This window comes from Pleurodeles waltl, chromosome 11 (genome assembly GCF_031143425.1).
Source record: "Pleurodeles waltl isolate 20211129_DDA chromosome 11, aPleWal1.hap1.20221129, whole genome shotgun sequence".
In the NCBI taxonomy this organism is placed as follows: domain Eukaryota; kingdom Metazoa; phylum Chordata; class Amphibia; order Caudata; family Salamandridae; genus Pleurodeles; species Pleurodeles waltl.
In genome coordinates, this window is record NC_090450.1 from 413492903 (window position 1) to 414646335 (window position 1153433).

Sequence of the window (1153433 nt, forward strand, 5' to 3'; positions counted from 1 at the left end):
CACATCACACCTGACAGCAGACATCCCCTGGGCAGAGACCTGACGCTGTCTCACACATGGGACGGCGGCGCACAAATAACCACACCACACAATGTTCATAACACAACATGAACTCCGACTCACTAGGGAGGGGGGAGGGAAGTTGGGGTGATAAAGGATAGGGGATGTTAGTGAGTTCTTATGGACCCAGCACTATGATTGTACGATCATGGGGGGGCGTGGCTTGTCAGCCAAGATGGTGGACGCGGTTTAGCACAGCTCTTGGGTGAAGCCCCGATAATCCACACTTAATCCGCTACTGGGCGGCTGATGGGCCTCTGTGCATCGACGCATGACTGAGTGAACCCTGACGGGAGCTGGCCGTGATGTTCGCAGCAGCAGGGAATATTCTGTGGGCACTTTCAGGGTTGCTGGCCTGAGCGTCACTGTGAGGGTGTGTGGCCTAACCTGAGGAACCTCTGCTGGCGGCCTGGCCGAACTCTTGCCCTGCGGCGATGCGAGCGGAGAGAAGTGAAGGAGCGTCTCGTTGCAGTGAGCTGGGTAAGGTGAAGGTGCACAGCGGTTGGTGTTGAAGGGAGCAGGGACCTTGTGGCGATGAAAACCAACCTGCTCCTGGTGCCCCTTTAGTCGACTTCTGCCCCGGTGGCCCGAGTGGGGATTTTGCAGAGACTGGCCTGGAGGGCACAGACCGGACTCCACCTGCCCCACTAATACTCCCTGCGACTGCCCCAACACTGCAGGAGTTATGAACTCTGGGGTGATTACATGGTGAAATTCCAGTGCCCCAGGCCGCCACAGGAGTGGGGCTGCTCGTGCTGCCACGTCTTCATCCCTCAATTGCTCATGCAAGCGGGCCCCCCCGGCACCCCTGCAGAACTGCAGCTTGATGATAACTGCAACTGCGGCATCTCAATCAAGGTAAGAAGTGATCTCACCCTACTTCATGCGGATCACCGCAATCTAGCAGATAAAACTCGCTCACTAGAAGACCAGTTACATGAACTGACGCCTAAGACGGACCAACTTGAATCCTCACTACGAATGGCACTAGACCGGATAGAAGTGCTGGAACACCTCGCGGAGGATGCAGAAGAACAACATCTGTGGTATAGGCCTCCCAGAGGGAGTGGGGGGCTCAGATGCATCGCATACACCGAGACCTGGCTTCGGGGGCTGGTACCAGAGGGTTCGCTGACACCTTTCTTCCATGTTGAGCGTGCTCACAGCGTCCCTATGAGGGGCCGGCGAGCCCGCACCCCTTCTTGCTACGCCTGTTGCACTATGCGGACAGAGATATTATTCTGCGTGCAGTGAGATCGCCCCCGGCTATCCAAGTGGATAACGCCCAAGTTATGATTTTCCCAAACTATACCACTGCCGTACAAAAACAACGTGCCTCATTCTTGTCTGTGAAGCGCAAACTCCGGGCCCTTGGCCTGAAGTACTCCCTCCTCTTCCCCGCCAGTTTGCGAGTGGCAACCGGTGGAAAAACATACTTTTTTAAAACCCTGGAAGCTGCCTGGGAATAGCTGGAGTCAACAAACCTGATCATTCAGCGGGATACTTAATCCGAAAGACCTTACGGCGCGGGGTCTGAGGCACCGTAGGGGAAGAAATTGCAAATGGCTTGGGGCTCCCTTGACAGACATAAGCCACGCTCTAGATCTAGAACAGATTATACAGGAGCGACGCTGTGCCGTACAAACTGCAGCAGCTATCAGTGTCCCATCAGCCACCTCGGAGGTAGACGCAGAGCTGACAGATTCTGATGGTGACAATGGCTCCTTTTTTGAAATGCCTTCTAAAGTGGGGTCCTCTGCCCTTCCTACATTGATGCCGCAAACGCAGATGACCTACTTTTAGCTCACTTAATTGCTGCACAAGGGTCACTCAACTGGACCTTCCCTTGCAACATTGCTTTTCGTGGCGATTGAAAGACCAAACCTCACTATGTTCTAGTTCTACTTGCACGTGAACTTATTGTTCTGACCTAGCCTGTGGCTCTGCACCTCCGCCACTTTCTACGGCCAATAATTGATGTTCAGTCTGCATGCTATCCCTTGTCTCCTACACTGAATGTTATGCACTGGCCCATTGGCCGCCCACACCCATGCTGCGTTAGGGATCCCGTCCTTTATCTTATTGGGTACCACACACCCTCTGCACACCACCCCAACCCCCCTACATGTGGGTACTGTCTCAACCCACGCCGCACAGGTGTCTAGATTGTTTGGGCAGATACCAGTTGCCCCTCTGTTCTAATGGTATTTTATCATGTTAATTGTTTGCCAGTCGTTGGTTTTAAACTGTGTTTGTTTGTTTCGGAATGGAGCCCGGATTTCCCCTGTCCCGCTCCTCTCCTTCTCCCCCCTAGGATGTCCCGCCGCCAATCACGTGAGGCCCTGCATCTCTGGGAGTGGATATTTGAGACATTACCGAGCCACTGACACATTATGAATCCTACCACCATTCTCACATGGAATGTGCGAGGCATACACTCTCCTGCACGCAGGTATTCCATATACTCATATACTGATAACTTAAAAGACAATCGATTCACATAGCATTTTTACAGGAGACTCACCTTGCACAGTCAGAAATCACTAGACTGCAGCGGTGCTGTCGAGAGCAGCTGTTTGCAACAAATCACTCGTCCTATGCCAGAGGGGCCCTTGTCTGATTCAGACCGGGCACTCCTTTTGTGGCTGATGATCATCCCATTGATACCCAAGGTGCTATGTACTTGTGCGCGGCCGCCTGGCCGGCCGAGCCATGGTGTTGGGGTCCATCTACGCTCTGAATACAGAACAGGCCTCTGTCTACCACTCTCGTTGGAGCAATCTTCCTTGGCTGATAGGGGGTGACTTTAATAGCGTGCTGGATCCTGATCTGAATCGTTCTTTTCCACCACTGATACACAAGGGCGCTATGTACTTGAGCGCAGCCACCTGGCCGACCGAGCCATGGTGTTGGGGTCCATCTACTCTCCGAATACAGAACAGGCCTCTGTCCACCCCTCTCGTTGGAGCAATTTTCCTTGGCTGATAGGGGGTGACTTTAATAGCGTGCTGGATCCTGATCTGAATCGTTCTTTTCCACCACTGCCTACTGCACCTCCTGTGGTGGCAACTGATAGATATGTGGTGCCAATGTAATGCTGATACTAGGGCTTTACTTGGCACTGCACCAATTACATGTCCGACTTGACAGAATATTATGCCCAGCTAACTTAAGCCCACAGTACTAAGGACTGACTATAGTGGCCGCACTCACTCTGATCACAATCCGCAGCTTATGCAACTGGGATGGGACACTTCCCCTCCAGCTAGTACCACCTGGCAGCTCCGTCCGGAGCTATTAGAAGATGCAGTATTCAAGGCATCACTAGACAGAATGATTCGCAAATATTTTGAACACAACGATGGCACAGCATCTTCTAGTCTTGTTGAATGGGATGCATTTAAAGTCTCCTTCAGGGGGCAGTGAATGGGCACGCAGTGGAATTTTAGCAAATTCATTGAACGCAACCTGACTCGAATGGAGAGGTCCCTGATATCCCATGAACAAAATGCTGCACAAACCCCTCGGCGACTTACCGGTTATCTAATGCCAGAGCAGAACATACATCCTTGTTGGAGAGGCTGCGCTGCCTACACTATGCAGCCCACTCAGCTTGCACGCATTCCACGGCTGACTGGTCGGGCAAGCTGCTGGTCTGGAACATCCGTCAAGACCAGGATCGCGTTCCTATTGTGGAGCTTCACCCAGCAGTGGGGGACATACTCCACACCCCCATGACAAACATGCTGAGTTCACATGACACTAGGCAACACTTTATCGCCCCTCTGCGGAGCAAGACCTGATAGCCTATGACAAACTTTTCTCCCTGACTACTCTATACCAGCTAACATCTGACCAACGGGAGGAACTGGAGGCACCACTGACACTGCCTGAGGTGCAGGATAGCATACGTGCCTTGGCTGTAGGAAAAACCCTGGCCCTGATGGCCTCCCTTCTGACTTTTATGAATCGTTCTCTACGGTGCTTGCACCTCGCCTTCTCCGTCTTTATTAGGAGGCAATACAAGAGGCATACTTGCCTGCATCGCAATGGGATCACTCCCCAAGCCCAGAAGAGACCTGTTCGAGTTGGGCTCATACAGATCGCTAGCAATGCTCAATACTGACTACAAAATTATGGCCAAGGCATTGGCGTTGCGCCTGGTGCCTCTGGCACCTCAGCTGATTCACCCTGACCAGAATGCTTTTGTGCCAGCCCGAGAAACTTCCCACAACATCAGGCGTTTATTCAGAGTCATGAGGTATTCAACACAAAAATGGCCTTGTGCCGGATGTCTGGTGCTTCATCTGGAGAAGGCCTTTGATTCCTTAGAGTGGGCCTATCTGTTCAAGTCCCTAAACCGATTAGGCCTAGGTCACCATTTCCTGCGCATGATGAAGCTGTTTTATATCCAGCCCCAATCCAGGGTCAAAATTGGAACAATCACCTCTGCACCTATTGATGTGGGCAGTGGTACTCGACAAGGCTGTCCCCTCACCCCACTGTTATTTTCTCTGGCGATGGAGCCCCTGGCAGTGGAACTTCGCAGAAAGGGAGAGACATGGAGTATCCCACTAGGTGATGGCACACATACCATATATTTATATGCAAACAATCTTTTTTGTACGTTAAGGACATTGATAATGTCCCCGCTGAAATTGTGAATTTACTGCACAGATTTGCTAATCTCTTCAGATTAAGAGTTAACTAGGCGAAATCATGCCTCTTTCCCTTCAACCCTGACTTGCCAAACCAGCGCCTACAACTTTCTGGGGTTCATATCACCTGGCAGCCTAGAACGCTCAGATACCTGGGTATCCATATTTTTCACAATGAAGAGGATCTCCATGATGGCAACCTTAGAAGAGCAGTGTCATCTATCCTTGCACAGATTAACTTTTGGCAAACGCTCCCACTTTCAGTGGCTGCAAGAACCGCCCTCCTGAAGCTGGTGGTGCTCCCACGTTTACTATACTACTTCTCTAATTTACCATACTATGTCCCAGCCAGCTTTTTAAGAGAGCTAGAACCCAGAATCTGAGAGTTTATTTCGAACAAGGGCAGATGCAGAGTGGAGCTGAAGAAATTCTACTCACCTCTGAGTCGGGGGGGCCTATCGGTGCCAAACATGGAGCAATATTAGCTGGCCTCCCAGCTTCAATGGATGGCGCGATGGCTATCTGGCCTTCAGCTATCTGACACAGTGACGGATCGCCACCCTGGATGCTCCCCGTGGTTCTACACCTCTTTCACCCCCTCACAAACGTGAGGACACCTAAGTAGCTCCTGCTGCGCGTGGCTCATCGGTCTTACCGCAGTTGTCTGTGCCTCACAGATACGACCGTCCCTTATGCTCCGGCACTGGCACTACTGGGCACACAGCAGGGTTCACGACTCACAACCACAGCTGAACTGGAGCCCTGGCACGTGGCTGATTTGCACACAATGGGCGATCTCGATAGTGAAAGCAAACTTACTCCATTTGACGTACTAACAGTGGAGACAGGCCTACCAGCATGGCAGTTTCTGCTGTACAACTCCCTGATAGCGACTCTGTCACATTGCTGGAGAGATATGGCATTTGAACCCCCAACACACTTACTAGTACACTACATGCAGGTCATGGGACAGGACAAACACCTGATATGGTGGTTCACCGAAGCACTCAGAACACACACACTACACACCTGCGCTTCATGCCAGCTGGGAGGCAGATTTGCTTGAGCCCTGCACTGATAAAACATGGGATGCAGCGCTGTCCAGCCACACTACTGTCCCCCGCAACTCCAGATTCTGCCTCATCCAATTGTATATTTTCTACAAGGCCTACCTCACACCAGCCAATATTAACAGGTACTTCAGCAATGTGGATGCTGCCTGCCCTCGCTGTAAGTTGGTGGGGGCGGAACTCCTCCACATTCTGTGGTCTTTCCCCTCTTTAAACACTTATTGGCAAGGTGTGACGACACGCTTATCAGCTTGCACGTCGCGCCCATGGTTATCTGCTTGGCAATTTCGTATCCTGGGTCTTTTCCTGCGAGTTATAAAACACACAGCTTTAACACGATTTCTAGACCTGGGCCTCCAGATGGCCAAACGCTTAGTTACCAGGAGACGGTGGGTCCCTGAGCCATCATCCATTGAGGCATGGGAGGGTTCTTTCCTGGTATGGGCGGGGGCTGAGGGGGTGGCCGTGAGACGAGAGGACATCTTGGGCTTGCGTAAATACCCCTTGTCTGCCAGTTTGGATGAGATGCTGCCTCGACTGCAAGAACTGGAGCATGGCACGAGCATGGAAGAGGCAGGCACCCACACTATGGAATTGGTGATGGAATAGGCAGTTCATGCGCTTGGTTTGCAGACTAAGCCCTTACTGGTGTGATCCCCTGTAATTGTTGCCTTTGATTGAAGCAGAATCCCTACAATTTGCATTAACGGTGGCCCCTGGGGACTAGTGGAGGGAAGTGTTAGTGGACACAAGGGGTGAATCTTTTAGATTGCAGGGTGGAAGCGTTACAACCGGACTCCAAGTTTGTTAACTGTTTTAGCAACCATACAGTTTTAAATAATGTCAATTCTGAATCTTCACATTTATAAACTGTTATCTATATATGCCAGTTATTATATAGATGCCCCATGGAGACTTGTTATCCACAGGAGTACACTCACTGAGCGAGAGGTGAAATCAACCCTACTCCCAGCTTCTTTATATTTCTTGTTGCATGTAAAATCCAATTGAGACTTGCCAATGTTTGCTAGCATAACCCACATGCGCTGGGAATATTATCTTGCCTACTCCACTGCACTTTATCCAAATGTTTTGGTAATGTATCGGTATTATGCACCTATACTGTAATTTCAAATGTTGGAACCATAAGGTACGAAATTCAAAAATAATAATAATAATAATAAAAAGATTCAAGCAAAAAAAATGATATGATCATTTGACGGCTGAAAATATCAATAAAAAATTGTTTACAAAAAAAAAAGCTTGTGCCCTAAGGTAACTATAACTCATGTTCTTGCCATGCACTGCTAATTACCCAGATATTACAGCAATCATGACATCTTTTTTAATATCATTGATAATATCACTGTAACATTTGTTGTAAAATTATTCATTAAAAAACTGTTGTAGGACGTTGGCTCTGTATATACTATTTCAAAGTAAGAAATAGTGTGCACAGAGTCCAAGGGTTCCCCTTAGAGGTAAGATAGTGGCAAAATTAGATAATTCTAATGCTCTATTTTGTGGTAGTGTGGTTGAGCAGTAGGCTTATCAGAGGGTAGTGTTAAGCATTTGTTGTACACATACAGGCAATAAATGAGGAACACACACTCAAAGACTTACTCCAGGCCAATAGGTTTTTATATTGAAAAATATATTTTCTTAGTTTATTTTAAGAACCACAGGTTCAAGATTTACAGTAAACACTTTACATGTAAGGTACTTCACTTAGATAGTTTACGAACTTTGAATAAAAGCAATATCAAATACAGCCTTGTAAAAATGGCAATAAGCTATTTTCAAAGTGGACACAGTGCAAAAATCACCAGTTCCTGGGGAGGTAAGTAAAGGTTAGATTAGGAGGTAAGTAAAACACTAACAAGTCTCAGTCCTGGGGCATAGGCAGCCCACCGTTGGGGGTTCAAGGCAACCCCAAAGTTACCACACCAGCAGCTCAGGGCCGGTCAGGTGCAGAGGTCAAAGAGGTGCCCAAAACACATAGGCGCCTATGGAGAACAGGGGTGCTCCGCTTCCAGTCCGCCAGCAGGTAAGTACCTGCGTCCTCGGGGGGCAAACCGGGGGGTTTTGAAGAGCACTGGGGGGGCACAAGTAGGCACACAAAACACACCCTTAGCAGCACAGGGGCGGCCGGGTGCAGTGTGCAAAGCAGGCGTGTGGTTTCAGGTAGAAAACAATGGAGGGACCCGGGGGTCACTCTAGCGGTGCAGGCCGGCACAGGGGGGGCTTCTCTAGACAGCCACCACCTGGGCTAGGCAGAGGGTTGCCTGGGGGTCACTCCTGCGCTGAAGTTCGGTTCCTTTAGTTCCTGGGGGCTGCTGGTGCAGTGTCGGTTCCAGGTGTCGGGTCCCTTGTTACAGGCAGTCACAGTCAGGTGGAGCCTCTGGATTCTCTCTGCAGGCTTCGCTGTGGGGGCTTAGGGGGGTCGTCTCTGGCTACTCACGGGCTCGCAGTCGCCGGGGAGTCCTCCCTGTGGTGATTGTTCTCTGGATCCCGAGCCGGGGGTGTCGGGTGCAGAGTGTGAAGTCTCACGCTTCCGGCGGGAAATGTGCAGTCTTTAAAAGTTGCTTCTTTGTTGCAAAGAAGTAGCTGGTTTTGAGCAGGGCCACTGCTCACAGGAGGTTCTTGGTCCTTTAGTCCAGGCCAGTCCTCTGAGGCTTCAGAGGTCGCTGGTCCCTGTCGGATGCGTCGCTGGTTGCAGGTTTTCGAAGTTGGAGACAGGCCAGTAGGGCAGGGGCAAAAGCAGCTGTTGTCTTCCTCCTTCTCTACAGGCTTGTAGGTCAGCAGTCCTTCTTGTTTCTACAGGTTGCAGGAATCTCATTTCCTGGGTTCTGGGGTGCCCCTAAATACTCAATTTAGGGGTGTGTTTAGGTCTGGGGGGCAGTAGCCAATGGCTACTGTCCTTGAGTGTGGCTAAACCCTCCTTGTGCCTCCTCCCTGAGGGGAGGGGGGCACATCCCTATTCCTATTGGGGGAATCCTCCAAAATCAAGATGGAGGATTTCCAAAGGCAGGGGTCACCTCAGCTCAAGACACCTTAGGGGCTGTCCTGACTGGTGGGTGACTCCTCCTTGTTTTTCTCATTATCTTCCCTAGACTTGCCGCCAAAAGTGGGGGCTGTGTCCAGGGGGTAGGCATCTCCACTAGCTGGAGTGCCCTGGGGCATTGTAACACGAAGCCTGAGCCTTTGAGGCTCACTGCTAGGTGTTACAGTTCCTGCAGGGGAGAGGTGTGAAGCACCTCCACCCAGAGCAGGCTTTGTTTCTGGCCTCAGAGGGCACAAAGGCCCTCACCCCAGGGGGTCAGAAACTCATCTCTCAGCAGCAGGCTGGCTCAGACCAGTCAATCCTGCAATGAAGGATTGGGTAAAATACAGGGGGCATCTCTAAGATGCCCTCTGTGTGCATTTGTTTAATAAATCCAACACTGGCATCAGTGTGGGTTTATTATTCTGGGAAGTTTGATACCAAACTTCCCAGTATTCAGTGTAGCCATTATGGAGCTGTTGAGTTCGTTTTGACAAACTCCCAGATCATATACTTAATATGGCGACACTGTGCTTACAATGTCTAAGAATAGACTTAGACACTGTAGGGGCATATTGCTCATGCAGCTATGCCCTCAACTGTGGTATAGTGCACCCTGCCTCAAGGCTGTAAGGCCTGCTAGAGCTGTGACTTACCTATGCCACAGGCAGTATTCTGTGGGCATGGCATCCTGAGGGGGATGCCATGTCGACTTTGCCTTTTTCTCCCCACCAACACACACAATCTGCAATGGCAGTGTGCATGAGTTAGGTGAGGGGTGTCAACATCAGGGCAGTGCGCGCTCTACGGGCGATTGGAATGCAAACACCCAGCACTTATGAGATAACGTAATTCATGCATTATGCTGATATGCTGTTGTTTAACCTTTTGCATTGTAGAGTTTAATCCTGAAGACTTATATTCAAGGAGCTTATAAATACTGTTCATTTGCAATGTATTGCTGTAGGCTTTCAGAGTGTGTCAGGGTGTGGTCCCTTACCAGGGCCTTCTAGAACCTTTCTCTGCAGCATGACTGGGTGTGGTTTGTGGGCTGGGCCAGACTCTATGTAAGGAAGCCAGCCCAGCTCCACGTGCTCACTATTCAGAGGTCCCGGTGCAGAGCAGCAGCAACTTCCTGAGGTCCTGATCCGGAGGCCTACTTTGATCTTCCAGGCCTTGCCCTTCATTGTATTGGTGATCCTTGATCAGGGCGGTAAGACCGAGGTCGGGCTGGGCCCCCGATCCCGTTTTCGAAGGCATTCGAGTTCTTGGGCCTAATTTTCATTGTTGAGAGATTTTACCTTGTGTGAATGTGCTCTTGGTTTTTCTGGCATTTACATTTTGATATTCGAATCGGCAAAACGCGTGATTCATTCCTCATGTTTAACTCTTGATATTCATTGTGCGCTACCTTTTCTTGGCAGTTACATGGTGACATTCGAATCGGCAAGACGCGCTATTCATTCCTCGTGTTTAACTCTTGATAATCATTGTGCGCTACCATTTCTTGGCAGGCACATGGTGGCATTCGAATCGGCAAGACGCGCAATTCATTCCTCGTGTTTAACTCTTGATATTCATTGTGCGCTACCATTTCTTGGCAGTTACATGGTGGCATTCGACTCGGCAAGACGCTATTCATTCCTTGTGTTTAACACTTAATACCCATTGTGCGCTACCATTTCTTGACAGTTACATGGTGGCATTCGAATTGGCAAGACGCGCGATTCATTCCATGCATTTAACTTTTGATTTTCATTGTGCACAACCATTTCTTGGCATTTGCATGGTGACATTCGAATCGGCAAGACGCTTGATTCATTCCGTGCATTTAACTCTTGATATTCATTGTGCGCAACTATTTCTTGGCATTTGCATGGTGACATTCGAATCGGCAAGACGCGCGATTCATTCCGTGCATTTACCTCCTGATATTCATTGTGCGCAACCATTTCTTGACATTTGCATGGTGACATTCTAATCGGAAAGACACGCGATTCATTTCCCGCATTTAAACCTTGATGTACAGATCGCTTACAGTGTGCACGATCATTTCATGGCATTAGCATGTACTTGTGAGAATCAGCAGTGTGCGCAATTCTTTTACCGCATTTAAAACTTGATATTCAGATCGCTTACAATGTGCGCAATCATTTTATGGCAATCAAAACTTTGATGTGTAGTGTTTCCTGAAGTGCACTCAATTATCTAGGGCCCTTGAATTTCCTGCAGAGGTGTTAAATTCAAGATGTTACTTTCTATGTGCATGTTAAGTCTTTAGTACAATTCCTATTGTTTTCCAGGGAATGTTTGGATTGCCTTTTGTCCTCATGTACTGAGGCAGTGTTTGTTCTGGGACATTGTTCTAGAAGGTTCTTGTACTCCTAGAAAGTATGTTACAACTCATGAAAAGTCCATATGAAACATTGTACTAACCATTCTTGATTCTTTTCCGGGCACCTAGATTTCTTGAGGCCTAATTAGAGTCTAGTGCTAGGCCATTCATGTTTCCTCAGTCTAAGTGTTATTTCATGTTCTGAGTATCACTGAACTCTAGACTCAACAGAATGTTATTTTATGTTCCGAGTATCACAGAACTCTAGACTCAACAGAGTGTTATTTCATGTTCTGAGTATCACAGAACTCTAGACTCAACAGAGTGTTATTTCATGTTCCGAGTATCCTTGAACCCTAGATTCAACAGAGAGTTTTTATGAACCTAAATGTGATTTTATTCTGATGTTCTGTTGTTTAATCTTTTGCTTCCTACAGGTCTCCTTCCCAGCTGTTCCCTACCTAATCCCCTTTTCCCCACTTGGACTCTCTTAGACTCTGTGACATTCCAATCAGAGTATTGGAGCTGTCTTGTGGTGGAAATGTTGGGAACGTGCGCAGACCCGAGGATCTGGTGACTCTGACAAGGGGTCCCTTAGGGTGGCACAACATATGCTGCAGCCCTTAGGGACCTTCCCTGGTCACAGGGCCCTTGGCCCACTGGTACCTTTTACAAGGAACTTATCTGGGTGCCAGGGGTGTGCCAATTGTGGAAACAATGGTACATTTTTAGTGAAAGAACGCTGGGGCCTGGTTAGCAGGGTCCCAGCACACTTCTCAGTCAAGTCAGCATCAATATCAGGCAAAAGGTGGGGGTAACTGCAACAGGGAGCCATTTTCCTACAACTGTGAATTGTGGGGGCGTGAGTTATAGTTACCTTAGGGCGCAAGCTATAGTTACTTTAGATAACTCTAACTATAACAGATGAAATATCCAAGAAAGAAGTGACTCAAACAGGTGGTCTCACCAAAGAATAAAAATATATGTCCACTACAACGATTCGGCTTCCGCCTTCCTCAGGTAGTACAAGATGGTTCGCTCAGTGGCTGCACAGCTGACACTGCTGGATTTTCAAAAAGCATCTTGAGTGAAGATTTCCAGCTGGTATGTGATATCAATGCAGTCCTGAGAACTCTTCAGATATGCAGAAATCAAGAGGTATTGTCAGTGATGTTCAGTCTATCTGGACTGGATGCAGTGATTTTAAACGGTACATCCAAAGGTTTTCTCTATTATCCAGTAGTTCTTCCTTTAAGACATGTTCCACAGGGAAAATGTTAAAATCTGATAGATCTGCTAGATGGACTGAACATATATAGGAGGAGGACGAGGGCCCCTGATTGTGGCCCCAAGGATGCTCTGGGGATCCACCTCCCCATCTTCTTTTTTTTAGGGGTTTAGAGGGATGGAGCCATGCTGCCCCTCTCCCCCAGATGATTCTAGCCCCAGGGACGCCATTCCCCGGGGCCTGGTCTTTTATTCGTTTTTTATGTTTATTTGGGGGAGGGGGATGCAGGACCCCTTTTCCCCGGTCGGTTTTGGTCCCAGGGACCCCATTCCCCAGGGCCCCGCCATCAATCCTGGGTGCCCCACAGGTAACCCAGTGTGCGTCGGACACCACAGGGAGAGTCTAAAGGCCCCCCGGTCCCAGCTGGCTCTCCACCTCATGCGTGAGCTGGCTTTGCATTTGCACACAGGGAGCTGCTAAAGATGCAGCTCCTTGTCTGCAAAAGCAAGTGTTTCCTTTTGTTTCCCTGCCTCCACTAGCAGCAAGTGAGAGATGTTTGACAGCTCTCACTTGCTGCAGGTGGAATGTTTGCTCTTACTTGGTGGCAACTGTTAAAGCTGTCGCCAAGTCAGAGCAAACAGTTGTGTTCTAGGGTGGGCACCCCAGGACATAGCAGGAGCCGGCCCTAGGGTAGTGGTATTCCGCAGGACCATCACTAGCTCCTAGGCTGTGCACCCCCCAACATTTAATTTTGCCCCAGGGAGGTGGTGGTCCCTGGGGCAGGTGGTCCACAATGGACCCCCTATTGTATTCCAAGTCAGCCCCAGGAGGTGGTGGTCCCTGTGGCTACAAGGGCTGCGTCACCCCCCCCCCCCCTCCAAATTTAATACTATCTGAGTCCCAGAGAGATGGCAGTCCCCAGGGCTCGGGGGGGTCCACAGGACCCTCCCTACTTCAAATACTACATTTTACCACAGGGAGGTGGCCTAATAAGCCTAGTGCATCCCCCTCATTTTTTTATGTCCCCAGGACCTGGCTCACCCAGGGACTTCAAAAAACCAAGCATAGGAGACCATATTCATTTTTTTTTTTTTTTGTGATAAAAAAAACATTTTAAAAAGTGTTTTATTTTTTTTGCTCCGGTGGTATCCCTCTGGGCCCCCATCACAAGAGCTAAGGAATTGGGATGAACCTACTCTGGTGCCTTGTTTTCATAGTTTTGTGGGACTCAGGTGAAGCCGAGTCCCAAGATGGCTATCAACATTTCCTGGTTGAAGTGTTGGCAGCCAATCAGAGCAGCAATGGCTCCACCGCTAGCAGCCTCAAAAGTTGACAAATAAAACGATAATAAAACAGGTTTATTAGCATTTTATTTTTCAAGTTCTGAGGGCCGGCTGAGTTTTGGGGGCAGGGCCACACAGTGATAAGCACAGAGGGGGGGTGGTGTTCACAGCTAACAGTGTGCAAGTGGGTTTGGCCGGCCGTATTAGGATGGCCAAACTGACATGCATGCTGAGCTTTCTCCACCCGAGTTGCATTGCCGGGTTGAAGACAGCAGGCACAGGCTTCCAATCTCTCTGGAAGTGCAAAGCCAAGGCGCTCAGCCAAACCTGATGCTGCTCTCATGCTGCCAGCAGCATGAGAGCAGCATCTGGACAGGCTACAGGGGAGTTTGGGAGCCTGTGCTGCGATGGAAAGGAGAAGGAGAGCTTTGATGCGGTGGGCGGTAGGCACGTTCTTTTATATTTATTTGTTTGTGTTCATCCGTTTGGTGTTTTTTGTGTGTTCGTGTTGTGCAGCCCCCCCCCCACCTCTGCCCAACCACTCTGCCTTGACATCAGCTGCTACTGAATCAAAGCTGTGCATTTCCCTGCACAAGCTCATCATTATTTGTGAAGAGTTTGCGACTTCAGATATACAAATGTATTTTCCCTTCAATATCTCAAAAACAACTGAACGGATTTACACCAAATAACCAAAAGCACAGTCTGGGTACCGAAATGTAGCTTTATGCCAAATTTGGTGCCATTCCGTCCAGTGGTTCAAGCTGTAGTCATGTTCATAACTCCTATCCGCATTAACAAGAGAAACACACTTTTTTTACCCCTCTTTTTCTTGGCTCCCGCTTGATTTCGGTCAACCCGAAACTTTCTGTGCACAACAATCACCGCCACACTTTTTGGGGAAATTATTTGAAGATTCGACAAACAGTGCTAAAGTTATAGAGAAGTCAAAAAATGCTTTTTCTATGGAAACATGGTCCTAACTATAACTACCTACTGCTGATAGCCAGTAGATAATTTATATATATATATATATATATATATATATATATATATATATATATATATATGTGTATTTGCTTGATTAAACCACTCTATTTAAACACCCATTGTTAGACCTGTCAGCCTTAGGGTGGTCATCCACCAACTTTTTGCCTGCCTCCCTCCACTTTTCTGCTAATCAGTGCAAAAGTACATATGCTCTCTCCCTTAAACATGGTAACATTGGTTCATACTCAATTAGCATATTTGATCTACTTGAAAGTCCCTCGTAACGAGCACTACATGGGCCCAGGGCCTGTAGATTGAATGCTACTAGTGGGCCTGCAGCACTGGTTGTGCCACCCACATAAGTAGCCCCTTACCCATGTCTCAGGCCTGCCATTGCAAGGCCTGTGTGTGCAGATCACTGCCACTTGGACTTGGCATTTAAAAGTACTTGCCAAGCCCAACTCCCCTTTTTCTACACATAAGTCACCCCTATGGTAGGCCATAGGTAACCCATAGGGCAGGGTGCTATGTAGGTGAAAGGCAGGACATGTACATGGGTGTTTTTATATGTCCTGGTAGTGGAAAACTCCTAAATTTGTGTTTCCACTACTGTGAGACCTGCTCCGTTAATAGGATAACATTAGGGCTATCCTCATATACTTTTTGAGTGGTAGATTCTGATCAGAGAGGGGTAACCAGGTCATGTTTCGTATGACCAGAATGGTGATAGAAAATCATGCTTATTGGTGAGGTTGGATTTTATATTACTATTTTAGAAATGCCACTTGTAGAAAGTGAGAATTTCTCTCCACTTGAAATCCATCTGTGCCTTACAGCCTGTCTCCAATCCATGTCTGGGTTGGGCTGGGTGACAGCTCCCTTGTGCATTTCACTCAGACAACCATAAACACAGGCTACTCCGTCACCCCTGCACTTATCTGCATACTGAATGGGTCTTCCTGGGCTGGAAGGGTGGAGGGGCATGACACTTACATTTCAAAGGCTAGTGGCCTGCCCTCACACAATGGACTGCCGAACCCCCTTCTGGGACCCTGGCAGGCAGACCTGTACTGAATGGGGACCTTGTGGGCTTCAAGACCACTCTTTGAAGTCTCCCCCACTTCAAAAGCATTTTTGGGTATGTAAACTGGGTCACGACCCCCCCAAATCACACACTTCCTGGGACAGATACTCTGAACCACATCCTGCAACCTGTCAAGGGGAACTGCCTGGTTGCCCAAAGGACTCACCTGGACTGCTTTGCTGTGAAGGACTGCTGCCTTGCTGTTGCCCTGCTGCCTTGCTGGCCTCTGACTCTTATGAGAAGTGCTCTCCAAGGGCTTAGATGGAGCTTGCCTCCTGTTCCTTAAGTCTCAGGGCCAAAAAGACTTCTCCTCTTCAAAGAAACTCCTTGTGTGGTGAAAATCAACGCACAGCCTGCCGGAAACGACGCACAGCCTGCCCAGTGGTGAGACAATTGGCGCATGGCCGAACCAGAATGACACAGCCAGGCTTCCCAAGTGGAGATCGACGCATCGCCTGCGTTGCGACCAGAACTTTGAAGCACAGCCATACCAGATCAACGCCCTGCCGAGCCAGAACGATGCAGCCTGACTTCCTGAGTGAAGAATCGACGCGGTGCCTGCCATGCAACAGAATCTCTGATGCATTGCCATACCAGATCGACGCAATACCTGTAACTTCGTCCCATACACTCAGGATTTCCATGCATCGTCCCTGGGCATCAAAAGACCATGCATCACAGTGAGGATCCAAGACTGTGCGCTGGAAATTGACGCAAAGCCCTTGCAGTGTGGGAAGAAACAACGCATTGTCTGTGCCGTGTCAGGAAATCCAGCGCATACCTTCCTTTTTACATGCATCGCCTCCTCTGCGGTCTTCATGTGTATAATTTTGACGCAAAAAAGGTACTTTGTGCACACAAGAGACAATTGCTGATTGTTAACGACTTAAGACTAGTCGTAACATTGCAAAAGTGATATTTCAACTTGTGCTTATCAAATCTTGATAGTTTTGACCTTAATTTAATCAGATAAATATGTTATATTTTTTCTAAACCTCTGTGGTGTATTTTTGTGGTGTTTTCACTGTGTTATTGCATGATTTATTGCACAAATACTTTACACCGTGCCTTCTACGTTAAGCCTGACTGCTCAATGCCAAGCTACCAGAGGGTGGGCACAGGATAATTTGGATTGGTTGTGACTTACCCTGACTAGGATTATGGTCCCTACTTGGACAAGGATGTATAAGTCTGCCAACTACAGACTCCATTTCTAACACCCAAATGTACATTCAGGTGGAGATATTTACATGGTCTGCTCTCCATGTTTTTCATGTGGTACATGTTTATGGTTTCCAATAATTGTATATTACTTACATACACATACATATACACATATATATTAACCCTCTATATATGCACCTATATTTACATAGAAGCAGCAAGTTTGACACTGTCTGATTTACACATTTATCTTGTGGTTTAATATAAAAGTTTCCGTAATATGAAGGTATCTGCTTTTAACAGGAGGCATACTTCAGATTGCAATGATTTGTATTTGTTTGCCAACAGCTCTTTTCCATCACATTAAAAATATAGTTTGTCAAGTAGGAGTATACTGTTGTGGTACATTCAAGAGTTGTGAGTACAGTCGTCATGTGGGGAAGGTCCAGATTTTGACTAATCTTCTGAAGTAGACATGGTTGCCTGCGAGAAGGGAATTCCATAGTTTGACTCCTTGGAAAAAGAAAGATGCTACATCCATGCTTTTTCTAGTATGTAGGAATATTGACCTGGGGAGTTATTCTCGAGTGTAGATTCCTTTGTTGTATGTATTTGTTGATTTTCTACCCAATAAAAGATTGGTTGTTTGCCATGTATTGCTTTGTGTGCGATGCAAAACAGCTTGAAGGAGGATCTTCTGGCAACTGGTAACCAGGGTAGCATTCTCAAGGCAGGATACATGACTTTACATGTAGGAGGAGTCTAGTGGCAGTGTCCTTCATTCTTTGTAGTCTTGTCGTAGTTGACAAAGATAAGCCATGATACAGACCATAGTGTAGTCCAATTCTGATAGGACAAGAGAGATGTTAGATTGAACCTTCTGTGGGAATCCTATGTGTGCGAAGATACATCACAGTGTTTTCACTGTGAGAACGCTTTATTTGGCTACCCTATCCACAATAATAATCAGATATAAGAATGATCTTCCCCAAAACATATATTATGGTGCCATCAGGTGACAAGATGGTAGGATCTAACACTCCTGCTTGTGACCAATATTACTACCATCATAACTTATACTGTTATCTTGGTAGAGGGCAGGTTTCACAGTCCGCACAGCTGCATGGAATGACTGGGCTGCTGAACTCACCATAAAGAAATACTGCATGGGGAGGCAGCTTTGTGGCATAACATGCTACACATACCTACAGGAGGACGTCCTATCAAAACACCATACCCAGCACATGACAACCTTGTCAGCTTTAAGCTTTTAGCTTATGCACAGGGAAGGAGTCATTTTTAGAAACGTTTTTGCCACTCCAATTGATGTAAAGGAATGTTCCATTTTAAAATATGATTAATTGGTATGATCCTCTGTCAAAATATAAAATGAAACAAAAAAAAACTAGGAAAACATCAGAAAATGATCTGATCACAGATAAATGGAAAACCATTATTATACTGATAGTGGCATTTGTTTGGTAACAGTTGGGAACGCGAAAACAGTATGACAGCTAGGTTGAAGATATCAATGAATGCCAAAAGTAGAGTGGAGCATCCGGTACCAATGTCAACGGCATCAGCAGTGATTTTGCAAAATCGAGACGATGCAAAATGTTGTATGTGTGAGATGTGCTATTACCAATGTGGTATACTTTATTGCACGGCAGAGTTGCTCTATTGAATACTGGGTTAAGAGTGCACAATAAAACATAAAGAAGGTACACTAAAGTTGCAGTTCGGAGCTTTTAAATAGTGCAACCACCTGGCCAATTACATGGCAAAACTAGTCAATTGATGTTCAGTTTTGTAGAACTTCGTGTGTCAGTATCATCCTCTATTGTGTGGATTCTCTTGACATCTCACTGGACAAGTCCTGTAACTGATCCTTTGTTGAACAGCTGAGGGCAGCCTCACTGCTATACTTTGAAAAGCTTGGAGGTGTCTAAACTTCCCTTTCCTTTGTTAGTTATTGGCAGTGCTCTTGGTAGTGCTGTGTACTAATAATAACAGTACACGGCTGCGTTTGCCTTTCGCTCTCGACTTTGACAACTTACTAATACGCTTACTCTTGTACGCTTACAGTTGTACTCTTGTTTTATATAAGTAAACATTCATATAACCTTTAATGCCCCTCCAAAATATTTCCAAATTATAAATAACAAAAAAAATAAATTCCAGTAGATTGTGGCCACACGACATTAATTCTCATTATGCTAATTATGTGTATTTCTGTCTGATTGTGGTCACATTTGTTTTTTCAAAGAGTTTTATTGAGTTTTAAATTATAAGGGAAACCAAACAGAAACAAAACAACATACAGAAAAAGGCAATTTCCAGACACTGATAATTATGCTCCGTATATAATACAGTAAGATTCTGTAGCTCATGTGAGGAGACAGTGTAAATTGAGGTAAGATTATGCTACGTCTGCAGTAGAAGAGTTTCATTTTAGCGACCAATTAGCATGAGGAACAAAGGGGAAGAAAAGAGTATCAGATAACAAGTTTGAAAAATGATGGGGCAGATCGTATATAATACATTAGGGTGAATCATAGGATATAAAGTAGACTGAATCTGTAATTCGGTAACCTGAATTCTGGTGGTGTTGCCTAGAGGGGACTAGTTTTGGCGGTTCATTCTTCTACATGTAGTCGTGATTAGTTTTGTGACAATGGTCAGCATGAGGTCTATGAGTCTCTGATCAGTTGCTAGCAGAGTCGATTTGGAAGGGGTTCCTAGTATGCTTCGCAACAATGTGACAAAATCTAGGTCACTGTGGGTAGCCTTATCATAGCGTTGCGTTGCCATTGCATCACGCAAGGTAACGCAAGGACACAGCAACACTAAAGTCAGATTTACCAAGCAACGCAAGGCCACCTTCCATGGCCCTATGGTCCTTCATAAATCTGGAGTCATGCAAGGCAGCGCAAGCCGAAACCTTGCATTACTCTGCCCTTGGAAGGCGTTCCATGGGTGGAGCCTGGGTGTTCCATCCATGGATTTTGGGGCATTTCCAGATTTACCATGAGTGGTATACCTGGGAATGCATCAAAATGTTATGCCTTGCCAGGGGAGGCATAACGAGCAGAAAAATGTTTATTTCTCCCTAATTTTTCCTCTTTCTACATGTGCTGCATAGAACAAAGACTCAGAGGATTGTTTTGGAGGAGGAAGGTGTCCCTTCCTGCACAAAAACAATCTTGTCTACAACGCAGCACCTGTGCACCACAGCACAAGGGTGCCTGTGTTGGCGCAAGGCCGCACATAGTGCACTAGTGCAAGGAGAGGACAGGTGTGCATCATATAATGTTAAATGTGGCGCATTCCTGCCCTCCCCCTTTCACACAGTGCAGCAAGATGTCTTGTTGCGTTGATTTGCATAAATGATTGATTGATCTGAACCAATTAGATCTTGAATATTTCTCCCATCTTTGAGTTAATGCCTTCCCGAAATGGACTGATTTAGGTACAGCTAAAGAACATAAGTTCAATTTTACCCTCTTTTTCTCCACAGCTCCAACACTTGCTCGATGAGATTAGGCATAGTTTGGTGGTGTTGAAAAAGCTGGGTGTAGAGAGAGAATAATTTACATTGAGCTAAAGTAGGAATTATTTTATGTTAGAAGCGTTGTCGCAAATAGCGTTTCCCAAGACTTTTTTAAAAAAGGGACTTTTTATCTGTAGACCACACATCCTTGTCTTAACTGAGTTGAAGTATGCCAGTGTTTTAGATTTTGAAAAACAAACAGTTTCTCATATTTTGTACACTGAGCTCCTTTCTGCTGTGTATCATCAATAACAGGTAAATCAGGGTATATCAGAATGTTCAATTTGAAAATCCTTGCTTTTAACTGTACTAACCTATAAAAATCAATATTAGAGAGGGAATGTGTAGCTTACACTTCTACAAAGGAGAAAGACCCATTCACACTTTTTAAATCTTTAATTAGGGAATTGCCACTTTCTGCCCAAAGTGGCCAAAGGATGGTTACATTATTGATTCAAATTATTTTATTATGCCACAGAGCATGTAGATTGGATTTAGAGATGTGGATATTAAGATTTGTATGCAATAGGAGTAAGGCATTGATCGTATTGAGCAAGGTTTGTTTAGAGTGGCAAGCAATGATTGGGTTCATCGCGAGGATTGTATGCGTATGATCAGGCTTGACTAAGTCACTTTCAATCTCAAGCTATGAGAGGAAGAATGATTAAAGAACAAGAGTGAGCCCTGTCTCCTGAATAAGACACTAATAGTTGAACAAGTTCAGCAGTCTACAACCTCTATCATGACAATGCAGGCAGAGTTTTTTAATGAGATCTTAACCTTCTTATTATTACAAAATAAGCTACATCTTAATTTGTCTACAGTGAGAAAAAACTGATGAAAATCTAGCTGGAGCCATAGTTGATAGAAAAGTGACTACTGGTGTGATCATCGGTGACTTCTTCATGGTACTTAATACACTCACCTAAGTTATCGGAGAACCATATGACTAGCTAGTTAATACATTTGGGTTGTCATTGTAGGTCTTGCGAGTTAAATCACTTCTGGACGGCAGATTTGGTTACGTGGAATAACATCTATGTTTTCCCTATTGAAGGAATATCCGGAGACCTCCGAATATTCTTTAATTTTATCAAGAAGTGTTGAGATTGATTGATTTATCAGCTGTGAATGCCAATATGTCACTTGTGTACGCCGCAGTTTTACAGATGCAGGATGTAGACTTAACAGCAGTACCATCTGAAATGTTATTGATGGGGCATAGCAAAAAGCTGATCGCTAACAGAAACAGTAACTGTGAGAGGGGACAGCCTTTGCCATGTTCCTTGGTCCAAATAGAAGTAATCCAGCAGTATTGCATTTGTTCTGATCCTAGCTTGGGGACAGGAGTATAGAGTCATCACCATTTTAAGAAATTGGTCACCTAGTGCAAAGTGCTGAATCATTGCATGCAGGTAATACCAGGAAACCTCATCAAACGCCTTCTTGACGTACAATGCAATCACTGCCACAGGTGAATTAATAGATTGTGCGCTTGCTATCCCATGGTAAAAGATGTGTGCGTTGTCACCGGCTATTCTGGTAAGGGTCTTTGCCCTCTTTAGGTATTCTGACCATTATCCCTTCAGCTGCAATGCCTGTCTCATATGATGCAAAGTTGTGAAAAATGGCTTCCAAAGGATCACTCATTACCTCTTAGACATTTTGTAAAATGGGATTTGCTAGCTATCAGCTCTGGGTTTTTTCCCAGTTATCTTTATTGAGTTTTACATTGTACATCGGCTTAGCCGTTTAAATCATCTTACAAACATGCAAACATGATACACAGTAGGAGAGGAGGTATATGGACCAATAAAAGGATTAGTTGTTCTCTCAGCGTGTATTGCTTTAACATTCTCCGCTTTTAAGTGCTGTGTTGGCTATCGCAGTGATATTGCTAATGCGTCCCAAACTAGATAATTTGCTCACTCTGGGACCCGTTTTAGGCCGATAAATCTTTTGACCCTGATTGAAGTCTCCTTAGGACGAGATAACTACTCAACATATCAATCAAAAGATCAATAACCTCGTCAATAATTACAATAGCAAGTCAATCAAATTAATCAATGACATCAATAATATTGAGACACACCATGATCTTTCAGTCATGAATAACCACACAGAATTTAGTAAGGTTTATGATATTTATTCCCTATTGATTACAATTCTATCAGTAAGTTTATTAGTCTCAATACCAGAAAACTCATCAACAATGTCATAATATGGCAACTCGAATAAAACTTCATCAAAGCAAAGACCATAAACATTAGAACATAGCACGACGTCATCATGGATTAACTTTAGCAGAGTATCATTAGCGCATTATTCAACAAAACATATATTCAGTCATTTGTCTATTTGCGTCCTTCAGTGAACTCCTTAGCTAACCTCGAATTAGCATTAGCATGTTGGGCTTCATGCAAAACAATTTAGCAACAGCAATTTAGAAAACATCTAACTATGGTCTCTGTCAAAAGAAGCAGTTGGTACCTAGAAGAAAAGGCAAACAGTTACCCTCCGTAATGGGTCAGCATAGAGAGTCAGTCTTCGCCCTCAGGACATCAGTTGATTCGCCATCAGCCAGGAAACTCAGCAAAGTTCAGCAAGACGAGCAACAAGGACACTTCCCTCATAAGGAGGAAAAGTATAGAACGGGCTAAGCAAAGTAGGGTAAAGGATGATTCAAAGAATCAAACAGCAAAGTCTTTAGGCAGAGTGAGAGAGTGTCTAGATAACGGCAAGAATGGCTTCTCCGGAACCTTTTATTTCCCCTCGTGTCATACAGTTATACCAAATTTGTTGTACAGTCCCCTAATTTCTGATTGGACAAGTTTTGGTGCACAATTATCTCCATCCAATGATCCACTTGTCGCCTAATTAAGATTGGCACCCCATAACAGTTCTCACGTAGTTTATTGGCTCCTGTGATTGACGTCTCCATCGGGTAGAATGTCAGGTGAAAACGTTTAGTCTCTCAGGCTCAGTCAGTAGTTCCATTGTCTAAACCAGTTTAGATGACCTTGTAACTGTTGCAAGTCTACACTGTTGCATTCGTCAAGAATGTCTCCTTGAGCAAGTCGAGTCTCATGAGAACGGATGTACTACGGTTACATACATCCTCTAGCTTTTGGGAAAAATACGAGTACATGTCCTTCAGCAAGTCAGCACATTGCACGTTAGAAAAACACATTTAATATGAAACCGGGCAGCTAGGCCCCGACTCATGCTAACTAAGGCCTAGTGATTAATTAGCAAAACCTTAACATATAGGGGGTCATTCTAACCCTGGCGGTCGGTGACCGCCAGGGTTAAAATGACGGAAGCACCGCCAACAGGCTGGCGGTGCTTCCTGGGCTATTCTGACCGCGGCGGTAAAGCCGCGGTCAGAAAAGGGGAACCGGATGTTTCCCGACGGTTTTCCCCTGGCCCAGGGAATCCTCCATGGCGGCGCTGCTTGCAGCGCCGCCATGGGGATCCCGACCCCCTTCCCGCCAGCCTGTTCCTGACGGTATTTACCGCCAGGAACAGGATGGCGGGAACGGGTGTCGTGGGGCCCCTGGGGGCCCCTGCACTGCCCATGCCACTGGCATGGGCAGTGCAGGGGCCCCCTAACAGGGCCCCACCATGATTTTCACTGTCTGCTATGCAGACAGTGAAAATCGCGATGGGTGCCACTGCACCCGTCGCACCCCTGCAACTCCGCCGGCTCCATTCGGAGCCGGCTTCCTCGTTGCAGGGTCTTTCCCGCTGGGCCGGCGGGTGGCCTTTTGGCGGTCGCCCGCCGGCCCAGCGGGAAAGCCAGAATGGCCGCCGCGGTCTTTTGACCACGGTGCGGTCATTCGGCGGTGACCGCATGGCGGGCGGCGACCGCCACCCGCCGCGGTCAGAAAGTCCGCCATAATCCCTAATACTAGTACAAAATCATACATTAGTACCTTAATAATTCGTCATTGGTCAAGTTCATTAATCATCGTATACATTGGTGGCCACTCCCCTTGGCACATTTTGAACACACGTTTAGTAAAAGCACACTAATACATTTTCTATGCAGCATCATTACGCATTAATTCGCAAACGTTTCATGTTAATTTTTTATTATAAAAGCTACACTCCAACAATATCTACGCATGAAGCCTTGCAGAAGGGGGAGAAATGAGGGATAAACCCGTAACTGGGAGTGAGAGAACTGGGGTTGTAAGTATGAACTGAGGGAAAGCAGTGTGTATCTGTCAGGCTAGGCTAGATAGAACTGGTGATCGCGGAAATGAATGGAGGGAAAATTCGGGACTTATCTCGGCAATGGGTGTGTGTTCCTGTGTGGAGGGCAGTAGGGGGAGTAATCATCCAGGGGACTGAGATGTCTCTAAATTAATGTGGGGAGGTTCGGTGAGGGGGATCCTCTGCTATCTGCGCCTTAAACTGCAGGAGCGTTACTCTCATGCCACTGCTGTGTGGCGACATCATTTGCAACCGGCTTCTTCCCTGTGTAGTGTGGAACCCTCCATCTTTCCCCACCAGGATATTGTGGCATACCACTGAGTTAGTGAGGGAGGGTGTGGAGACTTCCAGTGCATGGCAGGAACACATTTGGCCAATAAAAGTGCCAAATTAGCAAATCCGGCTCTTACTTTATGGTGCTTCCGGTGGGGGAATAATCCCAGTGCAGTGGCTGTCCATGTCTTTAGCATGCTGAGTTCTGTGATCATGGCTAGGGTATCTCATCCCAGAAGCATGTTAGCGCTGGATAGCACCAGAACATATGTTGGAGATCCACTGCGATATAAGAACCACGTGGGCATGTTAAGTGTGCCACCAGAAATAGTTGTTTAGACGGAGGGGATTAGGTAGGCTCAATGCAGAAGCATATACTGGATGTTTTTTAAACATGCATTTTGGGACACTGTTTTTGGGGATTCCAATGCCCTAGCTCATTCTGAATCATGGAAAGGCCTCCTGATGTTGTCCTCCCAACTCTGCCAAAGGTGAGTCAGTGGAGTATCAACGTGCGCTCTAATGGATTTATAGAGCCATCTAATGAGATGGCGCCCAGGACCCATTAGGTATAAGGCATGCATCACTTCGTGTCTGGGTGGCTGTTCCATGAGGCGTCCTCACAGTGAGTGCATTGAGATCATGAGGTGCCCGTACATAAGAAATTGCCGGGGGGGCATAATCCTGTTGAAGCTGGCCGAATGTCAGGAGCTGGTCATCTCGAAAATGATCCCCCACTGTGTCAAATCCATGGGCTTGCCATTCAGTTATCTGATTGACTGTGAAAGGGCCTGACATATTAGTGCATCCTGGTAGTGGAATATTAGGGACATAGAGCTTAGTCTTGCCAGTTAAGTGAAAGGTTCTAGTGAGGCACGTTTGCGCTATCCAACTGAGTAGTGACCTGGTGAGCTGTAGCTTGATGGTGGGTTGGAGGAGCTGTCTTAGTGTGTATGTGTGGAGCAGGCCAGCTTTGGTGGAGGTTTCAAATGTGTTCTTATCAGCCAGTCAATGGGCTTCCCATTGAAGTTGAGACACTAAGTAATAAGATTCGAAAGAGGGGGCTCCAAGGCCTCCCTGAGCCACTGGTAGTTGTAATTTGTGAAGGGCTACTGGGTGCCTTCCAGAATTCCAGAACATATCTCCCTATAGCCGATCCAGATCATGGAAGAAGCTTCTTTGGGGAAATTGATATGTTAAAGAAGTAGTAAAGCAATCTATGAAGGAGTATCATTTTGGACAGTGTGATTCGTCCAGTAAGGGCTAAGGGAAGCTTCTGTCAGAAGCGCACTTGAGAGCGCAAGGTGGAGTATGTTCTGTTGAGGTTGCCTTCGAACAGGTTGTCTTAGGTGTTGTATAGCCAAACTCCCAGGTAACCGGGAAACATGGCCTGCCAGGTCAGGGGTGCAGGTTCAAAAGTGACTGGGTATGGTGGAGTCCCTCTTCGGAACGAAATGGTGTACAACTTTCCCCAACTGACGCAAAGTTCGGACGGTGCTTCAAAGACTTGGAAAGCGGCCTTCAGAGAGGATGTGTTGACCAGTGTGTCTCTGATGTAAAGTAAATCGTCATCCGCATATAGAGACATAGCATGTATGTCTCAATTTAGAGGTAATCTTCAGGCGGGGCTCCCCATTCTAAGGCAGTGGGCCATGGGTTCCATGACTATGGAGAACAGCATTAGGGATAGGGGGCATCCCTGCCGTGTTTCACGGCTGATTGGGAAGGAGGGGGCTAATTCAGACAGAGGAGGAGGGGGTCATATTCTGCAGTTTGGTGTAAGCTAGACGACAAGGGCTAAGTCCAACTGCTCGGAGAGTCACAAATAGATACTCCCAGCAGAGGGAGTTGAAGGCCTTCTTAATATCTAGGATCAGACATGCTGCTCGAGGGTACTGTAGAGAGGCCTGATCCATCACATAAAAAAGGGAGCGGATATTGTAGGAGGTGTTGTGTCCCGGCACAAAGCAATTTTGGTCTGGGTGTACCAGTTTTTGGAGCACCTTTAAGTACCAATCGTCTAGGGCTCTGCCCAGGATCCTATGGTTTAAGATGGTTATCAGGCAATTGAAAGAGAGGTTGGAAGGATCTCTGTCCGGTTTCAATTGTGAAATCAGCAGGGCCTCTTGCAGGTGGTTGGGGAGAGATCCTGTAACCAAGACCTCATTATAAACTGCTACCAGATGGGAGGGGGAGCAGGATGGTAGCATAGTGCACGTAGTATTCAATGGGCAGCCCATCTAGTCCAGGGGTCTTATTTTGGGCAAAGGCATGGATGGCCTGCTTCACCTCCTTGGCAGTGATTAGTTCATCAAGTTCTTCCTGTTGAGCCACATGAATAGTTGGGATGGAAAGGGGGTCTAGGAAGTTATTAATTGCTGCTAATGTGGGGTGGATGACTGTGTGTAAAGAGTTGAGTAGTAGGAATGGAAGGCCTGCAGGATGGCAGGCTGCATACGCAGTGTCTGCCCAGAGGGGGTGGTGATTTCAGTTATTGTAGGAGCCTGCCACTCTTGTCGAGTCAGCCATGCCAGCAAATGTCCAGGTTTGTCACCTCACATATGGATGCGGGCTGAGTATTCTTTGAAGTTGAAACAGTGGAGATGTTCCACTAGGGCTGCCTGCCACTTTTTAGCATGGATCAGGGTATCTCAGGCCATTGTATCACCGAAAGCCCGTTATCGAGGTCTGCCACCTACCTATCAGCCTCTTTAAGCGCCCCTAGCAACTGACGCCGGACACCTGCTATGTTTTGGATACAATATCTGTGAGTTACCACTGTGAATGCAGCAGATTCTGTACCTCTTGACAAGGCTGTTTCGTGGTTGTCTGCAAATTAACTTGTGATTTAGGTAAGGTGACAGTCAGTGAATGCTTTCTCATCCAGTATTTCCTTTGGGAGCCTCCAGAGGGGTACCCGGGGCAAGGAGCCCCCCCCCCTTCACCACTAAGAAATGCACTGTGTGATCAGAGAAGGACCCTGCCCAGGTAGTCTGTTGCAACTAGTCAAGAAATTAGTTCGGAGGAGCAGAGGAATCTGTCTAGGCAAACATATAGGTTGTGAGGGGTGGAATGTTGGGAATAGAGGTGTATTGGTGGATTATGGGCACTCCATGCATCGTGGAGTCGCCACTGGTCAACCCAGGCAGAGAATATGTGGGAAAGCTGGCGAGTTGGGTCAGAGGGAAGAGGGGATGGGACTGATCTAATTAGATGTCTAAGACATTATTGTAGTCTCCCCCCAGTGTCCACGGAATGCCTACCCATTGTGCTAGTGTCTCTGATAAGGTGGTCCAGAACAATAATTGGTCAGTGTTAGATACAAAAAATGCTACCTAGGAGCACACATTCCTCATCGAGGTAACCCTCAGCAAATGCATATCTGCCCTCCCTGTTGATTGTTGTTGTGTGCAGTTGGAATGGTGTGCCCAGGTGTAGCCAGATGAGGGCCCCTCTTGCAAATGCAGAGTATGTTGGGCCCATCACAGTACCCCTTCAGTGGCATCGGAGGCACTGGAGTTTCCCCTCTGTGAGTCTCCTGCAGAAAGTATGTTTGTGCATTTTGGCGCTTGAGGTATGCATATGAGGAGTGTTGCCGCCGGGCGAAATGCATCCCCCTCACATTGAGTGTGAGGAACCGTATCTTACGTGGTAAAGACATTGGTGGATGTTTGAGTATAGAGGTGGGGGGATTTGGAAGGCTGTGAGAGCTGAGAAGCCCATGGGGAGGGCATGGATCATAGGTGGTGCTAAAGACATTGCCTTGTAAAGAAAGCTAAATAACAAAATATCAAAACAACAAACAGGAAACAACTGTAACTGGGGTCTGAAGCCTTCGGTATCGCACTCAAACTGAAGTTGAAAGATGCCATCTTGAAAATTGGAAAAACAACTGATGATGGACGGAATGTGGAACAAATCAAACATTCACCCCCAGACACAGATTTGGGTTTAATACATTAGTTTTTTTGCTCGTCATGCCATTCCAGTTTGGACCCAGCCAAATGCAAATCAGTCATGACCCAGCTCCCCATGGGAACAGTCTAGCTCGAACTGCCAGACCAGGTCCTCACTGGACTAGAAACAAGCATTCTGGGACCAATTTCAGGGTATCATCCTTCATCAGCCAGGCTATCTTGTATCTGGTGGCATAGCGCGCACAGGACCCACATCTGGGCATACCCTTCCCCCCTAGAGTGACAAATGCAAAAACAACAGATGATGGACAGAATGTGGAACAAATCAAACATTCACCCCCAGTCACAGATCTGGATTTAATCCATCAGTTTTTTGCTTGTCATGCCATTCCAGTGTGGGCCCAGCCACATGCAAATCAGTCTTGACCCTGCTCCCCATGGGAATAGTTCTGCCTGAACTGCCAGGCCAGGTCCTCACTGGACCAGAAACAAGCATTCTTGGACCTGTTTAGGGGTCTCACCCCTCAACAGCCAGGCTAACTTGAATCTGGTTGCATAGCGAGCACAAGATCCATGTCGCAAGGCCAGACATCTCCAAAGTGCTGCAACTCCTCATCTCTGGGAGGATTGCTGTCCTCAGCTCTGTCAGTGCCTGGGGTTGAGGCTCCGCTGGTCTACTTGTGACTCCCCCATGCGCGAAGTGTCCAGGCACTATAAGCTGCAGCAGGCTGCCGGGTCCCCTGTGCAGCGCAGTCCAGGCAGGGATCCACAGGGTGGCAGCAAAAGGGCTTTACGCCTCGATCCGGGGCCTTGTTCCACTTGGGGTTGGAGAGGCGGGAGGAGGGGTGTCTCCCAACTCTGGGGTAATCTCCTTATGCCCGCTCAGGCCCGGCCCAGCTGAGCCTCTCCAAGTAGCTCTGTGGAGGGAGCGCAGTAGGCGCAGCAAGCCAAGCCCAGCGAGCAGAGTCAAAAGGCCTCACCTCACCAGGTCCCCGACTCACACTTGTCATGGAGAGGAGGTCCTAAGGGCTGTGCAGCACAGCACCCAGGCCGCTCTGCTTAGACCTCTCTCACCCGGCCCAGGGTGAGAGAGCAGCAGCGTGCTCCCACTCCCGGGGAAGGGACAGCATGCAGGGAAGGTTCCACAAGGCCCGGCCGGATCAGCGTCTCCAGTCAGGGGACTCCGTTGGGCACCCTCCAGCAACACCTCCAGGCTAGTCCTTCGCTGCCAGGGTTCCCACTACAGTGGGATCAGAGAGGAGGCTCCTGGGCTTCAGGTGTGACAAGCGCCGTACAGTGTCTGTGTGGTTAGCCCAGGCACCATGGCGAAGTGCTCCCACTCCCAGGGGAGGAGCGGCACCCAAGGCCCAAGAGGCCCGGGCGGGTCTGTATCCTCAGTCGGGGGACTCCGCTGGGCGTCCACCAGTTGCGTCTTTGGGCCTGTAATTTATGGCATAGGTTTCCACTGCAGAGTGGTGTAGAGAGGGTCCTCGTGGGTACCTGGGGTGGCAGCATTCTGGGCGATTGTGGCCTTTAGACAGCGGAGATGGTTCACATTGCGTCCACCATCTTTGGCTACTTGGCCACACCCCCGGGCATTCCCTCTTGGTATTAATAAATAGTTTAAAGAATTTCTGTTCTGTCTAAAGGTTTGGTTATGGCTTCATCTTGGATTTTGTTGACTTTAATTTTGTTTAAAAAGGAAGTACAAGTTGCAGTTGGTATTATGGATTACAGATTTTAGAGCACCAGTTGTGGGTCACCAACTTTTTTTTATCTCTGTTGCAAGATTGTCTAATTTCTCATTGAATGATTTATTTTTCTTAGCCATGAGGATGGTCTCAGCTCATAGGGTGTTTTTTAAAGGCATTATAATGGAGTTACAGGATCATGTGCTCCCTTTGCATTTAGTTATATGGTGTCTTTAATGGCATCAATGTAAGACATTCCATCCAAGAACTCTTAATTCACATGCAAAATACTGCATTCAAGAGTGGGAGGGCCTACTGTTAGATTCAAATAGATGTGTGCATTGTCCTAGATTAAGAATGGCTCCATGTTTAGCATATAAGAGGCCCGGGGCAAGGAGGAGGTAGTCACTACATAAATAATTCTAATGGCGGAAGAAAAAGAAGGTGAATTCCCTACCGTCTGGATTGAACATTTTATAGGAAGTTTCGAGTCTCTGGGGAGGTGCAAAGGTTTTGCATTGGTTTGTATACTTTGCAAGGGTGGAATTTACATAAGGAGTGCCTGCCCATAGCACCATCCAATGGGATATTAAAATCTCAACCAAAGATGATATTGGCATTTTGAGGAAATTCTGCTAGTTTTTTTGTTGACAGTGTTCCAGAAATTTAGCGTGTCTTAGTTAGGGAGACATGTTTATAGAGTAGTGCTAAAGCACTTTTCATCCTTTGTAGGACTCAAATGCTCACTGAGGTCAACTGACCTTTGGACCCAGTAAGTCGTGTGGTAGAAACATCAACAGGATTTCAACAACACCCCAAACAATTTAGACACCATGACCAATGTAGCCACAGAAGGAAAACTCCAATCAGGAATAAAGTTAATTGATTTATTACAAACACAAGCTCAAAGTCACGAAGACAATACACAGAACCAAGTTATAAAGATACATAATCAACAAGGGTTGCCCAAGGCATCAAAATAGATTCAGGCAAACTAACATTAATAAAACTAAGCATTCAGGAAGAACAATACATAACAACAATAACAATATCTGAGACACTGAGATACTGCATTGCTCCGAGTTAAAAAAACATTGGTTAATTCAACTTAGCAGAGTCAACAATCTTTGGCTGAGCACTGACCAACCCTACAGCTAACCAAATCAGGGAAATACATGTGTGAGGAGAAACACATGTGGGCAAAATACAAAAAGCATTAAAAGGACAAAATTCATTTGGAAAAAGATAATCTTGGGCTGCAGGTCACTAACTAAGTTTGTCAAAAATAGGAAAAAAGAAAAGATTCAGCATCTCAGAAACTCAATAAAGAGTCTTATGAAGGGAAAAATAAAAGGATTACCGCATCTACAAGGGCATTTCAAGGGGCAAATGGCATTATGAAGATACCTCTTCAAGGATAAACATTCAGGGAATTTTCATCAGCAAAGCATCAGGATCAGCAAGCATCAGGAGTCTGCAAAGGTTGCACGGGACTGCTCTGGAATGCTCAGGACTGCTCAAAAGTCAAATGTTTATCAATATTTTAGAATTCACAAACCATTTTGATTTGTCAAAGGTATCAGTTCATATCACGCTGAATAAGCATCCTCCAGTGGAAATTAACCATATGACTCCAAACAGAAACAGTCCAATTTCTTCCCATGTTTGTCATGGGAACATCTTCCTTCTGTGTGACTCCAAGCATGGTTGAAACAATTGTATACCACAGTCAAAAATTACAACCTTCAACAGATCTCATTCATTCTGACGCAAGAGAATTATAATAATGTGTTTAATTAATACGTTTAGTAAAACACATGTTATAGGCAAACTTCTAAATTAAACATTAATAATATTTCATCAATATGAATAATACATTTCATATAAATTGGAAAGCTGTGTTCCTCTATCTCATTAAGTACAACAGAGAACTGCATCTCTCACTTTGCACATATCCTTAAACTCATTACTCATTTACTAATCACAAAAAATTTAATATATTTTCTATACGTACTGGTAGTCAAGTCTAAATTATATTTCAACATCAGTTTTATCCTTCTAACATGTGAATTAATTCAAAAGGCACCTAAGTCGAACTCTGAAATACAAGCAATTGTACATTTACCTTGCATGTTAGTGCAGCTTTCTACATTAGTTTTTCACTCTTTCACTTTCATAAACTTACACTCTCACATCCTGATGATTTTTATGACACAAGGGACATCACTACATTTTAAGCTATATTAGTCCCTTCTTTGATGACAACAAAAAGGCCAGATTCTTGTTTTAATGAGACGGTTCAAAGTTTCAATGACTTATTCTGATAAGGTCTGCGGTAATCGTCAAATCTCTTGAGGTTACAATAATAAATGCTTCTCCTAATCTCCGTTTCTATCTCCTCTTTCTCCTGCCTGTTGTTAGCTCTTCTCTCTTTCCATATCTTCATAGTTTGTAAAGTCCAAGTATAACTGTGACACACAAAGCCACAATCAACAAAGGTCTCACAATGTCTCCCACTATTCGAGGGGTGTGGCCACGGGCTCATGGAGTGAGCCGTGCCGAGGAAGAGCTCCGACCGGGGGCCTCTGTCACCATCCATCCTGAGTAGTCAGACCGACCCCCTGGCGTCTCCCCCCTAAAACTGGGACCCCGGAGCCGACTGCCGAAAAAACTCAGTATGAGCTGCCTGACTTCAAAATGGCGGCTGCAACTCGAGCAACAGGCCCCTGAGAATTATGGCCTTGGAGCCCACCTGCAAGGGGACCCCCGGAGGCAGGAACTGAGAGGTGAGAGCAGGAGGTGACATTCCTTGTGCTGATCCCCCCCTGGGACCTCCGAAGAGCCTGCTGGAAAGGGAAGGCCATACGGCCTGCATGACCCTAAAATGGCAGTCGCGCTTGTGAACAAGACGGGCGAAGCGAGCGTGACCTGGGAATAAGACGGAGCGGGGGGAGGCCCAGACCACCAGATTGAACGGATATCCAGAGGAAGAGTGCCGGGAGCGAGGCACCACCCTGCCCCTGCCCGCATCATAGCTCCTGCCTTAGAGAGAGGTTGCTTGATCGGGCCCCTCGCCCTACCCTGCGCAGGGGCCCGCAACTGGAGCGCAACGAGCGGCCTGGTGTGGCAGACCTGTGGAGTGGGGTCACTGACAGCCCCCCCCCCCAACTATCGGACGCTCAAGGTGAGAGGAACGGGGGTGGAGAAGACGGAAAACCCCGAGGCCTGTGAGGAGGGGGGCCGAGCTCGGCCTGTGCTCTGTGGGGACTGGAGAGAGACTTGACTGCGTCCACTGGGGAACCCGCGGCTGACCCTGCAGCAATGGGCAAAACTACCAAGCAAAACTACCCAGGAGACCGGGGGCCGTTCCGAGGATCCTGACCCCTCTCACGAGGCCACGGAACCAAGGGAGGACGCCAGGAACCCATCCTTGGGGGACATAATGCAGGCCATCACCTCCTCTAGGGAAAACTTAGAGCACAAGATAGACACTCTTGCGCTGGACCTGGGCTTACTCCGGGAGGACCAACGTCGCCTCGCTGAAAGAGTAACAACGACCTAAAAAACTGTCGCAGAGATAAGACCAGAGTTGAAGTTGACCGATGACCGAGTGGCGGCCCTCGAGAAACAAGTGGACACTCTAGTGGCCTGCGCCGAAGATGCGGAAAACAGATCCCGTATCAATAACATCCAGATAGTTGGGCTTCCTGAATCAATCGAACAGCAGAACCTATCCAAATATCTGGAAAAGTGGATCTAGAAGGAAGTATCTCCAGAGGGCCTCACAAGATTCTACACGTTTGAAAGAGCTCACAGAGTGCCGGCGAGGAGACTCCCTCCGGGAACACCTCCTAGACCGATAGTAGCCAGGCTTTTACACTTTAAAGATCGCAACCATATATTAGCCCAAGCCAGGAAAGCTGGAGAACTGAAAATAGAGACTGCACAGGTCCGAATATTCCTGGATTTCTCACGTGAGGTCCAGCGTCAAAGGACATCGTACATGGAAATCAAAAGACAGCTACGCACCTTAAACATCCAGTACGCAATGCTATTTCCATCCACGCTCCAAGTAGCGGAGGACGGAGGATCTAGATTCTACCACACGCCCCAGGAAGCCAGGGACTGGCTGGATCTCCGAGAGGGCTCGACATGCGACGGGGCCCACCGGAGAGCAGGGCCCGGAGCTGGGCGGCCCCGGAGATCGAGGCGAAGGAAAACGGCGCCCACAGCGGAGGAGATCAGAGCAGAACGGCAGAGAGCAACAGTGGCAGTTGCGGCCCTGAGTGGAGGGGAGTCAAACCTAAGACCCATGGGGCCATGCGGGGAGGACCGAGGGTCCAACACCGACGCAGGATCAGAGGACTCGACGGCCCGAGCATTGAGATGCCAGTGGTGATGCCGGGCACCTCCAAGGGCATCATCTGAACACACCTCAGGACTTAATCACAAAAACACGAATAAAGGCTCTGGGGAATGGCCCTTTCACACCCTGACACAATGTAAACTGGTAAGGTTTAAAATATCAGACTGGGGACTCCCAGGATCGGTGGACCCAATCGATCGTGGCCTTCAATCTTTTTGATTCACTGCCCCAAAGGCATTGACTCTCAGTTTTTAATAAGTTTGGACTGGAGAATGTATGGACACCTGTCCTGGGATTGGGGAGGTGGGGAAGTTTTTGTTTTGTTTCAAGTTTTGGGTCCCTGCCCTGCGCCTGACGATGAGAAGAGGCACACATCCACCCCGTCACCCTACGGTTCCCCCACCCTTGGAGGGAGTACAGAGACCATTTGTTTTGGCATTATCTCAATAGGTGACCACCAAGACTATAGGATGATTTCCTGGAATGTAAGGGGCACGCTATAAAGTTCATTCATACTTATTTAGAAGAGGGGTGCACATAGCGTTGTTACAGGAGACCCACCTTACAGCTGCGGAGGGGGCGGCACTGCAGAAAAGGTGGCGAGGCCAGACTTATTACACAACCTACTCCACATTTGCTAGGGGCACCCTTGTTTGGATACGTGCAGGGATTCCATTTCAGATGACTCACACACTGACAGACCCGGGGGGGCGTTATGTGCTGGTTACTGGCAAGCTGGGAACAGGGCGCCTTCCTAGAGCATTTGTCGAACGCCTTGGCCCCTCACCTGATTGGATCTGTTCTGATAGGGGGGGACTTTTATTGCATAGCTGTCCCGGATCTGGACAGATCGCATCCCCGCAGAGAGACTCTGTGGTGAACACTCCAGCTAAGAGGTTCTTTAAGTGGCAGGCAAGGTGGCAGCTGCTGGACTCCCGGAGAACCCTCAACCCACGAGCCCGAGAATAGTCCTACTCTGCAGTACACGACCTACACGTAAGGCTTGACACTTTTCCTAAGCACACCAGATATACATGTCCAAATACGTAGTATAGATTACCTAGGGAGGACCCTCTCAGACCATTGCCCCGTGCTGATGTACATAACATGGACAAGGGCTATCACTAGCATTTCGGCATGGCGATTTAAACCAGACTCACTCGAAGACCCGGCTTACCGCAACCAAATTATAGAGCACATCATGCAATACTTTGAGAATAATGAGCCAACAGCAATATCCCCCAATACACTTTAAGGTAGTGATACTCGGGCGTTGTATTGCTGAATCCACGGGGTCAGGAAGACCCTGCTAAGGGATGTAGAGAGGGCTGAGGGTGAATTACGTAGACTGGGGATGCAGGTCCCCGGATACCCCAGGTTATGGGATGAGCTCCGAGCAACCAGGGAGCTAGTGGCCGAAAATACAGAGAAAATGTGTTGTTTCGATTACAAACAATATATGGCCAGGGCCCACACAGAGAGAGACAAAGCAGGAGGCCTTTTGGCGTGGATAATTAATCCGGCCCACCGGGGCTTCCTTATTATGGATATTAGAGAGCAGGGAGACGGTAGGCTCAACCGGCAAGATGATATTAACCGCCACTTTTTTGAGTACTACACCACTTTGTATGCTAGCACTCTAAGAGGAGAGGGGGAAGAGCTGGGAACCTTTCTGAATGCACTCCCATGCTCCGCTGTAAGGGAAGAAGAGAGAGAGGAACTGGGGGGTGAAATAACTGCCCTGGAAATTAGTGCGGCCATAAGAGGTCTATCCCGGGGGAAAACGCCTGAGACAGACGGCCTACGGGCTGAGTTCTATGCCACATACGAGAGAGAACTGACTCCCAGACTAGAGCGGTTATTTAACACAGCGCGGGCAGCGGAGTGCCTACCGCAGTCCACCGGAGAGGCTTTGATCATCCCGCTACTAAAGCCCGGCAAGACACCCACTGACAGCAGCGCTTATAGACCCCTAGCTATGCTAAACACCGATTACAAGATACTGAGTAGAGTTCTAGTGGCCAGGTTGCTCCCATACATGACCCGCATAGTGCATCCCGATCAAGCGGGGTTTATCCCTTCCAGGAACACAGCTCAAAACATCAGGAGAGTCACCGTCACCCCACTGACGCCTGAGTCTGCAGTGTTGACCGTGGACATCGAGAAGGCATTTGACAGTCTTGAGTGGGATTACCTTTACACAGTCCTTCAACATATGGGGTTAGGTGAGGGCTTTGTCCGTTGGATGAGGCTATTATACACAAATTCTAGGGTGAGAGTCAGAACTGGGGCCACTATTTCGGAGCAGTATCCAGTGGAGAGGGGCACCAGGCAGGGATGGCCCCTCTCCCCGCTGCTGTTTGCGCTAGCAATGGAGCCACTGGTGGCTCAAGCTAGGACTACGACCTGGTATCATGGACTACAACAGGGCACAAGGAGACACACAATTGCACTATATGCAGACGATCTATTACTCTTCCTGCAGAACACTGGTAGAGAATTGACAGGAGCCCAATCCCTATTAATATTATTCTGCCGGTTGACAGGATTGAAGGTCAACTGGCAGAAATCGTACTTGTTCTCCCTCACTACAAGGGCCGATCCACCGGAGGGGCTGGGAAGAGTGCCGTGGGAGCCCCGATATATAGCATACCTTGGGGTTAAAATATACAACTCCAGATCTGACCTGCTGGATGGCAACATTGGTAAAGCCATGGGAGCCATGAGATCCAACCTGGCTTTCTGGAGCACGCTCCCGATCTCGGTAGCTGATAGGGTAGCACTTATTAAAATGGTGGCGCTCCCCCACCTGCTCAATTTTTTTGCGGCCCTGTCGGTCTGGATCCTGGTGGCTATGTTCAGGGAGCTGGATTCCATGCTTACAGCATTTATTTGGGGAAAAGGAAGACGTAGAGTGGCGCTTGCTAAGCTTAAGAGACCCTGAGAGAAGGGCGGCCTGGCGCCCGATCTCGAATCCTATTATCTTGTGGCCCAGCTGCAATGGTTAGCCAGATGGATGGCAGCAAGAGTGGCTGAAGACGGAGGAGAGGGTGACTAAGAACCTCCTGAATCCTCGCTTGCGAGGACTTTTCTGGGTCATACTACCTCGGGACTGGGGCTCTCCCCTGAGGCTGAGGTGTTGGCTCGCTGCTGGAGACGTTGTCTTAGGCACTCCGGATCGACAGTGCCACCCGCACCGAAGATTCCGATGGCCTGGCTTCACTGGTTGCCTAAAGCAGGGGATTGGAGAGGACTGACGGCATGGGAAGAAGCGGGGGCCCTGGAGATGGGGGACCTTTATAGAGAAGGCATCCTGCTGTCCTTTAAAGACTTCCATCAGGAGCACGGATTGTCGCAGGGCCAGTTCCTATTGCATAGGGCAATCACCCCAGGGGTTCGGGCATACGGGCGGACAGGAGCGACGGAGCCGGCTCTTCACCGTCTGAGCACTTTCATAATAACAGTGGATGGCACACATAGAGCGATCTCTACCCTGTATAAAGCTGAATTCCTCCACATGCTTTGGTCCTGCCCCAAATTGGAGACATACTGGAGCTCAGTGGTGAATGAAGTAGCAGTGGTCATTGACCGTGAGATCCCCGGCGATGCCAAGCACTGCCTATGGCACTGGTTTCCCCACACCCCAAAAAATCGAGCAACAAGTAGGTTCTAAGATCTAGCATTCATTTTGGCCAAACGGGAATTGACGAAGAACTGGAAGAGCGGGCCGGACCCAGCCTTTCTAGCTGGAGGAGAGAGCTCCAGAGGTGGTCAGAGAGCGAGAGCATGGCTATGCACATAGATCTCAGAAGGAAAGGGGGGTCCCTATAATTGAAGGAGGCGTGGGTATGGCTTCACGACAAACTACGAGAAGAGCCGGACTCCAAGCTGGGAGGAGAGAAGAGATGAGCTCACACACCCATTGATTGATAGGATGTGGCCCACCAATAGACCTGAGAGGATCACTGAACACACAAGAGATACACCTGATCACCCCACCGCGGAGGATAGATGGGACGACGGGGAGGACAGAGGGGGAGTTACAGGCTGCACTTAGTCGGGCATGGGGAGGGGAAGACAGGGAGGAATATGGGGGTTAGATAAGGGACACGACAGCCATAACTAACACAAGGCAGCATCACACCACTCTAGCTCAACATTTTTAGCCAATAGTATTTGACAAACAGCACATGAGGGAGAAAAAAAAGGAGCACTGAGATTGGGGCTATTTCCGAGCCCTGAGATATGATGGTGGCCTATCTACACCAGAACTGCTGAATATTGGGAACCTTAGGGAAAAGTACGATTTAACTGTTGTGGAGTTGTTAAGAAGTGTTAATTGAAATGTATCATAAATAAAACCAATAAAAATCTGTTTAAAAAAAATGTTTCTCACTATTCCCTTTTCCACATTCCCAAACCATTTACCAATAGCTGAGAAATGGCCTCCAACAGCTTCCCACGCCAGGGTGGCTGTCATACTTTTCAGGTCATGTTTTCAAATTAGTGTTATTCAAGATATACGTTCTTACTTATGTACATGCAAAAATGTTGCATATATAACTTTTAACAGACTCCGCTTTCCTTTGTGAGCAAATTGTCTAACGCAAGGCGATTTTGCAAAACCATTGATCTCACAGCAACATAGCTCCTGCAGTGTCAGTAGGTAGTTTGTCTCCTATTCTTCGTGACTTTCTAGTCTTGAGATCATTCAAGATTACGTGATGGAATTATATTACTAAAAATATCTCCCACTATCTCTGAGGCACTCACTCCTCTTTTAACTCTGGAGTTTGATTTCTCATCCCAGACTGGATCATTAATGTTGTCCACATGATATATATGCTTCTCTACACAAAAACATGCTTGCATTCACTATTCAAAATTAATGTCTGTCTTTGATGTTGGTCTATGTACACATCATTTCCTTACATTTTTCCAATCTAAGACTAAGAACCGTTGACTGTTCTTCACTGCGGCATGTGTGAGGTCTCTCTCCCAATCTAATACAACAACTCCCTTTTCCTATTTGGTTTTCATTGCCTTTCTACTTTCCTCAACTTGTCCAATGAACTCTTTTTCTACTGGACTAAGTATGCAAGTCAAATTATTCTTGTGGGCATATACTGTTCCAAAGGTCAGGGTAAGTTCAAAGAATCCTCCCACAGCATCTATGTTTTTCACATTAGCAGTACTACCCAGGTGCTTCTTAATAGGCATGAAAGAAAATACTAAGTCATAATTGGAATAGAAGAATTGAAAATACTTCTGCTCATACAAAAGAATTAGTAACAGAATATAATAAATTCCATTTGTTAATGGCAGGCTGTGGTAAGTGATTCCTTCCTGCAATAATGAAGGGATTCATGTGCATATATAGCTGTTATGAACTTCCATCATTTTAATATATTTTTATAACAATTTGAAATACACATTAATGTAAAATCTCCCTTAGAATTATCAGCATGCAAAAGTTTCTCATCCTCATACAGGGGATCCTGAACTGTGAATAAATCTTCTAAATTCGGGGCACTTGTGACTGAAGTTTTCTCAATCCCATTCTCAGCAGGCAATCTCAATCCAACAATTATCAAAATAATCACAATTGCACATTTTACTGCTAAACCTATGCATAGTTACTTACATTTACTCCTCCTACTACGATCGGGTTTCATGGCTTGTCTAGACTCAGACCACATTGTGTTCCTTATTCAAAATAAAAAATAAAATCTAAAAAGAAATAAAAAATAAAAAATGCAAAGCAGCTTTTAATTATTTCACTGTCTCGTTTCAGTCTTCTCTTTGTTTGAGCAAAGCAAAATCAAAATCAATATATTCAAAAACAGAAACAACAATTTTCTGCAATTGTTCTCAGAGTTCCTTGATTTTCCAGAAAGTTTATCAAGAGCTTTTCTAATTAAAAGTTCATAATAAAGCACCTAATAATCACTAATAATGACTTCCAACAAATAATGTATTTGTTCATCCAGCAGCAATGAGATTTCAAAGTTCAGTTCCAAAGTGATTTCAACTTCCAAAATGCTCAGCTGGAGTCGAATTGTTCACACAAAGGCAACAAACTCCTTCTCCCAGCCATCAGTTGTGAAAGAACTCCATTTGGGAGCCGAGTATCTTTGACTTGACACTCGTTTTCTCTTTGTCCTCCTTGTTGCACGACCTTATGTTTCATTGTCACTTTGATCTGGTTCTTCAGTTACTTCAGCAATGGTAGGAGGCACTGTTATCACTTGCTCTGTGCTTTTCTCGGGCCACTGATCTCTGGGTATGACTCTTTTCTCTGGCATAACTGGGGATTCAACATGATCTGAGCTAGAAGGAGTCACCTGACTCTGTCTCGACCCTTCTGTACATTCAACTGCTCTTGACTCACGAGACTGTGCATGCTCAGCATTAGCCACTTGTCGAGTCCCCACAGCTTTGCTAACATGAACCCTCTATCCCACTGTGACCAACCCTTCGGAACATGTACAGATTCATCAAGAGGACATAGAACTTTGCACATGCTGGAATACCAGCACACTTCAAAGCTGTTGGGGTTATGAGAGCAACCTGATAAGGCTCTTTCTAATGCGGTTCAACGGATGTCTTTCTAACATGCTATCCCATCACTTGACACCCAAACCTCATCCTCATTCTTCTGGACACATCCTGCTCTAACCCAGTCCTGCTTTCCTTCCTCTGTCACTTCTTTCTGGACTCGTTTAGCTTCTTCCTAAGTATCAATGGCTATCATAAAGAAATTTGGACTTGTCTCATTGTCATTTCCATAGCTTCATTCCTCCTTAAAGGAAGTGCAATGCAGGGCACAATACCTAACTACTTTGTCTTCATAGGTATTGCCCAAAGATACATGATCATTTGACTTTTGGTGCACATTTTACAACTGCAATTTTCACATGTAAGTGTAGTGTTTCCAACAGCTGATAAACCTTGTCACCGTTTCAGATAGGCGATCCAGAAGAGGTCATAAAACCCCTCTGGGACCACAACTGTTTAAATTCAGGAACGACACCAAACCCATACTGTCTGTGAGTGAAAATGGCCACTTTGAGCTATTCAGAAAGAACAGCATGCTCTGGTAAGAGCAATCAAGGCTACTGAGGCAGAGCCGGGAGGCTTCTATCACACCGGAGACTGTGCAAACTGCATTACCTGCTCTCAGGGTACCATCAAGATCTCTTAAACAAGAGCCATCAACTAACATGACATAGTCATTTTTGTCCAAGGGGACATCTTGATATTGGGTCTTGGTTTGGTGCACAGTTGTTTCACATCGAGACAGTCATGCTCAACCTCATTTTCGTGGTCACTTGCATTGTCAACTGAATTTGGCAAAAGAGTAGCTACATTTAAAACATTGCATCTCTTTATATTGATATCGGAAGAACCCCAAATAATCTGCTCATAGCAGGTCAAATGTGCACTAGTCAGGTACTGAGTCTTGGTATGGGTTTACAAAACTCCACTGAATGGGGGATAAAAACTTTCATTGGATGGCCCATAACAATGCCTTCTCATTTTTCGATGCTGACCCTCAGGAGCGCCATGACTCTAAGGCAACTGGGTAACGCTGCAGCTACAGGATCAAGCATGGCTGACATTTCCATGTAACTTTGTCAAAACAAAGCAAGTACATCCATCCCTCTCACAGCTAAACAAAGAAAAAATGTGTTTTAATTGGGCATTTCCAGAGCAGGGGCTCGGCACAAGTTTCCTCTCGGCTCAGTGAATGCACTAATCGATATGTCATCAAATGGTACCGGATAAGACACATCCTTGTAAAGGCTTGGACAAAAGGGAAAAATTTGGAATCCACTGGAGGCAGTAGCCGACCACTCCCAGAAACATTCTGACTTTCCTCTGAGTAACGGGGATTCACTGCATGATTGCTGAAATTCTCTCTTGGGGCACCTTCCTTGCACCTTTCTCTATGTGCTGACCTAAATATCGGACTTCCTTTTTATAATACTGCAACTTTGCTGGGAAACGTTATGTTGCTTTATGTTGCTCTTCTGCGTGCTTCACAAGTATTTGACACAATTAAAAGGTCATCAATTTACTGCAGTAAGTCTGAATGATAGGGCAGTTTAATGGACTCCAATTCTTCTTCAAAATCTGATTAAACATTTATGGCGATTTCGTATACCCCTGTGGAGTACAACACCAAATTAAAATAAAACTGTCAAATCTTAAAGCAAAGAGGTCCTGGCTAACTTCACGTAAGGGAATAGAAAAGAAGGCCTGACACGAGTCAAAGACCTTAAACCACTCCGCTTCACACAGGATCAGAAACAAAATCACTGCTTGATTTGGGACCGTAGGACAACATAGAAAATTAATCTCGTTCACTTTTCTCAAATCCTAAACTATCCAGTATTTTCGACTGGGCTTCTGCGATCCTAAAATAGGGAAATAACAAGAACTTCTCAAAATTTCCTTCAGAACACCTTGCTCAATCAGGCTTTCAATCAAGGGTGTTACACCTGCAATTGTGTTCGGTCGGAGTCATATTGTAAGACGGTATCCTCGGATACACTGCATTTGACTTCACTGTTATTTTGACTGATTCAACTCCTTTTATCAGTCCTATATCCTTTCCAGAAAAATCCCAAACTTCAGAAAAAACTGTTTCCTGGAGGTCATTACATCATCACTGGATACAGTGAGACAAGTGGGTAATATTTAAAAATTTTACAAGGGACATCTTCTTACACACTTGTTTGTATTTCAATTTTTTTAGGAGTGCAGCTAATGGAACAGTTTAGCTTACACAACAGGTCCGTCCTAACAGATTTACTGGACTTGATTCGCAAACTACAAATTGGTGCTTGTCTTCAAATGGATCTATTTTTACTGGAGCATGTTCTGTAACAGGGTTTGTCAATTACTTATTTGCTACTTCTACAACCTGAATTGTCCTTCTTGACAAGTCTGGCACATCTGCTGTTTTGACAGTGGAATGCATAGCTCCTGTGTCAACCAAGAATGACACATCATGTCCTATAACATTGGCATTTACATAGGGACCACATTGATCTACCTCTAAGAATGCAGCTAACATACAATCTTTATCATCAGAACTATCACTGCCAAATGTTTATAAGAATTCCTCATTACTAAAATCAGTGAAGGGAAATTGTGATGCTTTCTGGTTCATGTTTGTGTTTGGCAATTGACTAGGGTTTGCATTCACCATCTGATTCTTGTTTTGCTGAGGAACAATCACCTGCTGCTGTGTCATTGGGCTTGTGGTACTTGCATCTGTTGTCCTGGACGTTCGGAATTTGGGGTCTTTAAACTCTCTGAGTTTGAACCTGATTATTACCTTGAGTCTGAACAACTCCAGTATTCTGAACTAAATATTCATATTATTATATGGAAATTCCCATCGCCAATTACCAACATTTCCACAAGGATGACAAGGTTTCATTTTCTTCAATGATTGAACGTCAACCAAATTTCCACTCTGATCTACCTGCACACAAAGTCATATACCTCTGGGGTGAATCACATTGCTAACCTGCTGTTGCACACCTTGCATTCCACTTGCATTCACCATGGGCTCTGACTTCCTCTATGTGCAGCCTTCAATTGCATCACCATCACCTTTTCCTTCAATTTTTTCTGCTTCAGTTCAATTTCATCACTGCAGTATCTTGCATACCACAGGATCTCATCAATGGGGTTGTTCTGCCAACAAATCAAGCTGTTGAACCATTTCACTAACGTCTGGCTTCGATCCTTGAACAAATCTAAACACAAAATGACCCATATCCTTTGGTTCTATGTTCTCTGTACCACTATGCTATTTAAAAGCTTGCAGCAATCTCTCATAATATCCATGAATAGACTTCTCAGTTTCCTGTGATGTCCTGCCAATTTTCTGCCTATCAATATCTTTCGGAGACACTTTATTCTTCAGGAATTCAATTACCTTATAATATTTTTTCATCACCTCTTCAGATGGCGCACCTGTTACTGGATCTCTCAGAGTTTCACTATCAGGTCAATCAACACTCCTTTTGCACTCAGCCCACAAGTTAACTGGAACCACAATGTTAAAGTATTTGAATCTTCTCATGGGCATTTTGAAAGTTTCACAAACCTTTCTGTCTGCTGGTAGCATTTCACTGGTTTCTCTCTCAATCTTGGGTAATTAGTGAATGACAATATATCACTTCTACTTCAGGGTCCATGCACATAACCTCCACCTGGTAGTTCTCTCATAGGTATTATCTTTACATTGTCCTCAGCTTGATCTTGTTGGAGACAAATTTTGCTTAGTTTTCTTATGATCTCTTTTCTTTGCCCATCTGCATTCCCATTTATCTAATGCTCCCCATGTTTGCATGTATGCAATGAATTCCTTAATTAATGTGCTTTCTCATTCCGGGTGATCTCATGTTAATAAGGTGCTGGACTCTAATCTGTAACTTTTCTTCCAGGGTTTAGATTTTTCTAAGTCTACTTCATATTTCTCAGCCAATTCTGCTAACTTTTCATAAGCCTGTTCTGCACATTGAGTAAAGTCTTTACACATGAATCGTAATTCATCTTCTGTATATGCTTCCAATTGCTCCTTATCTAACGTTCCCAAAATTAATTTGTTTAGTACTAATTTCAATCTGAGCACATTCACTGTCCTGTCTCTCTCTAGTGTCTCTTCTAATGTTGCCCTTTGTTACACCTGTTGTACCTTGCAGGCTCAGATTATTTAACCAGTCCATCAACTGTTGTGCTGAAAGACCTTAAATAATAATATTAGTTCTCTGGGGCAAATGTACTTGCAGGATTTTGAAAACTACAATCATGATCTGATCTGGTGTGGGCATGTAAGGAAGCATGGGTGCCCCGTGGAAACCTCGCATCAAGGACTGGTCCTGCCTGATTTAACATCTGGTTAGGTTCTGCAATTAGAATAGTGGTCAAAGGTGGACCAAAAGAAGCTAATCTCTCCATATCTGAATTGTTGGAATTAACTGATCTCAGCATACCAATTGGTGATATCCCAGAAGATGCAACTGGCGTTTAAAGAACTGCTGAAACATTAATTTGATGGGGAATACTTCCAGAATCACCTGAAGCATACAAGGGAATAACTGGACCTATAGTCACAGGAACTGTTAGTGCATTGGGACCCATCAAATGTGTCTGATTCTGTGGGTTATCATTCCAGCACTTTGACATGTCAAAACAATACTGAAAGTCTGTTCTGTTTGATTTGGGGTAACATTTGACATTGACATTGACATAGTTTGCACTGGGATAAGCATGGGCATAGGCTGATTCTGATTAAAGTTTTGCACAGACATAATTATATTAGGTATCTACACTGTTTGATTCACATAAGGACTTGGCATTACCTAATTCAGAATTGGACTTGGTACTGCTTTACTTACAAGTAGACTTTGAATGGATTGTTGTTGTACCTGACAGCCTTAGGGTGATCATCCCGCAACTTTTTGCCTGCCTCCTTCCATTTTTCTAGCTCTGTGTTTGCTGGTTTTAGGACTCTACACACTTTACCACTGATGGCCAGTGTTAAAGTGCACGTGGTCTCTCCCCTAAACACGGTAACATTGGTTCCTACCCAATTGGCATATTTAATTTACCTTTAAGTCCCTAGTAATGTGCACTACATGTGCCAGGGCCTGTGAATTAAATGCTACTAGTGGGCCTACAGCACTGATTGTGCCAACCACTTGGGTAGCCCCTTAACCATGTCTCAGGCCTGCCTTTGGAAGGCCTGTGTGTGCAGTTTCACAGCCACTTCGACTTGGCAATTAAAACTACTTGCCAAGTCTTACATTCCCCTTTTTCTACATATAGGCCACCCCTAAGGTAGGCCCTAGGTAACCCATAGGGCAGAGTGCTATGTAAGTGAAATGCAGGACATGTACATATGTGTTTTACATGTTCTGGTGGTGAAAAACTCACAAATTTGTTTTCCACTACTGTGAGGCCTGCTCCTCTCATAGACTAGCATTAGAACTGCCTAATATACTTTTAAGTGGTAGATTCTGATCTGGAAGGAGTAGCTCTGCCATGTTTAGTATGGCCAGAATGGTAACAGAAAACCCTGCTTTTTGGTGAAGTTGGATTTAATATTACTATTTTAGAAATGCCACTTTTAGAAAGTGGCCATTTCTCTGCACTTACTGACACCTGTGCCTTACAGCCTTTCTTCAATCCACATCTGGTCTGTGCTGGTTGACAGCTCTCCTTGTGAATTCCACTTAGATCGCCATAAGCACAAGACACTCAGTCATGTCTGCATTTATCTGCATACTGAATGGGTCTCCGGGGCAGGAAGGGTGTAGGGGCTCTTTCTTACTCTTCAAAGATCAGTGGCCTGCCCTCACACAAAGGACGTATAACCCTCCACAGGGATTCTGGCAGACAGGACTGGGCTGAAAGGGGAACTTGTGCACCTCAAAACCACTCTTTGAAGTTTCCCCTACTTCAAAGGCACTTTTGGGTATATATACTGGGTCTCTGGCCCCACCAAATCAGACATTTTGGGACCTACACCTGGACTCTGTCAGAGGAACTGCCTGGCTGGCCAAAGCACTCATCTGGACTGCTTTGCTGAGAAGGACTGCTGCGCTGCTTGTTACCCTGCTGCCTGCTGGCCTCTGACTGTTCTGGAAGGCCTCTGCCTTCCCCAAAAGTGCTCTCCAAAGGCTTGTTTTGAGCTTGCCTCCTGCTCTGAAGACTCAGGGCCAACAAAGACTTCATCTACTAGCTTCTAGCTAGTTCACAGACTTCAGCGACTCCAGCACCGACTTCAGTGACTGCCTGCTCTGGCTCTGTGGTCCTCTCTGGACACATAGACCGCGTTGCTGCAATGCAAAGCTGATGTCGCTGCGATGCCGCTGACCTCCCACAGTGTGATCGTGACATTGACTTCATCTACTAGCTTCTAGCTAGTTCACAGACTTCAGCGACTTCAGCACCGACTTCAGTGATCCAGCACCCCGCGCTGCCGATGCCACACCACTGTCTGCTCCAGCTCCGTGGTCTTCGCTGGACACAACAACCACATCATTGCAATGAAAGTCTGACATCGCTGCATCGCCGCTGATTCCTCGCAGTGTGATCGCAACACTGTGAAGTCAACATATCACATCTTAACTCCACTGAATCCATCGACCCCTCCAGGTCACAAGGACCGACACCTCAGCATCAATGCCACACCAGCTCCCCGTGCCCCTGGATGGAACCGACGCAGAGTGGCACTGATGTGGCAGGGCCGAGTTTTGTCACGCTAAGGTGCCATTTTGTGAAGACAATTCTGGATCCTATCATGCTGGAGGGTAAGGCAGGTCCCTGATCTGGCCCTGAAGGGCCCCACTCTTCTTCAGAGAAGGAGTGTTGTGTTTGGTTAGTTTAACTGAACACATGGTGTTCAGGCGCTATCAGGATTTCCCACACCCAGTCAGGAGTTGTCAGATGATCAAGAGCTGACCATCTGTGCAGTTGTTTGAGAACAGACTTGGGTCAGTCGTGCCCAAGTCTCTTTCCTGATGGGTCTGTTAGGTATTCTTGGGTCCATTTGGCATCGGTTAGAACTTGATTTTCCCCATGGAGTTTTCTTGAGCGCTAAGGCGCGGGCTACTCTGTTAAACTGTAAAGAGCTGCATCATTATGTCCCAGATCTTTGCTCAACGACTTGCGAAATCTGCTGACAATCAGGCCGATCATTTACGATCATGGCTCACTGGTCTTTCCTCGAGTCCTCTGTAGTTTGTGCATTGTCTCAGCATTGTATTACCTCCGGATGATGCTCCTTATATATTGGGATCTTCTACAGACTTAGGCCATTCTCCTTCTGTAGTTCAGTTTTTTATTGCAGGCTGCGCTTCTGTCCTTGTGTGGTATTGGCTGCAGGTAGGAAATTAGATATGTGAGTAGGAGTTTCTGCTTATGGGTCTCATTTGACGTGCATGGAGAGAGTGTTGTGGTGTTCACCCCACTGGGAGAAAGGAATTCCTTTCCTTAGGGCATAGTTTATTAGGTCATCCATTCATGACAACTCACTGTGTACGGTGCTGTGCCTAAAAAATTTCCCGTACATATTAAGGTAAAAACCTGTAGGGCCTAAAGATGTTTGCTTGTGTATGTTACATAACCCTTTGTCTCCGGTGAGAAGTTTCTACCAAAAGGCTAGCAACCCTGTCTGAGGGATCATGCAGGGAAAATTTACATAGCATGCCAATTTGAGAACCAATGTAGGTTAGGAATCTCTCCAACGAACTATAACGTTTGGAATTGTCATTTTTGTATAGGTTACGTTATTAGAAATCCACTCTAACAGAATTGTATTTCATTTGTGTACTGATGGGGGGCGTATGAAACAAGATATGCTCCTTTTTGGGAAATGTAAGTAGACCTAAGGTGCACATGAAAAAACAGATTGATCTGAATCAAGAAGTAGGCAGGATTAAGGGTGAAGGTTTGTGTCCCCACATGATTCACACCACATAACATATCACCTCAGTCAATATCACACAATCCCATACAACTTCACACCACTCAGCAGAACATTATTCCCATCTACACCACAAATTCAACCATGCACCACAATCCACAATCCTCATCACAAAGTTTACTATTGCAGGGCACCGCAACATATCATAACTATCACAACCCTACACACTGGACACACAAAACCTCAAGACACAACTTATACTAACTTTTCTACAACACAGCAACTCACCACACCAAAACACTTGTCAGCAAATTAGACCATAAGTTTGCCACCATATGGCTTCAGACCACACATGTGCATCACCCAAACAACACCTTGCAATACTAGACTTTCAACCACATTAACACTCCTGTCCCATTCCCAATAATTCACATAGTACTAGACAACACAAAGCCATGCACACCACTGCAGTTATCACACCTCATCACAATACCTGATGTTATACTTTATATAACATCACACCTCACCATCAGCGCTACTTTATATGTCTCATAACATGCTAAGCAAACTACGCCACATCACATTTCATGAAAAAATAATATTGCTGTTTTGATGCCACGCTTGAGACCACCTTCTACAAGGTGTTGAAGCAGATATGCTAATTAGAAATTATTAATGAATGTTTATGTGTTTTGAATAACTAGAAGGTGATAGAAAAATTAAATGTAGAGAAATGAATGTGCAAGTTTGAAAATGTGCCCAAGAAGAGTGGTTGCCAATATTCACAAATTATATTAAAAAATTACTAAAAATGTGTGACATAATGAAAATGTGTAATAATAACGTAGTAGTATGACATATTAAGATGTATAACCTATGTTTTGCATTATATTGTAGAGTTAACTTAGCCGAAGTTATGGCCTAGTTGCCAGGCCTCATGCAGAAGCTGAATTATTAGTGCACTGTAGAGAAGCCAGTGTGTTGAACTGACCCTGACCAATTGTGTTAATAAAATCTGCTTAGCTAGAATTTTCTGAAATGTACCGATGAACAGGAGATGATGGAACTAGGCATGTAACAAACTTGATATGAGACAGACTCATTGTACTTTCCCAGGACTCGAAAAATAGAGACACTGACTGGAGAAGAAGATGCAACATTTATTGATACCTGATGAGCCGGATGATGAGTACATCGTACAGTGAACCAATCAACGAACTGAGAATAGTGTAATATTAGAATTCAGTGATCTGCAAAATTAATATTATTATGTAGAGTCACATCTGGTGATTAATTGACCAATTAGGAATTAGGGGGATGGACTGAAAAACGTTTAATAAAAAGTCATGACAAGGGGCAAAAACGTCAGATGTGAGGGGTGAAATGCTGATGCCAGAAGACACGATTCGAGATTCTTTTGTTGGGCTCATGCTCTGAGAGCCTGATGCGTTGCTGATCGATTGATGACCTGAAGACGAATGCTGGCTTTGTTGCTGATCCATTCCGTGGATAGGTAGCTATGACAATGTTGCTGATCAACTTTGTGCATTTCTTTCTAGGTACCAACTGCGCTGTTGTTTTTTTGCTTTTTTTATAGTTGCTCTCCTAGCTAGATGTTTTTCTAAATTAATGTTCCACATTGTTTTCGCATGAAGTCCCACATGCTAAATGCTAATCTGGGTTAGGTAAAATTCTTTGGGGTGACGCTGACAGTGACAAATGTTTGACGAACTGATTGATGAACTCTGCTATTGACGTTGCTATATTCATCTTTGTTAGCTTATGCTGAAACATTAGAGCATATGTCTTCTCAAGTTCTGATTAGATTATGTTATTGGTGGTCACTAATTAATTAATTCTGAGCTGATTGAACAAAGTTTGAGTTAACCTTATGCGCTAGAATTGTAACTAATAGGGAAATAATATGGTTAAAACGTATATTGAGTTGTAGATATTCATGAAATGTTGATCTAATTGTCTAATGATTAATGATTCTCTTAGTGGTTATTGATTGGTTATAATTCATATTAATAACACTGGTCACTACATGGCTAGGATACTCCATGTGATCCAAAGGGTTCATCGGCCTATACGCATCCCCTTGTACGTTTACTTACTAAGGACCAGGCGTGCTAGCAAAGGCAATCAAAGATACACACACAACTAACCTCAATGCCACAAATCATCATAGAGATTGTTACTAAATATGTGAAAACATCGATACAATCACCACACCGAATGACTGACCCGTTGTAACCACACATCCCTCATTTTCACGTGATAAGGAGAATCCCGGAACCAGCCCACTCCTACCCCAGGTGCTTCTGCTGAATAGCCCTGGGCCAGAAGTTGATTTTTGTGGTGGAGGGGCAGGGAGCAAATGTGAATGAATGCAGCGAGCATATGTGAATGAATGCTGCGACAGATAAGCCAGGGGCCACACAAGGGTGGAGCGGTGAGTTGTAGGACTAATCCTCACAGGAGCGCCTTCATTCTGGATTACCCCAAAGTAACATGGAAACTGTAAGTGAAAACAGTGATCGTTCACAATTTCTGTAACAATACAGCATAAAATGATACCTAGAGTTTATGAGGTCGGATTTTAGCTGATGTATAACTTAACACTGCAATATATCACATCGAGGCAAACAGATTAGACCATTGCCAGATGCTACATAGGAAAAAGAACCATTGGGATGCGGCATCTTCTTTGAAAGTTGCTATTTCTTTGGCATTTTGATTTCCACATACATTACATATTCCACCGCTTCTAGTAATTTTTCTTCCACTGAAATGGGCCGGAGATAGTCTTGTCTTGTCTCACCACGGCAGTCCAAACAGCAATACCGAGTTTACTGGCAAACCTGATAAGCGAGGAACACGATACAGCCATCGCGACTGTGACATCCGTCGCCGACAATCTGATGTTTTTTCATCTTTATTGGCTTTTTAAATTTATTTAAGTAATTATTTATTTACTTATATATTCATTTATTTATTTATTTATTTATCCATTCATGTCTCTACTAACAAACGCCTTTTGCTAGAAGGGCATCCATATCACCCACTCAAACAGAATTATTTATATGTGTACAGTCGCTGTACTTAAGAACAGCCATCTATCTATAAACAAATTTAGAGACCTTAAATAATAAAACATATGAGTTTACCTATTTTATACCTGTGTTTTTCATCCTCCCCACACAACGCTTGTTGTGGATGTTTGTGTCTCGAACATTCCAAGTGATTTCCTTTATATTCAAAAAATCTTATTGGGCTTAATGAGTTTAGCAATATATTTAATTAATGTTCCTTACATGACCCAGTTCCTCTAGACGTTGTTTTTATTCACATTTTTTCACCACTAAGTGGCGCTAAAGAATCATTTTCTGAATGTATCTTCTCTCAAACACAGAAGCCACAAATACCTGCAAAGACCGTTTTAGAAAAAGGATCAATGTTCAGTGTTCACAAGAACCCCTTCGACATGCTTATGGTTTTGTAGTCTGCAACTTTCGTTTTTCTGGGTGTTGGCAAACATTAAGTAAAATATCAACTATCCAATTACACAGCAGGCAACATACACATATCACAGACATGTTTGCATGTGTGAAAGCATCTTTCTCAAATCTAAATCAAATCTACAGAGAAGGGTAGCTAAGACAAAAAAAAATTGACAAAGCCAATATCTCTAACTTTTTATGTTGTGCACGCACACAGAGAAACACACCTTAAAGGCACACACCTGCAGGTACAAAGAGCAATACACCGTCAGACGTCCAAGCACATACCGACACGTATCACACTCATACAAGTAGCCATATACAAAGATCGACATTCATGCCGGCTATCTGAACACAGGCCAAGAGGCTTGCAGCACATATGAACATACAGGCATCAAATCAAGGGAGTTGTAAGAAAATTTAAATACCCTTCACTAAGAAACGCACCACTAATCATTCCTTGTGAGCGAATCCAATTCTCATACGTATAATTCCCTTCATCCTTTTACCCTGGTTCATTTGATCTCTCCAACCATCCATTAACCCTTCTATCCATCTATCCTTCCATTCATCTGTTTACCTTTCGACCTATCAATCCATGCATCCCCTATACCTCTTTGCTCTCATCCTTTCTGTCATCCATCCTTTCTCCCTTCTATCCATCCATCTTTTCATCAATTTCATCAATACATCCTTGTATCCATTCTTCCATCATATCACTCTCCCGTCCATCCTTTTACCCTTTATACATTCTTCCATTTACCCATGCATTAGTTCATTGTTCTGTCTGCCTCCTTTCATGAAACAATGCTTTCACCTCTTTGTGCATTCTTCCATCCATCAATTCCATAATGCTTGTACCCGTTTTTGTGGTGCCGGAAACCTTGGTATTGCAGAGGGGACCACAGACATCAGTGCGGCTTCATTTGTAGTAAGAAGTGTGAAGGCACACATTCTGTGCTCCCGTGCAAATCGTGCAGGTGTTCCCTCGTTTGGACGAGGCATGTTATCATGCAAATTAGGTAACACCTATGCTCCTGTGCCCGTGTTGTACCACAGACATGGGCACATGGGCAAGCAATTAATCTAGAAGCACACTGATCAAGTGCCATGTGGTGCGTGGTACAGAGACCGTGCTCCTGCCCAGGGTATCCAGTGAGAGAGAAGATAGATGTCTGAAAGATGCCTCACTCATCCGCCCACAGGTGGGTTCAATCACTCACTGCACCACTTTCGGTGCATTCCTGTTCTCCTCCCGAAACCCAGGTCAGGGTCACAGTTAGTGAAAGACAGAACTTTTGTTTAAAATCACTATTGTATCCCTCAGAATTGTTGATGCTATTGTTAACGCGTCCCTTTATGTCAATTTTATACACATTAGGACTCGTTTTAGGCCGATGAATCTTTTGACCCAGTGGTGAGACACCGTAGAACGAGATAACTGATCAATATGTCAAGCAATATGTCAATGACATTATCAACATATATCACCACGATATACTTTATTTTGGATGAAGACATTTATTAAAATATCGGCGCAACCATGACCTTTCAGCCATGAATAACCACACCTTTATTTGAGTTTTGTGAATTTTATTCCCTATTGATTACAATCTAATAATAAAAGTGTCAATCTCAAAACCAAGAAGCATATGAGCAAAGTCATAACACAACAGCTATGATAAGACTTCAATAATGCAAGGATCACAAACATAAAGGTGCCAACATAAGATTTGAATAGATCAGAGTGCATAGAATATCACATACGTCTCAGTTCAGCATAGCACAATGTCAGTCACGTCTATTTGCGTTAGTCAAAGTGATTACCTAGCCTAACCACTAATTAGCATCAGCATGTGGGGCTTCATGCAAAATAATTTGAAACACAAATTTGGAAAACATCTGACTAAGGTCTCTATTCAAAAATACAGCAGTTGGTACCTAGAAAGGAAAAGCAAATAGACATATTACAATAGCATAGTCATAATTACCCTCCTCGGAATAAGTCAGCATACAGGATCAGTCTTCATCTTCAGGACATCAGTTAGAGCGCCAACAGTTTATTTCATCTAAGAGACAGGGGACACTTCCCTCATAAGGAGGAGAAGTGTAGAGGGGCAGTCTATGGATGAATATGGTCTTGTCTAAGTCTCAAATCACCAAACAGAGTGACAGAGTTTCTGGATGCAAATATTATTTTATGATCGTTTTTGTATGCAGCATTGTTAGGTATAAGCATTTCACATCTAATATATGTAATATTTAAACTACGCTCTCTCAGTCCCTCCTCTGATGACGCTCGTCATCACACAAATCTTTCTTTTGACTTTTTAATTTTTCACCTTGCGCATGATATGCATTTCAACATCTTGCCCTTTATGTGAACTTTCCCAAATTTCATTAAACATTTTCTCTCTTTCCCTTTCTTCATTTCTCCTTGTTGTTTTGGTCCAATTTTTCCTTATTTTGTCATTAATTTTGCATGCCCCCCATAATCCTAATAAGCAGACCAAGACAATTAATAGACCCATCAATATTTTTGCAAGTACCCCATTCCAAATGTTGGTAAACCAGCTCCCCACTCTGGCAATTCCCTTTCCAAATTTCTCCCAAACACCGAGTTCTTTCAAATCCTTCAAATCTGTACTATCTCTAGTAAGGTTAGTAAGCATATTTCTAATCTTCTTACTGTTATCCGGTATAAATGAGCAACAATGACGCTCATTGAGCATCTTGCAGACCCCTCCACTCTTAGCTAAAAGAATGTCTAAGGCAAGCCGATTTTGAAGAGTCATAGCTCTTTCTGCAGCAAGTTCAGTATCCATCAGGAGTATATCTCCTGTAAAATTTGTCAACATGTTATCCACTATAGTAGACAACTTTTGAATCTTCATAGAATTCAAGATAACCCCTACTGATGGGATTATAGCTCCAAATATATCACCAATGACAGCCGCCACTGATTCTCGTTTCTGTCTGGAATGTTGTAATTCAGACGTCTTAGGTATTTGTTTTAGGTCATCAATTTGGTAAATCTTTGGGAATACTATCCCCAAATAACATGTCCCATACCATCCCTTAGGGCGACGGTAATAAGCATTTAGCCCACAGATGTAATAAATTCCAGGAATCGCTGGATCTTGTACATTTAGCATAAAGGTCCATTTACTCTGAAACAAAAACACATGCCTGCATTCACTCGTTCCTACAAACAAATTATCCTGTTCAGATTTCGGCCTATATATACAAAGCCTACCTACATGTAATGCATCTATAGCTAATTTGCCTTGTGTCTTGATTGCAGTGTAAGCATAATCATTTGCGTATGTGCGTTTCTCTAATCCTTTTTCTAATCTTTCTTTTAATGCTATCATCTGTGTGATCTAAGAAGCTTTTCTCTACAGGCGATAATAAGCAAGTCAAATTATTGCAGTGTGCATAGGCAGTTCCAAATGTAAGCGTCGGCTCAAAGAATCCCCTAACTATTTTTATATCATGTTCCTTAGATAACTTGTTCAAAAATTCAATCACAGGCACAAAAGAAAACACAACATCCAAATTTGAATAAAAATATTGCACATGCTCTTGATTATAGAATCTTGTTAATAATAAGCTGCAACTAATTCCATAGGTTAAAGGGAGGCTATGATAAGTAACTCCCTCCTGCACAGATGAAGGAATTTTAGTACATTCATAACAATCTTTCGCATCCATAGTTTCCACATCCTCGTTTAGTAAGCAATAGGAGACATTAGTAGAAAGTTCCCCTTTTGCATTAGTTCCCTCATGCATGTGTCTTGCGTCTTGCTTGAATTTCTCCCATGGTGTTAGTGTGGTAGTTTCAGGTTTTGAAGTAGCGTTAATGGTTTCTTTCTCTATCCAAGGCATTCCTACAATCACTCCCACAATTATTACTGCACACACAACACCTATTGTAAGACCTAACCAACCACACACCTTACCTCCCTTGCTACTATTTCTATTGTAAGCCATGTTTGTATAGAATCAGAATAGCAGATCAACAATCAACTTGAGTATAAAAAAATTTAAAAAAGCGTATATTACAGCGTCTTCACTCACTCCAGGACCTCTTTTGTCAAATCAGGTTAGCAGCTTGTCGTAATCAGGTTTAAAGTCAATCTAGTTTTAGTGTCACTTCCGGCAGTTTATAATGTCTCTTTTCAGTTTTGATTTTTTTTTCAGAATTTTAACCAAGCTTCGCATCTTCACTCATTCAGGTGCCATAGTATTGGCCTGGTACTTCGCGATCAAAACAGAACGCCAGAAATTCTTGTTGCCATTCAGAGGTTGTAGCATATGCCCATTCAGGACCGGTATAGCTCCTGTTTGCAATTCTTTTTCTCTTTAACCATCGCTCACCCTGTTGTTCTCCTTCACTCAGATCATCCACTCGAGATGTATATTTCTCTTCTTTTATTGTGTCATTTGATACGTCTCTTATTTTGAGGAGTGGCTTATCTGGCCAATCGTTGCCTCTATGTGTCTTTTCTCGATGTGTCCTTTCAGGACGCTGGACAGTACCCTCCTCTTGTGATATGGTGTTTTCTCTTGATGTACCTGCCACTGGATCAGGAAGTTCTGATTCGTTCTGACTCCTTTCTACAATTTCTCCTTCTTCTTCTTCTTCTTCTTCCGGTTCTCTAACCCGTATCCGTCTGCTTCTGGGAGAAACTCTCCTTGACTTAGTTCTCCTGTCACTTCTTCTGAGATAGGCACTCTGTCACCTCTCTCGAACTCATTGACTTTTTGAGGGACAAGGCTGTTCTCAGAGGGCTCTCCGATAGTCTCAGTTCCTTCTTGACTGTTCTCTGGCTCTGAGACTTCTCTTTCTTGAGTTGTTGTGCCGGAAACTTCAAGTTCCTCATTAACAGGACACGTTACCCTTTTTGTATGACTGGCATGTATCCAGTTGGAAACCCCAGTACACTTTACAGCAGTAGTAGTCGTCAATATTACTTGATACGGACCTATCCAACGTGGTTCTAGACACGATTTTCTCACGTGCTTCTTGACAACCACCCAGTCACCGGCTTGAAGAGAGTGGCCTGGTTCTCCGATCGGTGGCAACGTTTTAGCTTCCACCTGGTGAGAGAAAGAGCGAATCACATCAGCCAAACCTTTGCAGTAATCCAACACCATATCATCTGTAATATTCACTAGTGCATTTGCAGGTACTGCTGGTAATCTCATAGCTCTGCCCATGAGGATTTCTTGGGGGGATAGTCCCGTTTTCTTGTCTGGGGTATTTCTCATTAACATCAGCACTAGAGGCAAGGCATCTGGCCACTTCATATTAGTTCCTGCACACATTTTTGCCATTCTCGATTTCAAAGTACCGTTCATTTGCTCTACTAGTCCTGATGTTTCAGGGCGATAGCTACAATGCAGCTTTTGTTCAATGTTGAGTGCAGCACACAGGAGTTTAATCACCTCATTGTCGAAGTGTCTACCCCTATCTGATTCTATAGAAACCGGAAATCCGAATCTTGGTATCAGTTCCCTGAGTAATAGTTTGGCTACTGTAAGGCTGTCATTTCTACATGTGGTATATGCCTCAATCCAATGACTGAAAACAAACACAATCACCAACACATACTTCAGTCCTCCACAAACTGGCATTTCAATGAAATCAATTTGCATTTTGTTAAATGGACCTCCAGCTCTTCCAATATGGCTCAAAGTTACTACAGTTCCCTTTCCTGCATTCATCTGTTGACAGATAATGCATCTGTGACAAGTGATTTCTGCGGCATGTCTAAATTTTGGGTTAAACCAATCAATTTTAAATGACCTGATCATGGCGTCTCTCCCCAGGTGTGCCTGCCCATGGTAGAGTCTGGCAAACTGGGATAGAAGGCTGTTTGGCAAAACTCATTTTCCTTCCTCTGAAACCCATAAATCGTCAGCTCTCTGCACACATTGCATTCTTTGCCAAGAACGTTTTTCTTCATTACTTGCACGGCTTTGTAACGTTTTCAGTTCATCCAGTGTGTCAACTACCCGCAATGCTAGGTTTAAACATGTGTCACTCTCAGTTTGTGGCAACAATTCCCATTGCTCCTTGAACGATATACAGTTCAATGCACAGAATCTTGCAACTTGATCTGCATAACCGTTTCCCATGGACACAAAGTCTTGTGATCTAATGTGAGCACTGCATTTCACCACGGCAATTTCAAGAGGTAACTGAATCACATGCAACAAATCCTTTATTTGTTCCCCATTTTTCACAGGAGAACCAGATGAGGTCATAAAACCTCTCTGTGACCAAAGTTGGCCAAAATCATGTACAATTCCGAATCCATATCTGCTATCAGAATAAATGGTGACTTTCAAATATACAGCTGCATGGCATGCCTTAGTAAGGGCGATTAGTTCTGCCACTTGTGCGGAAAACACTCTTTCGAGCCAGGAGGCTTCAACGATGCCAGTTATAGTGCATACCGCATAACCAGCTCTCAGTGTTCCGGCAGAGTCTCTAAGACAGGACCCATCAACAAACATGATGCAGTCATTTTCTTTCAATTGTGTGTCCTGAATATCTGGACGAGGTTTGGTGCACAATTCAGTCACCTCAAGACAATCATGTTCAAATTCTTCCCCATCTTTAATTTCAGTATTTTCATTTGGAAGCAAAGTTGCCGGGTTCAATACAGTGCATCTCCTAAGGGTGACATTCGGTGACCCCAGTATGACCGTCTCGTACATAGTAAGGCGTGCATTTGTCATGTGCTGAGTCTTAGTTTGGGTTAACAATATTTCAACTGAATGTGGAACCATTACTGTTAAAGGGTATCCCATGACTATGTCTTCGCATTGTAAAAGGCTCTGACCAACTGCTGCAACTGCACGCAAACAACCAGGTAAGGCTGCTGCGACAGGGTCCAAGGTAGCTGAAAAATATGCTACAGGGCGATTTGCATCTCCGTGGACCTGTGTTAAGACAGACAAAGAACAAGCATCACGTTCATGACAAAACAACAGAAATGGTTTCTCGTGGTCTGGCATTCCCAATGCTGGTGCCCTGCACATGCATTCTTTCAATTCCATGAATGAGTCGAGTTCTTCTTTTGACAAGGTTATAGTATATGGCTCATCCTTGACTTCCTTTCCTGTCAGTTTTATTAATGGCTTTGAAATGATTGAGAAGTTGGGTATCCACTGGCGACAGTAGCCCACCATTCCCAAAAACATCCTGACATCTCTTTTTGTTGTTGGAGGGTTCATTTGCAAGACAGCTGTTATTCTTTCTTTTGATATTCTCCTGGAACCCTTCTCAATCAAATGTCCCAAATATTTCACCTCCTTCTGACAATATTGTAGTTTTCTGGGTGACACATTATGTCCATTCTTTCCCAGATGATTCAGTAATGCAATGGTATCATAATTGCAACTGTCCTTTGTCTTGGACGCAATTAGCAAATCATCAATGTACTGCACAAGAGTTGAATTAAAAGGCAGCACCAGCGGCTCCAAATCCTTCTTCAATATCTGATTGAAGATGGATGGTGACTCTGAAAACCCTTGAGGAATTCTGCACCAACTGTACACCTTTCCAGGAATTTGAAACTGAACAAAAATTGACTGTCCTCATGAAGAGGTATTGAAAAGAAAGCTTGTGACAGGTCTACTACGGTAAACCATTCAGTATCACAGGGGACCTAAAACATGATTACTGCTGGGTTGGGCACCACAGGGCAACACTTTATCACAATGTCATTTATTTTTCTCAGATCCTGCACAATTCGAACTTTTCCACAAGGCTTCTTTAACCCCATTATGGGAGAGTTACATGGACTGCTCAAAACCTCTTTCAGAACTCCCTGTCTGAGAAAGTCTGCAATTATTTGTGACACTTCGATAAGAACATCTTCGGTCATGTGGTATTGTGGCACTTGTGGGAACTCTGCATTTGGTTTTATCTGGACTTTAACAGGTTCTACTCCTCTTATCAACCCTACTTCTTTCCCAGTTAAGTCCCATACCTTTTCTGTTACTGTCCCTTGCAATTCAAAAGGTAAGTCGATCAATCAATCAATCAATCAATCATAGTATTTATAAAGCGCGCTATGTACCCGTCAGGGTTTCGAGGCGCTGAGAGGGGGGGGGGGAGCGCTGCTGATTTAGCGGTCGAAGAGCCAGGTCTTGAGGAGCCTTCTGAATGCGAGGAGGTCCTGGGTCTGGCGAAGAGATATGGGGAGAGAGTTCCAGGTCTTGGCGGCGAGGAAGGAGAAGGATCTGCCGCCGGATGTCTTGCGCTGGATTCGGGGTACGATGGCGAGGGCGAGGTTGGCGGATCGGAGTTGACGTGTTGGAGTGTAGAAGTTAAGTCTGGTGTTGAGGTAGGAGGGTCCGGTGTTGTGAAGTGCCTTGTGAGCGTGGGTCAGGAGTTTAAAGGTGATCCTCTTGTCTACCGGGAGCCAGTGGAGTTCCTTTAGGTGAGGGGAGATGTGACTTCGGCTGGGTATGTCGAGGATCAGTCGGGCGGAGGCATTTTGGATGCGTTGGAGTCGTTTGATGTCTTTGGTTGGGATGCCTGTGTAGAGTGCGTTGCCGTAGTCAAGTCTGCTGCTGACGAGGGCCTGGGTCACCGTCTTTCTGGTTTCTGTTGGAATCCACTTGAAGATTCTGCGGAGCATTCGAAGGGTGTTGAAACAGGAGGAGGAGACGGCGCTGACCTGTTTGGACATGGTGAGGGCGGAGTCCAGGATGAAGCCGAGGTTTCTTGCGTGGCTGGCAGGGGTGGGCGGGGGTCCGAGGACGGAGGGCCACCATGAGTCGTTCCAGGCCGAGGGAGTGCGCCCGAGGATGAGGACTTCCGTCTTGTCGGAGTTGAGTTTCAGGCGACTGTTGTTCATCCAATCGGCGATGGATTTTAGTCCCTTGTGGAGGTTTGTTTTGGCGGTGAGCGGGTCTTTGGTCAGGGAGAGGACGAGCTGGGTGTCGTCGGCATAGGAGATGATGCTGAGATGATGTTGGCGGGCCAGTTGAGCGAGGGGGGCCATGTAGACGTTGAACAACGTAGGGCTGAGGGAGGATCCTTGGGGGACGCCGCAGATGAGGTTGGTGGCTTTGGAGCGGAAAGGGGAGAGACGGAGTCTTTGCGTTCTGTCGGAGAGGAAGGATGAGATCCAGTGGAGGGCTTTGTCTTGGATGCCGGCTTCCTGGAGGCGGGTCAGTAGGGTGCGGTGGCAGACAGTGTCAAAGGCGGCTGATAGGTCGAGGAGGATGAGGGCTGAGGTTTCGCCGTTGTCCATTTGATGTCTGATGTCATCTGTGGCGGCGAGGAGAGCAGTCTCAGTGCTGTGGTTTCGTCTGAATCCGGATTGTGAGGGGTCCAGGATGGAATTGTCTTCGAGGAAGTGGGTGAGCTGAGTGTTGACGATCTTCTCGATGACTTTCGCTGGAAAAGGGAGGAGAGAGATCGGACGGAAGTTTTTGAGATCGTTGGGGTCGGCCTTGGGTTTTTTGAGGAGGGGTTGGATTTCTGCGTGTTTCCAGCTGTCCGGGAAGGTGGCAGAAGTGAAGGAGAGGTTGATGATCCTGCGGAGTTCGGGGGCGATGGTGGCGTTGGCTGAGTTGAAAACATGATGGGGGCAGGGGTCCGTGGGGGAGCCTGAGTGGATGGTGTTCATGGTTGTTATGGTTTCTGCCTCGTCCACGTGGGTCCAGGCGGTGAGGCGGCAGTCGCGGGAGGAGACGTCGGGGGTGGGGTCTGGCGGTGGACCGGTGTTGAAGCTGTCGTGGATGGTAGCGATTTTCTGGTGGAAGAAGGTGGAGAGGTCGTCGCAGAGTTTCTGGGAGGGCGGGATGTCGTTGGAGTTGGCTTTTGGATTGGAGAGTTCTGACTCTCAAGGTATGCATTGGGAATAAGGTAATCAGAGGATAGTCCTCATTTGTTTCTGCTTCTTCCTCAAAAATTTGACTTTCATCTCCTTTATCGTCACTATTTGTCTGCACCTCAATTCCATCATTGGAACAGGTGTTTGAGCATTTTGTCTTGCACAGTAAGTCTCTTCCCAGTAGGAATACCGGACTTGAGTCACTTACTACAAACCTATGTAGTCCCTGGAAGTTGCCAATCTCAACCTGTACTGGATCTGTAATCAGGTTAGTCAGATACTGATTTGCTACTCCAACCACTCGTATGGTACCAGTGGTAATCTCTGAACTTCCACACTCCTGACTGTAGAGCGTGTGGCTCCTGTGTCAACCAGAAATGAAACCTTATACCTCATCATCTTTCGCTCGACGTATGGGCCTCTCTGATCTACCTCTAAGGATGCTGCAAGCCTGCACTCTTCACTGTCTGAGCTGTCATCTGACCAATCTCCATTCATGCCATTTTCGCCTCGTAATGGGAACTGTTGTACAGTATTGTTTTGATTTGTTACCTGGCCTGTGACCTGCTGAGGAAGCATCACCTGTTGCTGTCCCATCAGAGCCATTGGTATTTGCATTTGCTGTCTAGGCATCATAGGAATCTGCTGCTGCATTGGTTGCATTTGTATTGACTGGAAGCGCCGCATTTGCATCTGTTGCATGGGCTGTACCCCTTGCATTTGTACCAAGTTCTTCTGAAAATTTGGGTTCTGATGTCTTATTTTTGGGACTCGTGAATTTTGTAACACACCAGCATTAGTGCTCTGCTGAACTGCACCATCCTGCACCATATTCGGGCACTCCCGCTTCCAGTGCCCCACACCCCCGCACGCGTGACATGGTGACATCTTTTTCACCCCTTGAACATCATTCTGAATAGCAACAATATTCATGTCTGAACCACGGTTCACAAACCCTCGACCTCGACCCCTCGGTTGGGTCTGAAACACACCATTCATCTGCGGTTGCTGCTGTATCATCTGTTGAACTCCATTTCCCTGTATTCCTGCCTGTGCAGCCCTTAACTGCATCACCATCACCTTTTCCTTTAACTTTTTCTATTTCAACTCAATCTCATCACTACAGTACTTTGCATACTGCAACACCTCATCAATCGGTTTAGCTTGCCAACAAATCAAATGATTCTTAATAATTTGACTAACTTCTGGTCTCAGTCCTTCGACAAATCTGAACACAAGGTGGTTCATGTCCTTCGGTTCAATAGTCTCAGTACCACTGTAGTGCTTGAACACTTTTAACAATCTCTCATAATAAGCATGTATTGACTCTTTAACCTCCTGAGAGGTCCGGTCGATTTTCTGCCAGTCAGTCACTTTCGGCGAAACCTTTTGTTTCAAAAACTCAATCACCTTATGATAATACTTCATCACCTCTTCAGAAGGTGCTCCAGTCACCTTATCCCTTGCTGGTTCTTTTGTTGGCCAATCAACGCCTCTCTTGCACTCGAGCCACAAATCAGGCGGAACAATGATCTCAAACAAGGTGTTCAAGTCTTCCCAAAGACATTTTGCAAGTTTCACAAATCTATCTGTTTGTTGATACCACTCGATAGGTTTCTCTCTCAATCTGGGATAATCATTAGTAAAAGATAGAATATCTCCTCTAGTCCAAGGCACATGAACTAAAACACCACCAGCTGTTTCTCTCATAGGTAATATTTTTACTGATTCCAAATCAGGTGAGGTCTTGGCTTGATTAGATCCTGGGCTCTCACCTTTTCCCTTATCTCTTTTCTTTGCCCATCTGCCTTCCCATTTTTCCAGTGCACCCCAAATTTGTGCGCTTTGTAACAATTCTCTCAAATGTGCTTTAATTCCTGCAGACCTCATATGCTCAAAGTCTTTTGAATCAAAATCTAATCTGTAACTCCTTTTCAAATGCTTAGTGTTTCCGATATCGATATTGTATTTGTCTGCTAAGTTCGCTAATCTCTGATGTACTTTGCCTACCTCCTTGGTAATCTTGGGGCATAAGTATCTCAATTCTGCCTCTGTGTAGGACTCCAATCTATTTACTTCCATTGTCCCTTCTACCAACTCGCCAGCATCCGCCCCTAATCGTACAAAGTTCAGGTATTCATCTTGTTTTTCTTTCTCTGGTTCAACTGTAACCACTGCGGTTTTCTGTGAAGTATAAGTCTTTTCTAACCATTCATTTAACTGTTGAACTGTAAACCCTTGCAGTGAAATGTTCCCTGCGTGCATCATTGGAGAATGTGAGGTATTTGTACTCATAGTTTGGGGAGTTAAAACTCCCAAACCTGCTTGGCGCATTGCTTCGAGAGGTGCTCCTACTGGACTAAGGTCCATTAAGGGCCTTGGCTGTTCAATTACTTGTTCCCCGGGGGCCATTATCTGTGGAGTTTCTATGGACCCTCCTCTTATCGCCTCCTGAGTCATCACTCCCTGATCACACACACCCGTTTTACCCTGTGCATATAGTGGCACTGGTGGACCGACAGTAATGGGTAACGATATAGCGGCAGGTGTCTGACCCGGACCCAGACGTCTTGGAGCAGCAACTCCATAGGTCTGTTCCAATGTACCCGGAACCGGCACTAATGGTGGACCTGATAAAGGGTTGTACCCTGGTATCAGCTGTGGTTGTGATTGAGATATTAATTTCGGAGTTGATTCAATCTGTATTTGCTTTGGCTTCGTGTATATCGGGTCTGGCGGCACTATCAAATTCGTAGTTGTCTCAAGCACTGGGACGTCAGGATAAATTCTCTGTATCTGCGGTGGAGGTTGCAACTGTATCGGTATGTCTGGTGCAGTGGGTACACTGACACCATTCTGTATCGAAGCTGTATCGCTAGTCTGTGCCATATCAGTAACTCCCTTTTCCTGCGTCTGGGTCCCAGGATCCAAACTAATACTTGGAGCATTGTCGCTCACCGCATATGGTGGCGGACGATCATGTAATAATCTGTCCATAAATTCCTCATCATCTGAATCATCTTCCTCTTCCCAAGATCTCTTATTCTCTTTGGATTTCCCTGAATCTTTGTCGGTTTTACAGGAGGCTTTCTTTCCCTGCGTCTCTTCTCCCTGTGTTATTGCTGGGAATAATTTTAACCCGTCTACAATTCCCCGTCTACACATTTTGCTCTGATCATCCCACCTAGCCTCTGAATAGGATTTTGCTGCCCTTCTCAGTCTTCTCTGAAACCTTTCTTGTCTATGTTTAAGAGCCATCAAATCCCAAATTGCCAAAGCCTCATACTGAGCTGGTCTCGGAGGTGGTTTCTGCGTACTTAACATCCACCTCAAATTTTCCATTACTTTTGGATTAAATGTCCCATGTTCTGGGAACGCTAGACATCCTTCCTTCTCTGTTAAGTTGCACCATTGTTTCATCCATAAGCAAGGTGCAACACCCTTCTCTTCTATGACTATATAAGCTGGAGTACCCTCGGGTGGTGTAGGCTCCCCATTGGTTGCAACAGTATATACGTCTCCTTTTAGAGCGCTCTTAAATGCTTTAACAAAATTCATTTTTGTGATTCTCTTATTTTTGTATTCAATCAGAAATGACTTAGTTCCCAGGACACTCTTCACCCGCCTTTCTCAACCTATTGCCTCTAACGGACGGCAGCCAATCCGTGCGCGACCCCTCTCGACAACTGACCTATCTCAGCGCGGCACCACTGACGTCACACTCACACACACTGCAGCTGACAAAGTCTTGCTGCTCATCCGCTCCTCACTGAACCCATACAATCTCACATAAACTAATGCGATTATTGCGAGCACTTTAAATGACAACACAAATCTGCCGGTTTACTACAGGAAGGGTAACACATTTGCTTCAGAACTTTACAGAGATTTCACTTGAAGCTTCGGCCGCTACTCTCTCCTTATCAGTTCCCGCATGCGCAAGCAGAATTCGACCCGCAAATTCTACTCTCGACTTGTCAATGGCTTATTCTAGTGCACTTTAGAACTCACCAAATCTCCATCGAAGATTTTCATACACACTATGACTCAAACTTGACTTGTCAACCACGCCCGATTGACCTATTAAACCTGCACAGATTACAACATAAACTACATTTGTCTTCATACTCCGGAGTCTTAGACCTCCATTCATTCACATGAAGTACGCCGACTTCCCTACTCTCATACTGTGGAGTACGCCTACTCCCACTAAACAACACTTAGGGGATCATTCTGACCTCAGCGGTAAAAGGCGCTTACCGCCGGTCAGAAGACCGCCATAACACCGACGCGGCCGCGGGAAACCGCCACGGTCATTCTGACCCGCAACAAACCGCCAAAAAGCCGACATCCACAAAAGTCCGCCACACCAAAGGGCAGCGAAAAACTGGCGATGACCAAACCTCCACCGTCAGGCCAACAGAAATACGCCCATACCATTCCGACCCACAAATCCACGCGGCGGTCTTTCAACCGCGGTATTCCATTGGCGGTACACACCGCCGCGCTCAAAATACACACACACTTACAAAGCACAACCACATTGGACAATTCAAAATACACACACCTGATACACATACAAACAACACTCCCACACACCCAATACTATATAAAACACACACCCACATCAGCCACAAACACCTACGACCACCATTTATTGACTAAGGCCAGAGAGAGACACTACCAGCTAGTACAGAGCATTCACAGGCACATAACACCATCACTCATACAACATCCACGCACAAAACACCACACTCACCTCACTCATCACCACAAACACCACCTCACACCTCATCCACACCACCCCATGGCACCCCAAAGACACCCCAGGTTTTCAGACGCTGAACTCAGGGTCATGGTGGAGGAAATAGTTCGGGTAGAGCCCCAGCTCTTCGGGACACAGGTGCAGAACACCACCGTTGCCAGGAAGATGGAGCTATGGCAAAGAATAGTGGACAGGGTCAACGCTGTGGGTCAGCATCCACGAAATCGGGATGACATCAGGAAGCGCTGGAACGACCTACGGGGGAAGGTGCATTCCATGGTATCCAGACACAACATCGCGGTGCAGAAGACTGGCGGCGGACCCCCACCCACTCCCCCAGAATTTACTACATGGGAGGAACAGGTCTTGGCGATCCTGCATCCTGAGGGCCTCGCAGGAGTAGGCGGAGGAATGGACTCTGGTAAGTCTAATCTCAACTATTTCATCCCCCCCCACCAGCATGCCAAATCATACCCCCACCCTCCCCCCCCACCCCCCATCACACATCCTCCTTGCTAATGTCTCACCATCACAACCCACCCATCCCAACACCAAGCCCTGCATGCGACCACAAACCATGGACACCCATCACCTAAGCATGCCCACTGCACATACCCATCCCCCCCCAAACCACCGTCACAACAGCCCCCACAAAGGAATGCCAGCACTGGGGTACACGGGCACCCACCCATTGCACGCCATTGGCACACACAGAACCAATAAACATACTCTCATACCCCTGCAGGACCCGAACGCCACAACACCGCCCAGGAGCGTCCAGAAATGTCCATCCCACCCCCAGAAGAGGCCCACAGTGATGACAGCAGCTCTGTCTCCCTGGACCCAGATGACCAGCCCGGCCCATCGGGGACCTCAGGACAGTCGGTTCCCCACAGACAGTCACAGGCCACAGCAGACCTACCCCCCTCTGGGAACACCAGCACAGCACCCACCCAGCAGGCCCATGCCTCTGTCTCCAGGACACGTCAATCAGCGGTGTGTCCACCACTGCAGGGCACCCAGGTTAATCCACCACACCAACAACAACAGGGACCTGGGGGCAGTGGTAGTGGGCACACCGTCCAGGGGACAGAGGCCCAGGGAAACAGGGGAACTGGGAGGGCTACTGTGCGACAGGGGGGGGACAGGCCCAGGGAACCCACTCTCCACAAGGCCCTCTCCTCCATTATGGGAGCCTACCACCACTCCCAGGAGACGATGGCGACGGTCCTGGCCAGGTTCCAGGAGATCCAGGTACTGCAGGAGGAACAGTTTTTGGGGTTCAGGGAAGAACTCAGACACATCAGTTCCACAATGGGCACCATCGTTGTGGCTCTCAATCAGATTGTCACCACATTGCGGGACCATGTGGCACCACAAAGGGCCCCTGTCACTAGCATGGACCAAGAACAGGCTACCACCTCCGCCGGCACTAGTGGACAGGAGGCCCCGACACAAGAACAACAGGCCACCAGAACCCCACCCCCTGCAGAAGGAGAACCACCCCGCAAGCGGGACCTGAGATCTAGGAAGAAGACAGAGTAAGCTGCCAAGACCCCCGCCAGGAATGGATACCCCCTGATTGTCATCCCACTGTCCCACATTGTCACCCTGTCCAATCTTAAACTGCCCCTGCTCCACCTTCCACAGCCATATGGACAATGCACCTGTGAGACTGAAAATCTGGACTCTGCCATGGACAATCCTCCACCATCACCCCTCACCAAATTGCAACCATTACCCAAAATTGAGCACTTTAATAAACTCACTTATTGCACAAAAATAATCTGGAGTCTGCCTGTATTTTTGAACAATTGTATTACACAGAACCGTGCCAAAATGTCCAGTTACATTGTGATGACAACATACCACTGTCACACGGCTATAGTCCATGGGGAAACAAAGCAGAGGTCATGGTGTGGGGCCCACATCTCTGAAATTGGAAGGGAAAGTCACAACTCAGTTAACATAAACTGGGGGGAAACTCAGACAGTAGAGAGGCAGGAGACTTTAAGTAAATCTAAAATGCCGGTGTTGATTCTTACCAGTATCTCATTGAAAATACTGCTGTATTACTGTGTCCCTGTTGTCTGTGTCGTCCTCTTCGTCTTCCTCCTCGTCACTCTCCGCAGGCTCCACAGCTGCCACAACACCACCATCTGAACCATCCTCCTGCAGGAAAGGCACCTGGCGTCGCAAAGCCAGTTTGTGAAGCATACAGCAGGCCACGATGATCTGGCACACCTTCTTTGGTGAGTACATTATGGATCCACCTGTCATATGGAGGCACCTGAACCTGGCCTTCAGGAGGCCGAAGGTCCGCTCGATCACCCTCCTAGTACGCCCATGGGCCTCATTGTACGGTTCCTCTGCCCTTGTCCTGGGATTCCTCACTGGGGTCAGTAGCCAGGACAGGTTGGGGTAAACAGAGTCACCAATTAGCCACACACGGTGTCTCTGAAGTAGTTCCATCACGTAAGGGATGCTGCTATTTCGCAGGATGTACGTGTCATGCACTGACCCAGGGAACTTGGCATTTACATGGGAGATGTACTGGTCAGCCAAACAGACAACCTGGATATTCATGGAATGATAACTTTTTCTGTTCCTGTACACCTGTTCACTCATGCTGGGGGGGACCAAAGCAACATGTGTCCCATCAATTGCACCAATGATGTTGGGAATATGTCCAAGCGCATAGAAATCACCCTTCACTGCTGCCAAATCGCCCACCTCAGGGAAAACAATGTAGCTCCGCATGTATTTCAGCAGGGCAGACAACACTCTGGACAACACCTTGGAAAACATAGGCTGAGACATCCCAGATGAAATGGCCACTGTTGTTTGGAATGACCCACTTGCCAAAAAATGGAGTACTGACAGAACCTGCATTAGAGGGGGAATCCCTGTGGGTTGGCGGATGGGTGACATCAGGTCTGGCTCCAGCTGGGCACACAGTTCCTGTATAGTGGCTCTGTCAAGTCTGTATGTTAGTATGACATGTCGTTCTTCCATTGTCGACAGGTCCACCAGCGGTCTGTACACGGTAAGATTCCTCCATCTCCTCGCAAGTCCCAGCAGACGGTGCCTAGGAAGGACAACATGAAGCACAGAGTCAATCAACCCACAGGTACGTTCCCACAGCTTGCACAGTACACGATTCTCAATGCATTGAATGGCTTGTATGAGTGTTGATGCAAGGCCTAGGTATGTGTGACGCAGTAGAATTTAAGCCATGTGGGCCCTTGAAATGGCAGCTGCCTGACCTGTGAAGTGCGACAGTGGGATGTGAGGTCAATGCGCTGGCGTGGCACAACGTGGCGGTAGGCGATCGAAGACCGCAGCGCAAAGCCGCATTGGTTAACATTGAACCCTATGGGTCTCAGGAGCCAATGACGATGTGCGCCGGTGGTCACGGTACGCACCGCCGCGGTACTCACCGGTGCGGGCGTGACCGCCATTTTCTATCTGCTTAATCACTCGAGACCTGATCATCCACAGGAGAGGACCTATACTGCAAGTGCTGCTGTGACCTCGGTCTGGAAGAAACAATGGCTGCTGCGACTGCGGAAAGGACCCCTGCCTTCACTTCTGAAGAATTGGAGAAACTCGTGGATGGGGTCCTCCCCCAGTATGCGCTACTCTACGGTGCTCCAGACCAACAGGTAAGTACACTGGGACCATGCTTTGTGGCCAATGGCTGGGTTGAGTGGGGTGAATGAACGATGGTGGGGAGGGGAGCGAATGAGGCATGCATCGCACGACAGATGAGAGCATGTGCCACATGGCAAGGGTGGGGATGGGGGGCCAATCACATCGAGCATGCAGAAAATGATGATATTTTATTTTCTCCCCCTGTACATGTCACATAGGTCAGCGCCCATCAGATCGACATTTGGCGTGCCATCGCCAAGGACGTCCGGACCCTGGGGGTCTACAACAGACGGGGCACCCACTGCCGCAAGAGGTGGGAGGACATCCGCCACGTGAGCAGGAAGACCACGGAGGCTCTGCTGGGGATGGCCTCCCAACGTAGGAGGGGTGCCACTCGTCAATTGACCCCCCTGATGTCCCGAATCCTGGCGGTGGCCTACCCCAATTTGGATAGGCGCGTGAGGACATCACAGCAGACACAAGGGGGTGAGTACAAGCACACTCAGCTATCTTAGCGTGCAGTGGAGGTGTCTGGGTGGGGGAGGAGGGCTGTGGGTATCCCTAGGCCAGGGCGATTTCTGTAGGCTAGTCCCCTCCGTAAGACATGGCCCTGTGCCCCCGCCCCCCACCTCTGTAGGGTGCCTAGTACTGGTTTTCATGGCCCTGTGTCATCTATGTGTGCAGTTGTCGTCCATAGGCTTGTAGGCCATGTCCCACGGATTGAGTAGTGTACACCAAGTGCGCGGCGTAGAGCAGGGGGCTTCTGTGTCTGTCCTCTCCGCCAACTGTGTCACCAATGCATGCACTCAACATGTCTTTATTTCTCCCCCCCCCTTTTTTGTGGTCTTTCTGTTCATGTGTGCATTAGCATCATCAGGCGGAGGAGAAGTGGCATCGGAGCACGAGGGAGCGGCATCTCACATGGCCATGGAGGGCCATGCAACCGACTCGGAGTACACCAGTGAGACGGAGGGCGAGGGGAGCTCCACAGCGGGGACACGTGGTGACACCAGCGACACAGACACGTCCTCGGAAGGGAGCTCCCTTGTGGTGGCGGCAACATCCGTGCCCACCGCAACAACAGGTACAGCCGCCACCCAGCGCACCAGCTCCGCCCTCCCAGCAGCCCCTCAGCCTTCGCCCCGTGCCCGCTCACCCAGGAAGGTGGGCATCTCCTTCGCCCCAGGCACCTCAGGCCCTGCCCCAGTCACCCCTGCTGCCCTCAGTGAGAAGGTCATTGACCTCCTCAGGACGCTCATTGTTGGGCAGTCTACCCTTTTGAATGCCATCCAGGGTGTAGAGAGGGAGGTGCACCGGAGTAATGCATACCTGGAGGGCATTCATTCGGGTCAGGCTGCCCATCAGCGATCGTTCAACGCTCTGGCCTCAGCACTGATGGCAGCCATTGTCCCTGTCTCCTGCCTCCCACCTCCAACTTCCTCAACCCAGTCCCACTCCCCTGTACCTCTGCCTGTCCTAGACACACCTACAGACCAGCCTGCACACACCTCAACACCCAAGGCAAGCTCATCCAGACATAAGCATCACACATCACACAAGCATTCACACAAGCAACATCCACATGCAGACATGCCAACAGCCACTGCCTCCTCTCTGTCCCCCTCCTCCTCGTCTCCATCCTCCCTCCCTGTGACGTCTCAACTCACACTTGCATGCACAACATCATCAGCCACTACGTCCATCACCAGCACACCCACCAGAACACTCCGCACACGTGCAGTCACCACCCCCACTACCATTTACACGTCCCCTGTGTCCTCTCCCAGTGTGTCTGTCACCCCCTCTTCCAAACCACACAAATGCAGGCAGCCACCCACCCAACAGCCATCCACCTCACGACAGCCTCCAGCACAAGCACCTGCACCCAAAGACACCAGACTTGACTCTCCTACAACAACATCCTCTTCCTCCACTCCCATACCCACTACACCTACCCTTCCCACTGCTCCTAAAAAGCTTTTCCTGTCCAAAGTTAACCTCTTCCCATCACCTGACCCACCCCCTCCAACTCATAAGTCTCCAACCAGCACCTCAGCCACCACAAACCCTGGACCTACAAGGACAGTAGTCCAAGGATTTTGGAGTCCCCCACCTTCAAGGCCATCCACTTCGGCTAGCAGTAAAGAGACAGCCAGCCCCCCCCTCAGGAAAAAAAAAACAAAAACCAAGTGGGCGGTGCGAGAGGCCAGACACAGCAGGGTCCAAAGACACTACCCTGGCACCGTCAGGAAGTGGGGTGCCACCTGGCACACCGAAAAAGGGAGGAAAGGGCCACAGAGGAGCAGGGAAGGGTGGCAAGGGCAGCACGCCCGACAAGTCCTGAGCAGCCGAGCTGCCCAGGAGGGCCCCACCAGCCCCATTCCAGGTGTGAAGGACACCCACGGGCCCGGGAATGCAGCACAGGAGGGCCTCGCAAGCGAGAAGCCAGATGTGCACGAAGGGCCTGGCAGCCACATTTCTGGTGGTGAGTGAAGTCCATTTCATGGCCAGATCTGGTGCCCTGGAGACATGTCAAGAACCGCTGAACATGGCACCGCTGTCTCAAGAACCGCTGAACAGGGCCCTTCAAGTCAAGCACCGCTGAACAGGGCCCTTCAAGTCACGCACCGCTGAACAGGGCCCTTCAAGTCAAGAACCGCTGAACATGGCACCGCCGTCTCAAGAACCACTGACCAGGGCCCTTCAAGTCAAGCACCGCTGAACAGGGCCCTTCAAGTCAAGCACCGCTGAACAGGGCCCTTCAAGTCAAGAACCGCTGAACATGGCACCGCCGTCTCAAGAACCCCTGACCCGGGCCCTTCAAGTCAAGCACCGCTGAACAGGGCCCTTCAAGTCAAGCACCGCTGAACAGGGCCCTTCAAGTCAAGCACCGCTGAACAGGGCCCTTCAAGTCAAGAACCGCTGAACATGGCACCGCCGTCTCAAGAACCGCTGAACAGGGCCCTGCAAGTCAAGCACCGCTGAACAGGGCCCTTCAAGTCAAGCACCGCTGAACAGGGCCCTTCAAGTCAAGAACCGCTGAACATGGCACCGCCGTCTCAAGAACCGCTGACCAGGGCCCTTCAAGTCAAGCACCGCTGAACAGGGCCCTTCAAGTCAAGCACAGCTGAACAGGGCCCTTCAAGTCAAGAACCGCTGAACATGGCACCGCCGTCTCAAGAACCGCTGACCAGGGCCCTTCAAGTCAAGCACCGCTGACCAGGGCCCTTCAAGTCAAACACCGCTGAACAGGGCCCTTCAAGTCAAGAACCGCTGAACATGGCCCTTCAAGTCAAGAACCACTGAACATGGCACCGCCGTCTCAAGAACGGCTGACCAGGGCCCTTCAAGTCAAGCACCACTGAACAGGGCCCTTCAAGTCAAGCACCGCTGAACAGGGCCCTTCAAGTCAAGCACCGCTGAACAGGGCCCTTCAAGTCAAGAAACGCTGAACATGGCACCGCCGTCTCAAGAACCGCTGACCAGGGCCCTTCAAGTCAAGCACCGCTGAACAGGGCCCTTCAAGTCAAGCACCGCTGAACAGGGCCCTTCAAGTCAAGAACCGCTGAACATGGCACCGCCGTCTCAAGAACCGCTGACCAGGGCCCTTCAAGTCAAGCACTGCTGAACAGGGCCCTTCAAGTCAAGCACCGCTGAACAGGGCCCTTCAAGTCAAGCACCGCTGAACAGGGCCCTTCAAGTCAAGAACCGCTGAACATGGCACCGCCGTCTCAAGAACCGCTGACCAGGGCCCTTCAAATCAAGCACCGCCTAACAGGGCCCTTCAAGTCAAGCACCGTTGAACAGGGCCCTTCAAGTCTAGAACCGCTGAACATGGCACCGCTGTCTCAAGAACCGCTGAACAGGGCCCTTCAAGTCAAGCACCGCTGAACAGGGCCCTTCAAGTCAAGCACCGCTGACCAGGGCCCTTCAAGTCAAGAACCGCTGAACATGGCACCGCCGTCTCAAGAACCGCTGAACAGGGCCCTTCAAGTCAAGCACCACTGAACAGGGCCCTTCAAGTCAAGCACCGCTGAACAGGGCCCTTCAAGTCAAGCACTGCTCCGCTGGGCCCTTCATCTCAAGCACCGCTCCGCTGGGCCCTTCCTCTCAAGCACCGCTCCGCTGGGCCCTTCCTCTCAAGCACCGCTCCGCTGGGCACCGCCGTCTCAGCACCGCTCCGCTGGGCCCTTCCTCTCAAGCACCGCTCCGCTGGGCCCTTCCTCTCAAGCACCGTTCCGCTGGGCACCGCCGTCTCAGCACCGCTCCGCTGGGCCCTTCCTCTCAAGCACCGCTCCGCTGGGCCCTTCCTCTCAAGCACCGCTCCGCTGGGCACCGCCGTCTCTGCACCGCTCCGCTGGGCCCTTCCTCTCAAGCACCGCTCCGCTGGGCCCTTCTTCTCAAGCACCGCTCCGCTGGGTACTGCCGTCTCTGCACCGCTCCGCTGGGCCCTTCCTCTCAAGCACCGCTCCGCTGGGCACCGCCGTCTCTGCACCGCTCCGCTGGGCCCTTCCTCTCAAGCACCGCTCCGCTGGGCCCTTCCTCTCAAGCACCGCTCCGCTGGGCACCGCCGTCTCTGCACCGTTCCGCTGGGCCCTTCCTCTCAAGCACCGCTCCGCTGGGCCCTTCCTCTCAAGCACCGCTCCGCTGGGCCCTTCATCTCAAGCACCGCTCCGCTGGGCACCGCCGTGTCACACACCACTGGCCCATTGGCAGAAGGGGCAGGCCCGCATCTATGTCGGGCAGGGCTGCACGAAGCACTCTGGGCACCATGGCTCCTCCCAAACCAGTGGAGTCTGTAATCCACTTGTGAGACTGTGGCTTTGCACTCCCCAGGATGGTACAGTGGGCAATCCACCCACTGTAGAGACTTGAGAGACTGTGGCTTTGCACTCCCCAGGATGGTACAGTGGGCAATCCACCCACTGTAGAGACTTGAGAGACTGTGGCTTTGCACTCCCCAGGATGGGACAGTGGCCATGGAGGCCCCTCGTGGATCTGGCGTCGTGGACTCATCTGGCTGAGGTGCCCCCCCTTCCCTTCCCCCTGAGGTGCCAGTAGTTTTGCTATCTGATGCCCCTGCAGTGTTCTCTCCAATGGATTCGGGTCTCCTGTGTGGGCTTTGCCCATGTGTTTATGCCCATTGGCCCAGGAACAATGGCTGATGCCCATTTTGGACTGGACAATTTTAATATGTCTATAGAGTTCTAGATGTTTGACATAAAACTTTTACTTAGCCGTACAATATAATTCAATTTTCATGGTCATTTCCTTTTGTGTTTGCATTCTTCCGGGGCATTGGGAGGGTAACTGTGATGTGTTGCTATGCATTGATGTGTGTGTTGTAGTGGGTGAGGGTGGGGGTGGGTGTGTCACGTATGTGTGTGCCCGTAATTTTTTCCCTCCCCCCTCCCCTGTGTCGTAGGTGCTTTACTCACCGGTGTCTTCTGCGCCGCCGTTCGTGCTGCTGGTAGAGTAGCAGGAAGACAATAGCTGGTAGGATGTGTAGTTCGGGTTCCATGCTGTTCAGATTCCTCGTGGAGTGTGTAGAGATGAGCGTTTTCCGTTCGTGATGTCTGTTTCCGCCGTGTTTTTATCGGCGGGGCTACCGCCCCGGAAAAGGTGGCGGATTGGTGGGTTGTGATAGGGTGGACGGTACATTGACTCCCGCCTGTCTGTTGGCGGTGACCGCCGCGCTGTTTGTTTGTCCCGCCGTGGCGGTCGGAGTGTTAAAGTGGCGGTCTCTATTGGCGGTTTCCGCCAGGGTCAGAATTCAATTTTTTTTACCGCCTGCCTGTTGGCGGGTTGGACGCCGCTTTAACACCGACCGCCAGGGTTGGAATGACCCCCTTAGTTTGGCCTAAATGCACACAATTTTCACAATCACCTGCAAAATGCATAAGCTTAGGCAAGCGCAAAGACCCTAACCACATACACTATGCGCCGAGAACATTCCCCAACTCACTTAGGCAGGCTCCGAGATCCCGGGAAAGTCATGATGAACTTAGAAACCCATCATACCTCCAATTTGCATTATCACAGAAAAACAAATTAAACAATGAATCTCCGTCCTAGGCGCCCCAGGGGCCAAACCGTCGCTCTGCTACCAAAATGTTAACGCGTCCCTTTATGTCAATTTTATACACATTAGGACTCGTTTTAGGCCGATGAATCTTTTGACCCAGTGGTGAGACACCGTAGAACGAGATAATTGATCAATATGTCAAGCAATATGTCAATGACGTTATCAACATATATCACCACGATATACTTTATTTTGGATGAAGACATTTATTAAACTATTGGCGCAACCATGACCTTTCAGTCATGAATAACCACACCTTTATTTGAGTTTTGTGAATTTTATTCCCTATTGATTACAATCTAATAATAAAAGTGTCAATCTCAAAACCAAGAAGCATATGACCAAAGTCATAACACGACAGCTATGACAAGACTTCAATAATGCAAGGATCACAAACATAAAGGTGCCAACATAAGATTTGCATAGATCAGAGTGCATAGAATATCACATACGTCTCAGTTCAGCATAGCACAATGTCAGTCACATCTATTTGCGTCAGTCAAAGTGATTACCTAGCCTAACCACTAATTAGCATCAGCATGTGGGGCTTCATGCAAAATAATTTGAAACACAAATTTGGAAAACATCTGACTAAGGCCTCTATTCAAAAATACAGCAGTTGGTACCTAGAAAGGAAAAGCAAATAGACAAATTACAATAGCATTGTCATAATTACCCTCCTCGGAATAAGTCAGCATACAGGATCAGTCTTCGTCTTCAGGACATTAGTTAGAGCGCCAACAGTTTATTTCATCTAAGAGACAGGGGACACTTCCCTCATAAGGAGGAGAAGTGTAGAGGGGCAGTCTATGGATGAATATGGTCTTGTCTAAGTCTCAAATCACCAAACAGAGTGACAGAGTTTCTGGATGCAATCAATATCATTCCCTACCTAATTCCCTGCTGTTCTGTGTCATGAGTTTACAGTATATGTATTTTCATAATACATTCCCCCAAAATTCTATTGGATAATCGCTATACCCTACTATCTTTAGCCTATCAAATTATACATTAGGTAATCCAAATTGTCACCCCACGATAATTCATAACGTTTTGATTGGTCTTCATAATTGACGTCTTCGTAGGTGGCACATCCGGGGTTACTTCATTCCCTGGCACGTTCTTCAGGTCAAAAGTTCTCCTTTCCAGGGTAAAACGTCCTTGAATGGTTCTAGATTTGTTGCGAAACATATAAAACTTATACTAAGACTGCTAGCATGCGGATGGGAATAAAACATAACTTGCAACATAAAACAAAAGAAAAGAACACATGCTGGGTCATGGCCTTTTGCGAGTCAGTACACTGAAAAACAGAAAAATTTGCTTTAATATGAGAACTACACGGCTAAAACTTCAACTCAAGCTAATTTAAGGCCTATGGGTTCTAATGAAATCTTCGTAGGTGTTAACATTTTCAATTAATTATAATGCAGGCAATTATTTCTTACAGTCGATATTAGTTTATGTGCACAATAATAACTTCACACTTTTAATCATGTTAGGGATACATTTAAGCACATAATATTTTATGATCGTTTTTGTATGCAGCATTGTTAGGTATAAGCATTACACATCTAATATATGTAATATTTAAACTACGCTCTCTCACTATTGTGGCGCTTTGCTATACTAGCATCAAAAATGTTGATGCTAGTGCAGCAAAATGCCAGGAGGCCCACAGGTTACTATAGGAACATCTTTTTAACACCTGCTCTGAGCAGACATTAAATATGACGCCAAAAAGGGTGCAGTGAAATCTTTAAAATTTCACTGCGCCTTTTTTGCGGGCCTCTAGTGCCGGAACACCCCCCTTGCATACATTATGCCTGGCACAGGCGTAATGTGGAGCAGGAGGTTACAAAGAAGCCCAATGCATGCATTTCAGCACTCTGTAAATATGGCTCAGCAGAAAACCCACTTTAGCGCTGCCTTAGCATAAAAAAAACTATTGCGGTGTTTAGGTGGCGCTAGGGGCTCTTAAATATGCCACTAAGGCTGTAGGTAAAACCTGTGACTTGGTCAACCCTGGTTACTATAGCCAACCAGTTCACCATCAGAGTGGGCCTCAATCACAATTAGGTCTGGTCTACTGCAACCAGTTGACTGCAGTTAGCACTTAATGCTTTTTAGTGCTATTATTATTTCAACATTTTAAAATTCACATTTCCCCTTATTGGATTTTTGCTATTTTGTTGTCATTTTATTTATCAAAATGTACTCTTTACTTTATCACTGTTTGGGTACTGCCATAACTACTTTATGCATTGCCTTTAAGTTAAGCCGGTCTGTGCTGTGCCACAGCTACTAAGGGCGTTGTGCTTAGGGTTATTTAGTCACCTTAGTGGTTCACCCTGATAAGGATTGTGATTATTACTTGAGGTGGGTAGTTACCCCCCTCAGCTAACACTCAGATTTCTTACACTGGTCCAGCATTTCAGACAAAAAAAAACACAATATGTGATGTGAACAACACCACTTTTTTCTGTTCATTCATGTTGCGCCTCTGCACCTACAATAGGATTTGTACTGAAACAATATCTAAATTCTGCACTGTGGCATTATGGTGTAATCCCTGGCATTTCATGTAACAAGCGTAATGTAATATTCTGGAAATTATGCAAGACTATACTGGTGAAAAAATATTTCACCCATGCCTAGTCATAATGTTCAGAGTTAATAAGCACCCCATCGTCTTCAAGGAGAATAATAATACCTTTATCATTTTAAGGCTCTGCAATGCTTTCAAATCAGCTTTACCCAGATCATAGGAATTTGTGATAACCAGTACATCTAAATATTGCGAGTCCAAATCTATGAAAACATCAATTACATTCTCCAGCAGGAAATTAGGAATATATTTTTATTTCTTTTTGACCCCACTTCCTGTTGTTGCTATATGTGAAATATTCTTTCTGTTGTCTGCTATATCAGCAGGATTGGAATCTAAACTCATTAATATATTTATTTCTTTAAAGTCTTGAATAATTGTTGTTGAAGCATCCGCATTTTGAGTCTTAATTTCAGATTTTTTAGATACGTTTGAAAAACAATATTAAATTTCCATTACCTGGTGCGTCTGAAAATATCCCAGTGCTTTATTGGCATGAATGGCAAATGTCTATTTATCACATATTTTCAATTTTATTTAATGTTTCATGCAACAAATTCACAAATAGGGCAGTCTTTTTGCTCGATCCCGTTTTCATTTGTGATCTTGTTGTCATTTCCACATTTCTTCACCAACTGTTTTTCTCTCTGCTTTTACTTCTTCTGAAGCTATGTCCCTGTTCCAAGCATTTTGTTGCTGTTGTTATGGTCTTGTCTCTGCCATTGTCTTTCATTTAAGTTCTTTCAAAAATGTGACCTTAAGGGTACGACTGGATTTGTTTTTATTGGTTTTTTTTTCTTCATCCGTTCTACTGCTTGTAGATTCTCTCTCAGAAGTACAATATGTAGATGAATGTATAACCATTTGAACATTTAACTTAAAGCTAAATGTTCCATCAAAATGTAGAGTACATGCATATAAGACCAAGAACAAAAGCTATACTTACTAATGATTAGATGGAACCAAAGTGCGTTGACTTCTATGGAACAATTCCTCTTTCTCTTCAACCTGTAACAAAATGCATTAATTATTACCCTTCCAAATATCCTACAGGCTGCATCAGTCAGGGTAGCAGTATGGTAATTTCCCAGCTTTGTTCTTACACCATTTTAGTTAATAGGAAATATAATATCACTTCACCAACTTTCTGCAGTAATTGAGCAGTCAATTATTGAATTAAAACCATTAGCCAGTAACTTTAATATCGCTGAATCTAATAGAGAGAGATCAACTGGCTCATATTCAGGGCCAAATGCTTTATTTTTTTGTGACTTTAAAAGTTATTTCTATTACTTAACTGTTACAACCTGTAAGCTACTGTCCTGCTTCCCATCTATGCCACTATGAGGCACCACAATAACATTTGTGAACCAATTGCCTGGACAACAGTCATTTACCATTATACTTAAACGCTATTACACATAGACTAGTAGAAAGATCCACCCTTTTCTACATGAAAATAGCCGAATAAAGGATTTGCAATGTGATTCTTCAAACCCCTAATAAATTAGTTACCTGAAGATCTGGGGTTCTTGTCAGCCGCAGATTTCAGGTCAGACTAACATTTGTCAAGGTAAAACATTTTCATAGTTTTTCTTCCGCATTTAGAAGTTCATTCATTGTGCTTTTACATTTCCTTAAATGTCCTGTAAGTTCCTTTTTGCAATGCCACTGTCATTATCAATCAAGATCAGCTAAACCTGATATAATCTGTAGTTCTGTTGTTTAGGCTATATATTTCCAACACCATAGCCCATTAACATTTCTAGCTCTAGAAAGGCACATTTGTCATTTGCCATTTGAGATTAATTTAAGGTTAGGGACATTACTTTATTCAGAGGGAGATACAGCTTTTTAGGTAGCCGAACAAAGATTTCCCTGTAGGAAAGCTCTTGATATCATGACGTACTACTTGACAAATATCTAAGATTTCCACACTTTTCATGCCATCATTGGTAATTGATATAGAAGAGATAGACACGTTAAATTTACCCACAACTGCCATCAAATCGTCATTGGGTACCTTTGTTGAACTCAAATGCAATTTATGCAACAAATTAAATTTGCTTGATGCTTCTAGGGGAAATAGGCACAATGTAATGATGCAGCAAAGGTAGTTAAAAAGAGTTGCAAGGAATTCCTGGTCCTATTCCCCACAACCTCAATAGGGAAAACTAGTTGGGTCCTTGCCCCGTTGGCCAGCCCATTTGTGGATTAACTTTTCCTGCTAGACACAGCAAGACTAAAATTAGCAACTCACCCCCATTTATGACTATGTTTTGGGTCCATGTTTCCGAAAGCATCTAATTTCATGGATAGCATAAGAAACGTAATTATTATTTGGGGTGGATGAGGGTTACCAACCTCCTCAAGGAATAATCACAACCCTTGTCAGGGTGAACTCTCAGAATCAATACATTACAGAGCTCAACTAATTTTAGCACCAGGTAAAAGACGTATCTGAAGTAATTATGTCAAAACAGTAATGAAGTCAAAATGCAAAACAATAACAATGCCAAACTGAATTAGGAAAAGAGTAAAATGCAATCAACAAATTAACACCACAAGGACAAAATCCAATAAGAACTAGAGATATGATTGTTTAAAGTTTTAAGTAGGAACAGTGCGAAGAAGTGCAAAGTACCAAGGATAGTCAGGCTCTGGGTAATATGGAAGAGATGCCCAGAGCTCTCTGAGGTGTGGACTATTAAATGAAGACCTCTGTCACATGACATGGGGGTGCTCTCCCTTGCAGGTTTTTTGGAGGGCGGTTGTCCGCAGTATACACCTCACACTTGTGTGCCCGATTCAATACACCCTTGATGTCTGTTTAGTGAGTATTTCCCTAGACTCAAAAAATGCTGGATGGGGTCCTGGTTTATAGATTTAGCATTGTCCCTGCAAGGAGACGCATTATGATAGCCGATCTAGCCTTTGCTTCAAATAGAATGTGAGGATTTCAGGTACAACACATTAGCCTGTGAGCTATCACAGACTTGCCCCAATTCCTAACCCATCACATAATACCCGAATTGCGATAGTTGGAAGTACAGGTTATTTTTCCATTTTCTTTCTTTTATTGTTCTTTCTTTTCCTGTTTTTACTTGTTTCCAGTTTCACATTGTTCATCCTTGACTTGGCTATTCCAATGGAACTTTTCTCCTCCCATATGCAAAAGGTTTTTACTCTAGAACTTACTTCCACCTCTAGTAGCTATGATCATGTGTGACAGTGTGTGATGTACGTACATTTAAACTACCATATAAATACCTGAAAGTACAGCTATGCCTTTGAGTAAGGAACATAAGGAAAGAAAAGCATGATCGGAGACTGTATTAGCTGGATTCAGGAGATAAGTGTTAGAGGTAATGATTTCCGAATAGCATGTGAAGGATTGTTATCAAGAATTCCGAAATATTATACTAAAATGCTTTATTGTGTTATGATACAGTTTATACAACTAAACTCACTACTGTAGATTGTGAAAAATTACATGCAAATACACTGTTTAGTATTAAGAAATGCTAATAAAGATATTTTTTTTAAAGTGCTAAAGATAGTCAATGATTACGCTAAAGCAAGACTTGGGCACAATTTGATGCTGACCGCAATGCAGCACCTGTCAAGCACACCAACCAGATTTATCCTTGTCAAAGACATTACCTTCTGATTTTGGCCCTTTGAGTCCCAGTACATCACAGAAGTACACTTCTAAAGCCTCCCAGGACGTCAGGGGGGGCACTTAGCGACTCAAAGGCTGTCAGGAAGAGGCCAGCAGCTGGGTTCAGTCCAGGTTCCGTTCCCACTGATTGGCTATGCAGTTGCAACAAAAAGCCTCTTATAGCTTGCTGTGTCCTTGTAGCTTTAAAAGGAGATCAGCCTCATGAACCTTGGAGTTCACTTCTTTGTCCTGGTTCAAGAGAGATGAGTTCCAGTTCTTCAGGGCCCTTCTCAAATTGCAGACAGTAGGTCCAGGCCACTTATGATCTTCCACAGATCTAGGAGTGTTCTTAAGTGGATATGACACATTTATGCACAGGCTTGTGGGTAGGAATGACTCCTGGGCATACACAAACCAATATGGTAAAATTTCCCAGGGCCAGCCCTACCCACGTTTGGCATTTTCAAGATGGCAAAAGTCTTTGGAAACTCTAGACTTGGGCTCTTAGGGCTGGTGTGTGTGGGGGAGTGTAGTATGGTAATCCTAGTGTCCTCTGACATCTAACACTAAAATCTAGTTTGAGCAGCCACTGTACTGCTCCAATAAACCCAGAGACAGAAGTCTTGCAGAGCAAAAATCGGGTTTTCCAGCAACCAGGCAGTGGATACATATGATTTGGTTTGGCATCCTTTTTCTTCTTTTTAAGTGTGCACCCAGTGGTATATGTAAAAGTCGGAGACACACATCTGGTAGACCAAAGCAAGGTCCATCAACAATCAAAAAGTGGGTACACATGAATTTTCTAGGCATCCTGTTCCCTGCCTTCCAAGTGCATCCTAAAGTGTTATATATATATATATATAACTAAGCAGATTTGTCAAGCGGGCTTTCACACTCTTCAGGGTTTGACACTGTAATGTCAAAAAGGATGCTTATAGTCCTCGCCCTGCATAGTCTGCAAGGTTCAAATTAGTCATCTTTGCCCATTCATCTTTGCCAGTTGTTTGCTCCTGGGAGTCATTTCACACTTTTTTCACACCTATTCAAATGCCAATTACTGGCTGACAGAAGTGGGAGCGCAACTGCAAGTTTAACTGCCAGGCAGGGAAAGATAATTTTTAAAGTTACGTTTCCTTAATATTTATTAAACATCAGACTTCACCATTCAATTACATTTTCAAATAGTAGTTTAATTATTTTTAGACCCACTTCTGAGACACAATGTTACGATTTTAATAAGTACTCACATTTTCTACATAGGGCATCTAGGCCTGCTACTGTGTAACAGCCTTTGGGTGCTAGGCACTGTAAGGACATATTAACATTACATTTCTACACGTCCTCTTTTAAATACCAGGCATATTGTTATGTTGGCAAAAAGGGCTACGTGAGGTGCATATAAAACCCGAAGTGGAGGTTATGGCCTGTCAAAAGGTTTTATTTTGAAAGGTATAATTGTAGTGTTAACTGTCACAGTAAGGATACAATTGTAGGCCTGTACTCATGTTTTTCACTATCACTGGAGTGGATGACACAATAGCTGCTTTGGTCCACTACTGACATTTAACTTACAGGCCCTGGGTACATTGTGTACTATATAATTGGAACTTCAAGGTAAGTTAAATGTAACAGTAAGGAATATGCCAATTTGACCATGTTTACTGAGGAGAAAAGGCTCTTTACTACTAGTTAGCAGGGCTGGAGTGCACAGAGGTCTTACAAGAGCAAAAATATAGGGTCCAGCAAAAGGCAAAAAATACTGTTTGACCACACAAAAAAAGCAGAATTCCTGTAACTACATATAAAATATCTTCAATGGGTGTCACACAGGCATTCTTATAAATCTGCAAAGATCAAAGATACTATTTGTCGCCCAGCGTTATCAAAGCATCACTAATAGAAATAGGTGACAAGAAATCTCCCGGATTCACCTCAACCAACAACCCAATGAACACTACAGATTTTGGTCATGACTATTTCAAAGGTCAAACGGAATGGGATTGGACATTAGTGTTACCAGAAACTAAAGAATGCTCCAATCATATATTAGAAGGTTGTAAAATCTTACAAAAAAAATATGCAGTGTATGCCTGACATCTACTTCAAGATAAGATTTAAAATCTCAGATTCCTAATATGGTCCCTGATAGTGGTCACCTCTGGATGGCAACAACTGAGACTCATGTTCTCATAGGCTTGTGATATTAACAATAGATGTTCCACCGTTGAACAATCCTTCAAGGAAACTTTTACCTTGTTCAGTCTCCCTGCTTGATGTGCTTTGCCATGAATTTGTTGTATATTAGTATTATCACTTTCGATAATGGACAAGCTACCACTATTGTAATGAACCCAATGAAGGGCCCTATTTTGTAGTGTCTCTCTTGATTGTTTATAAGGACTTGCCTACACAGTGTATGCCCTATGCTGGAAGACGTATAGTTTAAAATTCCGTAGGTACACAACAAGTCTACAGCATACAATCAGTTGTTTTCATTGTCGTTCTCATTTGTAATCTTTTGATTAATTAGCTCCCGTAGGCTTCCCTTCCTTTCTTGTGTTAGCTCCTCCCTGGAGCATGGACAAAGTCCATGTGTCCTTCCTTGTCTTTGTTCTTTATCATCTTTTTTGCAACCCACTTTTTTTTTTATTTTATAAGTGTTTTGGTGTGATTCCTGGACATGCAATATGCTTTCCTACTTTGAACACAAACATAAGGATTCTTATTTATGTTGTTTTCAACCCATCTGCCAGCTCTATTGATGCTTTAGATACTTACACTATCAACTTTACTACTGTACACCACTCTACTCTATACTACTCCACTCTATGCCACTCCACTCCACTGTACACCACTCCACTCTACGCCACTCTATTCTATGCCAATCTATTATACTCTAAGCCACTCCACTCTACTCTAGGTTATTCCACTCTACTCCACGCCACTCCACTTTACGTGACTTTACTCTATGCGACTCTGTCACTCCACTCTATACCACTCCACTCTACTTTACACCACTCCACAACATTCCAACTCCACTATACGCTGTGCCACTCTACTCTATGCCACTCCACTTCAAACAGTGCCACTCTATGGTACTCTACTCTACACCTCTACACTCTATGCCACTCTACTCTACACCACTCTACACCCCTCCACTCCAATCTACACCACTGCATGCTGCACTACTCTACACCACTCTACTCTATGCCACTACACTCCACTCTATGTCACTCTACTCTATGCCACTTTACTCTATGCCACTCCACTCTACCTTATGCCACTCTATTCTATGCCACTGTACTCTAGGCCAGTGGTTCCCTACCTGTGGTCCGGGGAACCCTGGGGGTCCACAAGGCCTCCTCAGGGTTTCCGTGACTGCTTAGAAAATGAAATAATATTAACAGTTTAGGTCCCCAGCTTTCAGTAATGACTCAGTTGGGGGTCCCCGGATTCCAATAATGATTCAGTGGGGGTCCCCGGATTACAGTAATGATAAAGAGGGTGTCCACAGAAGTCAAAAGGTTGGGAACCACTGCTCTAGGCCATTCTATGTCATTCTACTATATTCCACTCCACTCTGCTCTACTCCACGCTACTCTATTACTCTCCAAACCACTCTATGTCCCTCTACTCTATGCTACTGTAGTATAAGACACTCCACTCTACAACACTCTACATCACTCCACTCTATGCCACTCCATAATACGCAACTTTACTCTACTCTATTCCACTCCATACCACTCCACTCTAGTCCACTCTACTCCTCTCCACTCTAGGGCACTCCACTCTACACCAGACCACGCCACTCTACTGATAATGAAAAGCAACTATTTCTGTAGCAAACCCAATGAAGGACCCAATTATGTAGTGTCCCTCTTGATTGTTCATTAGGTCTCTCCTACACAGTGCATGTGCTGTGCTGAGAGATGTATTGTTTACAATTCAGTGGGCTTACAATCTGCCCACAGCACACCATCTATTGTTTTTGTTGGCATTCTCATTTGCAGTATTTCGATTGCTTAGCTGCTGTCGGCATCCCTTTTTTACTTATGCTAGCTTCTCCCTGCAGTATGGAACAAGCACATGTGTTCTTCCTCATCTTTGTTCTTTCTTGTCTTTTTGCAACATAGTATTTTTTTATAAGCACTTCAGTACTATTCCTCTATGGCCAGTGTGTTTTCCTACTTTTAACACAGGCAAACAGCTTCTTATTTATGTAGTTTTCACCCTATCTGTTGTCTCTATTAACTCTTCAATTACTTACACCCACAACTCTACTACTGTACTCCACGCAAGTTTACGTTTATTTAATAGTTTGATAGCGTACCAATATGGCAATGCAAACAATTCATATTCTACAGTATACTACAAAATTAATTAAACATCATGATACTCAAAACCACAATTCATTAATGAATAGATTGGCCCTCAATTCGCTGTGCATATACATCTAAACCTGTAAAAAATGACTAGCCATTCAGACACCACAAACAGGAATTTCCCTACAGCATAACACAATCTCATATTACCACCATTTAAAAAAAATTCTTTACTAGTTCACTGATACTTTGGGCCTGTGAAATTCTAAAAACAGGGAGTAACACCCTCATCGTATTCTATCAAAACATGTACAAAATACAATTTTATAAGGTAGACACAATGAGGTATATTCCCAGGTCACAGATCATGTTCTTTAATATACCATAATATTGATGATAGATCGTGATACTTAAAACCTCTATTCATGAGTAAATAGAACTGTTTATCAACAAGGCATGAGTGAACATCTATAACTATGAACCACTCAAAATGGCTAACCATTCAGAAACACAGACAGAAATTTCCCTACAGCATGACATAATCTCATATTATTACAATTTTTAAATTGCTTTCATTAAATCACTAATATGATGGACCTGTAAAATTCTAAAAACTTTATAAAAATGTGCAAAATATAACTATATGAGGTAGAGACAGTGGGGCATATTCACAGGAGGGCACATACAACTATCGGCCCCGGCCTGATTAGCCATATTCCACTATATAAAGGCCGGGACCTGCCCCAGTCGAACGTTCAATGCCCTTTCCCTAATGCTAACACTTTTTATATCACACACATATAGCTGGATAAACCCACCATAGTCTGACTCCATGTCGTGTAGCAGATTATCTCTTTTCACCATGCCTTCTACGTCACAATTCCTAGAACTTTCTTTTTTCAATTGTTTTAAGATTTGTTTCTGCTGAAGTACAGACATACTTTACAGATCTGTCCCTAGGAAGATACCTAGTGAGTCCTTGATAACTTGGGGGTTGGCAGCCCATTGGCCTGCATCCTTCACCTGCAGATAAATTGTATTATCTCCCTCACAGAGCGATCAGCAGACATTGAAAGAAAGGCCCAACCATTAAGGGTCTTCTGCTTATATTTGAATGTTATATTGGTGTGGCCCAGCTCTAACCTAAAAGCACTGTCGTACAGCCTATAGGCAAACCAAGTCATCTTTTCCACATATTCATTTTTATTATCTGCAACCAATCTATGTTCTTTGCTGACAAAACCTCTCAACCATACAATAGTAAATTTACAATTCTTGCATTATAGGTCTTGCTTAAGACCTCAACAGACTTGTGCCTCAGAGAGAGATCTAACCCATATAGAGCACCTGCGATAGACTTGGATCGAGCTTCCTGATAGTCTATGCAAGCTTTAAAGTTCAGGTTAAAAAAAGAAGCCCTAAATATCTATATTGTATTACCACTGTTACTTCATTGACACTTAGCCACAACTTTTGCCTGATACTCTACACTGTTCTTTTCGAGAAGACCATTACTTTAGTTTTAGACATATTCAGCCTCACAATATTCTAAAAAAGCATCCCGTTGCCTCTGAAGACTAACTGGCATAGGGTCAATAGCACTGTGTCAACAGCATAATACAGCAATGAAATGACCTCTGCTCCTAATTTCGGTGGAACTGAACGAACCTTGTTTAGTACTGTCATTACATCTGCAATATAAATTGAAAACAGGAGTAGACAGAAAATACACCTCTGTCAAAGGCCATTAGGAGTAGCTATTTTTCTGGTTAAGGCTCCATTATCCCCAGTTCAACCCTTGTCCATGAACCCTCGTGTAATCGGAATATCCGCTTTAACAAGCCAGGTGAAATATTTTAGTCACACATTTTTTCTCCAGAGTAATGCTCCATTTATTGTGTTAAAGGCCGTAAATAAATCTATATAGGAACACATAAAGGGGCTGTTTCCCTTTGAAGGCATATTCTTCAGCCAAAAACTTTAAAATTAAACAGCCATCAACTGTTGAATGCCCTTTACGAAAACCCATTTGGACCTTTGCAAGAACTCTTGCACTAATTACCCAATCTTTCAGAAAGTTTAATAGATGATTCACATATAGTTTACTAGGAATGACCAGCAGGATATCATACAATAACTCAAGGGCAAATCATGCCCCCCTTTTTATAAAATGAACCCTAATGCTTCCTTTCCAGGTTCCAGGAAAGTCATGGCCACTTATTATAGCTTTGAACAATGGGGTCAGGACCTGGGCCCACAATCTTGGCTTAAGTTTTATTATGTCTTACAAAAGTCCATCAAACAATGATCAGGAGCACAATACCACTCCACTTTATTTTTCACTACTTCACTCTACTGCACTCCACTCTACTCTATGCCATTCCACTATTTGCCACTCCACTTTGTCCACACCATTCTAATCTATGCCACTCCACTCTACTCTGTGCAACTCCACTCTACACCACTTCATGCTATTTCACTCTAAGCTATTGTATTCTATTCTATACCAGCCTACTCTATCCCGAATGTCGGAACCACACCTGCCGGAACAACGCATGCCTGGACAACGAGGTCGGAACAACGACCTCGTTGTTACCACTAATGCCTTTACCGCGAATGCCTTAACAACGATTTTTTGTTGTAAAGGCATTCCTGGTAAAGGCATTAGTGATAGGCATGCATTGTTCAGGCATGCGTCCCCCCTGACCCCCCACCCCTAAAAATTACCACGACCCCCCCACCCCTCCCCCGAAAACCACACCAACCCCCCACCCTTGCCCCTTAAACTACCCAACCTCCCACCTCCTCCCTAAAATTACCGCAACCCCCACCCTACCCCCAAAACCTAAAGCAACCCCAACCCCCACCCCATCCCTGAAACCTAAAGTACCCCAACCCCCAACCCTAAAACTACTCCGAGCCCCCCACCCTGCCCCTAAACCTAAACCCCTCCAACCCCCCCACCCCGCCCCTAAAATTACCCGACCCCCCAACCCACCCCTAAAACCTAAAATCACTCCAACCCCCAACCCTAAAACTACTCCAAGCCCCTCACCCTGCCCCTAAACCTAAACCCCTCCAACCCCCACCCCGCCCCTAAAATTACCCGACCCCCCAACCCACCCCTAAAACCTAAAACCACCCAAGCCCCACCCCATCCCTAAAACCTAAACTACCCCAACCCCCACCCCTAAAACCACCCCAGCCACCCACCCCTAAAACAACCCCAACCCCATCCCTAAAACCTAAACTACCCCAACCCCCACCCTTAAAACCACCCCAACCCCCTGCCCCTAAAACTAAAAATGCCCCAACCCCCCACTCCACCCCTAAAACTAAAACTAAAACCCCAACCCCCCAACCCCGCCCCTAAAACTAAAAATACCCGAACCCCCACCCCCACCCCTAAAACTAAATCTAAAACCCCAACCCACCCACCCCCGCCCCTAAAACTAAAAATACCCCAACCCTTCACCCCTGCCCCTAAAACTAAGACCCCGCCCCTAAAACTAAAAATACCCCGACCCCCCACCCCCGCCCCTCTTACCTGACCCAACCGCCCACCCCTGCCCCTAAAACTAAAATCCCAACCCGCCCCTAAAACTAAAAATACCACGACCCCCGCCCCTTTTACCTGACCTGACCCCCCACACCCGCCCCTAAAACCCCAACCCCCACCCCGCCCCTAAAACTAAAAATACCCCGACCCCTCCACCCTGCCCCTAAAACTAAAACCCCAACCCCCCACCCCTGCCCCTAAAACTAAAAATACCCTGACCCCGCCCCTAAAACTAAAACCCCAACCCCCACCCCGCCCCTAAAACAAAAAATACCCCGGCCCCCCACCCCTAAATCTAAAACCCCAACCCCCTACCCCCGTCCCACTTACCTGACTCGTCGCGTCGTCCTCCTCAGCCGACTCCCTTGTCTGTGCCTTAACCACGCATGTGCGTTGTTCAGCACATGCGTGGTTAAGGCACAAAACAATGAAGTTGTGGTTAAGGAAAGCGTAGTTCTGCTTTCGTTGCCCACGACTTCGTTGTTCCGGAATCGGCGTTCAGGGCGTTTCCCCTCTATCCCACCTACTAAACACAATGCCACTGTACTCTATACCCCTCTCCTGTATGCCACTCTGTCCCTCCATTCCACTCTACGCCACTCCCCTCTAGTCTATGCCACTCTACTCCATGCCACAATACTCCACTCCAACCCCTCTATGCTGCTCTACTCTACACCACTCTATTCTACCCCATTTTACTGTACTCCGCCCTACTCTATGCCATTATACTCATTGCCTCTCCACTCAATGCCACTACACTCAGTGTACCTCTATTCTACACAAGTCTACCCCACTCTACACTACTCTACTCCATGTCACTCCACTCTACTCTATGCCACTCTACTCTATGCCACTCTACTCTACGACACTCCACTCTAAGTCTCCCTACTCCACACAATGCACCTCTACGGCACTCTACAGCACTTCTCCCTATGCCACTCTATTCTACGCCACTCTACGCTACTCTACTCTTTTCCTTTCTACTCTATGCCACTCCACTCCATGCAATTTTACTCTACTCCATTCCACTCCACACCATTCTACAATACTCCATTCTATTTCACTCTGATCTATGCAACTGTACTCTAAGCAACTCTACAGCTCACCACTTTACTCTATGCCACTCTACTCCTCGCCACTCTACTCTGTAATTCCACTCCTCTCTACACCACTCCATACCACTTCACTCTACACCACTCCACTCTACTCAATGTCACTCTGTTCTACACTACTCCACACCATTCCACCATACACTACACCACTCCAATCCACACAAGTCCACTCTACAGCACTCTATGCCATTCCACTCTCCGGCACTCCACTCTATGCCATTCCACTCTACACCACTCTAATCTATCAACTCCACGCTACTCTACACCACTCCACTGTATGCATGCCACTCTCCTCTACACCACTCTATTCTAACCTACTTTATGCCACTTCACCCTATGCTATGTCAATCCATTCTACTCTATGCCACTCTACTTCAAGCCACTCTACTCCACCCCACCTCACTCTTTGTCACCCAAATCTGTTCCACTCTATTCTATGCAACTTTACACCACTTTATGCCTCTCCACTCTATGATACTGCACTCCACACCACTCCATGCTGCTCTACTCCACCCTACACCCACTCTACGCCACTGTACTCTATGCCAGCCCAATCCACACACTCTCTATTCTTTGCCACTCTACACCACTCTACCCTACAGCAATTTACACCATGCCACTCTTCTCTATTCCACAGTACTCTACTTCACTCTACTCCATGCCACTCAATCTGTGCTACTCTATTCCACTCTACTGCATGCCCCTCTACTTCACTCCACTCCATTCAAAGCCACTCGGTACCATTTTATTCTACTCCACTCTACGCCACTCTACTCTATGCTACTCTACGCCACTCTACTCTAAGCCACTCTCTCTATACAAATACAGTTTACTCCACTCTACTCTACACCACTCTATGTCACTCCACTCCAGTCTATGCCACTCCACTCTATGCCGCCTCTCCATGGTATGCCACTCAAACCTACTCCACTGCACAGAATGCCACTCTATGGCACTCTACAGCACTCCACTCTATGCTGCTTTACTTTAATCCAGTCTACTGTACACCACAATACTCTATGCCACTCTACTCTATTCCACTCTACTCTGCACCATTCAGTGCTGCACCATTTCACTCTATTACACTCCACGCCACTCTGTACCACTCCATGTATGCCACTCTATTCTTCGCCACTCCATTCCACTCTGTCACTCCACACTACTTTACTCTATGCCACTCTACTCTGTGCCACCCCACTCTACGCTACTCCATTTTATGCCGGTCTATGCCACTCCACCATGTGCCACTGTACTTTATGCCAGTTTACTCTACTGAACGCTGCTCCCGTCTATGCCACGCTACTTTATGCCACTCTACTGTACGCCACTCCACTGTATACCACTCCACTCTACACTACTCATTCCACTCTATACCACTCCACTATACGTCACCCTACTCCACTCTCCTCTACGCCACTCTCTTATATGCTACTCCACTCTGTAAAACATGTGACAGGCGAGACCTATTGGCATTGCCAAAGCTTGTTCTTAGATTGCAAATCATGGGCTCCAGTCAAAAACATGGTCGCCCGACATTGAATAATGTATGTCTTGCACACATCATAAGCCTGCCTGAAACAATCCTGGCATACATGAAGGCACAGCTTGACCTGCAGCTAGAGAAGGAGGAGCATGTTTCTGAAATATAAGTGCAAGTGCCCAATGCTTTTCTTAGGAGCCCTTGCCAGCCATGCCCCTTTCTTCCACAACCCTACACTTCCTATATCTTTATTTCAATCATGCAAGTACATTTTCATACCTGCCTTTTTCCTTTGTTATAGTTTCCATATCTTTTTCTTCCTCCTTCTTTCTCACTTTTCTGTTTTCTTCTCTCTTGCTATTAGTCGAAGTGGGATGATGACAAATAAGTCCCAGTCTCCAAAAATGAGCGTTGGTGCAGTGGTGCCCACCAGCTTGGAATCACTGGCACAAATTAAGCACTGACCACAGGAATTATTTCTTTGCCATATGAGGTGGTGTTGTTTTCTCTTTTTTCTGCTAATTATTTAAGTTATTTAAGTACACAGGAGTGGCCCAATGAGAATCAATTAAAATAAAAGAAAGTGTCAAGTTCTAATTAGTTAACAAAATTAAAAATAAATACCAAAGGTTTTCTTATTTTTGTTTCTTTATATTTATTGATGTACTCTTCCTTATTTATTTTTTTGAAGAGTGCTCAGTCATTGTAGGAAAGTGCCCCTTTTTGACATGGTCACCCCCACTTTTTGCCTGGTAATTGATGCAATGACTTAAAGTGCACTGGGTTTCTGCTGTCCAGGACCACAGTACCAGATGTCTTTCCCTAAAACTGTGCAATTGTTACCCAATTCGCAATACTTTTGGCACCCCTGTAAGTCCCTAGTAAATGGTACCCCTGGTACCTAGGGCATGGGTACCCAAGAGGGTCCCCAAGGGCTGCAACATGTATTGTGCCACCCTCAGGGACCCCTCACCTAGCACATGTAGACTGTCATGGCAGGATGCGTATCTTGGTGCAGCAAAAAGTGAAAACATGGCATGATACACAGTCTGTGTGTTATGTTCCCTAACACTGCATGCAATATATGTAGGCCACACCTATAGCAGGCCTTACAGCCCTAAGCCAGGTTGCATTATATTACATGAGGGTATATCTGTACAAGCAGATATACCCATGCTATGTCTTTGTCGATTCTTAGACATAGGGAGTGACCAGGGAAGCAATTGTAAGTACTTGTGCTGGATACTAGTCAATATGAGTTCCCCAGCTACATGATGGCTTCACTGAAAAATAAGGATGTTTGGTATCAAACGTCTTGATTAATAAACCCTCACTGATGCCAGTGATGGATTTATTAATACATGCACCCAGAGGGCACCTGAGAGGTACCCCCTGAAAAACCTACCATTTACCAGTGTGCTGGCTGACTAGTTCTCATTAGCCTGCTACCCCCGGACATGTTTCTGAACCCCAGGGCTGAGGATCTTTGCTCTTGGGCAGACAGGAACAAAGCCTGCTCTGGCAAAGGTATTAGCACACCCCTCCCAACAGGATGGCCTGAAAACCTGCATTCCAAGGCAGGGGGCATGAAAGAAGCCAGCCGCCCTTGGTATACAGATCTGGCTTCATTCAAAGGAGAGATGCCAACCCCCCTGTCCCAGGGCCCATTTGGCACAAGGACAGGAGGGACATTTATTAGTCAGCGAGATGTGTCAATCCCTCAGGTCAGTCCCTCCCATAGGGGTGAGCTGCATGGTGTAGACACAACATTTAAAAATCTGCCATCTTGGTGTTGGCCAAAATAGGAACTCTGGGATAGGGTCATGCCCACTTCTCACAGAAAGTGGTCATATAGGGGGTGCTGTGACCCCATGGGTAAATAGCCCATTGCTTACTATCTTACACTCCCCTAAACACCCCTAAATTCAGTATTTAGGGGAATCCCTGGCACAATTAAACCATATTCCTTCTGACCTATGAAGAAGAAGGGCATTCAAGAGCCGCAAAAGAAAAGACTGAGGAAGAAACACCTGACTTGGCCCCAGGCCTACTGGCCTGTCTGATGTTCCACTGATTTGTGCCAAAGTCGACTTGCCCTGCAAGCTGTTGTGCCTCCAAAAGCCTGGGAGGACTGTCTGCCTTCAACAAAGACCCAGGAACTCCTGTGGAGCAGCGGCATCTTGCAGGCACCCCAAGAGAACTACGAGGACTCCAGATCACTGAAAACCTGACACCTGAAAGCATCACTGCACCTGTAACACCTAGCCTGATTTGAAGTGGGCGATTGGTGCCAGCATGGTCCCCCCAGCCCTCTGGAGACAAAGCCCACCTTAGTCATGCCTACTGTGAACTCACCGACACTGCCTGCAGCCTCTGTTCGCAGGCCCCCTCAACCGTGAGTGCTCCCGGAGAAAACCCGATGTCTCAAGACACCTCTGCACCTATCGCCCATGGAGAAGAGGACTTAAGTTATCCTCATGTCCTCGAGTATCTCAAGATTTGAACCCACTTATTGGTTCCCCTAGACTGGACTCCCAGTCCTAACCGAAACAAAAGCACCACAAAATGATGATGGACGGAGTGCTGAAACTTTTCAAATACTCACCCTCAAACAAAGATCTGGGTTTAATTAGTCGTTCTTTTGCTCACCATGCCATCCCAGTTTGGACCCAGCCATATGCAAATCAATCTTGACCTTGTTCCCCATGGGAACAGTCCAGCTCGAACTGCCTGGCTAGGTCCTCCCTGGACCGGAAACAAGCATCCTTGGTCCAGTTTTGGGGTATCACCCCCTCATCAGCCAGGGTAGCTTGAATCTAGTGGCACAGTGAGCAAGGGACCCATGTCTGGGCCTACCCCGGTCACTCTGTTCATCATCCTTTTGTGTTGCTCCCAGTCCAATCCTCAGCCTCTTCTCGACAGGACCTATCTCTGTTGACTAACATTGGGCACCCAATGCTGTGCTGCACCTCTGCTACCAGCCGCTCCAGTTCTGCCCAGTGTGACCTGTTAGTATGGCCTTGGACCTTGCACCATACTCACCTTAAGTCCAGGAGATTGGTCCTGTACTTTATCTGTATGTAGTACTTGTTTTTTTTCTCCATAGGATAAAGTTGCAGTTTCTAAAAAATTCACTGTCAACTTTTGAAACCTGATTTGTTTTTTCTTGCAAAATGTACTTACCTGCTCATACTGAGTCTGGTGCTGAAATATACATAATGACACTTGTTATTTTTGAAAATTGGTGTAGTTCTCCTTCTTGAGCCTCTTTTATTGACTATGTGCCTATGGTAAATGTCTAACACTCCTCTCTGATAAGCATAAGGCTGCTCGACCACACCACCCCCTAAAATAGCACCTTGGGATTGTTAGAGCAAGCCCCTGTCCACTGGTCAGAGAACCCCTGGACTCTTTGGACGATATATCTCATTTTTGTCTACCAAATAAACAGTAAACTTCCTACAGTCATAAGTATATACATATTTCGTTATTTTTTTTTTTTTTTACTATGGAAGGGACAGAAATGAAAAAAACAGATCATGTTTCGGAATTGCCTCTAATTGGTTGGTTGCCCAAGATGTGCACTTTTCCTAAGCTCATGCCCCTTTTAAACATTCCAGATGTCAATAGTGAACAGAAGCCCATTGAGTCCCAGGTGCTGGAAGAGAGCTAGCCACTGAACCTTGCTGCTGCGGGAGCTCACCGAAGAAAAGAAGGTAAATTGCAAATATTTTGTGTATTTAAAAGTTGGTATTTTTAATTTCCAGACTGTAACAGATCTGCAATATGTATGATTACACGTGAATAAAAATAAGTCCGATTAAAAAAAACTTGTATAATATTTCAGGGAAGGGTGTGGGCGGCAATGAGTCCCATTTGGATACACGTTCTGGAAAAGACCATCGGGCGCTATGGCCCTGATAAAAACGTATAGAAGCATGGTCTATTATTATAGACCATACATTGCAAGGGATACCAAAGTTTAGAAACCACAATTCTTGCAGTTAAATGAATTGGCGGAGCTCCGAGAAGATGAAGTGTTTTGTCCAGGATCTCTCAACTCGTTTATGACAAAAAAGCTAAGATATAAAGTCACTTTTCTTTTTGCATCCAAAGGGCAAGCCAAACGATTTGCGAAACATCCCATCTTTTATTTTCAATAGGAGTCGATCAATATGGATGCCTGAATGTCATATTTATGATCACGCCTTATTTGTTTTCCCTTTAGTGGATGGACGTTAATAGAGATTCAACGAGTTTTTTTCTCTATGTATAAACAAAAATAAATTGCCCATCGTGTGCAAATTGTAATGACAACAGAGTTTGCTGACATCATTGCTACTTGAGATATTTATCTCAATATTTTCCAGTGTAACATGTTTTCCTAACAACTTTCTCATATGCGTTTATGAAATAGTTTAATTTGTATTGTTGCTTCGTTCTTCTAAGGGTAACTTTTGAAAGTTCTGAAGCCAGGTATTATTCATATTTCTGTTAACCAGTGATAGGCAGCTTATCAAACACAGAAAGCAAGCTGAAAGACAGAGTCTGCCAAACCGAGTTTGAAACCTAGACGGTACACAGTTCTAGCAGCAGATTAGACCCATTAACCCATGGGGATATTTTCACATTCCGCTGATGTTTTGGCGGGAGCCCCCAGACCAGAACTCCAGAATCCAGAGGTAGCAGAGGGAGGGTACGTCGCCTTTTTCACGTGGAGAAAATACGTGAACCAGTTCTAGCTTTGCAGGTGTGGAGCAGATGGGAATGGTGGAGAGAGATTCCTTGTTCTTCTGTTACCGCAGAGTTGTGTTTATTACATGTGGGAAACGACACAAGCTGCTTTCTTGTCTCAGCACCTCCATCACAGCTGACCTGACTTCTTTCTGTCCCCATCCGCAGGAAGTATGAAGTTCATCTTTGTTGGCCTGTTTTGCTGCAGCGTGCTACTGAATGCTTTCATCGGTAAGTGCGTTTCAATGTGGCCGTCTGGTATTTTTTCCACATGACATCTACGAGCTCTCGCTTGATCCCTTCCACGGACACATTTTGAGCAGCTAAAGGAGGTGGATTTCAGGGAGGTACACATCACTACAAACAGTGGCGTAACGAAATTGGAGCGTGTCCCCGTGCAAAGTGCATGGTGGGGCTCCCCCTCCGGATTTACTCAGGAGCTCTCAGTTCAGGGTACTGTGATGAGACCCCTCGCGCCGCTCCCCCCCCCCCCCTCCACCTCACCCCCCATAACACACACAGCGGGGGCTGCAGAGGCCTTTGTTATGCCACTGACTACAAATTATAAAACACCGGTGCTCACACAAACACCGACTTCTTCAGGGGGTGCGTTAGTCTAGCGCGCAAGCAAACAAGGCAACTTGCCTAGGATCACACAACTTAGTCTAGTGTAGACAGGCATCCAGATTCCACAGCTGCAGCGCGATCATTAACAGACAATCCCAATTAGGCTTACTCTAAGGCGTCAGGTTTCCGTACATACATCGCCTGCTGTCTGTGCTGTCATCAGCAGAGCGCCTATCAGTCACCGTAGCAGCAGGGCAACAGAAGCGAGCTGTGGGCCTGCACAGAGCTCCCTTTATGCTCTGTGTCCCATACGCCCTGCTCTCATCCGTAGAGCGGACCCTCTGGCACCTTGAGAAAACATTTTTTAAGCCTTGCAGCTTTTTGGCTCCAAGACAGGCTTTCACAGTGACTTTTTTTCTCTTTGCAGAGTCCAGGCCTCACCACGAAGATGACGGTAAGGTGTTCGTTTTCAAACATTTGGAGAAGTCATATCTACTCTCTACCCGAATATCGTAATATATGGATGTTTAGAATATCTGAGTTCAAAATAAATTAGAGTTACAAAATGATCTGGCTGCCATTCACACTGGAACTCTGCGGTGGGTTAAAGAGCCCCGCCCTCCTTCGTGTTACTTTGATGAGCAGAAACAGGTGTGCACATATATTACCTGTGAAGCCCTGCCGCTAGTGTAATTTGGCATCACCTTTTGCACTATGACAACTGCTAGGGGACATCAGTATGCAATTTGTGTATTTCTGAAATGTCAGTGCAAACGTGCATCGGCGCCAGACCAACCTTTATAATCTTATTATGTCAGTGCAAGCTTTGACAGCACTACTGCAATCCATGTAATATGAAAATGTCATTACAGTTTAGCTTAAGCATGCATGTAATGTAGGTAGTCCGAACAGGTTCTTCCAAAATATCCTGGCACCTGGCAATCTATGTAATCCCAGTCTATAGATACTATCAGTGCCTTAAATGGAAATCTAGAGGTGCAGGTACTCACTCTTTAGAGTACCTGTATGCTCCAGAGAAGTGCCGGTACTCATCCATTGTAATGTAGTGCTGAGAAGAGCAGGTACTCTGCCCTTCAAATGGAAGAAGTGTAGGCACTCAGCACCAGACAGTACCTGCCCATTTAAAGCACTGGAAACTATCATATACACTGTCTCACTAATGTGATGTATTACTTAAAAATGAGCTGTTCCTCAGTGCACGTGCAACATTGTCTGCAAAGTGTGGATAGCGCAGCCCCGAAAAGTGAACCAGCGGTGTGAACCGGCCGGTCGAACTTTCAATGCAAGGGCCCAGCCACATATTGAGGAGGGGGTTGAGAACCCCCCATAAGCGGGTGCAACATGTGACTGCACCTGCCTGTAAGGGAATGTCGGGGAATTCTTAGCAGCCCTTTGTCCTTTTCAAAAGGAGTGTCTTTTTAAGGCAACACACTGATTGTGCACCACTCCATGTGTGACACAGCCGGCGCTCCTCCACCGACATCTGTAATACAGCACGGTTCCAGGGGCAACAGCATCCCCTGCATGCACTTGAAGGAACACTTCCTTGGCATCACCTGCACACATAATGTGGTTCATATGACACAAAGCCCACACACGTGCCTGCTTCTTCGTCTAAAACACCAGAGTGCACCAGCGGTACAAAAATGAGGGGCAAACAACGTTGCACAACAGAGACACCTTCTACAATGTGGCACCTGATTCCCAGTTTAAAAGTTCGCTTTGGGGGCCGTCTTCCTGAGGATGGAACCCTGTATAATGCCTCAACCCTGCTTATTAAAATAGATAACAGGATATCGGTGCGAGCTTCTCTAAACAGCCCACACACAGCCTGCTATAAGCACGGGAGTAAACCAGCACGTTCTGTAATGGGATCAGATTAAATAGCAGACACTTGCCTACTGAACCACACCTACAATTCACGATTATGGCGGGCAGTCTGAACAAGGGATCCCTGGGTACGCCATATGGCGTGCAGACAAATAGGTGCAACAATACATCTTTTAAGCAAACATTATCAAAGGCACTCTGGCTTGGGCAAACTACTGTCTTGTTAAATTTGTTTTCGTTTTTATCGCAACAAAATGAAACAAGCATTGCCAAAGCCAATATGTCTCGCATATACATGAGCTATTGGCTTTGCAATGTGCTTTTGCCATGTTCTATACCGGTGTGGCTGCTGTTCAGCATGGCTAAAAGTTAGTGGCAACGAGTGTTGTAGAGTGGAGTGGGGAGCAGTGTTGGAGAGTGGATGTGTTGGAGTACAGTGTGGTAGAGTGGATTAGGGGGAGTAGAGTGTCATAGAGTTGAGTAAAGAGTAGAGTTCAGTGGCAGAGAGTGTCATAAAGTGCAGCCTCGTAGAGGGGAATGGTGTAGAGTGGAATGGAGTGGGGTGGAGTGGATTGCAATGGATTGAGGTAGTCTGGTGGATTGGAGTAGAGTGGGGTGTAGTGGATTGGATTGGGCTAGAATGGGGTGGAGTGGGGTAGGTTGGACTGGGTGAGTAAGTGGACTGGATGAGGTAGATTGAAATGGGTGAGGTAGATTAGACTTGATTGGATTGGATTGGATTGGTCAGGTGAATTGGCTTGGAGTGGGGAGGATTGGACTGGGGTGGGGTGGATTGGATTGGGGTAGAGTAGAGTGGACTGGAGTAGACTGGACTGATGTGGAGTGGGGTGAACTGGAGTGGAGTGGGCAGGGGTGGGGTGGACTGGATGGGATGGATTAGAGTGGGGTGGATTTACATGGGGTGTGGTGGATTGGATTGGGGTCGGTGGAGTAGACTGGAGTGAACTGGATTGATGTGGAGTGTGGTGGAAAAGCGTGGGGTGGGGTGGATTGGGGGCTAGACTGGGGTGTATTGGATTGGAGTGGGGTAGACTGGAGTGGGGTGGAATGATGTGGAATGGAATGTGGTGGATTTGATTGTGGTGCGGTGGAGTGGAGTGGATTGGATTGCAGTGGGGTGGGGGGATTGGAGTGGAGAGAGGTGGATTGGATTGAGCGGGGTGGATTGGATTCAGGTAGATTGGTGTGGGTGGATTGGATTGCAGTGGGGAGGGTTGCAGTGGGTGGATTCAAGTGTAGTAGACTGGAGTGAGGCAGATTGGAGTGGGGTGAATTGGATTGGTGTGGAGTGGACTGGATTGGTGCGGGGTGGATTGGATTGGAGTGGGGTGGATCTTTTGGAGTGGGGTGGATTTTTGGAGTGGGATGGATTGGAGTAGGGTGGATTGCAGTGGGGTGAATGAGATTGCTGTGAAGTGGATTGGATTGGAGTGGGATGGATTAAGGTGGACTGGATTGTACTGAAGTGACCTGGACTAAGGTGAATTGGACTCGAGTGAGTTGGATTACAGTGGGAAGGATTGAAGTGGGATGGAATGAAGCGGGGTGGATTGGGTTGCAGTAGATTCAATGGGAGTTGGATGGATTGGAGTGGGGTGAAATAGATTTGAGTAGGCGCTTTGGATTGGAGTGGGTTGGATTGATGTTCGGTGGAATGGACTGGGGTGGGGTGGATTGGACTGGTGTTGGGTGGATTGGAGAGGGTGGATTGTGGTGGACTGGATTGGAGTGGGTGGATTGCGGTGGGGTGGGGTGGATTGATGTGGGTTAGATTGGATTGGGTTTTTGTGGATTTGTGTGGGGTTGCTTGGAATGGGATGGATGGTGTTGGACAGGAGTGGGGTGAAATGGTATGGCGTGGGGTGGATAGGATTAGGGTGAGGTGGATTGGACTGGAGTGGGGCAGATTGGAATGGGCCAGATTGTTTTGGATTAAGAGGGCAGTTTGGAGTGGGACAGATTGCAGTTGCAGCTCGCTGTGCTCAAGGGGCATTGCGGGTGCGGCGAGCGGGCTATGGGGGGATTGATGGGAGGGAGTAAAATTGTATCATTTTAAAAAAAAATTTTAAAAAAAAATTACTTGAACGACAGCTGCGCCACTACTCTTTCTTCCGTCGCTGCAGACATAGGCTTCCAGCCTGCCCTGTGGCCAATCCTGAGGCTGCTCAGAGCAGCCTCAGGATTGGCTGGAGTGCCTAGCAGGGTGCTCCCAGGCAGACTGGGAGCCTGTGCCTGCTCTCTCCAGCCCGGCAACACAGTGCTGGGCTGGAGAGAGCACACTGCGCTTGTGTGTTTAGCCGGCCTGAGACGGCCAGCCAAACACACATGGGCACTGAGGGGAGTGCACAGTGCACTCTTGTCACTGCTCATCACCCCCAATGCCCCACCCCTTTCACAACGAAAAGATAATAAACATAGTTTATTATCCTTTTGTTGAGAAAGATTTGGAAGCTTCTGCTGCTGGCGGGTGTGGGGAAGCTCCTCTGCCCTAGCAGAGTAACCATGACTAGCAGATTGTTTTGGATTGAGTGGGCAGATTGGAGTGGGGCATATTATTTTGAATTGGAGTGGGGCAGATTGGAGTGGGACAGATTGTTTTGGAATGGAGAGGGGCAAATTTTTGGGATTGGAGCGGGGCAGATTGTTTTAGACTGGAGTGGTGCAGATTGTTTACGATTTGAGCGGGCTGTAATGTGGTGTATTGGACTGGAGTGGGGTGGGGTGGATTGGTCGGAGGAGGATTGGATTGTAATGGGTTAAATTGGATTGGGCTGTATTTGATTAGTGTGGGGTGAATTGGAGTGGGGTGGATTGTGGTGGACAGGAGTGGAGTGAAATGGTATGGAGGGAGTGGACTGCATTGAGATGAGGCGGATTGGATTGGAGTGGAGCAGGTTGTTTTGTACTGAGCTGGCAGATTGGAGTGGGGCAAATTTGAGTGGGACTTTTTTTTTGTTTTGAGTGGGGCAAATTGTTTTGTATTAGCATGGGCAGATTGAAGTGGGGAAGATTGTTTGGGATTAGAGTGGGGCACAATGTTTTAGATTGGAGTGGGCAGATTTTTGGGGGATGAGTGTGGGACAGATTACAGTAGGGCAGGATGTGGGGCATATTGGAGTGGGGCAGATTGCTTTGGCTTGGAGAGAGGCAGATTGTAATGGAGCAGATTGTTTTGGGTTGGAGTTGGGCAGCTTGAAGTGGGGCAGATTGTTTTAGATTGGAGTGGAACAGATAGTTTTGGATTGGAATGGGGCAGACTGAAGAGGGGCATTCTGGAATGAGGCAAATTGTTTTGGATTGGAGTGGGGCAGATTGAAGTAGGGCAGGTTTTTTGGTTTGGAGTGGTGCAGAGTGAAGTGGCGCAGATTGTTTTGAATTGGAGTGGGCAGATTCTTTTGGATTGGAGTGGGGAAGAATTTTTTGGATTGGAGCGAGGTGGATTGTTTCGAACTGGAGTGGGGCAGATTGGAGCGGGACAGATTGTTTTAGATTGAAGTGGGGCAAATTGATTTAGATTGGAGTGAGGCAGATTGTGTTGCATTAGCGTGGGACAGATCGTTTGGGACTGAAGTGGGACATATTTGAGTGGAGCAGATTGTTTTTGGATTGGGGTGGGGCAGACTGTTTTGGATTGTGGGGTGGAATGTGGTAGATTGGAGTGGGGTGGGTTGGAGTGGAGTGAGGTGGATTGGATTAGGGTGAGGTGAATTGAATTAGGTAGGGGCAGATTGGAGTGAGGTAGATTGTTCTGGATTGGAGTGGGGCAGAGTTTTTTAGATTGGAGTAGGGCAAATTGTTTTGGATTGGATTGGGCAGGTTGGAGTGGGCCACATTGGAGTGAGGCAGGCAGTTTTGGCATGGGGTGGGGCAGATTTTTTGGGATGGGTGTGGGACAGACTAGGATAGGGACATTGTTTTGGATAGGAGTAGGGCAAATCGGAGTGGGACAGATTGGAGTGGGGCAGATTGTTTTGGCTTGGAGTGGGACAGATTGGAATGGGGCAATTGTTTTGGATTAGAGTGGGGCAGCCTGAAGTAGGGCAGATTAATTTAGATTGGAGTGGGGCAGATTGTTTTGGATTGGTTTGGGCCAGATTGATTTAGGGCAGGTTGTTTTGGATTGGAGCGGTGCAGTTTGGAGTGGCACCGATTGTTTTGGATTGGAGTGAAGCAGATTCTGTTTGATTGGAGTGGGGCAGATTCTTTTGGATTGGTGTGGGCAGATTTGCGTGGGGTATATTGTTTTAGATTGGAGTGGGGCATATTGATTTAGATTGGAGAGGAGCAGATTGTGTTGAATTGACAAGGGGCAAATTGTTTGGGACTGAAGTGTGGCATATTGGAGTGGAGCAGATTGTTTTTGGATTGAAGTGAGTCAGATTGTTTTGGTTTAGAGTAGGACAGATTGGAGTGGGGCAGATTGTTTTAGACTGGAGTGGGGCAGATTGTTTTGGATTTGAGTGGGGCATATTATCATGGATTGGAGTGGGGCAGCTTGTTTTGGATTGTGGCAGATTGGAGTAGGGCAGTTTGTTTTGGATTGGAGTGGGGCAGATTGTTTTAGATTGGAGTGGGCAGATTGGAGCTGGGCAGATTGTATTAGATTTGAGTTGGGCAGATAGTTTTGCATTGGAGTGGGGCAGACTGAGGTAGGGAATACTAGAATGGGGCAGGTTATTTTGGATTGGAGTGGGCCAGATTGATTTAGGGCAGGTTGTTTTGGATTGGACCAGTGCAGATTGGAGTGGCGCTGATTGTTTTGGATTGGATTGGAACAGATTATTTTTGATCGGAGTGGGGCAGATTCTTTTGGATTGGAGTGGGCAGATTTGCTCAGGGAATATTGTTTTAGGTTGGAGTGGGGCATATTAATTTAGATTGAAGAGGGGCAGATTGTGTTGGATTGGCATGGGGCAGATTGTTTGGGACTGGATTGCGGCATATTGGAGTGGAGCGAATTGTTTTTGGATTGAAGTGAGGCAGATTGTTTTGGATTAGAGTAGGACAGATTGGAGTGGGGCAGATTGTTTGAGATTGGAGTGGGGCATATGGTTTTGGATTTGAGCGGAGCAGATTATCATGAATTGAAGTACACAGATTGGTGTGGGGCAGATTGTTTTGGATTGGGGCAGACTGGAATAGAGCAGTTTGTTTTGGATTGGAGTGGGGCAGATTGTTTTAGATTGGAGTGGGCAGATTGGAGTTGGGCAGATTGTATTAGATTGAAGTTGGGCAGATTGTTTTGCATTGGTGTGTGGCAGATTGGAGTGGGGCAGGTTATTGTTTGTTGGAGTCATGTAGATTGTTTGGGACTGGAGTGGTGCAGGTTGAAGATGGGCAGATGTGGCAAATTGGAGTGGGCTGGATTGGGAGGACTGGAGTGGATTTGGATGAGTGGTTTGGTTTGGAATGAGGTGAGGTGGATGGGAGTGGGGTGCATTGGATTGGTTTGGGGTCAACTGGATTGTGTGGGGTGGATTGTTTTGGGGTGAGCTGGGGTGGATTGGTTTGAATTGGAGTGGGGCAGATTGGATTGGAGGCAGGTCGATTGGGGTGTGCTGCATGATTATGTTTTAAGGCATAATTTCGGAAATTCCACAGCAGAAAGAAACAATGTTGTTTTGTAATATTTAGAACATGATAATCATCATCTTTTGAGAACAGCACTCACAAGAAAAATAAAACAAAACATGAGTGCAAAGTGACAAAAGAAGACTTGGCAAAATAAAAGAAAAGAGTTAATTATAGGAAATAAAAATTGGAAATTTTGTTTGTCCTGCTGGGCACGTTTTTGCCAGTCACACGCTTTCTGTTTCCAGGGCACTAGAAGTTAAAAAGAAGTACTTCAATCACGTCAGGAGCAGTGGATGGGCACTGATTAACTTGAATCAATCAGTGCTTGGTCTCTGCTCCACAGACTGGAACGGAAATGATGCTTGGCCTGCAGTGACAAATTACAAGGCTTTAAAGAACAGTGCAACGACAGCCAACAAATGATAAAAAATGGTTGGGATTCAAGCCCTTTTTAGATGACAACAGAGTCTCACTAGTGAGACTCATGGGCCAACGCATGCCCTCACAGGCCCTACCCTAAAAATGCGTAGCTGAAGCAGTGTAAGTGGGAAATAATCATAGACTGTATATAGTCAACCACACACTGAACATTCATTAATTGACCCAAAAGGGTCCTTGTCTCTCTCCCCAGCAGTGACCTGCACCTCTCCACATGTGACAGGATGCATGGCTTTTACAAAAAAAATGTAAACAAAGGAGTAACATCAACATAAAATATTGACTGCTTCAGCAGATAACAGTATCCCTAATCTCTCGACACTGAAACAGACTTAACCACTAGTGAAATTGTAACTGCACATGGTTTGAAGACTGGATTGAGAGGCAACACAGGCCAAACATGAAACATCATTTTTACCTGTCCCTATTGTGTGTCTGTACCCAGTGACACTACTTGTGAACTACATCCCTCACTGAACAGTAAGCAGAAGTGTAATAGCACAATGCGTTCCACTGACAGCGAGTAGAAGCGTATTTCAGTTATTATGGCACTGGCCACGGGAACAAACACAAACCTATGTACTTTGCAATGACCCCTAGACATTGTGGACTAATATGTCAAACATTAAAGGTCAAAAAAATTCATTAAGTAATCACTGATTGGCTGACATTCAACATTAGTAAATGATTAGTCCGTTTTTGTTTTACTGCTGCTGTTTGGAGTTCTCATCTAAATCCACTTATTTCTTTTCAGTGGCAAGTTCGCTAGATTTTCTTTGTTAAACTGCCAACAACTGGTAAAGCACACCGTTTGTCAGTGAAACAAAGACGCACAGCTTCTAAGCATAATAGATATCTTACTTTATTTTCAAAGCTTTAATTAATTGTAGACTTAAGTGATACTGATAAAACTGACACGACAGTTTTTTCACCGTCTGTGCCACTGAGGAGTCTAGAAAGTAGTGTACGTTTTTCCCAAAATTCTTATGCCTTTTGCACATTTATAGTTCACGCTTTAGCTATAAAGCGGGATGATCAGCGTTAGGCTATATGTAAAAAAATTGTTTTGTTCTCTTTGTGGAATATCACACTCTAAGGCTAAGCATTTAAGGGAGCCACTAGGTGGCACTGTGGTTACTCATACCTGGAAAGCTAAGGGGATCGGCACTTTAACAAAAGGAAGGGAATGCTAGCGTGAAGCTGCAATACTGTCTATGGTGCCACGACGTCAGAAAAACAAATAGTACTATCACGTTGGAAGCAGCGGACATGCACTGATTAACCCCTTAGCTCATGCCTCCCCCCCCAGTCCTTTTTTTTGGGCAATTTATGGATGTTCACGCTTAGGCCCCCATACCTTTTTGTCCACACAAACTAGCCATGCCAAATTTGCGTCTTTTTTCCCCAACATCCTGGGAAATGTAATGGTACCCAGAGTTTGTGAGTTTCCCTGGAGGAGACCATGAAATTAGCCAAAATACAGCTGAAATATGGATTATTTGTAAAAAAAATGGGAAAAAATGCTGCAGAAGAAAGAATCAGTTTTTTCCCTGCCAATGGGATCAACAAAGATTTTGTGGTGCTAAAATCACCATCTTCCCAGCTTTCAGGAACAGGCAGATTTGAATCAGAAAAACACATTTTTCAACATGGTTTTGGCATTTTACTGGGACATTCCTCACTTTTACAATTTTTTGTGCTTTCAGCCACCTTCCAGTTAGTGACAGAAAAGGGTGTGAAATGAAAGGTAGACCCTGGGCAGCTAAACATTTCTGAAAAGGAGACAACATTCTAAGTTCATCAAGGGGTCATTTGTGTAGATCCTTCAAGGTTTTCCTATTGAAAGTAAAGGTTCAAATAAAAAAATATTTAAATTGAGTTGAAAGAAATCAGACATTTCTTTTTATGTTTTCTTCTGTAACGTTTTCCACCTATGGCAGATTTTTTAAAGCAATATACCATTACGTCTTCTGGGCTCTTCTGGTTGCGGGGATATATATAGGGCTTGTAGGTTCATCAAGAACTTAAGGTACCCAGCGCCAATAAATGAGCTGCACCTTGCAATCGGTTTTCATTGTATACTGGCTTTACAGTAATTCATTTGGTAAAATATAAAGGGTGAAAAATAGGTATAAAGGAAACCTATGTATTTCCAAAATAGGCACAAGATATGGAGTTTAGAAGGAGTGGTTATTTGCCCTATTTCTCTGAATTCGGGGGTACCCCTATTAGCATGTGAATTACAGGGCATTTCTCAAAATGACTTCTTTCTTACACACTGTCTTACATTTGGAAGGCACAAATGTAGAGACAGACAGATGCAATAACACTTGTTCTTCTATTCTGGGTTCCTCCAAGTCTCCAAAATAAAAATGGTACCTCACTTGTGTAGACAGGCCTATTGCCCAAGACAGGAAACGCTCCAAAACGCAATGTGGACACATTACATTTTTCCACTGAAAACGGTCTCGATTTTGGCAAAGTGCCTATTTGTGGATTTTGGCCCCTAGCTCAGCCAGCACCTAGGGAAACCTAGCAAACCTATACATTTTGTAAAACTAGACACCTAGGGGAATCCAGAATGGGGTGACTTGTGGGGCTCTTGCCCACTTCTGTCATGCAGCATCCTTTGCAAACCTCAAAATTTGTTTAAAAAAACACATTTTTCTCACATTTCAGCAATGCAAAGATCTGGAATCTGAGGGGAGCCACAAACTTCCTTCCACCCAGCATTCACCCAAGTCTCCTAATAAAAATGGTACCTCACTTATATGGGTAAGCCTAGTGTCCCCAACATGAGACCCCCCCAAAACAATACGTGGACATATCACATTTTTCCATTGAAAACAGGCGTGTTCTTTGCAAAGTGCCTAGCTGTGGATTTTGGGCTGTAGCTCAGCTGGCACATAGGGAAACATAGCAAACTTTTATATTGTTTGAAACTAGACACATAGGGGAATCCAGAATGGGGTGACCTGTGGGGCTCTCACCAGGTTCTGTCACCCAGAATCTTTTGCAAACCTTAAAATGTGTCTAAAAAAAATAATCTAATTTTCCTCACATTTCAGCGATGCAATGTTCTGGAATCTGAGGGGAGCCACAAGCTTCCTTCCACTCAACACCCCCCAAGTCTCCCAATACAAATGGTACCTCACTTGTATGGGTAGGCCAAGTACCCACGACAGGGAAAGTCCTAAAACATATTGTGGTAATAAGGATAACTAAGGTGAGTGTAATAATTAGCCCAGGGATCGGGAACCATTTAGGGAAACCTATCAAACTCACACATTTCTTAAAAGTAGACATCAGGGGGAGTCTAGGGAGGTATCGCTTGTGAGGATTCCCCAACATTTTTTTTTCTAGAATGCCATGCAAAGGTAAAACGTTGAATAAAAGCACAATTTTCTTTGCATTTCTGTGACGTAAAATACAGCAATATGCACGGATCCACAAACTGCTTACTACACAGCTTTCAACAACTTGTCCCAATAAAAACACTACCCTACTGGTGGGTCTGGGCTTAGTGCTCGTGATAGGAATGGATCGCACAACGGTCAATGGTAGTACTTACATGAGGGCTACTATTGACCCTGGGGTGATCCATTCCTGACACAGGCAGTAGGCACAGGCACACAAGTGGGGAAACACTAGTGGTAGAAATTTTGTGGATCCCTACATATTCCTGTAGTTTGCGTGACAGAAATGCAAGGAAAAATAGAGTTTTTATTCAATGTTTCACCTTTGCAGGATATTCTGAAAAGAAAACTTTGGAAATCCACACAAGCCACACCTCCGTGGACTCCCCGGGGTGTCTAGTTTTCAGAAATGTCTAGGTTTGGTAGGTTTTCTTATATGGCCGCCAAGCCCAGGACCCAAAACCAGGTTGTTTTGTGATAGATAATTTTGATGTCTCCACAGTATGATTGGGGGCCTTCCCTGTCGCAGCCCAGTGTGAAGATGGGGGTTATCCAAACCATGCAAGTCGTTCAGCAGGACTGCAAGGTGGGTTTCTGCAGTAACCCCATTTCGAGCGTAAGGCCCAAAAATATCTTCAACTCTGCCAGCGAAGTGGGAGTCCACTGGCTTGACCTAGACCGGGGTCCTAGAGTGCCTCCATGCTCCCTCAGAAATTGTTTTTCATGCAAATTTGTCTGCTGTACAATTTGCTCAAGGAAGTCAACATCCAAAAAGAGAGGGACATAGTTGACTTGCAAAAAGTTGGCTTTATCAACTTTACATCCAGTGTCACCAGTAAAAGGTGGAATTGGTTGATGACCTAAATTGGGGGGCTGCCAAGAGAGTACTCTGTGCTTGCTGCTGCACGCAGCTGCTCTCTGGGTTGGGCTAACCTGCTGTTGTCCCGTTGCACAGACTGTGCTTGTGAAGGGACAGCACAACTGTTCTCATCATCTCTCTCCTTCAGAATCACTGGAAGGGGTGCTGTCGGGTGGGACTGAAAAATCACTCCCAGAATCTGCTCCATTTTCCTCTCCCTCAGATGCTGTCTCAGTCTCTGATACTGCCTCAGATCTGTCCGCCATAACCCGAGTTATGACATCAGCAGCAGTCATCCAATGAGCCGTCATCTATGCTACTGGCTAAACTGTCCCTCTAAAACACTAGCCTACATAGAAGGCAGATATGGTGACAAAATTGCTTTTGGGCGTGTGCGTGTGATGTGTGCAAACTGTAAATGTCAGTCACCTTACCTTCACTTATTCCCTCAATCAGCAGCTTCTCTAAAGACACAGAAAAAAATTAAAAAGACACACTATTAATTCCACCTCACAGCCTTTAACTCTGGTGGCGCCCAGTGCGACAATTTTTTTGCCACTAACCCTCCCATGACCTCCTTCTTGGATTCTCTCACTACCACCAGCAAAATTGCCCTTCATCTCTTCATAGCCCCCCTCGCACATGCATTTCATTTTTTTTAAAGCACAGGTAATGGCTCGCTTTACTAATCCACTCAGCCATTCACATAAAATACAGATCTGTTCTTTGCAGCAGGCATATAAACCTTCTGAGCTGCTTTATGGCATCAAAATTGCCACTAGACAAAAGTCTGATCTCTTTCTGTAGCAGGAACGTAATTGCAAGAGTTACCTCGAAATTTTTATTGGCACTTATATATAGCACCAGAAGATTTTTTCAAGCCCTCCGTGGTGCCAGCTGAACACCAGGGAGGGTGTGCTTGTGTCGGCCTATGGGGTTACCTTTCCTTAATCTGTGCTTGGTCCTCACTCCACAGAAGGGATCAGAACTGACATTTGGCCAGCACAGGCCAATTAAGGAGACTTTAACAAAGAGTGATGTGAAGCCAACAAATGGGAAGCAACAAGAGGACTCCAAGCCCTTTTCTGTATACAACAGAGTCTTTCAAGTGAGAGGCATGCACTAACACATGAATGCGCAGGCTTGACACTAAAATGGAGAAAAAAGAAAGCATGCCTCACCTAAATATAATAGCTCAAGTTTGCTACAAAAGTGTTACATTTGCCAAAAAACATTACCATCACATATAATTTCAAGCAAACAGTGTGAATGCTTAATAGGTGGTGCATCATAGGTATTTTACTTTTAATGCACATCCCAGGAAAATCTGATTAATACTGGTGCAGAGAAAAAACACAATATTGATTTTGAATCACTGTAACTTGAAGTTGTTGTTGTTGTAAACCTTTATTCCATTACTAAAAAATAGTTATAAATGAATTAAACATACACATAACAATATATAATATTAGAGGATTGTATATAGGATACATATTTACATATGAAGGATACATAGTTACATGATAATGTGCAAAATCATTAAAAACATTAAATATAGTTAGGTTCAAAGATAAACATTATGTTAAAATCAGAATATGCTAAAAATGTGCTGCATTCTGCCAATACATTCCACTTTTTAAGAAGGTGCCCACAGTATAACTTACAGGTCACTCAGAGAGCATTCAAAGATGAAAAAAGGCCTGTCTGTATTGCTAGAAACCACAGGCTCTAAGAATGGGCAAACATATCTGCAGAGCAATGGTTCATAGTGTGTTCAAAATTGGGTAAAGTGATCCAGCGCTTAAAGGGAAATGCCATCACATGGGCATGTTCTTGTAGAGTTTGCATCAAACTGGCCAGCTGGAAAACAAAGGTGAGTTATAATTGAACCTATTCAAAAATTAGTTAGCAGGGACCTTTCCCATGGATTCCTCACAAGTGAAAGATAAGGCTGGGCCCGTCACTGGTTTTAATAACCAAGAAATATCTCAAGGTTGACTTTCCCAGGGCCACCCTCTATCTAGCATCTGAGGCGCACTTAATGTATAACTCCTTGACCTTCATGCGTTCGCCCTTACTCAGAGCTTGAGGGGAAGTATACACTTCAGGTCTGCCCAGTGATTCAGTGATTCGCCTCACATAGTCAAGTCACGGATTCTTGTGGCCATGCTTAAAGTTTAAGGAATCCAAAATCACTTCGTGATCAAAAGCAGCATGCTGGTTGCTCCAAACTGCCATCCATGGGAGCAGAGGAGCAAATCTAATTATATCTTCTGCATATGCTAATTTCAATTCTTCATGTACACAAAAATAGGGCTTCCTGGGCCCAATGCTAACAGCCATCCACAAAAACAGTTACCCTCTTGCTGTAGTTTTGTACAACCACAGTATCCCTCTTTGGGTGCCCCATAAAGTCAAAACAGGACAGCACTTCAATCATGGGCAGGATAGGTTTGCTGCTGACACTAGAGGCAAACTTAAACAATGTCCCACAAGATTGGTTAAAAACAATAGAACAGTTAAAGAGGCAAGGTGTCAAGCAATTCTGCGAGTCAGACGCAAGGTCCAGATACAGGAACTCACTGATCCTACTCCAATCATGGAGCATCGCAATTTCCAACTCCACACCAATGGCAAAACCACCATCAGAGACTTGCTTGTATACAGACCTCCAGCACCTCGCCCCAGCTTCTGCAATGCCATCACTGATTTCATCACACCACTCGCCATCAACTCAAAGCACTACATCTTCCTAGGAGACCTCAAGTTCCACCTCAATTACCCTGATGCCAAAAACACCACCAATCTCCTCGAGAGCCTCGCCACCCTCAGCCTCACTCAAAAAGTCCCCAGTCCCACGCATATTGCTGGACACACACTCTACCCCGTTTTTACAGCCAGCAACAGAACCAAGGGCACCCACTTCACCAAGCTCACCAGGACAGACCACACCATTGTCTACTCCACTATCACTGGTCCCCCTGGCATCATCACCAAACTGCCCAGCATCCCTCACCTAAGCTGGAACAAAGTATCAGAGAGCCAATGGACTAACACCCTCATCTCCTCCCACCCAGACACCTCAACCAACCTAGAACAGACTGTCAAGAACTTTTTCATCTGGATTATCAATTGCGCCGACAGAGTCACACCCATCACGCCTATTAAACTTAACAGCCCTTCTAAACAGACCAGCTGGTATGCCACAGAACTAAGGACTGCAAAACGCTACTGTAAGCAACTTGACAGAAGATGGTGTATCAGCAAGGACACTACAGATCGAACATCCCCCAAAACATTGCTCAACCAATACCTACATCTCCTGATAAGGACAAAAAAAAGCACCCCTGCCAAACACATTTAGGCCAGTACCAACTGCAGCAAAGAGCTATTCAACTTTGTCAGAGAGTTCTGTAACCCCTCAGCTCTGAAAACATCATCACCCCCTCCCAGTAACTCTGCAACTCCCTTGCGGACTTCTTCCACAAGATCTTTGACATCTACAAAAACATCGAGCCCCTTACCCATGGCCACTGACATACTCAGCCTCGTCACACTCACAGAGGCAAACCCCGACCACCTACTAACCAACTGGGACTAGCTCACCGCCCAAACCACTACCGCCATCATGAACTCCATCCACTTAGGAGCGCCAACGGACACCTGCCCACACCATATCCTCAACCTGGGGAGCAAGAAAATCAGCAACAAACTCACCACCATCCTCTCTGCATTCATCGCCATAGCCACCTTCCCCGATGAATGGAAATGCACTGAAATCAAACCTCTCCTCAAGAAACCATCCGCCAACGCCAGAAAACCTCAAGAACTTTCGTCCAATCTCTCTGCACCCTTTTCCCGCCAAGGTCATAAAAGGGGAATCATCTATCAACTCATGGAATACCTGGAGTACAAAAACCTCCTGGACATCTCCCAGTCTGTATTCTGCATCAACCACAGCACCGAAACCACCTTCGTTGCTGCCACCGATGACATCAAAGCCCTGATCGACCAAGGAGAAACAGCAGCCCTGATCCTCCTCGACCTCTCAGCAGCATTCAGCACAATATCCAACCACATGCTTCTTAACAGACTCCACCACTTTGGAATCCAAGGAGAGACCCTCAAATGGATTGCCTCCTTCCTCACCAGAAGAACCCAGAGAAGCTGCCTACCTCCTCTGCAGTGTCCCTCAAGGCTCATCCATCAGCCCAACCCTATTCAACACCTACATTGCCCCCCAGCAGACATCGTCAGAACCCACGGACTAAACATCATATCCTACACATACGACTCCCAGCTCATCCTCTCACTATCAGAAGAGCCCTACACCACGAGGGCCAACTTCCACAGGAGCATGATGTGCATCACAGATTGGATGAAAGACAACTGCCTGAAGGATGAGTTGACTCCCAGCTCATCCTCTCACTATCAGAAGAGCCCTACACCACGAGGGCCAACTTCCACAGGTGCATGATGAGCATCGCAGATTGGATGAAAGACAACTGCCTGAAACTCAACACAGCCTGGTGGACTTCTAAACTAGGACCTCATCCACGCCGACAGACCATGCACGCAAACTCTGCATCATCCTGGACAGCAAACTCATCATGTAAAACCAGATCAACTCAGTCTCCTCCACTTGATTCCTCACTCTTCACATGCTCTGCATGATCTTCAAATGGATCCTAGTCCACACCTGACGAACCATCACCCAAGTCTTAGTCAGACTACAGCAATGCACTCTATGCAGGAGTCAGATCGCACCTCCTGAATAGAGTACAGACCATACAAAATTCTGCACCCAGACATCCTCAACCTCCACAGGTGACCCACATCAACCCCCACCTCACAAAGATCCAATGGCTCCCCATTCAAAGAGATGCCAGAAGAGAAAACTTTGCCCCGTCTCCCTTCACCTCCCCTACACCCAAAGCATATGTGGAAGCCGCAGGGGAGGTTGTTCTTTCTCCTACCTGGTGGCCAAGTCCTGGAATATCCTCTCTCTTCACCTCCGGACCTCACCCTAACTACAGAATTTCAAGAAAGGATTCAAGACCTGGCTGTTCAACTGAGCCTGCACAGCGAAATCCTCAGTGCCTGGATACCCTCACAGATGGTTAGCTGTGTTTTACAACTCATTATTGATTGACTGAATTATTTTACCCTTGATGGAAATTGGGCTAGTTTTGCAGGTCCGCCTCCCACACACCATGTAGTGTGGCTTGGCGATGTTGGCATCAAGATCTAAGCCATTCATATATCTGACAAAGGCATCAATGAGGCCCCTAAGACAGTTGGGGGTACAGGAGAGCAGAACTGCATCATCAGCATAAAGAAGGGCCAGAATGAAAGCAGAGTTCACTTTAGGCATATCCTCCTCGTTAGAAACTGAAAAAGAATTAAGACAGTTATTATATAACAAAAATACAATAGAGGCCAGGACACAGCCATGTTGAAATCCTTGAGAGAGAGAGAGACTAAAAGCTTCAGTGCATTCCTCCTCGATACCATATCTAACGGAAGCTCTGGCCCCTTATGCATGGGCTGCAATAAATCAACCAAAAGAGATAGCATACTGATGCAGGGTAAAACATCCCACAATGTGGACCAATGTACCCAGTCAAATGTGCTGCTTAGGTCCATGAAGGCCAGGTAAAGCACTCTTTTCTTGCTGTAACATAATTCCCAATAATAAGGTTGAGATTTAGACATTGTTCTACAGTCCCCAAACCTTCCCTGAAACCATATTGCACGGGGACATTGTTGTATCACAACCAGGCCTCTATTCAGTTTAAGATGACACAACCCACAATCTTGACTACAGAGTCTAACAGCAATATCGGTCTGTAACAACAAGGGTCCTGTCTATTGCCCTTCTTAAACAACGGTACAAAAGTTGCACTTTTCCATAAATCGGGATTTTAGCAGAGGCAACAGTTTTTAGAACATTCATAATAATAGGGGCTCACAGCTCAATATTAGCCTTATACAGTGCAGTATTTCAAATAATACAATAAAACAGAGATATCTCAGGGAGAGTAGGGGTATGAAAGCTCAGGATAATCTGACAATGCAATTTCGCACATTGCAAGGATGATCATGCAACATCATATGCAGCATTTTCATTTAGACGGAATAGAATAAAACATAGCACATATGTGCCATCTCAATATTTAAGCATAATTGGAAGAGGCAAATCACAAACTTGTGGTATGACAGTGGCAGCGGTTGGAAGGGGAGGCCCTGTGTTCCAGGATTTTCAAGGACACAATGGGGGGAAAGGGCATGCAGTTGAAGGTAGGGGGTGTCATTCCTGAATTGGTAGGACAGTAAGAGGGCATTCAATCTGAGGAATGCGGTTCCAGAGAAAGAAGATTGTCTGCAGAGGGGACTAGTTATCCTTGTGTCGAGAAGTGTGGGGCTATAATTGTGCATAGTCTTCGCTAATTTCTTCACACCAGGACGTGCTTCCGAGCCAGGCAGAGTTTGTAGGGGCATGCTTGCTACCCCAATGTAATGCTATTTCCCATTTTGCAAGTAGTAGGGCAATAGGTGCAAATTGCCGGGTGCCCAGTGCGATGTCATGTGTGTACTCCAATACAGCCATCAGTGATGTGGGTTTGAGAGTAACACCAGTCATGGTAGAGAGGAAAGAGAAAACTGTGGACCAGTATACTTGTTAATTAAAGGACACGTCCAGGTGAGATGAACAAAGTGGCATCCAGGGTCTAACATTTAGGGCATTGGGACATGCGCGTGATGAGCTTGGGCATTGTGTAGGCACAGTGAAGAAATGTAAGATGAAGCAGTTTGAGTTTATGGTTTATTGAAAACAGTTTGATTTGGGAGCAATAATAAGACCTAACCTTGTCAGTGAGAGGGCTACCCAGGTCTGTTTCCATTCCGCCTCATGAGTGAAGTCTGGTGCAAGGGTAATACGAGCCCGGTATAGTGTAGAGACTAGGTGTTCGCCCTCAGGGTCAGTGATAAGTAAAGTGGTGGGGGAGTGTTCAGGAGACCATCGGATATGAGGGCAAGTTGGAACGTAGGGTATGATGGAGTCGGGTGAGTAGGAAACAGTCCATCTGGGAAGCGTTGTGGAGTCAAACATCGTCAAAATGGGAGAGAACATGTCTGTCCGGGAAGACATCTCCCACTGTATGGAGTTCATAACAGTCGAGTAATTGCTGAACCAGCTTCTCCCTGGTGATCAGGAGCTATGGGTTGTCGATCAATGGTATGTGCGGAGAACAGAAGGAGTCCACCCCCACCCCCGGAATGTGGCAAAGCCTGCGCTTCACCTAACAAGTAGTGAAAAGCTTCTGAATATCATTGGGGTCCAAAGAGATCCCCTCTGAAAGAATGGAAGCGAACAGAAGCATGCTAAGTTGATCCCTCTCCGACTTGAGATAAGGGATCCAAGCATCCGGATGATACCAACAATCTGTGTATTGGCACTGAGTGGCCAGACAATAAAACAATAGGGCAGGAACCCCAAATCCACTGCTCTCATAGGGGAGGGTCATCATGTCCCAGTGGATGTATGGGTAGCGGCCAGCCCATATCAATCATAGAAAATGACCATGAAGTGTGTCGAAAAAAACGTTGCGTTAGCAATCAAAATGCTGTTTTTAAAAAGCACTCCTGTGAGACTCTTGCATGTGTGCTTTGGGCCCAACCATCCAGATATCCAAATATTTTTGTACCTTAATTTTTCAAAAACTACTGAACGGATTACACCGAGTCACAAAAAGCACAATAGATCTAGCTTTCTGCCACATTTGGTGTAATTCTGTTCAGCAGTTTTTGCGAAAATGTTTCTGACAAAAGTCTATGGAATATGCATTGAGCTTTTTCATTTTGAGACTCCCTTTTTAATTGGCTCCCATTTGAAGGATCACCTCAGAACTTTCAGTGCACAAACTCGGCAAAAACGGTTTTGAGGCAGGGGGTTTCAGTGGTTATAGGGAGTTGGCTGTGGACAGGCCCTGCGGCTAACCATGCCGCACACGGCCTAAGGCCATGTGCAGGGGGTTTGGATTAACATAAAGTAATTAACATTACTTTACATTAAAAAAAAATAGAAATTCACTGAAAAAAACAAAGGTTACAAGGACGTTATAGTTAGGAAATAGGATTTTAAAAAACATAGAAAACCACTTAAAAAACAAATGTTACAGGGACGTTATAGTTAAGCTCACATTCTAAATGTACAAGACCACTGACATTCAGCTGTTAGAGTTATTTCAACTATAACTCATGCCCTAAAGTAACTTTATAACTTGCGCACTCGCCATGTACTGCTAATTACCCCACATATTGACGCAGTCATGACATCTTTGATAACATCATTGATAATATCAATTTAATATTTGCAGTCAAACTTCGGACAAAAAAACTCTGCATGGCAGGGGCAGGAGTTATAGTTACCTTGGGGCACGAGTTATAGTTACTTGAAATAACTATAACTATAGCACTAATGCTAATTTTAATAATCTCTAATATGGATGCTAAATTTGGGCACTTGCTGTAAAGTGATATTTGTGTCTGGAATGTTTGAAAGAGTAGCATTACCTCAGGGACAGGAGCTGCACCGTCATCTTAAAACACATTTTGGGGTCCCTGAAGTGAGAGTACCGAACTGTCAGTAAACAAGCCTGTGAAATTATAACTTCTTTACACCGCACGTCGTATCTCATTAATACTTCCACCACTTGTAAGCAACGGAATTGAAATGGGCTGTCTCACTGTGTGGAGTACTTCAGGAGCCAGTTTTTGTTCAGTTCATTTAGAGTCCACAGACAAATGGTTCCATGGCGCCCAGGCTGGTTGGTGTTGAGTGGAGGAGAGGCTTACCCCTGCAGAGGCTCTCACTCCAGTAAGCATTCCATCAGCAGAATAGACCTCATAGGTTCCCCTTAAATGGACTTCCCCATACTTCCCATCTTCTCCACAGCTGTATTCTTGAAAGAAACAAAGAGATGAGCTCATATCTAGCCGTGACTCCTGCTTTCACTAGATATTCTAACTTTCCTGGCTACATACTATTGTTATTCACCCCCTCTGGGCAGTGCTCAGTGATTGGTTCCTGGCACTGCCGATCTCAATTATTGAACCAGTCTTTACCAGATTGCATTATCCAGGTATCCACCTCTGTTTTCCGTAGAGCTACTACAAATAGTTCATTGAGAAGCTTCCTACTGATAGTTCCTCAATGTATTATTTTGCTTTTTTTTTCTATTTACGCAATCCAAATTATTTCAGTTACTCACCTGGATAATATAACTCAATTGAGTCTCATCGCAATAAACATGTGCGAACCGTGCTTTTGTTTGATTTAATTATAGATCCAAAAATACATGTTTCTTAAAACATATTAAAATCTCTACAAACATACAAACCTTGATGCTATACTGCTACGTAATGCACAATTATAGGGCCAGATGTAGCAATATAACATTTTGCGACTTGCAAATTGCGAGTACTAGCGACTCGCAATTTGCAAGTCGCAAAATGTTATGCAGAAAGGTGTCTCAGACACCTTCTGCGAGTCGGTATGGGGTCGCAAAGACCCACCTCATTAATATTAATGAGGTGGGTCGCAAATTGCGGCCCCATACCGACTATGGGCACTCGCTAACATGGAGGCCTGCTGTAGTCAGCAGACCTCCATGTTCGTGACTGCTTTTCAATAAAGCAGTTTTTTTTTTTTAAGTGTAGCCCGTTTTCCTTAAAGGAAAACGAGCTGCATTTAAAAAAAAATCCGATACCTTTTGTTTCGTTTTTTTTTCAGGGCAGGTAGTGGTCTCTTGGACCACTACCTGCCCTGAAAAAATGTTTTGGGGTCCATTCACAAAGGGGAAGGGGTCCCATGGGGACCCCTTCCCATTTGCGAATGGGTTACCATCCACTTCAAGTGGATGGTAACTGCGACTCCATTTGCGACCGCGTACGCGGTCACAAATGGAATTGCATACCATTGCGAATCGCAAATAGGAAGGGAACACCCCTTCCTATTTGCGATTCGGAAATGCATTTTGCGAGTCTGTCCCGACTCGCAAAATGCATTTCTGCATAGGAAACACGCATTTGCGAGTCGCAAACGGCAGATTTTGCCGTTTGCGACTAGCAAAGTGCTTCCTACATCGGGCCCATAGTTGTTTATGTCTTTCCTACTTTGCCATCAACGTTTGGCTCATGTATGCTAATTTGCCAGACTTCCTCAGCACAGCGTTTTTGCTAGGACTTTGATTAAAATATATTAAATCTTCATCATGTTCAGTGCATTTTATTATCATCAATTATTTTCAGATCCCCTATTCATCTCTTAGAATGGGCTAATTCAAGTATCCATCAATCATTTTCTTCTGACAAATCTGGTGACAGTTATATTTTTCCTACATTTGTACCACGTATGTCAAGAACAATTAGTTTAACTTTTGGGTGGCTCTTTTAGTTTACAGTAGTATATTCTAGTGTTGTTTTACAGAAAGCAGCTTCTCGATCACTTATTTTATCCAAAGGGTGAATAATTTGTCACACATTTACAGACTTTCCTCAGTCCTTAAATCCACTTATCTCACACTTCATTTTTTGCACAGCGTGTGTTTCACAGTTGTTAAGTGAACATTACTCCTCCTTTCATTATGTAATATATTTGTGTATAAAACAGTCTAAGGTCATTCAGGTAACTTGGGCTCTACTGCATTTAATACTTGCATCTATTTTTTAGGTCAAGCGCGCAAGCGGTCTGATGTGTTGTAATCTATCTGTGAGCTTTGAACCACGCCCACCGCACGCCCATCACTATCATTCGTTCATGGGCTTGCCATTCAAAAATCCTTTGTTATCATTGGTAAATGATTTACGTTTGCCCCTTCTTCTTTGCATTTGGTGCTAACAAACACAAACCCATGCTACAAGCAACAGACAGAAGTTACCTCGTGATAAGAGAAGATGTCCTCAGTTGGTTCTACTGTTTCAGATCATTTGCAAATACGTTATTCACATTTGTTAGCACAACATATGTTACAGCGCTTTTTGACATTAGGCTCCAGTAACGTGTCAGCATGCAGTGGTGAACACAGTTCACAAACAATGTGGTTCCTATTAGGAAGAGTGTGGGCCCTTCTTCTGTCGGTAGCCCCACTGTCGACAGCTAAAAATCTTCCTACCAGAAAGCCCAGCAAGACCAAAAGTCACCATCACCCTTGTAAATATAGCCACTTTTACCAGCCACAAAATACCCAGGTCTTAGGTTTACTCTGCCATATTCTGAAATGAACCTACCAGCCAAATGCCCCCCCCACACCATCCCCGCGATAAAACCACTGTTTCCCTGAAGAAGACACCATATGATACATAATAAAACTTCAGTTCCTAGGTGAAAAGTAACAATTGCTTTCTTTCTCTCATGTGATTACATTTAAACACCCCATCAACAACCAGAATATATTCAAAGAGAAAACCACCAAAGCAATATGACAGCTCAATGTCCCTTCAAAAAACAACAAAACTCGATCTTCCTGTATCACTTAAGTTCTGTGGAGCCCTTTTAGACCCAGTAAATGTTCGACCAGAAACCAACCGAGTAACTCTCCCAGCCCTAGATTGCATCACATCTTATGCACCCTCCTCAAGATATGCCTTACTAATGCTCATTCACTGCTAAGCACATCAGCGATCCATAAACTGTTGGAAGGCCACTGTTAATCCTCGGAAAACTCTGCCACCATTTTTATCACTCTATTCCCTGACAACCAGAACTCACTCATAAATACACAGATATATCTGAGGTGAGAGGACTGCAGTGAACGGCACTCATTGCTTCCTCTTATAAAGTACTATAGACAAAAAGCACTTTCCGTTGAATACTTGTTTATGCATTGTTCATCAGACCAAAATTCTTCTTCACTTTCGTGTGTAACTGTCCTGATTTTCTAATAATTGCCTTTTCCTAGTCAATCGGATTACCCGTATTACAAAATTCCCCACCAGGCGATGAGTTTAATCTTCGAGTTAACAAGCTAGACAATGAGCAAGTTGGTAAGATATCCAACCACATAGGTGCTTAGGGATGGACACACACTAGTCCCAGCATATACCCCCATCATGGTATTGATTGAAATTTAGAATAAAAGGAGGACAAACAATTCCCTAATCACCCTTTACACTTGCAACGAATATGCCTTCCTCAAACAGTTCAACGGGGTCACAACCTTTCATGCTCCTGAATCAATAGGCCTGAAACCTGTTTCGAAACTAACCAACATACCAGCATAAATTGAATAATGACTCCTGGAGAAATATCACTCTACGACCACAGAGCCCCATCCAAATAAAGAAATCAAGGCTTGTATCCAATGCAGGCAATAAATACTTGAATCTGCAGTTGGCAGCCATCAAGCATCCACAAGCCACCCCTGGTGGTCCACCAGTTAACAGACCATTAAAATTCAAAGCAAAATCCATTGGAATATAAAACTCAGATTGCCACTCAAAGCCACTGTTAGAAATTGGGTCTCTAATTGGCAGAGGTATACACCCTGTCGAAGTAGGGACTATGGTCCTAGTGAGGGTAAGTCAGATACATAACCGAAATTAACCTGTGCTCACCCTCTGGCAGCTTGGCGCAGAACAGTCAAGCTTAATTGACGAAGCAATGTGTAAGGTACTTGTGCAACACTTAATTACAGTACCACAGTGAAAGATACCACAAAAAGACCCCACATTAGTTTAGAAACATAAAGAATATTTATCTCAGTAAAACAAGACCAAAACGACAAAAATCCAAAAGTACAATAAGTAGAAGTAGAGATAATTATTTTTAATGATTAAATGCAAGAACAATGCTTAGAAGTCACTAGCTGCCAAAAGGTTGTTTGAGGTCACGAGGGACCGGTGCAAATCCAAAGTTCAGGCCAACTGCGATGGAGGGTAGGCCAGCTACGGGGCCCTTGTAGGGTCCGCTGAAATGATACCTTTGATGGAGCAAAGTGTCGACGTCACAATGCATTGGTTCTGATTTGCACCACTGGGTAGATGTACCGTTGTCTAGCCTCGCAGTCGTGTCCCGCGGCGGTGTAGATCTCTGCTGAAGTGAATGCGATGGAACGTCGTCAAGCTGTCCAGGCTGTGAATCCGCTGTTAAACAGCCTCTGCACTGAAGGAGTAATGCACCGATTTTTCCACGCAGTCAGTTCCATGCATCGGTTTTTGCAGAAAACAGCTGCCGTACCCACATCTGAGGCCCAGGAATGGAGGGGGCACATTAGGCAAGGGTAGGAATCACAGATGGAAGAGTCCAGCAGCACCAGGAGAGTTGCAGACAGTCTTTGGAGCCCCTGACACTTCAGGAGAACAGGGGTCAAGCTAACAAGCCCTTGGAAACTCTTGGGTTCAAGTATGTAGAGAACAGGTCCAGTCCTTCTCACTCCAGGCCAGAAGCAGCAGGCCAACACCACAAATCAAGTAGCAAAGTGGCAGCCCCTCCTACAGAAAAGCATACAGAAAGCAATAGCCCAACAAAGCAATGCAGTTGGGGAGTGGCAGTCCCATCGAGCAGCACAGAAGTCCTTCTACCTGGCAAAATGTCCTTGGTTCCAGTAGCATTCTGATTTGGTGGGGTTTGGGGTTCAGTCCTTATACCCAAAAATGCTTTTGAAGTGGGGGAAACTTCAAAGAGGCCCTTGAAGATCACAAGGTCCCTTCTTCCCTAGCTCCATACACTCTACAGAGGGGTAAGCAACCCCTTGTGTGAGGAGATGCACAGCCCTATTCAGGTGGAAGTGTCAGCTCCTCCCTCCCTCCTATCTAGCCCAGGAAGATTCATCAGCCTGGTGATGAACCATCAAGATGCATATGTCACACCCAAGATCCCTTTGTGTGTGACTGTCTCAAGGGAATGCACAAAGCCCAGCTGTCATCCACCACACATGTGTATACAGAGGCATGCAGTGGCACAGAATGGCTGAAGTAAGAAAATAGCATTTTAAGACTTGCAATTTAAAATCTAACTTCATCATAAGTTGTGATTTAAAATTGTGAGTTCAGAGACATAAAAATCCAAATTTCTATATTTTCCCAATTGGAAGTTACATTTAAAGGTTGCGTCAAGGTAACCCCAATGTTAACATAAGGGAGAGATAGGTCTTGCAGTAGTGAGAAACACATTTTTTTTTTTTTTTTATAACTTTATTTCGGCTATAAGCCATAAAAGTAGACAATACAAAAACATAACATGATTAGGGGACATATCATTTAACAATTATAAGGATATAAGGATAACAATATTTTTTAAATGTTTGCGATGTCCTAAAAGGTATAAAAATATTAGATCATTATAATTTGGCTCCAATCAATTTAAAACTTATCAAACTAAGTAAATATAATCTAAAACCAAATTATTAAAAACACGTGATTATAAAAATTCTCGAATTCATATCTCCCCTATGTTTTATAAGTACCTTACCGCAGAGGAACCAATTTTATCATTTATCTCAGTTGTCTGGTATAAAGGGTGAAAATTCCATAATTTGCTTTAAGAACCCTAGAAGAATAATGGGGTCACAAATTTATAAAAAACAAGCAAATCATCATTATTCTTTAAATCTGAAGATCGAGGCCATGGAGACTTTAGCTTCATCCAATTAAAACCTAGTATATAAAATGCATATAATCTAAAACCAATGTGTTAAAAATACATGTTTATAATAATTCTCTTGTTCTTATGGCCCATGCACTTCGCAAGTATCCCGCAACAGAAAAAAATATTTTATCATTTGTGTCAGTTATTAGAAGTCGTAATGCTGTATTCCATTCCCTTATCCCAACAGCCCTACATAATGGAGGTATCCACTTTTTCCTAGGTACCAGATATCTAGGGCAGAAAAACATAAAGTGCGCGAGTGACTCTTTTGTCTTTTGACAATAATGCCAGTATATTGAATTGCAGTCCTCCGATCTCCATTGTGCTGTAAATGTCTTAAGCGGGAGAGTCCCTAGTCTAAACTTGATGAATAGTGTTTTAGTATAGGGAGGATTTACATTATCCATATAGGCCTCAAATTTGGGGCTGCATTTATGGTCTAAGAACTGTAGAGTCAGACCGCCATGATTTTTTAACCAAATTTGGGCCAAAATGTTCTCCCAATAGCACCTTTTTACACGCTCCTTTATTTCCTTGGTTAAATTATGAGGAGCACTCCACACCTCCTCCATTTTAATGAATTTACACGTATCTCTGATATGTCTGAACCAAGGGATCTTTAGTACGCTGTCACTTACGAGGAATTCATCTAATGCTATGTGGAGAGTGGACCGATACTCTGAGGTCCAAAGACGAATCCAATACATTAGTGGTCTTAGTGCAATTTCATTGTGTATTTCGTTTAGGGCTAAGTCAAATCTGAGCGGGGTGAGAGGGGTGCTCATCGGCAACTTCAGGAAGTTTCGTATAAAACGGTTTTCTACCGTGGTCAGACACCTAGAATTCGTATGTCCCCAAAGCTCAGCACCATAGATTGAGGCTGCTACTGTCACTGCTTTGTAAACGGTAATGGCAGGTGTTATCTCCCCTTCACAAGTATTGGCTATTTTCTTTGCTATCACTGTTGACCTTTGCCTGAGTGCTGTCAGACTCTTCCTGATCTGTGCCGACCAACGTTGGTCGTCACTTAACCTAATCCCCAAATAATCGAATTGGCTGACTCTCTCCACTGGTTGGCCTGCTATCGTCATTTTTCCCCTAAATAGTTTATGCGGGTTGAAAGCCATAAACTTAGATTTTGTTGGGTTAATTTCAAGTCCTCTATTAGAACAAAAATTATAAAAGGTGTCCAATTCATTTTGTACATTTAATAGTTTTTCATTACTAGGACATGTGAAACTTAAAAGTACATGTCCACCCTTTTAAATACACTGCACCCTGCCTTTTGCACTAACCAGGACCTACTTTAGGGGTGACTTATATCTAATAAAAAGGAAGATTTGGGCCTGGAAAGTGATTGCACTTGTCAGGTCGAAATGGCAGTTTAAAACAGGCTCAGCAGTGGCAGGCATGAGACATGTTTAAGGGGCTACTGTAGTGGGAGGCACAATCAGTGCAGCAGGTCCACTAGTAGCAGTGCAGCAGGTCCACTAGTAGCATTTCATTTATGGTCCTGGCACCTATAGTGCACTTTGCTCGGGACTTACAAGTAAATTAAATATGCTGATTGTGGATTGCTGATTGTGGATACACTAATATTACCTTTTTTAGAGTACACAGCACCTGCATCTTAGCACTGGTCAGCAGTTGGTAAAGTGCCCTGAGTCATAAAGCCAACCGAAACATCAAATTCAGCAAGGGGGGGAGGAGAAAGGCAAAAAGTTTGGGGATGACTATGCAGAAAGGGCCTGATTCAACAGCCACCAAGTCTATAAAGCTGCAGGTACTTAATGAAGCAAAAAATCAAGAGTGAACTATTCAGACTCAATCAAGAAATGATGGAATCAGTACGCTTGTCAACTATAAAATCTCCTCAGCGTTTTTGATGGGATGATCTCAAAAATAGGAGTTAGATTTGAAGTAAAGCCTCCCCATCCCACACTATTCCTCCCATATCTAGGTCTTGCTCAGTACATTTAGACCCATGACTATTAACAGGCAATTGAAAAACTTAATCATCCTACCTGGCAGCAAACCGCGGTTGCTTTTTTCTTTAACTATTACTACAGCACTCTTGGGCAGGTCATCTCTGAAGTGCTAAATTCATTCCTTCAATAAGATGAGGGCCTAACCTGCAGAAGAAAGTGCGTTAATTACACTATTGTGAGGAATTAATGGTGAACCATAGAGGAGTATCAAAGGAGCCATCCATCTCCAACCTGACACTGACTGGGGACCACTACCACCACAATAACATCACGAGGGCAGCCCTGCTATCACCCAAACCCCACATTATTTTACCTTCAGCTCCACAACATTACCACATTAAAGCACTACACTGCCACCGCAATATGCTCGACTGCAAAGTAATGCACTATTATCCCACATAGATACTGTCCAATGCCACACTACTACCCCTTCCACCCCAATATCTACAGATCATCTTCCACTCTACTATCCTACACCACTTCACTGCCCAGCAACAGTCATGTATCACTACTCTCTTACCACTTCAATACCACTGAACTACCTTTGACATGTCACTGCACACCCTTTGCCTCTCCACAGCCCTGCCACCCCCACACGAGCGCTGCCACCTCAAGAACTGCAACAAAGTCTACTACTCCACATCACCACACAAAACCCCCACATCACTCCATAACCCCTCTACCCATCTATTCTTCCATTAGTGCACTAAAATGCATCACCACTTTACTGTTGCCCACCAAAACTGCAGTTGCCATGACCGGCAATACACCCCAAAATGAAATCTAGCAAAAGCAGAAGAGATTCCCTACCTTAGTAATGATAACTGTCTTTACTACACAAATCACCAAACCCATACCGTTTCTCTGCCATGTGCTGTTCTGATCCACCTGGCTAGTATGCCAATTAATAAATATGCCTATCACTGCATGGCTCACCAAAGAAACCACCACCTCGCACATCTATACTTCTAGTGACCAGCGAGCAGAAACAACTGACCTGTCTCTTCTTGTATCGGGGCATGCAATCATCCACACATACTCTATGAGAACAGGCCCGACTCCTCCCAAAGCAGATACATTCCTGCACACCTAATAAACACAACAACCAATTACTCACTGACTCTAATCTTATATTGCACTCTGTGGCCAAGCACGAAACAGAGACTGCTTAACCCCATCAAGATAGATTTGATTTACATTTATAACGAGTGACCTGATTGAAACCCAGTCTTCTCCAAACTCTGCCACAATTTTTTGTTAATATTTTTACTGGCATATATATTAACAAGTCATTTCCACAGGCACCGACCCTGGAACGAATCAAGAAAAAACAACATGATTCAGTATTAACCCCTTCGCTGCCAGGCCTTTTCCCCCTCCTGTGCCGAGCCTTTTTTTGGCTATTTGGTGCAGTTTGCGCTTAGGCCCTCATAACTTTTTGTTCACGTAAGCTACCCATGCCAAATTTGCGTCCTTTTTTTCCAACATCCTAGGGATTCTAGAGGTACCCAGACTTTGTGGGTTCCCCAGAAGGAGGCCAAGAAATAACCAAAAAACAGTGAAAATTTAGTTTTTTTTAAAAAAATTGGACAAATGGGCTGCAGAAGAAGGCTTGTGGTTTTTCCCCTGAAAAGGGCATCAACAAAGGGTTGGCAGTGATAAAATCACCAGCTTCCCAGCTTTCAGTATCAGGCAGACTTGAATCAGAAAACCCAATTTTTCACCACAATTTTGGCATTTTACTGGGACATACCCCATTTTTACGATTTTTTGTGCTTTCAGCCCCCTTCCAGTCAGTGACAGAAATGGGCATGAAACCAATGCTGGATCCCAGAAACCACAACATTTCTGAAAAGTAGACAAAATTCTGAATTCAGCAAGGAGTAATTTGTGTAGATCCTACAAGGGTTTCCTACAGAAAATAACAACTGAAAAAGAAAAATATTGAAATTGAGGTGAAAAAAACATCAATTTTTCTCTAAGTTTTACTCTGTAACTTTTTCCGACAATGTCAGATTTTCGAAAGCAATATACCGTTACGTCTGCTGGACTCTTCTGGTTGCGGGGATATATAGGGCTTGTAGGTTCATCAAGAACTCTAGGTACCCAGAGCCAATAAATTACCTGCACCCTGCAGTGGGTTTTCATTCTATGCCGGGTATACAGCAATTCATTTGCTGAAATATAAAGAGTAAAAAATAGCTATCAAGAAAACCTTTGTATTTCCAAAATGGGCACAAGATAAGGTGTTAAGAAGCAGTGGTTATTTGCACATCTCTGAATTCCGGGGTGCCCATACTAGCATGTGAATTACAGGGCATTTCTCAAACAGACGTCTTTTTTACACACTGTCTTACATTTGGAAGGGAAAAATGTAGAGAAAGACAAGGGGCAATAACACTTGTTCTTCTATTTTATGTTCCCCCAAGTCTCCCGATAAAAATGATACCTCACTTGTGTGGGTAGGCCTAGCGCCCGCGACAGGATATGCCCCAAAACACAACGTGGACACATCACAGAAAACAGACCTGTTTTTAGCAAAGTGCCTACCTGTAGATTTTGGCCTCTAGCTCAGCCGCCACCTAGGGAAACCTACCAAACCTGTGCATTTCTGAAAACTAGAGACCTAGGGGAATCCAAGACGGGGTGACTTGTGTGGCTGGGACCAGGTTCTGTTACCCAGAATCCTTTGCGAACCTCAAAATTTGGCTAAAAAAACACATGTTCCTCACATTTCTGTGGCAGAAAGTTCTGGAATCTGAGAGGAGCCACAAATTTCCTTCCACCCAGCGTTCCCCCACGTCTCCCGATAAAAATGATACCTCACTTGTGTGGGTAGGCCTAGCGCCCGCGACAGGAAACGTCCCAAAGCGCAACGTGGACAGAGCCAAATTTTGGAAGGAAAACAGAGGTGTTTTTTGCAAAGTGCCTACCTGTAGATTTTGGCCTGTAGCTCAGCCGCCACCTAGGGAAACCTACCAAACCTGTGCATTTCTGAAAACTAGAGACCTAGGGGAATCCAAGATGGGGTGATTTGTGTGGCTGGGACCAGGTTCTGTTACCCAGAATCCTTTGCAAACCTCAAAATTTGGCTAAAAAAACACATGTTCCTCACATTTCTGTGGCAGAAAGTTCTGGAATCTGAGAGGAGCCACAAATTTCCTTCCACCCAGCGTTCCCCCACGTCTCCCGATAAAAATGATACCTCACTTGTGTGGGTAGACCTAGCGCCCGCGACAGGAAACGCCCCAAAGCGCAACGTGGACACAGCCAAATTTTTGAAGGAAAACAGAGGTGTTTTTTGCAAAGTGCCTACCTGTAGATTTTGGCCTGTAGCTCAGCCGCCACCTAGGGAAACCTACCAAACCTGTGCATTTCTGAAAACTAGAGACCTAGGGGAATCCAAGATGGGGTGACTTGTGTGGCTCGGAACAGGTTCTGTTACCCAGAATCCTTTGCAAACCTCAAAATTTGGCTAAAAAAACACATGTTCCTCACATTTCTGTGGCAGAAAGTTCTAGAATCTGAGAGGAGCCACAAATTTCCTTCCACCCAGCGTTCCCCCACATCTCCCGATAAAAATGATACCTCACTTGTGTGGGTAGGCCTAGCGCCCGCGACAGGAAACGCCCCAAAGCGCAACGTGGACACAGCCAAATTTTTGAAGGAAAACAGAGGTGTTTTTTGCAAAGTGCCTACCTGTAGATTTTGGCCTGTAGCTCAGCCGCCACCTAGGGAAACCTACCAAACCTGTGCATTTCTGAAAACTAGAGACCTAGGGGAATCCAAGATGGGGTGACTTGTGTGACTGGGACCAGGTTCTGTTACCCAGAATCCTTTGCAAACCTCAAAATTTGGCTAAAAAAACACATGTTCCTCACATTTCTGTGGCAGAAAGTTCTGGAATCTGAGAGGAGCCACAAATTTCCTTCCACCCAGCGTTCCCCCACGTCTCCCGATAAAAATGATACCTCACTTGTGTGGGTAGGCCTAGCGCCCGTGACAGGAAACGCCCCAAAGCCCAACGTGGACACAGCCAAATTTTTGAAGGAAAACAGAGGTGTTTTTTGCAAAGTGCCTACCTGTAGATTTTGGCCTGTAGCTCAGCCGCCACCTAGGGAAACCTACCAAACCTGTGCATTTCTGAAAACTAGAGACCTAGGGGAATCCAAGATGGGGTGACTTGTGTGGCTCGGACCAGGTTCTGTTACCCAGAATCCTTTGCAAACCTCAAAATTTGGCTAAAAAAACACATGTTCCGCACATTTCTGTGGCAGAAAGTACTACAATCTGAGAGGAGCCACAAATTTCTTTCCACCCAGCGTTCCCCCATGTCTCCCGATAAAAATGATACCTCACTTGTGTGGGTAGGCCTAGCGCCCGTGACAGGAAACGCCCCAAAGCGCAATGTGGACACAGCCAAATTTTTGAAGGAAAACAGAGGTGTTTTTTGCAAAGTGCCACCCTGTAGATTTTGGCCTGTAGCTCAGCCGCCACCTAGGGAAACCTACCAAACCTGTGCATTTCTGAAAACTAGAGACCTAGGGGAATCCAAGATGGGGTGGCTTGTGTGGCTCGGACCAGGTTCTGTTACCCAGAATCCTTTGCAAACCTCAAATTTTGGCTAAAAAAACACATGTTCCTCACATTTCTGTGGCAGAAAGTTCTGGAATCTGAGAGGAGCCACAAATTTCCTCCCACCCAGCATTCCCCCATGTCTCCCGATAAAAATGATACCTCACTTGTGTGGGTAGGCCTAGCGCCTGCGACAGGAAACGCCCCAAAGCGCAACATGGACACATCCAAATTTTTGAAGGAAAACAGAGGTGTTTTTTGCAAAGTGCCTACCTGTAGATTTTGGCCTGTAGCTCAGCTGCCACCTAGGGAAACCTACCAAACTTGTGCATTTCTGAAAACTAGAGACCTAGGGGAATCCAAGATGGGGTGACTTGTGTGGCTCAGACCAAGTTCTGTTACCCAGAATCCTTTGCAAACCTCAAAATTTGGCTAAAAAAACACATGTTCCTCACATTTCTGTGGCAGAAAGTTCTGGAATCTGAGAGGAGCCACAAATTTCCTTCCACCCAGCGTTCCCCCACGTCTCCCGATAAAAATGATACCTCACTTGTGTGGGTAGGCCTAGCGCCCGCGACAGGAAACGCCCCAAAGTGCAACGTGGACACAGCCAAATTTTTGAAGGAAAACAGAGGTGTTTTTTGCAAAGTGCCTACCTGTAGATTTTGGCCTGTAGCTCATCCGCCACCTAGGGAAACCCACCAAAGCTGTGCATTTCTAAAAACTAGAGACCTAGGGGAATCCAAGATGAGGTGACTTGTGTGGCTCGGACCAGGTTCTGTTACCCAGATTCCTTTGCAAACCTCAAAATTTGGCTAAAAAAACACATGTTCCTCACATTTCTGTGGCAGAAAGTTCTGGAATCTGAGAGGAGCCACAAATTTCCTTCCACCCAACGTTCCCCCACGTCTCCCGATAAAAATGATACCTCACTTGTGTGGGTAGGCCTAGCGCCCGCGACAGGAAACGCCCCAAAGCGCAACGCGACACAGCCAAATTTTTGAAGGAAAACAGAGGTGTTTTTTGCAAAGTGCCTACCTGTAGATTTTGGCCTGTAGCTCAGCCGCCACCTAGGGAAACCTACCAAACCTGTGCATTTCTGAAAACTAGAGACCTAGGGGAATCCAAGATGGGGTGACTTGTGTGGCTCGGACCAGGTTCTGTTACACAGAATCCTTTGCAAACCTCAAAATTTGGCTAAAAAAACACATGTTCCTCACATTTCTGTGGCAGAAAGTTCTACAATCTGAGAGGAGCCACAAATTTCCTTCCACCCAGCGTTCCCCCATGTCTCCCGATACAAATGATACCTCACTTGTGTGGGTAGGCCTAGCGCCCGCGACAGGAAATGCCCCAAAGCGCAACGTGGACACAGCCAAATTTTTGAAGGAAAACAGAGGTGTTTTTTGCAAAGTGCCACCCTGTAGATTTTGGCCTGTAGCTCAGCCGCCACCTAGGGAAACCTACCAAACCTGTGCATTTCTGAAAACTAGAGACCTAGGGGAATCCAAGATGGGGTGACTTGTGTGGCTCGGACAAGGTTCTGTTACCCAGAATCCTTTGCAAACCTCAAATTTTGGCTAAAAAAACACATGTTCCTCACATTTCTGTGGCAGAAAGTTCTGGAATCTGAGAGGAGCCACAAATTGTCTTCCACCCAGCGTTCCCCCATGTCTCCCGATAAAAATGATACCTCACTTGTGTGGGTAGGCCTAGCACCTCCGACAGGAAACGCCCCAAAGCGCAACATGGACACATCCAAATTTTTGAAGGAAAACAGAGGTGTTTTTTGCAAAGTGCCTACCTGTAGATTTTGGCCTGTAGCTCAGCCGCCACCTAGGGAAACCTACCAAACCTGTGCATTTCTGAAAACTAGAGACCTAGGGGAATCCAAGATGGGGTGACTTGTGTGGCTCAGACCAGGTTCTGTTACCCAGAATCCTTTGCAAACCTCAAAATTTGGCTAAAAAAACACATGTTCCGCACATTTCGGTGGCAGAAAGTTCTGGAATCTGAGAGGAGCCACAAATTTCCTTCCACCCAGCGTTCCCCCACGTCTCCCGATAAAAATGATACCTCACTTGTGTGGGTAGGCCTAGCGCCCGCGACAGGAAACGCCCCAAAGCGCAACGTGGACACAGCCAAATTTTTGAAGGACAACAGAGGTGTTTTTTGCAACGTGCCTACCTGTAGATTTTGGCCTGTAGCTCATCCGCCACCTAGGGAAACCCACCAAAGCTGTGCATTTCTGAAAACTAGAGACCTAGGGGAATCCAAGATGAGGTGACTTGTGTGGCTCGGACCAGGTTCTGTTACCCAGATTCCTTTGCAAACCTCAAAATTTGGCTAAAAAAACACATGTTCCTCACATTTCTGTGGCAGAAAGTTCTGGAATCTGAGAGGAGCCACAAATTGTCTTCCACCCAACGTTCCCCCACGTCTCCCGATAAAAATGATACCTCACTTGTGTGGGTAGGCCTAGCACCCGCGACAGGATATGCCCCAAAACACAACGTGGACACATCACAGAAAACAGACCTGTTTTTAGCAAAGTGCCTACCTGTAGATTTTGGCCTCTAGCTCAGCCGCCACCTAGGGAAACCTACCAAACCTGTGCATTTCTGAAAACTAGAGACCTAGGGGAATCCAAGACGGGGTGACTTGTGTGGCTGGGACCAGGTTCTGTTCCCTCCACCCAGCGTTCCCCTAAGTCTCTCCATACAAATGGTACCTCACTTGTGTGGGTAGGCCTAGCGCCCACGAAAGGAAATGGCCCAAAACACAACGTGGACACAACATATTTTTTCACAGAAAACAGAGGTGTTTTTTGCAAAGTGCCTACCTGTGGATTTTGGCCTCTAGCTCAGCCGGCCCAATAGCGACCCTTGCCTACGGGGTCGCTCCCCCTGCGTGACATTGGCGCCAAAAAACAAATCCCCGGTGCCTAGTGGTTTCTGCCCCCTTGGGACAAGATTGACCTAAAATCGACCAATCTGCCCCCAAGGGGGGCAGAAATGCTCTAAATACAGTTTTCCCCCCAGGGGAGCGACCCTTGCCTGATGGGTCGCTCCCCATCTCTAAAAAAACAAACATACAAAAAAAAAAAAAATTTGCCCTGGCGCCTAGAGGTTTCTGCCCCCCCCCTGGTGGCAGATCGGCCTAATAATAGGCCGATCAGCCCCCAGGGGGGGCAGAAATGGCCTAAAATAAATTTGCATCCCCAACCCCCACCCCCCCACCAGGAGTGACCCTCGCCTACGGGGTCGCTCCCCTGCGTGACATTGGCGCCAAAAAAACAAATCCCCCGGTGCCTAGTGGTTTCTGCCCCCTTGGGACAAGATTGACCTAAAATCGACCAATCTGCCCCCAAGGGGGGCAGAAATGCTCTAAATACAGTTTTCCCCCCAGGGGAGCGACCCTTGCCTGATGGGTCGCTCCCCATCTCTAAAAAAACAAACATACAAAAAAAAAAAAAAATTTGCCCTGGCGCCTAGAGGTTTCTGCCCCCCCCCTGGTGGCAGATCGGCCTAATAATAGGCCGATCAGCCCCCAGGGGGGGCAGAAATGGCCTAAAATAAATTTGCATCCCCAACCCCCACCCCCCCCACCAGGAGTGACCCTCGCCTACGGGGTCGCTCCCCTGCGTGACATTGGCGCCAAAAAACAAATCCCCGGTGCCTAGTGGTTTCTGCCCCCTTGGGGGCAGATTGACCTAAAATCGACCAATCTGCCCCCAAGGGGGGCAGAAATGCTCTAAATACAGTTTGCCCCCCAGGGGAGCGACCCTTGACTGATGGGTCGCTCCCCATCTCTAAAAAAACAAACATACAAAAAAAAAAACACACAAAAAATTTGCCCTGGCGCCTAGAGGTTTCTGCCCCCCCCTGGTGGCAGATTGGCCTAATAATAGGCACATCTGCCCCCCAGGGGGGCAGAAATGGCCTAAAATAAATTTGCATCCCCAACCCCCCACCCCCCCACCAGGAGCGACCCTCGCCTACGGGGTCGCTCCCCCTGCGTGACACTGGCGCCAAAAAACAAATCCCCGGTGCCTAGTGGTTTCTGCCCCCTTGGGGGCAGATTGACCTAAAATCGACCAATCTGCCCCCAAGGGGGGCAGAAATGGTCTAAACACAGTTTGCCCTCCAGGGGAGCGACCCTTGCCTGATGGGTCGCTCCCCATCTCTAAAAAAACAAACATACAAAAAAAAAAACACAAAAAAAAATTGCCCTGGCGCTTAGAGGTTTCTGCCCCCCCCCTGGTGGCAGATCGGCCTAATAATAGGCCGATCTGCCCCAAGGGGGGGGGGCAGAAATGGCCTAAAATAAATTTGCCCCCCCAATCCTCCCCCCCCCCCCGGGAGCGACCCTTGCCTACGGGGTCGCTCCCCCTGCGTGACATTGACGCAAAAAAACAAATCCCCGGTGCCTAGTGGTTTCTGCCCCCTTGGGGGCAGATTGACCTAAAATCGACCAATCTGCCCCCAAGGGGGGCAGAAACGGTCTAAACACAGTTTGCCCCCCAGGAGAGCGACCCTTGTCTGATGGGTCGCTCCCCATCTCTAAAAAAACAAACAAACAAAAACACAAAAAAAAAAATTGCCCTGCCGCCTAGAGGTTTCTGCCCCCCCTGGGGGTAGATCGGCTTAATACCAAGGGGGGGCAGAGATGGCCTAAAATAATTTTGCCCCCCCTACTTCCCCCCCCCAGGGAGCGACCCTTGCCTACAAGGTCGCTCCCCTAGCGTGACGGCGTAAAAAAAAGATCCCTGGTGCCTAGTGGTTTCTGCCCCCCTTGGGGGCAGATTGACCTAAAATCAACTGATCTGCCCCCAAAGCGGGCAGAAATGGCCTAAATACATGTTGCCCCTCCAGGGGAGCGACCCTTGTCCAAGGGGTTGCTCCCCATCTGTAAAACAAAAAAACAAAAAAATCCCTGGTGCCTAGTGGTTTCTGCCCCCCTTGGGGGCAGATCAGCCGAATCAAAATAGGCTGATCTACCCCCCAGGGGGGCAGAAATGGCCTAAAATTATCCCCCCCCCCAGGGAGCGACCCTTGCCTAAGGGGTCACTCCCCTTGCGTGAAATTCACACAAAAAAAAAAAAAATCCCTGGCTTCTAATGGTTTCTGCCCCCCTTGGGGGCAGATTGGCCTCATCAAAATAGGCCAATCTGCCCCCAAGGGAGGCAGAAATGGCATAAATATAATTTGCTCCCTAGGGGAGCGACCCTTGCCTAAGGAGTCGCTCCCCACCTAAAAAAAAAAGAAAACATAACAAAAAGAAAAAAAAAAAGAAATGATCCCTGGTGCCTAGAGGTTTCTGCCCCCCCTGGGGCCTAATAATAGGCAGAAAAGGCCTTCCTAAAAAAATGCCCCCCCTGGGAGCGACCCTTGCCCAAGGGGTCGCTCCCTTTTGACAATTACATTGAAAAAAATCCCTGGTGTCTAGTGGGGTTTTAAAAGCCGGATTGCAAGCAGTCCGGCTTTTGAAACCTATGAGAGACTTCAAAGGGAAGGAAATACATTTCCTTCCCTTTGAAGCCTCTCGGGGCCTCCCCCATGGGATTGAAAGGATTGGAAGCTCTGCTTCCAGCGCGATGGGGAAAACCCTGTGACTAATCAGCGCGCGCTCGCGCGCTGACGTCACAGGGGGGGTTGGGGGGGTCGGGGGTTGAAGGGGAAGGGCTTCCCCTTCCATCCCTGACTTTGGAGGGGTGGGGGGAAGCACACAGAGGGAGCGAGAGCGCTCCCTCTGGGCTGTGTGCCGAGGACGTAGTGGTTACATCCTCGGCACAGCAGCACTGTGCCGCAGGACGTAACCACTACGTCCGCGGCACAGAAGGGGTTAAAGGGTACCACATAATTTGCAAAGCTAGAGAATCTGCCCGAGGTGATAGGGATGCTATCATCCACAGTGTTTAGAGTTTACACTGCTCAATGACCTCTTTACTACTGCTTACCATCCAGCTCATCCACTACACTCCCAGCTCACACCACCGGACTGTTAAACCACACTATAACAAAACACTGCAGTGCACTACTATGCCCACCTCACCGCTTCACCGCACTATCATTCCTATGCAACTGCAGAACCTCTTCACTGCAGTGCCCTCCGACACCAACAGATTACCACCCCACTCCACTACCCTCACAGCACCACAACAGTTTCACAGCTACGCATAACTCCACAATGTGCTTTCACTCGCACCATTGCACTGCCAGGACGGCTTCTTTATCACCCAAGCTCCAATGCTATCATCTGAACCACTGCACAGTCCGGCAATAAGCACACTGCCACTTCACAACACATCACTAGCAATGCACTAAAGCCAGAAAACCACAGTACCAACTCCAAACCACAGTCACTGTATCCCTTCAGAACTACCCTACCTCCCTAATCATTCATTTTCACCACAGTCCAACACACTCACTTCCATCACACCACTACCTCCTTAGTCACTGGAGTTTGGCCCCATCACTGCACTTCCATCTGCCATTCAGTGCCACTACTCGCTTAACCACCACAACCCAATCTCAAAAGCATTGCACTACCATTCTGCTGCCACACTAAGGGGGTTATTACAATTTTGGAGGAGGTGTTAATCCGTCCCAAAAGTGACGGTAAAGTGACGGATATACCACCAGCCGTATTACGAGTCCATTATATCCTATGGAACTCGTAATACGGCTGGTGGTATATCCGTCACATTTGGGACGGATTAACACCCCCTTCAAAGTTGTGATAACCCCCTAAATCCCCCTCCACTGCATTCTTATGGCGACTCATCACACTTCCTACACCACCAGTGCACTAACATTTCCTAGAGCTTCCCTAGCATGCATTTTAATCCTCAACACCCTGCCACCTTACAGCACTGCACTACCCTCAAACACATACTAACCCCAAACCACACTACCATCCCAAACTGCAATATCTCACTACCCTTCTCAGTATTACTGTACCAACAATGCCAACACCCAATTTCAGCCCCCCCTCATTATTGCACTGCCATTTTGGGGCAAAACTATCACCTACAATCTCTGTATTAGCACTCACAGCTTCGTACCTCCAAACTTTTACTACTCAAAAGCAATCTCTACCACCATCACACTTCCTTCCACCACTGTACTATATTCCTATATCACCACTGCACTATAATCCTTCCTTCCACTACTGCAGTATAATTCAATATCAACACACGATCAACTCACCACTGCATTAGCAAAAGCACTCCTGTAGTTTCTAAACTTGCCTCAACAAACCACCACATTGAAAATCGCCCTACCATGCCCCATTCTGTTCCACAATACTTAGCACTACACTACCATACTAGCATTTTGCTACCCACCCAGCACCATACTACAACTCCAGCACAAGACTAATACCCTTGAGAATCACACTAGTATCCCATTCTACACACCATACCCTAAGAACTTCACGGCTGCCCAACAATCCTGTGCTAGCACCACTAACACAGTGCTACCACCCTAACACATAACCAAATCCACATTGCTTCACTTCCAACCTTCTACACTTAACTGTCATTCACATTCTGAATTTCCACCTCTTATCACTGATTTAACCTCAGATCACCATACTTCCTCCCTTAACCACACACAACCACCCAAGTTCTGCAGTACATTCCAACATCATTAATATTTCACCCCGTAACCCGTCAGGTCCATTCTCACAACTGCACTTATCCCCATACTGCCATTCTACTATCCCCACAGCACCCACTATCACCCCACCATCACAGCACTAGCTGTCACACTTTACCATCATACCATCTGCACATATCCACAATACAACTGCCGGCGGCGTAGCTTGGTCAGTAGGATTGGGGGAGGGGTGAGTTTTAGATTTTTTGACAATCAGGTTGGCCTACAAGAGCAGCTCCTCCGCTAAGGCAGAGGAGCGTCGCTCCACTGGATTGTGAGAAAATAAAAATAAAATTATAATAATGTTAAGTTATTATCATTTTATTTTTCCTGGGAGAAGAGGTGGGGCGCGGCGGGCGGGGCTGGAGGGATATATATATATATATATATATGTATATATATATATATATATATATATATATTCACTGCATACATATTCAATGTTGAAGTATTGCACTTTTTCTGCCTATCATTATTCAACTGCTGTGATTGTTTTAGTACCTGGAAGTGTTTTGCTGCATTCAAGTTAAATGTTCACGTAAATAGTTTTGTATGTCCCCGTTTGAGATCTGGGATGTGCCTTAATAAATTCATTACTCAGACTAAGAGTGCTGCATCTGCATTCTTTAGCTTCATTCCCTCTTAGTTTGAAGCTAAGCAGAACACTCACCCACCCACCCACCCTAAGCCATATAACATTCCCCCACCCTGAAAAACTTCACTCCCCAAAGCCTGGCCCTAGACCCTTCCCACCCTGAGACCTAAAACCTTCTCCCACTCCTAAAAACTAAAGTACTCTGACCCACTCTCCCGCCCTGAGGCCTAAAACTGCCCCCAAAACTGACCCTCCCACCTGCTCTCCAACCCCACCCTCCCCTAAAAACTACCCCGGCCTCCCCCCACCCTGAACTCTAACACTGACCCTTTAAAAATAAAAAAAACAACCCGACCACCCCTAAAACTGGCCCTTCCCCCACCCTCCTACCACACCCTGTTTTAAACAACCCCCACCCGCCCCAGCCCCACTTGCCCAACCGCTGCCTTCCTCTCCTCACTATGGCCCTCATTCTGACCTTGGCGGGCGGCGGAGGCCGCCCGCCAAAGTCCCGCCGTCAGGTTACCGTTCCGCGGTCGAAAGACCGCGGCGGTAATTCTGACTTTCCCGCTGGGCTGGCGGGCGGTCGCCTTCAGACCGCCAGCCAGCCCAGCGGGAAAGAGGCTTCCACGATGAAGCCGGCTCGGAATCGAGCCGGCGGAGTGGAAGCTGTGCGACGGGTGCAGTTGCACCCGTCGCGTATTTCACTGTCTGCGCAGCAGACAGTGAAATACATGTAGGGGCCCTCTTACGGGGGGCCCTGCAATGCCCATGCCAGTGGCATGGGCACTGCAGGGGCCCCCAGGGGCCCCGCGACCCCCCCTACCGCCATCCGGATCTCGGCGGTCCGACCGCCGGGATCTGGATGGCGGTAGTGGGGGTCGGAATCCCCGCGGCGGTGCAGCAAGCTGCGCCGCCGCGGAGGATTCAATGGGGCCGCGGTACACTGGCGAGACCCCGCCAGTGGTGCCGGTCCGACCGCGGCTTTACCGCCGCGGTCGGAATCCCCATTGGAGCACCGCCGGCCTGTCGGCGGTGCTCCCGCGGTCCTCCGCCCTGGCGGTCAAAGACCGCCAGGGTCAGAATGAGGGCCTATGTGCCTGAACCACGCATATGCATGGTGCTTTAACCACACACTTGTGCAGTACATGTACATGAGTAGTTCAGGGCAAGCATGTGGTAACACTTGTGTGGGACAGTCTGCATGGCTCTGGCCACGTAGTGAAGGCCATTTCCCCTCTGCACCTAAGTCTGACCACTCATAGTCGAAGCTTAAAGCCTATTGTTCCACATTGTGATAGAAGACATTTACCTCCTAAAGCAACATACTACTGCCCTACTCTCTGCATTGCAAGCCTCCTACCACAGTTTTGTTGAACAGCACTGTCCCACAACCCCACCCCCCACATTCATGAGCCAGATCAAGCAGTGCACGACGGTTCCAAAAACAATGGTCACTCTGTCTCCTCACAATTATGTATACGAGAAATCTTCATGCTCAATATACAAACCTTTTCAATAAAAATTGCATATCTATACAGTCAGGTCATTTACACCTCTTGCTCAGCAAATAGGCTCAACACTTCCTCATGTTCTTAAGGTTCAAGAGCACTTCTGGATAACTGAGTGATTTTTATTCAGTTCTCTCAATGAGCATTTATTTGATCTATCTGTCTGACAGTCTATCAGTCTACTTATCTATGTGAAAGTGAACATTTCTGCAGCATCTCTTGGACCATATTTTATAATGTTTTGGTACCATTCAACTTTGTTACCCTTACTTCTCTTAACTGTTCCCTCCCTTATCTGTCCATTACCTGCTCACACCAGTCCCCATTTTTCTATGGTTGGTTCTTCCCTTTCAGAACTTAGAATGCTGACAGGGAGTTTGCTATGGAAAGTTATATGAGGTAATTAGACTGTGGAGCATGGTGCAAGCTGGAGATGTGTTGTGCTTATAAACATCTCATATTTTTGGGAGCCTTCCATTTTCTTTATTCACAATAAAATTGGCGATGAGGATGGGATGTGGATGCTGTGTAGAGGACAGCTACTCATCTCCACCCTTATCATCATCTTGCCTACAGTTTGTTGTGCTCCTCCACCTCATTATACATTGTCTTTCTGTCCTTGTGGAGCAGTCCATGGAGGCTTTCCTGTTCCATGGGCAACTGGATGTGAAGATGTTGGTCCCATCCACACCTTGGGTTTCCACAATAAATACATTGTGACCCTTATGAAATACCATTTTCATTGCATTTCCATGAAATTTACTGCCAGTGTCAACACCAAAATTTTGATTGATTTTCTTACTGACTTTTTTGCCAGTGAAGGTATTCCAGGGAGTCTTATCACTGATAACGGGGTACAGTTCTGTTCCAATGAAATAAAAGACTTCATAGCCAATTTGTCTATACAACATATAAAAACTCCCTTATATTGTCCTACAGCTAATGGGCTAGTGGAAAGAACCAATAGGATGCTCAAAGAGTATTTTCAGATTTTGTCTATAAGTAAGTCAATTGTTAAGACTATCAAAGAGATGTTGTGGTCTTATCACACCACCCCTATTACTATAACAGGATTTTCCCCTTTTGAGTTGCTTAGGGGCAGGAAGCCCAATACTAAGATGCTCCCTCTATGTTTATTCCGAGACAGAGCAATTATCAAAAACCAGATTAGAATTAGAGAAAGAAGAACACCTCAACAAAATAGGTATAAACAATGGTATGATAACAAATGGGGTGTCAAGCAACAAAAATGGAGTGAAGGTCAATGGGTTTTTATAAAAAAAACATGCAATAGTCAAAACAACATAGACAAATTTTACGGGGGCGTGGCCAAGATGGCGGCCGCATAGGATGCTGGCAAACGAGCTCCGTGCGGGGCCCGAGCAATGTCCTGTACAAATATTCACCAAGGGAGCTCCATATACACAGGGAGTCCCTGTGAAGGCACTGATCGAGGTGGGACAGATCGGTGGTGCATGCGGGGGTGTGAATTGAGGCACCATTCCTCACACGGCGCCCATAACCGGCGCCTGCGAAAACAAAGATGGTGGCCCGACCAGCGGAACAGCCGATCCTAAATTGAGCCTAAGGCCAGATTTCCACCTGCGGTTTAGCTGCCAACCTGCCTGGGGTGAAAAAAGAGAGTACCTGAAAAGCACACCGGCGTGTGCCGATCCATTGTCCCGGCACCAGATGGCGGCCCTCCGTTGCCTTGGGCCTCCGACGAGGGAGAGTGCCGCCCTGCCGCAGCCTGGACCACTGCGGTAGGTGCGCTGCGGCTGGGGAGAAGGCGACGCACTTGCAGCGGGGCAGCATGCTCCACATAACTTTTTACATAGAAGGGCTGCTCGCCTTTCCTCCTAACTCCTCTGCCAGCTGCACACGCCCGTGCCGAATCAGGGACCATTGAATCCCCGGCCCTGTACAGAACATCCAGAACAAGCTGCAAACTAAAAACATTGTGAATTGCGTAGCGGAGAGTAAAACAATTTATTGAAATGCTACAACTACATTTTCAAATCATCCCTTAAATACATTACGAGTACAGAGATTAGCGCTCTTTTGCCTACCTAAAAGGTATCCTAATAAACACACTGGGCACTGCCAGTACACACTATTGGGATATCATCCTGTGCAGAAACAGCTGGGTGTTTATTGATGCACCCTTTAAAGTCCTGATTATACAGTGACACGCCCAAGGAGTCCCACAAAACTATTAGTTGCTACATCATATGTAAAACAGTGCTATAACGAGACATTCACTCGTAGTGGACCAACAACAAGGTCATAGCACGTAAATATAACTCTCTCGCTCACTGCCATCATGAGGAAATCTCGACCCAATAAAACCACCAATTAAACCATGGCCACAACTGACAATGACTCTTCGGAACCACTGTCACAAACTGAACAGTTTTGCCAACTGGAAAATACATTACTGCGCCATTCTGAAAAATTTGAGACAATTCTGCATGCAATATTAGACACCAAAACCTCACTAAAAAAACAAGATTGATACAGTCTCATTGGAAGTCAATCTATTGAGAGCAGGTCATCGTAAACTCGCAGAGCGGGTTACTCAGGCGGAAGCAATCACTCAGACTGTACAACCATTTTTCAATCGCTACAAACGCAATTAGCATCCATGCAAGAAGAACTCAACGTCCTTCAACCGCAGAGAGGAAGATGCGGAAGGCTGCTCTAGACGAAAGAACATCCGTTTCATTGGATTCCCCGAACGCTCCGAACAACCTAACGCAGAAGCATTTCTGGATAAGTGGCTCAAATCTACGGTACTTCATGAAAACGTCCCACCCCTGTTTTCCATTGAGAGGGCCCACCGAATACCGGGTCGATCACCTAAAGCAGACGCCCCTCCACGCCCTCTCATAGCTCGCCTCTTGAACTTTCGCGATTGGGACCTAATCCTACAATTGTTCCGTACCAAAGGGCCTTGGCACTTCGAAAATATATCAATAACGGCATACCCAGATTACACAATGGAAGTGCAGCAGAAAAGGGGGTCATTCATGGCGGTTAAACAATGCCTCTGCGCTCTACAAATCAAATATGCTCTTCTATACCCAGCAAAACTTAAAGTCATAGACCAAGAGACAACACATATCTTCCAATCACCCGGAGATGTATGGACCTGGCTGCACACAAAGGGCTTGATGACAGCGACAGAGGAGGAGAAGGAGGCGGATACATGGATCACCCCGAAGCTGAGACGTCGTCGCAGAAAACCAGCTAAAACCCGTCCAAATCAAGAACAGGTGGCGGCGGAACGTGATCAAGCAGTAGCAGCAGCCATACGCTGCTGTAAGCACCCCTTTAACACCCTTCGCTCGGAACACGCACAAACATCAGGATCGGACTCTGGCTCTGAGATCTCGGAGACTGGCAATAATAAAGCCCCACATATCACGCCTGGCACAGTGGATGACATTATTTGACAGACAATAGCAATCCACGCGAACATTGTATTTCACCGCCATCTAGACACTCCATCATAGAACACCTGGACACCCTTGTGGACACTGCTTAACTTGATCCTCTCTCCTTTACTGCATCAATCATCAAGGGCCCGTAACAGGGTATATTTTTATTAAAGCTTGTCACCACCCCACCAAGATATACCTTTGGACACGATGTTCATTGAGACACAGAGACACTCGTTACTGGTTAACACACATTGGGCGGCACAACATATAGTTGTGGCCTGGGAGGGATTGTTTAAACTGTTGGGGTTTTTTCCTCTTATTTTTATATATGTTTCAACATGCTCCTTAATATGCAATTTTGTACACCATTGTAGTCCGAAATACTGGGTCACATCCTCGCAGCTGCTCATATACATGCATGCCCTTGAAAGTGTAATGTGCAAGTGTGTTACATTGTCTGTAGTACTTTACTTAAAACTAAGGAGTGATGTCTCATACACAACAACCGACTCAAGCCCAACAATATAAAATCATGACCTGGATGTCAGAGGTATGGCAACATACATTAAACGATATAAAATACACTCATATCTCAAACGTCATAGGGTACATATTGCACTGCTCCAAGAAACGCATCTTACGAAAGCTGAATTGGCGAAGGTATGATCTCAATGGCGAGGTCAAATATATGGCACTGTTACGTCAGCATTCGCTAAAGGTGTTCCAATATGGCTAGCTCCTGGTGTTCCCTTTGCCCTCACATCCCAGACAATAGATAAAGAGGGTAGATATGTGATACTAGAGGGTAAGTTAGATGGCGCACCCATCAACCTAGCGGCTGTCTATGCTCCAAATAATAATCAGATCCCCTTTATAGACTCCCTCACACCAGCCCTGTTTAATGACCCACTTGCACCTACGATCTGGGGTGGAGATTTCAATTGCATTATGGATCCACAACTAGACCGATCTCATCCCCCAATATCGTCAGCCCACGGTCTGAGAAACACTCGCCATCTCCAAACCTGGAGTACACACATGGGATTAGTCAATGTATGGCAATTGAATCATCCCCAAGACCGTAAATACTCATTTTATTCTCCGGTACACGACCTCCACACCAGGCTAGATATTTTATTTAGTACCACCAATACTGGTCCCCTTTTGAACCACGTAGAATATCTCACAAAAACACATTCTGACCATAACCCGCTAACAGCACTTATGTCTTGGGGTATACCACGACCTGCTATACCCACCTGGTGCCTGCAAACAGAGGCCTTACAAGATCCCCCGTTCCACGAATCATTGTCGGACACTATTCGGCAATATTTCTTAACAAACGCTGACACAGCTTCCTCCTGTGCAACAGAATGGGAAGCACATAAAGTGGTAATTCGTGGGCACTGTATGACTACAACTTGGGGAGTAAGGCAACAATTAACTTGTGATCTTATTAAGATTGAACATGACTTACATCAAAAAGAAATACATGCTGCAGAACCCTCTGGGTCCCCTACACAATTACGTCAACTCAGGCGATGCAGACATGAAACAGAATCCACTTTAAGTCGCTATGATTATCGCACACGCGTGGCTTTACAACACGCTCAGGGAGATCGATCGGGTAAGGTGCTTGCCTGGCTCCTCCGAAAAGCGAATCATAGAACACCAGCAATGGCCATCCTGTTGCCAGATGGATGCATGGCCACGTCACATCTCGCAATAAATGATGCTTTTCGCACTTACTACCAACAGCTTTATGAACACCCAGTTGACATGAACACGGAAAGAGCATGCAGCTTTTTAAAGGAGGTACACCTTCCTAAATTGACGGATACAGAATGCAATATTATAGAAGAACCCATACAACTAGAGGAACTTGTGGCCGCGGTCAAGCAAATGGTGCATGGTAAGACTCAAGGCACTGATGGCTTACCCATTGAATATTATGCCACATATCCAACCACTCTCTACCCACGACTGTTTGAAGTCTACCAAGAGGCATTTCAACAGGGCTCCCTACCACGTTCCATGAGAGAAGCTCTTATCGTAGTGCTACCTAAACCAGGGCGTGATACGACTGATACAAAATCATACCGCCCTTTATCGCTACTTAACCTAGACTGCAAGATCCTGGGTAAGATACTTGCTAACCGCCTGTTACCTGTAATGCATTCTTTGGTACACTACGACCTGTCAGGCTTTATACCAAACCACACCACATTCATAAATATCAGACGTTTCTTACATTTAATGCACAGAACACCGACGGAGGACATGTATCATGTAGCAGTCTCTTTGGATATAGAGAAGGCCTTTGATACATTAGGATGGGACTTCTTATTTGCTTGTCTGGAAAAAATGGGATTCGGTCCTCGCCTATTGCGCTGGATTAGGACGCTATATGGAGAGCCACTAGCAAGAGTAAAAACAGGTAGGGTAATATGGATCAGCTTCAATATACAACGCAGCACACGGCAGGGCTGCCCCCTATCGCCGCTGTTATTTGCTTTAGCAAGGGAGCCCCTGGCATGCTGTCTACGCTCCAAAGCCGAAGCCTGGCGCATATGGGATTCCCAGAGATTCCACGTGGTGTCATTAAATGCGGACAATGCCCTTGTATACATCAGAGATGTGCACTCTACGCTTCCTGAACTTGAACACTTACTTTCCCATTTTGGCACAGCGTCAGGACTTCAGGTTAACTGGCCTAAATCATGTGTCTTCCCACAAGTATTATATCCTCCCACTAAACGCCTTGCCGTGAATAATACACAACTACAGTGGCAATACGACACTTTCAAATATTTAGGAGTATACATATAACACTCAACCAAAAATCTCCTAGATGGCAATGTAGCTTAAGCGCTAACGTCTGCCCGCACATCCCTCAATTTCTGGCAATTGCTACCTTTATCCCCAATGGGCAGAAAAGCGATATCTAAGATGTTAATTCTACCCTGGTTGTTATATTACTTCTCAGCTCTACCTGTTGTAGTGCCACAAACCTTCTTCAAAGCGCCAAATAGTTTATGATTGGACTTAATATGGGGAGACAAATGCCGCAGAGTAGCACTATCCGTACTCTAGAGACTGCTCCATGAAGGGGGCCTAGGCGCCCCACACTTTGAGTATTACTATGCAGCAGCACAGCTACAATGGCCAACCACGTGGTTGATTTCTCCACTACACCCGGAGACACGTGATATAACAGACCAACTGAGTACCACAACACTATACACATGGTTGACTAGTACCAGGATAAGTGGCTCTACCATGACTCCATTGCTAAAAACGGCACATACATCCTGGCATCGGTACTTATATCCTAAACACTCACCCATTCCATACTCACCGGCAATAACACTGTGGGATATACCTGGAATACCACAGAATATACCAACCCAGACATGAGCACTATGGGTAGTGAAGGGCATCACGCGAATGGAACACCTTTTTTCCGATGGTGCACTTAAATCTTTCCAAGATATGATTTCTGAATACAACATTGCATCAGGACAGTTTATCACCTATTACACCATAATACAAGGCATACGTCACATATGGGGTCCAGGGAATACCGAACCACCCACCTCTATAGTCTTACATGCCATACTATCAGCAACAACAACTTAACGCATCATCTCCTCTCTATACACAGCACTTCGTGCGCACACTGATATCCCACTACAAACAACACATGAAAAATGGAATACGGTGCTACCAAACCCACTAACAGCACCAGAGTGGAATCTAGCACTGCGCTCAGTAAAGGAGATCTCTCGTAATGCCGGATTTATATTCACTCAATTTAACTATATACACCAAGCATACTTAGACCTCCAAAGTCTCAACCGTATGTACCCAACACATGAACCCATTTGCCCGAGATGCGCTACATCCCCAGTGGGATTTTATCACATGGTATGGGATTGCCCGAATTTACAAACTGTTTGGCATACAATCACTGTAATAATCACTGAAATAACAGATTATACCCTACCTGCAACACCGTCCTTCTGCTTGTTAAGTATTCGAGCCAAAACAACAACAAAAAAGACAAATACCTCCACAAGTTCATAGATTTAGCACTTGTGCAATTTAAGCGCAGGATAGCTATGGCATTGAAATCCCAAGCACCCCCATCAGTATCGCAATGGTTGAAAGACCTTTTGTTGTGGTCCAAAGCAGAAGCTTATCATTTACAGTGGCTCCAGGCACAGGGCATAACAAGCTCGGGGTGGAATATTGGGAATCATTAGTTCTGAAGGTGGAAGCAAAAAACGACCTACACCCACCATGAACGGAGCCCCCCTCCCTAGTGGAGACACACAACCATTATATATTCACAGACATACCCTATATATTTATACACATACCCAGAGAGCAGAACGCAAATGGAAATGGGCCCGACTTTCAACACCTGCTACTCACACTACGAACTGGTTCTTGTTATACACATGACATAGCATGACAAATATATAATGCAATATATGCATGGTGACTGTTAATTGTCTCTTTTCCTTTCTTTTTATATTTTATTTTTGAATATATATCATTAATTTTCTTTTTTCTTTTCATCGAAGCAGTTTACAGTTTTGTTAACACAAAACAATTTATGTTTATGTATTCAACAAGTTACATATCAGACAGGAAATACACATGGTAACATGTGAACCAATTGAATTCCTTTACAAATTGCTTTATATGTTAAGACAGAACTTACAGCTTGATGAGAAGTAACAACGTAACATTATACTGTTTTGTATCACTTGAATTTAAATATGTGAAAATCAATAAATAAATAGTCTTTCTGTAAGACCTCCCAAGTTGTAATGAGGGCCTAAGTACAATTAACTGGCAGCAACGGGCACAGGGGAACAGGTATCATTTGAAATGAACAAGAGAACGTTAGACAATAAATGTATCTAATGGCCTATTCACACATACATATCACCTAGAAAAGTGTAGGATAAAGATGCTTCAGTCACTTATAACGAACCACTGTGATTTTTTTTCCTGGCAGTATTTTTGTTTAACTTCACATTTTATTAGAGAATGAGACCAACTTCCCCAGCTCTGTCCCAACTCAGGCTCAACTATCCCTTTTAGAGACATGGCCGAAACTGATTTGCATATGGCATGGGAAAGATTAGCACCTAAAAATTAAAAATGATGGAATGGAATGCACCCATATTAATTTGCAGGGTTTAAGAGTACCCGGAGCAGTTTCATCCACCATGTTGTTTCACTGTCCAAGCTTTTTCTCACTTATTCTACCACAGAGTCTCTCTTAAAGTTCATACAGTGATAAAGTCGTTTTGAAGCACAATGGCAAATAAAACAAAAGAAAATTGACATAACACTACAATCAACAAATATTCGTAAACCATATCACTAGACACACTGCTAGAGATGTATTTATTTTAAAGTTTTATTAAGTGCTACACATCACATAGGCCACTTAAAAGTGCTAGAACAAAAATTTTAAAAAAAGCAAAGCAATGAACAGTCTGGACAACAGAGTAACAATCCAGTGAGAGGCTGGGATTTGTCCCTAGGTCTGATATCCTATGAGTGCTCTGCTGATAATTGAACACTTTGTCGGAAGCCTGTTTGGAAAGTTCAGTTTTCTGAAGTTCCCTGAACAGAAGGTAAGATGCATTGGTTCCGAGTCACCGGGTGAGGCTTTTCTAAAGTTTCAGACCATACACACCAAATACTTTTCTGCCAAACTTAAATCTTTTCAAGGAACGTTTTTGGATGAAATGAGCCTAGGATGATCACAGAATCCTTCCTTGAAAGTAGTGGCTGTCCAGTTATTGAAGATGCTAGAACTTTTGATCCATTATGACTTTGTTTTTTGCACAATACAGAATATTTTGAATTGTATCTGGAACTCTCCTGGGAACCAATAGAGAGCTTTCATAGATTATTAATCTGGTCACAAATTCTAGCTGTCTGATTTTGAACACTTTGCAATGCAATGAGTATTATTTGAGAGGTTACTATATGGTATGTTGTAGTAGCCTAGGAGGGTCATGGCTAGTGTGCATGCACACTCTGTACAGTAGTCTGACTAAAGGTAAAGGGTGAGAGATAGGGGAGTTAGAAATTAGTTATTTTGACCACTGCATTGATTTGTGGTGTGAAGTTCAATTTTTAATGAAATAAGATCTCCAGGTTCCTGACCTTCTGGCATGAGGTGGACAATGGGCCCAGAGAGGTAGACCAGTTAAAGTGATGTGCTTCGGAAGCCTCCTCTGCTACGATAAAAATCTATCTTTGATCAATCACATTTTTTCATCCAGAAGTAGACATGATCTTCTCACTTGCCAATGCTTGTTTGCCCCTTCACCCCACTCCCTAAATGGAGATATATATGGATCCATGTCAGCAGCAGCTGCCGAAAATATCAAGGGGAGGGGCATAGGTATGATGGGGACGGGGGGACAAATAATAACATTTTTTAAAAAGAGGACTTACCATTCCCGCCACCCTCTACTGCGTCTCGCTCGTCACTTTTTTCCTGCTCTGGTGTCTCAGCATCCACTGGGACCTCAGAACAGGATCCCCAGCAATCCTGGCGCTGCTTTCATGCTCCACCTAGCATGAATGGCACGCCAGGGTTGGTCTGAGCGGCTCAGACTGCCACTCACAGCTGTGCTGGAGAAACCCAAGTGTACATGTGTGTTTAGCCGGCCATCTTAGGCTGGCCAAACACACATGCGCACTTAGTGCACTCAATTACTCATCCCGCCTCCCATGGCCCAGCCCTGCCCTACCCCTCCCTTCACATGCTGGTTGAGCCAGCAACAGAAAAATAAAACAATATTGACACATCATTTTATTTTTCTGCTGCTGGCTGTTAGCCAGGGTGGGCCATGCTCCTCATACATTGCGGAGGAGCCGCTACTGGTCCACGTACATCTGGAATGTCAGTTAATGACTGTTTAGTGCATGAGCCTAGACAATCTTGTAGCTATTTAAGAGAAGCTTGCCACACACTTTACAGGAAGATATGACAGAGAATCCAATAAGTATTTTGTTGTCTCCTATTGTGAAGGTATCAGCAAATTCATTCAAGGCCATCCCAGAGTCCCTGCAGATTTCTCGATCCTGCTCCATAGGAAGGTGTGGTCAACAGTGCAATTAAGAAGCATTAAACCAGCTTGCTGTTCCTCCTTTAGGTTAAGTAGGAGGTCTTCTCTGATATTTGCTATCACTGACTCTGTACCTCATGAAGGTCTGAAACCAGACTGGCTGTCATTCAGAATGAGGTTCTCATCCATGTACTCTGGCAATTGGCTTATTACTTCCCTTGTCAAGACGTTTGGTGTGATTTTGAAATTGGAAGGTAGCTGGACAGCACCTGTGAGTTTACCAAAGGTTTCTTAAGATGGGGACTTTATGATTCTACCTTTCAAAGATCCTGGAACTGAACCATTGAAAAGGGAAGTGTTAATTATGCCTGTGATGTCATCTTCAAAGGATGGAAGAACTTTCTTTGTAAATGCAGCCGAACAGAATTCCAGCTGGGAACTTTGGTTTCTTCGGCTAGCAGTCTAACTTATGTTTCTAGGATTAGGCAACAGTAGGATAAAGACTATTGCTAAGAGGGAGAGAAGGCGAAAGGTAAGATTGTTGTTCTTTGATATTAATGGTAGATTTATACATAGCAGCGACCATAGCCTCAAATAGTCTATTGGATCTTCTTAATGTAGATACGAAGAGTTAGTTGGATTTTTTAGAACTTCGGATGGACATTTCTTCCAAAATGTTAAAGATCTCCTTTATTTGGCTGAGAACATAATGGATTAATTTGGCAAGGCGGGCCTTTTTGAGTGGTTTGTTGAATTCGGATAACCTTCTCTCCAGATACGGTAGCCAAATCTGTTAAATAACGATGAACGTATACACTATTTGTGTTCTGAGTTCAGACATCTTCTTTTCAAATCTGCCAAATAACAATTCTACCACTTGTTGCCAGCTTTTATCTATGTTATTTTGCTTTCAACATCTGTCATGGAGGTAGGTGATCAATGATATGGGGTAAGGACAAGCAGGAAGTTTTAGGTCCGGTGATTTATAAGAATTACTGAACTCTTTTTCAGTTAAGGTGTTCAGTTGCCTAGACAGAAAGGCCAATGACACTGTCTTGGTGCAAAGAAGCAGCTAATATCCAACTGTCCCAGCATGGATTAATTGTGAATGCTGTAGGTGAGCAACAAATCCATGGTTTTATCTAGAATTTCAATTGGACCATTCACCACCTGAGTAAAGCCTAAGGCATAGTGCTTTGCACATGTACTCAATACATACTGAGGCTGTCTTTCAGGCTCTGATTTCTATCAGCACATTAACATTTCTCATGCTAATATTTTTTCTGTCTGATGGATTGGGCATGTAAAGTCATTTTGAGTACTGCATTCAGGAATCTGCCAATGAGTTGTATGTTGCCCGATAACTAGTAGACACTGGTTACAGTAAACAAGCAATATGGTTAACTGTCAACTCAATGTGAGAGAAACTCAGGACTAGAGCCACTATACAGTTCAAGGATGAATTGTTCAGCATGGTTTGAGCATTACATTCAGTCTTAATAGCCATAGGCACAAAATAGTAGCAACTCTGGAGATGGCCGGTGAATATGAGTCTAACAACACTCCCCTAGATGTTTCATTGCATCAAAGAGGTTCCTCAATCATCCCAAAGATAAGTGGAGCACCTGTTTCCCACAAGTGATTTTGGCAAGTATGAGCGAAGGATTTGCCTATGCCCGAGAAGAAACAGACCCCAAAGCATGAAGGGTCAAAACTTGGAGTTTGTATCCCCTTGCATATCTAACTTCAAATCGAAAATAAACTATTGACAGAGTGCCTGCCCAAATGTATTCTGTGCCGCTGCCAGGCAATGAGCTCCTCTTCAAGAATTATTTCCATCACTCGCCTTTTGATGTTATACTGTTTCTTTTAACCGCTCTGTATTTCCTTTTAGATCTGGCCTAAATATAACTTTAATTATCTCACTGTTTTCCAAATACATTATAATAAAAATGCCCATATACACATATACATGTCTCCATCTTTAATAACATCAGAGGCCAACTCCCCTATAAGCACCCAACTGTGCATAGCCTTCACACATGTGCAGCAAAGGTTGGCGGCAAGACGTGGCCTGCAGCTAGACCCCGCGGCCAACCCCGCCTAACCACCCAACCCCACGCTGTGCACAGCCCTTTGGGCATATGCGGGGAAGCTGGCCACGGCCTCTCTGTCTGTGAGAATAGGTGTGAGAGGGTGTATCTGGGTGTGATATTGCGTACATCAGTGTTTTAGTGGGTGCGTAGTGGTATGCTTGGGTCTGTGAGTTGGTGCATGAGGCTCTGAGTGGGTCTCTGAGTGGGTGTGTGGTAATCTGAGTGGGTCTGTAAGTGGATGCATAACTATCTGAGAGGGTCTGTGAGTGGGTGCATGAGGGTCCTACTGGGGCTGTGAATAGGTGCACAATGGTCTGATTGAGTCTGTGTGTGGGTGCATCATTGTATGCTCTGGTCTGTGAATGGGTGACTGAGGCTGTCAGTGGGTCTCTGAGTGGGTGTGTGAGCGTCTGAGTGGGTGCATAACTATCTGAGTGTGTCTGTGAGTGGGTGCATGAGGGTCTGACTGGGGCTGTGAATGGGCGCACGATGGTCTGAGTGAGTGTGAGTTGGTGCGTGAGTGTCTGAGTGGGTCTGTAAGTGGGTGCGTAAGTGTCTGAGTGGGTGTGTGAGTGGGAGAAATTGATTAAAAGAGAGACTGAGAGAGAGAAAGGTAGAGGGAGAGATATATCAAGTTTTTTAGGCTTTGATGTATGATATACTTAGAATGAGATATTTCTGCACAATTTAAAATAAAAAAATTTACCTGTCATTTTTGAAAAATGAAAATAATTTGTACTTTAAAAAAAAATGTGGGTAGCAAGTCCGGCTAGACTCAAACCCTGACTGTTCAATGTGAAGGTGTGCAACCTTCACACTGAGGTATTGCTTTCTCTGTTTTCCATGTTTTTTTTAGCCCTCTATAGGCTATCTGGGGCCGCAATGGAGCCCTCAAGGGCTCCCTGTGGTCCTTATATATATATATATATATATATATATATATATATATATATATATATATCTTAGTTTTTTAATTATGCCCTTAACGGCCTATCTGGCATCGCAGGATAAGCCTCAAGGCTCACCTTGCAGTGCCATTGCTTCAGCAAGCAAGGAGCTGCTTTTCACAGCAGCTTGCTGAAGTGCTTTATCTCTGTTCCCTGCAAGCATGTAGGGAACACAGATGAAAGCTTCAGTTTCTGACAACAGGACCTGTTTGACAGGTCTCACTGTCAAAAATGAAGTGTTTTCTGTGGCTTGGTTGCAGCTGCATAGCTGCAGCCAAGCCACAGCTAACAGCTATATCCTGGGGGTGAGCACCCCGGAATATAGCAGGAGCTGGCCCTGGGGGTGGTGGTTCCGAGGACCATCAGTGGCTCCATGAGTGGGGCTCTGGGTCCCCCCTACAACGTGCACATAGCTCCGGGGAGGTGGTGATCCCAGGGGCTAATGGTAGTCTAAAACTGACCCCTTTTACATTATTTAGTATATGCCCGGGGAGGTGGCGATCCCCGCGGCTCAGGAGGGCCGCATGGCCCCCACTCAGAATTTATTGTAGCCCCAGGGAGGTAGTGGTTCATGGGGCTGTGGGGGAGGCCATTGGGCCTCCCTTACATGATAAAAGCATGTTTGCCCTGGGGAGGAGGGAGTGGTCCCTGGGGTGTGCATTCTGGTAGTTTTTTGTGACTAGAAAGTCATGCACTGGTTTTGTTTGTTTTCTCCTGATGTGGGACTTGAGTGTTCCATGCTTTGAATACTCTTCGACTCCTCTTGGATCAAGTGTATTTGTGGGTGGCCCCCCAGAGCTATGTATGTTTTTCCATAGCACAAACGTCTTGGGACTAAGCCACATCTGGACTTATAAGATGGCTGAAAAACATTCCACAGCCCTAAACCAGCCAATAACAGACAGACAGTTATTACTATTATTATTTATTTTAATTAGTTAAAAAAAAAAAAAATATCATTCAGGGTTCACAAACCCTACACTCTGTTCACAAACTCTTAGAGACTTGTGACCCAGGCCCGCAAACCTGAGAGCTGGACAAACAAGAATCAAAAAGCCATGGCTTAATGTTTATGTCAAGCCTGGCATAGCTCTGTTAGGTATTTTTTTCTTTTGTAGCAGAAAACTAAAATTCATATGGGAATTAAAATGTGAAAAGCCACTTTTTTTTACCCCACATTTTTGTTCCCCAACCCCCTACGTCCGTTGGTCACAAAGCTTGAGATGTCAGTCCCAAATCGGATGAAAGTTTTTGGTTCAAATTAAAAAACATATTCCATCTGTAGAAGAGAGAGATTGTTGCAGTGGTATTTTTGAAGGTGAAGCTAACAGGGGTACTGATTGGAATTAGAGTGTTTAGGTTTAATTTACCTTTCATAAATACACTGTTGCCAAAACAATGGACAGTGGTCAGCGTCAATGGGAATTATGTGATTCGGTGGCTACGTGTTCACCAGATAATTATGGATTTTACTAAACTTGCCACATAATTTGCAGCTGTCTCTAGCTCAGATGGATTAAAATGATGGTGGCTGAGAATGTGTGTGTTAAACTTGCAGATATATATATGTATGTGTGCATATATATAATTCACTAAAAAAACAAAGGTTAGAGGGACATTATATTTAGGTTCAGATTTTACACACAAAACCATAGAAAGTCAACAGTTATAACTATCTCTAGAAACTATAACTTGTGCCCTAAGGTAACTATAATTTGCGCCCCGCATGCTCAGTTTTCTCTTCCATAATTTTATCATAAATGTTGCAGTTATATTATAAATGATTTCACATAGGATGACATTACTAATATAATATGTGGCAGTGCGTGGCAAGGGCGCAAGTTATAATTACCTTAGAGCACGAGATATAGTTTATTGAGATACGTATAACTGTAAAGGTTGAATTTCTATTGTTTTCTGCATACCATTACCAGTGTGGTGATGTGGCCTGTGTAGCTTAGCTGTGTGGCCTTTGATCTTGAGTGGTTTATGCAGGAAGAGAAAGTGCTTGGGGATTGCAAATTCAGTCATCCCGATAGCAGCCTACGGGTGTGCTGCCTTAAACGTCAGGAGGCAACAAAAACATGTTTTTATATTCTGCAGTATGCGTTTACGCTGCTATTTACAAAAAAGTGCTGATTCTAATTACGATATTTTTAAATGTACGTGTACAATGCTATTTACAAACGAGCGCTGATTCCTATTGCGAGAACATTTTAAAAAACACACACATATTTTACGTTTTCTGCATCTAGTCCTGTTACAGAATGTAAATCACGGTTTGAGAACACTAGTTGATATATATTGCTCATTAGCAAAAAATATTTCCACAGAACCTCCAGTAAGAACAATGCCTTCTGAGCAATCAGCTCCTACACTTTGTGTTAGAAATAGTCACATAGGTGTACTGCACTTATACTGACCAGATATGTTACTCAGGTCCCGGCATCCCTGCATCAAGTTATTGGTTATGGGCAGATCCACTGGAATTATACAACTGTTTTTTTTTTATTTATTCAGAGATTTGTGGATTCTCCAAAATTACTGTGGCAAAATATGAAAAAAATGCTTTTTGGCTGAGGCTGGGTCCCCGGGGGACCACACCACCAGGCCTAGGTGATTAGGGTATTCCTACCCTCCCTTCTCTATTCTATTTTTACTTTTTTTTAGGACTTGGCTGAGTCTGTGTCCCAAGATGGCTGCCAACACTTCCTGATTGAAGTGTTGGCAGCCTATCAGATCTCAGTATTAATATCTCAAAAACTACTGAACGGGTTTACACCAAATCACAATTCTGGGCCAAGATCTACCTTTCTGCCAAATTTGGTGTAATTCCGTTTAGCTACAGTTGTGTTCAAAATCCCTATGGGAGATTGAATGGGGAAAACACGTTTTGGGAAACCCCCCTTTTTCTTGGCCCCACTTGACGAATCACCCCAGCAGCTGAAGTGAATGGCAAGTTACTGTTGAAAGTTTTGTCAAGATTCATCAGATGCCACTAAAGTTATTAGCAAAATACAAAAAGCTTTGTCTATGGGAGTTAGACCCTAAATATATAGATATAATCAATATTCATATAATATATAGTTATGTTATAGTTAGGTGTGTATCTTATTGTTAAAAGAAAAAACTCAAAGACATGTTGATTCTATTTTTTTAATTAAAACTTTATTACCCATTTGTACAATTAGCACTGTTATTAAACATTGCATTGTGTGAATTACTGAAATATACAGTTGAATATACAGTTGGTTAAAAATATTGGTGATTTCTGGACAAGGATCATAAATCTTATATATATATATATACATATATATATATATATATATATATATATATATATATATATATATATATATATATATATATATATATATTGATATGCTCACTCATAGACAGAGCCTTGATAAAACCACTAGGCCCACTCTTCATATTTGGTGTCATTGACAAAGTCAGTAAGTCTGCCTGAGTGCAGCCAGGACCTCCGAGACCAACTGCACGTCATGTGTGTGCCAGAAGCCTTGCACTGTGCGGGGTAAGGTGCTCACAAAGGGTTGGGTGCATGACTTGGCCAAAGCTGTGTGCTGCCTGGGGTTGCTTACCTGCCTTGGGGTGAAGAAGTGTGGCTCAATGGTTAGAGCAGCAGACCCTGATGCACGTTCTGGCCCGGGACCAGGGTTCAATTCCTGCCTCTGTGGGTCTTGGGCTCAATTTCCTTGGACCTGATAATTCTCGCATCAGTGCCTAATCTAATTCATGGGTCCCACTCTGTAACTCTGGGCAAGAGCTTGCTTAATCTCCACAATGGCCCTCACAGCGCTGGGATGCCTGGTTTCACCTTGGAGGTTGCCCAGGAGTGGGCACCTCCCAGGGAAAAGCCAGGAGGGGTTCCACAGCGGTATGCGTACAGTGCCTTGAGACCCTAACGGTTGAGTAGTGCACTATACAAGTACAGTTTACCTGAAAGGGGTTGGATGAATGGCCTTGCTACAGACTAGGCCCTGCAACCAACTCCAGGTCTGCATGGCCAACAGCTGTGCGCCGCATGGCGTTTGAGTTAAAAAGGTTAAAGTGATGTTACAGCTAGGAATTGTACTTATATCTTACATTACATGTGAAAAAACCTTAGAAATTAATTGAAAAAACTAAGGTTACAGTAATGTTATTGTTAGGTAAAAATTTCAGTGACAACATAATGTTTTAAACTAAAAAAACATTGAAATGCACCAGTTATAGTTCTCTCAAGTAACTATGACTCATGTCCTAAAAGAACTATAACTCACTCCCTCACAACCCCCCTCCTCTTTTCCAAAAATTAGCCCTTGGGGATGGGGTCCCTAGGGCTCAAGAGTGGCTCGGAGAAGGGGCTGCATGCACCCCTCCACTTAATTTGGTATTTAGCCCCAGGGGATGGGGTCCCCTCAATAGTAATCTGTTGGGAGGGGGGCATGTACATCGTTCCCAAATTATAGCATACATTGACCCCCACCTCCGGACCCTGGCCCACTTTGGGGCTCATATATATATTAGGGGGCTAGGGGGGGCAGAGTATCCCTATCTGCCCCCTTATATTGTTTTTTTATCTTTTTCAGGACAGGGGACTATGTTCACGGATCCTGTAATGGCTGCCACAATATTTACTTTCATGTTGCAGCAAGCGAGTCAGAGCACTCGCTCCCACGGGACCATAACTCTGCTGGGCATGAGGTCAATCAGAATGCTCTATTTTTTAAGTTGAGCTCATGCGACTCTCGCGAGAATAAATCAAATGCAACCGTTCAGATATACAAATATCTTTGAACCTTAATTTCTTAAAAACTACTGAACATATTTACAAAGCACAAAAAACACACTTTCTGGACCTAGATCTAGATTTCTTCCTTCTAAAATTAGTGCAATTCTGTTCAACAGTCTGAGCTGTAGCCGTTTTCAAAAAAAGTCTATGGACAATGCATGGGGAAATTAGGTTTTGTCCCCTCCCCCCCACACACATTTTTTCTCACCCCGGCTTCACGGATCACCTTGAAACTTTCCAGAAAGGAGCTCAGGTAGATGAACATTTTTCTGGAACGTTTTGAAAAGAATTGTCAAATGACACCAGTTATTAGCAAACCAAAAAAAAGTATGTTCCGATACACTGACCTAACTACTCACTTACAGGGAGCTAGTGGGCAGCAGGGGTCCTAGGGCTGGCTCACTTATGGCACAAAAAAATTAAAACAAAATGTGTGTGGTTCCCCAGGTTGGCACCGGGCCACCTAGTGTTAAAAAGAATTTTTAAAAAGCATGTTGCTGGATCCTTCATGGCCCATGAGGCTGCCTGCAGGGAGCCAGCGGCGCTGCGGCCCCCATCAAAAATGAGTGAAGAAGTTGGTGTGCCAGGTGGGACCCTAAGCACCCTGAATATAAAAAAATAATTAAAAAGGAGCCTCTTATTTATTTATTTATTTATTATGAGGCCCTCATAATGTCCTGCTAGGGCTTTTTACTATTCTTTTTTAGTCTGGTGTTCCCTCTTGAAGGGCCAGAGGCATCACCACGTTTGTAATGTTGTAGGGGCCAGCAGGGAGGTGCAGCAGCTCCCAGCAACATTACAGAAAACAGTACATCTCCTTGGTCATTAAATCCATGACCCCAGAAGAGTTTACCATATGTTTTTAAAGCACTCCTTGCTGGAGCTCTATGCTCTTCAGCCTGAGTCCAAGGCACTCATATGTTTGTTTTTATGTCTGCATTTTGGTAGCTGAACATTTTTAAAAGAAAGACTCAAAGACATGTTGAAAAAAAAAAAAATTGTATTAAACATAGCACTATGAATCAATGAAATATACATTTAATTATAATTATTGGTCGTACTATGACAATGACAATAGGTCTGCTTTATATATGTTCATATGCCAATCCCTTTATAAACCCTTTATAAAGCCAATAGGCCCACTTCTATATTTTAGTGTTCTGACCCAATAAAAAAGTCAGTAGGTCTTCACTTAAAATGACATTCTTTATATTGTTACATCATGTAGTCAGCAATATGCCCCTGTTTTATTTTGGGGTGCCAGGCCCTGTGCCGGACCCCCAGCTGCACACAGCCCAAGTGGGGGGCTGTGCACGGTCGTAGGCTGTGTGAGACTGGGGAGGTTGGCTGTCCGAGGAAGTGTTGGACACAGGGCCTGGCCTAGCGTGTTCTTGGCACTACATATAGTATTAAAATATTACTTTACATTAGAAAAAACTAGAAATTAACTGAAAAAACAAATGTTAAAATGAATGTATAGTTAGGAATTATAATAATAATCTTACTTACATTAAAAAAAGACCACTGAAAAAACATACATTAAAGGTACGTTATAGTTAGGTGAAAATGTAAGTTAAAATACACTGTTTTAAAGTAACATAACCACTGATATTCACCAGTTTATTGTTATCTCAAGTAACTATAACTCACATACAAAGGTAATTATAACTTGCACCCTCGCCATCACATATTACATGTAACATGACTGCAACATCTGAAATTACATCATTGATTACAATGCTGTGCAATGCACGGACATGTGTTATAGTTACTTTAGGGCAGTGGTTCCCAACCTTTTGACTTCTGTGGACCCCCACTTTCTCATTGATGGAACCCAGGGACCCCCACTGAATCATCAGTGGAATCCGGGGACCCCCACTGAGTCATTACTGAAGCATGAGACCTAATTTGTCAATATTTGTTAATATTTTTTAATTTTCTAAGCAGTCGCGGACCCCCTGAGAAGGCTTCGCGGACCCCCAGTGGTCCCCGGACCACAGTTTGGGAACCACTGCTTTAGGGCACAGGTTACTGTTACGTGTGATTACCATAACTGGGGAATTCCTGTTGTTTTGTTAATTTAAAACTGTATGTTTTAACTGTCATTTTCACCTAACTATAACGCCCCTTTATCCTTTGTGTATATTTTATATAGTTGGGCATTGTTATTGTTGTACAAAATGCATTGGTATAAAACATATTTCACAGTTTCCTCTACAATATGTGTTTCATCATTATAATGACAGTTCAAAATACTCTGTAGAGCTTTATAAATGTGCTTAGTTCCATCCACATTCAATTACTCATTGAAGGTGAAGAACCCTGTACATGTAATTTTGGAGCATGCCCATTTGTTACATTCACCTTGCAGAGAATAGTTTTAACAGTCTTTCCCATATATACACAGAATGTTTATTTAACAAAGCAAAACAGTTTCTTCCAATATTCTTCAGTTTTTTTAACTAAATAATTATTTTTCTAGTCATTTTCCTAAAAGCAATCAAAAAGCATTGTTCAGCATTTTACTTACCGTTTTCAGCAGCAGTTTTTCTGTTTGAAAAAGCACCATTTTCAAACTAACTGTCCCACAATAAACATGTAAGGTAAAAATACATAACAGGTAAGGTGGTCCTATATCTAGAAGTACTGATGTTGTATTTACCATTCCACAAAGCCATTGGCCTCGTGGTTTTAGATGACACCAGAATCCCTTGATGGCAATGCAGCGCCGCATTGCCAGTTACTCATTACAAATGTGGATAGAAAATCCACGTATAGAATTTTTGAGTGTTTCATTTGTTTTGGGTCTGCATGGGCACTGTAACTGTGAGCTGCCGCTGGGTTCTGTGAAAACAAATCATCTGTACTCTTTGACAGCATGCCTACTGCCATCTTGACTTTGAGCAGGTGAAAGTCGTCCATACTATTATTTTAAAGTAGTGATGTCTCCATTATGGGACAATAATACTCTATTAAATGGACAAAATCATAAACTGAGTTTAAATCAACAGCATAGCGGGGTGTGCATACATAATATCCTCGCTTTGCAACACACACCATGGAAATGTTAAAGTATGTATCTGTTTAGTTCCAGCCACTGAAAATGGACGGGCGTTTAAAGGTCATAGTTCTTCTGCTTTGTATAATGTTTAATTAGACCTTTTATTAACCTTGTTCGTTAAAGGTGAAATGTTCACATTTCTATCCCAGGTTGAAACGAATGTGCCTTTAGACTTTCTGTGATGTCTTCTGCATCTATCTATAGATAGTGGAACACACAGCTGTTCTGTTGACATACAAATTTTGCAAATCTGCTATTGTTCTTTAAGACCCCACAATTAATGTGAATTTACTGTTGTTCTTTCAGACCCTTTTGCGGATCCACCAGCCAGACCCTACTGGTCATATTCGACCAGTGATTTTTGGAATTATGTTGAACATTTCCGCAGCCTGGGAGCATACCATAGAATTAATGACCTGGCCAGAACCTTCTTTGCTCACTACCCAATTGGTGATACACTTGGGTATGAAGTCTCAGAACATGAGCACTGAATAGATTTAATTTATAATGCTTGTACTCTTGAAAGCAACTGACGGAAACCAGAGAGCTTATAACTGCCATTAAAAATCAGTCACACTCTGCCTGCGTATAATGTTTGTGTCTGTTTTTATAATGTATGCATTCTTTTATTTACTGTTCTGTAAGTGCTGCACGTGATGCATTTTATCTTCTCTCCCTTTCTAATAAAATACATGTAGCATTTTGTACAAATGGAGATAAAGAATTGTTACTCTTAATGTGTATTGGTTTATTTCAGTTATGTTTAAAGATTATTGCATATTAAAGCTTTACATTTATATTTCAGTAAACACATTTTTGAACGCAGGATGTTACATCGTGCTGGTGTAATATCACACATTAATAAGTCCTACTCCAGTTGTGGGATGGGAGCTTTCTATGGTGGGAGTATCTTGGACACTTTCATAACGTCAAAAAACATCTGTGCGCTTGCCAATCAAACTATTAAAAGGTTTATTGACAAAAAACATTAAGCTTTCAGTGAATTCACAAGAGTCTGTCGGCCAAGGAGCCCCCCCACCCCAGGAACTAGTAATGGAGCAAAATCAGTGAGCAAAGACAATATAAAGTTCAAAGTGGCCAAGTGTGGGTGGTTCGAAGTTGGGAGTCCAATATGTGTTCCAACATTTTGACATAGCGTGATGGCTGAAAGACTGCTATCCCTAAACTTTACCTCCAGTAAGAACTGAACACTCGAATCACTGTCCGGGACCCAATATCTGGAAGTCATCCCATGACCTATGAGGTACATGGTTTGAGGGTTATCCTCTCTTGAGCACAGAGGGAAGTGACCAGTGGCGACTGACTAAGTATATAGTTTAGAGTATGGAACTGTGATTGATTTTAGAAATAGCTAAAGAATTTATATTTTAAATATGTTGTTGATGAATGTGTGTATGTATATGTAAGTAGAAATGTAGCCACAAAGTAATGTTGGTGCATAATGTTGAGGCGCATAGTATAGGACTAAAGGACACATTGACAGATTCCTTATTTTGTGAGGAAAAGTGTACAAATCTAAGAAAATATGTTTTGAGTGGACAAATAGAAAAGTTAGACTATAAAAAGGTACCAGAAACACAGGGGGCTGTGGAGACTCCTTTAGAACAGATGATCAGAAAAGGTCACAGAAACATTGTAAAGAGTTTAAAGCTACCCAGAGACACATGTATCCCTAGCCAAAGGAAGGGACATTTGATGATGAGATATTAGAACATACTGTCACACACCTTAAAAGTAAACATACAGAAGTCAAGTGGCAGAAACGAGAAGCCACCTTAGCCATGTGGAAAATCTCTTGTGAAAAGTCTAAAGCCTCTTTAAATATCGACACATCTTGTACCAAGTCTGCTCTCCCATCTCCATATGACCTTACAAATATCTCTCTCAAGGTACCCAGCATCTATCTACTAGTGCAGTTACAGGAACCCACAGTGGGATTCGGGAATCCCTCCACTATCTCCGAAGGGACCCCCTGTTGTTACCCTACAGACACCAAAGCAGCAAAACACAAGTACTCCCAGACAACAAACAAGAGTGTGTGATTCTCAGTTTTCAGGACAATTGGACGCACAGTTTACACAACATTTAGATCAAATCTCTCCACAGGAGGGCAGAGGCGAAGGACAGGGTCCAGGGGACAGTGAGGACCAGTCGCTTGTTTCATCAGCAAAGTCACACCTGTTACAAAAAGGAGCTAGAACAGGAAGGGTAGTTAAAGAGCTGTTGTCTACCCTACAATAGAGAGATACAGGCGATGCATGGTGGAATGATTATGTAGATAGGGCTGTTCTTGTGGCACACTGTCCAGTACCTCGAGAAAAGTATGAGGGCTTTAAAAAACTGAGGATGATTTGCCACCTTGACAAAAAAGGAAGCGTTATAACTACACCAAAGAACGCTCAGAAATGTTTGTCACAAAGTGAAGTTAGAGAAGATGACAGTGACGCAGGAAGAGAGGGACATTACAATAATATATCAGGACAAATTCAGGGACGTTTTGGGAGAATGGTGGACTGAATAGAATCAGTACACAGGTACACAGATGACATGGGTGAAATACTTCAATCGCAGGAGGCTAGATGCCCCACCTACAACATTAGCACCAGAGAAAGGCCTCTCATCAATCCTGACAATAGGGATAGATTAATAGTGTCACCTAGTCACACTCATATGTTTATAAAGACAACTAGAGAAGGAGAGCATGGTGCTTTCTTTAATACTAGGAGACCCCAAGCGACAGAGCTCAAGCCGTTATGGTTTCAGGGAATGCATAGTCAGCCATTTCCCAGAAAAGGACCTTGTGAAGTTGCGGGGGATTGACGCTACATAACAGACCGATACAACAAATGAGTGTTCAATCGGTTCTATGCATCACTGAGCTCACCCCAATGAAAAAGTAGCACAAGGGGAAAAAAGCTGGCATAACGCTGTACCCTGTGTGGACAATTTAGCAGGATGGATTGAATGTTTAGCTCACAGTTGAGCCCATGGCCACGAGAAGGGTGCTTCGTTCCACATGACATGACAAACGCTGAAGATTGGATTCTGCATAGGGATCCAGATTTGGGATTACTTTTATATGGCAGAAGTACGACAGACAGCATACTCCCCAATAATCCTGTTAGAAATTGGGTCTCTAGTTGGCAGAGCTATACACCCTTGTCCAAGTAGGTACCAGAATCCTAGCCATTGTAAGCCACAACACAATCCAAATTATCCTGTGCCCACCGTCTGGTAGTTTAGCACTGAGCAGTCAGGCTTAGAATGCCATGTGTTAAGTATTTATGCAACACATTATACAATAACACAGTGAAAACACCACAAAAATATGCCACACAGGTTTAGAAAAATAGATGATATTTATCTGAATACAATACAGTCAAAACAACAAAGATCCAATGAGCACATGTGGGAAATATCACTTTCAAAAGGTTTAAAAGAGTCTCAATACTTAGAAATAAACAGTTTTCTCTTTGTTACGCACAGTACCTGGGATGCGACAAAAATAGCGAGGCACGAAACAACAGAGGAGGAGATGGGTGGAAAAATAAGGTGTTAAGTTGGATTTTCCAAAGCGGCACAGATGATGAGTTGTTTCTTTCCATGCAGCAAGGGATTTGCAATGTTTTTTCAGCAAGCAGTCTTGGTTCCTCACTGTGATGCGGAGTATTTTTTGACGCCCAGGGAAAATGCGTTGAAAAACTTTGATGCGCTGGAAGAAGGAACAGGCGCTGCGTCGACCTGGTAGGCGTTGCGTTTAATTTTCCATCGCAAGGTAGGCGCTGTGTCAAATTTCCAGTTGAGGCTGCGTCGTTCTGGTCAGCTGTGTGGCGATTCTGCTGGCGTTGCATCGATTTTCGACGCACAAGGAATTTCTCAAAGAGGTGAAGTCTTTGTTTGCCCTGAGACTTCAGAAACAGGAGGCAAGCTCAATCCAAGCCCTTGGAGAGCACTTTTGGGGAAGGCAGGATCCTTCCAGAAAAGTCAGAGGCCAGTAGGGTAGCCTGGCAACAGCAGGACTACAGTCTTTCTCAGCAAAGCAGTCCAGATGAGTCCTTCAGGCAGCCAGGCAGCTCCTCTGACAAGGTGCAGGTGTACGTCCAGAAGTGTCTGAGTTGGTGGGGTGAGAGACCCAGTTTATACACTCAAAAATGTCTTTGAAGAGTGGTTTTGAAGTGCACAAGTTCCCCTTTCAGCCCAGTCCTGTCTGCCAGGGTCCCAGTGGGGGGTTATCAGTTCATTGTGTGAGGTCAGGCCACTGGCCTTTGAAATGTAAGTGTCAGGCCCTCCACCCTGCCAGCCCAGGAAGACCCATTCAGTATGCAGATGAATGCAGATGTGACTGAGTGTCCTGTGTTTGTGGCTGTTTGGATGAAATGCACAAGGGAGCTGTCAAACAGCACAGACCATATGTTGATTGGAGACAGGCTGTAAGGCACAGATGGTTTAAGTTGCAGAGAAATGCCCACTTTCTAAAAGTGGCATTTCTACAATAGTAATATTAAATCCAACTTAACCAATAAGCAAGATTTCCTATTACCATTCTGGCCATACTAAATATGACCTGGTTACCCCTTTCAGAACACAGTCTACCACTCAAAAAGTATATGAGGGCAATACTAATGCCAGTCTATGAAAGGAGCAGGCCCCACTGTAGGGGACAACACATTTAGGAGTTTTTTACTATCAGGACATTTAAAACACATATGTACATGTCCTGCCTTTCACCTACATAGCAGCCTGCCCTATTGATTACCTAGGGCCTACCTTAGGGGTGTCTTATATGTAGAAAAAGGGGAGTTTAGCCTTGGCCAAGTCGAAGTGGCAGTGGAACTGCACACACAGGCCTAGCAACGGCAGGCCTGAGACATGGTTAAGGGGCTACTTATGTGGGTGGCACAATCAGTGTGCAGGCCCATTAGTGGCATTTAATTTATAGGCGCTGGGCACATGTAGTGTACTTTACTAGGGACTTATAAGTAAATCAAATATGCCAATTGGAGATGAACAAATGTTACCAGCTTAAGGGAAACAGCATATGCACTTTAGGACTGGTTAGCGGTGGTAAAGTGCTCAGAGTCCTAAAACCAGAAACAAACAGTGTCAGAAAAGTGGAGGGAGGTAGGCAAAACGTTGGGCGATGACCACCCTAAGGCTGTCAGGTCTAACAATTCCTTTACCCTCGTACCCCAGATTCCCCGGCAATAGGGGACATAAAGAGTCCACTCAGCTCTCTTATAGGAAATGAGACGGATAATGTGTTCCATAAGGCTGGAGTGAGAAACTTCACTCTTCCTGAAACCAGGTATCATGGGTCCCCATTTAACGTTGTCAGGACAGTAGTCAGGAACAGCTGAGGAAAATGTATCCCGATAGAAGAGACATTGGGTCCCTCATAGCTCAATCAATGCAGTCAAATAGAAACCCCGCTCAATTTCTCAGCAGGATGAAACAGAAATGAATGCAAGAAGTAGGCCGGGTTTGAGAAATAACACGAGAAATTCTGTGTTGTCCTTTAATGTAGTAAAGAAGAGTTAACCCTCCGATGTGTAGGATAATCTCGACAATATAGTGGCATTGGAGGCCAAAGCCTGGACGGAGATACAGACACACATAATAGACTTTTGTAACAAGCAACAAGAGAAATAAGCAGGAGGTAACTGAGAAAACAGCAGCCAAGTTGGTGAAGCAAACGTTAGCAAAGAAGGGAGCAACAGAAAGGGCTGTAGTAGCAATTATTACTAAGATGACTGAGATGTCTGTGGAATCAGTCCCAGGAACCTCACAACAACAGTACCCACAACTGCAGGATTGTGTAAGCAGCAGAGGGGGCCATGAAGTATAGGAAGGGGCAGGATAGACCCCAGAGGACAGATCAGCCATGTCATTATATTGTCGCAGATATGGACATTTTATTAAAGATTGCAGGACGAAGAGAGGGGACGAACAAGGTGGAAGGACAGGGATATACAACCAGCCAGGGAATGCAGTAATACAACCACAGTCAAACCCGCAATTAATATATGTACCTCAGACAAAACAACAAAATACACAGCATTCAGTAATGCCTCAGGTGCAACAAATGCCGTCCCAGCAAAGCTACCATGCACACCCAATGGTGACTCCACCCCAAGGTGGACAAGGAGGTTTGATTGTGAGAGGAAGAAACCTCTTTTGAATATATTACATGGGAGGATATATGCAATGAAGGTGCCTAAAGAGTAGTCCCATGTGTCCAGTATTGTTAGTGTTGCGCAGGCCAGATGAGGAACCCACTGTGACAATAGCTATCAATAATAAGAGGTTTGCACTCCTCATAGATATGAAAGCAACCCAATCCTGCATCCGAGAGGGAGATCTTCCAATTTCTAATAGATCAATGGACACCCAAGGATTCTCTGGGGCAGTAATGAGGGTTCTGTTTCCTAAACAAGTGGAAGTGGAGATAGGAGGGAGGTATACTGATGACTGTTTATTATTCTTTCCGGCTGCCCCAGCTAATTTATTGGGGAGAGAGCTTATGGCTAAACTAAACATGATTATCCATTTTGAACCTGATGGTACTATGGTTTGTTCTACCCATGGAGTCCCTTCTTACAGGATCATGGCTGTAACAGTATATGCTTTCACTGAAAACCAAATCAGAGCTCAACCCACTGGCATAGAGGCATTTACCACAGAGACATATACAATAGTAGCCGAAATGCCAGCACTATTGGGAAGGGAGGTCCAGCTACCCAAGGAGTTCTTTTTACGACCCATAGAGGCCTTAGAAATAACACCAACCTATGGCGCTCTGACAGCTTGTGATAATAACCATGTCTTATGGGCAAGTGTTATATTCATTGAGCCAGGTAAAACAGTTAAGGAAATACTGGTTGATCAGTTGTTTGATGATGATCCTAAGAAAACGATCATTGTTTTTCCAGATGACATACCACTAAGGAAGTAAGGATGCACACACCAGGTACAGCCTTTCATTCTGTTAGAGATGCAGATCTTTCCCAATTACTGGATACTCCGTGCACCAAGGGTCCCCATGACATAGGCATTATTTGCACCGCCACCCCATTCAGAACAACATTAAAGGAGGGTGCTATCCTACCTAGGATAAGACAGTACCCCCTTTCCAAAGAAGCAGATGAGGGCATCGGCTCCATCATACAGGCATTACTGGAGCAAGAAGTAATTGACCCCAGAGTGTCCAATTTACCCGATTAAGAAATATGGGGTAATACTTGATGCATGGTTCAAGACTTGCGACCCCTGAACTATGTAGTGGTAGCAGAATTCCCAATTGTTCCCGACCCTTCCATTACTTTGACAAATATTCCTCAGGATGCTAAATGTTTCTCTGTCATAAACCTTAAGAATGCTTTAGCATCCCGCTTCATCCAGACGTTCATTATTTGACAGCATTCTCCTATCGCAGGACTCAGTATTTGAATTCTTGTTTGCTTCAAGGGTATTGTGAATCCCCTAGTATCTTTAATGGGGTAATGGCATAGCTGAGCGCTGTAGGAAGCTGGCCTGGTGTGTGGTGGACACCTATGGTGTTGTCACCTTGTACCAGGTCCACGTATCCCTATTAGTGAAGTGTAGGCAGTGTCTAGGATGCCTGGGCTCTCTAGAGGTGGCTGAGGATGAGCAGCCAAGACTTATCTAGGAGACATCCACAGCTTATGCCATACCACTGTAGTCACACAGCAACTTATCACACATAAAAGAACCACACAGTGTTACAAAAATAAAGGTACTTTATTATAGTAACACAACACTAGAATATTTATACCCAGTTCCCCCCAACCGGAGGTAAGTACACACTAATTATATACACAGTAGCAATCAGCAAATAGCATAAAAAGCAACAAGCATTGGCAATACCTAGTAAAAATAGAAAGGGCCCTAGGGGAGGGCCCAACTATATACTAAGAAAGTGGAATGTAATATACAGTCCCCCACCCAAGGAAGTGGAGTTGTTAGAGGGGAGCTGAAGGAACTAGGAACCCAAAGAGGTGAGTACCAGAGGGACCCCCAGTGACCAGGAGAGCAGAGGTAAGTACCTGGTTTTCCCAAGGACTAACAGGAGGACTTAGAGAAAGGATTGTATGAGAACAGGACCAGACAGGAAGAACCCAAAGGTGGGTTCCAGTAGAAGAGGACCTGCAAAAGAAGGGGACAGAGTCCAGCCCATGCGGACTGTCCAGTGGGGGCAGGAACCATTACCCACCCTTCTGTGGGTGCAGAACCAGCTCAACGAGGGGAGAAGAAGACCAGCTGTGGAGTCCAGGAGTTAAAGTGGAGTCCTTGGAGCTGTGCAGATGGTGTACTACATTGGTTGTCGGGTCGCAGATTGCCAGTGGTGCAGAAGAACCACCAACAAGCCTTGGGAAATGCAAGAGGAGTTGCAAGGCTGAAAAGGACCAGCAACGCCCAGGGGACTCGACCCAAGGAAGGGAGTCTGAGGTGATGCCCAGCAGTGGAGACAGCCAACAGAAGCAGTAGCAGCGCCCACAGGCAACCCATTGGCAGCAGACACAGTAAGTCGCAGTGAGGCCCGGTCAGCACACCTGAAGAGGAGTACCATATGGTTGGAGCCGTTGGTTGTCAGGAAGAGGTTCTGGGGGCTGGGGCTACTCGGAGGCTGAAGATCCCTTGGAGCAGGAGTAAACAAGCTTTGGTAGCTGCAAGAGTGGTGGTGTGCAGGGGTACTTGTCCTGCAAGGAAAGGCAAGGGCTTACGATCTCACAAGTTGGACAGCTGGCAGAGAGGACCAAAGAGACCACTCCAGATACCCACCTGTGATGATGCAGGATCCACACAGCTCCAGAGGAGAGCAGATCCATGCAGCCGGACAGTTTAAGCATACTGACAGCAGGCAAAAAGTCAGGGTAACCATGCCAAAAAAAAAGGGTAATTTTCTACAAGCGCATTAAAGGCTTGCTGAAAAATCAGATAAGCAAGCTATGTGCCACGTTGCACAAAGTATTGTTTACCATTAGCACTGTTCTCCCTGAGGAACACACCTGGTTCCGATCACCACCTAACTCCCCATCAGATAGTGCTAGGAAGAGTCATGAATACGCAAGTAGCTGCCGTTAGATGTAAGGTAGAGGGAGAAAGTACGTCTGGAGTCCTTAATGATGAAATGCATGTTTATCTTATAGAATTAACGAAGGCTGCAAAGTTAATTTTGAAACAAGAAATAAGAGGAAAGGAGAAGCATGCCTCATCGCTGAAGACAACTTCCCAGCTGTGCAAATAGGAGATCAAGTCTTTGTAAGGAACTTTGGAAATGGAAATATCCCAAGTTTGATGACCCTTTTTCTGTGAGAATGGGAACACCTACTGCCATCAGAGTCAATAGCAGGAAGAGATGGATCTATTAGATGTTCGGATGACACCAAGCACCACCAGCGATATAAATGGGAAAGGTGGGGATTGCAACTGTAAAGATCCCCCCTCCACCTCTGCTTTGGGACAAATCTTTGATTCCATGAATGGAAATGTATGTATTTATTCTTTTTTGATACTCTTATTTCTGTTGTTGTTTTTCTATAGTGATGCATATTTACGCTGTACTTATTATATCACACACCTGCAAAGAGACCTGTCTACTCAGACCAATGTTTTTCATAAAATTCATGCTAGCCTGCTAGATAATATGTTGCATCAACATATGTCAGAAATAGGAGTAGAAAGCACCAATGAAATGTGTTTTGTTTGCTCATTAAATACCTCATGCCACAGGATGAGATAGATTACACTCAACTAAAAAAGTACCCCAAGAACAGCTTTATGTTTCTTATACTTCTGTCTCTGTAGGATTAAGGCTCAAATGTAGCCGACGATGAGTACAAGGTGGGATGGATGTTCACATTCAAGCCACCTAAACTAGTAGTAGATGCTCAGGGTAATACATATCATTTGATACCAACCACAGATCCAGGATTAGAGAAAGTTGATGAAATATCAACTAGGGGGAAGGTTAGGGAGAAAAAGAATTATGAAGAAATCTTGCTACCGCAGACATCAGTGAGATCATTGCAGAACTATACATGGTTAACGAACAGTTCAGGTCTAAGCATCACAGCTAAGCAAAATAGGTGAGCATTCACTAGAAATTGGAATGAACAATCAGCAAGTTTCAGTTATACGTGTTTAAACAAGCCTTGAAGAGTTTATGATCACAGCACACAAGCACTTAACTCATTCTGCTAGTTAAAGGAAATGTAACCTGGAGAATCCGGGTGAAAGGTAACTTCAGTCAAGAGTACACAGATTCAGATAAGGAGTCCTATCAGCCCAGCAATAAACACTCACACATGCTCGAGGGGACGTTGATGTTTCATCAAAACTTTGTTAGACTTACAATAATAGAATGAAGAGAAAATATTACGAGTTTAAAGGACTCAGGTGATGTGATGTTTATGTAAAAGTGTATAATTAACTATGCATCCTTTGACCTGTTATTGGCTTTTTTAGACAACTGTGTTTAGTTCTTCACTTTTTCAACTATATAGGCGAGTGGCAAATTGAGATCAGCTCTTTACATCTGCGGCTGTAACTTGTCTCCCGGCCGTGACAAGTAAACCTACTTTTGCCTTGCCAAGAGAAGTCTTGGCTGTCTTCATTTCAGATTTACCGCAACACTGTCAAGACATTATGGCAGATGAAGTACAAACAGTTCATTTTACTCGTATTTCAATAGCTTTGGCAGTCACATAAGCGCTCAACAAGTTTTGCAATCCTATGTCCATGTGTTCCACAGTTCTTGCCACTCAGCAGAGAAGAGTATTCTTTTAATTTGGGAGTGCTCATGTAATGTTTTATGCAAATGAAGTCAAATACAAATCAACCAACAGACCTCCATCCTACTCAGAAGGAGCCCTTTAAACATTTCACAGCTGTGGTTTGCACACTGCAGAAGATTCCTTATAGCAACAAGTTTCTTACCCACAGGGATTTTGATGACTCGCTTACTTCTTCTTTTTTATTGCAACATGTTTCTTGCACCAAAGAATTTCTGATGTCTCACTCCTTTTTGCTACAAGTTTCTAGTCTCGGGGGATTTTGGATAATGCACTTGGTAAAAGATGAGTTTAGAAGAAGGCACAACAAGCTAATATATTCATAGTGAGGAAGATGAGGTTTATTTTAACCTTTCCACATTTGCTGTTGCATGAAATATTCCCAACCGTTTCTGGGTTTTCCCTGAGGGTAATACATTTAGGATTCAAGAAAAACTACTTTCTCACAATGCAACAGATGTTTTTATCATACTGGCACTCCACAATTGAGGGGACTTTTTATTCTTCTACTGTTTAGCTATTTCATGGCTAGTAGCAAAAGTCCCAAGAGGAAGGGAATGATCCATTCTGAGACAGAAAGGATTAACAAATTCAAGAGCAATCCTAAAAGCAAAGTTTCAGCAGTAAATCCAAATTCCCATGGCAGGAGAATCAATTAAGCCTATAATATGTGCCAAGTACACTCAAGTTTAGGTCAACCTAGTATTTTGTTCTCCCATGTTCTTGGATCAATTTTATATCTGTTGCAATTTGTGCTAGCCTTAGGAACCAATCAGGTATTTTCACTCTTGCATAGCACAATCGGAAAATGGTGAATTGCAAAAATCTTCTAATATTGGAACCCAGAAGAAGAGAGTGCATTTTCGAGCACACCTGCCGTTTCATCATGATTTTGCGAAACATATCTTCAGAGGCTGATTCCAGATCAGAGTATGTGGTAAATCAGTCTTCTCTTTGAGTGAGCTCATGAAAGTCATGCTAACCTAGGATGCTTAGTTCTAAATCCTTGTTTAAAAAATCCCCAGTAGTTAAGCCCAAAACGTTGCTCTTAACTCAGAAAAAAGCCTTCATCTTGCCAATACTAATAACACAATCATGGTTCCTATCCAGTGACCCTCTACTGTGAGCACCACATTTTCAGTTCCATTGGAAGCATTGAGTGTAATCACAATGAGGTGAGCTCACACCACATAGGGATTTAAAAAGAATTCGGCTTCATGAACTTCAACAAGGAGTCTTTCATACCCTTATCCTCAATCAAAAGAAAAGGGTTTAGGCAAGTAGCGTCCACCCTGGAATAAAACTGGTTTGATCATTCCCGACCACAATCCAGATTACAGCATCTGTGTAATTTGCTAAAATCATCACTTAGTCCAGTCTCTCAGCAAGATTAAAACTTCTTAATTTGCACTACTCTTTCAGCTAAGTAAATATCAATTTTGTTTGGTATTCATCGCTTCAGATAATCAAGGATTGGACACTGGCACTTGTTTCAAGCGTTATTTTGTCCATCTGAACAATTCAGTCATTTCCAGATTTACAAAATTACACTATACATTCAGAACTGCCCTGAATGCTATACCCTGACAATCTATAGCTTTGAGATGATTTTGGATCAACTAGGCAGGCAAATTATTGAGGATGCTATTTGCAGCTTTCATTCTTGACTCGGTTACTGTTTTCCACTTCTCAGTGAATGGTAATGGACGTGGTCTTAGGGTAGAGAATCTACATCGACAGTAGTTGACAGTAGTCTTGACGGGTTGACACTGTATTTGGAAATGCTTCAAGAGAAGAGCAGACAGCTATCTGTGTCTTGTTGCATACTCCCAACCTTCCTGAGCGTAACGGTCATTGGTCTGTAATGAGTTTTTTCAGTGAACGTAGCTTCATACAGGTGATCATGGAATTCCCTATTTATTGTCCATTTGAGTGCCAGAAGGACTATGGTGGTCATTACAACCCTGGCGGACGGTGTAAAAGGTGTGGTAACAGGCCGACAGACAAAAAAAGGGAGTCATGACCCTGGCGGAAACCGCCAACAAAGACAGCCACTTTAACACACCGCCGGCCACGGCGGTACAGACAAGCAGCACAGCGGTTACCGCCAACAGACAGGCGTAAGACAATGTACCGCCCACACCATTACAACCCGCCAATCCGCCACCTTTTCCGGGGCGGATTCACCGTGGATAAAAACACGGCGGAAACAGCTTTTGCTATGGGAAAACGCTCACCTGAACACATCCCACGAGGAACGAGGACTCCATGGAGCCGGAACTCCAAATACTCCCTGCCCTTGTCTTTCTGCTCATTTACGACCAACAGCGACGTAGGCGCAGAAGATACCGGTGAGTACTGCATCTACGACACGGGGAGGGGGAGGCAAAAGTTATGGGAACACCCACCAAATACCCCCACCCTCGCATATTACAACATACACACCAATGCAGTCAAAAATTTCACATTAACAACCCACAATCCCCCCGGAAGAATGCAAAGACAAAGCGAATTTCGGTCAAACATTGTAATGTGCCAATATACATGTCATACAAAAATATACAGATAGATATCTCAAAATCACTCATAATTATATATACAATACAAGAAGTAGTGCAGATATGTACACAACAATGTCCGTGCACCAACAGTCCAAAAATGCATGGGCGAGGCCCACAATAGATACCTGACCAAAATCTGAGAGAACACTGCCGGGGCATCAGATAGAAACACTACAGGCACCTCAGGGGGAAGTGAAGGGGGGGCACCTCAGCCACATGAATGCGGAGCCAGATCCACGACGGGGCTCCATGCCCATTGATGTATCCTGGGGAGTGCAAAGCCACAGTCTCACAAGTCTTTACAGTGGGTGGTTTGCCCACTGTGCCATCCTGGGGAGTGCAAACCCACAGTCTCTCAAGTCTCTACAGCGGGTGGGTTGCCCACTGTGCCATCCTGGGGAGTGCAAAGCCACAGTTTCTCAAGTAGATGCAGGTCTCCACTGGTTCTGGAGGGGGACTGGTGCCCAGACTGGATGAGTCTCCCCGTGAAAGTTCCTGTCCTGTCACTGTCCCAGCTGCACATGAGATAAGGATGCCTGATGTGGCGGTCCATTCATTCCTACACGGTGCATGCCGTGTTCAGCGGTGCTTTGCCATGGCGGTCTTTGCCCTGTTCAGCGGTGCTTTGCCATGGAGGTCTTTGCCCTGTTCAACGGTGCTTTGCCATGGCGGTACTGGACTGTTCAGCAGTGCTTTGCCATGACGGTTCAGGACTGTTCAGCGGTGCTTTGCCATGGCGATCTTTGCCCTGTTCAGCGGTGCTTTGCCATGGCGGTACTGGACTGTTCAGCGGTGCTTTGCCATGGCGGTTCAGGACTGTTCAGCGGTGCTTTCCCATGGTGGTCTTTGCCCTGTTCAGCGGTGCTTTGCCATGGCGGTCTTTGCCCTGTTCAGCGGTGCTTTGCCATGGCGGTACTGGACTGTTCAGCGGTGCTTTGCCATGGCGGTTCAGGACTGTTCAGCGGTGCTTTGCCATGGCGGTCTTTGCCCTGTTCAGCGGTGCTTTGCCATGGCGGTACTGGACAGTTCAGCGGTGCTTTGCCATGGTGGTTCAGGACTGTTCAGCGGTGCTTTGCCATGGCGGTCTTTGACCTGTTCAGCGGTGCTTTGCCATGGCGGTACTGGACTATTCAGCGGTGCTTTGCCATGGCGGTTCAGGACTGTTCAGCAGTGCTTTGCCATGGCGGTCTTTTCCCTGTTCAGCGGTGCTTTGCCATGGCGGTCTTTGCCCTGTTCAGCGGTGCTTTGCCATGGCTGTTCAGGACTGTTCAGCGGTGCTTTGCCATGGCGGCCTTTGCCCTGTTCAGCAGTGCTTTGCCATGGCAGTCTTTGCCCTGTTCAGCGGTGCTTTGCCATGGCGGTACTGGACTGTTCAGCGGTGCTTTGCCATGGCGGTTCAGGACTGTTCAGCGGTGCTTTGCCATGGCGGTCTTTGCCCTGTTCAGTGGTGCTTTGCCATGGCGGTCTTTGCCATGGCGGTACTGGACTGTTCAGCGGTGCTTTGCCATGGCGGTTCAGGACTGTTCAGTGGTGCCTTGCCATGGCGGTCTTTGCCCTGTTCAGCGGTGCTTTGCCATGGCAGTACAGGACTGTTCAGCGGTGCTTTGCCATGGCGGTTCAGGACTGTTCAGCGGTGCTTTGCCATGGCGGTCTTTGCCCTGTTCAGCGGTGCTTTGCCATGGCGGTTCAGGACTGTTCAGCGGTGCTTTGCCATGGCGGTCTTTGCCCTGTTCAGCGGTGCTTTGCCATGGCGGTCTTTGCCCTGTTCAGCGGTGCTTTGCCAAGGTGGTACTGGACTGTTCAGCGGTGCTTTGCCATGGCGGTCTTTGCCCTGTTCAGTGGTGCTTTGCCATGGCGGTACTGGACTGTTCAGCGGTGCTTTGCCATGGCGGTTCAGGACTGTTCAGCGGTGCTTTGCCATGGCGGTCTTTGCCCTGTTCAGCGGTGCTTTGCCATGGCGGTTCAGGACTGTTCAGCGGTGCTTTGCCATGGCGGTCTTTGCCCTGTTCAGCGGTGCTTTGCCATGGCGTTCTTTGCCCTGTTCAGCGGTGCTTTGCCATGGCGGTATTGGACTGTTCAGCGGTGCTTTGCCATGGCGGTTCAGGACTGTTCAGCGGTGCTTTGCCATGGCGGTCTTTGCCCTGTTCAGCGGTGCTTTGCCATGGCGGTTCAGGACTGTTCAGCGGTGCTTTGCCATGGCGGTCTTTGCCCTGTTCAGCGGTGCTTTGCCATGGCGGTTCTGATACTGACATTGGTATGTGGCATGGCGATCTCCACACTGGACATTGGTGTGTAGCATGACGATCTCCACACTGGACATTGGTGTGTGGCATGACGATCTACACACTGGACATTGGTGTGTGGCATGACGATCTCCACACTGGACATTGGTGTGTGGCATGACGTTCCATCATTGGCCAGCGGGGCTGTGGCATCCTGTCCCCTCCTGGGCTGTGACTCCGGCGGTGGTCTCCTGACCAGTAAAGATACTTGGGCCCTCCTGGGCTGTGACTCGGGCGGTGGTCTCCTGACCAGTAACAAGACTTGGGCCCTCCTGGGCTGTGACTCCGGCGGTGGTCTCCTGACCAGTAACGATACTTGGGGCCTCCTGGGCTGTGACTCCGGCGGTGGTCTCCTGACCAGTAACGATACTTGGGCCCTCCTGGGCTGTGACTCCGGTGGTGGTCTCCTGACCAGTAACGAGACTTGGGCCCTCCTGGGCTGTGACTCCGGCGGTGGTCTCCTGACCAGTAACGAGACTTGGGCCCTCCTGGGCTGTGACTCTGGTGGTGGTCTCTCGACCAGTGACGACGGTGCTGGCGGTTGTGTCTGCACCGCTGGAAATGATGGCGCACTTCTCCGCCGTGACACTCACAACAGGCTGGGGAGACTTCCTCTGGACCTTCCCCACCTTTTTTGGAGTTACAGCTGACTCACCAATCGCCTTCGATCCCATTTCACTTGTTGTCCCACCAGGAGTCTTGACACGGTCCCGTCGTCCACTCTCCAATTTCAGAGCCTTTACAGAGGGTGGGCTACCAGTGCCTTGGCTCCGGGTCCTACTGCCTGCCCTGGTGGACGGTGCACTCCAAAAACCTGGAACACGCACCACTGGTACTGGAGGCTTTTTGGCTGAGGCGCTACGACGGGACTGATGAATTGGAGGGGGGGTGGGGGTAAAAAGGTCAATTTGACATAGGGACAGTTTCTGACGGACACTGGGATGGGTAGCTGGAGGGGGTCTGGGAGTGAAGGAAGAGGAGGTGGTTGTAGGAGGTGTCACTTTAGCTGTTTTGGGTGCAGGTGCAGGTACTGGAGGCTGTCATGAGGTGGATGGATGTTGGGTGAGTGATTGCCGGCGTTTGGGTACTTTGGGAGGGGGCGTCACAGACACACTGGGAGAGGACACAGGGGACGTGTAAATGGCAGTGGAGGTGGTGAGTGCAGGTGAGCGGCTTGTGGTGCTGGGTGTCCTGGTGCGAGTCCTAGTGCCTGTAGATGTGGTGCATGCAGGTGTGTGTGTAGACGAGACTGGGAGGGAGGAGGGAGAAGAGGAGGAGATCGACACAGTGGAGACAGTGGATGTTGCTGTGTCTGTATGGGTGTGATGCTTGTGTGAGTGCCTGTGGTGTGTGTGGTGCCTATTTTTGCTTGAGCTACTTTTGGGTGTTGACTTGTGTGCATGCTGGTCTGTAGGTGTGCTTGGGATGGGCTGGGGTACAGAGGATTGGGTCTGGGTGGAGGAAGTTGGAGGGGGGGAGGCTAGACACAGGGACAATGGCTGCCATCAGTGCTGAGGCCAGAGATTGCAGGGTTCGCTGAAGGGCAGCCTGACCAGAATGAATGCCCTCCAGGAATGCATTACCGTGTTGCAACTCTCGTTCTACACCCTGGATGGCATTCACAATGGTAGACTGCCCAACAGTGAGTGACCTGAGGAGGTCAATGGCCTCCTCACTGAGGGCAGCTGGGGTGACTGGGGCAGGGGCTGAGGTGCCTGGGGCGAAGGTGATGCCCACCCTCCTGGGTGAGCGGGCACGGGGCGTATGCTGAGGGGCTGCTGGGAGGGCAGTGCTGGTAGGAGAGGTGGCGGCTGTACCTGTAGAAGTGGGGCGCACAGATGGTGCCGCCACCACAGGGGAGCTCCCATCAGTGGACGAGTCCGTGTCGCTGGTGGGTGATCCGGTAGCCAACGTGAAGCTCCCCTCGCCCTCCGTCCCACTGGTGCATTCAGAGTCTGTGGTGTGGCCCTCCATGGCCATGTGGGATGCAGCTCCCTCGTGTTCCGGTGCCACTGTACCTCCGCCTGATGATGCTGATGTACAAAAGGACAGGGAGAGCAGGAAAAGGGGAGGGAGACAGAAGAAAGAGAGTTTTAGTGCATGGCATACCGCTACCGTTGGCGGACAAGACAGACGCAGCAGCCCCATGCATAACGCCGTGCTCCTGGCCTCTGCACATCAATTTCTGGGATATGGCCTACATGGCAATGGTGGAAATCTGCGCACATGGATGCCACAGGGGCAACTATACCTCAACTTGCCACTCTTCTGAGGTGGGGTACAGTGCCACATGGCCTACATTACGGAGGGGCCTTGCCTACCGAACTCGCCCTGGCCTAGGGACACCCACAGCCCACCTCCCCCACCCAGACACCTCCACTGCACGCAAAGTCCGCAGAATGAGGTTGTACTCACCCCCTTGTGTCTGCTGTGATGTCCTTAAGCGCCCATCCAACTCCGGGTAGGCCACCGCCAGGATCCGGAACATCAGGGGGGTCATGGTGCGACGGGCACCCCTCCCACGTTGGGAGGCCATCCCCAGCTGAGCCTCAGCCGTTTTCTTGCTGCAGCGGCGAATGTCCTCCCATCTCTTCCGGCAGTGGGTGCCCCGTCTCTGGTGGGCCCCCAGGGTCCGGACGTCCTTGGCGATGGCACGCCAAATGTCCCTCTTCTGGTGGGCGCTGACCTACATGACATGCACAAGGGAAGAGGAACAGTCATTACCAACTGCACCATCAATGTGAGTGGCCCCCTCCCTACTCTGACCATGTGGCCCATTTATTCCCATGCTTTACTGTAGTATGAACTCTGGCCCCTTCCCTCTTCCACCCAGGCCTAGCCCATACAATGTGCTCCCTGTGTACTAACCTGTTGGTCTGGAGGACCGTAGAGTAGCATGTACTGGGGGAGGACCCCCATCCACAAGTTTCTCCAACTCCTGTGCAGTGAAGGCAGGGGCCCTTTCCCCAGACGCAGCAGCCATCGTTGCTTCCAGACCGAGGTCACAGCAGCACTAGCAGTGTAGGTCCTCTCCTGTCGAAGGTCAGGTATCTAGTGATTGAAGAGATAGAAAATGGTGGTGACGGACGCGGCGGGGCGCATCATCACCGCCGGCGCACCTGTTCATTGGCTCCTGGGACCCATAGGGTCCAATGTTAACCAATGCAGCATTGCGCCGTGGTCTACGACCGCCTACCGCGACGGTGTGCAACGCCAGCGCAGTTACCCCACAATCCCATTGTCCCAGTTTAGAGGTCAGACAGCCGCCATTTCAGGGGCCCACATGGCTTCAGTTACTACTGCGTCACACATAGCTAGGCCTATACTCAACACACATACAGGAAGGGTTTTGTGTTTGGTGCCGTGTTCTGTGTGACTGTGGGTACATACCTGGAGGAATAGTGACTGTTTCTTCGCTGTTGTACTTCTTAGGCACCGTCAGCTGGGACATATGAGAAGATGGCGGAATCCTCCGGTGTACCGACCGCTGGTGGACCCGTTGACAATGGAAGAGAGACATTTAATCGTCACCTACAGGTTTGACCGTGCCACAATCCAGGAACTATGTACCCAGTTGGAGCCAGACCTGATGTCACCAATCCGCCATCCGACTGGAATCCCCCCTGACGTGCAGGTGCTGTCAGTGCTCCATTTCCTTGCAAGTGCTTCTTTTCAGACAACAGTGGCCATGGCATCAGGGATGTCCCAGCCTATGTTTTCCAACGTGTTGTCCAGAGTGTTGTCTGCAATGCTGAAACACGTAAGGAGATACATAATTTTCCCTGAGTTGGAGGATTTGCCTACAGTGAAAGGTGACTTCTATGCCCTTGGACATATCCCCAACGTCATAGGTGCCATTGATGGGACCCATGTAGCTCTGGTCCCCCCGCAGGAGTGAACAGGTGTACAGAAACCGGAAGAGTTATCATTCGATGAATGTCCAGATGGTCTGTTTGGCAGACCAGTGCATCTTGCAGGTAAATGCTATGTTCCCTGGATCTGTGCATGACGCCTAGATCCTGTGGAATAGCAGCATCCCTGATATGATGGGTCAACTCCAGAGGCACCGTGTATGGCTATTGGGGGACTCTGGTTACCCCAACCTTTCCTGGCTATTGACCCCAGTGAGGAATCCCAGGACCAGGGCAGAGGAATGCTACAATGATGACCATGGGCGGACTAGGAGGGTTATTGAACGTACCTTCGGCCTCCTTAAGGCCAGGTTCAGGTGCCTCCATATGACAGGTGGATCCCTATTCTACTCACCGAAGAAGGTGTGCGACATCATCATCGCCTGCTCCATGCTCCATAATTTGGCATTGCAACGCCAGGTGCCTTTTCTGCAGGAGGATGATCCTGATGACGGTGTTGTAGCAGCTGTGGAGCCTGTGGAGCCTGTGGACAGTGATGAGGATGAAGCTGAGGAAGAAGGAGAAAACAACAACAGGGAGTCAGTTATACAGCAATATTTCCAGTGAAACACAGGTGAGTACATTTTCAGGTTTCACATTACATTAACTTTCACACGTCTACCTCTATCCTGTACCGACATTTCACTCACTATTTGTTAACTGAGTTGTCCCCTTCCATTTCAGTTTCACAAATGTGGTAACCTACGTGTCAACTGCTTGCATCCTTGAAGGGCTTGTGATGTGTGACATTGGTATGTTAGCCTTCCAATGGGTAACCCATTATGACACTGTAATTGATAATACAAAATTACAAATCATAGACTGACTCCAGTTTTTTTAGTGTTTCAAGGGTGTTTATTTAAGTGCTAAAAAATGAAGGGGGGTTGTAAAATGGTGATGGGTTATGGTGGAGGAATGTCCATGGCAGAGTCCAGTCTATTAGTCTCCCAGGTACATTGCACATCTGCCCATTGGAAGTGGAGCTGGGGCAGTTCCGATTTGGACAGGGTAACAAAGTGGGACAGTGGGGGGACAATCAGGGTGGTCTTATTTCCTGGCGGGGGTCTTGCCATCTTGCTCTGTCCTGTTCCTGGATCTCAGGGCCCGCTTGCATGGTGGTTGTCCGTCTGCAGGGGATGGGGTGCTGGTGTGGTGGTCCTGTGGTGAGGCGTCATGTCCACTGGCGCCGGAGGAGGTGGTGGGCAGTTCATCGTCGTGGCTAGTGTCAGGGGCCCGTTGGAGTGCCACGGTGTCCCTCAAGGTCTTTTGAATGTCCGTCAGCACCCCTACGATGGTGCCCAGGGCGGAGCCGATGGTCCTGAGCTCCTCCCTGAACCCCAAATACTGCTCCTTCTGCAGACGCAGGGTCTCCTGCAACTTGTCCAGGACCATGGCCATCGTCTCCTGGGAGTGGTGGTATGCTCCCATGATGGAGGAGAGGGCCTCGTGGAGAGTTGGTTCCCTTGGCCTGTCCTCCCTCTGTCGCACAGCAGCCCTCCCAGTTCCCCTATGTTCCTGTGCCTCCGTCCCCTGGACCGTGTGCCCACTACCACTGCCCCCAGGTCCCTGTTGTTGTTGCGGTGGTGGGTTACCCTGGGTGCCCTGTAGTGGTGGACACACCGCTGATTGACCTGTCCTGGGTAGGGAGGTTTGGGCCCGCTGGGTGGGTGCTGTGCTGGTGTTACCAGAGGGTAGAATTTCGGTGTTGGGCTGTGGCTGAGCAAAGGGAACCAACTGTCCTAAGGCCCATGATGGTCCGGGCTGGTCATCAAGATCCAGTAGGGCAGAGCTGCTATCGTCACTGTGGGCCTCTTTTGGGGGTGGAGTGGTGTTGTCTGGACCCTCTGGTGTGGTGACGTTCCTTCGGGTTCCTGCAGGGGTATAAGAACATGATTATTGCATGTGTGTGTTTCATGGTGTGCAATGGGTGTGTGCGTGAACCCCAGTGCAGGCATTCCTGTGTGGGGGCTTGTGTGCTGATGGTTGGGGGGTGTTCTGGGTATGTGCAGTGGGCATGCTTTAGTGATGGGTGTCCATGCTTAGTTGTGTCATGCAGGTCTTGGGGTTGGGATGTGTAGTTTGTGATATTAGTACATTAGTGAGGAGTTTGGGTGATAGGGGAGGGTGTGAGGGTGGGGGTGTGTGATAGCATGCAGGTTGGGTGGGGGATGTGATATTTAAGATTTGACTTACCAGTGTCCGTTCCTCCAACGACTCCTCCGAGGCCCTTAGGATGCAAGATGGTCAAGACTTGCTCCTCCCATGTTGTTAGTTGTGGGGGAGGAGGTGGGGGTCCGCCGCCAGTCCGCTGTACCGCGATGTGGTGCCTGGAGACCGTGGAACGCACCTTCCCCCGTAGGTCGTTCCACCTCTTCCTGATGTCCTCCCTATTTCTTGGGTGCTGTCCCACTGCGTTGACCCTGTCCACTATTCTTTGCCATAGCTCCATCTTCCTGCCTATTGATGTGTGCTGTACCTGTGAGCCAAATAGCTGTGGCTCTACCCAGATTATTTCCTCCACCATGACCCTGAGCTCCTCCTCGGAGAAGCGGGGGTGTCTTTGGCGTGTCATGGGGTGGTGTGGGTGATGTGTGGGGTGGTGTATGTGGTGATGAGTGTGGTGAGTGTAGTGGTATGTGGTGTTTTGTGCGTGGATGTTATGTGGGTGATGGTGTTGTGTGCCTCTGTGTGATGGGGTTGTCTATTCTGTGCTCTGTCGCCTTCTCTCAGAATTTCAGGTTGCAGGGGTTTGTGGGTGATGTGGGTGTGTGTTTTATATTGTATTGGATGTGTGGGTGTGGTGTGTGTATGTGTATCAGGTGTGTGTATTTTGAATTGTCCAATGTGGCGGTGTATTGTAAATGTGTGTGTATTTTGAGCGCGGCGGTGTGTACCGCCAATGGAATACCGCGGTTGAAAGACCACTGCGTGGATTCGTGGGTCGTAATGGCATGGGCGTGTTTCTGTTGGCGTGGAGGTGGAGGATTTGTTTCTGCATGTTTATCGCTGACCTTTGGTGTGGCGGGATTGTGTGGGTGTCTGAATTTCGGGGATTCCGTGATGTGTGTCATAATAGCTGTGGGGGTCTACCGCCGCCGCAGCGGTGTATTGGCGGTCTTCTGCACGGCGGTAAGCGCCTTATCCCGCCAATGTTGTAATGACCCCCTATATCTCATAGTTCTTTTCCCAAACAGCCAATTTCCTGCTTGTGAAAGTAATTACCCTTCCATCCATTGGGTTTTTCCTTGTTGGTGAACTATAATTGGTTATTTTAGTTAATGGTTTACATATTTGATGTATGCTTGAACAAATCTGTGGTAGTTCTCAGGGAATCTCAGAAAACTGTAATTTTCATTAAAGTGTTTGGTCTTGGTCAATACCAAAGTTCTACTTTGGAGGAACGAACAGTTATGCCTTCTACTGATACGTTACGTCCAACATATTTCCCACTATTTCAGCAAAATAGCAATGACAACACTATGGGCAATTTCAGCCCTTGTGTTTTTAGTCTCTATGGAACCTTCAAGAGTCCTTGGTTTTGTACTTTCAGAGTTCAGCTCAATAGATCATATCATACAGATACACCAGCACTTCGAAAAGATTCATGTCTCTGGCAACCCTTTCCATTAAACACAGACAAGAGCCTGGAGCTCCTAATATGCCCTGGAATATTGGCTGAGTTTGTAGAATCCAAGCTGACAGCTAAATTCTGTTTTATATTTGTCTTGTGGACTCAGAGGAGTATGATAGAGGCCTCTTTCAAAGTCTAACATTGAAAATCATATGCTTCCTGTTAAAGAGTCGAAAGCAGTGGTTCTTAACCTGTGGTGAGCGAACACCTGGCGGTCTGTGAGGCCTACTCAGGGGGTCCGCAACTCTTTTACAAAATTAAATAACACTACATTAATAAAGCATATACAAGAAGTAAAATTGAAAATTTTAAAACTTTTATGTATTTGATTGCAATATTTGAGCATTTGCTTGGTGTATAATTCATTTTGTATTTTTGTGCATTGTCTTGAGATTCAAATCTAAAATTTGCTTAGGCCAGAGTTCCCCCAATTCCAGTAATGACTCGTTGTGGGGGTCCCTGAAATTCAGTAATGATTCAGCAGGGGTCCACAGAAATCAAAAGGAACTGCTGGTCTAAAGCATCATCCAGTTTGTGTGTCAAGTCCAGCTCAGGCAGAGTTCTGCTACTGATCCTGAGGTAATATGAACATTTTTATTCCTTATAATGACAAACAGGGTAGCATGTGGATTTTATGATTCTTTTATGTTTTTAGCTGACAACGCCACTTCTAGAGGTATTTGTACTTCTTTAGTAACAGGAGATGGCAATATTTGGTACTGTTCTGTGAATGACCTGTTGACAGGCAATCTGTGATGACATGGGTTTGTTCAATATCCCACTCATAAGCAGAAATGGTGTTGGCTCTCCACATTCGGTTAGCTCTTTGTAAACTTCTACGATTCCGGGATCCAGTTTATGAAGTATTCTTTTTTTCCCTGGAAACCTCAGCTTCTCTGGGTGTCAGATAAAATTCATCAGTCCTTGCAACCCCCCTCCCCGTCTGAGAAATTTCATGGGCTGTGGTGTTGGCCACTGAAACTTCCTTTTCTCTTCCTGTTGTTTCAAGCGTATTGCACTAGGATTCCTCTGGTAAAGTGTCTCCTTCATGTGCTTCCCTGACTAGCAGCCCGAATCGATGTCTTTCTGGCAGGCATGCTCTTGCATGACCCTAGCAGTATTGTCACTGGTTGTTGGTTTGAGCAGCACAACCTCCCCAGAGGACAGTCACCTCCTCTTGACTGCTGTCAGCCAGCCAGCAACCGTACTCCTACCCTGACCTGACTGCCAGCTAGTAGCAATAAGTGCTGGTAGTCCTGTCACTCAGGGCCAGCACCAAGGTATCCAGTGCACCTAGAAGCCTTGCCCTGCGGTCCCAGATCATTGTTTTTCTACCGCCCTCCCACTTCCCACTCTCCCACCTCCCCAGCACCCCTCCCAGGACCTGCTTAATGGAGGCCGCAGTGTGGCCGCAGAGAGTCCACACACAACGGGCATGCCTTTGGCACCTGTCTGTACCTTGACCATGCACAGCTCCAGGAACTCTGGCCCTGTTGACTCCCCCAGGTATTCCACCGCTGATCTCCGTACCCTAGACCCCGGTCGCAACAACAACAGTTTCCTCACATCTCCCCGATCCACAGAGGGAGCATTCTGTCTCTGCTGTCACTTCACCTCCACTCCAAGACCAACCACCTCTGCAGGATCCCACACTACGGTGTCCCTGCCAACCGAGACCCCACTGGTCATTCAACTCAAATGCCACCCAATCGATGCCAGACCGCTGTGCAAACACGCCACGAAGTCTGGGACACCTTTTTTACCCTCACCTCTGATGCAACCTTTATCACAGAGACCTGACTCACCCCTGCCTCAGCCCCAGACATCGCCACCACCACACCCAGTGGCTACAAGATGAAGCACTGCAACCGCACCAACAGACACAGAGGCGGCATCACCATCGTACACAGGGAAGCAATCATCTGTACTACCACTAAAGAGGGGTAGGAGGATTCCAAGCTCGGAGAAGGAGGTGGTGGAGATAGGAGAGACCAGAGACCAGGATTCGATTGCAGGAGGGCAGCCCTTGGCCCCTGGACTAAGGTAAAGGGGAGAGGGGGAGAAAGGGCTGTCTCACCCTCGCTCCCCTGGTTACTTGACGGCCTATTTACTTGGCTGCTCGATCCATTGGCTTGCCCCACCTGTATGCTTGCCTCACGCCGCCTCTTTTCCACCTCTCACCAACCTCCATTGATTTCATCGTCTTGCAGGAGACTCGTAGGTGACCTAAAGGTACTCTTTACCTGCTCACCCTCTTTCAATTTCCATTGACTTGTATTGACTCGCAGGAGACTCAAAAGATATTATAGTTACCACGATTATTCCTTGGCTTGGCCTGGCGGCTGCTGGTGCTGCTGCTACCCACGCCCACATAACTGTGAGGAGGATCTATGGAGTTGCAGCAAGCGGCGCTCTCCACTCGCCGGGGGCCCTCAGGTGAGCAACTTCTCCTGCGTCCAACCCACAGGTGTTAACGGATGGGACAACTTCCTCCTGAGTCCGAACAAAACCACATATGAAGCAGCCCTGTCTGCTCTCCACGCAAAGGCCAAATATGTTTAAAAGGGAGTCTGAAAGTGAATGTGAACCCAGAACTGTTCTTTCTACCACTCCATCCTTGAATCCAACTGCCTCGCCATTCTTGCCCTTCGATCGGGAGGTCGTTCCTAATGACTCTTCCATCTCATTGTTTAGGGAAGGAGCACCCTCAACACGTCATAACTTGGACTCTAAGATTGTAGACTTTTTTCCTATCTTCGACATTGACTTAATTTTGAATAGGTCCACTTTGTTAAGATGTTTCTCAGAATCCAGCTCTTTGAAACACATTACTAACTATGATATTGACCTTGTCTCCCTTCTGATGATAAATGGTGGCTTTGGGGCTAGGATCGCATTCTGCTCCTTGCACTCAGCGAACCTGGTCCTTTCCCATGCTGATTTTTTGCAGTGTCGGGGGATTGATGTGATCCCGCTCCAGTCCGACTCCACTCTCGGTAGGGAAAAGGTTGCGACTAAGGGCAGTGTACGATTCCCTGTTACAAAGGGTTTTTCCCTTTCTTGAGGACGCCCTAGATACTAAGTTCCCCCCACTAATAGCACTAATGGGAGATCTAAACTGTAAAATGTCCAACTTTGCCTTATGCCAAATGTGTGAAACAGAGGGAGAAACAGCGCTTAGTATTCCAGTCTGTGTTTTCCCCTTTCAATTAAAACCAACAAAAGAGGTAAACTTCTCCTCAGCCTTCTTAAAAAAACAACTGCATTATTGCCAATGGCAGGTCCATCTCGGATTCTCCTGCCTCCTTCACACACAAATCCCCGGGAGGAATGGCCATTCTAGATTACTTAGTACTTGGATATCCCTCTTATTGTTTATTGCACAATCTCAGGATTATAAGTACTCCTTACAGTGACCATAACCCGCTTCTTATTACTCTAGAAACGTCCATATTGTCACTAGATTCTTGGAACTCTGGTGGGTTTACCCAGAGTTTTGTTAGTAAGACAGGGAGGACCCAGTGGAACTTTAAGAGGGTTGCAGGTGTTTCGGCGACATTAACACTCGTGGTCGCGGACCTGATTAGATGGGAGGGGATGGAACTGCAATATTTCTCTAATCTCTTAAAGCAGTTGGTGGCTAACACCCTGTCCAGAGGGCATAATGCAGCCCGGAAAAATTTCCCCCGTGCACTGATTGATCTAAATAGAGAAATAAATAACCTGGTTAGGGCCCAGTATTTAGTTTTCTCTGAGGAAAGGAAAGTCAGGGTCTTCCTATTAAAAAGGAGAAAGAAGCGGTTGCAGGCCCAACTCCCAAAAGAATCTGGGCATAGGCTTTGGATTCAGCTCTGGGAAGCTGTTACTAAGGGCCAGGCAAGGCGCTTTTGGGCATTAGTGAGTGAAGGTTGTGGGTCGAGAATTCGGGCCCCACCCTGTTGCGATCACCGAAGCACTCTGGTCTGAATTTATTGCCTCCCTGTATGCCTCAAACGGGGCTGCTCCATTTCGGCCCCCAGAAGATTCAGGTCCATATACTATTCCTCCCCCGTCAATAAAAGAGATTGACTGTGCGATTCGCGATATGCGCTCTTCTGCTGCAATGGGCCCTGATGAACTTCCCTTATCAGTTATAAAACAAGACAGGAGCTCTTGGTGTAAGATTTTACATGTGGTTTTTAGTAGATGTTACCTTTCCAGATGCATCACTCCCTCCTGGGTCAGTAGGATCATTGTTCCCCTGTTCAAAAAGCGCGACCGTTCCTGTCCTGGCAATTATCATCAGATTGCCCTTCTTGATGCGGTTGGCAACATTTTTACCAAATGTCTGCTTTCTAGACTAACGTCCTGGGCAGAAGAGAATAACATCATCCCCTTGGAAAAATCCGGATTTAGGTTCAAACACAGTACCCTGGATAATATCACTATGCTACAAATTATCTCGGAAAAATATGTGAAACTGAGAGGAGGGGTGGTTTATGCCCCCTTTATATACTTTTCCACTGCTTTTGATAAAGTAGATAGAGACCTACTATTGGCTACGTTATGCAGCCTGGGGATACCTACATCCCTCCTTGAGTTAGTAATAGCCCTTCACTCTCACACCTGGTGTAGAATCCTTTTGGGAGGCGATAGAGGTCTGTCTCATCAGATTTGCACGTCTAAAGGCTTAAAACAGAGTTGCCTATTGGCTCCCTTGCTTTTTTCCCTCTATATCACAGATCTCCCCTCCTCTTTGTCCCAGGGCAAGGGTTTTCCCCCGCTAGTGGGTGGACTCCCAATATGCTGGCTGCTATATGCTGACGACATTATAATTTTCGATTTAACCCCTTAAGGTTTGCAGAATCGTTTGCAGCGTCTATCAAAATATTCTGACTCACATTACTTGAAGATCAATGTTTCAAAAAGTAAGGTTCTCTGTCTTCTGGGAAAAAAGATGTCCTTTCCCAATTACCATTGGACATTGGGTACGCAAAACCTAGAAATTGTGAAACCTTATCCCTTCTTAGGGAAAATAGTGAGCGGGAACCTTAGTGATGTCGCCCATATTGCTTCAAATAAATCAAAGGGCGAATGTCAGGCTAGAGGGTTGGGGGCCCTATATACAGACACAGGGAGAAGGCATTTCTTATATTTCTTATCTGCATATTGAGTAAAAATTCCTGCATCCCTGCTATATGGGGTGGAACTCATAGATATTGCTAAATGGGGGTTTCTGAACCAATCAGAAGGAAACATTCTTAGAAAACTATTGTCTGTTAATACGGCATCCTCTGTGGTGGCTTTAAGGCTGGAAATGGGGCTTAGAAGTGCGTATGTTCAAGGATTAGCGGGGTTATTCGAATGGCCACCTCAATTCTAAAAAGTGAGGAAAACACTGTAAGATCATTATTAAAGAAATAACTTTTCTCAGACAATAGCAAGGTCAATTATGCCTTTGGTAAAAACTTCTCCAATGCCCTGGAAAGGTTGGAGCTGGATTACAGCCAGGTCCTGGAACTTTCTCCATTGCATTTGAGAGTGATTTTGAAGAAAGCAACGCAGGCTTTGAGCTTCCGCCTAGACCAGGAGAACTGTAAAACAAAAAGTTATGAATTTAGTCCTCTAGTAATAACTAAATTACAACCTTACTTTACTTGGAATATCCCTCATAGTATTAGACGCTTTTGGATGCTGCTTCGCCTGGGATTCCTCCCCTTGAACACACTACTGGCGAAATGGCATGGAACAGCAAAAGAGTGTAACTTCTGCCTGGCGGAATCTCAAGACCTAGTCCACGTATTATTTGTCTGTCCATTTATTTCGATGTAAATGGCTAAAACCAATCTGTCTTCAGCTCTCTCTGTTGTCGGTGCCAGAGTTCCTCCGAGCCCTGTATGATCCTCCTAACGAAAGATTTTGGGGGTCATTCCTACCCTGGCGGTCATGGACCGCCAGGGCAGGGGACGGAGGAAGCACCGCCAACAGGCTTTAGGGGCAATTCTGACCGCGGCGGTAAAGCCGCGGTCAGAAAAGAGAAACCGGCGGTTTCCCGCCGGTTTTCCCCTGCCCCAGGGAATCCTCCATGGGGATTCCGCCCCCCTTCCCGCCATCCTGTTTCTGGCGGTTTTCACCGCCAGAAACAGGATGGCGGGAACGGGTGTCGTGGGGCCCGTGGGGGCCCCTGCAGTGCCCATGCCACTGGCATGGGCACTGCAGGGCCCCCCAACAGGGCCCCATTAAGATTTTGCAGACACTGAAAATCGCGACGGGTGCAACTGCACCCGTCGCACACCAGCAACTCGGTTCCGTTCGGAGCCGTTCGGAGCCGGCTTCATCGTTGCAGGGGCTTTCCCGCTGGGCGGGCGGCGGCCTTTTGGCGGTCGCCCGCCAGCCCAGCGGGAAAGTCAAAATGACCGCCGCGGTCTTTTGACCGCGGTACGGTCTTTTGGCGGTCACCGCCCGCCGCCCGCCGGGGTAGGAATGACCCCCTTTGTTTTAAAATATTTAATTTTTTCTAATGTTTTTTAAACTTATTTTAAGAGCACTCGCCGAAAGGCAAGTCGGCTGTTGCTTTTTTGCACATGTATTTATCAGCAATATTATGATTAGAGAGGTTCTGCCTTAAAACAGGTGCCCTACCTATACCTTGCCACTCTACATCTGGCAGCTACACATTGTTATGTGTTACTGTTATCTTAAGTGTACTAAGGTAAACATCTGCATTTTTTCCTTTCATTTTTCTCTTTTCATCTTTCATACTCTTTACATGAGTATTGAGCATGTAATTTCAAGGTCGGAAAACATAGCGGAACGTTTTGATACAAATTGTATTGTATAATTTTCCTTTTGTATTCAATTTTTGATTTTAGGTGTAAATAGCAATAGAGAGTAAATGTATGGTTGTAATGTGTATATCTTATGTGGACCTCAGTGGAGTTCCAAATCATAAATAAAAATTGAATTGAATTGTTACTACCACTAAACACAGTGTTCATGGAACACCTAAATTTCCAGCTCCACACCGACGACAAAACCACCATAACAGGCACCCTCGTATACAGACCCACAAGATCAATTTGGGGCTTCAGCAGGACCATCACAGAATTTATCACCCTGCTCGCCATCGAATCCAAACACTTCATTTTCCTGGAAGACCTTAATTTTCACCTGGATGACCTCACAGACTCCAACGCTACTGTCCTCCTGGAATGTATGGACAACATCGGCCTCACGCAGTTGGTCTCAGACCCCATGCACAGAGCTGGACACACGCATGACCCCATCTTTACGTCCAGCAACAGAATCAGATACAGTCACCCCACGGAACTTACCTGGTCTGATCATTTCATTGTACACTTTATCATCACCAGAACCCCCCGCACCACCCCATTTGCCACAGAGTCCCCTTCCACAGCTAGACCTCGGTCACCCAACACAAATAGACAGACGCCCTCAGCCTCTCCCATCCAGTTTCCACCAACCTCAACCAAGCAATAGAGAACATCAAAGCCTGGATTACCTCCACCCTCACCAAACCAGCCAGAACAAACTGACTCACCAAACTAGCCAGTTGGTACACCCCAGAAGTCAGCGCAGCTAAATGCAAAAACTGGAAAGAAAATGGCACTCCAGAAGAAACTACGGCAAACAAACCACCTTCAAGTCTGCCCTTAACAACTACCACCACCTTCTCAAAGCCGCGAAAAAGAGAGCCCTGCCATTGAGGCCAGTCCCAACTAGACCAAGGAACTCTTCGCCATCATCAGAGAGTTCACCCACCCACAAGCCACAGAAAATACAATCCCTTCCTCAGAAGAACTCTGTGATGCTCTTGCAGACCACTTCCACAATAAGATAGCCACCATTAAAAAGACATTTCGAGCCCCAGGCCACCGACCTCCTCTCCGCAGAAACACCCACCGACCACCCACTCACCACATGGGAACAATTCAACACTGAGAGCACCAAGGCCCTAATGAACTCTGCTACTCAGAGGAACCCACCGACCTCTGCCCTCATCGACTCTTGAACATCAGAGGCGACAAGATCAGCCACTAGCTCACCACCATTCTCACCACATCCATCTCCACAGCTACTTTACCCGACGCTTGGAAACACACAGAGGTCCGACCCCTCCTCAAGAAACCCCGCTCAGATCCCAACAACCTACAGAACTATCTCCCCATTTTGCTGCTCCCATATCCCACCAAAGTCCCAGAGAAGTACATCAACCGCTAACTCACTGAACACAAGGAGAGATAGAACCTGCTAGACCCCTCTAAATCAGGATTCAGAGCCAACCACAGCACCGAAACAGTCCTGATTGCCGCGACAGATGACATCTGCACCCTACTTGATAGAGGAGAATCTGCCGCCCTGATCCTCCCGGCCTCTCTGCTTCCTTTGACACCGTCTCTGACCACACACTGATCAACCAACTGCATCAGTTCGGAATCAAAGACAAGGCCCTGAGATGGATAGCATCCTTCCTTTTGGGCGCACACAGAAGATCCGTCTCCCTCCATTTACCTCTCAACCAAAGCACACCATCTGAGGCGTCCCACAAGGCTAGTCCATCAGTCCCACCCTCTTCAACATCTACATGACACCAATAGCAGACATCATCAGAGCCCATGACATTCAACATCACCTCCTACTCCAACAACACCCCGCTTGTCCTCTCGCTCTCAGCGGACCCTACTACCACGAAAAACAACTTTTACAGCTGCATGAGGAACGTCGCATCCTGGATGAAGGACACTGCCTGAAGCTCAACAAGGACAAAACCGTAGTACCGATCTTAGGCAGCCACACCTCCATCTGGAACGACTCCTGGTGGCCATCAGAACTCAGACCCACCCCCACTCTGAAAGATCACACCTGCAACCTCGGCATCATACTAGGCAGCAAACTTTTGATAAAAAAACAGGTCAACGCTGTCTCTTCAGCCCGCTTCCACACGCTCTGCAGAATTTTCCAATGGCTTCTCTCCAACACCAAAATAACAGTGACGTAGGCACTCATCTCCAGCTCTCTGGACTACAGCAATGCAATCTATGCAGGCACCACCGGCGAATTCATGAAGAAGTCTCCAGGCGATCCAAAACACAGCAGCGAGATTGATCTGCAATTTGCACAAAAAGATCCACACATCTCCCACAACCTGAGAGATCTCCCTTGGCTCCGGATCCAGAATAGATGCCATTTCAAGCTTCTGACCCATGCCTACAAAGCCCTCCACGACCAGGGACCAGCCTACAGGAACCACCGCCTAAAATTACACCAGCCACCTAGCAACCTCCACTCCGCTCACTTCGCCCTTGCGCAGACCCCTCGCATCTGCTGTTGCGGCACAGGAAGACAATCTTTTCCCCACCTAGCTGCCAAATCTTGGAACGCCCTTCCCCTCCATCTTCATACATCACCTTCACTGGTGGACTTCAGAGAAGGACTCAAGACCTGGGTTTTGGACTGGGACCGTCAGCCCAGTGCCTGGATACACTCATGGCTGAAAAAGTGACGCTATATAAATTTGAGAGCACGGCACGCCCTGCAGGTCCTTCAGATATACTTCTATATTTGTATTTGCTATCCCTTTTCAAACATGCATGCTGAAACTGTGGATACATTGTCTGAGTGGTAGCATATTGAGCTCCAGACAGATCTCTGCATAGCCTTCCAAATAAACCAAATGTAGTGATATTGGTTCCTAGGACACATGGTGCTCACATCCCACCATCAGTTCTCTCTGCAAGAGTGAAATGGTACGCTGTTGTGCATTGTACTTGGAGTAACTACTTTGGTTATCCAAATCTTAAATTTGATATAACCAATGTATCCAGAAAGAATATCTGCACCTCAAGTACAGGTAACCCTTCCAGTGGTTCCAAGCGTAAACTGTCATCTGTTAATATGGTGTGTAAACGAGGTTCGTAAAGCAAGGATTCATTTTGCAAGATCACATTCCAATTCTTGGACTGCTGCTGCTGTTTTTTTAGACTCAAGTGCACTGAGCCCAGCTGAAAAAGCCCCAGCGCATGTGCAATGGACCCCTTAAAGTGTACGGGCAATTGGCTAATCCTTGACTGGCATATTTAACTTACCTATAAGTCCCTAGAATATGGTACAAAGTGCACCCAGTGCTAGTAAGTTAAATGTCACCAGTGGACTGCAGCACATATCTGCACTTGACTGGGAGCGAACTTCTTTTTATTTTTGTGTCTCTCCTTCGCGCACATCCTCATAGAAGCCATGGCGCTTTAAATCAGCTCGTTTATTTCAACTGTTTTACTTTTCATTTTCAATTTATGTGGCAAGAGAAGTCCAGTTAGGAACATACAACGCTCATAGCTCTAACTCAAGCAAATGCGAGAACCAATGCATTGCAAATGCTTATTAATATTTGTAAAAGACCCCTAAGGGGGGCCTCAGTAGCCTTTGAGGCAGGGTGCAAGATATTAAAAACAAGGACATGAATTTAAACTTTATATGTCCTAACAGTGAAAATTGAAAATTGTCGTTTTCACTGTAGCAAGGCCAGTGGCCCCATTGGTTAACATTGAGTTTCAATAGTCCACACCCTAAGTGCGAACTTCCATTTGCGACCACCGAATAAAGTAATTCAAGGTATCAAATTAACTGTTACATTAAACCTGACTTATTGTTGAACTTGGATTTAAAGTAACTTTCACTGAAAAGATGACGTTATAAAGTGACCACTTCCTTGCCCCAAACTTACAGTAGTCACTTCTGATTAACTGAATTAGCTGTCACCCTAGTCAGCCTGCTGCCCTCCACTACTTACCGGTTTGTAAGTAGTCTCGAACACCACTGAGAATCCAGGTTTTCACTGGACGCCTAGACTTCTCTAATCTTTCAACATCAATGTCAGACCTAAGGCCGGACTCAAGCTGCAGACGACACCAATGACCTCACCTTTTGATAAGAAGAGAATCAGAAACATTACTAAGTGCAAGGGTAAAATCTTGACCAACCCGGCCCCACATCCAACCATGATTTCCATTGAAGTCAGTTCACTTTGCCCCAGCCAATGGTGTATTAGGTTCATGGACTACCACAGGGGTGTGGAATTTTATAAAACAGTGGTTCCCAACCTGTGGTCCGCGGACCCCCACGGGTCCGTGACACTTTCCCAGGGGGTCCGCAGGCCTGGGCTGGGAGGAAGGAACTTCTCCTGCTGGGGCCTCTGACAAACACGTGCGTGTGTGTTTTTATATTTATTACTTCCTTTGTTGAGCAGTTTTAAACGCACTGAAAAGCTCCTTGTACTGCAAAAATAAAAGCGTCAAGCTAACTCAAGTGATTAATTTATCTGCTGGAGAGAGATGGGAGTTTTGTGCAGTGGCAGTTTTGACTCAAAGGTAGCGCAGATGGTTAATGTGCCTGCTGCAAAGAATGTGTATCATGCAAAAAACAGTATTTTATGTGCATGGCACAGTGGGTTACTGCTTTTGTCACAGAGATTATTTTGTTACTATGCAGTTCATAATCGTAATCTAGCACAGTGAGCTGTGAACTGCCATTAAAGAGATGCATGCAAACCGCATGGCACAAATTAGAAAGTTGTTTTTTTCCTAGTCTTTCATTTTCCTTATGCTGCTAAAAAGGTTTGCCTGTGTAGAAATACATTCTTATTGCTAATGCAGTGCTTAATTTGTGCTTGTTTTTTCAGGTGCTGAGCACCGGCACTTATTTTTTAGGGCCGGGGCTTATTCTTCTGCCTCAAGCATTTGCTGTGAGCAAAAGACACATATGGGAAAGACGGAGTAAGGGAAAAATGAAAAAGCATCACAAAGGGAGAAAGTAGAAAGCTGCTAGAGTGAGCTGAAGTGGCAGGGAGTGGATTTATATGGATTGAAGAGGCCCGAGATGGTTTAGGATTATGCTGCCTCAGTATTCCGTGTACCCACATTTAATTGCAGCAGCCACGTGTTAAAGAGGAGGGCTTTGGGCACTGGCACGTTTTTAGTTACAAATTAAGCACTGTGCTAACGTCATCACTAATCACTGTGCTGTGTTCTGAATCCTAAGTTTGTGCTTCTCCGGACCAAGCACTCTTAGAAAATGCCTACCAGTGTGGATGACATGTGAATCCTACATCTTGTAATCCCCTGTAAGGTGCCCTGACACCCTACAGTGGTATGAGAGGTGCTATAAAACAAATGAAGTACATGTGACAGAGAGGCTAGGGAGAGATGAGAAGCTCTTAGGGTTTAGTTCCTTTCCCCTTCACTTATTTATGTGAAAAAGCTTTCTCAGATCTTGCATACCTAAAAAATAAAAACAGAAATTGGTCCGGAAATGTAGAATCTGACCTGAGGATTCACCTTTCCTAAATAAAACCAATCATTGAAAAGGTAGTTGCCGAGATGCAGCGTCAACCTTCCCAATAAAATGTTTCGATTTTTGCCAATTTTTTCAATATAAAAGAATTTTATCTTTAGTAATTTGAGTATTTGTTTGGTGTGTACTTGTTATATTTTTTGTGAATTACTGTTTTAATGTTTGAAAATTAAATCATACAAATTGCTAGGGGGTCTCCGGCTTCCAGTAATGATTCATTGGGGGTCCTCAGGAGTCAAAAGGTTGGGAATCACTGTTATAAAATATCTACTTGTCCATGGACAGGTTGTTGCTTAAATCTACCTGTCCTGTAAAAAAATCTACTTGTTCCTCTGAAGCCATGTAGTGCGCATCAATCTCATTATGTAAGAGCTCTGATAATAGCCTCACTGTGCCAGGGCTACTACTATAGTAGGGCTTAAAAACTTGCAATTTCAGTCCCTACTACAGAAATTTCGTTATTCTCCCACCTTTCCGCAGATCTACATTCTGGGGCTGGAGGAAGCAGTAAGTAATGGTTCCAGGGCTGGAATGCCTTTGAGTCTGCAAACCTATTAACTTGCATGTTTTAAGGATTTTCACCAGCTCTTCTCCAATCTTTTCCCATATGGAAATTTACTCCTGACAATGGCAGAGTAGAAGTTCTTCGGGGGTTGGGAAAAAAGTGTTTGGAGGGAAGGTGAATTTACAGATGCATATTAGCTCATGCTAAACTACAGTTCAAAGATATTTTCTAGGAGTACGAAGTCCTGGACTACTTCTGTAAGTTCTTGGGAATTTATGAAAGCCACTAATTCAAAGACAATTACCATGGGTGCACTCAGAGCAGGCGTTAACATGACGTGCCTATTAATTTTAATGGGCCTCCCTTTACTTTGCAAGATTAGTGCCACAATTTATGGCAATAATCCTACAAAGTACCACAATAGCGTCATAAATTCTGACGCTATTGTCCTAACGTGCACCATGGTATTGTAAATATGGAGCACACATAGGCCCTCATTACAACCTTGGTGGTCGGTGATAAAGTGGCAGTAATACCGCCAACAGGATGGCGGTAATTACCACCAAATTATGACCATGGCTGTGAGAACTCCCATAGACAGACACTTTACCACACCGACCGCCAGGGAGGAAACAACAGGTACCACGGTGGTAGCCGCCTACAGCCAGGCGGAAGTCAATGTTCCGCCCACCATATTATAAGATAGGAAACCGCCAACTTTTCCAGGGTGGTACCAACGACATCGAAAGCCTGGCGGAAACAGTACACAGAAGGGAAAGGGCTCACCTTTGGAGACACAGTGAACAACCATGCCGCCATGGAGCCTGAACTTCAGATATTCACAATGATATTCTACATCCTGCTCCACCACGAACACCAACGACAGCGAGGATGACCACGGTGAGTACAGCCGCCTAGCACACAGGAGAGGGAGGGAGGAAAAAGAGAGTGACACGCACAACACACACCCCCACCCCGAACACCATACACCCAATCAGATGCAGTAAGAAAACATATTTACCCCGTACCCAACAGGAATAATGCAAAGACAACAGGAATAGATGAAAGTGAGTGTAATAATATAAATACAGTAGAAATACAAACATTCGATCTAATGGTATATTCATATGTACAGTTCAAGGGACAATGTCCAGTCCTCAATGAGTGTGGGCCACAGGGCCACATGACAAAGTCCAAGGCCCCACTTGTCTACAGCAGCAAAATGGAGGGAACACTGCAAGAGCATCAGATGGAAAATAGGTAGCCACCTCTGGGGGACGGGGAAGAGGGGGGCACCTCAGCCGGCAGATGGAACACCACCACTGGTCCTGGAGGGGGCAACATGCCCTGTGCTTGGTCCTGGGGAGTGCAAGGCCACAGTCTCTCAAGTGGGTGACTTGCCTACTGGCTCTGGAGGGGGCAGCATGCCCTGTGCTTGGTCCTGGGGAGTGCAAGGCCACTGTCTCTCAAGTGAGTGACTTGCCCACTGGCTCTGCAGGGGGCAACATGCCCTGTGCTTGGTCCTGGGGAGTGCAAGGCCACAGTCTCTCAAGTGGGTGACTTGCCCAGTGCCTCTGGAGGGGGCAACATGCACTGTGCTTGGTCCTGGGGAGTGCAAGGCCACAGTCCCTCAAGTGGGTGACTTGCCCACTGGCTCTGGAGGGGGCAACATGCCCTGTGCTTGGTCCTGGGGAGTACAAGGCCATAGTCTCTCAAGTGGGTGACTTGCCCACTGGCACTGGAGGGGGCAACATGCCCTGTGCTTGTTCCTGGGACGTACAAGGCCATGGTCTCTCAAATGTGTGTCATACCCACTGGTTCTGGAGGGGGCATTATGCCCTGTGCTCTTGATCCTGGGGAGGATGGGGTGAGTGGGTGTCATACCCACTGGTTCTGGAGGGGGCATCATGCCCTGTACTCTTGTTCCTGGGGAGGATGGGGTGAGTTGGTGTCATACCCACTGGTTCTGGAGGGGGCATCGTGCCCTGTGCTCTTGTTCCTGGGGAGTGCAAGGTCACAGTCTCTCAGCTGGGTGTCATTCCCACAGGATTTGCAGGGGGCAGGCCGCACAGCAGCCCATGGAGGCAGGACTACAGACCGTCCACCGGCAGTGACAGCTGTCCACTGGTGGTGGTGCTGCTGCTGCTAGTGTTGGGGAGAAGCTCCAGCCCATCCCCTGCAGCCTCGGATGGCTGCCCACTGGTGGTGGTGGTGCTGCTGATGCTTGTGGTGGGGGGAGGCTCCAGCCCATCCCCTGCAGTCTCTGACGGCTGCCCACTGGTGGTGCTGCTGCTGGTGGTGGGGGGAAGCTCCAGCCCACCCCTGCAGCCTCGGACGACTGCCCTCTGGTGGTGCTGGTGTTGCTGATGCTTGTGGTGGGGGGAGGCTCCAGCCCATCCCTGCAGCCTCGGATGGCTACCCACTGGTTGTGGTGGTGGCGGTGCTGCTGCTGCTGCTGGTGGGGGGAAGCTCCAGCCCATCCCCTGCAGCCTCAGACAGCTGCACAACCATGGTTGGTGGTGGAGGCTCCGACTGAGTCCTTGCACCAAGCCCCTTGTCCTTCCTGCCTGCTGGTGCAGGCCCCTTGCCCTTCCTGGCAACAGCTCAGGATGGCTCCTTGCTCTTCTTGGCAGCAGCTGGGGATGGCTCCTTGCTCTTCTTGGCACCAGCTGGGGATGGCTCCTTGTCCTTCAGGGCAGCACTTGGGGCAGGCTCGCTGCCTTACCTGGCAGCAGCTGGGGATGGCACCTTGGCCTTCAGGGCAACACTTGGGGAAGGCTCCTTGCCCTTCCTGGCAGCAGCTGGGGATGGCACCTTGCCCTTCAGGGCAGCAGCTGGGGAGGACTCCTTGCCCTTCCGGGCTGCACTTGGGGCAGGCACCCTTTCCTTGAGGCTGCCTGGTGCCCCGGATCCTTTCCCACCACAAGTGGGTGTGGAGACTACTGGGCTTGTGGACTGTGTGGCTGAGGTGATTGTCTTGGTTTTTGCCACCCTGGCCAGATGTGAACGGCAGAGGGGGAGGGGGAGAAGAGGTCAATGGTAGATAGGAAAAGCTGCTTAGGAACATTGGGGCGGGAAGAGGGAGAAGGTTTGGGAGTGGAGGAAGAGGAAGAGTGGTTGTAGGATGTGCCTGTCTGCTGATTGTGGGTGCAGGTGCACGGCTGGATGCTGTTATGAGGTGGATGGCTGTTGGGTGTCTGAGTGCTTGCGTTTGTGTACCTTGGGAGGGGGGACAGACACTCTGGGAGAGGACATAGGGGACGTGTGCATGGCTGTTGTGGTGGTATCTGCCAGTGAGGTGTGTGTTCTGCTAGGTGTGCTGGTGATGCTGGCAGTGGATGATGGTGCATGCAGGTGTGAGTGTAGACACAACTGGGAGGGAGGTGGAGGAGGAGGAGGACGGGGACACAGTGGAGGCAGTGGATGTTGGTATGTCTGAATCTGGATGGTGTTTGTGTGACTGCCTGTGGGATGATGTGTGGTGCTTGTGTTTGCCTGTGCCACTCTTGTGTGTTGTCCTGTGTGCATGCTCGTATGCATGTGTGCTTGGGATAGGTTAGGGTTGAGGAGAATGTGATTGGGAAGAGGAAGTTGGAGGGGGAGGGTGGAAACAGGGACAAAGGCTGCCATCAGAGAGGAGGCCAGAGCCTGGATTGATCTCTATTGTGCCGCCAAGCCAGTGTGAACACCCTCCAGTAATGCATTGGTCTGTTGCATTTGGGCTGCCAGCCCCTGGATGGCATTCACAATGGTTGACTGCCCTACAGAGATGCATCTCAGGAGGTCAATAGCCTCCTCACTCAGGGCAGTAGGGCTCCCTGGGGCAGGGCCTGAGGTGCCTGGGGCAGAGGAGATGACCACCCTCCTGGGTGAGGGGGCACGGGCAACTTGCTGAGGTGCTGCTGGGAGGGCAGTGCTGGTACGGGGTGCCGGCTGTACCTGTAGCTGGGGTGGGCACAGAAATTTCCGCCACCACCAGGTAGCTTCCATCGGAGGAGGTATCTGTGTCCGAACTGTCCCCTCCAGTCTCCGCTGTGATGCTCCCCTCGCCCTCCGTCCCACTGGTGCCCTCACCGTCGGTGGACTCTGCCTTCTGGGACCTGTGGGATGCAGCTCCCTCCGTCACCAGTGCCTCTGCTTCTCCGCCAGATGTTGCTAATGCACATAAGGGCAGGATGACAAAACAAAAAGGGGGGAGAGACAAAGGATACACTGGGTCAATGGCTGCACCAACACTATCATTGGAGTACACACCACCCTCACACACAGGGAACAGCCCTACGCACTATGCAATGCAGTACCAGTAATAATGCTAGCCATCAGGGCATGGGGAAGGACCCATACCGCCAACTGCAGCACACCTGGGACCCACACAGCCCTTCCCAGTAGTGGATGTCTACAAGCTAGGCAGCAGGAATATCACTTCAGAACCCTGCCCAACATGGGACCTACTGTGCAATGTCAGGCCTGGACTAGGGGCACCCAGTGACACACATCCCCCACCTGGGTATCCCCCTACCATGTGCAAGTTGTAATGATTGGAACTGTACTCACCCCCTTGTGGCTGCTGTGATGCCCTCAAGCGTCCATCCAGCTCCGGATAGGTCACTACCAGTATGTGGGCCATCGGGGGTCAGGGTTTGACAGGCACCCTTTCCTCGCTGGGAGGCCATCCCCAGCTGGGACTCCGCCGTCTTCCGTGCCCAGCGTCTCAGGTCCTACCACCGTTTCCAACAGTGGGTGCTCCGCCTGCCGTAGACCCCCAGGGTCTGCACGTCCTTGGCGATGGCACGCCATATACCCTTCTTTTGATGGGCGCAGAGAAATATACACAGGGAAAGGTATTAGTCAGACCGTTCTGCCTGTTACACTTATGGCCCACCATACCCCTTCACATCGCCATTTACACACACAGGGCCCAGCACACAAGGTGGCTGCCGCCCAGGGGCCATCCGCCAACCCCCCTACACGAGGCCTTCACACACACCACTCCATGCATTCATGCCCCATGCATCGTGCTCACAGTGTACTCACTTGTTGGTCTGGAGGCCCATACAGCAGTCCGTAATGGGGTAGGACTCCATCTTCAAGTTGCTCCAACTCTGCTGAGGTGAAGGCAGGGGCCCTTCCCCCCCAGTCACACGAGCCATGGTAGGTTCCAGACACAGGTCACAGCAGCACATGCAGTGTAGTTCCTCTCCTATTGAAGGTCAGGTAGCAAGTGAGTGATCAGTTAGAAAATGGCGGTCACGTCCGCGGCGGTGCATACCGTCACCGCCGGTGTACATCACCATTGGACACTGTACCACATATGGGCCAATATTATCCAATGAGGCGTTGCACAGCGGTTCCCAACTGCCTCCCGCAACGGCACACAACATCAGCTGAATTACCTCACTTCCACATGTCCCTCCAGACAGGACAGGTGGAAGCCATTTCGGGGGGGGTGGGCAGGCCCTGGATTATACCTGCGTCACAGTTCACAATTGGACATACAAGACAAATGCCACTTATACATTAAAATTTAACATCATGCATTGTACTGGTGTGCCTACGATGTATATTGTTTGTGACCGGCTCCTCACTCTTCCCCCATAGGTTGCTACCGCTGTGGATGAATAGGAAATGGAGACATACCCCTGTGTACAGACCCCTGGTGGACTTGGCAATAATGGAGGACAGGCACATTATCCTGACCTATAGACTTGACAGGGCCACAAACACAGAGCTGTGTGCCCAATTGGAGCCTGACCTTATATCTGCTTCTGTCACCCCACTGGGATCCCTACTTTTGTGCAAGTCCTAGCTGTGCTCCATTTCTTGGCAACTTATTCTTTCCAAGTGACAGTGGGCTTGGCAGCAGGAATGTCACAGCCAATGTTCTCAATAGTGCTGACCAGAGTGTTGTCCGCCCTGATTAAACACGTGCAGCTACATTGCTTTCCCCCAGGCGGAGGATTTGGCCACAGTGAAGGCTGACTTCTATGCAATGGGACATACCCCAAACATCATTGGGGCAATTGATGGAACACATATTGCATTTGTGTCCCCCCGGCAAAATGAACAGGTGTTCAGAAATCGAAAGAGTTTTCATTCCATGAATGTCCAGATGGTGTGCCTGGCGGACCAGTACATCTCCCATGTCAATACTAAGTATCCTGGGTCGGTGCATGATGCCTTTATCCTGAGGAATAGCAGCATCCCAAATGTGATGGCCCAACTACAGAGTCACAGGGTGTGGCTAATAGGTGAGCCCTAGTTCCCACCCAGTAGATGTTGGTGTGTGGGTATGGTGTGGGCTATATGGGGTGGTGTGTGGCTAAATGTCCTCCCTCGATATTTGCAAGTGACTCTGGTTACCCCAACCTATCATGGCTACTGACCCCTCTGGGGAATCCCAGGACAAGGGCAGAAGAACGTTACAATGAGGCACATGGGCGTACAAGAAGGATTATCGAACGTGCCACCATCTAACAGGTGAATCCCTATGCTATCAATAAACAGAGGGATGAGGAGGATTTATGGTCCAGTGTATGGCCTCCCAATAGATGTGCTAATAAAGATAATACACTGTTCCAGCTAGAAAAGGAGAGGATACTCAAGAGGGGTCCTAATCTTTAGGAGCAAAAAACCTCACACACCCAAAAGGGTGTCATGCTTCATCATCGGAGTTGCTCCTCGTCAGACCGGTGCTGCAATGTCTGACGGGCACCACCCTGAATGGGGGGGCTCTTTGCCAGAGATCTTTATCAGTGATGATGGCACGACCCTACATATGAGTGTAAAGGAAGGAGATCAAGAAATAGGGGTTTAAGATTGACTCTCTAATCCTGAAGTGAATAATCTATTTATTAGTCTAAATAAGGATCAGAGGCCAAGACTAAAAATAGTCACAGGAGTGAAACAGAGGTAATGGTCAATCACTCTATAACGAAAAAGAACAGAGGGTGGGGAACTTCCAAGCCATCCCTCGTCAGGATCAACATGTTTCGCGTCTCTAGTGGCCCATATGGGTCCAGTGACGCTTCTTCAGGACCAGTTGACTATATGTATCTCCTATTCATAAACAACGTGGTTAGCTACAACCTAAAATTGTCAGTACAAACGTATCCAATCACTTACACTAGTATGGGAAGGAACTATTATTCCTAACTGTCGCCCGTCCCCATTAAGGAGCGCGCTACATGGGACAACATGGACCAGTAGTCAGGCGCAAAACTATTTAGTCGTCGGTGCTCCTGAATGCGGGCAACCTACCCGGGTCCACGTCTCCCGTAAGAATCCCTATGCTACTCACCCAAGAAGGTCTGAAAGATAATCGTGGCATGCTGCATGTTGCACAACCTGGCCCTGAGACGCCATGTGCCTTTTCTGCAGGAGGAGGAGGCTGGAGATGGCCGTGTGGCAGCAGTGGACCCTGTGGACAGTGAGGATGAGGAGGCAGAGGATGAGGATGAGGACAACAAAACAGCAATGATTCGACAATACTTCCAATGACACACAGGTAAGACAGTGTTACTTCATATTTCATTGACTTTTTTTTGTTTATCTTTGTCACTGGCATGCTGTTATTTCCCACTTCTATGTCTACTCACTGTACCCTTTGGCAACTCTTTTTGCAGATGTTGGTGCCCCACTATCGCTCCTGGTGTGAACACTGCAGCCAACTACAGGTCTTTCCTATGTGAACATTCATGTACAGTTGAATTGCAATGTTTGAACCTGGTTAAACAAATACATACTTAAGTCATTTGACATACTCCATACTTGTATTTATTTAAAGGGTATTATTTGAAGTGCTAAGGAGTGGGGCAAAAGTATTGGGATGGGGTGATGATGGAGGAAAGTCCAAGGTATAGTTCCAGTCTGTTTGTAGCACAGGTACATTGTCCATGGGGACATAGGAAGGGGAGCAATGGCAGTTCAAGGTGGACAGGGTGACAGAGTGGGGCACAAGGATGACAATCAGGAGAGTCTCATTTCCTGATGGGGGTCTTGGCAATAGTCTCTGGCTTCTGCCTGGATCGCAGGGAACGTTTGCAGGGTGGTTCACCTTCTGCAGGGGGAGGGGAGCTGGTGGCCTGTTGGTCCTGTGGAGGGGCCTCCTGTCCACTAGCGGCAGCGGATGTGGAAGGCAGTTCAGATGTCTGGCTAGTGGAAGGGCCTGCTGTTGTGAGACTGCTTCCCTCATCATGTTGGCCATGTCTGCCAGCACCCCTGCTATGGAGACCAGGGTGGTGTTAATGGCCTGTAAGTTCTCCCTGATCCCCTGGTACTGTCCCTCCTGCAGTTGCCTGTTCTCCTGCACGTTGGCCAGGATCTGGCCCAGCGTATCCTGGGAATGTTGGTATGCTCTCAGGATCTCCGTGAGTGCCTCCTGGAGAGTCGATTCCCTGAGGCTGTCCTCCCCCTGGTGCACAGCAGTCCTCCTAGTTTCCCTGTTGCCCTGTGCCTCTGTCCCCTGAACCGTGTGCCCACTGCCACTGACCCCAGGTCCCTGATTGTCTTGGGGGCGAGGTGTGCCCTGGGGTCCCTGTAGTGGTGGACACACTGCTGATTGACCTGTCCTGGGGACAGAGGTATGGGTACACTGGGTGGGTGGTGTGGTGGTGCTTCCTGAGGTGGTGTGTGACTGTGCCTGGGTAACCGACTGTCCAGAGGTCCCTGATGGGCTAGGTTGGTCATCCAGATCCAGGCGACCAGAGTCGCTGTCATCACTGTGGGCCTCTTCTGTGGGGGGACTGGATATTGCTGGCACCTCTTGTCCGCTGTCATTGGCTGGGTACTTGTAGGGATGTAAATGTAGTGTTATTGTTTCTGTCTGTGACATATTGTGCATCAGTGGGTTGCCCTCTTTGGTTGTCTTCGCTCTGGCAGCTTTCACTTGTGTGAGTTGGTATGTGGTGGGCTAGCTGATTCTCTCTAGTGTGCATGCTTTAGTGATAGATGTCCCTGCAGGGCTGTGAGTGGTGTCCATGCATTGGTGGTGCATGCAGGGCTTGGCATCGGGATGGGCGATATGTGATAGTGGGGTGTGTGGTAGGTGGTGGAGTGATGGAAGTGAGGGTGAGGGTGGGGATATGTGATGAAATTCAGGTAGGAGGGTGATAGTAATAGAGAGTTGACTTACCAGAGTCCAGTCCTCCTGCTACTCCTGCCAGGCCCTCAGGATGCATGATTGCCAAGACTTGCTCCTCCCATGTTGTTAGTTGTGGGGGAGGAGGTGGGGTTCCACCGCCAGTCCTCTGTACAGCGAGTTGGTGTCTTCCTGCAATGGAACGTACCTTCCCCTGTAGGTCGTGCCACCTCTTCCTGATGTCACCCCTTGTTCTTGGGTGCTGTCCCACGATTCTCAGCCATAGCTCCATTTTCCTAGCAATGGATATCTGCTGCACCTGTGCTCCACATAGCTGTGGCTCTACCCTGATGAGTTCCTCCACCATGACCCTTAGCTCCTCCTCTGAGAATCTGGGGGCTCTTTGTGGTGCCATGTGTGTTGTGTGAGTAGTGTGAGTGAGGGTCTCATTCATTGTACAGTCTTGATGGCAGGTCACAGTAAACTCTCCATAATACCGTCCCCATTCCCATTTCAGGAACTCTCTAGTGGGTCAGTATGTGAGTAGCCCTTTCGCTCCAACTTTGAAAGTAATTTTCGACATTTTGAAAATTATTTTTCACTGATAGCTGTCTCAGGAGTAGCTACTGCTCAGTCTCGGTGATCAAACTACCTCGTCGCTGCTTGGCAAAAGTGCATTAGCACTTGCTGCTGTAGCTCTGGCTGCACTTGTCCCCGATGAAGCAGTCAGTGTCACAGTATCTAGCAATGCAATGGTTGCTTTGACTGTCCACACTAAGCCTGTTTCCTATCATTAACTTCCCTTGGTACATTATTGGGTTCAACGTTTTTTTCTTTTGTATAGCACATGTACAATTCTTGTGTACAAGTTTGTTTACCTTTCTTTTACTTTAAGGCTTCCCATTTTTCCACTCAATAGCTAAAGCATGCTCATTAGAACGGGCGTGAAAGTTGCTGCATTGACTCCTCCGGTATGGTAAACTGTGTTGTGTCTGTGCCTTCTGGTATAGTTAACCTAATCAATTTTTTGCACTACACATTTATTTTCACTTTGCATGCCCAAGAACGCACAAGTGATAAGCAGCATTATATGCCTTTTCATGGTCTTCTTTCAAAATGTTCTCCAGAATGAATATACTCAGTCTTCCATTTGGATAATTCATCGGTTTTAGGGGTCAATTGTCTCAGTGCTAATCTCATGAGTATAGTCTGCCCTTATGAGTGTTAGGCACCCTGGAACTTTTCAATACAGATTTTAAAATAAACAGTGCAAACCTGTTCAGACAGAGAACGGCTGCATATAGTTCTCTTAAGAAAATGTCAAGAAACTGTTGGCACTGCAGCACTACCTCATTTTACCCGAACCTAGGCACTTAAACTAAATCTGTAGTGGTTAAAATGTGTGATTTTTTTCTGAAAGTTGTACACTCAATTGTAATATCTAGAATAAGTGCTTACACCCCTCTATGCTTGCCGGTAATACTATAGGCAGGTGAGAATTTCCATAGTAAACCGGATCATTACAATAATAACACAATTATGTGTTACTTTAGATAACTTTTTAACTTTTCTTTCCTGCATGAATGAATTAATATTTCTAAAGCACAGTGTTTATCCAGGGAAAGGGGGTCAGGGCATGCTCTTAGAAAAGGCATTATTTTGCAAACAAGTGAGTTTTCAAATGTTTACAAACATTTGGGGCAAGTAAAGCCCTGCTTACTCGAGGGAAGCAAATTCCAGAGTTTGGTAGTGTTGGCTTCAAAGTCGCGCATGTCCAGTTTAGATCTGCAGAACCTAGGTATTGATAAAAAGCTAGCAGAAGTGAAGCGAAGAAGCCGCATGGATGGGGAAAAAAGTAAAGGGTGTTTTATATGTGCTACAGCAGGAATACTAAGAAGTGAGAAAGACTGATAAAAACTAGTCTGCAGTATTCCAAACAAAACAAGAGTCTGAACTACTGATTTATTAAAATACGCCAGTTAGTAGGGAATGCTTTTTCTAGTAGTGAAAGAATGTGGAAGGAAGATTGAAGGTGAGCAGGTTATCAAACACAAACCCTTTCGACTTGCTGCCCTGGAGTGGGAGGTGGACTAGCTCATCTGGCCACCAATTGGAGGCCTAAATACAGGGCTTGCTGAAGATGATCACCTCTGTCTAATCAACAGTACAACTGAGGGAACTGCAGTTCACCCAGCTGGCTACTGTCCATAAATATCCCTTGAGCAGTTCTTGGGTGATAGGAAGGTTATTATGGGTAATAAACTAGGTGTTGTTAGCATAAGCATTGGTCATTTGGAACAAAAGGATTAGAGATGTCAGTGGGGTGACATATCTATTAAAGAGAGTCGGGCTGAGTCCCTAGGCCTGGGTGACTCCACAATAAAGGCTGTTAACATTAAACGGAAATGGGGGTAAAAATCCTGCCTGGAAAAGATTGCATTGGAAAGAGGCTACCCAATTCAGGGCAAAGCCAGACAATCCAATAATGAACAGACAGTTGATAAGGATCTGGTGGGATATGATATCAAAACCTTGAGGGGTCTAATAGGATCAGGGCAGCTGCAACCCAGGAGTCCAGAATCATGCAGCAGTCATCCATAGAGGTGATTAACACCATCTATGCGCACCCGTAGAACACTTTTGGATGATCAATACTAGTAACCTTAACCTAGTCTAAAACATCTATCAACATTTATTTACCGTGGATGGACTATACATTAAGGTGTGCACCACTACAATACAGTTAATCAAAATAAAACACACCACAGATCTCTGGATCCTGTATGCAACATGTGCCAACATGTCCCACCTCCATGCTTTCAAGCAGATCGCTTCAATTCATTGCTGTCTGGAGAAAGGCAAAGGAACCATTCCAAAGCACAATAGGACAAAGTGAGGTTCACCTCAAAAGTGGGTACTCCAGAATTGCATAAAAAGTAATCGCACCAATCTTGTAAGGAACGCTAAACATTTTTCTTTCTTGCAGTATGTCAAGACTTAGGTCCTCATTTCAACCCTGGTGGTCCTAGGACCGCCAGGGCCGCGGACGGACCGCCATGCAAGTGGTGGTCTGACCCCCACATCATGACCGTGGCGAAGCCACCACGGTCGGACCACCGACACCGCCAGGTTTCCCCCAGCCGACAGCCTGGTGGTGGCGGCGGTCTCAATCCACCAGGGCAGTGCTTGAAGTAGCGCTGCCCTGTGGATTATGACTCCCTTTTCCACCAGCCTTTGCATGCCGGTCTCAAAGCCATGCAAGGGCTGGCGGAAGGGGGTGTCTGGCCCCCTGCACTGCCCATGCACTTGGCATGGGCAGTGCAGGGGCCCCCATGGACAGCCCTGTCGTGCTTTTCACTGCCCGAATTGCAGGCAGTAAAAAGCGCAACAGGTGCTATCGCACTCAACGCACTGCAACATTGTCACCGGCTCAATTACAAGCCGGCGTCAATGTTGTGGTCAGTGTCCCGCTGGGCTGGCAGAAACAGTGTTTCCGCCCACCGGCCCAGCAGGAGACATGTAATGGGACCAGTGGGCGGAAAACCGTAGTGGCGGTTTTCCGGCCCAATGTGTTGGGCGGGCAGCCTCGCGCCCTGCCAAACACATAATGAGGCCCTGATTGTCAGCTGGATCAATGCTAATATAAAATTTCATCTGGAGACCCCAACTTTGAGGTGAACTTATCTTTGTACATAAATACCTGAAAAAGTAACAACGGGGACTTCAATTTTCACTCACTGTGAGTGAGTCTCACAAATATAAAGGTCAGTTTCAGCACAAGTAATGTCACACCTTGCAAGGAAGGGTCAGAACCTGATGGTTATCATTCGCATTTGAAAGCTTTCAGGAGGTTCAGAGGGTCTTGGGGCAAGAACCTTTGCTTAGAATTTTGGCTTCCTTCAGCCTAAAGGGTATTTGTGGAATCTGGATCCTTTAAAGACTACGGGCCCGATTTAGAGTTTGGCAGACGGGTTACTCCATCACAAACGTGACGGATATCCCGGACGCTGCATTACGATCTCCAATGGCTATTATGGGATCGTAATACGGCAGGCGGGATATCTATCAAGTTTGTGATGGAGTAACCACCTCAGCCAAACTCTAAATCAGCCCCCATGTAGTGCTCAGATTGCGAGCCATGATTGCTTTTCTTCTTCCTTCTTCGTTCATTCGTTATTAGTTCAGCAATGAGTAGTATTTTTGTCTTTTGGTATATTTTTACTCATTTGACACCATCTCTGCCTGGCACATGCTGCCATGTGAATTACTGGGTCTTCTTTGATTATCAACCTTTTTTTGGTGTACATGAATACAGCATCCCAATCCCCCCATGGCTTGCTGGTTCTCTGTAGCTGCCTACATGTTCAAGTCCTTAGTACAATTATAAATTATGTGTCTATCTCTAGCATACCCTCATCTTTCACACAGCCATCTGCTGCACCCCATAACACGATAACTGCACCTCAGTGGTCTTTACACTACTTGAAAACACTTCCCACATAGGCTCAAACAAAAAACATCATCCTTCAACCATGCACCCTATACATTGCTCTCTGTGGTGGTGAGTGTTTCCATGCCCCACAAGGGTAGGAAGGACTACACAAATACTAAACACAAGACAAAAGTAGCTCTTGGGAATAGTAGAGGCTTAAGGAAGAAATAATGTCTAAGGCACAGTCCTCCTAAAAAACAGTTCATTTAGTTGGAGGAGCTGTATTGGCCATATCAGAGTCCTACTGGGTTTTTTTTCTCAACCATTCATCCGCCTTATTGAGGTTCAGGTGTTATTCTATTAATTTACATTTATTTTGATCTTGTTATCATTTTGCTGATGTCACATTCTTTGTTGTCACTGACATTGGAGTTGGCATGACATCACTTCATCTGATGTCATGAAATATGCTAATTTGTTTGCACTCCTCTATAGCAGGGATTCTCAACCTGTGGTCCAGGGACCCCTGGGGGTCCGCGAAGCCTGCTCAGGGGGTCCCCAACTGCTTAGAAAATTAAATAATATTAACAGATTAGGTCCTCAGCTTTCATTATTGACTCAGTGGGTGTTCCATGGATTCCAATAATGATTCAGAGGGTATCCTCGGGTTCCAGTAATAAGAAAGTGGTAGCTCACAGAAGTCAAAAAGTTGTGAACCATTGCTCTTTTGGGTTCCTATTTTCTCAGAAAAAGGTACCAGTCATTTGCTAACATTTCGCTGTTCTGGAAGGGCCAAGAGCTGCTAGATGAAAAGGAATATCTAAAGCCAAGTGTTTTTAGTAACATATCCCTCTGTGTACTTTAACAATCATTTAGAAACGATTTAGACACTTTTAAAATACTTCTCAAATGACTTTTCCACATGTTTGTTGTTTTAGGTGCTTTTTTCTAAAGGAAAAAATACAAAATTTCACTGCTTTTCCTATTTTTCTTAATGCCAGTGGCATTAAAATACAGGCCGGGCCAGAGCAGTACCAGCTAGATGGCAAGCCTACTTCAAGTAGTAGCACTCAATATTTTGAACTGTTGCAGCACCGAGGCTGGGACTGCCTTCTCCTGTGCATTTGAGACCATTGCCGATAGGTTGCCACTTATCTGCTTGTCTAAAGCAGTTACTTAGGCTGTGGCTGAGCTGCTTCAAATAACAATGACCTACTAAGTAACAGCTAGTTTGTAATATGGGGGAAACCAGAGAAAGAACACAAACGGATGTCCAAGTGACAACGGCTGGGCTTTTGGGTTGCTGATGTGGAATATCACCTAAGTGAGCACAGTGTCAAAACTTGAATATTCACTTACTCATCCATCTATACATTCCTCTTAAAGTTTTTGTCCAAGTGAAAAAATTTATTTTGTTGATTTGCATATAGATGTATTTAAGTTTGTCAGAAACCTCAAATTAAAGAAATATTTTGATGCGCATCCTATAAAGAGTCAGTTTATCAAGTACCTTAGAGATGTCTAAGTATACGATTGCTTACTTAAGTGATATACATACTATTGCCACTTTAGACAATCCAGATGAAGTAGTAGATCTTTCTCATCTGGCAAATGATCTCAATATTCAAGAGAATTTAAGCACACAAAGTAGTTTCAAATTACCTTCTAAATTTATGCCTCCCAGCACTCAGGATGGTGCTATTGATGAATTTAATCGAAGGATTACTAAGGATTTAAATACAATTGAGGACTCACATTTCAAAAATGGGAAATATAGGCATTTTTTCAATTTGACAATAAGAGAAAAGGCTACTTTGACTAATTTGAAAAATGGCTTGAACCTAGTCATACGTGAGGCTGATAAGGGTGGCAATATTGTATTTATGAATAAGGTTGATTATTTGAAAGAAATTGAAAGGCAACTTTCTGATAATACTTGTTAGGAGAAATTGGCAATAATCCAACTATGGAGATACAAGATTAATTAATGCCAAACTTTTGGATTGGCATGAATCTTGTCTACTTACTGACGATGAGTACAAATATCTAAGGATATGTCATCCAAAATATCCTTGGATATACATTCTCCCCAAAATTCATAAACCTGGTATCTTTCCACCAGGAAGACCCATTATTTCCAGTCGTGGGTCCCCTCCTGAACATATGTCAGAATATGTAAATAGTTTCCTACAACCTCTTGTCAAGAATCTACTGTCATATCTAAGAGATAGTAAGGATCTGCTGAATAAACTAGAGGATTTCCCCTGGGATAATACTGATCTTATCTTTGTAACTATGGAAGTGGAAAGTTTATATACATGCATTCTGACATAACGTGGTCTGGAAGCATTAAAATATTTCCTTTATGAGTCTCCTGGAACATACGCACATGTTGTTGGACATGGCCAGGATGATTTTGACCAATAATGCGTTTCTTTATAATGCAACGTGGTTTCTACAGAAACAAGGGACAGCGATGGGCTCCAGGTTTGCTCCCGCTTACGCTAACCTTTTTATGGGTTTGTTTAAGGTGGAGCATGCCTGGGGACATCAAGCATATCAATGGATGCATAACATAATTTTTTATGGTCGTTATATAGATGACATTTTCATCATATGGAATGGGAGTTTGACTCATCTTTTGGCTTATCATGCCTTTATGAGTGAAAACAGATTCAATGTGAAATTGACTTTGAAATATGACAGACAAACTATTGAATTTTTAGATTTAAAACTGTATGTGCACAATAATGTTATTTATAGTGACATTGTTAGAAAACCTACAACTTTTAATAGTGTATTGCATGCCACGAGTGCACATCCCAGAAAGACAACTGAATCAATACCATACAGCGAAATGATAAGGGCGAGACTTAATTGTAGTCAAGAGGAAAAATATGAAGAGATTACTAGCCATAGATCTTGAATTTTGCAGTAGAGGATATGATGAAGGTGTTCTTAGAGGGGCCAAAACAAAAAATCAAGGGATTAGATAGAAAACTTACAATGGAAGAAGATCATCAAGAGTGAAGATAGAAAGAATAATAGGTATTACAACAAGAAATGGGAGGTATGTTTTGTTACGAAATATAATCTGTATAGCAATCATATCTTCAATGTATTAAAGAAAAAATGGCCTACTTTGAATTCATTAACATTGTCAGAAGGAGTTTTACCTAAAAAGCCCAAAACAGTTTATCGTAAAGGGCAAGACACAAAAGGATATACTATGTCCTAGTTATGTGAAAGACAACCAGAGGAAATCTGAAGTAGAAACATGGCCTCCAGCTAAACCGTTAGGCTTCTATATGTGTGGAGGATGTTCTATATTCAAAATGGGAGTTATTAAAATACAAAGGTTTGAATATAATACTCAGGTTGAATATACTATCAATTATTTTATCAATTGTAACACCACGTATGTGATATATGCAATAGTATGTCAATGTGGGAAACTATACATAGGCAGTAGTATTCGAAGCCTTAAAACAAGGATGTTGGAACATGTGAGGGCCATAAAAAATGGTGATGTTAGATATCCTGTAGCTATTCACATACAAGAAGTCCATCCCACAAACACTCAAATTTGGTTTCATGGCATTGAGCATGTGCCCCAATGTGAGAGAGGAGGAAACAGGGAACTTGCAATCAGGCAAGCTGAGGCAAGAGGGATATGTCATTTGCGAACTGTAAAAGAAGGATTAAATGTAAATAATGAACTTCATTGCTTTTTAGGAATTTGAATTTTAGATGACATATTAAAGATCAAATATTATGTGTTGATTTCAGAGTGTAGTATATTGACGAATGGTGATTTGGATATAATATTGACAAATTTAACATTTATAAGGTCTTAATGAAATTAATTGATGTTAAAGGTGGAGTACTAAATTTAATTTATTTCACTCTTGGGCTTCTATTGAATAATAGATTTGTGCTGTTGAGCTGATAATGATATAAAGAATAGTAAACATTTAAAAAGAATGAAGATGCTCAAATATTGCACTGGAAGGAAATTAGAAGGAAATCGATTTCAACCAAACAAGATCTAGTATGGGTAATGGTGATATATTATATTATAATTGAGTGTATTTATCTCATAGGTTAAAATTAGATACATAAATTACATTTGTGTTTATATTTTGAGCCAATTTGAGTTGGCATACAACACAAATTCAAAATGGCCGCCATGAGAAAATGCATTTGAATTAGGGAAAACAGCGATGAGTTAACTAGAGATTTGTGTCCCAGATAAAAGGTCTAATCTAATTTAATGATCTTGGATTTATCATTTAAAATATGTAAAATGATTAACCATACTTGAGATCTGATTAACGAACATATTGAACTTATGTAGATCGAAAACATTTAAAAAATGGCGATCAAATTATCACTTTGCACTTTTCAAGATGTCCGACAAAAATGCAAACATGAATACGAGGCTCAAAACAACTCACACAGGTGGGAGTAATGAAAGGGGCTCTATTAAAACAGTGAGATTGGACATGAGCTTTGCTTCTCTGTCGCCTTTTCGAATTGCATTTGGAGGAACATTCTGTTTGAGCTGCGATGTAGGAATCTATTCAGGTCATTATACATTAAATACACATAAACGACTAATTTCATCTGAGTCCGTTTATACCAAAAGAAATAAGATTTTTCAGTACTGTTGGACTAAGTTTAATATGATTAGGTTCATATTAAATTAGTTGAAAGTCACCCGTATTAGATGTTTTCATGTAATACGCCTATGAGATCCATTGTGGTGATTTAAAACAATATGGCCGCCGCATTAGAAACATAAAGCCATCATTTCTGTCACTTAATGTATGTGATTTAATAATGCTGGATACATTCAAGTATTGTATGTATTAGATCCATGATGGCATTTTTTCAATGTGGTCGTTGGGTTATAAATATGATTTAGTTTGAAGATCATGTATATCAGATATGCTCTTGAAACATGCTTATGAGGTCCATGACAGTGATTTAATTCAATAAGTTTGCCTTTCTATAAACTAAAATCCACGGTCACCGTGTCATAAATAAAAAACAAACATTCAAGTTTAGAGATTATTACTTTTTTAGCAGGCATTTTTCTGTTACACTATCCAACATCATGTCTCGATTGTAAGAAGCGCTTTAGGTTCTGGTTGATAGTTTGGTTTTTAATGGGAAAAGAGGATAAAACGTTAAAAACAATGGATAGATAAATGTTTATTTAGTATTTATTAAGGACATTACTATTTGGGTTGATTTGAATTGCAAATATAATGGAAGTTCAATTAATTTCTTGCTGTCTCTCCTCCATCGGTTTTGGGTCAAAATAAAATACATTATTAAGGACATTGCTATTTGGGTAGATTGTAATTGTAAATAGTATGGAAGTTCAATTAATTTCTTGTCATTTCTCCTCCATTGGTTTTGGGTCATAACATAATACATTAAAAAATCAACGAGAATAAATTAGAGAGAAACATTTATGAATATATGGGGATTAGTTCCAATGAATATGGACTCTGTAAATAAGTATTAAGGTGACGTGAATATGACAAACATCTGGTTATTATAGGTGTATTTATGTAACAGTTTTAATGTTTAATCATTTTTTCTTGGTAAAAGTTTTTTTTCTTCTTTTTTTACTAAATTATGTTTATTTATATTTGTATGTTTTTAGCCCTGAAGAAGTCCTTTGGGACGAAACGCGTTGGCTATGGCTATTTTCACTGTACATGAAGTTATATATGGATAATCACAAATGAACTAATAAACTAATTATGTTAAAAGAAGATGTGGTCGATGAGACAATGTATACATATGGTGCCGCATAAGGATGTGAAGATACATAAAGAGATTTTTCCTTCTTCCATAGGTGGATGTATATATGTGCTGAGTCTCGTTGTTCAATTCCTCTTAAAGAGTTAAGCGCCAACTCCAGAGACCTGTCTGTAACCAACATCACTCATGCCTTAAGTTTATATGTTCTGTGCACTATCAAAGCTTAAATGAGTCTGCCCTGCTGGATCTGTTCTGCAGGGATTGGAAGATTCCACTTACTGCCTTCTATGAGAAAGGGAAACTTGTTCTACCACTACCATGCTATACCTTTTCAGTGAGGAAGCAAAGCTTGAGCTGCTGTTGCCCGGTTTGTGTGCATGTCTTGTGATGGGGAAACCTTGTGCTGCTGCTCTCATTAAGTGTACTGTTTCTTTCCAAGGTGTATCCACTCTAACAAGGAGGGATGTTTTCACTGCTGTTGTCCTGACATGAAAAAACAAAAGATATATTTAATGCACTGCCCTGTGAATAAGGGACTGCTTCACAGTATTTGTTGCAATACACTTACAGTGCTGAGAAAGGCACTTAACGCCACTGGGGCAATATTTGTGTGTCAAAATATGTTAATGGGATACGCAGGGTTGTTGCTCAATCCTTCTGTTTTTATCTGGTGGTACTGAGGCAGTAGTAATAACCATTTCCAGTTCTCTCACACAGTTTGAATATAAGTCGAACAGTTTAACAAGAAAGAGCATAAATGTCTGCATTAGGAGGGACCTAATCTTACCTAAACTGTGAAACACATAACAAGTAGACTGTACAACCAGTGAACAGCAGTATTCTTGGATGCTTCCCAGTGCTAGATGTGGAACCCACTGATTAAGCAAGCTGTGCTAAGTAGGTAAATGTTCATCATCCTATATGAATACATACATGTATAACTCAATAAGACATTTGTCTATTTCTTCTAGAAGTTTTGTACTTCTTGTATGTTTATGTCTCTTTCCTGAGAGCATACAACAGTCTTTTAAATTCTCTCACTCTTCTTCAGTGTAACTACTTCTGTTGTACCAGACCTGTGTGTGTGAGAGAATCCTGTAAAGTCACTCCTATGGTTGCCACCTGTCCTTTAATTACTCTTTTTTCCAGGATAGATTGTTCTGCTGCTGTCCATGTTCTACTTGTGATGTAGTGTAGTGCGGTATAAAACTTTCTGCAACGCAAAAGACAAACAATTCACATTGCCAGTGTTTGTTTTAATGCATGGTGTGAATGCAATAGGGAACCCTCACAAAATATGTGAACAGAGTTTACTCTTCGTTTTACATGTGAAACAAACAGTTTCTAAATAGATTAATAGACTTTGTAAAATTTCAACACAGCAGGACATGTGGCCTAATTGCTAAAGCATCTGAGTTTAAAGTTGGGGAACAAGGTTTGAGTCCCCATTTCAGCACAACATCCCAAATTATGACCCAATCACTTAATCTTCCTGTGGCAAAACAATTAATCAATAAAAGAATGAACTTGTGTAATGTAATCTGGTGCTCATGGAGTGAGTTCTATTGCCTTAGGGTCAACCCATGCAATATAAAACTGCAAATAAAATCGGGCATGTGGCTCCATGTCATGTACAACACCTTAAGCCAGTTCTAGCATTTTAGTCAACAATGTATTGCGTGCAGGCGTATTAAACAAAACTGCAAGCCCCTCAATACAACATCCTGCTGGCTGAAAAGCTAGGGATGGCTGATGGCATCATGTTTCTTAGTGCCATTTGGCAGACTTGTGGATGCAAAATAAAATTTAGTTCTTGACTTTCTGCCTTTTTTTGTAGGCAAAGGGTGAAACAGCACAGTGGGTGAGCGGGTAGGAATAGCATTTGAAATGCAAATGAAAACGTTGGGTTGACACCACTTGAAAAACTGGCATGCTGAATAGATTTTATTTTTCAGAACAATGCAAGCAGCAGCAGCTGAACCTTATTTAAGAGGCACTGAGAAAAGAAAAACAATTTGCTGGTGTTCCGCTTTCCGAAGTTATCCTCGCCCTAGTCCTAGACCTGCAGGCAGGTATCATTTAGATTGCAACACCAATGCGAGCATGGCTGCCAACCGACCAGTGCAAAAATAAGCGAAATCACCTGAAGCCAGTATTTTTAGCATTTTGCTGTACACACTTCAAACAGTAAATATAAATAAAAAGTACATTTAAATGTATAATAATCAATAACTAACAATTAAAGTAAACAAAGGCAGAAATGTCATGGTACAAATAAATACATACAGTTTTGTTTAGGATCACGTCCAGGACTTTGCAGACTCTTAAAACAATAACAAACTGCCAGCATGTTCTTTTAGAAAGGTGGCAAATCCTAAATGTGAGGTGATTTACATTGAACATGTAGGTGCAGCACCTGCTGCAAGAGCTGTCCCGCAGGGGCCGCCTGTCCCTAAATCGTAAATTTTTCAAACTTGAGAAACTCCCCTCAAATTACCCTTATTTGGGGAATTGCACTCTCCTTGGAGTCATAAACATGCTACAAACAAACAAAATGCCTCCTGTAGACTTCAGTGAGATCATCCTTTCTGGAATACTTCCTCACCCTCAACCCCTTCACTGCCAGGCCTTTTCCCACTCAGATGCCAGGCCTTTTTTTGGCTATTTGGGGCAGTTTGTGCTTAGGCCCTCATATCTTTTTGTCGACATAAGTTATCCACACCAAATTTGCATCCTTTTTTTCCAACATCCTAGGTATTCTAGAGGTACCCAGAGTGTCTGGGTTCCCCTGGAGGAGTCCAAGAAATTAGCCAAAATACAGCTAAAATGTTGTTGTTTTTTTTAAATGGGAAAAAAGGGCTGCAGAAGAAAGCATGTATTTTTTCCCTGAAAATGGCATCAACAAAGGGTTTGTGGTGCTAAAATTACCATCTTCCCAGGTTGCAGAAACAGGAAGACTTGGATGAAAAAAACTAATTTTTCAAAACAAATTTGGCATTTTACTGGGACATACCCCATTTTTACTATTTTGTGCGCTTTCAGCCTCCTTCCAGTTAGTGACAGAAATGGGTGTGAAACCAATGCTGGATCCTGGACAGCTTAACATTTCTGAAAAGTAGACGGAATTCAGCAAGGGGTCATTTGTGTAGATCCTTCAAGGTTTTCCTGCAGAAAGTAACAGCTAATGTAAAAATATATTGAAATTGAGGTGAAAAAGAGCCATTTCTGTCCATGTTTTCTTCTATAACTTTTTCCAGCTACGGCAGATTTAGGAAAGCGATATACTGTTACGTCTGCTGGACTCTTCTGGTTGCAGGGATATATAGGGCTTGTAGGTTCATCAAGAACCCTAGGTACCCAGAGCCAATAAATGAGCAGCAACTTGCAATGGGTTTTCACTGTATAATGGGTATACAGCAATTAATTTGCTGAAATATAAAGAGTGAAAATAAGTATCACGGAAACCTTTGTATTTCCAAAATGGGCATAAGTAAGGTGATGAGAAGCAGCGGTTATTTGCACATCTCTGAATTCCAGGATCCCCATACTAGCATGTGAATTACAGGGCATTTCTCAAATAGACGTCTTTTTTGCACAGTGTCTTACATTTGGAATGAAAAAATGCAGAGAAATACAAGAGGCAATAACACTTGTTCTGCTATACTGTGTTCCCCTAAGTCTCCCGATACAAATGGTACCTCACTTGGTGGGTAGGCCTAATGCCCGCTACAGGAAACGCAACATGGCCACATCATATTTTTACATTGAAATCTGACGTGTTTTTTAAAAAGGGCCTAGCTGTGTATTTTGGACTCTAGCTCAGCCAGCACCTAGTGAAACCTACCAAACCTGTGCATTTTTTAAAAGTAGAAAAGTAGACACCTATGGGAATCCAGGATGGGCTGATCTGTGGGGCACTCACCAGGTTCTGTTACCCAGAATCCTTTGCAGGCCTCAAAATTTGGCAAAAAAAACACTTTTTCCTCACATTTCGGTGATAGAAGGTTCTGGAATCTGAGAGGAGCCACGAATTGCCTTCCACCCAGCATTCCCCCAAGTCTCCCAATAAAAACGGTACCTCACTTGTGTAGGTAGGCCTAGTGCCCACGACAGGAAACGCCCCAAAACGAAACATGGACACATCAAATCTTTAAATTGACAACTGACGTGTTTTTGGAAAGTGCCCAGCTGTGGATTTTGGTCTCTAGCTCAGCTGGCACCTAGGAACACCTACCAAACCAGTGCATTTTTTAAAACAAGACACCTAGCGGATCCTAGGGTGGGGTAACTTGTGGTACTCTCACTAGATTCTGTTACCTAGAATCCTTTGCAAACCTCAAAAATTGGCAAAAAAAACATTTTTTCCTCACATTTCGGTGCTGCAAAGTTCTGGAATATAAGGGGAGACACAAACTTCCTTTTACCCAGCATTCCCCCACATCTCCCTATAAAAATGGTGCTTCACTGGTGCGGGTAGGCCTAGTGCCTGTGACAAAAAATGCCCAAAAATACTACGTGCCACATCAAAATTATCAAATACAAAACTACCTGTTTTTGCTGGGGCACCTGCGTTTTTGGTCCTGGGCTCAGAAGCCATTTAGGGAAACCTACCAAACCCAGACATTTCTGAAAACTAGCTCCCTAGGAAGTCTAGGGAGGTGTGACTTGTGTGGATCCCCCATTGTTTTCTTACCCAGAATCCTCAGCAAACCTCAAATTTATCTAAAAAAATCAAATTTTTCCCACATTTATGTGTGGGATCACCGCAAAGGCACAAATTTCCTACCACCTGTAGGAGGCTGGCCTGGTTTGTAGTGGTACCAAGGGGTACTTACACTCTGCACCGGGTCCAGTTATCCCTTATTAGTGTAGAAGAGGTGTCTAGCAGCTTAGGCTGATAGAAAAGGGTAGCTTAGCAGAGCAGCTTAGGCTGAACTAGGAGACGTGTGAAGCTCCTACTATACCACTGGTGTCATATGCACAATATCGTAAGAAAACACAATACACAGATATACTAAAAATAAAGGTACTTTATTTTTATGACAATATGCCAAAGTATCTCAGTGAGTACCCTCAGTATGAGGATAGCAAATATACACAAGATATATGTACACAATACCAAAATTATGCAGTAATAGCAATAGAAAACAGTGCCAACAATGTATAGTCACAATAGATTGCAATGGGAGCACATAGGTATAGGGGGCAACACAAACCATACACTCTAGAAGTGGAATGCGAACCACGAATGGACCCCAAACCTAGGTGAGCTTGTAGAGGGTCGCTGGGACTGTAAGAAAACAGTAAGGGTTAGAAAAATAGCCCACCCCAAGACCCTGAAAAGTGGGTGCAAAGTGCACCTAAGTTCCCCAGAGAGTACAGAAGTCGTGATAGGGGAATTCTGCAAGGAAGACCAACACCAGCAATGCAACAACAATGGATTTCCAGACGAGAGTACCTGTGGAACAAGGGGACCAAGTCCAAGAGTCACGATCAAGTCGGGAGTGGGCAGATGCCCAGGAAATGCCAGCTGTGGGTGCAAAGAAGCTACCACCGGATGGTAGAAGCTGTGGATTCTGCAAGAACAAAGAGGGCTAGAAACTTCCCCTTTGGAGGATGGATGTCGCACGGCGTGAAGAAGCTTGCAGAGGTGTTTCCGTGCAGAAAGACCGCAAACAAGCCTTGCTAGCTGCAAGGGTCGCTGTTAGGGTTTTTGGATACTGCTGTGGCCCAGGAGGGACCAGGATGTCGCCAATTGCGTGAGGAGACAGAGGGGGCGTCCAGCAAGACAAAGAGCCCACTCAGAAGCAAGCAGCACTTGCAGAAGTGCCGGAACAGGCACTACGAAGAAGAGTGAACCGGAGCTCACCCGAAGTCACAAAAGAAGGTCCCACGACGCCGGAGGACAACTCAGGAGGTCGTGCACTGCAGGTTAAAGTGTCGGGGACCCAGGCTTGGCTGTGCACAAAGGAAATCCTGGAAGAGTGCACAGGAGCCGGAGCAGCTGCAAATCAAGCGGTACCCAGCAATGCAGTCTAGCGTGGGGAGGCAAGGACTTACCTCCACCAAACTTGGACGGAAGAGTCACTGGACTGTGGGAGTCACTTGGACAGAGTTGCTGAGTTCCAGGGACCACGCTCGTCGTGCTGAGAGGGGACCCAGAGGACCGGTGATGCAGTCTTTTGGTGCCTGCGGTTGCAGGGGGAAGATTCTGTCGACCCACGGGAGAGGATAAGTTATATACACAAGATATATGTACACAAACCAAAATTATGCAGGTAATAGCAAGAAAAGTAATGCAAGCAGTGTAAAATTACAGTAGATTGCAATAGGAGCACATAGGTATAGGGAAAACACAAACCATATACTTCAAAAGTGGAATGCGAACCACGAATGGACCCCAAACCTATGTGAGCTTGTAGAAGGTCGCTGGGACTGTAAGAAAACAGTGAGGGTTAGAAAAATAGCCCACCCCAAGACCCTGAAATGTAGGTGTAAAGTTAATCTACTACCCCCAGAGAGCACAGAAGTCGTGATAGGGGGATTCTGCAGGAAGAACAAACACCAGCAATGCAACAACAGTGGATTTCCGGACCTGAGTACCTGTAAGACAAGGTGACCAAGTCCAATAGTCGCGACAGTGCCGAGAGTGGGCAGGAGCCCAGAAAAAGCCAGCTGAGGGTGCAAGGAAGCTGCCACAGGTTGGAAGAAGCTTGGCGTTCTGCAAGAAAGAAGAGAGCTAGGGACTTCTCCTTTGGAAGACAGATGTCCCACGTCGCGCTGAAGCTTGCAGAGGTGTTCCCAAGCAGAAAGACTGCAAACAAGCCTTGTTAGCTGCAAGGGACGCGGTAGAGGTTTTTGGGTGCTGCTGTGGCCCAGGAGCGACGAGGATGTCGCCATTTGGAGGAGGAGACAGAGGGGGCGCCCAGCAACTCAGGGAGCCCTCACAGAAGCAGGCAGCACCCGCAGAAGTACATGAACAGGCACTTGGAAGAAAAGTGAAGCGGAGTCCACCCGAAGTCACAAAAGGGAGTCCCACGACACCGGAGGACAACTCAGAAGGTTGTGCACTGCAGGAAGGAGTGTAGGGGACCCAGGCTTGGCTGTGCACGAAGGAAACCCTGGAAGAGTGCACAGGACCCGGAGCAGCTGCAAATCACGCGGTACCCAGCAATGCAGTCTAGCGTGGGGAGGCAAGGACTTACCTCCACCAAACTTGGACTGAAGAGTCACTGGACTGTGGGAGTCACTTGGACAGAGTTGCTGAGTTCCAGGGACCACGCTCGTCGTGCTGAGAGGGGACCCAGAGGGCCGGTGATGCAGTCTTTTGGTGCCTGTGGTTGCAGGGGGAAGATTCCGTCAACTCACGGGAGATTTCTTCGGGGCTTCTAGTGCAGAGAGGAGGCAGACTACCCCCACAGCATGCACCACCAGGAAAACAGTCGAGAAGGCGGCCGGATCAGCGTTACAAGGTCGCAGTAGTCGTCTTTGCTACTTTGTTGCAGTTTTGCTGGCGTCCAGAGCAGTCAGCGGTCGATTCCTTGGCAGAAGGTGAAGAGAGAGATGCAGAGGAACTCTGATGAGCTCTTGCATTCGTTATCTAAAGAATTCCCCAAAGCAGAGACCCTAAATAGCCAGAAAAGGAGGTTTGGCTACTTAGGAAGGAGGATAGGCTAGCAACACAGGTAAGAGCCTATCAGAAGGAGTCTCTGACGTCACCTGCTGGCCCTGGCCACTCAGAGCAGTCCAGTGTGCCAGCAGCACCTCTGTTTCCAAGATGACAGACGTCTGGAGCACACTGGAGGAGCTCTGGGCACCTCCCAGGGGAGGTGCAGGTCAGGGGAGTGGTCACTCCCCTTTCCTTTGTCCAGTTTCGCGCCAGAGCAGGGCTGGGGGATTCCTGAACCGGTGTAGACTGGCTTATGCAGAGTTGGGCACCATCTGTGCCCATCAAAGCATTTCCAGAGGCTGGGGGGATCATGGAATTGTCTCCCCAATGCCAGAATGGCATTGGGGTGACAATTCCATGATCTTAGACATGTTACATGGCCATGTTCGGAGTTACCATTGTGACGCTATACATATGTTGTGACATATGTATAGTGCACGCGTGTAATGGTGTCCCCGCACTCACAAAGTCCGGGGAATTTGCCCTGAACAATGTGGGAGCACCTTGGCTAGTGCCAGGGTGCCCACACACTAAGTAACTTAGCACCCAACCTTTACCAGGTAAAGGTTAGACATATAGGTGACTTATAAGTTACTTAAGTGCAGTGGTAAATGGCTGTGAAATAACATGGACATTATTTCACTCAGGCTGCAGTGGCAGGCCTGTGTAAGAATTGTCAGAGCTCCCTATGGGTGGCAAAGAAATGCTGCAGCCCATAGGGATCTCCTGGAACCCCAATACCCTGGGTACCTCAGAACCATATACTAGGGAATTATAAGGGTGTTCCAGTATGCCAATGTAAATTGGTGAAATTGGTCACTAGCCTGTTAGTGACAATTTGGAAAGAAATGAGAGAGCATAACCACTGAGGTTCTGGTTAGCAGAGCCTCAGTGAGACAGTTAGTCATCACACAGGTAACACATACAGGGCACACTTATGAGCACTTGGGCCCTGGCTGGCAGGGCCCCAGTGACACATACAACTAAAACAACATATATACAGTGAAATATGGGGGTAGCATGCCAGGCAAGATAGTACTTTCCTAAACCACCCAACGTTCCCCTCAGTCTCCTGATAAAAATTATACCTCACTTGTGTAGGTGGGCCAAATGCCTTTGATAGGGAACAGACAAACACATGTTGAAATTGAGAGGGAAACCAAAGCAAATCCAAAAGGGCGGTTGGGAAATAAACGTTTTTAGGCCGACAACTGGGGCAGACTTTATTGGTATAGGTGCGACAATGCTGGGTGGTAGGACTTTTGTGGATTCCTGCAGATTCCAGAAGGTTCCATCACAAAAATGTGGGGAAAATGTGTGATTTCAAGCAAAGTTGGAGGTTTGCATGGCATTTTGGGTAAGAAAATGATGCAGGGTGCATGTGAAGCACACCACCCTGGACTCACCCAGATGTTTAGTTTTCAGATGTGTCTAGGTCTCATAGATTTTTCTACATGGCAACGTCCCAAAGTCCAAAAAGTGCAGCCCTCACCCTTCCAAGTGGGACAATTTTGAGAGTTAGACAAGCTCTCATGGTGAAAAGTAAAACCAAAAACCAAAATAATCAATTGTCCTCTTGCTTGCCATTGGGATAAGATCTTTTAGTGTGCATGGGGAGAGTTGAAAGACTGTTACCCCCTTCAGTAGGGGTGGGGGCATATCCATGCCCATACTGGTTGGTAGACTCCACCCCACTATTTTCTTTTTATTCCATGGCATCTAGTAGGCTCCCTGCCCCCCTGGGGAGTGGATTGGGAGTGGCAGAACAACTTTGTCCTCATTTATTGGGGGTAAAGGTGTCTGGTGGGCTTTCTGCCCTCCCGGGGGGGGGGGGCACAAACTGGCCTAAGAAAAATAGGCTGATCTGCCCTCAAGGGGGGCAGAAATGGCCTAAAATAAATCCCCCCCTGTAGGAGGTTGGACTGGCTTGTAGTGAGTACCAAGGGGTACTTACACCTTGCACCAGGCCCAGGTATCCCTTATTAGTGTATAGGGTGTCTAGCAGCTTAGGCTGATAGATAATGGTAGCTTAGCAGAGCAGCTTAGGCTGAACTAGGAGACGAGTGAAGCTCCTACAGTACCACTAGTGTCACTTGCACAATATCATAAGAAAACACAATACACAGATATACTAAAAATAAAGGTACTTTATTTTTATGACAATATGCCAAAGTGTCTCAGTGTACCCTCAGTATGAGGATAGCAAATATACACAAGATATATGTACACAATACCAAAAATATGCAGTATAGTCTTAGAAAACAGTGCAAATAATGTATAGTTACAATAGGATGCAATGGGGACACATAGGGATAGGGGCAACACAAACCATATACTCCAAAAGTGGAATGCGAACCACGAATGGACCCCAAACCTATGTGACCTTGTAGAGGGTCGCTGGGACTATTAGAAAATAGTGAGGGTTAGAAAAATAGCCCACCCCAAGACCCTGAAAAGTGAGTGCAAAGTGCACTAAAGTTCCCCAAAGGACATAGAAGTCGTGATAGGGGAATACTGCAGGAAAGACACAAAGCAGCAATGCAACAACAATGGATTTCCAGTCGAGGGTACCTGTGGAACAAGGGGACCAAGTCCAAAAGTCACAAGCAAGTCGGAGATGGGCAGATGCCCAGGAAATGCCAGCTGTGGGTGTAAAGAAGCTGCTACTGGACAGTAGAAGCTGAGGATTCTGCAGGAACGACAAGGGCTAGAGACTTCCCCTTTGGAGGATGGATCCCCCACGCCGTATAGAGTCGTGCAGAAGTGTTTTCCCGCTGAAAGACCGCCAATAAGCCTTGCTAGCTGCAAATCGTGCGGTTAGGGTTTTTGGATGCTGCTGTGGCCCAGGAGGGACCAGGATGTCGCCAATTACGTCTGGGGACAGAGGGGGCGTCGAGCAAGACAAGGAGCCCTCTCAGAAGCAGGCAGCACCCGCAGAAGTGCCGGAACAGGCACTACGAAGAAGAGTGAAACGGTGCTCACCCAAAGTTGCACAAAGGAGTCCCACGTCGCCGGAGACCACCTTAGAAAGTCGTGCAATGCAGGTTAGAGTGCCGTGGACCCAGGCTTGGCTGTGCACAAAGGATTTCCGCCGGAAGTGCACAGAGGCCGGAGTAGCTGCAAAAGTCGTGGTTCCCAGCAATCAGTCTGGCGTGGGGAGGCAAGGACTTACCTCCACCAAACTTGGACTGAAGAGTCACTGGACTGTGGGAGTCACTTGGACACAGTTGCTGGATTCAAGGGACCTCGCTCGTCGTGCTGAGAGGAGACCCAGGGGACCGGTGATGCAGTTCTTTGGTGCCTGCGGTAGCAGGGGGGAAAGGTCAGTCGACCCACGGGAGATTTCTTCGGAGCTTCTAGTGCAGAGAGGAGGCAGACTACCCCCACAGCATGCACCACCAGGAAAACAGTCGAGAAGGCGGCAGGATCAGCGTTACAGAGTTGCAGTAGTCGTCTTAGCTACTTTGTTGCAGTTTTGCAGGCTTCCAGCGCAGTCAGCAGTCGATTCCTTGGCAGAAGGTGAAGAGAGAGATGCAGAGGAACTCTGATGAGCTCTTGCATTCGTTATCTCAGGAAATCCCCAAAGCAGAGACCCTAAATAGCCAGAAAAGAGGGTTTGGCTACTTAGGAGGGAAGATAGGCTAGCAACACCTGAAGGAACCTATCAGAAGGAGTCTCTGACGTCACCTGCTGGCCCTGGCCACTCAGAGCAGTCCAGTGTGCCAGCAGCACCTCTGTTTCCAAGATGGCAGAGGTCTGGAGCACACTGGAGGAGCTCTGGGCACCTCCCAGGGGAGGTGCAGGTCAGGGGAGTGGTCACTCCCCTTTCCTTTGTCCAGTTTCGCGCCAGAGCAGGGTTGAGGGGTCCCTGAACCGTTGTAGACTGGCTTATGCAGAAATGGGCACCATGTGTGCCCATGAAAGCATTTCCAGAGGCTGGGGGAGGCTACTCCTCCCCTGCCTTCACACCATTTTCCAAAGGGAGAGGGTGTAACACCCTCTCTCTGAGGAAGTCCTTTGCTCTGCCATCGTGGGCCAGGCCTGGCTGGACCCCAGGAGGGCAGAAACCTGTCTGGGGGGTTGGCAGCAGCAGCTGCAGTGAAACCCCGGGAAAGACAGTTTGGCAGTACCAGGGTCTGTGCTAGAGACCCGTGGGATCATGGGATTGTGCAAACTATGCCAGGATGGCATAGAGGGGGCAATTCCATGATCATAGACATGTTACATGGCCATATTCGGAGTTACCATTGTGAAGCTACACATAGGTAGTGACCTATATGTAGTGCACGCATGTAATGGTATCCCCGCACTCACAAAGTCCGGGGAATTGGCCCTGAACAATGTGGGGGCACCTTGGCTAGTGCCAGGGTGCCCACACACTAAGTAACTTAGCACCCAACCTTTACCAGGTAAAGGTTAGACATACAGGTGACTTATAAGTTACTTAAGTGTAGTGTAAAATGGCTGTGAAATAACGTGGACGTTATTTCACTCAGGCTGCAGTGGCAGGCCTGTGTAAGAATTGTCAAAGCTCCCTATGGGTGGCAAAAGAAATGCTGCAGCCCATAGGGATCTCCTGGAACCCCAATACCCTGGGTACCTCAGTACCATATACTAGGGAATTATAAGGGTGTTCCAGTATGCCAATGTAAATTGGTAAAATTGGTCACTAGCCTGTTAGTGACAATTTGTAAAGAGAGAGCATAACCACTGAGGTTCTGGTTAGCAGAGCCTCAGTGAGACAGTTAGGCATCACACAGGGAACACATACATATAGGCCACAAACTTATGAGCACTGGGGTCCTGGCTAGCAGGGTCCCAGTGACACATAACAAACATACTGAAAACATAGGGTTTTCACTATGAGCACTGGGCCCTGGCTAGCAGAATCCCAGTGAGACAGTGAAAACACCCTGACATACACTCACAAACAGGCCAAAAGTGAGGGTAACAAGGCTAGAAAGAGGCTACTTTCTCACCCCCCCCCCCCCACCAAGGGGATCGACCCTTTCCTAAGGGGTCGCTCCCATTTTTTGAAATTGTCGCAAAAAATTAAAAATCCCTTACGTCTAGTGGCTTATTTAAATTAGCCCAGGGGAGGGGCAGAAAAGGCCTTAAAAAATTGTCCCCCAGGGGAGCGACCCTTCCAAAGGGGTCCCTCCCCTTTATTGTTTATAATTTTTTTGTAAACTCCCTGGTGTCTAGTGGGCATGTCTGCAGCCCGACCGCTTCACGATCGAGCTGCAGAAATGCTCAAAGAGACATCAAAGTAAAGATCGCATTTTCTTCCGATCGCGCTGGAAGCTGAGCTTCCAGCGTAATGGGGGCGGCCTCTGATGAGGTCAGCGCATATTTACGCGCTGACATCATCAACCGTCACTAGGGGAGGGGGCGGTGGTGGAAGGAGAAGCAATTCCAGTTCCATCCTTGCCCAGGGAAGAGGGTGGCAGGCTCACGGGGGAGCCCTAGGGCGCTTTGCCCGTGTGGCCGGGTGCAGGTCCTCGGCACCCGAGCGATGTTGCCGAGGACATAACCGTTAAGTCCACGGCACGCAAGGGGTTAAAAAAAATATGTTGTCAATTGATTTCAAAGACATTGTAACAGATAGTCCATGAAAGTACCAATCAATCTCGCCCTCCTTAGCGGCTCCAAAGGTTGAGAGGTTATTTTGGATGCTATATTATTACCAGTGCTTTAAATGGAAATATAAAAGTGCAGGTACTCCCTATTCAGAGTACCTCCTTGCTCTCAAGAAGTACCAGTACTCTCCCATTAAATGTAGTGCAGCAGTATTAGGAAGTACAGGTACTCTCCCTTTCAAATTGAAGAAGTTCAGGTACTGAGTACCGGAGGGTACCTGCCCAATTAAAGCACTGACTTAGCAAAACTCATCCTGCACCCTTGAATGTATAGCTAGCAACGTTACAGCTCTGGCCGTGCACTTGGCCTCCCAAGGAGGGTGTGAGGGAGATTTGGCTGACAGGTGGAGAAGGTTAATGTTTTTTGCTTTATGCGTAGTGACTAGGCCCGTTCCATCATGGCGGCTCGAGTCGCAAGCAAAAACGATAAAGGCCGCATTTTATTTTCCAAGTACGAAATCTGTTTTACAATAATCGGTGTTCTTCAACAACACATACATGAATATAATACGGCTAAGAACACAGGAATGAAGGAATAATATTTTCAATGATTCTTGGAAAGGCGTTGTGTTTTAACGTGCAATTATATGCTAATTATTAAAAATACAAGCTTCTTTTTAGCAGTTGTTTTGGTTAAATGTAAGCTATTTATATATTATATGTAATTCATTTTGACGGTAAGGTGAACTGTTCTTATTTGAAAATGGCGGCTTCAGTCCTTCTGTGGTAGAGGCATCGAGTCGCGCTATTCCTTTCTCTGTGTCTATGAAGAGAGCTGGTGCGGCGCTCTGTGTGAATATTAAAAGTAGAGAAACCTCCGTGCATCAGAACCTCGAGTCAACACCTTCCACCCTTTTCTTTTAACTATCTACCGCCTCGCCTGTTTTTTTGCACCATGAAGCCAGCCGTAGATGAGATGTTCCCCGAGGGAGCCGGACCCTATGTGGATTTAGATGAGGTAGGTGGGGACTGAGGTAAAAATTGGGGTACATCCGAGGAACCCACGAAGCACTCTGCGATGTGCTGGATGTCAGCAGCCCGGGTTGGAGGAGGGAGCGGCGAGAGGGATGGGGAGGGGCATCAGGATTCTGTTCAAGCAGCAAGTTGGTAGCCAGTCCGGAAGTAGTAGCTAGAACCCAAGACTGTTGTAGTATTAAGTAATGTTGAGTCACGGACGGGAGGAGGGTAGATGTCGCTTTTAAGGGGTATCCACGGTGGGGGCGCAAATTCAGGTCTTGTGACAGTTCTGAATGCCTCCGTTGAAGGCTCTCCTATCATATTTCTCGCCCGCTAGCCGGCCTCCTATTTTGTTATTGACCAATGTAGTTGCTATACATCAGTGCCCTAAAGCAAAGTTCTTCAAATGAAGGGGGGGGTTAAGCAAATAATAATTTATTGCATGTTTAAAAAGGTAGCAGAACTTAACTGAATGTTTAAATGAGCCTAGACATATTTACACATTGCCAACTTATTAAAATAATTGTGAAAAATTCTTAGAGGGGCCCTATAGGCAGGTCTCTTGCCAAGTTTCAGCGACTCTGTTGTAGAGTTGTAAACAGAAACATAAAAGTGCACTTATACTCACGATTCTAGCGTACGTCCGCTCCTGAGAAGTGCTGATACTCTTGATTAAAATTATTGCGCCCCTTCTGAAAAGTACAGGTACTCAGTACCTAACAGCAGCACCAGCAGCCTGTGCTGCACTTAATTGAGGCAGGGTGCATAAAGTGTGAGCGTGTCTCCTAAATCACTCACGCCACCGAGAATGGGATGGAGGAGAGTGGGTCAGTAGTCATTATTTTTCTTCTTCTCTACCTCAAGGCACAGATAACCTGCAGATGCATGAATTGTTCTGGTAAATAGATTCTTTTAAACATGCTTATTTCCAAGAAGTGTTACTGTTAGCCCACTAACAGGAGAATTTCACATTTACATCTGAAAGAGTATCTCGCCCCACTCAACCACTGGGCTGTATAGCCATGATTGCATACAAGAAAAAAGATGGAAAGCAAAGGACTACATTCTATTTTGCATTTTACCACTGTGGATTGCTCTATAACACAGAATTCCAATGTATTCGCCCCCTCCCCTCCCCCCCCCATAGCATGTTGCATTCTGGGATGTCTGGATTGGTGTTTAATAGTTTCAGATTGGTATCAAACCCCAAGCATGCAAAGTGATGTTGACTTAAGTGCCAAAATTGGCCGGAGGTGCAGCCCTGCCAAGTTCTCTGGGTCCATGCGCGATATGTGACCCCAGTCCAGGTTTTTTCTTTGAGTTCTGTAACTTGTAATTTTATTTATTTCATTATAAAACAAAACTATGAGTCTCAAAATTCAAAGGAAAAAACATGGACTAGAGGAGCACATCACACACAGACCTCTGAAACGTGTCAGCCTTAGAGGTGTTTATTATACATGACATGTAGCCATTTGTCAGGCATGTTTTAATAATTTAAAAAGTCATATGCTCCATTTGAAAAAAAACTGCTTGTTTCACACATAAATACAAAAGTAAACTTTGCTCACATATTTTGTTACAGTTCATTCTTTCACTCACATTGTGCATTAAAAGAAGCATTGGCATTTACATTTTTTTTTCTTTCTTATGTAGAGTAGAACATTTTACACCAAGCTTCACAGAACAAAAATGGTACAGCATAGCAGCCGTAGGACAACCTTTCAGAAAACAAATAAAAAGTTCAGAGCAGTTGGCAGCAGCAGAAAGAACATTACACAATTCTCTCTTGCAATCAGAACAGGCCCAACCGAGGTAGTTATTATACTAAAATGTGAATGGGATGTGCAAGAACTAGCCATATCAGTTATAGGATTACGATACATTCATCTACTGACATAGGATGATCAATGCTCACCTACCTAATGTGGTACCCTTTATCAGTGAGTCCTATATTTTGCACTGGCAAGCATTCAAGAGTACTATTGTCCACTGGTTGTACAGGTTCCTAGTTGTGGTTTCCCTAGTTGAGTGAGGTTATGTCCCTTTTAACAACATTTATATACTTCCTTTGTTAAACTGACAGGCCTATATTAAACTTTATGTGGGTGAACTAGAAATGTTTTCAACGTGACCTCGCTACCACGATTAAAGAAAAAAAAAGAGGGCGGAGCAACAGACCCAACTTTTGCTTTTCTGTACACATGTTTTGGTGATTGAATATTGTCCCTTTGAGATGAGGCTCTTCCCCAGGAATACTGTTATTGTACATTAAATATTACAAAACAATCATGTTCACCAACCTCAGAACTGGGGAGAGTTGATGGTGCAGACTTTGCAGCAGTCCATTGACTAGGTTGCCAGTATGCTGCATGTTTCCCAGGGTGACTCATTGTAATCACAGCCTGCACTATGAAACAGACTAGCCCATGCTGCCAAGCCACACTCGCGGTGGACTGGATTTAAGTAGCAGGAATGTGTAGGCCATATTGATGAACTAAGCAGAACAACAAGGCATCTCCTGCCTCACTGCAATCTTGGCTCAGCCTCGACCTCTTGCTCTTATGTAAATGTCAATTACTTTTACTTTATTTATAACCGTGGCATAAAATTTTGCACAAAAAAATATTTTGGATTATTCCAGTTTAGCACCTTTATATATCGTCACTGCTCTGAGCAATCTTTATTAAAGTGAGTGAACCATACCCTTCCTGCTTGTTCTGCCTTCCTGCTCTTATCTCATAACCAAGCTTACAGATCCTCTCTGGAATGCACTTCTGAGTTTAAAGAAGACATTTATTGTTATTAATGCTCCACCACAAGGTTCTTGAGAGACGAAATTAGTAGATTGGAAGCACACGTTCATAAGTAGTCACTGCAATGATAGCTAAATATATAAAAGTACTTCTCAGTTTCAATGTACACAGCACATATATGTGATTATATTATAGCAGTGGTTCCCAAACTTTTTCGATCCCCGGCTCCTTTGACCTATTGGCCGTGTTGGCCACGGCTCCCCATTATGTTACTTTTTTTTGGCGGGTGGGGGAACGTAATCCCAGCCTGTACCTGTACCTACACTATTTACAGTTTGACTTCTTTATTCTCTCGTTCAGGTTCCTGAAAACCATTTATTTTAAACTATTTCTTTTCTTTTGTCATAGGGATATTATTAATGGTACTCTGGCGCCCTCCGCTGGTCACAATAATTAATGCAGGGGGTTTTGTTTCCAAAACCACCGTGAAAAGCTACCGATTAAAAGCACCTCCGAGTGGTTTCCAGACTGTGTGCGGCGCCCCTGGCTAATTTTGACGGCGCACCAAGGAGCCGCGGCGCACAGTTTGGGAACCACTGTATTATAGCATAACTTCAAAGCAAAGCATAAAAGTCAAAATTCATCACCGTAGGGCCTATAGCTCCGCTTCATCTTTCTGGGGTCTGCAAGTTGATGACTCCGGTCAACTGCAAGAAAGAGATTTTCTACCCAAACGGGAGACTGGCAACTGACGTCTACGTTCCTGTCTGAAGTCAAGCAGATTCAATCTACCCCTGCTGTAGCCCAGAGTTATCCTTAAAAGCAAACTCAGTGTGAGAACCGAAGAACCCTGGAGAGTGGCCAATTCTCCCAAGCTCCCTCGCTCTCAGACTGGATTGCGAGGTAAACACAAAATCTATGTGCTCTTATGAGCTAAGGTCTGGTGTGAAGAAAACAGCTTGGTCCATCTTGTGGAAAAACACAGCTCATCTGCAATGTCTCAACTGCAATGTCTAACCCCATGTTAAAGCCAATAGGCAGCTAACCTAAATATCAAATGTAATGTCTAATGTCATGTCAAAGCCAATAGGCAGCTAAACTGAATACAGAATGTAATGGCTAATGCCATGTCAAAGCCAATAGGCATCTAAACTGAATACAGAATGTAATGTCTAATGTCATGTCAAAGCCAATAGGCAGCTAAACTGAATACAGAATGTAATGGCTAATGCCATGTCAAAGCCAATAGGCAGCTAAACTGAATAAAGAATGTAATGGCTAATGCCATGTCAAAGCCAATAGGCAGCTAAACTGAATACAGAATGTAATGGCTAATGCCATGTCAAAGCCAATAGGCAGCTAAACTGAATACAAAACATATAATGTGCTACTGGTGAACATTGAGAAACTAATATGCAAAATGGTGAAACACAAAGTCATTGGTCAAACACAATTAATAGCATCACATTCCACCCTATGACCAATGAATTTTTGTTTCATACCTCTTATTTCAAACAAAAAAAAAATCATCACAAAAAACGTTATAAGCAAATCAGATTTGAATGATAAAAGCAATCACTGTAAAGCAATGGAAGTGGATTAACATATTGATCTCATAACCTTTCACATCAGATACATCTACACAGAAAAGTGTCTCTAAAATAGCAATTTGATATAGCATGAGTTCTGCTCATGTAAAGGTGCACGGTCCACCTGAAAAGTTTGCTGGAATGTAAGTTCCATACGAAAAAACACAGACCGGTGACTGACAAGGTTGCTTAGTTCCAGTGGAAGAATGTAATCAAACAAGTTGAACTTGAACTGAAGGCGCCAGTTGCGCTAAATGGATCCATGGTGCTTGTACTTTACTCAGTCAGGTTCAGGTTGGGGGTTCGGTCCCTTCCCCGACCCCACACGCGCACACACCCGAAGGGAGACCATACAGCACACTCATGGTCAGTGTCGAAACGTGGTAGGATCTGCAAAAGAAAAAAGTATGACTTTTCTTGCAAATAACATTTGTCATCTGAACTGTGCCCTTCTTCTTCCTTTCCCTGTTTTATAATCAGCAGGACGTTTTTGGGGCCCTTTGTTATGATTTTTGCAGGTTCTGAAGGGTTATTTGGAGATTCAACCCAAACATTAGCACTGAGGTTTTTATCTGCTGCACCACAGCTTCCCTTTCCTTGCACTGTCAGAATGGCTGGGGTAGACCCCTTCTTTACCAAACCTCCATTCACTGCACTTTTGACAAGTTGGGCCGCTCTGTCTCCAATTTGTATGAATGAATCAGATTATTTTCTAGTTATCAGCATAATTTTGATTTCTCCTTGGTAATCTGCAGCAATCACTCCCCCTAAAACCTGATCAATTTGCCATATCTGTCCTGGTAACTTTCCTCTCTCCAACTGGTCTTTGACTGTTTGTGGGACAGATCTCTCTTGTGCGTGCTGCACAGTTTCTATCAAATTTAGGGGAATGTGCATCCCTCTAATCTCTGCCCACCTATAAGTGGCTTTTTCTCCCAGATGTCCACATTTCTGGTGCACCCACTTAGCCATCCCCACTAAGTTAGAATCCTGGGTGAACACTTCAGACTCTGAATTTTTCTCTTTAACATCTGCAAGGGAATTGAACAAGTTATGTACAAGCCATGTGGAAAACCAAACAGCTAAACCATTGGCAGTGAACCAAGAATCAGTGTAAAAATGACACATCTCAAACAGCTCTTGCTTTAAAGTCTGACACACATTGTACAACGCTGTTCCTTCTCCTGTGCTAGAAAACAACTTTTCAGTCAATGAATCATTAGTCAAACAAACATGCTTTTTATCCTCCGGGGACACAAATTCAAATGGTGCACTCAATTTCACTGGTGACTCTTTTTGACCTGTGGTACTCCCTGCACTCTCTCCACATCCTGAAAAGGGGCTTGTGACACCTGTTCATGTAGGGCTGCAGTGACTCTAGCCCTGTCTTGCATGTACCAGACCCAGTGTATGATACTAGCTTCCTGTGCCTGTCGTAAACTGTGAGATTTAGGTGAACTCATCACCCACTGATAACAAGTCAAAAGCTTACTCCAAAGTTCCAGGGGCACTCTTGTCTTCCCCTGTTTCTGATTTACATGTAGATCAGTGCTTCCCTCTTGCACTGCGCAGAAACCTAAAGTCTGAATTATTTCATTTGAAGCGCGCAGCTGCTTATATTTTGTTCTAGTTACTTTATATCAAAGTGTTAGGATTTCACTCAGGTGAGGGCTATACTGTTTCCAAAAATCAAACAAGCTCATGAAACACGGTGTCTTTTGCTTAGTGCAAACAGTAAGAAACTCTAAAATCTTTTGTTTTACTTGTGTCAGTAACTGCACATTTTGCGACGGTACTTCTGCCATGTAATTAATTTTTCTTTGCAGAAGCGGTCTGTAAATAACTTTCTGAGCTCTGTTCTCAGTGTTATCAGTTGAGGAATGCTCTTCAACTGCCAAAAACTGAGGGGTGTTTTGCTCACACTGAGGCTTAGACTGGCTCACAGCTGTCTTAACCCACTCATTACTGGAATGGGAAAAGCCAGATTCTTCTAAAACAACAGTTTTATAGATTTCAGCATTGTCTTGCATTAATGTGTTCTGGCTAATTTGCTCACATAAATTCTTATTTTCATGTTCTAACTGCCTACAGCTCCTGCGTTTTTCTGTAAGCAGATAAAAGTATCCAAACCCTTCTGTCAAAAACAAAAGGAACATCATTTCTTTCAAAAGGCACATTTTCTAAATATGCTTTATCACAGCAAGAAAACCTGTTTCTCACAGCACCATAACGTAGTTTAACTTCACATGCATTTTCAAACATGGTCTGCCGTGCTTCTGTAATTCTCTAAACAACAAAAAGCAATTACACTTTTAAATAGTGCACTTCGAAACTCCAATTTCCGAGTCTGAAAACTGACGACTAAGCCAAAATTTTCTGCCTTCCTGCTCTTATCTCATAACCGAGCTTACAGACCCTCTCTGGAAGCACTTCTGAGTTTAAAGAAGACATTTATTGTTATTCATTCTCCACCACGAGGTTCTTGAGAGACGAAATTAGTAGATTGGAAGCACACGTTCAAAAGTAGTCGCAGCAATGAAAGCAAAATATATCAAAGTACTTCTCAGTTGCAATGCACACAGTACATATATGTGATTATATTATAGCATAACTTCAAAGCAAAGCATAAAAGTCAAAATTAATCACCGTAGGGCCTATAGCTCGGCTTCATCTTTCTGGGGTCTGCAAGTTGATGACTCCGGTCAACTGCGAGAAAGAGATTTTCTACCCAAACGGGAGACAGGCAACTGACGTCTTCGTTCCTGTCTGAAGTCAAGCAGATTCAATCTACCCCTGCTGTAGCCCAGAGTCATCCTTAAAAGCAAACTCAGTGTGAGAACCGAAGAACCCTGGAGAGTGGCCAATTCTCCCGAGCTCCCTCGCTCTCAGACTGGATTGCGAGGTAAACACAAAATCTACGTGCTCTTATGAGCTAAAGTCTGGTGTGAAGAAAACAGCTTGGTCCATCTTGTGGAAAAACACACCTCATCTGCAATGTCTAACCCCAAATTAAAGCCAATAGGCAGCTAACCTAATTATCAAATGTAATGTCTAATGTCATGTCAAAGCCAATAGGCAGCTAAACTGAATACAGAATGTAATGTCTAATGTCATGTCAAAGCCAATAGGCAGCTAAACTGAATACAGAATGTAATGGCCTAATGCCATGTCAAAGCCAATAGGCAGCTAAACTGAATACAAAACATATAATGTGCTACTGGTGAACATTGAACAACTAATATGCGCAATGGTGAAACACAAAGTCATTGGTCAAACACAATAGCATCACACTGCTGTGTCAGTTTTATTAATGACAAAAGAGGCAACTCAGTTGACTTGTTTCCACCAATGTAAGCCTTTTATTTTTAAATATGAAGCAACATTATGGTCTGTTAAACCATGCATAAGAGAGTCTGTTGTGTAGTGTGCATACTGAACTATGTAGGGTGTTCTCAAATTTGGGGATCATAGAAAAGGAGGCACAGTGGTCTGGCCAAGTCAGTAAACTGGGATTAAAAATAGGTTCATAATTAGACACTGTGCGGTTCAGATCATGGATGGAGATTATATTTGTTGCCCCTTCTTCCCTGATGAATATTTTATTTATCTGTTAGAAATTTGGTGCAGCAGTATGTACCCTGTCCAAGTAGAGACCCCAAACCTGGTCAGGGTAAGTCGGTTACACTTCCTAAATTAACCTGTTCTCACCCTCTAATAGTTTGGCACATAGCAGTCAGGCTTCACATAAGAGGCAGTGTGTAAAGTATTTGTGCAGCACTTGAATTACAGTAACACAGTGAAGGCACCACAAAAAGACTCCATACCATTTTAGAACAAACATTGGCAAAGCCAATAGATTTGCCTTTTTTTGTTGTTGTTTCTATCTAAGTGGATGGTAAAATATCAGAAAAATATTATAATCATTTTTGTTTTACATTTTATAAACCATTAATGGTTTATCAAATTTTGAAACAAACATTATTATAACATTTTTTGTAATATTTGTATTCCAGTTGGAGCAAGGAAACAAAGACAAAACCTATTGGCATGACGCAAAGATGAGAACCAGCTCCCTGTATTGTAGTACCGATACCCTTTAAGTGTTCTCAATACATGTCTCTCTATATATTGTAGTACTGTGTACTACCAGTATGCTTTCAGTGCCCTCAATACGCGCCTGGACACGAGAGAAAAGTAGGTGTGGTTTGAGGTAGAGGTAAGTGTAGGTACAGGGACTTGGAGGCAGGTGTAGGTGAGGTAGAAGTAGAGGTTGGTGGAGAGATATCCAAGAACAAACTACCATCAGTGCTTGAAGTGCAAAACAAGAGGCAATACCGTTTGTAATAACACAGGCTACAGAAAGACATCAAAGTAGTCAAGCAGCCCGTTGCGATACATTGTGTAATCACAGTAATTGTAGGCCTGTTGCACGCAAAAACTAGGGGAGAGGATGTGACTTAATGGCCTGAGCTGCCAACTTTGGAGCTGGAGAACCAGGTTCGAGTCTCTGCGTCGGTTCAACATCCTGTGATGCTGGGCAAATCACTTAATCTCTCTGTGCCTACCAAATATGAATGTTTTCTTCTCTAATTTAACCAGCGCTTATGTAAAGCGCTCCAATACCTTTAAGTTGGCAGGCAAAGACACCAAAGAAATAGTGACAAGAAACAGCAACATGCCCAAACAACATACCGCCAGGGAGCTCGAAGCAAAAGAAATAAAACAAGTCAATGGACACAGACACCAAAAAAACAGTGACAAGAAGATCGACATGCTCAAACATACCGCCATGAAGCTCGAAGCAAAAGAAATAAAAAAATAAGTACCCTCAGCGTGGTAGCCAGAGAGGAAGAACACTGGCCAGTGTCCGACGGGAAGTGACCAGAAGAAATATTTGGCCCAGAGGCAACCCAAACATAAGAGGGGCGACGAAGACAACAGGAAGTGAAGCAGGACGACGTGCCGATGACATGCTGGCCAATCGGAAGAGTATAAATCAGAATGACGTTTGACTAAGCCAATAGTAAGTTAGGGGCTGGGCCTCAGCCCCATTTGAGTTGGTTTTTTTTTGGCATATATATTTATATATATATAAACAGTAGATTTCACAAGCAGCATGTGCAGGTGAAACCTAAAAATAGGGAATATTTATCTGATTAAACTTAGACCCAAACAACAAAAATCCAATTACTTTTGCCTAGGTTATAACTGTTCAAGTGCACAGTGCTTAAAAAGATGCAGGCACTCCCTTTTAAGAGAGTTATGGTTAGCTCTCTTTAGGGGAGTACTTGAAAGCACTTGTAATGAAAGTTCTGATGTGGTTCCCTACTAGAATGGTTTGCAGGGGATCTCGATTTCCCCAGCCCCTCGAGATTTGAAGTCAATGCGAGGTAGAAACACACAACAGGCGACACAGGGCTGCAGAGTAGGGTTTCTCTGCATATGCACGCATGGAGGCTGACCAGTTGGTTCGCTTCCCTTGCTCGCATTACCTTGTCGATGTTTGGGCAGCTGTGTGAGAGTGTCCTCAGTCGAGACACAGCACAGTGGTGCAGAATGATGGGCCTTGCTTGTCACATGCAGAGCTTGGTGAATGAAGAAGCACTACATGCACTGGTTTTAGCGAACCAAGAAAAACTAACCGCACTGGCTTGGCAAGCAAAGCAGCTCGGCGTGCGCTGACTTTGGTGAACGAAGAAGCTCTCAACACATGCTGACTGGGGTGAACGGAGAAGTGCTTGACACGAACTGACTTTGGTGAATGAAGAAGCACTCAACACACACTGGTTAGAGGGTGCTTGTCAGAGAAGTCAGATGCGGGGTTCCTTGTTGAGACGCACTGCTACGGGACTCATGGGTGGCAGTCCCACTGTAGTGGTGCACATGTGAAATCTTTGATGGCCCTGAGATTTCCAACAGTGGCCAAGCCTGCAAGCCCTTGGAGTTTCTTGAAATGTCCTTTTGAGGTTGTAGAGCAGGAGTAGCCCTTCTGACTGAAAGAGGTAGCAGGCAAACACAGCAGAGCAAGTAGCAAAGTGGCAGTCCCTCCTGGCAGCACAGCAATCAGGCAGTGGGGTAACACAGCAGAGCAAGTATCAAAGTGACAGTCCCTCCTGGCGGCACAGCTTCTCTTCTTGGCAGTCTCCCCTTAGGACCCAAAGTGAGGTGATAAGTTGGGGATTGGGATCCAGGCTATATACCAAAATGTGTCTTTGAAGTGGGGGGACTTCAAAATAAGCCTTTGACGATCACAGGGTCCTCCCCCCTTCCTTCCCTGGCTCCAGACATTCTACAGGAGAGTGTGCAGCCCTCTGTGTGAGGAGAGGCACAGCCCTATTCAGGTGTAGGTGTATGCTCCTCCCTTCCATCTCTCTCAGGACAACCCATAAGCGAGATGCAAATGTCACACCCAAACTCCCTTTGTGTGACTGTCTAGAGGGGGTGCACAAAGCCCAACTGCCATCTTTGTTAGATGTGTTTACAGAGACAGGCAGAGGCACAGAATGGTTAAAGTAAAAAAATACCACCTTTCTAAAAGTGGCATTTTTAGACCTACAATTTAGAATCCAACTTCCCCATAAGTTGTGGTTTTAAATTGTGAGTCCAGACACAGCAAACTCCATATTTCGTTCTCTTCCCATTTGGAAATTACCCTTAAAAGATGTTTTAAGGCAATCCCAACGTTAGCAGTAAAAAATGAATTGGAGAGTTTTTCACTACCTGGACATGTTGAACAAAAAGGTACATTGCCAACCTTTTGAATACACTGCACCCTGCCCTTGCGGCGAACCAGGGCCTACCCCTGGGTGACTTACATGTAATGAAAAGATAGGTTTGGGCCTGTCAAGTGTGTACTTGCCAGGGCAAAATGGCAGATTAAAACTGCACCAACAGGCTCTACAGGGGCAGGCCTGAGACAGATTTGAAAGGCTACTGTAATGGGTGTCACAATTACTGCTGCAGGCCCTCTAGTAGCATTTAATTTACAAGCCCTGGGCACACATAGTGCACTTTACTAATTACCTACAAGTAAATTAAATATGCCAATTTTGGATAAGCCAATGTTACCATGTTTAGAGTACAGAGCACCTCCCCTTTAGCACTAGTTAGCAGTGGTGAAGTGCACAGAATCCTCAAAACTAGCAAAAATGAATCAGAAAAACAAGAGGTCAGAAGGCAAAAAGTTAGGCAAAACCACACCAAGGATGCCAGGTCTAACATGAGCCAAGTTGGTTGTCTTCACTTTCTGCACAAGGCCTTTATTGTTGTCTTAGAGCGCTGCTATGGTCTATTAAACAATATGCTAGATATTTTTTCTTTGTACAGTTCAAACCCTAGCTAAATTATTTCAGGTTGCTCTCAAATTTGGTGGTCACTGAAAAGGAAACGGGTGAAAAAGTAATTCCCCTGGGTCACAGAGTTTGGTATTTCTGGGAAGCTATGATTGAAACCACTGTCTCTGGGTCAGAACCCTACAGCTAGTTTTGTCCTGGGTCCAATAAAAGCTTCTGACTGGCATGGACATGTTATGCAAGGAAGTTACATTTATCCTTTGTATTTTTTTTTAATAAGATGAGGCAACATTAGTGGAAGCACCCCACTTTGTAGAACAGCTACAGCTTGTGCAGAAACGGCTCAATCACCCCTCGTTCACAGGACAGGTCTGCAGCATCTGCACAAGATGGTAAAAATTGGCAACAGCAGTGCAAGCTTTAGCTTCTCGCAGAATAGCTACAGCATGGCCATGTCAAAGCAGTGTCTTCCCCTCTTCCCCCCACCCCCCCAAAAAGGCAATAAGTGCAGTCTTCTATTTCATCATAACAGATCAAGCATTGCAGAGTTGGCCAAGCTTGCATCACTCATAGAACATGAACGGTTAAGGCTTGAGTGATATGTAGGTGAAAGACAAATCTCTGGAACAGATACTTAACTCACTGAGAGGAATGTATAGCAGTGGTTGAGCGAGTGAATATGCAGATTCTGACACCCTTTTCACTTAAGTGCCACTCCATGTCAGCACCCTGAAAATCCTGCTGCTGTCCCTTGGAAAACCTATTTTTATGGATTTTTATTTCCACATATTGAGAAATTGCAGTAACCTAGTAGATCATTGTTAATTGGAACATCCTTGACGTAGCCTAAGTAACTATGCTCTAGACAGTCATACAGGTGCAAACTCTTCAAAAAGGTTTTGAATGCATGTGCAGCAGGGAATGTGGAATCCCAGCCTCAGTGCTGCACCTGTGCTTAATGTTTAGAGCCACTAGGTGCAAGCCTCTTGTTAGTTTCTATTTCCACACATCATTTGTTGGGCAAGTAGCTGACAGTTTTACAGCTTGTGTCCTGCATAGATTTTAATAATGGTGAATATTTCCTCCGCACAGTTTGTATGCTAATGTTCTTCTGACACAAATTATGTTCCAGTAATTCTCGCCCCAATGAATTTGTTGTGCTGTTAACTATGGAAGTTTTTTGAGACTGTTACTCCAATTTCATTCTTGTACAATAGGTAATTGCTGTATTGGCATTCATAGGCAATTTTCTCCTTTGTTTTTAAAGTTTAGTGCTAGTGATTTTTAACCCCGGACCCCCCCCCCCCCCCCCATCCCCCAAAAAAAAATAACTTTTGTGACAACACTGGCGTCCTCACTCAGCGTTAACTTCACCTCCAGCTATCAATTGTGGATGTAGGTACATGTAACTTTTAGAGGTGTGACTGCCTGACTCCCGTGCAGAGCGAGGGTTAGATTTAGGTTGACCGATAAATCTTTACTACAGCCTACTGTCTGCCGCCCTAGACCTGTAGCTGCCCACTCCTTGAGGGTAGCACCTTAAGTGTTTTATTTGAGACCTTGTTTTTCACATGTGTATGTTTTAATACATTACGTGGTTATTTAAAGGTGAATATTGTCTGCTTTTATTAAACTTAATTTCTTTGATCGGAAACATTGTACAAATTGCGAATGTGTTTTAATTTAAGACCTACAGTGCACAATATAACCCAGTGTATGCAAAGGTGCTGTGTTCTAATACCAGAATTTAACAAGGTAATACTTTCGGGGGATTGCTATTGTGCACTTTTATGGATCCAACTGAACCATGCCTGTCTCTCATACTACTTTATCCATCACACTGCTCAGTGTTGCGTTCAATAACAAGATAACCACGCCTCGTGGTCCTCGAGCATGACACAGAAACACTTCCCATAAAGGATCAAAACATTACACTTCCAACCACACACTGTACACAGTGTAGGATGCTACCCATGTAACCACTCGCGTCTATGCCCCACATAGGGGTAATAAGTGCTATATAAATGTTGCAACACAGTCCGTGTACATGTGACAGGTGTCGGCAGTGCTGCAAATGGATACAGTGTGCATGTTTCAGTTTTACCGAAGCACGTGCATTGCATTGTTAGCATATATGTTTAGTTCCCAGATATGATCTCCCATACATCATTGCTGGTGTTTAGCCTGATGTACTGGCCTAGAATGACAGGTGGTGGGCAGATGTTCTAGGCAGAGTGCCTCGTGCTTGTAGCAGCGGATTGTTCTCAACCCAAAGGCTTGGTAGCGCACTGTCTTCCACCCTTGGCCTGTAGCTGCCCCCTCCTTGATTGTGATTAAATGTAATCTTTTAAGATGAGCACAGAGGTATGGATATTATAGCATGCATGAAAGAACATTATTACCATTAATTCAGGGAGAATAAGGACAGAAACAGTTTATTTGCAGGATTACGATTCTGTTGTCTATCATATCAGACATGGACACTGTCTTATGTTTTAACTAGAACAATTTTACCTGTAAATTCAAGGGCCAACTGTGTGTGATATCTGCAACTTGCACATGAACAACATGGCTGCTGTAATGAAGTCAGTTCTTAAACACATTTCTAAACCCAACTCCGCCTGTTTCCCTTGTACCATGTTGGCATACATGTCTGTTTTTTGGTATGGTGTAGCCAATACAAGGCAATGTTTTCAGCTGAGCTCCTTTCCTGGAGTCTAGGTCTGAGAGCTCATCATGTTGAGAGAAGCTTGAAGATTGAGGTATGTAGGGGGAGAAGTGGAGAGCGGTTGCTGGAGACAAAAGGCAGATACCTTGACACAGAAACAAGTAGCAAAACCTTCGAGAGGAGAAAAATAAGTAGAAATAAGGGTGCGATTGGAGCTAAAAAAATAAATGAAAGGATGCTTAAGACATCTGAGGGGCAACTCACTGCTTCAAGTAATTTGTTTGGTTTTCCTTTGCATTCTGGTACTTGGAGGATATCATTTAAATTTCATAAATCAGAATGCAAAGGTTTGGATGAGCCATTTCTCACATGGAACAATTTAAAAATATCCAACAGAAGACACTCAGTGGAAGGAGAGTAAGAAGGTTACAGAGAGGGGAATACATTGAAGTAAAAGGCAGCAACCGATGTAGAGTGATGGGGATAAAAGAGGTATAAAGTGAGATGTAGAAAAAGGACAAATCGAAACATAGCAAAGGGAGACACAGAAAAACGAAATGGGAATAGGTAGAAGAAATGTACTGAAAAATGCAGGAGTGACAGTGTCACAGGATAACTTGAAAACCCAGAGGAAAGAGAATGGGAGGGACAAATGGGGGGGGCAGTATAATGGAACACATGAGGGACTGGATGTAAGAGGGAACATACTGGAAAATTTTAACTAAGGGAAGGGAAATAAAAGCTAGGGAGAGTGCAAGGTATATGGAGTGCGAGACCATGCTATGGGATTAGCCAACTTGGTATTGCAGGGTATAGCGAGAGGCCTAGGGTAAGGGAGGGAAAGAAGGAGAAAGAAGGCCACAAAAGAAGGGGTTTTATTTCCGAATGCTATCCATGAAAATATCTATTGTGCTAGAGAAATAATCTAGCCAGGATATTAACTGGCAAACTATACTTCAGGTATGTGTATTTGACTACGTATAGATTTACTATCCTTAATATTAAATCTACATACTTTGAGACACTCACCCTTGAATTCCCATGGTGACAGTTGCGCTCACTCACTGAGCTTGCTCTCACAGTCTATGTCAGTATTTGGCCTTGGGCCCCATCACTGCCACAGGTTGTCTGTACTAATACTAATTTATTAGTACCCAAAGGAACCCTTTTAGCAACCTTAGGATACGAAAGATTAACAGTAAAAAAATAAGGTTGTAAACCTTTGCTTTTCAGGTTCCTGGAAGCTCCTTGATGCCAGTGCATAGCTCACTGTCCCATATTAGGATTGCTGTTTATGGACTACAAGAAGGCAAAGGTTAGCTGCAACAAAAGGAATAAGTAGCTGAGCTATGTACATGAAATACAAATCTTTGACCTGCATGTTACACGTTCTGATTTGCAGCAGGCGCAACACCCGTCTATGCCCCGATTTAGCTAACTGTTATTATCCCCTGAAAATTGCTGGGTGCACACTCATATCTTTGCAGCAGTTGCCTTAAGCCTGTGAGTTATTTTAAAATGTAGCTTGTCTGTGACCAGTTAGTTAAACCTGGAAATGTTTACTATTATGTTCGTCCTTGCAATTTCTTTGAGACAGAAGTTTTAAAAAAAGAAATGTTTAAGTCATGCTTTTTAATAACTCCACCCCCTTTCTGCTGCCCCACCCTGAACGCGAATTACCGGGGTCACGGAGTAAATTTAGTCCATTTCCAGCACTGCTCACGGGGTGCTGCTCTTGTATTCTCAGCAAGCGCTCTTTCACATCCGGCTTAGATTTATTTTTGTAAAAAAAAAAAAAAAAAAAGGTGTTTATAATATGTCTGAAAATGCACAGAACAGTTTCGTGCAAATGGTGATATAATGGTTTCAGAAGTTTTCTGGATCGATACTCTGCTTTAGATATGATAAGATTTTTCAGTTGGGAAGGGCAATTCCCTTGAGACATTCCCGCAAGTTTTAGGACGATTCAACTGAAGAAGAGTTGCAGTTATTTACCCATTTAATGATAGATTGGTCTGTGAAGACATAAGGTCTTATGTATGCTAGCATGTGCTCAAGTGCTGTTTGGGTATCTTGGCTGAGTGAAGACTAGCAAGGTGTGCGAGAATGCATATTTGAAAGTGTAGCTTTAGATTGACATGTTTTTTTGGTGTTTCCAGCGAAATTTGTAGCTTGTGGCAGAGAAATCTGGTGAGACCGGTGGGACCATAAATCACTTATTATTGTTCACTGGATTTTCTTAAGATTCTTCCAGGGCAAATCAAGTTGCCGTAGATATGAGTGTGGCAACCACACAATCTGGGTACATCTAGTTGCTCATACATACAATGTATTTAAATATGAGGATTAAGTGGAGTTGGGCCTGCTGTAGTGAAGTTTGAAGTCTCTTCTGCTCCCCTGCCCCCCTCCCCCCCCCCCCCCCCAAAAAATAGTAGTTGTTACTTTTTGGTTGTGCAGCCTCAGGTTTCTTAGTTACAGATTGGGGTATATACTTTCTCTGACGTTTCTCAGTTCGTCCCTAGAGCCCCCTAAGCACTAACATGCATGACACGAGTTAGAATTCACCAACATGCAGATTATATGCAACTATACCTAAAGACATTGTTCGTACAAGACATCCTCAATCCTCCAGTCTGCCTTTAAAAACCTCAGCAGATTAACCCAGATACACTTGAATACCTTCTTATCGCACTCAAATTAAATAAGCATTGGCCAAACCAATATGTCTTGCCTCTTGGACCTATTGGTTTATCAGTGTATATTCATAGCATATTTTCCATAACTAAAAACTCTGAATTTTGTAACATTTGTCAGTACTCCTTGCTTTAGTATTGCCATGTTGTATTGGAATTGACTTTACTGAGTATTGGCAAAGCCCAGAAGTCTTGGCTCTAAAAGGGTGTGCTATTGGGGTTTCCAGTGTTTGTATGGCACATGTGAGCTGAGCCCCTTTTAGGTGGCCGAGTGAGTACTTGTTGTCGGAGGATGTTCACAGTGGAACACGATTAAGAGCACTGGATCTGAGGCTTATGCAAGTAAGAGTCAGTGGGCCATAACGGTGTTCATATTACATGCCCATACAATCCTTGCCCTCTTTCCGTTGCACACATAGTGATGGTCACAGATATATTTATCATTTGTAATTAGCAATTCTAATTACAGCAAAATCATTATTGTTATTTCTATCAAACTGCACCCTCCAAGGCAATAGGTCTAGCATGTTTAGGCATATGTTTATTGCTGTGTGACATATACCTGAATAGAATGGCAGAAAACTCACAAAGAGACATCTAAAGTCTGGTCAGGAGCATGCTGGGTAAACCACATTATTGTAGTTCACATGCTTTAAGACATGCCCTGAATTGGATAGGCAACGCCCCTTTAAGTGCTCTCCGCACTTTCATCCCATGTAAAGTGCAGTGGTTCACAATAGGTTTTTGCCTACAGACAGCTAAAAGTCAAGGAGTTCATACATATAAAACTGTAGTCGAATCAAAAGCTCCTCCACGGTGACACTCTAGGCCATGATTGTAGGTCCTGGTGCTCTTGGTGCCACAGTGCCCCTTTAGGAGTAGAGCTGCAGTACTTGCACAAAAGGAGAAAAACTGGCGAGAGAAAGCAGTGCAGAGCGTGGTGGGCAAAAGCAGTACAGAGGTCTGGGTGGTGAAATCATGCAGGGTAGGATGGGGTGAAGCAAGTCGGAGGTTGTGGTGAAAGACCCAAAGGAGCAAGGGTGGGAGAAGTAAACTAATAGAGAGAGCAACATGGAGTAGGGTAAGACAAGTAAATAGTTAAGGTAGCAACTGGAGCAGACGGGGGAGAGGCACATAAGCCAGAGAGAGATCGCAACACAGAGCAAGGTGGGGACGAAGAGGAGTACACTATGGAGACAGCTAAAAATGCATGCCCTCTCATGGAGTGCTTAAAAAGAAAAAAGTAGTGGCTAAAAATGAGTAGTGGATTGACACAAATCATTCATCCATGCTCCAGGGCAGGGACAAACACAAGAAGTGGAAGGAAAGCCCACACAAGCTCATGAATAAGAAACAAGCAAATGATGGAGGCAATGAAGACAACAAATGGAAATAAATAAGTGAACTCTAAGCCTACTGTAAACTAACAATGTGTCGGAACAGACAGCATTTGCGCTGCCTAGTTTGCAAGACCTAAAAAGTAAATTGGCTCAATAGTTGATAAACAAAAGTGAAAAGGTTTTTTCCTCTCACTCTCCCCAAAAGTAAAACCTTCAGACTTCACACTGGACAGACGACACTCGCTGCTACCCCACATAAATAAACTCTCCCAGTCATTGAATTTTTATCTACATACAGCCAAGCACCAAAAAAAACATGTATGCCCTAGGCCATTTAAAACGGCAGCAACCATCCAAATTGTCTTACACCAACACTTTGGAAATACATTCTAGCTGGCATCCTGCCATTCTCGCTCATACAAATCAAGGCACAATTTTACCCCAAAGTCAACTTAATCTCATTCACAAAAAGATTCAAAAACCTCTTCACGACCATATAAGAACTTTACTTGGTACCATTAGAAATACCAGCCAAATCTGAAATTGGCTGCCTTGCTTACAGGACCATCAGTAGAAACAGTCGCCCTTAATTGGATAACATATTAACCAACACTGCTATTTACCAACAACCAAGGAGTAACCGTTAGAGCCACAACCAACTTCAGGAAGTCCTTGCATGGTTGCAAACCCAGTGCACCCGTCTGTCTTTAGGAAAGAGATCAAAAGCTCATCTTTTCAGCGTGCACATAAATGTAGTTCTGTCCAATACTTCTGCTTTCTCTTGAGCTCTCGTTAACTTCTTGCCCCTAGTGCCAGATTTCTGAACAGTTATTTCCCTTATCGTGTTTTCTAAACTTTGTTGCTTCTTATCAGAACACTTATTTTTTCTTCTTAATGTTTTATTCTATATAATTCATTTACTCGTGCATGGCTTTTTTTTATCACGTAAAACAAGCTAGGACCAATTGGTGCATTTATGCTACATAAAAATGTTAAATAAATGTTGTTCCTCCCCATATTGCCTGTAGGTCTCCTTGATCTATCTGGTCAGGTTAATGAGCTGCTGATACTAGAGTGAAGGGTTCCAGTTGTGGGAAAGTACAAAGATTCTATCAAATGTACCGAAAAGCACTTTGATCAAAAACTAAGGGGGTCATTACGACCCTGGTGGCTGGCGGTATGTTGGCGGTAACACCGCCAACAGGCTGGCGGTGTTCCGCCAGCAATTATGACCATGGCGGAATTGCCACGGCCATACCGCCGGCCCCTCCACTTTCCTGTCAGGATTCCGCCTGGGGATTATGAGTTCCCGACCGCCGGCCTGTCCATGGCGGTACACACCGCCATGGAAAGGCCGGCGGTAAGGGGACTTGGGGTGCCCCTGGGGGCCCCTGCACTGCCCATGCACTTGGCATGGGCAGTGCAGACGCCCCCAGGCATAGCCCGTTGCGCATTTCACTGCCCGAATTTCGGGCAGTGAAATGCGCAACGGGTGCTACTGCACCCGCTGCACATCAGCATTGCCGCCGGCTCTATTACGAGCCGGCGGCATTGTTGATGTGACATTTCTGCTGGGCCAGCGGAAATGTCATAATAGGGAGACAGAAATACCGCCGGCAATGGCAGTATTCTGTCTCCTGCGGCCTAGGCGGTCTTTTCAAAAGATCGCTGCGGTCGTAATGACCCCCTAAATCTCTAATCCGGGTTCAAGGATTTCAAAACAGACATTTTGATGTAAGCGATTTCAGTTTTGAAAATAAGCTGATAAAAGCAGATGTGGGCATTTAAGTCAGCATTTCAGGTCATAGAGTTCAATGCAGATGCAAACCTATCTTCAGCTGAATATTTAAAGTACAAAATTAATCTTCTTCAAAAGCGGGCATAACTATTAAAAACAATAAACAAAAATCTCTAAAACTCAGCTATGCAGGCACACAATGAAAAATCAACAATTTCTTCTCAAAGAACCAAAATTTCAGTTTTATTCTGGAAAATTTTTCAGTATAGGTCACTTCAGTTTATTTCTATTCATGCAGGTTCCTCCAACATAAATCAGTAGTCTGTTAGATCAAGATCTTTTTCTTGTGGTTCAGCCTTTGCCAAATACGTCCATTCGTGACCCTGTACTTCATGTTTGTCTCACTAACTCTTAATTGTTTCCTGACACCAGGCCTTTCAGAATCTCTGTCCTTCAAAACTTTACTGTTTTATCTGATGGGTCTCCATTTGTCTTCAAACTGTCAACTCTGCAACACTTTTTTTTTCCTCTTACACCTTCAGACTAATCAGTTTGTATCAAGCTTCCATCTTCAAACTGATTTCTTTCACTTCCCTCATGTTCATCTTCTACTGTTTTAAACTTGCATTTAGGGCAGCATGGGTTGCTCTTGGGATTTTCAGAATTAAAGTTTTTGAGATTTTTTTTCTTTTTTTTTTCTTTAGCTTGACTTTTTCAATTAGTGGTTTTGATTTGTGGATTCAAACCTCCTCACTTCACAGCAGTTTTCATCACCAAGATCACTTGGCACAGACCTTACCATCTTGGTTCCAAGCAATTCTTACAAACATATTTCTTCAACACAACCCAGCATCCAAGCTCTGGATTGTGGCAGGTTTCTTCTCTTAATGAAGGTGTAGCTAGACTCACCTGGTGAGAGGGAGAGACTATGGCAAATCAGCCAAACTCCTTCAGTAATCCAGAACCAGATCATCGGTAATATTCACAAGTGCAATTGAAGGAATACCAGGAATCCTTGTAGCTCTCCCCATTAAAACATCATGGGGAGACAAGCCTGTAGTCTTTTTGGGTATGCTCCTCATACTCAAAAGAACTATTGTGTAGGAAAGCAGCCTTTTGAACATGGTTACCCCCCACTTTTTCCCCTGGTTTCAGATGGGGCTTTGACTGTTAGTGCACTGGGTCCCTGCTAAACAGGTCCCCCAGTGCCAGATCTCCTTCCCCAAAACTGCACAGTTGTTTTGCACAATTGGAAAACTCTTTAACTACCACTGTAAGTTCCTAGTAAATGGTATTCCTGGTACCTAGTTCCTGGGGTACTAAGTAAGGTCTCTGAGGGCTGAAGCACCAATTGTACTACCCTCAGGGACCCCTCACCTAACCCACACAGTGCTGCCATTGCAGACTACGTGTGTTGGTGCAGACTAAATTGAGAACACGACCTGTCACACACCCCTGTGTGCCAGGTCTCCTGTCACTGCATGTGCCAGGTGTAAGTCACCCCTAAAGCTGGGTGCACCCAGGCCCACGTAAGGGCATGTATGCATGAGCAGATATGCCCCGCTGTTTCCGTTGATTCTGAGACATAGTAAGTGCATAGGAAAGCCATTTTAAATGCATGTGCTGGAAACTGGTCATTACGAGTTCTCCATCTACAAGATGGCTTCTCTGAATCTTGGGATGTTTGGTATCAAACATCTAAGAATAATAATCCCTCACTGACCCCAGTGATGGATTTAATAATAAATGCACACAGAGGGCACCTTCCCTGAAAACCTACCCAGCTACTGGTTTGTTCACTGACTTGTACAAACCAGCGCAGCAACCGTGGATCGAGTTCTGGTCCCCTGAGGGGAGGGCCAACGCTCTCGGAGGCCCAGAACACAGGTTTGCTCTGGGTGAAGGTGATAACACCTAATACAGAGAAGGATGGCTATTTCAGGGCGGGAACCTTCAAAGGCCTTACTGCCTTTGAAATGCAACCCAAGTCACTCCAGATGGCGGAGATGCCCCCCCCCCCCCTTCCTGACCCCACTTTTGGTGGCAGTTCCAGTGGGAAAATTAGTTACATTTGGAGGAGTGCCCACTTCATGCCAGTCCCATCCCTAAGGCGGACGAGCTGAAGTGGACACTACTTTTCAAACTCCTTCATCTTGCTTGGAAGGAATTAGGCCACTAGGGTTGGGGTTATTCCCACTTCACAGCGGAAGTGGTCATAAGAAGGATGTAGCCACCCTAAAGGTGATCAGCCCATTGGCTAACAACTGGCACTCCCCGTACCACCCCTTAATTGAGCACTTAGGTGGCATCCATGAACCCTAGAACTCAGATCCTGACTACCTGTGGAAAAGGACAAGGAAGAGTCAACCCCACAGAAGAGGAGGAAGAAGAAGCAACTGATCTTACCAGTCCTTCCGGCCTGCCTGCTAACCTCACTGGATTCTGCACAAAAAGTCTTGTGCTGCAGCTTCATGAACCCCAGGAAGCCTGCCTGCCTCCTAAAAAGAGACAAGACTCCTGAAGCATCGGACCTAATCAGCAACGAAGTATCCAAAAGGACTCTGCAGCCTGGAAACCTGACACCTGAAGTGTCCTCTGCACCTGATGACCTGGACCCAGTGAGAAGCCCATCAGCGCTGCCAACAGGGCTCCCCAGCTGCCCTAAGTTTGAGTGTCACCCCTTCTGGACTCATCCAAGTCGCCTGCAGGCCCTGCATGCTGTCCTCTCCTACAGCCTTGTTGTAGATGTCGGATTTTCTCTCTCCACAACTACTGCGCCTGTGAACCCCTGACCCAAGCTGAGATGGGTCATCGGTGCAAACAACATCCCCTGGCTCCAGAGAGTTCGAGTCCACTACTACTGAACACCCTCCCCCCCCCCCCCCCCCCCCCTCATGACACCTGCAGCTTCAAATCACAGAGCCCCCCTGACCGCGAGTGCTCCCAGATGAGAAAACCCAACACCAAAAATACCTCTGCTTCCGTCGCCCCTGGGCACAGGAGAAAAGGACCAAAGGTGCACCGGTGTCCCCGAGCACCCCAAGTCTACTATATACCTGTTTGTTGTCCCCAACTTGATTCCCACCCAGAGCCAGTGGCCTGTTTGTCATGGGGTCAGTACCCTAAGGAAACCATTGGGCACCCAGCGCCTTACTGCATCCCTGCACCCGGCCACCCCAGTGTGGCCAGTTGGTGTGGTTCTGATCAGTGCCCAATACTTACCATAATGCCCTGAGATTGGCTCCGCAAGTCGTTGTTAACCCTGGGTTTGCTGAACATTGTTTTTCCTCCATAAGATAACATTGAGAGACCTTTGAAAATTGCACTATCTATTTTTAAAACTGCAGAGTATTTATGCTTAAATGTCTACTCCTCTGATTACGCATATATGTAAAGAATTGTTATTTTTCTAAATTGGTCTCAGATTTATTCTTTGTGTGTGTCTAATTTTCTGCTTCTGTGAGTACAACAAATGCTTAGCACTACCCTCTGATAAGCCTAACTGCTTGCCCACACTACAACAAATAGAGCATTAGTCCTATCTACTATTGCCTCTGCAATACCAATTGGGGATCTACTGGACTCTCTGCACAGTGGACTTCATTTGAGTGCACTATATAGAGAGCCAGCTTCCTACATATTGGAGGGACATCTGGCCATTTCAATGTTGTTGATGAACGCACTTTAGCTAATTTTGATCTAAGTGTGTTGTTGACCCCGCTACAATTCATGATGCTTCTGAAAGCTATCCACAATGAAATTTCTGCTCCACTTTCAGTGCCATCCAAAGGACTCGCGTGTCTTCATTTTTATAAATGAGTTCCTCTATCTGACTCCAAAGAAGTTGGCAATCAGAATCTAGGGGTCAACTCCTTCAATATAAACTTGGCTACAGTTAGTGAGTCACAACTATGAGTTGGATAAGCCTTAGCCCACCTCCTAAACAGGCAGATAACCACTAAGATATACTTTCAACCATTACACAGGGGCATTTCAAGAAGATTGATTTGTAATTTTGTGAAGGGACCTTCTGATTTTCCTGTGTGAGTCATAGGGCCTGATTTTAGCTCCTGACGGATCGGATAACTCCATCACAAATGTGACGGATATCCCATCTGTGGCATTACAGTTCCATTTTGCCCATAGTTACTTGTCCTCCTACCTATGTTCAACTGTTGACATAGTGTCTCTTCAATGTTCCTGAAATGTAGATTAAACCAATACTTCTTAAAGACTGACAACATACCATCATGTTTCACATGTGTAGGCCCATGAATGTATCTTGCCATCTGCAACAACATGGACTTGGTTAGTATACATTTCTTATCACTTGACATGCAAATCTCCTGATTGTATGTTGAACATCCTACATTCTCCCATCTTTTTCTTTCATCCTCTGGTATCTCATTTTGCAGTTCCCTCAAGTGATTGAGTTGACAGTTACAAGAAACCATTGACAGTTTCCATTTCACTTTCTGGTTTTTGATTTGTTGCTAATGTACCATGCTCAAGAGCAGAGTACTTTTGTGACCTTATCTGCAAATTTCTTGCCCACTGAAAATGTGTTGTCTCCACTGTTGTACGTGGCACATTTAACAACTGCAATCTTCTTTGGGAAGAACCATCATCAAATATATCAAATCAACCAATTTGAATGGTATATCTTGAATATCCGGTCTTGGTAAAGTGAACATCCACGCTGCATCAGTATAATCATGGCCATGTTAATCTATTTCATAATCAGGCTCCTCCTTTGCTATTTGTAATAGTGTTGCAGGATTCAAGGTATTGCAGCATTTAATTGAAATGTTCTCTACCACCAGAATAATCTGCCCATACTTAGTTTAGCGACTGGATGTGTGCAAGTCAGCAGTCTCTTAACTGATAATGGAACCAGCCAAAGTGTGTGTCTTATCACAATCGTTAGTTTGAGCAATTGCCAAAGAAGGCATTACAATACCCTTCATACATTCAGGAAGTGCAGTGGGCACTGCATCTAGTGTAGCAGAAAAATATCAAATGGCCCGCTTTGCCGTACACATGCTGTTGCTTGAGGACTGAAAATGTGCATGCTTGTTTTTCATGAAAAAAATAAAGGAAAATCTTTCTTGTAATTTGCCCTTCATAGAGCAGGGGCGCTACACAAGCAGTGTCTCATATCCAGGAAGGCTTGCATACATTCTATGTCCAATGCACCTGGTCCCTCACACCCCTGTGAGTCAGTCTCTATAAAGGTTTTGCAATCAGGGGAAAGTTTGAAATCCAGTGACAATAGTCAACAATAAAACATCCCTAGAAACCGCCTCAAGCTTTCTGTAGTGTTGGTGGATTCATTTTCAGAATCACTGATATGCGATCTTTAGACACCTTTCATTTTGATGTCCCAGATAAATTACTGTTTCCTGACAGTCCTGTAATTTTGCAGCGATACTTTATGCCCAATTTGGGCCAACTGATTCAACAAAGCAATTGTGTCAAGTCTACAGCCCTCTCTGGTTTTGGCTGTGACCAAAAGGTCATTCGATATATTGGACTAGCAGTGAGTCACAATGAAAATTAAAACTTTCCAAATTCATCTTCAGGGTTTGGGAAATGAATGATGGACTTTCCGTATATATATTTGTGTGTAGAGATTTGCGAACTAACAAATTAACAGAGAGCACAAAGCCGATCCAAGGGTCTGGCTTGGCTTTTAAAGCCCGTGCACGAACCAAGACCTGAAAACGTTTGTTATGTAAACCATACAACAAACATTACGTAAAATATGATGGTCTCATCAAAATTTTAAAAAGTGTATTTCTCTAGCATGATGAAGCTTTGGCATAATTATGTCACATTATATAGCTCGTCTCTGTAATGTTATTATTAAAAGTGATAGTTTTTAAACATGAACATTAGTAAACTGAGGCAATACAACTGTCAGGTAAACCCTGAATGTGGTTCAGATTACTATAGTGCAAGGTTATAGTTTAGTAAATCAAGCAGTAGATTTTTGTACAACTGGTGTTCTGAACTCATGTTTGAAAGTGCCTTCATGCGTGATAATGAAGAAAAAAGGAATTTTGTTGAAATAAAATATTTGCCTAAAATCACACAATTTAAGCTGGAAAGCCACTATTTTGCTAGGTTTTTTTGTTTTTACTTTGTACAGAAAAGCCAGTAAATGGGTATCTATTTGTATTTTCCTGTGTTGAGGCTTTGCTTTTACATCCTTGTGCATTATTCTGACGTTTTTATATAGTGTGAACTTTACCCAAAGGTATTGCAGCGATGTGTGTTCACCAGTCACATTTCACAAGGTCACATTATTTGTTTATAAGCACAGACAGATTGTGATTTGCCCAGTATCACAGGATGTTGAGCTGACACTGGGATTCAAACATGCTCCACAGTTCCAACATCGGTGGCTCTGGCTGTAACGCAACATCCTGGGTAGAGGGAGGGTGTCAGGTAGAAGCCAAGTGGAAGCTCAACAGATTAAGGGCTTAAGGTTTCAACAGGACTTCGGGCTGAGCCAGAGGCAGGCTTTACACTTAGCTATGGCTTAAGCTTTAAGTGACTCGCCCACTTCTTGTTGTGGGATTCGACAATTAACATGGAAATCTACTTCAAAATCCTAACTCAAAAAGATACTGACTGTCCTGAAGGGGGATTGAGAAAAATGCTTGACACAATTCTACAACTGTGAAACACTTGGCTCTTGCTGGAATCTGAAACCGTATTATTGCAGGATTCAGTACCACAGAACAACAAGGAATTACTATATCATTAATTTTGTGCAGCTAATGTACCGTTCTCCATTTTCAATTAGGTTATTTTATTCCCATAATCAGAGCAAGACATGGGCTCCCTAGTACTTCTTTTGAAATCCCCTGCTGAACGATTTTATCAATAACCGGTGAAATGCCCTACTCTGATTCACAAATAAACTTGTATTCGGGAGTACGGGCATACACTGCCTTCAGTTTTACGTGATCTGCACTTTTGATCAACCCAAGTGTCTTTTTTTCTGAAAAATCCCACATTTCCTTATTCGCAATATGTCCTAAATCTGAAAGTAGACCGTCTGTGAGAACTTGCTTCTTGTGATTTTATTTTAAACTCTGAATCCTCAATCTTTGTCCGAATACCAACACCAGCTGGGGTGCAGTAAATTACACAATTACGTTTACAAAAGAGATCTGATCACAAATTAACTTGATTTGTCTCATTGATTCTGAGTCCATGGCCATTTATGATAAAACAAGTTTTTCCTGGGACATTAGACAACAACATATTATTCACTTTTCGATTTGATATGTCTAAGATTTGAACTTATTTTTCCAAGAGGAGTAGTTTGGGACTCTCCACCAATCTACCCTTGGAACAGGTAGCCACTGTATCGATCAAATATGATACTGGATGGGCATTCACTTGCCCTTCAACAAAAAGAGCAGTTCTGGCCTCTGAGGTTGCACCAAGTTCCCCATTTCCACCCCTAACCCCCCCCCCCACACACACACACACACACCCCACCCCCCAGTTTGGCTCCCAAACTAGGTCCTGTAGGAACTCTAAATATACCTGCACAATGTTGAAAATTAGCACTAATCACTGAATGTTTTCGTTTGAAATCTGAAACTCTTTTGAACACCCTGCGTATTATTTTGCATGGGAGTTTGTATGATTAGAGTTGAGAGCTCATTCCTGTTGAACTACCCGAGATTCTGCATCTTCTGTACACAAGCCAGTAAGGCTGGAACAGCCAGTGCTCCCACTATTTACAACTCACTTTGAAATGTATTTGGATTAGACATACAATCCTGCTTCCAGTGTCGGTTTGCCCTCCGATGTGGTAAAGGCCATTTTTCATCAGTGCATTATTATTTTGATTGGGCATGTTGTTAGTAAAACCTCTGCCACGAGGATCACCGTTTCCACCTTGCCCAAAAGGCGCCCCATTGCCTTGTGCATCAACACCTTGCACACCAGCACCAAAAGCAGGTGCCTGAAAACCATAGTGACCCACCGTTTTGAAAAAAAAAAGAATTTGAGAAACTATTAATTTATCTTTCGTCGTTTTACTTTTAGCATCACATCATGTCACACTTTGCTGAACCAAAATCCGAATGCAGACCCATCCTAACTTCCAAAGGGAATCCAGACATGACTTCTTTCCTCGGGTCTTCAACTCCACTGTCCTGTCTGTTTAACTGCATCAAACTCTGATAATATGCATGCACTGATTCACCTGGATCTTGCATCGCTATCGTGAACTTTGCCAAATTTACTTCTTTCTGGGGACCCTCTTGTTCTCAAATGCTCCTCTCTTATTCAAAATCACTCTTACTCATATCTCTTTGTTCAGCTCTTTTTTGACACTCCAGTCGCATCAGGTAGTTCTATCCATTCTTCTCAATACTTTGTCACATCTTCCCACTTTCTAGGCATCTCCAATAATGTTTTTTTTTTTTTTTTTTTTTTTTTTCTTGCAATGTTTTGAAACCGATTGGTTAATCCATTTTCAGTCAACCCTATTTTATATGTCACACAGATTATCTTTAGTTTTCAATCCACTTTTAATTCTCTAGCTAATTCCCGACGTTTCTCAAATGGACAGTGACCACGTCTGCCTGCAGCCAAAAATAATGCCAATTCATTTTATTATACATTAAAATTTTGTCTTCATAAGTTATTTTTTTCACGTAATTGCCAAATCTCCTTTGAGTTTAAGTCTCCACCACGTTCATCTCAATACATGAAGACTGATTAGATACTGCCTCTCCTCTCCTGATACCCTGCTCTTTTGCTCCTGTCTCTTCTACCTGCACTTGCACAAGACTTGTTATAAGGAGGTGATCTCACATCAGTCAGCATACTGTCCATAAACTTGTCCTTGCCCTCTGAATCACTCTCATTCTTTTCCATCTCATTCTTCTTCTTTTTTTTGGCATCTTTTGTTTCCTTTTTGTGTGATTCATCTGTAATCACAGGGAAAGCACCCATAGTTTCTAGCATTCCTGTTTCCATGCCTTCTTCTGTTAACACAATCTCACATCCATCTAATGAATGACAGCCTTACCAATTTACTTTTACAACATTTTCTTATTATTAATTGCCCCTATCCACAAAATGGCTCCTAAAGTTGCCCACCTAATTAACTCCCAAAATTTGGAAGGTGCTGGGAAGAGCTGTGGGAAACTGCTCATCACAATCAGAGGCCTGGGTAGTCGGGGAAAAAAAAGGGATTTTTTTTCCCTTCTGCAAGCTGGTTTCAGAACGATCCAAGGCACAGGCGTTTAAGCTATAAGGCTGTATAACACCAGTTAGATTTACACCTGCACAAATAATCTGCCTTTATATTTGACTTTTATAGATTTAAAAACACCATTTGATTCAGCGACAGATTATTCTTATTGCAAACCCTAATAGATCTAGTTGACCCTGGCAAACCCCGGTCTGCAATTCAGCAATTATTTCAGGAAACCTCAGCCACTGTGAGATTTGGCTCCAGTGGGGAATTAACACCAAACTTCAATATTAATAGTGGAGTACTCCAGCGCTGTGTTCTTGTGCCACTTCTATTTAATCTTGATTTCAACGATGTCACAAAAACCCTTCTGTGATTAAACCTGGATGTGCCTTTGGTTGAGGGAGACCACTTCTCTATCCTTTTATTCGCTGACAACGCTGTGTTACATTCATGTAATAAGTTATCAATGCACAAGCTGCTTAATAGGCTTGACAGTTACTGTGCCACGAAAAACCTTGTGATCAATACACCAATAAATCTATTTATGATGTTGAACAGCAAGAGTAGCATAAAGAGCATATTTAAGTGATATGGCAGACCCCTGTGTAGGGTCAGCCGTTATGACTGTCTAGGAATAAGGTTTGACAATAAGTTGCTTTGAGTCAAGCAGCTTACAAACAGCAAAGATACCTTTTCCCAGTATGCCAGTGCCATACTGAGATTTTCAAGGAAATGCATCAATAGAATAAATGCCCCAGTACTCCAAGCTTATCGAATGAAACCAGTGGCCACATGCTGGCATCGGTTGGATCTGTGAGGTTAAAAAATGTACTGAATAGGGAAACTTGTAACCTTTTGTGCTTAGGTCTGTGGACCTCCATGTTGTCCGTGAGGAAGAAGTCAGAAATGAGGTCAGTTATGAATTCAGTAGCTCTTAAACCCGTATTGTATTGGATATGGATCTGAACCAACCCACAATTGGCAGAACACCTCAAAACCTTAAACGGAGTCTGAACGTCTGGCAACGTAAAGAAGTTCTCCTGTTATAGTCAATTTGCAATAATTGCTGAATAGCCAACAAGAATTTGCCAGGATGCCAAGGTCTATTAAAGCCTGTCATAAACCTCCTGGCCTGGAGCTATGAGTCCTTTACAAATAACCCTAATAAGATGACATCCTTAAGTGTGGCCTGTGTTAAGATAAAAATACTGGTCCCATGTGAAAGTAAAGCAGGGAAGAGATCTCTTGATGCAATTCCTGGAAAACAAACCTTCCACCAAGTGGGAGAAGTATGTGGATCACCTTTAAAAAATCACTCTATAAAAGATTTGGGCTGGGTAGATTACCGGTAAAAGCAGTGGCCTCAACACTATGTACCTGTACTCAAGGTGACAACAAAACTTTACTACATTTAATGCTTCTTTGCACTTTGCTCCTGCAAGCAAGTCAGCAGTATTTGCACCCCTTTTTATCAGATTCAGTGTCTGGCAATGTCAGCTTAGTCACTCTGTCTCCAAGTAGACGAGATATTGGCCCCAGTAGTTTCATATATTTATGTGGTATGGAGAATAACAAGATCTCATGCCCATGAGGCTCTGCTTCACACTTCTCCATTAGGTTTTGTTGATCTTGGTACACAGTAAGTTGTATTATCCTGCACCCTACCTCCCAAATTGTTGAGGCTCAAGCAAAGTCCAAACATGCATGTTTTACTGAAATTCATCATATCACTGTTCTTACACCTGGGGAACTGTTTAAATATTTTTAATATTTAATGCAATTCCGGTTTGTCAGTGGTTAATTTTTACTACTCACTTTCTTGGTTTTTGAGGTGCGGAATGCCTCATGAAGATGATGAATTGTTCTTAATGTTTCAGTATTTCTAGTTGTTATTTTACTCGTTATTTTAAATAACGAAATTGTTTTCTTGTATGGCTTAGACTTGTATAGCCACTCGTTCATGGCTTCAAACTGCGCAGGTCTAGGCTGCAGCTTCATCTCAAATGTGGCACGCCTCAAATTCTCAGTCTTTGTCACTTGCAGTGTACAATGAACAGGAAATTGTAACTTTCTATTGTCTACAGTAATACTGTTCCATTATTTAAACCACAAAATCTGTGGTCTAAGAGCAGTTATAGGTGAAGATACCAGTTGGGGGTGACAATCTCCCCCATTAGCAGGGATAACAGACTTCTTCAAAAGTGCCCCCTTTCTATTATAAACCTAGTTTCAATCACATTACGATTTTAAAACAACACTTAAAATACAGTATGTACACCAAAACAAATAAACCATTGTCTGCCTACTGGGATATGGGACGGTATATCAGACTCGCCACAGAAAAGAAAAAACTTCTTAGGTGCTTTCAACCGCACCAAGATAAGCGCTCAACCAGTAGTAACCCACTTTGAAGTCAGTGTGTCTATTTTCATGCACAAAAGAATAAACCTCACTACCCAGACCAGGGGTGTTGAATTTAATGAAATATCTACTTGCCCATGGGACAGGTTGCTTCTTAAATCTACTTGTCCTGTAAAAAAAATATTTTTCCCTTTGGTACCATGTAATGCGGGAACAAATTATGGCAGCAATCTCATTATGTAAGAGCTCTGATTATACCCTCTGATTATGCCAGGGCTACTACTATAGTAGGGCTTGAATACTTGCGATTCCAATCCCAACTACAGCAATTTCCTCATTTTGCCTCCTTTCTGCAAATCCCCATACTGGGGCTGACGGAAGAAGAAAGCAATAGTTCCAGGGTTGGAATGCCTTTAATTCTGCAAACCAACTAACTTGCATGTTTTAAAGATTTTCACCAGCTCTTCTCTCATCTTGTCCCATAATGAGAGAGGTTGGAAATACACTCCTGGCAATGGCAGGAGTAGAAGTTCCTGCAAAACGTTACTTTACAAAGCAGTTTTCGAAGCATGTGCAAAACTTAATCACAACACCATTGATATAAAACACTGCAACTTGCATGTGCCACAAAAGTAATTAACTCACTCCAAATCACGTTTTGTAAGACAACACAAGTTTGTTGTCACAATCTGCATAGGACCACTCTTCACCCAAAAAAACTCATTCAGCAAAAAGCCCCTTTAAAACTCCTAGTGCAACTCCGGACAGCCTCAACATGTACATCACCATTAATCCACGCTATTCCAGTGTTCTCTAACTGATGACCATTTTTGAAGTGCAGATATTTAATTAAATATATGCACTAGAATTTGCACCAATTCTAATTTTATTAATTTATCCTACCATTGCCCACATTTACTCCACCAATAATCTGTCAGAGATTAGCACTGATACATTCAAAAGGTCGGTGTGCAGGATCGGGGCCACATGAGTCCCAAAGGGCGAGGACCCTAGAAAACGACAGTACCCAAAGTCAAAACCTCAGAGGTTCATTTAACATTAAGACATTACAGAAGACAAAAAAGTAGTTAATCAGATTAAAGTCAGCATCAACCATGCATAAAAATAAAGCCATTTGCCAGAGGTCATTACATATCATTTACATAAGTGAATTAGCCAAAACCAAATAAAGATCAATAATGAGCTACCTAAATATACTCGGTTGGTAAGTCAAAGGAGAATTTATAAATGGGAGAACAGTCTGACATAACGAATGCTTGATGTGAAAGTTAGGGAAAGTTTATTTATAAAACCAGATACGTCCCCCATAGGGACTGCTCGGTATGAAAGCAAAGGCAAATATGCAAGCATAAATGAAATAAGCAAACTGTTGTGGAGGTTTCCTGAACGGAGACAAGCAAAAGGGTAAGTCAAAAAATAAAGTCTAGCACACAACCCAGAAAGGGCACATTTTATAGTTTCAGAGAAGTGAAAAACAATGCACTTGACATGAAGTGAAATCGTAGGGCTGTACTAACAAAGATACCTGCCATAAACGAATCAGTATCGTAGAAATTGTGCTACATAAAATAAATTACTTTAGGAAACTCCTGAATCATTAATAAATAGCAATCCCCTTTATTCTGCAAACAAGGGAAATTACATTTCACTGTTGAAGCAAACTAAACAATAAGCCATTTTGAAAATGAATGGCAGTGTAGCTGCGGCTCGGGCTGTAACAGCCTTGATTATTTCAACATAAGAGAAGAGCTCAACAGGGCTTCCTCCTAAAGAACATAGAGATACAGTTCATGAAAAAACACAATGGAATAAATCTGTTTGGACTATTTTATGGATTGGAAAAACACAGAAGAGAAACATGTATGTCGGAAATTTGTTTGTGCAACTTCAATTGCCACATACTCTTCAACAACCTTGAGATGGATGTCAGTGCAAACAAGCAAAGCCCCAGTTACTTAAATCTGTAGCCTATTTGTGCTAACTGAAATACACGTAAATCAGCAGCACTTTTAAATAATAAAGATGCTCTATTACTGTATAAAGCAATGGAATTGTTTTGCACAACTTGAACATATATGCTAATTAATCATCATAATTCTCCTTTTAGGCAGGTGGAAGTACTGGACTTTTGATGGATTTGGCCGCCAATGAAAAAGCAGTTCATTCGGATTTCTATAACGGTAAGGAATTTTTAATATTTTATTTTTGGAAAGGCTTGGCAACATAATCTGTTGAACTATTCGGCTCAGCGGGTAAGTGGGTACCTGCTTCTGACTGTCTTCACCGTTTGTTGTTTCCTGAGATGACAGTTATTCCACACTATGAAATCCATGATCATCTTGACTGCTTGAATGGAAAAACTGAAAATGCTTGTACAAATACTTTACATCTGCCAGCAATACAGCTCTGCAGTTTAGGCATTCTCTGACATCTACAGGCCATGTGTTAGAAACTTTTCAAGACTATCTCAGCCTTTCATCCTTTCACTTAGAAATAGAAAAGGTGTTTTATGAAACACTATGGACAAGAAATGAGTGCCCTCATCCTTTCAGTGCAGTGAGTGTGCAGCCTTGTTAATGGCTTAAGCCAGCGAAGATGGACCAGAAGGAAGGTTGGACCCTTGAACTTACCAAATCTTAACTCCTCTAAGGCTCGGCCATTGTACCAGTCACAGTGGACTCATTGGGGACTCTTAGCAAGCTAAATCGTAATACATCTGTAGTGCTGCCTACCCTTTTACATATCTTAAACCATTAAAGGCACCACAAATGCATCAGGCACTCAGAGAATTGCCAGGTGGCGTTGAGTTTCCCCCACAGCATTGTAGTCCCTCCTAAACCATACAATGACTCAGTGAACCAAAGTAGAAATTGATGCATTTGGAGCATCACTTTAAGTCTATGTAGGTGGGGATGATATTTTCCTGTCTCACACTCAAGGTGTTTTTGTCTTCTTATCCTGCTCTCATCTTTTTAGGTATGTTTTGAAGAACCTGGAGCTTTCTGAGGATAGAGCTCATATGCTTCCCTTGCTAAATACTTCCAGCCTCAGAACAATCAATTTCATGCCTATCCCCTGAGAAGACACCGGGCCTGATAACGACTTTGGCTGCTGGAAAACCCGACCACCAGACCCGTGGTGAGGAGTCCGCTGCAGAGCTGGCAGTCTTTCCACTGGTCTCATTATGAGTTTTCCACTGGGCTGATCAGCGGAAACCAAGGTTTCCACCATTTGGCCCAGTGGAAAATGTACGGTCACATTGGACTCAACTCCACATGGAGCCGAGTCCAATGTCATCGCACTGGAGATAATGTCGTGGGCAGTGCATGGACCCCACTGTGGCTCCCTGCACTTGTTCTCCACCAGCCTTTTCTTGGCGGTTGAACTGCCATGAAAAGTTTAGCTGAGAACATTGTTGTAATCAACACAGCGGCACTGACTTCAGCACCACCATGGCTGAATACAACCAAGACCGCAGTCATCCCATCTGGATCAGAGATCCTGGCGGAGACTGCAGTCTTTTGGCAGCACCTACTGCCAATCTTGTAATATGGCAGTCAGACTGCCAAAGCCACAGCTGTCTGACCTCCACACAGAGTCCGGAGGTCTTCGGACTGTCAGACTCATAATTGGGCCCTCAGTCAGGAAGTGGAAGATAGTGAAATCTATACAATCCTTCCTCAGCCTCTCAGTGGTTCCTATACAAGTTTCCCAACTTATTTGTGATGTTATCAATGCCTCATTTGCCAAGGATTTGTTTCACCCGTGCAGAGGAAAGCAGTTGCCCATTATATTTGAAAAAAGGCAACTGTCATGCTTAGGAATTAATGTACAATTGCTTAGCTTCCAGAAACTAGCAAATTACATTTAAAGTGGTGAGTTCTCTGCTTCAAAAATACTTGGATATATTTCAGTTATTGTACTGCAGTTAATCTGACGTTTAATATAAGTGAGACTACCTTTATGGATATTAGTGTCAGATTGTTAGAGGTAACTGATGAAGGTCGATTAGTGAAGGTAATCCTCCTTGACCTCGAAACTGCCTTAGCCACATTGGACTATCCATGTTAGTCTACTAATACTTGTTGCCAGTATTACTAATCTAGCCTTCCAATAGTTTTTGTTTTATCCATACTTGTAGCTCGAGAACAAAAGATGAAGTGAAGACTTTTATAAAGGCCCCAGCCTTGACACTTTAGGAGTACCTAAAAGCTTCCTCTTGGTGGGGAATTGGCACCTTTAAGGCACAAGATGTTGACTATTTTAAAAATGTCCTTAAAGAAGGAGTGGACAAAAAGAACCTTCAGGAAGGCAAAGTGCATGTAAACACCATATCTACTATCTTATGGTCAAGATGTACAAGAAGCAGAGAAGAGAGGATGCCATTTAGTCCTCAGGAGGCACAGTACCCACTAAGCATAACTTCTAAGGGCTGTGAGGGTATCTTCTTCAGAAATAGAAAAACATACTTTTACATATTTAACAACCTGACTCAAGGGTGAACTGCATCACGGTCTTGGTCCTGGAACCAATCAAGAGGGCAGTCCGTTCCCTTCATGGGATATCAGCTTGAACGACAAAAGAAGGCTATATTATTGGAATCCACCTCTCAAGTGACGCATGCTTTGTCTCCCTAAATGAGTTTAGGTCATTTGGCTTTTAGTGTACAGGGGTGCGAAATTTAATAAAAAATCTATTGGTCCGTGGGGGCAAGTTGCTTTATAAATCTGCTTGTCCTGTAAATAAATCTACTTGTCACTTTGGTGCCACGTAGTGCAGCAGCAAACTATGACAGCAATCGGATTATACAAGAGGTCTGAAAATAGCCTCTCTGATTTTGCTACAGTTCATAATATAGTAAAGTTTGAATACTAATAATTGCCTTATTTTGCCACCTTTCTGCAGATTTACATACTGCGGCTGGAATTAGCTTTAAACAACAGATCCAGGGTTAGAATGCCCTTTTGAGTCTGTGCAAACCTATTTACCAGCTCTTCCCTAATGTTTTCCCATACTGAGAAAGGTTGGAAATGTACACCTGAAAAGGGCAGAAGTAAAGCTTCCAGGGTGCTGGGGGGTGAGTGGTTGAAGGGAAAGTGAACTTGTAAATGCTTGACAGACTTTTGCATGAGAAAATCTACAGATGCATATTTTCTCAACTAAAATGCAATTTACAAATATTTTCTAGGAGTAAGAGTTCCTGACCTTCTTGTGAATTCATGAAAGCTGTATATTTGCACTAATGCAAGGACATATACCATAAGTGCACTTGTGTGTGCCTTCTTTAGGAATCTGTTGGCTGGCTTCACTGTGAGTGATAGCATTCTTCTCTTTCACAAGGAGCATATCCGCACACAAAGTAGTTTTGCTCAGTGCCAGAGACTACTGTGGAAGTGTATACTTTTTGAGACCCAAAAATGTTTTTGTTTTTTACCAATGTTTGTTATAATGGTGAGGGGCCAACAGCTCCCACTACAATAATTTTTTTTTAAACTATGTCAAAATAAGATCCAGACTGACAAAAACAAGAGGGTGACCACCAATATCAGACTTATGGACATTACCAATGTTGGTTTATGTTTTATTTCCCATAATGCAGTTGAAACTGATTACACTGATTTTTCTGTTATGAATTTTTTTGGGAAATACTAGCACGTATCAACACATTTTGCTGGAAATGGCATCCAAAATTTCGTTTCAGAAAACGGTTTTTATTCCTAGTTGCATATTTTTTTTAAAAACATTTTATTTTGAAAGTAAAGAATCATCAGTCTTGCTTTCAAGCTTCTGAAAATATTTGCATCTTATCAGAGAGCTTTTTGGGAGCATTATACATAGCCTCATATTGAAACTTTGCAAACCTGTGTACACATTTTTATGTTGGAACTTCTGTCAGTAGTGCAGTCCAAGCTAATTTCCTTTGAGCACTCACCCTAATAATAAAGGCTTTACGTTAATGAACCATAAATACAAGTTCGTACAGCATTAACATTTGGACACAAATATTACCTTAACTGCAGACAATGCCCTGTCCTGATCCGTAATGTGGTACTGTAAACTGGCAGCCAAAGGTTGGTGCTGCAGTGGGGTAGGTCTACTTGTCCCAAGGACAAAGTAAACATGAAAATGTGCTGTCCTTTACCCCTAACAATATGTCCTGGCTGTCAGACTATAGGAATTCCCCCCAAACCCCTCTCATTGTACATCTCGTAGGTCTGCCCAGGGGTTTGCACAGCCAGTATCCAGCAGACTGAGACACATTCCCGAAGGGAACAATTCCTGGGGTCTTTGGGTGCTGAAGCTCAGTTAGGTCAAACATTTGGTGGTGGGTAGTTAATCTGGAAAACTGCAGTTTTTCTCCATTTCAAGTTCAACATATCCGTCCAAGCTTGTCTCCCATGGACAGGAAGTGAAGTACTCCTCAGAAATTGGAATCTTCCCTATTGGGACCCTTGGGAGGTAGGCAGGAAGGGTGGGCTCAGTTGGCTCGGGAGCAGAGCGAGGGCCGGCATAACGCTTATGGCATCTAACAAAAAAGTGTATAAGGGTACATTTTGTAAGAAGATGCTTATCCTGAAGGTTTGAACACTTATTTTGTAAACGTTTGTCACTACTAGTGTTACCAGTTCCGGTTAGCTCATCTCCATGGTGTGACAGTAGGCGGGGAGGAAGGCGTGAATACTCTAGCATCCCCTGTAGACGACAGTAAATCTGCACTTGTAAGCTAAGGAAAATAACAGGAAGCGCTTCAACTAAAATAGTCAAAGAGCTTCAGATCCTGCCTCCTGAAAAAGCCCAGGGAGGCATCCTGAGGCAGCCAGGAGGCCCTTTGACAAGAGCACCTACCTCAAGTCCAGTGTAGGTGAGCGGGCTAAGAATAATCCAAAAGGTGGAGTTCGCAAGTGTAGGAAAGTACCATCTTGCCTGGCATGTTACCCCCATATTTCACTGTATATATGTTGTTTTAGTCTGTGTCACTGGTACCCTGCCAGGCAGGGCCCCAGTGCTCATAAGTATGTGCCCTGTATGTGTTCCCTGTGTGATGCCTAACTGTCTCACTGAGGCTCTGCTAACCAGAACCTCAGTGGTTATGCTCTCTCTGCTTTCCAAATTTGTCACTAACAGGCTCGTGACTAAACTTACCAATTCACATTGGCATACTGGTACACCCATATAATTCCCTAGTATATGGTACTGAGGTACCCAGGGTACTGGGGTTCCAGGAGATCCCTATGGACTGCAGCATTTATTTTGCCACCCATAGGGAGCTCTGACAATTCTTACACAGGCCTGCCAGTGCAGCCTGAGTGAAATAACGTCCACGTTATTTCACAGCCATTTACCACTGCACTTAAGTAACTTAGAAGTCACCTATATGTCTAACCTTCACCTGGTGAAGGTTGGGTGCAAAGTTACTTAGTGTGTGGGCACCCTGGCACTAGCCAAGGTGCCCCCACATCGTTCAGGGCAAATTCCCCGGACTTTGTGAGTGAGGGGAAACCATTACACGCGTTCACCTATGTACAGCGTCACAATGGTAACTTCGAACATGGCCATGTAACATGTCTAAGATCATGGAATTGTCACCCCAATGCCATTCTGGCATTGGGGAGACAATTCCATGATCTCCCGGGTCTCTAGCACAGAACCCGGGTACTGCCAAACTGCCTTTCCGAGGTCTCCACTGCAGCTGCTGCTGCCAACCCCTCAGACAGGTTTCTGCCCTTCTGGGGTCCAGGAAGCCCTGGCCCAGGAAGGCAGAACAAAGGACTTCCTCTGAGAGAGGGTGTAACACCCTCTCCCTTTGGAAATAGGTGTGCAGGCTGGGGAGGAGTAGCCTCCCCCAGCCTCTGGAAATGCTTTGATGGGCACAGATGGTGCCCATCTCTGCATACGCCAGTCTACACCGGTTTAGGGATCCCCCAGCCCTGCTCTGGCGTGAAACTGGACAAAGGAAAGGGGAGTGACCACTCCACTGACCTGCACCTCCCAGGGGAGGTGCCCAGAGCTCCTCCAGTGTGTCCAGACCTCTGCCATCTTGGAAACAGAGGTGTATGTGGCACACTGGACTGCTCTGAGTGGCCAGTGCCAGCAGGTGATGTCAGAGGCTCCTTCTGATAGGCTCTTACCTCTCTTGGTAGCCAATCCTCCTTCCTAGGTAGCCAAACCTCCTTTTCTGACTATTTAGGTTCTCAGCTTTGGGGAACTCACCAGATAACGAATGCAAGAGCTCATCAGAGTTCCTCTGCATCTCCCTCTTCACCTTCTACCAAAGGATTGACCGCTGACTGCTCAGGACGCCTGCAAAACCGCAACAAAGTAGCAAGACGACTACTAGCAACCTTGTATCGCTTCATCCTGCCGGCTTTCTCGACTGTTTCCAGGTGATGCATGCTCTGGGGGTAGCCTGCCTCCTCTCTGCACCAGGAGCTCTGAAGAAATCTTCCGTGGGTCGACGGAATCCTCCCACTGCAACTGCAGGCACCAGAAGACTGCCTCTGGGTCCCCTCTCAGCACGACGAGCGTGGTCCCCGTAACTCAGCAACTCTGTCCAAGTGACTCCCACAGTCCAGTGACTCTTCAGTCCAAGTTTGGTGGAGGTAAGTCCTTGCCTTCCCACGCTAGACTGCATTGCTGGGTACCGCGTGATTTGCAGCTGCTTCGGGTCCTGTGCACTCTTCCAGGATTTCCTTCGTGCACAGCCAAGCCTGGGTCCCCTACACTCCTTCCTGCAGTGCACAACCTTCTGAGTTGTCCTCCGGCGTCGTGGGACTCCCTTTTGTGACTTCGGGTGGACTCCGGTTCACTTTTCTTCCAAGTGCCTGTTCATGTACTTCTGCGGGTGCTGCCTGCTTCTGTGAGGGCTCCCTGAGTTGCTGGGCGCCCCCTCTGTCTCCTCCTCCAAGTGGCGACATCCTCGTCCCTCCTGGGCCACAGCAGCACCCAAAAACCTCTACCGCGTCCCTTGCAGCTAACAAGGCTTGTTTGCAGTCTTTCTGCTTGGGAACACCTCTGCAAGCTTCAGCGCGACGTGGGACATCTGTCTTCCAAAGGAGAAGTCCCTAGCTCTCTTCTTTCTTGCAGAACGCCAAGCTTCTTCCAACCGGTGGCAGCTTCCTTGCACCCTCAGCTGGCTTTTTCTGGGCTCCTGCCACTGGGCTCCTGCCACTGTCACGACTATTGGACTTGGTCACCTTGTCTTACAGGTACTCAGGTCCAGAAATCCACTGTTGTTGCATTGCTGGTGTTTGTTCTTCCTGCAGAATCCCCCTATCACGACTTCTGTGCTCTCTGGGGGTAGTAGATTAACTTTACACCTACATTTCAGGGTCTTGGGGTGGGCTATTTTTCTAACCCTCACTGTTTTCTTACAGTCCCAGTGACCTTCTACAAGCTCACATAGGTTTGGGGTCCATTCGTGGTTCGCATTCCACTTTTGAAGTATATGGTTTGTGTTTTCCCTATACCTATGTGCTCCTATTGCAATCTACTGTAATTTTACACTGCTTGCATTACTTTTCTCGCTATTACCTGCATAATTTTGGTTTGTGTACATATATCTTGTGTATTTAACTTATCCTCATACTGAGGGTACTCACTGAGATACTTTTGGCATATTGTCATAAAAATAAAGTACCTTTATTTTTAGTACTTCTGTGTATTGTGTTTTCTTATGATACTGTGCATATGACACCAGTGGTATAGTAGGAGCTTTACATGTCTCCTACTTCAGCCTAAGCTGCTTTGCCATAGCTACATTCTATCAGCCTAAGCTGCTAGAAACACCTCTTCTACACTAATAAGGGATAACTGGACCTGGCACAAGGTTTAAGTACCTGTGGTACCCACTACAAGCCAAGCCAGCCTCCTACAGCAAGTCACTAAAGAAAACCTAGAGGTAGTGTGGTAATGCTTTCCACAAGGCTGAGAATGCCTGTGCAGATGGAGGCAGCTCAGTACAGCAGCAAAGAGAATGTTAAATCTCAAACAAGGCAATAGTGCTGTGTATTGGGAAGTAATCATGATAATCTGGTTGCTGCCATCAGTTAAATAATAAAGCAGTTGGGATTAGGGATAGGAGTGCTGAGCAAGAAAGTGGTTTTTGTTTTCTAAAACTGTTGTGCTAAGATCACCATCTTGTCAGCTTTTGGGCATAACCATACTACTGTAAAAATAAATAAATAAAAATCACCCCAGGTTTTTGCATTTTTCTAAGTGGTTGTCTATTTTCCCTTTTTCTTGTGATTTCTGTCCACTTGCAGTTTGTGGTGAAAATAGGTGTGAAATCCATAGGTGAACTCGAAAAGCAATATACTTCTGAGAAGCAGTCCATCCCGAATTCAGCGGGTACGGGATATGTGTGTAGATGGCTTACAGTATTCCCAAGGAAACCAATAGTTGTAGTAAAAAATTATGTAAATAAAAAAATGAAATGGGTGACATTTTTATATTTTTCCCCCAATGGCTGACTTAGCAAAGTATTGTAACATTTGTCTGTCCGACCCCTCTAGTCTCAGGGATATGTAATGTGTGTTAGTTGTCCAAAATGCACACAATACCGAGAGCCAACAAATGAGCTGCATCTTATAATATTTCATTTGTACTGACTGTGCAGCATTTCATACGGTAAAATCTGTTGAATCAAAACTCAATGCAGGGAATACCTGCTTTCTTCAAATGTGTCCAATATACTGAGTTTAGGAATAGTGGTTATTAGTGCAACTTTGAATTTGGGGTTACTCATACTATTTTGTGATTCATATGCCTTTTTCCAAAATGTGTTTTTCTTGCATATTTGCTTGTGTTTAGATGCAAACAATTGAGACAAATTCAATTGATATTAAAAAATGTTCTACTATTCACTATGCCCCCACTTCTTCTCCCGATCAAAAGCGCTACTCCACTAGGATGGCTCGGCCTAGTGCCCACAATATGATAGGTCCCAGAAGTGTTTGCCATGAATACTGACACAGTTTGACGATGTGGGTAGCTGCAGGATTTGGTCACAGGCTCAGCTGCAACATAGGAAAACCACCTAAATCCGCATGTCTAAAAACTAGATGCTAAGGGAAGTTAGGGCGGGTGACTCCACTTTGTTTTCTTATCCAGAATGCCATTCTGAACTTTAAACTATGACTAAAATCATGCATTTTTATGTTGTGAGCAATAAGACCACCCAAATAATTGGATTACTGTTTTTATTGAAAAAAAGTGTTGGAACACTGGATGATAGGAATCGTGTGGATTCCCAAAGATTTCGAAATTTTCCTCACCAAAATGTAAGTACAGTGCATGTGTTTAGCTATAGTTAGAGGTTGGCATGGCAGTCTGGGTCAGAAAACATATTGGGAACCACACAACACTCTGCATGTTTCTTTAGGTTTCAGTAATTCCCAGGATATGTAACTTTCCCTAGTTGCATGCTAAACTAGTGTCCAAATAGTGCAGCCATTTACCGTAACTGGCGAGAGGACATTGGGATATACCACCATTCTGCTGACCGATACGTCAACTATTCCCAAAATATTCCAATTTTACTCTCTTGCAATGCGGATGGTATAGACCCCTGGGGGCAGAAACACTTTTGGAGCTTTAGGAGTGGGTTTTTGGCCTCTCCTCAAGATGGACATCCCCATCCCATTTTCTTTTAAATATCCCTGTCATCCAATGTGCTTTAGGGGTGCGCGGTGTGCATCAGTGAGGGACAGTCCTCACTCTTTCGTTCTGAGAATGTAATCACTGGAAATGAGACATTTCATCTGTTAATTCCCTACCATTAGAGAACCTAAGAAATATGCTGAGAGTGCTGCAGAAAATCCTTTTCTGCAGCATAAAATTGCTGGCGAGAGATGCGTTTGGGCTATGACAGCTTTAGGTTCCATGACCTATTTGTTGATACCAATATTTGTTTTATGTCTCACAGCTTTCTGAAAAGTGCTTCATACGTAATTCTGGGCAGGCCCACACAGATGTGGACTCACTGGAGCAGACACACAGGCAAGCTAGGAGCAGGGTGAATTCTTTGATACCACTCACATCGCAGTCCTGGGATCATAGGTTCCCAGAATCCATCCTTATCAGCCTGCTCATGGTCTATGTCTCAAAGGGTAGCATCCCTCTCTCCCTCAGAAGCCAAAACTCTGTGGGGAAAATAAGTGACTGCCAATTCTCAAGCTCTACCTCCTGTCAACTCTCTGTAACACTGATCTTCCCTGTTGATGTACGGAGCCTGCCTAAGTCTACCAGTAAATGCATCATTTTGTGATGGGGAGCAATATGGCCAAACTGTCCCTGCTGTACTGGAAAGAGTTTTGAGACCAGAACTCTGAAAATTGATAATAGATCCCTTAAATCAAATTAATGCTTGTTAAAGGATCCCAAGATCTGTTCCTTCTCTACAAAACATTCCATTCACTCCGCCCAACCTTTCTTTGGGAGAGTTTCAACTTCCTTTCCTCGCAATTCCATGCTTTTTTTTTATTGTCAACAAGGTATCCTTTTTTTTTTTTTCTTTTTTTTTTTTTTTGTGTTGAAGCCTGTCAGACCGTGCACAGTGCAGGTGTCTGTCTGGTTGTGAAACCTTCCCTGGGAATGCATTCCGCCCATTGCATACCAGTGGCTTGTGTTTTGTGACTCTCATTGCTTACCTTCTATTTGCTGGCTTTATTTGTTTTAGGCTGCCTAGCATGTCTTTGTCCCTCCCGTGGCACATAACCTGTTTACCATCTCTGACTGGCTCCTTGTATCCTTCCACGGGTGCTTGCTTTGGGGAACACTTTTTTGTTTTATTTTGTTTCTTTTGTGAGGCACACCACGAACCTTGTTTTCATTATCTCCTTTGTATGCTAGTTCAGGAAGCAGTAAATATGCTTTATTTCTTTGAAAAGATTTCCTGCCTCTTCTCTTTCTGCTTGATTGATTCTACTTATCTTTGCCATTATGATCATCAATCTTGCATGCCGGTGTGGGTACGATGTTCTGTCTACAAGCTTGTGTATTTTAGTCAGTACTCTTTACCAACAGCATAACTTTAACCATTCTCTTCCTCAATTTCACACCCATGCCATACGCACTGAAAGTACGGCAGTGAGGAGTGGAGGTGCAGAAACACCCCCAAAATAACCATGCTGGAGTTCAGAAGGGAATGAGCAATAAGCAGGCCTCTAAATTTTGATTTTTATCTGGTCACGTTTGCTGTGCATTCAGAGACAGAGGGTCAAATGTTAGGATCTATTTTTCAGGGAGCTTGGTGTTTATATTTTTTTCTGACTGCAAAGTGAAAGGATTTATGTTACAATCTTTCTGGCTACAGGAAAGTGAAAAGGCTGTGGAATGTTATGTGTTTTTTCTAGCACTCAACACAAAATGAATGTATGTAAATGAACTGTACACATATTTCAGAATATATCAGAATTAGAAGAACACAAATGAACATTTTATTGTAAATTCTGAAGTGTGGTGGAAACAAATATTTTAATAGGATCAATATAAATCAATACACTAGGTGATGCTGATTTCCACACGTCGGGTGCTGCATAGTTATATCAGTAAAACTGTATTTCTGTGCAAATGTAATGGTCATTTAAATTGAAAATGTGTTTACAGTAATGCATTGGTCTGCCACACCATGCATACTGCACTACACACAACTCCGTTCTTTGATACTCTATGCCCCTTCACTCTACTCGACTTCACTCTACTCCTCTCAGTGCCTCTTTAAAGTATGCCACTGTACTCTCCTCCACTCTGTGCCACTCCACTCTGACACTCCACTGTATTGCACCATACTCCACTCTATCCCACTCCACGTTACCCCACTTTACTCCATTCTACGCTACTCTATGCCACTTTATCCTACTCTACCCTACTCCACAACACTCTACTAAACTCTGCACCACCTACTTCTCTCTACTACACGCTACTCTACTCCACTGTACTCTGGGCACTCTGCACCATGCCACTACACCCTTCACTCTACTCCAGTCGATTCCACTCAACACTCTGTGAAACTCTAGTTCACTCTACACCACTCTCTTGTACTCCACTCTACATCAGACAACTCTGACACTCTTCTGCATTCCAGTCTGACACTCTACTCCACGCCACTCTGTTCTGCTGCAAGCTACTCTACATCACTCTATTCTATTCCACTCTACATCAGCCCACTCAAGAACACACTGTTCCAGTCTGACACTTTATACTACTCTACGCTGCCGCACTCTACACTGCAGCGCTGTACTCTGCCACCCTTCGTGTTACTAACTTTTAGGTATGCTTCACAGCAGCCACACCGGCTAAAACACATTGGCAATGCTTTTAGCTCTTCCCTCGGCGAGACCTATTGGCTTTGCCAATGCTGGTTTTTCTTTGTGCCTGACGTTATGTAATTGAAAGGCATACGATTGCCCCTGGTCCAATGATAGAGTGAAGATCCTTTCTGCATGACCAATTAATTCTCAGAGAGGATTTATGTGTAGATGTCATCTCTACTCTAGATTTCCCTGCAGAAATCCGCTTGTGCAGCAAGTATTTCTTTTTGGGCAAACCTTCTGCTGTTCGTTGCAGAAAAGGGGGAGGATAGGGGCATGTCAAAGAAAAGTGGCTGTACAAAATCCTAGCACACCCCAATAGACAGATCTGAGGGAATATTCCCCCAAATTAACTGAATTGTGATTTTGTGGCATGGAAAAATATGTGGATTAATGTTTCTGTTTAAGGTAGTAAGAGGTGTTTCTTGTGTCAGACTTAATTAAAACATTTACAATGCCATCAAGCTTCAGTACAAGCCGTTGTATGTGTTTGTATTTCTCCTGTATTGATGATTGCTGACCAACTATCTTTTAGTGAAATGTTATGATGACTAAGAAGACTACTAAGAAAACCTTGGAGCTCTTTTCTCTTGTAGAATAAGTAACAGCCACAATTATTTGTACATTTTGTTTACCATTTTAGGCATAGAAAGTTGATATGGGTTTGCTTGTATTATTTTTTAACTATATTCAAAATGTGTTTGTATTTGTTGAACCTTTAATCAAAACAATAAATAGGTAAAGACTTGACTTGAGCAGTGACGTTCAGTTTAGTCACTTGTTTTCATGCTGACAATCATGTCAGTATTAATCTCTCCTCATTTTCTTTTGAGAAGTTGTGAAACAAAAATATTGCATATGAGCTGACTCTTTTAGCAAATGCACATGTGCAATTAATAAAGTAACAAAACGAAAATCTGTAGCATACTTATTTCCCAACTCTAGGAAATGAGGTTGTTTGTTGGGCAGGATGTGAGGCCTGCACCAGTAGTATGCCCACAATTTCCCCTTCTGGTATCTAAGCACTCCATTGTAGCCCTCGACTCTCTTGGGGTAGCACAGCAGTCTAAGGCCTACTCAGGGGAGGTGGTGTGGATTAGTAATCACCATTTGCTGGCACACAATAATAACACTCAAATGATTTTCGAGTCTGTGCTTTTGTCTTTAGAAAAGGGTATATTAAACATACACTACTAAATGCTATGCATTAATTTACAAATCTATACATAAAGTAGATCAAAAATACCTTGGGTTAATTATGAAATCACATTTGACCTCAAATGATCATGTCCCTCAAAATCACAGTGCCCCTCACATTTGCAAGACAAGGCAATATAAGGGGGTATCACTTTAGATAAAACAAGCCTATTGGCTTTATCAAGGAATAAGTACAAACCACATGTTCTAACCCCCCCTAATTTTGTGTATAAATGCAATAATCGACAACAAACCTATAAATGCAATTATTAATATCAATAAAGCATATCTATCTTGATCAGTAATTAGTGTCAATATTATTATATCAATAAAGCATTTAAAATTAACATAACATGCATCTGTGTGCTTTTTATATACTTTCAGACTACGTAAAATGCAACCATGGAACCAACCCATAGAGGGTGCTGCATTCCCAGCTGCAGAGTAAAAGCTCCAGCCTTGGGAACGCATAAAAACAAAATGAAAATACTGGAGGGGTCATACTTTTTTTTTTTTATTTTTTTTTTTACTCTACAAACGTAGGGTCAGTACTTTAAAAAAAAATATTTCTGGGTGGGTAGAGGCTGCTGTAACTCTTACAGCCACTCTCAAAACTTATCGTTTGTTGGTGATGACCATGTCCTCCCGCGGCCACAACGAGAAGCAAAAATAAATGTAGCATTGCCTGAAGCATTATGTAGAGCTCCATAGCTTTGCTTTAATTTTTTTTATTTTTGTTTTAAAGAGTAGGGGTGCCTCTTATGTAGTGACTGCTTACTCATCCCCCCCACCCCCACCCCCAGGCACCGTCATGCAGAGCAGGGCAAGCCACCGCTTTTAGGTGGAGGGGCACAACTGCGCACCCTTTCCTCTTTGCATATGCCCCTGGGGAGATGTTGACCCTGGGGGAAAAAGTTAAAACAAGCCTCTAATACATGCTGTACTTAGTTCAGAAAAACATACCTTTACTTCCTCGCAATCATTGTACTATTTTATTTAAAAACATTACAGTAACATCAACACAATTCCAAAATTCTTAAAATCCGTTAATGATAGTGTTCAGACGTGGCACCCATATATAACAAAAAACATATATAGATGAGAAGCTGTGACTAAAGGGTTTTTTGATCTTGGTGTTCAGTGACATCATAGACCATTTGGGCTTCAGCCTCCATATGTCGGCGGTCACTCAAAGCACCCCTCTGACAAACATCCCTGTTGTTGATAATCACTCAACTATAATTCTTTATTTTAGACCCTAACCTTTCTGTTTATGATTTAGATTTATGCTATGCATGGCTTCTGCTGGTGCGGTGTGTGCTTATATAAATATATATCAGCTTCTAGACAATACGTTTTTTCAAACAATGCATACCTTCATACAAAAACTGTTCTAAAAAATAAGCAATGGCAAAGCCAAAGGAATAGCCAATACCAGAACCACCATACCACCTCCCCCCTCCCCTCTCCACAATCTCTTTTCACCCCACCCTGCCCAATAAATCGTTTTGATAGTTCATTTTGGACTGGTGGTTGTCTTGCCCCGGGATGGTGAAATCGTAGCACTAACACCCAGACGCGCATTTAATGTAAGTGCATCAACATCCTAAACTTCTGTGCTCAACCCAAGCAAAGCTGGAATTAGCGTTCAGCATCAACCTCATTGTACCTTAGTGTTGAATCCGTTCCTTGTGTGTAAATGCTCTAAAATAATGTTACTTTGTTCCATTTCATTTTAAGTTCAATCAACGTACATAGCAATGTCTCCTTATGTAGACTGTCTTAATATAAGTAGTAAGAAACTGCTCCTAGGCCATTTTTAAAGTGATCTTTTATTCATATTTTATTTTTTTTTGCAGATTTTGGAGACCTTTATGATGATGATGATATCCAGTGACCTAGTTTGTTCGATGATCGATAGTGTTCAGGAAATGTGATGTTAACACTCGCCCTTTAAACCTCCTTGTGGGTGCTTCCTCAGACTGACCTGTCTGCCATACGTAAAATAAATAAGAACATTTCAGTTCCAGTGTTTTGTAATTTCTTTCTCTGCATGAAGTGCCGCCATCTCAATTCTGACCTTATTCGTTTTATAATAGTCTTTCACACTTTTAAAGGTTTCTGCTTAAAAAATATCTGGAATATTTTCAAAAGGATTTAAAGTTCTGGATTGTTTCATGATTTGTGCACTATATTTGTGTTATAACGCAGTAAATCCATTTTTGCAATTAAAATGAATTATTTAAAGCAAATTTGTTTGCCTTCTGAAAAATGGACTTAAGGATATGGTGAATTTGGGCATTATCAACATGAGTTTCTTACGACTAATATGCACTTTATGTTGTTGTTTTTGCAGGCTAGCCCTCATTTATAAGAACACTGTCTTGGAGATGGAGAACATTCCTAGTTGGCAGAGTTTTAAATTGGCCTACCTGTTTTTCCGGGCCTCTATCATTGAGTGGCTGTCCTGTCAAGTTTGGGAAATTCCTTAGTTATTTTAAAGTTTCACCTACACCAATCTACTCACTTTATCATTCGACCAGTATTTTTTGCACCTCACTCTTCACATTCGCGAATACTCAAAAACAATCTCAGGCAAAGATCCCCCTTGTGGGGGCCCGATGGGCATTGCAGCGCTGGCCCAATAAGGAACTGCCTAGTGATGAAGCATGACACCCTTTGGGGTGTGTGAGGACCCTTGCTTATGAGCAAGCAGATCTCCTGATCAATTGGCTTTGGTTGAGCCTGACCTGTTTTAGTTTTTCCACTCTAGTTTTTCTGATAGGAACTGCATACTCTTTTTTTTTTATATATGCCACACGCTAGCCAGCCCTACTTCAGCAGTTCATTCCATCTCACCACAAATCTTAATCTTATCCAAAGGAGCACCATACTTTAATTTGCAAAGCACCTTTAGATCTTGCTTATGTCCCACCAGACAACACCTTTTATAATTGTACCTCTAAAAGCCAGTGCATGGACCATCTGTTTGGTGCAATCCATTAGTGGTAAGAAAGGTAGCTAGACAAAGTTCAAGGTTTATTCTGAGTCACGATTAGTTAAAATCATAGCAAAAAAAACACACAGTATGGAGAGACTGTACCATCACGATTAACATTCATTCATAATTGCAGCTGATAAAGAGCAAGGGCAGGCTGAGGTAAGTACTAATAAAAGTCTAAGTGTATATCAGAACCAGCAGCAAGAATAGGAAAGGCTCTCGTCCTACATATTCCAAAGTTAATGTGCAAGAGGTATCAATGTAGACTGTACCATACATTATCACATTAAAATACAAACATTCATACTAGCAGCTGGTAAAGAGCAGGGGCTGGCTGAGACAAGTATGAATAAAAGTGCAAGAGCATATTAGCACCAGTAGCAAGAAAAGGCCAACATCCTACATAGTCCAAAGTTAACCCCTTCGCTGCCAGGCCTTTTCCCCTCCTGTGCTGAGCCTCTTTTTGGCTATTTGGGGCAGTTTGCGCTTATGCCTTTATAACTTTTTTTCCACATAAGCTACCCATGCCAAATTTGTGTCCTTTTTTTCCCAACATCCTAGGGATTCTAGAGGTACGCAGACTTTGTGGGTTCCCCTGAAGGAAACCAAGAAATTAGCCAAAATACAGCATAAATGTAGTTTTTAAAAAATAAATTGAGAAAAGGGCTGCAGAAGAAGGCTTGTGTTTTTTCCCTGAAAATGGCATCAACAAACGGTTTGTGGTGCTAAACTCACCATCTTCCCAGCTTTCAGGAACAGGCAGACTTGAATTAGAAAACCCCATTTTTCAACACAATTTTGACATTTTACTGGGACATACGTCATTTGTACTATTTGTTTGTGCTTTCAGCCTCCTTCCAGTTAATGACAGAAATGGGTGAGAAACCAATGCTGGATCCCAGAAAGCTAAACATTTCTGAAAAGTAGACAAAATTCTGAATTCAGCAAGGGGTCATTTGTGTAGATCCTACAAGTGTTTCCTACAGAAAATAACAGCTGAAATAATAGAATATTGAAATTGAGGTAAAAAAACAGCCATTTTTCTCCACGTTTTACTCTGTAACTTTTTCCTGTGATGTTAGATTTTTGACAGCAATATACCGTTACGTCTGCTGGACTCTTGGTTGCGGGGATATATAGGGCGTGTATGTTCATCAAGAACCCTAGGTGCCCAGATGAAATAAATGAGCTGCACCTTGCAATAGGTTTTCATTCTATTCCGGGTATACAGCAGTTAATTTGCTGAAATATAAAAAGTGAAAAATGGGTATCAAGAAAACCTTTGTATTTCCAAAATGGCCACAAGATAAGGTGTTAAGAAGCAGTGGTTATTTTCACATCTCTGAATTCCGGGGTGCCCATACTAGCATGTGAATTACAGGGCATTTCTCAAATAGATGTCTTTTTTTACACACTGTCTTACATTTGGAAGGAAAAAATGTAGAGAAAGACAAAGGGCAATAACACTTGTTTTGCTATTCTGTGTTCCCCCACGTCTCCCGATAAAAATGGTACCTCACTTGTGGGTAGGCTTACTGCCTGCGAAAGGAAATGCCCCAAAACACTATCTGGACACATCAAAATTATCAAATTCAAAACTACCTGTTTTTGCGCGGGGTACACTTGCATTTTTGATCCTGGACTCAGCAGCTATCTAGGAAAACCTACCATATTTCTGAAAAATAGACACTCGAGGGAGTCCAGGGAGGTGTGAATTGCGTGGATCCCCCAATGTTTTCTTACCCAGAATCCTCAGCAAACCTCAAATTTAGCTAAAAAATCAAGTTTTTCTCACATTTCTGTGTGGTTTCACCGCAAAGGCACAAATTTCCTACCACCCAACATTCCCCACAGTCTCCTGATGAAAATGATACCTCACTTGTGTAGGTGGGCCAAATGCCTGTGACAGGGAAGAGCCAAAAACATGTTGAAATTGAGGGGGGAACCAAAGCGGGTCCAAAAGGGCGGTTTGGGGAAAAAAAAAAAACATTTTTAAGCCGACAACTGGGGCAGAATTTTTATCGGTATAGATGCGACAATACTGGGTGGTAGGACTTTTGTGGACTCCTGCAGATTCCAGAAGGTTCCATCACAAAAATATGGGGAAAATGTGTAATTTCAAGCAAAGTTTGAGGTTTACATGGCATTGTGGGTTAGAAAATGGTGCAGGGTACATATGAAGCACACCACCCTGGAGTCACACACATGTTTAGTTTTCAGATGTGTCTAGGTCTCGTAGATTTTGCTACATGGAAAAATCCCAAAGTCCAAGAAGTGCAGCCCTCACCATTCCAAGTGGGACGATTTTGAGAGTTAGACAAGCTCTCATGGCCCAAATGTAAAACCAAAACCCAACATAATCAAATGTCCTTTTGCTTGCCGTGGGATAAGATGTTTTAGTGTGCGGGGGAGAGCTGAAAGACTGTTATCCCCTTCAGTTGGGGTGCGGGCATAACCAGGCCCATACTGGTTGGTAGCCACTACCCCACTATTTTTCTTTTTAATTCCCTGTCATCTAGTAGACTTTCTGCCCCCGGGGTGTGGATCAGGGGTAATTGCCCCATCTACCCACTGGTGGGCAGAACAAATTTGGCCCCATTTATTTGGGGGGAGGAGGGGTATGGCCATACCCCCATCCTCTTACTTTAGAAAAAAATACTCCCTGGTCTCTGGTGGGCCCTCTGTCCCCCCTTGGGGGCAAATGGGCCTTCCAAAAATAGGCCAGTCTCCCCTCTTCCCCCCCCCCCCCGGGGGCAGATATGGCCAACAATAATGTGCCCCCATGGGGAGAGACCCTTACCCAAGGGGCTGCCCCCCTAAAGAAAACACACACACCAATCCCTGGTGCCTAAGTGGTTTCTGTCCCCCGGGGGCAGATCGGCCTAATAGAAATACGCTGATCTGCCCCCAAGGGGAGCAGAAATGGCCTAAAATAAATTTGTCCCCCCAGGGGAGCGATCCTTGCCTAAGGGGTCGCTCTCCACCTCTTAAAAAAAAACATCAAAAGAAAAACGGGAAAAAAAAGATCCCTGGTGCCTTGAGGTTTCTGCCCCCCCCCCCACCGGGGTGCAGTACTAATACCAATAGGCCGATCTGCCAGAAAAGGCCTTGAAAAAAATTGGGAGAGCGACCCTTGCCCAAGGGTCACTCCCCTTATGCCAATTTCTTTTTTCAAAACAAATCCCTGGTGTCTAGTGGGCATTTCAGAAGCCGAATCGCTTCAAGATCTGGCTTCTGAAATGCTCTGAGAGACTTCAAAGGGCAGGAAATGCTTTGCATTTCTCTTCCGATTGCGCTGATGTGGCCTCTGATGAGGTCAGCACGCGAATGTGAGTCTCTGTGATCCTGTTTAGACCTTACGTTTTTTTACGCACTGTCATAGACTGACACTACTGAGTTGATTGTCTCCCTGTATTGAAAAGCACACTGTTGCTGTCAAGATTCCAAGATAGATGTAGGCCATAAAGGTCTTGGATGTGCAATAATTCCCTTCAACAAAAGTAGAACAAACTGAAAAGTTGCTCTTTGGTGAAAAAATATAAACAAACCTGTCCGAATCCTGCTTGGCTGGTGGCTCCGGGACTCCCTGTGGTCCCTGTGTTTCAGGTTAGTTTTCAGAGAATTCTGCTTGACAAAGACATTTAATTCAAGCTCCAGGTTTAATGGATTTCACGGTCATGTTTTCATGCTATTTGCTCATTGTGAAAGTGTCCCTCTTCATTCATAAGACTCCATGCTACGGTTATCTCATTATGCATCCCCTCTAAAATAGATTATTGCAGCAAACCTCTACCTGTCTCTTACAGTTAACACTAAGCGATTGATGAGACATTTTTTTTCAGGGCAACAACAGTCCTCATTTTGAAATTCTAATTGTGTCCTCAGACAGATAAAAATAAATGTACTCTTCAAAGTGTCCTGCAGGAGGCACAAAGTACTACCAGCTGGACGAGCCTTGCTTCGGGATGGATATGTCTGCCCTTATCCTCTGTCCTTACTAGATATGGGTGAAATTGTATTTACAATGGAGTAATTTACGTAATGTTGGTAATTTCTCATAAGTACATTTAAACTAAATTACCTAGATTATTCCATTACACCACATTGCGTAGTTTCAGATAGAAATTTGAATGTGAGATATACCATTCTGGCAAATTTTGAACATGGGGAAGCATTCGCCCCCATTTGGAAAAAATTTTATCACAAAAGTATAAATCCAAACGCAAACGTCAATGTTTTGAACAAAAGCTGCAGTTCCTTTAATGTTGACACTCAAATGTTTCAGGTAGATTTGTTTGATCCGAGCGGAACATTTGGGTAATTTTAGATCACAAAACTACAAATCCAAACGAGAGCAGCAGTGTTTTTACCACAAGAAACCAGAAATCAACTCGAAATTACATTTGCGTTATATTGTTACCCAAGCGAACCGTTCGGCAATTTTCTTTTTTAGTGCAAATGCATTTTGTGTAATTTTACATAATTTTGTTGTAATTTCACATAATTACAGTACAGCAGATTATGCAGGTTTTACACCCCCCTAATCCTCACTATTTTGTTGCCACATGTTTCTAGTATTATGTTTGCTTGATTAAAGAATAACCATCAGGTACTTGCGTGCAAAATTGAGAATTGGTTTGCCAGTCCATATGCACAATAGAACAATGTAGGTTCTAGGGAAACTTTTCTGTTAATCTTGTTTGCATTTACTTATTTATATATTTTTCTTAGCTTGTACCAGTTAGATGGTCAGCGCCAAGATGCCCTTTTCTTGAGAATGTACTAAATAAATATTTAATAATCTGAGACGTTCCAACTCTTCAACAGCTATGAGAACGGGCACCCATATTGTGCCCCATTGAAAAGGGGCACTTTCTTCTGAGAATACTGTATTGGTCCTCACCCTGGCACAAGGTGTAGTGTAGAACATATCTACCAATGAGTGAAATTATCTTCTTGCTCCCATTCTGTTATCTCTAACAGAACGACCACTCCACTGAAGGCCTTCTCAGCACATAGTGGGACCTGCACCGTTTTGTTCTATGGATTCACCTAGTGTGCCATACACACTCCTCTGAAGTTTCTTAAGGTTGGGCTCCCCAGGACAAACTCTTGAGTGGTCCAGGAAGATCAGTTCGATCAGAAGATGAAGTAGTATGTTGGCCAGGATTTTAGCCTGTATTCTTCTTTTTTTTTTTTTTTTTTTTTTTTTTTTTTTTTTTTTTTTAATTCAAAAGTGATCAAGGATGAACGCAGCAAGGGTGAGAGGTTGGCGGACTTGCCTGGTTTAAGTAGAGAGACTATCATGGCCCCCAGTTCATGTGCATTTGCCTTTAGCCAGCATCTTTTCCTGTATCCCATTCAAAAGGGACACTTGTGATTTGAAATTCCTGCAAAATTTGAAGATTAACTAATCCAAGCCTAGTGCTTTGTCTCCTAAACTAGTCACTATACTGCTATGTTTATAAGCTACCTCACTTTCTAGTCGTGGCAGCGTGATCTGTTTGATATATCAGTTAATTTAATTTGAAGGGCATGCCTTCTATGCTGTGTGTACTATTCTACGGTATTCAATAGATGGTGCATTAAAATCGCCGTTTCCCACGACATCCTCCACTGTTTTTTTTTAGGCAAGGATGCATATTGTGTGACGTGTACCTTTGTGCAGCCATGACACTGTGTGGCCAGTCAGTCTCCTTTACACTGGAGCTCAGGCTGGCTTCGCCTTCTGTGCTGCCTTGCCTGTAATTTGTACATGACTATTTCCGAGCTTCTGTAATTGTTCTGCCGCTGTGCCCAGTCTGTCATGCAGTGACCTCAGCCGTCATGCTCTTTAGATGTATATACTTCTCTGAAACACACTTAAAAGTCTTCCCACGCTATGGTTTACCCTGATAATCAGTAACAGTCTTTGTTTTCCCAATATGGCTCTAATTCTGCCCACAATACAACAGTACCTTATTTTTATTTTCCAATTGCTGTAGCATGGCGTTACCTGCAACATACCTATGATAACATATAATATACCGTAGCCAAATTAGAAGAAAATAGAATGATTGACATTGCCTATAGCTCTTGTATTGGCTGCAGAGTTTTTGACGTTGCCAATTATTTTTGTTCCAAGTGATTGTTTTTGTAAAACATTATTTCAAAAACCATTGCTTACGACCGACCACTCGTGCAACAGAAGTATGCACATCACTGGCGGATATTTTGCAAGTTTTTTGTATTAAAGTTTGACAAAAAATACTTCCATCATGCAGAATGCATGGTCTCTGCTGTACTCCGTCCATGCAGACTACCAGCCTAGCAGGGGGACCCAGGGCTCCAGTCGGGCAGAGAAAATACTGTCTCCATCGCACAACAAAGGGGCCTACAGTCTTCCAGAGGCAGCTGGCTCCTTAGCAGATAGGCTCGTGTTTACACCCAGCAGGAACCTGCAACCGCAGCCGCAGGCTGGTGGAAAAACAAATCCTGTGCACTGCTGAAATGAAAAGGTTGAACCTTTTCAGGTTTTATGGTTATCTTTAGTATTGAGAGGCACAAATATACACGTCATTATAGCTTTTGCGTCACAGTTGTAAACTTGCCCTTTCTTAGTCCTCCCTTGACTTTTGTCTGTTTTAAAATCTTATGGTTTCCCCCTCTTTTTTTCATTGAGAAATTTGTCGCCCCTTAATGGCAGATTGAAAACTCTAAATTGATTTTTTTCAACGTCTTTGATTGGGGCTGTCAAATGATTATAATTAAGAAGGTTGGGGTATCGTACATTCACCACGTTGTTTTTAAAGCAAAGGTTCAATAAAACTCGATAGCGAACAGGGACAAACTTGTGTACCAACACCTTCTGCTTATGTCCTGGTTCTCGCCTGAAATTCTAATCTAAAAGGATGTAAAGTAACCATTGGTATTTGGGAATTGTTGAGTTTCTAATGTACGCCAAGGCAGTTATTCTTCTTCGTTTTAACTTGCCACACAAATGAAACCATCATTTGCAATGCAATGGGTCTTGCGTTTGCTCAAGTTAGAGCTATTAGCATTGTGTAAATTTCGAACTGGTCTTTTCTTGCCACATAAATTGAAAATGAAAAGTAAAACTGTTGACAAAAGCGAGCCGATTCAAAGCATCATGGCCGCCATGAGCTTGAGTGCGAAGGAGAGACACAAAAGAAAATTTAGTGGCAGTCAAACCTATCGGCAAATGTGCAGTTATTATCCATGTAACAGGGTTGATCCCCAACAAAGCCGCTCCAAGGCGGGACCTTAAGCATTTGCCAATGGCATCAAAGGATTTTTGAAAGGCAATCCCATGACCTAATGATAGTGATGGGCGTGGTTAAGATCCTACATGGATACCAACACTTCGGAAAAGCAGTGCTTGTGCACTGCTATGCTCAATCTAAAAAGTGCAGTTGTTAACCTAGGGCTTTGTAGAATAAATTGTATTTCTAGGGGCCTCAGACTTTGGCAGAAAATAAGAGAACAGTGGCACAGAGCTGAAGCCTTGTCAATAATATTGGAGGTGTTTCTTATAGTCTGGAAGAGTGGCAAGCATTCAGTTTTTCAAGCTTTCAAATTAATTGTTTGAAGTTACAGAGTACAATACTACATACAAGAGTTCGTGTGTTTTTTTTTTTCTTTCCCGGGAAACACGTTGCACTTACAGGGGGCGATCTGAAACTATAGAGATGGTGAGAGGGTTTGGTGCAATAAGGGATAGCGGTTTACACCTAAGGACAAGAGCACTTAACCATCACTGTCTTTTTCCTTTAAAAAAGAAATAAATTAAACACACATTTTTTTGTTGATGCATATAACGGTCTTATTTTTTTTTCCTAAAAAGCAGCTACATCTGTGACTTTATTTATCTGTGTAGCATTCTGGCAGCAATCGCTCTCACTTAATGTTTTCTTTTTTGCCCACACAGTTTTTGAACGACTTAGCTCACCATAATGCATGCATTTTTCTTAATTATTGTATCTTCTTTTAAAAATGTTTTAAAACGCACATTTTGTTCGACCCAAAATATATTTTTTCTCCCACAGTACATCTTACCCAATCTGTGCCTCCGAACACCTCCTGTTACCATTGCAGAACCTGCCAATAACTAGAGAAACCGACCACTACGTGGTCGGTTTTCCTCTGTGTTCCTCTGTTCTTCTATCTTCTGCCTTCGGCTCTTCTGCCTCCTCCGTCTTCTTCTCCCTGCTCCTGCCCTCCTGCTCCTGCCTCATCCCCCTCCCTCACTCGCATCCCCCTCTCTATCTCCCCTATCTAACCCGTTCACTATCTACCTCCCTCACTCCTCCTATCTACCTATCTCTCTATCCCACTATCTAACTCCCTCACTCTCCACCTCCTCCTATCTTCCTATCTCTCTATCTATTTCTCTATCTATTGATTTCTCTATTTCCTCTATCTATTTCTCTATCTCTCCCCCCTCCCGCCACCCCCTCTATTACCTATCTTCCTATCCTCTCACTCTACCTCTCACCCCACCTCTACAACCCCCCCTCCCCTATCTTCACAACCCTACTCCTATCTTTCTCCCTAATCTCCTAAACCTCCTAACACTCACCCCCCTCCACCCTTAAACCCCCCTCCCCCAGCTCTTCTCACTCTACCTGTCCCCCCCCTCGCGCTTTCCCGCCGAGACCTCCTGCACGCCCCGCCCCCCAGCTCCCATTCGCCCCCAGCTGACCCCTCCCCCCTCCTACCTCATATGGCGGCCGCTGCGCGACAGTGGTAGCGACCCTTGACCCAAGGGTAGGTCGCTCCCCCTGCCGCTGCAGCTCCTCCAGGTTCCTAAGTTCCTGAGACCCACCTCACAGTAAGTACCTCCCAGCCCCTCACTCTGCCCCGCGCTACTCACCCTCTCTCCTGCTCCTGCTTCTTTTCTTCTTCTCTGTTCTTCCTCCTCGCTCCTCCTCTGTAATCTTCTTCTGTACTCTTCTTTTCCCCGTCTTCTCTCTTCTTCTCTTCTTCCTCATCTTCTTCTGTGGTCTTCTGTGGTCTTCTGCCCTCTGTTCTTCGTTTTCTGTATCTTCTTCTGTGTTCTTCTGTGTTCCTCTGTGTTCTTCCGGTCTTCCTTTCTTCTGTATCTTCTTCTGTGTTCTTCTTCTGTTCTTCTGTTCTTCTGTTCTTCTGTTCTTCTGTTCTTCCGGTCTTCTGCCTTCGGCTCTTCTGCCTCCGGCTCTTCTGCCTCCTCCGTCTTCTTCTCCCTGAGCCTGCCCTCCTGCTCCTGCCTCATCCCCCTCCCTCACTCGCATCCCCCTCTCTATCTCCCCTATCTAACCCGTTCACTATCTACCTCCCTCACTCCTCCTATCTACCTATCTCTCTATCTAACTCCCTCACTCTCCACCTCCTCCTATCTTCCTATCTCTCTATCTATTTCTCTATCTATCGATTTCTCTATCTATCTATTTTCTCTATCTATTTCTCTCTCTCTCCCCCCTCCCGCCACCCCCTCTATTACCTATCTTCCTATCCTCTCACTCTACCTCTCACCCTCACCCACCTCTACAACCCCCCCTCCCCTATCTTCACAACCCTACTCCTATCTTTCTCCCTAATCTCCTAAACCTCCTAACACTCCTAACACTCACCCCCCTCCACCCTTAAACCCCCTCCCCCAGCTCTTCTCACTCTACCTGTCCCCCCCTCCCTCGCGCTTTCCCGCCGCGACCTCCTGCACGCCCCCGCCCCCCAGCTCCCATTCGCCCCCAGCTGACCCCTCCGCCCCCTCCTACTTCATATGGCGGCCGCTGCGCGACTGCGCAGCGGGCGTGCCGCTGGCGCGCCAGAGGCAAGCCCGTCTGCGCCCGTCCGCGCCTGGCCCGCGCCACGACCCCTGGTCCCCAGCTCTCCCAAGCCCCGCTGATCCGCTACGACCCCACCACCCTCCACGCCCTCAACCCAGGGCGCTCCAACACCTGCTTCCAAGCTCACCCCAAACGCACCCATGGACCCTTCGCCTGCAACTCCTGCAAACGCATCTTCCACCACGCAACTACCACGACCACAAGCCCACGCGCCATCAACCACCTCAGGTGCATCCTAGTCAACGCTCGCTCCGTCCACAAACACGCCGTTGAACTCTGGGACCTCCTGGACTCCACAGCACCGGACGTCGCCTTCATCACGGAGACCTGGATGAACACCTCCTCTGCTCCAGACATCGCCACCGCCATCCCCGAAGGCTACAAGATCTCCAGGAAAGACCGCACCAACCAAGCAGGAGGAGGTATCGCCATCGTCTTCAAAGACTCCATCAGCGTCACCACCTCCACCGAAGACACCCCTCTCGCCGCTGAAAACCTGCATTTTCAGATTCGCACCGACCCGAGGACCACCCTCAGAGGATCCCTCGTCTACCGTCCTCCCGGACCACGCGCCCCTTTCAGTGACGCCATCGCCGACTTCATCTCCCCGCACGCCCTCGCCTCTCCGGACTACATCCTCCTAGACGACCTCAACTTCCATCTGGAACAAAACAACGACCCCAACACCACCACCCTGCTCGACAACCTCGCCAACCTCGGCCTCAAACAACTGGTGAACACCGCCACCCACATCGCCGGACACACGCTCGACCCTATCTTCTCCGCCAGCAAACACGTCTTCTTCAGCCACGCCTCCGCCCTACACTGGACCGACCACAGCTGCGTCCACTTCACATTCCGACGCGAGACCCGCCACCTCCGCACTCAACCCATCCCTCGTCGACAGTGGAACAAGATCCCTGAAGAGCAACTCTTCTCCGCACTCGCCGCCAACCAACCCACCCTCACCACCGACCCCAACGACGCAGCCCTCAACCTCACAAACTGGATCTCCAACTGCGCAGACAACCTTGCTCCCCTCAAACGCACGCATCGACAGACCAACACCAAAAAACCTCTCTGGTTCTCTGACACTCTCAAAGAATACTTGTCGCGCCCTTGAGAAAGCCTGGCGCAAGGACCACACCGCTGACAACATGACCGCCCTCAAGAACGCTACCCGCGAACACCACCACCTGATCCGCGCTGCCAAAAGGAACTTTTTCACTGACAGACTGGACAAAAACAGCCACAACAGCAGAGAACTCTTCAGCATCGTCAAGGAGTTCTCCAACCCCAGCGCCAACGGCAACGCCGTCACGCCCTCACAGGATTTGTGCGAATCCCTCGCCACTTTCTTCCATCGCAAGATCAGCGACCTCCACGACAGCTTCGGACACCAGACCCAACCAAACACCACCGAACCCGCATCCCCGGCCATCACCCTCAACAACTGGACCCACATCAACACTGAAGAAACCAAATCCATCATGAACTCTATCCACTCCGGCGCCCCTTCGGACCCCTGCCCGCACTTCATCTTTAACAAAGCCGACGACATCATCGCCCCGCACCTCCAGACCGTCATCAACTCTTCTTTTTCTGCTGCTACCTTCCCCGAATGCTGGAAACACGCCGAAGTCAACGCCCTACTAAAGAAACCTACGGCTGACCCGAGCGACCTGAAAAACTTCCGCCCCATCTCTCTTCTGCCTTTCCCAGCCAAAGTAATAGAGAAGACCGTCAACAAACAGCTGACCACCTTCCTGGAAGACAACAACCTGCTCGACCCCTCACAAACCGGATTCCGAACCAACCACAGCACTGAAACCGCCCTCATCTCAGTCACAGACGACATCAGAACCCTGATGGACAACGGTGAAACAGTCGCCCTCATTCTTCTCGACCTCTCGGCTGCCTTTGACACAGTCTGTCACCGCACCCTAATCACCCGCCTCCGCTCCACCGGGATCCAAGGCCAGGCCCTGGACTGGATCGCCTCCTTCCTTGCAAACCGTTCCCAAAGAGTTTACCTCCCTCTGTTTCGCTCAGAACCCACCGAGATCATCTGCGGCGTACCTCAAGGCTCATCGCTCAGCCCGACACTCTTCAATGTCTACATGAGCCCCCTCGCCAACATCGTACGCAAGCACGACATCATCATCACCTCCTACGCCGACGACACCCAACTTATACTCTCCCTCACCAAGGACCCCGCCAGCGCCAAGACCAACCTACAAGAGGGTATGAAGGACGACGCAGATTGGATGAGGCTCATCCGCCTAAAGCTGAACTCTGAAAAAACGGAAGTCCTCATCCTCGGCAACACCCCGTCCGCCTGGGACGACTCCTGGTGGCCCTCGGCACCGCACCGACCCCCACAGACCACGCCCGCAACCTCGGCTTCATCTTGGACCCTCTTCTCACCATGACCAAGCAAGTCAACGCCGTGTCCTCCGCCTGCTTCCTCACCCTCCGCATGCTCCGCAAGATCTTCCGCTAGATCCCCGCCGACACCAGAAAAACCGTGACCCACGCCCTCGTCACGAGCCGCCTGGACTACGGCAACACCCTCTACGCCGGGACCACAGCCAAACTCCAAAATCAGCTGCAGCGCATTCAAAACGCCTCGGCCCGCCTCATCCTCGACGTACCCCGCAGCAGCCACATCTCCGCACACCTGAGACACCTGCATTGGCTCCCAGTCAGCAAAAGGATCACCTTCCGACTTCTCACCCACGCACACAAAGCCCTCCACGACAAGGGACCGGAATACCTCAACAGACGCCTCAGCTTCTACGTCCCCACCCGCCTCCTCCGCTCCTCTGGCCTCGCACTCGCTGCTGTCCCTCGCATCCGCCGCTCCACGGCGGTTGGGAGATCTTTCTCCTTCCTGGCGGCCAAGACCTGGAACTCCCTCCCCACCAGCCTCAGGACCACCCAGGACCACTCCGCTTTCCGGAGACTCCTAAAGACCTGGCAGCGATAACCCCCCCCCCTTTTCCCCTAGCGCCTTGAGACCCGCACGGGTGAGTAGCGCGCTTTATAAATGTTAATGATTTGATTTGATTTGATTTGACTACATCTCTTCTCCAAAGCAACCTTGCCTTTGTTAATTATTTTAATTGATTTTAATAAAAACATTATGCTTATTTCAAATGGATCTTAGAATTGTGAAATTAATTATTATTACATTGAAAAAACGTTACACACATAAAACAATTATTCATTGTTACCTTTATTTTAATGATGTATTACGGGTGCACTTTTTAACTTGATATTTGGTTGTAGCCGATATATTTTGGGAGCATTCCAAGGGTAGTGACAGGAAGGGGTGGCTCAAAGGATGGGGTAGCGGGGAGGTCAGATGGAAAGATGCTGGAATAGGGCGAGAGGAGGATTGTGAAGGGTCAGAAGGGCAGTGTGTGTGTGTAATAGGGAATAATATGCTGAAATGGGGAGATATTTAGCAAAGGGAAAGCCTGTGACTCCAAGTCTATGACCCAGCACGGTGGACTGGTCTGATTACTGTGCTATTGTTGGAGTTTGTTTTGTTAATCAATATTAATATGAAAAGCTTGCAATATATTATGTGATGAAACTGCACAGAAAATGTGTTAACGTAGAAAATAATGCACGCGTTGAAATGTGCCCACGGGGAATGGCTACCAATGTATATGAAAACTAATGAAAAGCTTAATTAATTCTGAAATGTTATATGCAATAATGTCTGAATTTGTATTAGTATATCATAGTTAGAGTTGGGTGTTAAGAGTTTGCTTTATTAAATCAGAGGGCCTTAGCGAGGGTTTGGGCCTAGCTGCCTGGCCTCATATTGAATTGTATTTTCTAACGTGTAATGTGCTGTTTTCCTGAAGGACACGAAGCTGTATTTTTCCAGGAGCTGTGTGTGTAGCCATAGTAAATTCTTTCTCGTGAGAACCGGCTTGCTCAAGGCGACGTTCTTGCTAGATACAACAGTGTAATTTGTAACAGGTGCAAGGTTAACAGTACTAGGAGAAGACAATGAAGACACTGACTGGCGCGCAAAGTGTAGCATTTCTACTTTACATTCCAACTGTTTAAGACGTCAATAACTTGGACCAATCCGCGACATGGGAACTACAAATTGTGGAAACTTCTTGTAGGTACTTGTCGAATTATTGGGTAGAGATAATAATGCACCAAACTTCCTCCAGTGAGGAATTAGGGAATAGTTAGACAGTTATGATTTAACGGCGTGACCCAAGAAGAAACGGGCTCACTTGACTCCAATTCACTCCATTTCGCCATCTCCATTTGTCATTCCTATTGCTGTAGTGTTTTCCTGAGTTTATTCTGAGTACTTTAAAACCATCCTCTACTCCATTCTTTGCTTGATGCTAACTTCGCCTCTATCTGAGGGAAGTAATCCGTTCTGGAGTTATGCTATAATGATACTCTGCCCCGTCTTATCTCTGCTGATGGTGAATCGACTGATGTCCTGAGGACGAAGGCTGACGCTGTTTGCTGATCTGTTGGATTGGTAACTATCTGATGCAAAATTGTAATTGTATGTTTGCCTTTCCTTTTAGGTACCAACTGCTATTTTGATAGAGGCCTTAGTTTAGATGTTTTCCAAAAGTTGTGTTCCCTAAATGTTTTGCATGAAGCCCAACATGCTTATTTGAGGTTAGTTAAGGCGTTCACTACTATTTTGTGCAAATAGACAAATGACTGAGTTCTTGCTTTGTTGATTCATGTACTAATGAGACTCTGCTAAGTTGATTCGTATAATGATGTGCCTAGATGCTAAATGAAATTAGTAGATATATTGAATAAAATAGCGTTTTGATTATGGATTGGATTGTTTTGGCGTGGATTTACTGCTAATGAGACTAAAAGACATGATATTAGAGTGTAATCAATAGGGAACTAAATATCTTAACTTTGACTAAACTGGTGTGGTTAATTGTGACTGAAGAATCAAAGGTGTGTTCAATTATTGATTTTATCAAATGTTTATGGACTAGTGATTGTTGCTATTGATTGTTTTTTGATCTATTGATTGGTGATGCCAAAAAAATATTTCGTACCGGGAAGTCTCCATAGTGGTCTAAAGGTTTATTGACCTAAACGCGTCTCCTGGTAAGTTTACTTATCTAGGCTCTTACGCACTAACAGTTTTTGGTAGCAGAGGTAATGGTTTGGCCCTTTGGGGGCCCAGTACGAAAGCTCACGGTTTGATAGAGTTGGAGATTGATGGGGTTGGTCCTTTGAGGTCCTTAGGGATTGGTAGTAGGCGAGGTGTACTGAATAAATTGGGTTTAGTGGATTTGTATTTTTCAATGATGCAAATTGGAGGGATGATGTGTCCCTAACCCTAAATGACTCTCCCAGAATCTCAGAGCTTGCTGAAGGGAGTTTGAGTATGTTCTCTGCGTTCTGGTGACAGTGTGAATGAAGTAGGGTTTTTCGCTTCCACAGCTTATGCATAGCGCAGGTGAATTGTGATGTTTGTGAGGATTTTAGGCCAGATGATGATGATTTAGTAGGAGTGGGCGTACTCCGCAGTGTGAGAGTAGGGAAGTCGGCGAACTTCATGTGAGTGTGGCACTTAGTGCTCAAAAATTGTCCACATGGTTGTTGATGATGTACGGACCCTGAGTGGTCTAAGACTCCGGAGTATATTGATAAGTGTATGAGACACTTGGTGTATGTTGTAATTTGCGTGGTTTAATAGGTCAATGGTGAAGTCAACGAGTCGAGTATGAGTCAAGGCGAGTGAATGAAAACTTTGAGATTTGGTGAGTTCTAAAGTGCACTAGAACAATAATCTATTGACAAGCCAAGAGTAGAATTTGCGGGTCAAATTTTGCTTGCGAGTGCGGGGTCTGAGAAGGAGAGAGTAGCGGCTGAGGCTACGCGAAATCTCTGTAAAGTTCTGAAGCGATTGTGTTACCCTTTCCTGTAGTAAACCGGCAAATTTGAGTTTATTTGGTTGGTGCTTGCAATATATTGCATTAGTTTGTGGGAAGACAAGCAGCAAGACTTTGTCAGCCGCAGTGTGTGTGTGTGTGTGTGTGTGTGTGTGTGTGTGTGTGTGTGTGTGTGTGTGTGTGTGTGTGTGTGTGTGTGTGTGTGTGTGTGTGTGTGTGTGTGTGTGTGTGTGTGTGTGTGTGTGTGTGAGTGTGACGTCATTGGAGCCGCGCTGGTATAGGTTGGTTAGTGAGAGGGGTCGCGCACGGATTGGCAGCCGTCCGTGAGAGGCAATTGGTTGAGAAGGTAGGCGAAGAGAGTTCTGGGAATTAAAGTCACTTCTGTATTTGATTGTGAACAAAATAAAAGACGTAAAGGTGACATTTCAAAGCTTTAAAGAGCACTTTGAGGGGAGACGTATATATTACCGCAAGTGTAGGGGAGGTTACACCGGCTTACCTTGTAATGGAGGAAAAGGGTGTCGCGCCATGTCTTTGGTTAAAGTAATGGTGCAAAGCTACGGAGAAAGAGGAGTGCTTAGCATTTCCTGAAAATGGAACGTTCAATTTGAGGGTTTTAGAAAATTTACGGAGGGTGCTGAATGATCTGAAGCCGCCTCGGAGACAAGCACAGTTTGAGGCGTTAGCAATTTGGTAACTAATGGCAATACGGCAACAGCAACAGAAGTTTGAGAGGAGAATGAGGAAAGCAGAAAAGACACTAGTGGAGGGTAGGTGGGATAGTGCACAGAGAGTTTGGAGGAGAGAGACAATAGATGGGGTTAGACTGTTTCCAGCGATAGCTCAAGAGGGTGAAGACAAAGGGAGGAAAGCTACATGTAAGACACAAAAGTCCTTCCCAAGGCAAAGAGGTTAGTAAGCCTTGTTTAGAGGTAGCTAACTCAGATGATGATGAATTCCTTAATCAGTTACTTAATGATCGACCACCGCCATATGCGATAAACGAAAATACACAGAGTACCAGCAACCGCCGCAGGTTCAGAGGCTTTACCCTGATGTCCCCATTTTAGAGACTACCACTGATCTGATGGTGCCGACAGAGCAAGTATATGGGAGACCAAAGTTGACTCAGATTGAGCCAACTCCACCTTTACTGCCCCAGGTACAGCCGCAAATGATTCCGAGATATACTTCGGTCGCAGGACCGCAATCAGACATGACACCAGTGATGAGCTAGAATATGGGAGTTAGTCCTCCACAGGTTTTGGGAAACCGACAGACAGCAGATGCCATATCTTTGCCTATTACAGTTGGTCCACCAGTGCCATTGTATGCGCAGGCGAAGCCTAGTGTATGTGATCAAGGGGTAATGACCCAGGATATGACAAGAGGAGGGTTAGTAGGAAGCTCCCAAGGAACGTCTCCGGTGGAACTGACATTTGAAGGATCTAGGTCCCTGTTAGATTTCAGTCCGATTGGGGCTCCTTCAGAAGCCATGAGACAGACAGGTTCGAGACTGTTAACTCCGCAGATCACGAGTGCGAACGTACCACAGACACCTTTTGTGCAGGCTGGGAATATCTCGTTGCAAGGTCTAACAGCACAACAGCTGACCGATTGGTTAGACAAGCTTAATACTCCACAGACTACTCCTGTAGCAGCAGGGAGAGCGGAAGGAGAGGAGTACCTGAACCATATGAGGTTGAGTATGGAAGCCAATGAACTTGTTGAAGGAAGCATGGGTGTGAACAGGCTAGAGTCATACATAGAAGCAGAATTGAGGTACTTGTGTCCAAAGGTAACCACGGAAGTGAGCAGGGATGCACCAAAGTTTGGCAAATTTGGCAGATAAGTATGGTGTAGATTTAGAAAATACCAAACATCTGAAAAGGAGTTACAGGTTAGAGTTTGAGCCAAAGGATTTCGAACACATGAGGTCTAGTACAATGAAAGCGCACCTCAAGGAGATTCTGCAAAGTGCACAGGTTTGGGGAGCCTTGGAGAAGTGGGAAGGCAGATGGGTGAAGAAAAGAGACAAGAGGAAGAGTGATTGCATAGAACAGCCAGCTAAAACATTGCCGGATACAGGCACGGTAAAGATGTTACCAATGAGAGAGACTGCCGGAGGGGTTCTCGTCCATGTACCTTGGACTAGAGGGGATATTCTGACATCCACTAATGATTTACCCCGGCTGAGGGAGAAACTAATAGAGTGGTATCAGCAAACGGACAGGTTTGTGAAACTTGCGAAATGTCTCCGGGAAGATCTGAATACTCACTTTGAGATCATAGTTCTAGCCGATTTGTGGATCGAGTGCAAAAGGAGTGTATATTGGCCGACTGAGAAACCGGCAAGGGACAGAAACACAGGGGCGCTGTCTCCTGATGTGATGAAGTATTATTTTAAGGTCATTGAGTTTCTGAAAATGAGTGTTTCATCGAAGAATATTGATTGGCAAAGGTTTGATCGAACAGCCCAGGAAGTCAAGGAGTCGATACATACTTATTATGGAAGGTTGTTGAAGGCGTTTAAGCATTACAGCGGTACAGAGGTCATTGAGGCGAAGGACATGAATCACCTTGTGTTCAGATTCGTGGAAGGGTTGAGACTAGAGATTGGCCAGATGATTAGGAATCATCTGATTTGCTGGCAGGCAAAGCCGATTGATGAGGTGTTGCAGTATGCAAAGTACTGCAGTGATGAGATTGAGTTGAAGGAAAAAGCGATGGTGATGCAAATCAGGGCAGCGCAGACAGGGATGCAGGGAGGTTTTCTACAGCAGATGGTGCAGCAGCCGCAGGGAAACGGGATGTTTCAGGCGCAAGTAAGAGGTAGAGGTTGAGGAGGTTTTGTGAACCATAGTCCAGACTTGAACACCGTAGTAGTTCAAAACGATGCACAGGGAATGAAAAAGATGTTACCTTGTCATGCTTGCAGGGTTGTTGGACACTGGAAGCGGGGGTGCCCAATGATCGTGCAGAATGGTGTTACTCAACAAAGCAATGATGTCAGTTCATTACAAAATATGAGAGGGCCAAGATTGAGAGGTCCAAATCCAAATTTTCAGAATAATGTGAATCAAATGCAGGATTTTCAATCTATGCAGCAGGTGCAGATGCCACGTATACAGCCAATGCAGTTACAACAAGCGCAACAGCAAGTTCCCATGGTACCTAGACAGCAAATGCAAGTGCCTTTAGCCCCAATGGAACAGCAACAGGTGATGCTTCCTCAACAGGTCACAGGTCAAAGAGTGAGTCAAAATCACACAGTGCAACAGTACCCATTGCGTGATGAGAATGGAATAAACGATGAATGGTCGGATGAGAGTTCAGACAGTGAGGAGTGTAGGCTTGCAGCATCCTTAGAGGTAGATCAGAGAGGACCCTATGTTCAGGGGAAGGTAATGGGTCACAAGGTTTCATTCTTGGTTGACACAGGAGCTACATGCTCTACAGTCAAAAGTGTGGAGGTTCCGAAACTGGCCCTTTCGGGACAGACAGTTAAGGTAGTGGGAGTAGCAAACCAACTCCTGACTAACCCGATCACAGATTCGGTTCAGGTTGAGCTTGGCACTTTCCAAGGCTTGCACAGATCTGTGGTTTGCGATTCAAGTCCTGTGTCCTTATTGGGAAGGGACTTATTGTGCAAGACCAGGTGTTCAATCACCTGTTCCAATGAGGGAATTGAGGTACAGACAAACAATAATGAAGAAGGGGAGGAAGAGGGTTCAGAGCCTGAAACGGAGATAACAGATGAGGAATATCATCTGATTAACCTCTTTCCGATGTTCACCGTGGCTGATCTCCCGGTGGACTTACAGGGAACAGTTCAAGAAAAGGTGTGGGACTTGACAGGGACAGAAGTAGGGTTGATAAAAGGAGTAGAGCCAGTCAAAGTCAATGTGAAGTCTAACGCTGCGTTCCCCCAGATACCGCAGTATCATATGGCGCAAGATGTCCTTATAAAGGTTGCGCAAGTCATTGCAGATTTTGTGAAACAGGGAGTCCTGAAAGAGGTGTTGAGTAGCCCGTGTAACTCACCTATAATGGGGTTGAGAAAGCCTTGTGGGAAGGTTCGAATTGTTCAGGATTTGAGGAAGATAAATGACATAGTGGTGAAATGTTGCCCAGTGGTGCCAAATCTGTGCCTCTTCATGAGGACAGCCAATTTCTCTTCAGTTTTAAATTCTTGTACAAAGTCTACAGTTGTTGTCGAATTCCTCAAGGGTTTTCGGAGTCACCTTCCATATTCAATCAGATACTGAAGAAGAATTTGGAGTCATTAGAACTGCCTTTCCAATCGACTCTAGGGCAGTACATTGAGGGTTTGTTGATCGCATCTAAAACAAGGGACGAGTGCAAGTACGATTCGATTGCCTTGCTGAATCACCTGGAAAGGAATGGGCACAAGGTGTCCCCGAAGAAATTGCAATATTGTCAGAGAGAGGTGAAGTATTTGGGTCATCAGATAGAGAAAGGGTCGAGAAAGTTATCCAGAGAAAGAGTAACTGCAGTGTTACAGATGAATCCCCCAACGACGCAGAGAGATGTTAGGATGTTTCTAGGAATGGTGGGTTATTGTCGCCAGTGGATCACAAATTTCTCAGTCATTTCTAAGCCATTGTAGAGGCTGACGGTCAAGGAGAATCAGGACGCCATAGTGCTGGGAGAGAAGGAAATGAGAGCGATCACTGAGTTGAGAGAGCATGTGTAGTGCTCCAGCTTTGGGTATGCCTGATAACACAAAGTCTTTTGTTCTGTTTTGTCATGAACGTGATGCATGTTCTTTGTCTGTCTTGACACAGGTCCATGGAGGTGTAAACCGACCAGTAGCATATTTTTCAGCTACTTTGGACCCAGTTGCAGCAGCCTTACCGGGTTGTCTGCATGCAGTAGCAGCAGTTGGACAGAGCCTCACACAGTGTGAAGGCGTAGTGATGGGACATCCTCTAACAGTCATGGTCCCTCACGCAGTTGAGATCCTCTTAACCCGAACAAAAACGCAGCACATGACAAATGCAAGGTTGACGAAATATGAAATGATTATATTGGGGTCACCAAATGTAACGCTAAAGAGATGTACAGTGTTGAATCCAGCCACTTTGCTTCCAAGTGAAAATACTGAGGTTGAAAATATGGAAGATGTAGAACATGATTGTCTTGAGGTAACAGAAATGTGCACCAAACCAAGACCTGATATTAAAGATACCCAATTGGAGGAAAATGACCAAATTATCTTTGTCGATGGCTCATGTTTGAGAGACTCACTAGGCGTGCTGAGAGCTGTATGTGCTGTATGCACGATTTCTGGTATTCTGGAAGCGTCCTGGCTTCAAGGAGTGTATTCCACTCAGGTAGCTGAACTGGTAGCTCATACCAGAGCTTGCCACGTTTCGGCCCAGATGAGAGTGACTATCTATACTGATAGTCGATATGGATTTGGAATTGTTCATGATTTTGGCCAACTATGGTCACAGAGGGGTTATTTGACCTCTTGGTGAAAGAATAAAGGAGTTGTTGCACACAATTCAGTTACCTCATGAAATTGCCGTGGTGAAATGTAGTGCACACCTGAAGTTGCAAGACTTTGTTTCAATGGGAAATGGGTATGTGGATCAAGTCGCAAGGTTTTGAGCATTGAACTGTATATCGTTTAAGGATCAATGGGAATTGTTGTCTGAAAAAGAAAATGAGACATATACAGGTTATGCATCGCGGGTGATTGACACGTTAGAAGAGCTGAGATTGTTGCAGGGTTGTGCCAGCAAAGATGAGAAGCATTCTTGGGTTAGAATGCAATGCGTTCAAAGACCAGATGATTTGTGGGTTTCAGATGAAGGGAAAATGGTCTTGCCGAACAGTCTTTTGTCACAGTTTGCAAGGTTTTATCATGGCCAAGCACACATTAGGAGAGATGCCATGGTCAGGTTGTTCAAGATTGACTGGTTTAATCCAAAATTTAGACCAGCTGCAGAGGTAATATGCCATCGTTGTATCATATGCCAGCAGATGAACACAGGAAAAGGGACTGTGGTGAATTTGAGCCACATCGGAGAGCTAGAGGTCCATTTAGCTGAATGCAATTGGATTTCATTGAGATGCCTGTGTGTGGAGGGTTGAGATATGTGTTGGTGATTTTGTGTATCTTTAGCTACTGGATTGAAGCTTACCCTACACAAAGAAATGACAGTTTCACAGTGGCGAAGTTGTTGCTTAGGGAATTGATACAGCGTTTCGGGTTTCCGATCTCTTTAGAATCAGATAGGGGAAGTCACTTCAACAATGAGGTGGTCAGGTTACTGTGTGCAGCATTGAACATTGAGCAGAAGTTGCATTGTAGTTACCGCCCTGAAGCATCAGGACTAGTGGATCAGATGAATTGTACCCTGAAATCGAGACTGGCGAAAATGTGTGCAGCTATGAATTTGAAATGGCCCGACGCATTACCTTTAGTGTTTAATGTCAATGAGAAATACGCCTAACAAGAAAACAGGACTGTCTCCACATGAGATTCTCATGGGTCGAGCTACGAGACTGCCCGCAGTGCCTGCAAATGTGTGAATATCACGGATGATATGGTGTTGGACTACTGCAAGGGTCTGGCTGATGTGGTCCGCTCTTTTTCTCACCAGATGGAAGCTACCACCCTGCCACCGATTCATGATCCAGGACACATCCTGAAAGCTGGTGACTGGGTTGTCATCAAGAAACACGTAAGGAAGACATGTTTGGAGCCACGTTGGAAGGGACCTTACCAAGTGATACTAATGACTACCACTGCTGTGAAGTGTGCAGGAGTTCCAAACTGGATCCATGCCAGTCGCACGAAAAAGGTAGCGTGTCCAACTGATGAGGAAGTTGAGTTGTTGAAAGTACCAACAACAGACAAGGAAGTCTCAGGGCCGGCGAGTGGTCAAAGGGGAGCTGAGACTGAAGGAGAGCCCGCTGAGGACAGCTTGGTCACTCCAGTAAGAGATGAAGGAGAAGAGATCCAGAGGGGTGACGGTGAGCCTATCTCAATTGGGGCGACAGGGGAGCCTAGTCAAGGAGAGGTTCTCCCAGAAGTAGACGATTATGAGAATGAGCCAGAGCACTTGACAGACCCAGAAGGCGAAGGAGTTGAGGTGGAAGAGAGTCAGAGGGTCCAGACTCCTCCTGAGCAGATTGCAGGTCCATCGAACAAAATTACCCCAGTGCAAAGAGAGGAAGAAGGGTTGCCACAGGAAAGATCAAAGACTAAGGAGTTACAGAAAGGAGACAAGTGGCCAGAGTTACAAGTGAAGAAGGGAAAAGTGGTTGCCGAAGATGCAATAGAGGAAGAGGTAGACACCACTAGGAGAGAAAACCTAATGGAAGGAGAGCTGCAAGGTGATCGCAAATTGAAAAGGAAGAGAGTGGCGAATGGGCGTATGCAACGACAGCTGAATGGCAACAGGAATTCTTGGCATTCTGTTTTGATCGAGAAGTCCCAGGTCAATACTTTGGCACTTGAGTTTGGCGATAGAATCTGAAAAAGGGTATAGAGACTTGAGCTGCTATCGAACTTGATAAAAGAGACTGAAAAATTACCGGATGAGACTTTGAGAACATGAGTTGACTTTTTAAAACAATTTTTGACAAGCTGCTAACCGGAATTGACAAATGATCCTGGGAGTGAAATTGAAGCTGTAAATAATTGCTGAAGGAAGATTTGCTTGTTTTGACTTCTGCTGCAGGAGAGAATTACTGACCATTCCTTTGTTGTTGTGAATTTGCTATTCTTCACTTTCTGATTCTTTACAGATCATGGCTAACATTAGGCAGGAGAATGTAGAGAGTAGGCGTTGTAAATACTTAGGTGTTAGTTTAGGCATTGTCTGTGTGATATTCATTATGGTTGTGATTGTGAGTATGACACTAATGGATAAGAGTGGGACTAACAATGCTACAGTCCTTGAGACTACCACTGCACTAACAGCTGGGAAAGGTTTGAGCTGGATGAGAGATATTTGCATGAGGGAACTAATGCAAAAGGGGAACTATCTACTAACGTTTTCTATTGCTTGCTGAGTGAGTATGTTGAGACAATGAAAGCGAAAGATTGCTCTGTGTCTAGACAGAGTCCTGTTTCGGTACAAGAGGGGGTTGCCTATCACAGCTTGCCGTTAACTTATGGGATAAGTTGTAGTCTGCTACTAACAAGATTTTATAACCAAGAGGAGATCCAATATTTTTACTCTAATCATGATTTGGTGTTTTCATATGTACCTATAATAGAGGATTTCAGTGGGGTAGCTAGACACTATAGTATAAAGTTAGTTAAAGGATTCTTTGAGCCGACATTGACAATTCGTACATCTTATGCACATCGTAATAATTTGACATGCTTGCTTACACCTGTAGAGAAAAGTTTTTTAGATCACACAAAGGATACTAGGAAGGCATTAAAGGGTAAATTAGAAAAAGGTTTACAGCAGCGAGCTTTTGCTAGTAGTGAAAGTTATGGCGCAATTAGGGAACAAGGGAAGCTAGCTTTAGGTGCATTACACATGGGGAAGCTTTGTATATCTAGGCCGAAATCATATTATGACAGTGTGTTTGTGGAAATGAGTGAATGTAAGTATGTGTTTTTGTTTCAGAGTAAATGGACGTTTATGTTAAATGGACAGGATCCGGCGATCCCAGGGATCTATTGTATATGTGGGCTTAATGCCTATTACCGTCTTCCAAAGGGATGGTATGGGACATGTTACTTGGGGATAGTTTTCCCAAATATATATCAACTTGACGATTTGAAAAGGTTTCCGAAATTGTCTGAGTTACATCATACTAGACAGAAGAGAGAAACTGCTGCTGGCGTAGTGGGAGACATATTTGGAGCAATAATTCCTTCAGTGGGAGTTATCTTGAACTCTATAAAGATTCGAAAGTTGTCTACTATTGTGGACAACATGCTGACAAATTTCTCGGGAGCTATACTCCTAATGGATACTGCACTTGCTGCGGAGAGGGAGATGACTCTTCAAAACAGGCTTGCTTTAGACAATCTTTTAGCGAAAAATGGCAGAGTTTGTAGGATGCTTAAGGAGCGTCATTGTTGTGCATATATACCAGATAATAGTAATGAGATTAGAAGTATGCTTACTAACTTGACTAGGGATAGTACAGATTTGAAAGAACTGAAGGAACCTGGTGTTTGGGAAAAGGTTGAAAGGGGCTTTGCTTCAGTGGGAAATTGGCTTGCAACATTTGGCATGGGATATTGTCTAAAATAATACAGGGAATATTGATTGTTATTGTTTGTCTATTTGGATTATGGGTGGCATGTAAAATTAGCAAAAGGATAAAATTGAATAAGGCAAAAAATAACAAGTGGAGGGAAGAAAAAGAAAGGGAAAAATTGTTTACGGAAAAATTAAAGGGGCAGCCATTAAGTGAAGGGTTTGAAATGAAAGAGTTCTGATTAATGTAAAAAATTGGTGGGGAAGGTTTTGTGTGATGACAAGTGTCATCAGAGGAGGGATTGTTGGAGTGTGTTTTGTTAATATTAATATGAAAAGCTTGCAATATATTGTGTGATGAAACTGCATAGAAAATGTGCTAACGTAGAAAATAATGCACGCGTTGAAATGTGCCCACGGGGAGTGGTTACCAATGTATACGAAAACTAATGAAAAGCTTATTAATTCTGAAATTTTATATGCAATAATGTCTGAATTTGTATTAGTATATCATAGTTAGAGTTGGGTGTTAGGAGTTTGCTTTATTAAATCAGAGGGCCTTAGCTTAGCGAGGGTTTGGGCCTAGCTGCCTGGCCTATTATTGAACTGTATTTTCTGACGTTTAATGTGCTGTTTTCCTGAAGGACACAAAGCTGTATTTTTTCTGGCGTTATATGTGTGTAGCCGTAGTAAATTCTTTCTCATGAGAACCGGCTTGCTCAAGGCGACGTTCTTGCTAGATGCAACAGTGTAATTTGTAACAGGTGTAAGGTTAACCGTACTAGGAGAAGACAATGAAGACACTGACTGGAACGCAAAGTGTAACATTTCTACTTTACATTCCAACTGTTGAAGAAGTCAATAAATTGGACCAATCCGCGACATGGGAACTACAAATTGTGGAAAGTTCTAGTAGGGTACTTGTCAAATTATTGGGTAGAGATAATAATGCACCAAACTTCATCCAATGAGGAATTGGGTAATAGTGAGACAGTTTTGATTTAACGGCGTGACTCAAGAAGAAACGGTCTCACTTCACTCCATTTCGCCATCTCCATTTGTCATTACTATTGCTGTAGTGTTTTCCTGAGTTTATTCTGAGTACTTTAAAACCATCCTCTACTCCATTCTTTGCTTGATGCTAACTTCTCCTCTATCTGAGGGAAGTAATCCGTTCTGAAGTTATGCTATAACGATACTCTGCCCCGTCCTATCTCTGCTGATGGTGAATCGACTGATGTCCTGAGGACGAAGGCTGATGCTGTTTGCTTATCTGTTTGATTGGTAACTATCTGATGCAAAATTGTAATTGTCTGTTTGCCTTTTCTTTCTAGGTACCAACTGCTATTTTGATAGAGGTCTTAGTTTAGATGTTTTCCAAATTCGTGTTCACTAAATGTTTTGCATGAAGCCCAACATGCTAATGCTAATTTGACGTTAGTTAAGGCGTTGACTAATATTTTGTGCAAATAGACAAATGACTGAGTTCCTGCTTTGTTGATTCATGTACTAATGAGACTGCTAAGTTGATTGTATAATGATGTGCCTAGATGCTAAATGAAATTAGTAGATATATTGATTAAAATAGCATTTTGATTATTGATTGGATTGTTTTGGTGTGGATTTACTGCTAATGAGACTAACAGACATGATATTAGAGTGTAACCGATAGGGAAATAAATATCTTAACTTTGACTAAACTGGTGTGGTTATTTGTGACTGAAGATTCAAAGGTGGGTTCAATTATTGATTTTATCAAATGTTTATGGACTAGTGATTGTTGCTATTGATTGTTTATTGATCTATTGATTGGTGATGCCAAGAAAATATTTCGTACTGGGAAGTCTCCAAACGTGGTCCAAAGGTTTGACGACCTAAACACGTCTCCTGGTAAATTTACTTATCTAGGCTCTGACCCTCTAACACTATCGCCTTCAAAATACTAAACCCTCAAATCTCCCCAAAATGATAAAACTTCTAAATCCCTGACCACTCTCTGAACATTAGACATCAGTCATAACATGTTTCACTCCTGGCGTATGAACCATGTAAGGCGGCGCTTCTAGAGGACTCTTTCCTGCATAAAGGAATTTATTTCGAAAAAAGGTTGACTTCACCTGAACAAGTAGATTCTCTGGAGCACTTTCCAGTAAGGGACAGTGTTCTATATTTATTCTCTTATCCGAAGTCTGGTAAGACCGATTTTATGAGTTTTTTTTATTTCTATAGACATAACATTCATACACGTATTTATTTTTAAATATTTGTATTGTTTTTCGTTATAGAAAATTATAAGTAGCAAACACGTACACAGTTGCTGTTCAGCCAAAGTACACATGCTATATTTGTCCAGCAGCAGTTATTTTGAGTCTGTTTCGAGGTGAATCCGAGGTTACATTACAAAAGACAGCGGATTGTCATCGGTTTCCAGGGCAGTATATCCTGCAGTATACATCACCCCCCCCCCCCCCCCCCTCTGGTTCTCCCCTTGAACTCCACGTCTTTTCAAATATTTTCGGGAGCATTCACCATTGTATTCTTTTCATGCACATATGCCTCTTTATACCATTTTTGCATTCTTTTATCTTGGGTAAGGCCTCCACATTTCACTTCGCTACCATACACTAACAAAGTTCTGGTATGTTCCCTAATACACACGGTATTGGATGCTAGATAATGTTTTTTTTTTTTTTTTAATGATTACATTATGAGCTGGGATTGCTCCTAAGGGGTTGGGTCCACTCCCCCACAAATATCAACTTTGTAGGTAGCCCATTGGATTTAACATGGGGACATTGCCTGGGGTGGGCCAAGGCCCGGGGGTTGGTGCAAGGCAAGCGCATACATTTTTAATGCGCATGGGAGGGGACATGAGTGGGGCCTCTTCCTCAGAGCTCTGTGCTACTAGGGGCAGATGTCAGGCTCGTTTATGTACCAAGGGACCAGGGACCCCATCTCTGGCCCCTGAAGCAAGGTGAGGGGGGCACCATTGCACCCCCAATGGAAGAGGGGAGGAAGGGAGAACTATTGCGCTCCCCCAAGAAAATCAGCCTTGAGCAAGAGCTCTGCATCAGAAAAGGAAGGGGTCCCATGACCCCATCTCCGGGCCCCCAATGGCGATGGTCTCTCTCGTGCTCCCTGTACCTGTGTATGGGGGAGCAGGGCAGCTACTGCGCACAAGTACCCTGTCCACATGGAGCAAGCATGGGAGAACTCATTTGCTGCCTCTTGCGCTGGCAGAGTTGGATGCTGGCTGGGTAGGAAGCTGGCAGGGGTAGCCAGGGGTAGATTTCGGTGCTGCCTCCGAAGTGGAAGCATATAGGGGTGCCCAGGTGGGTCTAGGCGCCCCACAAGAAAAAAAAACAATAAAAACAAAAGGGAAGCAGCTCTCTGATCAGCTGGAGAGCCAGTAATAAACGATTCACTGCTCCTCCATTTAAAGCGCTCAATAATTCCTCAGGAGAGGCTCATTTACATATTTTCTTGCCTTGTTGAGGCCACAGGAAGGCAAGGGCACCAGAAACGTAAAAAAAATTTTTTACGAGGGGACTGCAGAAGTCAGCGATTTCCTCCCACAAAGGTTTGAAAAACTGACCCATATTTCAGGGGTCCTAACCCCTCAACTCCCGCCCCCCCTGGAGGGATTTCATAATGCTTTATTGACAATAAATAGTATATTTGCGACTGGTATTATTGATTTTGCTGGTGGTTTTTAACGTGAATTTTTTGTCTTCTAATGTGATGACCCTTGTCAAAGCCAAGAGACCTGTTTTATTTAAATTGACACCCCTTTATATTGTGATGTGTTGTTTATTATAGGTGGAGGAGCACTGTGATTTTGTGGGTCATGACCCTTTAGGGGGTCAAATTACCCAATGTCATCTAAGGTATTTTTGACTTGCCTTGTGTATATATTTGTCAATTAATGTCTAGTAATTTGTAGTGTATGTTATAAATAACCTTCTAATACTGCAACTCAACTCTGTTAATACAATATGACCTAAATATCAATATATTATATTCCTTACACATATATTCCCTTACTTTATATTCATGCATCTATATATTACTTTAGACCTATTGTACAAGAGGAATAAAATACTCTCTAAAAAGCTTTGCTGTGTCTCACCATCACTCTATACCTCTATCAATCTATCCTCTAGCTCCACTCTGACTCAACCCAAACCCATTCTACTACTATGATCACCAAAACAATGCTTCCTAGACTCTTTTTTTCCTCTAGCCCTCCTGGCTCACCCCAAACCTAATTTTACTAGTATGATCTTCCAAACAACCCTACTAAACTCTCCCTCAAGTTATTTCCTTCCCTTTGAAGTCTCTCTCTGCGTTTCAAAAGCCGGATTGCAAAGCAGTCCGGCTTTTGAAACTCCCACTAGACACCAGGGATTTATTTTTAAAAATGAAACTGGCATGAGGGAGCGACCCCTTGGGCAAGGGTCGCTCCCGGGGTGGCAAATTTATTTTAGGCCATTTCTGCCCCCAGGGGGGGCAGAAACCACTAGGCACCTGGGATTTTGGTTGTTGTTGTTGTTTTACAGATGGGGAGCGACCCCTTAGGCAAGGGTCGCTCCCCTGGAGGGACAAATTTTATTTAGGCCATTTCCGCCCGCTTTGGGGGCAGATCGGCTGATTTTAGGTCAATCTGCCTCCAAGGGGGGCAGAAACCACTAGGCACCAGGGGTCTTTTTTTTTTTTGCGCCGTCACACAAGGGGAGCGACCCCGTAGGCAAGGGTCGCTCCCCACGGGGGTGGGGGGGCACATTTATTTTAGGCCATTTCCGCCCCCTTTGGGGGCAGAAACCTCCAGGCGCTAGGGCTAATTTTTGTTTTTGTGTTTTTGTTTTTTGTTTGTTTGGTTTTTTAGAGATGGGGAGCGACCCATTAGGCAAGGGTCGCTCCCCTGGGGGGCAAATTGTATTTAGACCATTTCTGCCCGCTTTGGGGTTAGATCAGCTGATTTTAGGTCAATCTGCCCCCAAGGGGGGCAGAAACCACTAGGCACCAGGGATCTTTTTTTTTGCGCCAATGTAACGCAGGGGCGAACCCGTAGGCAAGGGTCGCTCCCCGGGGGTTTTGGGGGGGCAAATTTATTTTAGGCCATTTCTGCTCCCCCTGGGGTCGGCTGAGCTAGAGGCCAAAATCCACAGGTAGGCACTTTGCAAAAAAAAAAAAACTGTTTTCTGTGAAAAAATGTGATGTGTCCACGTTGTGTTTTGGGCCATTTCCTTTAGTGGGCGCTAGGCCTACCCACACAAGTGAGGTACCATGTTTATCGGGAGACTTGGGGGAACGCTGGGTGGAAGGACATTTGTGGCTCCTCTCAGATTCCAGAACTTTCTGTCACCGAAATGTGAGGAAAAAGTGTTTTTTTGGCCACATTTTGAGGTTTGCAAAGGATTCTGGGAAACAGAACCTGGTCAGTGCCCCACAAGTCACCCCATCTTGGATTCCCCTAGGTGTCTAGTTTTCAAAAATGCGCTGGTTTGCTAGGTTTCCCCTGGTGCTGGCTGAGCTAGAGGCCAAAATCCACAGGTAGGCACTGTTTTCTGTCAAAAAATGGGATGTGTCCACGTTGTGTTTTGGGCCATTTCCTTTTGTGGGCGCTAGGCCTACCCACACAAGTGAGGTGCCGTTTTTATCGGAAGACTTTGGGGAACGCTGGGTGGAAGGAAATTTGTGGCTCCTCTCAGATTCCAGAACTTTCTGTCACCGAAATGTGATGTAAAAAGTGTTTTTTTTTAGCCAAATTCTGAGGTTTGCAAAGGATTCTGGGTAACAGAACCTGGTCAGAGCCCCACAAGTCACCGCATCTTGGATTCCCCTAGGTCTCTAGTTTTAAAAAATGCACAGGTTTGGTAGGTTTCCCAAGGTGCTGGCTGAGCTAGAGGGCAAAATCTACAGGTAGGCACTTTGCAAAAAACACCTCTGTTTTCTGTCAAAAAATGGGATGTGTCCATGTTGTGTTTTGGGGCATTTCCTGTCGCGGGCGCTATGCCTACCCACACAAGTGAGGTACCATTTTTATCGGGAGACTTGGGGGAACATAGAATAGCAAAACAAGTGTTATTGCCCCTTGTCTTTCTCTACATTTTTTCCTTCCAAATATAAGAGAGTGTGTAAAAAAGACATCTATTTGAGAAATGCCCTGTAATTCACATGCTAGTATGGGCACCCCGGAATTCAGAGATGTGCAAATAACCACTGCTCCTCAACACCTTATCTTGTGCCCATTTTGGAAATACAAAGGTTTTCTTGATAGCTATTTTTTACTCTTTATATTTCAGCAAATGAATTGCTGTATACCCGGTATAGAATGAAAACCCACTGCAGGGTGCAGGTCATTTATTGGCTCTGGGTACCTAGAGTTCTTGATGAACCTACAAGCCCTATATATCCCCGTAACCAGAAGAGTCCAGCAGACGTAACAGTATATTGCTTTCAAAAATCTGACATTGCAGGAAAAAGTTACAGAGTAAAACGTAGAGGAAAATTGCAGATTTTTTCACCTCAATTTCAATATTTTTTTTTGTTCAGTTGTTAATTTCTGTAGGAAACCCTTGTAGTATCTACACAAATTACCCCTTGCTGAATTCAGAATTTTGTCTACTTTTCAGAAATGTTTAGGTTTCTGGGATCCAGCATTGGTTTCACGCCCATTTCCGTCACTGACTGGAAGGAGGCTGAAAGCACAAAAAAACGTCAAAATGGGGTATGTCCCAGTAAAATGCCAAAATTGTGTTGAAAAATTGGGTTTTCTGATTTAAGTCTGCTTGTTCCTGAAAGCTGGGAAGCTGGTGATTTTAGCACCACAAACTCTTTGTTGATGCCATTTTCAGGGAAAAAACCACAAGCCTCCTTCTGCAGCCCCTTTTTCCCATTTTTTTATTTTTTTTTAAAAACGAAATTTTCACTGTATTTTGGCTAATTTCTTGGCCTCCTTCTGGGGAACCCACAAAGTCTGGGTACCTCTAGAATCCCTAGGATGTTGGAAAAAAAGGACGTGTGGGTAGCTTATGTGAACAAAAAGTTATGAGGGCCTAAGCGCGAACAGCCCCAAATAGCCCCAAATAGCCAAAAAAAGGCTCGGCACAGGAGGGGGAAAAGGCCTGGCAGTGAAGGGGTTATTATCCTTCCCAGGATTGTGACTGCAGCCAGGTGATTTGGTTTCGTCCTTAACCAATTATTCAACCTAAACTCAACACATTGGAGAAATCACGAAAAAAAAATCAACAGTACCTATTGAAAGACAGCGGAACTTAAAGTATTTCCTCGCAGCACAAGACTACTAGAACGCAGTCCGGGAATAGTAACACGATTGAAGATAGTCACTACCAACTAGCATGTTTATAATGTGTTTAAAACATGGTAACGCATAAAATATTTTCAAACTACATGTCGAAGGTAAGAAACAAAGCAAGGATGTTTTTAGCAACATGGCCATACTATGCGTTACAACTTCTGAACTTGTTTACATATTCTCCTCTGTAGCAAAAATATGTTCATCCTCTCCCATAACTTATTTTGCAAACTTAATGCAAAATTAAGCCGCACAACTAATTGCTTTGACGTTCATTACAAGTGCCGTAGCTCCGTTTTGTTTTCTTAAAAGTTAAATAGGGAGATGGCACCATCTAGCGACCAATCGTGTTTAATTACGTTACATTTTGAAACATTTTGGAAAATTTGGCCGTAATGCAGAAGCTGAATCAATGAGAAAAAGGGGAATAGGTTTCTTAACTGGTACTTGTATCCCTCGAGCTGCAAATGTTAATGTTTATTATCATTTAATATCCCCCTAATCGAGTGTCTTTTTCAGTAGTCGCAGTTATAATTATGATAGCTCGAGTCTGAGCGCGATTATTATATCAAACTGAGTCAGAGGTCTGTAGTATTATTGTTAACCCTAGGCCCTCATTTGAGAAAAAAACGTCACAGAGACGACTTGGGTGCCTATTCAGGGCACGTGCCTCCAGCTCCTTTAGATCGAACTCTACCACGGTTTGCTAAAAACATCTTGGGCGCATTCAGAAAGCTTCCCTGGGAATGCATTGTGCCCCATTGCTTACCATTGGCTCTGTGGTTTGTATTTCACAATTTCTAGCTTTCTGTTTGCCGGCTTTCTTTGTTTTAGACTGTCCAGCTTCAGTTCATCCATCCCAAGGAGCAAAGCCTTTTCACACTATCTCTCCTGGTATTCTACCACCAGTGCCCCTTTCAGTAAACAGCTCGTAAATGTTGTTCTTATCTTGTCACATTTGCTGTGCATTCAATGGCAGGGGTCGAATGTCAGACTTTGTCTTCTAAGGAAGCTTGGTGTTTACTTTTCTATGTCTGACAGCAAGGTGAGAGGATTTATGCAACAATCTTGCTGGATACTGGGGTAGGGTTTCTAGCACGCGCCATTTAAACGAACTTTGCAAATATTTCAGAACATATGAGAATTAGGATAGCACAAATTAAGCAGATTTATTGTTAATTTTGAAGTGTGCTGGAAACAAATACTGTAATACGATCTAAACAAATCAGTACTCTAGGTGGTGCCATTTCCACACATTATCATTTGTGCACTATATAGTTGTATTAGTAATACCGTATGTCTGTGGAAACGTAATTTTCATTTCAATTGATAATGTGTTGTCTGTAAAGGCTGTGTGCTACCACACCATGCATGCTCCATTCTATGCCACTCCACTCTTCTCTGCATTATTCCACACCACTGCGCTCTGCTCCATTGACCTCTATGCCCCTCTACTCTGCACCATTCTACTCCTTGCCAATGCAATCTCCTCTATACCACTCCATTTCAGGCCAATGCACTGTACTACTCTACACAACTTCACCCTATGCCACTGCACTCTTCATCAGTCCTCTGTAAGCCACTCTTATGGACTCTGCACCACTGCACTCTGACAGTGCACTCTAACCAGAGTCTCTGACCCAGTGCTAGTGTTCAGATGTGTGGCTTACCTCATCTGAGTGTATGTGTCATTAAGTGATCGTAGTGGTGTCTCTGTTGCACTGATTTCCACTAGGATGACTAGCTCACTCCTCTTAACTAGTTAACACTGAAATTTGTTGTCCACTCACAGTGACCATGATTTGACACCAAGCATGGTTTACCATTCATGTCTTACAGGTGGACCAGCCCCCTACACAATTGCTGAAGTAGCGTGGTTTGAAGACCCTGATGCATCCAGTAAGTGTGAGAATGTGTGTCCCGTGAAGTAATCCAGGATTTGGTGTGAGTGAGTCATGTGTGTTGAATACTATGACAGATTTGATAAACTGTCCAATTATCAGATATCATAGTAGGCTGGATGGTGATATCATGGCCCATTTTTAAGATCCCCAAGCACCACCAGAGGGTCACGTCTTGTGAGGCTTGTGGTGCGCAATGGCCAGCATCGTGTTTTCAAGGTGGTGACAAGCCACATTTCGAACCATATGTAACTAAGAATGACAGAGTGCAACTCTGTGGGAAAATTTGCAATGGCTCACTCCATCATTTACACAACACAGTGATGCGCCATATTTAATCATATACAGTGCACCCCTGTGTTGTCCCCTGCATTGTTGCTAATTTTGCACCCAAGCCCCAACGCAGCCACCCTTGTTCCTTAGGCACGTATGGCTGCGATCAGAGTGGGGATTAGTTGTTGTGCAGGAGGGACAACCTCTTGCACAAAAAGTATCTCCATATGCGATTTGAAGGAGAAGAAAGAGCAACAAACAAGGGGATATGCCAACTTTTCTCCTCATTGCACCCTACTAATGCCACCACTGGCATGGGGTTAGCTAAATTTGCTGTGACTCAGGTCTAAGTAGACTTCAATATCTTGGGCAGCGTAATAAGCTGCAATGGGTGTTGCTGTGGCACACCCATAGCAACACCCATTGCATTTAGTCGCAGTCCCAGATTAACAGGTTTGCTCACACCAGAGTCAGTGCCAAATCCAGCACACACCCCAAGGGGGGGCCTTAGCAATGCGCAATGAGGATGAATACTCATATGTAGCCTGTGATTGGGATCTTTTAATGGCTGATGCATTAGGCAGCACACATTTATTGTACATCCTCTTTGTCGGTTACTTTATTGTGTTGGAAGGTGTCCCTTCCGGCACATAATCAAACTCCCCCTCAACATAGCCAACTATGTACCATGGGGAAAGGCTCCCTGGATTGACATATGTAAGCAATATGTGCCCAGGCATAGGTGACAAAAGCAGGGGTGCACCATATTGAATTTAAATTGGTGCAACCCTGTATTGTCATGAGAGTGGAGGACTGGGCTGGCAATTTTCCCCCAGCATGGCGCTCCGTCTTTTGCACTCCATGTATGTTTCACTTTTGTGGAATGTAATTGGCTTGCATGCAGGTCAAGGCACAACGTGTGCTGGCATGGAACTGTGTGTGAAAGGAATGGTTATGACAGATCACATATTGATGGGCGTCTACACCTGGACACATGAATGTAGATTTGATTGAACTATGGATACCAGATTCCTAGCTGGCAGCCCTCCTAACATATGGTCCACTCCTTGACTCTGTGTATGAGTGGTCAGGCCTTCGTGGATGACCAGGACTGTTGAGATGATGGATAGCATAGCCATCCCCCCTTAGGCTCAAGGGGAGAGGAATACCAAATTTGTAGACAGATGTGATGTTCACAGTGTAGGTGACAGTTATGTTGATCAGGTTTGCATGTGTACCTATCAGCTCTGACCCTTTATGGTTACAAACGGCATCCCCTCCTCCCACTGACATGATACTGGTGATGTATGGTTGGAAATAGACACAGATGAGGAGGAAATTTGGGCCTGATTTATGAAAAGTTAGCGCTGCCTTTGCATTATTTTTTTACGCAAAAACGGCGTAAACTTACAATATATATATATATATATATATATATATATAGTGTGAGTTTGTGTCGCTTTTGCATAAAAAATATGATGCAAAGGCGGCACTGACTTTACAATAATCAGGCCCTTTTGTCTTTTCTGGAATGTGTGTTGGAGTGCATGTGTGATTAGATGTAGCAATGTAAACTAGTAATCTGTACAGACTCCACCCAATGCTAACACTGATGGTTGCTTGTCTTCATATTATAGCTGCCAACATGACAAATGCGGAGAGGCATGAGTTCCAGAAGAGGGCATTACGCCACCACCACATCCTGGCAGTGGAGTCAGGGTATCGACGTATGGGTCGCCACTTCCAGGCACAGAAGGCTACAGGGGAATGGCGGGCATTCCCACATGGCGTCCCCACACAGCCTAAAAAGACTCAGCAAGCTTCAGGCTCCTCAGCTGTGCAGGGGGGCACAGCTAGCACCACCCCAACCACATCGGCTGCAGCAGTCCCCACACCGGCACAACAGTCCACACCACCTGCTGCCATTGCAACACAGTTGCTGCAGGATCTGCAGGGGGACATGTCCTTTGTTCTTACGCGTTTGGACAGATTGGAGGAGGAAGTTGCAGCCAACAAAAAGATGTTAAAATACATCAAGCGGAAGCTATAGAAGAACAACCTGTGACTTCATTGTGAATTGTAACCTCCCGATTCAGTCCCCTCCCTTATGAAGATATCAGATATTTGATTGTGAGTTTTAGAGGGTTAGTGATAGATTAGTGAAGGTTTATAAATTAGTTAGGATAAGTTTAGTTGGGGGGTGGGATTTTTCTACTTGTGTGTTTATTTGTGGGTGGTTGGGTGGGGGGGGGGGGGGTCATTTTGAGATACCTATGTGTCTTATCCCAAAAAATATATAAATATTTGTTTAGCATTAGTTAGTAAATGTATAGAATTAGTATTTGTTGTCCTTCATGTGTCTTGTAACTTAAGGGGGGTAAGGGGCCAATGTTTACGGTGTGGTGTTCAATGTGTAAGTTAAGTTTAGCATAGGGTAGATAGTTGTTGGATAAGTATAGTTAGTATAGATTATTTTAGGATAGGGTAGGTTTTAGTTTTTTTTTAAGTTACTGGAATTTATAATAAATATATTATGCATTCTCCCATACAATTTGTGTAATATGCTCGAGTCTCAGGGTCTTCCCATGAGTGCACAGGGCAAATTGGGGGTTGGCCTAGGGATTCCGTCATGCCTTTAAATCTCTCTCTTAACATGTGCATCACCTATTACTGAGCTGCCACACTGGCAGCAACATCACATCTACTAGCCCATGCATCTGCCATGCAGCGTAGCCACCATTTATTATATCTATGTCTGCTATCTCTTGGACAGGTAAGTCTGGTCCTTCAGCTGTCATTGTTGGGGTCCTGTTTGGACAATGTTGGGAATTGTGACAGATCTGAAATCATGCCCAAATGGTACTTTATCCTTCAATATGGACCGGTGTCCATCACTGATGAGGTTCACTACCTCTGTACCACACCAATGAGTTATTCTGGTACTCCCAGCTGGCTTAATTGCCTTTTATTTAGTTTTCTGCCTGGCCTGCCATACATCTTGCCCAAAGTCTATATATATCCATCAGTTTATGAGAAGTCTATGTCGTATACCATTGTCATGTTTGGATCCATGTGTGTAGCTTTGTGGCACCACAGTTCAGCACTCATGTTCTGATTTTCTGAATTCATTGGTATGGTTTCACTCCATACTATTATTTTGCTGAGTAGATGGATCACAGAAAACGTTGGTATGGAAAATGTGTACAAAGTGTTTATTTGCAGGTGAAAAAGTCTTGGTGATATAACGACAATGTCCAAATGTGATACCTCATTTGTGAATAACAGTTTTTTGACACAATCAGAATCCAGGGTTTAGGGACATGTCCTAAGACATGCTTCAGAGTAGTTTCGATCAGTGTGGAGGAACAAAAGTTGCCAATTGGTAAGTAAAAGACAATGACAGTCCATAGGAGACAGGTCAACAGTGTTTGGGTAAAGAGTGCCCATATCCTACTGTGAATACACTGGCATGATCTTTATGCATGTGGCATAGTCTGGTGCTACCGGGCAATCTTCCGAGTAAAGGTGATCTGTTCCACATCTTCATCCTCCGATGTGTGTGGGGTCTCCTGTGCCACTGATGGTGGTGGTGGGGAACTAGAGGGGGCCACACACACTTCAGTGGTTGAAGATGTGAAGTCTTAATTCCCAGCAGCTACCATTTGTGAAATAACTTATGGCACCACTGCAGCAAGGAGGAACTGCTGATTTCTCAGGATAGCAGCAACATCCCAGTGGTAGGCAGCTGTGCCTGCTGAATGGAGTCCAGCTTGTTCTCAATCATGCTGCTGCCACTTTAGGAGGGCAGTTGTTGTGGCCTCTCCCTCATGGCAGCAACTATGTCCGTCAGACACTGCTGGACTCCACGCAGTGGGGAGTGTGTGCCTCGTTTGACAGCTGTGTGTTCATTAGCTGTCACTAGGCACATGTGCATTCCCTCTAGGCTGGCTGCCACAGTCTCCCTCCCCACCCGCACCTGCTTGGCCAGCTCCCGCTGGACTCCTACCACTGTCCTCTGGAAGCTTGTCCCTAGGTCCTGGGAGTCCTCAGCTGTGTTGGCGCTGGCAGGTTGTAATGTTTGGGTGTCGGATGGGTCATCTTGGATGGCTGTTACATTAGTAGTCCTCCTTGCAACTGGAGGTTGGTCTCTGTAGGGATACCAGGACATCCTGGAGAGTCTCTTGGCTGATGGTTGTCATCTGGTCATCCAGGTCATCAGAGAATTCCAGGACAGGCAGATCAGCAGGAGAGCTATCATCCTCTGCAATGAGATAGTGTGATATCAATCTTTCTATGTTGTGCCAGTTGACATGTCACACCACTGAATTGCTATTGGAGGCTCAATGACAAGTTACAGCCAAAACATTGTTCTTGTACATTATGGGTGCAATTTATCAGCTCATTGACCCACCTGAGTGTCACGTAAAGGGAGGCTCAGGTAGTGCAAAAGCCTGTTCATATTTACAAGGTGTGATGCATTTCCATTTGGTGGCTTGACACCATCTGGTTACTGTGGCCATTTCCTATGCATCCATTTGCATGGTAGGGCCTTGCAATGGCTGTTGCAGTGGTCAAGCCACACCATCACACATTGCAATTTGCCCCGTCCCAGTTTTACGTGTTCTTCAAACACCAGAGCAGCACCGAAAGCTTACACCACCCCAGGGATGGCATTACCAAGGCGCTATATTGTTGTTTACTTTGATTGCTCCTCATGCTGATGTATGTGTATGTGTGCTACATTCCACAGCACACATGGACCTAGCAGACTGCAATTTGAGTTTCTGGTTGTGCTGGAAGGTGCTCCTTTCTACACTATGCTCTCTCCCTCAATGTAGCCATCCTTGCACTATGATGCCAGAGATGCAGCATTGTAGCAGTACAGCTAATTTGTCACTGGCATAGGGGTGGGCCCAGGGATGGCCAGCATGGGTATAATTTATTGATGTGAACATTATTCTCTACATGACAGTGCCTGATGCCACAAAATCATGGACATAGCCAGTTGGCTGATGTTGAACTTAGATTAGGGGCTTGAGCTAGTTTGATTGAAATTTTGCAGGTGGTTGTACTTGTGCATACATGGACCCTCATTAAATGTTTGGCTGTCCTATGACCACCACACTGCCATTGGCCAACAGCGCAGGTGGAAGTAGCACATGTCCATGGGGAGTGGGCCAATGGCCTGGCACTGGCAGCTTGCCGACAGCTTACACGCTGGCAATGCCATCTGTTGTGTGACACCAGACCAGTATTACGATCATCGCTACCCTCCAGGTATGTTCCCGCTTATCCGCCAGCCTTTGCATGGTGGTCAAACCCCCATGCAAAGGTTGGTGGTAATGTGGTGTGGTGTGCCCCTGCACAGCCCATGCACCTCACAAGGGCAGTGCAGGTGGCCCCATGCCCAGGCCCTTTGCGCTTTCCATTGCCTGATTTGCAGTGATAAGTGCAGCATGTGCTGTCACACCCAATGCACCCCAAGATTGGCGCTGCATCAACAATGTAGTTGTGACTGCCCCACAGAGATGAAATGAGGAGACATATTTCCACTTGCCAGCCCAGCATGATACTCATACTGCCAACCGGGGAGGGTACACTGCACTAGCAGTCTTAACAACACCAGACTTGCCCATGCACCATCCCCCACCTTGTCAATGTGAAATAGTACGCCATGATGTTCACAGACATACACCATATGTTGTGTTTGTTTCCCCATTCCTATGTGGCTCACATGGTTGTGTCAGAGTAGTTGTGGGCTCAGCCTGTATGTGTGTGGCTCCACACTTCACCAGGTTAGTTACACTGGGTAGTGTCCTGTTTCCTGTGAAACTGGGCCACCCTGTAATTCCCCCAGCAGCAGCCCAGATGAATGTTCCCTGCACCCAAAAAGGCATCCTTACTGCATAATGGAGAAGTGGCTGCCTTAGGAGGATGAGTTGGTTATGTGTGGGGTGGTGGTGCTTCCTGCACATGTCTGAGTAATATTAGCTTAGCATATGTTGACAATGGAACAAGGCAATTGCAAAGTGTGTCTGCAAGAGACACCACCATGACGTAACCCCAGGAATGGTATTTACTGACTTCCTAGTCTCTGTTGTCTTAGTTGTGTTGGTAGGGGTTGTTTGACTATATGCAAAGGATATTGTGATGACATAGGCTCAGTAATTAGACATGCCTTCCATCCTATGTGCTGCATACATACATGTTGGGATGTGGCCCTGGTGATTAACAGATGTCCAGGTTTTATATGTGTTGTGGTGCATGGCACAACTAAGGCGTGTGTACATGTGTTGCTTCTGTTTGAATGGTGCAACTTGATTCATGGGCAATGTGTCCCTCTGCACTCTTTTCACATACATTGAGTGTGTCCTATGCGCCGCCCCCTTCTTGCATTTGTTAATTTTAAATTTGGTTACCCCATTCAACGTACCCTACATTTGTGGTGGTTCCTGATAGTCTGCACTGTCCTGCGATTCCATTGACCAGTTCCTCCGGGATGACCTCTGCAACCATCTCCTCCATCTCATCCAGGTCGTCCTGTGGTGCTGGACTTCCACCTCCAGTTTGCAGTGCTGCCTTTCTGTTCCTTGCCATTTTCTCCTTAGTTCTTTGCTTACAGTCATGCCAGCATTTCTTACATTTGGTCACAGTTCTCCTAACCTCTGCCACACTGTTAATTTTGTTCACTCTCTGAAGTCATATTGCCTCTCTCCTGCCAATTGGCAATTTGGAGGTGACAAATAGTTGATGTTTGTGCTCTGTCACCTCTCTCACAAGGATTTCATGCTCCTCAGCACTAAACTAACACTTTCTCTTTTTCTTCTCCTTCCCCTGGAACTTCTGTGTGTCCTCCTGGCTGAATCATGGTTGTATGGGGTCACCCTGGGGTCTCTCCTGCCTTACTGGCTCCATTTTTCCTCTGCTTTGCAAAGTTTCCTGCATTAGTGTCCAAAGTTGAGGCTAATGCGGGGTCAAAATGGTGCAAATCTGTTTGCGTCATGTTTACCCACCGGAAAACAGGTTAGCTTCAATTTTGCAGCATTAACGTAATTTTAGCTTACGACAGGGTGCAAGGGGTAACGTCCAAATTTTTTACTCTAACCATTTTTTAGCACCATCCTGCGTAAGAGTATAAATGTGACACCAGGGTGGCGCTAAAAAATGGAACAAGCCAGTGCTAAACTTTTTGACTCAAAACTGCGTTTGCGCAGTTGTTCGTCAAAAAGTATAAATATAAGTCTCAATGTCTAGAAGTCAGGCTCTCTAGAGGTAGCTGTGAATGAGCAGCCAAGGCTTATCTAGGAGAAATGCAAAGCTCATGCAATACCACCGCAGTCACACTTAGTACTTACACACATGATAGAAAACACTCTGTGTTATAAAAATAAAGGTACTTTCTTTTGGTGACACAAACACCAAAATTACCATAGAGACTATACTCCCTTAGGAGGTACATAATACACAAATTATATACACTAGTATGCAGAAATAGCCATAAAACAGTTAGAAAACAGTGCAATTAGTGAAAATCTCAATGGACAAAATTTCCCTCGGGAGCACAAACCATAAACTAAGAAAGTGAAATGTGAAAGTCAGTCCCCCACCTAGGTAAGTGTAGTGTGTAGAGGGGAGCTGGGAGTACTAGAAAGCCCAAAGGTAAGTACCACAACCCACCCTAGCGACCAGGAAAGCAGGAGTAAATCACTGTAAATTCCCCTGATCACACACAGAGGAGAGAAGAATTATGCAAAGCCCAGAAGAGAATGCAAGACACTAACAGTGGATTCCTGGACAAGGGGACCTGTGGAAGAATGGGACCAAGTCCAAGAGGCACAGCAGAGTCTAGGAAGGGCAGGAGCCCCTACCCGCCAGGATGAAGGTGCAAGAGGCAAACCACCGGTAAAGAAGAAGAGTCAGCACTGCACCGAAGAAGATGAAATCAGGTTCCTGGAGGATGCAGGTGATGTCCCACGCCGTAAGGAGGATTGCAGTCAGGTTTGCATCTTTGGGTTCCACCAACAAGCCTTAGCACGTGCAAAGCATGCAGTTAGCAGAAAGTGGAGCTGTAGGGGACCAGGAAGGACCAGGTGGACTCTACCCAGGAGGTGGAGTCAGAGGCCAGCTTCAGCAATACAGAGAGCCCATAGAAGCCCAGGCAGTGCCCACAGGAGTTCTACATGACTGGGACAGGAGAGTCCCAGAAGAGGCCCATGCAGCACTACAAAGAAGACTCCTATGCTGCCAGAGAACCAGTCAGGGAGCTGTGCATCGCAGAAAGGAGAGCTGTTGCCTGGAGCTTCAAGATCTTGTGAAAAGGATGCCAACCAGCCTTGGCAGCTGCAAAGGATGAGGTGCACGGGGTACTGTCTTGCGTGGGCAGGCAAGGGCTTACCTCCACCCAAGTTGGACAGCTGGAATAGAGGCTATCCTCAGAGGATGCATGACCGGGGAAATGTTGCAGTTGCTGGAAGGAGCCGGAGATACAATGTTGCAGGAGGCATCTTGCTTCTTTGTTGCAGCTTATGGGGTACTGAAGAGTCCAGATGCAGTTTCTTCTGTCAGAAGCCGAAGTGGAGGTTGCAGAGGATTCCTGCTGGAGTCTTGCAATCCAAATCTGAGTAACCACTCAAGAGAGAGACCCTAAATAGCCATGAAAGGGGATTGGTCACCTAGCTGGGTGGCCACCTATCAGGAGGGGGCTCTGACGTCACTTGCTGGCACTGGCCTCTCAGATGCTCCAAGAGTTCCCTGCCAACCTTGAATCCAAGATGACAAAACGCAGGAACCCTCTGGAGGAGCTCTGAGCATCACCCCTGGGGCAGTGATGAACAGGGGAGTGGTCACTCCCCTTTCCTTTGTCCAGTTTCACGCCAGAGCAGGGAATGGGGGTCCATGAACTGGTGTAGACTGGTTTATGCAAGGAGGGCACCAAATGGGCCCCTCAAAGCATTTCCAGTGGCTTGGGGAGGCTACCCCTGCCAAGTCTGTAACACCTATTTCCAAAGAGAGAGGGTGTAACACCCCTCTCCCAAAGGAAATCCTTTGTTCTGCCTTCCTGGGCTTGAGCTGCTCAAGCAACAGGAGGGCAGAAACCTGTCTGGGAGGTGGCAGCAGCTTGGGCTGCCCGGAAACCCTCAGAAGGCTGAAATGGCCATACTGGGGGTCCTCTAAGGACCCCCCAGAGTGCATGGAATCATACACCCAATGCTTGCAAAAGCCTTGGGGTATGATTCCAACATGTTTGATACCAAACATGCCTATGTTCGGAGTTACCATTATGTAACTGGACATAGATATTTACCTATGTCCAGTACATGTGTAAAATGGCATCTCTGCACTGCAATGGCAATCCTGCAGAACCCTTTGTTTGGGCTCCCTATGGGTGGCAAAATATATGCTGCTGCCCATAGGGAATCCCCCGGAACCACAATGCCCTGGGTACCTAGGTACCATACATTAGGGACTTATAATGGGTCACCAGTGTGGCAATTGTGGATGAAGTACAGAGTTTTGGGAGAGAGAGCATAATCACTGGGGTCCTGGTTAGCAGCATCTCAGTGAACACAGTCAAACACACTGACATCAGGCAGAAAAAGGGAGTAACCATGCCAAGAAAGAGGGTACTTTGCTACATCATTTATTCATGCACCATTATGGCAGCAATCTAGTTGGTATTTATTTATTTATTTATTTATGTGGTTTTCATATAACATGGACATTACCCAAAGGTGTTAGAGCTCTTGAAAAAAAAATAGATAATTACGTAAGGCATATAAATGGCAATATTCAAGGCTGTTGGAACAGTTACAATAGACAAAGAGCATAAGTTAGATATTAATTACAGCATTTATAAATAATGAGTAACGAGTAGTGGGCAGTTGCCACATACAGGAGGGAGTCCAATGAAGTCGAGGTAGAGAGATAAGCTTCTCTACCTGGATGGCGACTAAAATAAATTTCGATCTGTTTTTGCAATATACTATTATGTAATTGTGCACCTATTGTGTTTTTTAATTTCACTAATGTGACTTCTTGGGATCATGGACTAAGGTTACTGACATCACTTCCTATAATGCGTTTGAAAGTCGAAGATTATATGATTTGACTTCCTGTCATGTTAATATGCATTAAAGAGCATACTTTCTACCCATGGACTTTTGATAAATCACTGTCTGTGCCACCAATACTATCTTGTGAATTCCCCTCGTGGCGAAAAATAGTTACAGAGACATGCGTAGTCGGTGTTACTGTGTAAAAGGAGGTGGGGCCCCGCTGCCCTGGATCCTGGAATCCATTAGTGAGTTATCTGTGAGAAGCTTATTTTAAGTTGTCATTTCTGCCCTTTTTCGTCAACAAATTTGAAGTGTGGTTGATACTGCATGTGTGCTCTTTTCATGTTTTTGAGCGTTTACAATTCCCAGGTAATAACTGCTGTGTGTTGACCAGAGGATCAGGGCCGGATGATCCCACCGCTGTGACATTTGCAAGATGCTCCCTCACTAAGCTGTCATTATCTCCCTATCCCAATAGAAGCCAGAAGCTAAGGTTGGGCATCATGCAGCCTTCCAGGCAGAAGCAGTGAAGAGTGATTGACTAAGTGTGCCGGATCCCTGTAGCATCCAAACACACCCAGGCATGCATGCCCTTCCCTATTCGTTAAAGGAAAAAGTGACAGGACAATGTGCTGCCTCCACATGGCATGGGAATGGTGGCCAGGTAGACTGTGACATCCCAGGCTACAGAAGGGAAAGATGAGAAGTCCAACACACCACCCCTGTGGAGTACGGAAAAACAACCTGGCACATGAGTGCCTCCAAAGCTACGGGACAGAGTTGAGAGGCTTAGTATGCCATCACTGTACCAACTGAACCATTGTCTTGTCTCGAGGGAAGACCTTGTTCAGGCCGATACTATAAACGGATTGGTGGGGAAGAGATAGAGGTGGTAAGAAGTTCTGGATCAAAGGAGGAGTACGACAAAAAAGGGAGCTGGAATGGCCAGCTGAGAGGATTGCAATAATAAGTGACAGAGTAAGACAATGACAAGAGGAAAACACTGGTGGCTACAAGGTATAGCCATTACTGAAAAGGAGAGCGATAATTTAGGAAACACAAGTCTAAGTATGCAGTACTGGCAACATCCAACCCTGAAAATACCTGCAGCGTTACTCCCTATGGTCAAAGAGGAAAACTAAGTATTCATAAAATAATTTCAATTAGGGAAGATGAAAGAATACAGTTTGGAATACATATTAGGGATCACATCTGCAATAAAAAGTGTGTATAATAGAGAGCTCTCCTGTACCACTTAACTGAGGAGGGGGACAACATCTCGACAATCGCGCGTCACCAGCTATGAACCAGACACTAAAAAGCCAACCAAGGTCAGGGCTAGCAGGGTGGAAAGAGAATAATTTCTTTAAAGAAATCTATAAGGCGTACATCATTGTGGGACGGAAATTGCCAGTGTTTTCTCAATTAAATACATTTTCCAGGGTAAGTCCTGCAGTTGTCGAAATTGTGGAGGGACAATGTTGATTTGTCTTTTGCGAAGAATATCTAGATCACCTGTTTTGAAGATTTGTTATGGAGCTCCATACAGAAAGTGCTAATCTTACTCATAAAGAATTTAGCAATGGCCAAGGAGAATACTTCCTATCCTATACAAGTTTCTTAGAAAACGAAGTTATGAAGTAATCCAGTAAAATGGCAGGATTATAAATGAAGATGTAAGGGTAGGTAGCTGAAATTAAAAAAATCTGATACGAAATCCCAAAATATGGGACTTACAAAGCTAAAAATATAGCACCTCAGGAGGGATAGAAAAAGTGAAGTGCTCTCAAAAATATCCAAAAAGAAAATGTTTCAAAGAGGGATCTAGAAAAATAAAGGCATGGCATCCTGTATGTGGACTAGAGTCCTGTGCTGGACGCTTTCCTAAATTGCACAGAAAAAAGAAGCCAGCAGCCAACTGCATATTTATTTCAGTGTATGTACTATGTGTAAGAAATTGCATTATTGTTTGGGGTAGGTGACTATCCACCTCAAGTAATATTCACAACCCTTTAAGGTTCAAAGTCAACCCTCATGGACACTAAACTAACTAGAGCTCAATCCCCCTATGAGCTATGGCACCGATCAGACAGGTGTAATTTCGGGCAATTTGTAAAGTATTTACACCAGTACCAGCAGTACCAAAACAGTAATAAAGTTGAAATGCAAAGCAATAAAAATCCCAAAATAGAGTAAAAATTAATAAACATTAACTCCATCATGACAAACATACAATAGGATATGAAGTTTTAAAGTTTTAAGTAGGAATAGCACCAAGAAGCATAAAGTCCAATGATAGTCAATGGTCACAGTAGACAGGAACCTAAGTGCATTTTGACACTGGCTGCAATGGAGTACATGCTGGATACACCAATAGGGTTGTCCTAGTCAAAGAGTTTACCTTCTGACTTTAGTCCTTTAATTTCCAATCCACCACACAAGTACACTTCTAAAGCCCCCAAACCCTTAGGGATCTACTTAGAAACTCAGAGGGTATCATGCAGCCACCAAACAGGAGGTACACATCCACTTGCCACTGGTCAGCTATGCCATTGCAGAAAAAGTTCTCTTGTGGCTTGTTGTGTCCCTGTAGCTTTAACAGGAAGACAGCCTTGTGTACCTTGGTATCTAGTTTTTGTCCTAAGTACACGATTGAACGGTGCGTGGCCTGGCCTGCGGGATTATACGACGGAACACCGACTTAAAAACAAATACTAACCTCAACAATGAGGTCGGAACACCGACCTCGTCCTTACTACTAATGATTTTACCACGAATGCCTTAACAACGATATTTCGTTGTAAAGGCATTCCTGATAAAACCATTACTAATAGGCACCATTCACCCTACATCCCTCACCCCACCCCCCCCAACCCCACCCCAAAACCTAAAACCCCCTAACCCCCACCCCCTCCCCAAAACCAAAAACGCTCCACCCCCTAATCCTACCCCAAAACCTAAAACCCCCTGACCCCCCACCCCCTCCCCAAAACCAAAAACGCCCCACCCCAAAACCTAAAAACCCCTAACCCCCACCCCCTCCCCAAAACCAAAAACGCCCCACCCCCCCAACCCCACCCCAAAACCTAAAACCCCCTAACCCCCCACCCTCTCCCCAAAACCGAAAACGCCCCACCCCCCAACCCCACTCCAAAACCTAAAACTCTCTGACCCCCCACCCCCTCCCCAAAACCGAAAACGCCCCACCCCCCCAACCCCACCCCAAAACCTAAAACCCCCTAACCCCCACCCTCTTCCCAAAACCGAAAATGCCCCATCCCCCAACCCCACCCCAAAACCTAAAACCCCTGACCCCCCACCCCCTCCCCAAAACCAAAAACGCCCCACCCCCCAACCCCAACCCAAAACCTAAAACCCCCTAACCCCCCACCCCCTCCCCACAACCAAAAACGCCCCACCCCCCCAACCCCACCCCAAAACCTAAAACCCCCTGACCCCCTCCCCAAAACCGAAAACGCCCCACCCCCCCAACCCCACCCCAAGACCTAAAACCCCCTAACCCCCCACCCTCTCCCCAAAACCGAAAACGCCCCACCCCCCAACCCCACCCCAAAACCTAAAACCCCCTGACCGCTCATCCCCTCCCCAAAACTAAAAATGCCCCACCCCCCCAACCCCACCCCAAAAACTAAAACCCCCTAACCCCCATCCCCTCTCCAAAACCAAAAACGCCCCATCCCCCCAACCCCACCCCAAAACCTAAAACCCCCTGACCCCCACCCCCTCCCCAAAAACAAAAACACCCCACCCCCCCAACCCCACCTCAAAACCTAAAACCCCATAACCCTCCACCCCCTCCCCAAAACCAAAAACGCCCCACCCCCCAACACCACCCCAAAACCTAAAACCCCCCACCCCCTCCCCAAAACCTAAACCCACCACTTACCTTAGTCAACCCCTTGTCACCTGCGTCGTCCTCCTCCGCCAACTCACTTCCTTTTACCTTAACCACGCATGTTCGTTGTTCAGAACATATGTAGTTAAGGCACAAAAAAACGAAGTCGTGGTTAAAAAAAGCGTTGTTGCGCTTTCATTAACCACGACTTTCGTAAAAAAAAAAAGTATGTTTCCCGGCCTGCGGGCAAGATGGCTGTCACTGTGTGAGCCTCTGCCGGGCTTAGGGCCTGTTTCTACATTTCTCCTGGCGGAGGGGCAGATCGAGCGCTAGTTTGGCGCTGCTGTTTTTTTTTCCGTCCCGGTGAAGGCATCGGTGCTGGCGGCGGGCCCGGGACGGGCTTCCTGAGGAGGTTTTCCCCGCCCTTTGGAGTGCGGCCAAGTGATGCAGTGCGCCCTGTTGGCGGGCGTCCCTCCTTTCGGCTCGGGAGCTTGCTGAGGGGTCCGGCGGTCGCAGAGCCAGATTGAGGTGCGAAGAGGCTAGGAGGGGGGTGGCCTTGCCTCCTGGCTGTGTTTTATCGGTGGCTGTGTCAGGCCGTGGCGGGGAGCAGTCCTGGGAGCCGGAACGCCAGACAGGCAGCCGGTGGTGGCTGGGGCCTAGCTTTTGCGGGGCCGGCGGTCCGGGATACATCGGACAGCGATCCTAGGTCGGCCCGTGCTGTTGAGAGAGCTCGGGCCGCTGACAGGTGGTGGTCGCTGGCGGTCTGGGGGTGTTCTGGAGTGCCCCACGCTGCCTAGTGGATGCGCTGTGGGCCCCTGGGAACAGTTTTGGCCCCAGCTTTCTGGAGCTTTCTGGAGACAGTTGCTGGCTGGGTCGGGCCAGAGGAGGAGGAGGTGAGGAGGGTCTGCCAATTTGCTCCAGCTGTGGAGTGCGCTTTGGCCCTGATTGCTTAAAAGGCAGATACGCCCGTGGCAGGGGTGGTCAGTACCATGGAGTGTGGGTCTGGGGCCTGCCCTGGCTATCTGCTCTTCTTTACAGATGCTACATTTGGGACTTGTGTGTATGCCCCTGCCGGGGAGCCCTGCGCCACACTTGGACTCTTTTGATTGGCGCCTCGTGAGTGTTGGTGTAGCGGTCTGGTGCCTCGTTTTTGCAGTGGCTGGAGGGTGCGGCCGGGCCCTCTCGCATCTCTGCAGCAGCATTTGGTGGTGAGGGTTCCTTGGATTGCTGCTTCGTCGCTCTGTTGGTGGTGGATTATTGGTGGCTGGCATAGACGGAGCATGGGCAAGTCCGAGCAAAAACAGTCCAGACTTACCTTTGATGGTGGGAAGAAGAGAGGGGGCTCCTCCTCCTCGTTACCCGGCGGTGAGAACTCTGAGGCTGGGAGCTCGGGTGCCTCGGTCAAGGTGATGTTTCTTGATCTTATAAACAAACTTGCAAGCATAGACGCTAAACTTGATCACATGACGGAGCAGTTTGACCGCATCAGGCCCGGGTGGACGATCATGATTCCAGGTTTGAACAGCTGGAGGCGCGGGCATCGGATCTGGAGGATAGTCGGCATGGTGATCGTGAACAGTTGCTACAGATGGAGAGAGTCTTAGAGGTTATTTGCAACAAGAATGAGGATTTGGAGGCGCGGTCGCGCCGCAACAACATTCGCATAATAGGCCTGCCGGAGTCTACTAATATGGGCCAGATGGAGAACTTTGTGGAGGGCATGCTCTCTGATCTTTTCCCGGGTGAGCTTTCTCGGCTGTTGTTGGTTGAGAGGGCTCATAGGTCCCTGGGACCTTGGCCTCCGCCAGGGACTCCTCTGCGCCCCATTATTGCTCGCTTGATGAACTATCGAGACAGAGATGTCATTCTCAGGTTGGCCCGGGAGCGACAACTTATGATTTATAAGAACTCTGAACTCACTTTCTTCCCCGACTACACTCCGGATGTGCAAGCTGCGCGGCATGCCTTTCTACCGGTCAAGCGCACCCTGAGCCAAGCAAAGGCGAGGTTTTCGCTGTTATACCCTGCTAAACTAAAGGTGCAGCATGATGGGAAACTGCTGTTCTTCACCGACCCGAAGCAAGCCACTAAATTTGCTAAAGCGGTCGGAGGATTCGAGCCCGGAGGGCCCTCGGGCTGAGAGAGCTGCCTTGAGTGACAGTGACTGATTTGTGCAAGATTGGTGGCTGGGGTTTCCTTGGTGTGACTGCCGGGGTTTTGCATGATATGCTCCTTTTCTGTTATGGCTGCTCCGCCGTTATTGTTTTGCTTTGCTGTTCGGCCCTTTTGCCCTCCCCCCCCCCCCCCCTCATTCCTGTTGGGATGGTGGGTTGGATGGCCTGGTCTACGCCCGTGGGAGGAGTCCTGACTTCAGTATTTGTATTGTAAAAGGATTTTTGGTTGTTAGGAGGGGGTGGGATTTTGCTTCAGCCCATTTGGGGGGTCTGTGTGGGTGGGGGTTGGGGAAGTTTGCAATCTGTGATGTTTTTGTCTACTTTTTTCTTCTCCCTTCTCCTCTTCTATTTGTAAGGCTGGCGGGCAGATTGGGGCACTACGGAGGTGACTTTCATTTGTTGGGAGATTGCAATGAGCTCAAGTAAGTTGGCAGCTGTTCGCTGTCTAACCTGGAATGTGCGTGGGTTGAATGATCAGCTTAAGGCGCGCCTCATGTCTGCCTATCTTAAGCGTCACAAAATAGATATTTGCATGCTTCAGGAGACGCATCTGGTTGCTTCTACTAGGGACAGGCTGAGGGCTGGTTGGGTCGGGGAATATCACTGCTCTGTTTTCGCACCATGCACGTGGAGTGGCGAACTTGCTGCGTAAGGGATTGCAATGGCGTACGCAGAAAGTTGTTCTGGATCCGAATGGTCGCTATCTGTTGCTGACTGGCACGTTGCTCAACAGAGCTTGTAGACTCGTTTCTGATGGTGTGGTCCTAATACGGATGATCCTTGTAGGAAAGTACCATCTTGCCTGGCATGTTACCCCCATATTTCACTGTATATATGTTGTTTTAGTTGTATGTGTCACTGGGACCCTGCCAGCCAGGGCCCCAGTGCTCATAAGTGTGCCCTGTATGTGTTACTTGTGTTATGACTAACTGTCTCACTGAGGCTCTGCTATCCAGAACCTCAGTGGTTATGCTCTCTCATTTCTTTCCAAATTGTCACTAACAGGCTAGTGACCAATTTCACCAATTTACATTGGCATACTGGAACACCCTTATAATTCCCTAGTATATGGTACTGAGGTACCCAGGGTATTGGGGTTCCAGGAGATCCCTATGGGCTGCAGCATTTCTTGTGCCACCAATAGGGAGATCTGACAATTCTTACACAGGCCTGCCAGTGCAGCCTGAGTGAAATAATGTCCACGTTATTTCACAGCCATTTACCACTGCACTTAAGTAACTTATAAGTCACCTATATGTCTAACCTTTACCTAGTAAAGGTTGGGTGCTAAGTTACTTAGTGTGTGGGCACCCTGGCACTAGCCAAGGTGCTCCCACAGTGTTCAGGGCAAATTCCCCGGACCTTGTGAGTGCGGGGACACCATTACATGTGTGCACTATACATATGTCACGACATATGTATAGCGTCACAATGGTAACTCCGAACATGGCCATGTAACATGTCTAAGATCATGGAATTGTCACCCCAATGCCATTCTGAGACAATTCCATGATCCCCCGAGTCTCTAGCTCAGACCCGGGTACTGCCAAACTACCTTTCCCGGGGTTTCACTGCAGCTGCTGCCAACCCCTCAGACAGGTTTCTGCCCTCCTGGGGTCCAGCCAGGCTTGGCCCAGGAAGGCAGAACAAAGGACTTCCTCAGAGAGAGGGTGTTACACCCTCTCCCTTTGAAAAAAGGTGTCAGGGCTGGGAAGGAGTAGCCTCCCCCAGCCTCTGGAAACGCTTTGATGGGCACAGATGGTGCCCATCTCTGCATAAGCCAGTCTGCACCGGTTCAGGGATCCCTCATCCCTGCTCTGGCGCGAAACTGGACAAAGGAAAGGGGAGTGACCACTCCCCTGACCTGCACCTCCTCTGGGAGGTGCCCAGAGCTCCTCCAGTGTGCTCCAGACCTCTGCCATCTTGGAAACAGAGGTGCTGCTGGCACACTGGACTGCTCTGAGTGGCCAGTGCCAGCAGGTGACGTCAGAGACTCCTTCTGATAGGCTCCTTCAGGTGTTGCTAGCCTATCCTCTCTCCTAGGTAGCCAAACCTCCTTTTCTGGCTATTTAGGGTATCTGCTTTGGGGAATTCCTTAGATAACGAATGCAAGAGCTCATCAGAGTTCCTCTGCATCTCTCTCTTCACCTTCTGCCAAGGAATCGGCTGCTGACCGCGCTGGAAGCCTGCAAAACTGCAACAAAGTAGCTAAGATGACTACTGCAACCTTGTAACGCTGATCCTGCCGCCTTCTCAACTGTTTTCCTGGTGGTGCATGCTGTGGGGGTAGTCTGCCTCCTCTCTGCACTAGAAGCTCCGAAGAAATCTCCCGTGGGTCGACGGAATCTTCCCCCTGCAACCGCAGGCACCAAAGAACTGCATCACCGGTCCTCTGGGTCTCCTCTCAGCACAACGAGCGAGGTCCCTTGAACTCAGCAAATCTGTCCAAGTGACTCCCACAGTCCAGTGACTCTTCAGTCCAAGTTTGGTGGAGGTAAGTCCTTGCCTCCCCACGCTAGACTGCATTGCTGGGAACCGCGTGTTTTGCAGCTACTCCGGCTCCTGTGCACTCTTCCAGGATTTCCTTTGTGCACAGCCAAGCCTGGGTCCCCGGCACTCTAACCTGCATTGCACGACCTCCTGGGTTGTCCTCCGGCTTCGTGGGACCCTCTTGTGCAACTTTGGGTGAGCTCCGGTTCACTCCACTTTGTAGTGCCTGTTTTGGCACTTCTGCGGGTGCTGCTTGCTTCTGAGTGGGCTCTTTGTCTTGCTGGATGCCCCCTCGGTCTCCTCATGCAATTGGCGACATCCTGGTCCCTCCTGGGCCACAGCAGCATCCAAAAACCCTAACCGCGACCCTTGCAGCTAGCAAGGCTTGTTGGTGGTCTTTTTGCATGGAAACACCTCTGCACAACTCTTCACGACGTGGGACATCCATCCTCCAAAGGGGAAGTTTCTAGCCCTTGTCGTTCTTGCAGAATCCACAGCTTCTACCATCTGGTGGCAGCTTCTTTGCACCCACAGCTGGCATTTCCTGGGCATCTGCCCACTCCCGACTTGATCGTGACTTTTGGACTTGGTCCCCTTGTTCCACAGTTACTCTCGTCTGGAAATCCATTGTTGTTGCATTGCTGGTGTTGGTCTTTCCTGCAGAATTCCCCTATCACGACTTCTGTGCTCTTTGGGGAACTTAGGTGCACTTTGCACCCACTTTTCAGGGTCTTGGGGTGGGCTATTTTTCTAACCCTCACTGTTTCCTTACAGTCCCAGCGACCCTCTACAAGGTCACATAGGTTTGGGGTCCATTCGTGGTTCGCATTCCACTTCTAGAGTATATGGTTTGTGTTGCCCCTATCCCTATGTGCCCCCATTGCATTCTATTGTGACTATACATTGTTTGCACTGTTTTCCATTGCTATTACTGCATATTTTGGTATTGTGTACATATATCTTGTGTATATTTGCTATCCTCATACTGAGGGTACTCACTGAGATACTTTGGCATATTGTCATAAAAATAAAGTACCTTTATTTTTAGTATATCTATGTATTGTCTTTTTTTATGATATTGTGCAGGTGACACTAGTGGTACTGTAGGAGCTTCACTCGTCTCCTAGTTCAGCCTAAGCTGCTCTGCTAAGCTACCCTTTCTATCAGCCTAAGCTGCTAGACACCCCTCTACACTAATAAGGGATACCTGGGCCTGGCCAAGGGGTAAGTACCCCTTGGTACTCACTACAAGCCAGTCCAGCCTCCTACATTGGTTGTGCAGCGGTGGGATAAGTACTTTGCAACTACTTACCACTTTGTCATATTGTACTTGTCATAAGAGAAAAATATACAAAACAATTTCAGTGTATGTACACCTAACCAAAACGTTTTGCTTTTCTTCTCTCACTTCTTTGCTAAGTGCTGAAAAGTACCTCTAAACTTTCAAAAAGTTCTTAAAAAGTTTTAAAAGTTTTTTTTTCTGTTCTTTAAAAAGTTCTGAAACTTTTTCTTTCTTTTTCTGTCCCTTAAACCTTTGCTATCATGTCTGGTACAGGCCAAACTCTTGATTTGGCCAGCATAGCTTATGACAACCTTAGCTGGAAGGAAGCAAGGAGTCTCTGTGTAGATAGAGGTTTAGGGGTAGGGAAGAATCCCTCAAGACAACTGTTAGTTAATATGCTCATTGAACAAGATAAGACCTTAGTTGGCACTTCTGGTGAGAAATTAGCTGATGGTTCCCACTCTGATTCTGGGGCACCCCCAGTGAAAGATTTGGGAGGGAGTCTTTCCAGCCTGCCCCTTAGCAGGCCACCTAGCATAGCTGGTACTGATGTGAATTCACATCACAGTAATAGTGTTGTTTCTCATCACAGTAGAAGTGTTACTTCTGTAGGCCAGAATGTTAGAGTGCCATCTGTTAGGGCCAGGTCTCCCTCTGTTCATTCTCACCATTCTTCTGTATCAAGACATGCCCAATCCACCCACCCTGATGACAGAGTGTTAGAAAGGGAGCTCAATAGATTGAGAGTGGAAGAATCCAGGCTGAAGCTCAAGAAGCAACAGCTGGATTTAGATAGGCAGTCCTTTCATTTAGAAAAAGAAAGACAGAGGTTGGGGTTAGGACCCCATGGTGGCAGCAGCAGTATTCCAAATAGTCATCCTGCAAAAGAGCATGATTCTAGGAATCTGCACAAGATAGTTCCCCCTTACAAGGAGGGGGATGACATTAACAAGTGGTTTGCTGCACTTGAGAGGGCCTGTGTTGTACAGGAGGTCCATCAAAGGCAGTGGGCTGCTATCCTATGGCTATCTTTCAGTGGAAAGGGTAGGGATAGGCTCCTTACTGTGAAGGAAAGTGATGCCAATAATTTTACAGTTCTTAAGAATGCACTCCTAGATGGTTATGGCTTAACCACTGAACAGTACAGGATGAAGTTCAGAGAAACCAAAAAGGAGTCTTCACAAGACTGGGTAGACTTTGTGGACCATTCAGTGAAGGCCTTGGAGGGGTGGTTACATGGCAGTAAAGTTTCTGACTATGAAAGCCTGTATTACTTAATCCTGAGAGAGCATATTCTTAATAATTGTTTGTCTGATTTGTTACACCAGTACCTGGTAGACTCTGAACTGACCTCTCCCCAAGAATTGGGAAAGAAGGCAGACAAATGGGTCAGAACAAGGGTGAACAGAAAAGTTCATACAGGGGTGACAAGTTTGGCAAGAAGAAGGATGGCAAGGGTGGGGACAAAGCTAAAAATGAGTCTTCATCGGGCCCACAAAAACACTCTGGAGGGGGTGGTGGGCCCAAATCCTCTTCAAATCAAAACAAAGAAAAGAAACCATGGTGCTATTTATGTAAAATAAAAGGCCATTGGACAACTGATCCCAGTTGTCCAAAGAAAAGCACCAAGCCCATACCACTACAACCCCTGCTGCTACACCTAGTGCCCCTAGTAATAGCAGTGGTGGTGGGAGCAAACCTACTAATAGCCAATCCAAGGGAGTAGCTGGGCTCACTTTTGGTAACTTAGTTGGGGTTGGTCTTGTTAGGGAGACCACAGAGGCTGTGTTAGTCTCTGAGGGGGCTATTGACTTAGCCACCTTGGTTGCGTGTCCCCTTAACATGGATAAGTACAAGCAACTACCCCTAATAAATGGTGTTGAGGTTCAGGCCTACAGGGACACAGGTGCCAGTGTTACAATGGTAATAGAGAAACTGGTCCTCCCTGAACAACACCTACTTGGTCACCAGTACCAAGTAACCCATGCTCATAACAACACTCTTAGCCACCCCATGGCTGTTGTGAATCTCAACTGGGGGGGGTTACTGGTCCAAAGAAAGTTGTGGTTGCCTCAGATTTACCTGTAGACTGTCTACTAGGGAACGATTTAGAGACATCAGCTTGGGCAGAAGTGGAGTTGGAGGCTCATGCAGCAATGCTGGGCATTCCAGGGCATATTTTTGCTTTAAACAGGGCTCAGGCCAAAAAGCAAAAAGGACAGGGTGACTTGGATCCTAGAAGAATGGACCAAGTGCTCCCTAAAGCTAGGGTTAGTAAAGGTAAAACACTACCTACTATCCCTCCCTCTACAGTGGATTCAACTTCTGAGGAAGAAGAATTTCCACCCTGTGCAGAACCTACACCAGAGGAGCTGGAAGCAAACACTGCTGAGCTTTTGGGTGAAGGGGGGCCTGCCAGGGAGGAGTTGAGTGTGCACAGCATACCTGTCCCACACTAGAGGGTCTAAGGCAGCAAGCTGTCAAACAAGCAAATGGGGATGTCAGTGACTCTCACAGAGTTTATTGGGAGGATAACCTTTTGTATACTGAAGCAAGGGATCCCAAACCTGGAGCTGCCAGGAGATTGGTGATTCCTCAGGAATACAGAAAGTTCCTCCTAACTCTAGCCCACGACATTCCCTTAGCTGGACATTTGGGGCAAATTAAAACTTGGGACAGGCTTGTCCCCTTGTTTCATTGGCCTAGAATGTCAGAGGACACAAAGGAATTTTGTAAGTCCTGTGAAACCTGTCAAGCCAGTGGCAAAACAGGGGGCACCCCAAAGGCACCCCTTATTCCACTACCTGTGGTTGGGGTTCCCTTTGAAAGGGTAGGGGTTGACATAGTTGGCCCCCTTGACCCTCCTACTGCTTCAGGCAATAGGTTTATCTTGGTGGTAGTGGACCATGCCACCAGATATCCTGAAGCAATTCCTCTAAGGACCACTACAGCTCCTGCAGTGGCAAAGGCCCTCTTGGGAATCTTTTCCAGGGTGGGCTTCCCAAAAGAGATGGTATCAGACAAGGGAAGCAATTTCATGTCTGCTTACTTAAAGGCCATGTGGAAGGAATGTGGTGTGACATACAAGTTCACCACACCCTATCATCCACAAACAAATGGACTGGTTGAGAGGTTTAATAAAACTCTCAAAGGAATGATAATGGGACTCCCTGACAAACTCCGCAGGAGATGGGATGTCCTGTTACCTTGCCTCCTTTTTGCTTACAGGGAGGTACCCCAAAAAGGAGTGGGCTTCAGCCCCTTTGAACTCCTATTTGGACACCCTGTAAGAGGTCCCCTAACACTTGTGAAGGAGGGTTGGGAACAAGCTTTAAAAGCTCCTAAGCAAGACATAGTGGACTATGTACTTGGCCTAAGATCTAGGATGGCTGAGTACATGAAAAAGGCCAGTAAAAACCTTCAGGCCAGCCAAGAGCTCCAAAAGCAATGGCATGACCAGAAGGCTGTTTTGGTTCAGTACCAACCAGGGCAGAAAGTGTGGGTCTTGGAGCCTGTGGCCCCAAGAGCACTCCAAGACAAATGGAGTAGACCCCACATAATTGTTGAGAAAAAGGGTGAAGTCACCTACTTAGTTGACTTAGGCACTGCCAGGAGTCCCCTTAGGGTGCTCCATGTCAATCGCCTGAAACCCTACTATGACAGGGCTGATCTCCCCCTGCTCATGCAACAGATGAGGGACAGGAAGAAGAGAGTGACCCTCTCCCTGATCTGTTCTCTTCCACAGAACAAGATGCTCTAGTGGAATGTGTAGTACTGGCAGATTGTCTTACTGCTGAGCAGAAAGACCACTGCATAAATCTCCTGGGTCAGTTTTCTGAACTCTTCTCTACTGTGCCAGGCACCACTTCTTGGTGTGAGCACACTATAGATACTGGAGACAGCTTGCCTGTCAAAAGTAAGATCTATCGGCAGCCTGACCATGTCAGAGACTGCATAAAACAAGAAGTGCAGAAATTGCTTGAACTGGGAGTGGTTGAGCACTCTGAAAGTCCATGGGCCTCTCCTGTGGTACTGGTACCAAAACCTCATTCCAAAGATGGTAAAAGGGAAATGACATTTTGTGTTGACTACAGAGGTCTCAACCAGGTAACTAAAACTGATGCTCACCCTATACCCAGGGCAGATGAGCTAATAGATACACTGGCATCTGCCAAGTATCTAAGCACCTTTGATTTGACTGCAGGGTATTGGCAGATCAAGTTATCAGAGGATGCAAAAGCAAAAACTGCATTTTCAACCATTGGAGGCCATTACCAATTCACAGTAATGCCTTTTGGATTGAAAAATGCACCTGCCACCTTTCAAAGGTTGGTGAATACAGTCCTGCAAGGGCTGGAAGCTTTTAGTGCAGCATATCTAGATGATATAGCTGTCTTTAGCTCCAGCTGGGATGATCACCTGGTCCACCTATGGAAAGTTTTGGAGGCCCTGCAAAAGGCAGGCCTCACTATCAAGGCTTCAAAGTGCCAGATAGGGCAGGGGAAAGTGGTTTATCTGGGACACCTGGAAGGTGGAGAACAGATTGCACCACTTCAGGGGAAAATCCAAACTATTATAGATTGGGTTCCCCCTACAACTCAGACTCAGGTCAGAGCCTTTTTAGGCCTCACTGGGTACTACAGGAGGTTCATAAAGAACTATGGCTCCATTGCAGCCCCTCTTAATGACCTCACATCTAAGAAAATGCCTAAAAAGGTATAATGGACAGCAAACTGTCAGAAAGCTTTTGAGGAGCTGAAGCAGGCCATGTGCTCTGTACCTGTCCTGAAAAGCCCCTGTTACTCCCAAAAATTCATTGTCCAAACTGATGCATCTGAATTAGGGATAGGGGCAGTCTTATCACAACTTAATTCTGAGGGCCAGGATCAACTTGTTGCTTTTATCAGCAGGAGGTTGACCCCTAGAGAAAAGCGTTGGTCTGCCATAGAGAGGGAGGCCTTTGCTGTGGTCTGGGCACTGAAGAAGTTGAGGCCATACCTGTTTGGCACTCACTTCATTGTTCAGACAGACCACAAACCTCTACTTTGGCTAAAACAAATGAAAGTTGAAAATCCTAAATTGTTGAGGTGGTCCATATCCCTACAGGGAATGGACTATACAATGGAACATAGACCTGGGAGTACCCACTCCAATGCAGATGGACTCTCCAGATATTTCCACTTAGACAATGAAGACTCATCAGGTCATGGCTAGTCTTATTGTCCTTCGTTTGGGGGGGGGGTTGTGTAGGAAAGTACCATCTTGCTTGGCATGTTACCCCCATATTTCACTGTATATATGTTGTTTTAGTTGTATGTGTCACTGGGACCCTGCCAGCCAGGGCCCCAGTGCTCATAAGTGTGCCCTGTATGTGTTACTTGTGTTATGACTAACTGTCTCACTGAGGCTCTGCTATCCAGAACCTCAGTGGTTATGCTCTCTCATTTCTTTCCAAATTGTCACTAACAGGCTAGTGACCAATTTCACCAATTTACATTGGCATACTGGAACACCCTTATAATTCCCTAGTATATGGTACTGAGGTACCCAGGGTATTGGGGTTCCAGGAGATCCCTATGGGCTGCAGCATTTCTTGTGCCACCCATAGGGAGATCTGACAATTCTTACACAGGCCTGCCAGTGCAGCCTGAGTGAAATAACGTCCACGTTATTTCACAGCCATTTACCACTGCACTTAAGTAACTTATAAGTCGCCTATATGTCTAACCTTTACCTGGTAAAGGTTGGGTGCTAAGTTACTTAGTGTGTGGGCACCCTGGCACTAGCCAAGGTGCTCCCATAGTGTTCAGGGCAAATTCCCCGGACCATGTGAGTGCGGGGATACCATTACACGCGTGCACTATACATATGTCACGACATATGTATAGCGTCACAATGGTAACTCCGAACATGGCCATGTAACATGTCTAAGATCATGGAATTGTCACCCCAATGCCATTCTGGCATTGGGGAGACAATTCCATGATACCCCGAGTCTCTAGCTCAGACCCGGATACTGCCAAACTACCTTTCCCGGGGTTTCACTGCAGCTGCTGCTGCTGCCAACCCCTCAGACAGGTTTCTGCCCTCCTGGGGTCCAGCCAGGCTTGGCCCAGGAAGGCAGAACAAAGGACTTCCTCAGAGAGAGGGTGTTACACCCTGTCCCTTTGGAAAAAGGTGTCAGGGCTGGGGAGGAGTAGCCTCCCCCAGCCTCTGGAAATGCTTTGATGGGCACAGATGGTGCCCATCTCTGCATAAGCCAGTCTGCACCGGTTCAGGGATCCCTCAGCCCTGCTCTGGTGCGAAACTGGACAAAGGAAAGGGGAGTGACCACTCCCCTGACCTGCACCTCCCCTGAGAGGTGCCCAGAGCTCCTCCAGTGTGCTCCAGACCTCTGCCATCTTGGAAACAGAGGTGCTGCTGGCACACTGGACTGCTCTGAGTGGCCAGTGCCACCAGGTGACGTCAGAGACTCCTTCTGATAGGCTCCTTCAGGTGTTGCTAGCCTATCCTCTCTCCTAGGTAGCCAAACCTCCTTTTCTGGCTATTTAGGGTCTCTGCTTTGGGGAATTCCTTAGATAACGAATGCAAGAGCTCATCAGAGTTCCTCTGCATCTCTCTCTTCACCTTCTGCCAAGGAATCGACTGCTGACCACGCTGGAAGCCTGCAAAACTGCAACAAAGTAGCTAAGACGACTACTGCGACCTTGTAACGCTGATCCTGCCGCCTTCTCGACTGTTTTCCTGGTGGTGCATGCTGTGGGGGTAGTCTGCCTCCTCTCTGCAGTAGAAGCTCTGAAGAAATCTCCCGTGGGTCGACGGAATCTTCCCCCTGCAAACGCAGGCACCAAAGAACTGCATCACCGGTCCTCTGGGTCTCCTCTCAACACGACGAGCGAGGTCCCTTGAGCTCAGCAACTCTGTCCAAGTGACTCCCACAGTCCAGTGACTCTTCAGTCCAAGTTTGGTGGAGGTAAGTCCTTGCCTCCCCACGCTAGACTGCATTGCTGTGAACCACGTGTTTTGCAGCTACTCCGGCTCCTGTGCACTCTTCCAGAATTTCCTTTGTGCACACCCAAGCCTGGGGCCCGGCACTCTAACCTGCATTGCTCGACCTCCTGAGTTGTCCTCCGGCTTCGTGGGACCCTCTTGTGCAACTTCGGGTGAGCTTCGGTTTCACTCCACTTCGTAGTGCCTGTTCCAGCACTTCTGCGGGTGCTGCTTGCTTCTGAGTGGGCTCTTTGTCTTGCTGGACGCCCCCTCGGTCTCCTCACACAATTGGCGACATCCTGGTCCCTCCTGGGCCACAGCAGCATCCAAAAACCCTAACCGCGACCCTTGCAGCTAGCAAGGCTTGTTGGCGGTCTTTTTGCACAGAACCACCTCTGCACGACTCTTCGCGACGTGGGACATCCATCCTCCAAAGGGGAAGTTTCTAGCCCTTGTCGTTCTTGCAGAATCCACAACTTCTACCATCCAGTGGCAGCTTCTTTGCACCCACAGCTGGCATTTCCCGGGCATCTGCCCACTCCCGACTTGATCATGACTTTTGGACTTGGTCCCCTTGTTCCACAGGTACTCTCGTCTGGAAATCCATCGTTGTTGCATTGCTGGTGTTGGTCTTTCCTGCAGAATTCCCCTATCACAACTTCTGTGCTCTTTGGGGAACTTAGGTGCACTTTGCACCCACTTTTCAGGGTCTTGGGGTGGGCTATTTTTCTAACCCTCACTGTTTCCTTACAGTCCCAGCGACCCTCTACAAGGTCACATAGGTTTGGGGTCCATTCGTGGTTCGCATTCCACTTCTAGAGTATATGGTTTGTGTTGCCCCTATCCCTATGTGCCCCCATTGCATTCTATTGTGACTATACATTGTTTGCACTGTTTTCTATTGCTATTACTGCATATTTTGGTATTGTGTACATATATCTTGTGTATATTTGCTATCCTCATACTCAGGGTACTCACTGAGATACTTTGACATATTGTCATAAAAATAAAGTACCTTTATTTTTAGTATATCTGTGTATTGTGTGATCTTATGATATTGTGCATATGACACTAGTGGTACTGTAGGAGCTTCACTCGTCTCCTAGTTCAGCCTAAGCTGCTCTGCTAAGCTACCTTTTCTATCAGCCTAAGCTGCTAGACACCCCTCTACACTAATAAGGGATACCTGGGCCTGGTGCAAGGTGTAAGTACCCCTTGGTACTCACTACAAGCCAGTCCAGCCTCCTACAATCCTGTGTTCTTTCGCGAGCTGTGGCGATTGGTGGAGTCAGTGGGCGGGGAAGCAGTGATCTGGGGAGGCGATTTTAATTTGATTCTGTACCCTGCGGCGGATCGCAAGAATGTGGCTAGAGTGCAGCATGTTGCGGCTGCCAGAGTGCTACAGTCTGTGATTGATGATGGTGCTTTGGTGGACTTGTGGAGGGCGAGGCATGGTACTGAAAGAGAGGGCACATGTGTGAACTATGCACATAGCAGCTGGTCACGTGTAGACCGCTGGTTGGGCACGAGAGACGTGGAGCTCTGGACTTGTTCGGTGGATCACCTGCCTCGTACTTTATCAGATCACTCACCGGTCCGGTTGGTGCTGGAGGAGCCTTGTGGACTGGGGCGCGCTTTCCTTTGGCAATTGCCGCACGGGGCGCTTTGGGATTGTGCATTCCGGGAAGAAATTCGTGAGGCCATACTCCATTTCTTTGCTGACAACTGTGGGTCTGTGAGCTCAGCTGGCACCTTATGGGAGGCATTTAAGGTGGTTATCCATGGGGTGTGCCTCTCAAAGCAGCATGGGGTGCTGAGGGCGCTGCATCGTGAGTTGACGGATCTGGAGGGGTGGATAGCGGATCTGGAGCACAGATTGGTGACAAACTGGTCAGGTGCGGTCCTTGCGTAACTGCGGAATGCAATGTCTAAATATGAGGAGGCCGCACTTCGGGAGCTTTGCTTTTTGGGGTGGTACGCCCGGGTGCAGCGATATGGTGAGGGGGAGAAGGCTGGTCGTACATTGGCACACATGCTGCACAGACCATGGGCCAGTAGTTATGTTACTGAGATTGATGGCCCTGGGGGTGAACGTGTGGCTGGGACGCAGGCTTTGATGCAGGCTTTCACCCAATTTTTCGCTAGTTTGTATGCTGAACCGACGGATTTAGACACTGCTGCTGCTCAGGCTTGCTTTTCTGATATTGCTCTTCTTTGGTTTGATGACGCTCATCGTGCTTACTTTGATAACCCTTTCTCAGTGGAGGAGGTTGTTGCAGCAATTCGTAGTCTGCTGAGTGACAAGTCACCTGGGCTGGATGGTTTGACTCCTGCGTTCTACAAGGAGTATTCGGATATTCTTGCACCTTACCTCTTAGAGGTGTATGCAGAGTCCACGGAGACCGGGATCCTTCCTGCCTCTCTCCGTGAGGCTCTAATTGTCATAATACCCCAACCTGGCAAGGACCCGTATAGCTGTGATTCGTATCGTCCACTTTCCATGATCAATATCGATATTAAAATTTTGGCCAAAATGATTGCGGCGCGGTTGCAGCTGCTGTTTCCGAAGCTGGTGCTTCCGGATCAGTCTGGGTTTGTGCCCGGTCGATCCACGTCTCATAATCTGCGCACGTTCTTTGTGGTGGAGGGCATGCGGGGGATTGGGGAGGAAGCAGCTGCGGTGTTCTTGGATGCTACTAAGGCTTTCGACTCTCTGGCATGGGATTATATGTTTGCGCTGCCGGCAAGAGTGGGACTGAGTGCTTGTTTTGTGAAATTGATCAGATTATTATATTCATCTCCCACTGCTAGACTGTGACTAAACAGGGCTATTTCTGACTCTTTTCCGGTTGCCTACAGAACTCTCCAGGGGTGCCCTATGTCCCCGTTGCTCTTCGCTGTGGCAATGGAGCCCCTTGTGGCGTGGCTACGTCAGCATCATAGTGCTAGGGGTTTGCCTTTTAGACAGCGGTCTATTCTGATATCCATGTATGCTAACGATATTGCGCTGTATGTTCGGGAGCTGCGTGGAAATCTAGATGTTTTGTTGGATGAAATAGTGCGCTTTAGTTCCTTTTCAGGGATCAAGATTAATTGGTCCAAGTCAGTGGTGCTGCCGTTGTCCACGGGGGAGCTGAGGTTCCCCTCCCAGTACCCAATTGAATGGGCGGATGGTCCAGTTCGATATTTGGGAGTCTGGCTGAGTTGTGATGCGGATACCCTCTGGTTGGCTAATTATGGCAAGGCGCTATCATGGTTAGAGGAGAAGGTTGAGGCGTGGCGCACCTTATCGCTCTCGCTGATTGGGCGTATTGCGATTGTGAAAATGGTGATCCTGCCTAAATTTCTATATCTGTTTGTTAACCTCCCTCTCCCAGCCAGCTTTCTCTGTCGGTTTTGTTCGACTCTGATACGATTGGTTTGGGCTGGGTGGCAACCTCGTATTGCCTGGGAGAAGCTGATGCTACCCTTTGAGCTAGGTGGCCTTTCTGCCCTGGATCTGGAGCTTTACTATTTTGTGCCTAGGCACACTTTGCATACTACTGGCTGCAGCCCGTCCGATATTTGCCACATTTTGCGTCTGAGAGCGATTCAGTGTGGCCAGGTGATTTGACCCGAATCCTGGGCAGTTCTTTTCTGCCTCGTTCGGGAAGTATTGATACGGTGGCGTGCACAGCTCAGGCCTGGACGGTACTGCTGCACTGCTCCGGGGCGAGCTCTGCCTTTGCCTCTTCGTTTCAAGTTCTTTCGGTCGTGGATCTTGAGATGTTCCAAGACAGGCTGCTGCGCTACTTTCTTCGGGATTTGGGGTTGGCTAACTTGGGGCATTGGTTTGAGAATGGGCGATTGATCTCCATTGGGAATGTGCTAGAGGGTCGATGCGCTACTGCGCTGCAGTGGCTGTAAGTGCTGTGTGTCCGCGCAATGTTGCCGGCGCGATTCTCTGGACTTTCGGACCCTCCATCGGAGTGTTGGGCCATGAAGGCCCTGTGCAGAGCTCAGTCGCCGCGTCAACTTATTACTAAATTGTACAATTGTATGCAGGAGCAGCGGGGTGACCTTGGTGCGTCTGCTAGAGTGAGATGGGAGGTGGATGTGGGCAAGCCTATATCTGAGCAGATGTGGCGAGGATGTTGTGCGCATATGAGAACTTTGTCCCATTATTACAGGCTTCGCCTGATTCACTTTAAATTCCTGCACCGCCTATATTATACCCCTAGAGGCCTTTGTTCGATGGGTCTGCGTGCAGATGCAAGTTGTGAGCGGTGTCGTGTGTCCGAAGCTGTTTTGTTGCATCTCGGGTGGGAGTGTGCTGAGGTGCGTGTCTTCTGGGTGGAGGTCATGAGGATGATTGAGGAGATGACCGGACTGGAGCTGCCCTTTTCCCCTAGACTAGCGTAGCTGGGATGTGTGGACGGGGTGCGGCGACCTCACAGGCAGTTGGTGAGTCTTCTTTTGTTGCTAGCTAAGCGCAGAGTTGCGATGTGCTGGGGTCTGGGTCGGGCCACTCGGGGCTCTGATTGGCTGCGCGATGCCTCCTTTTGTCAAGAGCAACTGATTATTTTTTGGGAGCTGACCCCGGAGGGTTCCCAGCCCAGGGATATTTGGGATCCGCTGCGCTCTTATCTGGATGCCTTGAAGGATGGCTGAGTTGGTACTTCGTGACTGAATGTACAGCTAGGAGTTTGGTGTGCCTTCGCTCTCTATCGGGGGATGGGAAATGTGACATTGGTTTGTTATAGGCGCTTCTGTGCTCTTCTTCTGCCTGCCTTCTTTCTTGTTTCTCTTCTTCCTTTTATCTGCAAGTTTTGTATTTGGCTATAGCCCGATGGATATGTTCTGTACCGCCTTGAGACAGTTCAGTGGCAGTTGTGCCTATTCTGCGGAGACTGGGGCCACTAGTGATTTGTGGTGAGCCTTGATATGGCACATGAACCAGTGACTTATTTGTAATTCCTTTCAACAGGTGGCGCACAGGAATTGTGCGGAGCTTGGACTTGGATATTCTTTTGCGTCAAGATTTTCAGGCTGTCTTGTTTTGTTTTGTTATATGTTGTCTTTTTCTATGCATAATAAATCATAAATAATATTTTTAAAAAAATACGATTGAACAGGTCCAGTCTTTCAGGGATCCTCTCAGTTCACAGATAACAGGTTTAGTCCTTTTCTGATCTTCCTTGGTCCAGGAGTGTTCTAAAGTGGGTGCCTGGAGATGTCACATTTATGCCTGATATGAGCTAGTGGGTGGGAATGACCGCTGGGCATGCCCTAACCAATGGGATAAAAGGTCTTGCACCAACCCTATTCACTTTGAGTATTTTCAAGATGGCGAAAGTCTTGAGACACACTACGTTTTGGGCTCTGAGGGCTGGGGATGTGTATGGGGAGATTACTGTTGTAATCCTAGTTGTTTCCCAAATCTAGCACCAAAATCTAGTTTGAAGCTGCCACAGTACCCCCAAGAAACCCAGAGACAGAATTCTGGAACAACAAAACAGGGTTTTCCAGCATCCAGACAGTAATTACACAAGAATTGTTTTGACATCCTGTTTCCCTTCCTTTCAAGTGCCCCTCTAGGGACATATTGTTTTGGCAAGGAGGATTTGACACTGTAATGTCAAAAGGGATACTCACAGCCCCACCCTGCATATTCTGCCAGGTTTGAGAGGTCACCTCTGCGCATCCAGATTAGCCAAGTGTTAGCTCCTGGGGGGCATTTCATATCTTTCTCTTGTACATTTTTAAATTCTAATCACTCGCTAGTAGAAGTGGAAGAGTAAATGCAAATTTAGCCTCTAGGAACTTCAAGTAGGTAAAAGGTAACTGTCTTAAAGTTACGAATTCACTATTGAATTGGATTTTTAATAACTAATAAAAATATTTGCTTAATCATTTTTCTGGCTAGTCCCACTCCTGAAATACAGTGTTAGGAATTTTAATCAGTACTCTGGGTTTCTACACAAAAGCGCTAGTCACAATAGAGACATGTTACAATTAAATATCTACATGTCCTACTTTTAAATACTATGCCCCCAGCCTTGCGGATGACAAGGCTTACATAGGGGTGACTTCATAATATTTAAAAGAGAGGGTTTCACCTGTCAGAAGGGTTTATTGCGTCAAGATGAATTGCAGTGTTTACACTGCCACAATCAGGCTACTATGGTAGGCCTGAAGCCATGTTTTACACTGGCTCTGTGGTTGATGGCACAATAGGTGTCTAGTAGTGAAATGTAATTATTCAGGCTCTGTGTAAATTTTGTACCATATGCTAGGGACATATATGTAAGTTAAATATACCAAGTAGGAGTATACCAGTTTCATTGTGTTAAAAGGAGGTGCACAGGCAATTTTCTACTGGTAGGCAGGGATAATTTGAGTTCTACAGCCGGTAAAAACAATCAAGACCAAACTCTGGAGCTATACTGCATAACCGATTGTTAATCCTACACTATGTGTATGCAATATCAACTTTCCACAACTGTTTTCTCATACTATCCATCATCCTAAATGTTAAAATTGTAAACTAAAGAGATTTTTCATTGCAAAGGTGTAAAATGATTAGGTTTGTCCCTTTAGGAGATGGGCTGGACAGATACTCCAAAAAAGGTGTTATTTAGAGGTTTTTCTTTTTTTCTCTTTTGCATATTATATTACCTATTTTGGTTCCTTTCTTTTGCCTCTCGAGGCAAGAAGAAAATTGGCTGTGAAATATTTTTAGATGTTAGTGACAAACATAGCGATTATTTGTTTTTGAGGAAGAGAGGCTGCACAGCATGTCTCTTCAGTTTCTTATTTCTATGCTGACTGAGGACGAATGCACATCACTCTACAATGCTGAGTACTTGTTGAACTGTCTAGACATAACAAAAACCATAAGATTTGCTTCACTTAGCTGTTTGGAAGAGGTCATGCTATTTGATAACACTGCATGGCCACATGTGACACTTATATTCCAAATTTCAAAGTGCTTAAAATCACTATCATAATATGTAAAGTCTTAAGACCAGAAAGGGGTTAAAAAAACAGATAGTGAATCACCTGCATTAAAACCTCAACCTCCTCCAAACCTTCGTAAGCCACACCATCCCCCAAATCTTCTTAGAACAATAAACTCCTTTTTTATGTGAAAATCTGAACAACGTTGCTGCCACATGATAAAACCTTTAAAATTAATGTGAGTGGTAATGATGCTATTGAGGCTGTTGACTGTCATCTTTATGGCTCACCTTGAAGACCCAGTGCATGTGCTCCAACCCCCCAAACAAGTCAAAATCAACTGCACTTCTGATTGGCATATTTAACTTACTTAAAAGTTCAAAGTATATTGTACCAAATTGTACCCCAGGCCTATAACTTAAATGTCATGTCACTAGTGGACTGCAACACATATTGTGCCCCCACTAAATTGGCAATACAACGCATGTCTCTAGGCTTGCCCCTGGAGCCTGGGAAGGCAGTTTTAAACTGCCAGTTCCACCTGGCAAGATAAACCTTCTGCCAGGTCTAAATCTTCATTTTGAATGCCCATAAGTAACCCCTAAAGTAGGCCACACATGCACATAGGACATGTTGCATGATACTTAAAAATACAGCATGCGTATTTATGTTTTACATGCCCTGGCAGTGAAAACTCTCCAAATTCGTTTTCACTGTGGTAAAACTGACTGTCCCATAGAAAGGCACTGGATTACATTATAAACCTTTATAATGCGCAACTTCAGTTTGGGAATAGCTAGGAAAATGATTCAAGTACTCACTCATCTTAATAGTAATTTGAAACTCCAACCTAATGGTCAAGTCCGATTTTATATTAATATTTTGAAAATGCTACTTTTAGAGACTTGGGGGGTCTTTACAACATTGGCGGTAAAAGCCGATTACCGCTGTTCAGAAGACCGCCAACACACCGCCGCGGCCGCGGAATTCCGCCACAGCTATTATGACCCACATCTCGGAATCTGCCAAAATTCAGACACCCACACAAGTCCGCCACACCAAAGGTCAGTGATAAACTGGCGAAAACAAAACCTCCACCGTCACACCAACAGAAACACGCCCATGCTATCACGACCCACGAATCCATGCGGCGGTCTTTCAAACGCAGTATTCCATTGGCGGTACAAACCGCCGCGCTCAAAATACACACACATCTCCAAAACTCCGCCACATTGGGCAATTCCAAATACACACACCTGAGACACATACACACACCGCTCCCACACAATCAATACTATATAAAACACACACCCACATCACCCACAAACCCCTACGACCAAAAATTTAGACGAAGGCCAGAGAGACAGCACAGCATAGACAACCACACCATACAGAGGCACATAACAACATCACCCACACTACTTCCACGCACAAAACACCACACACCACTACATATCACCACACTCATCACCACATACACAACCCCACACATCACCTACACCACCCCATGGCACAGCAAAGACACTCCAGGTTCTCGGAGGAGGAGCTCAGGGTCATGATGGAAGAAATCGTACGTGTAGAGCCACAGCTATTTGGATCACAGGTGCAGCACACCTCCATAGCTAGGAAGATGGAGATAAGGCGAAGAATAGTCGACAGGGTCAACGCAGTGGGACAGCACCCAAGAAATCGGGACGACATCAGGAAGAGGTGGAACGACCTACGGGGGAAGGTGCGTTCCGTGGTCTCCAGGTACAACATTGCGGTACAGCGGACTGACCGTGGACCCCCACCGCCTCCCCCACAACTAACAAGATGGGAGGAGCAGGTCTTGACTGTTATGCATCCTGAGGGCCTCGGAGGAGTCGGTGGCGGAATGGACTCTGGTAAGTCAAATCTTAACTGTCATATCCCCCACCCCACCTGCATGCTATCACAGACCCCCACCCTCACCCCCACCCCTATCACTCCAACTCCTCACTAATATACTAATAACACATACCACACATCCCAACACCAAGCCCTGCATGCAGCAACAAAGCATGGACACCCATCACTAAAGCATGCCCACTACACATACCCATTACACCCCCCTCAACCATCATCACACAAGCTCCCACACAGGAATGCTAGCACTGGGGTACACGCTCACCCACCCATTGCACACCACAGATGCAATAATCATGCTTTTATACCCCTGCAGGACCCCTACCCAACATCACCAGACAGGAGGGTCCAGACATCTCCACCCCACCCACAGAAGAGGCCCACAGTGATGACAGCAGATCTGTCCAGCTGGATCCAGATGATCAGCCCGGACCATCGTGGGCCTCGGGACAGTCGGTTCCCCACACCCAGTCACAGGCCACCACAGACCTTCCACCCTCTGGTAACACCAGCACAGCACCCACCCAGTGGGCCCATACCTCCGTACCCAGGACACGTCAATCAGCTGTGTGTCCACCACTACAGGGAACCCAGGATAACCCACCACCCCAACAACAACAGGGACCCGGGGGCAGTGGTAGTGGGCACACGGTCCAGGGGACGGAGGCACAGGAACACAGGGGAACTGGGAGGGCTGCTGTGTGACAGGGGGCGGACAGGCCTAGGGAACCCACTCTCCACGAGGCCCTCTCCTCCATCATGGGAGCATACCACCACTCCCAGGAGACGATGGCAACGGTCCTGGCCAAGTTTCAGGATACCCAGCGCATGCAGGAGGAACAGTATTTGGGGTTCAGGGAGGAACTCAGAACCATCAGCTCCGCCCTGGGCACCATCGTAGGGGTGCTGAAGGAGATACTTAACACCAGGAGGGACACCGTGGCACTCCAAGGGGCCCCTGACACTAGCATGGACGAAGAACTGCCCACCACCTCCGCCGGCGCTAGTGGACAGGAGGCACCGCCACAGGACCACCACACCAGCACCCCACCCCCTGCAGACGGAGAACCACCCCGCAAGCGGTCCCTGAAATCCAGGAACAGGACTGAGCACGATGCCAAGACCCCCGCCAAGAAATGAGACCACCATGATTGTCATCCCACTGTCCCACTTTGTAACCCTGTCCATATTGGAACTGCCCCAGCTCCACTTCCTATGCCCATATGGGCAGTGCACCTGTGAGACTAATAGACTGGACTCTGCTATGGACATTCCTCCACCATCACCCATCACCATTTTATCACCCCCCTCCAATATTTAGCACTTCAATAAACACGCTTAAAGCACAAAACAATCTGGAGTCAGTCTGTGATTATGAAAATGTGTATTGGCAATGACAGTGAAAAAATCCATCCTCAAATGTAATGTCAACCTATCCTATACCTATGTCACACATCTCAAGTCCATGAGGAATCTAAGCAGATGACACACGTTGGTAACCACACCTGTGAAACCGTAAGGGAAATGTACAACTCAGTTACCATATACTGGTTGAAATCGACAGACAGGATAGAGGTAGAAGTGTGAAAGTACTTGTAGTAGGCAGGAATGTGTTCTCACCTGTGTGTCACTGGAAATATTGCTGGATAACTGAGTCCCTGTTGTCAATGTCTTCTTCCTCTGCTTCCTCCTCATCACTGTCCACAGGCTCCACAGCTGCCACAACACCGTCATCTGGACCATCCTCCTGCAGAAAAGGCACCTGTCGTCGCAAAGCCAGATTGTGCAGCATACAGCAGGCCACGATGATCTGGCAAGCCTTCCTTGGTGAGTAGAATAGGGAACCACCTGTCATATGGAGGCACCTGAACCTGGCCTTCAGGAGGCCGAAGGTGCGTTCGATCACCCTCCTAGTCCGCCCATGGGCCTCATTGTAGCGTTCCTCTGCCCTGGTCCTGGGATTCATCACTGGGGTCTGTAGCCATGACAGGTTGGGGTAACCAGAGTCCCCTAATAGCCACACCCGGTGCCTCTGGAGTTGACCCATCACATAAGGGATGCTGTTATTCCGCAGGATGTAGACGTCATGCACAGAGCCAGGGAACATAGCATTTACCTGGGAGATGTACTGGTCTGCCAAACAGACCATCTGTACATTCATCAAATTATAACTCTTCCGGTTCCTGTACACCTGTTCTCTCCTGTGGGGGGGGACCAGAGCTACATGGGTCCCATCAATGGCACCTATGATGTTAGGGATATGTCCAAGGCATAGAAGTCACCTTTAACTGTAGCCAAATCCTCCACCTGCGGGAAAACGATGTAGCTCCGCATGTGTTTCAGCAGGGCAGACAACACTCTGGACAACACGATGGAAAACATAGGCTGGGACATCCCTGATGCCATGGCCACTGTTGTTTGAAATGACCCACTTGCATGGAAATGGAGCACTGATAGCACCTGCACTTGAGGGCGGATCCCTGTGGGATGGCGGATTGCTGACATCAGGTCAGGCTCCAACTGGGTACACAGTTCCTGGATTGTGGCACGGTCAAACCTGTAGGTGATGATTAAATGTCGCTCCTCCATTGTCAACAGGTCCACCAGCGGTCGGTACACCGGAGGATTCCGCCATCTCCTCACATGTCCCAGCGGATGGTGCCTAGGAAGGACAACAGCGACCACAGAGTCAAACAACTCAGAGGTATGTACCCACAGTCTACAAAGAACGCGAAACATAATCCAAAAAGTTGCCTGTATGTGTGTTGAGTCTAGGCCTAGGTATGTGTGATGCAGTTGAAAATGAAGCCATGTGGGCCCCAGAAATGGCGACTGTCTGACCTCTAAAGTGGGACAATGGGATGTGAGGTAACTGCGCTGGCATGTACACCGTCGCGGTAGGCGGACGAAGACCGCGGCGCAATGCTGCATTGGTTAACATTGGACCCTATGGGTCCCAGGAGCCAATGACGAAGAGCGCCGGCGGTGATGATACGCACCGCCGCTGACGTGACTGCCATTTTCTATCTGTTGAATCACTCGATACCTGATCTTCGACCGGAGAGGACCTACACTGCAAGTGCTGCTGTGACCTTGGTCTGGAAGAGACAATGGCTCGTGCGTCTGGGGAAAGGGCCCCTGCCTTCACTGCACAGGAGTTGGAGAAGCTTGTGGACGGGGTCCTCCCCCAGTACACGCTACTCTACGGTCCTCCAGACCAACAGGTAAGTACACAGGGAGCACGTTGTATGGGCTATGTCTGAGTGTAGAGGGCTGGTTGTAAGAAGGAAGGGGCCACAGTTCTGCGTGCATGAAGGACTGTGAATGCATGTGCCACATGACAAGGCTAGGGATGTGGGTCACCCACTTCGACGGTGCAGTTGCTAATGACTTCTCTTCTTCCCCTGTACATTTCATGTAGGTCAGCGCCCACCAGAAGAAGGATATTTGGCGTGCAATCGCCAAGGACGGCCGGACCCTGGGGGTCCACCACAGACGGAGCACCTACTGCCGTAAAAGATGGGAGGACATTCGCTGCTGGAGCAAGAAGACGGCGGAGGCTCAGCTGGGGATGGCCTCCCAACGTGGGAGGGGTGCCCGTCGCACCATGACCCCCCTGATGTTCCGGATCCTGGTGGTGGCCTACCCTGAGTTGGATGGGCACTTGAGGGCATCACAGCAGAGACAAGGGGGTGAGTACCGCATCATTCTGCAGACTTTGCGCGCAGTGATGGTGTCTGGGTGGGGGAGGAGGGCTGTGGGTTCCCATAGGCCAGGGCGAGTTCCGTAGGCTAGGCCCCTCCGTAATGCAGGCCATGTGGCACTCCACCCCACCTCTTTAGATTGCCAAGTACAGGTATACATGACCCTGTGTCATCTATGTGGGCAGATGTCCACCATAGCCATGTAGGCCATATCCCAGGTACTGCATCTGTAGAGCCCAAGAGCGCGGCGTAGTGCAGGGGGCTGCTGTGTCTGTATTGTCCGCCAATGGTAGCGATAAGCCATGCACTCAACCTGTCTTTCTTCTGTCCCCCCCCCCCTTTTTTGGTCTCCCTGTTCTTGTGTGCATCAGCATCATCAGGTGGAGGTACAGTGGCACCGGAGCACGAGGGAGCTGCATCCCACATGACCATGGAGGGCCACACCACGGACTCTGAATACACCAGTGGGACGGAGGGCGAGGGGAGCTTCATGGTGGTCACAGGATCTGCAACCAGCGACACGGACTCGTCCTCCGATGGAATCTCCCTTGTGGTGGCAGCAAAATCTGTGCCCCCCACTTCTACACTTCTAGGTACAGCCGCCACATCCCCTACCAGCACCGCCCTCCCAGCAGCCCCTTAGCCTTTGCCCTGTGCCCGCTCACCCAGGAGGGTGGGCATCACCTTCGCCACAGGCACCTCAGCCCCTGCCCCTGTCACCTCTGCTGCCCTCAGTGAGGAGGCCATTGACCTCCTCAGGTCACTCACTGTTGGGCAGTCTACCATTTGAATGCCATCCAGGGTGTAGAAAGGGAGTTGCAACACACAAATGCATTCCTGGAGGGCATTCATTCTGGTCAGGCTGCCCTTCATCGAACCCTGCAAACTCTGGCCTCAGCACTGATGGCAGCCATTGTACCTGTGTCTAGCCTCCCCCCTCCAACTTCCTCCACCCAGACCCAATCCCCTGTACCACAGCCTATCCCAAGCACACCTACAGACCAGCATGCACACATGTCAACACACAAGGGAAGCTCAGGCAAACATAAGCACCACACATCCCACAGGCACTCACGCAAGCATCACACACATGCAGACACAGCAACATCCACTGCCTCCACTGTGTCCCCCTCCTCGTCGTCTCCCTCCTCCCTCCCAGTCTCGTCTACACTCTCACCTGCATGCACTACCACTACAGCCACTAGGTCCCGCACCAGCACACCCACCACCACACCCCGCTTACCTGCACTCACCACCCCCACTACCATTTACACGTCTCCTGTGTCCTCTCCTAGTGTGTCTGTGATGCCCCCTCCCAAAGTACACAAACGCAGGCACACACCCACCCAACATACATCCACCTCACGACAGCCTCCAGCGCATGCACCTGCACCCAAAGCCACAAAGTTACACCTCCTACAACCACCTCCACGTCCTCCACTCCCAGACCCCCTCCAGCTACCCGTCCCAGTGTTCCTAAGAAACTGTTCCTGACCAAGCTTGACCTCTTTCCCACCCCCACCCTCCAATTCATAGGTCCCGTACTAGCACCTCAGTCAAAAAATCTCCGGCACCAGTGGTGTCTGTTGTTAGAGGTATGTGGAGTGCACCGAGCACCAGGGCAGCCAGTGTGACACAGAGCCACAGCACAGCCAGTCCCCCCCTGTGAAGCACCAGAAGTTGGACAGTGCCCGGCGGGAGTGGGGGAAGACTCCAGCCAGCAAAGCCGCTCACAAGGGTCCCGGGGGGAGTGTCCATTCAGCTGTGACTCCACCCAAGGTGGGGAAGGGGCAGAAGAAATCGCCAAAGTCTGGGAGGAGCAGCACGGTGGAGAAGACCGCCATCATCCCCACTGCCCAGGAGGCCACCGCCAGCCCCATCATCACTGGCCAGGAGGCCACCGCCAGAGTCAGTGCCGAGGAGGGCAGCCCCATTGTCACTGGCCAGGAGGCCACCGCCATAGTCAGTGCCCAGGAGGGCAGCACGATCGTCAGTGGCCAGGAGGCCACCGCCAGCCACAGCCCATCTGCCCAGGAGGGCCCCGACAGCCACAGCCCAGCTGCACAATGAAGGACCGCCAGCCCCAGCCCAGCTGGGCAATGAAGGACCGCCATGGCAAGCACCGCTGAACAGGGCAAAGACCGCTGAACAGGTCAGAAACTGAAAACTCAAGCACCGCTGAACAGGGCAAAGACCACCATGGCAAGCACCGCTGAACAGGGCAAAGCACTGCTGAACAGGGCAAAGACCGCTGAACAGGTCAGAAACTGCAATCTCAAGCACCACTGAACAGGGCAAAGACCACCATGGCAAGCACCGCTGAAAAGGGCAAGCACCGCTGAACAGGGCAAAGACTACCATGGCAAGCACCACTGAACAGGGCAAAGCACCGCTGAACAGGGCAAAGACCGCTGAACAGGTCAGAAACTGCAAACTCAAGCACCGCTGAACAGGGCAAAGACTGCCATGGCAAGCACCGCTGAACAGGGCAAGCACTGCTGAACAAGGCAAAGCACCGCTGAACAGGGCAAAGACCGCTGAACAGGTCAGAAACTGCAAACTCAAGCACCGCTGAACAGGGCAAAGACCGCCATGGCATGCACCGCTGAACAGGGCAAAGCACCGCTGAACAGGGCAAAGACCGCTGAACAGGTCAGAAACTGCAAACTCAAGCACCGCTGAACAGGGCAAAGACCACCATGGCAAGCACCTCTGAACAGGGCAAGCACCGCTGAACAGGGCAAAGACCTCTGAACAGGTCAGAAACTGTAAACTCAAGCACCGCTGAACAGGGCAAAGACCGCCATGGCAAGCACCGCTGAACAGGGCAAAGCACCGCTGAACAGGGCAAAGACCGCTGAACAGGTCAGAAACTGCAAACTCAAGCACCGCTGAACACGGCAAAGACTGCCATGGCAAGCACCGCTGAACAGGGCAAGCACCGCTGAACAGGGCAAAGCACCGCTGAACAGGGCAAAGACCGCTGAACAGGTCAGAAACTGCAAACTCAAGCACCACTGAACAGGGCAAAGACCGCCATGGCAAGCACCGCTGAACAAGACAAGCACCACTGAACAGGGCAAAGACCGCTGAACAGGTCAGAAACTGCAAACTCAAGCACCGCTGAACAGGGCAAGGACCGCCATGGCAAGCACCGCTGAACAGGGCAAGCACCGCTGAACAGGGCAAGCACCGCCAACTCAAGCACCGCTAGCCCATGAGCGGCAGGGGCAGTGACGCAACTGGGACCATCACGGGGAGAGTGATGCACTCTGGGCACCAGTCCCCCTCCAGAACCAGTGGAGACATGCATCCACTCCGTCTGTCCTTAACAGGATGAAGCACTCTGAGCACCAGTCCCCCTCCAGAACCAGTGGAGACATGCATCCACTCCGTCTGTCCTTAACAGGATGAAGCACTCTGGGCACCAGTCCCCCTCCAGAACCAGTGGAGACTGTTATCCACTTGAGAGACTGTGGCTTTGCACTCCCCAGGATGGTACAGTGGGCAAACCAACCACTGTAGAGACTTGAGAGACTGTGGCTTTGCACTCCCCAGGTTGGTACAGTGGGCAAACCAACCACTGTAGAGACTTGAGAGACTGTGGCTTTGCACTCCCCAGGATGGTACAGTGGGCAAACCAACCACTGTAGAGACTTGAGAGACTGTGGTTTTGCACTCCCCAGGATGGTACAGTGGGCAAACCACCCACTGTAGAGACTTGAGAGACTGTGGCTTTGCACTCCCCAGGATGGTACAGTGGGCAAACCAACCACTGTTGAGACTTGAGAGACTGTGGCTTTGCACTCCCCAGGATGGTACAGTGGGCAAACCAACCACCGTAGGGACTTGAGAGACAGTGGCTTTGCACTCCCCAGGATGGTACAGTGGGCAACCCAACCACTGTAGAGACTTGAGAGACTGTGGCTTTGCACTCCCCAGGATACATCAATGGGCATGGAGCCCCCTTGTGGATCTGGCGTGATGCACTCATTCGGCTGAGGTGCCCCCCCTTCCCTTCCCCCTGAGGTGCCCCGGCAGTGTTCTCTCCGTTTTGATCAGGTATCTGATGTGGGCCTCGCCCATGCATTTTCGGCCCAGTGGTCCACGGACAATGAATGGTGCATTACCTGCACTACTAATCGTGATGTATATTTTGTTGAATGTGTAATTATATCTGTATATATTTGGTTACTGTATTTTTATATATTACAATGGTTGAACTCATTTCCTTTTGTTTTTGCATTCTTCCGGGGGGTTGGGGGGTGTTACTGTAATGTTTGGATATGCATTGGTGTGTGTGTTGTAGTGGGTGAGGGTCGGGGTGGGGGTGGGGGTGTTGCGTGTGTGTGTCCCTGACTTTTGCCTCCCCCTCCCCTATGTCGTAGGTGCAGTACTCACCGTTGTCTTCGCCGCCGGCGTTGATGATGGTCGTATAGGAGCAGGAAGACTATCGCAGGAAGTATTTGGAGTTCCGGTTCCATGGTGTCAGCTTTCCTCGTGGGGTGTGTAGAGATGAGCGTTTTCCCTTTGAAATGGCTGTTTCCGCCGTGTTTTTATCCGCGGCGAATCCACCCCGGAAAAGGTGGCGGATTGGTAGGTTGTGATACTGTGGGCGGTACATTGGCTTCTGCCTGTCTGTTGGCGGTGACCGCCAAGCTGTTTGTCTGTACGGCCGTGGCGGTCGGAGTGTTAAAGTGGCTGTCTTTGTTGGCGGTTTCCGCCACGTCGTAATTGCAAAACTTTTACCGCAGCCTGTTGGCGGTCTTACCGCCGCTTTAACACCGTCCGCCAGGGTTGTAATGACCCCCTTGGTATTTTTATACCTATGCCTTTTTGCAGGTGTTCAGTGTCACCTAACTGTTAATGGCTCTACTATGGTGAGATGCCTATTGCTCCCAGACAGTGGACAAAGGCTTGGGTGTGAGAAGATGTTTTCCTCCTGGCAAGACGGCCATCTGGACTGTACCCAGGAACTTAATTATCTTCAAAGGGTACCTCCCCGTCACAAGCAGATGTAGCTTACACCTGGACCTGCTCTCTCCATTGTCCTGCAAGCCAGCCAGGCACCAATCCCAGTGGGAGAGAGGCTGACCCAAGAACCGTTTTTGAGTGAGCACAAGGGAGAGTTTGCCGGTTATCATAGCCACACATCCTAGTGGACAAAGTGAGCTCTCCACTGAGGAAGAAAGGTTCTGCTGTCTTGGCTTTAGGTAGAGAGTGCCACTGTGAAATAATTTACAGTGCAACACACAGGAAGCGCTGCAAAAGTGGGTATGGTCACCCTGGGAACATCTGCCCCATTGGTAAGGAAGTGACCAAGAGTTTCCCCCACCCATAGTCTGGCACCGGGTATAAATGTGGCAGCCTTGTTATCCTCTTCAGAACACTGCTTTCCTGAAGTGATTCCTAACCTCTAAGTGGTGCCCCTAAGGTTCCGGGGCCCTTATATAAGTGTTACAGGGTATTCCTTCTGCCTAAATCTAAACACTGGGACTTAGACATTTTTTCAAGGATTTTTGCTTAGCGAACCAACAGAAGACTGTGATCATCCTGCCAAGTACATCCAACGAAGGTGCATTTCTGCCTGACCAAAGATTCAAGTTGCTCTTCCTGGAGCTTTTCCGCAACAGCAAATCTGTTTAAGTGGAGCATTGCAGAGAAGGGGCCTGGCCCTGTTCAGCTACTGCTTGCATCCTTTTCCCGCTGGAGGATAGAAGCTCCAAAAAGTGATTAAGGGCCTGATTACGACCTTGGCAGCGGGGATTACTCCGTCCCAAATGTGATGGATAGCCCGCCCACCATATTACAAGTTCCATTATATCCTATGGAACTTGTAACATGGCGGATGGGATGTTTGTCACATTTGGGACGGAGTAATACCCTCCGCCAAGGTCGCAATCAGGCCCTAAGTCTGAAGGTAGAAATCTTCACCAGAAGAAGGTGCCAAAAGTTTCCGGATGGCGAGGGACCTTCTTTGGGTGCAAATGTTTAATTTCTCCTGCTGTGAGGTTTCCCACCTCATGAATTGTGATTTACACTGAGGTTTATAATGAGCACAGTAGGGTTTTGGTTCCTCAAGATAGGATTATGCATTACATAGATTCGTAACTCCAACATATAGCAACTAAGAAACTTCTTGTATCAAAAACACACAAATTGTGTTCCCAACACATACCATGTTTTGTCCAGCATGTTATGTTTCTGTCATTGAATACACACAGAATGTAAAATCCAGTTCCTCCCAACAAAAACAAGCTGTTGAAATCTATGTGATTAAGCAGTTTTTATTGCTGAAAAATAATAGTCAGTTTTTTGTACTATTCAGTACTATTAGGGATTGAATAATATATTGACTCTACAGTAGGCTTACACATTTTCTGATGATAAACATTTTCAAAAATTCACATTACATTTTTGTGAGACAGTGCACCTGTTAAGAAAAGATCATCTCAAAGGTATATGCATTGTAGAATGCTGAAGTTTTTGGTGGATGCAAGCCCAAAATCTATCCATACTCCCATATTCTTTGGTAGTCTTTAGTTTGTAATGCTTTTCGAAGTGTTAACTAATTGGATTCACATGCCTGTGAATAAACCATGATGCCAAATACAACTAAATTAAATGATTTCGTGACACACTGATATAAGCGCTATGTTGGTTTAGTAGGCACTGGAAAAACAGTCAGTGTCTAGTTTTGCTTTTCCCTTCCACATGAAAGCAAATTTTATTAAGAAGCCATGTCTGGGTAAAGTAAGAAGCCTGTGAAAGTGGAGTCATTAATATTGTCAGCGTAAATCCCATTGTATGCTCCCTCACCAAACACTTGCAGCCAGATCTCTTCGCCAGCCTTCAGGTGAAGCAGCACAGACCCCGAAGCCTGATCCAGGTTGGTGGCTTGGAACTGGTCGTAAGTAAACATGATGGCCTTCCCACTCCTGTACAGACTAACCTTCACATCTTTCAGGTACACAGTGAGGTGGTACGAGAAATAATAGGTGCCCGGAATCACGCAGAGGAACTTGCCCGTGGTTTCGTCATAGTGCTTCTGCTCATTGTAGAAGATTTTAGTGAATTTGATGGGCATGTTGGGTGGAGGATCTTTAGAGACTAAGCCAACACTGAAAGCCGAGTGATAGGTGAGGGAGCTTTCTCCTCGCTCGCCTTTTAGCCCGGGGGATCCCGGTAATCCTTGGGCACCTTCTACACCAGTCACTCCGGCCTCTCCCTGGTCTCCCTTTGGCCCTTGTTCACCTGTAGGGTTGAAAGAGAAATATATTTCAATGCACAACTTTATTTAATTCAAACATTTATTTTTTAAGAAATATATCATAAAGGAATGTTCCCAATTCCTCAAAACAGAGTTATCATTTACCTGTGCCAATGAAGAGAATCATTGGAACTGAACTAGCTCACCTACAGCTTCCAGAGTTTCCAATGGCTAATGTTCAATTTGAACAATTATATTAATTGGAGCCATACACATTTCAATACCTTTTTACTCGAAAAATGTGTTCTGACACCTCTTGTCGGTCACGTCATGATAAAATGATTAGTGAATGCCACACACTGAAATGCCCTTAGGTACTTATTTAATAGCTGCTATTGTCAATCAACTGTACTCATTTTATCCATGTCACAGCTTTGAAAAACTCATGTGGCTGTGCTCACGTACAGTCCTCTGATCAATTTTATCAGTTGGTGCTAAACCCACTGAGCTATCTCACTATCCCCTGATATCATGCTATGCTCCACAATACCCTAATAACATATTTTTAAGTCATTCAGAGCATAATTATTCTCATAGATTTTATATTAAATCTGCATTGTTTTACTTTTTGCTGACAGCAGCCATTTTGTTTTACTGTGTTCTCTAATTTATCTAGTTCAAGCTTATTACATTTGAATATAGATAGCGGTTTACAGAAAAGTATTAAAAAACAGATATAACCAAACTTCATAATACATAAAATCCCCTAGTCTGACAGTGGTTGCCGTATCAGGAGCATCTTACATACAACATTTGATTTTAGTAAATATATTTAGGCCCCTACTATGAGCCACCTGGATCGGTTTCCGGGGGGATATCATTCCAGGCAAACATGTATTATTCTGTCCCCAAGCTGCAAAGTCCAGCCCCAGTAATTGTGGCCCAAAGACCTGAACCTGAAAGAGGAGCTGTGAGGACATCTAAAAGTTACTGCACCCATCCCCAAATCACCCTCATCATGGAGGGTACAGCAAACACTCTCGTCAGCTCTCCCCTCTACTCTTGGCCCACCAAGGCTACCCGTACCATGCATACCTTGGCCAAAACAAGGCCCCGTGCATCCATTTACCACCTACACCAAACTTGTGGTAAATAGATGTGCATTGGAGTCCTTCAGATTCCAGGAATGGTAAAACACATGGAACTGAGCCTGCTAATAGCAGGTCCATTTATTATTAACTTGTAATCCCTGTATTTTGGTGTGAGGATAATGGCCTGAATTGATTGTTGTCCGAGTTTTCCCTGCACCACAATACTGGTGTTCGCTTTTGCATCATACCGACTAAGGGACCCTTTACGAACTAGCAGGTACAGCCACCTGAGGACTCTGTCCTGCTTCCCCCAACTTCCAACCTGCTGTGGCTCTCAATTACCACCTGTTCAGAGTAAGTGGTAACTGTGAACGTTGAACTCCATGAAGCCAGGCAAAACCTGTACAAAACCCTCAGTAATCCAGGGAGCAATCAGTTATGTCATATTGGGGGTAGTTGAACTCGTAATTCCTATTAACCTATTGGGAGATCCGGTCAGAACTGTTATTTCTGGTCCTAGTATCTATGCAAAAAATTAATGGGGAACTCAAAAGGGAGCCCTAACTTTGCTACCTATGTTTGTGTCATAGGCCTTGATTCTTCTATAAAGTTTCATAACGCAGCAAGAAAAACACCTCCCTATACATAGTCTCGATTTCTTCATGAAAACCTCAATTATTTTGGATGGGTATCCTGATGTCTGATGAAAGTAAGGTCTTTTGGGACCAAAATAATTTAGGACTTTTCCAAAATAGCCCATGGATCCTTCAATTATTGGTCTGTGGCATATTAATCAATACCTTTTTCAAACGTTTCAACCCCACAATGTCTAATACAATCTCTACACGTTATCAGATTCATGTTCATATTTTTCCCCTACTTTGACCAGCAAGTACTATAACCTTAGCATCACTTTGACTAACCCAGCCACTAGTTTGTCTGGGTATAATCAGTATTCTATTTCCCATGGGAGAAAATATGTGCACCAGAAATATGTGCAATAACTGAGTAGCAGTAATTATCAGGTTAAGAAATGGTAAAATTGAGGAATTTTCAGTCGCGGTAATTTGTTTTTCGAAGTAATGGTAGTCATCATTGTGTGGACTGAAGTAATGGCGGTGCAGCATACTGGAATATTGTTGTTGTTTTAGTTACAAATTTAAATTTGTTAGTTTAGTTCAGTGCTATAAAGTCAACAATTCTTCGTACGCTAGCGCCTAGCCATGCTCTGCTTATGACCTCACATATTAAATCACTCATGACATATTCTATCACAACATTGATAACATCAGCACAACATCTGAAATTACATAATTGACGACAACATTGTACTTGGCGGGGCATGAGTTATAGTTACTTTTAATAACCATAACTTGTAAATATTAGTGATTATTTTGTTCAAAATGTTACGCTTAAATTGACATTGTCACTTGCCTATAAAGTCACTTGAACTTATGGTTTTTCAGTGTAATTTTAAGTTTTTTTTAATGCAAAGTAAGATAAGTTCTTGCATATCTAACTATAACATTGCTTTAAACTTTGTTTTTTTTTCAGTTCTTGCAGGCACGCTTCCCTTATCTTATGATAAACTACTGTCTCAGGCATACCCTGATTACTACTTTCCAATAGTTCTTTCTCTGAGGCGAACACGATTGGCCTCATGAGAGACCTTGCACCTAATTAATACAGTGGCAGGTCAGAAAGCAGTGGTGCAGCTGAGATTTGTCTCTTACCTTTGATGTCACAGTACTGATCTATATGGTTCTCTATTGACATTATAACGTGACATCATAACAAGTTAATTGTAAAGTGGTGCAGTAAAAGTCCATATTAAGATGCATTCAATGTAGTGCAGTAATGAAATGTGTGTGGTATAACCATATTAATTGAAATGTAATCATTGATTATGATTTTATAATAATCTTGATATTAATAGTGTTTACCCTTGAAACAATAATTAATTTCATAACAGACGTGTACTAAGTCTCATAGACTACTGTTGAAAAATGTAGTCCCCCATCATATTTACTGGCATGGATTTTCACAAGTTATTAAGTCGTACAGGACACCAAGGACAGACACCTTACCAGGACAATCTTAGGAACCCACAAGCATCTTGCAGATGTCTGTCGAATGATATGAAGGGATTGGACAATGCAATCTTCCGATCCATAGGTGTTACCAATGAACAAATCACTGTTTTCTTTTTACTTTAATTAATTGCTTTCAGTCAGCTGCAGTGAGGAGATCCCTTTGAACTTTGAGAGGTAAAGACCTCTTTGCCCTTGCCCCAAACTTTCCCAAACGCTTGCTGAGGGAACTTAGATTTTCCTTTGACCCATGAAAAGACACTTGACTGATATGCTGAAACCTTCCCTTTTTGCTTATTTTTTGCCAACTTTAGTTAACTTCATTTTGCTCCATCATTTTTCAAACTTCTTTTTGTCCTTTATCTCTTTTTTTATTTTTTGTCTTCATGTTTTTTATTTCAGCTAACATCAATTAGTCACAAGCTGACTTTGGAAGATTCCCTTTGTCTTAGCTAGATATTTAGATGATTCTAGTTTGCACTAATGCTTAGACGGGTTGGTCAAAGTTTATTTTCTGAACACCAAGTGTTATTATTGTTATTTTGCAGAGCAGTGATAGAATGCTTAGCTTGTTTATTGTTAATTAGATTGCACTTCTTTTAGAGGTTCGGTCACTGAATGGTGTTCCTGAACCTGTACAGCCTGTTTTTGAGAATTGTCTACATTAACATGAGTTTTAATTTGTAATAAAACCTTTTCAAATTTATTTCCGGTTTGGGTATTCATTGTGTGGCCAAATTAGTCATACTGTAAATTAAATATTGATTGATGTCATGTTAACTACTCCTACCCCCTACTTGGGTGAAAAGATTTGTCAGCCCCAATTAGAGCATACCGGAAATGCTCCATCAGTGGTAATCTTTCCTTTTAATACACCATTTTAAGAGTGTTAGCATTCACTCGATTCTGGTTGTTTTCACAAAAAAGCAGTGGGGAAGGTTTATCAATTTCTCTGATATTGGTATATTCTGAAAAAAGTAGAAGAATCATGGTAATACTACCATCTTCACTGAGCAATTGTACCTATGAAGAATAGCAGAAAAAACAACAATTAAATTTAGATTTTCTGAGTCTCAGTGGTCTAAACATGTTGTGTTACACTAATTTACTACAGTGATGCCTGCACCTCTAAGTGCCAGAATGCGTTCCTGGTTCATTGTAGGCAGAAGGTCACTATGCCCCCAAATTCCATCTCCCTCAGATGGGAAGGGTTGTTGCTGCCACTGTTACGTATCCTATCAGAGAGCCCATGTTCTATCTCCCTAAGGGACATAGGTTGCTGCTGCGCGGGTCACACAGTCCTCTGGAAGGCTCAACTTTTGGGGAAACAGCCTTTAGTCCAAAGTTTTTACAACGTTGTACAATTACCACACATTTTTTACAACAGAATGACTGTTACCACACACATTTATACATCACAGTTCTTTACAGTAGGTGACAGTGTTACCCTGTGAGTGAAATTGCAGTATTTCAATCATCTTATTATTTTTTAAAACATGAGTGTTAATTTAATAATAATTATTTTTTTCATATTACTAATGTGACATCTTGGTGGTTGGATTTATTTTACAAAATGCAAAATATGATGTTTAAAGCATAATTTTTACTCTTAGTAATATATATATATATAAAACATAACATTATACTATATTAATTATTTTATTAATGAAATTATGATGATTATTACAATAATATTTTTATATTTTATACATAAATGAGTATTATATATAGAGAGACAGAAAGATACATTTATTTAAGTGATTAGGGGTGGGTAAGTATATTGGGTTGTAAGGGTTTTTTTAGGGTTTAGTGGTGGGAAAGGGTTTTGGGTGGTAAGGGTGATTTTAACATTTGGGGAGGGTAGGGCTAAATGATGGTAAGGGTATCTTTAGGGTATTGGGAGGGCAAGGGATATGGGTGGTAAGGGTGAATTTAACGTTTAGGGTAGGGTGAGGGAACTGCATGGTAAGGGAGTTTTTGGGGTGCTGTGTAGGTTAAGGGTATTGGTTTGTAAGAGAGTTTTTAGGGTTTAGAAGTGGGAAATGGCTATAGGGTGCAAAGTTTATTTCTAGGGTTTAGGAGTGAGTAATGGTATGGGGGCATACAGTGTTTTTAGGTTTGGGGCAATGGGTGAATAGTTTTGTTAATACGTAGGTATTATTTGTAACACCTGTGTATCGATGTAATAGCAATTTATATATTGCATTAAAAAATATACTCCTGGGGCCGGATGCAGGGGGCTTAGGAGGAAAAGTTTGATAATTATTTTGAAACTTCAAAGTCTAGAATTTATTTTTCCTATGACACATAAACATGTAAATGATATAATTGGCATTTTAAAATATATATACATTTTTATTCAGAGTATTAAGGTTTAATGTGTATTTAAGTTTGTACATTTAGGTTGATTTTTGAATTGTTACTCACGCCCGTCAGTAGGTGGCAGTGTTACACAGTCGTAACACTCCAGTACAGTTTAGTTATAATAATATTAATAGTATGCATGGCGTAAATGCGCGTGCTAGTTGTTTGTGGGGTAAGCGTATTTTTAATGTAAACAGATGCAGAATCGTGGTATTGGTATGCGTGGTAAAAACCACGATGTAAAGACAAGCGTGGTAACGTCACACAACCAACTTTTGTCTCCCTAGGACATCATAAGTTGCTGCTGTGTTACAGAGCCCACTGGAGGCTACCCTTTTATATCCCAAAGATGGCATAGGCTTCTGCTGCGAGTGAACAGCAGCAGAAACAATAGATACAAATTACATTGACATTTCAAGAGCCTCAGTGCTTTAAATAGGTTGTGTCACAAAGAATCTACTGTGTCAGTGTCAGAATGTGTTCCCGATCCATTGCAGGAGGATGTTCAGTATGGCCCTAAAGTCCATCTCCCAAAGACGAAAGGAGTTGTTGCTGCAAGGGTTAGGTATCCCCTATGAGAGTTCTCATTCTGCCTCCCTGCAATGGCATAGCTTGCTGCTATAAGTGTTACACGGCCCACCGGAGGCCCTCCTTCTCTGTCCCTAAGATGACGTAGGATGATGTTGTGAGTGTTAAGTAGCCCGGGGGGGATCACTTGATATTTTTCTAAAACGGACCTCTTCAGACTGTGAGACGGGCTCTCCTGGGGGCCTGACTTGATCTCGGGGATGAGGTGCAGGCTCTCACCAAGAGGAGCATTCACTTTGCCCCTGGGGAACCAAGTCACACATAGCGCTGAAAACAGTTCTGTGTTTTAGTGGAAAAAAACAATGGGGGTGAGCAACTGACCATCTGTAATGTTTTATCACTCATGTCATGTTGGTGGCCACGTGGGCGAGGGGGGAAACTAACCATTGAAATCCCTCACTCTATGGATATCTGTACACTCTTAGGGAGACTGAGCTGCCAATAGCATATTGTCAATCGTGCTTTTGAATTTTAGACGCGATAACTAAACATAATTGTAACGTTTGAATAGATCAATATTTTCAGACCCACCGTTTTTAGAATTACTGTGGGAAAATATGTTTGTGATTTTAGGGCGGCCCTATGATTTTTTTTTACATGAGTGGCATTAAAAAGATTGAAGAGCATAGCTTTAAGATGACATAGGTTGCAGTTGCTAGTGTTACCTAGCCCCCTGGAGGGTTAAACTTCTGTCTCCCTAGGATGTCATAGGTCTCAGCTGCAAGTTTTACATAACTCAGCAGAGAGTTTGATCAGACTTGACAAACAGTTATCTTTTTCCAGCAATAATTTATTTATTGATAAGTCATGATAGCGATCAAATAGAAACAACATATATGGTGTGTTGAACTTAAAATATAGAAGCTAAAAGAACGGCTAATCAACGTAACACCATCCTTTTAAAACATTTCGTTTTCAGTTATTGTTTACATGATGACCTCTAAATGCAGATCCCACAGCGTATATATAAATTGAACAGATTTCCTTTAAATTTCCACAGTGTAAGATTATGCATTTATGTGAACAAGAGGTTCAATTCGAATGACAATAACCTAAATCAGGAAAATGGGTCTTGTACATTATCATTAAAGGTTTGTTTCAATACCTCATGTATCTGGAGCAACCCAGCACTTTTTTAACAGTAGGAAGTCTTTCACATAAGACTGAGATTTGTATTTCAATAACCATTTGCTTGAATAGCGAAGAATGTATAGTTGAGTTGTTCTAATCTTCTAAACCAACTATCACTCCCTCAATGATAGCTTGAAGAATTTCAGATCCGATGGACTAGAAAATCAACACCTCATGCAGAATTAGTTCACCGAGAAGGTCAGGTGTTCACTTTTATAACATAAATACATATTGAAAAGTAGCCCCTCTACTTGAATAGCCATAAAACATCAAATCAAATTCTACCCAAGCTATAATTGTGAAATAGAATTAGACAGTCAGATATTTTTTGCAAATGCCTTCACTGTTAACCATATCAATTTTTTTTTTGTTTTTTATGTTCCCCACCCCTTTTAAAAGGTAGCAGCTGCCACTGTTCCAAAGCAATGGGGTCGGAATGTCCCTTGCTATCAAATGAAGTAAGGGTGATGCAGAGGTAAGTGGCACCATTTCCTTTGGCTTTCCCAGTGGTACACTTTACTTTGGCAAAATAGCCAGTAGCCCCTAAATGTTGATTATTTTACTGTAGATCCTGATGCGAATGACCATGAAAGTCTACACTTCCTCTTTCCAAAAATGATTATCCTAGTTTATACTAACGTTTACATCCATGTTCATTTGCAAATTGTGGGCAATTTGGAGGCGATTGGAGGCACACTGGTGTAATTTCTAGGAGGAAGCAGTTGTTTGGAGGAGGCTGCCCAGTCTTGAGTTACCTTATGCCCTTTCTTCTTCCATGCCCCCTCCAGCAGCGGCTGTTACAAATCTCAAGGGGAGAGGAACGGGAAGGGGAAGGGGCCGGGGATGGAGGGGTAAAATAAAAATAAATAAATAAATTAAATACAATTAACTTACCTTACCACCGTCTCGTCTCCTGCCGTCTCGCTCTCCACTTCCCTCCATGTGATGCACCAACATTCGCTGTGACACCAGCACAGAATCCCCAGCAATCCTGGCACTGCTTTCATGCCAAACATAGCATGAAAACAGAGGATTGGAAAGTGACTGACGCTCAGACAGTGCCCTGGGCTCTGTGCAGTATCTCCAGCTCAGCTGTTAAACACAGCCGGGCTGGAAAAACCTAAGTGCGCATGTACCTTTGGACGGCCTAAGACTACAGGCCTAACACACATGGGCACTAAGGTGCACTCTGTACTCCATCCACCTCCAGTGGCCCAGCCCACCCCTCCCTGTACTGCTGGCTGAGCCAGCAGATGAAAAAAAAAACAATAGAGCACATATTGTTTTAATTTTCATCTCCTGGCTCTTGGCCGGGGGGGTGACGCTCCTTTGCCATAGCGAAGGAGCCGCCCCTGGCCCCCCTCCTCATTCTTCCTCTTTCTACTATTGTCTCTTTTTTATCTTTTGCTTTCTCCCTGTTTTTCCTTTCTCTCCCTTGCTTTGGGTCAAGGTCTGATCATGCAAGCCCTGGTCCCCAGAAATGAGTGCTAGGACCCACCACCTGCAGTCACCAGCACAAAATAAGTGTTGGTTCATAGTGCGCACTTTACAAAGCCATGAAATAAATACACAAAGAGAGCACATACCTTGATCTCCTTTCTCCCCCTTGTCGCCATCCTTCCCGTCTCGGCCATCTCTTCCCGGGACACCATTGTGACCAGGGTAGCCAGGAAGTCCTCCCATCCAGTTGGCACACGAAGCTCTAGGACCTTGGGCCTCTGATATTTCCGGGTCCGCTTGTGATTGGCATATCTTCAAAGATAGGAGCAGACACACTACGAGGCTCACCAAAAGCTGCATGCTGAATCCTGAGAATGACATGAAATGATGCAAATAAATGATTTATGTTGCTGATGTCTACATTGGTGGCTCGTGTTTATGTACAGTGAAGCATGAGGGTGGAAGGCGAGTGGAGGAATGCCCACCCCTTGTGGGACGCGATTATTGTGCTTCTTGTAAAAAGAACATGTAGGCAACCATTAATGTTAAATAAAGTACAACAAACATTAAGACATAGCTCTGAACATACAACCAACAGAGCTGCAATTTACTGCCCGTAAAGGCACCAAAGCTGTAAGTGAGATTAAAAAACGGGGAGGGGGGACTACAATGGGTGATATGTAAGAAGCGAATCAAAGAAACCTTTATCAGAGGCTTGGGCTTTGTAACTAATGAAACAATCTTTTACACGCGAAATTAAAATACAATGCTTGACTAATTCATAAATACAATGACTAAATAATTAAGGAAGAAAGCAGGCAATATGATATTAATTTGACAGTTTATGTAGCACCACAATCCTGGGCCATCACAATAAAACTAAGGGGCAGTAACTTGGTTATTGAATTTCAATGAAGTAGTATTTCAGCCCCGGAACTACATAAGCAAACAATGGTACCTGCCACGTGGCTTTGTCCCGCGTATCACAAAAGGACTACAGGCGTTGTTGCGTTGCAAACCCGGTGCGACAGGCACAGAAGTAAAGTTTTTTTGTTGCAGCTAGCAAAGGCGGCATTAAAAGGACCCGTGGCGTCCTCTTCAATATTGGCCTTTTGGTTTCGAAAGGGCTCAGCCTGGCATGCCCTGGCCCACGTAGGGCACCGTAAGACACTCAGTAGCTCTTGCTACTGGTAACGCGTCCAGCCCTTATAAATTACCTGTACCTGGACACGTTGGAGGTCGGTGAATCTTTTAACCGAGTCGGGCTCTCCTCATCCTAAAATAGTCGAGTCACTCAGATCAATAATCAATAACTACTGTAATCGGTAATCAATACCCAATTAATAGGTCAATATAGCACATCAGAAATCAATAACAGTTTGTATTTCGGCGCACCATGACCTTTCAGTCATGAATAACCACACCAGTTTATTAAAAGTTAGTGAATTTATTTCCCTATATTAACAAAGCTAGCACGATATATATATGTCTCAACACCAATTGATATATGTATATGAACATTACTAGCTGTCCATAACGGTGGAAGAAACGCAATCTACGCAAAATCTGGATGATGATACACTCTGTTATAGCAATGCAAATCACCAATGTGACTAACTGTATTTGACTAATTGCATACATTCGGTCAGCATAACAAGATTTCAATTCTTCATGATACATTGAATGAATACCTCGACTAACCTCTAATTAGCATTGGCATGTGGGGCTTCATGCGAAACGAATTTAGTCAACACAAATTTGGAAAACTTCTAGCTAGGGCCCTGTCAAAATAGCAGTTGGTACCTAAAAGGAAAAACACAATGCATAATACATTTATCCTTTCATATTTACCAAATACAATCAGCATTCAAGAAAAGCTTCATCCTTCAGGTACCGGTTAATCAGCATGGGGCAAGTTTCGAAGGGGCAAAGTTAAGGGCAAGTTTCCTTGCAGCGGCAAGGAGAATGGGGCAAAGTTACTGCATAGGCAAGACGGGGCAAATCAAAGTTAAAGTCTCTAGGGTGAGAATTCTTAAGTCTCTTTCTCTCGAATAGAGAAAAGGGTATCAGGGTGTCGTCCAAAATGGAGTCTGGCATCAGGCTTCAAACTGGCATCGAGGAAAATGGCTGACTTATCTTTGTTCGGTGGGTTTAAGTAAGAAACATTCCAAATTCTGCAGGGTCTTCCATTGGAGGGTTCATAGGTTGGCTTCAAATTGTCCAATGAAAAATTGCCTTTTACTAGAACTTATTTGTGCATACATTAGCCTTGGAGCCTTGGAGCCTTGGAACACAAATTGTCTCATGGTTTGCCAATTATTTTACTATCTGTACCTTCATTGTCCGCACCTGCAGAGACTGACCTTGTATCAAAGGGGATGTAACTGGCCTAGCACGTAACCTTGGAGATAAGTGTACCAGCCAGTTTCTACTGGAAAAATACAACTTCAAGCAAGAATATATGTTTCATTAGTTCAAGGAAAAAAGAATCACGCAGTTAGAATTTGAAGCCAAGCAACTAGGCTAAAGCCTATACTAAATTTAAGCTTAGCAAAAACAGTTTTCAAACAAGAAATCATGGCATACATTTGCGATTATGACGGATTACTACATTTTCAATACTTCATGATTAATAAAGCTCGTTTACAATGATGGCGAACTACCCCGAGGGCACATTTTCCCTCGTATATTATTTCTTTTACTAACATCACTCTATATTATTAATTTGATTATGCAATATGTGTGAATATATGTAGGACCCTCTTTTTCTGCGTCATCAATCCCTCCTCTGATGACTAATTATGTCATCACATCAAGTCTACCCACAAATTTTATTCCATTAAAATTCTGTATAGTAATTTGGCACTTCGGTCAATTCCCTTTTTCTTTTAGTCCCTTTTGATTTTTCTCTATAAATTTCCACCATTTTGTTTTCTATCTTCTCCTCTCTCTTTCTTTTGTTCCTTGCTTTTATTATTTTAATAACTTTCCATATTCCCCAAGGACCTAATAAACAAATTAATACTATTAATATTCCCTTTACTATCTTTAATAACAATCCGTTCCAAATGTTGCTGAGCCAATTTCCCACAGAAGCAAATCCCTTTCCAACCTTCTCCCAAACTCCGGGCTCTTTCAATTCCTTCAAATCTACGCTTTCTTTGGTTAAGTTCGTAAGCATTGTTCTAATTTTTCCACTACTGTCTGGTATATAAGTACAGCAGTGACGTGTACCAAGCATTTTGCAAACGCCGCCATCCTTTGCTAAAAGAATGTCTAAGGCAAGCCGATTTTGAAGAGTCATAGCTCTTTCTGCAGCAAGTTCAGCATCCATCAGGATTATAGCTCCTGAAAACTTTGTCAGCATGTTATCCACAATAGTAGACAACTTTCGTATTTTAATTGAATTCAATATGACTCCTACTGAAGGAATCAATGCTCCAAATATGTCTCCTACCACACCAGAAGCTGTCTCCCTTTTCTGAACACGATGTGATTCAGACAGCTTTGGAAATTTCTTTAAGTCATCTAGTTGGTAAACTTTTGGGAACACTATTCCCAAATAACACCTCCCATACCATCCTTTAGGAAGACGATAATAGGCGTTGAGTCCACAAATATAATATACTCCAGGAATAACTGGATCTTGTCCATTCAGCATGAACGTCCACTTAGACTGAAATGCATATGTATGTTTACATTCACTCGTTCCCACAAAAACTGTGTCATAATATGATTGAAATCTATGTATACAAAATCTGCCTACATGCAATGTATCTAAAGCTATTTTCCCTTGTGTTTTTATTGCAGCAAAAGCATAATTATCCACAGACGTCCTTTCGTGTAATTCCCTCTCTAATTTCTCCTTCATTTCATTCTTCCTATCATCAGTGCGATCTAAAAATTCTATTTCTACTGGTGAAAGCAAGCATGTAAGGTTCTCTCTATGTGCGTGAGCTGTGTGAAAAGGTGACATTGGTTCAAAGAATTCCCTCATTAATTTGGCATACCAATCTCTAGCTATTTTACTCAAATGCCCTATTATGGGGACATATGCAAAAGTAACATCATAATTAGTGTAGAAATAATGAATATCCTTTTGACCAAAAAATCTGGAAGCTATAATACTACATGTAATTCCATATGTAAGAGGCATGCTGTGATATTTTACCCCTTCCACTACTGAGGTAGGTATTTGCGTACACACATAACAATCTTTCGCATCCATGGTCTCAACATACTCACTCAGCAAGCGATAGAAAACGTTAGATGAAAGTTCCTTTTTATCATGCAAGTGTCTCTCTGTCACGACTCACGTGCTGCTTGCGCCTGGAATTTGCAGATCTGGTGGCGTGAATCTTCAATGTTCGGCTTTGGCCCAAAAAGGGGCGACTCTTTCTGGTAGCCACGGTGCTGTAGGCAATGGAGACACCAAGAACAGACCGTGCCCTTCAGAAAGTAGCGCCAGAGGGAAAAACCCCTTCCAAAGGGGAAAAACCTCCAAACAGGAAAAGTCCTGGAGAAAAACAAGAACAAACAAACAGGAATCCAAAAGGAGCAAAAATCAGAAAACACAGAATGCTGAGTCCAAAACCAAAAGGCAAGGAAATCAGGAGCGAAGACACCAACTGAGCAGAAAGTGTTGCAGCGCAAAGAAAGAGGAAAAACACAGCCCTTATATACCAAAAAACAGGAAGTGACCCACAGGAAGTAAAAGGACACCATCTTAGATAGGGAAACAATATATAGAACAGAATAGTAGAGGAACCATAGAGAATAGGAAACAAGGAATGCTGGGAAAGCACAGGAATCTGGGAAGGAGGAAAAGACATAAAGAAAGGCACACAACAGACTGCAAAAAGAAGAAAGGACAAAGAAACGAAGAAAAACAGGTAAGAGGGTTCAGAGACCCCTGGGACAGTGAAAGGCAGAAGGAAGAACGAGGCCCCAAGCAAATCTGGGGCCTCGAAACGCGCAGGAGAGGCTGGGGGCGCGCCACGTCTTAATAACGCGGTGCGCGGCCCGAGCCGAACGCCCGGCAGAAGTCGAGCTCTCGGCTCGCGCCGCACCGCGCGGCGCGACAGTAGGTCCCCCTCCCGAAGGCCCAGGTTTAAGAGGGAATAAACAGTGAAAGCGTTGAGTCAGGAGAGGAGCGTGAACGGAAGAGGCATCTTCCCATGAACATTCACTGAGAGGATAACCCTTCCAATGAATCAGATACTGAAGTCGTTTATGAAAAAGACGAGAGTCACAGATTTCCTGCACTTCATATTCAGGAGCATCATTCACAAGGACAGGAGGTGGACAAGGAAACTGACGTGAGTAAGGATCAGGCACGTAAGGTTTAAGCTGAGAAACATGAAAAACCGGATGGATCTTCCATGTATGGGGTAAGTGAAGACGGACAGTGACAGGATTGACCAACTGGAGAATACGGAAAGGCCCATAGTAACGAGGTGTGAACTTGTTTTGAGAGAGACGTGAGGGCAAGAATTTGGAGGAGAGCCAGACTTTATCTTGCAGATGATAATTTGGATTGGTTGTACGTCTCTTGTCTGCAGCCTTCTTCATATACCTCTTGGTATGTAACAAATTAGATCGAATTAGTTTATGGAGTTGGAGAAGGCGTTTGGAGAAATAGTTAATAGCAGGTAGAGGAGAGTTGGATTGTGGAGAAGTAGGGAAAGAGGTAGGATGAAAACCATAGGAACAGAAAAAGGGAGTGACCTTGGAGGCACTATGGACTGAGTTATTGTAGGAAAATTCAGCTAAAGAGAGGGAAGTGCTCCAGTTACTTTGGGTAGAATTGCAAAAGCATCGAAGATATTGCTCTAGTCCTTGGTTCAGACGCTCAGTCTGTCCGTTGGTCTGAGGATGGAACCCTGAAGACAGGGCTCTATTCATATTCAGTGTTTTACAAAAATGCTTCCAAAATCGGGAGATGTACTGAGGTCCTCTATCAGAGATTATGGTATGTGGAAGTCCATGGAGACGGAAGACATGATCTATGAATATTTGACCTAGTTCTTGGGAAGTAGGCAGCTTCTTTAGGCCAGTGAAATGAGCCATCTTTGTGAAAGAATCCACTGTGACCATGATAACCCGGTTTCCTGCTGATGGTGGGAGCGAACACATAAAATCAGTAGAGATAGTATGCCATGGGGCCGATGGAACAGGCAAAGGTTGTAGTAATCCTGCCGGTCTGGTGTGAGGTATTTTGACTTGGGCACATATGGGACAGGCCTGAACGTATCTTTCCACATCCAGTTTCCAGGTAGGCCACCAAAAAAATCGTGAAAGTAGTTCTTGTGTGGCTTTGATGCCTCTGTGACCAGCTACAGGGGAATCATGGCACATTTGTAATGCTTTCTTTTGCACCTTGTTTGTAGGGAGGAATATCAGGTCTTGGTAATAAAAATATCCTTGTTTCTTGTACAATAATGGTCTTAGTTCTTCTATGTCATGATCCGATAGGTTGGCGTATTCTTGTTGTACTTCTTCCAGGAAAGACTGAGCCACTCCAATGATCTTACTGGGTTCTAGAAGATACTGGGATGAGGAAGGAGAACACTCTGGATATCGGCGAGACAGAGCATCAGCCAGAATGTTTTGAGATCCTGGAATATATGTAATATAAAAATCGTACTGACTGAAGAAAAAGGCCCAGCGGGCCTGACGACTATTCTGGCATACAAAATTTCTTAAACATTGTAAATTACGGTGGTCTGTCCTCACCTCAAATGGTTCCTTGGAACCCATCAGAAACTGCCTCCACTCAAGGCAGGCTGTTTTCAGAGCCAATAATTCCCTTTCAAGTACGGAATAATGTTGTTCAGCTGTGGAAAGGATATGAGACAAATAGAAAACAGGATGTTCAAGGCCATCATCCTCTTGTCGTTGGAGTAAGACAGCTCCAATGGCTCTCTCAGAAGCATCAGTTACTACTATAAATTGCTTGGTGGTATCTGGATGTCTTAAGATGGGGGCTTGGGTGAAGGCTCTCTTTAAGCTTTGAAAGGCTGCTTCAGCAGCCTCAGTCCAGACAAACCCCTTCTTTAAATTGTCCTTCTTTAAGGTGTGAGTTATGTGGCTAGTCTGACTGGCAAAGTCTAGAATGAATTGTCGATAGAAGTTTGCTAACCCTAGGAAACATTGTGTTTCTTTTATGGTAGAAGGAGAAGGCCACTCTAGGATAGCTTGTACCTTTTCTTGATCCATAGCTATGCCGGTGGGACTTAAATGATAGCCCAGATATTTGACTTCCGTTATGTCGAACTCACATTTCTCTGGTTTGCAAAATAGTTGATGATCACGAAGTCTTTGAAGAACTTGTTTCACATGGGAAGTATGGAGTTCAGGATTTCTAGAATAAATAAGAATGTCATCTAGGTAGATCACGACTGTCTGATTAAGTAGGTCTGAAAACACTGAGTCCATAAATCTCTGGAAGATTGCGGGGGCGTTAGTAAGACCAAACGGCATAACCCTATATTCAAAATGGCCAAATGGGGTCCTGAATGCTGTCTTCCATTCGTCGCCTTCTCTTATGCGTAAAAGGTGGTAGGCTCCTCGTAAATCCAATTTAGTAAAACGTTGGGCCCCTCTGATTGCTTCCAGTATGTCCCTGATGAGAGGCAAAGGATAACGATCTTTAATGGTGATTTTATTCAGACCTCGAAAATCCAGGCACGGACGAAGATCCTTAGTCTTCTTGGGCACAAAAAAGAGAGGGGCCCCAGCCGGAGACGACGATGGAACAATAAGACCACTCTGTATATTTTCGTCCAGATACTCCTTTAGAACTTCCCTTTCGGGTTCCGTGAGGGAGTACATCCTCCCAAAAGGAACAATTGTGCCGGGTTCTAATGGAATTGCACAATCATATTCTCGATGTGGAGGTAGCACAGGTTTTGACGGTTTTTGGAAAATATCCTGAAACTCCAAATAGTGGTCTGGGACCCCTTGGACCGTATTAATGGACATACCAGTGGCACCTTCAGTAGCTAAGGATCTTTTCGGAGACCAATACTTGTCGGAAGTAAAACAGTTCTCGTGACAAAATTGCGAAGACAAAGAGACTGTCCGGGTAACCCAATTTATATATGGGTTATGTCTAATGAGCCACGGAATTCCAAGAATGATGGTATGGTTAGGGGACGTAATAAGATCGAAGGAGATGTGTTCTTGATGGTTTCCCACCTGTAGACTTAACATCAGGGTAGTGGTGTCTACAGGACCAGAGGATATCAAAGATCCATCCACAGTGTGTACCTGTTCGGGTACTTCTTTTGCTTGAGTAGGAACTAGGTTAGCAGCAGCCCATGTCTTGTCCATGTATATACCACTAGCACCACAGTCTAGTAATGCCATAGTCTTTTCTTGACGACCGTCAGGAAGTTGTAACAGGACAGGAAAGATGAACAAGGCAGTTGTATTGTCATTAAAGGAGCTGATGGAAGGTATAGCTGTAGATCCCGTCCCCTCCCTTCTTACAGAGGACGGGAGGTGGCGTTTCCCGAAGGTCTGGACGGACGTACTGGACAGGTACGGAGTATGTGACCAGCAGAACCACAATACAGGCACAACCCTCTCTTGCGTCTATCTTCTCGTTCACTAGCAGAGAGCGGACCTCGGGTAGTATCCACCTGCATGGGTTCCCCTTCGATGTCTCTAGCAGGAGTGCGAGGTTCCTCGGAACGCTGCAGGTATGCACGTGAGCTACTTGGCTGGGTAAACCCTCTACTCCTTTTCTTTTCCGATCTCCGTTCCTGAAGACGATATTCGATGGACAGTGCTTGATCCATCAGGCCACGAAGATCTTCCGCTCTGGTAGAAGGCACTAGTTCATCCTTTATTTCTTCTTTGAGTCCTCTACGAAATAATGTTACCAGAGTACGTTCCACCCAAGTGGTCTCTGCCGCCAGCTGACGAAAACGGGTTATATATTGCAGGACGTCTTGGGAGCCTTGTTGGATGTCGCACAAGGCTTCTTCAGCGGAGGCTTCCAATCCAGGACGGCTAAACATTTGTTTGAAGCGACTCACAAAGGCGGAATAGTCTGACAATACAGGGTCGTCGGAGGACACCATCGGGGTTGCCCAGGCCAAGGCTGGACCGGATAAGGCACTGATAAGATAACCCACCTTGGTCCTGTCGTGGGAGAATTGAGTAGGTCGGAAGGCGAAATACACCGTTAAAGCATCCAAGAACTCGCGAAGCTTGGTTGGTTCACCAGAGAAACAAGGGGTAGAAGCGGAGATTGTCGGAACATCACTGGTGCGGAGGGCCAAAGCCTGTCGTAACGCAGCATTTTCATTACGTAGTTGTTGCAACTCCTGGGCTTGTTGCTGAATCGTGGTTAACAGAGATTGCTCCGGATCTGCAGCAGCCGCCACTGTATTATCCATGGGGTTTGAGGACGTCGGAATGGTTAGGCGCTGCAATCTGTCACGACTCACGTGCTGCTTGCGCCTGGAATTTGCAGATCTGGTGGCGTGAATCTTCAATGTTCGGCTTTGGCCCAAAAAGGGGCGACTCTTTCTGGTAGCCACGGTGCTGTAGGCAATGGAGACACCAAGAACAGACCGTGCCCTTCAGAAAGTAGCGCCAGAGGGAAAAACCCCTTCCAAAGGGGAAAAACCTCCAAACAGGAAAAGTCCTGGAGAAAAACAAGAACAAACAAACAGGAATCCAAAAGGAGCAAAAATCAGAAAACACAGAATGCTGAGTCCAAAACCAAAAGGCAAGGAAATCAGGAGCGAAGACACCAACTGAGCAGAAAGTGTTGCAGCGCAAAGAAAGAGGAAAAACACAGCCCTTATATACCAAAAAACAGGAAGTGACCCACAGGAAGTAAAAGGACACCATCTTAGATAGGGAAACAATATACAGAACAGAATAGTAGAGGAACCATAGAGAATAGGAAACAAGGAATGCTGGGAAAGCACAGGAATCTGGGAAGGAGGAAAAGACATAAAGAAAGGCACACAACAGACTGCAAAAAGAAGAAAGGACAAAGAAACGAAGAAAAACAGGTAAGAGGGTTCAGAGACCCCTGGGACAGTGAAAGGCAGAAGGAAGAACGAGGCCCCAAGCAAATCTGGGGCCTCGAAACGCGCAGGAGAGGCTGGGGGCGCGCCGCGTCTTAATAACGCGGTGCGCGGCCCGAGCCGAACGCCCGGCAGAAGTCGAGCTCTCGGCTCGCGCCGCACCGCGCGGCGCGACACTCTCGTCTTGTTCGAGTCTTTTCAGAGCGGTTAATTCAGTAACAATAGTAGGTTTAGAAGTAGTAGCATCATTCGTCTCTTTCTCATTCTTCCCATGCATTCCAAGAACTATTACTACGATGATTAGTACGCATGCAATTAATAAACCTATACACATGTATTTACAATACTTCATTTTACGCCCCTGTGTAGTGTAACTAGTCATGATCTGTATAGAATCAGAAAGTTGAAGGCACTCTATCAAAGCGGTTTCGCAGATATTTACAAAGCTGAACGAGTTCAATGTTCACACAGTTTTCTTTAGCAGCTTAGTCTCTTATCGGTTAGCAGCGTTGTCTCAAAATCGGTTTCAAAGTCAATCAGGTTAACAATGTCTTAGCCGGTTGAAAAGTCAATCAGGTGACCAATATCTTCAATCAACAGAGTCCATAGAACTTTTGTTTCCAAAGTGTAGTTCTGCTTCTTCGTTCTCGAGACTAAGGGATACGAATTCGTCTGACCAGTCGTTATTGGCTATGTATGCCCACTCCGGACCGGAATACCTTCTGCTCGGTATCCTTTTTCTTTTCAATTTTGCATCTCTCTTTGATTCTTTCTCACTGGTACTTTCCTCTTTGGCCAAGTCCTTTTCTTCACTTGGTGTTGGTACTACGACAGACACTTCCTTTCTTTTCTCTTTCACTCTTGGCCCTTCACTGTCGTTCAACGCCTCTCTAGTTCTTAATTTTACTGGCGATATGCTTGGTCTTCTTTTCGCACTGGGTCCACTTGATGGACCTGCAATCTCTTCTGAAGGATTTTGAGCAGTTTCGTTCTGTTCTGCCTTGTCCCCTCCTTCTGGGGAGTCAATCAGGTTTTCCTTTTCTTTTTCTGTATCGTCTGCTTCTGGGAAAGCCCTCCTCTGATCAGGCTCTCCTGCTTCTTCACCTGTTTCGAGCCCTTTGTCACCGTTACTTTCTTCAGGCTCTTTGTCACTTTCAGCTGCTTCAGGCTCTTTGTTACCTTCAGCTGCTTCGTCGCTTTCTGAGGCTCCTCCTTGGTCTTCCCCAAGGGAATCAGTTGCTTCGTCCTCAGAGAATATTTCTCCCTCCTCTATTTCTGCCTGTTCGCTTTCAGTTCTTTTTCGCTCTGTCTCAGTGCTTGGCACTTTGTTATCAGGTACTGGTAACTTCAGCGCTTCAACTTTCTCGTCTGTGGGACACAATACCCTCTTTGTGTGACTGGCGTGAATCCAATTGGGAACTCCCGCACACTTCACAGCAGTAGTAGTCGTCAGAATCACTTGGAAAGGTCCTTTCCAACGGGGTTCCAAACACGACTTCCTCACGTGCTTCTTTATCACGACCCAGTCACCTGCTTTCAGGGTGTGTCCTGGACTTTGGATCGGTGGCAAGGTGGTTGCCTCCACCTGGTGAGAAAAAGAGCGAACCACATCAGCTAGACCTTTTCAGTAGTCTAACACCATATCATCTGTAATATTCAAAAGTGCATTTGCAGGAACTACTGGAAGTCTCATAGCTCTGCCCATGAGAATCTCGTGTGGAGACAGTCCAGTCTTTCGGTCAGGGGTGTTTCTCATTGACATTAACACCAAAGGCAATGCGTCGGGCCATTTCAAGTTTATTGATGCGCATATTTTCGCCATTCTTGATTTCAATGTGCCATTCATTTGCTCCACTAGACCTGATGCTTCAGGACGGTAGCTACAATGCAGCTTTTGCTCAATGTTCAGTGCTGCACAAAGCAATTTTATTACTTCATTATTGAAGTGACTTCCCCTATCTGATTCTAAAGAGATCGGGAATCCAAAACGTGGTATTAGCTCTCTCAAGAGTAGTTTTGCAACTGTGAGACTATCATTTCTGCGTGTAGGGTATGCTTCAATCCAGTGACTAAAAATGCACACAATCACCAACACATACTTCAAGCCTCCATGCACAGGCATCTCAATGAAGTCCATTTGCATCCTGCTGAATGGACCCCCTGCTCTTCCAATGTGGCTCAAATTTACTACGGTTCCCTTCCCTGCGTTCATCTGTTGGCAAATGACGCAACGGTGGCAAACTGCTTCAGCAACTTGACGGAATTTGGGGTTAAACCAATCAGTTTTAAACAACCTAATCATGGCATCCCTCCCAAGATGAGCTTGTCCATGGTAAAATCTGGCTATCTGTGTCAAAAGGCTATTTGGAAGAACGAATTTCCCTTCACTTGAAACCCATAATTCATCTAGTCTCTTTACACATTGTGATTTGGTCCACGAGAGTTTCTCATCCTCACTGACATCATTCTGTAAGGATTTCAATTCGTCCATTGTATCTATAACCTTTAGAGCAAAGATTTCGCTTTGTTCAAGTTCTGGTTCGCTTATCAAATTCCATTCATCCCTGAGCAATATACAGTTCAATGCGCAAAACCTTGCGACTTGATCCGCATATCCATTTCCCAGGGAAACATAGTCTTGTCCCTTCGAGTGTGCACTGCATTTCACCACTGCTACTTCCCCTGGTAACTGAATGGCATGTAACAATTCTCTTATTCTTTCACCATTTTTCACTGGTGATCCTGAAGAGGTCATGAAGCCTCTCTGTGACCACAATTGTCCAAAATCATGCACTATTCCAAACCCGTATTGGCTGTCAGTGTAAATAGTAACTTTCATCAATGCAGAAAGTTGGCAAGCTCTAGTAAGGGCTACCAATTCTGCTACCTGTGCAGAGTAAACCCCTTGAAGCCAAGAGGCTTCCAGAACACCTGTTACAGTACATACAGCGTACCCTGCTTTCAATACACCCAGTGCATCTCTTAAACATGAACCATCAACAAAAATGATTTGATCATTTTCTTCTAATCTGGTATCTTTGATATCAGGCCTTGGTTTGGTGCAAAATTCAGTCACCTGAAGACAGTCGTGCTCGATGTCTTCAGCGTTCTCAATTTCAGCATTTTCACTGGGAAACAAGGTTGCTGGATTCAACGTAGTGCACCTTTTCAGCTGCACATTAGGTGATCCCAGAATTATTGTTTCGTACCTTGTGAGTCTAGCACCAGTCATGTGCTGTGTTCGGGAACGTGTCAGAAGTATCTCGACTGAGTGAGGGACCATGACTGTTAAAGGGTGTCCCATCACTATTCCTTCACTCTGAGTGAGGCTGATACCAACTGCGGCTACGGCGCGCAAGCACCCTGGCAGTGCTGCTGCGACCGGATCCAAAGTAGCTGAAAAATATGCTACTGGTCTGTTTACGCCACCATGGGCTTGGGTCAAGACAGACAAGGAACATGCATCACGTTCATGACAAAACAATGTGAAAGGTTTTGTGTAGTCAGGCATACCTAAAGCTGGAGCCCTGCACATGCATTCTTTCAATTCAATAAAAGCATCCATCTCTTCTCCTTTCAGTTCAATTTCATCCAATGCATCCTTCTGGGTCAGTTTCAGTAAAGGTTTTGCTAGAGTTGAGAAGTTGGGAATCCATTGGCGACAATAACTCACCATTCCCAAAAACTTCCTCACCTCCCTCCTCGTCTTTGGGGGACTCATTTGAAGTACACTTGTTATTCTTTCTTTCATTATTCTCCGTGACCCTTTCTCTATTTGGTGACCCAAATATTTCACTTTCTTCCGGCAGAATTGTAATTTTGAAGGAGACACCTTGTGTCCATTTCTTCCCAAATGGTTCAATAGGGCAATGGTGTCAGCTGTGCAGTCACTTTCTGTCCTGGATGCAATCAGTAAGTTGTCAATGTACTGTACTAGGGTTGACCCAAATGGTAATTCCAACGCTTCCAAATCTTTCTTTAGAATCTGATTGAAAATTGACGGTGACTCCGAAAACCCTTGAGGAATTCGACACCAACTGTAAACTCTGTCTAAGAATTTGAAACAAAAGAGAAATTGGCTGTCCTCATGAAGAGGCACCGAAAAGAATGCTTGTGACAAGTCGATGACCGAGAACCACTCGGCATCGCAAGGGACTTGAAACATTATCACAGCTGGATTTGGTACTACAGGGCAGCATTTAATTATTATGTCATTTATTTTCCTCAAGTCCTGCACAATTCGGACCTTTCCACTTGGCTTTATTAGTCCCATAATTGGTGAATTACATGGACTGCTTAACACTTCTTTCAGTACTCCCTGCTTTACAAACTCATCAATGAGTTGGGCGACTTTCATGAGGGGGTCTTGTGCCATATGGCACTGTGGGGTCTGGGGAAAGGTTACATTGGATTTTACAGTCACTTTCACTGGTTCCACTCCTTTCACCAATCCTACCTCTTTTCCTGTCATATCCCACACTTCTTTTCCGACTGTTTCCTGTAACTCAGCTGGAATATCTGCTTCAGTGATCATCGGAAAAAGGGTAATCAGAGGATACTCTTCATCGACAGTCTCCATCTCATCCCCTTCTACACTGTCCTCCTCTTCCCCATCACTGCTCGTCTGAATTCTAATTCCATTGTTCGAACACATAATCGAACATCCCAATTTGCACAATAGGTTTCTCCCTAACAGTGATATCGGGCTCGAGTCACATACCACAAAATGATGTGACCCTTGATAGTTGCCAATTCTGACTTGTACTGGATCTGTGATTGGGTTTGTCAGGTACCTGTTTGCTACTCCCACTACTTGAACTGTTCTCCCTGAAAGTGGCAGATTTGGCACTTCAATGCTCCTAACAGTGGAACGTGTAGCTCCTGTGTCAACCAAGAATGAAACGCGATGACCCATAACTCTTCCCTCCACATACGGACCCTTTTGATCAACTTCCAAAGATGCTGCAAGCACACAATTTCCCTCCTCATCTGAACTTCCACTCTCCCATACATCGTTTATTCCGTTCTCGCTGTGTAGTGGGAATTGGTCTACTGTGTCATTTTGACTCATTCCCTGACCCGTGACCTGTTGAGGAAGCATTGCTTGCTGCTGATTCATTGGTGCTAAGGGTATTTGCATTTGCTGATTAGGTACCATGGGAAACTGCTGTTGCATTGGCTGCAATTGTGTCATTTGCACACGGGGCATTTGCACCTGCTGCGGTTGCATGGGTTGTAGACCCTGCATCTGGTTCATATTGTTTTGAAAATTCGGGTTCGGACCTCTCAGTTTCGGTCCTCTCATAGTTTGAAATGCATTGACATCATTGTTTTGCTGACCTACACCTTCCTGCACCATCATTGGGCACTCCCGTTTCCAATGCCCGACAATTCCGCACGTGTGACATGGCATCACCTTCTTCATTGCCTGTATACCTTTTGGAATCATAACGGTATTCAAATCAGGACCCTTATTCACAAAACCTCCTCGGCCTCTGCCTCTCATCTGCGGCTGAAACATAGCATTTCCCTGTTGCTGCTGCTGCGGCATCTGTTGTTGAAAACCTTGCAAACCTTGTAAACCTGTCTGAGCTCCTCTGAGCTGCATCACCATCACCTTTTCCTTCAATCTTTTCTGCTTTGTCTCAATCTCATCACTGCAGTATTTTGCATAATTCAACACTTCATCGATCGACTTTGACTGCCAACAAATCAAATGCGATTTAATCATCTGGCTAATTTCAGGTCTCAGCCCTTCCACAAACCTGAACACAAAATGAAGCATGTCCTTTGGCTCAATCGTTTCCGTGCCACTGTAATTTTTAAACGCTTTCAACAACCTCTCATAATATGCGTGTATAGATTCTTTAATCTCTTGGGCGGTCCTGTCAATCCTTTGCCAATCCACATTTTTCGACGCAACCTTGGTTTTCAAGTGCTCGATCACCTTGTGGTACAAACTCATTACCGTAGGTGATGGCGCACCTGTGTCCCTATCTCTCTCTGGTTCACTCGTCGGCCAACCTACAGCCCTTTTACAATCTTCCCACAAATCAGCCGGAACCACAATCTCGAACAAGGTATTCAGGTCTTCCCAGAGACACTTCGCGAGTTTCACAAATCTATCTGTTTGTTGATACCACTCGATCGGTTTTTCTCTCAATTTGGGAAAGTCGTCCGTAAAGGATTGAATATCGCACCTGTGCCATGGTACATGCACAAGTTTTCCCCCTGCTGTCTCTCTCATTGGTAATATGGTTATCAGATCGTCATTCTGTTGTTTTTTTCTCACTTCGTTCCGAAGTATTTTCCTTCTTTTTATCCTTTTTCTTGACCCACCTGCTTTCCCACTTGTCTAAACATCTCCAGACCTGTGCACTCTGCAGTATCTCTTTAAGGTGTGTTTTCATCCCTGCGGATCTCATGTGTTCAAAGTCTTTTGTGTCGAAATCTAACCTGTAACTTCTACTCAGGTGTTTAGTCTTACCTATATCAATCTCGTGTCTGTCTGCAATTTCTTGTAACTTCTTATGTATGCTGCTCACTTCTCTTGTAATCCTAGGGCACATGTATCTTAGTTCTTCCTCCGTGTATGATTCTAATCTGTTCAAACCCATTGTTCCCTCAACCAGTTCATCTGCCTCCATACCCAACCTTATTTTATTCAGGTATTCTTCTCCCTTCCCGCTGGATACACTCTGTGGGGAGTTCAGGCTGTTGAACCATTGTGTTAGCTGTTGCGCGTTCAGTCCCATCAGTGTAGCAGTTACATCAACTGCCACTGACGGTTTCTGTAATGTTTCAGTCTGTGAGGTTAACGGTACTAATAGTGGTGGATGTGACCTTACCACGGTTGACGGAGCACAAATTGGAATTGGGCTAAATTCCGACAAGGACCCAGATCCATTTGGCAGTGCCGCTATCGGAGTTGTCTCTGGAGTGGTTTCTATGCATCTTCTCCCTGTCCCATTCTGTATCATTAACCCTTGGTCGCTGGTGCTTGAATTTGCCTGTATGTACAGTGGTACTGGTGGACCTACAGTGATAGGTAGGGATATCGCGTCTGGATTCTGTCTGTTCCCCGAATTCTGTGGCATGTTAATCCCCACATTGTGGTTCATCATTGCTGGCATACCTAACTGGCTTTCTACTACTCGCACTTCTTGTGTCTGCTTTTGGGGCATCGAGAACTGTGTTGATTCAGCTTGAATCAATGTCGGTCTCTGATAGTTTTGTCCTCCCTGCGCCATTGAATCGGAAGTCATTCCCATGTTATGCTCATCACAACAGTGCCTTTGAACCTGTGGCTGATAGTTATCAGCAGGTTTCAATGCTGGCACGTCTGGGTACATCCTCTGAACCCATGGTATTCGTGGTGAGAAAGGCATGTCAGAACTGTTCGGCCTCTGAGATCTTCTCAAATTTGGCGTTACATTACCCTGTATTGGTTCTGGAGGGGCAGTACTAATGCTTGAGCCTTTTTCGCTTTCCACATATGGCGGTGGGCGATCATTCAGCAATTGTATAATTAACTCCTCATCATCTGACTCGTCTCCCCTTTTCGAGTTTCTATTGCTCTCTCCCTCTCTGGACTGACTCCTGTTTGTCTTACAGGTGGCTTTCCTTCCTTCCGTCTCCGCTTCCTCGGCAATCGCTGGAAACAATTTAATTCCCTGCAATACGTCCGATCTCCAAACCTTTTGTGTACTGTCCCATCTAGCATCCGCTAGTGTCTTTTCTACTTTTCTTATTCTTGTCTCAAATTTCTTTTGTTGTTGGTTTCTAGCTATTAGCTCCCAAATTGCCAATGCCTCAAACTGTGCTGGCCTTGGGGGTACTTTCATGTCGTATAGCGCAAACCTCAGATTTTCTAAAACCCTTAGGTTAAACGACCCGTGGATAGGGAACGCTACACTTCCATGTTTTTCTGTTAATTTGCACCATTGCTTTAGCCAAAGACATGGCGCTACACCCTTTTCTTCAATGACAATGTAAGCTGGCGTACCCTCAGGCGGTGTTTCTTCTCCTACATTTGCTTTAATATAAACATCTCCCCTCATGGCACTCTTAAATGCTTTGAAAAATGTCATCTTTCCGTCTTTTGTTTTTCTAAAAATATGTAATCAATAAGTGACTTTAATTCCCGGAATACTCTTCGCTTGCCTTTCCCCCTCCAATTGCGCTTCACGGACTGCGTCCAATCCGTGCGCGACCCTTCTCACCAACCGACCTATCCCAGCGCGGCTCCTAGTGACGTCACACTCACACACTGCGGCTGACAAAGTCCTGCGGCTTGTCCTCTTTTCATTCGGCTTCACTCATAAACTAATTTCTGCAATATAACGCGAGCACTTAACCAAAAGAATAAAACAGATCTGTCGGTTTACTACAGGAAGGGTAACACAATCGCTTCAGAAACCTTAGGGATTTTTCACTAGCCTCGGCAGTTATTCCATCTTTCTCGGTTTCCCACTTTCGCAAGCAAAATTTGACCCGCAAACTTTACTCTCAACTGATCAATGAACTATTCTAGTGCACTTTAGAATTCGTCAAATCTCAAAGTCGAAATTTTCTTTCACTCTGCAACATTCATACCGACTTGTTGACCACGCCCGATCAACCTATTAAACCGACCAGATCACAACATCAAACAAGTGTCACATACACTTTTCAACATACTCCGGAGTCTCTTGACCTCGCAGGGCCCGTCTCAACATCAACAACCACGTGGACAATTTTTCTGCTCAAAGCGCTACACACACATGAAGTTCGACGACTTCCCTACTCTCACACCTTTGGAGTAACACTCCTCTAATATCTTTTAACCCCCCTAAAATCCTCACAAACTTCTCAATTAATCTGCGGCGATAAGCTATGCAAGCGCAAAAACCCTAACTTCACTCATACCGTCACTAGAAACGCCGAGACCATTCTCACACCTCCATGTCCTCCATTCGCAAGCTCCGAGATCCCGGGAAAGTCATTGGGGACTTAGGACATCATCATCCCTCCAACTTCTTTTATCTAAAAAAAATTCTAACTTGACTCTGTCTATTGTTCGGATGGGGTCCCAAAGGGCAAAACCATCAATCTCTGCTACCATCTACTGGTAACGCGTCCAGCCCTTATAAATTACCTGTACCTGGACACGTTGGAGGTCGGTGAATCTTTTAACCGAGTCGGGCTCTCCTCATCCTAAAATAGTCGAGTCACTCAGATCAATAATCAATAACTACTGTAATCGGTAATCAATACCCAATTAATAGGTCAATATAGCACATCAGAAATCAATAACAGTTTGTATTTCGGCGCACCATGACCTTTCAGTCATGAATAACCACACCAGTTTATTAAAAGTTAGTGAATTTATTTCCCTATATTAACAAAGCTAGCACGATATATATATGTCTCAACACCAATTGATATATGTATATGAACATTACTAGCTGTCCATAACTGTGGAAGAAACGCAATCTACGCAAAATCTGGATGATGATACACTCTGTTATAGCAATGCAAATCACCAATGTGACTAACTGTATTTGACTAATTGCATACATTCGGTCAGCATAACAAGATTTCAATTCTTCATGATACATTGAATGAATACCTCGACTAACCTCTAATTACCATTGGCATGTGGGGCTTCATGCGAAACGAATTTAGTCAACACAAATTTGGAAAACTTCTAGCTAAGGCCCTGTCAAAATAGCAGTTGGTACCTAAAAGGAAAAACACAATGCATAATACATTTATCCTTTCATATTTACCAAATACAATCAGCATTCAAGAAAAGTCTTCGTCCTTCAGGTACCGGTTAATCAGCATGGGGCAAGTTTCGAAGGGGCAAAGTTAAGGGCAAGTTTCCTTGCAGCGGCAAGGAGAATGGGGCAAAGTTACTGCATAGGCAAGACGGGGCAAATCAAAGTTAAAGTCTCTAGGGTGAGAATTCTTAAGTCTCTTTCTCTCGAATAGAGAAAAGGGTATCAGGGTAAAATGGAGTCTGGCATCAGGCTTCAAACTGGCATCGAGGAAAATGGCTGACTTCTCTTTGTTCGGTGGGTTTAAGTAAGAAACATTCCAAATTCTGCAGGGTCTTCCATTGGAGGGTTCATAGGTTGGCTTCAAATTGTCCAATGAAAAATTGCCTTTTACTAGAACTTATTTGTGCATACATTAGCCTTGGAGCCTTGGAACACAAATTGTCTCATGGTTTGCCAATTATTTTACTATCTGTACCTTCATTGTCCGCACCTGCAGAGACTGACCTTGTATCAAAGGGGATGTAACCGGCCTAGCACGAAACCTTGGAGATAAGTGTACCAGCCAGTTTCTACTGGAAAAATACAACTTCAAGCAAGAATATATGTTTCATTAGTTCAAGGAAAAAAGAATCACGCAGTTAGAATTTGAAGCCAAGCAACTAGGCTAAAGCCTATACTAAATTTAAGCTAAACAAAAACAGTTTTCAAACAAGAAATCATGGCATACATTTGCGATTATGACGGATTACTACATTTTCAATACTTCATGATTAATAAAGCTCGTTTACAATGATGGCGAACTACCCCGAGGGCACATTTTCCCTCGTATATTATTTCTTTTACTAACATCACTCTATATTATTAGTTTGATTATGCAATATGTATGAATATATGTAGGACCCTCTTTTTCTGCGTCATCACTACTGCCAGCTATTAACCAACAATATAATTTTCCCACGCAGTGTCACTCATACCTACAAAAACTACATACGGAATCCGAGTCAGAACCCCTCCATCTGAAACAACAAAAATGTACAAATCATTAACTCTGATATCCTCACCACACGCCTCCACAGGCGTGCCATGGGGACATTTATCCAGTTGTTCTTCAGACTATTAAAGGTGCTGAATTTGCAAGCTAAGGGCGGGTTCTGTACTGTAGAAATGCTAAATACCAATAATAACTGCTCACATTTAAATGACAAAACCTCTAAGTAAAATGAAATGTTTGGTAGAACCAATGCTTTAAATTGACTGGCATTTCTGATGAGAGCGTAATGGTTCTCTCTGATTAAAAATGTATGCCCATTTAAAACACTTGATACAACTGGATAGATGTTTAGTTGGTTAACACGACTACTGTGGGGTCACTGGTTTAACTATGAAATTAGAAGATGCCGACTTTAATTCTTCCAAGTTTGATACAAAGAGTACCTTCAGTTGTGTTTACATTTCAAATCATTTTACTCCAGTTTTAGATATTTCCCTCCATAATAATGTGCCATACTCCTAACCTCTGCAACCAGTCCAAATCAGATTCCCTTCAATAAAGCCTGTTGTTTCCTCGTGCCACAGTTCTTAATTTATAAAAGAATAAGTATTAGGGCCCAAGGTTTTGCTCAGATCTAATGTCAGGGGTGCCAAATACAAAGGTTGCAGAATCTTCACTCAGCCTCATGCCTATTTCATCCACCACCACACACTTCCTGTCCTTTATTTCACTCTTTCGGACTATTTTTATCTCTGTTTCTTTCTTTGTCAAACTTTTACTCTTTTACTCGCCCTCCTTTTGTGTTTTTTCTCTCTTTTGCTCTGTGTCAATGTCCTTTGAGGAAAAAAAAGTGCCTGCTTCAAAATTGAGTGCCAGTGGGCCCCACTTGCAACCACCAGCTCCAATTAAGCACTGTGACCATGCCTTACCATGTCATAATTGTGTAGCCATTGGTGTGGCACTTCTGCTAACTGATCTTGCATACCTTTCTCACACATTTGTCTACTGTTTGTTTTTTGTCACACAGTGAGTGTTGCTAGAGCAGCTTCCACAGCACATGCCGGTTTCACTATTGCCATGAAACATTTCTGCTCGTTTCAACTCGTCTGTAAGAGAAAACTATATAAGGCGGGTCTTTGTCTAGAATGGCAAGGTAGGCAATACATGATAGGACTGTGACCCATGCCTTTGCCATCAGCTGAGATTAATTCAAGCATTCCATATGCCACCTTGTTGCTTCTATTGACATCCATGTCATAGCAACCCATGTGGCAAAGTTGTTGGTCCTCAGAAAGGCACTCCCATAATGGAATTTGTTTCTGGTAAACAAAAATATTGGCACTGATGTGTATGTAGATATCTCTGTGTGTGGTTGTTATTGATTTGTTTTTGCCTAGGACTTTCACGTCTCACATTACTGGAACCGCCAAGCATTCCACAGTAGGAAAAATGAACGTCAGAAGGTCAGCCCAGTTTTTTGGCTGTTTGTGGGCCTGTTTTATGGTCAGGTGAGCCCTTTTTATCTCTAAACATTGCCTGCAGCAAGCACAAATACACGCAGTGACCTATATATTGCAAAATACATGTATAGCTTGTGTTAAGAAGTTCAAAACCGCCCTGTTTTGTATCTGATTCACTAAAACCAGCCAGTTATGTTTTGGCATCTTGGCCTATTTTCTGTCCCAGCCCAACCCCAGTAATTCTCTCACCCCTAAATAAGGCAGTGTGCCACAAGTTTGGCAGTTTATGTCAGAGTTCCAGCTCTGCAAACTATAAATGACACCTGAATATTAAAATATTCCTTGCTACAATAAGTAATCACAACCATATGTGGGTCTGTCTTGAGAAAGTATCCCCACTGCTTACTTCCTGCACTGAGCCCCTTTCAAAGTTCTTACCTAAGTGGCAGATAAGTGGTTACTACTAAACAGGATTTGTCCAGGATCCATTAGTTTGCACAACTAAGACTGGAAAGCAACACTTTTCTTCAAACCCTGTAACTTCATCACCCATAAACATTCTAGTGAGTAGAACATGAAATCAGGCACTTTCTCCCCTTGGCCAATATTCAAAGTGTAGTAATCCTAGTAAACTTTTCTCATCACACATTGACATTATATAGTTTGATTTCAAATACGTCAATTCTTTACAAACAAAGAGGAATGAATGCCTGTATTTGAAAAGTAACTACCCAACTGCTTAGAAGTTGGTCAAATGTTGAGGCTTTGAATGAAAACTAAGGCTTTGAGTTAGAGTTTGGTAGACAGGTTACTCTGTCACTAACGTGATGGATATCCGGTCCATCTTATTACAAGTGCCGTAGGCCAAAATGTGATAAGACATATGCAATAGCCATTTGTGACAGACTAACTCATCCACCAAATTCTAAATCAGGCCCTATTGCTACTGGTTTAACAGTTTCCCACTTTTCCACTACAACACAATTGGGGGTGGGGGTGATTCTAATAAAGGCCCAGTTCTAGCAGGTGGACTTGGTAGGCCAGGCCAACCCAAATATGACCTTTGGCCTCCCCAGTCAGGGCGGAAGAGGCCATGGAGACCATGGAGAAAGCACCTGTTGAGTGTGTCCTCCATGTCGACCGGCGAATGTTGTGATTTTTGTTCACTTTGTTTATCTTCACTATCAGTCAGGGGCCATCAAGGAACCTTTAGAATACATTTTAAAGTTCATTGTGGTAATAAAAGCTGTTTTAATTAAGTAGATGAGTTTCCCTATTTTTTGTACTGCTTGAGGCATTAAAGTCTTAGGCAAGCTGCAGTGGGGATGTGTGTGGTGGGGGAGAGGGGGCAGGGGTTTATCTGCCAATGATGCAGCAAGTGCAGTGGTGCCAGAGCCCAGGGCTACGAACAGCTTTCTGCACCTCAGTTATGGCTGTCACAGTGTAGGGGTACTGAGAGTGCTATGTAGTTTAGTCTGTGTAGGGTGTGCGCAGTAATATACTGTAGAATGGAACATGTTCTATACTATTGAGATAATGGCAGATCATGCCTCATTTGATGAGAAGCATGGAAACTGCTGTCAGGTTTCAAGAATACTGCTTTCTTTTGTTCCAAATGTGTTGCTGTTTTGTAAAAAAAAAGTTTGTCAATTAAAGCAAATGAATTACCTGAAAATAAACAGTTACAAAGATCACAGAGTGCCGAGAAATTCATGCTGGGGAAATTGCAATGAGTAAATAGCTAGTCTTCCTAGTTCAAGAATACAAAGGGTTGGGTGTAGTTACAGGGACTTCCTTACAGTTGAACTACTATTACAATCTTCTTAGTATCCAGGTGCTTTTATTGAAGCCTAGTCTGCTGGGATTTACACGGATTGGGCTTTACAAGTATAGATATCATCTTTTACTTGCATTTTAGAGGAGAAACCATCTCTTACAAAAGTACTGAATTCAACTCTGTCCTAGTGTCGTAATTCCAGCAGAGATACAAGTCGGGTGCACCTTGCAGGCTTCAATTCATGCCTTTGCAAGGGTTAGACTAATGCTACCTAATGACTATTGATGAGATTGGATTACTGTGAGCCTTTCCTGCTATGCTGGATAAGTGTATTGTACATAATGCACAAGTAAAGTGCAGCAATGTGCTCTAGCCAGTATTACAGGCAGCAATTAGATCTCTTTGTCTGACTATGGACAGCATCATCCTCATCATCCTCAATCAAATTAAGTAAAACAAACATACTCAAGGAGAGAAACATTGTAAGAAACTGTGGCTTTGTATTCAATAGAAAATATTGAGATGACTCTCCCCTTTCAGGACCAGAGACACCCTGCTATATGTAGAGGAATATTTTTTTTAACGTGAAAATAAGTACTTATTTCAACTAAATGCTGGAAGCATAAAATGTGCTAAATATAAATTAGTTTCAATACAGGCAACGATTCAAAGCTAAGCTTGAACCAAAAATGAGTCCACTGAGTGCCTATTCAGGGCTCACAGGGTTGCAGCACTAGGTTCCTCCCTCACATGTATGACTAGAGGAATTTGTTCATGATGAAATCTCCACCAAAGTGTGACACCAAGAATTGTTACTTAGTACACCAAATCCCTGGTGGCTTTACTTTAAAAGAAAATTCAGATTTGTCTTCTGCCACTGCTCGGAGCCGGAGGGAGCTGAAGGGGATGATGCCTGCATTTAAAAAAGCGGGCACCCCAGCAGGGGTTGTTCAACAATCAAAACGTAAAGTTTTTTTCAATGGTCGCTCGAACATAGTACATACAGTAACTTTTTTGCACTCATTACGGAATGTAGATGGGATGGGATGGGATGAAAAGGGGATGCAGTAATCAGGGTGGCGAATTTCACGGTGATGATTGAACTATTTAGAGAAAGCACAGCACACTTCATTGTCACTTAATGTTAATTCTCTCTGGTGCTCCCCATGATTAGGGTGCCATGTCCAGGCGCCTGACTGGGGGAGAAGAGGGTGGGTGGTGGTCCAGGATTGCCCAGATGGAAGGGCCCCAGGTGTTGCCCACTAAAGGGTGGGGAGGCGGGCAAGGGAGGGTGGGGGGTGGAGGAAGGAAGGGGAACGAGATGCTATCACAGAATAAAAGAATTCAACCTCATAGAAGCAGGCGAAGCAAGATAAATAAATTCTATGAAGAACAGGGTGCAGGGCGGGGCCCAAGTATCAAAGCGTATCTAAGGTAACTATAGGAACCACAAAGCAGGGCGGTTCCAAGAGAGGGTCTAGTCTGTGCATAACTTTTCAGTATACTAAAATGATTCAATGTTGGGGCTAAACTCTACATTAAGAATTGTCGCTTGGAATGTCAAAGGACTAAATAATAGGAAGAAGCAGGGCGCAATTGAAGAGTGGATTACAACATCAAATCCCTCTATAATCTTATTGCAAGAAACCCATATCCCAGCAAAAAAATGGGGGGCTTTGTTATGTTCAAAAATTGCGTAGACTATAAGGGGGTTGCCGCGGCCCAAGCCGCTCATAGAGGTACTGCAGTCTTCCTAGCTAAAAAACTGGGGTCTCCACTCTTCGACTTTGTTAGCGATAAAAACGGATGATGGTGTTGGGTGCACTGTAAAGTACTAATAGAAAGATTTACCTTTGTGAGGTTCTATGCTTCACTGGCAGATGATCCTGGACCGTAAGAGGAGCTCTTTCAATCTCTTTTCCAACTCTCAGGCAAAATCATTATTGGCAGGGGCTTCAACTTTCTCCAAGACTCCTCAGTAAAAGGGAAAAAGCAATGCAAACCTAAGGTGGCAAAGGTTTTTAAGGATTATGTAAGAGTATTGGCGTTATGTGACCCTTTGAGAGCCAATACACCAAATAAAAGAGAATATACATGCTTCTCCAGCCGATATAAAAGTGTGTCCTGTAGTGATTTTTTTTAAATATCCAAATCATTGCACTTTCAACATCAGCGCGCCTTACACTCAGGCCTCTCGGACCATGTTACTCTTAATCTAGATGTACTGTTATCACCATAATGAGATTCGCTGCAGCCTAAAAGGTGGGTATTTAACCAGCAGCTTTTCCAAGAGGAAGGGTGGGTGCAGGTCTGTAGAGTCAAAGTCAGGGATTTTTTTTAAAGTAATCGGGACTCTGATACTCCAAGCACGGTCTGGGACACATTTAAGGCTTATATGAGAGGCATTGTAAATGCAAACGAAGCGGCAGGTAGACACCTTGATAAACAACAAAGTTAGGCGCTGGAAGAAGCAGTTCAGAGGAAGTTAGATAACTATCTTCGGTGCCCCTCGGAAAGCAATAAAAAAATCACTTTTTCTGGCCAAGCAGACACTGTTGAATTGGTATGTGGATAACGCTGATAGAGGGTATCCGGCCCACAGGCAGAAAGTGCACGAGGAGAGTAATTTCATGGGTAGATTCTTAGCCTGCAAACATGGGTTCAAATGGCTAGTAATACGATAGATGCTTTAAGATGCCCATCTACGGGGAAAAGATACACCAAGTCTAAAACAGTGGGAGAAGTTATGTTAGAACACTGCAGGCGAATTTATAGCCAAACTCAGCATATTGATTCCGAGGCCATTAGGGATTTTCTGGGGATATTAAACATTCCTACTCTGATGGGGATGCCCTCTCCCGGCCATTTACCAAGCCATTACTGATGGAGGTGGTTAAAAATCTCTTGAATGGGAAAGCCTGTGGCCCGATGGCCTCCTGGCAGAATTTTTCAAAAATGTAATTGGCAGATTACTTTTTGATTCTAATTAATAATATGTTAAAGGGCAGAATGACCCCAAACTCCTCGCATATGGGGAACGTAGTAAGTTTAAAAAAAAAAAAAAAAAAAGATAAAGAAAACCCAAACTCATATCACCCAATTACACTATTAAATACGGATTATAAAATTATTATGAAACTTCTAGCCAATCAATTGAATGCAGTTGTAACCACTTTGGGTCATCCAGACCAAAATGGGTTTATTGCTGGGTGGCAACTCGCAATCAACACACATTTTCTGGCCGAGACGCTAAACTATTTTGCCTTTAACCAAATCCCCGCCATTATCTTCTTATTGGATGGGGAAAAAGCTTTTGATTTAGTGTTATGGGACACGCTGTTTGAGATATTATCCAGATTTGGGGTTCCGCCCCAGGTCTCAGGGCTGATACAAAGGGTGTATCAAAATACCGAACCCAATATCATAATTAATTCTGAAAATGTAGGTGATTTACAAGTTTGGCAGGGCACCCGTCAGGGCTGCCCTTTTCACCCATTCTGTTTGCCTTATTTATCGAACCTTTAGCCATTGCAATTAGAAAATATAAGCAGATACACTCTCCACTCAAGTCGACGGGGAAGATTAAACTGTATGCAGACAATATTATCATGTTTCTTGATGATGATCTAAGCTCCCAGGAGGAGGTTTTTGAAGTCTTTGTCCAATTTGAGCGAATAGGGGGTATAAGGTGAACAGGAATAAAACTGAAATTATACTTTATAGCAGCACTTCTGATAGATTACCTCCTGAAATGGTTCCTTGCGTGAACCTGAGGCCTAAGAGATATGTTATTGATATAGGAGATTTATAAGATCTTAACTATGCCCCCTTGCTCCTTAAAACCCAGGCGCTGTTAGCACGGTGGGGGTCACTTCCCCTATATATCATAAGTAGAGTCACGCTGATTAAAATGTCAATTTTGCCATTGTTCAACTTCTTGTTCTCAACCATTCCCTGTGTGTTAACGTCCGCATTCTTTAAGAAACTGGATTTTTATTTCATTTATTTGGCACAATAAAAATGCATGTATTACATTAAGCACATTATTTGCAGATCAAGAAAAGGGAGGTCTGGCACTACCTAACCTGAAAGATTACTATTTTGCATTTTTTGCACAATATATGACAAATTTAAAAACTACACTGTCTCCGGATAGCCTATTCCTTCAGAATTTATGTGAACTAATCTGTAGGGAACAGGACATAAGGGATCCTGCATTATTGGTGAAATCCCCCCAAAACGTTTGCTATAAGATTTTTAGGTAGTTCTTTAAAAAGAGGTCAGATTTCTATCAAAGGTACACAATCCCATATTTGAACTTCTTTACCTCTCTCTATCTTAGTTTATAATGACGTCCGGTTCTAGGCTTAATCCGTAGACAGTCAGGAAATGGGCACACGCTGGTTTAGGAAAATTGGAGATTTCTTAGTTGGTGACAAATTGTAAATGCTCTTGAATATTGGGGTAGCTGTGTAAAATAATTTTTTGCTTCTGGGATCATGTAGTAATGTGCTCCACAGCTTTACTGATTTGGACACTGATCTGATACGCGACACTCAGACGATAGTGATAGAGCTGATAGACCCCCTTGGGGGATAGACAAGCTGGTGAATAGAAAAGGCTACTCATGAAGAAACTCCAACCTCTGGGCTACAGCAGTTAGGAAATGGGATCGGGATGAGGGACTGAAACTGTCTAAGGACAGTTGGGAGAAAGTGAATCGATTAAACTTCAGGGCACTAAGAGGAGCAAATTGGCATCAAATGTTATTTTTCAATAAATGGCTGCTTTATCGTACCCTGCAAGCCTTGTCCCAGATTAACCCTAGCAGCCCGACCTTTGCTTTCAGAGTCAAGCGGATGGCTCAGCAAATTGGACACGTGATAGGCACTTGCCGGCTTATCCAAGAATTCTGGGACAGGGTGGTTAAGCTTTTAAAAACTGCTTTGCAGATTGAAATGGTTCCCAGTATCTGGTTGTTGGCCTTGGGCTATGACCCTGGGGCAAAGCTCCCGTAGAGGTGGGTAAAACTAGTTTTTATCACCATAGCGGTTGCTAGATACCTTTTGTTGAAAAATTGGCGCACCACGCAGATCTCAACTGCTGAAGAATGGTTAAATAAAATGGTTCTTGTAAGAAAGCAGGAATGGAAATATGCAATGAGATCGGGTGGGCTTAAGAGGCTCTCCCAAACCTCGGGTAGATTTTTTGTGACAATCAATATTAACTCTACCTAGGTATGGATAAAAAGATTTAGTGGTCCCTAAGTCGAGGGCACTAAGTGGATGTTAAGATTGTGGAAATGTGATGTAACTGTTTTGCTGAGCCAATATTGGCCAATCTATGTAATTGAAATAGGTCATGTTATTATGCTGGATCTCTTTCAAAAATAAAAAATATATATGCAAAAAAAAGAATTGTTACATAGTATCATTACTTTCTGGCATCTCAGGGTGCAATATAATTGTGTCTGCTAAAAAGGGCAGGCAGGTATGGCTGTCCATCCTTAACCCTGTCCACCTCTAGGTTAGCATTGCCATTTTCCTGAATCACTCTGCACCGTTGCTTTCACACTGGAATACACCAATGTGTATGGCACAAGGTTCACAAATTAATGGGTGCATTCTTTCACAAAGCAAGAATATGTGAAGCTTACTCCAAGGTCTTAGCCTGTTGTCCATTTTATTACAATACCAATGTCACTTTTTAATATTTTCCTTAAGTACTTGATTACATTGATATTCCTGGTTAAAACTGATATGCCAATGATGGATGGCTCCCCAGATGCCTCGCTTAAATACAGCACCAATGAAGCTTCCCTGTCTCCACAAACCCAATCCCAAGCTATCCCTTAACCTTTAAAAGTCTTCCCGCCACACCTTGTGTTCATAAACAAGCTTGGTACACAGAACAACTCAGTTGCTCCAGACTAGCTCCAGACTGGGTGGGCGGGAGGAACTCTGAATTAAAGCAAGGGAGTAGAACTAGGAGTAATGTAATTAGTGGTATATAATTTAAACATTACCTCCACATCCCTCCCTCGCTTGAATTCAGCACCAATGAGACGTAACAAGCACACAAAAAAGACATTGGTCAACTGAGTTGAATGCATAAAGACAACAGATTTATTCCTCAACACCATAAATCCACCTTTATTATATCGTAGAAGAGAGACCTTTATGACCAAACACACCTAAAATATTATAACACTCCCCCACCCTGTAGTGCTTCACAAAAGTCAAAGGAGTAGCTGAGGTAGCTGCTCTACATTTTTTCAGATATTGAAGCGCCATGCAGTTCCACCACTGTGGATGACATACTACAGGTAGATCTGCCCTGAATCCCAGCAGGAGGCACTTCACCTATAACCTTGCAAGCCACTGCAGTCAGTGACCTTAGCCACCTGCTTAGGGGTGCAGTAGCCAGTCTCTCCCCCTTCTTAGGGGACCCAAAACCGACCAATAATAACTCAGGTTTTCTAAAAGCTTCCACCTTCTCTAAATAAAGAACTAGAGATCGTCTCACATCTAGGCAATGTAGTTTGGTCATCTCTTTAGAAGCGGGTGAAGCAAAAAATGTGGTAATATGTTTCCTGTTGCTTATGGAATGCAGAATTAACTTTAGAAAAAAAGAAGGGACAGGAAGCAGTGCCGCCCTATCCTGAAATACTCTATAAAAGGAATGTCTACATGACAATACTCCTATTTCCCCCGTCTTGTGGCTGATGTAATCGCTATGTGAAAACAGGTCTTGAGAGTTCAAATCCTCAAATCAATCTGATGTAATAGTTCAAAAGAGGTAACCATCAAAGCCTCCAAAACCACAGACAAATCCCAAGTAGGAAATGGATGAGAAGAAATGGTAAACAGGTTTGGTAATCCTTTAAGAAATCTGGGAATTAGATTACCCTCATCAGCTTAATTCTTCCAGGAACATCGAAAAAGCCTAATTTCTGCCCATTGCACTCTAAGAGTTGCTACTGACAGACCTAATTTTGCTCCTTCCTGTAAAAATTCCATCGCCATAGTCAAACTGGCTGAAGTAGGATCCAAATCTCTAACTTCACACCAATGGTGAAGGATGGTCAATGCCTACTATACGAACTAAGTGTGGATGACCTCTTCGGGGCCTGAACTGTAACTGTAATCCCTGTTCCCTCAACCATCTCTGCTTAACCTCCAGGGCATCAACTTGAGTGTGAAAAGCGTTTCCCGAGACAGGACTGGAAACTCAAGAGGGGAGGGAGGTATGGAGAGCCCCTACTCATGCAACAAGCTCATGAACTGCAATAGAGAAAAACAACTTGCCTGAGACCAAAGCGGAGCTATGATCATCTTCTGCATTCTCTCCCTTCTTACTCTCACTAGAAATACCCTGATTAAGGGAAAAGGAGGCAGGGTGTTTATCAACTCCTGAGGCCATGGACGTTAGACCGTTCCTGCGCAAGCTGAATTATTCTTCCACCTTGAACAGAACCTCAGACGTTTGCATTGTCTGGTGTGGCAAACAGATCTATCATCAGCCTGCCCCAGTGTCGAACAAGGAGAGTGAACATTCATGGATGAAAAGAGAAGTCCAGAGAAGACGGAATGTTCCTGCTGAGCCTGTCTGCCCTCACATTGGACACTCCCTGGATGTGGACGTCCATCAGAGATTTCAGAAAAATTTGAGCCCAGTTGATAATCTGTTTGGCAATATTGTTCAAAACCCTGGATCTGGTCCCCCTCTTTGTTGACATAGGTCTTTGTGATCATGTAGTTTGTCGAACCAGAACTGCCTTGTTCCGAATCAGATGACTGAATGCTAGAAGAGCCAACTGCACAGTTTGAGCTCTCTACAGTTTGAGGAATGCTAAGCATCCATTTCTGTCCAGAAACTGTGCACCTCCTGATCTCCTAAACAAGCACCCCATCCGGACAACCTGGCATCTGTAGTGATGACCACAGGGATGGGAGGATGCAACTGTACTCATTACAGCAGCGTGTCCCGATTCAGCCTTCACCTGATGTCCTGCTTTATCCCTGACATCTTCTGTACTAGAAAAAGAATTGGTTAAGTGCCCAACCCCTGCTCCGGTAATGGGATCATGGAGATTGCATTCTTTTCAAGCAAAGTGTCCAACACCAACCTCTTCGCCACCTGTGTCAGGAGATGGGTGTGAATGATTCCTGTACCTGGTGCAAATCCACAAAATCTATGGCATGCGCCTTTGTAACAAAGTCCAGCCCCCAACAATCCTTGACATCGTCTTCCCAAGCCTGCTTGAAGTGCTGAATCATTCCCTCTACAGGAAGCAACTCAAGGGAGGGAAACTAATCAGGAAGTGTTCTTATTTGCACCTTTAGGCTTGTTGAAATCCATCTTCGGCAAGGAGGACCTGGGCTGAAATCTCCTCCTCTTAAAGGGCAAAGGTGATGAATCACTTTTAGGAGACGATCTGACCAATTTCTCCCAAAACCTCCTAGCAGTTGTCTTCGCCTTATAGGGTGCAGCCCTGCTTATGGTCTCCCAATGCCTTTAATAGCATAGAGTTCAACTCTTTTTCAAAGGGAACAACTGCTCTTCAATGGGAAGTTTCAAAAGGGTGGCTTTTTCAGTCGGGTCAGCCTTCCAATCTTGCATCCAGAGATTACGCCTACCTGCGATGACAGCACCAGACAAAATAGCTGTAGCCCTAATCACGTCCAATAAATTATCAGCCATTTACCTGGCCTGCTGCTCCACTAAACATTGTCATACAAAAAGGGGGGTACCCTATAACCCACGCCTGCTTAGGGTACTGACCTAAACACAATAACAAAAGTTAGCAGGCAGGGACGAATCTACTGATTATTTTAAGCAACCAATATTAACTCTTGGTTTAAAGGGTGAATTACTTTCCCTTATTTATTTGATTTATTTGTAAAACACAGCATCAAACTCGTCAAAACAACACCTATCACTTATTCTGTCACTATAACACAAATATATACACATCACATTTATATCACAAACATTTGTCACATAAATCACAAAAATTTGTAACATGAATAACCTAAATACCCACAAGAAGGATTGTGCCCATCAACATTACTTTATATTATGGTCACTGTAACACAGTTAACAATGTGATCTCATAACCTATGGTGATCAAGGGTCTTGCACCCAGCTGTAAAATAACTAAATATTTTTCAAAGGTATTATGTAGTGCTACACCAATTTTGTTTATCAATTAATTTTCGCTCCAAAGCCCTTGATCCCACCAGAAAGATGTCGACGCGTTTCGGCCTCGTCATCTGGCGATTCGAGACAAGTTAAATAATACTCAGAAGCTTTTGCGGCAACGCGAGGGCCGCGACTCACACGGATGTGAGTGCACAGCATAAAGACAATGCCTCTTCATATAGATGCCAGAACTAAGGCTGAGTTGTTTGAATAAATAGAACTAATCGAGAAGAAGTGCAATATTTCGTAAGATTGGACACTTAACATAATGGAAAGAAAGACGTGCCAGTACCCCCTGACAGTCCTGACGAGGCCCTGAATGACTAGGCCGAAACGCGTCGACATCTTTCTAGTGGGATTAAGGACTTTGGAGCGAAAATTAATTGATAAACAAAATTGGTGTAGCACTACATAATACCTTTGAAAAATATTTAGGTATTTTACAGCTGGGTGCAAGACCCTTGATCACCATAGGTTATGAGATCACATTGTTAACTGTGTTACAGTGACCATAATATAAAGTAATGCTGATGGGCACAATCCTTCTTGTGGGTATTTAGGTTATTCATGTTATTAATTTTTGTGATTTATGTGACAAATGTTTGTGATATAAATGTGATGTGTATATATTTGTGTTATAGTGACAGAATAAGTGATAGGTGTTGTTTTGACGAGTTTGATGCTGTGTTTTGCAAATAAATCAAATAAATAAGGGAAAGTAATTCACCCTTTAAACCAAGAGTTAATATTGATTGCTTAAAATAATGAGTAGATTCGTCCCTGCCTGCTAACTTTTGTTATTGTGCTGCTCCACTAAAGCCAGAAGATCTGAGCACTCCAAACCTACCTGAATCACCACTGCCAACTTATTGAAGTCCCACACCATAGTTTGGGCTGAATAGACAGCATAAACACTAGCTTTTAGTGCTAAATTGTCTGCTAAGAAAGCTTTCTTGAGATTAGAATCAACCTACTAGCATCAGACTGGTTAACAATCTTCATTAAAGGCTGTTTTCACAATCAGTGTAGCAAGGATCACATCCTCTTTAACAGCATGAGGTAACATATCATCTCGCTCGATTGAATAAAACATCTGCAGAAACAGTAGGATTGAGATTTTGTCAAGCTTCTTCCACTCATCCATAGCCATGTCCTTAATTCGCTCATGGAATGGCATTGCCAGTGCAGAAGGCTTTACATACAGTGGAAAGAGAGATTCATCACTGTCCTCCAAGTGAAACAGATCTAAATCTAAATTCTACAGTACATGTGAAAGAATATCCAACATTTCATTTTTTCTGACATATTTTTCACATTATGTCCAAGGCATATCCATTTTAGAACCTGCAGAATCATCTGCATTCACTGAAGTTGACCCTTGGCAGACGTAGCTGCTGGAAGAGACTCAGACTCCATAGTCCTAGAGAACACTGCCTCTATCATCTCCTGAATTTCCTCTTTAGACTTCAAAGGAGGCACATTCCCTGCCTCATGGCCCCATCCTCTGTGATGTCTACCTAGATAAGGACCTCCGTCAGAAGATGAAGAAGAAGACAATACATGTCTCCTATTTGCCGTTCTTTTACCCTCCATAATGATAAAAAAACCATCACATGTCAATCTTTCCCTCTTAAAAAGAATCAGGCCGGCTTAAAAGAACACCAATTAAAATATACAAACTCCATCAACAGATCAAAGGAATCGACTAATCATAAATCAATTGCCTTATGTCCCCAAAAGTGACATAAATGCTTGATTCCCTCCCTTACCAGCACCCATACACACAAGCTCTGCATCTCTGCTGACCACCTGCTGCCATACACAACATTGGCCCAGAGGCACAGCCCCAGCCTCTCAAGACTGCCTGACACCTTCTGAGCATCCACGCTCACTTCCAGGCTCCTGGCTCAGCCTAGCAACCTGCATAAGATCACTTAGTTGCGAATACCGGAAAGGAGCTCCGCACATCCCCTTACTCCTACTGCCATGCAGAGCAGACTCGATGGTCGGCATGGCTCTGCCGAGGAGAACAGGTGAGTCAGAAAGTGTCTGCTGACAGAAAGAACAGAAGTTGTGGTGGGGGGAGGGCTTTTCAATTTGAGAGGTGGCTTGGGATTGGGGATGTGGAGGCGAAGAAGGCTCGGTGGTACTGAATTAAATCGAGGAAGGGACGTGCAGGATGACCAAACAATTTTGATCACGTGTTGATCAAGTGTTGAAGTCAAGATTAGAACTCCAGTCTCTGTGTACCCAAGCCATCAATTTAGGGCCTTGTATAGAAGTGAGTTGTAGCAAACATCCTCTGATTGGTGGAGGTAGGGCTAAATTGAGAGGAGAATGTGCTGGTATAATGTCCTCCACCTTAGGGACAGTATGGTGTAGAAATTTCTATCTGTGGATTCCGATCCAGATGAAGCATTCCTTGACAAATATAGCTATTTTCTGCCACCACCCAATTCTAAGTCATACCCTTCCATGGTTAACATCTGTGCTCTACCCGCTAGATATGGATGCACACGTGGACTGTGATTGGTGTGGTGATGGTGCTGGTGTGGAATTGAGAAGTGTGACACTGTTCAGCGACACACAGAAATAGCTGCTCCCAGTTTCTTGGATCGATTATTGATGTTGCAAAGGTCTCCTCCTATTATTTTTACGTTGTAATGTTAAGCAATATATTTTTAATGCATTTGTAGCTGAAGAAATGTCAGACAACCAATGGTACCTAAATTGCACAGTTATAATATAATTTTCTGTTTAATCTACATTTCTTTTCGAAGTACCACTTTCTTGTTATAGCCCAGATTTGTGGAATAACAAACTATAGACTTGTGTTAGCTATTATTCAATTACTGTAAATTTAGGAATGTCCCTTACATTACATATTCTGAAAATGTGAGTATTTAATGTTTTATATGCTACTATTTGTAATGTTTTAAGCTACTGCAATTGCAGACACAGTGGTTTCACAATGCATAATGAAGGGGGATGATGTTATTCTCATACATTATTTACCATAGTTCATAAGAATCACACGAAATTTGGATTTTCACTAGAGGAAGCTCAGAAAAAAATAGTTAATCAGTCGTTTCACTTCCCTGTCAATTAGTCAATTGAACGAAAATGCATTATTACCGATACCTTTCGGTCATTCAGCTGTATACCCATCAGAAGCAGCAAACCCAAGCTTTCAAAGCAATCAGTGGTCCACTGCTAGCTAAACAATGCCAACAATTACTCCCAAAGCCCTCTCTCTGTAGACAGATGCTTTTAAGACAAAGCAGATTTTCTTTAAAACCCCGCCTACTAACATAAATTAAAATGTTACTGTTCATTTCACCACTGACAAGTACTGTGTGTTCAACAGATTTTTCATGGCAACCAAGGATACAAATATCATGCAAGTCATATCAAATGAAACCATGAATGATAAAGAATGCATGAGGTAAAGTTATTAATGGCACATTGGTGCAATGAGGCCAATCTTGGAAACTAAAAAGAGCAGTCATACTTCTGCCTTGTAGGTTATTGTCACAAGAACTCTTAAAGTGCCTTAGTATCAGGTGTATTTTCCTGATCCGTGAAGGAGCAGTCTGGCCCCATCAGGTCTATCTCTAACAGTCAGTAATACTTCCCCTCAACCTAATAAACTCTGAAAAGTGTATTATTACACTGCATACGGGTTCTTTTAATCGTATCATGCCACATACGACATAATAGTGAAAGTGATCTTCCAGATTATTTTGCGGCATTAAAAGCCGAAGCTTCCCAAACCTAAATAATGGGAGGTGAAGGAGGGGGGAGGTGTCTATGTGGCTGTGCAATGCTTCAATGCAGTTCTTGTGCAAATAAGTCACTTTAGTGGTCAACGCCGCATTTTGCTGACTAACATAACTTAGGATATCCTACATCCTTATATTATATACTTATAACTAATGCCCTTGATTTGTTCTCTGTCACAAGATGTCTCAATCAGTTAAACGCTCGTAGCTGATAACTGCAGTGATGCAAAGGTCAAGAATTTAAATCCTGGCAATGTCAACTCAGCCTATCATCCTTCACCTTTCTGAAACTGGTTTATTTTAATGCCATTTATTTGGCTAATAGTAACACCTGTTATTAATAGCTTTTAGAAAAATCAAACGTGCCCGTACGAAGCGCTATATAAAAGCACGTTGTTAATTATCATACTTGCTTGTGCAACAGAGAACTGTACAAAACTTGACACCACTTAAATGCAAATCACACCAAATAATCGCAAAAGTACGTATTGAATAACGACGGATTCCTTATTGGAACCGTGACACAGTAAGCGAAACCAAACGTCTGTCTCCATGAATTCTTAGCCATAAAAACTTTATCGGACTGTAACATTTAAATATTTGTTGATGTAACTGATCAATAGTTTAGCTGCTGGGCGTCTCCTTACCGGCTGCTCTCAAGTCCTGCTGGGGTCACCTCTGTCCCTCACCAGGGGAGCTAATGGCGGAGGCTCCCGACACCAGATCCGACTCTCTCAAGGGACATGTGCACCTGTCAGTTAAAGCAGTCCTCCCTTGGCCGGTGAGACGACGTATTTAAAGCTCGGCATCTGTGACTGCTGCCTGCTGCCATCGACGGCATGTGCTTCCAAATGTGGGGGAGGCAAAGCTCTGCTCTTTCAGAGAAGGGGACAATCATTTAATTGTGGAAGTTTGACTTTATCTGAGCTTGTTTGGTTTCTGAAAGTTGATGCTATTTTAACAGGCAATTACACACGCTATAGCTAGGGACGTTGGAACTATGCGGCAATGGTCTACCAGTTATGCGACAAGGTTGACTGAATAATGTGGCCAGAAAGGCACATTATGTGTCACAGGGCTGCACATTCTGAGGCAGCTTAATTTCACCATTTTGTCTTTTTAACATATGTTAATAATGTCTGAGCAAACATTGCTCCTCATTAGTACGAGTTTAACACTGGAGTACATTGATCAGGAACTGAAATGTGATCACTTAACCTTTGTGAATGGTCTGTCACTGCTATACAGCATGTATGATTTTTATTTATAAATTCTCATTTGTTTCAGCTAGAACTACAATAGTTTGCTCAAATCAGCAAATTATGGAGCACATGGTAAAAAATGCAGCAAATCCATAATTCAGCAGAAAATGGAGTACTCTGGTTGTAACTACCAAAAAAGGCATCCTTGTGCATTAATGATATTAATAAATACAAAAGCTTGTTAATATATAGAAATCTCGCCATACATTGACCATTTCTAACTGCTGTAAATGATACAAAACCACACCGGTTTGTTTGTTCTCCCATACGCAGGGTTTCAGGTCTCGCAGTTTTGGTTGGACTTTTCCTATTGCAGCAGTGGCTGTGATTAATTAAAGCTTTAACTTGGGACCAGTGTACCCTGAGCCATAGTACTCAAGCTGAGCATAACTGAAGAGCTCCAAACAGTCAGAGGTTACTTGTGTTCCCGTTCAGAGGGGACCTGCCTGGTAGTTCAGGCTCGCTTGTTCAGATTGAAGCAGGGCCAAGGATGATTTCCATGTCCCTAGTTCTGTTGCTGTCTGATATGGCACAGCGGGGCAGAATAACATTGGACTGGAAATGCAGCTTGAGTATTTAACAATGACTATGATTAATTGAAGCCCATCACTTTTAAGGGTTTTTTGTGATTAACGTCTAAAGAAGGACGTTAAATGTGTGATTTATGACTTTAAAGATATGTGCAGAAAGATAACAATTGTACTTCTCTGCCATATTTACTGAAATGTACTGACAAAGTTATCATATAAAGCAAAATGTATTGGTCATAGTAATGAAGTATTAATGTTAATGAGTTTTTAAGTTTATATTTTACATGTTTTATTAAATTGCAATGATTAACTGTAATGCAACTGATTTCTTATGTTAGCTTAAATGAGGCCTGCAGAGTTTGTATTTCGCAGTCATGAAACAGTGATGAGTAATTGTTCTTTCTAACATGAGTTTTTCTGCAGGTTCCTTTCTCATGAAAAGCTTTACAAGTAGCATAGGTTCATTGTTCAGTTGCACAGAGGCTTTTATTTAGTGGACTTGAGAGGAACATCCTGGCCAGTGAACGTAACGCAAACCAAAATGTTGCTACAATGGTACAGATTCACACGGGTGGAAGATGGTTCTCAGGGAAAGTCTGAGAATTTGATGTACTGTTACAACTTTAGAATCACCAGATGTTGATGACTGGATAACGTCCTTTTGCATGACATGATGTAAAAAATCGATGAATCAATTTGATTTATGTGTTTTATATTAGAGATGGACATTAAAGTTTTAGTCATATTCTTTCTCTGCTCCTTGTGTGATGACACTTCTGACTGAACTCTGCTGCTGATCCAGATGCCTTGCTGATGAAGAGTCTCTGAGTGCTGTCCCTTGGAGAGGTATATCTCTCGCAGCTGACTGCCATTGCCCCTTGAAATGTCCCTTTTTTTATAGAATAGAATCTATCATGCTGACACTCACTCTTTTATTTTTTAACTTTAGCTGAGATATACTTTTCTCAAATTATTTTTGTCTTCTTTTGTATTCTTGTCTGCATGTGACTGTCCCACACATGCATTTCCTAATTTGGTTAGCTACAAGGGACAACCTGTGTCCAGCCCAAAAATGTCATACTCTGCTTAATCGAACTTGACAAATAGTGATACGATCTGTATCTCAGATATTTTCATTAATGATATGCATGATTCTTCTTGAATGCCTAATTGGGTTAATGCTAATTTATTTGAACTTGTTTTGCCACTTTGAGAAGCCTATGATTCTTATATACCTTTATAATATGATTATATGCCTTTATGACACTAACTTTGTGGTTCTAAAATAAAGCATTGAATTTTTGTTCCTGATTGGAGTTGTCCTTCCGGGGCCACATTGGTTATGCTGTCTAAAGTGTTGAGGTGATGTTAATGTAAATTTGTGTATGTGTAACCCTTCTTTCTGGGTCAACTGATCCGTCAGCCTTAGTGATGCATTTGATTCCTGCAAAGGATACAACCGCATCTGCAGTTTTGCTAGCAGAGGATGGTTTCGGCCCATAAAAGGGGGAACCATAATTTAGGTTAATGTTAGAATTCACAGGTCTGGTATTTGAGTTATGGTTTCATCCCACAAGAGGGGGAACCACATTTTGTTTAGTGTTAGAGAGTTAGAATTGACCCCAGTCCAAATTTTGCCCTCCTTGTAATTTGTCCCATGATCCGTTCCAGAGATTGATTAAGTTCCAGCTTTGTGACTCCAACTGACATGTTGTGTGGGTATAAATAGGGATTTGCACTTCTGATGCTTTTGCCAGAAGATTGCAGTGAGTGTGATGTTATGAAGTGTTTTGCGGAGTCATCGTAACTGAAGTGATTGTGGTGCTTTGTGCTCAAAACTGTCTGCAGTTGTTGTTGATGGATCAGTCGACGTCTAAGGTCCTGGGATAACGCACAAGTGTAGAAGGCACTAAGGTAATTTATTGTCAGTATTGAAGTAAATGTCATGAGGTGCCATTGACAGTGCCAGTAGTTTTCTTGAAGTGTGTGTGAGTTATGGTTGTTATTTAGTGAATCCTGAGAGCAAAATGGAGGATTTATCTAAACCGGCGTGAGAATTGTAGGTCAAGTTTAACTCGTTGTGTAATTGCGAAAGCCTCAGTCAGAAGTGTAGTCTGTACAGTTTTCAAAGCATTTGTGCCCTAACCGTAGTGTGCAGACAGGTTTTTGGGTTTTTGTTTTTGCTCGCAATATTTTGCATTTTGCATTTAGTGTATGTGTGAACAATAGTGTGAGAGACAATTGTGACATGACTGCAGCAGCTGAGTGAATTGAGTGTGACGTAATTGTGTGTCGCTCTGCTATAGGTTGGCTAGTGTGAAGCCACACTGGTATTGGTGGACAGTACCGCATTGCTATTGGTTGAGGACCGTTAGAGCAAAGGATTGTGGGATTGAAATTACTTCCTGATTCGATCCCAAGTTGTGAATTTAATTGAAATTGAGTAAAGTTGACATTTTTCAAAGCATTAAAGAATGCATTAGCAGGAGATGTGTTTATTCCAGTTAGAGAGGGTATTGAAGCCCCGACAGAAGGAACTTCAGGTTATATTGTGACAACTCTTAAAGGATAAGTAATTAAACAATGGTCCGTTGACTTTAGATCCTAATAGTCTTTCCACTACCTGTACCACCATAGGGTTTGTTTTTCATATCGGAGGACGACTGCCTGCATCTCTGAGAGACAAACCATAAAGTCAATGGAGGATGAAATGATTAATCAATCACCCTAAGACAGAATATGATGACTGACTGGTGCTACCTATAGCAAACTAACAGTCCTGATGATGACCCTGCATAGATTGATCTACATAAATAGGGTCGAAACGTCGACATTCTGATAGTATGGATTTTTCTTGAGTGGCTAAAAAGTGACTTCTGGACCTCTGGAGTAATATGACTCAGCTTATAGAAGATCGCAGAGAATTTATGTTTTGAACACATCTTGTATATATTGTACAGAGCACATTTGCACAAACGTTTGTCACTACATTCACTTTCATTGCGCCATCACTATAGGAGCACCGTAAAGGACTGAATTCAAAATCAAGAATGACTGTGTTTTTTAGTAAAGATATAATAAAATATGAATTGTTGACAAAATAAGCACATGTTTGAAGAGTGTTTAAAAAGTGTTTACCAGGAAGACAAGGGTTTTACTTCTCCCTGTAGGACCATTGTTTAATTACTTATTTAACTACCCAGGTTATAGGGTTACGGGGTATGCCTCATTTTCTCTAAATAACTCTTATAGGATGTCAGTATGGTATTTGGTTAGAACATTGGTGTACAATTTCTGAGAAAGAAGATGCTTTAGCATTTCTTCGTTTTGGAACTTTTAATTTTAGAATTCTAGATAACTTGAGGCGAATAATGTATGAGATGAAACCTCCTTCAAGACCAGCACAATTTGAAGCCCTTAGTGTTTGGGAGATGATTGCTTGTGACAAGATATCCATTAAATATGAGTATAGGATTCAGAAAGCAATCAAGACACGTTCAGAAGCTAGATGTGATGCAGAGCAGACAATATGGAGAGGAGACATATTAGATAGCGTGAGAATGTTTTCAGCTATTTCAGGTGAAAAAGAAGAACCCAGTGTTAGGCATAAGATGAGAAAAAGACAGGCAATGAAGGAAGAGCAGACAGCAGAAGATGAGAATAAAAAGGCACTTACATACAAGAGTGATTCAAATGATGAATTCATAAATCAGGTATTGATAAATCAACCCCCACCTCATCATGCATTTGAGATAGCAACTAAAAATGAAGCAGGACATAGTAAAACCCCAAGTATGCCATAAGCTACAGTTGCACAGACCCGAATCAGACAGTTTCTTGTACACCCGTAAATCCAGTGACACAAGTGCCCGTGGTTTACCCACCCATCCTGAGCACGAATACAGTTCAGTCTGAACTAAGCCTAGTTGCAAATCAAGTAGTACCAAGCCCATTTATGAACCAGGTTATGCCAAGTCTCATTGTGAAACAGTGTCCATATCTTATGTGAATCCACCAGTTCAAATTTTTGCCCAACCCCAGTCAATGCCGTGAGCACTTCAGTTTAGTCAACACCACACTTTATTCAGGGTCAAGCAGGACAAAGTTTTAATACTGTTTCAACAAGTCAAAGTGCTGAAATGACTTCTGCAGAATCAGACACATTTGATAGGACCCAATGGGCTAACAGTTCCTGTGACTTTAGGTCCAGTTGTTCCATTGTATGCTTCAGGTAAGACAGGAAGTAATGCCCAGTCAGTGAATATTACAGCGGTTCATGAACTGTCAGCTGTGTCAGCAGGGATGTCACCGATTGGTTTGCAGAGATCAGGACATTCAAACAATTCAGAGAGGGAGAGAATAGCGTATTTTGTCCTAACTTTGACCACTACACGAATTGCAGAATGTAACCATATGTTGAATCAAGCAGGACCAGCATTTTCTATAAGGATTCATCAGGGAATCCCACTTCCTTACATGCCCATAACAGATCAGATTACGAGTGAACATTGCAATACCTCGCAGAATGTGCCCTAGAGAAATTATATTAGTTTGCAAGATTTTTCAGCAAGCAGTTAACTCAGTGGTTAAATAATCTGAGCCTACAAGGAGTAACATGTGCAACGGATGGTAACATTAGGGCAGAAGAGACACCAGAGAGTGACAAAAAAGTGAATGTGTCCAGATTGGAATTAAACAAATTAATTTTGGGAACGCTCAATGTAGAGCAATTGGAAACATACACAGAATTTGAATTGCGATTCATGTGCAAAGATATTACCCAACATGCAGGACTGACTTATGAGAAGTTAGCAGAATTGGCTGTAAAATATGAGGTAGATTTAGAAAAATCTAAACATTTAAAGAGAAGTTACAGATTAGAGTTCAGTTCCAAAGTATTCATTACATGAGGCCACCTGGAATGAGAATACGCATAAAGGAATTAATTACATACTTACAAACATGGGGTGCATTAGATAAATGGGAAGGCTGATGGGCTAAGAAAAGAGATCAGAAGAAAGCAAAAGAGTTAAATGTCTCTGCACGAGCAAATCAGACTGAAGACAATTTAAAAATAATGCAGCTGAAAGAAATACCCGGTGGAGAATATGTGCATGTACCATGGAGTAGGTGTGATAAATTGTTATTCACAAATGATTACCCAATGTTGAGAGATAAACCAGTGTAGAGGTACAATCAGACAAAGAGGTTTGTGGAGCTTTCAAAATGCCTGTGGGAAGATTCAAACACGTTATTTGACATTGTGGTTCTAGTTGATTTGTGGGTTAAGTGCAAGCGAAGTGTTGATTGACCTGATTGTGAACCACAGAAAGATGCAGTAACAGGTGCACTAGCTGAAGAGGTGGTGAAAAAGTATTATAAAGTGATTGAATTTTTGAATAAAAAATGTCCTGAAAGACATCGATTGGCAGAAAATTGACAGATTGACTCAGGAAACAAAGGAGTCAATTCATGCTTATTGTGAAAGGTTGTTGCAATATTCCAAACAGCATAGTGGTACAGAAAACATTGAGTCAAAAAATATGCGTCAATTTACATTTAGATTTGTGCAAGGAATAAAACCAGAAGTTAGTGAAATAATTCAAAAGCACTTGATTTGTTGGGGGAACAAGTCAATTGATGAGATCCTGCAGAATGCCAGGGACCGTGGTGATTACATTGAATTGAGGCCGAAAAAGTTGAAGGAGAAGTTAAAGGAGATGAAATTGAAAGCTGCTCAGACAGGAAATTAGAGCTCGCAGATGATAGTGAACACTAGTGGAATGCAAAGTGTGCAACATCAGGTTAACAATGTGCCTCAGTTTAGATGTAGAGGACATAGTGTACAGACAGATGAGAGTGGAAATATGGTTGATGTGCAGTCAGGGAAAAAAATACATCCATGTCATGCTTGCGAAAAGTATGGACATTGGAGACAGGAATGTCTTTATAATAACGTGAATAATTTGGTGAAGAATGGTGGTGTTGCTCAGACTTTTCACAGTGATCGTGTTCAAATTCAGAGAATTCGAAGACCTCAAGTCCAAAATATGATTGCTTCCACAGGTGTACAACAAATACAGGTCCCACAACAAATGCAGGTTCCACAAGCCCCGATGATATAGCACCAAGTGATTGTTCCTCAGCAAAGCGTGAATCAGAGAGCAAATGCAAATGTAAATAAGTTTGTGTCACAGTTTCCCTACATGATTTGGCTGATGAGGAGCTTTCAGAAACATTTAACAGTGACAGTTCTGATGATGCAGATTGCATGTTAGCAGCATCCTTAGAGGTAGATCAACGTGGTCCCTGTGTAAATGTCAATGTTATGGGACACAATGTTTCATTCCTGGTCATCAGTGGAGCTACACATTCCACTGTTAGAACTGAAGAAGTACCAAATTTGCCCTTGTCAGGAAAAAGAATTCAGGATGTAGGAGTAGCAAATAAGCAATTGACAAATCCTTTTTACAGAACATGCCCCTGTAAAAAAAAGCTTCCTTTTAGGACTGGCACCAATTTGTGGTTCGCGATTCAAGTCCTGTTAGTCTGTTAGATCGTGACCTATTGTGTTAGCTAAATCTTTCCATTAACTGCACACCCAAAATAATAGAAATTCCAACAAATGATGAAGAATATGTGCCCTGTAAACTAACAGAACAGTACCTGCTTGTCACACTGTTTCCAGTGATGACAGTTAAAAATGTGCCTGATGAGTTGCAAGAGAGTGTTTTACCAGGAGTTTGGGATTTTTCAGGAAAAGAGATGGGTTTCATAAAAGGAGTTGAGCCAGTAAAAATAACAAGCAAGCCAAACGCAGTGTATCCAAAGATAGGACCTTATAATGGGACCCAGAAGTAATTGCAGGAAAAACTCCTTTAATTGATAACTTCATCAAACAAGGTGTTCTAAACAAATCTTGGGAAGACCATGTAATTCCCCTATTTCAGGATTGCAGAAGCCCAATGGAAAATACCGCATATGTCAGAATCTTACAAAAGTAAATTAAACTGTTGTCCCATGTTGTATAGTGGTACCGAATCCTGCAATGATGTTTTTTCAGATCCCATGTGGAGCCGAATGGTTCACTGTTATTGATTTGTGGCAGGCGTTATTTTCTAGTCCCCTGCTCCAGGGGAGCCCATTTCTCTTTGCCTTTACATTTGGAAGCTGTGTTTTCACATGGTGTCGTACGCCTCAAGGGTATACGGAGTCACCATCAATTTTTAATCAGATGTTGAAGAAGAATTTGGAATCACTTGAAATGCTTTTCATTCAGTTTTGGTTCAATACATTGATGATTTGATGGTTGCATCAAATACGCAGGACGCCTGTAGGAGAGATACAATTGCCCTGTTAAATAATATGGGAGAAAATGGGCATAAAGTTTCCCCAGCAAAGTTACAGTGTTGTCAAAAGGAAGTGAAATACTTAGGTCACCACATACAGAAGGGTACAAGGAAGGTTTCCCAAGAGAGAATTGTAGTTATCATGCAGGTGATTTCACCAGTAACAAAGTAAGATGTCATAATGTTTTTGGGAATGGCTGGCTACTGCCGCCAGTGGATTTCAAATTTTGCCTTTTGTCCAAGCCTTTATAGAGACTGACACACAAGGATGTGCTGATCCGGTACCATTTGATGACAAATGAATGCATGTCTTCTCTCAGCAGAGAGGAAGCCTGTGCCAAGCCACAGCTCTGGGAATGTCAGATTACAACAAATGTTTTTCTTTGTTTTGCTGTGAAAGAGATAGCTGTGCACTTTCTGTTTTGACACAGATGCATGGAAGTGCCAACAAGCCTGTTGCATATTTTTCTGCTACACTTGATCCTGTAGCTACTGCGCTACCCGGCTGTTTAAAAGCTGTGGCTGCGGTGAGTGTCAGTATAGGACAGGGCGAAGGCATTGCTATGGGCCATCCCCTGAATGTTTTTGTGCCCCATACTGTTGAAGTCCTTTTGACCTCTACGAAGATCCAAGACCTGACCAATGCTCATTTAAATCTCTATGAGCTGGTCAATTTGGGATTCCCAATGTCAACATCATAAGATAAAGGGCTAGATTTATAAGGCCCTTGCTCCCCTTATTGCCATATTTGGGGCAATATTTTTTGCCGCAAATGTGACGCTAACAGGCCACTACCATAAGGCCATATTTACAAGATGGTGCACACTGTGGTGCACACTGGGTTGCGCCACCTTGTAAACCCTTTGCACCACATTGTGCATAATATATGCATGATGTATGCAAAGGGGGTGCTCCCATATCAGAGAACCGCTACAAATGCTGCAATGGAATCTATAAGATTCCATTGCGCCATTTCTAGCGTAATTTTTAAAGCGGGCTTGAAGCAGGTTCTAAAATGAGGCTCCCATTGATTTCAATGGGCCTCTAAACATTATACTGGATTAGTGTCATTTTTTAATGCTAATCCATTATAGCATTACAGTAGCGTAAAAAAGTTGCCAATGCCCCTAACGTGCGCCATGGTGCGCCGTATTGTAAATACGCCATTACCATGGTGGCGTTAGGGGACGCAAGGGGCCCGCAAGAAAAGTGGCACATCACTAGTGATGCACCACTTTCTTGTAAATATATCCCATAATGTCTTAAATGTGGCAATGCTTTTTCCAATTCCTGTTGAAAATGTAAATGACCTCGAGGAGGAGGTGGAGCATAACTGTCTCAATGTGACTGACTGTGCACCAAACCAAGACCTGATATCCAAGATACCCCACTAGATGAAAATGACTGTGTCATGTTCATTGATGGCTCCTGTTTATGAGATACTGATGTAAATCTGAGGTCTGGTTATACAGTTTGCACAGTCTTAGATGTGCTAGAAGCTTCATGGCTTCAAGGAGTTGTTTCTGCCCAAGTAGCCGAATTGGTTGCACTTACTACAGCATGCTGTGCTTTTGAACAGCTTAAAGTGGCCATTTTTATTGACAGCCAGAGTGGTTTTGGTGTTATTCACAATTTGGGACAGTTATGGTCAGAGAGAGGCTTCATGACCTATTCTGGCTCACCTATCTGAAATATGTGATAAGATTTACAATTTGTTAAAAGCATTACAGTTACCTGTAAAAATTGCAGTCATCAAATGTGCAGCACATCAAAAGTCAAATGATTACATCTTGTTAGGCAAGGCCTATGATTACCAGGTGGCACGTTGTTGTGCTCTTCATGGCACATCCTTTAATGAGGAATGGAGCGATTCAAGCAGCACCAATGAGACAAATCAAAACTTCTTTATGACAGTGATTGATACTTGGGAACAAGTCAAAAGATTGCAGGGAGAATTGCCAGAAGAAGAACGAAGAGGTTATACTGTTGTTTTCAGAGAGATGAGGACGATGTTTGGGTTTCCAGTGAGGGAAAGGCAGTGTTGAACAATAGTTTGTTGTCCCTGATGGCAAGGTATTCCCACAGACAAGCCCAGATCAGAAGGGACGCAATGATCAGAACAGTAAGACAAATATGGTGTAACCCCTAATTTAGATTGGTTGCTGAAACTGTGTCACAGATGTGTAACATGTCAACAAATGGATGTAGGGAAATGCACTGTGGTTAACCTGAGTCAAATAGGTAGATCGGGAATTCCTTTCAACAGAATGCAACTTGATATCATTGAAATGCCTGTGTGTAATCAATTGAAATATGTTTTAGTTGTGGTGTGTGTCTTCTCTCATTGGGTAGAGGCTTACCCAGGTCGCAGGACTTATAGCCTCAAAGCTACAAAGCTGCTTTTGAGAGAATTGAGACCTCAAATTGACTTTATGACTTCTATGGAATCAGATAGAGGAACTCATTTCAACAGTGAAGTCATAAAATTGTGTGCGTCTTTACAAAGTTAGCAAAGATTGCACTGCAGTTAAAGACCAGAAGCCTCAGTATTATTCGAGCAGATGAATGGAACTTTGAAGTCTCAACTGGCAAAAGTGTGTACATCTACAACAATGAAATGGCCGGATGCATTGCCTCTTGTCCTGATGAACATACGCATTACACTGGACAGAAAGTCAGGATTGACCCCTCACAAAATAATTATGGGGCATGCTATGAGGTTGCCAGCTGTGCCTGTAAATGCACTTGTGAACATTAGTGATGACTTGGTGCTGGATTATTGCAAAGGACTAGCTGCTGTGGTTCATTCTTTGTCTCGCCAAGTTGGAGAAGCAGCTGTTTAACCCAAACAAGAACTGTGTCACGACCAGAGACCTGGAACCTGTGTTCTGGTGAAGAAGCATGTAAGAAAGTCATACTTAGAGCCACGTTGGAAAGGCCATACCAGATTGTCCTAGTCACAACAACAGCTGTGAAGGGTGCTGATCTACCAAACTGGATACAAGCAAGACACACTCAAAATGTTTCAGCTCCCCCTGATCAAACAGTGCCTGTTCCCTGTTTAGTCACAGTGAGCGTAGGGATCCAGGGCAGCCAATCTGTGGCAACTGGACAAGTGGCAGTAACAGAAAATGCACGGTCTGGTGTGAAACTCTGAATTAATCTGTTGCAGTCGAAGGTGCAGGGGGGTCAAGTCAGAATCAGTGGACCCTCAAAGCCTAGCTCAGAAAACACTGAAATCCCAGTGACTGAGAAAATAATTGTATTTGGAGACCAGTAGCCAGAGAAAAGTCCAAACCCAATCATAAATGTCCCTCCTACTATTGCTGAAGTAACTGACAAGTGACAGTGATATCGAAGGTCGTGCAACATGGAGGTCAAAAAGAAAGAGTGAACTTGAAAATACTCAGCTCTTGAATGGACTTATTATGCAATTGATGATTGGGAGAAAGAGGTCATTGCTCTTTGTGCTAACACTTCGATTTCAGCAAAATATTTTGGAACTTGAAATTGCTTTGGAGCTCAACTTTGTAATCTCATTGCAGCTTAATGAACACAAACATGTTTTGCTGGAAGTACTCATAAGTGATTATCAGATGGTTTATTATTAGAGACATTTGAAACTTTTAGTGGCAATTTTTCAACATTTGCAAGTAGAGAAAAACCTCGATGAACTTTTGAGAAGATCGAGAACTGTGTAAAATAGTTCAATTACTTTTGAGAAGATTCATTTTTAGTTTTGGGGTTTTGCTTTGCTCACATGAAGAAAAGAAAAGACGGTGTAGATTAATTGAGAGTCGCTTTGCATTTCCGATTTTTTAATTTTTGTTGTTGTAGATTTCAGTAACAATGTGATCTGAGTCTAGACAAGTTATGAAACCCAATCAAGGTAAAAGGAGTAAATGCAAATATGTGTATGTAGGATTAGCAATAGTATGTGCAGCTGTGAGCATTTTATTGATAATTGGATTGAGTCTGCCAGTGAAAGAGGTAATTGAGAGTACAATTACACCAATGCTAAGAGATTCAACTGCATAACAAGATCCCCTACCTGAGGATGAGAGACTGTTACACACTGACGGTTCTAAGGGAGATTTGACATCTAAAGTGTATTATAAATTGTTGTATGAATATATTAAAAGTATGGATTTCTGTATTTGTTATGTTTGTACCCAGATCCCTTCATCAGTTAGGGAAAGAATCACTTATCATAACTTGGCATTAACCTATGGAATTTCATGTAGTTTGTTGTTAACACTGTTACATCAGCAGGAGTATATCCAATACTTGTATTCCAATTATGATCTAGTGTTTTCTTTTGTGCCTATTAATCAGCACCTGACTATTGTGGCTAAAGCTAAAAACAATGACATTGTGAGGGGTTTCTTTGAACTGACCCTGACATTTGGATCTGTATATGCACACAAGAACAATTTAACCTGCATTCTTAAATCCGTTGGAAGGGAGTTTATTGAACAAGTAGGTGACAGGAGGAAAGCAATGAGAGCAAAGATAGAAAAATGAATAGTTTTACCAGACTGGCAAAAAGACCCTGCACATGCCTCAGGTAGCAGTAACCAAGGATACTTAGCTTTAGACTGGCAACACGTAACCAAATTATGTATATATAGACCTAAGTCAAAGACAGACAGTAGATACTGGTGAATGTAGACATGTATTTTTGTTTAAGAGTATTTGGACCTTTATGTTGAATGGATAAGATCCCATCATACCAGGTGTTTATTTCATTTGTGGGAAAAATGCCTATTACAAATTGCTGAAAGGCTGGTATGGTACATGTTACATGAGAGGGGTAGTTCCAAAAATGTATCATATGGACAAGCTTGACTCCAGAGTTAGGAGACACCTAGTGCAGCAGAGAAAACAGGATATATATTTTTGGTGTCATCAGTTCATCAGTTTGAGTGATCTTAAATGATATCAAGATTGGGAAGTTGTTGACTGTAGTGGACCAATTATCTACTGACACAACAGGTGCCATGTTATTGATGGACACAGAGATGCTTGCTATTAGATTAATGGTTTTGCTAAATTGTCTTGCATTAGACATTTGGCATGCAACGGAAGGCGGAGTATGTAAAGTTTTATATGCGCAACATTGTTGCATTACATACCAGATAATAGTAAGGAGATAAGGAGGTTTAGCTCAAACATCGCTAATGTGAGAAATTATCTGAAAGGACTGACATCTACCGGTGCATGGGAGGCAATAGGTAATGGTTTTTCAACCATTGGAAAATGGTTTGGAAACTTGGGAAAGGGAGTAGTGGGAATGATATAGAGACCTGTGTTGATTGTGGCTTTGTGTGACTTAGTTGCACTTGGATTATACAAACTATACAAAATGTGGAAAGAGAAAAAAGCTAAGAATAGACAGCGAAGAGATAGAAATGGGGATTAGGTGAAGCCTTTATTATTGTAATCTCAAGAAATTTGAGGATTACAGCAGACCTTCCCAGAAAAAGACATCAAACCTTTGAGTTGTCTCATTGACATGAGAGTGTGTCCTTTTTGTGACGGCAAAGATTGCTGTTAAAGAAGGGACTATTGGAGAGTAAACTTTAGTAATGATTCTAGTGACTCAGATGTCAGCAGAAGGTGACAATGTATGTCTCATGTTTGACAGCCTAACAGAGAAAGCTGCACTGACGTGCATATTAAATGTGCTTATGTTTTCATTTTTAGTGGGCACAATTGTGCATTCCTTGTTGAATAACGTTAGTGAAATAAAATTGATGTTAATGTATATTTTGTACTCTAGACTAATTACCAGTATCAAAACGAATTTCATTTTTTAAATGTTTAATGTGTGATTTATGAGTTTTTTAAGATGTGTGCAGAAACCTGACAGTCGTACTTCTCTTCCACATTTACTGAAATGTACAAACAAATTTATCATATAAAGCAAAACGTATAGTTCACACTAATGAAGTATTAGTATTGATGAGTTTATAAGTTTATATTTGACATGTTTTATTAAATTGCAATGGTATGCTGTAATGCAACTGATTTTCTTATGTTAGCTTAAGTGAGGCCTGCAGAGCTCGTATTTCGCAGACATGTAAAAGTGATGATTCATTGTTCTTTCTAACGTGAGTTTTTCTCAAGGTTACATTCTCATGAGAAGCTTTACAAGTAGCAATAGGTTAATTTTTCAATTGCACAGAGACTTTTAGTTTAGTGGTCTTGAGAGGAACATCCTGGCCTGTGGTCTTAACGTGAAACAAAATGTTGCAACAATGGTACAGATTCACACAAATGGAAAATGGTTCTCAGGGAAAGTCTGAGAATTTGATGGACTATTGCAAGTTTGGAATCACCAGATGTTGATTAGTGGATGATGCCCTTTTGCATGACACGGTGCCATAAAATTGACAAATCAATTTGATTTATGTGTTTTATATTAGGGATGGACATTAAAGTTTTTGTCATATTCTCTCTCTGCACCTTGCCTGATGACACTTCTGACTGAACCCTGTTGCTGATCCAGGCACCTTGCTGATGAAGAATCCCTGAATGCTGTACCTTGGAGAGGAATACCTCTGTCAACTGATTGTCATTACCCCTTCACATGTCCCTTTTTCTAGAATAGAATCTTTCATGCTGAAATTCACTCTTTTATTTTTCTAGCCAGTATCTTGTAGTCTGAGAGCTACTTTTCTCAAACTATTTTTGTCTTCTTTTGTACTCTTGTCCACATGTGTCTTTCTCCACACATGCATATCCTAATTTGGTGGGCTGTAGGGACACTCTGGGCCTGATTCTAACTTTGGAGGACGGTGTTAAACCGTCCCAAAAGTGGCGGATATACCACCTACCGTATTACGAGTTCCATAGGATATAATGGACTCGTAATACGGTAGGTGGTATATCCGCCACTTTTGGGACGGTTTAACACCGTCCTCCAAAGTTAGAATCAGGCCCTCTGTGCCCAGACCAAAAATGTCATACTCTGCTTAAAGTAACTTGACAAATGTTGATACAATCTGACCTGACATATATTTCTGTATCTCAGATAAGTTAATTAATGATATGCATGATTCTTCTTGAATGCCTAATTTTGTTAACGTGAATTTGTTTGAACTTGTTTCGCCACTTTGGGCAGCCTATGTTGCTCATATACCTTTATGTATTGTCTTTATGACACTAACTTTGTGGTTATAAAATAAAGATTAGAATTTTATTCCTGATTGAAGTTTTCCTTCTGTGGCCACATTGGTCATGGTGTCTAAAGTGTTAGGGTGTTAATGTAAATTTGTGTATGGTTCACCATACTTCATTCTGGGTCAAAAGGTCCGTCGACCACAGTGAAGCATTTTATTCCTACGAAGAATGAAAACATGCATGCAATAACATGAAGGTACATTAGATCAGTGATGCTCGTGAACCCAAAGGACTGCAACCGAGCCCCTGATAAAAGCCAGATAGGCTCGTCCTCAGGTGTGAACCAGTCACTTTGAGTCAATCGCCCTATGCCGTCTTTTATGATGAAGTGCTTTTATTACTATGTAGATAGTCCTAAATTGTTCTTGGGTAGGCGCCCCCTGCAACTCAAGGTCAGGGTGCCATTAGTCCCACCACAGGCAGGAATCCACCTCAGGAAGTCTGTTGTTGGTTGGTCGTACAGGACCTGACATCATCAGGATCAGCCCTCTTTTGCTCCTTCCATCGTGTCCGAGCAGCTGCAGAACTGGTCACCAACCCACCCTCCCCCTTGACAGAAGCGGTGTCCTTTGCAGCCACATAATGGGGGATACCCATAAATTGGAATTTGTGACTGAACTGCCCCCTGGATGGGGTTTGTCTTATGTGGGTACCAGGCTGGTGGGAGTGGGAATTGACCTGCAGGTGGCCCTGGACCCTCAGCCCTACCCCCGTTAACTGGTTGGAACTTTTTAGGGCTTCGTCTGTAGACAGGTACCCCGGGAGGGCTGGTATGCTATGCGGTGCCCTGGGTATGAGCTAGCATGGTACCCTTCAGGGATGGAGGGGATGTGGTGATGTTTTACTAAGGTCTGCCATACAAATGTGATCTTTGCAATAATTAATGGAACCCCCAGGTAGAGAGCCTGTGAGATGTATCATGTTTGGGGCCTTCTGGCACAATATATATAGCAGAATTCATAACAATGTGATATGAAGTGTCTTAAATGTGTTATTTGATGTTTATTTTCTGGAATCTTGTGATTTTGTGTTGCATCTTGTAATGCTATGCTTGACCACTGAACAAAGTTTTAATGTTACTAAGAGAATAAAAGGCTACGCCGTGGGAGAGCAACAAAAATCGTATTTTCTTTCTCATGCAGCGGGGAGTGTAAAGGTGGAGGGTGGTGACTTGTACATTGTGCGTGCACTATTTACATATACTTTCACTTGTCTCTCCCCGAGTCCTTTTACACCCGCTCAATGTCTTTTTTCCTTCCGTTTGTATACTCTTGGTTTAAAACATTTGTGTTTTTCTACGCAAAAGGCCAAAATGTTGAATGAGAATAAAAGAAAATTAAATGCTTGATATTAACATCAATTATTTATAGGCCTTAAAGACAGAAGAAAAAGTGTTACATTAAGTGATACATAAGGAATCATACTCAGGTACATTGGAATTATGCAGCAGGGGGGATCAAATTATGTGACAGGTTATACTAAGTTATGTGGCAAGAAAAGGTAAATTATGCAACATAATGTACCACCTTTTCTGACAGTATTGCTTCATAATTTTGTAATTGTTTCAGGTTCACACTGCCTAGGCAAAGGTTTCACTTCATTAGTACCAGCTTAACATCCAAATCCAATAATAATTCATTGGCTTTAAATGTTTGTGTGCACGTACACGAAGGTCAAAAAGGTTGAATTCTAAACGAAAAAAAACTGTAGTCTGACTAGGCAAGCAGGATTTCAATACCGCGTGGATAGTTCTCTTCATCCAAGTTGCACTACAGGCGGGAGTAATTTAAAATTCACCCGCAAAGTTGTGAAGCTTCAATCTGAGAAGTCGAGTTATGATTAAATTTTGCCTGCCTTTGACTTAGGAAGTGAAATTTAGCTTCCCTCAGATATCCTCTCCAAGACGGTCAGGTCTTGAGGATGCAGGGACTTGGCTGCTTTCGCAGGACCAATTTTCTCTCGGAGCTAAAGTAAGAAGCAGCCTTGGGTGGCTGAGGACCCACTGTGCCCTTAGCCCTCAGAAACACTAACAATAGCCTCTGATTAGCAGCCTTATCCATTCCTTTCTCTATTCAGGGTGTGACTTCCGGCGGTGAGGAATAGACCGCTAGCAGTTTAGAAGTTTTGACAGTAAGAAAGAAAGCAAGCAGTTCCCGAGAGAGAACAGCATGCTGTAGGCCCTGAGCGGCCGTGGGAAAGTATTCCTCTTTTTACATAACCCCCTTTTCTTTCCTTTCGATTTCACACATCTGCAGATGTTTTCAAAAAGTAAGCAGTCTGTAATAATGTGAATCCACACCAGATGAAGATATGTGGTAGGAGGTATTTATATGAAGCCTCAACCAACAGCCAGCATATCAACTGTCATGCAGAGAACCCTGCATCACAGAACCTCAGAACAAGCTGGTTCCATGCCCAGTGTTCTGGCATGGAGCCATGTTACATCATTACACTTCTTCCTCTTTACATTAGAACAGAAGTAACATGAGAACAAAAACACATTTGAACAGAAAGAAAAAGAGGGTAGAAAGAACTACACAAAATCACGCAAATGTAAAGGAAACCTGCGTGTTCTGACACTCCTACGAGTATGATCAGACCTTAAATCAATGTCAGAGGGAAAACGATAAGAAGTATCATCTCTCCTGTCGGCCACACCACACCCCCCAAAATGTGCTACACGACTATGATTCCAGATGCGACCATCATCCGTCTTGACAGCATTTTTAAACAGCTTAATGATAGTTTTTGGAGAGGTATATTTTGACCAATTTTGACACCCAACAGAAGCTTTGACCTTTACTTTATCTCCAACCTCAAAATTTGTAACTTTCGCATTATTCCTTTTATCAACATAAATCTTCCTTTTGCTTTGCAGAGACACTTCTTTGTCTCTCCATTCCCTAATACCATTGTTTTTCAAACCCTTCCCAGCAACCATCCAGCCAGGACACAAACAAGTATTTGGAGACCTTCCCCTGAGCACTTCAAAAGGAGTCTTCCCCGTTGATGCATGAGGAGTGTACCTGTAAGCTGTTATACGACCCTGCAGTTCTTTTCTCCAATCTAAACAGTTTACCTTTGCTAATTGTATACTCTCTTTTAAAGTCCTGTTAAATCTCTCCAAAGCACCATTCGCCTCTGGATGATATAACGCAATTTTTTTATGTACAATTCCACATTTTACAAAATACTCCTCCATCTGAGCAGAACAGAACTGCGGACCATTGTCAGAAAGAATAGAGTTAGGAAAACTCTTGCGTTTGAACACAGATTCGAAAAAACTGATCACAGATTGAGAAGTGATCTCTCTCACCAAACTCACCTCCACCCATCGTGAATACAAATCCAGCAACACCAACAGGTAAGGAGTCTGATGTTCTCCATGCAATGGCCCCACAATATCGATAGCTAATTCATCCCATGGACTTTTTGGTAAACTTCTACAAACCATAGGTGAACATCTTGGTTTGAGCACCTTATCACTAGCTTGACAAGGTGTACACTCCCTAACAGTACGTTCCACCATCAAATCTAATCCAGGCCACCAGAAATCCTGACGGATGCGCTCTTTGGTTTTAGAAATGCCCATATGCCCTTCATGAGCCATGTTCACGATGACTTCTCTCAAACTCAATGGGGGAATCATTCTTGTGCCCCTCATTAGAATACCATCAACAACGGCTAACTCATTCGCAACTAACGACCAAGGTTTAACCAGACTTCGAGACTTATGCTGTTCCAAAAGAGACATCACAGAACACAATTCACTATCCTTTTTCAACTCATCCCTCCATTCATCTTCCTTTACAGCCCCCAGCGTAACATCACAAACTCTTATGCCACACTCAGCATCACATTGATCATTTTCATCCTGAGATTTATCATTCCCTACCACCTCCACCAATCTCGACAGACAGTCTGCCGTTACATTTGTCTTTCCCGGAATGTATTCAAACATGAAGTTATACTCCTGTAAGGAAATGACCCATCTCCTGATCCTCGAGGAAATTGAGTCCAAACCCTTCTTCTCAAAAATTTCTTTCAGGGGTTTATGATCAGACCTGACTACGAAAGAAGATCCCCACACAAATTTTCTGAACTTGTTTATGGCCCAGAAAATTGCCAACGCTTCCTTCTCTATAACAGAATACCCTATCTCTGCCCCTTTCAAGCATCTTGAAGCACAAGCTATTAGCACCTCTTGGCCCTTCCTGATCTGAAAAAGAAGAGCACCCAGCCCCTTTATACTCGCATCAGTAACACGCGTCCATAATAGTACTAATCTTTGGCAAGTAATGTAAATCTAGTTGTCTTGCACATATTTCATATTCATTCAACCCCCTCTGATCAGCTTGCGACAATGGAGGTAGATTTTCCAACACCTCCTGTCCTTCACCCCCTAAACAATGTAACAAAAGTGCCTGCTTCCTTTCACCACTCAAATTCGTACCACACACCCTGGCATAATTCTCAAAAATCTTTTTCCATTTCTTCCACTTAATAACCGGTTCTCCTGGATCTGACAAGAAAAACGGCGGCGCCGTAACATTCTGCATACTCACAAGAGGTGTAAAACACTTCTTCCCCACAATATATTCCAAACCCTACTAGTTGCTAAAAGTACTTAAAGTCCAAAAGGTTTCCCAGTCACCGTATGTCCCAGCACGATGCCGCTATATCAAACACGGGTCTTCAGGTGTGTTTGTCACCGCAGAGACGACCTTTTCAGTTTACTTCATTTTACAACGCCCAATACTTGTATTCCACAAGTGCAATAAAGTTTCCAAAGAAATGTATATTCCCGTGACCACAAACCAATATAGTGATCCTTATCCAGTCTCCGTCTAAGTTTCAACTTCCAATAGACCGTCGATGTTCTTCTTCGATGTCCTCCAACAATTGCGCTGTAAACATTTTTTTTTTTTTAATTCCTTCTTCCTCATCTAAGATGGCCGCCACGAAACATTTAGTCCGTTTTCTTCAGGCAGTTGGGCTTGCTTTCTCTTTGAGCAATCTCGGATCGTTTTCCTCACTCAAAATGGCCGCAACCAAACAACCAGTCTATTTTCTTCAGTCAATCTGGCTTGTTTTTCTCCTTTCACCACACTCAAGATGGCCGCCAACAATTCCCACAGCTTACAGTCCTTTTTCAATTGCTCACTGACCTTCTGACGTCGTGAAGGGTTCGGATCCCATCCTCGTCGCCAGTGTAATAATGTGAATCCACACCAGATGAAGATATGTGGTAGGAGGTATTTATTACAGCCTCAACCAACAGCCAGCATATCAACTGTCATGCAGAGAACCCTGCATCACAGAACCTCAGAACAAGCTGGTTCCATGCCCAGTGTTCTGGCATGGAGCCATGTTACATCATTACACAGTCACCTTCAATTTAGCAGCTTCCCAGACTCCTAAATTAGGATAATTCCAGATGATCTAGGTTTTGGTTTAGCATAATTATGAAATTACTCATCGTTAGGTTTCATCTGTCATTTTAGTGTGAAAAATATGTTTTCTGTCACACATATTTGCAGAAGGCACTCAACTCTATTTCACTTAAGCTGGTACCTTAACCACCTGAGCAATCTGTTGAAGTAAACCCATAAGCGTCAACTACAGGACAACTGCAGGAATGCAGGAATGAAGAAAAGTTCACAGGTATTCTTTACTCAGTGACTAAGTAGAGCTTCACTCAACCACGAACAAGAAGGCGAGTTAGAAGTGTCTTCCTATACTAACTTTCACTCAGTCTGCTCACTAATAGGGGTGCTCTCACTGAGATTATTCTGCTATAAGGTGGAACCTGAACACTAACCATGCTTTAAAGGCGCACACTATCAACCCACTCAAACACACCACACTGTCTTACTACTATTTACACAGAGGCAAATGAAGCTTGTATCCTTTTTAATTACATATATATATATAGATATGCAGGCATGTGTGTATATGTATATATATATATTTTATTCACTTAAAGAAACAAAGGTTAAAGTACTGTTATAGTTAGGTGAATTTCTCATGGACAATGTTAACATTTTGAACTAAACTAAACACAGAATTTCACCAGTAATATTTAAAAAAAAATTCTTCATAAATCTATTTATTAGCTTTTTGTTAAATCTTTACATTTTGTCATAGCTGGGGTTCGTTTCAGTACAACATATTTTAGCTTGTAATGTTCACAATGTTAAATGATGTTTAGTACAATGACGACATGGTTATACGGCATATATTACATGGTGCTTCTGCAATTGTTCATTTGTTCATCACAGTCGCAACTCTTATTGGGATAACATTGTTACTGTCACAAGTATCCAATTATTGTGATTAAAAAAAAAAGACAGATAATATGAGTTTTATATAGACTAACCTTAAATTAAAAGAAAAAAAGAAGTAAAGAAAAAAACATCTATAACAATAATGTGTGCCGCGGTCAACATCTATGTGATTATTTTAGACTTAGCTATTTTCGTGCCAGGCTGGGGATCAATTGTGACAAATCAATTTGCAGGTGGGGGGTTGGGTCGTTTGTCAGGTTTAGTGCATGCAGTTTTCCTGTTCTTCAATGTCATAGCGTGTCCAGTAGTGTTCTGCACTCTGTCCTCCTATATGGTGTGACCTTCTCACCCATGAATACTAGTTCGCTTTAGTCCAGTCCCTCCCCTATCAGGTGTGCTTCCGTGCTATGCAGTTGTAGTAAGAGCCCCTTCCAGCAGGTGGAGATCAGAAATTGTCGTAGTCCCAGGGTTTCTTCTCGTGCAAGTGCTAAGCCCTCTGCACCCGCCCATACCTCAAGCGAACGTCTCCAGGCCTGTATCGGCGGAGGGTCTGGGGATTTCCACCTTCGGGTCACTAGTCGTTTCGCGACAATGAGTCCTAGGTCTGTGAATCGCGCCTCTGCTCTGTGTTGTTTGTCTCTTGGGAATAGTCCCAGGATACATGTCTCCCATGTGAATGGTATTTGTTGTGCTATGCAGTTTGTCGATTACCGCCCTCCAATAGGTGCTTAGGATGGGACAGGACCACACCATGTGCAGCATATACGTCCCAATCTCGCGGCATCTGGGGCAGGCCGCATCTTGACGAGCAAAGTATTTGTTTACTCGTGCAGGTGTAAGATAGGCTCTGTTCACTATATAATATTGGATTAGTCTGAATTGCGAGTTACGTGGTATGTTGAGGTGGCCTGAGAGAGCAGATGTCCATCGCGTTATCACGATGGAATCGCCAGCGTCCACTTTCCATGTCACTTGCAGTGCATCATTGTCGGAGGCAGTTTGGAATCTCAAGGCGTCCGCCAGCCAGCTGACCTGGTGCTGGCCACAGCCCACCAGCTGCAGGTATTGAACCAACAGGTATGTAGGTGGAGCCATTGTGATGTCTTCCCATTTGGAACTCAGAGCCCTCACCAGTGAGCAGTATAATAGGAATTGGCCAGGTGGGAGTCCCATTTCCTGGAGTCTAGCGAACAGCAGTAATTGGTTTTCTTCATAGATGTCGCCCAGTGTGTGTATTTCTAATTCGTGCCACGTGCGCAGTTCTGAATCTGACGTGACCCTAGGGCCCCTTGGTGTACCCGCCACCACTAAGGCGGGTGCAAATGGGATCACTGATCTCATGAGGTAGAGCGATCTGCGGAAACATTTATGAGCTGTTCTAAGGAACAGTTGCCGTGGGGTTTGTGCACGTGTGAGCGGTTGAAATAAATGCTGTATCTGTTGGAGCGGGTGTGGTCCTTCCTCTGTTGCTGTGTCTGCAAGCTGCATACCAGCCAACCATCTAGATATCCATTGAAGTTGGGCTGCCAGATAATATTGTTCCAGGTTGGGGACCGTGAGTCCGCCCTTATCAGGTGGTAGGTACAGTTTTTTAAGGGCAACCCTGCAGCTGCCGCCGTTCCATATAAACTCCCTCAGCCCTGTGTCTAGTGCCCTGAAGAAGCTGGGGGGAACATAATGTGGGAGGTTAGAGAAGAAGTACAGGAGCTGTGGAAGTATCACCATTTTTGGGAGTGCTATCCTGCCCGCCACAGATAGTGGCAATGTCCTCCAAAACGCCATTTGGGACCTGACTGAGGTTACCGCCTTTACTAGGTTACCCTCAAATATGTCTTCTTCATTATGGTAGACTCGGACGCCCAGGTATTTAAATGTGTTTGGTTGCCATGGGACAGGACTTCCGGCCAGTATAAGTCCTGGGTCTGGCAGGTCCGGGTCGAATGGGAAGATGCATGACTTAGACCAGTTGACCTTTAGGCCTGATATCGACGTGAAGTGCTGTAGGAGCGAACCGGCTCTATGTGGGATCTGTGTGATATCTCTGAAATACAGCAAGAGGTCATCAGCGTACAGTGACACTATGTGTAAGCCATCTCCCAGAGGGATTCCCCAGCTGTTCCCCTCCTCGCGTAAGGCAGCCGCCAGGGGCTCCACTGCAAGTGAGAATAGTAACGGTGAGAGGGGCAGCCTTGTCTCGTACCTCAGCACACCTGGATTGGTACCGATATCTCGGAGCCCAGCCCCACCCGTATCATTGGTCTGGTGTATAATAGTTTAACTAGGCGAGTGAAGGATGGTCCCATGCCGTATTGTTGCAGCACCCTAAACAGGAAGGGCCACTCCAGAGAGTCGAAGGCCTTCTCTAGATCGAGGACAAGGCAGCGCGCCCGCGGCCAATCACGTTTCACCAGTAATATTTAATAGCGCTAAGTGTCACTTGCACCCCTGCCAAGCAATGCTTAAGATCTCACAAATAACATCACTGATGACATGTTCTATAACATCATTATGGCATCATTGATGAAATCCCAAATGACATCATTGAAGACATCACTGTTACATCACTGATGACATAATCCAATGAGTGTGTTTCTGTTTTCCACTTTCTGCCTAAAAAAAGACAAAATAATCAAAACGTTTGAAGTTATATACAGATTAGTAATTGATGACAATGATACATCACTACCTTCTCTGAAGATTTCTACTTTTGTCACTCACAATCACATATTTATTTGTACTGCATCACTAACTTTTCTGTTAAAAAATCCTAAAGTCTCAAACACCACATTTGTTATCCACAATTAAGTTATAACATGCCTTCAAATAGGGGTCACTAACAATTTGTAAAGTAACACATTCCCCTTTACATACCTTTCCTAACAGTGAGCACAGTGTTTTACTCTAGAAACAACAATATCTCCACTCAAACTTAGGGTGTCTGCATGGACTGTCCTATCTTTCCTTACTTCTTTCTCAGATAACAGGAGTATGTAGTAAGGTATTTACATGGTTTGCCCTCTTCTTCCAATCATCTATCTCAGATGACAGGTTTGAGTTGTAGGGTGTATGAAGAGAATCTGCCTCCTCACTAAGGGCCAGATGGGTTTTTCCCATTCTGTGTCAATGGGAAAATATGTTAGTACATATGACCCCTAGTCTTCTCTCTCAGATGACAGATGTGCGTATTACGTATGTACATGGACTGGCCTCTCGTTCCCGACCTCTCTCAGATGATGGGTGTGTGTAGTAGGCTGTATGAAGAAAGACTGGCCTCTCCAGTGAAACGTCTTTCTCAAATGACAAGTGTGGTTAGTAGGGTGTATACATGGACTTCCCTCTACTGTCATACCTCTCTTTCAGATGATGGCTGTGCCTAGTAGAGCATGTACATGATAAGTATCTCATGTAGGACATCTCTCAGATTACAGGTGTGCCTTTTAAGCTGCGTACATGGGCTGGCCTCTTTGGTCACAACTCTGTCTCATATGATGGGTGTGCATAGTAGGTTGTGTGGAGAGAGACTTATCTCTTCACTGAGACCTCTCTTGGATAACAGGTGTGCATATTATGCTCTGTCCAGGGACTGTCCTCCCTGCTAACACCCCTCTCTCTGATAATGGATGTGCATAATAGGGTGTGGGAAGAGACTATACCCTACGTCTAACTCTCTACAAAGTTGATAAGTATAAATAGTACACTCTGACAAACACCATCTCCAGTAATACTCCTTCCAACAGTAGCAAGTGAGTGTACTATAGTGCATTAACAAATCACCTACCCATTGCTACTCTTCCCAATCCAGCGAGAGTCATGGAAGATCGTAATTTTTTTTAAAGTACCAATTAACCATCTACTCATCCCAATACTTATCTCTTACAAACTTCCTCTCAAAAACAATGACCACAATATGCATGCCTACTAATGGAGTGTATGCAGACCTTATCTACTCCTTTTTACTGTTCATGATTCCAGGAGAGTCCTGTGATTTCGTAAAATTAGTTAAAAACAATATACATTTATTTTTTCACAATAGGCGAGAAAACTAAGCTCTGCCTCCCTTTCACTTGCCCATACTTCCCGCATTTACCAAAGCAGAAGTGGAGGATGCTCCTTCTCTCCCATCGCAGCAAAAACCTGGAACAACCTCTCCAGGCACCTCTGGACCATTACCTCTCTTCCGGAATTCTGAATGGTCCTCAAGACCAGACTGTTCGAGTAAGCCTCCAGAAACTGCAAGCGCTTGGATACATTATCGGGTCACTAGTGGCGCTTTATAAATCCTGATTAATTGATTGAGTTATTCCTTAGACACTTCCTCTTAACTCTAGGGAGACAGCATGCCTTTTTGCTGCCCCCTTATATAGCTTTTTTATTTCATTTCCACAACACCTCCGTTTTTTCGCAGTAAACACTAATGGCCGCCATTTCATTTCTAGCATTCTAACAGCCAGCCAGAGTGCTTGCGAGATTCACTGGAATTTCTCACTCCCACTGGAGCATGAAGGATCACAGAAAAAACTGTCCTCTCAACCAATCACAGGCTTCTTTTTGAATTTGCGCTCTTGCTGGAGGCTCAGGGGGCTCTCGCAAGCTCAACTGTCCATATATACAAATATTTTTTATGCTTAATTTCTCAAAAACAACTGAACGGATTTACACCAAAGCATAGAAAGCACAATCTGCAGACCAAGATCTAGCTTTCTGCCGAATGTGATGTATTTCTGTTCAGCAGTTTTTGCTGTAGCTCTTTCTAAAGAAGCATATGGGAACTGCATGGGGATATTATGTTCTGGGACCCCCCTTTTGTCTCTGCCCCCACTTGACAGATAATGCCAAAACTTTCCAGGATGGAGCTTTGGTGAGTGAAGTTTTTTGTTTGGAAAGTTTGTGAAGATTCATCAAACAGAGTCTAAGTTATTAGCAAACCAAAAACTCTTTATTTATGGAAAAGCAGACCCAGCTATAACTACCTACTGGTAATCGCACACACACATGCACGCACGCATGCATGCACACACATACTTTATCTCTCTCTCGCTCTCTCCCACTAACCTTGCATTCCCTGATGCTCTTCTGGATGCATTGCTCCATAGCATTCGATCACCAGCACAGCCACTAAGAAAACTGGATCACAGCACAATCGACAGTCTTTCACTGTGTGTATGTGGGCTAAATTTGAAGATGCACTTATACTGAATACATTTATACTCACTCCATGTGGAATGTGTTATATTTCTAATCAAGACTGGGATTATCCTTCGATTTATTGACTATACTCAACAGATTTCTTCTGAACAACTTCAGGTCTAATTTGTGAATGGGTTAGGTGATCTCCCATTCTGCAGGATGAACTGGTGTAAATACAATCCCACTATGCCAGGGAGGCAACTCCAAGGTGTTTAACCTCTGTTTTTGGATTATATATCCAGAGAAAGGTCTCTCCTCATCATAGACCTGAAAGCCTAACAACCATGCAGTGTGAAAGGAAGTGGCTTACGTTCTGCAATAAAGACATAGAATTTGCACCCAGAGCCGCACAAAGCTTACCCCCACTCAGCCAAAATAAATTGTACCACTTCCTAGATGCAGTCTTATTCCAACAGCTTTAAGGATTTACTTAAGAAATTCTGCAAACCACCCATCACTGTCCTTGGTGTACCTGTCACTCAGAAGTTTTTTTACAGTTTGGCACACTTCTTTTCACTAAAATGATTAACTTCTAGGACGAGTTCATAGCCCCAGAAAGCAGCTGCCCCACAGTGACCAAAGACTCAGCGCAGATAGCTCTAGTCTCCATCTCAGAGCTCACTTTGATGAGCATTAACTATGTAAAGGCCACTCTCTCTAGCATTAAGCCAGGCTCTCCAGATGAGCCCTGTCCTCAAAGACCTGTTTTCGATTATGGCTAGGCCTATTCACACGGCCATCTATGAATCACTGACGGGAGGGGTGTTTAGACATCTTGATGAATACAGTCTTCTTGATGAGGGTCAGGCATGCTTCTGCCAAAAGCACAGTATTGAATATGTTTTGATTGTGATCTTGGACTAGCTGAGTATGCGGCACTATGAGGGTCCATGTAAAGGGATTCTTCTCCTTAAACTATCAGCCGCCTGTGGCACAGTCAGTTATGACATCCTATTGGGCTGCCTATTGGATCAGCTACACAAGCCTTCAGTTGGTTTGGCTCATTTCTTACTAGCAGAGTTCAATCCATCTCACTTTCCCCATAACCTCCCAGTGAAACTTTATTGCCATGCAAGATTCCACAAGGTTCAACTTGGTTTCCTATTTTATTTCAGATTACATACAGCCAATGTCAAGCTTGAAACTCATTTAAACTTGGTGAATTACTCTGTGCAGATGACACACAGTTGCTGCTTCAAGTATGACCATCAGTCAATCAATCATATTGGACGTGTCCGCGAATGCCAGCAATGGATGCCTTTTTGTAGCTTTTCAAAACTAAATGGTGGCTCTGCAACTTGATTTTCTGCTCTTGGCTGCCACAATATGGACCTAATTCTGTTGCATCGGTGGAGACAGTCAAGAATCTAAGAATGATCTTTAACCACAACTAATTATTCTTACCCTAGGATCAGAAGGTCTGCACTACAGGAATAGCTCAGCTCAAAATCTAGAGGAAGATCAGATCTTTTATTGATTGTGACAAGTTTGAGCAGGCTGTGGGAGTGTATGCTCCCTCCAATCTGGGCTACTGTAACATAATCTACCTAGATCTGTCAGATCAGGCCATTTCTAAACTACAGAGGTCTCAGAACGTCCACAGATTTTGCACAATAACTCTCACTTAGGAGCTTTTAAGAGAGCCGTGAAGGCTCTCCTCTTCTCCTAGTCAGTACACCACCCCAGGCCTAGGCCCTGCTGTCCTTGACTCCCTAGTTCATTTTTACTGGTCTGTCTTTTAGTTGTTTTGCCTTCTGTTGCATTGTGCTTAGCACCAAGGTGCCTCAGTGTACATACAATTAATAAATATTAAAAATAAGAACAATAAAAGGAAAGGGTACATAGGAACTTCTTACTCCCTGTGCAAGACAAACAAAAAATAGTTGGCAATGCTGCTAGTCTAATTATTGGTACAGATATGACCTGACAATATTCATTATAAGTTACTTTAGGATAACTTAATTAGATCCAAATCATCATTTGGTGTTTTTTAAGTTTGTTTCCCTCAGTATAACACAAACCTTCCACATACTATGTGAGGATTATGATCTTTCACCCCCTACATCTGTGTAAGTTTGCAGTCACTTGAGGTTGCAATTTCAAAGTTCCTTATTCACCCTTTTCTTTGTTCCTTGAAGTGAGTTGTTACAGCCTCCTGAAAGGAAATGCATTAGGGATCCCTTGGACCTTACAGGCTTCCCTAGGGGGAGCACTGAAAAAGAACCACCTCTATGTGGTGAACAGTGAGTGCGCCTCCAGGTGGTCTTTTTTCCTCTGCTCCCTTTTCTTCTGCATCTGTAATATTGCATGGGAGAATATACAGAGGATTCCCTCATTTTCATAGTAACACAGCCTCATGCAAAAAGGGAATGCCCAATGGGGAGTGCGGACACATCTGTGTGGTAATAGTATGTTGTTCTGCTATTCCACCATTAAGTCAACTAAACTTCTGGTTCAGAGATATCCGTTTAACAAGGAGAATCCTCACTTAAAGAATGCAAAAGCCCTCACCTATCTATGAGGCATGCATAATTATCGGCTAGCTCCTTGCCTGGTGGGTGCTACAATACCCAGTGGCACCTGAGCTGTGGCAAACACTGAGCCAGGAGGAGAAATGATCAGCATCAAAGAGTCCTAGTTCTTGGGCCCCCGCTGGGTATTTCAGCACCCACCCTCCGATGAGCTAGCCCAATGATGAAGCATGCCATCTAGGTGGGTGACGGCTTTTGCATCATTTAACTAAGGATTCCACTTTATACACGGATATCACTGAACCAGAAGGTGAGTTGACTTCATGGTAGAATAACAGAACAGCAGTCTATTACTGCTTATAGACTAATAGTTTTGGGAGGATGTGTGCTGGACCGCATTAAATATTTCCTCTCTGTCCCTCCCTTTTGTGTTTCAAAGGAGTCAACAAGTATCTGTGTCCCCTTGTTTAATACCACAGTGGCCCAAGGTTGCTAAAAAGGAGACGCACATGTCCATTGCACCCCAGCGTACTATAGGTAGTACAGCCTGAGATGCCTTTTTGAGGGATACATCTTGTTCTCATCTTCTACAGTTTTTTGTTGCAGGTCATGATGATGTTTCTGTTTGAAACTGTTATTTGAGAGTATGGCCCCTTGGTATTTATTTGTGTCTCCTACTAAACCCTAAGAATTATTAATGAATTAAAGCTTCTCTTTTGTATTCTGCCTCTCCACAAATACATCCAGAACCCTCTGTGGTCCCTTGTTGTTGGATTGCTGATCCTAGATTATGTGTTCATGTATGAATGTGACATACGGAACAAGGTGAGCTACAAAGCTTGCTCTCTGCCTCTTTCCTTCATAGTTCACTGAATAGCGGAAGCTGATTGCAGCACTGCAGGCACAAGTTAGTAAGAACAGTGGTTGCCTGTTTGAGAAGTGGCTAATTTTCGAATGATGAGCAGATTACCATAATCAGATCACAACAACCGCATATGTCAATAAAGACAAAGATGGTTTTGGAGAGAAACAAGCCCATTCTTATGAAGTGCTCTGTGATTGAAACAGAATGCTGTGAAGATTGATATTTTCGGTACAAGGCGCTAATAAAGATAGTAAAGATGGTAAGGCATAGGTGCAGATTGTGGAAGATTCAGAATTAGGCATGCAGCAGATTTCAGAACAATCTGTTACTGAGATCCAAGGTACAGAGGGTGACTCAAGTAAAGTGAATTATTGCATCCATTACTTATCGTTAATGGCATTACTCCTAGTCCTACTCCCTTGCCTTCCTTAGTAACCAATGAGGCCCCTTTGCCTCACCTAGACCCCTCCCCTCTCTTTTTAAAAGGTCCCCCCACCCCAGCCCACTCCTGTTTCTTTTTGTCTATCCCATAGACTTACCATTTTCTCCTCCTTGGCGTGGCCTGGGGGGCTTTGTTTTGTTCCTTGCTGCCGGTTGCAGAGCTTCTTGTGCCGATTTCCTGGCTGGGCAGCGACAATGTGAGGTGTGCATGGCTGCCTGAGTCGTTGTTGCTGCAGCATCCTCTGGCGTGGTCGGCTGGCTCTGTTGTTGCTGGGGCTGTGCTTCCCGGTCGCCGTATCGCGGAGCAGGACGGGCTCAAGCTGCATGGTTTTCACCTTCTGTGCGGTAAGGCGGGCTTTTGAGCCTGCATTTTTTAAATCTTTTTGGGGGTTGTCCTGATTGGGGGCCTCATTCTGCTGCATTTTGATTGGTGTTTGGAGGTGGTGTTTTCTCCCTTTTTAAGTCGCTGAGGGTGGATTTGAGCATTTCTTTTGTTCCAAAATGTCGGGGCAGAGGGTGCTAAACAGAGACGTGTTCTCTCCTCCTCTTTCTCCTCTGAGGGGGGAGGGTCCCTGTTCCATTGCAGTCAGCACGAGTGGTCAGGAGTGCTGTACCCGGGACTGCTCTTCTTATGTCTCAGGAGGAGGTTCAAGATATGATTGAGGTGACGGTTTCGAGAGCTCTCCAGGCTGGGGCTGTCCGGTCCAGTCGTGTACTTCTGCTGCTCATACCTCCGTGGAGCCTGCTGGCTCCTTTTCATCGGAGAGGGATGTTCCTTCTACCTCTTCTGGGGGCAAATATGTGTCTCGTGAGGAGATGTGGAACATTTTGGCTCATGTGCTTGACAATCTAGGATTTCCTGCTTTTCAGCCTGCAGGAGAGGAATCTACCTTATTTCCTCAATATGTTACCCCTTCACGTTTTGCTATGTTTTTCCAGGGACCGGTAAAGGACATGGTTTTCCATGAGTGGAAGGAGGTTGACAAGGCCCAGGTTCTGCGTATTCTCCAGAAGTTGTATTTGCTAGAAGGGGAGGATGCACTACCTCCTTCTGTGCGTTTGGATTCCATGCTGGCTACTTTGATTGGTAAAACCGCTGTCAATCCTGAAGACTGTACTCTCTCTGATGCCACTGAGCGGAAGGTTGACTCTGGTATGAAACGGGCTTTTGCTGTAGGGAATTTGACTCTTCGGGCTGGTATATTTTCTGCTTATTCTGCACAGACCTTGGTTCAGGACTTTGACGGACTTGCTGTGGCTGTGGAGGATGGATCGGAATGTTCTGAATTACTGTCGGTTATGGAACAACAGGCCCGTTTGTTAGCGGATATTCCTTCTGATGTTATCTACCCCTTGGTTATGTCTTGTGGGGCCATGATTGGAGCCCGGAGATCTCTGTGGTTGCGGCAGTGAAAGCTGATCTTGGGAAGAAGGCGGCTCTCCTGAGACTTCCTTTTGAGGACCATGCTCTGTTTGGTGATCAGTTGCCAGCCATGATTTCTAAGGCCTTTAAGGACCTTACCTTATAAGGGGGGGTTCTGCATCTGGCAAGGGGTGGAAGACGCATTCTAGGTCCTCTCCCAAGTTTGTTCCTTTGTCCTCTTCTTCCAGGAAGTGTAGGTTTCAGCCTCAATTTTCTCCGAAGAGGTCTGTTTCCTCAGTGAAGGGCGCTCCCAGGAAGGGCTCCTGACAATCAACGTTCTGGAGAGTGGCCCTTGGGAGGAAGACTGTGGCATATCCTGTACAACTGGCAAAGGGATGGATATCGCCGATCGTTGGGTCCTGAACGTTATGGAGAATGGATACTCCATAGAGTTTTATCTTGTTCTTCTGGATACTGGGTTTTGTCCGTCTCCTTTGCCTGTGGAAGAAGGTAGACGGGGGGCCTTGGTAGAGGGAGTCCAAGATTTGTTCCTGAAAAGAGCCATTGCCATGGTGTCGGTGGGGAATGGGGGAAAGAGGCTTATTCTGTTCTGTTCCTTGTTCCGAAAATAACTGGGGGTTTTCGTCCTTTCTTGAATCTCAAATGGGTGAATTCTTGGATCAAGACTGTGCACTTCAGGATGTTGACCATTCAAGATATTCTTCCTCTGATTGCTCGCGGGGATTTTTTTGGATCACTGGATCTCCAGGATGCTTACCTCCACAAGCCTGTCGCAGAATCCTCTCAGAGCAGAACTCTGGGTGTACCCTGAGAAATAAGGTATGGAGCCTGGAGTACCTCTACCTGATTTGAGCTGTTGAAAATCTCAATGTGAAACAAAACAAGATCACTGAGTTCACAGGAACTTCTTAATTCCCTCTATAGATCTTGTCCTCATACTTGTGATTACTTATGAGGTGGAGATAAAGGGCTGCTGATGAGTCAGGCTACCCTAAAACTTTCACCCTTTTTAGGTCGAGTGCACAAGCGCTCTGTCCTGTTGTAATCTCTCAGAGGGCTTTTAACCACGCCCACAGCACACCCATCACTATCACTCGTTCATGGGCTTGCCTTTCAAAAATCCTTTGTTATCATTGGTAAGTGCTTTACGATTGTCCCTCTTTGGGGGAGTTTTGTTACTGCCTTGCCCATTGCACATGTTACATGGATAATTGCACATTTGCCAATACGTTTGACTGTACGCAAATTTCTCTTTCCTTTTGTGTCTCTCCTTCATGCTCATTGCCGGCTGTGGCGCTTTGAATTCACTTGCTAATGTCAACTGTTTTACTTTTCATTTTCAATTTATGTAGCAAAAAAAGTCCAGTTAGGAATTTACAAGGCTAATAGCTCTAACTCGATCAAACTTGAGACCTGTTGTATTGCAAAAGCTTGTTGACATTGTCTCCAGGGCCTTTAACTGTTTTTATCGCTGACCATTGAGCTGTCATTGTTGAGACTGCTAAATTCCTATGGAAGCTATTCTACAATCACAAAATTGAAGAAAGATGGCAACCTAATAGAGATAAAGAAGCGATTACACTACCTTTGAAATAAAATCCTTTGATTTGCACAGGAGTTAAAGGTGGGCAGTTTCCTCAAATTTAAAATTGCTCTATTATATTAAAGGAAACTCATAGGGGCAGATTTAAGAAAAGTGGTGCTGCACCCAGTGCAGGGCCACTTTCCTTGCACCTCTTAGCGCCCCCCTACCGCCACCATGTGTGCCCCGTATTTAAAATACAGCGCACCATGGGATAGTGGGTAACGCATCAGAATTTTTGACGCTATTGATGTAGTGTTCAGGGTTAGCACCAAAATGTTGGCGCTAATACTGAACAGTACAAAGGAGCCAATTGTAACCAATGGTGTGCCCACTTTTAACGCCTGCTCTGAGCAGGCATTAAAAATGCCGAAAAAAATGGCGCAAAGAAATCTTTTAGATTTCTTTGCTCCATTTTTCTGGCCCCATTTAACAGGGCAACGCCCCTCTTGCATACATTATGCCTGGCGCAAGCATAATGTGGCACAAGGGGTTACAAAGTGGAGCAAAGTATGCATTGCACCACTTTGTAAATCTGGTGCATCGATTATGGCCTTGTTGGGCCACATTAGCGTAAAAAAGAGACACCAATATGGCACAAGGAGGCGCTAGGCACTCTTAAAACTGGGCCATATTTCCTTAGCCTCCCAGTTTCCATAAGGAGAATAGAAAAGGTTTCAATGTGTTTAAAGGATGATATAGAAGGGAGAGAACCATGGGGACCCTTCAATGCCGAGAAACTAACTGTCCCTGAAGCAGAGGAAACTATGACATCCTTGACCAAAATAATGCCACTAAAATCATGATCCTGTTAGTCCTTTCCATATGCGAAAACACTTTTAAAATCAATAGAATGGGAAGGAAAGTTTAAAGTAATTTCGATAGTCATTTCACTGTCATTGCGTCCACTTCCCCGCTCCTTCCACCAATGTTCTTGAACAAAAGCTGGGGGCCTTATATTTGTCTAGAGAAACACAAAGATCCAGAAACTGTGTCTGAACCTCTTAATTATCTCCAGAAGAAAATCTTGTGACAGCCACTGAGAGGATGGAAAAATCCTGCTTAAGCAGTCTACCTGAACATTCTCCCTTCCCTTCACATAGAAGCTTCCCAATGATAACAAAGGATAAGAGGTGACTCTCTGCCCATATCCTCATCTGTGCTGCCAATATTCTTACCATTCCAGTGCCTCTCAAATATCTTCCATTACTGGAATCATTTTTTTAAATTCTTGAGATACTGGGTGGCAAAAGCTTTTCAGATGATTCATCAATGAATTCAGGTAGAGGCAAGCCAATGGCACTGTAGAAATACTCTGCCATATTTATTTTCATCTTTAACAAAAATATTGCTGGTAGTCCTCTCTTCCCACACAACTCCAACACTAGATTCCTCTGCAACACCAGATGCCTGAGCATCATTGCTATTTTCATGGGAAGGAAGTTCTTTCTGTGTGTCCATTGTGAACTGAGCTCCTGTAGTTTGATCTTGAGAAATAGTTTATTGATGTTGAGAAGAAAACTGTACTTCTTCAGGCACTGCTTCATCTTCTCCAAGTTTCTCATTGTTTCCTGAATAGACGGATTATGAAGCAGCTAATATTCTTGATATGTGTGCCACCACCTGAGTAAAAACTTTCGAAGCTGTTTTCAAACAGAATGGCGAGTATTGCAGCTTGATAATGATTGTCCTTGACAAAGAACCTATGAAAATACCAATGCTGCTTCGCTATCATGATATGAAAGTAAGCAACCAGTAAGTACCTTGTTATCCTGTAGTCTTCAACTATAATCAAATTAATTATTCTGTGAAATATCTCCATTTTTATTTTTGTGTATAAAGTCTATTGATTTAGAATCTCTCTATCATTACTGAATATACCTGAAACCTTTGGTACTAGGAAGATAATTCCATAGAATCCTTCACTGTTCTCCCTATCCAGCACTGGATTTATCGCCTGATTATGGATCATTGTCTGGATTCTCCTAATAGTGTTTGCCTTTTATGTTGCCACCTCAGGCTTTTGGTCATTCTGACTACAAAATCCGGAGAGGATTCTTAAACTCTATCACTCACCCTGCTTCACAATCTGGAGAATGCAATTCTTTGAAGTAGATTCTTCCAGTGTGTCCTCAAAATGGCGAATCCAACCTTCTATCAGCAATTATTTTTGTCAGTATAATCAGGATGTGTGTTTTGCTGGAGAACCTTGCCTTTACTTCTCAAATCCTTTATCAGGATACAATCTGATTTTTCACTTTTTGGACCTCGAAGAGTCTTGCTGCCTCTGTGAGGGCCGACAAAAATAATTTATTCCCCATACCTAAGGTTGTTGCTTTTGCAAAGAAGACTGATTTTTTTTCTTATTTTGTGTAACGTTTTTTTAAGCTAACGTACCAAAAATACAGTAACTCAGTTAATGTATTTTAAAAAACTGTAGAGTTCTGTTCAGAATCTGTGCGCCCCTCCTTTAGCAACAAACCAATTCTTGCTGCAACTATAGCTCCATTTGCAAGCACCAACACCCTTAAGACATCAAAAGATACATCAGAAATAAATTATATTTGGGTCGCCACCTTTTTTAATACAGATGAACATTCAGCTCCACTTTCCACAGCTTTAAACAATTAATTAAAGCCTGATCTGAATTACTGTGCTGTGCAGGCCCACAAATGCTAGCTATTATTGCCAAATTCATACCACTTTATGATTTCTTTAGTGAAGAATCACTCTTTTTTTCTGTTAGGTTATAAGATGTACACTCTAGTACATATTGGTAGCTTCTCTTCAGAAGGCCTACCAGGCTTAGCCGTCTGCCAGGATCTTGTAATAAACACAACAATAAAACTATATATAAATGTATTGCCTACTGGTGGTTGCCAGTGGGTAATTATAGTTAGGACCTAGTTTCCATAGGAAAAGCTCTGTTTGACTTGGCTATATCTTTGATGCTGTGTGATGAATCTTCATGTAATTTCCAAAAACAAGAGTCAAGTTGAGTCTGGAATGTTTCAGGCTGATCCGTCAAGCAGAAGCCCAGAAAAAGGAGGGGTAAAACATGTGTTTCCCATGTTAATTCCCATAGAGATTTTAGACAAGACTACAGCCTGAACCGCTGGGCGGACTTACTTCACATACGGCAGAAAGGTAATTATTGGTCCAGAAAGCACACTTTTTGTTATTTTGTTTAAATCCATTCACTAGCTTTCGAGATTTGAAAGAAAATCCAGATTTTTATATCTAGGTGTGCAAGAAATTCACAAATTTGTCTGATTTCGTGTAGAGATCTGATTGGCTGCCAACACTTCAACCAGGAAGTTTTGGCCGCCATTTTGGGACTCAGCCAAGTCCCAAGCAAAAAGATAAAAAATAAAGACAAGGGGGCCGGGTATAAATATCCTGACCCTAGCCTTGGTCCTGCAGTTCCCCCGTAACCCTGCCAATGCAAAAAAGCATGGTTTTTTAAAACATTTTTGCAGCAGATTCGCTAAAAATATATTTTTTTAGAAAGTGTGGGCTCCTGTCCTTGTTTTCAAAGAAAACCCCTGGGTGGGGGGGAAGCAGGTCCCAGGGGTATACCCAAATATATAATAGAAAAGGAGTGGGTGCATAAGGCTCCCCTCCTAGGGCCCTAAAGAGCCCTGGGCACCACCACCTTCCTGGGGCTTAATATTAATTTTGGAGGGGAGCCGTGTGGACCCCCCTCCATGGGCTCAAATGTGCCCCGGGGACTACCGCTTCTTCAGGGCTTTATTTAATGAATATAAGAGAGCTGTATAGACCCCTCCCCTGGGGTTGTTTGAAGCTCCGGGGATCACCACCTCCCCAGGGATAAATGAAAATGAGTGCAGGGGGCTGCATGGACCCCCCATGTGATGGGGACTACCACCTCCCTGGGGACATTTACATCTTTTCAGGATAGAAGAGGCTGTATGGCCCCCCACCTGGGCCATATGTGGCCCGGGCCCACCACCTCCCCAGGTGGGCTCCTGCTATCTCCTGAGATGCCCACCCTTCGAAGATAGCTGTTTGCTTATGCTTGGTTGGAGATCTGACAGCTCCCGTCAAGCAAATAATAACTCTACTCCCAGAAAGCGAGAGCGTGAAAACTGCTCACACTTGCTGGGAGCAGAGTTTTCATCTGCTTTTTTTACCCAGGGAGCTGTATTTCTAGCAGCTTTCTGCATGTGGGAGCAAAGCCGGCACCCGCAGGAGGCAGGGAGCCAGCTGGGACCGTGGGGGCCTTCAGGCTCCCCACAGTCCTATCACTTTCTCTCTCTCTCTCTCTCTGTCTCTCTTCCATCCCATAATGGGATGGAAGAGAGATGGAGACAGGGAAAGAAAGAGAGAGAGAGGGAAAAGAATCACTAGTAGCCTCATTCTTTCTCTCTCTCCCATCCCATAATGGGATGGAAGAGAGAGAGAGAGAGAGAGAGAGAGAGAGAGAGAGAGAGAGAGAGAGAGAATGGGAATTGAGAATGAGAATGAATCACTAGTAGCCTAGGGCCAGATGTAGCAAAGCGTTTGCGACTCGCAAATGGCGAAAAACGCCGTTTGCGACTCGCAAAAGCCTCAACGGAATGCAGAAATGCATTTTGCGAGTCGGATCCGAATCGCAAAATGCATTTCCGACTCGCAAATAGGAAGGGGTGTTCCCTTCCTATTTGCGACTCGCAATGCTATGCAATAATGGAATCGCAGTTACCATCCACTTGAAGTGGATGGTAACCCAGTCGCAAACGGGAAGGGGTCCCTATGGGACCCCTTCCCCTTTGTGACTGGACATAAAAATATTTTTTCAGAGCAGGCAGTGGTCCAAGGGACCACTACCAGCCCTGAAAAAATCCGAAACAAAAGGTTTCGTTTTTTTTTTTCTAAGTGCAGCTCGTTTTCCTTTAAGGAAAACGGGCTACACTTTGAACAAAAAAAAACTGCTTTATTTAAAAGCAGTCACGGACATGGTGGTCTGCTGTCTCCAGCAGGCCACCATCCCCGTGAGTGCCCAGACTCGCTATGGGGTCGCAAATTGCGACCCACCTCATTAATATTCATGAGGTGGGTCTTTGCGACCCCATAGCGTGTCGCAGAAGGTGTCTGAGACACCTTTCTGCATTTGGTTTTGCGAGTTGCAATTTGCGAGTCGCTATGACTCGCAAATTGCAAGTCGCAAAACTATACTTACCTACATCTGGCCCCTAGTTCTTAACATCTCAGATCCTCACACTGAAGGTTGAGGGGTTAGTACCTTACTTTAATTTATTTTCAACTTCAACTATTTAAGGTACATACCCAAAGGTGCTCTCATTCTATTTATGTAACAAATGCATTTGTATTTTACATTTGTTGGCTATCTCTTCTAACTATATAATTCATCAAAGCGTTAAGCACTTCTATCCCTCTCAATTTCTCTCTGTCAATCTCTTTATCCAAATCTCTCTCTCCCTTAGTCTCAACTTCTCACTTTCTCTCTCTCTCTCTCTCCTATGCCATAATGGGACTGAAGAGAGAGAGATTGTTATTGCAATGGTCTCTCCATGCTATGACTTTAAAGTGTCACACTAGCATGATGTTTGGTTTGAATATTATAGTTAAATTTTGATGGAAAAAGAACAGAGTTACGTCTGGCCTACTGGTAAACATGTTGGATAGCTGTACAGTGGGTTCAAGGTTCAAACCTAGGCCCATATTTGTACTTTTTGACCCAAATCTGCGCTAGCGCTGATTTGGGTCAAAAAGTATAATGCCGGCTACCGCCATTCCAATGCACCAGCCGGGCGTCATATTTATGGAATGACGGTAGCCGGCGCTGCGGCCTGGTTAGCGTCAAAATAAATTACACTAACCGGCCAGCAGAGGCGTAGGGAAGACTGGGGGTTGTATGTCAAAGAATGGCGCAAGTCAGGTTAGAGTAAAAAATATTGACTCTAACCTGACTAGCGTCATTGTTTGATGCACAACCCCCATGGAAATGACTCCTGTCTTTGGAAAGACAGGAGTCATGCCCCCTGCCCAATGGCCATGCCCAGGGGACTTCTGTCCCCTGGGTATGGCCATTGGGCACAGTGGCATGTAGGGGGGCCCAAGTTAGGCACCCCTATGCCACTCCTACGTAAATAAAAAAATTACCTCTACTTACCTCTACTTACCGTAGATGGGTGCCCCCATCCATGGGTATCATCCAGGGGTGGGCGAGGGTGGCAGGGGTTGTCCCTGGGGGTAGGGAAGGGCACCTGTGGACTGCTTCCATGGTCGGAGACCATGGAAATGAGCCCACAGGTCCCTTAACACCTGCCCTGACCCAGGCATTAAAAAATGACTCTAAACCGGTTTAGAGTCATTTTTTAAGGCCCTCCACCTCCTGTGCGTCATTTTTGCACAGGAGTATAAACAAGGCCCAAATGGCTTTGAGTCATTTTTTGCCCGGGAACGCCTACCTTGCATGTCATTAACGCAAGGTAGGTTTCCACTGTAAAAAAATGACTAACTCCATAAATTTGGCGCTAGATGGGTCTAGCGCCAAAGTATAAATATGGAGTTAAGTTTGCACAGAATTTGCTTTAAAAAAATTACGCAAATCCGGCGCAAACAGAGTATAAATATGCCCCCTAGTATCTTCTGGCACTGTGTCTGGTTTATTTACTAGTGTTTTGAATGTTAAACATTCCTAGTGATGGAACATTTATGCCTTTTTCCCATCAAAATCTTTGGATCGAATGTAATAGATATGTCTGGGCACTGCACAGTAGTGAGTGACATGTGGCCTAGTTGTTAAGATCTCTGACCCTCACAGTGAAGGTTGAGGGTTCCAGTCTAGGTGTGCCAGTTGTTATTTCCTTGCTTTACTTTTCAAATTCAAATAATTCATGTACATACTGAAAGGTGATCTCACCTTTTTGCGGGGTGGAGTTGGGTGCCTATATGGCGTTGCCCACAGGGCCTGCCCCAGGCCGGGCCAGCGGCCAACCCTTTGGCCATGCATAGTGCAGGGATGGGTGCCTGTAGGGAGATGGCCACAGGCCAGACCCTGCGCCCAACTCTTTTGCACATGGCCACAGACGAGGCCCTACAGCCAACCCCCACAATTCACAGCCAAAGGCCGTGCGCAGCGGTGGTTGTATAACGTAAAATAATTAACATTACTTTACGTTTAAAAAAACATAGAAATTCACAGAAAAATGAAGGTTACAGGGACGTTATGGTTAGGAAATATCATTTGAAAAAAATAGAAATTCACTTAAAAAAAAAAAGGTTACAGAGATGTTACAGTTAGGCTCTGAATTTAGTGGCACAAAACCATAGAAATTCAGTAGTTAAAGTGATGGTTAGCTGAAGTAACTATTACTCGCGCCCTCGCTCTGCGCTGCTAATTACCCCACATATTACATTACTTATGGCATCTTTGATAACATCATTCATAATATCAGTGTAACATTTGCTGAGCTAAAGGGTTGCTTTCTTGCCTCTCATTTCAACAGCAGTGCACTGCATTCTGCATGGCCACATCCTCTAAACCAGGCGATCATTATGGAATGCTGTTGTCCATAGTGCATCATTGTTTCCCCGTTGCAAGATGACAAACACATTGGTTCTAAACATGCGGCCATGCTGGAACATTTGAACAGTGATATACTATGTACAATACTATTTAAAGAGGGACAGCATCTGCTATGTTTAGTTTTGTTACTACAAGCGTGTCCCCACCATGTTTGCGTTGCAGCATATTTTCATTGTTCTCCTTGTATTCATGTGTGTTTTATTTTGGGTATGTTAGGTGATCTCACGATTGAGTCAGTGAATACATGAATGGATGTATAAGTACAAAGATGAGTGACAGGGAGCCTGTATAATGACTTACTGAGTACTTCAGTTCATGAATGACACGTAATAAACTTTCATTGATCTACTGGCATTGCAAATGCTTGCTCTAAAAGCGCTTAATATACTTAATGGTGGATGGGAGGAATATTAGGGAGGTGATTACCAGAAGATGCGAGAATGCACATTACATTAGAGTAGGACAGTGCACTTTTACACTTTTTTACAACTTCAGCTTTTCATTATGGGCTTGATTACGACCTTGATGGATGGGATTTTCAGTAAAAATTGTGACGGATATCCCATCCGCTGTATTACAAGTTCCATTATATCCTATGGAACTTGTAAAATGGCGGGCGGGATATCCGTCACGTTTGTGACGGAGTATCCCATCTACCAAGGTCGTAATCAGGCCCTGTGTGTCTTTAATGACTCTACTGAAAGCTATCACTACATATCCAATAGGTGGCGCTAAAACATAACGTACTATTTCTAACCCTTTTTGCAAAACAAAAACACTATCAAGCCACAGGGCTGGAACTGGAAAAATTTACTCCGGGAATCCATACATTGAGGGTAAAGGTGTGACAGAAGAAAGTGGGTGGAATCACAAGGGGGGAGCTTGGAAAGCAGAGTCTGGCAGTCAACTTATAAATGTATTTTTTATAAACATCTGCTGCATAGAAATAAGCAACAAGGATACATGTGATAGTAAATCTGTTCCAGCTTACTTAATTGGCCTAAAAGAGACTGCATTTTAAGATGGCTTACTGGGTAAGACACATACTGCACACATCATTGTGACCCCAGCAATTTTGTGGAGATTATGATAGCCGTAAGATAATTCTAGTGGTCAAAACAGTTCTGGAAAAGTTTGTGTTTCTTCCAGTCACAGTTTGGACTGGTAAAGCAGCACAGCACATGGTGCTGCTTGAAGTACATTGTGTAACATGTAGATCACAGATTTGTATGTTATTTAGATGGGTAAGTGGGTTACTGTCTTTATCACTGAGATCATTTTGTTACCTCCAGTTCATAAGCTGCAAGCCTTCTAATATAGCACAGTGTTCTATTTACTGGCATAAGTAGCTGCACGCAAATTGTAAGTCATGGGTTTAGACCCCATGTGTTTTATCTCTGTCTTTTTCTAAAATTGTAAAAGAAAGGTTCCTTTGAAAAGTTACATAAAGTCTTGTTAGTATACAACACCGCAAACATTATGTTGTGCTTTATACCCTGAATTTGTGTTTCTCCCGACCATTCACCCTTAACATATAGGGCGTCATTATGACCCGGGGCAGTCGGAGATAATGTGGCGGTAGTACCGCCAAAAGGCTGGCGGTACTTACTGCCACATTATGACATTGGCGGGTTTGCTGAAGCCAACCCGCCAATGTCCCACTCCGACTGCCATGATGGTAGCAGCCGCCGGGGTGGAGATAAGAATCTCCAGTCCGGCGGCCGCTATTGTACTGCCTCAGGCATTTTGACCCTGCCTACCCCCATGGTTTCCGTGGCATTCGTAACTCCACGAAAATCATGGTGGTAGGCCCTATCAGTGACAGGGAATTCCTTTCCTGTCACTGATAGGAGGCCCCCTCCCCCAACACTCCCCAGACGCCCCCCACCCGCTTCATCCACTCTCCCCCTCCCTTCCAACCTCCCCCCCACACACACACGCAGACACACACTCTTTCACACAGACATACATGCATGCATCCATTCATTCACGCACACATCCGTACAAACATTCACATTGACACGCAGACAAGCTTTCACATTTCCATTCATACAAGCACTCACACACATGCATATACGCACACAAACAACACTACACACACCCTCGCATTCACACACACACACATACATGCACACCCCCCACGCACACACACAACACCCGCCACCCCCTCCCCTATCGGAAACCCGAGTTACCTGCATCTAGGGGGTCTTCTGGCAGGGGACGGGACGGGGCGCAGCTACCACTAGCAGTGCCCGGCAGCAGAACACCGCCAGGCCGTATTGTTTTTCATAATACGGCTGGCGGCAGGCTACTGACGTGGCGCTGGTGGTGGTAGCAGTGCCACCTTACCACCATCCGCCAGTATGGCCATAGCCGGATTTCCACCCTTCTTGTGGCGGAAATCCAGCTGTGGTCATAATTCGGCGAGCGGATGGTACCCGCGGCAACGGTCTTTTGGCAGCCGTCACCATAGCAGTAGGCGATTTTTACCACCAAAGACATAATGAGGGCCATAATGTCTACAAGTTTGGATTTTATCTGATTCCTACACCTTGTAACCCTCATGGCCTTTGGTAACATTTCCTGTACATTGATTTACATACTTGTATGATTGATTGTACCTCTGTGTGTGATGTAATGCACTCTGACACCCTACACTGGGATGAGAAGCACTGTAAAATAATTAAATTAAAAAAAATAGTAGGTCCCAACTACAATTACTCATAAAAATGAAGGTTGCAGGGGGCGATAGAGAGCCGGAGAGCAAGATGGCCGCACTTCTGTGAGGCTCTTGCAGCTCGGATAAATAATCCTACACAAGCCTGCCCAAAGAAGCCGCTGCGACAATTAAATAGAACCCCAGTAATTAATACTAACAGTGTGCAAAGAAACGGCCGCAAACAGAAATGAAGAACAGTGCTTGCTGATTCAGGCTACGGCGGCGGAGGCTGCGGGCCACTGAACCTCTTGCAGAAGGGGGAGTGCGGCTGACTGTCGTAAGGCCGCAACACGCCTGGAGACTACAGTCCACTGGCGGAAAGTATCCTCAAGGGGACCACCAAAGTTGTGATGACTGAGCGGAGGGTCACAATCTAAACACCAGTGCGGAGTGGGTGGCGGGGGTGCTTGGACGCCTGAAGTGGCGGCACGGCCGTCAGCAGAGAAGGGAGTAAGGTCCCTGGTGGGCCGCGGAGCCCTACAGCTGAGGCAGGGCAGTTGGCCTGAGGATCGGGGACCTCTGCGGTCCGCTCGTAAACCAAACAGCATCTACAACAGGGCCCAGTCGAAGGGGGACAGGTGAGGGCACGCTGTGCTGGGCCTGACCGGTGGCGAGAAAGCACAGGAGAGGCGCAATAGGCCTCAGGATGAATGGGGATGAGCTGGAAACCGCCTGGGGCTGTGGTCCCCTAGGTGGGCTTGATAATGGGTGAAGCCTGAAATAAAAGGCTGAGCAAGTCCACACAGTCTCAACAAAACTAACTCTGCTAGTAATAGGCCCAGGGCACTAAAAGCTCAAAGGACATCCACAGCAAAGCACCGGAGGGGTAAGTCACCTAGGCGGAGGGTGGTGGCTTTTCGTTCCCCCCCCAATCCGTGGCAGAGATGCAAGCGGGGGCCCCAGCTTCCAAAACGGCAGGCATGGGGAAATCAGATGCCAAGCAAGCAAAAATACAGTTTGAGGCTAAGAAAACATCCAGGGTTGCAGCCGGAAATCATGGGCCATGAACCATCTACCCAACCAGAACTACGGGAGACATCTGAAATGGGAGAAATGAAAGCTGTCCTGCTCACAATGCAATCTAGCCTCTCCTCTATAGACACTAAAATGGACAACATGAACGCCAGACTAGACCTACTCACTAACAAGCTGGAGAGGCAAGCCGGACGCATAACAGAAGCTGAGCAGCGTATTTCAAATGTGGAAGGCACAGTACAAGCTAAAAGCGAGGAGCCACTGCAAATGGACAAAATCTTACAAATCATTGCAAAAAGAAAATGAAGACTTGGAAGCGAGGTCCAGAAGGAATAACCAGCGCATTGTGGGTATACCGGAATCAACAGACACTGGCCACATGGAGCAGTACGTGGACGCCTGCTCATCACTGTATTTGGCACAGAGGCATTCTCTAAAATACAAGTGGTAGATAGAGCCCACAGGGCCCGGATGACAAAGCCTCCACCGGGGCACCACCCCGGCCGATAATCGCACATCTGCTAAACTATAGGGACAGGAACACAACGCTACGACTAGGTCGTGAAATGCACCCTTTGAAATTTGAAGGTAATGAGATATCGATCTACCAGGACTTCACAATAGCATTACACGAGGCTCGGAAAAAATACGCCATTATCAAACAAAAACTGAAACAAGGGAACATCCCCTACGCAATGCTATATCCAGATCACCACAGAATCACACATAAACGAAAAGACATTGGCCCTTATTACAACCCTGGCGGTCGGTGTTAAAGCGGCGGTAATACCGCCAACAGGCCGGCGAAAAAAAAATGGAATCACGACCATGGCTGAAACCGCCAACACAGACAGCCACTTTAACACACCGACCGCCTCAGCGGTAGAAACAAACACCGCAGCGGTAACCGCCAACAGGCAGGCGGAGGACAAAGTACCGCCCACACTATTACAAGATGCCTATCCGCCACCTTTTCTGGGGCTGAATCAATGCTATCAAAAGCACGGCAGAAACAGTACACAGAAGGGAAACCACTCACCTCTCGACACCCATGGAGCCCGAACTACAGGTGTTACCAATGCTGCTCTTCCTCCTGCTCTATCAGGAGCAGGACAGACGCTGCCGACGACCACGGTGAGTACTGCACCTACAACACAGCGGAAGGTGGGAGGGAAAAGAGAGTGACACACACACGCAACACGCAATACCCCCACCCCCACCCTCACCCACAACAACATACACACAAATACATGCAGCAACATTACATATACACCCCATCACTCCCTGGAAGAATGCAAAAGACAAAAGGAAATGATTGTAACCAGTGTAATCATGAAAAATCTGATAGGCAAAAATCTAAATTCAGTATATACAAATATGTACACCAACTACACAAGTCCGGATAGTGTACCAATCATTGTCCTTGGACCACTGGTCCCAAAATGCATGGGCCAAGCCCATACTAGATACCTGACTGGAAACAGAGAGAACACTGCTGGGGCACCACATTGAAAATATACAGGCACCTCAGGGGGAGGGGCAGAGGGGGCACCTCAGCCAGATGAATGCACATTGCTACTGCTGCACGAGGGGGCTCCATGCCCATTGCTGTATCCTGGGGAGTGCAAAGCCACAGTCTCTCCAGTGGGTGGTTTGCCCACTGCCTTATCCTGGGGAGTACAAACCCATAGTCTCTCAAGTCTCTCCAGTGGGTGGTTTGCCCACTGCTTTATCCTGGGGAGTGCAAAGCCACAGTCTCTCAAGTCTCTCCAGTGGGTGGTTTGCCCACTGCTTTGTCCTGGGGAGTGCAAAGCCACAGTCTCTCAAGTGGATGTATCTCACAACTGGTTCTGGAGGGGGCCTGGTGCCCAGGGTGCTTCATCCTGCCAAGGACTGAGGTAGTGGATGTATCTCTCCACTGGTTCTGGAGGGGGCATGCTGCCCAGAGTGCTTCATCCTGCCAAGGACTGAGGTAGTGGATGTATCTCTCCACTGGTTCTGGAGGGGGCATGGTGCCCAGAGTGCTCCATGTGCAGTGTGGCCGGTACAATTCCCTCACCTGGGTGTGTGTGCCACGAGATTTCCGAGGTGCAGGTAGCATGATACGCCATGGAGGCAGCGACATACCCCACACTGCTGCGGCTTCGCCTTCCACCTGTAGGTGCAAACAGTGATGGAAGTCATGCCTCATGGAAGCTGGCCAGGGTCCAGGAACTCTCCTTCAGCCTCAGATGACTGACCACTGGGGATGGTTAACACGTCAGCGGTGGTGCCACTGTCCGAGCACATCCCGGGGCTGGTGCCGATGCTTGCGGCGGTGTCTGTGGTGGCGGTGCTGGCGGTGGTGCATGGGTCAGCACCTGCCGAGGGACACAGCAGGACGTCTCCTGCAGCCTCGGACGGCTGCCCACTGGGGAAGAGGCTGGGGACTGTCGCTGAGGCTGTAGACGTGCCGGTGGCTGTGTAGGTGGCTGTGCAGATGGCTCTGCAGGTGGCGGTGCAGGTGGTGGGGCAGCTTGCGGCGTTCGCCTCCGTACAGGTTGGTGTGGTCGTGGACAGAAGGTGTGACACTGGTCCCTCAGTCGGTGCCACCATGCCCTGTCCTGACCTTCTGCTTCTGTCCCTTCCCCACCTTTGATGGTGCCGCAGTTGTCTTGCCACTATCCCCTTTTGTTTTTGCTGAGCCCTTGGTGGCTGGTAGGTGCGGCTTCTCCCTCTGGGATGTGGGCACCTTTTTCACCTTGGCAGGAGGCGGAATGTCCTTGCCCTCGCTACGTGACAAACTGGCAGCCCTGATGGGTGGCGCACTCGATGACCCCGCAGTTGCTGGCACCACTGTGCCTGGGGATTTGGTGGCTGAGGTGCTGGGCTGGGACCTGGAAAGCCTGGCCCTAGGGGAAGGACAGGGGGGGAGGTGAAGGGAAGCGGTCAAGGGTTGCAATGGAAAAGTTTTTTAGACACACTGGAACGGGAAGATGGAGGGGGTTTGGGAGTGGAGGAAGAGGTAGTGGTTGTAGGTGGTGTACGTCTGCTGAATTTGGGTGAAGGTGCATGTGCCGGAGGCTGTTGTGAGGTGGATGGCTGTTGGGTGGGTGTGTGCCTGCGTTTGTGTATTTTGTGAGGAGGGCTCACAGACACACTGGGAGAGGACACAGGGGATGTGTGAATGGTAGTGGGGGTGGTGATGGCACGTGAGCGATGTGTGGTGATGGGCGTGCTGGTGATGGAGGTAGTGGCTGAGGATGTAGTGCATGCAGGGGTGAGTGGAGACGAGACAGGGAGGGAGGAGGAGGACGTGTAGGAGGGGACACAGTGGAGGCAGTGGATGTTGCTGTGTCTGCATGGGTATGGTGCTTGTGTGAGTGCCTGTGGGATGTGTGGTGCTTATGTTTTCCTGAGCCACTTTTGTGTGTTGATGTGTGTGCATGCTGGTCTGATGGTGTGCTTGGGATAGGCTGAGGTACAGGGGATTGGGTCTGGGTGGAGGAAGTTGGAGGGGGGAAGCTGGACACAGGGACAATGGCTGCCATCAGTGCTGATCCCAGAGCCTGAAATGCTCTCTGTTGGGCCACCTGGCCAGAATGAATGCCCTCCAGGTCTGCATTTGTTTGTTGCAAATGCCTCTCAACACCCTGGATGGCATTCAAAATGGTAGATTGCCCAACAGTGAGGGATCTCAGGAGGTCAATAGCCTCCTCACTGAGGGCAGCAGGGCCTGAGGTGCCTGGGTCAAAGGAGATGCCCACCCTCCTGGGTGAGCGGGCACGGGACACACGCTAAGGGGCTGCTTTGAGGGCGGTGCTGGAATGGGGGAGGCGGTTGTACCTGTTGATGCGGTGGGCACAGAGGTGCCCGCCACCACAAGGGAGCTCCCATCAGAGGAGGAGTCGCTGTCACTGGTGTATGCTCCTGTCCCTGTCGTGGAGCTCCCCTAGCCCTCCGTCCCACTGGTGGCTTCAGACTCCGTTGCTTCACCCTCCAGGGCCAAGTGGGATTCAGCTCCCTCCTGATCCGGTGCCACAGCTCCTCCGCCTGAAGATGCTATTGCACACTAGAACAGGGAGACCACAAAAAGGGGGGGAGGGAGACAGAAGAAAAACATGTTCAGTACATGCAACACTACTACCGTTGGTGGACACAACACACAGGGAGCAGCCTTCAGCACTACGCCATGCACTAACAGTTGCTAGAAAATTCACCTGACCATGGGGTAGGAGGCTTAAGCCCAATTGCTGCACACCTGGAAGTCACAGGAGCCTGACTAGGTGTAGATGGCTCTTTCCACTAGTGGGGATGGCGTGCCACATAGCCTGCCTCACAAGGGACCTTGCCTACCAAGTTCGCCCTGGCCTAGGGGAACCCACTGCCCACCTCCCCCACCCAGTAACCTCGTAATGCGTGCAGAGTCAGCTGAATGAGAGTGTACTCACCCCCTTGTGGCTGCTGTGATGCCCTCAAGCGCCCATCCAACTCCGGATAGGCCACCGCCAGGATCCAGAACATCAGGTGGGTCATGGTGCGACGGGCACCCCTTCCACATTGGGAGGCCATCCCCGGCTGGGCCTCCGCCGTCTTCTTGCTCCAGCGGCGCAGGTCCTCCCATCTTTAATGGCAGTGGGTGCTCCGTCTGTGGTAGACCCCGAGTGTCCGGACTTCCTTGGCGGTGGCATGGCAAATACCTTTCTTCTGGTGGGCGCTGACCTAGAGGAATGGTACAGGGGGAAAGGAAATTACTCACCCGTCTGGACCGTCATACTCATTGCCCACCAGTGCCCACCCATGCCTGACGCACATACACTCACCATCCGCACATGCAGGCCTCAGCCCCCCCCATGTATCTTCCATCCACACCACTCAAAGCAGGCATTGCCCATGCAGCATGCTCACAGTGTATTCACCTATTTGTCTGGAGGACTGTACAGTTGCGTGTACTGGGGGAGGACCCCATCCACTAGTTTCTCCAACTCCTTCGAAGTGAAGGCAGGGGCCCTTTCCCCAGACACTGTAGCCATCGTCACTTCCAGACACAGGTCACAGCAGCACTTGCACTGTAGGTCCTCTCCTGTTGAGGATCAGGTATCAAGTGAGTGAACAGACAGAAAATGGCAGTCACATCCACGTCGGTGCGTACCGTCACCACCGGCGTACATCGTCATTGGCTCCTGGGACCCATAGGGCCCAATGTTAACCAATGCAGAGTGGCGCCGTGGTCTTCGACCGCAACGGTGTAGAACGCCAGTGCAGTTACCTCATATCCCCTTGTCCCACCTTACAGGTCACGCAGCCACCATTTCAGGGGGCCACATGGGATGGATGAAGACTGCATCACACCTATCTAGACCGGGAATACAGACAGATACCAGCACATTGCGGATTACTAACGTTTCTGCAAATAACACATTGTGATACCTCAGTGTTGGATGACTCTCTGCTCGCTGTTCTGTTCCATAGGGCACGTCCGCTGGGACATGTGAGGAGATGGCGGCATCCTCCGGTGTACAGACCTCTGGTGGACCTGTCGACAATGTCAGATATCCGCCATCCCACAGGGATACCCCCTCTAGTGCAGGTCCTGTCTGTACTCCATTTCCTGGCCAGTGGGGCTTTTCAAACAACAGTGGCCATGGCATCAGGGATGTCCCAGCCAATGTTCTCTAACGTGTTGTCCAGAGTGTTGTCTGCCCTGCTGAAACACATGCGCAGCTACATCGTTTTCCGTCAGGTGGAGGATTTGGCCACAATGAAAGGTGACTTCTATGCCCTGGGACATATCCCCAACATCATTGGTGCCATTGATGGTACACATGTAGCATTTGTCCCCCCCGCAGGAATGAACAGGTGTATAGAAACCAGAAAAGCTACCATTCGATGAATGTGCAGATGGTGAGTTTGGCAGACCAGTACATCTCCCATGTGAATACCAAATATCCTGACTCTGTGCATGATGCTTACATTTTGAGGAATAGCAGCATCCCTTATGTGATGGAGAAACTTCCGAGGCACCGTGTGTGGCTAATAGGTGAGGCCAAGGTCCCAATACAGTTGACATAGGTGTCTGGGTATGGGGTTGTCCCTAAGGGTTAGTGTGTGTCTAACAGTTGTCCCTCGACATTTGCAGGTGACTCTGTTTACCTCAACCTGTCATGGCTACTGACCCCAGTGAGGAATCCCAGGACAAGGACAGAGGAATGCTACAATGAGGCACAAGGGAGAACTAGGAGGATAATAGGGGTCCACCGCCAGTCCTCTGTACAGAAATCTGGTGTCGGGGGACCACGGAACGCACCTTCCCCCCGTAGGTCATTCCACCTCGCCCTGATGTCATCCTGTGTTCTTGGATGCTGTCCCACTGCGTTAACCCTGTCGACAGTTCTGCGCCATAGCTTCATCTTCCTTGCAACGGAGGTCTGCTGCACCTGTGATCCGAATAGCTGTGGCTCTACCCGGACGATTTCCTCCACCATGACCCTGAGCTCCTCCTCAGAGAACCTGGGGTGTCTTTGAGGTGCCATGATGTGGTGTGGGTGATGTGTGAGGTGGTGTCTGTTGTGATGTGTGAGGGGATGTGTTGGTGTGTGTTTGAGGTGTGTGGATGTTGTGTTAGTGATGGTGTTGTGTGTCTGTGGATGCTGGTGTTGCTTTAGGTAGTCTCTTTCTCTGGCCTTCTTTCAGATTTTTGGTTGGGAGGGTTTGTGGGTGATGTGGGTGTGTGCTTTATATTGGATTGGGTGTGTGGGTGTGGTGTTTGCATGTGTATCAGGTGTGTGTATTTCAAATTGTCCAATGTGGTTGTGTTTTGTAAGTGTGTGTGTATTTTGAGCGCGGCGGTGTGTACCGCCAGTGGATTTCCGCGGTTGAAAGGCCGCTACGTTGATTCGTGGGTCGTGATAGTGTGGGTGTATACCTGTGGGCGTGACAGTGTTGGTTTTGGTATCGCCCGTTTATATCTGACCTTTGGTGTGGCGGACTTGTGTGGGTGTCTGTATTGTGGCGGATTCCGAGCTGTGGGTCGTAATACCTGTAGCGGAATTCCGCAGCCACAGTGGTATGTTGACGGCCTTCTGCACGCCAGAAAGCAGGATTTACCGCCAGTGTTGTAATGAGGGCCATTATCTTTGCCACACCACAAAAGGCCAGTGAGTACCTGAAACGTAACCATGAGAGAGAATCACCACGGCGCTGCAACCGCACTTAGTCTGACCCAGCCTCCACCATATCAGATCAAGACTAACCTTCAGGATCGATTGTAGTATTTACCGAACTGACGAAATGGGGAGGCTTGGGTATGGAGAGCAAGGAGAAAAACTGCACCTACGTGCACTCCATCAGCAAAAAACAGCCACTTGTAGAGAAACTAGATGTAACATAACTCACTGGAGATCACAATTCGTTAGTCAGACGTGGCCTCCCATGCGCCTTACAGAGGTTTTCCGGGCACCCTCTCTCAACAGGGAGGTTCCCGTGCAGCCTCTGTCGGCCCCCCACTGGGCAATACCCCTTCACCTAGGGTAAACTAATAGGTTGTTGGTAGTTATGTTTTGGGATTTTAAAGGGAGGGACATACCTGACGGAATTGGGCCGTCATTGTAGGAGGGGAGATGTTAGACCTGACAGCCTTAGGGTGGTGACCCTCAACTTTTTGCCTGCCTCCCTCCACTTTTTGACACTGTTTTTGCTGGTTTTAGGACTCTGCAAACTTTACCACTGCCAACCAGTGCTAAAGTGCATATGCTCTCTCCCTTAAAACATGGTGACATTGGCTCATACCCAATTGGTTTATTTAATTTACTTATAAGTCCCTAGTAAAAGTGCACTACATGTGCCCAGGGCCTGTAGATTAAATGCTACTAGTAGGCCTGCAGCACTGATTTTGCCACCCACATAAGTAGCCCCCTAACCATCCCTCAAGCCTGCCATTGCAAGGCCTGTGTGTGCAGTTTCACTGCCAATTCCACTTGGCACTTAAAAGTACTTGCCAAGCTTTAAACTCACCTTTTTCTACACATAAGTCACCCCTAAGGTAGGCCCTAGGTAACCCATAGGGCAGGTTGCTATGTAGGGAAAAGGCAGGACATGTACCTGTGTAGTTCATATGTCCGGGTAGTGTAAAACTCCTAAATGCGTGGAAAATATTGACACATCTTCTGTGTGCGCCTGGAGAAACCGACTCACACCTCACAGTTTTCTATGCATCTCCTCCTCTTCAGTCCTTTGCGGCTAATTTAGCCTCAAACCAAGTACTTTTGCTTGCAAGAGACACTTAAGACACTTTATAATTTTCTAAAGTGATATTTCAACGTGTACGTATCAAATCTTGATCGCTTTGACCTTATTTTATCCAGATTAATATTCTATATTTTTCTAAACCTGTGTGGTGTCTTTTTGTGGTGTTTATATATGTTATTGCATGATTTATTACACAAATACTTTACAAATTGCCTTCTAGGTTAAGCCTGAGTGGTCAGTGGCAAGCTACCAGAGGGTGGGCACAGGATAATTTGGATTGTGTGTGACTTACCCTGACTAGAGTGAGGGTCCTTGCTTGGACAGCGGGTAACCTGACTGCCAACCAAAGACCCCATTTCTAACAGGGGACGGAAGTAAAGTTTAATTGTTAGCCACTGCTACACTACATGCATACCTACCACCCACATCAGATACACAAGACAGGTTGTGCACATTGATCCCACCAAACACTCACCACCCCAGTTAGCGCCAATAGATGACGGAGAGTAGAATGGGAACCCGGCATCTGCAGCCGGCCCATACGCTAAATTGCCTTACATGGAATGTGCGAGGACTAGGAGATCCACGCAAGAAAAGACACATAATAGCATATTTAGAGAGACATAATATACACATCGCACTGCTGCAGGAAACTCATTTTATGCCCGTGCACAGGTCACCTTTGCGACGCGTTGGGCTTCATATAGACAATATGCCACCTACTCATCTTACTCCCGGGGCACAGCAATCCTGATACCAAAGGGCACCCCTTTCCTTCCGCAGGGGGCTAGAAATGATCCACAAGGGAGATACACTGTTGTCTGGGGCAGACTAGTGTAGAAACCCATAGTAAACTGCTATGCACCAAAATTTTATGACCCCTCATTTTTTGATAATATCTGGAACCATGTGGTGGAAATAGGACCGCAATATATATTATGTGGAGGGGATTTCAACCTAGCCATGGCCCCCTTCATGGATAGAGGGACAGAGGCGGCAACTAGCTGCATATAACATGGTGGATTGCTGGCACTGGCTACACCCTCATGATAGAGAGGGTACATTTTACTCCACAGTGCACTCTAGCTGGTCTAGGCTAGAATATTGGCTACTATCCCATTCCATGGCACCTTGGATAAGAGAAATCACACACTTGGCCCGCACATACTCTAATCACTTTCCGGTCAATCGTAAGTTGGCACTACCAGCTGTAGCGTCTCCACTCAGCACTTGGGGGCTATCCCTAAATATGCTACTAGATGGTCAGTTTCGTGAGGAACTCAAAGCAGAGATAGCGGAATACTTCCTTAGGAATAAGGACATGGTGCCCAAGGTGGGCGTGATATGGGAAGCCTTCAAGGTTACACTGAGAAGTAGCTGCCTAGCGAAAGTCATTGGAATCCTCCGAGATATCTGTTCTACCCTAATGCGCATGGAAGCAGACATTAAGGGTCTAGAAGATGCACTAGCAGAAATACATACAACCGACTGTGCTGGGCAACTGCGAGAAGCATTAACAGACTACCAGCAGACGACAGAGAGGGAGATCCTATTCAGGGGAAAATATGCACGAGCTAGATCATATGGAGAGGGGGAGAGGCCAGGCAGGGCACTAGCGAATGCATCTGCACTACACGCCAAGACAACACTATATTGGAGATCCTTGATCCATCAGGCTAAACACTTAGAGACACCCCTGACATACTCTGCACTTTTGTGGCATATTATGAACAACTATACTCCTCCACTAAGACAACGCCCCCAGACACAGATACCTATCTAGAAGATGTAGCATTAGCTTGGCTTAGTGACTCACAGAGAGACTTTCTTGTGGCTGACATAGAGCAAGATGAGATACGAGAAGCCATAATGCAGTTACAATCAGGCAAGGCTCCGGGACCAGACGGCACACCAGCAGATTTCTACAAAGCATGTGCCCCCCTACTTGTCCCGTGGCTGTAGGAGGTTTATAATGAGGCTAAACAGGAATGGATTCTCCACCCTATGAGAGAGGCCCTGTTTATCACACTGCTAAAACCAGCAAAAAAAAGCCTCCAACTGCGAGTCCTACTGCCCATTGTCACTTATCAATAGCGACAATAAGATACTGGCAAAGGTACTTGCCAACTGGCTAAGGCTATTAATGACATTTCAGGTTAGGCTGGACCAATTGGGGTTTGTGCCGAGCAGGTCCACATCACATAACCAGCATACATTCTTCGCCCTGCAGCAGAGCATAGACCCCAAACTCTCTGCAGCATCAATATTCCTATATGCCACAAAGGCCTTTGACTCCCTAGAATGGGATTATGTAATGATCATATTGAGACGGATGGGTTTTCCGTCTTTATACAGGGACTGGATTGCACTATTATATACAAACCTGTTAGCAACCTTGCAGATCAACGGAGCCCTTCCACATAGCCAGAGGGAACAGACAGAGATGCCCTGCCAAGTTTCTCCAGCACCATAAACACCTAGCTATCCCGGTAGCCTGTACGCAAAGAGCCTGGAAAAAGATAGCTAGCAGGGCTGAGAAGTATTTACTATATTCAACATATATGCCACTGCTGTGACAAAATGCGGCCTCAGTCGCATGTGAAACAGCAGGCACAAAACTACTTAAGAGGTTAAACATTCTTACATGGGGAGACCTATATGAGGATGGCCGGTTCCAAGAAAGATATATACTTCCAAGTGGTACTTTGCAGATTAGACAATTTTCTGTATATCGGCCTCAAGCAGGGCATCAAGGACATCGCACCAACCTTCCCACTGGAGCCGCCCAAGGTAAACGCATTTCATACACTGCTGCAAGTAAACTCACCAAGACATCTGGTCTCTACCCTCTATCGAAACGTGCAGCAAGAACAACCAATGATCAGTGGGGGGCACGGGCGGGATGGGAATACAGCTCTCGTACAACCAATGGGAATATTGCTGTCAGCAGACTGGCAGGATTGCAGATGTAGCAGGTTAAGAATTATACACTATAAATTCCTACACAGATTATACTACACACCCTTCAAGCTCCATAAATATGGTCTATGGCCGAATGCAAATTGCGCAAGATGTGGGAGGAGGAAGTGGGGTTCCTGCACCTGGCCTGGCTATGCCCCCCAATACTGCGATACTGGAGGGAGGTCGAAAACGTGATGGCACTCATGATTTCTACACCATTGGTACTCACAGCACAGATAGCCCTGCTGGTATACACAGAAGAGTTGGAAGGAACATACCATAAATACACAAGCCTAGGTCTTTTACTGGCAAAAAGGAGAATAGAATGCAAATGTGGGAGAGGGAGGATGCCTAAATTCAAAGATTGGTTAACAGACTTGATATACTGTAAGGATCAGCTGGAAGTTTACGCGGAGCTGCAATCACCCACCTCACGCCCTAAGCATATATGGGAACCATTGAACACGTACTTACTCCAAAACCCGGATGGGCTGCTATCTGTGTCATCTATGGCTAGGCGTTAGCAAAGAATGTAATTATGCTGGACCACAAGTAATGGGAGAAAAAGGCTGATATATAGATGTGGGTATAGATATACGCAAATCAAATGCAGGATGTAGCTTGTGGGGTTTAAAGCATATGTTTCCTATTTTGAATTGCCTGTTATTTGCTACTACTGTGTTCATAGCAAAATCAATAAATAAATAATAAAAAAATATAAAAGTTGCATTCTTAAAGTGTAGGCATATTTCTCACATATGGGCTTGAATAACGATAACAAAAAACTGCCACTTGTGAAGTGATAACAAGCCTTGCACCTTTGTTTTCTTCCACTGCATTGTCCTATGTGTTAGGCTCCAGATGGCTCCCAGCCAGAATGGCACTTGAACAAAATGAAGGCTCGTTGCCCTTTAAATCAGGCCTTTGCTCCGAGCCCACCTGTAAGTGAAAATAAGAACGCCCCTCGCTGCCTGCAGATAGCTGCTCTGAATGGAATGCTGGCAAACTTCAGGCGCTGCTGAATAATGCCCAGATGTCAGAAAATGACACCAAGACAAATACAACCTGTTTCCCTGGCAAAAGGTTGCAGGGACTGCGATAGGCCAGGTCCCCCCTACTATCCAGCACTGTCGAGCCAACATTCTCAAGAAAGAAGTAATTGTACTTGTATTTATATAATGTTCCGTACCCCTGGCTAGGTATTGAAACGGTCAGAGCTCTGTTCTGGAACCCAACGTCAGGGTTGTTTTTTTAGTGGTTATTTCTTTTTTATGGAAATAAACCTTGTGCTCTCATGGAATCCATGCCATGCTTTTACTGCAGTCTTTGCGGTAAATTAAACTAGGAGTTAGGATTGAACATTACTAGGGGATATGTGAGTCAGTGCTTTAAATGGAAAAATAGAAGTGCAGGTACTCTGTAATAGAGTACCTGCTTGTTTCTGAGAAGTGCCGGTACTCTCCAATTAAAAGTATTACGTTTTTCCTGAGATGTGCCGGTACTCTCCCTCTCAAAATAAAAAAGTGCCGGTACTAAGTACCGGAGAGTACCGGCCCATTTAAAGCACTGAATTGTGAGTAAATGTAGATAGTGGAATTAATAAATGAGCTACAGGGGATGCGGGGGTATCACTTACAAAGGAGTTTGTTCTGATCTTCTAGATGAGTTGTGAGCTTTTTACGAAAATGCAATAACAGAGTTTAAGGCAAACACTCGTGACAGACCAGGTTGTGTTCAAAGAGAGGAGACACGCGGGTATGCAGTGGCGTAGCGTGGGTTGTCAGCTCCCGGGGCAAGGCAAGTAATTTGCGCCCCCTAACCCGTAGATTTTAGCACTCGAGTGAGCCAGGCAGGGGCAGAGAGCTGCGAGTGCGAGCGCGGCCCCCCCCCCCCCCCTCCCATGTTGCGCCCGGTGCGGCCGGCCCCCCCCCTGGCCCCCCCCCTGCACCCCCCCACGCTACGCCACGCCACTGCGGGTTTGGAAAGCTAGGAGAGTGGCATTTGCAGGAAAACGGGAGGTGACAATCAGAAGCTTTAGGTCAAGGTCAGTTTTTCATGTTTGGTTTTAGGAATACAGATGAGGCTTTTGAGATAGCATGCAATCTGTGAATGCAATGCTGTAGAAAGAAACATCATTTGCACGTGATATAGTGCTCTGTTAGGTACTTTTGATCTTTTGAAAGGCACCCGATTCAAATGAACTGAGTGTCAAACTGAAATCTATCTTTTGTCCACACAAATAATAGAGCATTTTTGTAATTTAATGTATTCAGTGGTAACTAAATTAAGTTCAGTTGGAAACACGGGCCTAAACAGGCTGTGGCTTATTTGGCCTGAGTCCATGAACCTGGGAGCACAAGAGAGTGGCAATCAAGGCCATGTGCTGTATGCCCCCCAATTACAAAGGGTCGCATGGCCGCAATGCACGATGTGTTCATCTGTGGAGAACAAACACTGGTAAAGCTGATAGATCTAGCTAGCATTTTGAGTACGGAGTGCAATTTTTTGAAGGGCTGCTGAAGAAAAAAAATACAATAAACAGGATTACTTTGCTACTCACTGAAGCGCCAGAGCTGCCTATCTCTTGTGATTGGAGAATGAGTCTTACTGAGATGTTTTTGCCTTTCATCTGCCCTCCTTTACTAGTCCGCGCAGTAGTACTGGTGAGTGTCTGTATGGTAGAGTGAAGCACAATGAGTGTGTGTGTTGGCCTGAGAAAAAGGTGATGGATGTCTTTGGCATGCAACGCTGTATCTCCCAGTGTCTGAGGGGGCAGGGGTAAGTAGGGGGAGTTAAGGTGTGTGGTTGGAGGGGTGGTGAACATTGCCCACATTCAGAGCAGGTCTATTATGCTTAGGGCTCCCGGTTTTATGGTTTTTTTTTTTTTTAACATTTCCGTCTGTATTTATCCACATATATTTTATGGCCATTTTATTGGTATTTATCCATATTTATTTTGTGGTTTGAAACTAAAAAGAGTAACAAAATGGTACATTTCCATATTTATTTAACTGATAAATGTACTCAAACAATGATATGCCTGTTGCACTTTTGCAAATAAACAAAACACTACGTCCACAGGTAAATATTAACGTTATACACAAAGGTATGTTAATATATGCCTGTATTTTGGGAATCTCATCCTGTTTTTAACATCCCATGGAGTCTATCTGCTTAGCTGCTGGTCTGAAATTTGTGAAATGCAGTGTGGGAAGTAACTCACAGGAAGAACAATTGCCTGCATTTTTCTGCTTTTAAAAATAAATACAAACAGGAAAACGATTGGTTTCTGTCTGTATTTGTACGTAAAAATCAGTAAAAACTGAAAACAGGGAGACTTAATTATGCTTTATTAAAATGCACATTTTCCTACTTAGTGCCTCAAAAATGTCTTGTATGAAAACCAGGTTGGGAACCCCAAGTAGTAATTTTTGCCCCAGACACCCCGCCCCCACAATTGGCTCTGCCACCTTGAGCTCAGCATAGTCAAACAGCTTGAGAAGGTGATACACTTCTAGTGACAGAAGGAAGAAGAACCCTCAAGTTGAATGGCTAGGTCTTAATCATGAGTTTGCCCTCCTAATATCACCTTCCCTTTCTGCAGCCCAGCAGGGGATTTTCTCTGCTGTGCTTGAAGTTTGTCATTTCAACCAGTCAATTGAGTGAAAATAACATATGTTAAGTTTAGTTTTTGTACAGCATTATGACCTCAGTTTCCTGCAAATTAATGCAAAATTGCTAAGCCAATGAGACAAAGAATATAAAGAAGTTGGTAAACAGCAGTGTTTCCGTTTTTTCTAGAAAGATAGCAAATTCACCACAAAATGTAGAGATGGGTGTAGGTTATTACATAATTCAGGAGCCAATGCCGACACGGAGAAATTAGGGGTGTATGAGACTTTGTTTTTTTCCATTAAGTATGTGTAATTTTCAAGACGTTATGCTCATCATGTAAAATACATTTCACTGGTATCACAACGAACTCTTGTATGCGGGGGCATACCTTACACAAAGTCAGGCTAGGTACCTTCTGGAAAGGAGAAAATTATGTTCGAGAAGAAAATGTCTCTCAGTGAGACATATTTTCAACAGTACCCAGCCTCCCTCTGGCAGAATCATGCAAAATGTTGAAAAAGCGAAATTTGGCATATCGTGAAATTCAATAGTTACGCGAGAGAGTACCTCAGGATAACAAACATTTTGCGCTGGCATACTCTTTTTCTTAATGTCTGCCTGCAGTACCGAGTACAACACAGGAGAAGGTCGTATTTAGAGCAAATGTGTCTTTAAGGGTAGTGGATCTGTAGTGTGACCTTTTTAATGCTTAATTTATGGTTTTTTAGACAACCAGCATGATACAAAAGAAAAAAACATCAAGTGCAATTCTGCTGTTCAGTAAAACGTGGAGGAAGCATAGGTGCATACATAAATGTGGATCAGACAACATATGCATTACACTCTTTTTCTATTAATGAGATCAAAGGAAGAAACTCAGGAGGAGCCGGAGGATATGTTGGGATCACAGCACGGAGTGCACTTTGGCGGTGCCGCAGGATGAATCATCTATCCGAGTGTCTGCAAGGAAACGGGACTCATCCGTGACATCCATCAGATGGCCCATGGGGAAGATGTCAGCAAAGGAGCGTAGTGAGTGTTTTTGAAGGGTGCGCCGGACTATCAGTTCATAAGTTATGGGCTACCAAGGGTTGGATGACAGTGGTACCAGTGGAGAGTATAAGAGAGAACCCCCTTGGCAGGCGCACTAGCTTTTTCCAAGGCCAACTAGTGGTTGAGAGGGGTTGGATGTCCACAGGGTCCAAGGGATGTCCAGTGGGAAATAGGGATGCGAGTGGGGTGGATAACACCAGATCGGCCTTGGGTTTTGTATAGGGGATCCGGGCATCCAGGTGGAACTAAGGTGAGCGTACTGACACTAGGCCACCAGATAATAAAGTTGCGAGGCACTCTGAACCCTCCATGCTCAAATGGCTGCACCAGCACATCCCATCCTAGCCGTAGGCGACAACCTGCCCAAATAAATTTCAAAAGAAGGGAGCGCAATGTTGTGAAAAATGCGTTGGTGAGTGGAATAGGGATATTGAAAAACAGGTATCGGAATCGCAGGAGCATGGTCATCTTTATTATAGTGATATGCCCTGCCACTGAAAGGGGAAAACGTAGCCAGTAGTCAATTTGTGATGTCAGTTTTTTTAACGGCAGGGTCGTAATTAAGTCTGAACACTTGTTCCTTATCTCGATGGAACATAATGCCCAGATATTTCACCAGTCCCGAAAACCATGATTGGGGAAATTTCCCATGGTCTGGGGTGGTGGCTTTGGTAAGCGGAAACAGTTCAGATTTGGACCAATTGATTGATAGGCCCGAAAGCACCCCAAAGCGAATGATTTCACACAGAATTGGTGGGAGATTCTCAGCACGGTGACAAACAAAAACTGAAATGTCATCAGCGTATAGGGAAAGAAGTAGGGAGCCGTTGTGGAACTGTAGTTTGTGGTGTCTATGATGTTCTTGGAGGTGATGGACCAAAGGGTCCAGTGCAATTATGAAAAGAAAGGGAGAAATTGAGCAGCCCTGTCTGGTGCCTCTAGTAACTATAAAGGGCTCAGTCAGGGAGCCACTGACATGAATGTGGGCTGTAGGAAGGTAGTATAAAAGCTTAATCATGGAGGTAAATTTAGGTAGTATGCCCAGTTTAGAAAGGTTGGCCTACAAGAAGGGCCATTCTACAGATCCAAAATCTTTTTCAGCGTCTAGTAACGCCACCGCTGCTGGGGTATCAGGTGTTATACGATTGAGGACCGAGGAGCTGGTGCACAGGTTGAGCCAGGTTAAGCGGTGAGGGACAAACCCAGAATGCACCTACAAGATGATTTGCTCACTAAGTAGGAAAAGCCGAGTGGAGAGTACCTTAGTGAGGATTTTGTTATAAAAATTAAAAAATGAGAAGGGCGGATAGGAGTTGCTGTTGTGAGGGCACTTGCTGGGTTTTAGTAGTAAGGTAATGGCTGCTTTGCGTAGCGTAGGTGGCAAAGTACCCCACATGATGGGAGATGGATATTTAATGAGCCTGAAGAGCAGATCTTTTTCTGTACCCCACAGTAAACCTTCCGAAATTTTGAAAGATAATACACAATGTATTGAAACTACCTTGTTGTCTAGCGGTCAAGAAGGAACACAATCCGCTTACAACTGTATCATCATTTCCGACAGCCTGATGCCCAAACAGCATTATCACATAGTTGATGGTTTTAAATGTGTTCAAAAGGGTTGAAAAGATCAAAGCCATGATTTTGCTGCTGTTTACTTTCTTCCTCAGATCAGATAACTCTAAGACCTGATTTGAAAGTCTTGTGACAGACCAGCCACAAAGTTGTGAAAAAAAGATAGAAGAAATAAGAGTTTCTCTTGTCACTGAATGCAGCAAAGCAGATATAATGACTTGTTGTGTGGATTTGTACGTTGAATGTTGGCTACGTCATTGGTTAGCTAATTGTTCTGTCAGCTAGGGTAATCTCACAGTAGGATGAGAGATTACCTCAGTCAAAAAGAGTGCATTGGCAATTTTAAAACAGACATAAGCAAAACGAATAGGTCTGGAATTGACAGCCAGCCTTTGAGCTTTGTCAATGCTTGCTTCGTTCTGTCAAGGTTTTTGTAAGACTTAATTGCTGGGGAAGCTACCAGTCCCTTGTCAGTATTAAAGAAATCATTAAAAGCTGAAATATTATTTTGGTTTCAAAGAGCACACATTGCTCTAGTGGTCCTCAGCAATAAAGGGAACTACTTTGGGCGCAAATATGCTCCTTGTGAAAGAGCCGAATCCTGTCATTCACAGTGAAGTTTGCCATTGGCTGAAGTGGGGTGGCCCGCACTGTTTCTGTCGGGAGTGACGGACAATTGCAAATGACACAACAGACCAATGGATGACAAAGGCTGGCTGAAAGCACCCAGAAGTAGGTACAATAAATGCATATAATGTTAGTAGAATCAGAAGGTCTTGGCTAGCACCAGATGTAAAATATGCCACACAAATTATCAGAAAGATTACATTTACATATAAAAATAAAGATTTCATACTGAACTTTAAGTAGTTAGGGCCTGTTTTAGACGTTGACAGACAGGCGTACTTCATCACAAACATGCCAGATATCCCATATACTTTATTACAAGTGCATTTTGTCCTATGGCATTTGTAATAACTCAGACGCGATAGCTGTCAAGTTTGTGACGATGTTACCTGTCTGCCAAACTTTAAATGAGGCCCTTTATCTTTGTTCTGTACGGGCTGTTGGAGAATGGGAATATGTTTTCTGAGAGACATTTTAGATTTTATTCAAACTTTTTCAAAATGGACAAAGTTTTTTGAATTATCAGAACTTGGCAACGGGTGATCAGACACCCTTTTAAAATTTCAAAAATGTTGTTACTTTTTGTGGTTAATGTTAGCCTTTTAGATTCGCCTCTTAGTTTCCCTCTATAACAATCAAAAGTGAGATGAGGCTAACTTTCTCAAAATGTCTCTCTGTGAAATTTCAGAATTTATGAAAGGTGCGACGCCCCAAGCCATACCACTGTACTATAAAAATAATTGCTGTTTTTTGTTGGAAAATAAGAAATTATGACTTTTCTTCGAGTTTACCAATTACATATTTCAAAACATTGAATTGCAACAGTGAAACGTAGTTGGTACTGTTGCAGCAAAATATGTGAAAACTACGAAAAACGTAATTGAAGCAATTGTAGTTATTTTCTTCTGGGGCAAGGATGAAAGAAACATTAACAACATTTCCCTTAGCATAACGTCAGAACACGCATACAAAACATGAGATACACATAGTGGAAAAATAAATTAACTCAATGCTGCCAGATGAGTTTAAAACTGTATCTATTAAAATTAACTTTAAATGAAGTGTGAAATTTCAAACTATCTATTTATATTTTGCTGTTCAGTGTCCTGTACTAGCCCATCAGTCAGTTTAAATAACTTCATGAGATACCACTAGCTTCACACACGTAAAGCCCAGTACTTTGTGCCGACAAACATTGTGATGTAATCAACTTGTGATGTCACACACACCTCATAAACCCTGCCGTAGCAACCAAGATCAAATCACTGTGCAGTATGACTAGGAAAAGAAAAGAGGTGCACTGGTCTTCTCAGGGCGGCAAAATGGATGCTGCAAAAAACCCTCTCCCATCAGACTTTGGGTGACGCCCGATGCCACTGAGGAGTCAGCCATTCAGTAAACTTCTGCTTGTACAGCGACAGGTAATTGAGCATTTCAGTATAGCACAGGATAAGATGAATTCAAAAGGATATATACTTTGTTAGTAGTGAAAGGCTCCCAACAGTACAGCAGATTGTGTTGCTTCCCACTCTATAAATGTCACTCAGAAGGTGCAGGCCCCAATTTTACTAAAGGGAATCCAATATTTGTAGGGGGCTGTCTGCCCAGGACCAGGTTGTATGGCCTTATGGTGGGCTGGCCTCTGTTTGAGATGGCACTCCTTTCTAACAATTGATTGGTGTCCAGCACCTTGAATGCGCAACAGAGATTCCCACAATCTCCAAGTGCGCATGAAAGCATTTTCTTATATGTGTGTGCTGTAAATTGTAAAACTTAATTAGACTTATTCTAGACATTTGTGTGGAATTAACTTCTCATGGACCTCAATTTTGTAGTGAGTGTGTGTAATGAAGCTTCCACTTTAGGAATAGTGGTTGCGTCCTTTGAAGGAACACACAATGCTCCTCAGGACCACTTCATGCTCCCTCCCCTAATGTATTTCTTGGACTTCCCTTTAAAAGAAGCAGGCTGTTTAAAAAATATATATGTGGACATTCGGGGAATTCAAACATGGCAATGGAAGTCTACTGTCCATTGCAGGCCACCATCCCAGTGGTTGGAGCTAATATTATGAATGAGGCAGAAGGTTTTGTGAACTAATGCAAATATACATTTTGCAATGTTTCTGTTAAGTAAATCGGTTACATCACAAACTGCAGGGCAAACTGTCACTGTGCATAAGAATCAACTGGTTTGTGAACTACCCACTGTACATCAGTGCCCTCCTTCCTTCTCTCTGATTAGTATTTTCACTTAGGAAAACATGAAGTAACAAGGGAAATAATTCACAACGGGCTATGTGTTAGGCTTCAGGGATGCAATGATTAAATGCAGTTCAATGGTAGAGCTAGCTACTCCTATCTATTTTGTTTCAAATGTGCTTTCCCAAGAAGAAAAGTAGTCTTTCACACTGTCAATGGTTTACAATAATGGCTAATAAAGATAATTACAATGCGACTTCAGAGAGTCTGCATTGTCTGCCCATTTGAGACGTGTATTCCAAATCTTGTGTTGCAGACTTCAACATCTTGCAGGTAACTCTCTCATAAAACAAATGATAATAGCGTCTCCACTCTTGAACAGGGCAATACGCTGGTCAAATACGCTATCCGACAATAGAAGATAGGGCATAGCTCAAAACCTTCGACTTGTATGTTGATCTATAATGTTCAGAGGGCCCAAGCATATCTCAGGAGACACACACACATTCTCTCTCTCTCTCATTCTCCCCCTCTCTCTCTTTCTCTCTCACACACACACACACACTCACACACTTTATTTTATTTTCGCCAAATACTCATTTCCTTGCAGGCGTAGAACACATTTTTTTTAATTTCAAGAGTGTTTTATTGGGATTTTATACAATAGGAAAATTAAATAACATGAATGAAAAGAAACAATACATTGTGTGGTACAATCAAATTGAGTGTGGAACAGTAGTGTAGGGTATAGCATGAGTAGTCGGTCCACATTTACAAAATTAGAGGGTAGGGATACCTGTATTTGTTTGCAATGGTGAAGTAAGGTTAATCAGTGTATGTAATGTGACGGAGCTGTTTTTATTGTTGCGGTGAATGATTAAGGTACTTCAGTTGTAGATGAATGTGTCAGAGTAAATAGGCAGAGACAAAAGAAGAGAAGAAGGTGATAGGGGTGCTATCGCAAATGTCTAAATTAGAAATTATTAATAAATGTTTACGTATTTTGAATAATGACTTATGTAGAAAAATGAATAACGTAGAAGAATAATGTGCACGTTTGAAAATGTGAACTCGGAGATTGGCCACCGGTGTACACGAAATCTACTAAAATATAATTAATCCATCTGAAATATTGACACTGTATTAGATTAATGTAGCAATATGTCATATTGGGTTATGAATTATGCTATTGCTTATTAATTGTAGGCCTTAATTTAGAGAGTGTTTTGGCCTAGTTTTGCCAGGCCTCAGGTAAAAGCTGTATTTCTTAGTGTTTAATATAAAATGCTGACAGAGTGAACTAATTATGAAAAGCTGATTGTTTTAATAAAATGCTTAGCAGAAGCTTTCTATGGGAACCCGACGGACAGGAGATGAGGTCTCTTGTAAAGTAACACAATGTGTGTAAAGTGTGCAAAGGGTTCTTTCTTAGGACGCAAACAATGAAGACAATGACTGGAGACGAAGATGCAACAATTTCGATACCTGACAAGCCGGATGATGACAACATCTTAAAGCAGACCAATCAACGACATGTGAACTGTGAACTATTAGAATTCATAGATCTGGTAAATGGACATTATTGGGTAGAGTAATAGCATACGATTAAGTGACAAATTGGAAATTGGTGGATGGTTTGGGGAACTTTGATATAACAACGTGACAAAGGAGACCAGATTCAGATTAGACCTTATCAAGACATATCCTGATTTTGTGAGGCGATATTTGGGGAGAAGAAGAGATTCAAGATTCTGCTCATACTCTCTGACTGAGAGTCTGATGTTTTGCTGATCGACTGATGACCTGAGGACAAAGACTGATTCTGCTTGCTGACCCATACCATGGATAGCTAAATATGACAATGACTGAATTGCATTTTTATGCCTTTTCTTTCTAGGTACCAACTTCGCTGACTTAATACTTTTCTTTAGACAGATGTTTTCCAAATTTGTGTTCTAAATTGCTTTGCATGAAGCCTCACATGCTGATGCTAATTGGTGTTATTTGAGGTTACTCTCATGACAACTGACAAAATACAGAGACAATTGGTTGACGGATTATCTTGCTGAAATTGATGGATGTCATAGTTTTGCTGAATCGGGTATTACTAATGTTATGTGTTGATGCCTTAGAATGTCTTTGATAACAAGTGTTATTAAAATAGTTTGATCTGAGTTGAGATTAATTAAGTTTCCTGACTGAGTATTGTTAATGAACCTACTAAACTTATACCTAAAGGTGTGGTTGGTTATTCATGGCTGAAGAGTCATGGTGTGTGAAATGTGCGGACTCCATTGATTGTAGTATTTGACTAATGGTTATTGATTATTGTGTGCTGACTATTGATTCTGTACTAAACTATGGTAAGAACACCCCATAGGATTCAAAAGGTTCATCAACCTATACGCGTCTCCTTGTAAGTTTACTTATTAAGGATTGGTGTGCTAACAGTTATGGTAGCAGACTGATGGTTGTTTCAATATGGGCTTGCCATAGGTGTTTGACATAGAGTGACAAGTACTGACAGTTGTGCTAGGAGACTGATGAACGGGTGTTCCTAGGTATGGTAATCGTTTAAAGATTGATGCGTTTGAGAATTCAGTATGATTGAATTATGGACTTTGTTTTTCAAAATGGCATTTGTAGAGAGAATGATTTTCCCTTAAGCCCAGAAATGACTTTCCCAGATCCTGGATCCTGCTAGCAGTATTGAGTATGTTCCTGGCATTCCATTGATAGAGTGTGAGAGATAGTTTGCGCTTGCACAGTTTATGCAAATCGCAGGTGAATTGTGACGTATGTGACGGAATTTAGGGAGTCTGCGTACTCCAGATGAAGTTTTAGTAGGAGTGTGCGTACTCCGCAGTTTGAGTGTAGGGAAGTCGTCGAGCTTCATATGTGTGTGGAACTTTGTGCTAAAAAATTGTCCACATGGTTGTTGCTGAACAGACCCTGCGTGGTCTAAGACTTCGGAGTATATTGAAAAGTGTATGAGACACTTGGTTAGCTGTTGTAATCTGTCTGGTTTAGCAGGTTGATCGGGCGTGGTCAACAAGTCAGTGTGTGAGTAAAGTGGGCGAGAGAAAAATTTAGACTGAGATTTGATGAGTCCTATGTGCACAAGGACAGACCCATTTATCAGTTGAGAGTAAAATTTGTGGGTCGAATTTTGCTTGCGAATCTGGGAGACCGAGAACGCGGAATAGCTGCATGAGCGAAAGGGCCATCAGAGAAAATCTGTAAGATTTCTGAAGTGATTGTGTCAACTTCCTGTAGTAAACCAGCAGATTTGTTTTTGGTTATTGGATTTTGATTAGTGCTCGCAATAATTTGCATTAGTTTTGTGTGAATTGAAGAATAGGAGGGCGAGCCGCAAGACTTTCTCAGCTGCAGTGTGTGTGAGTGTGAGGTCATTGGAGCTGCGCTGGGATAGGTCGATTAGTGAGAAGGGTAGCGCATGGATTGGCAGCCGTCCGTGAGAGGCAATTGGTTGAGAATGTGGGTGAAAGGCATCCTGGGAGTAAAAGTCATTTCCTGATCTGAATTTGAATAAACAAAAGGAAGAAGAGATGAAATTTATCAAGGCATTAAAAAGTGCCCTAAAGGGAGATACTTACATGAAAGCGAGCGTAGGAGAACCTACACCACCAGAGAACACCCCGGCTTCCAATGGAGGAGCGAGGTGTCGCGCCCTGTTTTTGGTTGAAGCAGTGGTGCAAGTTGGCACAGAGAAAAATTGGAGCTTAGCGTTTCCTGAGAATGTGATGGTCAATTTGAGAATTTTGGAACAATTGCGGATGGCGCTATATGAATCAAAGCCCCTTCTGAGACCAGCACAGTTTGAGGCTTTAGCAGTTTGGGAGCTGGTAGCTAAACAGCAACAGCAAAAGAAATTCGAGCAGAGAGTGAGAAAGGTAGAGAAGTCACCAGCAGAGGCAAGATGGGATTGGGAGCAAAAGAAATGGAGAGCAGGATGTTAAGTTATTTCCAGCGATTACTCAGGAAGATGAGACGAAAGGAAAGAATACAGCAAGAAGATTTAGAAAGGGTTTGTCTGCAAATAAGTAAGCGTGAAAGTCTTCTATAGTGGAGGAGGACTCTGATACTGAGGACCTTGTTACACAGATACTGAGAGACAGACCACCACCGTATGCGGTGCATGACGATGGTCTGAGTCCTAGTGGTGATCCAACAGGCCCGGCACAGGCAATGGGGACAGTGAGTCCGACACAGGTTAATACTAACCAGACACAGGGTGTAATTCAATGACCTAATGTGTTGACCACTCTAGTAGTTCAGGCACAGATGCATCAGCCACCTATACAGAGAATCTATCCTGAGGTGCCTGTCTTAGAGACGACTTCGAACTTAGTGGTATCTACGGAGCAAGTGGTTCCGAGACCACTGTTGGTTCAGACTGAGCCAACTCCGATTTTGTTGCCCCGGGTACAGCCGCAGGGGATGTCGAGGTTTACACCAATGACAGGAACACAGTCGGACTTGACACCAATTATGAATGAGAGCATGGGAGTCACTCTCCCACCATGTACGGGGGCTAGAGCAGCCCCAGATGCAATATCACTGCCGATTACTGTCGGTTCAGCGGTACCATTGTTTGCGATGAGAAGAAACCAGACATGAGTCAGCAAGGGGAGATGTCCCAGAGTCTAGTGAGAAGGGACCAAATGAACAAGTGCAGGTAGTCTCTTCTATGGGTCAGACCTTTGATGGGTCAAGATCATTGTTAGATCTCAGTCCACACGTTGCACTTCTGGATGCTGTGAATGGACCTAGTGCAGGGCAAAGTTTTAAATTATTGACACCACAGGCATCAAGTGCAGTGGTACAGCAGGTGCCACCGATGAACGCAAGTAACATTTCGTTACAAGGACTGACAGCCCAGCAGCTGACCGAATGGTTAGACAAGCTGAATACCCCACAGAATACTTCTAAAAGTGAGGAGCAGATCAATTGTGTCAGATTGAGCATGGAAGCGAATCAACTGGTAGAGGGAACAATAGGGGTGAATAGATTAGAGTCATACACAGAGGCAGAATTGAGATACTTATGCCCAAGAATTACAAGAGAAGGGAGCAAGGTACATCAGAGGTTAGCAGATTTGGCAGAGAAGCATGACAGAAATTGAGAAAACGAAGCATCTGAAGAGAAGTTACAGGTTAGATTTTGAGGCAAAGGATTTTCAAACACATGAGGTCAGCCAGAATGAAGGCACACCTCAAGGAATTATTGCAGAGTGCTCAGGTTTGGGGAGCACTAGAAAAGTGGGAAGGCTGATGGGCAAAGAAGAAGGATAAAAAGAAACAAAACTCTATAGAGGTGACTGAGAATGTACAACAGGGCAAGGATCCAGTAAAGATTTTACTGATGAGAGAGATTCCAGGGGGACAGTTTGTTCATGTCCCCTTGCATAGGAGTGATATTCTGTCATTCAAAAATGATTATCCAAAGCTGAGGGAAATGCCGGTATAGTGGTATCAGCAGACAGAAAGATTCATGAAGCTCTCAAAATGTTGGTGGGAAGATTAAAATACCTTACTAGAGATAGTGGTTCCAGCAGCCTTGTGGGACAAGTGTAACAGAGCTGTAGATTGGCCGACAAGTGAGCCAAAGAGGGATAAGAATACAGGTGCACCATCTCCTGAGGTAATGAAACATTATTATAAAGGGATTGAGTTGCTGAAGACGAGCATTTCACCCAAAAACATTGATTGGCAGAGAATTGACAAGACAGTGCAGGAGGTGAAGGAATCGATACATGCATATTATGAAAGATTGTTGAAAGCGTTCAAGGAGTACAGTGGCAAGGAGGCAATTGAGCCAAAAGACATGCTGCATTTCGTGTTGAGATTCGTGGAAGAACTGAGACCTGAGATAGGTCAGATGATTAAGAGTCATTTGATTTGCTGGCAAGCGAAGCAGATTGATGAGGTGTTGCAGTATGCAAAATACTGTAGTGATGAGATTGAGTTAAAGCAGAAAAAGTTGAAAGAGAAGGCGATGGTGATGCAGATCAAGGCAGCTCACGCAGGAGTACAAGGGACTTTTGTGCAACAGATGCCACAGCAGCAGGAAAATGTCATGTTCCAGCCCCAAATGAGAGGTAGAAGTCGCGGAGGCAATAAGATTTGTGGTCTGGATTTGAATACTGTAGTGGTTCAGAGTGATGTGCTGGGAATGAAGAAGTTATTGCCGTGTCACATCTGCGGGGCCGTGGGACACTGGAAGCGGGAGTGTCCGATGGTGGTGCAAGAGGGTGTTGTTCAGCAAAATAATCCAAATTTCCAGAATAATGAGAATCAAATGCAGAATTTTCAGCCTATGCAACAGGTGCAAATGCCCTTTGCATAAGTGTCGCAGTTGCAGCCAGTGCAGCAGGGGGTTACCGTGGTACCTAGACAGCAAATGCAGGTACCTCAAGCCCCAATGGAGCAGCAACAGATGATGCTTTCTCAACAGGTCACAGGTCAGAGACAAGACACAAGTAGTAATGCAGTACATCAATTCCTATTGCACAGTGAGTTTGAATTAATTGGTGACTGGGTGAATGATAGTTCGGAGGAGGAGTCATGCATGCTTGCAGCTTCCTTAGAAGTGGACCAGAGAGGACCCTATGTGGGATGGAAGGTGATGGGTCATAAAGTTTCATTTTTGATAGACACAGGAGCTACACGCTCTACAGTGAAAAGTGCACAAGTTCTGAACTTGCCCCTTTCAGGAAAAACAGTTCAATTCGTAGGAGTAGCGAATCGGTATTTGACAAACCCAATTACAGATCCAGTGCATGTTGAGATTGGCAATTTCCAGGGACTACATAAATTCGTAGTTTGTGACTCGAGTCCGGTACCCCCACTGGGGAGGGACTTGCTGTGTAAAACTAGGTGTCTGATTACTTGTTCAGCCGATGGAATCGAGATCCAGACAAATAGCGATGATGAGGAAGATCCAGCTCAAGAACCTGAGTGTGAGACTACAAATTAAGAGTATCCCCTGAGTGAATTCTTCCCGATGTTCACAGTAAAAGAGCTGCATTCTGATTTGCAGGGAGCAGTTCAATAAAATGTGTGGGATTTGACAGGGAAAGAAGTGGGTTTAATCAAAGGAGTGGAGCCGATTAAGGTAACTTTAAAACCGAATGCAGAGTTTCCACAGCTTCCCCAGTATAATATGACACAAGAAGTCCTGATGAAAGTGGCTTAGGTAATTGCAGATTTTGTGAATCAGGGAGTATTGAAGGAGGTGTTAAGCAGCCCATGTAATTCACCGATAATGGGTTTGAAGAAGCCATGTGGAAAAGTTTGAATTGTTCAGGATTTGAGAAAGATAAATGACATAGTGGTCAAGTGTTGTCCCATAGTGCCCAACCCAGCTGTAATAATGTTCCAGATTCCATGAGATGCAGAGTGGTTCACAATGGTTGATTTGTCACAAGCATTCTTTTCTGTGCCTGTTCATGAGGATAGTCAATTTCTCTTCAGTTTAAAATTCCTAGATCGTGTCTACTGCTGGTGTAGACTTCCTCAAGGGTACACAAAGTCACCATCCTTGTTTAATCAGATCTTGAAAAAGAATTTGGAGTCATTGGAAATTACCTTTCCAATCAACTCTGGTACAGTATATTGATGACTTATTGATCGCATCGCGGACAAGGGATGAGTGTAAGTATGACTTGATTGCCTTACTGAATCATTTGAGAAAGTTTGGTCAAAGTGTCACCATTGAAGTTGCAGTACTGCCAGAAGGTAGTGAAGTATTTGGGTCACCAGACTGAGAAAGGGTCGAGAAAAATATCCAGAGAAAGGATCACAATGATACTGCAGATGAACCCCCGACTTCATAGATAGATGTTAGGATGTTCATGGGAATGGTGGGTTATTGTTGCCAATGGATTCCGAATTTTGCGGAAATCTCAAAACCATTGCAGAAATTGACCCATAAGGATGTTACAGGCCCTATAGCATTAGATGAAGATCAGATGAAAGAGTTCACTGACTTGAGAGAGAGTTTCTGCAGAGCTCCAGCATTGGGTATGCCTGACTACACAAAGCCATTCACATTGTTTTGTCATGAGCGTGATGCATGTTCATTGTCTGTCTTGACACAGGTCCATGGAGGTGCTCATCGCCCAGTAGCATATTTTTCAGCTACCTTGGACCCAGTTGCAGCAGCCTTACTGTTTTTTTTTTAGGTGCAGTTGCTGCAGTTGGTCAGGGCTTTTCACAATGTGAGGGAGTAATGATGGGATATCCCCTGACTGTAATGGTCCCTCACTCGATTGAGATTTTACTGACAAGGACGAAAACCCAATACTTGACTGGTGCAAGACTGACGAGATTTGAGATGAATATTTTGGGTGCTCCAAATGTGACATTGAAAAGATGTACAGTGCTGAACCCGGAAATTTACTTCCAAGTGATACTACTGAAATTGAGAAAGAGGAGGATATTGAACATGATTGTCTTGCAGTAACTGAACTGTGCACAAAACCGAGACCTGACATTAGAGATACACGATTGGAAGAAAATGACCAAATAGTTTTTGTTGATGGTTCTTGTCTGAGAGACAGCACAGGGACACTGAGAGCAGGATATGAGGTGTGCACAATTACAGGTACCTTAGAAGCTTCCTGGCTTTGAGGAGTGTATTCTGCTCAAGTAGCGGAATTGGTCGCCCTTACTAGAGCGTGCCATGTTTCTGCTCAATTGAGAGTTACTATCTATAGAGATAGCCAATACAGATTTGGAATAGTTCATGATTTTGGTCAATTGTGGTCGCAGAGAGGTTTCCTGACCTCTAATGGATCACCAGTGAGAAATGGTGAAAGTATAAAGGAGTTGTTATATACAATTCAAGCCTCAAGAGATTGCCGTGGTAAAATGCAGTGCACATCTAAAGTCACAGGACTACGTGTCCTTGGGAAATGGATATGCGGATCAAGTTGCAAGGTTTTGCGCATTTAACTGTATATCATTCAAAGACAAGGGGGAATTGTTTTCTCAAGAAGACACTACATGTACAAGCTTTGCATTAAGGGTGATCGATACATTAGAGGAGTTAAAAGCCTTGCAGAGTAATGTAAACAAAGAAGAGAAAAGGTGATGGAGCAAAATGAAATGTGTTCAGAGACAGGATGAGCTGTGGGTATCTGAAGAGGATCAGATGGTATTGCCAAATAGTCTGTTGTCTCAGATGGCGAGGTACTATCATGGTCAGGCACACATCGGGAGGGATGCCATGATTCATCTGTTCAAAATTGACTGGTTCAATCCCAAGTTTAGACAGGCAGCTGAAGCAGTATGCCATCGATGTGTCATTCGTCAGCAATTAAATGCGGGAAAAGGGGCGGTGGTAAATTTGAGTCACATTGGAAGAGCAGGAGGTCCATTCAGCAGAATGCAATTAGATTTCATTGAGATGCTTGCATGTGGAGGTTTGAGATGTGTTGGTGATTGTGTGAATTTTTAGTCACTGGATTGAAGCGTACCCAACACAGAGGAATGATAGTCTCACAGCAGCAAAATTGTTGCTTAGGGAAGTGATACATGCTTCGGATTTCCGATCTCTTTAGAGTCATATAGGGGAACGCACTTCAATAACGAAGTAATTAAACTGTTGTGTGCAGCACTGAATATTGAGCAGAAGCTGCATTGTAGTTACCGCCCTGAAGCATCAGGACTGGAGGAGCAGATTAATGGTACCTTGAAGTCACAAATTCCGAAGATGTGTGCAGCTACAAATCTGAAATGGCCTGATGCATTGCCTTTAATTCTGTTGTAAATGAGAAACACACCTGACAGGAAGACAGGATTGTCGCCCCATGAGATTCACATGGGCAGAGCAATGAGGTTGCCAGCAGTTCCAGCAAATGCACTCGTCAACATTACAGATGATATGGTGTTGTATTACTGCAAGGGTCTGGCTGATGTGGTTCACTCTTTCTCTCAGCAGGTGGAGGCCACCACACTGCCACCGATTCATGATCCAGGACACAACCTGAGAGCTGGCGACTGGGTTGTTGTCTGAAAACATGTTCTCAAGACGTGCTTGGAGCCTCGTTGGCGGGAACCATACCAGATGATCTTAACGACTATGATAGCTGTGAGGTGTGCAGGGATCCTGAACTGGATTCACGCAAGTCACACGAAGAAAGTGGCCTGTCCACTAGATCATGAAAAAGCGTTGTTGAGAGTACCAACAACTGTGAGACAAATTGCAGCACTGGAATCGGAAAAGGAGCAAGGAAGAACTGAAGCTGAACCTGAGCTCGTTGAGGATGGTTCAATTACCCCTGTAAGAGATGAAAGTGAAGACCTCCAGAAGGGTGCTGAGGAACCTATTGCAACTGAACCAGCAGGAGAGTCTAGTACTGAGGGAACTCTCCCAGAAGCAGATGACTCCAAGAGACCAACCGAGCAAGTGCCAGACCAAGAAGGGGAAGAAGTTGAGCGGGATCAAAGTCAAAAGTGATCTGACTCCTCCTGAACCTGTTGTAGGTTCATCAAGAGAAAACACAACAGAGAAAGAAAATGGTTCAAGTTCAATCCTGAAGAGAATATTAACAGAAGGTACACGAAAAGGAGATAAGTGGCCAAATTTGCAAGTGGAGAAAAGGAAAGAGGTGATCGTCGATCAAACAATAGAGGAAGAAGTGGACACAACGAGAAAAAGCTAATTAAGCGAAGGAGAGTTGAATGGTGATTGCAAGTTGAAAAGAAAGAGAATAGCAAGTCGAAGATAAGCAGGTCCGTAATGGGCATATGCAACTACAAATGAATGGCAACATGAGTTTATGTCTTTTTGTTTTGATAGGGAAGTTCCAAGTCAGTATTTTGAAGTAACCTGAAGAAGACTGAAGAACTGAACTGTTGAAACAATCTGAGAAATACTTTTGAGAAAGAGACTGATGAAATACCCGGATAAGGCATTGATAACCAGATTTGACATTTGAAACTGATTTTGGCAAGCTGCTAACCGAATTTGACAAGAAGAAGGGTTCCTGGAAGTGAAACTGATCTGCTGAAAGAATTGTCTATTTTTGATTTTTGATGCACTTTTCTAAGTTACTTCTACTTTCTGATTCTTTACAGATCATGGCTGATGTAGATAAACAAATTAGGGATGTTAGGCACTGTAAATATATGAGCATTGGTTTGGCAATTATGTGTGGGATATTGTTTATAGTGTTGATTGTGGGTATGTCTGTTCTTGACGTGAAAGGAGCCAACCATACTTCTGCTTTTGAGATTACTACATTAACGGCTTTAGAAAGATTTAAGTTAGACGAAAAGTATTTGCATGACTTTACTAATGTTCAAGGAGAACTTTCTTCTACTGTTTTCTATCGCTTGTTGAGTGAGTATGTTGAGACGATGGATGCAAAGGATTGTCTTGTGTGTATGCAGATTCCTTCATCAGTCGAGGAAGAAGTCACGTACCATAGTCTTCCACTAACCTACTGGATAAGTTGTAGTCTATTTCTAAGAAGATTCTATAATCAAGAGTACATTCAACATTTTTACTCCAATTACGATGTTGTGTTTTTGTTTGTTTCTATTATTAGGTATTTGAGCAGAGTAGCTAAGGAAAATAACATAGAATTAGTTAGAGGATTCTTTTAACCTACACTAATGTTTGGGACCGCTTATGCTCATAAGAATAATCTCACATGCTTGCTTACACCTTTAGAGAAGAGCTTCTTGGATCACACTGATGACGGGAAAGGCACTCAAGGAAAGATTAGAAAAAGGATTAGAGAAGATGATTTATCAAAATGGTTATGCTTGCACTGCAATTAAAACACAAGGAAAATTAGCTTTAGATGCATTACACATAGGGAAGCTTTGTATATATAGGCCGAAATCGCGCACTGACACTTTATTTGTGGGTACGAGCGAAAGTAGGCATGTGTTTTGGTTTCAGAGCGATTCCGGGGATCTACTATATTTGTGGACTTAATGCTTATTACCTTCTTCCAAGGGGATGGTATGGGACATGTTATTGGGGATAGCATTCCCAAAGATCTACCAGATGGAGGATTTAAAGAAGTTTCCGAAATTGACAGAGTTACATCGTGAAAGACAGAGAGGGGAAACCTCTTCAGCGATAGTGGGAGATATATAGGGTGCAGTGATTCCTTCAGTGGGAGTCATTTTGAATTCTATTAAGATTCGAAAGTTGTCTACTATTGTTGATAACATGCTGACAAATTTTTCAGGGGCCATACGCCTGATAGATACTGAATTGGCTGCGGATAGAGCTATGACTCTTCAAAATCGTCTTGCTTTAGACATTCTTTTAGCGAAAAATGGTGGAGTCTGTAAAATGATTAACTCTAAGCATTGCTGCTCGTACATTCCTAACAACAGTAAAAAGATAAGAGACTAAGGCCCTCATTCTGACCTTGGCGGGCGGCGGAGGCCGCCCGCCAAAGTCCCGCCGTCAGGTTACCGTTCCGCGGTCGAAAGACCGCGGCGGTAATTCTGACTTTCCCGCTGGGCTGGCGGGCGGTCGTCTTCAGACCGCCAGCCAGCCCAGCGGGAAAGAGGCTTCCACGATGAAGCCGGCTCGGAATCGAGCCGGCGGAGTGGAAGCTGTGCGACGGGTGCAGTTGCACCCGTCGCGTATTTCACTGTCTGCGCAGCAGACAGTGAAATACATGTAGGGGCCCTCTTACGGGGGCCCCTGCAATGCCCATGCCAGTGGCATGGGCACTGCAGGGGCCCCCAGGGGCCCCGCGACCCCCCCTACCGCCATCCGGATCCCGGCGGTCCGACCGCCGGGATCTGGATGGCGGTAGGGGGGGTCGGAATCCCCGCGGCGGTGCAGCAAGCTGCGCCGCCGCGGAGGATTCAATGGGGCGGCGGTACACTGGCGGGACTCCGCCAGTGGTGCCGGTCCGACCGCGGCTTTACCGCCGCGGTCGGAATCCCCATTGGAGCACCGCCGGCCTGTCGGCGGTGCTCCCGCGGTCCTCCGCCCTGGCGGTCAAAGACCGCCAGGGTCAGAATGACCACCTAAGGGCCAGATGTAGAAAGCATTTTGCATGGTGCAAACTGCGAAAATCGCAGTTTGCGCCATGCAAAATGCTCATCGCGATGCTCATTCACAATTTGCGAGTCAGTACGGACTCGCAAATTGTGAATGCGACTCGCAATGCAAATGCGGTCGCAAAGCAATTTGCAGTTACCACCAGTGTCACACTGGTGGTAACCTATTAGCAAAAGGGAAAGGGTCCCCATGGGACCCCTTCCCCTTTGTGAATGTTGCCCAAAATGTTTTTCCAAAGCAGGCAGTGATCCAATGGACCACTGCCTACTCTGAAAAAACGAAACCAAATGGTTTTGTTATTTTTTTTATTTTGCAACTCATTGTCCTTTAAGGAAAACGGGCTGCAAAATAAATTTAAAAAACTGCTTTGTTTAAAAAGCAGTCACAGACATGGAGGTCTGCTGTCTTCAGTAGACCACCATCCCTGTCAGTGCAGGGACTCGCTATGGGGTCGCAAAATGCAACCCACCTCATTAATATTAATGAGGTGGGTCTTTGCGACCCCATAGCGAATTGCAGACAGTGTCTGAGACACCGTTCTTTTTTGCGAATCGGAAATTGCGAGTCGCACCGACTCGCAATTTTCGATTCGCAAAATCGGAACTTCCTACATCTGGCCCTTACTTACTAATCTGAAATTGGGAAATTGGCTTAGTAGTACTTGGAATGGGATACTATTGAAAATCATACAGGAAATATTAATTGTCATAGTTTGCTTAATAGGAATATCAGGATTATGTAAATTATGTTAAAGAACTAAATTAAAAAGGTCTAAAAATAATCAGAGGAGGGAAGAAAGAAATAGGGACAGAATCTACTAGGAAAATTTAAGGAGAAGACAAAATGTTGAAGAGATAGAATTGTAAAAATTGTGTGTGGCAAATTTGGTGTGATGACATATTTAGTCATCAGAGGAGGGATTGCTAACCAAGATGTCTTAATTAGAAATTATTAATAAATGTTTACGTATTTTGAATAATGACTTATTTAGAAAAATAAATAACATTGAAAAATAATGTGCACGTTTGTAAATGTGACCTCGGAGATTGGCCACCAATGTTCACGAAATGTACTAAAATTTAATGAATCCATCTAAAATATTGACAATGTATTAGATTAATGTAGCAATATGTCATATTAAGGGTTATGAATTATGCTATTGCTCATTAATTGTAGGCCTTAACATAGCGAGTGTCTTGGCCTAGTTTTGCTAGGCCTCATGTAAAAGCTGTACTTCTTACTGTTTAATACAAAATGCTGACAGAGTGAACTAACTATGAAAAGCTCATTGTTTTAATAAAATGCTTAGCAAACGCTTTCTATGGGAAACGACAGACAGGAGATGAGGTCTCTCGTAAAGTAACAAAATGTGTGTCAAGTGTGCAAAGGGTTCTTTCCCAGGACGCGAACAATGAAGACACTGACTGGAGACGAAGATGCAACAATTTCGATACCTGACAAGCTGGATGATGAGAACATCGTAAAGCAGACCAATCAACGACATGTTAACTGTGAATTCATAGATTTGGTAAATGGGCATTATTGGGTGGAGTAATAACGTACGATTAATTGACCAATTGGAAATTGGGGGATGGTTTGGGGAACTTTGATAAAACAACGTGACAGAGGAGACTAGATTCAGATTAGAATTTACTCAGACATATCCTGATTTTGTGAGGAGATATTTGGGGATAACAAGAGATTTGAGATTCTGTCATTGGGCTCGTACTCTCTGACTGAAAGCCTGATGTTTTGCTGATCGACTAATGACCTGAGGACGAAGACTGAGGGGGTCATTCCGACCCTGGCGGTCCATGACCGCCAGGGCCGGGGACCACGGAAGCACCGGCAACAGGCTGGCGGTGCTTCCTGGGCTATTCTGACCGCGGCGGTAAAGCCGCGGTCAGAAAAGGGGAACCGGCGGTTTCCCGCCGGTTTTCCCCTGGCCCAGAGCCATGGGGATTCCGACCCCCTTCCCGCCACCCTGTTTCTGGCGGTTTACACCGCCAGGAACAGGATGGCGGGAACGGGTGTCGTGGGGCTCCTGGGGGCCCCTGCACTGCCCATGCATGGGCAGTGCAGGGGCCCCCTAACAGGGCCCCACAAAGATTTTCACTGTCTGCTATGCAGACAGTGAAAATCGCGACGGGTGCCACTGCACCCGTCGCACCCCTACAACTCCGCCGGCTCCATTCGGAGCCGGCTTCATTGTTGCAGGGGTTTCCCGCTGGGCCGGCGGGCGGCCTTTTGGCGGTCGCCCACCGGCCCAGCGGGAAAGCCAGAATGCCCGCCGCGGTCTTTTGACCGTGGTGCGGTCATTCGGCGGTTCCCGCCAGGCGGATTCTGCTTGCTGACCCATACTGTGGATAGGTAGATATGACAATGAGTGAATTGCATTTTTATGCCTTTTCTTTCTAGGTACCAACTGCGCTGACTTAATACTTTTCTTTATGTAGATGTTTTCCAAATTTGTGTTCTAAATTGCTTTGCATGAAGCCCCACATGCTGATGCTAATTGGTGTTAGGTGAGGTTACTCTCATGACGACTGACAAAATACAGAGACAATTGGTTGATGGATTATCTAGCTGGAATTGATGGATGTCATTGTTTTTCTGAACCAGGTATTACTAATGTTATGTTTTGATGCCTTAGAATGTCTTTTGATTCAAGCTTTGATTAGATCAATACTTTTGCAATTTGCTGATTAACAAGTGTTATTAAAATATATTGATTTGAGTTGCGATGAATTGAGTTTCCTGACTTAGTATTGTTAATGAATAGGGAATAAACTTGCTAAAAGTATACCTAAAGGTGTGGTGAGTCATGGTGTGTGAAATTTACTGACTCCAATGATTGTAGTATTTGACTAATGGTTATTGATTATTGTGTGCTGACTATTGATTTTGTACGAAACTATGGTAAGAACACCCTATACGAATCAAAAGGCTCATCGACCTATACTCGTTCTCTTGTAAGTTTACTTATTAAGGATCCACGTGCTAAGAGGGGTGAAAAGTAGACAGTACATGGCCAAGTGGTAGGTAGGGAAAGGAGGAGGTGGGTGAGGTGGGTGAGTGGTGAGAGGTGGGGGAGAGTGGGAGAATGAGAGAGTGAATGCATGAGTGATCGGATGATCATGGTTACATAGATGAGTGACACATAAAGTTGTCTAGTTTGCACTACAGTTTACTATTCTTCATTGATGTTGTCATCAAGTATAAGTTTAGTGAGTTGCAGGCAGTTCCGGTGAATTGGACGCATTCCCACCATGTGTAGGGGGATAGTTTGGATGAGTCTTTCCAGTCATTGAGGATAGCCTTCAGGCCAGTTGTGACTAGAATGTCTCAGAGGAGACGGTCCTCTTTGTTTAATGCCTGTTTTTTGTCAGTGGGGAGGATGCCCAGTGTAATAGAGGCTAAAGTAGGAGTCCGTTTTGTATGCAGAATTTGAAATATTGTCTTACTGATGTCCTGCCAGAACTTTCTGGTGGAGGTGCACCCCATTTGCATGTGTTTTAAGACTCCTATTTCCTTCTCATAGCTCCAGCATGTGTCGGAGGATTGGAGGCCTAGTTTTTAAAGTTTGGCCGTAGTCCAATGGGCCATATTGGCAATCCAGTATTTGCTTTGTGCTAGTGATGGAGTTATGATGCTGGAAGTGAGGTTACTCCAGGTAGACAGCCAGTTCGGTGAGACCTTTGGAGTGTTTTTGGAGTCTGGAGTTTCCCACTTGTCTTGTGCTGGTTTATTTAGTAAGGTTTTTGTGGGAGATAGGAGGGAGTACAATTTGGAAGCTAGGTGACCGCCTTTGGTAAATATTTCTAATGTGCTGAGTAGGTGAGGGGGGTTGGAGGTTGATATAAGTGAGGGAATGGTAAAAGTCTAGATAGTTCTAAATTTGTCTTTAATTTGAGAAAATGGAATGGGTTTTGAGGGTGTGCTGATATCTCTCTCCAGGAGAATATATTTTTCTGATAATTTCTCTATATATATCAATCTCTCTTCTAGTTTTAAGTTTTCATTTTGCCATAGCAAGGCTAGACATGAGTGTTTAATTTTGTTGGGTAGTTTGTTGTCAATTTTTTGGAGTGCCTGTGCTGCACTGGACAGAATGTTTATAGAGTGGTGTGTTTAATTTTTTTTTGATGGTTGGAAATGAAGTGAGGCGTAAGGGTTTAGCGAGGGTGATATCATGGCGGTGAGTGGATCATGGTTGTTAGGAATCAGTAGCTCCCCTGTTTCCCTAGGAAGGCATGTTAGTATCTCCGGTAGTCGGGTAAGTTTAGGCCGCCAAGTTTTTTAGAAGCCTCAGGGGCATATTTATAGTCTGTTTGCCACAAGCCTACTTCCATATTTATACTTTGGAGCTGGACCCGCCTAGCGTCAACGTTATGGAGTTTGCGTCATTTTTTGCTTGCGGGAAACTACCTTGCGTCAATGAGCTGCAAGGTAGGCATTCCCAGGCAAAAAATGACTCTAAGGCCTTTGCGCCTTATTTATCCTCCCGTGCAAAAATGATGCACGTGAGGAGGAGGGCCTTAAATAATGGCGCTAAGCCTGTTTAGCACCTTTATTTAACATCTGGGTCAGGGCAGGTGTTAGGTGACCTGTGGGCTCATTTCTATGGTCAGAGACCATGGAAGAAGTCCACAGGTGCCCTTCTCTGCACCCTGGGATACCCCCACCCACACCTGGAGGACACCCAAGGATGGGGGACCCATCCAAGGTAAGTCCAGGTAAGTATTTTTTTTTTGTTTAAGTGGCATAGGGGGGCCTAACATGGGCCCCCTACATGGTACTGTGCCCAATGGCCATGCCAGGGGACAGAAGTCCCCTGGGCATCACCATTGGGCAGGGGGGCATAACTCCTGTCTTTGCTAAGACAGGAGTCATGTCCATGGGGGTTGTGCATCAAAAAATGATGCTAGTCAGGTTAGAGTCAATATTTTTGAAGCTAACCTGAATAGGGCCATTCTTCCACGCACAACCTCCAGTCTCCCCTACTCCTCCCCTACCCGGTTAGCGTAATTTATTTTGACGCTAACCGGGCCTTAGTGCCGGCTAGCGTCATTCCTTAAATATGACGCCTGGCTGGCATCAAGGAATGGTGGTAGCCGGCGGTAAACTTTTTGACGCAAACCTGCGCTAGTGCAGGTTTGCGTCAAAAAGTATAAATCAGGGCCTCAGTTTCTTTAGGGCAATTCTGGGATTTTAAGACTTCCAGAGGAATCTGGTACGTGACATGTCTATTTTAGTTTAAAAAAAGGTGTCTGAGAGGGATATTGGGGACATGCTGATTAAAAAGCTAATGAGGGGGGTAATATTCATTTTGATAGATTTCATTCTACCCCACCAAATAATGAACCTAGTTGACCATTTGTCTTTTTTTTCGTTGAGATCAACAGTCTTTAAGGTTATGGGTGAACCATATACCCAGCTATTTTATCTTATCTGTGGCCAATTTGAGTCCATAGGGGATGATGTGTGAACTGTTGCAGTACACATTGAGAGGAAGAACCTCTGTCTTTTCCTTGTTGAGGCAGTAGCCTGATGTCTTAGAGTAGTCATTGATGATGGATATGATGTGCAGCAAGGCTGAGTCTGCCTGAGTGGTAAAAAGGAGAATGTCATCCAGGTAGGTATTTAGGGGATCTAGTGTTAGTAAACATAGTAGAGGGGGAAGAGGGCATTCTTGCCTGGTTCCTTGTTGGAGGTAAAAGGGATTAGACAACTTTCCATTGATGTTTATTCTAGCTTTCAGTTCTTTGTAAAGAGCAAGGAGAATTTTTGAGAGAGTGGGGCCAAAGTGGAAAGAAGGGAGTAAGGCTGGGAGGAAGGTCCACGATATCTTATCAAAGGCCTTCTCTGCATCTAGTGCTATCGGGCAGGTTTGTTGGTGCAGGAGTTTGCCTATTTCAATTGCCTGGCTAAAAAGTCTGATATTATCTGCGCTGAAGCTCCCTTTGATAAATCCTGATTGAGAGGGATGTATTATGTTTTTGAGAATGAGCTTTATTCTGAGGGCTAAGATCATTGGGTGTATTTTGCAGTCTGTGTTTATGAGGGATACAGGTTAGTAGTTCTTGAAATAGGATGGGTCTTTTCCTTCTTTGGATATAACAATTATGACTGCCTCCGCTGTGGAATGGAACCCTCTGTGGAGCCAGTGGAGGAGAAGTGGGCAAATAAGTCTTCTAAGGAAGTGATTAGGGAGGTACCCCAAGTTTGAGAGAATGACGCCAGGAAGCCACCTGGGACAGGGGCTTCCTGGCTTTTATTGTTTTGATCATGTTTATGATTTCTTTGTGCAAAATTGGCTGTCCTAGTGATTCTTTTGTTGATTCATCTATCTTATTTACATTAATTTTGTTAAGGTTGTTTAAGCATATGTTAGAAGATGTGTTTTTAGTTTTGGAGCAGAAGGTATGGTAATATTTTTCAAAGGTATTTAGGATGCCCTTCTCGTTTGTCAATGTGACACCATGGGTGGTCATTCCAACCCTGGCGGTCGGTGTTAAACCTGCGACTAAACCGCCAACAGGCTGGCGGTAAGAAAAATGGAATTCCGACCCTGGCGGAAACCGCCAACAGAGACCGCCACATCAACACACCGCCCGCCACGGCGGGACAAACAAACAGCGCGGCGGTCACCGCCAACAGACAGGGGGGAGTCAGTGTACCGCCCACCCTATCACAACACACCAATCCGCCACCTTTTCCGGGGCGGTAGACCCGCCGATAAAAACACGGCGGAAACAGCCATTTCAAATGGAAAACGCTCACCTCCAAACACCCCACGAGGAATCTGGACAGCATGGAACCCGAACTCCACATCCTGCCAGCGATTGTCTTCCTGCTCCTCTACCAGGAGCACGAACGCCGGCGCAGAAGACAACGGTGAGTACTGCACCTACGACACAGGGGAGGGGGGAGGAGAAAATATTACGGGGACACACATACGCGACACACCCACCCCCACCCTCACCCACTACAACACACACATCAATGCACAGTAATACATCACAGTTACCCCCCCCCAAACCCCCTGGAAGAATGCAAAGACAAAAGGAAATGATTCTAAACATTGGAATATATTGTATTACTGGCTCAATTATATATATATATATATATATATATATATATATATATATACACATCAAAAACACTTATATACATATATGTACAAGTCCGAGCATTGTAGCAGGCATTGTCCGTGGGCCACTGGGCCCAAATCACATGGGCAAAGCCCACACAGGATACCTGACTCCAACGGAGAGAACACTGCAGGTGCATCAGATAGGAAAACTACAGGCACCTCAGAGGGAAGGGAAGGGGGGGCACCTCAGCCAGATGAGTGCACGACGCCAGATCCATGAGGGGCCTCCATGACCACTGTTCAATCCTGGGGAGTGCAAAGCCACAGGCTCTCAAGTCTCTGCAGTGGGTGGGTTGCCCACTGTGCCATCCTGGGGAGTGCAAAGCCACAGTCTCTCAAGTCTCTGCAGTGGGTGAGTTGCCCACTGTGCCATCCTGGGGAGTGCAAAGCCACAGTCTCTCAAGTGGATGACAGTCTCCACTGGTTCTGGAGGGGGACTGGTGCCCAGAGTGCTTCGTGCAGCCCTGCCCGACACAGATGCGGGCCTGCCCCTGCCGCTAATGGGCCAGCGGTGCTTGAGATGGCGGTGCCCAGTTCAGCGGTGCTTGAGACGGCGGTGCCCAGTTCAGCAGTGCTTGAGACGGCGGTGCCCAGTGCAGCGGTGCTTGAGATGAAGGGCCCAGTTCAGCGGTGCTTGAGACGGCGGTGCCCAGTTCAGCGGTGCTTGAGACGGCGGTGCCCAGTTCAGCGGTGCTTGAGATGAAGGGCCCAGTTCAGCGGTGCTTGAGATGAAGGGCCCAGTTCAGCGGTGCTTGAGACGGCGGTGCCCAGTTCAGCGGTGCTTGAGATGAAGGGCCCAGTTCAGTGGTGCTTGAGACGGCGGTGCCCAGTGCAGCGGTGCTTGAGATGAAGGGCCCAGTTCAGCGGTGCTTGAGACGGCGGTGCCCAGTTCAGCGGTGCTTGAGACGGCGGTGCCCAGTTCAGCGGTGCTTGAGATGAAGGGCCCAGTTCAGCGGTGCTTGAGATGAAGGACCCAGTTCAGCGGTGCTTGAGAGGGCGGTGCCCAGTTCAGCGGTGCTTGAGATGGAGGGCCCAGTTCAGCGGTGCTTGAGACGGCGGTGCCCAGTTCAGCGGTGCTTGAGACGGTGGTGCCCAGTTCAGCGGTGCTTGAGACGGCGGTGCCCAGTGCAGCGGTGCTTGATATGAAGGGCCCAGTTCAGCGGTGCTTGAGATGAAGGGCCCAGTTCAGCGGTGCTTGAGACGGCGGTGCCCAGTTCAGCGGTGCTTGAGACGGCGGTGCCCAGTTCAGTGGTGCTTGAGACGGCGGTGCCCAGTGCAGCGGTGCTTGAGATGAAGGGCCCAGTTCAGCGGTGCTTGAGACGGCGGTGCCCAGTTCAGCGGTGCTTGAGATGAAGGGCCCAGTACAGCGGTGCTTGAGACGGCGGTGCCCAGTTCAGCTGTGCTTGAGACGGCGGTGCCCAGTTCAGCGGTGCTTGAGATGAAGAGCCCAGTTCAGCGGTGCTTGAGACGGCGGTGCCCAGTGCAGCGGTGCTTGAGATGAAGGGCCCAGTTCAGCGGTGCCCAGTTCAGCGGTGCTTGAGACGGCGGTGCCCAGTTCAGCGGTGCTTGAGATGAAGGGCCCAGTTCAGCGGTGCTTGAGATGAACAACCCAGTTCAGCGGTGCTTGAGACGGCGGTGCCCAGTTCAGCGGTGCTTGAGATGAAGGGCCCAGTTCAGCGGTGCTTGAGACGGCGGTGCCCAGTTCAGCGGTGCTTGAGACGGCGGTGCCCAGTTCAGCGGATCCGGCCATGGCGTGCAGGTCATTTGCCACCTGTCCTGTGGCTGGCGGGGCCTTCCTGCCCATCTGTTGGGTGGCTGGCGGGGCCTTCCTGGTCTGCAGTACCAGGCCTGTTGGTGTCCTCCTGCCCACCTGGGATGGGGCTGGCAGGGCCCTCCTGGCCAGCTGGGGTGATGGCGGTCTCCTCAGGCTTGCTGCCCTTCCCAGCCTTCCCTGTTCGCCTGTGGCCCTTCCCCACCTTGGGTGGTGTGCCACCTGTCTCCACACTTCGTGCCGGAGCCATGGTAGGGATTTTAGTGCCTGGTGTTTTCACCCTCTCGCGCCGGCCGCTGACTATCTTCGGGTGTTTCTCCGGGGGTGGGCTGCCCGTGCCTTGGCTCCGTACTGAACTGGCTGCCCTTGAGGGTGGGGGACTCCACAGTCCATGGCAGACTGTCATCACAGGGCCCGGTTTTGTGGTGGCTGAGGTGCTGACTGGAGTCCTATGAGATGGACAGGGTGGGGGAGTTGTAGGAAAGAGGTTAAGTTTGGACAGGAATAGCAATTTAGGACCAGTGGGACGGGTAGGTGTAGTGGGTATGGGAGTGGAGGAAGAGGTTGTGGTTGTAGGAGTCTTAAGTCCGGTGTCTTTGGGTGCAGGTGCGTGGGCTGGAGGCTGTCGTGAGGTGGATGGCTGTTGGGTGGGTGGCTGCCTGCGTTTGTGTATCTTAAAAGAGAGGGTGACAGACACACTGGGAGAGGACACAGGGGACGTGTAAATGGTAGTGGGGGTGGTGACTGCACGTGTGCGGGGGGTTCTGGTGGGTGTGCTGGTGATGGACGTAGTGGCTGAAGATGTTGTGCATGCAAGTGTGAGTGGAGACGTGACAGGGAGGGAGGAGGGAGAGGAGGAGGAGGGGGACACAGTGGTGTATGTGGATGTTGCTTGTGTGAATGCTTGTGTGATGTGTGGTGCTTATGTCTGGATGAGCTTCCCTTGGGTGTTGAGGTGTGTGCAGGCTGGTCTGATGGTGTGTCTGGGATAGGCAGAGGTATAGGTGATAGGGTATGGGTGGAGGAAGTTGGAGGGGGGAGGCTAGAGACAGGGACAATTGCTGCCATCAGTGCTGAGGCCAGAGTGTTGAACGATCGCTGAAGGGCAGCCTGACCAGAATGAATGCCCTCCAGGTATGCATTACTCTGGTGCACCTCTCTTTCAACACCCTGGATGGCATTCAAAATGGTAGACTGCCCAACAGTGAGCGTCCTCAGGAGGTCAATGATCTCCTCACCGAGGGCAGCAGGGGTGACTGGGACAGGGCCTGAGGTGACCGGGGCGAAGGAGATGCCCACCTTCCTGGGTGAGCGGGCACCAGAATGAGAGTGTACTCACCCCCTTGTGTCTGCTGTGATGTCCTCACGCGCCCATCCAAATCGGGGTAGGCCACCGCCAGGATCCGGGACATCAGGGGGGTCAAAGTCCGACTGGCACCCCTCCCACGTTGGGAGGCCATCCCCAGCTGAGCCTCCGCCGTCTTCCTGCTCCAGCGTCGGATGTCCTCCCATCTCTTCCGGCAGTGGGTGCCCCGTCTGTGGTGGACCCCCAGGGCCCGGACGTCCTTGGCGATGGCACGCCAAATGTCTATCTTCTGGTGGGCGCTGACCTATGTGAAATGTACAGGGGGAGAAAAAGAGTCATCACCTTCTGCACCCTCAATGGGAGTGGCCCCCCATCCCTACCCTTGCCATGTGGCACATCCTGTCATCCGTCGTTTGATGCATGCCTCATTCGCTCCCCTCCCCACCATCTTTCATCCACCCGACTCAACACATGCATTGGCCACAAAGCATGGTCCCAGTGTACTTACCTGTTGGTCTGGAGGACCATAGAGTAGCGCATACTGGGGGAGGACCCCATCCACGAGTTTCTCCAATTCCTGAGCAGTGAAGGCAGGGGCCCTTTCCCCAGTCGCATGAGCCATTGTCTCTTCCAGACCGAGGTCACAGCAGCACTTGCAGTGTAGGTCCTCTCCTGTCGAAGATCAGGTATCGAGTGATTAAGCAGATAAAAAATGGCGGTCACGCCCGCGGCGGTGCGTACCGCGACCGCCGGCGCACATCGTCATTGGCTCCTGAGACCCATAGGGTTCAATGTTAACCAATGCTGCTTTGCGCCGCGGTCTTCGACCGCCTACCTCCACGGTGTGCCACGCCAGCGCATTTACCTCACATCCCATTGCCACACTTCACAGGTCAGGCAGCCACCATTTCAAGGGCCCACATGGCTTACTTTTAACTGCGTCACACATACCTAGGCCTTGCATCAACACTCATACAAACCATTCAATGCATTGGGAATCGTGTTTTGTGCAAACTGTGGTTACGTACCTGTGGGTTGATTGACTCTGTGCTCGCTGTTGTCCTTCATAGGCACCGTCCGCTGTGACTTGCGAGGAGATGGAGGAATCTTCCTGTGTACAGACTGCTGGTAGACCTGTCGACAATGGGGGAAAGACATGTCATACTGACATACAGGCTTGACCGAGCCACTATTCATGAACTGTGTGCACAGCTGGAGCCAGACCTGATGTCACCCATCCGCCAACCCACAGGGATCCCACCTCTAGTGCAGGTGCTGTCAGTACTCCATTTCTTTGCAAGTGGGTCATTTCAAACAACAGTGGCCATATCATCAGGGATGTCCCAGCCTATGTTTTCCAAGGTGTTGTCCAGAGTGTTGTCTGCCCTTCTGAAACACATGCGGAGCTACATTGTTTTCCCTGAGGTGGGGGATTTGCCTACAGTGAAAGGTGATTTCTATGCCCTTGGACATATCCCCAACATCATAGGTGCCATTGATGGGACCCATGTGGCTTTAGTACCCCCCAGCAGGAGTGAACAAGTGTACAGAAACAGAAAGAGTTATCATTCGATGAATGTACAGATGGTGGGTTTGGCAGACCAGTACATCTCCCATGTTAATGCCAAGTTCCCTGGCTCAGTGCATGACGCGTACATCATGCGGAATAGCAGCATCCCTTGCGTGATGGGTCAACTCCAGAGGCACCGTGTGTGGCTAATTGGTGACTCTGGTTACCCCAACCTGTCATGGCTACTGACCCCAGTGTGGAATCCCCGGACAAGGGCAGAGGAACGGTACAATGAGGCCCATGGGAGAACTAGGAGGGTGATCGAGCGGACCTTCGGCCTCCTGAAGGCCAGGTTCAGGTCCCTCCATATGACAGGTGGATCCCTATTGTACTCACCAAAGAAGGTGTGCCAGATCATCGTGGCCTGCTGTATGCTTCACAACCTGGCTTTGCGACGCCAGGTGCCTTTTCTGCAGGAGGATGGTCCAGATGGTGGTGTTGTAGCAGCTGTGGAGCCTGTGGAGAGTGAAGACGAGGAAGCCGAAGAGGACGACATAGACAACAGGAACACAGTAATACAGCAGTATTTTCAATGACACACCGGTAAGATTCCAACCCGGCATATTACATATACTTAACCCCTACTACCTCTCTACTGTCTGACCTTTTCCCCCAGTGTATGGTAACTGAGTTGTGACTTTCCCTTCCAATTTCAAAGATGTGGGCAATACTGCGTGACATCTGCTTTGTTTCCCCATGGACTACAGCTGTGTGACAGTGGTATGTTGGCATCACAATGTAAATATGCATTTTGGGACGGTAATGTCTAATACATTAGTACAAAATCACAGCCAGACTCCTGATTGTTTTGTGCAATAACTGTGTTTATTTCAGTGCTCTATTATGGTTGGTGATTGCAAATCAGTGAGGGGTGATGGTGGAGGATTGTCCATGGCAGAGTCCAGACTATTAGTATCACAGGTGCATTGTCCAAATGCCTGTGGAAAAATGGAGCATGGGCAGTATAAGAATGGACAGGGTGTCAATGTGCGACAATCAGGGAGGTATCCTTTCCTGGCGGGGGCCTTGGCATCTTACTCTGTCTTCTTCCTGGATCTCAGGGCCCGCTTGCGGGGTGGTTCTCCTTCTGCAGGGGGTGGGGTGCTGGTGGCCTGTTGGGCCTGTGGTGGGGCCTCCTGTCCACTAGCGACGGCAGAGGTGGTAGGCAGTTCTTGGTCCATGCTGGTGTCAGGGGCCCTTTGTCCTGCCACAGTGTCCCGCAATGTGGTGACTACCTGATTCAGAGCCCCTACAATGGTGGCCAGGGCGGAACTGATGGTTCGTAGTTCCTCCCTGAACCCCAAATACTGTTCCTCCTGCAGAAGCTGGATCTCCTGAAACCTGGCCAGGACCATCGCCATCGTCTCCTGGGAGTGGTGGTAGGCTCCCATGATGGAGGAGAGGGCCTCGTGGAGAGTGGGTTCCCTGGGCCTGTTCCCCCCCCTGTCGCACAGCAGCCCTCCCAGTTCCCCTGTTTCCCTGGGCCTCTGTCCCCTGAACCGTGTGCCCACTACCACTGCCCCCAGGTCCCTGTTGTTGTTGGGGTGGTGGGTTAACCTGGGTGCCCTGTAGTGGTGGACACACCGCTGATTGACGTGTCCTGGGGACTGAGGGATGGGCCCGCTGGGTGGGTGCTGTGCTGGTGTTCCCAGAGGGGGGAAGGTCTGCTATGGCCTGTGGCTGTCTGAGGGGAATCGACTGTCCTCAGGTCCCCGATGGGCCGGGCTGGTCATCTACATCCAGGTCGACAGAGATGCTGTCCTCACTGTGGGCCTCTTCTGGGGGTGGAGTGGACATTTGTGGACCCTCCTGCGCGGTGGCGTTCGGGTCCTGCAGGGGTATAAAAGTATGGTTATTGCATTTGTGTGTGCCATAGCGTGTAATGGGTGGGTGCCCTTGTACCCCAGTGCTGGCATTCCCGTGTGTGGGCTTTTGTGACGGTGATTTGGTGGGGGATGGGTATGTGCAGTGGGCATGCTTTGGTGATGGATGTCCATGCTTTGTGGTCGCATGCAGGGATTGGTGTTGGGATGGGTGGGCTGTGATGGTGAGACATTTGCAAGGAGCAGGATGTGATGGGGTTAGGGTGAGGGTGGGGGTATAAGTTGGTATGCTGGTGGGGTGGGGGGATGAAGTAGTGATGATTTGACTTACCAGAGTCCATTGCTCCAGGTACTCCTGCGAGGCCCTCAGGATGCAGGATCGCCAAGACTTGCTCCTCCCATGTTGTAAATTCTGGGGGAGGAGGTGCGGGTCCGCCGCCAGTACTCTGTACTGTGATGTTGTGCCTGGATACCATTGAATGCACCTTCCCCCGTAGGTCATTCCACCGCTTCCTGATGTCGTCCCTATTTCTTGGGTGCTGTCCCACAGCGTTGACCCTATCGACTATTCTGCTCCATAGCTTCATCTTCCTGGCAATGGTGGTGTGCTGCACCTGTGTCCCGAAGAGCTGTGGCTCTACCCGTACAATTTCCTCCACCATGACCTTGAGTTCATCCTCGGAGAACCTGGGGTGTCTTTGCGGTGCCATGGGGTGGTGTGGGTGATGTGTGGGGTGGATTGTGTGGTGATGTGTATTGGTGTGTTCTTAGAAGTGCGTGGAAATATTGCTGGGTGAAAGTAAAATGCGCGTCTGGGTGCTCAGTTCTCTTTTTCTCAGTGCGTGGTCCCGATTCTGTAGGAGTGGGGGTTTGTGGGTGTGTGTTTTATATTGTGTTGGGTGTGTGGGAGTGGTGTTTGTATGTGTATCAGGTGCGTGTATTTTGAATTGTCCAATGTGGTTGTGTTTTGTAAGTGTGTGTGTATTTTGAGCGCGGCGGTGTGTACCGCCAATGGATTACCGCGTTGAAAGACCGCCGCGTGGATTTGTGTGTCGTGATAGTGTGGGCGTATTTCTGTTGGCGTGACAGTGGAGGTTTGGTCATCGGCAGTTTCTCGCTGGCCTTTGGTGTGGCGGACTTTTGTGGATGTCTGTATTTTGGCGGTTTGCCTGTTCTGGGTCAGAATGACCGTGGTGGTTTACCGCGGCGGTATGTTGGCGGTCTTCTGACAGCGGTAAGCGGCTTTTACCGCCAGGGTTGGAATGACCACCCATGTTTGTTGGTTATAGAGGTTATGCTTGTCTTCTGATGGGTCTGTTTTAAACAAGACGCACGTATTTTGCCAGCTTTATTACATCCAGACAAATTGATGCCTTTGTATTTTTGGACTATTAGGTGGGCTTTGTTACTCAGAATCTTGTTGTATTCATATTTGAGTTTAATTAGATAGTTTAATTGAGTTTTGTCTTTGGTGCATTTGAGATATTGCTCTAATGTTTTTATTTTTAGTTCTAGTTTGTTTAAGATTTTGTTGTCAAGTTTGTTTTTCTTTGACATAAGTTTAATCATGTGCCCTCGGACAGTGCATTTCAGGGTGTCCCAGATTATTTGTGCATCTGTACCAGAAGTCCTATTGAGTTCTATGTAATTCATCAATCACTTTTTTGATTATTTCCTTGAAGGAGGGTTCCTCCGTGAGGAGGATGTTCATTCTCCATGGTTTTGTTCCTAATGTATTGCAAGCAATATCAAAGAGTAATGAAATACAGGCACAGTCTGAGACTAGGATTGGTTTAATGGTTGGGTAAGAGGTGGCTGGGACTAGAGTTTCATCAATTAGGCTATAACGATGTGAGAGAATGTATTGTGCGGATGGGAGAAAAATGTGTAATCTATCCCTGTGGAATTGAATAGTCTCCAAATGTCTTTAAGTGTAAGAGATTTGCACATGTTTAGCATTTGTTTATGGAATTTGTTGGGTTTAAATTGTCATGCAGAATTCCTGTCAAGGGTGGGGTCCCAGCAGTAACTTGAAATCTCTTCCTAGAATAATTCGGCAATTAGGAGGTAAAGTTGAGAGTTTTTTATTGAGATTAATCCAGACGGTAAGGTTGTTGGTATTGGGGGCATCGATGTTCATGACTATGATTTCAGTTTTGTCCCTCTGTATTTTAGTAAGAAGCTATCTGCCTTCGGTGTCTGCTGTTGAGCAGAGGATAGTGAGGCCAGAGGTTTTCAAGATAAGGGTGATTAGCCCATTTGTTTTTGTTTGTGGCTGGTGCATATGCTAAATCACTAACCCATGCTTTTTTAGGAGAATTGCCTCTTTCATGGCCACCTTGGTTTTCTGAAGGAGAATGAGGTCTCCCTTAAGTGTATGTGTATAGTCTAGGCATTTTTGTCATTTGGTTGGGTGATTTAGACCCTTGAGATTAAAGGAGAGTATTTTTAAGTTCTGCATTTATGTGGGAGGTAAGTCTTCTCGTTGATGTAACCAGCTAAATGCCAGTTCTTGTTTGCTGGTACGGTAAGAGCAGGGGGGGTGGGTTTGAAGAGATATCATGGGAGAGGGGAAACAGAATGGGTGAGAGAGGAAGAGGAGGGGGTAGGGATGAGGGAAAGGAGATAATAGAATAGTACAGGACAGGAGGAAAGATATGAAAGGTAAACACAAAATGGAGAAGAAAATGATAGTATAGTGGTTGATTAAATATTTGTGATGAGATTCTAAATAACATGAAGAGTTATCTGACAAAATCTAACTGAGGAGGGGCAATGAAGGCCACGAGTCGTCATGCCTAGGTCCGGAGTGCAGTCTTGCCACGCCCTATATAGAATAGGGTGTGTAGTAAGAGCCACTGCAGTGTTTAAGTATGGTATATTTACCTATATTGTATGGTGGCTGTAGTGCCTGGCGTTGTTTCCATAGTGGTGCCTAGTGAGTTGGTTGCAATTTAGTGGGAGTGGATAATAATGTGTATTCTGTTTATATTAATTTAATTGGAAGTATAGTAGTTGTAGTATATAGAGGAAGTGTAATATTTGTTTTGAGTGAGGTAGCTATTTGGGGGATGGATGTTAGTTGGGGACACGTCATCATTTCTGCTGTGTTAAGTTTTTTAGTTAGGGTTGTGAAAAATGTTACCCGATGTGTTTCATAATTATGGAGTACAATGCACGGTTTGCAGTAAATTCTCCACTTACTGTAATTATAGTGCTAACATAATATCAACATAGTAGCTAACAGAGCTTCAATGAGTTATCAGTAAGGTGTCTACCTAGAACCAACATATTATCAACCTAGTACCAGCATAATGTTCACATAGGCGGTCATTCTGACCGCGGCGGGCGGCGGTTGCCGCCCGCCATGCGGTCACCGCCGAATGACCGCAGACCGCGGCAGCCATTCCAACTTTCCCGCTGGGCCGGCGGGCGCCCTCCAAAAGAGCGCCCGCCGGCCCAGCGGGAAAGCCCCTGCAACCATGAAGCCGGCTCAGAATGGAGCCGGCGGAGTTGCAGGGGTGCGACGGGTGCAGTGGCACCCGTCGCGATTTTCACTGTCTGCTAAGCAGACAGTGAAAATCTTTGTGGGGCCCCCAGGGGCCCCACGACACCCGTTCCCGCCATCCTGGTTATGGCGGTGAAAACCGCCAGAAACAGGCTGGCGGGAAGGGGGTCGGAATCCCCATGGCGGCGCTGCAAGCAGCGCCGCCATGGAGGATTCCCTGGGCCAGGGTTAAACCGTCGGGAAACCGCCTGTTGGCGGTGCTTCCGCTGCCCTCCGCCCTGGCGGTTTCAAACCGCCAGGGTTGGAATGAGGGCCATAGTGTCAGCATATTCTCAAGATAGATTCAACACATATCAAACTGAGTCAGTTGAGTGCCCCAGGTTACTGTATTGCAGGTAGTGCGGGCAAATGTCCAGCCTGTGAGTCAAAACGCAGTTTCAATAGCAATTGGACAACAGCTAAGTACCCATTGGATAGCATTAGATTTGTATATTATTATCAATATAAGACTGGTATCAATATTAATTAATGGCAATATGACATTTGATAAATCTAAATTATGTTGAAAGTGAGAAGATGAAACATTGCAATAAATCCGTCATCGGTTTGAAGGCAATTATAAAACATCCGATTTAACCAGAGCAGGTTGAAGGTCATTATAGAGATACAGTACCAGTCACTGAAGAAGAGAAGAGAAATCTTACCATTGGTTGGGTTTAACAGTAGATTGTTAGGTTTATTGTTAGGTTATAAGTAGGTTAGTAGGTGTTAGTTAGTTAGTTTAGTTAAGGTTTTGTAACTTGCTGGCTACTTTATTTAATCTGTCTCGGTTTGAAGAAGCAGAAGCAACTCAAACAAATATTTTGGCATGTTATTGTTATTATGAAAGAATGAGCTTCTACGCCCATGTGTCGATCCCATGAGTCAATCAGAGTTTTGCAGAGTTGTGGGAAGAACGTGAATTGAGTTTTATTTAGGCCGTTTGTGGGCAGACGGATTATCGGATGTTACTAAGTGAGTAGAAAGTTAGTAAAAGTTAGTAGGAAGGATTTGTGTTAAGTGTTAGCCATTCCTTATGAGTTTTTAAGAAGTAATTTTCAGGTCTTGGATTTCCGCAAGTTGTAGTCCATTTTTTAGTTTCTCAAAAATAATGGTTTTCCTGTTGTAAGCTGTTTTTATTTGTGCAGGACCAAGAAATGAAAATCATATTGAGAGATCTTTCAGAGCTTTCCTCTGAGAAAGGAATGCCTTTTGTTTCTTGAGAGTTTCTTTGGAGTAATCTTGAGAGTGCCTAATAGAGGTGCCTTGCCATTTAATTCTCTGTATTTTCTTCATCTGTGTGAGGATGGCTTCAGTATGTAAGTAGCAGAGGGGTCTGAAAATGATGGCTCTTGGAGCTTCGCTCTGGTCATTTCAAAGTCCTTGTTTAGGTTTATATTAAGTACTTAGGGGATCCATTTTTCAATGAAGCTTGCACAGGAATGAGCTTGGTTTTCGCTACCTTCAGGAAGCCCCTTCAATTTCTGTCTTCGAGCTGGATGATGTTCCTTTCAAGTCGAGCCAGTCTTGCTGTGATGGTTGATAAAGTTTTAGAAGAGTTGTGTTTGTGGTCTTCCAGGAGGGTCGTCCATGATTCTATTTCAGAGACTCTGCCACCCAGTTGTATAATTTCTTGTTTCAAAGACGTAAGGTCCCTCTGTGTAGTATCTGTGGTGTATTTTGTTGATTGAGCAAGCATGTGTACCGTTTTGAGTTTCTGCATTATTAGGGCTAGGGTTGCAGAGTTCTCAGACTTAGATTTTATTGTGGAATCTGGGGCCTGGGGGTGTCCTGCTTGTGTTTCTTTTGTGCTGATTTGGTATCTTTTAGACCTCCCCTTGCTTTTCTAGGGTTGTGCAGTTTGGAGTCTGCCATTTTGAGAGCGGACTTTACTTTATACTTTGCGTTGGTTGCACTTAGTGGGGTTTCGGTAGTCCTTGAGATGTTTGACGGAGGCGCTGAATGTTGGGAGGTAGGGTGAGGTGAAGAAGTCAGTATCCTTCCTGGGTTAGTAACACTTAAATAATTTTATATGGTGCGGCAATGCAAATTGTTGAATAGCAAGGTACAGCACTTTGGAGTATAAGGCATTATTCTCAGCCCCCTCCTGTTGGCAATTTGGGTTGCTTTTGAGGTGGAGAAATTCAGGACCCCAATGTGTGTAGTTTAGACGTAAGAAAGTTCTGGAGCATGCTTTACAGAGAGTTGTATTTAATGGAGGGGGATATCTTAGGGCAAGGCATAGGACGTGAGGGCCTGTGCCATATCTGCTCTGGTTGGTAGGGTACCTTTATGTATTATAGGTTCATACCCTTATAAAGCTTTGTAGAGTAGTGCCAGTAAGTGCCCACCTCTTAGGGTAGAATGTTCATAGTGACGCTGGGGTAGTCAAGTAGAGATTCATCCGGGTGGAATCCTAGTGGTGGCCTTTTTAGGGTCAGGCATTATGAGGCAGCTTCTGGAGCAGTTTGGAGTGTAAGGGATTGTTCTCCGCCCCTTCCTGTCTGCAATTTGGGTTGCTGTTAAGTTGGAGAAATACAGGAACCCCATGTGTGTTAAATGGCGATGGCCATTTTAGGGCCAGGCATAGGTTGGGCAGGCCTGTTCCATATTTGCTCTGGTCGGTAGGTTAGTTTCATATATTATAGGTTCCTACCCTTATAGAGCATTGTAGAGAAGTTCCACTAAGTGCTTGCCTCTAGGGGTAGGATGGTTGTAGTGACACAGGGGTAGTAAAGTAGAGATTCATCCACTTGGAGTCCTGGTGTTGGCCATTTTAGGATCAGGTGTTGTGAGGCAGCTTCTGGAGCACTTCGTTATAAGAGGTGTTTCTTTCAAATTTTTTTCACCAAAGGTGATTCGCAGAAAGCACCACACCTCCCTATATGTCGAGCACTGTTAAAGTGTCTGTCGAGGCCATGTATCAGCAGAGTGGGACGTTTTTGTCCATCGGCACAGCAGAGCTCTCTAATAAGGCAATCATTTTCCTCAGGCGGAAGCCAGTAGAACACATTTTCATTATAGGCATGTGCAAAGTGTATTTTTTGCTAGAAATTAATTTTGCTGATTTTTTCATCCTTGCAAAATTTCTGAAGTTCCAGGGCTACCTTTGCCTCTGCATTTTTTTTCCATATTGCAAAACTAATGTTGTTTGCTTGGCGACACAACAGCAGAGAAGCAGGAGGTCTCTCTGCATGTTAGTTGCATAATGAGTATCTGATAGTTTCCCTCATAGTTCTCATTTTCTGATAATGTTTCCCTTACAGACCAACAAAATGTGGCAAGTTCTGAACTTTACGTGCTGCCCTCCGGTAAGTATGTAGCAGAGTGTGGGGAATGTAAGATGTGCATGTTATAGTTTGTGCAATGTCTTGGTAATGGTTTTTTCTTTGTTCTTTGTCCACCTTGATTGATCTATTCAGTGCTTAATTTAGGCAGGTGGTTGCAGGTGGGGCCCATGGGCATTAATTTTTGGGGACCAACATTTATTTTTCCTTGACAGCCTTTAAGCCATAGCAAGACAAAGAAAAACAACAAAATGAGAAAAAAGAAGGAACAGAAACATGGAAAACAGTGAGAAAGAAGGAATAAAAGAACATGAAGAGTGAAATAAATTGTCCGGAGTGACTAGTGGTGGATGAAAGAGGCATGATGTGGAATCAAGATTATTAAGCCTTGCTATTTTACACCCCTAACATTTGACAGTGCTGGTTGTAGGCTTCTGACCAAAACTTGGGCCTGACACAGATTCTTCTATAAGGTAAGCACTAGGGGCCTGATTATGACTTTGGCAAGTGGATTACTCTGTCTCAAATGTGACGGGTATCCCGCCTGCCGTATTACGAGTTCTATAGGATATAATGGACTCGTAATTCAGTGGGCGGGATATCCGTCACATTTGGGACGGAGTAATCCCCTCCGCCGAAGTCGTAATCAGGCCCTAGGTCTGTTGTTTCTGTAAGACACATGAATGATTGTTACCATGAAAGTCCAAGATCCTGTAGTAGACTGATATGAATTATTTACTGACTGATCCTGGAACCCTGACTATGCCAGGACACCTTACTCACCTCATGTAGTGAATAGGTTACATAATTCTGATTTATGCAAATATATAAAAAAGGAGGCTATGAGTGTCCTAATCGTGCCTTTCATTCCCATCAGTCGTCCCATAAAGATTGTTGCTAATGCTATTCTAGCTACTCCTAACAGTGCAAGGAAAATGTTTCAAATCATGAGAGAACTGTTTAGTCCAGCGTGCCTAAATCAGGTAGTCACTCCTTCTCAGGCTCTCTGTGATGAATTAGGAATGTTTTTTAAGATAAAATGAGCAAAGTTCTTGGTAACATTGATCCTTCCATCCCAATATGCCCAGCACAGGGATCTGTGAGGGTTGTTTTAATGGTATGCTACTAGACGATCTTGTTGGCATCTCCAGTGCCTGCACGTTAGATCATTTTGAGCCTCTTTCAAAGGATGCTTTCTGGGCACTGGCCCTGACCATGTCTTCAGGCTCCCCCTTGGACCCATTGCCTCATTATGTTTGGTAAGAGTAGGAAGAAGGGCTCTTTCTGCCACTTTGGCAAATCTGTAGCCAATCGTCACAGCACCTGGAAAAAAGCACTTGTCAGACCTATGTTTAAAAAAACCCTTGCTTGCCCCATCTATTCTGGCCAATTATAGGCCAATATCTTTATTGCCCTATCCTGTGAAAATTGTGGAAAGAATTGTGAGCAAAGTACTCTCTCAGTACTTAGAAGCCAACAATCTGCTGAAAGAGGAACAATTAGGGTTCCGGCCTGGCCATGGAATGGAGACAGCCTTGGTTACAGCAATGAAGGAACTCAGAACGAGGACAGATAAGGGGCATTCTTATTCTGATTATGTTAGATCTCTCTGCCGCTTTTAACACGGTCTGCCATTCCACCCTCCTCTCCAGGCTGGCAGATGTGGGGATAGAAGGGTTAGCTTTACAATGGTAACCCTCTTATTTTTCATATAGATATCAGCCAGTGGCGCTTCCGCCTTTCTGCTCTGAATTCAGGAGGGTGAAACAAGGTGAGCTGCAAACCTCATCTATTAGCCCTATTCTTTTTAACATGTATATGGCCCCTCTAATTACATTGATCAAGTCTTAAAACTAACAATTGGTCAATTAAGCCAATGACACTCAAATATTCCTGTCACTAGCAGGGGATCAGGAGGTGGTCTCCTTCCAGGAATGTATGAGAGAAATCAGACAGTGGCTTAACTCCAACTCTCATAAATTTCATGGGGACAAAACCTAGTTGTTGTGTTGCCTGGGCAATAAAGGGCCAGCAGCCTCACCCCCGCCCCCAGAGTTCTGGCCTTTTCCATCAGATGGCAAGTTTGCACCAGTGGATGCTGTGTGAAATCTGGGGGTAGTGTTCGACAGTAATCTCAACTTGGAGAGCAATATAAACAAACCTGCAGGTACCTGCCGCTCGCTACTGAGAGCCTTGCGAAAGATGCTCCCTTCTTCAGCTAGAGCACCGGTGGACAGTGTCATTCTTATCCGGCTGGACTATTGTAATGCTCTACTGTTAGGTACCTCTGATTATTTACTACTCTGCAGGTCATGGTGGCGAAACTTGTGTTGAACAAACCAAGAAGGGCTTCAGCTTCTGCAGCCCTGAAGGAGTTACATTGGCTGCCAATCAAACAAAGGATTGATTTTAAGTGCCTTTGCATTGTGTTTCGTGCTTTGCAGGGCACAAGCATGGCCTCTCTGCAAAGGGGCCTCAAGAGATATACTCCGAGCAGAAATCTTCGCTTCTCCTCGGCCAACCTGGTTCAGGTGACTACGTTTAAGAGAGCGAGACATGGCAGGCAAACCATTTTTGTCAAGGCAGCTGGACTTTGGAACCAACTTCTGATCTTCCTTAGATTGACTGCCGACTTCTTTGCATTTAGAAAAGCACTAAAGACTTGACTCTTTCCTAAATAGTCGTGTCTTTTGAAAATTGCGCCTGTAGGGTTGCGGGCCCCACATAAAACACTGACTCACGCAGTTTGTTGCTATACTTCTTTATTAGTTTATAACTATTCCCTGTCTAACTTTCCCGCCTCGGGTTACCCACATTTATGTCTTTGCCCTACATCAGAGGGCTGCATCCACTAGGTCTAGACAAGGAGGGGAGATGACTGTACACCCCCGTGGGACAGAGAGGAGTGTGTTGGCCAGCCCCCTGCGTCAACACTACAGCGCCCCTTAGGCCTTCAGTGCTGCAGGCCCACTAGTAGCATTTGATTTGCAGGCTGTGTGCACAGCTGGTGCACAATACTAGGGACTTACTAGTAAATGAAATATGCCAATCATGGAGAAATCAATCGCTAATACAATTTAGACAGGGAGCATATATACTTTAGGGCTGGTTAGCAGTGGTAAAGTACCTAGTCTTAAAGCCAACAAAAACAAGGCATGAAAAAATAGGAGAAAGAAGGCAAATACCTTAGGGATAACCCTGCGACAAAGGGCCAGGCCCAACAAGGACTTATAGTCACAGGGACTGTTTATACATCTGCACCCATATGTTGTGTCTGATACTGAAACATTCTCATTACTATACTCTGTCCCAATAAGACAGTACTGAAACTTTGTCCTGTTTAACTCTGGGTAACATTTGAAATTGACGGAACTGGACTAAACATTGGGATAGGTTGACCCCGACTACAATTCTGTACAGGTGGATTCACATTGGGTGACTGCACCATATGGTTCATATTAGAATTCAACACAACCTGGTTCACAACTGAACTTCGTATAGGCTGAACTGTATTAAAATTCTGAACCAGTTTGTTTGTGTCAGGACTTTGTGTCACTGAATTTGCAGGCATTCTTTGCATTACCTGATTCGGGGACTGTGAAACGGACAGTTGACACATTTGGGGTTACATTTGGTGCTGCTTCACTTCTTGCTCCTTTCTCAAGTGAATGGTACAGAGGCAGACAATTTATCAGGATCTGATTTATAAACTCATCATCTGAATCACTCTCATGTGTCACTGTCTTTGTATCTACAGCCTTCAGTTGTCTGTTCTGCCTTTACTGTCTTTTTCCTAGTCTTAGGTTTAGTGCTTTCACCTTCTTCATTTAAAATAGCTGGATATATTCTAACTTCTTCAATTATATCTGTTCTCCACATTTTCTGCTCAGCATCCCATCTAGAATCTGCTAGTGTCTTCATTTATTTTTGCATTCTGTTCTCGTATTTATCTGTCATTTTCGCTTGTGCTATAAGATCCCAAATACTAAGGGCTTCAAACTGTGCAGATCTTGGAGGGGGTTTTATTTCATACAGTATTTGCCTCAAATTGTCTACAATTTTCACATTAAAGGTTCTGCAACAGGGAAATGCTGAAGCACCTTCCTCTTCAGTAATTGTGCTCCACTGTTCAAACCACAAACATGCATGAAGTCCTTTAACAGATGACACATAATTACCTGGAGTTCCTTCAAGTGAGGCTTCTATAACCCCTCTAACTGGAAATATAATATCTCCCCAATGCACTGTTTAAAACTTTAAAGATTTTCATCTTTAATCAAATTCAATGAATCACAATAACTTTTGATCAAATCAGGAAGTAAGTTATATCCCACAAACCTTTTCTCACGATGTCCTCAATCAATAGCAACGCTGCACTTTCTGCCAAAACCAGCACTGATTCACACCAACTGGCCTTTACCAGCGTGAACACAATTACATCACACTCACTTCTTTCATCAGCCTCAGTCGCTTCGCAATTGTGCCTCATACAATCACTCAGACACACCTATTGCAAAATATTGCAAGCAAAAACCAGCAACCTTCTTGCACACTACAGGATATCAATCAATCAATTTGTATTTGTATAACGCAGGCTAAAACCCGTGGGGTATCTGAGCGCTGTGCCTTAGTCGAAGAGCCAGATATGCTAGTATATGATAATGAAATTATAGATATTTGATTAGAGTCGATATTTTATTGGTGAATAATTATCATTTCCTAAACCTGCATTGTTATAAGAATATGCAATGACCAATAAGATTCAAGAAAATAAGGAATAATAGTCCTCGTACAATAAGAATTTATAGGATTAGTTTAATTAGCGTGTCTTAAAAAACAGAGAGCCGGGTAAGTTTGAATATTTATAATTTGACGTACTCACGAGTATATGTTATGAATATAATTATAATATACATGTAGGTAGGATGACAGTATCATACTAACAAGGGAGGATGGAGGATTAATATCTAAAAATATTCTAACGTTCAGCTCATGAAGAAACCTAGTCCTCTTTCTATGACTAGAGGAGGCAGGTATAAAAATATTAAAAGAGAAAACGGACTCCGATAGGAAGTCTAACATCATACTCGCAGGCCAGAGGTAACACGAAAGATAATACAGGTATTCGATAGGGCTTTAATTTTAATTTAGATAGAAGAAATTATTGAAGATTGTTAGAAATGGGGTCTTTGGTTGACAGTCAGGTTACCACCTGTTCAAGCAAGGACCCTCACTCTAGTCAGGGTAAAAGAGAATCACCCTCAGCTAACCCCTGCTTACCCCCTTGGTAGCTTAGCAGAGCAGTAGGCTTAACTTCAGAGTGCTAGGTGTAAAGTATTTGTACCAACACACACAATAACTTACTGAAAACACTACAAAATGACACAACACCAGTTTAGAAAAATAGGAAATATTTATCTAAACAAAACAAGACCAAATTGACAAAAATCCACAATACACAAATCAAGTTATCAATGCAAATGCAAAAAGAGTCTTTAAGTAGTTTTAAACACACACTAACAATGTTAGCGTGGAAAAGTACCTCAGGTGCGTTCAAAAATAACCCCGCACGGGCGAGTGCATCAAAAAGGGCTTGCGATGCATCAATTCCACTCACGAGCGGGACCTTGCGCCGTTTCTCCTTTCGTCAGGTCGTGGCGCGTCGCTCCTTCTCTCCACAGGAGAGCGATGCGTCGATCCGGTCAGCACTCTCGGGTCCGGGCAGGCCTTGCGTTGTTTTTCCACACCCAGCGGTACTTGAGTCGGAAATCCAGCCACACGATGATCCGAAAACCACACAGCCAGGGTTGCAATCTCCCAACCTCCGTCAGCAATGCTGCGCGTCGTTTCTCCTGCTCCTTGCATCGATTCTTTGGTCGTGTTTCCAGCGAGCGTCGATTTTCAGCGACGGAGCTGGCGGCGTGTCATTTCTTCAGCTGCAGATCGGAGTTGCGTCAATCTTTTCCCTGTACAGCGCTCTGTGCGTGGATTTCCTTTTCTTTAGGCTGCCAGCTTCTCCTTTCAGGGTCCCAGGAACTGGATGGGCACCACAGGGCAGAGTAGGAATCTATCCAGAGACTCCAGGTGCTGGCAGAGAGAAGTCTTTGCTGTCCCTGAGACTTCAAACAACAGGAGGCAAGCTCTAAATCAAGCTCTTGGAGATTTCTTCTCAAGATGGAAGGCATACAAAGTCCAGTCTTTGCCCTCTTACTCTGGCAGAAGCAGCAACTGCAGGATAGCTCCACAAAGCACAGTTACAGGCAGGGCAGCTCTTCTTCCTCAGCTCTTCAGCTCTTCTCCAGGCAGAGGTTTCTCTTGTTTCCAGAAGTGTTTTTCTAGTAGGTGGTTGTGGGTGCCCTTCTTATACCCAATTTCTCCTTTGAAGTAGGCCTACTTCAAAGTAAAGTCTCTTTTGAATGTGAAATCCTTCCTTGCCCAGGCCAGGCCCCAGACACTCACCAGCGGGTTGGAAACTGCATTGTGTGAAGGCAGGCACAGCCCTTTCAGATGTGAGTGACCACTCCTCCCCTCCCTCCTTGCACAGATGGATCATCAGGATATGCAGACTACACCCCAACTCCCTTTGTGTCACTGACTAGTGTGAGGTGCAACCAGCCCAACTGTCAAACTGACCCAGACAGGGAATTCACAAACAGGCAGAGTCACAGAAATGGTATAAGCAAGAAAATGCTCACTTACTAAAAGTGGCATTTTCAAACACACAATCTCAAAATCAACTTTACTAAAAGATGTATTTTTAAATTGTGAGCTCAGAGACCCCAAACTCCACATGTCCATCTGCTCCCAAAGGGAATCTACACTTTAATCAGATTTAAAGGTAGCCCCCATGTTAACCTATGTGAAGGACAGGCCTTGCAACAGTGAAAAACAAATTTAGCAATATTTCACTGACAGGACACATAAAGCACATTGCTATATGGCCTACCTTAACCATACACTGCACCCTGCCCTTGGGGCTACCTAGGACCTACCTTAGGGGTGTCTGACATGTAAGAAAATGGAAGGTTTAGGCCTGGCAAGTGGGTACACTTGCCAAGTCCAATTTACAGTTAAAACTGCACACACAGACATTGCAATGGCAGGTCTGAGGCATGATTACAGAGCCATGCATGTGGGTGGCACAACCAGTGCTGCAGGCCCACTAGTAGCATTTGATTTACAGGCCCTGGCACCTCTAGTGTAGTTTACTAGGGACTTACTAGTAAATCAAATATGCCAATAATGTTTAAACCAATTACATACAATTTACACCGACAGCATATGCACTCTAGCACTAGTTAGCAGTGGTAAAGTGCTCAGAGTTCAAAAGCCAACAGCAACAGGTCAGAAAAAATAGGAGGCGGGAGGCAAAAAGATTGGGGATGACCCTACATGAGCAAAAAAGTCCAACAAAGATTAATTATCCAAGGGAAATTGTGCATGCAGGCAGTGGTTGAAGTAGGCAGAGCATGTGGTGAAAATGCATAATTGCCCCTTAACCAAAATTTGGGCCTGTGCAGTTGTGCTTTTTTAATGTACATTAAGATGCATATTTATGTAGGTTTCACACAGCGCAGCAATTCACCTTGCTGCACTGCACAGCGTGAAAAGGCAGTAATGCCCCGTATTTAACATAATACAACGCACTCCTGTCCTTTCCATGTGCTGGTGCCCTTTTGGCTACCTAGCACCAATGCAGGCACCCTTGTGCCATAGTGCAGTGGTGCCTGCATTGTAAGCAGGATTGTTTTTGTGCAGGAGGGAACACTTTCCTGCACAAAAACAATCCCCATGGAGGCGTAGCTTTTTGACGCTTTCCCAGATTTACCAGTTTTGGTAAATCTGGGAATGCCCCAAAATCCGTAGGTGGATGCGTGGGAACACCATTACCCACCCATGGAACACCTCCCTGAGGCCGAGTAGTGTACTACAGCGATTGGTGCTACGTTCTGTTTCTCTGGATTTATAAAGCCAACCAGGACCATGCAAGGTGGCCTTGCGTGGCGTGATAAATCCATATTCGGCTTTGCATTGCCCTTGCGCCCCCTTGCATGGCAAGAAGGCAGCAGGCAGCAGGTCAGCATAGGGGGGCTACAGTCCTTCACAGAATTAGTCCAGCAGTGACAGCAATTTCAGCAGCATAGCACCACAGTAGTCCTATTTCCTAGCTAGTGGAAATGGCACTTTTTGCAGGGTTATCCCCAAATATTTGCCTCTGATCTCCTGTTTTTGATCCTGTTCTGAATTTCATTTTTTCTGGCTTTAGGACCACTGCTGACCAGTGCTACAGTGCAAGTGCTCTCCGTCTAAATAGTATTGGTGATTGTTTTATCCATGATTGGCGTCTCATTGGTTTCCTACTAGGCCCCTAGTATAGTGCACCATGTGTGCCCAGGGCCTGTAAATCAAATGCTACTAGTGGACATGCAACACTGATTGTGCCACCCACAGGAGTAGCCCTGTAAACATGTCTCAGACCTGCCACTGAAGCGTCTGTGTGTGCAGTTTTGAACTGCCAGTTCGACCTGGCAAATGCACCCACTTGCCAGGCCCAAGCCTTCCATTTCACTACATGTAAGACACCTCTAATGTAGGCCCAGGCAGCCCCATGGGCAGGGTGCGGTGTATTTTAAAGGTAGGAAATTTACTGGTGTGTTTTACATGTCCTGATAGGGAAATACCGCTAAATTCATCTTTCACTATTGCAAGTCCTAGCTCTTCCTTAGGGCAACAAGGAGATTGCATTGAAATACCTTTTAATTGCAATTTCCCATTGGGAGCAGATAAAGATATGGAGTTTGGGGTCACTGAACTCACAAATAAAAAAAATATTTAGTAGAAGTTGGTTTTTCAATTGTAAATTTGAGGTAAGGTGGTTCCTAGGAGAAGGTGACCCCGGACACATCCATTCTGCTGGACATGATGTCAGTTCTGTGGGGTGCTCTTCAGGTTTAGGTGGATGAAGGAGGGGGCGGCGCCTTGCAAACCAGACATTAAATAGGTGACCAAAATGGCACTGAATATACTAATGGTTACTGCAAGGTGGCTATTGGTTGTCTTGTTATATTTTTAATTGGTGGATGTTTACAAACATTTTTTATATTATATTGTTTCTGGTGCATATAATTTCCACTTATAGTGTAGTATTAAATATGGTGTAGTGGGTATATAAAAACAGGCTTTTATTTGTCACACTGTGCTTCTTTTTTTACTGTGAGAAGTATATTTGAATAAAACTGTTTCTTTCAACAGGTTTACATCCACAAATTGCATGCAAACATTTTCAACCTGTTATAAACTTTAAAATTCTGCATGAAAAACTAACCTTCCATCGCTTTTGTTTCTTAAATCGACCTCTGCTTCTTTCTACCTTCCGTCTCACTGATCTGTATACAAGTTACTCAAAAAATCTCATGCCTACCTGCCCTATCTGCCTTAACGCTCTTTGGAAACCATAACAATATTAATTCCAGCTAGTAACAGTGTCTCACCTAGACCCCTGCTAATGATCACATCTGTGTCAACAATTACCACAAAAAACTGGATTGAATGCAAGAAATGAGCATGCAAAACTAACCCCAATAACCAATGAACTGACCACTAACTAGGCTCTGGGTAGCATGCTACTTATCATAAAGTGCTTCGATGCCTTGTCAGGGGTGGTAAGCGCTATACAAATACAATTTATGAAATTACACTTTTAGAAAGTGGGCATTTGTTTGCTTAACCATTCTGGGCCTCTGCCTGTCTGGGTCAGGATGATAGTTGCGCTGTTTGTGAATTCACTCTAGACAGTCACACAAAGGGACCTGGGGTATGCCCTTCATATCCTGATGGTCCATCTCCAGGCTAATAGGTCTTCCTAAGCAAGAGTGGTTGGAGGAGCTGACTCTTACACCTGAATAGGGCTGTGCCGGTCCTCACACAAAGCAGTCTCCAGCCACCTGGAGCGTGTCTGGGGTCAGGGCAAGGAAAGGCAGGGTCTTGTGCACTATAAAGACTTCTCTTTGAAGCTTGCCTACTTCAAAAGACAGAAATGGTTATATGTACTGGACCTCTGACACAACAGAGTTAGAAGACTTCTCGACTGAGGACATTCTACCAGGAAGAAGAGCTGGATACAGTAGGGGGGACTGCAACTCTGCCTGTTGCTTTGTGGTGCTGGCCTAGTGCTTGCTGCTTCTGTCCTGGAAGTGAAAGATTGGACATTGATTTCTACATCCTGCTTTCCAAGGTTCTCCGAGGACTTGAACTGAGCTTGCCTCCTGTTAGAAGTTGCAGGGACATCAAAGACTTCATCTCCCAGTGCCTTGGCTCTTCTGCTGAGAGTTCTGACTTGTTAAGTGGTGCCAACTCCAGTCCCTGGGCCTTTACAAGTGGAAACTATTGACTTGAAGAAGAAAATCAATGTACCAATGTGCTGTGGCAGAAAAACCGATACAGCGCCTGTCGCGCGGCTGAAGAATCAATGCATTGCCTGTCTTGCAGCTGCAGAATCAACGCAGCACCTGTTTCACTATGGCTCTACCAACACAGCGTGTCTCATTTCAACTTTCAAAAAGGATATTTTTACCTGTGTATGTTGGATTTTTTTTGTTTTGGTCTTGTTTTATTCAGATAAATATTGGCTATTTATCTAAACTACTGTGGAATCTGTTTGTAGTGTTTCACTGTGTTACTGTGTGTGTGTGTGTGTGTGTGTGTGTGTGTGTACACATACTTTACACATTGCCTCTGAGATAAGCCTGACTGCTTGTGCTAAGCTACCAATGGGATGAGCAAGGGTTATCTTAGCTGTGTGACTGCCTTACCCTGACTAGAGTGAGGGCCCCTACTTGGACAGGGAGCAAACCACGGTCAACTAGAGACCCATTTCTAACTCTAGCAGAGTATTCACAGGTCCTGAAATGTATTGAAGAGTTAGTGTCGGAGGCGTAATATTTATAGCTAGTTGTGCCTTTCAAGTGGTGAGAAGCTTCTAGAGATTTTCCTTTGAAGTCCACATGCACCCTGCCTACCCTGTGCTGGCTCCAGACTAACTACAGGGGGTATGCAGCCCTTTTAGTGAAGGCAGGACACAGCCTATTCAAGTGAAAGTAGGGCTGTGCCCAGCTCTACTCCCCCATCCTGACAGTGATGGCCCAACCAGGCCTATCTAAGCACTCTACTGTGTGTGTGTCTAGGAGAAATATACAAAGCCCAGTTGTTAACTACAACCAATCATGTGACCCAAAGACATGCTACATGCACCAAATGGCTAAGGCAGTAAAATACCAGCTTCCTATAAGAGATATTTTCAAAATTGTAATTTTAAATCCACCTTCATCATAAGTTGAGATTTTTCATTACAATTTCAAAGACATCAAACATGACATGACAATCTGTTCCCATTCGGAAATTACAGCTTATTAAATGTAATAAGGTGACTCAAATGTTATCTTATGGATGTGGTAGGCCTTGCGGTAGTGATAAACAAATGTAAAAGTTTTTCACAACCAGGACATGTAAGATTAAAGCATACATGTCTCACTTTTTACGTACAATGCTCCCTGCCCTCTGGGCTGTCTGTCCATTGCCTTCCCGGGGTGACGTACATGTATTAAAAAAGGAACGTTTGGTCCTGACAAAAGATTTACCTTGCCCGGTCAACATGGCAATTTAAAACTGCATACATGTGCTGCAAAGGTGAGACATGTTTAAAGTGCTACATAAGTTGGTGGCACAATCAGTGCTGCAGGCCCTCTTTTAACCCCTTTGCTGCCAGGCCTTTTCCCCCTCTGGTACCAGGCATTTTTTTCGCTATTTGGGGCAGAGCGCGCTTAGGCTCTCATAACTATTTGTCCACATAAGCTACCCACGACAAATTTGTGTCCTTTTTTCCAACATGCTAGCAATTCTAGAGGTACTGAGGGTTTGTGGGTTTCCCTGGAGGACACCAAGAACTTAGCCAGAATACAGCAAAAATTTCATTTTTGAAAAACAAATGGGAAAAAATGGCTGCAGAAGAAGGCTTCTGTTTTTTTCCCTGAAAATGGCAGCAACAAAGGGTTTATGGTGCTAAAATTACCATTGTTCCAGCTTTCAGGAACAGGCAGACTTGAATCAGAAAACCCAATTTTTCAACACAATTTTGGCATTTTACTGGGACATACCCCATTTTTACTATTTGATGTGCTTCTAGCCTCCTTCCAGTTAGTGTCAGAAATAGGTGTGAACCAGTGCTGGAAAGCTAAACATTTCTGAAAGGTAGACAAAATTCTAAATTTAGCAAGGGGTCATTTGTGTAGCTCCTATAAGGTTTACCTACAGAAAATAACAGCTAAAATAAAAAAATATTGAAATTGGGGTGAAAAAAAACAGCCATTTTTCTCTCACGTTTTACTCTGTTACTTTTTCCTGCCATGTCAGATTTTCAAAAGTAATATACTGTTACATTTGCTGGACTCTTCTGGTTGCGGAGATATATTGGGCTTGTAGGTTCATCAAGAACCCTAGGTACCCAGAGCCAATAAATGAGGTGCACCTTGCAATGTTTTTTCAATGTGTACTGGGTATATAGTAAATTATTTGGTAAAATATAAAGAGTCAAAAATAGGTATCAAGCAAACCTTTGTATTTCTAAAGCGGGCACTAGATAAGGTGTTGAGAAGCAGTGGATATTTGCACATCTCTGAATTCCAGAGCCCCCCATACTAGCATGTGAATTACAGGGCATTTCTCAAACAGACGTCTTTATTACACACTGCCCTACAAGGAAAAAATGTAGAAAAAGACAAGGGGTAATAACATTTGTTCTTTTATTCTGTGTTCCCATAGGTCCCCCGATAGAAAATGGTACCTCACTTGTGTGGGTAGGCCTAATGACCACAACAGGAAATGTAATATGGACACATGACATTTTCTTAGAGAAAACTAACCTGTTTTTTGCAAAGTGCCTAGCTGTGGATTTTGGTCTCTAGCTCAGCCGGCACCTAGGAAAACCAACCAAACTTGGACATTTCTAAAAACTAGACACCTAGGGGAATTCAGAATTGGGTGACTTATGGGGCTCTCACCTGGTTCTGTTACCCAGAATCCTTTGCAAACCTCACAATTTGACAAAAAAAACACTTTTTCCTCACATTTCGGTGATGGAAAGATCTGGAATCTAGGAGGAGCCACAAATTTCCATCAACCCAGTGTTCCCCCAACTCTCCCGATAAAAATGGTACCTCAGTTGTGTAGGTAGGCCTAGCGCCCGCAACAGAAAATGCCCCAAAACACAACGTGGACACAGCACATTTTCCTAGAGAAAACTGACTTGTTTTTTGCATAGTGCCTAGCTGTGGATTTTGGCCTCTAGCTCAGCCGGCACCTAGGAAACCTACCAAACCTGGACATTTCTAAAAGCTAGACACCTAGGGGAATTCAGAATGTGGTGACTTGTGGGGCTCTCACCTGGTTCTGTTACCCAGAATCCTTTGCAAACCTCAACATTTTGCCAAAAAACACCTTTTTCTCAAATTACGGTGATGGAAAGTTCTCGAATCTAAGAGGAGACATAATTTTCTTTCCACCCAGTGTTCCTCCAAGTCTCCTGATAAAAATGGTACCTCAGTTGTGTAGGTAGGCCTAGCGCCCGCAACAGAAAATGCCCCAAAACACAACGTGGACACAGCACATTGTCCTAGAGAAAACTGACTTGTTTTTTGCAAAGTGCCTAGCTGTGGAATTTGGCCTCTAGCTCAGCCGGCACCTAGGAAAACCTACCAAACCTGGACATTTCTAAAAACTAGACACCTAGGGGAATTCAGAATGGGGTGACTTGTGGGACTTTCACCTGGTTCTGTTACCCAGAATCCTTTGCAAACCTTACAATTTGACAAAACAAAAACACTTTTTGCTTACATTTCGGTGATGGAAAGTTCTGGAATCTAAGAGGAGCCACAAATTTCCTTCCACCCAGCATTCCCCCAAGTCTCCCAATAAAAATTGTACCTCACTTGTGTGGGTAGGCATAGTGCCCGCAACATGAAATGCCCCAAAACAGAATGTGGACACAGCACATTTCCCTGAAGAAAACTGACCTGTTTTTTGCAAAGTACCCAGCTGTGGATTTTGGCCTCTAGCTCAACTGGCACCTAGGAAACCCTACCAAACCTGGACATTTCTAAAAACTAGACACCTAGGGGAATTCAGAATGTGGTGCCTTTTGGGGTACTCACCTGGTTCGGTTACCCAGAATCCTTTGCAAACCTCAAAATTTGGCAAAAAAAAAACCTTTTCCTCATATTTCGGTAAGGGAATGTTCTAGATTCTAAGAGGAGCCACAATTTTCCTTCCTCCCAGCGTTCCGCCAAGTCTCCTGATAAAAATTGTACCTTAGTTGTGTGGGTAGGCCTAGTGCCCGCAACAGGAAATGCCCCAAAACACAACATGGACACAGCACATTTTCCTAGAGAAAACTGACTTGTTTTTTGCAAAGTGCCTAGCTGTGGAATTTGGCCTCTAGCTCAGCCGGCACCTAGGAAAACCTACCAAACCTGGACATTTCTAAAAACTAGACACCTAGGGGAATTCAGAATGGGGTGACTTGTGGGGCTCTCACCTGGTTCTTTTACCCAGAATCCTTTGCAAACCTCAAAATTGACAAAAAAAACACTTTTTCCTCACATTTCGGTGATGGAAAGTTCTGGAGTCTAAGAGGAGCCATAATTTTCCTTCCACCCAGCGTTCCTCAAAGTCTCCTGATAAAAATGGTACCTCACTTGTGTGGGTAGGCCTAGTGCCCATGATAGGAAGTGCCCCAAAACCCAACGTGGACACAGCACATTTCCCTAGAGAAAACTGACCTGTTTTTTCCAAAGTGCCTAGCGGTGGATTTTGGCCTCTACCTCAGCCAGCACCTAGGAAAACCTACCAAATCTGGACATTTCTAAAAGCTAGACACCTAGGGGAATTCAGAATGGGGTGACTTGTGGGGCTTTCACCTGGTTCTGTTACCCAGAATCCTTTGCAAACCTTACAATTTGACAAAACAAAAACACTTTTTCCTCACATTTCGGTGATGGAAAGTTCCGGAATCTAAGAGGAGCCACAAATGTCCATCCACCCAGCGTTCCCCCAAGTCTCCTGATAAAAATGGTACCTCACTTGTGTGGGTAGGCGTAGTGCCCGCAACAGGAAATGTCCCAAAACACAACGTGGACACAGCACATTTCCCTGAAGAAAACTGACATGTTTTTTGCAAAGTACCTAGCGTGGATTTTGGCCACTAGCTCAGCCGGCCCCTAGGAAAACCTACCAAACCTGGACATTTCTAAGAATTAGACACCTAGGGGAATTCAGAATGGGGTGACTTTTGGGGCTCTAACCAGGTTCTGTTACCCAGAATTCTTTGCAAACATCAAAATGTGGCAAAAAACACCTTTTCCTCAAATTTCGGTGATGGAAAGTTCTGGAATCTAAGAGGAGCATCATTTTCCTTCCACCCCATTCCCCCAAGTCTCCCGATAAAAATGATACCTCACTTGTGTGGGTAGGCCTAGTGCCCACGACAGGAAATGCTCCAAAACACGTGGTCACAGCACATTTTCCTAGAGAAAACTGACTTGTTTTTTGCAAAATGCCTAGCTGTGGATTTTGACCTCTAGCTCAGCTGGCACCGAGAAAAACCTACCAAACCTGGACATTTCTAAAAACTAGACACCTAGGGGAATTCAGAAAGGGGTGACTTGAGGGGCTCTTACCAGGTTCTGTTACCCAGAATCCTTTGCAAATCTCAAAATTTGGCAAAAAAAAACTTTTTCCTCACATTTCGGTGATGGAAAGTTCTGTAATCTAAGAGGAGCCTCAAATTTCCTTCCAACTAGCGTTTCCCCATGTCTCCTGATACAAATGGTACCTCACTTGTACGGGTAGGCCTAGTGCCCGCAACAGGAAATGCCCCAAAACACAATTTGGACACATCAAAATGATCTATTAAAAAACTTCCTGTTTTTGCGGGGGGCATCTGCGTTTTTAGTCCCAGGAGCGGCGGTCATCTACGGAAACATACCAAACCCAGAAATTTTTTAAAACTAGACACCCGAAGGAGTCCAGGGGTGTGTGGCTTGCGTATATCCCCCAACATTTTCCTACCTAGACTACTCTGCAAACCTCAAATATAGCTAAATAGTCACATTTTCCACACTTTTCTTTGTAAGATCTCTGTGGCAGTACAAATTTCCTACCACCCAATGTTCCCCTTGGTCTGCCGATAACAATGGTACCTCACTTGTGTTGGTTGGCCCTGGTGCCTGCAACAGAGAAAGGCCAAAAACCTGTAGAGATTGTACAGCGAGTAGATAAGCACATATGTTTCTTTAATACATCTTTAGGCTGACTCTGCTTTGGGGACCCACACAAGTGAGATATCATTTCACTTGGGAGACTGAGGGGAAGGCTGGGTGGTGGGACATTTGTGCCGAAGCGATGATCCTACAGAGAAAAGTGAGGAAAATATGCTTTTTTAAGCAAATTTAGAGGTTGGCAGAGTCTGGGTAAGAAAATGTTGGGGGATCCATATAAGCCATACCTCCCTGGACTCCACCAGGTGTCTAGTTTAAAAATATGTCTGGGTTTGGTAGGTTTCCCTAGATGAAGGCTGCACCCAGGACCAAAAACTTAGGTGCCCCCAGACACGGGTAGTTTTATAATAGATCATTTTGATGTGTCCACGTACTTCTGTGATGTTCCAAACACTAAAATTGTGAAAAGAAATACACTTAAGTTATGTTAAACAGACCCCTCACCCACTAACCAAGTTGGTGCATGCTTCATCATTGGGGTCCCACGCGAGACGCCTAGCATGTCACAGGTGTGCTGCGACGCCTAATTACATTGGAGCAGGTTTTGGTATTTTTACTACACATACTGGTTAGATTTGGCACGAGGGTGAGTGATAGTTCAGTAGATCAAATTTTATTAACAAGAGATTTCACTAAAATGAAATTCACTGTTAATAACTGAAGGCCAAAAAACTGAACCAATGACTCACAGCTTGTGAGCTGTAAAGCCGAATCAAGGCACCATCCGCTTTATAGTCCATTCACATACCTTTCATATATGACATGCACAAAACCATTCACACCGCCAGCCACGAACCCAGCACATTAACAACACTTGCATCAAAGAAACAGTGACATTCATGGGCCCATCACTTTCATATGCCCACTTGCCTGACACCGCAATCACACCAGCTGCTGATGGGAGTGTTTGGACTGGTGTTTGGCTGGCACAGCCAGCCAAGCACCACTCCACGCACACCGCCAGCCAAGCGCCACCCCACACACACCACCAGCCAAGCGCCACTCCATGCACACTGCCAGCCAAGCACCACTCCACGCACACCGCCAGCCAAGCGCCACCCCACGCACACCACCAGCCAAGCACCACCCCACACACACCAACAGCCAAGCGCCACCCCACACACGCCACCAGCCAAGAGCCACTCCATGCACACCACCATCACTTTTTTGTTTTTGAACAACAAAGAAACCACAAACTAATTCTAAATAACAGTGAAACTGAACATATGAAAATATAAAACAGCAGTTTACACTCACTGTAGTTACCAGTAATTCTTCTGTGTGTGGTAACTTTTGAAACAGCGAGCCTGCCACACAGCCCAGGTTTTGAAGGACAGTCCGGGCAGTACATCCGGCTCTCCCTCCGGATACCTCTTCGGGCACAAACTCTACATTTCTTAGCAGGAAAGTCTTTTTTGGGAGTGCGAGGAATCTGATCAGGAAAGTGGCGCTCTTTCAATCTAGCCACATCCTCCACAACTCCTACTCTAGAAACTCTTGCATGATCCACCATAACAAGGCTCTCTATCACTGACTCCTGAAATTGAACAAATATCATCTTTGACTCAGGGGAACAATCCTTAGAAAGCATTAGAAGTTGCTAGATTAAACAAATGAATCACCAACTTTTTATACCACACGTAAGATTTACGAACAGCAGTATAGGGTTCCAACCTCTGATCTACTCTATCAACACCACCCATGTGCTCATTGTAGTCTAAAATGCACACAGGTTTGTGCACTTCAGCAACTTGACCCCAAACAACCATAGGTGAAGTACTCTCATCATGGATGGTAGTTAACATGTACACATCCCTCCTGTCTACAAATTTCAGAGCTAGTAGCTTATCATTCCGCAAGTCACTGTACTCTCCCCTCTCATGTTTTTTAAAGACAAGCTCCCTTGGATAGCGTTTCCAGTTAGAGCTGATAGTGGCACAAGCAACAGTGTCCACTCTGAACAATTCCTTGAACAACTGAGCTCAACTGTAAAAGTTATCTACATACAAATGGTGACCTTTGTTAAACAGTCATCTACCAAGTTCCCACACAATTTTCTCACTAACTCCAAAAGTGGCCGGACAACCAGGGGGGTCAATACTGGAATCCCTACCAGTGTAGACCCGAAAATTATAAACATATCCTGTACTACTTTCAGACAGCATATGCAATTTAATTCCATATTGTGCCCTCTTGCTAGGAATGTACTGCCTAAAAACCAAACGACCCTTGAACAGGACCAAAGACTCGTCCACTCTTTGCCTCGAACATGGACCTCTAAAAAACCGATCAACAAAATGATCAAGGACAGGCCTAATCTTAAAAAGACGGTCACAATCAGGGTGATCTCACAACAAGGCTAAAGCATTGTCAACAAAATGCAGCATCCGAAGAAGAAGCAAATACCGATTACAAGTCATGTTTGCAGGAAATATAGCTGTTGCCATCAAGGGACTAGAAGACCAATAAGAAGCCAGTGATGGCTTCCTTATCAACCCCATCAAAAAAGTCAAACCCAAGAACTGTTTCATCTCTTCCAGATTTGTGGGAATCCACTAGGTAGCACTAGACTGAGGCCTAAGTCTGGCAGCGTTGTTCCTTAAATACTGCTCCACATACAAATTAGTCTGCTCAACAATCTCTTCCAAAAAATACATTATCCATAAACAACTCAAAGAAATTGACAGGCAAAAAGTTTTCCGTATTTACTGTACAAACTGGGAGACCAGAAAAGGCAGGCAACTGTTGCTTTTCCATGTTTGGGGCAACCCAGAATTCAGGTCTTCCAATGGAAATATTTCCAGCCGCTGGCTGCTGCACCATTGGCACATCAGTGTCCTCCTCCAAAACAGGCCCTTCATCTGCACTGAGAGTGGCTTCCTCATCAGAAGACTCCTCTCGGGCAGAAAACTCACTGCCAGAATCTCTTTCTTCCTTCTCTGCTTTAGATGCATAGTCAGTCTCAAAATCATGATCAGAAGATGACTCAAAAAGCATACTAACAACCTGGTGAGCGGTCACAACGGGGCTAGCCCTGATCCTTTCTAAGAAAAGTAACTTGACAAATGCACCAACAACAACCAGCACTGTCTAAAATAAATAATAAACAAAGTGTGGCTTTATCACAAAGAGTTATGTATTCAAAAACTACACTACACGCTTGAAAAAGCTAGACTCTCCAGCAACTACTCTGCACAGACACACCTTTGGGGTGGGCGACCCTTTTTCAAGGGGGTGCCCCCCAACACAAAAAAACAAAGGAAACAAAAAAAATCCCTGGCGTCTTGGTGGCTTTTGCCCCCCTTGGGGGCAGATTGGCCTAAAAAAAATAGGCCAGTCTGCCAATGGCATAAAATATATTGCCCCCTTCGGGGTCCACCCTTGCCAAGGAGCCACCCCGCAACACACAAAGCACACACACTGAAGATCCTTGGCGCTAAGTGGATTCTGCCCCCCTTGGCAGAAGGGCCTAAAAAAAACATAGGCTGATCTGCCCCCAAGGGGGGCAGAACTGCCAAACAGTGTCTTTCCCCCTTTGGGTGTGACCCTTGCCCAATGGGCCCCCCCCACACACAAAAAAACTAAGCTAAAAACATCGCCGGTGTCATCGTGGCTTCTGCCCTCCCTGGAGGCAAATTGGCTTAAAAATAATCTGCCTATCTGCCCTCCAATGGGGGCAGAAATGGCGAGAAACCTTATGCCCCCTTTAGGAAGCGACCATTGCCCAAGGGGCTGCCCCCCAACAAACAAAAAACACAGGAAACAAAAAAAAATCCCTGGCGTCTTGGTGGCTTCTGCCCCCCTTGGGGGCTGATGGGCCTAAATAAAATAGGCCAATCTGCCCCAAAGGGGGCACAAATGGCATAAAATATATTGCCCCCTTTGGGGGGCCTCTCTTGCCAAGGGGCCACCCACACACACACAAGCAAACTCCCTGGTGCCTAGTGGATTCTGCCCCCCTTGGAGGCAGAAGGCCTACAAAAAATAGTCCGATCTGTCCCAAAGAGGGAAGAATTGCCCAACAGTGTTTTTCCCCCTTTGGAAGGCGACCCTTGCCCAAGGGGCTGCCCCGCCACACAAAAAAATACTAAGCGCAAAACATCCCTGGTGTCGTCGTGACTTCTACCTCCCCGGGGGCAGATCGGCTTAACAATAATGAGCCGAAAGGCGTAAAACATTATACCCCCTTAGGGGAGGACCCTTGCCAAAGGGGCAACTCCCCGACACATACAAAACACACACACATAAAAACAAAAATTTCTGGTATCTAGTGGGCATTCCTGCTGCCCCATCGCACTGCGATGGGGCAGCAGGAATGCTAAAAAAGACACAGAGGGAAAGGAAAGCACCCGAGCAGTGCTGCCCAGGACGTAACCGTTACGTCCAAGGCACCCAACGGGTTAAGGTGAGAGCACAAGCCATTTAGCACAGGTTAGCAGTGGTAAATTGTGCAGAGTTCTAAAGCCAGCAAAAACAAAGTCAGCAAACAGGAGAATGGAATACAAGAAGTTGGGGGGGTTCACCCCATCAAAAAAGCCATGTTTAACGGGGTTGTTAAATGCCATCTCCCCTTCATCAGGTCTGGGAACAGGAACCTTAAAGATCTGCATTCTGCCAAGAAGCACCAACTTTCCTCCCTCCCTTGAAAGAAGGAGCTGGCTGACTGCTTAGATGTGATATGGAGGCAAGTGGGTGCATTTGCCAGGTCGAACTGGCAGTTCAAAACTGCAGACACAGACACTTCAGTGGCAGGTCTGAGACATGTTTACAGGGCTACTCCTGTGGGTGGCACAATCAGTGCTGTATGTCCACTAGTAGCATTTGATTTACATGCCCTGGACACACATTGTGCACTATATTAGGGACCTAGTAGCAAACCAATGAGATGCTAATCATGGATAAACCAATCACCATTACCATTGACTGAAGAAGGCATTGCCTAGAAGAGGAGGTCTGCGAGCAGCCGGGGCCATAGGAGCAGACCCAGCCCTCTGAAGCTTAGGCTCATGGAACAGATTGGCACTTAAACAGTTTTACACTCACATCACATGGTCTCCCTGTAAAAAGATGAAGCGCCTATGACTGTGTGGTGCTTAAAGAATTGTATTTGAATTTTGTCATTTGTACCAGCAGAAGGCAAAACACATGCCGTAGGGTAGTGTTACACTGAGATCACATACCATAAATGGTGGTTACACCGACGTCTGTTGGATCACCGTTGTGATGTGTGATGTGTCCTGGGCTCTTCAGTATTTGGGGTGGTGCATTTCAGCGCCTCAGGGAAGAACCAATAGAAAAAATCCACTTGACCCACACATCATTGGCAGAGCGTAGTCACCTTCTCCCCTATGCATCCCTAGACCCACCCCCTCAATCAGAGCGCATGTCTGTACACAAGATGCAAGGCCGGAGGCAGCTGCTTTGGCTGGGCCAGGGTCGAGTCAAGATGACTGTTCTTGGGAGCCATGCAAAAGCAGTCACCACCAGACGGTGCATTCCCCTACCCTCACTGCCAGTAGTAGGACAAACTGCCACAGACTGAACTAGGCCATTGCACACGAGTGTGACATTGCAAAGAGGGAAGGTAACCTTAGGACATTTCATTCACTCCGAAGAGCCCATCTATAGTTTTATCAACTATCAATAAATATATAATGAAGGTACGTATGTATAGTCAAGTATAACTCTACTATTCTAAACTTTACATCACCACACTCATCACCACATACACCACCCCACACATCACCTACCCCACCCCATGGCACGGCACGGCAAAGACACCCCAGGTTCTCCGAGGAGGAGCTCAGGGTCATGGTGGAGGAAATCGTACGGGTAGAGCCACAGCTATTTGGCTCACAGGTGCAGCACACCTCCATAGCTAGGAAGATGGAGCTATGGCGAAGAATAGTCGACAGGGTCAACGCAGTGGGACAGCACCCAAGAAATCGGGAGGACATCAGGAAGAGGTAGAACGACCTACGGGGGAAGGTGCGTTCCGTGGTCTCCAGGCACAACATCGCGGTACAGCGGAGTGGCGGCGGACCCCCACCTCCTCCCCCACAACTAACAACATGGGAGGAGCAGGTCTTGACCATTATGCATCCTGAGGGCCTCGGAGGAGTCGGTGGAGGAATGGACACTGGTAAGTCAAATCTTAACTATCATATCCCCCACCCTACCTGCATGCTATCACACACCCCCACCCTCACCCCCTCCCCTATCACTTCAACTCCTCACTAATGTACTAATAACACAAACCACCCATCCCAACACCAAGCCCTGCATGACACAACAAAGCATGGACACCCCTCACTAAAGTATGCCCAAGGCACATACCCATAACACCCACCAACCATCATCACACAAGCCCCCACGCAGGAATGCTAGCACTGGGGTACACGCTCACCCACCCATTGCACACCATGACACACACACATACAATAATCATACCAGCACAGCACCCACCCAGCGGGCCCATACCTCGGTACCCAGGACACGTCAATCAGCTGTGTGTCCACCACTACAAGGAACCCAGGATAACCTACCACCCCAACAACAGGGACCTGGGGACAGTAGTAGTGGGCACACGGTCCAGGGGACGGAGGCACAGGAACACAGGGGAACTGGGAGGGCTGCCGTGCGACAGGGGGCGGACAGGCCATTGGAACCCACTCTCCACGAGGCCCTCTCGTCCATCATGGGAGCATACCACCACTCCCAGGAGACGATGGCTACGGTCCTGGCCAAGTTTCAGGAGACCCAGCGCATGCAGGAGGAACAGTATTTGGGGTTCAGGGAGGAACTCAGAACCATCAGCTCTGCCCAGGGCACCATCATAGGGGTGCTGAAGGACATACAGAACACCATGAGGGACACCGTGGCACTCCAAGGGGCCCCTGACACTAGCACGGACGATGAACTGCCCACCACCTCCGCCGGCGCTAGTGGACAGGAGGCACCGCCACAGGACCACCACACCAGCACCCCACCCCTGCAGACGGTGAACCACCCCGCAAGCGGTCCCTGAGATCCAGGAACAGGACAGAGCACAATGGCAAGACCCCGCCAAGAAATAGGACCACCCCGATTGTCATCCCACTGTCCCACTTTGTAACCCTGTCCATATTGGAACTGCCCCAGCTCCACTTCCTATGCCCATATGGGTAGTGCACCTGTGAGACTAATAGACTGGACTCTGCCATGGACATTCCTCCACCATCACCCCTCACCAGTTTACCACCCCCTCCAATAATTAGAACTTCAATAAACACCCTTGAACCACAAAACAATCTGTAGTCAGTCTGTGATTTAGAAAAAGTGTATTAGCAATGACAGTGACAAAATCCGTTCACAATAGTAATTTCAACATACCTATGTCACACAAAAAAAGTCCATGAAGGATGCAAGCAGATGAGACACATTGGTAACCACACCTGTGAAACCGTAATGGAAATGTACAACTCAGTTGCCAAATACTGGTTGAAATTGACAGACAGGATAGAGGTAGAAGTGTGAAAGTACTTGTAGTAGTCAAGAAAGTGTTCTCACCTGTGTGCCACTGGAAATATTGCTGTATGACTGAGTCCCTGATGTCAATGTCTTCTTCCTCTGCTTCCTCCTCATCACTGTCCACAGGCTCCACAGCTGCCACAACACCGTCATCTGGACCATCCTCCTGCAGAAAAGGCACCTGGCGTCGCAAAGCAAGATTATGAAGCATACAGCAGGCGATGATGATCTGGCACACCTTCCTTGGTGAGTAGAATAGGGAACCACCTGTCATATGGAGGCACCTGAACCTGGCCTTCAGGAGGCCGAAGGTGCGTTCGATCACCCTCCTAGTCCGCCCATGGGCCTCATTGTAGCGTTCCTCTGCCCTTGTCCTGGGATTCCTCACTGGGGTCAATAGCCATGACAGGTTGGGGTAACCAGAATCCCCTAATAGCCACACCCGGTGCCTCTGGAGTTGACTCATCACATAAGGGATGCTGCTATTCCGCAGGATGTAGGCGTCATGCACTGAGCCAGGGAACATAGCATTTACCTGGGAGATGTACTGGTCTGCCAAACATACCATCTGTACATTCATCGAATGATAACTCTTCCGGTTCCTGTACGCCTGTTCACTCCTGTGGGGGGGACCAGAACTACATGGGTCCCATCAATGGCACCTATGATGTTAGGGATATGTCCAAGAGCATAGAAGTCACCTTTAACAGTAGCCAAATTCTCCACCTGAGGGAAAATGATGTAGCTCCTCATGTGTTTCAGCAGGGCAGACAACACTCTGGACAACACGTTGGAAAACATAGGCTGGTACATCCCTGATGCCATGGCCACTGTTGTTTGAAATGACCCACTTGCAAGGAAATGGAGCACTGATAGCACCTGCACTTGAGGGGGGATTCCTGTGGGATGGCGGATTGCTGACATCAGATCTGGCTCCAAATGGGTACACAGTTCCTGGATTGTGGCACGGTCAAACCTGTAGGTGATGATTAAATGTCGTTCCTCCATTGTCAACAGGTCCACCAGCGGTCGGTACACCGGAGGATTCCGCCATCTCCTCACATGTCCCAGCTGACGGTGCCTAGGAAGGACAAAAGCGACCACAGAGTCAAGCAACTTCGAGGTATGTACCCACAGCTACACAGAACACGAAACATAATCCAAAAAGTTGTCTGTAAGAGTGTTGAGTCCAGGCCTAGGTATGTGTGACGCAGTTGAAAATGAAGCCATGTGGGCCCGTGAAATGGCGGCTGCCTGACCTTTAAACTGGGACAATTGGATGTGAGGTAACTGCGCTGGCGTTGTACACCTTCGCGGTAGGCGGTCGAAGACCTCTGCACAATGCTGCATTGGTTAACATTGGACCCTATGGGTCCCAGGAGCCAATGATGAAGTGCGCCGGCGGTGATGATACGCACCGCCGCGGACGTCACCGCTGCGGATGTGACCGCCATTTTCTATCTGTTGAATCACTCGATACCTGATCTTCGACAGGAGAGGACCTATACTGCAAGTGCTGCTGTGACCTCGGTCTGGAAGAGACAATGGCACGTGTGCCTGGGGAATGGGCCCCTGCCTTCACTGCACAGGAGTTGGAGAAGCTCGTGGACGGGGTTCTCCCCCAGTACACGCTACTCTACGGTCCTCCAGACCAACAGGTAAGTACATAGGGTGCAAGTTGTATGGGCTATGCCTGGGTGGAGAGGGCTGGTTGTAAGAAGGAAAGGTGCAGAGTTCTGCGAGCATGAAGGACTGTGAATGCATGTGCCACATGGCAAGGGCAGGGATGTGGGCCACTCACTTTGACGGTGCAGTTGGTAATGACTACTCTTCTTCCCCTGTACATGTCATGTAGGTCAGCGCCCACCAGAAGAAGGATATTTGGCGTGCCATCGCCAAGGACGTCCGGACCCTGGGGGTCCACCAGAGACGGAGCACCCACTGCCGTAAAAGATAGGAGGACATTCGCCGCTGGAGCAAGAAGATGGCGGAGGCTCAGCTGGGGATGGCCTCCCAACGTGGGAGGGGTGCCCGTCGCACCATGACCCCCCTGATGTTCCGGATCCTGGCGGTGGCCTACCCTGAGTTGGATGGGCGCTTGAGGGCATCACAGCAGACACAAGGCGGGGGAGTACACTCTCATTCAGCTGACTTTGAGTGCAGTGGAGGGGTCTGGGTGGGGGAGGAGGGCTGTGGGTTTCCCTAGGCCAGGGCGAGTTCCGTAGGCTAGGCCCCTCCGTAATGCAGGCCATGTGACACTCCACCCCACCTCTGTAGAGTAACAAGTACAGGTATACATGCCCCTGTGTCATCTATGTGTGCTGACGTCCACCATAGCCATGTAGGCCATATCCCAGGAACTGCATCAGTAGAGCCCAACAGCGCGGCGTAGTGCAGGGGGCTGCTGTGTCTCTATTGTCCGCCAACGGTAGCGGTAAGCCATGCACTCAACATGTCTTTCTTCTGTCGTCCCCCCCCTTCTTGTGCTCTCCCTGTTCTTTTGTGCATCAGCATCATCAGGCGGAGGTACAGTGGCACCGGAGCACGAGGGGGCTGCATTCCCACATGGACATGTAGGGCCATACCACGGACTCAGAATACACCAGTGGGACGGAGGGCGAGGGGAGCTTCACGGCGGTCACCGGATCAGCAACCAGCGACACGGACTCGTCCTCCGATGGGAGCTCCCTTGTGGTGGCGGCAACATCTCTGCCCCCCACTTCTACAGGTACAGCCGCCACCCCCCCTACCAGCACCGCCCTCCCAGCAGCCCCTCAGCCTTTGCCCCGTGCCCGCTCACCCAGGAGGGTGGGCATCACCTTCGCCCCAGGCACCTCAGCCCCTGCCCCTGTCACCTCTGCTGCCCTCAGTGAGGAGGCCATTGACCTCCTCAGGTCACTCACTGTGGGGCAGTCTACCATTGTGAATGCCATCCAGGGTGTAGAAAGGGAGTTGCAACACTAATGCATTCCTGGAGGGCATTCATTCTGGTCAGGCTGCCCATCATCGAACCCTGCAATCTCTGGCCTCAGCACTGATGGCAGCCATTGTCCCTGTGTCTAGCCTTCCCCCTCCAACCTCCTCCACCCAGACCCAATCCCCTGTACCTCTGCCTATCCCATTCACACCATCAGATCAGCCTGCACACACGTCAACACACAAGGGGAGCTCAGGCAAACATAGGCACCACACATCCCACAGGCACTCACACAAGCATCACCCACATACAGACACAGCAACATCCACTGCCTCCACTGTGTCCCCCTCCTCGTCGTTTCCCTCCTCCCTCCCAGTGTCGTCTACACTCTCACCTGCATGCACCACCACTACAGCCACTAGGACTCGCACCAGCACACCCACCACCACACCCCGCTCACCTGCACTCACCACCCCCACTACCATTTACACGTCCCCTGTGTCCTCTCCCAGTGTGTCTGTGACGCCCCCTCCCAAAGTACACAAACGCGGGCACACAGACACCCAACATCAATCCACCTCACAACAGCCTCCAGAACATGCACCCAAATCATCAAAAGTTACACCTCCTACAACCACCTCCTCTTCCTCCACTCCCAGGCCCCCTCCAGCTACCCGCCCCAGTGTTCGTCAGAAACTTTTACTGAGCAACGTTGACCTCTTTCCCACCACCCCCCCCTCCAATTCATAGGTCCCGTACTAGCACCTCAGGCAAAAAATCTCCGGTACCAGTGGTGGCTGTCAGAGGTATTTTTAGTGCACCGGGCACCAGGGCAGCCTGTGTGACACAGAGCCAAAGCACAGCCAGTCCCCCCCTGTGAAGCACCAGAAGTTGGACAGTGCCCGACGGGATAGGGGGAAGACTCCAGCCGGCAAAGCCGCTCACAAGTGTCCCGGGGGGAGTGTCGACTCCACTGTGACTCCTCCCAAGGTGGGGAAGGGGCAGAAGAAAGCGCCAAAGTCTGGGAAGAGCAGCACGGCGGAGAAGGCCGCCATCATCCCCGCTGCCCAGGAGGCCTCCGCCAGCTTGGCGTGGTTCTGGCCCTGTTGACCACAATTCAAAATATAGTTTGCAAGCAGTGATCCCGATAGTCTCCAATCTGAATGTAGTGTGCAGAGGGAGTGAGTTGGCTCCAGATACACCCTAAACCATGACAGCTCTTAAAGTTATGATGTGGAAAGTCAATGCCCTGAACAAATGCATCAAACGGGGCGCTGTGTTGGGCTTTTGGAAATGCCACAAACCTGATATTTCATTGCTGCAGGAGACACATCTTCAGGGCACCCGATGTCCCGTACTGGCTAGATACAGGTATGAGAGGGTTTACTATGCTGGACACACCAAGGGTTCCCAGGGAGTGACCATTTTAATTCATATATGATTGTCCATGCTGATTTTCTATAGTGTAGCTGAGCCACAGGGTAGATATGTTGTGGTGGAGGGAGTGATTGCAGGGCAGGCAAACAATCTGGTCAGTGTTTATGTCCCTGCCCAGTTGCCTGGGCCTACACTGGATGCAGTGAGAACTGCCCTGACTGGGCGTCCCAGGGGCATCATAGTAGTTGAGGGAGACTTCAATATGGTGATGTCCTCGTCCAGGGATTATTTAAGGAAACTGGAGGGCTCCGCTTGCTGGCCTTGTGCCTGGTGGACTGGACATCTGGCACTGGACCTTGCAATGTGTGGCACATCTAGAATCCTGACACATTGGCATTCACCAACATATCAGCCGCACACAAGGCATGGTCACAAATTGAATTCCTTTTCATACCTGCCACTGACTTGCTCCACACCACGGGTCCTTCATTTTCCCTGGGGAGATATCAGATCATTCTCCGGTGACTGTCCAGGTTGGGGGGGTAGCAACCTGAGAAAGGTTCCATTTGGTGACTTAATGCTTGACACCTGACTGATAAGGAAGTCGTGGACTTCTGCTCACAACAGCTAGATCCTTTCCTGAAACTGAACGTAGGTTCTGTGGACTACACAGGGATTTTATGGGCAGCCGACAAGGCATATATGCAGGGCATGGTGCACACCCACTTTTAAGCATATGATAGAAAAAAACGTGTACTGATCGAGGGGTTAGAGTCTTGTATCGCTCTCTCGGAGGAACGCTCATGGTGGGGGAAAGAAACTGAATCACGCCAGATGGTAATTGACAGTGTCATTGAGACAGCTGTGCCTCTACAGTGCACAACTGTGCTGGATTGCATATCAGAACAGGGTTTACACCTCAGGAGGCAAGTCAAGCTAATTATTACACTGGCATGTAACACATAGGGCCTCATTATGACATTGTCGGTAAATCTTGCTTACCGCCTCGCTGACGGCCGCCATCTTACCTCCACGGTGGCGGATATCTGTTCATCATATTATGACACAAAAATACCAATCCGACAGAATACAGCCACATACACAAATCAGCCAAACCAAAGGTCAGTGATAAAGTGGCAATACCAAAACCCACACCCTTATGCCAACAAAACAACACCCACCACATTATGATGCACAGATCGCCACGGCGGACATTCAATGGCAGTAAACCATTGGCAGTACACACCGCTGCGCTCAGAATGGACACCCACATACAAAACAACACTACATTGGCCAATAACAAATACACACACCTGACACCCATACACACACCACACCCACACACCCACACCACTATAAAACAGACACCCACATTACACACAACCCTTTACAAACAACAATTGCCGCCGGAGACTAGAAGAAGAGCACAGAGACAACTAGACACAGACACCACTTACACCCAGACACCCCTCACGCACTCTACATCACAACAACCATATTACCCAACACACCCTCACCAGCACACATCACACAACACCCATGGCACCACAAAGGCACCCCCGTTTCACTGAGGAGGAGTTAAGGGTCATGGTGGAGGAAATTGTCAGGGTAGAGCCACAGCTCTTTTGACCACAGGTACAGCAGATTTCCATTGCAAGGAAGATGGAGCTATGGCGGAGAATCATGGACAGGGTCAACGCCGTGAGACAGCACCCATGAATAAGGGACGACATCAGGAAGAAGTGGAATGACCTACGGGGGAAGGTATGTTCCATTGCAGCAAGACACCAGCTCGCCATATAGAGGACTGGCAGTGGACCCCCACTTTCTCCCCCACAGCTCACAGCATGAGAGGAGCAGGTACTGGCAATGCTGCATCCTGAGGGACTCGCTTGAGTTGCCAGAGGACTTGTCAATATTTACTACCTATCACCCCCCCAATACCTGCATGCCATCTCACACCCACACCCACACCACATCACTCCACTCCATCCCACACACTGCACCCTCACTTCTGACTAACCCTAATGTCAAGCCCTGGATGCCATACCAATACATGGACATCCCTCCCAGTCCTGCATGGACACCCATCACTAAAGCATGCACAGCATAAGGAAACTAACATACCCACAATGCATCACCATACTCAAGCAAAAGCTGTCAGGGTGGCACCAACCATAGAGGGGAAGCTAGGGAAGTACAAATGTCAGACACATGAAGCATAATACATTGTTTACATCCCCACAGGTACACCAGCCAATGTTAGTGGAGAGGAGGGGCCACCACTATCCAGTCCCCCAAACAGAAGATGCCCCTCGTGATGACAGTAACTCTGGACTTCAGGATCTGGAGAACCTACCTGGCCCATCAGGGACCACCGGACAGTCGGTCACCCAAGCCCACTTACAGACCACCACAGAGCCTCCCCCATCAGGATCCATCACTACAGCAGCCACCCACGGTAACCACACCTCTGTCCCCAGGACACGTCAATCAGCAGTGTGTCCACCTGTACAGGGACCCCTGGCCACATCTCGCCCACAAGACAATCAGTGACCTGGGGTCAGTGGCATTGGGCACACCATTCAGGGGACAGAGGCACAGGCCACCAGGGACACTGGGAGGACTGCCGTGCGCCAGGGGGAGGACATACCCATGGAACCGACTCTCCAGGAGGCACTCTCCAAGATCCTGAGAGCCTACTAACATTCCCAGGACACGATGGGCCAGATCCTGGACAACGGGCAGGAGAACAGGAAGCTGTAGGAGGGACAGTACCAGGGGATCAGGCAAGATTTGCAGGCAGGCCAACAACAACACCCTAATCTCCATAGCCGGGGTGCTGGTAGACATGGGCAACATTATGAGGGAGGCTGTCTTACACCAGCGGGCCCCTGCTACTAGCCAGACATCTGAACATCCTTCCACCTCCGCTGCCGCTAGTGGCCAGGAGGCCCATCACAGGACTCACACACCACCAGCACCCCTCCCCCTGCAGAAGGTGAACCACCCCGCAAAGTTCCCTGTGATCCAGACAGAAGCCAGAGACACATGCCAAGACCCCCACCAGGAAATTAGACTCTTCTGATTGTCCCCCTTGTGTCCCACTCAGTCACCCTGTCCACCTTGAACTGCCATTGCTCCCCTTCCTATGTCCCCTTGGACAATGCACCTGTGCTACAAACAGACTGGAACGGTACCCTGGACTTTCCTCCATCATCACCCCATTCCATTGCACTTTGCCCTTTATTTCTTAGCACTACAATAAACACCCTTGGACAAACTTCGACCACTAGTATTTCATGTTTGAAAATGTGTATTGATTGAAACAGCTACATCCATTGCAAATGACCTGTACATAGTGAGAGCATAAAATGAATGGCCTGTTTCTGGCTGTTGTGATCACATCAGGACATTGTTTTCATATCACCAACATCTGTAAAATGATAATCCATAGGTAACAGTAAATAGAGGCAACAAATGGATAATGCTAGCATGCCAATGCCGCACAGAATACAACAATAGTCATGGAAATGTGAAGTTTCACTGTCTCACCTGTGTGTCATTGGAAATATTGATGGATCACTAATGTTCTGTTGTCCACATCCTCATCCTCTGCCTCCTCATCCTCACTGTCCTCAGGGTCCACTGCAGAAAAGGGTCCTGGCATCTGAGGGCCAGGTTGTGCAACATGCAGCATGCCACTACTATCTGGCAGACCTTCTCAGGTGAGTAGCACAGGGATCCACCTGTCAAATGAAGGCACCTGAACCTGGCCTTCAGAAGGCCAAAGGTTCTCTCAATTATCCTTCTGGTTCACCCATGTACCTCATTATAAAGTTCTTCAGCCCTTGTCCTGGCATTCCTCACAGGGGTCAGCAGCCACTATAGGTTTTGGTAGCCAGAGTCACCTGCAAATATTGAGGGACAACATTTAGCCACACTCTATCCTATTTGGTCAACAGCATAGGCATGCACCAACATACACTGGGTGGGGAACAAGGCTCAACTATAAGCCACACCCTGTGCCTCTGTAGTTGGGCCATCACATTTGGGATGCTGCTATTCCTCAGGACAAAGGCATCATGCACCGACCCAAGATACTTAGCATTGACATGGGAGATGTACTGGTCCATCAGGCACACCATCTGCATATTCATGGAGTGGAAACTCTTACGATTCCTGTACACCTGTTCATTCTGGCGGGGGACAAATGCAATATGTGTACAGTCAATTGCCCAAATTATATTGGGGATATGTCCCATTGCATAAAACCTGGCCTTCACAGTGGCCAAATATTCAACCTGGGGGAAAGCTATGTAGCTGCACATGTGTTTTATCAGGGCGGACAATACCCTTGCCAGCACTATTGAGAACATTGGCTGTGACATTCCTGCTGCCAAGCCCACTGTCACTTTGAAGGAACCAGTTGCCAGGAAATGCACAAGAGGGGTGATCCCAGTGGGATGATGGATAGTTGATATCAGGTCAGGCTCCAACTGGGCACACAGCTCTGTGATTGTGGCCCTGTCCAGTCTATAGGTGAATATGATGTGCCTGTCCTCCAATGTAGCTAAGCCCACCAGGGGTCTGTACACAGGGGTATGTCTCCATCTCCTATTCATCCGCAGCAGTAGGTATCTAAGGGACACAAGAGTGAGTAGGCTGTCACAATTTGAACAATGAAACCCCAACATCAGTGTACATAGTGCATTCATGTGATGGGACAGTAGAATTGAAAAGTATGTGCCTTTTATCCTGTAACGCAGCAAGTATTGTTAGGCCTGTTCCCCCCCTGAACTGGCGTCTGCCGGTCCTGTGTGGAAGGACAGGTGGAAGTGAGGTAAATCCGCCGACGGTGTGCGCCATGGCAGTAGGCGGACGCGAACTGCTGTGCAATTCTTCATTCAATATTATTGGGCCCTATGGGGAACAGTGGCCAATGGGGATGTACACCGGTGGTGATGGTATACACCGCCGCGGATGTGACCACCATTTTCTATCTGATTCCTCACTCATTTCCTGAACTTCCACAGGAGAAGACCTATACTGCATGTGCTGCTGTGACCTGTGTCTGGAACCTACCATGGCCCGTGTGATGAGGTAAAGGGCCCCATCCTTCAGTTCTGAGGAGTCGAAGCGACTGGTGGATGGGGTTCTACCCCAATACGGACTGCTGTATGGGCCTCCAGACCAACAGGTGAGTACACTGTGTGCACGATGCATGTGGCATGAATGCATGGAGATGTGTGTGAAGGCATCCGGTAAGGGTGGGTGGGGGGTATTGTCTGTTGGCGGTGTACATGTTATGCGCTGGGATATGTGTATGCCTATGCTGATGGAAACGGGTATGGTGGGCCATTTGTGTAACGGGCTGGACTGTTTGTTCAATGGTGTCCTCCTATCTGTATTGCCTCTGCAGGTCAGCACCCATCATAAGAAGGGATTAAGGTGTGTCATCGGTAAGGACGTGCAGACCCTGGGGGCTTATGACAGGAGAAGCAACCACTGTCGGAAACGGTGGGAGGACCTGAGATGTTGGGCACAGAAGACCACGGAGGTCCAGCTGGGGATGGCCTCCCAACGAGAAAGGGATGCCCGTCAGACCATGACCCCCCTGATGGCCTGCATACTTGCGGTGGCCTTCCCAGAGCTGGATGGTCACTTGAGGGCATCACAGCAGCCACAAGGGGGTGATTACAGTGGGCAGTGGGTATCATTACAACTTATGGCTGGTGGGGTGGTATCCAGGTGGTGGTTGTATGTTAGTGGGTGACCCTAAGGCTAGGCCAGACATAGCAGCATAGGTCCTCTGAAGGGTAATGGTTGCATGGCAAATACGGGTAACAAAGCTTGTTAGAATTAATCTCTAGGCAGGGATGCGTGTGTCACAGGTGTGCTGCAGATAGCGGTGTGTGCTCCTTCTCATGCCTTAGTGACTAGCAATATCACTGGTAGTGCAATGCATAGTGCGCAGGCCTGTTCCCTGTGTGCGAGGGTGCTGTGTTCGCCAACGGTGGTGTTGGGGGAGTCATTGACCTAGTGTATCCTTTGTCTCTCTCCCCTCACTTTCTTGCTTTGTCATCCTATCCTTGTGTGCATTAGCATCATCTGGCAGAGGAGCAGAGGCACCGGCGAAAGAGGGAGCTGCATTCCCCAGGACCATGGAGGCAGAGTCCACTGACGCTGAGGGAACCAGTGGGATGGAGGGTGAAGGGAGCACCACGGCGGAGACTGAAGGGGACAACACAGACTCTGATACCTCTTCCGATGGGAGCTCCCTGGTAGTAGCGGACACCTCTGTGACCACCCCAGCTGCAAGTACAGCCGCCACTCCCGTACCAGCACCGTCCTCCCAGTAGCCCCTGAGCGAGTTTCCCGTGCTAGCTCACCCAGGAGGGAGGGCATCTCCTTCACCCCAGGCACCTCAAGGCCCTGCCTCAGTGAGTTCTGCTGCCCTGAGTGAGGAGGGTATTGACCTCCTGAGATCCATCTCTGTAGGGCAGTCAACCATTGTGAATGCCATCCAGAGGGTGGCATCCCAGATGCAGCTATGCAATGCATTCCTGAAGAACATTCATGGTGTTTTGGCGGCCCAACGGAGATCAATTCAGGCTCTGGCCTCCTCCCTGATGCAGCCACTGTCCGTGTTTCAACCGTCCCCTCTCCAACTTTCACTTCCTAGTCCCATTCTCCTCATCCCCAACCCATCCCAAGCACACAAACAGACGTGCATGCACACAAGGCAACACCCAAGAGTGGCACAGGCAAACACGAGCATCCGACAGGCACTCACACAAACAACAACGCGGTGCAGACACAACAACATCCACAGCCTCCACTGCCTTCCCCTCCTCCTCCATCCTCTCCCAGTTACGTCCACACTCACTCCTGCATGCACTACATCAGCATCCACTACCAGCATCACCACACCAAGCAGAACACACAACTCACTGGCAGACACCTCCACAACATTCATGTACATGTCCCCTGTATCCTCTCCCACTGTGTCTGTCCCCCCTTTCCCAAAGGACACAAAAGCAAGCACTCAGACACCCAACAGACATTCACCTCACGTCCCTAAAAGGCTTTTTCTTGCCCAACTTGACCTCTTCCCTACCCTTCTCCCCCATCCTGCACGTACGGGCAGGGTACCAAGGACATAGCCCAGCACCTCAGCCAAACAGTCCATGGGGACAGTGGTAGCAACACCTACTCGTGGTGGTAAGGATTCCAGACCTACACTGAAGGGGAAGGAGCCAGTACCACCAGGGATGAAAAGGAAGAGTCCTGCACCAGCAGTGAGGAAGAGGAAGAGGCCTGCACCAGCTGTGAGGAAGAGGAAGGAGCCTGCACCAGCTGTGAGGAAGGGAAAGGAGACTGCACCACAAGGCAGAGAGGGGAAGAGCCCATCTACCCCTCCAAGGAAGGGAAAGGGATCCCCGAACCATGAACAGGAGGAGAAGAGGCACTCTACGCCAGCGGAAGCTGTCAGGCTAACACCGCCACCAGCTGTCATGGGGCTACCACCGCCAGATGTGGATGTGCAGCCATCATTGAGTGCAGAGGCTGCCCAGGAGCCTCCCCCAAACAATACCACCATGCAGCCATCACTGCTGGCGGATGCCATGTTGTCCACCCTCAAGGGGCTACTGTGCGGCTTGTCACCTACTCCTGAGACTGTGGCATTGCACTCCCCAGGACAATGCACAGGGCATGTTGCCCCCTCCAGAACCAGTAGCGAAGACACCCACTCCAGAGACTGTGACCTTGCACTCCCTAGGACAAAGCACTGGGCATGTTGCCCCCTCCAGAACCAGTGGGGAAGACACCCACTCCAGAGACTGTGGCTTTGCACTCCCCAAGGCAAAGCACTGGGCACGTTGCCCACCCCAGAACCAGTGGGGAAGAGACCCACTCCAGAGACTGTGGCCTTGCATTTCCCATGACAATGCACAGGGCATGTTGCCCCCTCCAGAACCAGTGGGGAAGACACCCACTTTAGAGGATGTGGCTTTGCACTCCCCAGGACAATGAACAGGGCATGTTGCCCCCGCCAAAACCAATGGGGAAGACACCCACTCCAGAAACTGTGGCCTTTCACTCCCCAGGACAATGAAAAGGGCATGTTGCCCCCTCCAGAACCAGTGGGGAAGACACCCACTCCAGAGACTATGGCCTTGCACTCCCCAGGACAAAGCACTGGGCATATTGCCCCCTCCAGAACCATTGGAGAAGACACCCACTCCAGAGACTGTGGCCTTTCACTCCCCAGGACAAAGCACTGGGCATGTTGCCCTCTCCAGAACCAGTGGAGAAGACACCCACTCCACAGACTGTGGCCTTGCACTCCCCAGGACAAAGCACTGGGCATGCTGCCCCATCCAGAACCAGTGGGCTTGTTCCTGCATCCAGCTGAGGTGCCCCTCCTCCCTCTGAGGTGCCTGCCTATTTGCAAACTGATGCCCCTGCAGTGTTCTATCCAGATGTGCTCAGGATTCGAGTTGGACATTACACTGTGGCCATGTGGGCCCTTTGAACTTTGGACTGGGCAGTGTCCTTTTTTGTACATGTGTACCTATCTGTTTCATTACCAAATTGCATTATTAATTTTGTTGTTGATCTGATTACAATCACTTTAGTCAATTCCTGTTGTCCTTGCATTATTCTGCTGTTTTTCGGGGACAAATTGTTTTTGTGGTGCAGCTGGTGTGTGTGTGTGTGTGTGAGTGTGTCGGGTGTGTGTGGTGCGTGTGTGTGTCACTCTAATTTTTCTCCCTCCATCCCTTGTGTGCTAGGCGTCTGTACTCACTGTTGTCATCTGGATCAGTGTTGGTGTTCTAGGTGGAGAATAATGTAGAAGATCATCGGGAAGAGTTGCAGTTCGGGTTCCATGGTGGCGTGGTACTTCCCTGTGTCTCCAATGGTGAGTCCTTTCACTTTTGAGCTCTGTTTCTGCCAGGCTTTTGTTGCCGTTGGTACTGCCCCGGAAAAGGTGGCGGATTCATGTGTCTTAATATGGTGGGCGGTACTTTGACTTCCGCCTGGCTGTTGTTGGCTACCGCCGTGGTGGCTGTTGTTTCCGCCCTGGCAGTTGGTGTGGTACATTGGCTGTCTATTGGGGGTATCACCGCCATGGTCATAGTTTGGTGGTGATTACCGCCAGCCTGTTTGTGGTATTACCGCCACTTTATCACCCACCGCCAGGGCCATAATGAGGGCCATAGTTTGGTCAACAGTGTGGTCCTTAGTATCGTGGGCCCAGAGCGGGGGAGGGTCACGGAGGCCGGGGAAATTGCATCTGTGTAATACTATCACACTTTATAAGTGAAACATGAGGCCACCATGAGAGTTCTCTGCCTCACTAATAGCTAACTTGCCCTTGGCCACTCTGTCAGCACCAGGTGCAGTGGATCTGGACAGGCTCAATGCACCTGGAGAGATTGATATGGCCTTCTCAGACATGAACCAAGGCAAGATGCCAGGTCCAGATGTCTCTCTGATTGAATATTGTCTCCAATAAACTCCATAAACCACTACTTTACCACCTGTTGGCCTTGTACAATTAAGCCATAACGAAGGGTCACTTCCCAAAAGAAATGAATGTGGAAACTTTAGTGGTCTTACACAAGGCTGGGCGACCTTCCAAGGGCTGTATATCCTATCGCCCAATCTCCCTCATCAACAGCGAACTCAAGTCATATGCCAAGGTATTAGCCAATCGACTCCTCAAGGTTATACATAAGCTGATCCACCCGACCAGTTCGGTGTTATGCCCTGATGCAGTACGAGACACTCCATCCACTGGGTGCAAGTGGACATAGCTTACCGTCATTGGCTTATGGGGACTAACACCTTTCTGTTTATAGATTTTGAAAAAGTTTTTGATTTCCTCCACTTGGACTTTTTGTGGGATGCACTTCATCACCTGGGCTTTAGCTCCGCCTCGTCTCATATGTACAGGTACTATATGCTGGCCCTACTGCTCAGATGCGGGTGAACAGGGTCCTGTCGAAGGCATTCTTGATACATCACGGCACCTGACAAGGATCCCTGCTATCCCCACTCTCCTTTTCGCACAACCAATGGAGTCACTGGAAATGTTGATTTGGTGCGATGCACGTATCAGAGGGTTCTGCTGGGGGAAGGTCTAGAGGACAGCATCACTTTATATGCTGATGATGTACTGCTCTTCCTCTCTGACCTAGCGGTCATGGGCCCTAGACAACTTCACATGCTCGACCAAAACCGCCCAAAGTCTCTTGACCTCTGACCGGAGACCTCAGGGAAACAGCCTGGCATACCCAAGTGCCAGTCCATAGAGTGAGCTTCCTATACCTTGATATTTACATCTCCCTGCTTCCAAGGAGCAGCAGATCCTCGGACAGCTCCCCCGTGGCAGTCTCCTGTCCAGCTTGCCCACTGCCACCTTCTGCTGCCTGGTTTCTGCTCGTTTGCCTGCTTCCTTTTTCCTCTGTTCTGCTTGTTTTTTGCTCCGTTTTCAGCTCATTACTGCACCCTTTTCCCCTCTTTTCTGCTCATTTTCCCCACCTTTTCCCCCTCTTCTCTGTTCATTTTCTGCTCCGTTTTCACTCTTTCCTACTCATTTTTGCCCTGTTTGCCTTTTCTGCTCCTTCTCCTCTCTTTCCGATTTCCCTCCTCCCGCCATTTCCCACCTCATGCCACCCAGTGCCCGCCCTCTCCAACAAAGGCAAGCCAGTCTGCACCTGTCCATGCCTGACCCACATCCGGTGCAAAGAACCCTGGCCCTCTTGCCAGCCACTGCTATTCCACAGAGGAGCTCAGAGCCATGAATCCTAGGCACCACAATAACATCTGCTGCACCACATCCTCTTGTGCTACCAAAGGAAACTTCACCTGCCGAAACTGCTGCTTCTCCTGCAGTATCGAGTTGCCAGCCCGCACAGGACCCCACATCACACCCACCCGGAAGGCCAGGGTGAACCGAGAACCTCTCTGATGGATCCTGATCAACGCTCGATCCCTCTGCAAACACACCACGGAAATCTGGGGCACCATCACTTCCCTCTCACCAGACGTTTCCTTCATCACCAAAACCTAGCTAAACCACTGCTCGAATCCCAACATCGCCACTGGGACACCCAATGGGTCTAAGATAATACACCAAGACCACACCAAAAAACACGGAGGGGGATTGTCACTAAGATGACACCTCACCTCTCATAGAATACCTCAACTTCCAACTACAAACCAACGCCAAAAATAACTCAAGAGGAACCCTGTAGACAGACCCCAGGACCCCGACCAGCCTTCTGTGATGCCAATGCATCACTAGCATTGACTCCAACTACTACATTCTACTCGGTGACCTCAATGTTCATGACCATCCCAACAACAGAACACCAACTCCATCACCCTCCTTGAAAACTTGAGCAACTATAGGCGTCACCCAAATGGCCAACATACCCACACAAGGCCAGGCACCCTCTCTACTCCCTCTTCACCTCCAGCGATAGATTCAGATTCAGCCATGTCACAGAACTCCCCTGGTCTGACCACAGCATCATCCATTTCACCATCGCTGATGCCCAACACACCACCACTAAGAACCACAGAGCTGACTACCGCTACTAGAGCAGAGTAACTGAATCACAGTGGGCGCAGGCTCTCAGCTAATGCAAACCCAAGGCCTTATCCAACTTCAACCAGGCCATCCTGAACTACTCCTCCTGGCTCACCAAATGTGCTGACTCAGTTGCCCCACTGAAACCAGCCAGAACCAACAAAACATCTGCAAACGCCAACTGGTACACTCCGGGGCTTAGAGCCATCAAGCACAACTGCTACAAGCTGGAGAAACAATGGTGATCCACCAGGAATCCCTGTGCTAGAACAGCCTACAAAGCAGCCCTCAGCAACTACTACAGACAACTCAAGAAAGCCAAGAGAGCAGCCATCATGACCTGCATCGACTCTGCATGCAACCACACAAAATAACTTTTAAAAATAGTCAAAGAATGCTCCAACCCAGCAGCCACAGAGAACACCATCTCCCCCTCCCAAAAACTCTGCAACACCATCTCAGACTACTTTCACAGCAAGATCGCCACCATCTTCAACAACTTCAACCCCCAACCCACGATCTCCCAGCGCACACCAACAGCACTAGCTCATGTCATCCATTCACTGCGGCCCATGCCCCCCCCCACCTGTTCAACCTCAGAACCAACCTCATCAGCAGGGAACTCACCAGCATCCTCAACACCTCCGTCATCCCAGCGGTTTTTCCGGACAAATGGAAACATGCAGATATCAAACCCCTCCTTGAAAAAACCCTCCACCGACCCTACGAACTGAAGAATTACTGACCTATCTCTCTACTCCCCTACCTGGAAGAAAACAGTTTACTGGACACCCCCAAATCAGGTTTTCGTTCCATCCACAGCACCGAGAAAGCACTCATCGCCGCCACTGACATCAGAGCATCAATCCTCCACGACCTATTAGCTGCGTTCGACACCATCTCCCACCACACCCTCATTAACAGACTCCACAGCATTGGAATACTAAACGACACCCTAGAATGGATCGCCTCCTTCCTGACAGAACGCACCCAGAGCTTCCGACTCCCCCCTTTCACCTCCACAGCCAACAGCGTAATTTCTGGTGCACCCCAAGGTTCATCCTTCAGCCCCACTCTATTTTAATACCTGCATGACCCCTATGGCTGACATTGTTAGATCCCACGGACTCAACATCATCTCGTATGCAGACGATACTCAACTGATCCTCTCACTTACTGAAGGCCCCTCCACCACCAGAACCAACTTCTGTAATGCCTTGAGCACTTCAGCTGACTGGATGAAAACTAATTGCCTGAAGCTCAACTCCGACAAGACGGAAGTCTTGATCTGCGGAAAAAAACACCTCCATATGGGACCATAGCTGGTGGCTAGCCGAACTCAGACCCAGTCCTACGACCACGCTGCAAACTTAGCAGTATCCTCGACAGTGAGCTGACCATCAAGTGGCAGATCAATGCAGTCTCCTCCTCCTGTTTCCGCACACTCCACATGTTCCGCAGAATCTTCAGATGGATCCCAGCCAACACTAGAAAAACTGTCACCCATTCCCTTAGTCACCAGCCACCTCGACTACGGTAACGCTCTCTAAGCTGGCATGTCCTCCCTGCTGCTAGAGACTCCAGACAATACAGAACACCACTGCCAGACTCATCTTGGACCTTCCCAGGCACACCCACTTCACCTCCCTCACCTCAGAAACCTCCATTGGTTTCAAGTCCAGAAGAGATGTAATTTCAAGCTCATCATGCATGCCTACAAAGCCCTAGATGATCAAGGACAGGACTACATTAATCACTGTCTAGACTTTCACCAACTCACCAGACACCTGTGCTCTTCCTCTCTGGGCCATGCACCTACACACAGAATCCATCACAGCACAGGGGTGGCCACTCTTTTTCCTACATTGCCGCCAAGCCCTGTAATGACCTACTCCTCCCCCTCCAAACTGCACCCTCACTGGCCGACTTCAGGAAGAGAGACTCAAGACCTGGCTCTTCGACAGAGACATCGCACCTCAGTGCCCAGATACACCCCGGGGTGACTGCGACATGCTCTACAAATGAATGATTGATTGATCCAATGCTTACCTGGTCCCCTAATCTGAGGACAGTGACCAATAAGATGAGGCAAGATCTAGAGAGGTGGAACCACCTGCACCGCAACATCCTCAGTAGGGTAGCTCTTTTTAAGATGATGGTCTTACCACACTTCTTATATATTTTACTAAATTTCCTGCATCCACTCTCCAAACAATTGTTCACTGGCATACAGGCAAAGGTAAGGTCCTTTCTGTGGGCCAGCTGCATACCACGCCTTTGGGAAATGCATGCAATCAACTTTTGATGGAGGCCTGGTGACTGCAGACATGATACTGTAGTACTGGGCCTCTCAACTGGTGGTCCTGAATAAGTGGATTCATGGTGATTGGGGTAACCTGACTTACAAGGTGAAACTGAAATTCATGACCTGGGAGACTAACGTGGACAGGTTATATGGATCACCTGTTCCTCATTCTCTCCCCACCCTCACAAAAGTGATGTTCGGGTGTGGCATTCAGTATTGAAGTAGACTGGCTGGGAGGGTACGCTTATGCTTCAGGCCCACCTCTAGAATGACACCTGGCTCGGTCAGGTGGCTAACATGACTGAGTTCAGGAAATGGGACCTCATAGGCATTTCTAGACCGGGTGATGTGTGGGATGGGTCGCATATGACCTAGAGACAGACTTCAAAATTCCCCGGTCACAATTCTCCAGATTCCTGCCACTCCACCATACACTACTTTCCCACCAAGCTTCAGACAAGGAGGGACCTGAGTTTAGTCCACTTGAGGCCAAGCTCCTTATGGGTCCTCGGGCCCAAGAGGTCATTTAGATCACTGGTCATTAACTCCCCAGATTTGTTCTCTCCTCTGAGGGTGCGCTGGGAGTCCTGAATAGGCAGCCTAGAGGACTGGGAATGGAGGGAAGCCCTCATGGCACAGAGAGAGTTAGCAATATCCACAATGCTATGCATGATACCAGTGAATTTCCTGCACACCACATATCTGAACCATCTGCCGCTTTGGTGGGTGGGCCGGCATCAGTTGTACGCTTGCACTCGCTGCCCTGGGGTGGCCAATTTCTTTCATGTAGTCTGAGCATTTCCTGTGGTCAAGTGATGCTGGGCCTCAGCATTGCTGCTCTGCTCTGTGTGTTGGAGCAGCCTGTGGAGGGCTCACACTTCATTGTGCTCTTTGGTTTTTTGGAAGACCTAGGAGGGAGGAGGTGCAATCGATAACTTGTGGGACTGGGGACACTGACTGCCAAGAGGGACATAGCCCGGAAATGGAATTCGCCAATCTCGCTTTACAAAGAGGCCTGGGGAAAGGCCATGTACTGGTGGCAAAGATAGAGGAGCCCTTCTGTGCTGCAAAGAGTTGCTGGCACAAACATGGAAAGATCTGGGGGAAATGTTGCGGCCATTTTGGATTTGAAAATTCTCTCTGTTGATTACGTGTATGATTGTTAATTTGTGCCTCTCATTTATCAATTGTACTGCCTGGTTCCTAGTGCTTTTTGATAAAATCAATAAAACTTAGTTTATCAAAAAAAGATACATATCAATAAATAAAAATACATTTGAATATTAAACTATAAATTACAATAAATGTATTATACAAATAAAAAATATTTTGAAATACCAGGTCCAGTCCTTTAGGGCTACTCTCAGGTTACATGCAGCAGGTCCAGTCCCTTTCTGTTCTTCCTTAAGTTTTTAGTGGTGAAGCACATTAGGGCCCGTGCAGTGTCTCCATTTTTGATTGCACATTTTAGCTTGCCATCTTTTTGATGGTGACATTTTACATTGTTTTACACTTGCGCAATAATGTACTGAGAAGACACTCTACATGCAGCCTATTCCTTATAAGTGTTGATGCTATGCAGTCTTTACACTACGACCAAGGGTAGGCACACAGAACACAATGCCCTTGTATCCTGATTGTCCTTTGGAGACAGCTCTGAAACTCCAGACACACTACTGCATCAGCTCTGCACCTCTGACACAGTGTGATATGAACAGTGCTTTCATTATATAAACTCCCTTTGTGCTACATTTGGAAGAGGATCACTTCTGCTGGGGTTAGCCTGGAACACAGTCCACTGTGACCGAGATGCAGCCCTGCTGACTCTGACCTCCACCCTGCAAATGACAACAGCCTGGACTACATCAGACTGGCTTCCTGTTTTCCTGATGCAGCTTACTTAGGTATGGGAGGTTAGTCTATCCCAATTGATCTGGCAGAAGGTACTCCCACCATGCTCCCAATTAGTAACAGGTAGGAGTGTACCAACAAAGTAACTGTCAAGCACTAACCTGTTTGTCCCACGGAGACACAATGTTGACCAAATAGCTTATTCCCAATTTCTCCTAGGTGTTACGTGCCTCCCACTTAAATGCACATGATCGACACTGGAATGCCCTGGGGAAAAGGGGATAAATAAAAGAGTGAGAGAGACACTGGAGCCATAGGTCTGGTTCTGAACGACTAGTGATGGTCCTTGTAGAGCTGAGATTTCCTATGACAAATTACATATCAGTCAAACAGCTTATAACTCGTAACCATGTATATACTAGTCTCTGACTTCCATGTGCAAACTAGGAGTACCTGTTGGGTTCCTCTTTCCTGCTTTAGTTGGCTCTCCCTCTCTCTAGGAATTTTCGGGAAAAGATGTGGATTACTTGTAATTAAATAAGAACCTTGAACCTACTACAATATATATGACCACTGTGACCCCAGATTGATCCCACGTCACCTTAATTAATGTCTATGTAAATGTACTTGAAGTTTCATGGATCTCTTGTTTGATGACTTTGCTGAGATTTCCTAAGATGCTGACTCACTCAACTCCATTTTTCTCTGTTTTATCACTGTTACATCACAGCATAAATTGAGCATAGCAATGAAACTTACAAGCCATTAACAGAATGTTCCATATCACCAGTACCAATTATGCAAATGCCGTATTAAACTTAGCGATAACAAACGTATTCACAATACATTGTTTTTAAAATAATTGCACAAAAAATGTCCTTTCTGCGATATATAGGAAGCTACAACAATAAGCATTATTACGCGACTAGTGGCATGCATCCCCGTGATCTCAAATGACAATGATGTGCCTTCTTAGGCGCACTGTGCTCCAAAACATCCGGCTTCTGAATATCAAGTTAAAAAGTGGCACGTTTTCACAAATAAATGCTTTTTGAACGAGCGCAGCACATTACCGCCTTTTTGGTAGTCAACTCTCTCGATCTCTTTGACTCCCCACAAGCGGCTTCCAGGATACAGAACTGAACACAAAGATCAAATGTGGAGAAGCAGAGCCGGTGACCTTTACAGCAAACAATTCACTCAGGCTGGGTGTGGTTTAAATACCTGCTATATTCAGCCACACCCAGTTGGAGTCATAGGGAGCCACACCCAGTCTGAATCATAGGGATACTGGAGGCTTGAGCAACATGTGTCTCAAACAAGCATTGCTTCCAACAAGTATTGTTTTTTTTAAACAAGCATTGGTATCTGAAAATCATTCATATGAGGTTACAACAAACATCAGTCCCTGCAAAGGCAGATGATTGGTTTAAAGGTTCTTCACTGTGGCACACCCACGTTTGCAGGCCAGACAGTGACATTATCATGGTTGAATTGTTTATCTTTTTACCATTCTTAACACGCTGATTATCATGCTTTGTGTCACTTGCCTAATAATCACAGCTCATGCTTTCTATACAAGAAGACGATTGTTTCAATAAATGTTTGAAAATATATTTACATATCTTTTTTGTGTCTTACCTTGGCCATGCAAAGTGACAGCGAAAGGGTAGCTCTGTTTCCATGATTTCTTGGGACTCTGAGTAGTCATATTTGAGGTGCCAATACCATCTGGTATTTTGGTAAATTTAGGGGTTAAGATGGGACACTGTGAGCTAGCTAGAAATTGTGTCAACATTTTCTGATGCTATAGAATGACTTAGTCCCTATATCATGAAGTTTATGTTGACCGAATACACAGTCCTATTTAATTCGTAGGAACCGTGTTATACCTTCAGTGTTCTGAAAATGCCACATTTACACCTGACACAAGCTAGTGGGTGGGAATAATTCCTGGACACGGAGTAAAAGTTCCTGGGCCAATCCTACCCATTTTGGGCATTTTCAAGATGGGCTAAGTGTTCGGCCACACTAAACTTGGAGTTTGAGCGCTGAAGAGGTGTGGTGAGTGTACTGTGGTATACCTAGTGTACTCCCACATTCAACACCAAGCTCCTGTTTGAAATAGCCACTGCACCCCCAATAAACCCTGATACACAGGTTGGTTAAAACAAAAGCAGGGCTTTCCAGCAACCAGACAGTAGACACACAATAACCTTTAAGTGCACCCTCAATAATATAGGTAAATTCAGCAGACCTGTCAAGCAGGATTTGACACTTCAGCAGGATTTAACACTGCAAAGTCAAAAAGGATGCTCACAGAGCACGCTCTTCTGCTGAGCTCAAATTAGTAATTTCTCCTTGTTTAGTTTGACCTGTCAGTCACAGTTGCCTATTGTGTAACTCCTGGGAGACATCTCACACCTATCCAAATGTTATTCCCTGACTGGGGGAAGTTGCAGAGCAAATGCAAATTATCCTCTGGAAATTTCAGACACGAAAAAGGTAACTTTCTAAACCATACTTTTCCTTAACATTTATTTTATATACACGTATTATTAGAATTTGAATCTCTATTCTGGTTTTCTACATAGGACATCTAAGCCTGCCACACTGAAAAAATAGCTTGCTGGCACTAGTTACTATAAGGACATGTTAGCATTACATTTCTATATGCCCTACTTTTAAATACCAGGCACCCTGCCTAGTTGGCCACAAGGCATACATAAGGATGCCTTATTAATATTTAAAAGGGAAGTTTTGACCTTTCACAGGCACTTATTTTAACGGGTTGAATTGCAGTATACAACTGCCACAGTCATTCACCTTACAGCTTCTGGCTAGATGTTGTACAATATATTAGGGAATTATAGGTAAGTTAAATGTACTATTTAACAGTATGCTGATTTGACCATGTTTGAAGGGGGAGCACAAGAATTTACTGCATATCAGCAGGGTTAAAGTGCACAGAGTTCTAAAGCAAAAATATAGGGTCCAGCAAAAAGTGAAAAATAGGGGGTGACCACACAGGAAAGGCACATTTCCAACATGTGGTAATTACCACACCTGGTAATTAACAGGTGCTTTAAATACCTTACCATTTATTAACTTTTGCCAGGTCAACCCTGCTGGAATTCAATGTGGGAAAACAATATTGTAATTACTGAAAAATAACAACACCTACTCACCCGACCCCGTCATTATCAGGGCCAGTCGTCACTATAAAACCAGTGCTTTTAAAAACAGATATCTTCAGTAGTACACAATTAGACTGTACCTAATAAAAATCTTGTGGCTTTACCATGTAATACGCTCACAAAAACTATCTTGAGTCTAGTCAACCTAGTTTGTAAAGCCTTATGCTCAGCCCTTGATACCTTTGGCATACACAAATGAACTAGTGTAAAACATTTAACAGTATCAAACAAAGAAATGAGAAGGCAATACAACACAAATGAAGTTTGACACCAATTTATAACATAGACTATATGTTTATGGTTTTTAGAGGCCAAGATGAGAAAAATCCACCAGAGGGTTCCACAGATACAGATTTTTAAAGAAAACTTAAATCACAGCTGACCCACAAACAAGCATTGGTTACTGTAAAGTTTGTAAGAGTTGTGTTCAACTACTCTGGCCTGACCTGGATGACAGAATCTGACAGGATGGAGGTCTAGGGGGACGGGGCTGTCAATAAGGAGCATTTGGATAGCTCTTTGGCCACCTAAGTGTTTTCCAATCCAGTTCCAAACCTTACAGCACCACCCCTATAGACTTCAATTGATTGGTCTTAATGCTACAGATGCAGGAGATGAAAGATACTTAATAATGTTCTAAGTGCTGTGCGGTCGAAGGGGTGCCTTTGCAGTTATTCCTCGGACAACGTATCAGGTGGGTGTAACTTTGCCCACAGAGGTTGTTGTCCGTCAAAGTCCTCTTTGAGACAGTAGAAGGCCAGCTCCGACTGGGCTACTGGTCCCCACCCACAGCAATCCCATCGATATCCCTTGGTGGAGGCTTGTGTCCCTCTTGAGCGACCAATCTCAACTCAGATGACTTTCTCAGGTCTTGCTGACTCTGGTGCAACTTTTGTCAGATGATAAACATTCTCGCTGGGCGTCCAGTGACAGTCATCTATGGTTCTTCTGGAGTGGCTACTGACTTGCCGAAGTGGGCTACTTAAGCCTTGATGGCCCTGGGGCTGGTTCCAGGGGGTTAACCGACTGATTCTTGAAGTCACTTCTTAGGTATGGGGCTTAGGAACTACTTTTCCAAAACCAGGAACCACAGACACTGTCCTCTCTTCGCTAGCCCAAAGTGCAGCAGGTGTAGTCCAGCAGACGGTGCAGTCTGTCTCTGCAAAGTCCAGGGGTCAGCAGGGCAGTCCTTCTTTGGTCCTCTTTCAGTCCTCTTTTCAAAGGCTGTCATATTTATGCCCAGAAAGTGTCCTGGGTGATGATGCAGTCACTAGCCAAAGGGCTATAAGGTCCCCTTTACCTTGGTGATAACTTTACAGCTATGTGGGGCATCTAAGAAATCCCAGAGTGCACTATTCTGCCCACTCTCAACATGTCTGAACCCTTCCTTGAAGGTTAGGAGCTTGGTAGCCCACCCTGCTACCTGTGGACTACAGGGCTACAGAAAACTAGTTTGGGCACTGGCCTCCCCTCTCTGTCCCCGCTGCCAGCTTGTCAACCTGAACAAAGTGCAGCCCCTTCAGAGTATGATTGCCATTCACCCACCAAAGATGGGTTCCACTTTAAGGCTCACCTTTTGAGCTAACACCATAAGCAGCTTCCTGCAAACCCTGAGGGCTACCTCGCCCTGTAGCAGGCTGCTATTGTTCCGAAGACTGTGAGCTTTTCACACAACTCCCCAAGAGGGCAGAAAGCTGTCTGGTGGCCAGATACTGTGTGAGGCCACTGGACAAACTGGGTCCCACAGTGGCAACTTTATAACAGTTTCTTTGATAGTGACATTAAATTCAACATGGGCATCAAGTGTGTGTAATGCCATGATTACTTTGATACCTTACACTACACATCTAAGTAGTGCCATTCAGAAGTTAGCCGGGCTGAGGGGTCAGCTAATAATCCTGCCAATGGGGCTACTACGTCTCTCACAGAAAAACGACAATTTAGAAGTGTTGCTGTTAGGACATATATTTAAAAAAACACACGTCCAACTTAATAATATACAGCTCTGTATCTTAGGGTTCAATAGGCCTTTCATTATGGGAGACTTACATATACTGTTAAGGGAAATTAGGACTTTGCCATTGGTTTGAATGGCAAGGTCGAACTAGCGATGTTACCACTGCCCTTCCACTCTGCAGCGGCAGGCTTAGAGCCATTTTGTATTTTGTCACATAGTGTTGCACAATTCAGTGATGAAGCCCTGGGTGGACACTCTGCTTTACATGCCCCGGCTACCGTATACTAGGGACTTATAAGTCAGTCAGTCTCTGCCGATTGAGGGTAACTAATTCCACATGGACTTTGTAAGGGGTTAGAACACTGGCACTAAACTCTGGTTAGCAGGCCTCACTGCACTCTCAGAGTTGATAAACCTGCTGCAGCAGCCCACAAATGTGGGGATGAACATGCAAAAAGAGGCATTTCATTCCAATTTCTATTATATGGACACACTCTATAACCAAGCTGGTAAACCCTCTTAAAAAGAATACATATTTCTCTGTGAGGCATTAAATGCGAACATGTCAACATTTTACACCAAGAAAGCAGGAGATTTTGAAAAAAAAATCGGGAATATATTTTCCCCAGTGACTTCTATTGAAGGAGAGGCAATTTCAGGCAGGATATAGGTAAAATAAAGCTACTATGAGCTTAACAAATCGTGATGTGGTCCCAGTATGGGAAAAGGAAATTCCTTTTAACAGGCAGCAGTCCTCCCTGGTACGTTACTCGAATGATAGTAGTCCATACCGTGTGCGTGACCCTATTTCCTCCTCTCTGGACAAGGTAAATGTTTCCCTTTTCCATGGAGAAAAAGTGGTGAAGATTGTGGAAGATGCCTCTTCACATTATTTAGGTACCAAACCGGAAAATTGGAGTTGGTTGGCGGAGCTCTAAATGGCACTCAGGCAAAGGGAAAGATCTTACAACCCGGCCATTAACCTTAATTTTTCCTTGGTCTCTTGGAATGCCGCAGGAATAGGGAACCACCCCACAAAACTAGGTCATATTTGTTCTCTACAGGCTGAATTAATTTGCATCCAAGAGACTTGGAGTGTATCTGACTTCACCCACCCTGGGTACTCTGTACTTTGTCAAAGGCACAGCCTTCTAAGAAAGGGCATGCAAAAGGAGGTATTGTGATGTTGTTAAGCAACAACCATAAATGGGAATATGTTAGTTTTCCAGCCTCCTCAAATCTTTTTCAGATGAGAGTGTACCCATTATTGGAGAATGGTAGGAAACCCCCCCTGCTAATACTAAATGCTAATATTCCGCCAGATAAGGACTATGATACAGTTTTACTACATATGTTCAACCATATCTCTGCCATCTGTTCAAATTCACATGAAAGTGCATATGAGGTATTGATAATGGAAGATCTAAATAGTAAAATCTCTAATCTATCTCTTTCGATTGTGATAGAGAGAGGGAATCAGCCTTTTAATATCCCTTCCATCTCATTTCCCCCTAGAATCAGGACGGATAAAAGGCGTACATCTTATTGAAAGGTTTGAGGAACCTCTGTTGTACCATCCTAAATGGGTGTTTTTGTTCAGATTCCCCTGCAGTCTTTACACACAAATCTCAACAGAGTAGTTCTATTATCGACTATTTCTAGGCCTCCTATGGTATTGCCCAGTTAGTGGAGGATATGATAATTATTGATACCCTGTTTAGTGATCATAAGATTCTTAGCCTGTTGCTAAAAATGAATCTATCTTCGATGATAGACTTGGAATTTTAAGGGGCAGGACATTAACTTTAATGGGAAATCTGGTAGAATTTATTGGACACCCGCGAAAATATTATCTGTGAAAAAAGTACTTGAAAGGTCAGTGAGTCACATTGATAAATGGAGTGGGGATGTGTTAAATTATTTCACTGAATTTAAGGGATACATAATTCAAAGCGATCAGCACAAGCATACTAAGTCCTCTCTCAAAAGAAAGTAAGGTTGTCGGTTTTAATGTTGAATAGAGAAATCAATAAACTAGTAAGGCGACAGTATGAATGGGATTCTAAGGATAGGAGTAGAAGAATATCCCTATTAAAGAGAAGAAGAGGTGCGCGAATGAAGTTAGATATAAGGAAGGAGGAGGCCGAACTAAAGTGGATTGCATTGAGGGAAGCCGTTATGACTAAAAACACCTGCAAATTGTGGTCTATTATTTCTGAAGGTTGTGTGAATCGTAAATCTTCTACTGCCCTTCCGATAGCCGAGGCAGATTATAGGGAGTATATACTTGCCCTATATGTGGAAAATCAGGACACGGAGCCATGGGAATTGGACCCGAGTACAAGTAATAGAACTGAACTGGACAGCTTCGGCTCTCCATCAGGTATGGAGATTGAGAGGTTTATAAGGTCAATGCAGGCCTCTGAAGCAATGGGTCCTGATGAGGTCCATATGACAATACTTAAACATGGGCTCCAGCTCTGGGCAAGAATTCTTTATCCGGTCTTCTATTTTTGCTGTTTACAAGGCAGAGTTCCGGCCTCCTAGCCATGGAGTTTTATAGTTCCCCTATATAAAAACTGGAAATAAATCTCTACCCATAAATTATAGTTAAATTGCACTGTTGGATGCAACTGGTAAGATATTTACTAAAAGTATTCTTACGCATTTAACCTCCTGGATTGAGAAAAACTAGATACTCCCTTTGCAACAAGCAGGTTTCAGAAAGGAACATAATACTTTAGATAATATTTTATTAATGCAAATTATAAATGAAAAATATGTTCAGATTAGGGGCTGAGTAGTATATATTGCATTTATAGATTTTTCAATGGCTTTTGACAAAGGTAGATCGGAAGATCTTATGGAAGAAATTATGGGGGTTATTCCAACTTTGGAGGAGGTGGTAATCCGTCCCAAAAGTGACGGTAAAGTGACGGATATACCACCAGCCGTATTACGAGTCCATTATATCCTATGGAACTCGTAATACGGCTGGTGGTAAATCCGTCACATTTGGGACGGATTACCACCTCCTCCAAAGTTGGAATAACCCCCTATATGAGTTAGGGGTCCCGCCAGATCTGCTATGTTTGATCATAGCTCTACACTCGTCAACCTGGAGCAAAGTTCTCCTGGGTGGAGAGCAGGGCCTGTCTTCAGAATTCCCTACAAAAAATGGATTGAAGAACGGTTGTCTGTTGGCACCATTGCTTTTTTCTTTATATATCTATGACTTGCCTAGTACCCTAGGGAATGCTGATGGCTTTGCACCCAAAGTTGGAGGGCGTTCAATCCCCTGCCCTCTATACACTGATGATATAGTGGTGATCGACCTCGCTCCAAAAAGTCTAAATCAGCGTTTGGCTGCTCTAAATTACTACACTACGCAGCATCACTTGAAAATTAATATATAAAAATCTCAAGTACTATGTTTCCTAGGGAAAAGTCTGGTAAAAAAATTAATTTCTCTTGGTCCCTGGGTCAACATAAGCTGGAGTGGGTAAAAATATTTTCCTGCTCACTCAGGGACCAACGACATATCAACAATAACGTCAGTAAGGCTCTCTCTCAGGCACAAGGGTTAGTGGCCTTTTATAATGCAGTTGGGCGGCGCCACTTCCTCCACTTACTAACTGCTTACCAAACAAAGATTCCGGCTACCCTTCTGTATGCTATAGAATGTACAGAGATCTCCCAAAGGGATTTCCTTGATAAGACAGAAGGGCAGATTCTAAGATGCGTGGTTTTGTGTAACAACTCGACATCAGTGGCAGCCTTAAGGCTCGAATTTGGTATTAAGAATGCCTTTGCACAGGGCCTTGCGGAGGTGGTCTGGAGGGCTTACTGCCTAGTACACAGTGTGGAATACACCCTATGACATCTAACATTCATAGAAAAATTTTGCATATTAAGAGAAAAATCTAAATTCTTTAGAAACTATAATCTTGCTGTGCAATTGCTTGAGCTTGGCCCTGAACTTATCCCATCGCTACCACCCACTATTTTTAAAAAGACCTTGAAAGAGGCGACATGGTGCAAAGATTTGTCCCTGGATTTTGAGTCCTGTCATTTAAAGAGGAGACTTGTCACATTAACCAAATCAGTGATTTTTAAACACCCTCAACCCTACTTAGCTTGTAATCTCCCACATGGGGTGAGGCAGATTTATATTCGGTTGAGATTAGATAGAACGCCACTTAAAGATCTAACCTCCGAATTGGATGGATCCTCTAGCACCTGTGATCTTTGCCAATTGAGGGTGCAGAACCTTAAGCATGTATTATTTGTCTGTCCCGCTTTAGCTACATTGTGGAAAAAATAGCTGAAATCCCTCTCTTTTGAATTTTAATATTCACTCGGCCGGAGAGGCCTCGGAATTATTAAACAATCCACCTAATTAATTATTCTGTTTTAGGATTTTTAAGTTTTTTCAGACATTTGTACATGTATATTGAGTTTTCCATGCACTGGTGGGTTCAAGATGAATTAACTTAAGTGAACTATTCTTGTACTTTGGAGGCCCTTCATATGAATCTTACTGTGAAATAAGTAAGAGGGCTTTTTACATCGTAGCAGACCATGATAACATTTTTGTAATTTATGGTTGCTGGGCAGAGGGCTGGTTGTTTTCCACTCCACAGATGACCTTTTACTATGGATCTTAAGTATGTGCATTTTATCTGCTCTTTATGGAGGGAAATAGTATCATGTGTTGGGGAAAGTAATAAGATTGGCTCCTCCTTGGGTACCGCTCTTTTGCACTGTATGATGCGCTTTATAGGGAGTACATTGCAAAATTAGTTTATGGGGTTCTGTTTTAATATTATTAGAAGTTAATTCTTCTGGCTTGCTGCATTTTATATATCGAAAATATTGTTCGAGATTGACTGTGTAATATATGCTCAGTGGGAAGTATTGCAAATGTGTATCACATTTTATAGTTAATCAATGTTTTCACTTAGTCTTTATATAGGATTTTTTTCTTTATTGTCGTATGATATTTTATGTTCTATCTATGCAGGTGGACCTCCTTGGAGTTTCAATTCATGAAATAAATAAAATAAAATAAATAACAAATCGGGAGTCTCCCACATGAATCAGGACTGTTGGCAGGTACATAAATGACAAAGCCTTGACAAGTGCTGCGCATCTTGGGTCAGACTTTTTTAATAATTTGTCTGCATCGCCGCAAGTTGTGAGGATGTCACGCAATGTTTAGCACTTGGCAGGGCTGTATTTGATGTACAATTTTAAATAATAGAGCCAAGAATGTGCTTGCTCTGTCATGACTTGCTGCAGTCTCCACTGGTTCTCATTATAGCACTAGTAGTTGTGGCTTGTGCTTAAGGCTGATGAGGCAATAGGTGAGGTGTTTGGTTTTATTTTCAGATGACTGATCATTAAGTATACAGCATGGCTGAAACACTCTTTCTATCTCTTGGTGAGTGTTCTTTGGCCCTTTCTCTCGTTTGTCCGGTGTGATTTTGTTATGGATGTGACTTACGCAGTCAGCGCAGACCCCGCATACACAGTGTGTGAAGTCAGAATCCACCCCAGTCTTGTGGTACAATGGAAAGGACAGTTGCAGAGCTCCTGCTACAACCACCAATAGCTGCTGACTGTATTGAATTTTCACCTCTGGGAGAAATCCAGGCTGCCCAACAATGAAGCAGTTAATCTCATGGGCAAGCAATTAAAGGAAGACAACATGTTTTCCTAAACCCTACATTTTGGTCACCCCTGTTTTTTGTGCAGTGAATATGTTAATGGAAATGTTCATTACAAAAGTGACCTATTCTCCCACAGAGTTCTAATAACTATATCTCCCTGTGTTTCTAATATTAAAATATAAGAGAGAATTTGTTAGGTCCTGATCTTATGACTTTAGACCTGAGGAAACAGGTTTGCATCTTAGCATCAGCACAACATCCTGTGATTCTGGGCAAATCACTTGGGGCCATATGTATCATTATTAGAAATAGTGATTACCTAATTGTGATTCTCTGCAAATCACAATTAGGTAATGGCTATTCCTAATGTTTGAAAATCCATGAGTTTCATTTAGCGTTTATTAATGAGTCGCAAATCGACCTACCTCATTAATATTAATCAGACTACCATGTCCATGATAGCTTTCAAATAAAGCATTTTGTTTTAATGCAGCTCGTATTCCTTATAGGAAAACAGGATGCGTTTAAAAAAAGAAAAATGCACAGTTTTTTTTACATTTTTTAAGAGCGCATTTTGGTCAGAAAACAATCTAACATACAGCTGCGATTCGGTATTAGGAAGGAATGCCCTGAAAACGCCTCTTCCTAATACCGAATCGGTATGTATTTGCAATTCCAAATTGCGATTCTGTAACATGTTACTGAAGCACAAATTGGAATTCATACATAGCAAAATGCATTTTACCAGTTGGAAACGGGCCGTTTTCAGTGAATCGAGCCGTTTGCAACGGCTAAAATGCATGATACATATGGCCCTTAATATCCCGGCACTCATTAAAAAAAATGAATGTAGCCTTGTTTAATTTAACTGCAGCTCTTGTAAAGTCCTCCAATACCCTAGACTCGAAATATAAAACTGCAGAAAAAAATAAAAGGTTGCGATTTGTCTTTTCTGCAGATTTTTTTTTTTTTATCTGGTTCGAGGTATGAAAAAGAAGTATAATATAAAATGTTTTCCCAGATTAAAACAGATCAGACACGACTGTTGATGTCATGGACAATTAAAGTATCTCAGCGTCAGCATAACGTTTCTTGTTTGCAATGAAGTAGCAAATGAAAAATAATAGCTTTGTGGCGGCCTCATTCTCCAGGCCTTTGATCCTCAGGTCACCAACAAAGCCCAGTTTAGTTTATTATTTAAATCTGGATCTTGTAATTTCCACAAAGTTACTCAAGTGATGGTAAATTACTGAAAAACACTGCTAATAGGACTGGCACTTTATTTAGCAAAGAGCTTGTGTGTTGCTTGAATGCTTGTTTTGTATAATGTTGTAGGATTGTATGAGGGAGGTACAGCAGGGCCCTTCCTATGGGCTTAATTATGGCGTGGAGATATCTAAGCTACACACTGCAGGTCGACAATTTCTTATTCTTTCATTACTATTACATCATAGGGACATAACTGCTTTGTTCCACTTCAGCCAAAGTATCTCAAAGTGTCACACATTAAGGCTTGAAATGTCACACACACTAAAACCATGAAAATGTCACATAAGGGCAAACTGAAAGTTTGGCAGCTATGAAGACTCCATGCACGCCTTACTGATTTGTATAAATTCGCTGATTAACCGATTGGTCACATTTTCATTTCTTTCAGCTAGGACGGAATCCTGGCCAGAAGGATTGTTTCTTCATTTCCTGTCTCGGCAGCAAGGTCAGGGGGACCTGCTTGTTATGCTTGGGTAAGTGTTTGACTGTGGCGCCCTTACTTGGACTACTGGTACTGGAAGACCGAAAGGAAGGCGGGCTAACGGTTTATCCCCGGAACGATAGCCTGTGTGCATCATGCAAGTACAACGGGAATAGGAGTGGCCACATATTGGGAACAAGTGAAAAAGCGAGGCGGGTCTAGCCCGAGAACAGAGGAGAGGAAACACGAGAGGGCGCGGCTACGTCTGAGGGAAGGCGTGACGCCCTGGAATACTCTGCGCGGAAGATGCAGAAGCACAACGTGAGATGGCTGATTCTAGGGAGGGAGCTCGGTTAAGGAAGTCACAGCCACACCTTAGAGGGGCACGCTGGCTCCCAAGGAGGCGTGCTACAACCGCGTAGAGGCGCGGCTTGGCCTTCATGAGGCGGGGCACCCCTCCAGCAGCTGTTATTCCTTTTTAGGTTCGGAATTTTGGTATCTGACAGGAGCTGTATCGACCCGAGAAGGAGCAGAGAAGAGATCTGCAAGTGGGATCCCGAACGGAGAGCCGGAGCAGCCAACATGACCGGAAGGTGGGAATCCTCAACCCCCAGCCCTAAATCAAAACTTACCACCTACCCCCTATATCTCAAGCAAAGACAGTCCACAAAATGACCATCTCATCTTAGCCCCTCAGCATGGACTGAGGACTTAAACAGTTACTCCCCGACAATCCCTCAAACCAGTGCCCGACATCCCTATTACCCAGGCCAGCTCTTTACAGAAGCACCAGCCCCTCCTCCACACTGCCCCCGGACACAACCCCTCTCACCAGATCCTGTAGTAACAGAGCCCATGCAAACACCCTCAGGAGGAAGCGCTGTAAATAATCTCCGTATGAAACAATCCTACAGCTAGATCTTCTCAACAAACACTTGACCAACTTCTGAACTAAGAACCTCTATAAGAAAAGTTCCCATACCGACCTGCATAACTGTGAGAAACGATCTCTCGAATAGCCCTGGCAGAAATATTACCCTGGACACCCCATGTCAAAACTTCCACCCACCCAGCACTAAGACCCTGGCTTACCAAAGGCAGAAACCGCAGCTGTCAGGCCTCCTCCAACTCCCCGGGAATAATTACCCCGAATATTTTGTACCCAAAGCAGACACTAACCAAACTTCTATACAGCTATACATACGACCACCCGTGCTAGTAACAGCACTCAGAAAGAACCCCCTCTACCCAACTTTTGCCGGAAACAAATTCCAACCAGTGTCAACATCATGAAAGGCACCTGCTGGATACCGTCCGAGTGATATCTAAATGACAGAGTGGTAGATGAATGATGGAGTGGTAGATGAATGACAGAGTGGTAGATGAATGATGGAGTGGGGCTAGAGTACTGGCGTTCCTTTGATTCTTGACGCTGTACCAAGCACGCTTTGCACCCGAGAACTTGTGGTAATGTATTAAAACCAGGACTTTAAGTGGGATGAAAAGACATGGGGTGGTGGGAGTCTTTCAAAGGGCCGTGGTCAGTGTAATTAGTGCTTGGCTTAAAACACGTAAGCTAAAAATCTGTGTTTAGCATAGTGTGCCGCCCGACTAGTATTTTGCTGCTTCTTTCTGTCGTTTCACCCAGATATATAAAACAAGAAGTAACATTAGATCTCGAACATGCCAGAATTATTGGCTTGGTTATAAGTTGCGTAAGAAAACAACAATGGCTTCATTGTATTAAATATTGCAAATGCTTCAGTTCTGAAATGATGAGATGGTGAAAGAACTATATCGAGTCTCTTTAAGGTATATCTAAGGCATCGCGGGATGGTACTGCTGCCGAGTTAAGAATTGTTTTCACCCTGAAGGTGAGTGCAAAAATGAAAAGCCCGATTGGGACTTGTTTCTGCACCAGCTTTTTAAAACTGCCGGTGCTCAGGACTTGGCCTACTCAAAGTCCTGACTATAACTTGTATTTAGCAATTACTATCTTCAAGCGGTAGTATGCTGCACCGCGCAGGGTGTGTGGCTGAAAGGGTGTTGTCTTATACATGGTTTTTGTGTTTTGGAATGCAACACTTAGTAGTGTGCTAGATGAAAAAGAATGAGTTATGCATGCAGTTTCTAGTAGGCTGCCAGCAGCGGCGTTCCTTGGTCAGTAAGATTGGGGGGCGTGAGCTTCAAATTTTCCAACAATCACACTGGCATATAAAGTCAAAATACATTATATGACAAGCAGAGCACACGAGAGGGGCTAATGGAGTAGTAGAAAGGTAGACAAATGCGAGTAGGTAGGGGTACTAAGTAGGAGAAAACAATATTTTGTAAAATAACCAACTTTTTTGACGACTTTCAAAGCAGAAAGGGAGAGTGTGTGTGTGCCTTTTTCTCTGTGTTTATGTTAAAAAAAATCCTATGGAAATCCGACAGACACCTCAACATACCTGACTGAAAGCACCTGTACCCAACCATTTTACAGAAAATGCATTTATTAGGAGGGGTGTAACACCCCAAATATCCCCCTGAAGGTACGCCCCTGGCTGTCAGCTTTATTCTGCTGCAGGTCACATTGGGGTATTTCCGATAATGACGTTCACTAAGGTGGTTACTGTATTTGGTGGTTGTTATGAGATGTCAAGGAGCAGTCACAGTATGTAGTTATTTGGGACCTGCAGTGGTGGACTAAATTGGAATCTTCTAGTAGCATATCTCTTTAGTTATTGCTTTTAAGTTGGTGATTCGTTATTTGTATATTGCTGAGACCTGTACATTACTGAGTGCCAAACATGACCTATAGCGCTGCTGTTTTAACGTAAGTGTGAGGATCGAGCACCATAAGTGAATGATCATTTAGCTTGTTTGAACTACAGTCGGCTGCCCGACTGCTGGGTGAGCTATTTTCACCTCTTTCCTGAAATGTTAATGCTCTGAATGTTGACTGATAGTGAGTTCCAGAACTTGTTCCCTGAACATTGCCCATCTAGTTGTAAATAGTCGGTGGAGTGCTTGCAGGACTGATGTCGTGTTCTCTGGGGGTGGAGGTGGAGACGGAGTCTTGCAACAGGATTTTGAATTTGTTGCATTTACATACAATGTAATATGGGGAGCAGAGGTATAGGCTGTTTGCACAGTTGAGTTTGGAGATTAGGAGTGTGAAGGTGGATTGTAATTTAGAGATATTGTGAGTGCAGATGTCCCACATAGCGACCATCATGTGGTTTACATTGAGGGGTTATGTATTAAATTGCACCCTCCCAGACAGCTTCCTAGCTGGCAGCGTGGATTACAGGACCGGGTAGTTGCGCCCTCCTTCTGACTTTGGGGTTCTCAACTGAACTTGAATGACCCTTTTATTTAAAGTTTATGCTCTGCTGGCAAGTCAAGTGCATACGGTGCTCGTTCAGTAAACCCCCAGGAGATCAGGCGAAGACTGGCCTCTGAAGTGTATAAGGATATGGGAAACTCTGGGTTTGGGTTCTCAGAGTCCCAGAGTCTCAGAAAAATAAGGGCAGGGCTGGGTCAGGGTCCCCTGCATGACAGGCAAAGCAGTTACTGGAGAAAAAGTCTAACGTTTCCAAGCCCTGCCAGCGTTCAGATGCATTGACCTACTTGTAAATGTACTGCAAGGACGAGTAGGGTTGGAAGAGTTGATAAATATCCAAAGGCCTTGTATGAGAACAGTAGACATCTCATATCCCAACCCACTTCTGTATGCCCTACACCATCACGGCCGGAGAGCCTCCAAGATACACTGGATGCACGATAGCAGGTCCCAATGCACACTTGCTACTTTTACTAATTATGTCCACTGAAGCTTATGTTAAGGTAGGTGATAACACAGCAATTTCCCGTGCCATTAAAGAAAAGCAATGCCATGCATGAACAAAGATAGTTTTCGTTTTAGCAGAAACATTAGTCCGACTCCCCCCCGTGAAATAACAAACAGTGACCAATGTATGGCACATTTTCCTGCGTCACTCTTGCAAGACAGAACTCTCTGACTGTCTGCAGTCAAAAATAATTTGAGCAACTATACTCTGCCAGAAACACTCCGATAGCAAGCCTAGTTTTTAAATCAACCATCAGAGGCTAAGTCGCCTAACCTATGCAAAATACCACCCCTGACTAATCTCTTCAAGAACACCCGCAAACAATCCGCTGGAAGAAGCTTCTGACTAAGTTCTTTCTGAAAGAGCCACTCTCCGTCCCAGCCAAGCTGCCCATGAGCAACGCTTTCTAGAAAACGTAACTGTTCAGGGACAAATATATCCCCCTGATTTGCCAGATTCACTCCTTTACATGTCCTGCAAGGAAGCATCCCTGACGTAGGCATGACATAACAACTATCAGACGATTCCCACCGGACAATATGTCAACCAAGTAGTTGCCAGAAACAGGCCTCCACAAAACCCCCAACTAGAGAGGACTTCGGAACAAACCCTGCTTACTTGAAAGAAACAATATTGTTGCTCATCAGAAGCAACAACGAAAACACCTGGTACCAATAGCCAAAAAATGAGACCTGCCAGAAACGAATTTCTTAATGCAAATTTCTGATTTTCACTCCCTGGACAGCTTTCAGGTTGTGCAGATCGGAATTTTGCAATATTGTCAATAAGATTGTCAGCGAATTTTACCTGGTAAAAACCTGAGGGCAAATATTGTGGAGTTCCTAATTTGCACTAGCAGAATAGCACATGTACAAGTGAGCTCATGGGCTAATTAGGCCCCACTTGCAAAACCATTTTAGTATAAACAGGAGTTTGTACCAGGAATGAAAAATTACTCCCAGTGTTAATCAGTTAATAAAGTCACTAATGTGCTGTTGTCAAATGGTGGATTTTGTTGAGCATACATTCGTTAGTTAGTTTCTGTATTTTGAGCCTTTGTCCCAGTAAGCCTTGTTAATATATAACAAAGGGCTTTAAAAATGATAATCAAATTTAGATTTCGTTAAAGGCACTATTTATTTTGAAGATTGGTTTTATGTGGCTAAGTCCTCTTCGGGGTAAGCACAATCTTGCAGCCTTGTTTAGTTGTTTTTTGTTTTTAGAATTTAACGTTAGAAGTGTTAAATTACAGAGATTTCTTGCCCTTTAAATCTGTGCATCATTCGCCAAGTCGGGTTCAAGAATTATCCGGGGACTCAAATTAATTAAGAAAATAAATAAATCCAATTGGATTCAGGTCCTTTTTCTCCCCTTGTCCTTCTTGGACTTGGAGAACTAAAAACGGATCTGCGAGCCAGAGTATTCAGATCGGCTGGTCACAACAGAAAAAATCTGTTGCAGCTCAGTCACCATGTGGTGAAAAAAAAGAACCTTAAACTGCAGAGAGAGCATCCCCTGACCTTCAGCCTTATAAGGGAAGGTGTGGGTTAGAGGGAATCCAGTGGCTCAAAAATGAGAAAAAAAACAGATTTTGTTGCAATCATAGCAAACCCTTAGACTGGGTCCGCTTCCTTTAAGCGGGTTATGAATTTGCAGTCCTCCTAAGAACCTTTCAGGGTTTGGGAACCTGGCTCAAAGATTCATGGAACCACATACACCAAGGGTTTGCAAAACAAAATATATACAGGGCTAGGTCTTATAGTTAGGTAGGACTGGGAGCAGAATTTGGAAGATGACAAAGCCATGTGGTTAACATCCATGGTAAGGAGGCTGTGAAAGCCTTCTGCAGTGGGAGTCGGACACCGTGAAGGGTTAGAGTGGAAAGCCTGGTCATAACTGAGGCCAACCCCTACTGCACACAACTGAACATCATGTTTGATCCTCCGCTGCACCAGAGTCACAAAATTGTTTGATCATGTTCTTCCCAAGCCTGGAACCCTTAAATGCCAGGTTGTGAAAATTTTGTAACAGGCTCCATACAGAAAATGAACATCTTAGCCACGGAGATATAAAATAAAAACATTGCCTGAACAAACCACACAGGGCGGATTTATTCATATATGATCCTGATTTAAATATTTTCCTGGATAAATGGGGGATAGTTAATCTCAAATTCTGTTTATGCTCTTAATTATTAAGTAATATAAAGCGGTGTGTCTCTTAGTTTCTTTCCAAGAGTCACAAAATTGCACTTTATTTTTTAAGGCAATAAAATTGCTCACATTATTTCAGGCACGACATCCCTGAGGGAGCATTCACTCAATTTGTCAATTTTAAGGAGTTTTTGGCAAAACCTAGTGGGGTAGGGACCTCTTCCCCCTATTGGTTAAGGGAATGCATCACTATAAGTGTTCACCGTGCTCGTTAGCATCTCTAAATATGAACGTGTTTCTAAAGATTGAAAACACACATCCATAAACAGTAGAAGCGACTTTAATAAAAGGATTATTCAAAAGTATTTAGTCATGGCAAAAGTTCAAAGTCTTGGTGATTAGACAGGTCCACTCACAGGTTGATTTATTTATTTTATTTTTGCAAGGCATGAGAGAACTATACTACAAACCAAATACAGGGTTACAGCGGGTTACATTAATAGTAGTTGAACTCGGACATTTACATCAGTGTATGTGTACGGGAGTTACCACAAGAGACAGTTACAACAATAGGGCAGAGGACATGAACAGTTCAACAAATGCAGATCAGGGTGTATTGGAGAAAGTAAATAAGCCTGGTTGAGGGTGAATTAACCAAGATGTCTGTCCAATAGGAGGAGCTTGAGGTCCTTTTTGGAGGTTGCCAGGCAGGTGGTTAGACAGAGTGTGGGAGGCAGAGAGTTCCAAATTTTAGTGGCGCTGCCAGAGAAGGACTGATTCGTGTATCGTTCTTGCCTGAAGGAGGGGGTTCCATGAGCAGGTATTGAGCATTTCTGGAACACTTATTTGTTCCGGAGATTTTCAGTTTCTTGTTTGGATAGGAGTGTGAAGAGGAGTGCAGCGCTTTGTGGGTGATGCAACCAATTTTGAATTGGACCTGCACTTCAGTGGGGAGCCATTGGAGGGCAGGGGCAATGTGGTCAAATTTCTTGAGCCCTAAGACGAGGCATGGCGCAGCATGTAGTGTTGCTGTCAATGGGCCTAGGTGAACTTTGGGAATGCCTGAGAGAAGGGCAATCCGATAGTCTGGTCTAGTGAGAACGAGAGACTGTGTCACAGTTTTGAGGTCTTATTTCGGAATAATTTGTCTGATGCCCCAAAACTGCCCAAGTTGGTGTTGTGCGCTGTTGGCCATGGTTGCTATGTGGCTGTGGAGATTAAGACGATTGTCCAGGGTGATGCCGAGTGATCTGGCACTTATGACAGTGGTGGGGCAGCCTACGAAGGCGGGAAAGTTGGCCATCCATTCTTGTACAGGCGATTTTGCTTTTGGAGGTGAGTTCAAAAGAAATTCTGTTTTAGTTGGGTTGAGTTTTAATGGTGGTTGGACATCCAGTTTTAAATCTTTAAGAGTGTATTCAAAAGCAGGTCAACGTCCTCTGGGGATGCGTTTTCAAATATATTTGGGTTTCGTTGGCCTACAGGTGGAAGAGAATCCCAGAGTTTCTGAGAATTGCGCATAGTGGTTCTAGGTAGAGGTTGAAGATGGTTGAGCAGAGGATCGGACCTGAGGGGACACCTTGGTGAATGCTGACTGGTCTCAAGAATGACCTGCCCATTTTCACAATTTGGGAACTGTTGGATAGGTAAAAGGAAAATCAATTGAGGACTGTTCCTCCACATCCTATGCGTAGTTCAAGAATACGAAGGAGGGTCATGATGGGTAAAATTTGTTAAAACAAACAGCTTTATTATTTTAGGATTTCCATCTATGCGTCGTTTCAATACATTCCATAGGTTCAAAGAGTATGAGTACGGGCAAAATTCCCCCAAAACACAATTGAGAGGTTCTCCGCCCTTACAAAGTCAGAAAGCACCCATTTTGAATGTGTCACTGAAAACTACATGTAAAAAATGGAGCTATGGTTCTTACTCAAACATGTAAAACCTCAAAAATTCACCATTTATAGTATTCAGTGCATACAAGAACTTATGCTGCCAACCATGTTTTGTCTTGGTATTTGGTCTTTTTTTCATTTTCAATTTTAAAATGGGTATTTTGTGTTTCCTGCATAGTGACTTGTTAGAAATGGGGTTTCTGGTTGGCTAGGTTATGCACCTAAGCCAGGCAGAACCCACCCACTCTAGTCAGGGCAAGGGAGATAGACGTCCAAGATAACCCCTGCTCACCCCCTTGGTAGCTTGGCACGAGCAGTTAGGCCTATTCCAGAGGCAATGTGTAAAGCGTTTGCACAACACACACAACACACGTGATGCACTATCCCCACCACAAAGGAAACAGAACAATAAATTATATGAAAATAAACTGTATTTTACACAACACAATTGTTAGACCAAACACTTCAGTAATATACTGCTACTCAAGCAGTTGTCAGAACGTTACACAGTAGTTACTGTGCAGAACCAGCAGTAGTCACATATAACACACAGGTTACTTATTATTCTGAAACATAAGCAGTAGTCAGAATTCACATTACAAAAGAAATGCACTTGTCATTAAAGTATCATGAACGCCTATACCAGGAGCATTATAAAACACATGGCAAGTCATAAAAGATATCAGCATGTCACGCCCATAAAAGGAACATCAACACCTATTTGTAGCACATCATGAAAAGAACCAGGAAAACATAACGATCCACAGTGTCCATATCAGGAACATTTGAACTATGCATGTCCGAGAAAAGTACCTGTTTTATGATTAAAAGGCACTTCCAGTGCCAAGGAGAACAAAGGGGGCCCACGGTGCTCCACTGTGCGAAAACGGGGGCCTCGCGATGATTTGGGTGGAGGGGGTGACATGCACCCCCTCCGGTTTACGTAACAGGCCCCTCTTGGGGCCCACCATCTATGGGGCTCCCTCTGATACTCAACTGGCCCTCCAGAGGGGGGAGGCTCAAGCGCACAACACTTAGGGGCCCCTACAGGAGACCTGTGGCGCGGGGGCCTCCGACGAGGCTTCCACCATACCAGCGGTCTCAGCAGATTAATCAGGGCTTCGGTAGGGCCGGGGGGAGCCTCCAGTGAGGCCTCCTTCCCCTGCCCGTCCTGAACGCACAACAACAAAGGGCCCGGGGACAGGGGGGAGCCTCCGATGAGGCTACCTTCTCCCAGCCCGTCCTCCAAGCAGCTGAGGGACCTGGTGGGACAGGGAGCCACAGATAAGGCTTCCTTCCCTGTCCGGCTCTGAGAACACCAAAGAGCCCGCCCAGGCGGTAGGCGGTGAAGCAGCACCAAAGCAGGTGCCTGCTTGTGCCCGGGGGTGCTTCCCAGGGCGCTTCGCCCCGAGTGCACTGTAGGAGCGCACTCGCTCCTTTTCTCAAATCGAGGGTGCCCCGGGGGTCTCAGGGACAGCGCGTCGCTCGCCCTTTACAGTAACAGCCCGGGTCAAGGCGGTGAATCCTGGACACGCAAATAACGCACTTCCAAAATCGCTAGGGCCCTTCAGTAAGCCCGGGTCACAGCAGTGATTCTAGTTGCAGGAAAGCTCTACCCTCCCTGTGTACAGGCTGTCTGAAAAGTATGCACAAAGCCCAACTGTCGTTCTGCCCAGATGTGGATTGGAGTCAAGCTGCAAAATACCAGGGTCATAAGCACATAGAAAAACTCACTTTCTAGAAGCGGCATTTCTTAAATAGTAATAAAAATCCACCTACACCAGTAAGCAGCATTTCTCACTACCATTACAACCATACCAAACATGCCTACGCTACCACTCATAAATCAGACAATAAACTCCCCCCAATAGACATAAGGCAGGGCATTTCCAATGCAATCCTATGAGAAGGCGGCACTCATAGTAGTGAGAAACCAACTAGGCTGATTGTCACTACCAGGACAGGCCATGCTACTAGACACATGTCCTGTCTTCTACATACATAGCACCCTGCACATAGGGCTAGCTAGGGCCTGCCTTAGGGGTGCCTTACATGTAGTAAAAGGGGAGTTCTGGGTCTGGCAAGTAAATTTAGATGCCAGGTCTCTGTGGCAGATGTAGGAGGCTGGCCTGGTTTGTAGTGGGTACCCTAGATACTTACACCTTATACCAGGTTCAGTTATCCCTTATTTGTGAAATGAAGTCAGGGTTCTAGCAGCTTAGGCTGTCTAGGGGTAGCTGTAGCAGAGCAGCTTAGGCTGAACTAGGAGACATGCAAAGCTCCTGCAATACCACTATAGTCACACAGTACTTATAAACAATAAAAGACAATACTCAGTGTTACCAAAAATAAAGGTACTTTATTTTAGTGACACAAGGCCCAAAAATTCTTAGAGGCAATACTCCTTCTGGAGGTAAGTATTATACACAATATATACAGTAGAGATCAAATCTGGTAAGTAAATAGTCACAGAATAGTGCAAACAGTAGAAAACACAATAGAATGCAATAGGATACAATAGGCCTAGGGGCAACACAAACCATACACTAAGAAAGTGGAATGCGAATCACGAATCCCGCCTAGGCACGTGTAGTGTGTAGAGGGGCACTGGGAGTGTAAGAAAACCACAAAGCTGAGTAAAATACCCCAGCCCAGGAAAGTAGGAGTAAAGTACTGCAAGTTTCCTCTGGACACACTACAAGTCATGATTAGAGTTATTGCAAGAACCAAGCAAGACTGCAAGCAACAAATGGTGGATTCCTGGACCTGAAGACCTGTGAAGAGAGGAGACCAAGTCCTGAAGTCGCAGAAGATTCCAGGAAGGACAGGAGCCCCTGCCAACCTTGAAGATGGTGCAAAAGAGGATTCTCCAGTTGGAAGAAGTCTGCAGAAGAGCACCAAAGAAGATGGCTGAGGGTTCCTGCATGATGCAAGAGATATCCCACGTCGAGATGTTGGAAGCAGGCAGGTTGCAGCGTTGGATTCGTCCAACAAGCCTTGTTTCAAGCAATGTCGCGGTTTGCGTCAAAATGGTGCTGCCTGGACTCTGGAGGGACCTGGGGGCCTCAACTCAGACTGAGGAGGCAGAGGGGGCCCCCAACAATGGAGGGAACCCACAGATGACCAGGCAGCGCCCACAGGAGTCCCACGACACGGGGACTAAGAAGGGGCAAATTGCTGTTACTGCAGCACTACAAAAGAAGGACCCACGCCACCGGAGAACAACTCAGCGAGTTGTGCTTTGCAGGATGAAGTGCTGGTGACCTGGACCATGCTGTGCATGAAGGATTCTTGCAAATAGAGCAGACAGGCCCTAGGAGCTAGAGATGACGTGGTGCACAGGAGTACTGTCGCAAACCGGGAAGGCAAGCTCTTAGCTCTGCCAAATTTAGAAAACTGGACCTTAGGACAGTCTGGGTTGAATGAGTCCACCACCTGTGTTCCAGGGAGCAAGCTCGTCGCCAGGAGAGGAGACCCAGAGAACCGGTCAACATCTTAGAAGGTGCCTGCTGGAGCAGGGAAGTGACTCCGTCACTCCACGGGAGATTCCTTCGGTTCTTCTGGTGCAGGGTGAAGGCAGGGAGTTCTCAGAGCATTCACACTGTGGAAACATTTGCAGTTGCTGGCTGGAGCTGAAGTTGATGGGTCACAGTAGCCTTTCTGGATACTTTGTTGCAATTACAGCGGTTCCCGGAGCAGTCTGTGGTTGATCCGACGGTCAGAAGCTGAAGCAGAAGTTGCAGAGGATTCCAGGAAGAAACTTGCAAGCTGAATCTGAAGAGGAACCCACAGGAGAAACCCTAAATAGCCCTGAGATGGGGATTGGCTACCTAACCAGGTGTGCACCTATCAGGAGGGGTCTCTGACGTCACCTGCAGGCACTGGCCACTCAGAGATCTCCAGAGTGTCCCCACACCTTGGAAAACAAGATGGCTAATGCCAGGGACACACTGGAGGAGCTCTGGGCACCACCCCTGGGGTGGTGATGGCTAGGGGAGTGGTCACTCCCCTTTCCTTTGTCCAGTTTCGCAGGGACTGGGGGGACCCTGAACCAATGTAGACTGGATTATGCAAGGAGGGCACTATCTGTGCCCTTCAAAGCGTTTCCAGAGGATATGGGAGGATACTCCTTCCATGCCTGTAATACCTATTTCCAAAGGGAGAGGGTGTAACACCCTCCTCCCAAAGGAAATGCTTTGTTCTGCCTTCCTGGGACTGGTCTTCTCAGACCCCAGGAGGGCAGAACCCTGTCTGTGAGGTGGCAGCAGCTGTAGCTGCAGTGCAAGCCTCAGAGAGCTGGTTTGGCAGTACGGTGGTCCATAGTGGAGCCCCCAGGATGCATGGGATTGCCCCCCCAATACCAGATTTGGAATGGGGGGAAAATTACATGATCTTAGACACCTTACATGGCCATATTCGGAGTTACCATTGTGAAGCTACATATAGGTATTGACTATATGTAGTGCACGTGTGTAATGGTATCCCTGCACTCACGAAGTCTGGGGTTTTGGCCCTGTTCAATGTGGGGGCACCTTTGGTAGTGCAAGGGTGCCCTCACACTTAGTAACTTTGCACCTAGCCTTCAGTAAATGAAGGATAGACATCTAGGTGACTTATAAGTTACTTAAGTGCGATGAAAATGGCTGTAAAATAGTGTGTGCACTATTTCACGCAGGCTGCAGTGGTAGTCCTGTGAAAGGGTTTGTGTGAGCTCCTTATGGGTGGCAAAAGAAATGCTGCAGCCCATAAGGATCGCCTGGAAACCCAATGCCCTGGGTACCTTAATACCATATACTAGGGACTTATAAGGGGGGTCCAGTGTGCCAATTGGAATTGGTAAATGAAGCCACTAAACTATACTGACTAATTTGGAAGCAGAGAGAGCATAAGCACTGAAGTTCTGGTTAGCAGAACTTCAGTGACACAGTTAAGTACCACTGAAAACACACACATTATGCCACAAACTATGAGCACTGGGGTCCTGACCAGCAGGATCCCAGTGAGACAGGCAAAACATACTGACAAACAGGTAGAAATTGGGGGTAACATACCAAGAAAGGTGGTTATTTCCTATAGCAGAAAACTGCGCTAGCAGGCCTGAGACAGGTTTGAAAGGCTATTTCAGTGGATGGCACCAGCAGCGCTGCAGGCCCACTAGTAGCATTTTATTTACTGGCCCTGGGTATGGAGATACCCCTGTACAAGGGACTTATATGTAACTTAAATATGCCAATTAGGTATAAGCCAATCATACCAACTTTAGAAGGGAGAGCACCTGCACTTTAGCACTGATCAGCAGTGATAAAGTGCTCGGAGTCCTAGAGCCAACAGCGAGAGGTCAGAAAAAATAGGAGGAGGAGGGCAAAAAGTCAGGGGATGAACCTGCCAAAAGGGTCAGGACCAACATGACTGATGTGAGTTATGGTGTGTGTTGTCAGTGTTACGTACCAAAATAGACATATTTCAGATATTTTGCATACTTGGCCAGAATCCCGGCTCCGTTTTTCTGTTTTTTAGTGAATTTCTATGGTCTTTTTACAATACACTTTTTCCCAACCCACTAACAATGGCCTTCACCACAGTGCATGAGTTTAGGCCGTTTGCAAACCCCTGCTGCGCTTGGACCCTGTTGGGCAAGCCAAAGGGATTGTCCACAGGGTTTTGCCTAACCCTTTGCTGGCAGCCTATCCCGCTGTGCATGTTCTTTGGCCCCTCACAATGAGGGCTCCTTTCCTTTTTTTATTTTTATTTGCCAGCTCTGGCATCCGGCAGCTCTCATGATGCCACCCCAGGACTGTGATTTTTTTCCATGGAAAGGATTTCAAGCAGGAAAAACGAGAATAAATTTCCATCTCTGTCCAGTCACATTTGAGAACAAGCATTTGCAATGCAATGGGTCTCACATTTGCTTGAGTTAGAGCTAATGGCATTGTAAATTCATAATTGGACTTTTATTGCCTCATAAATTGGTCAAACCTGCTTCATAGGTTTGTCTTTTTCTTCCACATAATTCCAGTGGCCCTGCATACAACTAAGGCACTTCCATTTACCTTCTTCCTCTGTCTGCAGCCAAAAATGAAATTGTTGACATTTAGCATCCTAATTTAAATCTGCCATGCTAATTCCAACCGAATACCACTTTTACCACCCCACCATCAGAGTTACGGGCTGGTTAATACAATTCCCCCCAAAAAATGACACAAGACAGCGACGGAGGAGTAACGAGAGAAATCAACTAGAAGGGTCACTCAAACATCCAGATTGTTCAAATAGTCAAAGTGTAAAAAGGATGGTAAGTTGGCCTGAATCATGGTCATAGTTGCAATAAGGGGAGATGAAAAAAACATATACAATTGTCATGTAAACACAATAAAAGCTTTATCAGAAATACAATTTTTTGGCATTAAACTGAAATGCTCAGATCCGCCCCTAGAGGACACCACAGTGATAATAGCATTTGTAACAAACATGGTCATTTTAACTGACTTAGTGAATTGCTTAGTCTGTAAATGTGTATGCTGCCAAAAAGCATATAGTTTTAATGTAATACTGAACACGTCTTTCAGGGCCTGCAAGTGGGAATGAGGTGGCTGTGATAGGCCACAACGAGGATCTATGGGGCAGATTTATGGAAAGTGGCGTTGCACTGATGTAGTGCCACTTTCCCTGTGCCCCCTAGCGCCCCCACACGTCCACCACATGTGCACCATACTTAAAATACGGCGCACCATGGCGCAGGGTAGGGAGTAATAGCGTCATTTTACATGACGCTATTGATGTACTCTGCAGGAGTAGCACCAGTATTGTCGCTACTCCTCAGAGTGCATAGGGCCCGAATCTAAAGAATGGAAGCCCCCTTTTAACACCTGCTCTTAAGCAGATGTTAAAAGTGCTGTAAAAAATGGCACAAGAAAATCTCATAGATTTCCTTACGCCATTTTTCCAGCTCGACTAACGGGGGAATGCCCCTTTTGCATACATTATGCCTGGCGCAGGCATAATGTACCTCAAGGTTACAGAGTGGCGCAATGCATGCATTGCGCCACCCTGTAAATAAGTCACAGGGATTTCGGCCTTGTTGTGCCACATTAACGTAAAAAATAATGACTTTAATGTAGTGCAAGGTGGCGCTAGGGCATTATAAATATGCCCCTAAGTGCTTGTGACAAAACATCTGAAGTGGAGACAGAGATTGTGGGTCTTTCTATTAAAACGCAGCATCTGAAATAACGTATAATAAAGTGACAAAGAAGAAAAGTATCTGCCTGAGAGGAGCATCAGTCCACACAACTAGATTGACTATTTGATGGATAAGTGACAGATAAGACAGAAAAGTGAACTAAGTCCCATAGAAAAACTCCAGAAAATGTACTGTGAGCAGGAGAGTTCTTGTACAAAAAAAACTCTCGTAGAGAGGATTAGCCCATTTTCGCAGTGAGAATCCCAAAAGCTTGGTTTATCCGAAAGCTGTGAACTTCGTCGGCCGAATTTAAACTTCACAGCAGTAATCTACACACATACCACAGCATCAAATATGCAACCCACTGAGCTAATTCTTGTGAGCCGCGGAAGCGGAATAGAACAGAGGTGAAACACATGATGCACCTTATCAATTAATTACAATTCTCAGCATGCAATTGTTTGCTGGTCACTGGGCTATGTCCTGGGAGCCCTCAACCTCTTTTACCAAACAGGCTACGCTGACCATGCGGTGATCTGCATGTTGCGAGTTTGAATCTCAGCAATGCAGACTCCGTTTTCTACCATTCCGCGGTAGGTAAACTTAGTACGAATAAAAGTGGGTGGTAAAATATCAGGTATTTAAAGCGCTTATTAATGGTTGAATTGTGGTATAAAGAGCTATAAAGAAAAATATTATTTATAGCATGGTTGCAGAGCTGTGTTGCTTTCCCAGAGCTCCTTGCTGCAGGACATTGCAAGGAGCTGCCCTACTGATGTACTCTAAAACGCTGAAGATCCCTTCAACAGTAATCTCCTTAGTTTCATGCAGCATCTCTGAGCCTTTTCCACCTCTGGAGTGGAGCAAGGAACACAGAAGAAGGGCTGGAAACAGACATAAAACACGCTTAACCACCACCATAGGAGGAAATAACAGCATGTGTGTAATAAGCATAAACAAGCATGAAACAGTAATACAAGCATTTGCAATGAAATGGGTCTCGAGTTAGAGCTATTAGCATTGTAAATTCCTAACTGGATATTTCTTGCCATATAAATTGAAAATGAAAAGTAAAACAGTTGACATAAGCAAGTCATTTAAAAGTGCCACAGCAGCCATGAGCGCGAAGGAGAGACACAAAAGGAAAAAGAAGTTTGTTCGCAGTCAAACATATCGACACATGTGCAATTACCATGTAACAGGGTCGGTTCCCAAGGTGGTAACAAAACTGCCCCCAGATGTGACAAACGTAAAGCATTTACTAATGTCATCAAAGGATTTTTGAAAGGTAAGCCTACGAATAAGTGAAAGTGATGGGCATGAGGTGGGCATTGTTAAAAGCCCACATAGATACCAACACGTCGAAAAAGCAGCGCTTGTGCGCTGCTTTGCTCGACCTAAAAAAATGAAACATGATTGACAGGATTCCCAGTTTCCTGAATTGTGATTTTAAACAGAACAGATATACAAAAAGTCCTAACACTTTAAATCTGCTCAACAACTTTTTCAATTGTTTGTATCTCAAGAGCTACCACAAATCCATGAAAGGACACTTCATGAGTAAAGTTCTACTTTGATGCCTAGTTTGTATTAAATCCATTCAGCAGTTTTGGCTAGAGGCACGAGCAAAATGTCCTACAGAAAAACTCCTCTTTTTCACCTCCAACCCCATCCTTTAAACTCTTTTATCCTGAAGGGATCTGCATGCAAATTGGCATGCCAGGTCTTACCTGACTATTTCAAGCGATTGACAAACTTGGTGCAGAAATGTCAAAGGGGTCAAAGGTTAAAGACAAATCATAAAATGCCTTTTCAGTCGAATGTGCTTGCTGATGAGCCATAACCACATAGTGGTGCCTGTCACAGTGTAATATATATATATATATATATATATATATATATATATATATATATATATATATATATATATATATCATACACACCTTTACTCATAATGCATAATGCCTTTCCCTTCGTGAGGTCTAAACCCATTAAATTGTGACTACATTGGGTAGAAACATAGTTGCACCACACACACTGTAACCACTTCGCTTAGGATAGGGGCAGAAAGTAGTGATTCGGTGGTCATTAGTGTGTCAAAAATATGTTGACCAGTGAGCGTCGTGATTGATACATTTTCCTGACCAACCTATTTTTCTTTGTTTTTATCCTACTTGAGTAGCTGCCATATTGGTAGATTCTCAGGTAATTTTACTTGATATTCATACATTGTGAAACTACTGGACGGAATTGCACTAAATTTGGCGGAAAGGTAGCTCTTGGTCCAGAAAGAGCCCTTTTTTTAATTTGGTGTAAATCCATTCAGTAGATTTTGAGAAATAAAGACAAGCCAAATTTGTATGTTTAGGGACACAAAGAAATTGCGACCCCTTCTGATCTAATGCTGAGATCTGATTGACTGTCAACACTTCTACAAGGAAGTGTTGCCAGCCATGTTGGGACTCGGCTTGAGCCAAAAATGTAAAAAGAAAGAAAAGGGGCCAGGGTACAGACACCCTGACCCCTTAGCTCTGGTGTTGGGGTCCCAGAGGGCCCCCCATCCCAGGGCTAAAAAGCATTTTTTAAATTTACAGTGGGAGTCGTGGCGGATCCGTGGAACTGATGTAAATATATGACAAAACGAAGCACAGGAGCTTTGTCTTTTTTAAGCCCCAGGTGAGCCAAGTTCCGGGGGCATTGTTTATTTGTACGGGGGGGACGCAGACCCCTCCCCCCTCCACCCATAGCCCCAGGAACCACCACTAACCTAGGGCTATTGTTTTTTTTTGGTTTGGATGATGCCCGTCAGACTTCCTCACAACCCCAGTGACTGCATCCTCCACAGGACTTTAAGTAACATTAACACGGGGGTCGCTCTGCCCCCCACAGCCCTAGGGACCACCACCTTCCTAGGGTTATATTCAAATTGTGTGGGCGAGTCCCTTTTGCCTCCTCCACAACCCTGGGGATTGCCTCCTCCCTGGGGCTTTAACCAATATTAATGCATGCGTGGGGGAGTACCTGCCTTCCTTCCCCCCAGAAGCCTCAGGGACCACCATCCTTTCAGGGCTGTGTTAAAAATAATGATAGGGGGTCCATTTGTGACCCTCATAGCCCCAGGGACACACCCAGCCACTCACCCATCTGTGATGTCATTTACGATCTCTTCAGTGACGTTGTCATGAGTGATTAAATATGTGAGGTCATAAGCAGTGCATTATGGGGGCGAAAGTTATAATTAGATGAGGTAACATTAACTGCTGAATTTCTATGGTTTTGTACGTGTGAAATGTGAGCTTAAAAATAATGTCCCTGTAACCTTAGATTTTTTCAGTGAAAAAATAAAATAAATATATATATATATATTATTGTGTATTAATGTATGTTATGTCTATATCACATAATTCAAGCCTATAAAATGCTCATTATTGGTCCAGACACAAAATAACGCTAGAGCATGCTTCTCTAATGAGGAACTTGTGAGCTACTGGTAGATCACTGGCTCCCTGCAAGTAGCTCTCCTGCATGCAGCCCAGCTTACTAAATTTGGAGCTTTTGCTTTGTTGAATTAATATATATATATCTTAAAATTGAAAAGTGGGTATTCTGGATGAAAACAAATGCTCATAAAATGATGTTTTAAAAAAATGGATTTCCAAAATGTATCTAAAGCTGATATTTGCCTGATAAATAATGCGGTGATGGGCAAACATATTACAAATACTATTGATGTGGTGCTATGAGCATTGCAGCTGTGGCTGTCAAGTATAACGCATTTAGAGGCATTCCAAAATGATAAAGCGTGTTTTTTACATTACTGCTGGCAAATCTACAGGATGCATTGAGATAGCCCGTACCAGTAATCTTTGATGGTGTGGACACTAATTTAATTATGCTTGAGCTGGGCACTATTCCAACAGTAATAATAGTAGCTCAGGATGATTTTCATTGAACATAAGTAGCTCTTACTATAGAAAAGGTTGGAGCCCCCTGCCCTAGAAGATCTGTCTGTAGAAGCATATAAATCATGGTTAAACTTATTTTCTCAGAAATGGCATTAGTCAGTTGATTTATCAATCTACGTAGAGTTATCAGTTCAGCCCAATTTTTATCAAGTCCTACAAATGAACATCAAAATCGAATAAACAAGATCCACCACAGAGTCTATCAATTCCAAATTACAATTTAATTCATATAGTCATCAATTCACAAAAATATACATCAGCTGTCTTCTCTATTTACTCTTTTGGGTGTTGTGGATTGTAAAGACAAGCTAATATGTGGTTGATTTTCTTGAGTCTTAATTCTATATTACATAGGCATTCTTAATAGGTTAATTATTTAAACCTTCCCCATCTATTTCTATTGTGTCATTATTATATTGTCTCCGAACGTAACTTTAGAATCAGTTGTAAATTACTCTGTGGTTATTGGGTGGTGCAGGACACTTTCTGTGCTTCAGCTACTCACTTGCAGTTACCATATAGGTAAATGCTCACACCCTTTTTTTTGGCATCCTTCCATTTGTCAGTTGTTAGCCATGTAAGAAGCTGCAGATGTCTACTGTTTACAAGGGGCCATTCAGAAAGATCAGGTAGTCCGCAGGCACCAAGCAAGATGTCAAAGTACCTCTGAGCAAGGGTGACAATAAAAATGTTGATTGCGCAATTGTTTCTTTTTGTTTGAATAGAAGGATTTCACATTTATGAGAATGCCTGACATTGAGAACTTTATTGGTTGTTTTGTTTTTATGACCAACAAATATAATGGATAACCAAGGGAAAACACAATCACATTGCAATGCTTCATGAAACAATAAATTAACATTGTGCATTGGCGAAACCAATAGGTTACACCTATGCAAAAGATGTTGGCTTTGGCAATATGTTTTATCCATTTTTGTTCACCAGTGTGGCTGCTGTTCAGTGTGGCTAAAAGTTAGTGGCATAGTAGAGAGTGGCATGGAGTGTCGTAGAGTGGAATGGCAAAGAGTGGAGAAGAGTGTTGTGGAATGGCATAGTGTGGAGTTGCGACGAGTGGCATACAATGGAATGTCATAGAGTGGGCTGGTGTCGAGTGCATTGTCATAGAGTGTTATAGAGTTTAGTGGCATGGAGTGCAGTGGTATGGAGTGCAGTGGCATTGAATTCAGCGGCTTACAATGCAGGGTCATCCAGTGCAGTGGCATAGATTAAAGTAGAGTGGTGCAGAGTGGAGTGGCGCACAGTGGTGTAGAGCTGAGTAATGCAGAGGGCAGTAGTGCAGAGTAGAGTCACGTAGAGTGCAGAGTACAGTTGAGTTGCATAGAGTGCAGTGGCGTAGAAAGGTGCAGAGAAGAGTAGCTTAGAGTGGTGCAGAATAGAGTATAGTGCCATAGAGTGCAGTGGCATAGAGCGCAGTGGAGTAGAGTTGAGTGGCGTAGATTTCAGTGGTGGAGAGTGCAGTGTTTCAGAGTAGAGTGTCAGAGTGCAGTGGTGTAGAGTGAAGTAGTGGAGTAGTGATCAGTGGTGTAGAATACAGTAATGTAGAGTGCAGTGGTTAAGAGTAGAGTGGCGTAGAGTGGAGTGGCACGGAGTGGAGAAGAATGGCATAGTTTGCAGTTTTGTAGTGCAGCTTGTTTCAGAGTTGGGAGGTGCAGGGTAGAGTGCAGTTGTGTACATAGGCATAGAGTGTAATGGCATAGAGCAAAGTGGTGTAGAGTGCAGGGCTGCAAAGTAGATTAGAGTGGTGTAAAGTAGATTGGCGTAGAGTGCAGGGGCATGTAGTTGAGTGATTCAGAGTAAAGTGCATTGGCATAGAATGTATTGGCATAGAGCGCAGTGGTGTAATGTAGAGTGAAATTATGTAGAGTAGAGTGGTGTGGCCTAGCCTAGAGTGGTGTAGAGTGCAGTCACAGAGAGTGCAGTGGTATTGAGTAGAGTGGCGAAGAGTGCATTGGCATAGAGTAGAGTGGTATAGGGTAAAGTAAAGAGGCAAAGTGTGAAGTGGTGTAGAGTACAGTGGCATGGAGTGGTGCAGAGTGCAGTAGTGTGGAGTGGTGTAAAGTGGAGTGATGCGGAATAGAGTGCAGTGGTGTACAGTGGATTATTCATGGTGTGATAGCACACTGCCATTACAGACAACACAATTTCAATTGTAATGATCATTACATTTGCACAGACATACAGCTTTACTAATAAAATTATACAGTGCACAGACAATGGCCATCATTACGAGTTTGGCGGTCAATGGACCACTGCAGTAGAGATGGCGGTCGCACCACCGCGGGCCTGGCGGTATAGACCACCGTATTACAAGTACTAGGAAGACACCTGCAAAACACAGTCAAGTTTCCGTCCAGACCGCCATTGTGGATGGACCGATGTTGCCGGCGGAAGGCCGCTTCGGGCTGACGGTCACACAGTTTCCACCCACCGTATCACAAGCTTACACACCGCCATGACTTCCAGGATGGTCTAACCGCCGCAAAAACCATGGCAGAAACTAGCAACATAAAAGGAAGCACCCACCTTCTGGAACACAGGCACATCCGTAGGCGCCATGGCACGCAAATTGCAAGTCTTTCCAATGCTCCTGCTGGCCATTGACATCCAGGACCAGCGACGCCGACATAGACACTAGTCGTAAGTACCCCAGCCTAGCACACACTGGAGGGAAGGATATTAGCACACATACACACGCACAAACACACAGTCACTACACATACATGCGCAAGGAAAGCCATGACAAGCTATGTAGCTTCGACACCAGCGGTGCTGTTGTAGATAAATATAATATGAAATATAAAATACATAAATAAAACAACTATTTACAAAATGCCACAAGGGCCAGTGCATTAATGTTCAAATGTCTCAGGCACACTGGGCATATGAGGAGTACCCAACGTGACTCCTGAGTGCAATGTGCAGACATCCACAGGGGAGGGGCATAAATGGGGTATGCAGTCACCTCAGGGATGGGGGGGTGGGGAGGAGGGTGTGTGATCAGGGTTTGTATGGGGGGGGTCCCTTCTCTTATTTTCAGGCTTCCCCTCCTTACTGTCCTGCTTTTGAGGGACGCTTTAGCCTTGCCTCTCTTTCCTGCCTTCTTTGGTGGGACGGTGGTGGAGGCCACAAAAGAAGTGGACCCAGATGGAGTGCTACCAGGGCTGGAGGTGTAAGGGGCAGGTATGCCTGTTGTAGCAGCACTGCAGACTGCTGTCTGTGGGGCATGGCTCAGCCCAGAGGCGGACAGGGATGTTGGAGGCAGAAGTCTGGCAAAGGTAGCAGTGTGTTTGGGGGGAACTGGGACTGGACCAGGGGACGGGAAGAGTGAAAACTCATGGAGGAATCTTTTTTTAGTGGCAGCGGGTAGGTCATCATGGGTAAGGCGTTTGGGAGTGGAGGGAGAGGGGATGGTTGTCAGGTGTGTACATGGATGTGCTTTGGATGCTGGTGCGTGGGTGTATGATATGTGTGTGCTGGGTGTGTGTTGGGAGGACGAGTGTGGGCGCATGGGTGTACTGGGAGGAGGAGTGGAGGAGACAGGGAGATGGCAGGGGGATGTGTGAGTGAATGTTGGCGTGGTGTGTGCAGGTAGGGTGGATGTGCTGCTTGTGGTTGTGTTGAGGTGCGTGCGGATGTGGTGTATGGGATGTTTCTATGGGGGTCTGCTGTTGAGGCGACGGTGGCAGTGACAGCATATGTGGCTGGACCTGGGACTGGTGATGTGGTGTCTGCATGTGTGAGTGGTGATGTGACTGTGAAGGGGGAGGAGGTGGGGGAGTCAGTGTAGGGAGTGGATGTTGTGTGTGCGTCTGAATGGTGGATGGGTGCATGGTGGTGGTGGCGTTTGTGGTGCATGTGATTGTCCTTGTGCTCTGGGTCTGTTGGAGGGATACATGCTGGAATGAAAGTGTTTTGTATGGGAGAGGGGTGTGGGAGTGGGAACAGGTAGTTGGAGGGGCGACAGAAGACGAAGGAACACTGGTTGCTGTCAATGAAGAGGCCAGAGCCTGAAACGATCTCAGAAGGGCAGACAGGGGACCCGTGAATGCCTTCCAGGAACGCATTTGACTGTTGCATCTGGAATGCCAGTCCCTGGATGGCATTCACAATGGTTGTCTGCCAAACAGATATGGACCTCAGGAGGTCAATAGCCTCTTCATTGAGGGCAGCAGGGCTGACTGGGGCAGGGGCAAAGGTGCCTGCGGCGAAGGAGATGCCCAGGCACGGGCAACTGGGTGGGGAGCTACAGGGAGGGTGGTGCTGGTAAGGGGGCTGGCAGACAAGGATGGGTAGGCATATGGCCTGAAGGTTCCGCCACCACCAGGGAGATGCCATCGGAGGAAGAATCTGATGATGGTGTAGATGTTCCTGTCCCCTGTGGTGCTCCACTCACCCTCCATCCCACTGGTCCCCTCGGCTTTGCTGGTATCAGCCTCCTGGGCCCCGTGGGATGCAGCTTCCCCACTCGCAGGTGCCCCTTCTCTTCACCAGATGATGCTGATGCACACAAAGACAGAGGAGGACAGGGAGGGAGGGTGGTACAGTGAGAGGCAGGGTGGGAGAAAGAGAGACAGGGAGCAATTGGTCAATACCAGCATAAAAGCTACACACAAGTCACTACAACATACTCTAATGCCATTTCATTACATGCCATTCCTTGACTCACACATGCTACTCCAGTAACAGCCCATGCGTGCCACCTCAGTCATGCACATGAGTTTCACTCATGCTGACACACATTCAATCCTGCACGGGATGAAAGACATACCCTCAACACATGCCTGAACCAGCCCATTGGGTCATGGCTCTTGATGATTACAAGATCCAAGCTAAATACTCTACGGGTGTTTGGAGGCATACTTGCACAGCCACATAACCCATGCACATATAGCTGTGTGATGTGAAACCTCAGACTTCGCATACTTCACATACACCACATGCCAGCAGACAGAAGACAGAGATATGGGCCCAGCAACACTGTTTGGATAGTTGGGAGTACAATGTGTGTGAACTCCAGAAGCAGGAACCCTGTCCACATCAAATACCCTGCTCATCTACTACACAGTTGCCATGTGTAGGAAAGTACCATCTTGCCTGGCATGTTACCCCCATTTTTCACTGTATATATGTTGTTTTAGTTGTATGTGTCACTGGGACCCTGTTCTCCAGGGCCCCAGTGCTCATAAGTGTGCCTGAATGTGTTACCTGTGTAGTGACTAACTGTCTCACTGAGGCTCTGCTAATCAGAACCTCAGTGGTTATGCTCTCTCATTTCTTTCAAATTGTCACTAACAGGCTAGTGACCAATTTTTCCAATTTACATTGGCTTACTGGAACACCCTTATAATTCCCTAGTATATGGTACTGCGGTACCCAGGGTATTGGGGTTCCAGGGGATCCCTATAGGCTGCAGCATTTCTTTTGCCACCCATAGGGAGCTCTGACAATTCTTACACAGGCCTGCCACTGCAGCCTGAGTGAAATAACGTCCACGTTATTTCACAGCCATTTTACACTGCACTTAAGTAACTTATAAGTCACCTATATGTCTAACCTTTACCTGGTAAAGGTTAGGTGCAAAGTTACTTAGTGTGAGGGCACCCTGGCACTAGCCAAGGTGCCCCCACATTGTTCAGGGCCAATTCCCTGAACTTTGTGAGTGCGGGGACACCATTACACGCGTGCACTACATATAGGTCACTACCTATATGTAGCTTCACAATGGTAACTCCGAATATGGCCATGTAACATGTCTATGATCATGGAATTGCCCCCTCTATGCCATCCTGGCATAGTTGGCACAATCCCATGATCCCAGTGGTCTGTAGCACAGACCCTGGTACTGCCAAACTGCCTCTCCTGGGGTTTCACTGCAGCTGCTGCCAACCCTTCAGACAGGTTTCTGCCCTCCTGGGGTCAAGCCAGGCTTGTCCCAGGATGGCAGAACAAAGGACTTCCTCTGAGAGAGGGTGTTACACCCTCTCCCTTTGGAAAATGGTGTGAAGGCAGGGGAGGAGTAGCCTCCCCCAGCCTCTGGAAATGCTTTCTTGGGCACAGATGTGCCCAATTCTGCATAAGCCAGTCTACACCGGTTCAGGGACCCCTTAGTCCCTGCTCTGGCGCGAAACTGGACAAAGGAAAGGGGAGTGGCCACTCCCCTGACCTGCACCTCCCCTGGGAGGTGTCCAGAGCTCCTCCAGTGTGCTCCAAACCTCTGCCATCTTGGAAACAGAGTGCTGCCAGCACACTGGACTGCTCTGAGTGGCCAGTGCCACCAGGTGACGTCAGGGACTCCTTCTGATAGGCTCCTCCAGGTGTTGCTAGCCTATCCTCTCTCCTAAGTAGCCAAACCCTCTTTTCTGGCTATTTAGGGTCTCTGTCTCTGGGGAAACTTTAGATAACGAATGCAAGAGCTCATCAGAGTTCCTCTGCATCTCTCTCTTCACCTTCTGCCAAGGAATCGACTGCTGACCGCGCTGGAAGCCTGCAAAACTGCAACAAAGTAGCTAAGACGACTACTGCAACTCTGTAACGCTGATCCTGCCGCCTTCTCGACTGTTTTCCTGGTGGTGCATGCTGTGGGGGTAGTCTGCCTCCTCTCTGCACTAGAAGCTCCAAAGAAATCTCCCGTGGGTCGATGGAATCTTCCCCCTGCAACCGCAGGCACCAAAAAGCTGCATTACCGGTCCCTTGGGTCTCCTCTCAGCACGACGAGCGAGGTCCCTCGAATCCAGCAACTCTGTCCAAGTGACTCCCACAGTCCAGTGACTCTTCAGTCCAAGTTTGATGGAGGTAAGTCCTTGCCTCCCCACGCCAGAATGCATTGCTGGGAACCGCGACTTTTGCAGCTACTCCGGCCCCTGTGCACTTCCGGCGGAAATCCTTTTTGCACAGCCAAGCCTGGGTCCACGGCACTCTAACCTGCATTGCATGACTTTCTAAGTTGGTGTCCGGCGACGTGGGACTCCTTTGTGTAACTTCAGGTGAGCACCGTTTCATGCATCCTCGTAGTGCCTGTTCTGGCACTTCTCCGGTGCTACCTGCTGCTGAGAGGGCTCCTTGTCTTGCTCGACGTCCCCTCTCTCTCCTGACGCAATTTGCGACATCCTGGTCCCTCCTGGGCCATAGCAGCATCCAAAAACGCTTACCGCACGATTTGCAGCTAGCAGGGCTTGTTGGCGGTCTTTTGGTGGGAAAACACTTCTGCACGACTCTCCAAGGCGAGAGGGATCCGTCCTCCAAAGGGGAAGTCTCTAGCCCTTTGCGTTCCTGCAGAAACCTCAGCTTCTTCTGTCCAGTAGAAGCTTCTTTGCACCCACAGCTGGCATTTCCTGGGCATCTGCCCATCTCCGACTTGCTTGTGACTTTTGGACTTGGTCCCCTTGTTCCACAGGTACCCTAGATTGGAAATCCATTGTTGTTGCATTGCTGGTTTGTGTCTTTCCTGCATTATTCCCCTATCACGACTTCTTTGTCCTTTGGGGAACTTCAGTGCACTTTGCACTCACTTTTCAGGGTCTTGGGGTGGGCTATTTTTATAACCCTCACTATTTTCTAATAGTCCCAGCGACCCTCTACAAGGTCACATAGGTTTGGGGTCCATTCGTGGTTCGCATTCCACTTTTGGAGTATATGGTTTGTGTTGCCCCTATCCCTATGTGTCCCCATTGCATCCTATTGTAACTATACATTGTTTGCACTGTTTTCTAAGACTATACTGCATATTTTTGGTATTGTGTACATATAACTTGTGTATATTTGCTATCCTCACTCTGAGGGTACACTCTGAGATACTTTGGCATATTGTCATAAAAATAAAGTACCTTTATTTTTAGTATAACTGTGTATTGTGTTTTCTTATGATATTGTGCAAGTGACACTTGTGGTACTGTAATAGCTTCACACGTCTCCTAGTTCAGCCTAAGCTGCTCTGCTAAGCTACCATTATCTATCAGCCTATGCTGCTAGACACCCTATACACTAATAAGGGATAACTGGGCCTGGTGCAAGGTGCAAGTACCCCTTGGTAGTCACTGCAAGCCAGTCCAGCCTCCTACACAATGTTATTGATACTGCTTGGCAGTTAAGTTAACCTCAACTCACGTCCTGCACGGCATTTTAACAAATGGATGTAGCACATCCAGCTTCTATGTGTCCCAAGCCTTGTCCGACAGTAGCTACCTAGCACACATTCCACAGCCTTCGCACACTGCACAGGCTGCACCTATCACTCACCCCATAATCTAAGTATGAATGTGAACTATGCTGTGCTGCCCTCGCACCCCATCCACCTCAGGGTATGCCACCGCCAAAATGCAGGACAATAAAGGGGTCAGGGTCTGACGGGCACCCCTCCCTCACTGGTAGGACGTCCCCAGCTGGGCCTCACCGGTCTTCCTCGCCCAGCGTCTCAGGTCCTCCCACCCATTCCTGCAGTGGGTGCTCCGCCGGGCATGGACCCCCAGGTTCCGCACTTGCTTGGCGATGGCACGCCAAATCCCCTTCTTCTGATGGGCGCTCACTGCTCACCTGCATGGATGACACGGGGAAAGGAGACAGTCGTGTAGCGTGGCATCTTAGGTACTGCATTGGATACAACACATCTCATGAACATATCCACATTTCGACATTCCAGTTGTCCTCACAGCCCTCAGCCAGCTCCTTCCACAAGCCACTCATCCTCGTCCCAAGGCCCCCTTCCTCATTCGTACAGTACAATGATAGTGGGCTCACCTGCTGTCTTGGTTCCCCATACAATTGGGCATATTCTACAATGTGTTTAAAGGGGATTTATGAGGTGCATCATGGATGTTTTACAGAGGCCTGTGCACAGCTTCACTGCGTCCACCCAGTCCTTTATGCACATAATGATTGCTACTTCCTCCTATTCCCAGGTACAGTGGAAGAATGATGGTGAGGAATGCTCCTGTCTACAGGCCCCTGGTCTATCTTGCCACCCTTGAAGAGCTGCATGCACGTCATCCAGTGCTATCGGCTAAACCGTCAGACCATCATGGAGCTTGTGAGGCTGTTGGAGCCGCATCTGTGGCATCGTCCCAATGCCATCACACCCACAGTACAGGTGTTGTCAGTCCTCCACTTCCTTGCACAGTACAGGTGTTGTCAGTTCTCCACTTCCTTGCCTCAGGGTCCTTCCAAATTACAGTAGGCTGGGCTGCCGGAAGGTCACAGCCCATGTTCAGCCACGTCTTGAAGAACATTCTATGTGTCCTACTCAAACATATAGGCAGCTATATCAGGTTCCCCCAACGTGACGATCTTCCCACTGTGAAAGCAGCCTTCTCCGCTGTAGCACATGTGCCACATATGATCAGAGCTATTGATGGGACCCACATTGCCCTGGTCTCACCTAGGAGGAGTGAACAGGTATTTAGGAACCGTAAAAACGTCTACTTAACCAATGTTCAGGTGGTATGTCTCGCAGACCTCTACATCATACAAGTGACTGCTTGGTTCCCAAGTTCAATGCATGATGCTTACATTCTGTGGAACAGCAGCATCCCACACCTGATGGCACCACTGCAAAGGGATCGTGCCTGGCTCATCAGTATGTAACGTGTCATATGTGTGCCTCCGTATTCTGAACACTCTACACGACCTTCCAGATTTACCAATAGTTTTCAATATGCCTATTACCTCTGTGCACACAGGTGACTCTGGTTATCCCAACCTGCCATGGCAACTGACACCTCTCAGGCATCCGACTACAGCTGCAGAAAACCGTTTTCATGAGGGCCATGATAGGACCCGACGGGTCATAGAACGCACCTTTGGAGTGCTGAAAGCCAGATTCCGGTGCCTGCACCTTACTGGAGGCGCCCTACTGTACAGACCAGCCAAAGTGTGCCAGATCATTGTAGCGTGCTGCATGTTAAACAATTTGGCTCTCAGATGTCACATCCCATTGCTGGATGCTGAGGAGGTTGCAGCTGTGCCAGTGGCTGATGAAGGGTACATGGGGATTGATGAGGAGGATTCCAGAGCAGAGCTGATACAACACTGCTTTCTCTGACATACAGGTTTGTGTAAAAGCCATGCTATGTAACATGTAGCAATGTCTGCTGCTGCACGCTTGCTACCAGGGTTGTGTGTTCAATGTGGGTATGGGTGAACCCATTACTTTAGATGTGGTGCTGTTATCTATATAACAGAACTTGAAAATAAATGTTTGCTCCCCCTTCTGGCACTGTCATATACATTGGTAGGACAAAGGTCTGCCTGTTACACATGTCATGGCTGTATATTTACTACTCATGGTAGATAAAGAGGTAGGCAGAAACAGTGCTCAAAGGTGTTTATTTTAATTATCCAAGTGCATTGGCTGATGAGTGGGGTCATGGCGAGTAGGATCATCAGAGTACTTAGCCCACCTTTGGGGAGTCGAAGTCCAGTATGCTGGCCATGTGAAAACTGAGTTATGACAGTGGACAGTCAACAGGGTGTCCCTGTGACACACAAGGGGGTATGTCCAGAAGTGGCTCACTTCCTGGCGGTGGTTTTGGTCTTGCCATCAGTGGAGGCTGGATGTCTGGTTGGACGCCCTTCTCTTGTGTGGGGGCATCTCAGCTACAGCGGAAGCGGTGTCCTGCATGTCCTGTGGCAGGGCCTCCATTCCACTGGCTGATGTGGAGGGCTCAGATGTGATCTGGCTAAGTGTAGGGTCCTGCTGTGGGAGGTGGACTGGCGCAGGATGGTGGTAAGTTCCGTCAGCACCCCTGCTATTGAGGCCATGGTGGATATGTGGGTCTGCCACTGCTGCTTGGCCTCCTGATGGTTCTCCCTCTGAAGCCTGCAGGGTAGTGAGGATCTAGGCCATGGTGTCCTGGGTTTGGTGGTATGCAACCAGAACTTGGGTGTGGCCCTCCTGGCCAGTCTGATGTTGTTGCTGCCTCTCCCTTGGACCACAGATCCCCTCCCGCTAGTCCTGGCAACCTGGTCCTGTGCAACTGGCACAGTGTGCCCACTTCCAGTAGCACCAGAGCCTTCATTGTCTGGGGTGGGTGCCCTTGACTCAGGCCCCTGTACTGTAGGGCACACATCTAATTGAGTGGTCCCTGAACCACAGGTTTGAGGAGGAGGGGCTAGCTGAGGTACTGTAGCCACGCAGGAGGGTGAGTCCAGGGTGTCCAGGACGGGGCTGCTGGGGGTGGACTGGCCAGTCGCCCCAGATGGCCCTGGCAATTCATCGTCCTCCAGACATTCACTGGGGCCTTCATCTTGGGGAGGGCTGTCTGACCCTGGCATTTTCTGCTGGGTGGCAGTAGGGCTATCTGTGGATGGAAAGGGTGAGAGTTAATACGTGGATATGTTGTTGTAGTTTCATGGTGTGCTTTTTGCAGTTGGTGGATTCTTTAGCCAGGGATGGCAATGACATTTCAGCAATGCAGACGCTGCATGGTGAATGGGCTTTGGGCCATGCTTGTCATATCATATGTAGTTGTGGGTTTGCTGTTTGACATTGCTGTCATTGCTATAGGTATTGAGGCGGTGTTGGCTAGCAGCCGGGGTGGGCTGTGGGGTGATTTTCCATGCAGGTGCTCCATTGCGAGGTGTGAGTGTGACTCTGATCCAGCGTGCTTAGTGATGGATTCTGGGAATGGTAGTTAAGGAAATAGTGAAGGTTTAGCGTGCATTGTGTGGGGTGGGTGTGCAGATGGTGGGAGAGGAGTGGTGTGGCATGCAGAGTAGGAAGATGGGGTGATAGTGGGCGGTGCATTCTTGTGGTTTGTGATAGAATGGGGAGTGGTGGGTGCTTGAGGGTCATGCAGGCCTGGAGTGGAGTGGTTAGTGCTCAGGGGCGGTGTTGCTTCCTTACCAGAATCAATCCCTTCAATGATTCCAGTCAGGCCCTCAGGATGCATGATGTCCAAGACCTCCTCCCAGGATGTAAAGTCAAGGGGAGGAGGTGGGGTCCACTGCCAGTCTTGTTGAAGGCGATGTTGTACCTGGACGCCATGGAACGGACCTTCCCCCTGAGGTCGTTCCACCTCTTTCTGATGTCCTCCCTTGTGTGTGGGTAGCTGCAGACTTCATTCATCCTGTCGAGAATCCTCTGCCACAGTTTTGTTTTCTTGACCATAGATGTTTGCTGGACTTATGCTCCCATCAGGTGTGGCTCCACTCTGATGATCTCATCCACCATGACCCGCAACTCATTGTCGTTGAAGCGTGAGTGCCTTTGGTGTGGCATATTGTGGGCGTACGTGCACAGTGTGAAGTCAATGCTCAATGTGCAGTAGGTCGTGTGTCTCTGGGTCGTGGTAGTATTCGCAAGGGTTTAAGGAGATGTGAGGGGTGTGTACTAAGGTGCAGTGCACAGCTGTGTATACTGTGTGTATGTGTTTCAGGTGTGGGGTATTCGAACTGTCCAATCTGGTGTTGCCTTCTATTGGCGGTGATTTTCTAGCCCGCCGTGGTGTGCACCGCCAATGGTTTCACGCTGTGCATGTTCCGCTGTGCTGAAATGTAAGTCATAATACGGTGGCTGGAATGGTGTTGGCGTGGTGGGCGTGGTGGGCCTGGCGGGTAGACAATTGCTCTTTCACCGTCAGTGGCACAGGCGGTGTTGGATTTCTGGCTGTGCTTCATCAGCCTGGTGATTGTGACTCATAATATGGCGGCCATTGTATCACCAACATGGGCTGGTGGCAGGATTTTCCATGGTGGTCTTGCCCGAAGACTGCAAAACTCGTAATGAGGGCCAATGTGTGGAAATTGCATTACTTAGTTTATTGATTCCTTTTGGTCATATTGAAGTATTTGTTTCCAACACACTTCTGAAATAACAAAAATTTGCTTTATTTGTGCATTCATAATTCTGAAATACTTACAGCTCATTTGAATGTTGTTGTGTGCTACAAAAAAAAAACCTTTCCTACCCCCAGTATCCATCAAGATTGTCACATAAATCCTCTCACTTTGAAGGCAGAGAAAGAAAAGTAAACATGCACCCTTGGAAGATAACGCCTGACATTTGACCTTGGTGTTTGAATGCACTGCAAATGTGACAAGATCAGAACAAGATTTAAAGGCCTGTTAACAGAAAGTGAGTTAGTGGAAGAATACCGAAAACAAGGTTTCAACTACAGAAGGGACAAACTGATCCTGAAGAGCCTAAAGCAAATAAAGCCAAGAAATGGAAAGCCAGAAGGTGTGAATTACAAACCACAAAGCCAAAGGTAATCAGCAGGTGGAACGCATTCCTAGGTCAACTTTCTGAAAGTCCCCAAGATGTCTTTACCAAACAAGAGAGCTGCCCTGCCTGGTAGGCTGCGACCTAAAAACATTTTTACTATTCAGAGTGTTTAAATTCCTGCCCACTGTATATAAATTGATAAGAAATCAATCTCTTTGGAGATTAACCAGGATGACTGAGGAATCCAGGAAAAACAGTCTCTTCCTTGTTACTTCCTCCTATTTATATTCAAACTGAGGTGGTTGTCCCTACTCATGCAGCTTATAAACCACCTTGCGGTAGTCCTGTCCACCACTGGAGTGTTGGGCCAAAGCCCTGTAATTCCCCCCTCGTACTAATCCAATCTGAAGCTATTTCATTTTCATGGACTCCTTCCCAGAAAAGTTTATGCGTTTCAGCCAAAATAATTGAAAGGCCACTTCACGATGGAAGAAGTTAAGGGAGATGGTATCTATCTGTGGAGGTGTGACTTTCCTCATACAGCACAATTGGCTGTTAATGCAGACTACTTGTCAGTCCTATGTTCCAAATACTTTCAGATGTAATCAACAAATTGTTCAGGGCGGATGCAAAAAACAGGCTTATCACACTCTATATTTCTGATGTTTACCTTTTGCTCTTGCTGGACAGTTTGTTGATTACAAATCTTACGGTGTTGCTCCCAACTTTAACAGCATTCTTTTGAAGATATTTTATTACCAAGACAGTCGTCTTTAATTTCCAGTTCCTAATTCAATCAATTGAACGGGCCCACATTTTATTCTGACTGCACAAGTGTATTAATCCAGTTTCTTATATAATGTGATTCTAAGATAACACGATGGCTTGTACTGAGCTGTGAAAAAGTTGCACTTTGATGAAACATGTGCCGGCTGCCAGTTGTTGTATACAAACTCACAATCACAATGCATAATAATGTTTGGGACAATTTACAAATAAACTGCTTCACCCATACCCAGGTGACTTGTATCAGGAGGGACCTGCCGTCTAAGATTCCCCCCACCCCTGGGTTTCCCTGGAGAACCCCACACGCACCAACAGTTCTTACCTCTGTTGGTGAAGGACACTACAGGTACTGCCTCAAAATGGGTTTCCTGTAGCAGGATAATATTGGGGTCTTGTCTGTTCAAGTACTTCCACATCACCCCCCACTTCAGCTTATTGCCCAGGCCATTGACATTCCAGGAGAGTATCTTCCCTGGAGTTGCGCTGTGACCTACATGTGCTTCCATAGTGGATGTGTCATTATAGTATGTCTTTTTCTGCAGCATCCCCCTGTATGCCTCCCAGCCACCCCTACTTTATTTCCCAACCACCTTGTGTCACGGATCTAGAACTGCTTGCCTTCTCAGTGTTCAAGGCATCTGTTGCTGCAATAAAAAAACCTGATACATTTACTTAAACAGTAAGAAAGTTCTCACACTCAGATGCTGCAACAACCACAGAAAGGGGGGACGCATCCCTGCGGATATGTCGTCATCTGCCCCTTTTGTGGGCAGATGCAGCATAGTTAACCTGCACAACATAATTCGAGCAGGGGGTCCCCCGTTGGTGTCTGGGTCCCTCACCCAATGATGGCTGCTGTCATCTGAGTGTCAGCCGGTAGTGCCATCTCTTTTGGGTCATCTTGGAATGTGGCAGAGTTCCCTGCCTTATCTTCCAAGACTGCCTCCAGTGCAACTCATCAGTTGTCACTTAGTGCTGATGTTTGAAGTCATGGGTGAACCTGGATCATGCATGGACCAAGAGGGGCACCTAAAGTGCTACCCACGTAGAGAAGAAAGTCTACTGCCTTTGCCAGGTGTTAAGTAGCATGAGTGCGGTGGTTGAACCCTGTACTGATCATTAGGAGTGAACAGGCCTTTTTTCCTGTGTCACTGGAATGAGGTCTACAGGCCCACTCATATAAAGTTCTGCTGCTCTGTGCTTAACTCACTTTGGCCTACATCAAGTCAGTATATAGCACTCTGCAGTGCACGTGTGGTTTCATGTGTGTACATTGTGTGGGTGCCCCTCTGAGTGTAATACAGGGTCGACTAGGTTCAATTTTGGGAGACTCAGGGGTGACTGGAGGAGCATAAGGAGATAGAGGAATTCCCCAGCCAGATTTGTGGATTTCTGCATTCCTGAGAACTGGATACACATTGGAGGAAGAGCCAGGCTATTTGATACGCTTCAAAGGGTCCTCTTTGATTCTGAGAGGCCTCTGAAAAGTGGCCTGGGCACACCGTAAAAAGGAGATTGGGGCTGATAAGAGACTCATGAAGAGTAGTGCTGGGGCTGTGGGGTAATCTTTTGATGCACATATCACCCTGGCTGACATCTGGCTGTGAACCTCTAATCACTCCCATGGCCTTGTTTGTGGGGCTACAGGTTTAAAGGTGCTCCTGCTGTGACACACTGCTTCTGGAGGAAGAGCAGAGTGGGCAGTTGAAAAGGAAGCAGACACCCCGCACAAATCTCAAGACTCAAACCTAAATCATATTTGGTGCCTGGACATGGACTATAAGAAGGGGAGCTCAAGGCCTTCAAAATTGTCTGCTGTCAGGCATCCAGGGGGGCTGTATGTCAAGGAAGAGAATTTCCACAAACTTTTACCTGTGACCAGGACTAGTGCCTAAGATCTGTCAGTCTCCCAGCTGGGTGAGGGGACATTACCCAGGGAAATCGAAGGCCATCTGCCATGGAGCCTGTAGCACCACTGCATGCCTGCTTACCATGACCAGGGTGCTGTGTAAGGAAGAGGAGAGCACTTGGAAGGACCGAGGTGCAGTGGGGTATCCTGGCACTAGGATGTCCGTAGAGAGGTGTGAGGAAGCAGATGCTCCACCAATCTGGCTGTTGCCCAGGTTGAAGCAAAAGTCAGCGACCCTGTATGCCAGAAGGGACTACCATTAATTTATCCGCGGCTACACCAATATTGATCTGGTTTTGTTGGTGCCAAGAGGAAAGGATGCTGCAGTGTCCTGTGAGTGCCCGCGCCACAACTGAAGCATCTGAACCTGTACGATCTCACCTTACCTGTGAAAGGGTTCACTTACCGTGACACCAGCAGGAATGCCAAGGACGACCCTGCAAAGCTGAGAGTGCTACCCATTGCTGACAGCTGCTGCAGACCCCCACAACGTCCGAGTGTGTAACACTGCTAGGAACTCCAATAGAGCAACCCTAGCAGGAGCGGTTAAGACTGATCACAGAGCCAAAGGGCCCAGAGGAACTTGTTCTGCCTTTATAGCACTGTAACACTGTAACACTTTTGACTTTGGAGGAGTAGGAGGGGACTCCTAAGACTTTGCTAGTGGGACCTAACCTGAATGTCACCTACACAATTAGAGAGGGAAGTGAGAGTCGGGGACCTGCCTATCTAACACTAGAGTACTGACCTCAGGAGATCTGTGTGTATTATTTGCGTTTGTCGCTTTTCACTTTGTGTTCATATATAAATACTTATTTTTTAAAGTAAGTATTTGATTCGACAATGATTTATTGCTGCCCTTAAACATATTTTGAGTTATGAGTCTTTGTTCTCACCCTGCACCTACACCTCCCCTGAAAAGCTTGGACTGTTCGACCCATGCTACCACTGAGAGTCTAGTGCTGAAGGGGTACTTGGCCCATTTGCTCAGTCCCCGTAATAGGTCGGGCCCTGGGACATCAGGAGTAAAAGACCTCAGCCTCCATGTTTAGGCCAGTATCTCCTGCTTTCCCTGTTGCCCTCTGAAAAGGGTTCTGACACGTAGTTCCAGCCATAATATTTTTAAGTGGTGTCTTTTATAGATCATGTTGTAATGGATATTTTGAATGAAATGATGCTTTTAAGCTGCTATGAACAGATAATTGTTAATTTGATTGTCCTGTTGAAAGAGACTTGGCACCCTAAAGCTTTGACAGTAGGCATATCAGGAGGGTTACCCATTGTTTTAGATCAAAAGAGGTAACTTGCGAGGATTGTAAGATAAAATGGCATATGAGAATATTTCCCCCAGAACATTTTCTGAGTGTCCCTTGGCATTGTGGTATATTAATTATTATCTTATGTGAAGAAATGTAATGAGATCTTATATAGTTTTGTAGCACCCTGTACAAGAGTTTTGTTAATAATTGTAAGATGCCTTTCGTATTTTTTGTTTCTTAAATGAGGTGGATGGAATGTATTATAGAACAATATTATTAATGAACAGCTTTCTGTCGTTATTAGTTTCATCAAACCTAATATGTATGACCACATAGTAATTTTTGTAAAAAAAATTTCACTAGTTTAGGTCCCATGCAGCATATCGCTACTAGTGTAGTAAAAGCTATACATTGTGTTAATACCGGCTCCTAGTAGGTCCTGTTGTATCACACCGTTGTCTTCAAAGTAATTTATGTAACTAATCTCCGGGTCCTGTTTGAGTTGCAGAGAGGTGCCTCTTTCAGTAGAGTAGACTGCTTTTAGTATCGGGCAAGAGAGCGTATACAGTCAATAGAGAGGATGGGGTGAAAGTCAGCTCCCCCAGCCACTGGCTGTTGTGTCAGCCACAAAATTATCAGCTGACCAGTGCCTTAAATGGGCACATAAGGTCAGGCACTGAGCATCAGTACTTCTTGAATTTGAAAGGGAGATGATCACTTCTAAGCAAGTGTGCAGTAATGTAATGCAAGAGTAGTACCACTTCTAAACAGCACACAGGCACTAGATTCCGAGCACCAGAATTGTTTTATTTTCATATCAAGCACTGTTTGTGACTTAACACACGGAGGTTTGTCTGTGCCATGTCTTGCAATAATTTCAGTGATACTGCAATACTGACTTGCCATAGAGAGGGGAGCAGTCTTTTCTTTTTACTGTTCCAGTGCATGCAGTTTACAGAAGTGTTACCTTCACCATCGCGTCCCACCATCACTTGCCTCTGTAGAAATGTTGATTTCTTCGTAAAGGCCTTTTGGGAGGGCAGGTGTAATCACATCACATTAGACCTAGATTGCTGCAGTTTCTTTCCTTACGTAAAGGCAGATTCCCTCATGCCCTGGGAATAAGATTTTGTTGCCAAAACTGGCAGTGCTTGGCTTCGCCAAAGGCATGATCTGGGGGTGCTTGTCTAGATAGTGGCAAGGGGCACCTCTTCCTTCCTGCCACTTTTGCTTCTGGTGAAGTTTGCTTATTTGGCTCCCTTGCCACCTTTAGGCATTTCTTTCCTAGGGGTACCCGGCACCCAATCCCCAGACACTACTCATAATTACTGAAGAAGCTCATTCACTGAGCACAGGCTCCTGACAAGTAATGTTGGCCACATTCTGTGGCATGTGATGGAAATAGAGTGCAGGGACAGCAGTGGGCCTTGGGAGACTCAATCACCTTGTTTTCATTATGGTAATACTTATTGCTGCCACTGGTGCTCCAGAGGAAGTATAACAACACCCAGAAGCAGGCTTGGGAGCCTGTGATGCCTTTTCCACAGCTAAGGGGAGAGGATGCATCTGTTGCTGGCCAGGAGGAAGTATATGTATGCTGCAGTCAGATGGCAGAGCTGCCAAAGTAATGTTTTTATGCCTGGGTGAGGCAACTTTGGGCGATGTATGCTAGAAGGATGCTGACGAGCTACCGGTGGCATTGGAAGCAAGGGTGGAGAGTAGTTTTCCTTGGAAGCCATAATTGCAAGTAATTGTAATGTAAGGACTCTGGCTAGGATCAATGTTGTGCTGCGTCAGCCCTGGTCTAGTACCGCTTCTAGAGTGTGTTTGTGTGTGTACTGCTTTGGTGGAAGTAGTACCAATTCCTGCTCCGGAGCAGCACAGAGGGTGTCTTCAGAGGTTGGACATGGAGAAGTACCCAGTAAATATCCCCATCTGAACCCCTTTGGCACAGCTATTTGCTGAAGCCCCCACTACCCTCCCTGTGCAGCTGCCAAACCGTGGCAAACACTTTTGAGGGTATCAAAGGAATTCCGGTGCTTGCTCCACAAGCTTCTTTTCAACATGTTGTAATCTATTCTGTGGTCTGTAACCACACCCATCTCGCACCCATCACTTTCATTTGTTCCTGGGCTTGCCTTTAAAAAAATCCCTTGATGTCATGGGTAAATGCTTTACGTTTGTCCCACCTTGAGGCTGTTTTGTTACGCTTTGCAGGCTGACCCTGTTACATGGATTATTGCACGATTGCTGATATACTTTATTGTGGGCGAACTACTTTTTTATTTTGTGTCTCCCCTTCACGTTCCATTGCCCTTTGAAATTTCATACAGCGCAAATTCGATCTGCAGTATTGGAGCACATTGTTTTTTTTGTCTCTCTCCTTCTTACTCCATTGTGGCCATGGCACTTTGAAGTGTCATACAATGTGAACTCGATCGGTGATATTGGAGCGCTCTGCATGACTACCAGTTACGTCATGCCACAGCTATGGAGAGGACAGTGCACCGTGTTCACATACAGCTTCTAAAATGACAGAGCAAAGCCTGACTCAGAGATGTGGGCAGGAAACCCAGCTGTAGAAACAAAAACATCCCCAAAATGAGAGCCGCTTTGGGTGTCGGTGGGGGCCCCTTTTACAACGCACACTCCATCTCTGAGGAAAGAATCCTAACATCATTTGCATGTGGAATTCAGCCCTTGTTTGTGTTTCAGGATTTTATTTTTTAATGAACTTGGTATGTCAAAATTTAAATTCACCTGGTCCCCCCACACTCCATCAACCAAAACCCTTTCACCTCACCCATACACTCAGAACACAGACATTTTCATTTTTCGCTGGGAGTGATTTATATCACCTTTGGGGTCCTCAGAAGTGGATAACATTTTTTTTTTGATGGGCTTCATTTTGGTGCTGCAAGTCTATAACACCACAGGATCCTTAATGACATTTCTATTGCAAATATGTAGAAAAACACCAACTGGGATTTATTAGCTTTTACGTTAAAAAATGAATAAAAAGTTGTAGATTGTATTTTAAGAATAAATAAACGGAGCCCTATGATATACAATAGGAATGTGTTGGGTCATCGTAGCATGATTAAAAAAATAACTATTAATTATTTTTCTCGCAGAGCACGTTGCTTGAGTTGTTGCAAAGCACTCCAATACCGCAGATCGAGTTTGCACTGTATGAAACTTCAAAGCGCCATGGCCGCTTTGTAGAGCGAAGGGGAGAGACAAAAGAAACAATGTGACGTAATTGGTAGTGATGCAAAGTGCTCCAATACCGCTGACCTTATGTGGGTCTGCTCGGCGTAAGCAAGTGAGTGAGTCCAGGGGGTGTGCAGGGAGGATGGTGGCCATGGGTGGAGGCCTTGCACATTCTGGTGGGTGAGGTGGTAGTGGTGCTGGTGCAGTGCTTGGTCTTGCTCCTGTCGGCTGACAGCCCAGTGTGGCTTGTAGAGGGGCAGGTGGCACCTGCTCTCCTGTTTCCCTCTGTATCGCCTGGTCTAGTACTGCCCAGTCTAAGTGTCTAGTGTGTTTGTTTCCATTGGAGTTGTCATGACTTGGATAGCCCCCTGCAGATACTGGCAAATACTTCCTGTCTTCACTGGAACCTCAACAAGAATTACACTGCCAACTTCCTAAGCTTTTGAGACATAGTTAAGTAGACCATTGGGGTCTGCCCTAAAAAAACATGCTTCCTCTCTCCCAATTTCACTGTAACCTGACCCTGAACCTCAATTACTGAGAGTTGTTTATTGCTATTGCTACTTATTGCAGGGGGCTGAAGGGAAATCACCTAGTTACCACCCATCAACACCCCTAACGATCCCAACCTCAAAGACATAATTGGTTTATGCTTGGTCCCAAATTAAGATTACTGAGGCTCCTACAAATTCACTTATAGAGGGCACATTTGCTAATTAACTAATTGAGCAGCAAGTGATGCAGATGTAACAACAAAGTCGACAGTGCGGTCTGAGAGAAGCTGGCCAGTGTCCCCTGACTTGCTCGCCACAACTACTGTGAGAATGCGGAAATAAAAAGCACCTAATTCTATGAAAAGTACTAATTCCAGCTCTAAAAGACCAACAACATTGAGGGCTGCATGCTAATGGCTTCAGAGCTTCAGAAGCCCGAGGCTTTTCAGCCTCCCTTAACTGTACTTGGCTTATTTACAACACTGAGGGGTCAGTTCCCAAGAGCTTAGGAGAGGGAGTGTCTGCTCAAAACCACCCAACAAATAACAACCCAAGACCACTATCCTCAGCTGTGGTTAGAGAGGATGCAGTTCCTGCAAATTCATTTGGCCCAGTCAAGCTACAGTACTGTCCCCATTTACCCAAAGGGTTGCTTGGAGCTTCTCCATGGACCGTGCAGATAGTGCAACCAGCCCCCGGCCTCTTAACACCTGTGACCCGCAGGAAACTGTTGTATGATTCTGCCCCACCTGGATTACCCATACAATGACCATCCCTTTGATTTGCAAATATATTGTAGTTCTAGTAACCTGGGTATCCTGGAACATAATCATCAAAAAAGTGAAATAAAAACACCCATTATACTAGAGTGTTGGGACACATGTTAAATATCTTACTAGTTGACAGTTAAAGCCTTGAACTATCACTCATCGCAACTCGAACTTCAGGTGGACATCACAAACACTCTTGCAGTGTTCATTTTCAATATTGATACACAGCTTATAAAATTAAACCTCATTACTAGGGCTCTTTCGGGTTAAGACACTGATTATATCTATTGCACTGGTTCTCCCATTATAGACAAATTAAGTGTTCTACCCCAGGTCCTTAGTAACCTGCTGAATGAACTAATAAATAGATCTCATAGACCTCCAGCTTCACAAATTGTCAACTAAGAAGAGGAGGGACCCAACCCATTTAGGTTCAGAATGGCAAGGAAGATGCTCTAAAATTAGCTGGACATACTTCTCATAGTCAGACCTATACTGAGGCCACAGCTTGCCTTCCTCCGGACAACATAGATTAGATGATTGGAGCATGGTGATTGGTATCTGTTGGTTCATCAGCAAAAAGAGTGTCTGACAGTCAGAGATTCCATCTGTCTTTGGTCAGCCAGTCTCCTGACATCAACTCAACCGACTGTTCCAGGGCATGGTCAGGAGCATGGAAAGGACAATTTATTCTCACATTTTTATTCACAAGGGGCACAAAGTGTGCAGAGTCTGAGTTGGTTACATTTGTTTCAGGTTCACACATACAGTCCATCTTTCATCAGAGAGACAAATTCTGGGGCTATGGGATAAGGATCACATCATATCATCATCGTGTATATCCTTCTGTATTGATCGTCAGGTCTAGGGAGGATCAAATGTGCACAAGAGCCCTATAAGAGCAAGTACAAAATAAGTGCCTTATGCCATCCTTCGTAGCCCAGTGGTTGCCGAACAGACTACTGCAAACAGTTACCTCAGCCCAGCTTCACAGAATGCCAAAACAGTCTTGCACTTTGGAAATAAACTGTATCAACACCAGCCAAGATTGGGATTGGGTTTGGCTTCCTTCCTTAGTCGCATGAACCTCTGCCTGATTAGGGGCCCCTGAGGAAGATATAAACTTGTTTCTGATGAAGGAGCATGAAACGCCCCTCAAGATCCTGGAACGTGGCTGGCCTCTGTCAGAAGCTGGATGATGCAGACTTCAGCACATATCTGAATAGATATCATATCCTTGTTTTCCAGGAAACCTGGTCAGAAGTGTCAATCCTGCCTGTTAGTTTCTTTGAAATGTTTATCCTAGCAAGAAAATCTGCCTCGAACGGGCATTGCAAGGGTGGCCTAGCCCTGTATTTCAGCATTAATGTATCCTTTGACCTTAAGAGCTTAGTGCCATGAGAATCTAAGCTTCAGGCACCAGTAGTGTTTGTTTGGTCTTCTGGTCTAAAATTGCTTCTAATCATTATAAACTTTTACATAAATCCAAACCACAAGGAAAAGAGGAGGCAATTAGAAAAATACAACAAACCGTCACTGGTCTAAGACTTAGCTATCCGAACGCGCAAAGGTCAAGTACAGGGTATTTTAACCTGAATGTTTTTCAGGGGGATTTACAAGATGAAGACTCCTGCACCCAGGATACCATTTGCAATATTCCCAACCAGGAACTTCCCTCAGTCATAGAGATAAACTGGACCAACAAACTGCTTCCGCACTTCTGGTCCTAGGTATAAGAATGCTAATTGGTAGCGCCATTAGAAATATTCCGCCCGCTTGGACTCTTTGGAAAAAATAAATTCCATAATAGACTACACATTGGTCACTCTGGCATTGTTCAACCAAGTTATCAGCTACTCTATTGATCAGTGCCCTGAGAGCAAACACTGTCCACAAATTACAAATCTTGCCAGCACTCCAGTTTTCCTTCAAAAGGATAGCATTATGGTTGAAGACGCTAATGCAGATAATGTCAAGAGTTTAAATAGGCAGGATGATTCTGCACCCAACATTCATGCAATTTGTGCTCAATTTTCATATAGCTTGACTTCAGTGAGTGGAACTCAATCAGCTCCTAGGATGAACTAAAGAGGGGAATTTTAGCTTCATGTCCCAATTCGTCACTCCATATAGAACACCTAATGGGGACAGCGCTTAATATAGGGTTGTTTACAGATCAAGTAAAGGAGATGAAGAAAAACTTGACCAAACAGGTCGATCGCCTTAAGCGTGGTTTCCTGAATCATCAACAAATGATGAAAACACACCAGGATATCTTCTGGGCCAAATTGTTGTGTGCCAGCAAAAAGAAGAACCCACACCAATTTTAGAAGATACATTTGCTATAGAAAGGTATTGTGTTGTCCTGTACTGCCAATATAACTGGCTCGACCTGGGTAGCCTACCTGCAATCCCACTATTCCTTTCCAGGCTGTGACAAACTGATGGTTTCCCTGGGAAGTCTGCCAAAAATGTCTCTCGCCCAGGAACCTCAGGCCTTCGTAAAAGAAGACATGGAAGTAATGATGATCAAAGCCCCCTGCTACAACCATATAGAGTTGCCACATCACTGACCTATCACAAAGGAAAACTTGTGAAGGTGATTAATAAACCCAAAGCCGATGGGGCTGCAGATCAAAATGGCCTTCCTTAGGCCTTCTTCAGAGCCGACACAGATTTATTGGCAGTCAAGCTTGTCTGGTTTACAAGGTGGTTTTGAGTAGTGGAGAAGTTCCAAGGGATCAATAATCCACCTCATCCTCAAGGGAGTTTACAGAGGTCACCTGGGCAGTTATTGTTTATTAGCCCTATTGGAGACTGGGACAAGTACTTTGCCAGTCTTTTGCTACAGGACCTACAAAGGTGGTCCCTTGGAATCAAACAGGCTTTCTTCTGGGCTTAGGGATGCTGTCCAATTTCATGGCACTCTCTTTGTGCATAGAGTACACCTTCACTATTAAAATACTTTTGTATACCTGCTTTGCAGATTTCAAAGCAGCATTTGACAGCATTTCAAGAGATACTTTGTGACATAATTTGGCCTGGGAAATTTGAATATACATTGATTGTATTAACCCAAAACTCCTGCATGAATGAAGACGCCCACTGAGAAAACCTATCAGCACGTCACTTGGTGTAACATTGGTTAAATAACTAATGTTTTTCATCAAACAGCTTTCTGTCCCTTCCGATAAGGTAGAAAAAGTTTCGGGGAGTAAATAAAGGCCCGTTAGAAATCATCTCGGGCCTAACAGTTTTAATGTGCTGCCATCCTTGCACTGCACTTTGTGCACTTTCAGCCTAGGAGGCTAGTAGCTGACAGGAATGTTCGAACAGTTATGTGTTTTTAATGATGAGTGTATTGGATATGTTTTAGTCAATCTCGTATATTCTACTCAATGCCCAATTTATGAGTTTTGGATTTTGGCAGGATTTCCGTTTTAACCATTATTTTATGTATGTAATTCTTTTAATTAACTTTGCATGGTAACTAAATAAATACATTCATTTTGTGAGAGACAGTTCCAGATTTTATGGGGATTCTCCCACATCTCTTGATAAACTTAGTACCCTCTTGTGTGGCTGGTCCTACCACCAGAGACATCAAAACAAGGTCGTTGCATAGCCTACATGGTCTTCGTGTGCTCCCTAGCTTCTTCCGTTGATATTGTGGGGCCCTGACCCAGTCACACAAGTCACACAAGTTTTTTTATAGGGACAAGATTGGGGACACTGGATGGTAGGACAATTGTGGATTCCCACAGATACCACAACCTTCCCTCAAACGTGATGAAATGCATGTTTTTAGCCAAAGTTTGAGGTTTTCAGTGCCTTCTGAGTAAATAATGTCATGCCAGCCATTCATGGGAGAACCACCCTTGACTGCCCTGGGTGTCTAGTTTTCAGAAATGCCTGGGTTATATAGTCGATGCCCAAAATCCTCAGCTACCTACATTGCGAACATGCATTGGCAAAGCCAATAGGTTTTTTCTTTGCAAAATCTCTTGGTTTTGTCAATCTTTTTTTACAAGTTCCACAGTAGCCCGTGCTGCCATGGAACATGTTAAAAAAACAACAGCACAGGGGTGTATGGGGTGGGAAATACATTGGAGACTTTGAGAAGAGTGGGGGTTGGGTGAAAATCAGTGGAGGGTGGGGTAGTGGGGGAAGTTACTTCTGGAGGAAGAGTAGGGTGGAGATGAAGGAGAGGTACTACAGAGCATGCACACTGCATGCCAGCAAGTTAAAAAAGAGTACCTGATGGCCAGTGGAAGGACACTGGCCACAGGGAGCAATACTTGGGCCATGCTCCATGGCTTGGACAAAGACTCTGAAGCGTGGCAGGAGGCAGAAACAAGAGTTACGTTGGAGCCAACTAATGTTAAGTGAAGGTAAGTAATGGGCAAACTCTAAGACCCCCGTTAAGGTTGTTTTGTTTTTAAGGACAACAGATTTTGATGGTAGTGCATGCTTGCTGAAGGCTAAACCCTAAAAAAAGGTGGTTTTGAGTGGAAAAACGTGGTCCATCCATGTTGGTTTTTGGGGCCTTTCCAGTCGCAAACAGGGGGCCCACCGACTCAAGTGGGGTGCCTTTTTTAATTGGCAGACACATTTTCGGTGTCCAAATGTCAGTCAGTGTGCAAGAAAGAAGATGTTTTGAAAAATGCCCTATACATCACATGATCACATGGCTAACTCCAAATTCAGGTGTACAAAGAATTCCCTGTTTCTAAACTCAGTATTTTGTGCACAGTTAAGAAATACATTGGTTTCCTTAATACCTATTTTCACTCATTATATTTTACCATGTGAATCGGTGTATGGTCACTACACAACGAAAAATCTTTATAAACTGCAACTTAGTTGTTGGCTCTGGGTATCACAAGTTTTTGGATAACCTACAAACTCTATATGTACCAGCGGCCATAAGGGTCTTTTAAATTTAACAGTAATGTTGTTTTTTGTAATATGGCCATTATGACTAAAAATTACAAATGAAAAAGTTGTGACCAATGGCTAATTTTCTTACTTATTTTCATTATGATGTTATTTCAGCAATTAGTTTCTTTGGTAAAACTTGGGGGATCTTACTGAATTCAGAATGTTGTCTACTTTTCAGAAATGTGTAGCTCTCCAAGATCACCATTGGGTTTCACATCGTAGGTTAAAACCACAAAAAAATGGAAAAATAGACTAGCTCTTGAATAATGCAAAAACGGTTTCTAAAACAAAATGTTTTGTCGATACAACTCTATTTGTTTTTTAAAGTTGTAAAGATGGTGATCCTAGCACAGCAAACCTTTTATTTATGCCATTTTTAAGAGTTAAAATAGGCTTTCTTGCACTAAAGTCTTTTCCCCACCCCCAAACAAAACTAAATGTATTTATATTTTGGCTATTTCTGCCCTTCTCTCCAGGGAATCTACAAACCCTGTATATGTTTAAAAATCCCCATGATGTTGGGGGAAGTAAGGATGTAAATTTGGCATGGATACCTTATGTAGAAAAAACACAAAATCCCCACATATCAAAATGAGGCTCAGCAGCTAAGCGGTTAACACTGTGTTCTCTTTCATTTGTTTGTTTAGTTTAGATCATAGCACGTTGATAGTTCATTTCCCGGATTTTTTCTTACCTCTCTCAAACTATGGCCATTTTGGATAACACATAGGCACTCATCAACCACACATCCACTCACTCCTCCATCGATGTACCCAATAACTCACTTATTCTTCTATCCATGCACTTACTCAGCCATTCATTCACCTATTGACTCATTCTCACATTCATCTACTTGCCCGTCCACATACAAAACTTGTCACTCAATCAATAAAAGCTTTATTTGGGCAAGAAAAACGCCATAAAAGCACAGCGCACTTTACAAGTTAAAAAACAGTATTAAAAAGACCAGACAAACATGCAATAATATGGCGCACAGAACGACTAAAACCAAACCAATAAATAGATCATATGACATGCAGTACTCAGAATAAAACATCCAGCATGTTACATAGTAAAGTGCAAAATTCGATAGCAGCAGAAAAAAGGATCCGCAGCACGACCATTATTCGTTCCCTTCCCATTCCTTAATCTCCTTTACACTGATAGAGCAAACATTTCCCAAAAATGTCACAACTGCACAAGTGAGCACAGGTCTAGGATCCAACCTCATAACTCTCTGTGCAATTTTGCTATGATGCGTTCCTAAAGAGCTAGCGACAGGTTTAATCCATTTCCTGTGGGGCTCATTGTACCTTGGTATGCAAACAAGACATGATCAACTTTTGCCTTGCATTGTTTGAAGGCCGAGCATAATTAAGGGACAGCAGAATCTGTTGCCCAGTTACTCGTAAAGGACATCAGGGGAAGGGACCATATTCTAAACTGAATGTACAACCTATCCCTAAGGACCAGGATAAAATCAAGATATGGTTCTAAAAAGCTGTTGACTTTAATATCCCAAAATGCCCTTGTTAAAGTGCCTCTCCCCGACACTAAGCCCTCCTGCAGGACCCAGGCCCAATATCCTCTTTTTAATTCTGCCTTAGATGGAATCTCCTCTCGATGTTCAAAGCCCAGATCTAACTTGAACTCCAGGGTACGTAACATGCTTTCTTTATATTCATGAGCCATAGTATCTTGTGCACCCACAAAACTTTAGTAACTTCCTAAAGATGGCTGCATACTGCTTGAGCACTTGTGTGACCATCAGCCTTCTCCAGAACAGCAGTGGGCACAATCTAACCTTGTCCCTAATGGATTTCCAGCCCAAATCCAATTTTAGCTGAAAGAGCAGTGTACTACGAGGTGCCTGAGCGAGACTCCTGATGAACTTATGTTCCGTCTTAGTCAGGTCACTGAGACCAGAAAAGCCCCAGAGTTCTGCACCATAAAGTGCTGATGCCACAGCTTTGGCATCATAAATCTGCTTGGGCACTGCCACAAGCTTAAAGGTAGCAGCTCTATGCTCCCGCAGTATTTCTCCAATTACTTCTCTTAGCTGATTGCCCATTTTGTTAATATGGTGGTGCCAAACCATATTATCTGCCAATTTAATACCTAAATAATCAAAGGTGCTCTCTCTCTCAAGAGACTCACCCCCTCCCCCCCCCCCACCAAGGTCAGCCTCCCCCTGAATGCCTTATGCAGGTTGATAACCAAAAATTTGGTCTTGCTGGTGTTAATATTCAGGCCCTGGGTCCCACAAAATTCCTGAAATCCAGCCAGGAGCATATGCAGGCCACCTGGAGTCTTAGACACCAAGAGGGTATCATCCGCATAAAGTAGGGTTGCGATCTTATGCTTCCCAATTGAGGGGACGTCTGCTAAGTGGGTGGACATAAAATTTACAACTTCATTCAAAAACAGAGAGAAAAGTGTAGGGGCAAGGACACACCCTGCCTCACACCTTTATCTATTGCAGTAGGGTCTGACTGCCTGCTTGTTCTCATGCAGGTGAATAAGAACGGACAAGATATCACCAGGCAGACACATATCCACTAAGAAGGACCATCATTTATCTCTTGGGACTGTATCAAAAGCTGATTTTAGGCCGATAAATGCAACATATAAACTGCCTTTGCCTACCACTACAGCCTCCCAGTATAATAGCACAAATCTAAACACTTGGTCAACTGCGCTAGTCTTCGGCCTAAAGCGTGCTTGGTTAGGGGATAGAACACTCTGGTCCTCAATCTAATCTAAAATCTTCCCTAATAACGCCCTACTATAGCCTTTTTGTGCTGCATCAATCAGGCTTTTCGGCTTCGTCAATCAATGAAGAAGTACTTTCAGTTATGATGTCTGCCACTCTTTTTGGCTTTGGCAAGTTTTTCTGTTTTACCATGCTTTTTAAAGATTTATTGATGGAGATCTGTGATGCCATTGCCAATATATACAGAAAGGGCTCAAAGCAAACATTTGTAATGGTCTCAAAAAGAATGAATTGCAATCACAGGTCCTGCAGCTGAAGGGAGCTCATTTTTGGGAGGATATGCTCTTGTGAAAGAGCAGAATACTGTTGCTGATATTGAAGATAGCCAGTGTCTGAAGTGGGCTGACCCATTGCACTGTGTTGTAGGGGGCCAAAAAAACATGTGAGTGATCCTTCTCAAACTCCCCCCTCCTTTTTAGGTCTAAGCTCAAGAAGGCAGGTATGCGCTGTCTCGAACTGAGACATGCTGTATCTACATTGTGGGCATTCATCACACCCATCGCATACCATTCGCTCCGTCATCTTCCTTTATAAATTCCTTTGTTTTCATTTGCGCAACATTGCTATTTGTTATGCCTTATCACTTTCATGGCTACTACCCCTATTACATGTCTCTGTACTCTTTTGTTTATGTATGGTTTTGGTTGGTGCACTCTTTTTTTAAAATTTGAATTGGTCTATCCAATCCTGTATGCATTCACAAACGGAATTCAACCATTGGCATTTGTAATTTGTTTTGGTTCGTATTGACGTTGTTTCATTTTATTTATTATGGTAGGCATGTTTTTGTAGGCACAGGGAGAGCCGATGCTGAGACTGGAACCCAGTTCCCCAGTTTCAAAGTCGGCAGCCCTGTATATTACGCCACATCCTCTCAGGCAACTTCAAAAGCAAACTTATTGACTGTATGTATTTTGGATGCCATTCTCGTTTACATTACAGTTCTGCGTGCAGCATGAGGCATTTTAGCCCTTTCCACTACCCCACGTGCTCCCGACCCTCACCCCTTCTGCCATGTAACATGTTATGAAGTGAACTAGTAATTTATGGACTTTAGAAAGTCTGGTTCAGCCCACCAGCAATTGAACTTGGGAGGCCGGTCCTCTTGCGTGTGCATATGCAGACAACCCTATGTGCAGTATACAACCATCGATGCAAATCATTAGGAACATTGCTTCCGAGTAACAACTTGCACATTTTGACTGCTTTCTGACCTCATAACAATACCAACTTGAGTGCCGCCCCTCCACCTCTCCCCATTCACTATGTCCTTTCAACTTTAAGGCTCTGCTTTCCAGATGTGTTCACATTTCTCACAGAGGGCCTGGGAAGCCGGGAGCAGAGGTTCACATTTTGTGACTTACAAGAAATGTCCCCATCACCTTCCTGCAGCCATTGGAAGTTCCCCATTCAGACCAGGACCACTATATCCAAGTCACTTTCTGGTCTCTTTAAAGTTAAAGGACCCAGTTTAAATGACCCAGTTGGGGACAGGCTGCCCTAGTCCCCCGTCGCAGTCTGAGTACTAATGCATATAATAATGCATGGATAGAAGGGGTCTGTTGCACAGACAGGGAAGCTCGCATAGTTAGGGGAGCTTTACAGACAGGCAGCATTGTCTTATTTCGTATACCATGCAATCCACAGAAAGGTGCATTTATTAACCCCCCTCTCCCGGTACCACTGTGAAAGGTCACTCTGTGGTTACGTTAATATAATTAATCTTCATACAGACACAGCATCTATCGTCCTGCTGTCAACTCTTGTGAAAATAGTCTGCTTTCAAGAAATGTCTTTGAAAACTTCAGCTGGGATCAATCTATGTAATCCATAGGCGAATAAAGCACGGAGTGCCGAAGGGTACTTCTAAGGATTGTGAATGCACTTTTGTGCGCTTGTGAACACAGAGGCGAGCTGTTGTGAAAGTGTATTGTTCAATTTGAAGCATGCGTGTGCATGTGAAAACTACTTGTGTTTATATGCAAAGCCCTCTCCAAGAGAGCATGCGGAAACGGTTCCTTTACACAAAAGAATCGTCAAATATCTGCGTGCTCGACCTGCCGTGGATGTGCAGAACTAATGCTAGCTGTTCATTTGACAAAAAACGAATGAAGTCAATGAATGTCCTTCATTTAAGATGCTCCCTAAATGCCATCTACTTTTACTTGCTTAGCCGATTCAGTTTGTCAATGTATTGAACATGGCAACTGCTCTCACAAACATGCACACATAACACACAGGCATCCCTCAAAAGTAAATAACACCACATTTAAACGCAGGCACACGACACATCCGCAGACTCACAAACATACGGCAAAAAAACATTCACATTGACCATTCCAAAAGCTCAGTTCTCGGCCATTGCCTAGTCCTTTAGGCTTTGCCAATACTTGTTTACCATGTCACCCAGCTAACAAGTTCACAAGACCACTATTTACAAAAACAACTACTCAACTACGTCCGCTTTCAGTTCCCTTCCCATAATTCAATCCTTACTCTAAACTCTTAGACACACAGGAAATCAAGAGTACAAACCTAACATAACTAATGCACAAGAAGAAAAAACTCTTATTATTAATTTGCTGACTGTTAATCTGTAACCTTGGGTTCTGGAGCAGCATGCTACTCTCCGGAAAACGCGTCAACGCCTAGTGAGGGCTAGTAAGTGTTACATAAATACAAAAAACAGACCAATAAATGAAGATGAATGGAGAGGGCTAGCTGAAGCTTGTTACTAAGTATATGATACCTATCATTTCAGTATCATCCAAAAGTTGTACATAAGGCAGTCTCGAAAAGGCAGACCTATTGGCTTTTTCAGTGCTAGTTCTGATAAATATTGTTGATGTAGTTTTGCAGTGCACCACCAAAGATGGGCCCAATCACCATCATGGCCAGAGAACAATAAGGTACATAGACTAGCATTCTGAGGACCATTGAGGCAGACCCATTTATTTATATCGCTTTTCATCCAACCCGTTTATTCTATCTTTCAAATACAGGCATACTGGAATTAAAGAAAGTGAGCACTAACAAAACCTGGCATGGCACAGGACATTATGGGGCATATTTTTAAAATATTGATGAAACGGGGCATCACCTTGCTGCTGTGTGTGAAAGAGCGAGAGTAGGAATGTGCCATGCTGGCACACAAACTGGTTTCCACCTGTGCTGGCGCACAAACTGCTGCCTAGCGTCAAATGCCGTTGTGCAAGGCTGCCTGAATTGTAGGCAGAGTTGTTTTTGTGCAGGAGGGGACAATTTCTGCACCAACACAATCCTCTGAGGCTTTTTTCACTTTCCGTGTATGCTGATGAATGCAGCACACATAAAAAGAGGGAAAAACGAAGAGAAATAAGCAATTTCTCCTCGTTGAGGCATAGCATTTTGATGCATTTCCAGGTCTACCACTAATGACAAATCTTGGAATGCGCCATAATCCATGGGTAGATGCGAGGGAACACCCGCGCATCGCCTATAGAACACCTTCCTGGGCAGAGTAATGTGAGGCAGCGAGTTGTGCTGCCTTGCATTAATCCGCATTTACCATTCCACGCAGGGCTACACAAGGTGGTCTTCCACAGCTTGGTAAGTGTCATTCTAGTTTTGTGTTGCCTTTGTGCGCTGCAAGGGCGACGCAAAACCATGATAAATAGCCCCTTTGTCTTCTTTTGTGCAATGGGTGCAGTGAGTGCTAGTGGTAGAGGATAGAAGCGTGTGTAAAATAAGTGTCTAATTGTGTCACTTGTGATTCCTATTCCCTTTGGACTACCCTTGGCAAAGGGATTATGTGCTATGTGTTTTCATACTCGGCTCGCCTAAGTTCTGTCACTTTAACTTTTGATTATTCAAACTTGTGTGTGTTTTGTTTTTCCATTAAGAGTGTTCATCTTGTTAGACGACCGTGTTGCCAAGTACGGCAGCATTAACGCCCTTCCTGTCCAGTCCCCTCTGGACCAAGTGAAACAAGGAGGGAGGGGCGCCTAACATAGAAATGCTGGGCAGCCATGACTGGAGCTGCTGTACGGTTCCAGCTTCAGCCAGCAGTTTGGGCGTCTGGAATGCTAGGCTGGAATGCCAGCTATGTGGCTTTTGTTCCCATTCAGAGCCGGGGATGTCAGGCTCGCAGGCTTCCAAAGCTACCAGGCTTGTGTGTTTAGGAGTGGGTGGGGGGGGGGCACGCACTCCATGTATGTTTGGGATAGCAGTGACTGCACCACAGGCTCCTTTGAACAGGATAGAAAGGCAGAAGAGAAGAGGCTTAATCTAGGACCCCAGCTGCTTCACATCGCTCTTCAGGGAAGTCCACAAGGGAGGGTCTTATTAGCTTGAATCTCAGATAGTGGTTCACCCCTCCTCACAAGGCATCTGTCCTGACTGCCTTCATACGAGCGACACCAGGAAGCGAATATGGCTAGTTGGGAAATGGTTCAGTAATGGTGCTGCATTGAGGCCACAACAGTCTTCTGCAGTAAACTCTAACAAACGACCCTTAAAGCCATGGCTAATACCAGGCTACGCGAGCTGACCTTCTCTGAGCTCTACCGGAGGAGACAGGACCGACTGAGTGCCACCCGCTCGCTCGTGGAGGCAGACCATATCGCAGTGGAGATGCCAGGGTAGGTCTTGAGTGGAAAGAATAGTTCGGCGTGATTTCCTTTTTTGTGTGGTTCTTTGAAAGGGATAACTTATGTGTGTGTCAGGGGACAAAAGCAGGAAACTAATCAGGAAAGAGCCTGGCAGATACCTTCTCAAGCAGTGATTCACATATTTGGAACTCTCACACCAATCCTCCACAGCCTCTCTCCCTACATTTCCTCAATACCTTCCCTTTCAATGTGCCTTGGAAATCCTCCAAAAGCTGTATTTTTTTCCTTCCAGCAAATTTACCACACTTTTTCCATTTGTCTCCCATCACTTTACAGCCATCTCCGAATTTTGCGGGTCCTAGTTAGCCTTTTCCAAGTTAGTGTTGTTGAAAATTATTTTTATATTTCAGTTTTCCTCAATGTGAACATAAGATATTTTCCTGGTGATTCAAATTCTTCTCTGCCTGTACCTCCACTACCCCTGGAATATCTTTCATGCTTTATACTATTCTGAGCTGAAACTAAAATCATTGACAAGCCATTTACTGGGAGAATGGGTGACCAAATGATCTATATTGTATTCCCTCTATATTCCACACGCCCTCTAGAACCTCTAGTGTGCTGGTCTGCCTGCCTACTGGTCAAGGTATGAATATTTTTTTTTTTATTTTTTTTAGTAACCACTTTGCTTGGAAGAGTGGCCAATTGAAAGGATCAGTCCTTCCATTTGTGGACACTAAAGATTTAGTTCCCTGCGTATTCCCTGAACTATGGGTCTGGTAATTAAGGCATCTTGCCAGTGGAAGGCTCTCATTCAATGTTGAGATGTTGTCGAGGAGTGCTCTAGTCCTGAACTGCAATTCCAACAGGCCACCGTGGCTCAACAGAATCACAGTAGTGTTGCATGGCGGTCCGGGATTTTAAGATACTTGAGATAAAGGGAATGGCACTTGCAAGGTTTCCAGATTGTGTACTGCCATGCATGGAACCATGGAAGGATAGGTGTGCCCCAGGCCATAAATCATTTTTTGAAGAATTGTGTGTAGAGTCGGAATGCTGACTTGCTTCATGTAGATGTTTTTCCGTGATGTAGGGCGTGTGGTTTTAGAGTTGGGCTATTTTGAAAGAAACATCTGTTTCAGAGAGGGCCCCATAAAGTGGCTGATGTCGAAGTGGAGAGTGCTGGTGGTGAGTGACAAAGGGCTGTGGCAAGGGTAGATTTAATGTGGACTAGAGCGAATCTTGGGAGGCCTGTCTCTTATGGCATTTCCGGAATTAGCTTTTAGAAAGAAGGGGGGCTCTCAATGGGCAGAGGTGGATTGAATAATGCGTTTTTTAAAATCCTTTTCAGGGGTTCGTGCTGGGCGTACTGATATTTGTACATATTTTTGATTTGAGCCTAAAGGAAAAGGTTAGAGTTGATCTGAAACCTAGTTCTCGGAGGGCAGGGGCCGTAGTTGCAGAAGATTGTTATTCCACTCTACTCTCTGCAGGCTTAACCAGTTTATTAACTCCACGTTTATTGTTTGCTAATCTATTGGGCTCCACAGAGATGACCTTTTTAGAGGCATTATCTACAGCATATAAATGCAGTCGAAAATAGTAATTGGAGAAGGCAGAGCCAAATTGTGTTGGTAGAGACATGTATACTTTGAGAGACTGTTCAGGCTGCAATGTTACATTGTTATTTCACTTCTTCTGTACGTGTGTTGTATTGTCTTTTCCGGATTTTTCAGTCCTTTTAACATTGCAATGCATAACATTAAACAATCGTTTTATGTAAACATGTACCTCAGCTGTGTGAAGGTCAAGGAAATATTACTGTTTATTTAATAGACAATTTGAATTGAATGTTGCCACTGGTTGCAGATTTGACGTCGCTACTTCTAATGACAAAGTAGCAAGGTATTGTGTACAATACTTAACTTTTAGCAGGGATTCCTCCGTCAAGTCATGGCCTACAGGCATTTATGCAGAATGAGATATTAGAATTAACAGAAGTCACTTCTATAGTTACTCAAAGCACAAAACATAATTCCCAAAAGATTCTACATTCCTTTTGCTGTCAGCAAGTTCTCTGTCATTTTAATTGACGTTAGTCTTAGACGTTTTTTGGGTATTGCGGAAACATTTTTTCTGTGCGCTTTGAGCCGCCCTGTAGTATGTAGCTACGCTGTGGAAGTGTAGCAAGCGATTTAAAAATGCAAATTATTTATGCTTTCACTGTGCCATAACTAATAAGGGGTATTTGTTTTTACAGTAACATGGCTAATGCTCTGGCCAATGCAGTCTGTGAGCGGTGCCGTGCACGATTTGACCCTTCCGAAAGAATTGTGAACAGCAACGGAGAGCTGTACCATGAGGATTGCTTTGTGTGTGCCCAGTGCTTCCGACAGTTCCCAGAAGGGCTCTTCTATGAGGTGAGAAGGCCGTTTTGTGGATTTTAGAATGTGTTCCAACACAACCCTAGGCAATGTATTGATAGTGGGTCAGTGTGTTTTGAGGTGGTTGTGTTTACCTGCAGGGCCCTGTTCGAAATGGCAAATAAAATAATAATTAACCTAAAGCTTTCTAGCATGTACCACCCAGGCCGCTTTCATTTTGATCCTCCAGCTTTGTGCTGTCTCACAGTCAAGTGCATTGTTCTCAAGAAGTCCATTACCTGCTTTATACCCATATATTTTAAGAGAGTAGTTAACGTCAGGTGGACTCCAGATGCTCTCTCTCTTTGGCACCACTCACCAGATAAAAAAATGCTATATTTTACTATAAAAGATATAATACTGTCCAAACGCTGCAAAATGATACTGGAAGGAAGCTACCTCTGTAAACCAGTCAGCCAGACAAGCCACACAAATCCAACAAAGTTCATTGCCTGGATGACCATGGAAATAGAATATTGTGGAGCAGTGGATAAGGTCTTCATTAGACGTCATTAAAAGATTTGACGCTCATCCACGCAGTTAAATTCATCCGCTAGCTGAACATCCTTGGCGTGGGAGCCGTTGAGAAATTCCTGTTTAGGAATTTCTTGAGTGATAAACTGTAAAGAGTTTGTGTAAATGGTGTACATTGTTAGATAAAAGTATATAAATATGTATATGATATTTGTAAAGCATGAATCAAGCTCAAAGGCAAAAATAGAAATCATTGAAGAAGTTCCTGATTGTGGGAGCAGAAGGGGACTTTTACAGCACTGTGGTATAATGTTCTTTTGGGGCGTTTTTAGCACCTTTATAATTTGGAGTAGAGTTGTATTGGTGCTGAAGGATACATTAATGTTGTTTCATTTCCTTGATGCAAAGAGGGCCTTCTGCCTTGACTTTTCTTTTTTTACACTTCTTTGCCTCCAGTCTGATGGTGTCCTGGTTGTGGATATGCTGAAAGTCAATGGAGGTCATTTGCTGGCCAGCCAGAGAGGCAGGGCTGCTGGCCATGTCTGCTTGTAAATAATGGCAATGATTTTGAAGACAGTAAGGAGCTTCAGGGGAGCCAGTGGAGTTCCATCAGGATGGGGTTGGTGTGGTCAGATTTCTCCAGGCCTTGGATGAGACATGCTGTGCAGTTTGTGAACAGTGGTAACAAGTGTGGATACCCCTGAGATCATTCCTTGGTCCAATGCTCTTCATTACTACAAAATTGATATGCAGGGCAAAGAGGCCATGAACATGATAAACGGTTTGCTACACAAAAGTGCAGAGCATAACCAAACATATCCGGTGGTGAGTGAGATCCTTTTTTCTAGACAGCAGGTTTACTACAGGGTAGATACCTCTACGGCAATGAATACAAGGGAGGGTGACCACAATTGATAGGAAAGTGCGAGGGAGGATGTCACAGTCCTAAAATTGCATGTAGCCACTTGAAACTGTAAGGAAACACACATAACTTGAAATTTGTTTTTGAACATCTCCAACCAGAAGAGTAGTCTTGATCACTAAATGTGACAGGCCTTCGTGTGGTGTGTCAACATCATAAGAGGAATGTTGGTTTGGAAAGAGAGGTACACTTAGCAAAAGTCTCAAGTGCTGTGCCTTGTTTTGGTGGACATATATGTAGAAAATTAAAGCCAAACCAGAAACGTTCTTGGGACTGGCTAAAGAAGGGTTCATGGCTTAAATTAGATAATCAGTAAGGTGACACTGTAAGGATATTAACATGCATACAGTGGAAAATGGAATTTGGCACTTGACAGTCACATTAGAATCCCCTCTTTTAAGATAGATTTTGGGTAAAGTAAATTTAACATGTTTTGGCACTATAGTTGAATTAAAGTAATTGTGGCAAATGCAAATGTTATTCTTTATTTACTAATACTGTGTGAAGCGTGTGTCACAATTCTGTTAACCAGATGAATTCGAGACAGGGTCGTACTATATCCCTGCAGTCTTCTCAGGGATTTCAGATTTGTGAACACTGATAAAGAGGCTCACCACCATGATCTTGTCAGTGAAAATGGAGGTAAGAGACTGGAGAGAGAGAGAAGACAAAATGCTGCTGCAGCACCTTGTTCAGTGGATTCAGAGTGGATTTCAGTCATTCAGACATTTAACAAACCTATACCATGTTTCCAGTGACAGGTGTATTACAAAACCCCAAAAGTACCACAAGACCTTCTCTGCAGGCTTTGGAACATAGGAAACCGTAGTGTAAAGTGCAGGATGGTCATCCCAAGTATGTTTCAGGTAATAGACTGAGCTACCAGGACCTATAGAGAAGAAACACCATGCAGAAATGGGAAATAACAATGGTGCAGGAAATACTAATGATTGGTGAACTGAGTTAAACTGGAACCTTACAACACAGCATGTTGCCAGGCACTAATGGTTTCCCACTGTCGCTACTTAATGTTACACAGAAGTAATAACGCTATCCTGTTTATGTGGAGAGTGCCGCTATTGATTTTGTGACTCAGGTTGTAATGATAAATCCTCCTGTGCAGCCCCAGCATTCACAAGCAGTCTGCCACTGTCTTCAACCGGACCCAGGTCTTTGTTGGTGCCTTATGCCTCAAAATGAGGGCCATTCTTTCTGGCTAATTCACTCAGTTTTGTAGTGGACATGCCCAAACAAAAGGTCCAGCAGAAATTAAGAAGGGACTACAGCTGGCAATTAAACCCCTGCTAAGAAAAGTGAGCAGAAGGCATAACCATGAGCTAAAAATGAGGTCCTCTGCATGATTCTGGTAGCGCCTGACAGATGTAGTGCAGCCCGCAAAGTGCCAGGACAGAGGTCCTGAATGAACTTTCAAACTCTTTCCCACTATCACTGTTAATTAAGGCTCTCTGCATGGAACGCTAAAGCCACAAGAAGGCTAAAGCTCAGATGGATCTGGATCTTCCCTAGCTCCAGGCCCCCTCTTCTACACATCAGAACTCCGCCACCCCTTTCCTGAATTCTAAAGACTCACATTCCTATCTGTCCTGTGTTGTCTGCACTCTAGGTTCCAAGCTGCACATCACTGATGAAGTCCAGTGGGGCTGAAACTGGGCTTGGGTGTTTTGTGGTTCTCTTCAGAGAGGACGCGGCCTGGCAGATTGGGATGGCTTGTCAGGAGTATCACAGTAGGCAAAAAAATATGACCTGAAATTCTTCTCGGTCTGTTGAAAGTGGCTGAGAATTTTACAACCATTACATAATTACTTTTTTTAATGTGACACCAACTCCACCCATGCCTCCAACACCAGCAGACACCCATAGCAAGTCCTTCCATTATATAACTGTCCCTCCCCCACTCTCAACTAGGGAAACCACTAAGGAATTTGCTGTCATGACTCATGGGTTAGCCTCCTGACTAGTCTTTCAGTCGTCATTCCTGGGGTCAGCAGCAACTCAGTACATAGTGGTAGACTGCAAGATCACCATAACTATTCTGAAAGTTTATAATCCTATCATGTAGCCAGACTGGCCTACCCATTTACTGATCTTCATCTGTATTGCCACAAAGATCCATGCTACTCCGCCCATCAGAGTAGTGAGGGATCAAGCTACTCTTTGGAAACAGCAGCCAGTGGATATGAATGGACCTGGCATCACCCTGCCGAGCTATTGAGCTACTTCATGTTCTTGTCCTAACCCTGTGAGGGTGCCTGTCAGCCATGGCCTCTCCATGGAGAAATACCTCTCAGGACCCTTCAGGACACCATTTTCAAAATGATTAATCTACACCACATCATTCTAGACTACACAGACATCAGGCAAAACCCATCCATCCACCTGACCAATCATGTTGTATCCCAAAGAGCTTACTAGCATGGTCACCTGTCTCAACTCTGAATCATCTTCCTTACACATCATCAATTCCCCTCATGCCTTGCCCACCTACACTACCAAATTCCATTCTTACTTACATGTACAGTTTCATGGTACAGAGATATGTAACCACTTTAAGAGAGAATGGCAAGGAAAGATGGAGTAGTGACTTTTAAACTCCACAGCAATATAATTTTATCAACTAAAACAATATATTACAGGTGTGGATTGACTCTAGGACAATGGTGTAAAGAGGTACAACTTTTTTGGGGGAGGAGAAATTGACATGTTGTGTTACCTATACATGTGTAGCTCTCTGGTGCTAAAAAGTAAAGCCTCACAGCCCTTTCGGGGTTCTTGTTCCCAGCCTTTAAGCACTAAGGGCCTGATCATGAGTGCGGCGGCCCACAGGACCGCCGTACCCGCAGTGGCAGTCCGACTACCGCATCCTTGTTTGAGTTGAAGTATAGTGGTGCTGTTGTAAATGTGTTTGGCTGTGTGTGTTGTGATAACTAAGTGTTATTTGGCACGTTTATCCAGAGTTCTTCACAAAATTTTGTGCCTGAAAAACGTTGCGCAAAATACAAACCTGGGTTGTCCAAAGATTTTCACAAACACCAAGGACCATGCATATAAGTTCCATTCAGATTAATTATATAGAGATTTTATTTATGTGGATATTTTTTATTTATTTTTATTATTTTTCAACAACAATGGAGACTTCGGAAAGGCACAAATAGGATAATCAAAAACATGCCATGTAAATAGATCAACACTGTGTCCTGGAGAACAACGTCCAGTCAGGAGCCAAAGATAAATGATAAGTTAACAATTACATAGCAGTGGTGGTGGTGAGGTCTGTGTAGAATTCAGCTGGTGGGGTTTGGGTGGTGGGAGGTGTGATGAGTGATCAGTGGTTTGGACATAATCATCTGGGACACTTTAGCCTTTGTTTTATATTTGTTTGGGAAGCTGACACTCTACAGCTACTGCGCATGAGGGAAAGGAGCAGGGTGGGGATTGGGAACTGGGACACTTACATTGAAAACACTGAGGCCAAAAATGACAAAGGCCCAACCCGAAAAAAACACTTCATAGATCTCACAGGAATATCCATAAGAAGGTGACACGGCTGCTCACTTATGCTGAAGAGCATAAGGGCACCCTCATGGAAAAGATCCCCTAAGCGGTCAATCCCGGGTTCCCGCCATGGTGGCAAATCGTGTCTCCCAGCCATTCCCTGGATGCCCGTGCATTGCCACATCAATATTGACGGTGAGTAGGGGACACTGGGTCTCCTGTCGTGGACAAATCCTTGCCAGCATGTTTATGTCACCACCCTCTGGCATGACTCCAATTGTGGACAGTAACCCTGATCTGTCAGCCATTTATACATACTCGTCCCTTCCAGGAGCATGCAGATTTTCGCCCGTTCGGGGCAGGGAGTCGCATTCACCCAACGGAGTGGCTATTGCATAGTACATTTTAAAATTTGGTACACCAAGCCCTCTTTCGACAAGGGTCTCTGTATAATGGTCAGGGCCACGTGGCGGCATCCATCCCACATATCAGTTCCAGTTGGAGGCCATATAGCTCCTATAAGATATACTTGGGAAGCACAAGTGGCAGTGCTGTAAAGAAGTATAATGAGATAAGCAGTACGTACATTTTAGCAATCTCCACTTGCCCCAATGGAGAGAGGGGCAGCACACGCCAGAAGGAGAGGGATTCCTGACCTATCCCATTGCCCTATCCACATTACCTTCCTTGAGGTCTCAGTCTGTGTGGTATATCTGGATACTTAGATATTTAAATGTACTGTGATACCATTTGAGCCTGTGTTCCGACTAAGCACCCCTATTAGGTGCGAGGGTTGCAGTGAGTGGAAACAGGCACAACTTGGGCCAGTTGACTTTAAGCCGGAGATGGCCCTGAATTTGTACAGCAAGAGCATCAAACCTGGAAGAAGGTCCACAACTTTGCATAAGAAGACTAGGGCATCGTCCTCATAAGGTGACATGATGTGGTGGATACCTACCTCCAGGATTCCCCATTCCTGCACCTGCAGGCACAAGCGGCAGGCCATTGGTTCCATGGCTATCGTGAAGATTAGCGGGAATAACGGGCATCCCTGCCTGATGCCCCTTTGGTCGGGAAAGCTGTCCGGGATCGTCTGACCTATCCTGAGTCTTGCTGTTCATTCAAGTAAAGTGTGTGGATCCAGCTCCGATACCACGGTCTGAAACCCATGCTCTCCAGGGGCATAAATAAGGAGTTCCATCTTGAGGAATCAAAGCCCTCTTCTATGTCGAGTGACCCCTCTACTCAGCTGTCTGCTTTGGATGGGGTGTGAAGTATGAACCGCAAGACCCCCCAAATGTTTAGGAAGGTGCTTCGCCCATGTACAATTCCTGATTAATCATCATGCACTAGGCTGCTGACTATGGGAAATCTATTGGCAGGCACCCTTCCCAAGAGTTTACAATCGAGGTTAAGGAGGGATAACGGGCAGTATGAATGAAAGTCTAAGGGATCTTGGCCAGGCTTGGGGAGGACCATAATTAGTGCCTTTTGAAGTAATTCCGGGAGCTGGCCATTCGCCTTGGCTTCACCGAACACTTCCAAAAGGTGTTGGGTGATCAGGGCTGAGAACGTTGTGTAGTATTCAATCGGCAGCCCTTGAATGCTCAGCGTCTTGTTCTGGGCGATTTGGGCTATGGACATCTTTATCTCTTCCCACTGGATTAGTTCATCCAGTTCAGCCTGTTGGAGTGGCGATGTGGGGCAGTGATAGTCCACTCAAGAACCCATGCATTAGATCATGAGGGGAAGCATCCCCAGCTCTGTACAAAGTAAGGTAATAGGTTCGAAAGGCATCAATAATATCAGCTTGTGTGACTACCAGCAAGCCATCATTGGGGCTGATGGCTCCAACACAAGCGCGTTGTTGGCCTTCTTAACTAGCCATGCCAGCATCCTAACCAACTGGTTTCCCTCAGGATGTGACATGGTCAAGCGACACTTGTAGTGGTGTCTTCCCAAGCGTGTTTCTGCCACCCTGTGCTGTTTACCTAGTTATTGGAGTTGTTTAACCTCCATGGTGCGATTAGCCACCTGCCTCTCTGAGGCGCAGTTCCCTCTCAAGTGTCATCAGTGCCTCCTGCAGTGCTTGGCAGACCCTTCATGTGGCGGCAATGCAATACCCCGTGTGACCACTTTGTGTGCATCCCATTCCAGAACCCTGGATGGGGTGGATCTTTTGTTGAGGGCGAAGTATTGAGTGATGCACTTCAACAGATCTTTCCTGAAAGGGGAAACAAGCAGCGCTTCGTCTGCAGCCATCAGGTGGGTATCCTGGAGCATGGTGTGCCCTATTACAGGGCTAATTGTAAAGGACAGTGGTCTGACAGAATGCGGGCCAAGTACTTGTAACGTATAACCTGCGCCCTCAACTATTTGGTACATAAGATGTGATCCAGTCTATTGTGAATATCATGGACAGGGGAATACAACAAGTACTCGAGGTCTGACGGGTGCCTAGGTCGCCACACAGCATATAGTCGTCTTTGGTTCAGCCAAAGTTGGAAGTGTTGTGCCGTTGTGATTCATGCTGAGTTACTCAAAGGAGAGAGAGAATGATCATAGTGCACATCCGGCACACAGTTGAAGTCCTCATCCTAGATGCCCAGTGTGGGGATCCCGGAAAAGTGCAGGAGTGAGTGTGTCAAAGCGGTCCGACATACTGGAGTTAGGTGTATATACCCCCACTAATGTCAGCCGGGCCCCGTCTAGGTCCCCTTCCGTTATCACATATCGTCCTCTGGCATTAGTACTGTGGTTATCTACCACGTAGGGGACCCCATGGGTGAACCATATGATCACCCCTCGCACATATGTCAACAAGGGGGTGCCATAGACCTGTCCCCACCACTTTGTTTGGACCTTGTAAAGTTCTGTGAGTGTTAAGTGTATTTCTTGTATTATTGCAATGTGTGTAAAACGGAGCTTGAGGAAGGCAAAAAGCCTGTATCGTTTAGAGGAGTAGCCATACCTTGCACGTTCCATGTTATCACGTTAAATTGTGGGGTAAGACTATCTGTGTGTGTTCCTGTGGTGTGTAAAGGTGGTTTGTGTTCCAGCCATCGGGCTGATGCCCCAATCCACCATGCATGCCTTGTCCAGTGCTACTCATTCTTGCTTGCCACATCTGTCCCTGACACTGATGCGTACACCAAAAGTGTCCGGCAATGTGGACAATCCCCATGAAAATAAACATAGATCAATAAAATCGCATAACAACTGTTGCCCCTTAGTCAGGTGACATTCAGCTCCCTGGCCACACACCTGCTACAGGCAACCAATAACTGAATACAATGACTGAGTGAAACATGTTCACTTTAGAGTCTCTGAGAGGCATGTAAGATTTAGGCCTATATTTATACTTTTTTATTGCCGGATTTGCGCTGCTGTTTGACGCAAAAGCGGCGCAACCTTACAAAATACAATTGTATTTTGTAACTTTGCGTCACTTTTGCGTCAAAAAGTGATGCAAATGCGGGGCTAAAAAAGTAAAAATATGGGCCTTAGGGCCAGATGTAGCAAAGGATTTGCGCCTTGCAAACGGCGAAAATCGCCGTTTGCGAGGCCTAAATGCCTCTTTGCTATGCAGAAATGCATATTGCGAGTCGGGACCGACCCGCAATATGCATTTCAGAATCGCAAATAGGAAGGGGTGTTCCCTTCCTATTTGCGAGTCTGAGTGGTATGCAATACCATTTGCGACCGCGTACGCGGTCGCAAATGGTATCGCAGTTACCATCCACTTCAAGTGGATGGTAACCCACTCGCAATTTGGAAGGGGTCCCTGAATGGACCCCAAAATATTTTTTCAGGGCAGGGAGTGGTCCAAAGGACCACTCCCTGCCCTGAAAAAATACCGAAACTAAAGGTTTCGTTTTTTTTTTTAAGTGCAGCTCGTTTTCCTTTAAGGAAAACGGGCTACACTTAAAAAAAAAAAACTGCTTTATTGAAAGCAGTCACGAACATGGAGGTCTGCTGACGACAGCAGGCCTCCATGTTTGCGAGTGCCTATACTCGCTATGGGGCCGCAATTTGCGACCCACCTCATGAATATTGATGAGGTGGGTCATTGCGACCCCAAAGCGAGTTGCAGTCGGTGTCAGAGACACCGCACTGCATACCAATTTGCGAGTTGCAAATTGCGAGTCGCATGGACTCGCACTTTGCAACTCGCAAATTTTTTATTTGCTACATCTGGCCCTTAGTGTCCACCTTCTTCTTCTATCATCCAGCCCACAAGGGTTACAGTTTTGCACCTTGGTGATACACAACCTTGCCAGTGGTCCGTCCCTGCAAGTATGTGACCATGACGCCCAGGCGGACATTTGCTACAAGTCATGCCCGATGTGTGAGTTTTGGGCACATGTGAGTATTAGTGGTCGAGGACCCAGAGCCACTGGTGTCCGAGTCAGAATCCAAGGGCTGCCCAATTCGCAGAAGGGCAAAGGGGTTTGTGCTGTGCTGTGAGGCCTCTTTCATCACCTGGGCCTGCCCTGCAGCTGCCTGATCTCTAGTGGGGCGAGTTTTAGCAGTCTTGCCTTTCTGTCCCCTAGGCCGGGGCACCAGCCATTTCCCATTGACTGAAGTCTCTGAGGGAGTCTGAGCTAACCCCTTGGAATGGAGCCAAGTCCACACATCCTCCGGGGTGGGGAAGACTTGTGTTGTTTCACCGTCGATCACCTTAAGCTTGGCCTGAAATAAAAGTGCATATTTAAGGTGCAATGCCAGTAGGCATTGTTTAACCCTTATGTAGGATCCATGGAAGTGCTGTACTTCTGCTGTGAAGTGCAAGGGGCCCTTTGCCCAAAACTGCTGTAACACCAGGTCACTATCCGATAGTTAAGGAGTCGGGCAATGTTGGGCGTCAGTGGGGCTCCCTGGGCTGGTGGCTTGCCAAGTAGTCCTTGTGCCTGCTCCACTGAGAACAGTTTTGGGAATCTATTCGCTAGCACTGCGTACATCAGCCATGTTTCAGTGATGCACTCCACACTAGGGCAGTCCGACCACTCAGGAAATCCCAATAGGTGGACATTATTGTGCCTCGAGCGCCCATCTGCATTCTTCACACTACAGTGACGTGAGGCCACCTCCTCACCCATGACCTTCAGTTGCACCTGCATCTCCTGTGCCGTGGGTCTCGTGGTGGTCCGCGGGGATTTTGCTTCATCTACTCGGTCAACCAGGTTTCCTTGGTCTGCTGGTAGTATGTTCACATCTAGGGAGATGTTGTCAATTTCGGTCTCCAGCGATGTTTTAGTGTCCAGGGTCACGTAAAGTACTTTCTGAAACTGGGCAGAGTGTGTGTGAAGAGTGGCTTTGAGGTGACTTAAGGGCCCATATTTATACTTTTTTAGCGCTGCATTTGCGTAATTTTTTGACACAAAAGTGGCGCAAACTTCCAAATACAATTGTATTTTGTAATTTTGCGCCGTTTATGCGTCAAAAAGCCGCACAAATGCAGCGCTAAAAAAGTAAAAAATGGGCCAAGGTGTCTAGGGCTTGGTATGAGAGAATAGAGGGTGGTGCTGGCCCACTGGGTTTCTGTGCTGGATTCTTAGTGGTTTGGGGTTTCACTATCATGATATCCCTTAGTGTGGCTTCACCAAGTGTTCATACAAAGGGGTAGGTGTGTTGGCTCCCCACCTCTTCCGGCAGGATGCACACATAGTTCCCGGGCAGGGGAGAAAAAAAGTGAGTCTCCATCCCCAGTCACCAGAACCCAGGCCTGAGATGCTGCTTGCGGCACTGCGTCTTGCAGCAAACAACAATCACTCACGTAAGGGGATTCTGGTTGGTGGATCTCCGCTCTATTTAAATTTTAAGGGCCCAGAGTGTAATGTATAACTTGATAGGGGAGGGAGGTCCTTGCCAAAGCAGTCCACCCACTCTTGGGCTGCAAGCACAGTCCTTGGTGTCACAGGGTCCCACTGGTCTTAATTTTCATACTCTTGTCCATTTCCAGGCAGCTGTGGCAGCAGGAGAGCCAGTGACAGGGCGGACCTCTGTGAATTGAACCTGCGTTGGGCTGAATATCTGGCTGGCAGATAGCGGACCAATTATAAGGCGATGGTGGTCCTGGTGTGCAGGGAATGATGCCCAGGGGGCAACAGATAAGGATATAGGCATCTTCAAATCACCGCGGGCCCCAGGCATGCACACAATGGATGCGCATGCCCTCCCGGGCTAGGCTCGACCTCATCAGAGCCGGCCAGCTCACTTCTTCGTAGGCATACACTCTCATGTGGCGTGGACGCTGTTTGGCCCCTGTGTCTCTGAGGTGATGACGAACTAAGCCTTCGCGCCTCCAAAGTATCCTCAGTATGACGACTCTGTGCCCCGGTACATGTAGGCCTTTGCGGCTTCTGCAGTAAGTTGGGGAGCGTTCACCCTTAGAGGCGTGCCCCAGCCAATCGTCTCGGGCCTCCATTCACAGGAAGCAGCTGCAAGACCACCGGGGGACTCCATGCAGGCTCTCAGGGACAGCGCGCTCTCACTGCTGCAGAGCGCTCCGGTCCCCTCACTGCCGCACTAGTGTTGTGGCTTCTACATTGCCCTGGAGTCGCGCAGTCAGATGCTTCACTGTAGGCCTCACTCCCTGACCGCACCCCTTGCTCTCAGGTCTGTGGCACAGGGGCAACACTCACGTGTTTGCCCTGCAACTTATGTACTCCTGCGGGGTGGGCAGCCTGTCTGACGTGTACTAGTATTTTTGGCTGGATGGGAAGGATAGATAAAGGATTGTTTGCGGTCTTGCTGTATAGCTCGTTAAAGTGTGTCTGATGCTGCTGCCATCTTGGCCATGTCCCCTCCCCCCTTTTATGTGGATATTTAAAAACAATCTGTCTTTTGTCCTCCCCTTTGAGCTTACTTTGGACTACACTAGTCTAAGTGGCAATCAGGCAGCTAATTTTTGGTATAGGATGATGCTATTTTAAGTAGCACTCTGAACTTACAAATGGCGTCGCAGGATGATAAATCTCCCTCTTCACTTTTCTTGCTCACATAGGTTACAGGCTATGTTGAGTTGATGATACAAATTGGACTATGAGTTGTGAGAATACATGTGGTCCACAGAAAAATTACATTTGTCATTTTTGTTTTCTAGTTTGAAGGTCGAAAGTACTGCGAGCATGACTTCCAGATGCTGTTTGCACCCTGCTGCGGATCATGCGGTAAGGATCTTATTTACAAGACTTGTCTTTGTGGTGTGCTCTTTTAGTCGTCAAACAAAGGTAAGAAGTTGCCATTAGACAAATGCTTTGTTCTCTGTGGTGGTGATGAGCAGTTGCTTTCCTGATGATCTGTGCCTGGATCCATCACAAAGAATGCTGTTTTGGCACTCTTGTCTAATATTGATTTCATTTTGGTAGTTTGAAGAATTTGGTGTGTATTGGCTTCCATTTCATGAGGGTAGTCTGCTACAATATTCTTCGTTTTTGTTTTGGTCCCATTCTAGGACATTGTGTTGTTGGAATCCTATTGGGCTTTGCTCGGTTGGATTTTTACTGTGGTTTCCTGCAGAACATGCTTATTCTCCTCTAGAATTCTGTTTTTTGATTACTGTATGTCTGCTTAAATTCCTATTGAGGGTGATGTACTAAGGCATTCCACCATCTCCATGCCTGATTCCTTTTTCTGGTATGGTATGGTGTTCTGTTGGGCTCTTGTAAGTCAACTATTGATTCTTTCTATTGAATGATGTTTTGTCAAATCCTTGAAGGTCTGTACTACGATAATGAGATACAGATGTGTACTTGTTTTCCTTTGTATAACATATTTTCTTTTATAATCCTTTGATTAACTGCTGCATTTATTTCACTTTGAGAGGTTATGCTATTGGACTCAGCGGTATCAACAGGAAAAGGTAAGGTATGTGTCCAAGGCCTTAACCCTAGTAGTGGATCCAAAACTGATCACCAAATGACACCCCTTTTGCACTTGACACTTAAGGTAGCATTATCGAGTAGACCAAGGCTAACTCAGGGAGATGATGTTGGGTTAGAATGACTGAACTGAACATGCTACAAATAAATACCAGTAACAGAATGTGCAGTCAGTGTTCAGTCTTTTTTTTTTTCTTTAAAACAAAAACCTTTACTTTGAATCAAACAACACAATACTATGAGTTCATAAGCAACAGATTACTAAGGGCATTTTCTTTACTCTGAAAAGAAGCATTTCTTTTTGCGAGTGGTATGTACCACACTTGCTGGGAATACCTTTGCTAAGTGCTCTTGCACTCTGCTGCTTTTGCACTCTAGGATTCCTGAGGGAGGCATTCTGGTTTGGATGGACTCATATCCCCAGTCTCCATTATCAAGAGGGTCAGGACTGAAATTCCACCATCCCCCACCCACTGCAGGCTCCACTGTAGTTCCAAGTACTTTCGATGTTGTTCATTACCTCACTAGATGCCAATGAAACAGCGGTCTTTTCCCCTGCCTGATCCACTGGCTGCGGTGGGATTTGCCACGCAGATTAAGGCTGAGCAAAGGCAGTGTCTGCACAATTTTTGCAGATGATGCTGTAATTGCAGGGTGCTCCTTAATGGATCAAACACTTGGAAGGACTTCCCTGGCCCCAGAACAGAAAATACACATAAACCTGTTGGTGCCCACCCTAGATGAGAATTCCTTGTTGCTCTTGGTGATGTCAACCATGGATGATACTGCTACCCCTTGTAAGGGGTCATGACCTTGTTGTGCTTGGGTGCTTTTTGTAGCACTTAGCTGTGCTGAATTGCTGATTTCTTCTGTCTTTGTAAGTATACTGTTCATTCACACTGTTGTGACTCCTCAGGGACATCTGCATTGGCATACAACAAGCTTCTTCCGCCTCAACTCCTTCATGTTCTCACTTGCCTGGAGCAGCATGCCCTAATGCAAAGACACCACCACTGTCCCTCCTAAACAGTTGGTTAGCTATTTTTCTAAGTAAAGTCCTGACCACTCTTTCTTGCAGTTCAAAGCAGAGATACCCATGTTTCTGGTCTAAACCTGGCATCTGGAGTTGGCGATGGACACCACAACCTCCTAACTCAAGTAGTTTCTTGATCTCACTGGTTTGGCTACCCTGAATGCAGAAAGGCAATCTTGGTATATTGATTGGATATTTCTGACCACTTCTATTCTCAACTTACAGACTGACTTTGTGTGATGCATTTCATTTCTTTGATCTCTTCTGGACTGTCCTGCACTTTAGCTCTTTAAGCACAAACCGATCCAGAAAATTGTCTTTTTCCAGAGTGTGAGCATAAAGGTGGGTTGATCTGGGAATCTCTTGACAGGAAAATCCCAAAACATATCCACAAAAGATGTTCATCATATCCTTCTTAACTACCTATGAACCTTTGGGGGTATCCCTTAAACGTGGATGGAAACTTGCAAGCTTCAAAGAGACCCGCTGTCTCATACATTTTGTCACCTGACCAACTACAGAGATTCCTGGAATTACTTAGAAAGTCCTCCAATTCACACTGACCCTCTATCTTAGTTATTACTTGGATTTTGTTGATATAAACTAGAAACCAGTGTGACCATGGACACATGCACCACATACATTCCACTCACTTCTTTCACCCACACAGATAGGTTCACACATGTGACATCCATACTACGATAAGTAACAACCATGTTTTAAGAGACTGGAAGACAATGTAAAAGTAGTGGGGAGGTCGGTAGTCCACTCTCCCTAGAAGCCAACAAGTAAATATTCAACCCGGCAATTGTAATTGCTTTGCTACCACCACTGTCAATCCTGTACAGCACAGCAGGCGAAAAGTAGTCCCTTTGAGTAAATAGAAGTTTCACATGGTGTGTTCTCCTACTCACAAAGTGATGCTCTGGTTCCCATTCCATATCATAGAACAGTGCCACATAAACGATAGGTGAGGTGGTCGTCAAAGTGCTGCAGTTGGTAATGGAGGATTCGAAGCACGTTATTGCGGTGGTCAACTTTTTTGGACAGTTTTGATATAAATAGTATCTGTTTTCAATGTCAGAATTCGGATGATGAGCTGGTGCCTTCCAGTCTTGAAACAGAGCATCAGTTTTGTTTGAAAAACTGACCTGCTTTTCCTGTAATGAAATCATGGAATGTATGTGGTTTATATTTAGCAACTTATTTTCTTATGATGCATAAAATCGAATAAAAACTAGTAATGTATGTGTTTAGCATCACAGTTTTTTTCTTGCAGTTTGCTTACTTATAGCAAGGACTAAGTCCAGTGCTTAATTTGTGCTTATTGTTTCCGGTGCTGAGCACCAGCACTTATTTTTGAGGGCTGGCGCTTATTCTTCTACCTCAAGCATTTGCTGCGAGCAAAAGACACATATGGGAAAGACGGAGGAAGAGAAAAATGAAAAAGCGTCACAAAGGTAGAAAGCAGAAAGCTGCCAGAGTGAGCTGAAGGGGCAGGGAGTGGCTGTAAATGGATTAAAGAGGCCCGAGATGGCTTCAGGATTACCATGCCTCAGTATTTCGTGCTCGCATTTCATTGCAGCAGCCACGGGTTTAAGAGGAGAACTTCGGGCACCAGCACGTTTTTATTTACAAATTAATCACTGGGACTAACCATTGACTCACATTGATGAGAAACTATGGTGAAATACAGTGTTTTAGAAGGTAAGTATGTGACTTGGAGTATTTGGACTGCTTGGAATTGTAAACATGTGTGCAGAGTGTGAAAGAGGGAGAAGAGTAGCACAGAGTTGTGACTGTGGGACAGAATGAGTCAGTGCAGAGAGAGGAATAAAGCTAGAATGATATATTTGCAGTGCTTGAATTGAGAAAAAAGTACAGATACCCAAATTGAGTGTGCGTGGTGATAGGGGCGGGGTTTGAAGTGGGGTTAGGGGGCAGGGCTTGGGTGAGACCTAAAGCAGGGCGAGGATTGGGGCATTGAATGGGATCAGATTTGCAAGGAGCGCATCAGCGGCGCATGGGGATCATTGAAAGTGGCAGGTCGTAGTGAGTGGGTTTCCTCAGTCATGCGGAGTCAGTGACTCAGTAAGGAGACAAGCAGGGTAGTGATCGGACACTGCTCATGTTATTCCAAGAGATGCTCAGTAAGGCACAAATAGGCGATCAGTGGGCTATCATCAGAGGTGGATACATAGGGCAGTGAATGGCCTTTCTCAGGTCACATAGAGAGTCAGTGACAGGTTGGAAGTGAGACATGCAGATTGGTATGTGAGCTCTGGTTCTCGAGCCTTGCTGGCTTGTTGCTCCTGGTGATGAGTCAAGTGTCAGAAAGAGCTGTGGACTTGGGAATGCACTGTACAAGGATTAGGAGTGACTCACCTACTTCTCTTTCCAATCCTCTCTGAATTGTTTGGCTCCTTACATCTCTCCCCTCATTATTTTAAGGACTGGGACACCTGGTATTTTTACATTAGTCCTGAAACCGTAGGTTATCTGTTGGGATTGAAGAGTCCTCTGCATGGTAAGAGACTTGTACCCCTGCCTTGATTTCCCATCTGTACTGTTGTCTGGTTCCTAAATACTGATCTTTTGTCATAGCCAAACACGGATCATGCATGTGCGCAATGAGGCAGGCTTGTCTCAAGGATTGCAGTCTTTTTGGACTAGGAAGGATGCCCAAAGTGCTGCACTCATAGTGGTAGAAGGCTACCATCTTCACCAAGAGTTAATCAGTCGTGGCAGCATCAGGGTCGGCTTTAGAGCGGTGCGAGCGGTGCAGCCGCACTGGGTGCTGACCTGGATTGGGGGGGCGCTGACCTCAAGGGGGGCGCTTTGTTTAGCATTAAAAGTTCATTGTGCGCCCAGCCTTCAGGAAAAAATTAAAATGTCATGATACCTCTTGTGATTACTGTTCCTGCTAGGGAGAGAGATGGGAGTTTTTTCTAAGGGCAGCTTTGACTTGCTATAAAGTAGCGTAGGTGGTAATGTACCTGCTGCAAAGAACAGAACTATATTTTATGTGAGTAGCTGAGTGGATTAGTAAAGACAGCCTTTACAAGCGCTTTAAAACAAATAAATGTATGTGAAAGGGGAGCTATGGCGAGATGAGGGACAAATTTGCTGGGTGGTAGTGAGGGAATTCGAGGAGGTAGTCATAGGGCGAGGGGAGCACCGAAAAAGACTGTTGCATAGGGCACCACAAGCGCTAAAGCCGGACGCTTACCATCTAGTGATCAATAGAAGTGAACAGATCCTTTTCACACTGTGTCACTGGAGTGAGGCCTACAGACTCACTCACCTTTTTTAAATTTCTGCTGCTGTGTGCTTAACTCACTCTTAGCCTACATCAGGTAAATGTAGACTGCTGCGTAGCACAGGAGTGGTGTCTCTATGCTGGATGTATGTGTGCCTAGGACCGGTAACAAATAGGGATAGAACAGTACTGTGCATGTATGGTTAGTGCATGTAGTGGGTGTTTATATGCTTGCGAGGAATACATTACATGAGAAACGTGGTCCTGTGCAGTGCGTGCGCAATATAAGCATTTACTAGGTGTATGTGTGCTTGTGGGTACTACAATAAATGAAGGGTGAAGTGTTGTACAGCGCACACATGATGAGTGTGTGTGTGCTGGCAGTGAGTTTTTGTAAATAGCACCCACTGGATTTTTGGGCGGCAAGATCGTTCGCAGTGTGGGGGACTAAGTCTGACCCACAGTGAAGGACCCTTGTCACCCCAAATCCGGGTTATGCTCCTGCTAACTAGCAGTGCCTTATCTCTCCCGAAAGGAAGAGACAATTGGGCAGCCGAGCGTATGACATCTTATTACTTCCCAGGGAAGTCGTGGTCACTCAGGTCACAACCGGTGCTCTCATACAAAGTACGGTCTCATATAAAAATGAAAAAGGCAGTTTAAGCTTTAAAGATTGGTTTAATAAAACAACTGCATTTTATATAGTAAGGCGTGAGCTGCAATTACCAGAACGAAACAACACAGTAGGATTAAAATAGTAATGATGAGAGTGAAGCACAAGAATAAGGCTATCATAGTGCAACTATATTAAGTTCTCTCTAAGTTATATTATGAGCACAGCATGGGAAGCTCTAAGCCTGCCTTTCAGGTTCCCCCGGGAGGACATCAACCCTCATACCTGAGCAAAGGCCTGTAAGCTACATCAGCATCTGCAACGGGGCAGTCAGCATCTAGTTGTAGGTTCCTGGTCGGAATCTCCCTCTGACCTGTACTAGGCCTAGAAAGTGATTTTATAACTAACACGCAGATGTTCTAAGAAAATGTCCCTACGTAAGGATGTATATCGTCTACGACCACCAGAGACTAAACTTCTACCACGTGTACTGGCAATGTACCAGACTGTAGCCTTGACTGAAGCACAGGGTGAGAAAAAATGCAGTGTTGGCCAACACAGAGCTGAACTAAGATAAACAGTGTGATAGAAAGAATAAAACAAGACCGTAAAACTGGTTATTGTAAAATAACAGTGCAAGGTGAAATAAAACGTGTCTAGGGCAGAGTGCACAGAGGCCTAATATGTTAACCTAACGTGCATAATTCTATACTAAAAATGGCTACACTTCAGTCCCACGTGGGACAGAGCGGTCTCAGCCAGTGATGCTCCTTTGCATTGTGATTGCCAGGGAGGTTCTCGGGGCCCAGTCAGTGTGATTAAGCCTGGCTAAATCTCATTGGTAGGGCTAGTAATTGTTTTTCTGCCAGCCAGCCGAGCAACAGGTGTCCAGTCGCATGTCCCATGTTCAATTTCCTGCCTGTGCCCCAGCCCGGGGCTACTGGAGACTCAGCTCAGGTCCAAATGGGTGTAATTTCTGATATGTATTTTTCCCTTGTCTTCATTGCTTGATTTTGCCTGCGAGAAAGTGTCATTAATACTCATTGAAATGTCACTAATAACTACATTGAAATTATGAAAATGTCACACATCGTACCTGAAACCTTGACAGCTATGTTGTTAGCATGGAGTGAGGTGCGGGTGGACTGTTTTAGACTGGGGTGGGGTAGAGTGTGGTAGCTTGGTAGCATTTGTGCAGAGTGAGGCAGAGTGGAGTTGGTTGGTTTGTAGTGGTGTAGAGTAGTGTAGATAAATTTGAGAAGAGTAGAGTTCCTTAATTGGATAACCTTGGGTTAGATTTGAGTAGAGTGAGGTAGTTTGGGGTATAGTGGGGTAGATTGGATTGTTGTAGATTGTAGTGGGGTGGTGTAGATTGTAGTGGAGTAAGGTATAGTGGAGTGGAATGGAGTGGGGTAGATTGAAGTTGAGAGGAGTGGTGTAGTTCGAAGTGGTTTGGGCTATTTTCGTCCGTGTTGTGGTAGATTTGATTTGGGTGGATTGATGTGATGTGGATTAGGGTCGATTTTTGTAGACAGTAGTTATGTTTATTGTGGTTTGAATGGTGTACTTTGTGGTAGAGTAGAGTGTTGTTGATTGTGGTAGATCTGAATAGATTGTGATGTGCTTAATATAGTGAAACTGGTGGGTAGTGGTATGTAGTAAGTCATGTACTTAATTAGTACTTTGTTACTAAATATTGTATTATGTAAAATTGTTGTTTGCTTTTTGTTCTAAGTCAATTATTTGTGCAATTTTCTTTATTTTATTGGATCAAAGAATGTAATATAAATCTTAATCTGTTAACTGTTAGCAAAGATTTAAAACATTGCTCCTACTAGAAATATTTATCTACAATGTTTCCTTCATATTAACATTGTGCTACGTTTCTTTATGATTTCCGACATACATTCATTACATAAAATGATTTCACAGGTAATTGGTAGATGTGTATTAAACCAACATTGTTGCATCATTGTTATCTTTGTTAGCAACTTGCGAAGTTGACATGCTTGTTTCATGGTTAGTATTTTCAATGCCATGGGGATTGTTATATTTTCCAGTGGTGCTTCTGTTGTCTGTGAAAAACATGTGGGTAATTAATATTTATATATTACTTACTGGCAGTCGCCAGTAGGTAGTTAAAGTTGGGACCTAGGGCCAGATGTAGCAAAGGTTTTTCCCCATTCTGTGTCTATCGGAAAAAGTGTTCGTACATATGGCCCCTAGTTTCTATTGAAAAAGTATTTTTTGACTTGCCTATATCTTTGGCACCCGTTGATGAATCTTTACAAAATTTTCCCCAAAAAAGTGACGCTCACTTGAGCTGCTGTCTGGAAAGTTTCAGGATGATCGGTCAAGCGAGGGCTGAGAAAAGGAGGGGGTGGGGGGTGGTCCCAAAACATGTTTTCCCCATGTTAATTCCCATAGGGATTTTGAATCTGACTACATCCCAAACCACTGGACGGATTTACACCAACTTTAGCAGAAAGCTGGCTCTTGGTCCAGAAAGCACCCTTTTTGTGATTTGGTGTAAATCCGTTCAGTAGTTTTCTAGTTATTAAATGAAAACCAAATTTGTATATATAGGGATGCAGATCCTCCGCAGATTCAGAGGAAAAGCAAGGCCTTGATTGGCTGGCCACAACCTGACAGAAAAGTTGAGGCTGCCAATTTGATTGTCGCATTGCCTGGGGGGGTGGGAAAAAACAGTGCAAAACATATAAGGGGTCAGGGTACAGGTATCGTGAATTCATCAAACACACATGGGCAACAAATTGCCCTTTTTTCGGCGGATCCGTTCATCTTTGAATCCTCTGTGGATCTTCCGCAAATCCAGGGCAAAAACAAGACCCTGATTGGCTGGCCGCACCCTGACAGATATATTAATGTGTGCTTTACAAAAACCATAAAATTCACTGAAAAAAACAAAGGTTACAGGGCCATTATAGTTAGGCTGATGTTCTACTCCTACAAAACCATAGATATTCAGCAGTTATAGTTTCTTCTGAGTATAACTGTAAGTATAACTTGTTCTGGAACGTAATGCTGGGCAACAAGTTATAATTTCTTAACATAAGTATTACTATAAGTGTAACTATAACTGCTGAAACAGTCGAACGTTTCATGGTATTTTCTCTGATTGATTATTGATACGGTTTGTTCTCATCTGTGGTTTTGTCAGTTATGTCTTTAATGGAAAGCTGGATGGCTGGGAGGAGCCAGTGAGAAGCAGTGTAGCAGCAGTGTTTGTGCTGTGCTGAGAGTTTGGTGCTCAGTGTTTTTGCGTTTTTCCTCAGTTGCACATACCGGCATACATCAGCAGATCTAGCAGACCCTCGGGGTGGGGGGGGGGGGGGGGGGGGGGGGGGGGGGCGGTGATCGCCAAGGCCGATTCCAGGGCAGATTCTTAAGGCAAGCAATGCGACTCACGCTTCCACCACTGATACTCCCTCTTCGCTGCTACCAACACCGCTGAACTTCGCAGAGGAGGTAGGAGCATTAATGGAGGTGGGAAAGGTGGGTGAGGTGGAAGGGCAGTGGCACATGCTTGAAGACAGGAGTTCCTGAAGCCTTTTCTACCACCTGTGTGCAGGGAGCCTTTGGAAGGCCATCAGAGGATGAGTGTGGTTGGTGTAGCCAGCCACTGATGAGTGTACCCCGGACCCTGCCGCGGAAGCAGCCCAGCTAGGACTGGGTGCTGCTTGCAGAGGACGTCTGAGCCTTGTTCACTCTTTGCTCCAGTCACTCCTCCCTACTAGCTGAAGCCTGAGGTCTGATGCATGACGATTAAAAAAAACTCCCCCAAACTAAATATGGCTTGTATTTGGTGTGCTCTTACCTCTGCCCCCACGGCTAGCTCATACTTCGATATCAGTCTCAAACAAACAAAGTTTTAGCTTTGCTACCCTTGAAGAGACCTTTTACTATGCTTGATTTGTAATTTATTTCTGCATATTTTCTGGCCAAGTAAAATTAGCACCTAGCAGAAATCCTCACAGGGCCTTTATTTGAAGTAGCAGCAGCAGTGGAACTAATAAGAATTATAAACAGTTGAATGCCCCCAGCAGAGGTAGCAGCAGTAGCCTTATTTGGAGTCGGAACCCCTCAGCAGCACAGTAAAATTATATAGAACTAAATAGTCATGGCCACGCAGCAACAGCAGAAGAGAAGAACATAGCTGCTGTTGTACCTTAAGCAGGGCCTGTGTGCTGATTATAAGCCAACTGGACTGTCCCTAATACTTCCATCAGGAGACAGTGTGGGCGAAGGCAGTCATCAATCAACCATACTATGAGGAGAAAATAGCCTTCTCAAATGAAGAAATCATACCGTTGTCATGAAATGGCAAGGAACTGTTCAAACAGTCAATAAATATAAGAAAAGGTCAGCACACATTGGCGCTTTAGAAGGGTTGACATCAGTACTAGAGTTTTTTCCTTTTCTGGCTACAACGACAGGAAATAAGAATACATCTAAAGGAGATAATGCATTGATGGATGCAGCCCAAAGTGATATCTCAACAATTTCTGCAGCAGATTCAACACCTAAAGCTGCAAAGAGTATAAAAGTAATGAGTTCTGTTTCCTGCACGGAATTAAGTAATCATCTGTTAAATTTAGAAACTGCACCTATTTAAGTCTTACCAATGGACTTTCCATTACCTGACCTTGATTTGAGTCAACTCCCAAATACAGCATGGTTCAAACCTCCAAAGGAGAGGATTCAATAGTACGCCAAGCAATTTATCTTAGATCTAAGCTAATTTATCCCGCTCACCAACTTTCCGTTATTAATATCACTCTAGCCTACAAATGCACATGCAATTATCTCTGAAACCCCGCTGTCCCTTCAGAGGATACTTGAGTCCGTAATGTCCTTAATGGAAAAAAAACATAGCTAAGGGCCTCATTACGGGTCTGGCGATCCAATACTTGAACCTCCAAACCCGTATAGAGGAGAACTCCGCGGAGCTGGCAGTCTCCCCCCAGGCCCTATTACAAGGTTTCCACTGGGCTGACCGGCGGAAACCTCCGAAATCAGAGGTTTCCTCCGGTCAGCCCAGTAGACACCATGTGGCAGAATTGATCTTGGCTTCTCAGGTGCCTCCAGCACCCTCGGAATCCGCACTGGCTGCTATAGCAGACAGTGCGCATTCACATTACGAGGGTGCTGGGAAGGGCCCCCCTGTGCCCTCCAGCACTGGTTTTCTGCTAGCGTTTTCATGGTGGGGTCACCACCATGAAAAGGCTGGCAGAAACTGGACTCCTGATCTGCGCACCGCTGAACACGACTCCGACCTCCGTCAGCCCATCGGGAACCATGTTCCCATGGCCGTCCGACTGCCAGTATCGTAATGTGGTGGTCGGTGCACCTGGAGCATGGTGGTCCGAGCCGGTGGTCCGAGCGCCACTGTGAGGCTGGTGGTCTCAAGACCTCCAGCCTCATAATGAGGCCCTAAGTCTGATCAATCACTAGAAATCCTAACTGCAATATTAAAAACTCAAACATATCAAGATGACTTGTTCTCCGGCGATAGTGTAGACACTGGAGTGGGAGTACAAACCTGCAAAGAAGCCGTTGATCAAAAGGTACCACCTGCGTGGAAAACTAATAAAAAGTCAAGTGCAACCCGAACAGGCAACAAAATGCGAAAATAAATACAAAAGAATAAGAAAGGCGTAGGAGTAGGAGTAGGAGTAGTCTACTCTTGGCATAGACTATTCACAGAACCAGTATCAGTTCAGTAAACAAGTAAAGAGTCACCCTCCCTTCCCTAACATCTGCTATTTAATTACCCTAAAAAAACAGGTTATGTGCAAGATTTTTCTGCAACTGTTCAATATCCTAGAACATAAGAATCTGAAGTTACGGAAACTAATATGAGTAAGGCAAAAATCAAAGGCCCTCATTATGATCATGGCTGGATTCCCTGCCACCAACCGTGCTGGTGGTCAACAGAAGACCGCCAGTGGCGGCGGTCGGCATCCCGCCAAATTATGATGCTTGGAGCCTTACTGCCATTGATGGTGGTGAGGGACACCAGGCGCCATGCTGGCAGTCGGTGGCGGGGTGGATGCTGCTCCACCCTTACTGCCACGTCAGTCCAGACACTGTCACGACTATAATTATGCAGTTATAGGTGTGGCGGTATATGGATGTGCAGGGATGCCGGCAGAGCAGCATCCACGGAGCCCGTTCCCTCCCGGAGCAGCGTGACAGAAGAGATAAGTGCTGCCCGAGAGGAAAGGGGGGAGAGGGCTGTGTGTTTGAGTGTGCGAGTGCATGGGGGTGTGCGTGAGTGTATGTGTGGGGGATGTGTGTCTGAGTGTATGTATGCATGTGTGCATGTAGGTGAATGTGTGCATGAAGATGTTGGGGGGTTGGGGTTTGGCGGGGACCTGTTTGTAGGTGTGGGGTTGGGGGATGGTGAGGGTCGAGCTGGGGGCCTACATGGGGTTTTGGGAGTGGAGAGTTGGGGGGTCGGTTTTCGGGGTTCGAGGGGGTGGGGAGTGGGGGCGGATGTATTGGCTTGGGGGTCGTGGGGAGATGTAGTGGCAAGGTGGGGCTGGTGTGTCACATATGCATGACAGGAATGTGTATTTCTGTCACCCATATGCTTTCTGCCAGGGATTACAATCCCTGGTGGAAATGGGATCATAATCCCACCGCCGGTCCGGTCTCCACTGCCCTTCGAATGTGCCTACAGTTGGCCCGGTGGACGATTCTGGCCTGGCGGTGGGTGGGAGTGAACTGGCTGCTTTGCGGTAATGACCGCCACCGCCGGCATGGCGATCCAGACCACCATGTTCATAATGACCGCCCAAGTCTGTGAGGTAAACGAATAGAGCAAACTGCAGAATCACCAAAAAAAGTCTCCAAAAATTAAGTTTGCCCAAACTGATACTCTCACTAGTGCTGAGAAAAGTGCAGTGAGTAATAATACAACTGATAGGGTAAATTTACGGTATCCCTGGGTGTTGAACTTGTCTCTCTCTCTCCCTCTCTCTCTACCTGCAAAAGACACACATAGGCAGTTAAATGCACCGGCCCCTAATTTTATAAGCACATTGTCTCAATTAAAAAGTAGATCTTTTTCAGTTTTGGCACCTAATCATAATCGAGGGTTATCCCCAGCAGAGTCAACATCAAACTCTTTTTGTGTTCTCGAGATATTGGACCGTTTTGTAAATGGGGAAGCTCCTCTAAACTGTCAAAGAATTTTAAGGCTACTGCAGATCCTTCCACAACTTCAGTCTCTCTCTTCTTCAGAAATAAACTTGGTATCTTTTCCCAGTAATCTAAATGTTTCCACAGCACATATAGAATTTTGGTCCAGTGTGATTCCCGCCATAAAAATGGCTTTGACATAATGGGAATACACCACAAGTCTTTTGCCATGCTTTCTTCACTACAGAGTGTGCAGACATCCTATTTGGATGTGAATCAACTGAACCAATTGACTCTGACTTTTAAATATAAATATAATAGTTACCAATCTGACTGTGGTTCAAGGAATGCACTTACAGTTCACATTGATGAGGGAGGCAGACAGCTATGGAATCAAAATCAGTCCAAAGGGGATCATTTCAAATCCAATGACTCATGGTTATGGCTCTCAAGGAACTTGAATGGCAATAAAATAAACAGTAACTCCAGACTTCCCTTTTAGCGGTAACCTACTGGTTTATCTCTTGGAGCATGGCTGGTTTGGAAGTGTACAAGTTGCATAGTTTGATGATATTCTGGCAAGCTATTATTTGTCTTCAAGAGACCTGGTCTCTGGCTAAATTCAACTGGGATGATAATTTTGTCATCATCATTCCTGCTGTAAGGTTAGGAAAGGCCATGCTAAGGGGACCCTTTTTTCATCCTTCTCACAACTGAGATACAATGGTATTTTGAAATAATACTACCACTGAGCAATAATTTACAGTGTATTAAAATAAGCCTACCAAAGCCAAGTGCTCACTCTGCTGATATTTTATATTTATTTAACATCTATGTCCTGCCTGGCTCAGATTTTAATGTACAGCTGAGTGAGTTAGTTCATCAAATAAAGTCTTCTTGATTCAGAAGGAAATTCCCAAATGATAATAATGGGTGATTTTAAGACAAAACTTTCTAATGCAGTGATAAAAGCTCACAGGAATTTGGAGTTGGAAGACGTTTGGTCTATCCCTCAACCGGTGTTTCCCCCAAAGATAAAGGCTGATAAACATGGTAGATTGCTACTGGAAATATTTCATGGAATAAACAATGGGATATTAAATGGAAGAATTGATGGGGATGTACCTGCTGTCTCCACCAGAAAGGGGGTCAGTGGCTATCTTATTATTGATTATATCATAATCAGTCACGACCTGCATCGGAAATTCCTTTATTTTTAAGACAGAATTTGTGCTAGTCAGCAACCACGCTATATTATATTCTGCACTTGAATTAAAAGTACAAGAAACATCTTGGACGTGAACAATAGGAAATGGAGATGCTTTTGTTGCCTGTAAGCAAGATTGCATTATTTGGTATTCCAATAGCACTTCTAAGTTAAACACAGTAGTCATGTTATTGTGGTTCTGCAAACTTCTTGAAGAAAGTAACCCAATCTCGATCTACAAAAAGATACCTATAAAAGCTATTAACGAAATTCAAAGGAAAAATGCTACTCACAAAGATCAGGTATGCTTTAAAACGGATTTAAAGGAAGTGGAACTCTCCCAGAAACTAAATAAACTTGTTTGTCTACGATTCCTTTCCCCTTTACCAGCAAGGGGCAAAGAGAGTCAAGAACTACGAAGGGAAAAAAGGCAAATTTGTTTAGAAACTAGTAAAATCATAATGCATAAGAACTGGATTGACCTGCAACTAGCAGCAACATCTTTTGGCAGCTTGTTTCCAGATTCACTGGCAGTGGAAAGAAATCGACTGTTATCCCAATTCCAAAGAGTGAATGGATCAATTATTTTACTTACTCGTGTGTGACTAATTCTTCTATGACAAAGTGTGAAGTTCTCTTCAAGTCTATTTCTGAGCCTGATCTAATTGTCACTGTCCCTACGCTAAAACATCTAGAGATGTAGATAAGAAAAACAAGATCCACAGCAGCGATGATAAAATCCCTATACAGGGAGTGCAGAATTATTAGGCAAGTTGTATTTTTGAGGATTAATTTTATTATTGAACAACAACCATGTTCTCAATGAACCCAAAAAACTCATTAATATCAAAGCTGAATATTTTTGGAAGTAGTTTTTAGTTTGTTTTTAGTTTTAGCTATGTTAGGGGGATATCTGTGTGTGCAGGTGACTATTACTGTGCATAATTATTAGGCAACTTAACAAAAAACAAATATATACCCATTTCAATTATTTATTATTACCAGTGAAACCAATATAACATCTCAACATTCACAAATATACATTTCTGACATTCAAAAACAAAACAAAAACAAATCAGTGACCAATATAGCCACCTTACTTTGCAAGGACACTCAAAAGCCTGCCATCCATGGATTCTGTCAGTGTTTTGATCTGTTCACCATCAACATTGCGTGCAGCAGCAACCACAGCCTCCCAGACACTGTTCAGAGAGGTGTACTGTTTTCCCTCCTTGTAAATCTCACATTTGATGATGGACCACAGGTTCTCAATGGGGTTCAGATCAGGTGAACAAGGAGGCCATGTCATTAGATTTCCTTCTTTTATACCCTTTCTTGCCAGCCACGCTGTGGAGTACTTGGACGCGTGTGATGGAGCATTGTCCTGCATGAAAATCATGTTTTTCCTGAAGGATGCAGACTTCTTCCTGTACCACTGCTTGAAGAAGGTGTCTTCCAGGAACTGGCAGTAGGACTGGGAGTTGAGCTTGACTCCATCCTCAACCCGAAAAGGCCCCACAAGCTCATCTTTGATGATACCAGCCCAAACCAGTACTCCACCTCCACCTTGCTGGCGTCTGAGTCGGACTGGAGCTCTCTGCCCTTTACCAATCCAGCCACGGGCCCATCCATCTGGCCTATCAAGACTCACTCTCATTTCATCAGTCCATAAAACCTTAGAAAAATCAGTCTTGAGATATTTCTTGGCCCAGTCTTGACGTTTCAGCTTGTGTGTCTTGTTCAGTGGTGGTCGTCTTTCAGCCTTTCTTACCTTGGCCATGTCTCTGAGTTTTGCACACCTTGTGCTTTTGGGCACTCCAGTGATGTTGCAGCTCTGAAATATGGCCAAACTGGTGGCAAGTGGCATCGTGGCAGCTGCACGCTTGACTTTTCTCAGTTCATGGGCAGTTATTTTGCACCTTGGTTTTTCCACACGCTTCTTGCGACCCTGTTGACTATTTTGAATGAAACGCTTGATTGTTCGATGATCACGCTTCAGAAGCTTTGCAATTTTAAGAGTGCTGCATCCCTCTGCAAGATATCTCACTATTTTTGACTTTTCTGAGCCTGTCAAGTCCTTCTTTTGACCCATTTTGCCAAAGGAAAGGAAGTTGCCTAATAATTATGCACACCTGATATAGGGTGTTGATGTCATTAGACCACACCCCTTCTCATTACAGAGATGCACATCACCTAATATGCTTAATTGGTAGTAGGCTTTCGAGCCTATACAGCTTGGAGTAAGACAACATGCATAAAGAGGATGATGTGGTCAAAATACTCATTTGCCTAATAATTCTGCACTCCCTGTAATTGTTCTACAGGTTGACCCAAAAGGCTGCAGTATGCTTCTCTTTCCCCGTTTTCGTATTGTTATGCAGCAGGTTTTAAGTCTATTTCAGAGACACAAAGTGTAGTAGTCCTAGCATAAAAAAGGGTCCCACCTAACACCGTGTAATTATCGTCAAATTGCATTACTTAATGCAACAGGGAAGGTTTTTGCATCAAGCATCTTGGATCATTTTAAGGACTGGGCATATATACGAAGGGCGTCGTACCATTAGTTCAAGCAGGTTTGAGACCTAAGCATTCTAAGACTGATAATATTGCTATTGTGCAAACTATTATGGAGAAGTATGTGATGGCCAAATCCCAAGTTGTATATTGTGTGTTTGTTGACTTTTCTAGAGCTTTTGATATGTACCCTTTTGAAGAAATTAGCTGGATTTGGGATCCCTAGTAATTTACGAAGGTTTATTGTTGCATTTCATATGTCTACCTGGTGCAGAGTCCTCATGTGGTGAGACAAGGGGTTGACTCCAAACATTTAACTCAAAATGGCTTCAAGCTGGGATGTATTTAAGCCCCACTTATTGTTTTCTTTATATTTAAGTGATCCGCCTGTCTGTTTTATTAGTAATGACACTTCCCACCAAAAATTGCACTTTATAATATAAATGTCTTAATGTATGCAGATTATGAGGGTCATTACGAGTTTGGAGGTGTCATGACTGCCATGTTGGAGGTGGCGGTCGTACCACCAACAGGCTGGTGGAGAAGAGCGCCAGATAATGACCATGGCAGTCTTTCCAACAGATTACAGCCAATCCATCACAGGCACCGCCCGTGCGGCAGGATGCCATGGACAACGGCAGCCACCTTCAGGCCGTCAGAGAACATGTTCCCGCCAGACAGATTACGAGGCTGCACACTTGCCAAGGTTTCTGCTGCCGTTGCACCACCATGGAAAACCTGATGGAAACCAACCCTATAAAACAGGACACTCACCTTCAGGAACACGTACCTGTCTTGAGCCGCCATGGAACCTGAGCTATACGTCTTCCCACTGTTCCTGCTCGTCCAGCGGCTCCGGAACCAGCGACGATGACAGCAACCATGAATACGCACTCTTACCTGTCACAGTTGCACAGTGCCAATGTATCTATGCGCACACAACATACAAATCCTGAACGGGTGGCAATGGTGACACACGCACTTACCCTCACTCTGGCACGCACATGCACACATGCACATACATAGTACATAAACAACGGCCAGCACACACCAACCCCCAGATACACAGCACCGGACCAGTCAAACACTACAGCACACAACACAACCAAATGACACAACAACACCACAACCGCAACACCTCAAAATCACCGTCATTCATCCACAATACATACCTCCACTTGGGAAATAATACATACACCACAATCTAACAACACCAAAGAGCCCACAAACAATCACATCCATAAAACAAAGATATACGTCATATCCCACCATCGCACATCACAACGGATCTGAGATAACAATCAACACACACACACACACAGTACAACCACACAGGGGTACACAACACTCAAAATAACATGTCGACACAATCACTACACACAATATAAATATGAATCCATTTCCCAACCTCATACATGCCCATCACACAATGCACAGCCATCACGTCTGGAAAAATCCAATGCACACACCCACACATGCTGGCCAGACACAATTGGTAGCTCAACCACCACATACACAAAACATACTCACACATAAACAAAAGCAGCTAATACCAAAACAGCCATAAGGAATGAAAGGCAGGACGAAAATCCAACATTGGAACCAACAACTGGTTGGCCCAGATATATTGCAATAAATACATTTATATAAATGCAGAACTATGTACATGGTAAGAAGGCATAGGCCAGTTCAAACACATATGTGTTGCAGGCACATATGGCACATTCCAGTTCCCCAACTTGACTCCTGACTGCCATACAACCTGCACAGGTAGGGGCATGTGGTGACTGAGGTGGATGTCTGCGGGTCTACTATTGTAGTGACTGTGGATAGGATAGGAGTTGTGGCTGTATCAGTGAATGTCGGTGTGGTGTCTAAGAAGGTGGGGGTGGTGGGAGGGTCAGTGCAGGTAGTGAGTGTTGGTGTGTCTGCAGATGGATGTCATCTGTGTGCATGCCGGAGGTGGTCTTGTGGTGCTTGTATCTGTCAGTGGGACCCTTGGATGTTGAGGTGGATGCATGCTTGTCTGTCTGTGTGCTTTGGCTGGGACGTGGAAGAGGGGTTTGTAATTGGGAAGAGGAAGGTAGAGGGGGGGCGGAAGACAAAGTGTGACTATCTGCCGTCAGTGTGGAGGCCAGAGCCTGAAAGGATCTCTGTAGGCCAGCCAGTGCACCGTGAATGCCCTCCAGGAATGCATTGCTCTGCTGGACTTGAGTTGCCAGTATCTGGATGGCATTCACAATGGTCAGCTGACCCACATCGAATGACCTCAGGAGGTCAATAGCCTCCACTGAGGGCAGCAGGGCTAATAGGGGCAGGGGCAGAGGTGCCTGCAGCGAAGGAGACGCCCACCCTCCTGGGTGAGTGAGCACGGACAACTGTGTGGAGAGCGACAGAGAGGGCAGAGTTACTAAGGGGGATGGTGGCAAAGATTGTGCTGGGGTGGTCCCAGAAGGGTCCGCCAAGGAGTGTCCACTGGAGGAGGATGCTGAGGATGATGAAGCGGAAGATCCGGTCTCCCCTGTGGCACTCCCCTTGCCTTCCGGGCCACTGGGTCCCTCGCTGTCGGTGATATCAGAACTCTGGGTCCCGTGGCCTGCAGCATCCCCACTCGCCTGTGCCCTGTGTCCTTCGCCTACAAATGCTGATGCACACAAATAGAGAGAGAAGGAGGGAGAGATAGCGAGGGAGAGAGTGGGTCATCACATTCTTCACATACACTCATTATAACAAGGACAACTGTAGGTGTACATCTCCTGGCTAGGCTATGTCATCTAGTAACCCACATAACCTGCATCATGTCACAACATTTTACTCCTATTGACCCCTTCATGTCTTCCCTTTACACACATCATAATCAGTTGCACGACTGGAGCATTGCAAGAGATCACCTGTAAAGATATGTCGGCATGCTCATCATGCCCTGGCTGAAGCAGAAAATCTGTCCTAATCTGAATCAGAACTCTCCATACTCCTATAACCTTCAGGACAAAATAGTTGACTGATCATAACATGCATGTTTTAAATCTACTTCTGACCAGTCCATGTCCATAAGTAATGTCCCCTGATAGTTAGAAACTCAGTTCACAGACCACACAGCACCTGCCATTCTAATGAAACGCCTGGCTGAACCTTCAATAAATATATGCGATAATGGAAACAATCACTGATGTAGCCATAACATGATGCACTTCCATACAGGTGACATCTGATATGTATGGTACGTGTCTGGAGAACAGCTGTGTCACCTCATGTAACAAATTCGCGAGGAACCTCTGCAGACACTGAACACAGATACACCACATCACTTCATACATGCATGTGTAGCTACAGTGGGCTACACAGCACACATGAGACATCCACTGACAATCACTGAGTGCAGTGTAAGAACAGCTAAACATTAGCCAGCCACAAAAAACATCATAGGGCACTAACATACCACCTGACATGCTATTACTGTTCCACCCCGTGACTGCATGAGTAAAGCAACACCACTCACACCTTTCCTGACATGTGATTACCTGTACCTAAGTCCCGACAACACACATATCCCACTGAAGAGATATGTACACATTATGTACATATGGAACAACATGACTGCCGTTGCATTGACAACATATCCCACACCAACACCTGTATTAGAGATTGTAGTACAGCTAAACCATTAAATCGTGGCATTCAATGACAATTCCTGTCCACACTGCCCACATCAGCTAGGCAAGGGGTACCAGTGATTGACCCACTCCACTACATGTGACCCCAAGTAACCATTGAGACATGATGTAGACAGATAATAAAATATGTGTCACTGTAATTGGTAGGACATTGGCACACATTGCTTGGACATTGCATATTTTCAGAGGGTAGCTCTGCCTTGCCACTTACTGCCTAGAGAACAAAGCCATTGGGATAAATGTGATTTGCCCATATGTCAATGATCTGGAAATTCACGAAAATGACAAATAGATAAAATCTTACACCCAGTGTAGAAGAGCATTACCTTACTACTTACACATACCTCGTTGTATGAAGATGATGGAACAATGGGGCTACATCTGCAAACCCATATGTACTGTCCTATCTTGTCAATATCTGTGCAGTGATTGAGACGCCGCTTCACATAGAGTCAGTACCTGTACCAGGACAAATGTTACATAGCCCCTGTACAAAATATGTCAGGCACCCAGTTGTAAATACAGGTGATCAAGACAGATGGGAGTCCTCAGACACCTTAGATCTACTAGAGCACATATGCTGAAGGATGGACCAGGACATACACAATGGGTAGGATGAAACACTTATAATCCATAAAAATGGCTGGGTGGAGTCACACATGTGGCAAATTACCATCTGAGCATCTCCATATGCAGTCATAGATATGTCTTGATACAGGTGAAATAAATGTACCCATAGCAAACCATGAATGCCAGATCTACATCTAATAGGTAGACAATGTGGATACTACGTATTCCCACTAATCTACATACATGTAGCACCTACAGCATTGCCACAGCAGCTACAGTGTGACTGCAAACACCATACAACCAGAGTCAAGTACAAGGATACAGTCAGTACTTATCTCCTTGTGGCTGCTGCACTGCGATCAAACGCCCATCCACCTCAGGGTAGGCCACTGCCAAAATGCAGGCCATTAGAGGCATCAGGGTTTGAGGGGCACTTCTCCCTCATTAGGAGGACATCCCCTGCTGGGCCTCCGCGGTCTTCCAGGACCAGCATCTCAGGTCCTCCCACCCCTTGCGACAATGGGTGCTCCACTGGCTGTGGACCCCCAAGGTCCGCACTTGATTGGCCATGGCACGCCAGATCCCCTTCTTCTGATGGGTGTTCACCTGCATGGATGATACAGACAAAAGGAGAAAGTCATGTATACATGCACCATTACAACAGGAGTGGTCACTACACATCTGTCACTGCAAGTAGGCACACATACCAATCCTCTCTGCTCACACACCTTCACAATATGCCATCTGCATGCATCTACACCATTACCAGTTCACATACCCGAATAAACGTCATACACAGCTCCTATCACACATCGCTGGGCTATTGAACTCACCTGCTCCTCTGGTGCCCCATATAGCTGTTCATACAGAGGTAGGACCTCCTCCACTAGCTTATCGAGCTCTTCGGGTGAAGGCAGGGGCCCTATCACCTGCAGGACGTGGCATGATGGCTCGCAGAGGCAGTTCCCAGCAGCTTACGTTGTGGAGGTCTTTCTGGCAACAGTGTCAGGAGTCAAGTAAGCAAAACTGCTGAAAATGGCGGTCAGTGCCACCACATACAGGACTGTCACCGCCGGTGGTCATGCCCATTGGCCATAGTCCTCCAAAAGGCAGCAGTGTTAACCAATGACAAGTTGCACGGCAGTTGCAACCACCTACCGGCATGACGACTTCTGCCAGCGGACGTAGGTCACTTCCAACTGTCCACTACAATAGGTCAGGTGCCTGCCATTTTGGGCACATGTAACCAATGGTTGTGATAAATAATCTTCATCAGTCACTTACTCCCCCTATTTTGTGTGTAAATGTATGTTTGGCCATCTTGCTTGTGCAGCATATTGTGCCAATCTTTACACAATTACGTGTTCAAGCTATCTATATATTGAGAACTATGTAAAGTGACTCTATGGTACAAATGCCATGGATAGGTATAGGTAGATGCGAAAACATATGTAATGAGTCCATGAAGCAAAGTCACAAATACAATGACATAAGTTTCATGTTTAGACTCCAATTTACAGGTAAGCCAATATGCACCAATGAGGGTGAATTAGGTACATATCTATGGTCTGTATTTTATATGACAGCAGTCCTACACCACCTCTACAGATGTTAGTTGTCTGCATGACGCATTGTACATTCTCTCCTCTCAACATATTTATCCTGCCATGAGAAGAGTGAGACAACCACCAGTGTACCTTCCACTAGTTGTCCTGGCAAACGTGGAGGACAGGCATGTCATCCAGACATATTGTCTGAATCGTCATACCATCAAGGCTCTATGTACACAGTTGGAGCCAGATCTGATGCCAGCCATTCGTAATCCCTATTGCATACCTCCCATAGTTCAAGTCTTGTCAGTGCTACACTTCCTTGACACAGAGTTCTTTCAGAATACTGTTGCCTTAACATCAGGGATGTCTCAGCCCATGTTCAGTCTGGTGTTGAATGATGTACTGTGTGCATTGTTGAAGTAACTGGACAGCTACATCAGGTTCCCCCAGAGAGCGGATTTGGTGTTTGTGAAGGCAGACTTTTATGTTATGGGACACATTCCTCATGTGGTAGGAGCCATTGATGGCACCCATGTAGCCTTGGTCCCTCTCAGTGCCAGTGAACAGGTGTATAGGAACAGGAAGAACTACCACTCAATCAACATACAGGTGGTGTGTCTGGCAGGCCAGTACATCTCACAAGTCACAGCCAAGTTCCCTGAATCAGTGCATGATCCCTCCATAATGCGGAACAGCAATGTCCCACATTTGATGACACAAATACTAACAGAGAGGGCCTGGTTGCTTGGTAAGTATGCATTGTATTGTGTCATAGGCAGTCGCTGAACCTATTTATGTTTTGTTCTACAATTGTGTTCACAGGTGACTCTGGGTATCGAGACCTTCCTTGGCTGTTGACACCACTGAGGTACACAGCCACGCCAGGGGAATTCCGTTTCACTGATGTCAACTGGGGGACTAGGTGTGTAATAGAGTGAACATTCGGGCTCCTGAAGGCAAGATTCTGGTGCCTGGGCCAGTCTGGAGTTACACTCCTTTAATCATCTCAAAAGGTATGCAAATTAATTGTTGCCCTCTGCATACTCCACAATCTAGCCCTGAGACATCAGATACCATTGATCGCAAATGAGGGGGAGGCAGCAGGACCATTAGCTGGTAATGCTGATATGGCAAGTGATGCAGAGACAGAGGAAGAATGTGCTTCTGACTCTAGGATAGAGCTCATCAATCAGTAGTATGTGAAGTGGACCTTTACAAGTGTTGCATGTGCACATTTTGATGTGAATGGCTGCCAAAACACCTGCTGACTAGATACATTAGTGGTGGTGTAATGAGCTTCAATGCCTATATGTGAGCTGGGGAAGCTGACTGAAAGATTGTAAGGCGTACAGTAATAGAGGGTCAGCTCAAACATGTATTGTTACATCTGATCCTAATATTCACTTCTGGAATAGACTAACCAGTATTGATCTATGTTTCTTGCATTCTCCTTTTCGTTTTACCTTCCACTCACTTAAATTGCATTTTCCTGTGTGCCTCTGCAACCTATGGCTTGAAGTATTCATTGTCAGCAGCCAGAGTTAGTAGATGACAGACGTGAGAGTTTTTAATGAAATGGTGCAGGTAAATTGGATATAGTTACACTGGGATGAAAACTCATTTGTACTCCATTCATACATGTAGAAATGTGACAGCTTTGTCCTTTCCTATTACCAGTGGGGTTGGGGGGATGTGAAATGGTATTGTTTATGTCAGTTGAAGTATGTGGCACTTGTGTGAAGAATGGATCATGTCCTCTGGCTACACAGTGGGTGGAGTAGTTTGTGATGACCATGGGGCCTAATTGTGTTTGTATCCTGACATTGCTGTACAAGGTGCAGATTACTGTTAAGTTACAAATCAGTAAGTATATTACTGCAGGTATAGGCCCTTTCTTTTTGTATGGTTAATATACTGGGTCCCCTGTGATGTCATAAGTGTGTTCTTTGGGATACGTGATCATCTAGCTATGTTATGTGTGTATGAAGAGTACGAACCTAGTGATATATAGTTCCATTCTGGGTGCCCCTGCTTTGTAGATGGGTTACTATGGCCATGACTTCTGTTACCTGTATAAGTTAATTGTGTGCCACCATGCCTTCCATCCTAATAGTATTCTCTGTCATGCTCTATTTGCAGATTGGAATACTGACTATACTATGGTGTTGGTCTGGATTGCAACCTCTATGACACCTGTCATATGACATCTGTGTTGTAATATGTCTCATGCTGTGGGAGGCTCCGTCTGATGACCATTAGACTGGACATTCGATGCAGGGGGCATCACCTCACCACAGTTGCCAAGCATGGCAATTGTTGAGGTATTAATAAGGACACATACACAGTAGCTGTGCTCAATTGTGATTTATTCTGCATATCATGATGAATAAGGTAAAAATCAAAGTGGTAATATGAACAAAGGGGTGATGAGTTAGGTCATGATAGATGGATTCATCGGAGTAGCAGCTACAACAGTTGGTTACACAGGTCCAGTGCCCTTGTACCATGGGGAAATTGAGTCATGTCCCAGAACAGTCTACAGGTTGTCTCAGTGGCACACAAGGTTGACATATCTGGCGAGGTTCACTTCCTTGCAATGGGTTTGGTCTTGATATCGGCTCCAGCTGGATGTCTAGGTGGACGTCCACGTTTGCGGGGGTTTCTTCAGCTACAGAGAGTGGGGTGCCTGAGGCTTGTGGTTCCCCTGGCAGGGGCTCCATTCCTTTAGCTGCCACAGATGTAGATGGGGCAGATGTTAGATTGCTAGTCGAAGGGCCCTGATGGTGTGTTGAGAAACCAATGAGGGTGGTATTGATGTCCCTCAGCACCCCTGCAATGGTAGCCATGGTGGCATTATGTGCCTGCCACTGCTGCATGACTTCCTGGTGATATTCCCTCTGCAGCCTTTGATTCTCCCCCAACATGGTGCTTATTTTGCCCATCCTGTCCTGGGAACTTTGGTATGCTCCCAGGGCTTGGGAGATGGTTTCCTGGTCACTGGAGTCCCTTTGGGGCCCCAACCCCTGGCCCACAGCATCCCTTCCAAGCACCCTACCCCCAGGTGCCTGTGCCCCACTCCCAGTGGTAACAGTGCCTTCATTGTCAGAGATGTCCAGGTTTGACTCCGGTCCCTGTACTGTGGGGCACAAAATTGATTGAACTGGCTTTGGGACACAGGTTGGGCGGTGAATGGTTGATTGTGATGTGGTTGCACCAGAAGTAGGGGGTGTTGATGTGGGCAGGGTGAGGTTGGTTGTTAACTGACCAAGTGTCTCGGATGGGCCAGGTCGTTTGTCGTTGTCCAGACATCCAGGCATGTTGTCCTCTCTGGGGCCTTTATCCTGAGGGGGACTGGCAGTGTCTGGTATCCTCTCTATGGTGGCTATGGCTGAGTTACCTGTGGAGGGAGTGAGACACAGAGTTCAGCTTGGAATGTGTTTTAGATTACCAGATGTATGACAGTGATTCTACACGATTCCCTGCAATGACAATGACAGATGCTGCTTAGCATACCTTTGTTGTACATACTACTCTGTGGCTTGATTGCTGTACTCCATGTTGGGAGGTGTCATACAGGTTTGGTACAGATTGTACAGCAAATGAGTTCTGTTATTGTCTGATAATTGACATGACTGTTCACCTCTGTGACCTAGTGATTTGTGAGGCTTGTTGGAGGTCACAAATTATTTCTGTACAATACACAGTTGCATCCTAGTGGGAACATAGTTTGAGAGTATGCAGGGATTATATTCCTTATCAAGCTGTTTTGCATGTGCATCGACTCAGCCATTTTATTTTCCAATCCAGTTCAGTCTATTTCTGGCTTGGGACCTTTGATCTGTGGCCATTAGGAATTGTCACTCAGCTGTAGCTGTGTGTTGTTTGGTATGCTATTGTGAGTGTGCCATTGCATTTCTGTCATTGCATTGTACTGGTCCCAAAGTAGGTCAATCTAGATGGTGTAGCTAGTACTTAAGGTGTACATGCATGAAATGCGATGTATTGTGCACATGCAAGGTGTTCAAAAAGTAGTGTTATTGCATTCTGGGAGTCATAATGATTCGATTTGCCTATCGTTAACATGCGATTGCCAAGGGCTGTGGGGCAGTTGGGCTGGTTGGAGTGGTGGCATGCAGGAGAGGGGAATTAGGTGAATAGGTGGGAGGTGCAGTGGGTAATTTAATTAATTAGGGAGCATTTGGGTGGTGAGGAGGCATGCAGGACAATACTGTGGTTTGACATGACTGATGTAGGTACTTACCAGACTCCAATCCCCCAGGTGGTTCATTCAGGCCTTCCAGAAGCAGTATGTCCAGGACCTTCTCCTCTCATGATGTGAACTGTGGGGGAGGAGGTGGTGTCCCACCACTAGTCTTGTGCACAGCAATCTGGTGGCATGGTGCCATGAAACGCACCTTCCCCCGTAGGTCGTTCCACCTCTTCCTGATGTCATCCCGTGTGCATGTATGGCTGCATACTGAGTTGACCCTGTTGACTATCCTTTGCTACAACTCAATTTTCCTGGCAATCGATGTTTGTTGGACCTCTGCTCCAAACAGTTGTGGCTCTACCCTGACAATTTCATCCACCATGACCCTCAAGTCCACATCAGTGAAACAGAGGTGTTTTTTGGGGAAATGGTTGTGGCGGTAAAGACAGAGAGGGAGTGAGTAAAAGGATGAATAATGTTTGGGATGATGTGTGGGTGCTGTGATGTGAGCGGGTGATGGTTTGGTTAAGTGTGTGGTGTGTATGTTGTGCAAGTGTGGGATGTGTGCTGAGTGTAATGTGTACAAGTGCCTATTGTTTGTTTCTCTAGTTATAATTTCTATGCTAGTGTCTAGCTGTGAGTGGCGTCCTGTTTGCAAAGGATTGTGGGTTGTGTTGGGGTGTGTTATATAGTGCAGTGAGTAGGTGTGTTGGGTGTATGGAAGTGTGTCAGGTGTGGGGTATTCAGACTACCAATGTGGTGTGGTGTTATGCCTGATGTGAGTTTTGTCCGTGGCGGTTCACACCGCCATGGAAGAACTGCTGTGCTGATTTGTGGCTCATAATCGGGTGGGTGGAATTGTGTCGGGCTGACGGTGCCTGTGGTGGGACTGCCTATTTCCCTCCCTCCAGCGTCCTGGTGGTCTCGGATATGTGGCTGTTTTTTGGCAGTCTTCACTGTGTGACTCTCAATATGGTGGTCAAATGACCACCAACATGGTGGTCTTTTTCCAAAGAAACTGCCAAAGTCATAATGAGACCATATTTGTTCATTTTTGTTCTTACTCCCATTGGCGTAATATGGATGTGCTTTCTACATATGCAGAGGAAAACTTTTTGAAAATAAATTTTACGAAAACAAAGGTGATACCTTTCAGAGGGAAAAGACAGTACCACCCCTTTAATTGAAAGTTGGGTGGTAGGTCTGTGGAGCTGGCCACAACATACACATATTTAGGAATGGTATTTGCCAAAATCCTAGAAAGCACTACGCAAATTTACTCATTTAGGTGGCAAGACCTCTGCGCATTTAGGCACTTTAAAATGATGATATAATTTCTCGGGTAAGAGACAGTTAAAATTTCTTTTAGATATTTATCAGGCAAAGATACCCCCTGTTCTCTCTTATGCACTCAAATAGATTCCAATAAGTAAATGGTATATCTTAAATGTATTCGAAGGGAGTTTTCTTTGGAAGATAGTATCCCTGAGTCAAGCTATCCCAGTTCAGGTATCAAGCTTAGAGCTTTCCTTCCTCAGCACATATTATAGATTCCTTGCTAATGTGATCAGATGGGCAAATAATCCCCATCATGTGTCCTATGGCAATTTGAGAGCTCTTTTGAAGATTTAAACTTTTAAGGATAATGTAGGTGTGTACACCTTTAACAGTATTTTGTAGAATGCTGTAGTGAATTTTCAATGTTCTGTTGATCACCTGCTACTATGGACTCCAGCACAGTTAAAACTGTTTTTGAAAAATGTGACAGCCAGATTAAGCTTCCCACAGTACATTGCACACTGTGCCCAGTTCGGACCTTATAAAATCTATTCAGATAGCCTTTCTTTTAAGATGAACCAAGGATATTTGAAGGTTACATTGGACCATAGTAATGGGCACTTCAATAATCATGCTACAGCTGAGTATTTTACCACTAAACAATTTTACAAAGCACAGGTCGGGACAAAGAGATAAGTTGGGAATATGTGACCTATGTAAATGTGGGATTCAAGATATTAAGAATGTACAGTTTGTCTGTATAAATTAGTATTAGAAGCAAGGAAGCAGTTTTAAAAACCTATATGTTCTATATATAGTGTGATGAAAACTGATGATTTGATTCTCTTAGCAAAATCACTTCCGAATGATTTTGTGTGCCTTAATTTGTAAAACATTTTAAAATCATTTTTATCAATGTATTAGCAGCATTTTTATATGGAAAGTGTTGTTATGTTTTAATGATTTATTAATGTCTGTATACATTGTCTACCTGTGATGAGCTCTAAATCAATAAATTGAATTGAATTAATGAAAAGCATCTGAAAAGAGAAATGAGGTTCTTATTGCTTTGGGGTAAATTGCTACCCATAATTCTTTGTATTCACTATAAAACAATTCTAAAGTTCCATAGTCTTTTAATTGATCCTTAGTGTATATATTATCCAATACTGTTTGTTAATTTGTGGTGTAAGTATTTATTATTTGTTTGCATTTAAATTGTGTGTGCATACGTTCTCGTAGTAGGGACCTTTGGTGGTGTTTTTGTTTTAAATCTGTGATAAATTGCCCATGATAACATTTAAAATTGGGTATGAAGTGAATTATGCTTGTTATTGATTTTAAAAGTGTTTCTTTTGGTGTTGGTAGTGAGTTGTACAATATTGCAACTACGTTTTCATTATTGTGTAGAGTGAAATTTATTTTTTGTAATAAAATGCAATTCCATGTTTTATTTGTTCATTGTGGTATTTGTCAAATATGATGTGGGGATTTTGTTGAATGGAGGAAACATAGGGGGTTATTCTAACTTTGGAGGAGTGTTAATCCGTCCCAAAAGTGACGGTAAAGTGACGGATATACCACCAGCCGTATTACGAGTTCCATAGGATATAATGGACTCATAATACGGCTGGTGGTAAATCCGTCACTTTTCCGTCACTTTTGGGACGGATTAACACCTCCTCCAAAGTTAGAATAACCCCCATAATTTGCTGCTTTTCTAGCAATGTGTATCTCAGATAGGCAAATAAGGTCTGCATTCATGATGTTATTATTGGAGGTTATTGATTTGAAATGCACCTGAATTGAATGTTTATTTTGCATGGTAGTGTTTAAATGTGTGCTGTAAGTGCTTTTCTTCCTTTACTTTGGGATGTATGATTTTTATTTTCATTAAAGTTTTGAAAGTATAGATTGTACTCTGCTTAAAGCTACATAATGCACGAGATGTATTTTGCTGTTGTTAAAGTGTGTATAAAGTGGCTCAGTAGTCTCATCTTGTGTTCTGTGTATTTGTTCAGTGCAGTGTATAGTACAGAGGCTTGGCGTAATGGAAATTGTTTCTGTGTAATTGTAATCAATTTTTTTGTGTATTGCAATTTTCTTGATACTGGATGTATGGTTGTCCAATTAGCAAATATTGCTGTGTGATACAAGTGTTTGTTTTGTTCCCTTTTATTTTTTCCAACTGTTTCAATCTCAGCAACCAAACGTTAGTTGGTGTATTGTTGATAGTTTTTATCAATTCTACTATACCTTAAACTCAATTAGTTAAAACATAGTTAACAGCAACCTTAGGAGTTAGATCATAGCATAGCTTTAAAGCATTGTATAATGTGGGTAAAAGGCCCATCGTTTTTTAAGGTTGAGTCTGTGAGAGCATGCGCTAGTGCATGCTTCTTGCCTGCGAGACAGTTGTTAAGTAAAAAGAGCTTGGAGTCTACCCATTGCTTACCATTTTTTGGCTTGCGTTGCACTCTTCTCTAAAGCCTTGTAATTCGTCACTACAGGCGAAGTATCAATTCCATCCCTGTCTGTGGAACAGGGACCAAACACTGATTGATTCACTTAAATGAGTGCCCGTCCACTGGTTCCAACATGATTGCGGTACTTCATTTTGACTTCTAGGGCCCTGCAAACAGAAGGCGAGTGACTGGCAAAAACGTGCCTAGAAGGGCAAACAAAATTACAAAGATTTATTATCTTTTTTTATTTTGCCAATTCTTATTTTCTCACTTTGCACTCATGTTTGTTTTTGTTTTTGCTGGTGAGTGCTGTTCTTTAAAGATAATGATTATCTTGTTCTAAATATTGCAAAGTGACATTGGTCCTCATTTTGGGCGGTCTTTTGACCACCAGGGTTAATGTGGCGGTATCACTGCTAAAAGGCTGGCTGTGTATACTGGCACATCACCACTCATACCGCCAAGGCGGTATGAACCGCCGGGCCGTAGATGTGCTTCTCCGATGGTCCACACATGACTGCCAGCGGTATTATGAGCCAGCCTACCACCATGGGTTTCGCGGTAATACCACTGCCACGAAAACCATGGCGGTAGGACTACTGATGATAGTGAATCCCCCACATCCCCTAACCCTCTGCCCCTACCCCCCTAAAATCACAGCACCCCCCCAGCCTCCTCTCTAGAATCACAGCCCCTCAACTCCTCACCCCACCCGACCCCCCTAGAATCACAGCGCCCCCAACTCCTCACCCCTCACCACCCGTCCCCGCATTGATGCACACACACGCACCACGCATACACCAATTGACCACCACTTCCATACACGCTCATATTCATCCATAAACACATTCACTCCACATACTTACACGCATACACTCTGGCATACAGACACACTCACTGTAACATACATACACACATTCACTCACATGCATACAACCATGCATACACCACAACACTCACAGATGCATACACACATGCACACACACATTCATACACACACGCAGACACCACACACTCACACACAATGCCCTCCCATCCCCCCACCCCTAACCTGACGTGCTCCTTACTTACCTTGTCTGGCGAGGAAGTCATCCGGCAGGGAACGGGAATGGGCACCTTTACCGCCAACAGCGCCCCGCCAGCAGGACACTGCCAGGCCATCTAAATGGTCAAAATACAGCTGGCAGCGTCCTACTGGCCGGGCGGTGCAGGTGGTAGCACCGTCCAGGTGCTGAATCTGAAAGCAAATCTGAATTCATCCTGCTTGCTGTGCGTAATAAAACATACTTTATACCATTGGAGCTACCAGCAGGTCGTGCTGTATAGCTTTTAAAATTACACACAGTTAGTTGGTTCTTAGTAGCGTTAATTTGCTATTTGAAAAAGGTTGTTTCAAAATGTGTGTTTGCGATGAGTTTAATAATAACAAGTTATGCTGTCTTAAGTGCGAAAACGAGATGTGCAAATAAACTATTTTTTTCATATGAAGCTGTTCAAACATGTTTTTTTCTTTTATAAAACAAAAAGTGCCACTAAACATATAGGCGTGTTTTATATGAGTACCAGTTTCTTTATTTCCCCAAAATATATCAAATTAGTATGTTGAGACTTGCAGTGATTGAAATCTTAATCCGATTCATAAAAGTTGGTTACTGTATCAGTTATGCCATTCATATTTGTGTTTGCTTCTAAGTCTTCAAATACAAAGGAGGTCAACTTCACATATTAATGTGGTTTTACAAAATAAATGCACAGTAAAACAGCGCAAAATGTAACTGTGTGAAGCTGATATCTAATAATATTTACAAAAACCTTTTAACCTGTTAGGTGCGGGCGTCGGCCACTGGCCGACGCCCACACACCCTCCCTGGTGCGGGTCACGACCAGTGGCCGACACCAGGAAGGGTATCAATAAATCCTCGGGTGCGTCGCACCCGAGGATTTATTTATTTTTTTAAACCCCCCCCGGGAGACACGGAAGCTTCCGTGTCTCCCCCCGCCCCCCCACCCGCCCCTTTGTGACGTCAGCGCGCCTCGCGGCGCGCTGACGTTGCAAAGGTGTTTTCCCCATCAAAGCAGGAAGCAGCCTTGCGGCCGCTTCCTGCTTTAATGGGGAAAACGGCCTTTCTCACGTTCGGGAAGGCCTCGTAAGAAAGGGGAGTGTCTCCCCTTTCTTACGAGGCCTTCCTGAAAGTGTTTCCTGGCCCCCCGGTCGCAGCTGTGCTGCGATCGGGGGCCAGGAAACACTTTCAGGTTTCCTGGCCCCCCGATCGCAGCACAGCTGCGATCGGGGGGCCAGGAAACACTTTGAAAAGGCCTCGTAAGAAAGGGGAGACACTCCCCTTTCTTACGAGGCCTTCCTGAAAGTGTTTCCTGGCCCCCCGGTCGCAGCTGTGCTGCGATCGGGGGCCAGGAAACACTTTCAGGTTTCCTGGCCCCCCGATCGCAGCACAGCTGCGATCGGGGGGCCAGGAAACACTTTGAAAAGGCCTCGTAAGAAAGGGGAGACTCTCCCCTTTCTTACGAGGCCTTCTCAAACTGTTTCTGGCCCCCGATCGCAGCTGTGCTGCGATCGGGGGCCAGAAACAGTTTGAGAAGGCCTCGTAAGAAAGGGGGAGAGTCTCCCCTTTCTTACGAGGCCTTCTCAAAGTGTTTCCTGGCCCCCGATCGCAGCACAGCTGCGATCAGGGGCCAGGAAACACCACTAGACGCCAGGGATTTCACTTTGGGGGGGCGGCCCCCTCGGAAAACGGGCCGCCCCCCCCCCCGGGGGCATAATTAATAAAAAAATTAAAAGGTAGGTGCCCCCTGGGGGGGGGGGGGGCGCGATTGCGCCCCCCCCCCCCCAGGGGATTGTTTTTAAAAAAAAAAAAAAATGACAGGGGGTCGCCCGTGGGCAGGGTGACCCCCTGTGGGGGCAATTTTTTTTTTAGATGTTGTAGGGTTTCCCTGGGGGCCATTTTGGCCCCCAAGGAAACCATACAACAACTAAAAAAAATAGATCTATATATAGATCTATATTTATATATCTATGTAGATAGATATATCTATGTACATGGATATATCTATAGATATATCTATGTACATAGATATATATATATATATAGAGGTAGATCTATATATACCAAAGAGATTTATAAAGTGTGCTACTCACCTGTGAGGGTCTCAAGGCGCTTGGGGGGGGGGCGGGGGGAGGGAAAGGGGCTGGGAGGTTCACTGTTCGAAAAGCCAGGTTTTGAGGCCCTTCCTGAAAAGAAGTAGGTTTTGGGTCTTGCGAAGGTGGGTTGTGAGGGCGTTCCAGGTTTTGGGTGCAAGGTAGGAGAAGGATCTGCCCCCGGTGGTGGTGTCTTTGATGCGGGGGACAGAGGCGAGAGAGAGGTCAGCTGAGCGGACGTTTCGTGTGGGGGTGTGGAAGGTGACTCTCGTTGAGGTAGGCAGGGCCTGTGTTGTGGAGTGATTTGTGTGCGAGGATGAGGATCTTGAAGGTGATCCTTTTGTCAATGGGGAGCCAGTGGAGGGATTTGAGGTGTGGAGAGATGTGTTCGTGTCGGCGGAGGTCGAGGATGAGTCGTGCTGCTGAGTTCTAGATGCGTGTAGTTTGCGCTTGAGTTTTAGAGTGGTGCCGGCGTAGAGGGCGTTTCCGTAATCAAGCCTGCTGCTGATGTGTGCGTGAGTGACAGTTTTTCTGGTCTCTGTGGGGATCCATTTGAATGTTTTTCAGTATACGGAGTGTGTTGAAGCATGAGGAGGTGAGAGCGTTGATTTGTTGGGTCATCGAGAGGGAGGAGTCTAGGATGATGCTGAGGTTGCGTGCGTGGTTGGCGGGGGTGGGTGCAGGGCCTAGTGTGGTGGGCCACTATGAGGGGTCCCAGGTGTTTTTGTGTGGGCCAAAGAGGATTATTTCGGTTTTGCTTGAGTTGAGTTTCAGGTGATTGGCTGTCATATATATATCACTTTTGTCAATATGTGTGTGGTTTCCCTGGGGGGAAAAGGGTCCGACTTGTCTAGTGGCAGTTTTAGTGCCATAAAGAAGCGCAGAAGGTTTATATGCCTACTGCAAAGAGCAAATCTGTATTTTATGTAAATAGCTGAGTACATTAGCAAAGTCTATGGAGAGATGAAGGGCACTTTTGCTGGGTGGTAATGAGGGAATCCGAGGAGGAGGGAGTGGGAGCACCAATAATGATTGTTGGACTGGGCGCAGGAGGTGCTAAAGACTGTGACGAATGGTATGTGACAAGGTGTTTTTTGAGTGTCTTGAAAGTACGTGCTGATTGAGGGAAGAAGCGCAGGTAAGGTGGCCTCTACTGTTGCACGTATCTCACACACCATCGATTTTGTGACTGTCTACGTAGGCTAGTGTTTTAGAGCAACAGTTTAGCCAATAGCAGAGATGGCATCTTGATGGATGACTGCTGCCTACACTCGGGTTATAGAAGACCGCTCTGACATAGGATCAGAGACTGAGACATCAGATACTGAGACAGCATCTGAGGGATAGGACAATGGCGCAGACTCTGGGAGTGATTTTTCAGTCAGAGGAGTCCCATTCGATAACTCCTCTTCCAGTACATTATGAGGGAGGTGATGAGGACAGTCCTGCTGTCCCTTCGCAAGCTGTTTGTGCAACTGGGTAATAGTGGGTTAGGTCAACCCAGAGAGCAGGTGAATGCGGCGGCAAGCAGAGAGAGAGTGCTCTCTTGGGAGCTCCCCAATTTAGTTCAGCCCCAAATTCCACCACCCAAATCATATTGTGGAGACATCAAAATTATCCATGGCAAAACAAACTGGTTTTGTAAGGCAGGCACCTGTGTTTTTGGTCCTGGATTCGGTGGCCATATAGAGAAACACACTAAACCCAAACATTTCTGGAAACTAGACATTCGGGGGAGTCCACAGAGGTGTGACTTGTGTGGCTTCCCCAAAGTTTTCTTACCCAGAATACCCTGCAAAGCTGAAATGTTGAAAAAAAACTAATTTTTTCTCGCATTTCTGTCACACAAACTACAGGAATATGCTGGGATCCACAATATTCCTACCACCCAGTGACTCCTCACCTGTCCTGATAAAAACACTACCCCACTTGAGTGCCTACACCTAGTGTCTGTGTCAGGAATGGATCACCCTAGGGTCAACAGCTGCCTCACGTAAGGACCAACATTGACCGTTGTGTGATCTATTCCTGTCGCAGGCACCAGGCCTAACCACACAAGTGAGGTATCATTTTTATCGGGAGGCTTGGGGGAACGCTGGGTGGAAGGAAATTTGTGGCTCCTCTCAGATTCCAGAACTTTCTGTCACCGAAATGTGAGGAAAACTTGTTTTTTTAGCCACTTTTTGAGGTTTGCAAAGGATTCTGGGTAACAGAACCTGGTCCGAGCCCCGCAAGTCACCCCTCCTTGGATTCCCCTAGGTCTCTAGTTTTCAGAAATGTACAGGTTTGGTAGGTTTCCCTAGGTGCCGGCTGAGCTAGAGGCCAAAATCTACAGGTAGGCACTTTGCAAAAAACAGCTCTGTTTTCTGTGATGTGTCCACGTTGTGTTTTGGGGCATTTCCTGTCGCGGGCGCTAGGCCTACCCACACAAGTGAGGTATCATTTTTATCGGGAGACTTGGGGGGACGCTGGGTGGAAGGAAATTTGAGGCTCCTCTCCGATTCCAGAACTTTCTGTCACCGAAATGTGAGGAAAACTTGTTTTTTTAGCCACTTTTTGAGGTTTGCAAAGGATTCTGGGTAACAGAACCTGGTCCGAGCCCCGCGAGTCACCCCATCTTGGATTCCCCTAGGTCTCTAGTTTTCAGAAATGTACAGGTTTGGTAGGTTTCCCTAGGTGCCGGCTGAGCTAGAGGCCAAAATCTACAGGTAGGCACTTTGCAAAAAACAGCTCTGTTTTCTGTGATGTGTCCACGTTGTGTTTTGGGGCATTTCCTGTCGCGTGCGCTAGGCCTACCCACACAAGTGAGGTATCATTTTTATCGGGAGACTTGGGGGGACTCTGGGTGGAAGGAAATTTGAGGCTCCTCTCCGATTCCAGAACTTTCTGTCACCGAAATGTGAGGAAAACTTGTTTTTTTAGCCACTTTTTGAGGTTTGCAAAGGATTCTGGGTAACAGAACCTGGTCAGAGCCCCGCGAGTCACCCCATCTTGGATTCCCCTAGGTCTCTAGTTTTCAAAAATGTACAGGTTTGGTAGGTTTCCCTAGGTGCCGGCTGAGCTAGAGGCCAAAATCTACAGGTAGGCACTTTGCAAAAAACAGCTCTGTTTTCTGTGATGTGTCCACGTTGTGTTTTGGGGCATTTCCTGTCGCGGGCGCTAGGCCTACCCACACAAGTGAGGTATCATTTTTATCGGGAGACTTGGGGGGACGCTGGGTGGAAGGAAATTTGAGGCTCCTCTCCGATTCCAGAACTTTCTGTCACCGAAATGTGAGGAAAACTTGTTTTTTTAGCCACTTTTTGAGGTTTGCAAAGGATTCTGGGTAACAGAACCTGGTCAGAACCCCGCGAGTCACCCCATCTTGGATTCCCCTAGGTCTCTAGTTTTCAAAAATGTACAGGTTTGGTAGGTTTCCCTAGGTGCCGGCTGAGCTAGAGGCCAAAATCTACAGGTAGGCACTTTGCAAAAAACAGCTCTGTTTTCTGTGATGTGTCCACGTTGTGTTTTGGGGCATTTCCTGTCGCGGGCGCTAGGCCTACCCACACAAGTGAGGTATCATTTTTATCGGGAGACTTGGGGGGACGCTGGGTGGAAGGAAATTTGAGGCTCCTCTCCGATTCCAGAACTTTCTGTCACCGAAATGTGAGGAAAACTTGTTTTTTTAGCCACTTTTTGAGGTTTGCAAAGGATTCTGGGTAACAGAACCTGGTCAGAGCCCCGCGAGTCACCCCATCTTGGATTCCCCTAGGTCTCTAGTTTTCAAAAATGTACAGGTTTGGTAGGTTTCCCTAGGTGCCGGCTGAGCTAGAGGCCAAAATCTACAGGTAGGCACTTTGCAAAAAACAGCTCTGTTTTCTGTGATGTGTCCACGTTGTGTTTTGGGGCATTTCCTGTCGCGGGCGCTAGGCCTACCCACACAAGTGAGGTATCATTTTTATCGGGAGACTTGGGGGGACGCTGGGTGGAAGGAAATTTGAGGCTCCTCTCCGATTCCAGAAGTTTCTGTCACCGAAATGTGAGGAAAACTTGTTTTTTTAGCCACTTTTTGAGGTTTGCAAAGGATTCTGGGTAACAGAACCTGGTCAGAGCCCCGCGAGTCACCCCATCTTGGATTCCCCTAGGTCTCTAGTTTTCAAAAATGTACAGGTTTGGTAGGTTTCCCTAGGTGCCGGCTGAGCTAGAGGCCAAAATCTACAGGTTGGCACTTTGCAAAAAAGAGCTCTGTTTTCTGTGATGTGTCCACGTTGTGTTTTGGGGCATTTCCTGTCGCGGGCGCTAGGCCTACCCACACAAGTGAGGTATCATTTTTATCGGGAGACTTGGGGGGACGCTGGGTGGAAGGAAATTTGAGGCTCCTCTCAGATTCCAGAACTTTCTGTCACCGAAATGTGAGGAAAACTTGTTTTTTTAGCCACTTTTTGAGGTTTACAAAGGATTCTGGGTAACAGAACCTGGTCAGAGCCCCGCGAGTCACCCCATCTTGGATTCCCCTAGGTCTCTAGTTTTCAAAAATGTACAGGTTTGGTAGGTTTCCCTATGTGCCGGCTGAGCTAGAGGCCATAATCCACAGGTAGGCACTTTGCAAAAAAACAGCTCTGTATTTTGTGAAAAAATGGGATGTGTCCACGTTGTGTTTTGGGGCATTTCCTGTCGCGGGCGCTAGGCCTACCCACACAAGTGAGGTATCATTTTTTTCGGGAGACTTGGGGGAACATAGAATAGCAAAACAAGTGTTATTGCCCCTTATCTTTTTCTACATTTTTTCCTTCCAAATATAAGAGAGTGTGTAAAAAAGACGTCTATTTGAGAAATGCCCTGCAATTCACATGCTAGTATGGGCACCTCGGAATTCAAAGATGTGCAAATAACCACTGCTCCTCAAAACCTTATCTTGATCCTATTTTGGAAATGCAAAGGTTTTCTTGATACCTCTTTTTCACTCCTCATATTTCAGCAAATGAATTGCTGTATACCCAGTATAGAATGAAAACCAACTGCAGGGTGCACCTCATTTATTGGCTCTGGGTACCTAGGGTTCTTGATGAACCAATAAGCCCTTTATATCCCTGCAACCAGAAGAGTCCAGCAGACAAAACGGTATATTGCTTTCAGAAATCTGACATCGCAGGAAAAAGTTACAGAGTAAAACATAAAGAAAAATGGCTGTTGTTTTCAGCTCAATTTCAATATTTTTTTATTTCAGCTGTTATTTTCTGTAGGAAAACCTTGTAGGATCTACACAAATGACCCCTTGCTGAATTCAGAATTTTGTCTAGTTTTCAGAAATGTTTAGCTTTCCGGGATCCAGCATTGGTTTCACACCCATTCCTGTCACTAACTGGAAGGAGGTTGAAAGCACCAAAAATAGTAAAAATGGGGTATGTCCCAGTAAAATGCCAAATTTGTGTTGGAAAATGTGGTTTTCTGATTCAAGTCTGCCCGTTCCTGAAAGGTGGGGAGATAGTGATTTCAGCACCAGAAACCCTTTGTTGATGGCATTTTCAGGGAAAAAACCACAAGCCTTCTTCGGCGGCCCTTTTTTCCCATTTTTTTGGAAAAAACAAAATTTTCACTGTATTTTGGCTATTTTCTTGGTCTCCTCCAGGGTAAACCACAAACTCTGGGTACCATTAGAATCCCTAGGATGTTGGAAAAAAAGGACACAAATTTGGCGTGGTTAGCTTATGTGGACAAAAAGTTATGAAGCCCTAAGCGCGAACTACCCCAAATAGCCAAAAAAGGGCTCAGCACTGGGGGGGAAAAGGCCCAGCAGCTAAGGGGTTAAACAGCAGATTGTAGGAGTTGTCTTGGGTTTGGTTTTTGTGTATGTTTTCACTTTGTTACTCAGTGTGATTTTATGGGTTAAGCATGTAAAAACTATATTATTTCATTAAAAGACACGGTGGTATAACGTTTTTTTTAAAAAGCCATAAAACTCTGTCTAGCAGGCTTGCAGATATAATTCCAATAAATTAAAATAAGCGGCACGCTCTGTGGTTATAAGCGAGCAGCAGTAAAGCAATTAGAATGCTGGATTTTATCAAGCATAGCGTTCCCAACAAGGCTACACATGCTGGTGTCACATTTTATTGCAATGTTGATTGTAATAATATTAATCACAAATAAAATATAGATCGCATGATACAACAGTGAATTTTAAATTCAACCTAATAGCTGTGAAAAGACAACAGATGATACCTTTCTGATCGAAAAAAAGCGTTTTGTAAAGCTTTGCCTAAACATGCTTCTTTTCTGCCTTAAGGAAATAAATAATAACAAGAGACTTGCTGCCTTTCAGTTGTCACAAAAGCACTTAAATATCATAGGCCCTCATTATGATATTTGCGGTAAAAAACACCTACAGCCGCGGCGATGGCCGCCAAAAGACCATCGCTGCGGCTACCAGCCATCTGCCATATTATGACCACAGCTGGATTTCCACCAGAAGAAGGGCGGAAATCCGGCTGTGGCCATGCCGTCGGATGGCAGTAAGGTGGTGCTGCTGCCACCAGCAGAGCCACGCCAGTAGACCACCGCAAGCCGTATTATGACCGTTAATACGGCCTGGCAATGTTCTCCTGGCAGACGCTGCAGGTGGCAGCAGCGCCCCGTCCCGTCTCCTGCTGGAGGACCCCCTGAACACAGGTAAGTGGGTGCTCCAACAGGGGAGTAGGGTGGGGGGTGTTTGTTGTGTGTGTGTGGGGGTGTGTGTGTAAATTTTTATGCCTGCGTGTATGGAGGTGTGAGTGCGTGTATGTTGTGTTCTGTGAATGCCTGTCTGCATGTATGTATGAAAGTGTCTGTGGATGTGTGTGTGAATGGATGTATGCATGCGTGAATGCATGTGAGAATGGGTGTGTGTATACATCTGTGTGTGTGTGAAGGGGGCGTGAATGTAGGGAGAGGGGTTTGGAGAGGAAGGGGGCTGTGGGGGTATCTGCAGAGGGGGTGGGGTGGGGAAGACCTCTATCAGTGACAGGGAAGGGATTTCCTGTCACTGATACTGCCTACCGCCATGGTTTTCATGGCTGTAAGGAAGCCACGGAAACCATGGCATTAGGCAGGGTCATTATCCCGCAGGCGGTACAGTGACAGCCGCCGGACTGGAGATCGATATCTCCAGCCCGGCAGCTGTTACCTCCGTGGTGGTTGGTGTGGTACATTGGCAGTTTGGCTTCAGCCAAACCGCCAATGTCATAATATGATGGAAAGTACTGCCAGCCTGTTGGCAGTACTTTCCACCACATTGCATCAACCGCCAGGGTCATAATTACGTCCATAGTGTTTTTCAGCTAAAGCTTTACAACTACTCTCAAAGGCCTACCAAGCCTCACAGTGTACATGTGCCACTCTGTAGCTAAATTGCCTTAAGCAGTGAGGCCATGCGTGCAGTCAAGTGATATTATGGTTGTAGTTTCTGAACTATCAATTGTTCAGGAGTTGAAGTTGCTTTTGACTGGACTGTTTTATAGACATGTTGTGCGAGTCAAACGTACACACACACACACACACCAACAGACACCAATTATTAACACAAAGAAAAACTCTCAAACACATACATACATAAAAATACACACAATCCTACGGAGACGCACATGCCAGCTATCATAATGCAGGAACACGGGGAAACATACAGACATACAACGATACAAAGAAAAACACACTAATTAGCAACAGATAGGAATACTCTCACACAGAGAGATACACACACACACACAAATACACAACACACACACACGTATATATACATACACTCATGTACCCGCTCAAGCCCACTCATAGACTCCCACACCCACATTCAGGCCCACTCAGACACTCATGCACCCACTGACAGACCCACTCATACCCTCATGCACCCACTCAGAGACACACTGAGACCCTTATGCAAACACTTTAACACCCAGACAGACACTGTCACACTCGGAGACACCCTCTCACACCTATTCTCACACAAAGAGAGACAGACTGTTCGGCTGTTCATGGTGCGGAGTTGGGTGGTTGTGTGGGTTTGGCTGCAGGGCCTTGCCACAGGCTAGGCCCATGCGCGGCGCTGGTTTGGGTGGTTATCAAGGGTTGTCTGCAGGGCCTGGCTATAGGCCAGGCCCTGTGGCCAAACCCCCTTGCGCACTGGGTTAGATGGGTAAAGGGGTTGGCCTGCTCAGGCCTGGCCGCAGGTGAGGCCATGCGGCTGTGAGCCGCATGGGATTGGGTTGTTATAGGGGTTGGCCTGTGGCCAACCACTGCTGCACACCCCCAAAGGCCGTGTGTGGCAGTTGCTAGATTAACATAACTATACGTTAAAAAAATCATAGAAATTCACTAAAAAAAACAAAGGTTACAGGGACATTATAGTTAGGCTCACATTTTAAACGTAGAAAACCAGAGAAATTCACCTGTTATAGTTATCTCAAGTAACTATAACTCGGCCCTTAGGGAACGATAACTTGCCATGCACAGTTTTTTCATAACAATTTTTACTGCAAATATTACATTGATATTATCAGTGATGTTATCAAAGATGTTGTGAGTGCTGTAATTTGTGGGGTAATTAGCAGTGCATGGTGAGGGCGCATGTTATAGTTACTTGAGATAACTCTTACAGGTGAATTTCTGTGGTGTTGTACGATTAAAGTGTGAGCCCTAATTATAACATCCCTGTAACCTTTGTTTTTTTTTCAGTGAACACCAGTTAGCAACAGAGAGGAACACACACAGAGATGTATACACACATACTTCAGTGAGAGAAAGGTGGGTAGTGAAAGGGTGAGAAAGACAGTAAAGGTCTGCGAGAAAGACAGAGAAGTTTGTGTGAGAGACAAAGACAGTAGAAGAAACTGAAAAAGAGACCTTTTGAGAGGTGAAGTCAGAGAGGAGATTGATCGTTCTAGACGCAGAGACAGAGAAGATGAAGACTGAAGAGCAAGAAACATCTAAATAGAAGAAACAAAACAATCCAATTAATCTAAAGCAAACAAATAATAAAATGTTTTGAAGTGTTGCCTACGTATGCTTTTTTGTCAATTTAATGATGGAGGCACATGCCGCTTTCCTGCAGCCATAAAAGTAAACTTGAGGAGTGAAAGTGAGAGAGTAAAAGGGCACAGCATAACAACAAAAACAAAACTTTTTAAAAACTTCATGTTGACTGAGAAGTTTTTAGCAGATACCAGCACACTTTTCCGTATGGTCTTTAACATGACACAAATGTACTAGCTTCACATTGTTGGCAAAATGATTTTTGTTCAAGGCTGTCCCAAAACTAGTACTTGTATTTTTTTTTAGCTCCTTACTTTCTGTATTTTTTTGGCTTAGACAAGCATACAGTAAAGAACCTTATCGAAACATTTGTTTTTTTATTTATAAAAGTTACAGAACGATGCCTAGCAGCTTTGCAAAAATATTTGAAATACAGCAAAATAGGTGGCACACACTGTGTGCAAAGCAGCTAAAATTAAAGCAACTAGAATTAAGGATGCTATAAAGCAGTGGTTCCCAACCTTTTGATTTCTGTGGACCCCCACTTTAACATTAATGGAACCCAGGGACCCCCACTGAATCATCATGGGAATCCGGGGACCCCGGCCTGAGTCATTACTGGAAGCTGGGGACCTAATTAGTCAATATTTGTTAATACTTTTTAATTTTCTAGGCTCTCGCGGACCACGGGTTGGGAACCACTGAAAGCATTGAGTTCCAAAAAGGCAACAGGTCCTGGTGTTATGTTCTACATGTACCTTTATATATAACACTGCTAACATAAATTCTGAGGTCCGGTTCTGAAACGTGGTTATTTTTATTGAATTAATAGATGGCACGGTTGACCATTTGTTGACGCAAAAGGGCGCAAACTTACAAAATACAATTGTATTTTGTAAGTTTGCGCCGATTTTGCATAAAAAAATACGCAAATGCGGCACAAAATAAGTATAAATATGGCCCTTAATCTTTTAAACGTTGCCTACACACCCTTCCTTGTCAACTAAATCAGATAATTCCATAATAGGGAGACACATGCTGCCTTGCAGCTGATATAAAAATACATTAATAAAACAAAAGAAATAAGACAGTCAATTGTCAACATGTCTTTGAAATAAGGCGAGTAGGACTTATTTACCAATGCTTAGAAGCAGTATGTAATGTTCTGTGGGAGACATTCCGCTTTGGAAAAGATTGGAAAGTGTTTGTTTTCTAGGTAGCTGAAGTGTTTAAATCAGAAAGAAGCTAATAAAAGGTAATAAAAGTTAACAATGATAATCAAAAAGTAATGAATAAGCAATAACTTCTCTTTTAGCATTGATTTCTGATTGGCTAAAAGGTTAATGTAAACTGACATGGTGAGTACTATTGACTGTGTAATGTAAGTTGATTTGTTTTTTTTAGTGATTATAATTTCTGAAAAATGTTTCAAGTGCAAATTAAAAAGCATTTTTTTTGAGGATTCAAAACAAATATATTTTAAATGACAGGTAAAGAAATAATAGCTGAACTTTAAAAGCCTGTTTTTCAGTCAATAAGATGTTTTTAGGTCGACCATAGCAACACGCAAGCGCTGCTCACATATTGTAATTTATTCTGAAGGCTTTAACCATGCCCATCTCTTTCATTTGTTCCTGGGCCTACCTTTCAAAAATCCCTTGTTGTTGGTAAATGCTTTACATTTGTCCCGCCGTGGGGTTGTTTTGTTACTGCCTGGGAGTCTGACCCAGTTACATGGATTATTGCATGATCAGGTAAGTACCTTAGTGTGGCACACTATTTTTTCTTTTGCCTCGCCGCTTCGCTTAAGGCGGTATGTTGTTTCTTTGTCTTCCTTGGTTTCTGGTATCTTGCTGTTTCTTTGTGATGTCTACGGGGGCGTTTTTATTTATTTATTTTTTTGCAGTTTTGTGTAGCTCAAACTCAACACAAAAGTATTGGAGTGCCTTTTTTTTTTTTGCAGTTTTATATAGCGCAAGAACACATTAATATTTTTGGTGGCAAGGGGAGATTAAGTGATTTGCCCAGAATCAGATGATGTTGAGCCGGCGCTGAGACTTGAACCGTGTTCCTCAGCTCCAAAGTCAGCAGCTCTGGCCTTTATGCCACATGCTCTCCCCTAGGGTTCTTTGTCTGGTGCGTGTTGGGGTAGTCTGGGATTAACTTGTTTTTTTTTACATAGCGCGTGGTAATACTACCATTTCATAGTGCTGCAGAGCATGTGCCATTCTTAAAAAAATCGCTATAATTCATTTGTACCGTCCTTGCAGAGTTAAAGAGGTGAAAAAGTTGTGTCAGGATTGTAATCTGTTGCATTATCGTTGTTTCAAGACCTCTGCTACGGGTGCATTAAACTACTGACTTGAATAGAGCTCAACACTAGGCAATAGCACGTGCTCCTGATAACCTCTGGAGGGTCACCAACCAAGAACATAGGTTTTATTCTAGGCAAGAAGATGGCGAAAGGTGTTGTCCCCGAAATGATGGAAAAGCACCCATAACTCCAGACCCAAGCACTTTACGGCCTCAAGCTTGATAGCAAAAAATATTTAGCCATTGGATGTAAATTGGGCCTCTTCAAATAGAGTTCAGTTAGCACGAACTTGAATCAGAGGTATCTCAGCACTTTACATGAGCACTGGTCTGGTTACGTTACACAGGAACACATTCATTTTTGGTAGCAAGGGGAGAATAAGTTATTTGCCCAGAATCACAGAATGTTGAGCCAACACCGAGACTCGAACCAAGTTCGCCAGCTCTAAGGTTGGCACCTATGGACCTTACACCATATCCTCTCTCCTAAGGTTCTTTGTCTTGTGCGTGTTGGGGCCGTCTGGAACTAACTCGCTTTTCTTAATATAGTGCTTGGTAATACAGGTTCTGCCATTTCATAGCGCTGTAAAGCAGATGCCATTTTAACAAAGTCACCATAATTCATTTCCCGTTAAGCTGCCTCCTCTGTTATTCTCTATGTAGACCGTCAATGTTTTTAAAGGTTAGGATGGTTTTGCCAATGTAAAGGAATAATTCTTTTAAAAGTTTAACACACGGAAATATATGGCTGCCCCCTTTTCTTTGCTCCTAACTCATTTGATTCCCTCATTCTCTGGGTTAAATGCCACAGAGGTGCCTCTTTGTGGCTTGTTTGGTGCTATAAAAGTTTAGGTTAGCACACTAGGAAGGGTTGCATTTCTAGGGTCTCACAGCCAGTCTGTAGGAAAATAAACTCCCAAGATGACAGCCTTGTTGTGATCTCTCTCCTGCAGCGACAGTCCTGGGAGGGTTTCTGTGTCTCCTAGCATACATCCACCACACTCAAACCCAAAATACATAGGTAAAAGACATTGTCATTTACAACGCCAATAGCTCTAACTCTCACAAATGCGAGACCTATTGCATTGCAAATGCTTGTTTGTAAAAGCTTGAGCCCATTGCAAAAAAGTAACTTAAATAAACAATATGATGTTACTGCTAAATAAAAGTATGTAAGTTGATGTAATGGAACGTATATGTTGTTTAAAATTTGCTCAAGGAAATATTTTGGGAAAAGATGATAAAGTAAAAAATGTTACAATGAGGAGTGTTTTTAGAAGTGGATATGCTGCTTAAGTAAGAATAACTGCTAAAATATTTTGTTTTATTTTGTTTTATTTTTTAAAAAGTGTGTAAAAGTGCATAAATTTCCGCAGACATTTTAGAGCGGTTTACGTGAGCACCACGTACATTACAAACAAACAAATGTATTGTTATGCACGGAGAGATTAAGTGGTTTGGCCTGAATCACAGGATGTTAATGCTCCCACCTAGACTTGAACCCGGTTCCATAGTTGAAAGTTGCACCTGTTAATGCTGAAATTTTACTAATGGATATTCATGTATTCTGAATATTAAATCTGCAAAGAAAATGAGTTAATATAGAGAAATAATACACAACTTTGAAAATGTGCCTACTTGAGTGACCACTGGTAATCACGAAGTGTCTTTATTAACTGCTTAAAATTGTAAAATGTTGTGGTCATGTTTAGATTAATGTAGTACTATATCATATTAATGGTCATTTACTATGTATTTTCTTTATTAATCATAGGCCTTAATTTAGCGGTCTTGGGCCTAGTTACACAGCCTCATGTCAAGTTGCATTGCTTAGACGAATCCTAAAATGGCTGCTTAGACAATTAGATTGTAATTTTCCATTGCATTGACCGAATGCTAGTAACTAAAATTATTTCCCTGGAGAACTGCTTGCTAGAATATGTTGTACTAGGCACTGATGCTTTGTAAAACTTAGTGTGTGTAAAGGCGATGTTCCCAGGAACTAACAATTGATGCACTGACTGGAGTATAAGCCGATACAAAGTTGTTACCTGACAAGCCCAACAAAGGGAACAGAAGAAGAGGAGCCAAACATTGACATGTGAAAGACAGTTTAGCTAAATCTAAGATTTGAGGTTCTACTTTCATTGGACTGCACGTAAACGTACGATTCTTTGACCAATAGCATAGTGGGAAGAAGTTTTAGGAAATCTAATTTAGTCAGACTGTACTGAGAGAGAAATCCACTTCTTCCCTAACTGTCCCGAGAGGAGCCAGCTACTATTCTTTCTGAACTGCATGAAGAGACACCCCCATTTTTCCTAACTTTGTTGCAGAGAAGCGACATTCTATTATGTCTATTCCTGAGACATTTCTATCTTGAACCTTATTGCTGAGAGCCAGTGCCCTTGCTGACCGAATCGATGTCAATTGACAAAGACTGTTGCAGCTTGCTGAACCATACTGAGGCAAGGTATAAGACTGATTGCTATGTCCATTTGCTTTTGTGTTTAGGTACCAACCACTAATTTTGACAGAGCCAAAGTTAGATGCTTTCTTAAATTTGTGTTGAATAACTGTTTTGCATGAAGCCCAAACATGCCATTCTAATAAGGTTAGTTAGGATACTCACTGATGATGCTTGCTAAATATTAACAGCAGTTGATGTTTGTTTTATTTGCTGAATCTAAATGTATGCTACTTCTGTTGCGCAGTTATTCTTGCTGTTGATTTGTACTGTAACTCTAGAAAGTGTAGTGAACCACGCTTTGATTAAATTGAGATTCTTTAGAAGATTCAGTTAACCATTATTGTTTCTGTTTGCCTATCGTGTGATTTTGAGACTAAGGTACGTGATATTAGCCTTGTTAATATAGAGAAGTAAACATTCTAACTTTTACATAAAGGTGTGGCTTTTCATGACCAAACGGTCATGGTGCATGGAAATTACTGACTCCTATGATTATTGATGCTATTGATTGGTATTGTTATTGATTGTTATTGAAACTGAGTCTTATGGTGGGAATTACTGTAAGCACAGTCAAAAGGTCCATTGACCCTCTAACGCGTCCCCTTATAAACTAATGACAAGAAACCAAATAAGGGCAGACACGCTAACACATGCTGTAGCAGTTAGGCCACATCCATTTCCCTTTAAAAAAATCATTTAAATGTAAAAGAGCAGAAGTTCACATGTATATGTAGGGAATAAACTAAGGCTCCAGTGACAACATATTAAATTGTACATTTTTGAAGCTTTTATATAGTAATATAACGCTTGAGTTAACATGCTCCCTTTTCAACATAAGTAAATAATAATGGGAGGCACGCTGCCTTTCAGCCGCCAGAAAAGCACATAAATAACAAAAATGTAAAAACTAAACGTAAAGCTTAACAATAAAAAGGCTACCAAGCCTACCTGTGTACATGTGGCAGTGCTGTAGCGTAATGGCCTCACAATGTACATGTACCTTGCTGTACATATATTGCCATAAGCAGTGAGGCCATGCATGCTGTCACGTGATATTATGATCATAGTTACTGAAGCCATCAATTGTGCAGAAGTCGAAGACGCTTATGACTGGCGATTAGAGATGATTACATTTTTTTTAAAAAAGCTACAAAAGCTGCCTTGCAAATAAAGATGTTTCATCCAATTACTGTTTCTAAACTCAGTCAATTTGGAGTTGTTATGGATGAGTTGGGCATTTGGTTAAAAAGTACTTTTGTGTGTCCTGAAGCTTTAGGCTACCTTTCGCTCACAAGCTGTTTGTAAAGCGCTCACATCTTTTTGTGGAAGCTGTATTGATTGGACAGGATGGAGTCAGGGGTGGCAGGACGGGGTAAATACTTTCAGACTGTGTTTAGAAGAGAGAGTGCTTTGCTATACGGAAGTGAAAATTAGCATGGCGGTAAAGATCGCTATCGCTGTTGCGAACTACATGTGTGTATTTTTTCGGCATGTAGTCATTGAGGGATGTGTCCAAAACCACAGGATAAGCCTCCCATTGAAACTGAAACCTGGATACCCAACTTCAAAAGCAACATCTGCTGTTCTTTGCATATAGTTGTTAGCATCGAAAGTAAAATGTACCGTATGAGAGGCAAAGAATAACACTAAAACATTCTCAACAACAAAGAAAAAAAAGAAAAGATAGATTTTCCCCAGGAAATAAACAATCAAATAGCTGTTAAAATAGCAGAAACACTACCATGCCAATAGAAAATAATGTTTTTGAAAGCCATACCTAAATATGCACTTTTTCCGACATAAATAAATACATAATGAGAGACACTCCCTTTCAGATGCCACAAAAGCAGATGAATAACCAAATGTTTTACTACTACAGCTTCGGCAACGATTCTCTAAAGCTTACCAAACAAATTCATTCAAAGATTACTCGACGGCAGACAAAAATGAAAAATAACTTTACCAACGAAAAAGGCAAAAATAAAGGGTAGCTTCTTCCAAACAAATAAAAAAAAAAGCTTTCCAAAGATCACAAATGCTACTTTGCTAAAAGAAAGCTATTATTTTAAAGCTTTGCTTACAACTCCTTCTTTACCAACGTAAATAAAACATTAATAAGGAAGGACACACAGAATTTCAGTTGCCACAAAGGCATAGAAATTCCATAACGGCCAGATAAACAGCGTTCAAAAGTGCACAGACGCTACCTTGCCAGTAGAAAACAAAGTTGTTTAAAGCTTTATGTACAGACACTCCATTTCTATTGTAAATAAATAATTCATGAGAAACACGCAGCATTACAACTGTCACAAAAGCACAGAAATAGCAAAATCCTAAAATAAAAGAATAGCTTTCCAAACAATACTAACGCTACCTTGCTGATATAAAGCAAATTATTTTATCAGTTTGCCTATACAAACTCCCTTTCTGACATAAATAGATAACTGAGAGCATGCTGGCATTCTGCTCCTATAAAAGAACATAAATAAAAAATTTACAAATATACAAATTCCGTTCAAAAGCGCACAAACGTGACTTTTCCGATAGAAAACAACCATTTTAAAAGCATTACCTACACATGCTCCTTTTTCAGCATTTAAAAACAAGCATTTGTAATGTAATGGGTCTCGCGTTTGCTCGAGTTAGAATTTAAATCCCTAACTGGACTTTTCTTACCACTTAAATTGAAAATGAAAAGTAAAACAGTTGACATAAGCCATGAGCATCTGTGGCAGTCAAACGTATCGGCAGTCGTGCAACTATCCATGTAACAGGGTCGATGTCCAAGGTGGTAACCAAACTGCCCCAAGGAGGGACAAATGTAAAGCATTTACCAATGATAATAAAAGATTCTTGAAAGTCAAGCCCACGAACGAGTGCTAGTTATGGGTGTGCGGTGGGCCTGGTTAAAAACCCACAGATAGATTACAGCAGGTCACAGCACTTGCACGCTAGACCTAAAAAAGGAAAGGCATGCTGTCTTACAGCTACCACAAAAGCACATAAATAACAAATTGTATGTGATAGAGACTTCTAGTTGCAGATTCCTTGCCTTCTATTTTTCCCCCAGGCGTCGGACTGGATACGGAGATTTTTTTCTTCAAGCAATACCCTTGCGCGTTGGTAGGTGGCATCAGTTGACCCGGCAGGTGTCGTTGGTGTTGTAGTCGCCGTGATGACGTCAGGAGTAGTACATAGACGCCACCTCAGCGCAGTGACTTCAGTTATTATCTTTCTGAGCCACTCGCTGATCAGGAGAGAGCTACCCTGTCTCTTTTTGACAGAGTTTGACTGTTTTGTCAAGTTTTTTGGTGAGTTTTGGTGCGTTGGCATGTCCCTGAAGACCGGTTTCAAGCTGTGCGAGGACTGTCACGGAATCATGTTGGTGTTGAATCTGCATCTGGTCTGTTTATGCTGTTTGGAGTGGGACCCGAAGTGCTCTGAGTGTGGGGCCATGCACCCGAAGGCCTTGAGGGAGCAGTCCCTCAAGATCATGGTGGACCGGTGCTTGACTCTGCATAGGTCCTGGTCTCGCTCGAGAAGAAGGTCTCGAGACCATTCGCGGAACCACCTCCATTCTTCTTCCTCCAAGTCTTCGGGCACAGGTAAGAAGAAGTCGTCGAAGCGGTCCCGTTGCCCTTCAACTTCACCCCGTCCATCGGCTGCGTCAAGGCCTCTGTCTTCGGAGCCTGCTTGTGGGTCCGCTCCGTGCTTCCCCGAATTTCCGGGAGCCGGAGCGACCCCTGCCCAATTAAAGGAGATTTATGAGGCCATGCACCTCATTTCTGAGCGGACCGACCCCGATACAGCACCTTCGGGCGGAAGGGGTTTGGACGAGGGGCCTTTGGTTTCTGCGCCAGCGGCTTCGGCTCTGGCCATCAAGGTCCCTTCCAGATCCGCTTGTGGATCCGCTCCGACGCCGGTCGTACCACTGAGACCTTCCCTGGCGCTGGTTCGATTGTCGATGCTTCTGATTTTGGTGGTGCCCATCATCGACGTCAACCCGATCCTTATCCCCGATGACTCGGAGTCGAAACCGCATTGGCCGCCGCCTCCTCTGTCTTCGATTGGGTCTACTGACCCCAGGTCGGATTTGGACCCTTTTACTTATGGGTAAGAATTCAGGGAAGGATTGGAGCGGTCCCTGCACCCTTATGAATACCAGGGTGACCCATCTTTGGACTGGACACAGGAATTGGACAAGGCCAGTGGACTGGATACTTCTCCAGACGTTGGCATGCTGTCTCCTCCTACTGTGGCTACGGGAGAGGGAGCGACTTATGTTGTGGTGGTCAGTAGAGTGGCTGAGGTCCTTGGCCTTGAGCTACCTACTGTAGAGTTCAGGTCCATCTCCTGACAGAGGTGCTTCAGCTAGGGGCTTCCACATCTGAGCCCCTTTTGCCATTTAATGAAGCCCTCACTGATGTCCTTTTGGGTACTTGGTTCAAACCCAACACGGGCTCCTGTGAACAGGACTATTGCACGCCACCATCAGCACGCCCGGAACGACCCTAAATTCCTGTCCTAACACCCCATGCATGAGAGTCTTGTCATCTAGGCTTCCTCTTCCTCAGGAGCATTCCCTTCTGCACCCCCGGATAGGGAATCTAAAAGGCTGAAACAATTTGGGAAGAAGATGTTCTCTTCCTCCCGTCTCGCGCTGCGGTCCGAGAACACTGCATGCCTTTTCGGCCGCTATACCCACTCTCTGCGGTGTACGGTTGTGCACGTTCTGCCGCAGATACTGGAGGATGCCCATGCTATCGTTTCCCAAACTGTCAACGATGAGAGAGATGCGGTGAAGTTCATGTTCTGATGTGGGCTGGACACGACCCACTCTCTGGGCAGATCAGTTGCTACGACGGTGGCCTTGAGATGCCTTGCCTGGTTGCGTACGTCTGGTTATTTGGGGGATGTCCAACAGTTTCTTATGAACATGCCCTTCGATGGCTCCTGTCTCTTTGGAGACAAGGCGGACTAGGCCTTGGAGAGATTCAAGTACTCCCGGGCTATGGCTCAGTCTCCTTGTCCTTTCTGCTGCCCCTCGCCCCCAACAGTCGGCCTTTTGCCACTTTGGTGGCCATGGAATGGGATCCCTGTCGTGCCCCCCACCCAGCCATCTATGCTGTTCAGCTGCTGCATGGCCGGGGACGCTGAGTCCCACGTGGGCCTGGGACAGGGAACCAGAGGTCTGTCCAGTCCACCCCTACCCCACTGCAGCCTCCAAACCCTCCTAGTCTGTCCCCTCACTCCAATCCAGTTGGCGGCAGGATTCGCCGTCACCTGCCCAACTTGGAATCCATCACTACGGACAGGTGGGTTTAGCAGATAGTTCAAAAGGGCTATTCCCTCCCCTTCGAATCTGCCCCACCAGCCATGCCTCCATCTGTCAGCCAACTTCCGTAGGATCACTTGGCACTTCACCGCCAGGAAGTTGCAGCTCTCTTGGCCAATGGAGCCATAGAGAAGGTCCCTGTGCCAGAAGTAGGTTGTGGTTGTTATTCCTGCTACTTTTTGGTGCCGAAAAAGCACATGGGCTTATGTCCTATCCTAGACCTTCGGACCTCAACTATTTCCTCAAGAAGGAGAAATTCAAAATGCTCACCTTGGCTCAGGTCCTGTCTGCCTTAGACCCAGGAGACTGGATGGTAGCGTTGGACTTCCAGGATGCTTATTTCCACATTCCCATCCTGCCTGCCCACAGACGTTACCTGTGATTTGTGCTAGGTCACGAGCTCTATCAGTTTACCGTGCTCCCCTTCGGCCTTACCAGTGCCCCTAGGGTGTTCACAAAAGTGATGGCGGTGGTTGCAGTTCATCTGCGCAGGTTAGAGGTCTCAGTCTTCCCCTACATCGACGACTGGCTGTTGCAGGCGGACTCGCCCCAGAGAGTTGTCTCCCACCTTTAGACTATGGCAAGCCTCCTGCACATGCTGGGGTTCACTATCAATGTGTCGGAGTCACACCTGAGTCCCTCTCAAATGCTTCCTTTCATTGGAACTGTTCTGGACACAGTGCAGTTTCAGGCTTATACTCCGGAAAAGCGAGTCCAAGATATTCAGGCTATGATTCCAATCTTTCAGCCTCTGTCTTGGGTTTCGATTAGACTGACTCTGAGGCTGCTGGGCCTCATGGCCTCCTGCATCCTGCTAGTGACACATGCCAGATGGCATATGCGGGCTCTGCAGTGGGATTTGAAGTTCCAGTGGGCTCAGCATCAGGGGAATCTCTCCGACATGGCCAAGATCTCAGGGTGGGGACTGTGAAAGACCTGCAGTGGTGGCTTTCTAATCTGCATTGGGTCCATGGCAGATCCCTTTCCCTTCCCCAGCCAGATCTATCCATAGTGACAGATGCGTTGCTTTTGGGTTGGGGTAGCCACATGGGAGAGGCGGAGATCAGAGGCCTGTGCTCTCCGGCGGAGTGTTCTGGAGCTCCGGGTGATCAGGCTTGCGTTGAAAGTATTTCTTCCTTCTCTCAAAGGGAAAGTAGTGCAGGTGTTCACAGACAGTACTACCGCCATGTGGTACTGCAACAAACAGGGTGGGGTAGTTTCCTAGACCCTTTGGCAGGAGGCATTACGCCTCTGGATATGGCTGGAACATCAGGGTATTACTCTGGTGGTTCAACATATGGCGGGTTCTCTCAGCACCAGAGCGTAAAAACTCAGCCGTCAATGCACAGCCAATCACGAATGGCATCTCCATCCGGAAGTGGCACAAGGTCTCTTTCAGCAGTGGGGAGAGCCTTGGTTAGATCTGTTTGCCTCCACAGAGAACACGCAATGTCAGCTGTCTTGTGTGTTGGAGTTTCCAAGGCTGCACTCGCTTGGAGACGCTTTTCGTCTCAAGTGTAACTCCGACCTCCTTTCTGCCTTTCCGCCTATACCACTTCTGCATAGAGTTCTCAAGAAGATCAGGAACGACTGGGCCCAAGTCATCTTGGTGGCTTCGGACTGGGCACGGAGAGTATGGTATCCAGAACTATTGAGCATGGCCACCGATCCTCCACTCAGACTTCCTCTTCGGGCAGGTCTTCTGTCACAGCAACAGGGGACGGTTCTCCACCCGAACCTGTCCAATCTCCGTCTTCATGCGTGGAGATTGAGCGGCGGCAGTTGATGACTTTTGATCCTTCCACTCCAAATCTGCAATGTTATCTTGGCAGTCAGGCGTCCCTCCACCAAAACAGTATATGCCTGTTGTTGGCATAAATTTGTGGCATGGTGTACCAACAAATCTGTTGATTCCCTCTCTGCTCCGCTATCTGAGGTTCTTTTGTTCATTCTTTCTTTGGCCCAGCATGGCTCTGCTTTGGGCACCCTTAAAGGGTATTTATCTGCCATTATGGCCTTTCTTAGGCTACCTCACTCTTTAAATCTCCTATTCTGAATAGATTCCTTAACGGTCTCACCCATTTATTTCCTCTCACTCCATTTATCATGCTTCAGTGGGATCTGAATCTTGTCCTTACCTACTTAATGTGTATTCCCTTTGAGCCAATGCACAATTTCCCTTTACGGCTCCTCACTTTCGAGGCTGTCTTTCTTGTTGCCATCACTTCTGCTGCAGAGTGAGTGAGATTCAAGCTCTGTCTTCCAAGCCTCCATTCTTGTCTGTGCACCCTGACAAAGTGGTGTTGCGCACTAGGGCTTCCTTCCTTCCCAAGGTTGTTACGCCTTTTCATGTAGGCCAGTCCATCACCTTGCCTACTTTTTACGCACCCCCACATCCTTCCCATGAGGAGGAGAGACTCCACCGTCTAGACCCAAAAAGAGAGTTGGCGTTCTATCTTAATCATACTAAAGATTTCCCAGTGAACGATCAACTCTTTGTCGGGTATGTGGGTGCGAAGAAAGGGGAGGCGGTGCAAAAATGTATCATCTCTCGATGGGTACTTCTTTGCATCAAGATATGCTATGCTGTGGCCAAGAAGCAAACACCTGAGGGGTTGCGAGCTCATTCCACCAGAGTAAATGCTGCTTCCACTGTTAGCACTTGGAGTTTCTGTCCTGGATATTTGCCAGGCAGCTATGTGGGCATCCCTGCACAAGTTTGCTAAACATTACTGCCTGGACAGTCAGGTCCGTCTGGATGGCTATTTTGGTTGTTCGGTCCTGCAGGACTTTCTAGTATGATCTTGGTTCGCAGCCCACCTCCGAGGATGGCATTGCTTGGGTATCTATTCTAAGGTAAGGAATCTGAAACTATATACACAAGTTACTTACCTTCAGTAATGAAATATCTGGTAAAGAAATATTCTAGTTTCAGATTCCTTACCCACTCACCCATCCTCCCTGCTTGCGAACTGATTTGTAAGGATAGGGATTTCCCCTTTAGGTCCTTAGCTCTGGTGCACCAATCTCAGTGTTCTTAGCAGGTCTGCGCTTTGGGGTTGAAAGTCGTTAAAAGAAACTGACGTCACTGCGCTGAGGCGGCGTCTATGTACTACCCCTGACGTCATTACGGCGACTACAATGCCAACCACGCCCCTGAAGTCAACTGACGCCACTTATCGACGCGCAAGGGTATTGCACGAAGAAAAAATCTCCGGATCCAGCCTGGGGGAAAATTCTAAGGTAAGGAATCTGCAACTAGAATATGTTTCTACCAGATATTTCATTACAGAAGGTAAGGAACTTATACTTTACACCTAAAGCTTCAACAGCAACTCGCTAAAGTCAGCAGAGCAAATAAAGAAAAAGCGCAAACACGAACATTCCTGTTGAAAAAACTATTATTGAAAAGTTTGAAAACTTTGCCTACACATGCTCCTTTTCCAGTGTTTAAAAGAAAAAGCTGCCTTCCAGCTACCTACAGCTGCATAGTAGAATTTAGTTAGATATAACCAAACAAAGCTACATAATGTCATTGCTGGACGTGTATAAGTTTGAACAGTATATTTACAGCTGGCTTCCCATCATACTCTTCAGGGTAAAGAAAAATACAACAAACATGCGGGCATGCATATGTGGGCATACACATACTCACACTCTCCCCTGTGCACTTTCTTACATACAGTTCCACTTTCTCGCACACGTTCTTCCATTTTCTGACTCTCATGGAACAACATTTTCTTAACCAGAACAGCTTCATATCAAAGGATAACCATGTGTTTGTCACAGAAGGATACCAGGCAGGCAAACCGCTGTTATTAAAAAAAAAAACGGTGTCTCACATACTAATAACTTGTTTAATGTAAATTGGTCGGATGATCGCTGTTAAAAACACTGTAAATAGAATTGACTTTGGTAGAATGAAGAACTTAGTTGGGATTCGAATCCATCACCTGAAGATCACATCAAATTTCATCAGGGTTTAACTCTTTGAACCATCTTGCTGTGCATGATTTTATTTTCAACTCTAGGAGGCTGCATTTGTTGAACTTCTGAAGTTCTGTGCTAGTATTGTTTCTGAGATGATGTTGTAATACTTTTTCTCTGAAATGGTATACTATTTCAGATGTGTTGGCCTGTGCTTGATGTACAATTTAGGGAAATGTGATTTGGAACTTCTTCAGGTCAATGTGGGTCACATCTCTAAAGTAACATGATTTCCTGTTGTTTAAACTGTAGTTTGATGTGCTACTTAACTCCAGTCTTCTTTCATAAGTTTTGTGGTTGTACTTGTGCTTTTTCAGCAGTGCTGACTGTCTGTAATTATGGGTGTCTGAGGAGTTCTGTCTTTTGAGCGGAATTTGGGATTATCCTAAAGTGAATGGTAAAACCTTGATTGAGAAATAATTTTTTAAATCATCATTGTGTCTCTCCCCCCCCACAACAAACTGCCCCAACTGTACTTCTTTATGCACAGTTAGGGGAGTGTGTGTGTTTATATATTGTGACTTTCGTCGTGCCCAACTAATTTCCCTGGATGCAGTTTTGGAATAACCCAGACAACCCGCGTTTCAGAGAAACCATGAGAGATCCTGTTTTGAGGGAAGGTGTTAGCTCTTCGTTAGTTAAAAAATATAAAATGATTGATTTAAATTAGGTCTCCCTGATATATAGTTCTCCTCTGACAAACGTGCCAAGAAGGCTTTCCTCCTCAAGTGTAATTAGAGGAGGTCAAAATGACCTTGCTAAGCATAGTGAAAGGGACTGCAAGCCTTATCTTGGCCTCATCCTGGCATCGTATACGGTACTGCACTAGACCATTTTATGTTTTAACAATGGTAGTGACGAGACAAGAACATTAAATTATACTCATCCGGTGCTTGTGTATGCTTCATCTATTTTATTAGATCAAGTATGTTTTTTTTTTATTATTGTGCCCTGTATTTGAAGATTCCAGGAAAATGAGTTTTGTCCTTGTTTAAGATGTTTAACAAAAGGCGAGCTGCTAATGCCCTTGCCTTTTGCTATTCAGTGAATATCTCTTGTTCATCTGTTTCAATCGCTACGTATTTTCTTCAAATGTAGTAATTTAAATTTATTTTGCTTTTTTTCAATATTATATTTGTAGCTGCCAAAAAAAATCACGTTCGCTATGTTGCATAATGTGCTCATATTGACGGTGATGTTACTGTGGACTTTAATATGAATAAACTTCATTTTGACTTTGACTCTCATATATCTGTTGTTGGTTCTATGTCAAAATTACTTGTTCATGAATTCCTGCTCGCCTGTGCTTGTTTTCTTACTGACATTTAGCAGTGTTGGGGAGAGTGCTACATCTCTGGTCGATTCCACCTGTCGAATTGTATTTGTCTCAATAGGTAGGTTCATAATTGTCTACCTGTCAATATAATGTTTTATATCTTCTGGCCCATTTTCTTTATCCACCTGTAAATCTATATTTGATTCTCTCACGTCTTTCTGTATAACTTTGTGCTCTGTTCTTTATTTTATAGGTGAGTTTATCATCGGCCGAGTGATCAAAGCAATGAATAATAATTGGCATCCAGACTGCTTCCTTTGTGAAATCTGCAATGTAGCCCTTGCTGACCTGGGATTTGTGAAAAATGCTGGCAGGTGAGAAGGCTTAGCTAATGGTGGGTAATAGACGATGTGTCTAGGGTGCTAAAGGTATTCCTAGAGGAGATCTGTGGCAACAGAAGTACTGTTTTATGAAGAAACATTTGAGAGGAGCCTACAAGATTGTACAAAACATAGTGTGATGGATGTCTTTGGAAGTAATCATTTGCATTTAAACTGCCTACAGCACTTTAGTGTCCTAAAACTATATTATCCTCTTAATCTGATCTCAATTATCCATTACTGTGAGCATACGCTCTGTCATTTCTCCTTCCTTTTGGATTTTTGTGGGGCTCTCTTTGATAGCATGCAAGGAGGGATGTTGGCAGCTGCTCCCTAGGCGATCAGAATTCTTCGGGGCTCCCTTGTTATTGCACGTTGTGGTTTTGAGTTAGCCTAAGCCGCCTGGGCCTTTGGCTTTGCCCTAGTGGCTGCCCACTGTTATTTGCCACACTCTAGCTACTTTGCTGTTATGGTGGTGGTGGAGGTGAGTATTGGTCCTTTCACCTTCATGACTGCTTTAGCATTCCAGGCGTTTATTTACTTGGCCTGAAGCCTTCATTTCCTTTCTCCCTTTTGCTGGGGGGTTTCCCCTATTCTAGGTGGACTTCCTTATGTTTGAGTTCTATTCCATTCTCAAAATTTCTACAGCCTAGGCTTCCTTGCTGTATTCTTTGACGTTTGTATGTTCCTTTACTCTCGTGCTGAGGTTGTGTCTTATGAAAACATGCTATTTCTGAATGTGTTTTTTGGATTCTGAGGACATAGCGCAGGTCTGTCATTCTTGATAGATCATACACAAAAAGGTGATTTGAGGAATGCTTGCAAATAGTCTAATATATTAAAGGTGATGGGAGGGTGCTTGCAATAAGACTTACCAATGACAATTGCTTGGAAGTAGCATTCCAACCCATTGTTTTTTTGCCCAGATTACCACCTCAGATTAGACCCAGCCATATACAAGTCAGTCTTCACCCTGCTCCAGTAGGAACAGTCCATACATAACTGCTGATAGCGCGTCAGAACCTTGATAAGTAAACTTACAAGGAGACATGCCTAGGCCGATGAACCTTTTGACCACGTTCAGAGTCTTCCCAGTACGAGGTATCTTTCTGTCATCACAATCAAAATCTCAATAACCCCATCAATCTCTTAGTAATTAATCAACTAAATAATCAATAACATTTAATATAAGTCAATAAAGCGAACACACCATGACCTTTCAGTCATGAATAACCACACCAATTTAGTTAAGAATTTGAATATTTATTTCCCTATTTGTTACAATTCTAATATCATCTCCGTTAATCTCATTAGCAATCAATCTCATTAGCAAGTCTTCAGACTTATCATTAAAACACAATTAATCAATGTATAGAGAATATTCATTAAGCATTAACGCATCATTATTAAGAAGCAGTTTAGCAAAGTCTCAAGTACAAGATTCAACAAAGCAAGAACTCAGTTGTTTGTCTATTTGCATCAGATATTAGTGAACACCTTAACTAACCTCGAATTAGCATCAGCATGTTGGGCTTCATGCAAACAATTTAGCAAACACAAATTTGGAAAACATCTAACTATGGCCTCTATCAAAAAGAGCAGTTGGTACCTAGAAAGAAAAGGCTATTAGACAATTACAATTTTCATCAGATAGTTACCCCTCCAATGAATCAGCAATCAGCGCCAATCTTCATCCTCAGGACATCAGTCGATTCAGCATTCAGCAAGAACAGGACAGGGCAAAGTCTCAATATTGCATAGTTAAGAGTATGGCACTTCCCTCATAAGGAGGAGAAGTAAGTATCAGGTGAGGATTCAATAGAGGATGGTTAAGATATCAGAACAGCAAAGTCTCAAAGAATAATGGCAAAAGGTGTCCCAATAATGGCTGATTTCTTCTCGGGTCCTGCGGTTATATCAAAACAGTTGAACTAGCCCTTAATTCCCTATTGGATCAATTTTGGTGCATCACGCACCTTACTAGACTTTTCCACAAAACACAGTTTTCATGCCGTTAATTGGCCCCTGTAATTGACGTCTTCATCTGGTGGAATGTCAGGCAGGAAAAGTTACACTTTACGATCCAGTCAGTAGTCCCATTGTCTTTTCCTAGTCTAAGCGGCCTTGCACCTGTTACGAATCACACTGTTGCATTCAGCAAGAATGTCTCCTTGAGTAAGTCGGGTCCCATGAGAAAGAATTTACTACGGCTACACACACATATCTAGCTTCTGGAAAGGTACAGCTTTGTGTCCTTCAGGAAAGCAGCACATTACGCGTTAGAAAAACACAGTTTAATATGAGACCAGGCAGCTAGGCCTAGACCCTCGCTAACTAAGGCCTAGTAATTTAGTTAACAAACCCCAATTACATAGCTCTAATTATGAAATACTAATACAAATTCATACATTAGTACATTATTAATTCGTCATTAATAATTTTCATTAGTCTTCGTATATCTTGGTGGCCACTCCCCGTGGGCACATTTCAAACGCATACATTATTTTCTATATTAACACATTTTCTATGCAACTTTATTACAGAATATATTGCATGCTTTTCATGTTAATATTAATTTTAAAGGTCACACTCCAACACTGCCAAGCCAGGTCCCCTCTGAACCGGAACGCAGACAACCCAAGACCGGTTCCGCCATGACTGGGGATCTTCACTTGAGTGCAGCTTGGTTCCAGTGACACAGTGAACAAGAGATCCCCCTTTGGACATGTCCTTGGTCACTTAAGGCATTACATCAAACACACAAAAGTTGATGGGAGGATGCTTGCAATAATTCTAACCACTGGCAATCGCTCGGGTAGCATTCCAATCTGTTGTTCTTTTTCCAAATATATCACCTCAGATTAGACCCAGCCATGTGCAAATCACTCTTGATCCTGCTCCACTAGGAATAGTATAGCTGAACTGCCAAGCCAGGTCCTTTCTGAACCAGAACACAATCAACCCAAGACCGATTTTGTCCTGATTGGGGCGCTTCAGTCACTTGTAGTCTGGTATCAGTGGCACAGTGAGCAAGGGACCCACATCTTGGCCACTTTAGGCATTACATCAGGCACACAAACGGCTGGACTTCTCCCATTGTAGCAGGGTCAAACTGATTTGCATATTGGTGGGCCCAACTGAGGTGTGCGAAATAACGATGGATTGGGTTGCAGCCTGAGTAATTAGCAGTGGCTTAGATTACTTCAGGCATTCCGTCCATCACTTTTTGTATATTCTAGTGGGTCGCCCTAAGTTGAACGAGTATGTCCAGACGTGGGTCATGTGCACACTGTCACTGGAATCAAGCTATACATGGCTAATGAGCAGTAACTAAGTCTAGAACGGTCCTGGGTTGCTTGTATTCCAGGTCAGGGAGGAACTGGCCTGACAAGTCGGTCTGTACTGCTCCCATTGGAGCAGGATCAAGACTTATTTGCATACGGCTTGGTTCAAACTGAGTTGACATTAGGTTCAAAATAATGGTGGACTGGGATGCAGCCAGAGTAATTGCTGGGGGCTTAAATTAACGTAAGTATTCCTTCCATCACTTTTTGTATTCTTTAGTATGTCTCCATAAGTGAGATGAGTATGCCCAGACGTGGGTCCCATGCACACTCTGTCACTGGAATTAAGCTGTACCTGGAAGATACGGCTCTAACTATGGTGAAACCAGTCTTGTGTTACTTGTATTCTGTTTGAGGTAGGACCTGGCCTGGCAATTCAGGTTGTACTGCTCCCATTGGAGCAGGGTCAAGACTGATTTACATATGGCTGTGTCCAAACTGAGGTGGCATGGTGTGCAAAATAACAATGCACTTGAATACAGCCTTGAGTAATTACCGATGTTGTAGATTAATTCAAGCATTCTATCCAAAGTTTCTTGTATACTTAAGTGCAAATAGTCTAAACCACTGGCAATCACTCTGCTTAGCATTTCAACCCTTAATTGTTCGCCCACTGTGCCCTTCAGTCTATCCTGAACTGCCAGGCAAGGCCCCAGGGCCGGCTTTAGGGCAGTGCGACCGGTGCAGCCACACTGGGTGCTGACCTGGAGGGGGTCACTGACCAGGGGGTTGGCGGGGCGGGCTGGGAGTGGTGGTGGCAGCTCGCTGTGTTGAGTAATAACGTATGTTTTTAAAGCACCTGCCGCGGCTTTCAGACAACAATGAAAATGTCAAAATAACTCTGAGGGAATCTGAGGAAGGGGTCATTTTGGGGGAGGGGGGGGCAGAAAAGTTTGTTGCACCAGGTGCCACCAGCAGTAAAGCCGGCCCTGCAAGGCCCTCTCTGGAACGGAACATAAGAAATACTAGGTTGGGTTTAGCCTTGTTAGGCCTTGTCAGAGAGGTATAACTTGGATCGTATGACACAGCGACTAAAGGTCACACAGCTGGGCATAACCTTGAAGGCTTAGGACAATATATAAAAAATGTAAAAGGTGATGGTAGGAATGCTTGCAAATAGTGTACACCTCTGGCTATCGCTGCGGGTAGCATTTTAACACACCTTTTTTCTCCCACTCTAGACAGATGCCCGTCTTATGGAAATCTCTACTGACCCTGCTGCTCACAGTAACAGTCCATCTCAAACTGCTAGGCTAGACCGCATCCGGAAGGGGGAACATGGAACCCCACAATAGTTGTGGCCTTGTTAGGCCTCAGTGTGGGTAAGGGAGGCCTCTGTCTACAGAGTCACAGTTGGTGAACAACTAGGAGATAGAATTCTACCCAGAGCGATTGTCAGTGGTAAAGAATATTTGCAAGAATTCCTCCCATCTCTGGTTATGTGGTTCTTGATACATCCTCACAGAATAAGGATAAGGATGAAGAAGACAGACAATAATTTAATAGTCTAAATATTTAGCAGAAATCTTCAATAGCCCAAGTCTTCCTCTTCCTAGGGCTACTCATCCTAAAGGTTGTGCTTGCTACATTCATTAGGTGGCTTTCTGTTATACAGGATGTTGGAAAGGCTGAATGCACTTAATAACTAGAGCCAACATTCTTGTTTTTTCCTTCTATTGTTTTGAACTCCCTGCCTTCTCATCTGTGCCTACAAGCTGTTGTCCAGATTTTGCAGACGTTTGAGGTTTTGTTGGGCCCAGATGTTTGCAACAAGACCTGTTGTGACTCCTTTGGTCCACGAGGCACCAGGACAATGTCTACACCTCAGGTTGTTTTCTTATTCCATTGGATTTAGAAATTCAAATGCCATCTCCGGGTCTGATGGGTTCACTGCTTGACTCTCTGGGACATAACTTCAGGTTCCCATTCTAGTACCTTCTAAAACAATTGCTGCTTCTCTAGAGCCTTTCTGAAGATTTTTACTGATGCTGCAACTTTAAGACACTATGTTGATGACACTTTGATGTCCATGCTCAGCTCCACTATCACCCAGTATCAAGGGGACTTTCATAATTTCAGGTCTTACTATAGATAATAACTGTGGTGTGGCTGGTTTTCTAAAATGGAAAACCTTCCAGTTTTTAAACTGTATTGCAAAGAGGGATGCCACCTCAAACAAGAGCAGCAGATTAGACCTCTGTGTGCTGAGATTACCCCAAGCTCAGCCTATTTTTGTACTTTAAAGACAAAATTTGATCTAAAAGTAAATTGAATAAGCTTTAAAATGTCATCATCATCAAGTATTTTTTATTCGATTAATTAAAATCATAAAAGGCAATATGTTCATTTCAAAATACAGCATACAAAAAGATATAAAAACTTCACAACTATTAAAAGTATAACATAAAATTCAAAAATAAAACTAGCTTATACAATTTATATAAAATACACCTTCAGCCCCAGTGAAGAAACTGGAGTAATTGTGACTATAATCCTGCCAGCAGGGATGGACATCTCTTTTTTAATCTCAAAGTCCCTGTTAAAAAGCTTGCCACATTAAAACATACTTTAACATTAGACATCATCTGTAACAGAGCAAATCTATCTTGTTCAAAGCTCATTATTTTTAACAATGGGAGAATGTATCTGTCTAAGGGAGCAATAATAATCACAAAACATGACAAAGTGCATAGTATCTTGGGTGAGAAACTATCACAGCTGCAAGGACCCAGGTTTGCTACAGTATTCCATCCCTGTGGCTCGGCTAATAGCCAATGCAAAAGGTTCAACCTAAATCTAGTGAGAAGGAACTGGTGTTGAGGGATAGTCACTACATCTAGATAGGGCTCAATTGTAGGGCTAGACTTCAATAAAACATACTCATGAACTGAGGGTTTGCATAGCTCTCTACCTTCTCTTTCAGCCTGGGCCAAGGATTAAAATGGTTTCTTGACCCAAGCCAGTTCATTCCTAGGGATTGTTTCTGATGAGCTGTACAGCTCAAGGCGGTTCAGCTTGCCAATGGTCGTTCTAATATAGTTAAGCCAATGGACGCTGTTACCCTTCTCCAAGGATAAGCAATATTTAATGGCAATTTGATTAGTCCAGAATCTGAGCTACCTTACCACGGGGCCAGAGGCTTGTCTTGAGCAATAAAGGAGGCTGTGAACGGAGGAACAGCTAATAATCTTTTCAAAAAGTTATTCTCGCCTACCTGCAGTTCTTACATCATCTTGTAACCCCATATATCACACCCATATTTACTTAGGAAGCTGCATTTCGACTGATACACTTTCAGAAGGGCCTGAACAGGTTTTGCACCCAATCTGCTGGCAAAGTCGAAAACTGCTCTTGAGGCTCTAGCCATGGTGTTTCTCTTGACCCTTCTCAGTGTAGTCCAAGACCCCTCTCATTGAAAAGAACTCTCAATTAGGAAAAATGCATCAACCCTTGTGATTTCAACCCCACCTCCAAAACATTTCTTCAGGCAGTTTCCTTTAGGGCCCATAACCATAATGTGGGATTTTGTGTAATTAGTCCTTAAATCAAGAAAATGTATAACATCCACAAAACTGTTGAGGCGACACTGCAGTCCCACCCTTTCTTCTGGCCAGCAGCACGGCATCATCAACGTATAAAAGTGCCAGAATTCAATATGAGCCCATGTGGGGAATGACTTTGCTGCAGAACATTACTTGGAGCCCAGCTTATTAATGTATAAGGTAAAAAGGAGTAGGGCTAGTATGCAGCCTTGTCTGACCCCACTATTTACAGCAATAGGCGACAAGAGACTCCGACTCGTGTTAAACCTCAGTGTAATCGATAGATCAGAGTGTAAATCATGCAATGATTTAACTATATCACGGTCCACACCCAAGTCCATCAGAAAAGGTCAGAGTTGTGACCTATTTACTCTGCCAAATGCTGACATTAGGTCCATAAAAGCAAAATGTAACATGCCTCATTTGATTATTGTGTATTTCTCTATGAACAAGTGCAGGTTAAGGCATTGATCGAGGGTGCCCTTCCCTCGCATGAACCTATGTTGTAAGTTTAGGATGACATTTCTTTATTAGAGTCAACATATGCGTCTCGTCTTTGATTATTATTTTTGTTGCTTCTTCAGGGTTACTAAGGTGCTAAAAATTATACTCTACAATCAATTATATAATTGGAGTATTGTGCACAAACAAACAGAAAAATGGTATATGGTTATTAGTTGTCAAAAGCGCATGCAAGACAAACATAATGTCCCAAAATAAATTGAAGCAATGAAAATGAAAGCCAAAGAAAAATAAGACACTCAGGCCCATATTTATACTTTTTTAGCACCGCATTTGCGCCGCTTTACGACACAAAAGTGACGCAAACTTACAAAATACAATTGTACATTTTGGTTTATCTGCAGACTGAACTTTGGAATAGAAACTTTAAATATTTACAGCCATTATAATATTCAAATAATGTTTTGATTTAGCGAGTCATCAAAAACACTTTTAACATAATGAAAGTAGGCAGAACTCAACTGATGATAGAGCTCATTTTCTCAATTACCTGAACTTGATGAATATAGCTTCAGAGTCTAGATAACTGGGTGCATTTTGAGTTACAAAGTAATTTGTACCATAATAATGGAATATATTGATTCTAAATTAGAATTGTGTAGCAATTTTGTAAGTTGAAGTGAGGAAATTATATTATTTTCCTATTAAAATGATAGTATGGAAGATAGTGTACCATCAAAGTAACTTAGGACATATTACCTTTTTACCTAAGACTCCTAATTGGTTAGAAAACAATTGGTGTTTGCTTGTTTGGCACCACAGTATCACAGTTATTCTCTAGACATAATGTAGAACAGCTAAAATCAAGTACACATTTTAATATTTTGATAGGTCAGTAATTTGAGGCTAACATGATTCTACATAGGGCTTACCTAATCACATATGTTTTCTTGAAAGTCCTTTGAGATGTATATCAATCTGTTGTTGGGAATCTATCTTTCTTTTTTTTAAAGTTTCAAATAATTTGTTATTGTATATGACTAATAGCTAGAAATACAAAATATCAAGATAGGGCCATTTTGTCTTTTAAACTTGACAAATGGCCATGATAACCATCCAAGTTTCGTAGGGTAGACGATGGCTCTCGGTTGGCCTTCTAGCTAGTTAAGCATTTATATGGTTGTAAAGGACAAATGTTGGAAGTCATTTATAAACTAGCTTGGGATACAGTAGTCTTTGTACTGTCTCAGTAGTATCAATAAACCAGGGTCAGCAACAAACTATAAATGTGAATGGATACTTGTGTGTTCATCATTTAATAAGAGTTAAATCAGTGTACCTCCCTATTGGAAGCAAAAAGTTATTTTTAAAAAGTAGAATAATCCTGCCAGGTAAGGGTTCGCAATAAAAAGATGTTTGGTAGTGCCATTTTATATTACCTATAAGAATTGTGGAAAATATAATATCCTGCCCTTTGAAAAGGAGAGCATCCCAAATACCACTAGGGGGTGGTATATGGGGCAATATTTAGAAATACAAATTAGAAACCAAAACATTTTGTTATGATTACACGATTAATGATGGCATTTGTGAGGCTTGAACCACAGGCTTATATGTTTATATTGTCAAACTCATGTGCATTGAGCCCCCACGGTTGGTGGTGTGCATCAAAGAAACATTTGTGACTGATAAGCTCAAAAATTAACAGACATTGAATCGCTAATAGGTCTAAATGATCTATTGAATTCTTAGACACAGTTGTGTCTTATGATGAAATATTTTTAAAAATATATCTTTTTAACCATCTGATAATGTCTTATCCTACACAAACGTCTGATTGGAAAAAAGAATTTGTTTAAATATGCCTGCTCACTATTTCACAAGAAGTTACACATTCATTGTCAGAATTAAATCCATTAACTGTAGGTCCAGGTTTGTAAATCCCCATGCTCTCTTTTTCTCTTGCCCCATCTTTAATTCTTACTAATGCTGCAGGTGGCAATGAACGTAATGTCTTAAATATTTTGCAATCAATTTCATGTATATAAACAGATGTTTTTCACATACAATTTCCTGAAGGCTCTTGTATGCTTTTTCCACCTTTCTTTCACTGATCGAATGATTGACCCAACATATATCTTGCCACAAGTACAACTAATCACATTTACAACAAAGTGGAATTACAGTTGAAGAATTTCTTTCTTATATAGGTTTTCCTACCAAACAAATTTTGTAATGAACATTGTTTATCTTTTTTAAATAGACAGTAGATGAAACTATTCTATTTGTAACATCCTTGAATATCGATTAGAGTACATTTTGTGATGAGTGTTCATGTATATTTGTGTCACTAGGACATAGAATATTTCTCAAGGTTTTCCCTCTCTTGAATGTTAGTGAAGGGCTAAGGGTAATGCATTATGGCACTTCACAGTCTAATTTCAGTAAACAAAAGTGTTTATTGAATATTTTGTACACTGGGAAACGTACTAAACTGTAGGTGGTAACAAATCCAAATTTCTGATTCCCAGCATTTTGAGGTATCCCTTTCTTTGGTTTATAGGCTAAATCATACTCAAAATGGTGGGAGCTTTCCTATAGGCTTTCACTATTGTACTTTTTATCTTAACCCACAGTGACAATATGAAAGCAACAACCGTACCAACCCCAGGTGTGCAAGTGAGAATTACAAAGAGTTGTAACAAAGATTAGGGACATAGAGTACACTGATCTCACATCAACAGGAAGACAGTTCTCTATAGCAGATCCTCGTGGCACTTCCCCTCATGAGCCTTCCCCACACTTCATCAGTTTCCAGGAGTACCAAGCCAGCCACATAGTCTGGGTCCTGGGATCAGGTCTCCCTTGTCATATCCCTTCGTGTTCCTGCCATTGACCCCAGATCGTAGCAGACTTGTGGGGATACCCCCTCACACAGTACATAAGGTTCCTCAGACTGTCTGCACTTCTCTATATTAGACCTCCATTCCTGCACTGATGGGACATTCACTCTCACCCAGTATTGTATTATTATTATGTCATGTCTTGCAACCACCATGGCCATGTTACAAAGAAAGAGTGTGTATCTGACGAGGGTTCTTTCTTCTCAGATGCCCAGGGAAATCAACCAGGGATTAACCACTAGGAGTCTCCTGCAATTAAGGAAATTGTGTGATGTATGGCCTACCAGAACCCCTTCAGTTTCAGACACTTCCAGATCCTGTGTAGCAGAGTTTCCTGTTGGCCACACCCTCTCTAGTATTGGTCAATATCTATTGTGCCCATTGAGTGTACCCTTATGTGGGGGAAATGGACCCAATGAAGTAATTTCAGCTGAACCAGTTGGAATCCGGCCTGAATAGCGACCTGCCCTTGGTACCTACAGGCCAACCCCCATTCATCATCCTCAGGTTTACCCAGGTCACACTCCCATTTCTCTCTCAGCATCTGTAGGGAGGACTGTCTGTTGGTGAGTGCTAGACCTGACAGCCTTAGGTTTGTCACCCCTAACTTTTTGCCTGTCTCCCTCCACTTTTTGACACATTTTTTCCTGGTTTTAGGACTCTGCACACTTTACCACTGCTAACCAGTGCTAAATTGCATGTACTGTCTTCCTTAAAACATGGTGACATTGGCTCATACCCAATTGGCTTATTTAATTTACTTTTAAGTCCCTAGTAAAGTACACTACATGTGCCCAGGGCCTGTAGATTAAATGCTACGAGTGGGCCTGCAGCACTGATTTTGCCACCCACATAAGTAGCCCCTTAACCATGTCTCAGGCCTGATATTGAAAGGCCTGTGAGTGCAGTTTCACTGCCAATTCGACTTGGCATTTAAAAGTACTTGCCAAGCCTTAAACTCCCCCTTTTTTCTACATATAAGTCACCCCTAAGGTAGGCTGCCCTAGATAACCCATAGGGCAGGGTGCTATGTAGAGAAAAGGCAGGACATGAACCTGTGTTGTTAATATGTCCTGGTAGTGTAAAACTCCCAAATTCGTTTTACACTACTGTGAGGCATGCTCCTTTCATAGGCTAGCATTAGGGCTACCCTCATATGCTGCTTGATGCTGTTTGAGTGGTAGATTCTGATCTGAAAGGAGTAACAAGGTCATATTTAGTATGGCCAGAATGGTAATATAAAATCCTGCTGACTGGTGAAGTTAGATTTAATATTACTATTTTAGAAATGCCACTTTTTAGAAAGTGAGCATTTCTCTGCACTTAAATCCTTCTGTGCCTTACAATCCACGTCTGGCTAGGTTAGTTGACAGCTCCCTTGTGCATTTCACTCAGACAACCCCAAACACAGGATGCTCAGTCACACCTGCAAACATCTGCATACTGAATGGGTCTTCCTGGGCTGTGAGGGTGGAGGGCCTGACACTTATATGTCAAAGGACAGTGGTCTGCCCTCACACAATGGATTGCCAAACTCCCTACTGGGACCCTGGCAGACAGGATGGAACTGAAAGGGGACCTTGTGCATTTCTAAGCCACTCTTTGAAGTCCCCCCCACTTCAAAGGCACATTTAGATTTTCAAACCGGGTCTCTGACCCTACCAGCTCAGACACTTCTTGACAAGATACCTCCTGGGAGAGAAACTGAACCAGAATCTTCAACCTGCTAAGAGAAGCTGCCTGGCTGCCCAAAGGACTCACCTGACTGCTTTGCTATAAAGGGCTGCTGCCTTGCTGTTACCCTGCTGCCTTGCTGCCCTCTGGCTCTGCTGAGATGTGCTCTCCAAGGGCATGGGTTGAGCTTGCCTCCTGTTTCCTAAAGTCTCAGGGCCAAAAAGACTTCATCTCTGCAAAGAAGTACCTGTGCGGCGAAAATCTATGCACAGCCTGCCAGAATCGACTCACAGCCTGCCTTGCGGTGAGAAAATCACTGCATCGCCGAACCGGAATGACGCAGCACGGCTCACTGAGTGGAGATCGATGCAGCGCCAGCGTTGCAATTTGAACTTCGACGCACGGCCCACTGGATCGACGTATCACTGAGCCGGAACGATCCAGCCCAACTTGCTACAAGAGAAATACGCACAGCGCCTGCAGTGTGACAGAAATTTCCCTGCATCGCCCACCGGATCGATGCAGCTCCAGTGACTTCATCCTGCACACCCAGGATTTCTCTGCATCATCCCTGGGGCGTCCAAATACCCCGCAACCCGAAGAGGATCCAAGTCTGTGCGCCGGAAATCAATGCAAAGCCCTTGCGACGTGGAAAACCATCAACGCATCATCTGTGTGCGCCCGGAGAAACCGATGTGCACCTCCCTGTTTTCCACGCATCTGCTCCTCTGCGGTCCCGTGCAGATAATTTAGACGCAAACCAGGTACTTTGTGCTCACAAGAGACCATTGTTGTTTTTAAGAACTAAAAGACTCTATTTATCATTACAAAAGTGATTTCAACTTGTAATTATCAAGTCTTGATCGTTTTGACCTTAATCTACTCAGATAAATATTCTATATTTTTTCAAAACCTGTGTGGAGTATTTTTGTGGTGTTTGCTTGGTGTTATTGCATGATTTATTGCACAAATACTTTACACATTGCCTTCTAAGTTAAGCCTGACTGCTCAGTGCCAAGCTACCAGAGGGTGGGCACAGCATCATTTGGATTTTGTGTGACTTACCCTGACTAGATTGAAGGCCCTTGCTTGGACAGGGGGTAACCTGACTGCCAACCAAAGACCCCATTTCTAACAGCGAGGAGTGCAGAGTATATCAGGGATATAGAGTGTCTTGTAGGAGGGGGGCCTAGCACTCTATATTCCAATAGGTCCTCCTCCTCTAGATCCTGAGACTGGCCAATCTTGCAGGTAGGGATCGACCTAACTTGCAGATAGCGTGAGCACTGGCCTTCAGGCATGTGTTATTATCTCTGCTTTTGCTCAAAGGACGGCTACCTCGCTTCAGCTCGCTTGTGCCCCAACTTCGAGATGCCCATCCCATCCCATTGTCTGTGGCCTGTCACCTCATGTAAGTACGTCCGCTTACTTGAGCCCCATAGTCGAGTCTCCAGTGACTTTCCAACTTATCTTGTGCAACACCTTTCTCCAGATCCGGATCATTTTAGCTGTTGGCTCCACAAGAGCTTAGAACCTTTCTGTTCCGTGCAGTTGCTTGGCATAACGCTGTGGGTCTTGCATCTTCCGGTCCACCAGTAGGGAGGCTCCATTTGGTCCACAAATGAGATGTCGTTTAACACCAGCATCTGAGTCATCCAGTAGTGTAGGCGTAGATCTGGAAGGTCGATTCCCCCATCTATTGGTCGACTGGTCAGAGTGCTGCAGTTCCATAGCAAGACTCTAATCTCTCCCTCCACCACTTCAAAGAAATGATCTGGGACCTCGAATAGCTAATTTCGGAGAGTGTAAAGGAATTTAAGCAGGTTTATCATTTTATAAAGGGAGGATCAACCCAGTAGCGAGAAGGGAAGTTGACACCAATGATCCACATCTCTGTGAATTCCCGCCAGTATACTCCCCAAGTTTCTCTTGTAAAATAGCTGTTGGTCCATTGTCACTTATGCCCAGGTAGGTGAATCCGGTCGCTTCCCAGACCAGAGGACTTGACCACTCATCCTGTAGTTTCCACTGCAAGACTGGGGACGCAACAGACTTTCTCCAACTAATAGTAATACTGAAGAAGAGTTTGAAGACTCGAAGGAACTCAAGAATCCTCAGGAAAGAGTGAGCCGGGCCCGCAGAGTATAATAGGACATCATCAGCATAGAGAGATATAGCATCCTCCCAGTCGCCATCCCATGGGAGTCCCCTTAACAGTGCGTCCCCCTTTATCCAGTTTGTCAGTGGTTCTGTCGCCACAGTGACAACAGCGGGGAAATAGTACAGCCTTGATGGGTGCCCCCACCCAGTTCACATTCCTCCAAGAGAGTTCTATTCACTGACACCTTTGCTGTATGCCTATGGTAGAAAAGGCATACACATGTCAGAAAGGATGGTCCAAAACCCATCCCTTCCAGTTGCACAATGAGGTAGGGCTGTTCTATGCAGTCAAAGGCTTTCTCTGCATCAAGCGCCAACAGTACCACTGTTCCCTTCACCTTCTGTCTACTAGCCAGGCACTCAAGTAAATGCCAGAGTTTGTGTCTAGTGGACCTGTAGAGCATAAAGCCAGATTGGTCCAGGGCCACAATACAATCTATCACCTGCATTAGGTGGTTCGCTATAATTCTAGGAAGTATTTTGGTTTTGATGTTCAGAAGAGATATTGCCCTATAGGAAGCACACTCATCTGGCGCCCTCTCTGATGTGTGTACTACGACAATTAATTGCCTGTCTGAGGCCTCCAGGAAACTTGCCCCTCTCCCTAATAGAATATGTCTCAGAGTGGCTGCACCACACTACTTTTGACACATTTAAAAAAATTCTGGGGGTAGGTCCCGGGGAATTTCCACTCTTTATTTGGAGCAGGGCCTCCTCAATCTCTCACAGTGTTAGTTCAGCATTTAGAGATTTTCTGGCTTCCTCTCCCAACTGACGATGGAAGTCATTTGTGAATTAATGTATGTCCCCCCAGGTCTCTGGAAAAACTCTTGAGCCATTCAGGTTGATCAAGGACCACGCATAAGTTTACATAATTCTCTCTCACGAGCCTTTCAACGTGCCTTTATTTGCTTGACTAAAAGACGCCTTGACCTCTCTCTGAGTTGAGACAGACGCTCTGCCAATTCCACGTATCTCACCGCCCTGTTATGTACCTTGTTCACAAGTTCCACCGGTTATTCTATCTCATCTCACCTCTTCCCTGTTATGTGGGAGATGATGTGACTTCTCACCACTGTCTTGTATGCTTCCCAGAGAGCTACCCCAGAGGATACTAACCCTTTATTTTCCCGGCAGTAGTTGGTTGTCACACCTTGTCTGTATCTCCCGATGGCTTGAGCGGTCAACTTCCAGGGGTCCAGGCACCAGTCAGGGCTAGCTAGATAGAGGGGAGTGGTCCGAAATGCCCCTCTGCAAATACTTTGAGTTCGGGTATCGGTGCTGCAGGGTCACCAGTTCTAAGAAGTAGTCCAGCCTTGAATGCGTGTGAGAACTGCCTGATCCCCAGATGTGAGGCCCGCCAGAGATCCACCAAAGCAGGAGCTTCTGTGCATGCCCCTCAATCGTGAGTCATCCCAGAGTCTCCCCCTAACTGGAGTATCCTATCCATGTCCCGCTGCAGTGTCAGGTTGAGGTCTCCACCCACTATTATTAGTGTGTTGGAGATCTCAGCAATCCAGTACTCCAATTAGACTTTGCCTATTCTGTGTGCCCCCCTCTGCAGCTGAGGACCCTTATTCGTCAACCCTTTTTTTGTCACCTGAAACGGCACGGACCTGCAGGCAAGGATCTCAGTCCCCCTCAATCCTGTGGAGTAGCCTGCATGTACTAAGGTCTAGTATCACCGTTTGCCTAGGAAGCCACATTTGTTACCAGTCGGGTGTGTTTCTTGTAACAGAATCAGGTCTGTGGAGTGACGCATTAGGTATTTCATCACAACCCCTCTCTCACTTTGTCATTTGCATTCCATGATAACATCATGAGAGCGGTACCGCCCCTCACCAAGTGGGACGTAGTCTCTGACATAGTCCGAGACTGCCTTTTAACTCCCCTTGGGCACTCCACGCCATCGTAAACCATAACTATGCGCTCAGCCGCAGCCTTCTATAACTCCACCACATCTCTCTCTCTCTGCCACGTCGTGCGAGTATAAAACGACACCCTCAGTGTCCCTAATGCCTGTCGCCCACCCCAACTAAGTACATACATTACCAACTTGTTTAAATATCAAGTAACAATGTTTGTCAGGGGGCTGGAGCCGCTAGTAAAGGTTCTGTGGCTGGCCACGTCGCACGTAGGGCGACAATAAAGGGGACAGCTTCTTAGCGTCGCTCCCCTGTTAGAGGGAAAATTGGCCAGGGGGGGCCTCCGTACTAGGGAGGGTGGTCCACCCCGGGTTTATGGCCCCAAAAGGTGCGAGGAGGGAGGAGTGAGGCCAGGAGGTCCATTTAAGAGGTGACCTCCCAGGGCTGGGCCTCTTTTGGCGAAAGGCGAGCAACGCGCTGGACGGGAGAGAGGCTGAGTCCTGATACGGACATCTGGCATGGCAAGGATGAGCTGAGGTGAGTCTGAGGAGGGGGTTGCGAGGGTTGGAGGCAGTGGCAAATCCCTACGTTTTGGAAAGGGATATGGGTCCGAGAAAGCGGGGACGACGCGAGTTACAGATCCGTAGCCACCCGCTCCCTTCAGCCGCTGCCACCCAAAAACCCCTTCCTCCCTCCTTCCACCTAACTAACACTCGGTCACAGACTTAGGTCGGGCACCGAAGGAAAGCCCCTCTCGTCCAGCACTTCGCAGACGCTCTCGTCCTGTGAGGGCTGCGCCGGCATAGTTGCTGGTTCCTTGGGCGCAGGGCCTATTAAAGAACCCGGTCCAAGAGGCGACCTACGCGCACTCGGTAACAGAAGGGCGAGGCCTTCCCGCGCCGGTCCTAGAGTGGAGGGCCGCCGACGAGGCAGGCAGCAGGCGCGTGGCAGCCTCTGGCTCTGCCTCCTGGTAAGCGACATGGCCGCGGGGAGCTACCGGTGCGGGGCCTGGGCCACGGCAGTCCCCACGCCGCGTGCAAACTCCCCGACCCGTTGTGGCAAACGGGCGAAGGACCGGGAGGCTTAAGTCGCGCCTCCTCTGCCGCACCTCCGCACCTCAGCATATTGGGCGCGGAGCGAGGCTAAAAGAAGCAAAGCGAAGGAAAGGAGGTGCTGCTCGAAGGAGTGCGCGCGGACACCTCCACCCATAACGCCCGCGAGACCCAACGCCCGTATGGTGGCGGGCGCGCGAGGCGATTAAAAAAAAAAAGAAGGCCCGACAGAAAAGCAGAAGGAGGTGCCGCGGGCACGAGGACACGCGGTAACCTCCACCTTCCTAACGCCCGGATGGCGGAGAGCGCGCCGGTGTCGGCATAAGAACTTAAAAAAAAAAAAAAAAAAGTATATTAATAAATACAATGGAAGAGATAAAGGAAAGGCCGTGGCTAGGGCGCGCGGACACCTTCACTCCCCCAGCGCCCGCATGGCGGTGGGCGCTCAGTTGGGAAAGTTGAAAGATAAATAATATTTTAGCGATTGTGCCTCTCCGTCCGGGTGCGACGTCTGAAGCGCCCGCTTGGAGGGAGTTAGGTGCAGCGGGGTCGGGGGCAGACAGCCGCGTCGGCACACTAGGCACTCGAAGCCTGCCAGGGCGCGGGCCTACCAGGGCTCGTGTGAGGGGGGGGGGCACCAGGCTGCGAGGGGGCGAGTATGTGCGCTGCATCGGGATTCGAAGCCGGCATCAGGAGGAAATGAAAGGCTTCGCAGGAGTCGTCCCCGTACCCCCCACCCCCCCCATTGCAAACACACCTGCAGCTACTCCAAGATAACCACGTGCTGGGGCAAGACGATGCCGCAACGGGCCGAGTGGCGCTCGGCATAAAAAGGGTCAGGAATTGCAGGAATGGTTTGCGGCATTTGCGTGGTATCCAGGCGGGCACAGCAGGGATAATTGAAAGTTTGGCGGCAGCAGGACGCTAAAAAGGAACTGGGGGGGGGGGCGATACCTGCATAGGACCGAGCGGTGCTCGGCAAATGGGTGGCTCAGGCTTCCGAATCCGCTCCTCAACATTAAAACAGAGGCCTTCGTTTTCGCCGCACACAAGAGTCTGGCCCCCTATCGCGAACAAACCACTGCTGCGTAAGGTATTCTGTGGTGCTATGTATGCAGAGTGCAGTCTAGACTGGCAAGCTTGGTTTTTCCATGCCTTGCACTGCATAGCGCACGAGCACTGCACTACTCGTTACCCACTATATGCAGAGCTCACGTGTTCACAGACATTGTCCTATATTTGCAGTGTGCTATGCATGGCCTTGCTCTCACTGCCCAGAGCAGGCAGTGCTGCAGTGCACTATGGTACGGCCTCAGTATTACTGCTGAGTGCGTGACATGATGCTGAGTACGCTCAGTTCCATACTTGTTGCGTGCAGTTTAATGTGCCTCGTACCACCCTAACCCCCTGCATGCCTCACACCAATAGACACCGACTCGCTTAACTGCCTCTTGCTGAATGTAGCCCCGCGCGGACCGGCTCTGACGGTCCACTGCTGCATCGTGTTCTGGCCACCGCTCCCACGTTCTTGCAGTAGGGCCCTGCCACTAACTGACTATCAATTCTCAGTGTAGGCAGTGCTGCCCTGCCACTGCAGGCAGGCACAAGCACTGCCTCGTTCTTGCGGTGCACCAAAGGCCAGGAATGTGGCATTTGTCAGGACAATTTCCGGGCTGTATTAAGGAACATGCACAATGCAGGAGAGCAGCAGAACGGTCTGCACCGCAGTGAAAGTGAAAGCCTTTCCCCTGCCTCTGCAAGCTCATTTGCATTTCACACACAGTTACCCAAAGACTGAGTTACAAAGAACAGACACACAGTAACAGTAGACTGCTCTGGGGATGTAATGCCTTTGCCCTAGATTTCAGCCTCCTTCAGGGCAGCCCTTAGTTAATGAGCTTGAACCTCCATTCTTGCAGTTCCCAGTTTCCATTGATGTGAGCATCACAAGCTGATGCTCTGGGGTTAATCATTACCCGAGGCACAGACGCACTTGGCACAGAAGGATGAACACCAAGAACTCTGCGGTGGTAGCACTGCATGTACCACGCCACTCTCTCACTGCCCGTGGCTGCAACGCAGACTACCCTGAAACTGTCCGGCTCTGCCTGCCAGTGACGTACTGATGCAATGTACTTTGGCACTGTCTCGCTATTCCCCGTTCAACGCTGGGACAACGTTCACCCAGGATATCAATTTGCCCAAAAAAAAATAATAAAAAAAAAGGGATGGGGGCACCTGGTCATGGCACCTTTCGCAGGCCGAGGGATGCACATTGTGGGGGGCTGGCTTGTAGGGGGCACCAGAGGTACTTACACCTTGTGCCAAGTCCAGTTATCACTTAGTGTAGAAGAGGGTTTTCTAGCAGCTTCGGTTGATAGAAGGGAGCGATAGCAGAGAAGCTTCTGCTGGGCTAGGAGGCATTCAGAGCTCCTACCGTACCACGGGTGTCTGATGCACAATAGCATAAGAAAACACAATACACAGATACTAGGAGAAAGGTCCTTTGTTTTAGGACAATATGCCAAAAGGATCACTGAGTGCCCGCAGTATTGACCATCTTGTCTATACAATAAGTGAATCAGCCGCTGCCTTCTCCTACTTACCACTGGTGTCATACGCACAGTATTATAAGAAACACAATACACAGAAGTACAAGAAATAAGGGTACTTTATTTCAGGACAAGAGGCCAACAGCCACAGCATGAGGTTAAGTTAGATACGCACGATATGTGTACGCGTGAGGCAACCCTGCATCATGAAACCATTTACCTGGCAAAACTAGGAACGGCCTGGTAATTGTAGCATTACTAAGAATTCCTTGGGGGAGCCACCTGGGGAGCTGAAAGCCCCCGTTCAGTCATGACACAGGGATACGCAACAGTCGGGAGGCATTAAGACATACGAGGCATGCAAAGGATAATATAACAAAATATAAAAAAAAAATAAAAAAATAAAAAAAAAAATATATATATATATATATATATATATAATAAATAAAAAGAAAACATGTGTATCTTATCGGGACACTTAAGGTTGATTGAAGATATATATACATATATATATGGTAAGGTCACATGCACAGGGGAGGGTGTGTAACAATTAGAGATGCCGCCGGAGGGGGGAGGGCAACAGGTGTGCCGATCAACGCATCTCCAAGCTTTCTGATACCTTCAGGTAGAGTGGGCGCAAATGAAGTCAACTAACAACGCTCTAATACCCTTGTGTCGAGTTGGCATTAATAAATCGACAACACGACGGTGGTGGCAACCTTGAGCGGGGGAACCAGGTTCGGGGCTAGGCTTCCGCCCCTCGTCCCTCAAAACAGCCTAACCAAGGGGTCCTGGTACAAGGTCTATTCAATTAGGCCCATGGAATCGGGTGGGGCAGTAGGTTAACGGCCCCTTCGATAGCTCAGTTGGCAGAGCGGAGGACGGTGAGCAAAGTCAGGGATCTTTAGGTCTCGGGTTCGGATCCTGCTCGGAGGACAGGTTTACCCTAGGGTACCATTATCAACAGTATGTTACTGGTAACATGGGTAACACAGCGGCCCTATTATTAACAGTATGTTATGTGTAACATTGGTAACCCGGCTGCCTCCCCCACAAAAGGTTCACTGCGGTGTCACAGGACTTAGCGAAGGTGGGGCAGCGATGGAGAGTAGGACAGCACCACCAGATCTGACATGCAAGAACGATGGTGGCAGCATACATAAGAGATGGACTTGTTGGAGGGTTGAGTCAGACGAACGATTCCAGGCGCATGTGCATTTCTGGACTACGCTTCGGGAACAAAAAAAAAAAACAAAAAAAAAGATGTGTGTATATATATATATATACACAATATTAATAAAATTAAATTAACATATATAAGTAAGTATAGCAATAAGGATGCGAAGCAGAAGCTTAGCCGCAAATAGCAGGACTCCGGGGCAATTGACAGGATAGAACTAGCAATATGGGACCTACCATCTGTGACTTATAACCTGCCTCCAAATTCTGTCTGACAGCCATATAGAGAGCAATGCGTGGCACTCGAACTTATCCTGACTTGTAATGTTAGGGACTTGTCATTTGAGGAGACAAAGGGAGTGATTGAGTTAGGAGGCAAAGGCCTGTCACAGGAGCCTACACAGGTAAGGAAACTGCGGCCCAGCTACCGAGATGAGACGTGTTGTTGTCAAGCGGATGAGGCAGGCCAGTGGGGCAGGAGTTTATGCAGGTAATCATGCTGGGGCCGCAGCTGCCTCTAAGAGTAGGGTTGTGACCAATCGGTGGCCAGCAGCGCTGGGGCCTGGATGCATACACGGAGTGGGGTTATCGAAAATTAATAATAATGAGGAATAAGCAGATAAAAGAAAGGAGCGACATAGGTTTAGGAATTTTAAAGGAATTTCAGCCGGGCCGAACTGTAGCCCGGCTGTAAGAAGCGGGCTCTGGAGGTATTATCTCAAAGTAAGAAATGGCATGCACAGAGTACAAGGGTTCCCCTTAGAGGTAGGATAGTGCAAAAGGAGAGAATTCTATGTGGTATTTTGTGGTGGTGTGGTCGGCCAGTAGGCCTATCAGGGGTTTGTGCGGGGGCATTGTGGTTCACATACAGGCAATGAATTAGGATCACACATGTGCACGAAGTGGGGGGTTATTGGAAATTCAGAATAATAATGGATAAGCAGATAAACGAAAGGAGCGACATAGGTTTAGGAATTTTAAATGAATCTCAGCCGGGCCGAACTGTAGCCCAGCTGTAGGAAGCGCGCTCTGGAGGTATTATTTCAGAGCGAGGAATGGCATGCACAGAGTACAATCGTTCCCATTAGAGGTAAGATGGTGCGAAAGGAGAGAATTCTAATGCGCTGTTTTGTGGTGGTGTGATCGAGCAGTAGGCTTATCAGAGGTGTGCTGGGCGTTGTGGTTCACACACAGGCAATAAATTAGGAACACACACTCAGAGACAATTCCAGGCTAATAGGTTGTGTAGAGAAAATATCTTTCTAGTCTATTTTAAGAACCACAGGTGCAATATTTGCAAACAAAGGAAGTGGTGGCACAGGCGAAGAAAGGCACTTCAGTAATGCAGGGTAATGACTGCAGTAATGGCGGACACATCCGAGGAAGTTAAGGCATGGCAAAAAAAAAAAAAAAAAAGGGGGGCATGTAAAAATATTAGAGCATTGACGAGCCATAACATGTGCGGTAACAGATGTCAAGAAGTGGTGAGGTAATGCTTCCCTTCTCGTCCATCTAGGGACTGCGACAGTATGATGATGGGGCCACTCCGTGGTGGCCAGAGCTGAACGCCTGGCCAGAGTGGGTGGCTGGAACCCGGTTTCAGCGATAGCAACTCGCCTGGATGGGAACCCCCTGGAACGTGATGTGCCATGTGTGAGCTAGAGTTAGCCAGCTGGTGGGCCAAGAAGGGGTTAAGCCAGCCTTTCCAGAAATCCACCTGGGGGGAAAACTAGCTAAACAACTGGCGGTAGAGGTCCACGGTGGCGGGCCGTCTTAACACTGGGTCTGGCCAGAAAGGTTGCCCGAGGGAGCTCTGAGGCATAATTGGGCCAAGAAGATCCCAGGAGAGGTGATTCAGGGAGCCAGGTCTCCAGCCCCAAGTGGAATGTCCAGGCAAAGAGTCAGCCCGCGCTAGTGTGAATCAGCATGGATGGTATTCAGCAGATGGGTACACCGGTCTGAGGCGGGCACAGACACTTCCTAACAAGGGTAGAAACCCTCTCGAGATAACAGCCTGAGAATTAATAAGTAAGGGAGGAGCACAGGTGGGGGGGCCTCGGTTATCGCGAGATGCCATCCCCGAGGCTTGGCAGAGTTACAGGGCGATCCTAAAGCTTATAAATGATTAAAAGGCCTCCAGATGGTGATTCCTGGAGCAAAAAGCTATTCCTCAGGCTACTTGGAGCCTTTTACGGCGGGGCCTGGGATGACGTGACGGCGCTCCTTAATCCCGCAAGGGACAGTTGGAATCCTGAGCAACTGTGGAGACTGGCCTGGGTCTCGCTCTGACTTGTCAGGAGCATGACAAATGGATAAAGTGGTAAACCACAATAAAGGAACGAGCTGTAAGATGCTAAGCGTGCTGGTGCAGAGAACACCAGATGGAACAGCTCTAGCTTTCTCAGGATGGGTGTCGGCCAATGTTTAAGAAACTCATCGCTGACACCGGGATCGCCCGTAAGCTAACCCAACCTGTGTAAATAATAAACTTGCGACATATACCCACAAAATGTTGTCCTAGCATTTATTATGTTGCATGCATGATATTGTGATAAATGCCAATTGCACACCCACTAAGGGACTAGGGGTAGCAGCGCTATGTGGCTGGCCACGTCGCACGTAGGGCGACAATAAAGGGGACAGCTTCTTAGCGTCGCTCCCCTGTTAGAGGGAAAATTGGCCAGGGGGGGCCTCCGTACTAGGGAGGGTGGTCCACCCCGGGTTTATGGCCCCAAAAGGTGCGAGGAGGGAGGAGTGAGGCCAGGAGGTCCATTTAAGGGGTGACCTCCCAGGGCTGGGCCTCTTTTGGTGAAAGGCGAGCAACCTCCCACCCACCCCTACGACAGGGCAAACAAGCTCATGCATTCAGAGATGAAGAGGTGATTACATATGTGAAAGAGGTGTTTACAACATGAATTTCTCAACAGGAACATCAAGAAGCGTCGCAAAGCGGAGTTACAGGGCGATCCTAAAGCTTATAAATGATTAAAAGGCCTCCAGATGGTGATTCCTGGAGCAAAAAGCTATTCCTCAGGCTACTTGGAGCCTTTTACGGCGGGGCCTGGGATGACGTGACGGCGCTCCTTAATCCCGCAAGGGACAGTTGGAATCCTGAGCAACTGTGGAGACTGGCCTGGGTCTCGCTCTGACTTGTCAGGAGCATGACAAATTGATAAAGTGGTAAACCACAATAAAGGAACGAGCTGTAAGATGCTAAGCGTGCTGGTGCAGAGAACACCAGATGGAACAGCTCTAGCTTTCTCAGGATGGGTGTCGGCCAATGTTTAAGAAACTCATCGCTGACACCGGGATCGCCCGTAAGCTAACCCAACCTGTGTAAATAATAAACTTGCGACATATACCCACAAAATGTTGTCCTAGCATTTATTATGTTGCATGCATGATATTGTGATAAATGCCAATTGCACACCCACTAAGGGACTAGGGGTAGCAGCGCTATGGCTACGCCATGGTGACCGGTCTTGTGCTGTTGTGCCCTTCCATGAGCTGGGCCCCGTCTGGCCTTCATGCTCAATGCTCATCCTTCACATGACCTCATCTGCTGTCATAGGGGTGACCATTTGGAGCTCGAGTTACTCTGCATTGTCTCCCGAGGCAGCTGTGCCCTTATCTGATTTTCCAGTCTCTCTCCGTGGCCTCTCGCTGGTTTTGGGAGAGCATAAGACGGCCTTGCTGCGGGTCTGCCTCGAGTATATTTACCTTTCCGTCTGTGCCTCATCCTTCATGGGGGTTGCCCTGAAACGTCGACATGAACGCTGCCTCAGTACCCTTAACTGCCAGCCGGGAGGGCATTCCCTGTCCCAAGCCGCTGGCATCTGGTGGCCCTCTCTCTCCACCCATTCACATACTTCTGACGCAGTAGCAAAGAAATATGTCTCTGCGCCAAAAGTGATGCAGAGGTGTGCCAGGAACAGTAGGGCGCATTTGATGTTGATGTGCCTCAAGTGCTTTTTGAACACCAGAAACCTTTCACAATAATGTGTAACCACATTATTGTAGTAGTCCAGGCAGATACTGACTGGGCTCCCATTTGCTAGGGCCCATGGGATCCTATAGTCAGTAGGATGTCGTCCTTATCCCTAAAGTTAAGCAAGCACACCACTATCCCTAAGGGAGGCTTTTTAAATAGCTGCCACCTCCCTCAAACGTGTCAGTGAGTTAAAGGGTTTAGCCATAGAGGAACCTTTCATTCAGGTGCATGGGGACAGGGTGGTCCATAGAACCAGTCCTAAATTCCTCTCATATTTCCCTTCTCCACTCTGCAAAATATTTGCACTTCATGAGAACGTTAGGATCAATACTGTTTTTTTTCATCCCATGTCCAAAAGTTTTTCTGAGTCAGGCAATGTTTTTATTCTCATTTTGGTTTAAGTTCAATGTAGTCTATATATGAGATTTTGTTATTGCTTTATTAACTTACTTCCATTGTTAAGGTTTGCAGGTGGAATTTCGGAGAAGGTCTTAATAATTTTACGATGCAGTAAAAGTTTTTAAAAAATGCTCTGGGGAGTCATGGCAAAATCGAAATCTTCTAGTGGTAATTCTGAATTAATGTTGTGATTAGAACATTTTTGATCACGTTTTAACTGCTGACAGTTGTATTAACGTTCTCCAAGGCAAACACATGTTTTAAATACCGCAACAGGAGCACTCCCTGTTCTTAAGACACTCTGCTGATAATACTTATGCTTTGAGCAGTTCACTTTTTTTAGAATTATAGTTTTCAACTCTCTTACTAGAAGATTATTGTAGAGCGCTGAGGACCTTAATCAGAATATTTTCTTATTTCTATTTTTTGCATCCATTTATAGAGTTGGACTTGCACTCATAATATTTTATGTGCTTCCTTATGTGAATCCCCAAGTCAGATTTAATTTTTAAAACGTTAAAATAGCCTGTCTGCCTGTCTCACAAGATCAGTATTTAGGTGAAAACGGCACTTTCACAAGTCCTGGGAAAGAAAACGACACAGTCAGCATGACATTATCTTTCGCAGGACTTGTGAAAGTTTCATCTTCATCTAAATACTGAATTGTTGTAACAACAGGCGACCCAAGTCTGATGCACTCTCCTCGACATGTACGTCTCAAAGTTTAACAATAGTTATGAAAGGTAAAAATGTAGTCTGTGTTGACGTGTTTTCATCTTGTTGGTTTAGACCGGATGCATCTCGGATTTTGGAAAATCCCTACTTGATTTTGTAATGTAAGCTAAAAGTCAGTGGTCAGTATCTTATATAAACCTCTAGAATTCACCACCAAGGAGGAGAGTCCTTCGCACCAGCTTATCACAGCTTCTGTTCCAGACTGCCAGAACATCCACTCTTATGCCATAAGTCGAATTAGTGATGAGAGGAGCTGAGCCCATCTGTTGTGTGTTTTCCTTCTGAAGACATTCTCACTTCCTCATTAAAGTCTGATAAACACAGCCAATACGCTGTGAACAGATATGCAGTGCACAGGATCTGAAGAAACTCTAGAGGCAAGTTAGCTATTCCATGCTCTCATAGTGTAGTGCGTAGAAAGCATTAGGGTGATAGGATGCTAGGAATATTGTAAAAACTTGTTAAAACTGTCCATTTTACTCTCTCTGCTAGCAACATGCGCAAGTGCTATTTTAATTTTCATGTGCTAAGCAACAGACTAAAGGCCTGATTTATATGCTGGTGGTAAGGATACTCTGTTAATACAGAGTAGCCTTACCGCCAACAGAATGGTCTGCCTGCTCTATTTAAATGTGGGGGGGGGGGAGCGACGGGCGACCATACGTTTGGCTATGGCGGTGACTACTCCATCACCACCATAGGCAAACCTCTCTGACGGCCCAAAGGAGTAAGAACTGTCAGAGAAATGGCTATATTTTCTCTGTTGGTCACCACCAGACAAACCCTGGTGGTGAGGAACAGTAAAATGTTAATGATGACACCCCTCCACCCTACCGATTCTGCTGACCTGCCCGTGAGTCATTATCACCTGCAAGGATTGCCCACCATGAACCACGAAAATCCACCTCTTGAGGGGCACCCATCATTTTCCAGGGTCACCATTATGTCCGTGATGGTCACTGTTGCACCTAGGATAACCACAAATGTGAAAATATAAAAAATGATGGGATGCTTGAATTAATTTCACGTACTAGTGATTACTGTGGACCACATTTCAGTCCATTCATTTTTGCTCACTGTGCGACTTGAGAGGGGACCAGTCTTTTGCAAATCAGCCCTCGTCTACTAAGATTGGGACAGTACAGCCCAAATTGCTAGGCAGTGTTACCTCTGTTTAGGAAAAAAAACTTTGGCCAGTTTCGGCCTTGTTGTGCCTAATCAGTGTGGTGCAGCATACGTCTTATGCCACATCGAGAGCCCATGTCTGGTCATTGTGCTATGGATTCCAACCATTATGGCAAATATGCCCTCGTTATGCAGGAATGGATTTACACCACTCCTTGATTTTCTCTGTCCCCTCTGTGAAGATGCTTACTAGAAGTATGGGCCTACTATTTCCCATTTAAGCAGAGCAAGGGGTGGCTTAGCCTCCTTAGTAAACAGTAGTGCTTCCCAGATTTTGGTGGAAAATATACTCGCCGTTCCTCCAGTTTTGACTTTAGGAAAGAAAGAAACATATACCACCCAACTCATTTTATACCATGAACATTTATTAAATAGTTAAAGAAGAAACAGTAAGAAATATTCACTATTTCTATATACATTTAGGGATCCATTTTATGTGGATTTGTCACGTGATGCCAGTGATATATATCTGAATCATACATACAACATACATTTACCACTATGTATACCTAATGGATCAGACACACTCCCTAGGACCAATTCTGACCTAAGTGAAATCTTACTAAGGAAAAGTAGTGATGGTTCCTCATTACATTTTACAGAAGGTAGGGCAGTATTCCACTGCTCCTAAGAAAGTTCAGGATGCCGAAAGTCACTGTGGATACAACGCTTCTGTACATTGGCTAGGGGTTCAGGCTGGCCTAGGTGTCCTATCCATCCACAGGCTCACCACATGGTGACCAAATCATGCTGTTATGTTATGTTATGTTATGTTATGTTATGTTATGTTATGTTAGGCGTATTTATATAGCGCCTAACTGCCCAAAGGCCTCGTAGCGCTTCAAATGCCATCGCAAAGATGAAACTATTTCTATTCGTCAAAGAATTTAGATTTTAAATAACCATGTTTTCAGGTCCTTCCTAAAGGAAGTTTCTTGAGAATTAGATCTTATACTGAAAGGCAGGTTATTCCACAGCACAGCACCTTGATATGCCAGTGATCTTCCTCCCCATCTTGCTTTCTTAACTGACGGTACCATGATCAGGTTAGCTGATGAGGATCTGAGTGGCCTAGCTGGAATATAGATCTGTGCCAGTGTTTTAAGCATTTCAGGACCCTTGTTAAAAATGGCCCTGTGAATATGACAAAGGGCCTTAAACTGAATCCTCTCTGCAACCGGGAGCCAGTGTAAGGAGACGATTCCTGCTCGTATAGAGTATTGCTTGGGGATGTTTAAAAGTAGGCGTGCCGCAGCATTCTGTACTCTTTGTAGTCTTTGGATAACAAATTTAGGTGATCCTATAAACAAGGCGTTGCCATAGTCAATTCGCGAGCCTATCACCGCCTGGATGACCAATCTTCTAGCCAAAAAAGGTAATATCATTAGAACCTTTCTCAGCATCCTAAGCAGGGCAAATGAAGTTCCTGCTATTCTATTGGCATGTTGTGCCATTGCTAATAGGGGATCCAACCAGACGCCCAAGCTTTTGATAAGGCTTTTGGGAGGAGGCAGAGTGGAGGCTCCGTCTAGATTGCTGGAAATAGCTAGGGGTCTATTATTCCCAAAGAACATCACCTCTGTTTTTTCGTTGTCAAGCTTCATTTTACTACCCGCCATCCATGTAGCCACTGCTTTCAGGCATGGTCCTAATGCCGTACCCAGGTCTGGTCGTGCTTTCGAGAAGGAGACAACTAGTTGGGTATCATCTGCATATGAGACCAATTTTACTCCAAATGGTTCTACGATCCCTGCCAAAGGCCTCATATAAACATTAAAAAGTAGCGGACTCAGCGCCGACCCTTGAGGAACCCCGCAAGTACTAAAGGTGCGCTTAGAGATGTAGGATCTATCCAGCACCTGAAAGGATCTACCATATACATATGAGCTGATCCATTCTAGTGCAGTGCCAGCGATTCCACATCCCCGCAATCTGGTTGTGAGGATGTTTAGATCAACTGTATCAAATGCTGCGCTCAGGTCTAAAAGGATGATCGCGGTCTCAAATCCGTTACACATCCTTTTTTTTGCTTCCTCCGTGATGGCAATCAGTGCGGTTTCTGTTCCATGTTTAGGCCTGAAACCCATCTGAGTGGGATGTAGGAGTTTTCCTTCCTCCAGAAGCGTAGACAGCTGGCTATGTACATGCTTCTCCGTAAGTTTAGCCATTAAGGGTAGCAGCGAGATTGGTCTATAATTATTCAATAATTTAGAATCTGCATTGGGTTTTTTCAGCAAAGGTTTCACAATTGCTTGTTTCCATGAATCTGGTACCATACCAGAAACTAATGAGGTGTTAATCAGTTTAGTAATTAATGGGCCTAAGACTGGTAATCCCATAGTTAAAATCTGGTGGGGCGCAGGGTCCAACGGAGATCCTGATTTTGTTGAATTCAATGATTTTACCACTATATCCAGACTAATGGGCGTAAAATTTGTAAGGAGGATATCCTCCTGCCCCTCCTGATGCCCCATATCCTGTTCTTTACTTTGGGAATTAGGAAATGTTTCATAAATATTCTGAATTTTGCTTAAAAAGAAGCTTGCCATATCCTCTACATGTTGCTGTGGGAAATCCCTACTTTCTACTTCCTCAGTGGAGTTAATGAGGTCTTTTAAAGCATTAAATATCTCTTTAGGAGAGTTAGCTGCTGCCTCAATTTTTCCAGCGTAATATGCCGCCTGTGTTTCCCGAATTTCTGAGTGGTAATCTCGAATCATAATCTTATACTCCTTTTTGACGGAGTCATCTTGAGTATATCTCCATTTCCTTTCTAGTTTCCTACAGCCTCCTTTCTTCTCTAGGAGGCGGTCATTAAACCAGGGTGCCGATTTCTTTCGGCCTATATTTCTGGTGTAGTAGAAAGGTATTGTTTCATCCAGACTAGCCTCTATCCATTTGTTCATGGATTGCGTGAAGTCTGTTATATTGTTTGTATTTATCTGTCCTGGCTTCTTTTTTTCGAGTGCCTTAATCCACTCAGTGGCTTTTAGTTTATGCCACTTTCTTCTACATGAAGAGGCGGCCGTGTTCAAAAACCTATGCTGTGCAATAGATAGTTCTAACTCTATCAGATAATGATCTGATCATGCAAGTGGAAGTGAAGATATAAATTCTAGACGTGATACGTTAGAGAAAAACAAATCAAGTGTGTGTCCTTTGTTGTGAGTAGGTCCCTGAATTAACTGTACTAGGTCACAAGCCATCATATCTGAAATCAACATCTTAGTAGAGGCATTATCCATCTTTTCGGCATGTAGGTTAAAATCTCCCAACACTAGAAAGTTAGGTTTAGTATATATTGATTGTGAAATATTTTCCGCCAGTGAGGTCATAAAATCTCCCATAGGGCCTGGAGGGCGATAAATTAAAACACCCGATAAAGTATAATGAGGATTCACATTGATGGAGAAAGACATGCTTTCACCATTTTTGATTGAAGTGGGTGCTGTAGTAATCTTACAGGAGTCTCTATAAATCACTGCTATACCACCTCCTCTAGAAAGTCTATCTAATCTACTAATCTTATATCCGCTTGGGAGAGCCATTACAATATCTGGCGCAGAGCTCTCATCCAGCCATGTTTCAGTCAGAAACATGGCCAGAGGCTCTCTTTGTTCCACCAGGAGATGAATGTCCAATGTATGAGCTCCTAACGAACGACAATTAAGTAAAAAAATGGGTAGATTGTCAGGGCACTTGTCCTCTCGCAGGGGCAGGTCAACTTGGAAAGACCAGGCACAAGATGGGCATCTAAACTGACCATTGTGAAGGTCAGTGCTCTTTCCACACCCCTTGTGATGAATATTATTTAAGCTGCACAGATCCTCTCTAGAGTAGGTGATGATTTCTTTCCCTAAGGGGTTTTGAGCATAATTTCTTGGCTCTTGGCTCTTGGCTCGTTCTGGCGCGGACGGGCGCAGACGGGCTTGCCATTGGCGCGCCAGCGCGCGTCCGCTGCTGACAATTTAATCTTCTTTCATTTCTCTGCTGTTTAAGAATGAGGATCCAGGCTCTGAGGGATGGACAGGCACAGCCTAGGAGAATGAAATGCTAGAGTCTTTTGAAAACAAAGCTCTTGTCTCTCCAGCTCTTGGATGGATCTGAAGACTCCTTAGGCAGGAAAATAGGAGAAAGGGAGGCTGGTAATTTTATCTTCTTAGACTCTTAACTCTGATTGCTCCTGGCCAACTGCTGACATACACCCGATCCACCCAGGCAATCTTCATCCTGCTGCTAAAGGCATACCTTAGTATTAGCTTACCTAAGATCTGTGTTCTGATCACGGCTAATCATAGGTTCAAAAGGGAACACTCAGAATATTCACCATCAAGAGTGGCTTTGTTATATTTGAGACACAGTCACTGCCTTCAAGCTTTACCATGTGTGTAACTAGAGTTTGTAGGTAAAGAGCAGCACAGAAGCGCTATGAATACATTTACCTAGCACAGCATAAATACCCCATACTCACACGCAACAAGGGGGCGTTTGGAATATATGCCATAAACACTGTAAAATAAGTGCAATGTGCTAAGAGGAGCAGAAATACGTATTGCCTTTGAAAGTGTATAACTTTTAATAATAAAAAATGTGGAGGAAATTGGGAGAACCTATGTTAAGCTGACAGGGTGTGCACTGATCCTATTTTGCTAAGAGGGACTGAGTTTTGTGAGCCTCTGTTAAATACTATTCCACAAACATGTATATATTTTAAATGGTGCAAACTACTTTATGTTAGGCTTACTAAATGAAGCAGTATTATTTAAGAGCTAGTTTTTCTTGACACTGTAGGAAGAAAGAAGACATACATTTACAATGATACTCTCCACTTGAGACCATCACTACATGATTATTAGGCGGGAGAGAATAGGGTCCTATCAGAGAATACATACATGTTATCTAGGGAAACCACCTGGGGATTATGCTTTGTATTCTGAAGCATCATTAGGTTTGGAAGTATCAGGGGTATCAGGCTGACAAGATGGGGCAAATGGTGATGCCTCACTGTCACTGATGCTCCTAAGTACCTTGAAAAGTGGGGAGTGCAGAACGGGCAGCACAAATGGAGGACCTGCCTGAAAGACCTGGCCAGTGCGCATTTTAAAAGTGACGGGCTGGGATGCACATGGCACAGTTCTTTCATCTTTCCTGGAGCGGATCCCTTTTTGTCATTTGTAGTGTGGTCAGCTTGCTGTCAGTTCTATCCCTGTTCACGCTGTAACAAAACATAACTTAACCAGCAATTGGAACACTGCCCTCCCTCAGTTCAAAAAGAATTAAAAAACGTTTCAGACCACAGCAAAGCCACTGTTAAGTTGCAGATTATTTGTAACTGTGGTCATGCTTTTATTTTAGTAGTTGTGTTTAAATAGTTTCAGTTCCAAAAGTGGGTGTGTTATAGTCGAACTAGAGTCTGTGCCTTCAAGGTTTACTATCTGTGTACTGATGTCTGGTGTCTACGGACAGGGAGCCTTAGAAACTCATGTCTGATTATTGGAGTGCAAATAGGCATCACTGTGTTCATTGGCCAGAGAATCGCCCAGGATTGCTGGTGACCTACATCCCACAATTGTCCAGTATGCACTTACACTGGGGCTTAATGTCCTCTTTGGCCCTAATAGTGCAGCCATTCACTGGTTGCCAGTTCGATATTTGTAGGCTAAGTGTAAACGCCTTTTCTTCTGCATTTCTTAAGCCATCACAGCTCAGACTTGGCGCTGAGTGAGCTCTCGCTAGTCTTTCTGTCATTACTTAGAGGTGACAAGTTTGAGCTTTTGCCATAAATCAAGCGACACAAGGCAGCACGGAACTTTTCTGCCACAAAAAAATACATTACTGGGTCAAGGACACCATTCAAGCAGGTCAAGCAAGATGTTATTCGATTGCTGAAAGCCAACCCACGTTGTAGGACACATGGTGTCTGGGCACCCTGGTGGAAAAGTATATATATTCCGCGATTCACATGGTAAGGCACAAAGCAGACAAGGAAGATTGTCAAAACCAGGATGATCATCTTGATGGCTTTGTCCTTCAGGTGTTTCTCTATACGATTGCCATTACGCAGACGGTGGATTATCAGCAGGTAGCAGGTCACTGTGGTCACAAAAGGAACAGTGAAGGCCACGGCTACAGACACCAGTGCGTATCGTGAGGTCTTTTCTCGATACAACTGTAGACAAACAATAGTGTCATTCACCTGGACTGTCTGTGGGCTGAGCAGGAGTGGTGCCATTGCCACAGCAACAATAACCCACACAAAGGTGCAGGCCAAATGGGCATACAGTGGTCGGCGCAGTCGAATTGACCTCACTGGGTAAACAATGGCAAGAAAGCGATCCACGCTTATGCATGTTAAGAAGTAGATGCTTGCATACATGTTCAGGTAGAACAGGAATCCAGTAAGGCGGCAGGGCACTTCACCAAATGGCCAGTGGTTGCTTGAAAAGTGGTAGACCACCCGTGTAGGTAGAATTAGCACAAATGTGAGGTCTGCTAATGCCAGGTACATAAGAAAAATGTTCGCAGTAGTTCCTGATTTTCTGTCTCGTAGGAAGATCCCAAGTGCTAGGACGTTGCCCACTACAGCCACAACAAAGGTCAGTAAATAGAAGGTAGCCAGAAAGATGTTTTCCGCGTCTGTCTCTTTGCCACATCTCTCAGATGTCTGCAGGGATGAGTTGAGGATCAGGGCTGTTAAATCCACCAGATCATTCATTTTGTTCACTATGGCCATGACCTAGAAAATAAATCCATATACAGCTCTATAAAAAATGTACATATTTTGATGTTAATAGACATCAACAATTGCATTTGTAACTCATGCAGATCCCACTGTCACCAATCATGTCAAGCCTAATTCCTTATTTGGAATACTGTGTGTCTGATTAGATTTAATCTCTTGTTTTATTTTATAACTAAACTCATCTCTGCGCCTCAGAAATGCCCAGCCAACATCTCTTACTAATGCTTTTCCTGATAGCTAATCTTACCAGCTCTCTCACTGACCAACCTGTTCTTTTGTGGATCGTGTTGACTCCACATATTTTCGTTGCAAACTCACCCGTGTGTATTGTTTTTTCCTTTCCTTTACTGTTTTTCTGCTTGCCATCTCCACTTGATGCAAGATACATTGAATACTAGCCAGCTCTGAGATGTGCTCCATATTTGTTAACTTCTCACAGGATGCTCATTTCATCATACAAACCTAACTCAAACTGTGTCCATCACCACCTCAGAGCGTACATCCTACTAGACCATAAATCTGGCACACAGACTTTAACCCTGATTTGGAGTTTGGTGGTGGGACCGCCAGAACGCCATTATGGTGGTCGGGAGGACACCATCAAGCCGGCGACCTCCTGACTGCTGTATTAAATTACCACCCAGCTGGTGCTAGTATCTGCAGTGGGGTCGCTGCATCAGGAGGCTTTGGCTCTGAAAGTGAACCTGAATCACATGCAGCCACAGTGCAGCTCCAGATGCACCTCAGGTGCACTTTTACAATGTGCAACAACAGCGCAGGCATGGGGGGGCTCAACATGTGCCCCCCAGCCGCACTGCCTAATGGGCAAAGTTGTCCCTGGACCCTGTTCGGGCCCTTCCTTGCGTTTCTGCTGACTTTTTGATGGTGGGGTCCCGCAATGAAAAGTTGGGTGGAAGGCAAGTTGTGACCAGCATGGTGGTGCTGGCATTGGCACAGCTGCAATTGACCACAGCTTTCACCATTGTCTCTGCTGGGTATTAAAGATCCTAATGGTTGCGGCTGTCTTGTGGCGGTCCGACCGCCATCCTTGTAATCTGGTGGTCGGACTGCAGACAAGGTGGTGGTTGGACCACCACGAGGATACGGCGGTCCCAGGACCACCGTACTCGTAATCAGGACCTACTTCTTCTTGAGTGCCAGTTCTCTATAGTGGCATCTTTTTAAGCATCATGCTTTACAATGGTTTAAATCTAGTGGTTGAAGCCACATACGCTTTAAAAGGTTGAAGTATCAGAGTCTGGGTGGTGAATGTAACCATACCATTATGAAGTCATTAAGCCCCCTGCATAAATTTACAGTCTTCATTTATTTTCCTGTTCGACATTCAGCCCCTCATTAGGAGTCTGGTGGTCTAGGACTGACAGATTCTAGGTGGCAGTCTGACCGCCGGCACCGCCACATTTTCACAGTCAGACGGCTGGCGGTCTCAATCCGCTGGCTTTTACATGGCAGTTGCACCACTATGTAAAAGCTGGTGGTTATAAGGGCCCCATGGGGGCCCCTGCACTGCCCATGCGCTTGGCATGTGTAGTGCAGGGGTCCCCATGGCCAGCCCGATCGCGCTTTTCACTGTCTGCTTGCCAGACTGTGAAAAGCACAATGGATGCTGCTGCACCGGACACACCGCAACATTACCGCCAGCTCTGTTATGAGCCGGCAGCAATGTTGTGGGCTGATTCCCACTGGGTCGGCAGGCAGAAACTGTTTCCGCCATAGACCCAGCAGGAAACTCTTAATAGCCCTCACGGTCAGATCTCCGCACTGGCGGTTTTCTGACCGCACGGCTTCGGCGGATGGGTGTTTCCGTCCACCAAAGTCATAATGAGGGTCTCAGTCTTAGCTGTGTTTCAGTTTTTCAACTTTAACATTGAGCATATGGACATTGCTGCTAAAAACGCACTTAAGGTACAACAGCATTTTCAGTGGCACAGGTGTGTGCGTGTATTGTATTTTTGTTTATTTATCTGCCTGCTTTGCAAGAGGGCTTACGGCACAAAACAAATGCTGTTTAGTCACTGTACTGCCTGCTTTGTTGATCATGTCACTTCCGATTTTTACTCCTATATCCACTGCCTGTCATCTCAACTCGAGCCTATGGACTGTCTGGAAAGCATGAACCTCCAGTCTGGGAATTGTTAGGCCTCAGAGGGAGTAAAGTGCTATGTACTCTGGAGAGGCCGATGCCAATGTCAAAGTATTTTCTATACAGTAGAAAATTAAAGGGAGTTGTCTTGACCATCTGCTGGGACTAGAATGTCCTCTGCGTGGTGTACAGTTGTGTTGCCTGCATTAAATGCCTGACTGTGTGTGTCTAGTATCCTGGTTTTTGTATGTTGGCCATTCCAATGCACTAATATAGCATGCTTTTAGAGGCCCAGGCCTCTTCATTCATGAATAAAGTCATGGGACCTGGAGTGGTGCACCAAGCATGCCCTCATTGACTTACTGACAACTGTTTTCCCTGTAATGGGTTTAGCACATAGTGATGGTGCCATCAGACTGTGTTTTGTGAATCCGTAGTTATCTGTGTCACTGGAGTGGAATCCTACTGGCCCACTCAGATAAATTTCCACTTCTATGCACTTTCCTGATTTCTAGAGCTGACATCTGTGTGTGTGTTATGTTTGTGAATGTAGCCTGTGTAGCACGTGCATTGTATTTTTATGTGAGCCAGAGTAAATGGAGCCCTGCAGGATCCATTTTGGATACGCAGGCCTTGCCTTTACACATGATGGAAGTGAGGTTATTGATGTAAATGTATTGCCGACATTCACAAAGCTAGAGGGAGAAGACCTTGGCACTTAAGTGAGTACGTGGAGACCCAGGCCCTCTAGAAATCTGATTACACATTTTGCTAGCAAAGAGCTGCTGATTAATTTTCCTGATTGCTGCCATTTGATAAATAGTAGTAGAGATGGGTGGGAGTGCAGACCCTGTTGCAAAGAGGAGCGGAAACCTTAAGGGTAGGCCTGCTCTTTTGCCTTTACCTGGTTACTCCTTCAGTTTTGCTGATAACAGCCAGGTGCAGAAACCTCACACCTCCTTTTGCCTCTGTTTTTGGTGCTCCAGGATGGAGACTATTGTGCTGGGAGAAGCATCGCTCTACAGCTAGGCTGTCTGGGGAGCAGCCTAGAAAGCACAATTGAAAGGGGAACCACCCCAAACCCATTCTGCAATTTTCAGGCAGTGGTTACACATCTCCTTTCTGAGTTTGTCGTACAAATGTGGGCCCCCATTTGTTGTTCCCATCCCATGTTCTCTATGGTCATGGAGGGGAGTGTTCTGCAGAGTACCAGGAGGACTACTGTGCAATCAGACTGGGAGTTTGCCTGCCAGCTTCCTAGACGTAAGACATATCACCTAAGTCGGGATCTCAGGCTGGAAGAGCTGTGCACCTGTCATGAAGTGACATGAAGAAGCCTGCCTGTCTGCTGAGTGAGAGTCCACAGGAGGACTGCCTTTCCAGCAGGAGCAAGGTGCAGTGTGCCCCCAGTGTCTGTGGGACAGCGAGAAGAGAGATAGAGACTAAGGAGAGTGCTCTGAACACTTTGTGTCTAGGGGCTTGCAGCCTCTTCATGTTGGTACTGAGCAGGAACTACAAACATGTGAGACTGCAATTGCCAAGACTGGGTCGGAGGCTGTGATTGTGTGTTGGATTGATTGACCTGTGCATGGCAGCAACTGCCCAGAGGGATTTGCTTGTGTGGCCACACTTGTCCTCAGTTATTGGCCTTTTTGTTGCTGTGACTGCCTAGAGAGATTGACCTGTGAGTGGTTACAACTGCTCAGAGTGACTGACCAGCCTTCAGGGCTACATCTTCCTATCTTGACCAACAATAAACTGAGGCCCTTGCCCAAGACCCTAACTGCTGCAATGCTTATCAGTGGTCCGACTGAGACTGCAACAAGGTTTCTTAGAGGTATGCTTAGGCTGTAATATCGGCTTTTGTTTTTATACTTCATACAGAAGATACACACATCAGAACTTTCATGTACTGTATGTACAGCAGTTTCGTAGGACAAACGGAAGCCCTAATCATCATACCAAAGTTGCCCGTAATTCCCACTGGTCACCATTATGTTGTATCCTACAGAAGCATGTCAGTCTGTGCACTTGTCAAGCAAGAAGCTGCAGCAAAAGCACTATAACCATGAACAGCCTCCATGTTAAATGCATTTAATAAGGGATTTATTTTCCAAGTACTTGGTATGCCTGTAACAAGGAGACTAGATGTTTTACCAAGAGCCGTGGGAATGCATTAACATTAAAGAGTTGGTTCTAATTAAAATACTAGGGATAGTTATGGGAATAATATGTGCAGCTTATCTCTCCCCAACCAGATAGCCAAACAGTCAGCCGGAGGATGGGCCAATGACTGGTTCCTCTCAACTAAAAAAGAAGATTCTCTTTTCACTGGCAGAGACAGTCATAAAACCTCTTCTTATGTATGACTGTAATGAAAGGGCACTTTCCATGTATTATGTTATCACCAAAAAAGATAAGCTTTCAATTTGTCTTGTTTCTCCAGCTTCCTGCTTTCAAAGTAAAGTTTAGTATACTTAGACAGCAAAAGCTCACTTTTTGTTTCAGATAAGAGGTTTCATAGCATCCCAATATTTTAGGTATGATTACTTTCACATTCCAATATATTTTTTTAAAAATGTCTGATTTATTATTGGGGTGGGAGAGTGGGAGTACTGTACCAGTTCAAGATCTGTCTTTCACCATTACGTCATTACTTAGGTTGTTAGACAGATGCTTAAGAATAGTTGTGATATCACCATGAAGGAAAGGTATAAGCTTATTTACGGAAAAAGAGTGGAGTACAAACTCACTTGTTGGGGTAGTTTGAGAATATCATAAAATGTATTAAAATCTCTAGCGTGACGTCTGCCAGTTTATTGCAAACATAGAAGCCAGCCTACTTTTGCACAAATACATTACATAGGCACCTCTAGAAAAGATGATGTATTTCTGCAGTGTGAATACTAGTTCAGATGTGAGCATATCTGAAAATCCCCAGTGAGTTGCTCTGATTGTTGTTCCCTGTATATTCTTTGTTCCCTTCTAAAGGTTGAGTACGCACCACTCGCAAGAAGAGACAGTCAGTGGTGTCATGCAGTGATATTAGGCTATGGCATCTTCAGGAACCACCAACTTTCTTCATTAGTGAAATCTAAGGGACCCCTATGAGAAGAAACCTATAGGATGAAAATGTCAACAATTTACCATAGTGACTGGTGGAGCAAATTAATTTATGACACATGCTGAGCTGCTACATCTGAGCTAGGGCAAAGGAGAAGGGCTTTTCAGAGGAGGTTCAGGGATGTAAGGTAGGCCTCTATGGTGCTGTGCTAACCCTCTTCAGGGGACACCTGCTTAGCCCACAGCTTTGTATATACAGGAAGCAGCCAGTCTTTTGGAAGTTTTGCTGCCTCTGAAAAAGTAGAGAGACTGTGTTGTTTGTGTTCTGTCATTAGAAAGGCCATAGGGGTAGCAAATACATTTTGAAAATCTGGGCACATATGATAAAGTGAATTTGAAAAGTGGAGAATGCTAGATGCAATTATCTGTTGAATCTGTTCACAGGTATAGGTGGACTTAAGTAACAAAAGACCCAGTGATTTCAGTCATACTCGAATATCCACTATTATTTTACCCAATATACTCTTGGGGACATTCTCACACTTCCCTCCTTGCCCTCTTGGAAATTAAAGTGTGCTATTCCTCTGGCACCATTGATCAGTGTTTGTAGAGTGGTTACCTGTCCACCACACCACTTACAAATCTTTCTTAAACACCACCTTATTTGCAGCATCTCTTTCCTCCATCATTTGTCTTGCTTTCAGTCCATGGCACTCTCTCACTCTCTCAGTAGCATGTATCATGTTTGCCCTATTTCACTCATTTTGACCATCCTCCAGTTTTGTCAATATTTTCCACAGTGTATCATCGATAGACCGAAAGTCAACTTCCAAACCCTCCCTCATATAATTTCAGTCAATGTATTTTCCATAAACGCCCACACCAACTCCTGCACTCTATAGTCTGTACAGTCTTTTCCTCCTATATTCATCAGTGTGCTCTCTGAGCCATGCAAAGCAACCCCTTTCGGTGCCCTGCAGTGAAACAGTCCTCTTCCTCTGCGCACTACTGCCCGAAGGTCCCAGCAGACGTTCTGTGGTCTCCCAGAATCTCTCACTAAATAAGGTTCACCATATTCTGGAGGGTTCTGATAAATTAAAACATTTTACCCTGGCTCTGTGACTCCTGCTCTGTAGTGATGCCAAGAAAGCTGGTATTTAAAGGAGCCATCTCGTGAATAATGTCACAATAGGTTTTTCAACCCCAACAGATGTCATCAAACAAGGAAACATTCTGGAACTCTTACTGTTGGTGATTGTTTATATTGTAGGATTAAGTAAGACAGCAAGCTTTTTACCTTTCAGCGCATATTCCCTTTAAAGCTCAAACAATGACACAAGACCCTTGCAGGCAATGCCAGTATCTGAGGAATGGGGTACCTTTTGAGAAATGGGACATTCAAGATCTTGCTCTACCTCATTGGTGTCCCCTTCTTTCCCTCATCATATTTCCCTTCATTCCTGGTGCTTCATCCCTACATCTGGTTCTCTGAAACATTCACAATCTAAACCCCTACTCTAACCACTTCTATTCTGTACATAAAATAAAATATACTATTAAACACCACTAGATTTGCTCTGCGCCACACATTGCCTACTACTGATTGGCAGCACACTAATACCCTCAGTTGGGGCAAGTTTTGGGAGGCGCAGTGGAAGGGAATTCTATAGCTGTCGAAGCAACATCTTACTTATTTGTGACAGCCGAAGTATTGCAGAATTCAACTACTGAAGCACTACAAGAGGAATTAAAAAGTTATAACAAGTCAGACGTTTGTGTGATGGACACATTAATTGGCCAGAATCTGTGTCAGGGAGATTAGGTAAGAGTATAAGTGACATCACAAAATAAAATGATGGCCGTAGTGTTGAAACTTTTCAAACACTCATCCCCAGTCACAGATCTGGGTTTAATCCATTGTTATTTTACTCGCTACGTCATCCCAGTTTGGATCCAGCTATGAGTAAGTAAGCAAGTAATCTTTATTTGCGTGATTAATTAAAACAATTACAATAAAAAGTAAAACAAGTCCACTTACACATTTTAAAAATCCATTATACAGATTGGGACAGAGGTCCATAGCTATTGTGCTAAGAATTATGGCATTCTATTTATTAAAACATTTCCAAATAAAATCTGCTTTTAGGCAGCTACTAGTAGCCAAAGGATTGTCATTGTTAGTTATCTACCCAACTTATGGCGCAGTATGGCTGAGGGAACCCTTCTGATGAGTTGTCAGGACTTATAAGTTCCTGTTGCATTGAATAGGCCTATTAAGTGAAAACAAGGCCCTTATGTAGTCTGATTAGCAGCTGACAGTGTGCTTGTTGATTGTATTTTCAAAGCTGGTTAGAAAGTGTACAAGGTGGTAGGCCAGCTGAATGTCTCCACCCGTAAAGCATTTCACTGCCTGTCTGCATGTTCTTATTCCTTTTGCATTAAAAAGGGGTCTTAGCAGTGATCTACGTTTAGGTCTGAGTCCTCTGCATATACATATAAAAGCGCAACACGTCCTCTTTTGCTGCCCCACACAGTCGACAGCTAATGAGCATCTGAGCCCACTTCCATGGAGGCAGATGTGGCTGAGCAGGGAGGATGCTGAGCCGATACCGGAGATATTTATCCTTTAGTCTTTTAGTAGATCCTACGCCTAAGTAGGCTTGTGGCTTGTCACTGAGGTAGCTCTGCAGAGTGAGCCATCCATGGGCTCTTCCTGAAAGTTCTGCTTTCTCCTCCAGCAACGAGACCCATTTGACGGCTTTCGTTTCAGGTTTTTTGAAGCTGTTGTATGATCTTGGGGTTTCCCAGAGGTCATGAAATCCCAATAGCACTATTGACTCTTGTAGATATCTATTTGCTGCTCCTACATCTTTAACCAATAATTCTTTCCATAGGTGACTATTTAGAGACCCAGGCTCGGCACTCTTGACCTTATACCAGCTTTTTTACATAGGCAGTCCTGCTCGCAAATTGTTGCAACTGTTGCAACTGTAAGCCAAATTCTAGTCTTATTCTAGTTTTATTTGCGCTGGAGAAGTATAATTTGGTAGGTTGAAGATTATCCGCAGAGCCTTTGTTAATATGACATTCAGGGTGCTAGCATCCAAACCCCTCATTCATTCACTCCCATAAGTGATAGCTGGGATATGTTTTACCTGTATTAACTGAATGATTGGGGTGAAGCTTGGTTCGGCCAGTTTGTTCTTGAGGTTTTTTAGTGCAACTGCCGTAGCCAGACCTCTTCTTTTTAATGTATCTTTATGAGGCATGAACATGCCTTTGAGTCGACTGTGACCTGCAAGTATTTGTATTCATTAATTATTTCCATCCTTTGACCTGCCAGATGCCAGTGGTGCTTCCGGTTTGTCTTGCTTTGATTCAGCTGCATGCCTTTCGTTCTATCGAAGTTTATCTTCAGCCCACTTTGTACAGAGTAGCCATGGGTTGTGTCAAACAAGCACTGAAGGCCAACCACAATTCAGCTGATTAGCATGAGGTCATCTGCGTATAGTAAGATTGAGAGGCTGAGCCCGCACATCATAGTAGCATGGGAGTTGCATTTCTCTAATTCAGTTGATTAGTCTGCCATGAAGAGATTGAACAGGATCAGGGCTAGTATGCAGCTTTGTTTCAGCCCCCAGGTGGTTGGGATCCTGTTTGTCAGGTATTCACCCACCCCGAGCTTCACTTGAATCCAGGTGTCTGTATGTAGCAAGATAACTGCTTCAAGAGTCCAGAGGAGATGCCTTTTTTTGCTAGTTTGTCTCACTGTATCTCTGTATCCATATGATCAAATGGTGAGGCGTAATCAATGAAGCAGAGGTATAACGGGTTGTTGGCAGCCCTGACAACGTCAATCAGCAGGGAGAGGATTAGTATGTTTGTAGTTGTCCCCATTTTTTTACTGAATCCGGTTTGATAAGGGGGAATATAGCGGTTTCTATTGCCCAATCCTTTAGCTCTTCTAAAATAAGCCCAGCGTAATATTGGCTTAGTTGTCTATTAAAGCGACCAACCTGTAGCTTTTTGGCTCGCTCTTATCTCCTTTCTTAAAGATTGGGGAGATAATTGACCCCCTCCAGGATGCTGGAATTATTTGTGTTTGTAGGACTTCTTCAAACACTAGTTTCAGTTCTTCCACCCAGTAAGCTGGGTCTAATTTGAATAAGACTGGGGGAATCCAGTTAGGACCCGGCGCTCCATCTCACCTAACTTTATCTTTCCTGCTGTTTATTTGTACTGCAGAGGCTGTAATTGTCTTGGTACAGTTTAGGTCTTGTGTGGCTCCTTCATCCGTGTAACCTAATGCCACTTTCCAAACTCACAGCCAGGAGGGACTACGTTAAAATGGGGCAAGGTAAATTTAACCCAGGACTCTTCTATCAAGTGAAAACGTACTCCATGAACTGCAGGCAGGGTTAAGTAGTCTATTTATTGTTCTCCCGAATCTTATGCTGTTGTTACTTTTTATATCATGGAGTAGCTTGGCCCAGAACATCTCTTCGGCTTCTCTCTTTATGCGTCATGTTATCTTTTTCGTGCTTGCTTTTGATTGCCTCAGTTCCTTTAGGACATTGTTGTTGAAGCCTCCATAATGCTCTATTTATTGCTATTTTATGATCTAGAATTTGTCTGTTTTGTGAGATAAGAAGACAGGCAGATGACATAGTTTTGGCTACTGCAGAGTTCTCATTATGAGTACTTCCTCTTGATGATTTTCCAGGTCCTTTGTTTGATGATTTAGCTTTGCCCAATGATCTGATGAAGTTTTCCCATCTAGTTGTTGCTTTTGACCACCCACATCCCGTTCTTCCCAGGGCTACTTTGAAGCAACCAACAGTTGGTCTAGGTGACGAGTTTTACATTTGATTCTTTTTTAGTTGTTTACTGAGTAGATGGAGTTAGGATCCTCCATTGGGCAGTTTAAGACGGCTCCTTGTATACTCATTGTGATATCTTGTGGAAAATGGTCACTAAGGGCATTTGCTTCAAACTCAAAATTCACAACTTTGCAAACCAGGGGAAGAGTTAAAAAGATGTGGTCTATTGTGGTGCTGACTGATGAGTTGTGGAATAAGGCTGCTGTTGGGGCGGTCTTCAGAGAAGTGCCAGTTTAGGGCACAAAGATTTAGATGATCCAGATCTCTATGCAGATTTCGTGCTAGCTTTGTTGGCTTCCCCCATTTTCCCCTTTCATGATGTGGAATGTTCCATATGTAAAACTCCTCATCCAGGAAGAGATCATCTTCTGCTGGTCTCAGCAGATGCATGTTGAAGTCACCTAATAAAATGAAGTTAGGCATGGGCTCCTCTGTTAGTAGCCTTGATAGTTCCTCCCCCAGCAGTTTTGCTCCGTTGATCTTATCGCGCGAGTGCAGGTACACATTAATGAGCACTAATGCTAGATTGTTATTGTAATTTCTTATGTCCACTCTAAGTGCTAGTATGGCATTTGTTGACGTTGTCTTCATGTCCAGTATCTTGGCTGCATAAATTATTTTTGTTGAGGCATATATAGCAAGGCCACCTTTTGAGTGACCGAATTTGGCACTTTTTGTCGTTGCGAGTCAGTGGGCCCGTGAATCCTTGTAAATGGAATGGTTCTTCTAGCCAGGTTACTTGTAGCGCTATAGGATCCAAATTTTGGAAGTATTAAAGTAATTGAGTTTTGCTACCAAAGCTGTTAACGTTCCAGGAGCATAACTGCAGCATGGTACTCTTCATTTGCGAGTCTTTTTTTAGTCAACGTTATTGTCTAGAATGTTTAAAGTTCGTGATATCCAGCCCCAGTCATCAGTGGTCGAGGTTCCGTTCTTAGTTCTACTCATCCTGCAATTGTTACAGGCCTCTTTAGATCTCGGAAATGTTCTACGAGCCCCTCCAAGTACCAATTGTGTCCTCACTGCAGTGTACCTTTGACTTGGATTTGTCTGTTGTCTGCAGTTTGTTTGAAAGCAGGGGTTCTGGCTAACCTGTTTCCCGAAAAGACACCACTTTGTCCCCCAGGCATTTCATTGTTCTTGCTCTTTCAGGATCCTCTGTATAATTACTGTTCATGCCCAGGTTGCCATAGTCATCTCATTCTGTGAGAGATGTTTATACTTTATGAATTAGATTGCTTCCAAGTCGCTGGATCTCAAATCTGCGAGCCTACCGATTGGTGTTAGTATTCTAATAATATTCTAACTGTTAAGGATGTCCCCCCAGACTCTGGACTTATACACCAGGATGAACAAGGTGATTCTGTATTCTGGCTGCGAGTCGCTAAAGGAGTTGGCTTTGCATGTCTGTACTTCCTCTTCCAGCATAATTTGCATCCTTTCCTGCCTAAATTCAGAGGATTCTCCCATAGTTGGAGTTAATCCTCAGAGTTGCCTCCACGTAGCTACTGACGTCTCCTTTGTATTATTTGGTGCTTGAGTGTCCTGGCTATTGTCACCCCTCCTCCCTTGGGTCTCCTTTGTTACTTTGGGTTTCGTTTCCAAATGATTTGGGGCATTCGGCTTGTTGTTCGCTATCCTTTTGCTGGCTACTTTGCTGTTTTTCTCTTCCGCCTGCGTCTTGTCTCGGATGTTGCAGGGCCAGTATGGAAGAACGCTGTAATGTCGGTCACCCTCTTCCTGCCCTTCCTCTTTTGTCTTCATCATTGTTTTGCAGTGCATGCTACTGTTTGACTTCCTCCTACCTTTTGTGACTGCTCTGACTTGGAGGACTCCGTCCTGGGTGCTGCTGCACCCGCAGCACCAGAACGAAGCCTGACACTCTTGGTTTTTAATGTTGGAATGCATCTGTGGGGACTCATTCTGCTTTAGTTCTTATTCCCCGTTAGTTCACTTCTCTGCTTTTTCCACCATCTCAACAGTTTGGTGAGATGTTTCTTCAATTTGCATAAAGGCTGCCTGAATTATAACCCCATTTCTGGAGGTGACTTAATTAATGTCAGATAGATGATCTCCTGTTACAGCTGGGAGTGTTGATAGTTTGTCGACTATTGTGATGCAGTTGCTGCATGGTTGTGTTAGCTGTGTTTTGGCCTGGGCTTTTCTAATCAAACTGTGGATGAAGCTACTAGTTCTTCCCATTCTTGTGTTGTCTAATACAATATATTTGATGCATCATCATTCAAAGTCTCAACGTCTGCCCTCTTTTGCCTCTCTGAGGGGAGGTCTTTATCATAGGCACTGTGTGGTGAATTCTCCATTTCTACTAAGGGTGATGTAAATGCATATGCGTGGCGACTCGGTGATTGGCACCTAGTGGTGTTTGAGCCAAAGAGAATGATGGCTATCGGCTCCAGTGGAGCCCTTGAGTCCACCGCTGCCTCTGCAGGTATTTTATCATTGCACTTGTCCGCCTGTTTGGTTGGCCTTTCTTTGGAGGCCTTCCTGTGAGTTGATCTGGAGAGAGTGTGCCTATCTCTGCCGGGGTCTTGACTGTCTTTTGGTCTCCAGAGGCCTCTGATTCTAGGGAGCCTTCAGTGACTGGCAAATTTTCCCCTTGCCCGCATTTCCTAGTGTTCTTCTTTCTGAGTTTGAAACTGAGAGGTTGCTGTGATTTATGACCACTGGTTGCAAGAGGGATTCTAGACCTAGTTGCTTGAACATAGCACAGGCCCTGCATCCTTCACGAAGGGAAATTTTGCATAGATCTTTGGTTGAAGCATCACAGTAGTTGTTGACGGTTCTAAGGCTGCCAGAGTTGGGTAGGAGGGAGAATCCTTATCCTCACCCAAGTTCCTTTTTTTTGCTGCTTCATTAGTCCCTTTGCAGGTTCTTTTCCTTTTGTTGGTTGTCAAAGAGCCTGTCTGTCTCACCTTTCCTGACCTCATTTTGGAGCTATCTGCCTGGTTGGCCTTTCTCAAGCTCTTCTCCTCCTTCACTTTGGTTCCTTCAGTTCTTTAGGGAGAGATGGAGTAAATTATGTGGGTGCACTGTGGGAAATGAAGTGCTAATCTTACCATTGGAGCCATGCCTCGCCCCTTGCACCTTCCAGGAGGGCAAGAGCATTTTCAACCTGACACCCTAGTAGGGTCCCTCAGTCCCCTAAGTTATTTAAAGTGATATGGAGTGAGTGAGGAGAGCGCAGTCTGGGTATGGAGTGTTGATCTTGTCCTTGGAGCGCCGCCTCACCTCTTGCACCTTCCAGGGCACGAGCACGCTTAGCCTGCCGCCCTAATAGGGCCCATGGTACAGTTGAGGTCGGGCGCTGGTTGTGCCCTTAGAGTGACCCCTCTCTCCTTACGCTAGCCAGGGGGCACGAGCCCGCTCAGGGGATCCTGTCAGTCCAGATTTAACTAGTTTGGAGGTTTTCAGTGGCTTTCAGTACAATGTATGTAATGTGTTTTCAGGCTAGTTATGCTAGCCCTTTCGGTGTTGGGTGTTGTTTTTCTTCCCTTTCCTTTAGAAATACTTGAGTTGAGTGGATGGAGCGGATGGGTAGCGGGTGGGCAACTTGATTGCTGATTGAAGGCTGGTTGAAGGCAGTGAGTTGGCAATGTTGGCTGTCCTTGGGTTCCTGGGGGAAGGAAATGCGGACCTGCCGCAGGTGCAGGCCTCACCGACTTACTGTCGGCTGCTTCTGCCCCTAGTGGTGGCAGCCACGTCAGCTAAGCCTATTTGCCCTCCCTACCTTTCGGCCACGGGACCTCAAGTCCATAGGTCCTCAGGGTTTTAGGGCATTAGGGCTTTATGGCTTCTGATGCTTTCTGGTACTTTCAGCTGTTCAGCCGCTTTGCTTGTTTGCCCCCCTCACCCCCTTGATTAACGATTACTTTATTCCTGTTATATTTGTGCTTTATTCTTTTCTCCACCCAGCTTGTAATTTAATTCAGGACCGTTTGCCCTTCAGGTCCTCTTGTCCTTCACCTGCCTTCACCCCTTACAGCCTCCCTGGACACCTGATGCTGACTGTGGTGAGAGTGGTGTTAAAGGGGCAGGAGGAGTGGGTGCAGAGGAACAGGGGCGTGGCACGCGTAGAGAGGCCGGAGAGGCAGATGTGTTGTATTGTCCTGAGGCTGGGGGCCTTTTGGAAGAGCAAGGGAAGACCGAGGAGCAAAAGTAGGGGGCAGCCAATGCGGGCAGATGGGGGAGTGAGGCTTTGGCAAGGTGTGGGCGTATATAGCCCGGGCCGACAAGCATGTGCATCTGAACCTGCCTGAGCCTGTGCCCCTGAGCACCAACACCGCAGGACCTGCAATAGGCTATTGCCGGCGTAGGGAACTGCTGTCGCCGATGTCCTCTGCAACTCAGCAGCCTGGACAGAATCAATGGCTTTTTGGAGGAAGTAGAGGGGATGTTAAATTCTCCGATGATTTGGACCTAGTTGCAGCACCAAAATTACAGCCCTTTCCTGTAAAGAAAATAAAAGTAAAAAAAGGGCGTTCCAGATATGTTTACCAAGAAGAAGATGCCGGTCTCACCCTCCATCAAAACTTCTTTGAGACCAAACCAGATCTCCAGTATGGCTGACCCAAACTTTGGTGATAATGCAGTGGCCCTAATTAATCCAGGTGTATTAGGTGTAAATACAGTTGCTTCGCTCTGTCCGCAGGGTGTTGGTGTGCCTGGTGGGGAAAAGAGGGCTGCCGACGACCGTGTCCTTCAGCACGGTGTGCCCACAGATACAGCTAAAATAATGGAGGTGATCGAGGGGCTGAGGGATGAGGTTTGGGACCTGAGATTGGTTATAAAAATCTTAGAAGGAAAATGGGCAAGAGCATGTTAGTAAAGGGGGACCCAAAGAGCACCACGCCTGTCATGATGCAGGAGGGAACAGAGACTCCTGCATTTAATTCTCCAGCACAGATGGACATGATCCCAAACACCCAAGCTTCTCATCCAATGCAGAGCTCCATTGCCTGGCCAGCTTCATGTCCCGCCACCATCAGCAGACCTGGAAAGACAACACAAATGCGGATGCCTGAGCACGGAGGGTGGGGGGTTGGTGGAAGGATAGCTGTGGAACAGGTTGGGGGTTGCTCCAAGAACTCAGGGGACAATGAAAGGGGTTTGTAATGACTTAGTTAACTTACACCATTAATACCACTCATACTGTTATCCAGGGGAAGGGCTAGGGGATAAGGGATCTCAGCCATCTAGGCTTTCTCCCTCAAATTAGGGCCAGATATTCCTGTCCCAAGTCCCTAAGGTTATCCAGAGGTGTTGGGAAGATCAGGACTCCCTAATCAACAAAGTCACCCATTGGTTTAGGAATGTAAAGAAGTGCTATTCAATCATTAGGAGTGATATTAAGGGAGATGAGTGAATTGAAACTCCAGGTTATTCACATAATGTAGTGAGAATGGTCTTGAAGGACCAGGATTTGGTTGATGGCCTATTGTCCATTAATGCTCATCGGATATGCAATGCTTACACCCAAATTCTAGTTAGATACAGGTTTTACCCTGAAGCAAAGTACGCCCCTAGATGCATAGCTCATGATTTGTGTGGGTATATTAGAAGGGGAGACATTAACTGACTGAGAAACACCTCTTCTTGGTTAGATCTCACAGGTAGACACTTGCACAGGCATGGATCCCCAGAACCAGAGCCTATGGGAATATCAAGACCTATTATAGCAGGAGAGGGGTATAACACCATTAGCCCAAGAATATATAACTCCCAGGTGGGCAGTGGAGGGAACGGGCTCCTGATGCTCCCTGATAGGCCGAACAGATCTTTCACCCCTGGGGCAGGATTATACCCTTCGTAGCCAGGTAGCATTTCTGGAGTATACCAATAAGTCAATATAATTTCTGTCATGGAATGTGTCTGGGATGGGTGCCAAATTGAGGGATGCAGACTGGGGGCAGTTCATAGATAACCATGATATTTGTCTCCTCCAGAAGACATGGAGTATCTCACATGTCATCAGGAATGAGTATACCACATTCTGTGTCCAAGCAGCACAGTCATATGGGGAAGACCATCAGGGAGCCTGGCGATATGGATCAGGACAGAATTAAAATGCTCAATAAGAGTCCTACCATTTATCTCTCTGGACGTGTTGGCTATGTCTGTGGACTTCCACAGTGGCAACTCTGTGGTGCTCATTAATGTGCACAATCTGGTAAATGGGTGGAAAGAGGAAACCTGGGTCATAAGCACTCTAGAGATCTTACATTTAGAATATAAGGGCAAAGGAGAGGTAATATTTGCTGGTGATTTAAACTCCACCTTTGAACCTCTCTTGTCTTTTGAACTCTCCCTACTGTGAAATGGTCTCCAAGGGCAGCACAGTTACTTACAATAACTCTAAACTTTGATCTCAGAACAGCAAACAGGTGAACTATGTCTGACATTGAACACAGACACACTTTCAATAGGCCAGGACCAACCAGTCGTATTTACCACTTTTTAATTAGCTAGAAGGGCTGGTCATGTGTCCAGGATATGGCGGCCATTGAAATGGCGGATGGCAATATGCCCTTAGCCTGTCGATGTTGGGCCCTTGCTAATGTCCCGCAAATTCAGGGTTTGGCATAAGCCTGGGACGTAGAACTCTCAAACAATGAAAAAGCTTTCAGATGGGATGAAAAGCATCCGGAGGCCTAGGAGACAGTGGTCACTAAGGTCAAGGAGCAGGTAGAGCCATTGGATAGCCTGGCCCTGGAGAAGAGAGGCTTGTATTAGGCAAAGACTCAGGAAGTACTTTTCATTAATATAAGGGATATTTTGGCACAAAACACCTAGCGTACTCACATGAGGCAGAACGAAGCTCCTTGGTATTCCAAAGGTTGTAGGTTGGTCAAAGAGCAATTATTGACAGCAGCCAAAGTTAAGAATAGGTCACAGCTTGTGCTCCGTAGGGCAATCTATAAAAAGAATTGGAATTTGCCAAGAGGGACTGGGAAAATGCACTTTGGGATGAGCTGTTTGATGCCATGACGGCAAAGGACAATGCAAGGTTTTGGGCCACCCTGACTTGGAGAAGCAGTGGTGGTAAGAAGTCAGTCGAGTATTTTGTGCAACCCCAGGATGGGTATCTCATTTTAGTAATCTATATTCTTCTAATGATGTTACAGCATGGGTTGGCATTGCCACCTGTTTGCATCTATACCAAAGAACCAAAATAGTCTAGTGTTTGAACTTAGAGAGACAGTAGAAGCAATTAGATCTAGTGTACCAGCAAAAGCACCAGGCCCCGATCATATTCCAAATGAACTTTTTTAATTACATGTGGGAATTGGGGCCATTATGTGAACCATCTCTCAAACGTCATCCTGAAGGGCACGCAGATCCCGGTGATTGGGCTCACTGCAAAGATTTTCCCAATTTGTAAGTAGGGCCAGCACAGCGACCTGAGCAATTACCCATTGATTAGCTTAATTGAAGCTTCACAGAAGATCTCCTGTAAGCAAGTCTTAGCACACCTCTTAGACTGGATTGGTGAAAAATGTATTATCCAAATTCCATGCAGGATTTAAAAGTGGTACCAGTATGGTCAACCAGCTTTTTTGTTTCAACTGCTTTTTTTGGAAGACAATAGCAGTCAACAGGCGTCATCTTTTTGTTGCCTTTGTTGGCTTGTGTGCAGCTTTTGATTCAGTCCCTAGGGCTATGCTGTGGTCAACACTCAACAAGATGGGTATTCCGCCCCCAACTTACTGGCAATTTTGGTACAGCTGCATGAAGATAATAATCAGCAGCAGCTCACCACTCTCATAAACATCTGGCAGGGGTTAGGGAGGTATGTGTCCTAGCCCCCACTCTGTTCTCACTTTACATTAGGGATGTAGTGAATTTGCTGGATAGAGATGATTGTGATTCACTAAAAGTGGGAGCCAGGAGAGTACCCACTCTACTTTTTGCAGACAACACTCTCCTGATCTGTAAATCATTCAAAGGTGATTTTAATACATTATGCAAAGAGTGTGGGCTTGAACGCAACAGCTCCAAAACGACGTATGTTATTTAATCCTGCAACAAGTAAAAAGTATAAATGTAATTTGCATGCTAATACAGACCCAATAGAGGAGGTTCTCAATTTCGATTATTTAGGGATAAGATTAACACCGAAAACTAGGCTGGTACATGCTGGTACAAAAATCAGATTGCTCACTGATACAATATTCGTCAAGATTGTTAAAGATCTGTAAAAAAAGTTGTTCAAAGCAACCCACCCCAGCAATTTAGATCTATAATGTGAAGGCTGTGGGATCTTTTTTGTGTGGTGCTGAAATCTGGGGCCATGCCAACTGTAACATTATATAATTGGCAGAAAACACATTTATCAGGTTCCTTTTTGCTCTCCCAAAGAGCACGCCTTTGATCCCATTATATCTTGATCTGGAATTCAGAAACATTCCCTGGAAAGTTGAGCTCAGCCCCTGCTCTACTGGCATAGAATATGGACTTTGCCTGCTCTAGGAGCATATAGAGAACCTTCTAGGGATCTCTTGGCCTTACCTAGTACTGAGGATTTACCATGTTTTATGCATGTTAGGCCTATGCTCAGGAAGCTGGGGATGGATAGGTTTTGGGCAAATCCAGAGGAATACAATTCCATCTCTAGAATGGCCATTAAATCAGCCTACTGGGAGCATGTATTTAGAAATAATTTGCAGTAGTAGGGACACCTTGACCTTGGAATTTATCAATTTCAAAAAGCTGTCTAGATGTGAGATGTCAATCGATGAGATTACCGCCCCCCCCAGCTAAGAAATTGTTCCTACAATTTAGGTATCAGACTCCCCTTATTAGAGCTTCCTGTTCTAAGTGAGCTTATGTGCAATGCAAGAATAACGAGTGCCCGGCGTGCAGGGGGCCACCAGAACATATATCAAATCGTTTATGTTTCTGTCTAGTGTACGGTTTCCAGAGATAAAAAAGGCTTTTGCTCTTGTGCAGAATTCTTGGTACAAGAAAGTATCTGGATGCACCTGCTGTTTTAAGGACTGACAGCTCCAGGCTGGTGGTATTGCTGTTGGGAGATACTGCTTGGTTGCCTGGATCTGGCGCTTTAAGTGTATCTGAGCTCATGATAAGGACCTGCCAGGACAACATTGTTGGGGGGACTGGTATCTGGAGGAGCCCTCTGCCTTTTGATGTAACAAATTCATGCCTGACGGTCCGTACTTTTACTTCTGTCTTAAGTCCTGTACACATTTGTTAGTAGTGTTTAATTCCTTCTATTTTAATGCACTGGCAGTTTTTCCTGGTGAGGGGCCTAAAAGGCCATACTGCACTTTATTATACAAAGGCTTTCTGCATTGTGCGCACTCATTGGGTTCCAAAAAAAAAACAAGGAACCACGTGGGTGATAGAAGAATTTGCCTGGCTCTGGTGCCCTTAATGTATTTCAGCATTCGAGGACTGCAAGAAGAGACATATGGGAGGGAATGGACGAGTTTTATTCTGATGTATCAAATCTAGACATGAGGGCCTGCAATCTTATTACTGGTTTCAACTTTTGTATACATGTTAACTACTTATCATTTCACTGTAAAGCACTGGCACTTTTTTTTTTTTTTTTTTTTTTGATAAAGAGAATTTATTAAATGTTTGCATAGAACAATTATGAATACAGTACAACATGATGCCAACGGGCATCAAAACAGTAATGGTCAAGTCCTCGGTCTCTGCCACTTTCATCACTAATGTTGCTCATCATCCCCTCTTAAAGGCCCGCTACATCCTCCCATTTCCCCCATATCTTCTTGTGTTTGTGTAAGCAACCTCTGGCCTCGTATACAAGTTTCTCTCGCTGCGCACACCAATCCACTCCCTGTCTCCACTTAGCCAGTGCCGGAGCCACCCTGGCCTTCCAGTCTGCCATTATGTCCCTTTTGGCCACCAGACATGCCACCCCTAAGAAGGACCGATCTGCTCTTCGTAGCTCTGTATCTCCCATCACCCCGAGAAGGAGGGGCAATGGCGACCTCTTTACCTCCTTCTGTAGGACCTCAGCTGTCTCTTGCACCACCTTTTCCCAATAGGCCATTATAATCGGACATGTCCATACCATGTGGTAGAAATCTGCTGTATGATACCTGCAGCGGGGGCATTCCGCTGTGGGGCAGAGGCCTGCTTTATGTAACATGGCGGGTGTGAGGTATGCGGCGTGAAGGAAATAGGATTGTATTAAGCGGAAGCGTGTGGCCATTGTTAGGGAGCGTGGGGCCATTAGTGCTTCTGTCCAATCCGCTTCCTCCATGGGTCCCACCCAGCTCTCCCACCTTTGGCGAAGTTCTCTCAGGGGTCCCCCAGTGGTGGTGATTAGGGTGCGGTAAATCTGGGAAACCCCTCCCCTTCCCAGGACTCCCATCAGTGCCTTGGCTTCAATAGTATTGAATTTTCGACATACCCAGTCCACCCTCATAAACATCCCTCTGACAGGTTTTTAGCGACAGTCTTGTACGTGAGCCGCTCCATATGAATTGGCGTGCTAAGGAGTCCAACTCCCTGAACCATCTCACAGGGAAAGTGTGTGGAAAATTCTGCAGGAGGTATAAGATCCTGGGGAGAATCATCATCTTGTACAGCGCTATTCTACCAAGTAGATTCAGGGGGAGGGCCCTCCAGCGCAGAAGGTCGGTTTTGATTTTCTTTGAAAGCGGCGTGACATTGAGTTCCCACGCTAGCTCGGGGAGATATGTATCCCGAGGTATTTAAAGCTGTTTCTCCGTACCGGGATATTCCGTTGCCAATCTATACAGTCGTGCGAGCGATGAAGGGGGATCAGTAAAGATTTGGCTGGATTCAGGGTCAGCCCTGAGGCTTCCGCGAAAAGTCTAAGGATCTCTAGGACACGTGGGCCGCTTTTGGATGGATTGGAGATATACAGGAGCACATCATCTGCGTATAAGGCCACTCTGTCTTCCGAGCCAGAGGGCCAATGCCAACCCTCGATCAGTGGGTCGTTTCTCATTAGTATCGCCAGTGGCTCTATCACTAATGCGAAGAGCAGGGGAGATAACGGGCATCCCTGTTGAGTCCCACGGCCAATGGGGATTGGGTCGGAGACTACTCCATTCACCCTGATTCGAGCTGTCGGATTAGAGTATAGGAGTTTCACCAGTCCCCGGAATTTAGGTCCGAGCCCGTTTTTATATAAGACCTGATTGAGGAAGGACCAATCTACCGTATCAAAGGCCTTTTCGAAGTCGAGTAAAAGCAGTGCCAGCTGCGTATGCGATAGCGCTTTGCGGTGAGCCAAAGCAAGATGTAATCGTCTGATGCAGTGCCTTGAAAGCACTGGCACTTTTACACTTCACGGGCTTATACGGAATTCCCTATGTGGGTGTTTAGTGTTTGAAGAATGTGTATTGTATTGTCTCTTATTTGTTTTTGTCTGTGCCCATCCGTCTCAGGAACTAGGATGACACTTTGTATCCATCAAAGCTTGCTCCCACAACTGTGGCAAAGTGGCTTTATGTGTATATCTGAAATCTTTTTAATATTATATTGATGAAGCCGTCATATGGTGGGTGGGATGGGAATACATAGTAAATTTGCGCAAATCTGCTTGTTACCAAATGCATACTACTTGTACATTTGTGATTTTTTTAACTTGTATGATAACAATGGCTATTGGTTGGTTGCTTTCTTAGCATCTTTTTGTATCTGTACTTTTATGATTCTTGAATATCGAAATAAATTTATGAGTGTAATGTAAAAGTTTGTGAGCGGCAACTGGGTTGGCAACAAAGAGTTTTCATGCATAAAAAGATAAAAGTTTGAAATAACGATTTGAAAATTCTACAAAGTATTGTGAGTGTGAATTTGTATCACTGTTTACTATGGAGATACGTTTGTTAGTGGGTAACTTGGAGGAATGATGTTCAGTTCTTCGCTCTGTAGCTCATGGCACCATTAATAATACTTTGCCCATTGAATCCAATCTTTGTGCTGCTCGTAGCCTGGGCAGCTGTATGTAGAGGTTGTTAGTTACTTGTATTGAATCCTTCGATATATGGAGAGGCTAGTCTACATGTCCAAAGCAAGGAAATGTTACCACAGAGGGAAGTAGCTTTGAGTAGTGCAGCAGATGCCCTGGTGTGAGGAAACCTCTTTACCCCCTGTTAGTGGCTGTTTTTCAATACTGGGCCAGGGTGGAGAGGCCCATCTTCCCTGCTTGCATTAGGGCTCACCCGCAGCGTTATAGGCGAAATGAATGGAAGATTGTGTAGTGGTTGATCCTAATACTATGAAACTACCACTATGTGTATTTCGCGACCTCATATTGCACCACACACATCATAGGTACAACTGCACATATCTCAATTGTTAATTCTTAACAAGGTTATATTTTTTGTTTTATTGAAAATTGCATGCATTTGATCACTTGCCTTTGTAGATACTTTATAAACTGTCTGCGGTTCCGAAGGAACATATTTAGAAGAATTGACGGTTCTGTGGCGTATGTTGAAAGCCTGCACATTTTTTGGCGGGAAGAAACGTGACATTAAAGCAGAAACAGGATTGATATATAGCTATAGGAAAGGGGGGAATTAATGCATGCTTCTCCTGACTTGTAGAAGCATGCAACATAAAACTCAGATTTGCTTTAGAAGAGAAATCCAAATACAAGCTCAAAACTGAAGCTCGAATAAAATTAAGACTGGAAGACTAAATTTAGGTAAATAAAATCCACTTAGGTTAATTGGAGTATGTGCTTTGATAGTAAATGTTTGTCCATGACCACTTATCATTGGCTGGCTTAATAATATGGTTGTGTTTGTTATCAGTGACTTTGCCAGACGATTACAGGCCAAATGTGAAAGTTAAACTGAGGTGGAAAGGGGTAATGGTGGAGGTAGATTGAAACAAAAGGTGAGACTTGGTGGGCAATCACATTTTCAGAACAGAAGTTGAGGATTAAGTTCTGGGCAGAAGACAGTTTGGTACATTTAGTGGTTTAGAAGGGCAGGACCTTGTGATCTAGAGAAAGCCCACCAAAATGTGTGAAGAAAATGAGGGATTACCTATGATCATGTGTCTCCTCCCTCATTCTTGCTGGGGCGTTTTTGGTTGTGATACTGCATCCCAAGCCTCTAGCTTTTAAGGTAGTCAGCACTGTCAGATGTGTATGGCGTGAGACCAGTGGTTAGTGAACGGACTATTGCTGTGGTTTAGTTAGTGCCTCTCCTTACCTGACAAGGCTGTACACTTCACCATGGCCATCGCAAAGCTGGGAGACTAGTGAAGCTACGTTACTTGAAGCGGACATTACAGGTCACTCTTCCTCACATAATGATGGTACTGATCAGGTTCAGGCTCTTTCCCTGCCAGGACTGACTCCAGAATAGTTAGCCTAGAGCAGGAATGGGGTCAGCGCAGTACATGAGAGGCAGAGCAGCAGATTGCAGCAGGCCCCATGGTGACCATGGGCATCAGATGTGTTGCCCTCAGACTGCTGGCAGTGCCTGTCTCCTGCAGCCCCTCTCACTGTGTGCTTGCTCAGAGATCCCTGCCCTGATCGTACTGTGTTGCTTACACTGCACTTTCCTTGGCCTGCCCGTTGTACTACTGGCACTGCACTGTAAATCACACTGCAACCCTTGCTGTACATTACACATGATTTCAATGCTGCATTCCCAGTGCTCTGTTCCAGTCACCTCCACACTCCTAGCAGAAACTGAAATCACTCATCACTACTGCCACTGTATTTAAGGCTCACGCCATATCCTACTAACACTGTCTTGCAATGCACTACACTGAATGTATTTGTATTATCATTCTTTTATTAATTTTCAAGTTTGATGACTACAGACAGAACAAATTGGCAGATAACAAAGAAAAACAGTTACATGTGGATACATTGGTGATAGTCAGGGCCACTTGAATCGTTTTAGCAGAAGGGGGGCAACATTAGCAGGGTTGACTAAATTATGCAGCAAGAATAGGGAAATTATAAGGCTTAATGCAGCACATGTTTTGATACTATTTCATCACTTTGTCATTTTTAGGGTCGAGCGCAAAGCACTCTGTCCCTGATGTAATCTCTCTGTGGGGTTTTAACCACACCCATGTCAAGCCGATCAGTTTAGCTGGTTCGTGGGCTTGCCTTTTAAAATTAGCTTGATTTAATTAGTGAAAGGCATGCATACGTCATGTATTTTCCGGTGTTTAGCCCGACTTGAGCGCACCGGCCAACTGAAAACATACGGGGCGTCATGTTTTCCATATGGTTTCTGCACTACTTTTTATTCGTAGGCAGCACGATCTTGCTGGGCAGTAGTCGAGCACTTTGCATAACATCGACCCGGTTACATGGATATTTGTACTTTTGCCAGGTACATGGATAATTGCACTTTTGCCAGTTACGTGGCAAATTGCACTTTGCAGATAAGTTTTACTGTGAGGGAACTTCTGTTTCCTTTTGTGTGTTTGCTTTGCTCTCATGGTGGCCGTCGGCTCATTTATGTGAAACTGTTTTACTTTTCAGTTTACTTGGGAAGAAAAGTCTGGTTAGGAGTTTACAACGCTAATAGCTTTAACTTGAGCAAACTCGAGACCCATTGCAAATTCTTTTTGCACTTGTTAACAGTCTGTGGGCTTAGGTTGCTAGGCTACCAGATTGACACCTAAATATAACAACAAGCAAAAGAAAGGTTACTAGTCAACCTTTGCAGAGGGGCCTTTCACTGTGCAGCAACACTTGTTGGTGCGTTTTTAGTAACTTTTTAACCATTTGAGCTAGAAACTTTTTTTTTAATTAAATCTACAGATTATGCAGCAGATGATGGCTTTTGTGGCAAATGCTGCAAATCTATAATTATGCGAAAAACACTGCAATGCACAATCGCATAATTCCAGTGGCCCTGGTAATAGCTGACCAAAGCATCAGCAATCCAGTGTTCATATCAATGCACTACCAAAAATCTGCACATATTACACAGTATGATTAAATGTCATCCTGAATTTCTTGGGACAGAAGACTTTCGAGGTAGACTATGGTAAATCTGGCTTCACTCATCTCAAAGATTTCCTTCTGTACATCTTCACTTCTTGAGTCTCTGCTTTGCCACCAGTTCCTGTAGATTTCTCGTATGTTAACCTACTCTTGCATACCTTCCCTACTCCTTTTACTTCGTTGTCTGAGATGGGTGAAAAGAGGTTTCAACACTTCCTGTAATCTGGTATCACCAAACTGTGCAAAGAACAGGAGATTTACAGCCTGGAGAATTGGTGATTTCAGTCCCAGTTCTAGCAGTTCTGTCTGGGGCCCATTCCATTTATGAAGCTTTCACTCACGTAAATGTAGATGTACTAAAAGCATTCGCCTGTGTGTAAGATGACAACTTCTCCCATGTAATCACGGACATTGTTGAGAGTCCTACACTTTAAATTCACAAATCATTGGTATTAGGTGTTTGTCTAATTAACTCGGTTGAAGCAAACTGAGACTACAACACACAAAATGCTTACATTCCTTTACAACTACCCACCCCATAACCCCAATACCACCCATATATCCCTCTACAACTGCCCAACCCTAAAATGACCAATAACACTGTTCCATTTATAACAACAGCCTGGGCCTCTTGGTTCACTAATGACATTATCGTGGGGAGAGTGGTTCATGAATGCTTCTAAGTTCATATTTAGAAATTAGTACTCCTAATAAATGCGGCTCAATCAAGTGCTATAATTGAATTTACAAAAGTGAAACTTCAGAGTTACACAGAAATTCGCTTTTTTAAAACATTTGAAGTCTTTATCCTATATTAACATGACTTTTCTTGCACCATGTATGTGCCAAATATTTTGTCGGCTCAGCTCCTGCTCAGGCTCTTAGCATCAAGCCAGACCCTTGGCCGGGCTCTGACTCGGTACTCGTCTGAATGTGCTGGCTTGCCTACCTCCACAGAATGAAGAAGTTCCAAATCCTGTTGGCCTCAACACCATCCGGGGTGGTGTGGGGTATTAATAGCTCCTTATACTCAAGATCACTGACCAGGGATCCATCATGAGTGAACACAGAGAATTTAGGATTCGATCATTATTGAATAAGCATTATCAGTGTCCCAGGTTTACTGAGTAAGAGGCAGCCTCACCGCACAGCATTATAACTAAGACTGGACATGTATGTAATAGAAAATAAAAGTGCTTGCTGCAACCCGGGCTACCTGGATGTCACTTTTACTGCACTCTGTGCGCTTGGGCTGTACCTATGTGCCGCACTTGATTGTAACTCGGACTTTTTATTTAGTTCCTGTGTTTCTCATTTCTGTTCAAAATTGACAATAAAATGTCTAATGAAAATAAAAACAAGGGTGATATTTAGGGGCGTTTAGATGGAGACAAAAGGCCAAACGGATAATTTGAGGAAAAATGTATGTATTTGCAAATATCTGAATGTTTTGTTTGACTGATGATATATAATTGAAGGCACTTATTGCTGCTAATACAGCATAATTTCCGTGGGCAGATTACACTTTCTCACAGCTGTTTATTATTTCATTGCGCATGGAAGGCATCTCCTGATTTGCTATTATAGCTTCTACTGGCCATTTTATAAATATACAATACTATATATACCCAAAGGCTCATCGATTTAACAAACTACCGAGCCTATAATTTTACTCTTTTAAATTTGGTATTTGACATAATACTGACCTAGTTAAGAGGTTGCGGGCATAGAGAACATTTTACTGGACCTACGGTTACAGAAAACGAGATGTGCCTAAGAGGCAGGTAAGAACATTAAATTTAACACATTTGTTTACATCATGCGTATTTACCCATTTTAATAAATCACATACTTAGTTTTAACCAAATGTAGAAATGATTTGTCCCGAATCGCTCAATATTTTTAGAGCTAGGATTCAAGGGCCAATACTTCGCTATATGTCCCCCGGATCGGTAGCTTAGCCTTCAGACCTTTTCATCCCTAGAAAATGTACCTAGCTCAAAGGATAGTTGTGTTTTCTAAGGCCTGGTGTTTTCTGCCTTGTGCAACTCGTCATTCTCGTATCGTCCTCCTTTGCAAGTAGATTGTCATTCGTATTAAATAACCGATTATTGTACTTATTGTTAGAATGGGAAAATCAAAAAAGTGTGTGGAAGAAGTGAAAATGGGATGCATTGCGCTTTCTTGAAAAAAATAGGTGCCATGTGGAATGTCCAGATTATTAAACTGCTTGTACAGCGTAAACTTGTTTAGCCAATCTTGTGCGGAAGCTATGCTGTGTAACGCATTGTTTTAGGTTATGCGTTTCAAACTCCGCCCCCAACCCCTTCTCTCTCTACTTTGGCAATGCCATGCTCGCTGACCCGTGTTTGTCAGCGTTTTAGAAGAGGAACATGGAATATTTAAAATAAATATTCGGAACAATGCATTTCCCCCATTTATTTATTTGAAGCAGAGGCAATTTCAGGAGGGAGACAGCCAAAATAAAGCCATTTTCTGCTTCAAAAATCGAGATACTCCTACCTGAATCTGGTCTATAAGCATGTATGCTCGCTCAACTGACAAAAGTGTTCACATTTTTCATGGTTGCCCATTTGAAAGTGCACCATTGGAAGGTCACCACTTGGAGCAGAAACCTGGGAGGAATTTGCGGGGCAGAGGTCAGATTCGAAGGGGCATGTGGAGAGGCGAGGGGGTCCATTGGTAAGGGGGGTTGCGTTGTTGGACAAGGTCGGTTGGATACATGGTCAAGGTCGTGACAAGGGGTGTTTTGTGTTCCACGCCTCCTCCCATCCAGACGCCCACATACCTTTAGCAAAATGAATGTATAGGTTTTGGTTTATTTTCGTTGAAGCACACCTGACGTATTCATTAATAAAGACGTATATCACGTGCAGCTGCCACTAGATGGCGACGGATGCCATGTTCTCACTTTATCCGGACTAAATGTCCTTTGTAATACTTCAAAACAGGTACGTAGAGCACTTGGCAAATACGGAAGAAGCGTGCAGATTGTGAACTATATTAAGTTTTCGTCTCGGGCCTATTCCATTACACGTCAATGCCTGTGAGTTGGTCATATATTTTGCGAGTTAGGGCTAGGTGCTAGCTGCAGTGGGAACTATTACATTGAAAAGGGGCCCCTTTAACTTTTTTCACACTTTTTCATTCTACTTTTTCCTTTCGTGTCCCGACACACCCCTTGCAAAAATAGCAGTGCATTCACTGATTCGATGCCCACACACGGGGAATGAAGCTGAACTGTGTCTTGACATTCCTGACTGAATGGCGCATGAGTAGTTGACAATGAACACATCTCATTTAGTCGTCCCTTCCATGTCCCAGGCGCCTCCTGGTGCTTAAGTTCCAAAATCCCTTTCACCATACCTAATTAATGCCTCATAAATGTTTTATTCCTGGATTGAAGGAGCCAGTCTCCACTTTGAGCCTCTCTTGACCCTCTTTTTACTGAGAGGTTGAATGTTTGCCTTTAGCTCGCGGTAGATGGTACTGTGTAGGGGACCTTCTCTCCTCTGCCCCTCTCCCACCCCCGGCTTCTGTATCTCTCTCTCTCTGCCTCCTCCTTAGCTCTCTCTCATTCACACCACAAACATACCTTCTCTCTCTCTCTAGAGTTATAGTGCCAGCCCCTCCTCACCTTACAGTGAATGACAGTGTCTCTTTGCTGCTCTCTGGAGAATGGCTCTCCGAACTGAGGGTGAGTGATGTGTCCTCACTGTCGCCTGGGCACGCTGTCTCTTCACTGTGGTCAGGGACGGGCCCCCTCGCTGTGCACTGCAAGGTGTCTGGTCTCAGCGTGGGTTGAAGGATTGCGTCTCCTCACTGCAGCGTGGTGGACGTGTCTCCTCGCTGTGGAGCCCGTGTGTGGTGCCTCAGCACGATGTCTCAGCGAGGTTGGGCGGTATCACTTCGCTTTTGAGTAGAGTATAGTGTCTGCAATCCTTGCTGATGTCTGTCGAGGGCAGCCCTGGAGAGCACGTCTTCTGTCCACAGGGATGCTGTCTTATCTCCGAATTTGTTGCAGAACGGGCGTGTTCTTTGAGGAGTCGTCCACGTCTAATGTTTTTTTTGTTGGTCTTCTGTAGGGAACCTTCTGAGGCTGACGGATGCAGCAGTCTCTGCTCGGGGTGGTTGTGACGAGATGTTCTTTCATATATTCCAACATGCAATGTCTGGGCCAGTTTGGTCTGGTCCTCCCTCTATATAAAGGGGACGGCTCGACGCAGTGCATGAAGTTTTATCATCTCCCTTTACATTGATGCTCAGTGAAAATCCCAGCTGCGAGTGCGCTCATGTAAGGGTCATTGTTAGGTTGGGGGCACATGCCCCCTCACAATTCCAAATCCAACAATGGCTCTTCTAAAAGATCCTCACAGCAAGAGAGGCCCGGCTAGAAATATTTCGCCCTCATCCCATTAATGAAGCGTCACATTCTTGAGAGGAAGCCTGCTGTTCCCCCTTTCCACTCTTTGTACTTCGCCGTGACTATTTCTGGGCCACTGGACTGGACCCATGCCTGCATCCCGGCCTCAGAATGGTACAATTCATAAATGGCTACTGGAAGGGGGCACCGAGGAAGGCAGCAGGCGCCATGGCAACTCGTCTGCTCTCTTTCGCCGCCTCGGGCCTGCACCAGAGTGGGCCCGGGCAGTGAACCCTTGTTTGGGACCGATTGAGCAGTGCTAGATAAGGGGCTTTCTACACCAGTCAGTGGCTGCTTCTCCTTATTCGTGTCTCTCCGAATTGAGCAGGTGGGGGTCCCTGAGTCCTATCCCGAGTAATGAGATGACTAATGGCAGATTAACGACCCTTTTAGGTCTGAGTGTAGCTGCAACCTTCCCCTCCTGAAGATCTGATGCTTTGCTGTTAACGTCAAAGTACCACAGGAGTCTGGAGAGATACTGTTCTAACCCAAACATGTATTTTTGGGAATTGGGGCATAGACAAATAGGTGTTTTCCTCAATATCACACAGTTCTGTTCAGAAAGGAAAGCCAAGCGTAAAAAAAGTTATCTTGGTTAGCAGTTTAGCCATTCTGCAAATAATGTCCTGAGCCTAACCATAAGCATGCTGTAGATTTTTTCCTACCCAGCATCACACTAGTGTATAAAAGCATCTCTGGTAATGAGGAATTACTAGTTTTTCATCACTACTCTTCACATTCAGTTCCAAAACTTTCTCATCAAATGTTTTTGAGAAATATGTCCCTATGTAGTTGTTTTACAGAGTACAGACTAGGCTCTTTGGAGACGAGCGTACTTTACACAAAAAAAAGAAAATTCGCCCCTACTGACAGAAACCATATGGAGAGGCTTTACACTTAAAGATCGTTACATAGAAAATTTAAATAAGCAAGTTACAATGTTCAAATTCAGCAAAATGTAGAAAGAACGGAACGCGAAAAGGATGCAAGAAGAGGAAAGAGGGTAAGTGGAGAAGTGAGGGGGAAGTCATAGTAATGTGTCACTGAAAAAATTAGTCTTGAACTGTTCTGTCAGACATAACAACAATGGAGGAGATTATGCTTGGTAGGGAATTCTTTATTACAATGGCTGATGCTGAAAAGAACAGAGAGCGTCAGGGGCGACCCCTCCACAAGAGCGGAGGATCGTCGGCCACTAAACAAATGCCCCTGAATTGAAAAATAAAATGGTAATAAACTTTATTTATTACCATTTTATTATGCAGCACCCCGTCCTGAACCGAGTGTCACGACTGGGCAGGGCAATTGATGCTGAGTGGCAGCAGGGAGCTGTGCTCTATGTTTACAGTGCACATGTCCCTTTGGCCGGGCGTCTTGCGATGGCCAGCCTGACATGCGCACTTTAAACAGCTGGGTTAGAGAAAGCAAAGGCCTCCAGTACTCTTGTGAGCGATGAGAGAGGCTGCTCCCTCCAATCCTGACATTTCTTTCATGCTGGTTACCAGTATGAAAGCAGCGCCAGGACTGGTTAGTGCAGTTTCCTGGGTCCCGCGCTGGAGCTTCCAGGAGAGAAGGAGGGACGATGAGAGGAGAGGAAAACGCTGTAAGGTAACTGCCGTTTAAAAAATTATTATTGTGTCCCTCACCTCATTGTAAATACAAGCCAGCCATGCTTATTTTTATCTCAAGCTCGTATTTCAAATCTTGGTCCAGAAAACTGGGGTAGGGCTGAGCAGGACATTGCTTTATAGGCATGGCTGGCAATTGGTTTTAGCACTAGCTGTTAGTCTGGCTACGACTTGTAAGGTTGCTTTCAGCAAAGCGAGAATGGTAGCAGAAAGGACATATTTTGACTCTTTCTCATTGTCTCTCCTCTGTTGCTGTTTTCATAGGCATCTTTGTCGTCCCTGCCATAACCGTGAGAGAGCAAAGAGACTTGGCAAGTATATCTGCCAAAAGTGCCACCTGATTATCGATGAACAGCCTTTGATGTTTCGAAATGATGCCTACCACCCTGACCATTTCAACTGCACCCACTGTAGGTAAGTATGTACCATATGTTTCGGCCATCTAGAAATTGATTTTTGACACACTAGAGCTACCAGTGCTTCCAAAGAGTCATTGTGCAACTTCCAGGCAGGGAGGCAATGGTAGACCTCCTGGGTTTTGTTTGACAGAGGCATTTTTAAACTTCTGCTGATTTTTTTTAGCATTGAGGGAAGATACTCACCTCAATCAATCAAACATTTATAGAGCACTACAAATCACCCTTGAGGGTCTTGATGCACTGGAGATGTAGGCTGCTGCATAGGGGTATGATCATTTCAACATCCAGGTCTTTAGTTCTCTTCTGAACAACTAGACTGATGGTGTAATCCTGAGGTGCAGGGGGAGGTTATTCTAAGCCTTGGCTGCCAGGTGCTAGAAGGAGCGTCCCCGCTGTTAAATTGATGGATGCGCGGGGTGTCTGCGAGGGAGAGGGAAGCTGATTGGAGGTGTCTGGTCGGCTGCTGGAAGGTCTGGTGTTTGTTGATGTTTGCTGGTCCTCCGTTGTGCAGGACCTTGTAGGTGTGAGCCAACATCTTAAACTGGCATCTTGTCTGAATCAGCAGCCAGTGTAGTTTTTTGAGATGGGGTGTCATGTGGATCCTTCTAGGGAAATCGAGTACGAGTCTTGCCGCTGAGTTCTATATTGTCTGGAGTCTCTTCAGGAGGTGTGCTGTGATTCTTACATAGAGCTTTTTTCCATAGTCCAGTAGGCTGGTGATGATGGCCTGCGTGTCGGTCCTTCGGGTGTCTGCTGGGAGCCACCTGAAGATCTTGCAGGGCATGCAAAGGGTGAGGAAGCAGGTGAATGAGACTGCTTCAACTTGTTTCTTTATGGATAGCTTGCTATCCAGGATGATGTTGAGGTTGCAGGCAGGGGGTGTGCAGAGCTCTGCAGGCCACCATGTAACAGTCCATGGTGAGGTGTTGTTCCCAAAGATGAGGACTTCTGTTTTTTCAGTGTTGAGTTTGAGACAGTTGCCCTTCATCCAGTCCACTACGTTCATCATGCGTCTGTGGAAGTTAGCTTTTGTGGTGGAGGGATATTCAAACAGTGAGAGGGTGAACTGTGCGTCATTGGCGTGGAAGATAATGTTGAGTTCGTGTGATCTGATGGTGAGGTACGAGGCAATCTATTTGAGAGTGTTTCCTTGAATCCAGATGTGGTGGAGTCTTTTGATCAGGATGTGGTGGGAGATGGTGTCAAACGCAGCGGACATGTCCTGGAGGATGAGGGCTGCTGTTTCCCCACAGTCCAGGAGGCGCTCTGTCATCTGTGACTGCAATTAAGGCTGTCTCCGTGCTATGGATAGCTCGAAATCCAGATTGGGAGGGGTCCAATAGGTTGTGGTATTCTAGGTGTTGGGTTAGTTGATGGTTGATCGCTTTCTCAAGGATTTTTGCAGGACAGGGGAGCAGGGAGATGGGCCGGAGTTATTCAATTCGGCTGGGTCGGTGCATGTTTTTTTCAGGAGGGGCCTCACTTCAGCATGTTTCCAGACCTCGGGGAAGGAGGCCAGGTGATGAAGGCATTCAGGACCTTCCTCGTCACCAATTGTTTTGCTTCTACGGTTCAAGACGTGGTGGGGGCAAGGGTCCGTGAGTGCTCCCGAATGTACAGAGTTCATGATGGCGATAGTGTTTTGCGTGGTGAGGAGTTCCCAGTGTGTGAGAAGGTGTTCGGGGTTCGTGTTTGTGCATGTGAGCTGGTTGATGCTGTCTGCAGTGGAAGGGTGGCGTTTGAAGTTTTCGTTGATAACCGAGATCTTGTCATAGAAGAAGTCCACGAGGGTGTTGCACTGTTCCTGGGAGGGAACGATATTGTTCTTGGTGGCCACAGGATTGGTAAACTCCTTCACAATGGTGAAGAGTTCATTGCTGTGGTTTGGTCTGACTTGGATGCAGTTTTTCTTAGTTTCTTTCAGGAGGTGGTTGTACTTCTTGACGGCGGTCTTGAAGGCAGTGCAGGCTTCTGTTTTTTCCGACTTCAAGTTGTTGGCAGTTGAATTTGAAGGAGTGCAGTTCCTCTGTGCAGTTCCTTGGTGAACCAGCTTGCTCTTTTGCTTTGTTCTCTGACCTTAACTGTCTTGGAAGGGGCAATCAGCACATTCTGTGATCCACAAGGAAAAGCTCATTACTGCTTGTTCATGGGTGTGTGTGTAGAGTCTGGGAGATGGGAGCAGAGAGTGTTGTTTCACTGGTCTTCTGATACCTTTTTCTAGTTTCTTCATGTGTATGTGGTGGGCATGGTGCCAGGGTATGTGGGGCCAGAGATGGTAAAGTGTACACTGTGGTGGTCGGACCAGGTGAGTGGTGTGGTGTGGATGTACCAGACTCTGTCACTGGAGGTGAAAATGGGGTTGAGCATGTGTCCTGCGGGTCAGTGACGAGCTGCTTGAGACGGACGTTGGTCAAGCTTTTTAGGAGATCAGCGGAGTTGGCGTCACTGGGGTCGTTAAGGTGGAAGTTGAGGTCCCCTAGGAATATAGTGCTCAGAGTAGATTGCTTGCGGGGCGATGAGATTCAAGGTGGCGTTGCAGAAGCTAGGGCATGGTCCTGGTGGTCTGTAGGCAAGGGCGCCTATGATGGTGCTTTTTCCGTCTGTGGAGAGTTGCAAGTTGAGGTATTCCATTACTGGTATCAGTTCGTCAGGAGATGTCGTGCAGAAGATGGTGTCCCTGTAGATGATGGTGATTCCACCCCCATGCTTGTTGGTTCTGTCTGGGTGTGTTATCTTGTAACCTTCGGGGATGGTGTGGTGATGACTAGGGGGGAGGCGGGGTACAGTCAGGTTTCTGTGAGGAAGATGGCATCGGGGGTGGGGAAGGAGATTGTGTGCCAGACCTCTGTGACGTGTTTAACTAGTGATCGTGCATTGAGTAGGATGCACTGAAGTGGTGGTCTCGGTTGATTTGTTGGTTGTGTTGGTTGCTTCTGTGCTGAAGGTGAGGCAGCAGTTTCAGCAGCAAAACAGTCCTCTGGTGGTACATGATGATGAGGGAAAGGAGGGTGAAAGTAGTGAAAGCAAGGCAGAACGCAGGAGAAAACTCGACACTCAATAAAACGAGGGAGACAACAAGGCAGTGAGAACGAAACAGCAAACTGTAGAGAGCAATACAGATGTGAACTGGCCTGGGACCTGTTCAGTAACATCAGTGAACTTTTCCTTTCTGTCTTCTTTCACCGTAAGGAGATGGTTCTTCTCCTAGTAAAGAACTGGACAGAGTCATGAGTATCAGCTAGGATTTCATGCACACTTAGGCTCTACCAATCAGCATGAGATAGACACATTAATATAGAGAAAGGGCAGTGTTGGTAGACACTATAAAGTAAGAGGTGCATATTATTGGTTTTCCGTTTATCCCTGCTTTACTGTCGCTAGAATCAGTGATTGCATACTGATGAAAATGGGAATGGGTGCAGGCTGTACAGATGTTGCAGCCCTTTCTTGGTTTGTTATAGGTAAAGATAGTACAGATTTCTGAGGTTGTTTGGGAATAGTCATGGTATTCTACTTGGGAATTTGTTTTGGTTAGCGATTATAGAGGTTCTCACTGAGCTATGCCAGTTCTACCCTTAAGATATCCCCACAAGCTATTCTATCTTTTCGCTTAACAAAGAAAGAATATAGAGGTGTAATTATTTTCCTGAAGCTAGAGTGTTGTACAGTGTGCAGCTCAAGTATCATAATGCTCCTGATAGATCATTCTACCTGTAGATTCCTCACCTCTGACTAACCTAGGTGCCATTCTGGATCTGGAAACTTTAGACTTAGATCTCCTGTGTTGCCAGGGGGTGCTGCTACCATCTGGATGCCAAAAGGCAAGTTGCGGCGCTGTCACTGGATCCACATAGCATCCACTCCGAATCCCTGAATGTCATCAGTTCTGTTTTTTTTTCACCTTTTGACACTGGTCTGGAGCTTCTGTCCTCAATTCTCAGGTAAATATTTCTCTCTTGTGCAGTGCTTGGGACCATGTCCCCACATACACAGTCTGTGTTTCAACCAGTATCCATTATTGACCTGCTCTACGATTCTCTCCGATTTCTTTGTCCTACTCACAACTTGTCAACGTGCAAACTCTGTCTTCGAATGAACCCAAATGCCATTCAGGAATGGGAAGCCAAGTTATTCATGGCTCCTGACAGAGATGACCATCAGTGACATCATCACTGAAGGACATGGTCTAGGACCAGGGCAAGATCAAGGTCTTCCCCCCACCTTAAAAACACCTCCTCCTGTCCAAATCCTTGAGGGAGGAAAAAAGATGCCATAAAGAGAATAAGCGCTCCTCTTCTCCAACAAGGACATGGTAAGTGCCCCCTTCTGCTTACCCAGGCCCCTTTCTCGCTAGAGCCAGAGTTAGTGGCTATAGTATCCTGGGGGTCTCATTACTGGCACCATTGCTGTCCTTTTCAGTGTTGATGGCTATTCTGGTGTCAGCTTACACGGCATTTCTGGTGCCATACTCTAAACCAGCCTTCTTCACCCAGCATTGCTGTATTTGTTCAGGAGCAAACAAACACAAATGATGGACGGAATGCGGAACCATGCCTGGCCTAGCAGTTTGGGCTTGGCTGTTCCCATGACTGATTTGCATATGGCTGGGTCCAAATTGGAATGGCATTGCATGCAAAAAAAAAACTGATGGATTAAACCCAGATCCTTGACTGTAGGTGAATGTTTGATTGGTTCTGCATTCCATCCATCATCTGTTGTTTTTGCATTTGTCGCCCCAAGTCGGAAGGGTATGCCTAGACTTGGATCCTGTGCTTGCTAGGCCACCAGATTCAAGCTAGCCTGGCTGATGAAGAGTGATACCCTGAAACCGGTCCCAGCATGCTTGTTTCTGGTCAAGGGAGGACCTGGCCTGGCTGTTTGGGCTGGACTGTTCCCATGGGGAACAGGGTCAATACTAATTTGCATATGGCTGTGTCTAAACTGGAATGGGATGGTAAGCAAAAGAACTGATGGATTAAACCCAGATCTGTGATTAGGAGTGAATGTTTGATTAGTTCTGGATTCTGTCCATCATCTGTTATTTTTTAATGTGTTCAGGAGGGCAGTGGTGCTCTCTGGTGTGCTGCTCAGCCTCAAGGGACTACTTTTTGGATCTGCGCCAACTGACTCTGTCCCGATAACGGGACCTTCAGAGTTTCCCCAGTGCTGGCATCAGTCCCAGCTCATACTCTGGTGCTGCCAGTGAACCTGGCACCTCTGACACTGACTTTACTGCTACTCCATCCCCTAGAAAATCTCTACTCGGGTTTAACTCTGATCTCTGGCAGGCCTTGGAGAGTCAGAGGGTACAGATGATGGTGCCCTTTCAGGGCTATCCCTTCTTCGGAGTCCTCGGATCTTTTAGCTCTCTAGAATACCAACAAATTGTATATATTCCTTTTATTATTCCAGCACCAGGGCCAGCACCGGTGATGACATCTTGTAGCACAGTGCCTAGAAAAGCAGCAGAGGTGCTCACGCTGCCTCTCCCTCCTTCCAAACACCGCTGTAATATTTTTACTGTCATCTGTCATTTGACTGTGACATCAGTGGAGCTGCTTCTGCCTTTGAAAAAGGCACCTATGGAGGCCATGAGAGAACTCTGGTCCAAAGTCACAACATTGCAACAGTGAGCCAGGAGCAAATCACTATAGGCCAGCTCAAGGAGTCTGAGCCTTTCCATTGCTTTATCTTTCGCTGGAAAGCTTTCTCGTCCAGATGTCCTCCAAGACTAGGCTTAACCCGAGAGCATTTCCTACTCAACCACATAAAAGGGAATCCAAAAAACCTGTAGAGGTGAGTAAAAAGGTGTTTTCTGTGGAAGGCCTAGCACTGCATTCCCTTAGCACCGCATGTCTCTTGAGTTGCTGTTCCCATGCCTTCTTGGATATTGTGGCAGTGGACGTCCCTAACTTGCCATATCATCTCGGGGACCATTTTGCCAAGGTATTCCATGACACGCAGGAAGCTGCCCGTCACATAATTAAAGCTGTATTAGACACAGCTTTCGGTTTTGCAAGAGTGAGGAGCTCTTCAGTGGCCCTTATAAGACATGCTTTCCTGTGCTCCACAAGGTTTTCCAGTGATGGCCAGAACACCATTATGGACATACCATTTAATGGTGTGCCTGTTTGGAAAAAAGCAGACACTGCATTGGAATGCTTTAAATCAGACAGAGCCACTACCAGGTCACTTCGTCTGCAGTCCTCAGCAATGACTCTCTTTCCTTTTAGAAGTCTTGACGATTTTGAAAAGGCTTCCAGTATAGGCAGCGCCACACCACTCCAGTCTTGTGGCAACTGCAGCAAAACCCATTTGTACGTGAATAAAAGGGCAGGGGAAATGGGCATAGCTGAAATCTTCTTCTTCCTCCTCACTGGGGTACGTCTCAGTAGTTCATCTCTGAAGGAGCATGTGGAGCCAGGAAGACTGGTATCCTTTTCCCTGCAAGCCTGAAAGGCCATAATTTCAGACCTATGGGACTTTCTAATTGAAGAAAATGGATCTACACTACTCTTTCAACAAGCATCCATGTCCTTACCCAGCATTTCCTTCTGTCCAATGACCATCTAAGGATACTGCAACAGGAATTAGCAGGCCTGAGCAGTAGAGTTGGTGCCAGAGCACGCAAAAAGACAAGGTTGCTATTCTCGGTACTACATAGTTCCCAAGTAAAAGAGTGGTCTTCTTCTGATCCTGTGCCTCAAGCTCCTTAACTTTTACTTGTGCATGGAAAAGTTAAGGATGCTCTCCCTGGCTCAAGTTCAGCTGTTGCTGGATGTGGAAGACTGGATGGTGTTCCTTGACTTGCAAGACAGGTACTTTAGTGTACTGATAATGCAATCACACAGGAAATGCTTCTGATTTGTGGTTGGATTCATCCACTACCACTTTGCAGTTTTTCTGTTCGGGTTGGCATTGGCACCAAGAAGACAGCCCATCTCAGGAGGAGATCACTGTGTTCCTGTATCTGGACAACTGGCTGCTCCAAGCCAGGTTGTCGCAGATGGTGTTACTCCACCTGCCCTCAACACCATCCTTAATGTTCAACTTGGAGTTTTCCAGCAGTGTGCCCAAGTCTCACGTGGAGCCCTACCAGCTCCTCCTGTACATAGGGGTGGTACTGGATACCGCCTTGGATCAACAACTGCCCTAATCCACTGAAAATGCAGGACATTCAGGATATGACTCTTGATGTTTGTCAGGAACTCGCATTTCAGTCCTGACTATTCTGCGCCTGCTTGGTCTGCTGGCATCTTATATAGTCCGGGTCACGCATGCACAATTGCATAGGTGGACCCTTCAATGGTGGCTCAGCAATGCTGTGGCTCCAATGTCTGAGGAGCCCGACAGACTCCATTGTGATCTCAGACTCCATTGTGATCCTAAGGGGCGCTGCAGTAGACTTAGGTTGGTAGGGGAAAGGGAAAAACTTGTCTCTTCTATGGCCATCTGTCTGTGACCACTGCAGTGATAGATTCTTCTACTTTCAGGTGGGGCATGCATTTGTTAGAACTGGAGATCAGCGGCCTCTGGTCGCCAAAGGAGCAGAGATTCCACATCAATTGTTGAAACTCAGGGCAGTTTGGTGGGTGTCCAAAGCCTTTCTCCCCTCCCTTAGTAGCAAGTTGTTCCAGATCCTGGCTAACACTACAACTGTGATGTGGTATATTAACAAGCAGGGAAGAATGGGGTCTCACCTTTTCTGATGAGGTGTAGAGGCTCTGGCTATGGGGGCATGAGCAAGAGCCGTTACTGGTTGGCAGATTCTTAGCCAGCATACTGATCACCAGGCACAACATTCCCCACCTGACCCATCTTACCAGTCATGAGTGATCTCTCCATCCAGAGGTGATTCAATATCCCTTTACCTAGTGAGGTACATCTTGGGTGGATGTTTTTGCTACTTGGAAGAAAGCCCATTGCCTAAGGTTCTTTCGCATGAGTTGCAGTGAGCCATGGGTGAACATGTTTCAGTTGAAGTGAAAGTTTCGGCTTCATTAACTGTTTTCCTTGGGTTTTGAGAAAGATTAGTCAGGAATGAGCCCAAGTCATCCTCATCTCCCTGGACCAGTCAAGCAGAGTGTTGTATACAGGCTTTCTACTCCTCTCCCTGTGTGCCTCGTTTCGTCACTCTCTGAGTGAGCCTTCTCTCTCAATTACAAAGTCAGGTTCTGCACCCCATTCTCCAGGGCTTCCATCTTCATGTGTAGAGATTGAGCAGAGCCATCTGAGTTCTTTATGGGTTTCACCAGAGGTGGTCGACGTCATTCTTTCAGTCCATTGCCCCTTGACTAAGTCTGTCTATTCTGGGAGATGGAGCACATTTATTGCGTTGTGTTCTGAGCAACAGGTAGACACTGTGAATATGACCTTGGCCAACATTCTCTAGTTTGCATTATCCTTGGTCAGGCAGGGTTGCTCATTTGGTATGGTCAAAGTATATATGGTGGCTTTGTGAGCCTTTCTATGTCTCCTGGGCCAAATATCTTTATTTAAATTGCCATTGGTTATTTTATTTTTGAAGGACCTACTGAACATGTTTCTTCCTATTCCATTTGTTATGGCACAAAGAGAAATAAACTTGCTTTTGGTGTTTCTGATAGGTGCTCCATTTGAGCCAGGTAAGATTGCTGACCTTCAAACCTGTATTTTTGATTGCTGTGACCTCAGCTCTTCTCGATAATGAACTACAATCACTGAGTGCCCATCTGCCTTTGACATGCTTCTTCTTGTATAAGTGTGTCCTTTGAACCAAAGCGGCTTTCCTCCCTAATTTGATGTTGTCATTCCGTATGGGGCTATCTGTCAACTTCCCTACCATTTATTCCCTGTCTTATCAGACCAAGGAGGCACAGCAGTTGCATCAGCTGGACACAAGGTGTGTGATGCTTATTATATTGACCGCATAAGGGAGATTAGGTCTGATGACCAGGTCTTTATAGGGTACATGGGCAACATGAAAAGCAAGGTGGTGTGGAATAAAACTGTCATTGGATATCGTTGTACATCAAGATCTGCTATGCTGTGGCTAAAAAAGAACCAGTTTGGGGGAACTGAAGCCAGTTCCACCAGGGCAAAGTTCTCCACTGTGGCCTTGGCAAGAGGCTTTCCAGTGTGGTAGATATATGTAAAGCAGTGACATGGGTTTCCCTCCACACCTTTGCCAATCATTTTTGTTTGGATTCTCAGGGGGAAAGTGAGGCCCTTTGATGTTTCCTTCAGACCCTCAGCTTGGGGGAGTACTACTTAGGAATCTATCCAGAGGTGATGAATCTGCAGTTAGAAGTATCCATTAAAATGAAAAGTGACTTACACTTGTTAATTGTAATTGTATTTGTTAGACTTTTCATCCTTGGCGTGGTCTCCCTTAACTTTTTGCCTCTGTTCCCCAGGTTGTTGATGTGTGCTGGACTCTGATTTTATTGTGTTTGTTACTCTGGGCACTTTACCACTGCTAACCAGTGCTAAAGTGCAAGTGCTCCTGTTTAAAATATGTACGTAATTGGTTCTCCATGATTGGCATATTTGTTTTACTGTTAAGTCCCTATTAAAGTGCACTAGAGGTGCCCAGGGCCTGTAAATCAAATGCTACTAGTGGCCCTGCAGCACTGGTTGTGCCACCCACATAAGTAGCTCTGTGATCATGCCTCAGGCCTGCCACTGCAGTGTCTGTGTGTGTATTTTTACACTGTAAATTCGACTTGGCAAGTGTACCCACTTGCCAGGCCTAAACCTTCCCTTTTCTTACATGTAAGGCATCCCTAAGGTAGGCCCTAGGTAGCCCCAAGGGCAGGGTGCAGTTTATGGATAAGGTAGGACATAAAGTAATGTGGTTTATATGTCCTGACAGTGAAATACTGCTAAATTCGTTTTTCACTGTTGCAAGGACGGTCTCTCTCATAGGATAATATGGGGGCTACCTTTAAATATGATTAAAGCGTAGATTCCCCTAGAGAGTAGATGGACATGTGGAGTTTGGGGTCCCTGAGCTCACAATTTAAAAATACATCTTTTAGTAAAGTTGATTTTAAGATTGTGCGTTTGAAAATGCCACTTTTAGAAAGTGAGCATTTTCTTGCTTAAACCATTCTGTGACTCTGCCTTGTTTGTGGATTCCCTGTCTGGGTCAGTTGACAGTTGGGTTGTTTTTCACCTCACACCAGACAGTGACACAAAGGGAGCTGGGGTGTAACCTGCATTTCCTGATTAGCCATCTCTGCTAGGAGGGAGGGGTGGAGTGGTCACTCTCATCTGAAAGGACTGTGCCTGCCTCTAACAATGCCGACTCCAACCCCCTGGTGTGTGTCTGAGGCCTTGCCTGGGCAAGGCAGGATTTCACAAGTAGGTGTGAGTCCCCTTTGAAGAAAGGTGACTTCAAAGACTAAAATGGGTATAAGAAGGGCACCCAAATCTACAGACTTCAGAAACACTTCTGGAATCAAGAGGAACCTCTGCCTGGAGAAGAGCTGTTAGCTGAGGAGGAAGTGCTGCCCTGCCTGTGACTGTGCTTTGTGGAGCTTTCCTGCAGTGCTGCTTCTGCCAGAGTAAGAGGGCAAAGACTGGACTTTGTGTGCCTTCCATCTTGAGAAGAAATCTCCAAGGGCTTGATCTAGAGCTTGCCTCCTGTTGTTTGAAGTCTCAGGGACAGCAAAGACTTCTCTCTGCCAGCACCTGGAGTCTCTGGAGAGACTCCTACCCTGCCCTGTGGTGCCCATCCAGTTCCTGGGACCCTGAAAGGAGAAGCTGGCAGCCTAAAGACAAGAAAATCCACGCACCGAGCGCCGTGCGGGGAAAAGATTGACGCGAATCCGATCTGCGGCTGAAAAACGACGCGCCGCCCGCTCCGCAGCTGAGAAACGGTGCTCGCAGGAAACGCGACCGAAGAATCGACGCCCGGAGCAGGAGAAACGACGCGCAGCATCGCTGACGGAGGCTGGGAGATCGCAACCTGCGCGGCTGGACCTTCGACTCATTGTGCGGCTGGATTTTTGACTCGAGTACCGCCGTGCGGAGTTATTTTCGACGCACGCCCGCCCGTGCGGGGTTATTTTTGACGCACACCAGGTACATTTTCACTCTAGCAGCGCTAGTGTGTTTTTAAAATTACTTAAAGACTCTTTTTGATTTTTAATTAATAACTTGACTTGTGTATGGTGGATTTTTGTCGTTTTGGTCTTGTTTTGTTTAGATAAATATTTCCTATTTTTCTAAACCTGGGTTGTGTCATTTTGTAGTGTTTTCATTGAGTTACTGTGTGTGTTGGTACGAATACTTTACGCCTAGCACTCTGAGGTTAAGCCTACTGCTCTGCCAAGCTACCAAGGGGGTAAGCAGGGGTTAGCTGAGGGTGATTCTCTTTTACCCTGACTAGAGTGAGGGTCCTTGCTTGAACAGGGGGTAACCTGACTGTCAACCAAAGACCCCATTTCTAACATTGGTGATCAGCGGTCGGGATTTGGACTTGTATTTGTGCTTGACATACAGTAATTAAGTGTACACTACTGTTTGAGTTCAGACCACTACGTGACCACATACTACTAGTCTTGTGATTTTTGTTTTTTTCTATTTGGACTGTTTTTGCTCTGCATTCAGTTTCTTTTTTTCGCTGATCCGGTGATTGACTTTTCTGGAACTTCATTTGAGAACTTGCTTTTCTGCATTTGGAACTTTGCACTCTTTTAACCTTTTATCATGTCTCTACTTGGAGATGCACCAGTTGAAGCTGTTTTTGACCTGAAGCAATTGGATAGTTATAACAAGGCTCAGCTAAAGCAGTTGTGTTAAAACTTTGGTTGTCCCATTAAGAGCTCTTCCAAGAAGGATGAGCTGAAAAAGGCGCTGAGGGCCTGGGTGACAACCAGAAGCACTGGAGAGCACACTGAGGATGAGGAGGATCAGGATCAGGATGAGGAGAGAGAGCAATCAGTACAGAATGGTATATTGGGGGGGCCTGTTATTCCCAGGGAAGGAGTCTCTAGGGCAAGTAGCAGTGTATCCTCCAAGGGTCTGACACCTGAAGAGTTACAGGACAGACAGGCAGTGAGGGAGTACCAATTGGAGTTGAAAAAGCTCAGTCTAGAGATGGAACAGAGAAAGCTGGCCATTGAGGAAAGGAAGTTAGCCATGGCTCATGAGCTCAGTTTAAAAGAGATAGATCAGAGGAGTCAGTCCAGTAGAGATGGTGGCAGCAATCCTACAGTGCAGCCTGAGAGAAGGGTACACATCCCAAAAGACCTTGTGAGGGATTATAAGAGGGATGATGATATCTGCTTGTGGTTCAAGGGTTATGAGTCAGCTCTCCACATGAACCTGGTCCCTGAAGCTCATTGGGGGGCAGCCCTGTGGAAGCATTTTGAGGCAGAGGGGAGGGACACACTGACAGCCTTAGAGGATGCTCAGGATCTCACCTACCCTGTCATGAAGGAGGCCTTACTTACCAGGTATGGTCTCACCCCTGAGCAGTACAAGGAGAAGTTTAGATCCTACAAGAGAAAGGAATCCCAAACATGGTTGGAATGTGTTGATTCTTTTTGCAGGTCACTGGATGGTTGGGTGAAGGGCAGTAAGGTAAACACGTATGAGGGGCTTTACAATTTAATTGCTTGGGAGCACTTGTACAGTTTATGTTTTCCAGAGCTGCGCCAGCACCTCATTGACAGCAAGCTGACTGACCCCAGGAAGCTTGCGCAGGAAGCGGACCGCTGGGAGAGCACCAGGGTCCAAAAGAGGTATGGGGGAGACCACGCCAAGGGTGGGCAGGGTCCCTCTCAGAAGAAAGCGGGGGGTAAGGGCAAACAGGGGGAGTTCTCAAAAGGGCCCCAAACTGATTCCCACGGTAAGGATTCCCAACCCCCCAGTGAAAAGAAGCCATGGTTGTCCAAAGGGAAGCCAGTGGCAGGTGGTCCCCCACGTAAGTGCTATGCATGTGACCAGGTGGGTCATGTGAGGGGGGACCCCAAATGCCCCAGAAGTACACCGGCACCCACTGGTGCACCGTCCCAGGGTTTGGCCAGTGTAGCGCTTGGGGAGGAGTTGGTTTCAGGTGGGTGGGAACCAGCAGAAATGACCCTTGTCTCACTAGGGGACAGTGAGATGGTCCAGAGAAACCTAGTGCCTGATAACACTAAGAAGTACAGGCAATGGGTGACCATCAATGGATAGAGGGTGGAGGCTCTGAGAGACACAGGAGCCAGTGTGACTACAGTGAGGAGTCACCTGGTGTCTGAAGAGCAGATTGATCCCCGGGTACTTCACCAAGTAGTTGCGGTAGACAACTCTGAGCGCCTCTGCAGAGTGGCGCAGGTTCCCTTTGAATGGGGGGGGGTCTCAGGTTCCTGGAAAGTAGCTGTGAGTCCAACCATGCCTGTTGATTGTTTGCTAGGTAACGACCTGGAGGATTCCCCTTGGAAGGAGGTGGAACACAGGTCTCACTTGGAGATGTTGGGTCTGCCTGGGTGGGTATGCGTATCCACCCGGTCTATGGCAGCCAATCAGGGTAGTCAAGAGCCCCTGGAGCCTGAAACAGTGGCCCAGGGGACCGCCAAGAAGAGGAAGGGCCGGGGGCGCGGGAAACCGGCCCCAGAAGTTCCCACGGTCCGGGAGAAGGCAGAGCCTGAGGGTGCTGCCCCGGAGCCTACAGGGGAACAGGTGGCTGAACTGGGGGAGGTCCCTGAGCTGTCACAGTGGCAGCAGGAAGGGGGACCCACCAGGGAAGCATTCTGCACAGCGCAGAAGGAGTGCCCTACTCTTAAGGGGCTGCGGCAGCAGGCTGCAGCCCAGGCGGCTGGCGAGGCGCCAGGTACTCACCTGATTTACTGGGAGGATGACCTCCTGTATAGTGAGCCTAAGGTTCCTGAGCCTGGGTCAGCTCGTATGCTGGTGGTACCCCAGTGCTTCAGGGCCTTCCTATTGGGTTTGGCTCATGATGTGCCTTTGGCAGGACATCTAGGGCAGGACAAGACCTATAAGAGGCTTGTCTCCCACTTTTACTGGCCCTTAATGCACAAGCAGTCAGCTGCTTATTGTAGGTCTTGTCAGACTTGTCAGGCAAGTGGCAAGAGTGGGGGGAAATGCAAAGCTCCCCTCCAACCTTTACCTGTAGTCAGTACTCCCTTTGAAAGGGTAGGAATTGACATTGTGGGGCCTCTGGATCCCAAGACAGCCATGGGCAACAGGTTCATCCTGGTCTTGGTGGACCATGCCACGCGGTACCCAGAAGCCATTCCTCTAAGGACGGTCACTGCCCCCGTGGTGGGACGTGCCTTGAAGGGGGTCTTTACCCGCATGGGGTTCCCCAAGGAGGTGGTATCTGATAGAGGTACAAACTTCATATCCACTTATATGAAGTCTCTGTGGAAGGTGTGTGGGGTAACCTACAAGTTCACCACCCCTTACCACCCCCAAAGTAATGGTCTGGTTGAGAGATTCAACCGCACCTTGAAAGGCATGATTCAGGGCCTGTCAGAGCCCTTGAGGCGTAAGTGGGACGTCCTCTTGCCATGCCTTCTGTTCGCTTACAGGGAGGTGCCTCAAAAGGGACTTGGCTTTAGCCCCTTTGAGCTCATCTATGGCCACCCTGTGAGGGGACCGCTCAGTCTGGTGAAGGAGGCTTTGGAGAAAGCTCCTAGTAAACCACCCCAGGATGTATTTAGCTACATGCTGGCACTAAGAAACCAGACTGCCCGCTTGAGGAGTCTCGCTCAGGAGAACCTGGAAGCAAGCCAGGAGGATATGTAACGGTGGTACGACCAGAATGCCACTCTGGTTGAGTTTCAGCCTGGACGAAAAGTGTGGGTCATGGCACCAGTGGAGCCTAGGGCTCTCCAAGATAAGTGGACTGGGCCTTTTGAGGTGGTGGAAAGAAAGAGCGAGGTCACCTATTTGGTAGACTTGCAATCCCCCAGGAACCCTTTGAGGGTCCTACATGTCAACCGCCTCAAACCACACTTTGAGCGAACTGAGCTATCCATGCTCCTAGCGACAGATGACGGGGTGGAGGAAGAGAGTGAGCCTCTTCCTGACCTCCTGTCTGCAGGAGAGAAAGATGGGTCTGTGGAGGGAGTGATCCTCTCCCCCTCCCTGACTGAGGAACAGCAGAGGGACTGTCGCCACGTGCTGGGGCAGTTCGCCTCGCTGTTTTCCCTGATCCCAGGAGTCACACACCTGTGCACACATGATGTGGACACTGGGGACAGTACACCTGTTAAACATAAGGTTTACAGGGTGACTGACAGGGTCAGGGCTTGCATTAAGGAGGAAGTCTCCAAAATGTTAACCCTAGGGGTTATTGAGCGCTCCAGCAGTCCTTGGGCCAGCCCAGTGGTCTTGGTCCCAAAGGCTGCTGCTCCTGGTGCCACTCCAGAACTTAGGTTCTGTGTGGACTACCGGGGTCTCAATGCGGTCAGCAAGACTGACGCACACCCCATCCCCCGAGCTTATGAGCTCATTGATCGGTTAGGAGCTGCCAAGTACCTCAGTACGTTTGATTTAACATGTGGGTACTGGCAGATTGCCTTAACTGAGGGGGCAAAGGAGAGGTCAGCATTCTCTACCCCAGATGGGCACTTCCACTTCAATGTGATGCCCTTTGGGATGAAGAACGCTCCTGCCACCTTTCAGAGGTTGGTCAACCAGGTGTTGGCAGGACTGGGTGAGTTCAGTGCCGCCTACCTGGATGACATTGCTGTGTTTAGTTCCACATGGGAGGAACACCTGCAACACCTCTGGAGAGTGTTAGAGGCCCTGCAGAAGGCAGGCCTCACTATTAAGGCGAGCAAGTGCCAAATAGGGCAGGGTTCTGTGGTGTACTTAGGACACCAGGTGGGGAGTGGCCAGGTGGCACCCCTACAGCCTAAGATTGATACAATTCTGGCTTGGGAGCCTCCCAAGACCCAGACTGAAGTGAGAGCCTTTTTAGGTCTCACAGGATATTACCGGAGGTTTGTTAAGGGATATGGTACCATTGTTACCCCCTTAACTGAGTTGACTTCCAAGAAGCAACCCAAGAAAGTGATCTGGACAGAGGCTTGCCAGAACGCTTTTGATGCCCTGAAGGCTGCCATGTGCACAGCACCTGTGCTGCAGGCACCTGACTACTCCAAGGAGTTTGTTGTGCAAACAGACGCCTCAGAGCATGGTATTGGAGCAGTACTCTCACAGCTTAATGAAGAGGGCCTAGATCAACCCGTAGCCTTCATTAGCAGGAGGTTACTACCCAGGGAACGTAGGTGGAGTGCCATAGAACGCGAAGCGTTTGCAGTGGTCTGGGCACTGACGAAGCTAAGACCCTACTTGTTTGGGACTCACTTCCGAGTTCAGACCGACCACAGGCCCCTCAGATGGTTAATGCAGATGAGGGGTGAGAATCCAAAACTGTTGAGGTGGTCCATTTCCCTACAGCGGATGGACTTTACGGTGGAACATCGTCCTGGTACAGAGCACGCCAATGCTGATGGTCTGTCCAGGTTCTTCCGCCTTAGTGATGAGAACTCCCATGAGGTTGGGTAGTTGCTCCCCACTTTTAGCTGGGGGGGACACGTGTTAGACTTTTCATCCTTGGCGTGGTCTCCCTTAACTTTTTGCCTCTGTTCCCCAGGTTGTTGATGTGTGCTGGACTCTGATTTTATTGTGTTTGTTACTCTGGGCACTTTACCACTGTTAACCAGTGCTAAAGTGCAAGTGCTCCTGTTTAAAATATGTACGTAATTGGTTCTCCATGATTGGCATATTTGTTTTACTGTTAAGTCCCTAGTAAAGTGCACTAGAGGTGCCCAGGGCCTGTAAATCAAATGCTACTAGTGGGCCTGCAGCACTGGTTGTGCCACCCACATAAGTAGCTCTGTGATCATGCCTCAGGCCTGCCACTGCAGTGTCTGTGTGTGTATTTTTACACTGTAAATTCGACTTGGCAAGTGTACCCACTTGCCAGGCCTAAACCTTCCCTTTTCTTACATGTAAGGCATCCCTAAGGTAGGCCCTAGGTAGCCCCAAGGGCAGGGTGCAGTATATGGATAAGGTAGGACATATAGTAATGTGGTTTATATGTCCTGACAGTGAAATACTGCTAAATTCGTTTTTCACTGTTGCAAGGACTGTCTCTCTCATAGGATAATATGGGGGCTACCTTTAAATATGATTAAAGCGTAGATTCCCCTAGAGAGTAGATGGACATGTGGAGTTTGGGGTCCCTGAGCTCACAATTTAAAAATACATCTTTTAGTAAAGTTGATTTTAAGATTGTGCGTTTGAAAATGCCACTTTTTTTGAAAGTGAGCATTTTCTTGCTTAAACCATTCTGTGACTCTGCCTTGTTTGTGGATTCCCTGTCTGGGTCAGTTGACAGTTGGGTTGTTTTTCACCTCACACCAGACAGTGACACAAAGGGAGCTGGGGTGTAACCTGCATTTCCTGATTAGCCATCTCTGCTAGGAGGGAGGGGTGGAGTGGTCACTCTCATCTGAAAGGACTGTGCCTGCCTCTAACAATGCCGACTCCAACCCCCTGGTGTGTGTCTGAGGCCTTGCCTGGGCAAGGCAGGATTTCACAAGTAGGTGTGAGTCCCCTTTGAAGAAAGGTGACTTCAAAGACTAAAATGGGTATAAGAAGGGCACCCAAATCTACAGACTTCAGAAACACTTCTGGAATCAAGAGGAACCTCTGCCTGGAGAAGAGCTGTTAGCTGAGGAGGAAGTGCTGCCCTGCCTGTGACTGTGCTTTGTGGAGCTTTCCTGCAGTGCTGCTTCTGCCAGAGTAAGAGGGCAAAGACTGGACTTTGTGTGCCTTCCATCTTGAGAAGAAATCTCCAAGGGCTTGATCTAGAGCTTGCCTCCTGTTGTTTGAAGTCTCAGGGAGAGCAAAGACTTCTCTCTGCCAGCACCTGGAGTCTCTGGAGAGACTCCTACCCTGCCCTGTGGTGCCCATCCAGTTCCTGGGACCCTGAAAGGAGAAGCTGGCAGCCTAAAGACAAGAAAATCCACGCACCAAGCGCCGTGCGGGGAAAAGATCGACGCAAATCCGATCTGCGGCTGAAAAACGACGCGCCGCCCGCTCCGCAGCTGAGAAACGACGCTCGCAGGAAACGCGACCGAAGAATCGACGCCCGGAGCAGGAGAAACGACGCGCAGCATCGCTGACGGAGGCTGGGAGATCGCAACCTGCGCGGCTGGACCTTCGACTCATTGTGCGGCTGGATTTTTGACTCGAGTACCGCCGTGCGGAGTTATTTTCGACGCACGCCCGCCCGTGCGGGGTTATTTTTGACGCACACCAGGTACATTTTCACTCTAGCAGCGCTAGTGTGTTTTTAAAATTACTTAAAGACTCTTTTTGATTTTTAATTAATTACTTGACTTGTGTATGGTGGATTTTTGTCGTTTTGGTCTTGTTTTGTTTAGATAAATATTTCCTATTTTTCTAAACCTGGGTTGTGTCATTTTGTAGTGTTTTCATTGAGTTACTGTGTGTGTTGGTACGAATACTTTACGCCTAGCACTCTGAGGTTAAGCCTACTGCTCTGCCAAGCTACCAAGGGGGTAAGCAGGGGTTAGCTGAGGGTGATTCTCTTTTACCCTGACTAGAGTGAGGGTCCTTGCTTGAACAGGGGGTAACCTGACTGTCAACCAAAGACCCCATTTCTAACAGTATTTATATAGCGCTTTCAACCCCTGATGAGGGATTGAAGCACTTTATTCCGAGTAGCACGCTACTTTGGAATCCATAATGAATAAGTAGTGGATTAGTATATGGAAACATATGTTTTTAGTTTTGAGCAATGGAACATGTGAGTCTTTTAGTTGGATTTAATAGGATAAATGAGAGAGAGAGGACCGAAGAGTCTAGAGAATGATGTTTTGGAGATCATTGTAGTAAAATGAAGTTTGAGATGAGTCAAAGGAGATATAGTGGATGAAAGAGTCTAGAAAGAGTTATTAGGGAAATCATAATAAAATGAGGTTTGGGAAGAGTCAGAGGAGGGGAAGAGTCTAGAAAGTGTTATTTGGGAGATTATAGTAGTGAAAGGAGGTTTGGGATGAGTCAAAGCTGGGATAGAGGAGAGAAGAGGAGAAAGGAAATGTTATTGAGAGTTAATAATGATGTTGGGATAAGTGGAGGACGGTGATATATTGAGAGAGGAATGGGATGAGACATAGAGTAGTGCACTGGAGAGAGTTTAAGTCTTTCTTCTTTACTGTAGGAGTAATATGATATATAGATTCATAACTACATAGGAAGGCATACATGTATATGGAAAATAATAAAGAGAGATAAAGTTGTATTAAAGGAAGTCCCGTATGTGCTTGTATGGATAAATAATTAGAAACTCAGACTTTCAGGTGTTTATTTTATATATTTATATTTGTTTATCTTTATTTATTTTTTTCATAAAAAACAAGCTTTATTCGGTCAACGTAACCATCAAAGCATCCGTAAATCAATTTAAACTCATAAAACATTTAAGACATAGACCAGGATAATAGAGACATACAATTGTTATAATAAAATATAAAACCTCCCACTTCATAACTATAACTTACTTATATACATGATATTTTTAAATGGTTATTTAAGAGAACGTGTTCGTATATGCCAAGGGGCCACAAGGAACTTGCTAACCGCAAGGATTAAAAGATTAGAACTATCACTTTTTAAAATCCTTAAAGCAGTGCGACAATGGTTTAAACAGAAATTTCGGCCAGTTGTACGAATCCATTTTGATCGGGGAATGGAGTATGCAGGACAAAAAACACGAAATGTTCAACAGATTCAATACTGCCACGGCAGGCAGGGCATAAATCAGAAGTTGAAGGTGATCCCCAACTACTTGTTAGGGACAACAACGGTAAACACCCAAAACGAAAACGAGCATACAAACCCTTCCCCAGCAAGTTAGGTATAAAATACAAACAGAGTTCGTACTGAGGATACCACTTAAAATCGATATATAAATAGGTCAACCGACCATATGATTTGCAACGAATACAGTTGTTTCTTACATGGGACCAATAAGCTGTTTTTAGAGTAGATTTATGATTTTTCACCAAATTTGTGGGTTCTCCCAATAACTACACAACCCAAACATACGGAACCAGTTTGACACATGTCTAAACCAAGGAATGGAAACTACTTTCAATCTTTTTGGGAGTCCCTATATATGGAAAGTTCAGGGGTAGTCCAAATCTTAATCCAGAAAAGTAGTGGTCTTAGAGCTATCAGATCAGCTATGCGATTGAACCCGAGATCCAGAAACACCGGAATCAGGGGTGTGCTACGAGGGCACGCAATTAAAGCCCTGGCAAAATTATTTTCTCCCACAGATAGTCTTTTACTACTACAGAACCCCCACATCTCAGCACCATAAGCGGCCGCACCCTGCGCTTTTGCCAAATAAATTTTAATAGCTGGGGATACAACTTTGGATGCAGAGCTGAAGCCCCACACTTTTGCTGATCTGGTCCTCCCAGTGTAGATTATTTGATATCCTCATACCCAAATAGTCTGTTGATCTAACCTTACTTAAGGGAATCCCATCCAAAATGATAGTACATCTCCTACTTGGTCCTGGACTGATCACCATTAATTTGGTTTTACTGACATTCAGATCCAGGCCATAATCTACACAGAATGATTTAAACCAGTGGTTCCCAATCTGTGCGCCGCGGCTCGCTGGTGCGCCATCAAAACTAGCCAGGGGCGCCGCACACAGTTTGGGAACCATTGAGCTATTTATAGCCCTTGGGCCAGTTCGTACAAAATAAAACTACTCAGTTGTAGCAGCTCTTTTTTAATTTTGTCCTTGAGCGCCCTCTGGTGGTTAAACACAAATAAAGGGATTCTACATTTCACAATATTTAAACAGTTATGTTATAACTACATAAAAATGAGACCTGCCCATTTTACTAGGGTTACCGTCAACCAATATTTTCCCCTTACTAAAAAACCCTATGCATGCTGTAATTAAACAACTGTTACATTTTTATTTTTTACAGTTATATATAGAATTACAATACCTTCATTGGCGTCATCCCAATTCTTTTCAGGGAGAAAAATGGATGTACTCCCTAGGCCAGGCTTACATCCCCCACCCGCCAACAAAAAGTAACATAATGGGGAGCCGCAGCCAGTGGCCAATAGATCAAGGGAGCCGTGGGTCGAAAATGTTTGGGAACCACTGATTTAAACCCATCAACAAGAATCTGAAGGCCCATTGGGGACATAGAAATAAGAAGAGAATCGTCAGCAAAAAGTAGGATAGGGATTGTCTGCGCATTCAGAGAGGGAGCATCATTCTGACAAGAAAACAAAGTTTGTACCACCTCGTTAATAAATAAATTAAATAGAGTAGGGGCCAAAACACAACCCTGGCGAACCCCCCTCTGGGTGGGAATATGTTCTGTCAACTCTCCCTGATTGTCCCATCTCACCTGAGCATATGTATTTTCATGTAACCGTTGTAAAAGATGGATTATATTAGTAGGAGTACTCATTCTATGTAATACTTCCCATAGTTTTTTGCTTGGGACCAAATTGAAAGCAGATCGAATGTCCACAAAAAACACATAAATATTGCTTGGCAAGGACTACATATTTCCAATATAAAAGCATCAGCCTAAAAACCTGGTCTATCATACTGGTTTTTGGGCGAAAGCCCGCCTGTAATGGGGATAGCACCTGAGAATCTTGTACCCATCTTAGTAGCCTCTCTAAAAGTTATTTAGCAAAGATTTGCTGTAAATTATCAATAAGGTTAATATGTCTATAATTGGCTGAGGAATTTACATCACCCTTTTTATAAATAGGAATTATTTCGGCCCCTTTCCAAGTACTGGGGATTGGACCCCGGCTGCAATTTTATTCAAAATCAGATTTATATACCAGGACTAAATTATTGGTTCTGATTTATATAAATCTCCTGGTATCTTATCCGGACCAGGCGCTTTACCAGATTTTAGAGAATTAATTGCTGCTGTAGTTTCCTCTAGAGTAAAGATAATAGGATCTTCGAAGGTACAAATATCCAGTCCTGGTGAATCTAAAGAGTAGCTCATCCTAGCCAACAGTGGGGAAACTAAATAATGGGTTAAGAAATTAAAAGGAGGCCCATTGACAAAAACATCGGACTGAGCATTGATGTGGTTTTGAATCCCCAAGGAATTCCTAGTAATAAAAGCTGTGTTATGCATCCTCCTTACACTTACAGGCTCTAGCTGGAAGCCATCTGCACAAGATATAGATAGATTGTCTGAAGGAGGGAGCATAGCTGTCCCCAAGACAGGGATGCCAATTTCCGGCCTTGATTCAAATGGAAAAGTACTCCCACCCCCCTTTGCCTCCCTGTCTGACATCTGGCATCTGCATCCACACTTCTTCGTTAGTTTCTCCTTCACACTTTTCATTAATAGCAGCACCAGGCTCTTAACTTCGTCCACCTTCTGGAGAACGAAGGCCAAATCAAATCCCTTGTCTGGCAATAGCAAACCATCAGTATCAGAAGGTAAATTGGTCAAGGTATTGACAACACCAAGGGCTCCAGACAATGTGTGTGAATCACAGGCAGGGAGGCCCCCTTCCTCCGCCAGAGGCCCGAACTGATTTGTGCACAGTATGTTAGGAACCACCCTGTTCACTGGGCTTAGCGGGGGAGGAAAGACCTCATCTCCCTTAGAGGGGACACCACTCACACAGAGTGCAGCACCCAAAGCACTACAGGATACTGCAGTCAGTGGGGACGAGTTATTTTCCATGGGAGCTTGAGATCCCACATTGAAAACAGTATCCACAGAGGAATTAATTAGTTGCTTCTTCTTCTTAAATATATCCAGAATTTTCCCCTTCCCAGATGTACCACTCTTAATAAACGGAGGGTGAGAATTACTCTTTAAAATGGCCTCTACCTCTTCAAACAATGTATTAATATCATCTAAGGGATTAGTTCCTTGGTAGGTTGAGGAGCTCGCTTGATTACTGAATAATTTTTTCGGTTTCGTTGTACCACTCAGTGATGCAGGAGCATCCGCTGCTTTCCGTTTCCCCATCATAAAACAGCAGAGTTAAGGGAAACCATGTAAAACCTAATATTAAAAAGCCATAAGACACTTACTTCATAAGATCAATAAAATATGCCCACCCTGGCATCTGTCGGGTGATGACTGGCGAAGACGGCCCCGTCTTGGCCCACGCAGCGTGTGAAAGCGTGTCTTTATGTGGGCCTAAGCAGGAGCGAAGGAGCCTGGGGGATGTAGTCCCACTCCGGGCCAAAGTTCGAAATTCCATTGACCTCAGCGCGCTATCCCGGTTGTTCTCTCCAGCACTCTTCCCAATGCCTTACACGGAGCAGCCCTTTAAGCAAAGCAAGGTGCTCACGTCAAATTTTGCTGCAGTGATTCACAGGCTCCTAAACAATCATCAATCCAACAGCATCCAGTAAAAATAAAGAAACTGTGAAAAGGAACTACTGCCATGCTTTAACAAGTCCATGTTTCCTCAGAAGCTGGCCATTCTCAGCAGTTCAGTTTTCTTGCTCCAACAGCCACGACAAAAAAACTGAAAACGGAGAATGCTTATGGTGTTTTAATGCCCCTTGTTCCACCTAGCAGGAGGGCATGAGATTAAATGAGAACCATATGCTCCGTTTGTGAATCGTGTCTGTAGCAGTCTTTATGCTAGCAAATGCAGGTGGTTGATTTGCACTCTTCCAGCATTACCCCTCTCGCCTCTTTCTCTCGGAGGTGCTCCCCAGCATCAGGACCTTAGGACAGAAATGTGCAGTGTACGTCTGCATGCAGTACGCCTCTACGGTTTGGCCCGTTTCCTCCTCTGCCGCCACCACCACAGACCCAGGTCGGTTAGTAATTCCCCACAGACCCGGGTCGGTTAGTAATTATCTTTATTTTATATTTTCCACAATATTTATATAGTGAACCACTTACAGATACAATTGTTATGATCATATTTACGCATTGTGATAGATAAAATAAGAGACCCATAATCATATAATCAAATAACTTACGTAAACTCTGCAGTGATGTATATACATGTAAAGCATAAATGTAATATATATTCAAATCATAAGTAGTAGATACATTTGCAAAGCAGACCTACAAGAATATCTATATATTTTCAAACTATAAGTAGTATATATATGTATATATATATATATTTACAAAGAAATGAGCATATCTAAATACACACATATAATCAAATTACACGTGTTTAACATACACAGGTATATGTAACAGTTTTTGTGGTGGTTACTTCATCTGCAGATTCCTTACCAATTTCACACTCCTGCCCTTTCTGAAGGTAGGTCATAGACATTATAATAAGATGCTAAGTTATCTTATTGCACTGCATCTGTTGATTGCTGAGGTTCTTTTTTGTCTCCACCTTGAAAAATGTGGGTTAAAAAAACAGAGGAGAACTGACATAAGGGCACTAAATGGGCACTATATGGCTACAGTGACGTTACCACAACTCACCTTTTGGGGTCATGATAGAATCAGTACCCTTTACTGGTGCCGAAGAGCTTTACCATAAGTTTTGGATCCAGACTGACACCTGGGATATTCAGAGGTGAGGAGCTTGCAGGTAAATAGTTTTCACCAGAAAGATTGTTACCTAATGTAAATAACTTTTCATTACACACTGCTAAGGTTGTCTTCTTTTCCTCACATCTCCTGAACTCACATCAACAATTGCAAAGTATTTTTAAAGTAGTTCACACTTTCACCTCCCATGGAAACCGCAGTCTGACTAATAAACCTTTGTAGGAGCTTTGTGATTATTGTCCTTCTTTCTTTTTTAACAAGAATACAGACATCGGAAGATATTTGCGGAACCAGTTCTAACCTCCTGAAAACATACCCTGCACAATGGTAGCAATAATTCAGTATGATTTCTAGTGTCCAGCTAAGTGACTGAAGCTATCACCTCAAACGAGGCTCCCCTCTTGATCCTTGTCCAGTGGCCATTTTTAAAAATGTTTGTATTTAGATTTTCTAGTCTTAACTTGTAATCCATGTACATACCTTTCCATGGGGCTTCAGTACCTGACTTGTGTAAAAAGCGAGCCAACGCTACGCTTCAGAAGAAGGCACTTATGATTGTTCCCTTTTCCTGCCTGGGACATGCTCAACACTAGCTGCATAATTTGTAAAACCCTGAGCAACAAGAACCCACCTTACCTGGAAAAGCAAGCCAGCCACATCTAGAGGAAAGTGCCAGGCTAGGTCCCTGGATAATGCTAAACTGGAAAACAGAACACTGCAAGAAGGAAAATGCAGGAGGCAGGGCTTCTCCGTTCATGCTCCCTGGATCTGGAAAAACACCCCTCTCGGCATCAGATTAGCACCAACTCTCCTGGAATGCAGTCAAAAAGCTGAGAAACACCTCTTCAAGGTGCACAACCACTGACCTGACAGTCAACCCTTTATCTTCTCCAAGTTATTGTATCTTCCTTTGGTTCATTCACTCTGTTGAGTGTTTCGTTGCACTTGAGCTAGGTTTGTACACTACAAACAGCAACACATACCATTCTCATGGTCCATCTGGTAGGTCTTGATCTGACTAGCCCAGTTCTGAATTGCTTTAGATCTTTTCTCACAAGCCATTTCAAAGTGATCTCTCTGCTCTGCCCACTATTCGTTTTGAAGAAATGATGGCAGGATGCAGGGTTCCTTTAGTTTAGCCCTGGGCCCTGTTTATTTAATGTTCATGTCCAACCTTCAGTTGAAGTAATCAGAAAGTTTGGATTTCAGACATTCTTCTATACAGATGATACACAATTGTTGCTGATCCTTGAATGCCTTAAAGGCATTGAGATCCCACCACTTAAGGACGGCTTTCTTGGGATTCAGGTATGAACAGCTACTAACTTTCTGAGACTTAACTGTACCAAAAGTGAAATCCTTTTCATTGTCAGACATCCTTTGGAATGATCTATTAGCATGTGGCTCACATTTAAGGAGAGTTTACCCGTTCCAGCAAAGAGAGTAAAGAATCCTGGAATCTGGTTTGATGAGAGGCAGTCATTCAATGTTCAAATTTACAAGATATGGGCAACATGCTTTTTCAGCTTTGTCAGTCTCCGCAAAAAGATCTTGCCCATTCTTCTACTAGCCTCTCATGCAACGGTGGTTAGCTCCATGAATTCTTGGCCTTAATTATGCCAATGCTCTCTATTGCAGGCTTCCAGAGGGCCAGATCTACAAGTTCAATACCATACATAATATGACAGGCTGGTGACTGCTGCACAGAATTCTGTTTTCTGGTCTAGCAGCTCATTCAGTTTAAGGTCCTGGGCTTGGATTACAGTGGCTTTTATCAGAAGGGACTCAAGATTCTATCTCAACTCCTAAATGCATGCCTTCTCTAGGTCCCTTCTATCAGGTTCCCTCTCGAAGGTCACAATGACTGAATGCCAGAAAAAAATCAGTGGAGGTACAGCCTTTTGGTCCTGGGTCCTGAACTTTTGAACAAAATACCCATTGAACTGCAGCAGAGCCCAAACATTATCTTACTTGGCAAAAAGCCAAAAATGTTATGTTAATCCTGTGGTTTTTTGATGTTGGTTTTAGCCCTTTTTTTTCTTTTCGTTCCCATCTCTGTGTCCCTTTCCTAGTATAAGGACAACATTTGAGTGTACTCTGCGCTTTAGTAATACAGACATACACCCAAATGCACTGTGTCATCTCAGTTATTGTTTATTGTTTATTTCATCTTTACTTTTTCTAACTTGCTGTGACGAACCTGTGAGGGTTGGGATCCCTACTGCTAATAAACGTATTTTCTTTAGCAATAACAACTTTACATGAGCTGTATCATTTCCACTGATTTAACCCCCCTGGAACTGTTTCATCCCTAAGGCTTACTGACCAGGTGGAAATTGAGCATTTCTGCTATTAAGCACTACCCCCAAGGCATCCTTAAGTATTATTTTAATTTCTCACCGTAAGCGGGTAGAATATCCTGTGAAGGAGATGTTGTGCTAAAGAGAGAACTTTGTTTTATTTCATTAGCAGGACTTTGTAACAGTAAACAGAAAGTATCATTACTGACATTCTTGCAGTACTTGTTAGGCAGTGACAAAGTCAAACACTGTACTAAGCCCACTCATGGAAAGACTTCACTTTAGGATCCTTTGCTGTTTGACTGGTCCAGTCACAAGTATACGTCTTTCTCAATTTCTTGAGAGCATAGGTGACTGGGTAGCCAAAATAATCATACACGAGTCCAGTGCACCAAGCACATTATGCTTCATTTCTGTCTCCTTGATTTGGGTCGCACATTCCTGCTGTACTGTCATATCCTCCTAGCCAGAGTGTTAACACCCTTTTCTCCTATTACAATGAGGCCCTGGGAAATATCCTTGTGATTTCCTAAGACCAGAAATGAGATTTAAATTCCTCAGCTCAGCTTTGGTAAAGTGTGCAAGCCTTCAGAAGAGATTATAAAAATATTTGTGAGGCAAGTCTTCATTCTTTGACATTGTTAAACTCTAAATGAGGGACAAATCACCCTCCATCAGAAATCCTGAACAGGTGTAGAAGAGCAAGCAATTTATACAATTCAAACTTTACCTTTTGATTCCGGTGTATTACAAACCTACTCTAGCCTTCACTAGGAAATCTTTATACAGTTTGCTTGGCTAAGATAAGGCTTCAGAGGCTGACATTAATGTACTATACTGTGATACTTCTACAGAATGCTGATAAGAATGCAGAACATATATTAAGCAGTGTGGTGGTCCTGAAACGAAGCATCGAATTTGTGTCTTTCTGCCCAAATACAACATTGGTTTCAGATTGATACACAGCAGCTTTCCGCTATTACTTCACAGTGGTACTCTGGACTGTAGGTGCCAGCATAATTTGAAGTTTATACTAGGTGTGTTTTCTTTTTTGTCTTGTTTTTGGGTTTCATTTCATGATTTTGTTGTGTCTGCAGGAAAGAACTGACAGTGGAGGCCCGGGAGCTGAAGGGAGAGTTGTATTGTCTACCGTGCCATGACAAGATGGGAATCCCAATCTGTGGGGCATGCCGGAGACCCATTGAGGGGCGCGTGGTGAATGCACTGGGGAAGCAGTGGCATGTAGAGGTGAGGATAATACACCACATTTTGGTGCTAACTCCTAGTGAACTGACACCTTCAGACTAATTTGCAGTGTAACGGAAATCTTGAACAACAAAGAATTTGAAAATCCTGTAGTGCTTTGATGTTTGTCTTAGTCTTTCTTTTTATTTTCGTTCCCGTCTCTGTGTCCCTGCCCTAGTATAAGGACACCGTTTGAGTGTACACTGCACTCTAGTAATACATACATACACCCAAATGCACTGTGCCATCTCTGTTATTGTCTATTTACAGTACTCTGTTGGTTTCCAAACATGTTTGTAAGAAATTGGGTTATCAGTTGGTGGGATACCCACATTGGGTAATAACCATAGTCTTTGTCAGGGCAAACCCTCAAAGTCACTAAATTAAACTGAGCTCTACTTCCTGGTAGTTATGTCACAGAAAAGACAGGCTTAGTCTTAGAGCACTGTGTAAAATATTTATGCAGTACTAAAATAGTAATGAGGTTGAAGTGCAAAACAAGACAAAATTGTAAAACAATTAGAAAAACAGAGTAAAACGTAATAAACAAAATTACACAACAATTACAAAAATCTAATCAGCAGGAACTAGAGATATTAGTTTTTTTATTTGTAAGTAAAAAGAAAAGTGCCATGAAGCACAAAACCACTATGATAGTCAATGGTCGCAATAGAAGACAAACTAGGCAATATTTTACGCAGACCTTGATGGAAATACACCTACCAGGTTTGTCCTAGGCAGAAGATTTTACCTTCTGACTTTAAGTCCCAATCCACCACAGGGTACACTTAAAAAGTCCCAATAGGAGGCTCTTGGAGGCTTTCAAAGTGACTGTCAGAGACCACAGCAGAGTCCAGTCAAGGTCTAGTCCCTGCTGGTCAGTTTGGCAGTGACAGGAAATGGCCTCTTGATGCTTGTTGTATCCCTTTACCTTTAACATGATCTCAGCACTATGATCTTTAGAGTCCACTTCTTAATCATAGGTACAGGAGAGAGGTTCAGTCTTCAGGTTCAGTCCTCTTCTGTTCTTCCACAGGTCCAGAAGTGTTCTGAAATGGCTGTCTTGAGGTGCCACATTTATACCTGGCATGAGGTAAAAGGTGGGAACGATGGCTGGAGATCCCCTAACCAATGGGGTAAAGGTTTGCGAGGCTAATCTTACACACATTTGGCATTGTCAAGATGGTCTAAATCTTCAGACACACTAAACGTTGGTTCTGATGCCTGGGGGTGCATGTCCTTCTAACACTAAAATCCAGTTTTGGGCAGTCCACATAACACCAACAACCAGATTTGAGCTTTCATCAACCAAATAGTGGATACATACAAAGTTATTTGTTATTCTGTCTCTTTCCTTTGAAGTGTGTCCCAAATGTTATATGTAAACCCAGCAGACCTGTCAAAGAGGCTGTAACACTGTAATATAAAAGAGGGTCCTGATGTGACTAAAGCCTGACAGGGTGGCAGGACAATGGAAACACCCTGCCCAAGTCTCAGGTAACCCTTGCCTATGACAGGGGAGGCCTCTATGAAATGAACCCCAAGCATCATATGAAAAACCCAGCAGACCTTTCAAGCAGGATATGGCATTCAAGCAGGACTTGACACTTTAATGTCAAAGAGGATCCTCCCATCTTCCCCTCCACATTATATCAAGTTGAAATTGGCAGTCTCTGCCCAGTCAGGTCAGCCTATTGTTTGCCCCTGGAAGCATTTCAGACCTTACGACAGGGAAGCCATTAGCTGCCAGGTGACAGTTGGAAGGCACTGAAAGGCCTTAGAAGGTTTAGGCAGGCAAAAGTTAACTTTCCTAAAGTACCTGTTCTAAAATATTTATTAGAAATCTGATTTTACCACTGAATTGGGTTTAAAAGAAATATTTTGAAAAGTTCAAATATGAACTCTATAGCTGGTTCCTATGCGGAGTTAGCAAATATTAAACTTAGTATTGTACCTCAGTGCTTTCCTTTGGAACAGCTAAGCCTACGGCAGTAAAAATGACCTTTTGGATCTTTTCACTGTAAGGACATATTTAACATAACACCTTTGCACGCCCTACATTTAAATACACTACACTTGCTGTATTCTTATGGGCTTGTAAAGCTAACTTGGGGGTGAGTTATTCATTTTTAAAAGGAGGGTGTAGACCCGTCAAAAGGGATTGTTTTGACTGGTCAGATATGTAATTAAAGTCTGCACCACAGAGCTACACATGACAGGCCTGCAGTCATGTTTGTCCCATCACTGTAATGGGTAGCACAATATGTACTGTAGCACACTGGTGACATTTATCTTACAGGCCCTGGGTGCATTTCGGGCACCAAAGCCTAGGGACCTATAGGTAATTTAAATTGGTCACTTAGGTATGTACCAATTCCATCATGTTGAAAGGAGCATAAGCGTTTTACTAGTGTTTAACAGGGTAAAGTGTACATAGTTCTATAGCCAGCAAAAATTAGGGTTTAGCAAAAAAGGCCAAAAAAATTGAGGGGACCATGCAGAAAGGGAAACTTCCCAACAAAGTCCATCAATTTAATATTCTGCCATTAATATATGTTAATATGCTTCGTATGTAACACATGTACACATTAATACTGTGAGTCTAATCTGCTGATGAAAGGGAAACTCAGGGCATAGTCTTGAAGGTCCATCTAGACCAAAGGGTCCTAAGAGACCCCAGGGTGCAGAAGGACATGGGATTGTTACTTACAGACCAGCCTGTGTGACTGAACCAGACCTGGAACACAATATTGTCTGTACCTACTGCAAAACAATTACTGGCATGGTGGCATTTCCCCACCCACGAATTAAAGTCCTGAATCTGAAAAACGTCTTATGGATTCCTGAACATATAGACATCCCAGGGAATTCATGTATGCACCTTCTGTTTGTCTTGCTAGGTTTCATTACCAACTGTGCTCTAAATAATATTACATATGTTCGATGGCATCTGTCGCTGTAGATACACATGGTATGCATGAGCTCGCCATCTGGTGTTGGGTCGGAGTGTTACAAGTTGTTTTTCTTCGAAGAAGTGTTTTCGAGTCACGGGACCGAGTGACTCCTCCTTCTGTGCTCATTGCGCATGTGCGTCGACTCCATCTTCGATTGTTTTCTTTCCGCCATCGGGTTCGGACGTGTTCCTGTCGCTCCGGGTTTCGGAACGGAAAGATAGCTGAAAACGGAAGATTTTCGACGGTATCGTTGCGATCCGGTTCGAGATAGACACATACGACGACGCGTTTAACATCGAAGCGCTTCGGTACCCTTCGGGGTAGATTTCGGCACCCCGTCGGGGCCTAGTCGGCCCGACCGCGTGGAGAACAACGCCGATGGAACGGACCCCGTTTCGATTCTGCCCCGAATGCCACAACAAATATCCTTATACGGACCTACACTCGGTCTGTAACCTGTGCCTGTCACCCGAGCACAGCGAAGAATCCTGTGAGGCCTGTCGGGCGTTCCGGTCCCGAAAAACTCTGCGCGACCGTCGAGCGAGAAGACTGCAGATGGCGTCCACGCCAAAGGAGCGTCGACAGTTCGAGACAGAAGAGGAACAGGAGGAATCCTTTTCCATCCAGGATTCAGACTCCGACGAGCTAGACTCTACAAAAACTGTGAGTAAGACGTCGAGATCAGAACTTAAAAAAGGAAAGAAGGCCCAGGGGACGCCACTGCCAACCGGCCATGGCTCCACCCAAATTCTCGGTGACCAACAATCGGCACCGAAAAAGGCCCATTCAGTGTCGAGATCGTCCGACTTCGGTCGAGACACCGGCACGCAGCCTCCTCGGGACCGAGAGAGTGCTCAACAGAAGCATCGACACCGAGAGTTCGGTGTCGACACGGATCGACGCCGAGACAGTGGCGCCGAAGACCATAGAGGCCAAGAATTTTCGGCACAGAAAAAGAGGAAGGTTACCTCGGAGCCGAAAAAACAATTAACAGGGTTTTCGGAGCCGAAAAAAGCGACATCAGACCCTGTTTCAGGCTCCTATACTGAAGAGCATTCTATGTCTTCACAAATGACGAAACATAGATTTGAACAAGAACTGCAATCCACTGACGTGGATCACACGCAAAAGCGTATCTTTATTCAGCAGGGGACTGGGAAGATCAGTACCCTTCCACCTGTCAAACGAAAGAGAACGCTTCAGTTTACTCCTCAGCAACAAACAGCACAAAAGGTAACACCTCCTCCCTCGCCTCCACCTGTAACTCCGGCTTCGCCAACTTACACCCCGTCACATTCGCCAGCTCACACCGCCATGAGCCACGATGACCAAGGTCAGGATGCGTGGGACTTGTACGACGCACCAGTGTCTGATAACAGCCCAGACACATACCCAACTAGGCCATCACCACCGGAAGACAGCACAGCCTACTCACAAGTGGTGGCTAGAGCAGCACTATTCCATAATGTGGAACTACACTCGGAACAAGTAGAGGATGATTTTTTATTTAACACCCTCTCTTCAACCCACAGCTCCTACCAAAGCCTGCCGATGCTCCCAGGCATGCTACGCCATGCAAAGGACATTTTCAAGGAGCCAGTTAAAAGTAGGGCAGTGACGCCTAGGGTGGACAAAAAGTATAAGGCGCCTCCTACGGACCCTGTATTCATCACCTCTCAGCTGCCACCAGATTCTGTGGTGGTAGGGGCTGCCAGAAAACGGGCAAATTCACACACTTCTGGGGATGCACCTCCCCCAGAAAAAGAAAGCAGGAAGTTCGATGCAGCCGGGAAGAGGGTTGCTGTCCAAGCAGCAAACCAGTGGCGCATCGCAAATTCACAAGCGCTGCTAGCGCGATACGACAGAGCCCACTGGGATGAGATGCAGCATCTCATTGAACATCTCCCAAAAGATCTGCAAAAAAGAGCAAAACAGGTTGTTGAGGAGGGTCAAAACATTTCAAACAATCAAATACGCTCCTCCATGGATGCAGCAGACACGGCCGCAAGGACCATTAATACGTCGGTTACCATCCGTAGGCACGCATGGCTCAGAACGTCTGGATTCAAGCAGAAATTCAGCAGGCAGTGCTTAATATGCCAGTAAACGAAAAACTTCTGTTCGGTCCGGAGGTCGACACAGCCATAGAAAAGCTCAAGAAGGACACTGACACTGCCAAGGCCATGGGCGCACTCTACTCCCCGCAGAGCAGAGGATCTTATAACACCTTCCGCAAAACACCTTTTAGAGGAGGGTTTCGGGGTCAGGCCACACAAGCTAGCACCTCACAGTCTGCACCGCCCACCTACCAGGGACAGTACAGGGGAGGTTTTCGGGGCCAGTATAGAGGGGGGCAATTCCCTAGGAATAGAGGAAGATTTCAAAGCCCCAAAACCACTACCAACAAGCAGTGACTCACACGTCACTCACCCCTCCCACACAACACCAGTGGGGGGGAGGATACGTCAATATTACGAAGCATGGGACAAAATAACTACAGACACATGGGTCCTAGCAATTATCCAACATGGTTATTGCATAGAATTCCTGCAATTCCCTCCAGACATACCACCAAAATCACAAAATTTATCAAAATACCATTCACAGCTTCTAGAGATAGAAGTTCAAGCACTACTGCAAAAAAATGCAATAGAATTAGTACCAAGCACACAAATAAACACAGGAGTTTATTCACTGTACTTCTTGATACCAAAAAAGGACGAAACACTGAGACCAATTCTAGACCTCAGAGTAGTAAACACATTCATCAAATCAGACCACTTTCACATGGTCACACTACAAGAAGTGTTACCATTGCTCAAAAAACACAACTACATGACAACCCTAGACCTCAAAGACGCATATTTCCATATACCAATACATCAATCACACAGGAAATATCTAAGGTTTGTATTCAAAGGAATACATTACCAATTCAAAGTATTGCCATTTGGTTTAACAACCGCTCCAAGAGTATTCACAAAATGCCTAGCAGTAGTCGCTGCACACATCAGAAGGCAGCAAATACATGTGTTCCCGTATCTAGACGACTGGCTAATCAAAACCAGTTCGCTCACACAATGCTCAAACCACACAAATCAAGTCATACAAACCCTCTACAAACTAGGGTTCACCGTCAACTTTGCAAAATCAAACATTCTGCCAAGCAAAGTACAGCAATATCTAGGAGCCATAATAGACACGACAAAAGGAGTAGCAACGCCAACTCCACAAAGGATCCAAAATTTCAACAGAGTCATTCAACACATGTCTCCAAACCAAACAATACAAGCAAGAACAATACTACAGCTCCTAGGCATGATGTCCTCATGCATAGCCAATGTCCCAAACGCAAGACTGCACATGAGGCCCTTACTACAGTGCCTAGCCTCACAGTGGTCTCAAGCACAGGGTCACCTTCTAGATCTGGTGTTGCTAGACCGCCAAACTTACCTCTCGCTTCTATGGTGGAACAGTATAAATTTAAACATAGGGCGGCCTTTCCAAGACCCAGTGCCACAGTACGTAATAACAACAGATGCTTCCATGACAGGGTGGGGAGCACATCTCAATCAACACAACATAAGAGGACAATGGAACATGCATCAAACAAAACTGCATATAAATCATCTAGAATTATTAGCAGTTTTTCAAGCACTAAAAGCTTTCAACCAATCATAACCCACAAATACATCCTTGTCAAAACAGACAACATGACAACGATGTATTATCTAAACAAACAAGGAGGAACACATTCAACGCAGTTAAGCTTGTTAGCTCAAAAAATATGGAAGTGGGCAATCCACCATCAAATTGGTCTAATAGCACAGTTTATTCCGGGGATCCAGAATCAGCTGGCAGACAATCTCTCTCGAGATCACCAGCAAGTCCACAAATGGGAAATCCACCCACAGATTCTGAACACCTACTTCACACTCTGGGGAACACCACAAATAGACTTATTTGCAACAAAAGAGAACGCAAAATGCCAAAGCTTCGCGTCCAGATACCCACACAAGCAATCCCAAGGCAATGCCCTATGGATGAACTGGTCAGGAATATTTGCTTACGCTTTTCCTCCTCTCCCTCTCCTTCCTTACCTAGTAAACAAATTGAGTCAAAACAAACTCAAACTCATTTTAATAGCACCAACGTGGGCAAGACAACCCTGGTACACAACACTGCTAGATCTGTCTGTAGTACCACACATCAAACTGCCCAACAAACCAGATCTGTTAACGCAACACAACCAACAGATCAGACACCCGGACCCAGCATCGCTGAATCTAGCAATCTGGCTCCTGAAATCCTAGAATTCGGACACTTACAACTTAGCCAAGAGTGTATGGAAGTCATAAAGCAGGCCAGAAGGCCATCCACTAGACACTGCTACGCAAGTAAGTGGAAAAGATTTGTTTGGTACTGCCATCATAATCAGATACAACCACTAGACGCAACTCCAAAACATATAGTAAATTACTTGCTCCATTTACAAAAAGCAAAGCTAGCCTTCTCTTCTATTAAAATACACCTTGCAGCAATATCTGCATACCTGCAAACTACCTATTCAACTTCCTTGTATAGGATACCAGTTATCAAAGCATTCATAGAAGGGCTTAAAAGAATTATACCACCAAGAACACCACCTGTTCCTTCATGGAACCTAAACGTGGTTCTAACAAGACTCATGGGCCCACCTTTCGAACCCATGCACTCTTGCGGAATACAATTCCTAACCTGGAAAGTTGCCTTTCTCATCGCCATTACATCTCTAAGAAGAGTAAGTGAAATTCAAGCGTTCACAACACAAGAGCCTTTTATACAAATACATAGAAATAAGGTCGTCCTACGACCTAATCCAAATTTTTTACCAAAAGTTATTTCACCATTCCATCTAAATCAAACGGTAGAACTACCAGTTTTTTTCCCACAGCCAGATTCTGTGGCTGAAAGAGCACTACATACATTAGATGTCAAAAGAGCATTAATGTACTACATTGACAGAACAAAAAACATCAGAAAAACTAAGCAGCTATTTATTGCATTCCAAAAACCTCATGCAGGTAACCCAATATCAAAACAAGGTATAGCCAGATGGATAGTTAAATGCATCCAAATCTGCTACCTTAAAGCAAAAAGACAACTGCCCATTACTCCCAGGGCACATTCAACAAGGAAAAAAGGTGCTTCAATGGCCTTTTTAGGAAACATCCCAATGCAGGAAATATGTAAGGCAGCCACTTGGTCTACGCCTCACACATTCACCAAACACTACTGTATAGATGTGCTATCCGCACAACAAGCTACAGTAGGTCAAGCGGTATTAAGAACTCTATTTCAGACAACTTCTACTCCTACAGGCTAAACCACCGCTTATGGGGAACTAACTGCTTACTAGTCTATGCATACCATGTGTATCTACAGCGACAGATGCCATCGAACTGAAAATGTCACTTACCCAGTGTACATCTGTTCGTGGCATCAGTCGCTGAGATTCACATGGACCCACCCACCTCCCCGGAAGCCTGTAGCAGTTCAGAAGTTACCTTCAATTTTGTACATTTGTATATATATTATTTAATCCTTTAATAGGTACATACTTACATTTTTCATTGCGCGGGCACTATTACTATAGTACAACTCCTACCTCACCCTCTGCGGGGAAAACAATCGAAGATGGAGTCGACGCACATGCGCAATGAGCACAGAAGGAGGAGTCACTCGGTCCCGTGACTCGAAAACACTTCTTCGAAGAAAAACAACTTGTAACACTCCGACCCAACACCAGATGGCGAGCTCATGCATACCATGTGAATCTCAGCGACTGATGCCACGAACAGATGTACACTGGGTAAGTGACATTTTCATTATAAAACATATTTACATTTGTTTTTTGTAATACTTGAAAACGAAATTAAATACATGGTTTGCCAGAAATAACACATTATCCTACTTTCCTAAATGGTTTCTCACAAAATAATAGACTGCATTTGTGAGGCCACATATATCACTGGGTAGAAAGAGGCCAGAACCTATAACGTACCACGTATGGTTTGAGTAAAACAGTTCTACTTACATTTCCTCACTTTGGTAACACTGACTAGATCTAGGTAGTGTCCATAAAACCAAGTCTGAAAAGTAGATATTTAAGGGGCGTTTGCAAATGACTGAGTAAATATTGACCCAGCATAATTTCACCATCTGTAAGGTACTCATATGAGGTCTCGTGCAAATTCCAACATGGGGCAAACAGGAGCTTGCCCTTAAGTTGTGATTCAGTTAGCTCTCCCATAGGTGGTTGCCTTCCTGTTTATCGCCAGGTAAAATCTAGTACAAATAGTATGGACAAACTAGTGCACAAGTCTGAGTCCAGAGAGTCTGAGTTTGCACACACCTGAACAGGATAAATGACACTGTAATATTGACTTAACACCATTCCTAGGTCTGAAACTTGGAATGATGAATGGTGCGGTACTTGCACACCTGGAAATAATGCATCCGGCTATTCGGTATTCACTAAGCACTTAATAACAACCTCTAAAATAAATTCACAGGCAGTGGAATAAGAAGCAGTAGTTCATCATTGAATGCTGTTTCAACTATCCCATAGCAAGAATCAACTGAAACCAACAAACAACAACTCACGAGATGGCATTCTGGCATCTTCCTAAAGATATGTCTACCTAGAAAAGCAGTGAGCAATTGTTTCATTAAATTGTTTCATTCATGCGGCATTCTGGGATGTTTAGGAAGGGGTCACTTGTTTGCCTGCCCTGCAAAATGATTGTTTATAAGGTCTGTCCTTTTGTCAGCGAACGTCTGCAGAGGAAGTGCAAACCTCTGTCAAGGAGAAGGGCTAAACAGGCCTTATTTAGAGTTTGACGGGCTTTCGCTCGTCAAACTAGTGATTTGTCCTCCTCGTTTAAAGATCAGTGAAGCACCAGATTTCACGTGGTGGAAACTCAGCACCTCTGCAATCGTAAACTTTTTACCCCCAGATCCATCAGTCAGTGTGTGTCAGAATGCTCTACCTACTTAGCGCTGTGTTTCTGATGCACGTTTTTTTTGTTTGGCACACCAGTAAAAGCCTAGGGTCCCAAACAGGAAAGAATGCAAATGACCATACACACTGAGAGAACGCCCATTGCTTCAGGGCCAGCAGCTGTTTGCCGGTCCTGATGCGATGAACAGAAACAAACTTTCAGAGGCACTACTGTGATACGAGCTTTGCCTCGTGACACGTTGATTATCTTGATTACATTAGATTGGGTAGAAGTCCTGTGCTGCCACTGATAAAGAATGTTTGTTGCGCTCCTCATGGCTCATGAAGGGTTTTTCTTCATCTGTGATGCCTGCAAGATTAAAACCTAATGACATGGTGATATTAGACAAGGGTTAGAGTGATTACTTTAGGTGCAGCTTGTAATTGGGCAGATGTGTGCTCCTGCTAAGAAGTAATGTTTGTTACACTCCCATTGGCTCTTCAGGGGTTTTACTCACATATGGTGGCCGTTACGTTCAAAGGTTATGATGGGACGGCGTGCAGAAGGGGAAACTGTCAATAAAGTAGCAACACATCAGAAGGGTCCGAAATCGTCTTTCCTTCATGTTTATGCTATGTCTGACACTCTTTACATTACCTTTCTTTAATAATATATCCCCTTCTAATTTCGTAGAAGAGGATAATAGAAGAGGTTCTGCTGGCTGGCTGAAGAGTACGTGGTTCTCTGTCAGCTCGTTCCCTCTGGTGCTGCAGAAACTAATGTTCTTCTCTCCCAATGGGTATCTCAAAGACGCCTGTAACCTGCCCCCCTTGTCCCCATCCACCCCCGCCCACCACTGTTCATTGCTCTTTTGCCAAACCTCCCTCCTACTCCTTATAGTACCTGGCGGACTCCTGTTTCTCTTCCACTGCCCCCTGCTCCTCAGCTGGGCCACCATTTTCCACATGAGGACACCCAGCATACTCTCCTCATTCAGCCCCCTTAATTAATCATCTCCAGCTTTCCCCTGCTTTCCTTGAGCGTCTCTGCGAGTGTCTGTGTGAGTACAGGGTGCACGTGTGTTGTGCTCAGGTAAGCAGTGTACCTGTGTTAGTAGAGGTGAGAGATCTGTCTTTATGAAGCTGGGGTGGCCTCTGTGAGGGAAGTGTGAATGCTGTGCCTATGTGAGTGTAGGGGCGGAATCTGTATAATTATAGGATGAGATGTGCCTGTGTGAGTGCAGGATGGGTGAGCAGAATGCCTCTGTGAATGCAGGATGAGTGAGGAGCATACCTGCGCGAATGCAGGGTGCCTGAGCTGTGTGCCTTTTTGAGTGCAGGGTGGGCGAGCAATGTGCCTTTGTGAGCACAAAGTGAGCAGTGGGCAGGGTGAATGGTATGAGCACCGAATTTTATTGATGGGTTATTCATATTTCTCCCAAATTGTACTAAGAGGGGTTCTAAATATACTATAAATAGCAGGATTGACATGCGCCACCCCTTCCTTGACCCCCATACTAAACGGGAGGCTTTGGAGTCCACACCCATATGTATAATAATAATAATGCAAGAAGTATATTCCTGGTACGGAGAACAAATCCTCTTCCTGCATCTAGGAACCTAGCCAAACTGTTCGTAGCACGTGTGGCTCTATGTGCACATGCTCTGCATACTCCTACCTTCTAGAGTTGCCTTTTGTTTAAAGCCGTTTTCAATTCACAAGACCTATTGCAACCTGTTCGTACACACTGCACCATGACAAGGACTCCAGCTAGAGTGTTTTCATCCCCATCAGTTCTGGACGTTTGAGTGCCAGCTCTGGAACCGATGATACTTCTTTGCCAGGACTTTGGTGCCAGCTGCTGGCACTTCGACCCGGTTGATGAGGAAACAATTGCAAACTTCTTCGGTCTGGGCCCCAGAGACTTTCCTTCCCTCTGCCAACCATATTCAGCACACCCTGACCATAGAATTCTCAACGGATCGATACTAGGGACCTTTACTTGATGATCGACATCAGCAGCACTATCTGGGATTCAGGCTTGTACCTAGAGAATGACTGGGGTCTGTTCTGTTCTAATTGCACTATGAATTTCCCCTGTTTGTTTCAACACAGCATGTGTAACATGCTCATCTGCTGAGGACAGCAAAGCCATACCCACCCCCTACAAAGGCCTCAGTCGGAGCATGAAGAGGAGCAGCGTCATGCCACAGAGCCCACAGGTCCAAAGACCCGGACCACACCTATTGGCCGCATTGCACCACAGAAATCGGAGAATCAAGCCCAGAGGGTTCAGACTTGAAAGTGCATGCAGACTGACTGTGAGAACTGCCCCTTAGAGAGTTGGGGATCGAGCGCTGACCTGAGCCTCAAGAGGCATTAACCATCATGTCCAGCAGCTGAAATCACTTGACAAAATATTCACCCTCTCCTCCAAGAAAGCCATCGGCAAAGGATGCCAAGCTGCTCCAAATAACATCTCCACCTCAACCCGAGGCAATAACATGGGCATCAGAAGCAAAGGTGGCGCCGAAGCTGCTAGCCGTACCGACAGCAAGGTATGCACTGGAACAATGCGCAACTTCTGAGGTTAGATGATCAAGAGATCATGAAACAAATTCACCCTTCCACAAGGAACATTCTCATGTGCCACCTTCAAAGGAGCGCCAAAAAACTCCCATCTAGAGCCCGAAACAGGAGAATAACTATTTAGGTGCTTTCCTTCAAGGCTCCCCTCCTCCTTTTCCAAAGAGGGTTAGGGACAGAGACACAGATCCAACAGCACTATACCTTTCGCCCACTGGTCCTACTCCACACCTCCACTGCCACACCCTCAGACACCTCCGCACCCCACATCCCTGCAATCTTGCCTCAGTCAGTCCACACTGACTCCCACCAGGAAAAGCCATACCACCCTCGGACATGACTCAGACCTACATCGATATCCCTGAAGCACAACATTGTTAAAATGCACATAGGGCAGGAGAAGAATGACGTCAGCATCAATAGACACTTTTAAGACACAGAAGTCCATGCAGTACATCCCAGTGCTTCAGGATATGCTGAAGTCTTCCCCGGAGAACTTTAAGGACCTGGTGAGGATCATGAGTGTGAAAGAAATTTAAGACATATATTAGGGGCCATGTCCTGCCTGATTCGCTGGTGGTCTACACAGTGAGAGAAAAAAAAACAGCTCTGGCCTATGGAGACACTCCTAGAAAAGGAAAGCAAGTGGATAGATGCAGTATGCAAATATGGTGGTGGTGGCCATCACACACTGGAAAATTGCAAACTCTGTGTGTTTGTTCTCCTGATACGGCTGCCACCATTTGAAGGAAATCCAAGAGTTGATAAAATGCCTCCCTGAGGACCACTGGGAAATGGGCAAAGAACTGCTAGCTGAAGAAAACATAGCTTCCTATGCTAATATTAGGTAATCGTTGGATGCTGTAGATATTGCCTTGAGGTAGATCAACACAAGTATTCTCTTGCGGCGCCACTCTTGGCTATGAATTTCTGACTTCCTGCCAGAGGCTCAGCATATTTTGCACATGCCCTTCGACTGCAAGCCATCTCTTCTGCCCAAATGTTGATAGCATGCTATTAAAAGATAAAAGGCACAGAAACAAAGTGATGTGTGCCCTGCAGTCTTCTCCTCCTAGGAGTGCTTATCATAAATGTATAGCAAGAGAAGGCACAAAACACCTACGCTCTCTCTATTAGGCTAGCAGCAGAAGCAGAGGTTCCAGGAGACCAAAGCCAGACAAATCCTTTAACAAAGTTGGATAAATGTGTCATTGAAGAGGGAGGGGCAGATGTGGCTCCAACATGGGAGCCTCTGCCTCAAAAAAGTGATTTCCCTGTTATTCCTCTGATAACACAACACTTATCGTGGGAAGACTGAGATTTTTCTTTCTCTAGTGGCAGGAGATAAACCCTTAACAAATAGTTGATCTGAGTAGTACAGCAGTAGCGCTGCCTAGAGTTCCATACCGCCAAACATTCCCTCTAAGTGCCATCCTCACGAGGGGCTGTCTGTGTCTGCTAATGAAAGAAGTGCAGGAACTCCTTTCCAAAGGAGCCATTGAGCTGGTGCCCCTACACCAGTGTGAAGGAGTACTTTATAATCCCCTGAAAGAACAGCACATTACAGCCAATCCTAGACCTCTGGCCCTTTAAAGACTACAGCCTGTCGGAGTACTTCCTAATGACATACCTGCAGGACTTCATCCTGTTGTTTCAAAAGACAGTAATTGTGACATCCCTCAATCTCAAAGACATCTATTACCACATCCCTATACATCCAACCCACCACCAATATAGCCACTTTGTGGTTAGTCAACAGAACTACTAATTCTAATTGCTAACTTTTGGGGGGTCACTGTGGCCCCAGGGTTGTTACAAATTGATTAGCGGTGGTGGCAGAGCATCTGCACAGAAATGCCAATCATGGCTTTCTATATCTGGTCCACTGGCTGATGAAGAGTAGCAGCATACAATGCCTAGTGCACCCCAAGACTGCAGTGTCTTTGCTCCGCAGGCTACTCTTCACCATCATTACCAAAAGCTCCCACATTCATCCCCTGCAGATCAGCCCTTTTTGAGATCACTCAAATGGTGTCATGAGAAAATCCCATCCCAATCAAGAGAAGAGGGTACTGTAAAAGCTGCTCCCTCTTTTTTCAGACAAAACATTCCCTCACTGCACAAACAGTAATGAGATTGATGGGGATGTTGGTTTCATGTTTCACAGTAGTACCACACATTAGATTTCACATGCGCCCTTTGCAAGAGTGTCTTGCAAGGCAGAGTTCTGAAGCAGAAGTACATTAAGAAGATCTGGTGTTGAAAAAGGTCACAATGCACCATTCCCTCCTAGTGGAACAGAACAACTTGTTATTAGGCAGGTCTTTTCTCAACTGATTTGGCAGAGAACCTGTGCCACGCATGCTTCACATGTTAGTTGGGGAGCAGATCTAAACCACATGACTTGTCAGGTTATCTCGGCACCACAACAACAGAGTGGCCACATCAATTATCGTGAACTAATTGCATTATCTTGAACTAAGTGCAAAGCTTTTTACAAGCTCATTTGAGACAAAACAGTCACCATAAAGACAGACAATGTGACAGCTATGTGCTACATCCAGAAACATGGGTGCTGGTCTCGTTGGCTCAAAAGATCTGGCATTGGGCCATTCACAACCAGAGCCTGCTTTTAGCAGAACATCTTCCTGGCAAGAACAGCAACGTTGCAGACCTTCCAAGCAGAACACATCACAAGTTCACAATTGGGAAATGCATTCCCAATTCTTCTAATAGTACTTTCACAAGTGTGGCACTCCCATCATATATATGTTCACCAATGGGGAAAAAAACTGAAAATGTAAAAGTTTTTGTTCCAGGTACCCACAGTCCAAAGGCAATGCACTTTGGGTGAGCTGGTCACGGATGTTTGCTTACGTTTTTCCTTCTATTCACTTGATCTCGTTTGTGGTCAGGAAAACGAGGCAAGTGTTAATCACAATCACTAGTGTGGGTGAGGGAGCCATGGTAACCTATACTTCTGCAGATGTCAGTGCATCTGCACAAGAATCTTGCACTTAGGCCAGATCTCCTGTCTCACCATTAGTGTCAGCTCACACATGCAGACACTTCACAACTCAATTTAATGATCTGGCACTTGGGATTTTAGAGTTCAGTTTCTTCAGACTTGTGTAATCAAATTCTTTGTGAAGCATGTATACCCACTAAGCAAATATGCTGTGCCGAAAAATGGAAAATATTGTCCACTACTGCACTAGAAGTATACATAGACCCCCTTAGAGTCTCTGTGGAGGACATCATTTGCTACTTGTTACATTTGGAGAAGGCAGGATTAGTATACACCTCTACCCATTTACATCTAGATGCAGTTGCAGAATACCTGCAAAATAGGGAACATTTGTCACTCTCTAAAATCCCAGTCATAATGGCCTTCATGGAATGCATCTAAAGAGTCATCCTGCCGATAATGCCTCCGGTGCCTGTTTGAAACTTGAATGTAGTCCTCACTAGACTTAAAGGGCTTAATTTGAAACCATTACACTTCGGTAGCATGTAGTTATTGTGGAAGGTGGCTTTGATAGTTGCCATTACCTCTCTAAGACAGATCAGTGAGTTACAAGCCTTAACTGTACAACAAGCTTCTTTTTAGGTTTGTAAAAACAGGGTATTCTTGACAACTAACCGAAAGCTCCTGCCAAAGGTGGTTTTCCCATTCCATGTCAAGCAAACTATTGAGTTGCATGAAATGCCATTGCGGCAGATTGTACATTGGCAGCACCACACAAGTCATGAAAACACGAATACACGAACATTTTCAAAACATCCACACATCTAATATGAAACTCCTGTTAGTCAATCACTTTCTTGAACATCACAAACACACCAGGACATTGCTACTTGTTTGATTTACCAAGTACCACCTAAACCATGGGAGGGTGGGCGGAAACAGAGAACTCTTTCTAAACAAAATAAGAAGTGAATAGATTCTCCAAATGGATGCTGCCACCTAAGGTCTGAACCAAGATACAGAAACCCACTATTGGCTTCTCTAAACTGAGGCCTGTGAAACCCACCTTTATTTTTGGCTTCCTATCATTCCGAGCAGGCGCCAACAGACTACACATCCACATACTAGTCTTACCCACATTATTTTTCTACAGTACCCCTAATTATTCCTACCTCGTATTGTTGCTCTCTTACTTCGTTTTCCTCAAGAAGTGGTTCTCGTGATTTGATGTTAAATTTGGCTACTACTATGAAAATAAAGTCCAATGTTTTGATCCCAAAGTTACAAACCTTGTCTCTAAGCCATCCTCCACATAAAGGGCCTTATTCACAAAGGTAATCTTACACTTTTGTGTAAGTTTACAATTGTTTACTATTCACAATGGGATTTACGAGTAGTATCTTTACGGGTGCAGAGTCTCCGAACATAAAAAGCTAGGTCTTTTTATGTGAGTAGACTCCGTACTTGGTAAAGATACTGTTCGTAAATCCCTTTGTGAATAGCAAACCATTGTAAACTTGCACAAACGTATACATTTTCTTATGTGAATCAGGTCCAAAGTGCCTCTCACATGTAATATTATTCCTTTTCACATGTAGTACTATTCCTCTATCCACTGTTTAATCCAAGAAATGGACAAATTGTGATTTACATCAAGATAACTGCTATCTCTATGACTACTAAAACTTTACTTCACGTGAACTACACCACTCACACGTTATACCTCAGAGACTGTTATTACATGTGTTGATCTATTATACCTTTGAGGCTTACTCAGCATCTTACGTGTCTTTGTAATACTTGATCCACTTATTTGAAATGTACATAAGTAATAAGATAATCAAATAACTGCTATCAATAAATTCACCTCAAACAGAAAACCATATAGTCCATACATCATACCAATAACCTTAGTCCACCCAGATAAACTATAAAACCACACAAAAGAGGTTAGGCTAGCCACCAGTTCGCAATGTAGTAAATTATTGGCCACTCTCCTCCTTTAAGTATTAAACCTTGTTAAACATCGTTCCCCAGACACTTCTTTTTTTTCCTGAACCAAGGTGGCGGCTCCCACACGTCATGTCCGGAGTCTGTCTCAGTCCATGTCATTATGTTTTTATTCGCTGCTGTAACCTACTGAGGACACAGGCCCTAGCTTCACTTTTCAAAGCCACGGTGGACAATGACTTGGACCTTCTGCCATTACGGCTAGACCCCCATAGCACACCGACCACCTGACTGTGACATGAGTACATTCCCATTTTCACAGCTCTTTAGGTTTCCTTGATTGAATGCCATGATTGAAGTACTGCTTTATTTTAGCTTAACCTCAATTTGTGTTCCCTCCACTTGTTTCATGACATGAGCATTGCATAACCCCTTATCTCAATCCGGACCTACCTCCTCTACCATTACAGACTTTCTCACACCTCGCCTAATTGCTTCTCTATTCACCTCCAGGAATCCCTAAAAAACCAAATCATCCATAGATCTTTTACCATTTCCCCTTAATGCCAAACTCGTATAGGACCAGGTACCCACAACCTCATTTTTATCTCTTTCTTCTCCCGTTTTCTTTCATGACTAACTTCTGATTAACCCCCTTGTTAAGGCAAACTTTGACAGATTGACATTCTTTTTTCACTCAGTTAGTACTTTAGTGTGACCCCATTATTGGAACAAAATGACAGTAAGTGCTTACTCTGTTACCTCAATATAATTTAGCTTCCCCATTAGCGCTCCATATAGTCGCCCATTAATTCAGTCTCTTTGTTTAACAAATTTCTTTGGACCTTCCTGAGGGAATGGAACAACATAAATCTTTTAGATAATTCCCCCTCTCCGTTATAGATTAAGTTACTTGAATCTTCCACTTTGTCTGTTTCTCCAGGCTACCATCTCTAATATTGATTGTTAGAAATGGGGTATCTAGTTGGCAGTGGTTTGCACCCTGTCCAAGTAGGGACCCTCACTTTAGTCATGGTAAGGGAGTCACACAGCTAACATAACCTCTACTCACCCCCTGGGGTAGCTTGACACGTTCAGTCAGGCTTATCTCTGAGGCAATGTGTAAAGTATTTGTACACACACACAGTAACACAGTGAAAACACCAAAAAGTACTCCACACTAGTTTAGAAAAATAGACAATATTTATCTGAGTAAAAGAAGACCAAAATAACAAAAATCCTACACACACAAGTAAAGATATCACTTTTTAAAAGTTTCAGTGAGTCTTAATCCATAGAAATCAATGGTTGTATCTTTTTAGCATAAAGTACCTAGGATGTGTAAAAAACAAAGCCTGTGCGGGCCGTAGGGGAGGTGAGGTGCTGAAAAGCAAAGCAAAGTTTCCTTACTGCCTAGGTGAGGTGATGCGTTATTCTTTCCTCACAGGAAAGGCAATTCATTCATTTGCGGACACGCAGCCTCAGTTCCAGACCTCAGTGCAGGGTCTCTGAGAAATTGATGCCCCGGGGACGATGCATGGAAAATCCAGATGTGCAGTGTTGTTGGAGCCGTGGGGAAACAGGTGCTGCGTTGATTCTGCAGCCGCGAGACAGGCACTGCATCGATTTTTCTTCTGCAGCACATCTGTGCCTGGATTTTCTCCTTCAGGTCACTAGCTTACACTTCCAAGCTCCCAGGGACTGGAGCTGGCAACACTTTGCAATGCAGAACTCTCAGCAGAAGAGCCCAGACACTGGCAGGTGAAGTATTTGATGTCCCTGAGACTTCTTAACCAGAGGCAAGCTCAGTTCAAGCCCTTGGAGAACCTTGGAAAGCAGGATGTAGGAAGCAAAGTCTAATCCTTTCCCTCCCAGGACAGAAGCAGCAAGCGGCAGGCCAGCACAACAAACCAACATGCAGAGTGGCAGGCCCTGCTACAGCATCCAACTCTTCTTCCTGGCAGAATGTTATCAGTCCAGACGTTTTCTAACTTTGTGGGGTCAGAGGTCCAGTACTCATACCCATTTCTGTTGTTAAAGTAGGCAAACTTCAAAGAAAAGTCTTTGTAGGGCACAAGACACTAGACTTGCCCCAGAAATGCTCAGGGGGGTTGGAGACTGCTTTGTGTAAGGAAAGGCACAGCCCTGTTCATGTGCAAGTGTCAGCTTCTCCCACCACTTTAGCCAGGAAGACCCATCAGGATATGCAGGGCACACCTCGGCTCCCTTTGTGTGACTGTCTAGAGTAAATTCACAAACAGCCCAGCTGTCATCCTGACCCTGACGTGTTTTCCACAGACAGGCAGAGGCACAGAATGGGTAAGCAAAAAATGCCCACTTTCTAGAAGTGGCATTTTCAAACTTACAATTTAAAAACCAACTTCACAAAAAGATGTATATTTAAATTATGAGTTAGAGACCCCAAACTCCACATCTCTATCTGCTCCGAATGGGAAATTACATTTAAAGGATATTTCAAGGCAATCCCCATGTTACTCTAAGGGAGAAATCATCTTTGCAATAGTGAAAATCAATTTGAGCAGTATTTCACTATCATGACCTGTAAACCACACCAGTACATACCCTGTCCCTAAGGCTGCTTTGGGCCTACCTTAGGGATGGCTTACATGTAGTAAAAGGGAAGGCTTGGGCCTGGCAAATGGGTGCACTTGCCAGGTCGAAATGGCAATTTAAAACTGCACACACAGGAACTGCAATGGCAGGCTTGAGACATGTTTGCAGGGCAAATCAGTGTTGCAGGCCCACTAGTAGCATTTGATTTACAGGCCCTGGGCACGCCTAGTGCACTATACTAGGGAATTACTGGGAAATCACATTTGCCAATCAGGGATAAACCAATGACTAATACAATTTAGACAGAGAGCACTTGCACTTTAGCACTGGTCAGCTGTGCTAAGGTGCCCAGTGTTCTAAAAACAGCAAAACAAAATGCATCACACAGTCAAAAACAGTAGGTCAGAGGCAAAATGTTTGGAGATAGCTCTGCAAAAAGGTCCATTTCCAACACTTATAATTACGTACCAACTACCAACCAACAGGCAAATAAACAGTTTATTTACACACTGTTTGGAGTAATCTCACTTCATATATGTCCAGTCCTGTGAGGTCGGCCGGAAGTCGTGTTTGTTTTTTTACGGCATTTATTGAAATCACCAGGTTATCTACAGAATAAGTTGTGGGCAAGATACATTGGATATTGAGGATTTAGCAGGCAGATATATTGGAACTACGATGATACATAACAGTATAAGGGGAAGAGTATATTGCTGATAGCCATCAGGGCAGTGTATATAACCCTCCCAGATGAGAAATTTACCATCACAGAGCCATATGAACTCTAAATGAATAGACCTCTGAGAGTAGCCTAAGTAACAAAAAAAAATACATGTCTTTCTGAGTAGATTCCAATTAAAAGTTTGGTGCTGAAGAAGGTGGTTTTGATTCCTTTTTTACACACCGAAGCAGGCATCAACTTTTTTGTTTGTGTTCCCAGTCTGCGACACTCTAACAGCTGTAAAGATCTATTCCCATTGTGCATTGTTGTATGCAAGTTGTGGCTGGGAGTGGAATGGTGTGAGTGTGTGTATGCATAAGGTGATGTTTCAGATGTGAGATGTGAGAGTGTGGTAGTGAATAGGGGGCAGAGATTCACACTGTATCTAACTATGTCATGATGCATTGTAACATTGGATGTTTTTATGACAAGATAGTCCAAAGTGTGGTCAAGGTATGAAACAATATTTTGTGATTCACATATATGACTTTGGTATGTTTTTGATAAATGTTTTTGGAAAAATCAATTAAATGTTAATAAATTGAAAATGAATTATCTTGATTGTTAGTCATTAGTCACTGGTCAGACCATAAAGATTGAATCTGCAGTAGAAGAAATACAGGTCTTGTGAGATGTTTCTTTTGGTGTTCATATTTGAGTTTTCTCCTCATCCCAGACCTAAAATTATAAGGTAGGTGATACCCTTTGTTGATGTGGTACTCTCACTTCATCCCCATTCCCTCACGAGTTTCTGCCACTCATGGAACATTGTGAGCTGGATTTGCTCTTAATTCACGAGTGTTATTATGCACATAGTGTGATCACTTTGATTACCAAGAACAGATTACTGTTAATTTGACATTAATTTAATTTTGTTTGTTTTCTGTTGTGACACCCATTTTGTGGTTCTCTGTCGCCCCCTTTTTTTGCCTAAATATGTTTTTTGTTTAATTGTTTAAAAAAAATGTTTTGAATGTACTGAATTATTGACGTAACTTCATATGGGTACAATTGATGCAATTGCACCTTTGAGAAAGCCCTAGGACTGTGAGACACCTGATAGCACGTAACACGTGTTGACTGAATCCAGTTGTTCTTATGTACTAGAGACTGATATTCATTGTATGTTCAAGAAAACATTCGTAAGTACCAATTAAACCTGTGGCATATGCATCCCCCATATTCCTAATACTATTTCCACCTAGGTTTAAGGGTCATTACCTAGATAAGATGCATTACCAAAAAACATATTTCACATAAACTGCTGGGTGTATGTAGTGTCACCTGTTGGTCCCCTACTATACTATTGATTTGCATTATATTCTTCCTGCATGTTGAATCTCTAGCTTAAAGAGCATGATGTACATTAGATGTTAAGGAGACACTCATGTAATAGATTTAGAAAAACAAGCAACAGTTTATCGCCACATAGGAAATCCTTGTTGAATGCAGACAGACTTCTTATACACAGGCCAAGCGTACGTTGCTTGTACCTCATAAAGAACATTCCATGTGTAAAAAAGGATCCACTTGGGCAAATTTCTCTTATCAGACAAGCGTAAAGCTGTGACATGGTCAGCACCACAGATATTCACACCACATACATTCACCGAATATTACTCTGTGGATATTGAAGTCTGCCAGTAAGCCTTAGTTGGTCTTTATTAGGGACTTTATGTTCTTAGCATGCGTTGCTGTAGATACACATGCTCTGCTTACTTCTGCCATCAAGTGCTGGGCTTGGACGTTTGAAATGATTTTTTCTTCAAAGAATAGCTTTCAGGACACAGCATATTCTGTGACTCCTCCCTCAATGGGTAATGGCATGGTCACAAACTCTAGGTTAGGTTGTTTTTGTATGCCATTGGGTATGGACGTGTACCAATGGAGTTCTGAGACTCCATGTGTTCATTACATTCTTTCAGGCCAGCACAGTGAATTTTTCACCACACAGTTTTGGGCAAACCTTTGTCATCCACATTCCTCTGGAACGGCTATCATTCCAGTACTGCCCCCGGTGCTACACAAGTAGCAGTGGCTGGATCACCAAAGGGCTTGTAACCTTTGCTTTGTGTGAAGCTTACCTTGCCTTCCGGTCAAAGAAAACTCTAGGGGGAGGGATTAGGTGCACTGAAAACTCCTCCAGCAGTCTGTAGCCAACATGCTCAACATCTTCAGGAAAAAACACCCCTTCAGCTGAGGAAGGTGAGAATGTCAACCCTTCAGTCATCTGTCGCTTTGGCTGATTCCAAGCTCTTCTCTTCCAGCGTCTCAGAACCTGAGAAAGAAGAGAGACTACCAATCTCCAAGATCAGCAGCCCTCAAATGTAGACCTCCTCCAGGATCGTAAGTGCGGTTGGCTCTGACACCCATTCCAGGCCCCCCCTGAAGCCTCACGACAAGGCAGAGCACCACTTCCGAAGGACTCAGGCGTCAAGCCTCATGCACTAAAAGCCACAGCCTCCAGGGCCTCCACTGCCTGCAGGCTTCGGTCAGTACCGAATGAAGGCCTTGGATCCAAAGAAGGACCCATCCAAGGGCGTCGATCCCTCTCAGCCGTCGCCCCCCAAGGCCTTAAGGCCACTGACAAGGTTCAACTCCGTTGAAAGCTGCAGGCTTCATTGATGCCCTCGGCCAGCCCTTGGTGACTTTGATACCATTGTCTAAGCTGAGAACATCCTCAATGACCATCTCCAAAGATTCAGAACAGCCTGCGCTCCAAAAGCTACATGTGGAGCTTGATGTTAGGCTGAAGTGCCTCTTCATCCACCCCCTTTGGCAAAGACATCCCGCCAAAACCTACTGACACTGCCTTGAAAGCGAAGACTGGCTTTGGATAAGGAGCCTGCGTCAGGAGGCCCATCTAGGTCCCTTGCCTAGCAATCATAGAGACAGGGACACAAGCCCTTCCCCTTATGCACCTTATCCTCCACCACTACCACTTACAGCACCTCCACCACCCACACTTGAGTCACCAGCAGAATCTCCACACTCCTCATATTACCCAGGCAGTCCCTTTGACCCTGCTTATCCCAAGACACACTGTTCGAGCCGGGGCCCACAGACGACTCATAGAAGGACTATGACATCGACCTCCAGGCGACACAGACCTTGACTATTACCCCTTCGCGGCATCTCCTCCCGACAACACCATAGCCTATCACAAGGTCACTTAGCGGGCAGCCGCCCTTCTCCAGGTGAATATGCAATCCTCTGTGAGGAAAACTATTTCCTCATGGAAGCTCTGCCCAAGTGGAAGCAGGTGATGCAGTTTCTGCCAATGCTCAAGGGCATGCTAAAAGTCTGCCCAGTTATATTAAGGGAACCCATAGAGGCCAGGGAAAATAGGTACAACCACTCTGCCACCAACCCTGTCTACATCAGGCTTCATGTTCCACCAGCCTCCTTGGTCATAAACTCCACCTCCAAGCAAGCCTCTCCTCAAACCAAGGGTGACGCCCCACCCTCTGATAAAGAGACCAATAAGCTGGATGCTGCAGCCTAGAGGGTGACCATGAGGGCAGTTACCCAGTGGCACATAGTCAACTCTGTTGAACTCCTTCCCTGTTAGAACACACTGAGAGATATAGGTAGGAGCTTCTGAAGCATTTTCCTGAGGAGTTGATGAAGAGGACGGAGAAAATAGTGCCCAATGGCAAAAACATCTCCAGTGCTTCCATCTATTGCACCCTTTATGCCGTGGACACAGTCTGCCAGCAAGGGGGGGGGGGGTTAGCACCAGCATTTTTCTCAGACTCCATCCCTGGCTCTGTATCTCTGTGTTTAAGCCAGAGGTTCAACAGAATCCCCGCAGCCTGCTCTTTGATGGGAAACATCTATTTGGACCTCAGGCTGAGGTGAAGATAAAGAAGGACACAGATACTGCAATACCAATGGGTGCCCTTTATACTGTGGCTGATGAGGCTCCTTTCAGAGGCAGAATTCTTGTTTTCAATGTATTTATTGATTTTTAAGAACACAACAATTGAGGCCCAAATGGGCTACAAACATTAACTGATCACATTGCCTTTCCAGTAATCACAGGAAAGCAGTGAAAAGATAAACAGTGACAGTTAGTTCAGTGGGACAAGTTACATTTAGTGCCTTACCATATATAATTCGTCATTCATAATAGTATGGAGCATCAATTGGGAGCAATGTCTGGATCATTTTAATGTGGACAAAGAAGGAGCTCACCAAGCAGGAGGCAGCCCTCCACTCTAAAGCTGCGTCTGGGATCAGTTATGTCATACAATTTTCAACGTTCACAGGTTACATAGTATGTGTCTATGCTAAAATAAAACCTATAAATATGATGCAAAGGTTAATTGCTAGTAGATTCTGTGGTCGACAGGACATCCAAGTGAGTCAGCAAGTAGCAATGGAGGGGGGTCCCAAATATCTTTGGGTCTGGAGCCCAGAGGCAGACTTTCCACATATAATGTGAGTTGGTCATTGCAATAGATCAGGTCAGTTAACCATTCTTTAAATTTGTGCGTTCGCCCCCTTCCAAAGCGGCATGTGTTCTTACATTTAGCAACCAGTAAGGCTAATGCTATAAATTTCCTATAGCTGGATTTGATCTGTTGTGAGTATTCTAACAATGCTACTAGTGGGGTGAGCATAAGAGGAGAAGTTGTCATGTCTCGCAGCGCCATTTCTACATTGCACCAATACTACCTGATAAAGTCACAGTCCCATGCCATATGGAGGAAATCCGCTCCTTTCCTTTTGCAGCGATGACATCAGTCATCTGTGTGCAGGCCACATCTATGTAGCGTATATGGAGTGTAATAGACTCTGTGGAGAAATGTGTAATGAATAATGCGGAGGCGACTACTGAAGGCAATGTATCCCGTGTGAGCACAGCAGGCATACCAGCCATCATCTGTCAAGTCAATACTTTATTCTGCATGCCAGTTGTCACAGGCTCTGGTTAGCTTGGGTAGGATTTCCAGTTGTATAGTGCGGTATGTGGTGGAGACTAGTCGTTCCGATGTCTCTGCCTGTAGCAGTGTGTGTGCGTAAGGTGTTAAGCTTTTGTGGTTTGTTGGGAAAACCAGGAGTGGCTGCCCTCATATTATGCCTGATTCTAACATATAAGAATATGCCTAAAGGGGTGGGCAATGTGTCCGCAAAAAATTGCTCCCTCATTTTAAATAGGCCGCTGACATATAGATCGCCCCTTCGGGAGTAGTCAAGCCTACTTTTTCAGGAAGTTCTTATAACAGGTGTGTACCCCAAGGCATGGAAAGAAACTACGATCCTTCCTTTAAAAAAGAAGGAAACTGGCAAACCTGACGATTTGACTAATCTACGCCCTATAGCCCTTCTTCCCTTTGCGGCTAAAATGTTAGAAAAACATCTCAATAAAGGATTAGTTGATTTCCTGTCAGCCACTAAGGGCTTAGACAGTGCGCAACATGGTTTTCGGAAATTGCATAGCACGGAATCGGCTCTCATTGCATCTTCCGACACCATACGCAGATTGGTTGATGAGGGCCAAGGGGTCTTTTTGGTTTTGCTAGATTTGTCTGCAGCATTCGATACCATCGCCCCCCATATTCTATTAGATCGTCTGCACCAGGCTGGTGTAAGAGATCAAGCTCTCAAACTGATTGAATCCTTTCTGTCCGACAGGTGGGCTACGGTTAGTAGTGGTGATTTCAGATCCCCAGCTTATCTGCTGCCGTGTGGGGTCCCTCAGGGCTCGTCACTCAGCCCTACGCTGTTTAATGTGTACGTGGCACCGCTGGCAGAATTAATTCGTACTTTCGGCTTCATTCCCACCTTGTATGCTGATGACACTCAGATCATCATCCCCATCGATAATGATTTGGAGAAAGTGGCTATCCGCTTTAATGCTTGTATGATTGCAGTAAACAATTGGATGAGAGCCAATTGGCTAAAACTCAATTGTGAAAAAACGGAAATCCTGTGTTTCGGGGTGAAAAGGGATCTCTGGTCTTCCATGTGGTGGCCGAAAGAATGCGGCACCCTCCCGGAGCCAGGATCCACCTCGAAAAACTTAGGGTTACTGTTTGATGACCAACTGTCATTTAAACCACAGGTTAATCTGATAGTTAAGTCCTGTATGTGGATGCTGAAGAAATTAAAGAAAGTTTTCCCTTTTATTCCACCCTCCTGCAAAATTGCCGCTACTCTGGCTCTAGTCATTTCTAGACTGGACTATGGAAATGCGCTGCTGCTTAACCTGGATAAAGCATCCCTCAACAAGTTACAGGTGATGCAGAACACCGCGGCTAGGCTTGTATTGAAGTTACCTCGTGGGGCCTCTGCTAAGAGCTCCCTCAGAAGCCTTCATTGGCTTCCGGTAGCCCAGCGGCTTTCCTTCAAGGCACTCTGCATCACTCATAAAGCTGTCCATGGGATTGGGCCCAACGCTTTGACCTCCAAGCTACAATTCTATATGCCTAATAGGCCGCTGCGATCTGCCTCTGCCTATCGAATTCAAACCTTCCGTACTAAGAAGGCGAAATGGGGAGATAAAGCGTTTACCATTGCGGCCGCCAAGATCTGGAATTCACTCCCGTTGAATTTGAGGCAAGAACATAACCATTTAAGATTTAGGAGATTGGTTAAAACGTGGCTCTTCCCGCAATAACTGGGGAGTCCCTTGGTACATGGATTCTGCCCCACCTCAGTCAGCGCTTCGATGCCCACGGGTTGGAATGCGCTTTATAAATACGCAATACATACATACATACGTCAGAGAGTTCGTCAGGAAGTTTCATGTGTGACCAGCAACAAAAGGTGGCAAGGAAGTGGGACTAATGGGGAGTATAGTACAGTTTTGTCTGTGTGTCGTGCCAGGTGGTGCCATGCAGTGGTGGTACACGCCACTGTAGAATCTGCTGAGTCAGTGAAATGCAGTGTAGCCCCTAGATAGGATGGCGCTGGACGCAGACTCATGTATCCCTCTTCCTGAGCTAGATGTGGGAGATATGGGGTTGGTTTCCAATGTATGGCATAGAGAGCTTGTGCAAAGTAGTAGTATAATTCTAAGTCCTGGAGCCTCAAACCCGCCTTAAAAAAAGGGATGGGTAAGAGTATCCCATCTTATATGCGGTTTGTTACCCGCCCATTCTACCAGGATCATCTGGGCACAAAGTGCATGAAAAAAAGTATGACCAGGCGGGTCTGGTATATTTAGAAATAGATATAAAAGCTTAGGGAGTATGCCCATTTTCATTAGTCTGATACCGCTGACCAAGGACAATGGTAGAGGTATCCATCTAGTGATGCTGTCAGTTATAGCTGTAAGCGCAACCCCACAATTGGCCTTCAACATTTCCTGTTTGCTTGGAGTAATCATCATTCCAGGTTTTTGAGTTCGGTAGAGCTCCATTGTAGTAGTTAGTCTGGAGTAAATTGTTGTGTACTGGGCGTCAGTGGGAAGATATGGGATTTACCCCAATTAATTTGTATCCCAAATTCTTTCAGTACTCCATTCAGGCTGACCTGTTAATCCTTCAACTATATAGTAACGTCATCCGCGTAGAGCGACACTAAGCGGTGCCTTGAGGTACAGCAAATGGCATATTTTTGGTTTCTTTGTCATAATGTGGCACCCTGGGGTTTCACCGCCAGCTCAAAAAGCAGAGGTGACAGTGGGCAGTCCTGTCTAGTGCCCCTAGAGATTTGTTTTGGATCTGAGATAGAGCCATTTATTTGCACTCTAGCTGTAGGATGCGAGTATAGGAGGATTATAAAGGAATCATTCTTGAGGAGGCACCAAGGCCACCTCTCCTGATCCCAACCATTCATATCAGAGGAAGCAACAGCCTTCCCACCAACAGTCAGGCAGGGACTGCACTAGGAATGCTTAAAGGGGTAATAATGACAAAAGCAGTGATAGGGTAGGTCTAGTAAAAGATCCTTTTACACAATAGATAACAAAGTGCCATCTACAACCCCTGCAAGGACAACCATCCTGGGGTGTATATTTAGCACAGTCACTTGCAAAGCCTGAGTGTTGACATCTCAGCAGCTTTTACCTTTTTTCAGTCCATTTCTCAAATCAAAATCGAAACCTTAGGGATGATGGTATCCTGCATCGTTATGGCACCCCATGCTTGACTTCACATGCACTTGTTACAATAATGCCTTTCGGCTCAGTAGTGGAGAGAGACCTTCATACTTTCGATCAGGGGTTTCCAGCGACTCGATCGGAAGCTCTTGAACTACTTCTGAGTAGCTCACACATGATAATTACCTGTCAACTGGTTTTACAATATGCAACTGCCCAAATGCTGAGGCAATCCCTTTAAAACACAGTCCACCACTTTCTGTGGAGCCCGGAAAGTTGAACGTGCAGGACCATATAGTCCACACTCTCCTGAAAACTTCTTACTTTGTTTCTTTTCTTTCTCTTTTCTTTCAATTTCTTTCTTCCACTATTTGCTTGTTGCCTTCTTTTGCTGCTTAGTTTCTTTTTCTCCTTTTCTTCTGTTGTTCTGTTTTGTTAGATCCTTCTTTTTCTTCTGCTTCCATTCACTTTCCATTTTTTGTTCTTGTTTCTCCCCAATTGCTCTCCTTTCGCCTTCTTTCTTCTTCCATTCTCTTGTTCTTGCAACCTCTCTCACTTGTATCTTTTTCCTTCCAGTCTTTTGTTCCAGTTTCTTGTTTCTCTTTCACATGTTTCCTTCCTTTTCTTCAGTCTATTTCTACCTCTTTCCTTCTCAACTTGTACTGTACTTGCCCTCCTTTTCTCTTTCCTTTGCTCTGTTTTCTTTCTGACTTGCTCTTTCCTTTTTCAATATTATCCCTTTGTAGCTTTGTTCCTCCTCTCTATTCACTTCTCCCTCTAATTATTTATTTTACTCCTTTTCCTTCATTTCCTCATTCACAATTTCTTTAGCTTCTCTTTCTTATTTCTTCCTTTTTGTTCCTCATCTCTTCCTATTTTTTCTCAGTTATTCTTCGTGGTGTTCTACATTTTCTCATGTATTTTTTCACTCTCTCCTTTTCGTTGGTTTCTTTTGTCTTCTTTCTACTACTTTTTCTTTAATTCTCTTGACTTTCTCCTTCCCTCTCTCATGGTCTCACCCCACCTTTCTCCCTTGCTTTCTGTCATTCGCTCTCCTTTCCTACTGCTGTCCACTTTTTCCATGTTTCCATCTTTTCTTTCTCTTTCACTGGCTTTTGCTCTTCCTTCCTTTCCTTCTTCTGCTCATTTCTTTCTTCTTCTCCTTACTTTATTTCTCTCCTTGTCTCTTGCTTCCTTTATTTCCCTCTTTTTTCCTCAGAATTACTTTACTTTCTCCCTCTGCTTCCTTCTTCCTTTCCTTTCTTTCCCTTCCTTTCCTTACTCTTCCATTCTTCCTTGTTTTCTTTCTGTCTTCTTTTCTTTCTTCTTTTGTTTAAAGAGAGCCTAGATTCTTAAAGCAATCTCTTCATACGTTAATAGGTGTGTCATTATTGTCTGACTCCTGTACAGCGTGCATGGGAATTGTTAATTTGTAAATATCTATAAAATCTTCATGGGCTGTGCAAAATATATTACCGCTAATGTTATTTTGTGCCCCAACTCTCAAAATAATAACAGTGTCAACTTATGTATTGTTTGACATTGAAAACACAAGTCTAAATGCAAATCTCTTCTCTGTGTGATTCATAAACAGGGGAGAAAACTGATCCTTTGCGACCACACAAGTTAGCATTGCTATAGACCTGATGTGGCAATAATGTTATATGTTAACTGGCGCAGGACAGAGTAGGATACTCTAGGGAAGGTGCTTTAGTTACAGGGACCCTGTGTACACTCCTCTAACCCCCATATATAAGGCAATAGTTCAGAATGATTATCGGTACCCAGAAGAAGCTTTCACTACAGAAAAGGTTGGATACTTCTGCCCTAGATGTTGGTATACATGCTCTCATGTATTACATCATCAGGGTAAAGTCCTATCGCAACTACGATTATTCATTGTAGTTTTTGCAAAACACTACAAAGATAAACCTATTTCTAAGGCTGGTATTGCCAGATAGATAGTCAAGTGCATCTAAAAATGCTACCATTAAGCCAGAAGAGCCCTCCCTTTTACCCCGAAGGTGAACTCTACACGCAAGAAAGCAGTGACCATGGCCTTTCTTTGTAGTATCCAGCTGGCTTACATATGTAAGGCAGCTGACTTGTCAACCATACACATATCCACTATGCACTGGTGTCCGAATATCTTACCCCACCACACAGGCTATGGCTGACCAGACAGTTTTAAGAACTTTGTTTCAAATATCTGCAACATTCACATGCTAGCATCCGCTTGTATGTACTGCTTTAGAGTCTATACAGAGCAAGTGTATCCACAGCAACAGATGCTACCAATGGAAAATGTTACTTTCACTGTAAGCATCTGTTTGTAGCATTTTGTGGTGTAGATTCACATGTGCCCATCCACCACCCCAGAAGCAGGAGGTTCTACTTGCATATCTCTTCTTTTATTACTTAGCTTACTTTCACAATACATATGGTGCATCATACTGAGGTCACTAACCAGTCCATACTTACTGTCACCAACTATACAAAAAACAAGAAGTTTGTGCTCATGCGCATTTACCAGGAGTCACAGTGCATCCCATGACTCAAAAGACTTTTTTCAAAGGCAAGCCACTTGCAAACGTCCAAGCCCTTTACTAAATGGCAAGAGAATGTGAATCTACAGCAGTATACAATATGAATAGATAAATATAGGATAAGTAACATTTTCCTTTAAACATCTGTATTATCTGCTCACAAGCCACCATCTAAGGGAGGAATTGCTTTGCACTCTATGCAGACCTTGTGCAAAAATAGCCTTGCACTCATGCTGCAAATGGAAAATGTTACCCTGTAACCATTTGTTCATAGCGTGTAGTGCTGAGGGTTCATATGTACCCACGGTGGCAGCTTGTGGGAGGGGAAAGGGTCGGGCACGTGGCGGGGGGAGGAATAAAATTATTATTTTTTTAAAACGTACTTTAATTCAGTGCAGGGCTACACTGCTCCGCTCCGCTGTCCTCCAGTCGACTGAAGGCACAGGGTCCCAGCCTACCCTGCGGCCAATCTTGACGTTGCTTAGAGCAGCATTAGGATTGGCTGGGGCGCTTCCAGGAAGACTGTGACCCTGTGCATGCTCTCTCCAGCCTCGCTACATAGTGCTGGGCTGGAGAGAGCCCTGTGCACATGTGTGTTTGGCTGGCCCGAGATGGCCAGCCAAACACACATGCGCTCCGAGTGCACAGCGTACTCCCCTCAGTTCTAATCACAGTCCGTGTCTCCAAATCTTTTAATACTAAACAATAATAAACATAGTTTGTTATCGTTTTGTATTAAAGGGTTTGCATCTGCTTCTGCTGGCGGGGCGGTGACGCTCCACCGCGTACCCATCATCGTACCTGGAAGCCAGCACTGATCAAGGTTCTCTCAATGATTTCTCTTTTCACAATGCACATTGTGAGAAAGTAGCCTCTTTCTAGCATGGTTACCCTCACTTTTGGCCTGTTTGTGAGTGTGTGTCAGTGTGTGTTTTACTGTGTCACTGGGATCCTGCTAGCCAGGACCCCAGTGCTCATAGTCAAAACCCTATTTGTCAGTGTGTTTTGCCTGTCTCACTGGGATCCTGCCAGTCAGGACCCCAGTGCTCATAGTTTGTGGCCTAATGTGTGTGTTGTCAGTAGTGCTTAACTGTGTCACTGAGACTCTGCCAACCAGAACCTCAGTGCTTATGCTCTCTCTACTTCCAAATGTGTCACTATAGGCTAGTGACTTCATTTACCAATTCCAATTGGCACACTGGACCCCCCTTATAAGTCCCTAGTATATTGTACCTAGGTACCCAGAGCATTGGGGTTCCAGGAGATCATTATGGACTGCAGCATTTCTTTTGCCACCCATAAGGAGCTCAGACAAACCTTTCTTCAGGACTGCCATTGCAGCCTGAATGAAATAGTGCACACACTGTCTCACAGCCATTTTCACTGCACTTAAGTAACTTATAAGTCACCTATATGTCTAACCTTCATTTACTGAAGGCTAGGTGAAAGTTACTAAGTATGAGGCACCCTCGCAGTAGCAAAGGTGCCCCCACACTATTCAGGGCCGAATCCCCGGAATTAGTGAGTGCGGGGATGCCCTTACACACGTGCACTACATATAGGTCAATACCTATATGTAGCTTCACGATGGTAACTCCGAATATGGCCATGTAAAGTGTCTAAGATCATGGAATTGTCCCCCCATTCCAAACCTGGTATTGGTGAGCCAATTACACGCATCCTGGTGGCTCCACCATGGACCCCTAGTACTGCCAAACCAGCTCTCTGAGGCTTGCACTGCAACTACAGCTGCTGCCACCTGACAGACAGGGTTCTGCTCTCCTGAGGTCTGAACAGCTCCATCCCAGGAAGGCAGAACAAAGCATTTCATTTGGGAGGAGGGTGTTACATCCTCTCTCTTTGGAAATAGGTGTTACAGGCTTGGGAGGTGTAGCCTCCCAGAGCCTCTGGAGATGCTTTGAAGGGCACAGATGGTGCCCTCCTTACATAAGCCAGTCTACACCAGGTCAGGAACCCCAGTCCCTTCTCTGGCACGGAAATGGACAAAGGAAAGGGGAGTGACCACTCCCCTGTCCATCACCACCCCAGGGGTGGCACCCAGAGCTCCTCCAGTGTGTCCCAGATTTCAGCCATCTTGTTTTCCAAGGTGTGGAGGCCTCTGAGTGGCCAGTGCCAGCAGGTGACATCAGAGACCCCTCCTGATAGGTGCTTACCTGGTTAGGTGACCAATCTCCCTCTCAGGGCTATTTAGGGTCTCTCCTATGGGTGTTTCCTCAGATTCGGTTTTGCAAGATTCCTGCAGGACTCCTCTGCAACCTCTGCTTCACCTTCTACCGTCGGTTCAACCGCTGAACTGCTCCAGAAACTCTACAACTTGATGAAAAAGTATCCAAAAAGGCTATTGCAACTCTGTAACTTCAGCTCCTGCAAGCAACTGCAACAGTTTTCAGGTCGTGCACGTTCCGAGGACTGTCTGTCTTCATCCTGCACCAGAAGGACCGAAGGAATCTCCCGTAGAGTGACAGAGTCACTTCCCTGCTTCAGCAGGCACCTCTCTGCAGCGACGACCGGTACTGACAACAAGCGTGGATCCTGGAACACAGGTGGTGGACCAAAGTGACCCAGACTGTCCAAAGGTCCAACTGTCCAAATTTGGTGGAGGTAAGAGCTTGCCTCCCCGAGCTAGAAAGTACCCCTGTGCACCACGTGTTTTGCAGCTCCTAGGACTTCTGTGTGCCTGTCAAAGGAATCCTTTGTGCACAGCGTAGCCCAGGTCTCCAGCACTCTTTCCTGTGATGCTCAGCTCCCTGAGTTGTTCTCCGGCGGTGTGGTATCCCTTGTGTAGTGCTGCGACGACCGCGATTTGAAACTGCTTTGTCCCCGTGTCCTGGGACTCCTGTGGGTGCTGCCTGGTCTTCTGAGGGCTCTCTGAAGTGCTGAGAGCCCCCTCTGTCTCCTCAGTTTGAGTTGAGACCCCCCAGGTCCCTCCTGGGCCCACGTAGCACCTTTTCCCATCAGCCGCGTCTTTTGCGTGAGCCAAGGCTTGTTGGTGGAATCTAATGACAAAAAACAGCCTGCATTCTTCTACTCAGCGTGGGACATCTCTTACACCAAGCAGGAACCCGCAGCTGATTTCTTTGGTGCATATCTGACTTTTTCTTCCAACTCGAGAATCCACTTTTGCACCTTCATCTGGGTTAGCAGGCGCTCCTGTTCCTCCTGGACTCTTCAACTGTTCTTGTACTTGGTCTCCTCTCTCCACAGGTCTTCAGGTCCAAGAATCTGTTGTTTGTGCCTTGCATTCTTGCTCGGTTTTTGTATAATCCTTCATCATGACTCCTAGTGTGTTCTGAGGAAACTAGCTATACTTTACTCCTGTTTTCCCAGGATCTGGGGTGGTGTACTTTACTTACCTTTTATGTTTTCGTACACTCCAAGCTCCCCTCTACACACTACTCTTGTCAAAGGGGAACTGACTTTCGCATTCCACTATTTTAGTATATGGTTTGTGTTGCCCCTAGGCCCATTCTAGCCTATGGTGATTTTCACTATTTGCACTATTTTATGACAGTGTACATACCTGATTTTGGCTACTAGTGTATACATTATATGTATTACTTACCTGCTAAGGGAGAATAGCCTCTAAGATATTTTGGGCTTGCGTCACTAAAATAAAGTACCTTTATTTTTGGTAACACTTAGTATTGTCTTTCTTGTGTGTAAGTACTGTGTGACTACAGTGGTATTGCAAGAGCTTTGCATGTCACCTAGTTCAGCCTTTGCTGCTCTGCCTACAGCTACCTCTAGACAGCCTGGCGTCTAGACACTGCCTACATTTCACTAATAAGGGATAACTGGACCTGGTATAAGGTGCAAGTACCTTAGGTACCCACTACAAACCAGGCGAGCCTCTTACACCAGCTGTCAGCGCCAATATGGGTTCCCACTTTATCAAGGGAAATCCCAGGAGCAAAGCCAGCACGGACTGCTTCCAGAAGGCCTGGGGTTCTTTAATCTGACAGGCAGTTACAAGGGTTTGCCACTTCTTATCTTTGAGCTCAGCCTTCCTTTTTCTACATGCACTAATACCTTTCTTGCCCCTGGGGGCTTGCTTCAGTTTCCTACCTAGCTTAGCATTGGCAACATTTGCATTTCTATCAAACCATTTCTTACTATGACTTCCATTTTTCCCAATCGGCCTTGACATCAGCACAAGGCGAGTATTATTCGCCTGGGACTACAGAGACCAGCTTTTCTTGGGCTCTAGGTCCGTGCTGATCTGTTACACCTGACTGGGAAGGCACTATAAAGCACAGTATTGTATCCTGCGGTGAGGGAGACACAACAGCTGTTATGCACCTGGTACTACGGAAACCAGCTTTCCTTGGGCTCCAGGAGGCGGCCCGTGCTGATCCAATACATCTGGCTTGGAAAACGCTATACAGAGCAATATTGCATCCTGCTGCATGGAAGACACACGGCGGCTGTTATCCGCCTAAAACTACAGAGACTATCTTTCCTTGGGCTGCAGGAGGCAGCCCTTGCAGATCTGTTACACCTCGCTGGGAAGGCTCTGGAAAGCGCAGTATTGCATTGCGCTGCACAGGATGAGTGGGGGCCACGCCCGGGTAAAGCCCAGGCCAAGGGTAGTCCTGTTTTGTGCCCGTCGGCAACAGGAGGACGCAGGGCAGGGCCGCCCTCCCCCTCTTAGCATTGTCTCTTAGTGGACTGCTTTGTTTACCCCTGAGCATCGGTATCCTTGGAACTCAAAGCTGTTTTTTACTTGACTCCTGTGCTCTTAAGGGGCTGCTTCAGCCGGTATTTAATGCCTTCAATTTTGTACTCTTTTCGGTTTTGGTTCATGCCCAAGGGAACCTGGCAACCCTTTTTCGTTATATTCTTTGTTTTTTTATTACTTTAGAGTGTATTTAACATGTTTTCACAGTACTTTTTTTTTAATCACCTGTGGACTTGGTTGTATTGTTCCTGTAGAAATGGGTTGTTTTTGTGCCTAGGTGTTTGGCTACTGGGCTAGTCCGCTACCACAGTCCTTGTGCATAAGCTACCACTATTGACTCGGGTGTGATAAATTATAGTTAACTATTTCTTGTACTCCTGGGGAAGAAGAGAGGATGGGTAAAAGAAATCACCTCACCATTGCAGACAAAGCTAAATCCCCAAATAAAGCTTATACTTAAATTTTGAACTATATTACAGGCACCATGGGGGCGATCGAGAAGCAAATTTTGACTGTTGAAGAGGCCGTCTAGTTGTAAAGATGCTGTGCTGATACCCGTAGTGTAAAATCAACCCCAGTCGGGCTTTTCTGACCCCAGCACTTCCTCCAGTGTGCCAGTTGTAAATGATTCAGTTATGGGGGCCAACAACTACATACAGAATATTTAAGATACTATTTGCATCCAATCTTGATTTCCGACCACCCTAAAAATGCCTGAGAAATCCAGGGACCCATTCTAAAAGCCTTGCATCCATTCCTACAAAGGATCAGACTTTTACCACTAGAACCAAGTCTAAAGCATCCTCTAGATTAGACTCCATTAAGACTGTACCCAATGTGGCTCTGACCACTGCATCCGCTGATGACTTCGAATTGCTATGTGCTTTGCTTAAATCACTAGAGTCGTATGTGAGATCCACACTGGGTTCTCTGACTTTGAGGGTAAAACAGGTGGAACGTTTTTACTACCACCTGTCTGAATTACTAAATAGTAAGCCTGCTAGTCTGGCTGTAACTAATGGTCCTGAAGTAGGCAAGCTTTCAACCAAAGACCCTAGTGGGTCAGCTACTACTAATTCAATACACAGGGGGTCATTACGACCTTGGCGGTCTTTTCACAATTCGTATTATGACCGCTGGCAGCCCGCCGTCCTTTTTTGTACGGAAAGCCGCCAGCAGCCATACTGGCGGACGGCGGGAAAGTGGAGGTTGCTCAACCTCCACCGCCACGTCAACAGAACACCGCCCACTGAATCACGTCTCATGATTCGGTGTGGCGGTGTTCTGGTGACGGTGTTCTGGTGGCGGAGCTGCCCCTACGGATCCCGTCCCCTCCTGGAGGATCAACGGACAAGGTAAGTTGATTGTCAGTTAGGGGAGGGGGTGGGGGGTGTTGTGTGTTTTGTGCGTGCATGGGGGTGTGCGTGTGAGAGTGTAGAGGGGGTGAGTGAGTGAGTGTATGCGTTCGGGGCGGTGTTGTGTGTATGGGAAATGTGTGTGGGTCGGACAGTGTGCATGTCTGTTTGTATGTGTGCGGGTATGTGTTGTTGGGGTGTATGTGTGCATGTAGGGGTGCGTATATGTGTATGTTGGGGGTGTGTGCGTGTATATGTGCATGTTCGGGGTCGGGGTGGGGAGGAGGGTTGTGCCACCTTTGGGGGGTGGCAGGGGTGTGGGGGGTGTGGGAAGAGGATTCGTGGGTGGTAGCGGGGGTGGGGGAGACCCCTATCAGTGCCAGGGAAAGAATTCCCTGGCACTGATAGTGCCTACCGCCATGGATCTCATGGCGGTTCCCAACCACCCGAGAGCCATGGCGGTATGCAGGGTCCTGATACAGTCGGCGGTCTAGTGATGACCGCTGGGCTGGAGACCGCAATCTCCAGCCCAGCGGTCTTCACCGCCTTGGCGGTCGGTATGGTGAAGTGGCGGATTACTGCAGCGGTCATAATTCCCTTTTTTTTACTCGCCGGCCTGTTTGCGGTCTTACCGCCGCTTCACCACCGACCGCCAGGGTCGTAATGACCCCCATAGTGTGGATAAACGGCACACACCATCTGGCCTGACATTTGTGGGGGTTTCTTTACATCCCACCCCCATAAAATACCACAGAAATTGCACACTACCGCCCTAAATCCACCACATACACAGTCAAAAAATAGAAGCACAATTAGGGTTCAGACAAGCTTTAGAACAACCTCTTATCCTCCTACAGTCGCCTCTTCAAACAGCATAATGGCAACTGGTTTGACCCCAAAGATAACTGACTTTCTTGACCTTCCTCCCACGGAAACTCCATACATATAAATTTTGGCAAACATACCCACCCTTTTGCCGTCTGAAACTGGAATTTGGGAGTCACTAAGAAATACATTTTTAAATTGGATAGGCAACAGAACAGCTTGATAGGGGCCTTATGTTCTGATATAAAAATGGTTAGGAGAGTTAAATGGGTTGGCAGAGGCCGTAAAACTTCGCCAGGGGACTGCAGTGTTGTATTTCAAGACACGCTTAGTTGACACTATTTTATGTGAAACTCAGTCTACTGACATTTTCCCACATTGTATCACTTCACTCCCCTGAGGCTATTTTTATCAACCCACATTTGATCCTGTTGACTCAGGATTTGAGGCCCGTCCCATCTCTGGTTTTGCCCTATAGTCTCACTATACTATATGGATACGGACACCTAATCGATTTGATAGCCTTGCTAGGTTAGATGGAGTAGATTGACTAACCCTGGACTCCCCACTGGTTAGGAAGCCGAAGGGAGTTAGGTTATTTACCGCTGGGTCCCCTACGGCTACCCTAGTTTACATGGATGATGATATATGCTCACAACCCTTGGCAATTTGCACTTCACCTAATGGTAAAACTGCCTTACCTGTGTCACATAACAGTTTGATAGGAAGATCTGCACAAGCATCTGTGGGAATCCTATTTTGGAACGTGGCGGGTCTATGGAATAAAATTACTATCCCTAAGTGGTCAGATTGTATGGTAGGTTTCCAAATTATGGCCCTCATTACAAACCTGGCGGTCAAAGACCCCCAGGGATGTTTTGGAGTTTGCACCGCCAACAGGCTGGCGGTACAAACTCGGGCATTACGACCGTGGCGGAAGCCGGGACCGGCGGTTTCCCGCCACTTTTGTCCCAGCAGTTTCCTGACACTTTTGTCCCGGTGGTTGTAATCAGCGCTGCCCAGGGGATTACGAGTCCCCCCCCCCGCCAGCCTTTTCATGGCGGTATGAACCGCCATAAAAAGGCTGGCGAAAAGGGGAGTCGCAGGGCCCCTGGAGGCCCCATGGAGCTTTTCACTGTCTGCATAGCAGACAGTGAATAGCGCAACGGGTGCAACTGCACCCATCGCACAGCCGCAACACCGCCAGCTCCATTTGCGGCTGAGATCCCCGCTGGGCCAGCGGGTGGAAACCAGGTTTCCGCCCGCCGGCCCAGCAGGTATCTCCAAATAGACCCCGCGGGAGTGCAGCTGCATTGGCGGCCGCCCTGCGGTTTCCGCCACCCACCAATGTTGAAATGAGGGCCTATGTCTTCAAGAGACTTGAGGAGTGGACCCTATACACTTGAATTGTTAAAGGACCTACCACTTACCAGCAGTTGCGTCTAGTTCTGGCAGAACGAAGGGTGGTCTGGATACTTATGTCTCCAACCATCTGGCCAATAACAGAATAATGTTGGCGGTGCATAAACTGTATTATTTGATTATTGTTTGTGATATTTCTCCTTCTACCCTGTTCACTGTGATCAGTTTCTATGATAACTCTATGCCGTTTGACATACTGTCTGTTCTTCAGTAGCTTGATATTGATCTGGAGTCCATTTGTATGTAGGGGCAACGAAAAGGAACTGATCATTTGGTGGGGTGGTGATTTTAATATTCACATGTTAAGACCCCTTCAAAAAAGATATGTGGTTTGACAAATTATGACCTTTCTGGCCAAACACACTTTTCAGATAATCATTTCGGAGATAAATTGAATGAATTGTTGTCGAACTCCGATCTGGCGTTTTTGTTTGAATATGTACCCCGCGTGCCCCATTCAAACATACATTCAATGATAGCAGTAACAATGCCATTATAGATTATGTTACTTCCCCACCATTATTTTTCTAGGGCATCTAATTTTATTACACATTCAATATCAATAAGTGACCGTTTTCCCCAGGGTGTCAACCTTGCAGTCAATACAACCACCCAGTCTAAAAGTCACCTTACCAGAGGAGTTGATAATATTGAGTTGGCCACTCTTAATAGGTACTATCTGCGTTGGTCACAAGTCCAAACTAATAGTTTCTTAGAACGGCTTCTTAACACACAGATAAAGACCCTTTGAGATATGTTCAGACAATTCTGCAGCTCCTAGTAAAGTTATTGAGGCCTACACCTCCCCCCCCCAACTTCTTGAGATCAGAGGAAGGTCCCAGGATGGAAGCCACGATTACCAAAGCTGAATGGGTTACCCATTTGTCTAATATTTACGCAACATCTGCTGTAGTCGGTGAGCTTCCTCATCCTATAGCCAAAACCAAAGTAGCGGGCTCTTTTCATTGTTCAACCATCCTCTCACTTTCCCTCAAGGAGGTTACAAGGGCCTTCGTAGCGAGTAAGAGGGTGGAAAGCACCAGGTCAGTGCGGTAACCCTGTTGACCTATGTAAGGCCAAGATTACATTGTGGGGTCCTGTTTTGACCGTGGTCCTAGGAGCATGTTGCAGTGTAGGCTGCTTAACAAATGTGGTCTGAGTCATTTATTGCCCCCATTGATAAGAACAGTGAACAGCTTAATCGTGCATGTTACCGGTCAATCTCTTTGCTTGTTTCGTTAGTTAAGGTAGTCGGTCACATCATTTTGTGGAGATTGCAGGACTGGGCAAAAATCAATGGAGGCCTTTCAGTCTTACAGTAGGTTTTTTGTTCTGGGTTAGGGACGATAGAGCAGGGTTACAATCTTAGTATCCTAATTGGAAAGTATATGAAGATCAAACAAGATAATGTGTTTTGGCTTTTGTAGAGTTATCATCAGCCTTCAATTGTGTTAAGCACGACAATCTAGGGACGATCATGATTGAAATAGGGTTGAATACGATTTAGTGTTAAGGGTATTGAATTAAACCATTCTGCATAGAGATAAGAGTCAGGCAGGGGTGTGTTCTTGCACCTTTCTTTTTCACACTATACATAACCAGATTAGGTAGTGTGTTAGTGGATAGGTACTGGGACTTTCCCCAAATTGGCCATCACCCGATTCTGGCCCTGCTCTGTGCAGGCAACACTTTCCTAATGGTCTGTACTTCACTGTGCTTACAGGCTTTACTTACCAACTTTGTCATTTGCATGTAAGACCTAGGCCCACATGTCAAAGTAAAACTTCTATAGTGACATTTGGAAGAAGGTCTACTAAATGCAGTGAGATAGGGATTTAAGGTCCTAAGATTTTCTGTATATCTACTTTTTCATACCTGGGCATTTTATTCTACAAAGAGGGTTCTTAGGCACCCGCAATTAATTCTAGGAAGCTTCACTTTGTAAGAATCATCACAGCTTTGTTTAACTTTGCAAGGAACTTTGGATATACCCCCCCCCCAATGAAAAGATAGAAATCTATAAGGCTAAATGTTTGCTCCATCCACATATGTGGTGGGTGTGTGGGGAAACTCCAATTGCCAGTCATTATAAACAGCTGAAAATGCCTTTCTGAAGCATGTCCTTGTTTTTCCCAAAAGCTGCTCATCTTTTGTAAGCCTCTCTGAGCCAAGGATTCCTTTTTTAGCTGAAGTAATAACGCTCTAGCCCAGGGTTCTGCAAAGTCGGTCTTGGAGAGCCGGGTCCGTGCCAGATTTTTAGCATATCCACAGTATTAAGAAAAAAGATGTTTCAGAAATCTACATTTTTCTAAATGTGGATATGCTAAAAATCTGGCATGGACCCGGCTCTCCAAGACCGACTTTGCAGAACCCTGCTCTAGCCTATTGTGCTTTGGCATACATTCTGGACCTCAGAGCATACCACTCTAAATCGTTCTATTATTAGGGATTGCCTCAATTCTTGTTCTACCCTCTACATTGCATGGTTGAAGTATATCAATAGTCTTTCTGGAGATCTGGGGCATCCAGAATATTTCGACCATCCTGAATCTCTGGGAGGCATTAGAAGAAAAGAATTAAAAACTAATTGTATATCTTTGTTTGAGCTTCACTGGCTGCCTGCAGAACTGATTAAGCCAAGCGTACTGAAGTGCCAAACTATGTTGGCTAAATACGAAATGCAGCCCTATCTCAAACATATTCTGAACTCTAAGCACCAGTTCATTCTTACTCATTTTAGGTTGGCCATTTTTTATCGTCTGCCTAGTTTCCCCACTGTTAACGATTGATCTTTATCTTTAGAAAAATGTTCTTGTGATAAGGTGTCATCTCAGAGCACCATGCATATTATTTTTCTGTTGTAAGTTCTACAATGCCCAGAGGAAGCGTTTTATTGCACCCCTCCTTAGAACTTACAACTTTCAACAATCTAGACCCGCATATCCTTTCTTGGAAACCTTACCCACAATTCATATATGTTGTACAATGTCATACTTTTTATGGGCCCTGATTAACTGTAGAAAGAATATCCAATAGAGTGTAACCTTGCTTATATTCTCAGTACTAGGTATGTATTATTTATTTTTTGTCATGTACATTATGAGTTGCCTAGCATATAGTTATTTTTAATTAAACATTTTAACATTTGGATTTTGTTTTAGCTATTGCATTCTGCTGTTATGATTTTAAAATATTGAAATAGAATAAAGCTTATTTGAATTGAATTGACATCAAGGGCCTGATTTAGATTTTGGCTTATGGGTTACTCCGTCACAATGGTGACGAGTATCCCGCCCTGAAATATAATTCCCGGAATATTCGTCACTTTTGTGACAGAGTAACAAGCCAGCTGAAATCTAAATCAAGCCCCAAATCCCCTATACAAGAGGTTATTTCAACAACAATATTTAGTATGTCAGTGGGTCCAGATTATTACCTTCATATCAGCAGACTGCCAAATAAGCCTACGCCCTGCATCTTTTGTAGTTTACACCTGCAGGCTCCTCTTATCAGTCCTCTGACGCTTTACAGGAATTTGTACAGAGAGAGCTAATGGATTATGGTCACTACTGTATATATGGCAGAGAGTTCCATCCCTTCCATAATAAGAGGGTGGATGCTTCGAGAAACAAAAACATAATAATTTTCAGAGCAACATCACCTCCCTATGTATGTTTGAATAATAGGGGTCGCCAAAGTGATGAGAGCACTCTCTAGGTCATCGGTTACCAAGACGTTTTACAGTGAGTGCCCCTAGGGTCCATAGCATCCCTCCAACTAGCTTCATCAGAATCTCTGTTAAAGATTGATGGTGGGAGAGTAGGCACAGTGCCCACTTAAAAAAAACGGCCAGGATTAGATTAAATGGGCCTCATAGTTATAAATGCTTCTCAGCTAATTTTTCTCTCAAACCGAGTAATCCAAGGAGGTTCTGATTTTCCCTGGCAGAGAAGTCATTGTCTTAAAAGTTAACCATCGCATTACTAAAGTTTGGGCCCCACCTTAGATCAAAGGCCTGCATTGTTTTTCTCACCAACAGGATCGGCAACATTTTACACCCGATGCCTACTTTAAACCAAGCTGACAAGCCCTCCCCTTCGCTGTAACTACAGAGGAGGGATTTACAAGGAGATTGAAACATGTATACTCATCAAAGCACAGAAAAAAAATATCATAAAGATTAATCAAAACATGCCAGGCCTCAATATGTAGCTTGAAAGCTAAGACAGCAATGTTCCAGCTTAAGACTCTCATCTTATTGTTACTGTTACTAGGAAGAGATGGAGCAGTTAGTCTATAAACAGAGACTTGATGACTTCCAGGGGTGGATCTTCTTAGGGAATTGTACAGAGGGAGAGGTTGTGGGGCCAGGAGGGGTCCTGGGCTACTACAAAAGGGCTCCCCCTAAGACTGGACCTGGGTTTAAACAGTATTAAAGATACAGCATACTTAAGGCCACTTCTGTACTGGGTTAGATTTTTGAAAACGGAAGAACTCGAACCCTTTAGGACAGCAGTCAAAGATCTATTGCCACCTTGCTATGGATGGAAAAAAGTTTGTTGGTTAAGGGAGATGAAAGCAGCTTGGGTCAAATTGGGTTTATCCCATTACTGGGATAATCCCAAGATGATTCCTGCTAACGCTAGGCTGCTGATTAAAGACCGATATTGGGGAAAAATCTATGAGGAATCTCTCGGCTCAAATGGGTTAGGTCGGCTGACAGCAGAGTTCCTGCTGGTTAAGCACGAACCTTCGCCTGAAAGCTTCCTGGATCTCCCTATTCCAGCCCATGCCCGTTCTTTGATACTTCAGTTCAGATACGGAACATTGGCGGTCAACAGCTACACGGCTCGCTGGTCGTCCAATAGTCCTTTGTCTGACAAATGTATAAATTGTCATCTATGCAAGGAAACTTCTGAGCATGTCCTATTTTTCTGTCCTTTGTACAAAAGCCCTCGAGGAAAGTGGATCATTCCTCTGTGCAAAACACTGCTAACACAAAACCGAACCAGTGTATATAGAATATGTAAATATGACACTTCCATGCTGATAGTGAGCTCTGTTTCCAAATACTTGGCAGCAGCATGGACAATCCGTAGCAGGATTATTACAGATCTTAATCCACTGGTTGAAGAACGGTCTAGAAGTTAGCGGACTAGTGCCCTGTTACAACAGACTGGGATTTTAAATGTAACTATTAGTGAGATCTATTGAGGATATCAGACTGTATCTCCGTGTATGTTGTCTAGTGGGCTACCCCAATTAAAGTGACTTATAGTTCCCTAGTATATATTACATATCATTTTATAAATGGCAAGACACAATTTACCTGACCAATTTACTTAAGAGAACTGGCCAATCTAGGGTACCCTTTTCCACCGTCTGACTCCTGACTTCTAACTTTTGTAAACAGGAGCTATTGCATGAAGTTTTTATGATTTATTTTATGTATAAATCTGTTTTAGAATAGTTTTATATGTTCTATCAGTAACAAATTGATTTGTATTATCTTAGCACTTAGCGCCTTGCATAGGGTAAGATTTAGGTACCATTTTAAAAGTCTTGTTTTAATTATTTATGAAACTTTGTTATGTAGCACTATGAACCTTTTCGATAAGCAGTGTACTAACTGTTAATGCTTCTTTTTTATGTGATGGTTTATGATTTCTATCTTTTTGTAAGTATGACTATTTCTAAATTTTTAAATGGTCTAAACTTAGACTGAATAAACTATTGATTGATTGATTGATACTACAGGTATCTAAAAGATGGAGGGTAATCACACAGCTCAAGTATGTGGAGTCCACAGGGTCCCTACTACCTAGAGCGGCAGTGCAATCACTCTTCCTTGCACTCTGTCAATCATTGTTCTCCATGTCCGAGAGTGCCAAGAATCTGTTCCAGAACAGGGGTTGTACCACATGTTTGTGATAAAGAAAGAATTTGAGAAGAGGCTAAACTTATGTTGTAGTGGAGAGAAGAGAGGGCTAAGTGTTTGTAGAAAAAGCCTAGAAGTAAGATCCTTACTGTGCCTCACTTTATGGTGCTAGCCCTGGTTTATGACAGAATTTCCTCAGCTACCAGAAGCCTATGAACATGTATGAGTGTGCAATCACCAAAGACCTGTCTGAGTAAAGGCTGTACTCTGCCAACTCTGTTCACAAAGAGAATTTCCTCATGTAGATTACGGTTGCAGCTCACATTTGTCTTGAGCCAGTGTGTCACTTTATTTTTTAATTCCTGTGTCGACTCAGTTACACCAAGGGTCAAGCTAGGAGAATTGGCAAATATAGCCACATACCGGCAAGAATCTGGAGGTAAATTTATCACAGGGAGGGATCATGGACAGGATTTTCTCCCTGTTAAGGCTGGATGATTATTGGCACAGGGCAGATGTGCAAAGGAGGTGCACTCAGTGGTTTTAGTAATGGGAGAAGATCCTGTGGATAAGGCAGCTGTCTGGTCAATTTCATGCCCCTTCCATATAGATCCTCAGCATTATTCTGAGCAGACATGGTTAAGTGAGTTGTCCTTGCATCTGCGCATGATGATTCTTGAGGTGAGTCTGATGAACACCCCTCACCTTTTTTGGCCAGGTTTTTCAGTTGTTTCTCATTAACAGTGAGGCAGTCAAACAAAGGGTGTAATTTCAAGTTGTCAGGTCACTAAGGTAGTTACTTATATTGACCCATATGGCAGAGTCTGCTTGTGATGAGCTAGGTACCATACTTGGATTTTTGGTAGCCAGCAGGGGTTTTGGATTCCCCATCTTGGGTTTCAGTGTCTTTTTTCTTTGTTTAGTCGCAGGGCTAGACCCTGGTGACAGCATAGTGGGGTCAGAGCTAATCCTGCTGCCTACCCCATCAAGGCTGCCAAAAGTTATTGCGGGCAGGAGAAACAGCCCGAATCTCAAGTGGGGTGTCCTGCACCGCGGGGAATGTCAGGCACTGTTAGCTCTTCGCGTGACCCTCCTGTAGCTTAGAGATAGCTGGGTGATGAAGTCTCACCCCAGCAAGGCCGCCAAAAGGGAGCCTTTATGACTGGAGGGTAAGAGGGTTGTGTGTATGCATGGAGTGTGAGAGACGTGTAAGTGAGTGCAGGATGCAGCACAATGGATTGGCTATATCAAAAAACAAGAAAGTTTGCAGAGCAGTGCCAAAGCAGCATCGGACCAGCTTGGCAAACGCTTGCCTCTTCCAGATGTGACCCAATTGCACTGGCAGATTCACAAAGAGATCACAGTCCTCCATCAGGGGAGCAGATAGCATGGCCTCTATTGAACTGGCGGGGTGACGGGCCTCCCGCAGAGGTCTGAATAACCCCCAAAGGCTGTGCCTACCTATTTTACAACAAAGTTTAAATTTCATTTCCTGTGTGAATAATGTTTTCAACATTTATTAAACCATCTTCCTTAAAGTTCACTGTGTTTTTTTACTCAATTTATTTATTTTGAGTCTATAATAATCATGTCTACATTACATTGGGTGGTACCCCAGTCCTTATGGACAGGATGAATCCACATGCTTTACTTGCACATAGCATGTGATATTTTACATTTTGAATGTTACAAATGGGAGCAGTTGGATCATTTGAGGAGGGCATGTCTTTATATTTAGAGGACCACATTACACAAAATTAGAAGAGGACTGTTGTTGGATAAGTTCTGTCTGGCCCCTGTTAATTGGGAGAAGGGGATAAAGAAAAAGGGCTAAGCAGAAAGTGCCTGGACCTTGTGATACAGTGGACTTAAGGATTCATGGGGAAGTCCTGAGGTGGTGAGTGATACAACGGACCGTCATGGAAAAGGAAGTGGTGTGTTCTAGCAATGACATATGGGTGCTAGGTGTAAAGCATTAAAACGTTCTTTTGTGGCTCACATGTTTGATTTTAAAATGGACACCCTTTTCTTTACAGCATTTTGTCTGTGCAAAGTGTGAAAAGGCCTTCCTAGGACACCGACACTATGAGAAGAGAGGCTTGGCTTATTGTGAGACTCACTATAATCAGGTAAAGGACTATAACATTTGCATGTTTGATTAATGTATACATGTATGTCATGTACTTTGTATTTTCCTGCGAATAAGAGGATTTTGACATCACACATGGTGTAGAGATGCTGCCTGTGTCTTGCTAATGGTGAAAAAGCCACTTCCGTTATTTCTTGGCTGGCTTCTGTACATCCCCTGCTTGCTATTAGGGAACTACTTTTTTTTTTTGGTTAAGCACTCCATTAGAGTGCATGTATATTCCAGGTGTCTCCCTTGTGTGTTTTTTTTCCACCCTACTTTCTCTGCCTCTATGCTTCTTTCATCCACCTGTGCTCCTGTTGCTCTCTGTCACCCTGGGCTTATACCCCAGTACTCCACTTTGTTCTCTTTCGCCCATGTTCTCTTGTTGCTTTTTTACTGTCCGCCTGTGATGTTTCTTCTCTCCCGTCTCCGTGTTGCTTCACACCCCCGCCATTTTGCTTCATCCTCTGCCCCGTCCCCAATCTGAAACTAGCTTATCAGTTTTTTTGTTTGTTTTTTAAAGTACTTTTGCGCTGCTTTTTTATTTTTATTTACCAATCCCTCCTGGATCGTTAAGTAAAATAAAGTCCTTTTTTAGATATGTGCATGCTTGGTATGACTCCCTGCCACTGCATGGCTTAAAAACATTAGCAAAACCAATAAGTCTTATATGTGAGAACTATTGGCTTTGCCAGTGCTCGTTTAATTCCTTTTCTTCTTTCTCATAATGTTTTGAACAAAGGTGTATTGTCTGCTTTTATACTTCTGCTCAAGAGAGGTCTAGTGCTGCAGACCTTAAGGGTATGCCTTTATTCACACATTCCTGAGAAGGTGAAGCCATTTGTGCCCCACATAACAGGATTTCTTTCCAGTATACTCAGGGAAGCTGTATTTTGAAGCTCCCGCATTTCAGGAAGGTAACATCAGGAACCTGAAGTTTTATTTGCCAAACACTTTGCGAATCCTGTCTCTCTCTCACACAGTTTTTTTCTTGTACTCATTAAAGATGTGTACTGTCCCTAAACCTTGAACACGCCTGAGCAAGTGCTTATTAATCAAATACTGGAGAGGGGGCTTGTGCCTCGGACATCTAGCAAAGAAAATCCTCTCGCCTCACCAAAGGTGGAGAGAGAAATTCTACCTGTGCACTTAACACTTGCACTCAAGGAGAAAGTAGGCCTTGTGCCACAGATTCCCAAGTGAGGTTCTGTGCAACTCACATACATATCAAGTGGGCTTGTTTTGCATTCAGCAGGAGTATCGCATTTTCTGCCTTTTACATTGTAATGTCAGACTGTGTTCCTCACTAACCTGTACGTGGGAGGCTTGTGGTTATTTAACTTGGTAGAAATGGGCGTTGTGACTTAGGGCCAGATGTACAAACCTTTTTACACGTCGCAAACAGCGAATTTCGCTGTTTGCGACGTGCAAAAACCACATTGCGATGTCCAATCCCCGTTTTGCGAGTCGGTAACCTAGTTACCGACTCGCAAAACGGGACTGCGAGTCACAATTAGGAAGGGGTGTTCCCCTTCCTAATTGCGAGTAGCAGCGCGATGCTGTATTGTTTTGTGACCGCGAACGCGGTCGCAAAGCAATCGCAGTTACCACCAGTGTCACACTGGTGGTAACCCATTCGCAAAAGGGAAGGGGTCCCCATGGGACCTCTTCCCCTTTGTGAATGTCATGAAAAAATGAAACAAAAACATTTCCTTTTTTAGTTTTGTAATGCATCTCGTTTTCTTTTAAGGAAAACTGGCTGCATTTAAAAAAAAAACTGCTTTATTTAAAAGCAGTCACAGACATGGTGGTCTGCTGTCTCCAGCAGGCCACCATCCCTGTGAGTGCCACCACTCGCAAGGGGGTCTCAGATTGCGACCCACCTCATTAATATTAATGAGGTGGGCCTTTGTGACCCCCTTGCGAGTCGCAGATGGTGTCAGGGACACCATCCTACATTCTGGTTTGCGAGTCGCAATCCAGATTTTTGCTACATCTGGCCCTTAGTCTTCTAGCATGAGAAGATCATGTAAATTGTAAGTCTGGCAAAGGTGAGAGAAAGAAAGAGAGAGAGATGTGAAATTTAGAAGAGATTTTTCACCTAACAACTGGGGTTGGAATATAAACCATCTGACAGATAATTGTAGCTGCACATTTCTTACCTTGGAATATTCCTCAAATGTCAGACTGGATCTGGAAAATCTTGGGCAGCACCTCTGCGTGCCAGTAGGTGGTGCAGATCGGGTTGGGGTTGCCTGCGCTGGAGTGACTTGCATGGTGCTATTATATGTGCCACCGCAGCACACAGACATCAGGTTTTTTTTTCTGCGCCATCAGTGTAGTTCTGGAAGGACTACCTCAGTCACTTTTTGACTGCTTTTTTCGACTGTCTTACGCTCCCATTATGTCTTAGGGATGTCCCCTAATCAACCTGTGGATTTTAAATTCAGCAGAGCCTGCCACAGGCATATGTCTGTGACAGGCCCCCACCTAGTTTGCTTATGGTGCCCAGAGCCGGACAATGCCGGACAATGACTGCTGTGCAATAAACCCTAAAAGGGTCTGAGACCATTCATTAAAGCTCATGGTTATTCAACACCTGTCTACTCTGCACTACTCCAGGCCCGGTCGCTTCAAAGGTCAAGGGCCCTTTCTTGGAGTTATTCCAGTTGGTTGTCATTGAGATCAAAAGGATTGTTCTTCGACTTCACTGCACCGCTCCAAGTCATTGGAAGGGGCACATGAACAACCTGCTCCCACACTTTCCCCACAGAGCCTGAGTCTAGTTCTTCTTCACACCTCCCAGAATTTCTCAGAAATGAAGTATTCCCTGCCCAATTGAAAGAATTTTATGAGGCCATGCACATCATATTTAAGCGAGACAACTTCTCTGGAGTGCCGTCGGGCCCCATAGTTTTAGAACATGCCCTGACCAGGTTTCCGCTGCCAGGTCCACCCTTGGTGCCAGTCGGGCCCTTTAGATGAGTTCCTGGATCTGGACTTACTCCATTCTTGATTCCAAAACCTTCACCAGAGTCTGTTCTTGTGGTGCTGTTCCCGACACCACCAACAAACCTTCTGAGGTGCTGACGCCATGGTCATTCCTGACTCCGATACAGCCCTGGACCAGCCACCTCCGATGTCAACTCTGGCGCTGGCCAGACCAAGACCTTCCGGGTCAGAGACAGTTCCTCCATCTTGTGACTGGCTCTGTGGGGATTACGATTGGAGGTGGTTGGGGATGGATCTGAGGATCTTTGTGTTTATTATGACTCCCTTGAGGAGCCCTTGGTTGAGGATAACTGGTATGGCAAACTGGTTGATGGCAGTGGTATGGACTCCTTGCCAGACACTGTTCTGGTCTCTTTTCGTGGCTATGGAGGAAGGGGCTTCATTTGCGATCGTGGGGCGAAGGGCGGCTTAGGTCCTGGGCCCTACGGTGTCCTCTGTAGCAGTCAGGACCACCATCTTGACAGAGGTTCTTCAACCCAGCCCGCTCAATTAGTTGTTTAGAAAGGAGAAATTCAAAATGCTCACGTTGACTCAGTTCAAGTCTGCCCTGGATCCTGGCGACTGGATGGTAACGTTTGATTTGCAGGTTGCATATTTCCATATATCCATCCTGCTAGCTCGCAGACGTTACCTACGGTTCATGGTGGGCCATGAACACTTTCAATTTGCTGTGCTCTCCTTTGACCTTACCAGCGTCCCTCGGGTGTTCCCAAAAGTGACTGTGGTGGTTGCAGCCCATTTGTGGAGTTCAGGGGTTCCAGTCTTTCCCATCCTTGAGATCTGGCTGTTTAAAGCGGGCTAATCTCTGGTTCCTACCTCCAGGCTATGGCGGTCCTCCTGCATCGCTTGCGTTCTCTATTAACGTGCCAAAGTCACAACTGATTGTCTCTCAGAGGATCCCTTTCATTGGATCCGTTCTCGACTCAGTGCAGTTCTGTGCCTATCCTGTAGAGCGGCAAGTCCAGGATATTCAGGCTATGATTTTGATGCTTCAGCCTCTTTCTTGGATTTTGATGAGAATTACTCTGAGGGTGCTGGGTCTTCTGGCCTCCTGCATCCTGCAGATACAATACGCCCGTTGGCATATGAGGGTCTGCAGTAAGGCCTAAAGTCCCATTGGGTGCAGTGTCAGGGAAATCTCTCCGATCTAGTCCAGATATCGGAGGAAACTGCAAAAGAACTGCAGTGGTGTCCAACTAGCCGCAATCAGTTTAGCAGCAGACCCTCTCCCTTCCTCACCCAGATCTGAAAGTGGTGACAGATGCGTCAGACCTGTGTTGAGGCGGACATTTGGGAGAAGTGGGAACCATAGGACTCTGGTGTCCGGTGGAGCCTTTGCTTCACATCAACATATTGCCGTTGAGAGCGATTCACTTGGCATTGAAGGCCTTCCTCCCTTCCATCAAAGGAAGGTTAGTTCAGGTGTTCATGGACAACACCACCATGTGCGACTGCAACAAATAGGGCAGGGTGGGGTTGTGGTCCCTATGTCCGGAGGATGTGAGCCTTTGGGTATGGCTGGAATGTCAGGACACTTACCTAGATGAGCAACATCTAGTGGGGTCTCTGTGTACCAAGTTAGACAAACACAGCTGTCACTGCTTCACTGATAACAGATGGCATCTACATTGGGAGATGGTGCAAGATGTCTTCCGCGATTGGGGAGAATCTTGGTTAGATCTATTTGCCAATGCAGAGAGCGCTCAATATCAGCACCTTTGTGCAAAGTTTCCAAGACTGGTCTCACTCAAAGACACGTTTCGTCTTGAGTGGGCCTCAGGACGTCTGTATGCCTTCCTGCCGATACCACTCCTGCTGCAACTTCTGAAGAAGGTCAGGATGGACAGGCCCAAATCATCCTTGTGGCTCTGAATTGGGCATGGAGAGAATGGAATCCCAAACTCCTGAGCATGAGCATCGCTTCTCTGATCAGGCTGCCACTTCGGAAGGATCTCCTGTCACACCGACAGGGCAGGGTTCTGCACCCAAACCTGTACACATTTGGCCTTCATGAATTGAGATTGAGCGTCTGCAGTTGAGTCTTCAATCTTACTCCTGAAGTCTTTTAGGTCATCTTGGCAGCAAGGCATCCCTTCACATAGACCTTGTACACCTGTCCTTGGGACAAGTTTGTGATTTGTGACTTCAGTGCATATTGACTCTCTTTCTGGACCCCTATCTGAAGTGTTGCTGTTTGTCTTGTCTTTAGCCCAGCAAGGCCTTGCTCTGGTCACAGATAAGGGATAACTTTTGCCATCTCATCTTTCATGCAGTTGCCGGATCAACCCTCCCAGTTCAAGTAACTTGCCATGATATGTTTTCTGCATGGTTTACAAGATATGTAGTCCCCTAGACATTTTGTTATGCCCAAGTGGGACCATAGATTCGTTTTAACCTTCTTAATGTGTTCACCCTTTCAGTCTATGCATAGTTGCCCCCTTAGACTCCTTACAATCAATACAGTCTCTTCTTGGTTGCCATCACATTGTCCAGGATGGTCAGTGAGCTGCAGGTGCTTTCTGTTTACCCTCCATATACCATGCTTCTTCCCCAACAAACTGGTTCTCCACACCTGTGTCTCTTTTCTGCCGAAGAAGGTGACACCTTTCCATGTCGATCAAAGCATCACTCTGGCAACCTTCTTTGCTATGTCTCCCACCTCGAGGAGGAGAGACTTCACAGCTGGAACCTAAAATGAGCATAGCTGGTTTACATGAATCGCACCAAAAAACACCAGGTGGACGATCAGGTCTTTGTTAGGTTCACTGGAGTGCAGAAAGAATAAGCACTATAGAAACAGTCCATCAACAGGTGGATTGTACTCTTCCTTAAGGTCTGCTATACGTTGGCCAAAAAGCAACCCCGCAGGACTTGTGGGCTCATTCTACAAGAGCCAAAGCTGCGACCACTGCGCTACCTAGAGGAGTTCCCGTCCTGGACATCTGTCAGGCTGCAACGTGGACACCAAAGATTACTGCCTTGGCAATCAGAACCATTCATACAAGAATTTTGTCCACTTGGTCTTCCAGGACTTTTTGGTCTGAACCAGTTTGCAGACCTACCTATGAGAAGGTATTGCTTTGGTATCTATTTTAAGGTAAGGAACCTGAAGCTAGCAGTCTCTATCAGGTGAACAAATTACGTACCTTTGGTAATGCCTTATTTGGTAGAGACTCTTAACTAGCCGCAAATTCCTTCCCAACTCTCCCAAGTTCCCTTTTTCTAATAATCGGTCTCCCTACCTAAAAAAGGTCCCTGTAGGACCTTAGTTTCTTCACACTGGTCAGTCAGCCTTATGACGTGGCTCTCTGCTTCTGGCACAAAGAGTCAGATAAAGAAACTGATGTCAGCACACTGAGGTGGTGCCTATATAGACGTGGAGCCATTTAGCACCACCTCACCTACTGGCATGTAGAGGTTCTGCTCAAAAGTTTCTGGATCCAGTCTGATGCTGGAGAATACTCTAAGGTTAAGAATCTGCAGCTACAGTGTCTGCCAGATAGTTACCAAAGGTAATTAATTTGTCCATCTTGTACTTTCTCACCTGGAAGAGAAAATGATCTACATGTGAGTCCTAAGAAAAGAAGTAGTAGCAAATCCAGTAGATCTCAACATTTACATTGTAGAGTGAGTGCTGAGCTGTTGACTTTGCCCATGTTTGTAGAGTATAATTTCAAAACAGTAAAATAAAAAATCTTTCCAAAATACTGGAGGAAATGCAACACATTATCTTGTAGTATCTTTGAACTGTACATTGAATTCAGTGTTTCAATCTTTTTAAATGGCATGGATTAATTTCAACTACTTTTTATGCAGTAAACTCTGAACAGAATTTAAAAATAATATGGAAGTGCCATAATGTAAAGGGGAAATGTAGGAAGCTGGCTGTTTATATAGTGGACCAAAATGAGGTTCATAGTGCAAAGAGTCCAAGCAATCCCTATAGATATCACAGAGGCACAAATTACATCCCAAATGCTCTCTTTTTCGATAGTGTGGTCGAGTAGTTAGGCATATCAGAGGATAGTGCTAAGCATGTAGGGCACACACTCATGCAGTGGGATACACACTCAATAAAGAAATCTGACACCAATTTATAAAAATAAGACATACTTTTATATAAACTTTGATATCAAGATCACAGGAGTCAGGTGAGTACTTTTCGAGTTTTGAATTTTTAGAGTTTTGAAGTTGACAGTGCATTTTTCAGATGCAGTAATGCTATCCTACGAGGGAGACCAAATATTGCATACAGGTATAGTACCTTACGGCACCAATCTTCTGGATTTAGGGTAAGTATGAAGCAAGGTCCGAGGCCACACCAACAGGTCCCCTCAGGCTTCACAGGGGCGGCAGGTGCAGTGATGCAGTTTAGCATTGGGTGCCCTGTTTAAGTCAATGGGGATTGGTCCAGTCACAAAGTCGCTGTAGGGGTGGACTGATAGTTCAGTCCAGGTGAACCACTGAGGGGGTCAGTTCTTGTGATGCTAAGGGGTGTAGGGACACCAGTGGTCCTGTTCTCCTCTGTCCGGTTTGTCTGGATGCTAAGGTGGTTTGGGCCATCGGGTTTGACTGCACCAGAGGCAGTCGTGGAGCAGGGGAGCCCCAGAAACCAACATGTGTGCTTGGGTCTCACAAACCTGTAGGACGTAGGGTCATCAGTGGTCCTCTTCTCCCCAGTCTGAGGCATCCAGGTGAAGTGGACCATTGGGTCTCCGTCACCAAAGGCGGTCGCGGTAAAGGGGGCTGGGGTCAGCATAATCAGGCTGCAGATGCCATTGGGAAGTCCACAGAGGGCAAGCTTGGTGGGCTTCGTCTCTAGAGGGCCTGGGGGCCACGCTGACATATTGGCTCACTTCAGCTTGGGCTACGCAGCTGGGGTGCAGTGGTGATGTTGGGTTGTTGGCGATCCCGGTCCTTGCAGTTCTTTCTTGGGTGCCTGCAAATGCAGGGGAGCAGCTCTTCTACTGCAAGGGAGTACTTGGCAATTTGCGAAGCACTGGCATCTTGTCCAGTTTCTTTGAGGCTTCAGTGGCAGGACAGGTCAGTTGCTCCTCAGGGGTCAGGTGCAGCAGGCAGATTTGCAAGATTGGCACCAAGTCAGTCATTCTTTTCAGTTATCATTTTCCGCAGGCTTCTTATCCACCCCTTCTTTCATGCCCAGCAAAGATCTGAGGATCTGGTATCAGAGGGTCTCCTAAATAATTAATTTAGGGGGCATTAGGGGGAATGAAGGGATGAAGGGTAGTAGTCAATGGTCTACTTATTCTTGGGGTCACTACACCCCCCCTAGTTGGCTACTTCGTGTGGGGAGTGCGCATCACCCTGTCCAGAGTTCCTAAATTTCACCACAGGCAAGATGGCAAAAGTGTCTAGGCCGTGTCCACTTCAGACTTTTCACCCTAGGGATGTTCCTAGTCTGGAAGTGTGACACACTTCCTGCATAGCTAATTTTCCCGATTGTCCAGGTGCCAGTTGGGCCCTGGGGCATGGCAATTGGTAACTTCCTCTGAGGAAGGCTAGATCTGCATACCAAAGGCGTTGAGCTTCTTTGAAGCTTCTACCTTGGAATACAGATAATCATGTGGGGAGGATTGCGTTACGCCCAATCCCAGACAGGATTTTGTTCCTGACCTCTCCAGTGCAGAGGCTTTCACCCTGGGAAGTCAGATTCTCGTCTGTTGGTGGCAGGCTGGCCAGAACCGGTCAGTGAGCTCACCAGCTGTTGGTTTTCAGGGGGGCACCTCTGAGGTACCCTCTAGGTGCAAGTATTAATACATCCATCACTGGAAACAGGGTTTTTTAATATGCAATGTTTGATACCCGATATACCTAGGTTCAGAGTTGCATCATGTAGCTGGGGCACACATATTGACCAGTGTCCCACACATGTAGTTAAAATGGCTTCCCTGCACACCTACTATGCCTAGGAATCAACAAAGACATAGTAGGGCCATATTTCCTCATGCATATATGCCCTCACTTGTAACATAATGTACCCTGCCTTTTGGTCTTGAAGGCCTGCTAGAGGGTCGACTTACATATATTGCCTGCAGGGCAAGGGGACAGGGCACACAAGCTGTGTGCCATGTTGTGTTTTCATTTTAGTTCTGCACCAAGACACGTAGCCTGTGAAAGCTACACTGAGTGCACTTAGAGGGTCTCTGAGGGTGGCACAGTTTGTGCTGCAGCCCTCAGGGGCCTTCCTTTTGTACCCCATGCCCCAGGTACCAAGGTTACCATTTACCAGGAACCTACAGTGGTAGCTAAAGGTTTGCCAATTGGGAAAAAGCAACTGTGCAGTTTTGGGGGAAAGAGAGCTGGCACTGGGGACCTGTTTAGCAGGGACCCATAGCTGATATTGCACCACAAACCAGGCCAAAAGATGGTGGTGGTGTTGTGGGGGAGGGGGCATGTCAAAAGAGGTACTTTCCTATAGTAAATGTTTATAATATTGGATTTTTAAAAAAAATTGATAAACCGAGGTTAAGGTTATTTTTTCCTTCTCCATTTTTGAGATGTCTGGAACCAGGGAGAGGGAGCTGCTCTACTTCTGACTGATCTTTCCATTACACAATGGCAGAGAATGCTTCAAAATGAAAAAAATGGTTGCTATACAAGCCCTTGTCAAATCTGTGGGACAAAGATAATTTTCTCTGTTGACCCACGAGTGCAGTGTATTTTCTGTCTGCACCCTAATCATGCCACTCCATAATGTTAGAGAGATGGAGATGTTGTTTGCTCTTCAAGCAGTTCATTTGAAGGAAATCTTTCTGGAGTGCTTCTTCATCCCATCCTGCTTAAAAACGGAAAGGTCTAGCTAATGTTAGCTGGAGAAAAAAAGTAACAGCTGTGTCTGTGGTTTTGTACTATAATTAGCTTTGATACCAGTGGCGTAATGGAATTTGAGAGGTCCCCCTGCAAAGTACACAGAGGGACCCCCCACCGGACGCACTCAGGAGCTCCCCAACTAGCTCTACTGTGCTGAGGGGGCCCCTGTAACTTCCTGCTACGCCTATCTCCAAGGCCCACATTCAGAGTTTTCAGCCAAATTGTGAAATTCAAGCCATGCAGAAATGCCACATTCCAGCGGTCCCTCTCACCACATATTTTAACAGTCCAAAGCTGCTGAAATGACCATGTCAGAAGTGGCCACAATACTGGGAAATACTGATTCTGCAGTGAGTCACCATTTCTCAGGCTACCTTCTAGTGACAGGTTGGACAGATCGCACCTTGTATTCCTGCATCCCAATATTACCAATATCTGCAGTAGTTGTAATATTGTCAGGCTAGATAGAGCCCTGTAATGAAACCCTGACATCTGGTTTTCTTGACAAGTAGTCCTACTCATTTCCACTGTCAAACAATTGCTGTGTGATTGGAAAATGGTGAAGCCTTTTTCTGTAGTAGTCTTGCCTCAGTTGGTTTTAAAATTCTAAACAGCTGCCCCATTTATCTGGTAAGATGACCAAAATGCTGCCTTCCTCATCTTCAGCACCAAAACCAATGCATCCTCAACAATAAACCTTGTCTGTCAGAGACCTCACCTATCAGAGTTCCTTATATGCAGGGGGGCTTCTCCACAAGAGGGCCTCCATTGCATAAAGGCCTTGTCTACCTAAGGGCTTTGTCAACCAGATGTCCTTGCCAACAAGAAGTCTTCATCAATGAGAAATCCTCACCTACCAGAGTTGTTTGCCTTCCAGAGGCCCTCAACTACTGTGGGTAGTGTCTACCATAAGCCCTTGTTTACTTTGCCTACTAAAGTCCTTTGCCTACCTGAGGACCTGCTATGAGAGGGCATTGTCTACCAGACTGCCTCAACTACTAGAGTGTATTGTCGCAAAAAAGTCTTGTCAAGAAGAGGCCTCATTTTAAAAGACCCTTGTCTCTGAGAGTTGTCTGCCTGACTCCTTCTTCTAACAGAGCTTTGTCCATACAATCTTACAGGTTAGGTGTAAATGTGAGAGTCTTTAAATATCAACAAGAGTGTAACCACTTCCTTTGAAGTCTACCATGGAATCCATTTTCCCTTTTTTTTTTATAATAGAGACCCTCACCAACTATTTTCTACCCAAAGTATATTTATTCTCTGGTGTACTCATAGCTGATTGCATCATCATTGGGTCTCTTCTTTCTCCTATCCAAGGGGACCTTTTCCACTCCAGTACAGGAAACTATCAGGGACCCGTAAAAGGAATAAAATTAATTTAAAAGATGTGGTGAAAGTGAAAAAGTGACTAATAATACCTCTATGATTCAGTTAAGACGCACTTTTATTATAACAGGAATAGGTTATGGATAAAAAAAACTATAATGTGATGGGCACATACATGCGGTCAACATGTTTCAGCCCACTGTTGCCCAGATGGATCATCGGCTTTCTTCAGGACCATCATTATGCAGACCCCAGTGAACCCAGATACTAATATTACCTTCTAGGCTCTTCTGCGTTAGTGCAGTGACTTTGAGGGCCCTAACTTGGGGTACCCCCTACTCCTAAGATGAAAAGCAAAAAAATACAAAAATAATATTTTATTGTTGGTCTTAATCCTGTTGATCACCATGTCAATACTTGATATGTCTACTATTGCACCTATCCTTCAATCTCATTTGTGGCAAATTTGATTTTTAACCCTAAGTGTACTGTAATATACCATACATTAGAATCAGACATAATTCACTTAAAAGAATAATAAATCATGTCCGCCGCTCCTATAAAAAGAGAACCTAAGAGATCTGAAAAATACTGATCTCTGAATTCCCCTACCTTAATTAGGGGATCAAATCAACCATCAACTGGTATAATGAGACATCTGTTGATCAAATCTGTCACTAAAGAAACAAAAGATAAGAAACTTTCCTACTCTGCCATTTATGTTCTCCAAGGCTCCCTTGACATAACCAAAAATCTTTAGCCACAATTTATATTCAGAAAAGGGAGGGCAAAATCTCTCTACTCAGCAGAAAGGTAGAGTCTCCATTTAAATAATACTCGCTGTCAAATAAGGTGGGCTAGTTCTTTACCCTCATCGTTTCTAACTTTCCCTAAATTAATATGGATATTATTTGTTAATCAACCAATGTTTAAAAGGCATCTCAAATAAATTCATCTCTCCAGTTTGTTTCCTAAATGCCCATGATTATCTTCTATAAATTTGACATCCAAATCCCAGGGGTGGAGGACTTCTATTTCTTGTTGGAACCATATGTATTTAGAGGGTAGTCACAAAGGATGCCTTCATTGCTGCCTAGTTTTATTCAGCACTCGTGATATACTCCAAAAAGCACTAATCACGATAACATGAAATAATTACTTTTCACTTTATATAAGAGAAGATGCAAAGGGTCGACAAACAGGTCTCTATTATACCCTTTAACTTTTCAATACTCTTTGCCCTGTTACGAGTTCTTCTGCTTTTTATACTTTTGCGCTTCAGTATTAAAGACAGCGTTTTATGGCCGTTTTTTCATTTTTAAATGCCAGCCGCAATATCCATGTCTAACTCCTTTAGCACTGTAACAGTGTGGAGAGATGCAATCTTAACAAACCGAGGCAATAGTAAAACTAAATCTATTTAAAACATTGCACTTTCAAGGTGGAGGGAAACAAAATAATTCTCACCGCCAGATATTCTCGTCCTTAAAACAACTCCCCAAAGAGTGACGGTCCTAACCCAGGTACGCCCTAAATGGTAAGGTTAACCCGTGTCACCCGTTTACTTGTGTAAAGGCTGGTTGGTAATACGACGTTAGCAATTCTTCGCCCTGAAATTCTTCAGCTCGTAGAGTTTCTTTTATATTATAGTATCTGCCCATTAACTAAGTGCAGCTGTGAATTAATCAGTATGTTTAAGCTGCTGCACAGGAAACAGACGATATTCCTCCTTCTATAGCGCATGTATGTGTAAAACACTTTACTCACTCTGCTGTAACAAACAATAAAATAAATGATGAAACATGATAAGAGCCAAAACCAAATGCTGAGAAGTAACAAATGATTATTTCTGGAAAGCATTGGTATTTACATTTATTTATGTCCGTTATGGCATTTTAATCTACACGGTGAGCACCAACAACTGTGTTCACTTTAACAGTATCTACCAAGGAAAACAATGTAAAAAATATTCCAGAAATAAAGAGTAAATTGGGAAAGATTTTTTTATCACTATTTCTATATTGGGAACAGGAGTCTATTGAGAACTCAAAACACACTTGGGGAAAAATAGCCGCAGGTAGATTTTGATCAAATGAATATATTCTCTACAGTTTATAAGCGTCTGTCTAGATGGATGCAAAAAAGTAACAGTGATTCTTAATCTAAGCCTATAATATGGTATAAGGTCTGACTCGTATTTTTATATATGAAATATATATATTATATATGACAATCATTCCTTCTTCATATGGTGGGAGACAGTTAGTTTATGTAGGGATTATAATGGATTATCATCTAGACCTTCATAAAGTACATAAGGTCTGATTTACATCGAAAAACTTTTTTTTGTCATCCCCAGATCAAAAAAGTAGTTATCCCCAAAAGAATGAAAGTAACAAATGAGAGGGATGGTCCTACGCCCAAGCAACTGGAAGTCACAAGAGTTCTAAAAGTCCTAATAGCTTCCTACAGGTGCCCTATCACATTTTTTAAAGAAATGTTAGTAGGGGTATGTTCTAATGTTCTCATTAACTTCACTCTCCTTTAACAGCATATGTTAGGGTGTCTGTTGTGTTTATTGGACGATATTATCTGAACTAAGATGTCTCTTTGGACTCAAGATGTCTATCATGTGACTTCTGTCCAAGGAATCACATAGTCGAGGTCATGGTGATTTGTCTTTAAATGATAAATCTAGCATTCTTCCTTCTGTGGCAGATTTCTTTCTGCCTGCATATCAACATAGTCCAGAGTCTCCAGAACCACCCATTTTAGGTCATCCACTGAATGTGATGCTGTCAAAAAATGATTGCTTATGCAGGTAGTTGCTCGTTGGCACCTGATACTGCTCCTATGTTCCCCTATGCATATCTTGACCTTACTGCATGTCATGCTTACATAGAGTAAATTACAAAGGCATGTGATCATGTAGAGCACATGTGTTGTATTGCAATTAGTGTGCCCTCTCAGGACCCATTGGAAATCAGGTGTAAAGTCAATGGTCTTGGTCACTGAAGTCATTGGACATACTGTGCAAGAGCCACAGGGGAAATGGCCCCTCACAGGAGCGAGGCCCCACGCTGTAGTGACAGTTTCAGTATGCTGTGGATACTTTTTCGGATGTGTATGAATGAGAAAATCCCTCAGATTGTGTTCTCTCCTGTATGAAAATCTTGGTTGAGGCCAATTCAATGGACCAGAGATGAGAATGCCCCAGTGTTTATTCACTAATTTCTTGACCATGTTGGAGGCAATGCTATAGGTAGTTCCACAGGTCACTATGTCATCAGTCTTTTGCCTTTCCACATTTTGAAGGAGGGCCTCCCTATTCTGATTTCTCACGCTGTTACTGCATTTCGAGATGATTTAAGATAGATATTTCCTCAGTTTTAGTTGATTGGTCAGTTCATGGGCTTGGATTTTGTAGTCCTGGTTGTCACTTTAGTTTCTATATAACCTTAATAATTGACCAAAAGGTAAGTTCTCTCTTAAAGGGCGTGAGTGGAAATTGTTGAACAAAAAGAGGCTGTTCTTATCTTTAGTTTTTTGGTATGTTTTTGTGTGTATTTGCTTGTCTTTAATAAAGATGGTCAAATCCAGAAAAGGCAGGGAGACAGTGCTCATGCTACACATAAATTTCAAGAAGTTGTCACGTGAATTCATCCAGTGGAGAAACTTATGGGCTGTCTTTCGTTTGCCTTCCCAAATGATCAACACACCGTCTATACATTGTTTCCATAGGTTAACCCTGTGATAAAATGGGTTGGTCTGTGAAATGTGTGTTTCTTCAAAACTGTTGACATACAGTCCTGCTAAGCTGGGGGCAAAGGTACTGCCCATCGAAGTTCTGTGGACCTATAAATATTAAGTTCCTTCATATTAAGAAACAAAATCTGTTAATGCAAGTTTACAGCACTCTAAAATAAAGTGTCTTAGTGTCTTGTAATGCCATTCTTCTTTGAAGATGATCTGTTCCACTGTATCTAATGTTGCAGTTTGTGGTAGACTAGTATAAAGGCTTTCAATATCTAGGCCTACTAACAGATGTTTCTGTGGGTCAAAGGGAACACCCTGTAACAGTCTCAGTATGTCTCTCAGATCTTTCAAATAATTAGTTGTTCTTTGAACTATAGGTCTAAGATAATAGATAACAAACTGTGACAAAGGCTTTAAATTAGAGCGTATACCAGAGACGAAAGGGTGACCTGGTGTGGGTGCATTTTCGGTAGTGAGTAGAAATAGGGTGTCTTTGTGGTCCCTTGACACAAAACTCTGCTTCGTTTTTTAAATCCACCCATTTACTTCAGACATCGTCTTGTTAAAGAAATCTGATCATGACAGACAATGTAAATACCTCTTGAAGGATGAAAGGTATTATAAAGTAATTACACAAAACCCCACACAGAGATTACGTCATACTATCCAGGACATGGTGGAGGAGGCTGAAGTAAGTGGTGGATTTCATAAAAAGAAGCAGAGTTTCTTTGTCCAGGGACCACAAAGACACCTTATTTCTATTCACTATCGAAAATGCACAAAATGTTTTCACCCCCACCAGGCCGCCCTATTGTCTCTGGTATGCGCCTTATTTTAGAGCCTTTGTCACAGTTCGTTGACTACTACCTTAGACCTATATTTCAAAGAACATCTACTTATTTGAAAGATTCAAGAGATGTATTAAGACTTTTACCAGGTGTTCCCTTTGACCCACAGAAACATCTGTTAGTAGGCATAGATATTGAAAGCATTTATACTAGTTTATCACAAACTGCAGCATTGGATACAGTGGAATAGATCCTCTTCAAAGAAGAATGGCATTACAAGACACTTTATTTTAGAGTGCTGTAAACTTGCATTAACGGAAAAGTTTGTAGAATATGAAGGAACTCTATATTTACAGTTCACAAAACTTCTATGAGTAATACCTTCACCCTCAGTTTAGCAGGACTGTATGTCAGCAGTTTTGAAGAAACACACATTTGTTCACAGACCAACCCATTTTATCATAGGGTTAACCTATGGAAACAATATATAGACAATATTTTAATCATTTGGAAAGGCAAACGAAAGACAGTCCATGGGTTTCTCCAGTGGCTGAATATTTGTGACAGCGTCTTGAAATTTACATGTAGCATGAGCAATGTCTCCTGCCTTTTCTGGATTTGATCATCTTTAAAAAAAAGACATGCAAATACACACAAAAACATTTCATAAACTGACAGATAAGAACAGCCTTCTTTCATTCAACAGTTTCCATCCACGTTCTTTAAGAAAGAATTGACCTTTTGGCCAATTCTTACAGTCATGTAGAAACTGTAGTGACATCCAGGACTACAAAGTTCAAGCTCATGAATTGAACAGTAAACTAAAGTTGAGGAAATATCCATTGTACATCATCTCGAAATGTAGTAAAAGAGTGAGAAATCAGAATCGGGAGGCCCGCCTTCAGAATGTGGAAAAGCAAAAGACTGATGACATAATGACCTGTGTGACGACCTATAGAATTGCCTCCAACCGGTTAAGAAATTAGTGAATGAACAGTGGGGCATTCTCAACTCTGGTCCATTGAATTGGCTTAAACTAAGATTTTCATACATTTTAGAACACAATCTGAGGGATTTGCTCATACATACATGTCCAAAAAAGAATCCACAGCATAGTGAAACTGTCACTACAACGTGGGGCATCTCTCCTGTGAGGGGCCAATTCCCCTGTTGCTCTTGCACAGTATGTCACCTCATTTCAGTGACAAAGACCATTGACTTTACACCTAATTTCCAATGGGTCCTGAGAAGGCACACTAATTGCCACACAACACAAGTGATCTACATGATCACATGCCCTTGTAATTTACGATATGTAGGCATAACTTGCAGGAAGGTCAAGATGCTCATAGGGAAACATAGGAGCAGTATCAGGTGCCAACGAGCAACTACTCGCATGAGCACTTCTTTTTTGACAGCATCACATTCAGTGGATGGCCTAAAACGAGTGGTCCTGGAGACTTTGGACTATGTTGATATGCAGGCAGAAAGAAATGTACTACAGAAGGAACAATGCTGGATTTATCGTTTAAAGACAAATCTCCATGGCCTCAACAATGAGGCTCCTTGGACACAAGTCACATGAGAGGCATTTTGAGTCCAAAGAGACATCTTAGTTGAGATAATATCGGCAAACAAGCACAATAGACACCCTAACATATGCTGTTAAAGGAGATTGAAGTTAACAAGAACATTGGGCATATTAGAACATACCCCTACTAACATTTCTTAAGAAAATGAGGTAGGGTGCCTGTAGGAAGCTATTGGGACTTCTCGCAGAATTCTTGTGACTTCCCATTTTTGGAGACTAGGACCATCCCTCTCATTTGTTACTTTCATTCATTTAGGGATAACTACTTTTTTGATCTGGGGATGACTAAAAAAATGTTTTTCGATCTGAAACAGACTTTATGTACTCTATATACATCCAGATGATAAGCCATTATAATCCCTACATAAGTCATCTCGCCCCCCATATTTATGAAGAAGGAATGATTCTTATATAGAATATATATATATTTCATATATAAAAGGACGAGTCAGGCCTCTTACCCTATTATAGGCTTAGATTAAGAATCACTGTTACTTTTTGCATCCACCTAGCTAGAGGCTCATAAACTGTAGAGAATATATTATTTTTTTCAATATCTGCTAGTGGCTATTTATCCACAAGCGTGTTTTGTGTTTTCGCTATTCTACTGTTCCCATTGTAGAAATGGTGATACAAAATCTTCCACAAGTTACTCTTTATTTCCGGAATTATATTTTTTTACGTTTTTTTCCTTGGTAGATCCTGTTAATGTATATAGGGAACACAGTTGTTGACGCTCACTGCATAGATTAAAATACTGTAACTGAAGTAAATAAATGTAAATTAGACTAGAAATATTAGTTTATTACTTCTCAGCATTTGGTTTTGGCTCCTATGTTTCACAATTTATTTTATTTGTTTGTTACAGCAGAGCGAAGTAAGTGTTTTACACATACATGCACCGTAGAAGGAAGTATTTTTTCTGTTTCTAGTGCAGCAGCTTAAATGTACTGATTCATTCACTGCTGCACCTAGTTAATGGGCTGATGCTATAGTATAAATTAAACTCTATTAGCTAAAGCTTGTGACTTTCAGGGTGAAGAATTGCTAATGTCGGATTACCAACCAGTCTTTACACAAGTAAGTAGGTGACATTGGTTAACCTTAACAGTTAGGGTGTACCTGGATTAGCACCGTCACTCTTTGAGGTGTTTTAAAGAACGAGAATATCTGGCAGTGACAATTATTTTGTTTTCCTAAACCCGCCCCTCACCTTTGAGAGTGCAGCATTTTAAATAGGTTTAGTTTTACTATTTCCTCAGTTCGGTAAAATCGTATCTCTCCACAACATTACAGCGCTAAAGGAGATAAGAGTTAGACATGGATATTATGGCTGGCATTTAAAAATGGAAAAATGGGCATCACGCTCTGTCTTTAATACTGAAGTGCAAAGAATAAAAAGGCGAAGAACTCGTAGCAGGGCAAAGAGTATTAAAAGTAAAGGGCATAGTAGAGACCTTTTTGTTGACCCTTTACATCTTCTCCTATACAAAGTGAATAGTAATTATTTCATGTTATCGTGATTAGTGCTTTGGATAAAACGAGGCAGCAACGAAGACATCCTTAGTGACTACATTCTAAATAGATACAGTTCCAAAGAGAAATAGAAGTCCTCCACCACCAGGATTTGGATGTCACATTTATAGAAGATAACCATGGGCATTTAAGAAACAAATTGGAGAGAGGAATTTATTTGAGATGCTTTTTTAATATTGGTTGATTAATAAATAAGTAATATCCATATTAATTTAGGGAAAGTTAGAAAAGATGGGGTAAATAACTAACCCACCCTAATTGACAGTATTATTTAAATGGAGACTCTACCTTTCTTTGAAGTAGAGAGATATTCCCCTACCTTTTCTGAATATAAATTGTAGCTAAAAGATTTTGGGTTATATCAAGGGAGCCTTGGAGAACATAAATAGCCGAGTAGGAATGTTTCTTATCTTTTGTTTCTTTAGTGACAGAATTGATCAACAGATGTCTCATTTCACCAGTTGACGGTGAATTTGATCCCCAATTAAGCTAGGTGATTTTAGAGATCACTGCATGTCCTATGTAATTTTATTCATCATTTTTTTTTTATCTGTTAGGTTCTCTTTTTATAGGAGTGGCGGACATTACCATTCTTTTAAATTAATTTTGTCTGATTTCGTAAGTAAGATTCTGATATATGGTTTACTACAGTACACTTAGGGTTAAAAAGGACAATAAAAAAAAAATTGTCACCACTTAGACTGTAGGATAGGTGCAATAGTAGACACATCAAGTATTGAGATGATGATCAACAGAATTAAAAATACCAATAAAATATTATTTTTGTATATTTTGTTTTTTTGCTTTTCTTCTTAGGAATAGGGGGTTTCCCGAGTTAGAGTTCCCAAAGTCATTGTACTAACAAAGAAAAGCCTAGAAGGTAATATCTGTCTCTTGGTTCACTGGGGTCCACATAATGATGGTCCTGAAGAAAACCAATGACCGTCTGAGCAGTAATGGACTGAAACATGTCGACCGTATGTATGTGAAGAACAAAAAGGCCCTCATTATGATATTGTTGGTAAAAACCACCTACCGCTGTGGTGAAGGCCGCCAAAACACTGTCGCCGTGGCTACCAGCTGTCCGCCATAATATGACCACAGCCGGATTTCTGCCACAAGAATGGCGGAAATCCGGCTGTGGCCATGGCAGCGGATGGCGGTAAGGTGGCGCTGCTGGCAGCGCCACGCCAGTAGTCCGCTGCCAGCCTTATTATGACCCATAATGCGGCCTGGTGGTGTTCTGCTGGCGGACGGTGCTGCTGGCAGCAGCGTCCCATCTCCTGCCGGAGGACCCCTGACCACAAGTAAGTGGGTGCTCCGAAAGGGGAGGGGGTGGAGGGTGTTGTGTGTGGTGGTGTGTGTGAATGTTTGTGCGTGCATGTATGCGGGTGTGTGTTCTGTGTTGAATGTGCGTGCATGTATGTAGGTTTGAGTGCGTGTATGTTGTGTTCTGTGAATGCGTGTCTGAGTGTATATATGAAAGTGTGTGCAGCTGTGTGTATGAATGGATGTATGCGTGGGTGCATGTGGGAATGGGTGTGTGTATGCGTGTGTGTGTGAAGGGGGCGTGAATGTGGGGGGTTTGGAGGGGAAGGAGGAGTGGGGGCATCTGGAGAGGGAGGTGGGGAAGACCTCAATCAGTGACAGGGAAGGGTTTCCCTGTCACTGATAGTGCCTACCGCCATGGTTTTCATGGCGGTAAGGATGCCACAGAAACCATGGCAGTAGGGAGGGTCATGATCCCACAGGCGTTACAGTGACGACCGCTGGGCTGGAGATTGATATCTCCAGCCCGGCGGCTGTTACCGCTGTGGCGGCGGGGTGGTACATTGGCGGGTTGGCTTCAGCCAAACCTCCAATCTCATAATATGGTGCAAAGTACCGCCTGTTGACAGTACTTTCCACCATATATTAACGCCGGCTGCCAGAGTCATAATGAGGGCCATAATCTGTTCCTATCAAATTAGAGTTTTTTTGTCCATATCCTATCTCATTTATAATAAGTGTTTCTTAACTGGATCATAGAGGTATTTTTAGTCACTTTTTCACTTCCACCACAACTTTTTAATAGTTTTTTTCCTTTTACGGATCCCTGATAGATTCCAGTATTGGAGTGGAAACGGTCCCCTTGGAAAGGAGTAAGAGAGCAATGATGATGCAATCAGCTACGAGTACACCAGAGAAGAAATATACCCTGGGTAGACAATAGCTGGTGAGGGCTCTTTTATAAAGAAAAGGAAAAAGTGACTCCATACTGGATATCAAAGGAAGTGGTTACACTCTTGTTGATATTTAAATGTTGTCGATTTGGAAGCTGAGTGGTAACCTGATACTGCTTCTACCTCTCCTTTGTGATTATTGTGTGAATGGGAGAGTGGCAGGAGAGAGTGGCTTCAAAATAGGGAATACATACTACAAAGTTGGACGAGTAAAAGGAAAAGTAAGGAGAGACACAGGGAAGGGCTTATGCACAAAAACACTCCTACAAAAGGATAAATATGTTGAAATACTCAACATGTTACACTCAAATCTATTCTAGAATTGCTATGGTCCAAACAGGATCAGATCGTGTTCTCAGCCAATTCTGGGAGTAATTCACATTCCATTCATGACTACTCACAGTAAGGAAGTTTGATAGAATATAGTGCAGGCAGGCAGAGAATAAAACTACCAGAACCAACTCAAACAGTTGAAAAATAAATAAATGAAAATGGTGGCGTAGCTTTAATCACTGCACACATCTAAATCATCACATTGTGCAAATGTAAACTTAAAAAAATGTAATTCATGTTAAAAAGAAATTGCTGTATAACTATAAATGTTGCAGATACCAATACAGATGTACCTGTATGTGAATTGTTCAGGCATTGTTTATGAAAAGTGTTTAAAAAAGTGTAATCTCACATATAACACAACTTTACACATAGTCAAAGGCATATCATAACAACTGTAGCTGGAACCTTGCCCCCGATGTCTCGCAGCACAAGAGGGAAGAGGACAGAGCCAAGGGTGTGGGCTCTGTTTATGTGCTCCTAGAAGTAATATTTGTCACGTGTTTATTATTTTTCTCAGGTGATGCCTGCTCCCCTATTCTTTTCAATTTGTAGTTATAAATAGTGGAGGCAGATATCTTTAACGGTGCCAGTAGAATTGCATTACTATTAGTAATTTTAAACACATATTTCAAATTGTATATGTCTACTCCCACTCATGAAAGTGGGCATGCACTTCTGCTTCTAAGCATAAATCCCTCGCTTGAGTTAGTTGATTGCATTTAGCACAGAGAGTTATGCCAAGGCACTGACATAAATCTACATTTGGGGGAATTGGCATCTGATGATTTAGCTGTGTACTGGGCCCTTTGTATCTGGACATGTACCAAAGTTGATTGTTCATGTAACGAACAGAGATTATTTAGCTCCACTTGTACTTAGACAAATCAGGAATAAACTATTCTTCTGTAAGAGTTCACAGCAGTTTCCTGTTATGTGAGACAGCCAGGCACAGAATCCATCTTTTCACAAGGATTATTAAAGAATAAAAAACTAGGTAAAACATTTCCTCTGGAAGCTAAGGTTGCACTTGGTGGTAACTGAATGCATTTTAAGGTGTGTTAATGAACTCTCCTTTTCAACCCACGTCTCTAAGCATCTCTACAGTATATTACTGTAACCAATTAATAAGCTGATACTCCTCTTGGTCGGATCTCTTTTACCCAGTAGCATAGCAATGTTTCCAGCTCTTTCGCCTTTATCCTGCATACAGACCTTTGCAAGGCTGCAAGGAGGCATTTCATGCACTGATTCACAAAGCACTACTGCATGGATGTACAGGTGAGGTCAGATACCATTGCAAGATAGGCTATGTGAAGGAACTTTTTCAGGTACGGTTTGCCTCATTCCCACGCTCATCTTTCTTGTCACTCACTGTTTTCTGGTTGTAATTCAGCCATAGGAATCTATGAATGTCCAGTGCTAGAGGAAAAGTTACTTGCCTGAATGGTAACTTTAACAGATTCACAGATTACCCTCTATCCTCTCATTTAAGTAAGGCTCAGGTGTTCATTGTACAGTCTGCTAACTATGAAAACTTTATATGTGGAAGTTTCTTGGGGGAATAGAGCTCATAATCTCCCCTTATCATTGCCTCTCGTTTCGTTTGTACAGTCGGATAGATGGGCTACATAGCATGCTTTATAAATTGATTGTTAATTACAATTCCTGTTTATCATTTACTTCTAAGGATTCCAGTCCTTACAGGGAACAAGTAGAATAGCTAAATCTATGCAATACTGAAAAACCACAGTAGCACGTAAGTAACTTTTTTCATGTTTAGAGCATTTCAAATGAGGGTTGAAGTTTGGGAGTACATTTTCATAATGTATGTGGTGGGTGGAGCCAGGAACATACAAAAGAGTTGGTGTAATAAGGGATAGAGGGGCAATAGGGGCCATCGTCACTGGGGGAAAGGAGACAGTGACATCCGTGAACATTGTAAAAAAGATGGGAATATTGTGGAGTTTATGTAGGAAAGAGTTGCAGAGGACAGAGTTTGAGATGAGCTGAATGTTGGGGGAGGGGGTGATTCTTAGAGTCAAACTTGCCACTACCACAAAACCTTTCTACTCATAGTAGTTCCGGCCATGCAAATGGGAGAAATTATGCACCACAGAAGTCAACTCTGTGGCAGCAGTCTTAAATTGTGGAGGTGTTTTCTTTGTTATGCTAATTTGAAAGGATGTTTAGGGAGCCTGTCTGTCCCCTTTACCTCTGTGTCAGAGTTGGTGTCTGGAAGGCTGAGAATGAATGATATAATAGCATGTTGGTGTGTGGCCTGGAGTGGAAGCTGGACGATAGAGACAGAGGGAGGATCAGGCCCTGCCTGGACTTGTTTGTTGTTGTAACCTAAAAGCATAAAATGAAATAATGAACATAAAACACATCGGCCCTCATTATGATACTGGTGGTAAAAACTGCCTACCGCTGCAGCGTTTGGGGGCCGGCAAGAATAACGTCCCCCACAGCAGGCCGTTAATGAGACATTGACTGAGCACCTTCGAAGGGTGTATACATCTCTGGGAGTGGCCCCGAAACATCTGATGGTAACCCATTTGAACTTGATGCCAGTGATGCGTTTAGAGAGTACTGAACGGGAGGAACTGGAGGGTTCTGTGACTAAACAGGAAACACTACAGGACATCGACTCCCTCAAGATGGTGAAAGCCTCAGGAGGAGACGGACTGCCCACCAAGCTCCACAGATCATTCTGAGAGACTGTGGCTGACAAATCGTTACTCGTGTATCAGGAGGTCCTAGAACGAGGTATACTCCTGGCTTCCATTAGAGAGGCTTTGATTGTGTTGACACCTAAACCGGGGAAAGACCCGTTGGATGCAGCCTCCTACCACCCTCTGTCATTATTGAATATAGACCAAAAAATACTTAGGCAGACGCTAGTGAAAATCTTGTACCGCTATCTCCAGGAGCAGGTCTATCCAGAACAGTTGGGATTTATCCTGGGAGGGAACACCCTTTGCAACTTATGTACTTTATGCGCCCTGTCCGACTAATGGCCAATGCACTCTTTTTAGACATAGAAAGGGCATTTGATTCTTTCAGCTGGGACTATATGTTGCTTGTGCTCGACAGAATGGGGTCGGACCCAAATTTGTTGCTTGTGTAAAGTTGCTATACATCGAACCAATGGCACGGGTATGGACGGTACACCTGAGGTCAGAGGTGATTCAATTACATTGGGGTACTCGGCAGGGATGCCCCTTGCCCCCCCTTACTGTTCGCCCTGGCAGTGGAGCTGGTGTTGTGCAGATTGCAACAGGTGGTGCTGGGTTGGGGAATTCAGGTGGGACTGATGACCCACATGGTGTCATTATACACAGAAGACGCTATGGTCTGTTTGCCCCAACCAGATATGTCTGCTTTGATCCTTTTAAATGTGATGAGGGAATTCGGGGAGCCTGCTGGGTTATGCATAAATCACCTGAAGTCTGGATTGTTTCCAAGGGGGCAGCTGAAAGAAGTAGAGATCGCTCTACTTTCTGTTGCGGGACGACCATGCTAGACGGATAACATACGTTACCTTGGCAGATACATAACACATGGGGTACAGTACTGTCAAACCCTTAATCTGGGATGCATGATAACAAACCTCCGCCCATTCATTGACCTCTGGAACATTCTGAAACTCTTTATAATGGGGAAAAAAAGCCCTAATTAAAAGGGTGGTACTCCCTCGTTATTTTTATATATTGTAAGGCACCATGTCTGAGATTCCCCGGGCCGTCTTTCAGGAATTGGACCAGCTCTTGTTGAAAATGCTATGGGTGGGGAAGAGCCACACTCATAAGTTACAATGGGAAAAGGGAGGGATGGAGGTAACAGACCTCAGAACTATATGGCATCACACCTACAGCACTGTGTTCATTGATTTGATGACAAGGCAAATTGGGACAAGGCAAATTGGGAGATGTCCCCATAGACGGACACATATAGAGGTGCTAATTTGGGATCTTAACAGAACACCTTGGACCTTGCTGGGTGCAGTCACACTGGTGTGCAGACTCTGGGAACGAGCGAGGCAGGGGGGTGCTTCGTAGAGCGCCTTGCGCGCCAAAACTGGAGACGTGATGATGGACTGACAGATGACATACTTGCGAAGGGGGGCCATGATTCCTGACCTGACTGATATCGTCGATGTGTCCCCCAGAGTGGCAGATATGCTGGGGGAAAGACTCCGGACCTAGTAGCTCCAGACACGGTAAGAGAGCTGAGTACTATAAAGGTTAAGTTATCCTGTATTCTCGAGGGGGTGGTCGAAGTGTGCTAAGTGTCGAGGAGATTACTCTCTACCGCCCTGAGGCTTCTGGGCAGGGTAGATGCGATGGTGACAGTGAGAACCGAGCAGAGCACAGATGGGGGAACAAAAGTAAAATCTGATGGTTTAATGGATGTTATGTTGTTAAAAAAAATTCATTGGACTCCAAGGCAAGTGACATTATAAAGCAGAAACAGATGTGCTAGTTGTACACCCCATGTTGTTTGCATTGATGGGAAGGGGTTAGACATCAGGCTATCCTGTGCTGCGCTTAGCTTTTGAACATTATGTAGAACTGTATATTACTGAAATGCCAATAAAAATATTTTAAAAAGTCAAAATGAAAATATGATCCGTCCAGAGTATTAATAATTGTGGAAACTGGAAGGTAAAGAAGATTGTAACAGTAGCGAGATACCTTCCAAAAGACACTGTTTGCGGTAGGAAAACTGTTGATTTTTTGAACCAATAAATTGTTCAGTACAGTCAAAAGTAATAATTTAGAATATAGGCCATGATAAACCTGAGCTGAGTTAATGTAACTTCCCTAGTAATGGTAGACTGTCCCATTACTTGGGTGGATACAAACTCAGCAATCCACACTCTTGCATGAAGACTGTACCCTTTAGCGTCAACATTGTGGTAATGAGGAAGATGGCCGTGACCAAAGAAGACTTGCTGCTAGGCACGAGCAATCCAGTGAGAAGGGTGGGCATGGTCAGTGAGGGACAAGGAGCCAGAAAAAGGAAGTTATAAATCGAGATAATTTGTCCCAGTGCGTAAACCAAAGCCCAGGAACAATGTTGTAAGGGTTGTGTTGTGGAGGCAGTAGGAAAAGGCAGGATATCTTCTTTACAGTAACCATGGCTCTGAAGTGACCCATTGGGTTTCAGTCAGTAAGACATTTAATGGCAGCATAAGGAGCAGCATTGGTTAGTGCCCAGTATGATTTCTCAGTTAACTTGACTGTGGCACCTCTGGACGGTCCTATGCACATTCTGCATATTTTATGGTGCCGAAAGTGAAGTTTGAAGTGACCAAAGGAGATGACAAGGTTCCTGCTAAACCAGTGGTCAAAGCAGTGGACAGGCATATTGTAACAATACATGGGCCAGGTAAATGAAAACTTTCCTTTCTGGTGCAAATCATTCAGCACTGGAAGATGAGAATGTGGTGTTTGGGGGTGTAGCAGCACAACTTGCTAGCAAGAGCCTTACCAATGTTTTGGATTGCAGACCTGGTTGTCAGAGTTTAAGTGCTAGCTGTGTAGACTCTGGCATCTTGACGGAGTGTAATAAGCTTGTGTCTGGGACAGGACTGGAGAAGTTGAAGACAGACTACGCAAGATTCTCCTGGTTAATTTAGATAGAGAAGTAAGACTATCTCCAAGGAATTTGTGGTTAGAAGGTAAACAACGTTTTTGAAGGTTATAACATGTCCTGAAGGCATGGGAAGTCGAACCATCGCCTACCTGGCATTCGTCCAATTCCAGTTTCAAAATATGACATTCAGTGAATTGATCAACAGGGTTATTTGTCGTTCATTGATTTGGTGTTATTCTATGTACCTCTGTTAAGAAATGTGTTGTGTTTCCTACTAACTGTGAGTCTTATTTGGTTGGGGAACATTTTGATTGCTGATAATTGCTTATTGACCTGTGCTATGTACATCTTATTGGTAATGCATTTGTCTGGTTAGTGTGTTTCAGTGAAAGTTGACTTGTGTTATTTGGGAATTGTAGTTAATATTCATGGTCTTGGTGTGCCGTATGTTTAGAGCCGCAAGACAGTTGGGAAAGTTTAAATATTTCACCTCAGGTTAGTTTAGGAGTATTGTGTAAGTATTTAATTTCAAGGGTATATTGAATCTAGTTAGAAGTTTGCATGTTGTGTATATGCATGCTGATTGTGCATGTCAAAGTGTCACGTATATGGGAAAGAATAGTATCCCGTCACAAGAGATACAAGTCTAGTACACGTGTGTGTGTGTCTGTGTGTTGGTGCGAACTGGGGAAAGAGCAGTCATCTGTCGCTAAAGGTTGTAGGGGGTAGTACCCCATGTTATATGAAGTTCTGGAAGTGTGTTGTAAGCAGCTACATGGGCGACTACCTTGTGATGTGCTACATTGGGGAAGAGTAGCATCTGCCGTAAGAAGGTGCAAAGGCGAGTACTCTGCATTGTGCTAAATTGGAAAAGAATAGTGCCCTGTTATGAGAAGTTGCATGTGGAGAGTACTCCATGGCTGTGATGTAAGAAAAAATAAATATTGTGGTGCAAGAGTTTGCAAGGGTATGTACCACATGGAGTGAAAATGTGGGGATTTGTAGTACCCTGTTTTATTGTGTGTGATCCCCACAAGTTTCGCTGAGTGTGTCTGGTGTCTTTCTGTACAAATGGAAAGAGTTGTCCGAAGTGTAATATAAGTGGCAGAATATGTTTTTAGTTTTCTGTGGTGTGTTTTATTCAGTTGCATATATTGAAGTCAGTCAGTGATGTGTTTGAATGATAGTTTTTAATGTAGCTCTAGTGTGTTGTCATTGAGTATGCCTTTGCATGCTGACATGGTTTGGTGTCAGTGGTTGCTGGACTTCTCTAGTGTTTGATTGTTGTTTCAGTACTTTTCAGTATATATATACTGGAGGCTGTCATCTTTGTATCAAGAAAATATCCCAATTTTTCCTGATGAGCCTCCATAGGGCACAAAACTGGTTGCAGATTAAGTGCTTTCTTCAGTCTAGCTCTTGGTAATGTTGATCTAGCTAACTAGTGTGACTCTGTTGTATGTGTTGGAGTGCTGGGCTGCACCTTGTTCGAGAGCATCTGGTATGGTTTGTTGTTTTTGTGGGATTTGTATGTTGCTTGTGGAAAATGGAGTTTATTGTGTAGTTTAGTAAGGGAGGTGAATATCTGTGGATATTGTGTATGAGTGTCGTTGTGTTGACATGAATTGTGTATGAGTCTGGCCACTGCAGTGTTGAGTTAAAGTGATGTATGGTTAAGGTTTTTGTTTTTATTTTGTCTGTGCTTTGAAAGTGTAGTCTTGGGGATGATGAAGAAAACCTTTTTCAAATTAAAGTGGTTAGTTCTGTGCCCTGGCTTTCAAATGATTGAGCATTCCTAAGAGCATGTCCTGCATAGATAAATGTTTGTTGGTGTCATTGTGAATGTACAGACATGTGGTGGTAGGGCCTCATATCCGAGAAGGTCGCAAGACTTGCACATCTTGGACTGTTGTGCAGAGGTAGTCATAACCTAGTTGTCTCGTTTCTCTGTTTAGCCTGCAACATGGGAAGCCTTACGCCTTGACCTGTTGCAGAGTTTGTCTTTTTGTGTCTGCATAGTATTGGAGAGTTTACAGGTTGTTGTTCGGTAAGTGAATAAGCTAGACATGTTGGAGTTTGAATGATGATGAATAATTGTCTCTGCACTTCATATGTAAGGGAACAAAGAAAGGGGGGGGGGTGTAGTATTGTGTGAGTCCCTCCCTATTCCCTATATGTGTATGCTAGTATCTATAATGCCTGGAGTGAATTATGTAATAGAATGGTGGCATGTGGTCTGGAGTGGAAATAAGGAAATAGAGACAATTGTAGGGAGGATGGATCCCTGACAGTGTCTGCCTGCTGTTGCTGTAAGGGCCTAACATGAAATAAAGAACTTAGGGCCAGATGTAGCAAAGGGTTTGCGCCTCGCAAACGGCGAAAATCGCCGTTTGCGAGGCGCAAAAGCCTCTTTGCTATTCAGAAATGCATATTGCGAGTCGGGACCGACTCGCAATATGCATTTCAGAATCACAAATAGGAAGGGGTGTTCCCTTCCTATTTGCGAGTCTGAGTGGTATGCAATACCATTTGCGACCGAGTACGCGGTCGCAAATGGTATCGCAGTTACCATCCACTTCATGTGGATGGTAACCCACTCGCAAATTGGAAGGGGTCCCCATGGGACCCCTTCCACTTTGTGAATGGACCCAAAAATATTTTTTCAGGGCAGGGAGTGGTCCAAGGGAACACTTCCTGCCCTGAAAAAATACCGAAACTAAAGGTTTTGGTGTTTTTTTTTAAGTGCAGCTCGTTTTCCTTTAAGGAAAACGGGCTGCACTTTAAAAAAAAAAAACTGCTTTATTGAAAGCAGTCACGAACATGGAGGTCTGCTGACGACAGCAGGCCTCCATGTTTGCGAGTGTCTATACTCGCTATGGGGCCGCAATTTGCGACCCACCTCATGAATATTCATGAGGTGGGTCATTGCGACCCCATAGCGAGTCGCAGTCGGTGTCTGAGACACCGTACTGCATACCAATTTGCGACTTGCAAATTGCGAGTCGCAGGGACTCGCAATTTGCAAGTCGCAAATTGGCGTTTTGCTACATCTGGCCCCTACTTCCTACCTGAGTAGCTCCAGACTCATGTATGAAAACCCTGTCCTCTTACTTCAATAGCAGCTTGGCAAACCCTGAATGATCCCCTAAATTTCTTACCTGTAACATAAGATTGCCTACTTGATTAATCCAAATGCATAAGGGGTAGTCCTAGATTGCGAAAAACGGCTGATGTCAAAGCAAATAAGGAATGACTTCACAGTTCCTGCTGGTACAAATAAAGTCTGTCCATCACTTCCAGGTATTTTTGAAACATTTAAAGATAATCTGACTTGAATTACGAGTGCCTGAAGGGGACTATGAAAGACAAGTGACTCTGTAACATATAACACAGTAAAAGAACAACAGAGTCAAATAATATTCAGCTGTGCCTTGCTGAAAAATACAATATCTTTATTTAAAACATACTTAAGAAACTTAATTTCTTTCCTTGCAGCTCTTTGGCGATGTCTGCTACAACTGCAATCATGTGATTGAGGGAGACGGTAAGCTTTTTTTTGCTGTGTCACCTTTTCTTAAGGCATTGGTCCATGCCCTTTTCTCAAGACATTAGCCAATGCTTTGCATGACCATGTTTTCCAAGTTTCTTGTGTAGCCCCTCATGATATAGCGTTAAAATTGCAATTGTGATATTTGTTCTTTGTATTTAACTGTGTGTACTTTTAATTTAGTTGCTAATTAGGGGTGCAGCTTCAAATGTTCTCCTACCAAGAAACATGCCACCAAGCAACTTTCTCTTATTAACTTTAATGAGAGTTAAGTTCTCTATAAAAGCAAATTCTGTTAAATTATCTTAATGAATTCTGTCAATCTAAATCCATATTGCTTATCTTTTACTAACTCGTATCTTTCATTTACCCTTTCTCCGCACCTTTCATGGCTCCTATTAAAGAGCCCCATCTTCAGGAGTTGAGAAAGTTATTTTCAACAAAACATTCTAATGAATGTAGATTACAAATAGTCTAATGAATGTAGAATGTAGTTGGTACAAACTACATACACCCCAAGAGGCCACACCTGGAGGCACTTACCTGTAGAGACCTATATTTTACCCTATGCGCACAAAGCCTGCTTAGTACAGCGTAAGGGACTGTACCACTTCAGCATGCCTGCCCCGACTCCCTTGCCACCTACGGGGCTCACCCGCTGCTGGGACCTGTGCGAAGGCACAGTGGCGACTGGGGGGTGCTGGCAGCCCTGCAGCTAGCAGAGCAGGACAGAAGCCTCCCCTTCCCCCCTCATACCTTCAGTTGAACTGTGCGGCGCTCGATCCGCTACAGGGGGGACACACAAAGCCCTCCCCACCTATGCGGCTGCCAGTCCTGAGCAGAGGAGCGGACCTGGACTCCTGGGCCCCACGAGACATGCCCACATGACTCACATCTTGAGGAGAGGCCTTCCTTCTGAGGCCCTCTTCACCAAGGCCCTCACCAAGTACCCTCCTGCCTCTGGGCCATTTTGTGTTTGAATTCTGTACAAAATAAAGAACAAGGCAGTAAGTGTGCAGCTTCTGCTTCTTTATATGACTGTATGCTCGGCTCCTGTCCTGTGAGCCCAGACTCCACATTAGCACCTACTGTGACATTGCTTAAATATTGCCATCATTGGTTAAATATTGCCATCATTGCCACTTAAGTACCTTAAATCCTGCATCACATTCTCCCCCCAGGACCCGCATCTCTATGACATCCTTGCTGGGTCAAGGCCTTCTGCCTTTTTCTCTATCTGCTTAAGTGCTGAAATTCTGCTGGTTGCCTCAGCCTGTCATAACTCATCAGTGCAAACCATACTGGCCTCCCAGCGCATACGACCCATCTGCTGCTAAACTGGCACCTACTTCACCTAGCTGTCACTGGACCTGCTTCAAGCCATGGCTTATGCCTCTGCCTAAACAGGAGAGTCTGCTCGTGCTGCCACGCTCATGATGGGCATCGGCAAGTGGCCCCCCTACAAAGACCTACCAACTCCGCCGTGACGCAGCGGTGTGACGGGACACCTTCGCACCAGAATACATGGCACATGCCCAGGTACTGTCCACAGAGGAGAGGTCCACGACTCACCAGACCACCCAGAATCTGCTACTTCTATTGGGGAGAAATTAGATTCAGTACAAGCGGCAGTGGAAAAACATTAGCAAATACGCGTACGTCCTTGGAGAGAAAAATAGATCATGTTACAGCTGATCTCACACTGCTGCATGCTGACCATCGAAAACTAACAGACAGAGACAAGAATGCCGAACATCTTCTTTCTGAACTGCAGCTGAAAACACAGGAGCTGCATTTATCACCTCGCTAACTGAAGGACCGCATTCATGTCCTGGAGCACCGTGCCGAAAATAGAGGAGAAACAAAGTGTGGATGGTTGGCCTCCTGGAGGGGACTGAGGGCACAGTTGCAATTACAATTGTTGAAAAATAGATACATGAACTTCTTCCACGCAGGTCTTCTCGGTGGAACGTGCCCATGGTGTTCAGGTGCAGAAGCCACCTCCGGAGGCAAACCCTTGCCCATTCCTTTTCAGCTTACTGCACTACTGTGACAGGGACTCCATTTTACACGAACTTAAAGGCATTATGGTGAATTCCCAAGTTATATTTTTTCCAGACTACTTTGTGTGGGTGCAAAAAACATGAAATTCCTTTATGGTGGTCAAGCGACATCTCCGCACCTTAGACATCTGCTATTCGCTCCTCTTCCTACCACAGTTGAGACTGGTAACTTATGGGAAAACACATTTTTCGACTCTCAAGAACCCGCTTAGGAATGGCTGGAGTCCAATAGACACGCATCTCTGACCCACCGTGGGCTTCGGCTGCAGTCACCTAGTGACTCGACCACAGCCCGCCGCAGAGGGTGTCGCTCCCACCCTAATCGATCATTACATCTGCAGTCCTCACCAAACCTAGATCAAGTCATACAGGAGCGATGGCGGGCCTTACAAATAGCTGCCATGATGTAGGAGGCCACCCATATCTCCGACCACGAGATGGGATTCACCAAGTCATTGAGGAATGATAATTCATCTACTATCTGGCCATCTGGTGTGGTATTATCCCCCCCACTTGAAGTAATGTCACAGACAGCAGAAGTTATCATATGAACGTGGCCAACTAGTCCTGGCATATTCTTCATGCTAAAATATGGGCTTGCCCCCGGACAGACTCGACCACTATCACTTTACTAACCCGCTTTCATCATTTACAGAGGGGGGGCTCTGCATTGCAGCTCTATCCTAAAACATGACTGCATGGTCAGTATACACCTGCTGAGAATTGCCTACCCAACGCAGCCCTTCTTAAATAAGCCTACGCCTGATCCACCTTTTGCTCAGGGAATAGCCTTCTCTGTCTGCCTCGCTTTCTTCCTCCCTCGCTTTTCCTTTTGATAAGCTATACAGTTTTGCCAAATATGTTGCTTGGCTGAACCTAGGCGAACATTGGGGCATACATTTAGGGGATGGCAACCACATCCTTTCACTCTATGCTGATGACATATCAATTTACTTTCGCAATACGCATGCCATCCCTGCCACCTTAGCACCAAACCTAGAATACTATAACTCGCACCCCCGCAATGCACATTTTTTTCTTCAATAATTTGACTGCTAATGTTTTATTTATATTTTTAATGACGTTATAGAAGTTGTCATGCATGCTGTAATATCTGGGATGATAAGCAGTGCATGCGAGGGTGCGCGTAATAGTTATCCTAGGGTGCGAGTTATAGTTACTTAAAATAACTATAACCATAACTTCTCAATTTCTTTGGTTTGGTTTTGTACATGTAAATGTGGAACCTAACTATAACGACCCTGTAACCTTTGTTTTTTTCACTGAATTTGTTTATTTTTTTTAACGTAAAGCCATTTTAATTACTATACAGTAATCCAAACACCGCCGCATATGGCCTTCAGCCGTGCACAGCAGAAGTTGGCCCCATGGCCTGCGAATAACCCCCATAACCACCCGATTCTGCCCCACACACTGCCGAAGGATCTGACTCTCTGCGTGTGAGAATAGTTATGAGAGGGTATCTCTGGGTGTGAGAGTGTCTGCCAGGTTGTGAGAGAGGGAGTGTGAGGGTATGAGTGGGTTTGTGAGTGGGTGCATCAGTGTCTGAGTGGGTCTGTGAGTGGATGCGTGAGGGTCAGAGTGAGTCTGAGTTAGTGCATGAGTGTCTGCATGGGTCTGTGAATTGGTACATGAGGGTCTGTGAGTGGGTGTGCGAGCATCTGAGTGGCTGCATTAGTGGCTGCCTGGGTCTATGAGTGGGTGAGTGAAGGTCTGAGTGGGTCTGTGACGGTCTGAGTGGCTGTGTGAGTGGGTCTGAAAGTGGGCGTATGACTCTCTGAGTGGGTCTGTGAGTAGGTGCATGAGTGTCCGACTGCTTCTATGAGTGAATAGTTTAGTGTATAAATGAGTCTGTGATTTTTTTTTTTTTTTTATGTTTTTTCGCCAATATTTGCAAATTCGTTACACAGGGGCCCACGCTGAGCATCACAAGGTATTTTGTGAACATTGTGCGTTGTGAAAAAAAATTATAAGGTAATAATTTGACCCTCAAGGACGCCTATATCTCACCCTTGGAGTCAGGGTACCTCCACCCGGACCCATTATGCCACTTTTATTTTATTTTTTAGCTCCGGGAACCATGTCCTATAACCTAAAATGGTGGCAGCAACTTTCTGGTCCATAATCCTTTTGTGCTGCTAAAGATGCCCTTAGTGGGAAGGGTATGCCCAGGAATGGGTCCCTTGTTCACTGTGCCATTAACTCCAAGCTAGCCTGACTGATCAAGGGTGATACCTTGAAACCGGTCCCAGGATGCTTGTTTCTGGTCCAGGGACGACCTGTCCTTGCAGTTCGAACTGGACTGTTCCCCTGGGGAACAGGGTCAAGACTGATTTGCGTTTGGCGGGGTCCAACTGGGGTGGCATGGTAAGTGAAAGAACGATGAATTAATAGTTTAATAGTTTCAGCACTCCGTCCATCATCATTATGTGCTGCTCAGGTTGCGGCCAGCCAATTACAGCATTCCTGTTGGTATGTGCATTCCCGAATTTGCGCATGAATGTCGCAATGGATCCATGGCCCTAGATATACAAATGTATTTTCTCTTTAATATCTCAAAAACTACTGAACGGATTTACACCAAATGTTTAAAAAATGCGCAGTCAGCAGAACAAAATCTAGCTTTCTCTCTTTTTTGGTGTAATTCCATCCAGTGGTTCGGGCTGTAGTCATGTTCAAAACACCTATGGGAACCCACATGTTTTTTGCACCTTATCCCCTCCACCCCCATAGGCAACTGCCAGTAGGTAAAATATATGTATATATACACACACAATGGCTTTTATATATGTGTGTTTTGTATATTACATTTGCAGCTCTAAAGAAGTTCATTATTGAATGAAACACATTGGCGAAGGTTGTAAATGATTTTATATTTGAAAAAGTGAAGAAATTCTTTAGAATGAAATAAAGAAGATACAATAATTTCCATACACATTATTGGACTATGTACTTTGGTATCCTTTTTGGTGCACCACTGTGACCATTATCATGTATTTATGTGCATAGCAGAAGTACCTTTAGCAGCTGGTACTATATAGAGTGTGCACCAAATCTAGAACATGGAGGACAGCGCAAGATGTACAATTAGTGAACCTAGATGCTACGTGCATTGTTTGACACACTTGTAATGATTGTTGCCTTCCTAGTTCACCCTCACATCTCCCCTCCAAATCTGACAGTACTCGTGTTGTGTACTATAGCCTGAAGAAAGGTGTATCTGCAAGTTAGGTGCAATGCTTAAAAACCAAGTCAGCATTTTGTAAGTTTATATAGCAGTCTGCATAGCAGCTCATATGTCAACAACTTTTCTCTTTCTACTGTAATCTTAATATTTCTTCCTCTAAAAGCTTTTTTTCTCTATATTGTAATTCCATTCTGAGGAACATTAGTGAGGTGTTCTCTGTGTATAGTATTTCCTCACCTACTAATATGATTTAAGTAGCTTTCTTCTAGACAGCACCAATTACATTTGCCAGGTGGAGTTAATATCCCTGTTAATGGTCTTATCCTCATATTTTCCATAATCTTCCCTCAAAGAAAATAAGTAAAGTTTTGCATTTTGTTTGTTTCTCTAGCAGTGGGTAAGGAAACTTGAGCCCCCACCTCAAAGTACAAGTTGGGGCCCTCCAGCAAACCAAGTAAAGAGCTGTCAGACCAGGGGCCCAATACTTGTGTACGGTGCCAGCCACTGCGTGGTGGGTGACTGCATGCTGGTGTAGGGGCCTCATGGAGCATGGGCACTAATGTTACACTACTGCTTTCTAGGGCGTAATTACCACTACCTAGGAATTCATCTAGTGTCCAAAAAATGTTAAATTAAACGTAATTTGTATTGAGTTGATGATTTTGTTTACCTTTTGTAGGTAGAAGTAATGAAGATGATTTAACAGGATTTGATAATTTACAAGCATTTGCTTGTTACATTTTCATGGGTTCAAAGGAAGTTACCTTTGTTCAGGAGACTACTAGGGAACTTTATCTATAGAGCCCCACCATAAATGCAAGGTCGGTAGGTAACAAACCTGAAGGTGGCTATCTGAGGCCTTCATTATGACTTCGGCGGACAGAAAATCCCGTCCATCGAAGTTCTGATAAGTAGGTTGCCGACAGTGTGTGAGCCTCCCCGCCGGGGGCATTACGAGTTTCTCATTGGGTTTCCACCCGCTGTCCCAGCTGGAAACAGCCTACAGCATTGTCTTCAGCTCGTAACAGAACCTGCGGCAATGCTGTAGTGCGTAGGGTGTACCAGCATCCATTGCAAAGCAGACAGTGAACATTGTGACGGGGCTGGCCACGGGGGGCCCTGCACTGCCCATGCCAAGTGCATGGGCAGTGCAGGGTCCCCCCTAGGGGCCCCCTGCAACCTGTCTCCCCCAGCCGTTTCATGGCAGTGCTAACGCCACAACACCGCTGGTGGAGAAGGGTGTCATAATCCCCAGGGCAGCACTGCATGCAGCGCTGCCCTGGCGGATTAGGGCCGCCAGCACCGCCAGGCCAACTTTAAGGCGGTGCTACTGCCATGAAACCACTGGCGGAGAAGGGAGTGGTAATCCCCAGGGCAGCACTGCATGCAGCGCTGGCCTGGCGTATTAGGACCGCCGGCACCGCCAAGCTGACATTTAGTCGTAATTTGGCGGTGCTGGCCGTCTGACCACGATGCTAACACCGTGGTTGCAGTATGGCGCTCGGACCGCCACTGTGACCCTTGCGGTCATTAGACTGCCAGGGTCCTAATGAGGCCCTGAGTTTCTAAGCTGAGCACATGTAGGGCAGACATGTAGGGTGGGCAAAGACACATCTGTGCATCTGATTCTGCACTATATATGTGAATTGACAGCTGTAAATAACAAACAGTAATTAGACAGTAATTTTCCTAAAGGAAAAACTATTTACAAACCAAGGAAAGAAAGGCATATGATTCACCACATGTGCAATATGTTCATTCAGTGAAACTAGTTTGAAACAATCCCATACCTCTCTCTCTCTGTTCCATCATCTTTCCAGAACTATGCATATTCTTGCCCCTCAGGTTTTGGTCACCTTGAAGCATGAAACTGCCCCAGGTGAAGTAAATGGTACTTGCATAGCCCAGTCCATGAAGGATATTTGAGGTGCGACATTAAATGAACCAAGAAGTGATGCAGCAGTAAATGTTTACAGGCAGTCTATGCTTAGAACATGGGATTTCTCTGAGGTGTAGTACCAAAGTCTGGACCTAGAATGCAACAAAACAGTAGACAGACATTGCAATGTAAACAGATGGAAAACAGTACTTTAATACTTCAGTACCTAAACCACTAGTGGTATGAGGTTGGGAGTGTGGCTCCCTCCACTAGATGAATTTTGAACTAATATGTTTAACCCCAAATATTAACTCTGAGTAGTAATTTTTAAAGGGGATTTGGGAGTTGTTCTCTAAACTCCTGATATAACTATTAATCTCTCCTCTGCTCCCTTTCTTGAAGGAGATCCATGGACTGAGATCAGCTTTAGTCTCAGTAATGTGTAGTTGTTACTGAGACTCTGGAGTTTTGAGCTGTGCCTCAACGCAAATGTCAAGCATGTTCTCTCATATCAGCATAGAGGCTGATCTGGGGTTCCTCTTGGTAATCATTTGATGCGAATTTGAGTCAGCGATGACCTTTCTTTGAGAGTGACGATTTACTCCCCCCTTCAGCTTCCATCAGGAAGTTTCTTGTGAGGAGGAATTAATTCCACACAGGGACCTCTTAATAGCATAGACCATTCTCTGATGGGTCCATTCAATGCTTACCCTTACCTGACTTGTCAAGAATGTTATTCTATCATAGATGTATATATCCCTAACAAGGAAATATGTGAGCATTGGTAGAAATATTAGTTCACGGCTAGGTCATTTGTGGTACTGCCTGTGAGCCTTTCTTCTTTGACTCTTAGGGATACAAAAGGGACTAGATCCCCTTGTCTGTTGTAACCTTTCCCAAGTTGGGCCTCCTGTTTCACTCCTAACTACCCAGGATACCTGCACAAGTAGCCCACTATGCCCCCTGCAGATGGCTCTACTGAAGCCTTTCTGGGTGTCTTAACAAGGACCTGGAGTTCCCACCTCTCTAGGCTGAAAAGCCCAACTCTTCAGACTCACTTCCCAAGCAGATTATCCTGGACCCCACACATTTCTGGGGAGTGGGAGGATTGAGGATTAGGAGATGCCACAGGGGCATGCAAGAGGTAGGGAAGGAGAAAGAGCACCTAGTGCCACAAATAGCACTTCCAGTGAGATTCTCCACTCTGTTGATATTAGTTCCCACAACAGCAGGGATGGACACATTGGTGCACCTCACCTGCATTGGTTGTTTTGTGACCGGGAATACCAGTTCCTAAGAAAATTTAAGGCTCGTATTTATACTTTTTTTAGCGCCGCATTTGCGTCATTTTTTGATGCAAAAGCAGCACAAACTTACAAAATACAATTGCATTTTGTAAGTTTGCACCGATGTAGCGTAAAAAAACGATGCAAATGCAGCGCTAAAAAAGTATAAATATGGGCCTAAGTTGCTTAGTTCTCGGATGATTAATTTTTCACCTTCCTTGAAAGATGGCGTTCTCCGAACCTCAACACATTGATACTGCCTCTTTGTGAGGCTGTTTTGTGTATCCTGTGGAGATGATTGGTTGTCCCTTTCTCTTGAAATAATGCATCTCTTCTTCTTGAGGTGATCATGTGTTGTCTCACTTTGAGGTGTTGATGCATCCCATTTTTGAGGTAAATATGCATTTCCTAGGTTGAGTATCTATCCTTTATGATGCAAATGTGAGATTGTGTCCATAGATGATATTCCGCCTGATCCTCTGAAGGTGATAGCATTTATGAATCTTTTATATAAGATTCATTAATGTGTGCACCTTCTTATGTCCTGACAGTACGTTTCACCCACTCATATTTAGATATCATCTTTCTCTTCCTTATGAGGTGCAGTGTTCCACTTCTGCATATGTTACACTGCCCCACTTTCCCTTGTGTGGATACAGTCTGCGTCCCACCTTGCTTTTTTTTCTTTTTTCTTTGTGAAGGCTCTTTTATGGAGTCTTCCTAAAGGTTTGTAAGTCATGGACTTCTGAAACCATAATTCCCTTCTGCCCTTGTTAAAAGAAAGTAACAAAAAAATATCGTGAAAAACTTTAGAGAAGACCCACCACGACAAGTATTAAAGCTTCTAGATTTTGTTGTTATCAAAGAAAAAACTTGATAGCATGCGTGAATACTGGAAGGAACTGCAAATTTAGCAAATTATGGGTGTCCCAATTTGAATAGAAAGTATTTGGGAGTATGCCTCTGAGAGTTACTGTTGTTTTCCAATTTACTAATACTGTGCCAAAGTAGAGGGTGCTGGCATTGTTTTGTATCCGTGAAGTATGTTAGTATCCCTCACACATATGTAATGGGATTGTGTTCTCTTTAATTGAGATACTAAGGTCCCAACTCACAAAGGTACATTTAGACCAAAAGTCTAAGTTTAGACCTAAAGTCTAACTTTACTAGGAGTAAAATTAAACGTTTGGTCTAACATAGACTTTTGGTCTAAGTTTAGGCCAAAAGTCTAAACTTAGAACCAAAAGTCTGACTTTACTCGTAGTAAAGTTAGACTTTTGGTCTACGTTTAGACTATTGGTCTAAACTTAGACCAAAAGTCTAACTTTACTACAAGTAAAGTTAGACTTTAGGTCTAAACTTCGACTTTTGGTCTAAACTTAGACTTTTTGTTTAAGTGTACTTTTGTGAATCGGACCCTAAATATCTACACTTTTATCTTGCTGCTACCAACACTGAACATTGTGGTAGTTCATGTATTCTATCATGAAATAGGGAGATCAAATGGAAGTTAAATGTATAGCTGATTATTTCAATAAATCCATATTTTTAATGAGCTGAACATTATTTTACTGCAATTTTCATTTTATATTTTTTGGTTGTTGTACAGATGCTTTAGAAATGTGCAAATATTAAAGGAGCCTTTAAATAGAATTCACCTGGATGTCCAAAGAAATTTTGAGTACCAAGGGAGACTTCTTCAAACTTTCTTCGGGGTGGGGATTGTTCCTTTAAGGTTGGTTGCACAATTTAATATTGACAACAGCAATATCACTGTACAAAAATATTGAGGACAGATTATTGAGGGACAAAATATGAAAAGATAAGTGCATTTAGGAAAGTTTTGTTTGATTTATTATTTCTAATTCTTCTGCACTTCCTCTTTTATTTCACTCTGAGAAAGGTACATTGTAATAAGCCAGTTGGGTTGTCGTACCAGTGCATGGTATGAGTTACTCCATCTATCGTTTGGCTGGGCTTGCATAGGTTGATTAAACTTTATATAATTATCTTATTACGCTAGCTTCTGCACAGCTCTCCCAGACTAAACCACCAGCTTGAAAACTAGCTCTTTGAGTCCACTCAACCTTTTTTAGAGAAGAGCTGCTCTTTGTCATTCTGTACAAAAAGAACAGACGATGGACGGAATGCAGAGCAAATCAAACATTCACTCCCAGTCACAAAGATCTGAGTTTAATCCATCGTTTTTTTGCTCACCACGCCACCCCAGGTTGGACCCAGCCATATGCAAATCAGTCTTGACCCTGTTCCTTATGGGAACAGTCCATCCCGAACTGCCAAGCCAGGTCCGCCCTGGACCGGCAACAAGAAGCCTAGGACCGGTTTCAGGGTATCACCCTTCATCAGCTAGGCTAGCTTGAATCCAGTGGCGCAGTGAGCACGGGACCCACGTCTGGGCATTCCCTTCCCACTTGGGGTGACAAATACAAAAAGAACAGATGATGGACGGAATGCAGAGCAAATCAAACATTCACCCCCAGTCACAAAGATCTGGGTTTAATCCATCGTTTTTGTGCTCACCACGCCACCCCAGGTTGGACCCCGCCATATGCAAATCAGTCTTGACCCTGTTCCTCATGGGAACAGTCCAGCCCCAACTGCCATGCCAGGTCCTCCCTGGACCGGAAACAAGCATCCTAGGACCGGTTTCAGGGTATCACCCTTCATCAGCTAGGCTAGCTTGAATCCAGTGGCGCAGTGAGCATGGGACCCACGTCTGGGCATTCCCTTCACACTTAGGGTGACAAATACAAAAAGAACAGATGATGTACGGAATGCAGAGCAAATCTAAACACTCACCCCCAGTCACAAAGATGTGGGTTTAATCCATCGTTTTTTTGCTCACCACGTCACACCAGGTTGGACCCAGCCATATGCAAATCAGATGTTGACCCTGTTCCTCATGGGAGCAGACCAGCCCAAACTGCCAAACCAGGTCCTCCCTGGACCGGAAACAAGCATCCTAGGAACGGTTTCAGGGTATCACCCTTCATCAGCTAGGCTAGCTTGAATCCAGTGGCGCAGAGAGCATGGGACCCACGTCTGGGCATTCCCTTCCCACTTGGGGTGACAAATACAAAAAGAACATATGATGGATGGAATGCAGAGCAAATCAAACATTCACCCCCAGTCACAAAGATCTGGGTTTAATCCATCGTTTTTTTGCTCACCATGCCACCCCAGGTTGGACCCAGCCATATGCAAATCAGTCTTGACCCTGTTCCTCATGGGAACAGTCCAGCATGTTGAGGTCTATAGTGTTTTGCAGTAGTGTGTCGTCTTGGAACTCATTGTACTTGGACCATATCTTGATGTCCAATTGTAACCGTACTACCACTGCTGGGGAAATTGTAGGTATTTGATAGCTTAAAATGTGAGTTCTGATACAGACTTCTAGCTGCAGATTTCTCACCTTGTGAATTTCTCCTGGCGTCAGACTGGATCCAGATAACTTTGATAGCAGTCCCCTTGTTCTTCATTAGTTGAGTCTTGCAGCTCCACATCTGGTCCGCCCTGACCTGGGTATGACATTGAGGCTTCTCTATCCTTGCTGCCTCCCCATGCTGATGTCATTTCCTTTCTTTCAGTGACTTCAGCCCAGATCTGGAGTTCCATCAAACAGAGCTCCTTCAAATTCTGTCAGCTTGACACAATTTCTATTTCCTCAATTTTTCCATTGTGCTAGGGAAATATTCGCTCTGAAAACCACTGAGTTCAAACACTGTTCTCCTTCATCCTGCCACATCTTATATTCAGAGTTGTTCCCTCCCTTTCTGGCAACAATTCCAAAGGTGTCTCTGATGCACTGCTACTCTCTTGGGCCTTCTGCGATGTTGTAACAGCTTTGTGATCTGAAAATGGCCCTAAATAATATCTTTGATACTCCTCTGTATTCCTCTGGGGCACCTTCAGGCCTACAGATCTGAGGTGGACCCAGTTGGGTCACCACTGGCATACTTGTCACTGATGCCAACTATGCCGCTCAAACAGAGGACTGCTCCATCTTTGAGCTCAGCTCCACTGCTTCTAGCCCCAGCACAACATTTGACTCCTCCAGCCCGAGTCCTGACATTATCGCTGATGCCAGAAAGAGTGTTGATTGATCAAATTCAGAAGTTCTACCATAACAGATCCTGAACACCATTATGATGACAGTAAAGCTGAAGATAAAAAATCTTATGATGCCAAAAACCTATTCCTGGATCTGCAGAATGCCTGCAGTCTGAAAAACATCACCAGACATTCACCTTTCTTCCCCTAATCCTGCCATAGCTCCAGAGAAATCTTCCTTCTTCACTGCAGTGGTTCAGAGAACATCAGCAGTGTTGGACCTTAACCTACTATTCAGAAAGCCAAGACTAATATGCACACTAGAATTCTTCACCCAGATCAAACAGATGAGAACCCTCTCCTCCCTTTTAACAAGGCCCTGTCAAACACACTTCTGGGCTCCTGTGCAAACCTAGGGTCTTGCCCCCCCAGTCCGTAGACAAATAGCAAGCTGGCACAGACCTTCCTCAGGGTGTATACATCTTCTCATAGAACCCCCAACCCCAGTAAACTTGGTGGTGCAGGTATCTAAAAGTGGTCTCAGTCCCAAGGTGTTTCCTACTACCACTAAGTCAAGGAGTTAAATCATATGGAGACATTTGCCAAGCACATGTATTGTCTGCCTGCCTTGCTCCAAGTTCACTGAACCCGAGCTGTATCCTGGAGAGGTACTAGCATGCATTGTAGGAGAGTGGTGGACATCTTGCCAGCTGTCCCTGATAACATCTGGCCCATCCCGCAACATCTCATTGAAGACGGCTAGGACGCAGCAAAGGAATATACAATAAAAGGTAGCCAGAGCAAATATGTTGCCATAGGTCCACCCAGAGTTTCAGAGTGTCCACAACAATCATCGATGTGCTCCAACTATTGCAACAAGGGTGGCCACCTAATACCCTTCTGAAATTATGGAACAGAGTCCCAATAAGCGATCAGTCTTCCATTGTGGACACAAAAGAGAAATATTTGCATTTCTTCTGATGAAGTGTAAACAAAACATTCTTTATTTTCTTCAGTTCATATTTCTTGACATAACGTGTGATTTCATAGAGGCCAGCCTGCCTCCTATACGTTCTTCAGGGCTAAAGTAACATATCAAGATTTTTGGCACACACAAGTGTGGATGTTGTATTGGTGTTTTCCATCTTTGGAACTCTTATAACTGAATTGAGAATTATTTTGCTCTTAGTATCTGATTGATAGGGACCACTCCCTTTTATCCGGACCTGTGTCTTACTAAACACCAGTGTATGTTGATTTATGAATGTGTGGGCTTGATCTAATTCAACTCTTTAGTGTAATGAACTACACATGGTGGATGATTATGTTTTCGAAGAATATATATTTCCTACTTTCTCACTATAGAATATTGGTGATTGCTAGAATCATGTGACTGGGTTACTTATTATGGGGGTCATTCCGACCCTGGCGGTCCATGACTGCCAGGGCCGGGGACCGCGGAAGCACCGCCAACAGGCTGGCGGTGCTTCCTGGGCCATTCTGACCGCGGCGGTAAAGCCGCAGTCAGAAAAGGGCAACCGGCGGTTTCCCGCCGGTTTACCCCTGGCCCAGTGAATCCAAGCAGCGCCGCCATGGGGATTCCGACCCCCTTCCCGCCATCCTGTTCCTGGCGGTTTTTACCGCGAGGAACAGGATTGCGGGAACGGGTGTCGTGGGGCCCCTGGGGGCCACTGGCATGAGCAGTGCAGGGGCCCCCTAACAGGGCCCCATAAAGATTTTCAGTGTCTGCTTTGCAGACACTGAAAATCGCGACGGGTGCCACTGCACCCGTCGCACACCTTCAACTCCGCCGGCTCCATTCGGAGCCGGCTTCATTGTTGAAGGGGGTTTCCCGCTGGGCCGGCGGGCGGCCTTCTGGCGGTCGCCCGCCGGCCCAGCGGGAAAGCCAGAATGGCCGCCGCGGTCTTCTGACCGCGGTGCGGTCATTTGGCGGTTCCCGCCAGGCGAGCGGCTCCCGCCGCCCGCCGGGGTCAGAATGACCCGCTATGTGTTTTTTATTGTTACTTTAGTCCTGAAGAAGTACTGGTGGTAGATTGGCCTCTATGAACAATTGTTGGCTTGTGGCTTGTGATGTCAAGATATGTGAACTAAAGAAAATAAAAAACGTTTTGTTTACACTTTACAAGAAGAAATACAAATATTCCTCTTTAGTGTTCAGAGTGGAAGATTGATGTGTGGGTAGGACAGTTGGAACCAGCGTGGTGCTTCTGCGCCACGCTTGGATTAACTCCACTGACTTCACAAAACGCCAAACAATCATTAATGGACAAGTCCTTTGATGGTTTAGGCTCTTTGGAGAAAAGGCGGACTCAGCCTCGGAAAGGTTTAAAGAGAGCAAGGCCATGGCACGTTCTCTAGGCCTAGGTCCACCTGCTCTGTAGTTCTTCCAGCACATTTTCCACTTTTGAGGCTTCGGCAGGGAAAATCAGCAGAGTCAATGCCAGAATGTACTTCAGCAGCAGCATTCCTCTCAGTCCTTTCAGGCTTGATGCAGGGGATCAGGCCAGCAGCATCCAGACCCCCAGGGGCAAAGTGCTACCCAAACCCTTTCCCTCTCTCTGCTGCAGCTGTGCAAAATCACCCTCAGTGGGTCAAAAAACACCTGGTGGGAGGACATTTCAACTTTTACCTTCCCGGATGGAGGACCAATGGATGCCCCAGATTGAAAAAAACAGATTCTCCATACCCTTGCTGTTACATCCTCCGAATATGCCTTCTACACCATAACACCTCCTGGAGGACCACTTGTCTATATTCTAAAGGAAAGTTCAACCTCTCTTATCCAAAAGAGCCATACAGAGGGTGATGGCATTATAGACTGGTACTGACTGTTACTCCAGTTTATTTCCTGGTGCCGAAGAAGGAGGCCTTTGGCCTATCCTCGACCTTCGCTGTCTGAACTTCTTCCTTCAGAAGGTCAGGTTAAAAGAAACTTACCTTCACCCAAGTTCTGTCTACCCTGGATCCAGGAGACTTGATCATTGCATTGGATTTTCAGGATGCCTACTTTTACATCCCCACCCTGTAATGCCACATGTTACCTGCCATTTCTATTAGGCACTTTGAATGTTTTGTGCACCCCTTTGGCCTTACCAGTGCACCCCAGATGTCCACAAAGGTGGTGGTCGCAGCCAGTTTGCAGAGGTTGGAAATACCAGTCTTCCTATACGTCAACAACTGGCTGCTTAAGGCAAGCTCACCTCAAACAGGTGTCAACCACCTCCAGATGATAGGTGACCAGTTAACATCATTGGGCTTTTCCTCCAACGTGCCTAAGTCATACCTGACTCCTTTGCAGAGACTAAATTTAATTTGAGCCAATCTAGATACAGTGCTCTTCCGAGCCTTCCCTCCGCCTCAATGAATTCAGGACATTTGGGCAATGATCCATATATTGACACCCCTGGCCGGGGTCTTAATGTGTGTGGCTCTGAGGCTTATTGGCCTACTGCAGTCTGCTCATGGACCACACCTTGTGGCACATACAGGCTCTGCTGTATGATCTGAAGTCTCAGTAGGCTGAGCATCAAGGTCAGATTCCATTCAGGTGTTGGAAGAGAGGTGGCTTGTTTCCACATCAACTTCATGGTATTGCCACCAGTTGCACTGAATGCATTTCTCCCAACCATTTTGCCAGGAATGAATACAGTTTCTCACAGACAGCACAACCACCATGTGGTTCTGCAACAAACAGGGGTATGTGGGTCACCGTAAGTGGCGGAGCTTTCATGGCATCTACCTAAATTCCCCACACCTGGCAGCATCTTTAAATGTTAAGGCAGACAAACCCAACCAAAGTCATGAACGGGAATTACACTCAGAGGTGGCACATGGCATTTTCCCAAAAATGGGGAGACCCTTTGGTTCAATCTATTCTTCACATGCAGAGAACGCTCACTCTAAGCTTTTGGACATTCAAGTTCCCAAAACGGATCTCAATCAGAGGTGCCTTTCACCGTAACTGGTGCTCAGGACTCCTGTACATCTTCCTGCTCCACCTCTCCTACCCAGAGGGCTGAAAAAGATCAGGCTGACTGGGCTGAAGTAATCCTATTGGCTCCAAACTGGGTGATGAGAGTATGGTTAGCAGAACTTTTTACCATAAGCATTTGTCCTCCGATTTGTTACCCCTTCGGAAAGACATTCTTTCACGCAATAGGACCATGTCTTGCACCAGCGCCTGAACAACCAGCACCACCATGCGTGGAGATTAAACAGCGACAGTTGATGACTTCCGACTCGTCCCAGAAATGGTTGATGTCATCTTATTTGTCAGGCAGCCATCCACCAAACCTATATACGCAGGACGCAGAAAGAAGTTTTTGTATAGTGTTCCTCTTGTAAAATCCAATCTTTGAATGCAAAGTTGATGGAAACCCTTTTATTTTGTATTTTCTTAACCAAGTGGGGTCTTTCTGTGGAGACTTTTAAGGGTTATCTTTCTACCTTTTTATGTTTTCTGGATCAGCCATTCTACCTGTTGTGATGCATTTCTTAATATGATTGATCCACATGTTTGCACTAAGCCCTTTTGTGATGCCACAATAGAATATTACTTTGGTTCTTACTTACATGATGTGCAGCCCCATTGAACTAATGCACAGTTTGTATCTACATGTACTAACCGTAAAAACAGTGTTTCTCATCGCCGTAACATTCTCCAGTGGAGAAGAAGGTAGAGACTCCCTTCCACATAGGGCAATCCATCACCTTTTTGGCTTTTTACACCCCTCACAATTCTGAGGAACGGCTCCATTGTTTAAACCCTAAGAGGTCCTTCAGTGTTTACATCGATCAGACCAGTGATCATCATTTGGATAATCAACTTGGTGACTACTCTGGAGCAAAAACATGGAAAGCGATTCAGAAAAAAACCATCTCAATGGATTTTGTAAAATGTTTTTAAGATCTGCTATGTGCTAGCCAAAAAGCAGGCCCAAAAGGCTCTTGCATGCATTCCATCACAACAAAGGCTGCTACCACTATGCTGACACACAGTGTGCCAGTCCTGGACTTCTGCCAGGCTGCCACGTGCGGGTCCCTCCACACATTTAAAAAGCATTACTGCCAGGATAGCCAGGTCCGGTGGCATGAGCTCTTTTCCCCAATCTGTCCTGCAGGATTTCTTGGTCTGAGTAATTTCACAGACCTACCACCTTGGGAATATTGCTTTAGTATCTATTTACAAGATGAGGAATGTGCAGTTAGAATGCTCTATCAGAAGGACAACTTACTTTGGTAATGCTTTTTTTGGTAGAGGCTCTATCTAGCTGTAGATTCCCTACAGACTCACTCTCCTCCCTTTAGAATGGACTCATATGAACTATTAATAAGATCCCAGTCTAGAGATCTCCACACTGGAGTATTAGATGGAATATCTACCAGAAAACATGTTACTGAAGGTAAGTAACTTGTTTATATCAACACTCTCAGCCTTGTTGTGCCCCTGAATGTGAATGAATTTAGTGCTGACCTGGTACACAAGAGGAGTACATCTTTCCTGTGTAAACCTGTGGATGACTAGATTGGGCGTAGAAAGCAGCCATCTGTAGCCCTGAATTCTTTGAGCTATTCATAAATGAAATTTCATTGCCCAGCATCTGAAAACCCACACAGTGAACAGGTTTCTTTTGCATCTTACTTGTTCTATATTATAAGAACAGGTAACAAAACTCAAGAAAATAAATCTGTGCTTGTTACCATGGTATACATAATTTGCTAATATGTGACTTAACTGCACAAACTTAACCAGGAAGAAACACAATGAATGTTAAACGTTTCACGGTGCCATTATCATTAAATAAACTCTAAACCGTGCTGGTCATCCACAGACCCTTGTGCTGGAAAAATAACATATCAGTTTTACATTGAGGGTTCAAGAACCCTTTCTCAAGCTCAGAGCTCGCCTCCATCATAAAAGCAGTGGTACTAGATTGTATCTGTTTATTAAAATGTATGTTTGTGCGTCACTCTGTAAACATATTATGAGTGGTTTCCAGATCTCACTGAATCTTTGTGTTTCATTTCTCAAGTCCTGTGTCAGCATTTTCATCACCAGTATCGCCCACAAAATCTTCTGGCAGTTTTACCTGTTTCCAGTTAAAGTCGCTGCCAGTAGTGTAAGGGTTATATTCCATGACATTCCCCCCAGTGAGATAAGAAAATTTCCCAGCTCAGTAACAGTAGGACCGTGTGGTATCAGGGACCTTCATGAAAATACTCAAAAACTGTTGTCAGTATATTTATAGGTATTTGCATATCCACCATATTTGCATTGCATCTTCCTCACACTGCACCCCATCCAACATCTATAGTTGAAGTTTGAGTACATTTTTTAGGAGTCATGTGCTCTTTATACATTATTTTATACAAGGTCCACCAATTAGGGACACTTTGTGAGGTCTGTGGTGTGTCTTGCCGTAGTTTGTTCCATACTGCTGCTGTCATTTCTTTCCCAACTTTCCTGTCCGAGTTGGTCATAAAGAACCATTTCAGGAGTTTTTCATGGGAGACTAGTACTGCTTATATATTAAAGATGAGCCCCTTGAGAATTTGTAAGTTGTAAAGACCTTGAATTGCTTTAAGAGGGCTGGAAAATTTGCTTTATATAGGTGCTGAATTGTTGTCTGTGTTTTTAATACTCCTAAGAAATTAATTGTATCATTACATATTCAATAAAAGGCAGCATCTCCAGCCTGTCTCTAGTTCCCAGTTTTAACCTTACACCAAGGATTTGTTTGTAGCCGGATACTCTGCTAAATTGCTGCGTTACGAAGACCCCTTTTGGTATTGATCTTTCTGAGTTCTCTAATGTCACAATTACATCACCAGCAAATATTTATTTTATACAATATCCCTCCGAAATTCATCCCTTCCACCTCCTCTGCCTGTTATATCTTTTGTGTAAGTGGTTCTGGTAACTATGATAGTAGTGGTGAGAGGGAGCACCCAGGCATCGTCCCTTTGGAGAGGGGAAAATCTGAAGACCTCTTTACATTCATAATGTCATTGACCTCTGGCACTGTGTACCCAGCTCAGATATATTTTTGCATCATTGGCCCTATCCCCACCCACATTCGTCTTGGTCAAAGATCTTTTCATCGTCTACAACTACTGTTACTATTAACATGGCAGGCTTCCTCTTGTTACATTTTTTGATCACGTTGCAAAGCCTTATGTTATAAAAGACTTTTCTGTTTTTTTTTTAATAAATCCTGATCGCTTAGGATCTATCAGTGTAGAGTTTAGGAAGTCCATCTTGGTAGCCAATGTTTCCATAAAGATTGTAATGTCAATATTTAGGAGTTAATTTGGTCTACAAGAGCCACATAGATCCCTGTGTTTGGCAGGTTTGTGGATAGGTACTACATCTGCCTCACACAGTCGAAGTGACGTTGCCTGTGACCCAGAATGAGTTATACACCTTAGCAATTTGTGAGGTAAGTATTAATAGAATATTCCAAAGAAAGTACCTGTAAGGCCTTTTGGACCTGTAGATGTTTTCATGGGTAAATTCTTTTCTCAATTTGCCATGTGGATATTTCATGTTCTAGATCCTCCCTCACCTGTTTTAAAATTCGGTGAGTCTAACTTTTCAAGAATGTTAGCTATACTTTGGATTCCTAATATGCTTCTCTGGCACAAGTTTCAGAACAATTCAGTAAAGACGTTTTATTTCTCCTGTTTTGTGTTTGTCAGTGTTATTGACAGATATTGGGTATTCTTGTCCTGCTTTTGGCAATGTGCTTTCTATGAGCCAGCAGTTTCCCTGTGTTATTTACCTTTTCTAGAATCGCTGTTTCAGCCTTAAGTAACAATGTCTGCCATTTTTGGTGTCTTTTTCACACCCAAGTTTGGGGGACCGTATCATCCACCAAGTGGTGCTTCATGCATTTCTCTTTTTGTTCACTTTTTTCTGTCCTCCACTGCAGCAGGAGTGTAAAATTCACTGAGACCTTTCTGTTTCCACGTTCTTTATGGATTGTGCTCTGATGCTGGAGCAGGGGGACAACCTGGTCCATGGGCCTAGGACAAGTGGGCCACCACGGAAAACGTCCCTCTCATCTGTTGCTTTCATCAGTTGTAAAACATCCCCCATCCCTCTGCCCCTGCTAATGAATGTATGATGGAACAACGCATGCGAGAACCACACATGCCTGAACAACATGTTTGGAACGACGACTGTGTTGTGACAACAAATGCCTTTAGCACGCATGCCTTTACAACGATTTTTCGTTGTAAATGCATGCCTAGTAAAGGCATGTGTGGGAATGGCAGGCATGGTTCTAGCATGCCACCCCCCAACCGCCCTGTGGCCCAAAGGTACCCCACCCCTAATACTAAAACTACCCCAACCTCCCACCCCACCCCTAAAATCAAAAATACCCCAACACACCCCACCCACCCTGAGCCCTTAAACCGTTCCCGACCACCCACCCACTCAAAAAACAACCAAACTTCTGCCCCTAAAAACAAAACTAACCCAACCCCCATCCCCACCCCTAAAAAAAACTACCTCAACCCCCCACCCCATCCCTAAAAACAAAACTACCCTGACCCCTGACCCTAAAAACAAAACTACCCCGACCCCCCACACCACTCCTAAAAAACAAAACTACCCACCCTGGGCCCAAAAACCTTCCCTGACCCTAAAAACAACCGACCTCCCACCCTGCCCCTAAAAACAAAACTACCCCATTCCCTCACCCCTAAAAAACAAACTACCCTGACCCCCCGCCCTGCCCCTAAAAACTAAACTACCCCAACACCCCCACCCACCCTGAGCCCTAAAACCTTCCCGACCCCCCCACCCACCCTAAAAACAACCAATCCAGCACCTAAAAACCAAACTACCCTGACCCCCCCACCCCTAAAAAACAAACTACCCAGACCTCTATCCCCCCACCCCACCCCTAAAAACCAAACTAGCCCGACCCACCCCACCCCGCACGAAGCCCTTAAACCACCCCCACCCCTAAAAACTCACTCCAACCCTGCCCCAACCCCACTTACCTGTCCAAACTATGTTGATTCCCCCAATCTTGCCCCTAAATACCAAACTACCCCGATCCCCCCACCTCCGCCCCTAAAAAGGAAACTACCCTAATCCCCCCACCTCCACCCCTAAAAATCAAACTACCCCAATCCCCCACCCCTGCACCTAAAAAACAAACTACCCGACCCCCCACCCCAAGCCCTTAATCCACCCCACCCCTAAAAACTACCCCCAACCCTACCCCAATCCCATTTATCCTGACCAACCTACCCCGGTTCTCCCACCCCACCCCTAAAAACCAAACTACCCCGATCCCCCGTCCCTAAAAACTCAACCCCCGCCGCCGCCCCACGCACTTAATCCACCCTCCACCCCTAAAAGCTACCCTCAACCCCACTTACCTGACCGCACCCTCTCCTGATCCACTCCGCCTTTTTTCTCTGCCTTAACCACGCATATGCGTATTTCAGCACATGCGCGGTTAAGGCAGAAAAAAAGCCAATGCGTTGTTCCGGCAATCGTGATTATGCTTGTGTTGTAGACAACATCATTGTTCCACAGTCGTGGTTCAGGACGTTTCCCCCTGCCAAAATTTGCCAGTGTGGGTACATTCTGCAGCACCCTGGTTGCCCCCTTTTAGAGACTTTCTTTCATAGTGTTTTTGTTGGGTCATGGTATCCTTAATTGTTGCATATATGCCATTGTGTAGTGGTTCTTTTGCCAGGCTCCCTGTACTGCTCTTATGTTCCACTGCTTGCTATCTGTCAGGAGTCGCCCATGGTAATGATCACTGCTTACTCAGTTGTGTCATCTTCTCCATCCTTCATCACCTTATGCACTTATGCACTTTGAGCGTTGTATTCATCAGCGCTCGGCGGTTCACATGATCACCTTCTTGGTACTCTCCAGCAAGGCTTGCCTTCATATTTCCTTCTGGCACTAGACTGTGCAGTAATCCGTAAGCAAGCTCTCTGGCCTCAGTTATGTATGTCTCGGCCTGCCGCACAGCCATAGGCTGCTGATGTCCCTGTCGAAACCATGTCCACCGCATGGATGCACACAGGGTATCGTTTCAGATGCCTCAGATTCCCTCTCCACATCTTGGTGACTTTCCTGCCTACTTCCATCTGTGGCAGGATTGCACCCTGCATTAACATTCAGCCATTTTGTAATCACTATCCCAGACGTTGAGCAGGAGCACCCCACTATAGCTTCTTAATGGGTTCAACACTGACCACGCCAAACAGTGATATATATATATATATATATATATATATATATATATATATAATATGTGATCGATGGCATGTGTAGCTGCAGATACACATGCTGTGCCCTGTTCCTGCCATCTAGTGTTGGGCTCGGAGTGGTACAAGTTGTTTTTCTTCAAAGAAGTCTTTTCGAGTCACGGACCGAGTGACTCCTCCCTTTCGGCTCCATTGCGCATGGACATCAACTCCATCTTAGATTGTTTTCTTTCCGCCATCGGGTTCGGACGTGTTTATCTTCGCTCCGTGATTCGAACTGGGAAAGTATTAAAATCATCGAAAAAAACACTGGTATTGTTGCGTTCGAGAAAGATCTTCTATCGATACATCGGCACCGACGAGACAACTGTTTCGGTGGCCCTTCGGAGCTTCCACACCCAGCCGAGGCCTGGTCGGCCCGACCACACCCGTCTTCGAAGCCTCATGGACCGGACCCCCTTCCGTTTCTGTCCGACGTGCCACGCTAAGTATCCATATACAGACCAGCATGGGGTCTGTAATCTGTGTCTGTCACCGGAGCACAGAGAGGATACTTGCGAGGCCTGCAAGGCCTTTCGGTCGAAAAAGACCTTGAGAGATTGGAGGGCGAGGCGCATGCAGATGGCGTCGAAATCATCGCAACACCTAGAAGTCGAAGACGAGGAGATGGCTATCTCCATCCAGGGATCGGACGACTCCGACGGAGACCGACCGCCGACAGCAGGCCAAAAAGTGAGTACGCATGCCCCGACCCAACCCCAGAGTCAGGCGAAAAAACAAAAGGCCTCGGGTACGCCACTGCCTGAAGGCCATGGCTCGACCCATAAAAAAAGTGGTGACCAAGCAACACCTTGGCACCTGAAAAAGGCCAAAATCGTGCTGAAGTCTTCCGACTCGAGCCGAGAACCCAGCATTGAAAAAAGCCGACATCGCCTTGTCGAAGCCACTAAGCCTCGAAAGAGCCTTTCGGAGCCGAGGCCAACCATCACCATGGGCATTTCGGTGGCAAGAAAACTGGCTTCGGAGCCGAAAAAGACCTCTTATACAGAGGAACATGGGCTCTCCAAACAACTGAAGGAGAGGCACAGATTTGAAGAGGAGCTGGACATTGAAGAGTTTGACCAAACTCAGGCACGAATACAGATCCATAAGGATACTGGAAAGATACAAACTGCCCCTCCTCTCAAATTTAAGAGAAAGTTGGCTTTTCAACCACAAACAGAGACTGAGACTGATCAGCCAAAAGCTAAAGTGGCTAGAGAGAAATCACCAACTCGCCATTTTTCTCCAGAAATTTTGCCACCACATTCGCCATAAAGGACAGGGTCACCAATTGGCACGCCCATTGCACAGTCACCCACACATACTGTGCAAACACAGGATGATGTAGATCCCTGGGACCTCTACGATCCCCCTGTCTCGGACAATAGCCCTGAGTGCTACCCCTCAAAACCATCTCCACCAGAGGATAGCACCTCGTACACCCAAGTCTTGGCCAGGGCTGGCACATTCCATAATGTCAGTATGCATTCGGAACCATTGGAGGATGACTTCCTCTTCAATACCCTGGCTTCCACGCATGTTTCATACCAGAGCCTGCCTATGCTACCAGGCATGCTTAAGCATGCACAGCAAGTGTTTCAAGAGCCGGTAAAGGGAAGAGCCATCACACCGCGAGTGGAAAAAAAGTACAAACCACCCCCGTCGGACCCAGTGTTCATTGCGCAGCAGCTCCCACCGGACTCTGTAGTGGTTGGTACCGCAAGGAAATGGCCAAACTCGCAGTCATCAGGAGATGCACCACCTCCTGATAAAGAGAGTCGCAAATTTGATGCAGCGGGAAAGAGAGTGGCGTCGCAAGCTGCCAACCAATGGCGTATCGCAAATTTGCAGGCCTTCCTCGCCCGTTACGACCAAGCTCACTGGGATGAAATGAGTGACATCATTTAGCATCTACCTAAAGAGTATCAAAAACGGGCTCAACAAGTAGTAGAGGAAGGGCAAGCCATCTCCAACAATCAGATCCGTTCGGCACTGGATTCCGCTGACACTGCCGCAAGAACTGTAAACACAGCAGTCACAATCAGGAGACATGCTTGGTTACGAAACTCAGGATTCAAACCGGAAATACAGCAGGCAGTATTAAACATGCTATTTAATCAGCAGCAACTGTTTGGGCAGGAAGTGGACATAGCCATCGAAAAGATGAAGAAAGACACTGACACAGCCAAAGCCATAGGCGTGCTCTACTCTTCCCAGTATAGAGGGACATTTTGGAAACCACAACTTAGGGGAGGTTTTAGACAGCAACCTTCAGAGGCATCCACCTCTCAAGCAAAACCCACCTACCAGTCCCAATATCAGAGAGGGGGGTTTCGCAGATCCTTCAGGGGACAAGTCCCAAGATTACGGGTAAAGTTTTAGTCCACCAAGCAGGCCCCCAGCAACAAACAGTGACTTCAATGTCACACTTCCCCAACACACATCACCAGTAGGGGGACGATTAACACTTTACCACAAACATTGGTCAGAAATAACCACGGACACATGGGTTCTATCAATTATCCAACATGGTTACTGCATAGAGTTCACACATTTCCCTCTAGATGTTCCCCCAAGAGCGCATAAACTGTCGGCACAACATCTAGACCTGTTACAAATAGAGGTACAAGCACTATTCACAAAACAAGCCATAGAACTAGTACCTCACCACCAAAAAGGAACAGGGGTTTATTCCCTATATTTCCTTATTCCCAAAAAGACAAAACACTAAGACCAATTTTAGATCTCAGGACATTAAACCTCTTCATCAAATCAGAACATTTCCACATGGTCACACTACAAGATGTAGTTCCCATACTAAAACATGAAGAATACATGGCAACACTGGATCTAAAAGATGCGTATTTCCATGTACCCATCCATCCATCTCACAGAAATTCCTCAGATTTGTCATACAAGGCAAACATTACCAATTCAAGGTACTGCCCTTCGGGATAACAACAGCACCCAGAGTATTTACAAAATGCCTCGCTGTAGTAGCAGCTCATATAAGGAGACATCACATGCACGTATTCCCATATCTCGACGATTGGCTAATAAAAGCCAACACTCAACACCGGTGTCAAAATCACACGCAGTATGTAATAGATACCCTACACAAACTAGGCTTCTCTATAAATGACCAAAAATCTCACTTGCAACCATCCTAACTACAACAATACTTGGGAGCAACACTCAACACACACAGAGCAATTGCCACTCCAAGCCCACAGAGAGTTCAATCATTTCAAACTATGGTGTCAAACATACAACCAAATCACCAGTACACAGTCAGATTTGTCATGAAACTCCTAGGCATGATGGCGTCATGCATCGCTATTGTCTCAAACGCACGGCTGCACATGCGGGCCCTACAGCAGTGCCTAGCAAAACAATGGATGAAGGGACAGGGTCAACTTCAGGATCTAGTGTTGATAGACCGCCAAACACACTTTTCGCCTCAGTGGTGGAACCCTGTACATTTAAACAAAGGGCGACCATTTCAAGACCCTGTGCCTCACGCCATTCTCACAACAGATGCTTCAATGATTGGGTGGGGAGCACACCTCAACAATCACAATATACAAGGACAATGGGACAATCAACAAAGACAACTACACATAAATCACTTAGAACTGCTAGCGGTCTCCCGAGCACTAAAAGCCTCTCAACCCTTTCTAGTCCACAAACACATTCTTCTCAAGACAGACAATGTGACAACAATGTACTATCTAAACAAACAGGGGGGGACACACTCGTCACAACTATGCCTCCTGGCACAAACAATTTGGCATTGGACAATTCACAACAACATTCGCCTCATAGCGCAATATATACCAGGCATTCACAATCAGCTAGCCGACAATCTCAGTCGCGCTCACCAGCAAACTCACAAGTGGGAAATAAGCCCCCAGATACTACAAAAATACTTTCACCACTGGGGGACACCAGACATAGATATGTTCGCAACAAAACAAAACGCAAAATGCCAAAACTTTGCATCTAGATACGCACACCCTCAGTCCAAGGGCAATGCTCTATGAATCAATTGGTCAGGGATGTTTGCTTACGCTTTTCCTCCTCTCCCACTCATTCCTTTTCTAGTCAACAAACTGAGTCAAAACAACCTCAAACTAATACTTATAGCACCAACGTGGGCTCGCCAACCGTGGTACACCACACTGCTGGACCTCTCAGTAGTACCTCACATCAAACTCCCAACCAGACCAGATCTGTTAACACAACACAAACAACAGATCAGACACCCCAATCCAGCATCGCTCAACCTAGCAATCTGGCTCCTGAAGTCTTAGAAACCTTTCAAATGAGTGTATGAAAGTAATTAAACAGGCAAGGAAACCAATAACAAGGCTTTGTTATGCTAATAAATGGAAAAAGTTTGTTTTCTACGGCCAAGCAAACCAAATCACACCGTTAGATGCCTCCATAGAAAACATTGTGAGTTATTTACTACACCTACAAAAAGCAAATGTCGCTTTTTCATCAATCAAAATTCATCTCACTGCAATCTCTGCTTACCTGCAGATTAAACATACAAAGTCACTTTTTAGAATACCAGTTATTAAAGCCTTTTTGGAAGGTTTAAATAGGATCATAGCTCCAAGAACCCCACCAGTGCCCTCGTGGAATCTTAATATTGTACTTACACGACTCATGGGCCCACCTTTTGAACCCATGCATTCTTGCCAAATCCAATTCTTAACCTGGAAGGTAGCATTTCTAATAGCCATTGCTTCACTACGGAGAGTTAGTGAAATACAGGCGTTCACTATCGAAGAACCATTTATACAAGTACACAAACATAAAGTGGTTCTCAGCACTAATCCAAAATTTCTACCAAAATTCATTTCACTGTTTCATTTAAACCAAACTGTGGAACTCCCAGTCTTCTTCCCACAGCCGGACTCAGTAGCAGAAAGAGCACTGCATACATTAGATATAAAAAGAGCACTAATGTACTATATAGACAGAACAAAACCATTTCGTGAAACTAAGCAATTGTTTGTTGCTTTCCAAAAACCCCATGCTGGTAACCCCATATCCAAACAGGGCATAGCCAGATGGATAGTCAAATGCATACAAACCTGTTACCTCAAAGCTAAAAAAGAGTTACTTATTACACCAAAGGCACACTCCACTATAAAGAAAGGTGCAACAATGGCCTTTCTAGGTAACATACTTAAGACAGAGATTTGTAAGGCAGCCACTTGGTCTACACCTCATACGTTTACCAAACACTACTGTGTAGATGTGTTAGCAACACAACAAGCCACAGTAGGACAGGCTGTACTAAGAACATTATTTCAAACAACTTCAACTCCTACAGGCTGACCACCGCTTTGGGGAGGATTACTGCTTTGTAATCTATGCACAGCATATGTATCTGCAGCTACACATGCCATTGAACGGAAAATTTCACTTACCAAGTGTACATCTGTTCGTGGCAATGTTCCGCTGCAGATTCACATGCACCCTCCCACCTACCCGGGAGCCTGTAGCCATTTAAGTCACAATTGTAGATTGTATATATGTAAATAAACATTCCTTTCGCACAAACTATGCACATACTTATCTATTCTATTGCATGGACATCTATAGTATTCTCATTCTACCACTCCTACCTCACCCTGTGTGGGAAAACAATCTAAGATGGAGTCGATGCCCATGCACAATGGAGCCGAAATGGAGGAGTCACTCCGTCCCGTGACTCGAAAAGACTTCTTCGAAGAAAAACAACTTGTAACACTCCGAGCCCAATACTAGATGGCAGGAACAGTGCACAGCATGTGAATCTGCAGCGGAACATGCCACAAACAAATGTACATTAGGTAAGTGACATTTTATATATATATATATTTGTTTTTTAAGGTACATTCATAGAAAAACAAAGGTCAATTGGTTAGTGTAATCCACTTTTCATTGTGTCCAAGGCACAAGCACCACTGAGGGTTTGGCTAGCTGTAGAGGATCTGCACTCAGCAATTTAAAAGATCACTTATCTAAATTAAATTATTTCAGGTGTTTCAGGTGAGTAGACATATTTTTCCTACTTATTCACTGAGCCTCTGAGTAGCCCTATTTTTCCTACTTATTCCCTGAGCCTCTTTACCTTCGAGTGATATCTGTTGGAAGTTAAATGATGTACCCTCCACTTTCAAATTTGCACAGCATTTGCTGTGTGGGGTTTTGTTCTCTGCACATTTGTATGTGTTTATTGTTTTGTGTGATTTTGTACTATGCATCTTCTTTCCTGGGAACGTTTTCTGCTATGCCGTTACTGTGAACAAAAGAGTTTGTGAATCCTCACACAGTAGCTATATTGTCTTTCCTTTTAGGCCTTGTATACATTTAGCTGTAATAGAGACCTCAGGTTACCAATACAGTACAGCACACATACAGACATACAGAAATGAGATTTTAGTCAGCCCCCTTTCAGCCATTTGTTGTTGACTTTGTAAGTTCACATACGCGGGGGCGTTGGCTGTCTTTAAAGCTAAAGCTCTTCATGGAAGGTTACATGGGGGTTTCAATAGCTCTGTTTGGCTTCTCCTCTAAAATGCCCATATATTCCAACATCAAAGTCTCTGTGCCTCTCAGTCTTGCAGTTACCGTTATCACTGCCCTACCACTGACAAACTTGCATATTTTCTGACAGAGACTTCTAACTGTAGATCCCTCACCTTTTGAAGATTCCCCATACGTCAGACTGGATCAGGATTTTTTTTTAGCAGTACCTTTACATGCTGGTAGGATCGCACCGCATTGCTCCTAACTGACGCTGTCCTGACAGGAAATGGCATGCAGGGCCAATGTAAGTGCCACTCTAGTACACAGTTTCTTTTCACACCACCAGACTAGAGCTACTTCTAGTCTCTTTTAAACCATTTTTTGTTTCATTTAGCAAGGGAAATATCACCTCCCAAGGATAGGATTCAAATCAATTGCACTCAGAGGTCTGTGATGGATCCTCACCAGGTTTTCCTGGTGTATTTGGGGTCGAGCCACAACTCTAAAGCCTGCACTGACTGCATGTCTAAGAACTTAAAGGCCATACAGCGCTGCAAAATAAAGTTCCACATCAGCAAAGATTGGATGTCACACTTGAGTCAGTCGATATTGGAGCCCATCCCATCCGTCTGCCACGCTGAGATAGATCCAGGAGTTCTACAAGGCCATGCTCCAACTCTTTAGATCCCTTTTAACTCGCTCTGGTGCACCTTCGGTTCCCATGGAGCCACGAGGCCCTCCTTCTAGGTTGCTGTTGGCAGGGTCACCCTCAGCGCCTGTTGGACCCTGCAGACCCATCACTGGGCTGCTTCCAGCACCCATACCGGCTGCCTCCAGTTCCACAACCTACTCTGATTCCCGGAATGTTGACACTGATGCCAGTCCCGTTGGTGCCAGAGGAGAAGGTGTCGATTTTGGTCTCTGAGTTGGAACCACTATGACCTTGACCGAGACTGTGCTTGGTTGCTGTTAACCCTCACCCTGCACCACTTGACATCCCACCTCCACAAGGAAGATCCTTCACATTACATTCCTTGTTTAGCACAGATTCTGACAACGCTAATGGTGCAGGTGATGAAATGGCCCACCCTACCATAAAGACAACTGGTTTGATGACGTAATTGGCTTCAGTGCCCTCAACACCTCTCCTGACTCTGGCCTCTTCACATGCCCAAGTCCAGCCACTGAAGAGAATGCTTCTTTTGCTGTGGTTATGCAGAGAGCTACCAATGTTCTATACCCCCTCTCCCCACCTTTGAGGTCACAACCAATGTCTTGAATAAAGTTCTTCAGCCTGGGCAAACCATTCAATCAATCAATCAATCAACAAATTTATAAAGCGTGCTACTCACCCGTGAGGGTCTCAAGGCGCCTGGGTGGGGGGGTGGCAGGAGGGTCACTGTTCAAACAACCATGTTTTGAGGTTTTTTCTGAAGAGCAGGAGGTCTTTGGTTTTGCGGAGGTTGGTGGGGAGGGAGTTCCAGGTTTTGGGGGCGAGGTAGGAGAAGGACCTGCCTCCTGTGGTGGTGCGTTGGATGCAGGGGACTGTGGCTAGGGCGGTGTTGGCTGATCGGAGGTGGCGGGTAGGAGTGTGAAAGTTCACTCTTTCATTGAGGTATGTTGGGCCGGTGTTGTGGAGGGATTTGTGTGCATGGATGAGGATCTTGAATGAGATTCTCTTGTTTATGGGGAGCCAGTGAAGGGTTTTGAGGTGTGGTGAGATTCATTCGTGGCGGGGGAGGCCAAGGACGAGGCGCGCGGCTGTGTTCTGGATTCTCTGGAGTTGGCGTGTCAGTTTGAGTGTGGTGCCGGCGAAGAGGCAGTTACTGTAGTCTAGTCTGCTGCTGATGAGTGCATGGGTGACTGTCTTCCTGGTCTCTGGGGGAATCCATTTGAAGGATTTTTTTAGAGTGCGGAGTGTGAGGAAGCAGGAGGAGGTAAGTGCATTGATTTGCTGTGTCATGGAGAAGGCGGGGTCCAGGATGATGCAAAGGTTGCATGCGTGGTTTGCGGGGTGGGTGCGGGTCGTAGGGCGCTGGGCCACCTGGAGTCGTCCCATATGGTTTTGTTTGGGCCGAAGATGATGATCGCAGTTTTTTGGTTTTCCGAACCATTACTGAACCTCTTTTACCCTTTTAACCCTTTTAGCCCTCAGAGATACCATCTTAGTGTCCCAGGTGAAACCTTGCTTTGCCCCCCCAAAAAAACATAAAAAAGCAAATTGCATTGCGCCACCAACCTGCCTCTTATGACTCTGAATTTTTTTCTTGGCACCCCTCTCCCAAGAATTTAGTGTTGTAGGCACAGACAAGCTGGATTAATCCAAACACTTTTTTTTACTACTCCCTCTGATAAGAAGTTCAAAGTGATAGAAACCTTTGAGAAGAGGTTATTTTCTTCCACCAGTTTGGCCTTCAGATCTGTCAGTTTCATTTGACTGCTGGACCGCTATTCCCACGCTCTTTGAGATTCAATGGCTCAGGTTCTCCCAGCTGTCCTGGAAGACCTCCAACTTGTCCTCACCCAAGCTATTCAGGACGGTTGTGACACAACCAGATTCACAGTTTGCTGTGGCCTAGACACTGCTTATTCCATTGGGCGAGCCATTAGCGCCAGTGTTGTCGTTCGTTGATATTACCTGGCAGCGGTTGATGTTTTTTTCAGGCAAGGTCTGGTCATCCCTTGTTGACATGCCCTTTAACTGGACTCCCCTCTTGAAGACAAGGCAGATTCCACACCTGAGTGGTTGAAAGGGAGCATGCCACAGCATGCTCCCTGGGCTTATTTGCACTGCTTGACCAGCTGCAGTAGGCTGACAGCCACTACACTTTCACCAAAGTGTTGTGAGCTCCACTGTGGCCTTACCTGCCTCTTTAACATGACCTTAGTGGAGCATAACCATCCAATTGGAGGCAGGATTCAAGAAGTCTTGCTGGACTGGCAGGCTATAATATTTGACAGGTGGGTCCTGGAGATCATCCAAAAGTGGCATAACCTACCCTTCCTGGCCATTCTGCTGCATATTCCGCCATCCCCAAATTGGCTGGCTGAGGACCATCTGTCCATTTTATGGCAGAAAGTGCAGGCCCTTTTGGCCAAGGGGGCTACAGAGAGGGTGCCTGCATTGGAAGTGGGTTGTGGTTGCTACTCCTGGTACTTCCTCATGCACAAGAAGGATGGAGGCCTTCGTCATATTTAATCCTGCACCCTCTAAACGTCTTCCTCCGGAAGGATAAATCCTTAGTGCTCACTCTGGCCCAAGTCTAATATGACCTGGAGACTGAAGATTGGATTGTGGCTTTGGACTTGCAGGATACCTATTTCCATATACCTGTCCTGCAGGCCCACCGGTGCTACCGTGGTAGGACAGTAGCATTTTCAGTTCACTGTGCCCCCCTTTGGTCTCACCAGTGCACCTCAGGTGTTCACAAAAGTGGTGGTGACTGCAGCATGTTTGGAGGCCAGGCCTGGCTCCATATCGGTCTTGTGGAGCTGGGACCATCCAGTTTGTGTTGAGAGCCTTCCTTCCGTTGATCAAGGAGAGGCTGGTACAGTTGCTTATGGACAACACCACTGCCATGTGGTAATGCAAAATGCAGGGTAGAGAAGGAGCCTCAGCCTTGTGTCAGGAAACGCTACACCTCTAGAAATGGCTGGAACATCAAGTGATTTTCCTGGTGGTGAACCACCAGGCAAGATCCTATAATACCAGTGTGGATGAGGTCAGACGGTGACACCTACTGATCTTGAGTAGCAGTTACATTCGGAGTTGGCACAAGGTCTCTGCTACGAATTGGGAAACGCGTGGCTTAATCTATTCACTACTACCAAGAACACGCAATTTCAACATTTCTGCACCTTGGTGTTTCCAAGGTGACTCTCATTGTGAGATGCGTTCCAACTAGGGTGGAACTCTGGTCTTCATATACCTTCCTGCTGATACCTCTTCTGCCTCGAGTTCAGTAGAAGATCAGGACAAACCACTTGCAAAAATTCTAGTGGCTCCAGATTGGGCACACAAAGTATGGTATCTAGAGCGTCTAGTCTTGAGCATCTGTCTTGTGATCAGGTTGACCCTTTTGGTGGACATGCTGTCGCAGCAGTAGAGCTGGTTCCTGCACCCAGGCTTTTGCAGCCTCCACCTTAGTGCATGGAGATTGAGCTGTGACAGCTGAACACCATTAACCTTTCTCCGGAGCTAGTTGATGTCATTTTGACAACCAGACACACTCTACGCCTTCATCTCAAGCCCACTCACACAAAGACTCCAAACCATGCAGAACACTGCCACCAGATTCATCGTAGAATACCCAGAAGCACGCACATCACTCATTACCTCAGAGAACTGCACTGGCTACCTATCCTGAAACGCTGCATATTCAAGCTTCTCATTCATGCCTACAAAGCCCTCCACAACGCAGTACTAGTCTACTTCAACAAACAATTCTAACTCTACCAATCCTCCAGACCAGCTACATTCCACCTCTCTCCCTCGCAGGAATCCCTTGCACTCGCAGAAGCAAAACAGGAGGATGCACATTCTCCTTCATCACTGTCAAAAGCTGAAACAAACTCCCTCTACACATCAGGACCACCACTCTACTCCTCTTCTGCAAGAGGCTGACGACCTGGATGTTCAACTAGGAGCACAGCTGGACCTACTCTTCTGTTCCGGTGCCTGGATACCCTCACTGGTGATAGACAGTGCCCCTTATCACCATAACATCAGTATGGCAAGTGAATAAGCTGCAGGCTCTTTGGGTCAATCTGCTGTACACCACCTTCTTTCCAGACAAACTGAGTCTGCGGATGCGAGCATTCTTCTTGCTGAAAGTTGTGATGCAGCTCCACTTCGACCAGACCATCATCCTGCCTGCTTTCTATGATCCGTCTCCCCCCTGTAAGAAGGAGAAGCTACTGTATCCCTTGGACCCCAAAAGAGCACTGAGCTTTTTAATTGATCCCCATGCAGTAAATTGGGCTCTACCCCATTAATAAGTTTCCAAGCCTAGGAGAATGCACACTGGTCAAAGCCAGTTTGCTTTTAGGGCTCTGCGCCTGGGATGCCCTGGCAGCCTTGAGAGTAAGTAACATCAGCAGGTGGGAGTGGTGTGTATATGGGCCCCGCACATCATTTCTGAAGCGGAATGGCGTCAGTGCGGAGCCACCCGGCACCACATATTGGTGCGCTGAGGTACTGTTTAAAAGGTTCCATATACAGTCTTGTGCCTGGGGAATATTCAAAAGATAAGTATCCACCAGAAAGAGCATTATCAAAGGTAACTTGTTCATCTTTTCCAGGGCCTAACTATCATATTTCCCCTTTGGTCGCTGGACGGTTCCTTTTTCTAAGTCTTTGCTGCATCTTTTCTCATTTCTGGACCCCTTATTTATGTGTCTTCTGCATGTTGATTTTTGGTCACGCGTGGATTGCATTTTCATGTGTTGCAGCACTACTTCCTCTTCTCAAGCTGAAGAATTTTATCTGCTTGGTTCAGTGACGAGTTGCTTTGCAAGTTAGTGCACTGTTTCTTATTTCTGTGTTACCTCAAGATGTTAGAATGTTGGCTTTTCTTTGTTTTGTGGCACAAAGCCATTAAGTCTTTGGCTTTCATTTAGGTTACTGCACGAAATAGGGCACAAGTCCACCTTGCAAGATACATGTTTGCCATGTATCATCTCAGTATTTGTGCCAGGTCTGCAAAATAGGAATAGCATTCTCATCCCTTGGATTTCCCGTTTCATACTTCCGTGGCCAAATTCTTTTAAAAAACATCCTAAATCTACACCGGTGAATTTACTTCTACATTTGGTGAAAATTCACAATTCGACAAAAATACATCGGGGGAACTCGGAGAGTTGCAGACTTCCAGTAGTGCTCCTGGAAAACCTTCGTGAATTTCCATTTTACGTCACTGCAGAGGAATATCTGTGGTATGTAAAGAACCAGTTTGCTTGAATAAATGTCTTCCGTAAGTGGAGTTTCCCAGGCTATTTTTTCCTTCGTCTAAGAAAATATTTTTTTCTCGTGGAGAGATAGTTTTTCCTACACGGCTACCGTTTTTAAGGGGTTTTACTTTCCATTCCCACCCTCGTAATGGACTTAGCGCTGCTTTTGACAGGAGTAGATCTCCGACCATTTCATGGTGGGAATAGGCTGAGGAAAATGTGTGGCTATTACTGAATTTTTAGGTCATTCTCACCTTAGAAAATACACTTGCGTTTTACTCTCACAAAAACTAGACGAGTAAATCTTTTTACGAGTGTAAACTCATGTGAATGGCAAAATCGTCTTTACAGGCGTTTCAAAGGCTGTTTGCCTATGCAAGTTCGACTCACGTGACAAATTTTTTAACAGACTACTTGCAGTCCCAAATACCACTTCCACATACATGGTACATAAGGAATTGGGTAGTCCCTACGTGGAGGATTCAATATATATAAATGCGTTGTCGGCTTGGCATGGTATTTGGTCAAAAGAAGGGACGCATCTTACCCGAAAGATTATTAAAGATTGCCTTACATTAGAACACCGGGACAGAATCCCATGGTTCATGCACTTAAAAGATCTATTGAGAGGTATAAATCTAACACCTAACTTAGACAACCCAGGCATAGTTCTCCAATTTAGCAAGAAAGAACTGAAAAAGCATTTAATGGCTTGGAGGGCTAGCGAAAGAGGAAACAGAGAATGCATGAAATCAACGGTAGCTCTTTACATGATCGAAAACAATGAGATTATACCAAATTATTTACTGACAGTTGTGAACACTCAGCATAGATTTTATTTGACCCGATTACGTTTTAGAATGTTGCATTTTTTGGTAGCCTTCCCAAAAATGAGAATTTGGAGTAAAAGCCTACCGAAGTGCCCCTGTGTGGGACGATTTGCACAATCTACAACACACTTTATTTTATCTTGTAAATTTTATTATGATATTAGGAAACAATTCTTAAAACCACTTTTTATTATTAATAAGTTATTTTACTGCAGAGAAGCTTTTAACTATTTATTTAAACTGGATACGAATGAGAAATGCGAAGCAGTGATAAAATTTATTTTACATACAATTGAGCAGAGGAAAAAGTTGTCCTATTTAGAAAAACTCCGATATGAGAATGAGTAATCGCATAATTTGTCACAACAAAGATTTTTACCCTCTTTATTAGTAATGTATTTGGATAATTTTTTACTGTATATCTTTTTTATTTTAAAGAGACTGTTCTTTTTTCTTTTCTTTTTCTCTTTTATGGAGTAAAATCCGAATAAAGATTGTTTTGAATTGAAATTGAATTGAATTGACTCACGTGACAGTAATTTTAAGAATGTCACTCACAGATGCATCAGCTAAAGTCTGGTGGTAAATGCAAATATAAACGTGGTGAGCACGATTTAAGCTTGATTTTACATTTCTGCTAGTACTGTAACAAACTCCGATACCATTTGCGCCTATTTTAGCTTAATCTACACGGCTTATTTTTTAACCCCGTAAAGTGCTTATGCAACCTTTGTTGAGCTGTTGACGCTGCATTTTCTTAAAGAGTTTGGCATGTGATTTTGCCTTGTTGCTGGCACTTTCGGCCAGACATATCAAGCATTTTCTGCTTGCAAACTGCAGTTTTCGACCAGAAAAATACATTTTGGTATGTAATAATGCCAATTGTGATTTGGTTAACATGTTACCGATTCGCAGTTTGGAATTGTGAATACATACCAATTTGGTATTTGGAAGGGGTGAGTTTAGGGCGTCCCTTCCAAATTCAGAAGCAGAATGAGATGTATGAATGTTTCACAGTTAAATTACGGTCGCCAAAGATTTGCACATTACCACAAACTCAAAGTTGGTGGCAATCAATTTGCAAATGGGAAGGGGTCCTCTTTCGACCCCTTTTCTGTTGAGAATGTTTAAAAAAACATTTTTAAAAGCAGATAGAGGTTCCAAGGACCACTGCCAACTCCTGAAAAATAAAAATGAAACTTTTCATTTCTTTTTAAAAGCATCCGGTTTGTTAAAAAATTGCTTTATTAAAAAACAGTCGCAGACCTGGTGGTCTACAGACTCAAGCAGGACACCGTTCCTGTGATGGCTGAGATTCCTAATGGATCGCAAATTGCCACCTACGTCATTATGCATAAGGTATGTCTATTTGCGACTTACTATGAATCGCTAATGAAACTCAGAAGAGTTTCATACATTAGCGATACGGATTTCCTAAGTGCAATTCGGAGAGAATCGCAATTAGGAAATCGGAATTCCTAATGTTAGTACTTCTCGCCCTTTATCTTTTAAGTTGCTTGCAGGGTGTTTTTTGTCGACTCCTTGACTCATTGCCAGATTAAATTACTCTTTCCTGTTATCCTCTCTTTAGATATGAGTGAATCACTTTCCACACTGGCTAATAAATGTCTTCTAGTTTATTTCAATGCTGCTTAGCCCTGTCGAGTTGTATGGTTTTGAAAGACTTGTTTTTTTTTATAGTGGTCTCTGCTCTGAATAAAGCCTGGTGTGTCAACTGCTTCTCCTGCTCTGGCTGTAATGCAAAGCTGACTTTAAAGTAAGTGTTCTCAGCACATGTCCGTCCTACACAGAAATGTGTGTTCATTGCTTTCATAGATGCGTGCCGCTGGATATATTTTGTCCCTCTCCCCATATCTGCATGCACATTGATTCGCTGTATGGGTAGCTTTGAAGAAAACGGCCGCTTAATGCCAGGAATGACACTGGTGCCTTGATGGCAACGATCCAGACGATTGGATATTTAATGTTCAGTATTCTGCTGTCCCTAGTGTAGATTGTGCATTAGATATGCATTATGTTAACTCTGTTAACTACACCTTTACTGTTGAACATTGTGATGAACCCACTGTTTCTCGTACTCAGTGTGACTTCTAGCTCAGAAGCTCTAGTTTTGGAAGTCAAATGTTCAGTTTCCATTCTGCATTAACCTAATGATAAAGACAACTCTGAAATAAGCGTAGTCTGTGAGAAATGTACACTCTTCTACATAGTTGCAGAATGCCAGAGGAGAACTCTTAATTACCTTTTCCAGAGCTTTGTGGAAGGTGTGTCACTTTGCTAAGCAAGTCCACGCTAGGCTTGAGTTCCACTTGGGCTGAATATACCTGCAGATGGACCAGCAAACTACTTCAGTAATACGTAGATGAGAGATTGAGTGTCGTTCATATCTTGGTCCATGTACTTTTCAACTGGTTTCTTGAATTACCCACCTTGAGCAGTGTGTTTAGCATAATACGTAGAAACCCCAGTTGTCAGGAGACTGCAGTGTCATGGCTCTTCTGCCCTTGCCCATATGCCCCATTCACATTAGTTCATTCTCCTCTGCTTTCTTTCTTAATGTCCAGCTCATTGCTCAGCATCTTGTCCAATGGATAAATTCATTATATTTGTCTCAGCCATACTTATAGCAGGTATAACAAATGAGTTTGGTGTAACCTTGCAAGCTCTGTCATCCAGTCACTCATATCCCACATATTGCCCTGGTAACCAGCATTTATGCACCCAAAGCCAAAATCATCATTGCCTTTCATCCTTAGTAGGGAATGACATAAAACGATGGCAGGAGATGCAGCAATGCAGAAAATAATATATAAATCAGTTTTCACCCGCTCAGCTCTTGGTATGTTTCACGCCAACATCCCTAGCACTATTCAAAACACATACATGTGGTATACTCTACCATTGCATACCATTACTTCTCATAACTGGACCACTACGTATTGTAAATATAATATTTCGTTGATGAGATTTTCCACACTCCACCCATATCGCACACACATGGCAACAAATGATAAAAGAAATATTGGAAGATATTACTGAAGGGTCAACATAGAAGCGCAGCATCAATATAATACCAAATGAGACATTAATATCACTGCCACTGAGTGGCCAATTCACCAAAGTTATTTAAAAATGGTAACAACATATCCTAGAAATAAACTGGAAATGTACACTGACAATTCAGAAAAATACAGCCCAATAACCAGAAACCTAGTTCATGACAATAAAATGACAAGGAGTTGCAAGGAGGCAAATAAAATTAAAACAAGTAAACCTTCAATATACAACACTTGCGCAAAGTTGCTTCAAAGAAAATGGTGTTGTTTTAATACATGGAACTGACTTTCCCTAGCATGGTTCTTACCCACTAAACCCATCTTCAGCTTCTCCTCATCCTCCCCTTATCTTTTCCCTGATTCTACGTGATAATCTAATTAGAAATGTTATAACTTTGATATTAAAGGCTGAGCGCCAATAAAATCCTAAAAGTACCATGCTGATGTTACATCTACCCATTATTGTGAGAATCAAGTTGACATCTTTAGCCATAGCTGTTACATAGTCCACACTAATATTAAAGATCAGGTAGCAGACCAAACCCTTTTTCCTAAATCCTGCTCCTGGTTTAGTGTAAGGTATTAGGTTAGCTTTTTCTGCCATCAAAGCAGAATCTTTGGACACCGGGCTCTTATAGTAGACCAACTAAATGATACAATACATGAAGTGTTGCAACTCAGAGAGTTATACTTTCATTTTTTATAGCCCCAGTTTACTTTTTCTTATATTTTAAACACTAGTCTTTTCCCTATATTAGACTTCAGTGTATGTCCCTAACACATTTGTTCTTTGCTTTTCTTTTTCTTTTTTTTTAATAAACAAAATACAGTTTTATACAAGGTGCTGTGATGATTCCAGACAGGCACATATATGTGTGTCTGTTTTCTAAAGTGCAGGTGACAGAATCTCTTAGAGAAAATTAAATGCAATATTCAACAGTCATGGGGATGCAAGGTAATGAATCCTCTACATCATACTCAGTGAAATGAATCAAAGAAGATTCGAAGTGAGGTGTTATGGCAGTATAATCTGAGATGGCTGCTCCCTCTTCTTCATGCATGAAAGATGGATATTCACCACTCAATATTAAAGACCCTTTTTGGAACTCCCCAACAAAAAAAAAGAAAACAAAAATCTCTGTTAAGAGCATGAAGTGCTGGCAGAAAATTCTAATTGGATATTTCTCACCCTGGGAACCTTCCATGGTGTGAGGCTGGATCCAGAAGTAGTTCTGTGTAGGCCTAATCCTGCGTCACATGTTTATCTTCTACAGCACCTGAGACCTATGGTTTCTGTAACCTATATAAATCAAATTAAGATAACTCACATTGTCAAGGTTTTTGTCCTCTATCCACAAATGCCTATGTAATGTCTCTGAATAGAAAGTGCAGTCAGTTTTCTCCTTGGACAGCCAGGAGGCTGTAATCCTTAAGAGATGCCCTTATGTGTTTTTTTTTGGGGAAAGGTTCATACGCCTTCTCTCCAGCCCCTCTGATACTAAGTGTCCTTGTGACCATCGGCTATGGGAGCACTCAGGCACTCAGTCATCCATTTGGTCCTGGCCTTGTCAATTTTTTTTCATCTGATTTGCTCCAGTTACTTCTGAGAGACTGCATCATAAAACCAAGGGGAAATACTTCCTGTCCATTGAGGAGCTGCTCCCCTCTCTGTCATCGTCCATATGTGTACATGATTCCTGAGGAGCTGACTTTTTAGTATATCATGTTCATGCTAATAAGTCCTGGTTGCTGACAAGAAGTCCTCCACCAGAACCTAGTATAAGAGCAATTGCTGAGGTTCTGTCAATGACACTAGTGACAGCATCAACCTACTCAACTGCTCACTGAACTTCGTAGTCGTAGTGTGTTTTTGTATGGCCTGGCAGAAATGTGAATGCAGTTGGATCTTCCTGGGGAGTCCTTCAAAATGACTACCAAAACTATCTGATAGAGACTTCTAGCTGCAGATTCCTTACTCTTGAATTCTCCTCAGGTGTCAGACTGGATCCTGAAGATTTTTGTGAGCAGTACCCCTGTGCACCGGCAGGTGGCATAGATCGGCTCCTTGTCTGTCATCGTCTGCACTGGAAATTATGTTGTGGGTCCTAAATAGGTGCCACCCAAGCACGTTGATGCCAGATATTTCCTTTCTGCATGAGCCAGCGCATATCTGAAGAGAGCTACCACATAGTCAATTTTTTAAAAGAATTATTCTCCTGGTGTCGAGGATGTCTTCTATGAACACAAGATTAAAGCCCTGCAGTTCCTGTCATCGGGTGATGTTTGTAACGGATCCGCACCTCAGGTGTTTGTGGCATTTAGAGCGTGTCCGCTGCCTGAGTTTGTGCTCTGAGTGCAGGGCTATGGATCTGAAGGCTTTGAGAGAGCGGTCCTTACAGCTGTTGGTGGCCTGGCACGTAACTCTGCACAGCTCGAGGTCTTGGTCAAGAGGATGGTCCCAGGACTGGTCACAGAGTCTGAAGTTGCCGTTGTCCCATTCAAAGTCCTCGGGCCAATCAGGTGAGTCGGGCATGGGAAAAAAATCCAAGAAGTCGTAGTGCTCTTCAACTTCTCCTTGTCTGTCGGCCGACGAGTTGAGGGAGCATTGACGCCGAATGCCTCGTTCTACGGAACCTGTAACTGGGCTGACTCCACGCCTCCCCAAATTTCCAGGAGCCAGAGCGACCCCTGCCCAGCTTAGAGAATTTTATGAGGCCATGCACCTAATTTTTGGGCAGTCCAACTCTGCTGGAGTGCCTTTGAGACCGACTGGGTTGGAGGGGGCCCCTTTGGGTTCCATGGTAGTGTGTCCTGCCCCAGCACCGAGGGGCTCCAAGGGATCTACTCCTGGATCTGGACCCGCACCGGTCGTAACATTTCGACCTTCCCTGACACCCATGCTGCCGGCGCCATCCATGCCCACGGGCAGCACTTTGCCCATTGTAATATCAAACTCCGACACGGAGCTGGATGGGTATCGCACAACTCCGACAGGAGCTTTGCCTCCTCACCCAGATCTTCAGCCCTGTTTCTCTGGGCTAGGCCTCAGGGATGAATGAGAGGGGGTTGCTGTAACCTTTAGAATACCATCTTTATGAATCTGAAATGGACTGGCGTGAGGACATGGGTGAGGCCAGTGGATTGGACACTTCTCCAGATAATACTGGCATGCTTTCTCCCTACTACCATTGCTATGGAGGAGGGGGGTTTTATGGTATGGTGGTGAGAAGGGCGCTGAGGGTCCTGGACCTTAATCTACCCTCGGTGGCCGTCAAGACTAATCTCTTGACAAAGGTGCTTCAACTGGGAACATCCACCTCAGAACCCCTTCTCCTGTTCAGTGATGCCCTCACTGGTGTCCTACTGGGACCTGGTCCAAACCCACCATAGGGGCTCCTGTGAACAGGATAATTGCCTACCGCCATCGCCCAGCACCTGGGGACCCAAGTGTCTTGATGCAACACCCAACCCCTGAGAGATTGTTGGTCCATGCCTCTACCTCCCAAGGCACATTCACTACTGCTCCCCTGAGATAGGGAATCCAAAAGGATGGTCTCATTTGAGAAGAAGATGTTTTCTACCACCAGCTTTGCATTGCGGTCCATGAACACTGCATGCTTTTTGGGACATTATTTCCACATGCTGTGGGATATGGTGGCACATGTGCTTCCACAGATCCCAGAGGAGGCCCGGGCTGTACTCTCTCAGGCTGTTGCAGATGGGAGAGATGCAGCAAAGTTCACAATTCATTGCGACCTTGACACAATCGACCTGCTAGGCAGAGCAGTTTCTACAACAGTGGCCCTAAGGCACCACGCCTTGCTGAGGATGTCTGCCTTTTTGGGGGATATCTAGGCTTCCTTGATGGCACCTGTCTCTTCAGAGCGAAGGCAGACTAGGAGCTCGAGTGCTTCAAGAATTATTGTGCTATGACCTGGTCCTTGGGCCTCTCAGAGGTCACTTGTCCCTGCACTTTGCCTTTTGCCCCTTTTGTGGCTACAAAAGGAGACTCCAACCGCACCAATTCTCGGCTTGCCACCATGGCACACATGCTGCCTAGCCTCTGTGTGGCGAGGGCGCAGGGCCCACCAAACTTGTGAGTTAGGTGGCCGGCAGACTGGTCAGTCTGCCGCCCTCCTCCGCTGCATCCTCTAAACCCTCCTAGTCTGCCCCCCCTAACCAAGGACCAGCTGGCAGCAAGATGTGCCTTCATCTGCCACACTGGTAATCCATCGCTTCAGACAGGTGGGATTTGCAGATAGTCCAAAGGGGCTACTCTCTCCCCTTTGAGACTACCGCTCTATCCATGCCCCGATCCTATGATCGGATGACAGAGGATCATTTGTCCCTTGTCCGCCAGAAAGTTAGGGCTCTCTTGACCAAGGGACCCATAGAGAGGGTTCCAGTGCCAGAAGTAGGTTGTTGTTGCTATTTCCGCTACTTTTTGGTCTTCAAAAAGGACTGGGGCCTGCAACATATTCTAAAACTTTGATTCCTCAGTCTCTTCCTCAAGGAGTAGTTTAAGATGCTCACATTAGCTCAGGTCTTGTCTGTCCTGGACGCAGGAGACTGGATGGTAGCGTTGGACTTGCAAGATGGTTATTTTCACATTCCTGTCCTGCCTGCCCACAGACGTTACTTGCAGTTCACAGTAGGCCATGGCCACTTTCAGTTTACCGTGCTCCCCTTTGGTCTTACCAGCGCCTCTCTGGTATTCACCAAGATGATAGTGTGGTCGCCGCTCATCTATGGAGATCAGGGGTTTCAGGCTTCCCCCTATCTCAACGACTGGCCGTTGCAGGCGAGCGGGTCCCAGAATGTTGTCTCCCACTTCCAGACTATGGCATACCTCCTGTGTTCACTGAGGTTCACTATACACATGCCGAAGTCACACCTGACTCTCTCTCAGGCTATTCCTTCCATCTGAGCTGTTCTGTACGAAGTGCAGTTTTCTGCTTATCCTCCCGAGAGGCAAGTCCAGGATATCCAGGCTATGATAACTGATCTTTCAGCCTGTATCCTGGATTTCAGTGAGAATGGCTTTGAGGCTGCTGGCCTCATGGCCTCCTGCATCCTGCTGATGACACATGCCAGATGGCATATGCAGGCTCCACAGTGGGATCTGAAGTTCCAGTGGGTGCAGTATCAGGGGAATCTCTCCGACATGATCCAGATCTCAGAGGGAACTGCAAAAGATCTGCATTGCTGGTTAACAACCTGTGATTGGGCCAGAGTCAGATCCCTTTCTCTTCCCAAACGAGATCTGACAGTAGTGACAGATGAGTCACTCCTGGGATGATGCGGCCGTCTGGGAAGAGGTGACGATCAGAGGAATCTGGTCTCCGCCAGAAGTGTGTCTCCATATCAACATGCTGGAGCTCCATGCAATTCGAATGATATTGAAAGCTTTACTTCCCTCTATCAAGGGAAAGATGGTGCATGTGTTCATGTGCAACATCACTGCCATGTGGTACTGCAGCAAGCAAGGTGGGGTGGGGTTGTGGACCTTTTGTTAGGAGGCTGTGCGCCTCTGAATGTGGCTGGAACAATAGGGCATATCCCCAGTAGCACAGCATCTGGAAGACTCTCTGAATGTCAGCGTGGACGAACTCAGCCGAAAATGCCTAGCGGAGGTGGCGCAAGGTCTCTTTCAGCACTGGGGAGAGCCTTGGTTAAATCTGTTTGCATCTTCCAAGAATGCACAATGCTAGCCATTTTGTGCATTGGAGTTTCCAAGGTGGCAATCATTCTGAGATGCGTTTCGTCTCAAGTGGAGTTCAGGCCTCCTGTACTCCTTTCTTCCCACACCACTTCTACCCTGAATTCTCAAGAAGATCAGGAACGACCATGCCCATGTAATCTTTATGACTCCGGACTGGGCATGGAGAATCTAGTATTCCGAGCTACTGAACATGTCCATTGATCCTCTGATCAGACCTCCCCTTGGGAAGATCTTCTGTTGCAGCAGCAGAGAAAGGTTTGTCACCCGAACATGTCCACTCTCTGCCTTCTTGCATGGAGATTGAGTGGCGGCAGTTGACATATTTTGACCTTCCTCCCAAAGTCTGTAACGTAATTTTGACAGCCAGGCGTCCCTCCACTAAAACAGTATATGCATGTCTTGGGAAGAAGTTTGTGGTACAGTGCACAGACAAGTCTGTTGACCCCATTTATGACCCTATCTCTGAGGTCCTATTGTTCATTCTTTCTCTTGCCCAGCAGGACTCTACTTTGGGCACTCTTAAAGGATATTTGCCTGCTTGTTCTGCTTTTTTGTGGTTCCCTGATAAACCTTCTTTGTTTAAGTCTCCTATTGTTTATAGGTTCCTCTAAGGTCTTACACACCTCTCTCCATCCCTATTCATTACGTCCCAATGTGATCTGAACTTGGTTCTGGCTTTTTGATGTGCACTCCTTTCGAGCCTTTCCACAATTGTCCCCTTAAGCTTCTCACCTTGAAAACGGCCTTCCTTGTGCCAATTACATCTGCACACAGAGTAAGTGAGCTGCATTCCTTATCATACAAGCCACCCTACCTTTCTATCTATCCTGACAAAGTGGTGATTTGCACTAGGGCCTCTTTATGCCAAAAGTGATCGCGTCTTTTCATTTAGGCCAATCCATCATCTTGCCTACTTTTTACACCCCACCTCCTTCTAAGCAAGAGGAGAGACTTCACTGCCAGGACCCAAAAAGAGCATTGGCATTCTACCTTGATTATACCAAAGCAAAAGCATTTACTGAAGGTAAGTAGCTTGTCCGTCAAGAGGTATCTGACAGGCCTAATAACCTTGTTCCATCTGGTGTGGCATCCCATGGACTCTTGGGGCTCAGAACCTGCTCCTGGTTAGTTTGAAGCACAAACCATTTAAGCCAATTGATCCAGTGATATCATGCTCCGTTCATGGAAGACAGCATTTTTATTGTCGATAACTTTGACCAGACACACATGCGAGCTAAAAGATCTTTTTGCCTGAAAGTTTTTCATAGTGTTCTACACCGACATGGTAGTACTCACCCTTCTATGACACCATAGGTACTGTTGAAATTTCATGTAAACAAAGAAATTGTCCCAACGTTTTTCCATGCCCTCAGGTCTTTTCATCTGAGGAGACTGTGCACAATGTGCTCATCAAGATCCACTTTTGCTTCAGTCTGCTAATTCCACCATTGCTAGACAGATAAAAAGATACGTTACTCATTGCGACATTCTACATATCGCCGAACTTCCATTCCGTGTCTAGACAGGCTCCGCCTCAGCTAAGGTGACATAGGTGGTATTTGTGAGGTATGTGTCATCAGTGACATATGCCAGGCAGCTAATGGGCAACCCCACATGCATTTTGCAATGTGAAATTTGATCAGGAAGATTTCCACAACACAATTGCCTAAGCCTAGGCTGCTCACTGTTGCTGTTCTCCTCAACCCTTTTGAATTCTCAGTAGACTCGAACCCCAAGTTGAGAAAGAGCCAATAGGCTAAGAGCCTCATTCCAAGTTCCCCTGCAGTACCCCTTGCAATTTCTCATTTTTAAGTGTACCCAATGTTTTCTGAGTCCCTCTGTCATTCCCCAGAGAACTTCTATTTTTTAATTGTACCCTCAGAGTATAACTTGTAGTTCCAGATAATCCCTCCTGCCCTTTGGAGGTAGAGATGTCCCTAGTATTAGCAAGTTAAGGGTACCACGGCAGGGAGAGAGTAAAGGGGGAATACTAGGGCCCGTATTTATACTCCGTTTGCGCCGAATTTGCGTCGTTTTTTTCGACGCAAATTCGGCGCAAAACTAACGCCATATTTATACTTTGGCGTTAGACGCGTCTAGCGCCAAAGTATTGGCAAATAGCGTCATTTTTTTGCGTGAACGCCTTCCTTGCGTTAATGAGATGCAAGGAAGGCGTTCCCGTCTAAAAAAATGACGGCGACGCAAATGCGTCGTATTTATACTCCCGGGCAAAAATCACGCCCGGGTGTTGGCGGGTCAAAAAACCCCGCATTTGCGCCACTATTTAACGCCTGGGTCAGGGTAGGCGTTAAGGGGCCTGTGGGCTCAAAATGAGCCCACAGGTGCCCTCCCCTGCCCCCAGGGACCCCCCCTGCCACCCCTGCCCACCCCAGGAGGACACCCAAGGATGGAGGGACCCACCCCAGGGACATTCAGGTAAGTGCAGGTAAGTATAATTTTTTATATTTTTTAATTTTTTTGGGGTGGCATAGGGGGGCCTTATTTGTGCCCCCCTACATGCCACTATGCCCAATGACCATGCCCAGGGGACACAAGTCCCCTGGGCATGGCCATTGGGCAAAGGGGCATGACTCCTGTCTTTACTAAGACAGGAGTCATGAAATGGCGTCTGGGCGTCGTAAAAAAATGGCGCAAATCGGGTGGAGGCGATTTTTTTGCCTCAACCTGACTTGCCCCATTTTAAGACGCCCTAACGTCATTTTTGCCCAACGCCGGCGCTGCCTGGTCTACGTGTTTTTTTTCCACGCACACCAGGCAGCGCCGGTCTGCTTGCGCCGGCTAACGCCATTCCATAAATACGGCGCCCGCATGGCGCTTCAGAATGGCGTTAGACGGCGCTAAATTTTTTGACGCTAAACTGCGTTAGCGCAGTTTAGCGTCAAAAAGTATAAATATGGGCCTAGATCCGATACCATGACACCCTGAGTGTAACAGGCAAAATAACAGTAACTTTATTCTGATGTCTTTTAGGTTGCTGTCCTGAAGAGTTTGGGGGACTTTTGACAGACTCCAACCACCTTTCATCACGCTCTATATGTGGAGGAGATGCAGTGGTCTGCTTTAGTCCCTGTAGTGTAGCACAGTGTTACTGAATGCCCTGTTCTAGTGGATGTGCCTCAAAAACTGTAATCTTACACTTGTCTCCAATACTCAAACGTGGCCTCTGCCCTATCTTTGTTCTTTAAGATTTTCCACTGTTGACTAGTGGCATAGAATAGGGACTTGGTCTTTTCTATGATGCTGCCCAAAATAGCCAACAGAACCTTGGGAATATCAGTAGAACATGAATTCTTACAGGATTCAAGATAGGCACCTATTCCTGCAGGGTAATTTACTTTAGTTAGACTATTTCCCAAAATGGAGAATGGCAGCCTGAAACAACCCACTGACAAAACTCAATTTTGGAAATTTGACAAATTGAGGAAATTTAATTTTCATGAACATTGGTAGGGAATGTACATGATAGAAAAAAGTACGAGTGTGTATGGTAAGAACATCAAAAGGTAAAAAAGTCCTGTGTTGGCACTACCTTCTACACCAATACCAAGGTCCACACTGTTTCTTTCCGTTCTTGCACTAAAATCAACTCCACTGGCACAAGTCGATGATCCGATCCTTATGCCAGTCTCTGAGCCCCAAACCGATGTTAGACCGATCCAGATCTTTGTTGAGCTATGAAATCACAAAAGTTTACTCAGTGGTCTAAGCAAGATTCCAACCAGATATCTCTTCCTTGATGCTAGTACCAGCATAGGATCCACACTATTTTTGATTCTGATTAAAACCCAGTGCATAATTCACCCTGTGTTGCATAAGATACTGGTGATGATAAGGAAGGGGACAGGTTCCATCCTTCTCATTGTACTGAAGATTTATTGTATGTAGACTTGCAAAATTTTGGTGAGCTGAACCCCTCTTGTGAAATGGGGCTACACGCACCACCTGAATGGATACCTCACCTGAAACAGAGCCAGACTTATCATCTGGAACTCCAACAGAGGAAAGCATATCCGGGTACAGAGATGGTTTGTAGGGCAGCTGGAACACTAGAGTTGTAGTTGCCTACTATAGAGACCAAAACAAATATATCGATTGAGATTCTTCAACCACAGCCAGTTTCATCTTAGCCTCAGTCGCCATTTAACTAAGCCCCTACTGATGCCATTCCAGCTACATGGTCTGGAAGTCTTCATTGCCTAAACTTAGAGCCTGTTGCTCCCTCACACTCTTTCGATGGGAGCTGAAAACATGGCTGTTTTAATCTTGTGCTACTGTGCCCTTGGTCCAGATGGTAATAAAGTGCTGGGAAACCCACTGTGGGTAGCCATGTGCTTTACAAATACATAATAATAATAACAATAATAATAATAATAATAATAATAATAATAATAATAACAATAATAATAACAATAATAATAATAATAATGGTTGAACCTGTTGTGTAGCCATTTTAGTTATAGCTTCATACACGTTATTTTAGCGAACTAGGCCTGCCACTGTGCACTTTGACCTAGATATATTTTATTCAGCTTTGTTTATTATTTTAACAATAGCTACATTTGCGGTCTTGTTTTATTTTCTCTATCTAGCTGTTCTTTGCCTAGGCCAGCACTACGTTCTTAAACAAGATATTTCTTTCACTCTGTGCTTTTCTCAAGGCTGCAGTAAGATAGGTTGCCTGCAAACGTGGTAACACTTTGTCTCGAGTGCTCATAGAAACATACACACTCTTATGTAGGGATCCTTTTTTGGAACATCAGCTGTTTTATTATAAAAACACTACTTTGGCCCATGTACATTAGAGGGGGGTTCCAGCCAGATGACCACGACTGTATGCTGATTGCTGAGTGCTTCGCTGCAGCTGCTTATGTAAGCTACAGGCCTCTTGCTCAGGTGTGAGGGATGATGTCTTCCCAGGAGAACCTGAAGGGCAGAGGTAGAGCTTAACATGCTGTGCTCTAACATAGCCTAGGTAGGAGCCATTTTAACGATTCTAGTGACAATATAGTAGCATTATTTTTATGCTTCACTCTCCTTGTCACAATTTTAATCCTGTCATGCTTCATCGTCCTAGTTATTGCAGTACACGCTTTAATATGTAAGAAGCAATTATTTAAATTAAACCTTATTGAACTCTATTCTGCCTTTGATTGTCCTTGTGTATGTGAGACTAATGTAACTGAGAGAAACGGATGAGATCTGAGTGACCACGATTTCCCTGAGGAGTCAATTGTGCCATGCGCTTGGCTGCCCAATCATCCCTGCTCTGGGGTGGAGATGAGGCACTGCTAGTTAGCCAGAGCAAAACCCGGTTTAGGCCGACAGGTGTCACCTGTAGTGGGTTCAGACTCAGTCTCCCACTATGCAAGCAATTCTGCTGCCTGAATCCAGTAGTCTCATTAGGATAATGAGAGCCTAAGCAACAAACCCATGCTCGTGCTAGTTAGTCGGCCTCTGGCTTTTCAGCATAGACCAGCTTCTGGCAATCTGGATTCCTAACTAGGCACCCAGCACCAGAGAGCCCAATTGTTCAACCTTCATCAAGCAAGGTTAATCCAAATATTTTTGTGGCCAACCATTCAGACAGAGAATTGATGCTTTAGAAAAAAAGAATGTTTTCTTCAGCCAGTCTAGCACTGAGATCTATTAATGCAGTTTGTGTTTTGGGGAGGTACATCCTTGCACAATGGAACATGGCCTGTGACACATTGCCAGTCGTCCCAAAGAACCTCATAGCCTCTCTAGCCCAGACAATAGTCGATGGTCAGGACATAACCACATGTGTGCTCTGAGGTGGCCCGGACTCTGTGGTACGCACCCAACATGCACTGAGACAGCCATCCAAGTCCTATCGAGGCTGCAGACATGGCACTGACAGACACTGTTCAAATCAGCAAGGAAGCAGTTCTTCATTTCCCTGGCTGCAGTGGCTAGCAAGTCACCCTTCCATCCCCATGCCTGGCCAGTAAGAGGCAGAATATGATAGACCCTCCCAAGCTAGTGATCCATCACATCATAGGTGGGTCTTACAAATTGCCATTCCTCCTCTCCCCACCCTGTCTTCCTCGCACACAGAAGTGACTTTCAGAGGATCACTCCGAAATCCTGATGCAGGAAGTCAACCAACAGTTGTTGTCCAATGGTGCTATCAAGCAGGTACCTGCATCGGAGAAGGATGCTGCTTGTTTACTTCCTCATCCTGAAGTAGGTTGGTGGCCTCAATCTTCTTTAAACCTCTGCTTGCTGAACACCTTTCTGAGGAAGGACAGGTTCAGAAGGCTCATTCAGGCTTAGATCCGGTCATCTCTAGGCCTAGAAAAAGTTTAAAACTTATTTTTGTTGAGCCAGGAACCCTTTTAGCTCACTGTGCTCCCCTTCACCCTTACCTGAGTCAGTATGTAGTTCTCAAAAGGGAGGACTGTGCTCGTTGCCCATCTCTGGATGTAAGAAGTACATGTATTCCTGTAATTAAATGACTGTCTGCTAGAGGTGGGCCTGCCATGCATCAGAACTCCTGACTTTGTTTCACCGTCAACAAGTCAGAGTCTTACCTGAGTCCCACACTAGGACTACCTCATTAATTGAGGGCTATTCCAGATATGATGACATACAGAGACTTTCCTCTGCCACAGCGAGTCTGGGACATTCAGGATGTAGTTCCAGTGTTTCAGGATCAGTCCTGGGTTTCAGTGAGGTTTGCTCTGGGGTTTCTTAGTTTCCCAGCCTTGTGCATCCTTTTCCTCCCAAATGCCATTTGGCAAATATGTGCCACGCAGTGGAATCCCAGGTCCCAGTGGCCCAGCATCATAAATGGCTTTCCACCTCCATTCAGCTCTCGAGGGACATTATGGCCTACAGACAGCACCATGACTTGCAACATGCCATTCTTCCTTCCCCATCCAGAGTAAATGTGTGTGACAAAAGCATCACTGCTGGGTTGGTGGGGGCATTTGGGAGACATAGTGATCACAGACCTCTGGTCTCTGGCAGTTGGCTAGTAACAAATCAGTGTCATAGAGCTTCAACCAGCACGATGACCTCGCATCAGAGGGAGGTTGGTGCAGGGCCACATTATGATCCTGTAATTAGCAGGGTGGAGCAAGTTTCTGGATCCTGTGTTAGAAGGTGACTAAACCAGCAGAACATCTTACTGGTTGCCAGGTGCTTGGCAGGGCCTCTGAATGCCAGAGCTGCCGAAATAAACAGGTGGCTTCCTCATATAAGGTGTCACAGGGCATCCTCGAGCAATGGAGTATTTCAGGGGAACTTGCCACCATAGAGGACATGTAGTGTCAACAATTATTGAGAAGGATTTTCTGCCAAGGCAGTGACTAGGCAGCATGTGCTGCCATGACTGCTGTATGCATTTTCACTTCTGCCTTTTCTGCCTGAGGAAGGTGAAGACAGACCAACCATTCTTACCGCCCCTGACTGGGACCCAGTGTTCTGAGCATTTACTTTTGTCCTTGAATCAGGCTTCCACATGCACCCCCTTCGAGCCTATTCACTGCTGTTTCCTTAAGGTGTTTGATACATACGACCGCCTTCCTTATTGCAATTACATCAAACTGCACATGATTTAATACAGCCACTCCACATCACTTTTGTTCCTCACAGAAGTTGGCACTGAGGACTGGGCAGCCTTCCTACCAAAGGTCGGGTGCCCCTTTCATGTTAGCCAATTGATTACTCTGCCAGTATTCTGGACCCGGCTGCACCCGCAAAAAGAAATGAAGCTCTATCGTCTAGACCCTAGGGGCTTTTGATGGAACGCACAAAGGATCATCCTGTGGATGATCAGCTGTTTGTGGCATTTTCTGGTGCAAAGAAATGCAAGCATGTGCCAAAGAGGAAGCTGTCAGTGTCCTCTGCATCAAAATCCGCTATGCAGTGGCTAGAAATCAGCCCCTGAGGCCCATTCCACCAGGACCAAGGCCTCTGTAGTGCCATTGGTAAGAGGGGGAGATGAGTACATTTTCTAGGCATCTGCCAGGCTTTTCTGGTGCATACATTCATAAAGTACTACTGCCTTATGAGTGAGGTCCAGTAGAAATGTCACTTTGACTGCTCAGTTCTGCTGAATGTTTTGTTCTGAGTCTACTCTCCAGACCCCCCACCTTAGGGAGGTTCAGCTATGGTATATATTCTAAAGGTTGGAAATCATTGGTAAGAAGTATCCATTTGAAGAACAAGTTACTTACCTTCAGTATGCTCTTTCTGGTTGATACTCCAGCAGCAGATTCCTCACTGCCATTCTACCTCGTATGTTTTGAATAAAGCACACTTTCGGCTCCCTGTCTGAGGGCACATACGGCGACAGATACAAGTACTATGTAATAGGCCTATGTCATGTCATATAGCGCTTATATATGGCTCTGCTCTTGTCACTTCCGGGGCAGTATGGAGTCACTGTGGAGCTACATGATGCTACCTACGAGCATGAGGAGCATTGCTGAAGAATTCTCCAGATCTAGCCTGCCTCCTTGGTCTATCCTAAAAGTGAGGAATCTGTGGTTACTTATTAGCCACCAGCAAGAGTCTTACCAAAAGTACTTTGTTCTTTTGAAATTGTGGGTTCCCCAGCTGACTACTTCTTACAAATATATATATATTCATAAAGCTTATACCAACCAGAGGACCTGGTATGATTTGTTTGGGGGTGGAGGGGTTGCTACCAGCATTGCTATACTAAGAGGAGCAAAAGCAAGATCATTTTTCAAGAATTCCATAGAAGGGATACTGTGTGCTCAGGTGGACTGGAAGTTGCCTACCTTTCAGACTTTCGTTGAACGACCAACCTAAGGGGCCAAAAAACTTTAAATAAAAAAAATAAAAAATTGCACTAAAGCTGCAGGAATTAATTTGTTACTGAGGGTTTTTTACAAACCAAAGGTTTAGCTGGCTTGGATGGCTAAGGGCTTCTAGAAAGATGTTAAAAAGGTGTCAGAGGGAGAGTTTTAACTGAGAGCCGTTTCCACTTGATGCTGTCAGGAAGGAGGTTCAATGTGGGTGTCTGCTATATATGGACTAGGAGTCCTGCTCACCTCCTTTTTTTGTAAAAAAAATAAATATATGCAATGCTTTCCAGTTTTTGTTGCTCTTAAATGACATTTAAGCAACAGATCACTACTGTGTATTTTATAGATCTTATAGTGTCAGTGTGGGTTTCAACAAAATGGCTTCCTCTAAGGATGCCTAAAGATAAACTAAAAGTTCCACAAAGTGTTCTGAGAACCTTACCTCTACCCCCCCCCAGCCCACAATTCTGGGTGATAAGAGGATTTTAAAATTGTACACATCTTTAAAACATATTCAACATGCAGAACTTGAATTAAAGCTACATAACTTTTTTCATTGAAAATTAGACAACACTATAGAACTGTATCCTCCCCCATAGATGATCCAAATGTGTCACATTTATATTCACTTTGTTTTTATATTCACTTTGTATAGGTGAATATCCATATTGATCTCCTCTTTCTGTTGTGTTCCTTTTCCTCATTGATTTTCCCTTACTGATTTTTATTTTTTCTAATCCCATCTGTCTTTCTACTCCTCTTTGCCTTTACCACTGTTAATTTATTATTCATGTTACTTAAAGCAGTCATCCAACTTTAGTAGTATAAGTTCTGTCTTCCTACTTTCAACCATCTTTTCTTTCTTCTTCCTTTCTCTCTAGTTACATTCACCGTCCACGTCTCCTAACACTTGTTACTCTGTGCACTTATTTTCTACCTCTAATGCCATTCGGCCTGATTCATAAGGATATTTGTAAATCTGCTCCTACGGTATTATACCCTAGAATGGATGCACATTTACAAAAGTCAGGAATTCACAAATGTTTCCAAGAGTACTCTGAGGCCTAATTCACGAAGGTAATTTTGCAAGTGTAGATCTACTCTGGTGTAGATCTACAGCCACACCTTGTTGTACCTCTCAGCGCTTGTTTGCTACTCACCATTTCTGAGTGGAGGTTTGCATCTTGTTGAAGACACGAAAAAATCCACCTCCCACAAATGATAAGATGAAGACTCCCAAGATTGAATTTACAAACGTAAAGTTACAGCCAGGACCAAGGTCTTCCTATAGGTAAGTAGAGGTATATGTATTTAAATGTATTTTTTTAATTAAAAAAATAAATAAAAATGGCCTATAAAATAAAAATGAAAAAATAATAATGCAACCTGGGACTAATTAAAAAAACCCTCAAAACACTACTTCCTAAAATTGTGAATTAATTTAAATATATTAATTATTTTAAACCATAGTTTACAACTACCCTCATCTACATTTTGATTTTATTTTTTAGTCATCTTGCAACGATTTTGATCATATATATATATATATATATATATATATATATATATATTCACTGAAAAAACAAAGGTGAACAGTTAAATAATGGTATAGTTAGGTGAACATTTCAGTGGCTAAAACAAACACTGAAATTCATCAGTTATCTCAAGTAACTATAACTCGTACCCTAAAGGAACTTTACCTCATGCCCCCTTCATGCACAGTGTTGTTATTAATGAAGTAATTTCAGATGTTGCAATGATGTTATCAACAATGTCTGTGAACATATCACAAGTGATGTATTTTCACCTAACTATAAACATCAGTTTAACCTTTGTTTTTTTGCAGTGAATATATATATATATATATATATATATATATATATATATATATATATATATATATATATATATATATATATATATATATATATATGCATACATATGAAATGTAAAATTAATTTAATTTTATTGTTTACTAGGGAGTGTTAGTTTTAAATATGTTCTCCATTTTTTCTATCAATGTGTTGCAGTACCAGTGGCTGGTGATGTGGACTGAGTTTTCTGTCAGTGTAGTGCAGTGTGTAGGAACCTGGCTTTCTGTATGGTACACAGAAAAGAAGTACACTCTGCAGAGAGTTCAGTGGAGCCCCAATTAGTTAGCAGAGGTTAAAGTAGATAGATCTAATGCTCTATTTTGTGGTAGTATGGGCAAACAGTTAGGCTTATCAGAGGGTTGTGCTCACTGTGGGCAATAAATGAGACACACACTAAAAGAATAAATCAGAAATCAAATTGGAAAAATAACACTTATTTTTATATATGTTTAAAACCCAAGATCTTCGAAATCAGGTAAGCACTTTTCAAGGATAAATACTTTTCAGTTTAAAAAATCAACACTTCTCAGAATTCTTGACTGTTAGCCTAGGGAGGAAAACAATGTTCAGCAAACACAGGGTTAACAAGAACTTACAAAGCCAATTTAAGGAAGTTAAGGTAAGTACTGGGCACTGATTAGAACCACACCAGCAGGTCATTCTGGGCAGCACTAGGGCAGCTGGGTGCAGTGGTGCAGTAAGGCATCAGGTGCCCAATGGTTTCCTATGGGAGTTTGGTCCTCGTGATCAGAGGCTGTGGGCTCCTGCTAGGAAGCCAGATGGGGACAACAAACAGGAAGGTTGTAGTCATGGGGTGCTCGGGGACATAGGTGCACTTTTGGTCCTTTTCTCCAGGGCCCAGGGGTGATGGATGCAGGGGTGTCCTTAGGCATTTTTTTTTTTCATCTTGCAGCACTCGCTGTCAGTGGGTCCCGCATGGTGAGGCTGCAGGCGAAGACAGGGAGTCCAGCGGGGGGTGATGAGGACCAGGGTGGCCTTGGGCTCAGGGGAGCCAGGTGATGTTATTGACTCCAGTGACCCACCTCTGATGGGGTCAGAGGTGACGGGTGCAGTCGGTGCTGAAGGTGTCAGGTTTTCTCTCTACAAGGCAGCGGGAGAGGGAGCCTGTGTGCAGAGGCTGTGTGCAGAGGCTGCAGGCGATTTGGGGGAAGTCCAAGATGGCTGAGACCACACTGGACTCGGACTCTGGACAGCTGGGGAACCTTGTTGGCCCAGTTGGTTGGCATCACCTTGGGTCATGGACGTCGGGTGCAGAGGTCACTTCAGGTGTCGGGTCTTTGCTGTTCCAGAGGCTAGAGTCCTTTCCTGAGAATTTGTTGCAAAGCATTGCCACTGCTCACAGGAGTCTTGATTCTTTATGGAAGGCAGGCAGTCCTCCTGGGTTTCTTGGAGGCTCAACTGCAGGACGAGTCCATATTTTGGGCATAGTCCATTGAGTTCAGCAGCCAGACCGGAAGAGCTGGTTTCCAGTCTGCTACTTCTTCTTTTCCTCTTCTGCAGGTGAGACTCTTCTTTGTCCTTTGCTTCTTAGGTCGTCAGGTTTTAGGGTTCAGGGGTGCCACCTAAATACTCATTTAAGGGGTGTTACAGGTTGTGCCAGGTTGTAGCCAATGGGCTGTTCACTTTTAGGGTGACTACACCCTTCTTATGACCACACCTGCAGGGAAGTACACATAACCCTAACCCTAGTGCCTAATTCCTTCCAAACAAGATAGAAGAATTTGAAACGTAGTGTCAGCTTCAGCTCGTCCACCTTAGGGGTGGGACTGCTGTGAAGTGGGCACACCTACTAATCTGCCTAATTTTCTCGCCTGTGCTGTCGCCAAAAGTGGGGTCAGGACAGGGGAGTAGGTTATCTCCACTATCTGGCGAGACCTGGTTTGCATTACAAATTCGGCTAGGCCTGTTAAGCTTCCTGCCCTGGAATATTCATCCTGCCTGGGTGAGGTGCTAACACCCCTGCCCAGTACAGGCTTTTGTCTTTGGCTCTAAAGAGCGCAGGCTTTCACCTTGGGGGGGGGGGGCACAAACGCATCTATGGTGGCTGAGCTGGTCAGGACCAGTCAGTCAACCCACTGGTAGCTGCAGTTATTAATAAATCTCTCACTGGCATCAATTAGGGTTTATTATTCTGAGATGTTTGATACCAGACATCCCTAAATTCAGAGAAGCCAAATGTAGCTTAAAAACTCGTAGTGACCACACATGCACTTTTAATGGCTTCCCTGATCACTTACTATGTCTGAGAATGGACAAAGACATAGCAGGGACATATCTGCTTATGCAATAATGTAATATAATGCACCTTGCCTTAGTGCTGTAAGGCCTGCTAGAGGTATGACGTACACATATTGCGTGCAGTGTTTAGGGGACATGACACACAAGATGTGTGCCATGTTGTGTTTTCACTTTTGTCTGCACCAAGACACGCAGCCTGTCGTGCTTGGTGAGGGGTCCCTTAGGGTGGTACAATTTGACCTGCAGCCCTTCGGGACCCTTCTTAGTACTCCAAGCCCTAGGTGCAAGGATCACTATTTACTAGGGACTTACTGTGGGTGCTATAGGTTTTTTCCATTTGGGGAAAAACGCTGTGATGTTTTTGGGGAAAGAGATTTGGCACTGGGGTCCTTGCTAGGAGGAGCCCAGTGCACTTTCTGTTGAAATTACACCAGAAACCAGCCAAAAGGTGTGTGTGGGGGGGGAGTTGACCATGTCAAAAGAACCACCTTCCCTACACAGTGCCAGTGGCTGGTCCTATATATTGCTTGCCTTACTCCAACACTTGGCTGAAGTACGTTTGAGCCTATTTTGTCACTCTTAGGTCTGTAGTAAATTTAAAAGCATATTTTAGCAATTGCAACTCTCTTATTCTTATGTGGGTGTATAATTTGTATAAGCAACTCCATCCCTAACCCCCTTCTTAAATTTACCTAAATATCTGCCATTTAGTAGTAATTATGCACTAATTCACTTCCCCCCTCAGAGCCCCCTCCAACCCTCTCACATTTACAACAAAAGAAAAGAATAAAGTTCAACTGCACAAATGGCCTGGATTTTCCCCATGCACATTTAAACACTATGGATAATCACCAATGATTTGCCTCTCTGAAAACACGTAAGGCCTGAATCACAAAACTAATTTTGAACTACATAAAATAGTACTTCTGAATTACCACTTCACTTACTACAATATGCATTTCACAACCCTATGCTGCAAGGCATATCTACATGTGTGGAGATCACTGCAACAGGATAGGGATCTCCACTAGGAAAAGATAGAAGAGGCAAAGATCTCAGGCCAGAGGTTTGTGAAATGCATATTGTAGTAAGTGAAGTGGTAATTCAGAAGTACTATTTTATGTAGTTCAAAATTAGTTTTCTTTTGTTGTCTCCAAGTAAAATATTCTGTCCCATAGAGAAAATGTATTTCCCCGCGCCCCCAGATGTTTTGGGAATGGTTCGTTCCCATTCCACACAAGAAAGATATTTACTGCTGCCCTTGACAGGAGTAAATCTATCACTCTCGAGTTTGTAGGTATTGACATGAAAAATAAGTTTTGTCTCCTGTAGCATCACCCAGGAATTTCTCAAGCCCTGCTCGGTAATGGTGAGTATTACATGGACCATGCTGCTGTTAGCATCTTTCATTTATACCGTTGCAGGAATGTTGTTGATTGTATTCTCTTCCGCGTGAAGCACTGTATGGGTCTTGTTAATGGTCCCTGTCTAATATTTAACATTGTGAGGAAACTGCTTCCGTTAGAAAATGTAATGATTATTGAAGTGATGACTGCTGACGTTTAATAACTTTCTTTCTAAGGAATAAATTTGTTGAGTTTGACATGAAGCCGTTCTGCAAGAAATGCTATGAAAAACTCCCTCTTGAGTTGAAGAAACGCCTGAAGAAACTCGCAGAACCAGCTGTCAAGAAATAATGCCACCCTTCGCCCGTGACCCAGTGTCAATGACTTCAAGATGTTTCTATTTATGCATCTCCTGTAATAACGCTGCTTGGTCGAGCCGAACACATTTGCTTAATGCTATGTATGCATTTAAAACAACATTTTACCAACTCTGCATATCATACAGAGTAGCTGCTTATTCACCTATGCGGAAAAGCAAATCAGGAATTTACTGCACCTAAAAAATCCTAATATCCGTTTTTTGATCTTACTCCCAACCCCACAACTCAAGGGGAGTAAGACTAAGGAAATGTAATTCTGAATCACACAATGATACCCAGTGTTAAAGGGACGACATCTGTTTGGGGCCCGCTTTGGCACCCGCTCATCGAGTCAAGCACCCTCTATCCTTCTGGATTACCAAGGTACACTTGCCAGACTTCCATATCATTTCGAGTATGTATGTATAGTCCCTATATGCTAAGATTAATTTATGGTATAGTTTCCAATGATCTTTTGAATGGATACTCCGAAGTCAATCTGAAATTGCTATTGTCTACCACAGGGCAGCAGTATTAAGAAGTGGGATTTATAGTTTCAAAAGCTCTACTAACTCAACAAGCACATTCTATGTAAAATAAAGCCAAAGTGCTATAACTGAAACAGAAAATGAAGTCTCGAAAGAAAATATGAAAGCAAAAAAATCTGAATGTAGTTGATTTTGCTTCTTAAAATAAAATATTATGCCAGTAAGAGGTAGAAGCAAGTTTGCATACGTCTTTTTAAGACAATTATATATTCAGACTGAAACAGTTATGTGGGAGAAGTACATTCTGGGACCTGAAGGGCATAAATTATGGCGACACAAAGCCCATTATACAAGTGGAGAACTTTGTATCTGCTTTTAAAAAGGAAAGGATTCTCAAAAGTGTGTATGAAAGAGTTCGTGGCACCTCTAAAACTGTTTCAAACCATTAGAAAGGCTAAGAGTGGATAAAGAGTCTACAAGAAGAATGTGCATACTGTTTCCTGTTGGGAATGGGCATTCCAGTCATAGCTATCACTGATGTACCTCTGAATTTATTACATGCACTGTACAACTCGTGTTTCCAATTCTTAGTCAAACAAGATACTTGATTCCTCAGTATAAGTATACATAGTATCCCAGTATTCACAAAAGTTCTATACGTATCTCTCTCTCTCTCTCTCTCTCTCTCTCTCTCTCTCTCTCTCTCTCTCTCTCTCTCTCTATATATATATATATATATATATATATATATATATATATATATATATATACATACATTCATGTATATAATATATATTGCACATTGCTTTCTCCTTTGGTTGATCAGATTCCCCTTATATGTATGCTAAATGATACTCAAGTAAACTGTTCAGTATTATCCTGTATTTTGATATTGAACGCCCTAGTATTATACATATGTTCTTTAAGTGTACTTCTCAAATGTATTCTACATAGTCTTCATAGTGGTTTGATGATAATAATTCACACCGGAATCCTCTGTATCGTATGTACCTGTCTACCCAGCACCCTGTTTCTTTCAGGCTCAAATGGGATGTGGATACCCAGGCCACAGTTGTGGAGACCAGAAGAACTCTTGCACAGCAAATAGCAAACCAAAGCACCAACAAAGGCATCACAAATCAAGATTGTAGAATAACTTTTCTCTAACTTGGAGTAAAACACTGTTATTCCTTCACAAGGGGTTTGAAACAATCTTGTTCACACAGACGGATGACATTGGAGTTACCCAGTAACTTCAGAGTGTTATCATCTATTCTTTTCAGACTAAGCATTTAGTCCTCACTTGTCAGTGTGGCAAACTGTTCTGTTCGAACAAGTAAGATCCACATCCAAGCAGGATCTTGGGTTTGTTAATATTTTGAACCTGGGTTGGACTCTGCGTTATCTTTTGCTTGATGAAGAAAGGGACCGAACCACTTCTGCTTTTGACACTAGTTTATCTCCAGACCCATTAGCTGCCGGTATTGTCTGAACACAGAATCTGTCAACTGTGTTTGACAACCTCAACCGTACAATTCTGCCACAGCACCAGGAAGCTAATGCAGATAAGGATGCTACTCTGGCACAGGATCACACAGTATCTGAAAGGCGCACTCAAATTGTTGTTGCCCAACAGTTGTTCTCAGCACTTAAGTCCAGCTCCTGACCTGTACCCCTGAATTGCCTATACACATTCAGCCAATAGGACATCTCCTTTAGTTCCCCTTCTTTTATTTTATATATGTAAGGAGACAAAACTTATATTCAACTGTTTGGTTGTTTCATGGGCTCTGTGGCTCATGACTATGTTTCCATCACACCCCTGAGAATGCTCAGAATGCAGCTGCGTTTTGCTTCTCACTGAGGCTACATTACTGGTCTTTCAGGAGATTCAGAGGATCTCCTGTGGCGGTCTCAATAGGTCAGTCATTTATTTTTCACTCTTTTCAGTCCCCCACATCTAAATTGACATTTCTCAGGCAAGGTATACCATGATTGTTGGACCATCCTGAGACATCGAAAAACCTTCAGCATTCTGCAACACAACATCAGGAAGCTGAAGGTGGCATTTGTCTCTATATGTCTCCATGTTTGCCTGGCCACTGAGTTGTGACCATCGGCTTGAACCAGTGGTTTTGTTTGTTAGCTTTGCTCTTAATAGAGTCTTACAGTCACCAGGCGGATGTCTTCAAGGATCCAGTTACGGTCTTTCACAGATTAAAGCTCAGCAGCTCAGTTGCTATCACACTTTTACCTTTTCATATCCTTTACATATTTGCATTTAGGCAGACTGCAAATGTGTTCAGCCGGCCCCCTGAGTGGACAGATGCTGTCTCACAAGGGGAGGAGAGCGACTGGGAAGGGGGGAATTGGAGGAAAACATTGTTCTCTCAACATTCTAAGCCTATTTGTGCAATTTACCCTTTTGATTTCAGCTCAGCGTCAGGAGCAATGATATCTTGATCTCGACCCCAGGCCTATTTTTCCTGATCTCTGCTACCTGTTCAGTAAGCTCCTGGTTAGCACAAAGTCCTCTTGAGGGCAGGCATAGACATACGGGCTAATCCACGCACCTTTCTGAGCTCTTAGCAAAAAGGCATCACTGAGCTAATTATGATTTGGCTGACTCCCCCCTTAATATTTTCTTTTCAGTCCTCCTCACAGAGGATACAGGACTGGTGGGTATACCGGCTGTGCTAGGTTCTGACTGCTGCTTCTAGATCTACACACAATTACTGTTTACACTTTTTAGGTGTAGGCAGATTGAAAATGATTCAAGTGTGGGTTATTCTATGGTGCAGCCTGCTGGGTGTGCTCTGGGCACCATTTAGAATGTGTTGCTTTGCTGTGCAATAAGAAATTCCGTCTCATAACCACAACAGAATATCGTGAATCCCAAGGAAGGAAGGGTGGCCTATAGTACAAGAGTTAACACTGTATGTAGCTTATACTTTCACTTCAGAATCATTCTTCTGTTCTGAACCACGCTGACCATATCAGTATTATTTCTTATATTCAGCATTGCTGACACCACGAACCGATCACACAAAAGCCCTTAGATATAGTCAGTGTCACTTTTTTGTGATGGCTCAGGTGATTTGGCCTCTGATTGTGCTGGCTACGTTCTCGGCTGCTGTGAGCAGGGAGTGAAAAAGTAAAGAGTCTGCCATGCTTTTCTTATTTTAGATTGCATCAATTGTACTCCTAATCAAAGTAGTCGGTCCCTCAGCATTAAATTCATGAGTTTGCATCTCTTTCTGTTTTTCATGATTGAGCAACAGAGGTTTATATGTTCCTTTTTTGTTACTTTGCTTTTGAAAACTAGACTTAAATGCTGACAGACCGCAGTCGACGGAGAACTGGGCTGATACAATATGGCCTATTGGGGTGATTGGTTCTACCCTTAGCTGCTTGAACAATGCAGTGTTTGCATCAATATTTGTGATTGTGGTGTAAACATTAAAGGTGCAAATTACTGTCTCGATTTATTAATGCATCCATTTGCTACATTGCAATAAACTGTAATTGTAAGTGAACCGCAGACCATTCCAAGCACACACCGACTGAAGGCCAGCATATTTCCAAAAATAATCCTATGCATCTGACATTACATTAGGGGTTACTAGACTTTCCTAATCAAACATACAAGCCTAAGGATTTGGTTTACTAGCTTGTTAGTGGTACTTTACTAAAGTTAATATGTACCGTGATTTCAAATTGTATTGTAAGTCTTCATAACTGCATATCAATGCACTGCAAACTTACAACCATTTCCAGTGACACTGGCTCCTTTTCGTGATGCTTAATGTTTTTCACTGAGAGCGTGGATTCATCAACAATGTACGAATAAAGAGCACTACTTTACATATTGGGACATACACGTTGTTTAATTTCTTGATAGGCACAAACATGTATTGACTGTGGCACTTTGTGGTTGGATAGCCAGTATAAGTGAACCTGCACAGGTTAGATGTATGCCCATTTGAACAAAAAGATGGCAGAACATGGTGATGTGTGAGTCTACATTGTAGAGGTGTGAGTGAGTGGTTGAAGGCTTATGTACGTCACAACCTCCCTTTCCTTATTAAAATCACTAAAGAAAAGTTTGGTTACAAAACAACTGAGGTCTCATTGAGGATCATAATCTTCTTGCCTGAAATCCGGACTTCAGCAGGTGAAGTCTTCTAACCAGTTCTAGTTTAATGGATTGTTTGACCGAAGTCATCCCTTGCGCACTCCTGGAAGACTCCGGAAGTGGACTGACGTCTCAGAAAACTCCCAGGCATGGTGGTATGCTTTCTGATCGGACAGAAAGTAAGTAAAATTCAATTCCAAATATCCTTTATAACCACTATTTAATTTGCGGCCTCACATTATTATTGGGGCTCCTCATTAACGCTTACCTGTGGCCAGTGGTTGAAATTTTCTTGAGGCAGTTGGTGGAGTGGAAAAGGGGAGCGAGGAAGCCTACCAGCACTTCTCTAGTACCATTAATACGTTGAGGAAATGCTTATGGTTGAGTCTGAATGGGGTCAAAACAGATTCTGGTTATAACTCGCAACAACCTCATCCCTCAAGGGTATAATTTCCTTGGCTGCATTACTTGGGAAGTCCACAATACCAGACAGAATGCTCACAAAGATGGGTGTGATTTTCTAGTCATCCTAGCGGCATGGATTATGGTTAATCTTTGTAGGCTGAGATCCCACTCTTGATGTTCTTGAAAACATTTGTGCCACCTCTTTAGAAATCTCTGTTCACTGTATTGGCAGGCTTTTTTTTGTTTCACTAACAGTGCAATCTAACAAATATTGGATATTTGTTCAGAGGAATCACTAGTCTTAAGCAATGATGCGGCACACCCAGGGCCGTATTTATACTCTGGTTGCGCCGAATTTGCGTTGTTTTTTTCGACGCAAATTCGACGCTAAACTAACGCCAACTAACGCCATATTTATACTATGGCGTTAGACGCTTCGGGCGCCAAAGTGCCCGGAGTGTGCGTCATTTTTTTGCGTGAACCCCTTCCTTGCGTTAATGATATGCAAGGGAGGCGTTCCCGTCTTAAAAAATGACTCCCAGGCCTTTACGTGGTATTTATACTCCCGGGCAAAAATGATGCCCGGGAGTGGGCGTGGCCAAAAACGGCGCATTTGCGCCGCTTTTTAACGCCTGGGTCAGGCATGGCGTTAAGGGACAAGTGGGCTCAAAATGAGCCCAGAGTGCCCTCCCCTGCCCCCAGGGACCCCCCCTGCCACCCTTGCCCACCCCAGGAGGACACCCAAGGACGGAGGGACCCATCCCATGGACATTAAGGTAAGTTCAGGTAAGTATTTTATTTTTTATTTTTTGTGGCATAGGGGGGCCTGATTTGTGCCCCCCTACATGCCACTATGCCCAATGACCATGCCCAGGGGACATAAGTCCCCTGGGCATGGCCATTGGGCAAGGGGGCATGACTCCTATCTTTACAATGATAGGAGTCATGTTGATGGGGGATGGGCGTCGAAAAAAAATGGCGCAAGTCGGGTTACGACGATTTTTTCGACGTAACCTGACTTGCCCCATTTTAAGACGCCCATACGCCATTTTCCCCCTACGCCGGCGCTGTCTGGTGTACGTGTTTTTTTTCCACGCAAACCAGGCAGCGCCGGTCTGCTTGCGCCGGCTAACGCCATTCCATAAATACGGCGCCCGCATGGCGCTTCAGAATGGCGTTAGACGGCGCTAAATTTTTTGACGCTAAACTGCGTTAGCGCAGTTTAGCGTCAAAAAGTATAAATATGGGCCCCAATCTTTTACTACCATCTAGAAAAATACGTTTGAAAAGGCTGAGTGCCCTGCCAGATTCTCTTATACAATCAAAACACCATGCTAAGTGCAAGAAATCCCTGAAGACATTATTGCTCCGTGATACTTGGACAACTGTTGCCCTCACTGCCACCACCAGTGGTGTTTTATTTTTTGCTTCTGACAATCCAACTATGTCCACTTGGGCCCAGATGTACTATCAGTTCCTGTGACGCAGCCTGGTAAGGCAAGTTGCTGCATTGCATGAACGGGAGAGAGCTGAACTCGGTCATATTTACAAATACATGGCAGCTCTCCCTGCGCTGGTGCACTTGTGGATGCCTAGCACCAATGAAGGCATCCTTGCTGCATGGCCGAAGGTGCCTGCATTGTGGGCAGGATAGTTTGTGTGCAGGAAGGATATTAGCAGAATGCAGCACACATGCAAAGAGGAAGTAACAAGGAGAAATAAAGATATTTATCTTTGTTACACCAACCTGAGGTATGTGCACCATTTTGGTGCAAAGCCATGTTTATTGACTTTAGTAAATAAGGGTTTGCATCAAAATACATGGGTGCATTCAAGGGAACACTCCACCCATGTAATGCCTCCCCGATGCAAGGCAAAGTGAGGCAGCGCTATGCACTGCCTTGCATTACTTTCAGAATTAAATCCCACTCAAATTTTGAGTAGCTTGGTAAATCCCATAATTTGTTTTGCATCAGGACTGCACAGCAAAAGTGGTACAACCCTGTTGGCGTGTCCAGCCTTATATTGTTTTATATATTTATTTTATACTGTGACACGTATGGGGTAATCATCAATTACCCTTAGAGGTCAATCCAAATGTTTTGAATCAGGAGTGTGATAACGCCTTAACAACATTAAACAACAACCAAAACCAAATGTAAGTAAATAACATTTGAATATGGAGTCATTAAATTTCACACACCATGACCAGTGTGGCCATGAATCACTACACCATTTTAGTAAAGTTTAAACATTTATTTCCCTCGATTAACAATGCTAAAGTCACCTAAGTCATACGAAGAGCCAAATGATACAAGAACAACACTGGCTGACCAAAGCGAACGAAAAACCTTATTCTTCCAAGCAATTGTATTAGCAGACATTCAAGAATAACAATGCAGAATAACAGCAAGAGAATATGATATGTTGAAACGGAATACATTTATTTAACACAAATGAATCAACAATTAATTTCAAAAAATCAAATTAGGGACATGACATTCTTAACTATCTTACATATTAGAGGGGCATGTGGGACATACATGCAAAAAGACATAGACAAAAATCAATTTAGAAAACATCTAGCTAGGGCGCTAACCAAAAAATAGCCGTTGGATTTCTAAAAGAGAGAAAACATAAAAACCTGCAAAGAACAGATGCACATTTTACACCTCTCCTTAATGGATTGAATCAGCAAACAGCAAAGTCTTCATCAATAGAGCATCTCCGGTCTTCACTCGAAAAGTACATCAACAGGGACACAGAGTTCAGTAATGTTTAGCCTTATTGTAACTGAACCATCAATGGTATAATCAACAGACTGGAGCGCAAAACTGTGGTCACTGAAAGTTAGAAAAGATCTGAGCTTACATCATCTAAACATTGCTATATTAAAACCCTAGAAAGCAACTAACTAAAATGCTATTACTCAGTCCATGGGTGGTTTAGGTCAGAACCAATTAGCTTTACTCCACGTTTCAGAAGTATCTTTTCTTCATCTTCTTCATTCATGATTGGACCTTCTTCTCCCACTACAGTCGCCAGTTTCCCCAATAGAATAACATTTTTACAGGTTATACAGGAACACTGAAAACCATTGTTCAGGGTACACATTATCTCATCCCAGGAATGACAAGACTAAACAAAAGTTACAACAGAGGAAAATAACTTTTCCACAATATGCGAGCTACACAGGGTACTGAAAATCTATTTGACTAAACATTTGAAATATGTGAGGTCAGCAAGTGTGAACAATGAACACTGAGCCTCTAGAAACTGCTGAGACAGAAAACACTGCACAAGCTTTTGAAACGTAGAATTAGCTTTAGGCCTTTTCGTGTAGGCCCATATTTAATAAAACATTTAATTTCACATTTAAATCAAATAATTTTAATCATTTACATTAGTGGTCATATTAATCCTTATTAATAATAACAAAACATTTCTACAATAATCAACATTAATTCATATTAAACACGTACTGTTTATGGTGTCCACCATTTTTTGCCATTTTACACAATGCACATTTTAAACTAATATTTATTTCAAACAGACTTTTAATACACACTTTACTCTTTTAATTAGTACTACATTTTTACATGATAATTAACTTGCTCTCTAACAACCCAGACAAACATTTTGGTAAATCTAGGACTAAATGTATGTGGTTTTGTAGAAGGGCCACATTGATGTACATTGCTGCAATACTATGGTTCGGCTAAAAAAAGATGAGTACATGAAACACTCTTAAAGTGTTCCTCTGCGGTGTGCTGTGACCACGCAGTATGCAAATTAGCTGCTGTTCCCATGAGTCCTCTCCACCCTAACCATCACCGTCAAATGAGCACATTCTAAAAGACATCCCGTAATTAAAAAAAATATATTAGTATTGCAGTACAAGTCGTCAATTTACTAGGGCACACCCTGACGAGATGCTACATATTTTTGTGAAAAGAACAATCTGCCTACTGAAGCATGACTTACAAGACAGTGGCAAATCATCAAAAAGCATTGGCAAAACCAGTATGTATTGTCTTTGGGACCTTATTGCTTTGCCAGTACCATTTAGTCATGTTTTATAGCATCCCCAATGCTGTACAGTGAATAAGAAAAAACATTATTGAGTCACAACACTTGTACGCTGTATCTGCACCCACCACACGTGTATGCTGAGAGTTGGGCAAGAGCCTGAAGCCTGGCTCTGCAAAGGGTCCCATTGGAAACTCGAGCCCATAACAAGTCAAGCATTCAGATGGCTTCTTTCTCCCGCCCTCTCTCTACTCTCATGCACAAAGAAGTGAAAACAAAGCATTCAAATTTGAGATAAAAAGAAGCTACAAATAGATACCCATTTAGTGTCTGCTTTGTATAAAGTAAAACCAGGAAACCTGGATTATTCGCCGCTTCCTCTGTTAACAAAATTGTGTGATCTTAGGTAAATATTTTATTTTACTGATTCTCCTTTTTCTACACTGTTGCATATGAAAGCACCTTCAAATAAGTGAGTTCAGAGTAACAGCTGTACAAAAAAAAACAAATCTATTGTGTTTGATTTATTAGGCTATAATTTTGCTCTTTCTATAAAAATCTAGGCTACATACAGGGTTGATATGACAACTGTCTTACCTTTTAGTTCACGTATGGCACCGTCGCCAAGATGTTAGGGGCAGAAATCGTTCTATGTTCCTGTTTAAAAACTATCACTTTTAATACCTACTTTTTAGTGCAATGTAATAATGTGACATATTAATGTCAAAGCTTCCACATGTTAAAGAAATACATGTTTGTGAATTGTGAAGTGACTATCATATTTTGAATGACATTTGTTGTATGGTATACACAATAAATGTTTTCAGGCCTTGGCTCGTGCAGGGCTCTAAGAGCCAATCCTTCCCCATGGCTCAGCTCGCCCTTTTAATTTTGTGGCTCGCCCCCCTTTATGCATGCCTACAAAATTACATGGCCACTTTTTTTATTTGTTGATCCAACTTAGGGAGGGGAGAAAAACAAATAGGAGAGAAAGAGCAGTGCAAGAGTACTCAAGTCATGTGTACTAACCACTGAAGAGTCTGACACTTAGGTGAGTGCGCCCCACCTTTCTTTGAAGAAAGTGTCACTATTAGAACGTTGACCCTGCCTCGTCAATAGTAAAGGAGTGATGAGCTAAATATATCATTAACCATCAATGGTTTAGCCATTTGGGATGTAAGCATCAAGTCTATGCAAGGTATGAATGGAAATATGAAGTATGATGTGCGAGTAGGGACAATTCTCCACTTTTTTGACCTAGTAAGTGTTAGCCAATAAATAGGGATCCTTGAAATACTAGTCCTGACGAAAAGCTCATGTATCTTCTTGGAAAGCTGAAACATGTAGAGTGCGAGGAAGGTTACTTGGGTAATTAGACCCCAGAGTGTCCACATTTGATTTTAACACTGCCTAAGCAATATTCTGATAATAAAGTTTGTTGCAGGTATTTCTCAGGCAGCCTTTTAACAATTTACTGTTAGGATCCCTTGAAATATCTGTAAGTGCCCCCTGAAAGAGATCAGGCTAAAGCTCACTGTGGATGTATTAGACTCCATCGTGAAAACTCTATGAGGAAGCATGCCTTCAGGATTTCCTGCAGGGTGAACGTTTTATTTGAAAATTACTCATGCCAGTACTGCCCAGACTGAGTAGACTCACAGGAAACCCCTTGTTTTGATTTATATTATTCTTGTTCCCACAGCACCATATGGACCTGCAGGTTAATGGTGATTTGAATCTGATATGAAGGCTTTACTTGGGCCCTCTCTCCAAGTTTCTGTGTGCACAACAGTGGCTCTCTTAGTCGTTATGGTTTAACCGTAGTAGCTCTTTCTGCTACCAACAAGCTGGTATGAGCCAACGCTCCACCACCATCCATTTTCAGGACTAGTTGATAATAGCTTTGTACGTCTAGGACAGGTCTTTTGTAGCCTATTTAGGCTGAGGGTTCACCAGTTAGGCGATCGCCTTCATGAGCATAGGAAGTGAAAGTGGCAGTTAAGTGTGTGAGGGAGTTCCCTTTACGGACTAGGTGGTCTCACACACATTATAGTGTCATGCTTCATCATATGACCACCTAGCCCCACCCAGGTAAGATAATCCTACCTGGACGGACTCCACCTCGTTGTTAAATGAACTCTGAGGGAGTGCTGAAATTTGATCTTCCTGGATAAATCAAGGGATCCAGTTAAACGGTGAGATAGATAATAACAGTTCGATGGCATCTGTCGCTGTAGATACACATGTTCTGCATAGCTCGCCATAGCTCGCCATCTGGTGTTGGGTCGGAGTGTTACAAGTTGTTTTTCTTCGAAGAAGTCTTTCGAGTCACGGGACCGAGTGACTCCTCCTTTTGCCTCCATTGCGCATGGGCGTTGACTCCATCTTCGATTGTTTTCTTTCCGCCATCGGGTTCGGACGTGTTCCTGTCGCACCGAGTTTCGGAACGGAAAGTTAGCTAAAATTCGGAAGATTTTCGTCGGTATTGTTGCGTTCGGGATCGGCGTAGTTAGATTCAACACCGCATCGAAGCGCTCCGGTGCCCTTCGGGGTAGTTTTCGATCCCCCGTCGGGGCCTGGTCGGCCCGACCGCGTGTAGAACAACGCCGATGGAACGGACCCCGTTCCGTTTCTGTCCCAAATGCCACAGCAAATACCCGTATACAGACCAACACTTGGTCTGTAACCTGTGCCTGTCACCTGAGCACAGTGAAGAAACCTGCGAGGCCTGTCGTGCGTTCCGGTCCCGAAAAACACTCCGTGACCGTCGAGCCAGAAGACTTCAGATGGCGTCCACGCCGACAGCTCACCGAGAGTTCGAGGCTCAAGAGGAAGAAGAAACCTTTTCGATCCACGAATCGGACTCCGAAGAATTTGACGATCAAAGAACTGTGAGTAAGACGTCGAAAACAACCCATAAGAAAAGTGACAAGGCCCAGGGGACGCCACTGCCACCAGGCCATGGCTCGACCCATAAATCCGGTGACCAACCATCGGCACCGAAAAAGGCCCAAACAGTGCCGAGATCGTCCGACTCCGGTCGAGACACCGGCACGCAGCCTTCTCGGGATCGAGAAAGTGCTGGAGAAAAACATCGACACCGAGATAGCGGTGTAGACACGGCTCGACGCCGAGACAGCGGCACCGACGAAGATCGACGCCGAGAGGTTTCGACTCCAAAAAAGAAAAAACTCACCTCGGAGCCGAAAAAAGATACAGTCAGGGTTTCGGTGCCGAAACAACCCGCAACCGACCCAGTTTCAGGCTCGTATACAGAGGAGCAATCGCTGTCCTCTCAAATGCGAAAGCATAGGTTTGAGGAAGAGCTGCAATCCACCGAAGTGGACCATACGCAAAAACGAATTTTCATACAGCAAGGGACAGGGAAAATAAGCACCCTTCCCCCTGTTAGGAGAAAGAGGAGACTAGAGTTTCAAACAGATCAAGCACCACAACAAAAAACGGCGAAATAGGTGACTCCGCCTCCCTCTCCTCCACCTGTAATTAACGTCTCACCAGCACAAACTCCGTCACATTCCCCGGCTCACACCACCATGAGCCAAGGTGACCAGGATCAAGACGCTTGGGACTTATATGACGCCCCAGTGTCAGATAACAGTCCAGAGAGATATCCTACAAAGCCATCACCACCAGAAGACAGCACAGCATATTCTCAGGTGGTGGCTAGAGCAGCACAATTCCACAACGTAGACCTCCACTCAGAACAAGTCGAGGATGACTTTTTATTCAACACCCTCTCCTCCACCCACAGCTCCTACCAAAGCCTGCCTATGCTCCCTGGTATGCTTCGGCACGCAAAATAAATATTCAAAGAGCCGGTCAAAAGTAGGGCAATAACACCAAGGGTGGAAAAGAAATATAAGGCACCTCCTACAGACCCTGTTTTCATCACCACACAGCTGCCTCCAGATTCTGTCGTAGTAGGAGCGGCTAGGAAAAGAGCCAACTCCCACACATCTGGGGATACACCACCCCCAGATAAAGAGAGCCGCAAGTTTGATGCAGCTGGAAAGAGAGTCGCAGTACAAGCTGCAAACCAGTGGCGCATCGCTAACTCCCAAGCACTACTTGCGCGCTATGACAGAGCCCATTGGGATGAGATGCAACATCTCATTGAGCACCTACCTGAAGAACTACAAAAGAGGGCAAAGCAGGTGGTTGAGGAAGGACAGAACATATCAAATAACCAGATACGCTCCTCTATGGACGCAGCGGACACAGCTGCAAGGACAATTAATACATCTGTGACCATCAGAAGGCACGCATGGCTACGAACATCTGGGTTTAAGCCAGAGATGCAGCAGGCAGTGCTCAATATGCCATTCAACGAAAAACAACTGTTCGGTCCAGAAGTGGACACGGCGATTGAGAAACTTAAAAAAGACACTGACACTGCTAAAGCCATGGGCGCACTCTACTCCCCGCAGAGCAGAGGAACTTACAGCACCTTCCGCAAGACACCCTTTAGAGGGGGGTTTCGGGGTCAGGCCACACAAGCTAGCACCTCGCAGGCAACACCGTCCAGCTACCAGGGACAGTACAAGGGGAGGCTTTCGGGGCCAATATAGAGGAGGGCAATTCCCTAGGAATAGGGGAAAATTTCAAAGCCCCAAAACACCTACAAACAAGCAGTGGCTCAGAGGTCACTCACCCCCTCCACACAACACCAGTGGGGGGAAGAATAGGTCATTATTACAAAGCATGGGAGGAAATAACTACAGACACTTGGGTCTTAGCAATTATCCAACATGGTTATTGCATAGAATTCCTACAATTCCCTCCAAACATACCACCAAGAGCACAGAATTTATCAAAACATCATTCCGAGCTTCTAGAGATAGAAGTTCAAGCACTATTGCAAAAGAATGCAATCGAATTAGTACCAAACACACAAATAAACACAGGAGTTTATTCACTGTACTTCTTAATACCAAAAAAGGACAAAACACTGAGACCAATCCTAGACCTCAGAATAGTAAACACATTCATCAAATCAGACCACTTTCACATGGTCACACTACAAGAAGTGTTACCATTGCTAAAACTACACGACTACATGACAACCTTAGACCTCAAAGACGCGTATTTCCATATACCAATACATCAATCGCACAGGAAATACCTAAGGTTTGTATTCAAAGGAATACATTACCAATTCAAAGTATTGCCTTTTGGTTTAACAACCGCACCAAGAGTCTTTACAAAATGTCTAGCAGTAGTCGCTGCACACATCAGAAGGCAGCAAATACATGTATTCCCGTATCTAGACGACTGGCTAATCAAAACCAATTCACTGACAAAGTGCTCACACCACACAAATCAAGTCATACAAACCCTCTACAAACTAGGTTTCGCCGTCAACTTTGCAAAATCCAACATTCGGCCGAGCAAAGTACAACAATACCTAGGAGCCATAATAGACACAACAAAAGGAGTAGCCACTCCAAGTCCACAAAGAATTCAAAATTTCAACAAAGTCATACAACGCATGTATCCAACACAAACAATACAAGCAAAGATGACATTACAACTCCTAGGCATGATGTCCTCATGCATAGCCATTGTCCCGAACGCAAGACTGCACATGAGGCCCTTACAACAGTGCCTAGCATCACAGTGGTCACAGGCACAGGGTCACCTTCTAGATCTGGTGTTAATAGACCGCCAAACTTACCTCTCGCTTCTATGGTGGAACAGTATAAATTTGAACAAAGGGCGGCCTTTCCAAGACCCAGTGCCACAATACGTAATAACAACAGATGCTTCCATGACAGGGTGGGGAGCACACCTCGATCAACACAACATACAAGGACAATGGAACGTACATCAAACAAGACTGCATATAAATCACATAGAACTGCTTGCAGTTTTTCAAGCACTAAGAGCTTTCCAACCAATTATAACTCACAAATACATTCTTGTCAAGACAGACAACATGACAACAATGTATTATCTAAACAAACAAGGGGGGACACACTCAACGCAGTTGAGCCTATTGGCACAAAAGATATGGAGATGGGCAATTCACAACCAAATTCGCCTAATAGCACAGTTTATTCCAGGGATCCAGAATCAACTTGCAGACAATCCCTCTCGAGATCACCAACAGGTCCACGAATGGGAAATTCACCCCCAAATTCTGAACACTTACTTCACACTCTGGGGAACACCTCAAATAGACTTGTTTGCAACAAAAGAGAACGCAAAATGCCAAAACTTCGCATCCAGATACCCACACAGGCAGTCCCAAGGCAATGCCCTATGGATGAACTGGTCAGGGATATTTGCCTACGCTTTTCCTCCTCTCCCTCTCCTTCCTCATCTGGTAAACAAATTGAGTCAAAACAAACTCAAACTCATATTAATAGCACCAACTTGGGCAAGACAACCCTGGTACACAACACTGCTAGACCTATCAGTAGTACCCCACATCAAATTGCCCAACAGGCCGGATCTGTTAACACAACACAACCAACAGATCAGACATCCAGATCCAGCATCGCTGAATCTAGCAATCTGGCTCCTGAAATCCTAGAATTCGGACACTTACAACTTACCCAAGAATGTATGGAAGTCATAAAGCAAGCCAGAAGACCATCCACTAGGCACTGCTATGCAAGTAAATGGAAGAGATTTGTTTGTTACTGCCATCATAATCAGATACAACCATTACACGCAACTCCAAAAGATGTAGTAGGTTACTTGCTTCATTTACAAAAATCGAAGCTAGCTTTCTCTTCCATTAAAATACACCTTGCAGCAATATCTGCGTACCTGCAGACTACCTATTCAACTTCCCTATATAGGATACCAGTCATTAAAGCATTCATGGAAGGCCTTAAAAGAATTATACCACCAAGAACACCACCTGTTCCTTCATGGAACCTAAATGTTGTCTTAACAAGACTCATGGGTCCACCTTTTGAACCCATGCACTCTTGCGAAATACAGTTCCTAACCTGGAAGGTTGCATTTCTCATCGCCATTACATCTCTAAGAAGAGTAAGCGAAATTCAAGCGTTTACAATACAAGAACCTTTTATACAACTACACAAAAATAAGGTCGTCCTAAGGACTAATCCAAAATTTTTACCAAAGGTTATTTCACCGTTCCACCTAAATCAAACGGTGGAACTACCAGTGTTCTTCCCACAGCCAGATTCCGTAGCTGAGAGGGCACTACATACATTAGATGTCAAAAGAGCATTAATGTACTACATTGACAGAACAAAAAACATCAGAAAGACTAAACAACTATTTATTGCATTCCACAAACCTCATGCAGGTAACCCAATATCAAAACAAGGTATAGCCAGATGGATAGTTAAATGCATCCAAATCTGCTACCTTAAAGCAAAACGACAACTGCCCATTACACCTAGGGCACACTCAACCAGGAAAAAAGGTGCTACCATGGCCTTTCTAGGAAACATCCCAATGCATGAAATATGTAAGGCAGCCACATGGTCTACGCCTCACACATTCACCAAACACTACTGTGTAGACGTGCTATCCGCACAACAAGCCACAGTAGGTCAAGCCGTGTTAAGAACCCTATTTCAGACCACTTCCACTCCTACAGGCTGAACCACTGCTTTTGGGGAGATAACTGCTTACTAGTCTATGCAGAACATGTGTATCTACAGCGACAGATGCCATCGAACTGAAAATGTCACTTACCCAGTGTACATCTGTTCGTGGCATCAGTCGCTGAGATTCACATGTGCCCACCCGCCTCCCCGGAAGCCTGTAGCAGTTCAGAAGTTACCTTCAACTTTGTACATTTGTATATATATTATTTTAACCTTAAATAGGTACATACTTAGTCACTCCATTGCATGGGCACTATTACTACAACACAACTCCTACCTCACCCTCTGCGGGGAAAACAATCGAAGATGGAGTCGACGCCCATGCGCAATGGAGGCAAAAGGAGGAGTCACTCGGTCCTGTGACTCGAAAGACTTCTTCGAAGAAAAACAACTTGTAACACTCCGACCCAACACCAGATGGCGAGCTATGGCGAGCTATGCAGAACATGTGAATCTCAGCGACTGATGCCACGAACAGATGTACACTGGGTAAGTGACATTTTCATTACCTTACAAATCACCTATTAGATATAATATTTTAATTTAGGTGTTTGTAGGTAAGATTAAAAGAACAGTGGCAACACCTTTGAGTATAATGATTCAAAGGGTCTGAAAAAAGTAGGGACCAACATGTTTCTGCCCTCTCTAAGAGCCAAAGCGGTCTGGGGCATTCTTCAGGGTCAAGGATCCCTAATACGTGAGGGGCTAGACAGATATGCTAGACAGTTAGCAGATAAATTTAAAAATGCACACGGGGCTACCTGGTTAAAATGTAGAGGTATGGCTTAAAAGAGCGAGAGCAGATAAGAGTTCAAACAGTGAAATATATAGTGTATGCGCCACATCACTGCACACTAAAGTGTTAAGATCATGCCGTGGATTGTACACACTTTCATGCAAATATTACTAAAACCTTAACATGGACTGTTGGTCCATGAATGTTTTACCCTATGGAGACAAGGCTGATAGCCTCAAGTCTGGGAACATGCAGAGGGGAGTTGCCCCTTATAGTCACACTCTACAAAGGAATAGCGGTTCAAAGTCAGCAGAAGGTAATATAAGAAAAAGAGAGGATTTGTAGTTGCAAGTTCGCAGATAATCCGTTTACGTAGTTGAGCTCAAAGTTTATGTGATTGATCACAACATGCTCATAGATTATTTAACATCCTTTCGGGGTGAAAATTGCTAGAAAAGGAGCTCAAAGACAACACAACACAAAATATATAGGACAGACGGACACAGAAGATGACTTATCTTTTAAGTGGGTCTATTGTGCTCCCGCTCGGGGCAGCAAACGTACTACTCCAAAGGTGGCATCTCGTTGCTGCACCTAAGCGTTCTGCGTCTCAGCTGCATGCTCGACTGCGCTGGGGCAGTTGGAGACCAAGAGAGGAATTAGTAGAGACTGAGACTCACACGGAAAACACCCCCAGCACAAGCAAGATCTGACCAACAGGTTAAAAACAGTTATTAACCTGAGTGAGAGAACTCTAAATGAAAATTAGATAAGAGCCTTAGAGAAGGGTCTCTGTTTTGTCCCTACTCCTAAATTAGACATCTTTGAACAGAGGAATGAGTTAGCAGAGTGCTTCAGGAAGATAAGACTCAAGACCTTCTTCCTTGAACATCCTATCACCAATATAGGATCAGACAGAAACACTGGTTTACGACCCAAGTCCAAGTTTACTCCCTCTAGCAACCAAATGCCACCTCAGGTTTTAGCCTTCGAAAAAGCAGTCAGTCGTAAAATTGACAATCTAAGAGTGGCTCCCTCAGATAATTTCCAAAACATTAGTACCCATGTGAGCATGGCACTATAATGTGTGTGAGACCACCTAGTCCGTAAGGGGAACTCCCTCACACACCTAACTGCCACTTTCACTTTCTATGCTCATGAAGGCGATCGCCTAACTGGCAAACCCTCAGCCTAAATAGGCTACAAAAGACCTGTCCTTGACATCCCCCACACACTTTGTGTTCAAGTTCCATGAATATGGGAGTTTGTGTGGGGTTGTATTACTCCCAATACTCTCTTTTTGTGTTTTAATAGCATTGTACGGCCTTGGCATAGTAAACAACAAAAGTGGTGACCCACTATTCCTAGAAATCCTGGTAGATATATAATTCACAACAAAAGTGGTTCTCTCTGGAGAAGTAAACTAACCTTTACTTCCTAGGTAAAAAAAATACACCTAACAAACTTCATCCTGGGCCCAGATACATAGGTCATCATCTTTCAGGCTGTATCACGCACCTCATGGACTACCCATCTGACAGAGTGGGCAAGATGGGCCAATGGTGCGCTAGCTGTGAGACCGTAGCAGGATTTCACCTCAGAAAACACGCCCCAGACATCACTTTCATTGTGCCACAAGATTTTACTCAGCCTTCCAACTCGTACACATTAGACTCCTTAGTCTGTGTTTCAGTATGAATCAGGTGGGTAACTGACTTTGCTGCAGACCCCTGGCATACTGCATGGGCTTTCCAGCTCCACATTGTAATATAGTCTTGGCACAGTACACCCTTATCAACAATTGAACCCAGAGTAAGAGGTCCAATCCCTTCCCTTGCAGCTTCTAGAATGGATGAGGCGGTTGTCACAGAAGGACATGGGGGAAATCGCTCTCCGCTACGCAGACAAAGCAAAACCACTTTAAGGGGTTCAATGACTCTCCACATGAGGGGGCCACCTGCCACCCTGAAGCCTTCCCAGTTGAACTAGAACCAGTCACGGCTCATCGCTGGGAAGGAATGGTGGCTGTTGGTGCATGGATGTGCACAGGCAGCAGTTTCACAAAGGAGATCTGCCCCTTTCTGGTTGACTGACATTTCCGCTGTGTTGAATCTTCTGGGTGGGCTATACGGGCCCCACTGTTGTGTCCTTATTCACATAATGACAGACAAAGACACCGAGCTAAGTATGTGTACTACACCTATTTTTTAATTATGAAGGTTACTTTTTCTTTTGTTCAACTTCTAGAGGAACTTGTTTCCACCCATGTTGTCCCTTGTCTACACTCCCCTGGAATTCCTTTGTTTCCCTTGCTTCCTCTCTTTCACTATTGTGTTACATCCTCCTGAACCTTTTCTCACCTAATTATTTTGTAAGTGCTCACTGTAATATTTTTAGAACATAGGCCCAAATGAACAAAAGGATTTTGCATTTCTTAATGGGTCGAATCGCAATTTCGGCTCGTTAAAAAATGTAAAACTCCCTTTTCAAATGTACAAAAGTGCTGTGGCATCACAAACTGTGATTTCTACCCAATAGATATCACATTTTGCGGTTACCAAAAAAAAAAATTGCAGATGGGGATTTCCTATTTGTGATTTCCAAACCGCATTATATGTGAAATGTGCATTTAGGAAATGCTATTGCCATCAAGTCCAATCTGATGGTAACCAGGTGCAAATTTAAACAAGCATTTGCAATACAAGAGGTCTCGCATTTACTTGAGTTGGAGCTATTGGCATTGTAAATGCATAACTGGACTTTTTTTGCCACATTAATTGGTCAACCCGGCCACATATGTTGGTCCTTTCTGCCACATCATTCCAATGGCCCTGCATATAACTAAAGGGCTAGTAGGCCTAGTGGAATATTTTTTTTTAAGCAAGACCCTTAAAAGACAAACTACTCCCAGGTGCAAAACATATTTTTGGGGCAGTTGGTACAGGCAACATTGCCTGCGGGACAATTAATAAATAATTGTACTCTAAGAATGCGTGCTTACTGAATCACTGTCCATTTACTGCAGTCTGGGAAGTAGAACAAAACCCCCATGATTTTTCACACGCTTGAGGAGAGCGCCATCTCACATGATATTAATTATCCTCAGATGGTCCTGAACTGAAATATTAGTTATAAAATATTGATCACTGTTCAGCATAATCAACTGTAAGCTCTCCTTGAGGTTAGTTTTTATAAATACACGAACACACACAACAAACGTGTGTAGTTCATCTAGTCAGGTTTCTGCTTTGTATTTGCAGCTTGTATCACATTATAAAAATAGTCCCAGAATGCAAAGCAGAAACATAAACTAAAGGTGTGAATCACAAATTGAACTAGGGAGCTGGACAACTCTACGAATACTACTCCAAGTGCTGGTTTCCAGCTTCTATCACATTATTAAAATAAAACTACGAGCCCCAGAATGCAAAGCAGAAATATAAACTAAATGAGAGAATCACACATCGAACAAGGGAGCTGGACACCTCTACGAATAGCACTCCAAGGGCTGGTTTCCAGCTTGTTAAAGCACTAAATACTGAGGCAAAGTAATGTTAAAGTAATATTGGGCCTATATATTCCATGTCCAGCCACAAGCGGCCACTTCAGCTCAATGTTACAACAGTTTTTCCCCCATTTGTGACATATTTGTTTAGAGTGCATCGAAAGTAAAAATGTCAAAATAACTCTGGCGATTAATGTTCTTTCTGGAGAGAGAACATACCTTTGTCTAGTGAAAGATTGGATTCATTATACGGTAGCACAGAGAGTTAATGTATCTGCTGCAAAAAACGTGTAATAGACAAATTACAAAGTGCATATAATCTAAAAATGTCGAAATAACTCTGCCAATTAATGTTCTTTCTGGAGAGAGAACATACTTTTGTCTAGTGGAAGGTTGGGCTCATAATAAGGTAGTGCTGTGAAGAATGTGTACTAGGCAGATCGCAGAGTGCATATAATGTAAAAATGTTAAAATAACTCTTTTGATTAATGTTGTTTCTGGAGAGACAACGTAGTTTTAACATAGTTTTATCTAGTGGAATTTTGAACTCATTATAAGGTAGCACAGAGGGTTAATATGCCTGCTGCACAAAACATCACATAGTGCATACCATGTAAAATATCAAAATACCTCTGGAGATTAATGTTCTTTCTGGAGATAACGTACTTTTGTTTAGTGGAAGCTTGGCCTCATATTAAGGTAGCACAGAGGGTTAATATGCCTGCTTGTGTGCTGCTACCCCTGACCTAAAAACGTAACACTAAAACTGATGTGGCATCGGAACAAGAGGAGAACTTCAGTGACCTGATCCAGTGCTTAGTGTATGTATCAGTCCTCTAGGAATTACTTACACTGCTGGTGAAAGCAGCTTTGCCCGAAGACAATCTATTTCTGTTATCATTACGGCTGCTCCATATTAGTCTTGAATAAACTGCAGTAATATTTACCAATTTAGCCAACAAGGACACATTTGTCGAATAGCCTTCAATGTCTTAATATTTTCGCTGCCATCCACCCTTAACCCCTAATTGCTATGTTCCACTATGTGCTCAACTTCTTGTAATGTTTTTGTTTTAGAGTAACAATGCCTTGAAAATGTTTTGTTTTTGTGCCTGCCCTGGTTGGTTAGGTCTGAGTCTTGACAGGTACTTTCTCCAAAAGGATATTACCCCCTGTGTCTTTATTGGGGAAACCTGTCCCAAATTTGTTCCTTCTGAGCTGTTCACGTGTAGACTCGGCCCATCTGTCCCTGGCTGCATGGTGAGGGTGTGGGTGCTCAAGACCCGTGGTGGATGGCAAACTTCATTTAGGGGTCATCGGTGCCCGCTGCTGCAGTGCCTACGTCTTCCTTTGCGCAACCCGTGCACCCGAGAGGCTCAGCCTTTAGATGCAGTGTTGCCAGATTGGGCGGTTTCCTGCACAAATGGGTGATATTTTTCCCATTTGTGCGGGAAAAAAACCCAATTGCGGGAGCCTAATTGTTGGGCTATTATTAGCCCTGTGTGCGCAAAATTGTTTGCAGGGTGGCGCCGCCGGACATTCACTGCCCCAGGCCCGCCCGTAAGATAGGTGTCAGGTGACATCCTCCCCCGACCCCCTGGACCCTCCCTGAGCCTGCCTGTGCAGCAGCGCGGGCTGCTGCTGCCTCTGTGTGACTGCGCGGCGCCCACCGCAGCTGCGCGGCCCGTCATGCATGTGACAGTGTTCAGCTCATCATGTTGGGTCAGAGGGCCATCAATCTAGTAGCGCGCGAAAGCGCTACCAGTTGACGGCCCTGCCAAAACTTATTGGCCTGCCCCCGCGGCATTATTTAAAATGCCCGCGTGGGTGGGTGCCGCGTTCGAGCCGAGGAGCGAGCGAGTCAGTCAGTGTATGGCACACTGTTTACTCACTGGCTGCGCTGCACACATGGTGGTGGTGTCTGGTGTGTGTGGCTCTTCTCTTTTTGGGCCCTGCCACGAGCCTCAGCCTGCACAGGTGTGGTGGTGGTGCCCCCCCAGAAAAGTCTCTTTTGTTGTGCGCTTAAGCCTTGGACCCTAAATTAAAGCCAGCGCCCAGCCCCAGAGTGCAAAATTGGGGCCCGGTAGAGGGGAGACACCCCCCCTGGCCCCTTCCTGTTGTGTAGGTGCTACCTACGGCCCCTACCTACACTGACGTGCGGCCAGCTGGTGCGCAGCTGCGGAAGACAAGGTAAGTGTGCTTCAATTTGTGCCTTTGTGACTTGTTGTGTGTAGATGTATTCCTTATTTTTAATATTCAGGGGCTAATTGTGGATTGAGAGTGAATAGGATCTAAAGCATGGCAGGATTGAATAAGAATGAGTGGCATAGCCAGTGCTTAATTTGTAATTAAAAACGTGCCGGTGTCCAAAGCTCTCCTCTTAAACACGCAGCTGCTGCAATTAAATGTGCAAACACGGAATACTAGGGCAGCGTAATCCTAAAGCCATGTTGGGCCACTTTAGTCTGTTTTAAGCCATTTCACCTCACTTCTGCAGCTTTCTGCTCTCTCCCTTTCTGGCTCTCTTTTTCATTTTTGCATTCCTCCGTCTTTACCATATGTGTCTTTTCCTCGCAGTAAATGCTTGAGGCAGGAAAAAAGAGTGCCGTCCCTCAAAAATAAGTGCCGGTGCTCTGCACCGGAAACAACAAGCACAAATTAAGCACTGGGTGGAATCACATGAAGGTTGTTTTCGACTCGTAATGCAAGGGGGTTACCAGCTGAGTTGTGCAGTGTGTGCTTTGCAGGGCAGTGAAATAAAAATAAATCATTCAGTTTGGGTATTACTTAAACCATTTTATCTGAAACCTTTTTGCACGTTTGGTAGCAGTCTATCGTATACTGCTAGTAATGCAAGTTTAACCTAATGATTTACATTTGCACAACACACAATTCTCCATTGCAGCAGTGAAGATTTAATTCTGTGTTTTTTTGGTTACACACAGACCTTTCAGTTCATTAACTAATAGAGGTTTCATAATATACAGTGATTAACTTAACTTTTTTATTTTTTATTTTAAGGCATGAGTTATGTATGTGGCTACCTGAAAGAGAATATATATTTTTTTTTAGCCACACGTTTAACCCTGCCCCATTGCATGCAGCATCACTGTTCCCATATTTCTTTAATGCACTTTGAGCTGTGTGCTCAGCTGATGTATTCATTTATTTCACTCCAGTTGCAGGCAGTGCAAGCACAAATGTGGTCTCATTGGCTGAGCTAAGCGAAATGAGGGTACATGGTCAGTGCACAGCCTCACTGCATGGTTCTGTTCATGATCTTAGTGTCTAAATTATTGACATCACTTGTAGTCATGCTCTGCTCAGCATAGCCATTGCTTGCATTTGACACAAAACACTAGCCTTTACCAATAATTTAAGTTCAAGTTCACGGAGTTTGGGTCACTGTGTTCTGGCCTCTGGTAGCAGTTTGCAGAAGGGTGTCTATCGCCTCACACAAACAGCCTTTTTCACCTCACACAAGGATGTATTTTTCTGCAGGGCCCTGTTGACCTCCACTGTCCAGGGTAGAGGTAGCCCGCTAAAACAAGTGTAGGGGTAGTGCCTGAGTACGTCTGAAGGAGGCAGGAAATGAGTGAAATGTTGGTCTGCTGCCCATTTAATGAAAAGTCCAGAAAGTAGAACAGTAGTAGAGAAGACTGCAGATACACACTGGGAATGCTACATGGCTACTTGCATTTCACCTTTATCTACCATGTCCATTTGAAAGGCAGTGAAAAGAACAAAGGTTGTGCTTTGAATCCATTTGGGGGGGGTGTTGATTATCAGAAGTTAATGACTGAGCTAATGTAGCAAATGTTATCTTTGCATGTTGGGGCTGACATATTGGAATTAACAGGACTTGAACTGTAAAATGCAAAGGGAAAACAGGATTGGGTCTGCTTTCCACAAACTTGAGTTCAGCATGAAAAGTTGAGTAAGTATGAGGGGTAGTCCATTAAGATGTATTACTTTTTTCTGTTATTGGTGAGTTGTTGCTTTATTATAAAACCAGTTTGAAAGCTAGAGCATACCTCTTATTTAACCTTGAATACGATGGAGTTGCCATCCTTTGGCTCATTCTCCATTTCAAAACATGACAAATCCAAAGAGTCAATTGTCTGCCCTGAAACAAATCACTTGCCCCGGCATGTGTAATGCAATGAATAATCTAGGCACTGTGAGTTTCACATATTTGCTTACAATAGAAATTTGATTTATGCTTTAAAATGTTTGTCCAGCCTACGATTGCATTAGTTCAGTGTTAAAAGTTTGGGCTACTTTTTGGGCTGGGACTGGTTCATTTGGGCTTACTTTGGGCTGGTCGTTCAACAGCTTTGGGCTATAGAAGGTTTTTAAAATCTGGCAACACTGTTTAGATGAGCTGGCATGAGGAGCTTGATGTTAGCCCTGAGAGAGGAGTGCCCAGTTGTTAGGCAGAGCATCTGCATCGCCAGACCTTTACAAAACAATATGTAAGCATTTATATTCTAATGCAGGTTAGGTGTTTATTGTTATGTTAATTCAGCCCTGATCTAGTGGCGGTGTGGTCTCCTTGGGCAGCCCTAGGTTGGCACGTTCAGAGCAGTTATATTTCTAACTAACGGTGATGACAGCCAGTTTCTGTGCCTACCGATTTAAAAAAAAATACTAAATTTGAGCCGGACGAGAAGAAACCCTTATTAATCACGGATATGAGCTGTTGCCTTATTTGGAGTGCCGTGAATCACCAGGGCAGGGGCTGTTTGCAGGCCCTGTCCTATTGAAGGGTAAATCGGGGAGGAAGGGGTGAAGGGTGGGAGGGTAACTGACTGAAATGTTGACAAATCCTCCTGATAAAATAGGATTGCTTGGAGATTGATGTTGCATAACATGCAGAGCTGTGGACTTCGGACCTGTGGATTGTGGTTTGAGTCTCAGTGTTGGCTCTCCGTAACTGTAGAAAGACGCACCATATCTAAAAGGTTAAGCACATTTCTAATAAAAGTAGTCACAAACTGCACACGATTGGTATAAATTAGACGCCCATCAATGTGCCAAGTCAGGGCCCGTGAAAAATTTGAGACGCTAGGAAGTGTGCGCTGATTGGGTAATGTTCACGGCCATACCACTTGAAAAGAGAAGAAACACTCGATAAATAAGAAAGGTAATGACAGCTGGGCTGTAAGACCGCCTCGTCATGATGTAAATAACGTCATCGCGCATGACGTGTGGTGGCCATTTTGAATTGGGGGAATATACTTTTAATATTGTAACGGTAGTGATTTTTTCTACGCATTGGCAGTGCGTAAGAAAATCTATTGTCTTTGCACCGGGGAGGCAGGGATCAGAAATAGGCGCCCTCATAACACAGCATCTAACATTTGACCTCGGTCTTTAAATGCACAGCACATGTAACCAGAGAAGAACATGATTTAGAACCCTATTAAGAAAAAACAGACTGGAGCCAATGGAAACATCCTGCACTCTGGTCAAATGCTATTAGCATCTGAAAAAAGTAGTCCCCAAGCACATGCTACATTGGCACAAGTGGAAGGGTACAAGTACTGGGGCCATGCTCCAGGGGAGTGTACAACTGTGCAAAAGGTGGGACAAAGAGCAAGGATTGGCTACTAGCAAGCAAGGATTTTTTAGGGACACTGAAACAAACCAATTAAAAAGCAGAGAGCCCTCAAAGGAGTATATACTAAAGTATATACAAGAGGTCTTGAATGCTCGACCTTAAAAGGCCAACCAAATGCAGTTTTTGCAGTGCCATAGAGCACGCACTCGCCCTGAGGGCATAGGAGCACTTTGCACGAGCACCACTTTCTTTTAAATTATATTTAAGGGGAGCCTTCGGCCCATAGGTAAGAATGGATTTGCATTATCAATTTTGAAATTTCCTAAACGTAATTGCCACTCTCTAAAAATCGCAATTAGGAAATCGCAATTTTTGAACATTCCAATTTGCATTTCCTGAATAGCTATTTTTTTTTAGGATTCACTATTTAGGGAATGCAGAATGGAAGTTTCCTACACATGGGGCCATAATAACTTGAACCTGACTTTACTTTTAAATTCAGTTGCAAGCATGTTCTCTCCCTTAACCTTCAGTCTCTGCCTAGATACACCCACTAAGGGCTTGCTAATCAATGTATGTTCAGCAGTAAACTGCCTTTTTATTCATGACACAATCCTCAAATACAATTCTGATGTATTTCTCATTGAGACCTTGTTGAAAAACCACTGTGCCCCAATTCTAGGTGACTTACTGTCTGACAGTTATATCTAGGGTGACCACCCTTCTGCACATGTTATGGACCGTCTGTTATTTAGGTGTCACGTCTGCTGTTTGTCATCATTCCTTTTACGGACGTCATTTTGGGGATTGCAGCAAGCTGTGCTGTTCCCCTGCAAGAAACCCCATTCGTTTAATAACACTCACTGTTGGAACTAGCTCACACTTCCCTTTTGAACCCTAGAGGCTGTAGTAGCCCCTCTCCCACCTCGCACAGACTGTGGACTCGCACACTGTCATTCTGTCTGCGGATGATTGTCACATACAGAATGATAACGAGCTCTACTGTAGTTACAACACGTGGTGTGTAGTCTCCTGCATATGCACAGCAGTCTGCTTTTGTGAAGGAACCATGTTGGAGAACTATGCTGCATTTTAAAATATCAAGGTTAAATGCCAGGACATCTGAGTTCTTTGCCTGCGTGTAATTTTCAGGTCATAACAAAACGCTCAGGTGATTAATGTATCTCTTGGAGAGATCTGAGGTTTGCTTAATCCCAGTTTTGACTCATCATAAAGAAGCGCAGAGGGATAATGCTCCTCTTGCAAAGCACAAAGTGTAACATCCAGATCAAATAATTAATTTGAATAATATTTATTAGTAAGGACAACCCCAGCTATTCTGTTATGTTTTAAATTCTGCGTTTGTATTTCTCCAGGGCAAGCACTTTTAGCATACAGTCAGGGCCACTGGAATTATGTGATTGTGCGGCTGCGGCATTTTTTGCATAATTATGAATTTGCTGCATTTGCCACATAATCCATCATCTGATGCATAATCTGAAGATTCTAATTAAAAAAATACTTTCTAGCTCAAATGCTTCAGAATTAACTAAAAATGCATGTGTTGCAAAGGCCTTTTGTAAAGTTTTACTGGTCATCGTTTTTTTGCATATTGCTATATTTGGGTGCTAAACTGGTTCTAATGAGGTGCAACCTATGCGCAGAAAGTGTTAAAAGTGTAATACTGAGAAAATAGTGTAGTAGTACTATCACCAAATTTGTCGGATTACGCAGCATAATTTATTCAACCCTACATTATAATTTGCCCCTGATGCATAATTCCAGTGGCCCTGCATATAGTGCCTACCAGTATGGATGACATGTGGCTCCTACACCACGCAGCCCTCCTTATCTTAAGTAACATTTGCTATACATTGACTTAGGCACTTGTATGAGCAATTGTCTCTTAATAATATGTGTGTGAGGTAAAGCTCTCTTGACATCCTACAATGGGGTGAGGAACACTGTGAAAGAAATGAAATACACATGAGAGATGGTCTGTGTAGAGATGAGGGGCACCATTGGAGGTTGATAGTGAGGGAATCTGTGCAGGAGGTCTTTAGTGCAGGGGTACAATGTAGGCCCCTGCAGCCCCTGCAGTGAAGGAGGAGCCCAATTCTTCAAGGGAACAACAAACCTTCGGTGAGATATAGCAGCCTCAGAGGCACCTCATCTCATTTTGCATGGGGCTCCCATCATTTTGCATTATGTCACTGCTTTCGCGGAAGGGTGCACCAACAAAGATTGTCACACTGGGTGCCGCCAGCACTAAAGCTGGCCCTGCCAGGGTCATAGCTATCTTTTCTGCAGCCTGTGCTGTGCCCCAGGCCCCAAGGTAAAAACACTTCAGGAGCTGATTGTAGGATGGACTAGTAGGAAGGCATAGCCTGTATACAGAGGGATTGTCTTTTATTATAACCTGTGTTTCTGTACAGTTTTTATTTCATTTCCAGTTAACGGAGAACGAAGAGCACAGTTAGAAATGTTTAACATAACAAAACTAGTGTGCATTCGTCCAGAAATCTTGTAGTGCCACACTGTAACCTGCCACACAAATGCTCCGAGCTGGAGCCTTGGATACATTTCTCACTGGTTCTTTGAAAATAACCTTTTCTTAACATACTGCGATTTTCTATCTGTATGTATGTATGTGTTGTTTCTGTAGTGTGACCCTAGTCAAAAAGACATTAGACAACAAGACAAAATTTATGTCTGGCCACCTGGGTCAAATTATTGATGGGGTTGTGTTCTAATATTTCATGCAAGACAGCGCAGCAAGTGAAGTTTCTGCGCTGTGTTGCCTGAAACGTTAAGAGAACAACCGCACTGTATTTTCAAAGATATGGTGCATTTCTGCTCTTATCTAGCACTGGTGCAGTTGTGGCTGCCTAATGCCAAAATATTGTGGTCTTTTTGTGCAAGAATGGAAAACACTACTTTGCTGTAATTTTCTCTTTCCGTATGTGCTCCACGCATGCAAAGAGGAAGTAACAAGGATAAATAAAGATATTTCTCCTCGTCACACCACCCTCAGCTAGGCACACCATTTTACCTCAAGGCCATGTTTGCTACTCTTTATAAATATGGGTTTACATCGAGATACATGGGTAGAAGCATAGGAACAACATGCACTTCCCATGTAACTCCTGCCTGACAGAAGGTAATGTAAAGCATAACTATGCACTGCATTGCATTACTTTTTTACAAAGTCTTGTCAATCAGGATTGGCACTAGTGTGTGTTAGAAAAGCTTATTTAAACTTGCAAGACCGGCCTATCTGCTTCAATCTTGAGACGACTTATCTTGATAACGGTAACAACCTTACAATGGAATGCTGCCAAGGAACACTGATTGGTGAGGATGATAGAGGTAAAGCAAGACGGATGACAAGAGGGCACACCGAATTTCGTTAGCTTTCATAGCTGCTATGTGTCTCAATGCCATGCTGTCACATTCTGTCAATCTTTTGTATAAAGCAGGGCTCTGCAGTTTCTGTGGCACTGTGGAAAAGGGGACCAGCCTTCAAAGGGCACCTATTCAGCACAAGGTCTATGAATATCTGTGAGATATGGGAGGCTTAGGGGTCCTCACCATGCTTGGTGGGGAAGAGGTTAATAAGGGGGGGCTATTATTCTCTGTTACATCACTGGAGCATTGTATTCTGGAACATGTTGTTCAATGTAGTTTCACTTTTGGGTATAACTAGAGGTGTCACGTATCATGCAGGTGTTTAGCAATGATAATCTTGTATACCTTCATATATCTGTTGGCAGTACACTCTTCAATGTTAACAATTTTAAGTTTTGAAAGGATGAGCTGACCGTGCCAGTGTACAAACTGTGACCTAATATTTGCAAAGAAACATCTGCAATAAACACCTAAATCCTTTAGGTTTTGTGCATGTTTGTTTAATAATGAAATTCCTTTGTCCTCAGAAATCTGTTTTATAGGTGAGTGTCTCACTCTCTAGTATATCTGACTGTATGTAGTAGGTTTTTGTGAAGTTTGCTTCAGACCTTCAAATGGGATGATGACCAGTGGGCTCTTGGCCACTCTTGGAGACTCCATTGATTTGAAAACTAGTATTGGGGAAGCTTCCAACTGAAGGCAGCCAACTGTGTCACAGGACAGAAACTAGCAGATCTTACAACCCCTTCAGAGAGGGCAAACAGCCTAAGTTCCTGAAGCACTGCTGTACTTGGGGATAAGCAGAAGTTATTCCCATGCAGTGGAGTGGTATTTCAGTCAAAATCTGGGAAGTGAGAAAAAGTTCACATAGTGTCTTTGAGTAATCAGTGTCAGCATGGAGTTTGTGGACATGCAAATGACCAGGAGGTTCAGTGACCTGCAGTTTGCACAGGAACTTCAGGGACAAGAAAGAGAGGGGGAACTTTAATGACCTGCAGTTTAGAGGTAGTCTCAGGCACTGAAGGCAAAGATAAGCTTCAGGAACCTTCGAGTGAAAGGTGTTACAGAACTTAAGGTTAAGCAGGGTGAGCAGGAGCTTTTGGAACTAAGGGTTAGCAGAAGCATCTGGGAACTAGGATTGAGACTGGAGCCTTTGAGGCCTGACTGTAAGCTGGAGCCTTGATGACCTACACTGAGCAAAGCTGGAAAGCTAAGATTGAGCCTGTGGGGCCCAGAGGGTAGCAGGATCTTTGGAAATCTATAGGTGAGTGGGTGCCTCAGGGCCTTTGAGTGTGTAGAGCACCGGGAGAGCTGGGAGTAAACAGAAGCATAAGGGAATTTCATGGTGAACATGCTCTACACTGTTCTGAGGATAAGCAGGAGCTTCCAGGTAAGAGTGAGCATACAAGGCCTAATGGTGAACAGCGATCTTAGCAGAACTAATGTTGAGCAGGATTCCAAGACACCAGGAAGTGAAGATAATTACAAGGACACCTAAAAGTGAGCAGAAGCCTCTTGGGTCCTCTGTGTGAGTAGGATCCCCAGCAATGTCACTGAGCATGAATTCAGTGCAGGTGCCTCAGAGGGCCAGAGTGGGAATGAGTTTAAAGGTCCTGAGCATCACTGGGTAGTTTTAGGACCAACTGATGATGAGCAACAGCCTCACTGTCTTAGGTTCTTCACAATAAATAAAAGTCAGAACTAAGGGTGAACATGACCCTCTGGGGACCTGTAGGTCAGTGAACACTGGGGCTCCTCATGAATGAGCAGGAGTTTCAGGACCTAAGAACAGGGATAAAATGAAGGGATATGAGGGCAAAGAAGATCAAAGTAAGAATTATGTACCTGAAGGTAAGCGTCAGTAGGCCAGCAGGTGAGCTGCAGTGGAAAATTGACTTTTCAATCATATCCAGTGTTAGTGGCCTACAGATTATAAAAGGCTTTATTTACCACAAAGGTCTCCCTATGTTAATCACCTGATCCTAACCAAGGAATGCTTTACAAAAGGTTGTAATCAGCAAATGTGGGCCATATTTTTGGGGTGCTTATAAATGGATAGCAGGTGGCTTGAGAAACAGAGGAGAGACTGGGGTGAGGAAGGGGAAGCATCACACACAGGAGTGAGCAACACTGCCGGGGGAGAAAGAAACAAGGACTGATGTACACAGCAAATGGGGACAGAGGAGAGAAGAACATCTAGCACAGGGGAGGAGAAGCAAACAGGAAAGTGAGAAGCACCCAAAAATCACAGCATCAAAAGCAGGGACAGAGATACACATGGGTGCAAGAATAACACTAAGTGCAAGGAGAGTGAGTGTGAAGTACAAAAAAGAGAAACAGCAAAGGGGTGAACGTGGGGTGAGCTCACAGAAGCAAGAATGCAGGAGCTAAAAAAAAATACATGCACTCTCATGGAGTGCTTAACCCAAAAGGGAAAAAAGTTTACTGAAACTGATCAGTGGAAGGATGGAAGCCAGACAATTAGAGAGATGGTAAACAGGCTATGCTCCAGTGGAAGGACAGACACTAGATGGACAACCTAGGACAATGAAAGCCACTGAAATAGAAGCAAGCAAATGAAACTGACAATAAAGGCAACCAATGGTAAGCAATGGTGGGGTGTAAGTCCCAGTAAGTTATTGAACTGTCTGGCAAGCTTGACATATAGGTGTACTTCACACAGTATAAGACAGGTTCCCCAGCAACGTTTAGACTTAATGATAAAGCAATTGCAAACATTTACATGTTTCCAGATAACAGTAACCCTGGAGAAAAGGCATGTTTCTTCATTATCTGAGTGGTGCTCTGTCCCTCCATACCTTAGGGAGACCCTCTCTTTCCTGTTCTGCCTGAGGCTACTGAAGATCAGGGTTAAGTGTTCATGAGTGATTGTATTTTTTGTTTTAAAAAAAATACAATTTATCTGATTTGTTTTGGTAAAATTAAGAAAGCTTGTGCATGTCATTGCCAGTACATACTTTCCACTTTAACCTTTATGAAAGACCCACATGTAGAGATCTGCACAAATATCAGTAACGTGCACTATCCCTCTCAGCTGCCCTAGCAAAGTCTAATTTTGGGATTGAAAGCTCTGACATGCAAGTTACAAAGTAAACTCTCAATCTCTCTGCTCTCTCCATAATCGACCTGTCTCTCTCTCTCTCTCTCTCTCTCTTCCATTTTCTGTATCCGTTCCCTCCTCTCCCCTACCTTGCCTTTAGTCTCTGCCTCTCCCAATCCCCCACATGCTTTCTCTGTGTTCTCTGTCTTCCCTCTACTTTGTCTTTTATATGCCTCCTGTAACTTCTTTCTCCTTTCAACCTTCTCTCTGTCACCCTCACCCTCAGAATCTTCCTGTATCTGTTTTCTGCTCCTTTCTCTGGCTCATCTTCTATGATCCTCTTTTCTTTCATCATACCTTTTTTCTCTCAGCTGAGAGACCCTTGCTTACTTCTTCTCTCACTGCCTGTGAACTCTAAGTCTATATTCAGTAGCAGAACACTGCCTCTGGCATTGTCACTCAAGGTTGGCTGTCGCATTTTGTCTTGCTCTATGTGGCTGATGGGTTAGTGTATGTTACCCTCCCTGAGTGTTCTGTGGGGAATCGTTTGCAAATCATGTCTAAATTCAGTGCAGGGTCCGGACTTCAAGTCAATAGAGAGAAAGCAGTGTTATTCCTGTTGTCCGCTTTGGCCCAGTAACAGACGGCTGACCTCCCAGTAACTGGACTTGAGTGGGAGAGTGACCATTGTCAATACCTAGGATCCAGATAGCGAACACCTTGATAGCTAGATGTCAACTCAGTCTGGGTAGAGTCCTTAAAGGCCTGGAGGAGTCCTTCCGGTTTTGCACCCACTTACTGCTGTTGGTTATGGGCAGGGTAGCATTGAGCAAAATGGTTCTGCTACCCCGCTGTCTCTATACTCTACAAAATGCCGTGTACAACGTTACAGTCCACGTTTTCCAGACTTGATGATCTGCTGGTGTCCTTGGTGTGGGCAGGTAAGAGCAGCAGGGTCAAGCTGGAGACTGACCAAGGCAGGCTGGGCCTGCTGAACCTGCCAATGTACCACTATGTGAGCCTCCTGCAAAATGCCGCTCAGTGGTGTTTGAATGGCCCTAATTGGGAGAAAACCCGACTGAGCTCATGGGGTACTTTAGCGGACATCCCACACTGCCTTATGATGAGGAGGTGACTCCCTACCAATCACCCATTTGTAGTTAATTAAGTGGTGGCAGCCTGGGAGTGTGCGGTCATGCAGGTGCTGCGCTGCGCCCCCTATGCTAGACTTCTGCCACTATGCTGGTTGAAACCCATATGGGCAATCCGATCAGTGATGGACCTGACCCAATGGTTTGATGGTGGCTGTACCGCAGATGGGGACCTATACTCTAATGGTGTGTTCCTTATGATAGTGGATGCTAGAGACGTGTTTGGCCTCCGCCAAGGCCAGATCCTCCAATATGCCAAGATATCCTGCACAATCTGTGAGATATGGCTGATGTTTCTGGTGGAGCCAGTGGAGTCTTGAACCCTACAGGTCCTGCTGTACCTGGGGTCTACACATGGACTGATCTTGCATATGTACAGGACTCTTAAAGAGGACCGGCATGTCGACGTGAAGACTGTTCGGGACAGATGGACGGTGCCACTGACAATGCCACTCACGGATGTAGCCTGGAAGAAAGCTTTTGCCCAAGTTAAGGAAGTGGCAAACAATGCGAGGTTTAAACTTACGCAGTTTTACTACTTACTCCAGGCCTACTTGACTCCACAGAGACTTCATAAGATGAGTGGGGCTTGTTTGGCAGCCTGCCCCTGTTGTGGGTCAACCCAGGTATCCTTCCTCCATATGACCTGGGACTGTGGCAAGCTACAAGGATACTGGGAGTGGTTCCTCAGAGCACTGCGGGAAACCATGCAGATCTTGCTCCAGGCTTTCATCCAACATGGTATATTGGGAGTACCCCCGACAACTAAGGGTGGGACCCGCATGCAATACAGGTTTGTAATGTTGGGCCAGGTGTTGGCCAAGAGGAGAGTGGCCATACATTTGGCACAGTCCATAGCCCAGGCGAGCAGGAGATGGCTGGTGGGCATGCAGGCATGGGGTGTAGCTGAAGAGAGATGGCTCCATACCATACGCACAGGTGAGCATGCTGAGCATGAGCTGGAAATGTTTGCAGATATGCTGACAGACCTTCTGGGGTAGATGAGCTGACCCATACTCCCTTCGGCAGCTCCAGGAACCGAGAACTAGGGCTGTCCTGCATGGGGAACATGCACACTGGTTCAGAGTTGGGGCCCGGATAAACAGTTACACTCCTGGAGTGTGGCAGTATGATTGTAGTGGAGAAGCCTGGGGGTTAGGGACTGGTTATGCACACACTGCCCCACTCCATTAATTTCAGGAATGAGTGTCTGACGTCCCACACTGACCCCCCCCCTTCTCCACCCCCACTTCCAATTATGCATCCTGACAAACATTCCCTTCACCAACCCAGGCTATGGTTGGGTGGACAGCTAAGAAAGAGGCTTCGTACCCCTGTCAGGAACAGCTGCCTCAGGCTGTGTGTTTTTTTGCTGCAAGTTTATTTAATTTTTTTAAGCATAGGTTAACTGTTTTGTAATATCTTGAAATAGTATACAACAAATATTTGACTACATACTCTCTAAATCAACAACTGTAGGGAGTGCCGAGCACATTGATGGCCTGTGTGGTTCTCCGCTGCTCAAGCTGTCCACTGTATTTTTTCTGTCTAGTCCTAACAAAGACATATTTAAAAAAAAAAAGATTGGCTGTCAAATTCTGTTTGGAATGCACAGAGGCAGATTTGCCATCATCTACAGGGACACCATCTGCTGCATGACATCCCCTGACAACCTGACACCGGTAATGAAACACCTTAACTTCCTACTCCACACAGACGGAAAAAGCATCATAGGAGACACCAAGACCATTCCCCAGCTTCTGCAATGCCATCCCGGAACTCATTGCCCTGCAAGCAATCAACTCCAAGCACCACAAATTCCTAGGGGACCTCAACTTCCACTACAACGACCCCAGCAATGCCACCTCCACCTACCTCCTGGAAAGCTTGAGCAACATCGGCCTCAAGCAGCTCGTCACTGCCCCTACCCGCATCACAGGAAACACGCTCGACCCTAACCTCACCTACAGCAACAATCAGGTACATCCATACCACACCACTCACCTGGTCCGACCACCACAGTATATACCATCTCCGGACCCATATACGCCGGCACCGTGTCCCCCAGATCCATGTGAAGAAACTGGAAAATGGTATCAGAAGACCAGTGAAAGGACACTCTCCGCTCCCACCTCCCAGACTACACACAACCCCGAACAAGCAGCAAAGAGCTTCTCCCAGTGAATCACAGAATGCATTGAAGCCATCGCCCCGGCCAAGACAGCCAAGGTCAAAGAACAAAGCAAAAGAGCAAGCTGGTTCACTGAGTAACTGCATTCCTACTAATGCAACTGCTGACAACTTGAAAGGAAGGGGCACATCAGCAAAAAACAGAATAATGCACCACCTTTAGGACTATTCTCAACCAGTACCACGGCCTGCTGAAACAAATCAAGACGAACGCAGTAGCAAACCGCATCAAAGCCAGCAGAAATTACAGCAAAAACTCTTTGCCATCGTGAAGGAGTTCACCAATCCCTCAGCCACCAAGAATGAGATCACTTCCCAGGAACTGTGCGACAACCTCACGGACATCTTCCATGACAAGATCTCAGCTATCTATGAAATCTTCGAATACCAACTCTCCACTGCAGACAGCATCAACCAGCTCACTTGCACAAACATTAACCTGGACACCTTCTCACCCACTGAGAACTCCTCACCATGCAAGAGACTTACTCCATTGTGAACTCGTATTTAGGGGCACCCACGAACCCTTGACCCCAACAAGCCTTCAACCTCGGAAGCAAGACAATCTGCAACGAGCTCAGGAAGGTCCTGAATACCTCTATCACCACGGCCTCCTTCCCAGAGTTCTGGAAACACGCTGAAGTGAGACCCTTCCTGAAAAAAACATCTGCCGACCCTGTCGAACTGAAGAACTACTGACCCATCTCTCTGAACCCCTTTCCAGCCAAAGTCCTCGAGAAAACGATCAACCATCAACAGACCCAATACCTAGAAGACCACAACCTCCTGGACCCCACCCAATCTGAATTGTGAGCTAACCACATCACCAAGACAGCCCTGATTGCAGCCACAGGTGACACGAGAGCCCTCCTGGTCCCTGGGGAAACAGCAGCCCCCATCCTCCTGGACCTGTCTTCCACATTTGACACCATCTCCTACCACATCCTGATCAACAGACTCCACCACATCTGGATTCAAGGAAACACCCTCAAATGGATCGCCTCATACCTCACCAGTGGAACCCAAAGGATCAGTCTCCCACCGTTCACCTCAGAGCCCAAGTAAATCATCTGTGGAGACCCCCAAGGATCGTCCCTCAGCCTGACCTTCTTCAACATCTACATGACCCTCCTGGCCATCACCCTCAGATCACACGGACTCAACATCATCTCCAACACACAGCTCATCATCTCCCTGTCCGAAGTTTCATCCATCTGCTTCAACACCCTTCTCATGCCCTGCAAGATCTTCAAATGGCTCCCAACAGACACCAGAAGGACCGTCACACAGGCCCTTCCCACCAGCATACTGGACTAAGGCAACACGCTGTACATAGGAATCACAGCACGCCTCCTGAAGAGACTTCAGACAGTACAGAACTCAGCGGCAAGACTCATACTCAACCTCCCCAGAAGGACCCACATCACAACATATCTCAAAAAACTACACTGGCTCCGATTCAGACGAGATACAAGTTCAAGATTCTGCCCCCCCCCCCCCACAAAGCCCTGCACAACAAGGGACCAGCATACATCAACAAAAGCATGACCTTCCTAGGCACCTCCAATCAGCTTCCCTCTCCCTCATAGACACCCTGCGGATCCATCAAACCAACAGCGGAGGAAGTTCCTTCTTGCACCTGGCAGCCAGGGCTTGAAACAGCCACCACCCTGCACCTCAGGACTGCACCATTGTTCCAGCGATTCAGAAGGGAACTAAAGACCTGGTTGTTCGAATGATCATTCCTCCACGCAGAAGCATGCAGCTCCAGCGCCTCGAGACACTCACAGGTTATTTGCTGCACTCTATAAATGTTTGATTTACTGATATTTGCTAGTTTTTCATCTTTAAATACATCCAACTATATGTGAATGTTTGTTCAATTCTCCGATGTGTAATACAATTAAAGAACATAAACCTATTTTGGCTTGTACTTCTGTCAACTGTTTTATAATTGTGCAACCTCCCTCAGAAGTGTCAGTAAAAATGACCTTTTCTCCTGAATACACAAAATACATTTTGTGGTCACTCTAGTGATTATACTCAATCTGATGCCTCCCAAACCAAGACCTGGGATATCTTGCTCATCTACCACCCACCTTCAACTCTAAATACTTCATTTAAATTAGTTATACATTTTCTTTCCAGCATGATAAATGAGAATTCTCCCACGCTCCTGGCTGGCAACTTTAATGTGCATTTTCATCTACCCTCATTTCTATAAACCTCATGCTACCTAGAGCTGTTTACAATTTTCATCCAGGCCTTGGATAAATGTGTACTTTCCAAGACTATAGGCCACATTCTTGATATTACTTGCTTGAATTTGCTTGCGTCTTTTACTCTCATGCCTTTTGAGTTTCCTTGGACTTATGAAAATGGTCTCCTTTTTTGTGATCAGGAGTGCCTCAGCATTTAAAACCAATACATCTGTAAATATGACATTGTGAAACTGACACTAGATACCAGTCGATGCACTGATTTCTGCCACTACCTCTATTTAAACTAATATGGAGAAAGCAACCCTGCTCCTATCACACTAAAGTCACACCATGACCAACATCTTGAATTCAGTAGCTCCCTTTGTTCAGGCTTGAAAGAAGAAACAAAGACATAATCAATCTTGGTATTAATGAACAGGAGCATTATAAAAGAACTGCAGGTCATAGTAGTAAGTGGTGATATTTCTATGAGCCCTAACATATCCAAATTTATAAGTGTGCCCTTAAGAGCTAGAGAGCCAACTACTACACTGACAAAATATTCAAGGCTACTGACAAATCTGCTATGATTTGTGCTATTAAAGAAATTAGTAAGACTCACTGGCTTTCTGAGCACCAAGATCACATGAAAACTGAACAGCCTGCAGAATATTTTACTATAAAAAATATATTATCCAAATCATTAAACACCAATAAAGCAGCTATTTCTTTATAGAGAACAACCCGTCTAGCATTGGATTGTTTCTTTCCAGTGCTCAACAAAAATAAGTTTGTCCACTTCTGGTTCATCTGTATACATTCTTCTCACCCATACTCTAAAGAATGTTTTATTAGGTAAAGGTTGTGCTGTGAGGATTATTATTAACTCTTCCTTAGCTACTTGCTCCATCCCAGCCGAATGGAAACCTCCAATTCTTGCCCTTGTGTTGAAGAAACCAACCTTTATCATTCTATTTTGTGACTTCCGTATTTGTCTGAACTTGAAAAAGTTGTGTAAAACCAGCTTATGAGTTGTGTTGAGACTAATAATACATTACATACAATTAAATGGGTATTTGTGCTGCGTGAAGCACTGAAAAACCGTGGCAGTACTTGATGAACTCAAGATGTTCTGCTCATATGGCCAGACCATTCTGTTGGACCGGTTGGCAGTGTTTGATACGATAAATCATTAGATCCTCTTGGCTAAATGGGCTTGTGTATATGACAAAACAGAAGCATGGTTTCAGGACATCCTAGTCAACCAAGCCCAAAAGTTGTTCTTTCCCCACCCACAGCTACAAAATTGGAGCTACGTAGGGAGCACTTCAGGGATCTAATCTCTAGCTACGCTATTTTTTTAATTTATATGTTCTCCCTTTGGCTAACTTACTTCAGTGATTTGGTCATAAATTTTTTGTATGCAAGTGACACTTAATACAGTTTAATGATCTCCAGTGACTTTAGTTGTAATCAATTGAAACTGAAAGGAGATATGACTGAGATATTACTTCCATTTTATAGGAAATCCTCCTTTCACATGTGATCACCCCAGATTTTTCACCTGTTGCCGGACCCTATATTTTTGAGGGCTTTAGACCTCTGTACACTTTACTCATGTTGACCAATAGGAGAGTGCTTGGGCTCCCACTTTAAACATAATTGAATTGAAATGATCCTTATTGCCATATTTAACTTGTCTATAAGTCCATAGTAAATGGTACAATTGGTTCGATCTGAATAAACCCTTTCGACATGTTAAAAAAACCTCTCTTTTAAATATTAATAAGTCACCTCTGTTTAGGCTTCGTAGCCCACAATGCCCCATGCATCATATTTAGAAGTAAGATATGTAGAACCTGTAACGTTTTACAGTGACTAGCACTCAAAAGCTATTTACACTCTTGGCGGGTCTAGCTGTCCTATGTAGAAAACCAAGACTACAGAGTAAAATATTAATACTGTATCTCAGGAAAGGGACCAGCTAGGAAAATAATGAAACAATTATATCATTAGTTACTAAAAATCCATTCAAATGTGAAGTTAGATTTTTAATCAAAATTAAGGAAAAGCTTCTTTTAGAAACTTGTGCTTTACCTGCCTGAACTGGCATATGGTTACTTAGCATTATCCTCTGCCAGTTTACAGCCAATTATAAACCTTTGAATGGCGTGAACAGGTGTGAAATCTTTCCAGGAGCAATCAATAGATTGCTCTGAATAGCTAGAGATGACTCTAGAATCTCACAGAATATGCAGAGTAGGGGCTGTGGGCCTTCGGTTAATTTATGAATTTGAAGATTCACCCTGACCAGGGTTGTGACTGTTTCTTGAGGTGCATAGTCACTGACTTAAAATAATAATCCCATTTCTTACACTTGTCCCATTGCCTTTTTGTCAGCTTCCCTCCTGGCCCCAAGTACTGTAGGATTGTCCTGCCCGCTGGAGAATGCACAAACATCTTGGGGTCAAATTTGACTCTCAGCTGACCCTTGTTCACCAGATTAAAAATGTAACTATATATTTTTTTAATCTTCTCCATATCCAGAGTAGAATCTTGAACCTTTTTTTTCTTTTCCACACAAAGTGCAAATTAGGAATGCCTTTATTTCTTCTCATCTACATTATTGCAGTGGTTTATATGTAGATCATTTAGACTGTTATCTTCATCCCCAGCAACTAGTACAGAACACAGCAGCAAAGTTAATTACAGGCTTATTGAGACAAGAATATGTGAGCCCAGCTCTTACACCCCTACACTTGTTGCCTATAAAGGAGAGGGTTATCTTCTAATCTCTCTGCTTGGTCCACAAGACATTATCGCCCTCATTATGACATTGACGGTAAGTGCCACTTACCGCCATGCTGACTGCTGCCAACATACCGCAACCGCGGCGGTATACTGCTACTGTTATTATGGACCCACACATAGAAATCCGCCACTATACAGACACACACACAAGTCCGCCAGACCAAAGGTCAGTGATAAACTGGCGGTACCAAAACCCACACTATTACGCCAACAGAAATACGCCCACAGCATCATGATTCACGAATCACCGTGGCGGACATTCAACTGCGGTAAACCATTGGCGGTACACACCGCCGCACTCAAAATGCACACACTAATAAAACATCACATTGGATAATTCAAACTATACACACCTGACACACATACACACACCACACCCACACCACTATAAAACACCCACCCGCACTACCCACAACCCTTTACGACTCCAAAAAAATCTACAACAGAGAGAGAGACACACACCAAGAGCACCCACAGAACCAGAGACACAGAACACCATCACCCATACACCATCCATGCACCTCACACACCCCAGCTCATCACCCCACACACCCTCACCCACACCACTCACACTACACCCATGGCACCACAAAGACACCCCAGGTTCTCTGAGGAGCTGCTAAGGGTCATGGTAGAGGGAATCATCCGGGTAGAGCCACAGTTATTCGGATCACAGGTGCAGCAGACATCTATTGCAAGGAAGATGGAGCTATGGTGGAGAGTCGTGGACAGGGTCAAAGCCGTGGGACAGCACCCCAGAACAAGGGATGACATCAGGAAGAGGTGGAACGACCTACGGGGGAAGGTGCGTTCCGTGGTAGCAAGACACAAGATAGCTGTACAGAGGACTGGCGGTGGACCCCCACCTCTTCCCCCACAACTAACAATATGGGAGGAGCAAGTCTTGGCAATCATGCAACCTGAGGGCCTGGCAGGAGCAGCAGGAGGACTGGACTCTGGTAACTCAAATCTCTATTACTATCACCCCCCTACCTGCATGCCATCACATGCCCCCACCCCTGCCCTCACCCCCATCACTCCACCACCTCACATATGCCCCACCATCACAACCCACCCATGCCAATACCAAACCCTTCATTCAGCACCAATGCATGGACACCCATCACAGACCTGCATGGACACCCATCACCACAGCATGCACACTAGTGACAATCATTTAGCCAACCAAATCACAACTCACACAAGCCAAAGCTGCCTTGCCAATAACAACCATAGAGAAAAACATACCCATGCACAAGATGACACACACAGAAACAATAACACTGCATTTACATCCCCAGAGGACCCCCACACAACATCACCGGAGAGGAGGTGCCAGCAACATCCAGTCCCTCCCCCAGAAGAATCCCACAGTGATGACAGCGGCTCTGCACGCCTGGATCAGGGTGACCAACCTGGCCCCTGAGGGACCTCTGGACAGTCGGTGACCCAGCCACATTCCCAAACCACCACAGAGCCTCCCCCCTCAGGAAACACCAGCACAGCACCCACCCAGCGGGCCCATCCCTCTGTCCCCAGGACACGTCAATCAGCAGTGTGTCCACCACTAAAGGAACCCCAGGGCAACCCCACAAACACAGGACGATCAGGGACCTGGGGTCGGTGGCAAGTGAGCACACGGTTCAGGGGACAGAGGCACAGGACAACAGGGAAGCTGGGAGGACTGCTATGCGACAGGGGGAGGACAGGCCCAGGGAACCGACTCTCCATGAGGCACCCACCAACATCCTGGGGGCATACCACCATTCCCAGAAGACCATGGGCCAAATACTGGCCAAGCTGCAGGAGACCCAGCGGCTGCACGAGGGACAGTACCTGGGGATCAGGGAGGACCTGAAGGACATCCACACCACCCTGGTTACCATTGCAGGGGTGCTGGCTGACATGGCCAACACCATGAGGAAGGCAGTGTCACACCAACGGGCCCCTGACACTAGCCACAATGAAGAACAGACCTCCGCCGACGCTAGTGGACAGGAGGCCCCTCCACAGAAACAACAGGCCACCAGAACCCCACCCCCTGCAGAAGGAGAACCACCACGCAAAAGGTCCCTGCGATCCAGGCAGAAGCCAGGGAACATTGCCAAGACCCCCGCCAGGAAATAGGACTCCCCTGATTGTCACCCTTGTGTCCCACCCTGTCACCCTGTCCACCTTTAACTGACATTGCTCCACTTCCTATGCCCCCTTGGACAATGCATCTGTGATACCAATAGTCTAGACTCTATCTTGGACAGTTCTCCACCATCAACCCAGCCCATTGCACATCCCCATTTACTTCTCAGCACTGAAATAAACACCCTTGGAAATAATAAAAGTATGAACTTTGTCAATTGAATGAAATATACATTAGTTTAACAAGCTGTAAACATAGCAATTCAAATGTACTGTAATATTTACATAGGTATGACCTGTAGTGGGCAGCAGTAAACGCACCAGGAGTCAGAGTGGGGCACAGATATCTGAAAATAGAGATGCCAAAGGGTACAGTAAGTGGCCACAGAAATAGGGAAATCAGGCTGCCATGTTCAATGTCCAACACAAAACTGCAATAGAAGGTGAAGTTACAGTGTCTTACCTGTGTGTCTCTGGAAGTACTGTTGAATTATTGTAGTTCTGTTGTCGACATCCTCTTCCTCTACCTCCTCTTCGTCACAGTCCACAGGCTCCACCTCTGCCACACGACCATCCCCAGGCTCATCCTCCTGCAGAAAAGGCACCTGGCGTCTCAAGGCCAGGTTGTGCAACATGCAACATGCAACGATGATCTGGCACACCTTCTTGGGTGAGTAGTACAGGGATCCACCTGTCAGATGGACGCACCGGAATCTGGCCTTCAGGAGGCCAAAGGTGCGTTCAATGATCCTCCTTGTTCGCCCATGTGCCTCATTGTAACGTTTCTTTGCCCTTGTCCTGCCATTCCTCACTGGGGTCAGTAGCCATGAGAGGTTGGGGTAACCATAGTCACCTGTAAATATCGAGGGATACCTGTTAGCCACACACTCACCCTTACGGCCAACACCCCACCCATATACCTACATCAACTGAGTGGGGACCATGAGCTCACCTATTAGCCACACCAGGTGCCTCTGGAGTTGAGACATCGTATATGGGATGCTGCTATTCCTCAAGATAAAGGCATCATTCACAGAGCCAGGATACTTTGCAGTGACATGGGAGATGTACTGGTCCGCCAAATACACCATCTGCACATTCAGAGAGTGAAAGCTTTTTCGATTTCTGAACACCTGTTCATTTCTCCGGGGGGGGGGGACAAAGGCAATATGTGTACCATCAGTGGCACCAATGATGTTGGGGATGTATCTCATTGCATAGAACTCAGCCTTCACTGTGGCCAAATCCTCCACCTGGGGGAAAACGATGTAGCTGCGCATGTGTTTCATCAGGGCAGACAACACTCTGGTCAACACATTTGAGAACATAGGCTGTGACATCCCTGATGCCATGGCCACTGTCGCTTGGAAGTTACCACTTGCCAGGAAATGGAGCACTGACAGGACCTGCACTAGAAGGGGGATACCTGTGGGGTGGCGGATAGCTGAAATCAGGTCTGGCTCAAATTGGGCACACAGTTCTTGGATTGTGGCCCTGTCAAGTCTGTAGGTTAGGATAATGTGCCTGTCCTCCATTGTCGCCAGGTCCACCAGGGGTCTGTACACGGGGGGATGTCTCCATCTCCTATTCATCCTCGGTGGTTGAACTCTAGGCTGAAAAACGGTGAGCAGAAGGTCATATTCAAACATATTCTCAGATTAATATGCAATTTTCGCTTTACAGAAACAGTATGTGAACTTGTAAGTCAGTTGATGTGCCTATGTCTGCTGTGACACAGTTAGTTGCCATGGCCTGTGCCCCCCTGAAATGGCGGCTGCCTCACCTGTGAGGAGGGACAAGTGGAAATTAGGTAATTCCGCTGGCGTTGTGCGCCGTTGCGGTCGGCGCTCGACGACCGCCGTGCAACACCACATTGGTTATCATTGGGGCCTATGGTTTCCAGGAGCCAATGGTGATGTACGCCGGCAGTGACGGTACGCACCGCCGCAGACGTGTCTGCCATTTTCTCTCTGTTCACTCACTTGCTACCTGACCTTCAACAGGAGAGGACCTACACTGCAAGTGCTGCTGTGACCTGTGTCTGGAAGCGACAATGGCTCGAGTGTCTGACGAAAGGGCAGACGTGTCCGCCATTTTCTCTTTGTTCATTCACTTGCTACCTGACCTTCAACAGGAGAGGACCTACACTGCAAGTGCTGCTGTGACCTGTGTCTGGAAGCGACAATGGCTCGAGTGTCTGACGAAAGGGCCGCTGCCCCTGAGTTGGAGAGACTGGTGGATGGGGTCCTACCCCAGTACCCTTTACTTTATGGTCCTCCAAACAAACAGGTGAGTACACTGTGAGCATGATGCGCGGGGCATGCATGTATGGAGTGCTGTGTGTGTAAGCCTCGTGTAGGGGGGGTCTGAGGGGTCTTGGGCAGAGTGCTGTATGTATGGTGGTCAATGTATGTGCGTAAGGGGACGGGAGGGATGTGGTGGGCCATGAGTGTAACAGTCGGGGCGGTATGACTAATACCTTTTGTTATGTATCTTTTTCTGCAGGTCAGCACCCATCAGAAAAATGGTATTTGGCGTGCCATCATCAAGGAGGTGCAGACCTTGAGGGGCGTGGCATGACGCCATGGCGGTTGCAGCCTCTTCATGAGGCTCCCGCTCTAATCTCCCCGTCCTCGGGATCATCGTGCAAAAATAGCCCCAAAACGAAGCGGCTGGAGAGCGGAAGGTGCGGGGACCCTTCCAATCGCACCGACTGGCGACCCGGTGCCCGGGATTTCTTTTTGTGGCCGCCGAATCAGAGAGAAGCGGAGCCGCGGAGAGGCACAATTGGCGGCCGCCATCTTGCATTCGAGACCGGCGCCCGCATAGAGCTGAGCGGGAGTGCTGTCCGAACTGTGCGGAGTGCTGGGTCCCCGGTGTGTCCCCAGTGTCCGGAGGCGGAGCCGGCGCCCGGGGGCTACGGAGCCCGCGGAACAGCCGAGTCTCTGGTGAGGACCCAATTCGGCTGGTCCTACCGCGCTGAGGAGAGCCGCGCTCACCTCTGGCCCCCCGAGACCACTGGGGGAGGGAAATCGGAGCGCCGGCAGCCTGGTCAAGAAGCCAAGAACCAAATTGGTGGGGCCCCGCGACCTGGGGTCCCTGGAAAACTGGTCCTGGAGATCCCCACCCGGAGAGTAGAAAGAGAGCCTCCGAGGACACCTGAAGAAACGAGTGAATAAACACATCACTAAGGTAAATAAACACCCCCAGCCCTGGGAAACAACAAGGGGAGATGAATCAGACCCGATCCCAGTAGGGACCATTGCCAAGATCCTGCACCGAGTGGGGGGAACCAAGGCCGAAGCGAGAGGTGATGTGACCCACTCAATTTTATGATCCCAACTTTGGATTGAGGGCTTTGAGTGTAGCTCCCCATCTGGTCCCATTACCCAATCAGATCACAGCGAACTGAAGAGAAGCCACTCACAACAAAAAAAGAAGATCCCACCCTCCAAGATGTGCTGCTGGCTATAACAGCCTCCCGAATAGCCCTGGAAGGGAAAATAGATGCACTGGCTACTGACTTAACGGTGCTCAGGGATAACCATCGTCGGCTAGCGGAAAAAGTGAACACCATGAGCAAGCAATTAGAGGAACTGCGGCCCAAAATTAAAGACAATACTAAGCTGACACACCAAATGGAGAAGCGGATCAGAGAACTGGAACTACGAGCTGAAGACGCCGAAAATAGATTACGGCGAAATAATATCTGCGTGATAGGCCTACCAGAACGAACTGAAAAATCCAACCTGGTGGAATTTCTTGAGAGTTGGCTAAAAGAGAACATAGTGGATGACGGCCTGTCCCCGTTCTTTTCTATTGAAAGAGCCCACAGGGTCCCGACTCGCTCCCCCCCACTGGGAGCCCCCCCGGACCAGTAATAGCCAGGCTGCTTAATTATAGAGACAGGGACTACCTATTAAACCAAAGCAGGAAGAAAGGAGACTGCATGCTTGACAACCACGTGATCCGTATCTTCCCCAATTTCTCTAAAGAAGTGCAGAAGCAGAGAGCTTCCTTTAGAGATGCCAAAAAAAACTTCGCAAATGGGGGTCCAGTACGGGATGATGTTCCCGGCCAGGTTAAGAGTAGTGACCAAATCTGGCACACAATTCTTTGGCACAGCAGAGGAGACCTGGCGTTGGATCGATATGCAGACAACAGGGGACAGAGAACGCAGTCCTGAAAATCCTCAACCAGACCGAAAAGGGAAAAACAGACAGAATAAAACCGGTAGATTGGGCAGCCCTTCTCCGCTGGAAATTTTGAAAGAGAGACAAAACGCAATGGAGGCGGCTGCATCCCTGAGCGGCTCGGATCATGGATTCGCTAAACAATCCCAAGAAGAACTAGAACATTCTGAGTCAGAACAAGAATCTGAATTTTCGCACTCATCCGACAAACAAGGTCCTGATGTGACACCGGGTACCTCGGACAATATCATCTGACGGAACATTAAATGGTCACACCCGTGGGATCACGGGAGCCCAGGGAGGGAGACCTGCCATGCCCGCAGTTATGTTAATGAATGGTGCCAGGACTGCTGTATAACCCAGCATCTTGAATCAGACTGAGTATATGACTGATCTGGGGCTACGAAATCCCTGTGTGATAGTAACCTGAGAGGCGGGGAGATGGTGCCACAATATGCTCTTGGATCCACCTCAGAGCACCCCCTACATCGATGGACTGGTTAAAGTTTTTTTACTAGTTGGGCAAGAGACGTTTCTACTTTTATCCTGGGATTGGGGTGTTGGGTGATTACAGGTTGGGTAATTGATATGGGTTTAGCTAAGCTCCCGAGAACCCTTACTGAGAAAATGGAGTTACCCCTTGAAACTATTAATATGATGGGAAGATATGAGAGCTTCTACCTTCCAGGGCTTACCCGAAACCTGAGGGGAAAATTTCAAACTTGACAATGCTAAAATCCTACAAGTTCCTCACGTGGAACATCAGGGGCATACACTCGATGGTTAAAATATATAAGGTTTTTTCATACCTACAGAGAAGGGGAATTCAGATAGCTATGCTCCAAGAAACCCATTTAACGCAGACGGAGGGTAGGGCTCTTCAAAAAAGATGGAGAGGCCAGGCATATTTTACCTCCTATTCCGTATACTCGAGGGGCGCCCTGATTTGGATCCGAGCTGGAGTCCCTTTCCAGATGGTGGACAACTTTATAGACCCTGAGGGTCGATTCATAGCAGTCCGGGGTAGATTAGAGGGCAGAGATTTAGCATTGGTTAATATATATGCACCCAACACCGACCAGGGAGAGTTTTTTACACAAATAACTAATTTACTAGCCCCTTATCTACAATCTTCAGTGGTACCTGGAGGTGAACTCAATTGTGGGGGGGAACCCAATATGGATAGATCACATCCACCACTACATAACTCCCCCCTTGTGAGAGTGGCTCGACAATTCACTACATGGCAAACAAATTGGGGCCTAGTCGATGCCTGGCGTAGATTGCACCCCACTGTTAGGGATTACTCTTTCTTCTCCCACCTACTTGAACTACATGTTAGATTAGACGCATTCCTCTGTTCGGCAGATGTATACTCACAAATACCCGACGCGGAATATCTGTCCCGCACAATTTCAGACCACAACCCCCTTTTGCTGACCTTGAGATGGGGGTCCACGGTTCCTCTCATTCCCACCTGGGGGCTCAAACCCAAACTCCTAGAGGATGCTCCCTTCCGAACCGAACTGCGTCAAAGCGTAGTGCAGTATTTTGAGGACAAGGACGCATTCACCGCTAGCCCCTTGGTTGAAAGGGATGCCTTCAAGGTGGTGATGCGAGGGAGATGTATAGCGGGGACGGTGGCTGTGCGTAGGTCTCTGCTGGGGGACACAGAACGGGCGAGGACAAGCTACGGGAGGTTGAGAAAAACAGACCTGGGAATCCTCAATTACAAAACACGGTGCAGGACCTTAGGACAGAGATGACTCACTGCATTGAATGCCTTCGATGCTTTGATTATAAAAATTACCTCACCCGGGTGCATGGAAAAAGGGACAAAGCAGGCCGATTACTCCCTTGGGTGGTATCGCAATCCATCAGATCCCCCCCAAGAACAGATTAACTCTCATTTTATGTCATTCTATGAGGGTTTATACAAGAAAAGACCCAATTACATTGGAGAATCCACTGGACTACTTAACTGAACTACATCTGAAACCTTTGGTGTCTGAGCTTACAGAGCCATTAGAAGGGAGCATCACACTAGCCGAAACTGGGGAGGCCATGAAAGGTCTAGCTAGGGGGAAATCGCCAGGACCACATGGGTTCCCCATTGAATTTTATGCTACCTTTACGGACATACTTTCCCCGAGGTTAGAAAATATATATAAAATCTCCAAGGAACAGGGCATATTACCAGAATCCACCCGCGGGGCAGTCATAGTTCCTCTTCTCAAACCGGGCAAAGACCCAACAAAGGTGGGGGCTTATAGACCTTTATCCATGCTGAACCTCGATTATAAAATCCTCAGTAAGATCCTGGCAACCAGACTCCTCCCGCTTATGTCCTTCTTAATACATCCAGATCAGGCAGGGTTTATACCTGGGCGGAACACAGCCGGAAACATCCGTAGACTAATAGCCATCATGAGAGACCAGACCTTCACTGCCACATTTTCGGGAGTCTTGGCAGTAGACATAAAGAAAGCTTTTGATAGCCTAGATTGGGAATTGTTATACACAGTAATGTCCAAACTCGGAATTGGACCTGAATACATCTCAAGGGTAAAATTACTATACACCAAACCCACGTCCAGAGTGCGCACAGGACGCACAATATCCAATAGCTATGGGGCTGAGCGCGGAACGAGGCAGGGTTGCCCATTATCTCCTCTCCTGTTTGCCCTGGCAATGGAACCATTAGCTGCTGCAGCTAGGACAGGAAGGGGGGCCCAGGTATACTGGCAGGAGGCGAGAGACATCGTATAGCCCTATATGCAGACGATCTTTTAATATTCCTGGAAGATACCCAGAGAGATTTACCCCTAGTACAGCAAATGCTTTCCCGGTTTGAGGGCCATTCTGGTTTAAAAGTGAATTGGGACAAAACTGGGCTGTTCCCATTGAGGGGACAGTGGGCACCACCTCTGAACCTGGGATTGGTCAGGTGGGTGCCGAATGGACTCCCCTATTTAGGGGTGAAAATTTATCACAACTCCCTAGATGTCCTTGAGGGTAATATTGGAAGTACTATACGCTCAATAAAAACCTTTATGACATTCTGGCAGACACTGCCACTATCTGTGGCTGGGCGGATAGCGATCCTCAAAATGATTGTACTGCAGAGATTACTGTAGCATTTCACAGTGCTGCCAATTTGGATTCCTAAGGCAATCTTTAAAGAACTAGACACCAGGGTAATTTCATTCATATGGGGGGGGGACGGAGGAGGGGGGCTCTGGCTAAAGTCCGACGACACTCCACAGATGGAGGCATGGCAGTCCCTGACTTCTAGACCTACTACTTGTCGGCACAACTTCAGTGGTTGGTGCATTGGTTATCAGGTAGATTAAATGCACAAATTAATGCAAGGGCGTCCACCCCACAGGAAAGTAGACTGTTTGAGATAATTTTGAGAACCCCAGGAGACGAGAAACAAGATCGTCCTGAGTTAAAGATCCTGACTCAGTGTTGGAAGACCTTTCTACGTAGGATCAAAGTGGAGACACCCTATTCCACAGAACTGCCCCTTTTGTCTTTACGGGCTATACCACATGGGGGCACTCAGATTGATCTTAGGGACTGGGTGGAGGCTGGGATCATCACAGTGGGCACCCTATTTAGAGATAGCAAATTGATGTCCTTCGAGACCCTTAGGACAGAATTTGGCCTACCAGCAGGACACTTTTTAATATATGGGGCATTAACGGCCCGCATACATAAGCACTGGCAGGGGAAAGGGATAGAACCTCCCTCTCAGGTGGTTTGCACCTATTTGACTTCCTCAAACGATAAAACTAAAGTAGTCTCAACCTAATATGGACTGATGCGAATGGACAGTATAACGCCTCTGGTCTCCCTTAAACAAGCATGGGAGAAAGACCTCAACCGAGATATCCCAGAGGAGGAATGGGGGTGCTTCCCGAGGACCATCCCCAAGGCGACTCGAAATACTAGATTTAAACTCATTAATGTATATGTGCTGCACCTAGCCTACCTGACCCCAGCACGCATAAACAAATACTTTGGTAAGGTAACAGAGTGCTGCCCGAAATGTGGGTTGATTAGTGTGGAGTTCAGTCACATGTTCTGGCGGTGCCCCCTGCTAAAACCCTTCTGGTCGGAGGTGTGCCGAACCCTGGCGCGTCTTCTGAGTAGGGATGTGCTCTGCTCCATGGCCAACTGCCTCTTAAAAGCTTTTACTCATTCGGCCAAACACAAAGTCACGGACAGATTCCAGGACTTGGCCTTATCGCTGGCTAAAAGGGAGATCAAATCTAATTGGAAAAATCCTAGGGGACCCAGAACACCTCAAGGGAAAAGTGAATTACTTAAATGGGCTAACACTGAAGGAACAATCCTCCAGCGTGAGGCCAAAAAAGGGATTAGACCTCCCGAAGTGGCAGAGGGCTGGGAAGTAATAATGGACACACTTAGAGCCGACACCATAACCTGAGGCCTCCGCCGATGTTTATACTACTTGGGAGGTATACATAGCGCAAGTTCCCATGGCTGTTGAACCATCAACTAGAGCCCGGAACTTGGATTTAGGAATTAAAATGAGGAGAAATAGGTCACAATTAACCCAAGCTATCAAACTACACTTAAGCATTACACGGGTTACTCCAGGATCACTATCAACATTTGAACAAGGATTCTCTGAGGGGAGGGCTGGAGAGGGACCGAGATGGGGGAAATGTTAAATGTTATTTGATTATTTAGTAAGTTGTACACAGGAACATTTGACAAGCTTCGTCTCCTCATAAGATGTTATTGAGAATAACCCTAGAAGGGTCTACTATGTGGATGTGAGAAATGTCTATTTGAAAATCTTAATAAAATCTGTTTTTAAAAAAAAAAGGAGGTGCAGACCCTGGAGGTCTTTGACAGGAGGAGCACCCACTGCTGCAAACGGTGGGAGGACCTGCGCCGCTGGGCAAGGAAGACGGCGGAGGCCTAGCTGGGGCTGGCCTCCCAAAGAGGAAGGGGTGCCCGTCGTACCCTGACCCCCCTGAGTTTCTGCATCCTGGCGGTGGCCTATCTGGAGTTGGATGGGCGCTTGAAGGCATCACAGCTGCCACAAGGGGGTGAGTACAGTTTCAGAATCATGACTTTGCGTGCGGTAAGGTATTACCTGGGTGGGGGATGTGGGCTGTGGGTGCCCCTAGGCCAGGGTGAACATGGCAGGGTAGGTTCCCTAATGGGCAACCTCAGATGCACTCCAACCCCAAATATGTTAGTGGGCATGGGTCGGGCGTCAAAGTTTAAATATGGGGCAAGGTTTGCGCCGAATGTGCGTGAAACTTTTTGACGCACATTTGGGGCAAACAGAGTATAAATATGCCCCTAGGTGTTATTTCATGTTCCGAATATCATTGAACCCTAGATTCAACAGAGTGTTATTTCATGTTCCGAGCATCATTGAACCCTAGATTCAATAGAGTGTTATTTCATGTTCCGAGAATCATTGAACCCTAGATTCAATAGAGTGTTATTTCATGTTCCGAGTATCATTGAATCCTAGATTCAACAGAGTGTTATTTCATGTTCGGAGTATCATTGAACCCTAGATTCAACAGAGTGTCATTTCATGTTCCGAGTATCATTGAGCCCCAGATTCAACAGATTGTTATTTCATGTTCCAAGCATCATTGAACCCTAGATTCAACAGAGTGTTTTTTCATGTTCCGAGTATTATTGAACCCTATATTCAACAGAGTGTTATTTCATGTTCCGAGTATCATTGAGCCCAAGGGTACGTCGCTCCCCCTGCGGCTGCAGCTCCACCAGCCCAGGCTCCTGAACCCTCCAAGCAAGTCCTGCGAAACCACAGTAAGTACTCCCCCCGCCCCGCCCAGCCCCTCGCCCTGCCCCACGCTACTCACCTCTTCTCCTGCTATCCTCTTCATCTTTGATCTTCCTCTTTGGTCTCCATCTGTATTCTTCATCTGTGTTCTTCTTTCTTCCCTGCACCCCGTCCTGCGTGTTCTTTCTTCTGTCTTCATCTGTGTTCTTCTTCTGTGCTCGTCTTTCTTCCCTGCACCCCGTCCTGTGTGTTCTTTCTTCTTCTTTGTTCTTCTTCTGTGCTCTTCTTTCTTCCCTGCACCCCGTCCTGTGTGTTCTCTCTTCTTCTTTGTCCTTCTTCTGTGATCTTCATCTGTATTCTTCATCTGTGTTCTTCTTCTGTGCTCTCCTTCTGTGTATTTCATCTGTGTTTCTTCCCTCTCTTCTGCACCGCGACCTGCGTGTGCTTTCTTCTGTCTTCATCTGTATTCTTCTTCTTTGTACTTCATCTGTGTTTCTTCCTTCTCTTCTCCCCTCTACCTGACCCCCCCACCCTCCGCTTTCCCGCCCCCACCACCTGCTCGACCCCGCCCCCCGCTCCCATTCATCGCCCCACTCCCGCCCCCAGCTGACCCCTCCTCCCCCCCTCACCCCCTCCTCCCTCTTATGGCGGCCGCTGCGCGGGCGCGCCAAAGGCAAGCCCGCCTGCGCCCGCCTGCGCCCGTCCGCGCCTGGACCGTGCCCAGCGCCACGACCCCTGGCCACCAGCACTCCCAAACCACGCAGCATCGCTACGACCCCGTCACCCTCTACGCCCTCAACCTGGGGCGCTCCAGCACCTGCTTCCAAGCCAACCCGAAACACACCCACGGACCCTTCGTATGTCACACCTGCAAACTCACCTTCCACCGCGAAACACCACGCCCGCCAGCCCACGTGCCAACAACCACCTCAAATGCATCCTGATCAACGCACGCTCCGTCCACAAGCACGCCGTTGAACTATGGGACCTCCTGGACTCCACCGCACCGGACGTCGCCTTCATCACTGAGACCTGGATGAACGCCTCCTCGGCCCCGACATCGCCATAGCCATCCCCGACGGCTACAAGATTTCAAGGAGAGACCGCACCAACCAAGTAGGTGGAGGAATCGCCATCGTCTTCAAGGGCTCCATCAACGTCACTACCTCCACCGAAGACACCCCCCTCGCCGCCAAACACCTGCACTTCCAGATCCACACCAACCCCAGGACCACACTCAGAGGAACTCTCATCTACCGACCCCCTGGACCACGCGCCCTCTTCAGCGACTCCATCACTGACTTCATCTCCCCGCACGCCCTTGCCTCGCCAGACTACATCCTCCTCTGTGACCTCAACTTCCACCTGGAACAGAACAACGACCCCAACAGCACCGCCCTGCTCGCCAACCTCGCCAACCTCGGCCTCAAGCAACTGGTGAACACCCCCACCCACATCGCCGGACACACGCTAGACCCCATCTTCTCCGCCAGCAACCACATATCCTTCAGCCACTCCTCAGCTATACACTGGACCGACCACAGATGTGTCCACTTCACCTTCTGACGCAAGACTCGCCACCTTCGCAACCCATCCCACGTCGACAGTGGAACAAAATCCCCAAGGAACAGCTTCTCTCCACTCTCAACAACAACCAACCCACCTTCTCCTCCGACCCGAACGACGCAGCCCTCAGCCTCACGAATTGGATCACCAACTGCGCAGACAACCTCGTTCCCCTCAGACGCCTCCCAAGACAGACCAACACCAAAAAACCTCTCTGGTTCACCGACACCCTTAAGGAATCAAAGAAAACCTGCCGCACCCTTGAGAAAGCCTGGCGCAAGGACCACACCGCAGACAACATGACTGCCCTCAAGAACGCTACCCGCGAACACCACCAACTGATCCGCGCCGCCAAAAGAAATTTCTTCACAGAAAGACTGGACAAAAACAGCCACAACAGCAGAGAACTCTTCAACATTGTCAAAGAGCTCTCCAACCCTAACGCCAACGCCAAAGCCATCACGCCCTCACAAGACCTCTGCAACTCCCTCGCCACCTTCTTCCATCGTAAGATCACCGACCTACACGACAGCTTTGGACACCAGACCCAGCCAACCACCACAGAACCTACAACCCCAGCCATCACCCTCAACGCCTGGACTCACATCAACACGGAAGAGACCAAAGCCACCATGAACTCCATCCACTCCGGTGCCCCCTCGGACCCCTGCCCACACTTCATCTTCAACAAAGCCGACAACATCATCGCCCCGCACCTCCAGACCATCATCAACAGCTCGTTTTCGTCTGCTACCTTCCCCGAGAGCTGGAAACACGCTGAAGTCAACGCCCTACTGAAAAAACCTACGGCGGACCCAAGCGACCTGAAGAACTTCCGCCCCATCTCGCTCCTCCCATTCCCCCCAAAGTCATAGAGAAGACCGTCAACAAGCAACTTACCAACTTCCTTGAAGACAACAGCCTACTCGACCCCTCTCAGTCCGGATTCCGAGCCAATCACAGCACAGAAACCGCCCTCATCTCAGTCACAGACGACATCAGAACCCTGATGGACAACGGAGAAACAGTCGCCCTCATCATCCTCGACCTCTCGGCTGCCTTCGACACCGTCTGCCACCGAACCCTAATATCCCACCTCCGCTCCACCGGGATCCAAGGACAGGCCCTGGACTGGATCACCTCCTTCCTCTCCAACTGCTCCCAAAGAGTCTACCTCCCACCTTTTCGCTCAGACCCCACCGAGATCATCTGCGGCGTCCCACAAGGCTCCTCGCTCAGCCCGACACTCTTCAATGTCTACATGATCCCCCTCGCCGACATCGTACGCAAACACAGCATCATCATCACCTCCTACGCCGACGACACTCAACTGATACTTTCCCTCACCAAGGACCCCACCAGCGCCAAGTCCAACCTGCAAGATGGAATGAAAGACGTCGCAGATTGGATGAAACTCAGCCGTCTGAAACTGAACTCAGACAAAACAGAAGTCCTCATCCTCGGAAACACCCCGACCGCCTGGGACGACTCCTGGTGGCCCACGGCCCTTGGCACCGCACCGACCCCCTCAGACTACGCACGCAACCTCGGTTTCATCTTGGACCCACTTCTCACCATGACCAAACAAGTCAACGCCGTATCATCCTCCTGCTTCCTCACCCTCCGCATGCTCTGAAAGATCTTCCGTTGGATCCCCGCCGACACCAGAAAGACCGTGACCCACGCACTCGTCACGAGCCACCTGGACTACGGCAACACACTATACGCAGGAACCACCGCTAAACTCCAGAAACGTCTGCAACTAATTCAAAATGCCTCCGCCCGCCTCATACTCAACATACCCCGCAACAGCCACATCTCCGCCCACCTGAGACACCTGCACTGGCTTCCCGTCAACAAAAGGATCACCTTCCGACTCCTCACCCACGCACACAAAGCCCTCCACAACAAGGGACCCTAACTCCTCAACCGCCGCCTCAGCTTCTACACTCCCACCCGTCCTCTTCGCTCCGCCAACCTCGCTCTCATCGCCGTCCCTTGCATCCGCCGCACCACGGCGGGTGGGAGGTCCTTCTCCTACCTGGCGGCCAAGACATGGAACTCCCTCCCCACCATCCTCAGGACCACCCAGGACCACTCCGCTTTCCGGAGACTACTCAAGACCTGGCTCTTCGAGCAGCAGTAACCCCTTCCCCCTAGCGCCTTGAGACCTGCACTGGTGAGTAGTGCGCTTTATAAATATTTATGATTTGATTGAGCCCTAGATTCAATAGAGAGTTTCTATTAAACTCAATGTGATTATATCTTGATATTGTGTTGTTTAACCTTTTGCTTCCTACAGGTCTCCTTCCCAGCTGTTTTCCTACCTAATCCTCTTTTCCCCCACTTGGACTCTCTCAGGCTCTGTGATATTTCTATCGGAGCTTTGGAGCTGTCTAGCGGTGGACATGTGGGAACGTGCGCCGGCCCTGAGGATTTGGTCTCCCTGACAGAATAGTGAGCCCACAAATTTATTATCCTCCTGGTTTGCGTGTGTTCTCAGCATGGCCACATTGGATGAGCTAGTCAAAGTGATCCCGCAGTTCCAAGCAGAGGTAGTGTCATCAAATGATATAGCAGCCAGCTTAGCTGAGAGGGTGAGTCAGTTGCAGGAAAGAGTGGAAAAGATAGAGCAAGGTCCTTTGGGTGTGGGTTGGCTTGGTCCTCCTCCTCAATGTACAAGAGGTAATCCTCCAACTAACATTTCTTTCAACGTTCCCTCAGCCATTCCTCTGGCTCCTCCAGAACGGTTCTCAGGTGATCCTTTGAAAGCACAATCCTTTTTGATACAAGTAGAATTGCACTTTACCTGTCGACCAAGTGTTTTCCCTGATGCCCAATCCAGGGTGGCCTTCTTTCTATCTTATCTGACTGGAGACGCGGCCACCTAGGTAATTCCTCTTGTGCGTAAAGACAGTTCTTTGCTCTATAACTGGAGAAATTTTGTTCGTGAGTTTGAACGAGTGTTTGATCGAAGAACAGTGACATTGTCGGCAGATCGTGAACTATTAGACTAGCGACAAGGTAACCAAGATCTAGTTTCCTACTTAGCTAATTTTAAACGGCTGGTAGCCGAGACATCCTGGCCTGAAGAAAAGCAAGCAGCCTTGTTCTACCAAGGACTCAAGGATGAGTTAAAAGACATTCTTGCTCAGACAGACCCGCAGCCTACAGATTGTCAAGATCTAATAAACCTTGTTTTGAGACTGGATCATCGTTTTGCAGAACGAAGGGGAACACGCAAAAAAACTGATAAATATTCCTGGCGTGTTCATGATCATAGAGAATCACAAGTTCAGAAAGATAACAATGAGGAACCAATGGAAATTGGAACTATCAGGCGGTCCTTAAAGAATGAAGAGAAAGACCTACGCCGGAAGAAGAGACAATGCTTGTATTGTGGCCAGGAGGGTCATTTTGTTAAAGAGTGTCCAGTAAAACCAAAGAGCAAATTGGCTGTTGCCAAAAAGGTTGTGACCAAAATAAAATCCCCAGAGTGCAAGGAAGGGTTAGTCTTGGGAGTTACCACAAACTCTTCTCAGAAAGAGACACAACCTTTAAGAAAATCACGGTATTTGAAATTGGATCTCGAAATTCAAGTAGAAGAACACACCTACCTAAGAGAAGCTTTAGTGGACTCAGGTGCTATTGAGAATTTCATAGACACTCAATTGGTGGAAGCATGGGGATCACGTGTGAGAAAAAGAAAACACCGGGCTAGTGGAAACCGCAGATGGCAAGCTCCTAACTGGAGGTCCAGTGACTCTACAGACCCTGCCCTTGTCAATAATTTGTGATGGACAAACTCATGACACTAAACACGTCGAGTTGGTAACCTTTGATGTTATTCATGCTCCTCAGTATGGAATCATCCTCGGAATGCCCTGGTTGAGTTACCATAATCCTCAGATAGACTGGAAGGAGAGAAAGATAATATTCCAGTCATCTCTTTGTAAGACTAGGGGGTTATTCCAATTTTGGAGGAGGTGTTAATCCGTCCCAAAAGTGACGGAAAAGTGACGGATTTACCACCAGCCGTATTACGAGTTTATTATATCCTATGGAACTCGTAATACGGCTGGTGGTATATCCGTCACTTTACCGTCACTTTTGGGACGGATTAACACTCCTCCAAAGTTGGAATAACCCCCAAGATGTCTTAAAACTTTGAATGTTCTCAATCTGAGTGAATCTCAGTTAGCTATAGTCGCTACAAAGAAAATGACATTGCCTTCACAAAATGTATCATGTACTGGTGTGGAGGGGGCAAGGAAGAACGGAGAGCCCTTCTTGTGGTCCCCAGAAGCTGATAAGGTCTTTTCGGTTTCGAAGGAAGTCTTTTCCAGTACTCCTATCTTGACTCGTTCAGAGGCTGAAAGTCTCATTGTCACAGAAAGCTGTCTCCAGACATCCAGTGGTATAGATCCTCAAAAGCCCACATAGCCAAGGATACTGAAAAAGAAGACTTCTCCACCGTCCCAGTCTTGACTCATCCCGATCTTGACCGTCCAATCATAGTAGAAGCAGGTGCTTCAGATAGAACGAGTGGTAGCGTGTTATCGCAACGCAATAAAGACAGACAAAAGCATGCAGAGCAACATGACAAGAAACACTGTGAAGGACTTCAATATAACACAGGTGATAGAATGTGGCTTTCTACACGACATATTGACTTCAAGAAAAGACACGTGTTTAGTCCCAAGTTCACAGGTCCTTACATCGTCTTTCAACAAGGCAACCCAATAACCTATAAACTGCAGCTCTCTTGGAAAAGTTACGGTCCTGAGAGTAACTCATGGGTCTCCGCTTCTGACATTCATGCTCCATGATTAGTGAGGCATTTTCATCGCCTAAACCCAGACTAATCAGGCCCTAGAGCGCGTTTGGGAGAGGGGAGTACTGTCAACATCAGGACAGTGCGCGCTCTACGGGCGACTAAAATGCAAAAACCCAGTCTTTATGCAAGAGCATAATTCATGCATTGTGTTTATGTGCAGTTTGTTAACCTTTTGCATTGCAGAGTTTTACCTTGAAACCACTATTAATGATGTTTGCAAATAATGTTCATTTGCAAGGTATTGCTGCAGGCTTACAGAGTGTATCAGGGTGTGGTCCCTTTCTAGGACCTTCTAGAAGCTTTCCCTGCAGCATGACTGGGTGTGGTTTGTGGGCTGGGCCAGACTCTATATAAGGGAGCCAGCCCAGCTCCACGTGCTCACTATTCGGAGGTCCTGGTGCAGAGCAGCAGCAACTTCCTGAGCTCCTGTTCCGGAGGCCTACCTTGATGTTCCAGGCCTGCCCCGCATTGTATTGGTGATCCTTGAGCAGGGTGGTAAGCAGAGGTTGGGCTGGGCACCCGACCCTGTTTTCTAGGACTCTTGAGTTTTTGGGCCTACTTGGTTAACTTTCAGAGTACGCAAAGCATTGCTCTAATGTGAATCGTGGTGTTCAGATCGCTAGCAGCATGCGCAATCATTTCATGGCAGTTGCATATACTTGTTAGAATCGGCAGTGTGCGCAATTCATTTCCTGCATTTAAACCTTGATGTTCAGATCGCTAACAGTGCGCGATCATTTCATGGCATTTGCATATACTTGTTAGAATCGGCAGTGTGAGCGATTCATTTACCACATTTAAACATTGATGTTCAGATCACTAACAGAGTGCGCGATCATTTCATGGCATTTGCATATACTTCTTAGAATTGGCAGTGTGCGCGATTCATTTCCCGCATTTAAACCTTGATGTTGAGATCGCTAACAGAGTGCGCAATCATTTCATGGCATTTGCATATACTTGTTGGAATCGGCAGTGTGCGCGATCCATTTCCCGCATTTAAACCTTGATGTTCAGATCGCTAACAGAGTGCCCGATCATTTCATGGCATTTACAAATACTTATTTGAATCGGCAGTCCGGCGATTCATTTCCCGCATTTAAACCTTGATGTTCAGATCGTTAACAGAGTGCGCAATCATTTCATGGCATTTGCATATACTTGTTGGAATCGGCAGTGTGCGCGATTCATTTCCCGCATGTAAAACTTGGTGTTCAGATCGCTAACAGTGTGCGCGATCATTTCATGGCAATTAAAACTTTGATGTGTAGTGTTTCCTGAAGTGCACACATTTATCCAGGGCCTTTGGATTTTCTGCAAAGATGCTAAATTCAAGATGTTACATTCTTTGTGCATATTAAGTCCCTAGTACAATTCCAATTGTTTTCTAGGGAATGTTTCAGATTGTTTTGTCCTCATGTTAAAAAAACAGTGTTTGTTCTGAAACAGTATTCTAGAAGGTTCTTCTATTTCTAGACATTATGTGACATGTTATAAAAAGCTCATATGAAACATTGCATTAATCATTCTTGATTTGTTCCAGGTACCCAGAGTTCTTGAGGCCTAGTTAGAGTCTAGTGCTAGGCCATTCATGTTCCTTCAGTCTAAGTGTTATTTCATGTTCTGAATATCATTGAACCCTAGATTCAACAGAGTGTTATTTCATGTTCCGAGCATCATTGAACCCTAGATTCAATAGAGTGTTATTTCATGTTCCGTGTATCATTGAACCCTAGATTCAATAGAGTGTTATTTAATGTTCCAAGTATCATTGAACCCTAGATTCAACAGAGTGTTATTTCATGTTCCGAGTATCATTGAACCCTAGATTCAACAGAGTGTTATTTCATGTTTCAAACATCATCGAGCCCTAGATTCAACTGAGAGTTTTTATGAAACTCAATGTGATTATATCTTGATATTGTGTTGTTTGACCTTTTGCTTCCATGTCTACTTCCCAGCTGTTTCCCTACCTAATCCCCTTTTCCCCCACTTGGACTCTCTCAGGCTCTGTGATATTTCTGTCAGAGCTTTGGAGCTTTCTAATGGTGGACATGTTGGCAACGTGCGCAGGCCCCGAGGATCTGGTCTCCCTGACAGACGACTCCTGATGGCCGACCGCTCTAGGAGCACCCCCAACACCCACCAACCAAGCATGCAACCTGGGCGTCATCCTTGACTCAGCACTCTCCATGACCAAGCAAGTCAGCGCCGTCTCCCATCCTGCTTCAACACCCTCTGCATGCTCCGCAAGATCTACAGATGGATCCCCACAGATACAAGAAGAACAGTCACCCAAGCCCTTGTCAGCAGCAAACTTGACTACGGAAATGCCCTCTACACAGGAGCCCCGGCCAAACTCCTCAAACGACTGCAACGCATACAAACACCTCCACATCTGATCCTCGATGCCCACCGCCACAGCCACATCACTCCCATTCTGAGAAACCTACACTGGCTCCCCATCAACAAAAGGATAACCTTCAAGCACGCACACAAGGCACTCCACAACACCGGCCCAGCCTACCTCAACAGACGACTCAACTTCTACACCCCGTCCCGCCAACTCCGCTCAGCAGACCTCGCCCTTGCCACTGTCTCCCGCATCCAAAGAGCGACTACCGGAGGCAGATCCTTCTTCCAAATCGCCGCCAAGACCTGGAACAACCTTCCCCTGCCCCTACCACAGACCGAAGACCTGCTGACTTTCAGAAAGCGGCTCAAGACCTGGCTATTTGAGCAGTAGCAGCACCCCCCGCGCCTTGAGACCCTCGCGGGTGGTAGTGCGCTTTACAAATACACTGATTGATTGATTGATTGCCCTCCCAGAAGCCCCTCATCGTGTTTCCCGTGCCTGCTCACCCAGGAGGGTGGGCATCACCTTCGCTCCAGGCACCTCAGGCCCTCCCCCAGTTAGCCCTGCTGCCCTCTGTGAGGAGGCTATTGACTGCCTGAAATCCCTCTCTGTTGGGCACTCAACCATACTGAATGCCATTCAGGGTCTAGCAGGGCATTTGCAACAAACAAATGCATACCAGGAGGGCATTCACTCTGACGTGGCGGCCCAACATAGAGCATTCCAGGCTCTGGCCAACTCATTGATGGCAGCCATTGTCCCTGTCCCCAGGTGAACAATCACTTAATAAGAACTGATAGAAGAGAGGAGCTCTGCTGGCAGCCCACCTAGGCACACACTGATGCCTAGATGGGACCTCATGAGCCTTCAAACCCCACTCTGGTCACACAGGACCAGACAGCCAGGTATCTGTAAACAAGGGAGTGTTCTCATCTACATCTTGTACACACCAAAACAAACCGCCTCCCTTAGCAAAATTATTCTTACAAATTACTGTATAGTTACTTCATACCGAGTACTTCTTTATACTAAAACTGATTTAGTTTGGAGTCAGCTGTGACGATCAAAAATCCTCTTTATTAGGACCTATGTACACAGTATAAAATATACTAATAGCATGTACAATATTTTTATCATAATTGAGTGCAATTTACAATAACTCAGATTTAATCTACCAGTCCCACATCACATACATTCATCCCCTCATTAAATGCATAACAACCATTCGTACCTCATATTTTACCTACATACTGCATAAAAAAATTCTAAACATACAGGATACCACCACCAATACTTTCCATTGTTTAAGGTTGTACATCATTATAGACTGTTCAGATCAATTGACTATCATGTATAGCCACATAAAATACATATAAATAGTTCCCCTTTTTCATGTAACTATAAAACAAATATGGCCTGATTTAAGGAAAGTGGTTCTGCACCCAGTGCAGCACCACTTTCCTTGCACCTCTTAGCACCCCCCTAATGCCACCATGTGTGTGCCGTAGCTAAGATACAGTGCACCATGGCGGTAGTTAGGGATCTAGCGTCAAAGATTTTGCTGCTAGTTCCGAGCTTTTTCTGGATTAGCGTCAAAAATGTTGACGCAAATCCTGCAAAGCCCATTGAGTCTCATTATAAATAATGGTGTTCTCCTTTTAACGCCTGCACTGAGCAGGGGTCAAGAGTGCCAAAAATAATGACGTAAAGAAATCTCTTACATTTCTTTTTGCCATTTTTTCACCCTCCCCCCCCAAAGGGGGTACGCCCCCTTTGCATACATGATGCCTGGTGCAGGCATAATGTAGGGCATTGGGTTACAAAGTGGCCCAAAGCATGCACTGCAGCACTTTGTAAATTTGGCGCTTTGATTTTGGCCTCATTGGGGCACATTTGCGAGGAAAAAAAAATTACACTAATGTGGCGCAAGGAGGCGCTAGGGGCTCTTAAATCTGACCCACAGTATTCAGCCTATTAAATCAAACTACGGCCTAGATTTATGGGCATTTGGCGCAGGGCAGCGCACCAAGTCACCCGTTGTGCTGCCCTGGGTCTAAAGGAAAGGACAGGAATGTGCTGTATCTATGCAGTATGGGCCATTCCTGTCCTTTCCCACTGCGATGGTGTCGTTTTTGCTGCCTAGCACCAATGCAGGCACCCTTGCACCATGATGTAAGTGTGTCTGTGTTGTAGGCAGGATTGTGTTTGTGCAGGAAGGGGTACCCCCAGGTTTACAGTCTCTTGTAAATTTGTGGATGCGTCAAAATCCATGGGAGTTGCGTGGGAACCCCCACCTCAATGCCCATGGAACGCCTTTCTAACGCAAAGTGAGGCAATGTAGCGATTTGCACTACCTTGCCTTACTCTTTATCTTTGAGGCCATTCAAAGCCACACAAAGTGGCTTTGAATGGCCTCATAGATGTGGTTGAAAGGTTTGTGCTGCTGTTCCATTACTAAAAGTAATGCAACTGCAGCGCAAGAGTCTCATAAATATGCCCCTATATGTCTTTTTGTTGTGGTTGCAGTCATGTGCCGACGTGTATTTCAATGCAAGCTGGCAGAAATCGTATACCTTCTTTAGGGCACCAGCAACCACCCACCTAAAAACAAACCGGGGTATACATGGAACTTTTCACAATTCCTTATTTATAAGACCAATATTCCTTCTGTCAGACCTTGCTTTACTCTCATCACTACTGGGCCCCAGGGCTAATATATATAAGCATCCTTCCTCTAGGTAGCTCCAAAAGGTATGTCTCCAAAATGCAGTAAAATCATCTGTCCTGAATACTCAAATACAGTTCATATGCTTCAGCCTAGTTGTTAGCCATATAGTATCTCACTACACATGGATACAGCTTAAGCAGTGCGGCCATTACCACACAATACCTTTACCACGCGTCCATTACAGAGCACATGCCTTCGTCACACAAAGTTTTACCACACTTGCCTTTACAATGAAAGTGTAAGGGGCATATTTATACTCTGTCTGTGCCGAATGTGCGTAAAAAAAATTGTCGCACGTTCAGCGCAAACCTTGCCCCATATTTAAACTTTGACGCCCGAGCCTGCGGACATCAAAATCCCGCCGTGTGCGACATTTTTGGGATGCAGCAACCCGCCTTGCGTTAATCATATGCAAGGTAGGTGTTCCTGTCCAAAAAATGAGCCCAGCAACAAAAACAGCAGCTACCAAAACACCAGCAGGGACCCCAAAGGCAGCGCAGAAGGCAGGAGAGAATATTCCGCACCAGAATAACCCTTCATGGCCTCAGGGAACATGACATCATCCAGAGGTACAGGTTGAACTGGCAGGCCATTCAGCAGCTGCTGCGAAACATAGAGCCACAGTTGGCACCCACCTTGCTGACACCCGCACCATCCCAACAGAAACCAAGCTGCTAGCTGTACTTCACATGCTGGCAAGTGGCTCTTTTCAAACAACTGGTGCCCTGGTTGCCGGAATATCACAGCCATTATTTTCTGCCTTTTTGCCCAAAGTACTGGATGCCATCATTGGACTCACACCCCACCACATCCGCTTCCCAAACACACTGCAGAAGCAGCAGGAGACAAAACAAGGGTTTTACCTCATTAGTGGCTTCCCACACGTCCTTGGTGCCATCGACTGCACACATGTACGCCTTGTGCCACCTGCTGCAGCTGAACACCTCTACCGCAACATTAAGCACACACATTCCATCAATGTTCAGGCCATTGTTGATCACCAAGGACTGATCACCAACATCGTGGCAAAATATCCTGGGAGTGTCCATGACTCATTCATCTTCCGTCACAGCACCATCAATCAGAACTTCGAGGATGGACGGTATGGCAATGGACTACTTGTTGGTAAGTATAAAAACCTAATTATATACACACTGCACAGCAACCCTCTAGGACACACAACACATACACCACAACAGCAACATGTCGACAGGAACACACTGAGGTCATGACATCGCTAGCCATGTTTCATAGGTCTGCATTGAACCTGTCACACATCTGAAATTAGTGTACAGCCTAATGTTAAGACGTCAATGATCACAACGTTTGGAGTGGTTTGCCTAATTGTCACCTTGCAAAATGTAAGCGTCTGAGCTGGCCAAACGCCCTACTGTAGTGCTTCCTGGGACTTGTAGTCTTTCTTCCATCAGAGCTCCTACTGGGGCAGTGTAAAGCAGGGTATGAGTTCTATGTCGTAGCAGTGTGAGAAACCCAACAGCAGGTGGTTTATTTTGCTTGGTGTGTGGTTCAACCTAAATCCTGAAGTAGTTCCTTGCCCTCTGATGACTCAAAAGCAAAGCGCCTGACCCTTAGAGTGATGCAGTATTTCCTAGGACCTGTAGCCCCCTTTTTTGAACCCTGGTTGTGCTTGGGTGCAGCTGCAAGTGAGGTCAGAATTCCAGCGGGCGGCAGCCAGGAGGAAGCAGTAAAGTGAGAGAACAGCTACTGAGCTTTGAGACTATTGACTTAGCCAGTGTGGGGATTCTAAGCTGCAACGTCCAGTAGGTTATGCCTTAACTCTTCCTACGTAGACGCCTAGAGTCTTAATTTACTGGTGGTCTTGGCATATTTGTTTATTTTTTTGCTGTCTCGTTGACCAGATGAAATCTCCACATCTCAGTTGAATCTTCTTGCTTTCCCCACCTCTTCCCAGAAAAAATATTTTGTTTTTTAATCCTCACACTTCTAACTCTCACCCTCTCTACTTGTCTACATGTGTCTCTTCCACTCATTGTGCTTCCTCTCCTCTTTTCCAAACCCAAACTCCTGCTTCTCTCGTAGGGGATTTCCATGTATAGTCATAAGCGCTGAATAGTTCCTCCCGCTTGCGGGGACCCCTGAGCACTGTTCTAAAATTGTCTTCTTCAGGAAGGCCTGCAAAGTGATGATGTTTAAATGAATCCATTGCATAAGTCTAAAGGTATGGGATGTCCAGGGTACATTGATGTGAATGTGTTTACAACACTGTCAAAATTAATCTGTGTATGGAACTATCATCTCACCCCCAGTGAAGACACAGGGACACCTGTATCACAAGTCACAATGCTAGGGAGTGCAAACTGTACTGCAAATCCCAAAACATACTGCTGACAACCGGTCAGCAGCCAAACACTTGTTCAGCCAAGGAAACAACACAATGCAGATGTTACATCCTACAAGCCTAAGAAGGAACACTATAATACAAAAGAGTCACAGACAACACAAGACAACTACTGCCATGCAAGGTGATTTCAATGGGGCAAGCTACATCAACATGATCCCATTCATTTTATTTTTCAGCTGATCAGGGGTATGGGATCCAGCCATGGATAATGACACCATTTGGCAACCCAAGCACTGCAGCAGAGCATGCCTACAATGACGCCCATAGGAGGACACGCAGCATAGTCAAGAGGACCTTCGGGATCCTCAAGTCGAGATTCAGGTGCATCAACATCACTGGTGGTAGCCTCCTATATTCCCCTGAAATGGTCTGTAAGATCATTCTAACATGTGCCATCCTGCAAAACATTTGCATACGAAGGAACATTCCCGTCTTGGAACCAGAGCCACACATGCCTGAAGAGGAGGAAGAGGAGGATGCTGGCCTGCAACATGAGGGGAAACAACAAAACACGGCTGCTGGAGTGCGTAGGCACCAACATATCGTGAACAGTTTCTTTTAAAACTAATCACCATCACCACTGTATTAACTAATGTAAATAAACACCGATAATAATCACCATATCATGGTCTGGCTAATCATTTTTGTTAACCATTATCTCTCACTATCAGAATAAGAGTGTAGCCTCATGGAGCATTGCTGATATACCGATCAGGACACAGAAAATCCCAGAGCAATTGTGATGCGTATCATACAACAGTCACATACACACACACTGTAAATGACATATATCCTGTACATTTCACCTTTGAAGGGCAATAGCAGAGGACCACACCTATTTCACACATACATGTTGGCAACATGGTTCATCGCAGCATATGGCACACAACTAAGACACCATCACTCAATAAGGGGAAAACAAGCCTCATACATGAGGCAGTTGATATGCTATTGCATTGGTAACAGGAATGTATGACCAGACCCTTGACAGCAGTAGTCCAACTGCATCCAATCTTTGCAAGGACTATCTGTGACTAGAGTTCCATATAAGCAGTACATAGACAGCACAAGTGCCACACCTATGACAAGCATTGCACACATGACATTCCATGTACATGTCAGCCCATTTCCTAACTCCTGACACACCCATGCTCCTGGTCACATCCCACCTGTCTGAAGAGGTCCCTGGAATGGTAATATGTGTACCCCGATATTCCCTCCTCTACACACACAGACAAACAATACTAATCCTGTGTGCTACACCATTTCCTATGTTATGCCATTTTCATAGTACATCTGACTGCATGGACGTCAGGTCAATTAATACACTGGCTTGTAGTTTCTAAGCCCTGTTATCACCTTTAGATTGCTTCCTGTGTGAAAGGTACTGTTGGCCATTTGAATTCAAATCTCACATACAGGACTTGTGAGAAACTGATGCTGTTAACACCTTCATGCACACCACCCATTTGAACATGCACTGCCCCTGGTGATGCCTGGAACAGCATAGAAGTTTCCATTTTGTCAAATACACTGTTATGCATTGCTACTAATTAAGCCGTGTAACACATTCCATGGGTTTATGTGTCACCTTCAAAAACACAGGACATACACAGTTTTCCATGTCAACTGTCTTGTTCTTCCTCCGACCAGTCTTAGTCAGACCACTGATTATGTACCTTGTGAAATTGCTGGATCCAGATTTACCCTGCATCCTGTCAGCCTGACTGCCACCTGTCTGAGTGTTACCCTAAAGGTTCCTTGCGGCTACATATGTACCACACTTGCGTTAGCAAACCTCTCATTCCTCAGAGGGTATTTTGTCATGTGCTTCATCAATGCATACCCAAATACATTGTATAGCATCATCTGCTTTTTAATTGTACCATATTAGTAAAATTGTCTTTTAATACCAAAATCATGGCCCATCCCTTGTCTGGGTCTCATGTATGCATGAACAACAAAGTGTGACAGTGTACCAGGGCCATATGCAGGGATTGGGTATGGTGCCTCCAGCAGAACCAGCTACCTCTGATAATGTCCATGAAAAGTCCACACATGTTAGGACCCTGACAGTTCACACGCTGAATCACATTGCTCACAACATATTGATGGGCTGTGCATGCTGAATAGCTGCTACATTAATCAACACAGAGGCTATGATGTTCCCAGATGCAGTGGGAACTTCACAGGCCAACCTGTGTACAAATGTTGTAATGACACCTGCCCGAACATGACACCTGAGACATTATCTCACTTAGCACACCAAGGTTTCCCTGTTGACAGTCTCATTACACGTCTTCAGTGACAGGGTGGGACCATCCCCATGTAGGTTCACATGTCTTCATCCACTTTACTCACATTGATGTCCGAAGGTTAATCAGTAGATACAGGAATAGCTGCCACTGAGTCATGATGAGACCTGGACATAACTGTGACAACACACACCCCTAAAAATATACAGGATCAACATTGGACCACACACATGAACAAGACACCTCTATGCAATTGATCACTGGAAATATGTGGACACGTGCTGCCTCGTCTGCTGGTCCACCACTGCCACTGGAGAGTTGTGGCTCTGTCATACGACCACAACTGTGGCGTCATATTACATTTGTGGTTCACCTTTGGCTGTCTGGGCCAATGACATGGTACCCACTTCGTCTATGCATGTTCCAGACTCACTGTGGGTTCACCAACAAGTGCCTAGGAAGCAGTTACCAAACTTTTAGGACATGGGATGGCCAACTTGTGGACCATTGACATGAACAAGCGTCTGCCATCTATCCGGTGCATGCTTTGTCATTTGTGGTGTCTACGTTACCCAAAATCTTGGAAGTGCACACAACAGATGTTGCTACATGTATGACTAGCACATGTCCTCTCTCATTTCAACAATGACTTGCATCTAAGGTTTGGACACATTGACTTCACATTCATACAAGCATATTTGCAATAATGCATCTTGTGATGCACACACTGGGTCAACTAATACATTAGTAGCCACAGCACACACATTGAGCCATAGGCATTGAGGTATTGTACTCATGTGCGTCACCTTGCTATCCTCTCCTGATGCCAAACATGCCCAAATTGTGCAATACATATATGTAGGCCACACATATGGCCATCTAGTGTGTCAGCCAAGTGTCAAAATCCTGTTAAGGAAGTAGCGGGTCATGGTCCGCTGCAGTATGATGTCTCATATGTGAACATACACCATCAACACCAAAGTGGGTGCAATCCGCCTATCTCAGTTGTGTCCCAAATGTAACATTACATTAAAATGGAAAAAATACCCAAAACCCCGAAATTTTGACTCATACGCGTCAAAAAATGACGCACGAGCGTCAAAAAAGGACACTTATACCCGAAAAGTGACACATAATGCCCTGAAAATTGGTTAAGTGTTAAGACTATTTACAAATATATGGATGCAGCATAATTTTTACTCCAGTTCGTCGAAAAAATGACGCACATACTGTATGCGTGAAAAAATATGACGCATAACGATAAAAACGGCGGCCATTTTATGCAGGAAGTGATGTAATAGGATATCCTGTTTACAGATTATGTACAGTGGGTGTACTTTCACTTTCACTTTGCAGTCTGTGATTCTTCTAGACTGTGTGGCTGTGTTCTGAGTGTTGTCCAGTGAAACTGTGCTTTTGTCTCCTGTGTGCTCCATTACTTGTTAGTTTGTGAAATCAATATTGTTGTTCTATACTGTCTGAGTGTGTTTTGTGTACAATTGTCCAGTATTGTATTGTATTTGTTGTTTGTGGGAGTCTGTTGTGGGTAGTGTTAGTTTGGGGATAGTTGAGCTCTTTAAGTTGTTAAGTTTACTTTTTTTGTATTTCTACTTTCCCCCTTTTCTCCTTTGTTCTTCTTTATCCCCTATTCCCCTTTTCTGTGCTAAGATGTTGGGTAGGCCACGTCTTGGCAGGATGGGTGAGGAGGAGCTTGGGGGGTTTATATGGCTGGTGTTCTACTTCCTCCCACTCATGATCGAGGCAGGGTGATACAGGGGTATCACGCCGAGGCGCGACAAATCCGGTGGGGAAAGGTCCTGCATCACTTGCAGTGTGTGTATGGGAGCCAGAGGAATGACCACCAGCTGAAGCATCACTGGGCTGACCTCATCACCAGGGAGCAAGATCTGATGAACCACGTGGGAATAGTGATTGGTGGCCCTGTTGGTGAGTACAAATCATGTAAATGTGCACAATTAAAAGCTCTGTAGTGACATCAGATGATTTGTACAATATCTGCCGGCTAAGTTGCTGACTGTGTGGAATGCTTCGGAAACATACAGGGTCATTGATGGACTATGTGAAGGACCACAATTGCTAGCTGTCAGGAAGCATGTGCTCGGTAAACTTACAGAATACTTTTGCTTAATGTAATTTGGTGCCGCCTTTGTGTCAGACAGCAACACAAAATAGGAGCCAATCATGTCTATATAGGTCAGATTTGGCTGTGAAGTATAGATTTTCTAAAATATTGGCAACCTTTGTTGACGCAATAGCTAGACTGACTTTCTAAACACTACATGATGCAGAAATTGAGTGCTGGCTTCACGTCAATTGATGATACCAATGTGGCCCAGACATATGTCTCATGTGTGTCTGGTGAGTGTGTAAGGAAAGCGTTTTTGGAAGTTCTATGAATGTTAGGGATTATTGTGGTCCTTCATCATTTTGGATACATGTCAGATCTGGATTTGGAAACATAGGGAAAAGGTGTAAGGTGCCCTCAGCTAACATCTTACACTAGTATTTGGTGTTTGGTGTTCCACCTTTCGTTTAGGGATGGCAGGCCAAAGGTATGCACATGGGTTCATATCTCTATGGTTGGGGCAAATCACCATAGCTGGGCCACATCAAATGAAGAAACTGTAACAACATGAGGGCTTACAAAAGTCCCTGCCCCTCTGTACATTGTACCTATGTGTCATAAATGTGTCATGGCCACACAGGCTGTTTGACTGGTAATGCAGTCCTAAAGTAACCAGGCTTTGGATGTCTCTCTTGGATGCACATGATGAGACGAATACACGCTCAAAGATGGCGCCGGAATAGAACGCGATATCTGCAATTTCGTGCTGCCTAATATTTACTTCTTTTGACCTGGTATTCGGACCATTGATTAACGATGAAGTGATGAAAGACCATGAACATGATATCGCCTTGAAAAGGCCCCAGGTAAAAAAGCCACAGGGGGCAAAACACGTGTCAGCTGTTCTCATTTGATCCCATATACTGTGATTGGTTCTACTCTATTATACCTCGCATTATTTGACGTGTCTTTGTGTCCTTTACCTTCAGTTGGACTTATGGAGTACTAATTAAAGACATTTCTATTGTAATTGTTGTATGTGGGTCCTCATCTTTTTCAGTTGCTCATTTACTTAATGAAAAGGGGCTTTGGTCCATACCCCTTAATTTGGGAGCACCCACTCAAAATAATTTGTTTCTTTGAAATGGGCATTCAACAGGAAGGGAATACTCTTGGACCTAACGCTAAAGAGACACACCAATATTATGTCTGCTCACTTATGACGGAGCATGTTTGCCACCACACGATAGTTAGGGCCACTGCATGTGTGCAGATATGTTTGTAATTGTCACAGGAGACCCATGCTATGTACATGTTAGCCGTGCTATATTGGATGCAGTATCATCATGTCTGAGTGGCTTTAATTACTTATGCCATCTTACACATAGTTTATGTCTTTGGAATTGTTGGTCAGTGCACAGATTTTGAGCACATTTCTTCCTTCCATGCCTTACAGGTGGACCAGCACCCTACACTGTGGCCGAGGTGGCTTCATGTGAGGACCCCGACAACTCCAGTAAGTGTTGATATGTCTGTTATGTGTTGTGTTTGCTGGTGATGTGTGATGGACTCCTGTGTGTTGAACACATAGCAAGGCATGATGTGCTGGCCCATCATTTGTCTTGTTCCATGAGTGGGATTTAATTTTCTAAGCATTTTGGAGTTTGCCAATGCTTATCCTATTGTCTTATCTAGGGATTCTAGGTCATTCCTGTAGGCCCCACAATATGAACTGGGGTGAGTCATGTGGATAACACATGTATCAACAAGAGTCGCACTGGAACTAATCTCAGATTTAGTCTGCCTGTCAGACCCACATTCTCCCAGAATGGGACTGCAAAATGCTTACCCACAGACTTCTGCTTCCCTATTCACCAAAGTACTTATTAAACTGTAGGTTGAACTTCATAGCAGCATGTAGCTCCACATGTAGTGCTACAATTATGTGGCACTTGAGTGCAATGGCCTAGGTGTGCATGCAAATCATGACCATGGGTGTTCTTGCAACTCTGTGTCTGTTGTAAGTCATGCCTTACTGGAAGTATATGATGTGGACAAAGGTCTGCATTTCCAGACATGTGTGACGCTGGGATTGGTCAAGGGTTTGCTGTCTCCTACTTGTTGATAGACCTTATCTGTGGTGTGTATGTAGAGCCAAACACATGTCCAGCTTTCTATAGCTTCCTGGGTGTCCATGTTGTTTGAAATTGTTAGTTGTTTATCCACTCCCCACCCTCAAATACAGGCATGGGTTTGTGAATAGTGTACCTAGGACTGATGATACCAGTATGTTACACAGACATGTAAATCAGTGAATGCTAGGTCGGAACCTAGTATACACACTCAGGTATAGCACATGAGTACTATACTAGTAAGTCCATTTACAACTTGCAGATCATGTGGCCCTAGATTTCCATCACGTACACTGACATTTGTAGCCCTGGCATTGGCGCAGGATGTGCTGCATGATTGTTAGCTGACAGCTGGCAGAACTCTGATGCCAAATTAATGCCAGTTGTTACCCATCTTGTATGTGCTATGCGTAATACGACCTTTGTAGGCTGGCCTGCCATGTACTTCCTCAGGGACATTCAATGATCTGTATGATGATATGAGCTGTTACAAGTACAGTAGATGTACTGTCTGATTTACTCCTTGTGCCATTTCACACAATACAGTTCCTAATGTAAATTTGTTGCGGGCAATGCGTTACCAGCATATCCTGCTGGTAGAGTCGGGGTTCAGACGGATGGCCCGAAGATACAGGAATGAACGGGCCTCTAGAGCATGGAGGGCTTTCCCACAGGGTGGCCCTACTTTGCCCACCACAGCCACCACCAGCACAACCACCACTTCCACCCAGGTGGCACCACCCACAGCTGGGACTGTTGTTCCAACGTCTGCAGTTGCTCCAGGCCCTAGCACTGGAACACCTTCAGGGCAGCCCACAGGCATAGACTCTACACGCCCACACACATCCTCAGCTGGTACCCAGACCGCCCCAGCTGCTACAGTTGACCCTGCAGCTTTTCAGGAAATACAACGAAATATGGACCGTGTCCTACGGAAAATTAGTCACCTGAGCCGGGTTGTCCTCCATGTGTCCCGTCTCATAAGGGGGGTTGATGTTTAGAACGTTTCGTTACATTTGATAAGTAAGTTTAGCTTAGGTTAGTTAGGGACAGTTGTGGGTAATGAGTAGTTAGGGTAGATTAGGGTAGGTAAGACTTTTCCCTGAGTTTCCTCTTCTGTTATTACCGTATAATAAATATATAGTGAACCCTTTACAGTATGTGTTAAAAGCTTTGCCATACGTGTACATGAATTTGTTTCTATTACATTTGTGTCCTATGCTACGAACAAATCCCAGCTGAGCTGTAAGATTGGCAGCTACCCCAGAGCTACCTTGCAAAGATTCCACCATTCATTGCAACCACCAATCACAGTTAATATGGATCCCAACGTGTTTTTTTCAATAAGTATGTTTCCAAAGTCACAAACAGTGCTTCCAGATTTGGTATTGGGGGAACTGTTTTATGTCTCACTGCAGTGTGATGTTCAAGGAAACCCTTATAAGGTGAGTGGTCGTAAGCACTCTTGTAGTATCGTCTTCATGACTCACAGACATCATTTGTGACACTGTTCAGCATGATTACTTATTTGGATGGAAACTCAGACACCTTAATTCATGCATTTCTTGGAGTGTTTGCTTAGATTTGTGGGCACCCTTATATGTGTTAGTATTGCATGGTGACAACATTTTGCTGCCACTATTTGATGACTTAGATATCCCTTGAGAAAGCATTATTCTGTCCAACACAGCATGATGGTGTATGTTTTCTCTTTTCATCAGATATTACCCTCAGGAAGGGCAGAGTATGATGCAATCCAGGCCACTGTGCAAAGTTATCTGACTACATAAATTCAGGACAGTTGTATTGACAAGCTACGTAATTTGACAAGAGGCACATTTCAGTTATCTACTGCACAGTTGATGTGTCACATTACACAGAGACAAATTTGTTGTGTAAGTGCTATTTATTGAAAAGTGCTGTAGTGCTATATGTACATTGTCAATGATTGTGAGTCCATTATAGTGACATCTTCCATTGTGATCCTACACAAGTGGCAAAGGAAAATGAATTTGACATGCTGGGGTGATGTGTCAGAAAGTGCAGAGGGACAGGATTTGCCAATGAGTAAGTGAGGGACAATCACTGGGCAGGATGACAAGATTAACAGTGGTTTGCAGAACAGTCATTGAGTACAGTTGTTGTAAGACTGGCATGTTACAAAGCGCTGGACCTTGGTAATAGTTGGCCATGTAGCAGGGACTAGTGCTTCCGGGTACTTTTCCATGTGAAGGTGATCTGTTCCATGTCTTCTTCTTCTGATGTGTGTGTTGCCTCCTCTGTTCTTGGTGGTGGTGGTTGTGAAGGGGCAACACACACCTCAGTGTTAGAAGACGTGGAGTCAGACATCCCGGTCACTGCTACCTGTGAAGGTCTTAAGGGAAGTACTGCTGCAAGGAGGATCTGCTGATTCTTAAGAATAGCAGCCACATCACGATGGTAGGCAGCCAGGTTGGCCCTGAGGGGGTCATGATTGCATTTGTGTATGCAGTGGAAGGTTTGGGGTGCGCAGTGTTGTGGCAGCTCCCTTACTGCAGTTTTGAATTCCTTGACAGTTTCTTGTAGTCCTTGTAGGATGGATGTTAGGGCTTGCATGGCTGCTGCCTGATCTGCAGATGACATCATGCTCGAACACACCCCCTCTAGGCTGGCTGCCATAGTTTGCATCCCCGCCCGCACCTCCTTGGCCAGCTCCCGCTGTACTCCGACTACAGTTCTCTCAAAGCTGGTGCCTGGAGTCCTCAGCTGTATTGGAGCTGGCAGGTCTTACAATTGGTGTTGTGGGTGGGTCCTCTGTGATGGCTGCTTGTTCTGAGCTCCTCCTTGTGACTGAAGGTGGGGTCTGGAGGGTTTCAAGGACATCTTGGATGGTCTGCTGGGTGATGTTTGTCAGCTCGTTATCCATGTCATCAGGGTATTCCTGGACAGGCATATCCGCAGGAGATCCATCATCCTCTGCAATGAAATATGGTACAATTAGTGTGTCTGTGTTGTGGCATTGGTGATGTGTCATGCCTGCCTTGTGATGAATTCACATTGTGATCTTGTTTCCTGTTCATTGGTCCAGTCTTTCAGATGGGCATTCTCCCAGGTCTATGACCCACCTGCATGTCACATGTATTGTATTAAGTTATTAGACTTGTCGGCGTCATCTCTTCTAGTGTTGTTTTAGGCCAAATAGTGAATTGCCACCTTCTTGTCATACTCAAGCCTCCGTCTACCTCCATTCTCATGGTGAGGCCTTTCACTGGCTGTGGGTGCTCTGATGGCACTAGCAGCACACTTAACAATCTGGACCTGCCCCAGTCTCTGATCTTTCACATCCACTTATATGTAGCTGACAAGTAGCGTATCCTATGCATAGCATTGTTATGGCACGATATGGATGTTAGCATTGGTAATGTGTACAGCTGATGTTGGGGAATGTGTGGAGATTGGATTGCCCTGATAGTCGTAGCAGTGTCCTATTTCTTCCTCTGACGGTGCAGGAGTATGTCAGTGACCAGTTACATGTGTCCTCCCCCTCAATGCTGTTGTCTGAGCAGTATGACATTTGGGATGTTGCACTGTGACCCAGGCAAAGGATGGACCCTGGCATATGCAGCATGGGTGTGTCCTTAGTGCTGTGTAGCTCCTACTGTTGATGACATTGGCTGATGTTTGCGGCAACTATGGGCATTCACATTTGACAGGACTGGAGCCTTTGTCTTGTTTCAGGGGATTGTTGAAGTTGTCATCCTCAACCCACTAATTTAGGTGTCTATGATCCATGGGGACGTTACTGCCATTGCCTACTTGACCAGAACACACAGCGGAGGTGGTAGTGGCAACTGTTGTCACTGTTACATTCCAATTGTCGGTATGGCTAGAGGTTGTTAATTGGGCCCTAGTTAATGTAGGGGGTATAGTGGCTGACGTGTGACAGGATGTCAGTTTGACGTTGTGCCCTTCCCTCCTGGCGTGGCTTTACCTTTGCTCCATCGTTGGCATGGCAGCATGCCCCCATGGGACTGTTGTTGGTGTACTGTAAAGGTGTGCCCCAGCTTCCCTCTGTGCAGGCCATGCCCCCATGCCATACCCCTTTACCCATGCCACTCCATGTATATGATAACTTCCATGCATTTTGTGGTCCGTATCCCCCCCCTGCTTACAGTTGACATTAGTGCATTTTAATTCCCCATGCGACTTACCCTGCATGTGCGTTGTCTCCTGGTAGTCTGCGCTGTCCTGTCCTTGAATCCCTGTGACGATCTCCTCAGGGATGACGGCTGCGACCATCTCCTCCATCTGGTCCAGGGCCTCCTGGTGTGCTGGACTCCCACCTCCAGTCTGGAGTGCTGCCTTCCTGTTCCTGGCCATCTTTTCCTTGGTCCTGCGCTTGCAGTCATGCCAGCGTTTCTTGCACTCGATGACTGTTCTGCGTACTTCTGCCACACTGTTAATCTTGCCAACAATTTGTTGCCACATTGCCTCTCTCCTACTGATGGGCAACCTTGAGGTGACAAACAGTTGGTGCTGGCGTTCTGTCACCTCTTTAACCAGAATTTCCTGTTCCTCTGCACTGAAGCGACACTTTCTTTTCTTCCTAAACCTGTCCCGGGTCTTGTGTGGGTCCTCCTGACTAGTTCCCGGTCTGTTGTCATCTTCCTGGGGTCTGTACAGGCATCTGGGATCCATTTCGGCTCTCCTCCGCTGAAATGGCTGTGTTTGCGGGGAATTTTGATGCTATTGCGTAAAAAAACACTGCATATCCGGTGTGCGGTGTCGTAAATCAACCCACAGTCATTTCCGCCGCGTTAACGTCGTTTTGCTTTACGACTTGACGTTGCGGTGTGCGTAAAAAGAAATGACTTACACCTGTGGTTTGCGCCGCCGGGCGTCAAAGTATAAATTTGACGCCCGCACTGCGCACAGAAATGGCATTAGCCAGCGGTAATATTTTGGACGCAAAACTGCGCTGGCGCAGTTTTGCGTCAAGAAGAGTAGATATGGGCCTAAGTATTTTGCAGGTAAGTGTATGTTGAAAATTGGGTTATTAGTTGTGTGGTGAGTGGGAGCCAAACATCCCATTGTAGCGCTTGACTCACGCAGGGTAGCAAGGTGGAGCAGCTTACACCCTACTCAAGGGAGGTGGTGTGGGCTAGGAATAACTAATCACTAGCATGCAATGATAACACTCAATAAAAGATTGTCCAGTTAGTACTTTTTCTTTAGAAAAAGTACTTTTATTACGCATACACCACTAAATACTGCACAATAAGTTTCAAATATACATTGGCAGATGAAACATACCATAGCTGGCATTGCGCCATCAGGGGTCACCCAAACATATCAAGAGTGTTCAAACAGTCATGGTGTAGTAAGGAAATTACTTTGACATGAATCATTATCATAATTGCAATTATGATGGATCAATAAAGCAAATGCAATCATCATGAAAACCCAATAAAAACACTCATCTGAAATAAACTTTGTGTTTGTGCATTCTTTCATACACATGGCATTAGCCTGTAGGGGTCAGAACAGCGTTGCAATGTAACCATATAATCAACCCCTAGAGGGCATAACCACAAGAAAGCAATATGGGAAAATCATTGCGATGTACCATACATGCAGCCCCTAGAGGGCATAACCACATGAAATATCATTAGAATGACATTTGAAGGCATTACGCTATAGCCAAATAATCAACCACTGGTGGGCAGTGCATTACACATTTTCAGGCCTTCTAAAATGTTACATTACACAAAGCCCCTAAATGGCAAACTACTCCCCGCTGGAGAGCAAAAGCTCCAGCCATTGGAAAGCTTGGAAATGCTAGTAAAACCAGAGAAGGTGATGATTTTAGGGTCCCCCAACCTAGAGTGGGGACACAGAAGATGATCCAGGGAGAAAGAGCACATTTTGCTGAACGCTTTGGTGGTGGTCTCATCATCCTAAGACCACCACAGGCTGAGTTATGGACAAAAAATGTGAATGAATGGAAAGACCTGTAGTGCATGATGGGGTGAGTTTTCAGAGTGCAGTGAATATTATAGTCGAGTCTCTGCCGCTGTGCCGGAGAGAGCCGGGTGATGTTTTCCTTGTGTTTTTCCTGTAACTGCAGCCTTGTGCCGCCTTTTTCCTTTAGGTGTGGGGGTGCCTGGGCCCACTCAGGCCACCCGGTTGTTGCATTTGGTGGAGGACAGCTCGAGGAACCCACCCCCGGCTGCCTTTGCTGGCTCCCGTAGTGGCAACACAAACGTGTGCTATCATTAGAACCTACAAACTGCATTTGGGTATGCCCGCTCCAGTGGGTGGACGTGCATTCAATAGTGGCTGCCGGGAACGCAATGTGCGCACCACATTGTTCGGGGGGGGGGGCTGGTGCTACTCCCGTCATCCTCCTCTTTAGATGGGCCCAGGAATATGGTCCTGGGCCCTTCCTGCCTTCAGTGGGGGAGTGATGGCACTTCCCCATGGCCCAAAATTCTGGGGAAGAGCTGTCCCATATCCCCACATCGTTGCAGCACTCGGAGCTCCAGGGTTGGGGTCTCAGCCACTGCAATGAATTCTTTCTGGCGGATGTGGTCCCCAGGCAAGGTAGCAGAATAGCTAGGAGGCCCCATGCACGCCCACTTCCCCAGCCTGATGAACCCCCAGCTTCTTGGCACCGTACCCTGGGCCCTGGTCCACCCAGACGGAGATCAATCTCACGGCAGAGGAGCTCCACGTGCTCCAGGGGAGGAAATTAAGTCAATGGTCACCAAACTTGAAAATACCATGACTTGGGCCCTGCTGAGCCAATTTGGACGATCCTGTGCTAATTTTACTCCTGATGGTGAGCCCTATCCACCAGGGGTAGTTGCAACAACCCTCCTCCCTCTCAAAGGCAGTGTAAGCTTCCAAAATCTGGTCTTTCTTGTTCCCTGCATCACTTCTCCTTTATAACTTTGTTGGTGGGTGCTGAAAAGTCCAGGGCTTCCTCCAACTGGTCCTCAGGAGGAGTCGGGGGCCAGCCTCACTGGCCCTTGGGGAGACTTACCTTGTTCTGGGGTCAACTGGACAGAGTCCTGGGTACTGAGTGGAGGGGGTTCCTCATTCCAGTTCGCCAAGGCAGTCCCAGGATCCAGCAGCGAAGCAGATAGAAACCTTGAAGGGAAGAGAGAGTCTTTCTCTTGTGCAAGAGTTTATAAAGGGGAGAGGAAAGTTCCAGAAGACAGGCACCTTTAATCAACCCAGGGGTGCACATCACCTCTCCACCCCTGTCCCAACCCTCCTGGGCAGTAAGTTCGAACAATCCTAAATTGTGCCATCAAGGAGCCTCTGGGAACATCAGCTCCTGAGGTCTTAGCTCCACTCCTCGCTGACATTACTACAAGGGACCGCCACACACAAAAATTTCAAAGGCAGCCCCCCATTGGTTTGGCTCCATTTGGGCACGCTCCTTTGTTCAGAGGGCTTGGGCTGGCCCATCCCTGGTGCAGTGTGACAGCTGGGTGATTGATACAGGTCATTCTGCCCCACCCCTTTCCTCCTCAGGAGCAAGAAGAAGTGAGCTAATTGCTCCTTTTTGTTCCTGCTGTTGCAGAAAATGTAATTACTGGGCACAGCAAGTGTGACAACAGGCCTGGGCTATGATCCAGAGCCAGGAAAATATTATAACTCTGAATGACCCACAAAATGCACAGTTATCATTTTGGAAGTGGCACATTTTACACTCTAATTCTAGACGTCAATGGTCTTTGTAGGCTAAGGAGAAGGGAAACTACACTCTAAAGCAGTTCCTTCCCTATGTGTATAATAAGAGTGTATAATGGAGTGTCAATATAGTTAAAATAGTAAAGCACACTGACCTTCCTTAATAGTGTACACCACCTTGAAGAGGCCTATCCTAGGTGAATACCTATCCCTACAGAGTTCCCATTGTGCAATATTACCTATGTGCTGCTACTGGGCTGCGCACAACAGTAGTCTCCCCTGTGCAGCCAGCACACGTGTAATCAGCAGAAGAGCTCCTTACCCTTGCTGCATCGAAGCAGCCTTATCTTAAATGGCAGACACTGGTGGTAAACATGCGTAGTCCATTTATGGTGTGATTACCGTGGGTGAGACACTGGTAGTGAGACTCACCCACAGTAAAAAGTTTAAAAAACGGGTGATCAAAAAGACCAAAAAAACTGGTGTACTGCTGGGGCAGAGCCCAGTGCAACAGACAGAGAGTGTGTGTGGATGTGGGTTTGTGTTACTATCCTTGTGGGGACTTCAATGTGATAACACACTCACGCTGTGGGGACTTGATTGCACTGTGGGGACCTGAACTCAAGTTCCCACAAGGCCATGTCTTCAAAATGATACAAAATGACTTCAGGAACATCTGTGCCAATTTTTACAACTTTTCAAAAAATTACCTTGTGGGGACCAGTGTTTCATCAAGTGTGTTTATATTTTTGCTCAGCTCTGTCCTTGTAGGCAGGAGGCGGTACTAGAGTCTTAAACAGACTTTGCATTTGAACACACTTTGCTCACCAGAAACACCCACTAGCAGCAAAAAGGGCAGACATTTCAAAGGGAAAGACTCATAAGCTGTTTTTTCTAGATATTTTTCATGTACATTAACCTTTTTCTTATTTATTAAAATAAAACATTATTTACATGAAGCTATTCAGTTTAGACTTTTGGTGTTTGAAAATTGTTAGTGCTTTTATGAACATTGCTTTAAGCAATTTGGGTCAATTTCAGATCACAAAATACTTCACTATTGCAGTTTGATTCTTATCTGCAACTAAACAATGATGGTACACTACACTGTGATTCAATATAAACTGTCCTGACCGTTTTTTTGTACATACCCTACAGGCATAAATGCCTGTTGTTACGTTGTAATGCTTGTACCAGGATTTCAGAGTGTTTATGGCGATTTCCTTTCGTTTACATATTAATATGCAAAATGCTATATGTTCTTTTAGATGATGACTAGATGAGTAAGTGACTAGGGTTGCTTTCGCTAAGGCCTGTGTTCTTGCAGACAGCGAACTGAGGCAATGTTATATCCACACCACTGCAAAGTTTATTTTTAACAGAAAGGGCTTGTTGTTACAGAATGAATGAACTTCTTAGAAGATATATTAAAATATTGTCATACAATGAAAATACATTAAATCATTTTAATTGCTTAATATTAAAACTATCCCTATAGCTTTACATATTAAAACAGTATTTTTGAGGTTCCAAAGGGTGGGTGAAGAACAATCTATAAAAGGAGGAAATACCACAATAGTTTTTCCTCCTGATTGCATGTGTATATTGTGTAAGCTAACAGATGTGTCCTGTTAGCCATATTTTGTCATTTCTACACTATTGCTGCATAATTTTTCTGAAAAAGATGGATGGCAAATGTGTGGTGTTTCTTCAGAAACCTATATAATTTCTATAGCATTAAAAAAACATATTGTGCTCATTTCCTTTAAGATGTCAAAATAGCTAGTTAAAAATGCCATAAAATGTGCAGAATTGTGATTATTTAATTGAGTGGTATGTATCCTTTCTTCATATTTAAATCAACCTTGACACATAAGTTGTTCTCTATTGCCACATAGTCCTAGGGGCCCTGAGTGTGTTTTCACAAAATGTTCATTAATTCAACCTGCAATCCTGTCTACACTAATTTACGGTTTAGTGTGGGTAAGGGCATTTAGGTGGCAATGGTATTTTCAGAGTTTAGGGTGGGTATGGGTATTTGGTTGGCAAGGGAAATTATAAGGTTTAGGGTGGGTAATGGTATTTTGGTGGCAAGGGTAATTTTAGGGTGGGTAGGAGTATTTGGGTGGCAGGGGTAATTTTAGGGCAGGTAGGGTTATTTGTGTGGCAAGACTATTTTTAGGGTTTAGGGTGGGTAAGGGCATTTGGGTGGCAAGGGTATTTTTAGGGTTTTAGGTGGGTTAAAGGGTATTTTGGTGGCAAGTGTATTTTTAGGGTTTAGGGTGGGCAAGAGTCTTTTAAGGGTCTAGTGGCGGTTGAGTCTGGGGGCTGGGGTGAAATAGGTTATATATATATATATATATATATATATATTTTTTCACTTAAAAACCAAAAGGTTATAGGGACGTAATAATTAAGATCTGAATTTACTCACACAAAACCATAGAAATTCAGCAGTTATAGTTATGGTTAGCTCAAGTAACTATAACTCCTGCCCTAAGGTAACTATAACTCGCCCCCCCCCCCCCACCATACACGGTTTTCTTCTCAACAATTTTACTGCAAATGTTACACTGATATTATCCTTTAGGTTATCAAAGGTGTAATGAGTGATGTAGCATGTGGGATAATTAGCAGTGCATGCAAGAGCACAAGTAATAGATACCTTATGGCATGAGTTAGAGTTTCTTGAACTAGCTATAACTATAATTGCTGAATTTCTATGGTTTGTGCCAGTAAATGCAGATCTTAACTATAACCTCCCTGTAATCTATGTTTTTAAGTGAATTTCTATGTTTTTTAAATTCTATTTCCTAACTATAACGTCCTTGTGACCTTTATTTTATTTTAGTGAATTTCTATGATTTTTGTAACATAAAGTGATTTTAATTACCATACGTTAATCCAACCACCGCCAACCTGCTATAGCTACTCACCCCTCCGCCACGCACAGCCTTTGGCCAGGCCCTACGGCTAACCCCCTATAATTACCCAACCCTGCATGCATAAGTCTCTGAGTGGGTCTGTGAGTGTGTGCATGAGTACCTCAGTGGGTTTGTCAGTGGGTGCATGGGTCTGTGAGTGAGTCTGTGAGTGGATGCATGAGTCTCTGAGTGGATGTGTGAGTGGATGCATGACTGAGTAGGTCTGTGAGTGGACGCATGTTTGTCTAAGAGGGTCTCTGATTAGGTACATGATTGTATGAATGTGTCTGATTGTGTGCATGAGTGTCTGAGTGGCTTTGTGAACGGGTGCCTGAAGGTCTGCTTGGGTCTGTGAGTGGGTGCATGATTATCTGAGTGGGTCTGCGAGTGGGTGAATACGTGTCTGAGTTGGTCTGTGAGTGGGGGTGTGAGTGTCTGAGTAGGTCTGTGAGTGGGTATATGAGTCTCTGAGTGTGTTTCTGAGTGCATGGCTTCCTTAGTGGGTCTGTGAGTGAGTGCATGAGTCTCTGAGTGCGTCTCTGAGTGGTTGCATGAGCCTGAGTGGGTCTGTGAGTGGATGCGTGAATGTCTGAGTTGGTCTGTGAGTGGGTTTATGAGGGTCTAAGTGAGTTGTGAGTATGTGTATGAGTGTCTGGGCCTGTGAGTGGATGCACGAGTGTTTGGGTCTGTGAGTGAGTACATGAGTCTTTGAATGGGTCTGTGAGTGGGTGCATGAGGGTCTGTGAGAGGGTGTTTGAGTGTCTGTGTGGGTGTGTCAGTAGCTGTGTGAGTGAATCAGCCCCACAGGAACCTCACCTGCCCTTTTATCCAATAAGTGTCCACAGCTTTGCACAAAATATCTACCCAAGTGGAGTTCTTTCAGCCTCCTTGGGTAGATGTCCAGTATGTATTCTACACTACAGCTGTGTAATGGAGCAAAAGGGCATTTCACTAGTGACCTTGTGTGCATTTTGGCAACATGATTGTTCCTGGTGCATGTTTCTCTAGAATTCTTTGATAACATGAATCCTCCTATAGAGAGGCCAACGAGATTACAAAGACGTAAATCTCCAACAAACCAGGGTCCTTCATTTTACCTATATGAGGTAAGTGCTTCTTTGTTTTTTGGCGATGTTCTTCTATTCCTCTGCATCAATAACGTGCCACCCAATTTGGTGGCAATGAAGTGGGGGCCTTTTTGTAAGCTGTCCATCATCCTGGCAAAATGCGGGAGTACCTTTGCCTACTACTAAGGTAGACAGTGTGGGGCCAAGCGGGTGGAGCTTCCAGGTGATTTGCACATTTGCTTTCTCATAGCAATGAGAGCAGGGAGAACCATGGACTCTGCTTTCAGCAGGAGATGACACGAAAGAACCCACTTGTCATAGTCACATACAGATTGTGGTTCAATAGATCAATGATGCATACACCTCCATGAAGGATTTCAGATTGTAATACAGGAGGGGGGGCGCGCCATGGGGACCCTATTCCCTGGGACCTGGGCCCAGCCTTTATTTAATAGGGGGGGGCACGTGCCCCCCCAGGCGGATTTCAGCCCTGGTACCCTATCCCTTGGGGCCCGGCCATGTCCCAGTCAGCAGCATTAGGGACCGTGGGGTGAGCCTGAATGCCCCTGCGGTCCCAGCTGGCAGCCCCACTTCCTGCGGGAGCTGGTATTGCTCTCACACACAGGAAGCTGCTTAACATGTAGCTCCCTGTGTGTGAGAGCAATCTTTTCACCTTTCTCCCTGCCCACAATACATCGGGCAGGAAAACAGACAAAAACTTAGCTCCCTGCAAGCGAGAGTAGTTTGACAGCTCTCGATTCATGGGAGCAGAGTTTGTGTTTGCTCAGACTTGTCGGAAGTTGTCAAAGCTCCTGCCAACTCAGAGTAAACAGCTATGTCCAGGAGGTGGGCCCCCTGGGACATAGCAGGAGCCGGCCCTGGGGGTGACAGTCCCCTGGGCCATAAATTGCTCCAGGACACAGGCTGTGCAACCCCACTCCTTCTCTAGCATGAGCCATTCTCAGGGAGGTGGTGGTCCCCTGGGCCGTACATGGCCCGGAGAGGGGTGCGTGTGATTTGAAACAAAGCCCTGGGGTTGGGTGTTGTAAAGCTGTACGTGGCAATGGCATGCATGGTTCCATCACACAACCTACATGTTGGCCTCCTTCTAACCACCGCAGCTGGTGAAAGTCCTGGTTAACCCCTGGGTGTCAAGAGTCACATGCAAAGGAGATGGCTCTGAAATATGCCAATGGGATAGACCCCCTACTCATGCACTGCTGAAGAAGATGTAGGCTTTCCCCTATGTTTGGTGCAACTCAAGCAGTGCCCACTGCTGTGGGCACACGAAAGACTGAGTGGTCAGAGACAGCTCATTTCATGACCCTTGAAGCCAAAACTGTATGTAGCTGCTGGGATTCACATCCTGGGTTTTTTAGCAGGGCCGCACTGGCCTTAGCGGCCATCAGGTGTTTTCCTGGTGGGCTGGAAGGGCGGGGACCGTTTTTTCAGCAGTGGGGGCCGGATTTGTTACTGGGGGCTGGTTGTTTTGCAGCAGTGCTGAAATATTGAACCACCAGTAGCAAAAGAGCAAAAGCAGCAGTGCTTCATCCTCATCCTCCACCCCCACCGCCTCCCCCTACCCAAGGGCTGGTCAACAAAATTGCCAAGGTTGCCAGTCTGACCCTGGTTTTTAGGTGCAGGTGTCTACTGAGAAAGGAGGTGTGATTAAGAGCAGAAGACCTAGGCAGCATGGCTTCTTATTACAATATATATTCAAGGGAGCTGATCCCATTCCCATATTTTCAGTGGAGGGCACACAACGCTCTTTGAGCCTGTGCCTCTACCCTCCCCCACCCTTAAGTGCCTTGATTCCCCATTATTGCCTTCCTGTTGAGTTTTAAAGACTGAGATATTGTCTTAAGGCTGATGAGACAACAGGGATGTCTCTCATACCAACGCAACCATATTTTCATCTTGATTTTACTTTGACAGTACAGGCTACATGAAGAGTTCCTTTTGGTTATGTGCACTCTGGTGAAAGCAGGAATAGAACACAAGCTTTTTTACTGCTTATTTGCCCAGCGAATCTGTGAGTCAGTATAAATAGGAACTCACACGTTTGTTGATCCTAAGCAGATGGCTAAATTCTGTCTGATAAATGTCCAAGAGGGGATGCGGTGATGTGGTGAGGGGTGATTGTGAGTGTCCCTCCGGTCGTCTAAGTGAAACTGATTGAACCTGGGGCCGTTGCATGCTGGTATCAGTTATCTAAAACGCTATTTGCGCACAACAGTGAGGACCCCTTGCCCCACCCTGGTTGCTGGGTTTCCCCTGTCCTGCCCATCACTGAATTGCCTTTTCAGTGTACTGGTGTGCTCTTGGTTTGAGAACTGGCCCTATGACTGGTACTGTGAACCCTTTTATAGGCTTCTGCTCCTGCCGGTAGCTGTTTAATGTTGACTGCACATTAACTATCCATCTTGCTGGACACTCTAGCTAATCTTTTCTCTTGGCTACTCTATTTGGAGATGGCAGAATGCCAGACCTTCTGGTCACATATGTGATGTCCTCTTATGAGTCACTCTGTTCTAACTGTCTTTGCTTATAATCTGTTGGAAGCAGTACTGTTACCTACCACCATGTCTAAGTGTTGTAGTGATTGCCTCTGGATTAATGATCACTGTTTTCGGGCCTGCTGGATTGAGTTGGATACTAATGATTCTTTGATGAGTTGGATATTTTGAACTTAATTGCTTCACCACTGGAGTGTACACATTGTGATATGTTATGGAATTCATGCATTTCTTATGTGATTACTTCTCCAGTGGTTCTTTACTGTTGCTTTGTTTTTTTTTATGGTCTTAAATACCTAATAAACAGAGTTAAAAAAAACTCTGGTTTTCCTCAGTCTAATGTGGCTGATCACCACTTGTCTTTCTAAAATGCTGATCACTGATCTCTGGGAGTCACATTGCTAATTAACATAGAGGAGTCTTGGCCATTCACCGCCACCCACAGAGTTGAGAAAGAGCTATCTATCTCTCAATCATTTCCGTATCTGGGTTGGATGAGGGTTCCCATGTTGACTCCAATTACAGGTTCCATATTTAGTGCTGCTGTTCCATCAATTCCCTTAGGTTTCCGTTTTGCATCTGAGAGAGCGTAGCTTATATAAATTATATTAACATGAAATGTTTATGAACTAATGTGTAATAATGCCGCATAGAAAATGTACTAATGTATTTTGCCATAACATGCGTTTGAAATGTGCCCACAGGGAGTGGCCGTCAGTGTATATGGGGACTAATGAAACTGACTAATAATGTTGAAATACTATGATAGAATATAAGTTTACACTAATATTAAAACGATATGTATTAGACATTTGCTAATAAATCATTAGGCCTTAGTTAGCATGAGTCGAGGCCTAGCTGCCTGACTCTCATATTAAATGTATTTTTCTAACGTGCAGTGTGCTGACTTGCTAAAGGACATGAACTCTTGTTTTTTTCCAAAAGCTAGAAGATTAATGTAACTGTAGTAGATCCATTCTCATGAAATTCGTCTTGCTTATAGAAACATTTTAGCTGAATGCAACAGTGTAGATCATCCGAAGGTACAAGGTCGCCTAAACCGGTACAGACAATGGAGCCACTGACCGAAGATGTGCAAAGGACCACAAGACTATGAAATCATACTGGACATTCCACCCGCTAAAGACGTCAATCATAAGGACCAATAAAATACGTGAGAACTGTTATGAAGTGACAAATTAGATGAGCTAATTTGATGTTAATTGGTTAAAGATAGTGGGGTGCAACCCCTTGTCCAAACAAATTTTAGGGGAATGTACAATGAAAATGGGATAAAAACCCTTGACTCCAGGAAGTAGTTGAGAACGGGAGAGAACTACGGAGTAGGAGTTAGGGAGATGCTGATGCGATTTGGTATGATCCAGACACTTTTTCACTTTGCCTAGTGACTTGCTGATTTTACCTTAGAACCATCCTTGCCCTTAGATTGCCCATTCACACTTTACCTCCTTATGAGGGAAGTGCCCCTTTTTACCCTTCCTGCCGGAGCTGAGTTTCTTTTGATGGCGAATCAACTGATGTCCTAAGGACGAAGACAGAACCTGAGTGCTGACCAAATTTGGAGGGTAACTATATGACAATGAAATTGTGATTGTCTGTTTGCTTTTCCTTTCTAGGTACCACCTGCTTCTCTTTTGACAGAGACCATAGTTAGATGTTTTCCAAATTGGTGTTACTCAATTGTTTTGCATGAAGCCCAACATGCCAATGCTGATTTCAGGTTAGGTGAGGGGTTCACTAACTGACGCAACTAGACAAATGACTGAATCTATGCTTTGTTGAATAATGCGCTAATGTTACTCTGCTGGGGATAACCTATGTTTACTCCGTGTTATGTTCTAATATTCGTGATTCTTGCTTTGATGAAATCTTATCAGAGTTGCCATATTGTGAATATGCTAATACAGTAAGTTTCTTGGTTTTGAGATTAATAAACTTGATAGTAGAATTGTAATCAAATAGGGAATAAATATCACTAAATTCATACTAAACTGGTGTGGTTATTCATGACTGCACGGTCATGGTGGTTTTCGAGTTTTATTAATGTCTTTGACTAAATTGAATTGTATTATTCTGGTGAATATTGATGACGTTATTGATATATTGATTGACATGTTGATTAGCTATCTCGTCCTAAGGTGTCTTCAATCAGGGTCAAAAGATTCATTGGCCTAAAACGAGTCCCAAAGTGAGTAAATTAGTCATAAAGGGACGCATTAACACATCCATGCTTCCTCTGGAACCCAAAGACTTTGATTTTCCAGAAGATTGCTCATCTGCATTGTTTATGGTCGAAACTAAGACAGTATATGACCATCTTTGAGCCTATTACTTTCATTATTGACTAATGAAAACATTCTTGGCAAACGCTTTTCCTTTGATTTGTCTTATGCCGGTCCATGAATGTCATCTCTTGCAGCACAATACGAATGGCTCCGGAGGGGTCTCTTAATCACGGCCCCAGTTCTTAAAAAACGGCAAAATAGAACTAGAGTCCTATTCTGTTATACCAAGTGGAAGTATTCCGGCGTCCGCATGGCTTTCAAGATTCTAATTGTTTTTCAAAGTAAACACTTTTAGTCCCCAAGTCTGGGACCGGCGGTAATTAACCTCATGCCAGACCACTAGCTCAATCCCATGTTCCAACTACAAGCTATTTAACTGCAGCAACTTTAATACACTCTATTTGAGCTGCAATTATTGCAGGTGGTGGAACCAGACTCGCGCTCCAATGGATCCTAGATGAAGAATTTAAAGTGTACTCATTCCAGTTACAGGGTCAAATTAATCCTATATTGTTATTTTTGATCACTACCTCGCTGAATCAGGACTGGGTAATTTATGTGTCTGCTGTCTTACTCTCTCTGGAATCGAACCCTGATTCCCAGTTAGCAATGGTCACCATGGTAGGCACAGAAAGTGCCATCAGAAGTTGATAGGGCAGACATCAGAATGTTTTGTCACAATCACAGGAAGTGTGATCGGCCTGAGGTCGCAAAAGCAGCCCTATAAGCCTGGATTTGCTTCGTCTGAAAACTGCAGGAATCCTGGACATCAGCGCTTTTTGGAATGTTATTACATAGCATAGGAACAAAAACTGGTATAATAAGCCAGCCACAGTTTCACTGTACTGGCCATGTATACTTACACATGCATGGACTAATCTTTGAGACAAGCATATGGTACTGGTAGGATCAACCAGTTAGCTACATCTGCTGAAGGAAGTGGGAGCCACGTGCCCATCCTGTAAACCTCTGCCTCTTCTCTTGGAAATCAGACTTGTTGAAGGGCCTGTGGAGCAGGACAGGAAGGGAGCTGATGACCTGGCTCGCAGAGGACTCAGCAGAGGACGGGCAGGACTCCAGCAGTGCCCAGGGAGAACTACAGGATTCCAAACAGATCCTTACTACCCAGTACTTACTAATCCAGAGGATGGTCACTAGTCTTTCTTCTAATCTGTGCACTCTAGGTGAAAGCGAGGGGCAGTGTGAGCAAATGTAACTAACATCCTGGAGCCCTTTGTGGTCTAGAAACTTTCAATAAGCCAACATTGGGACATCAAGGCTGGTCTGGCCATATGGATAAACTTATGTCTTCCAAGGGGAGTTGCTGCTTGCACTTGGGACACCAGCTGGGTGTGGAGGGAACTGAAGGGTGGAACCCCCAGCTTCCTGGAGCAGTGACTGGAGTCCGATCAAAGCTTTTTACCATACTGAAGAACAGAGCCCCATCCTGGGCACCTTGTGACAACATGGGCTGGCAAATGGAGCCAAGGCCCCAGTCAAACCGCAAACCTGTTGGAGGTCTGACTGGGGCCCCAGCAGAGTTTTTCACCATGCTGTAGCAGCACTCCTGGGGCCGCAGAACCCCATCCTGGACACTTTGTAACACCAAGTGCCAGCAAATGGATCCCAGACCCAGGGGGTCCCTATGTCGAGCCTGCTGAAGCTGTAATAGAAACCCTGCCAGAACATCTCACCCCACTGGAGCACGGGAGCCCTCTGAGGCTTGCCCAACTCCATCCTGGGCTTTTAGTGACATCACAGGCCACCAACACCCAGGGGCTGGAATCTCAAACCTGCTGGAGGGCTGACTGGGGCCCCATCAGAGTTTTTCAGCACGCTGTAACAACCCTCCCGGGCTGCAGAACACCCATCCTGGGCACTTGGTAACACCAAGTGCGAGCAAATGTATCCCAGCCCCAGGGAGGTTGTGGGGGGAGATAGGGAGTGTCTGCAGAACCTGCTGGCTATAATGGAAACCCTGTCGGAGCTTCTCACCCCACTTGAGTAAGGGAACCCTCCGTGGGTTGCCCAACCCCATACTGGGTTCTTACCGACATCACAAGCTGGTGTATGAAACCAAGGCCCAGGAGCTGTCATACTGGGCCTGATGTAGCTGTGAAGGACACAGCTGGAGCTTCCCACCCTACCTGAGGAGGGGAAGCCTCCACAGCCTGGAAAAGTTTATGCTGGGTAGCATGGGATAACATAGGTTGGTAGCTGTCACCCAAGCCCACGGCCCATGCCCAAGCCTACTGCAGTTCTGTCTGGGGACCAGTCACAGCTGCCCACCTTGCAGAGCATGGAAGCCCTCCCACGAAAGTTTGTGAAAACCTGTACTGGGCACTTTGCTGACCCACGGGCTGGAGAATGCAGCCTAGCTCTAGGGCCCCACACCCCAGGTCTGAAGGAGCTCCGATGTTGGGCCTGGTCAGAACATTTAATCCCGCCCAAGAAGAGAAAGTCTCTCTGAGCATGCAAAATGTGTGCCAGGTATTTTAGTACACCAACTGTCACTGCCTCACAACCGTGAGCGAAGCCCAGGGCTTAGGCCTGATGCAGCTCTGGCTGGTGACCGGATCAGAGTTTCCTACACTGCTGGAGCATTGGAGGCCGCCCTGGGCCTGTGGTCTTCCTTTCAGGATATGGAAGGATGCCTCTGGTCAGTGGAAGAGCCTGGCAGTCCCTTTGGCGTCTAAAATCAACCTTGCCAGACTCTTGACTGAGAGAAGAATCTGCTTTGTGCACCAGTCTCTCACTCCCCCAACAATAACTGGGCCAAGATGACCATGCTTTCTTGTTATGTGAGTTCCGAGCTTCTTAGCAAAGGCATCTGAATAGAAAAGAAAATTTATAATGGGCCCTCATATAGACTTGTAGGTGCAGCCTGGAATTGTGCACTTGGAATCCCGCCCTTGAATCATGCGTTCTTTTTGTATACAAAATGTCACCAGTCAAGATGGCGTAACAAATTCCACATACCCCTATACGATACATCGAGCATAGTCGGAATTTCACGATCCCTCAATTCAAATAATAAAAAATGGCACATTTTTGATTGTCACAGAGGGATTTTGAAAATGTATGTGGGGACCAAAATAGGGAGCAAGGTAACTTGAAATTTGACAAAAAACTAAGGCATCAATGAACTGCAAGAGATCAAGAGCAGTTGGGGGATTTCCCAAGAGCATTATATGGTAAAAACAAAGCCCATCAATGAACTAAGAGTTGTGATAGGATGAAGTGTTGTAAAAAAATAAAACATTACGTCATAGGCTATAAACAAAAGAAATGAAAGTGCTACACTGATCCTACTGATAGTGAGCTGGGACTGGAACCATGGAAATAACAGGCTTAAGGATAACGATAAATCAAACCAATTAGTGGGGAGCTGCTTTTAGCATGGTTGTATAAAGATGTAGGGGCATATTTATACTCTGTTTGCGCCGAATGTGCGTCAAAATTTTTGACGCACAATCCCCGCAAACCCTGCCCCATATTTATACTTTGACGTCCGACCCCGCGGGCGTCAAAGTTCCACCATGTGTGTCATTTTTTGGAAGGGGGAACCAGCCTTGCGTTAATTATATGCAAGGTAGGCGTTCCCTTCCAAAAAATGACTTTAAGGCCTGTGCCCCATATTTATACTCTGACGTAATTTTGACGCACAGGAGGGGGCAGGCCTTAAAAAATGGCACCCAGCGTGATGGGCGCCGTTTTTTAACGCCTTGGTCAGGGCAGGCGTTAAGGGACCTGTGGGCTCAGAAGGAGCCCAGAGGTGCCCTCCCATGCCCCCAGGGACACCCCCTGCCACCCTTGCCCACCCCAGGAGGACACCCAAGGATGGAGGGACCCATCCCAGGGAAGTTGAGGTAAGTTGGGGTAAGTATTTTTTTTCGTTTTTTTTTTGTGGCATAGGGGGGCCTGATTTGGGTCCCCCTACATGCCACTATGCCCAATGACCATGCCCAGGGTACATAAGTCCCCTGGGCTTGGCCATTGGGCAAGGGGACATGACTCCTGTCTTTGCTAAGACAGGAGTCATGTCAATGGAGGTTGGGCGTAAAATAAAAATGGCGCAAATCGGGTTGAGGCCTGAATTTTGCCTCAGACCAGACTTGCCCCATTTTTTAATGCCCAACCTCCATTTTACCCTACGCCGGCGCTGCCTGGTGTGAGTCATTTTTTTTTACGCACACCAGTCCGCAGCACCGGCTAACGTCATTCAAGAAATAAGGCGCCCGCATGGCGCTTTGGAATGGCGTTAGCCGGTGGTAACATTTTTGACGCACAACTGCGTTGGCGCAGTTGTGCGTCAAAAAGTATAAATATGGGCCGTAGTGTCCCAAAACGTTTTTGAAATACAGATTTAAGATGGCCTTTGTAGATTGGATTGCATCCAACAGTGTGATCCTGAAAGGCAGAACCCTTTCAGAGTCCTCTGTTAACCAATCCGTTTTTGCTTCAATAGTGTGAAGTGGCATCTCTAGTGTTTCCGTTGCTTTCTTTAGGAATAATTCAAATGAAGCATCCTGCTCAGACTAGGAGTTTTCTGGAATAGGTAATGGCTTATCTGCATCACTATCTCCATCCTTAGCATAAGGTTCTTCAAATCCAAAAGCATCACACTTATAGTCAACCATGCCTTAAAACCACAAGAGAACTCGCATTATAAATCGTGCTGACAAGTGGCATCTTTTGTACTGCCAAGTAGTCAGTTAGCCTATTAATGGCGGAACATAAAATCAAGTCTGTTACTTCTTTGGTTTGTGTTCAAAGTGGAAACGTTAATTCCTGGACTTTTTTCTGTGCTTTTTTTTATTGTCATCCTATGCGAGGAACAGCATATGCACCTTGACTCTCTACTGATGTGAGGAGAGCAATATTTAATTTCTATTTTAATGGTAACAAGAAAATGCAGTCATTCCATTCTTTTTTTTCGTGATGTAGCGATGCTTTAAAAAGTGTTGCCTGGCATTGCATCCCTTCTTGTTTATCTTTTTTGATTTTTTTTTTATCTCGTGTGGCCCAACACCATTCCTCTTCTTTCTGATAAATAACTTGCTTTTTGTAACACTTTACTTTTTAACAGTAAGTAATGGATGCATTACCTCCCGTCCCTCCCTCACCTTCCTTCGTAACCAATGAGACATAATAAGCAAAAAGAGAAACAGACAACTGAGTCACACAAACCACCTTCAAAAGAGTGCCCAGAATAGAAAAACTCCCAGGCAGACAGAGAACAGAACACAGTGACCCATGCAAGCAACCCAATCTACCCACACAAGAAGCCCACAGTGGCTACAAATGCAAGGCAGAGTACCAGTCCACCTCCAAACAAAGCATACCACGGAAGGCCCCACCAAGACAGACCCAGGTGCAGCCCAACAGCACCCAAATACCTAGGGGAGGAACAACCCCGACAACACAAACCTCCTCAACCAGAACCTGAGAAGGCAACAATTAACTCATGGCGGCAGGAGAAGAACACACCCGTTCTATAGTAGGGCCAAAAATCCCCAAAGAATACGACCCCACAATGGAACGCCAACACCCCATCAAGTAAGACAGTAAAGAGCACATGTACCAAACAGAGAAACATGCACACCCCACCATAGGATGGAGCGGGAAGAAACGCCCACAGGAACATCCCCTAACAAGCAGGAGAAACCAAAACGAACGCCAACACGATTGAGGGAACTGAAACCAGAACAAACTGGCTGGAAACACCCAACAGAAAGGAAAAATACAGGACAATGCCAAAATGGAAAAAGGCGTCAAAGCAATGCCGACAAGGGGAACAGGAACCCCCAGAGTAGCTAAGACAAAACGGACAACAGACAGGCTGTCAAAAGCCACTCCCCAACAACCCCAGAGAGAGGGCCGGGAAGCCAAGAGGAGACAGAAAAACCGAAGACCTCCCCCCCAACCCCCCAGACCATCCTACAATCACACCTGCAAAAGGACCCGAGACGCAGGGGGACAACGAGGCACCACCAAACACACCAGAGCCCACACACACCGAACCCAAACCAGAAAAAGTGGACCTACTGAAAAGGTGGGAAGGCAAACAAAAGGCCCAGAGGACAACAATAAGGCAACCCGGCCACAGCCCAAGCCGGAGGACAGTGCCCGAACAAACCAGCTGCACCAAAGCAGACACCGGTGAAGGACTACCACTGGATGACCCCACCTCAACACAAGGAGGCAGAACAAGGGCGCAAGGAGAAACCAACAGAGCCCGCAAGAGCACAGCCACACAGAGCACCCCAGAGATACCCCATCCTCTGAAAGCACAGACCAAACAGAGATAGAAGAGAACCAATGCCCAAAAGACAATGCCCAAGCAATCAAGGTCAGGGCCCCAGAACAAGAGCCAACGAACCAGCCAGACAAGCCTCCCTCCCAGCCAAAGAGACTGTCAGCCAGCGGAACAAACAGGAGGAGCCAGTGTAGTCACTGACCAGAAGTACCCACATCAGTTACCACTACGGAAACCCATATGCCAGCACCGTCCACGGAAAATGGACCAAAAGAATAAGAGCACCCAAAGACCAGAGAAACCAGCCAAACAGAAAGAGCAGGGGAAATCTAGCCCAAGGAACCAGGGAGGAGGTACGGAACCGAACCAAAAAGGACAAATTCCAATAAGCCATAGTCCCCAAAGTGCGACAGGCCAACAGACTGAAATGAGAGATCGCCCAAAGAGGGACACACAAACACACCCTCAGTAGGGAGAAAAGCCACAAGGAGTGTTAGACCCAAGGCAGGCAAACAACCATGGAGAGGCTCAAAGGGAAGGGCATGAAACCTGAAACGCATGACAGCAAATGCAAACTGCAGAAACTGGAGAGAGGGAAATGCAACTAGGATGAGCTGACAGGCACCCAGCTGAGCAAGGAGGCCAAGAAACACCTAGACCCACCAGCGAGAACATCAAACATCCAGAAAGAACAGTCAAAACCCAAAATTGACCAACTGGAAAACCAGGACTGGCTTAAAACAGACCAAACCCCTGTACGAACCAAATGCAAGATGGACTAGGACACCCATCCATGCTTCACCACTGGGCCACTGCAGACTGTGTGTATCCAACAAGGCCTGACCCCAACCAGCAGGGTCAAACAACACCCCACCGAAACAGGAACCAAGGCAGCAGGAGACCCGCAACTAAAGGAAGAGGCACAAATCAAAGGGGCAGAGTTTGCGACCATAAAGGCCAGAACCCACGGGCATGACACACCTCGGCCAACAGACAGAAAAGTGCAGGAACCCCCCTAAACCGGCCAGGTCCCATAGGAACATGGAAGGCCAGGAGCCCCACATCGAGGCCCCCGAATGAACCCCTCAAATGGCAAGGGCAGGGAACTGACTGAGAAGAAGAGAACTGCAAAAAGCACCCAAAGGAGTGCCAGAGCCAGAAACAGAAGTGCAATCTGGGAGAGGATGGCAACACCCCAGGGGTCCCCCCCACCGCCGTAGCCGGAGGGAAGAACCAGGCTGCCAGCAAAAGCAAACAAACAGGACATACGCAAAACATACAGTGAAAGACAGCAAGCCACCACACATGCAGAGCTAGAACAGCCAACAGAGCAGACCTGCAAGCTCCCGCCAGAACAGCCACTGCCAGCTCAATGAAGACCGACCACAGGGAGACAGCAACTGAAGACCAGAATCTAAAGCCCACAGCGCAGGGAAAAAAATGCCTGCGAAGAACAGCACAAAATCCAAGCCAAGGCAGCCGCAGTGTGGAAAGTGAACCAGAGGCCGTTGGAGGGGGACACTGACACAGCCACCGAGGGACCAGTACACACAGCTCTTTAGTAGCCATCGCCTGAAAGCAGGAGAAAAAACACATCCAAACCAGACAGAAGGAGGAAGAGACAAGCCATCGCAGAGGGCAGGACCACAGGCCTGTGTAAACCGGCAAGTGGACAGGGTTAGAACATCAGCTGTGGGTGGCCTAAGAGCACCCTGCGCTCCGGTACGCCAAATGCTACAAGAAAGCACTGGGCAGCAGAGGGGAGCCCATCTCAGAGGAAAGAGCGAAAGCCCAACAGGATAGTTTGTAGAAGGAAAAAACGACTCTCCCACAACAAGCAAAACATGTGGAGAGATAAGAGGACCAGAAACAATCCACCACTCCCCAAACCCACAGCAGCAAAACCCCAAACCAGACCCCCAAAGGGCAAAGGTAAACCCAGAGGCCAAAACCCAAATGAGAAAACAAAACAGGCCACAGCACCACAGTCAGAAAGGACAGCCACGCCATGCAGCCCCCCTCAAGGGCCAGCAGGACTACCGACTACCAGGAAAGCAACAGCCCGTCTGAGGAAGCAGAAGAAGCTGCCAACGCTGACGCCAAAGAAACATAGACCGCCACCAATACACACCCAGTGATCGCCAGACAGGCGCCACAGGCAGAGCCCATAAAGCAGGGAAAACCCACAGACACACCTAGAGGGGAACCCACACATCAAAGGCACACAGTCATCCATGAATTGGTTATAGAACAGTTCACAAGACAACAATCCACAAGAACCGCCAGAAACCACAAATCGAACCCTACAACCTGCAGAGTGCGAATGGAGGAACGAACCACCAGGCCACATAACACTCTCAACCACAAAGAAGAGGGTTCTACACAGGAACCAGAGGCCCAAAGGGAACCTGCAACCACCCCACACAAAAGCATGTGCAGAAGCACCAACATTTTAAGATTTTTTCTTTCGGTTTGAAGAATCACCGATAGGTCAAAGGTGGGAAAGGGTAGCAGACACCCACACCTGTAAAAGAACCCTCAATGTTCAGCTTGAGAGTCGGTGGCATTACTCATTAGACCACTCTCATTGGGAGGCACGCTCCCCACTATGGAGGAACCAGCAGCAGCAGGAGACAAGGAGCAGGGGAGAGGAACAACCCTGCAAGGTGCCGAAAAAAAACAAAAAACAAAGCCCCACAAACTTGGAATGTAAAACTGGCCCAAAACCCGTTCCTACCACCTTAGGTATGCCAAACACAGCATCAGCATACGTGCACAGTCCGGCAGAGGCACTGACCTGGAAGCACAGCCCCAGCTGGAGCAAGACCACCCAACTCCATTGCAGCATCTGCAAGCCACATTCCGGAGAAAGCTGCGCTTTCCCAAGAGAACGCCGCCAGGTTAGGATACCACAGCAGGGAGCAACGCCCCCCCACAGAGATCCAGCAATGGAGACCCCGCAGGCCCCGCTGCGGAGGAGTTAAGAGGTAAGTGGATAGGGGAGACAAAAAAGACCAGGAGTAGGAGGGGTGGGGGCATTTTTACTTTAGGAAAGGAGGGGTCTACTGGAGGCAAGGAAGCATCATTGGTTACGAAGGAAGGTGAGGTAGGGACGGGAGGTAATGCCTGTGACCCCAATCAGATGTGTTTATTTTCTGATCCCCAATTACTTGTTTGCTTATCCACTCCCTCGCTTTATTTTTCTGTTTAGCGTTGTCCATTCGTTATTATTTACCTATGCAGTTTTGCTTAATTATGGACTGATCTCCAAATTATGGCCCTCCATTTGGCTGCTTTCCCTATGGTGTGTGGTGTAGTGGGCCACAAGTTTACCCAGTAAGAGAAAACTGGCTTTGTGATGGAAACTTATGACACAGGATACTATCCACCGAACTATTAACTAGTTGCTTGACCAGTGTGAACAGATATTTCTTTACCACAGAAAGGAAGTCTCAACTATATACAAAGCAGCTAAGGCAAACAATTACAGCACATCCAGACCGAAAAGTTAACAGGTGCACACCCTGAAACAGCACCACAAGCAATGTTGCTGCCAAAAGCTTAAAGAACAGAAAAAGTATAAATCAGGAGGCGCTCATACGAAAGTACAGAGATTTGAAATGTCACGTAATGCACACATGATTTAGTTCTGAAATCTTTCTGTTTACATCTTTCCTTTAACATTAATACAACAATGTGTTTCATTCTAAAAAGAACCTCTTTAAGGCATCTGTGAATTCATTGGTCTAAACCACTCTGTTTTCCCAAAGCAACCCTGCAAAATACACTTCTAGGGTTAAGCGAATGCATATCAGAATACTTGCCATATTACTGCAAGGTTCAACATGAATCATGCCCATCAGATACAAAAGGGCTGCTGTTCTTTTAATTTCTCCCTGACCCAGAGAATTGGTCCTGCCCTCTTGCTAAATGCAGCCAATCCAAAGGAGTGCAAACAAAACTCAAGTTGCTTCATGAGTCTTGGTACGTGTTAGACCTGTCAGCCTTAGGGTGATCTTCACCCCAACTTTTTTTTTCTTCTTCCTCCATTTTTCTGACCTCGTTTTTGCTGAGATTAGGGCTCTGCTAACCAGAACTAAAGTGCTTTCGCTACCTCCTTTAAAATATGGAAATATTGGCCGATCCACATCTGTCATATTTAATTTACTTATAAGTCCCATTCAGACCTGTCAGCTCTTGGCATGGTTTCCCCTATCTTTTTGGCTTTCGACCTCCTGTTTTTTTTAATCATGTGCTGAATTTCTTTTTTTGCTGGCTTTAGGTCTCTGGGCACTTTACCACTGTTGACTAGTGCTAAAGTGGAATTTCTCTTTGTGTAAAACTTTCCATTTTATTACATGTAAGTCACCCCTAATGTAGGCCCCATGGGAAGGGTGCAGTGTTTTTAAAAGGTAGGACAGGCAAGGTAGGACAGGTAGTGGTGTGTTTTACATGTCATGATATTGATAAACTGCTAAATTCGTTTTTCACTATAGCAAGACCTATCTCACCCATAGGTTAACATGGGGATTGCCTTGAAATATCTTTCAAGTGTCATTTCCCATTGGGAGCAGATAGAGATCTGGAGTTTGGGGTCTGTGAACTTACATTTTAAAATCCATATTTTGGTGAAGTTGGTTTTTAAACTGTAAGTTTGAAAATGCCAGTTTTAGAAAGTGAGCATTTTCTTGCTTAACCATGCTATGCCTCTGTCTGGCTTTGGAATACACATCTGGGTCAGGATGACATTTGGATTGTTTGTGAATTCACTCTAGACAGTCACACAAAAAAAGCTGAGGTGTGCCCTGCATATCCTGATGGGTCTTCTTGGGCTGGGCTAGAGTGGTAGGAGGAGCTGACTCTTGCACCTGAATAGGGCTGTGCCCATCCTTACACAAAGCAGTCTCCATCCCCATATAGTGTTGCTGGGGGTCAGGGCAAGAAAGGCAGGATCTTGTGCACTCCAAAGACTTTCCTTTCAAGTTTGCTTGCTTAAAAAAGCAGAAATGAGTGTAAGTATTGGACCTCTGAGACCACAACCTTTGAGTCCTTCTGGACTGAGACATTCTGCTAGATGCTGTAGGCGGGACTGCCACTCGGCCGTTTGCTTTGTTGTGCTGGCCTGTTGCTTGCTGCTTGTGACTGGACTTTGCATTCTACATCCTGCTTCCAAAGCTTCCCCAAGCGCTTGAACAGAGCTTGCCTCCTGTTAGAAGTCCCAGGGACATCAAAGATTTCATCTGCCAGTCCATGGGCTCTCTTGCTGAGAGTCCTAACTCACCAAGTGGTGCCAAATACAGTACCTGGGCCCTTGAGAGTGGGTTCTGGTGTAACCAAGAAGAAACCAAGTACGTCGGCTCCAGACGACTTTGGAACCGGTGTCGCTGTCTGATTCTGTGCTTCTGCCTATACCAGAGCCGTGGTTCCCTCTGAGTGCAACAACCGCAACTGAAGACGCAGGCCCGACAACGCTGCAGCACCTCCAAAGTCCTGCCACAGCGTGAGTGCTGTGTTACCGACATCTGTGACACCCAACTCCACTGCAGCATCTGTAGCCCCGTGGTGTGATCATGACACGCAAAGTCGAATCCTCGCGCCTTGACCTGCTGGATTCATTAACCCAGCTGCATCGTAAGGAACCAACGCCTCACCACTGACACCGCATCACCTCCCCTGCAACCATGAGGAACTGACAACTCACCTTCCCTGCCTAGCAGTAAGGAACTGATGCCTCACCTTCCCGGTAGCAGTAAGGAACCGATGCAGCACCAGCTCCAGTGACGCCTCACCTCCCCAACTCGTGCAACGTCTTTGTTTCCTCATTTTTCTAAAGGTACTCTACCTGGGGGTCCACTCCCTCACGAGTAATGTCAGACTTTTGGGAATTACTCTGTCAAGACCTTGTGATAGCCCTTGTTGGAGCTATTGTGTTTCAAAGCACTTTACTGAGATCTAATCTTTACAAATGTGTACCTTTACTTGTGTGTATTGGATTTTTGTAGTTTGGGTCTTGTTTTACTCAGATACATATTGGCTATTTTTCTAACTAGTGTGGAGTACTTTTGTGGTGTTTTCACTGTGTTACTGTGTGTGTGTACAAATACGATCCACAACACAGATCACGCAAAGTTCTGCCACCAGTTCAGTTGCATCTACCATCATAGGTAGTACATCGAAAGCCAATTAACTGCCATGGCTCAGTCTCCCGTATGGAAGTGTAAGTTGTACAAATTGCAATGAAGGACTCTGTTCTGCTGCTGAGACAGTAGGGCCTCCCAAAGTGCTAACCTGATAAAGAGGGCAGATGCTCATGTTGTGGAGCTCTGTGTATCACACTCTACTGGCCCAGTCCAGGGCCATCAAGATGACTTAGGTACAGCCGTTTTTGATTTTCTTCAAAACTCTGGGCAGGAGAGGAACTTTTAGGAAGGCATGTTGGAGTCCCTTGTTCCTGTATTTTTGCTGAGACTCCTAGGAACAAAATCATTGACACTGCACATTCTTGATGGTGGTGAAAAGCTCTAGACAGGACTCTGCCACTGGTGGAAGATGTTCAGAGTCTGGTGAAGGATATTATGCAACACAAAAGGATGATGGACAGAGTGCTGAACAATGCAAACAGTCACCCCCAGTCACAGATCTGGGTTTGATCCATCGTTCTTTTGCTCACTGCCAAGCCAGGTCCTCACTGGACCTGAAACAAGCATCCTGGGACCAGTTTCAGGGTTTCACCCTTCATCAGCCAGGCTAGCTTGAATCCAGTGGCACAGTGAGCAAGGGACCCACGTCTGGGCATACCCTTCCCACGTAGGTGAACTTTAGCAACACAAAAGGATGATGGACCATTGGACTAAGACAACCTTTTGAAAGTAAAAAACATTCAGCGGGACAAAGCTGCTAGCTGTAGCCAAAGATGAATCAACGAGGCCAGACACCATTGCTGAGAGGTCAGGCGGAACCGGATTTGTTGCTGCAGAGTAGAATATAGTTGGAGGTTCCACAAAGTCAGGCCAACTGGTGATGCATAGTGGGCTGATTGGTTGGCAGGTAGGTTGGTACTTTTTGGTGAAAATTCCCAAAATTTTAGTTTAGACAGGAGCAACACCTCTATCACCACTTCCAAGGGTCCAGGACCTGTTGGGCACCAGTTGGGGGAGGCATTTAGGACCCATACCAGTGGAGGCCAGGTGCAGGGTTCAAGGACTCTGGAGCTTGGTATGTCCATGTAGCTCACACAGGGGGGCAGATAACTAGCCTTTGGAGTCACTTCTGGTGGTCCTGGGCGAATGAGATGGTCCAGTTCTCCTTAAAACAGAAAGACAGGCGTCAAGAAGCAGGGTAGTCCTTTGAAACCAGCAGGGCAGTCCTCTCGGTGTCCAGGCAGTCCTTTTGCGGACTTCCACAGGTCCAGGAGTGTACTGAATATTTATACCTGATGCCAGCCTTTGAAGTGGAGGGACACCATGGCAATCCCCACATCAGGTTCAGGAAAGTTATTACCTTCCCCTGCCAGGGCTCCAAGAAGTCTGGAATAAAAAAAAGGCCAGAGCCATTTTCCTTTGTGTGTGTGTGCTGGAGTCAATTCTTTGAAGTGTACATGGGGCAGGAAACAGCTCTACACCCAGCCAGCCTGGCAAGATGGCCCATCCTGGAAACATCTAGGCCCATATTTATACTTATTGATGCAAACCTGCGTTAGTGCAGGTTTGCGTCAAAAAGTATAGCGTTGGCAAGCGCCATTCCAGGAATCCAGCCAGGCGCCATATTTAAGGAATGGCGCAAGCCGGCGCTAAGGCTTGGTTACCGTCAAAATACATGACGCTTACCAGGTAGGGGAGGCGTAGGGAGAAATGGAGGTTGTGCGGGAAAGAATGCCGCTAGCCAGGTTAGAGTCCACAAAATGATTCAAACCTGACTAGCGTCATTTTTTTTAAACACAACACCCGTGGACATGACTCCTGTCTTAGTAAAGACAGGGGTCATGACCCGAGCCCAATGGCCATGCCTAAGGGCCTAAGGGTGTCCCTAGGGGCAGGGAAGGGCACCTGTGGACTGGCTGTTTCCATGGTCTCTGACCATGGAAAAAGGCCCACAGGTCACCTAACGCCTGCCCATACTCAGGCGTTAAATAAAGGCGCTAAGCAGGCTTATTGCCATTATTTAAGGCTCTCCTCCTCCCGTGTGGGATTTTTGCATGGGAGAATAAATAAGGCGCTAGGGCTTTTGAGTCATTTTTTGCCCAGGAACACCTACCTTGCATCTCGTTGGCGCAAGGTCGTTTTCCGCAGGCAAAAAATGACGTTAACTTTAATATTTTGGTGCTAGACATGTCTAGCACCGAAATATAAATATGGAGTTAAGTTGGCCCCATATTTGCATTAAAAAAAATTACGCAAATCCGGTGCAAACAGAGTATAAATATGCCCCCTAGTTCCCTTCTGTCTCACTGTTCACAATCATGTGAGCCAGGACACTGGCAGCAGGGACCAAATGGTTGGCACAAGAAAATCAGTCATGTGACCCAGGACACTGGCAGCAGTTACCAAATGGTTGGCAAAAGATGCAAATTTTATAAAAGTGGCATTTTAAAAATTGTGACTCAAATTCTGACTTTACCAGTAACAAGGATTTTAAATTACAATTCGTTTGAGTCCAGGTTTGATATCCCTATCAGCTCCCACTCAAAATGTAGCACGTATTAAATGTAATAAGGAAACCCAACGTTATCCAGTTGGAGAGATAGGCCTTGCAGTACTGAAAAATTAATCTAGAAGTATTTCTCTACAGGACCATGAAATACTTAAAAGACATGTCCCACTTTTTAAATACAATGCACCTGACCTAGGGCCTGCCTTAGGGGTGGCTTAAATGTAGTAAAAAGGAAGGTTAGGCACCAGCAAATGATTATTGGTTAGCCATGGTAAAGTGCACAGAGTCCTAATGCCAAAAAAGAAAATCCAAAAGGAAAGGTGAAGGACAAAAATTTAGGGGAGGGGGGGGCGTGGTCTGGCCACGTATAGTGATGGCCGCCTGAGAGCCGAGCCCTGCTGGTCGATGGGCCTTGGGCCTGGGGTGGTGGCGCCTCTACCAACTACGGAGCGAGCGCTGGAGGTCGTCGATACCCAGGGGCCCCCGACACGCGCAGGGGATTACCGTTCTCCCCTGATCGACTGAGGAGAGTGGTGACGACAGTTGCGGGCGCCTGAGAGCCTCCTCGCCTTCCCTCCCGATTCCTCCACACAGTGCCTGGAGTGCGCCTGCTCCACGAGGGCAGCGGTGAAGTTCTGGTGGCCTGCGGGAGACGGCTGCATTGCAAACTACCCTGCTGGGGAGAGAGACTCGCGAAGGCCTCCCCGCAGACCCTGGATGCCTGATAACAGCCGCAACTAGCGGACACAACAGGTGACCGGAGACATCAACTGCGCCCACATACTGGTCCTCACCCACTTCCACGCTTTCATCTTAGGCCCGCCCTAGTTTCACACTGCGCAACCGTCTTCCCCCTGCCCCTCAGAGCGAGGGTTACTTGATTACGTGGTTACTTGCACCCTTACCTACACACGCACCTGGACCTGCCACAGCGTCCAGAGGCCTGCAAATTGGGACTCTACTAAGTGCTAGCAACACAACGAAGCAACTTGCCCTTTCACCCTCCAGGGAGAGTGGACCGATACCCCATCTTAACCTTCGGTCACAGGGCTCTTCGCCACTACTGCCCTTACAGGTACCACGGATTGACATTGCCACCCTGCCGCCATTGTGAAGGGGAGCCCCTGATCGACCAACCAAGGGGAGATCCTTACGACACGCGGACTGTGGAGCTGGAGGACCCCAACTTTGCCCCTGTGTTGTAGCCCCCGTGGGTTACTGTACTGACAAACATTGGCAAACCGCAATTGACCCAAGGTAATGCAGGCTCGCTGGTTTATTGCTTCCCCCTCAAGACTCCCACGGGAGACTGAACCTGCTACCTCACGCATAGCCTTATATCCCAGACTTATGCCTCCTGGTCTCTATTTGCCAATGCCACTATGTGTGTCTCCTGACCAACGCACTGAAGGCGGCTTATCTTCCCTTCCTCCCCCACCTCCCCCTTCTGCTGCATTGGCCACCTGCTCCCCCCCTGCATTTGCTGAATCACAGACGGATGACCTTCAGATCCCTAACTACACGGGGGAACCCGCGATGCCCAGGGGCAGGCCAGGGAGCAAACCACAGGGTAAGTCACCCCAGCACCTACTCTTCTCGGAAGCCCTACGCCACCAGAAAGTCCCGCCCGCAGAGGAACACCCACCCCCCTCACACACCAGTATGGCGGACGCCACTCAGTGCGTGACGATGGACGTATCATGCAGGACATATCGGCGTTAAGCCGCAAGTTGGAAAGTATGGACAGTGCCATGACCTCGCTGACGGCGGAGACAAAATCTATGCGTTTGGACATAGCGGGCTTCCAGACGCAAGTTTCCGGACTAGACCAGCGAGTGACAACAGTGGAATCACAAGTCGCCTCCTGGAACGACAGAGACCAGGAACTTCTACACCATCGTAGCAAACTGAAAGACCTGGAGGACAGGTTCCGCAGGAACAATTTTCGCCTCCTTGGGTTCCCGGAAAATGTAGAAGGGGCGGACATATACTCCTACCTACGTGAGACTTTACCCAAACTCACTGATATAACATTCGACCCTCCTTTAGAATTCCGAAGGGCACACAGACTGGGTCAAAGAGACATGATGGCATCAACCGCCCCGCCCAATTATAGCTTGTCTGCTGCACCACACGCAGGCCCACCAACTACTACAGGCAGCCCGAGCACAGGGAACACTTCGGTCGGACAACCTGGAGATCCGACTAACGGCCTACTTTTCGAAAGAGACTAACGAACGGAGGAAGGCATTCTTATCTCTCAGCCCTCTCCTTCGCCAACTGGATGTGAAGTACGGCCTGTTCGAGCCAGCCAGGATGTGGATCATGAAAAACGGGGAATCGAGAGACTTCTATGAGCTGGAGGAGCTGAGAATATTCCTAGAGGGGCTCCCGGATCAGACCCAATCCATGGACATGACAACTCAGATCCACCAGGACTCGCGGGAACTGCCCCGAGGACCACCCATCCGACACCCGCATCCGAGGTTAGGGGAAGACCCACTGTAGGCCCCCAGGTTAGGGGGCGAGACCTAGAGAGGCTCACAAAGAGCCACGATAACAGGGGTCAGGTGCTGTAGGTGGCGGCGCTGTATACGCAGATATTAGACAGAGACAAATTCCGCTCCCCTCTGAAACCCATAATAGCCTCCACCTGAGGACAAGAAAATGCTGTGTCCTTAAGAACCCTTGCCATCGCTGGTCAAGAGATCTCCAGAAAAGCCGCAGGGGCCCTACTGTGGAGAAGATGAAGCGGAGAGATGAGTATCCGATTTTGTGAGCTCATAAACGCTTTACTCTTTGGGACCACTATTTCTGTTTGTTTTCGCATATTTTCGTATATCCCCGTAGCGCATAAGAAATACCTTTTCAGTAGCTTAACCTCTGCTCTATCTGTTTAAGGACATTAGGTACCTCTTTGGAGTTGCCCCATTGTTCCCATTTGTTAGCAATCTGCCTCAAGCTTGGTTGTTTTTTAATAGTTAATATTTGATGACCAATACGTGCTGTAACATGTTATCATAGCTGCCTGATATAAAACAGCAGTGAAGCGCTCCACTACATCTTCCCCGATCCAGTTCAGCCCCCCTACTCCCCTCCCCACCTCCCCCTTCCCTTCCCTTCCTTCTTACTTAGACAAGTTAGACCGAAATAACAGTGGGCTACGGATAGGCGGCGAGGTGCTCAATTGGCCACGATGGAATAAGGCCGGTATCCATGAATTTTCCCAGGTCTTGGAAAATGACCCACTTAAACCTTTTGTTAGGCTGTGGCAAGAATTCGACCTTCAGCCGAGCCAATAGTGGAGATACCTGCAACTTAAACATTGCTTGTACCAGGGAGCCGACGCTACCCGACAGGGGGTCCAGCCTTCACCAGTGGTGTCCTACCTACGGAAATGGGGACAACATAGGGGAGTTATGGCGGGCCTCTACGAATTATTTACCTGGCGGCTTTACTCCCAACCTCTTCTAGATAAGCTACGCTTACAGTGGCAGGACTGCCTACAGAGGACTCTAGACCCGAAAGACTGGGAGGATATCCTGGAGGCTCTGGACGGGGGCACCCAGGAGGCTCATCTAAAGTTCTGCCTCTTTAAGGTCCTGCATAACTGGTACTGGTCCCCAGCGAAATTACATAAGATGGAGCTTCTCACGCACGCGAAGTGTTGGCGATGTACTGAGACGTGCTGTGATCTGATACACATCTTAATTAACTGCCCAACAGTTCGGCCCCTGTGGGAAATGGTGGGCTCTACTCTGGCCGAGTCTATGTTGCTTCCATCACCACTCCCACCTTCTCTCATACTACTGCAAGATATGACTTCTCTCCCAGACCTTTCTAGATCGCACAAAAGATTGTTACACATGGAGCTAGCTACTGCAAAAATCTGCATCCTTTGTCACTGGCGATCGCCGACTCCCCCAACCCCGGAGGGATGGATCATGACTATGACCCGCATTGCTATGCACGAAAGAATTATCTATAACCTGCAAGACCAAACTCAAATCTTTAACCAGGTGTGGACCCCCTTCCTCACTGTAGGACGATCGTAGGCCGCCCCAACACTATCTATCCCCCCCCCTCTCAAGTGGACTCCATTATTTCCGCCCCTTCCCCTTTCTTCCCCCCTGCGTCCCCCCAACCTTTCCTCTCCTCCCCTATTCTTTCTCTTCTTTTCCTCTCTTTTCTTCTTTCTCCCCTCTGCTTATCTTCACAGTGATCTGACCCTAGTCCTTAATAACCCCTCTAGTATGACCCTCTCGTAGCAGTCTCTCTCTGGGCCCCAGAAGTGGTACAGAGTGCCAAGCATGAATCACGCTGAGTAAAGGCCCAAGCCTCAACGACCCCAGTTGGTCCGCTATCTTACAGTTACGATGTCCCGACACACTGAGGCCCTGATATTTTGAATCCTGCTGCAACAGAACCCGGCCTATACTGGCGCTTTCATGTATACAGACGTCACAGTTGACCCGATTCCAGGACTCACCATAGCAAGACGTAACATTCTTACCACTGAGTGGTCAGACGACCTCGTACCCTTACCTTCACCACTCTGATAGCCTGCTCTTCCTCCCCTCCAATGTCCTCCCCAAATGTCCCAGGGTACGGCACTCTGCCCATCCTTCTAATTTTCATCTTCGATCTTTTTTAATTTGTGTATTATGTCTCAAAAACACGATCGGTAACATCTCAGTGTCTATTTTTTTCTTATATCGTTTGATTCAATATGTATCACTGTTCTCTGCTAATGGGGCCTTGGTCCCCTTTGGGTTCTGTCTCATTTTACAGTGTTTACAATAAAATAAAAATTTTCACTAACAACTCGGGCCCATATTTATACTTTTTTTGCGCCGCATTCGCGTCACTTTTCAATGCAAAAGCAGCGAAAACTTACAGAACACAATTATATGTTGTAAGTTTGCGCCGCTTTTGCATCAAAAAATGATGCACATGAGGTGCAAAAAAAGTATAAATATGGGCCTTGGTCTTTTGCATACCAAAAACTTCAAGTGGAAAGTGGAGAAGTCACAGGAGCGCCCTTGGGGAAAAAAACACGGCTGCAAATTAGAGCACAATCTACGCAAAGGCTGTGTTTTGTGTTCGGCAACGTACAACGTCACCCTTTGATCTGGAATATATGAGGGCGCACTTAGCACACAATTGTGTGTGCTGAGTCCAGGCACCAAAGGCACACCTTGTGCGGGTCCATGACTGATATTTGCTTTCTGCAGTTATAACACGGCTTGAATCCTAATGTTTTCAAAGGGGACATCAGTCCCTAGCACACAGTGAAAAAGTCGGGAGTTGTCAGAAACCTGAACAAGTCAGAAGCGGAGGTTCGGACCCTGATTAGAAGTTGTAGAAAGAAAGGATGACATCAGTGCACAGGGGTGGTGCTTACATGCAGCTCTGCTCTGACACTTCCAGGGTGGTATGGAGTGAGCGCAGAGCTGCATGACACCACCTAGCCGCTCACAGGAGCACTGCTATGAGAAATCTCCAGCCCCAGGCTAATGCCTGGGGGATGTTCTAAAGTGGGGGATCTGCGATTAGACGTATCCATCAAAAGAGACTTTTTAAGAGGTCATGTGCAGTTTGTTCTATGATGTAATGCATAAAGTTTAAGATTTAAATATAGAATTTTGCTGGTGGACACTTCTCTGTTGAGATGGAAGTCCTGACAACTTCGTTCAAAGACTGGATAGCTTGACGGAAAACATGTTTAGTCAGAATAATTTGTGCATATTTATTTATTGAAAATGTGTGTACATAAGAAGATTTGTTGTCAATTATTGCTTGCGAAACACTCAAAATAAAATGTGCCACCACAATTATGGAAGCAGAATTATTTTCACTAGTTCAAGTAATTTGATTGCTCTGAATCACGAGGCACTTGTGAAAAAATGTTCTTTAATTGGCAATCTTCAGGGAAGGTTGAGGCAGAGTATGTCCGTTACAGTTGCAAAGACAAAAAAACGCCTGCAGTCACTCTTAGAAAACTCACTTTCCTTAGCTCGGTCTCCTCAGATGCTGTGGAGAAAGCTGCCCTATGCATTCATGATTTTCCTTGACAGTGTGCATGTTTAATTACGATTCAATGGACGGCGTACCTTGCCTTGTCTTAAATGTTATCATTTTAGAAGAGTTTTCCCTTCTGATTTTTTAATAACTGATTAATACGTGTTCTTAAATCCATCTCTGACAATTGAGAGAGATTCCATGACGAACTGCCATAAATGGTAGTGCGATATTCACTTGCCTCATAATCAATCGTCTGTTTTTCCAAGTGATGGAGGCCTCTTCCACACCTTTTTTTAATTTGATGACGTATTCATTGAAATTGCGAAAGCCTCTTCAGCTGGCACTTCTATTTTTAAATCATCAACAGCTATCCGGATTGTACCAGAGATTGTGTCCTGTGATAGATATCAACTCATTGGGTGCTGCCTGGGTCACGTCACTCTGTTGACAGATTGAACACAACATTGCTTTGTAGCGACAAATGAATTTTAAGTACAACAGTCCTCTTTGGTCACCACAGTTGTGAAATTCTTCCCAGTTACATCCTGTAGTGCAGCTAGACACCCAAGGTTGGCATTGACAATACTGGAATAAATGTGGGCTTAAAGAGAAGGCTCTCGCAGAAGGGACAATGCTGGTGCCACTAGTAGAGAATCACATTATCAGGCGAGCAGCTCCGAGTTCCTCTGCTTCCTCACAGCATCAAAGAGCAGACCAACATAAGAAGTTATCAGGTCATCCATCTTATAGCCCTGAAATAAAACAAAAAACAGATGATATCCCATGAATTGTCTTAGCTGATTACTTTTCTGAGAACTGAAGCTCTTACGTGCCTGTGTGTCAGATTTACGGCTGGACAGAGAATGTTCTGTAAAAACATACCCCATACCATTGCAGTGTGTCCTTGGTCAAACCTCATATTATGAACATAATCTCATAAAGATGGTTAGCTGCTCCTGTGACGCCACTCACTTTAGTACTACTCAAGTGGGCCTTTAAAGATGGTAAGCAAACTTACGCTATCTTTTGCGTCATTTTGAGTTGGGCGAGTGCCCAAGCAAAACTTTAGTGAATGACGGCCTATGTTTCCACTTGAAAAGCTAATCTATATCACTTTTAAACCTGCCATCTGCCTAAGGAGTTTTAAACGGAGTAAAAATATAAAACTCCCCCGTTGGCACAAAACAGCTAAAAACACAACATACCTCCGGATTTTTCTCCTTTGCTGCATATGTTTACTCTTTTATGTGCAAAGGTGCCACGTATCTTTTTCTTTAATATTTTTGTTTACATTTATTTTACATTAAATTATTTTTATTTAAAAACACACTAGTAATAAACTTTACTACATGTTCCTATATTTTCCTTTAGCAAGATCTTTACCCCGGAGGTGGAGATCTATCTCTACAAACAGGTGGAACGTTATTAACATTAACTTTACACTTGTAAATTCAGTCTTAGCATTCTCCACCTCCTGATTTGTAAATCAATTTTTGAGTGAATTCTTTCTCCTCACAGAAACGTAATACTGTAAGAGGGGCAGCTCTCAAGTTGCCTGAGGTTTGTGAAGTGAGTTGGTTGCTATTCTGAATTTAGGCATAAATATTAGTATGTAAACGAATTATTTCACTATATGTAAAATAATTATTCCACTAAAGTGTTAGTCTATGTTAATCTTTCTACACAAAGGGTAGTGACTGTTAAATCGGAGAGTGAGTCTGTACGAGGACAACATTCTGACTCCATTTAAGAGCAAGACAGTTGCTCTTGTAACCTTAATTTCTTGTGTGAATGTATTTGCTTAAACCTTAGATAACCACTTGTATTGTTCTTTTCTAATACATCTGTATCAATGAAACTAGATGCTTTTGCTCAGCCTGTTTTGTTATTGGGTAAGTCCTTGTTGTTAGAGTTTTCTTGAATTTCTACGTGTGTTATGGTGTACAGCAGGCGGAGTGTTGTTCTCACCAGTGATGTCTCACAGAGAAGCCTGTTGCCCCGAACTAGATTGCCCATCGTCATGTGAAAGTATGTGTTGCCGCTGTTCCAACTGGAAATCTTGGTGAATGGGTGGGTGACGAGGATCTCCTGCATTAGGAGAGGAAAGAAAAGGACCTAAGCACATAGTATTGCACATCATATCTTTACGGAATACACATTAGGATCCCCAGGCAGCAAAGGGGACTTCCGAGAACAGAATTTACTTTGCTACATTTCTCTTTCTATTCACTATGATGCTCTAAAAGAGTTTAACATCTCCACATTTCTTCAAATCATGTTTCATGCGTTTGGTACACATTTTGTGAATGTTTTTTCCAGTCTTCCCCCTTGATCATCTGCTCTCCATTTATTTCTTAATTTCAGTTTGTGACCATTTGATTTGCCAACATTGGAGTAGTAGAAGGTGATTGAATGATTCTAGATGAGGGATTAGAAGAAAACTCAGGCTCTATGTCTGACTCTATCCAACACTCACCAGTCTGAGGTGAAAGGTAACTTAGAACAGGTCATGGTCACCTGGAAAGTGATGCAGAGGAAGGAAGACACTGCAGAGACAGATTTGTTAGAGAAGGATGTGCCTGTAGTTCTTGAAGGCCTACATATAGGTAGAATGAGGATGGGATGCGGGGCATACCACAAAGGTCTAGCAAGTCTTCATCAATATGTTCGGCACATGTTTGTGTTTGGAGATCATTCAAATTGAACGAAAGAATGGTTTCATAAATGAGGTTGCTATTTGACTCAGGAAAGGAGATGCGCCCTGTGAATCAGTCTCATGGAGGCCAGGCACATTGTGTCCGAATAGTCCGTTGTTTCTAACCCTTTCTAACAGCCCTTGCTTGCACTTGTGGATTAGTGGTGAAGAAGAAAAGGCTAAGGCTGTTGCAGGAGATTAGAGACATAGCGTGCCTTGCAGTCACACAAAACAGCTGTCCTAAACCCCCCAGAGTCTATGGCACACACACACCCTCTAAACTAAAAGAATCTGGCTTTGACTGCTTTGTTCTATAGGATGAAATGTCTCAAGAAAATGTTGACCATCTTTGTTCCGTATTTGCTTCTTTCTACTGAAAAAAAACAGACTCTCCCAGAGCTCAAAGAACAAGTCCACATTAATGCCCTGGGATGTATAGGGTGTAACAAACCCTCCTTGATCTCCGACATAAAGGGTTCTCTGGGACCAAGGAAGTCGGCACCACTGGCCTAATACATGATTGTTTCCCTTAGGTGGCACAGTAAGGAGAAAATTAACTTGGAGTGATAACTTAGACTTGAATGCATAAGCTGCAAAGTATAAAGCAAAGGTGTGTTCGGCCTACATTTTATAAAGCCCCTAAGTTCTCTCTCTCGGTGCAGTGAACTGTATATAACCTGGAATTCACAGGTTTGAATTATGTTAGGCGGGGCAATAGTAATACTGACATTAATATTCAAGAGTTTTGTAGTAAGACCTTTATCATTACCCTTAATCTGCCACGCTTAGCTTCATTGGCAATGTGATTACATTTTTTTTATAAGAAAGTTAATTGTGGTCCATTGAATTAATCAGGCAATTGCAGATACTATGAAAGCACTAAAACTCCAATGTGGCAAGAAAGCATCAGTAATGTGGAGTAGAAATTAACTCAAATGAGAGTTTTTTAAGTGCTCTTCTTAAGCAGATGCAGGAGCGGCTGGTGACATTTGAAAGTGGCGGGGCGAATCAAGAGCAGCAGGTCTCGGGGCTCACGGACGGCTAACGGAAAAAACTTAATAATAGCCCTCTACCCCCATCAAATAAGTGTAACTACCACTTTCAAAAGTCACTAGCCGCTCCTGAATAGAAATATAATCCCGCGTACATCTATTTCTTTGTAAATAAAGGCAGGATTAGCGTTTGTATAAAATAATTGATGGTTACAATAGTAAAGCTGTGGGTATAAAGGATGCATTTGATATTTGTAGTTACAAATGTCTTATATCTGCCACGGTGAAACAAAGCATGTTTCAGGAGCCCTGGCTATCTGCATGCGGCTGCAGTTGCTGCAGGTGGCATTAACTGCGCATTTACATTTGCGCCCACCTCTTGCTTTTATTTCGAATACTATTCCAAGATTGGGAGCGCTTTTTAAAATCTGAGTTAGTCAGATGTAGACACGGGCCTAATGATAAAGTGCCTAGTGGTCGGGGTAAGTTTGTAGGTAAAACATTGATGCAAAAATAGTACAGATCTGCAATATGTGCTAACAAGTACAATTAGAGCCTCAGCAAACTGCGGTGCTCTGCATCTCTGCTTTACACGTTCGCATTTTGTTTTAACCTGCTCTATAGGATGATGTCGTTGGCAGCACCAGTGGGCGATGCCCATTTCCGATTACCATATACATCGCGCTATATCACTCACACAGAGCACGCTGAATGGGAACTGAGAACGCTGTAGAGCAATCAGTGCTGCACAGCTCGGACCCGCCAGGCGTCGGTCTTTGAGGAAGCCTGTAACAGTAACGGAAAGCCTGCCTTGATATCCCTCGCACGCAGCACCAAGGCCCCGCCCTTAAACCCGCACAACAATAGGCCCCGAGATGGTGTGTCAAATCTCAGCATCCTGATAAAGGGCAGTATTTGAGTGTATGCATGTATAAAATAACACACAACATAAAGTAAGTATCTACACTGACGGTTCCTCACGTCTCCTCTCTGCTTCATCACGGACAGTCAGTTGTGGCGTGGGCTTAAATGAGGTCACAAGGGGGAACGCAAACCTAACCATTCCTGGAACTGCTCTAGTGCTGTTTTCAACATTAGAGAAGCACCAGGATTGGTTTGAGCAGGCTGACCCAGCTCTCCTTTGAGGCTAAGGGCCTGTGCCTGCAATCCCCTGGCAGTTGGGATGGTGTGGTCTGAAGTGAGCATGTCGGGCTGGCTGTCGAAAGACAGCCGGCCAATCCAACATGTGCATTCCGCACTGGAAAGTCATTACGCTCCTACACCCTTTAGGAAGAGCCGCCGCTGGCAGATAGATGGTCGGTGTTTTTCACCACTTATGATAATCTAATATAGAGGGAACGTAATCGAAAAGCCAGCCCGCAGGCATAAATTCCCTTGTTTATGTGTGAAAAAGGCAGCTTTTCAATCAGAGGAAGTGAGGTGCTCCCTGGATGATACAGTTGCAGTCCAAGTTTCAAATAGGCTAAGACAATAACAAGCCCAGCATAGTTACACATTGTTTTAGATTTATTCACTCATTATGAGCTCAGGGGTAAAATTATGGTCCTTGTGCAAATTTGTTTACACAAGAGCTAAAGTAAAATGTCTCTACCACAGGCCCACACAGGATATATCCCAACCAGATAGTCTTCCACCCCTAAATGGCAGTTCACCGCTCAACACTTCTGAAATTACAAACGCTTTCCAGCTGCCACAAATAGCCACTGAGGCTGCCCATCTTTTTTTTTAATTTCACTAGTTTCACGCTTTTCAAGGTCCACAGATGAAAAACAAGCATTTGCAATGCAATGGGTCTCGCATTTGCATGAGCTAGAGCTGTTAGCATTGTAAATTCCTAACTGGACTGTTATTGCCACACAAACTCAAAATAAAAAGTAAAACAGTTGATATAAGCGAGCTGCTTCAAAGCGCTACCGCCGTCATGATCATGCACGCCAAAGAGAGACACAAAAAGAAAAAGAAGTTCGCTTGCGGTCAAAGTTATCGGCAAAAGTGCAATTATCCATGTAACAGGGTCGAAGGCCAAGGTGGTAGCAAAACTGCCCCAAGGAGGGACAAACATAAAGCATTTACCAACGAAAACAAAGGATTTTTGAAAGGCAAATCCATGAACAAGTGATAGTGATGGGCGTGCGATTGGCCTGGTTAAAAGCCCAGATACGTACCAATACGTACGAAAAGCAGCGCTTGCGCGCCGCTATGCTCAACCTAGAAACAATTTTGAAAGTTATGAGGCAAATAAATGCACACCCTTAATTTAAAGCCACGTCACTGATTGTCTCGGCTCCTCCTCCCACACGTACATTATTTCTTACAAAATATGTTAACACACCAACAAAGTGAGCAAGTCACAGTCATATGGTACAGCCGAAGTTTAAAACTTATAACTCAATATTTTCTATTTATTTTTTACAAACATAATGAATCATTCTTATCAATTACTTAACATTTGGTGTAACCTACCCTATCATTGATCTGTGAAGCATTTACCACACAGTAGATAACTGATGGTCATCTCACTAAAGTCTGTTATCTTCCTATTTATTAACTTGCTTAATGTCCGAGATCATTTGCATTCCATTCTGTACTTTTAATGTTAATGTGTTCCTTCCAATGCCACCATAACTTTCAGAGTTTTTAGGGACCAGCTCTGGCCTCATCTATTGGCTTTCATATAGTTAGATATATGTCCACTGGCTTCAGCCACATTCCTTTTGTTGTTGAGCATGGGGTCTATCTATGTTGTAGATAATCGTAGTTTTGCTACCACCAAACCTAGTGTAATACATTTTTGACCGTGTCAGCAGAAGCAAGTAAGGGAAAATGTCTACACCTGTGCGACGGGAAATAATTATATCTAGCAGCCCAAATGGCACAGGGTTGGTGGGGCCTCCGTTACATCAGCAGCTTAATTTTTGCACAGATGATTACTGTTGGCATAATGAGTGCCCTTCTCAACTCTCTCATCTACTTTCACAGATCCCCTAACCACTTCTCCCTCAAAATTCCATAAATATGGGTTGGTATAATAATTGGGATTTTTTTTTAATCTCAAATCTTTCCAGTAGCAATTTTACTCCCAATGTGTGGCAGTCAGGTAAGCTCATCATCCTGCTAAAGTATGGCATGAATGTGTGATGTAAAATAAGGCATGTACGAAATTTGTTTGCATGCACCAAAGAACCTTAGGGTCAGACTTATTACCTCTCCCAATACGAAAATCCTCAAGGGTGTTAATCGCAGGTAGCATTTCACCTTCCTATGATATTGTTTTTTTTCAAATCTGTACTCTCCCATTCCAGCTCAGTCACGATTTCCCCTTGTACCTTTAAAACTACTCAAGTGGTGGGCAGCATTCTCTGACTAGCTTTATTGCCAACAACTGTGGTCTTTTCATAGCTGCCCTCTCACCAAAGCCCTTTGTCCTCTAGTGTTTTCCACCCTCTATTCATACTCTTTGGAGACATCTTCCATCTTTTTCCCATTGTGCCCTCTTTCTAATCGGGACATTTTTCAAGTGATTTCATTGTTGTTGGTTTCTGTTTTCCTCTGAAACTATCTGCCATGAATTCAGTTCTCTCAATTGATCCTTTCTCTCGGTCCTTCAAGAAAATATATTCTGCTTCTTGATTTTTCCATTCCTTGTACGCCTTACTATACTTTAAGGTCTTTTCGGTCTACCAAAAAAAGATGTGGACCGTTCCTGCACTGCACTACAATGTAAATCAGTGTAACCAGTATTTAACCCATTTTTGGCGTTCAATCCACGGTGTGCACTTCGTCCCTGTACACATAGAAATTGTCGTAACACTGCTATTCTCAGTTGTGGGAATAGTCCCATGGTGGGCAAGCCTTCATATGATTGCCCTATTTGGAGTTTACAGGTTTCCTCCGAAAACAAATGAATCCATTGTACAAACAGTTTTTCAGGTAATTAATTGCAACCTCATAATTCATTTTCAATGAATATCATACTTTATCTGTAGGATTCATAACATAGCATTGTTGCTTTATTTCTTTAAACTCAAATCATAACCATATATATCAGTGACCTTTTCAATGAACCTTCTCATTGTCCACCCATGTCAATGACCCCTGCCAATGACCCAATGCATTTTGGACCAGTATGGGCCTTCCTCAGAGGGATATCTCTGCAAAGTAAACAAGACATCTATTCATCACACGGTTGTAATAACTGAATTGTAAAAACTGAATTGTATAAAGGCACAATACAAAACTACACACTCCATAATTCGTGTACGTAAGGGCCCATAGCAATATCCAGAGAATTTCTCTTAAAGAACTCAATGTTCATATACTAGTAAAGTGAGGATTACAATCCTTGCCGACTGCAAAAAGACCATGCATGTTAAACCTCGAACAACTGACAGTAGCATGATTCTTATTTGACGCAGCTTAGTTGATATGGCAACTAATTCAAGAAACTGGGCATGAAAAGGTGCAAACAGCACATAGAACCATCATCCAAATGTGTGTATTTACTAATGTTGTGGGTTCTCTTAGTGGCTGGTTAGGACACCCTTATTTTAGCATTAGGCCCGTAGCCTGTTCCGTTTGCACCTAGACATGTTTTTATTCAGTTCCATTTTTTTAGCACTGCCAACCTTTAGCTCGTTGTTTTATATTTTAATCGGCTGCTTCTTTATGAGAATACATAGTTGTTTGCACTGCACATTTTATCAGCCTTTTGAACACATCACACTTTGTTCCATCCTCAATTCTGTCATGGTCAGAATCGTACATGATATTCTAACTCGTAGTGCCTCTCCAGGAGCTCAGGAGTCAGTCTCCAATTCCTAGACACATGAGTACGACAGGCCTGTTCTTAGAACACTGCAGGATTTATTATATAAACACCACATAGGCCTAAAAAGGGCAGAGGACATTCCAGTCATCGCCATCCTGGGACGGACATCATTCCATTGACATCTTTGCTGATCCTGATGCTGAGTCTTCAGCTACCTGAGAGGATCGCCATCCAGACAACAGGCAGACCCTTGCCAACGTCTTAAGGTATGGGGTCAGGGTACGTTCCAAAGATCAGGGTAGGCAGAATGGTTGCCACCGCTATGCTCTCAGATTTTACACATAGGATGCAGATAGGAATCTTTAGACTTTTAGGATAATACAAAGATGGTGGGGATATTTATCCATTTCATACTGATTATAACGATGATCACTGTATTATGTTTCATCTGCCTAATTTTCACAGCCAATGCTCTTTATAATAGGATGCAACTGCTTCAATAAATGCATTGAAATCCATCTTGCATCTCTTATTCCGCCCTGACTTGTGTGAGTCTCTTGCCTAACTGAGCGAAAAGGGTATGATCTGTTCACCACAACTTCCCTGAGGAGTCAGAGTGTCAGGTTTAGGTTGGCACAAATCACCTTCTCCTTCCTAGGGATGGGTGAGGCACTGCTGGCTAACCAAGACTCAGACCGACAGTTTCCATGGTGGTGTGGGACCAACTCAGTTAGCCACACTTGGTGGTGCTGCCACCCTAAAATACGCAGGACAAGATTTACAGAAAAGTGGCACAGCGTGGTGCAGCGCCAAAATTGGCAGCGCCGTGCCACTTTAGAAATGCAGGGATGCGCATTTTGCATCACATACAGAAGTGCCAAAGCGTCACTTTGAAATGATTGTTTATGTGCAGGAAGGGACACCTTCCCGCACATTAACAATCATTTCTGGCATTTTGCTCTTTCTATGCGTGCTGCAGAATGCAGCACACATAGAAAAAGCGAAAAACGAGGAGAAATATAAGTGTTCCTCCTTGTAGCGCCTCGCTAAAGCCACTCCTGGGGTGGCGTTAGATTTTGGTGCTGCCTCAAGTTTACAAAAACACGTAAATCTGGGGCAGCATCAAAATGCAATGGGTGTTGCTGTGGCACAGCCAGAGCAACACCCATTTCACCCCCCTTCCACCCAAAGTGCTGAATGTGAAGGGGCCGTATTTACAAGGTGGTGTTAAGCCACAAAAAGTGGCTTAACGCCTCCTTGTAAATATGGTGAAGGGCATATCGCTAGGGGCTCATAAATATGCCGCACAGTCCTATTAGCAGAATAAGAACCGCATAACATGGCGCTACCAACGTTGGTCAGGTACAAAGTTAAGGGATTTGTCACATGCCAAAGGTACCCTAATCACCTTTATAAAACAACATCTGTGGTTTCAGGGAAGAATCCTCCTCAGCTAAATAGTTAGTACCCTTCTTAGTCTGCCGGTTGTTCAAGTTTTAGCCTTAAAAGGATACCCTATTTGGTGTTTCTATCTCTGACTTTTACTGTTTTAAATATGGCACAGCCCATGGTAATTCCAGTAAATATGAGACAACCTCTCACACAACATTTACTCGCTAATGGACTTGCTAAAGGGGGTGATGTTACGTTCATTGTAGAGGCACACAATGCATATAGAGCAGACATTTTCTACTCATGGGTTGCCCTTCCTGCAGTAGATGCAAATTCAAACACTTTTCATATACTATAGCAAACTTACCTACACAGTACACAGCATACCAACATTTAGAAATGCCACTCACAAATCAAGAACACCAAAATTGGTTTCATGGCGCCCTTTCACATGTAATTCAATACATTAAATTAGGTCCCCTAAGTAATGATGGACCTATTTGGCCAGAAGTGGCTACATATACACCATTTCCAAACATACAAAATTTACAGGCAGCAGGTCTGCACCCATTGTATAATAATTTAGTAAACTTATATAGACGCTTAATACAATTTATAATGTGGACTCTAAATACCGCCGCAGCGAGGGCTGCTCCAGCTGCTCCACAACTGGCTACACCTGGGATAAACTCGGTAACCATCAATGCAATTACAGTTAATGCTCCCACCAAACATGAAGAAATTCCGTTTTGGATTGCAAAAAAAATCAAATCAGCTGAAAGCAGTTGTTCCCCAAATGGGACCCCAGGATAATCACAGAATTCTCACAATACTTGGGGCGCAGCCTTTGCTGCAATTTAGACTATGACACATGGTACACTGACATTGGCAAATTTACCAGATGTGTTGAATCAGTTTCAAAATTAACACTGGGTTCCCCCTGTCCTGATTATGGGGTGGAAACTAATGGGCAATTTTGCCACAGTCTCCTCAATTATTTTAAGTGATATTAAAGGGGAAGTAGAAGTGTTGGCAGTACGCCAAACACTCCAACAAGTTTCTCAAGTAGAAAAGGAACTTTGAGCTAGATTATTTCTGAAACTTATACTAGACTAGTGTAGGTCGGGATAGTCTGGGGTGGATGGAGGGTCAGACCAAGTAAGCCACAGCTTCAAGGTAATTCCGGTAAGGATAATATTAAGCAGGTACAGGAGGGGTCTAAAAAAACGCTGGGATTAACAAAAAAACAATAAAGGTAAAATAAAACTAAGAGGAAAATCTTCACATTCGGAGACCTCAGAAAAACAATACAATCTTAGAAATCGTGACAATTTGAAACCTCCTGAAAGATGTCAGTATACTGATACCCTCCCTTCTCGTACCTTGCAGGACTCATCCAACAAATGGACTGAGAGAGATGGGTGGTCAGAGCACTAAAACGACTATGTGAAACTGAAAAAAGAGTTTCAATTCTCCTCAGATGTCACAATAACAAAGGAAGAAAAACTTCTACAACACCAACCTCAATTTAAAAAGAATGAGGTTGCAGCACCTTCGGCTGAGTATGCCACACATATTGAGAACATTACTGAAGAACAGGACATGAGCAGTGACTCTGCTGGACAGCGTGGCAGGGGTCATTCTAGATCACCAGAATCTTCAAGAGCTTTTAGAGGTGACAGAAACTAACAACTATCTTGAAGTCATAAACCCAGATAGGCGCGTCTCCCCAAACATGAGGGTATACAAATTGAAAATACAAATTGAGGGGGACATTAGGCACACAATTAAAATGATCTTCAGGGAAAGATTAACGCTAAGTTATGACATCCTAATGGCAGAAAAAGATTGGCCACCAGAGTTTGTCTGAACACTCCCACAAGGGGAAGAGGTCATTTTGCCTTTTTTTCTCAGTCCTTGTTCCTGATCCATGCCGCAGACTGGGCTCTGGCACAGGCTTCGGCACTGTACCGCAACCATGTGGGTTGGAACAGGGACTCTCACTATCATGCATACCAATACGGTCCACTCCACAAATACAACCTCTGTATTCAATAAAGCATGAGGCCAAGGCCACAGTGAGGGAAATTCTCTTACAACTTGAGTACTAGGGAGTATTTGAACACTGTGTATCACCAATAAATAATCCCCTGTTTCCCACTTCTAAATTGGACCATTCATACAGAATAGTCTTAAATTACAGACATTTAAACAGTCACACATGCACATTTGCCATTCAAACTTGATATAGCACAGCACTTATGAACAATATAGTGCGCACAAAATACAAAACAATCCTGGGTATTTTCAACTGGTTTTTCTGCCAAAATCTCACGCCTGAAAGCAGGGATTTAAGCGCATTCTTTACGTTAGGCTCTCAGCACCATTTGTGCTGACTCTCCCAGTGTATAATAACATCCCAGGAGTGTTTTAAGCCCATGTGACATCAATATTGCATGACAAAGATCCAGAGGTGTTGTTCTATGTAGGCAACATTTATCTGATGGATGACAAACACAATACACATTTAGCCAGGGTAGATCGCATTGTTTTGGGATTTGCAGACTATGGCTATAAATTCAATTTTATTAAAACTATAATTGTCTTTCATAGTGGCTTGTTCCTAGGATATGAACTTTTAAACAAAGGTAAATGTCTGGCACCACAGTTCCTAGGGAAGTGTGCTCAATTACAACTACCTAATGACATCAGGAAACTGCAGTCTTTCCTATGTTTCTTTAATTTTGGCAGAATCTACATTTCAGATTATGCACAATGCATAAAACCACTTTATGACTTAATCTGTCCAGATTTCTCAAGTAAACATTGGGCACCACAACACAGACAATACTTAGGTCATTATAGACTGACATGCTTGAAGCAAAACACCCACACGCATGTGTAAACAAAATAAATTTGGTAATCTAGATTATTCCAGGCGCAATCAGATTTACATATGTCACATTCAATGAAGGTGACACAGTACCTGTTAGAAATGGGGTCTCTAGTTGGCAGTAGTTTGCACCCTGTCCAAGTAGGGACCCTCACTCTAGTCAGGGTAAGTGAGCCACACAGCTAAAATAATCCCTGCTTATCTCAGAGGCAATGTGTAAAGAATTTGTACAGATACACAGTAACACAGTGAAAACACCTGAAAAGTACTCCACACCATTTGAGGAAATAGCCAATATTTATCTGAGTAAAACAAGACCATAATGACAAAAATCCAACATACACAAGCAAAGATATGAATTTCTAAAGATTAAGGCCCTCATTACAACCCTGGCGGACGGTGCAATAGTGGCGGTAGTACCGCCAACAGGCTGGCGGTACATACTGCCATATTATGACATTGGCGGATTGGCAAAAGCCAATCTGCCAATGTAACACACCGACCGCCAGGGCGGTAATGACTGCCGGTCTGGACACTACAGTCTCCAGATCGGTGGCCGCCACTAGACCGCCAACAGTAAAATGTCCCCGCGTACTGCCATGGTTTCCGTGGTTTTTGTACCACCACAAAAACCATGGCGGTAGGCACTACAAGTGGCAGGCAATTCCTTCCCTGGCACTGATAGGGGTATCCCCCCCAGAGCCCTACCCCACCCTCACCCTCCCCCTTCCGTTCCCCCCAACATAAACACACATACACACACAGAGATACACATGCATACACACACCCATACCCACATTCACCCACGCATGCATACATTCATACACACACACAGCAACTCACTAACATACATATTAGCACACACACATTCACATGTCACAACATACATGCACACTCACATACATGCATGCGCACATGCATCACACACGCCCCACACCCGCATGCATGCACACAGACACAAACACACACACACTACACCCTCCACCCCCCTCTCCTGTCAGAGCACCCGATTTACCTGCTTGCAGGGGGTCCTCTGGCAGGAGACGGGACGTGGCGCTGCTACCAGCAGCCGCGTCCGCCAGTGGAACACTGCCAGACCGTATCATGTTTCATGATACGTTGGCAGCATTCTTCTGCTGTGATGCTGCTGCTGGCAGCAGCGCCACCTTACCGCCATCCGCCGCCATGACCGTAGCCAGAATTCCACCAGCCTTTTGTCAGAATTCCGGCTACGGTCATATTATGGTGGACGGCTGGTAGCCACGGCGACTGTATTTTGGCGGCCATCACCATGGCGGTGGGCGGCATATACCGCCAATGTTATAATGAGGGCCTAAATGTAGTATGGTGCTTAGAAACACAATAGCTCCAACTGGGGCTATTACAACATCTTGCCAGAGTCGTTTCCAACAGTCCGACTCCACTCGTGAGGGACTGCGGGCCGGTCACGAAGTTGCATAGACCCTGGGTACAGTACCTTGGAAAATGATGAGGAAACAAAAACAATGCACAGAGTCAGGGAGGTGAGGTGTCGCTGGAGCCAGTGCGGATTAGGTTCTTTACTGCCACCAGGGAAGTGAGACGTTGGTTCCTTACTGCTAGACAGGGAAGGTGAGGTATTGGTTTTCACAGGGGAGGTGATGCGGCATTGGCGGTGATGCAGTGGTTCCTTACAACAAAGCGGGGTCGATGAATCCAGCAGGTCAAAATGCAAGGTGTCAAATTCGCAGTATTGCGATCTTACCACAGGGTCACAGGTGCTGCGGTGGAGCCAGGTGCCATGGACGTCAGTGAGACAGTGCTCTGGACTCAGGCTGTTCCGGGACTTCAGAGGTGCTGCAGCGGCGTCTGACCTGTGGCGTCGGTTGCTGTCATTGCACTCAGCAGGGACCATAGCTCTGGTGCAGGCAGCGGTGCAGGGTCAGTCAGCGGCACCAGTTCTGAAGTCGTTCTGGAGGTCGATGTACTTGTATCTTCCTTGGTACACCAGAACCCACTCCCAAGGGCCCACGAACCAGATTTGGCACCACATGGAAAGTCAGGACTCTCACCAAGAGAGTCCAGGCGCTGGCATGTGAAGTCTTTAATGTCCCTGTGACTTCTTAACCGGAGGCAAGCTCAGTGCAAATCCCTTGTAGAACCTTCGGAAGCAGGATGTAGAAAACAAGGTCCAGCCCTTTCACTCCCAGTACAGAAGCAGCAAGCAGCAGGCCAGCACAGCAAAGCAACAGGCAGAGTGACAGTCCCTCCTACAACATCCAGCTCTTCTTCCTGGCAGAATGTCCTCAGTCCAGGAGGATTCTACCTTTGTGGGGTAAGAGGTCCAGTACTTATACCCGTTTCTGCCTTTGAAGTAGACAACCTTCAAAGAAAAGTATTTGTAGAGCACAAGACCATGCCTTTCCTGCCTTGGCCCCAGACACACTCTATGGGATTGGGGACTGCTTTGTGTAAGGACAGGCACTGCCCTATTCAGGGGCAAGTGTCAGCTCTTCCCACCACTCTAGCTCAGGAAGACCCATCAGGATACGCAGGGCACACCTCAGCTCCCTTTGTGTGACGGTCTAGGGTGAATTCACAAACAGCCCAACTGTCATCCTGACCCAGATGTGTATTCAGCAGTCAGGCAAAGACACAGAATTGTTGAGCAAGAAAATGCCCACTGCCTAAAAGTGTAATTTTCAAAAATACAATTTAAAAACCCACTTCGGCAAAAAATGCATTGTAAAATTGTGAGTTCTGAGACCCCAAACTCCATGTCCTCCATATCTCTATCTGCTCCCAATGGGACATTACACTTGAAAGATATTTCGAGGCAACCCTGTGGTACTTTATGGGAGAGATAGGCCTTGCAATGGTAAAAACCTAATTCAGCAGTATTTCACTTTCAGGACATGTAATACACACCAGTACATGTCCTAAATTTTAAATACACTGCACCCTGCCCATGGGGCTCCATTGATCCTACCTTAGGAGTGACTTGCATTTAATAAAAGGGAAGGTTTGAGCCTGGCACTTGCCAGATCGAAATGGCAGTTTAAAACTGGACACACAGGCACTGCAATGGCAGGCTTGAGACATGTCTGCAGGGATAGTCATGTGGGTGGCACAATCAGTGCTGCAGGCCCACTAGTAGCATTTGATTTACAGGACCTGGGCACACCTGGTGCACTATACCAGGGACTTAATATTAAATTAAATATGTCAATCATGGAGAAACCAATCACCAATACAATTTAGACCGATAGCATATGCACCTTAGCACGGGGTAGCAGTGGTAAAGTGCCCGGAGTCCTAAAGCCAACAAAACAGGACAGAAAAAGCAGGAGGAAGGCAGAAAAAAGTTTGGGCATAACACTGCAAAAATGGCCAGATCCAGCAGTATCTATAGCGTACATATCACACTTATACTGAAAGGCAGTAATGCGATTTGCACTAACAGAAAACAATAGTGACTGCAGTTCAGATGGCGGTCATCAAAGAAAGACCACTAGCCCAGGGTGAACGCATCACTGTCGTGACCCCAATCCCAGACCTTGAGGCTGTTACCAATGCCAGCGTTCCTAACACTAAAGCACTACATATATGTTGGATACAATGGGCTACCTCCTTGACTGCCACTGATGTTTATTATGTTTTAGAACCAAAACTACAGACCCAATAATTTCTCCAGTATGAACTTGAATACCTCATGCCCACTAATGTCATGCCTCATGACCATTACAGAATCATCATTTACACTGATGGTTTAGCTCAACCAGCTGTACGTACCAAACATCAATGCTCTGTAGAGTTATGAGGGATGGCAAATTCCACCCTCAACAGAGCTACACGCAGTTGCTAGGGGATTGCACAGCACAACTTTCAGAGCTTAAAGCTCTGCTTTTAGCGCTAGAACATACGGATACATAATTAACAATCAATCAATCAATCAATCAGTGTATTTGTAAAGCGCGCTACCACCTGCGAGGGTCTCAAGGCGCTGAGGTGGGGGGGGGGGGTGCTGCTACAGCTCAAGTAGCCAGGTCCAGTGGCGGCTTTCTGAAAGTCAGCAGGTCATTGGTCTGTCGTAGTGGCAGGGGAAGGTTGTTCCAGGTCTTGGCGGCGATGTGGGAGAAGGATCTGCCTCTGGTAGCCGCTCTTTGGATGTGGGGGACGGTGGCGAGGGGGAGGTCGGCTGAGCGGAGTTGGCGGGACAGGGTGTAGAAGCTGAGTTTTCTGTTGAGGTAGGCTGGGCCGGTGTTGTGGAGCGCCTTGTGTGCGTGGGTGAGGAGCTTGAAGGTTATCCTTTTGTTGACGGGGAGCCAGTGTAGGATAACTACAACACTTATAAGCCAACACTTATTGTGTGCAATTTATATTATTGTGTCCAGTCCTTCAATGAAAACTTGCACTACTGGCGACTTAACGGGTTCAGCGATTCAAAAGGAAACACCCAAAAACACAAGTTCTTGTTGGGGAGGGTTGCAGGTCTCAAAGACAAACTGCCACAGGCTCATGTAATACATACACTGGGCCACCAATTTGTTGGAATATACGATGTAGGAAACTCATTGGTGGGTGAAGCTGCCAAATCTGCACTACTGCATCTGTTGCTGTGATAACTCATTCTCATACGAGGGTGGATGATGACATCTTGGCTACCGTAGATGCCTCGCTGATTGCATGTTTTACCAAAAGCGTACCCTGCCAAATATTCCTACCATTTAACTGCCCAAAATATTGCCTTTTCAGCAATATCTGGGCTGGGTGATTGTGTGATACTCAACCAAGATCGTAGACTAGATCTTATTAAAGCAGCTCATGAGGGTGTGGCCCTGTCCATGCTGGTCTGGTGGCTACTATCACCCTTCTATAGAAACGCTATTGGTGGCATGACCTTTTCAAGCAGATCAAGCAGTTATCCTTAGCTGTGACATCTGCCAACAAATTAAAGGTTCCACTATCAAACGCCCACAACAGACACATGTCTTAATTTCCAACAAGCCCAAGGAGTGTATGCTTCAACCATTGCGGGTCCTTAAACTCAGATAGTGCATACAAATACATTCTACTTGCTGTGGATTCCTGCTCCAGATTCCTATGGGTGTGGCTACAATGATTGACTGACGTTCAACTGTTATTAAAGATTTGCAAGTCTTCATCAGGACATATGCAGTTGCAGTATTCCACTCAAACCAGGGCCCTGCTTTGCCTCCAGGGCATACAGGGACGCCATGGGAACAATGGTATTCTCTTCACCCAACCGTCCCGAGGGAAATTTGGTAGTGTAAAATAAAAACCAGGACTTAAAGCATTCCTTAACAGCTAGTATATTACGTTCAGGTTGTAGTTGGATCCATCACTTGTATGGAGTCCAGAGAGCATTACTCTGCCTAGAAGGTCTTCAGGATGTTGTACACCGTACAAAGTCCTGTTCGTCATCCCTATGTACGTCCCAGATCTTGATGGTCCTAGCGCGGTGGCGGCAGAAACACCTTTTGACATAAATGAACGTGTCACTGTCTTGGACAAATTACAGCAGTTTTGCGATGAACATTCATCAGCACATGCCACCACTTGGGGCTAACAAACCTACAGGCTGGAATACAAAAGTTGGGGATCTAGTTCGAGAAAAGATACCTGTAAAGAAGGAGTTTGGCCCATCCTACCAGGCACCAGTGACAGTTTTTGGAATACATGGTACCAGAACTGTCATCCTACCGCTGCTGCCTGGTTGCTAAGACAACCGTTTTGCCTCCATTGATCACGTCAAATTACAGCATGTGGCTGATCCTACACATTAGACCAAGAGGATTCCTAGGTATTTCCCTTGTCCATTTTACTACTATACAGGGTATACCTCTTCAAGCATTAACCAATTCTGAAATTATTTCCCAGAGGATGGGGAGGGCGGAGAATGAACCCTTGTTGCTTCCTGTCACTGCTATATGAACAAGAAATGTCCAAAAAAGTAATCTACGATTTTCCAGTGCAACCCAAACAGATGGAATCGTTTATGATGAACCACCTTTGGATACATCTACCAGTTCTCTTCCACCAGCACCGGCTTGAGCTTTTGCACAGACGGCTTCTGGGTATTCTGCTGACATTCATTACTTTTCTTCAGATTCATCAGCATCAGCTACTGCACCAGTGCATGGTATACATAAGGTTTTTAACTGCCTTAAACATAATCATTTGATCCGCCCATGGTACTATCTGTGGATCATATTGACACTACTTTCCTTTCTTTTATGGATTGCATTTTTTATTGTATTCTTTTTGCTGATACCTCCTCACTATCTTCCTGCGTTCTGCTGTTGAACTGGTGGATGAGGTTTTAAAGCCTTACTTGTCCTCACACTTGTCCCTTGTGTACATTTCTGCTGTTTCAGTTTCTGATGGGATTGTTTGGGATAAAGTACCTTTTGATATATTTAATCCTACTGAAATGATTCAGATTCAATTTGTCATCAAAATCTCTATGAATGACATCATTATACCTGGGGTTGAGTCTGATGACTGGGATGTAAAACAGTTATTCTATGCTTTCTGAGCTGGAATACTGTATTTGAAAGTGAAGAGGTATATATGAACATGGCAAATGTAGGAAAATGTTCTGTTACCATCAGTACGGACACCATTATTTACATTGAGCTAGTAATCCAAGAGTAATTTTTAACTACGCACAAAGGGAACATTGTCCGACTCCATCAGAGGGGAGTTACAAAACATATGTAGAGAATTTGAATTATTTTTCTGGGCTTGATGTTACAAATGCTGTGACCTATTATTTCAAATTACCAGATTTGAAGGCAAGGAAAATACTGCTAATTGACGCTAAATTAATATGTACAGATTCCTTTGTCTCCCAGTTGGCCATAAAAGGCTATGAATATTGGAAAAAGTTGACTGACTTAAAAAGTGTTTAGGGAACAAAAGATTAGCACATACAGCATGTTTAATTCCGTATCAAATGTTTTTTTCTGAATGATACTGTCCAGCAAACAACATGCCTTGGTTTAGCAAAAGTAAAAAAAAATAATGTGCCCAGTATTCCATTGATAGCTAAATTTGAAAAATGGCAAAATGTTGTGAATGTTTCATAAGAATAGCTCAATGGTTGGGTTCAGACGGCACCTTTAATTCATCACTTTAAGGTCCTAATGGGTGGTTATTGTGGCCGGTGGATGCAAATGGTTGTCATGGACCTTTTATCAACTTTACATGGCATTTTAGAGTGAGCAGACTGGATGCTCGTTACATTATCATACAGAACTCAGGTATCGTCACCACATACAGCGTAGGTAAATTATGTCAACAATAGTTGCAGTCCTCCACACTAACAGCAGAAAGAAAATGCCGTTCTCTCCTTTCTGAAGACATTGACTTACAAGATGTCTTGTTAGGCCCCAGAAAAAAACACTCTAAAATATTCTTATATGCAATATATAATGACATTTGGAAGCTTTCACAAATGGAAGCTGCTACACGTTTAAGGCAAATAGATAAGGAAAATTTAGAGATAGCTATAGCTTTTGGTAACAATGGTTTGAACACACTGTCCACTCGTATATACACATTAAACAACATTGTGTCCTCTGCTATTGACATCATACAAAACGATATGCCATTTTACGCCATGGACAAAGCCAGCTTAGGTCTATTATGCAGTTGAGTTGGACTTTACAGGTTCTTAAATCTGGTTGCGTGCCTTGGAAGCACATTAAGGAGTTATTTGGTGCATTTAACCTCACATGTAAACAACAGATAAGGGCGAAAAAGCAAGCTAGATACATCATGCTTAATATTGAGAAATTAGAAAAGTTGCTTTTACTGTAGCCGAAACAACAACATCAGTGTGGTTAATGCATGGAGTGATCTCCCTGTCAATACTGACATTTCAATTCACTTCATTTTTTAAACACTTTCCTATTGGCAGGTTTGAGCAGTTAGGCGATAGCTACGTCCATGAGGTGTAGGAGTTGCCCTTTGATTTTAATTTCTTGAACGGCGACAAGGAGGTTTTTCTCAGTGGAAGTGAATGTGAAACTTATGCAAGCCATTCTATGATTTGCAAACGGGTGGCATTGCATGGCTCATGCAATGCGTCAGTAGAGAATTTAGCTTGCTTCTTGAAGGGTATTCCCTTTGATTTGCACAGTGTTTCAGTTACTTTTGGTTTGAAGTTACTTGATGCTGAGTGATCAAGGCTGTTGTGGGATGAGAGCAGGTGTTGCATATGTAATTTCTGTCTCTCAAATAGTGACCTTTTCCCTCCCACACATGAGATAAGAGAAGCAAATTTGTGGCATCACATTGCTACTTATAATATCAATTTTGAAAAGCTGAGCAGACTAAAAGCACTTTTGTGTCAAAAATATGTGGCACTCACATCTACCCGTGCAAGGTCGACTGCAGAGATACATTCCCTTTTAAATACAAACTTTCCAAGACCCTTTGGTCAACTGGTCAGTCACATTATTAATGCATATATCACAGCAGGGATTGCACACTTTTTTAAGGCTGTAGGATTTAGATTTGTCAGCACCTTCCAGATTGTGCATGGAGTTATAACTTCAGCCATTCACTCATTTTTTTCAAGTGGTTGTGGAGGTTTCCTGATTGTATTGGCATTTATTGGAGGTATCTTGAAGTTGCTATTTTTACATCACAATGGCTGCCCCATCCCAACTAAGAGGAGTGTTGGAGCTCCCACCAGTCCAACTGTGTTGTGAACGCATGATGCAGTCCTTTGGAGCAGCACTATTAGAGGAACTTGAGAAGAACTGTCATTGTCATTTTGACCGGTTTACTGCTGTGTGCAGCCTGTCTTCTGTTGCTTATGATGCCCTTTCAAATATGCTCTAGAAGTGTGTCTTGCTTTGCAACATGTACTTTCTGTGGACGTTAATCTGATGATGTTCTTGATGAGGGTTCATTACCGAAGTTGTCCCCTGGAATTGTGGTTGCTACGTGATGCCTTCTATGACCCACCCTTTGTGGATCTAGTGACTCCCGGTGCTCCAACATCTGGCACAGCACGGAATGTTGCCCCCTGGGTTGTAACTATGACTGAGGCAACGGATCACATGTGCTCCTTCCACCTTTTGAACAAGGCTTTGGCGATTTTATCATCTGCTGAAGTGGGGTCTATCCAGGATTCCATTTACACTGATATGTTTGATGACCTCATGTGGGATTCTAATGGTTTTTAATTGTCACCCTTTTTATTATGAATTGATTTGTTTTAATTCGGCCTTATGCTTTGGCCTTGGCTGCTTGTCAACATGGATATTTTATCTCTTTAATGTATACATTTTATATTATGCTTGCATTTAAGTTAGTAGTTTCATAATTTTTTTATTAGTTTTAGGTCCTGGACCCTACACTACTGTACCGGCAGGGGGAGGGTGCTGTGGGTTCTCCTTAGTGCCTGGGTTGGACACCCTTATTTTAGTATTAGGCCTGTAGCCTGTGCCTTTTACACGTACACACGTTTTTATTCAGTTCATATTTATTTTGCACAGCCAGCCTTTAGCTTGTTGTTTTTATATTTTAATCAGCTGCTTCATTCTGAGAAGACATAGTTGCACATTTTATCAGCCCTTTGTGATTACACTTTGTGCCCTGCTCAAGGTTGTAATGTTCGGTACATGATATTCTAACTTGTATTGCTGCTGCAGGAGCTCAGGAGTCAGTCCCGAATTCCTAGACACATTAGTACATCAGGCCTGTTGTTAGAACACTGCAGGATTTATTATATAAACACCACATAGGCCTGAAGGGGGCAGAAGGCTTTCAAGTCATGGCCATCCTGGGGTGCTCATCATTTCATTTGCAGCTTTGCTGATCCTGGTGCTGATTCTTCAGCTATCTGAGAGGATTGCCATCCAGACAACAGGCAGACCCCTGCCAGCCTCTTCAGATATGGGGTCAGGGTCCCTCCATTACATCAGGATAGGCAGAAGGGTTACCACCACAATGCTCTCAGATTTTAGACATAGGGTGTAGGTAGAAATCTTTAGGCTTTTAGTATCTTACTAGGATGGTGGGGTTGTTTATCTTCTCCACACTGATAGTAACAATGATCACTGTGTTATGTTTCATCTGCCTAATAATTGCAGCTCATGCTTTTTATAATAGGATGCAATTGCTTCAATAAATGCATTGAAATCCATCTTGCCTCTCTTATTCTGCCTTGGTATTAGTGAGTCTCTGAGTAACTGAGAGAAAGGGGTTTGATCTGTTCACCAAACTTCTCTGAGGAGCCAGAGTGTCAGGTTAAGGATGCCACAAATCACCTTCTCCTTTTTGGGTTGGAGGAGGCACTGCGAGCTAAGCTGACAGCTTCCAAGGTGGTGTGGGACTGACTCAGTCACCCATACTCAGTGGTGCTGCCTCCCTAAAACACACAGTTTTATTACCTGAATAGGAACCACACAACACTCATGCAGGAGAAACTAAAAGTGCCATAAACCCAAGTAATGTGCACAGTTCAAGTGCAAACTGATGCAATTCTTACAGGAGAATCGAGTCAAACTGGTCTCGTACAAAGTTGCAATCAGAACCAGATGCCATCATTAACATGTACATATGAAGCCAGCGTGAAAGGGTCACATGCAAACCGTTACTGTGGGTGCCATTACTGAATGGGTTCATTTTCAGAAACTAAATGCAAGGTAAATGGCATCTAAAAGAGAAAATCATCCTTGGTAATTACTCTAGCATTTAGAAATGAAACAAACCTGAAAGCAAAAATACACCTTGGGCCAAACACTATGAAGCCTTTGTGCTGTCCTTTCGTGACAAAGGCTTCAATAATATTTACAAAGCCACACAGGCATGATTTGCATGGCCTTACGTGGCTTTGTAAAGAAATGTAACACAAAACAGCTGCTTGCACCGTGTTACATTACATTTCAACTCGAGACTCGTTCCATGGGTGGAGCATGGGTGTTCCCATGCATCCACCCAGAGATTTTGGGACATTCCCAGATTTACAAAGTCTTGTAAACCTAGGAGCTCATTAAAATGGACAAGTTACTTACGTTCTTTAATGCCTTATGTGGTAGAGACTATATTTAGCTGCAGTTCCCTCACCAATGATTTCTCCCCAGGAGTCATACTGGATCTGGAAGATTTTTTGTGAGCAGTACCCTTGTGTGTGGGTAGGTGCCATTGATCGGCTTCGCGTCATCTGCGCCAGAACTGTCGTCACAGTACCCATATAGGCACCAAAAGGGGCACCGATGTAAGTTTCTTTTCACAACTTTCCACATCAGAAGCACAGAGCCATGAAGAACACTGACCACTGGTATGTCAAAACTAGGGCCCTGAAAGGGAAGTCCCTGCCTCTAGAAATCCATTTACAGAGCAGGGAGGATGGGTTAACTGGTAAAAATCTGCAGCTAGATATAGGCCCTCATTTCGAGGCAGGTGGTCATGAGACTGCCAGTCTTGCCGAGGCAGTCCTTCAGCCCCGGAACCCGTGGTAAGGACGGCCACATTAAGAGTTGTGGGGCTTGGCAGATGCCAAGCCTCCACAACCCCACCTTGTCCGCAGGTGCGGTCGGCAGTGAGCACTTCCAACCCTGCAGCAGGCTCGACCGCATGGATGGATTACACAGCTGCAAACCATCAGGTTTTCAAGCGGTCACACACCCCACGACAGGAATCTCCATTCATGTCGCTGGCACACACATGTCCCCACATATGCACACATACCCCCACCCGTCCCCACCCTCACAAACATCCCCCACCCCTTCATGCACGCATGTATTTACACACACACCCATTCAGCATATGCATACATGCACTGAGACACCCCCACTCACTCGCAAACATGCACTCAGACACCCCCACTCACTCGCATTCATCTGCACAGACACCCCCCACTCACTCACATTATTCCACACAGACACTCCCATACACGCACACATACACGCACACACATTCACATTCACTCGCATACATGCACGCATTCACCACCCCCTCTCGCATCCGCAGACACGCACACATGCACCCACACACACAGCCTCCCCCCTTTTGGACGCCAGCTTACCTTCCCTGTCGAGGAGGATGTCTGGGAGGGGATGGGTCCTGGCGGTCTTGCATCGCCAGCAGGACTCTGCCAAGCCATATTACGGCTTGTAATACAGCGGACAGAGTCCTGCTGCCATGGCGGTGCTGGCGATGCACCCGTCTCCACACCACTGACCGCCAGCACGACTGTTGATGACTTTCCACCACATGTATGGTGGACAGCTACCAGCAGTCGTAGTATCGCGGTCTGCAGACCGCCAGCACTGGTGGTCCAGTGGAAGGTTTGGCTTTGACGGTCAGGCAAATTGACTGCCAAAGTCAAAATGAGGGCCATAGTCTCTAGCAGATAATGTGTTACCAATGGTAAGTAGCTTGTCCATCTGATAGAGGCTTCTAGCTGCAGATTCCTCACCTGTGAATAGATACCAAAGAAATACAATCCCTGGAGGTGAGTCTGCGAACCAATTCCAAACAAGAAAGTCCTGCACGACTAAAAGGGCAAAGTGCCTATACCTATGGACCAGACTGTCCAGGCAGCAGTGTTTGGTAAACATGTGCAGAGATGCCAATGTTCCTGCCTGGCAGATGTCCAGGACCGGAACTCTGTGTGCTAACACAGTGGTCACAGCTTTAGCTCTGGTGGAGTGGAGATGCTTTGCTTTAGTACCACCCAACCCTTCCTCACACCCACATACCCCAAGTAGAGTTGATTGTCCACCCGTAACTCTTTTGTTCGATCAAGGTAGAACACCAGTTATCTTTTTGGGTCCAGGCTGTGGAGTCTCTGCTCTTCCTTAGAAGGATGTGAGGGTGTGTAAAAGGGAGGCAAGGTGACTGACTGGCCTACATGAAAAGGTGTGACCACTTTTGGCAGAAAAGAGGCCCTAGTGCCAAGTACCACTTTGTCAGGGTAGACAGAGAGGTAGGGTGGCTAAAATGATAAGGCCTGCAGCTCACTCACTCTGCAGGCAGGTGTAATTGCCACATAGAAGGCTATTTTCAATGTGAGGCGTCTGAGGGGACTGTTGTGAAGAGGCTTGGAAGGGACACTCATCAAAAAGGTCAGAACCAAATTAAGATCCCACTGGGGCAAGTTCAACACTACCATCCAGTCTCTTGGGTCCAGGAGAGACAAGACCTGAACCAATGTGAGCACTGTGAATTTCTCCTTCTTGAGGAAGAGGCTCAGTGCTCATAGGTCTAAAATAGGGCGAATACCTTTGTCCTTCCTGAGAACCAGGAAGTAGCGGGAATAACAACCACAGCCTACTTCTGGCTCCGAACCCCCTTGGGCAAGAGAGTCACTAATTCCTTGCGGAGAAAGGAGAGATGATCATCCATTATCTGGTCGTGAGATGGAGGCATGGACCTAGCCACAGCTCAAGAATCCTTGAAGTGCTTGAGTGCCGAATCTACCTTGTCTCCAAAGAGACGGGTGCTAATGAAGGGCATGTCCATAAAGGAAGCCTGGACATCCCCCGAAAAATCAGACATCCTCAGCCCGGCGTGGTGTCTCAAGGCCACTGTCATTAAAACCGCTCTGCCTAGTGAGTTGGCTGTGTCCAGTCCGCAACTGATTGTGAATTTGGCTGTGTCTCTCCCGTCTGCAAATGCCTGAGAGAGTACAGTCTGGACCTCCTCTGGGACCTGTGGTAGCACTTGTGCAACCGTATCCTACAGAGTGTAGGAATAATGGCCCAAAAGGCATGTGAGGTTCACGGACTGCAATGCCAGACTGGAGGAAGAAAATATCTGCTTCCCATCTTGCTCTTCATCTTGTGACTCGTCTTACCCGATCGTCCCGAGGACATGGAGAGGGACAATGATGACGTCAGACTATGGTGACCGGTCCCGGGACCTTCCTCTCGAGCCGGATCTCGAACTGCGTGGGGTCAAGTGCCGGGCCACCATCAGCTTTAGGGACCACTCCCCTCAAAGCCCTTGGAAGCAAGGCCCAGCACTCGGAGCACAACTTCGGGTTGTGGTCACGCTCCAAACACCACAGACAAGGTGCAAGTTTGTCACCGACATTACCTGGTGACAAAATCCGCAGGGTTCAAACCCCGTCTTATGTGATGGCATTTCGACACACCAGGAGGTAATACCTCAAAAATGTTTGACAAAAAGTAAAAAAAGGCCAGCCAAAAAACAACTGAGGGGTAATTCTTCTCCAGATCAGCAGTGGCTGGTGCGGAAAGAAAAGAGCTGACATTGACGCACCTGGGTGGTGCTAGATAGGTACTGCAATGTCACTTCCGGCTCAGACGATGGACACAGAGCCACCTACTGGTGCGCAGGGGTACTGCTCCCAAAAACCTTCTGGATCTAGTCTGACGCCTGGGGAGAATTCACAGCTGAGGAATCTGCAGCTAAAGGTCTCTATCAGATACTATGCCTTCCCAAGTGAGGCATAGTGAGGAAAAGTATCTTATTTCCTCTTAACACCAGGGCCACATTCTGCAGCACACAGAAAGAGGGAAATGCCTTTATGGATTGTACTTGCGCAGGAAGGAGTCCCTTCTTGGGCAAAAACAATCCTGCCATAATGCACCCACCCCTGCACTACACTGCAACAGTGCCTGCATTGGCAGTAGGCTCAACACGGTCAGCCAGTGCAAGGAGACAGCAGAAATGCTCCATATCTTTGTGCATATGGAGCATTTCCGCTCTCTCCCGTTCATGCAATGTAGAGCAGCAACTTTGCTTGCTGCCCTGTGTTGCATGGAAGTTTAGTAAATGTGCCCTCTTGTGTATACCAAATGCTAAGTGTATGACTGACTGAAACTGTGACAGTCTTCCAACTAACCTTCTGTTTCTGAGGTCCCCATTTACAGTTCCTTTTACATGTTTAGCTTCTTTCTTCGCATAAAATATCTTGTGTTGATTTGTTTGTGAGAAAGGTTGGACATACGATCACATTTTTAGAGCTGTGTTTAAAATGTTTTGAGTGTTAAAGAACTTGATAAATATTAACTCATCAGATTTATAAGGCATAAGTACCCTTCTTTGTGACCTGCTTTTTAGTACTTTCTTCTGTATTTATTGTTTATGGTTTTAAAGAAAACTTAAACAATACAATTTGATAAATTACTCAGTTTCTTCTGTTCTGGTGAAAACCCTTACTGGGCCCATCTCTCCTTAAGTAAAGACCATTCCTATTTTGTCTTACATTCTTCTCCAGGGGGCTCTCACACCCTCACTTCCTTCCTTTATTCTTCCTATTTCTTAGCAGATGCTCCTACCCTTTCCCTCGGCTGCTTTCCTGTGCATTGATCAATTCTCTAGTTTCAGTAACCCCTCTTTGCTCCAGCCTAATTATTCCATTGCCGTTGTGTTCCCTTATTTGTTGCCTTGCAGTGGACCATTTTATCACTCACCTTTGTTTTGGGGTGAGACAGCGATACACCATGCTTGTTTATTACTATTACGACAATCTCAGGAAAGCTTGTATCTGAGGTTTGCTAGAAACAGAAAAGGTACATTACGTGAGTTAGAATTCTTAACTATCATAAAACAAAATCCAATAAGTAAGAGGATGTAACAGCAATAAAAAGCCAATCAAATTGAAACATAGACAACATGTAGCGTTGAAGCAATACAGCACAGTGTGAACAGTTGGCTGAAGACAAGATACAAACGGAGATGCTTATCACATGTTGAGTCAACACAACTAACTTAAAGTATGTAAGGGGGAGTGTGACACACAAGTTCAAACAAATCAGAAAGTTTCATGTATGATATACCTTCACTTCGAAGAAGGCAGAGCCAAAGGTTGGCCAACGGTAAATGATTTTCAGAAAGTCCACCTTCGCTGTGTCCACAGATTTGGCTGCATGCTTAGCATATGCTGCAATAATAACCTAGGAAGAAAGAAAAGGCCGGTTTTGAGCTGGGCATTTTGAAAGGTCTTAGCTTGGGAAAGTAGAACCAACATGAATTTCATGAACATTATTAAATGTGGAATGGATCGATGTACCAAAATAAAATCAATCTCTGCATCAATAGAGGAAAGAAAAGCACACATAGGAAAACCCCATTAACACTTCTCCCTAAGTCAGTATTGGAAGAGATGGGGAGAGGTGGGCTCAACAATTGACAATGTCCCAAACTGAAAAACAACTTACCACTGAAAAACTACAGTAGAACTTAATCCATGCCTTGGAGTCAAGAATGATTATGACATTAGATTTTGGTCTAGTGGCTCATTCAGGACATCGATTTCTTTGTCACAGTTTGCAAGTCAACATTCATAGGAGTTAGGGCCCCATTTACATGGCCCGTATGCAAGGCAGCGCAGCAGAGCCATGTTGCGCTGCCCAGCACCATCGGCAAAGGGCAGAAATGCACTGTATCAACAAGATATGGTGCATTTTTGCCCTCTCCCCCTGGTTCACAAATTGCTGCCATGCGGCAACGTAGGCAACTTGCAACATGGTGCAAGGGCGCCTACATTGTGGGGATTATTGTTTTTGTTCAGGAACGGACACCTTCCTGTACGAAAACAATCACAAGAGGTGTTTTCCTCTTTCCTAGAAAGAGGGAAAAACAGGGAGAAATAAAGATATTTCTCCCCATTGCATCAATCTTTCGCACCCCTGAGGTGGGGTAGGAATCTGACTCATTTCCAGACTTGTAAATCTGGAAATGTGTCAGATTCCTTCGGGTTTCATGGGTGTTGCATGGGAATACCCAAAGCAACACCCATGGAACGCCCCTTTCACAGAGTGTTACACGTGAAAGGGCTCCATATTTACAAGGCCATGAAAAGCCACACAAGATGGCTTTGCATGGCCTTGTAAATATCGGCTGGCACACTGTGCCACCAGAGTGTAAAAAATAAAATTGACTTTAGTTTGTGGTTAGGAAGCATAGACTACCAGATAGGGCAGATTTTCCAAAGCCTCTTCTTATGAAGGGTTCACATACCAGGGACAAAGTTAGTCATATCGTTCAGTAGCACAACCTGTATGCATATTTAATTTGAAGATGATGTAAAGTCTCAAGAAGATTAGCAGAGATGTGGTGGAGCCAACATGAACTTATTTATCAGAATACCAGGATAACAATAAACTAAACTGGAACTTTGTTCAGCTAAAGAAGAGCCTCTGCATGGATCAAAGCTGAATTTCCTTTACCGCGCACCAATATGCACGAGTAACTTCTCCAGAGTTCCAGTCTGAGCGTTCACAGAGATGTACTAGCTGGAGGTGCTACAATTTCATGCTTCTGAAGTGGCATACAGAGCGACAGCCACACATCTACCCTGGGTTAAGGGGATATTCTTAGGTTATTACAGTAATGAGTCTTTCATGGGACATGATGTTGCGCTGAGAGTGAGATATTTAAGCATTAGAGATGGAGGCCCAAGAGTACACGATGACAACCATCAATTATTATCCAGTGACTACTGGCCCTTAAAAAGGTCACCAGCTATATCCTCTCAGGGAGGCAGCAAGGTGATTTTTGATTGCCAAGGCTTTGGCATACATGTCAAGCAACAGGCATCCCTTTCACTGAGAAATGGAAACCACATATTCACATATTCTTGGTCCCAATTCCACAATCTCAAAGTGACCCTCATGTGCTAAGTACACAGCTTCTTTCAGTAGTGGGTTGAGGAAGACTAGACGCTTGCCTCTCAATATCAGTCCTTTCTTGTGACAGACCAGTTCATTAAAAGGCTCCCAGTTGCTTAATATTACAACCTCCATAAGTCTTCTTAGATGTGTCCAAATCTCTCTAACATTGAGTCTGAATATGATCAGTCACTGTAGCCACTGTGCTGTCCTGTGGGCTTAACAGCATCAATCTTGTTCATGGCAAGAAGGGAGTTTCTATCATAATCTAGCAGCTTTACTGCTCTGCAGTGACAGGTTGAGACTGCAAGTAAAGCAGAGTAAATATATATATGAAAATGATATGAATATATTTCAGGCCCCATCTTTCTAACTGGGTAGCATCTTAACTTCTGGGTTACCAAAGATTGTGACATAAGCCTGATGATGAGTTACATCTTTGATTGACCTCTCATTCATAAACTGATGGAAATGTTCACAGGACTCTACATTGGCAAGACTCCCTTTTTCTTAGCCCCCTTGTGTTTGGCCAGACTCCTGCTTGTGTAAGCAATTAAACAATGTGGTGTCTGGACCAGATTCACACTGGGTCAGTATGGCTACCAACCCTATGGGGCTAGCCATGAAGGATTTTGTGCCTTCAAATGTAGCTGTGAACTTCTGTGACCATACTTTGTCTTGCCCCATTTTGTAAGGTCTCTCACTGGTACTTTGACCATGGCAAAAGCTTTGCTATACCTGGCACAGTCACTATCATGCCCTTACAAAACAGCCACCACTTTTATTGGGCAATGTACTGGTGCGAATGCATCAACCTTTTTAGGAACATCACACGTGCCCTTCCTAAAGAAGATATGTCCATACATCATTAGTGTTGACTGACAGAAATCATATTTCTTTTCGTTTTGAACAAGGTAACAATCTGCCAGCCCTCTGCAGAGCTCCACAAGAGTCTTATCTAGTTATAGGTATTTCTTTTCTAAATATGAACATGTCATCATTCAATTAAGCCAAGAATGGCCTTTACAGCTTTCAATGTCTTCGCCTGGAAATCTTTAGCTGCTGATGATACATCAAAACTCTAGCAGATGATAGCCTTTCTAGAGATAAAGTATATACCTAAATTGTGCACAATTTTGCTGGTAAGTCATGTCTTAGATGCAAGGAGTGACATGATTTTTTCTTTGAATGGCAAGGTTTAAATATCACACAACCACACAGATTTGTATCTGCCCACCGACAAATGTTTGGGCACCAGAGTAATTGTATAGATCCAAGCCACTGGCCTGTTTCAATTATGTCCTGCTGTAATAGGCTATTAATCATTGCCTCAAACCATTGAATGTGGAACAAAATGGCACACAAATATTGCTCAAAAAGATTTATAGGATCACCTGTGTGAAGGTTTGTCTTAACCTCAGTTTATCTACGCTTTAAAAAATAGTATTGGACCATTTTAACAAGCTTGCAGCCTGAGGATGCTTTCATCCTTGTAATAAGTCATAGTACTTGAAGCTGGCCCACTTTGATAGTGGATCTGTTGCTTAACAGGCTCATGTGCCAGCCGCTGCTTAAATTATGTAGATAGCAAACTTTTCACAGCGTCTCTCATCTGACAACCTGCTGCTAAAGTAACATATGCAGGGAAAGGGCGTGTACAATACATATGCATTGATTTTGAGGCTTCAGAGCTGCAACTAATACTCACTGATAGCAAGCTCGTCAAATTCAGCATCAGTCGTGATATTGATGATAGCCCAATCAATAAAGGGATCTTCAAGCCCTCAACTAGATTGTTCAGCACCAGCTTATTATTGCCGCCATGCTAAATTGAATCTGATAGAGTAGACTTCCCTGCCAAGGCTTCAGCTCTACTGATGACAAAGAGTTCCTGGGCAAGCTGTCTTTCTCCATTATATTCTTTGACTTCTGCTTCAATTCACGAAAGCCTGAGGACAATGAATAGGCTTCCTCTTTGTGTGAAGCTAATTTGGACTTGAATATTTCCTAAAGTGGTTTCTCTGCTTGCATTCTTTCCATAACAGCAGTACATCCATTGATATTAGGTATGTAACATTACCACACCTGTTTCATTGAGGAGTTCTGTTTGTAAATTAAAAACTTTTTGCATGTAGGCAGAGGGGCATATTTAAAAGCCCCATGTGCTGCCGGAGCATCACTTTTTTTGAAGCTCCGACGGCGCAGACTGCAGAACCATATCTATGAGGCCACGCAAAGCCACTTTGCATGGCTTTTCATGGCCTTCTTGATATGGAGTAAGGCAAGACAGCGCAAGTCGCTGTATTGCCTTACTCTGCACCAGGAAGGCGTTCCATGGGCGTTACGGTGGGTTTTACCAAGCTACTTCCATGGGTTTTGACGCATTCCCAAATTTACAAGGACCTGAAAACCTGGACATGTGTCAAAATCTTACACCTCCCCAGGGGAGGTGTAACGAGGAGTAATATCTTTATTTCTCATAATTATTCCTCTTTCTATGTGTGCTGCATCCTGCAGTACACATAGAAAGAGAAAAACATCTCCATGGATTGTTTCTGTGCAGTAAGATGTCCCTTCCTGCACAAAAACAATCCCACATGCAACAGAGGCACCCCTGCACAATGGCACAGTAAAAGAAAGTAACACAAGGAAGCGCATAGTGCTGCCTTGCATTACCTTGTGTCGGGTACATGCTACATGGGTGGAGCATGGGCATTCCAGTGCATTCACCTATGTATTCTGAGGCAAACCTATATTTACAAAGACTTGTAAACATGAGTTTGCGTCCAAATGGTGGGTCTTCCTGACGCTGGTGTAATAAGGAGAAATATCTTTATTTCTCCAAATTTTTTCCCCTTTGCATGTGTGCTGCATTCTGCAGCACACGGTAAAGAGGAAATAGCCTGAAATGATAACTTTTGTGCAGAAGTGTGTCTCTGCCTGCACAAAAAACTATACTAACTACAGCAGGGGCACTCTTGCCACATGACACATGGATGCCTGCGTTGGAGCTAGGCAGCCAAAAGTATGCCAGTGCTAGGAGTGAGCAGAACTGTTTCATATCTTTGTGTATATGCCACAGTTCTGCTCTCTTCCTTTCATACAATGCAGTGCAGCAACTTCCCATGCAGGACTGCATTGCACGAAATCTTAGTAAATCTGTTCCAATATCTTGCCTGTCAGACTGGGAGAGTGCAAATGCAGGCCCCTTCTAACACTCTTCCTCATTCTCTCCCAGGGCAGCAAGGAATATCACTAAGCGCATCAGCCATGAAGTCCACCATTGACCCAGGATACTGCATTCAGTAACATCAAAGGCAACAGACATGCCCAGCAAAAGACTGTCATCAGGCTCAGGAGCACATATAAAATGTTTGCAGGGCAGGTCCATTTTTAAGGTCCGATCAACGGTTGGATCAGAAGGTGAAGACGTAGCAACAAGAGCACCACATTAATCTGCTCACTGCTGGAACTGGTATGAGGGGGACCAGTGCCTGAGCCATACTTGGTTGTAAGAGCCACCTTGTCATTCATATGACGTCTCAAGAAATTTAGTTGAGAAGTTGTGCAAAAAAGACACTTCATTCTGCATTGAATCTTCGAGATTCATTTTGTCCAACCAGAATCTGAGTGCAGTTGGAGCTCCTGTAGAGCCTATCTGCTTTCTTAGCAGACCATTTTCTGCTGCTCTACACCCACTGTAGGAGTTCTGGTTCATACGTCTGCCACCAAGGCTGGACTGGCATCTGGCGTTCCCCGGGAGGGCCGCTTTTGTTACGAGGGGGCACGTTTTGGAGCAGCTGAGCAGTTTCAGATTTAAAGAGTTTTTGTATATCAACAGTTTTCAGGCAACAATAAAAGTGCCAAAATAGCTCTGGTTATTAATGTACCTGTTGGAGAGAGATCCGAATGTTGTCCAGTGGTAGTTTTGATTCATCTAAGGTAGCGCAGATGCCTACTGCAAAGAACACGTACTATGCAGATTACAGAACAGTATTTTCTGTGCTTTGTTCTGTGGGACACTGGATTTATTATAAAGGATCCTTTTGTTACTGTGCAGTTCATAAATTACAATCATAATCTAGCACAGTGAGCGATGAACTGCCATCAAATAGCTGCATGCCAGCTGCATGGTACAGGTTAGAAAGTTATGTTTTTTCCCAGTCTTGGATTATCCTAATTTTACTAAAACGGGTTTGTTTGAGTGGAGACCTATCTAACCACTGTGTTACGTTATGAATCTTGAGTTTATGCTTCCCCAGACCAAGCACAGTTAAAAAAAAAGCCCACCAGTAAGGATGATGTGAATCCTACCCTTTGTAGTCCTCTTTGTTTTACACAACATTTTGTATACAGTGATTTACACACATATGATTCATTGTCTCTGTATGTGTATGTGATGTAAAGTGCTCCAATACCTTACACTGGTAAGAAAGGTGCTATAAAACAAATTAAATACATGTGAGAGAGGGGCTATGGTGAGATGAAGGCACTGTTAGAGAGTGATGGTAAGGGAATGAAGGGCCCCAATAATGATTGCCATATACTGGGGCTCTTTAAGGTCATCATTTACTATGCTTTAAAAATGAATACAATTGAATATATAATGAAAAATGTGTTGTGGGATGCACCGTTTTTGCCATTTTTTTCCAAATTTTCTTGGAGGGGAGATATCCCCCCAAGCTGCATTGTAGTGGTCAGGCTCACTCGCTACGTCTCCTATGGGGACTGGCCTGACAAAATTTGCCAGGCCTTATTTGGTTTCCCAGTACAGCCCTGATGCCACAACGTGCTTGATGTGGTTGCACATTCTTGTGCATCACACTGTGCAGCAGATGACAACACTATAGATCACTTGTTTGCCTCAATAGTTTCCAACCAAAACCTCAGAATAATGCCATAACATACACAAACCCACAAGGGCATGTTGATTCTGCAAGGCCTACTAAAATATTCACTTGCGAAAAAGGAAAAAAGTATTCAATGTGCTTATAGCTCATGGGTGGGCTTGTACATGCGGGTCCCATTCTGCCAAACAAATTGGATACATAGGAGTGCCAGATCAGAAGATCAGGGTACTTTTTCAGTCCAAAATAGAACAAGGTACATTCTGATGTCTCATGCAAACACAACCTCACTTATGACCTGTCCCTACGCAGAGTCTGTTATTTATTTTCTCAGCTCAATTGTCATGACGCGATTGTTTTATCTGCACTACTGAAGTGATATTGGGCCTGATGTAAAAAGCTCTTTTACCGGTCGCAAACGGCCCATGCGACCAGTAAAAGGCTTTTTGCAATGTGCATTCCCTATTTTGCAAGTTAGGAACCTATTACCGACTTGCAATAGAGGGTTTGCGAGTTGCTATTAGAAAGGGACATTCATAATAGCGAGCTTCAGGGGATGTAAAAATATTTTGCGACCGGGTCGCAAAACATTTGCAGTTACCACCAACTTAAAGTTAGTGGTAAGCCACTTGTAAACGGGAAGTGGTTCCCAAGGAACTGCTTTCCCTTTGCAAATGTGAGTGCAAAAATGTATTAAGAGGAGGCAGTAGTCCCACGGACCACTGCCTACTCTTTAAAAATGAAAAGAAAACTTTTCAGTTCTCTTTTTGTTATGCACACCGTTTTCCTTTAAGGAAAACGGGATGCATTACAAAAACCAAAAAGATTGCTTTTTTGAAAAGCAGTCACAGACATGGTGGTCTGCTGACCCCAACAGGGCACCATCCCTGTGACTGTAGCCATTCACAATGGGTCTCAAATTGCGATCTGCCTCATGAATACTGATGAGGCAGGTCCATTTGTGACCCACTGGGGATCGTTAACAGTGTCAAGCTCACTGTCGTACATCGCAGTTTGTGATTTCCTAATAGAAAATCTCTAAGATTCGCTATTAGGAAATCACAAACATTAAACTACATAAATCTGGCCCTCTGTTCGAGAAATTGCAAAAACGACTTGGATGCATCATACTTCATTCCTGTGTCCATAGGTCTCTGCATTTCACACGGCTTTAGGGGAGGCAGACTAACCATGCTATATGCAGATCTGTATGGCGGCGTCCATGTTGGCGTATGAATTAAAGTCATACAAGTCTCATCACAATAACATTGGGATGAACAACTGCACAGAATATGCCCTTGTCCTGACATGTAGGACCACTATGCTTGTCTCTTGTCAGTTGGTTAAAGCTGTCGTTGCAGAGTGTGCACTGGTCTCTGGTGCAGCATGATTGGGATAGGGGCCTCTGGGAGACTATCCATGTCTGTATGATTCAGAGAGCAGTCGACTGGGCTTGAGGCAGCCCAAAAACACGATCAATCCATGTGCATATGGTTGGTACTAATGAGTAAGCTCTTCTTGAGGTGCACTCGGTCTAACTCATGCTGTGCTGCAGTAGTGTCTCGTGACCACAGCTGTCCCTCCATCTCTTCCAGTGCTTCACGGCTCTCTGGTTCCTTGCCCAGAAGAGACCTTCCTTATCTGGTGCTGTAGAAAAGCATCTTTTGTGTACACGGGTGTCCTGCTCATTTCCTCCATCTCAATAGTCTTGCATTTCCTTCCGGGATCGCGATAAGTGCATTGACCTCAGCTCTCACGTTTTGAGAAATGCTGCCCACCACCGCACCGCCTTTGCTGAAAACTTTTTTTTGGGTGTAAGGGAATCTTGCCTTGCTAATCTATCGGCTCTTGTATTGTGTGTGAGATGCTTGAACGTCTGCTGTCTCATCCCTATCTGTTCTGTGTATGTGGGTGGGGCAGGTGCCACTGCTGCTGTTCAGTTAGAGAGAGTGTGTGCGTATTTTCAACACACACTGAGGAGCAGAGTAGTCCTAAAAATATTGATCAACTCTGACAAAACCAGATAAACACCATCTCTGTAGGACCGTCACGCTACAGGGGCTTGTCTTCATAGTCTTTAACATACTTTTGAGCAAATTCATAAAAACATATGGGCATATTTTCAAAGAGGTCATGCAATGCAGCGCAGCAAGTTAAGTTGCTTGGCTTCATTGTGTGAACAAGAGAGCGCAGTACTGTGCCGTATCTTCAAATAAATGGAGCAGTTCTGCTCTCTGCATTTGCAGACCCGCTTGTGCCATAGTGAAATAATGTCTATGTTAAGGTCAGGGTATTTAGGGCAGGGTACCTTCCTGCACAAAAACTATCTTTTGAAGCTATTTCCTCTTAGCATGTATTCTGAAGAATGCAGCACGCACACATGCAAAGGAAATAACAAGGAGAAGTAAAGATATTTTGAATCATCACACAAGCTTCAGGCAAGCAGACCATTTTGGCACAAAACCATGTCTACTAGTCTTTGAGTCAAAATCCATGGGCAGATGCATGGGAATGCCCATGGACCACCCACGGAACGCAGCCTGATGCAAAGTAACGCAAGGCAACGCAATGCTCTGTGTGAGTTACATTTTTTTTTTTTACAAAGCAAAGCAATTACTTGAATACCACAAAGGATTTTGCACCAGGTGTGCATCAAAAAAGAAACACACACCTGAAACAAAATTTGAAAATCTGGCCCTAAAAGTGCAGTAAGATTTGCTTTAGTTCAGTCTTTGACCTACCCCAGAATCGAAGTGTGTGTGTGGAGTTAGAATATTAAATGAACACTCCAATAGGGTCAATGATCTGTCCCAGTGTGCATACAGAGAGGCATATAATTGTGTGTTTCTGTGTGGATCCAATTGCTTGTCTTATGTTATTCCACCCCCCCCATGATGCAGTGGTTCTCCACCTGCAAAGAGATCATCATACACTGCTGATGCCAGCACTGAAGCAATGCTCTTTGTCTTACTGAAGCTTGAGACAATATTTTCACCACAGGACAGCCAAAACTATTGGCGCTGCCAGTGCTTATTTTCCCTTACTAACCCATGTTTGTCAGGTTTGCAGTCTCGGCTGGTGTCGGGGACAGGCTCACACACAGAAAGAAAAAATGACTTGCCACATCGCCGCACCCGAATCGCTGCGCTACTGAAGGCACATGCTCCCAGCCTGCTCTGCGGCCAATCCTAATGCTGCTCTCATGCTGCTGGCACCATGACAGCAGCATCAGAATTGGCCTGAGCACCCTGGATTTTTGCTCCCAGGCACACCGGGTGCCTGGGCCTGCTGTCTCTAACCCCACAACGAAGTGCCGGGCTGGAGAGATCTCAGTGTGTGTTAGACCTGACAGTCTTAGGGTGGTCATCCCCCAACATTTTGCCTGCCTCCCTCCATTTTTCGGACACTGTTTTTATTGGTTTTGGGACTCTGCGCACTTTACCACTGCTAACCAATGCTAAAAAGCCTGTGCTCTCTCCCTTAAACATGGAAACATTGGCTCATACCCAACTGGCATATTTAATTTTCTTATAAGTCCCTAGTAAAGTGCACTACATGTGCCCAGGGTCTGAAAATTAAATGCTACTAGCGGGCTGACAGCATTAATTGTACCACCCAGATGAGTAGCCTTTTAACAATGTCTCAGGTCTGCGATTGCAAGGCCTGTGAGTGTAGTTTCACTGCCACTTTGACTTGGCATTTAAAAGTACTTGTCAAGCCCTAAACTCGCCTTTTTCTAACTATATGTCACCCCTAGGGTAGGCCGAAGGTAACCCTTAGGACAGGGTGCTATGTAGGTAAAAGGCAGGACATGCACATATGTGTTTTATATGTCCTGGTAGTGAAAAACTCATGAATTAGTTTTCCACTACTGTGAGGCCTGCTCCTTTCATAGACTAGCTTCAGGACTGCCCTCCTATACTTTTTGAGTGGTAGATTATGATCTGAAAGGGGTAACCAGGTCATATTTACTATGACCAGAATGGTAATAGGAAATCCTGCTTATTGGTGAGGTTGGAGTTTATATTACCATTTTAGAAATGCGACTTTTAGAAAGTGAGTATTTCTCTGCACTTAAAACCATCTGTGCCTTACAGCCGGTCTCCAATCAATGTCTGGTCTGTGCTGGTTGACAGATGCCTTGTGCATTTCACCCAACCACAAACACAGGACACTCAGTCACATCTGCATTAATCTGCATACTGCATGGATCTTCTAGGGCTGGAGTGATGGAGGGCTGACACTTACATTTCAAAGGTCAGTGGCATGGCCTCACACATGTTACTGATAAACCCCCACAGGGAAGCTGGCAGACAGGACTGGGCTGAAAGGGGAACTTGTGCAGTCCCAAACTACTCTTTGAAGTCTCCCCCCCTTCAAAGGCCTTTTTGGGTATATAAACTGGGTCTCTGACCCCACCAACTCAGACACTTCTGGACCTGCACCTAAATTCTGTCAGAAGACCTACCTGGCTGCCCAAAGGACTCTCTGGACTGCTTTGCTGAGAAGGACTGCTGCCTTACTGTTGCCCTGCTGGTCCCTGACTGTGCTGGAATGACTCTGCCTTCCCCGAAAAGTGCTCTCCAAGGTGCTTGGATTGAGCTTGCCTCCTGTTCTGAAGTCTCAGGGACAGCAAAGACTTCAACTGCTAGTTTTTTGTTAGTGTCCGACTCAAGCGACTCTGGAACGACTTCAGGGACGCAAGCGCCGCCGCAGCTTCCTCCTGCTCCATGGTCCTCGCTGCATGCAACGACCACTGTCTGCAACGCAAGTCTGACGTTGCCACGACTTCTCTGACATCACTCAGGATCGTCGCAACACTGCGAAGTCGGCACATCACGTTCTGACGGACTAGGATCAGCGACCCCACCAGGTCCCACGGAATCGATGCATCGCAGAACACGCCGCTTTATCTTCCCCTGCATCTGGACTGAACCAACGCCTAACCTCCACCTGCTTCGCAGCACAGAACCTACCCCTCTTTCCTCGGAAGCCATGAGGGACTGATGCCACACCGACTCCAGCGACTCCTCTTTCCAACTCCATGTGACGTCCTTGTTCTTTGTTTTCAAAAGGTACTGTATCTGGGGGTCCGTGTGACTCCATGACCAGCACTGGTGGTGTTGGCTTGTTGGGAACGACTCTGTCAACGACGCCGTGATAGCCCCAGTTGGAGCGATTGTGTTTTCTAGGCGCTTTAGTTGGATTTAATCTTTTAAAAATTCATAACTTGGTTTGTGTACCTTGGATTTTCATTGTTTTAACAGTATTTTATTCAGATAAATATTCTCTATTTTTCTAAACTGGCGTGGTGTCTTTTTGTGGTGTTTTTACTGTGTTACTGAATAAGTTCTGCACAAATACTTTGCACATTGCCTTCTAAGTTAAGTCTGACTGCTCAGTGGCAAGCTACCGGAGGTTGAGCACAGGATAATTTGGATTGTGTTGTGACTTACCCAGACTAGGAATGTGGTCCCTACTTGTTCAAGGGCGTATACCTTTACCTACTAGAGGCCCCATTTCTAACAGTGCGTATGTGTGTTTGGGCGTCCTGAGACGGCCGGCCAAACTCACAGGCGCACTGACAGGAGTGCACACCACTCCCTTCCATGGCTGTCATTCCTCATGCCCCCCCCCCCTTGAAAAATTAAACATAGGATTTTTCAAGTTTTGCAGCTGCTGGTGGTGGTGTGGGGGGGGGGTTGCTTCTCTGCCATAGCGGAGGAGCCGCCGCTGCAGGTTTGTTAATTTACCTCAATTTTTAGCTTTACATAGATGGCTATGACTTATAGTTGGCTGACCTGGCCCCATCCAATGGCCACATAACAAACTTGTGCTGCGGCATATGAGTCTGAAAATTCCTGCATTAGAGGACATGCGACAAGAGTGAACTAAGCATGCACAAGTCAATAAGTCTGGGTTTAATATGGTAATACATGCAGCATTAGCACATCAGAGAGCAATACACGAGAGGGAGCTAGCAGAAGCAGACAGTGAGGGCATTTAGCTGTAAAGCAGTCCATCATGCAATTCAATGTATGCACTTAAGTAGAGGATACACTCGGCCAGTAGCATTAGGTAAGATATGACTACTCCTCTTATTTCAAACGAATGGCTGAAAGCGGCTGGTTGATGAAAGCCATTGTTTTAAATGGGCAGACCCAAAGCCCACACTATCTATATTGTTAGCACTAGATCTGCCTAACAGCTGCACTGTTAAAATCCGGACCTGGAAAGAGCTCTGCAAAAGGAAACTGTGCCAGCGGGTCGCTCAAGTGAGTATCAGTGAGGAGGGATCTCAACCAAATGCCTGTACTCTGCGTCCAGGAAATGTACCCCAGAACTTTGGTAGTAAAACAGGTTTTAACTGCCCTTCGACTTGCAGTTACAAATGGTTACCACAAATAAGAATGGCCCTTATTAAAAGCGCATGGTACCAGTAAAAATGTGTGCCCATTAAATTAGCGGAGTTATGAATGGGGAGGTATCCATTTGGAACTTTACAATCGCTCAGACCCTGTTTATTATCAGCAAACGACTAGTGGTAAAAACAGAAAAAACAAGGAATGTATCAGCTGTGACAGGTTATTTGTTTTTCCACCAGGAAGCCTAAACTAGTGGTGATAGCATGGGGTAGCTAAATAACTGCTGCTGGTGTCTACCACTAGATTTTGCACCAAGTTCTAAAGAGCGATTCTTATTTTTTCCATGTGAACTTGCTGAAGCGGGCTTCCTTGTATTATTTCGAATACAGCAGCTAGAGATACTCCAAAGCCCCACTACATTTAATTTTACTTTTAGATATTTTCACATCTGTTTTCACAGTTAGGTTACTTTTTTGTTTGCATTTAATGCTTAACTATTCTTTTTACGGTTATTAGTGGTCATGTCCTTCCTCATTTTTTAGCTTTTTGTTAGAAGCAAGCAACCTACCCATGCCACAGAGTACAAAGCCCGAACCATGACAATACAGTTAGTGGACATCTAAGTACAAATCGTCCCTTTGAACACTATCAAGATACAACATATGGATTATTGACGATAAAAACCAGGGGGGTTGAAATGTATCTTTAACTGTCTCTTATATGTAATCTTCCATGGAAAAATCACAAGTGGGGCCTACTAGGCTGGATAAGCAGACATGTTGCTAAGACGGAGCGATTAGAACATTGGTGCTTCTTTGAAAAACTCAGGGGCATATTTACAAGCCCCTAGCACCTCCCTGTGCCACATTAGTATCATTTTCTTACACTACTGTGCCGTTAAAGAGGCATTTTTGCCACGCCATATTTACAAAGTGGTGCAATGCATGCATTGTGCCACTTTGCACCCCCCTGCACCACATTATGTATGTGTCAGGCATAATGTATGCAAGGGGGCATTCCAGTGCTAGGAGGCCTGCAGAAAAGGCGCAGTGAAATTTACATTTCACTGCACCGTTTTTGGTGTCATTTTTAACGCCTGCTCAAAGCGGGCATCAAAATGACGCATCCATAGTAACCTATGGCCCTCCTTGAACTTTGCGGCACTAGCGTCAAACTTTTTGACAGTGCAGCAAATCGCCACAATAGCATCAAAAGTTCTGACGCTATTGTCCTATCGACCGCCATGGTGTGCTGTATTGTAAATATGACACACACATGGTGTTGTTAGGTGGGGCAGGGGCAACGCTAAAAAACTAGTGCATCGGTGGTGATGTGCAAGTTCCTTGTAAATATGCCCCTCAGTGTTCCTTAAACCTATGAATTCAAAGCGGTAAATGAGTTTATACATGTTGAAGGTCCTCTCATCATGCTCGGAATGCTACGGAGAACTAGATGGCTGAGGAACCAGAGGTTCCACTCTGATGTTGGAGAGAACGTGTGGGTGGGACAATGGATACCGCTATCAGATTTACTAAACTGGATATTCAAGTAGTATGTCGCCTGGTAAGAATAAAAGGAGATAAATGTTAGACCACATTCAGAACCAAGTATAAATTGTGATACCCCATTGGTATGTTAAGCCCTAGTGCAGTGGTTCTCAAACTTTTGCCTTCCGTGGACCCACACTTTATCATTACTGGAACCAGGGGACCCCCACTGAATCGTTTTTCGAATCCCCGGACCGCCCACAGCATCATTACTGAAAGCTAAGGATATTATTTAACTTTCTAAGGAGTCGCTGACCCCCCGAGGAGGCTTCGTGAACCCCCAGGGGTCCCAGGACCACAGGTTGGGACCCACTTCCCTAGTGGCTTTCAGCACATTATGGATGATGTGCTCAGGGACTTCCTAGATGTTTTTATTGTAATTTATATTAATGAATTCTAATATACTGCGCTTTGTACAGCGAGTATGTAAAACACGTTAGGCTAGAACTACAACATAAGTGAAAAACATGAATTTCACCAAAAGAATATAAAATGGTTGGAGTTTCGAATAACACCAGAAGGCGTCTTCATGGATCAAAAGAAGCTCCAAGCTGTTTTAGAGAGTTAAAAACCTCTTTAACTGCAAAGCTTTTTGCTAACTGCCAGCTTTTACAGATGTTTCATTAATAGCTTTTCAGAAGTAGTAGCTCCCCTTATAAACTGTTACAGAAAAATGTAACCTTTGTGTGGAAACAATGGACGAAGTGTTTCATTATTTCACATGTTTGCTTACTACAGCACCTTTATTAAGGCTTTTCAGCACCACATTTTTTATGTTGAAACTGATGCTTCTGAGTATGCTGTGGATGAACGATAAACCAATGACATCCTCTCGCTGGCCCATGACAGGATATAGTTTGAATATCCTTTTTGTTTTTTATCAGTAGTTAGTGTGAATTTCTCAACCAAAGCAGCAACAACTCACTGAGTTCTCAGTTGGTTTTGTTTGATGTGCACCAAACACATTCTTCCAATGGCTTCTCTCTTATTGTCCAAGGAAACCTTTCAAAGTGACTTGCCTGATACAGGCGTCAGTAACAGTTTCTAATTTAACATTTCTGTAATTAATTGAGGAGTGGAAACATCCATCCAAACATAAATTTATGTGAGGCATGAAGATGGAATAATCTTAGGTTTGCTCTCTGCAGGTGTTTAATGTGTTCAATGGTTATTTGATGGGGAAATAGTGCCGAAAGTACCTTGATATAAATGTTCACACTATCTTAAGCAATAATAAAATATCAGTGCAAAGGTAGTCAACATATCTGCCATGCTCCATGAGTTGGCTTAGCCAAAAAGTAGGCAACATTCAATACATGAATTTGTGACAGTCATGGACAGAGCATTAAGAGAGGCTCTAATCCCAGAACCAAAGACCCCTTACCTTTTCAGAGATGTTGTTGGGCCCATTCCATGCCCATATGACATGGAGGGTGTTAAGTACTAAGGCCCTCATTTATGGGGATTTGGCGTAGGGCAGCGCAGCAACACCTTGCTGCGCTGCACTACGTCAAAGTGAAAGGGCAGGAATGCACCGTATTTATCCAATACAGTGTATTCCAGTCCTTTCCTCCCTGCGCTGGTGCAGTTTAGGCAGCCTAGCGCCAATGCAGGCACACTTGCATCATGGTGGAAGGGTGCCTGTGTTGTCGGCAGGATTGCTTAAGTACAGGAAGAGGCACCTTCCTGCACAGAAACAATCCATACAGGCATTTCCCTCTTTCTATGCATGGTGCAGAATGTAGCACATTTAGAAAGAGACAAAAAAAGAGGAGATATAAAGATATTTCTCAAGGGGCGTGGCCGATCTTCACCCAAGATGGCCGCACTTTAGTGGAGCGCCCCACAGCTGACCTGTAAATTCCCGCCATCGTCCCTAAAATCCTTTTCTCTGCAAGCCATTGTTGCTGCAAGAGCGAGCACTCCACCAGTGACTACGTGGGAGAGTGTTTGGAGAGCTCTACCCCAGACAAGTGCTCTCTCTCCCCATGGGCATGTGCTGACGAGTGTACTGCGTGAAGCCTGTTGAACTGCGGCCTACCCGATCGAGGTCAGGGGGGCAAGCGAGGCGCTCGCAGCCCGACTCCACCAAATTGAGTGGTGCTGTTGGACGCTTGAGCCCGGATTTTGAGCAGCCGCCTGGCGGCGAAATCCATACACTGAGAGGGCTGGAGAGGAGTGCGGACGCTTTTCCTTTTTCACCCCCGCCTCCATCTCGAGCTGCTCCTCTGCCGTGTGTGAGGAGGAGGATGGTGCTGAGGAACCCGGAGGGAGACCAGGCTGGGTAACTGTACAGAGCTGGCCGTTGGGGTCCGCATGATGGCGGCCTGAATCAGATAGGCCCCAGCATTCAATAAGTGATGGTAGCCCCTGTTGTTGCCTGCCATCATCTTCACATTTGCAGCCTGTGAGTGAGACTGGATGCTCCTCTCCTTCCAAGCTAATGCTTAACTCCTGTGGCTCAAGAATACTAATAGTGACATATTGGGGGCACGCAAGAACAACATCAGGGTAGTGGGGTGCCTTAAGGACTGTTGAACTTTTCCTGGACGACTTCACCCTCAACACCCCTAAAACTAAGGGGGTTATTCTGACCTTGGCGGGCAGCTACCGCCGCCCGCAAGGCGGAAACCGCCATGCGGCCGCCAATGCGGCCACACTCATGCGGCCCCCATTCCGACATTCCCGCTGGGCCGGCTGGTGCAAACCAAGTTTGCGCCCGCCGGCACAGCGGGAATGAGGCCGCAACACAGGAGCCGGCTCCGAATGGAGCCGGCGGTGTTGCAGCCGTGCGACGGGTGCAGTTGCACCCGTCGCGCTTTTCACTGTCTGCTACGCAGACAGTGAAAAGCTAGCCGGGGCCCTGTTAGGGGGCCCCTGCACTGCCCATGCCAGTGGCATGGGCAGTGCAGGGGCCCCCAGGGGCCCCAAGACACCCCTTACCGCTAGCCTCTTCCTGGCGGTGAAAACCGCCAGAAACAGGCTGGCGGTAAGGGGGTCATAATCCCCAGGGCAGCGCTGCAAGCAGCGCTGCCCTGGCGGATTATAGCCGCCGGGGCAGAAATGGCGGAAAACCGCCGGCCCCGGCGGTCCGACCGCGGCTTTACCGCCGTGGTCGGAATGGGGAAAAAAGCACCGCCAGCCTGTTGGCGGTGCTTGTGGTCATAATGCTCTGGCGGTCTCGGACCGCCAGGGTCAGAATGACCCCCTAAGTGTCTTTCAAATTTTTTTCAGCATTCACAGGGCACACAGAGCACCAATGCCTCTGCTTCGCCCAGGAGCCCCTCCCCATAGAATCATCGCAATAGTTTTTAATTATCATGACACAGACTCAATTTTGTCCCACCATGATTTTACACTCGAGTGGTTGCGCCTGTTGGCAAGTTAAATTGATGCTATACTACCGGGATGCATGCACTGCCATTACAAACTCGGCTGTCCTGGCTGAATGGAGTGGTCTAACCCCTAAGTTCAGTATTCCATTGGTTGGACATCAGGCGCTCTATGGGTTAGGGATGTGGGCAGTTCTGAGCCTACACTGCAGGGTAGCAGGGTGGGGGGTGAGTTAATGAGGGGAGGTTATCCTTCTTTGCTGGTTCTACAGGGGTTTACCTGTTTTTGAGATCGATTTGAGTCTGTTTTATATTTGCCCTGCTGACTCAGTGCTACTTGTCAGGCTCAACAGTGGGTGGTGGGTTCACTCTGGATCCCATGTCCACTCGGACCTTCAGAGTTCACTTGTGGAGTGCCTGTATGTGCTTCAGGGGTGACGTGATGACAAGTGCTGACCCAATCCTGAAAATCCTGACCTGGAATGCAAACAGACTGTGTGCCACACTGCTGCAAATGCCATCGGGTATACTAATTCTTAGGGAGACATGAATGCACACATGGACCCGGCACTGGCTAGGGAATCAAAACCTGCAAACGAAGGAGACCCCGGAATGCTCAAGACCTTTGTGGATGTCCTGAGGTTCCTTGACTCATAGCGGGCACACACTTCTACTGACCGCCAGTTTACACATCTGTCCACGGTCCACAGGAGTCATTCCTAATTAGACTATGTCTTCACAAGTCATCTCCATGCCCCGCATTTCAGAGACACCTAGCTCAAGGTGTGGGGTATCTATGATCACTACCATGTGGAGGTGCTCCTGGTTGGCCCTCGTGGATCCCCCCAGTTGCCTGCCTGGCTTGACCCATTAATCCTAAAAGATAAATCCACCAGGGATAAGGTTAGAGATCAGACAGACCTATACTTTTTGGAGAAACAGGGCAAGGTGACATCTCCCTGTGTCCTCTGGAAAGCCTTTTCAGACAGTGACCCATGGCTATGTCCAAGCCCTACCTGAAGGGAAGAAAAAGGAATGTAAACTTCAGATGGAGACGCTGGAGTGTGAGAGCATCACTGTTGATACCTCCATCAGGGGAAAGAGGCGGGATAACTCCTGCCAATGACTTCAGTTCAGTCGTAAGCAGCAAGAATTGAGGGATCTGGCCAAACATAAGGCACGTGCCTTTGCGCTGGCATCTCAAAGTTGCCTATATGACGTGTGTGATAAAGTGGGCAAATTAATTACCTGGCTAGACAAACGAAACAGGGACTGAACTGGTTTCTAGAAATTCAAGATGAAACTAAGGCAATATTCACTGGTGCTGCCATTGCAGACGCATTGATGACCTATTAGATCAGGGAATGAATGTGCTGACCCATTAAAAGACATCTCCCTCCCCATACTGGCGGACGATGATAGGCAAGCCCTTCAGCAAGATCTCACGACTGACGAAACAAAGTTCCATTAGAGCTTTGCAATCTGGGAAGGCAGCTGGGCCAGTGATGAAATTAATGAAAATAGATTATCTGTGAGTCCTTGACCTATGGTGCACCAGACGATGTCCTCCATTTATGCAAATTTGTACATAGCTAGCTAGTTAAACTGCATGGTGCATCCTTTGTAAAACTGAAGATGTTTTTACTTAGTTAATGAGACGTACAGTGGGAGGGGGATGGGCGGTTGTGACCACATATGAGGGTGCTCAGTACAGGTTTAAAGATTTACAATTGATCACAAATGTAAATTCATGTTAAGCATGAAGATAAACATTTTCAACCATCTTCCAAGCAGGTGCTCCCTAGTTATTTGAAGGAGATTTGCAGAAGTATTTCCCAAAGTGCCTTAGTACAAATGCTGGCTCTCTCTTCAGAAATAATAAAAGAAAATAAAGCAAAGGAGACAGTAGTTAGTCGCTGTACTTTTTCCCATGTGCATAATGATAACATCAACCCATTGGCATATGGAAGCAGTTCTGGTATTTGTTGAAAAATCTGGTCTATCTGCCCGCTCAATTTTTCTAATTTATGACAAGATGGTAACACCTCTCCTACGGAAAAGCTACATCATCTTCATCCCCAATCAAGCAATCCAAAAATCAGGCACTACATTTGGAAATATAATCACCACAAAGAACCACCATTGCATTTTGACACCCACAAGATATCTTGGCCCACAAGTTATTTTAGATGTACAAGAAAACACTTCCTATCAAAGTCACATAAATTGTTTTTAAAAAATAATATGAGCAAAATCTGATCTTTAATATTTTACTTTAGCCACCCATCTGTGAGAAGAACCAGAAGAAAGATAACTTAGAGTATTCAGGTAAGCCATGCTCCTGCCTGCCCACAGCTTGCTACCATGGACCTCGCTGCGTTCAGCGTGTGCAGTCCATATTCATCACTCCTGGATCCGAAGATACCTGATAGAATTGCCTATGCCTAAGATGGGGCATTTATTTAAAAATCTACTGCCTACCAAATCTAAACCAGCAGAGTCGCTATAGGCTAAGGAGGTTACAGAGAAAGAAAAGAAAGGGTCAAATAATAATATTGAGTGCTGTGGGAAGGTTAGGGGAAAGTAAAGTGGCTTAGAATACCAGCCCTCTGTTGGCACATGGAAACAGCCCCAACTCCACTCTGGGGAAGCCTATTATAAAGTAAAAGCACAACCTACCATTCTGTACTGGATTACAACCCAGTGAGGAAAGGCTATAATTAAAGAAGCTCAACTAAATACAAAAAGCTCTGAACACACCCTAGAAATCCTAGGATCCAGGCGGATGCCGCTGAGTTCCCCTATACTGGGGAGACGAGAGAAGGAGGGATGAGGCAGGGAGCAGGGTGGTCGGCCTGGAGCCTTGGGGATGAACAGGGTGTAAAGTATTGTGTATTATTGCAACAAGATTTACAAAGGACGAGATATAACAGCTCATGATGACAAAGAGGGCTAGATATAGATCGTCCTGGAGTCAGTAGCTAAGCTGACGGAAAGGCAAAGCTGCATCCTTTGTGATAACCCCCATCAGATGAACACAACAACAAACAGGTATCCTTAAAGCAGAAATCAATAGAAATCCGCTGAGTTTGTGGATTAAGATGGTCGGAGTTGTGTCTCTCAACGTTTACCAATATCTCTTAATTAAGAAATTTTAAAGCTCTAAAATTCTAGTGACTTGGAGAGATGCTGTGGGTGGAGGTGGCCGCAGATAACGTTGTCTGACGTGTGAGCACAAGGGAGGTATGTGCTAACAGGAAGTCATCACTTATTTGGAACTCATCAAGATAAGTAAGTTCCTGCAAGACATAAGGTCAGATGCTATGCCTATACTAGTCATCATTGTGGTGTCCGTGTTAGACAGCTAGGTAAGGAGTAAACCCAGCATCTAAAATATAAAAGCCTGCAGGTAAGTCTGCATTTTAGAAGCCAGTATCAACAAAGCTACAGAGGAGAGGTGGATCGAGAGGAGATCAGCAGTCACTGCCACAAGGGACACAAGAGTTACAACAACAGTTGAGCTAATTTAATGAAAAAGTCAGAAAGTGATATGAAAAAAACTTCTACTATCAGCAATAGAACAACTTGTAGATCTAAAAAATTTATCAATGATTTCACACTCATCATCCATGGTCAAATTAATAAAAGACTTTGGCCCTCATTATGACATTGGCGGTAAATCTCACTTACTGCCATGCAGACTGCTGCCAACATACCGCCGCGGCGGCGGATATCCGTTCACCATATTATAACACACACACACCAGTCCATCACTATTCAGCCACACACACAATTCGGCCACACCAAAGTTCAGAGATAAACTGGCAGTATCTAAACCACACAATTATGCCAAGAGAACAACGCCCACACCATTATGACCCACGAATCACCACGGTGGACATTCAATGGCGGTAAACCATTGGTGGTACATACCGCCGCGCTCAAAATACAAACACACTTACAAAACAACACCACATTGGTCAATTCAAACTACACACACCTGACACCCATACACACACCACAACCACACACCCACACCACTATAAAACACACACTCACATTACCCACAACCCCTTACGACTACAAACAATTGGCACAAGACTGACACCACGACCACAGACAAGACCAGAGACACACACCACCATCACCTATACACCACCCATGCAACTCACAACACACACCCCAACACATCACTCTACACACCCTCACCCGCAATACTCACACAACACCCATGGGACCACAACGACACCCCAGAGGTGGAGGAAATCATCCGGGTAGAGCCTCAGCTATTTGGAGCACAGGTGCAGAAGATATCCATTGCTAGGAAGATGGAGCTATGGCGGAGAATCATGGACAGGGTCAACGCCATGGGACAGCACCCCAGAACACGGAATGACACCAGGAAGAGGTGGAACAACCTACGGGGAAGGTACATTCCATTGCAGCAAGACACCAGCTCGCAGTACAGAGGTCTGGCAGAGGAACCGCACCTCCTCCCCCACAAGTTACAACATGGGAGGAGAAAGTCTTGGCAATCATGCATCCTGAGGACCTGGCAGGAGTAGGAGGAGTACTGGAGTCTGGTACGTTAACTCTTCACTACTTTCACCCCCCTACCTGCATGCCATCACATACCCCCACCCTCACCCTCACTCCCATCACTCCACCTCCTCCCACACACCCCACCATCACAACCCACTCATCCAAATGCAAAGCCCTGCATGCCATACCAATGCATGGACACCACTCACAGCCCTGCATGGACACCTATCACTAAAGCATGCACACTAGATACAATCAGCTAGCCCACCACATAACAACTCACACAAGGTAAAGCTGCCTGGGCAATTACAACCATAGAGGACAACCCACCCATGCACAATATGTCACACACAGAAACAATAACACTGCATTTACATCCCCACAGGTATCCCAGCCAATGTCACCGGAGAAGAGGTGCCATTATTATCCAGTCCCCCCACAGAAAAGGCCCACTGTGATGACAGTGACTCTGCTCGCCTGGATCTGGATGACCAACCTGGCCCATCAGGGACTTCCGTGCAGTTGGTTACCCAGGCACAGTCACACACCACCACCGAGCCTCACTTCTCAGGAAAAACCACCACAGCACCCACCCAGCGTACCCATACCTCTGTCCCCAGGACACGTCAATCAGCAGTGTGTCCAGTACTACAGGGACCCCAGGGCACACCTCAAACCCAAGACAATCAGGGACCTGGGGTCAGTGGCAGTGGGCACACGGTTCAGGACTGCTGTGCGCCAGGGTGAGGACAGGCCCAGGGAACCAACTCTCCGGGAGGCACTCACTGAGATCCTGGGAGCATACCAACATTCCCAGGATACGCTGGGCCAGATCCTGGACCACGTGCAGGAGAACAGGCGACTGAAGGAGGGAGAGTACCAGGGGATCAGGGAGAACTTGAAGGCCATAGACACCACCCTGGTCTCCATTGCAGGGGTACTGGCAGCCATGGGCAACATTATGAGGAGGCAGTGTCACACCAGCAGGCCCCTGCCACTAGCCAGACTACTGAACAGCCCTCCAACTCCGCTGCCGCTAGTGGACAGGAGGTCCCACCACAGGACCAACAGGCCACCAGCACCCCTCCCCCTGCAGAAGGAGAACCACCCCGCAAATGTTCCCTGCGATCCAGGCAGAAGTCAGAGACTATTGCCAAGACCCCCTCCAGGAAATGAGACTCTTCTGATTGTCACCCTTGTGTCCCACTCTGTCACCCTGTCAACCTTGAACTGCCATTGCTACCCTTCCTATGCCCCCTTGGACAATGCACCTGTGCTACAAATAGACTGGAACTTTACCCTGGACTTTCCTCCACCATCACCCCAGCCCATTGCACTTCTCCCTTTCCTTCGTAGCACTGCAATAAACACACTTTGAAAAAATACAAGTATGGAGTATGTCAAATGATTTAAGTATGTATTTGCTTAACAAGGTTTAAATATTGCAATTCAACTGTTCAGTAATGTTTACATAGGAAAGACCTGTAGTTGGCTGCAGTGAACACACCAGGAACGATAGTGGGGCACCAATACCTGCAAAAAGAGTTGCCAAAAGGTACCGTGAGTGGCCATGGAAGTGGGAAATAACAGCTTGCCAGTGACAATGTGAAACAAAAAAATGACAATGAAATGTGAAGTTACACTGTCTTACCTGTGTGTCATTGGAAGTATTGTCTAATCACTGCAGTTCTGTTGTCCTCATCCTCATCCTCTGCCTCCTCATCTTCACTGTCCACAGGGTTCACTGCTGCCACACAGCCATCTCCAGCCTCCTCCTCCTATAGAAAAGGCACATGGCGTCTCAAGGCAAGGTTATCCAAAATGCAGCATGCCACGATTATCTGGCAGACATTCTTGGGTGAGTAGCACAGGGATCCACCAGTTAGATGGAGGCACCGAAACCTGGTCTTCAGGAGGCCAAATGTACGTTAAATGATCCTTCTTGTTTGCCCATGTGCCTTTTTGTAACGTTCCTCAGCCCTTGTCCTGGGATTCCTCACAGGGGTCAGTAGCCATGATAGGTTGGGGTAACCTGAGTCACCTACAAATATCGAGGGAAAACTGTTAGCCACACACTATCCCTTATGGCCCACACCATACCCATACACCAACATCCACTGAGTGGGAACCAGGGCTCACCTATTAGCCACACCCTGAGCCTTTGTAATTGGGCCATCACATTTGGGATGCTAATATTCCTTAGGATAAAGGCATCATGCACCTATCCAGGATACTTAGCATTGACGTGGGAGATGTCCTGCTGCCAAGCCCACTGTCACTTGGAAAGAGCCATTTGCCAAGAAATGGAGCACAGATAGGACTTGCACAAGAGGGGGGGAAATCCCAGTGGGGTGACAGAGAGCAGATATCAGGTCAGGCTCCAGTTGGGCACACAGCTCCATGATTGTGGCCCTGTCAAGCATGTAGGTGAGGATAATGTGCCTATCCTCCATTAATGCCAATTCCACCAGGGGTCCGTACACGGGGGGATGTCTCCATCTCCTATTCATCCTCAGCGGTTGCAATCTATGGGGCAAAAGAGTGAGTAGCCGGTCATAAACTGTACATTGTAGCCACTACAGTTCAATGCATGATGTGAACTTTAAATGTATTAGAGGCATATGTCCTGTATCTACAATTGTGATCTGTGATACAGTTATGATCCATGCCCTGCCCCCCCCCACCTGAAATGGCGTGAGGTAATTCCGCTGATGTTGTGCGTCGTTGCGGAAGGCGGTCGGGATCCTCCGTGCAACGCCTCATTGGATAATATTGGGCCCCATGGGGAACAGTGGCCGATGCTGATGTACGCCCGCGTTGACGGTATGCATCGCCGCGGACATCACCGCCATTTTATATTTGTTCACTCACTTGCTACCTGACCTTCAACAGGAGAGGACCCACACTGCATGTGCTGCTGTATCCTGTGTCTGGAACCTACCATGGCCCTTGTGACTGGGGAAAGGGCCTCTGCCTTCACCTCGGCGGATGTGGAGAGACTAGTGGATGGGGTCCTACCCCAGTACGAACTGCTGTATGGGCCTCCAGATCAACAGGTGAGTACACTGTGAGCTGGATGCATGGGGCATGAATGCATGGAGTCTGTGTGTGAAGGCCTCGTGTGGGGGGGTTGGTGGATGGGCCCTGGGCAGCGTGCAGCATGCATGCTGGGCCATGTCTGTGCGAAAGGGGATGGGAAGGGCTATGGTGGGCCATGAATGTAACAGCCAGGATGGTCTAACTAATACCTTTCCCTGTGTATATTTCCTCTGCAGGTCAGCGACCATCAAAAGAAGGGTATATGGCCTGCCATCGCCAAGGACGTGTCGTAAACGGTGGGAGGACCTGAGACGCTGGGTACGGAAGACGGGGGAGGCCCATCTGGGGATGGCCTCCAAATGAGGAAGGGGTGCCCGTCGAACCCTGACCCCACTGATGGCCAGCATACTGGCGGTGGCCGATCAGGAGCTGGATGGGTGCTTTAGGGCATCACAGCAGCCACAAGCGGGTGAGTACAGTGCCCATCATTACTACTTATGCCTGGTGGGGTGGTATCCGGGTGGGTGATGTGTGTCTGTGGGTGCCCCCTAGGCCAGGCCTGACATTGCAGAGTAGGTCCCATTTTGGGCAGGGATCTGATGTGAAATTCCTCCAACCTAGGTAGTAGGCATCCACTACTGGGCTGGGGTGCGTAGGTCCCAGGTGTCCTGCAGTTGGCGGTAAGTGTCCCTCCTCATGCCCTGCTGACTAGCATTGTTACTGGTAGAGCATTGCATAGTGCGTAGGGCTGTTCCCTGTGTGTGAGGGTGCTGTGTACGCCAACGGTGATGTTGGTGCAGCCATGGACCAAGTGTATACTTTGTCTCTATCCCCCCCTTTTTGTTTTGCCATCCTGTCCGTATGTGCATTAGCATCATCTGGCCGAGGAACAGAGGCACCGGCGACGGAGGGAGCTGCATCCCACAGGAACAAGGAGGCAGAGTCCACTGACGGTGAGGGCACCAGTGGGACGGAAGGTGAGGCGAGCACCACTGCGGAGACTGGAGGGGACAGTTCAGACACCGATACCTCCTCTGATGGAAGCTCCCGTACCAGCACCGCCCTCCCAGCAGCCCCTCATCGAGTTGCCCGTGTCTGCTCACCCAGGAGGGTGGGTATCTCCTTTGCCCCAGGCACCTCAGGCCCTGCCCCAGTTAGCCCTGCTGCCCTGAGTGAGGAGGCTATTGACCTCCTTCGATCCATCTCTGTTGGGCAGTCAACCATTGTGAATTCCATCCAGGGGCTGGCGGCCCAAATGCAACAGACCAATGCATTTCTGGAGGGCATTCACACTGGCTTGGCGGCCCAAACAATCCAGGCTCTGGCCTCCTCTCTGATGGCAGCCATTGTCCCTGTTTCCACCCTCCCCTCTCCAACTTCCTATACCCAATCCCATTCCCCCTCAACCCCAACCTATCCCAAGCGCACAGGCAGATGAGCAAGCACACAGGACAACACACAAGAGTGGTACAGGCAAACACAGGCACCACACTTCATCCCACAGGCACTCACACAAACACCATTCAGATGCAGACATACCAACATCCACAGCCTTCACTGTGGCCCCCTCCTCCTCTACCTCCCTCCCAGTAGCATCTACACTCACACCCGCATGCACTACATCCTCATCCACTACCTCCATCACCAGCACACGTATCAGAACACAAACCTCACTGGCAGTCACCACCCCAACAGCCATGTACACGTCCCCTGTGTCCCCTCCCACTGTGTCTGTGCCCCCTCCTCCCAAAGTACATAAACGCAAGCACTCAGACACCCAACAGCCATCCACCTCACAACAGCATCCAGCCCATGCACCTGCACCCAAACACAGCAGAAACCTCCTACAACCACTCCCTCTTCCTCCACTCACTGACATTCTCCCTCCTCCTGCCCCAAAGTCCCTTAGAAGCTTTTCCTCTCCACTATTGACCTCTCCCTACCACTGCCCTCTGTCCTTCACGTCTGGCCAGGATGGGTAAAACCCAGACAAGCACTTCAGCTACCCAGTCCACGGACTCAGTAGTGTCCACAGCAACTCGTGGTGGGAAAGGATCCCAGGCACCAGGCAGCCACACGGAAAGGGTGCCTGCCCCAAGTGCTGCCAGGAAGGGCAAAGGGCCCTCCCCAGCTGCTGCCATGAAGGTCAAGGTGCCACCCCCAGCTGCTGCCAGGAAGGGCAAGGAGCAATCCCCAGCTGCTGCCAGGAAGAGCAAGGAGAAATCAGTCAGAGCCCTCACCACCAACCATGGTGGTGCAGCCGTTCGAGGCTGCAGGGCATGGGCAGGAGCTTTCCACCACCAACACCAGCAGCACCACCACCAGCAGTGGGCAGCCGTCCAAGGCTGCAGGCGATGGGCAGGAGCTTCCCCCCACCACCAGCAGCAGCAGCAGCAGCACCACCACCAGCAATGGGTAGCCGTCCAAGGCTTCAGGGGATGGGCAGGAGCTCCCCCCCCCCCACCAGCAGCAGTAGCACCTCCACCAGCAGTGGGCAGCCGCCCGAGGCTGCAGGTGATGGGCAGGAGTTTTCCCCCACCAGCAGCAGCACCAGGGAGCAGCAGTCCGAGGCTGCAAGGGATGGGCTGGAGCCTCCCCCCCCACCACTACCAGCAGCAGCAGCACCACCACCAGCAGTGGGCAGCCGTCCAAGGCTACAGGGGATGGGCAGGAGCTTCCCCCCACCACCACCACTACTAGCAGCAGCAGCACCAGTGGGCAGCCATCTGAGGCTGGGCCGGAGCCTCCCCCACCACTAGCGGCAGCAGCACCACCACTGAGCAGCAGTCACTGCCGGCGGACTGTCTGTAGAACCTGCGTCCATGGGATATTGTGTGGCCTGCCCCCTGCAAATTCTGTGGGTATAACACTCACCTGAGAGACTGTGACCCTGCACTCACCAAGATCTGCATCATGGGCCAGATGCCCCCTCCAGAACCAGTGGGTATAGCACCCACTCACCCCATCTTCTCCAGGATGAAGATCACAGGGCACAATGCCCCCTCCAGAACCAGTGGGTATGGAACCCACTCACCCCATCCATTCCAGGATGAAGAACACAGGGCACGATGTCCCCTCCAGAACCAGTGGTAAAGACACTCACTTGAGTGACTGTGGCCTTGAACTCCCCAGGACAAAGCAGTGGGCAAATCACCCACTTGAGAGACTGTGGACTTGCACTCCCCAGGACAAAGCAATGGGCAAATCACCAACTTGAGAGACTGTGGCCTTGCACTCCCCGGGACAAAGCACTGGGCAAATCACACACTTGAGAGACTGTAACCTTGCACTCCCCAGGACAGCGCACAGGGCATGTTGTCCCCTCCATGACCAGTGGTGTTGTTCCATCTGCTGGCTGAGGTGCCCCCGTTCCCTGTCCCCCTGAGGTGCCTGCCTATTTTCGAACTGATGCCCCTGCAGGTTTCTCTCCATGTTGTTGCAGGAGTCAAGTGGGGCCTTAAACTTTGTAATGTGGCCCTGTGGCCCATGCACATTGAGGACTGGGCAGTGTCCCTTGAGTTGTACATATGTATATACTTTTAGACTGGATGTACGTATTTCTACTTTATGGATATTATTACACTCACTTTCATCTATTCCTGTGGTCCTTGCATTATTCCTGAGGAGTACAGGGTAAATATGTTATGTTACTGCATCTGCTTGTGTGTATGGTGTTGGCCGTGGGGATGTGTCATGTTGTGGGTGTGTGTCCCTCTCTTTTTCCTCCCCCCCTCCCCTGTGTGCTTGGCAGCTGTACTCACTGTGGTCGTCTTTGCCGTTGTTGGTGTTTGTGGTGGAGCAGGGCGTAGAAAATCATAGGGAAGATCTGCAGTTCGGGCTCCATGGCGGCGTGGTTCTTCCCTGAGTCTCCAATGGTGAGTTGTTTCCCTTCTGTGCAGTGTTTCCGCCAAGCTTTTGATGTCATTGGTACCGCCCCAGAAAAGGTGGCGGATTGGGCTGTCATAATGCAGTGGGCAGAACATTGGCTTCTGCCTGGCTGTTGGTGGCTACCGCCCTGGTGCCTGTTGATTCCGCCCTGGCGGTCGGTGTGGTAAAGTGTCTGTCTATCTGAACTCTTTCCAACATGGTCATAATTTGGTGGTATTTCCTGCCAGCCTGTTGGCAGTATTATCGCCACTTTATCACCGACCGGCAGGGTTGTAATGAGGGCTTTTGTGGGAAAACACTTTAAAAGCAAAAGAAGCCAGTCTTTAAACAAAGTATTTCCAACAAATGGAAACAACATAAGTGAAGGCTCATACATGATCTATATGCATTCTACACTAGGCTCGCTTATGGCACATTTGCCACATAATGCAAAAGATATGGCAGTTATTGAGGTGGCTCTCCCAGAGTCTAGACTCTCCTCAGCACCACAATTAATGACCCCGCGAATAGATGATTTTGTAATAGGAGGTGAGTTAAGTGAGGTACGAGAGAAAATGTGTTTTGAAAATAGGAATGCAGAACAATCTATAAACTGCCAATTTTCACACAATGATGACCCTATATTTTCTATCCCATTGATGAACATAAAAGTTACACCAGCTGCAAATCTCAATTCATCCCTAAACCTAGAATCATCAGCTTCTCTGTCATCTTCCATGTTGGACATTATGGGGGTCATTATGACCCAGGCGGTTGGTGGTAATATGGCGGTACGTACCACCAACAGGCTGGCGGTACCTACCGCCATATCATGACATTTGCGGGTTGGCTGAAGCCAACCCGCCAATGTACCACTCCGACCACCATGGCAGTGACAGACGCCGGGCTGGAGATATCTATCTCCAGCCCGGCGGCCGTCACTGTTCCGCCCGTGGGATTATGACCCTGCCTACCGCCATGGTTTCCATGGCTTCCTTACCGCCACGAAAACCATGACGGTAGGCACTCTGAGTGGCAGGGAATTCCTTCCCTGTCTCTGATAGGGGTCTCCCCCCTACCCCTTCCTCTCCAGTTGCCCCCTCCACCCCACTGCTTCTCCAAAGCCTCCCCCACCCCCCTTACATTCACGGCCCCCTTCACACACAAACACTTTCCCACAAACATCCACGAATGCATACATCCACTCACACACTGCGCACACACTTTCACCTTTGACCCTGCTTGCAGGTAGGTCGCTCCCCGCTTTGCCCTCAGCGCCACCTCCTTTCTCCCATCCTCACTCTTCCTCATTCCCCGTCTCTGCGTCCCCTGCGGCCCCTCCCGCCTCCTGCTCATCATCCCTCACATCACACACCAACCATAGCGACCCCACCCTCAACAAAAACAACCCCCAACACAAAACTCACCCACCCTGCCCCCACCAACCAACCCCGCAACACACCAGCCCCAACCAGAACACACCCCGCAACAACACCCTCACGCACCACACCAAAGCCACCCACCACAACCACCTGAACTGCCTGCTACTCAACATCCGCTCCCTTCACAAACATGCCATAGAACTCTGGGATCTCATCACTACACACTCACCTGACATCGCCTTCCTCACGGAAACCTGGACCAACCTCTCCTCAGAACAGGACATAGCCATAGCCACCCCCAAGGGATACAAACTCCAACGCAAAGACCGCCTAAACAAGCCAGGCGGGGGCATCGCCATCCCACACAGAGACACCATCAAAGTCACCACCAGCTCCCAAGACACTATCGGCAACACTGAACACATGCACTTCCTCATCCATATCAACAACAACTCCACCCTCAGAGGTACACTAATCTACAGACCACCCGGACCATGCCCCGACTTCTGCGACACCATCGCAGACAGCATCAGCCCGTACGCCCTCACCTTCACAGACTACATCATCCTCGGTGATTTCAACTTTCACTTAGAAAACCCCACAAGACCACAACAATACCTCCCTCATAGACAACCTCAACAACCACGGACTCAACCAACTGGTCACTGCACCCACCCACTCAGCAGGACACACGCTGGACGCAATCTTCACTTCAAGCCAACACATAGCCTACACCCACACCACCAAACTCCTCTGGACAGACCACTACTTCTCCTTCACCAAACCCCCACACACTACCATCAACACACCACACCCTACAGCATGTGGGACAAGATCCCCACAGAATGACTAAACTCCCAACTGGCCCATAACACCGCTCCCACACCAACGACACCAACGCAGGAGCACACAACCTCTCCAAATGGATCACTACCTGCGCTGACACACTAGCACCCCTCAGAAAAACACATCACCACCCGCAACATCAAGAACGCCCCATGGTTCACCCCTGAACTCCAAGACTCCAAGCGCAAATGCCGCCAAGCTGAGAAAATATGGAGACTAGAACCCTCCTCAACCAACTTCTCCACACTCAAAACCAACATTCGCACCCATCACCAACTCATACACACCGCCAAAAGAGACCACTACAAGACACGCCTTGACAACAACTCCCAAAACAGCAAAGAACTCTTCACCATCATCAACGAACCTGCCAAACCCAAAGCCAGCAACATAGACCCCACACACACACACACCCTATGTGACGCCCTTTCCAACCACTTCCTCCACAAAATTCTGGACATCCACAACAGCTTCATATCACACACACCCACCACACATACCCCTCTCCCACCCAACTCAACCCCTCCTCAAGACCCCCCTACCACACTATCCACATGGACCCCTACCACACACGAAGAAACCGAAAAAACCATGAACTCCATCCACTCTGGTTCCCCCTCTGACCCCTGTCCACACCGCATCTACAACAAAGCTAGCCCTACCATCGCCTCCATACTCTACAACATAATCAACTCCTCTTTCGACTCGGCCACCTACCCAGACTCCTGGAAGCACGCGGAAATTACCGCTCTCCTAAAAAAAAACAAGCCGACCCGGAGATCCTCTCCAACTATCCCCCTCCTCCCGTTCCCCGCCAAGGTTGCAGAGAAATTAGTCAACACTCGCCTATCCCACTTCCTCGAAGCAACCAACACTCTTGACCCCTCACAATCTGGGTTCCGCAAGAACCACAGCACAGAAACGGTACTCATTGCATGCACTGACGACATCAGGACCAAAGTCGACAAAGGCGAGACCGTCGCACTCATCCTCCTAGACCTCTCCGCAGCTTTTGACACCGTCTGCCACCACACACGCCTCCACAACATAGGAATCCGCCACAAAGCCTTAGACTGGCTCTCCTCCTTCCTCACCGACCAAACCCAGAGAGTCCGCCTCCCGCCGTTCCACTCCAACACTACCAAGATCACCTGCGGAGTCCCCCAAGGGTCCTCTCTCAGCCCCACACTCTTCAACATCTACATGATCCCCCTAGCCAACATTCTCCAAGCACACGGAATCACCATCCTCTCATATGCAGATGATACCCAACTCATCCTCTCCCTCACCCGCAACCCCACCACCGCCAAAACCAACCTACACGCCGCTCTCCTAGACACCGCCAACTGGATGACCACTAACCATCTCAAGTTCAACTCAAACAAAACCGAAGTCATCATTTCGGCCCCAACAAAACCACATGGGACGCCTCCTGGTGGCCCACCGCCCTAGGCCCCGCACCCACCCCCTGCAACCCATGCACGCAACCTCGGCAACATCCTCGACCCTGCCCTCTCCATGACACAGCAAATCAATGCTCTAACCTCCTCCTGCTTCCACACAATCCTTCAAATTGAACCCCCCAGAAACCAGAAAGACAGTCACCCACGCACTCATCAGCAGCAGACTGGACTACGGCAACGCCCTCTACGCCGGCCCCACACTAAAACTCAAACTCCAAAGAATCCAGAACACAGCCGCGTGCCTCGTCCTTGGCCTCCCCTGACACGAACGAATCTCACCACACCTCAAATCCCTACACTGGCTCCCCATAGACAAGAGAATCACATTCAATATCCTCATCCACGCACACAAATCCCTCCACAACACCGGCCCAACCTACCTCAATGAAAGAGTAAACTTCCACACTCCCACACGCAACCTCCGATCAGCCAACCTCACCCTAGCCACAGTCCCCCGCATCCAGCACACCACCACAGGAGGCAGGTCTTTCTCCTACCTCGCCCCCAAAATCTGGAAATCCCTCCCCACCGACCTTTGCAAAACCAAAGACCTACTGGTCTTCAGAAAGAACCTCAAGACTTGGCTGTTTGACCAGTGACCCTCCCTGGCCTGCCCCCCTCCCCGCCTCCAGTCCCCCCCCCAAGCGCCTTGAGACCCTCATGGGGGAGTAGCGCGCTCTACAAATTTCTTTGATTGATTGATTGATTTCAAACATACACGCAGACACAAAACACAACACACACGCACTCACACCTTCATACATGCACACTTACCTGTAGTCAGGGGCTCTCCGGCAGGAGATGGGACGAGGCGCTTCTGCCACCAGCAGTGTCCGCCAGCAGAACACCGCCAGGCTGTATTATGGGTCATAATACGTCTGACGGCGGTCTACTGGTGTGGCGCTGCTGGTGGCAGCAGTGCCACCTTACCGCCATCTGCCGGCATGGCCACAGCCAGATTTTGCCATCCTTCTGGCGGAAATCCATCTGTGGTCATAATACGGTGGACGGCTGGTAGGCCCGGCAATGGTCTTTTAGCACCCGACGCCGCGGTGGTAGGTGCTTTTTACCGCCAATATCATAATGAGGGCCTATGTTAGTAATGCAAAATAAAACTTTACAATGGATTTTTGAAGAGATAGTGTTAAATAATCCAATCTACTGAAATAGCAAAGGCCCACTGCATGATAACTGCATCAGAATTAAAAACAAAAATACTTGCATGCCTTCCCAGGTAAGACCAATAGAACAAAACAGTGAAAGTGTAACACAAGAAGGAGAAGTTGTGAAGGCATGGGGTTCCTCAGAGTAGGAAAATGGAGTATTGTGTGGTGTGGGCGTTAGTCCTCACCATGTAATACTCTCACAATACCCCAGAGATGGTCCTTGGATTCACTCTAGTAAATCCTTAGCTCAATCCTGGTAGTGTGGCAAAGAGCAGTCAGGCTTTACTTAGAGGAGCATGTGTTAAGTATTTTACAACACAAACATAGACAATAAGTAATTGACACAACTTACAAGAAATCCAACACCAATTTATACAAATGGAGCACATTTTTTATATAAATTTAGTCACAAAAATGAACAGATAGGTACAATAGAACCATAGATATCGATTTTAGAAGCAATAGAAAATCACAGCAGAAATGGCATTTAAAGGTTGCATTTAAGTCACTGACAAAGTATCATGTGTTGCAAAAATCACTTAAAAGGCGAGTTGCATGGAACCTTTGGGAAGGTTAAGCTAGTACAGTTCCTGGGACCTGATCATGACAGTCAGAGCAGTTGCTGAACGGTACTCGCATTGAAGTCAATGGCAGGGATGCCATGGGTGACAAATGACCACTTGGAGGTCAAGCTGTGGGAAACCTTTGCAGGGTTAAGGTTGTGCGGGCCCTGGGACCAGTCCACAACATTCAGGTCACTTCTACCAGGTCCGTGGGGTCCAGGTGTAGAGTTGTCCTGGCTGTCCGTGGTGCTGAACGGGATTCCTGCTGGTGCTGATTTTACTACTGGCACAACTTTTCTGACAAGGGGCTGGGTTGCAGATGTCGGATGCAGGTTGCATGCTGTGCCCTGCAGTGTCAAAGGGGTTAGCTACCAAGCTGGCAGCCAACAGGCCTTGGTAGGCGTAAAGAGGCAGGAATCCTTTGGGAAGGTACCAGGGTCCGAGGAGGTGAAGTAGCGGCCTGAAAATTGGATACAGGCTGGACTACAACTCCCAGAAGATACTAGACCAACTTGTTTTTAATGATCCCCCAGAGGGCCCAATGGCCAGTGAAACTTCGCATCCCGAGGTTGTTTTTACTAACCATTTGGAGGGTACCGGTACCACCAGTCCAGGGGAGACTGAAGGTGCTTCTGGCTTCCACAGGTGCCCCTCTAGTTAGGAGTGATGAGTTTCAGCCAAGGACGAAGGTCGATCACACAGTTTCCAGCCTGATGCCTCAAGGGCAGAGTTTTCCTATTTTGCTGTGGAGTAGTGACTGGAGTCCATTTGTTGGTGATACAGAGCTTCTCCTGGTCCTTCTTTGAAGTTGGTCGATCAGATCCGAGGTTCTGGTGCCAGGGGTGTCTTAAAATCATGGATTTAGCGGAATTAAGGGTGAGGAGACTAGTAGCTAATGGGCAGCAAGCTCCTATAGCTAATCTGCACCTGAAGAGACCACATCCGGTGGGACAGGTAAATTGTAGCTACCCAGAACCTTCTATTCTGCCACTCCTAAGATGGCTGAAATAAAAATTTGGTGCACAGACTGGGCTGCTAGCCCTAGAGATGTGGTCAGCCTGCTGGGGATTTGCACAGTCCTGCATACCTAATTTCCCACCTGCCCTTGAGCAAATGTGGCTGGGGGAAGGAGAAAGGCTGTTTCATCGCTGGAGGACAGCACTGATGGCTATCGGAGGGAGTGAAACCTTAGAAGCTCACCTCCCTGATTGCTGTATTCACTAGCCAACTGGGATGCAGGAGGTGAGACCTCTTTCCTGCCACAGTCTTTTGTTTCTGACCTCTGGGAGAACCCAGGCTGCCTGGCAGGAGGTCATAAACCTGTCTTGGTGGCAGCAAGTGAGAGAAAAAGCACAGGCTGCTCGGCCAGAGCACAAAGGAAGGTGACAAACAGGTGGGCAAATTCTAGTGTACCGGCTGGGTGCATGTCAGCTGTTCCTCGACACGGGGTTCGTGTTTGTGGAGAGAAGGCAAGTGGTTTGACACTGAACTCGACAAATCTAGGTGAAGCGACCAATCCTGGTCAACCGGGGCTTAATTTCCATGTTATTCTATGGACCGGCCTTCACTTCTAGTGTACCTTAATGGAAAGGACGCTGTAGAGACATAGAAGCTCCTGCTTATATGTGTGCACTTTAAATATAATGCAGCCTGCGTCCAGAGTTGCAGAGGCCTACCTTAGGTGTGTCTGACATACATTTAAGGCAGTGCAATGGGACTGTGCCACTCTTGGTGAGAGCACAGTTGAACACGAGCAACTTGCACCGCTCTGGCAGTCTGCAATTGCACGGCTGCCATTAATACTTTGGGAGGGGTGACACAAAATGTGGTGCAGCCCTGAGGACCCCCTTTACCATCTATGCCCTGGGTACTATCTACTAGGGCCTTGCAAGAGGGGAAAAGTCTTGCCAATCAAGTAATTACCAAGTCAACATCACAAGTTTAGGGCAAGAGCACATGCACTGGGGCCTGGTTAGCAGGCTTCCAGTGCACCTACAGTCATACACATCAGCATTGGAGGCAACAAGTGGGGGTGACCATACCTAAAGGGGCACTTTCCTACACTCAGCATAGGAGTTAAGGCCGCCACTGTATATATTTCAAAACAAGCTATGCCGTTTAAAAAGTTGGGGTCTTTTCCATATTTTAAGTTATATCCCATGAGGAAGGACAGCCTGTAAGAGCGTGGTTCAGGGACACAAGAAGCATAAAAGATGTAAGGGAATGGCACATACAGAGAAATATTAGTATGTAAGTAATCTGAACTTAAAAACAAAAAAGAAAACTGTAAAAAAACATCACAATACGTATAATCAGAATCCCCATAGAGTAGATAGAATAAAACCACCCAGGGGTTTCCAAAGAAGAACTCAGTATTACGGAAAGCAAAGGCTACTTTAAAAAAACACACTCCATTGAAAATGGAAAATAATTGTGGAACAGTAAGCTTACAATGTCCAAACCAGTATGATCTATGTACCAATGAAACATGTGGGTGTAGAAGGGTACACAGGACAAATTCTCTCAATCCTCAATTAGGGATTTTAGCCACAAAAATATGGATTTATATAGACACTATTAAAAGGGGGGAAAGGATGAGAAAACTAAACCTATTAAATCAGACTCAGCTACTGTATAACCTACTAAAATGCACAACCATGAAAACGCTCTCTACAAAGGATACAAAACAAGTAGGATTTGTCCCAAATAGATTGGTCAGAGAATGTGCAAAAAATTCTATGGTTTTCCAATATAGTAAGGGAAACCCTTTCAATGCAGAGGAAGAGAGACTAAAGCAAGGTATCACGTTTATACCTGAGGATGCAATTAACTTAGAGCCTATGGGTAACACTTTTTGGCAAAATCACACAGGGTTAAGTACCAATCAAGAGCGAATATTTACACCATAAAACTAAAGAAACTGTTTATAAAACAGGTTGGAAGTGCAAACAAAGGTACTCTAAGGGAGACTGTTCCCATGCAAGAGAACAATAGGGTTTATCTCAGGACTGCTGTTGAGAACCGATTCTGCTGTTTGAGCTCCAATAGTGAAACAGAGAGTTATTTTAGCAGTATGATCAATATAGATTAGGAATCAGATACGTGGCACACTCTATCAGTACTCTCATGGAACATTTATGGCTTTGAAAAACCATTGGGATTAGGAATCTTTAACTGTCACCTGGCAGTTTGAACATTTATATTTCCAAGAGGCTTGGCTATGTGAAGAGATTCCATTGCTAGATGGGTTCCTATTAGTAAACTGTTTTGCCTCACCTAATAGTTCAGGTCAACCATCAGGGCGTATAATGACACTGACTTAAACTAAGGTCACGGATAAGGTAATCACGTTAAATTAAACCTGTAAATGGATCATGAAGCGTTTGTTAAACTTGTACAAAAATGCAGCTAATATCCATTTTCACATTGTGCTAAATGTTTATATATATATATATATATATATATATATGTATATATATATATATATATATGTAGTGCATATACAACTCATCAGTCACTCCTCTATGAAGACCCTCCATAAAGATTTTGTCAACTAATCATCTAGTATTGTGAAATTGCTAGTAAATTTCAATGATTGATTAGATCTACAATGTAGTAACCCTATCTATAAGTATGTATTAACTGCATATGATAACACATATGCACATTTCTCAAATACTGTAATCTCAGCCCGGGACACTGTGGGACTCTTTCAAAAGTGAAACCTTCTTATGTGTTTTAGAAGGAACCCAGACTTACAGGACAGATATAGTTTGCATCATGTAATGTTTTGACTCCAATCAAGTGTAACAATCAAGAAAATAAGTGATCTTAGAGCAGACTTTGCAGTGCTCTAATAGTGATTTTATTTATAAAAAATATAGATAAACGACATTGTACAATTTCCAATGGTTGCATGTGTTGAGTGATAGAATTCATAACAGAGTTTGCATATGGCAGTGTGGAATCACTTGAAGTTAAATTACATGTAACAACCAAGAGGGTTGACCCTGTATGACCGTTAGGGTCGCTCCAAAACGTAGTCATCTGACTACTAGGCCTATTTCAGTCAAATGTTTCAGAGCCGGAGCATATTGATTAAGTATCTATACCAATCCTCTTCATATCAAATGCAACAAAGCTGGTCTCATACAGATCGAAACAATACCAATATAGAGGCAAAATTGCCCAAATTGTGATTCCAATTTATTCTTCAACAGGAACGCAGTGGAGCTAATCTCTTTCCATTTGGCGCCATTGAAATGTGGAACTTTTTAAATAATTAAATTAATTATTTTGAGCCAATGATTATGTTTGAGTAATTCTGGGCTCCTTCTAAGACACATAAGAAGTTACCATTTTTTAACGGGTCCTGCAGGCCATTGTTATTATTATATTAATAGATAACTACTCTGGTCCAAGTGGGCAGATAACGTTGTCCTTGTTATGTAAACACCTATGTTATCATACAGGTTCTGTAGACGATTAGAGAAGTTTGAAATATAGCAAATGGAAGGAAGTGACCAGTGCCCATTACATTTATCAACAAAATTAAGGATTTTGTATGGTAAAGAAAGAGTGCTCCACATAAAGATAGAATTCCCAAAACGACTCACTACTAAAATTACAGAAACGTACTTAATACTGATCTCAAATTTCCAGCTGAAACACAATTTAATACAGGAAAATGAAGTAACAAATAACTTTATATGTTGGTATAATTAGGCAGTTATTACGATGTTTAGAAGTATAGTTAGCATCACAACCATGTAAAGAGTGACAAAGTAAGTAATAGGAGAACTTGAGGTCATATTTTTACTCGATTTGCGCTGAATTAGTGTCATTTTGTTTTACGCTAAATCAGCGCAAACCTAACTCCATATTTATACTTTGGCGCTATTCATGTCTAGCGCCAAAGTTATGGAGTTAACGTCATTTTCTGGACGTGAAAACTTACCCTGCGTCAATGAGGTGCAAGGTAGGCATTTCCGTCCAGAAAAGGACGATATGGCCTTAGCACCATATTTATCCCCCGTGCTAAAATCCAGCATGGGGGATGGGGACCTTAAATAATGGCGCTAAGCTTGGTTAGCACCATTATTTAATGCCTGGGTATGGACAGGCGTTAGGGGACCTGTAGGCATATTTCCATGGTCAGAGACCATGGAAAGGCCCACAGGTGCTCTTCCCTGGCCCCAGGGATACCCCGACCCACCCACACCAGAGGGACACCACAGGATGGGGGACCCATCCCAGGTAAGACCTGGTAAGTTTTTTATTTCTTTTTTTCCTGCTTGGGGCCCTATCTTGGGCCCCCCTGCATTGCACTGGCCCCAGTGGCCATGCCCAGGGTACATTTGTCCCCTGGGCGCCATGCCCAGGGTACATTTGTCCCCTGGGCTCGGCCATTGGGGTGTCGGGCATGGCTCCTGTCTTTTCTAAGACAGGAGCCATGTCCATGGGGGTTGTGTGCCAGAAAATGGCACTACACTGCTTAGAGGCATTTTTTGCCTCTAAACAGTGTAGCACCACAATTCAGCGCACAAGCTCCGGTTACCCTTGCGCCTCCCCCACCCTGTTAGCATCCTTTACAAGGATGCTAACAGGGCATTAGCGTTGGCTAGTGCCATTCCATAAATAAGACACCCGGTCGGCTTCTTGGAATGGCACTAGTCAGCGCTATACTTTTTCAGCAAAACTGCGCTAACGAAGTTTTGCGTGAAAAAGTATAAATATGGGCCTTAGTTTGATGGAGAATGCAGGCATCTAAATACTCAGATAATGAAACAAATAAGATGAATCAATAAAGAAAATGATAGAAAAGCAGACACCTTCTGTATATTCTCAAAAATAGAATATAAAGTGATGTGTTAATAAAGAGATTATAATATGATAACTGCTAGACAAACATGATTGAAGTGATAAAAACACATTTGTTTTCAATGTTGGCAGCTAGTACAAGAAGGGAAGGCTATTGATTTAGAAGGATGAGTAGTATGGTCGAGGATGAAACAGGGTAACATACCTCAATAAGTTCTATTCACATGAATATTCCGATACTCTGCAGGAAAAAACGCTGTAATAGACAAGGTGACCATAAAGGAAACAATGATGGCACTAAAAAGTATGAGAGCAGCCTGTTCACAAAATTTGCCAGCAATTATAACTAAGACTAACAGGGACTGGGGACCAGGTTGTATTGTTTGGTGTGTCAAAGAATTCTTGATATTTGGACATACTCTGAAAGTTGGAAATAGGCAATTTTAAAGCCCATATTTTTTTAAATGATGCGTCGCCCTCAAATATTTAGAATGATACATTTGTTAGATCTAGGGGAAAAAGTATTTGGAAAAATAATTCTGGCTTCACTAAAGGAGTGGACTGATTCCAAGGACATAATTCTGGTTGAACAGGGAGACTTTAAAGAGGGGCACTGTACCCTAGATCATTCCTCTAGTTTGTGGTTAATTGCATAAAAGTTAATTGGGCAAAGAGGTAACTGATTCTGCAGCTTTGTTGACTTTTGTGCAACATTTGATCTTGCGAACCGTGAACTAATGTGCAAAATGTTAATAAAACTAGAAATCCCAAAACTTTTGCTATTTATCCCCCATGAGTTACACTGAGGGAACTGGATACGAACAGAAATTGGTATGGATGAGGGAGGCGGAGCTTGCATGGGTTAGAAACAACTGCTTAAACTGATGACCCTACGGCATCATGCATAACTCTATGCAAATTGCAGTATAGGGCAACTCGCCAAGAGCAGGCATTGCCAGTTGTTGATTAGGAGCATGCTGTTTACTGCGCCACTAGGGGTACTAGACAGCTGCTGGACATAGAAGGCCATGATTGGAGTGATAGTGAGCACCCTGATTTCTACTTCATGTGATTGATCCTCTATATAACAAGACAACACACCGGGTGCACCAATTAGATGGGCAACTGAGCATATCATAACCACCTGATTGCTGCAAGATTAAGCACATCTACAAGTCACTCAACCATAAAGTGCATAGTCTGAATGGACATACTAAAACTGCAAATCTGCAATAGTCCACAGGGATATGTGAAGAGACACTATAGGGCATATTTAAGAACCCCTAGAGCCACTGGAGCGTCACTGTATGTGACGTTCCAGTGGCGGTAATCTCTTTTCCATATTTACAAGGAGGTGTATGCCAAAATCTAACCCGTGGGTGGTGTTAGCAAGGTGCAACAAGGCAGAATACTTTTATTTCTCCTCGTTTTTTGCTTTTTCTATGTGTGATGTATAGCATAGAAAGAGCAAAATGCCAGAAATTGATTATGTGCGGAAGGTGTCCCTTCCTGCACATAAACAATAATTTGAAAATGACGCTTTGGCATTCTGTAGCACACACAAAAGTGCCAAAGCGCCATTAGTTATTGTTTATGTGCAGGAAAGGACACCTTCCCGCACATAAAAAATCACACCCCTTAACACAGACATCCTTGCATGATGGTCCAAGGATGCCTGCGTTGGCACTGGCAGCTAAATTTAGCACCAGCGCAGGGGGACATCACGGGGTGCACTCTGTCATTTTCCCGTAAATATGGGCCTACATTGCTATTCCCTGTGGCAGCAGGCCCTACAATTGCTCTCCTATAATTCATTCACAAACATCGGCACTGGCTGATGCACCCACATGTAGACTAAATTACTAAAATAGGTAAAGCAGACGAAATGCAGCCCAAACTGTCTTACGACCCCAGAAAGTCCACCCCTTGGAGAGAAAAAGAGAACAATTCAGAGCAGTGGGGTGGCTTGCCAGATGCGACTGAAGGTTGGGGATGGACAGGATGTGGAAGAGGCTGCATAAAAACCAGACTGGAATCAACATGGCAGAGACATCAACAGTTTCCGGAATTCACACTGCAAGTACAGGAGGTGCGGAGAGCTTTCTTACCAGCTTAAAGGAAACTGCAGGACGTGAATACTGAATACAGCATGTTAAATCCTGCTCATCTTAGAACAGTTCTTGATGCAAGCCCTGTATTTATACTGGCCCCCAGGCAATGCTTAAAGAACTTAAAAATTGGCATAAATGCCAAATCGAACTGCAGCTTCTGGGGAGATAGACTCCCACTCATTTAGTCTTGAAGAAAATGACTAGTTTGCATTAACAAACAATTTTTGCTTTTACAGGGACTTGCTACAATGTCCATGTAAAATTATTTAGATGACGCAGTCTCTTCATGGACATGTCTGACATTTAGATAACCCAGTATATTTTATGGTAAAACTCTGTGACGTAAAGTACAATGCATGTAATGCTGTCCCTGGGAGGTTTGACACTGATATCCTGGTATGTACGCTCAAGATACCTGAGAATAAAGGGGCAATGAGAGTCAGAAGGATTGTTCAGACTCATTATTTACCAACCTTTTTATAACTGGTGTTAGACTTGGTATCCTTGGCATGGTTTCCCCTAACTTTCTGCCCTCTGACCTGTTTTTCTGACTCATTTTTGTTGACTTTAAGGATTCTGTGCACTTTACTATTGCTGAACAGTGCTAAAGTGCAGGTGCCCTGTAAAACATGGTAACATTGGCTTATCTACAATTGACATATTTAATTTACTTGTACGTCCCTAGTAAAGTGCACTAGGTTTGTCCTTGGCCTGTACATTAAATGCTACTAGTGGGCCTGCAGCACTGATTATGCCGCCCCCTACAGTAACCTTAAAACAGGTCGCAGGCCTGCCACTGCAGAGTCTGTGCGGGCTGCTTTAAACTGCCATTTTGACATAGCAAGTGCACACACTTGCCAGTCCCAAACCTTCCTTTTATTACATATATACGTAACCCCTAAGGTAGACCCTGATCAGCCCGTAGGGCAGGGTGCAGTGTATATAAAAAGTTGGACAAGTTCTTTTAGTTTATCATGTCCAGGCAGCGAAAAACTCCTAAATGCGTTATCCACTGCTGCAAGGCCTATCTCTCTCAAAGATTAACATTGGGGTTGCCTTAAAACATCTTCTAAGTATAATTTCCAATTGGGAGAAGATAGAAATTTGGAATTTGGTGTCTCTGGGCTCACAATTTAAAATCACAACTCATGGTGAAGTCGGATTTTAAATTGTAAGTCTGAAAATGCCTCTTTTAGAATGTTAGCATTGTCTTACTTTAATAATTCTGTGACTTAGCCTGTCTCTGAATACACGTCTCAGCTGGGCTGGGTGACAGCTATACTGTGTGAATTTGTCTCTATACAGTCAAAAACACAGGTCACTCAGCTGCATCTGCATTCATCTGCATACTGATGGGTCTTCCCGGGCAGAGGAAAGGGGAGGGATTAGCACTTACACTTAAATAGGTGTTGTCCTGTCCCCAGGCAAAGGACTGATTAGCAGAAAGGTCTAGAATGAATGGGATCCTTGTGCACTTCAGATACCTCTTTGGAAGTCTTCCCTACATCCAAGGTCTTTTTGGGTATAAGTACTGTACCCTAAACCCCACCAAATCAGTTCACTTACGGGTCATGTGGAGACTATGCAACTAAGAGGAGCTATGCTGCCAGGAGGGACTGCCACGCTGCCACTACTTTGAGGTGTTGCCATGCTGCATGCTGATTGCAGTGCTGCCAGGAGGGACTACCACTTTGCATAGTGTTCTGCTGTGTTGGTCTGCTGCCTGCTACATCTGCAGTGAGGGACAACTGGACCTGCCCTCTACATCCTTTGCTTCAACCCAGAACTGCTAGGGCTTGCTGGCTTGCCCCCTGTCCCCTTCAAGGGCTCAGGGACATCAAAGACTTTGCCATTTACTTCGTACTTGCTTCCTTCCTGCCGAAGCTTTTCTGACAAGGATCTGCACTCCACTCTGGGGAGAACCAAATCATTGTGTGGTAAACAATTGTTCTTCTGCCCCAGCACATGTGACACTTCTTTGTCACTGTGCAATTAGCGCTCCCTTGTCTTTGCCGCAAGAGAGTATGTAGTGTACTTCATCATCTTTCTGCACGGTATGTGGATTGCTCAATCACTTGTCTGCACCAGCACGTGTAGCGCACCTCATTGCCCCTCTGCACCGGCATGTGTGGAGCGTCTCATCACTTTTCTGCCCCGGCGATGTAGCTCAATTCATCGGCTTTCTACATCGGCACATGTGGAATACTTCATCACTAATCTCCACCAGCACATGTAGCGCACCTCATCATCCCTCTGCACTGGCCTGTGTGGAGTGCTTCATTGCTTTTCTGCATCAGCACGCGTAGCGCACTTCATCGCTTTCCTGCACCAAAGCATGTGCTACACTCCTGACGGCAATACTACATCACTGAGGAAGGCTGGCCTGTGAAGCCAAAGGGTTGCCTGGAAATGGGGCCGCCCACCGACGTCAGCTCTGGGCCGCCTTGGACACATGAACTGCTGGGGATCATCCTGCCCGGCAAGGGCCATGTGACTACTATGGGTTGTCCTAAGTAATGCTGAATTTGCTCTTGAGATTCATGAATCGGTTGGAAGACCACGCTGAAGCCCATAAACCAGAGTGCTTCCTGCACTCACACCTAAAGAATATTACCGTAGTTCCCTTAAAGGAAGCACCCACATAATTGTGTGAGTGCTGTGATTCTCCAAAAGCAGGAACTAGTAACTTTATGAATAGCATATCTCATGATGTACTAAATGGATTTTTGTCGTTTTGGTCTTGTTAGATAAACATTCTCTTTTCTCCCCAACTGGTGTAGAGGCTTTTTGTAGTGTCTTCACTAAGTTACTGTACTCAAAGTGTTGCACAAATACTTCACACATTGCCTCTTAAGTTAAGCCTGACTGCTCTGTGCCAAGCTACCAGAAGATGAGCAAAGGTTAATTTAGGGTGTGTATCTGACTTACCCTGACAAGGGTTTTGGTCCCTACTTGAACAGGGTGCATGCCTTTGCCAAAGAGAGACCCAATTTCTAACAAGTAGGTATACACCCTGGGTCCTAACTCAGTAACCTGTTTTGTGGCTACAATGGAATTGAGCCTTATGAGCATTGCTCCTCATTGTGAACCACTGTGGTCCAGTGCAATTTGGAAGGAGGGGCGTGGGAGGTGGATGAGAAGGGTTAAAGCAAACACTGCGATATGGGAAGGAAACCTAGGACAGATGCAATGTTGAGATGCATGGACAGACACACGAAGACCACTTATGTAAATCAGGTTTTATGTAGAAACTATTATTCTCTTCACTAACACATGCAAACCTCACATGGAATATTCGTGGCTTGACATTCACAGAAGAGTGAGAAAGGTTACAGCATCCCTGAAAAGGCAGGCAGTGGAGACATTGCTTTTTTACAGGACACGCACATGGCCTCCAAACACTTCTTAGATATATGAAGAAAGCTAAAAGGGAGGGTGTTATGCTGCATTGTCTGCACACATTCCAGAGGCGTCCCCATATGGCTACGACAGGGATACTGTCTGAAGGTTCAGGGCACAGCTGCTTTTCCAGACAGTATATATGTAATAGTGACAGCACTCTTATAATGAGAAAAGGTGGTGCTCGTATGCATTTATGGTCAAAATTATGATTAATTCTCAATTTTATCATGATTTGCACAGTATAGTGGCACAATACTGATGTTGTACACAAATTCGGGGAGATCCTAATTTCTGCGCTCGATCCAGATTGCTCTCCCCGTCCCTCTGAGGTCCTTCTGTTACATCTCGGGTGATGAAAAATACAACGCATCAGGAGGGACTTATTGACCCCTGGAAATAGTGCCGCACAGACGGGGCAGAATAGAAGTTTTACTCGACTGTACTTAATATGCACTCAGGCATAGAATACCGGTTGGCATCGGGAGAGATAGCATCTTTAGTGGAAACAGGTGAACATCTAACACGCACATACTCTGATCACTCCCCTGTGACTATCAAATCAAATCAAATCAAAGAGACTTATAGAGCGCGCTACTCACCCGTGAGGGTCTCAAGGCGCTGGGGGGGGGGGGGGGGGGGGGGGGTGAAGGGGAGGGGGGGAGATCACTGTTCGAAAAGCCAGGTCTTAAGGCTCTTCCTGAAGAGTAGGAGGTCCTGGGTCTTGAGGAGGTAGGTGGGGAGGGAGTTCCAGGCCCTGGGGGCTAAATATGAGAAAGATCTGCCTCCAGTGGTGGTGTGTTTGATGCGAGGAACTGTGGCGAGAGAGAGGTCGGCGGAGCGGAGGTGGCGTGTGGGAGTGTGGAAGGTCACTCTTTTGTTAAGGTAGGTTGGGCCGGTGTTGTGGAGAGATTTGTGTGCGTGGATGAGGATTTTAAAGGTGATCCTTTTGTCTATGGGGAGCCAGTGGAGGGATTTGAGGTGTGGTGAGATGTGTTCATGTCGGGGGAGGTCGAGGATGAGACGTGCTGCTGAATTCTGGATTTGCTGTAGTTTGCGCTTGAGTTTTAGTGTGGCGCCGGCGTAGAGGGCGTTGCCGTAGTCAAGCCTGCTGCTGATGAGTGCGTGGGTGATTGTCTTTCTGGTCTCTGTAGGGATCCATTTGAATGTTTTTTTCAGTGTGCGGAGTGTGTTAAAACATGAGGAGGTGAGGGCGTTGATTTGTTGGGTCATAGAGAGGGAGGAGTCCAGGATGATGCCGAGGTTGCGTGCATGGTTTGCGGGGGTGGGTGCGGGCCTAACGTGGTGGGCCACCATGAGGGGTCCCAAGTGTTTTTGTGTGGGCCAAAAATGATTATTTCGGTTTTGTTGGAGTTGAGTTTAAGGTGGTTGGCTGTCATCCAGGCAGCGGTGTCAAGGAGTGCAGAGTGTAGGTTGGATTTGGCGGTGTTGTGGTTGCGGGTGAGGGAGAAGATGAGTTGTGTGTCATCAGCGTATGAGAGGATGGTGATGCCGTGTGGTTTGAGGATGTTGGCTAGTGGATCCATGTAGATGTTAAAGAGTGTGAGGCTGAGGGAGGAGCCTTGTGGGACTTCGCAGGTGATTTTGGTGGCGGAGGATTGGAAGGGTGGGAGACGGACTTTTTGGGTTCTGTCAGTAAGGAAGGAGGTGAGCCAGTCCAGGGCTTTGAGGCGGATCCCGGCGTCGTGAAGTCGTGTGGATATACGACACATGGACTATTCATGGCAATTCACCTTCTACTTCTTCCTCAACTCAGGGATCTGTATGGAGATTGCTACTTATATAGTGGAGTACTTTAGGCATATGTGGGGTCTGGGTGGCGTTTCAAGACAGTCTAGGAGGCCTTTAACGTCTATTTCCAAGGAGGAAACATATCTGAAATGCAGGAGTACTAAAAACAATATGAAATCAACAATCTAGAATAGAAATTGAATTAACATGACTGGAAAAGCAACATGAAAAGGCTAAGGGTCTGATTTAGAATCTAAATCCCATTAAACTTAGGCCCATATTTATACTTTTTTGGCGCCACATTTGCATCATTTTTTGACGCAAAAGCAGCGCAAACTTACAAAATGCAATTGTATTTTGTAAGTTTGCGCCGATTTTGCTTCCAAACACGACGCAAATGCAGTGCTAAAAAAGTATAAATATGGGGCTAAATGTGATTTAGATTTCGGCAGTCAGGATATACGTCACCGTTGTGACAGAGTAACCCGTCTGCCAAGTCCTAAGTCAGGCCCTCAGGCTAAAAGTATACTAGATGATATATGTATAAAATTGTGGGAATATCAGGAGCTCACAGACAGGTAATATATATGAAAAAATATGCCGTGGCTAGGGTGTATGTAGAAGGTGTGCAACAGGGTGCTACTTTAGCATGCATAATGCATCCTAGGCAAGCTGACGTAACACAACAAATAACAGACTGGTTCCGGCCAATACTATGCTGACTTGTACAGCTTCTGCAACAGCTCTACAGTATGAGGTACAGAAGACTACCTAGCTTATCACACCATGGCGTGGCTCGAAAACAAAAATAAATGAGATTTGTGCAGGCGCCCCTCACAGTGGCAGACTTTGCAAAAAGTAGGCAAGAGTATGCTGGGCACCGAATGACTTACTGTCAACTTCTACAAAGAATTCTTAGAGGAATATAATAAAATTATTTGAGGAAATGGCGCAAACCAATTGCCTACTTCCCAGGATGTGCAAGGCCCTAGTAGTCATAATACTGAAACCTGGAAATCCAGCTGACCAAGGCTCACTGTACTGGTGTTTGTCATTAATAAATACAGGCGCACAAATGCTTGCAAAATACTGGCAAATCGTATTGGTCCAATGATGCCGAGTGAGACCAGATTTATACTAGGGAGATCTACATCGCTTCATCTTAGTAAAGCTTTTGGTCCTGTATCCTAACTGGACCCCATGGTGGGTGCGATGGCTGTGTCCCGGATGCAGAAAAGGCATTCGACTCTGGCATGTCAGAGTGTGAATTCATATTTGCTAGGATTGGGGTTGTAGAATTCATGTTTGCTGGGATTTGCTAGGATTGGGGTTGTAGAAGCCCCTCTGAACCTGATACGTCTGTTGTACACTTCATCCATTGGTCTTATTCAAATAAATGGGGCAATAATGGAATAAATATGAATAAAGAGGGGCACACGCTCGGGGTTCCCATTTTCACCACTGCTCTACACGCTGTTTGCTGAGCCCCTTGCATGCATGATGAGAGAGTACCACACAAATAGGGACCTACGAATTCCAGGTTATAAACTCCTCTTAACCACCTACCCCGAAAATACCTTATTATATGTTTGAGTCCCTTCACTTCACCTAACAACAATATTAACTGAAATAATACAATTCGGGGGACATGCCAGTGTCAGCGTAAACTGGGATAAACATTGATTTTTCCTATCATAAAAGGTAGCAATCATCACATGGGCAGACGAACGGGTGCGCTATTTGCACACTGACCCCGTCAAAATAATGACGCTCAATTAATGTGATTAAACTCGCAGGTGCACACATGTCAAAGGGGCATGTGTGCGTTACATGTCAATTTTAAAAATGTATTTTTAATGCATTTTTTAAATTTACACATGCTTACCACCAAGTTGTATTTGGTGGTAATTGCGATTCCTTAATGCCCAATTTGCATTAAGGAAAAGCTTGATACATGTGCTTAAGAAATCGCAAATAAGGATTCCTTATTTGCGATTTCTTATTTAGAGAATCACAATTTGCGGTTCTCTGAACAGGGTCACAATTTTAAGGATTTACTATTTTAGTGGTTCCTTAAAATTGCATAGCTAATGCCTTTCATACATAATGAAAGGCATTTTTGCATTCGCAAGCGGCCATTTGCACCGTTTGCAAATGCAAAAACGCTTGATACATCTGGCCCTAAGTCACTCAAGTGGCAACATGATTGGACTGAAGAGGAGAAGAGATAGATAATGGCTCTTTAAAATGCATTTGGTTGTCTGTACCACTTCTCTACAAGTGCCACTTCACTCTGCTCCTACACCATAGGTGTGGAACCAGCTAATCGTCCTACAAAGAAAACAGCCTTTCTTCCTTTCCACACCATCACCTCCTCAGTGCAAGCTCTCATCCTCTATCTCATTGATGGAGACAGCACCTTTCTCAATGGCCTCACACATTCCAGCCACTTTCCTATGAAGTTAGTCTTCCTTGCAGCCACCCAACACATTATTTTTCAATGTCAGCATGACCAAATCAACCTCAACTGCAAGTATCTTCACTGGTGCCTCTGTAGACAGATATGATGTTCAAACACTTTAGATCATTTACAAGACAATGTATTTGAGCAAACCAGACTACCTACCTGAAACCCTCCTTCTATGGTCACAAAGAGACTACCAGAAGCCCAAGCTGATGACAGTGGACATCCACAAGCTAAAGAGAAAGAACCAGAAAATATACCTTCTGCTATGCCCACAGTTCTGGTATAAACCTTATCTTTTTCTGAGACAAACCCCACACATTACTTCCTATAAGGAAATAACTAAATGATCTTCTCACACTTAAGTACTTGAGTGAACCACCAGCCCACTCCTACTGTTTGTTTAGTCATCCCTATCCTTTCCATCTCAGCTCTATTTGTATGTGTAACTTTGCCTTTTCTACCTGAATTCTTGTCTTTTTTCTTGGCGCTTTGTAGACGTTGCTTCTGTAACCAAGTCACTGGCACAAAGCCATTGGCCTATGTAAACCCTTGAGTTTAGGCTTACACCACCTAGACATAACTACCCCCACTCAAATAAATAAACAGAGGTGAAAAGGTTTAATCTATACCTTGACTGTCTGTTTAACGCTTGCCATCATCTCCAGCTACTAACCATGGTGGCAAACACAACTGACAGATTTGCTTTATCATAATAGAATTTCATCTTGCGCTCACATATATTTATCTCTTAGCTCTATTAAGCCAGTTTCTGTGCCATGTCAACTAGTGAGGAAAATGAATTTCTCAATAATTTTCTAGGAATCACCTTACTTAACAATGTCGCCATGATCTTTGGCAAAAGCTTGCTGGGTGTTCAGGAAAGGGGCTGTTTTTGGGATGTGGCCTAGAGGCAACTTTAGCTGTCTCGCCAGCCGGATGTAATAAAAAAATGTTATAAATAAAAATAGATGCATATATGTAAACCGAGAAGGAGGGCATTGAGCCAGGTCTCTTTAGAAAACTCATCTGTTCAACTGTCATTGAATTTTTCTTCCGTCCCTTGCAGCTCATAGCATAGGCAATGGGTCAGCCAACTTCTGTCACTGGCTCTCTCGCACTGTCACTGATTGTATTTTGCCTGATCACATGTGCACATCCATATTAAAATAAGTGCACTTCAGTGGTGTGGCTGATGGCCAATGCTTTTATCTGGAACACGCTTTTCTCTTTCATTCTTTACCCGTTTTAGGTCTCGTCTACCAGAAAGTGCAAGCTGCCTGGTTGCAAAAGACCTCTTGCAAACAGTGGGATTACAACCCACCCATTGCTTACAATTGGTTGACTTTAATGTCACTACAATTTGTCTGCTTTTATTTAAACATTTGCTTGTCTCTTTATGTGTTTGTCCCTCATCTGGATACTAGCGTCTTTACCATCTTTTTTAATTGGCTGACTTGTATCCTTCCTCTGCTCACTTTTAGACAGAATACTTTAATGTTTTTGGTGAAGCACTCCACGAACGTGCATGTGTTTTCCAGCTCTCTCCCTTGTGTGCTTCTCTGCCAACCAAAAACCAGTTCCCCCACCTGTGTTGCTCTCTACTTTGTGTGCTGCCCACTCACTCTATTGCGTGCTTCTTCTCCCAAACTCCCCTGCGCTTCATGTTGCTCTCTTCCTCGGGCGCTTCTCACCGCATCTTTTGCTCTCTCCCTTGTGTGCTGCTCACTCTCTTATGTTCCCCCCAAGTCACATGTTGTTTTCTCCATCATATGCTTTTCCACGTGAACTTGTGTTGCTCTCTCCCTCATGTGTTGCTCTCCTCCTCCTTTCCACTCCCCTTTGCCCTCCACCCTGCTGTCCCTTTTTATTTTTGTTTTGTCCTTTTATGCTAAAAACTTGTACTTTTTTATTTACCGATCCAAAAGGTGTCTGTCAACAAGGATCCTGTAGGTGTATGCATGGTGATGTAAGTACAGCCCTGCAGAATGATGTGAATAGCAACAGTGGTACTGTCATGGCCTCTTTCTTCTTTTTTTTCACAGTACCGGCAAACTGCATTGGCAAAGCCAATAGGTCCAAAAGGCAAGACCTACTGACTTTGCCAATTCTTGTTTTTTTTTTCAGTCACCTGTGTGCTTCAATTATGCTGTTTCTTGGATCTAAAAATAGTTTGTTGTGATGTACATTGAACTTAAAATTGTTTTTGATACATGTTCTAGATATACTTGCCTTTGGGAAGAACCCATAATTTTCCATTGAAGTTATATGAGATGGTTCATTTATTTCATGCAAAATTGCTAGAATATGATTAGTGTCAAGCATGATTTATATACTTTTTTATTTCTGTGGCATAATTTTGCAAAATAAAATTAACCATCATACTTGATTATAATGGCCAGACCAATACGCTTTGCCAATGCTTGTTTAAGTTGTAAGTTATGCCTGCAAGTAAGATCCATTTTACAAGGATCCATTTATAGATAAGTAAAATACTTCACGGAAAGCTTAAAGCAAACATTTTGTACAGATGGTAAATATCAGCTCAAACAAGAAAACATTTATGTTGCTTTAACATTATTGTTTCAAATTATGTGAATGTGCAGAAAGAGTTCTAAATAAAAAAATAAATAATCAATTGGAGCTCTGATCAATAGTTGCACCTACCTTTCTCCACTCCTCCGGAGACATAAGTTTTAGCATGTTCTCAGGAATGAGATCTTTCAGAAACTTAGGAATAAGAACCAATTGTGATCTGTCATTATCATGTTTGATCTTATAGATGAGTCCAGCCAGAGTCCCCGCTTCCTCAGGCGAACACTTGTGATACCCTTTCAGGTACTTGGGAAGCTCCTGCAAGATAAACATTTATAATGAAGTACTGGCTACACAGCAATACCTCATCACCAGTGAAAATAATCACTAATTTTCTTCCCTTCTACCTTTCAAGAAACATCAGCTACCCTGACCTAGATGTCTAACATGTAAGCTTTCAAATAGCAAAAGCCCGTAGTATCATGCAACTCCAGCCGTATGAAATCAGCTTCCTCTACAAGTGCACCCTCAGTGCCCTAGGACTCGAGGAGTGTGAGATTTCGTCCAGCTGTCTCTTGCCAGTGTTGTAGGACAGTGACAGTTAAAACTGATTTTCAGAGAGGTCCTGACCTTGCTGTAAGACAAGGGTAATGTTAACTCTCACCTCGCTGTAGCTGTCAGTGCTATTGTAAACCATCAAAGTAAGCTTCCTCCTGTAATGTCATGTTTCTCACATAAGAACAAAGATTTGCATCACCTCCACTGAGACCTTCCCCCTCATTGGAATACGATGTCAACTCCCTCCAGCAGTCGACTAGCCCTGCTCATGGCTGGCTGCTATGTGGTGCTTCCTCATGCAGTGTGATATCAGGTTTATAGGACAGAAGCAATATGAAAGTCAACCAGCACTGATACAGGACACCGCAAGTGAGAGCTTCCACAGATGGTGCCAGATACAGCATCGTTGTTATATGTTGTCAATAAAGTCTCATCAACACCGTAGAACTCTCTTTTCTTCCTTTGAGCAGTTATGCACAGACAGGTAGTTCTTACTAACCTGGTGATAATGAAAGATGGAGTCAGCCGTTCGGTCTCTCCCGGGAATAACACTGAACCAGAGCTTTCTCATAAAGATCAACTGGTAGTCTGCAGCCTTGGACATTCCTGTAACAACAATGCCACTGTCAAACTCTTCAGGTTTTATCAAGATCTGTGCATTAACAATGAAGCAGAAAGCATTGCTGCAGGAGGCAGAAGGAAAGCAAGTTGGTGGGGGTTGGTAAAGAATGGCAGGTCGGGAATTTATTTATTTTTCACATTTGGGTCAGTTAGGGGAGGCCAGGTCATGTAAAGTTCCTCTATTACTCCTCTGCTGCTGCACAGCAGTTGCCAATCTTGGCTTTGTCAATGTTTGTTTTGTTTTGTCCTGGTTTTAGCAAAACTATTTTTAGTGCAACTGTGCCAACAAAAACGCATTAACACATATATTGCTATAGTGCAAAGGTGACATTCTTTTTTTAACTTTAATTTTTATTTTTTTAACATTAACATTAGAAATACAAACTGTGTTATATTTCATATATTGTAGTGAAGAAAGAGGGCAAAAGCACAAATTCACTACAACTGTTGGCTATCCTTCGGTGTCTTGCTCATCAGCTCGTGCCAGGGAGGTACGAACAGGGGCACAAATGTCTCTAGGTCATGATTTCACCAGCAGTAGACTTCCAAGCGTGTCAACATTGAGGGAGCAAGTTGTCAAGTATCGTAACGGTATTCCGAGTATCTTGCACTGAGCTGCGCCCTCACGTACCACTTCCTGCAATTCAAAATTACTACTTTTCAACCCTTCTAAAAATACTTGTGGAATTTATGACTTTCCCCAAACATTCAAGGACTGGAGATAAAATAGTAAATAATTAACCACTAGCACACCTCGGGGGTGGGGAGAATATCAGGCAAGTGCATGGCCACTCTTTGTTTGGCTAACGAGAATGCTGCAGCAATTATTCTGTGATACTCCTTGGGAATTTCCATACTGTATCCCAATATTGCAATCAAGGGGGTGATATGCATGGCCAGTATGGTAATGTGCAATATATATTATAAAATATTCTGACAAAACTCATATATAGTAAGGCAGGACCATGCCTGGCGATCTATAAGATAGGGTGAAAATGCCAAAGCACAACATGGTAGTGGGGGAATAGTATGTACAACGTATGTATTTCAGCTGTATAAGCCTGTACATGCCATTGGACGATATTTCCCAAATCAGGCAACAACAAAATAGTAATTGCGCGCCTGTGATGTCATGCTCCCACTTGTCCCTCACAGTCAACTCATCACTGTTCATTGCAGGTATGACACAATTATACATTTGTGTGACTAGCTATTGTAGGCTGTGCTTCACTATAACCACAGTAAGTTCCCTCCACTCAGGAGGCTCATCAGGCATTGTGGGGACAGAGCTCTTTCACTGAATGTCATAGACCTTGGTGTGTTAATACATTTCTGCGATCAGGGGCTGATTTACTCAGCAATTCTCTTGCAACAAGAAGTGATTTTCAGTATATAGGTAGCTCAGAGTCAACAAATGTCTGTTGCGCAGCAGTCTGATTACACCACCTTCAGACGTCAATTCTAGGTGTGGGTTTTTAAGAAATGACAGGGGATGTGAATACAACTCCGTCAACCCTGTCATCACAGCCAGCCTAGACCAAGACTATCCGGTTTACTTAAGTGTTTGGATCTCATAATTGAGTTGTCCTGGTTTCAACAAGTAGCAGTGCGTGGTGGGGTAGGGGCAGCCAATCCAGAATCAAGGTTCTTGTGTGGGAGCAATGTCATATTGTAGAGCCACTGATGAGCGAAATGAGCCTGCAATACTTCGAGATTACAGATGACAAATTTACCATGATCGCAGGGTAAATGCAGTTTATGCCAGGCTATCCTGGGAAGGCGACTGGCATAAGCAGCCTAATCAGCAGTGAATTAATTTTCACAATGTAGGCTTTGGTGAGTAGTATTGGAATATTTTGGAAAATATATATTAGTTTAAAGAGTGATATCATTTTTATTGTGTTTATTTAATTAAGATTTTTAAATAGAGCTGGCAAGACCGAGGGCATCAGAGCACTTTACATCGGTACATATTCAAAACACAATAGCAAGTATAACAGGGCCAGCTGAGTTGACTCAGAGCACTTTACATCGGTACATGTTTATAACAGAATAGCAAGTATAATAGGACAGTTTAGGGAGGGTGTAGGGAGAGCTGGGATGGAGAACCTGTCACGTTGGGCAATTGATGATCCACTAGTTGAGATGCCGGTTGAGTAGGAGTTCCTTTAGATGCCTTTTGAAGCACAATGAAGGAGGGGTTCCTCCTGATATGTTATGGTATGGAGTTCCAGACTTTGGGGGCATTGCTCAAGGAGGACTGTGCCAGTTTATTTTGTTTGTGGGGTTTGGGTAGAATGAGGAGTAGGGTGTTTGAGCTTCTTAGGTTTCTCGTCTGACCTGCCTTTTTTGAGTCTTGCTTTGCTGTAAGGTAAGCAAGTTTCTTAGTGTGAAAGGCTTTCTGAGTAAGGCAAGCAGTTCTGAAGCTGGAGGGGGCTTCAATTGGGATAATAATTCAGTTCGTTCAGGGCAGGAGAGTTGTGGTCATATTTTTTTATTCTTGTGACCATTCTGGCTTTTGCACTGAGAGTGGCTCTAAGGCGTGCAAGGTGGGATTTAGCAGAGCCTGTGATGGTGAAGTTCTCATAGTCAGGCCCAGACAGCGCCAGCACTTGTGTGACAGATTTGAGACTATTCGTCGGAAGGTAGGGTTTGATTTTGTTCTGAAATTTCAGGTTGTAGAAGGCACTCTTTGCAGTATTCTTTACGTGACCTTTCATGATCAGTTTGGGGTCCAGTGTGATTCCTAGAGATTGGATGGAGTCAGCTAGGGTTTGAGGTAGCCCGTGTTGGACTTTTTTGAGCGTGTCACTTAACCGGTGTATGTTGTCTAGTGAGGAGATTTTTGTAGGACTGGGTGTCCCCTGGAGACTGCCAACTTGTGATTTTTTTTTGCCATGTGAGGAGGGGGGGGGGGGGGGGTGGCCATGAAGGTAGCGGGCCAAGTGCAGAGCACAGCCCGAGACAGTCCTAAATTCACAGCCTCTCTCCCATGACAACCCCATTCCGCCATCCTCCGTGCCAAAAACCTACAATAAAGCTTTAGAGGCTGCTGCCAACGTCCTGGGGAGGTTTCACACCTCATAATAAACATCGGCGAAGCTAAACCTTTAAACAACCTGCTTCCCTGCAGTGGTTTCCAGCTAATTGTGTGCCCACAATGTGATATTGGCTCCTCACCGGGTGACAGTGTGAGAGGAGCCGATCTCGTTTGTCACACGGTGGCGCTTTGTGAGTTGACAGGCCTGCATCTGTGTATAGATGAAGGGGATGGAAGGGAATGTTTGCTTGGTTGAAGATGATGGGGAGGGGTTCCATGTAGATATTGAACAATGTGGGAGAGAGGACACAACCTTGAGGGACACCCCAACTTATTGCTGTTGTATCAAAAGCCTGATTGCTTACTTTTGTGAGTTGAGAGCAGTTGTGTAGAAAGGATGTGAACCAGTATCGGACCACCCCGTCTGCACTGACCCTTTTTTGGAGAGAATCCAGGAGGAGCTTGTGGTCAAAGGTGTTGATGACCATAGATAGGTCTAGGAGTATGAACAGGCAGCATCGATCTGAGTCCAGGGATTTGTGTAGGTCATCTACTATATTCAAAATAGCTGTTTCCGTGCTGCATGCTTTTCTGAAACCCAACAGGTGAGGGTCCAGATGATTGCTGTTTTCAATGTGTTGGTTAACTAGTGAGAGAACACATTTCTCTAGAGTTTTGGCTAGGAAGGGGAGACTGGAAACAGGTCTGAAGTTATTGAGGACGTTATGGCCTGCTTCTGTTTTTTTAAGTAGTGGTGTGACTTCACCAAGTTGGAGACAGTCAGGCATCACTTCAGTCATCAGGGAGCTGTTTATAATCTAAGTCCAGAGGGGGATTAGTGCATGATTGAGCTTTTTTGCCTGGAAGGCTGGGAGAGGGCACACTAATTAGGAGGAGAGTTTGGAAGTAGCCCACAGACGAGATATATCTGTCTCCGAGACTGAGTTGAATACCTTCCAGTTTCTGGAAGTTGTGTGGGGTCCTTGGATTCGATTAAAACCGTTGTTGTCTTGTTCGGTGATTCTTGCTATGGTGGCTGTGTAGGATGGGGTAAGTGGGTTGTCATCTTTATTTCTGGGAAGGGGGTTCCCCTTAGAAGACTGGTTGTGATTGTCAAGGGAAAGCTCAACCTTCGTGATTTTATCATTGAAGAATTTGGAAAATTTTTCACACTGTTCTTTGATATCTGATGTTTTGTTTATTTAGTTTGGAGGTTTGTTGATTTATGATGTTGAAAAGCTCTTTGGGACAGTTTTAGGCCTCATCTAGAGCATTATGGAAAAAGGAGACTTTTTCATTCATGATGTGTTTTTTATATTTCCTGCGTTCCCTTCTGAGCTGGTCAAAGTGGGCTGTGGAAGGACTGATTCGCCATAGTCTTTCAGCCACTCTGAGCTGTCTTCTTTCCAAGTTGAAGTCTTTGTTGACCCAGGATCTAGATGGAGTGTTTCTCACTTTGGGGCTTACTTACAAGCCCCTTCCCCCACCGTAGTGTCACTTTTTCTTTTACGCTGCGGCAGCGCAAGAAGTCCCATACACTGCACCACATTTACAAACTGGAGCAATGGGACCATTGCACCAGTTTGTAAAGCCTTGTGCCTCATTATACCTATGGCAGGTATACTGTAGGCAAGGCAGACGTTCCAGGGCAAAAAGCCAAGTAGAACTGGCGCAGTGAAATTTACTACATTTCACTGCATCATTCTGCAACTTTACTTCATCAAAAATGTAATGCCTCCTCACAGCAGGCATTAAACTGAGTAAGGGCTTTTTAACAAAGGAGCCTTCCTGGCATTGCCTGAGTAGCATCATTGTTTTGACTCCAGTCCAGCAATGTGTCAGTTTGGCACCACTGATGGAACAGAATGTTTGACACACCTGTTGAAATGTGCGCCATGGAGCTCTGTATTGTAAATACAGCGCATCCATGGTGTTGTTAGGGGGTTGCAGGGCAGCACAAGAAATCTGATGCATCAGAGTTAATGCATCAGATTCTTGTAAATGAGGCCCTTTTTTTTAGTTTCAGAGGGGCTACTTGGTCCAGGATAGAGGACATTGTTGAGTTGTAGTGAGTGGTGATTTCAGTTGTTGAGAGGTTCTGTGACGAGGGGAGTAAAGTGACAACATTTTTTCCTCAAGGCCCACTAGAGGAACTTGCCTTCAGTTTCTCGTCCATTGGACCTTTTTTTGCATAAGTGTTGAGTGGGGAAATCCTTTGTTGATGTGTAACAAAATGATGTGGTGGTCCGACCAGTTGACGGGGAGGATGTTGTCAATAGTTAATATATCTTTTTGAGCTATGGTAGCGTCTAGGGTCGAGCCCTTGTTATGGGTTTGACTTTTGCAATGCTGGGAGAGGTTTTTACTGATCAAGAGGTCATTTAAGGATTAGATTAGAGTATTGCTTCCATTGATCCAGTGAAGGTTGAGGTCCCCTAGGATGATGCTATTGGCATTTGAGAGTCAGGAGTGTGTTATCAGATCTGTTAGCTGTTTACCGAAGGAGAGTATGGTACCTGTTGGGTGGTAGTGTAGGTGACAGTTCATTGTAATGTTGTCTTTCATCCTTATGGTGGTGTGGAGATATTTAAATGTTTTCGAATCAATTCTGCCTGCAACTTTAAAATGTAGCGTAATCAATTTTCAATACTAGCCATGCATCCTCCTATGTTACAGGTAGGATCTAATTGCCATGTAAAGGGATATTGCAGCACCTAAGGGGGTGAGGGGTGTTGGGGGTTCATAGTGAAAGGCATCATTACTGACTTTGACCAGTTAATGTTGAGCCCAGGTTTGCCATCACATGCCACTATTTCATTAATGACAGGGTTTAGATTATAGATAGGATCTTTAAAAAAGAGTAGGATGTCACCTGCATACATTGAAATTATTATTTTGTGGTACCAATGTAATACTCAGCTGGTGGTGGTATTCCTTGAAGATGCTAGTGAGGGGTTTGACCTCTAATGCAACAAGCATTGGGAAAGCCAATAGGTCTGTGGCTGGCCAGAAGCCTTCTGGCAAGTCTTGTTTTGTTCTGTCATGGTTTTTGCCAAACTTTATTGTTTGCTAATATGCTGGGTCCTTACTAGTCTAAAAAAAGTATCTGCTACAGGCAAGGAAGGTTTTTGTTCTCAAAAAGCCCTGACATTTGCATAGCACTCCCCAGCACTGAAGGGAACTATTTTCTGCGTAGATATGTCTCTTGTGAATGGGTAGCATTTTGTAACTAGTAATAAAGTTAGCAAACGCCTGAAGTGGGCTGATGCATTGTCCCTTAATGCATGCTGGAGTGGGTGAAAACAAATTGTGAAGGACACCAACCATAAACTAATGGATGTAACTATGCTATCAACATACTTTTAGTAAAACCAAAAGCTCCTGGCTAACACAGACCTAAAAAAGTCTGCCATTGGATGCATACCTCTTACTTTTGAGAAAGAAAAAAAGAAACAAACAAAGAAGGAAGGAAAGAATATAGGCAAAAAAGAAGGAAAAAGAATTAAAGTGAAGCAAAAGAAAAAAGACAAGCAAAAGAAAGAAAGAAGTAAAGAAACAAAGGAGGAAAGAAGGACAAAATGAGGCAGGACAGAAAGAAGGCTAGAAAGAGGGAAACAGAAAGAAGGAGAGAGAGAAAGAAGGCTAAAAAGAAAGAAAAAAGCAAGAAAGAAGGAAAGAGAAGACATGCAAGAAGGAAAGAAAGTAGGCAAGAAAGAAAAAAGGAAAGAATGAAAGAAAGAAGGCAAGCATGAAAGAAGAAAGGAAAGAAAGAAAGAAGGTAGGTAAGAAAGAAAGAAGAACAAAGGCAAGAAAGAGTCAGGAAAGAAGGAAAAAAGAAGAAGGAAAGAAAAAAGGAAGGAAAGAAGGAAGGAAAGTAAGAAAGAAAGAATGATAGAAAAATGACAAAAAGAGGATATCAATACATAACAGTTTCAAATGGGTTGTAATTGGTATACTGTGAAATAGCAGCACTCAGAAAAGCAAAACACTCCAAAAGGAACTTAAAGCAGCATTGGCAGGAGATGGGATTTGATAAAGATGGAATGTGCCCTGTATTCATATCAGGCAGTCCTGCTATCACATCAGGCTCTAGACATGAAGGCAATACTAAAGGTATTATAATGTGAAAATAAAAACACTGGCACTGAAGGGAACTAACTTGTGTGTTGATGTGTCCCTTGTGAAAGAACAAAATGCAGTCACTCAACGTTAACTAGTGGGGTAAGTAGACTGGCCTGTGCTATCTGTTGTCGTGGGCTCAAGTAAAATCTGAATGACAGATCAATGGATAAAGCGAGGTGCCTGAAAGCCTGCATACATAAGTATATTATACATATTGTAGTAAAATCAAAAGGTGTTGGCTATCGCCAGACCCAAAAATGGTTGGTGACAGGCTAGCGGACATCCCTGGCTTGTGGCGCTACTTATCTTGAATAGGGGGGGACAGCAAGTTGTTTTCCCTAATATAGGCCATCGGTTTAGTTTACAAGTGGTTGACCCCCGGGGCAATGCCTTACCCATATAGTTTTAGCAAAACGTAATTGTTGTGGAAGCTGCCTGTCCTTGGCAGTGTAAAATATAACAATGACTGAAATTAAAAAATATGTTTTGTCCTAAAAAGGACACATTGCTATGGTAATCTCTGACACTAAAGGAAATTACTTTGAGTGTGGATGTGTTCCTTGTATAAGGATAGAATGCCACTACCACATGGAAGTTAGCCAAATGCTGAAGTGGGGTTGATTCACTGCCCCATGCTGTATGCTGTTGTAGGTGAAAGAAATTACGTAATAACAGACCAATAGATAAAGAGGGCTGGCTTAAACCCTTTCTAAGTATAACATAAATATAATTTTAGTTAAATCATAAGGTCTTGACTTATGCCAGACCTAACAAGCATTGGCAGAGCCAATAGGTCTCGCCTATAAAAGAGATATTGGCTTGGCAATGTGTTTTGCCATGTTGTACACCAGTGGGGCTGCTGTTCAGCATGGCAAAACGTTAGTGGCATGGAGTGTCATAGAGTGAAGTGGGGGAGCAGTGTTGTAGAGTGGATTTGTTGGAGTAGAGTGGAGTAGGGAGAATAGAGTGTCGCTGAAGTGATTAGAGGGGAGTAGCAGTGAGTGTTGTAGAGTGCAATGTTGTAGAAGTGTGTGGTGTAAAGTGGAGTGGGGTGGAACAAGGTGGAGTGGGTTCGAGTGGACTGAGATAGTCAGGTAGATTGGATTGGAGTAGAATGGGGTGGATTGGAATGGGGTTGAGTGGGGTGGATTGAGTAGGTGGACTGGATGGGGTGGACTGAAATGTGGTGAGGTGAATTGGGTGGATTGGAGTGGGGTGGATTGGGGTGACTAGATTAGATTGGATTGGGGTGGATAGACTGAATTGGAGTGATAGGACCTGGATAGGGTGGATTGGAATGGGGTGGGTGGATTGGATTGGATTGAGGTGGATTAGAATGGGGGTGTTTTGGAGTGGGGTGATCTAGAATGGAGTGGGGTGGATTAGATTAAACTGGAGTGGGGTGGATTAGATTGAATCGGAGTGAGGTGGACTGGATTCATTGGATTGGAGTGGGGTGGATTGACTAGAGTGGGGTCGACTGGACTAGAGTGGATGGGTTAGAGTGGGGTGGATTGGAGTGGGGTGGGCAGGATGGATTAGACTGGAGTGGGATGGGCTAGATGGATTGGATTGGAGTGGGGTGGACTGAACTGGGGTTGGGCGGACTGGATTGGGGTAGAGTGGGGTGGCCTGGAGTAGACTGGACTGGAGTGAAGTGGGGTGGATTGGAGTTCAGTGTGGTAGATTGGAGTGGAGTGAGGTGAACTGGATTGAAGGTTGCAGACTGGAGTGAAGAAGACTGTTTTGGATTGGAGTGGGGCAGATTGGAGCGGAATACATTGTTTTGGATTGGAATGGGGCAGATGCTTTTAGAATGTAGTGGTGCAGATTGTTTTGGAAAGTAATGGGGCAGATTGGAGTGCAGCAGATTCTTTCAGATTGGAGTGGGGTAGATTGTTTTAGACTGGAGTGGAGAAGATTGTTTTGGAATGGTGAGGGGCAGAGTTTTTGGATTGGAGTAGTGCAGATTGTTTTTCATTGGAATAGTGCATATTGTTCTGGATTGGAGGGGGGCAGATTAGTGGGTGGGATGGGAGGACTGGAGTGTGGTGAATTGGGTGAGTGGTTTGGTTTGGAGTGAAGTGGATAGGAGTGATCTGGGGTCAATTGGATTGAGATGGGTGGATTGGAGTGAGTGGGGTGGATTAGTGTAGGGTGAGGTGGAATTAATTGGTGTGGAATGGAGTGGGCGGACAGGATTGGATTTGGGCGACTGAGGTGTACTGCACAGTTATGGGCTAAAGCATAATTACGGATATTACATATAAGAAAGAAACAATGTTGCTTTGCAATATTCAGAAAAAGATAATTGTCATCTTTTGAGAACAGCATCCACGAGCAACAACAGAACAAGAGTGCAAAGAGAGAAAAGAAGACTAGGCAAAATAAAAGAATAGGTTAACTATAGAAAAGAAAACTTTGCAATTTTGTTTGTTCTGCAGAGCACTTTTTTGCCAGTCCCACGTCTTCTGTTTGCAGGGCCCTAGAAGTCAAAAAGAAGTATCTCATTCACATCTGGAGCAGCTGTCGGGCACTGATTAAGTTGAATCAATCAGTGCTTTGTCCTTCTCCACAGCGAGGTACGGAAATGATGCTTGGCCTGCAGTGACGAATTCCAAAGCTTTAAAGAAGAGTGCTGCGTAAGCCAACAAATCGTAAGAAATGGGCGAGCTCCAAGCCCTCTTCAGTTAACAACAGAGTCTTGCAAGCAAACTGCATGCATTAGCGCATGCGTTCGCAGACTTGACCCTAAAAAGGATGCACACCCTCACTCACACAAGGTGATATGCTTCATCATAGGCTTGCTCTTCATTTAAGGCACAAGTCCTAGAAGGAAGTGTTCCAGGCTCTTTGACTATGGCTGTAAGTAGGTTTGAGTAGTCATTTATCGCTCTTTTGTATGTACAGATCCATTTTTTAAAATTAAAATTGTGCAGTGGTTGAACTTAGTTTTAATTTGTCTCACTCTCAAGCAAGATTGAAACGATTTGTTCAGTTTTGGCAGTTGGTACATTTCTACCCTGTCTGCTGTCACTAAAGTAAAAAGTCTTCCATCATGACTGTGACTAGGTTAGTGGTTTGAGCTATCATCTGGGTTAAAGCATTGTTATTTGCACACAATACTGTATAGCACCTACTGTTCTTGGTTCTGGTGCCATGGTGTACTGTATGAACCAATGGCACAATATTGTGCACACTTAAAAATCCAACATCTTGCAAGTACACACTGGTCTCTTCCCTTGTCCTGATTTGGACAAAGTTTTATTAAATTTAATATGAAACGTTTGCTAATACTATGGGGCAGATTTATGGAAAGTGGGGCTGCACCGAGTGCCGCACCACTTTCCCTGCAACCCCCTACCACCACCATGTGTGCGCCGTATTTAAAATATGGCGTACCATGGTGCAGGGTAGGTGGCAATAGCATCATTTCTCATGACTCTATTGATGTACTCTGCAGAAATAGCGCCAAAATATTGGTGCTACTCCTGCAGTGTACATAGGGCTTCATTCTAAAGAATGGAAGCCCTCTTTTAATGCCTGCTTTTGAGCAGCTGTTAAAAGTGGCATAAAAAAATAGATTTCCTTACAACATTTTCCCGGCTATCCTAACTGGGGAACGCCCCTTTTGCATACATTATGTCTGGCGCAGGTGGACTGTAGCGCAAAGGTTTACAGAGTGGTGCAATGCATGCTTTGCGCTACCCTGTAAATACAGTGTGGGATTTCATCCTTGTTGGGCCACATTAACGTAAAAAATAATGACATTAATGTGGGGCAAGGTGGCACTAGGGCATTATAAATATGCCCCTATATTTGAAACCTCTCGTCATACAGTCCACATCACTAGTAAATTTGGCAAAATTTCCGTTGGGTTTTGTGATGCTACAACAGCAACCCATAAACCCCTAGGACCTGGGTATCAATCGTCATAAAAACAACAGCTCTTGTCACTGGGGACACTGTGCACTGTACTGCACCTTTATAAAGGACTGTGTTGAATTTATCATTTTTGTAATAACGGTAGTGAAAACATTTCTTTAAATGCAATATAAATTAGTGTGGGGTGTACATGTTCTGATTGGAACAGGTTTATGAACTATGGCAGTAAATGGGCAAGTATATTCAGCCTTTTGAAAGAATAGCTTCATAAATTATATCAATGCGAGACACTGTTTTTAGAAGATTGGTTGAAAGTGAAGGGGCCATGACTATGACCCATGAGGACGGTGAGCTCCAGCCCCTCGCCGGACTTCTCCCTGGCAGTTTACCTTGTTTTCACAGTGAATTGTGAAGTTGGAGGTGCCTAGTGGTAGTGTAGGCAATTTCCCTATCTCTCGAGTCTGGAGCTAGAGAATTGGGTACCAAGCACCAAGGATCGTGGTTTGGGGTGTCCGTTCCTTGACTCAAATCTGTACATGAAAACATCTTCGAGATGGCCGGAGCAACAGCCTACGATGAGCTGCCGTTGAGGGCTTTCCTGTGCCCTCTGAGTGGAATCTCAGCGGTGGCTGGAAGAGGTCCTTGAAGGGATCCCTAGAGTTGAAGTCCAGTAGAGGGAGGCAACTCGGATGAGGGGGAAGCTGAATGGGGCAGTGGTGATGAATTTGCCCTGAGGAGTATCAAGATGCTGAGACACTGGGCACGGCTGAGCTTCTCTAGGCACCTGTGCCATTGATATTCAGTGCTGTGTGGCCTATAATTAGTTGGTTAACATGAAGTCTACTGGCTGCTTAGACCCACTGAGGATGTGACTTAGATGAACCAGTTAGAAACTGTTTTTAAAGAATTTGAGACAGACAAGACAACAAATGATACACTTCACCTAGCAAAAACAACTGCCTGCTCTCACACTTTTATTAAACAACATAGCTCTCAGAACTGGATCTTACATTCCAAAAAGTGGAAATACAAGGTCATCACCTAGAGACTACAACAGCAGTTGGGGCTCACGTGCTTGATGAGTTGGAGGCAAGAGTGGAGGAACTAGAAATGTAGTACCATGAGCTACTTAACAAAAGCAGTGATGGTGAAAATCAGTTGAAATACAGACATCCACTTTTTGTCAGATTTGTCTCCATCTGACAAAATCTAAATAAGACTCTTTGTTTACCAGCTTGTTATAAGTATGGGCAATAAACACCAGTTTATATGACAGGATTTCTCTGCAAACAGCATTGGGGTCCCACACCAGCAGATACCAAGTAAGACGTTTGAGCTCCACGGTTGCGGTTTCTGACTGTCTATTTCCCCTGGCCAGGTTCAGGCACTGGCCTGTTGTCACGCAAGGAAGTATCTGCATCAAATATCTGCATCAAAACCCAAGAAAAAACACTGCTCCCTGAATCTATAATTGCGAAAGGGCACTCGCTCCATCCTGATCAGCCAAGGGAGAGAAAATTAAGGAGTTCAGAGTGAGAGGAAAGTGATGGTGAATGCCAGAAGAGGCACTTCTCTTGGGTTCACACTAGAAAAAATTGCCTGTGCAATCGAGTTCAGAAAATGTGCCTCAACTGAGAATACCAATGCAACATTGGGTGGTGTAGTCATCAGTATGGGTGGTAGGTTTGAGCTTACAAGCAAGGAAGACTCAGCAAAGGAGGCTCCTCTTTCAACTAACATGTCTTAGTTCAACTACTTTCGAAGCAGAAGGGGGTGCCTGCACCCCACCTTAGTGCTAGGGAGTCATTGAAGTATTTGGGCAGGCTCTGGATGCATCAGGTGATGCTTGTTCTTTACAAAGCAAGAGCGTCGTTCTGTAGGAGTGGAGTCCCAGTCCCAGCTGCTGAACATCACAAAGAAAATGCAGCAACAAAACTCTTAAAGGGACAGTGTGCGACTGAGGTACAGGTGGGAAAACAACGGTAACAGACAGCAGGCCAGACCAAACAATGATTCTGGGACAAACCAGATATTGACAACGAAATATTGTTTTGACATCTCTGGGGGTGAAATGAAAGGAAACCGCCTCACCACATTTTGAGGGCTTGTGGATACCTTACCCTTTGAAGTTTTTGTGTTCCAAGTAAGATTTGTGGTACTACATGGCGGTACTAACTCTCCTTTTAAGGTCTCAGCCTACTAGACAGCAAACCTGTGTGGTATGCGAAAGACATTTTGGGGAGTTTCAGAAAGTTGACCTGGGAATGCATTCTGCCCGTTGCTTGCTATTGGCTTTGTGGTTTATAGCTCACATTTTCTGGCTTTCCATTTGCTAGCTTTATTTGCTTTAGGATCCCCAGCTCAAGTTGGTAGCTCCTCATGCCAAAGCTGTGTTTACAATATTCTTCCACAAACTTGTTTTCTGTAATAAACAGGCCTGTAAATCTTGTTCTTATCGCGTCACATTTGCTGGTCATTCAGTGACCGAGGTCAAATGTCAAGCTATGTCTTCAGGGAGCCTGCTGTTTATTTTGCTTTCGACTGACTTCAAAGTGAGAGCGTTTACTGGAAAGATGAACGCAGCCTACTTTCTCCTTGGAGCCTGCTTGAACCCTTTTTAGGGTTGAGCCTGCGTTGCATGCGCTCATGCATGCGTATCGCAGAGAGACACTTTTGTATTTAGAAAAGGGCTCTGAGCCCTGTCAACTTCACGTCAGTGTTTTTTATTGGTTCGTGGGCTTGCCTAATAAAATCTGCTTGCTTTCATTAGTCGAAGGCACGCATATGTCATGCCTTTTCCGGTAGCTAGCCCTCCGCGAGTGCAGCGACCAAGTACAGAAAACATGCGAGGCTCGCTGTTTTTCATCGGGCTCCTGGTCTTCTTTTTCTCTAATTTACGAGCGCGATCTCGCTTGGCAGAAGTCGAGCGCTTTACACAGTTAATTTCACTTTTTCGGGTTATGTACATAAATGCACTTTTGCCCGATAGGTGAAAAGTCGGGTTAGGAGTTTACAACGCCATCAGCTCTAACATGAGCAAACGCGAGACCCGTTGCATTGTAAATGCTTGTTTTAATTTTATTTCAGACATAGCCATCTCAAAAGGTATCTTATTCTTCAGCTGTACAAAACATTTGCCTTTCATTTGTGGGGCATGAAATTCACAATTGGCATTGTCAGGGTGGGTGGAAGCATGAACATTTCTGAAATCATGTTTGAAAACTATTACTTTAAAAAAAACTTGCACTGATTTAATCTGAAGTAGTAGTACTACTAAAAGGAAACAGTTCTGCAAATGAATGAAACACATTCTTGGAATTTTTGCAGATACTTACTTTAATAAGTTTTTTTTAAATGTCTTTACAAATGAAGATTTTCTGAAAGTTAAGTGTGAAGGACACCCTTTTGACTTTTTTCACATCGATTAACTTGATTAAATGCTTGTTCGTTTTCAACAGGGGGGGCCGAATGCAAAGTTCAGGAGACAATAGATTTCACACAGATGAAACCTTTTGGCTTTGCCAATGTCTGTCCTTTATTATTACATATAATACGATCTTGAAATACATAACTTCACGATGTGCACTGTACGAAAATTGCTCCAACATTTGACTTTACTAAAATGTTGTCCATGTAGAATAGCAACCCAGACCATCCAAAGGGTGCACATAATAACCTGCTTCTTAGTTCACTATTGGCATTGTCAGGATGGGTGGAAGCATGAATGTTTCAAAATTCATGTTTGAAAACTATTTGTTAAAAAAAATACTGCCACTGATTTAGTCTGATGTACTACCACTACTAAGATGAAACAGTTCTGCATGTGAATGAAATACATTTTTAAAATTTTTGAAGAGACTTTTTCTTAGTTTACACGTTTGTTGCTTTAAAAATTAAGGTGGCCCAAAAGTTAACTGTGCAGGACACCCTAGTTCCTTGCTTTCTTTCACACTGATTAACTTGTACATAAATGCTTGCCCATCTTGAACAGGGGGCTGCATGAAAAGGTCAGGAGTGCACTTGTGATAGACCCACAGGGACTCAGTGCAGCATAGCAGCAAGTAAAAAACAAAAAAAAAAACACTCAAATGCAGTCAACGCTGGCTGTGATATAAAGCTTTTTTTCTTTACTTTCAGCCATTTGCAACATGGCAAAAAAACATTGTCAAAGCCACTAGATCTTGCTTGGCAAGCCCTATTGGCTTTGCCAATGCTTGTTAATTGTTCTTATTCTTTCTACTCTCTACATTTATTGTGTAGTATTTAGTTGTGGCCTTTGATTAACGTAATTTTTATTCTTAGCATTGACATCAGCCTTGATGTATTGACTTTTGTTCTATGTCACACTGATTTCGGAGGTTCATCTCCACAACACCTCCCTGAGTATGACTTGTACAGCTCAACTTCTCTGTCCTGATGGCCATGTGCTATAAATGGTGTCTTTGGTGTTCAGTTTTGGGGTCACAACAATAAGGTAAAGTCCTGGGACACCAGTGGTAAACTGTTGTCTTTAGTCTAACTTTAACCCAGTTTCTCCTGGGCGCTCTGGTGCACCTAAAAAGTTGCCACATAAATTCTCTATAACCCGTGGTCCCAGAATGTTATTGAAACTCCTATGTTAAAATGTAGAGTTCAATACTGGAGGTCGAGATGTCATATTGGATAGGAGGTTAGACCAGTACTGTTCGTTCAGAGGAAAAGTGTCCTGGTAGCCCGATTCTCCATTGGCTCGGACTGGAGTGGTAGTAGAGAGCACCTCCTTACATAGCAGTATCAGCACCGTCCATAGACACTTCTATTAATAGCTAAAGCAATACGATGGAAAGTGTGTTTGAGACCAGAAACAAACTGAGTAACTTTAAGGGTACATATGCGGATGAAGGGAACCAGTCTAAATCAGAGGGCTCTTCCTTCACTAACAAACATTGTAGAGTGGCAAGAACCACATCTGCTCTGTCTTTACTTTCCAATTTACTCACTTCCATCCCCTTTCATAAACACCTACTTGTGGCAGACAACTTAAAGCGGAACTGTACAATATGTAATCTATCCATTTAGAAAGTTGCATGACACTGCTTTGAGGTCCATAGAGCTGCAATAAAGTCTCATCCACTATATTAGCTTAACGCAAAACTGTCAAGTTAAGTATATAATTACTATTCCTACCTTTACATCTGTTTACGGCATACTTGCCTTGCGATATAGTGGATGCAATATTTTTGTCATGCAAAATAGTGCATGTAATATGATAAGGAGTACCCACTTAGAATATGATTGAATGAAAAAAGGATTAGTAAAGCTCAAACAGATGTCCAACGAGGGTCCTGGCGCTAACCTAACACAGCAGGGTCCACAGTGTGAGAAAATGTTTTCTTTTGCCGCAAAACACTTTAAATACAATTTACAACTTTTACTTAAAAAACGAATATGAGCGAAAATACAGTTCTAAAGTAAAGGCCAACAATAGTATGCAGAAAACAGGTTTAGCAATTAAGGAAAGGTGTGACTGCTGTTTTTGGAAAACATGAACTTTTATCTAGTCATTGGGCTGGTCAGCAGGAGGAGCACCAGAGATATTAAAGTGAATTAGCCCTATTAATGTCCCTCCAGTTTTTATTCTTAACATTAAGAGCCATGGAGATGCTGACTAGTTTACACATGTTCCAACAACTTAGTGATACCCACATTACTAGATGTTTCCTTACAACCCTTGCTCATAAGGAGGATCACTCTTAAGTACTCATTGAAGATATCGCCTCTGAGAAGTTGGTCTTAATTGAAGCTGGAATAAAATCCACTCCATATTCTGCTGATATCTCTCCAGCCCAGTGTTCAAATGTCATTTTCTTTTTTATTCCTCATTGTCTTTGGCTAATTATTAACCTATGATTCACACATCTTTCAAATAATTGATGGTGCTGTAGGCTCAGTGGTTACAGGTATCCACTTACTATTGGTGTATGTTGGATTTTTTAGCAGCATTTGACACACCAGATCATGAGTATTGTTTTAAATTCAGATAACCCATTTTGTGTTCAGTGGTTTGGGTTAGAGCTGGTTTAGCACTTTTCTTTCTGCTCTTTTTTAGACCTCGATGATGGGTCAAAAAGCTGGTATACTCCCAGTGAACGGTGGATTATCCTAGATTTCCTCTTAGAATATGTACAATGAGGTAGTGTTTTTTTTTGGTAATGCCATAAACTTCAATCCTCTTCAATATGTGTTGGTACCCAAGTCTATATACAGTTGACTTCTGTGGTCAACATTAGGCACCTGGATGGTCATTCCATGCCTACAAGTATAATCCAACAATAAAGGAAGTATTTTTGGTGCTACCCTCTTCAAACTTCTCAATTCTATTTAAATAAAGGTTGGATGAGTTAGCCATTGACACATACCACTGCCAAACTGAGGGTTGGCACCCACAAATGTAACCACCTAAACCCTGTCTGCATTTTATTAACTGGTTTACCATTATATCCAAGACATAGTTATAGTAGACTCTTATAACCTAGATGGTAGCTCATCTAGGCAGTACAGACTATCTAGCTAATTCTCCAGTGATCTGTGGAGTGACTGCTCCTTTCGGCTGAATATACCATGCGGGAAATGGAAAAAGCATGCACTATTTTTTCACAAATATTTTTGGGTGAATCTCTATCCGCCGACTTTTCAACTGAATCATTACTGTCATGTATGAACTAGGGTTTACTCATTATACACTCTTAGCTGTCTCTCTTTACTCCTCTCTTTCATTCCATTCTCTTGAACGTCTCACTGTTTGTTTTCGTAAGGTGTCCATCATTTTTAGCCACCTTCAATGTGTTAGATTTGTTTGTCTAGTAGCCAATTAGCACCAACTTGCTCCAAATTATCCTGTCATTACTCGAATTTAGCATATAGGTTTCATATTTATATTTTCTCACTTGTTTTATTCAATTCTGCATTTAAATATATTGTTATTTAGTTTGTAAAGTTGTTTTAGGCCTGACCTACAGACAGCTTTCAGCTGCCTTTTTTGTCAAAAGACCTATTCTGGAAAACATCAATACTTAAAATATTTTTGGGGTCAGCCCATTGCTTACCATTGGTTTGCTTTCTTGTCATTCTCATTTGTTTGCTTCTTATTCAATGGCTTTTTATCCTCTTCTTGTGTTTGTCCCTTCCTAGGAGCATAATACATAGTCTACGCTTTTTATGGATGACTTGCATCCTTCTACAGCTCCACATCAAAAACTACCTTTCTTGCATCATTCCATGTCAGTGCACATGCTTTTTTGCTCTCCCACTCGTCTGCTGCTTCCCTACTGAAATCCCACTCCCTCCCAGCTCATCTGTTCTTTCACCCTCCCCTCTCCCTTCCATGCAGTTTTGTTTCTGATTCTTTACAAAGCCCCTTCATTTACCCCCCATGGGTGATATTTGGGGTCCTCAGCAATAACAACATCTACCCTCACCTGTTCCACTATTGCTCTTCCATCTCCCGTTCTCATTTTTTAGGAGGACCTAACAGCTGCATTTTGCTGCTGGAAAGTTCCTTTTTTGAAAAAAAAGAAATATGACAGTGGTTCCTGCCACTGTTACAGGTGTCGCTGGGACAGCGGACATCTCAAAATTTGGCAGACGGGAACTTCACCAGGGCGCCTTAACTCTACTGTCTGATGGAGTAAAACCCTGTCATCCAGAACCAACGTCAGTCCCTAAGGCAGAAGAGTTACCTCCACCACAGAATATGTATCTCCATCACCCTTCTTAAAAAGACAACGCTTTGTTGACCATGGGGCAGTCTCCCTCGTGATATCCTGAATGCACAGGCTTATAATTTTATATCATTATATAAAAACTGTTTTTGAGAAATAGCTGCATGTGGCTGCTTAGCCACACAATTCCTGCCGACTGCAGCATAGCTCTTTTCTCTATTGAACTCTGACACCTAGGTGGGCTCAGTCGCCAGACATTTTCTCTCGCTCTAAACTAGTTTTTATGCTACTTGATACTGCAAAGGTGTATTATCTCCTCCAAACTAAGAGTTAAGCTACACTATGATGCTTTCAACATTCTTGGCGTTGCCTTTCACATTCTACACTTTGCCACCTTTTGTCACTTTGTCACCTTATCCTGAGTACGTATCTTTATAATTTCAATGTAAAATTATTCTTATTCTATTTAGTGACCTCTTTGGCCGATCTGCTGCTTTTTCAATATTCGGGGCAGAATTACAACTTAGAGGTTAATCAGACATTTCTAGTATCTGCCCTGATTTATAATTCTGCTGCACTCTCAGTAATTTAGCATTAAATGTTGACTCTGTGACTACTGTTCACCTTATAGCAATGCATTTTGCTTTACTTCTGACTGTATAATGCTTTGATAGCCTGCTCCTTTTCATGGTAACCACGGGTAATTGTCACTATTAATGCCTTTGTTTACCCTTTTTACTCCATGCTTTTTAGTAATGCTTTCAGCAGACTATTAGAAATTGGTGTTCTGGTTGGCAGAGGCATGCACCCTGTCAAAGCAGGAACTACAATCCTAGTCAGGGTAAGAAAATAAGTTACTTACCTGTAACTGTAGTTCTCCAGTATTGGAATCTTTCATAGATTCACATGTTTGAATCCTTCCCCGTCGTCGAGATGGGAGCCCCTGGTACATCAAAACAGCTATACATACAGGCTACTGCAAAGAAAAAAGGCCTAAGCCTTCACTTTAGTAGCCTATCCTCATCATTATGAACAAAGGACCGAAAAAAGGCCCAGCCAATCAGGCTTCCCCTCCCTCTAGAACCCTTCTGAGAGGAGCTCCCTTCCCTCAGATTTTCTCAAGCACGAGTATAAGAGTATCTAAAGAAGACAGGAGAAGGTGAGCTTCCCAGGGGAGGAGGGAGGGTCGCATGTGAATCTATGAAAGATTCCAATACTTTCATAGATTCACATGCTTGAATCAGAATAGCAAGCAGTAATGAAGCACATTGTATAACATTAAACCATACGTATAGTTATTCATACATGCACACACGAATGCATCTATATACAAACCCATACACCTTGGAACGTCCATATATCAGCAAAATCGTACGGTACGTTAAAACCGGCAAAACTATGAATATGAGAGCCGTAAAGGAAGAAAAAAAAAACTTATGCAATGTGCACAAATTAGACAGGGCTGGCGGGAAAAGGAATAAAGAACTTACAATAGCTCACTGCTACTGGAAAAGATGACGCAAAACCGCTTGTCCTACCGCCATATCCCCTTGCTGAGTTTCCTCCAAACAGTAATGTCGTGTGAAAGTATGCACAGACTTCCATGTGGCTGCTCTGCAGATGTCCTGAATGGGCACTCCAGCAAAAAGTGCCATGGATGCAGCCATTTTCCTTGTTGAATGTGCCCGCGGTGGATTCTGCAAAGGTTTTCCTGCCGATGTATGACAATAGTTAATGGCAGAGGCTATCCACCTCGCCATTCCTTGTTTAGATAAAGCTCGCCCCTTGTGTGGAGCACTGAAAGCCACAAAAAGCTGGTTAGATTGTCTAAACTGTTTAGTTCTGTCCAGGTAAAATTTCAGGCACCTCTGAACATCCAAAGAGTGTAGGACCTGCTCTGCTGGCGTCGATGGATTAGGAAAGTATGTTTTCAGTATCACTGGTTGATTTATATGAAAATCGGACGGCACCTTAGGTATGAATTTTGGGTTTGTTTGCAAAATTACTCTATCCTTTTTGAATTGTAAGAAAGGATCTTGGATCGTGGATGCCTGTATTTCACTTACTCTTCCAGCTGAGGTGAGAGCGAGCAGAAGAGAGACTTTCCAGGATAGGAACTTTATATCTGCCTTGTGGATTGGATCAAACAGTGGTTTCATTAATTGAGACAAGACCAAATTAAGGTGCCATGAAGGAGGTGGAGGCCGTACCGGAGGGAAGGACCTGAATAGACCCTTCAGAAACAGTTTTATGACCCTCGCCGACCACAGGTGAACTTTAATCGAAGAAATCGCCAAACCCGATTTGGCTAGGAGCAGAAGATAAGGTAAAATCTGCTGTGGTAATGACGAAAAGGGGTGCACCTGGACCCGAGCACACCAAGAGCAGAATCTCTTCAAATTCAGACAATAACATTTGTTGGTACTCTCAGATACAGCTCGGGCAAGAATGGCCCTGCAATCCAATGGCAAATCTAGATGCGCAAACTCATGGTGTTCAGGAGCCAGGCTGTCAAGTGAAGTGAAGCCAGATCCGGGTGGAGAACTTGGTCCTCGTTCATCCTAAGTAGGGAGGGTATAGCTGGTAGAGGGATGCTGCGGCTCTGCGAGAGGTGAAGGAGTTCTGTATACCAAAACTGACGAGGCCATGCTGGAGCAATCAGAAGGAGCTTGCAGCGTTCGATCTTGATCTTCGCCAGAACCCTTGGAATCAGGGGAATGGGAGGAAAAGCATAGGCATAAATTCCTGACCATGCCATGGAAAATGTATTCCCCCAAGAGCCCCGATGTGGATCCCGACTTGCGAAGAAATGGCATTTCGCATTCTGGGGGGGTGGCGAAGAGATCTAAGTTTGGTTTCCCCATCGGGCAAAAATCTGATTCAAGACTTTCTGGTCCAATTCCCACTCATTGTTGGACGACCGTGATCTGCTCAGGGAATCCGCAATGATGTTCTGTATACCTGGGACATGTTCCGCTCGAAGGTTTATTTTGTGGCTGATAGACCATTCCCAAATGCGCTGAGATTCTCTCAAAAAGAGTAGAGACCTGGTTCCTCCATGCTTGTTTATGTAATGCATTGTCGTTGTGTTGTCCGTCTGGATGAGAACCGAGGAACATTTTATTTTCGGGAGAAAAGCACACAGCGCTAGTCGAACAGCCTTCAATTCGAGGTCATTGATGTGAAAGACTTTCTGATGCGGCTTCCATTTGCCTCTTACTTGCAGGTGTCGGAGGAAAGCACCCCATCCTTCGAGAGAAGCGTCTGTAGTTATCACCAAGATTGTTGGGGGAGAAAAGAAAGTCCCTTAGCTAAGTGAGACTCCTGAGTCCACCAAGCTAGAGAGAGCATCATGGGCCTCGTTATCCTGATGATATCGTCGAAAGACCGCATGGCTTGTGCCCATTGAAGATCTAACTGCTCCTGGAGGGGTCTCATTCTTAGACGACAGAAAGGGACCAGAGGAATGCAGGAGGACATCATCCATAACAGGGACTTGAATAGGCGAACTGAAACATACTTTCTTTTTTGTAAACGCTTCGCGAGGGAGATGAGCTTTCTCCGTCTGTCCTCTGTAGGGGCTGCCTTGTTGGTGGAAGTGTCCAGTACTGCCCCTAGAAAAGTTCTTCTCCTTAAGGGCTGGAATGCTGATTTTTCGCGATTGACCATTAGGCCCAGGCTCGTGAACAGCTTGATGCAAGCTCTCGTGGACTTCTGCGCCTGAGATCTGGATCTGGCTTTGACCAGCCAGTTGTCCAGATACAGGAAGACTTGATGGTTTTGCCTCCTGAGAAAAGCTGCCACTGGAGCCAAGCACTTGGTGAAGATTCTGTGATCCGACTTCAGGCCAAAGGGCAAGACTTTGAACTGGTAATGGTCTCCGGCTACTGCAAATCTGAGATATCTTCTGTGGGAGGGATGAATAGGGATAGGAAAATATGCGTCCTGTAAATCGAGGGTGGCCATGAAATCCCCCGAATTTAGAAGGGACAGGATGTCTGATAAGGTGATCATACGGAATTATTGTTTTTTTAGATAAATGTTCAGATCCCTGAGGTCTAAATTTGGGCACCAACTTTTTTGTTTCTTTTGGACTAAGAAGAATCTGGAGTAATAACCCTTTCTTCTCTCCCGATGTGGAACCTTTTCTATACCTCCCTTGAGAAGCATGGACTCGACTTCCTGTCTGAGCAGATGCAAGTGCTTCACCTTTCGAGGAAGGGGGGGCTTCGTAGGGGGGTAGTGCAAGAACTTCAGGGTCTGGCCAAACTGTATGAGATTTAGGCCCCATTGGTCTGGTGTTATCTTCTGACAATTGTGGAAGTAAAGGGAAATCCTTCCCCCTAGTTTTCAACACAAGTGAAAGTTTGTAGTCGGAGACGATAGCAAGTCATTGTCTACGGCCTGTGTCTTTTGGTTGTCTTCCAGCTTTTCCTCTCTGAGAAACATTCAAATAAGTCGCCTATTGAGGCATTCTCTGTTGGAATTGAGGACGAAAGGAATCGGATGCCGCAGAGACTGAAGGATATCTGTACTGCTGAAACCCCGGTCTGTACGATGGGTAGCCACAGCCTTGAGCCCCTCGGAAAGGCTGCCTTTTAAACTGCAGGGTACTCAGGGACCTGGCTGTGTCCATGTCAGTCTTGATTGACTGAAGGGCATCATCAATGTGCTTCCCAAAAAGGGCTTCAACATTAAAGGGAAGGTCAAGGATCTTGTTTTGGACCTCAGGCCTAAATGAAGTCGCTCGGAGCCAACCTTCTGAGAACAGCAGAACCTGCCATCTGACGGAAAGCCGTAGTAGCGATGTCCATAGCGCAGTCTATAATTTCTGCAGAAGATCTCTCCCCTTCCTGCAAGACTTTCTTTGCTTCTGATTTAGAGTCTTCAGGCAGTTGATCCAAATAGGGTGCAATGTCAGCCCATATCTGCCTATCGTATCTGCCTAAGCTAGCCAGAGAGTTAGAAGCTCGTATAATAAGCGAAGCCATTAACCAAAAACGTTTTCCTATATTGTCTAATCTCCTACCCTCTTTGTCGGGTGGGGCAGAGATTGGTGCTGAAGGGTTCCTTGATCTGTGTTGAGCCGCCTGAGCAATTACTGAGTCGGGTCTGTGGTGGCCCGTGAGGCTGGCCGGAGAATCTTCAGGCACCTTATATTTCTTATCAAGGCGAGGTAGAACTGGGGTGACTGTGGTTGGTTCCTCATACCTTTAATGCCCTCATCCCAGATATAGTCCACAATCGGCATAGATTTAATGCTCTTTTGAAAAGGCTCCTTAAAATCGTACAAAAAACAATCCATCTGTTTTGTGGGCATGGGCAAATCAAATCTTTTAGCAGCTCTTTCCAGCAGATTGTTGAAACCGCCAATGTCACCCGGAGGGGAATCTACAGGAACCGGAGAGGGAGAGGACAGGTTGGGAATTTGATAATCATACCATTCAGTTATTGCGTCCGGCAACTCTCCTTCCTCTCTATCATCATCATCTTCAGAGGAGGACAAATCCTGCACAGGAATGGAAACCAGTGTTTGTGGCGGTCCCTGGGATGTTTGGATTCCTGGATGGACAGGGGTAGAAGGTATAGAGGATGCAACAGGTTGCTCAACTTCCAAGCCAGCTGGTGGAAAACGCTTTCTGTAGTCGTCCAACATGAGCTGTAGATCAGCTATAAGTGATCCTGGCAAGGAAACCATCTGCTCCTGATAAGGATACTGGTGGGATTGTGGGTATTAAGATTGATGATCATGCTGGGTGTCCTCCTCTAGATCCTGGCACTTGACGTGCAGTTCTGATGGGCTATGAGCAACCCTGAAAGGTCCCTCATCATCTGAGTCCTCTTGCTCCAGCAGATGCGTAGGTACCAAGGCTGAAACTCTACCTGGAGATGTTACCAACGGTGAAAGGAAAGAAGACTTCTTGTGTGTCTTAATCCTCGTCGACGGCATCACCGACGGCATCACGGATGACATCGTCGACGGGAATGTAGACGGTACACTCGTCGGCATCACCGACAGCATCGTCTACGGTATCAGCATCGCCGACGGCAGCGCCAATGGAGTCGTTGACGGAGACATGGATGGAGAAATTCTCGTCGATGAGGAAAACGATGATGGTATAGTCAACGTCGACGGTCTCACAGGCGGTAACATGGATGAAGGAGAGGCGATGGGCGAGGCAACCATGAACGCCATCGACGAGGACGTCGTCGACACGATCGTCGATGAAGAGGACAATGCCATACAGATTGTAGAAGTAGTGGCAGTCAACGACGATGCTGTGCAGATCCCTTTAGACACCGCCATCAACGGTGTTTTCGTGGGCGATGTTGTCAACGGTGTCGTTGTTGTTGTCGTAGATTTTCTGGATGGCATCCTAAAAACATGTTTCACCACAGGAGGTGGTGTTGGAGGCTCAGAAAAGGCTCTTTTGCTGCGCTCTGAGGAGACAGATCTTTCTTTTGAGTGCCTTTTTGAAGAAACAGAACACCTGTGAGGAGAACTGGAAGGACTTCCAGGTTTATAGGACACCCTTTTGGATTTCTTGTGAGCCTTTCTAGGAAGATCTTCTGAGTGAGGTTGAGGAGATCTGCCTCTTCTCTGTAGCTTTCTGGAGGAAATTGTAGATTCCTCACTGTCAGAGCCAGGCACTAGATTAGACCTAGACTTCAGTTTCTGGAGCCAAAGGAGTAGTCTACCCTCTCTGTCTTTGAGGGTTTTGTTAGAAAAGGTCCTGCAGACCTTGCAGTCTTTGGCCACATGGTCAGGGTAGAGGCAGTAAATACAGTCCCTGTGAGGGTCCTCAGAGTGAAGCCTCTTTTTCCCACAGGTCTTACAGGCTCTGAAAAGGCTTTTCTTCTCTTCATCTGACATAGAGAATTCCTTCCAAAACAGAGTTCTCTTTATCAAGGTAAGAAGAAGACACCTTACTTGCTGTAGAGAATCCTTCTTCTGAAGAAAACAGCAAAAATGAACTTCTCTGAAGTGTTGACTAAGCAGAGCTCAATGGAGACTCCCTTGCACGACGTGCGGTAGAAAATCTGAGGGAAGAGAGCTCCTCTCAGGAGGGTTCTAGAGGGAGGGGAAGCCTGATTGGCTGGGCCTTGTTTCGGTCCTTTTGCTCATAATGATGAGGATAGGCTACTAAAGTGAAGGCTTAGGCCTTTTTTCTTTGCAGTAGCCTGTATGTATAGCTGTTTTGATGTACCGGGGGCTCCAATCTCGACGACGGGGAAGGATTTAAGCATGTGAATCTATAAAAAATTCCAATACTAGAGTAAGTCACCAACAAACCCTAAATTAATCTGTGCTCACCCCACGGTTGTTTGGCACAGAACAGTCAGGCCTAACTTAAGAGGAAATGTGTTAAGTATTTGTGCAACACTTCAAACAGTAAACAGTGAAAACACCACCCAAAAAATATACCACACCTGGTTGGGAAAATGGAGCTCAATGTAATAAATAACATAAGACCAAAACAACAGAAATCCAATAAGTAGAGCTTGAGATGTGAATTTTTAAAGAATAAACTCTGAAATAGCGCTTAGAAACAAGAAGCGCCAATCGGGGAAATCTGGTTGCACGGACCAGAACTAAGTCAAAAGTTCAGGCTGACTGTGATGGAGGGCAGGCCGGCTACAGGGACCCTGTTGGGCCCACTGAACAAAAGTACCTTAACCATGGCTGCATCAATGTTGAAGATGAACAAGTTACTTACCTTCAGTAATGCCTTTTCTGGTGGATACACTAGCTACCTGTGGATTCCACACCTAAAGAATTTTCCCCACACGCCAGCTTTCAATGGAAATTTTCTTCTAGCTCTGCACAATCGATGATGACGTCACAATTGCCCGACTCCCACGCGAAGCCGTATGACGTCATCCAGGCAATAAAAGGTCCTCGTCGACGTGCAGACGGCAGTTATCACCATTTTTTACGTGCCTTTGAGGCGAACAGGTGAACATTGACATTACAGATGTGATATGAGTACATCAATGAAACTTTTATTCCAATAATATGAAAAGTAACTAGTAGTAATAAACAACACGAAATATATGCATAAATATATATACAAATACACACATGTTTCCTTTTATTTATATATATATATATATTAATATATACACAAACATCTTGCATCAGCCTAAACATATGTACAATATACGGGCACTCACCCAAGGAATTCTTGGTAGGACCAATCAGGCAACGGGGAGGCGGGTGGGACTGTGAGGAATCCACAAGTAGCTAGTGTATCCACCAGAAAAGGCGTTACAGAAGGTAAGTAACTTGTTCTTCTGATGGATACAACTACCTGTGGATTACTCACCTAAAGAATAGAGTCCCAAAGCAGACTCCGGAGGTGGGTGCCTGAATGGTCAAACCAAGAAATCCTGCAGCACTGAGCGTGCAAAATGGCCATCCCTCCTAACCTCAGAGTCCAAACAATAATGCTTGGCAAAAATGTGGAGGGATGCCCAAGGTGCCGCCTTGCAGATGTCAACCACAGGAACACCTCTAGCCAAGGCCTAAGAAGCAGCCTTAGCCCTAGTAGAATGGTCTCGTAGCCCTAAAGGAGGTTCCTTCTTTGCTAAAGAATAACAAAACTTGATGCAAAGAATGACCCACCTGGACAGCGTTCCATTGTGGACAGCTTTGCCTCTCCTCTTCCCCACGTAACCAACAAAGAGCTGATCATCTTCCCTGAACTCCCTTGTCCTGTCGACGAAGAAGCTCAACGCTCTTCGTGGATCCAACCGCTGAAGCCTCTCTTCCTCCTTAGATGGGTGAGGTGGAGGATAGAAAGAAGAGAGAGTAGTGGACTGTCTTAAATGAAAGGGTGTAACAATCTTTGGAAGGAAAGCCGCCTTGGTCCTTAACACCACTTTGTCCCTGTAAAAGGAAATATAAGGGGGTTCTATGCTAAGAGCCTGGAGCTCTCCTAGCCGATGTTATGGCCACCAGAAAAACAGTCTTCAAAACTAGAAGCCTCATTGGACAAGAGTGCATTGGCTCAAATGGCGATCCCATAAGAAAGGTCAGTACCAAGTTAAGATCCCACTGTGGCATCACAAACGGAGTGGGCGGGAACTTATTAGTGAGGCCATTAAGGAACCTTAAAACAATGGGCGATTTAAACAAGGATGGTTGATCTGGAAGGCACAGAAAAGCCAACAGCGCTGATAAATAACCCTAAACTGTGGCAACTGCACAACCCCTCTGTGCCAAGGATAGAGCAAATAACAATACGTGAGATCAATTTTGTTCTCTCCACACCAATGCACAAATCTGGCCCACCTGCTTGCATAGATCAATTTGGTGGAGTGTCGCCTGGATGATAAAATAACTTCCACCACCTCCAGCGGGAGAAAGAGGAACTCAGATTGCCCAGTTCAGTCTCCAGGCATGAAGGTGCAGGCTCTGGAGGTGGGGGTCTAGAACCTGCCACTGCGACTGCAGGAGGAGGTCTGCCCTGTACAGGAGATGGAGCGGAAGGCACAGAGAGAGTTGGAGAAGATCCGAGTACCATACCCTTCTTGGCCAATCCGGGGCTATTAAGATGACTTGGGCCCGATCTTGGCGGATCTTCCTCAGAACCCGAAGAATCAAGGGTATGGGGTGAAACACTTAAAGAAACTGACCTTTCCAGGACATCTGAAACGCATCCCCCAAAGCTTCTTGCATCGGATACTGGAGGCTGCAAAACGACAGGCAGTGCGTGTTCTCCCGAGTGGCAAACAGATCTATCTGTGGATATCCCCACCTCTGAAAGATGTAAAGGGCCAGATCAGGATGAAGACGCCACTCGTGATCGGTCGAGATGAGCCGACTGAGACTGCCCGCACGCACGTTCAAAACTCCGGCCAATTGATTTGCTACCAAGCAAATCCAATGGTCCAGGACCAGAGCCGAAGAGCTTCTCTGCAGAGAAGATACGACCCCACTCCTCCCTGCTCGTTTATATACCACATTGAGGTAGTATTGTCCGTCAGGACCTGAACCGACTGACCGTGAAGGGAAAGTAGGAAGGCTTTGAGAGCCAGACGTATCACCCGCAGTTCCAACAGACTGATGTGAAAACTCTGTTCCACTGGAGACCAACAACCTTTGCTCTCCAGGTACCCCAGATGAGCTCCCCACCCTAGAGTGGAAGCATCCGTTACCACTGAGGCCACTGGAGGAGGTAGCGAGAACGGCCTTCCTTGGGAAAGGTTGCCGACCGCAGCCCACCATTGAAGATCCGCTGCAGCGTCTCTGGAGATCCTTATCGAGTCCTAGAGATCTCCTTTGTGTTGAAACCACTGCCTGCAGACGCACCACTGAAGAGCCCTCATGTGCCAGCGTGTATGAGTGACCAGCAGAATGCAAGAAGCGAACAGACCGAGCAGACGAAGGACCTTGAGGACTGGAACGACCGCTCCATTTTGAAACATTGGAATCAACGCCTGAATGTCCAGAATCCGCTGCGGCAGAGGAAAGGCCAGATTCAATGCTGTGTCCAGTACTGCCCCTATGAACAGGAGGCATTGAGAGGGCTCTAGGTGAGACTTGGGCACGTTCACCGAAAAGCCCAGATCGAACAACAACTGAGTTGTCGACTTCAAGTGATGCCGCAAGAGCTCCGGAGACTTGGCTTTGATCAACCAATCGTCTAGATAAGGTAATACTGCTATCCCCTTCCTTCTGAGCTCCGTGCAACCACCGCCATCACCTTTGTGAAGGCTTGAGGTGCCGAAGTAAGACCAAACGGAAAAGACCGCAAACTGATAGTGTTGCGACCCCACCACAAACCGGAGATACTTCCTGTGCGACTTGAGGATCGGAATATGGAAGTAAGCATCCTGCAAGTCGACAGACACCATCCAGTCTCCTTCGTTCAATGCCAAAAGAACCTGTGACAGTGTCAGCATCTTGAACTTTTCCTGCTTCAGGAACCAATTCAAAATGCTCAGGTCCAGGATTGGCCTCAACCGACCATCCTTTTTGGGGATCAGGAAGTATCTTGAATAGCAGCCCTGACCCCTCTCCTGCTCTGGGACCAACTCCACTGCGCCTTTCGACAAAAGTGATATCACCTCCTGTTGCGGTAACAGAAGATGGTCTTCCGAACAGAAGAATGGGTGGGGAGGGATGGGAGGAGGAAACTCCCGAAAGGGAAGAGCATAACCTTTCCCCACAATATCGGTGACCCAGGAGTCTGATGTCATTGACTCCCACATGCGAAGAAAGTGAGATAGTCTCCCCCCTACAGGAGAAGTGTGAAAAGGGAGTGATGGAGAACTAAGGTTACTTTCCCTGCTGCACCCCTCCGGAGGAAGAGGTAGAGTGCTGCTGGGCGGCCCCTCTAGTGCATACTCTACCCCTGCAGGATCCAAAAGGGAGAGCTCCTGAAGATTGCTGTCCTGCCGCATGGAGCCTGCCACGAAAGGAAGCACCACGACCAAATCCTCTAAACCTCCTGAATGATTTTAAAGAAGAGGAGGTGGCTGCTTGCAGTCCCAGGGATCTTGCAGTGACTCTACTCTCCTTAAACCGCTCCAAGGCAGAGTCGGCTTTCGATCCAAAAAGTTTGTCTCCATCAAACGGCAGATCAAGCAGTGTGGTCTGAACATCAGGAGAAAACCCTGACGATCGCAGCCAGGCATGCCACCTCGTCGCTATGGACATGCCCATAGCCCTGGCCGCTGAGTCCAAGGTGTCCAGCCCAGATTGAATCACCTGGGTCGCCACCGCCAGAGCGTCCAACAAAAGGCTCTTCACCTCCTGCGACAATCCAGGGTGCCCCTTAGCCTCGTCCATAAGAGCATAAATGTAACGTTCTAAAATGCAAGTAGCATTAGTGGATTTCAAAGCCATGCTACATGACGAGAAGGCCTTTTTAGCTGAGTGATACATTCTCGTAGGCTCCCTGTCCGCGGGAACTACGAGAAACGATCCAGGAGCAGAGCGAGAGGAACAGGAGGCTTGCACAATCAAACTCTCCGGAGTCGGGTGCTTGGACAAAAATGCCAGATCACCTGGGGCCACTCGATATCGTCTCGCCATCAACCTGTTCACGGCAGTCGAAGTCACCGGCTTCTTCCAAACTTCCCTAATGGGGTCCATAAGAGCCTCATTGAATGGAAGAAGCGGCTCCGCCACAGCTGATGCCGGATGCAACACCTCAGTAAGGATGTTGGTCTTAACTTCCACAGCTGGAAGAGGAAGGTCCAAAAGGTCTGCTGCCTTTTGCACCACTGCATGAAAAGAGGCAGCCTCCTCTGTATACTCCCCCGGAGAAGCCAAGTCCCACTCCAGGGAAGTGTCTAGACCGCTTGCCGTGTCCAAACCCTGCAGGTCTCCTGATGGCTCCATGATCTCCCCTTCCTCCAAGTGCTGCTTCTCATATTCCTGCTCCTCCAGCAGCCTCAGAGCCAATCTTCTGGAGTGGAGCCTGGACTCGATGCCCGGCGTCGATAAGGCGTCAGCCGATGCCGAAGACCGCGGATGGCGTTGATCCATGGAGTCATCCGACGCCGGATCCCTCGGCGCCACAGAAATCTTTAAGGTGGATTGGATCTGTGGTGAATCCATCGGTGCCGGGACGGTGGATGTCATCGGCGTCACCTGTCTTCTGGGCGACGCCGTAGGCATTGGCGACAAAGCGGTACTTCCCGAAGGAAGAAAGGGCATGAAGGGCATCGGCCTGTAAGAATCCAGAACACCCTTGTTGAAGGTCAAAGGGCCTGACGGCCCGCATGCACACCTCCAGGCGCCATGGTGGCAAAGATATTAAACATAGCATTAAGAAATGCTGCCAGATCCGTGCTCGGCGCCGGGAACACCAGATAAGCATGAGGAGCCGGTGCTTAGGGTGAAGCCGGCATCGGCTCAGGCATCTCCTGCTCCGGAGAAGCCCTCGGCTCCTGATGCGGATCAACTTCATACACCGACAGAGGAGACGCCGGTGAAGCTGGAGTTGTCGGGGGCATAGGCGTAACAGTTGGGCTGACCTCCCACATTGGTCGGCACCGAGCCGATGGTGACCTCGAGCGGGAGCGGTCCCTGCTCGACCAGCGGCGTGATCCATGCCGGGGCCGAGAGTCTCGATGACGCTGATGAGACCTCGAGGATTTAGAAGAAGATTCTCTGTGGTGATGCTTCTCCTTCTTCTTCTTGGACCGAGCCAGAAATAACTTGGCCTCCCGTTCTTTCAGAGCCTTTGGATTCATGCGTTGACATGAACCACACGCCTCGACTTCGTGGTCAGAACTAAGACACCACAAGCAATTGTCATGTGGGTCCGTGACCGACATTCGACCTCCGCACTGCTTATAGGGTTTAAAACCCACCTTCCTAGGCTGCAACATTGTTACACCGAAGTAAAACTGTAGCTCCCTGGTAGTTGTATCCATCAGAAGTGGGTAGCAAGCGATGAGTTAGTGCTGATCCAAGTAGTGAAGGCGATGCGTTGATCCTTCCCTTGCAGATGTGTTGATTTTCTCCATGCTGAAGCAGTGATGCTTCAGGTCCGAGATGCAGCGGTTTCAAAGGCGATGCACCGCAGTCGATCTTCGCTGGGGAGGCGATGCGTTGATCCACGCAATGAGGTTGATGTGCAGGTTCCAATTCACACAAGAGGGGCAATGTGCTGTTTCCGATCTGCATACTGACAGCAATGCATTGGTTGTGACTGAAGGAGCACTTTATATTCACTCGAAGGGCCCAGGACTGGATTGGAACTACCTGGCCGGGAAAGACTCACAGTTGGCAGAGTCCAGATGATGAAGCAGGTGAGTTGGATGTCTTTTGTGTCCCTGAGACTAGAGAAAACAGGAGGCAAGCCAGAAAGCCCATGAAGTCACTTTGTTTCTGTGTTGGAGAAATGCAGGTCCAGTCCTTTTCTCTCCCAGGCAAGGAGGGAAGCAGGTCAGCAGAACAGCAGTACAGCAGAGTAGCAGTTCAGCAGAGTGGCAGTACCTGTAGCATTTAGGAGGCTGGCCTGGTTTGTAGTGGATACCTAAGGTACTTACACCTTATACGAGGTCCAGTTATCCCTTATTAGTGAAATGTAGTCAGTGTCTAGAAGCCAGGCTATCTAGAGGTAGCTGTAGGAAGAGCAGCCAAGGCTGAAGTAGGAGACATGCAAAGCTCTTGAAATACCACTGTAGTCACACAGTACTCACACATATGAAAGACAATACTCCGTGTTACAAAATTAAAGGTACTTTATTTTAGTGACACAATGCCAAAGAATATACTCCCTTAGGTGTAAGTAAATTACACAATATATACACTAGTAAGCAAAAGCAAGTAAGTACACAGAAGGAAAACCGTGCAATTAGTGAAAATCACAATAGGTTGCAATGGGTCTCGGGGGAACACAGACCATATACTAAAATAGTGGAATGTGAAAGTCGGTTTCCCACCTAGACAAGGGTAGTGTGTACAGGGGTGCTGGGAGTGTAAGAAAGCACTAAAGGTAAGTAATGTACCCCACTCCAGAGCCAAGGAAAGCAGGAGTAAAACATAGCAAATTTCCTAAAACACACTAGAAGTTGTGATAGAAGATAATGCAAGAACCAGAAGAGACTGCAAGACACCAACAATGGATTCCTGGTCCGGAAGACCTGTGAAACAAGGGGACCAAGTCCAAGAAGCACTGAAGAGTCCAGGGAGAACAGGAGTCCCGGTTTGCATCGCTGGATTCCGCCAACAAGCCTTGTCACACGCAAAGCTCACAGTTAGCAGAAAATGTCGCTGCCTGAGATCTGGAGGGACCTGGTAGCCTCTACCCAGAAGGTGGAGGCAGAGAGGGCTCTCAGCAACTCAGAGAGCCCTCAGAAGCCAGGCAGCGTGCACAGGAGCCCCACAGCACGGCAACAAAGGAGGTGCAAATGGAGGCCCATGAAGCACAACACAAAGGGTTCCCACGCCACTGGAGAACCACTCAGGAAGCTGTGCGTCACAGGATGGAGTGCTGGGGGGCTTAAGCTGTGCTGTGCATGAAGAACTTATTGAAAGATCACACACAAGCCTTGGCAACTGCAAGTCACGCGGTGCATGGGGGTACTGTCTTGCGTGGGGAGACAAGCTCTTACCGCCACCAAAGTTGGACAGCTGGACATTGGGACTGCTGGAGTCACTTTAGTCCACCACCAGTACTCCTGGCTCCACGCCTGTCATCTGGAGAGGGGACCCAAGCCACCGGTCATCGTTGCAGAGAGGTGCCTGCTGAAGCAGGGAAGTGACTCTTGTTCTTCTGGTGCAGGCTGAAGACAGGGAGTCCTCAGAGGATTCCCAACCTGGAAACTGTTGCAGTTGCTGGCAGGACCTGAAGATACAATGTTGCAGAAGTCATCTTAGCTTCTTTGTTGCAGTTTTGTAGCGTTCCTGGAGCAGTCAGCGGTTGACCCGTCGGTAGAAGATGAAGTAAAGAATGCAGAGGATTCCTGCTGGAGTCTTGCAATCTGAATCTGAAGAAACACCCAGAGGAGAAACCCTAAATAGCTCTGAGAGGGGGGATTGGTCACCTAATCAGATAAACACTTACCAGGAGGGGTCCCTGACGTCACCTGCTGGCACTGGCCACTCAGATGCTCCCCGAGTTCCCAGACCATCCTGAAAAAAAGATGGCAGAATGCAGGGACACTCTGGAGGAGCTCTGTGCACCACCCCCGGGGTGGTGATGGACAGGGGAGTGGTCATTCCCCTTTCCTTTGTCCAGTTTCGCGCCAGAGCAGGGACTGGGGATCCCTGAACCAGTGTAGACAGGATTATACAAGGAGGTCACCATCTGTGCCCTTCAAAGCATTTCCAGAGGCTCTGGGAGGATACCCCTCTCATGGCTGTAAAACCTATTTCCAAAGGGAGAGGGTGTAACACCCCTCTCCTAAAGGCAATGCTGGGGCTGCAGTGGAAACCTCAGAAGGGTGGTATGACAGTACTGGGGGGGCCATGGTGGAGCCCACAGAGTGCATGGGGATTGTGCAACCAGTAGTGGAATCAGTAATGGGGTACAATCCCCCGTTGTTAGACACCGTACATGGCCACTGTGAAGCTATATATAGGTATTGACCTATATATAGTGCACACTTATAATGGCATCTCCGCACTCACGAAGTCTGGGAAAATGGGCCTGGACACTGTGGGGGTACGTCTGCTAGTGCAGGGGTGCCCTCACACACAGGTACTCTGCATCTAGCCTTCAGGGTCTGAAGGTTAGACAAATAGGTGACTTATAAGTGACCTGGTGCTGTGAAAATGGCTGTGAAATAGTGCTTACACTATTTCACTCAGGCTGCAATAGCGGTCCTGAAGAAGTGTTTGTATGAGTTTCTTATGGGTGGCAAAAGAAATGCAGCAGCCCATAAGGATCTCAAGGAACCCCAGTGCTGTGGTTACCTAGGTACCATATACTAGGGACTTATAAGGGGGGGTCCAGTATGCCAATTTGGAGTGAAATACTTAGTTACCAGTAGGGAAGGACAACTTTGAAACCAGAGAAACCATAAGCACTGGAGTTCTGGTTAGCAGGAGTCCAGTGACACAGTTAAGCACACTGACAAAAACAGTGAAACAGACTGACAAGTAGGCACAAACCATAAGCACTGGGGTCCTGACTGACACAGTCAAAACACACTGACAAACAGGCCAAAAATGGGGTAACCATGCTAGAAAGAGGCTCATTTCTCACATAGCAGCACAGCAGTCCTTCTTCCTGGCAGATCATCCTGCGATATAAAAGTGTTCTGAGTTGGTGTAGTCTGAAGTCCAGTCCTTATACCCAGTGGTGCCTTTGAAGTGGGCCTAACTTCAAAGAGATGCCTTTGAAGTACACAGAGTCCCTGTCCTTCCTGCCCTGGTTCCAGACTCACTACAAGGAGGTATGCAGCCCTTTGAGCAGGGATTATTCATGTCTAAGTGCCAGTCCCTCCCTCCCAACCTGGCCAAGATGGCCCATCAGGATGTGGATGGCCTATCAATCACACCTAAGCTCTCATTGTGTGTGGTTGTCTAGAGAGAATGCACAAAGCCCATCCGTCACCTACCCCAGATGTGTATTCAGAGACAGAACGAAGGCACCAAATTGCCATACTAAAAAAATGCCAACTTTCTACAATTGCCATTTTTTGAATTACAATTTAAAATCAGACTTCAACATAAGTAATTTCAAGGTGTGATCCCAGAGGCACCAAACTCGGGGGTCCCATCCCTTCCCAATTGGAAATTACACTTTTAAAATGTAATAAAGTAACCCCAATGCTATCCTATTGGAGGGACAGCCCTGCAGTAGTGAAAACTGATTTAAGGGTTTTTCACTTCAAGGACACGTAAAACTTAAAAATACATGTCCTACTTTTTAAATATACTGCCCTCTACCCTAGGTCTATGCAGGGCCTAGCTCAGGGGTGACCTGTACGTATTAAAAAGGAAGGCTTGGGCCTAGCAAGGGGGTTAACATGCCAGTTTGACATGGCAGTATAAAACTGCACACATAGACTTTGCAATGGCAGGCCTGAGACATGTTGAAGGGCTACTTTAGTGGGTGGCACAATCAGTGTTGCATGCCCAAAAGTAGCATTTCATTTACAGGCCCTGGGCATAAGCAGTGCACTGGGGATTTATAAGTCAATTAAACATGCCAATTGTGGATAAGCCGATGTTACCATGTTTCACGCAAAGAGCACATGTTTTTTAGCATTGGTTAGCAGTGGTAAAGTGGCCAAAGTCCTAAGGCCAACAAA

General features: G+C 45.2%; 6 protein-coding genes across 8 annotated transcripts in view; 3 read left to right on the forward strand and 3 right to left on the reverse strand.

Annotated features, from left to right (window-relative positions):
- The first annotated feature begins 97605 nt into the window (after positions 1 to 97605).
- OTOS (otospiralin) lies at positions 97606 to 164619 on the forward strand. Its single transcript, XM_069215449.1, has 4 exons — positions 97606 to 97710; positions 98897 to 98959; positions 99723 to 99749; positions 164189 to 164619. Exons 2-4 carry the CDS (start codon positions 98902 to 98904, stop codon positions 164371 to 164373), a joined length of 270 nt encoding a protein of 89 aa, XP_069071550.1. The 5' UTR covers positions 97606 to 97710; positions 98897 to 98901; the 3' UTR covers positions 164374 to 164619.
- Positions 164620 to 233310: 68691 nt separating this feature from the next.
- On the forward strand, positions 233311 to 282719 carry COPS9 (COP9 signalosome subunit 9). Its single transcript, XM_069213746.1, has 3 exons — positions 233311 to 233501; positions 267298 to 267370; positions 282556 to 282719. The coding sequence occupies exons 1-3, from the start codon at positions 233439 to 233441 to the stop codon at positions 282591 to 282593; spliced, it is 174 nt and encodes a 57-aa protein (XP_069069847.1). The 5' UTR covers positions 233311 to 233438; the 3' UTR covers positions 282594 to 282719.
- Positions 282720 to 363782: 81063 nt separating this feature from the next.
- On the reverse strand, positions 363783 to 754615 carry LOC138265748 (adiponectin-like). 2 transcript variants are annotated; one of them, XM_069213750.1, is made up of 4 exons: positions 754495 to 754615; positions 554081 to 554186; positions 373572 to 373793; positions 363783 to 364765 (listed from the first exon to the last, which is right to left on the reverse strand). In XM_069213750.1, the coding sequence occupies exons 3-4, from the start codon at positions 373783 to 373785 to the stop codon at positions 364242 to 364244; spliced, it is 738 nt and encodes a 245-aa protein (XP_069069851.1). In that variant the 5' UTR covers positions 373786 to 373793; positions 554081 to 554186; positions 754495 to 754615; the 3' UTR covers positions 363783 to 364241. The 2 variants fall into 2 exon arrangements, with proteins under 2 accessions (XP_069069851.1, XP_069069850.1); XM_069213749.1 differs by lacking the exons at positions 554081 to 554186; positions 754495 to 754615 and adding an exon at positions 411100 to 411207.
- Positions 566700 to 927534, forward strand: LIMS2 (LIM zinc finger domain containing 2). Its single transcript, XM_069213748.1, has 10 exons — positions 566700 to 567028; positions 621639 to 621798; positions 633816 to 633882; positions 691904 to 692024; positions 757173 to 757322; positions 785270 to 785420; positions 832965 to 833057; positions 863554 to 863602; positions 901426 to 901501; positions 923058 to 927534. The coding sequence occupies exons 1-10, from the start codon at positions 567018 to 567020 to the stop codon at positions 923170 to 923172; spliced, it is 993 nt and encodes a 330-aa protein (XP_069069849.1). The 5' UTR covers positions 566700 to 567017; the 3' UTR covers positions 923173 to 927534.
- On the reverse strand, positions 719418 to 754616 carry GPR17 (G protein-coupled receptor 17). Its single transcript, XM_069213747.1, has 2 exons — positions 754495 to 754616; positions 719418 to 725809 (listed from the first exon to the last, which is right to left on the reverse strand). Exon 2 carries the CDS (start codon positions 725804 to 725806, stop codon positions 724772 to 724774), a length of 1035 nt encoding a protein of 344 aa, XP_069069848.1. The 5' UTR covers positions 725807 to 725809; positions 754495 to 754616; the 3' UTR covers positions 719418 to 724771.
- A 106545-nt stretch (positions 927535 to 1034079) lies between the features above and the next one.
- Positions 1034080 to 1153433, reverse strand: part of MYO7B (myosin VIIB) — a 1466311-nt gene continuing 1346957 nt past the window's right edge. For both annotated transcript variants that reach the window (XM_069213753.1, XM_069213751.1), the window contains 6 exons: positions 1116841 to 1116947; positions 1115916 to 1116101; positions 1062911 to 1063027; positions 1062545 to 1062628; positions 1036348 to 1036467; positions 1034080 to 1035131 (listed from right to left, as the gene is read on the reverse strand). In XM_069213753.1, the coding sequence (XP_069069854.1) occupies positions 1035042 to 1035131; positions 1036348 to 1036467; positions 1062545 to 1062628; positions 1062911 to 1063027; positions 1115916 to 1116101; positions 1116841 to 1116947 (704 nt within the window). In that variant the 3' untranslated portion in view covers positions 1034080 to 1035041. The remainder of the gene's footprint in view (positions 1035132 to 1036347; positions 1036468 to 1062544; positions 1062629 to 1062910; positions 1063028 to 1115915; positions 1116102 to 1116840; positions 1116948 to 1153433) is intronic.

Coding starts and splice junctions, on each gene's coding strand:
- OTOS (XM_069215449.1), top strand. CDS start 98,902: ATGAAGTTCATCTTTGTTGGCCTGTTTTGCTGCAGCGTGCTACTGAAT. Junction 98,960..99,722: donor GCTACTGAATGCTTTCATCG/GTAAGTGCGTTT, acceptor TTCTCTTTGCAG/AGTCCAGGCCTCACCACGAA. Junction 99,750..164,188: donor GCCTCACCACGAAGATGACG/GTAAGGTGTTCG, acceptor TTGTTCTTTCAG/ACCCTTTTGCGGATCCACCA.
- COPS9 (XM_069213746.1), top strand. CDS start 233,439: ATGAAGCCAGCCGTAGATGAGATGTTCCCCGAGGGAGCCGGACCCTAT. Junction 233,502..267,297: donor CCTATGTGGATTTAGATGAG/GTAGGTGGGGAC, acceptor TTCTCCTTTTAG/GCAGGTGGAAGTACTGGACT. Junction 267,371..282,555: donor TCATTCGGATTTCTATAACG/GTAAGGAATTTT, acceptor TTTTTTTTGCAG/ATTTTGGAGACCTTTATGAT.
- LOC138265748 (XM_069213750.1), bottom strand. CDS start 373,785: ATGCAGCTTTTGGTGAGCCTCGTAGTGTGTCTGCTCCTATCTTTGAAG. Junction 364,766..373,571: donor GGGGGAGAAAGGAGATCAAG/GTATGTGCTCTC, acceptor TCAACCCTACAG/GTGAACAAGGGCCAAAGGGA.
- GPR17 (XM_069213747.1), bottom strand. CDS start 725,806: ATGGCCATAGTGAACAAAATGAATGATCTGGTGGATTTAACAGCCCTG.
- LIMS2 (XM_069213748.1), top strand. Junction 692,025..757,172: donor TTTGTGAAAAATGCTGGCAG/GTGAGAAGGCTT, acceptor CTGTTTTCATAG/GCATCTTTGTCGTCCCTGCC. Junction 901,502..923,057: donor AATGCAAAGCTGACTTTAAA/GTAAGTGTTCTC, acceptor TTTCTTTCTAAG/GAATAAATTTGTTGAGTTTG.